This window comes from Saimiri boliviensis, chromosome 2 (genome assembly GCF_048565385.1).
Source record: "Saimiri boliviensis isolate mSaiBol1 chromosome 2, mSaiBol1.pri, whole genome shotgun sequence".
Lineage (NCBI taxonomy): Eukaryota > Metazoa > Chordata > Mammalia > Primates > Cebidae > Saimiri > Saimiri boliviensis.
In genome coordinates, this window is record NC_133450.1 from 146234205 (window position 1) to 147387637 (window position 1153433).

General features: G+C 40.4%; 4 protein-coding genes, 1 non-coding gene and 2 pseudogenes across 50 annotated transcripts in view; 4 read left to right on the plus strand and 3 right to left on the minus strand.

Moving 5' to 3' along the window:
- The window catches only part of PRUNE2 (prune homolog 2 with BCH domain), a 537643-nt gene extending 429567 nt beyond the window's left edge, over positions 1-108076 (plus strand). For 3 of the 16 annotated variants that reach the window (XM_074394630.1, XM_074394629.1, XM_074394633.1), the window contains 13 exons: positions 2389-8983; positions 9628-10393; positions 49043-49122; positions 51823-52023; positions 62363-62536; positions 68891-68993; positions 69629-69760; positions 70792-70878; positions 84401-84499; positions 88521-88556; positions 89094-89132; positions 100269-100316; positions 105258-108076. In XM_074394630.1, coding sequence (XP_074250731.1) covers positions 2389-8983; positions 9628-10393; positions 49043-49122; positions 51823-52023; positions 62363-62536; positions 68891-68993; positions 69629-69760; positions 70792-70878; positions 84401-84499; positions 88521-88556; positions 89094-89132; positions 100269-100316; positions 105258-105288 — 8391 coding nt within the window. In that variant the 3' untranslated portion in view covers positions 105289-108076. The other 13 variants (XM_074394631.1, XM_074394632.1, XM_074394637.1 and 10 more) reach the window with 13 other exon arrangements.
- GCNT1 (glucosaminyl (N-acetyl) transferase 1) lies at positions 96750-271184 on the minus strand. 8 transcript variants are annotated; one of them, XR_012516518.1, is made up of 10 exons: positions 237240-242451; positions 236988-237085; positions 159459-159694; positions 152994-153171; positions 151810-151916; positions 149902-150039; positions 136399-136681; positions 134436-134561; positions 123297-123448; positions 96750-122250 (listed from the first exon to the last, which is right to left on the minus strand). XR_012516518.1 is itself a non-coding variant. In XM_074394648.1 (4 exons), the coding sequence occupies exon 4, from the start codon at positions 216393-216395 to the stop codon at positions 215109-215111; it is 1287 nt and encodes a 428-aa protein (XP_074250749.1). In that variant the 5' UTR covers positions 216396-216538; positions 236988-237085; positions 237240-237339; positions 237924-242451; the 3' UTR covers positions 214623-215108. The 8 variants fall into 8 exon arrangements, 7 of the variants coding, with proteins under 7 accessions (XP_074250749.1, XP_074250748.1, XP_074250747.1 ...); XM_074394648.1 differs by lacking the exons at positions 96750-122250; positions 123297-123448; positions 134436-134561; ... (3 more) ...; positions 152994-153171; positions 159459-159694 and adding an exon at positions 214623-216538 and having other exon boundaries at positions 237240-237339; positions 237924-242451; XM_074394647.1 differs by lacking the exons at positions 96750-122250; positions 123297-123448; positions 134436-134561; ... (4 more) ...; positions 159459-159694; positions 237240-242451 and adding exons at positions 214623-216538; positions 253858-253948.
- A 15283-nt stretch (positions 271185-286467) lies between these two features.
- On the plus strand, positions 286468-287746 carry LOC104652025 (glutaredoxin-3-like; annotated as a pseudogene).
- Positions 287747-303910: 16164 nt separating this feature from the next.
- On the plus strand, positions 303911-527978 carry RFK (riboflavin kinase). 20 transcript variants are annotated; one of them, XR_012516519.1, is made up of 11 exons: positions 304169-304360; positions 305888-306039; positions 309725-309827; positions 364603-365061; positions 368541-369745; positions 464792-466119; positions 504781-504919; positions 507259-507465; positions 508482-508620; positions 513260-513408; positions 524044-527978. XR_012516519.1 is itself a non-coding variant. In XM_039461423.2 (4 exons), exons 1-4 carry the CDS (start codon positions 304258-304260, stop codon positions 310970-310972), a joined length of 489 nt encoding a protein of 162 aa, XP_039317357.2. In that variant the 5' UTR covers positions 303916-304257; the 3' UTR covers positions 310973-329299. The 20 variants fall into 20 exon arrangements, 2 of the variants coding, with proteins under 2 accessions (XP_039317357.2, XP_074250759.1); XR_012516524.1 differs by lacking the exon at positions 524044-527978 and having other exon boundaries at positions 464792-464955; positions 466060-466119; positions 513260-514372; XR_012516521.1 differs by lacking the exon at positions 524044-527978 and having other exon boundaries at positions 368541-368646; positions 369625-369745; positions 513260-514372.
- On the minus strand, positions 339406-806843 carry PCSK5 (proprotein convertase subtilisin/kexin type 5). Of its 5 annotated transcripts, XM_074394653.1 has the most exons (38): positions 806132-806843; positions 764763-764867; positions 710855-710968; positions 672864-673007; positions 669639-669715; positions 631112-631200; positions 626460-626632; positions 601407-601619; positions 590379-590479; positions 557893-557996; positions 534418-534535; positions 532091-532279; positions 521454-521590; positions 516524-516667; positions 511737-511839; positions 509965-510158; positions 506871-506955; positions 502859-502956; positions 502342-502471; positions 501829-501944; positions 456709-456811; positions 450987-451123; positions 445517-445723; positions 444044-444112; positions 394956-394998; positions 391862-391998; positions 390274-390474; positions 384691-384771; positions 380611-380694; positions 378438-378633; positions 373523-373740; positions 371396-371632; positions 366926-367156; positions 362983-363160; positions 358401-358618; positions 346691-346791; positions 344712-344898; positions 339406-340442 (listed from the first exon to the last, which is right to left on the minus strand). In XM_074394653.1, exons 1-38 carry the CDS (start codon positions 806321-806323, stop codon positions 340036-340038), a joined length of 5661 nt encoding a protein of 1886 aa, XP_074250754.1. In that variant the 5' UTR covers positions 806324-806843; the 3' UTR covers positions 339406-340035. The 5 variants fall into 5 exon arrangements, with proteins under 5 accessions (XP_074250754.1, XP_074250755.1, XP_074250756.1 ...); XM_074394654.1 differs by lacking the exon at positions 384691-384771; XM_074394655.1 differs by lacking the exons at positions 764763-764867; positions 806132-806843 and adding an exon at positions 755598-764742.
- A 63953-nt stretch (positions 806844-870796) lies between these two features.
- LOC101050270 (zinc finger protein 737-like) lies at positions 870797-871191 on the plus strand (annotated as a pseudogene).
- A 152598-nt stretch (positions 871192-1023789) lies between these two features.
- On the minus strand, positions 1023790-1023895 carry LOC120360756 (small nucleolar RNA U13). Its single transcript, XR_005577180.1, has one exon. It is a non-coding gene; the product is annotated as a small nucleolar RNA U13 (small nucleolar RNA).
- Between the last annotated feature and the right edge of the window lie 129538 nt (positions 1023896-1153433).

The window sequence follows — 1153433 nt, forward strand, 5'->3', positions numbered from 1 at the left end:
GCAAGTAGCCCAAGAGAGAGTCCTAGAGGTTTGAGTTTTAGGAAATGTTGGGGGTATTTTGTACATTTGGCCTTTTAAGAAAGCCCTAAAAGCATCTCTCTTCTTGACTGAATCCATAGTGCAAAACATGAGATCTGTCTCACCCCAAAAAGGGTAAGGCCTCCCTGGGGTGCTGTTTTCATCTAGGTTTGCTCCCTGATCATAACTAACAAGGTTTAGCCTTTAGCCTTTAACCAAAAGTCCCCATTTGGTGCCCAGTGTTTAAGAGCTGGTGATCTGATGCTTTAATCAGTTAGTTTGTCTCTAGGTACCAGAACTCTGACTAGGTAATCAATTACCTTCCAGGTCGATAGCGAAGTCTTCTAACCCAAAGCCTAGGAAATTAGAAAGAATTAGATAAAATTAACCAGAGTAGGCCATTGGATATACCAAGCCAGGTGTACTTAATAACTAATATAAGAACATACATGATTCATTATAATCGGAGCCACACGGGCACAGGACGCTTCATGGCACATTTTTCCTCACTAATGGATTCAATGCCTCATGTATCCATGGGCGGCGAGAGGCACAGTCTCTGCCCCTTTCTTTTCTACATCTTCCTTTCTCTCCCCAAGAGCTCCATGGTAGCTCTCGCTCTCCTAACACATGCCTGTGGCTACTCTCGGGCTTTCTCAAATCTGAATGTGAAAGAGCATCTCCTCCTCTGCCCGGCATCACTAGCCTGTGGCTTTTTCAACGCTTTCCTCTGCATTTGGTTTCAAAGCTGAACTTCATCCTCGGTCACTGGCTTCCAGGGACGGGATTTAGGCCTCCGAAGCCTCCAATAGGGCGGTTTTCAAATCACGTTTAGCAGTCGACTCTTTTTCAAACCAATCTGAAAACAGGTTCATTGGAAACAAAGCACACGAGCAGATGACGGAGTTAAAAGCCTTTGAGCTGACCCCAGTCCTCCTCTCTTCTTCCCACCCAGCCTCCCCACCCTAGCAATCACCAGAGGTGGGTCCCTGGAATATTAAGCCACAGAGTCCCGGCTCTGGCCTAGGGAGTCCCTCTGTGTGTGTGTGTGGTCACACCGCTGGCTGAGTCAGCCTTTGCAGCTAGACTGCCGGGTGCAGAACTCAGGCTCCAGCACGGGTTAGCTGTGTGTTGCTGGACAAGTTATTTAATCTTCCTGTGTCTTCATTTCCTTATGAGTAAAATGGGAATAAAATAAGTTCCTACCTTGTGGAATTACTGTGATGATTAAAAGAGATAATAATACAAACCCTGAGAACCATGCCTGGCATATGAAAGCACTCAATAAATGTTAATTATTATTACTACTATGTGAGCTCCATGGTGGTAGCAGTGGTGGTTGTTATTATCGTTGTTTTTTTTTTTTTTTGAGACGGAGTTTCGCTCTTGTTACCCAGGCTGGAGTGCAATGGCGCGATCTCGGCTCACCGCAACCTCCGCCTACTGGTTTCAGGCAATTCTCCTGCCTCAGCCTCCTGAGTAGCTGGGATTACAGGCACGTGCCACCATGCCCAGCTAATTTTTTGTATTTTAGTAGAGACGGGGTTTCACCATGTTGACCAGGATGGTCTCGATCTCTTGACCTCATGATCCACCTGCCTCCCAAAGTGCTAGGATTACAGGCTTGAGCCACCGTGCCTGGCCATTATCATTGTTAATTTTACCTCTGCTGATCCTGTGGGGTCCCTTCAGAGGCCCAGCGTAACAAAATACTCCTGACATTCCCTAAAAATCAGAAAGCTGCAGCCCAGTTCTGGCCTCATACTGACCTTCCATCAGTGTCCCCTTGCCTCCCAGGTTGGCTTTTTCTGTTTCGGGCTTCATGCCTCCGTTTCCTGGGGTGAAAGGGACAGAGGGGTCCTGAGTGCTGTTCGGAAAGGCCAGCTCCTGGGAGCATCTCTGTCTTTCGTACCCTTTCTTTTGCATTCTGAGGGTATCGGAGGTTCAAGCAACCCTGGCCGCCTGCTCCCAAATGAGAGCCTGCCTCCTGAGAATTCCCCTTATTCTAACACTTTTCCTATAGCTGTCAGCAACAAGCATTATTTCTGCTTTTTTGCAACTCGAGTTGTATTCCCGTTGGAAGATGGCATGATGGTACAGTTAGGTAAGAAGTTAAATGGTTTAAACCTCTTTAGCCACAACATTGAGGAGCCATCAAAATCGAGCAGCTGATTTTGAATTAAACAGAGAGACAGTTTGATAGTATTGGAGAAAGGGTTGGTAGAATAGTAATGAGAACTTTTCAAGTTTGAGATCTTCTTTCACGACAGATGAACACAGATTAATTTTACATTTTAAAAGTTAAAAGAGAAATATTACAAAGTGTGACAGTACCTGAGTGATGACCCAAATTCCTGTGCCTTCTGACAGATTTGCTGTGAACTGGAAGAGTGTCAGAACCCTTGCTTAGAACTGGAGCCCTTTGACTGTGGCTGTGATGAGATCCTGGTGTACCAACAAGAGGACCCTTCGGTGACTTGTGATCAGGTGGTTCTTGTTGTCAAGGAAGTCATCAACAGGAGGTGTCCAGAGATGGTCTCCAATAGCCGGACGTCCTCAACAGAAGCTGTGGCAGGCAGTGCCCCCCTCTCCCAGGGGTCTTCCGGGATTATGGAATTGTATGGTTCTGACATAGAGCCACAACCCAGCTCTGTGAATTTCATAGAGAACCCTCCAGATCTCAATGGTTCTAACCAGGCTCAGGTGGATGCCAGCATAGACCTTGTTAGTCCAGACAGCGGACTGGCCACCATTAGGAGCAGCCGCTCATCCAAGGAGAGCTCCGTTTTCCTCAGTGATGACAGCCCCGTGGGAGAAGGTGCTGGGCCTCACCACAGCCTCCTCCCAGGGCTTGACTCCTACAGCCCCATCCCTGAAGGGGCAGTTGCGGAGGAACACGCGTGGTCTGGAGAACATGGTGAACACTTTGACCTCTTCCACTTCGACCCGGCACCCATGGCTTCTGGACAGTCCCAGCAATCTTCTCATTCTGCAGATTACTCCCCAGCAGACGACTTCTTCCCCAACAGCGACCTGTCAGAAGGACAGCTCCCTGCTGGGCCTGAAGGACTTGATGGGATGGGAACCACCGTGTCTAATTATTCATCCAGTTCACTTTTGTCAGGGGCTGGCAAAGATAGCTTTGTGGAATATGATGAGGAGTTTGTCGAGAGACAAGAAAGTCCCAGAGATAACTCTGAAAGAAATTTGAGCCTGACAGATTTTGTGGGAGATGAATCCCCTTCCCCAGAAAGGCTAAAAAACACTGGAAAGAGAATCCCACCAACACCCATGAATAGTCTAGTAGAAAGCTCACCATCCACTGAAGGAGCAGCCTCACTCTATACAGAAGATATGACCCAAGAAGCAACTGACACAGGTCACGTGGGGCCACCTCAGATCCATGCACGGTGCAGCAGCTGGTGGGGTGGTTTGGAAATTGACTCCAAAAATATTGCAGATGCGTGGAGTTCCAGTGAACAGGAATCTCTTTTCCAGAGCCCTGAATCATGGAAAAAGCATAAGACAAGCTCCATTGATAGGAGAGCCTCAGATTCTGTATTTCAACCAAACAGTCTGGAATTCAGAAAGTCAGGTCCCTGGGAGTCTGAATTTGGTCAGCCTGAACTGGACAGCAATGATATTCAAGACCAAAATGAGAAAAGCTTGCCATTCCAGAACCTGCCCATGGAGAAATCACCTTTGCCAAATACATCTCCCCAAGGAACAAACCACCTGATAGAAGACTTTGCTTCCTTGTGGCACTCTGGTCGCTCTCCCACAGCGATGCCGGAGCCCTGGGGAAATCCTACAGATGATGGCGAAGCAGTGGCTGCGGCGCCATTCCCACCGTGGAGTGCGTTTGGTAAAGAAGATCATGCCGAAGCTTTAAAAAATACCTGGAATTTGCACCCAGCGAGTGGCGAGACACCTTCTGTTAGGGACCCGAATGAGTGGGCCATGGCAAAAAGCGGCTTTGCCTTTTCTTCTTCAGAACTACTGGACAATTCACCCAGTGAGATAAATGATGAAGCAGCTCCAGAAATCTGGGCCAAGAGGAACAATGACTCCAGGGATCTTATCTTTGCACCTGGCAATCCCGGTTCTGATCTGGATCACCCATGGATTAATTCTAAGCCACCAAAAGAGGATCAGAATGGCTTAGTGGATCCTAAAACTAGAGGCAAGGTATATGAAAAGGTAGATTCCTGGAACCTGTTTGAGGAGAATATGAAGAAAGGAGGGTCAGATGTCCTAGCTCCTTGGGAAGATTCCTTCTTATCTTACAAATGTTCCGATTACAGTGCATCCAATATAGGAGAAGATTCCGTGCCTTCCCCTTTAGATACCAATTACTCCACCTCAGACTCTTACACATCACCAACATTTGCTGGAGATGAAAAAGAAGCTGAACACAAGCCATTTGCTAAAGAGGAAGGCTTTGAGTCAAAAAATGGTGACTCCACTGCAGAGGAGCCTGAAATTCCTCCTCAGTCACAGCAGCAGCCACCTGGAAATCGAATCACTTCAGGTCCTGGGAACCTAGACATGTGGACTTCACCTCATACAGATAACAGTTCTGAAACAAATGCCACTCATGACCTGGATAAAAATGAACTCAAGACAGAGCACACAGATGGTAAGAATGTCTCCGTGGAGGATGACATGGGGGAAAGCAGCCAGTCGAGTTACGATGACCCCAGCATGATGCAACTGTACAATGAAACAAACCGACAACTCACGCTTTTGCACACCAACTCCCAGCAGACGGCCCCTGACAACCTCGATGTATGGAACAGAGTGATTTTGGAGGATACTCAGTCTACTGCAACGATCTCGGATATGGATAATGATTTGGACTGGGATGACTGCAGCGGGGGTGTGGCAATCCCCAGTGACGGTCAAACAGAGGGATACATGGCTGAAAGTACTGAGCCAGAAACCCGATTTACGGTGAGACAGCTGGAACCCTGGGGCTTGGAGTATCAGGAAGCAAATCAGGTAGATTGGGAGCTCCCTGCCTCTGATGAGCACACCAAGGACAGTGCTCCCAGTGAACACCACACACTGAATGAGAAAAGTGGGCAGTTAATTGCAAACAGTATTTGGGATTCTGTCATGAGAGATAAAGACATGTCATCGTTCATGTTACCAGGCTCGTCACATATCACAGATTCACAGCAAAGTAAATTGCCTCCTGAAATCCCCAGCCATTCAGCAAATGTTAAGGACACTCATTCCCCAGATGCGCCAGTAACCTCTGGAACCAGTGAGTCAGGGGCTCCTGTATCTCATCTTGACGATCAGGACACAGAGAGGGAAACCCTGCAAAGTGATGCAGCATCCTTGGTGACTAGGCTTGAGAATCCAGGCCATTTTGCACACCCAGATCTATGGAAAGGTCATAGCGATGGACAAAGTGAAACTAGGAAGGCAGCCCTGGGAGCCACTGACAGGGGGCACCTTGATGAAGAGGAGGTGATCGCCTCTGGTGTAGAGACTGCCCCAGGGATTCCTGAAAAAGGGCAGAGTGACCAGGAACTGTCTTCTCTGGCTGCATCTGAACATGAAGAAATCTGCGTTAAATCAGGCAAAATCAGCTCCCTTGCGGTCACTTCCAGTCCTCAAACCGAGGAACCAGGGGAAGTTTTGGAGGATGAGAAGGGGCCTTACAGTCTAGACTCCTGTGATGTGCAAACAGCGATGTCCGCAGATAACCTGCAGCCAAAAGATAACTATGAAAATCACCTCATGAGTCATAGAAATTCAGGTGAAACTATTGAGATGACTTCAGATGGGATGGATTTCACAAAATATGTATCTGTTCCTGAGAAGGATCTTGAGAAAACAGAGGAGTGTCACATTCTAGAGCCAGAGACCCTGGGTAGAGGGCCACCTCACAAAGTTCCCCGAAGCCTTGACTTTGGGGATGGCCCTGTAGACAGTGACGTGTCTGTCAGCTGCACAAGTTCTGATGTTAAGGGGACTGAAACTCTTGATGTTAAGGGGACTGAAAATAGCCTTGCAGGAGCTGGTTCATCTGGAAATTTTGACACAGATACTATTTCTAGTGAGTATACTCATTCAAGTGCATCGAGTCCTGAGTTAAATGATTCTTCAGTTGCACTGTCTTCCTGGGGCCAACAACCCAGTTCTGGGTATCAGGAAGAGAACCAAGACAATTGGCATGACCAGCATCGCCAAGAATCTGAGCCAGTTACCACCGATGTCCAAGTAGAAATAGTCACTGAAATGAAGGATTTCGAGGAAAACAGAATAAATGAGTTTGAAAAGAGCTTTGATCACAAAGCTCCTACATTTTTAGAGATCTGGAATGACTCAGTTGATGGTGATTCCTTTTCTTCTTTATCCAGTCCTGAAACAGGCAAATATTTTGAACATTCAGGGACACACCAGGAAAGCAGTCTAATCATTAACTACCAGGAGAAAAATGAACACAAGCTTCCTGAAACTGTGCAGCCAGAGGATGCCAGGGTCATTTCAACAAGCTCAGGGTCTGACGATGAGAGTGTTGGTGGTGAAGAGTCAGCAGAGGAAGAGATCCGTTTGGCCAGCTGCCACGTTGCTCAGGATGAATCCAGAGCTTGGCATTCGTTGAATGAATCTAATAAGTTCTTGGTCACAGCCAATCCTGAGTCTGAAAATATTTCTGACCACCTAGGCAGCTCAGAGCCAGCAGATAATGAGAACAAGGCAAACTCATTCTGTGACAACCAACAAAGCCGCCCTGATCACTGGAATTTCTCACCTTTAACGGAGACTGAAGTACAGATTATAGCAGTGGAGGAGAGGAGAGCTTCTCCAGAAACAGGGAAGACGGGAGATGTTCTGTGGCAAGGAGCTCCCAAAGCTGAACCAAAGAACGAAGATAATTCTCAGCTGGAAATGCTCGGCTTTTCAGCTGATAGCAGTGAGTGGTGGAATGCTTCACCCCAGGAAGGGAGACTAATTGAGAGTCCATTCGAAGGGGAGCTGTCTGACTCCAGTGGCGTGTTGGAGATAAATTCTTCAGTATACCAAAATGCTGGTCCCTGGGGAATACCGGTTCAGGGTGACAGTGAGCCTGTGGAAACACGCTATACTAATCCTTTCAGTGACAACCATCAGTCATCCTTTCTGGAAGATAATGGGAAGAACTCCCATGAGCAACTCTGGAACATTCAACCAAGGCAGCCAGACCCAGATGCCGACAAGTTTAGCCAGCTTGTAACACTGGACCAAATCAAAGAAAAGGACTCAAGAGAGCAACCCTTTGTGTCTGCTGCTGCTGATGAACTGACTTCTGCAACACCTACCCAAGAGCAGTGTCAGGCCACCATGCTTTCGGTCTGTGATCAGCCAGATGCAGCCTTTACTCACACAGAGGAAAATGGTTGTGTTACATCTAACGTTTCAACTAGTGAATGTCAAGAAACAAATCAGTGGAAACAAGAAAAATCACACCTAGATGTGATGACAAATTCGAGCATTGCCACAGAAAATTTCCCTGCTTCCATTTCTCCCACCCAGCTGATAATGAAGTCAGGCTCCGAATGGGATGGCTCTACCCCGAGTGAGGACTCCCGAGGGACCTTTGTGCCAGATATTTTACATGGCAACTTTCAAGAGGGTGGGCAGCTGGCCTCTGCGGCACCTGACTTATGGATGGATGCTAAGAAGCCCTTCAGTTTGAAAGCAGATGGTGAGAATCCTGACATCCTGACGCACTGCCACCGTGACAGCAATTCTCAGGCTTCCAACAGCCCTGATATATGTCACAATTCTGAAGTGAAGCAAGAGACTGAGAAGCATCTCAGTGCTTGCATGGGGCCTGAAGTGGAATCCAGTGAGCTTTGTCTCACTGAGCCAGAGATGGATGAAGAACCCAGTCATGAGGCTGGACGGGAGTTTTTCCCATCCGGTGCAGAACTCAGTTCTGAAAATGCAATCCCTCTGCCTCCTATCGGCAGTCAAGCAGACATTAAGGGCTCCTCTCAGCCTGCCTCTCATAAAGGTTCACCTGAACCTTCTGAAATAAATCGGGATGATAATACAGGTTTACACACATCAGAAAAAGGAGGCAGCCCAGATATGGCACCAATTTTGGAACCAGTTGACAGAACAATCTCAAGGATTGAAAAAGTGGCCACCAGCATTTTTGTAACTCACCAAGGGCCAACTCCAGAAGGTGACAGTTCTTGGATATCAGACAGCTTTTCTCCTGAAAGTCAGCCTGGTGTGAGAGCTTTGTTTGATGATGAGCCACATTTAGCCACAGAGAATCCTGCCATGGTCCCTGATGCTTTGCTAGCCTCAGACACTTGTCTAGATATAAGCGAAACTGCCTTTGACCACAGTTTCAGCGATGCCTCGGGTCTCAACACATCCACGGGAACAATAGATGACATGAGCAAACTGACATTATCTGAAGGCCATCCCGAAACACCAGTTGATGGGGACTTAGGGAAGCAAGATATCTGCTCATCCGAAGCCTCATGGGGTGATTTTGAATACGATATGATGGGCCAGAATATCGATGAAGATTTACTGAGAGAGCCTGAACACTTCCTGTATGGTGGTGACCCTCCTTTGGAGGAAGATTCTCTGAAGCAGTCGCTGGTGCCATACACACCTCCCTTTGATTTGTCCCATCTCACAGAACCTGCTCGGGGTGTTGAAACAGTAGAGGAAGCTGAGTCTTCAGAGGATGAGTCTCTGGGATGCAGAGCAACAGAGATAGTGCTTTCTGCACTCCCTGATCAAAGAAGTGAGGGAAAGCAGGCTGAGACCAAAACTAGCCTGCCTGAATCCCAGCTGGTTGTGCTGCATATTCACGAAGACCCTGAGTCCATTTCTTTGCCTATAGGAACAGGCTCCGAGATTTTGTCTCCATCAAACATCGACTGGGAAGTAGAAACAGATGATTCTGACTCACCAGCAGGTGGAGACATAGGACCACCAAATGGTAAGAAAGAGTCCCCTTTTTTTCCACCTCTAAGAAACTGCTGCGTTGGTTAAACTAGTGCATATTTGTAACACACACTCTTTCTACCAATGAGGGTAGAGCAGAACTAACTACATTTGCGAGGCATGCCTCATCAAGTCCTGTATAACAGCGGTAAAATCTAACACATATGTAATACCTATCCCTGATAGGGCACGAGAAAATCAAATGACTACAAAATATAAATATGTTCTAGCTGGGCACATGCTAGTAGCTCATACCTGTAATCCCAGCATTTTGGGAGGCTGAGGTGGGCGGATCACCTAAGGTCAGGTGTTAAAGACCAGTCTGGCCAGCCTGGTGAAAAACCGTCTCTACTAAAAATACAAAAATTAGCTGGGCATGGTGGCAGGTGCCTGTAATCCCAGCTACTCAGGAGGCTGAGGCAGGACAATCACTGGAACACAGGAGGCGGAGGTTGCAATGAGCCAAGATCATGCCATTACACTCCAGCCTGGGTGACAGAGCAGGACTCTGCCTCAAAACACAAATAAATAAAAATATTAAGTTACCTCTTTTAGATGATCATTTGCAAGGATCACAAATCACATAATGTGTTAATTAAACCTTGTTCTCCTCTTCTCACTTTCAACTTCCACTTCTAGGTGCCGGCAAGGAAATATCAGAATTGGAAGAAGAAAAAATAATTCCTACCAAAGAGCCTGAGCAGATACAATCAGAATACAAGGAAGAAAGATGCACAGAGAGGAATAAAGATCATCATGCATTACACACGGATTACATACTTATAAACCATGAAGAAAATTCACACTCAAAGCCAGAGGTGTGTGAAGAAAGAGAAAGCATGGCTGAATTAGAAGAATCGCACGTAGGTTCCAAAGAAACAGGGCTGCCAGGAACTCAGTCAGCAAGCTTCCCAGACATGTGTCCGCCTGTCTCCTTAAATGAAAGAAAAGGTCTCTGTGCAGAGAGAATGTCTTCTAAAGATGGCAAGAGATCGTCTCTTGAAAGCCCTGTGCAAGACCAGAGTTGGATGCTCTTGGGCCATGGTGAGGTTGGTGATCCATCACTGGATGCCAGGGACTCAGGGCCTGGGTGGTTTGGCAAGACTGCGGAGCCATTCTCTGATCTCAGCTTGGGCGAGGGTCCCCAGCTGCAGGTTCTGGAAGAAATGAAGCTTGCAGAATCTTTAGCACTAGAGGAAGCCTCTGGTCCAGTCAGCCAATCACAGAAGAACAAGAGCCGAGGCAGGGCTGGCCCGGATGCAGTTATGTTGCAGGCTGTCACCCATGACAATGAATGGGAAATGCTTTCACCACAGCCTGCTCAGAAAAACATGATCCCTCACATGGAAATGGAGGAGGAGACAGAGTTCCTTGAGCACAGAACCAGGAAACCAAGACCAAAAGGGTAAGCAAAAAGCTAGATTGATTAGTTTCTTTTTTTCCTGAGAAGGATTTTATTTAGAAACCCGGGAAATGGTTAGAGGTTTTGGAATATGAAGAATACCTGGATGATAGCAGCTTTGCTTATATTTAATGCAAGGCACACCATCAGTAAAAGTGGCTACTAGATAACTATAACCATAATGATGATTTGTGTACATTTGCAGCCAAAAAGCCCCTTCAGTTTTCATTCAGAGTCTGATACCTACCTCCCAACTACCACACCACCTACTTGAATACCTGCATGACTCTTAGGCAGTTGGAAATACAAGAGAGTAACACTAACATTTAACCAGCACCTCCTATGTGTGAGGCAGTTTGCATACATTATCTCATTTAATCCTAACAGGCTGGTGGGGGGAACGGAAGGGGTGGGGTGGAGTAGGGATTCAAGGCTCAGAAAGGTTCTATAACTTGCCTCGATTTAAGTAACCAGAGTGAACACTATGAGATTCAAAGCTTGCCTCCTCCAAAGCCTGTACTTTATCAGTTGGCTCACTGCTTAGCATACGGAAAAGGCATTTTCTGGTTTTATGTAAGCACCTAACTTACTGATGAAGACAGACTCCACAGCAGTCTCCATATCTTAGTGTAAAACATTCATTCCCTAATTGACAGAAATATTGGCAAACTGTAATCAAATCAGTGATTTGTTCATTCATTCACAGATCCATTCATTCATTCACCATCTGGTTTTTGAGAGTTTGCTCTGTGCCATGGTTCTGGGTAGCCAATGGGCATATAGAAGGGAACAGGATGTCATCACTGCCTCAAGCTTCCAGTCTCTGCTGAAACTGTTTAGCATTCTTCATTTCTCTTCATTTGCCTTTATGAAGTCCTCCTACTTCCGGGGACAAAGAACGAATTGTGAAAAGTAACTTAAGTAAAGGGGAAAGTCATGTTTCCTTTTTAAAATGCAGCAGAGAAAAGATAACAGCTGGGTGTGGTGGCTCACGCCTGTAATCCTAGCCCCTTGGGAGGCCAAGGTGAATGGATCACTTGAGATCAGGAGTTCGAGACCAACCTGATCAACGTGGTGAAACCCCATCTCTACTAAAAATACCAAAATTAGCCAAAGATGGTGGTACATGCCTGCAATCCCAGCTACTTAGGAGGCTGAGACAGGAGAATCCTTTGAACCTGAGAGGTAGAGGTTGCAGTGAGTGAGCCAAGATCGTGCCACTGCACTCCAGCCTGGGCAACAGAGCCAGACTCCGTCTCAAAAAAAATTTTTTTAAGTGAAAAAATATATATATTTTTCCCCTATTTAGCTTGGGAATATAAAGGACTATGCCCACCACATACCCACGGTGAGTCAGGGAATCTGGATTCCAGCCTGGCCCTACCGTGACTGATGATATATTTTAGGATTAACCTCAGGCTTAGGTTTTCTCATCCATAAAATTAGTGAGTTGGGCTGAAAGATCTCAAGCCTTCCTGCGGTATTAAATTCTGGGAACTTAATTTGTGTGGAAATAGAATGTGTCCAGGAGAGCTTTGGCATTCACAAATTACATTTCTTGATGAAAGGAACAAGACCAATGGAAAGAGTAGCTGGGGTATGTTGAGGGTTAGCAAAGTGCCAGAAAGGGTTAAAAGCTCTACCATATTCCAGGGCAGCTTCATAAATTCAGACATTGTCAGCTGGCCTAATCCTTCTTTCTTTCCATCAAGCTCTTTTCTTCCAGAGAGACCCCCAGATCCGTTATCAGAAAGAGAGTAGCAGATGGATCCCAGCAGCCCTGCTGGCATTGTTATAGATTGAGCTCAGAACTCAGGCAGTCAGGAGTTGGCTGAGCTATTGTTTGGCTTCTTGTCTGCGTTTTGCGCATGCCCTGAAACCCAACAGATGATAGTCAGTGTTCAATTGTGCCACCAGCATCTTTTCTTTCAACAAGATTTCTTTGCTCATCTCTTTCTGCTCAGCTTTCGTCCTACTGAAACTTTTCTCACAATGGGGTTGGGGAAGATTTTCCTTCTGGCATGTGTATTATCTTTTGCATAAATAATTGACTCTGAATGTATTTGAATGTCTCCCTCTGTGCCAGATTTTGGGAGCATAAAGAGTTGTCTAAAACCGTGGTTCTCTAAGTGGGGTCCTAAAACAACCACATCAATATCACCCGAGTACTTCTTAGAAATGCAAATTATCTGCCCCAACCCAGACCTCCAAAATTAGGAACTCTGGGGGTGAGGCCCAGCCAGCTGAGCTTCAGCAGCTCCTAATGCACCCCCAAAGCTTGAGAACCACTGGTTTAAAACATACTGTCAGCCCTTGAGGAGTTTATAATTTAATTAAAGAGTTAGATGTAAGTAAAAAGGTAGATAGCAGTGTAATATTTAAGTCAAGAGAGTCCGTAACCGATGTCAGTTTAAATATAAATGGGCACCAATTACAGGCATTGGCTGCCGAGCAGGTACTAAGCACTCTGTGCACTATTTCACTTTACAATGGCAACCTTGTGAGATAAGAATTATATGAGTGAAGAAATAAGAGGAGAGACATCAGTTTCAGGCACCTTTATGGAACGGGCAGCAGGAAAAGCTTATAATCCATCAGACACAGGGAGACGGAGTGCCCAGGGCCCATGATACTTTAAGGAGCCCATGAGAATATTTTCTTTTACAGTCTGAAGAAAAAATGATTATACTTTCACATGGATTGCATTTGTCTTTATACCAACACAGTTGTAAAAGAAATTTTTTAAAAAGTTTTAATGACAGAAGGGGCTTATGGAGGCAGAGTGCCGAGGACCCACGCAACTCATAGTGCAGCTCTGAGAGGTACATTTAAAACAGTGATTAAGGGAAGGCCATAATTTGGAAAGGCAAAGGGGTAAGAAGCTAGCTGAGTGAACTGGGATGAATACAATGAAGGAAGCCATGGAGACAGGAAGGTAATCACAGAAGCAAAACAATGGGACAGCCGTAGTTTCCCAAACAACAACCTGGAAACAGCTTCTGACACATAATCTGATCGTAGAACAGAATATCCAAAATCAAGACCCTTCTGCAAAAAGAAAACGAAGGAAGGCTCTTGTTAAATAGAAAGAGGCTCATAGTATGTGCAATATGACTCACGAGCTGCAAATCAGCTTCTTCCCTCCCCTCCTTCAGCCTCATCTTCTCTCAGCTCCCAGACTGTTTTGAGAGCTGCAAGCCACATTTTCCAAATCTGAGAAAGCATGAGAAAAATGCCTTTTCTCCTCATGTGCCACCTACTGACTCTCGTTGTCGAAACTTGTTACAAGAGCTGAAAGATAACCTGTCTCCCTTGAGATGTGCAGCACTGCATTCACGTTCCGTAGGATCAGTCTTTCCAGGATCCTTTGCCAACCCCTTGGTCACCCTCCAGCTATAGAACTGTCCAGCAGGGGATCAAATACCAGTTCCCCAAGACCATGATGGATGTGCCCGATCTTTCCTACATGGTCACAAAGAACATTTGCAGGGTAATCTGTAGCACACAGACCTTTCTTAAAAGGAAGAAACACTTAGCTGTTTATTTTCAAGAAAGCATGCTCAGGAGAATGATGTGTGAAGAAAGGGTAATTTGGTTACATGTTAGTGTTTCCAGAAAAACAGAACAAATAGGAGATATCTGTATTTGTATTTCCATCTTGCTATCTAGCTAGCTCCTGAGAGAATTTTAAGGAATTGGCTTATGCGATTATGGGGGCTGGCAAGTCTGAAGTCTGTGGGGCAAGCTGGCAGCGGGGAAACTTAAGCAAGAGTCAGTATTGTAGTCGTGAGTGTGAGTTCTGCAGGGCTGCGGGCTGGAAACTCAGGCAGGTTTCTGGGTTGCAGTCTTCAGGAGAATTTCCTTCTTCTTCAGGAAACTTCAGACTGTGCTATGAAGACCTTCATCTGATTGACGAAGGCCCCTCACATTATGGAGGGCAATTTGCTTTACTCAAAGTCTGCCAATTTCAGTGTTAATCGCATCTAAATGATACCTTTACAACGTCTAAACTGGTGTCTGACCAAATAACGGCCCCATAGCCTAGCCAAGTTGAAATGTAAACATTAACTATCACAGGTTATAGTAAAAAACCTGATGTGTGTGTTAAACATGAATTAAGTCATTAAAATTTTAAAACTCACTATCTGAATTATATGAAAATGTGACAATATACAAATATATTGGCTTTCCATAGATATGAGCAAAGAAATAATGTGCAAAGGAATCAAAGAAAATCATTTTCAAGAAGACTGAGAAAACTGATCTTAACTGATGAATCTTTTGGAGATACAGGCAGCCGTAGGGGATGGAGGGAGGGGACGGGGGACTGGCGTGGGGTGGGGTGAGGAGGAGGGGAGGAGAAGAGAGGAAATCATTGTCCCATGTACTCTGGAAACAGTATTTAGACGTAACCTGAGCCTCATATTTGTGAAACCATATCTTATTTCCTAACTCTGTGAAGTGAGGTATTCAGTATTCCCTGAAATAAAGATGACCTTCAAACACAGTGTATTCAGTTCTGTGGTGATCATCTGCATCCTTTCTTTTTAAATTAGTAATTTTTCATCTTTTTCCCCATCTGATAATACTGTAGAAAAGAATTTATCTTTCTGCTTGTGAGTGACACTGTGAGATCTTTTTGTTTTTTGTGAAATCAGGCTTTTTCTGTCTATGACTTATGTTTGGGGAGTTAGTACAATGGACCTTTTATCCACGTGATTGTTGAAAATAAGAAATAGATTTGAGTTGACTCTTTCTCTCAATATTGGGTAGTGGCAACTCTGAGAAGCATCAGGTGGACCAAGCTGTATCCCAATTCCGAATATTTGCCCTTTCCCAGAGGTGAGTTGATGCTCTCTAAACTCCAGTGCGTGCTTGTTTATTCACCGTTTTGGGGCGTTACCCTGTACTAAATCTGGAAGAACAAACTTAGCACTGAGTCTGTGTTCACTGATTTTTGTAATTATATTTGATCCATTGGTGTCGTATGTTGGCGAGTTGGTGGCGCTAAGTATCATTAAAAGTCCCGCTGATTGTGGTGGCTCACGCCTATAATCTCAGGACTTTGGGAGGCTGAGGCGGGTGGATCACCTGAGGTCAGGAATTCAAGAGCAGCCTGGCCAGCATGGCAAAACCCTGTCTCTACTAAAAAGATAAAAAATTAGCCAGGCATGGTGGCCTGCGCCTGTAGTCCCAGCTACTTGGGAGGCTGAGGCAGGAGAATTGCTTGAATGCGGGAGGTGGAGGTTGCAGTGAGCCGAGATCGCGCCACTGCACTCTAGCCTGGGTGAAAGAAACAAAATTTTTTCTCAAAAAAAAAAAAAAAAGTCCTTTAAATTTGCAGTTTAATTCAGGACTTAGTCTCCTTCCTTCATTTCCTTCTTTTCTCTCTTGACTTCTCTCTGTTCCGTGCCCTCCACCCACTTTTACATTCCTGGCCCACCCTACCCAGAGCAGACCTTCAGTTGTAGTAAGTGCTTCCAGACTGACAAACGCATTATTTTCCTTGGTCCACCCACATGACACTTGAGATAGACAGGGCAAGTGTTCCTACCCCCATTTCCTAGCCAGATGAGCAAACCGACTTAACACATGAACTGCTTCATGTCATCCAGAAATGAGAAAGTGGTGAGGTTAGGATCTAAATTTAGGTCTTCTCTGTCTAGCCCAGGACTCGTCGATGAAACACAGCTGCGCAAACCAGCATTTCTCTTAAGCTACTTCTATAGGTTGATGTTTTCATTCCTATTCTCCCGTCGTCCCACTGAAAGGCACATAAAGTGCAATAGCAAAGTTCTCAGTGTGATTATTTTGAGACTGACTGAGCCAGAAACCACGCCTGACTCCCCAGACTGTCTTGTGACCTACTGGGCTTTTTTGATGCCTGAGTAAATATTTGCTAGCACAGTGGATCTGTGAGCGCTACTGCTGTGTCAGTGGGCTGCTCCCCATCTGTGGTGTGTGGGACCAGCTCGAGTGGTTGGAGGACAGAGGGAAGGGAGAGCATCAAAGCCCCTCAATGTTCATTTACGTTTTCCAAATATTTATAGGTGTGGTGTTTGGTGGTGAGGGATTTTACAGCCAGAGAGAGCCCCAGGAGCCAAGATGAGGCGGCGCAACTCCGTTTTCCTGTGGGAGGAACGCCCACAAAGGAACCCATTTGTAGTTGTACTGGCTTCCAGTTTGGGGAAAAACCCACGGGACTTCTCCAGCTGGAAACTTGAAACGTCACAACTAGTGGCAATGCTTCCTTCAGGAAAAACAGAAAAGAAATCTCTGTGCAAGTGGCTGGTATTTGAAGAAGACAGGAAGTCGTGACTTCTGAAAGCAGGGTGTATTACTGTATCGGGGCACAGCAGGAAAGAGATGGCACATTCAGATTAGGAAAATGTGAGAGATTTAATAAAGAGAGTATTTATAAAGATGGAGGCAAAGTGTGAAGAACTCACAGGGGATAGTGCGGTAACCCAGGAACAGGGGCAGCTCGGCTGTTGTTCTTCCTAGATCTCAAGTGTGGGGTCAGAGTGATGACCAGAACCCAGAAAGACAATTTCAGGTGGAAAGGGCCACCCTGAAAGGCATAGTGACCAGTGTGAGGGACACGGCCAGCCAGAGGCACTCCCGCTCATTCTTGCCCCTCATCTCCCACAGGGGTCCTCATTGGTCAAAACCTAGTGGGGGCTGGGTGTGGTGCCTCACGCCTGTAATCCGAGCATTTTGGGAGGCTGAGGCAGACAGATCGCTTGAGGTCAGGAGTTTGAGACCAGCCTGGCCAACATGGTGAAACCCTGTCTCTACTAAAAATACAAAAACTAACCAAGCATGGTGGTGTGTGCCTGTAATCCCAGCTACTTGGGAGGCTGAGGCAGGAGAATCACTTGAACCCAGGAAGTGGAGGTCGAAGTGAGCCGAGATTCTATCACTGCACTCCAGCCTGAGTGAATGAGTGAGACCACGTCAAAAATATCTAATAATGATAACTTTTTAGAGAGGAACATTGTTTCATTTAGTCATCTATTATACCATCAACTCAAGCACCTGTTGGCAATATAATCTTTGAAGACCTTTTTTATTTTTATTTTTTAAACTTCCATTTATTAAATAATTTAAAAGTATTAATTTAGCTCTCAGAGAATAACTAAAACTCCACTGGAGAATTTGACATTTACATGCCTGTCTTAGTACTTCCTATTTTTTTTTAAAGCAGTACTTCCTGTTCTTTTTTTAAAAAATCATAATTGCCTTTGTATAATGAATAAAATAATACATTTCCTCAAATGCCCAGTATTCTGTGAGTCAGGTGTATTTTGCCCTGGCACAATCTGGGAAAACATCTTGCAAGACAAAAGGGAGTGTTATTGATAATGACCTATGTCCCACATTTCCATTTAACGAAGTGTTACTTGAAATGTTTTTAAGGTATCTATATTGGCCTGACGACAGTAACTTAATCACCATGCTTGGCCAACTGCTAACTTCCAAAACAGCTGTTATTATTTAAAACAGAATTAGGCTTGGCATGGTGGCTCACACCTGTAATCTCAGCACTTTGGGAGACCAAGATGGGAGGATCACCTAAGGCCAGGAGTTCAAGACCAGCCTGGCCAATATTTAGCATTTTTCTACTAAAAATATAAACATTCACTGAGTATGGTGACACACACCTGTAATCCCATCTACTCAGGGAGCGAGGGCTGGAGAATCATTTGAACGTGGAAGCCGAAGGTTGCAGTGAGCCGAGATGACACCACTGTACTCCCAACCTGGGCGAGCCTGGGCAACAGAGCTAGAATGTCTCAAAACAAAACAAATAAAACAGAATTAGTTACAGTGTCTGTTCTGTAGCCTTCAGTTGCTGCCTTTCCCAAGTAGGGAAGGAAGCCCCTTGTGATGAGCCAGCGCTTCATAAAGACAGGATCCCCATTTTTAGCCTTCGCCCTGGGCATACAGTCCCAAGATACAACCAGCTCCAGAGTTATCTTTTCTCCCCTGATGATTTGGGAAATTCACCCATGCTTTTGTTGAATTTCTGCCAGCCAGTGACCCTGCAAAGTGATACCTTCCTGTGGGCCCCACCCAGTCTCCTCCATAACTGAAAGATACATGGCACGTGAGAAATTATTTCACAACTATTCATAATTATGAAGAATTTTTTAGGCTTTTAGTTTAAATAAAGATATAAAATGTGCACCTTCCTCCTCTGCTCCCTTCCTTACCGTAAGAATAGGAGCTAAGGCCAGACGTGGTGGCTTACACCTGTAATCCCAGCACTTTGGGAGGCTGGGGTAGGTGGATCACCTGAGGTTAGGAGTTCGAAACCAGCCTGGCCAACATGGTGAAACCCCGTCTCTACTAAAAATACAAAAATTGTTGCTGTGTGGTGGCAGGTGCCTGTAATCCCAGCTACTCAGGAGGCTGAGGCAGGAGAATTGATTGAACCTGGGAGGTGGAGGTTGCAGTGAGCTGAGATCACGCCACTGCACTCCAGCCTGGGTGACAGAGTGAGACTCTGTCTCAAAAAAACCCCCAAAAGAACAGGAGCTAACAACATCTCTTAAGTACCTACCCTGGTGGTCCTCTGCTGAGTAATTAACTTTACCACTCCAGTAGAGTTAGGTCAATTGGAGATTACCTAAAATTGCCCATCCCCTATTCTCCCATGATCCCCTCCCCACCCCACCTCCCATCAAGAAAAGAAAAAGATTATGGTAACATTGGATTTCTAGTTATTTCCCAAATTGACGTTTTGCTAGAAGTCGTCTTTGGTTTATCTGATTTGAAGACCATACCAATAAACATGTCTATTTTGTAAACATTTCATTAATACTTTATTTGCATTAACTGTGTCAGTATTTCTGCTGGCATTTTTAGAATTAATAATAGTAGTAGCTAACATGTATTGTGAGTTTATTTTAACCCAGATGACTCTCTACAGACCTTACCTCTTTTTTTTTTTTTTTTTTCCTCTGAGACGGAGTCTTATTCTGTTGCCCAGGCTGCCATGTGGAGTGCAGTGGCACAATCTTGGCTCACTGCAACCTCTGTCTCCTGGGTTAAAGATTCTTCTGCCTCAGCCTCCCGAGGGGCCGGGACTATAGACAGGCAACACCATGCCCAGCTCTCTTACAATTTTTAAGGAACATCATGACTACAGTCCATTCTGTGAATGAGCAGTCTTAAGGCGCCGTGAGGTTTAGTAATTTCCACACTTGCTAATAAGTGGTAGAAATCAGGTTCAAACTTGGCCTTCTGACTGCAGGGTCCACAGGTTAACCTCCACACCCCTTTGTCTCCCATTTGCTGAAATTGTACTGATCTTAGATAAGCATCCTAACTTTCTCTAGGACCTTCAGCTGGACTTCCTTATGAAGCCTGCTATGCTTCCACAGTCCATTTTATTGTGATCTTCATCATCATTCATTCAATGAAAATAATTACAATGTCATTATATAGGAATGTGCTGTGAAACTACAGGGTTTTTGTTTTGTTTTGTTTTTGTTTTTAAAGAGGTTTCAGGAAAACTAGATTCCTTATAACTTGGGCTTTGAGCCCATTCACCTACAGTCTCAGGAGCAGGAGTAGCAGCAGTTTTCCTCAATTGACATAGAAATTAAAGGGCAATTTTTACTCCACAACAGGGGTGAAAGGGTATCTTATATTTCCAAATGAAACTCAGTACAGCCCAGCTCTGTCCCCTAGCCAGAGCGGCTGCATGGGGAGATCTGGGAGGCAGGTGATCATCCTTATTTAGATGTGCCAGAGATCATGTGACCAGAAAATGGAGGCGAATCTGTATTTCCAGTTAACTGCTCGGAAGAGAGATGCTGAAGAGCTGTAGCCCTGCATCCTTTTCACCCTGCTGTTAGAAAGCCTCCTCTCATCCTCAGAAGGTAGGTGGGTCCTGGTGCAGCTTTTAGGAGATCGGGTACAGAAAGGACAGAATGCAATGGAGAGTATTGTTCTTGAAGACTAATCTATTGCTGCCGGGAAGTTGGAGGGGGAAAGGGGAGGGGGATGAGAGGATGCCGAATTCTGCCCAGCCCCTTGCAACTGACAGCTGGCAGCTGCATTTTAATCTGTATCCACTCATCCTGGAAAGGCTTGTGGTCTTTATGCTATCTCCGCCCCTTTCTAGACGTTCAGGTAATCGGGAAACAGGCTTTGCACAGCTATAATCATTTTGTTTTCCTTTATGATAAAAATGGAGAGAGAAAAATCAAAGGAAGTGACAGATTTGAAACTGTTTGGGACTATCGGCTAATGAGAAATATACTGTCTGTTTGGGTTATTTGACAAGCAGGACAGCCCTGGTAGAGAGGCGTTTTTATTTGTTTATGTTATTTCTAATTGCTATTGAAGCTAGCGCATCTGTTTTCCTAAAGAATCTTGTAACCTTTAAACCTTTCTGAGTTTTAAGCTGCAGAAATAGGTCATCCTCAAAAATGGGCTTATGTTGTTCCCTCTATCTTTTCAAAATCAAGAATACTGAAAGGCTATCAATATTTCACTGAGTAAGTTATATGAGGAAGTAAAAAAATTACCACCTGGTCAATTTCAGCCAGGAATACAGAGTTATTAAATTTCTATGTGGTAACTAGAAAACAAAACTAGACTCCTACCTAGCAGAAATGATTTAAAGTGTGACTCTGCCTGAGATCAGGGTACTGGCCATGTGGATGAAAGGGGAAGGGGGCATAATCTCCCCTCTTTAATTTAAACTCTTGACATGCTTTGATCTTATGTAAGCTTGCTGTGTGAGTCCAGCTTCCGGGACCACTTCCAGCCAGATGGCTGCCCTGTGCCCCTCCTGTAGAGGAAATGGGAGCGACTCTTGCATGAGACTATTCCAAAATCTTCATCTGATGAAAGTTTTCTTTAAATCATAACTGATAATATGCACAGAATGTAATATCTGGAATAATTAGATTACGATGCCTGGCAATCAAAAAAATGACTCATGAAATTTCTCTTGATTGATAAGAGAAACGTCTTATCTGGGAAGTAAAACAAAACAAAACGGCTTTTATGGAAATGTCACTAGGGCAAATTAGACATTTTTAGGGTACTGAAAACTCAGTACCCTTAAAATGGTTTGGACCTTGTTCCCCAGCTCAGAAGAACAAGATGAGGCTGCTGTCTTTGGAAGTCAGTAGCACCTAAACATCCCTGTGAGATTGAGCTAACTAATGCAAAGTTACCCTTTATGTCCTAAATAAAGTTTAATGCCTCACAGATACTTAAGGATAATAACGTTCTCCTTCCTATTAACAAGAAGTCAAATTAACTTGTTTTCCCCCAACGGTTAGTGCTCTCTTTGGTATATCCCAGTAAACTTCTATTTACATTCCATTTGGCTTCTCAATCTTGAGTGGCTTTGTACTACTGGGAAGATTTCTCTCTTTAATAAGAGACACTTATATAAAGGATCACAGTACTTTCTTGATTTAACATCACACTTTCTAGCTAGAAGATAAGGGTAGGGTTTGCATGTAGGTTCAGGTACTTGATATAGGTTACAGTGCAAAAGCTTAGGTTTATCTACAACAAATAAAAGCTGATTTTTTTTTTCCCTATTTAACAAGCCTGGAATTGCTTGCCCTGTTTGCTATGTCAAGATTTTGCAGACACAAACTGCATGAACCAAGTTCCTGCTAGAGTGGTATTTGTATTTGGGATGGTTTCTCAATTTCTTACCAATTCAAGTTAAGGGTAATTAGTAGGTGGGGGAAGGAAGAAGGTGGGTGAGAAGGAGCAGAAGGAAAAGTCGGGAAGGACAGATTCTGTCCCCTGGTATCTTGTCTGCCCGCTTGACAAAGAACAGGGCTCCTTCTGGATTAATGATGGCAGGAGTCGTGAGGCGCTTGTGGATAGGTATGTCATGATGTGGCGCAGGCTAGTCTCAAACTTCTGACCCTCTTGGAGAAGAAGCAGGAGTAGATGCCCTTCATTTGAACGCTCTTTTCCTTTGAGGGCTGTTGCCAACGTTGGCTTTATCTTGCTCTGATAGCTGCCTATTTGCCTGTTATTTTGATAGTTGTTTGATTCCTTATATTGTTCTTGAATCCTGAAGTTCAACTGCTAAGGTAATAGAAGCTGCACTAAATTTTAGAATTCATTTGGATTCACTTCTTGAATTTACAGGCAGAAAATGAGTCCTAGTTAGAGTGTGTGATTGTTTTAAGATCACCCAGCCAGTGGCTAGGCTGACATCAGAACTCAGGGGTCTTAGCTCTGGACCTTGTGCTACTTTCTCTCAGCCCAGGGCCTTTGAGAAAAAACATCTTGGTGCAGTAGCTCATGCCTGTAATCCCAGCACTTCGGGAGGCTGAGGCAGGAGGATCACTTGAGGCCAGAAGTTTGAGACCAGCCTGAGCAACATAGTGAGACCCTGTCTCTACAGAAAATTAAAAATTAGCTGAATGCGGTAGCATTCACCTGTAGTTCCAGCTGCTTTGGAGGCTGAGGCAGGAGGATGGCTTGAGCCCAGGAGGTTGAGGCTGCAGTGAGCTATGATCATGCCATTGCACTCCAGCCCGGGTGACAGAGCAAGAATCTGTCTCAAAAAAAAAAAGAGAAGAGAAGAGAAATCTAGTCCATGCATTAACATTTTTCATGGCTTAAAAGAAACTAGCACTCTTCTATTTTTAGGACAAGGTGGCATTCCCTCATTCATTTACAATGAAACAACTCTATTGCCAGAACTTAAGTGTTTATTATTAACGGAATGCTATCCCTAAGAACTGCATATAATACGATGTAACTAAGGTGCCGTCTCTCCTCTAGTGTGGGGAGGAGAGACTAAAACAAATGGCTTGTGAAGGGCAGAGTGAAATCAATTTCATAGGCGAGTATACAAGGCGGGGCTCTGGGTGCTTAAAGGTGAGAGAGTGTTGCTTCATTTCCTTTGTTGTAGAGTGTCTAGTACAGGATTCAAGGATGAGGTAGATTCAATAGGTTGGGAGAAGGGACATTTCGGCTGAAGGGAATATAATAAACCCAGCTATGGAGTCAGGAGAGTTATCAGTTTGAATTGGGAGACCTAAGAAGAATCTCGATTGGCCTGAAGGGTAGAGCAGCTGGAGAAGCTAAGGATGGATTGTTCTAAATGGTTAAGAGCCCCGAGGCTGCAACAAGGAAGGCTGTATTCAGAGAAGCCTATATTCAGTCCGCAATGGAAAGCTGATGATCCTTGAGCTGGGTATTGTGATTGCAATGAACTGGCAGTGATGCAAGAGAAATGGGAGGGCAGATGGGAAGTGGTAATCCCCCTGAGACATAGTCAAGGCTGGAACTGTTCCTGGGATGGAAAGAAGGGAGGTAGTCTCAGAACTGCAGACACAGAAGTAAGCTAGAGGGCATGAAAATTGAGGAAGATGAGAACCCACTGGGGAGGTGCCTGCAGAGGAATTGGCAAGCGTCATGAACGGTCATCATTTCATTCTTCATGTCTGAGAATCTGCAGCCTTGGTGAGTTACCTGATGTAAGTTCATATAAGCAAGGAAAGAAAGCACAAAGCTCTCTTCTCATCAGAACAAGACAGAGCCTACTTGGGCAGCAACACTTGCTGCAAGTGAAAAACCACATCTGATTCATCAGCCTTAGGCCATGGTCCCAGTGCTGGATAATGGTCTCTGACTACACTTTCTTTGTTACCAAGAGTGCAGGTCTGCAGACCTTTATATATATTGAGGTGTACCTATTGGGATGGGGTGTGAAGAGGATAGTGATGTTTTCCTCTGGTCAGGCTCTTACCTTCTGGGCACTGGCTACAGAAGGAGAACACCCAGCTTCGGGGCAGGGGTGAGGCCAAATACTGTCTGTGACAAGCTCCAAGGAGATTGTGACTCATAGGTTGTAAGAATGAGTCTTGATTGTGGGCTTAGGAACTGAGGAGAAAGTGGGAAGAAGGAGAACCGGAGAGCTCAGATGTAATCTATCCTCACTGCCTCCCTGGCTTACCAGTGAGGCCAGATACCACCTCTTACTGGAGGCTTTCAGATCACTCTCTACCCCTGCATCTGGAGGAACTGCTGCCGTCTCTGAAATCTGTGTGGGTCTCTCATGGCCTGTAGCCCTTCCTGTGCTGTTTCGTGTGAACCTGTATGTGTCTTTTCCTCTTTATCCTCTGAGACTTTGACTTCTCTGAGAGCAGAATGTGTCTCTGATCCATTCTTTTTGTAATACAGCCTCCCCTCATGCTAAGACTTGCCATGTGGCTCTAGGACTCAAATGTTTGTTGAACTCCTACCCAAATGAATAGCCTGAGAAACAAACAGTGAGTATCAGAAAGAAGCCACAGCTGCCAAAGCTTGTAGCAATCTGCTTTGGAAACCTCTTGGTACAGTTTTACCCGGAGAGAGCGAGCGAGCATTCAATCTCCCTTCCAATCCAAAAATTGGAAACCAAACACATGCTTTCAATATTGCTGTGAAAAGCAGGATTTAGTGCTGCCCAAACCCACCATGAAAGTCCCATTCATAAAGCCACCATTGCCCCCAGTGTTACCACCTAACAATGACATGTTTCCACATCCAGTTCCCAGAAATACCCAGGAAAGGATTGATGAAGGTGGACATTCTAAAAACAGTTCTTCCTAAAATAGGAGTGAAACCAACATAGTGTGATCCCCAAGAAAGCAGCTGAGCATGAGGTAGGTAAAGAGGGCAGGGAATGCCGGGCACGGTGGCTCACGCCTGTAATCCCAGCACTTTGGGAGGCCGAGGCGGGTGGATCACAAGGTCAAGAGATCGAGACCATCCTGGTCAACATGGTGAAACCCCGTCTCTACTAAAAATACAAAAAATTAGCTGGGCATGGTGGCACGGCCTGTAATCCCAGCTACTCCGGAGGCTGAGGCAGGAGAATTGCCTGAACCCAGGAGGCCGAGGTTGTGGCGAGCCGAGATCGCGCCATTGCACTCCAGCCTGGGTAACAAGAGCGAAACTCCCTCTCAAAAAAAAAAAAAAAAAAAAAAAGAGGGCAGGGAACATGGAGCTGAAAGGAGAGCTAGAAACTGTACATCTCTCGAAAGGTCAGTAGTGATCATTGAAAGAAAGCAAGTATGGGATGGAGTTGAGCCCCATTTCTGGGCTGGCCATCGGGAAGTTTTCCTTGTGCATTAAACTAAGTTCAGATGTAGTCCAAGCTCATGGTTGGCCTGGGTCGCTTACGCTTACGCCTGTAATCCTGACACTTTGGAAGGCCGAGATAGGAGGAGCACTTGAGGCCAGGAGTTTGAGGCCAGGCTGGGCAACATAGTGAGACCCCATCTCTACAAAAAAAAAAATTCAAAAAATAGCCAGCTGTGGGGGGACGCATCTGTGGTCCCAGTTACTCAGGAGGCCAAGATGGAAGGATCTCTTGAGGCCAGGAGTCTCAAACTGTTGCCAGCAGCCTAGGCAAAATAGTGAGACACCATCTCTACCAAATTTTATTTTAAAACTTAGCTGGGGATGGTGGCACACACCTATGGTCCCATCTACTCTGGAGACAAAATGGGAGGCTCTCAGGATCTCCTGAGGCCAGAAGTTCAAGACCAGCCTGGGCAATATAGTGAAACCCTGATTCTACCAAAAAAATTTTTTAAACAGCCAGGCGTGGTGGTAGATGCCTATGGTCCCAACTACTTGGAGACTGATGGGAGGATCACTTGAACCTGGGAAGTCAAGGATGCAGTGAGCCGTGTTCATGCCACTGCACTCCTGCCTGGGTAATAGAGCAAGAACCTATCTCAAAAAAAAAATAAATAAATAAAAATAAGCTGAGATTAGATTTCCTATGATGAGTGTCTCACCAAGTTTTTTATGTACTTGTCAATTTATAAGCTCAAGTTTATCTCTAGCTGGATGAGTATATAGCTGGTATTACGCTGTTGTGTTTATTTTCTAGTACTTTGATCTATCAGCAGGGACCTGGTAACCCAAAAATGTGAGTGATATATAAGAGAGAGTCATGGAATCCCATGTAAGGTATAATTCTGTGAACAATAATTATTTAAAAGCATAAGCACTGTTCTTCCCTGAATAGCTGTCTACATTTATACAGTGAAGACACAGAAATGAAAAAGAGATGACTAAATGAATCAGTTCTCCCCATGAGGTTTGCAGAGCTGTATGATTACTGAACGTATCCCTCAGGAGGGTATGAAATTAATCAAGTCTTGTAATTAGCTTCATAGAATGTGATTATATTGTGCAGCAGGGTGCATATAAGTAAGCAGGATGGCCTCTTCCAGTGTCGAGGGGCCTAACTTAGGTCTCTTTCTCCCTGTAGATCTGTCAGGCAGCCATAGAAGGGCTTTCTAGCAGAGAAGATGAGGGAAAGGACTGACAGTCCTTCAACAGTCAAGATTCTCCTCCTTGATGCTGGATATACTGTGAAGATCTGATACTTTATTGGTTTGCTAGGGCTGCCATAATGAAGTACCAAATAGTGGGTGGCTTAGGCATTTATTTTCTCACAGTTGTGGAAGTCTGAGGTCAAGGTATTGCTAAGATTGGTTTCTTCTGAAGCCTGTCTCTCCTTGGCTTGCATATGGCTGTCTTCTCCCCATGTCTTCCATCTGTGTGTGTTTGTGTCCAAATTTCCTCTTGCTATAAGGATGCCAGACATATTGAACTGTGACCCACCCAAATGACCTCATTTTCACTTTACTACCTCTGCAAAAATCCCATCTCTAAACACACATCTTGAGGTACTCAGGATTAAGACTTCAACATAATCTTGGGGGATGCAGTTTCTGCCTGTAACAGATACCTGAGGAATGTGACAGTGTGTGTGTGCCTGGAATTCCTGATGGTTTTGTGATTGGTGACAGGTCTCCAACTTGAAAAACCATTAATCATACTTCAGTGATCAGTCTATGCATCCTTTCAGGGGTTTCATGATCTCCTCGGAGACTCAGAGTGAATATAGAAGGCTAAGTGTAGCCCAGAGTCTTCTAATAATAATAATAGTAATATTAGAAGTAATAATATAATAGAACTTTTGCCAAGCACTTATTATCTCTTTGAAATCTCTCCTTTCATTCCCATTTTGCAGATGAGGAAACTAAGCTAGAGAAATTAGTAATTTTAGCACACTTACATGGTTAATAAGAGGCAGATGTGGCCAAGCACAGTGGCTCATGCCTGTAATCCCAGCATTTTGGGAGGCTGAGGAGGGTGGATCACTTGAGGTCTGGAGTACAAGATGAGCCTGACCAACATGGTGAAACCCCGTGTGTATTAAAAATACAACAATTAGCCAGGTATGGTGGTGCACACCTATAATCCCAGCTACTCGGGAGACTGAGGCAGAAAAATTGCTTGAACCTGGGAGGTGGAGGTTGCAATGAGCTGAGATCGTGCCACTGCACTCCAGCCTGGGCGACAGAGTGAGACTCCATCTCAAAAAAAAAAAAAAAAAAAAAAACAAATAAGAGGCAGAAGTGGAGTGAGTCCCATTGACCCCACCAGGGTAATCGCCTCCCTGTTTGTGAGCATTGTTTTTCTTAAACTGGTATGAAAGGCTAAGGAGAAATTTCTGGCAGGAGAATGTGTGTGAAGGGACCTGAAGAAGTCCATCAGCTTTACATTGGATATCTAAGAAAGTCCAGAATCCCCAAAGAGCATTGAAACCTTAAGTGTGATCTGGAAGTTTCCACTACCAAGAGGTAGCTAGCTTAGCTCTGTTAGACCCCAACCATTGGGAAGGTAGAGGAAATGAGACTCAGAGACAAGAAGGGAGCACAGGGACTCCGGAGCTGGCTGGGGCTGAGTCTTCCTACTCTGTCTGCTCCCTTTGATCTGTTTGAGAAACCACACTGGGAGACAAACTAGCAGGGCAGACAAACTCAAGCAGCTTTTTCAAAAAGTGTCCCGAGACTCACAGAACTAGAGGAGAATGGTGGTTGCCAGAGGATAGGGAGGGGATGAGGGAAAGGAGAGTGTTGATTAAAGGGTACAAAATTTCTGTTAGATCTGAAGAGTAAACTTCAGTGATCTGTTGCAGAGTGGTGCTATAATAAATAGAAGGGCATTGTATATTTCAAAGTTACTAAAAAATTAGATTTTAAATATTTTCACCAAAAAAAATAAGTATATGAGGTGATGGATTTGTCAGTTTACTTAATCTGATCATTCTACAGTGTAAATATGTTAAAACATTACATTGTACCCCATCAATATATATTTGTGTGTGTATATATGGATAGATAACATTACATACATATAATGTATGCTATATATATTTTATGTTTCACAAAAAATATATATTCATGGGGTACACAAATATATATGTATACACATACACAAATATAATTTATGGGGTACATAAATACATATTTATGGGGCATATATACATATTAGCATCAGGTTTCAGGGCGTGTCCTCTCCCTACATGATATTTTATGGCAGTCTTTCATTTGCATTCAGGATTAGAGGAGTGATATGCACAAATGCATTAATCCAACAAATATATGAAGGTGAGCCTAATTTCAGGGAGCATGACCCTGGCACTTCCTTTATATGGGAGTTAACCCTGTCTCTGTAAACAAGAATATATCACATGTAAGCTTCCTGAGAGCTACAGATTTTTCCCAATCTGTTTTATCAGTCAGGTCATTTTGGGTGATGGGTGACAAAAACTCAACTTACCGTGTTGAGGTTAAAAAGAATATTAATTGGCTCATATTGTGAAAACCCCGGAACTAATCTGGCTCTAGGCAGAGATGAATAAGGAAGCGCCAACCTCGCAGTCAGTGTTTACCCAATCTTTTTCTTCACTCATTGTCTCTGTTTCTTAATTCACTGGGTTCCTTTCTTCAGAGGTCCTCAGGTTTACATTATAGTCAGCTGCAATTCCCAGAGAAAGGCTTTCTTTTTCCCAGAGGTTTCAACAAAATCTGGGTTGAATCTTGGATAAATGTGTCACATGCTTATTTGTGGAACCAATCATGTGGTAGGCACAGGGACTCTGCTGATATAGAATTCTATTTTTATATATAAAATGTATATTTTTTAAGTTTTCTGTAACCTGTATTTTTATAATGAATAAGACTTTTTAAAAGTCTGATTTTTTTTTTATATTAAGATTGCTGAGAAAAATAAAACCTGTTTTAAAGTCTAAATCACTCCATCTACTGAGGGACTTCTGGTTAAGATCAAGAGCCAAATCTGTTCTCTCTCCTAACATTTTTATCGCCATCAGTGTCTCCTGTTAATTCTGGTGTCTTCAGGGAGGTCTCATTTTGTCACCTCCTCTGCCTTTGCCACTTCCCATGACTCTGAGAGTTCCTCAGTGTTTTTAATGTATTTAAACTATCAGCATATCTTTAAGATAAACTATTTGGACTTTATTTAAAATTTCAAGGTGACAATATGTCTTTAAAAAAGATATACCCTGACTAGATTAGATTTAATTGCCAGTTTTTAATAAGCTCTAGCTGATAAGACTTCCCTGAAAGGAGTTTTTATCATAAATCTGAGATCCTTTTACATGTATTTTATGTGACATCTGAGATAATTTATTTCCGCAGGCTGATAGGATATACTTCCTTGTGGGAGTAGTTGAAGAGCACCTTTCTGATGGTGCAGATGTAAAAATGGTGCCTAAATTGTAGCAGTGGCAGAAGCATTAGATGTCCCAAGACATCAAGCTCTAGGGCACCCACACAGTAGAGATCTTCACAGACACTCCCACAGCTCTCAGTCTCCCTGTCAGGCTGTCCACCTTCAGATTTATCATCCAAAGGTGGTTTCGTGAGCTTAGAAAAACCTATCTTGTACCTTTTCCCAGGGCCCCTGCTTTTTTTTTTTTTCTTTTTTTAAATTGTGGTCAGAAACACTTAACATAAAATTTACCATCTTAACCATTGTTAAGTGTACAGTTCAATTATGGTAGGCATATTTACATTGCTGTGCAAAAATCTCCAGAACATTTTTATTTCTTAAAACTAAAACTTGATACCCATTAAACATTTCCCCATCTCCCTGGCCCCAGGCAACTACCATTCTACTTTTCGTTTCTATGAATGTGACTGCTTTAGCTAATTCAGATAGGTGGAATCATACAGTAATGGGTTTTTGTTTTTTTTTGTGTGTGTGTGTGTGACTGGCTTATTTCATTTAGCATGATGTCCTCAAAGTCCATTTATACTATAACCTGGATTTTCTTCCTTTTTAAGGATGAATAATATTTCATTGTATGCATATACTGCATTTTCTTTATCCATTGATAATGGTTTAGTTCTATGTCCCCACCCAAATCTCATCTCAAATTGTAATTCCCATGGGTTGGGGGAAGGGCCTGGTCAGAGGTGATTGGATCATGAGGACAGACATCCCCCCTGCTGTTCTCATGATAGTGAGTGAGTTATCACGAGATCTGGTTGTTTGAAAGTGCGGCACTTCCCCCTTCGCGCTGTCTCTTGTATTGCCACGTAAGATGTGCCTTGCTTTCCTTTTGCTTTCAGTCATGACTTTAAGTTTCCTGAGGTCTCCCTAGCCATGTGGAATTGTGAGTCAATTAAACCTCTCTTCTTTATGAATTACCCAGTCTCAGGTAATTCTTTATAGCAGTGTGAAAACAGACTAATACATCCATTCATCCATCAGTAGGTGCTTGAGTTGCTTCCACCTATTGGTTATTATGCCTATAACTGCTATGAATGTGGTTGTGCAAATATCTCTTTGAGATTCTACTTTCAATTCTTTTGGACTTATAACAGAAGTGGGATTGCTAAATTATATGATAATTCTATTTTTAATTGATTTGAGGATTCACCATACTATTTTTAAAAGAGGCAGCATCACTTTATGTTCCAACCAACAGTACACAAGAGTTCCAATTTCTCTGTAATCTCACCAACACTTGTTATTTTCTGTTTTGTTTTTGTTTTTGTTTTGAGATAGAGTCTTGCTCTGTCACCCAGGCTAGAGTGCAGTGGCGTGATCTTGGCTCACTGCAACCTCCTACTCCCAGGTTCAAGCGATTCTCCTGCCTCAGCCTCCCAAGTAGCTGGGATTACAGGTACATGCCACCATGCCTGGTTAATATTTTGTATTTTTAGTAGAGACAGGGTTTCACCGTGTTAGCCAGGATGGTCTCAATCTCCTGACCCCGTGATCTGCCTGCCCCGGCCTCCCAAAGCGCTGGGATTACAGGCGTGAGCAACCATGGCCAGCCCTGTTTTGTTTTTTCTTTATAGTAGCCATCCTAATGAGTATGAAGTAATATATCCTTGTAGTTTTGATTTGCATTTTTCTAATGATTAGTGATGTGGGACATCTTTTCATATGCTTGTTGGCCATTTGCATATCATCTTTGGAGACATATCTTTGCCCATTTCAAGTCCTTTGCCCATTTTTAAATCAGGTTATTTGTACTTTTGTTGTTGGGTTTTAGGACTTCTTGATACATTCTACATATTAACCCCTTATCAGATATATAATTTGCAAATGTTTTCTCTCATTCCATAGGTTGCCTTTCACTCTTGATTGCATCCTTTGATGCACAGGTTTTAAGTTTGATGTTGTCCCATCTATCTATTTTTTCTTTTGTTGCCTATGCTTTTGGTGTCATATCCAAGGAATTATTGTCAAATCCAATGTCATGAAGTTTTTCTTCTATGTTTTATGCTAGAAGTTTCCATTTTGGGTCTTAGGTTTTTAATCTTGAATCTATTTTGAGCAATTTTGGTATATTATATAAGGTGAGGGCCCAACTTCATTCTTTTACATGTGCATATCTTGTTTTCCCAGCACCATTTGTTGAATAGACTGTTTCCCCATTAAATGGTCTCAGCAACTTTATCAAAGATGATGTGACAATATACGCATGGGTTTATTTCTGAGCTCTCTGTTATATTCCACTAGTCTATATATCCTTCTTTTTATTTATTCATTCTTAGAGACTCACCCAGGCTGGGGTGCAGTGACACCCATACAGTCATAGCTCACTGCAGCTTCAAACTCCTGGGCTCAAGCAATCCTTCTATCTCAGCATCCCTAGTAGTTGGGATTACAGGAGTGAGCCACCGTGCTCAGCTGTATCAGTGTTTATGCCAGTACCATACTGTTTTCATTACTGTAGCTTTGTAATAAGTTCTAAATTTAGGAGGTGCAAAACTCAAACTTTGTTCTTTTTCAAGATTGTTTTGGCTATTTGAGGTCTTTTGAAATTTCAAATACATTTTGGAATAGATATTTCTATTTTTTCAAAAAGTTCCATTGGAATCCTCGGCACTTGCTTTTGAAAACCACTATTATATTTAATTTCTAACAAAATTACTGAAATGATGACAACAGCAGTATCTAATCCTTATATGTCATCAGTCATGGTTGGCAAGGCAGTGTTCCCTAACCCTACCTAAATCAACTCATTTAATCCTTCTAACAACTTACTAAGTAGGTAGTGTTACTTTTCCCATTTTACAGATGAGGAAACAGACACACATAGAAATTCTATAACTCGTGTAAGTTTACACGTTTTTTTTTGTTTTTTGTTTTTTGTTTTTTTTTTTGAGACGGAGTTTCGCTCTTGTTACCCAGGCTGGAGTGCAATGGCGCGATCTCGGCTCACCGCAACCTCCGCCTCCTGGGTTCAGGCAATTCTCCTGCCTCAGCCTCCTGAGTAGCTCGGATTACAGGCACGCACCACCATGCCCAGCTATTTTTTTTGTATTTTTAGTAGAGACGGGGTTTCACCATGTTGACCAGGATGGTCTCGATCTCTTGACCTTGTGATCCACCCGCCTCGGCCTCCCAAAGTGCTGGGATTACAGGCTTGAGCCACCGCGCCCGGCCAAAGGTTACACGTTTTAAAAGGGCAGAGCCAAGATTCAAGTGCAGGCAGCCTGACTCCAGAGCGTTGAGGCTTTCTGGAATAAAAATACCACATAGCAGTTCAGGTCGCATTTACTAGATGCTTTTATTTTTGAGACGGAGTCTTGCTCTGTCTCTGAATACAGTGGTGCCATCTCAGCTCACTACAACCTCCGCCTCCCGGGTTCAATCAATTCTCCTGTTTCAGCCTCCCACGTAGCTGGGATTACAGGTGCCTGCCACCACACACGGCTGATGTTTTGTATTTTAGTGGATACAGGATTTCACCATGTTGCCCAAACTGGTCTCAAACTCCTGAGCTCAGGCAATCAGCCTGCCTTGGCCTCCCAAAGTGCTGCAATTACAGGTGTGAGCTACCATACCCAGCCTTAGATTCTTGTTAGATGCGGTCCAAGCTGTCCAGAGAGGCCCACACATCTCTTGTGATTATGTCTTAGACCTGTGCCAAATTTTGTTCTGTACTAACACGTGACTCAAGAAGAAAGAAAGGAAAGAAAGAAAAAAAGGCAGAAAAAGAAAAAAGAAAAGATGAAAAGATTTTTTCGTCAAAATGAAACATACAAAATCAAACAGATTTATTTTCTGGAGGACATCTCAGAGTCTATAACAAGTTCCTGTGCATTTTAAAGTCCCCAGAGGAGAATATAATATATGATGCTTCACAAACTTAATTAGCACAGAGCCTTTTGGCATAAATCTGTGGAGCTGGTTCTCTGGGCACAGGCTCTGGCAGACTCTGGCATAAAGATATGACCACTTGTTCCCCTCTGCATCCCGTTCACCCCAGGATGGTTTGGAACACGTGAGTGCAAATTCTCATGGGGTGTGAGGGGAGTGTTCATTCTCATGTCTGCCCTGGTCAGTCCCAGGTTTGAGCTCATGAGCTGACCTCCAGGAGTGGATTCCAGGAATCTGCCTGGATCCTGCAGCATGCCTGCTTCCTGGACTTCCCCAGGAAACTCACCAGGGTCTGAGAGGTGACTCCGTTTTCAACCACAGGCAGCAATTGTGTGGGAATGAAAAGATAAAGGAATTTAATGCTAGAGGAAAATGAGGAACAATGGACCCATCAGGAAGGAAATCCAGAAAATAAAAATGGGATGGTATCACCCAAAGGACAGAACACTGATGCACATATCTTCTTTTTATTCAGCAAATGTCCACAGTGGGCTCACTGCGGGCAGCGATCTCAGCCCCTGTGGCCCTTTAGAAGCAGACAGTTTGGTCATCCAGACGGAAATATTTCATTCTCTGCCTCATTTTCCTCACCTGTGAAACAGGAACAGAAAATGCCTTAAAGGAATCCTATCAAAAACAATGCTAATTTTAAAAGTATAAAGGCTTTCGAAGTCAGATAAATACTATGTGAAAATCAAAGAGTTTCTTTTTTCTTTAAGGACAGGAACAATTAAAATAATTTTTTATAAGCAAATAGTAATTTTAAAAATCCAAAACTGAAAAAAAAAAGTAAATCTAACAAAATAGATAAAGCAACAGTAAAAGCAACCAAAGTGAAAAGACCATTGCAAAAGAGAAATTGAAAAAACAGACTGCAGATATTGGAAAACAGGCTGCAGCACAAGGATAGAATTCAATCAATATAAAACAACCTATTGCAAAAGCCAGGCTATATATACAGCAACTGCCATGAGAAGCAGGTACGTCTTATTTATTTCAATATCCCCACTGTTTGCACAGATCGGACCTTCAGAAAATATTTGTGAAGGTGAACAAATGTAGTAGACATGTGGACGGTGAGGACAGCGGGACCTCCGTGATGATGGATTAATCTGAACCTGGGCTTTTCTGGCTTTGTCGAGGCTAACGTTACCAAAGCTCCTGTGCTTTGCTATTTCTGCTGCTTCCTACACTTGATTTTGGAAAGCATCAGGAGCCCCGATAATGTGGCAGTGGGATGTGACAACATAATCCTGCTACTGATAAACAACTGAAATTACTACTTACTAAGCACTTCTTTTTTTTCTGACATTAACTTGAATTTGCCCAAGATTCCTAGAAGTGCATAGAATCTTACTATTTTCAAATTACCTTTTAATTTGAAAATGTTCCCACATGTTCATATCTTTAAAATTGAAACACGGAAAAAGTAGATGAATCAGATGTAGAAATTCCTTTCTCCCTGTACCTACTCCGCACAGGTAACTGCTATTAAAAACATATTCTTCCTAGATTTTATACATATCTAAAAACACAATATTAATATGTGTAATTTTATAGAAATAGTATTATTCTAAATGTACCATTTTGTAACTTAGTTTTTATTAGCTGCATCTTAAATACCATTCAATATCAACACATTTAGACATTTTTTTACATTGATAGACCATAGTGAGTTTCATGCTGTATTTAATCACTCCCTTACTGATAGGCATTTAGATTCGCACTTACATTTTTGTAAAAAAAAATTTTTTTTTGAGTGGAAAATTTTGTTTAGTCACTGAATGTACAGTGAGAGCCCAAGGCTGGGGGCAAGATGGTGCGAAGTACTCTTTCTCCCAAAGAGAGAGAGGGCAAGAAGCTCTCAGCAGTTGGGGTAGATGCTTCCCTGAAGGCCTCTTAAAAGGTGACTCAGATTTACCGAACTCAACCATCAGCCCATCCCCATGAGCAGAAGACTGGGGAGGAGGAGAGTAAGGGAATTAAGAAGTCATTGCCTTGTTAGGAGTACTGGGGTGCATCCCTTCCTGTTCCTCCAAAGCCAAGTGAAGGTTGCCCCAGAAGAGTGCTGCATAAAAGTTGGAATCCCTTCCATGAAGAGGACTGGCATCTCATGCCCAGGGAGGTCTGCTTAGACAGTGGACTGCTGGTCTGCCCTGATTCTGCCTGAGCCAATGAAAAAACATCCAAGGCCAAGTGTGGTGGCTCACGCTTATAATCCCAGCACTTTGGGAGGCTGAGGTGGGTGCAGCACCCGAGGTCAGGAGTTTGAGAACAAGCAGCCTGACCAACATGGTGAAACCCCGTCTCTACTGAAAATACAAAAATTAGCTGGGCATGGTGGCAAGTGGCTATGATCCCAGCTACTCGGGAGGCCGAGGCAGGAAAATCGCTTGAACCCAAGTGGTGGAGGTTGCAGTGAGCCAAGATTGTGCCACTGCACTCCAGCCTGGGTGACAAGAGCAAAACTTCATCTAAAAAAAAAAAAAGAAAGAAAAGAACATTCAAGAGAGTGGGGTGGTGGAGTGACCTTGGAATATCATGGAGAGACAAGGTGGTAGAGGTGAACTGTACCACCTAGGTGCAGTGACTCCATGGACAGTAGTGGATTTGAGTCATTTTGTAATATCCCACCTGTTATGCACTGAATTGTGTCTCTCCAAATCCATACATGTTGAAGTCCTATCTCGTATTTGGAGATGGTGTCTTTAAAATGAATTCATTAGGAGAGGCCCTAATCCAGTAAGATTGGTGTCTTTATGAAGAAGAGAGATTAGGACATGCACACACACAGGAAGGATAACTGTGAAAAAGAGAGGGCTGAGGGCCATCGTCAAGTCCAGGAGAGAGGCCTCAGAAGAAACCAACCCTGATGACACCTTGATCTCAGACTTCCAACCTCCAGAATTGTCAATAAGTAAATTTCTGTTGCTGAAGTCACCCAGTGTGTGAAACTTTGCTATGGAAGCCCTCCAAACTAAGATTCCCCCCAAGGTGAGAAGGTGCCAGCCAGAGGCAGTGCCAGGGGCTGAGAACGACAGGAAGATGTGGAGTGAAGCCACTTCTCCTGTATCAGTGAAGTGGACAGTGGGAAGGCCCCACGGGCGCTCAAGGAACTCCTCCAAGTTTCCAACAGAGGGAGGGGCTCCCAAAGTTCTGGCTGGCAAGAGGAGAGAGAGAACAGTCCAGGTGTCTCCCAGCTTCCACCTCAATCTCCCCACACAGGCCCTTTTCACAGATCTGAATGCTGGGGTAGGAGGAGGAATGGGGGAACCCTTCCTATCCCAAATGCCCTGAAGCACATCTTTGGTTAACACAGAAGGAGAGTGAAGGAGATGCCATTTTTAGATGAGAAACTGGCTGTTTTAAACTTGCTGAAGTCACCCAGCATCCCTTCCACCTTATTCTATTCTTTAGAAGCAGATCACTAAGTTCAGTCCACACTTAAGGGAAGGGAAATTAGGCTCCACCTTTTGAAGTGAGTGTCAAAGAGTTTATGGACATTTTGCAAAGTTGTTACAGAGAATGTAGGACGTAGTAGATCTGCGTAGAGCAAGATGTTCGATTTGGTTTTGAACATGTTTAGTTTAAGATCCCTTTAAGATTAGCTTTTAGTAATTGAAAGTAAGAAGATAGCAGGATGCAGGGAAGGAAGATTCAACATAGCACAGTTAAAAGCAGAGATCTGAGAAATTTTAAATGATTTCATGTTTGCATGATTGTCAAATTCAGACTGTTTAAAAAACCCTCCAGTTTTGTTTTGGTTTGGTTTTTTACAGTAAACATCTTTTTACATATATCTTGCTATATACCTATGAGTATTCTGCGCTATATATTCTTAGAACAGCTGGTCCAAAGCTATGTATATTTAAAATTTTGATGAATACAACTAAAAAAACTGTACCTCAATTTATATTCCTTATAGAAACACATTTGGGTGTGCCACTTGTACCAATATGAGAGCTTCACAAGTTAAAAAATATATTCAACTTTAAGAAAATCAAAGTTATTCAAGTTCTTAGATTCTGGGGCAGCGGTGGTCACATTTCCCCTACACCACCCCCCAGCCCAATCCAGTCGGCCACCTATTCTTGTACCTAAAGTTTTATTGAAACACAGCCATACCCATGCATTTATATATTGTCTATAGATATGTTTGTGCTAGGACAACAGAGCTGAGTCGTTGCCATAGAAACTGTAGAGCATGCAAAGCCCAACACATTCAGTATCTGGCTCTTCCAGAAATACTGTGCTGACCCCAGCTCCAGAAAACTCAAAAGACAAACCTCCCATGCCCTGCGGATCCGCAAATACAACTGCTGAGCAGCAGTTGAAGGAGTATCTATGTGTGTTCCTGTGGTTCATGTTTCTGGTGCCAGATTGTCCAAGGCATTTGGGTGACTTCACACTCTTGAACTGCTGGGGGGAGGAAATCAAACTGGGAGAGTGCAGCCACTGCATTGCTCTGTGAGTTGGGGACCCTTTGTGAGCTTATCTCCTTGGAAAGGAGGTAAGTTTGGCCGGGAGGGAGGCCATCTTCCCCAGGGGTAAATCCCAGGAGGTGCTTAGCAGGTGAAGTGGGGGCTGCAGGCGGCAGGAGCCTGTGCTTGGAGCCCAGCCAGTTCTGCTGCTGACCTGCGGTGCTGGTGTTGACGATTGTCTCCAATACTGAAGACAAACAATGATCTGCTCTTCCCCCCTCCCTTCCATTCTTTCAGATTCACTCCCAGCTGCTCCTAATATTATCAGAGAGCTTTACTGTTGGAGGAGAGGGCACCTATGTGCCACACCAGGGGTGACTCTTGCCTAATTGGGGTCACAGCAATGATTTCTTTGTAAAACACTGCCATAGCATCACCTGTAATTCTAAATTATGTTTTGACCGACTCTGCGGGGTGGAGGCGACGTCCCGGGTCCCCGACTCTGCGGGGTGGAGGCGACGTCTCGGGTCCCTGACTCTGCGGGGTGGAGGCGATGTCCCGGGTCGCGACTCTGTGGGGTGGAGGCGAGGTCCCGGGTCCCCGACTCTGCGGGGTGGAGGCAACGTCCCGGGTCCCCGACTCTGCGGGGTGGAGGCGATGTCCCGGGTCGCGACTCTGTGGGGTGGAGGCGAGGTCCCGGGTCCCCGACTCTGCGGGGTGGAGGCGACGTCCCGGGTCCCCGACTCTGCGGGGTGGAGGCGATGTCCCGGGTCGCGACTCTGCGGGGTGGAGGCGAGGTCCCGGGTCCCCGACTCTGCGGGATGGAGGCGACGTCTCGGGTCCCCGACTCTGCGGGGTGGAGGCGACGTCCCGGGTCCCTGACTCTGCGGGGTGGAGGCAAGGTCCTAGGATGGAGATATCCACACTGAATCATAGAGGACAGCAAGGTTAGCAAGGCTAAGTGGGGAGTGGGGAAGGAGAAAGGCGGCTGGAGTCTGGGTTTGGGGCTAGGTCAAGAGGGCCTTGTGAGCCCTTCTCTGAATCCAGGTTCTTTTCCTGAAGTGGTAGAAGCATGGAAAGGATTTAAACAAGAAGGTGGCGTCAAGGTGGAGATTGAGAAGGATATTAGTTATGATTTGGAGGAGGTAGTCTTGAAGGTCGTAAACAGAAAAGTCTGGATGTTTTTGCATGAAGAAAAAGGAACTTGAACTAAGGCTTTTGTATTGAGAATGGAGTGGAGAGAATGAGGCAAATGTATAGGATTGGATGGCCAGCTGGATAGGGAAGAAATGGTAGGAAAGAAAAGAGTGAATGCCAATTTGGGAGCTTCAGTGCCCAGGTGATATGTAGAGACATTGACTAGGATGAGAAATGTGTTCGCTAGCTATTGCTGTATAATAAATAATCTCGGCCAGATGCGGTAGCTCATGCCTGTAATCCCAGCACTTTGGGAGGCCAAGGCAGGAGGATCACTTGAGGCCAGGAGTTGGAGACCAGCCTGACCAACATGTGAAATCCCATCTCTACTAAAAATTAGCCAGGTGTGGTGGTGCACGTCTGTAATCCCAGCTACTTAGGAGGCTGAGGCAGGAGAATCACTTGAACAGGAGGCGGAGGCTGGAGTGAGCCAAGATTGTTCCATTGCTCTCCAGCCTGAGCAATAGAATGAGACCCTGTCTCAAAAACTAAAAAAAAAATCTCAAAGTCTAGCAGCTTAAAACAACAAATATTTATGATTTCCCACTGTTTGTATTAGGAATTCAAGAGTGGATTAGCTCCGTGGTTCTGGCTTAAGGTCTCTTGTTAGGTCGCCCTCAAGACCTCGGCTAGGGCTGTGGTGGTCTGAAGGCTTGACTTGTGCTGCAGATTCTGCTTCCAGGATGGCTCCTTCACATGGCTGCCGGCAGAAGGCTTCGGTTCCTTCCTGGATTTTCACAGGAAGCCTCAGTTCCTTGCCACAGGGACTCTCCACAGGGCTACTTGACTGTCCTTACCACGGGGTAGCTGATTTCTCCCAGACTGAGACACTCAACAGAGAACAAAGAGGAAGCCACAGTGCTGTTTAGGACCTAGCGCTAGCAGTCAGCCACCATCCCTTCAACCTTATTCTGTTCTTTAGAAGCAGATCGCTAAGTTCAGTCCATACTTAGGGGAAGGGAAATTAGGCTCCACCTTTTGAAGCGAGTGTCAAAGAATTTATGGACATTTTTCAAAGTTGTCACAGAGAATGTAGGACGTAGTAGATCTGCGTAGAGGAAGATGTTGGATTTGGTTTGGAACATGTTCAGTTTAAGATCCCTTTGCGTCACTCCCACTGTTAACTCACTTCATTAAACAAATATATGGCCTTCTCTCAATGTGAGATTGTGCCATCTAATTTAATCTTCTCCACAACGAACAAACCTATTGATAGATCTTAAGGTTATAGGAAAAATATTAAAACAATGTTGGCAAGTAGCCTGCAGGCAAGAGGTAGAATTCTCCATGCATTCATCATTCACAGCCAAGGAGTCGATTATTCTCTGAAAAGCAAAGAGGTTTAAATGATAAAAATGTAGGCTTTCCTTCTACTCCTGCTCAGCATTCCTCAAATTTTCATGTTTCTAAGCCTCACTGTAAAAATAAACAAAAAAAATGACATACAAAACCATGTTCAGGGGGCAATTCAAGAAAACTTTTGAGGATCATTGAGCTACAAGTGAATTTTGCTCCCTGAAGAATTTTAGAATCTGACCCTGGGTAGGGAGACTGTGTTGTGTCCCTCCTCTCTGAGAACATGAGACTGTTTAGCTGTGGTTTGTGAAGTTTTGCACATTCCTTAAAGAAGCTGGTGTCGGCTGGGCATGGTAGCTCACGTAGCTCACGTCTATAATCCCAGCACTTTGGGAGCCTGAGGCGGGCGAATCACCTGAGGTTGGGAGTTTGAGACCAGGCTAACGTGGAGAAACCCTGTCTTTACTAAAAGTACAATTAGCTGGGCGTGGTAGTGCATGCCTGGAATCCCAGCTACTCGGGAGGCTGATGCAGGAGCATTGCTTGAACCTTGAACCTGGGAGGTGGGGGTGCAGTAAGCCGAGATCGCACCATTGCACTCCAGCCTAGGCAACAAGAACAAAACTCTATCCAAAAAAAAAAAAAAAAATGTGAAGCTCAATGATTATCTTCCTACTGTGTGCTGGCAAATTTCTTTTTCATTTCTCACCTCCCTCCTTTAATCTCTCTTCAACTGGCTGACTTATAAGACAGTTCTCCCTGCCTGGCCACAGTGCTTGTCTGTTCTAGGATGAGAGAGGCCCATCTGGGTTAGCAAATTGTTGCTAAGAGCCTTATTTCATGGGCTTGACCCCAGCTTCCTATTGTGGCATCTCCTGCCTTAGGATCAGCTTGATTAGGTGAAGTATGAAACTCAGTGCAGCTCCAGTCTCACCTCCTACTTTGAGTAATTTGATAAGTACTCTGTGGTTTACGGGGTGCCGTGTACTGCTGGCTTTATCACACAGGAACCCTCAAATGGCAGGCCTCCAGCCCATGGGCTCATTGATATTTTTAGGGAGGGAAGCACGCGCCTCATGAAAGGTTTTGTTTGCGTTTTCTTTTTTCTTTTTATCTCCATTTCTAGAGAAGGCAACCTTATCAGTCCAGCAGATTTTACCAGACTAGAAGGAAGCCGGGAGACTTTTAAGAAACTCTGACACAAAGGGTATTTCTCTTTATGTAATCGTCTTCTCAAAATATATCAGCATAACAATCCAGTATTTTTCTAAAGAACAATGAACCTACGTCATGACCGGCTACTTAACTTTTTATAGAAGTATATATTTCAGTGGCCAATCTTGTAAAAATGGTTATTCCTGAAAAGGGGTGCCGCCTGCTGCTGGATATCCGTGTGTGTCAGGAAACATTACCATCCAGAAATGCTGTTGGTATGTGTGTGCCAGCTCGTGGCTCACTGCTCATTTCCTATTAAAAAGAACCTAATCTCAGGTAGGCTAATCCTGCAACAACAGCCAAATCCCTCCGGATTCAGATATGTTGAAAAAAATACAAAATACAGAATGGGCTTCACTTTGTACCTGTTCTAAAGGCGAGAAGGTGCCTTTATGTCCACAAGTTTTGCATTTGTTGTCCTTTATTCTCTGTCACATACTGCAATTAGCCTTCCATATGCAGAAGTGTAAGTATCAGAAACGTACAATCTATGAATATACATGGGCTCTATTCTCAAATTGGAGAATTCCATTTCTATCACCATTTTTCTTTCTCCACTTGGTGGTATTCAGGATCATTAGAGAAGGTGCACAGATTTAGCATAAATAGCATCTAATCACCTAAGAGCATGGTTCTTTTTATAACTTCCTGGGCTGAGTTGAACACTTAGCTGATTCCGTTCATCTGATTTTCTAAAATCTGAACTTAGGGCTATTTATTTTCCTCTAGGAACTACTTTAGCTGCTTTCACAAGTTTTGGTGTGCAGGGCTTTATTGTTTGGTTACTTATATGTGTGTTTCTCCTTCTCCAAACTCTGATTAGAGACTTTTTGTGATTGATAACTAGAGGTATGGCCCTGAAGTCAAAGAATATAGTACATGTGATGTTGACTTTTGGTATTTGATGAGACATCATGTGTGGTACGTTTTGGTGAGTTAAAAAAAAAAAGGTGTGTTTTTGGTGATTGTAGATCTCTCCTTTAGGTCAAGCTGTATTACTGGATTGTTCAGATCTGCCATATTCTTATATATTTCTTTTCAAATTAATTTATAAATTCTTGAGAGGTATATTCAGATTTTGCCCCATGATGTTTATTTTGCCTTATAATTTATTTTTAATTTTTGTTTTATATATTTGAGGCTATGTTGTTAAGAACGCATGGCTCTCAATTATTACAGCTTCTGAAGAATTATTCCTTGTGTCACTAAAAAATAACATTCTTCAGCCTTAATAATGCCTTTTCTGGAGTCTCTTTTGTTTGGGCACTAATATTGTAATGCTGGCCAGGAGCGGTGGCTCATGCCTGTAACCCCAACACTTTGGGAGACCGAGGCAGGTGGATCACCTGAGGTCAAGAATTTGAGACCAGCCTGGCCAACATGGTGAAAACCCATCTCTACTAAAAATGCAAAAATTAGCTGGGCATCAGGTGGGTGCCTGTAATCCCAGCTACTCAGGAGGCTGAGGCAGGAGAATAGCGTGAACCAGGGAGGTAAAGGTTGCAGTGAGCAGAGTTTGTACCAGTACACTCCAGCCTGGATGATGGCCCCCCAAAATAATAATAGTAATAAATAATATTGTAATGCTTTATTGTGTTTAGCATTTTTCTGATTTTTAAAAATCACTTTGTCAACAATTCTGGATTATTATGTTTTAGATGTTTCTTTTTTAAGCAGAATGGCTATTCAGGGCTTGGTGACATTACCTGCTATGACAAACAACCCCAAATTTCAGTGGTTTAACACCACAGAGGTTTAAAAATTATTCTTTAATCATTATGGTCTCTTTCATGTTACTCCTTTTTTAAAGTACTTTTATTTCTAATTTTTCTAATTATCTCATTTCCTAGAAATTCCTCAAAGTGTTTTTCCCAAGTGTAGTTTATAGGTTTTGTTTTGTTTTGTTTTGTTTTGTTATGAGCTCATCTTTCAGAGAGTTTTTTTCTTGCTCCTAATTGGATTTCCAGTGAATCCTAGGTTGTAGAAGTAAGCGCTACAAAGTGGTTTCACATCTGATTCTTTTGGAACCCTACTGTTCAGTGATCCTAGATGAATTTTCACCTTAATTTCTTGATTCATTTCTATATCGTTCAGATAATATAAACTGAGACATGAGCAGCCCACAGCTAATGTCTCCAGTTCCTACTGGCTACTTTTTATTTTCTACCCAAGATTCCAAGTAGACTGTGCTTTCCAAGGCCAGAGGAGAGAGTTTTTTCCATCCCTTTTCATTAAGAAGAAAGTTCCTGAAGGTCCAGAGCCCTATGTAGAAGTTCAGCTCTAGACCTTTCTTCCATCAACTGGGGGTCCCTTATGCCATGAGACCCTAAGTCCTGTGTCCAGTCCAAAAACCCTGTGTGCTAGGTTTTTATCAGCCTTCTATAACAACGATTTCTGTCACCTGGAGACTTACTTTGTTTTTTTTTTAAGCTTGGAAATATATTAGTTACTTCTGCGGTATTCTATTTCATAGAACATTTCTTCCGTTTTCAACAATACATGGCATTACAGCTTGTCAGACATAGCCAACACTTCCTAACATCTCTTTTTTCACAAAGAGGAAAAAATCTTGGAGTGAGATTCCAGGAGTCCCTAACTTAAATTTAATAGTATTATTTTATTTTTATTATATATATATATATATATATATATATATTTATATATATATATATGGTATTTATCTTATATAACTTAAATCTATTCACCGTTTATTTTATGTGAATGATTTACGTTTTCTTTTTCCCCCCTTCCCCCTACATTTTCATATTAAAGTTGCACATCCCTAATCCAAAATCTAAAATGCTCCAAAATTCAAGTTCTTTAGTGCTGAGCTGACACTCAGAGAAAATGCTCGCTGGAGCATTTCAGACTTCAGATCTTCAGAGTAGGGATGCTCAAGTGGTAGTACACAATCCAAATGTTCCAAAATCCAAAAGAGAAAGTTTAAACACTTCTGATCCCAAGCATTTTGGATAAGGAATACTCAGCCTGTGCCGCAGTGATACAAACATTCCTCTCAAAATAACCTTCATCAACTAAGTCAATCTAAAGAAAAATGTTAAGTAAATTGGCAAGTGGTAAAGGCTATGACAAAAACCATAAAGGTGATATATTAATACTTAATCATATAAAATCCTTAGAAGCATTCAATGTCTTTTCCTGCTTTTTGTCCCTATTTATTAAAACATTCTTCGATGCTTTAGCAATTCAGACATGAAGATGTTTACTGTCAGTGTGAATCTGGGCTATGAATGTAGAAAATGGGTTACATAAATCAGGAAGATTTTAAGATAGTAAGAATGGGCTAGACTGTAATGTAACAAATAGCTGCAATATCTCAGGGCAAAATACAACAAACACAACAAAAGTTCATTTCTTGTTTACATTTCCAGCAAGCTTTGGACGAGGCCTCTGCTCATCAGAGGCACTCAGGACACAGCCTGGTAGAGCCCCTCCACAGCCACCAAGCTGGGAAGATGAAGAGAATGTGGCTCCTCACACGCTAGCTCCTAAGGCTTATGCTCAGAAGCAACGTCTCTCCCTTCCACCCTTTCTTCATCAGCCAGAGCAAGTCATGTGGGCACCCTAATTTTCTTAGGGGACAGGAAAGTGCAATCCTACCATGCATTCCAAAGGCTGAGAGCCAGAAATATTTAGTGAGGATCAATATGTCATAACACATTGATCTTCTAACTCACATGGTGTTGATGCCATAGTAACCATCCAGCAAAGAAACGGTGAAGCAGTTTTAATACATCCTCTAGATGGGGGCATGTAGCTGGTTCAGCCATAGTACAGCCAGACTTGTGTTTACAACTCCCTTAGCCTCTTGGTTAACTCCATTCTGTATAAAGAAATTCAAAATTAAGTAGAGTCTACAGATGGATAAGTAAAATATAGACCCTTACACTGGACTGATTTGTTACCTACCCGATCCTGAGAGGCTTCAGTGATTGATCATAAAACTGCTATCCTGCTTCATCACCAGCTGCTTGGTTTGGCCACTTCATTTTTGCAAACGTTTATGGGCTTAGTGTATGAACGTGGTTGAAGTATTTACAGAGAGTGTGACTTGAGTTTCTCTTAGATTTGCTTCTAGGCTGTTCCGGCTCAGTTTCCCTCTGTCCCAGGGGTTTTCTAACATGTCCCTGTGGCCTTCTTTAATATCCATGGGTTTGTGTGAATCCCTCTCCTTGGGTCATCCGCTAATCACAGGCTTCTTCCCCTAGTGCATGCTAACACGGGCTTTCCTGCACCTTCTTCACAAGCTCTCTGCTTTGTGTTGAAAAGGAGCACTGACGGGCAAAGGCTCTATTTTCTCACATCAATGAGTTGAGGAGCATTACTAGGTTCTATGGAGATTTGTGCAGTAATAAGATTCTCTTTTATCTGGGCTAATGCCCAAATTATAGTGACCTTAATTAAAATTTGTCCAATCATGACACATACTTCAATTCAGCCACTGCTCCTGGTACTATATTTTAAGTGGAGGGTGTATGATACTTTAAACTCAGACAGTGCTTTATGACTTAAAGAGTACTTTTATTTGTATTATATTTATTCTCCACAGTCACTGTGATATTAGATATTATCGCCTTTTAAAATCACAGAAATGGTCAACTAATCTCAGAGTTAATCAGCTTATCAATACTGGCAGTAGCACTATAACTCAGAACTAAAACCTCATACCCAGGCAGGACTCCTGCAATGATTCCATGATGTTGCCCATAATTCACAAATTTTTTTTTTTTTTTTTTTTTGAGATGGAGTTTCGCTCTTGTTACCCAGGCTGGAGTGCAATGGCGCAATCTCGGCTCACCGCAACCTCCGCCTCCTGGGTTCAGGCAATTCTCCTGCCTCAGCCTCCTGAGTAGCTGGGATTACAGGCACGTGCCACCATGTCCAGCTAATTTTTTGTATTTTTGGTAGAGACAGGTTTCACCATGTTGACCAGGATGGTCTCGATCTCTTGACCTCGTGATCCAACCACCTCAGCCTCCCAAAGTGCTGGGATTACAGGCTTGAGCCACCGCGCCCGGCCCACAAATTTTTTTTTAATCTATAAAACTTACACTGATCTTATTTTAAAACCATCATATTTATTTTGAGGCTAAGGCCCACATTCTGTGTGCTCTGTCAGGCAGATAAAAATCTGATGTCTTTATTTTTTGTTTAAGGATGACTCTTAGGCAGAGAACTAGAAAAACAATGTACATGTGCATCTGGAGTATTTCAGGCCTACTAATTGAATCCAACACAGTAAGTGGTAGCACTAAGATTTCAATCCAGCTGCTCTTAATAGCAGCATTTTGCTACTTGGCAGGTATGAGAGGTTTGATGTCAAGGAGAGCACACAAAATGAGAAAGATCACTGTAAGGAATTCCAAAAAACTGCAGGATCTTGGGAAACCCAGATATTTGTCTTTCTAGGTCCCAGGACTCTCAAAACTGGGGCCTAGTGCAGACCTTCTCTTTGCACGCCGCCTCTACATTTGTTGCTGAATAACGTGGTTTGCTTCCACCTATCGTAGTGTTACACAGTGTAACCTGTTCGGCACAGGTTATCTTGTTCCTGCTGATACATTATTGTCTGTCTTACATGCCAACCTCTTGCATGCTCTTTTGCTACCAGGACACAGGTCTAGTTTTAGAAATACACAGGGTCAAAGCCACAAAAAGAATGTGGACAAAGAAACTCCCTGAGGCTGAGCTTTTGAAAGGGGTCTCAGGAGTTGGTGGGTAAGTACACAGGTATTTGGCTCTATCTAGGGGAGCAGGACTGAGTTCTTGGAGGTAGAGGTCATTGTATCAACTTCATCATCCCAACTCCACCATGAGAATTTGTTTTGTTCCTCTATATCCTCAGCACATAGTAGACACTCAGTAGATATTTATTGAATAAATGAAGCAAATGCAGTAATCACTAAGGGTGCAGATTCTTTTCTTTCACTGTAGTGCTTTAGTAACAGTATGGGATTTGACTTGCATCCTGGAGAAGTAGATTAATCTCCAAAGATTTGGTAGATCCAGCATTACAAAGAGCAAAGCATAGTTAGAGAGGGAGAAGCGGACTAAATAAAGAACTTTAACAAGTTTTATCGTGTTTAAAATGAGGTTATTGCCAGTATCATAAAGATTCACCCTAGGTGAATGAAATTACCTCAAATTCACCAACAAGAAAAATATATTACCATGGTAAATGGGCACTTACTGACCAAAGGCCCAGGGATAAGAATAAGTCAAGAAAAATTTATCATGAACAGTGGTCAGCTTCCTAGAAGAGCATATAGATCCGTCACAATTTTCTTCAGTATTTTCTATCTTCCTACACTTTTCTTACCAAATGAGCTAATACAAATGGTCGTGGCCTCAGCACTGATTAGAAACAAGAAGTGGAAAGACATGACCAGAGCCATCTTCACCAACATATAATCACAATGACTCTTTAAATATTCGAAAAAGGAAGACAATGTTAGTCTACGCCTGTCCAGGAGTGTTAGGCACTTTCCTTTTGTAGTTTAATCTTTAAACAACGTGGTAAAGTAGGTGGTAAATCCCTAGTTTACAAATTAAAACTGAAATCAACAGAGTATGCTGTCCCTCTGTTCAGTGCAATTTAATGCTCAAATTTACAGAGCAAGGAATGTATACAAAGCACATATATTGACCCTGTTAAAATATACATATATATATATATGTATATGTATATATATAATGTCCTTGAAGTATATTTTATTAGTTGTTTGCATTTCCTATTTCTGAGTTTCCTGCTTGGTGTCTGTTTACTTAAGCGAGCTCGTAGCAGTGACTTGATGTATGGTGTCCCTCATTCTCATTCACCATAACTGCAGAAAGTCTTTTAATTTAGGACCACACAGTGGATTCAGTCCCCATACGTGGTATATTTTAAGTAAGTTGAAAATGTTATCTTGGACTCTCTGGGTTTCCTTTTCAAAAGAAATTAAGTCCTTCACAATTGTTGACTCTGTTTCCTTCGCTGTTTTTTTTTTTTCTTTTGCAGACTGCTGTCAGAGGATGTAGGAATGGACATCCCCTTTGAAGAGGGAGTGCTAAGTCCCAGTGCTGCAGACATGAGGCCCGGTGAGTGCAGCCGTTGCTCGTTTCCTTCGGTGGTATTCTATATTCCAACGTTTTCGTTATCCAGTGAAAGACTTATTTCCTGTGCATCTAACTCGTGATTTCAGTGATAAAAGTGAGAGGAAAAAAGAAACGTGTGAGAGGAAGGTGTCAGGCTGCATTTGGTTAGTTTAAGAGTTGGCTCGAATATTGATTCTCGCTGGTGTGGGCTGCATTTTATCTCCTAGGCCACAGCCTTATCTGCCAATGTTTTCAGTTCCTGTGATAATTGGCTACTGTACATTGTACCAAAATCTGACTAATGTCTAAGTTTCCCATATTACACGTAATTGTGCAAATGTTTAAAATTGAAAATGTGATATGTCAAGAATGCTCAGTATCCTGACTGTCATAAACCGAAACCAAGACAACAACAAAAAAACAACCACCCTATATTTTAGGGTTTTACAACCCCAGGCATACACAAAAAGGAATTTAATTTTTCAGTTGCAATTTGCATGCCTCTCGCTGTGCTCCAGGGTCACTCTCTTGCATGACACCAACTCCAGGATCATACCAAGATCCCGAATCATGTATTCTCAGCCAAGCCTGCAGTGTGCTAGGAAGAAGAAAGGCAATTGCGTTTGTTTTCTGTCGAAGTATTTGAAATGCATTCTTTAAAATACTAGTCATGTAACAGAATTATTTCTAAATGTTCTATGGCCAGATATGCTTGGTAACCACAGTATGTTTATTTCAGTCTTCAAAGTTCACAGTGCACTTTTAAATGATAAGAACACTAAGGCTGTGGTTATCTGATACAGTAAGCAGCGAGTCACACGTGGCTATTTAATTAAAATGAAAAATAATTTTTAAAATGCCCATCTTCAGTTTTACTAGCCGCATTTCAAGTGCTCAGTCACCACATACAGAACATTTTCATCATCACACAGAATTATTTGGGGCATCATTGCTCTGCAAATTCTTGAACTATAGAAACTCAGTGTTGAAACTTACTGGTCAATAGAAACTTTTTTCAAGTAATACATAAAACCATTACCTGGAAAATAGTTTGGGTGATGTTCCATTCAGGAAAAAAAAAAAAAAAAGCTTAATCACAAGGGAACAGTGCCCAGAGTTGAAGGGTATACCAGACTCTCTCCAAAATACGTCATGCTTGGGACACCTGTCACTTCTGGTTTTAGATGAAGGCAACAAACTGTTTTCTCCTGCTCTACTCTCACACTGAGCACATCTGTGACCAGATGGGTAGGGGTTTTTTTTGTTTTGTTTTGTTTTTGTGCCACACACCAAGCAATACTCTAGTGAACACCAACTGGGTGTCCTGTAATTCAGTTCTGATACTATTTGCCTTAGGAAATGACAAGGGTTTTAAGACCTCTGTGCCTGGAACCGGGGCCAAAGGCCAAATACATTTCTTCTTATACTACAGTAAGTTATCTCTCTACCTTTGTTTTGTTGGTTTATGCTTGGTTCAAAATGACTTCTCCAGCTCTGCTTCTATTAAATGAAAAGCAGCATAGATGCATACTATAATGAAAGGAGGGAGCCTACATGTAAGATTATCACTTATGTTCTGGGAACCAATGTCAAGTGAGATTGGCATAAGAGCTGATGACTGCTTGGGTGAGTTCAAAGAATGTTACCTGGGAGGATAATTCAGCCAGGTAAAGGGCACTGAAGATCATATACAGAGTTGTCAGGACCTAAGGGAAGTATTTTGGGAGTGTCTGTGAACATGACAAAGTTCTTAATCTGCATTCCATAGGAGCAAAGTCAACATGAATCATTAGAAAATATAGTTGGCCCTCTGTATCCATCGTTCTAAATTCATGGATTCAACCAACCACAGAAGAAAAATAGTCGAAGAAAAAAAATTGCATCTGTACTGAACGTGTACAGACTTTTTTCGTGGTCATTGTTTTCTAAACAATACAGTGCAACAACTATTTACGTTGTGTTAGGTATTACAATTATTCTAGAGGTGATTTAAAGTAGACAGGAAGATGTGCATTAGTTATGTGTCAACATTACACCATTTTATATCAGGGACTTGAGCATCTGTAGATTTTGGTATCCACCAGGCATCCTGGAATCAACCCTTATGGATGTCAAGGGACAATTGTATATGTAAGCTTAACTGTTTTTCTAAAGCAATATATTGCATGAAAATTCAGTTCAATATTATAGTCAAGTTTTTAGACTTGAACAGGGAAATTCTTAAAAACTAGTTATCTCCCCATTTAGCAATAGTTCCTACTTCCTGTTTCTATATGGCCAAGGCTGAGGGGGTTGGGAGGATCCAGTTACTGAGGGCTGCTTTCAAGAAGGATGTCTAAATCTCATACAAGGATTTCTATCAGGTCTATTTTTGCTGAAAGGACTTTAAAAATGTTTTCCATGGGGGCCAAACCCACTCTTGGCAGCCACATATAGGTTAAGTATTCCTGACTTAAATGCTTGGACCAGAGTATTTCAGATTTGGGATTTTTTCAGATTTTGGAATATTTGGATTATACTTACTGGTTGAACATCCCAAATACAAAATTCTGAAATCCAAAATATTCTGGTGAGTATTTCCTTGGTGCATCATACTGGCACTCAAAAAGTTTCAGATTTTGGTGCATTTGGGATTTTGAATTTTTGGATTTAGATTGCTTCCCTGGTTTACTACTTGATGTTGTTGTTCTCTTTCTTCTTTAGAACCTCCTAATTCTCTGGATCTTAATGGCACTCATCCTCGGAGAATCAAGCTCACAGCTCCAAACATCAATCTTTCTCTGGACCAAAGTGAAGGATCTATTCTTTCTGATGATAACTTGGACAGTCCAGATGAAATTGACATCAATGTGGATGAACTTGATACTCCCGATGAAGCAGATTCTTTTGAGTACACTGGCCGTGGTAAGTCGCTAAGTTGGCAAGGCCAAAGTTAAATGCTAAGCAAAATATTTTCTAACAAACCTCTCGTCTTTGTGCCAGTGGACCATTTCTGTGATTTCTAGAAGCTTCTGTTTGTATGTCAGGTCATAGATGGCCATGATTGACAGTTTGGAACTTGACAAAGTATAGTTCACAGAGGTTGTATATAACCATTGCTCTTTATTAACCCTTGCTCTGTGCTAGCATTTATGCTAGGCACTGGGGCTAAAGGAAGACCGTTAGATGCTGTGTTGTCAGAGACCTGGGGCTGGGTTTGCAGAGGAAGAGAATTTCAGCCGGATGGTACAGTTTGAAGAAGAGAAATCAGAGCTTGACAATTTGCTGTATAAGTTCCCACTGTCTGCAATGTTCTTTTTGTTTTGTTTTTGAGATGGAGTCTCACTCTGTAGCCCAAGTGGGAGTGCAATGGCGTGCTCTTGGCTCACTGCAATCTCTGCCTCCCGGGTTCAAGCGATTCTCCTGTATCAGCCTCCCAAGTAGCTGGGATTACAGGCGCCCGCCACTACGCCCGGCTAATTTTTGTATTTTTAATAGAGATGGGGTTTCACCATGTTAGTCAGGCTGGTCTCGAACTCCTGACCTCAGGTGATCCACCCACCTCGGCCTCCCAAAGTGCTGAAATGACAGGCGTGAGCCACCGCGCCAGACCTGTCTGTAATGTTCCTTCCCCCAGGTCCTTACATGACTGACTCCTCTTTATTCAGAGGTTAATCAGATGTCACCTCCTCAGAGAAGTCCTCCTTGCCTTCTATAATCAAAGGTGCTTCCCATTTCCCTACTCCCACCACCTAGTCAGTCTCTGTCCCAGTATGCATTTTATTTTTTATGTACCATTAATTCAAATAGTATTATTTAACTATTTGTTTGCATCTTTATTGTCTTTCTCCTAGCACTCGGATGTGTGCTCCATGAGAGCAAGGACTTTATGTTTGATCCTGTGTCTCCAATAAAGTAGGAAGGAAGAAGGGATGGTTGAGAGGGTGTGGGAGAAATGATGAAAGGGAGATAATTAAAAGTCGTCAGACCATCGAAGGCTGACACTCCTGATATGAACGTTGGTCTTTAGCTTTTTCTCTTGCTCTATGAAATTTGGTTTAAGAAATATGTACAAATATAAAGCATTTGCTTTGTTTGTTTGTTTTTTTAATGCCTGGCATTATGCAGTTTCTGTTTCAGTACTAGCCAGGGTGGAATTCTCTGAAGTGACGATAATTTGAAAGTGAAAGCGAGAGAGTCTGGGACACATCTGTTGCTTTTACTCATTTTAAAAATTCACACAATCTTAAAAGCAATACAGTCCCACAGTTAAGCAATCGCCTGACTTTTAGACACCTGCTAGTTCCAGCAGTTCCACTCCTAGAAGAGCATAATTAGAAAATTCACCAAATTCGCTAATTATTTCAACCAATGGTCACTGAGCCAGCAGGGCTACTACCATGACCAGTGTGGGTCAGACTACCTTGACAGAACTTAAAGCTTTATTTCCTCAAATTAAAAAAAGAAAAAAAAAAAAGGAAATGGCTAAACTACTTGTTTTATAGTCTATTATGCTTAAGTAGAAAACTTTTTTTCTTTTTCTTGTTTTTTTTTTGAGACAGAGTCTCACTCTGTCATCCAGGCTGGAATGCAGTGGTGTGATCTCGGCTCACTGCAACCTCTGCCTCCCGGGTTCAAATGATTCTCCTGCCTCAGACTCCCGAGTAGCTGGGGTTACAGGCACGTGCCACCAGGCCTGGCTAATTTTTGTATTTTTAGTAGAGGTGGGGTTTCACCCTGCTGACTAGGCTGGTCTCAAACTTCTGACCTTGTGATCCACTGGCCTGGGCCTCCCAAAGTGCTAGGATTACAGATGTAAGCCACCACTCCTGGCCAACTAGAGACTTTCTTTTCCCATAAGTTATTGACGTACAGGTGGTATTTGGTTACATGAGTAAGTTCTTCAGTGTAAGTAGAGATTTTATATTGCATTTTTATCATGTGTGAATTTCTATAGTTATCTGGGTAGTTGATTCTGTAGGTGGAAATACACAAATAGGAGGTGAAAGAAGGTCTGGAATTTGTATTCTTTCCTGTCATCCCAGAGAGTCTTCAGCAGCTCCTCTGTCCATCCCAGTTGCCCCTACCAGCTCCTGCTCTTTTCCTGCGAATATATTAAAATCCCACAGAAGACTGTGGCATGACCCTACCGGCCCCTCCCTCACCTCCGCATTTGCTTCCCTGTTGCCAGAAGAGCCATGTCACACCACATCTGAACACTTTATTTTTATAGACAGTAAAACTGTCAAGCAAAGCAGTGGTAGCTGAACAAGCTGGTAATTAACACTGCCACTTGCTGACATGGCTCTTTTCATTTAGTTGACATAGCTATGTTGAAAGAACTACTTTAACGGCCACAGCCCTGCTTTTTGGTCTTAAATGCAAAGGACAGAATTGGAAAGTAAGTTGAATTTTAAAATCTACCTTAATCTTCAAATGAAAGGTATATGGTCAGACGTTTTAAACAAAAACATGAAATTTTGAAAACAAAGTACCTCTGAATAGCTGTATTTTGTAAACATGAGGATATGAATAAGTGTCTATATAAGAGGGTCGAATTATAAATATGTTTTAGTCTTGAAGTATGAAATTAATACTTGAAAGAAGCCTGTTTCTTGGGTATCTCGTGTGAGCATTTTGAACCAGACATATACATTCTAAACAAAATAGAGGTTTTTAAGGTATAGTTTTTCAAAAACATTTGGTCCATAATTTATTTTCTTTTAATGAACACTTTTTCATTTATATTACATTTTTCATTTGTATATTTTCATTATATATTTTTCATTTATGTTTCATTATATATTATGTATTTTCACTACATATTTTTCATTAATATATTTTAAATTATATATTATACACTTCATTATATATTTTTCATTTCATTTATTTCATTTTACAGATGAGAACACTGAAGCACAGAGAAGTTAAGTAATTTGCCTAAGTCACACAGCTGGTTGTTCCTCTTAGTTCCTGGCCCATGCTGCTTCCCAGTGAATATGCTAACAATGAATGGGAAAGGGTTGGTTACTAGATTGGACTTACATACTTGAAGCCAAACGTGACAGCCCTTGCTCACATTTAGACCTCTTTTTATCCAGTTTTCTTGACCTGGGGACTCTAGAAAAAAAAAAAAAAAAGTAAGAATTACTCTACCAGATGTCTGAAGGTTTTTTCAGGCCATTTGCCCATTTTATTCAGCAGCTGATGACCAAACACCTCTGCCAGGGTTTTTGCTCACAGTGCAATTTTGCTTATGGAAAATTTGTGAAACTCACTATCAAAAGATATTCAATTGGTCTTTCAAGCAATTTTCTTTAATAGTTGTGTCCTAACAACTGGGAAATATAAGTGAAGGTACTGTAATACAATTAAGGTGTGATGTCCTTTCATGTCAGGTACCAAAAATATCAAAATATATAGATAATGACGGACTTGGGAGCTCAGTCCTTCATATTAAGAAAGATCTGGGGCCGGGCGCGGTGGCTCAAGCCTGTAATCCCAGCACTTTGGGAGGCGGAGGCGGGTGGATCACGAGGTCAAGAGATCGAGACCATCCTGGTCAACATGGTGAAACCCCGTCTCTACTAAAAATATAAAAAATCAGCTGGGCATGGTGGCGCGTGCCTGTAATCCCAGCTACTCAGGAGGCTGAGGCAGGAGAATTGTCTGAACCCAGGAGGCGGAGGTTGCGGTGAGCCGAGATCGAGCCATTGCACTCCAGCCTGGGTAAGAAGAACAACACTCCGTCTAAAAAAAAAAAAAAAAGAAAGAAAGAAAAAAAAGAAAGATCTGAGTTTTCTCTTTTTTAATACTTTAATTTACTAATCCTAGAAACTTAAAAAATATCCAGAGGTCAGAAAAAATAATAACCCATTTCTGTTTTCCAAACCAACAACAATATTTTTACCGCCATTCAGATCTTAACAAAGGTATTTTATAAGTGAAGTGGAAAAATGATTAATTTTAGCCTATTTCTGATAAGAATGTTATAAGAAATTCTCATGCGCTCTTATATTTTAGATGCCCCCACGTGATTTTTAGTGACCTCTTCTAAATGACCTTTTTACAAATTAACCCCTAATGACAGTTTTCTTTGTTAATAAGACACCCCAACATTATTTCCAGATAATCAGGGTGTCACTTCATTGAACTTCCCCATCCATGATTTTCCATTATTTTCACAGTCTGCAGCAACCAGCTTATAAAATCAGTTTTCCATTTTAAGTGCTAAATCAAGTGTTAAGCTTATTTTGTCTTACCCACAAGCAGCCTTATGCCATAATGGTGCCGTCTGAAAGGAGGACTTTTCTTTGTATTTCATGTGCCAATATTTTACCTGCAAATTAACTGCCTGCTTGCTGTTTGTCACCCAAAAAAAATCTAAAGACTTTTTAACAGTATATAGGATATCTTTCTTATAACCAGAAAAGCTTCAAACATGTCTTCTAGGAGTACTCACATTAACGAGTACAAGATTGTGATGTAGAAAGTTTCCACAAATGCAGCTGCCTACTGGAAGGCCACAGCTGACATCTGTTATTCCATTAGTTACTCCATTATGAGCACCAACGACGCACTCCCCGCTGTGGTCTGTGTAGCACAGACCATTCAGGGACTTGTGTGCTACATCATCTCACAAAGACAAATGTTCGAGTTGACTTCTCCCCTATGTACAGAATTTTAATTGACTCCAACAGTCACTGGGAAGAGAAGCTCCTCATTGAGTAAAGGACACAACGAACCAAGTATTTCTAAGTGAAGAGGCATGAGACCAAAAATTAAATTTAGAGAGTGTCAGGACAGAGAGTTAAATGAGACCTGAAAATTTTTGCAAATAGTGCGAAAATGAAGGTTGTGGGGAAGATGGTGATTTATCGTTAGAGCAAAAGAATTATGAAGGTCAGGAGGGTTTTGCTAATACCAGAACGTCAGTAAAGCTATCTTTACTTCTTACTAGCTTGTATTGTTGACTTCTAGAAACGAACCACTTAAGAAAACTTAATGTACCCCTAGCTCTTAGATAACTCTTTCCTCCATTGACATCAGCCAGAAGAGGAAAGGAAAGAGGAACCCTAGTAACTTGCATGCTCCTACTCTCTGAAACTTTAGGAATTACACCCCGTAAAAAGGTCCAGCCCTGGACTTTTACACCAAAACAAGTAATAATGCTGTCTTTATAGGAAAATGTTGATAGGAGTGTGTGTGTATATACATACATACTTTTAACATAGAGATGTCCTTTCTTACTATGATACCATAATAAAGAAAGTAAAGAAAAAGTTAAGAGATTCAACTACATAAAAATATTGAATTTCTATTTGGCAGGAAAAGATAGGTATATGTTTAAAAGCTAATCACGGAGTAAGCACAAGACCAAAAAACAAAAAAAAATTACGACACATAACGAAGTTCCATACAAAAACTGCAACTAATTAATAAGGACCACAATAGGAAAAGGGCTTTAAAGGTAGCTTCTTGTCAGTAAGCGAGATGTAAATAGCCAACAAACAGTGAAAAGTGCTTACCTTCTTTAATAATTACAGAAATTCAAATTAAAACAATAAGATCATTTCCTCTGAAATTGTCAAGGGTTGAAAACTTTGATAGCCTATCATGTTCTTGACAATAGGGGGAAATCCAGCCCTCTCCTATATTTTGGTGTAGCATATTGAAGGGCAAAAACGTCCCAAAAACTTTAAGTGGTTATACCTGCTGACCCAGCACTCTGTTGCTAGAAAGTTCCCCTATAGAAATATGTGTACAAATAAGGTAAGATACCTTCGTGCAGATGCTTACTGAAGCAAATTCTTTATAAAGAACAAGAAAAAGAAAGAAAACTATATTTCATCACCATGGGATTGGTAAACTAAAAGACATCAGCAAAATGGAATACTTGAGGGCTACTTTTAAAAATGAGCAGGATTTATATTTATTGAGACAAGAAGTCTATACTCTATATAGAGAGAATATATATAGTATATTATATATTATATATACACACTTATATACATATGTATATATAATGTAATGTTACATACATATATACATATATGTATATATATTCATTTTATATAATACATACATATATATTAAAATATGTAAATATGTATTAAAATATATGTGTGTGTATATAAAAATGTGTGTGTGTGTATATATATGTATGTATGTATGTATAAAGACAGGCCCTCACTCTGTCAGCTAGGCTGGAGTGCAGTGGCATCTCAGCCCACTGTAACCTTGATCTCCCAGGCTCAGGTGACACTCCTACCATAGCCTCCTGAGTAGCTGGGACTACAGGCGTGTGCCACCACACCCGGCTAATTGGTGTAGTTTTTTTGTAGAGAGGAGGTTTTGTCATGTTTCCCAGGCTGGTCTCAAGCCTATACTATTTTAATAGAACAATCTGTATAGAACATGCAGAATATATAGAATAATCATACTTTCTGAAAAATAAACATGTCTGTGTATGTGCAGAGAAAGAGTGATACACATCACGTAGTAATAGATTAGTGGCATTGGTGATTTTTGTTGTTTTCATGAAGAATTTCTGTATTGCTGGCACTTTCATTAATGTGGTTTACTTTTTAAAAATGAAATTATTCTTTAGTGCAACTTCAGGTTCATAGCATATTTGAGTGGAAAGTACAGAGTTTTCCTGTACCCGGTTTCTCTACACACGTACACCCTCCTTCACTATCTACATTCCCAAAGTGGTTGGTTTGTTACAATTGATGAGCCTGCATTGATACATCATTATCACCCAAGGTCCGTAATTTACATGAAGGGTTCAGTTGTGTTGTGCATTTTATGGCTTTGAGCAACTGTACAGAGGCAGCATGTATCCACCATTGTAGTATCGTATATAATAGTTTTTCTGCCTTAATCCTCTGTGCTCTGCCTATTTCTTCCTTTTCTCCAACCCTTGGCAATCACTGATGCTTTTACTGTCTCCATAGTTTTGCCTATTCCAGAATCCATGAAGTTGGACTCATACAATAGGTAGCTTTTTCAGGCTGGTTTTCTTCACTTACGCAATTAAAGTTCTTCCATATCCTTTCATGGCTTGACAGATCATTCCTTTTTAATGCTAAATAATATTCCACTGGCTAGACAAATCACAGTTTATTCACCTACTGAAGGACATCTTTGTTGCTTCCAAGTTTTGGCAATTATGAATAAAGCTGCTATAAACATACATTTTCAGTGCATTTGGGTAATTACCAAGGAGTATGACTGCTAGATTGTAAGGTAAGAGTATGCTTAATTTTGTAAGAAACTGCCGCACTCTTCCAAATGGCTGGACCATTTTGCATTCCCACCGGCAATGAAAGCGAGTTCCTGTTGCTTTGAGTTCTCACCAGCATTTGGTGTCAGTGTTCTGTATTTGGGCCATTTAGGTATGTAGTGGTATCTTGCTATTGTTTTAATTCAAAATTCTGTAATGACACAAGATACGGAACATCTTTTCACATCTTACGTGTCACCTGTATATCTTCTTTGTGAGGTACCTGTCCAGGTCTTTTGCCCATTTTCTTATAGTTGAGTATTAAGCATTCTTTGTATATTTTGGATAACAGTCCTCATCAGATATGTGTTTTGTAAATATTTTCTCCAAGTCGTTTGTCTTCTTCTCATTCTCTTTGTCTTTCATGTAGAAGTTTTAATTTTAATGAAGTCTACCTTATCAATTATTTCTTTCATGGATCATGCCTTTTGTATTGTATCTAAAAAGTCATCTTTGCACCTAGGGCCAATTACATTTTCTCTTCTAAAAGTTTTATAGTTTTGCATTTTACATTTAGGTCTGTGATCCATTTTGAGTTAACTTTTGTGAAGGATCAAAGGCCTGAGTCCAGATTCATTATTTTGCAGGTGGATACCCAGTTATTCCAGCACTATTTGTTGAAAAGACTATTTTTGCTTCTCTGGATTGCCTTTGCTCCTTGTCAAAGATCAGCTGACTATATTTATGTGATATGTGTTTTACTATAACCATAATAAAGAATGTAGTATACAATTTTTTTTTTTTTTGAGACAAGGTCTCACTCTGTCACCCAGACTGGAGTGCAGTGGTGCCATCACAGCTCACTGCAGCCTCAACCTCCTGTTCTCACATGATTCTCCCACCTTAGCCTCCCAAGTAGCTAGGACTGCAGGCACATGCCAATATACCCAGCTAATTTTTGTATTTTTTTGTAAAGACTGGGTTTTGCCATGTTGCCCAGGCTGGTCTCTAACCCCTGAGCTCAAGCAGTCTACCTGCCTTGACCTCTGAAAGTGCTGGGATTACAGGCTTGAGCCACTATGCCCAACCAAAAATTTTTTACATGAGGGAATTTTAATAAAATTTGCAGAAAATAAAACAACCCTATCTTCATCCCACAGAAATGACCAGGGTAGAGCTAGAGCAGGCCAGAGGGTACCAAACAGGATGAAGAGGGTCTGGTGGATGGAAAGTTCCCTGGAGGGAAAGGAGGGTGCGTAAAAGAGCATCAGAAGACAAACCTGCTTCAGAATACAGACTTCTGAGGGAGTAGAGACCAGAGGGGAAACTGAGTCCCAGGAAGGGAGCTAAGATTGGCATCCTAGGGTCCTAACTCACGTAGGAAGAAGGAGGAAGGGCTTCCAGACAGATGGGTGGATTTGCACAAAGGACACAGTGCTTGGTCTGAAGCCAGTGGTTTGTGGTCTGTCCTTGATAAGCTGCCACATGCTGGTGGGAACACAGTGGAAGCCTGAGTGAGCCAAGGCTCTGTAGGTGGTGGTAGCTGTTGGTGTTGGCAAAAAAGGCTGGGATTGCTTCCCAACCAAACTTCATTTTGCTATCTCAGTCATTGGTAATTAGACACTTCTGAATGTATAATTGCACTATCTCAGTCACTGGTAATTAGACACTTCTGAATGTATAATTGCAGATTCTTCCAGAAGATAATGGTGGTGTTGTGGCTCCCTTATAGATTACCTCTGTTTCCAGGAAATTATCCAAGTTTTCCTTGATTTACTCACTCACCTTCCCAATTGTTTTTGAGTGTTCTGAGTAAGTTTGCAAGCTAAGTAGGGAGCGGGTTGGTGGAAGTGAATATTAAAGGGATTCAAGGCACAGTTTCTTAGCCCAAGGGACTCACAGCCACTTTGTAAAATACATAAGGAGAGTCACACACTTAAGGTACAATGTGATAGGTTAGAAGGGCTGAAAAAGTTAAAGGTTTTGACTGTATTTACTTAGTAACTGTGATCTGAGGCAAACTACGTCAGAATCAGTTTTTGCGTTGGTGTAATGACCTAGTACCTGGTACAAAGTCAATGCTTAATACAATAGTGCTATTATCATCAAAGTGCCATAGAAAGAAGTGAAATGCAATGTAAATTCAATGGTGCTTTTCCAGGAATGGAAAAATAAGAATGATAATATCTTGGGATTATTGCAAAGGTTATAAATAATCTTTTCTTGTAAGTTACTTAAACATACAAAAAAACCCATCATTATTCTCTACTAATACTTCTAGTAAACATGGAAAGAATTGCTGCTTATTCTTTTTTTAAAAAATGGTTATCTTTTTTTGAATGCACAAGAGTAAATTTCTTCCCAGAGAATGCTCAGTAGGCTTTTTTATTGTCTTATATACCCATCAGTTTAGGAGTCTTGTGCATTTCGGGTCTTGAAGCATTTCTGGTCTACAAAGTATTTTCTCACTTACTGTAGAATCTTTGTGTGGCATATTTTGAAACAGTAAATAGAAATACCAGATTTGTGTCCAGGTGTGCTCCCAACAGGAGGCTTATCCCAGTTGTAAGAGTCTTAGAATAGGAGTCTTGGCTGGTAGTATCATCACAATTCCAAGTTGAGGGCCCCAAAAGATTCTGAACACTGAAGAGGTGTGGCCTCCAAACCCCAAGATTTTCTCAGCCTAATACACAATCTTTCACGCCATTAGAAAGACCTGCAATCTTTACCCCGGTCAAGGATGAGTTGGTCCTGGCTCACGCTCACCCTGGACCACCACCCATGCAAGACAGCTCAAGCTTTGCACCTAGTATCAGTCTCAGCATGGCCTGAGCGATCGATCTGGTTGTTCAGTTAATAAAAAAGACCACTGAGTATACTTTGCGTGGTGAGGATAGTGCTAAGTTCTGTAAAAGCTGTAAAAAACAAGGACTTCCATCAGGTTGATTCTGCAGGATGTAACTTACAATTTGCTGTTTAGCTGCCTGCACTGTGGAGGACTTGCTCCTTCAGCCCTGCTCTGTGCTTTGTTTCCAGAAGATCCCACAGCCAACAGAGATTCTGGCCAAGAGTCAGAGTCTATTCCAGAATATACGGCTGAGGAGGAAAGGGAGGACAACCGGCTGTGGAGGACGGTGGTGATTGGAGAACAGGAGCAGCGCATTGACATGAAGGTTATCGAGCCCTACCGGAGAGTCATTTCTCACGGAGGTAGTCCAGCTCTGTGTGAATCTGGGAAATGCGGGAAGGGGCAGCCACTCTATTGAAAATCAGAAAGTGAGTCTAGAGTTCTCTGGAACACCACATCTCAAAGGCCCTGTCCTATAGTCAATAATCAGGGAACTATAGAGCCAAGTATATTTCCTCATATTCAATTCGGGAAACATTTGAAATCCTACTAGGCAAAGACGACTTTCCAATATAAAACAGGCTTTTCATGCTACTTATGTGATAGCTATCATCTTCAGTGCAAATTTACTGAAAGCCATAGTTGTCTAATTGAGATGTCTGCTTGGCATTCTTACCAGTCCGTTGTAGGGTTGAACCAAGTAGAGGATGTGACACCAGGCCTGTATCATAACACGACGCCTGAGCTGCTTCTCATTACAAAATGGTCTTTTCAATCCTCTTCAGAAGCTTTGGGGATTTTTTTTTTTTTTTTTTTTTTTTTTTTTAGACTCAGCTTGGTAATTGTTCCCCCTTCCTGAAGTTTGCCTTTCTGTAAGCTGCAGTCAATCTAGGCCTGACAACAGCCAACTCCAGGCAAAAGCCTCTACCTATGTGGCAAGAGCCAAGGGAGAGACAAAAGTGTGTTTTGTGTTTCCAGCACTTTCTCAAGGGCTCCTGGAGCATATGTGGCCTTGGTTAATTTGGGATTCATAAAAAGTCAGATGAGCGCAAGCAACACATTGAACATTGTCGACTTCAGAAAACGTCGATAGCGTTTTGATTTTTCTGCTTCCTGCCTTCCTTTCCTGAAGTCCTGAGGCACCGCTCTAACCACCCAGCTGCTCTAGAAAGAGTTTGAGCTGACAAGGCATTGCTGCTCTCTCAATTCACTCTTCCTTAATGAGGACAGGGAAAGAACAGTCTTGGCACTGCAGTAGAACACTGCTTTTGTTTTCTGTTATGACAAGCAGAAGGATTTTTTTTTATTTCAATCAACCTTCCTCTGCCAGCAGATTTTTCACCTTCCATCCCATGCATTGCTACCCCCTACGTAAGTATCAAGCCCACCCAGGGAACCTGACCACTGTAGCAAAGGGGAATGCCAGTCCCCGCCCTTGGCCATGACTTTTCTTTTTCTTGCCTTACTGTTTGACCTGAAATGGCAATAGGACCCCCTGATTGCTGCTGTAAAGTCGGGGCAGTTTCCTCTAAGGGAAATCATGCCCATAGCCCTTTGGAATGAGAGTTGGCCCAATCTTGCTGAAAGTGACAGACAGCTGGCTGTAGAGTCAACCCTTTTGTGTTTTATGTGAAAACCGTAAGAGGAACACTCAGTTCAGGTATTTTTGTTGTGTTTTGTTTTTGAAAATTAAAACAAAGGCTGCCTGTAAGACTACTCTGTTCATTTTTTAAACTATTAAAAAATTAAAATGTCTGTCAAATCAAAGTCACCCAGTGATAAGCCCTATAAATATTTTTACCATCAGCTCTCACATGGAGAGTCCCTGTGTTGAAAGGCAGCTCATGGTCCTGCTGCTCTCCTAGGGCTAGTTATCTGCTAATATCCAGTAGACTTGTCTGCTTGTTCTTTAGGTGGGCTTGGGTGGCGTGGTCAAGCCCATCAGTCTGTTGTCCAAATCAGGAGAAAGTGAATATCATCAGAGCACTGATGGTCAGAAAATGCCACTGCTTCTGCCTGTCACAGTCTTTGTAACAATTCACCTGAGGCCTCAGGGCTAACCTGGTTTGCTGTGCTCTCTGTCCCTGCCACCTCCTCCCTTTGGCATTTGCTCCTCTCCATTCTGTGTTGCAAGCTCTGTTTTTCTCTGTGTGACTGTCTGATTTGTTTTGAAGAGAAGGCCACCTCCCCTCTCCCCAGCCCTGCCTCGGCCCTCTCTAGGCACTGGCCTGCATGAAACATGCCTCTGGCTGCACCCATCTGGAACTTTAGTCAGATGCCACCTTTTCCTACACCCTGACTGGCTTTCGTGCTCTGTAGGTAAAGATACTTTGGGAGTTTACACCACTCTGTTAGACCACAATGATGAGAAAGCTCCTTACTTACCAACCTACTGAGTTTGTCCTTCTGGCTTCTGACGAGCATTTAAAAAGCAGCAGTCACTTCACAGTGAACATGAATCTTGTTTGCTGCTTGGCATTTTGCTGTAAGGAAGTTTTCTCCTTCAGGCCAATAGAGAAGGGCCAGCTGCACAGCGTTCTATGCCGAAAACAGTAAGGCAGGGGTGATCAAAAGAGCTGCAGAAGTTAGCCCCAAAGCCAGACCCTGCCAAGTGTCCCACCTGTTGAGAATACTGGTGGCATGATGGCAGTATTTGAATATTTAATTCAGTCTTCAGCTTTGGTGACCTTGATGTGAGCTATTGCCAGAGGCCCGGCATACCAATGTAGAAGAATGAGGCTCGAAACCTACCTCTGCCACTTACTAGTCTGTGACCTTGATACATTACTTATCTTCTCTGGGCCTCAGTGACTTCACTGAGCCCATGAACAATCTCTCTGCCATCTGCGTAAATAAAAGTCAAGAGGGATTTGGATGGTTTTGCTCAGCCAACAATATGGGGTCCCTCTGAGGCTTTTTTTTGAACTTGGAGCAGAGAAACCCATTTAAATAATGGAGAACAATCAACCCAAATAATGTTAACAAGGAGTTTCCTTTCTTTCTTTCCTTTTTTTTTTTTTTATTTCATTATAGGAGATTCAGGTAACCTTCTCTGCAGTCTTGCTGGACAAATGACCCTGGAAATAATGAGGAGAAGAGTCACTGACTGATGAGTGTGTGTGTGTGTGTGTGTGTGTGTGTGTTTTGATTGCGACTGTGACATCTTTCCTGTGTCTCCATTCCATTTGCTGGCCAGCAAACTTGTGTTACATCCCTTTCATGCCTGTCTGTGTCACTCAGGTAAGGTTTGTGTCCTGGCTTCAGAGGGTCTCAGGAGATGCCCGGTGGGGTTGCTCAGGCACCCTACCCAGCATATACACCCTGAATTCACCTCACCTTTATTGGGAAGAGAGTCTAATGAAATAAATGTTTTAAAACCAGACTTCCAATGAATGATGCTGTTGCCAACAGGAAACTTTACTTGGGGAAGCTGCATACTTGAGAGGTTAGCTGACCCCCTCCAAGGTATTTGGGAGGGGCAAAAAGTAAACAATCCCACGAATTCTAGTTAATGCACTTTGCCTGCAATTATAGCATTATCTGATTTTTTAACTTTAATTTTTTTAAGCAGGAAGCAGCTATAGAAAAATTAAGGTATTATCTGAAATATCTCCCAAGCCTCCCAATGGCACTGGCTCTTGATTTAGGAGGAACATTTTTCTGTGGAAATCTTTTTATTTCGCTCCTTCCATTATCGCCTCTCCTCCTGTTTTCTCCCTTGTCTTTGGCTCTTCTTCCCTTCTTAAAGCTCCTCTACTAAAAAGTACAGACAGCCATTTTCATTTCTAAATTTCCGTACTTCTCATATTGAGACATTTCTTACTTAGACAGTGATCATGAAGTCGTGAGCTGATCCCACAGTATTCCTTTAGTTGAATGAATTCAGATGAACATGATGCTACAACATTCAAAGGGCGGACCGCATTTACACAGTGAGCTGAACTGCCATTTAAAATGACGTCTGAAGTACTGTTAACAAACCTCAGTCTTTCCCTTTCAAAAAAATTTCTTAGAAGTTCTCTGGCAATGAAGAAATCAAAGTAACTGAGCAGTCATGATAGTGAAATTACAGTAATATTCTGGAGCCAGACTGCTACATTTAGAAAGACACTTTTGAAAGGATGCTTTCTTACTTGCTTTGAAGTTGGATTCATTATGTCTATTGTCTCTTTTAATGAACTTTTGTTTTTCATCGTGCTGAGGATGAACTGTTTATCTTTGTGATATGAGGATTAGGATAGCTCAGCCACCATATCCTTTGTGGATTTCCATTTAGTTTTGCATTCCTCAGAAATGAAATTGTTTGTTTTAACAAGCAATTCTTGTAGTAAAATATATCTCCTCCTGCCATTTTCCTTCAACTTGCATTCTAAAAAGTAGTTGATAAATACCTGTATATTGGAAAAGACAGAACTAAAGCAAAAACATTCAGAGAGAAGCTCCTACATTGCTCTCTCACAAACATGTGTTACGTAAGTTGAAGACATACGTAGGTAGCATCTTCTAAGATATGTAGTATAAATACGGTATTCAACAATGTTGTATCACCACATGTAGAATAAATATTGTGTACAACTACCTCAAGTTAGTAATACACACCCGCCCATAATTGGGTATATTTTTAGTCAGTATTACTCTCCTCCCCCATCTTTTCTTGCAGTAAAGTCACATTCTCTTATAGAAAACATCTCATTAAACTGCTTTTCAAGAGTTAATTAACTCCATCCAGATCTATACACAGCCAGTACTTTACTGCCGTGTAATCACTAGTAGGTATTTAGAGTTCTGAAAAAACTAACACATTGGTTTCTGGGAGGACTGAACCAGGCTTAAGTGTGCCTCCTGTCTTCCTACACAAAGCTTGGAGGAAATCTCTATTTAATGATTCCACAGTCCAGAACTATCTGACATAAATTGCAATTGTTTAGACAGGGATACTAAAAAATAAAAATTCAGAATTGCTTCCCTTTTTAAGTGGGAAAGACACATGACATTCCGTATAGCTACCTCTGGGGGTCTGCCTGACACCTGATGTGAGTGTCAAAGAAACTATGGGAAATGGTAAGCTTGCTTCAAAGACAGGGCAATTCCAAAACGATGCTGGAGCTTTCAAAAGATGGGGAATGGTGTCCTGAAGTGTTCTTTGACCCCTGAGTTTCAGTGGCCACACTGCCTGCTTTTCCCGCCTGCTGTTTTCTTAGCACCTCTTCTCCTCCATCCCACGTCACTAGGAAGCAATTGTCAAGTTTTCCAGCAAGTACAGAATTTCATACTACTGAAATATGATTTAGCCAGACTCATTTTTAGTTTTCCTCCTCTTACAAGAGGAAGTTTTCTTCCTTTTCACAGAATTCAGAATCTAGCCCCGTAACAGAACCCATTGTGTTTTTTCAGAACTCTAAATACTCACTGGATGATTATATGGCAGTAAAATGTGGGCTGTATATAGATTTGTTGTTGTTGTGTTGTTTTGTTTGTTTGAGCCAGAATCTTGCTCTGTTACCCAGGCTGGAGGGCAGTGGCGTGATCTTGGCTTACTTGCAACCTCCACCTCCCAGGCTTAAGCCATTTTCCTGCCTCAGCCTCCCAAATAGCTGGGATTACAGGCAGGTGCCACCACGCCCAGCTAATTTTTTTTATTTTTAGTGGAGATGGGGTTTCGCCATGTTGTCCAGGCTGGTCTTGAACTCCTGGCCTCAAGTGATCCACCCACCTCAGCCTCCCAAAGTGCTGGGATTACAGGCCTGAGCCACCACACCCGGCTGGGGTGTATATAGATTTGGATGGGGTTAATTAACTCTTGAAAAGCAGTTCAATAAGATGTTCTCTACAAAGAGACAGTGACTCTTTTGCAAAAAAGTTGGGGAAAGATATGCCTAAAAATATACCCATTTATGGGTTTGTTGTGTCATGTCGTTCTGGACTGTAGAATCATTAAATAGAGATTTCCTCCAGGCTTTGAGTAGGAGGATGCGACATATGCTTAAGCCTGATCTAGTCCTCCCAGAACCCAATGTGTTAGTTTTTTTCAGAACTCTAAATACCCACTGGCGATTACATGGCAGTAACATATTGGACAGAACAAGGCCAGGCTAGAACTTTTCATGGGTTCTTACCCTGTCTGTTGATCCCAGGGGCACTACGGGCCTCAAAATCAAAATAAAGATGTTTTACTTGTCTACTCACTAGTATTTGATCACTGGAGTGTGTGAGTCAGAGATGACATTGCAGTTCAGTGGCTAAATTCTCCCTTAAAATTAAGCAGTGTCTAAAACTACAAAGAACTAAAGAGGATCAAACAGAATATCTTTCTTAGCCATCAGAAGAAAGAAGTCTGTGTAAGTACATATATATTAGTAGTATAGAAATCAGACATTCATAAATCAGTCTTGCCCTCTCATTTTTTTGTTATATTGAATATTGACACACCCTATTCACAACTATGTACAACACATATAATCGTCCGTGATATAGAATAGCTTACGTATGCAAATATAATTGCACTCTATATTTAACACTCTATAAAACATAGATGTTAACCACTGAAAGATAACTATATGTGTATATACTACAGACATATAGTCAATCCCCATTTCCTGTAGCTAATACATACACAAAGACACACTTGCCAAGGCTTCAGATTTATCCATTAGGTCAGATATTACCTTGTTAAGAGCTTTCAATTGGTTACAAATGTCTTTTTGTTTGTCCCCCAGGATACTATGGGGACGGTCTAAATGCCATCATTGTGTTTGCCGCCTGTTTTCTGCCAGACAGCAGTCGGGCGGATTACCACTATGTCATGGAAAATCTTTTCCTGTGAGTGATACTTACAACAAAGTGCTTTGAGTTAATGTCTGTGGCATGTAATGGCAGATAGAGCATCTTTAATTAAAGAAGACAGATGATGTACAACATTCTAAGTCTTCAATCAAAAGTCAGTAAGGTCTCTGTCAAAGAATGTTGCTCAAGGGGCTAAAACATTTAAAGGGGCTCTAGAATAGACTAAAAACAAAATGAACAGAACTTTGCTTGCATTTGAAAATTCTGTAACATTTCCTTTGGGCAAAGTATTATTTTTGTTCCTTGATACATGTTCTTCGTCAGCTAAGACTGACTATAACCTGACTTCATTTATATCTGCCCTTATGTAACCTGAGTTACCCTTAATATTTGATAACGTTGACATTTTTGAAAGTCAGGATTCTTTCTAACCCATACATTTTTCTAGTGTACCTACATTTAAAAAATAGGTAACCATACCAATAAATGAGTAATACTCTCAGAGGAATGCTCTTAAGCAACTGTATTCTTTCCAAGGTAAAGAGGTAATAGGCACAACCATTCTTAAATTTCATACACCCTGTACTTTTAATGTTATGTAATTATGGTGTCATTTAGATGAAATATTTTATGTGGGAACTGAAAACATTCCTCTTCCTTCCTGTGATCAGATATGTAATAAGTACTTTAGAGTTGATGGTTGCTGAAGACTATATGATCGTGTACTTGAATGGTGCAACCCCAAGACGGAAGATGCCAGGGCTAGGCTGGATGAAGAAATGCTACCAGATGATTGACAGACGGTATGTGGGCTCTATTATTTAATCACTATTTTGACTTCCTCAATAGTGACCATATTGTATTCTCTTTTAGTCTACTAAAAACGTGATCACATTTTAGGAACATTGAGTTATGTGTATTTAAAACAATAAATTATAGAAATATTAATAAAAGTGTTATTTGATGCCCAAAAGTTGAAAAATAAAGCAATTCCCCCCTAGATTTTATTAAATGTAATTCAAACCTGGCAGACCAAGTCTGTTTTAAACTATGCGTGTGCTGTTGCCACAGGAAGGTGCGACTTGAGCTGATAAACCAAAATACCCCTGATTCTTTAGGGGTATCATGTGACCTTGCTGCCATTTATGTGAACTGGGACTATTGTGATTTGGAGAACCACTGTGCTCTTATTTCGACATTCACTGTCAGTTCGTTAACCACTAGATGTATGCACTCTAAGAATACAACCATTCTATTTTACATTTATTTCTATGAGAAAATGAGGTTCAAATCATACGAGTTCAAATTATGTCTCAAAAAATCATTTTTGTCATTAATCATGGCCATTCTGTATATTCCCACCAGGTAATAGTAACTTGCATAAAACTCCCTAAAAAATACATACATATATATATATATATATATATATATATATATATATATATATATATATATAAATTTTTTTTAGTTGGAGTCTCATTGTCGCCCAGGCTAGAGTGCAGTGGTGTGATCTCAGCTCACTGCAACCTCCACCTCCTAGGTTCAAGCGATTCTCCTGGCTCAGCCCCTTGAGTAGCCAGGACTATAGGCGCCAGCTAATTTTTTTAAAAATTATTTTTAGTAGAGATCGGATTTCAGCATGTTGGCCAGGCTGGTCTCAAACTCCTGACCTCAGGTGATTCACCTGCCTCGGCTTCCCAAAGTGCTGGGATTATAGGCATAAGCCACCACGCCCGGCCTAAATTATATATATTTGTATTTAGGAATATGTTTTATGTTTAATTCTCACTGAAAATGGGCTAAGAATCATGTATTTTTTCTTTTTTCAAAATAGGTTGCGGAAGAATTTGAAATCATTCATCATTGTTCATCCATCTTGGTTCATCAGAACCATCCTTGCTGTGACACGACCTTTTATAAGGTATAGTTATTACTGTCATAAAGTAAAAGTACTACTGGTAGATTTAAAATATATGTACTCATTGTCCTAAAAATAAGAATTCATAAACTAACAGTACCCAGGGAAATATATTTGTCTCTGCCTTTCCTGGAAAGTTACTTTGGACTAGTCATTGAGAGTCCCTAATTAAGAGAGAGAATGTTTTCATGATGAATATTTTCCCCAGATCATTATAAGACATGACCTCTAAATTGCTTGATGTAAACACAAAGACGAAGTGGTGGGGTTTTCATGCCACATTAGAAAAGGGAATAGGTAATACATTTAAAGTGATGTGTTATGTAGAGAATAAGAAAGGTATGGTAACATGACAATGGAAAACGAAGATGAATCAAAGGCAGAAACAGAGGCCATATCATGTCTTAATTGTTCCATTTCTTCTGAACAGACCTACACAATGTTTGTCTAACTATCAAAGTTATGCAGAGTCTGGGCAGCCATTTTGAGAGCTGTGTTTTGATCACCCATGAGGAATCTTGGTGTTGATTCAGTGAATATTTATTTGTCACTTATTTTATAGTAGGTTCTATATAACCTTACATCTTGGGGATGCAAAGTAAAAGAATATATGTTTCATAATATAGTAAGACTTCTAATAGTTAAATGAAAGGAATAATATTTATTTTCTAGATAGCTTTAAAATAGAATAAAATCTTGCCCACCATTAGGGTACAGATTAGATTAATTGAAATTTTCCCATCTTAAAATCATTAATGAATTTCTTTTAAAAATTCTAATAACTTTGCTTCTGGAGGAAGAAAAACTTTAAAATTTTTTTTTTGTACATAGATTTTACTGTAGCTTCCAAATTCTACCTTGCTGTTCAGTATTGACTTATACTTATTTATTGTTCTTATCCCCCACTTCCAATGACCAAGTAGCAGGATTCACCTTCATTTCTCTGCGGCAATGGTAGCTGTTTACTATGTTAAATTGCTTTTAAAAATATCATGACCAATCAGGCAGGGTGGCTCATGCCTGTAATCCCAGCACTTGGGGAAGCAGGGGCAGGCAGATCACTTGAGGTCAGAAGTTTGAGACCAGCCTGGCCAACATGATGAAACCCCTTCTCTACTAAAAACAAAAAATTAGCTGGGCATAGTGGTGGCATGCCTGTAGTCCCAGCTACTAGGGAGGCTAAGGCAGGAGAATCACTTGAACCTGTGAGGTGGAGGTTACAGTGAGACAAGATCATGCTAATGAACTGCAGCCTGGGCAACAGAGTAAGACTCTGTCTCAAAAAAAAAAGGAAAAAAGGAAAAAAGAAAAAATACATATAAAATGACCTATTTAAGGTATACAAAGAGCTACTTCTTTTAATAATTTCAGAACATGCTTCAACTAGGGAGTAGGAATCAATGTATGCTGATAAACTTTTAAAAAGTTTAATGGCTAGAAAAGTAAACATTAGCATTGTTACTGATTCATCAATGTTTAATAATTCAGCTCTTATAAAACAAATGTTTTTTTCTTGATTAAGTAATGTTAAAAGATAAACTTTAGACAAATTAATCAGTTTATTTGAGCAAAAAAAAAATGATTTATGAATCCAGCATCACTTAGAACCAGGAGAGGTTCAGAGAGCTCTACCCAGCAAAGTGAGCAGACAGCATTTGTCCAGAGAAAAACAAGATGACATATAGAAATAGCTTGATTGGTTACAGCTTAGCAGTTACCTTATTTGGGTACAGTGTGATGAAGCTTTTGCCTTATATGGTCATGGTCTGATCACTTGGCAACCTGTGATTGCTGAAGCCGAGCTGCTTTGATCGGCTGAGACAGCTAGTTTTTGCAAAAATATACTCATAATTTAGGTTGGAATTTTATTTCCATACTATGTTAGGTTGCAGTTTCCTACCTGGGAACTCTAAGTACAGAGAAAGCCTCAAGCTAAATTTAGTTTAACAAGAAAAGATTTGTTACTGTAAGTATATTGAAAATTATTATAATTCAACACTACCTATTGAAGGGAGCTTCAAAATAACAACAATGGCAACTGTAAGGGTTATTGCAGAGTTTAAAATGAGGAAACTGAGGCCAGCATAAGAAAATTAAATGCCCATTTATTTAGCTCCCAGACGAGGTTCCATGGTCCCGGGGAAAGGGGCCAGGGAAGTCGTACCTGACTTCCTGAGGCGTGGGGTTTTATAGCAAGTGGGGGTGTCCTGATTGGCTATGAGGGAACAGGACGTCGATGGGGCAAGCTGCCATTGGTAGGTAGGTGAGATGTCCGGTGAGCCAGCCGCCCAGGGGGAGTGGGACCTGGATGGGGCAAAATGCTGTTGGGCAGATTTTAGCGGGGCTTTCTTTAAATTTTGGCAGGGTTTTCCAACCAGCGGGGGTTGGGGGGGCCTAGGTGCCGAGTGCAGAGCTTGACGTGGAGTGCGGAGTGGTGAGGTATTTTCAGGCGTGGAGAGGGATGGGCGTGTCCGAGCTCCCGTGGAGGCAGCCGGCCTTACATTCCAACCCTTTTGATGATACAGGAGGCCACGTCTTTCTGGCTACTTCCTGCTGAATAGGGGCGGAGTGAGGGGGAGGGGTCAGTTGGCTGGTGCCTCTGTTGGGAGTCGGACATAGGGGTGAAGCAGCATTTGGTTTACGGCCAAATGCTTTCTTTCATGCAGGCCTGTAAAAACTTGAGGAAAAAAGGGGCTAGCATGAGCAGAAGACAAATGACGGTCATGGGAGTGATGCTAGGGGTTAGCCAGGTAAGTATGGGGGATTGCCACCAGTTGAGAGACGAAGATGGTGCATTCTGTTTCTTTCGGAGGTCTTCTTGGAGGCGATAGAGAGTGTTGACGTTCTCTTCTACAAGGCCTGTTTCATTAATATAGCAGCGGCACTGTTCCTGAAGAAACAGACAGGTGCCTCAGTTTTCCGCCGTTAGTAGGTCAAGGGGCCGTCGGTTTTGGAGAGTTACCTGGGCCAGTGATGTGATTGCTCGCTGGAGGGAGGCCAGGGAGGCGGCTGATGCTTCAGTGGCCACTCAGAGCTTGTCTTCCAGTTGAGCGGCTGAAGTGACATTGTAGCTCATTGCTCCGCTTCCTATTCCAGCCGCTGCTAGAGAGGATGCTAAGGAGAGGCCAACTACCATTGGGAGGAAGACAGCGCATTTGCTTCGGTGATTAGGGGAGCGTGCGATGAGGGATAGGAGCTCGGCTTGTCTGTACACTTTTAGCTGCGGGACCAAAGTGACAGGCACACAAGGGAAGGGAAAGGAGGCATTAATAACTTTGGTTAGGGTCCCATTACCCCAAAAGTATCCTCCTGGAGGCATGGAAAGGGAGGATTTTACTTTTACGATGGTGTTGCAGCTGGGGCTGGAGCCGCTGGCCGCCCCACAGCAGAAAGAGAGATATTTTGAGAGTGTACTTTGAACAAGGGGATACCCGTTAAGGTGGCTCCAGGTGTAATCTTCGTAGACTTTACCGGACACTCCTGCATCCCAGCGGCTGTGCCGGGGGTCGCGGATGTTGAGGGCTAAGGAACCACTGCTGAAGTGAGTCAGCATGCGATTGAGACAGCTTGGAGGCTGTGGCTTGTGAATAACACAGGAGCTGTATGGGCACCCCCCGTAGGTGGTGGTCCACCAATGACAGTAGTCCTTGGTTTGGTCATATAGAAAACACAGCCCGTGCTGAAAGTGAAACCCATGATCGCGACCGAGTGCGGCCCTTTACCGTGTGGGATGAGGATGGAGACAGCAGACTGACAGCCGCCTGTTCGGCAGTTTGCCTGTGCAAGATAATGGGTCCTGGTGGTGGGGCCCTCAGTCCAGGATTCCTGGGCTGCAAAGATCCAGGTTTGAGCTCTCGGAGGAGAACGCTGTCGCCTGGTCGGAGAGGCGTCGTTGGGTGGGGGTCTTCCGGTCCTGGAACAACAGGGAGGGTGCGGTCCGCATGCTCCCTAAGCAGGTGGCAGAGAAGAGAGAGGAAGGGAAGGTAGGAAGCCAGTGGGGGCGGTTTTACAGGGAGATTGTGAGAACAGGAAAGGCCGGCCCTACAGCAATTTGAAGGGGCTAAGGCCTGTTGGCCCCCGTGGGGTGGCCCGGACCCGGGCCAGGGCAAGAGGTAGGAGTGTGGGCCAAGAGACCTTTACCTCTATAGCAAGTTTGGCCAAATGGTCTTGAGGATGCCGTGGGCCTGTTCAACTTTACCCGATGACTGAGGATGGTAAGGGATGTGCAGTTTCCAGGAGATGTTGAGGGACTTGGCGACTAGTTGGACTACTTGGGCTGGAAATACTGGACCGTTGTCCGACTGGATGGTGGCAGGTAGGCCGAAGCAAGGGATGATTTCTTGAGTCAAGAGGGAGGCCACCGTGTCTGCCATCTCCTGGGAGATGGGGAAGGCTTCAATCCAACCTGAAAAGGTAGCTACAAAAGTTAGGAGGTAGCGGAGCTTTTTGCGAGTGGGCATGTGAGTGAAGTTAATTTGCCAGTCTTGGGCCGGTAGGTTGCCACGCATTTGGTGAGTAGGAAACTGTGGCCTTAAGCCTCCCTGAGGCGAGACCTTAGAGCAAGTAACGCATGCCTTGTGTACCTGCTCAGTTGTTTGCTGCAGACCTGGCAGGAAAAAGAGGGGCTGTACAAAGCGGTGTAACGCCTTAGGCCCTATATGTAAGGATTGGTGGATTTTAGCAATAATTGTAGGGGCCTGTTCCCGGGGAAGGGTGATTCTGTTATTTAGGAAGATCCAGCCCTGATTAGATTCTGTTCCCCGTTTTAGTATAAGGGCCTGTTTCTCTGATGGTGAGTATACAGGCTGTGTGCCCATGTAAGGAAGAGAACAGGGGTAGCGGTTAACTTGGTGTTCAAGATCTTGCTGCTGTATCTGCCCGCGCATTACCCCGGGAGACAGCATTATGCTGGGCCCAGTGTTGTCAGCAGTGTATGACTGCAACTTCCCTGGGCAATGATAAGGCCTGTAAAAGGTTGGAGATTTGTGTAGCATTGATTATGGGGGTTGGGGCAAGGAGTAAAGACGGGGCGTGGCGTCGGTTAGGAGTGGCAGTAGGAGGTGGGCGGATGATGGGCTTGAGTGTGGGGTACCTGTGAGATGGAGAGTGGCCCCCACCGTCTGGACAATGTCTCGTCCTAAAAGGGGGACTGGGCACGAGGGTATGATTAAAAAGGAGTGGGAAAAGGGGTGTCCCTCGAGGACACAAGCTAAAGAATGGGTTTGATTAGGACAGGAAGGCTTGCTGTTAATTCCCATGACTGAAACCTGGGAAGGTATGCTAGGTCCTGAGTAGGAAGGTGATACAGAGTAGGCAGTCCCCATATTTACTAAGAAGGAAATGGACTTACCCGCTCCCTGTGGCGTTCCCCTGGGCTCGGCGAGGGTGATGGTGGTCCTGGAGTTTGGGCTGCATCCGTCGTCCAGAAGGCTGAGAAGTTCAGGCGAAGGGGTTGCTTCCTGCGGACCGGCCTGCCCCTCACATAGAGGTGTGCGGGGTGAGCCCACAGTCCAGAACAGACAGTCAACCTTCCAGTGTGCAGCCTGTTTGCAGCTTGGGCAGGGTCTGGGAAGTGGACGAGGACAGGGGCACTGCCGTGCCCAATATTCCTCTTGGCCACATTTGAAACAGGGCCCGGGCGGGGCCCTTGAAGAATTTTGGGAGGGTTTCGATGGACCCCCTCCACTGGATGTTCGGTGGGCTGCCGGCCTCAGGGCTGCTACAAGAGCTCGGGTTTGGAGGCTTACCTTCTGCTGTAGACGGGCCTGTCGGGAGGCCTCAGCCTTTTCCTATCAGCGATTAAAAACTTTAAATGCCATGTTTACCAGATCCTGTATGGGAGTTTGGGGGCCCTCCTCAGCTTTTTTAAGTCTCCTCCTTATATCAGCTGCCGACTGGGAGATGAAGTGGGTGGCTAGGACTGTAGCCCCCGCTAAGGAGGCTGGATCCAGCCAGGTATGGAGGATCATAGCATTAGTTAATTGGTCAAGGAAGGCAGCTGGGTTTTCATCAGGTCCCTGAGTTATTTCCCTTAACTTGTCGTAATTGACTACCTTTTGGGCTGTGCTTTGCATGCCCGCTAGGAGGCACTGTAGCATTTGGTTTTGGCAGCGGTGACAGCTATTTTGACCAGTTTGATAGTTTTAATTAGGGTTGGCCTTGGGGATTGCCGCTGTACCTACTGGCATCAGATTGTCTGTGAGATGTACCCAATTAGCGTGCGCCTGGGCCGCCATAAGGATGTGGTTGCGCTCATCTGGGGTGAGGGTGGAGGACAGGATGACATACTTGTTAAGCCAGGTTAGGTTATATGCCTGGGTAAGATAGCAGAATTCTTTGGTGTAGGCAGTTGGGTTAGTGGAGAAAGACCCTAGGCGCTTCTCGATAGCCGATAGGTCAGAGAGAGAAAACGGACTGTGCACTCATACAGCTCTCTTGGCCTGGCTACCTCACGCATAGAGCAGAGGAGTGGGGGGCAGGGGTCATGAGAGCGGGTGTGAGCACTGATAGGGGAAGTCGTATTAGGGCTTTGGGGAGGAGAAGGAGAAGAGGGAGGAGGGAGTTGAGGCCCCGCATAAGGAGGTGGGGGTTGGTAAAGTGAGCGGGGCAGGACAGGCCTTCGGGTTTTCAGAGAGTGCAGAGCCAGGTGGGGCTCAGGGCAAAGGTGGGGTTTTGGCTAACAGCACCTGGGCAGAGGACCAAGAGCAGAGGGCGGGTCGGGAGCACAGATACTAAAAGGCCTGGACAGAGGGGGCCTCCGACCACTTGCCGTTTTTTTTGGCAAAAGTTATTTAAATCTGTTAGGACACTGAAGTCGAGTGTGCCCTCCGGAGGCCACTTGGACTGGTTGTTTAGAGAGTACTGTGGCCAGGCCACAGTAGAGAGGAAGAGCAGCCTTTTCTTTTTTTATGGAAAGGCCCAGTTTGGGTAAATTTTGGACTAGACATCCCAATGGCAACTTGAGGTCTAGGTGGGACTCCTGATTACCCATAGTTTACTCTCTGTCTTGGGGTAATTAGTGAGGAAGGATTATAAAAAGATATTATATCTAACACGAGCAGAAATACTCCTGTCCTGGAGAGGGTGGCCAAGAGAACCTACAGGCTACGACAATTACTGTAAGAGAGAAGAAAAGAGACAGGGCTAGGGCTATTTGCCACATGGCAGAGTTAGAGGAAGTGAGGCCTCAGTAGCAGAAGAAGAGGAGAAGGAAAGAGAACAGAGTTACTTTTAGGGGCATAAATTCAGTAAAGGTTTCCTGCAGCCAGTGGTCTGTTACCCACTGTAGAATATTTCTTACTTCAAGGGAAGCAGGCCTAACCCACCGCATATCAGCTAACAAGAGTCTAACAAAAATGGCGAATTTACAATAAAGGCAGAACCACATATAGGACTGATGGACAAAGGATGGGTGCCCCCAGATGGGAGACCAGTCTGATGCCTTCCTGGCCACGTCCCTGAAGGGATATTTCAGGGCATCTTGGCTAAGGTGTACCCATATAACCCCCGGGCCTGGTCACCTCAGAACTTTCAGTCCTGTGGTGAATCACCATTATGCCTTATGACGTTCCCTTGGAACCGTGGGTTGAGGCCCACACAAGCCCCGTAGCTGTTAGGCCACGAGACTACACATCAACTCACTCACTCACTCATGCCGGGGTTAGGAAGAGAAACCAAAAGTACGGTTACTTCACAGGCAGGAGCTTGTATGCCAAAGGGCTAGTCTGAGATTGTAAGCCGGGGGTTTGGTCCTGCTCCTGGGCAGGGCCCGGGTTTGTAAACAGGGCTTCTGATTACCCAAACCTCCGCTGCTGCAGAGATGACAGGAAGAGCAGCTCAGCATCCCGGGCCGCGCCACTGAACACCAGAGAATACGAGAGGGTTCAGGAAGGTAGGGACGTCTCCCTCAGAATCCTGACCCTGAGAAACCTCTCACGGGGAGAAGACAAGAGTAGGGATGTCTCCTCTATGCTCAGGTCCTCGAGACAAGGCTGGGGCCCTGGGCCCACGGCAAGAGACAAGGAGTCCCCGACACGGCCGCGATTAGGAGCAGGGAGTCCACAAGGCAAGCAGTGGGAGGGGTTGTGGGCAACAGAAGTCTTACCTTGCGGCTGAGCGGCTCCCCGGTCCGGCTTTGAGTGGAGGAAACAGTTTCCCCCAGGTGGAGTCTTAGAACTCCTCCCAGGTTTTGGCACCAAATGTAAGGGTTATCGCTGAGTTTAAAATGAGGAAACTGAGGCCAGTATAAGAAAATTAAAGGCCAATTTATTTAGTTCCTGGCAAGGTTCCATGGTCCCGGGGAAAGGGGCCAGGGAAGTCGCACCTGACTTCCCGAGGCGTGGGGTTTTATAGTGAGTGAGGGTGTCCTGATTGGCTATGAGGGAACAGGATATGGATGGGGCAAGCTGCCATTGGTAGGTAGGTGGGATTTCTTTCCAGTGAGCGAGCTGCCCAGGGGGAATGGGACCTGGATGGGGCAAAATGCTGTTGGGCAGGTTTTGGCGGGGCTTTTTAAAAATTTTGGTGGGGTTTCCCAAAGGTGGGCTAGTTACTGAGTGCAGAGCTTGATGTTGAGCGTGGAATGGTGAAGTAGTTTTCAGGCGCGGAGAGGGATGGGCGTGTCCGAGCTCCCGGTGAGGCAACCAGCCTTACAGCAACAATAGCAATAGTGTTGTGGTAAATTATGACTAATAATGGCTTATATTTATTGAGTGCTTATTTGCACAATCTCATTTAACCTAATGACAGTCCTCTCAAGTTGACACTTTTTTGTTTGCTTTTTTTTGTTTTGAGACATGGTCTCCCTGAGTCACCCAGGCTAGAGTGGAGTGGCACAATCATGGCTCACTGCAGCCTCAAACTCCTGGGATCAAGCAATCCTCCCACCTTAGCCTCCCTAGTAGCTGGGAGTATGCCACCAAACCCAGCTAAATTTTTTAATTTTTTTGTAGAGACAGGGTCTCATTATGTTGCTCAAACTGGTCTCAAACTCCTAGGCTCAAGCAATCTGCTTGACTTTGCCCAGTGCTGAGATTACAGGCATGGGCCACCATGCCCAGCCTGAAACAGATACTGCTGACTATTTCCATTGTATGGGAAAAACTTCTGAGGTTCAGGGAGGTCAAATAAATTGTCTAAAGCGGGAGCCAGCAAACATCATTTACAAAGGTCCAAATAGTAAATACTTTAGGCTTCACTAGCTCTATGACTCAGTCACAACTACTCAACTCTGCCATTATAGAGCAAAAGCATTCATAGGTAACATGCAAACAGGTAAGTGTGTACTGATAAAACCTTTTTTTTTTTTTTTTTTTTTTTTTTTGGAGACAAGAGTCTCACTCTGTTGCCCAGGCTGGAGTGCTGTGGTACAGTCTTGGCTTACTGCAACCTCTGCCTCCCAGGCTCAAGCAATTCTCCAATCTAAGCCTCCCAAGTAGCTGGGACCACAGATGTGTACCACCACGCCTGGCTAAGTTTTTGTAGTTTTGGCAGAGACAGAGTTTGATATTTCCCACGCTGGTCTTGAACTCCTGAGCTCAGGTGATCCTCTCACCTTGGCCTCCCAAAGAGCTGGGGTTACAGGCATCAGCTACCACGCCCAGCCTCTGATGAAACTTTATTTACAAACATCGGAGTTGAATTTCCTATGATTTTTACATCATAAAAAATACATATTTTTTTGAGATGGAATCTCGCTCTGTCACCCAGGCTGGAGAGCAGTGGCGTGATCTTGGCTCACTGCAGCCTCTGCCTTCTACGTTCAAACAATTCTCCTGTCTCAGCCTCTTGAGTAGCTGACAGGCATGTGCCACCACACCCAGATAATTTTTGTATTTTTAGTAGAGATAGGGTTTTGCCATGTTGGCCAGGTTGGTCTTGGACTCTCGACCTCAAGTGATCTGCCTGCCTTGGCTTCCCAAAGTGCTGGGACTATACACCTAGCCAACATCATAAAATATTTTTATTTTTATTTTTTTCTAACCACTTAAAAAACCCAAAATCATTCTTTACTTGAGGACTATAAAAATCAGACAGGCTTGTGCCTGTAATTTCAGCCACTCAGGAAGCTGAAGCAGGAGGATTGCTTGAGACAAGGAGTTCAAGATCAGCCTAGGCAACATAGGGAGACCCTGTTTCTGCAAAATTTGTTTTAAAATTTAGCTCAGCACTGTAGCATGTGCCTGTAGTCCTAGCTACTCCAGAGGCTGAAGCAGGAGGCTCACCTGAGCCCAGGAGTTCAAGGCTGTAGAGGGGGCTATGATCACGCCACTGTACTCCAGCTTGGGTGACAGAGTGAGTTCTAGTCTCTGAAGAAAAAATAAAAAACTGACAGCAAGCTGGCTTCAGCCATGGGCTATCATTTACAAACCTCAGGTCTAGGGTGACACAGCCTGTAAATGATAGACTCGGGCTTTGAACCCAGTTGTCTGCCCAATTCTAAAGAAAACCTACATCAAGTACTTAATTGTATTCTACAATTGCATCAGGTAGGAGCCTCTTTAAAGATCCTCCTTTGAATCAATTTACATCAGTGTTAGAAACTTGTAGATCTGAAAGAAGAGACCACTAAAATGTACTACAGGTCTTTTCACTGCTGAAGGGTAACATCTATGGTAAAGGTATATGGCAAGTTCGTTTTAAACAATGAGTTATTGGCAGTTTGGAGATTTCTCAAAGAACTTAAAGCAGAACTACCATTCGACCCAGCAATCCCATTACTGGGTAAATAACCAAAGGCATATAAATCATTCCACCATAAAGACACATTCACGCGTATGTTCATCGCAGCACTATTCACAATAGCAACGACATGGAATCAACCTAGAGGTCCATTAATAGCAGACTGGATAAAGCAAATGCAGTACATATACACTATGGAATACTACACAGCCGTAAAAAAGAACTAAATCACATCCTTTGCAACAACATGGATGTAGCTGAAGGTCATTATTCTAAGTGAGTTATCCTAAGAAAGCCAAATACTGCATGTTCTCACTTATAAGTGGAACTAAGCACTGACCACACTGCAGACACCAGGGCCTACTAGAGGGTAGAAAGTGGAGGAGAGTGAGGATCCAAAACTACGTATCAGGTACTATGCTCATTAACTAGAAGACAAAATAATCTGTACATCAAACCATTGTGACATGCACTTTACCCACATCAAAACCTGCACATGTACCCCTGAAAGTAAAATAAAAGTTGTGGGAAAAAATGAGTAATTTTTTTTGGGTTGGGAAATCACATAGCTACATCGCTGTACTTAAGGAGCTCAAAGCCTGGAGCAGACATGGGCAGACAAGTAAACAATTACAATACAGGATACAATTGTACTTTGAGGAATTGATGACTCAAGGTGGGGGTGAGTTTGGGGGTATACCTTGTAGAGAGCGAAAGCTGGATAATTAGCATCAAGAGAGGCTTTACAGAAAGAGGCCTTCCCTCAAGGTGAGTTTTGAAGGACTAATAGGATTGGCCAGCTGAAATTAGGGAGAAGAACAATCCAGGTTGAAGAAACAGGAAGACAAAATGGCAGATACGAATACCTCAATAAGGACAGAACATGGCATGTTCAGAGAACTGTAAAATTCCAGTTAATGTTAACACTGGAGCCAGAGGTTTTTTCCTTTGCATGACTTCTTCTCCCTCTCAGTTACCCTCTCAGTCTTTTATCAAAACCTGAATTTAGCTCAACAACTCCACAGGAAGAAAAAGGTTTAATGAGGCATATCACTGGTAACGTGTGTTGACCCAAGACTTATCAAGAGGGCTAGAAACAACTGTATGGAGAGGAAGATTGTTCGCAAGTCACCACCCAAAATTGCAAGTAAAGTATCAAAGATAGACAGTTAGAAGAAACACCTCCAAACAGCTTCTTACTAGAATGCGTAGTAGTTAAACACAAGGCAGTACAGATGGCAGACAGCTCAGCAAGATCCCAGCAGACTCAAAAGTCCTTTTCATTTGAAACATTCGAGACTGTTAGACCCTTGATCAAGTTCTCTTTCAAGTGGAATGATATATTTTAAAAATTAGTTTGGAATGACACAAGTAATAGGAAAATGCATTCTTCAGAAATGCATCCTATCATTACACGTAAGACCAAGTTCTTCCTTTAACAATTACCAGTTCCTATTCCTAATCCCCATCCCCAGAGGCAAATTCTTTCATCAGTTTCATTGGTATCCTTCTAAGTTGTTTTCTGTGCATTTACACATATCAACAATGAACACAGTAGGTGAAAGTTGCTTGTAATTTAAATCCAATTATTGGAACATATTTTTGAATGTTGGTTCATCTAGAATAAACATTCAACCTAAAACTTTTTAAAAAACACAATTAAAAAAATAAACTAAAAAATAAAGATAAATGAGTTTACATTTGTTTTTAAAGTATCATCAAACTTGGTAGATTCTGAAAGAATGAATGATAAGGTAAACAAGTAAACAGAGATAAATGAGCCATAAAGCAGTGACTATTCAGAGTAGCAGGAACCACTGGGAGGCTGTACAATGTATGGTCAAGAGTTTGAACCCCAAAGACTGCCCAAGTTAGGGCTCTGCCCTTTACTAATGGAGATACTGGGCAAACACTTAACTGCCCTGCATTTGTTTGAAAAGAGGATAATAACAGTATCTACCTCACTAGGCTGTAATAAATACATGCATTCATGTACGTAAACCACTTAAAACAGCATTTAGTCAAATACTGCATGATCTCACTTATATGTAGAATCTAAAAAAGTTGAAATTGGGCCATGCTCACTGGCTCATGCCTGTAATCCCAGCACTTTGGGAGGCTGAGGCGGGCAGATCATGAGGTCAGGAGTTCAAGACCAGCCTCGCCAACATGGCGGAACCCCATCTCTACTAAAAATACAAAAAATTAGCCAGGCATGGTGGCGCGCCCTGTAGTACCAGCTACTCGGGAGGCTGAGGCAGGAGAATTGCTTGAACCCAGCAGGCGGAGGTTGCGGTGAGCCAAGATCGTGCCATTGCAGCCTAAGTGACAGAGTGAGATTCGCTGAACTTACAGAAGTAGAGAGTGGAATGGTGGTCATCAGAAGCTGGGGGTTGGGAGTGAGATGCTGGCCAAAGAGCATGAAATTTCAGTTAGGACGCATAAATTCAAGAGCTGTATTGAACAACATGGTGACCATAGCTAATCATAATGTATTGCATTATAGAAAACTGCTGAGAGTAGATTTAAGTATCCAAAAAAGCATGTGAATACATATGTTAATTAGCTCAGTCTAGCCATTCCACAACATACACATATTTCAAAATATCATGTTACATATGTTTACATGGCAATTTAAAAAATAAATGTTAAAAACAAAACACTACCACCACCACCGACAAAACAGTGTTTGGCACATTGTAACTAGTCAAATAACGTTACCCTCTTAGTAACAGTGCTGGGCCAAGGTGTTAAGTGTATCAGGATTTTCAAGAAAAGGCAATAGCCTTAGAATGGATAAGATAGTGACTAATGATAAATATTTTTTCTTTTTCTTTTTTTTTAGTTCAAAATTCAGCAGTAAAATTAAATATGTCAACAGCTTATCAGAACTCAGTGGGCTGATCCCAATGGATTGCATTCACATTCCGGAGAGCATCATCAAGTAAGTCCTGACGGTTTCAGAGATTTGTTAAGAAATAGTACAAGTTGAGGCTGGGTGTGGTAGCTCATGCCAGTAATCCCAGCACTTTGGGAGGCCAAGTGCAGGAATCAGTTGAGCCCAGGAGTTCACTGTCAACCTGGACAACATAGCAAAACCCTGTTTCTACTAAAAATACAAAAATTAGCCAAGCGTGGTGGCATTTGCCTGTAGTCTAGCTATTCAGGAGGCTGAAATGAGAGGATCACCTGAGCCCGCGGAGTCAAGGCTGCAGTGAGCTGTGATCGTGCCACTGTACTCCAGCCTGGGCAATGGGAGTGAGACCCTGTATATGTATATATATATATATATATATATATGTTTGGAGAAGTGGGTTGGAAAAGAAGTCAGTTCTGCATCACTGGGGAAATGGCATTATCTCATTTTTAAAATAATATTAAATATCCTCCAATAAATAAATTTTTTTCCTATAACCTATTGATAATTGTTATATTCTTTCAGAATTTTACTACCACTTAGGAGAAAATAACAGTTACACTGGCTAACTGGTATACTGTCTTTACTGGTTAACAGTGTATCAGTTTCTTGTGTCATTCCCACCCCCCACCCCCGCCTCTCTGCTCTGCACAGACAAGACAGTCTTAGCATAGCTTGGATTTCTTTACACAAAGTAATTTATCTACATGACCCTTGGAAAATAGAAAAAAATAACTCTTTCTCTGTTTCTTCTAAACCCCTTCTTTTTTTTTCATGATTAGGTAGAGGGCATTTGCCCAGTGGTGGGTGGGGCAGTGAGGAATGGTTTCCTTGCTTGCTTAATAGAGGGTAATGCAGTATCAGTATCAGCATCCTGCCCGGGTACTGAAGGTCTCAGGATGATGCTACAAAAACTAGGATGAAATTTAACAAAATACGTACTTGGAGCTGGGATTTTAAAACAGGGATACTGGAGAATGAATACTTGTATCTGGTACATCTGGTACATTGTTGCAAAGAAGATTGTTTTCTATGTGTCTTTTTTTTTTTTTTTTTTTTTTTTTGTCCACTGTATCTGAATCACTAGTTTTGTTCATTCCATTAGAGTGGAAAGGGACTTCACCATTAGCTCAAAGAAAATAGGCAAGTATCATTCATCTTCCTCCATAAATGAATAGCAAAATGTACCTCTTATTTGGGATTCCAAAAAAAGAGTCCTCTCACTTTAAAAAAAAAAAAAAAAAGAAATTTAAAAGGTCCAACCTAGAAACTCAAAGGAAAGAATTCTCATGCAGTGTGTATCTATGATATACAAAGCATAGAAGTGTTCTATTTATATCATTTATTTGACTCCTATAGTAAACCCCTGTTTTACAGAGGCAGGGGAGATAATAAGAAGTTACTTATGCACAGTTTAAGTAGGAACCAGGAAGAGATGGAACTGGAATTCAAATTCAGGTCAGCCTGACATCAAAATTCCCGTGTCCTTTTCTAGTAGATTAATTTACCCCTTTTAGAGTATCCTTCGAAATTCAAAGCTCAGAAGTAGATGCATTTGGTTTGTCTACGTAACTAATATCAGGCATGAACACAAGATACTGATTGGGCTTACAGTGGTCAGTTGGCTCAGCTGAATTAAGCGGAGTGTTCATAAGATCCTAACAACGGCTTCAACCCTCATTAGCTTCATAGCATCTCCACAACCAGCACAACTCATAGCTCTGGGCTGCTGCCTCAAAAAGGCATACTCCATCTTCAAAACCCACTTCTACTCTTTAAATTTAAAAAGTATGGAGGTAGGGGGCGATGGTTCATGCCTGTAAGCTTAGCACTTTGGGAGGCTGAGGAGGGCAGATAGCTTGAGTCCAGGAGTTCAAGACCAGCCTGGGCAACATGGTGAGACCCCGTCTCTATGAAAAAACACAAAATTAGCCAGGTGTGGTAGCATGCACCTGTAGTCCCAGCTACTCAGGAGGTTGAAGGGGGAGGATTGCTGGGAGGCGGATGTTACAGTGAGCCAAGATCGCACCACTACACTCCAGCCTGGGTGATGGAGTAAAAAAACAAAAAGGAAAAACTATGGGAGCACTCACATTCTGTAAGATGACACGGACAGTCTCTCTTCTAGTGGAATTGAGCATTGACCACTTTCCAGGTAAACACGGTAACACTTCCATGGTGTGATAGAGACAATACAATGAAAAGTGAATGAGCTTTAGAGACTTAGATTTGAACTTTCCCTGCTACCTCTTGATGTCTCTGAGACTTCAAGTCACCTATTTAAATGATTAATTATTAAAATTTTCTGAGTCTCAGCTTCAGCATCTATACAGTGGGGAAGTAATTGCACTTCATGGAGTGGTCCTGAGGATTGAATGCAAACGGTACACAAGCACTTGCAAAGCCTCCCAGCACAGAGTTTGCAGTCCAGAGTCTTACTTATTGTTACACATGTTGCTTTTAAAGACTCTCTATCATATGGGAAGGTTCAAGTGCGAAGTTAAGTATACCCAGGACAGTTTTCATTCATCTGCACACATCAGTTTTCAAGGGTTCCATTTGGGAAAAGTTACTTCAGGAGGAAGGGTTCTATTTGGAAAAATTTTCTTCTGGAGGAAGGAATTTACCACCATGCATGTGCTGCCCACACGTCCGTGTGTTTTTCTGTTTTCTGTAATTCGTCTACTTGGGATGTCCTTTTCTGCCATTTCTGTTACTGACCTTCCTTGCCTCAATTTCATGTTACGCAAACTTCAAATGGATAAAAACCATGGCTCCTTTTTATCATCAAACAACATTCAAAGGATCTGATCTCAGCCACGCACAAGACCAGTCCTCAGCTGAGATGGAGCCTGTCATCAAAGGGCTTAAATGACAGAAAAACTTGCCCAACCTAGAACCAAATTTATAATCATTGGTTACAGTTGATTCTCATTATTTGTGACAGTTATGTTCTATAAAGTCACTGCAAACACTTAATCAGTGAATACTGAACTAATGTTCCAGGGCAAAATACAGGTTCCTGAACACCTCTGGTCACAATGTTTTCATCAATCGATCAATCAATATATAACCTTGTTTTATGTGTGTTTCTGTTTAAATGAACCTGACTCAGTATATATTGTTGATTTGTGAACACTGAACTCATGGCCAACAGTATTGTGACTTGTGCCTAAACAAAGCTTATCTATTTTCTTCATAAGGCACTCCACAGCCTTTCTGCTCTTGGGAATACTAGATAGTATTTCAGCACTATGCCTGGAAGCTAATTTGAACAGCAAAATCACTAGCAAAAAATACAAAAATGAGAAAAATACATCCCTAAATAGGTTGTGAAAAGGTCACTTGTTCATAGTGTGAACAAAAAGACAGAGCCTCACACATGGCCAGGTGGCAACTCCAACTTTTTGCCACTCTGCCCATGTCCACAAGTGACCCAAAAAGTACCTTTTATAGATTTTGTGGTTACAAATACACGTTAGTGAAAAGGCAAATTTACAAATATAGAATCTGCAAATAATGAGGATTGACTGCATATATTCAAAATCATAAACATTGATTGTTATCTAATGAAAATAAGATTTCTCCCAAATGCCAATTTTATTATTACGGTCATGCATCACCTAATGACAGGGACGTGTTCTGAGAAGTTCATCTTTAGGTGATTTCATCATTGTGCAGATGTCATAGAGTGGACTTGAACCTGGATGGTAGAGCCCACTACACCACCTAGGCCATCTGCTATAACCTTTTGCTCCTAGGCTACACACCGGTACAGCATGTTACTGTATTGAATACCACAGGCAGCCATGGTAAGTATTTGTTTATCTAAACAGGGACAAGATACCATCCAATAATGGTGTTCTACTTTATGGGATCACTACCATGTATGTGGCCCATCACTGACCCAAATGGCATTACATGGTGCATGACTATATTTGGATAGGCATTTTCTCTCACGATTTGACTGTCTTTTAAATCATTTACTTGTCATTTTTTCCATCTGTTTGCTCATTTTCCTTATGGCCCTCGTTTTTTATCTCGTAAGGTACGATGAAGAGAGATCTTATAAGAGAAGTGTGAGGTAAAATCTCCTGATCTCCTATTCATGCTGGACCCTGTGTGTGTACACCAGTGTTTTACTTGGGGGTGACCTCAACATGCTACCAGAGCAAAGGTCACTGTATCGGTCTTTTGTATGCCATTTCCCGTCTTTGTCTTGCGTGTAAAGCTGTTGAGGTCAACCTAATTTGCAACTGAAACCTACTAAACCAGATACATCCCTGACTTGGCCCAGGCTGCAAGCTAACTTGAACTATACCCACCAGACTGACATGGATGATTTCAGCTTGATTCAGCCAGCATGTTTCTGATCCCTTTGCAACTTTGATATCTACTTCTCATGAAGGAATTTGTAAAGTCAATGTACATAAACAGTGAATGGGAGGAAACGACAGACAGCATATTTAATGGAAGGAGTGCATCTCAGTGCTCCAGAAGACAGTTTTGAAAAGCACATATGCACCACTTTCGTTTGGCTCTGCTTTGCTAAGTGACGGTCTCATGCTCTGCTTGCTTCTTTTTTGTTTCTTTTCCACACCCATAATTTTTGCCCCTGCAGACTGGATGAAGAACTGAGGGAAGCATCAGAAGCAGCTAAGTAAGACTTGGTTTTCATTTAGCAGCTGGCATGATGTTGGCTTGCATTTCAGAACTGAATTGGGAAAATGTGCATGCCTAGTGTTTTATTCCTGCTTCCTGACAATAATGCGCTTTAGAAATTCTCTTTCTCCTGTGATAGATGTAATCTCTATTATTCTTACTACCACCTGTTTTTCCCCGTGATTTTGGTTATACTGAGGAATCCATTTGTCACTGTTGTTTTTTTTTTAATGTATAGGAAATTCTAGGCACCACAACAAAAGAACATGTCACAGTCACTGCCTCGTATAGTGTGACATCCAGATGATCATTAGGTATTGAGGCAAGAGAACCTCATTAATTCATACCAATGGGGAGGAATAATACACGTCGAAATTTGGAATATTGGCTCTGGGCGTGGTGGCTCACACCTGTACTCCCAGCACTTTGGGAGGCTGAGGCAGGTGGATCACCTGAGGTCAGGAGTTCAAGACCAGCCTGACCAACATGGAGAAACCCCATCTCTACTAAAAATACAAAATTAGCTGGGCATGGTGGCACATGCCTATAATCCAAGCTACTTAGGAGGCTGAGGCAGGAGAATTGCTTGAACCCTGGAGTTGGAGGTTGCAGTGAGCCAAGATGGCACCATTGCACTCCAGCCTGGGCAACAAGAGTGAAACTCCATCTCAAAAAAAAATTGGAATACTTTTGTAGAATCCATTTCATGGCTAAGAGTTAAAACAACAACAACAACTGACTTAATGACTTTGGAAATACTGCTTAACTAACAGCATCTGAGCTATTTTGATGAATAGAAAAAAGTCCATTGCCTACTATTGTTAAAGTATAATTCTCAAAAAGGCAAAATTTTAACTCTCATTCAAATGTAAAATGAACACATGCTATTATTATATTCAACTAATTATATAATACAGGAACCACTAAGGTGTTAAAGCCAGTTCAAAGAACATTTGAGCAGCTAGATATCTATAGTTAATCTAGAAAAGAATATTTGGATAAGATTGTTGGGTTAGATACAAAACTGGTTAATAACCAACAGGCAATAAACTGTGATACTGAGGTTGCCTTTTCCACGACTGAAATTATTTGCATCTCTGCTGGACGAGAACTACGAGTTAACCTCTGCCTCTGTTGAGTTGTAAAATAGCCCAGCCAATCGAAAGTCAGCCCAGCACTGCTTTGAAAGGATTTCCAGTCATTCCCTTTTCTCGTTTCCAAGTTACAAAGAAATTTTCTCTTAATACATATTAGATATAATCAAGTACTATTTGAAAAGTTTGCTGTATTAAGCACATTAAATTTCTTCCCCATTTTAAATGTTGCTTATGCTGTTAATTTTTATAACCAGTTCCCATTTTATTAGACATTGCAAAAGCAGAAGGCCTGGACAATGTCTCAACAGCTATAAATTCTGAATAAATAAAATCTAATAGATGTTTTCTGCATAGTTGTAAATGCCAATTCCTCATTAAAACAATCCAATTAGACATTTTTCCCCCTATGTTACATTTTTATTGTAAGTGACCTATAGGATTATTTCCTTGTAGTGTGCCAATCTTCTGTGTTAAAAATTAAAGGATAGGTTTTTGCTTTAGAAGGTTTAGGGGAAGGGTGCATCAAGATGGCCACAGGAAGACAACACCGGAATGCAGCTCCCAGCGAAGGAGATGCACAGGGCTAGAGGACTTCGCGATTCCAAGCGAGCTGCCGGGTTCATTTTGGTGGGACTGATAGGGCATTGAAAATAGCCCAGGGAAGAGGCTGCAGAGCGAGAGCCGCCCAGGGGGGCAAATCAAGACCGGCAGGGGGGACGCATCCCCACCTGAAACGTGCTGCCGGCTGGGAGGGTCGGGAGGACTTCACCCCCTCAGTGCTCTGATTCGGATCCTGTGCTTACCTCAACCCTCCTGCAACCCGTGGTCCACAAGAGCCCTGCTAGATGGTGGTGTGCCATGGGTTGTCGATGCAAATCTGAGCAGAGGCTCCCACTGGGCAAGGCAAGTTGTCACATGGACCTGGGCAGAAGTTTGGACTAACACCAGTGGGACAGACCATCCCACAGAGGGAGGCAGAGTTGAAAGCTGGGAAACAGACCATAAGGCTTGGCAGGTCCCACCTCCACAGAATTCAAACTGAAGCCCTTGCCAGGGAGCTTGGCAGCAAATACGCCAGCTTGACCCCAACCAGGAAGATTGAGCTCTGGGAGAGATGCCATGGGGAAGGCGGGGCCAATCTCACCTGCAAACAAACCCCAGTGAAGGACCACCCACCAACAACCTGACTGAACCCGAGAGAGCCCAGCAACGCCCTCTGCAGGCCAAAAAAGATATAGCTCCAAACTAAACAGAAAACACATCCACTCAGAGATTACAGCTGGTAACACAAACTTCAAAGGTCAAAGGGAGATAAATCTACAAAGATGGGAGAAAACCGGTGCAAAAAGGATGAAATCATCAAAGAACAGAACACCTCTTCTCCTCCCAGGGATCACAACTCCTCACCATCAAGGGAACAAAACAAGACAGAAAATGAGTTTGACAAATTAACAGAAGTAGGCTTCAGAAGGTGGGCAATAACAAACTTTTCTGAGTTAAAAGACCATGTTCTAACCCAATGAAAAGAAACTAAGAACCTTGAAGAAAGGTTAAACGAAATGCTAACTAGAATAACCAGCTTAGAGAAGAACATAAATGACTTGATGGAGCTGAAAAACACAGCATGAGAACTTTCCAAGGCACACACAAGTTTCAACAGTCAAATCGATCAAGCAGAAGAAAGGATATCACAGATAGAAGATCAAATCAATGAAATAAAACAAGAAGGCAAGATTAGAGAAAAAAGAGTGAAAAAAAAATGAACAGAGCCTCCAAGAACTATGGGATTATGTGAAAAGACCTAATCACTTGATCAGCATACTGAATGTGATGGGAAGAATGATTCCAAGCTGGAAAACACTCTTCAAGATATTATCCAAGAGAACTTTCCCAACCTAACAAGGCAGGCCAATATTCAAATCCAGGATATACAGAGAATACCACAAAGATATTCCTCAAGAAGAGCAACCCCAAGGCACATAATTGTCAGATTCACCAGGGTTGAAATGAGGAAAAAATCCTAAGGGAAGCCAGAGAGAAAGGTCAAGTCACCCACAAAGGAAAGACCATCAGACACATAATGGATCTCTCGGCAGAAACCCTGCAAGCTAGAAGGGAATGGGGCCAATATTCAACATCCTTAAAGAAAAGAACTTTCAACCCAAGATTTCATATCCGGCCAAACTAAGCTTCATAAGTGAAGAAGAAATAAAATCCTTTAGGGACAAGCAATTGCTGAGAGATTTCATTGCTACAAGACCTGCCTTCAAAGAGCTACTGAAGGAAGTACTAAACAGGGAAAGGAACAACCAGTACCAGCCATGGCAAAAACGTACCAAATGGTAAAGAACAATGACTCAATGAAGAAACCATGTCAACTAACGAGCAAAACAACCAGCCAGTAACAAAATGGCAGGATCAAATTCAAACATAACAACATTAGCATTGAATGTAAATGACCTAAACGCCCCAATCAAAAGACACAGACTGGCAAACTGGATAAAAAGTCAAGACCCATTGGTGTGCTGTATTCAGGAGACCCATCTCACATGCAAAGACTCACATAGACTCAAAATAAAGGGATGGAAGAAGATTTACCAAGCAAATGGAAAGCAAAAAAAGCAGAGGTAGCAATCCTGGTCTCTAATAAAATGGACTTTAAACCAACAAAGATCAAAAGAGACAAAGAAGGGCATTACATAATGGTAAAAGGATCAATGCAACAAGAAGAGCTAACTATCCTAAATATATATGTACCCAATGCAGGAGCACCCAGATACATAAAGAAAGTTCTTAACAACCTACAAGAGACTTAGACTCCCACACAATAATAGTGGGAGACTTTAACACTCCACTGACAGTATTGGACAGATCAACAAGACAAAGTCAACAAGGATATCTAGGACTTGAATGCAGATTTGGACCAAGTGGACCTAATAGACATTTACAGGACACTCCACCCCAAATCAACAGAATACACATTCTTCTCAGGACCACATTGCACTTACTCCAAAATTGACCACATAATTGGAAGTAAATCACTTCTCAGCAAATGCAAGAGATCAGAAATCATAACAGTCTCTCGGAGCACAGTGCAATCCAATTAGAACTCAGGATTAAGAAAAGCACTCAAAACTGCACAATCACATGGAAACTGAACAACTTGCTCCTGAATGACAAATGGATAAACAATGAAATGAAGGCAGAAATAAAGATGTTCTTTGAAACAATGAGAATGAAGACACAACGTAGAGATCCCATGAGACACATTTAAAGCAGTGTCCAGAGGGAAATTTATAGCAATAACTGCCCACATGAGAAACAAGATCTAAAATCGACACCCCAGCATCAAAATTGAAAGAGCTAGAGGTGCAAGCAAGAAAAAAAAAAACTCAAAAGCAAGCAGAAGACAAGCAATAACTAAGATCAGAGCAGAACTGAAGGAGACAGAGACACAAAAAACACTTCAAAAAAAATCAATAAATCCAGGACCTGGTTTTTTGAAAAGATCAACAAAATAGACCACTAGCTAGACTAAAAGAAAAGAGAAGAATCGAATAGATGCAATAACAAACAATAAAGGGGAGATCACCACTGATTCCTCAGAAAAAAATACCATCAGCGATTACTACAAACAACTCTATGGACATAAATTAGTAAATCTGGAAGAAATGGTTAAGTTCCTTGACACTTGCACACTCCTAAGACTAAGCCAAGAAGAAGTTGAAACCCTGAATAGACCAATAACAAAGCCTGAAGTTGAGGCATCAATTAATAGCCTACCAACCAAAAAAAGTCCAGGACCAGATGGGTTCACAGCCGAATTCTACCAAACATACAAAGAGGAGCTGGTACCATTCCTGTTGAAACTATTCCGAACAATACAAAAAGAGGGAATCCTCCCTAACTCTTTCTATGAGACCAACATCATCCTGATACCAAAATCTGGCAGAGACACAACTAAAAAAGAGAACTACAGGCCAATATCCCTGATGAACATTGATGCAAAAATCTTCAATAAAATACTGGCAAACTGAATCCAACAGCACATCAAAAAGCTTATCCACCATGATCAAGTAGGCTTCATCCCAGGGATGCAAGGCTGGTTCAACATATGCGAATCTATAAACATAATTCACCACATAAACAGAACCAAAGATAAAAACCACATGATTATCTCAATAGATGCAGAGAAGGCCTTTGACAAAATTCTTCTTGCTAAAAACTCTCAATAAACTAGGTATCGATGGAACATATCTCAAAACAAGAAACCCATAGCCAATATCATACTGAATGGGCAAAATCTAGATGCATTCCCTTTGAAATCTGGCACTAGACAAGGATGCCCTCTCTCACCACTCCTATTCAATATAGTATTGCAAGTTCTAGCCAGAGCAATTAGACAAGAAAAAAAAATAAATAAAGTGCATTCAATTAGGAAAAGAAGAAGTCAAATTGTCCCTATTTGCAGACAACATGATCATATATTTAGAAGACCCCATTGTCTCAGCCCAAAACTTCCTGAAGCTGATAAGCAGCTTTGGCAAAGTCTCAGGATACAAAATCATTGTGCAGAAATCACAAGCATTCCTATACACCAATAACAGACAAACAGCCAAATCATGACGGAACTCCCATTTACAACTGCTACAAAGAGAATAAAATACCTAGGAATACAACTTACGAGGGATGTAAAAGATCTCTTCAAGGAGAACTACAAACCACTGCTCAAGGAAATAAGACAGGACACAAACAGATGGAAAAACATTCCATGTTCATGTTTTGGAAGAATCAATATTGTGAAAATGACCATACTGTCCAAAGTTATTTATAGATTCAGTGCTATCCCCATCAAGCTACCATTGACCTTCTTCACAGAACTGGAAAAAAAAAAAAAAAAAAACACTTTATATGGAACCAAAAGAGAGCCTGCATAGCCAAGACAATCCTAAGCAAAAAGAACAAAGCTAGAGGCATCATGCTACCTGACTTCAAACTATATTACAAGGCTGCAGTAATCAAAACAGCATGGTACTGATACCAAAACAGAGATATAGACCAATGGAACAGAACAGAGGCCTCGGAAGCAATGCCACACATCTACAACCATCTTATCTTTGACAAACCTGACAAAGCCAGTTCACTGTCCCTCAGACTATTGGAGGGCCACCACATACTGTGCTCCTCTCACTGACCACCAGTGAAAGAGGTGCCACTTCCTGAAGTGCAGCGGGGGGCCAGATAAATGGCCTCAGAGGGCCGTATACGGCCCGCAGGCCATAGTTTGGGGATTCCTGGTCTAGCCAATGCAGGAAGCTGAAACTGGACCCCTTCCTTATACCTCATACAAAAATTAACTCCAGATGGATTAAAGATTTAAACATAAGAATGAACACCAAAAAAAAAAAAAAAAAAAAAAAAAGAACAAACACCATAAAAACCCTAGAAGAAAACTTAGGCAACACCATTTAGGACACAGGCACAGGCAAGGACTTCATGACTAAAACACCAAAAGCACTGGCAACAAAAGCCAAAATAGACGAATGATAGCTAATTAAACTTAAGAGTTTCTGCACCACAAAAGAAATAATCATTAGAGTGAACCAGCAACCAACAGAATGGGAAATAATTTTTGCAATCTACCCATCAGACAAAGGGCTAATATCTAGAATCTACAAAGAACTAAAGCAAATTTACAAGGAAAAATCCCATTCAAAAGTGGGCGAAGGATATGAACAGACACTTTTCAAAAGAAGACAAATATGCGGCCAACAAACATAGGAAAAAGTGCTCATCATCATTAGTCATTAGAGAAATGCAATTCAAAAGCACATTGAGATACCATCTCATGCCAGTTAGAATGGCAATTATTAAAAAATCTGGAGACAACAGATGCTGAAGAGGATGTGGAGAAAAAGGAACACTTTTACACTGTTGGTGGGAGTGTAAATTAGTTCAACCATTATGGAAGACAGTGTGGCAATTCCTCAAGGATCTAGAAATAGAAATTCCATTTGACCCAGCAATCCCATTACTAGGTGTATACCCAAAGGAGTATAAATTGTTCTATCATAAAGACACATGGATAGGTATGTTCACTGTGGCACTGTTTACAATAGCAAAGACCTGGAACCAACCCAAATGCCCATTGATGATAGACTGGCCAAAAAAAATGTGGCACAAATACACCATGGAATACTATGCAGCCATAAAAAATGATGAGTTCATGTCCTTTGTAGAGACATGGGTGAATCTAGAAATCATCATTCTCAGCAAACTGACACAAGAACAGAAAACCTAACACTTTATGTTTTCACTCATAGGTGGGTGATGAACAATGAGAACACTTGGGCACAGGGAAGGGAACAACACTCACAGGGCTAGATCAGGGGGTGGAATCAGGGGACAGATAGCAAGGGTGTGGGGAGGATGGGGAGGGATAACACCGGGAGAAATGCCTGATGTAGGCAATGGGGTGGGCGGGGGGATGGAGACAGCAAACCACCATGGCATGTATGTACCTATGCAACAATCCTGCAGATGCAGGATGTGCACATGTATCCCAGAGCCCAAATACAATGAAAAAAAAAAAAAAAAAAAAGACAGATGAGCAATGTCTTTAAGCAAGACAAATTCAGAAGCTATAAACAAAAGTTTTGCATTAGTGGAATTGACTGTTATAATATTCCAATCTTCTCATTTTGTGTCAAGATAACCGACACCTAATTTGACTAACAAAACTCAACACTGTGTACTTTTTTATTCTAAAAAAATTTTCTTAGTCTCAATCCCAACTGTTACAAATAAGAAGTTGTGGAAGTGAGGATGATATTAGGAATCCAGGAACTGAGTGTTGGTGTAACACACCCTTTAGCATTTATCTGCACTCAAACTGCTTTGTGTCATGAGATTTCCCAGAGGGAGAACTCTCTCAGATTATTTTTTCAGGATAACATATTTATGAAATTAAAGAGCCATTTTCAAGACAAAAAATAGGGGAAGAGAACATCAATAATTTTTCAAACAAATCTATTTATAAAGTCCTATTATCATGTTTCTTTCATTATTACCATGAAATCTTGCTTCCTTCAATAGAATTGTTTTCTCTATATTTACACTTTCTGCTTAGCTGCCACCGTAAAATGATTGTTTTAGGGTTGGTGGTGTTGCTTTCTCTTTTTTCTCTTACATCCACTATTTTGTTCTCTTCCCTACCTGCTACCTAACCTCCCCTGACATGTCTAAATGGTTCAGATGGTCATGAGATGTTTTGATAACCCTCCTTAAGAAAGTACTATGCTCATGCCTAGTACATAGTAGATGCTCAGTAAATTTATGCTGCATAAATTAATGAATTTGCTTAAGAGTCAGTTCACTGCTGTTGAGCAGTGGTTCTCAAACTTTATTGTGCATTACAATGACCTGGAGCACATGGTAAAACACAAAATCCTGTGACTTACCCCTAAACTTTCTGATTCAGCAGCTGTAGAGTGAAACCTAAAAATTTGCATTTCTGGCCAGGCGAGGTTGCTCACCCCTATAATCCCAGTGCTTTGGCAGGCTGAGGGGGAAGGATTGCTTGAGGCCAGGAGTTAGACACCAGCCTGGGCAACATAGCAGGACTCTATCTCTACAAAAAAAAGTTTTTAATTAGCCAGGTTTGGTGGTATGTGCCTGCAGTCCCATCACATGGGAGGCTGTGAGCTAATCGATCTTACCACTGCACTCCAGCCTGGGCAACAGAGTACAATCCTGTCTCAAGGAAAAAAAAAAAAAAAAAAATCTGCATTTCTAGCAAGTTCCCAGTGATGCTGATGTGGCTGGTCTCAGGACCCAGCTTTGAGAACCACTGCCTAAAAGTCAAGGGCCAAATAAAAATAATCAGGTTTGTTTTAAAAGTCTATGCTCTTGCTTTGGATTCAGTGGGTAAGCCATCTGCCTGAAGAATCCTCCCTCTAGGGTTTTTTGATCCTGACTTTTTGATGGTAACAGCACATGGATGAGGAATTGAAATATATGTGCGCATTTCAAAATGTATAAGGAGAAAGAATTCTACTCTGTTGACCCCACGGGTGATTGGAATGACTTAGAATGCCACCATCTCGACTACCAGCAAGATCTTTTCAACTACCTTTTAGCCTCTGAATTCTAGGAGAAACTCTGTAATAAACATGCTCACTGCAGATATATGGTTAGAAGCCAGATATACCCAGGTTCTTCCTGTTGACAGATGCGCCTGACTTTCCATTGGACTTGTTCAGCAAGCTTCAGGCCAGGTCTAACCAAAGGCAAACATACACTTGGTCACGTAACAAAACCTATCTGTCCACTGTCTTGCCTTATTCCCCCTAGTGTCTCCCAGCATCCTCCCTCTCCCCTCACATACACAACGTACCACCCCTCAGACTGCACCCCAACTCTAATAGACTTCAGAAGGTGATCTGCTCAGCCTGCCTGTCTTTTCTTTAAACCCTTAGTTCTATACAGGAAAGCAAGTATTATGCCTCTGAAGGGTAAATAGCATACATAGATCCATGCTTATTTTGAACACTGGGAAGCATCCATGTGTTGCCGTTGGAGTGACAGTATTAAAGGGTTTGCAAATTGCTATTTTCCTTGGGAGGATTACTCAAAATTAAAAAGCAGCAAAGCTGAGTTTGGAAGATTGCCCTTTCTTGATTCCATTCCGGCTTTGCTATGTTTTTCTAGCACGCTGTCAACACTAACTTGACTGTCCTTGCTCACTGGAATTGTTGAACAGTCCCTATAAAAATATCAGACCACCAGCGAGAAGGGTAGGGAGTGAGGAAGGCAGGCTGCTATCTCGCCTGGGGAGATAGCCTTCTGCCTGGACCTTCATCATGGATCCTCTTATGTGAAAACAGATAAATTAGCTTGTGAAATTATGTTACAAAGAGGACCACTGCATTTAAAAAGGATCGTAGAAGCTCTTTAAATAGCGTTTATTTCTCAGTAATAAAATATTTATGGGAGGCAGGGCATGGTGGCTCACGCCTGTAAACCCAACACTTTGGGAGGCGGAGGTGGGAGGATTGCTTGAGTCCAGTAGTTCAAGACCAGCCTGGGGCCACATGGCAAAACCCTACCTCTACCAAAAATATAAAAATTAGCTGGGCATGGTGGCATGCCCCTGTAGTCCCAGCTACTTGGGTGGCTGAGGCAGGAGAATGGCTTGAACATGGGAGGCAGAGGTTGCAGTGAGCCGAGATCGCACCACTGCACTTCAGCCTGAGCGACAGAGCAAGACTCTGTCTCAAAAACAAACGAACAAAATATACGGGAGGCGTATAAAAGTTGAGGTGTAATAAGAATTCATCAAGAATAGAAAAAAAAATTGATATCTGCTAACAGAGAAATCACATCAGTATGGAATATCAAAAACAGCTAATAATATACAAAAAGCATAAATGCCATAAAAACTTTTGTTTCATTATTCTATATGGTTACATTTGTTTTCTGGGCATACTTAGTGGAGGTGAATGGTAGGATTCGTTTGTATCACCTGGACACAGCTCAGCTGTGTGGAGTGGTAAGTGTCCTGTTATTTCTGTAACAGCAACAACAAGCAGAGCCGACACTGATGTTTTTTTTCTTTCAGTGTATTGGGGAATCCTCATTCTCATTAAAACTGAGAGTTAACTGTGTTCATGGGTGAATAAAATTAGGCTGCTTGAGAGGGGTTTTCCTGTGTGTGTAAAGTATTTCATTATTTGGGGTACCAATACAATTTTGTAATATGTCCCCTGAATAAGACAAATTGAAAAGGCAGGAAAAAATGAGGAGAGAGGAGGGGTTTGGAGTTTTTAATCTTTGCTTTGTGTTTTTATATGGTGGGCAATCTGTCTATTTCAAAACTGATGGTAAGGGTTACAGCTATCATCTGTTCAGGTATGGGTTGGTGCAGTATTAGCAATGGGACCACATTAAACAGTTTCAAATGCCCCAAATCTGTTGTGCTTTCACAGTGGTGACAGTGGGGAAATGCTGACTGCTTTCTGCTTTTTCTTTGCTCTCAGAACTAGCTGCCTTTACAATGATCCAGAAATGTCTTCTATGGAGAAGGAGTAAGAATTCACCATCAGCAATAGCTATGTGGTTACTTATAGTGTTGTATGGCTGGGCTCCGAAAGACTGAGGACTGGGTAAACCCTGTGTAGATGTTCAGCTTTCCTATGCTCCATTCCTGAAATTACAAACTTGAAGCTAAATTTGCCAGGTTCACACCATTTCACTCACGATCACCCCTTACATTTCTTTTTTTTTTTTTTTTTTGAGACGGAGTTTCACTCTTGTTACCCAGGCTGGAGTGCAATGGCGCGATCTCGGCTCACCGCAACCTCCGCCTCCTGGGTTCAGGCAATTCTCCTGCCTCAGCCTCCTGAGTAGCTGGGATTACAGGCACGCGCCACCATGCCCAGCTAATTTTTTTTTGATTTTTAGTAGAGACGGGGTTTCACCATGTTGACCAGGTTGGTCTCGATCTCTCGACCTTGTGATCCACCCGCCTCGGCCTCCCAAAGTGCTGGGATTACAGGCTTGAGCCACCGCGCCCGGCTCACCCCTTACATTTCTTAAGGACAACCTATTGACATGGCATTCTATTTTTCTAATCCAAAAATGAGAAGAAAATGAGTATTAGGGCCAGATGTAAGAACATTTGGGCAAGAGGAATGCAATTCTGTTTTCTGAATGACATCATCTCTATTTTAATTAGTAGAAGTTGGAACTTCCATTTAATCCTTTGGTGGAATGGAGAGAAAATGTGCTTGTTTTGCAACGTCCAAGAGGAATTCGAGCCTGGATGAGACTGTAGGAATAATCTATTTGGATGATTACCATCCTGTGAGAAGCAGAAATCGGACACGTAGCGAATTCTTACCAGATTGTAAAAATTCCAGATTGTAAAAAGCCTCACACGCAGTGTCTGATTTTAATCCTCAGAATAAGTTTATGGTACATTTCACAGACGGGGGGAGAGAGGCATAGAGAGACGATCTGATCAGTCAACTGTTTTATAGCTATAAAAAAGGCTCAGAACTGGAATTTGGAGCTTGGCAGTATAGTTCCAGGGCCAGTGGTTTTTAAATTGGAAAGAGGTGGTCTTAATGCTACATGGGTGTACCACTTCCAATTTAATGAAGGACAGAACTACTCACCTAAGAGAACAGAGTGAATTCGTGGCCAAGTCAGTTTCAGGGAATAAACTATGGTCACCAGCAAGCTTTCAGAGAGAACTTGGTCATCCAACAAGAAGCTTCTAATTTGGTTTGAGCTGTGGAGAATCTAGTATTGTCCTTGTTTCTAGGAATCAGGAAGCAGAGGGAAAGGCCAATTTTAAAGTGTCTCTATTGTCACCTTTTGCTGTCTTTGGACCTCTTTTCCACTGAGGTCTAAAAGGAAGTTGGAAAATTATAGTGAAATATCTCTGCATTTGCCATGTTGACCTTGCAGCTTAAAGGCAGTTTAGGCACAAAAACTCCAGAGACAGTCCCAACTGAAAAAGTGCATGAAGAACAAAGAATGGGCCAGTTCTGGGTGCAGGCCTGTGAGTTAGCCCTGCTCTGCAAGGAATTTTTTCTTTTTTTAAAGAAAATTTTAAAAAAAGAACAAAGACTATAAAGAGACTTTTGAAATCACACATCTATTTTTCCAAAGGTCACTCTTATCCCACCTCTTTTAGATGAAGACAATTGCTTCAAGCAAATTGGCACATGAAATTCTGCAAAGCAGTAATATACCTCGATGCCCCGGTCCATGATAATTCTTTTTGCGACGATTTCGTCCCACAGCCAAGTAGCACCTTTAGCAGTTAACAGAGCCCACAGTTAACAAACGGCATGGAGGGCCCTTCTGGAAGCCCAGCCAATGGCCGGCCCGTCGCTGCTACATCCTGGGGCTTACCCACTTCTTTGCCTGCCTTGTCTGTCTTGCTCCTTATTCCTATGTAGGGCTGTTTTGGTTGGGAAGGGGAAAAGCACTGCTTCTTGTTTGGGTTCATTCCAGGGGTGGGCATGGAGGAGGGAGGGATACTACATATTGTTATTGTTACTTCCCACTTTTTAGAAGAACACATTCTTCTCAAGGCTTCCCTTTCTTCAGCCTTCTCTTTCCTGTGCCTTTAAGAGGCACATGATCACAGTGTGGATGATGAGACTGGGATCAGGGGCACGAGTAGCCAAGATTTTTTCTTTTTCTGACTTCAGCCCTGGATTTCTGGCTTTCTTTAGTATTAGAATGAGGGCTTCATTTATCTTCTTCTGGCTCCTTTACACTGCAGGCCATCAGGGACAGAGGAGCATTCTGTGTGGAAGCATTTTACACCTTCTAGAGCTGGTACTGAATGGGCAAAATGGGCAAGGGTTCTTCCAATGGGCTCAATCAAGCCAAGAATAAGATGGAGTGTGTGCTGATACCATAGTGGCCTCTTATTTTCCTCAGAGAGAGAGGGGAAGGTTATGCCCATTTTCTTCTTTTACATAAAATGCAGATGTTTTTATTGATCATTAAATGATGTTGTCAGACAGTTTGTAAGGACCTCATTCCATACATGTTAGACACAAAAATAGCCTGTTGTAAAATTATCAGAAGGTTGCTCTGTCTCAGGAAAAAGTTACTTATAGAAAATTAAGCCCATTTGCCCAAAGATTAAGACTATTGAATTCTGATTAAAAGTAGTTTTTTTTTTCCAAAAAGGATACTGCTAAAAAAAAAAATAAATAAATAGCCCCGGGTGCTTGTCTTTTTCCCTTTTAGGTTTGGATTTTATGGATTCCTTCATGCTCTGCAACTTGCAACCTGCCTCCTTATATTTTTACATACTTGTTGAAATTTCAATGATCAAAGGTGGCTCTATCTGAGGAAGCTTAAATTAGCAGCATTGTTAATAGCTTCATTAACTCCACAACATTGCTATTCTCTCAAATATTCACCTTCCAAGTGGTTTCCTGTATTTACTTACACGAAAACTGTTCACTTTTGACTATCTCATTTATTTCATAAACTGGGTAAACAGGCTCATCTTTTAGCTTTTGGGTTAGCAAAAGCTGAAGGGACGAATCAAAGCCTAGAAGATTTACAAGAAAGCCAGTATGGGAAATAATTGAGGCTGGGCGTGGTAGCTCACGCCTGTAATCCCAGCACTTTGGAAGGCCGAGGTGGATCACCTGAGGTTGGGAGTTCAAGACCAGCCTGACCAACATGGAGAAACACCATCTCTACTAAAAATACAAAATTAGCTGGGCAGGGTAGCACATGCCTGTAATCTCAGCTACTTGGGAGGCTGAGGCAGGAGAATCGCTTGAACCCAGGAGGCGGAGGTTGCAGTGTGCCAAGACTGCACCATTGCACTCCAGGTTGGGCAACAAGAGCGAAACTCTGTCTCAAAAAAAAAAAGAAAGAAAGAAAGAAATGAGATGGGCATTCTGGTATAAGTATTGGCTCAGGGTCCAGGATGGTGAAATAAGGTAACCATGTTCTTTAAGCTTCACAAGACTATTTCAGATATTCGGACCCACTCACAATTTTTAGACAATGTGCCTCAAATTTTGGTTTAGTAAATATTTTCGATGTGGGAGAAAGTCAACCGACACTGTGAGAGAAAGAATCAAATTCCAATCACCAAATCAAACTTACTACAGATTTCTGGGAACAACTGCAGCCAGGAAGGACATTTTCAAAGCAGAAACAAGATTTAAAAAAAAAATGACCTGGTTTATAAAAGTATGTAAGAAAAAAATCTCAGGGTCACAGTGGATAGAAAGAGGATACCTCTAAATCAAACTCTGCAAGTAAGAAAACAAGTCAGAACTAGAAATAGTCATGATGACTTGGCTTCCCAAAGGAGACAAGACTGGTGCAAGCAGGGTAATAAAGCAAAGAGCTATTTTCTCATTTCAAAAAAAAAAAAAAAACAACACTGAGGTCCTATTGCTGCTAATAACAGACATTACGATGTATGTTCACTATATATAATTGTAAATGCATTAGCAAGTTGTGAGAGAGTTCTGATCGTTCCATTTTACAGATACAAAAATGGAAACTTAGATAAGGTAGGTGACCTAGCCAAGTCCCCACTGCTAATAAGTGATGGAATTGCTGACCATATTTCAAATGAAAGATACTTCACTACCATAAACTGGATGGGCAGACAGCGCGAGTTACCAGTGGCTTTATCTGCAAAGCTTCTAGAATGAACGTGCTCAGCTGCTACAAATTCCACAAGTAAAGCACAGTGACCTTTTCCACATGCAAGCTTATGGCTCAGGGGCAGAGAGAAGCAAAATCCACAGATATGTCCCAAATCACCCTTTGCAAACTAATAGTTTCTCTTTCATCACAACTGAAATTCCTCCTCTATTTACTGGCTTTTGGTTTTCTTCCTCTTGGGTGGATGCGGTAGGAATCCACCCAAGAGGATTTGAGCAAGTTTTAGGCTTACTCCTCAGATATCTGGGAACCCATTTGACCTTCTGAAAAACAAGCTTTTCTTTAGTTATAAACATCCATCTCGGTAAGGGAGGCTCACCCCTTTTCAGTCAAATCCTTTGGTTCCTAGAAAATGTTTGGTGGTGGTTTATTGCTTACTGTTTCTTACTGTTCAGCACGTGTCAGACATTACTTCAGGCAGAACGTGTGTTTGTTTGACAAGGAAAGGTCATTTATTAAAAATAAGTAAAATGGCATGATTTCCAGAATGCACTCATGCTCCTTTATCTTAATTGACTTTGGGAATGAGCCTTCCCATGAGTTTTTTACTTCCCTGGATCATTTTGAAAAGGTATAAAATGCTTCCAGAAACGATTTTGTAAAAATAAACAGATTTCATATTTTGGAGAAAAGCCTGATGAGAAGAAGACTGTGTTTTACCAGATTTTTCTATTTTAAGAAACTTGCATGATTTAAATATTTTCAGTATGTCCTTTGAGGAAAAAAGCAAACACAGTGCCACCCACATCATTACTAAATGCTTCTCATTTGGTTTCTCACTCTTTTTCTTTTCTTCACAGTATTGACTTGAAGCTGAAAGAAAAGCCCTAGCTGGCCACGCTGGAATAAGAGGATGCTTTTTCTGGTTCATGGTTCTGCTGAAACATATCTACCTGGAGGAGACAGGGCTGATGTTACCTTTTTCCACTTTGCACTACCTGGTGCCATTCTAAATTTCTAAGGGGAGTGATAGGAAGGGAGTTTGTTTACTCTTAACATGCTTTATGAAATTGTGTGTACTGTCCTGTTTTGCCAGTTATGTGCCTCAGAGATTTTAGTTGAGCCTTAGCAAGACAGTAGGACCTTCCATTTCAATACTTCGTTAACACGGTGCAGTGATATTTTGTCCCTTAGACTGGTGTAAGGGACAGTAAGATACCTTTAATCCACTGTTAACTGTGAGTGGATTTGTTTCCATAGATTAGCTGGATTTCCCTTTGGTGATTGCATTAGGTTTAAAGTACACAGGGCTCAACTCTCCCCAGGAAAATTACCCCTGTATAACTCCACCTTTAAAATCCTAAGCCTGATGAGGGCAACCGTGAACCACACAAGGTGTAAAACCATCATCAGCCAAGTGCCCACTTTGTTCTTGTTTGCCAGAATCTGCTTTAACTTCTCAAAGGGAAGCCAGGCTTTCTAGTCCACGTCAGCTTCATTTTAGTTGTCAAATTGGGCATCATATTTTATGTAAATTGGTCTAATTTAAGAATCAGTGTTACATGTTTGGTAGCTCTCTGAGCTTCAGGCCAGAAACTCAGTTCAAGTTGTTAACCTTTTAAGTGCCAAGAACTCAAGTGTACCCATAAAGAAAGCATTACTGAAACACAGCCACACCAACTTGTTTTTGTACCGTCTGCAGCTACTTTCACACTACAACCGCAGAGCTGAGCAGCTGCGACAGCCCATATGTCCCCAAATGCCTGAAACACTGACCGTGTTTAGAGAAAAACTTGGCTGACCCCTGCTCCAGCAACTGCATCCTTTCCTATTCCACCCCAAACTGTATGTAGATAGTTTCTCTAACAGAACAGACACATGGGGCTACAAACTAATTTGTTTTTGTCAAAAATCAATGTTTTGACATCCAGACAGTAAGATACAAGAAACGGCCTGCTGTGAAAGATGAGGAGCCCTACCCACAGGATAACAGCCTAGGTTGCAGTTGCCAAAAGGAAGTCTTCTTAGAAGCACCCTTTTTAGCAGGCGTTGCTGAGGTCTGTGCCTCCCTCTGGGAACCATTCTTAGTCCCCGGTGTCACCTATTCCAAAGAAGCTGGCAGAAATAAAAATGAAGGAGAAAGAAGGGTTTCACCATAGACTGATGGTAGAAGATTCGCTGGGGAGAGCTGTCCAGAACACTTGGTGCCCTGGGTATAAGGGGCCTGGAACTGCTTTGAAGTAGATAGGTGATTGATTTTCTCTGACCTCATTTCTTCACGTCTGCCTCCTCCTGTCCTTCCACACATACAGTTCATCCCTCTTTCCTCCATAAGCCTCTACAGTTTTCTGTTTTCTCCTCTTGATCCTTTCAACCTCGTGTCTTATTGAATTGTATGTTCTATTGGATCTCCTTCCTCCTAACATCTGGCTTGTTGGACAGAAAAAGCCCTACAGCCCACCCCTCCCACAAGCCACCTCCACTTTGAAAGCCCAAATTATGCCTCTCCCAGAACGTCGTGTTGACGTAAATACGGTTACCCAATATTCCTGTTTGTTCACCTATTTGCCACTTTCACTCGGTAGCGTTCCATTCTGTAAAATGAATTCCATGGTCACCCAGTCACAGGAAGTAATAAAGAATCCAGTGTTCAGTGTAGTGGTGCCAACCTGAGGGTGTAGAGCTGTTCATAGAGGGCTCCTATTAGAGCCAAACAGACATAACAACAATCTCACCATTTATTTATATGTGTTTTTAACTTGTCCAGCTCATCTATGGAAAACTACTCAGGTGGTATGCCATTGGGAGCCTCATCTTCCTACATGAAAATTGTAGGCATTTGTCCCAATCAATGATTTTGTTTCAGCTGTTCTGTGGGCTGCATATCCACTCTAATATTTAAGTATCTGCTATTTTATTATCTTAAAAAGACACATTAATTTAATTGCATGTGCTAGAGAAAAGCTACCATGTAATTTCACCCCAAGTAAATAGAATCCTAGATGAATCCTAGAAAAATAATCCCTAAGCAGATAGGTAGACAGAGGTCAACATTCGCCTGATTTAGCTCTCTAGCTCTTGCATTCTGAGCATTCTTGCTTTGGTTCTGACTTCCGGGAACTGCTTTGCACGTCTCCTGTAGATCTGTAGTTAAGGGAACCAAGGGGTCATTGGGGCAAAAGCATTGTTTCTCCAAGCTCCTTGGTTAAGAGAAAGAACTGAAATCTGCACAGAAGATACTGTCAAGGAGTGGGAAAGTTTGCTTGAGGGCAGTGGCTCAGTGTGGAAGAAAATTCAGAAGTTTCTGTTGAAGCCATATAATGTTTTGCGGGGTTATCCTCGAAGACATTCTCTGAGGTGAGGAAATCGCTACTTCTAGCCTTCATCAAGATGTCATTTTAAATATTCAGTTATGGTACTATGTCTGCAACTCTTGTCTTATTACCATGCCTCGGTAGTTTGTTCCCTTAGAAACATTTAGATGTGCACAAATTAATTTTTTATATGTCTAAAGGTTTTTCTATCATATATGGGATTGCTCAGAATAAAGTATCTATTAGACTTCGTTTTGGTAAATAAATTCTCCCTAATGTAAACGACTAATATAAAAATCTGCAATGATACAATATATCTATATAGCCTCGCGGTATAATTCAGAAATAAAAATTGATTCTGCGTGTTACGGTTTTCTTTCTTTGAGTCAGCGAGAATCTTTGGCTTCAGTTTGCAGCAGTTTTATCGGGCCGTCAGTCTAGCTGGGCACTTGGTACTGGCGGACTGTATACATTTTGGCTTTTCTGGTCACTCAGACTTGATTCTCTCTTCATTTTTGCCTTTCATATCTCAGAGTTCAACACACCAAGCTTTTCAACTGTGTTATTTACTCTTTGGATAAGCGATTCTCACTTTGGATACATCTCCGTGTTTCATGGTTACTTGATTTTTGTCTTCTCCTTTCTCTGCCCTCTGCCTTTTTAATGGCATATATTTATTTTTAAATTAAAATGTGTTCAATATCATTTTATTTTTAGTTGGGGTTCCCCCCCCAACACTTGCACAACCTTTAGGCAAAACCAGAGTTGAGAGTCACCACTGTGCTATTTTTTAACTTAATAAACACATGTGAACCTCTGAGAAAGTTGTTGGACCACTCAAATGAGAAATTGCTCTACAAAAAGTGAGACATTGCGTGTTCTCGTGATCTAAAAATCAGTTCTGGTAGATACTGTCCTATACGCAAGAAAGGGAAGAAGCAGAAGAAAAGGCTGACAAGTAATTGCAGGCAAAGGAAAGGCATTCAGCTACAAGATGTGCTACTGCATTCATTCTGCTGCCGGACCTAACTATGGTGGTGGAAACTGGACGCAGGCGAGGTGTCCAGCGCGGGGGAGAGGGCTGGGGAAAGCATGGTGAATACACCCTATGGTATACCACAGCTGTGAGAAACAACAAACCGTATCATAAAGCGACACTTAAATCATACGGTAGAGTGGGAAAAGAACAAACTTGATGTTTAGAGCACAGTGCCACTTAACGTAACTCGTAAACACACACACAAAACTACCTATTATCCAAAATCCACATGTATTTAAGGACTTAACCCACGTACTTGAGTGAGGGTAGGGCGTGGAGATCAGGGATAAAGTTGGGAGCCTGATTAAAAATCAAAATCATAAGGGGCCTTTTATAAGCTGAAGTTAAAAATCAATGAGGACAACTGAAACTTTCAGTTGTCGAAGCCAAGACTTTCAGTCATAGATTACAGAAAAGCTGAGTTGGGGCACTGCGGGTCCCCAAGGAGCTATTTCCTTCTACAGCTTCTCTCGTGTGCCATGTCCCTGGCTGGCTGTGTCTGCGTACGGCTGCGTGCCAGAAGCCCGCCCCAGGTTGCATCATCCTATGCAGTCATGGAGCTTTTAATTCAGCTGGTGCCTTTTGACACATCAATCTTCACACAGCTGTGGGCTTCATGGAGCAAGGAGACTTCTTTACCAGGCTGATTTTCCTAGATAGTTTCATTCACTTTCATTCAAAATAACCCTCTTTAACCAGGCAAAATTATTTCTTCTCAATATATAAGCATTCTAATGATACTCAGACGTTAGACACTGATAAAGCTGCTACCCATGATCTCTCTAGCCTTACTTCTAGTGAGGGACCTATCACCCTTGACACTGGATTATGCTTTCCTTGTGAAACTTCTGCCTTAGAGCAGTGAGCTGAATTACCCTGCTTTCCCACTGTATTCATTGCCTAGTGCTGTATTAACAAATTACAGTTGATTCTCATTTTCCACAGTAGTTACATCCTATAACATCACCAAGAACACTGAGTTAGTGAATACTGATCCCTTACTCCTGGGGCAGCTGGTCAACATAAGCCTGTTTTATGTGTGCTTCGGTTTAAGGATTTCTTATTTAATGTATATTGTTCCCTTGATAATGCTGAATTCACAGCCAATAGCCTGAATATAACTCACAGTTGAATGAAGCTTCCGCAACACGTATTTTCTCCTAAGACATCACAGCCTTCTTACATTTAGGAATCCCAAACAGTACCTCATCACTAGCTTAGGGGCCATTCTAAACAGTGAAATCAACGAAAAGCACAACCATGCAAAAAAAGCAAAGCAAAAATACATGAAACTACAAAGACTGTGAAAAGGATACTTGTTGCTGAGAGCTGAAACAAGAGGACAGAGTCTCACCTTGTGCGACCTCAGCAGGGAGTGTGTATCTCGGGCAATTCAAATTTTACTGCTCTGCACATATCTGTAAATGACTGTGAAAGTGCTATGAATATTGATTTTAGGGATACAAATTTTAGCGAGTCGGCAAATTTGCAAGTGCAAAACCCGTGACTAATGAAGATCAACTGTATTCCAAAATTTAGTGGCTTAAAACAACACACATTTATCATCTCAGTTTCTGTGGGTCAGGAATCCAGACACACCTTATCTGGGTCCTCCACTTCAAGGTCTCTCACAGGTACAATAAAGGAGTTAGTCCAGGGTCTCTAACAAGAAACAGTCAAAGTTCAGCTGGGACGGAATCTGCTTCCAAGCTCACCCTCATGATCATCAGCAGGGTTCAGTTTCTCTATGGTTGCTGGACTGAGCACCTTATCTCTTTTTTTTTTTTTTTTTTGAGACGAAGTTTCACTCTTGTTACCCAGGCTGGAGTGCAATGGCGCGATCTCAGCTCACCGCAACCTCCGCCTCCTGGGTTCAAGCAATTCTCCTGCCTCAGCCTCCTGAGTAGCTGGGATTACAGGCACCTGCCACCATGCCCAGCTAATTTTTTGTATTTTTAGTAGAGACGGGGTTTCACCATGTTGACCAGGATGGTCTCTATCTCTTGACCTCGTGATCCACCCGCCTCGGCCTCCCAAAGTGCTGGGATTACAGGCTTGAGCCACCGCGCCCGGCTGCACCTTATCTCTTGCTGGCTGTTAGCTAACATCTGCTCTCAGTTCTCTGCCTCATGGGTCCCTCCAGCACAGCGGCTCATTTTGTTGAAACCAATGAGAAAGATTGCTAGGAACTTACAATTTTTTGCAACCTGTCACAGAATTGACTGTTTCACTGTTGTTCTGTTCTGTTGGTTAGAAGTAAGTCACGGGCACAGTGACACAGTGACTTACTGGCTGCCCCAGGAGCAATGGATCCATATTCACTAACTCAGGGTTCTTGGTGACGTTATGGGATTATGCTTGTAATCTCAGCACTTTGGGAGGCTGAGGTAGGCAGATAGCTTGAGCCCAGGAGTTTGAAACCAGCCTGAGTAACATGGCAAGACCCCATCTCCAGAAAAAAATACAAAAATTAGCCAGGCGAGACGGCACTTGCCTGAGGTCCCAGCTACTTGGGAGGCTGATGTGGGAGGATCTCCTGAGCGTGGGAGGTTAAAGCTGCAGTGAGCCATGATTGCCCCTCTGCACTCCAGCCTGGGTGACAGAGCAAGATTCTATCTCCAAAAAAGAAAGAATTTAAAAAATTTCTTTAAAGAAGTCAGTCACTAGATCTAGCCATACTCAAAAGGAGAGGAGGACACAGGATGTAACTATCCAAAGGGAGGGATGCTTGGAGGCTGCCTGGAAACTCCACCTACCATACCCCCAATGCCTTCTGAACGTTCCTCTTTGAGCTCCTCTATTTTCTCTTACCCATTAGTGAAGGTGTTTCTCAATGTTCAGAAGGAGGCTTTTCTGCTGTTTCTCCATGACTTCAACCAGCACAACTCTTCAGATTATTCAAATTCTGGTTTCAACCTCAGACTACAAACTCCCACCATCATTTCTCTGTGCTCCCTCCAATCTCTGAGAAGGCGGGGTAGTATAGTCTTACTTCCCTGAGCTGGTGAGACCATTTCTGTACTACCTTGTTGTCTTTGAAATTACACATACTGGGATTCAACCGATTTGAAAGGATCACCTTCCTCCCATTAATCCCAGCAGAAGACCCGAGGCTGCATTTCATTGGACTGGCTTAGTTGCCTGACTATCTATGAGCCAACCACTGTAACTGGAGGGGTGGATCATGCAGGCTTAGTTGGGCCTGGGTCATTTACCCTTGGAGAGAGAGAAGGGAATCAGCCCCACTCAAGCCATAGTGACCGAAGCAAGGGAGTGGTGACTGAAGCAAAGCAAAATTGGTTTTCAGAAGAAGTGAAATTAAATACTAAGCAAGATTAACAGATTTCCAGTTAGGACATCTGAGCTGGCCTTTAAGACTAAGCAGGCTATCAGCGGGGCACACAGGTGAGGTGTAGAGGACACGGTAGGCCCCAAGAAAGACCAGCTCCAGAGCCAGCCGTCACTACACATAGTGGAGCTAGCAGGATGGACCATTCTGGCTGCTGCATGCTGAGTTTACCTTTCAAGTTTACTTCAAATTATGTCACTGGCCAGATAGAAAGGATTGCAGAGGGAACTCTAGTCTCTGCCATACGCACTGGATAATACTAACAAAAGCCACTGAGCCTCATAAAAAGCTCTCCTGCTTGTAGAAGTCAATGGAGAGGGCTGGGTGAGGTGGCTCAAGCCTGTAATCCCAGCACTTTGGGAGGCCGAGGTGGGTGGTTCACCTGAGGTCAGGAGTTCAAGACGAGCCTGACCAACATGAAGAAACCCTGTCTCTACTAAAAATACAAAAATAGCCAGGCATGGTGGTGCATGCCTGTAATCCCAGCTACTCAGGACGCTGACGCAGGAGAATCGCTTGAATCTGGGAGGCAGAGGTTGTGGTGAGATGAGATGGCACCATTGCATTCCAGCCTGGGCAACAAGAGCAAAACTTGTCTCAAAAACAAACAAACAAAAAAAAAAAACCTCAATGGAGAAGGGATTTCCAGTGATTTCAAATATAAAAATATTTGCATATTTTATGTTTAAAATTATTTTCTCACCAGAAAAACAATTTCCAAAAGTCCATACTGGTTGGATAACCGGTATGAATAAAAAAACTTTGCATGGTATTTTTTGTCGATGTTGTTGTTGTTGTTGTTGTCGTCATTAGAAGTAGTTCACGGCCAGCCACAGTGCCTCACTCCTGTAATCCCAGTATTTTGAAAAGCTGAGGCAGGCAAATAGATTGAGCCCAGGAGTTCAAGACCAGCCTGGGCAGCATGGCAAAACCCCATCTCACACCTGTATAATACAAAAATTAACTGGGCACGGTGGCAGGCACCTGCAGAGCCAACTACCAAGGAGACTGAGATGGGAGGATCACCTGAGCCCGGGAGGTCAAAGCTGCAGTGAGCTGTGATCCTGCCAGTGCACTCCAGCCTGAGTGACAGAGCAAGACTCCGTCTCAAACTTTTTAAAAAAAGGAAGTGGTTCATGATTATTTTAAAAAATACGTAAGTAGAGAGAAGAGGAAAAGAAAACAGTCTACCCTGGCATCACCACCTAAGCATAAGCACAGAAACATTTGCTGGGACGTAACATTTATGTGACACACACAGGATCACACGGCTGGAGAATGAGAGAACTGAGGTCAACACAGCACCAGTGGTTCTTCCCTGCTCACTGGAATCTTTCTCATGGTGGTTACTGATATCTCGTGTCATTAATTTTCTCAGTATAAAAAATAGTTTCACATCAAGATGGCCGAGAGAAGACACCACCAGAATGTAACTCCCAGCAAAGGAGACGCAGAGGGCTAGAGGAGCTCACGATTCCAAACGAGGTGCTGGGTTTATTTCAGTGGGACTCATAGGGCACTGAAAATAGGCCCAGGGAAGGAGTCACAGGGTGAGAGCCGCCCAGGGGGGCAAATCAAGAAGGGGCAGGGTGGGGCGGGATGCATCCTCACCTGAAATGTGCTGCTGGCTTGGAGGGTCGGGGGGGACTTCACTCCCTCAGTGCTCCGATTCGGATCCTGTGCTTACCTCATCCCTCCTGCAACCTACCATCCACAAGAGCCCTGCCAGACGGTGGGGTGCCATGCGTGGTAGATGCAAACCTGCCCGGAGGCTTCCAGCAGGTGCGGCAAGTTGTCGCAGGGACCTGGGCGGGAGTTTGGACTAACACCAGCGGGATGGACTGACCCACAGAGGGAGGCAGAGTTGAAAGCTGGGAAACAGACCCTAAGGCCTGGGAGGCCACAACTACACAGAACTCAAACTGAAGCCCTCGCTAGAGAGCTTGGCAGCAAATACACCAGCTTGACCCCAACCAGGAAGATCCAGCTAGGGAAGGAGAGATGCCATTGGGAAGGCGGGGCCAATCTCAACAGCAAACAAATTCCAGGGCAGGACCACCCACCAACAACCTGACCGAACCCGAGAGAGCCCAGCAGCGCCCTCTACCAGCCAAAAAAGATATAGCCCCAACCTCAACAGAAAAAAGTCCACTCAGAGACTCCTCCTGAAATCACCAACTTCAAAGATCAAAGAGATAAATCCGTGAAGATGGGGAAAAAAACAGTGCAAAAAGGATGAAACCATCAAAGAACAGAAAACCTCTTCTGCTCCCAGAGATCACAACTCCTCACCATCAAGGGAACAAAACAAGACAGAAAATGAGTTTGACAAATTAACAGAAGTAGGCTTCAGAAGGTGGACAATAAACTTCTCTGAGTTAAAAGACCATGTTCTAACCAAAGAAAATAAAGTAAGAACCTTGAAAAAAGGTTAGACGAATTGCTAACTAGAATAACCAGCTTAGAGAAGCGCATAAACGACTTGATGGAGCTGAAAAACACAGCACAAGAACTTTGTGAGGCATACACAAGTTTCAACAGCCAAATCGATCAAGCAGAAGAAAGGATATCAGAGATAGAAGATCAAATCAATGAAATGAAACAAGAAGGCAAGATTAGAGAAAAAAGAGTGAAAAAAAAAAAAACTGAACAAAGCTTCCAAGAACTATGGGATTATGTGAAAAGACCTAATCTACACTTGATTGGCATACCTGAATGTGACGGGAAGAATGATTCCAAGCTGGAAAACTCTTCAAGATATTATCCAAGAGAACTTTCCCAACCTAACAAGGCAGGCCAATATTCAAATTCAGGAAATACAGAGAATACCACAAAGATATTCCTCAAGAAGAGCAACCCCAAGGCACATAATTGTCAGATTCACCAGGGTTGAAATGAGGAAAAAATCCTAAGGGAAGCCAGAGAGAAAGGCCAAGTCACCCACAAAGGAGAGACCATCAGACTCATAGCAGATCTCTCGGCAGAAACTTTGCAAGCTAGAAGGGAATGGGGCCAATATTCAACATCCTTAAAGAAAAGAACTTTCAACCCAGGATTTCATATCCGGCCAAACTAAGCTTCATAAGTGAAGAAGAAATAAAATCCTTTAGGGACAAGCAATTGCTGAGAGATTTTGTTGCTACAAGACCTGCCTTCCAAGAGCTACTGAAGGAAGTACTAAAGAGGGAGAGGAACAACCAGTACCAGCCATGGCAAAAACGTACCAAATGGTAAAGAATAATGACTCAATGAAGAAACCATGTCAACTAACAAGAAAAACAACCAGCCAGTAACAAAATGGCAGGATCGAATTCAAACATAACAATGTTAACATTGAATGTAAATGACCTAAATGCCCCAATCAAAAGACACAGACTGGCAAACTGGATAAAAAGTCAAGAGCCATTGGTGTGCTGTACTCAGGAGACCCATCTCACATGCAAAGACTCACACAGACTAAAAATAAAGGGATGGAAGAAGATCTACCAAGCAAATGGAGAGCAAAAAAAAAAAAAAAAAAAAAAAAAAAAAAAAAAAAAAAAAAAAAAAAGGCAGGGGTAGCAATCTTAGTCTCTGATAAAACAGACTTTAAACCAACAAAGATCAAAAGAGACAAAGAAGGGCATTACATAATGGTAAAAGGGTCAATGCAACAAGAAGAGCTAATGATCCTAAATATATATGCACCAAATGCAGGAGCACCCAGATACATAAGGCAAGTTCTTAATGACTTACAAAGAGACTTAGACTCCTACACAATAATAGTGGGAGACTTTAACACTCCACTGATAATATTGGACAGATCAACAAGACCGAAAGTCAACAAGGATATCCAGGACTTGAACAGAGATCTGAACCAAGCAGACCTAATAGACATTAACAGGACAATCCACAGAATACACATTCCTCTCAGCACCTCATTGCACTTACTCCAAAATTGACCACATAATTGGAAGTAAATCACTCCTTAGCAAATGCAAAAGAATGGAAACCATAACAGTCTTTCAGACCACAGCGCAATCAAATAAGAACTCGGGATTAAGAAAAGCACTCAAAACCACACAATCACATGGAAACTGAACAACTTGCTCCTGAATGACAAATAGATAAACAATGAAATTAGGGCAGAAATAAAAATGTTCTTTGAGACCAACAAGAATGAAGACACAATGCACCAGATCCTATGGGACAAATTTAAGGCAGTGTCTAGAGGGAAATTTATAGTAATAAATGCCGACATGAGAAACAAGGAAAGATCTAAAATTGACACCCTATCATCAAAATTGAAAGAGCTTGAGGAGCAAGATTAAAAACGTCTCAAAAACAAGCAGAAGATAAGAAATAACTAAGATCAGAGCAGAACTGAAGGAGACAGAGACACAGAAAAAATGCTTCAAAAAAAAAAAAAAAAAAAATCAATGAATCCAGGAGCCAGTTTTTTGAAAACATCAACAAAATAGACAGACCATTAGCTAGACTAATAGAAAAGAGAGAAGAATTGAATACATGCAATAACAGGGAATAAAGGGGAGATCACCACTGATTCCTCGGAAATACAAAATACCATCAGAGATTACTACAAACAACTCTACGGACATAAATCAGTAAATCTGGAAGAAATGGATAAACTCCTCGACACTTGCACACTCCCAAGACTAAGCCAAGAAGAAGTTGAAACCCTGAATAGACCAATAACAAGGTCTGAAGTTGAGGCAGCAATTAAAAGCCTACCAACCAAAAAAAGCCCAAGTCCAGATGGCTTCACAGCCAAATTCTACCAGACATACAAAGAAGAGCTGGTACCATTCCTGTTGAAACTATTCCAAACAATACAAAAAGAGGGAATCCTCCCTAACTCTTTCTATGAGACCAACATCATCCTGATACCAAAATCTGGCAGAGACACAACTAAAAAAGACAACTACAGGCCAATATTCATGATGAACATTGATGCAAAAATCTTCAATAAAATACTGGCAAACCGAATCTAACAGCACATCAAAAAGCTTATCCACCACGATCAAGCAGGCTTCATCCCAGGGATGCAAGGCTGGTTCAATATATGCAAGTCTATAAATGTAATTCACCACATAAACAGAACCAAAGACAAAAACCACAAAATTATCTCAATAGATGCAGAGAAGGCCTTCAACAAAATTCAACAGCACTTTATCCTAAGAACTCTCAATAAACTAGGTATCAGTGGAACGTATCTCAAAATGATAAAAGCTATTTATGACAAACCCACAGCCAATATCATATGGAATGGGCAAAAACTAGAAGTGTTCCCTTTAAAACTGGCACTAGACAAGGATGCCCTCTCTCACCACTCCTATTCAATATAGTATTGCAAGTTCTAGCCAGAGCAATTAGGCAAGAAAAAGAAATAAAGGGCATTCAATTAGGAAAAGAAGTAGTCAAATTGTCCCTATTTGCAGAAAACATGATCATATATTTAGAAGACTCGATTGTCTCAGCCCAAAACCTCCTCAAGCTGATAAGCAACTTTGGCAAAGTCTCAGGATACAAAATCAGTGTGCAGAAATCACAAGCATTTCTATACACCAACAACAGACAAACAGAGAGCCAAATCATGAGCAAACTCCCATTCATAATTGCTACAAAGAGAATAAAATGCTCAGGAATATGACTTACACGGGATGTGAAGGACCTCTTCAAGGAGAACTACAAACCACTGATCAAGGAAATAAGAGAGGACACAAATAGATGGAAAAGCATTCTATGCTCATGGTTAGGAAGAATCAATATTGTGAAAATGGCCATACTGCCCAAAGTAATTTATAGATTCAATGCTATCCCCATCAAGCTACCATTGACCTTCTTCACAGAACTGGAAAAAACCACTTTAAACTTTATATGGAACCAAAAGAGAGCCCACATAGGCAAGACAACCCTAAGCAAAAAGAACAAAACTGGAGGCATCACACTACCTGACTTCAAAGTATACTACAAGGCCACAGTAATCAGAACAGCATGGTGCTGGTACCAAAACAGAGATATAAACCAATGGAACAGAACAGAGGCCTCACAAGCAATGCCACGCATCTACAACCATCTGATCTTTGAAAAACCAGACAAAAACAAGCAATGGGGAAAGGATTCCCTATTTAATAAATGGTGTTGGGAAAACTGTCTAGCCACATGCAGGAAGCTGAAATTGGACCCCTTCCTTATACCTTATACAAAAATTCACTCCAGATGGATTAAAGATTTAAACATAAGAACCAAGACCACAAAAACCCTAGAAGAAAACCTAGGCAACACCATTCAGGACACAGGCACAGACAAAAACTTCATGACTAAAACACCAAAAGCAATGGCAACAAAAGCCAAAATAGACAAATGGAACCCTAATTAAACTTAAGAGTTTCTGCACAGCAAAAGAAACAATCATTAGAGTAAACCAGCAACCAACAGAATGGGAAGAATTTTTGCAATCTACCCATGAGATAAAGGGCTGATATCTAGAATCTGCAAAGAAGTAAAGCAGATTGACAAGGAAAAACCAAACAAACCCATTCAAAAGTGGGCAAAGGATATGAACAGACACTTTTCAAGAGATGACAAATATGCGTCCAACAAACATATGAAAAAATGCTCATCATCATTTGTCATTAGAGAAATGCAATTCAAAACCACATTGAGATACCATCTCATGCCAGTTAGAATGGCAATTATTAAAAAATCTGGAGACTGATGCTGGAGAGGATGTGGAGAAAAAGGAACACTTTTACACTGTTGGTGGGAGTGTAAATTAGTTCAACCCTTATGGAAGACAGTGTGGCAATTCCTCAAGGATCTAGAAATAGAAATTCCATTTGACCCAGCAATCCCATTACTAGGTGTATACCCAAAGGAGTATAAATCGTTCTATCATAAAGACACATGCACATGTATGTTCACTGCAGCACTGTTTACAATAGCAAAGATCCGGAACCAACACAAATGCCCATTGATGATGGACTGGACAAAAAAATGTGGCACAGCTACACCATGGAATACTACGCAGCCATAAAAAAGATGAGTTCACGTCCTTCGTAGAACATGGATGAACCTAGAAACCATCATTCTCAGCAAACTGACACAAGAACAGAAAATCAAAATCTGCAGTTTTTACTCATAGGCAGTTGATGAATAATGAGCACACCTGGGCACGGGGAAGGGCAGGACACTCACAGGACTAAGTCGAGGGGTGGAGGGACGGCGAGGCGGGGCTGTGGGGAGGATAGGGAGGGATAATACCGGGAAAAACGCCTGATGTAGGCGACGGCAGGGGAGGGGGGAATGGAGACAGCAAACCACCATGGCATGTATGTACCTATGCAACAATCTTGCAGGAAGCAGGACGTGCACATGTACCCCAGAGCCCAAATACAATTAAAAAAAAAATAGTTTCATACTCTTTTCTGAGTACTACCTCCCTGGCTACATGCTTATTAGAAAAAAATGTGGAAAAGAAGGTAACAATCACCCAGGATCACCAAATCATATTATAAATATTAAGGGAAAATCTTTTCAGGTGCAGTTCTATGAATTATATATACATATATAAATTCATTATATATTTTTCTGTATTATTGCATAATTACTTATTGTATATTTTATATTATGTATATAATATATAGTTCTATATAATAATGTATTATAGTAATATTATATAATCATTTCTTCAGCAAATACTGCTATCACAGTTGCTCTTGACTTTTTAGATCTTTTTTACTGTTCTAAAATTATATATAGTTCCGAAATACATCATGTATCTATTTACACATAGAAAGAGAGAGATAAATGAATGTTTGCATACTTAGTGTTATAGACATCTTTCCATGTCCAAAAATCTGTTAGTTTCAGAAGCGGAGAAAAACAATTTTGAGCTACAAGGGATACACATACATCTTAAAGGGACAGAGGGAGGATTCACAATTGTAAGCCCTTTTTAGTAAATGCTCTAAGAAAGTGTGGTCGGGGCTTATCACAGATGGCAGTTTGAAGAAACACTGAATTATTTTGGCAGTCTGGAGCTTTCTCAGGCAGGTCTTTTAAAGGAGGCTGGGTCTCCTGGCCTAGGTCATCTTAGGCAGGTGGTCTTGAGCTAACTTAGCTAAACTAGCTAGAGCTAACCTATTCACGGTCTTGATTTTTTTCCACACCTCTCCCTACATTAAAAGACTTAAACAGACACTAACTTGGCGTCTAGGTTTTTGCAAAGCAATCTGTAGCTGTAACAAGTCAAGGCTGAGGCCTAGCCAAGAAGAAGGCTCAGAGGGGCCTGGCTGGAGTTTGAACCAGGAGAGAATCTTTGCCAGTGCACACTGGCAGCTTTTTAATCCTGACCATGTGGATAACAAGAAAAAAAACACCATTGATTTTATTTGCAGTTCTTCAAAACTAGTAAAAGCAAACACCTTTTATATACTTCTTGTCATCTGTATTTCTTATTTTGTGAGTTGACTATGACTTTTACCCATATATTACAAATACTAATATATTTGTATATTAACATATATTAATATTTGTAATATATGGGTGTATATATTAGAAAGCATATATTAAAAATAGCTATTTGTTAGTTGCAAATAGCTATTATTTACTGATTTGTAAGAGTTAATTTTTTAGTTTAAAAATGATTTGAAAACTTTTCTTCATAGATTCGGCATTAAATTACCTACCTTGGGCCACATTTCCCTAAAGACTCTCAAACACTATTCCTGTGCCTCTAAGTGTCAACTCAAGAAAAGTTTTCAGCAGCAAATTCAGTCAGTCCAACTACTCTCTACCCCAACTCTGTTCCTGAGGCTCTGGGAGACCTTGTGGGGTCTCCGTGGCCACTGTGGGACTCTGGCTCCCAAATGTATGTACACAACTCTGGACAGCGGAACAGACACAAAAGCTGAACCAGCTGGGCTTTATTGAGATCTGGCCAAGCCTCTTCCTCTCCCTGTCTCACTCCCTCCCTGAAGGCGGGAGAGAGCAAGGAGCAATTGGTGATACTGTGATAGAATGCAAGTCCATCTCAAAGAGCTATCTACCCACATATCTCTTCTAGTTGACACTTTCACGGATAGAAAGAGTCTGGTTTACAGATAGGTTAGTTTAATGGATTCACAGGCTTGTAGAAAAACAAAGAGGATATAGTTGGAGAACTCCTTTGGTCCACCTCTGTCTCCTATCATAGAGGTTAGAGGGACCTTTGAGCTCCTTAGGGGAGGTAGGAGACACCAAGGGCCAGCCCTGTAAAAGCGCAGCTTTCTTGAAGGTCACAAGGAATGTTGGTCTTCTGAAGTCACTCTTTTTTTTTCAAATATATATATAAATTTTATTGTGTTTTAGGTTTTGGGATACATGTGAAGAACATGCAAGACTGTTGCATAGGTACATACATCCTTTGTAGGGACATGGATAAACCTGGAAACCATCATTCTCAGCAGACTGGCACAAGAACAGAAAATCAAACACCTCATGTTCTCACTCATAGGCAGGTGTTGAACAATGAGAACACATGCACACAGAGAGGGGAGCATCACACACTGAAGTCATTCTTGAGGAACAATGGAATGGCCAATGAGTTCTGAAGCAAAAATAGCCTCACCCCAACCCCCCACCTTCAATAAATGGGAATCTCTCATAAATGAAAAATATAACACAGGAAAACACTTTCTCCAAATTGAGAACAGGGAAAGGGTCGATCCATTCACCTGAAGCTTGGAGAACATGATACCAGGAAAGGATCATTGACCCAGCAGGAAAGAAAATGACCGATAAATTCAGCACTCGATAATACTGACTATTCTTATAGTACAGGCACAGCTTTCATCTGTTCTGTTCTCACCAGTGAAAAATGATCTAAGAAGTCAAGAGTAACTGTCACAGCAGTATTTGCTGAAGAAATATCTTTTGACAACTAGAATTACTTTGAAATTGAATATCACTTAGGACATAAGTAAAGGAAGTGCATATAGAAACTCTTGCTATGTTTCTAATTTTAATTTTTCCTCAAAATATTGAAAAATTGTAGGCCAGGCACGGTGGTACACACCTGTAACTCCAACATTTTGGGTGGCTGATTCAGAAGATCATTTGACCTCAGGAGAGTTCAAGACCAGCCTGGGCAAGATGGTGAGACTTAGTCTCTACAAAAAAAAAAAAGAAAAAAAAAAAAAAACTAAAAACTTAGCTAGGCATGGTGGCAGACACCTGTAGTCCCAGCTACTTGAGAGGCTGAGGCAGGAGGATGGCCTGAGCTCAGGAGGTCGGGGTTGCAGTGAGCCATGATTGAACCACTGCACTCCAGCCTAGGCAACAATAGAGCAAAGACTCTGTCCCAGAAAAAATAAGAACAAAATTTTAAATGCAACAGGGGTTTGTTACAAACATTTCAGACAAAGATGTATGTAAAGGAAACTCTCCTTGTATCACTCATTTATTGTTGTGTTACAAATAACCCCAAAACTGAGTAGCTTAAAACAGTACCATTCATTCATTTTGCTCACTAATCTACAATTTGGGCAGGACTCAGAAGAAATAGCTCATCTCAATTCCACAGAGCATCTGCCAGGGCAACTTGGCCAGGGACTGGAGGAACCACTTCCAAGAAAACCAGCTAACCTGGATGACAAGCTGTTTAAAATGTTACTAAATTTAAAGCTATGATATCCCTGAAGACATATACTGCCTAGGTGATTTTAAAGGAAAATGAGAGTTGTAAGTAAAAGAAGTAGAGCTTCCTCCCAATTGTTGAAGTACCATTTTCAAAAAGTTAAAAACTTAGCCAGGCATGGTGGAGCCCTCCTGTAATTCTAGCTACTTGGGAGGCTGAGGCAGGAGGATCACTTGAGGCCCAGGATTGCTGTGAGCTGTCATCATGCCACTTCACTGTAGCGTGGGCAACAAAGTGGGACCTCGCCTCAAAAAGAAAGTTAAAAACATGACTTTCATATAAAGTAAACACATGTCAAAGATGTATTGAATTCATTAATTATTTTAAGTAAGATATTAAGACTGTCAAAAGGACAAAAAACCAGGAGATGTAACATCAGGCATGTTCAAATGAATTACTTAACAGACGAAAATTTAGGTATCCAACTGAGCAATCAAACATCATCTTTGGAGTTATCATTTCTACCAGCGGAAATCAACTATACCTCTACTGAACAATACTCATTTCCGGAGAGATTACCTCCATTCTTCAGTCTCTGTCCGTGTACAGATGAAGTTGTCGCCATAGCAGGTCCTGTGTCCCAGATGGGTATGTAACTCAGGCCTAGTCCAAAAGAGCATCCCATTCTCCCAGGGACACACTCAGAGATGAGTTTGTGGCCCAACAGGAACCTGGAAGACACAACGCGATTTGGCATTGTTTAAGAGCCACCGCTCTTTTGTGAGAGCCACCACATTTTTAGGGGCACTTGAATCTGGAAGGTCTTTAGGTCTGAACTCACTGGCAGGCATCCTGCTATCCTAAGAAGCCTGACAATGAGGAAGCATCGAAGAATGGAGACGAACAATAGAAGGAAACAGCATCCTGACCACCTTCACTGAGCTCCTGAATCAACTGTGCTGCCTGATTGCAATCTTAACCCAAGACTTCTCTGTTCTATTAGTCAATACATTGCTTTCCTTCTTGTTTTCTTGTTTAAGCCAGGTAAAGTGATTCCAAATGATCTGGGATCTAATCCAAGGGGTTCTCTAGCCCTGTTCTGTGTTAGCTCTTTCAACATATATTCACTTCTCTGGGTTGCAGTTCCTCCTTCTGTGAAAAGAACAAGCAATGCCTACTACAAAGAGTTATAAACATTAAGCAAGTAATAAAGATAAGTCTAGTATACCTTCATACTACCATAATAAAAGAGATGTCTATCTGATGCTTAATTTTTCTAAATTAGATTATATCTGATTCTAACCTCCTGCTACGGTCTGAATGTTCCCCCAGAACTCATGTGTTAGAACGTGAGATCCAGTGTAACGGTATCAAGTGGATCCTTTAGGGCAGGCGTCCCCAAACTTTTTACACAGGGGGCCAGTTCACTGTCCCTCAGACCGTTGGAGGGCCGCCACATACTGTGCTCCTCTCACTGACCACCAATGAAAGAGGTGCCCCTTCCTGAGGTGCGGCGGGGGGCCGCATGTAGCCCGCGGGCCGTAGTTTGGGGACGCCTGCTTTAGGGGATGAGTAGGTCATCAGGACTCCATCCTCATGGCTAGGGTTAGACTCTTATGAAAGTGCTAAAGGGAGCCGAGCGTGATGGTTCGTGCCTGTAATCCCAGCACAGCATTTTGGGAGGCCAAGGCAGGAGGATAACTTGAGCCCAGGAGTCCAAGACCAGCCTGGGCAACATAGAGGGACTCTGTCTCTTTTTAACTTAAAAAAAACCAAAAAAGTGCTAGAGGGGCCAAGTATGGGTGGCTCATGCCTGCAATCCCAGCATTCTGGAAGGCTGAGACAGGAAGAGCATTTAAGGCCAAGGGCTTGAGACCAGTCTTGATAAATTAGGGAGACACTATCTCTATAAAAAAACTTTATAAACTAGCCAGATGTAGTTGCTCATGCCTGCAGTCCCAGCTACTCAGGAGGCTAAGGTGGGAGGATTGCTTGAGCCTGGAGGTTGAGGCTGCAGTGAGTTGTGATTGCACCACTGCAGTCCAGCCTGGGCAGCAGAGTGAGACCCTGTCTCAAAATAATAAACAAATAAACAAATAAATAGAGTGCTGGAGAAAGCTAGCTGGGCTCTTTTGCTCTTCTGCCTTGTACTATGTGACGACATAGCAAGAAGACCCTCACCAAATGCTAAATGTCAGTACCTTAATCTTTGACTTTCCAGCCTCCTGAATCATGAGATAAATTTCTATTGTTTGTAAATTATCCACTGTAGTAATTTTGTTCTAGCAGCACAACCAGACTAAGATATCCCCATTTACTAGGATTAGAAGACTCCCAATGTCAGTCACTATGGGGGGCTCTTTTACTCTTCAGTGGTGAGATCTGTCAAAAATTACCTAGCAAATGTGGTTTGATCTTTGGCATATCATGTTTACTAGGTGGATGTTCACTATCCAAGATCCTGTGGTCCATTCAATGGTTCCGGAGGCTCTTTGACCTTTAGGGTATCTGGCAACTTTTATGTAGCTCCTGAGACTATGGTGTTGGATGTTCATTGCCCCCAGCAAATGTGTTTATCATTAAAAGTTCCTGCTGCCGCCTAGGATACTTCCTGATAGGAAATTGATGCTAGTGGACTTTCCTTTCACATCTCCTTAAATCCACGCAGCATTGCTAACCTTAGGCAACTCCTTGTCTTTCAACTCAATCCCCAGACCCCATACCTCCCAAGAAACACCCTGCTGAATTAACTTTCCACACAGGGGCCTAGATAGAGCTTTATAACAGATGGCTTGTAACTTTGTTTGGGGCTGGGAATAACACATTAAAAAAATTAATAACTCAGAATAGCAACCTTCAAGAGGACCCTCAGTGAGCTCTACCTCCTGGTATTCACACCTTTGTGTAATCCCCTCCTTTGAGTGTGGGTTGGACCTAGTGACTCACTAACCAACAGAATACAGCAAAAGTGATACAATGTCACTCCCAAAATTAGCTGATAAAACCACAGTGACTTCAATCTTCTTTCTCCTGTCTCTTTTCCTCTCTCACTGCTCTGAGGGAAGCCAGCTGTCATAATTATGAGCTGCCCAACAAGGAATCCCACGTGGCAAGGAACTGATATTTAGGACAACAGCCAGAGGGTACCTGAGGCTTGCCAAAAGCCACGTGAGTTTGGAAGCAGATGGATCCTCCTCGAGATACTCCTTGTGATGACTGGAAACCTAGCCAACCTGAGTCCAGGCTTGCAGCAGACCCGAAGCAACTAAGCGGCTGATCCCTGACTCACAGAAACTGTGAGATAATAAGTACTTCTTGTTTTAAGCCACTAAGGTTTGGAATAATTTGTTACACAGCAGCAGATAACTAATACATGGCCTCTAAGATGGGCAGCCCAGAATTTCCTGAAAACGAGGATAAAATTACTTTTTCCTCCTTTTGAAAATCTTTTTTGGCAGGGAGTAGAAGACAGCACTCAACGGCTTTGTGAATTATCCTGTGACAAATGCACATTACTTGAAGCCATATAAGTGGGTAGAACAGAAATCCCTGCAGAGGCCGAGGGACATTACCACCTCCTGTCATAGTCAGTTCAAACTCTGCCATAGTGAAGCCTGGCCATGCCCCTGGGTTGCTTGATAATCAGCAGCGTTCCAAACCCTCCTACAGAAGAAAGGAGCAGAACCCAGGGCTCAGAGGAGAGTTGGGGATGCAGCTGCCACAGTTAAAGGGTCCTTCGCCTCCCGAAAGAAACTCAAAGCTTTAACTGTGGCCCCAAGACAATAACAAGCTGATTTCAGCTGAGGCTTCCAGAGATACTGGAATTTCTATAGGAAAGTCTTTAAAAGGCTAAAACTCTCTCCTGGCCCGGCGCAGTGGCTCAAGCCTGTAATCCTGGGAGGCTTTGGGAGGCTAAGACAGATGGATCACTTGAGCTCAGGAGTTCAAGACCAGCCTGGGCAACATGGTGAAACCCCATCTCTACATAAAATACAAAAATTAGCCAATCATGGTGGTGTGTGCCTGTAGTCTCAGCTACTCAGGAGCCTGAGGTGGAAGGATCACCTGAACCCTGGAGGCAAAGGTTGCATTGAGCCATTGTACCACTGCACTATAGCCTGGGCGACAGAGACACTGTCTCAAAAAAATAATAATTATTATACAAAAAAAAAATTGCTAGAGCTCTTTCCTATTATGGGACCCTGCCCTAAACTTGGAGATTCTGATGCAGTTCTGAGAATTAAGCCTGTTGTGAAGGCTCCCCCAGGAATATGGGCCCCTTACACGGCACCTGATGCCAGAAAATAATCTGTGGTCAGCAAAGCTGGGCTCTGGAGAGATCCTGGGCCAGTCCCTATCCCCAAATTGGCAGCTCATTCATGCAGTGTTTCCCTGACATTAAGTATAGGGTGTCAGGCTTTGTACTGTACAATCCCAGGGAACACCGTTGCTGTTGGATTGTCAATGACACCTGCTGAGACACAACTTTGTACAAGATGAATGGCGGGGTCTGGGGTCATACCACACTGTAAGCCCTGAGTGCGGGCCTCCACACATTTGAAAATGTTTTCTAGACAAAAATATCCTCATCTTTCCACCAATGAGGTTTTCAACTTTTATGGAGTCCCCCTGTTTGGCCATATGGACAAGCACTGGGGAAGCAGAGGGAAGCACAGTGCTAAAGCACCTCTCTGGGACACTTCCCCATCTCCATTTGGGACAGGCCTTGTATTTGCTCTGGTGGGTATGGAAATCTGGTCCCATTATAACCATGGAGATAAGTAAAGGTATGGTATCCAACAGTAACTTCCTAAAGGGCTCCAGGCCAGTCTGAGGTGTTTGCCTCACCTTCATGAAACAGGTCACCTCACCCAAGGTCTCCAGTCCTGGCTTGCCTCATGTGTGGGTGACTGAAGATCTCTTACATTTTTGAGATGGGGTCTCGCTATGTTTCCCAGGCTGATCTCAAACTCTTGGCCTCAAGTGATCCTCCAGCCTCGGCTTCCCAAAGTGCTGGGGTCACAAATGCGAGCCACAACACCCAGGTGTGACTGAGTATCTCTAAACTTAATGTGGAAAACTCAAATTAAATGATGTGGGGGACTTCTGGTTTCCAGTCAGGCATATAGGAAGTTAGAAGTCATCTCTTCTGTCCACCCAGCAAGCTGAAAACTAACAATCCTTTTTTTTTTTTTTTTTTTTTTTTTGAGATCGAGTCTTGCTCTGTTGCCCGGGCTGGAGTGCAGTGGCATTATCTAGGCTCACCACAACCTCCACCTCCCAGGTACAAGCGATTCTCCTGCCTCAGCCTCCTGAGCAGCTGGGACTACAGGCGGTGCCACTACTATGCCTGGCTGATTTTTTGGATTTTTAGTAGAGGCAGGGTTTTACTGTGTGAGCCAGGATGTTCTCAATCTCCTGACCTCATGATCCGCCCGTCTAGGCCTCCCAAAGTGCTAGGATTACAGGCATGAGCCACCATGCCCAGCCATACAATTCTTATATCCATCAGTTCAGCAAACAGCTGCCCCCAAAACTGAGGAGACACGCAGATAGATGAGAGAATCACAACTTACCAGAGCAGAAGCTCAGGAGCAGAAACTTCCAAGGAACTAGAGTCAAGTTGGAAAAACCTGAACTGTCAATAACAAATTGCTGGAGGCTCGGTGTGGACAAGGCTGAGAGTTAAAAATTCCGGGAGAGAGCCAAGCGCAGTGGCTCACGCCTGTAATCCCAGCACTTTGGGAGGCCGAGGTGCGTGGAGCACGAGGTCGAGATTGAGACCATCCTGGCCAATGTGGTGAAACCCCGTCTCTACTAAAAATGCAAAACTCAGCTGGGCTTGGTGGTGCGTGCCTGTAATCCCAGCTACTCGAGGGGCTGAGGCAGGAGAATTGTTTGAACCTGGGAGGCGGAGGCAACAGGGAGCCAAGATCACGCCATTGCGCTCCAGCCTGGGCAATGAGAACGAAACCCTGTCTCGAAAATAAAAAAAGAAATGCAGGTAGTGGCAAACCCCACACTTCCTGAGTTTTAACTCCAGGAGTGCCGCTAGGTTCTAAAGTCAGAGAAGAATTCCCTAGTGATTCCCCCAGGGGGTGGGGGAAAGCATTTAAAAAGTAAGCCCAGAACATTCTGTTTGTTTAAAACAATGCCTATCCTCAAGAGAAACTGGAGCCTAGGTGGACCTGGGTGAAGGAAAATGCCCAACTCCAGTGGGTTCTGGGGTCACAAATGGTGACCGAGAGGCACTTGGTGAAGGTGCCAGCCAAGGGGCACAGGCTCACCACCAAGACTGAGGCCTATTCACAGACTGTAGAACACTTCCTTCCCCACACGCTCTCCACCACATTAAGAGGGCTGGTGTTTCGTAACAGGGGAAAACAATTGGAGGACCTATTTACAAAGCCTCTAGAGCCTAGATTTAATAATGCCAGGCATGGTGGCTCACGCCTGTAATGCCAGCACTTTGGGAGGCTGAGGTGCACAGATCATCTGAGGTCAGGAGCTCGAGACCAGCCTGACCAATATGGTGAAACCCTGTCTCTACTAAAAATAAAAAAATTAAAAAATAAATTACCTGGGCATGGTGGTGCACACCTGTAGTCCCAGCTACTCGGGGGGCTGAGGCAGGAGAATCACTTGAACCCAGGAAGTAGAGTTTGCAGTGAGCCAAGATCTCACACTACACTTTAGCCTGGGAGACAGAGCAAAAATTCTGTCTCAAGAAAAAAAAAAGTGACAGTTTAAGAGCCCTTTGGGGAAACCCAAAGACTTCAAAGACAACAGGGAGACCGAAACAAGCACATCAGATGAAAGTTTAGCTTTCAACACCCACAGCCACAGCAAATACAGCTGAAGTTCCTTGCCAGAAGAACATAAAACCTCATACCAAATGCCTGTTTACAGCAGTCTTTTAACAAGGACATCATGTCCAGCTTTCAACAAAAAAATCAAAAGGCATATGAAAAGACAAATAAAGTGATGGATATGTGGTATTACTGAAGGGACTATGAAAAGCATCAGTTAATCTTACCAGACATGAGTCTTTCTTTGCTCTCTAAGCCTGCCCCACTTGATAGGAGCTAAAGGCTGCTTTTCTAGGACCATCAACCAGGAAGTAGAGCAGGTGGACCGCTTGAGGGGAGCCAGGAGGAACTACTTTGCCCTAACGCCTCCACTCCTCTGAATATAAAACAGTGTTGATTAATCACGTGGCTCCAGTGGCTTGTTCATTACACATTCATTACATACAGGTGATTTCTTAAGAATCCTAGAGATGGGGAACTCCATGTTTGAATCCCCTTCCACGAACACTCCCTTCGTGGAAGCCTCTCTTCTCTTCCTAAACTCCACCTCTCTCTATTCCCTTTGACTCAGGGTGGAAGCGGTTTTCCTCTCCTGGATTCCATCTTCCTGGATTCTCTCACTCAGTGTGAGAGTTAGCTGTTCCTTTCTCTCTCCTTTTCCTGTTTCTCTCTTTCTCTCGAAATAAATCACTTTCTACCAAAAAAAAAAAAAAAATTAATTAAAAAATAAAAAAAGAATAATAGAGATGGATAGATATAGAAATATAGAGATATAGAGATGTAGGTATATAGGTATACATATACATTTAATTAAGGTTATGATTGGTACAAAGATTTTCTGATATATAGAAACTATTCTTAAGTCTGTTAAATTCCTGTATTATTTTTCCTTAAAAGAAAGGCAAAACATTATCTCTCTAGCCACATCACAGTAATAACCACTCAAAAATAATTGTTTAGGCTAGGCGAGATAGCTCATGCCTGTAATCCCAGCACTTTGGGAGGTCGAATCGGGGTGGAGCGCCTGAGGTTGGGAGTTCAAGGCCAGCCTGACTAACATGGAGAAAGTCTGTCTCTACTAAAAATACAAAATTAGCCCCGAGTGGTAGTACATGCCTATAGTCCCAGCTACACAGGAGGCTGAGGCAGGAGAATCACTTGAACCCAGAAGGCAGAGGTTCTGGTAAGGTGAGATCACACCACTGCACTCCAACCGGAAGCATGGCTGGCGACATAATTTGTGTGGCCCAGTGCAAAATAAAAATATAGGCCCTGTTCAAAAAGCAGGGAAAAAGTGCTTTTGTCTTCCACAGTCTCTCAAGTTGTCATGGTGTTTTCTATTTGTCATTTAATGTCATTCTTTTTTTTTTTTTTTTTTTTGAGACTGGGTTTCCCTCTTGTTGCCCAGGCTGGAGTGCAGTGGCACGATCTCGGTTCACTGCAGCCTCCGCTTCCCAGATTCAAACAATTCTCTCACCTCAGCCTCCCAATTAGTTGGGATTACAGGGACGCACCACCACACCCAGCATATTTTTGCATTTTTAGTAGAGATGGGGTTTCACCACATTGGCCAAGCTGGTCCCTAACTCCTGATCTCCGGCGAACCACCTGCCTCGGCCTCCCAAAGTGCTGGGATTACAGGTGTGAGCCAATGTGCCCAGTCCATTTAATGTCATTCTAAGTAAAAAAAGAACATTTTAAATTACTAATATAAATTTGTCATTCATCTTTTTATCAAGCAATGACAGTTTTAAATGCAAATATGTGAGCATTTAATTCCAAAGCTGGAATCATCAAAATAACACAACTTGTATTTTGTAACTTGTACACACAGGTGAATTTTGTTCTTACCAAAACAGTGGGAATACTAAATAAAGTTGAGTAACTTTATTTAGTTTTTACTTCTTTTGTTTGTTTGTTTGTTTTGTTTTTGTTTTTGTTTTTGTTTTTTTGAGACAGAGTTTCACTCTTGTTACCCAGGCTGGAGTGCAATGGCGCGATCTCAGCTCACCGCAACCTCCGCCTCCTGGGTTCAGGCAATTCTCCTGCCTCAGTCTCCTGAGTAGCTGGGGTTACAGGCACACGCCACCATGCCCAGCTAATGTTTTGTATTTTTAGTAGAGACAGGGTTTCACCATGTTGACCAGGATGGTCTTGATCTCTTGACCTTGTGATCCACCCGCCTCGGCCTCCCAAAGTGCTGGGATTACAGGCTTGAGCCACCGCACCCGGCCTAGTTTTTACTTCTTAATAAGCACATATTCTACTCACAATATCTTCCGCTTCCTGAAGGATAGGGAAGGACTGAAAGGAAAAAGAACCTTACCTTCTCTTCTATGTCATCGTTTTCAGCATCTGTGGTTGGGTAATATAGGGAATCACTTGAACCCAGGAGATGGAAATAAATAACTCAGGAGAGATATGATAGGGTTTCTTGGTCATTCATGTTTCTTAGAACATCACTGCCTTCTTTCTGTGTTCATAGCAAGTTCTGGTACCAATGGCAAGCATGGCCTCCCCAGGCTGTCAGCGCCCCCAAACTTTATCAAATCACAGCCATAAGACACCGCTTGGGACTTGCTGAACTCCCACCAAAATTGTATACTCATGGGGCATCTCAAGCACTATATGCAAATGGGGCGCAAAACACAGTGGCCACACATATTCACACTCACTGCAGAGATCTCCTCTAGTCTCCGACTGGCTGGATCGCCCCATCAGACTTACAAAACCCAAGTTCAAATTTAAAATTCACTTACAATTTTAAGAAGGTGAAAATGTGTGTTAAACCAAGTCCAGAGTCTAGGTGACTGCATAGGTTGCAGCTTAGGAGTTGGCTTTACTTAGGAGCTTGATAAAAATGCAGGTTCTCCATGCTGCCCACCTTCTACCCCACCCCCAGACCTACTGAATCAGAATCTGCATCTTAAGATTCCCAAGTCGGTCATTTTCGGGCACTTTTGGAGGCTCTGGTCTGGTCTAGACCACTGAAAATTCTATCTCCCAGGCTAGACTCTGACTTTACCCCCTGGGAGGCAAATGACAACCTTCTCTGATCTGCCCCACCCTCTCTCTTCCCACCTCTGGGCCCTATTTGCAGCTCCCCAGGATGTTAGCAACTGGATTGCTGGCTGGCTTTTCTAAAAACAGATTTATAAGGCTTAGTTCAAATCTCAGGTTTCATCCCCCTCCCAACCATCCAAGTCCTTTGTATATTCATGAATCCCCGTGGCAAGGAAGAAACCACAAAGAGCTTGTAACAGGAGCCTTCCTTTAAAGACCCATTTTAAGGATAGGGGCCAGAGGCAGAGCCCCCCAAAAGATGAAAGTCTTGTTAATTTACATGTCAGTGTGTAAGTGGGATGTCTTTACTATTGAGAATTCAAAAGTGAACATCTTGTTTCCTCACTGTTTGCTATTTCATTCCATTTATTTCTCTAGTTTTGCTAGCTTTAAAATTACCCAGAGTGAATGAGGATGCAGTATACCCTTTTTTTCTACTTCTGAGATTTTTAATGATTAAATGTTGAAAACATAATAACATGTCCCCCAAAATCTTTAAAAAAAAGATAAAAGGAGAAAAGGGAGTTGAAAAGTTAATTCACTTTGGCATTCAAGAGGTGTTTAAGAATCAGTGGGGCTCGGTAGGTCATGCCTGGCCTTTGGGAGGCTGATAGCTTGAGGCCAGGAGTTTGAGACCAACGGACCAGCTTGCTCAACATAGTGAGACATCGTTTTTACAAAAAATACAAAAATTAGCTGGGTGTGGTGGCACACACCTGCAGTCTCAGCTACTCAGGAGGCTGAGGTGGGAGGATCACTTGAGCCTGGGAGGTTGAGGCTGCAGTGAGCCATGATGGTGTCACTGTGTCAGAGGTGTGTGAGCCAGAGTAACTCCATCTTGAATAGGAACTGGGTAAAATGAGACTGAGACCTACTGGACTGCATTTCCAGACAGTGAAGGCATTCTAAGTCACAAGATGAGATACCAGGTCAGCACAAGATACAGGTCATAAAGACCTTGTTGATAAAACAATTTGCAGTAAAGAAGCTGGCTAAATTCCACCAAAACCAAGAGAGTCACTAGAGTGACCTCTGGACATCCTCACTGCTACCCTCCCACCAGCGCCATGACAGTTTACGAATGCCATGGCAACATCAGGAAGTTACTCTACATGGTCTAAAGAGGGGATGTATGAATAATCCACCCCTTGTTTAGCATATCATCAAGAAATAACAACAGAAATGGGCTAACCAGCAGCCCTCGGGGCTGCTCTGTCTATGGAGTAGCGATTTTTTATTCCTTTACTCTCCTTAAAAACTTGCTTTCACTTTACTCTATGGACGCGCCTTGAATTTTTTCTCGTGTGAGATCCAAGAATCCTCTTTTAGGGCCTGGATCGGGACCGCTTTCCTGTAACAACTGTTGTAGTTCTTTCTTTTGCTGTATGCTAAACCTAATTCCTATTCTTCCTTTCTGATGTCAGCTGGGAATTACCACTCCCTCTTCTGCAAGTCATGAATCACGGAGCCCCAGCCCATGTGGCAGAGTGAGACCCTCTCTCGAAAAAAAAAAAGAAGAAAAGAAAAAGAAGTTTTTAAGAAGAATAACTTGGGAAACAAATTAGGTCAAAAAGCCAAATTAGTGTAAATAAAATGTACAGGAGGCCATTGGTTTGAACCGAGTCCCTGCACGAGGCCCAACAGACCAAACCGAAATAGAGTCACTCATGCTAATATTCTATACCACCAAGCCACAGCTAAGTTGCTTACCTGAACTTCCAAGAAATCAGGACAGAGAGCGAGCTAATAGCCAAATCCTGGAACAGGCCAGTCTCAATTAGCATGATGATGAAATCCCCTCTGCCTTGATCTTACAACGAAGGTAACTTTGAAACAACGAACCCACCTGTTGTGTTTCTGCTTTGCTCCGCTTCTTTCTGCCTATAAAACCACAGACAGCTCATCCTCTGCGCAGCTCATCACAACACTCTTTTTCCTTTATAGAATGAGGCAGATTCTGCATTGTCTGATTCTAGAATCACAAATAAAAGCCAATTAAGATCTTTAAACTTGTTGTAATTTTGTTTCATGACATTAGGAACTTTCACCTTCTTCTATCTCTCTCAGCCTGAGTCCTGAACTAGAATCACCCCTCAGCTAACATCGAGCCGCCCCTCAGCATGTGAGCAAAGCTACTGCCCCTCTATGTTGCTGCAAGCCAATAGGGAACCCTCTTGCTCAATAGTGCTTCCCCTCCTTCTGTGACGGAGAGCATTTTAAAAAGCAAGAGAAATGAGAAAGGAAAAAGACCAGGAAAGAGAAGCAAACAAAAGAGAATGTTTTCAAAAGATGCGTGCCGCCCTTTAGATGGGCACGACCTCCTTGTCCTCTTCTCTGCTAACCCCACCAGAAAACATTCTCCCAGGTGGTCGAGACTGTCGGAAGCCAACGTTGACTGTGGCTGCTTATAATTTGTTAGTACCTTTCTGGCATGGCGATATCTCCATTTTAAGATCAAGATTTTATGTTCCCTGATCAGCACTGGAAATGGTACACAGAGAAGACACTGAGGGATACGGTGGGGGAGTAGCACAGAGGCCGTCGGGGGCGTGAACTGAACCCACAAGGAGATTGGGGCAGGACCTGGATCTCCGGCAGGTCTTGGGCTTTTCAGCAGCAACACTCCCCCTCATTTCTCCTCCACCCCCAGCCAAGGCAGGAGCAACAAAGAAACAGCCTAGCAATGAGCTCCTTGGCGTTGAGGTTTTACTGCATAGCCGTGTGCTGTGAAGAATTTTGTTATAAATTGCCCTGTTTGCACAATGATGGCATTCTTTTTTGGATCGCCAACTCAGGACATTCGGTAGCATGAGTGACAGGGACATTTTAAATTCATGGGAAATACAAAACCCCCTTTGTGGGCATTGGGTTCAGCCACGGCCTCAGGTAACAAGCGTTGAGCTAAGTTTTCCTTCTTTTCCCATCCTTATCCATTGATTCGCTGGCCAAGGTGCTATCGAGTAGCCCGGTGACCCACAGGCCAAGGGAGAGAGGAGAAGATGAAAAGCAAGTTAATTCATCCGATGGAGAGTGGGACCATTTCAGCAGGAGGCAGCTGCATTTCCAAAGCCAGATCAAAATCAAGTTCAAAAAGCTAAGTCCTGCTTAAAGAGCTGAAGACATAGAGATAGGCCTAGGTCTGAGCTGGAACAGGAGATGAGGAACTCCAGTGCTCACCTCCATCTCTCCAGGGCCTGGCTCTGGCAGGACCTAAGCTGTAAAGTCCCCACTGTCTGTGGTCAGAAGTCTCGCAGTTAATCTGACCTTGGCTCAAACTTTGTTTCTGCCCTTGGGCAAGTTACTCAACTTCTCTGATGCTCACTGTCTTCATCTGTAAAATGGGAACAATACTATCATCTGTCTCATTGGCTTTCTGGGAAGAATCAATGCAGAAATATATGCAATGGCCTGATAGCCCAGGGCACATAGAGTTTAATAAGAAGTAGTAGTCATGGGGGTAGTTGTTATTTTAAAGAGGAAACCGTTGCCAAGGAGTCCAGCCTGTATGTTTCCGGAGCACTCATGGAAGGGTTGTCCATGAGCTGACAAAGCCTAGATCGCCTCATTTCTCTCAGAGCCCAAGGATCTGGCAGGAAAGCCGCAGCGCTGGGTCATGAGTGAGTGAATCTACACCATTGCCCTTCATGAGAAATACCTCTTCCTTCTTGCCTGTTTTCTCTCTCCTTCTCCTGCCCAGCTCCATCTCTTTTTTCTTTCTCTTTCCTTCCCCAAAAGCCCCATCAGCTGTACTTTTTCCCTACGGAGCAACCTTAGGAAAGTCATCTCAACTCATGCTGAGCCCCACTTGCCTCTCAAGGCAGCGAGGATGATGGAGCAGATGCTCTGTAAGTCCTTTTGGAAGCCGGCATTCCACAACCATCCAGTCCTCTCCTTTCCCCTTCTCTTTCCATGCCTCTTTCACACTCAGACTCCTGGGAGAAAATTCCACTTCACTGAGCGTGGGTCACATGCCTGCCGCTGCAGGTATGGCAGTGTTGGAGAAAGGCTCTGGAGCAGGAATCCTCCAGAAACCTTGGGCTTCTTTAGGGGAAGAGAAGGACCTGATTTTATAATCCTCCATGACTGCATCATCTGTAAAAGAGGGAGTGGTAACTCCCCAGAAGAAATCAGAAAGGAAGAATAGGAATTAGGTTTGGAGTAGAGCAAAAAAAGAACTGCAACAGCCACTGTGCAGACGAAATTGGATGTATGCTTTTTCTCCTTTCCATTCATCTACTTGTTCATTTATCTATTTATGCATTCGCCTTTGAGTGTCTAGGCCACTGGAGATGCAAGCCTTACCTGAACTTGAGAATGCTTAGAAATTGTCATCTTGAAATGTTCATTGAAATATTTGGTGGGAAGTTCAACAATAATGAATCCTCTCAGGAAGCAGAGTGGATCACAAGAACTAAATTGAGTCTATCCTCTGAGTCAACCAAGTCTTTAAGGGAATGGTTACATAAGACCAGACCATACATACCGGACATTCAGAGGAACCTCCAGGATGCGAGCCAGCCCTACAGTTCTCAGTCTGGCGTGGATTTCACTCTCCCTAGGGATATTTAGCAAAGTCTGGAGCCATTTGTGGTTGTCAAAACTGGAATGGGGACTGCTACTGACCAGGATGCTGCTAAACATTCTACAGTGCATAGGACAGCCCCCAACAACCAAGAATTATCCTACCCAAAACATCAACAGTGCCGAGGTTCAGAAATCCTTAGCAGATGGACAAGGGGCCTTTCATCCCATTCATTCTGGTATGTTTTGTTGAGTCTGAGAACCTTATTGTCGTAAGTGCTGACTACAGGGACCACGATCTAGTTTCACCCAACCAGTCTTTAAATCCAGGTGCCAGTTCTTCCACTAAGGAAGTCCCCTGGAGAATCCTTGCCCAAGATCCTTCTTCTTTCCCCTCTGAAACAGTGAAGGGGCAGGCTTGTAACCAAGTTTATCCAATCTGAATTCTCCATGGGTCTTGCACGTTGGGCTAAATGTTTCAGTATAGAACGTTTAGTTTTCTAGAAGCCAGGTCAAGACTGATATGAAATTCCTCTTCTGAGATCCCTTTCATCTGCCTCATCAGCTGTAAATATACTTCTCTGGCTTCTCTAAGATCTTATGAGCTGCACCATATTCTTCCAATAAAGTTTCTTTTTCCTTCAATTAGTCAGTCAATTTATTTTGCTTGCAACCAACATTCCTGACACAGAGAATCTTCAAATCCCTTTAGTAAATTTCAAACTTTATGTAACATCCCAAGTACATACCATCCTATCACTCCAAGAAACTTGGGATCCCAGAAATACCCTGGTTCGTACTCTTACTTCTCTAGATTACCATTTGATTACCAGTTAATCAAATGACCAACAAACATTTATTCACACTCACATACGTTGAACAATGTCAGCTCAAGGAAAAGTCAAAGTGGAGAAGAGGAACGAATATTCGCTGGGTGTCTACATGTGCCATGCACAGTGTGAAGAACTTTATATTTAGAACCTTCTCTCAACTTTATCACTATACTGGACATTGGTGTTGCTATCCCACTTTACATTTGAGATAAATGAGGATTAGAGAGATACTCTAATTTTCATAAGACTATATAGCTAGTCGTTATTAGAGATGGGATTTGGATTCAAGTCTATCTGTCTCCAAGGCCCGTGTTTTTTTACCTCTGTATAAGAGATGGCAAACTGTGGCCCTTTGGCCATATTTTGCCTGCCACCACTCACTTTTGTAAATTAAGTTTTATTCTAACAGTCATGCTCATTCTTTTTCTCTATAATGGCATAGTTGAGTATTATGCAATGGCAACAATAAGCATTGCAAAGCATAAAATATTGCCTACGTTCCATTTATAGAAAAGGTTTGGGCTGGGCACAGTGGCTCACGACTGTCATCCCAGCATTTTAGGAGGCCGAAGCAGGTGGATCACCTGAGGTCAGGAGTTCAAGACCAGCCTGGCCAACATGGTGAAACCCTGTCTCTACCAACAACACAAAAAAATTAGCCAGACATGGTGGCAGGGGCCTGTAATCCTAGCTACGCAGAAAGCTGAGGCAGGAGAATTGCTCGAACCTGGGAGGTGGAAGTTGCAGTGAGCCAATATCATGCCATTGCACTCCAGCCTAGGTGACAGAGGGAGACTCCGTCTCAAACAAACAAACAAACAAAACAAAACAAAAAAAGAAAAAGTTTGCTAATCCCTGCTATACATCCTACTCTGTTCCTCATATGTAGATTCCATTTCTGGTTCACTCTTCTTTTGGGCATTTCTTTAGATGAACTCAGGTGTCTGATTCTGCATTCTTCATATATCAATCCTAGTCAGAAAAGCACTGTCTCATTCATACAAAAGTGTCAGTGACCGATAAAGCTTCATGTTTATCCCTCCCATGGATATTTGCATTTTAAGAACCAACCAAAACCTTCGGTCAAAAAGGCAAGTCTGGTGGGAATTTTTGGTGGGAATTCTGAAGCAATGGCTTTAGTTCACAGATTTGCCATTGAATCACTTAGATTTTAGATGGGCCCCTTCCCTGGGTCTCCCAAAATCATACTACATATGATTAAAGGACTATGGAAAAACCGTAGTCCTTTAATCTGCTCTTTGCAGGCATGGCCCATTAAGAAAGGCCTTGGTGCCGGGCGCCGTGGCTCAAGCCTGTAATCTCAGCACTTTGGGAGGCCGAGGCGGGTGGATCACGAGGTCAAGAGATCGAGACCAACCTGGTCAACATGGTGAAACCCCGTCTCTACTAAAAATACAAAAAATCAGCTGGGCTTGGTGGCGCGTGCCTGTAATCCCAGCTACTCAGGAGGCTGAGGCAGGAGAATTGCCTGAACCCGGGAGGCGGAGGTTGCGGTGAGCCGAGATCACGCCATTGCACTCCAGCCTGGGTAACAAGAGCAAAACTCTGTCTCAAAAAAAAAAAAAAAAAAAGAAAGGCCTTGGTTAGGTCCTAAGGTCACTGAGGTGATTGCTACTGCTGCTCAGGACCAGGACACTGGCTACTGATTTCAGATGTCCCATCTTCATATACTTTCTAACTCTCAATTTGTAAAGATGACCAAAAAAAAAAAACAAAAAAACAAAAACAAAAAAAGAAAAAAAAAATTAAAAGAGTCAATACACTATTTAACCAACTAGTAACAGCATAGCTATCTCTGTACAGCAATTGCTGAAGACGGTCAGTTGCAGTGATCTACAGCCGGGTTTGGCGTTGACTGTCAAACTCTCCCCACTAGTGTAAGCTTTGCCAAGAGAAGCTGAGGCTCTTTTCTAGATGGAGCTAAGGGCCTCTCCTTTTCCTACTTGGTGCCAGGCCATTCTCCAATATCTCTGTGGCCCACCCTTGTGTGCACCAGCCTGACTGGGTCCTTGAATTAGAACCCATGCAGAAATTGCACAGCATGCCCCAGGGTGACAGATGGGAAGAAAACCACTTCCCACCTCCTCACCTCCAGAGACTCACTCTCTGCTAGTGATTTTTATCTCTTCACTGGTTTTTAAGTATGATCGTTCCTCTCTTCTATTACTACGCTCAGACAGCGACCACATCTTGCCATTTTTATAACCTCTTAACTGAACATCCTGCTCCAGCCTCACTCTCTCAAGTCCATCTCTGACACTGTTTCTAGAAAACTTTATCTAAAATTCAGCTGGGCACAGGAGCATGTGCCTGTCACCACAACAACTCAGGACTGAGGCAGGGACCCACTTGCCTGGGCAACATAATGAGACTCCGTCTCTAAAACACATTAACAACAACAGCAACAACAACAAAGTGTGGCCAATGTCCCTTGCAGTGGCACCCGGCGTCCTTCCTAGACACCACACATCCAGGTCATACACCTGAACGTATCTGGTAGGCATTAAACAATAGGGAGCAGTGTGGCCTGGGATGAGCTGGGGCATTAAAGGCATGTAGATTTTATTCAAACACTGTGTGGCAGTAAAAGCACCATCTGCAGACTGAAAATTGTCCACAAGCAATGCATTTGCTACCTCAGGAGATATGCACGGTTCCCTTTTTATCATGAAATAAAAGTCTGCCCTGGCCTGCCTTCCACTGCTGATCGTCATCCCCAGCTGCAATCCGAGTCTTACTTCAGGCTCCTGCCATCCCCATCTGCTTGATTTCCCCTGTGTTTCATGCCTCCCTGCCCCTGCTCATCTTCCTCTCTTTCTTTTTTTCTACCTCCTGCTTACTCTTTCTTTAAAGCTCAAGATCCTTTCCTGGATCATCCCTCGCCCCCAGGTGAGCCAATATTGATCTTTTGTGCCTTTCTAGAACTTCATGCTGGCCTCTATCATTACAATGACTCTGTATTTTTTTTACTGTATTATTTTTACATTATATCCTTCCTGTGTTCCTTCAAAGAATATTAAGTTCCTTGAGAGCAGGGAAATGTGGCATTTGTGCATGATTCTCCATGCCTCTATCCATAATAACCACTCATCAAATAAATATTTGCTGAACCAAACACTAACCTGAGAGCTCTGCCCAGTTCCAGCAGTCATTTGTTAGCTAGGGATTTGCTAGTGTTAGGCAAACACACTATGTCTCAGTTCTTCTTTCTAGATGGAAATAGCATACTTTCCTCAAACGGAGTTTATGGAATTAAATAAAATGAAACAGATGGGGTGCGGTGGTTCACGCCTGTAATCCTAGCACTTTGGGAGGCCAAAGCAGGCAGATCACAAAGTCAGGAGTTCGAGACCAGCCTGGCCAATATGGTGAAACCCCGGCTCTACTAAAAATAAAAAATTAGCTGGGTGTGGTGGCACATGTGTGTAGTTCCAGCTACTCAGGAGGCTGAGGCAGGAGAATTGCTTGAACCCAGGAGGTGAAAGTTCCCGTGAGCTGAGATTGCACCACTGCACTCCAGCCTGGGCAACAGAGCGAGACTCCATCTCAAAATAAATAAATAAATAAATATAAATACAGTAGTTAATTAATTAAAGGTACATGAATAAATTAGCACAGGGCCTGACATTTAGTTGGAACTCAAACAGTATAATGTTTTGATGAAACTATCTCAGAAATGGCTCAAAGTCCAGCAGTTAAAGTGTGAGTTATCTTTGACTATATGGCTGGTCTAATTACTTCTTATCTTATTTTCCATTGCTTCAGCATAAATGTGCTCCAAGATAGATACCAAAGTCGACCATGGTGTTCAGAATAAAGGCTACCTTCAGGAAGTGCTGGCTGAGAGGGAGCATGAGGGAGCCTGTTAAACATTGGAAATGCTCCGTTTCCTTATCTTGTTGGTGTTTACACAGGTGTATTTATCCAGGGTTGTGGGTGGCATTGCATCCCCTGGGAAGATACGCTGAAGTCCTAATTTCTGGTACGCACAAACGTGACCTTATTTGGAAATAGGATCTTTGCAATATAATCAAGTTGTAACGAGGTCATTGGGCTGGCCCTTTAATCCTATATGATTTGTGTCCTAATAAAAAGAGGGAAATTTGGACAAACACACACAACCAAGAGAATGCCACGGCGACACGCACGAGAAGAACTTGTGACAACAGAAGCAAGTGCTGGAGGAGTGCCAAAGATTGGGGTCACCCCCGGAATTCAGGCAGAGGCAAGGCAGAATTAGATCTAGAATGTCATAGCATGTCTCTGCTTACACCTTGATTTTCAACTTCTGGCTTCCACAACTGTGATGGAATGAATTTCTGTGGTTTTAAGCCATCCAGTCTGAGTTACTTTGTAAGGCAGCCCTAGCAATACAGATTTTGGTACTGGAAAGCGGAATGTAACGAATACCGAAAACGTGGAAGCGGTGTTAGAACTGGGTAATGGTGAAGCCTCCTTAGCAAAGATGGAGAAAGTGGCATGGCTGACTCCATCTAGCTTCGAGCCTCAGGCTGGCTGGCTTCACTCATTCCTGTGCAGAGGCCAAGCTAACTATGGGAGGAATCTAGTTTTAAAGTTTAACTTGGAAGCAAGGATGATAATAGTCCTTCCCTAAAACAAGCTCCATCCTTGCTCAAAGACTGAAAACTGATGAAAGGCGGTAAGATTAGGATTATGGGAGGGGCCTGAATTCTGCTAAAACGTTGGGATAGTTTCTGTAATCCCTCACTGCTCAGAAGTCATGTAGCCAGAGGTCACAAGATTTGTGACTTCCCCAACTGTTCTTACGGATAACATCACTATTACAGAACCTAAAATTGGTTTTTGAGATATCATTAAATGATGAGTCCACTTCCAGACTCATCACTCATGACTCAACGGATCCTGTGGCCCCCAACTCAGAGGCAGACTCACAGCATGAGGATGGATTTCCACACGCCTATGATTGCAGCCTCAACCAAACAGCAGCACCCATTCCTTAGTCCCTGCCCACAAAACTATCCTTGAAAAACTGAAACCTCTGAGACTTTGGAGAGACTGACTTCAATGATAACTCCATCTTTCATATGGCTAGCCCAGCATCAATTAACCTCTTTACTGCAATACCACAATCTCAGGGAATTGACCTTGGCCATGAAGCCGCAGGAAGAACCTGATGGGCAATTACAATGGGTGGAGGTAGAGGAATTTTCAGGACCTTGATAGTAAAAGCCTAGATTGCCTTGAAGAGATTGGTGGTAGAAATATGGATGTCAGCTGGGTGCAGTGGCTTATGTCTGTAATCCCAGCATTCTGGGAGGCTGAGCCAGGAAGATCACTTAAGCCCAGAATTTTGAGACCAGCTTGGGCAAGATGGTGAGAGCTCACCTCTATAAAGAATTTAAAGAAAGAAAGAAAGAAATATGGATGGTAAAGGTCATTTTGGTGAAGGTTTAGAAAGAAGTGAGGAAAGCTGGAGAGAAAGCTTTTATCATGTTAGAAAATACACATATCATTACAAACAGAACATTGCTAGAAATATAAATGTTAAAGGTGCTCCTGGTAAAGCCTCAGATGGAAGTGAAGAACACTGGTATCGGACACTAGAGGAAAGGTAAACCTGGTTAAAAAGTAGCAGAAAAATTGGCTGAATTATCTTCGACTGCTTTGTGGAAAGTAGAACTTGTAAGTGATTAATCTGGATATTGAGCTGAGGTGATTTCCAAGCCAAGTGTGAAAGGTACAGTCCGGTTTCTCTATGCTGTTCAGAGTAAAAGGCAAGAGAAAAGAGACAAACAAGGAACGAACTGCTAAGCATAACAGAATCACCATTGGATCTGGAAGATTCTCAGTCTGTCCAGATGACCTACTCATGAATTACAGCCAAGGGTGTGTCTGGACAATCATTCACTAAAGTGATTAGATGTATGATTTATGAATCCAATCAACTATCTCAACAGACTCCGGGAACAGAGATGCAATTATCCAACACATATCTATGAGGGACTGTATTGTCTCATGGCTTAGACCCCTGGCTTATCTGAGAGACTGACAACGTTTTTGACGATTTTATACCAGTGGAAATGCATCCAGCCCAGACTGAAAGGGACAGAGACAAGATGAAATAAAAGAAGAGAGAGTCTGAGGCTAGAGCCACAGACACAGGCTGGATGGGACCCCTGGTGGGTCAAGAAGGGGAGGTCACCCAACCAATGGGCCAAGAGAACGAGCCTCGAGCCACAAAGATTCTTTTCAGGCCTTGAAATCGAATGAAGTTTTGCCTCTTGGGTTGTGGACTTGCTTTAAGCCAGTGATTTCATTATTCCTTCCGATGGTTCCCTCCCGTTAGCTCCGTGTTGCCCCGTGTTGCCGAGTGAAGCCTTAGGCAGTGTTTCTGCCCTGGGACTCTATTCAGGTGACTCAGTTTGGAGTGCAAAATCAACACCGGAGAGCACGGCAGCCCTCTGCACCTTGCCATGAGTGTATTGTGAGGTCTGGGTGCTCTGGCACACTGACCTCCTCTTCAGGTAGTGCAACCCCTAAACAACGATCCTCTTGGCAGAGGAGAAGCCAGGAAGCCCAGATCGGCTCTTGGCAGATGGTTTTAAGGGCTGCCTTGCAGATGCCTCCCACCTACCTAAAACAGCTCATTTCCTTTGCCTTTGGGGGCCCTTCCAGATCTCCTGTGTCGGTGTGATGTTTTATGGGTGCCTGATCTCTTCCCTGTCGCGTGAGGAACCTGCCATTCTTCCCTTAGAATTCGTGCTGCTTTTTAGGAATCTTCCCCACGTAACAGGTTTAAAAATATTATGCTTCTTGGGAAAAGTTCAGCATTAACCAGTATCAAAATCCAGGTAGCTCAGCTTATTGCTGAGGGGCCCAAAAGAGGACAGAAGTAAGAAGCGCAAGAAGAAGAAGAGAAAAGATCCTAGTTTGTGTGGGAAACGGACTGACTGAAACAGCGCAATTCGGTTTTGCTAGACACCTGCTCCATCCCCTTCCCAGACCTGGTTCCCCTTCCCAGGCATTTTCTCTTTGAAAAGATACAGAAGTAATGGTTGTTTCCATTCCCTCTGCAAACTGCAAAAAGGGAGTTATCTTGCCATTAACAAAAGGCCGTGGAGGCCATTGAAGGGGCTCTCTCTTCAGATGGTGTCAGCCTGAGTCTTTCAGCGATGCCCTTGTTTCTTTAGACAATCATTCTACCTACTTGGTAAGGTGTCCTGCGCTTCCCTCTAGCCGCATTCCTGGACACTTTTCCCATCACACCCTTCACGGCAGCCATCCATCTCAGGATATTTTCTTTATATTTTCTTTTCTTTTCCTCTTTTTTTTTCTTTCTTTTTTTTTTTTTGAGTGAGGGTTTCACTCTTGTTGCCCAGGCTAGCGTGCAATGCCACAAGATCTCGGCTCACTGCAAGCTACGCCTCCCAGGTTCAAGCGATTCTCCTGCTTAAGCCTCCTGGGTAGCTGGGATTACAGGCGTGTGCCATCACACCCAGCTAATTTTTGTATTTTAGTAGAGACAGGGTTTTATCATGTTGGCCGGGCTGACCTCAGGTGATCCACTCACCTTGGCCTCCCAAAGTGCTGAGATTATAGGCGTGAGCCACCGCGCCTGGCAGGATATTTTCAGTTTGCTAAATGTGTCCCTTTCTCTTCTCCCTCTGCAGTGAGTGTCCTTCCTTCCGCTGTGCCCAGCTGGCCCTATGGAAATGTTTCCCCTTGCCTCTCCCCACAGCTGCTTGTTTCAGGCTCACTCTGGGCTCCCTTCCTGCTGTGCAAATGATCGCACTGCACAATAAGCATTTCTCTTCTTATCTGACTTCTCCTTGAGATTATACCTCCTGGACACCAGGGACTGCCCTTTAGCACCTGACAAGGTGAGGAGTACCTTCTGGGTACTCAGAGGGTGGCTGGGTGTTAACTTTGAGGCAGATAGTCCAGTATTTTAACTTCCTGTTTAGTGAAACAAAGAGACATGCATGCGCCCTTTTGCACATTTAGTATTGTGATGGCACAATATTACTTCCATGCACAAGAAGGTCATAAAAAATCAGCCACAAATAAATAGGTGATTACTTTTAGAAGAACCCACAATTTTGTTTTAGTGTCTGAATTATTAGAGAATTTCCTCAATGGTTGTTTGGGCTTCCTGCTCATATTTAGAAGTAGACTGTAAAAGGCTCTGAATGAAGAGCAAGAAAATAAATAATAAATAACCTGATTTTAAAATGAGCAAAAGATCTAAATAGACATTTCTACAAGAAGACATACAAATGGCCAACAGGTATATGAAAAGATGCTCAACATTGTTAATCATCTGGGAAATGCGAATCCAGACCACAAGGTGCTATCACCTCACACCTGTTGGCATGGCCATTATATAGTTTTCTCGGCATCATCTCAGACACTTTATATATACAATATATTGTATATATATATTTAAAATATTTTAATATATATTATATAATATATATTTATATGTAAAAATATGTTTTATATATAAATATAAAAACGGGCCAGGCCTGATGGCCCACGCCTATAATCCCAGCACTTTGGGAGGCCGAGTTGAGTGGATCACGAGGTCAGGAGCTCGAGACCATCTTGGCCAACATGGTGAAACCCCATCTGTACTAAAATGCAAAAGATTGGCCAGCCGTGGTGGCGGGCGCCTGTAGTCCCAGCTACTTGGGAGGCTGAGGCAGGGGAATCGCTTAAACCCGAGAGGTGGAGTTTGCAGTGAGCTGAGATTGCGCCACTGCACTTCAGCCTGGGTGACAGAGCGAGATTCCTTCTCAAAACAAAACAAAACAAAACAAAAAAACAGCTGTTTGCAAGAGGATACAGAGTATGCACTGTTGCTGGAAATGTAACATGGTACAGTCGCTGTGGGAAACAGTACGGAGTTCCCTCAAATATTAGAAATAAGACTACCATGTGACCCAGCAATCTTGCTACTGGTGTACATCTGAAAAAACTGAACTCAGGATCTGGAAGAGATATCTGCTATTCCATGTTCACTGCAGCATTATTCACAATAGCCTAAATATGGAAGCAACCCAAATATCTATCAATGAACAAACGGAAGAAGAAACTGTACTGCATACATACAATGGAACATTATTTAGCTTTCACAAAGAAGAAAATCCTACTATTGTAACAACAGGGATGGACCAGGAAGACCTTCTATTAAATGAAATTAAGTAAGTCATAGAAGGACAAATATTGCACAATCCCTTTTATCTGGAGGCACCTAAAATAGTCAAAGGTATTGAAGCAGACAATAGAATGGTGGTTACTAGGGAGTAGGGAAGGGCGGTATGGGGAGTCGTTGTTCAACGGGTATAAACTTAGAGTGATACAAAAGTGAGTAAGTTCCAGAGATCTGCCCTACAACACAGTGCCTGTAATTAACAGCAAGAACTGCTAAATGAAGTTTAGCCTAAAGCTGCCTCCCTACATATTTTAAGTCAGCCTAAAGGCTTCTCCATACTTAGTCAACTGCAACCTAAACAGACGTGTAAACAGACTGCACCCTACTCTTGTAACAATAGCTATATTTCAGCCACTCACAGGTGATCTACTGGGCAAACTGTTCAAACAAGGCCAACTCTGAGTTGTAACCAGTCCAGCTGTTTCTGTACCTCACTTTTGTTTTCTGTCTGTCATTTTCCTTTTTCTGTCCATAAATTCTCTAATGCCGCAGCAGCCCTGGAGTTGCTCTGAAGGTATTCTGTTTCATGGGTGGGGTTGGGGTACCCAAGCCTCAGATCGTTCTTTGCTCAGTTAAACTCTGCTAAATTTAATTTGTCTACAGTTTTTCTTTTAGCAGTACTTAGGTGCAAAGTCACTAAGTTGTATACATTAATATGTGCAGTTTTTTGGATACCAATTATATAATACAGTTAAAAAATAATAAAGATTAATTGCTTCTTGGCCTTTTGGCTAAGATCAAGGGTGAAAATATAAAGATTTAAAAATAGAGAACTCTGGCTGGGCACACTGGCTCAGCACTTTGAGAGGCCAAGGTGGGTGGATCACCTGAGGTCAGAAGTTCAAGACCAGCCTAGCCAACATGGTGAAACCTCATCTCTACAAAAATACAAAAATTAGCTGTGCATTGTGGTGCATGCCTGTAATCCCAGCTACTAGGGAGGCTGAGGCACGAGAATCAATTGAACCCAGAAGGTGGAGATTGCAGTGAGCTGGCATTGTGCCACTGCACTCCCACCTGGGTGACAGAGTGAGACTCTGTCTCAAAAATAAAATAAACTAATAAAAATAAAAGTGAAAAGCTCTAAGTGTATAGATGAGGCTTATCCACTGGGGGCCTCCCGGGTTCAAGCCATTCTCTGCCTCAGCCTCCCCAGTAGCTGGAATTACAGGCCTCTGCCACCACATTCAGCTAATTTGTGTATTTTTAATAGAGAGGGGTTTCGCCATCTTGGCCAGGCTGGTCTTCAACTCCTGACCTCATGAACCACCTGCCTCAGCCTCCCAAAGTGCTGGAATTACAGATGTGAGCCACTGTGCCCAGCCTACATTCTTTTTTATTGTACTGAGTTTTCAGAATCGGGTGTGTATTTCACACTTAACCCACATTTCTATTTAGAATAGCCAGACTTCAAGAGCTCAGAAACCACATGTACTTAGTGGCTGCCGTATTGAGCAGCACAGCTCTAGAAACTAAATTTCCAGTCCTGTGCAAAGGTGAGGGAAGGGGCAGGCATTGAGAAGAAAGCTGGGAGTCCAATTGCTTCTTCTTCTTCTTCTTCTTTTTTTTTTTTCCTGAGACAGAGTCTGTTCCTGTTGCCTAGACTGGCATGCAGTGGTGCGATCTCGGCTCACTGCAACCTCCGCCTCCTAGATTCAAGCGATTCTCCTGCCTCAGCCTTTCCAGTAGCTGGGACGACAGGTGTGCACCACCGTGCCCAGCTAATTTTTGTATTTTTAGTAGAGACGGGGTTTCACCATGTTGGCCAGGATGATCTCAATCTCTTGATCTCATGATCTGCCCGCCTCAACCTCCCAAAGTGCTGGGATTGTAGACGTGAGCCACTGCACCTGGACTTTTCTTTTTTTTTTTCTTGAGACAGAGTCTCATTCCATCGCCAGGGGCCAGGCTGGAGTGCAGTGGCGCAATCTCAGCTCACTGCAACCTCTGCCTCCTGGGTTCAAGCAATTCTCCTGCCTCAGCCTCCCGAGTAGCTGGAACTACAGCCTTCTTGTTTTTTTAAACAAGAGTTTCACTCTTGTGGCCCAGGCTGGAGTGCAGTGGTGCAATCTCTGCTCACTGCAATCTCCGCCTTTCAGGTTCAAGCAGTTCTCCTGCTTCAGCTTCCCGAGTAGCTGAGATTACAGGCATGTGCCACCAGGCTCGCCTAATTTTTTGTATTTTTAGTAGAGACACAGTTTCTCCATGTTGGTCAGGCTGGTTTCGAACTCCCAATCTCAGATGATCCACCCACCTCGGCCTCCCAAAATGCTGGGATTACCGGCATGAGCCACCGCGCCAGGCCCCAAATGCTTCTTAAAAAGACTTTTGACGCCGGGCGCGGTGGCTCAAGCCTGTAATCCCAGCACTTTGGGAGGCCGAGGCGGGTGGATCACAAGGTCAAGAGATTAAGACCATCCTGGTCAACATGGTGAAACCCCGTCTCTACTAAAAATACGAAAAATTAGCTGGGCATGGTGGCGCGTGCCTGTAATCCCAGCTACTCGGGAGGCTGAGGCAGGAGAATTGCCTGAACCCAGGAGGTGGAGGTTGCGGTGAGCCGAGATCACGTCATTGCACTCCAGCCTGGGTAACAAGAGCGAAACTCCGTCTCAAAAAAAAAAAAAAAAGACTTTTGACGGACTCTGTTTTCCCATTTGCCCCTATTTTAGAAATTCCTGGTGGCACCACTTTCTGAGCATTTTTGTGGTTCTGTGATGCAAATTGGATGGATGACTCACTTGTCCCCACTGCCAGCTTAGGTGTTCTTCTCACCGAATCTGCTGGGTCAGCTCATACTCATCCCTCAGCTTTCCGTCCTTCCGTTTTTCCTTGGTGTTTCCTCCACTCCAAGTCTCTCAGTCCTCATGGGTTTGTGGCTTTAAAAAAAAAAATGCATCCATTTTCATTTTGCTGGAATGTTTGGAGAGAACAGAGGTAAACATACATGCTGAAACCACCATCTTGAACTGATCATCAATAAGTTTTCCATATCACTGGAATATGATTATTTTTGCCTATAAATTTTTACTGTGTCTGGTGTTTTGGTTTAAATCATCTGAAAACCCTGTGTATGAAATAACTGTTTCCAAAAGGAACAAATGCATGAATAATGAGATATCCAGGAGACTGACTTAATCCTCAAATGTCATCCAATCCAGTTGAAACCAGTGCCAGAAAGCAACACCCTCTGGGTCACCCTTCAGGGAGCCTGTTTCCCCTCCCACTCCCTAGCTCAGCTCAGCTATCTCAGTGACCACTGTGAGAAGAAAGCCCCCAGAAATAGCAAACCAAATGCAAGAGGGGGCCATGAGTCAACTGTTCCACCTCCCTCAACCTCATTGCCCAACTGTCTGCTAGAGCTGACCACTTCCCTGTAATGCACTCCGCTCTTTTTCTAGCATGAAGATTTAGCTTAACTCTGCCTTCCCTTGCCTTTGGCCTCATTTCTTTTTTTAAAAGGTGCTGGGTTCCTTTTTGTGCTTCTTTCTCGAATTTTAAAAATAAAGCCTAGGCCCCTTAGAACCCAGAGCAATGTTAGAGTCCAGTCTCCATGTGTAATCAGTGTGAGGCTAGTGGCTTTGGGGTTCTTTGTTGGTTTGGTTTTGTGCTTACTAATATATTATTCTAGAATCCAAGAACAAATGAAATGTAATTTAAATATGTATTAGATTGTCTCATAACAAAATACCAAAAATGAGATTTTATTCATAACATACAGAAAAAAATCAAGTTTATTCCTTTTGCATAAATGAAAGCCATAGGAATCAAGAAATCTTCAGACCTAGAGATCCCATTTAGCTGGCTTCTTTTACTGACACAGGGGATAGTTCAACTGGATTCCATACATATCTGGACAGCAGACAGTAAAGATAAGGGAAGCCCTAGAAGCTGCTAAGTGGTATCAGAACACAGAGGAAATTTCTGCAGATGAGATAAAGAGAAGTAAATTTGGGGGTGGGGGTATGATCAAAGGAGGAATCTTGCTGTTCCAAAGTTTGCAGTAGTGCAATCAGCTAAACAGGCAGATGGAGTTAAATTGAAAGTACGTTGGAGCTTACTGGGTTCTGGTTTCACAGGATGCAGCATGTTACGGCCATGTGCTGCCCCTACCTCCACGCAGGTATACCATATATTATTTCCCCAAAACACATTTTCAGCTCTATGCATTGGAATATATTTTATTCACATTATTGTTATTATTATTTTGAGACAAAGTCTCACTCTGTCGCCCAGGCTGGGGTGCAGTGACGTTGTTTGAGTTCACTGAAACCTCTACCTCCTGGGTTCAAACAATTCTCCTGACTCAGTCTCCTGAGTAGCTGGATTACAAATACCTGCCACCAGGCCTGGCTAATTTTTGTATTTTTAGTAGAGACAGGGTTTTGCCATGTTGGCCAGGCTGGTCTCGAACTTGAGTTCAAGTCATCTGCCTGCCTCAGCCTCCCAAAGTGCTGGGATTTCAGGCATGAGCCGCTGGGATTTCAGGCATAGCCACCCAGCCTATTCACATCACTTTTTTTTCAGTCATAAAGAAAATACGATTGCCATTAAAAAAAATTCTCATTACATTAATATTTCCTGACAAAATATTTTTCTTATATTCGCCTAAGTATTTATGGTTTTCAAGACATTTCAAAACATCTTACCTCACTTCCTCTTCACAACAACTCTATGTATGTGGAGAAAGGTACTCTTATCAGGCTTCTTACTTGTTGATCAGTATATTTCCGTATCACCCCGTAATACAAAAGGTCTAGAGGTAGAACAACAATACTGCTGGAAAAGAGTAGGGTCAGGACAGGACTCTGGGCTTCCTGGCTTCTAGCTGGAGGCCCTGTCCCCCTGAGGATCTTTATTACCTAGGCCTTTAGCTCCTTGCCCCCAGGTGGCCACCAAAACATACTTGATCAGAAGTGAACTCTCCTGTCAACTAAGAGCTGACTCAGGGTTGGTCATGGTGATGATTTAGGGCTCAGAAGAAACATAATGTTTCTGTTCCTCTTTCTCCTCATCTTCTTCCCTTTTCTACTACAACAATTCAGTGCTAAAGTCATTCAGCAAGGCAGAGAAAGTTGGTCGCTCTAGAATAGGGGTGGGGGCCCGGCATAGGGGTCTCCCTAAGGGTCTCAACAGGGTGAGGAGGGTATTCATGACTGAGGACAGCCTGGTGTATCAGAGAGCCTAATAAATAAGAAGGGTTTCCAAGTAAGAGGGGTGCCTGTAGCGGGGAGGGGAGAAGGGAAGCCCCTCCTCATGGAGACACAGCCTAGCATAGGTGTAGAGTCCAAGGGAGATGCCCCAAAACTCGTATGGGGATCAGAAGACCCCGCTGGGTAAGAGTAACACCGCCCCAGCAGCAAGTGCCTTGCGTAGGGAATCACTGCCCAAGGGGCCAAGGAAGGGAACGGCATAGGACGTAGCCTTGGGTAAGGAACCAGAACCCCAATGGGGTGAGGACGACGTCCACACGGGACGTGGCAGCGCGTCATGGACTGTCTGAGTCAAAGCGGAGTAAGGACAGTTTCTAAGGGGTGGTGGTGGCAGGTCAGAGCAAGGGCAGGGTAAGTAGGGTGTCTGACGGGTAAGGGGGACAGTGGCTCTGATAGGAGGCTGCCTTCCTATAGGGGGATTGAGCAAATAAAGAGACTTAAAGCTCAATGGGAACTGGATTTCTTAACTGCTGGAGTTTGGAATCATAGATGTGGAAAAAACAAAACTATTGGGGTGAACTCACGGTTTTCAATATTGATAGATTTTAAAATATAGATGACAATGTGTGTGCATATATAAGTATATACCTTCATATATTTTTATGTAGCTATATACTTACATAGATCCCCCAACTTTGTCTACTAAGAGAATGTCTCATAGCAATAAACACAGCCCAGATTTCCTCTTCTAGATACCATTCTCCACCGATAGAAACCAGGACTTCTTAGAGAGATTCCAAGGATTCCAGGATTCAAGTCCTGATTCCAGGACTGAGGGTAGGAAACTTGAGTATGAACCTTGTGTCAAAAAGCAAGGAAATGAAACAGATATGTCAAAAGGGCACAGAAACCAGCTTTATCATCAAAATAAATAACTGTTGTAATGTATTATAACTCCTTAAATAAAGGAGAAAACTGTGAGTCCTAATAATGGTAGTATATAGATAAGTGGAAAGTTTGAGGAAGAATGGAATATTTACATAGAACCTCCCCCATAAATATGTGTTAATTGTAGCAGGAAAAAGAGTAACTTCCACTTAATGGAGAAGAGAGGCAGACAGCACCTTAACCAATGATCAAAGTAGACATCAGCAGTCATGGGAAAATTGAAGTTGTGCACCCCAGATAGGATTCAGTAAAAAGTATTGAAGGTTGCTGGGCTTGGTGGCTCACGCCTGTAATCCCAGCACTTTGAAAGGCTGAGGTGGGTAGATCACGATGTCAGGAGTTCAAGACTAGCCTAGCCAACATGGTGAAACTCTGTCTCTACTAAAAATACAAAAAGTAGCCGGTCAGGGTGGTGGGAGCCTATAATCCCAGTTACTCAGGAGGCTGAGGCAGGAGAATCGTTTGAACCCAGGAGGCGGAGGCTGAAGTGAGTGGAGATTGTGCCATTGTACTCCAGCCTGGGTGACGGCGAGACTCCATCTCAAACAAAATAAAAATGGTATTAAAGGTCAGTGGAGAAATTTCTGCCAAAGATGCATGAATTGAATCCTGTATCAGACAAGGCCAAATTTGGTGCTTCTACGAAATAACTGGCCTGTAATCTTCAAAAGCATGTAAGACAGAAAGTCAAGGAAAGACAGAGAAACTAACCATTGCAGACAGAAGACTAAAATAATTGACAACTAAATGCACCAAAGAATTCTCAAGTGGATCCTTTAACTGTAATGGATTCATTGGACAATTGATGAAACTTGAATGAGGCCTGAGGATTAAATTGCTGTAATACCACAGTGTTAATTTGCATATTTAAAAGGTAGTGTTGTTGTAAAAGAATGTCCTGTTTTTAGGAAATACATGCTAATGTTTTCAGGGGCGAGAACACATCACATAGTCAACTTACTATCCAATGGTTTAAGGGATAAAATATTCTTTGTACTGTTCTGGTAAAGTGTCTGTAAGTTTGATGTTGTTCGAAATAATTCTTTTTTTAAAAGTTGTCATTTTTAAGAACAATGAAAATAGAAAAGAACAAAAAGAGGATATGTCACATCAAAAGATGCAGCACAATGCCGGCAGGGAAATGTTAAGTGGTATGATTCATACATGGATTCTTTTCCCAGCCAACAAAATGCCCCGTGCAGTAAACTACCCTCTCAGTTGGAGAACGAAGTAAAACTGCACCCATTCCACAGAAGGGAACTAAAAGGCTTTTCTCATTCCATGACCACAGACAAATCCTAGAGAGAATGTGAAAAGCACAGGAAAAACGCATGACCACACTTCCTATCTCATTATTATTGAAAAGGAATTTCTTTTATTTTTTCTAAATAAATAGCACTTTTTAATTGGTAAAATTAGTCTCCTTCCATTGGAAGAAAAATGTCATCCCAATGAAAACCTTTGCACTAGGAAAAAAGTTTCCTCAAGCATAGTTTTGGAAAACAGAGGAAAATAAAACAAAATTGCACCACCCTGACACAGTGACTATTATGAACTATTATGAGTCTTTACTTGTCTTCTTATGAAACGGCTGTAATCATGGCATGCCATTGGATTCCCTCTGTGTGCTGTGTGGAAGTAGCATAGTGAGGCCGGGCGCGGTGGCTCACGCCTGTAATCTCAGCACTTTGAGAGGCCGAGGCGGGCGGATCACAAGGTCAAGAGATCGAGACCATCCTGATCAACATGGTGAAACCCCGTCTCTGCTAAAAATACAAAAATTTAGCTGGGTATGGTGGCACGTGCCTGTAATCCCAGATACTCAGGAGGCTGAGGCAGGAGAATTGCCTGAACCTGGGAGGCGGAGGTTGCGATGAGCCGAGATCGCGCCATTGCACTCCAGCCTGGGTAACAAGAGCGAAACTCTGTCTCAAAAAAAAGAAAGAAGGAAAGAAAGTAGCATAATCGTTAAGTACAGATTTTGAAGCTGACTGACGAAGTTCCTGATCTGGCTTCTGCCACCGTGTGTGACTTTGAGTTACTTCCCAAACTACTATAAGCCTGTTTCCTTCTCTATCAAGTAGGGACAATCTACTCCCTTATCTTGGGGTTCATGAAAGGATTAAATAAGATTATGGATGTAAAGTACTTAGCACAGTAGGTGCCATGCTTCATATATCCAGTAAATACTTATTATTTTCTCCTAAGTACTTTTCAATGTTTTTAAATCATCATCTTCTGTGATCTGAATGTTGTGTCCCCCTAAAATTCCTATGTTGAAATACTAACCCCTCTGCTGATGGCATTAGGAGGTGGGGCATTTAGAGAGGTAATTAGGTCATGCAAGCAGGGCCCTCACAAATGGGATTAGTGCCCTTATAAAATAGGTACAAGGGAGATCATTTGCCCCTCCCACTACGGGAGGACACAGCTAGAAGTTGCTGTTCTAAGAATCAGGGAGTGAGCCCTCATTAGACACCAAATCTGCTAGCACCTTGATCTTGGAACCATAGTTCCCACTCAGCCACTCAATCACGAGGGTAAACAACTGATACTGTACTTTAGTGTGTTGTGTTCACTACATGACATGAGAGTTCAACACTGTATTATAGAGCAGGCTTTGAGTTTGACAGTTTTGTTCATCTATAGGCTAACAAGAGTTCTGAGTATGGAAACATACTCAGGTAGGCTAGGCTAAGCTATGGTGTTTGATAGGTTAGGTGTTATTAAATGCATTTTCTATTTACAATGGGTTTATCGTCCTAAGTCAAGGAGGTGGAGGAGCACCTGCTCTCTGCCTACTGACCCTCCTTAGTAACGTGGCTACTGGACTCTATCAGGAACTGGATGCAGGCAAAGCCCTGGCAGCTCATAGGGTCCCATGGGTTGGGCAACTGTCAGTACCACCATACAAGAGCACCCAGCAAAAACCAAGTAAAAAGAGATCCTGGCCAGGTGCAGTGGCTAATCCTATAATCTCAGCACTTTGGAAGGCCAAGGCAGATGAAGGAAGGAATGAAGGAAGGAAGGAAGGAAAAGGAGGAAGGGAGGGAGTAAGGAAGGCAAAGAAAGAAGGAAAGAAATAAAGTAAGTTTCAATTAGGTCGAAGGTAGCCAAGAGGCACAGGAAGTTGAGCTGGAAGTCATAGGTAGAGTTAAGAACTGTTTGGCTGCCGTGGTGAAAATGAAAATCGGATTGGACTGGGTTCAAGAGAGAAGTAAGGACTTTTTTTTTTTCTTTTAAGAACATTTCTTTAATATGTGCATTTCAAATAATTTAAAAATCATTATCTTAATACCAAAATGTAATGATATTCTCATAGGTTACAAAGTTAACTGAATGCTGAGTATTCAAAACACTTACATAAGTCTGTTATTTGAAGAAACCACAAACGTACTTCACTGAACCACGTGTAAGACAGATTGTGATCTTCTGGAGCTTGCCTTGAAATATTTGCACAGAAAAGTGAACAGTTCTATTCTGAAGGACAGCAGAGAAATGGGGTAATAATTGATGGGAGTTCAAGACCAGCCTTGCCAACATGGCAAAATCCCACTTCCACTAAAAATACAAGAATTAGCCAGATGTAGTGGTGCACCTCTGTAATTCTAGCTCCTCAGGAGGCTGGAGTGGGAGGACTGCTTCAGCCAGGGAGGCAGAGGTTACAGTGAGCTGAGACTGCATTTCTGCGGTCCAACCTGGGCTACAGAGTGTGACCCTGTCTCAAAAAAAAAAAAAAAAAAAATCCAGAAAATGTTGGGAAGCCATGGTGGATTCAAATGAGCAACAAAAAGATAATCAACAATAAAAAGGCAAATAAACTAATTAAAATGAAAAAAGAAGACATATAAATGGCTAATACACATGACAAGATGCTCAACATCATTAGTCATTAGGAGAATTCAGGGTTGCTGAGAAAACACACATGTTTGCCCATATCACAAAAAAAAAACCTTGAATTCTAAGGTTAAGGAAAATCTTACAGGCTTCCAGAAAAAAAAAAATGAACAAATTACTTACTATGGGAAAAAATCTTAGACAGGTAGAGAATCAAACCTCACACCTAAAACACTGAAAACTAGAAAACAGTGACATATCCTCACACAATACTGAAAGAAGAGGACTGCTACCCAGAGATCCATAGCCAGCCCTTATTTCCTTAGTTGATGAGAGTGAAAGAAAATAAATACAAGGAGATGCAAGAGAGAGTAACTCATTATATTGGCAATGTACTCTGAGGAAAATAGGAAGAGACTAATGAAACATCAAATTAATTAGAAAGTATTACAAATCTCAATATAAGAAAAGATAAAGAAGAGTGGTAAGCAATGAACCTGTATACATGTATGTATATACACATATTGCAGAGATGGAGAGATTCTGACTGAAGATAAGGTAAGTGTAAACAAGGGCTCTTGAAATGGAAGAGCTATATGAATAATTCAAATGACACTCTAGAATGAAAATACTCACATGATATCACAAATACCCAGGTGTTGAATATTGGGTCAGGGAAGAGGAGGAAAATATAAATTTTGAAAATTCACCAGGACCATGAATTTCTAGCTGAATTTTATCTAACCTTTAGGGGACTGAAAATACTTTTACTTAAATTACTATAAGCCATAAAGCAGGAAGAAAAGCCCTTAATCCACTTTATAAAGGCAAAATAAACTGAATCAAAGCTGATAAAAATAAGACAAAATTGAAAATTATAGACAGACTCATGAATATAGATTTAAGAAATCTAAATAAAACATTTATAATTAGAATCCAGTAACATATCAAAAAAAAAAGACTATGACTTCTTCCATGAAATTATGGGTGGTTCAGTACCAGGAAGTCTGTAAGTATAATCTATTACACCATATTTTGAAAGAGGATATATGATCATATCTTTAGGTGCTTAATACTTATTTAGTAAAGCCGGGCATGGCGGCATGCACCTGTAATCCCAGCTATATGGGAGGCTGAGATAGGAGGATCATTTGAGCCAGTAGTCTGAGCTGAGCCTGGAAAACAATGAGACCCTGTCTGAAAAAAAAAAAAAAAAAGTATTTGGTAAAGTGGCAGCCATACCTAATGAATAAAATAAGAATTAAAGAAATCGTTTAATATAATAAAGGTTATCTACCAAGCCAATAGCCAATAGTATCCCAAAGAACAAAACGCTAAAGCCATTTTAATTGAACAGAAACTACACAGGAATGCTCACCGGCATCATGATTTAGCATTGGCTTGGAAGAGATCTCAATCACATTAACACAGCAATATTAAATAATTGACCTAACATTTGAAAACAAGAATAAAACACTTTATTTTTGCTCCTGGTACAATGGAGCAATTGTTAAAAAAAAAAAAGAAAAGAAAAGAAAAGAAAAGAAAAGAAAAACTACTCAAGTGACTCTGGTAAAAAGCTACTACAGGAAATAAAATACTAAGAGAATTAGTTAACACAGTTGGATAAACAATAAGTATTTTTGACTTAATAGCTTTTTCCATATCTTTTACTTTATTTCATTCTTTATGAGACAAGGTCTCACTGTGGTCTAGGCTGGAGTGCAGTGAGACGATTTCTGCTCACTACAACCTCCGCCTCCTGGGTTCAAGCAATTCTCCCACATCAGCCTCCCAAGTAGCTGAGACTGCAGGTGCATGTCACCATGCCTAGCTAATTTTTGTATTTTTTGGTAGATCAGGGTTTCACCATGTTGGCCAGACTGGTCTCTGACTCCCGACCTCAAGAGATCTGCTAGCCTCAGTCTCCCAAAGTGCTGGGATTACAGAGATGAGCCACTGCACCTGGCCAGTTTTTTCCATATCTTATCAGTAAGTACATAGAAGTAGAAACCTGAAAAACTATTTCCTTCACACCAGTGGTAAAACATGAAATATTTCAGAGTAAATTTAGCAAGAAAAAGCAAATCCCATATGGATACACACACACACACACACACACACACACACACACACACACACACACACAACTTTATTGAAGAAAGTAAAATGGTCTGAACAAGGGAAAGGAAACTATGTTCTTGAATGGGAAAACAAATACTATAAAAGTGTCAGTTTTCAAAAAGCTAATATATAAATGCAGCATAACTTCTATTTCAACACTATTAATTTCTTATTACTGCTATAACAAATTGCCACTAACTTAGTAACTTTAAAATAACACAGTATTACTCTCTTACAGTTCTGGAAGTCCAAAGTTCAAAATCAGTTTCACTGGGCTAAAGTCCAGGTATCAGCAAGACTTGGTCTTTTCCAGAAGACCTGAGGGAAGAATCCATTTCCTTCTGTTTTCAGCTTCTCATGGCATCTGCATACCTTGGCTTGTGGCCTCTTCCTCCATCTTCACCGTGAATTACTCAGATCTCTGCTTCTGTCATCACAGCATCTTCTCTTTTGCCTCTGACTCCCCTTGTCCCTTTTATAAGGATATTTGTGATTACATAGAATCCATGGAATCATTTGGGATCATATCCCCATCTCAAAATCATTAGCTTTAATCACATCTACAAAGTCCTTTTTGCCTTATAACGTAACATTCACAGGTTCAATGGATTAAGAAGTGGTCATATTGTGGGGTTTAGGGGACACATTATCAGTCTAACACAAACACCAATAAGATTTTTACTATTGTTATGGAACAATAAATGCCCAAGAATAGCCAAGAAGATAGGGAAAAGAACAGTAAGCAGTGAGGGTACCTTAAAAGGCATTATGGCCGAGCACAGTGGTTCACACCTGTAATCCCAGCACTTTGGGGGGCTGAGGTGGGCGGATAACCTCAGGCCAGGAGTTCAAGACCAGCCTGACCAACATGGAGAAACACCTCTACTAAAAATACAAAAATTAGCTGGGCGTGCTGGTGCATGCCTGCAATCTCAGCTATTCAGGAGGCGGAGGCAGGAGAATAGCTTAAACCTGGGATGCAGAGGTTGTGGTGAGCCGAGATCATGCCATTGCACTCCAGCCTGGGCAACTAAAGGGAAACCCCATCTCAAAAAAAAAAAAAAGAGAGAGAAAGAAAGAAAAAAGGGCACTATGATAAAATCTACATAGTACTGTGAAGGCATAAATAGGTTAGTAGAACAGAATAGAAAATCCAGAAAGACATCCCAATATATGTGTGAATTTAACACATAAAGTGCTATTTCAACTCAAGGAAAAAAGAATGGGTTCTTTAATAAATGACGCTAACACAACTACCAAGTCACAAAAAGAAAATAAAAGTAGCTCTCAGTCTCACACAATACAATGTGGTATAAATTGCATAAAGAATGAAGGCTCAGAGCTGGGCACAGTGGCTCATGCCTGCAATCTTAGTACTCTGGGAGGCTGAAGTGGGAGGATCACTTGAGGTCAGGAGTTCAAGACCAGTCCAGGCTGCATAGTAAGATCCTAATCACTACCAAAAAATGTAAAATTAGCCAAGCATGGTGATATGTACCTGTAGTCCTAGCTACTTTCTGAGGCAGGATGATTGCTTAAGCCCAGGAGCTAGAGGCTGCAGTGAACTATGTTTGGGCTTCTGCACTCTGGCCTGGGCAACAGAGCTAGACCCTGTCACTATTTCAAAAAAGAAAAGAATGAAGGCTCAAATGCAAACTAAAACAAAAAATCATGTAAGAAAACTTAGAGTATGTACAATCTAGAGATAAAGCCTACCTTCTTAACAGAGACTGGAATCTCAGAAACTTAAGAAGAAAAAAAAAAAGACAGAAATAGTTGAACATAAACAAATAAAAATCCCTTATCTGGAAAATGTGCCAGATACAAAATCAACTGACACAAAAAAGTTCAAAAAAATGTGTAACGCCAAAGCCAAGGTCAGTGTCTGCAACATACAACGAGCTCCTGCAAATAGGCAAGAATGAGACAAATAACTCAAAAACCAGCAGAAGCTGCCTGCCCGTCAGTGGCCCCATTTTTTCATCTTTCTGTCTCTAACAGACACTGGTTCACCTTTGGGCAGAATGTTCAGAGTCCTGAAATACTACTATTTCATAATTCTGAAGCCGTTAAAACCCAGTGAATGATGACTTTGCTGGTGACTAATACAAAAATGGTTATCTGTTCCTGCCAGTGAGAGAATCAAATATTTTTCACTTCTCTCTTGCGCCATTTAAACTGAAAGAAAAAGAATGCCCTTATTCATTGGGTTTTTTTCCTTCTCTTTCTCTCTTTTAGAGATCACTTAAAAGTTTCCATGATGAGCTTAGTTTCCGGTTTGTTTTCTTTTTTTCTGGTAACAGCACTTAATGTTATTTTGCTTTGCAGAGTAATTCTTCCATCTGAATTTCAGATTTTATTTTATTTTATTTTATTTGAGACCGACTCTTTCCCTGTCCCTTAGGCTGGAGTGCAGGGGCACCATCTCAGCTCACTGCAACCTCCACCTTCCTAGTTCAAGCAGTTCTCCTGCCTCCGCCTCCTGAGTAGCTGGAATCACAGGCATGAGCCACCACGCCCAGATATGAATTTCAGATTTTAAAGTGGGGTATTTTGTTAGTTGCAGTATGTCACCTTTTCCCTTCTTCATTTATTCAGTAAGCTTATGCTAGGTTTGGAAAGAAAAAAAAATAATGACCCAGAGTTGGCAACATAAGAAGAAAATAGAACCTCATCATGTGTCTAAGCCTGTATGCTCACTCACTTGTTACCCCTATAAAAGAACTTTCTATTTTAATTCAAACTCTTCCTTCCTCTTCTGAAATATCAGTCCAAGCTAAAAACAATGTGTGTTTCTACTGAAATCTAAATATATGTTCTACAGAAATTCTACATCACATCTGTGGTACCAAGGGGCAGAGAGGGACAAATAGAAGTTTTCTTTGAAAAAATATGACAAAAGGGAGTAACCAGCTTTAATCTGAGTTTCTTACCCTCTCTAAGCCTCAGTTTTCTCATCTGTAAAATGAGAAGGAAACTATTACCTACTCCACAGGGTTGTTTTGGAGATTAAATCAGATAACGCTTGTGATTTAGCCAAAGAGCCTTGGATTAGTAAGATCTCAATAAATGTTCATTATGATTATTCTGTTCTTATGTAGGGTCATCAGCACTTGAGTAGAAGAGTGGCTGTTTCCACCTCTCTTCCTGGAGGTCACTTTCCCACTGCTATGTGATGTGGAGGCTAAGCCAGCAGTGGTTTTCAAACTGTTTCTCAGAGCCCTGGGATTCCACAGAGAGGCCTGTGGGCTGCAGAGGGATCAGTGTGAGGCTGAGATGGTGGGTGAGACTCTGAGATTCCCACTGTGGCTTTGATTTTTTCTCTATTTTATACAAAAGGAACCTGCCTACATTTCACTTCAAAAACAATTAATCCTTTAAATCTGCAAGGCTATGGAAATTCTGTTATTCTGTGGGCATTCTTCCTTTTAAAATGACTTTTCCTAACTTTTTAGTAATCTTTTTTTTTTTTTCATTATCCATCCTTAACCACCTGATCCCTCCTGAGAGAAACAAAGCATTTGAGAAGCCACATCTGTGTTACTGTGAATTACTTTGATGTATTATGCCTTTGGGGAGGTGCTTGCATTTTAAAAGAGTCCAAACAAGAAGAGGATAAATAGGATAAAGAAAGATTGCTTTTCTGTTGACAGGGAAAACTTTTGAGGGTGGGGTGAGAGGGAGGTCCTTTGTAAAACTGTTAAAATGGCAACTCTAATTACTGCCTTAATGAAATAATAACAGTGACTAGCATTGGTAAAGAGATTCTGACTTAAACAACAATTTCATCTCCATCTTTTTGGCTGATTAACATGAGCCTCCTGTAGCTGAGAAGCTACTGTTTTCCCACATGCATTTCCAAGACAAGGGCATGGAGCCCCTATGTGGCTCAGCGACTTGCCTCAGTTGGCAGAGTTAGGCTCTGACTCAAGTCCTGGGCTCTCTCCCCAGGACCAGGCTGCTACCTCCACCCATCTGGGAAGCCAAGCCTGCTGATACCCAAGGCGCCAACTTTTGAACACTCCCTTTGCAGAAATGGCACAAGTTGGGCCGCTCATTTTTCTGATGCTTCCTCCTCAGAAAGAAAGGAATGACTGTAACAGACCTGTCAGCTCTCAATGAGCTCCTTGTGCAAGTAAATTCCAGAGTTTTTATGAACGATGATTACAGCACAGGCTGCTATTTTCCCCTCGTAGTTATGGTCAAAAGATTGCTGTTTCAGTCATGCCTGGCATTCCTCCAGAAAACTCTTGGATATATGCACTATGAGTTGCAGACTTGTGGATTATTGAATTTAGGAGATTGGAGAAACCAAGAAGCTCTCGATTTTTAATGAGTAAATGTTTCTTTCCCTGTCTAAGTTTCTGGTGACGCAATTTTTTAGAGCTCAAGAAGATAAACATAAACGTCATTAATCACTGGAGGAAAGGCTCTCTTTTTCTACCATATTTCCACAGAACAAAGTTGCCTGTTTTTACTTATGTATGTCTATCAAGACGAACTGGTATGAGGGTATGTGTATAATAAGCTCTCAACATATATACTTGTCAGTGAATGAATGAATGGGTTAGTATTTCCCTTAATTTGGAGGCCAAGCAATCATGACAGCAAAAGCAACAGAAACAACATGATAACTTCCTCTGGGATAGCCCTTCGCTATGGTGGACTCCTTGAAAATTCCAGCACACAGCACTGAAGTTAATTGCTTACTGCACTCAGGGAGATCACTACCTTGACCATCTTAGCAGCTGAGTAGGGAAAAGTCAGTTGGAATATTGATGAGATTTGAGGGTGTGGTTGAAAGTAAGTTTTTCAGTGCAGGAGCTTGAGATATAGTAATTTAGGACTACTATAGTGGTTTAGGTAGGCAGAGCAAGGCAAGAATTTTGAGGCGGGAATTTTGAAAAGTCTTGGAGAGAAAATTCATTTGATATAATTCAGTGAAAGGTTCCACAGTATGATGTTCATTCAAATAAATTTTTCCAAAGATACTTGCAACTTTTGTTATTCTGAGCAAGGGGTTCTGCAGTGGAAACGTCATGGTGATGAAGACGGAAGAGCAATAAGGTCATGTTCATAAGACCAAATAGTACAACCCATTTCACCAACACCAAGGTTTGCAAACCACAGCCCCAAAGCCTACTCTGGTCCATGCCCTGATTTTATAGTTTTACTGGAGCACAGCTATGTTCATTCCTTCAAGCGCTGTCTGTGACTGCTGTCATGCTACAAACAGAGTTAAATGGTTATGGAAAAGACCATATGGCCAAAAGTTACTTATCAGGCCCTTTACAGAAAAAGTTTGCCAACCCCTGTTACAGACAGTAAGCTGTGTGGGAGTAAATTGTTTCACTTCTCATTTTATTTGTTTATTTATTTATTCATTCATCAAGTATGTATTAAGCATCTACTGTGTACAAGGCACCTTTATAGGTGTTGGGGATCTAGCACTCAACGTGATGAATGCCTGCCACCAAGGAAAAAATCAACAAATGATATAAACCAGATGGAAATAAGTGCTATGAAGAAAAATTAAGCAAGGAAAGAAGACAGAGAGGTACAGGGTTGGTAGACGGTGGGGAAAGAGGGACTTTTGGCAATGTGGCAGTCAAGGAAAGTCTCTTTTAAGAGGTAATAGTTGAGTAGAAACCTGAATAGAGTGAATGATGTGAAGAAATGGGATGGAAAATGTCTCAGTCTATTTTTTGCTACTATAACAGAATAGTATCACAGACTGAGTAATTTATACACAAGATAAGTTTGTTTGGCTTGTGGTTCTTGAGGCTGGGAAGTCCAAGGGCACGGCCCCAGCACGTGCCAGGCCACCTGGTGAGTGGCATTTCATGGGGGCAGAGCAGAAGGCAGAAACAAGTGCATTAGACAAGAGAGGAAAGTGGTCTGAACTCAGTCTTTCTATCAGGTACCCTCTCCCGTGATAACAACATGAATCCTGAGCCCTCCTGACCTAATCACCTCTTAAAGTCCCCACCTCTCAATTTCATTACAATGGCCATTAAATTTCAACATGAGTTTTGGCAAGGATATTCAAACCATAGCAGAAGCTTTGGGGAGAGATTTCCAGGCAGAGGGTAAAGAAATGCAAATACCTGGAGCCGAGAACAAACTTGGTGTCCTGATAATGGCAAGCAGGTCTGTGTGGCTAAAGCAGGGTAAGCAAATAGCAGAGAGGAAAGAGCTGACCCTGGAGAGCTAGCAAGACCAAATGAACTAGTAAAGCCTTAGGGGTGGTGATGGGGTTTGAATTTTATTCTGAATATGATCAAAAGCTAATTGGGGGTATTAAGCAAGAGAGGGATGGGATATGATTTACATTTAAAAGCTCACTGAGGCTGCTTTAAATAATTGACTACAGAGGAACAGAATGGAGGCAGGGGTGCAATCACAGGAGAGAAACTGTGCTTAGATTACATGGCAGAGATTGGAGGTGGTGGTTGAGCATCAGTGTGAGTTGAGACGAATTTTAAAGGCACAGCAAATAAAATTTGCTAATGAGTGGGACACGGTGTATGAGAGAAAGACAAGAGTCAAAGGTAATTCTGAGGATTTAGAATTGAGTGATTGGGTGAATGATAATGCCACACTGAGATATGGTGAAGACTTAAAGGCAAGGAAAGATGAAATTAAGAATTCTGTTTTGTTCTTGTTACATTTCATATGCCTGTAAGACATTCAAATGAAGATGTCAAGTTGACAGTTGGATATGAATATGTGCAAATGAAATAGATTGGGCATAAGATCTAATTTGGGACTCATCAGCATATGGATGGTATTCAAAACTATGGAATTTGCTGAGATCACCCAGGAAATGGCTACAAATTTTTTTAAAAAGATGGGGGATGATTACTAAACCCTAAGACCAGTGGTGAGTTGGAGCTGGCTCACCACCCACTCTAGGGTTTAGGAATCAGCCCCTCTAATTGAGCACATCGCTTCTCAACTCCCCATTCAGTGACATCATGCTAATAGCTTGAAATCAGCCATAATAGAAATGTTTGCACCATGAAAATTGGCAGACACTACACACCATGGTCCCCTGTTCCCAATAGAAACAGTTATCAAATATTTACCAGCACACCACTGCCTGGGGCTCTCATATTTTGAAGTCGTGAAAAGCAGGAAGAGACAGTATGAGATGGAGAAGAACTGGAATGTGAAGAGGTAAGAGGAATACCAGAGTGTAGTGTCTTGACCCAAGGTCAAGAGACAACTATGTGTTCTTTCTCTTTTCTTCCTTTTCAAAGGCTTTCAGCTCTTGGAGTTGATGGAACACATCACGTATAGAGAGTGTTTAACTCTCTAGCCTGTCCTTCACCTAATGACTTTAACTCATTCCTATAAACTCTGATGCACTGGAGAGCCATTATAGGAAAAGTATTTCCATAAATTTTAATTGGAAAATTAGGATGTGTTATAAATCAACCCAAGCAAGATACCTAAGCAATTTCCACAGACAGAAAACATATCAATTGACCATTGAAAGCAAGTTGAAATAAGTAATGGCACACAAATTGAAAGTAAATAAATATAGACTATATATCAAATGCAAATTAATAAAGAAAATCTTGGGAACAGGTGGTGAGTGGCACAGGAGGGTGGGTAAAAATCACTGGTATGTGTATTTCTTAAAACCATTTTTTTCAGATATTTTTAACCTTTTGTGGCTCATAGTTATCTTACACTCTAAATGTACATATAATCTTTTAAAAAAAATTACAGCACAGAATAACACATGTAGAACTAAAGGAAGGCTAAACACAAGATTACAGTACTCTGAAACATGTAGTAACGATATACATGATTAACAAGTCTGAAGAATCCTCGAAAATATTACCCATTCGTTCCTCTTGCCTGGCTTACTTATGTAAAGCAAAATGTGTGTGTTTGTTCAAATATGGTGCACAGTGATGTTATCTGACTAGAAATAGCTGTGTCAAGTGAATTAATTAGTGTGTATGTCTAAAACCATAATGGCAAACCAAAAGTTCTCACTAAGTATGTAGTTACTGTGTTTGGGGTGAAAACTTATTATATTGAGAAAAAGAAATAGTTCATAAACTGGTAAAACCATTGTGCTGAGAAGTCATTAACAGCACAGTTTTCATGGAAGACAAGTCAGCTTTCAGTTCTTCTGTCCAAGAGGAAAAATTTATCTGTTCTGCAGAAAGCAACAGCACCTGTCAATTTTGTATGTTCTGCTTTTGAAAGGCTTAAAAAAACTGAATTGTCATTGACATTATTACAGCTATTGATCATTTTGAAGGCAATATGTATCAAGCAAGCTAACAATTATTTATTCCCCATTACACAGAGGAAGAAATTTAGTTTCACAGGAAAAGAAGTAATTCAAGAGTGGAGACTAAAGTAGTGTCTTCTGAGCAACTAAAATTAAAAGGAGAAATATTTTAAATAATAATTCCTTTAATTGTTCATTATAAAATATATTCATGTGCTTGTTGACTTCACACACATACACATACTACTTCAGTAGCAGGGAAACACCAGAGCAGAATACATATTTAGTAAGAATGACTATAAAATAGAAAGGAACAATGAGAAGGCATCATCTATAAAAGCCACATGAATGACAATGTCAGTTGAGAGCACGTCTTACACTAGTTTTCTGGAGCACAGTCTTAGTTTGTTTTCTGCTGCTATAACGGAATACCCAGTTTATTAACAACAGAAATTTATTTGGCTTGTGGTTCTGAAGGCTGGGAAGTCCAAGAACCTGGCACTGGCTTCTGGCGAGAGCCTTTTTTCTGTGTTATCTCATGGCTGAAGGTAAAAGTGAGTACTCAAGACAGAGATTGGGGCCAGGGACAATGGCCCGGGCCTGTAATCCTAGCACTTTGGGGGGCTGAGGTGGGCATATTGCCTGAGCTCAGCAGTTTCAGACCAGCCTGTAACAGTACAATCAGCATGGCAAAGCCCCATCTCTACAAAAAATTTGCCGGGCATGGTGGCGCGCACCTGTAGTCCCAGCTACTTGGGAGGCTAAGGCACAAGAATTGCTTGAACCCAGAAGGTGGAGGTTGCAGTGAGCCAAGATGGCACCAGTGTACTCCAGCCTAGGCAACCGGGAAAGTCTGCCAAAAAAAAAAAAAAAAAAAAAAAAAAAAAAAAAAATCACAGAGATAGGAAATTGGGCCGAACTTATCCTTTTATCAAAATTCCACTCCAATAATAACTAAACTACTCCTGCGATAATGGCATTAATTCATTCATGAGGGCTATGTAATCATGACCTAATCATCTCTTAAAGGGTCTACCATTTACTGAGAAGTACCATCACAATGACAAATTTCAACATGAGTTTTGGAAGGAACATTCAAATTATAGCAAGCACAAAATTAGCAATGATGGGTTAGAGATGCTAAAGGACTTACTCTAACCACAAAACAAGCACACAATGTTTCAGTCAATGACAGACAACATGTACAACATGGTCCCCTAGGATTACAATGGAGCTGAACGGTTCCTGTCACCTAGTGATCATCTAGTGATATTGTAGCATTTGTAATATTGTAGTGCTATGCATTATTCACATGTTTGTGCTGATGCTGTTAGTTTCATAAAAGTATAGTACATCGCACCACTGCACTCCAGCCTGGGCAACAGAGTGAGATTCCATCTCAAAGAAAAGAAAAATAAGTATAGCACATACAATGTTATACAGTACATGATACTTGATAATGATAGCAAATGACTACGTTACTGGTTTATGTATTTACTATACTATACTTTCAATCATTACTTTGGAATATACTACTTTTACTTACATATTTTTTTAAAAAGTTAACTGTAGGCCGGGCACGGTGGCTCAAGCCTGTAATCCCAGCACTTTGGGAGGCCAAGGCGAGTGGATCACAAGGTAAGAGATCGAGACCATCCTGGTCAACATGGTGAAACCCCGTCTCTACTAAAAATACAGAAAATTAGCTGGGCATGGTGGCGCGTGCCTGTAATCCCAGCTACTCAGGAGGCTGAGGCAGGAGAATTGCCTGAACCCAGGAGGCGGAGGTTGCGGTGAGCCGAGATCGCGCCATTGCACTCCAGCCTGGGTAACAAGAGCGAAACTCCGTCTCAAAAAAAAAAAAAGTTAACTGTAAAATAACCTCAGGCAGGTCCTTCAGGAGGTATCCAGAAGACGGTGTTCTTTTCATAGGAGATGACAGTTTCATGAGTGTTATTGCCCCTGAAGTCCTTCCGGCAGGATAAGATGTGGAGGTGGAAGACAATGATATGGACGACCCTAACCTTGTGTAGGCCTAGGCTAGTGTGTGTGCGTGTGTGTGTGTGTGTGTGTGTGTGTGTGTCTGTATCTTTGTTTTTAACAAATAAGTTAAAAAAATTTTTTAAACTTCTTAAATAGAAAAAAGTGTATAGAATAAAAATATAAAAAAATTTTTTATAGCTGTAAAATGTGTTTGCATTTTAAACTAAGTGCTATTACAAAAGAGTCAAGAAGTTAAAAATAACTAAAAAGTTAACAAAATGAAAATGTTACAGTAAGCTAAGGTTAATTTATTATTGAAGAAAAAAATTTTAATAAATTTGATGTAGCCTAAGTGTACAGTGTTTATAAAGTCTGCAGTACAACCTAGGCCTTCACATTTACTCACCACTCACCCACTGACTCACCCAGAGCAACTTCCAGTCCTGCAAGCTCCATTCATGGCAAGCATCCTATAAAGGTGTATTTTTTTTTTTTTAAGACAGGGTCTCATTCTGTCACCTAGGCTGTGGTGCAGTAGCACGATCATGGCTCACTGCAGCCTCAAACTCCTAGACTCAAGTAATCCACCTACCTCAGTCTCCCCAGCAGCCCAGTAGCCCAGTCTCCACACTCAGCTAATTTTTTAATTTTTCTTTTGTAGAGACAGGGTCTCACTATGTTGACAAAGCTGAGTTTTAATTTCTGGTCTCAAATGATCCTTCTGCCTTGGCTTCCCAAAGTGTTGGGATTACAGGCATGAGCCATCCTGCCTGGCCAGGTCTACCATATTTTATCTTTTATATATTTTTCTGTACCTTTTATATCTTGAGATACACAAACACCACTGTGTTACAACTGCCTATGATATGAAATTCAGTAACATGCTATACAGCTTTTCAGCCTAGGATACTGTATAGCCTAGGTGTGTAGTAGGCTATATCATCTTGGTTTGTGTAAGTTACATTCTATGATGTTCGCACCACAAAGAAATCCCGAAATGGAGCATTTTTCAGAACGTACCTCCAACATTAAAACACGTGACTGTGTTTAGTAGAGATTTAAACACAGCACTCACTGGCACTGAGGCTTGTTGGCTTTCCTCCACAGCAGCCAGCCTCTTGCTTCCTGTACACAAGCCACACTCAGGGATTTGTTTCTCCCTCCATGATAGGGATGGCGTTTTCCAGCCAGACTCTCAAGCCCTTCTGGACTCTGTGTAACCCTGGTGCTTTGTCTTCTCTGCCACCCTTTCACTTCTACTTCACTTTCATGCTTTGCCTTAGAAAGAAATCTCAGCCAATTGCTAGAAATCTCCACATTTCTGCTCCATGGAATTCCAAACACAGGACTAGAAAGTTACCCGTTTGTGACTTGGACAGAAATAAAGACATTGTGTATCTTTCCTTTCCCCTAACCCCTGTCATCAGTAACACAAATAATATTGCTTGCTTCCTTCGATTACAAGGATTATTATTTCTGCTCACATGAGACCTGATCTTCCACTTTGAAAAAAGAATGATTCACCTCATCTGCATGTTAAGGTAGTCATTTGCACTGTGTGATTTGCTCCTTCTCTCATCCCCAATTCACTGCAAATTGAGAGGATTGCTAACAAATAGTAGTTGCACAAGAAAAAGGAAACCCACGTGTTCGTCTTATTTCAAAAGTTTGTGTCATCTTCTTGATATTCCCTAGGTTTGGAGCCGTCTTCATTTTCTTCTAATCGCTCCTGCCCCAGCTTGTTTCCCTCTGCTGCAGTGCCCAGTTTACTATTTTGCCTACAACAGAAAAGTCAAACATGGCAAATATTCAAGACGTTCTGAAGAAACCCCTGGAAGACACCCTCAACAAAATCAAAAGTGAGAGTCCAGTAGATGCAAGCTGCTGCCCATTGGCCTCTCCAGCCACGCCCACAGGAAGAAGAGCCAACAGGAGTGCCCAGCACTGAAATTAACATGCAGGAAAGACAGCCATTCCTACTCTGGGAGGATGGTATGGAATGTAGTGGGAGGTGAGCAAGAGAATAGACTGCAAGGCCTGAAAAACCCAGGTTTTAATCCTAGCTCTTTCACTTTGATCATTGGATTATTTCACGTGTTTATTTACTTATTCAATAAATATGTATTGAGAACGTGCTATGTGCCAAGGTTCTAAATTTCAAAGATACAAGGAGGAACAACAAAACATCTCTACTTTCAAGAAAGTTAAGAGTTTATTTGAGGTAATATTGGTCAATATACCTAACCTCCAAAATACAGAATAAATAATACCGACTTCATAGGTGACAATTAAAATGGAATAATGTATGTAAAACGTTATTTGGTGCCATGGATATGATCAGCAACCATTATTACTCGTATAAGGAGCAATGCCCCCATCCATCTGGTTTCCAAGTTCCTCCTTCAGGTATCCAAACACTTCTAAAAATGTCATTAACCCTGATAATCGTATTCCAGATTGGTGTTTGTGATCCTGCAATTTTAAAGGCATGGGTACTTCCTGAAACTGGGTTGGAAAGAGTCTCTCTAAGGTTTGAGCTCAAAGTACACTGAGGTCATACTTCAAACCTCCTACCAAGGTAGAAAAGCAAGAGTGCAGTAGAGGGAATTTGCAGAGTGTTTAAATTATTTGGGGAGAAGATGTTATAAAATTTAACTAAGGCATTGCAGTGATTCAGGTGTCTCAGCATATAGGACAATCTAGAAGAGAGGCATGTTATGCTTTTATTATGTTTTTATTTAGTGTTTTAAAAGGTTTGAAATTATAAGCGTTATAGATTTACTATGAAATCCAGCAAATGCTTAGTATCTGTGTCCACTAAATTATGGCATGGCCTTAAACTTAAGTAAATGTTTATGTGTAAGTTTCCGAAAGTTAGCTGGCACAGAAATTAATTTGGAAGAAAAAATGAGGAATTTTGATTCTGACTTAAAAAAATAGATCCTGGAGTTGTTTTCTTTTGTTTTGGGTTTTTATGCCTGCCCCACTAACTCTTTAAACACTTTTTAGTATGGATATGAAACAAACATGCCTTTATATTTATCAAATAAGTAATCTGATCTTCAGCCAAAAAAAAAAGTAATTGGCTCCTAATAATCAGGCATAATACACCAACAGGGTGGTTGTGTAAGTACCCTGAATTTTCCAGGAAAGAAAACAACCAAGGAAAAAAGAGACTTTTGTTGCAGAAACCTTGGGCCAAATTAGAAACAGATTTAATATTATGTTCACGGGGGAATTGTCTAGTCAAATCCTGTCTTCTCCTATCCCAGGGGAAGCTTCGAGGTAGGTCACTCAGGATATCCTTGTACTAAAAGAAACACACAACAGGGCGTCGCACAGCACCACTCGCCAAGAACTTTGAACTGAGCATATGAAAAAATTTACCTCTAGATTTAGTTGTAAGCTTTTTACAATGCAACTTTTGTTTCTCAAGTTTGAGAAATGTCATTGTGTCCTGATATTTAGAAGTGAAACTTGCACCAAAAATTGTGTATTGTAAGTTGATAGAAACTCAGTCTGTAAATTGTTTGGGAGATTTTAAGGACTCGGTTTAACAGGGCAAGTGCCAAGAAACGTTATTTGACAACAGAATTCCACCCTTATCTTCAAAGGTTTTGATTCTGATAATCCACAAAACTACATTTATTACTTGATTACCTTTGGTTTATGGCTTACATAGTGAATTAGTAGAAACCTAGTATAATATGCTTTAATTTTTAAATAGTGTCAGCATGGTGATATTACACTGAAGATTAGAAACAGCTTCTGTTTTGTCAAATTAATTGCCTATTAACATCCATCTGAAATATAGAACTGATTTCTTTTGGGGGCCTAGCAGTTATCATCGTGGATGGCTGTCCTTATTTTCATTGTATATTTCCAAAAGAGAATCAATCATTATTTTTTATTTTAGTTCCTCCTAATTTGACAGCCATAGAAAATTTATGTTTGCATGAATGTCTGTGATCCTTCAGCTTGGGCACAATGGCATGTTTCTGTCAACTGGAGTTTGAAAGTACAGAAAGAAAGAATTTGCCATGAAGGAAAGAAAACAGAAAGGAGGGGTAGCAAGTTGTGTTGCTTGAGTATTCAACACCTACTTCGCCTCTCTTTCTGACAGACCCATATTTTGTTTAGGTCTCTCTACCCCCTAGAGAGGGTGTTATGTTTCCCTCTAATTTGGTCTTGAGATCTCTCCAAGGAGAGTGGCTATAAACTCTATCCCTGCTTTGACAGGGCAGGACAGGGCTAGAGGAGGGTGCCAGGTAGAGTTCCAGGGGAGGTGCTCATGGATGTTTACACTGTGCCTTTCACAGTACCCTTCTAATCCTGGTGCTTAAGTGTCTGACCCATGTCCAGGTGCCCCTCCCATAGGAAACTTGCTCATCCTGGCAGATGCCCTTGTGCTTTTGTGTAAACTATGTCCAATTTCTTTTTCCCAACACGGCCAGACTCTAGGAGGGCTCTGACCAGGACAGAAGTTAAGTTCAGCTGTGTTGGTCAGACGAGACACAGAGGAGCATTGTATTACTAACAGATCCCAGAGGGAAGAGGCAGCACGCCTTGCAGGGCCAGCAGAAAGGGGAAAGCTCTCTGGAACATGCACACTCAACCAGCGGTGAGGTAGAAAGAGAGAAAGAGACCTATGGGCCAAAGCCTTTATTCTGGTCCAGCATGTTACCCAAGCGGGGCTCCCATGATGAGTTCTAATTGGTGACTTTACAGCAAGCAGGTATGAGGTCCATGAAGTCAAATCGTGACTGAGAGGTGACCATGTGGCACATCTGGGCAGTCTCCCCAGGGTGTGGGGCGTCAGTGGGGTAAGTCAAGCCTCACTACCCTAGTGAGCCACCATGCTCGGCCTCTGATGTAAAGCTTTTTAACAAACTTTCACTCCTGCTCTAAAACGTACTTTGGTCTCTCCTTCCTTATGCCTCTTGGGTTGAATTCTTTCTTCTGAAGAGGCAAGAACTGAGGTTGCTGTAGATCCCCACAATTCACCGCCAGTAACAGTAGAATGCAAAATAGTGCAGCCACTTTTTGCAGTTTCTGATAAAGCTAAACATACTCTATGTATTTAGCAAAACAAACAAACAAACAAAAAACCATAAACTTATGTTCACACAAAAATACCACAAGCAGGCTGGGTGCAGTGGCTCACACCTGTAATCCCAGCACTTTGGGAGGCCGAGGCAGGTGGATCATTTGAAGTCAGGAGTTGAAGACCAGCCTGGCCAACATAGTGAAACCCTGTCTCTACTAAAAATACAAAATTAGCCAGGTGTGGTGGTGCATGCCTGTAGTCCCAGCTACTCGGGAGGCTCAGGCAGGAGAATTGCTTGAACTTGGGAGGTGGAGGTTCCAGTGAGCCGAGATCATGCCATTGCACTCCAGCCTGGGCAACAAGAGCGAAACTCTGTCTTTAAAAAAAAAAAAATACTATAAGCAAATACTTACAGCAGTTTTATTCATAACTGCCCCAAACTGGAAATGATCCAGATATAATTCAACTAGGGGACAGAAAATGAAATTGATCTATCCATATGTGTGAGACCAAACATATGCCAACCCAAAATATGTCTTTTTGGCATGTTAAAAGAGAACCTTAGATGAATTAAATTTAACAAGAGTTTAATTGATCAAGCAACAATTCACAAATTGCGCAGCTCCCAAGCCAGAATAGTGCAGGGAGACTTGGGGCTGCCTTGCGGTCAAAGATTTATGGACAGAAAAGGACAATGATGCTCAGAAGATGGAAGTGAGGTACAGAAGCAGCTGGATTCGTTACAGCTTAGCATTTGCCTTATTTGAACAGATGGCCACATTTGATAGGCCAAAACGGTGATTGACACAAGAGCAGGTTACAGTCTATTTACCCATCCAGTTATGTTAAAGTTCACGGTCTACAGAGAAACCTTTAGGCCAAACATAAAATACATCAGGAGGCAGTTTTAGGCTAAACTTGATTTAACAGGCATAACGATTATTTTACAATGATTATTTTGAGAGACTGCAGTCACAAGAGAAGCTCTGAAGCAGAAGTTACCTACTGGTAAGGGAAATTTACATCTATAAAGGAAATTTTCATTTGCAAGGGAGTCTCACTCTCTGCAACAGGAAGAGAAAGATGACTAAAAATTACTGGAGGTTCTAATCAATGGGGAAGGCACCGACTTAGACTTAAATCTGCGTAACACCTTGCCCTTGTTTACACTTTTCCTGATCGCCTCCCCATAACTGGCCTTCCTCCCACACTCTTCTTTCTTTGCTTTAGCGGGTGGTGGTATGTTAGCCTGAACTCAAAGCCACCTCTTTGAGATTTACGCATTTTTCTGTGTAGCTGGGGAAACCGTGTATATATACAAGATATGCATGTTGATTAACTTCTGTTTCTTTTTTCTCTTGTTGGTCTACTTTTTGTCTACTTTTTGTTACAGGGGTACATTGCAACTAAGAACAATGAAGGGTGGGGAGAAAATTAGGCTTCCTCCCTGATATGGTTTGCCTGTGTTCCCACCCAAATCCCATCTTGAATTGTAGCTTCCATAATTCCCACATGTTGTGGGAGGACCCAGTGGGAGACAACTAAATCATGGGTCGGTTTTCCCACAGTGAATAAGAGCTGATGGTTTTATAACGGGAAACCCCTTTTGCTTGGTTCTCTTTCTTTCTTGTCTGCTGCCATGTAAGACGTGCCTTTCGCCTTCTGCCATGATTGTGAGGCCTCCCTAGCCATGTGGAACTGTGAGTCCATTAAACCTCTTTTTTCTTTATAAATTACCCAGTCTCAGGTATGTCTCTAGCAGCAGTTTGAAAACGGACTAATACCCTCCCCATTTACATATAATGGAATATTGCACACCAATAAAAAGAAAAAAAACGATTAATACACATAAGCAAAAATGTGGTTTGAATTCAAGTGCATTGTGCCGATGAAATAAGCCAGACCCCAAAGGCTATATGCTATATGAATCCATTGTGGAAAATGCAAAGCTATAGGGACAAAGATGTAAACTGTAGTTGCCAGGCTAAGTACTGGAGGGATGGTTAACTACAATGGGACAGCCCCCAAATTTTTGACATTAATATAACTGCTCTTGATCTTGAACAGTGGTAATGACTACATATTTGTCAAAACTCAAAGGTCTGCACAATATAAAATGAATTTTACTGAATGTAAATTTAAAAATAAATATTTTAAAATTTAAGATGAAACACAAAGGAAGACATGGTTCCTTTTGTCTGCTTGAGGATGTGCTGAATGTGATGTCTGGAATAAGGGCAGGTGTTTTGTCACTGTGAGGCAGCCAGATTGAGAACAAAGCTGATACAGGCAGGTGGCCAGGCAGAAAAGACGAAAGAGCCCGGGTATTCAAAGATGTTATTGAGCCACTTGTCATTCAGTCCTGAGGCCCACTCATCTTTGATCTTATTATGTGAAATAATGATCATTTTCCTTCTGTTCAAATCATCTTGAATTGGGCTTTCTGTTATTTGCAGTCCAAAGTATCCTGTTCCAGAAGTTCTCAATGACCTTGTTTCAAAAATTGCTTTATCCCCATCATTAAAAAATAGGGCTTAGGGGTCTATTGAAAGTTTTGAATAATTTACTTTTGTTTAGATCCAGCTTATGCAGTACCATTTCTTTCTTCTCTCTCTCTCTCTGTCTTTTTTTTTTTTTTTTTTTTTTGACGGGATCTCACTACGTTGCCCAGGCTGGACTAAAATTTCTGGGCTTAAGCAATCCTTTCCCCTTAGCCTCCTGTGTAGCTGAGACAACAGGCACGTACCACTGTGCCTGGCTGCAGTACCAGTTTTACAAAAAGATACCAGTTTTACAAAAAGAAACCCATGATTTTTCATAAATCTGTCCCCTCAATTTACATAAAGAATTTTCAAACTGTTTATTTTGCTTTATATAAAGGATTTCCCTGTGACTGTTGAAATGTAATTTAGTGAAATATCTGTTGGGGTGGCATGTGCCATAAACTGGAATAATGCGGCCAAACATGTCCCGCAGTTAATCTGTTTTCTTCACAAGTACTTTATTTGTCTTCTCACCTTTTTTCACAAGAGTCAAAGTGCATTCATCATAATAAAAAATGGCATATATGACCTTCAATTTGAATAATTTTGAAACCAAAGAGACAATTAATTTCAAATATTACTTTGGCATATACTCAATGTCAGCACCTATGATGTGGTGTCGTTTGTCTGTGGTAATACCAGAGGCTCAGTGTCTCATGCCAAGGAAATCAGGGACACAGACACATGTGGAGTGAGGTTAAGAGCAGAGGTTTAATAGGCGAAAGGAAGAGAAAGGAGAATAGCTCTCTCCTGTGAGAAAGAGGAGCTCCCAAGTGGAACTTCTACCCAAAGCAGAGTGCACCGGATTTTACAGACAGCCTTGAGGAGGCAGAGTCTGATTTGCATGGGCCCAAAGATTGGCTGGACCAGGTTTCTCGTTTACAAAGCACATTGGGAAGCTGGACACCCTACCTTAGTCTTATTATGCAAATGAGCTTTCCACTTGATCAAGCCATGTTGTTTGCTCCCTACTGCACACGTGGTTGGAAGGAAAAGGGAGGATGGAGCTGCCATTTTGAACATGCTGTTATTATTATGATTTTTTGAGACAGACCCTTACTCTGTTGCCCAGGGTGGAGTACAGTGGCCCAGTCACAGCTCACTGCAGCCTCCACCTCTCTGGCTCAAGCAATCTTCCCACTTCGGCCTCCCTAGTAATTGGGACTACAGGTGCACACCACTCCAGCCAACTAATTTTTTCTTTTTTTTTCTTTTTTTTTTTTTTTTTGCAGAAACAAGGCATCACTATGTGGCCCAGGCTGGTCTCAAACTGGGCTCCAGAGATCCTCCTGCCTCGGCCTCCCAAAGTGCTGAGTTTACAGGCTTGAGTCACCATGACCTGCCAAATGTTATGTTTATTTGATCACAGTTTTTTTTTTTTAAGGTTGTGTCAAAATGTCTGCATTAGATCTTGTCCCCTCCACTCAGGAGGAGCAGTGATGTGAGGGACAAACAGTGAAGTGCTGTTGGTCAGGCACAAAGAAGGCCGAAACCGAGGACTGAAAGGGACACGAGCCAGATCAGGCACAGCCGTGAAGCCACAAAGGTTTAAGGCAGCCGACTGGTTCAGTCGGATCATTCCAGCCGGCCGCAGGGCAAGGTGCTTTGGCGTCACGTCCATCTCCTCAATGGCCTAGTGTGTGGACCTTCCTCTCCACTCTGGTGGGCACCTGGCCAGGAAAAGTTTGCTGGTGCCAGTTCTAACACAGGGGACCCAGGTGTCTGGGACATTTTTATTTTGTCTCGGTTTGGAATGGAAAAGCAACTGAAAGAACAATGTGGGCACAAGTCCAGATAGATCATGCTGCCGGCCTGGCAGCTCCTGGAGGAGCCTACTGAGGCTCCAGTCCAGAGTTGACTTCTGCAGGGGCCAGGCCTGGCGGGGGCTTCTTGAAAGCGGGAGGTGGCAAGAAATACCGTCACCAAAGGTTGCTCTTTTTGCCTTGCCTACTGGGGTTCTTTACAATTGTCAGAGTTGCATGCTTTCTTTTTAGCATGCACCACATTAGTAAAGGACCCATTTCAGGAAAAGCAGAAGACTTTTCACACATCTGTTTTTAGTCCCACACTTAACAATCTAAAGCTTGTGTTACCTTCTCTGTCCTCTCCTTTGCTCTCGTCTCTTCTCTCTCTCGTTCCCCCATTTCTTGCCCCCATCCCCGCCTGTCTCTGTCTCTTCTATTGTAGCAAAATATACATAACATAATTTACCATTTTAACTATTTTTAAGCATAAAATTCAGGGGTAACAAGTATTCCTTTCTTTTTAAATTAAACTAGTTTTCTTTTCTTTATTTTCTTCTGAGACAGTCTTGATCTGTCCCCCAGGCTGGAGTGCAGTGGCGTGATCTCGGCTCACTACAACCTCCGCCTCCCAGGTTCAAGCAATTCTCCTGCCTCAGTCTCCTGAGTAGCTGGGATTAGAGGCGCCTGCCACCATGCCCAGCTAATTTTTGTGTTTTTAGTAGAGACGGGGTTTCACCATGTTGGCCCCGCTGATCTCAAACTCCCAACCTTGTGATCTGTCTGCCTTGGCCTCCCAAAGTGCTGGGATTACAGATAGGCGTGAGCCACTGCACCCAGCCTAATTTAAACCAGTTTTTTGTTTTTGTTTTTGTTTTTAATTTTGAGACAGAGTTTCGCTCTTGTTGCCCAGACTGGAGTGCAATGGTGCAATTTCGGCTCATTGCAATCTCTGCCTACCAGGTTTAAGCAATATCCTGCCTCAGCCTCCCAAACAGCTGGAATTACAGGCATGTGCCACCACACCTGGCTAATTTTGTATTTTTAGTAGAGACAGAGTTTCACCATGTTGGTCGGGCTGGTCTCAAACTCCTGACCTCAGGTGATCTGTCCATCTCGGCCTCCCAAAGTGCTGGGCATACAGGCGGGAGCCACCATGCCCAGCTAAACTAGTGTTTAAAACTATTATTACAAAAGAATGTCATGAACATGATAAAAAATAATGTAAGCACTACTGAAGGATCCAAATGAAAAAAAAAAGATTCTCAGAGCCACCCTATCCTCCTACAAAATACAATCCTTGTGAAACCTACATGGAACATTTTAATGGACCATCCATTGGTAACACAAACGTATTCACAAATCTGTTCACTCTGTCCTTAAGGGTTAGGGGACTCAGTCATCAGTGCAGTGGTTACTTTTCCTACTTGAAGGTGCAGGCCCAGTTTTCTTACATACCCATGCACATGTGTGCCTACAAGCACACACACACACACACACACGTGTGTGTTTTCATAACTGATTACATTTATATATACATACGTATCTTATATTCATATGAGTGACATTCGTACTGTTCCATGCCTTGATTTTATTTCATTTACAGTAATCTACCCCATAACTATCCAAACCTACAGACACATTACCCTCATCCCTCCTTTAAGGCTTTAGTCCAACACTGTTTCCTGCCTGCAAATACTTCAACGTCTCTCTCCACCCAGGTGATTTTACAAGGCCATCCAGATCTAGCTCATATTCTGTATTCTCCAAGAATTTAGTACTTTTATATGCCAATTTACTACATAATGCTACAGGAACCATCATAGTTGAGTGGAAAGGAAGGTGAACTCTTGAGTCAGCCATTCAGGGATCTCATTCTCAGCTCCATGTCTAACTAGCTGTGCAAAGAGCTTATGGAGGTCCCCTTGGACATTTTTCTAAATTCCTCTGGACCTATTTTCTCAAATAAAACTTTTTGAATAAAAAGGAATAATTATCTTGAATAATGATGTTGTTTTTATACATGTGTGTTAAGTGTTCGTGTTAGGTTTCTCCAGAGAAACCGAACCAACTCTGTGTGTATGTGTGTGTGTGTGTGTGTGTGTGTGTGTGTGTACTGTATACTGTGTGTGTGTGGAGGGGATGTGCATATACAGTCAGCCTTCTGTGGGTTCCACATCCAACTGCAGATTGAGAATATTTTGAGGGGGAAAGAATGGATAATTGCATCTTTATTGAACATATATAGACTTTTTTCTGGCCATTATTCCCTAAACAATATAGTATACAACTATTTGCATAGCATTTACACTGTCTTTGGTGTTAATCAAGAAAATGGACAAGTCTCAATTATTTTAGGAGATGTATTTGCCGGACTTAAGGACGTGCGCCCATGACACAGCCTCAGGAGGTCCTGGTGACATGTGCCCAAGGTGGTCAGGGCACAGCTTGGTGTACATTTTAGGGAGACATGAGACACCAATCAATCTATATAGGAAGTACATTGGTTCCGTCCAGAAAGGCAGGGACAACTGGAAGTGGGGAAGGGGCTTCCAGGTCATAGGTAGGTGAGAGACAAATGGTTGCAGTCTTTGAGCTTCTGATCTGCCTTTCCAAAGGAAGCAATCAGAATATGCATCTATCTCAGTGAGCAGAGAGAGGGCTTTGAATAGAATGAGAGGCAGGTTTGTCCTGAGCCGTTCCCAGCTTGACTTTCGCCTTAGTTTAGTAATTTGCGGTCTCCAAGATTTTCGTTTCACATAGGTATTAGAAGTAATCTAGAGATGATTTAGAGTATACAGGAGGGTGTGCATAGGTTACTTGCAAATACTACATTGGCTTATACAAGGGACTTCAGCATCCTTGAATTTTGGTATTTTCAAGGGGTCCTGGAATCAATCCCTCACAGTTACTGAAGGATGATTGTATGTATATGTATATGTATACGTATACGTATATGTAAAGGGAGACAGAGGAAGGCTGATTTTAAGAAGATGGCTCACGAGATTGTGGAAGCTCACAAGTCCAGCATCCACAGGTGAGACCAGCAGGCTGCAGACTCAGGGAGGAGCTGCAGTTTGAGTCCAAAGACCACCTGCTGGCAGAATTCCTTCTTTTTCTGGAGAAGCCAGTCTTTTTCATTATTAAGGCTTTCAACTGACTGGGTGAGGTTCACCCACATGATGGAGTATAGTCTGCTTTACTCAAAGGCTACTGATAACAAATATTAATCTCATCTAGAAAAAAAATCCTTTCATAGAAACATCTAGAATTACGCTTGACTAAATATCTGAGTACTATGGCCTAGCCAAGTTGACACATAAAATTAATCATCATAGGGCTGTTTAAATTTAAAATACCAAAAAGACCCAAAAAAGAAGTTTTATCTTCCTCTACCCCAAATCCAAATAGCTAGAAGCAAGCAATCTGAACATTTAATAACCACTTTTCTCAGAATTTCTGTTCCTAGCCAGCTAGATAAACAAAGAGTAAAGAAAAGGCCACAATATAAATGCTATTTTAAGATAAAAGATTATAATTTAATATTTTTAAAAGGGAAAAAAGTAAAGTATAACTTCAAATAAATGTTTCTTTCTATGCATTCCTAAGAGATCCTTCTAGGGCTCGGGGAAAACATTACGTAAGGTCGTTAAGAAGTTGATCATTTTGGAGCTTGCTTTTTTTTTTTTTTCTTACTACTTGGTTTTAATTCTGGACAGAATCAATTTACTTCCTATTATGAAATATAAAAACTTAGTAGAGCACATGACCTCCTGACTTCCTCCCTCTCTCCACTTTCCAAAAATTATTATTTGTATTGTCATAAGTTTTACACTGTCAAGGTTTATAAAGCTTATGTGCTGATTATAATTCCTGCCATGTTTCCTTTTAATTTTCTATGTAAATAAAGTCAGCGCTCATTACCATTTCTTTTGTCAAGCCTTCTACATTTCTGATCCCTAAGTTTTGATTCTTCTCTTGGGTAGCTAAATGTTGTCAACAAATCTTTATTTTTTTCCCCCAAATCATTTTTTCTTTCATGAAAGGTTTGAGAGTGTGGTATATATGGTAACTAACCATGCTTGTTTACCTGGAACTGTCAGGTTTTACACCGAAAGAAAGTCCTGTATTCTGAGCAGCCCCTCAGTTCCGGGCAAACTGCACATGGTGGTCTTTGTAGCTGCAGCCTCAACATTCCTCTTTCACCTATAAAGCAGCCTTTTCTTTGAGAACACAGGAAACATGACGGGCTGGAGAGACGTGGGAATGGTGTCTAGAAGAAGGGGCTGCTCAGATGAAGGGAGATACAGGGATTTGTGTTGGGGAAGACGGCACGCACGTTCCAGGCAGAAGTAGGGACACATTTACTGCTGAGTTGAAAGAGAACACATTCTTTTTTTTTTTTTTTTTTTTTTTTGAGATGGAATCTTGCTCTGTTGCCCAGGCTGAAGTGCAGTGGTGTGATGTCAACTCACTGCAACCTCCACCTCCTGTCAAGTGATTCTCCTGCCTCAGACTTCCGAGTAGCTAGGACTACAGGAGTGTGCCACCATGCCTGGCTAATTTCTTTTTTGTATTTTTAGTAGAGATGGAGTTTTACTGTGTTAGCCAGGATGGTCTTGATCTCCTGACCTTGTGATCTGCCCGCCTCGGCCTCCCAAAGTGCTGAGCCACCAGGCCTGGCCAAACACATTCTTATGTTCAAGGAATAATAGAAAATTGAAGTGGCTGGAGCATAAGGCACATGAAACAGTATATAACAGATGCCACTAGGCTGGGAGCAGTGGCTTACGCCTGTAATCCCAGCACTTTGGGAGACTGAAGCAGGTGGATCACCTGAGGTCAGGAGTTTAAGACCAGCCTGGCCAACATGGCAAAAACCTGTCTCTATCAAAAACACAAAAATTAGCTGGGTGTGGTGGCACATGCCTGTAGTCCCAGCTACTCTGGAGGCTGAGGCAGGAGAATCACTTAAACCCGGGAAGCAGAGGTTGCAGTGAGCTGATATCGTGCCATGGCACTCCAGCCTGGGTGGCAGAACGAGACTCTGTCTCAAAAAAAATAAAGAAAAAATAAAGAGATGCCACCAAACAGGTAGATGAGGACTAAGTCAGGACACCCTTGACCTTGGCTGGCTTACCTGCCACTCTGCCCTTAATTAACACTTTGGCCCTAGAAAAGCGATGTTGAAAAGTTTAAAAGTTCTTGGGAGACTCATATATACTCAAATCAAAATATTCCTATATACTACTGAAGACCATATCTTAAAAAAAGAAAAGAAAATGTTCATATAGCACCTTATATCTTATGTCAATTATTTGTTTCTTTCAGATTCATACTTGAAATTTCCAGCTGATTGTGAGACTATTCTTATATTTTGGGTTTTATTTATTTATTTATTTTTAGCTTTCTTTCTTTCTTTTTTTCTTTCTTTCTTTCATCGTGCTGTTTTGCTCAGGCTGGTCTCAAACTACTGAGCTCAAGTGATCCTTTTGCCTCAGCTTCCCAAATTCCTGGGATTTTGGCGGGGGACAGGGTCTCACTGTGAGAACAGGCTGGAATGCAGTGGTGAGATTATGGCTCATCATGGCCTTGAATTCCTGGGCTCGAGTGATCCACCCGCCTCAGCCTCCCAGTAGCTGAGACTACAGGCCACCATGCCCATGTAATTTTTTTGTAGAGATGAGTTTTCACCATGTTGCCCAGACGGGTCTCAAATTCCTGGGCTCAAATGATCCTCCTGCTTTGGCCTCCCAAAGTACTGGGGTTACAGGAGTGAGCCAGTGCACCTGGTCAATTTTCTTTTCTTTTGTTTTTGAGACAGGGTCTCACTCTGTCACCCAGGCTGGCGTGCAGTGGCACAATCACGACTCACTACACTCTCATACTCCTGGAATCGAGTAATCCTCCCACCTCAGCCTCCCAAGTAGCTGGCCACGATGCCCATCTAATTTTGAAGTTTTTGTAGAAGGCTTGCACTTTTGGGAGGCTGAGCTGGGGGAATTGCCTGAAATCAGGAGTTGGAGACAAGGTTTTACCATGTTGCCCAGGCTGGTCACAAACTCCTGGGCTCAAGCAATCCTCCTGCCTCAGTCTCTCAAAGTGCTGGCATTACTGCACTGTAAGCCACTGCACCCACCCTTGATTTTCTTTTAAAGCCAGAAAAGCAAACAGCCTGATTGAGAATTGGGGGCCAGTAAACATTCCTCTGTCCTAAAGAAACCAGACCAGCCCAGTAACCTCTTTCCAGTACGTGAGCAATATGGACAGAGGAGAGGGCACATGTAGAAATCTAGTGAAATGGATCTTTTCTGAAAACATCGTTGTTTTTACTTTGTTTTGCTTTTAATCTGAGAGCAAACTTGCTGGCAGTGACCTTCCATCAACGGGTAAGTGGTTGAGGGGTTGCTCAAGGGTGGTTGGCAGGAAGCCCGATTCTGTTGACTCAGTTAGCCGTGGTGTTTCTGAATATTAGAGCCCACAGAACTGTACTCCCTGCTTCTGGAACCCACACAGACAACCTGGTTTTGGAATTGAGGAAAAACAATGGAAGGTTTTAAGGGTCCATGTACCCATAGAAACCTGTAGCTTCCTGATTTTATTTAAAAAAAATCAATTTTGAGAATATAGTTAGTATATTTTTCTCAAAATAGCAAATCCATTTGAGAAAACAACAATTTAATAACAACGTTTTTTTAAAAAATGGAAATATCTGGCAAATGATTAAACATGGCCAACTTACAGGCAATTTTTCAATCTTAGTGAAAAGGCTGATTTGGATAGAAATCAACAAAATTGTCAGGAGGGGCCATAATGAGGGAAGAGGGAAGAAGCCGCTGGGAAAAAAAAAAAAAAAAAAAAAAAAAAACGAGAGGAAAGCAGTTACCAGGGACAACGTCTCCGTGAGTCATAGTAGGCAGAGTGCCTGAGACTGAAAAGACAAACAGTGATTTCGTTTTTATTGCTGTTAAAATCAGAAGAAAAAAACGAATATATTATAATAAACCCAGTATAGGTTATATTTATGTTTATACTAATGCAGTTGTGAAATGCAATTTTTATTGTTTTTTTTTCTTATGGAGGAAGGAGCCCACAAAGGCAGCGTGGTTGGGGCCTAAGAAAGTCCTCATGTGGCCCTGGCAGTTACTAAATAGGTTGGCTTAAAAGTCTAAAAAAATATAACCCTGTGGTTAATGAAATGTTTTCAGTGACGTTAACACTGATAGCGTCCACACTTCCATAGCTGAGTGGGCTCCCTCTATAGACTACAGGGTCTCAGCCCACCTTTTAAAGCTTCCCCAGCCATAACTAGAGACCCCGTCCAAGTGCTCAGTACGAAGGCCAATCAGATCTATCTTTCTTTTCTTTTCTTTTCTTTTCTTTTTTCTTTTCTTTCTTTCTTTCTTTCTTTCTTTCTTTCTTTCTTTCTTTCTTTCTTTTCTTTTTCTTTCTTTCTCTCTCTCTCTCTCTCTCTCTCTCTCTCTCTTTCTCTCCTTCTCTCTTTCTCTCCTTCTCTCTCTTTCTCTCTTTCTCTCTTTCTCTCTTTCTTTCTTTCTTTCTTTCTTTCCTTTCTGACGGGAGTCTCACTCTGTCGCCCAGGCTGGAGTGCACTGGAGCTGTCTCAGCTCACTGCAACCTTTGCCTCTTGGGTTCAAGTGATCCTTCTGAGTCAGCCCCGGTAGCAACTGGAACCACAGGCACAAGCCACCACGCTCAGGTAATTCTTGTACTTTTATTAGAGACGGGATTTTGCCATGTTGGCCAGACTGGTCTGGAACCCCTGATCTCAGATGATCTGCCCGCCCTGGCCTCCCCAAGTGCTGGGATTAGAGGTGTGAGCCCCGCGCCTGGGCCCAATCAGATTTTCCCACACTGCCAAGAAGCCCCGTTAGGAGATGTCTCGTTAGTATTACTTTTAGCTGGTGTTTCTTCAGCCTTTTTATGTAGATGCTGTTTCCAAACTTCCAGTGCCTCCTGGTGCCCAACAGCACTGTAGAACCTTCCAACCCAACCACTGTTAAAAGCTGTGCTGCGCCGGGCGCGGTGGCTCAAGCCTGTAATCCCAGCACTTTGGGAGGCCGAGGCGGGTGGATCACGAGGTCGAGAGATCGAGACCATCCTGGTCAACATGGTGAAACCCCGTCTCTACTAAAAATACAAAAAATTAGCTGGGCATGGTGGCACGTGCCTGTAATCCCAGCTACTCAGGAGTCTGAGGCAGGAGAATTGCCTGAACCCAGGAGGTGAAGGTTGCGGTGAGCCGAGATCGCGCCATTGCACTCCAGCCTGGGTAACAAGAGCGAGACTCGGTCTCAAGAAAAAAAAAAAAAAAAAAAAAAAAAAAAAAAAAAAAAAAAAAAAAAAAAAAAAAAAAAAGCTGTGCTGCAGGTACCCAGGAAGGCGGAGGCTTCTCAATCTATAAATCAGGGTTGTATATTTCACTGAAGTCCTGAAACATCTGTGCTTATACCTGGAGCCTCCCAAAGTCCTTCTTGTCAATAGGAACTCCAGTGCATTACTGATCTCTGAGCCTGGGCTGAGGAACAGAAAACATCCTAGCTTCCACTGTCCCATTCATTCCTGTTTCTTGTCCCAAGGTGTCCAAAGACTTTTTCCTTCAATGTTCCATTCTTCCAGGAAAATGTACACATACCACTTTGGTGCTGCCCCACACAAAGCAGATATTTGCTTTTTTTATAGACACATGTATAAAGACAAGTATTTCAAAAACAAATATCAATTTTTAAATGTGTGTGTATATATACTTATTATATATATTTAATATGTATTATATATATTAAATATAATATATGTATTATATATATTAAATATAATATATATTATATATTAAATATAATATATATTATATATTAAATATAATATATATATTTAATATAGAGACAGAGACTCACTTTGTTGCCCAGGTTGGTCTTGAACTCCTGGGCTCAAGCAATCCTCCTGTCTTGGCTTCCCAAAGTATTGAAATTACAGGCGTGAGCCATCGCCATCTGGCTAATTTTCAAATATTTTAAAAGGAGTAAGAACACAGATATATAGTTTATCTGAAACAAAGCATTATCAACATTGTTACTGCAGTATGTAATTAATATGGCCTCTTTCTACCATTTATTTTAAGTTCTGGTAAACAATTTTGATCCATATCTAACAAAAAATGTGCAAATGATAGTTCTAGAACTATAGTGAGGAGATAAAGGATATCATGCTGGATGGTAAAGTTCAAGTGGTTTTGCTACAGGCACCTTCAGAGAAATGGTCAAGAAAAACAGGGTAAAGATAACTGAAAATTGAGATTTCCGGACATGCTTTTACTTATGGAGAATATAATAGAGGGCCCAGCACAATGGCTCATACTTGTAATTCCAGCACTTTGGGAGGTCAAGGTGGGAGAATCACTTGAGCCCAGGAGTTTGAGATTAGCCTGGGCAACACAGCAAGACCCCCCCTCTACAAAAAATAAGAATAAAAAAATTAGCCACATGTTGTAGTCTCAGCTACTTGGGAGGCTGAGGTAGGAGGATCACTTGAGCCTGGAAGGTTGAGGCTGTAGTAAGCTATAATTCCCACCACTACACTTCAGCCTGGATGACAGAGTGAGATCCCATCTCAGAAAGAAAAGAAGAGAAAGAAAGAAGGAAGGGAGGGAGGGAAGAAAGGAAGGAAGAGAAAGAGAGACAGAAAGAGAGAAAGAGAGAAAAGAAAAGAACAGCCATCATCGTAGCCTGGGAAGAGTCAGTCACTTTGCCCTGAGGCATGTTCTGTGTTCTGAGACAGGGATGGGAGGCTGACTCCTCAACCATCTGCTTTGCTATTTAGTGACTGAAGCCTTCGGCAGCCTCCCCAGAGACCTGTGAAACACTTGGAGACCATTAGTACAGCAGTTCTTAACCAGGCCAGTTCTTTCCCATTGAAGGTATTTAAAAATGTTTAACGATCTTTTTAAAAAATTTATTTAAACTGTTGTCTCTTAGTGGGCAAGGACAAAGAATGCTAAAAGTCTTGCAAGGTAGGGATAGTTGGGCAAAAGAAGGATTTTTCTCTTACCCCAAAATATCAATAACACTCCTGTTGAGATGTATCTGTATAAGAATTGGAGAATTTGATTGAAGAATTTTTTATTTTTAAACAGATCTTGCTCTGTCGCCCAGTGGCATGATCTCGGCTCACTGCAGCCTCTGCCTCCTGGGTTCAAGCGATTCTCATGCCTCAGTCTCCCAAGTAGCCACCACACCTGGCTAATTTTTGTATTTTTAGTAGAGACAGAGTTTCACTATATTGGCCAGGCTGGTCTCGAACTCCTGACCTCAGGTGATCTGCCTGCCTCAGACTCCCAAAGTGCTAGGATTATAGGTGTAAGCCACTGCACCTGACCTGATTGAAGGAATTTCTTTCTTGCTATTGTGTTTAATTCCTGCATAGGTGTTAAACATATGGAAAAATGACATGTGATATTAGCCGATAGGATTTCCCACATTCACTTTTTTGTCCCACAAAAAGAACAGAGATGCCCTCCCTCCAGGTTCCTCATGGTTCAAAAGTAGCATGAGAGAAGATTATATTGGTCTTGAATGGTGCATGAAAGAGTCAGAAGACCTCACCAGGGATCCTAGACCAGGATAAAGGGATACATGTCAAAAGAATGAAGTGTGTCTGTCCTTACAGGGAATTGGGTTAAGAACACAGTGAACTGATTCAAGTCAGTTTGGTCATGCTTAACCCTTAGATTGTTTCTGTTAGAAGATCGTAGACACTAAAGAAATTTGAAGGAATGAGATTTAGCTGTGTTTTCATAATGTCACTATCACGTTACAGGGAAAGAAATCTTAGATCAAATTCTGTCACTTACATAGGTGTTACTATACAAACGTTCATTAGTCGCCACCAAGGAGCTGATACTCTCCTGTCGGTGTAATGAAATTCTAGCTTCTGTACCCTCTAGTACAGTGCTAAGACGCACAAGCCAAAAGTACAAGCCATATATAGTCAGCCCGATTAAAGACAAAATGAGTGTCTTTAACCCAAGAGAGATACTAACTTTGACATGTAACCCTGCTTTTTCTTGGTACTGAGCCTTTGAAGTCTGGTACACATTTTAAACTTAGTATATCAGTTGAGATGAGCCCCATCAAGTGCTCAATGACTAGTGGCTATCATCTTGGAGAGCACAGCTGTAGATAAAACATTACATTTCATCTTAATTCATTTGTTACTTGCTTTAGGGAAATACTGGTCTAAAATGACTAGAATGTAGCATCAGTACTACTGTGAATGCAAATCCTTGGAAATTTCTGGGAATTAGTACCCTGGAACCACTTGTATTACTTCGACTTCGTCAGAATGACTGCCTTTCTGTTAAACACCATTCTAGGTCAGCAATATGACCATTTTCCATACCCCTAGCAATTACTGATTATTGTTGGTAAGCTTTGTCCTGGCATCTTCTATACCATCTATATCTAAAACACCCATTCCAAAGCTCATTTTAGTAACTTGTTTGTTCTGAGCATAGGAAATGGGAAGAACACAAGTAGCTCTCATAAGTAGCTCTCATTCACTATCTTCCAGTTTTCAGTTTGGGTTACTGGTATTTTTAGATCCTGGACCAGCACACTGAAAGCTTACTGGTATCTAGAGATCAAGTACTTGAGAACATTTAACACCTATGCTGGGTGCCTGATTCCCTACCCCAAAGCTCAAATGGCCACGACTCCCCTTCCTATTATACGTAAAGCTGGCTGGAGTGTACTTTTCAGCGATGTGCTATATTTGCCTTCTAAGCCAACAGGACTATAGATGGGTGTCCATTCCTCTGACCCATGTCAGAGCCGTGGGGAGACTGAAGGACAGGAGAGACTTTTAGGTGATCCAGTCACACACTGCATGAAATGCCTACAAGCAGCACACAACGGCACTTCAGAAGCAGGAGTCTCTCCTTCCAACTGGCACCATTCAGAAATCCTCCTACACCAACATCAGGGATCAAGCCAGATTTTAGGTCTCCCTTAATTCTTTTTTTTTTTTTTTTTTTTTTTTTTGAGACGGAGTCTCATTCTGTCACCCAGGCTGGAGGCACTCTGGGCTCACCACAAGCTCTGCCTCCCAGGTTCAAGCAATTCTCCTGCCTCAGCCAACCAAGTAGCTGGGATTACAGGCACATGGCACCACGCCCGGCTAATTTTTATATTTTTAGTAAAGATGGGGTTTCACCATGTTGGTCAGGCTGATCTTGAACTCCTGACCTCGTGGTCTACCTACTTTGGCCTCCCAAAGTGCTGGGATTACAGATGTGAGCCACCATACCCAGCAGGTCTCCCTTAATTCTTATACCCTGGCCCATATAAGAGTCAGGAGTCTCTTCAAGGTATTTTTAGCCAGTCCTCATATTTTGAATACCTTTAGCATAACAAATGAAAGCTCATTTCTAAGGATCATGCTAAATAACTGCTTCCTAACAAAAGTTACTAGTTTCTCCAATGAGAACCCTTTTCTGACATTCAGTTTGTTTAATAGAAAAGTGTTAGTTTGATGAAGCCATGCCTGGGATGTAACCTTTTCTGATTTAATGCTAGTTGATCATTCCTTAACTATGTATTATAAATTACCTGAGGTTTTGGCTTCATCTAAATAACAGATATCAGCCAGGCATGGTGTTTTATGGCTGTAATCCCAGCACTTTGGGAGGCTAAGGTAGGTGGATCACTTGAGGTCGGAGTTTGAGACCAGCCTGGCCAACATGGTGAAACCCCATCGCTAAATAAATAAATAACAGATATAAAATGTCACAGTGTATATGCTGAGATCTTTTTAAATAAGTTACAGTCACTGTAACACAGTGGGATCTGCATGGGTCCCAATGCTATGGGGACCAAGTGAGACCCACATCTGTGGATCAACCACCACTTACAATACCCCGGATACCATGCAAGTGCTAAGGAAACATCTGGAGCCAAAGGCCAGCAGAGGACTGAGAGAGCAAGACCTGGAAGTAAGGTGACTCCCTCTTCACTCTCAGTTATTGGCAGAGATTTACAGCCAAGTGAGGGGAAAGGAGACTAGAATGAAAAATCTTGGAAGAGGGGCTACTGCAAATGGAGTAGCCATTGAACCCTGAAGAATTTTTAATCCATTTTTTTGGACTTGAACTATTAAGAGAATTTTAAAATTTATTTACAGAATTGACAAAATTAAATGTTTCTTTCAGACAGAAAGGTGTGATGGTTCATACTGAGTGTCAACTTGACTGGATTAAAGGATGCAAAGTATTGATCCAGGGTGTGTCCGTGAGGGTGTTGCCAAAAGAGATTAACGTTTGAGTCAGTGGGCTGGGAGAGGCAGACCCACCCTCAGTCTGGGTGGGCACCGTCTAATCGGCTGCCAGCATGTCTAGAATAACGCAGGCAGGAGAAGATGGAAGAGCAGACTTGTCGAGTCTTCTGGCCTCCATCTTTCTCCTGTGCTGGATGCTTCCTGCCCATGAATATCAGACTCTAAGTTCTTCAGCTTTTGGACTCTGGGACTTACACCATTAGTTTGCCAGGGCCTCCCGGGCTTTTGACCACAGATTAAAGACTGAACTGTTGGCTTTCTTACGCTTGAGGTTTCGGGACCCAGACCGGCTTCCTTGCTTCTCAGCTTGCAGACAGTCTATTGTGGGACTTCACCTTGTGCTCGTGTGAGTCAATACTCCTTAATAAACTCTCCTTCATATATATATATCTAGAGAGCCCTAATGTAAAAGGGAGGCTATGGTCTTCTACATAAAGTCTGAGTTATTTCAAAATAAAGTTATATTTTTGTACCCCTGAATTTTGTGGACTGATGTGACTATGAAATTATTTCTGCTACAAAGTGATTGAATATTTAAGCATGTAGAATCTATGCAGGCTCAAACTCCCTGACAGAGTCATGCCCAAGGAATGAGTTCATCTAGCAGCTCTGACTGCAGAGTCCCACCAGCAACTTAGAAGGAGACACTGCCTTTGAACATGAAGCTAAGACTGTAGCTTCAGAGAGAAATCTGGATAAGGAGCTATTTATGGAGAGACCTGGCCCTGAGAACACAAACATAGGAACATGTCAAGCAAAAATTACATGAAAAGAGGAACAGGTAGGCAGTGCTTGAATCAGAAACCTCCTGGTTCTCATACTTTCTTTATTTATTTTCTGTTGTCTCTTGAGATGTTTGGCACAGTGTTTGTGAAAATTCCACCTGTGCTAAGGGACATCAAGAAAAGCAATTGTGTTTCTGCCTGCTTGAGAGACTCAGAGATAAATCTTGCTCTGTAGGTACCAGTTTGTTGATGGCTATGAGCACGAGGACAGTGATTCCCTAAGCTGGGAATAGAACTCAGGGACATAGATGGGTCCTTATCTGTCAAATTCTTCCCCATGGAGTTTATTTTGCTCTCGTGTAAAATTGCAGAAGTAATTGTTACTCATGGTAGAAATATATGAAACTCAAATGAAACATTAAAAAAAAGAGGAAAGAATCCTTTGTAACCTCCTTACCCAGGGATAACAATTGTTACCATTTTAAAGTACACCTTTACAGATCTATTTTTGTACATTTGCAAATGTGTAAGTATTTCAAAACTAGATCGCACTGTATATATTCTCTTACAGTGTCTTCTTCTTTAACTCATTGCATTGTGGACTTTTCACTTCAATAAACATTTGTCTATTCCAGTGGTTCTCAAACTTGAGCATGCATCAGAATCACTTAAAAAGCTTGATAAAGGGCCAGTGCAGTGGCTCACACCTGTAATCCCGCACTTTGGGAGACTGAGATGGGTAAATCGCTTGAGGCTAGGAGTTGTACACCAGCCAAGTCAACGTAAAAAAAACCCTCCATCTTTACTAAAAAGACAAAAATTTGCTGGGTGTGGTGGTATGTACCTCTAATCCCAACTACTCAGGAGGCTGAGGCATGAGAATCCCTTGAACCCTAGATGTGGAGGTTGCAGTAAGCTGAGATCATACCACTGCACTCCAGCCTGGAGCACAGTGTGAGACTCTGTCTCAAAAAAAGTAAGAGAAAAAAGCAAGCTTGATAAAGCACAGGTTTCCACCCAAGTCTCTACTTCAGGAGTTCTAAGTTAGCGTCTGAAAGTCTGCATTTCAGACAAGGTGATCTTTTTTCCTTTTTGTTGTTGTTTCTTGAGACAGGGTCTTATTGTGTAACACAGACTGGCGTGCAATGGTGCAATCATAGTTCACTGCAGAGTTGACCTCCTGGGCTCAAGTGACCCTCTCACTTCAGCCTTCTGAGTAGCTGAGACTGCAGGTGTGTGCCACCACGCCTGTCTAATTTTGTTTATTTTTTGTAGAGACGAAGTCTCATTATGCTGCTTAGGCTTGTCTCAAACTCTTGGACTGAAGACCATCTTCCCACCTTGGCCTCCCAAAGTGCTAGGATTACAGGTGGGAGTGAGCCATCACCCCAGCCAAACAAGGTAATGTTGCTACTAGTCTGGGGGGGCACACTTGGAGAAGCTTGGCTCACCTGTTAATAGGTCATTAGGTAATCTAATTTGTGGGTGGTCTATTGGTTTCTTGGAGACAGTAAATGGAGATTTTATAACAAGGGCTCAATACACAGTGATGTAGTAATAATAAAATTGCAATTTACCATTTCTTTCATGGTAATAATTTTTTTTTTTTTTTTTTTTTGAGACGGAGTTTTGCTCTTGTTGCCCAGGCTGAAGTGCAATGGCCCAATCTCAGCTCACCTCAAACTCCGCTTCCTGGGTTCAAGCGATTCTCCTGCCCAGCCTCCTGAGTAGCTGGCATTAAAGGCACATGCCACCACACCTAGCTAATTTTGTATTTGAGATGGAGTTTCTCCATGTTGGTCAGGCTGGTCTCGAACTCCCGACCTCAGGTAATCCATCCACCTCGGCCTCTCAAAGTGCTGGGATTATAGGTGTGAGCCACCTCAGCTGGCCCATGGTAACAATTTGAGGACTGAATAAAAGGAAAAGGTTTTGAGACTAAATTTTGATGTTCAAAAAATAATAAATAAATAGGCCTCAGGCATAGCACTGAAAGCGCTGCCTAGTGTTCCTAAGTGCAAGAAGACTGTGACGTGCCTTACAGAAAGAAAATGTGTCCGAGAAAAGCTTTGCTCAGGCATGACTTACAGTTCAACGTGAATGAATCAACAATCTTGTATACTTAAGAAAGGAAGAGGATATTTCCCAATCGGGTGTGACGCTGCTCCAGAAAGCACTGAAGTAACATCTACAGTGCATGATAGATCTACGAATAAGACGGAAGAGTGGCTAAATGGGTATATTCACGGGATGAAGACAGATTAAAAAAGAAAAAAAGCATAGTGGACAGTGCGGTGAGGCTGAAAGCCAAAGACATTTAAGGAAAGTGTTCAACCTTTTGTGGCTAGTGCTGGTTGGCCTACACATTCTGAAAGGTGATGAGGCATGGAAAAACGGTAAACCTGTAGAAGGGTCAGGCTCTGCAGAACAGAATGCTGCGAAACAGTGTTTTAAATGTTTGCCTAAGTGTTCTACGGGAAAAGAGTTACGGAAGAGACAACTGTCAACACTGAGGAGGCTGGCTTGTTTTACAAGGAAGTTGGCAAATGAACCTATAGTATGCAAATGGCATTGCTATTGACAAAAATGTTGTGACCAGAGGTTCTCAGGAGCCTCACCTGATATTTCCCCTTGCAGCAGTAGTCCAATATTCACTAATTTAGTGTTTGCTATGAGTTTGTAGAACATAACTACCATGAATTATAAGAAGTCCTCATACCTGGCTGGCTTTGTGGTGGCTCATGCCTGTAATGTCAGGACTTTGGGAGGCCGAGGTGAGAGGATCACTTGAGCCCAGGAGTTCAAGAACAGCCTGGACAACATAGTGAGAACCTGTCTCAATTAAATATACGTGAGTGTGTGTGTGTGTGTGTGTGTGTGTGTGTGTATATATATGTATTTTTTTTTAAAGAATTGATCATACCTGGTTCACCCTCACAGATTTTAAAACAAGTAAGGTAGAGCCCAGACATCTATATGTTTATCAACCCTTTTATTTGATTTTGAAGCAGTCTAGTATTTGAGAATTACTATTATTATTTGAGACAGTCTCACTCTGTCATCCGGGCTGGAATATAGTGGCGCGATCTTGGCTCCCAGGTTCAAGCAATTCTCTTGCCTCAGCCTCCTAAGTAGCTGGGATGACAGGCATGCACCACCACATCTGGCTAATTTTTGTATCTTTAGAAGAGATGGGGTTTCACCATGTTTGCCAGGCTGGTCTTGAACTTCTGACCTCAGGTGATCCACCCACTTCGGCCTCCCAAAGTGCTGGGATTACAGGAGTGAGCCACCATGCCTGGCCAACAAGAATTATTTTTAATCTAGTTTCCTTATATTTCCAAAAGCCTGTCATATTGTCCATAGGTATTATTGCTTTTTTCTGGATGAATGGGATCTGATGGGGCCAGCTTGGCATGCCTCACACAGGGATTGTTTTTACCTCCCGTGATTGGCAAGAAAAGAATGAGGCTGGGCGATTCTTTTTCGTACCACTGGTTGATTCCGAAGAGAAATCACATTTGCTTGTTGAGACATCTGACATTCATCCATTCATCTTTGCACTCATCAGATTTAAGTCCCATATGAGTAGCAATCATGAATATTTGGTTCACCAGGTAAATCTGTGTCTAGTCAGTCATTTTCATATACTAAACACTCTGCCCGATATAAAACAGGCACTGTGATGGAAACGAAATTCTTCCTATAAATCAGGGGTTCTCAAGCAGGGAGGATTTTACCCTCCAAGGGACATTTTACAATGTCTGGAGGCATCTTGATCACAAAGTGTCTTGGGGTGGGGGTGGGGGTTGCCACTGGCATCTAACGGATAGAGGCCAGGGATGCTGCCCACCATTGCGTAATGCACAGGACAGCTTCCACCCTCACAGCAAAGAATTATCTAGCCCAAAATATCAATAGCACCCAGGTGGAGGAAAACGTTCTGAAATGGCTGTCACAACTATAGCAGGCCATTTCTCGTCCTCTGACATTGCACTCCAGGCAGACTCAACTGTTAAGTGGCACAGAAGTACTGAGTCCTGTCTCTCCCCACACCCTACCACGCAAAGTTATGCAGGAAGATTCCCGGGGGAGGCTTTCTTCTCTCCTGTCCCAGTGGTTTGTTATTGCTCTCCTAAGTAAAAAATGCACACATTTTCCCCCCCAAATTTTTGTATTCATGCTCCTCCCTATTTTCACTCTCCATCCCTATTTCCTTGTTTGTACTCCATGCAAAGTAGAGTCCAGCTTCCTAGGAAACAGGTGTCCCCTGACCTCCCTCGTGCTGTTCCTAGAAATGGCTTGGGAAAGAATGCAGCCAGAGACCCACGGATGCGCACTGTCCCCCACTCCTTGTTCTTTCTTCTCTTCTGGTGAACAGCTCTGTAACCACACATGAGAAATCAGTCCTGTGATTTCAGTCACGTGCTTAGGCAGTGAGGAAAAGACATTAGATTCCTAAAGATCAAATTTCCTGAACAGAAATATTTGTGGGCAGGAAACGAAAACCCGACAAGACACTTTAATTCAGGTGCAGCATGTAGTTTTCAGTAAGGTTTTATTTCACAGAGAATAAAGACAAGCTGAATTCAGCCAAATTATAAAAGGTTATCACTAAGTCTATATTTTCCCCCTCTATTGTTATGATTTCTACTTGAGGAAAAAGTATCTAAAATTAGAATTTTTTCCTTTAAGAGTGGCTAATCAAAATTAAGCAAATTAATTGACTTTATCAATTTATTAGGTTGGTGCAAAAGCAATAGCGGGCTTGCCATTAAAAGTAGTAGCAACGGCCTGGTGTGGTGGCTCACACCTGTAATCTTAGCACTTTGGGATGCTGAGGTGGGTGGATCACGGGGTCAGTAGTTCGAAATCATCCTGGCCAACATGGTGAAACCCATTTCTAGTAAAAATGCAAAAAATTAGCCAGGAGTGTTGATGCATGCCTGTAGTCCCAGCTACTCAGGAGGCTGAAGCAGGGGAATCGCTTGAACCTAGGAGGCAGAGACTGCACTCAGCCGAGATCAGGTCACTGCACACTGTGGCAACAAAGTGAGACTCCATCTCAAAGAAAAAATAATAATAATAATAAAGTAGCAGCAGCCGGGCCTGGTGGCTCATGCGTGTAATCCCAGCACTTTGAGAGGCTGAAGCAGGCAGATCACCTGAGGTAAAAAGTTTGCCGGGCGCGGTGGCTCAAGCCTGTAATCCCAGCACTTTGGGAGGCCGAGGTGGGTGGATCACAAGGTCGAGAGATTGAGACCAACTTGGTCAACACGGTGAAACCCCGTCTCTACTACAAATACAAAAAATTAGCTGGTCATGGTGGCACGTGCCTATAATCCCAGCTACTCAGGAGGCTGAGGCAGGAGAATTGCCTGAACCCAGGAGGCGGAGGTTGCGGTGAGCCGAGATCGCGCCATTGCACTCCAGCCTGGGTAACAAGAGCGAAACTCCGTCTCAAAAAAAAAAAAAAAAAAAAGTTCAAGACCAGCCTGGCCAACATGGTGAAATCTTGTCTCTACTAAAGACACCAAAATTAGCCAGGCATGGTGGCACATGCCTGTAGTCCCAGCTACCAGGGAAGCTGAGGCAGGAAAACTACTTGAAACAGGGAGGCAGGGGTTGCAGTGAGCTGAGATGAGGCCACTGCACTACAGCCTGGGCAACAGAGCAAGATTCCATCTGAATAAATAAATAAATAAAAGTGGAGAGGTAATATTGGGGACAGGGAGGGTAGAGGGTATATGGGAATATGGAAATTCTCTGTACTTTTCACTTAGTTTTGCTATGAACTTAAAACTGCTCTAAAAAATAAAGTTGATTTATAAAAAATTCATACCTATGTGCACAAGTTCAATGGCCTATTTTGGATGATGGTGATAAGTTCTGCCTGTGATACTGTGGAAGCCAGATAAGAGAGTCGTCATTTATGCAAAGCCATGAGGGACTCAGATGGCCAGAAAAGATCCCATAGGACAGGCGCAGTGGCTCATGCCTGTAATCCTAGCACTCTGAGACGGCAAGGTGAGTGGATCACTTTAGGTTAGGAGTTCGAGACCAGCCTGGCCAACATGGTGAAACCCTGTTTCTACTGAAAACACAAAAATTAGCCAGGCATGGTGGTGGGCGCCTGTAATCCCAGCTATTCAGGAGGCTGAGGCAGGAGAATCGCTTCAACTTGGGAGGCAGAGGTTGCAATGAGCCAAGATAGTACCACTGCACTCCAGCCTGGGTGACACAGCGAGACTGTCTCAAAAGCAAAACAAAACAAAACAAAACCCTCATAGAGGTGGTGATATCTAAGCTGAATGTTGAAAGGTTAGGTGTTCTAATCTGAAAGTCTGAAGAAATATGTTCCAGCAGACTGCAGTGTGAATTAAGACCTTTTCTGATGGAAGCGCTTAAAAAAATAGGTCAGGCACGGTGGCTCATGCCTGTAATCCCAGCACTTTGGAAGGCTGAGGCTGGTGGATGATGAGATCATGAGGTCAAGAGTTCGAGACCAGCCTGATCAACATGGTGAAACCCCATCTCTACTAAAAATACAAAAATTAGCTGGGTGTGGTGGCAGGCACCTGTAATCCCAGCTATTCAGGAGGCTGAGGCAGCAGAATTGCTTGAACCTGGGAGGTGGAGGCTGCAGTGAGCTGAGATTGAACCACTGCACTCTAGCCCAAGAGACAGTGCAAGACTCCATCTCAAAAAGAACAAAAAACTAAAAACCCAGTTGCTCTCTCTTAAACAATCAAATTTATTGGATTATAGAAATGAACAGGCTTGGGCTCAGAGTGCTCCAGGCCTTGCGACACAGCCCCATGACACAGTTTGTATCTCTCCATTGCTCCTCAGTGTTGCTAAATAGCCCACTTTCCATAAGATGAGTGCAACAATCCCAGCACCTTCTTACTCTCAGTTCGCATGAAGTGGGGACAATGCAAACAGGCTGAAAGTGAGGAAAGAGACTGTTTCCCCAGGCTACTGTTTTATCAGATGGATGATGAGTAGCTACCAGGAGTAAAAACCCCAAAATGAGCACTATTCATGAGATGTGAAACAGCGTCATGTGTGGTCCGGGAATGGGCAGAGCATCCTATATAATAAAGCAGACTGGAGAGGTGGGACCGAGGCCAGATCATGGAGGGTTCTGTGTACCATTTGAAGAAATGGAGACTTTTATATTTTGGGCAACAGGGAATCTTTGAAAAAGTTTATGCAAGAGTCTGCTATTATCAAATTCTCATTTCTGATAGAACTCTGACAGCGGGAAGGTGCCGTGAGCCTTGGCCAAATAACTTGACCTCTCTAAGCCGCTTCAGTGTCTAATGTGGACAATAATAGTGCCAATACCATAGGATAATGGTGAAGTTTAATGAGATAGTATTTGTAAAATCCTGAGGACAGTTACTGGCATTTAGTGAGAGCTAAATATTTGCTGCTACTAATATTACAACTGTTGTTATTATTGTTGCTGTTGCTACAGAAGTGGAAGAGTTTGAGACAGGAGGCATGGAGGTGATAGATGAAACCATCTACACCCGCACAGTTTACTATCTTCATCAGCATAACTTTCTTATTCCAGAAGCTCTCACCCTGGAAGGTAAAACTTACAAATAACTTCATTTTTTTTTACTCCAGGAACATCTTCACAATTACAGCAATAAAAAGCAATTTATACTCCAAGGCTGTTTGAACCTTTTGCCTCAAAATCCTCACTTTGCTGTGTCTTCTAATCCTAACCTATTTAATCATGATTATTTGCCAAGACCCCACCTTGTCAGATTCACCTTAATCAGAATCCAAAATCTCCTAAACAGTGTGATTGGGTCGTCTTCTCACCAAAACGTTACCGAGACTCTGAAGAAGGAGCTCTCTGTTACTGCGGTGAGCAATAGACTCTGCTTTGTCTTAGGACCGGATTGTTTTGGTGATATTTTCAGGAAGCCGGCATTCAAGAGCAGGCAGCTCAGAAACTGGCAATGGTCCAGGTGAAAGATGGTGAGAGATGAACGGGGCTTGATGACAAGACGGGAGGATGTGAATGGAAGCACTGTGAAGGAGAGAGGCCTTCGTAACTGGGTGTGAGGAGAGAGGAACATTCAAGGACACCGCTCAGTTTGGCAGCTTCAGTACCTGCATAGACTGTGGAAGGATTTTCCAAAGTAGAAGCTGCAAGGTTTGTTAGGTACAATTCAGGATATGTATTGACATGTGATAAGGGAACCAGCTTTATGAAACTTCTGATTTCTAACCATCCATCAAGACCCCTTCAGAGGTAGGTGACCCGGCTGCAAATAGTTAGGGTTAGGCTTCTCAGGTTCCATAAGAAGATACCCTCCAGTGCCCTGCTCAGTTAGAATTCTCTTCTTAATCAGAAACTTCGCCTATTGGTGCCCAACACTCTAAGTGTGAAGTGTATCACCTGTATGTGTCAAGGCCTATTTCCCCTGTTCTTTCTCTTTGCCTGTGTACAGGCAATTTCTGCACTGTGAATGCTCACAAATTCCATTTTAAAGCGCTGATGTAGATTATACTGCATATGTGGGGAGAAGAGCGGGTAACCAACTTATTCTAGTTTTAGCACTCCAAATCCAGCATCCCAGAAACCTCCACACTCCAGGGCAAATTGAGATGATTGGTCACCCAAGATAAAGGAGAAGATTAAAACCAATCTTCAAATCTCTTTTCATTGGGAAGTTTATAGTAAGTAATAAATACTGACCTGACCAAGCAGAAAAGATTGAGGCCAAGCATGGTGGCTCATGTGTGTAATCCCAGCACTTTGAAAGGCCGAGATGGGAGGATCGCTTGAGCCCAGGAGCTGGAGACAAACGTGGGCAACATGGGGAGACCTTGCCTCTACAAAAACGGAGAAATTAGCAGGGCATGATGGCATGTGCCTGTGGTCCCAGTTACTTAGGAGGCTGAGGTGGAAGGATAGCTTGAGCTCGGGAGGTCTAGGCTGCAGTGAGCCATGATCCCACCACTGAACTTCTGCCTGCGTACCAGAGCAAGACCCTGTCTTAAAAACAAACACACACACAAACAAAAAAAATCAAAAAACTTACATTAAGAAAAATGCAATATCTCAAGTAAACAACCTAACTTTATACCTCAAGGAGCTAGAAGAAGAACAGGCTAAGCCTCAAGTTAGCAAAGAAAGAAAATAACAAAGATTAGAGCAAAAGAAAAAATAAAATAGAGAAAATAGAGACTATTATAAAAAACAATAGGAAAAAAACAATGAGACTAAGTGTGGGTTTTCTGAAAAGCAAAACGAAGTTGACAAACCCTTGGCTAGACTAATCTAGGAAAAAAGAATTGATGTAAAATTTTAAATGAAAGAAGAGACATTATAACTCATACCACGGAAATTCAAAGGATCATAAGAGACAACTACGAATAATTATATGCCAATAAATCAGATAACTTTAAGAAATGAGCAAATTATTAGAAACATACAATCTACCAAGATTAAATTATGAAGAATAGAAAATCTCAACAGACCAATAGTGAATAAGAAGACTGAATCAGTAATCAAAAATCTCCCAAGAAAGAAAACCCAAGGACCAGAGAGATTCAAAAATATTTAAAGAAGAATTAATATTAATTTGTCCCAAACACTTTCAAAAAAAAATTTTAAAGGCAACACTTCTAAAACTCATTTTATAAGAATAGCAGGCCGGGCGCGGTGGCTCAAGCCTGTAATCCCAGCACTTTGGGAGGCCGAGGTGGGTGGATCACGAGGTCAAGAGATCAAGACCATCCTGGTCAACATGGTGAAATCCTGTCTCTACTAAAAATACAAAAAAATGAACTGGGCATGGTGGCGCGTGCCTGTAATCCCAGCTACTCAGGAGGCTGAGGCAGGAGAATTGCTTGAACCCAGGAGGCGGAGGTTGCGGTGAGCCGAGATCGCGCCATTGCACTCCAGCCTGGGTAACAAGAGCGAAACTCCATCTCAAAAAAAAAAAAAAAAAAAAAAAAGAATAGCAGAAGCCAGACAAGGACACTACGAAACAAGAAAATATAGGGCAACATCGCCAATTAACATAAATGCAAAAATTCTCAACAAAATACTAGTAAACCAAATTTGACAACACATTGAAAGGATCATACATCATGATCAACAGGGATTTATCACAAGGATGTAAGAATGGTTCAATGTATACAAATCAATAAATATTATATACCATATTAACAGAATGAAGGATGAAAATGATAATAGATGAAAGACTATTTTTAAAAATTAAATATTGTTTTGTGATTTAAAAAAAAACTCTCAGTGAATCAGGTATAGAGGGAATATACCTCAAAATAATAAAGGCTATATATGACAGCTAACATCACATTCAATAGTGCAAAGCTGAAAGTTTTCCTTCTAAGATCAGGAACAACACAAGAATTCCCACTCTCACCACTTCTATTCAACATACTCCCGGAAGTCCCAACCAGAGAAATTCGGCAAGGAAAAGAAATAAAATGCATCCAAATCAAAAAGAAAGAAGCAAAATTGTTTGTTTGCAGATGACATGATCCTATATATAGAAAACCCTAATGACTCTACCAAAAAGCTGTTAGAACTAATAAACAAATTTAGTAAATTTGCAGGATACTATTAAAATGTCCATACTACCTAAAGCAATTTATAGATTCAATGCAATTCCTATCAAAATTCCAATGACATTTTCCACAGAAATAGAAAATGCAATCCTAAAATTCATATGCAACCACAAAAAAACCTGAATACCTAAATTGATCTTTAGGACAAACAAATCTGTAGGCGTCCCACTACCTGATTCCAAGGTTTACTATAAAGCTATAGTAATCAAAACAGCCCAGTACTGGCATAAAAAGAGATACATAGACCAATGGAACAGAGCAGAGAACCCCAAAACAAATCCCTGCATTTAAGGCCAACTCACTTTCAACCAAGGTGTGAAGAACATAAAATGGGGAAAGGTCAGTATCTTCAATAAGTGATACTGAGAAAACTGGGTATACAAATGCAGAAAATAAAACTAGACCCTCTTCTTAGGCCATACACAAAGGTCAACTCAAAATGGGTGAAAGGGCCAGGTGCAGTGGCTCACACCTGTAATCCCAGCACTTTGGGAGGCCAAGACAGGCAGATCACTTGAGGTCAGGAGTTGAAGACCAGCCTGGCCAACAATGGTGAAACCTTGTCTCTATTAAAAATACAAAAAGTAGCTAGGTGTGGTGGTGGGCACCTGTAATTACAGCTAGTTGGGAGGCTGAAGCAGGAGAATTGCTTGAACCTGGGAGGCGGGAGGTTGCAATGAGCTGAGAGGGCGCCACTGCACTCCAGCCTGGGCAACAGAGTGAGATTCCATCTCAAAAAAAAAAAAAGGTGAAAGACTTAAACATCAAACCTGAAACCCAATAAATCCTAGAAGAAAACATAGGGGAAAATTTTCCTGATAGTGGTCTTGACAAAGATTTTATAATTATGACCCCAAAAGCCCAGGCAACAAAAGCAAAAATAAATAAACATATGGGACTACGTCAAACTAAAAACTTTCCACGTGGCGAGGGAGTCAACAAAAGTAACACGTAACCTGAAGAATGGGAGAAAATATTTGCAAACCATATATCCAGCAGAGGGCTAATATCCAAAATATACAAGAAATTCATACAACTCAATAGCAGAAACCCCCAAATAATCCAATTAAAAATAGACAAAGGACCTGAATAAACATTCTTCAAAGAAGACATACAAATGGCCAAAATATATATTTAAAAACTGCTTGTCAGGCACAGTGACTCATGCCTCTAATTCCAGGAATTTGGTAGGCCAAGGAGGAAGGGAGGGATCACTTGAGTCTAGGAGCTGGAGGCTGCAGTGAGCTATAATCATGCCACCACTGCACTCCAGCCTGGGTGACAGAGTGAGAATAATTTTCTCCAAAAAAAAAAAAAAAAGCTCAACATCAAGAAAATGCAAATTAAAACAATGAGAGTATTAGTATTAGTCAAATGATAACAAGCATTGGCAAAAATGTGGTGAGACTGGGAACACTATTGGTGGGATTGTAAATTGGTACAGCCATTATGGAGTATGGGAGCTTCCTCAAATAACTAAAAATAGAACTACCGTATAATCCAGCAATCCCACTTCTAGGCATATATCCAAAGAAAATGAATCAGTATGTCAAAAGGATATCTGCCCTTTGCTCCCATGTTCACTGATGCATTACTCATAATAATCAAGATACGTAAACAACCTATGTGTGTGTTGATGGCTAAATGGATAGAGAAAATATGGCAGACAAACACACACATGCATGTATACAATGGAATATTATTTGGCCATGAAAAATAAGAAAATCCTGCTGTTTATGACAACATGGATGAACCTAAAAGCCTTTATGTCAAGTGAAATAAGCCAGACACAGACAAATATTGCATAACCCCAGTTACATGTGGAATCTAAATAAGTCAAACTCATAGAAACAAAGGTAGAAAGTTGGTTGCCAGGGGCCGGGGGGTGGGGAAAACGGGGGGACTTGGGTCAAACAGCACAGACTTTCAGTTATAAGGGAATAAGTTCTGGGGATTTTATGTACAGCATGGTGACAACAGTAATAATAGTAATAATAATACTTCATTGGATACTCATATTTGCTAAGGATCTTAAGTATTCTCACCAAAAAAAAAGTTACCTATATGAAGAGATAGTGATGTTGACTGTGATAGTCACATCACAATGTATAAAAAAACATCATGTACACCTTAATATATACCACTTTTATTTGTCAGTTATACCACAATAAATCTGAGAAGGAAATCTTCCCTCTTTTCCTCAAGTTTCTCTCCATAGGCTGCAGGCCCACTCACTTCCCTGCCTTCAACAGAGTCCTTTCTGTCTTTCCAGTAGCACCTGCTCCTCTTAGATTCCTTTGCAAAATCCCCTCACTTTGAATGTGTGTGTGCACACACACATGCAGTGAGCACATGTGTATTTACTGCATTAGAGAAACAGCAGTCTACTGGAAAATAGAACTAACCAGAGATTGATTTGGTTTGGCTGTGTCCCCACCCAAATCTCATCTTGAATTGTAGCTCCCATAAGCTCCATGTGTCATGGGAGGGACCCAGTGAGTGGTAATTGAATCATGGGGGTGGGTCTTTCCAGCACTGTTTTTGTGATAGTGAATAAATCTCACAAGATCTGATGGTTTTATAAATGGGAGTTCCCCTACACATTCTTTCTTGCCTGCCGCCATGTAAGATGTGACTTGGTTCCTCGTTCGCCTTCTGCCATGATTGTCAGGCCTCCCCAGCCATGTGGAACTGTAGTCCATTAAACCTGTTTCCTGGGGTATTTCTTTATTAGCAGTGTGAGAACAAACTAGTACAGAGACTGTCCCTGGAAATTGGGGGTTGACATTGCCATATACTTTAAGTCAAAATGCTTCCCTTCTCAAATCTCCTATGCTTTGAACCAGTGTTAAGACAGAGAGGAGTTTGTTTTTGTTTTTGTTTTTGTTTTTTTGAGACAGAATCTCACTCTGTCATCCAGGCTGGAGTGCAGTGGCGTGATCTTGGCTCACTGCCACCTCTGCATCGAGGGTTCAAGCAATCCTCCCATCTCAGCCTCCCAAGTAGCTGGGATTACAGGCCTGCACCACCACGCCCAGCTAATTTTTGCATTTTTAGCAGAGACGCAGTTTCACCATGTTGACCAGGCTAGTCTCCTACTCCTGACCTCAGGTGATCTGCCTGCCTCTGCCTTCCAGTGTAGGGATTACAGGTGAGAGCCACTGCGCCCGAGCAGACAGGGCTTTGTGAAACTTCCTCTGATGGCTTCTATGCCCTGCTTCTCTCCTGCTTCTCCCCTTCCTCTGAGGCTGCCTTCTGCCTGCCCTCATTGACTTGGTGCTTACTTTCTCTCCTTTCTCTCTCCTTTCACCCTTTGGGGTGGTTTCAGTAAGACTTTTGGATTAATTCTGTTTCTGTCCCTTTTATTTCTCAATGCATTTCTTATTCAAAACAAGATGGGCTAGCCAGGTGCAGTGGTTCATGCCTATAACCCTAGCACTTCGGGAGGCTGAGGCGGGTGGATTGCTTGAGCTCATGAGTTTGAGACCAGCCTAGGCAGCATGGTGAAACCCCATTTCTACAAAAAAAAAAAAAAAAAAAATTAGCCGGGTATGGTAGTGCATGCCTGTTGTCTGAGCTACTCTGGAGGCTGAGGTGGGAGGATTGCTGGAGCCCAGAAATTCAAGGCTGCAGTGAGCCGTGATCGTGCCACTGCACTCCAGCCTGCGCCATGCAGTGAGAACCTGTCTCAAAAATAAAGAGATATGCTGCACTCACAGCAGGTCAGGGTCTGGGGAAGAAGATGGGTGGTTAAAATGGTGAAATTGGGATAAACGAATCAGAGAAAAACATTTTTTTTCAAGCTTTTTATTATAGATTCATGCCTTTCTTTGCTTCTTTTGTAAATTGGGCCAAGTTTTTGTAAGTAGTGCCTGCTCCCAAGGTTGTTATGGAGTGAAAGGAAGTAATATATCCAAAGTGCTTAGAATAGGCAGTAAGTAAATGCTCAACAAATGCGAGCTGTTGTCCAGAGTAGCTCAGTGGGCTTTGAGGAACATATTTAAAGGGGCAGTCTTTTTTGAGTGGAGGGGCACGAAAAGTTTTCCCGAAGAGAAAACACTTCTCCTTGCTTCAAGTCAAATAAGGGAATTCTAACTGGGCCAGGAAGCATTTACTAATGAGTCTAATGGCAAAGAAAGTAAATTATAAGTAAATTAAGCCAGTGATAGTGGTATCTGTGTTTTGCAGAAATTTAAAAAAAAAACAAAACTCCACCAGTTTCTATGTCTTACTTAATCTTGAAGGTCAATGAGCCTTCATATGAAACCCACAAAATTATCTAGTTAAACAAGATCCTCCTCTGGCACTAATAATGCTCATCCAAGTTATTCCCACAGTCAGATGTGTGGATGGATGCTGCTGGAGGGTATGAATCTTCTCGAGTCCTCCTGCTAAGGAGGAACATATGTTTCCCACTGGCATGCAGCTCAAGGAACCAGGTCATCCTCATCTAACAAGCAATTAAATCAACATGTATCTGGTATCAGAAAATGAAATTCCGTAGATACAGTCCAAGGCACGAGAGGCAAAACTACCATCAGTCTAAGCATCCTGGGCTCCTGAAGTCAGATGGACAGTGACAGTAGCCCATAGGATTGGTTATTCTGGCTACTGGGGCAAAAGGTTCTCTTCAAGTGGTATACAATGGGCTATCTTACAAGGTTAAGCAGAATACAGGGCCTTGACACTGCTAAGCACTAACGGGTACATCTAAAACACTCCTGTCAGTGGATGAGTGGAGAGAAAGCATGGCTCCTTCTTCCCCCAAATAAAGATTGGGGCCGGGGAGTACAAGACTCCCTAAGGCAAACCATATGTGGAAAAAGCTCCAAATACATTTTTGGCAACAATTTTATGGAGCTGGAAAGAGTCATCCTCAATATATGAGGATGTGACTTCAGGAAATTCTGAATGCTCCTTTCTGAATACTTTTCATAATTGAGATCACATTATATATAGTCTTATTTCTCAATATAGTCTCTCAAGTATCAAGGATATTTTAGAAAACAAAACACCAAAATTTCTAATTTGATATAGAAAAAATTTTTTAATTTGAATCTTTATTGAATTATAATTTTTCATATTAGCCATTTCTATTTCTCTTATTCCACCTCTATTGAGTCGTTACATCCTTTGTTCATTTTTCTCTTGGAGTCTTCATGTTTAAAAATATATGTATTAGTATGAGGGAGTTATGGGGAGTGACTATCAAGAGTACAGGGTTTCTTTTTGGGGTGATGAAGAGGTTCTAAAATTGATTATGGGCCAGGCGTGGTGGCTCACGCTTGTAATCCCAACACTTTGGGGGGCTGAGGTGGGAGAACTGCTTGAACTCAGGAGTTTGAGACCTGGGTTACATAGTGAGAATCTGTCTCCATATTTAAAATAAAAATAGGCCAGGCACGGTGGCTCATGCCTCTAATCCCAGGACTTTGGGAGGCTGAGGCGGGCAGATCACCTGAGGTCGGGAGTTCAAGACCAGCCTAACCAACATGGAGAAATCTTGTCTCTACTAAAAATACAAAATTAGCTGGGCGTGGTGGTGCATGCCTGTAATCCCAGCTACTCAGGAGGCTGAAGCAGAAGAATCGCTTGAACCTGGGAGGCAAAGGTTGTGGTGAGCCGAGATCACACTACTGCACTCCAGCCTGGGCAACAAGAGTGAAATTCTATCTTAAAAAAAAAAAAAAAATAGGCCGGGCGCAGTGGCTCAAGCCTGTAATCCCAGCACTTTGGGAGGCCGAGGCAGGTGGATCACGAGGTCAAGAGATCAAGACCATCCTGGTCAACATGGTGAAACGCCGTCTCTACTAAAAATACAAAACATTAGCTGGGCATGGTGGCACGTGCCTGTAATCCCAGCTACTGAGGAGGCTGAGGCAGGAGAATTGCCTGAACCCAGGAGGCGGAGGTTGCGGTGAGCGGAGATCGCGCCATTGCACTCCAGCCTGGGTAACAGGAGCGAAACTCCATCTCAAAAAAAAAAAAAATCAATAAAAATATAAATATAAATATAAATATAAAATGAATTGTGGTAGTGGTTAAAATAAAAAACCACTTAAGTATACACTTTAAGTGGGTTAACTGTATGGTATATGAATCATCTCAATAAAGCTGTTTTTAAATATTAGCATAAGTCATTTCTATATAAGGCATTAAGCCTTCCTCTTTCAGAATCTGCAGGCAACTTTTCTAATGTCATTTGCCATTTACTTTCTCATATTCAGAAGATACATATTTTTAGTTACATCTATAATCTGCTACTTAATGAATCCTCCCATTACTTTTATTTGGAAACTCTGTCATATCCAAAGATAGTCGCTAATATGGTCTTCTAGCTTATTTTCATGTTTCATCTGGATTTTGGTGTACATTATAAAGCTATAATCTAGTATTCTACAAAGGTTTACCTTCCTTATGTTCCCAGGATTTGGGGATTATTTTACTTATATATCTAGGCTACTACTGCATTGGTCTGAGAGTTTAAATGTAAACCATTAGAATATTTTCAATATTTTTTAGCAGTGAAATATGCCTTAGCTAGTATTTCAAGATTTCATTGCTTTCAAAATATTCCTATTCTTGCACATCTTCCAGATGAAATTTATTTATTTATTTACCTATTTATTTATTTATTTATTTATTTTGGGATGGGAGTTTCGCTCTTGTTACCCAGGCTGGAGTGCAATGGCATGATCTCGGCTCGCCGCAACCTCCGCCTCCTGGGTTCAGGCAATTCTCCTGCCTCAGCCTCCCGAGTACCTGGGACTACAGGTGCGCGCCACCACGCCCAGCTAATTTTTGTATTTTTAGTAGAGCCGGGTTTCACCTTGTTGACCAGGATGGTCTCGATCTCTTGACCTCGTGATCCACCCACCTCAGCCTCCCAAACCAGATGCAATTTAGAATAACACTATCAAGCCACTGAAAGCATTATTAGACTTGCTTTCAATTAATTCACAAATAGAAGAAACGTTTAAAATATTTCATTTTATCAGCTAGGAGCAGTAAATAACAGAACACCATACAGGTCTTCTGTTATCTTCGTTCTTGCACAAATACTCAGTGTGTCTATAAATTTGACAAAGCCTGTTGGATATCTAGAGGTTTTTGCTAATTTTACATCAATTTTAAGTGAGATTCCTGGGCTTTCTACTTGGACCATTATATTACCTGCAATAATAGCAATAGTTTTTTCTTTCCCAATAGTAATTGATTTCTAGTTTGGGTCTTACTGCACGAAAAAAATTAAATCAATATTCTGATGACAAGCCCTGAAAACATTAAAGCACGTATTAAAAACAAAATTGTAAAGGATATGTAAAGCTCTCAAGCTTTAGAGAAAAATCTGAAATTCATCAATTTTGCAACTTTCTAGAATCTGTTTCACCTAATTTAGGGCTAAAGAGCACTCCGAAGTGTTTAATAGATCTGGTGTGACATTATTCGGAGCAGGTACTCAATTTGGGGGTCATGGGTCCCTTTTCCCTCAGCTGTGCCCATCACATTCAAACCACAGCAGGTGACAGTTCCTATTAATCTTTGCTACTGACTGGAAAACTGTTCTTTTTCCTCAGCAGACACAGCAGAAGTGTCTAATGTCCTAGAATGCAATACTGGCCATTCAATTACATGCTTCTAAAGCCCCCCAAATAATCTTTTTGCATGCTCCGTGTTAGTTTGTTTTTGACATCCTCTCTTCCCCTCTGGCATTTGTAACCTGAGAATGAATCTTATTTCAAATCACTACTTGCACACACTCATTTGTTACAAAGTACATCGACTACCAAATTTAACATTTGAGTGCTGGTTGCTAACAAAGAAAGGAGTAAAAAATGTATGCAGACAAGGCATTAGTTTCTGAATAGCTGATTTTAATGGTGATATGACTGATTCTAACTGCATTCCATCTCGCTCACATTCAAAGGAGTAACTCTTACGGTGACCATGTTAATCATGAAATGGTATTGCATTTATTTTAAACTGGTGGTCCCCAACTTACTTAAAAATCATAAGAGGTTTAACTTAGAATTTTCAGCTTTACCACAGTGCACAAGTGATATGCTTTCGAGTATCCATACATTGTTTTTCACTTTCAGAACAGTATTCAATAAATAACATGAGCTGTTCCACACTTTAGTATAAAATAGGCTTTGTGTTAAAGGGTTTTGCCCAACTGCAAGCTAAATGTTCTGAGAACATTTAAGGCAGGCTAGGCTAAGTTATGATTTCAGGTTAGAGATATTAAATGCATTTTCAATATGATATTTTCAAATTATAATGAGTTTACCGGGACCTAGCCACATCATAAGCTGAGGAGCGTCCGTATTTAACATAATGAGAAATTATTTTTATTTTTCTAAATGACTGAAAAAGTCCAATTCAATCGACACCACAGAGGAAACGAACCGAAACACGGCCTCTTCCTACCCAAATCACTGGAAGAGAAAATCTAGTTATATTTAAGTGAACTGTACTTAATAAATGACACAAATATATGTTTAGAAACAAATGCTCCACATTTTCAAGGGTGAGTGACTGTTTACCAAGATCTGGGAAGAACTTCAGTAACTGCCTGTAAAATAGGGAACAATTTTTATTAACTCTTGTCCTTAGTCAAGAAATACGTAAATCTTGATGAATACTCATTAGCTAGAATTCTTCCATCACAAAATTTTTGTTCACATATGTTTAAGGACTTTTTGTTTATGTTTTTTTGGAGACAGTTTCACTGTCACCCAGGGTGGAGTGCAGTGGTACGATCTCAGCTCACAGCAACTTCCACCTCCTGAGCTCAAGCGATTCTCCTGCCTCCGCTTCTTGGGTAACTGGGATTACAGGCACATGCCTGGCTAATTTTTTTTTTTTTTTTTTTTGTAATTTCAGTAGAGATGGGGTTTCGTTATGCTGGCCAGGCTGGTCTTGAAATCCTGAACCCAAACAATCCCCCACCTCAGCCTCCCAAAGTGCTAAGATTACAGGTATGAGCCACCATGCCCACCCTTGTTTGACTTCTAATTTGTGAATGTGATTTCTCAGATTTCTCTATAAAACACCTTCAATGACGGTAAAATAAATTAGTGTTTAATAATTACTATAAAGTAACTTAGATAATTTCTATGTTTCTCACAAATCACTTGGGTTTTGCTTCTTCTGCATGTATCACAGGCTTCCTTTTCAAACTATCATTTTGGTTCTTTAAATTTCTTCTCACAGCATCATAAGTTTCATTTGCTGTAAATTATTCTAAAAAGTTTAAAAGTGAGATATTTTGAGCCCCGATGAACGGATCGTATATAATCTCTGCCACAGGTATTAGGTATAGTGTTCGAACACTTTTTAACAAGTGTCATTCTAGAAAGATGTGATACCACAGCTACATAGAGGATAGTAGGTCTACATTTTTAATGTGAGGCTTGGGGAAATAGACTCTAAAATCCTATTTTTACATTTATGATGAAGAAGAAAACCCTCAAAACCTGCCAACTTAAGTATAAATCAGATGCAGTCACACTGTAATAAATATGCTGAGATAAATAACTTTATATATTTGTAATTTTTTAAAAATTTGATTTCCAATTTTGCTAAATTCAAAAATACATACAACTTAAATAGGTAACAATGTTAACACCAGGTGAGGGTTATATGGTGTTCGTTCTACTACTGTTTTACTTTTGATGTAGATCAGCAATTTTTCAAAATAAAAAATGAAAAATGTTTATAAGACAAAGTGTGTGTCACTGACTATCACTAGTTTTAGAGTTAAAAAGTGCCCTATCTTCTAAGTGAAAAACTTTTCTGCTAAAAGAAGCATGGAAGAAATATTTGACATGCATTAAAGGAAAAAACTGGTTTAGAAGCCAATAAAGAGAGAACACAGTGCACATACTGCCCTCGTCAATATCATCTCTTGAGTTTTCAAAACAAACATGTTCCTCCTGCTCCAACACAAACTCCCATGCTAATCGTGCCAAAACACAGCGATCCACCAACTTCCACGTTTACAAATAATAAAGTTTAAAAACACATCTCTCGATAAATGAAAATGTTTTCTGACTTTGAGGAAGAAAAAAGGGTTTCTCAGTTGAATGCCTTAAAACTGTCTAATACTCTGAATTGCTCATGTACCATTTAATTTGGCTGTGTTTTAAAAATATAGCACGTAGTTTTCATTCTTGTTTAAAGTCTAACGCCAAAGGACAAGGCCTCACAGTTGCCTGGTAGCTTGTTGGTTGAACAGTATCAACACAGCAAAATTGCAAGACTTTCTTTTTAAGATTTGAATTTACTTTTTGAGATGTGAGACAGCATTACAGCATCCCCAAATCATCCGGCTTATGGTGAAAGTGAAGAGAGTAAAAATCGTATGCTGTGAATGATACCAACGACAACAACAATCTGTCCCAAACCTAAGCTTCCCTTCCCACGTCTTCCGGCAGGTCACACAGAATGACTGCACACTTCTTTCCTCCTCACCGAAGGCTGAGAAAGGAGAAAACTTACAACTCAGGGGCAGATACTGGGAAGACCCAAGGACAGGGCCAGGTCCGTTTAAATGGAGACACAGGTGACATTAGGATGAAACAATCCTGGGAGGTGGGACACAGTGAATTTAATGAACAACAGCCTTGATTTTGAGAATAGGGTCAATTGCTGGTTTTTAAACTCATTATGGGCATCGAAAATTGTTTAAATAAACTCTTTCCCCCCCCTCCCACTTCACGGCCCCTCAAACCTGTATCACCCTCTCTTAGTTCTCTGCACTAATTACTGGCAGTCAGATGGCACAGACAATAATTTAGGGTCCAGTGAAAGTAACACAGCTTGATAGCAGAGTCTTGGGAGACTGAGGAAAGGAAGATACAGGCAAATCTCTAGAAAAATTGAGTGTTTCTCTTCGTAGAAGCTATAATAATAATTTTTTTAAAGGTGCCTTAACTTTGCTAATAACCTAAGATGATTTGCAGAAATTCACTAAACTAGATATTGTTATTTTTTGGTTTTTAAAAGTGTGCATTGTTGCAAGCAAAAATAACACAAAACAATGTTAAATCAAGCCCATTTTAAGCTCCCTGAGATGACATACAGAGACACACTACACAGTACAGTATTAGAGCAGAAAATAATTTACAAAAATCATTTAGAGTAAAATCAAATTTCTATTTCAACAAATATATCATCAGATTAATTGTATCTTTATCTGTTGCTACACGTTTATTCATACCAGAAAAATTGTCACATTTAAAATTCTCAAAATAGTTTTGGCACAGGTCACATCCTCTCATTTTGCTAAATCCCTGAGTGCATTGAACAGGCTGACCTTATGCATCGGGGGCTTCCCCAGACACCCTGGTCCTCTCCCCAGAATGCCTTGCTACCTGCTCTGGCCTCAAGGCTACTTTTACTCTTCCCACCATTAACTCTAGATGAACATTGAATGCTATCACCTTTCTAGCCAGTGGTGCTCTGCAGAAACCATGCAGCATCTCTGACGAGAAGACCTAGAGTCCCCGCTCCAAAAAGGACCTCACACCATCTTCTCGACGCTTACTGACAGGGAAGGGGAACCAGAAAAGGGTACATTTTGTGTATCCTTCCTATTATTCATAAAATTGCCTGTAATGGTCAGTGTTTTAATGTCTCCAAAGCTTTATGTCTCAGATGCTCATCCAAACACTGGATGGCAAAGAGGTCAACATCCACGTCAAACTTATTGGCAAACAGGTGGTGCTTGCGCAGCATCCAGTTCAAGTCGCCGGCTCCGAAAACGCACACCGAGCGCACGTGCACCCCGTCGCAGGGTGGGTAGGGAGCACCCCTGAAAACATCACCCTCAAAGTACTGCCACTTGACAAACCTGGCAACCGCCTGCATGTCAGACAAATCGTACTTATGGCTAGCAGAGAGTGAGCCCGGGACTTCAGGAATCCTCTGGATGGTAGCCCAGAGATACTCATCAGGGCTATATGTGTCTTGCGCCCATTCCATAAACTTTTGGATTTTTTCATTCTGTAGTACATACCCCACATACTCCCTACTGACCACAAAGTAGGCACTGCCAGAAAAAAGGGGTGTTTCCAGCGGAGGAAGCATTTTGACAGTCCCTGTGTTTGTCAACTTTCCATTAATGACCTCATACCGCTTTTTCCACCTTTCTTCCTTATTGGATGGCATCCTCTCCGTTTCCAGGTTGTTTTCTCCCATCAACAACTTGAGCTTCCTGACAATTTCCAGGTTGGTTTTAATAGGAAAATCCATCCCACAAAGATTGATCAGGTACTTCCAATTTGCCCTCATTGCGTAGAGGTCCTTCATGCAGTTGAGGTCAGCCTGAACCCGGCTCCACGATGCATAAACCACACTCTCCAATCGGCTGGCCACGAAGACATTACTGAAACAGGAAGCAATGCCCATCACTGCAGCTAAATAGGAATCCTCGGATTTCCTGTCCACATGAATGCAATAGAAATTCTGAGGCATATAGATGGCCCTCAGTAGCCTGTCAAGCATTTCGATCTTGTGATGAACCACGATAGAATACGCTATTGGAAACTCTGCCTCTTCTTTACTAAGGGGCTCTACAATATATTTGCGCCTCTTGATGAAAGAATTACAGTCACTGGTCATGTTTATATAGTCATCAGGTGTCCACCGAGGGCGCTTTTTAAATTTCACTGTTAGGATCTCAAGCTTTACCTTTTGGATTTCATTTACATCACCCTGTAAAACTTTGGTGCAATTAATATCACTACTAGGATTCTCCCCAGCAAGCTCCAAGTGTCTGACACTTACAAATTCAGGCTTCTGATGAATCCTTAAGACTGAGAAGGTGATTAGGGAAAAAGCAAGAACCACAAAGTAGCATTTAGTGGGATAAGAAAAAAGTCTCCTTCGCAGCAACTTCCTCAGCATTTCAAACAACAATCAGGGATTTCCTTTGTGAAGAGCAGTCTTCTACGCTCCAAGCACCAATGGTTTTTCCTCTGTTGTGGCCTTGAATGTTGTCAGTTTGCATGTATCAGAACTGCAATGGCATCTTGAAATGAAGAACATCACTGAAAAAAAAGCAATTATATATATAGATATATATATAGAGAGAGCAATTATATACAAATTATATATATATATATACACATGTATATATATGTATGTGTATATATATATATATATATATATATAGAGAGAGAGAGAGAGAGAGAGAGAGAGAGAGAGAGTCTTTCACAATAAATCTTTTCAGGCTCAAAAACTGTCCTCTTTGCTATGGGGTTAGGTTCAAAACAAAAACAAGGTGACTTAATCACAGGAAAAGTGGCAGTAGTATGGGAGACCCAGTCTCTAGTATTTATGCCACAGATTGAAAAAGAAAAACAAACCCCAAAGCCCAGTACATGGATGCACTAGAATACCTTACAACAAGCATTTTACCTCTGTGGTGTGCTGAGGTGCAAAACCGTATTTGGAGGCCTAGGCAATAATGATTGAACAGTCCATAGCTGGTGAGTTCCTGACACCGTGCCAGTTCTAAGAATTAGCGCCCCTTTTCTTGAAATCATTAGTAATTTAAGTTCCTCCTGACATCTTTTAATGTCCATTAGCTGATGTCAGCAGCCCTAAAGATTTGAAGAGATCAGATCCATTCTGCTTTTTGCTGATTTAGGATTTGGGGCACACTTAGGGAGAAGTTCAGAAATGGTTGTGACTTTTAAGAATCTTTGAAGGAAGGGCAAGTCATGGAATTTTCAAACTGGATTAGAAAGGCTCAGCTGAAACTAGGCCCAATCTGGGACTGTGTGGGGTTGGCCCCACAAGGAGTTAGGTCCATGCCAGACACTAAAATATTCATAATCCAAAAGAGAGATACAGCTTGTGTTTTCTGCACTCGTTATAACAGGCTGTAATAACTGAGTCTTGCAGAAAACAATAGTGTATACAAATTGTAATTTATGACAGACCTTTTGTCTACATTCATATTCCAGGACTACACGTCACTTTTACTAACTAAAATGTTTACAAACATGTAAATAGTTTTGTTTTCAAAAATCAATTTTATAACTTGGCAATTGGTTCTACAGCTGATATGCGCGGCTGTTCTAAAAAAAAGTCAAATACTATCAATTTGACTGTTACAAATCTGTTCATAACAAGAATTCTAGAGATTTGACACTAGTTTTTAACAACAGAAACTTAACTATTTCATTAGGAAATGAGTTGTGAATAGTAATAATACAAATAAAAATGAGTAACTGACCATCATTAATATAAAATAATGTTAAGAAAAGTATTTAGTCTTTTTACCAATATAGTATTCACACACTCAGAACATACGTTGTTGAACTAATCCTAAGTATTTACTTTTTTTCTAAAAATTATGGCTGGTTAACTTTTCTCTTTTAAAATTTCCTTCTCTCTAATCTTATTTTTCTAATTCTATGTTTGTGGATGGCTAAATATTTGAAAACATCTTAAAATTCAGGTTAAGCTCTTTGAAAGAAAACTCTAGCAGCATTTCCCTTAACGTATACCAAGGAACAGTTTAACGGTCCAGTATGAAAAATCCAGTGTATCCTTTCCTCCTCTGTGAAGATTCCCAATGCTCACTGGCAAATTCATGACAATTCTGCAGCTTAATTTGTTGCTCATCTCATTTTCTCCTAACAATCTTGATCACCACCCCACTCCGCATCTCTATCAGAAAGTAACCACAGAGAGATTCTGAAACATCACATAAGAATTTCAACCATTAAAACACCAAAACACTACAAAAAAATAGGACTGCAAGTACTTCCTGCCCCTTACTGGTTCAAGGCATTTAGGGAAATCTCTATGGAATTATTGGCAGACCACTAAGTTACCTGAGAGAAACTTGAGTGGGTCTCACATAAAAAAGAATATAAACTTTAAACAACTGGTCCAGGAAAGCCACTAAACAAACAAACAACAAAACAACAAGTACTGGTCAGGGTAGGGGTAGAGGTCTGATTTCCATGGCTGACACGCTATAAGCTATCCAGTTTCAACAAAAAAATTACAAGGCATGCAAAGAAACACAAAAGTCTGGTCCACATACAGGACCACAAAAGTCTGGTCCACATACAGGAACAAAAAAAAAAAGTTGTCAACAAAAATGTCCCCAAGGAAGCCCAGGCACTGGATTTAACAAATGCTTGAAATCAGCTCTTACAAATATGTTCAAAGAACTAAATAACTAAAAGAAAGTATGAGAATGGTCTCCAACCAATTGAGAATTTCAATAAAATAATAGAATGTACAACAAAAAATGTGAACCCTTAATAATAATGTATATAACAAGTATGGGGAATTAGAAAATAGTTGAAAAAAAAAGTATGAATAATAATAATGTCTAAATATTGGTTGAGAATTTCAATAAAATAAAAGAATGTACAACAAAAAATGTGAACCCTTAATAATAATAATGTATATAACAAGTATGGGGAATTAGAAAATAGTTGAAAAAAAAGTATGAACAATAATAATGTCTAAATATTGGTTTAATTGTAAAAAATGTGCCATACTAATGCAAGATATTAATAACAACAGAAACACTGAGGGCATAAATGGAAACTCTGTATTTCCTGTGTAACTTTTCTGTAAACATAAAACTGCTCTAAAAATAGTCTATTAATAGTGAAACGAAAATTAATTTGCACATCCAAGAAGTTCAATGAGCTCCAAAGAAGATAAACTCAGATATCCTCACTTAAACACTTCATAATCAAACTGTTGAAAGACAAGGACAAAAGCTTTTGAAAATGGTAAAGAAAAGTGATTATACAATAAATCCTGAAAATAATGAACAACTTCAAATAAAAAGCAGTGGTGACCAGGAGGTAGTGAATGACATATTGAATGTGTAGAAAGAAGGACTGTTGGCTGGGTGTGGTGGCTCATGCCTGTAATTCCAGTACTGGGAGGCTGAGGCGGGCAGATTACTTGAGGCCAGGAGTTTGAGCCCAGCCTGGCCAATATGGTGAAACCCCATCTCTACTAAAAATACAGAAATTAGCTGGGCATGGTGGCTCATGCCTGTAATTAATCCCAGCTACTCGGGAGGCAGAGGCCAGAGAATCGCTTGAACCTGGACAGTGGAGGTTGTAGTGAGCCAAGATTATGCCACTGCACTTCAGCCTGGGCAACAGAGCAAGACTCCGTCTTAAAAAAAAAAAAAAAAAAAAAAAAAGGATTGTTAATCAAAAATTCTATAATGAGCAAAATCATTCAAAAACAATGAGAAACTAGGATATTCCCAGATAAATAAAAACAAATAAAATGTATTACTAGCAGACTTACCCTACACAAAATACTAAATGAAGATCTTCAAGCAGAAATGAAAGATTGTAGACATCAACTCAAATCCACATAAAAACATAGAAAGCAGTAGTAAAGGTATATATATACATACATACATACATACATATATATGTGTATATATATAGATAAATTTATACTATAAATCTAATTTTCTGTGTAACTCTTCCTATTTGATTTAAAAGAGAGCTACATAAATTAATGATGTTAAAACTGTTGACAGGCTTATAATGTATTTTTCTTTTTTTTTTTGAGACAGAGTTTTGCTCTTGTTGCCCACACTGGAAGGCATTGGTGTGATCTGGGCTCACTGCAACCTCTGCGTCCCAGGTTCAAGCGATTCTCTTGCCTCAGCCTTCCGAGTACCTGGGATTACTGGCGCCCTCCACCACACCTGGCTAATTTTTGTATTTTTAGTAGAGATGGGGTTTGATCATGTTGACTAGGCTGGTCTGGAACCCCTGACTTCAGGTGATCCGCCTGCCTTGGTCTCCTAAAGTGCTGGGATTATAGATGTGAGCCACTGCGCCTGGCCCTCATGTATTTTTTATCTCGTTGCAAAATCATACTAAATTGCTGGTAGAAATGTAAATGCTTCATCAAGCTGCTTTAGAATGCTTGGTAGATCCACAGAAAGTTAAAACTAGAGTTACCATATGACCTAGTTGTTCCATTATTAGGTATATACCAAAGAGAAATGAAAACATACATCCATGCAAAAATTTGTATACAAATGTTCATAATAGCATTATTAATAGCTAAAAAAAGTGAAAGCAAGCCAAATGACCATGAACTGAAGAATGGATAAACAAAATGTAGTTTATCCATAAAATGGGATATTATATGGCTATAATAAGAAATGAAGGTCTCACAAATGTTCCATACAATGTAGATGAAGAACCTAGAAAACATTATGCTAATTTAAGGAACAGTCATTTACTATATAGTTCCATTTATATTAACTATCCAGAAAAAGCAAATCCATGTAGACAGAATGCAGATGAGTGTCTGCAGGGACTGGGGACATGGGGGAATGGGAATGACTGCTGGTAGGTACAAAGGTTTCCTTTGAACATTCTCTAAGTAGACAGTGGAGACTGATGTACAACTTTGTGAACATTAAGAGATTGTAAGCTATAAATTATGACACCACTGAGTTTGGGGGTTTTTTTCTAATAGGAGAAGTAGAATTATCGTAAATAGAATTTTACAGAATGTAGGTACATGAGAGCCACCCCAAAATCCATATAGAAAATACAAAGTTCAAAACCAAACACTTGGACCTCACCTCAAAAAAGGCATAGATCTTTACCACTGTCATCTATATCCTAAACAACCAACATGCTTTGAAAAATCCTTCTTACAAAGCAAAATCACTAGCTTTGGGTTTTAACAAGATGGGTAAGTGTCAATAAAAGAGGTAAATATACAAGGAAACACATCCATTTTATTTTATTTTATTTTATTTTATTTTATTTTATTTTTTTGAGACGGAGTTTCACTCTTGTTACCCAGGCTGGAGTGCAATGGCGCGATCTCGGCTCACCGCAACCTCCGCCTCCTGGGTTCAGGCAATTCTCCTGCCTCAGCCTCCTGAGTAGCTGGGATTACAGGCACGCGCCACCATGCCCAGCTAATTTTTTGTATTTTTAGTAGAGACGGGGTTTCACCATGTTGACCAGGATGGTCTCGATCTCTCGACCTCGTGATCCACCCGCCTCGGCCTCCCAAAGTGCTGGGATTACAGGCTTGAGCCACCGCGCCCGGCCACATCTATTTTATTAATAATGCTTTTGATTTTGTCTATTTATCATCAGAGTAAACAGAGAAGAGACGCCAAATGATTAAAAGGAATTGCAATTAACCAACCTAACTTCAAGACATAGAACATTTTCTTAAGCAAAACTTGGCTAAGAATCAGGAGAAGGCTGAAAGGAAAATGAGATTTCATAGCCAAAGAGATTTGCATGAACAAGTTTAAAGAGAAGTGAAAATGTGCACGCTATAGTTTTTTAATGCAACTTTAATTACCAAAAATTACTTAGTTCAAGCACACCCACACAAGGAATAAGTAACAAAATAATTAAATAACAAAGATGTGTCTGTGGGTAGTTAATACTGCTCAGCCCAATGTGCTTTCACCTTTCTATTTCACACAGGAAGTATACTCGCTGAAGAATATCTGGTAGGACTTGCCAGTGAGGACAACTACAGAGAGTAAGAAACATTCTGAATGACAAAAGCTCATGAATTCTGAGAAAGCAAGAAAAACCCAAGTCCCAACCCACACTAAGCCTCACTCGCCCAAGGCCTACACAACCCAACAACTGTCCTGGGGTTTGTCCCGAAGAAGGTCCCTCAGTGGACACTGGTCCCTTCCTGGAAAAGAACATTTCCTTGTGGACACCATCCTATATCATTTAAGTAGCAAACGTAACCTAAGAAGAAATGCGAAATGAAATCATCCCACCGTGAGTAGGAACAGAGGAAAGCCGATATCTGAGAGCAACGGTTCATAGCACGTGACTTTGAAGACCAAGCAGTACAAGAATACTTAATTCTGAGGATACTGAAAATAAACACAGATCTGTTACACGGTCAATAAGAAGGAAAGCTAGTCAAGGAAGGGAACAACAGGAAAAGCATCGGGTGCCCCTAAGGTGACGATAGAGTCACTAGAAGTGTTCCAACATAAAGAGAGAACGCACTGTCAGATAGAGAGGGTGCCGCTCAGGACGCAATGGAGTGGGAAGATGGACAAAATGACCTCAGGGACGGGGAGACGGGAGGCAGCAATCAAACCCGAAAAGCAGATGGGTGAGAGGAAACGGACAGAGCAGACACCCAAATCCCAGGCTGACAGGAGGGGCAGAACGAACCAGCTCTATTGACGCTACAGGATCTTCAAAGGGTTCGGGAACCGGTGCTGCTCGCACAGATCTCTCTGAAGGGGGACTGTGGAGGATGATGGAGGAGTGGTTTAGCTTTTTTTAATTCAAGTATCCACTGGTAGCCGTTTACAAAGCACCTGGGTTTCTACCTCAAACTTGGCAGAGACCCAAGATTTAGTCTCTGCAGAGGCTCTCCCATCCCGGGCACACCAGGCCTCGTGGAAGGCCGTTCCCATCCAGAAAACAGTGGACTCAGGCACAGTGAATATTGGGATCTCCTTCTCCATTTCCAGCTTGCTTATCCCTATTAGCTCCCAGAACTTCAATTGTCACGCCAGGGCAGGAGTTTATTTACTGGGGAATCCAGCCATGCCAAGAGAAAGAAGGCTAAAATATCTTGCCTATCTTGGGAGTTCCAAATGGCCAAAGGAAAAGGACCATGCAGGGAGAAGAAAACTACCACTAACATCCTCAGGATATAAAAAAAAAAAAAAAAAAAAAAAAAAAACAAATAAAGGTTAAAAACATGTTAAAAATAGACATATATTAACAAGGCACAATATATTTTCTGAAGACAGCCAGGTCAACATTTTCACCCAACATACTCTTCTGCTATGTGACCTTGCCACACCTCAACCAAGAAGTAGTCAAATTCCCTCCCTCTTGAATTTGAGCGGCCTTATGATTAAGGTTCAACCAATAGAGTTTGGCAGAAGAAATACTATGTGACCATCAAGGCTAGGTCATACAGCTTCCACCTGGTTGTCTTGAAAAATGTGCTCTCTACATAGAAGCTCCCTTTCAGAACCAGCTTCCATGCTAAGAAGCCACACGGAGAGACCAGATATAGGTACCCCAGTCAACTGCTCTGGCTGATCCCTGTCTTCAAGTCACCCCAGCCCAGGTGTCAGACATGTGAGCCAAGAAGCCATCAGATGACTATAGCCCCTAGTCACTCCAGTTGTCACTAAATTCTTGACCAACAGAATGCATGAGCAAAAAAATAAAATGACAGTGGTGTATCTTACTACATTTGAAGTGGTTTGCCTCACAGCAATAGATGACTAGAACAAACAGAAAACCACATAAATGAACAACTAGCAAATAAAAAGAGCCCTTGAAAATTAATAACATGACAGCAAAAATGAAAAATTGGGCTGGGCACGGTGGCTCATGCCTGTAATCCCAGAACTTTGGGAGGATGAGGTGGACAGAACATCTGAGGTCAGGAGTTCGAGATCAGCCTGGCCAACATGGTGAATCCTTGTCTCTACCAAAAATTAATCAGGTGTGGTGGTGCATGCTGATAATCCCAGGTACTCAGGAGGCTGAGACAGGAGAATTGCTTGAACCCAGGAGGTGGAGGTTGCAGTGAGCTGAGTTTGCACCACTACACTCCAGCCTGGGCAACTGAACCAGACTCTTGTCTCAAACAAACAAATAAACACACACCTCAATAGAAGGGTTGGAAGACAGAGCTGAGAAAAACTTTCAGAGAGTTAAGCAAATAGTCAAACTCAGAAATGAGAAAATAAGAGAAAACCTACAATAATTTAGAGAACCAGATCAGGAGACCTACCATATGAATAACAGGAGCTCCAGAAAAAGAAAACAGAAGAAAGAAAAAAAAAAAAAGGAAAGACGTCATCAACTAAATAATTCAAGACTATTTCCCAAAATGAATGAATGGTTTCTAGATTGCAAAATCTCTTAGAGTATCAGCACAGTGGATAACAAAAGACCCACACCAAGATGTTTTCACTAATTATGAAATGGCAGAACAATGAGAGAAAGAACACTGTATATCCTCTCAGGGGAGGGGGAAACCTAAGCCACGTAAAATGGATTCAGAGGCAGAATGTCTTCACCCTTCACAAAAACCAACCGCAGACACCAGGAGACAATGGAGCAATGCCTTAAAAGTGCTAAAGAAACCTGAATCCCAGCTAAGAATTCTTATAACCAGATGAACTGCCAATCAAAATAAGGGTAAGGCTGGGTGCGGTGGCTCACACTTGTAATCTCAGCATTTTGGGAGGTCAAGGTAGGTGGCTTACTTGAGGTCAGGAGTTTGAGACCAGCCTGGCCAACATGGTAAAACCCCATCTCTACTAAAAATACAAAAAGAATTAGCCGAGTGTGGTGGCACACACCTGTAATCCCAGATACTTGGGAAGGTGAGGCAGGAGAATCACTTGAACCCAGGAGGCAGAGGCTGCAGTGAGCCAAGATTGTGCTATTGCACTCCAGCCTAAGGGACAGAGTGAAACTCCATCTTAAAAAAAAGAAAAAAAAAAAAAAAGGTAAGGGTAAATAAACACATATTAAGAAAGGCAAGGTCTCAAAATATTTACTTTTATGCACCTTTCCTCAGAAAGCTTTGGAGAATGAGTTATATTCAATAATTATTGGCCAGGTGCCATGGCTCATGCCTCTGATCCTAGCACTTTGGGAAGTGGAGGTGGGTGGATCACGAGGTCAGGAGTTCAAGACCAGCCTGGCCAACATGGTGAAACGCTGTCTCTACTAAAAATACAAAAATTAGCTGGGTGTGGTCGTACATGCCTGTAGTCCCAGCTAGTCAGGGTGCTGAGGTGGGAGGATCACTTGAGCCCAGGAAGTCAAGGCTGCAGTAGGCCATGATTGTGCCACTGCACTCCAGCCTGGGCAACAGGTATGAGATCCTATCTCAAATATGTATATATGCGTGTGTGTGTGTGTGTGTGTGTGTGTGTGTGTGTGTGTGTGTGTATGTATTATTACCTAAGGTAGGGGAGGACATAAGTAAAAATCAGGAAGGGGATCTAACCGAAGAAGAAAGAAAAGGGAATCCCCAGGTCAAGGAACATCTAGGCCACGTAACAAGCCAACAGACAACTACAGCAGACTGGAGCCGGTCAGAAGGCCCTGGCAGAGACATCTTCAAGGCCCTGGGAGAAACATCTTCAAGGCCCTAGGAGAGACATCTTCAAGAAGACTGGCTGGGCGCGGTGGCTGATGCTTGTAATCCCAGCACTTTGGGAGGCCAAGGCTGGTAGATCACCTGAGGTCAGGAGTTTGGGACCAGCCTGCTCAACATGGTGAAATGCACTCTCTATTAAAAAAAAAAAAAGACGAAACTGACCAGGTGGGTGGCTCATGTCTACATATGCATGTAAGCATATGCATACATCTATGTATAAACAAACCGCTGATGGATAAACCTGGGTCACCAATCTGTTGCCCTTCTTGGCAGAGCAGGAAGCATGGTCTAAGTTCAGTTGGCTTCTAGTCCCTGTGAATACTTCTCAATTGCACTGACTCTCCAAGGACGATTGTTCTGTGTCCCAGAGGCTGCTGTGACTGCACCAAAATACCAACTACTGTGTTTGATGTCAAAGCCATGCCAGTATATCGGAGGACTGTGACCCAAGTGAGGGAGACCAAATGCCACCCAAGGCAGGTCAAGGGAGGGAGCAGGAAGCAGATAAGATCGTGAAGCAAAGACCTTGCCATTCAGGGTGGAGTTCTTTCTGGCTATCTGCACGTTCATAGCTTCATCTCATCTCAAGATACTTGGTCTCTGTCCCCAGGCACACCCTTTCCCTGCTTGGAATGTAGTCTCTGATACCTGACTGCTGTCTATGACTCACTGCAGTGAGCTGCCTAGCCTCTCTATGGAATTTTCAACTTGGAATTCTAAAAAACCAACCAGGCTATTGGTCAAATGTGATGTAACAGAAAGGCATTTTTATACCAGCAAAGTCACAGGCACCTTTTCTCAGCAGGTTACTGTGAGAAGTATGCCACTAAAAGATGAAATTCATCAGCAACCGTAAAAGCATTAACAACATCACTATCCTGGAGTACTTAATATGCTCTGCAACTCTTCTAATTGACTTACCTGTATTAACACATAAAATGTTCAGGAGAATGCTACACAGGAAGTATTAATTTCCAGATGAGGAAACTGAGGCATAATGGCTCTTCTAAGGTCACATGGCTAGTAAGCAGAAGAGCTAGGCTTCAAACCCACATAATCTGGCCCTGAAATTTGTACTCTACTGCCTATCAAGAAAAAGATAGGATCTAGCAGGGTGCAGTGACTCATGCCTGTAATCCCAGCACTTTGGGAGGCTGAGGGAGGCAGATCACTTGAGGTCGAGTTAGAGGCCAGCCTGGCCAAAATGGCGAAACTTCATCTCTACTGAAAATACAAAAATTAACCGGACATGGTGGCATGTACCTGTAATCCCAACTACTTGGGAGGCTGAGGCAGGAGAATTGCTTGACCTTGGGAGGTAGAAGCTGCAATGAGCGCGATGGCTCATGCCTGTAATCCCAGAACTTTGGGAGGCTGAGGCGGGCGGATCATGAGGTCAGGAGTCCCAGACCAGCCTGGCCAACATGGTGAAACCCTGTCTCTACTAAAAATACAAAAATTAGCTGGGTGTGCTGGCAGGCGCCTGTAGTCCCAGCTACTTGGGAGGCTAAGGCAGGAGAATTGCTTGAACCTGGGAGGTGGAGGTTGCAGTGAGCCGAGACGGCACCACAGCCCTCCAGTCCGGGTGACAGAGACACCTTCTTAAAGAAAAAAAATTATGCCATGCTCAGTTTATACATGGCTATAATAATATAAACATTGAGTTGTGATCAAACAAAAAACACGACAATATACAGAGGGTCTCAAAACTGTTTTCATAATAATACCAAGCCATTATGCACCCTTTCCCTCCAAGTGAGATTGAGCCACTTCACTTCAGCCTGGGTAACAACAGCAGAGTGAGACTCTGTCTCAAGAGAAAAAAAAAAAAAAAAAAAAGGAAGAGACAGGATCCAGTAATCAAGGGACCCAATACTGAGAGGCAACAGAAATCCTAGGATTACAAAGAGATCCCAAGATTATGGTTGTGTGGGAGTCCTAGGAGGAAACCAGTCCTTAATTACAGCAAGCGAACAGCTCCAAAAATTATTTGAGATGAAACAGAGCAAACCCGTGCTGTAAATAAATGGATTTAGAAGAGATTTTTATAACTAAGATAGAGTTCAGAATTAAATGAGTAAAATGCAGGCCAGGTGCAGTGACTCACACCTGTAATCCCAGCACTTTGAGAGGCCAAGGCAAGCTGATCACTTGAGGTCAGGAGCTCAAGACCAGGCTGGCCAACATGGCAAAACCCTGACTCTACTAAAAATACAAAAAATTAGCCGGATGTGGTGACACGCACCTATAAGCCCAGGTGCTTGGGAGGCTGAGGCAAGAGAATCCCTTGAACCTGGGAGGCGGATGGGCGACACAGCAAGACATAGAGGGAGGGAGGGAGGGAAGGAAGGGAGGGAGGGAGGGAGGGAGGGAGGGAGGGAGGGAAGGAAGTAAGGAAGGAAAGGGAAGGGAAGGAAAGAAAAGAAAAGAAAGAAAGAAATTATGGTATGCAATGCTCAGTTTTACATGGTTATAATAATACAAACATTGAGTTGTGGTCAAACAAAAAACATGACAATATACAGAGGGTCTCCAAACTCTTTTCATAATAATACTAGGCCACTATGCACCCGTTCGTTCACTCCCTCTGCTGTGTTATATACAGTGCATTTTTCCAGGGGCTATATGATATGTTTGCTCTCACAGAATAAGTGCAGAAGAATCAGAATTTAGATATTTTCTGTTAAGCCAAACAGTAAAAGAGATTTGCAAAAATAGAAAAACATTGCTACTCTTTTAATTTTTCTAAAAAGATTTTCACAAGAAATTACTTATGTTAAAATAAAGGGCTTATCATTGTTATTTTCACAGAAGTAATATTTAAGTTTTTCTCTGTTTTAATTTCTTTCTCTCTCTCTTTCTCTTTTTCTTTTTTGTTAAGACAGGGTCTCACTCTGTCTCCTAGTCTGTAGTTCAATGGCATGATCTTGGCTAACTGCAGCCTCAAACTCTTGGGCTCAGGTGATCCTTCCGCCTTAGCCTCTCAAGTAGCTGAGACCAGAGGTGCACCTGGCTATGTTTTTTTTTGTAGAGGTGGGGTCTCTCTATGATACCCAGGCTAATCTCAAACTTGGTCTTGACTTCCTGTGCTCAGGCAATCCTCCCGCCTTGGCCTCTCAAAGTCCTGGGATTATAGGCATGAGCTACCATGTCCAGCCTCAGTTTTACTTTCTAATAGGATAAATATCAATAGATATAACCCACGTAAACCAAGCTCTTTGTGATCCTCAGTGATTTTTTGGAGTACAAAGGATGCTGAAATGAAAAAGTTTTCAGGCCAGGCATGGTGGCACACACTTGTGATCCCCGCTACCCAGAAGGTCAAAGTGGGAGGATCACTTGAGCCCAGGAGTTCCAGATCAGCCCGGAACAACCTGAATCAACAGAGCCAGACCCAATCTCATATTTAAACACACACACACACACACACACACACACACACACACACACTCACACACCAAAAAGTTTTTCAGAATCATTGATTGGGGGGATGAGAGACAGCCAGAAAATGATCGCAAGTGTGGTGGAAGGCTGCAAGTAAAAGATAATTAAATTCTCCTTAATGGTCAGGTGTGGTGGCTCATGCCTGCTATCCTAGCACTTTGGGAGGCTGAGGTTGGGGGATCACTTGAGCCCAAGAGTTTGAGACCAGCCTAAGCAAAATAGTGAGATCCCATCTCTACAAAAAGAAGAAGAATTTAAAAATTAGCTGGGTGTGGTGGTGCTTGCCTGTAGACCCAGCTACTCAGGAAGATGAGGTGGGAGGATCACTTGAACCCAGGAGTTCGAGGCTGCAGTGAGCTATGATTGCACCGCTAGACTCTAGACTGAGTGGCAGAGAAAGAAAGACTCTGTCTCTATTAAAACAAAAAACAAAAAACAAAAACCCTCCTTTATAATGGAAAGAACTTAAAGCTAAATAATTTAGAAAGAGTAGAAGTATTATTATTTAGAGATATGAAAATTATACACCCGAAGAAATCTGTAAAAAGTTGAAAATGGTTCCCTTTAGGGCTATGCAGTAGAGAGTGTTAGCTACTGGTCACGTGTAACTATTGAGCACTTGAAATGTGGCTAGTTTTAACAAATCATTTTTTTAAATTTTAATTAATGACATTTTAAAACTTGAAGCAGTATAAAATGTCTTTCCCTTAAACACATTACTGTTTTGGTAGGACTACATTTCACTTTAATGACATCACGGAAGATACTATTATTATTATATTGTAATAGAAATATTAGACATATCATTTCAATATTTCACTAACAACTTTTTATATTGTTTATATATTAAAATTATAAAATTTTGCTATACTAAAGATACTATTGTTAATTTGGCGGGGTGCAGTGGCTCACAGCTGTAACCCCAACACTTTGGGAAGCTGAGGCAGGAGTATCACTTGGGTCCAGGAGTTCAAGACCAGCCTGGGCAACACAGTGAGACCCCCTTCTCCACAAGAAAAACAAAATTAGCCCTGTGTGGTGGCACATGCCTGTAATCTCAGCTACCTGGGAGGCTGAGGTGGGAGGATTACCTGAACCCAGGAAATCAAGGCTGCAGTGAGGCATGATCATACCACTGGCACTCCATCCTGGCTAAAAGAGTAAGATTCCATCTCAAAAGGAAAAAAATATAATAATTTTACCTGTTTCTTTTTTTTTAATGCTGCTACTAGAAAATTTTATGTCTCACATTTTATTTCTATTGGACAGCAGAGTTCCAGGGAGCAGGAAATTCTGGGGCCATTGGGAGAAGCATGCTGTTTCTCATAAGTACAACTCTTTATTGGGAGGCAATTCTCCCCAGGTACATCCCGCAAGTGGGCGCTAACTGTCCTTTTGTTCCAGATAATTTTTTTCAAGGCTATTTTTTATAGCAAACAGCCTAGAAAGACAGAGATGGTGCTTCCCTCTCTAGCAAAGGGCAAACCTTCTTACTGACAATATAATGAAGACAATGTCACCTGGGGCAAAGCACAGCATGCTTACCGCCCACTATAAAAGATTCGGCTTCTCTAAACTCAGGGTTTCTTTCCATAATGCAACCCAGTTTGTAGTTATCACTTGGCCTTCTTCACTTTGCCCTGTGGGAATTAAGCCTCCAGCAACCTATAGGAAAAATGCTGATCCTCTGCTACTGCTTAATGTAGGTCATAAATGGCACTTCATCTCTGGCCCAGAAGTCTGTGTCTTTTGCCAGGATCCATGAAAATTGTCCAACAGGCTTGTTGGCTTTCAAGTAGGGTAAAATCTCAAACACTTCATAGTTCTCGACATGCTTTTGGAAATACCTGCTTTTTAAAACTCTGAGTAAAATAAGAACTACACATGTTTAAAAAGCATTACAGGGAGTGATAAAACTAAGACCTATAAAGATGGCTAATCAGTTTTTATATGTAACTGATACAAATCAATATTCTAAAGCAGGGGTGTCCAATTTTTTTGATTCCCTGGGCCTCATTCCCTGGAAAAAGAAGAAATATTTTTGGCCACACATAAAATTCACTAACATTAACAACAGCAGATGAGCTTAAAAAAAAAAAATCACACGCACACACACATAAAATCTCATAATGTTTAAAGAAAGTTTATAAATTTATGTTGGGCAGAATTCAAAGCCATCCTGAGCTGTGGGTTGGAGAAGCTTGTCCTAAAGTCTTGACAAGCAGAATGGGTCTAGGAATTTCCTTTTCTCCATTCCTACTTTCTTTTTAAAATTCCATTCACTGTTTAATCCCATATATATATGTGTGTGTGTGTGTATGTGTATATATATATATTTATTTACTTTTTTTTTGGAGACAAAGCCTTGCTCTGTCACCCAGGCTGGAGTGCAGTGGCACGATCTCAGCTTCCCGAGTAGCTGGGACTACAGGCATGTGCCACCACGCATGGCTAATTTTTGTATTTTTAGTAGAGACCGGGTTTCACCATGTTGGTCAGGCTGGTCTCGAACTCCTGGCCTCAAGAAATTCTCCGACCTTGGCCTCCCAAAGTGCTGGGGTTACAGGCGTGAGACACCACACCCAGCTTTTTTTTTTCTTTTTTTAGTAATCCTATATTAAAACATATTTTATAATTATATAAACATTTTAAAATACATAATGAAATTTGATGCCTTCTTTCTAATTTTAAGTTAGATGAAAAGAAATAAAATTAGGTTTCATCTGTGTAGTTTACATACAGAAGAAAAAAATATAGGTTCTTCATGCCTGAATTAATGACATGAAAAGTTCTATAGAATTTTTTTCATTTACTCATTATACGACTTTGAGACAAAATGTCTTTTAAATAAGCCTTCCATTTTATTCATTAATGGGAACAGTATTTATTAGCACATTAGCAGAAGAAAAAGCATCCTCTCTTTCCCCATGCTCTCTCTCCCAAAGGCACAAGCAGGGACACACCAGCTGAGAGCCTGTGGGAAGAACTGACAGCTGCCCTTTCTGCCTATTGACTCTGCAGGAAAGATGAAATACACCTCAGTCTACGCCACAAATCGGAAAACTGTAAATTCATCAGGAGAAAAAGAAAGAATGCAAGAAGGCTTCCTCAATTACAATTGACCTGAATCTTGAAAATGGATAAGTTTTAGATATTAGAAAATAGAAAAGAAATGCATTTCCGACTTCTTTGGCTTGCTCAGACAGGGGAAACCTAAGGCAAAGGAAGCCTGAGAGGAAGAGGAAATTGTGATATGCACTGAAAAGCAGTTTTTAAAAGAAGAGGAAGGTAAGAGATAACAGCTGTTTGCTACTTGGGTTCCAAAACCCTAAGGACGTCCTTCCCCACTCTGTTATGACACAGTCTGTTTCTCAACATCATGAGCCACAGTGAGTAAACTGGTAAGCATGTCCGTGCAAACAAGTGCACGTTTCAGTAAAGAAATGAAAAGAGTAATCATAAATGGGGTCACTTTCACTCATACACGCACACAGAATTATTAAAAAATCTCACAGAAATGAGCCCACCTGAGAAGCAGAATGCAGAAAAGTTCTGCAAAGGAGCAGCCACAGCGGTGCTCCAGGGCCAGCTCGACCCTCCCCTGGGATGATCCCTCACGTGTATAATGAGGTTTGCATGGTAACTGTGCACAGGCTAAAACTGTCCCTCAAAAAGAAGGAAATGGGGAAGAACCAAGACATTGTTCTGGAAACTTTTTTTGTAAACAGTAAGCACACACACACACACGCACACATACACACACACACACACACACACACACACACACGAGACTACAGGCCAACGCTGTTCTCATCTGATCTCTCTTTAAACAGAAAATGCACCAGGCACAATGGCTCGCGCTTGTAATCCTAGCATTTTGGGAAGCCAAGATGGGCAGATCACTTCAGCTCAGGAGTTTGAGACCAGCCTGGGCAATATGGTGAAACCCCGTCTCTACAAAAAATACAAAAATCAGCCAGGTGTGGTGCACACCGGTGGTCCCAGCCACTTGGAAGGCTGAGGTAAGAGGATCTCTGGAGCCTGGGAAGCTGAGGCTGCAGTGAGCTGTGACGGCACCACTGCACTCCAGGATGGATAACAGAGCGAGATGCTGTCTCAAAAAAAATAAAAATAAACACAAAATGATAGCTTGAAAGTCTGAAAGGACACCCAATAACTGGCCTGGGCTAGTCCTTTCCCCAAGAACCTGGAGACGATACATTAATGGAACAAAAAAAAAAAAAGAGAGAGAGAGAGAGAGAGAGGAAGGATGAAATGAGGGCCCCAGCAGGGCAGACCCAATACACAAGAATGAACCTGCTGAGGGCTCCCCCTTTCCAGGCCCATCTCTCTTCTCCATCATGTTTGGCCACCATAGCAGGGCCCATGGCAAAGCAGCAGGGCTTGCAGATGCTGGCTGCATCAGTATCAAAGCAAGAATGAAAATGAGAAAATGTAAGGATTCAAAAGGATTCTACAATCATGTGGTCTCAAGAGGTAATATTTGTGTTTTCAACAGAAAACAAAAGTCATACTAACACCTTTACTGTTAGTTGCAGTGCTTTCTCGATGGCAATATCCTTCATCCAACTTCTCTTTAAATTTGAAATGTATTGCTAGAAATATATACATGGCTTTTCCCATACAAATTGCATTGATTCCCTTAAAAGCCAAAGGAATGTCCATGATTGTACTGTACCTGAATGAAGACTATACTAATGGTTACAAAAAGCAAGTGATAAGCAACATGTGGTATATCCATACAACAGATTAATATTTGGCTTTAAAAAGGGAATGAAATTCTGGCTTATGGTACAACATGAATCAACCCTGGAGGCATTTTGCTAACTGAAATAAGCCAGACACAATAGAACAAATTGGTTCCACTTACGGAGGTACCTAGTCAAATGCGCAGAGGCACAAAGTAGCATGGTGCTTTCCAGGGACCAGGGGAGCTACTGTTTTCATGAGTACAGAGTTTCCATTTGGGATAATGAAAAGTTCTGGGAATGGACAGTGTGAGATGGCTGCACAACCGTGTGAATATGCTTAATGCACTGAATTTCCTCAGATTTAACCTTGGGAGTTTTTAACCTCTTATCATTTTAAAAGATGAAGCTGGGTTACTATGTGACTAGATGTACCTTCAGAGCAGGTAAATGAATGAGATGAAGAATGTTACTTGGAAGAGGCTTTTAAAAATTAATTTAAGAGGCTGGGTGTGGTGGCTCATGCCTATAATTCCAGCACTTCAGGATGCCGAGGCAGGCAGATCACATAAGGCCAGGAGTTCGAGACCAACATGGTGAAACCCTGTCTCTACTAAAAATACAAAAATTAGCCAGGCATGGTGGTACACACCTGTAATCCCAGCTATTCAGGATGCTGAGGCACGAGACTGGGAGACTTAACCTGGGAGGCAGAGGTTACAGTTAGTCAAGATTGCACCACTACACTGCAGCCTGGTAACCGAATGAGACTCTGTCTCAAAAAAGTATAATAATTTAGCAGGGCACGGTGGCTCACGCCTGTAATCTCAGCACTTTGGGAGTCTGAGCTGGGAGGATCACCTGAGGTCAGGAGTTTGAGACCAGCCTGACCAACATGGAGAAATCCCATCTCTACTAAAAATACAAAATTGGCTGGGTGTGGTGGCACACACCTGTAATCCTAGCTACTCAGGAGGCCGAGGAAGGAGACTCACTTGAACCCAGGAGGCAGAGGTTGCGGTGAGCCACGATCAAGCCATTGCACTCCAGCCTGGGCAACAAGAGCAAACCTCGGTCTCAAAATAATAATAATAATAATAATATATTAATTATATTATTATATTAATAATAATATATTAAGAAAATATAATTAGGTATGACTTCAGGTTGTCTGAAGAAAAGAAAAAACCTTTTTGTGTTTAGTGTCAAGAAAGCTTAGAGATAAAAGAACTAAGATTGTCCAACTCCCTCCAAAAGGCCAGTGTGTTTCTGAAGGCCTGTGCATTTTTACTGTTACCTCAATTTGCTTAAAGTATAAGTAATAGCAAAACTAACTTATACAGGGAAAAAAACCTGTCCTCTCACGCAGGAGACTTCATTTGCAAAGGCCAACTTTGATGGGCTTAGGCAGAAATATCATACTGAAAACAAATAGTGGTTTTTTGTTTTGGTTTGGTTTGGTTTGGTTTTTTCAGATGGAATCTCTTCTGTTGCCCAGGCTGGAGTGCAGTGGCACGACCTTGGCTCACTGCAACGTTCATCTCCCAGGTTCAAGTGATTCTCCTGTCTCAGCCTCCCGAGTAGCTGGATTACAGGCATGCGCTGCCATGCCAGCTAATTTTTGTATTTTTAGTAGAGATGGGGTTTCACCATGTTGGCCAGACTCATCTTGGACTCCTGACCTCAAGTGATCCACCAGCCTCCGCCTCCCAAAGTGCTGGGATTACAGATACAAGCTACCACGCCTGGCCCTAGTGCTTTTTTTTGTTTGTTTTTGTTTTGTTTTGTTTTGTTTTTTATCCATCTTCAACCTCATTATCACTGCAGGCCAAAAATAAGAATAAAAGATCTCATTGCTTACTTCGAAACTCCACACTGAAGAGCAATGCAGATTTTTCTTTTTCAAATCTAAAATTAGGTAGTTATAACACCAAATAGAACACCACAGTTTTATGGAAAATTGAAGTTCATTTTGTCTCCTCTTAAAGATGAGGTGGGCCTGGGGTTTTGGCCCTGAGGTCACTCATCCTGTGTGTCACACAGGACACACACGTCTTGGGTTTTCTGAATAGTCCCAGTTTGAAGTACTTTAGCCTCCTAAATGGTTCCTTGGTCTCAGAAATGCCAAGTCTCAAATTCTAGATTCTTGTTTTTAGAGGTAGCCCTCAAATTCTGGATTTTCAGATTGCTAAATGTGACTGTCAGAAGTATTCTTATTTCACACAACAAAATACAAGGCTAATCATTAGCAAAAATAAAAAGCACTCTCTTCCCAATTTCCTCTACATGTTCAAACTCTAGCCCCACCCCTTCCACGTGGTCCTTTCCCAAACCACAATGATTGCCCCTCTTTGAAATCCAACATCATTCACTGTTGGGGGCCACAGAGCAAAACAGAAGTATGAAGTCAAACAGAAGTGAAGACATATCCTATGTTACTTCCTAAGTGCATGGTTTCTGCAAGTTGCTTAACCTCTTTGAGCCTTACTTTCCTCACCTGAAAAATGGAGATATCGTAATGACCCATCTCATTTGGTCGGTGCTGATTAAGTAACCTGTAAAGCACCAAGCACAGTGACTGGTACACACAGCTGATGCTCAAGAAACAGGAATGATCAGCACGGTCTCTCACTTCAGCACTGAATCCCACATCGCTCTGTCTCTGGGAATCTATCCATGTGGGTGCTTTGGTGAGCTCTTAGCGGCTCCAGTGGAGTCTTAGGCTTGTCTCCCACCCCTTTACCCACATTACTCCCTGGGTCTATTCCATTAGCATGAACTCAAAAAATAAATAAAAATAAAAAACAACAAATGTCCAAATATTACAAAATCCACTTCCTTTCTCCCAAAAAATGTAGGGCAGCATCCTGGATGCTTCGTGTTAAGTGTGCCTTATAACTCCTACTCTTTTCCAGAGAAGGAAATGAAAGTGCAGTACTTACAGGTTCTAAATTATTGTCTGGGAGTCTAACATGATTTTAGATATTCTAGAATGAACATCTAAAAAGACACCCAGGCCCGGCACAGTGGCTCAGGCCTATAATCTCAGCACTTTGTGAGGCTGAGGTGGGAAGATCACCTGAGGTCAGGAGTTTGAGACCAGCCTGGTCAACATGGCAAAACTTCATCTGTACTAAAAAGACAAAAATTAGACAGGAATGGTAGCTCCTACCTGTAGTCCCAGCTACACAGGAGGCTGAAGCAGGAGAATCGCTTGAACCTGGGAGGCAGAGGTTGCAGTGAGCCAAGATCATGCCATTGTACTCCAGCCTGGGTGACAAAGAGAGACTCTGTCTCAAAACGAACAAACAAACAAACCCCTAAAAAGAAACCCAGAAAACAACCAGCCTCAAACTGTACTGGGTGATACTTACATCCTGTCTTTGGGATTGACCTTCACCTTTCTGGACTTTGGTCTCCTTACCTGCACAAAGGAGCAGCTGGATTTATTTAAGGGGTCCCCAGTTCCTACGTAACAAAGCCCTTTGCTGTTCTTTAGCAGATTCGTGATAGAAGGAGTCCCACTGTAAGGCAAAATACTAATACGTACTGTATTTCCAAGTCTGAGAACGTTTTTTTTTTTTTTTTTTTTTTTGTTTTTGTTTTTGTTTTTTTTGAGATGGAGTTTCGCTCTTGTTACCCAGGCTGGAGTGCAATGGCGCGATCTCGGCTCACCGCAACCTCCGCCTCCTGGGTTCAGGCAATTCTCCTGCCTCAGCCTCCTGAGTAGCTGGGATTACAGGCATGCACCACCATGCCCAGCTAATTTTTTGTATTTTTAGTAGAGACGGGGTTTCACCATGTTGACCAGGTTGGTCTCGATCTCTCGACCTCGTGATCCACCCACCTCGGCCTCCCAAAGTGCTGAGATTACAGGCTTGAGCCACCGCGCCCGGCCCTGAGAACGTTTTTTTCCCTTACATTGACATTTTTCGAAATTGATACCCACTGACACGAAGTGTGCTCATTACTGTGGTGTTTTTTTTTTTTTTTTAACTTCCTTTAGAGATGATATCAAATGGATGGTGCTTTTTACAAAGTTATCTCAGAATTTAGGAAACTGTTAATATTAACAATTAGCAAATACTTTGCCAAGCATTTTACATACCTTTTCTTATTTAATTCTCACAATCACCCTGTAAGTAGCTGTTTTTATTTTCACTTGACAGGGAAAGAAACCAAGGCTTTCGCTGCTCTGAATATGGTCATTTACTCCAGTTTACCAGCAGTAAGAGGTGAGGCAAGGGCTCAGGCCAGGGCTGACTCCTGGCGGAACAAAGAGAACAGAGCATAGTCTCTCTTTCTGGCCAAGAACAACACTGGATCCAGTTATTAACAGCTTCTAATTATACCTTTCCCTGCCTCTAACCTTTCACGAAGCTCCAGAATCTCCCAAATCTTCCTGCAAATATGAATGTTACAAACTCTTTTTGAAGACTTCAGTGCTAAGACACATCAGAGCAACCTCTTCAACCCTCATGGACTTATTTGTGTTCTAAGCTGTGAATGTGCCCTTTAAACAGCTTCATAAACCTGAGTGGCAATCTTTATTCTCCATTTTCGTATCATCTAAATTATATTTTTGTACAGTTATTGAATTTGAAATTAGCACTAAAGCCAAGAACGAAGTAATTCTCATTGTAATGACATGAAAAGAGGTGTGTGAGATGATGTGGTATTCAGAGATGAGCTGCACCTCAGCATGTTCAGAGAAAGCTGGGCATGGTGGCACACATCTGTAATCCCAGCAACCCAGCAGGAGAATCACTTGAATCGAGATCGCGCCACTGCACTCCGGCCTGGGTGACAGACAGAGACTCCTTCTCAAAAACAAAACAACAACAACAAAACAAGCCTCCAAATCAATGTATTATAAACACACACTGGAAAAACTGTGAGAAGCACACACCCAAAACTATTCAGTGAGCATCTTCTTTTTTGGAGAGGGGGATGTTTAGTCAAAGACTTCTGAAATGTTTGTATTTTTGATATTCCCTTCCGTCTTTTCGTTTTTTTTTTTTGTTTTTTTTTTTTTGAGACAGTTTTGCTCTTTTCACCCAGGCTGGAGTGAAGTGGCGTGATCTCGGCTCACTGCAACCTCTACCCCCAAGGTTCAAGTGATTCTCCTGCCTCAACCTCCCGAGGTAGCTGGGATTACAGACATGTGCCACCACACCTGGCTAATTTGTGTATTTTTAGTAGAGATGGGGTTTCACCATGTTAGCCAGCCTGGTCCCAAACTCTTGACCTCAGATGATCCACCCGCCTTGGCCTCCGAAAGTGCTAGGATTACAGGTGTGAACCACTGCCCGGCCAGTAATTTTCTTTAAAAATTGCCAACTGGGATAAAATGGTAACAATTCTCCAACATAAACTCCAATTAAATATACTTGCAAATCATATAGTTAAGATAATTTCCCAAAACCAAGAATCCATTGACAGTCTTACTTCACTTACACACCCTCTGCGTTCGCGCTCCATGTTCTCTTCTGGTACTTATCTTTACACAACGCTTGCATTTTTGCTCTGATGTCATAGCTGCAGGGATTTCATTTCCTATTCTTTTTTGATGTCTTGGCTATCAAAGTATCTTCATTTGCTTTTGTCACAATTAATTTGAGTCTTACGGCTGGATATTAAGGGTATTTCCAAATTATACTGTTATAAATATGAGCTGTGAATAGCTTTGTGTATTCATAGCTTTGTTTTCTCTTTTGCTTTTTTTTTTTTTTTTTTTTTGAGACGGAGTTTCGCTCTTGTTACTCTCCAGGAATTCACATAATGGTTATTTGCTGAGGTTTCTAGGGGCAATTACAGGCTTGGTCAATATAGTTAAAACTATTTTTAGAACAATGCATCTATTGTAGAGCTGAAAGACACTTCAGGAAGCATCTAGAGTTGCTGGAAATAGCTCTGAGAGCAATTACTAGGTCTTCAGGATGGGGTGGAGTCTGTGGTCCAACAAATTACAAGAAACAAAGACACAAAGAAAGACAAGTGTGGCCAGGCTCGTGGCTCACACTTACAATCCCAGCACTTTAGGAGGCTGAGGTGGGCAAATCACCTGAGGTCAGGAGTTTGAGATCACCCTGGCCAATCCGGTGAAACCCGGTCTCTACTAAAAATACAAAATTTAGCCAGGCCTGGTGGCACGTGCCTGTAATTCCACCTACTCCAGAGGATTAGGCAGAAGAATTGCTCCGGGAGGCAGAGGTTGCAGTGAGCTGACATCACGCCACTGCATTCCAGCCTGGGCGACAGAGTGAGACTCGGTCTCAAAAAAAAAAAAAAGAAAAAAGAAAAATAAGACAAGATTCTCTACTGCTGGTCTGGCTCCTTATCTAATACCCCTTACGACAGTCATGTCTACTGTAAATATTTAAAGACAGAGACACGTATTCAGCATTTCTCAAATTTACATGACAAAGAAAACTTCTAAGAAGAGTATGTTACAAGTCCATAACAAAGAAGTCAATCTAGCCCCAACTTCCACCCTCCTCTGTAACTCACACAAAAGCTGAGGCCTGGGGAATAAATGGCTTTTCTTTTTTCTTTTTTCTTTTTTTAAATATAAAGATGGAGTTTCACCATGATGGCCAGGCTGGTTTTGAACTCCTGACCTCAGATGATCCACCCACCTCGGCCTCCAAAAGTGCTAGGATTACAGGTGTGAGCCATCACACCCGGCCATAGTGGCTTTTTCAAGGTCAAGAGCTAGGAAAAAGCTGACTTTAACCAGAACCTATAGCTTCACCCTCACTGGTATGCATCCTTTCACCCTCTACTGCATTTCCTTCACTCAATTCTACCTTTTTGGGAGGAAAGGCCACTCACAGAGCCCCAAAAGAGACAGCTGACATTTTTTTTGTGGTCAGTGTCAGTCACACAGTCTCTTCTCATTTCCTTTTTTTCTTTGAGACAAAGTCTTGCTCTGTCACCCAGGCTGGAGTACAGAGGCGCAATCTTGACTCACTGCAGCCTCCACCTCCAGAGTTCAAGCAATTCTCCCATCTCAGCCTCCTGAGTAGCTGGGATTACAGGCGAACACCACCATGCCTGGCTAATTCATTTTTATTTTTTATTTTTAGCAGAGATGGGGTTTCCTCATGTTGGCCAGGCTGCTCTCGAAGTCCTGACCACAAGTGATCCACCAGCCTCAGCCTACCAAAGTGTAGTGGCAATGATTTCATTACAGGCATTAGTCACTATGTCTAGCCCCTAGTCTATTAAAAAAAAAAAAAAAATTTATGGGAGGCTGATGAGGGAGGATCAGTTAAGCCTTGGGTAAAGGCTGCAGTGAGCCCTGATTGTACCACTACACTCCAGCCTGGGCAACAAATGGGACCTGGTGATAAATACATAAATAAATAAATAAATTTACATCTCATTTTGACCCAAAATAATATTACTGAGCATGACCAATCTTCTCATAACACTGACTTCTGACATGCTGCAAAATCACATCTACCATCAAAAACTGGTCTCTTTCCTAATGGGAGAATACAGCCCAGAGGACATGCCTCAAAATGGTCAGAAATGTCTCCGGAAAACATTTATGTTAAAGGTACTAATTTCCACTTATACGTGCTTTTTTAAATCCTGTATTTTATAGCCATCATATGTTTTCTGATCAAGTAATCAACAAAATTGGTGGGTTGTCTATTATTGGCTTGAAAAACACTTCTGCATAGCAGTGAGGCATACATGCATGGGTTTTTATCTATACCCTGGGGTTGGTGGAAGTTAAGTGCCCCAGGCAGAAGCACATTCCTGGGATGTCCATACTCCAGCAGCAGATATGGCATGTGCTTCAGGCTTTTTTTTGAGATGGAGTTTCGCTCTTGTTACCCAGGCTGGAATGCAACGGCGCGATCTCGGCTCACCGCAACCTCCACCTCCTGGGTTCAGGCAATTCTCCGGCTTCAGCCTCCTGAGTAGCTGGGATTACAGGCACGTGCCACCATGCCCAGTTAATTTTTTGTATTTTTAGTAGAGACGGGGTTTCACCATGTTGACCAGGATGGTCTCGATCTCTCCACCTCGTGATCCACCTGCCTCGGCCTCCCAAAGTGCTGGGATTACAGGCTTGAGACACCGCACCGGGCCATTTCAGGCTTTTTAATTGCAAACCAGAGGTTTTGTTAATTAGTGTAAGTAGCACGAGAACCAGATCCTCCTAGGTGAATGCAGGGACTGTGCCAGTTAGCATTAACAGATGTGAGAAATGTGTAGACAACAGATGAGTTGGGGTAACGGGGCTCCACCTATATGAATGGACTGGGGATATTTCAGAACCAAGTCCTGCATTTACTCGAAGAGGACAAACAAGCCTGGCTGGCCCCAAAGCCTGGGATGGTGTCCTAAGCGCATTCCTGGGTCCAGCTGCTGATTTCAGGAAATTCTTGATTACCTGACTCCAACTCGACAGACAGCTGAATCCTGCTGCTAGAATGCTGACCTGTGTGTCCTGAGTGAACTTTCATGGGAAGTGGGGTCAGAGCCCCCAGATGGCTCAGGGTTGATTTGAAACTTGCTTTTTTTTTTTTTTAATTGCATTTTAGGTTTTGGGGTACATGTGAAGAACATGCAAGATTGTTGCATAGGTACACACATGGCAGTGTGGTTTGCTGCCTTCCGTCCCCTCACCTGTATCTGTCATTTCTCCCCATGCTATCTCTTCCCACCTCCCCACCCCCCCGCCCCTCCCCCATTTCCCCCCAACAGACCCCAGTGTGTAATACTCCCCTCCCTGTGTCCATGTGTTCTCATTGTTCAACACCCGCCTATGAGTGAGAATATACGGTGTTTGATTTTCTGCTCTTGTGTCAGTTTGCTGAGAATGATGGTTTCCAGGTTCATCCATGTCCCTACAAAGGACGTGAACTCATCGTTTTTGATGGCTGCGTAATATTCCATGGTGTATATGTACCACATTTTCCCCATCCAGTCTATCATCGTTGGGCAATTTTTGCAGTCTACCCATCTGACAAGGGGCTGATATCCAGAATTTACAAAGAACTAAAGCAGATCTACAAGAAAAAAACAAACAAGCCCATTCAAAAATGGGCGAAGGATATGAACAGATACTTTACAAAAGAAGACATACAGGAGGCCAACAAACATATGAAAAAATGCTCATCATCATTGGTCATCAGAGAAATGCAAATCAAAACCACGTTGAGATACCATCTCACACCAGTTAGAATGGCGATCATTAAAAAGTCTGGAAACAACAGATGCTGGAGAGGATGTGGAGAAATAGGAACACTTTTACACTGTTGGTGGGAATGTAAATTAATTCAACCATTGTGGAAGACAGTGTGGTGATTCCTCAAGGACGTAAAAATAGAAATCTCATTTGACCCAGCAATCCCATTGCTGGGTATATATCCAAAGGATTATAAATCATTCTACTATAAGGACACATGCACACGAATGTTCATTGCAGCACTGTTTACAATTGAAACTTGCTTTTTAACCTTCACCTGCTAGTACAGCTGTCCGTAGGAGAAAAGCAGCCCTCACCAATCTGTTTACCAAAAAGAACCAACTGGCTTAGCCTAGTTCACAAGAAAAGCTTTGAAGATGACAGTACTGAGGTGGCTAGTGGACAAATGACTAAAAAACCACATCACCAATGCTTAAATAAATCAAAGTATTTACCTACCCAAGAGCAGAGCACTAACCAGAAGCCTTCTGCAAGTTCTACATTTAAGTGGGTTCTTTAAAAAAAAAAAGTTTTTAATGTTTAAGTGACAAATTGTACATACTTATGGGGTATAATGTGATGTTTTGATGTATCTATACATTATAGAATGACAGAATGTACACATTTCAAGAGAAACAAGACATCGACACACTGTATTTACCACTCTTTAGTTTGAGCACTTTTTTTTTTTTTTTTGAGACAGGGTCTTGCTGTGTCACCCAGGCTTGAGTGCAATGGCCCAATCATGGTTCACTACAGCCTCAACTCCTGGGCTTAAGCAATCCTCCCACCTCAGCCTCCTGAGTAGGTGGGACGACAAACGCACACCATCACACCCAGCTACTTTTTGTATTTTTTTGTTGAGATGGGGTTTTACCATGCTGCCCAGGCCGGTCTTAAACTCCCGGCTCAAGTATTCTGCCTGCCTCAGCCTCCCAAAGTGCTATTATTACAGGTGTGAGCTACCATGCCCAGCCTGAGCACTTATTTTTAATCCAGCAGTTAACTTTATTTTCCACTGGGTTATAATGGAGGGGTTTGAGACAGAGGCTATTTTAAAGTTTACCAGCAAGCAAGTTCTCACATTGCCTTATTTATAAATAAATACATTTACATTATATAATGGCATACCTATACAGTTACATTTACATTTGACTTAGAGTCAAAGTCATATACACACACACACAGGACTTTGATCAATGTTTCTAATGACAAGCATGCAAAATTTCTTTTTGTATAGAAAATTTAACAGAAATTAACAAAATTTCTTAAGTATAGACCTTAAGAGTGCCCTTCAGATAAGTATGTTTATTTAAAAATTATATGTACTAAGTTACATGTATCATAAAAAAACATGGAAGATACAATCAAACCTATGACTTCATTTACAGTAATGCACTCTCAGCTCTGCTACCTACGCCTTGATACTTAGTTTCCTCTATCCACCAATCATAGCTTTTTGGTGAAATTCAGCTGTTGGGTTTCAATCAATTGCAAAGACTAATCAAAAGCATCTGCAGGTGCCCTATAAAGTTAACAAATAGATTAAAAACTCACTGATGCTTTTCACTTAAAGTAGTTAGACAATGTTTCCCAGTTTTTTTTTTCTTTGAGAGATTTGATAAAGTCACAAATGTACACTATTTTTTGGCAATATATTCACATCACAATGAAAACATCTCCACGCAGCCACTTCTCAAATGCCCCTCAGTAGCAGAAATTTCTTTTGAAAAATACTTCACTTTAAGACCCTCACATTTATCTTGGATTTTTCCCTTCTCCTCAAAATATCTGACTACTGATAGGCATAGCAAAATTGGACAGGGACAACACATTTGAAACTCTGTCTTTTTGCTAAAGAAAGATGCAGACACCTGTAAACCCAACCACTCTTAACGTATTGGGCAACAAGAGAACCAGGAAAGCTCTGATGAGTGCAAAAGACGGTCCTGCTCCCTCCCCGGGGCATGCAAAGGATGACAAAGCTTCTACAGTCTAAAGCAGCGATTCTTGCTCATGCCATGACATATATTACAAAATGTAACCATTGAACTTCAGCTTCAGCTCTCTCGGCTGAAGAGAAATGCAATATCTCAGTACATCAATCACCCACTCAGAGACAAGTCTAGGCTGAGAGATGCTCTAATTTAAAGCCTTTGTGTTTCTGAAGTTGAACAACTCGATGATACCCTATAGCTCCTAACTTGAAACATCTCAGAGTATGCCTGACGGCTAGGTGAGCAGGCTCCAGCTGGCAAGGAATCCCCACCTCCTCATTCACCTTAGAAACCACACTCACCATACAGGACACAGGACTGAAGGAGGGGCCGGGTGTCAGATTTTTTTAAAAAGCTCTGTGGGTGTTCCTAATGTATAGCCAACGCTGAGAATCAAGACATGGGACATGAACCTGCGTAGGAAGGAAGGGGCTTGAAAAGGTCCTACCCCTCCTGGACCCTCACCCCTAGTGGCTTTGAAGCCCATCAGAAAATCAGCTGAGCATTTACTCTCTTTAGTTACCAAGCAGGTAAGGTCAAAGGTGGGAAGCAATTTGCAGAAAAAGTGGTGTGAGACTATTTCAGGTGTACAGGACCAAGGTTCAAGGCAATCAACATCGTTGATAATACTTTCCAGGGAGCCAAACGCAAAGCTCTTAGCACTAGAAAATGCTTACTAAATGCTGGTTAAGAAATATCTGACTGCACACACAGACACACCCCAAACTCAGGCAAAGGTTTTGCCACTTCCTTCAGAAAAAAAAAGTCCTCACAATTCTGGTCCCTAAATCCCACACTTTGGGAAGCCAAGGTGGGCAGATTGCTACAGCTCAGGAGTTTGAGACCAGCCTGGACAACCAGATGGCGAGACCCGTCTCTAGAAAAAAAAAAAAAAAATTAGCCAGGCGTAGTGTGCACTCTTGGTGCTACTGGAAAGCTGAGGTGGGAGGATCACTTGAGCCCCAGGGGGTGGAGGTTGCAGTAAGCTAAGATTGTGCCACTGCACTCCAGCCTGGGCAGTAGAGAAACGGAAAAAAAAAAAAAAATCCTAGTAGCATTAGAGCATGTTTAAATTTCTCTCATTTCAATCTGAAACATAACAAAACAATACATAACATTACAGACCCCCTGTTACTCCCTGCCCTGCATGAATATCACACTTCTCAATACCCTTAACAGGCTGCTCTTCCTCTACCAAGTACAGTAATGAAACTGTGGGTCCAGCCCCTTCCTCTTCTCATTCTACGCCCTCTTGGATGACTGCTTTTTATGTAGGAATTACTTACATGCAACGTTCCTAAACATGTATTTCTACCCCTGCACTCCTTCATGAGTATCAACTGTCCACTCCTCGTCTTTACTTGGATGTCTCACAAGCAAAACACATCCCAAAAGGCATTATCTTCCCTCCCACACCTCGTGCCAAACCACTCCTCCTCTGGTGTTCTCAATCACCATAATGGTTCCACCATCCCAGCCTACTCAGTTGTTTATGCCAGAAACTTCCAACTCATCCTTATCACCTCCCTCTCCATCAACCATATCCAAATAATTACCACTTTCTTACTTATTTTAACTACAAATCCAGTATCGCTCAATCTCAATGCCTCTCTGTCATTAAGCTTCACCCAGCGCTGCTACACCATCCCTGGGTGCCTGCAAAAGCACTGCTTGTTCACATCCACCCTCTTCCTCCTCAGTGTGGCCACATGACTGTGCAGGCTGTTCCTGCACAAGTCTGGCTAAGGAGGCTGAAGCCTTTCGACCTGGTCTAGCTGCAACACCATGGTGCATTTTTTTCTAATTGGTCCACACAGAATAGAAGCCTTTTTTGGGTTTGCACAAAGACACCATACATGCCAGCAGGACCTACCTCTCTAAACTGTTCTCTACACGGCAACGGCGATCATTTCACAAACTCAAATCAGGCAGGTGCAGTGGCTCATGCTGTAATCCCAGGACTTTGGGAGGCTGAGGCAAGAAGATCACTTGAAGTCAGGAGTTCAAGACCAGCCTGGCCAATATGGTGAAACCCCATTTCTAAAATTACTAAAAATACAAAAATTAGCCGGGTGTGGTGACGTACGTGTTTAATTCCAGTTACTCAGGAGGCTGAGGCAGGAGAATCACTTGAATCCAGGAAGTGGAGGTTGCAGTGAGCCGAGATCAAGCCATTGCTCTTCCAGTCTAGGTAACAGAGCAAGACTCCATGTCAAAACAAAAACAAAAACACCCTCAAATCAGGGTCAGGCACAGTGGCGCCTTCCTGCAGTCACAGCTATGAGGGAGGCTGATGCAGGAGGATCACTTGAGCCCAGGAGTTTGAGAGCAGTGTGCTATAATTGCTCCTGTGAATAGCCACTGCGCTCCAGCCCAAGCAACATAACAAGACTGTCTTAAAAACAGAAAAATCTCACTGGAAACTGGAGAAAAAGGCATGTGGGTTATGAACTGGAGGACCGTGGGCAACACTACTGAATGCCCTAACAGAAAATTGAGAGGATATTTCACTATATCAGGAATCTGCCTCAGGACATTTCTGGAAAGAATGTGGGAAGTGCTACCTGGCCAAGTCTCTGCCTTTGAGAAAATGTGAGAGGAGGGCAATGAACTAAAGAAGTATATTCAATTTTTAAGTAGAATTTAGACAAAACAGAAAGGAGTCAGGACTTGCTGGGTTTAAAATAAAACTACTCCTAGCTGAATATGGTAGCCCTTGCCTATAGTCTCAACTACTTGAGAGGCTCAAGAGGGAGGATCACTTGAGCCCAGGAGTTCAACTGAAGTGTGCTAAAATCATACCTGTGAATAGCCACTGCACTCCAACCTGGACAGCAAAGCAGGACCCTGTCTCCAAAAAACCAACTAACCTCAAATCAAAAACCCTTTAGTGGGCAGGGGTGTGGCTCACACCTGTAATCCCAGCAGTCTGGGAGGCCAACGTAGGCAGATCACTTGAGCCCAGGAGTTTGAGACCAGCCTGGGTAATACGGCAAAGCCCGATCTCCACTAAAAATACAAAAATTAGCTGGGCATGGTGGCGTGTGCCTATAGTCCCAGCTACTGGAGAGACTGAGGTGGGAGGATCACCTGAGCCTGGGAGGTGGAGGCTGCAGTGAGCCAAGATCCTGCCACTGCATTCCAACCTGGGCAACAGAATGGGACCCTGTCTGAAAAACACAAACAAACAAATCAACAAAAAGTGGGTTTCCACTATGTTTAAAGTCCAAAATCCTAAAAATGACCCAAGAGGCCTCATCCCCAGACATATTTTCCTCTTGATCTCAACTCTTTCAGCCTGTAAGTTTATCCCCTAATGCATTTCACTAATTTCTACTAATCTTTCAGCCTTTATTTATTTATTTATTGAGACAGAGTCTTGCTCTGTCAGCCAGGCTGTAGAGCAGTGGCATGATCTCGGCTCACTGCAACCTCTGCTGCCCAGGTTCAAGCAATTCTCTTGCCTCAGTCTCCCAAGTAGCTGGGATTTCAGGTATGTGCCACCTTGCCCGGCTAATTTTTTTGTATTTTTGGTAGAGACAGGGTTTCACTACACTGGGCAGGCTGATCTTCAACTCCTGACCTTGTGATATGCCCATTTCTGCTTCCCAAAGTGCTAGGATTACAGGCATGCGCCACCACACCCAGCCTATTTTTTTTAAAAAAAGTTTACACATACACAAAAAAAGAGATGGGGTCTTGCTACGTTGACCAGGGGTCGGAGGGTCTCACTACGGTAACCCGGCTGGTCTCAAACTCCTGGCCTCTAGGAATCCTCCCATCTCAGCCTCCCAAAGTGCTAGGATTACAGGTGTGAGCCACCACACCTGATTCCAGGCCTTATTTTAAATATTGTTTTTTAAGCAGACCTTCCCTGAACAGTCTCTCTCCCCTAAACCAGGTTAGGTCTCAAGGTGACATGCCCCCAATACCCTGTGCTTTCCTAAGTACCACTCAGGATTGTGATAGTCTGAGCCTGTGTGACTAGGTGTTTGTCTCCATCTAACCACCAGATTAGATGGCCCATAAAGGCAGAGACCCTCCATCTTGTTCACAGCTGTGGCCCTGGAGCGAAAGATGCCAAACATCTAACAGATGCTCAGTAAACAGCTGTTCAATGAATGCCTGAATAAACAGGTTGCTCCAGTACCCACGACCCTAATCGACAAAAACTGGGCTACTACTTTAGCAAAAGAAAAATCAATTATGGGAGGATTTCTTAGTAACTTTATTGCATTGATGACCAAATACATGCAGACTCCTCCTTGGAAACGGAAGTACAATCAAGGAAGCAGAAACTCCAGGTGCCTAGTGGCAGAAGTAACATTTCATGTTTCAGATTTGCATTTGTGGTCACAGCCCTACTCTCAGCTACGAATAAAGAGTTTCCAGGGCCAGCTCATGGGTGGGCAACCAGTGCAGTCACACTGGGCCCTGTGCTTGGCTTAATGGTCTATGGTCGCCATGTTTACATTCTTAATTTTTTTAACAAGGGGTCCCACAAATTATATAGCCAGTCCTGAGTTTTACAAATTAGTCTGATTTCTGGAAGGGACCAGTGGATAGCTAATCCCCAGCTAAGGAGGCATCCTCATAATCAAGGCTGTTTTCAACCTCCCTGAGCATATGTAAGTCCTAATAAGGAGGGTTACATTTCCAGAACATGTTTTCCTCGGATGTCAGTTACATCATATATCATGTAGCGCTCCCTTTGAGAAAGTCGAGATTTTTCGGACTACAGTCCGAAATACGTAACAGTCTTCATGTTATTGCTGTTAGCTAAAAAGCGGTTAATTTTTCTTAAAACTAAGTTCTACTCAAAACTACTGTAGAATTCCTTTTTCATTTCTAACATTTTAAACTTTATGAAATTTAACAAACGGACTGAATACTTGAAATTTCTTTGGAGACAGAAACTGGCAGGGCATGCTTCTCAAAATAGGAAAAAAAAATGAAATGAAACTGGCAGGACACATTCACCATTCACAAAGAACACTGGTTTAGTTATCTTTATAGATGTTTCGAAATGTCAGATGTTTAAATTTACAAATAGCTTCTCTAATCATGAATTTAATTGCTTAGTATAGCTCATAAATGTTTAGACCATCTTAAATATAGGCTCATTTTGTTCCTCAACCAAAGATGACTCTGTTCCCCAGGGAACATTTGCCTATGTCTGGAGGTCTGGAGCATTTGGATCGTTTAACAGCAGGGAGGGTGCCTGGCATTTAGTAGGTAGAGGCCAGAGAGGCTGCTAACCATCATGCAATGCACAAGACAGCCCTCTCAACAAAAATTATCCGGCCAAAAATGTCCAAAGTGCCAAAATTGAGAAAGGCTGGTTGAAACATACATGGCAACTGTCTCAGAAAGCATGACAATATTAAGCCACAAGTCCAGTGACCAAGCCAAGAAAACAGACAGTCTCCACAAGAAACACATCTGGCTGTATGAAGAGTCATTTGGGAACTCCCTTTTTAAGACAGGGAGTTAGACATTTGACATACTGACCTGAAACCATGAATATATTTCTCATTAGAATAAATAATAAAAATAATGACAAGAGTCCTCCTTGATTGGCTCCATAAAAAAAAGTATAGCTGAAATACCATACACTTCATAGAAAACAGAATTTGACAGAAGAGATCATTTCCAGTAGTAATTTCTCTTCCCTACCACTTCATGAAAAATGTACAATAGCTACATGACAGTTCAGAATTTTCTGTTCCTTAGAGAATATAATCACCATGCACATTAGCAGTTTTTAAGGTAGAGATTTGCAACCAGATGATGCATGAAACAAATTTGATTTATTCTTTGGGTTTTTTTTTTTTTTTGAGATGGAGTTTCACTCTGTAGTCTGGGCTGGAGTGCAGCGGCATGATTCCCGCTCATCCCAACCTCCGCCTCCTGCGTTCAAGCAATTCTCCTGCCTCAACCTCCTGAGTAGCTGGGATTACAGGTACCCACCACCACCACACCTGGTTAATTTTTGCATCTTTTTTTTTTTTTTTTTTTTTTTTGTAGAGATGGGGTTTTGCCATGTTGGTCAGGCTGGTCTCGAACTCGGGACCTCAAGTGATGCACCTACCTCGGCCTCCTAAATGTTGGGATTACAGGTGTAAGCCACCATGCCCAGCCTCTTTGTGTGTGTGTGTGTGTGTGTGTGTGTGTGTGTGTGTGTGTGTTTGAGACGGAGTCTCATTCTGTCGCCCAGGCTAGAGTGCAGTGGTGCAATCTCGGCTACAACCCCCACCTCCTGGTTCAAGCAATTCTCTGCCTCAGCCACGAAAGTAGCTGGGATTACAGGCACCTGCCATCACACCCAGCTAATTTTTGTATTTTTAGTAGAGACAGGGTTTCACTGTCTTGGCTAGACTGGTCTTGAACTCCTGACCTCGTGATTCACCTTCCTCGAACCTCCCAAAGTACTCGGATTTCAGGCATGAGCCACCACACCTGGCCCTCTTTGTGTTTTAAAAAGGAAAAAACCTGAGCCAATATTTAAAATCAGGCTTTATCTTTTTTTTTTTTTTTTTTTTTTTAAGTAAAAGATCTCAGCTACTGGGAAAAAAAAAAAAAAAAAGCAAGAAGAGCTGTCTACACTGCATGGCTGCTTGGGAATTCCTGCGTGGATACTGGGTGGGAATGGTCAATATCCACCCAGACTTAGCAGGTTTCCTCTGCAGTCACCTGGGCCCAGCCAAGCACTCTTGCGCATTACCTGTTTACTCATTGTGGATAAAGTAGATTTTGTGATCCCAGTTTTAGGGAAAAACATTTTTCTTACTGTGAAGCAATTCAATTACAAATGGAAAAGCCCTAACTCCTTAAAAAGTGAGTGGAAGCACTGCTATCATTAATCCGGAATGAACTATAATTAATGAAGGATAGAATCTAGTACAAACTTGGGGCCAAGGCTAAGGACGCTCTTTACAGGGCCAAGTTAAAGGATGTGCTGAGGAGGTGACAGTGACTCTCAAACCCTCATCATGAAATGGAAACAGCATCAACCTCTCGACCAATAAAACACTTTTCAAAAGTAAATTCACAGTTTGGTATAATGTATTTTAAAATAAAGGAGTTTGCCATTTCTAAGAAATCAGTTTCCCAAAACTACCATTTTAAAGGCCTGAAAAAATTCCTTTAAGAAAAAGAAGAGCCGGGCGCGGTGGCTCAAGCCTGTAATCCCAGCACTTTGGGAGGCCGAGGCGGGTGGATCACGAGGTCGAGAAATCGAGACCATCCTGGTCAACATGGTGAAACCCCGTCTCTACTAAAAATACAAAAAAAAATTAGCTGGGCATGGTGGCACGTGCCTGTAATCCCAGCTACTCAGGAGGCTGAGGCAGGAGAATTGCCTGAACCCAGGAGGCGGAGGTTGCGGTGAGCCGAGATCGCGCCATTGCACTCCAGCCTGGGTAACAAGAGCGAAACTCCGTCTCAAAAAAAAAAAAAAAAAAGAAAGAAAGAAAAAAAAAGAAAAAGAAGATACCTACACAGTCTGAGTTTTCCTCCCAGCCAGAACTGAAATCTGCTACTAAAGCCTCCAGCGGGGGGCCTGCCTGGAATTGCCTAAACTCCTAGCAGGTAATTTACACTGATCTTTAAAAGCTATTAACCCCTCCTCCTCACCTCTATAAAACAAACCGGCCTTTGAGAACAGCTCTGGAAAGGGGGCCCAATGCCAGACTAAGAGACAAGTTCCAGACCACGTCTCTCACCTCCCACTCATCAAATTCAGCCCACATAAAGCTGTGTCCGCATTCTCATCTCAAAGAAAGGCACCACGGCTTTCTTTGAACACCCTATATCCTCCCAACTGGCCTCTTGCCCCACTATGTGTAAAAAGACTACTCTCTTTTCTGCAGAAACAAACAAGGTAAAGGGTGTACAGGGCAACGTTTATATGCATCTACAGAATGCCAGGTGCCTACAGAATCTACTGGGCCGGGCAACCCATGCCCCAAGCCGGGATCTGCAGGCGCCCTCATCCACGCTGGGAGACCGGGAGAGGAGAGGGAGGCGTGACAGGCGAGGGTGACTGCGCTGCGCAGAAAGCGCTGCCAGGAGAAAAGGAGCGGTAAGCGAGGGCTTCTTCCATTTCAAAACCTAATAACCAAAACTTGGAGGAAATCTGCCTGAGATGCTTAAAAAAAAAAAAAAAAAAAAGCTGAGGCGGGGGGAGGGGGGAAGAGAAAAGAAACCTAGGAGGGAGTAAAATGCGTTTAAGACGAATCACTCGTTTTCGTAACAGATCCTGCGCCCTGCGAGCGAAGTTTCCTAGACTGCCGCGGAAAGGAAAGCGGGGGAGCAGGAAGGGAGAGAGGCTTCGCAGCACCTCAACTGTTTCTTTCTATTAGTAATAGTTTGCTCCAGGGCGTGTCATTTGCTATCCTAGCGTTGGACTCTTATCAGTAACGTAGGGGTGATAATGCATCTTAGCCGCACTGGGGTTAGGATTCAACGAGGCGAAGCCCCTGGCACCCAAGGGATGGCAGCGAGTCTGTTCGTTCCCTGCTTGTCCACGCCCGCAGCCAACCCCTTCGACGTCCAAGCTACAAGGACCAGGGACAAGAGGCCAGAAAGTGACTTTCAGGGGACACGGGGCACCGGCGTGCCAGCCCCACTGAGCGGACGCAAAATGAGGGTAGAAGGACGCGCCGCTCCATCCCGGTACCGGGCGCACCGCGCTCTGCTTCCCCCTTCGCGGCGGAGCCCAGCCCGCCCGGGGCCACCGGGCCCTGGCTGAGAGCCGGCTCCCTCCCACCCATCCTTCCCAGCCCTCCCCCACCACGGGGCGGCCGGGCAGGGGAGCGCGAGGGGGAGTCGGTTACCTGGACTGGGCGTCTGGCCCGGAGGCGCAGGAAGATGCCCCGCCGCTCCTCGTCCGCCAAGCTCCCGGCTCGCGCGGCGCTCTAGGCGCTGGGGAGCTGCGCCTGCAGCCCTGGTACCCGCGGGGCCCGCCCTGGGGCCGCCCCCAGAGGCCCCGCCCACCAGCCCCGCCTCTCCCACCTGCGCTGGGGAAGGGCTGGAGACTCGTCGGGTCTCGAGGCGAGGGCGCCCTCTGGGCACTGCTGTGGGCTGGAGGGAGCTCTGCGGTCCCCGTGCCTCCTCGCTCCACTTCCTCACTGTGCTCTGATTCTTAGCCCGACGAGTGTGAGCAGGGTCTTGTTAAACATTTTATGCCCCTCTCCCTCGAAAGCAGGAAACTCGAGAAATGCTGCCTTTTCTAATTTTAAACATGAAAATATGTTCTAGAACATCAATATAATTAAATTCCAAGGTCTTGATATGTAAAGTTTAGACATGACCATGTAGGTGTTTTGTTTTGTTTTTTTTTTTCCCTAAGGAGCCTTGCTTCCTAAATTTAGCATTTAAGAACTCATCACAAAAGAAACAAAACACAAAAAACAAGAACTCATTACATTAATGTGCATTTCCACATAAAAATTAGTATCAAATTAGACTGGAACAATCCACAGTGCTGTGGAAAGTAGGAAAAAGTCTTTTCCACTTTTATAGCACAGAGCTTGTGTTTGATAGAGTTCTCTTTGTAACAAGAAGAATATTGTGTCTGTGTCTTCTTCCACTGGATTTTTAGCTCCGAGAAAGCAGAAGGTCTTGTTTCTATGTTGTTTTAAAAAATTCTAACTCAGAGGCCATTAGACTGCGATATTTTTGATACTCGTCTGATGTGAAAACAAAAATTAACGTAAGATGAGGGTGTAAGGGAAGAAAGAGTTCCCCGCTACTCTCTGAGGGTTGGATAACTAAGTCTATGAAATAAATTGGCAGCAGGTGGATTAACAAGAGAAAAAGTACACAGATTTCGTGCCGGGGGTATTGTAGGAAAGAAAAAGTAATATCCCCTCTGCCTCCCCCAGCAAAAACTGAGATTTTAGGAGGTTGTGTACCCTCTTCACTGGGGAGGAACAATTTAGGAGAGAGGAAATGATTTCGGGAAAACTCCTGAACACCGTCAATGGCTTAGCTCTGTTTAACGTCTCATGAAATTTTTCATGAGCAATTCAGGCATAATCGTTAAGAGTGAGTGAATTAGGTAATGTAAATGGAATAAAAGTTTATAAATGAACTTTTTAAAAATAATTGTTTTATAAAATTTATCTACTTAAAAATAGTTTTAAAAATCTTTTTTGGTAACTTGAAATCTCAAAAATAAATTAAGTAATAGATATTCATTAAATGTCTAAGTCCTTTATAAGTTAAAATACTGACATATTAATTGCTAAACATAAGTTTAAAGTATAGCTGGGGCCGGGCACAGTGGCTCATGCCTGTAATTCTAGCACTTTGGGAGGCTGAGGTGGGTGGATCACCTGAGGTGAGGAGTCCTAGACCAGCTTGGCCAGCATAAGGAAACTCTATCTCTATTAAAAATACAAAAATTAGCCAGCCACAGTGGCATGTGCCTGTAATCCCAGCTACTTGGGAGGCTGAGGCATGAGAATCACTTGAACCTGGGAGGTGGACGTTGCAGTGAGCTGAGATCATGCCGCTGCATTCTGGCCTGGACGACAAAGCGAGGCTTTTTAAAATTAATTAATTAAATAATTAAAAATAAAGTATAGCTGGCTGGCTGCAGTGGCTCACACCTGTAATTCCAACACTTTTAGGAAGCTGAGGTGTGAGGATCACTTGAACCTGGGAGTTTGAGATTAGCCTGGGCAGCTTGGCCAGACTTCACTTCTACAAAATAAAAATAGATAAATTAGCGAGGGGTGGTGGCCAAGCAATAGATTTATGAATTAACTTTTAGAATACATCTTGTTTGTCAGTCAGATACTGCCTGCATACCTTAAGTGTAATCCATTCATGTGTGTGACAGGGTCTCATTCTATTACTCAGGCTGGAGCACAGTGGCAGTGGCATAATCACAACTCACTGCAGCCTCAACTTCCCCCTGCTTAGGTGATTCTCCCACCTCAGCATCCCAAGTAGCTGGGACTACAGGTGTGTGCCACCATGCCCGGCTGATATTTTTGTATGTTGTGTAGAGATGGGTTTCACCATGTTGCCCAGGCTGGTTTTGAACTCCCAGGCTCAAGCGATCTACCCACCTCAGTCCCTCAAAGTGCTGGGATTACTGGTGTGAGCCACCTTGCCCAGCCACTTATTTTTAATTCCTGCAATAACATTTACCCCTAAATCTATACAAGTAGTTTAGAAGGTATTTCTGGAAGGCTTAGAGGTGTGTCAGTCAGGTACCAGGCAGAGAACAGAAATCACAGCAATTCTTTTTACAGAGAATTTAAGGGATTACTGAAACAGGTCACGAAGACTGGCAAAGCAAAACCACTGCAGTAACAGAGAGTAACTGCAGGAAGCAGCTGCCACGCACAGAGCCGGAAGAGGGGAAGTGTTGGGGTTGTCAGAACCTAAGAGCCCAGAGAGGGCCCCTGGTTGGCTGGGAGTCAGACCTCAAAGGATCGGGTAGTACCCAACTGGTGTTCCTATCTCTGAAGGTAAACATTAAGGCTGGATGAGAGAGGACGGATTTAAAACAAAACAAAACAAAGAACACTAAGAAACTGGAACCAGCTGCTCCAACAGCCAGAAAGAAGAGCCGCTGCTTGGTAGCATGGACAGGAACAGTAAGCAGCTATGAAGTAGCAAGTCCCTATTCTCAAGCACCCCTTATAGGCAAAACCTTACAGGAAATGTGATTTGCTAAGCGCCAGCCCTGGCTCGCAGAGCAGAGGATGGAAGCATGAGTTTGAACTCCAAGACATACTTTAATAACCGGCACAAAGAGCATACTCTCCTAATGTTATAGCGGTGGGAAAGTGATGAACACAGCTGTCATAGTAATGATTAATACAATAGCAATACATTCTTAAAATGTCATAATAAAACTGTAGTTACAAGTAAAATCAAATAACGGAACAGAGGCTGGGCATGGTGGCTCATGCCTGTAGTCCCAACACTTTGGGAGGCCGAGGTAGGCAGATCACTTGAGGTCAGGAGTTTGACACCAGCCTGGCCAACATGGTGAAACTCTGTCTCTACTAAAAATACAAAAATTAGCCAGGCACAGTGGCGAACACCTGTAATCCTAGCTACTGGAGAGGCTGAAGCACCAGAATCACTTGAATCTGGGAGGCGGAAGTTGCATTGAACTAAGATCACACCACTGCACTCCAGCCTGGGCAACAGAGCGAGGCTCCATCTTGAAAATCAATAAATAAATAAGGATTTTTTTAAAAAAAATAAGAGGATGATGTCGATTGACCTATACTTTGTGTTACTGGCGAACAGTGAAGATCCCTTCCCCCCTTTATTTTCTGAGAAACCACTAACTACACAGAATCACCTTTCCCCAAATGACTTAGGTAAGCATCATGGATAACATCCTTTCACCCTGTGACAAGTCCATACACATGCCCTCCACATTTCCATTCTCATCCCATAAATGGTTGGCTGAACCACCTGTCCCTACCGATCAGTCTGGGTAAATTCTTTACTTGATCAGATTTCACTCAGGCTTTTCTCCTTCCCCCAGGTCTTTGCCCTTTAATCTACTCTTAGCCTAAACCAGCACTGGAATTTGGAATAAGCCCCTTACCATCCTGTATTAGTCGGCTTTCACATTGCTATAAAGACATACACGAATCTGGGTAACTTATAAAGAAAAGAGGTTTAATTGACTCACAGTTTTGCATGGCTGGGGGGCCTCAGGAAACTTGCAATCATGGCAGAGGGGGAAGAGGCACATCGTACATGGTGGCAGGTAAGAGAGAGCAAGCAAGAGCAGGGAAAACAGCTTTATAAAACCATCAGATCTCCTGAGGACTCACTCACTACCACAAAAACAACATGGAGGAAACCGCTCCCATGATCCAATCACCTCCACCGAGCCTCTCCCTTGCCACGTGGGGATTATGGGGATTACAATTCGAGATGAGATTTGGGTGGGGTTTGAGTGGGAACACAGCCAAACCATATTACATCCCCTCCCAAGAAGTCCCTTCCCAGCTGACCACAAAGAAACTGTCCTGATCAATTGCTTCATCATGCCACCTGCTCATCCCACTCCCTGTTACTGGTTCTTTTTAACATTGTTTACTACTTTCAGTAAAAGAAAAGCCTTTTTCTGCCTGACCTTTCAAAAGCTTGCAGATTCTTAGAGTCGAAGCATTCTGTTAGAATGCCGTACCTCCCCTATTGCAACATTCTCTTCTCCTATTGCAATAATCCTTTTAAATAAAGTTTCTCCTTACCTAGGTCTGGATTTGGTTTTTATTTGACAGTTCTTGCTGCTGTGACCCAGCTCAAGATTGGAACTCACCTCGGGACCTCCACCAGCCCCACCCAGGTAAAGGTGCCATGTTGGGGACTTTGGTGAGTTCAAGTCTTGAACCAGTGCTCTGGGCATCTTGTCGGTTGAAGAACAGTAAGGAGTTACTTTGATTGTGTTGTGCAAAGAAATGCTTTGACCCTCCTGTGAGACTTGTGTTTTTTCTCAGCTCCTTGACCTGGGGATTGTTTGAGGGAATTAATCAAATGGGACTTTTTCTTGGCTCCTTTAAAGTTTTTTCTTTGGGCTGACTATCCACTAATGCCATGGATAACTTTCACTCTATCAGATGCCCTCCTATTCCCCCACTGAGTACATGCCATTATGGCACTAATTCAGTTTCATAGCTTCAAAAATGGCAACATTTACTAAAGGTAACCTAGAACCTCAAAGGCCTCTTTGGGAAACATGAGATCTCCTTAAACCAGCTCATCTGAGACTTCTCTCTTGCCATCATCCTCATTCCTCCTTTTTACCACTTTAAACCTTCTCTTGACTGGGCACGGTGGCTCACGCCTGTAATCCCAACACTTTGGGAGGCTGAGATGGGTGGATCGCCTGGTCAGGAGTTCAAGACCAGCCTGGCCAACATGGTGACACTCCATCTCTATTAAAAAAGAAGGAAAGAAAGAAAGAAAATAATAATAAACCTTCTCTTTTGTCGCCTTGAATTCTGTAGTCTACCTCCTTTACCCCTCTACCCATTTCTACAGACCTTTTCCTACTCACTCCAGCTCCTCAACTCAAGATCACTCAAGATTTAGGCCTCCCTTCTGTTCTGACCACCTTCTCTTCACACCACTGGTGAAGGAGGGATCTCTTGAGCTAAATACTATGAGATGGCTGAAGAGATGACAGACACCCAATACTGGACAGATGAGATTGGCTACAGTTTTTCAGTTACATCCTCACAGGCGAGGAGTGAGGAGGATATTGCATGTCATGCAGAGCCATATGGGAATTGCGTTGGATAGTAGACTGAACCAGCAGGGGCTGTGAGAGGCAGGCTTTGTAGTAATGGCACAAGTGTGGGGTGACCCTTTGTTCCATGGGAGGATGTAATTGGCTTGTTCAAATGATTCTGTGGCCTGGCAGGGAGGTAAAGCTCCTTAGATTGAGGATTAAGTAGGGCAGAGCTGGTCTGGCTGAAGGGAAAACTAGCCGGGTAGGAAGTCTTTCCCACTTGGGGGGTGATGTGGTTTTGATCGGTATCCCTGCCCAAATTTCATAGCATTTTGTAGTCCCCAGTGTTGGAGGTGGGGCCTGATGAGGCGTGATTGAATCATGGAGGCAGTTTCTAATAGTTTAGCACCATCCCCCTGGTTCTGTCTGGTGATAAGAGTCTCACGAGATCTGGTTGTTTAAAAGTATGACACCTCCGCCCTGCCTCTCCTCCCCATGCTCCAGCCATGTAAGATGTACCTGCTTCCCCTTCAACTTCTGCCATGATTGTAAGTTTCCTGAGGCCTCTCCAAGTGATGCTTCCTGTACAGAACTGTGAGCCAGTTAAACCTCTTTTCTTTATAAATTACCCAGTCTCAGGTAGTTCTTTACAGCAAGGCAAGAATGGACTCATACAAGTACCTAGATTATTTCTAAGTAAGAATAGTGGAGCATAATTTAAAGCTCATGTAAGCTTTTTAAGTACAGTGAGGCTAAATATATTTTGGTCTGCTAACAATGTGTTCCTTCTTGCCACATTGAAAAGTTGTACTGGCCAGGTGCGGTGGCTCACACCTGTAATATCAGCACTTTGGGAGGCAGAAGTGCTTGGATCACCTGAAGTCAGGAGTTCAAGACCAGCCTGACCAACATGTTGAAACCCCGTCTCTACTAAAACCACAAAAATTAGCCAGATGTGGTCTGTAGTCCCAGCTACTTGGGAAGCTGAGGCAGGAGAATTGCTTGAACCTGGGAGGCAGAGGTTGAAGTGAGCCGAGATGGCACCATTGCACTCTAGCCTGGGTGACAGAGTGAGACTCCATCTCACAACAAAAGAATAAAGAAAGGTTGTACTATAAGGAAGTTTATGGCTATAAAAAAGTCATGAGATACATAACTGTAAGCTTGACTAGTTTGCTACAATGCTGATATATGACAGACAGCTAATGGTCTACGTCATAGTCTTCTCTGTAGGTCTATTACTTTGCTAGGTCTGCCATAGCAGAATACCATAGACTGGGTGGGCTTAAACAACAGATTTTTGTTTTCTCACAATTCTGGAGGCTGGAAGTCCAAAATCAAGTGTCAGCAGAGTTGGGTTTTTTCTGAGGCCTCTCTCCTTGGCTTGTAGATGCCAAGATTAATATTTCTTTGACCTCGAATATGAAACCTTTTATTAATATTTCTCTTTTTAATGGTAGATATTTCTCATTTAAGATGCCTGACCCTTAAGCAACTGATTTTTGCCACCACCTCTCAACAGATGCTTCAGCTGGTTTTATAGAAAAAAACACCAAACAGAGTCCCCAGGAGACTGTTTCTTAGTCCCTGACTCAACCCATGCTAGAGGCTTAGGATTGTGTCTGAATTGCTCAGCGGTGAATAATACTCATTTATCATCAACAAAAGGGGAGGTCAACAGTGTTGACCTTTGCCAGAGCCTTGTTTTCCTGAAAAATCGCGCTGGCTAAAGAGCTCTCCTTATCCTTTTATCATAGCCCCCTTCCTCTTCTTGCAATAATCCTTTTGAACAAAGTTTCCTCTTCCCTAAATCCAGATTTGTTTATTTTGACAAGTGCTACAAAATTAGTTTTGAATTGTTTTAGAAATTTAATGAAATCACATCGAAAGGAACACTAGGAAGTCATGAAAGAGTAAGGTACCACTTGCAAAGCGTGAAGATGGAGAAAGCAAATTGGATTGCAGAGTAAAGCCTGAGCTATGTTTCTAAAACCCATGCATGTAAGTTCTTTAATGGTTTTAAAAAGAAACAGGTTGATTTCTTTTAAGAGCAGGCAGTATTTCTCAGAATAGAAACAAAGCTAAAATCACACACAAAAAAGTTTGATAGTTAACATAACACATTAAAGTGTTAGATGTATGCATAACAAAATATATCATAAACAAAGTTAAAAGTCAAACGAACTGGCCGGGTGTGGTGGCTCACGCCTGTAATCCCCACTCTTTGGGAGGCTGAAGCGGGTGCATCAAAAGGTCAGGAGTTCGAGACCAGCCTGGCCAATATGATGAAACCCTGTCTCTGCTGAAAAGACAAAAATTAGCTGGGCGTGGTGGTGGGCACCTGTAGTCCCAGCTAATCGGAAGGTTGAGGCAGGAAGATGGCTTGAACCTGGGAGGCAGAGGTTGCAGTGAGCCGAGATCGTACCACTGCTCTCTAGCCTGGGTGACAGAGTGAGATTCTATCTCAAAAAAAAAAAAAAAAAAAAGTCAAACAAACTAGAAAATATATGCAATAGTATGTAAGCAAAATTAATTTTTCAAATAAAGGGTTTTTTACATAAAAATATGCACCAGGTGAAAAATGAGCAAAGGACATGATCAGATACTTCATTAAAGAAGAAGTCCACATGAAAAGACACTCAATTTCAATAGAAATTGAAGAAATCAAATTAAAACTACAAATCCCTTTTTACCTATCAGATTGGCAAAGTTGAAAAAGATTGATAAACACAATATAGATGAAAGTGTAGGAATACAGACTCTTAATGCTGCTCTCTGTTGTAGAGACTTTTACAGACTTTCTAGAAGGCTCGAGGTCAAGAGATCGAGACCATCCTAGCCAACATGGCGAAACCCCGACTCTACTAAAAATACAAACATTAGCTGGGTGTGGTGGCGTGCACCTGTAGTCCCAGCTACTTGGGAGGCTGAGGCAGGAGAATTGCTTGAACCCAGGAGGCGGAGGTTGCAGTGAGCCAAGATTGCACCACTGCATTCCAGCCTGGTGCCTGACGACAGAGTGAAACTCTGTCTCAAAAAAAAAAAAAAAAAAAAAAAAAAGCACAGATTTATCCGGAGTAAAGGAATATTAAGGTGAATTGCAAATGGAAACAAAACTGGTATTTTCATAGTGTGGAGATGTCAGGAACCAATTAAATTATTGCCAGACAGGACAGAATGTACGCACTATCAAGTACATATAATTTATAAAAAGTGGCGAATATCTCAAAGACAATCAGACAGGGTTAGGACAAAGCTTGTTGCTTGAGCCTGGGAGGCGGAGGTTGCAGTGAGCTGAGATCAAGCCATTTCACTCCAGCCTGGGCAACAGAGTGAGACTCCGTCTCAAAAAAATAAAACAAAACAAAACAACAAAAACGAAAAGGTTTATTTTGTTTGCATATGTAAGCTTCACGGAAAAAAAGTGAAAACCCCAAAGAGGTGTTTAGACCCAGGAGCTTATACACCATTTTAACACAGGTGATAAAGTGTGGGAAGCAATTAGACAAGGGAAATGGGGGAGAGGCTGGCTTCTCTGTGGGGTGGGGGAGAGGTAAATTGTGGGAAGGACTGGGAGAGGTATGGCAATTAAGGCTTGTTTAGTGAGATGTGTTATGCAGACGAATTGCTCACCTTGTTCTGGTATGGGAGAGGGCATTACCTTTGCAAAGGGAAATTAGGCTCTGTTTGTAGGTAGAAAGAGAGGGGGCAAAAAGTTTTGTTTGTGTCTGCTGTTTCTCATTTGCCTTTAGCTCAAAATAATCCTTATGCCAATATGGCACGTTTTGAGGTGGCATATTCTTTTTTAGTTTTATTTTGATCATTTTGTTTGGTTGGTTTTTGTTGTTTTTTGTAGGGACAGGGTCTTGCCTGTGTTGTTGCCCAGGCTGGAGTGTAGTAGTGTGATCATACCTCACTGTAATCTTGAACCAGTAGCTAGGACTTACCCACCACCCTACCCGGCTAATTTATTTTATTTTGGTTTTGGTAGAAACAGGGTCTTGCTTCATTGCCCAGGCTGGTCTCAAACTCCTGGCCTCAAGGGATCTTCCCACTTCAGCCTCCCAAAGTGCTGGGATTACAGGCCCTGCCCCCATGCCTGGCCTGGGATGGCATATTCTGATCCCTTCCCATTGCTTCAGAAAGATATTTCCATTTTGGAAAATTCTAAAATAAATGAACAAATAACAGTAAATTTAGCATTTCTGTCCAAAAGAAAGTAGTATGTACAGTGAACAGACACCCGTCAGGGTGCTTACCAGTAAAAACAAGTTAAAAGAAGTACCTGCCTGATCAACAAATTGCAGCATATCATTTTAATACAATGGAATAACATTTAGGAAAATAAAATTGATTTACTCTTCCACATGGGTGAATCTCCAGACCTTTTGTGGAGGTAAAGATGCCAAACACAAAAGAGCACAGACCATTTGATTCACATTTATATATTTGAAATTCTGGAACAGGCAAATCTAATCCATAGTGACAGAAAGGAGAGCAGTTGTTGCTGGGGCTGAGTGTGGGGAGAGGAGGGCACTTACTTTCTGGGGTAATAGAAATGTTCTTTATCTTGATTGTGGTAATAATTGCCTGGGTGCTGAGGTTGGTCAGAACTCATTGAACTATACACCTAAACAGTTATATTTTATGCAACCATGCCTCAATAAGATTGTTTTTTCTTGTTGTTGTCGTTGTTGTTTTGAGACGGGGTCTCACTCTGCCACCCAGGCTAGAGTGCAGTGGCATGATCACAGCTCACTGCAGCCTCAACCTTCTGGGCTCAAGCCATCCTCCTACCTTAGCCTCCCCAGTACCTGGAACTACAGGTGCGTGCCACCACACCTGGCTAATTTTTGTATTTTTTTTTTGGTAGAGATAGGGTTTCACCATGTTGTCCAGGCTGGTCTCAAACTCCTGGGCTCAAGTGACTCCTGTCTTGGCGTCCCAGAGTGCTGGAATCATAGATTCGTGCCACTGTGCCTGGTTGTATTTTTTTTTTCAAGTGTTGGTTAGTAAAGACTAGAAGGGTTGGCTAGGTGCGGTGGCTCACGGCTGTAATCCCAGCGCTTTGGGAGACCGAGGTGGGCGCACCTGAGGTCGGGAGTTTGAGACCAGCCTGACCAACATGGACAAACCCGTCTCTACTAAAAATACAAAATTAGCCAGGCATGGTGGTACATGCCTGTAATCCCAGCTACTCGGGAGGCTGAGGCAGAGAATTGCTTGAAGCCAGGAGGTGGAGGTTGCAGTGAGCCGAGATCGTGACATTGCACTCCAGCCTGGGCAACAAGAGCGAAACACTGACTCAAAAAAAAAAAAAAAAAAGACTAGGAGGGTAAACTAAAGCACACAGCATGTGTTGAGCAGGATCTGGACTCGCTGAGTTTGCAGTGTTGATAAGCTTTTAAAGAGCAGATGCTCTTCAGGCTTCTGAAAGTATTCCTAGACTCAGTGATTCCTATCTGGAAGCCATCTGGACAAAGACGGCTGGTGCAGCCATGCCACTAAATGCATTCTTTTGAGGGTGAGAGTGCATAGAAGTTGTGAGGCATTTTCACAGTTTGCAGGATCCGGCACAGCAAAGGAAGAGGACAGGGTCAGGGCGTGCTGGACAGAGGGAGAGTGGACTGACATGCTACGGAACAGCCACGGGGCTCACAGAGTTGTTGTTGTTGTTGTTGTTTTGTTTGTTTGTTTTAGCTAAGCACCCAAATGCCTATGCTAAATGAACAAGAAAGTTCTAGATATAAAAATTGTTTAGTAAACGTCCTCCATACCGACTTGTAAATGTTGCATGAAGTATGGCAGAGTTGCCCTCTGGTGGTAGCATGCAAAATCACATGCATAACTATATAGTCAAGAAACGGGGTGAAAATCAGCCCCAGTGTTTATGTATGTTAGACATTAGAGGTGTATATTAAAGAGGCAGTTTAGGCCAGGCACAGTGGCTCATGCCTGCAATCCCAGTACTTTGGGAGGCCGAGGAAGGCCGATCGCTTAAGACCAGGAGTTTGTGAGCAACCTGGGTAACATAGTGAAACGTGTCTCTACCAAAAAAAAAAAAAAAAAAAAAAAAAAAAAGAGCTGGGGCATGGCAGTGCATACCTGTGACCCCAGCTTTGTAGGAGGCTGATGTGGAAGGATCACCTGAGCCCAGGAGGTCGAGGCTGCAGTGAGCGGTGATCATGCCACTGCATTGCAGCCTGGGTGACAGTGAGACCTGTCTCCAAAACAGAAAAAAAAAAAGGGAAGAAGCAATTCAGCAATACCCATCTACCATATCTGTTTTTTTTCTTTCTTTCTTTCTTTTCGGAGACAGGAATTTGCTCTGTGCCCAGGCTGGAGTGCAGTGGCACACTCACAGCTTACTGCAGCCTCAACCTCCCAGGCTCAGGCAATCCTCCTACCTCAGCCTCTTGAGTAGCTGGAATTGCAGATGCACACTACCATGCCCAGCTAATTTTTGTATTTTTTGTAGAGATGAGGTATCACCACGTTGGTCACGTTGGCTGAACCTCCTGGACTCAAGTCATCTCCCTGCCTTGGCTTCCCAAAGTGCTAGGATTATGGGCATGAGCCACCGTGCTTGGCCCATGTATGATCTTTACTTCGCTTCTTCTCAGGTAATACGTTTGGAAAATCATTCCACATCAGTTTATATAAAGCCTCTTTATTCTTTTCAGTGTCTACCCAGTACAGGGGTTATGCCATGTTATTCGAATAGTTCCCTAATGGGCATTCTAGTTGTTTCCAGTTTTTTGCTATTATAAACAGTGCCACAGTGAATGTCACGCATATATAAAACATATGTGTAGTATAAATCGCCGTAAGTGTTATTGCTTGGTCAAAATGTATGTGCATTTTAAAAGTTTATCGGTCTTACCCTCATGTAGGGGAAGATGATTGGGAAAAGATACCATCAGACACAGGCAAAAGAAATAAGTTCCTTAGACCTTGATAAAGGATAGGGGAATTTAAGAAGATTTCATGGAGCTGGAGGGTCAGCAGCCATCTTTTCCACAAGGGCAAACTTCCCTGGGTGCTGTGTGCTGGGTCCCATCAGTTTCTGCAAAAACTCTTCTTCTTTTATACCCTCTATATGTTCTGGAGACCGCGGCTATGTTCCTGACCAGAGAAGGGCACTGGCAGTCACTGCAGCTCATTCCTGCATAATCAGTGCAAGGGGGACTTGAAGGTCAGTTTCCCAGGGTAAATTTTCTAGGTGGATGATCACCTTAGAACTCCCAGGCCTTAAACTTCCTGATGATTCTTCATGTCTTCCATGGAGAAATTGTACCGACTTATACTCTCTCCAGCAACGTGCGACTTCCTGTTTCCCCGAACACTCACCAACAAAGCAAATTATCACAGGTCTAAAAAATAATATTTATTGCCGGGCGCGGTGGCTCAAGCCAGTAATCCCAGCACTTTGGGAGGCTGAGGCAGGTGGATCATGAGGTCAAGAGATCGAGACCATCCTGGTCAACATGGTGAAACTCCGTCTCTACTAAAAATACAAAAATTAGCTGGGCATGGTGGCGTGTGCCGGAAATCCCAGCTACTCAGGAGGCTGAGGCAGAATTGCCTGAACCCAGGAGGCGCAGGTTGCAGTGAGCCGAGATCGTGCCATCACACTCCAGCCTGGGTAACAACAAGAGTGAAACTCCGTCTCAAAATAATAATAATAATAATAATAATAATAATATTTATTGATTTATTTATGAAACGGAATCTCGCTCTATTGCCCAGGCTGGAGTGTAGTGGTGTAATTGACCATAGCTCACTGTAGACTCAAACTTCTAGGCTCAAGAGATACTCCTTCCTCAGCCTCCTGAGTAGCTGGAACAACAGGCATACACCACCACATCTGGCTAATTTTTGCATTTTTTATTTTTTGTAGAGACAGGAGTCTCACCATGTTGTCCAGGCTGATCCTGAACTCCTAACCGCAAGCATGCCTTCCATCCTGGCCTCCCAAAGTGCTGGGATTGCAGGTGTGAGCCACACCACTTAGCCACAGGTTTTACCTTTGCCAATTCTAAAAAGTAAAAACTGAGGGAGGCCAAAGCAGGCAGATCATTTGAGGTCAGGAGTTTGAGACCAGCCTGGCCAATGTGTTGAAACCCAGTCTCTACCAAAAAAGAAATACAAAAATTAGCTGGGCTTGGTGGTGCATGACTGTAATCCCAGCTACTTGGGAGGCTGAGAGACGAAAATCACTTGAACCCAGGAGGTGGAGGTTGCAGTGAGCCAAGATTGAATCAGTGCTGGGTCCAGCCTAGGTGACAGAGCAAGACTCTGTCTCAAAAAAAAAAAAAAAAAAAAAAAAAAAAAAGCGGGGGTGGGGGGAGCACGGCTCACACCTGTAACCCCAGCACTTTGGGAGGCTGAGACAGGTGAATCACGAGGTCAGGATTTTGAGACCAGTTTGGCCAATATGGTGAAACCCTGGCCTCCTAAAGTGCTAGGATTACAGGCATGAACCACATGTCTACTAAAAAATACAAAAATTAGCCAGGCGTAGTGGCACACACCTGTAGTTTCAGCTACTTGGGAGGCTGAGGCAGAAGAATAGCTGGAACCTGGGAGGCGGAGGTTGCGGTGAGCCGAGATTGCACCACTGCACTCCAGCCTGGGTGACAGAGTGAGACTCCGTCTGAAAAAAGAGAGAGAGAGAGAGAGAGAGAGAGAGAGAGAGAGAGAGAGAGAAGAAGAAAAAACCTGAAACACAGAGTTTAAACTTCGCATTTCTCTCGTGTGTAAGGTACCGCATCTTTTCATACAGTGATAATGAAAAACACAGGTGTCTATAGTCCCAGCAAAGCCAACCCTTCCACTGGGCACTGGGTCCTCTTTGCAGTTATGACATCCTCTGATGTTATACTTGACAACATCATCCCAGAAATTCTTTATTCTGCAACTTCAATTTTTTTCTCTCCACAAAATCTTTCCTACCAGCATACAAAAATGTTATTTCTCCCTTCGACGACCCTTTCTTGAACCCCTTCCTCCTCAGCTATTGTTCTAATTCTCTGTCTATTTATAGCAGAGCTTTCCTTTCAGGCAAGGGCCAGAGAGTAAATATTTTAAGCAAGGTGGGCTCTTTTTTTTTTTTTTTTTTTTTTTTTTTTTTTTTTTTTTTGAGACAGAGTTTTGCTCTTGTTACCCAGGCTGGAGTGCAATGGCGCGATCTCGGCTCACCTCAGCCTCTGCTTCCTGGGTTCAGGCAATTCTCCTGCCTCAGCCTCCTGAGTAGCGGGATTACAGGCGCGCGCCACCATGCCTAGCTAATTTTTTGTATTTTTAGTAGACACGGGGTTTCATCATATTGACCAGGATGGTCTCGATCTCTTGACCTTGGGATCCACCCGCCTCGGCCTCCCAAAGTGCTGGGATTACAGGCGTGAGCCACCGCGCCCAGCCACAAGGTGGGCTCTTTAGTCTCTCATAACTGCTTACCTGTGTCCCTCTCTTGTGACAGCAGCCACAGACAGCACGTCAATGAACGGGTGTGATCGCAGTTTGCTTTAGTTTACTGACTCCTGCTTCAGAGAAAACTGACCTTCATTCCCCCGTGCTGTGGTCAGGGAGGAAGGTGCTGCTGTTGTCACCCGCTCCTTGCCCTCAGCAGGCTGACAGCCAGGTCTCCAGAACAACACAGAGGGCCCAAGAGGGCATCAGCCTCCTTGTAAAAACAGCAAAGGGAGTTTCTGGAAGAACCTGGTTGTCTTGTGTCAAAAGAATTGCCTGTATCTGGTGTCTCCAAATTCTATTAAACCCTCTCTAATCAGGTGCTTACTGCCCGGCCTCTAGGGAAACTGCCTCTGTCAATTTCAACTCCAGTTCTAAATCCAGGAGGAATTTATCTGAACTTGTTTTACTTGTAATCTCAGCAGCATTTCAGACAAATCATCATTCTTTGACCTTGAAACCCTTTCCTCACCTGGACTCTGAATCCTCGGTTTTGTTCTTGTCACTCGTTGTCAGCCTGCAGTTTCCCCCTCATCCCCCAGGCCTCTTAACCCTCTGAGCTTCACGACTCCGGCCTCAGATCTCTTCTTTGTTCTCTCTACAGCCCTTCTGTGTGGCCTCATCCAGCCTCATGATGCTAAGTACATCTAGATTTAACCTTGACATCGCCCTAATTTCTATCTCTAGTCGGGACCTGTCCTCAGAACTCCAGACTTGTATTTCCAACTGTTTAGTTAACATCTCCCCTTGGAGGTAAAATCGGCATTTCAAACAAACATGTCCCATCAGCTCCTCATCTTCTCCCAGAGCCTGCTTCTCCCTCTCTCAGACTCATTCATTCACAACTCCATCTGCTTGCTCAGGCCAAAAACTCCTGGAATCATCTTTCTTGCCTCTGTCTCTCACAAAGCACACACCCAATTCAATAAATGTTTTTGGCTCTCTTTCCTTTCCTTTCTTTCTTCCTGCCTTTTCTTTTTTTTTTTTTTTTTTTTTTTGAGACAGAGTCTCACTCTGTTGCCTAGGCTGGAGTGCAATGGCTCACCGAAACCTCTGCCTGCCAGGTTCAAGCAATTCTCCTGCCTCAGCCTCCTGAGTAGCTGGGACTATAGGCATTTGCCACCACACCTGGCTAATTTTTAGTAGAAACAGGGTTTCACTTTGTTGGCCAGGCTGGTCTTGAACTCCTGAGCTCAGGTGATCCACTTGCCTTGGCCTCCCAAAGTGCTGGGATTACAGGCGTGAGCCACTGAACCCGGCCTCTATTTCAACATATATCCAGAATAGGATCCCTTCTACCTCCATTGCTACCGCTCCGGGCCATGCCACGGCTTTCTCTCACCTGCTTCCTCTCATGCCTCCCAAATAGCCTGGGATTACAGGCATGAGCCACTGTTTTATTTTGTTTTAAATCTGTTTTGGTTTTAGTATATTCCCAATATCTATAAAAGTGCTTGGCTCAAAGTAGGAGGAGCTCAATAATATTTGTTGAATAAAGGAATAAATAAATATATTCATATGGCACTGTGTAAGATAAGGACCATTTTCACATTTCTCTTACTAATTCCAATAATCAGATAAAACCACTGTGTTAGTTTCTTTTTTTTTTTGAGACATAGTCTCAGTCTGTTGCCCAGGCCGGAGTGCAATGGCACGATCTCGGCTCACTGCAACTTCTGCCTCCTGAGTTCAAGCTGTTCTCCTGCCTCAGCCCCCTCAGTAGCTGGGATTACAAGTGCCCATTACCAAGCCCAGCTAATTTTTGTATTTTTAGTGGAGATGGGGTTTCCCTGTGTTGGCCAGGCTGGTCTCAAACTCCTGACCTCAGGTGATCCACCTGCCTCAGCCTCCTAAAGGGCTGGGATTACAGGCGTGAGCCACCGCACCTGGTCACAGCTGTGTTACGTTTTTATTGCTGCTGTAACCACACACAATGGTTTTAGGCAACACAAATTTATTTTCTTACCGTGCTGTAGGTCAGAAGTCTGAAGCAGGTCTCACTGGCCTAAAATCGAAGGTGTCAGCAGGACCGTGTTTCTTTCCGGGAGCTTTAGAGGAGAATCCATTTCCTTGCCTTTTCTAGCTTCTCGAAGCCATCCTCACTGCTTAACTGCAGGCCTTCCTCTGTTTTCAAAACCAGCGATAGTCTGTCAAGCCCTTCTCGTATGAAATCATTGTGACCTCTGCTCCCACCTTCACGTCTCCTGAGCCAGAGCTGGTGAAGAGAGGTGTCTCCAAGTCACACCGCAACAGACTTCAGCTGTTTTCATGTTGATCCGTATCACAAGTGAGTGTTTGCCCCAGCTCTGAGGCAGTCTTTCTTTGTAAATCCAAAATCATATTACTAATTTTTTTTTAAAAATCGTGATTGCTTTACTTCTCCAGGTTTCAGGTTTCTCAGACATAAAACCTGAACACAGAAATGAATACCTAATGACCGCATTCCAATTGTCTGCATTACCTATTAAGATTCTCTGACCTTTTTCTGGTCCCAGGAAACCTCAAAGAGTAATACTGCATTTCCGGCTTCATAGGCCTTAATGGGACAGGACTGGGTTTCTCCCCAGCTTAACAGCTCATCTGTGGTCTTTCTGGTATGACTCACCTTTTCTTTGTTTCTCAATTTCCCACATGTGAAACAGATAGTATGATGAAAATACAACCCATTTAATTATGTGAAGTGTTTTGAACAAAACTGTTAAAACATCTTAACATAATGTGGACTTTTTGTACATCATCTAGTCTAATGGCTCTCACCATTACTGCCCACTGAAATTACTTTTTTTCGTTTTTGAGATGGAGTCTCACTCCGTTGCCCAGGCTGGAGTGCAGTGGCACGATCTTGGTTCACTGCAACCTCTACCTCCCGGGTTCAAGCAATTTCCTGCCTCAGTCTCCTGAGAAGCTGGGATTATAGGCATGCGCTACCATGCCTGGCTAATTTTTGTATTTTTAGTAGAGATGGGTTTCACCATGTTTGCCAGGCTGGTCTTGAACTCTTGACCTCATGATCCAGCTGCCTCAGCCTCCGAAAGTGCTGGGATTACAGGCATGAGCCACTGCACCCAACCTGGAATTACTTATGGAACATTAACAAATCCTGATGCTGGCTGGGTGCGGTGGCTCTCGCCAGTAATCTCAGCACTTTGAGAGTCCAAGGTGGGCAGGTCACCTGAGGTCAGGAGTTCGATACCAGCCTGGCCAACATGGTAAAACCCCGTCTCTACTAAAAATACAAAAATTACCCAGGCGTGGTGGTGGGCGTCTGTAGTCCCAGCTACTCGGGAGGCAGAGGCAGGAGAATAACTTGAGCCCAGGAGGCGGAGGTTGCAGTGAGCCGAGATGGTGACACTCTACTCCAGCCTGGGTGACAGAGCAAGACCCTGTCTCAAATAACAACAACAAAACTCCCGATGCCTAGGTCCTGCACCAAGGACTCTGATGTGATTGCTATGGAATGTGGCCTAGGAATAGGCATTTAAAAATCTCCCCAGCTGATTCTAATGAGTAACCAAGTCTGGGACCAGGGAAGACTCCTCCCAGGTAGCTCTAAACAAGCTCTTGTGGACCCAGTGCCCACACCAACCCCTGTGAGTGCAGTTCATTCTCCTCTCTGGGCTTGGATCCCAGCGACCACCAGGAAGGAGACAGGGCGGGTGCGTGCAGGAGCCAAACCCCACGCAGAGCAGGGGACAGTCAGGTGGAACAGCCAGGTGGAACAGCATAGTGAAAGGGAGTGGAATCTGATGTGAACACACTGGAAACATGATTCCGCTGGAACCTGGGTTTCCTCCTCGCCCATGGAGCAAACGTAAATCAGGGAAATGTAAGTTGACATCACCTTCATTCAGCACAGCTTTGATGAAACCTGGGAACTGAGGAATTTTTTGTTCCCAAGGCAAACAAAGTCTTCAATTTAATTCCTTCAATTTCCTGGAAGATTGTATTACCGGTAGGTGAGGTTAAAACTTTCAAAAGTCGGCCGGGTGTGGTGGCTCACGCCTGTAATCCAAGCACTTCGGAGGCCAAGGCAGGTGGATCACCTGAGGTCAGGAGCTCAAGACCAGCCTGACCAACATGGTGAAACCCCATCTTAAAAAAAAAAAGACTTTCAAAAGTCATGTGGGTATTGAACTGAACTGGTCTTAGAAGGAAATTCAGAGAGAAGGTGGTGTGGGTCAGGAGCAGGAAGAGAGGCTGAGCCAAGAAGAGAGATTTGGGAGATGAGATACTGCAAAAGGTTTTTTTTTTGGTTTATTTCTAAGTGCAATCTTGATATCATGCTAAACAACTTCTCTCTTTTTTGCTTCCTTCTAAAATCTTGAATACATTTTATGTTCCTCACTAATGCGTTTATATTAGTGCAAGGAAACTACTGTTTTCAAAGAATTCAAAGAGGAGAGAGCCATAAGAATGAGTCACCATATGAAGAAAGAGGCACACAACTCTCACCACCAATCGATTTATCTCCATCTCTATTAAGGAAATAAAAACAACATTTTTTATTTCATTTTTTTTTTTTCCTTTTTAAAAACGCAAGTGAGGCTGGGTGCAGTGGTTCATGCCTGTAACCTCAGCACTTTGGGAGGCCAGGGTGGGCAGATCACCTGAGGTTAGGAGTTTGAGACCGGCCTGGCCAACATGGAGAAACCCCATCTCTACTAAAAGTACCAAATTAGCCTGGTGTGGTGGTGGGTGCCTGTAATCCCAGCTGCAAGGGAGGCTGAGTTGGGAGGATCAATTGAACCTGGGAGGCGGAGGTTGCAGTGAGCTGGGATCAAACCACTGTACTCCAGCCTCTCAAGACTCTGCCTCTCAAAAAACAAACAAAAACAAAAACACAAGTGAAGCCGCAGGAACAAATATTTAAAAATGATTTGCTTGAAGTGATAACAGGTGTTAGCCTGCACAGGTACTCACACGCATCAGCTCTGCATTGGGCAGAAAAATAGAAATGGGAAGTTATAGAATTATTTATTATATTAATTTTTTTGGAAAAAAGTTTGAGACAGGGTCTCACTATGTTACCCAGGCTGTTCTTAAACTCCTGGATTCAAGCAATTCTCCCGCCCTTGCCTCCCAAAGTGCTGGGATTATAGGTGTGAGCCACTGCACCCAGCCAGAAGTTACAGAATTGTCAGAAGGCTTACCGTATTGGTTCTCAAACTTTGACACACATCAGAGTCACCAGGAGAGTGAATTAAAACAGATTGTTGGCCAGGCATGGTGGCTCACGCCTGTAATCCCAGCATCCTGGGAGGCTGATGGGGGCAGATCACCTGAGGTCAGAAGTTTGAGCCCAGCCTGGCCAACATGGTGAAATGCTGTCTCTACTAAAAATACCAAAATTAGCCAGGGGTGGTGGCACATGCCTATAATCCCAGCTACAAGGGAGGTTAAGATGGGGGAATCACTTGAACCTGGGAGGCGGAGGTTGCAGTGAGCTGGGATCACACCACCGCACTCCAGCCTGGGAGACAGAGTGAGAGGCTGTCTCAAGAAAAAAAGAAAAAGAAAAAAAGAAAGAAAGCACAGATTGCTGACTGCACCTCAGTTTCTGATTTAGTAGGTGAGGCATTCTAACAAGTTCCCAGGTGATACTGAAGCTGCTAGTCTGGGAATCACCGGTTCAGAACCACTGTCTCCCAGCACTCTCGGAGAAATTATTTCCTACGGTCACGTTTGTCATGGCCTGTTCTTTGAAATGTTAATAAGTTTGATGAGAAGAGTGTTGTGGTCAAATGTGCAAGGGAAATACTGATAAAAAGAAGTTAAGATTATTTAGAGAAGTCAAAACTTAACTGCCCACACATACACAGCTTACTGTTTCTCAAGCTTGTCCAACCCAAGGCTTGCCATCCACATGCAGCCTAGGAGGGCTTTGAATGAGGCCCCACACAAATTCATAAACTTTCTTAAAATGTTGTAAGACTTTTTTTTTTTTTTCTCATTGGCTATCATTAATGTTAGTGTATTTTATGTGTGGCCCAAGACAATTTTTCTTCTTCCAGTGTGGCCCAGGGAAGCTGAAAGATTGGAAATCCCTGGAACATTTACTTGACTTTCTTATTCCAGGAAAATTTTACCCAGAAGGATGAAATGGCTGTAAGCAAAAAATAAAATTTGAAGCTCCCCTAATTATCAGAATGAACCTTTCCTCTCAGCCAGGGGCATTCCAGAGTTAACCCGAAAAACAAGTTCAGGTCACTATGGTCAGAGGATCAGATATGCCTCATTACAGCCCTTCAGCTTTCCTATCAACACAGACCTTAAGTCTGATAAGAAACATTTACAGTCTACTCTCTACTTAGAGGCTTTTTTTGTGCTAAGGCCATAGTCCCCATAATACCTATCACAGCCCAGCCACTCCTGTCTCCTTTCTGCTGATAACCCTTTTTTTTTTTTTTTTTTTGGTGCTGTGACTTGAATTTTTTTTTTTTTTTCTGAGTTGGAGTCTTGCCCAGTCACCCAGGCTGGAGTGATCTCATTTCACTGCAACCTCCACCTCCCAGGTTCAAGCAATTCTCCTGCCTCAGCCTGCCGAGTAGCTGGGATTATAGGCACGTGTCACCATGCCTGGCTAATTTTTGGTATCTTTAGTAAAAACAGGGTTTCACCATGCTGACCAGGCTGGTCTTGAACTCCTGACCTCGTGATCCACCCCACCTCAGCCTCCCAAAGTGCTGGGATTACAGGTGTGAGCCACCGTTCCTGGCCAACTGATAACTCTTTCAATAAATTACCAATCAGAAAAATTTTTAATCTACCTGTGACCTGGAAGCCACCCCCACCCCCCACATCCCCCTTTGAGTTATCCTGCCTTTCCAGATCAAACCAATGTAAATATGACATGCATTGACAGATGTTTTATGTCTCCCTAAAATGTGTTAAAGCAGGCTGTACCCCAACCACCTTGGGCACATGCTATGAGGATCTCCAGAGGCCGTGTGACAGGCGTGTCCTCAACCTTGGCAAAATAAACCCTCTAAATTGCTTTAGACTTGTCTCAGACACTTTTGGGTTGAAATAGAAAACATTTTATATGTTCTATGAACTGTCTGAAAATCCATTAAACACTAGACTACTCAATTTACCCTCATTAAAGTATCGCTTTCCAAGGAAAATAGATACAATCAAAAGATCATTTACTCTTTAAGATGCGCTTGGAAACTCTCACCTTGCTGTGTCCACCAATCCTAAACCATTGTGTCACATACTTGTCCAATCCTAATCAAGCTCTATATCAAAATAGCCACCTTAATCCAGATTCCAAAAACCTAAGAAATATTCTGCTTTCCCCTCCAAGAAGCCACTAAGATTCCGTTTTGAAAATGATCTTGTTACCAGAAAGGGGTCCCGATATACACCTCAAGAAAGGGTTCCTTGACCTCGCGAAAGAAGTAATTCAGGGTGAGTCCATAAAGTGAAAGCAAGTATATTAGGAAAGTCAGATTAAAAAATGGCTACTCTTGTAAGAATTAGATGAGAAAGGGGAAAAAAAAAAATGGGAAAAAAGAAAAAAAAAAGGCTACTCTTTAGACAGAGCATCCCCAAGGGTTGCTGGTTGCCCATTTTTATGGTCATTTATTGATGATATGCTAAACAACAGGTGGATTATTCATGCCTCCCTTTTTTAGACCATATAGGGTAATTCACTGATGTTGCCATGGGGTTTGTAAACTGTCATGGCACTGGTGGGAGTGTAGCAGTGATGATAATCAGAGGTCACTCTGATTCCATTTTGGTTTTGGTGGGATTTGGCTGGCTTTATTACTGCACACTGTTTTATCAGCAAGGTCTTTATGACCCGTATCTAGTGCAGAGCTCCTATCTCATCCTGTGACTTAGAATGCCTAGCGGTCTGAGAATGCAGCTCAGTAAGTTTCAGACTTACTTTCCCCAGCTCCTAGTCAAGATGGAGTTGCTCTGGTTCAAACATCTCTGACAATCTCCATTACCTCAACACTGAACTAAGCCTGGCACCATCCACAGGTTATCCTGGTAGCATTTTGAGAGAGTCAACATTCAACTATCCATTGCCTTTACTTCCTATGCTAGGTTAGGTTACTCCTCCTGATTTCTGTCTTACACACAGCTTAGCATGGTGCCTGGAAATAGGAGGCATTCCAGAAATCAATAAATGTTATTTGAGTAAATGAACAAAATTTTCAGTTTTTGATATGCGGTTGTGCATTGTGACTTCCTTTCCCCTTCCCTTCCCTTCCTTCTTTCTTTCCTTTTCTTTCTCTCCTTCTTTGTCTCTCTCTCTTTCTTTTCTTTCTCTCTGTCTCTCTTTCTTTCTTTCCTTCTTTCCTTTTTTTCTCTCCAGAGTCTCACTCTGTCGCCCAGGCTGGAGTGCAGTGGTGTAATCTCAGCTCACTGCAACCTTTGCCTCCTAGGTTCAAGAAATTCTCCTGCCTCAACCTCCAGAGTAACTGGGATTAAAGGCCCATAATCACACGCAGCTAAATTTTCTATTTTTAGCAGAGATGCAATTTCACCATGTTGGCCAAGCTGATCTTGAACTCCTGACCTCAAGTGATCTGCCCACCACTGCCTCCTAAAGCACTGTGACTTACTAAGCAGGGAAATGGTGTAATTTCCCTCCAATTCCCATCACTTGGGGAAGGCATGTTCCTCAAATACCCTTTGGAGAACCCTATCCTAATTTGTTTCACAGATGAGGTGGTGGATCACGAGATCAGGAGTTCGAGAGCAGCTTGGGCAACATGGTAAAACGCCATCTCTACTAAAAATGCAAAACTTAGCTGGGCATGGTGGCATGTGCCTGTAATCCCAGCTACTCGGGAGGCTGAGGTAGGAGAATCAAACCGAGGAGGCAGAGGTTTCAGTGAGCTGAGATCACGCAGCTGCACTCCAGCCTGGGTGACAGCGAGATTCTGCCTTAAAAAAAAAAAAAAAAAAAAAAAAAAGGAAAGAAAAGAAAAAAAAAAAAAGATATGGGTACTACTGCTTAGGACTCTGTCATTCTTGCTAAAGGAAGTGCTCCAGGATTGAATGTACCAATACATTTAAGACCCTTCACTGTGTGAAACCTTCATCTTAGGACACTTTTCCACTCAAGATTTATGGTATTTGTTATGGACTAAATTGTGTCCCTCCCCAAATTCATATTTTGAAGGCCTGACCTCTGATGTGACTATAATTGGAGATAGGGTTTGAAGAATGTAATTACTATTAAATCAGGTCATTAGGCGGGGACCCTAATATGACAGGACCAGTGTCCTTATAAGAAGAGGAAAATACAGCTAAGAATTCTTTCTTTCTCTTTGTAGGTACATGCAAGGAGACACAGTGAGAAGATGGCCATCCACAAATCAGAAAGAGAAGCAGCGCCAGAAATCCACCTTACTGGCACCTTATTCTTGGACTGCTAGCCTTCAGAACTGTGAGAAAATAAATTCTGTTGTTTCAGCCACGCAGTTTGTGGTATCTTGTTATGGCAGCAGGAGCTGACTAATTCAGTCTTCTTAAGGCTGAACTTGGGACCAGTGAGTCATGAACATGACTTATGGCTCAGAGAGCTCTCTCTAGCCTAGCTATCCTGGTGTCATAGCTGCTGTTGAGGATGATAATCATACCGCATTAGTCCCCCCTTATCCACAGGGGAGTTGTTCCAAGACCCCCAGTGGATGCTTCAAATCTTGAAGAGTACTGAAACCTGTAAGTGCTATGCTTTTTCCTATGCATATTGTGGAAAAAAAAAAAATCTGTTGAAAGTCCCCAAATGCTATGAGCCTTGAAAGAGATGTGACTCTGATCTGAGTCATGTAGTATGTAGTTGAACTTCTACTTCTTAGATTACAGATTAACTCTCTTCTTAATTCTGTTGAGGATAACTAAAATTGTGAAAAGTGAATCCAAGAATAAGGAGGAACTACTCTGTTATTTTTATATTACTTTGCATTTTACGAAGCTCTTTCACAGGGGTAAACTAGTGGCACTTTGCAATAACTGACGGATATGTGGAGTTTCACGGAAGGACAACAAACTGAGGGCTTAAGTCACAGCCACTAGAAAGTGGAAGGGTCAGAATCCCATGTTAAGTCCATCACACAGCATACTGTCTGGTAGTCACGCAGAATTTTTCTCGGTCACCTTGCCAGTGGGAAACCTTGAGCCCAGGGCTCCCAGCAGGAGGCACCACCCTGCCCACTCAGCCTGCGGAACTGTGCCTGGCTTGCACTCCAGCGTGGATCCTGTAGCAACTGCATTCAGCCCCGAGCGGGAGGGGGTGTGTGGGCGAGTGAGTGAGGTCCCGCTGGCCTCCCAAATGTTGGCACAGGAGCAGTCTCCATGCAGGGCTAGTGACTGGCATGTCTCAAGCGACTCCCATGGTGGACTCCGGCATGTAGATGAGGGGAACGTGGTGGCACACAAACAGGAAAGTCTGCAACCCCAAAGCCTCAGAGCGGGTGTTAACAGTGTGCCAAGAGCTATTTCAGTCCCGCCACAGCCTGATGAACAGCGGCATGTTAACAGTTCTGTCAGTGTCCTTGCCCGACTCCAGCCCATGGCTTGGGGCTGACCTGGCCCCGCTGCTTTCTGTCGTGTGGGGCCACTGCTGAGCTCCGAAGAGGGGGCGGGGCGGAGGGCTACAGTGTTAACTGCCGCCTTTGCACCTGCATTCTTAGTCCACTTCCAAGAAGAATGAGATGATGCTGACTATGAAAGGGTGAGGAGGGCAGAAAAGAGTTTTATTGAGTGATGAAACAGCTCTCAGGGAGAGGGGACACAGGAGTGGTCCCCCACTTGGTCTTGTGGTCTCTCCCTCTCAGTGTGGCTGGGTCTGCGGCTTTTGTATGCTCAGAAAGAGGGAGCGTGTGCTGATTGGTTTGTGAGTATCCAAAAAGGCTAAAACAAAGGGACCAATTAAAGGTGGGCATGACTGAAAAATCGAATAGGAAAGAGTAGGTATATGTAAAATAGGTGAAGGATCAATCAGAGGAAAGCATGCCAAATGGAAAGAGAGGTTCTCAATCCAGTTCCTATGTTTATCCCAAGACTTTTAGCTTGGCTTTCAGGCTTTAAACTGCCTTTGGCTGGAAGGTGGGGTTTCACTGGACTCCCCCGGATCTGCTTTGTCGTTCAACTGCCTCCTGCCACTATCAGTACATGAAAGATAGTATTAAACTAAGGCCAGAGCAGTGGAAGAGGCCTGTCATCCCAGCAATTTGGGAGGCCAAGGCAGGTGAATCCCCTGCTCAGGAGTTCCCAACCAGCCTGGGCAACATGGAGAAACCCTGTCTGTACAAAAATTAAAAAACTTAGCCAGGCACGGTGGCTTGTGCCTGTATCCCCTGCTACTCTGGAGGCTGAGGTGGGATTGCTTGAACCCGGGAGGTTAAGGCTGCAGTCAGCCATGATTACACCACTGCACTTGAGCCTGGTATTAAACTAGATATTAGACATTTTAAAACTCAGTTGCCCATATTTTCACTGGACAATTTTAGATTGCCTACATTTTTTTGGACTAGATGTAATATATTTTATGTAACATACTAAATATAATATATTTGTGTCACCCAATCAAAAATTTGTTTTGTCTTTGTCTCAGGTTTTTGGCAAGGAGCTTCTAAAACCCTTGGGATTTCTTTCCCTTTTTTTCCCCCTTGAGATAGAGTTTTGCTCTGTAGCCCAGGCTGGAGTGCAGTGGCATGATCTCGGCTTGCTGCAACCTCTGCCTCTCAGGTTTAAGTGATTCTCCTGCCTCAGGCTCCCAAGAAGCTGGATTACAGGTGCCCACCACCACACTTGGGTGATTTTTGTATTTTTAGTAGAGACAGGAGTTTCACCATGTTGGCCAGGCTGGTCTTGAACTCCTGACCTCATGTGATCTACCTACCTCAGCCTCCCAAAGTGCTGGGATTACAGGCATGAGCCACTGTGCCTGCCCTGGAATTTCTTTTCTTTTCTTTTCTTTTTTTTTTTTTTTTTTTTTTTGAAAGAAAGAGAGGGGGAGAGAGAACAGGAGTCTTGCTCTATTGCTCAGGCTGAAATGCAATCTAAAAATAGGTATTAAAAACCTCTTTTATGCCGATAGTTGTGCTTAACAGCGGAGACAGGAAGGAATAAGGGAAGAAAATAACAAACAGCCAACCAATATTGCATTTAAGTCTGTGAAATGCTATGCAAATGCTAAAGAATGATTTACTTCCAGTTCTGTGGTCACTTTCAAAATAGGTGTAATATGATACTGAGAAAAATGTATGTTCTGTGGACCTGGGGTGAAGAATTCTATAAATATTCACTGAGTTTACTTGTTCCAGATCTGAGTTCAAATCATAGATGTCCCTGTTAATTTCCTATCTCGTTGATCCATCGAATATTAACAATGTGGTGTCAAAGTCTCCCGCTATTACTGTGTGGGAGTCCAAGTCTCTTTATAAGTCATTAAGAACTTGTCTTAGGTATCTGGGTGTTCCTATATTGGGTGCGTATATATTTATGATCATTGACTCCTGTTGTTGCATTGATCCTTTTACCATTATGTAATGTCCTTCTTTGTTTCTTTTCGTCTTTGTTACTACTAAAGTCTATTTTGTCAGAGATGAAAGTTACAACTCCTGTTTTCTCTTTTTTTTTTTGTTTTGCTCTCCATTTGATTGGTAAGTCTTCCACCAACCCTTTGTTTTGAGCCTTTGTGTGTCCTGCTTATGAGATGGATCTGGATACAGCGAACCAGTGGATTTTGACTTTTTATTAAATTTGCCTGTGTCTTTGATTGGGGCATTTAATCCATTTAAATTTAGGATTAATATTGATATTTGTGAGTTTAATATTGTCATTTAATGCTACCTGGCTATTTTGCCCATTAGTTGATATAGATTCTTCATTATGGAGATACTCTTTACCTTTTGGTAAGTTTTTGGGGTGACCAATACTGGTTGTTCCTTTCTGTGTATAGCGCTTCTTTCAGAAGCTCTTATAAAGCAGGCCTGGTGGTGATGAAATCTCTGAGTGCTTGCTTGTTTGTGAAAATTTTTATTTTTCCTTCATTTATGAAGCTTAATTTGGCTGGATATGAGATTCTGGGTTGAAAATTCTTTTCTTTGAGGATATTGAATATTGACCCCCACTCTCTTCTAGTTTGTAGGGTTTCAGCTGAGAGATCTGCTGTGAGTCTGATAGGCTTCCCTTTATGGGTAACCTGACCTTTATCTGTAGCTGCCCTTAGAATTTTCTCCTTTATTTCTACCTTAGTGAATCTAACAATTATGTGTCTTGGGGTTGCTCTACTTGAGGAATATGTTTGTGGTGTTCTCTGTATTACCTCAAGTTGAGTATTTTCCTGCCTTACTAGGTTGGGAAAGTTTTCCTGAATAATATCCTGAAGAATATTTTCCAGCTTGGATTCATTCTCTTCATGACATTCAGGTACACCTATCAAACATAGATTAGGTCTTTTCACATAGTCCCATATTTCTTGGTGAATTTGCTCATTTCTTTTTACTCTTTCTTCTCTAATCTTGTCTTCTCGTTTCATTTCATTAAGTTGGTCTTGAACCTCTGATATCCTTTCTTCTGCTTGATCAATTCGACTGTTAAAACCTGTGCATACTTCGCAGAGTTCTCGTATTGTATTCTTCAGTTCCATTAATTCACTTATATTCCTCTCTAGATTGTCTATTCTCGTTAGGATTTCGTCAAACCTTTTCTCAAGGTTCTTAGTTTCTTTACATTGGGCTAGAACGTGTTCTTTCAACTCCCAGAAGTTTCTTATTATCCACCTTCTGAAGCCTAAATCTGTTATTGGAACGCACTCGTTCTCCATCAGGCCTTGTTCGCTTGTTGATGAGGAACCGTGATCCCCTGTAGAGGGAGAGGCATTCTGATTTTGGGCACTCTCAGCCCCTTCATGCTGGTTTCTTCCCATCACTGCAAATTCATCCACCTGTTGTCCCTGCAACTACCGACCCTCAAATTAGGTCTCTGAGTGGACGTCCAACTTGTTGATTGCCAGCGCCGGAATCTGAGCAACCCCCTACCGGGCCAAAACAGCGGCGCCAAGATTCCTGGTGCCTTTCTGCCCGGGAATCCCGGCCTAGCCTCCCTCCCGAGTCCCTTCTTCAATCAGCCGAATAGGCAACTCTGCCTTCCCGGAGCTCCAAACGTCCACCAAAAGGGGACCCAGTCCCGCCCACTCTGCACCAAGAACCACCGCACCGACAAACAAACCGCGAGCAACAAAAACATCTGAAAGTGCAGCGTCCTCTCCCTCTCCGCGTTCTCACTGGTCTCACTGGGAGCCACAATCCTGAGCCGCCAGCAATCAGCCATCCTGGATCTCTCCTGCCCTGGAATTTCTCAGGGTATGGGAGTCTTTGCTGTGCTAACGAGCTGATAGTGGCAGGCTCTCAGATGGCTTCAGGAAGGGTACCGGTCACTGGAAAGACCAACCACTTAATTTAAGGGTTGGCGCTTTGATATCAGTCTGACCTCCTGACTTCAGAGGGGACTGGGGCTGGAGATTGAGTTCAGTTGAGTAGACAGTGATTAAATCAATCATGCCTAGATAAGGAAACCCCAGTAAAAGACTCTGACCACAGAAGCTCAGTGGGGCTTCTTGGTTGGTGAACACATTGATGGGCTGGGAGGGAGATGTTTCCTGATTTTAAGAGGAAAGAGCAAGAAGGCTCTGTGTTCCCTTCCAGATCCCGCCCTATGTGTAACTTTTATAATAATTTTTTTTTTTTTTTTTTGAGACGGAGTTTCGCTCTTGTTACCCAGGCTGGAGTGCAATGGCGCGATCTCGGCTCACCGCAACCTCCGCCTCCCGGGTACAGGCAATTCTCCTGCCTCAGCCTCCTGAGTAGCTGGGATTACAGGCACGTGCCACCATGCCCAGCTAATTTTTTTGTATTTTTAATAGAGACGGGGTTTCACCATGTTGACCAGGATGGTCTCGATCTCTCGACCTCGTGATCCACCCGCCTCGGCCTCCCAAAGTGCTGGGATTACAGGCTTGAGCGACCGCGCCCGGCCTATAATAAAATTTTAATCATAAGCATAGCACTTTTCCTGAGTTCTGTGAGTTGTCCTAGCAAATTACAGAAACGGAGTGGATCATGGGACCCCCAAATCCGTAGCGAGTAGATCAGAGTATGGATGACCTGGGGTCCCTACTGAGGGCTGGCATCTGACGTGAGGACAGTCTTGTGGAGGACTGAGCCTTACCTTGTGGAGCAGGCATCCCCAAACTGCGGCCCCCTGAGGCCATTTATCCGGCCCCCGCCGCACTTCAGGAAGGGACACCTCTTTCATTGGTGGTCAGTGAGAGGAGCACAGTATGTGGCGGCCCTCCAACGGTCTGAGGGACAGTGAACTGCCCCCCTGTGTAAAAAAGTTTGAGGACGCCTGTTGTGGAGTCTGATGCTAACCCAGGTGGTTAGTGTCAGAACTAAATTTCAGTGCACCTAGTTGTTAACCCGGTTGGGAATTTTGCCAAGACATTTTAACATATTCATTTACTTTCCTTCCTCTCTAATAGATGGTCATTTTAAAAAATTTAGATATGAGAAAGTAAAAGTCATCTGTCACTCCACTACCCAAATTGAACTACTTAGATATATATTTTTTCATTCTTTTTCCCATGTATGTGTGTGCATGTTACCTTAAGAGATGAGGCCAGGTGCAGTGGCTCATGCCCATAATTCCAGCATTTTGGGAGGCCAAGGCGGGCCAATTGCTTGAGGTCAGGAGTTTGAGGCCAACATGGTGAAATCCTATCTCTACTAAAAATACAAAAATTAGCTGGGTGTGGTGGCATGCACCTGTATTCCCAGCTACTCAGGGGGTTGAGGGATGAGTATCCCTTGAGCCTGGGAGGTGGAGCTTGCAGTGAGCTGAGACTGAGCTACTGCACTTCAGCCTGGGCCACAGCAAGACTTGGTATCAAAAAAAAAAAAAAAAAAAAAAAGGAGGGCAGCTGGCCAGGGGCAGTGGCTCATGCCTGTAATCCTAGCACTCTGAGAGAACAAGGAAGGAGGATGACGATTTCAGCTTAGGAGTTCGTGACCAGTCTAGGCAACATAGCGAGACCTCGATTCTACCAAAAAAAAAAAAAAAAAAAAAAAAAAAAAATTGGTTTAACATGGTGGCAAGCACCTTTAGTTACTGACGAGGCTGAGGTGGAAGCATCACTTGAGTCTCTGAGGTCAAGGCTACAAAGAGCCATGATCACACTACTGCACTCCAGCCTGGACAACAGAGAGAACCCCTATTAAAAAAAAAATGAGGGTGAGTGCAGTGGCTCACACCTGTAATCCCAGCACTTTGGGAGGCTGAGGGAGGTGGATCACAGGTCAGGAGTTCGAGATCAGCCTGGCCAACATGGTGAAACCCTGTCTCTACTAAAAATAGAAAAATCAGCTGGCTCTGGTGGCAGGCGCCTGTAATCCCAGCTACTCAGGAGGCTGAGGCAGGAGAATCACTTGAACCTGGGAGGCGGAGGTTGCAGTGAGATGAGATCCTGTCATTGCACTCCAGCCAGGGCAACAAGAGCGAAATTTTGTCTGGAAAAAAATTAAATTAAAATACTATTCCTTATTTTTTTTTTTTTTTTTTTTTTTTGAGATGGAGTTTTGCTCTTGTTACCCAGGCTGGAGTGCAATGGCGCGATCTCGGCTCACTGCAACCTCCGCCTCCTGGGTTCAGGCAATTCTCCTGCCTCAGCCTCCTGAGTAGCTGGGATTACAGGCACGTGCCACCATGCCCAGCTAATTTTTTGTATTTTTAGTAGAGACGGGGTTTCACCTTGTTGACCAGGATGGTCTTGATCTCTCGACCTCGTGATCCACCCGTCTCGGCCTCCCAAAGTGCTGGGATTACAGGCTTGAGCCACCGCGCCCGGCCTAAAATACTATTCCTTACTAGCGTTTGTGTGATGTTTTTCATAAGAACTTTTGTGATGGTTCAACATCCTTTTTCATTGAAAGTTCTAGAGCCGGGGTTGGTGGCTCAGGCTTGTAATCCCAGGACTTTGGGAGGCTGAGGGGGATGGATCACAAGGTCAGTCGTTCGAGACCAGCCTGGCCAAGATGGTGAAACCCTGTCTCTACTAAAAATGCAAAAATTAGCTGGGTGCAGTGGCACACACCTGTAATCCCAGCTACTCGGGAGGCTGAGGCAGGAGAATTGCTTGAACCCGGGAGGTGGAAGTTGCAGTGAGCCAAGATCGAACCATTGCACTCCAGCCTGGGTGACAGAGTGAGACTCCATCTCAAAAAAGAAAAAAAAAAAAAAAAAGAACGTTCTAGAACAAATATGTTTGTGTTAATTTTAGTTATGGGATGGCTGATTTCATTTTGACTGTTTTCTGAGATGGGGTGCATGAATCATCTTTGTCTTGACACCAATATGCAACTTTTAACCTTTTCGTTTTGAATAGGGTACAAAAAGGGATTTAGTTATCTATCATCCAGTTTTATGTTATTCAGAGTGCTCTGTGAAACAGAAAGACTTTAAGGCCCAGGTCTTGTCTATTTTTTTTTTCTCTTTTTTTGAGATGAAAAAAGAGTTTGTTATAAACATTTTGGGCTACCCCAAGATCCAGCCTTAGCTGAAGTCCACTAGTCCACATTAATAACTGTGCCTATTATCCGTTTATTGCCTCTCAGTTCCAAATTCATTCATTATCTACTCTGTGAAAATGGACCTGGGTCTTTCAAATATTGTTCCTGAGCATGGCAGTGGGGGCGGCTGGCTGTGGAGGAGGTCGGCTCAGCCAGGCAGTTTGAGGAGCTGCTGTGCCTCAAAGCCAAGTCCCTCCTTGTGCTCCATTTCTGGGCACCAGATGAACGAAGTTATGGCAGAGTTAGCTAAAGAACATCCTCAAGTTTCATTTGTGAAGTTGGAAGCTGAAGGTGGTCCTGAAGTATCTGAAAAATATGAAATTAGCTCTGTTCCCACTTTTCTGTTTTTCAAGAAATCTCAGAAAAATCAACTAATTAGATGGTGCACATGCCCCAGAGTTGACCAAAAAAGTTCAGCGGCTTGCCTCTAACGGCTCCTTCCCACCCAGCGCTAATGAACATCTTAAAGAAGATCTCGGCCAGGCGTGGTGGCTCAAGCCTGTAATCCCAGCACTTTGGGAGGCCGAGGCGGGTGGATCACGAGGTCGACAGATCGAGACCATCCTGGTTAACATGGTGAAACCCCGTCTCTACTAAAAACACAAAAAATTAGCTGGGCATGGTGGCGCGTGCCTGTAATCCCAGCTACTCAGGAGGCTGAGGCAGGAGAATTGCCTGAACCCAGGAGGCGGAGGTTGCGGTGAGCCGAGATCGCGCCATTGCACTCCAGCCTGGGTAACAAGGGTGAAACTCCGTCTCAAAAAAAAAAAAAAAAAAAAAAAAAAGAAGAAGATCTCAACCTTTGCCTAAAGAAATTGACATGCTGCCCCCTGCATGTTGTTTGTAAAAGGAACTCCTCAAGAACTACGCTTTGGTTTCAGCAAGCAGATGATGGAAATTCTTCACAAACGTAATATTCAGTTTAGCAGTTTTGATATCTTCTCAGATGAAGACGTTCGACAGGGGCTCAAAGCCATTTCCAACTGACCTATCTATCTTAGGCTCTACGTTTCTGGAACGCTCATAGGAGGACTTCATATAATTCAGGAGCTAGAAGCATCTGAAAAACTAGATACAATTTGTCCCAAAGCTCCCAAATTAAAGGAAAGCCTCAAAGTGCTGACAAGTAAAGCTGATTTGATGCTCTTTATGAACGAAAACAAACAAGAAGCAAAATGTGGATTCAGCAAACAAATTCTGGAAATACTAAGTAGTACTGGTGTTGAATATGAAACATACGATATATTGGAGGATGAAGTGCGGCAAGGATTAAAAACTTACTCAAATTGACCGACGTATCCTCAGCTCTATATGAAAGGGGAGCTGGTGGGAGGATTGTATATTGTGAAGGAACTGGAAGAAAATGGTGAATTGCTGCCTATACTGAGAGGAGAAAATTAATAAATCTTAAACTTGGTGCCCAACTATTGCAAGAAATATTTAATTACATTGGGAGCAGTTCATGATTTAGTCCTCAGAAATGGACTAGGAATAGAAAAATCCTGCTTACTCAGTTAGATGTTTTGTGTATTTCACAATGTCGGGCTAAACAAATGTATGTTACATTTTTTTCCCACCAAAAATAGAATGCAATAAACATCTTCCATCTTATTAATGATAAAAAACCATAGTATTCCTTTGCCTATTGCCATAATGTTAACCTGTGTCAGCAGTGAAACCTGGAGAGGCACTACAGATAGAAGCAACTTTTTTCCCCCTAGTTCCAATGTGCACCTGAGGTGGGCTCCTGCTGCACAGTCTGCTTCCCCAGGACCCAGTTTGGGTTCCAGGTTCTGCTTAGCTTTTGAACAATGCAAGGACTTTTAAAGTATTGAAAAGCTAGATACTTTTTATAAGATTAAACAGAATATTATAGTCTGAGTTTGGCCTGTCTATGAGAATGGATATTCATTTCACTAGGAAGGCAAAATGGCCTCTTCAATTCCTCCCCAACCCCTGCTGGCTGCTTTTTAAATATTTTTAATATTTATTTATTTTATATAAAGATGGGGTGTCACCATGATGGCCAGGCTAGTCTTGAACTCCTCACCTTAAAAACCATCACAATTCAGAAAATGTTTACACAGTCAGTTGCCATATCTTTGATTCAAAGGCAAACCATTCTCTGTAATCTCTAGCATCTAGTGCTGAATGCATGGTAGAAAGTAACATGTCAACAAATAGTTCTGATGTGGTAAATTTTACTGTGAACCAACTCTGTCAGATTCAAGGAAAAGCAAGCCTTGGATTTAACAGATTATTTCAGAATGTATAAACACCAACAACAAAAAGGATACTGTCTCAGTAAATTCCTTGCCATTCCACAGTGGAAATTTTAATGATGGCATCAAATTAATTAACTTCTGTGGATTTCATCAAACTGTATCATAGCTTACATTATTCTTGGAAGAATTGTTGAATCCCCATCTCATGGTAGCATGAGAAAAAAAAAGTAACATCATCTGTGCCTATCTCATTGCAGATCTGTGGCAAACATGCCATTTTGCAGTACAAATTAAGCGATTCTTTTATTCATTAAAATCTTGTCAAGACTGGTAACTGTTGAAAAATGTGCGCTTTGAATGAAAAGATCTTCCAAACAGGCTTTGTGTGAGCAACATGGCTGTTTATTCATCTGGGTGCAGGTGGGCTAAGGCTGAAAAGGGCATTGGCAAAGGGCGCTGAGTTAGGAGTTGGTTTTATAGGTTTGGGTAGTTTTTTAGGGGTTGAGGGTGTTGCAGAATAAGATCAGTTACAGCGGTGGGGGATGAGGGCAAGGGGTATACATGACCACAAGTTCAGTTACAATGGCAGGGTTGGGTGAGAGGTATTTACATGATCATAAGAACAGTTAAGATGGCAGGGTTGGGTGAGGGGCTTGTCCAGGGAAGCAATCAGGGACACTGGCGAACGCAGGCAGGGGGCGGGAGACATCAGCCGAGGCAAGCAGGACTTCAGACTTTCAGGCTCCCGGCTTGCATATGGAGACCTGACAGTAACTGTGATGACTGACCTCTAGTTTAGTCTGTTTTGTGCTGTTATAACAGAATTCATGAGACTGGATAATTTATAATAGGCAGAAACGTACTGGCTTACAGTTTTGAATGCTCAGAAGTTCAAGATCATGGGGCCAGCATCTCGCGAGGGCCTTCTTGCTGCGTCATCCCATGAGGGAAAGGTAAAGAGAGGATGCAAGAGAGCAGGAGAATGAGTTCACAGCATCAGCCTTTTTATAATTGGCATCAATTAATTCATGAGGTTAGAACCCTCACGACCAAAACACCTCCAATTGGCCCCACTTCCCAACAGAGTTGCATCATTAGGGATTAAGCTTCCAACACATAACTTTGGGGGACACATTTAAACCACAGCAATCTCCAAGGAGGAAAACATGAGGACTAATGGCAAGGGTGATGGTAGTGGTGCTGGTGGTGGTGGTGACTGTGGACAACTCATTAGAAAAGTGTAGATGCTCTTCCATTTACAGTGGGGTTATGTCCTGTTAAACCCATCAGAAATTGAAAATACCTTAAGTCAAAAATGCATTTAATATAGCAACCTGCTTAACATTATACTTTAGCCTAACCTAACTTAAATGTGCTTAGAACACTTATTACATTAGTCTACAATTGAGCAAAACCATTGAACACAAAGGTTATTTTATAATAAAGTGTTGAATCTCTCATGAAATTTACTGAATATTGTACTGAAAGTGAAAAACAGAATGGTTAGGCCAGGCATGGTGACTCGTGCCTATAATCCCAGCAATTTGGGAGGCTGAGGCAGGCAGATTGCTTGAGCTCAGGAGTTTGAGACCAGCTTGGGCAACATGGAGAAATCCTGTCTCTACACAAAACACAAAAATTAGCTGGGCATGGTGGCATGCACCTGTAGTTCCAGCTACTCTGGAGGCTGAGGTGGGAGGATCACTTGAGCCCAGGAGGCCAAGGCTGCAGTGAGTGCAGTGAATCATCATCGCACCACTGTACTTGAGCTGGGGTGACAGAGCAAGACCCTGTCTCAAAAAAAGACAAAAACAAAAAACGCCAGAATGGTTGTATGGGTACTCAAAGTATGGTTTCTACTGAATGCAGATCACTGTTCCACTGTAACAAAGCCAACATTTGTAAATCAAATTAACATAAATCAAGAACTATCTATCTGCATAGTGAATGGATGAAATCTACTGTAGCTTAAGATGCTACTGTGGTGTGGTGCCGTGGTTCACACCTGTAATCCTGGCACTTTTGGAGACCGAGGTGGGTGGGTCTCCTGAGCTGAGGAGTTCAAATCAGCTTGGGCAACATGGCTGATACAATTTGGCCAAATTTCATCTTGAATGTTAATCCTCATAATCTCCACGTGTCACGGGAGGTACCTGTTGAGAGGTATTGATAATTGAATCATGGGAACGGTTTCCCCCACGTTGTTCTAGTGATAGTGAGTTCTCATGAAATCTGATGGTTTTATAAATGCCTGGCATTTCCCCTGCTTGCACTCATTCTCTCTCCTGCCACCCTGTGAAGAGATATCTTCTGCCATGATTATAAGTTTCCTGAGGTTTCCCCACCCATACAGAACTGTGAGTCAATTAAACCTTTTTTCTTTATAAATTACCCAGTCCTGGGTGTTTCTTCATAGCAGCCTAAGAACGAACTAACATAATGGCAAAACCCTGTCTCTACAAAAAATACAAACATTAGTTGGCTGTGGTGGCATGTACCTGTAGTCCCAGCTACTTGGGAGGCTGAGGTGGGAGAATTGTTTGAGCCTGGGAGATGGAGGTTGTAGTTAGCTGAGATTGAACCATTGTACTCCACCCTGGATGACAGAGTGAGACTCTGTTTCAAAAAAAAGGCTACAAACACCATTGAGTTGCCATCAATAAGACATTAAATTGTGTGTATTGTTTTTTGTTATTGTGGTAGTTTTTTGTTTTTTTGTTTTTTTGAAGACAGGGTCTTGCTCTGTCATCCAGTGGCTCAATCTTGGCTCACTGCAGCCTCCCTCCTGGGTTCGAGCAATTCTGGTGCCTCAGCCACACTAGTAGCCACCATGGTCAGCTAATTTTTGTATTTTTTTTTTAGAAGAGACAGGGTGGTCTTAAACTCCTGACCTCGTGTGATCTGCCTGAATTGGCCTCCCAAAGTGCTAGGATTACAGGTGTGAGCCACTGTGTCCAGCCAACATTTACTTGTTTGTAAAAATCCAAATGCTGACATTGTCCAGGAAAATCTAACAAGTTCATTTATAATTGTTATAAGGGTGAATTGCTTACCTTTGTTTAATATAACATTTTTATTTGCCTCAATGCTTTATCATTCCACATTCCTATTAACAATTTACACACAAGTGAAAATGATTAAACTGTCAATCTCTGATTTCTATCCCCTATTTTTCCACTTTCAATTATATACTTAGGTACTTTTTGACCCCATGAGAAAAAAATATTGAACATTCAGAACTATCACTAACAGGAAGATGAGAGGTTTGTTTGTTAGTTAGTTTTGAGGATGAAACGTTTCCCATTATAGTGGGTTCTTTTTTTTTTTTCCTTTTGAGATAGGGTCTTGCTCTGTCACCCAGGAAAGAGTGCAGTGGTATGATTGCTCACTGCAATCTTGACCTTCTGGCCTCAAGCCATCCATCTGCCTCAGCCTCCTGAGTAGCCAGAACCACAGGTACATGCTACCAAGCCTGGCTAATTTTTTTTTTTTTTTTTTTTTTTTGAGAAGGAGTCTCATTCTGTCGCCAGGCACCAGGCCGGAGTGCAGTGGAGCAATCTTGGCTCACTGCAATCTCCGCCTCCTGGGTTCAAGCAATTCTCCTGCCTCAGCCTCCTGAATAGTTGGAATCACAGGCATCTGCCACCATGCCCAGATAATTTTTGTTTTTAAAAGAAACTGGGATTTGCCATGTTGGCCAGGCTGGTCTTGAACTCCTGGCCTCAAGTGATTCACCCACCTCAGCCTCAAGAGTACTGGGATTACAAGCATGAGCCACTGTACCTGGCCAGAACTCTAAACCCCCCCCCCCCCAAAAAAAAAAAAGTAAACAACCTGATGATTTTTTTTTTTTTTTTTTTTTTTTTTTTTTTGAGATACGATCTTGCTCAGTTGCTTAGGCTGAAGCGCAGTGGCACAATCATGGCTCACTGTAGCATTGATCTCCCAGGCTCAAGTTATCTTTCTACACCAGCCTCCCAAGTAGCTGGAATTACAGGCACACATCACCCATGCCCAGCTAATTTTTAAAATATTTTCTGTAGATATAGGGTCTCACTGTGTTGCCCAGGCTGTTTTGAACTCCTGGGCTCAAGCAATCCTCCCACCTTGGCTTCCCAAAGTGCTGGGATGAGCCTGGTCCCTGATTTTTGCAATAAGTAAAAGACCTGAACAGACACTTCACCAAAGACCATATACTAATGGCAAATAGGCATACGAAAAGATGCTCCACATCATATGTCATCAGAGAAATGCAAATGACCACTATACGCCTATTGGAAGAGCCCAAATCCAGAACACTGACCACACCAAATGCTGGCAAGAATGTGCAGTGTTAGTTCTCCTCCATCGCTGGTGGGAATGCAGAATGGTACGGTCATTATGGAAGACAGTGCAGCAGTTTTCTACAGAACTAAACATACTCTTACCGTATGGTCCAGCAATTGTATTCTTTGGTATTTACCCACATTAGTCGAAAACTTACATTCACACAAAAACCTGCAGGTTGACGTGTAGAGCAGCTTTATTCAGAATTGCCAAAACTTGGAAGCATTCAAGACGTCCTTCAATAGGTGAATAGGAAAATAAAGTGTGACACAAAAAATAAAGTGTGATACAGTCAATGGAATATCATTCTATGCTAAGAATAAATGAGCCACAAGCCATGAAGATGTGGAGGAACCTTAACTGCATATTTTTGAGTGAAAGAAGCCAGTCTGAAAATGCTAATCCTTTATAATTCCAACTATATGTCACTGTGGAAAAAGCAAAACTATGAAGACAGTAAAAAGATCAGTGGTTGTCAAGGATTAGGGGTGAGGGAGGGATGAATAAGCAAAGCGCAGATGATTTTTATGGCAGTGAAAACACTCTACATGATAAGATAATGGTGGATACAGGTCAGTATTCCTTTGTCCAAACCCATAGGATGTATAACTCCAAGAGTGAATCCTCATGTATATTACAGACTTTGGGTGATAATGCATTAATGTAGAAATATCAGTTGTAACATGTACATTCTAGTGCCTAGTGCAGGATGTCTAGGGTGAAGGAGGCTGCGTATGTGTGTGTTGAAGGTCAGGGAGTATATGTGAACATTCTGGACTTCTCAATTTTTCTGTGAACCTAAAAAAGTCTTTTTTCATTTTTTGAGACCGAATTTTGCTCTTGCTGCCCAGGCTGGAGTGCAATGACACGATCTTGGCTCACTGCAACCTCCGCCTCCTGGGTTCAAGAGATTCTCCTGCCTCAGCCTCCTGAGTAGCTAGGATCACAGGCATGAACTATCACGCCTGGCTAATTTTTGTATTTTTAGTAGAGACAGGTTTTCACCATGTTGGTCAGTCAGGCTGGTCTTAAACTCCTGACACCAAGTGATCCACCCACCTTGGCCTCCCACAGTGCTGGGATTACAGGTGTGAGTCATGGCGACCTGCCTTCATTTTATTTTTCTATAGTGAAACATATGTTCAAAGGCAGCACCAAAAAGTAGTATTAACTTTCCAAATTAGGACAGTCTTTTTATCAAATACTTTTGTAATTGAGGAAGAAGGTAGAATGCAATAGCCCTGCCTCACCAAAGAACCAAATCCAAGCACATGAAGCAATGAGCAAGACAAACATTGCTGAGTACAGAATTCTCCCGAGCCTGGCACAGAGGCTGATGAGCCTTATTCCCTAGTTTCATTTTCCATTTGCAGTTCTTGTTTCATGTGTCACCGCAGTTCTAGGTTTATGTCCGCAAAAAGCAAAATGGTAATTCGCCACCTTGTGGATGCATGAGGAATGAACTTCTTGTACTGTAGTGCTTTTGGTTTTGGTGGTGAGAATTTAACATTGCATCTGTATGCAGCTAGTGCTCGACTTACGAGCACGATTGGTTCCGACAGACCGGTCGTAACACGATTCGGTCGTAAGTTGAGTTTGCTGTACCGAGTCTGGGATAACAGCTGAAATGGTGCACGCGGAGATGGCAGTGCTGCTGGAAGCTGGTCCGCACTGTTGTACGCCCAGCTGGGCAACGTTTGCGCTGCCAGACGCGGAGCAGTCGTGGCTAGTGATTGTGGTCGTAAAGCCGAATGATCTTAAGTTGCATAGGTTGTAAGTCGATCAATACCTTGTAGTTTTTCCCAGGTAATAGCAAGCGATTTTTGCTTAGTGCAAATAAAATAAAATAACAACAACAACAGAAATCAAAAAGCCACACAGGAAATAGACAAAGAACAGTAGGTACTCAAATATTTCTGGAGTATAGATTTTTAAAAATTAGTGATTATCACACCCTTGACTGGAGTGGATCCTATTAAAGCATCCAGCGAATGAATGGATGAAGGAAAGAATACCTTTTTCTATAACATTTAATATTTTAGGTAAGTTCTTGGTTTTCAGGCCTGACCTGACTTTAGAATCTAATTTTCCAGATATATTTTTAATGTCTCTTGTGGGTAGAAGTTGGCAAAAACATTCCATGCAGGTATAACAATTATTTATTAGAACTATTGACAACCTTCCATTTCCACATGTGAAGTGTATTTATTAAACCATCAAGGCCAGGCACGGGGGCTCATGCCTGTAATCCCAGTACTTTGGGAGGCTGAGGCACGCCGATCACAACATTGGGAGTTTGAGAGCAGCCTGACCAACTCAGAGAAACCGCATCTCTACGAAAAATACAAAAATTAGCCGAGTATGGTGGTGCATGCCTGTAAATCCCAGCTACTCAGGAGGCTGAGGCAGGCAAATTGCTTGAACCTGGGAGGTGGAGGTTGCAGTGAGCCGAGATGGCACCATTGCACTCCAGACTGGGTGACAGAGCAAGACACCATCTCAAAAAACAACAGTAACAACAACAGCAACAACAAATCCATTAGCCAAACAAACATTTCACTATGGGTGATTATGAGGTAGCTGTATAGAACAGACAGACCTGGAGATCACTTACTACCTCTCCCAGAACAGGTGATCTTAGGGCCATTGTCAGAGGGATGGATGGCTTCTCAGCATTTTGTAGATTCTCTGTTTTCTTTTGGGTTTAGCAGGTCGCAGGTTCTCAGTCCGTTTTCTTTTTTGCAAAATAACAATGTTAGACCAGATGAATAATTTACAATCTGTGTGCTTCAAAAAGTTATTCAAAGCATACTTCATTTAAAATGTATTTTATGAACTTAGTTTTCAAAATGTTTTTTAAAACATATGTTTTCTAAATTTAATAGAATAAAACAGTACACACAGTAATATGAACCAAATTTGGATATAATGGAGACTGTTGAAGGAAATCTGGACGTGTTAACCAAAAAATATGCCTCTTTGACATAAAGATGTTTAAGCTAAGAGCAAGTGAGAAGGAGCAGATACAGGAAAGCTCTCTGCCCTTCCTCTGTTTACCTAGAAGCAGGACACAGATTTACAAAGACAAAGGTGCCCTTCTTCCCTCTCTACCTGGAAGGACAAAAGTTAATCACTGAAGACAACTTTAGACCTCACCTAGTGGAGATGCCACAACAGGAATCTACATTAACAAGCTTTGCTAAGTGAACTTGATCTACCATTTATTTGCCTTCCCACAATTTGCCACCTCTAGAGACCCAAAGATCTTTTCTTCTGTCTTGTCCTTCCTTTAGAAATTTAGTGTGTTTTTTGTTTGTTTGTTTGAGACAGGGTCTTGCTCTGTCACCTAGGCTGGCGTGCAGTGGCATGATCATGGCTCACTGCAGCCTTGACCTCCTGGGCTCAAGGGGTCCTCTGGCCTCAGCATCCCAAAGTGCTGGGATTATAGGTGTGAGTCATCGTGCTGAGCCTTAATGTTATTTATATAAGCTAGAGGTCTGAGTCACCTCTTTGAGAACTATTCATTCCCTGGGCATCTCCCAATACATCTAAAGTATACATGATAATGAGCATGTGTTTGCTCTTGCTTTGTTAATCTGTTTGCTGTTACAGGGTTCCTTTCTAAGAACTCATTAGGGTTGAGGAAATAAAATTAGTTTTCTTCCTTTACACTGTAAACTTAGTTAATGAGTTCTTATTGAGTAAATTTGCACTATATGAAGTAAATTTTGTGAGTCTGAAACACAAATACATTTGTGGTTATAAAATAACACTTGTTTTTATGGAATGGTGGTATACACCTGCAGTTCCAGTTATGCAGGAGGCTGAGGGTGGCAGACGGCTTAATTCCAGGATTTCCAGGCTGTAGTGTGTTATAAGCTTGCCTGTGAGTAGCCACTGCACTCTAGTCTGGGCAACATAGCGAGATCCTATCTCTCAAATAAATACATAAGCAATTAAATAAAACATTATTTATATTCTACATTGAGCTTTTATGTAGAATTTTACATGTCTGTTTTCCAAGGTAGAATTCTGAAGACATTTACACTCAACCAGCTTATTTGGACTGTAGTCTGGTTATAATGTATTTTTCTACTATAGACTAACAGGTAATCATCATCCTAATAGCCAATACAGAAGGCTTACTACACATTACACACTGATATTTAGTTGCTTCACATGCACTAGGTCTTAAATCTTTCAAATGCTTTATGGGCTACTATGGTGATTATTTCCTTCTCACAGACAGGAAACTGGTGTAAGAGCCAGAGTCCCTCTTACCTCCTACTAAGCTCTATCACCCCTCAGTAGAGCTTGGTCGTTCTGGTTTACTTTTGCACATCCCTGTCTTGGAAATACGATCGTGACAACTCTCCCTAGCTAGACATTTTTCTTTCCTCTTCTCTGTTTTGTCGATTCACACATATCCCAAGGCTCCAGCTCAAGTCCTACCTCTCTGGAAGGCACTGTCAGGCATACCTGACTCACAGGGTTCCCTTGCTCTCTGGCCCACTGTAGCATTGTGTCATGGTACGAAACCTGTTTATATGAAGTCCCAAGAATGAGTTAGAGAAACTGGAAAAGTTCCCTAGGGCTTCTGGCTAGAGGGTATAGAGGCAGGAGCTTAGGGGTGTGATAGGGAGAATCTGTGAACAGTAGTTTAGTTTAGACTGATCTTAAAGACAAGGGGGGAAGCACAAAATGACTTTTAGTGTGATTTGATCGGATTGGCATTTTGAAAGATTAATCCAGCACGAAAATGCAGTTGAGATAGACTGGTGTCAAATCTAAGGCTGGGAGAACAGAGAGTTGGCTACACCCGTGCAGGCAGGCGGTAATGACTTGCATTCAGCGGGAGCAGGGGTAAACAGGGATTGAAAGAGACTTGATGACTATTTAGATGTGGAGAGCGTGAACCTTGATGTCAGACTCTAAGTTAGCAATGTTTAGATTAATTATACAAAAACGAATAGACTATTTTTTTAGAGCAGTTGTAGGTTGGCAACTGCTGTTGCTGTACAGTTCTATGGGTTTTGATACATGCATAACGTCATGTACTCATCATGATAGCATCATACAGAATGGTTTCACTGCCCTAAAAATCCCCTGTGCTTCACATTTATCCCTCCCTCCTGCCTCCAACTTCCCCAGACCCTGGCAACCACTGATCTGCTTACTGTCTCCTTAGTTTTGCTTCATCCAGAATGTAATATAATTGGAATCATGCCGTATGTAGCCTTTTCAGTTGGCTTCTTTCACTTAGTAATATGCAGTTGAGTTTCCTCTATGTCTTTTTGTGGCTTGATAGCTTGATAGCTCATTTCTTTTCAGCACAGAATAGTATGACATAATATGGATATAAAACAGCTGTTTTATCCATTCACCTGTTGAAGTTCATCTCAGTTGCTGCCATGTATTGCCCATGCTGAATAAAGCTGCTATAAATATCCGTGTGAAACAAAAAAGAAATAAAACATTCATTGGCCAGGCGTGGTGGCTCATGCCTGTAATCCCAGCACTTTGGGAGGCTGAGGCGGGCAGATCATGAGGTCAAGAGATCGAAACCATCCTAGCCAACATGGTGAAATCCTGTCTCTACTAAAAATAAAAAAAATTAGCTGGGCATGGTGGGATGTTCCTGTAGTCCCAGCTACTAGAGAGGCTGAGGCAGGAGAATTGCTTGAACCCGGGAGGTGGAGGTTGCAGTGAGCCGAGATCATGCCACTGCACTCCAGCCTGGCACCTGGTGCCTGGCAATGGAGCAAGACTCTGTTTCAAAAAAAAAAAAAAAAAAAATTCATTATTCCGTCCCACTTGGATTCAGTGGGAGTTGGGGTAAAAATGGATTGCAGTAAAAACGAATAGGTTTTTGTGTGTACATAAGTTTCACCTCATTTCATTAAACATAAAGGAGCACAATTTCTGGATAATATAGTAAAAGCACGTTTAGTTTTATAAGAAAATGCCACATTGTCTTCCATGGGGCTGTACCATTTTGTATTCCCGCCAACAGCAGTGAAATTTCCTGTTGCTCTACGTCCTTGCCAGCATTTGGTCTTGGCAGTGTTTTGAATTTTGGCCATTCTAATTGGTATACAACAGTATCTCATTGTTTTAATTTGTATTTCCCTCATGATGTTGGGGTTCAGGGGTTCAGGGGAGCCCTCAGCTCCCCTGAGAGGACGTTTCTCCAGGTTCTCGATCTATCACTCTCTCAAGAATGGGAGAGGAGACCACGGCACAGTGTGCTTGTAAAGTAAATACTAGACTCAAAGGTTTTTGCAGAAAAGTGATTTATTTAGGTAGAGAAAGGCAAAGGAGAAGGAGAGAGAAAGAAAAGCCTCTCGAACTGAGTGGGAAGGGTTCCCAGAGGGGAAAAACCAGAGAACAGCTCCTCTCACACTGAGTGAGAGAATCCAGGAGAGGAAAGCAGCTTCCACACTGAGTGGAAGGGAATAGAGAGAGATGGAGTTTAGGAGGGGAAGAGAGGCTTCCACGAGAGAGTGTGGAAGGGGACTCCAGAGGGAGAATCCAGGAGAGAGAAAGATGGCTTCCACAAAGGGAGTGTTCCTGGAAGGTGATCCAAACATGGAGACTGAAGGGCTGTAGAAGAAGGGGACTTTTAACCTGGGAGGAACCCTCACCTTCTCCAAGACCCCTGACCAATGAAAGGAGTTCCCTAGAACTTCTGCTGGAGTGACTGACTTTTGATTCTTCATGCGCCCAGGAAAATTAAAACAAAAACCATTAAATCTCCTGGATGGAGATTTAATTAAAAATTAAAATTAAAAATTAAAACAAAAACCATTAAATCTCCTGGGTGGGGAGTGGGGGGTGGTGGGCATGGTGCTGGGAACTTCCTGCCCTTAAAACTTCGTCCGCTGGTGGACCTGGAAAGAGAACACATTCCCTCAATGACATAGTGTTGAACATCTTTTCATATGCTTACTCAGATCTCTTGCCCATTTTTAATTCAGTTTCTTATTTCCTTATTGTTAAATTTTAAGAATTCTTCAGATTTATTTTTTATTGCTTACACTTAGCATGGGCCCTCTTTTCCTTCACATGTTTGCCACTTCTACTTCCTCTTTGGTCTCATTTGTGATCTTTCTACAGAGAAAACCAAATTAGAGAAGTAGCTAGACTCTTTCCCTACAGGAAGATAAAGGAATGTACACATGCAGTTCAGAGAGGGAAATAAAAAGCATTCTTAGAATACTTCCTTGGTTAAAAGCAGTAAGTTTGGCAAAGACACATACTTTCTCAACTCTAGATTTACTGAGAATGCTAGGTAGCATATTTTTTAAAATAATAAATCCTATAGCTCACAGAATGATTATTTGAATTATTTTAAGCATATTCTTTGGCCTCTGAAGTAAGTGGAGGGTCTGCTTTGATCAACAGATAAAGTACTTGATGGGAGTTCTTAGAAGTACAACTTTTGGAGGGTTATTTTATTCTTCACTGAGAGGGGAGGAGCCATTGAAGGCTACTGAGTAGTGGTGGAAAATGATTGGAATTCTTCCTTCTTGGGAGGATGAGGAGGGCAGATCACTTGAGGCCAGAAGTTCCAGAACAGCCTGGCCAACATAGTGAAATCCTGTCTCTAATAAAAATACAAAAAATTAGCCAGGCATGGTGGTGGGCGCCTGTAAACCCAGCCACTTGGGAGGCTGAGACAGGAGAATTACTGGCGCCCAGGAGGTGGAGGTTTCAGTGAGCTGAGATTGTGGCACGCCACTCCAGCCTGGGTGACAGAGTGAGACTGTCTCAAAGAAAAAAAAAAAAGAATTCTTTCTTCTATATCCTATGCTGATTACACAGTAATTACACATGACTTTACATGTAAATGGTAGTTTAAAAGATTGGAGCCTGACTGCCCCATCTTAAACATTCTACAAATCTCTCCTTTTTCATACATTTATTTCTTTCTTTACTGAGATGGAGTCTTACTCTGCTGCTCAGGCTAGAGTGCAATGGAGCAATCTTGGCTCACTGCAACGTCTGCCTCCTGAGTTCAAGTGATTCTTCTGCCTCAACTTCCCAAGTAGCTGGGATTACAGGCGTTTACCACCATGCTCAGCTAATTTTTGTATTTTTCTTATAGAGACAGGGTTTCACCATGTTGGCCAGGCTGGTCTGGAACTCCTAGCCTCAGGTGATCTGCCTGCCTCGGCCTCCCAAAGCGCTGGGATTATAGGCGAGAGCCACTGCGCCTGGCCTATTTATTTTTTAGTGACTGTGTCTCGCTTTGTTATCAGTCTGGAGTGCAGTGGTTTAAACACAGCTCACTGCTGCCTCAAATTCTGGGGCTCAGGTGATCCTCATGCCGTAGTTTCCCAAGTAACTGGGGCTATAAGCAGGAGCCACCAACACTTAGCTGAGAGTCTTGCTCTGTCACCCAGGCTGGAGTGCAGTGGTGTGATCTCTAGCTCACTGCAACTGCTGCCTCCCAGGTTCGAGTGACTCTCATGCCTCAGCCTCCTGAGTATTTGGGACCACAGTCAAGTGCCACCACTCCTGGCTAATTTTTGTATTTTTTATAGAGATGGAGTTTCACCATGATGCCCAGGCTGGTCTCCAACTCCTGAGCTCAAGTGATCCACCAGCTTTGGCCTTCACAGTGTTGGGATTACAGGCGTGAGCCACTGTGCCTGGCCCTGGCTGATTTTTAAATTTTTCTTTTTTTTTCTTTTCTTTCTTTTTTTTTTTTTGAGACGGAGTTTCGCTCTTGTTACCCAGGCTGGAGTGCAATGGCACGATCTTGGCTCACCGCAACCTCCGCCTCCTGGGTTCAGGCAATTCTCCTGCCTTGGCCTCCTGAGTAACTGGGATTACAGGCAAGCACCACCATGCCCAGCTAATTTTTTGTATTTTTAGTAGAGACGGGGTTTCACCATGTTGACCAGGATGGTCTTGATCTCTTGACCTCATGATCCACCCGCCTCGGCCTCCCAAAGTGCTGGGATTACAGGCTTGAGCCACCGCACCCGGCCGATTTTTAAATTTTTCTTTTTTACTTTCTCCCCTTCTTTTCATTTCTTTTTTCTTTTTCTTCTCTCTCTTTCTAATTTTAATTTTTAAATGTTTTGTAGAGACAGAAGTCTCCCTATTTGACCTAGGCTGGTCTCGAACTCTTTGGCTCAAGAGATCCTCTTGCCTCAGTCTCCCAAAGTGCTGAGATTACAGGTGTGAGCCACTATGCCCTGTCCATTTTTATAAGTTTAGGTTAATGCTTTTCTCCAAAGCTGATGAGAGGATTACATGAGACAGTGTGAAAAGTACTTAGCATTCTATTAATTCTTAAAACTACCCCTCCTCATTTATCTCCTATGACCCATTTAATTATTTTATCTCATTTAATTCTCATACCTTCTTGGAACCTAGGGCTTAGTGGAGTAAGACCCAGGGATGATTTATCAAGTTCTCACCTCCAGGCTTTTCTTATTTGGTGTGCCACTGATGAAGAAGTTAAAAATATGTCATTCTGGCATATTGACTATTTTGCATTAAAAGCACTTGAAAAACAGTAGATACAAGAAAATCATTCTGACCTCTCCTCTGTTTCTTAAAAGCAGATGAAATTACCATGTGAGCGACACCCTCCCTATATAAGAAGGAATGCAGCATAATCTTATCAAGGATGGGAGTCAAGAGTGAGAGAATACTGTAAAGACCTTGTTAAAATAACTCTTAAGTCTCTCCAGATAATTTAATTGCTTTTCATAACTTGCTATTACTACTCTTACTACCGGTATTACTGTTACCGTTATTGTCACTATTCTTTAATTCTGTATAGATAACTGCCCATAACTGCTTCTTTCGGTCCTTCTCTCCCTTCCCTTCCCTTTCTTTTCACTTTCCCTTCCCCTGCCTTTCACTATCCCTTTCCCTTTCCTTCCCCTTCCCTCCTTTCCTTCCTCTTCTCTATTTCTTTCAAGGGGTGGTGTCTCACTGTGTCGCCCAGGCTGGGGTACAGCTGGGATCACAGCTCACTGCAGCCTCCACCTCGTGGGCTCAATCAATCCTGCCGGGTCGGCCTCTCAAACTACTGGGAAAGAGCCACCGCGCCTGGCCTAGAACATAAATTTAGTATCAGGTAAACATGATCAGAGTTACAGACATGGAAGGTAGAAAGAAGACCACACGGTCTGGACAGAATTTTATGCAAATGTATAGAGCAAAAAAGAAAAGAACAATTAAACTTATTTCTTTGGATTCCATTGATTAAAAATTTTAAAAATAAATAAAAAAAGTCTTTGTCCTTGAGAAGTAGGAGGATGCACCTTCGTATAACTTTGCACCCTGCCTATCCTGTGAGTGATCCCTGAGCTGCTTCCCAGGGTGCGTGCATGTTTGCAGCTGAGCTACTTCCCAGGGCGCGTGCATGTTTGCAGCTCCGAGGGGCGGAAGGCCTCTGTGTGCATTGCAGTAGACGGACAGCCTGTCACCGGGCTTGTGAAGTCGTCTAGGAGACAGCGTGGAGGGGACAGTCACCGCCCATCTCGGCCACCCCCCACTAGTCGCTGGGGTTAACAGCGTCACAGACAGGGACTGCTCCCCTGGAGCTTACATTCGAATATGTTAGTAACTGCAGAACGTGGCCAGTGGTCCGGGAGGAGGACGACCGCTTCCGGTAGGGCGGCCAGCGAAAGCCTCTGTGAAGAGGCGATCTTTGAGCTGGATTTTGGAGCTTGAATAAACGTTTAAAGAGCGAACGGAACTGAGCGATGCCTGACGTTAAACACAGCGGTTGCCAAGGAGCTAAAGAGCGTCTCGCTTGGGCGTCCGTATTGTTATGAACAGGAGGAAGGGGAAGAAAACCCAGAATTGAGAATGGTGCTTTCGCAGATCTCAGTTGAAAATGGGGTTCCCACGTTAGTTCCTATCGCCTGGGGCTTAAGCGAAGCCCGGGATCCAGACCTTAGGGCCCCCGGGCCGCGGCGGGAGCAGGGCGTGGCCACGGCGAGGCGGGGCTACGGTGGGGAGGCGGGGCTACGGTGGGGAGGCGGGGCTACGGTGGGAAGGCGGGGCTACGGTGGGAAGGCGGGGCTACGGAAGCTGCACGGGCGCGGGCGTTCCGCCGCGGAAGCGAGCGCGCGCCGGAGGCGCGGAGGCGGGCTTTGGGCATCGGGCCGCCCCTTCCCCACGCCCCGCCTACACCGGCATTTACTTCAGTTGTCGCCCCTGCTACCTCGCCGAGAGGCGGCTCCGGGGTTACCGGGCGGCTTTTGTTGGGTCGGCGACGTCAGGGATCCGCCGCGGCGTGTCGTCGGCGTCGCCCGGCCCCTGGTGCGCCCCGCGGCAGGCAGAGCTCTCACTCCTGCCCCGCGGCTGGTCCGGGGTCCAGGCCCCGGGTCGACGGCGGCTCCACAGGACGCGCGGACCGGGCCGCCGCCCATGCCCCTAGCGGACTTCGTTATGAGGCATCTGCCTTACTTCTGCCGCGGCCGAGTGGTGCATGGCTTCGGCCGCGGCTCCAAGCAGCTGGGCATCCCCACGGGTGAGAGCGGGGCGGCGAGAGGTCCCCGGGCGGGGTCACGTGGGGAGCGGGGAAGGCGGCAGCCGCGGACTCGGGGCCGGGTCGTGGGACCTCCGGGCCGCGGCAGACGGGACACCCTTGCTCCTCCCGAGCTCCTCCTCTGCGACTGAGGCCCGTTGTTCAGGTTGAGGGAGCCGGTGCCTGCCCCTGGCTCCGAGCTCGGCGGAACCGGGGTGGAAGGGTGGTGAGGGCGGCCGGAGCCCCGGTTCACGCCTCCCTGGCCGGCCAAGGCGCAGTTGGCCAAGCATGGCGCTGGTCCTGCCCATTAGAGAAGCAACGCGGGCCAGATCGGGTGAACTCGCCAGCTGGCTCTAAGGTGGTTTTGTTTTTAATTTTGTAATTATATCGTGTCCAAATGATGACATAGTTGAATGAGAGTCAGCTAGCCTTCTCAGTCTGTCTACATTAATTTCAGTCATGGAGACCTGACTCGAATTCGTCCTTAGAAACCCACGCCAGGGCTGCGTGTTGACTGAAGTCAGCCTTGATCTGGGGGCCTCGGCTGGGGTATTTCAATAAGAAGAAACTGGCCGGGCGTGGTTCACGCCTGTAATCCATCACTTTGGGAGGCCAAGGAGGGTGGATCACCTGAGGTCGGGAGTTTGAGGTCAGCCTGGCCAACATGGTAAAACCGCGTCTCTGCTAAAAATACAAAAATTAGCCGGGCATGGTGGCGTGTGCCTGTCATCCCAGCTGCTCAGGAGGCTGAAGCAGGAGAATCGCTTGAACCGGGAGATGGAGGCTACAGTGAGGTGAAATCATGCCACACTACACTCCGGCCTGGGTGACTGTCTCAAAACAAAAACAAAAACAAAACTTCAATTACCTGGTTAGGAAAGAACAGATTTGAAAAAAAATCCATCTATTCTGGTACTTGTTTTTTTCCTCCTACTCCAAGAGTGTGGGTTTTTTTGTTGTTGTTGTTGTTTTTTTTTTTTTTTGGAGAGCTTTATACACTTACCTGGTACTTTATTTATAACCTAATCATGTGGATAGGAGAGGGAAATCTGAGCCGGAAAATGGAAGAGATGGGATTGATAATTATAGACAGAGTTGTAGGAGTCTTGTGAATGTAGTGATTTACATTATTAGCTTTGCATGTGATTTTTACCAGTGTTTGGTTTTTGTTATTAGTATTATTTTGAGACAGAGCCTGGCTCTGTTACCCAGGCTGGAGTGCAATGGTGGGATGCGATCATAACTTAACTGCAGCCTCCATCTGCTGGGCTCAAGTGACCCTCCTGCCTCAGCCTCTCTGGTAGCTAAGACTGTAGGTGCATGCCACTATGCCCAGCTAATTTTTTTATTTTTTGGTAGAGACAGGATCTCACTACGTTACCCGGGCTGGTCTCAAACCCCTGAGCTTAACATGAGCCTCCTGTCTTGGCCTCCCAAAGTGCTAGAATTACAGGCGTGAGCCGCTGCACCTGGCTACAGACATTTAATACAGAATTTATAATACTCAAAATATTTACTTCTGTTGTTTAGCTAATTTTCCTGAGCAAGTGGTAGATAATCTTCCAGCTGATATATCCACTGGCATTTATTATGGTTGGGCTAGTGTTGGAAGTGGAGATGTCCATAAGATGGTGGTGAGCATCGGCTGGAACCCATACTACAAGAATACGAAGAAATCCATGGTAAGCGTTATATTTGTTTCTGTAACTGAAAATGGTATGATGACTTAGACTCAAAGTCAGAATAACGTATTATAGCATTAGATGAAGAAATAGCTTATCAGTGGTAATCACAACGTGGTTCAAATACTGGAATTTTGGGCAATCTCTGCCTTTTAATTGGAGAGTTTAATTCATTTACATTTAAAGTAATTACTGATAAGGAGGGACTTCTGTTTTGCTATTTGTTTTTTATATGCCTTACAACTTTTATGTCCCTCACTTCTTCTATTACTGCCCTTTGTAGTAGTTTTAATTTTTTTTTTGTAGTGACATTTTAATTTCCTTTCTCGTTACTTTCTATGTATTTCTATAGATACTGTCTTTGTGGTTACCATGGGATTTATATTTAACATCCTGAAATTCTAGAAGTTTAATTCGAGTTTAAACCAACTTAAATTCAATAGCATACAGAACTCACAAATTGCATCCTTTTTTTTTCTTTTTTAAAACATAAGGTCTCACTATGTTGCCCAGACTGGAGTGCAGTTGGCTATTCACAGGCCAGGTTGTAGCACACTGTAGCTTCAAACTCATAGGCTCAAGTAATCCTCCTCCTTCAGCCTCCAGAGAGCTGGGATTATAGTGCATGCCACGGCCTGCATCCAGCTCAGATTATATCCTTATATATTATGGTACCCAATAACAAAGATTAATAATTTTTTTATGCATTTGTTTTTAAAATTATGTAGAAAATAGAGTTAAAAACCAAAATTATAATACTGACTTTGATAATTGCTGTCTATGAAAGACTCACTTTACCGAAGATAAAAATGATTTAAAAGCATATTTCATAAAATTGAGCTTGCCACAATTAGTGCACTTCATTTATCATTTACTTCATACATCAATTAGTTGGTCACCCTCTTAAGATAAAACAGGGTATTACCTCGATGGTGCTTATTGATATAGTCCCTCATTGGTGCTTTTCTCTTTCCTTTTTAAACCACCTGAGGGTATGGTATACTTTTCTGCCCTACTCTTTTTACAGGACCCACACAACTTCAGTGTTTTATCTGTTAGATTTGGCTGAACCTTTTGTCAGCTCAAATGTGTGGCAAAAGCAAAATACAGTTAATCTAAATTTTGTTCTGCATGGAGTTAATAGAAGTGAAGTGTGTCACTGTTGGAAAACTATGGAGTTAAATGCTGGTATAAGCAATAGTAGTGACCCAGAACTGCTTAACATTTTGCTCAGTATTTCAGTTATTTTTGAGTATTAGTGATTTGAAAGTTATTGTTTGGAGACAAAGAAAACCATGGAAAGATCACAAAATACTTTACTGATGAATGAGGAAGGAAAAGAAGGGGAGGGGACAATATCCCATGACTAATTTTTCTTTAGCTACTCTGATAACAAAAATGTTATAATAGAGCCAGTTAACAAATGCCTTTTGAGTGTTAGGAAAAATTGAATTTGAAATCTAGGCATAGCTTACCAGTGGAAAATTGAACTTTTGCTTGCCTTTGCCAGTAACGGACATTTGTGAACTGCCTGTGCAAGTGCTTTGCCCTTAAAAAATGGTGTTGTCTTACTGACCTTAAATAAGTTCTTCATGACACAACTAGATCCACTTTCTTTGTAGGAACTGTGTACTGTATTACAAATTTCTTTCATCATGTTGCTTTTTTTTTTTCTTAAAGTCAGTGGTGTATTGAACGGAGGTTTTTTTTTTTTTTTTTCTTCAGGTAGGGTCTTGCTCTGTCACCCAGGCTGCAGTACAATGATGCAATCTCAGCTCACTGCAGCCTCTATAAATTCCTGGGCTGAAGCGATCCTGCCATCACAGCCTCCCGAATAGCTAGGACCACAGGCATGTGCCACCATGCCTGGCTATTTTTAATTTTTTTTTATAGTGATGAGGTTTCAGCCTGTTACTCAAACTGGGTTCAAACTTCTGGGCTCAAGCAATTCTCCTTCCTTAGCCTCCCAAAGTGCCGGGATCACAGGCATGAGCACTGCACCCAGCCTAGAGGTTCTTAATTTTTAATATAATCTAATTGAAGATTTTTCTTTAATAGCTAGTGCTTTATCTTTGCCTACTCCAAAGTCATGAGGTACTTGTTTGTGGTTTTTTTCTAAAAGCTTAATTAACTGACATATCTTCAAATTGATTTTTTTTTTAGTATGGTATCTGGTAGAGATTAAAATTAATACTTTTTTCCTTATGGATGTAGAATTGACCTGCTTATTCATTGAAAATACCATCCTTTCACAACAGTGCTGCACTATTACCTGGGACATAAATCAAGTGACTTCACATGTGTGTGAATCCAAAAATACACTCATACATATTTGGTCTGCTTGTCTTATCATAGATCTTGATATCTAGTTGTCTAAGCCCTCTAGTTTTGTTCTTAAGATTTTCTTGGATAATTTTGGCTTTTCCATATACATTTTGGAATCACTTGTCAGGTTCTCCTATTTTTAAAAACTCACTAGGATTTTCATTGGGGCAGCATTGACTTCGTAGATTAGTTTGGGAAGTTTGCCATTTCTCTCAATGTCTTGTAATTGTCAGTGTCATGGTTTTGCATATCTTTTTTTTTTTTTTTTTTGAGACGAAGTCTCGCTCTGTTGCCCAGGCTAGAGTGCTGGAGTACAATGGCGTGATGTTTGCTCACTGCAACCTCCACCTCCCAGGTTTGAGCAATTCTTCTGCCTCAGCCTCCTGAGTAGCTGGGACTATAGGCATGCAGCACCATGGCCTGATAATTTTTGTGTTTTTAGTAGAGATGGGGTTTTACCGTGTTGGCCAGGCTGATCTTGAACTCTTGACCTCAAATGATCCACCCTCCTCGGCCTCCCAAAAGTGCTGGGATTACAGGCATGAGCTTCTGCACCTGGCTGGTCTTAAATATCTTAGTTTCTTTTTTATTATTCAAATGTTTACTGAAAAGAAAGAGTACACGTCAAATATATTGGTTCATAGCCCCAAAGCCATGGGGCACTTTATGTATCTTCTAACTCAAACTGCCCCCTGCCCATTACAGACGAGAAAACTAAGCCCCACAAAAGCTAGTTAAACAGGTATGGGAATCCAGACTTTTGACTCTAAATCAGTGCTCTTAACCACAATACTGCCCAGATGATTTAGCTGAACTAGATTCTAAGGCACTTTGTACCTCATGCAGCATTTTGCTTTAACATGCCCTATGCCCTTTTGCCACTTCGCTCCCTGATCAGGAAGCTGCATGGCTCTTCTGCCCCATCAGTTCTCAGCTCTGCCAAACTCTGAAGTTTCCATGCTTGTAGTGTGTCAGAGATGTGCAGACCTGACTGACCTTACAACTAATTGTTTAGTAGTAACATCTTTTAATACTTTTCTCATTCCCTCTTTGGTGTCCTGTTTTCTCACCTTGATAAGATGTTTACTTCCTTGGATACATGTCAGGTTTTTTTTTTTGTAAGTAACAGCAAATCGTGCCAGATGCTGCCACCTCACTCAGGTTTATAAGACTAGGGCAAAAATAGGAGCACTGGGAAAATTTAGGGAAAACTGCACCTAGATTTTAACCTAAATAATTAAAAATGTAAGGAGTGTTGATTGTTTCATTTAAATTAACCCACCATAAACATGAAGATATATTTCAGATTTCAGGTACACTGTAATCTGATAGCACTCTTTTTAACATTTCTTGACTATAGGAAACACATATCATGCATACCTTCAAAGAGGACTTCTATGGGGAAATCCTCAATGTGGCCATTGTTGGCTACCTCAGACCAGAAAAGAACTTTGATTCTTTAGGTAAGTTCTTATTTTAATCTTCTTAAATATCACTACTGCTCCCGCAGGTACCTCTACTGCTACTACCAGTAATAAATAATGGCAGGACAGATAACATTTGAGCATTTAACATATGACAGGCACCGTTTTAAGTGCTTTACATGAATTTATCTTCTTTTACCTGTGAGGGATTATTTTGCCTGTTTCTCAGATGAGGAAATGGCACAGAGAGATTAACATTCTCAAAGTCATATAGTAAGTAAGGGAGCCTAGCTTCCAACCTAGCAGGCTGGCTGCTTCTCTCCAGCAGTAAGAAGTTAATGAAGTCTTTCAAAATGTGTGGTATTTGAGATACAGTAAGTCAGAGAACATTTGAAACAAATGTTATCAGGTATCTTTTAGTGTAGTGTGATACTTTTAACTCTTGTAAAGTTTCTTTTACAAGTATAAATACCAAACAAAAAGAGTAATGAATGCTTGTTTCCTCCATTTGATATTTGCAGTTTCCTCCATTTAATATTTTTGCCTATGCCTTTCTTTTAAATTATAAGATTAGGGACATATCTTTTTTTTTTTTGAGATGGAATTTTGCTCCTTCTAGCCCAGGCTAGAGTGCAGTGATGCAATCTCGGCTCACTGCAACCTCCTCCTCCCAGGTTCAAGGGATTCTCCTGTCTCAGCCTCCTGAGTAGCTGGGATTACAGGTGCCCGCCACCACATCCAGCTAATTTTTCTGTTTTTAGTAGAGATGAGGTTTCACCATGTTGGTCAGGCTGGTCTCAAACTCCTGACCGCAGGTGATCTGCCCAAAGTGCTGGGATTACAGATGTGAGATACCACGCCCCGCCTAGGGACATGTCTTTTGTGTAACATTGACTTAGGTGTGGAAGGAGTGATGGAACAAACATTTACTGGGTATCTACCCTGTGCCAGAGATACTACCAGCCTGTGATTTTTTAGGAGAGGCTAAACAGGACTAGTAAAAAGTATGTTAACAGTTTTTCATCATTTTTATCTGGTATATTCTTTCTGCAGAGTCACTTATTTCAGCAATTCAAGGTGATATTGAGGAAGCTAAGAAACGACTAGATTTACCAGAACATTTGAAAATCAAAGAAGACAATTTCTTCCAGGTTTCCAAAAGCAAAACAATGAATGGCCACTGATGAAAAATTGTATTTATTCATTCACTGTTTTCTAGTGTTTCTGGGTTTATTACTGTCCGTTCTCATCTTCGTTATGTTTTAAGAATCAAACACTTTCCTGCAGTTGTGAATTAAACAGTACAATGTAGTTACCATATCATGCTTCAACTGTTAAATGAAGCCCATCATGTCATAGCACTAAAAATATTTGTTTAAAAATCAAGATTTAAAAAATACATATTGATTAAAATGTACCACTAGAAAGGTATTACTTGTGTATAAGCATGGGTAAAAAGGCAAGTCACTAGTTTGGGATGAAATACGAAATTTTCACGGTAAAATACCAGCATGTATGTAATTGTGTAGTGTATACTTCTAAACAAAGAAGGCTTATAAAAGTAAATGCATTAAGGCAAAGTGCAGTGGCTTGTGCCAGTAATCCCAGCACTTAGGGAGCCGAGGTGGGAGGATTGCTTGAGTTCAAGACCAGTCTGGACAACATAGCGAGACCCCATCTCTATAAAAAAACAAAACAAAAAGGAAATGCATTATATAGAAAATTGATAGTTTATGATAAACCTACAGGGAAGAAACCCAGACTTTGTATTTTTGGTATTTTGTGCATTAATACATTACAAACATGAAGATGTTTGTGAAATTTTGTTTTAGTCATTTTCTTTGAAGTCACATCATTGTACCATTTTCATTTTGTGTAGAGCTACTTCAGTTCTAAGTCGTCTGGACTTCCCCTGTTTTTTTTTGTTGTTGTTGAAGGCAGTGAAATAAGTGTTTTCAAATCTGTATGTCTCCTTTTTGTTGGATAATGCTTCTTTACAGGTGGTGGCGGGCACCTGTAATCCCAGCTACTCAGGAGGCTGAGACAGGAGAATCCCTTGAACCTGGGAGGAGGAGGTTGCAGTGAGCCGAGATTGCATCACTGCACTCTAGCCTGGGCTAGAAAGAGCAAAATTCCGTCTCAAAAAAATCTGTATGTCTCCTTTTTGTTGGATAATGCTTCTTTTTAAAAGGCAAAAATGTTCTTCAACATTTTTCTTTGGTTCTTTTTTCCTTTTTCAGGAAAAACAAAACAGACTTCATCTTTAGGTTTACATGTACCAATTTCTTAAAGAACACAAAATGTATCCCTCACTAGCAAAACTAAGAGCCAATTAAACTATGAAATAGTCAGAAAATTATTTATTTTTAATATTTAAGGCCTTGAAATTAATTTTGTTCCAAGGCAAATCTAAACTGGTGTAGCTGTATAAGTGCAATATAATTTAATGCTAGTCTAAAAAGTACTTGTAGCTTGAGGTGAAAGCATAAAGTTTTACTTAAATAGTCTTCATACGGTGGATTTTTCCTCCAACTAACTAATATGTGGGAAATTAAGATTACAGATTCCTTTGGGCCCTCTCAAACAGTATATTGCATCGTTGCCCACTGTAGCAACAGATTTGGTGGTGATAGGGGGATGAAGATAGAAACATAGAGGGTAATTTTAAAGTTAATTGATTATGAATCATTTTTCCCTAATCTGCATAAATGAATTAGAACTGATTTTAATAAAAGACTTTATTTTGTGTAAAAAGTATTCAGAAAAACATCTAAAGCTGTTGGAGAAGAGGGACTCATAAATACAGTTGGATTGTGTTTTACTTTTTATTTCTTTATAAATGTCAGAAACACAGTTTATAATGTTAGAAATCCTATACTTGAAAGAAACTTTGGTTATCAGTGGCTTTATGAAGTAAAGTTAACAAACATGGGAAATGTGAAAATGTTTGTGTTTTGTCTGAATAGCTTGCTACTAAATGCTCTCTTTAGGTGTGTGAAAGTTCGTTGTTATGTTATTGTCCCTTTACATCTCGTTAGATAGCCATTGTTTCTGAGAATCGGATCGTGTGGTATTTGAAGGGTTAATTGTGTCTATATTTTTCAAAAACTTTTATAAGAAGTTACAGTAGTACCATTTTGATTAGTCTGGATGTTTTCAGGCCTTGAAATAAATTTTGACTAAGTGATATTTTTTCTTTCCCTGTGTCAGCTTCAATCTTTTATAGATTTCTAATTTATTGGCTGATTGCTACTCTAAGTGTGTTAAGTTACCTGAAGAGCAAGTTATAGGTGGCAGCTGTAGGGAGAACCTGGCAGGCAGTGGTAGTTCTACAACCTTCAAGATCCCCTGTGTTTATGCCTGCAGCACCGTGACTGAGATTTGTTTGGAGAGCATTCACAGGGCATCACTACTAAAGTCCACTTCCTGAGAATAAGGGTTCCTGTTACATTTTGGAGTTATAAGAGCCAGAAGAGTATAGGTAGGTCTGGGTTCCCTTGCATAACTCCTGCTCTAAAACAGAGTTCTGTTGTAACCTTCTAGTCTTTTGCCACCAATCCCATAAGCAGCAACATGGATCTCATTTGCCTTTCTCTGTTGCATGCTGATACTCTTTCAACCCTCATCCCCAGAACTCTCATCTTCTTCAACTATGGAGGCTTACAAGTCCGCAGTTAGAGCTTACCATGAAACATGATTCTGATTGGGAGATGGAAGTGGAAGTCTTGTCTTCAGAGATGGAGCCAAGAAACAAACCTATTCTGCCAAAAGAGATGACACCATAAACAAAAGCAGAAACAAATTGTAGTATAAACTCTACAAAGATGGCAGATCCAGGGTTATCAGATATAGAAATTGAAATGATTGTTTAATATGTATAATGTAATAAAAGGGTAACAAAAATGGTCAAATGGCAGGTTTATAAAAATTGGGCAGCTGTGTGCTGTGGCATGTGCCTATAATCCTAGCCATTTGGGAGGCTGAAGCAGGAGGATTACTTGAGGCCAGAATTGTTGTGATGAACACTTGTGGCTAGCCACTGCACTGTAGCCTGGGCAACATAGTAAGATCCTATCTTTATTAAAATTTTAAAGTAAAAATTGGGCAGATACTTAGGAATCGTCCAAAATAGAATTTATAGTTACAAAGAAAACTTGAAATTAAAAATTCAATGGATGGGTTAAATACATATTAAACCAGAAGTAGTGAACTATGAGGCTTAAGTCTGTGACTGTGCTAGTGGCAGTTGGCTTTTAGGTCAGGTGATAACTGGAATTTGAACCCTAGCTTGTCTCTTAGGCAGCTCACTAAGCCTTTGGACATATCCTATGCTGATTTTTCTTATTCTGTGTGTGTATATTTGAGAGTGACATCCTTGACTACTGTCAGAATTTCCACTTTGGTTCCCTGACCATTACAAGGGCCAAGTAGAGGCCAGGATAGTAAAACACAACAATGCTACATCTCCAGGAAAATTGGAGAGGTCATCATCAAAAATCCTGAAAGATGAGCTGGGTGTGATGGTGTGGGCCTATGGTTCCAGCTACTTGGTAAACTGAGGTGGGAGAATAGCTTGAGCTCAGGAGTTAGAGACTGCAGTATGCTCTATCATGCCCATGAATAGCTACTGCACTCCAGTTTGGGCAGCATAGGGAAACCCTGTCTCAAAGAACAAAATGCTGAAAGTTTGAGGATAGAGGCTCCTATTATATCTGTTTAGCCTATACAGATGTTTGCTAAATCTTGGAGAATAACTCTTATCAGCTAATCAGGTGATTATTTCAACTGCAGCTATTGTTTAGGATATATAAAAGTATCAGCAAATTTCTAAGGACTGCTGTAAGGAACATATTGAACACAATACAAAGGAGAAAAATTAGGAATAAAAATATGTCATAATATAAAGCTATTTTGTAATGAACGATAATGAATGTGACACAAACATTTGCCAAATGCAGCTAACAAAAGATACATAGTTTTAACTAATATTAGACAAAGAAGATTGAAGATGAGTCATGATCTAAGCTTTCATCTCAAAAAGCTAGAAAATAGTAAAAGAAACCAGATACCCCACAAAAATATGTATGTATCTACATTTCAGGAACAGGCAAAAGCCATCTACAGCTGGGGTTGACAACCCCAGGCCATGGATCTGGACCGTGGCCATGGATTAGTACATTAGGAATCGGACCACTTAGGAGGAGGTGCAATGTGGGCAAGTGAGCCTTACCACCTGATATGGTTAGGCTTTGTGTCTCCATGCAAATCTCGTCTTGAATTATCCCCATAATCCCCACATGTCAAGGAAGAAACCAGGTGGAAGTGATTGAATCATGGGTGAAACTGCCAGCCTTGCGGAACTGTGAGTCAATTAAACCTTTTTCCTTTATAAAGTTCCCAGTCTTGGACAGTTCTTTATAGCAGTGTGAGAGAGGACTAATACATCACCTAAGCTCCGCCTCCTGTCAGATCAGCAGCAGCATTAGATTCCCAAGAGCATGAACCTTATCCTAAACTGCATGCGAGGGATCTAGATTGCGCATTCCTTATGATAATGTAATGAAGTGGAATAGTTTCATCCAAAAGCCATCTTTCCCACATGTCCATGAAGAAACTTGTACAAAACCAGTCCCTGGTGCCAAAAAAGTTGGGGACCAGTGATTTATAGCAGGTTGATTACTGAGGACAGGGTTGACAGGAGGATCATAAGGTGTTGGGAGCTTCTGTTTTACTGTTCTATTTCTAGAGTGGGGCAATGGTTGCCTAGTGTGCTCACTTTGAAAATTTAAGTTTTATCCTTGTGTACAGACAAATAACAATGTTCTGCATAGGCCAGGTGCTGTGACTCACACCAGTAATCCTAGCACTTTGGGAGGCTGAGGTGGGTGGATCACCTGAAGTCAGGAGTTCAAGACTAGCTTGGCCAACGTGGTGAAACCCCATCTCTACTAAAAATACAAAAATTTGTCCAGTGTGGTGGCGGGTGTCTGTAATCCTTGTTACTCAAGAGGCTGAGGCAGGGGAATTGAACCCGGCTGAGATGACACCACTACACTTCAGGCTGGGTGACAGAGTGAGACTCCATTGCAAAAAAAAAAAAAAGGAAAAAAAGTTCTGTATAGCCCAGGAATGACTATCATTTACATGGTCATAGAATTACAGCATTGTATCTTTTTTATTTATTTATTTTTTTATTGCATTTTAGGTTTTGGTGTACATGTGAAGAACATGCAAGATTGTTGCATAGGTACATATATGGCAGTGTGATTTGCTGCCTTCCTCCCCATCACCTATATCTGGCATTTCTCCCCATGGTATCTCTCCCCAATTCCCCAACCCTGCTGTCCCTCCCCTATTTCTCCTCATTAGACCCCAGTGTGTGATGCTCCCCTCCCTGTGTCCATGTGTTCTCATTGCTCAACACCCACCTATGAGTGAGAACATGAGGTGTTTGATTTTCTGTTCTTGTGTCAGTTTGCTGAGAATGATGGTTTCCAAGTTCATCCATGTCCCTACAAAGGACATGAACTCATCATTTTTTATGGCTGCATAGTATTCCATGGTGTATATGTGCCACATTTTCCCTGTCCAGTCTATCATTGATATTTGGGTTGATTCCAAGTCTTTGCTATTGTAAACAGTGCTGCAATGAACATTCGTGTGCATGTGTCCTTGCAGTAGAATGATTTATAATCCTTTGGATATATACCCAATAATGGGATTGCTGGGTCAAATGGAATTTCTATTTCTAGGTCCTTGAGGAATCAAAAAGTGTCTGTTCATGTCCTTCGCCCACTTTTGAATGGGCTTGTTTTCTTCTTGTAAATCTGTTTTAGTTCTTTGTAGATTCTGGATATTAGTCCTTTGTCAGATGGGTAGATTGCAAAAATGTTTTCCCATTCTGTTGGTTGCCAGTTTGCTCTAATGATTGCTTCTTTTGCTGTGCAGAAGCTCTGGAGTTTAATTAGATCCCATTTGTCTATTTTGGCTTTTGTTGCCAATGCTTTTGGTGTTTTAGTCATGAAGTCCTTGCCTATGCCTATGTCCTGTATGGTTTTGCCTAGGTTTTCTTCTAGGGTTTTTATGATGTTAGGGCTTATGTTTAAGTCTTTAATCCATCTGGAGTTAATTTTAGTATAAGGTGTCAGGAAGGGGTCCAGTTTCTGCTTTCTGCATATGACTAGCCAGTTTTCCCAACACCATTTATTAAACAGGGAATCCTTTCCCCATTGCTTGTTTTTGTCGGATTTGTCAAAGATCAGATGGTTGTAGATGTGTAGCATTGCCTCCAAGGCCTCTGTTTTGTTCCATTGGTCTATATCTCTGTCTTGGTACAAGTACCATGCTGTTTTGATTACTGCAGCCTTGTAGTATAGTTTGAAGTCAGGTAGCATGATGCCTCCAGCTTTGTTCTTTTTGCTTAGAATTGACTTGGCTATGGGGGCTATCATTTGGTTCCATATGAAGTTTAAGGTGCTTTCTTCCAGTTCTATGAAGAGGGTCATAGGTAGCTTGATGGGGATAGCACTGAATCTGTAAATTACTTTGGGTAGTATGGCCATTTGCACAATACTAATTCTTCCTAACCATGAGCATGGAATGTTTTTCCATCTGTGTCCTCTCTTATTTCCTTGAGCAGTGGTTTGTAGTTCTCCTTGAAGAGGTCATTTGTTAGTTGTATTCCAAGGTATTTTATTTCTTTGTAGCAATTGTGAATGGCAGTTCGTTCTTGATTTGGCTCTCTTTAAGTCTGTTATTGGTGTATAGGAATGCTTGTGATTTCTGCACATTGATTTTGTGTCCTGAGACTTTGCTGAAGTTGCTTATCAGTTTCAGGAGATTTTGGGCTGAGATGATGGGGTCTTCTAGATATACAATAATGTCATCTGCAAATAGAGACAATTTGACTTCTTCCTTTCCTAATTGAATTACCCTTTATTTCTTTTTCTTGCCTGATTGCTCTAGTTAGAACTTGCAATACATTATTGAGCAGGAGTGGTGAGAAAGGGCATCTCTGTCTAGTGCCAGATTTCAAAGGGAATGCTTCCAGTTTTTGCCCATTCAGTATCATATTGGCTGTGGGTTTGTTGTAAATAGCTTTTATTATTTTGAGATACGTTCCATTGATACCTAGTTTATTGAGAGTTCTTAGCATAAAGGGCTGTTGAATTTTGTCGAAGGCCTTTTCTGTTATCTATTGAGATAATCATGTGGTTTTTGTCTTTGGTTCTGTTTATGTGGTGAATTATGTTTATAGACTTGTGTATGTTGAACCAGCCTTGCGGCTCCAAGATGAAGCCTACTTGTTTGTGATGGATAAGCTTTTTGATGTGCTGTTGCAATTGGTTTACCAGTATTTTATTGAATATTTTTACATCTATATTCATCATGGATATTGTCCTGAAGTTTTCTTTCCTTGTTGAGTCTCTACTGGGTTTTGTTATCAGGATGATGTTGGTGGATGATGTTGGTCTCATAAAATGATTTGGGAAGGATTACCTCTTTTTGTATTGTTTGGAATAGTTTCAGAAGGAGTGATACCAGCTCCTTTTTGTACATCTGGTAGAATTCAGCTGTGAACCCATCTGGCCCTGGGCTTTTTTTGGTTGATAGTATATTAATTGCTGCTTCAACATCAGCCCTTGTTATTGGTCTATTCAGGGTTTCGGCTTCTTCCTGGTTTAGGCTTGGGAGGATGCAAGTGTCCAGAAATTTATCCATTTCTTCCAGGTTTACTGGTTTATGTGCTTAAAGTTGTTTGTAGTAATCTCTGATTGTAGTTTGTATTTCTGTGGAATCGGTGGTGATATCCCCTTTATCGTTTTTTTATTGCATCTGTTTGATTCTTGTCTTTTCTTTTTTATTAATCTGGCTAGTGGTCTATTTTGTTGATCTTTTCAAAAAACCAGCTCCTGGATTTATTAATTTTTTGAAGGGTTTTTTGTGTGTCTATCTCCTTCAGTTCTGCTCTGATCTTAGTTATTTCTTGTCTTCTGCTAGCTTTTGCGGTTCTTTTATCTTGCTTCTCTAGCTCTTTCAATTTTGACGATAGGGTGTTGATTTTAGATCTCTCCTTGCTTCTCATGTGGGCATTTATTGCTATATATTTTCCTATAGATACTGCTTTAAATGTGTCCCAGAGATTCTGGTATGTTGTGTCTTCGTTTTTGTTGGTTTTGAAGAACATCTTTATTTCTGCCTTCATTTCATTGTTTATCCAGTCAACATTCAAGAGCCAGTTGTTCAGTTTCCATGAACTTTTGCGGTTCTGAGTTAGTTTCTTAATCCTGAGTTCTAATTTGGTTGCACTGTGGTCTGAGAGACTGTTATGATTTTCATTCTTTTGCATTTGCTGAGAAGTGATTTACTTCCAATTATGTGGTCAGTTTTAGAGTAGGTGTGATGTGATGCTGAGAAGAATGTATATTCTGTGGATTTGGGGTCGAGAGTTCTGTAGATGTCTATTAGGTTTGCTTGTTCCTGATCTGAGTTCAAGTCCTGGATATCCTTGTTAATTTTCTGTCTCATTGATGTGTCTAATATTGACAGTGGAGTATTAAAGTCTCCCTCTATTGTTGTGTGGGAGTCCAAGTCTCTTTTTTAGGTCATTAAGAACTTGCTTTATTTATCTGGGTGCTCCTGTACTGGGCGTGTATATATTTAGGATCGTTAGATTGCTGGTCTTTGTGGGGGTGGGACCCACTGAGCCAGACCACCGGCTCCCTGTTTCAGCCCCCCTTTTTTCAGTTGAATGGGTGACTCTGTCTCCCAGGTGTTCTGGGTGCCAGTTGAAATGGCCGCCCTGATTTGTGTGAGTTTTTGTGCAGAAACCCTCTGCGCTGGCCGAAACAGCCATGCTGGAGACTTGTGGTGCTTTTCCGCCTGGGAATCTCCTGATCTGTGGGCAGTAAAAATTCGTTTGTAGATGCAGTGATCACTCACCCTCTGTGTTCTCACTGGGAACTGCCCTCCAGAGCTGTTCCTATTTGGCCATCTTAGATCCAACCTTGGTTTTAAATTTTTTTAGAGATGGGGTCTTATTCTGTTGCCCATGCTGGTGTGCAGTGGCATGATCATAGCTCACTGAAGCCTAGAACTCCTGGGCTCAAGAGATCCTCCTGCATTAGCCTCCCCAGTAGCTAGGACTACATGTACCGTGCCTCTGTGCTCAGCTTTTTTTTTTTTTTTTTTTTTTTTTTGTTAAGAGTCAGGGTTTTGCTCTGTTACCCAGGCTGGAGTGCAGTGACATGATCATAGCTCACTGCAGCCTTGAACTCCGGGCATCAAGCGATCTTCCTTCCTCAATCTCCCAAAGAGCTGAGATCACAGGCTTGGGTCATTGCACCTGACAGGCAGTGCTCTTGTTTTATTTATTTATTTATTTATTCTCATCCATGGACTCAGGTCACACTAATTGTTTTATATGTGGGTTCCTTCCATTGCTAAGAAGTACTAGGTAATTTCTGCTTGGTTTGATGAGTACACTTGCTTCCTTCTCCCTCAAGGTTCCCATTCTCTATTTTCACATCAACAAAATACCATCATAGGCAACATCTCAAGCACTTTTCTGGAAGCAGTCCATATCACACCTAGGAGTCACTACCTCTAGGGCACAGAAAGGATTCCCAGGTGCGGGTTCTGCTTGGCTCCACATAAACACATACCAGCTGCTAACTACAAATCAGTCATGGGAATTTCAGGCTCATTTCAGCGTCCCTTTAGGTCTTTCTGAGCCTTCAAAATATTTTCTAGGGTTGCCCAGGGAATTGTTTTGCTTACAGATTTGAGGATATTTCAAATTAATGGCTCCCCATCTAGTACAGAATTTCTGTCAAATGAAGTTTTTGTTTTATTTTCCATTTTATCTCCTGAAATCAATAAAACCTAATACTAATAAGATTCTGAGGTTCTCAGCATATTTCAAAACCAGGCTTTTCCCCTGGCCCTTCGTCTGACCAGCTGACTTATTCTGTTCTCTACTATTTTCTGTGGATTTGGTTTGAGTATTTTTTTTTTGAAATTTTAGAAGATGGAGGGCAATGTTAGCTTGGATTCTTTGCTCTTTTGGAAAGTTTATTTTCTTCCTTTTTAGACAGTCCTCCTTTTTAGACAGTCTTGCTTTGTTACTGCAACAGCTTAACTACATTGAAGATAACTCGTTCTTTGTAACATTTTGTAAGTTAAACAAAGATAACTAGATGCACATTGAACATTCAAAAGAAAAACAAAAGAAAAATGAGGCCAGCATGGTGGTTCATGCCTATAGTTCCAGCATTTTGGGAGGCAGAGGTGGGAGCATCACTTGATTGGAGTTCAAGGACAGCCTGGGAAGCATAATGAAACCCTGTCTCTATAAAAAATAAAAAAATTAGCTGGGCGTGCCAGTGTGTGCCTGTGGTCCCAGCTACTCAGGAGGGTGTGGTGGGAGGATAGCTTGAGTCCAGGAGGTGGAGGCTGCAATGAGCCATAGTTGCGTCATTGCACTCCAGACTGGGTGACAGAATGAGACCCTGACTCCAAAAGAAAAGAAGAAAAGAAAAAAAGAAAAGAAAAGAAAAGAAAAATGTTCCCATGTTTCACCACAGAGAGTCGAGATGTGAGTGAGTCTATTTTCTCCATTTTGTCTACTGAACAGTAGTAAATTTCAGCAGTTGTAGCAGCAAGAACTTCAACGTGCTTTTCTTTATATCACTTCATTGTTCATCACAATACATCTGAACCATCTAGCTAGATGTTATTGTTACCATACTTCAGAAGAAGAAACTGAAAGTCAAAGATAAACTGACACCAACTCAAATTGTGTAGCCAGTATACCTCAGAGCTAGGCGTTGAACCTTAGTCTTCTGCCTACATCCAGAGGGACATCCTCTTAGTAGAATCAGGCTTAGCTGCCATGCCCTGGAGTTGTGAATATCTAAGACTTGGGTCCCTGTGAGCTGTGGGTGCTAGAGGGTAAGTGAGGATGATCTGCAGATCCACCAGTACAGCTTCTGCAGGACGTGGCCATTCATCCTTTGCTTGGCTCTTTCCCCGTCTGGCTGGATTGTTTTAGGCACCAGGATAAAGTTAGGAAGTTGGAGATCAACCTTTTAGCAGAGGCAGCAAAAAGGCAGAAACTTCATAGACACATAAGCCTTCATCAACCTGATACACTGTGAATAGGAACAAAGTCTCTGAGCCTGGAGGAACTGGGATGTAACAAGGATCCAGAACACAGACTGGACCAGAATGGTCAACTAATGTCAGGAGAGAGTAAGCTTAGATCTAAGCCCCTGGCAAGCCCTTGGCTAACCTGTTGTTATTCCTTTGACTTATAGCTATCTTTTGTTCTCTGTAGTTTTACCTCACATAGACTCTCCATGGCAAGCTCATGTTCCCTAGTAATCCCCAAACTCTGATTGCTTATCCAGATGATGCAAAAATGGAGACTTTTATTTCTCCATACTTGTAGAAGAGGCTGCTAAGGGTCAAATCTTTGTAATAGATGCAAACTGGTAAACATTCCAAGTCCTAGAAAATCCAGGTCATGCTAAAAGATTGTGAAACCCTTTCTGCCCATAATGAATTTCAATTTATAAAGGAGTGGAGTTGAAGAGCGGAGGGAGGGAGAATTTCTTTGGAGATACTAGTGTGCTCTGCCTATATCCCCTTCAAGTATCAATCAGAGAACTTGTGTCCTCCTTGCTTGGTAGTTGGGACATAAGAATTGTATGGGAAGTTGAACTAACTGGCTTGGGAGGTGGTTGGATTAACCTTAGAGAACAGAGCCGGAAGAGAGAAGGCAGCACCTTCACTCTCAATGTAGGGGATTGAGGGTGGACAAAGATGCATGCTTCCCATGGGCCAGATCTGTAGATATGACTGGAGCCATATTTGCAGAAGATTCCATTTCAGATGGCAGCCTGCAGAGGTAAAGTGACTCAGAAGAGGGGTGTATTAAAGATTTCCAGAAGCCCAGGGTCTGAAATGCTTCTTGGAAGCAGTCCGCTAAAGGAGGCATCGGGCATGCTACAGACATTGCAATTGAATTGCCCCAGAAAGGAAAGTTCAGAAAGAGAGTTTATTTTCATCACAGCAAGCTTGGGGTCAGCCAGGTAGGGTTGGGCTCTTTCCCCTAAGCTAGGATTTTGCAAACTATATATTGTGAAATCAAATTAGTGAATTTTGGTCATCTTTTAAAAAATAATAATAAACTAGAATGTGCTGGAAATCTATTGGTTGGATAAATATTGTTTCCTGAAACTTTTGCTTCAGTTTTATAAATAGGTGCTGGTGTAAATTTTATTTTTTACTTTGTGTGTGGTCCAAAAAAGTTTGAAAGTTCCTGTTTTAATTTGTTCTCCCTGTGCTTGGTTTTGGAGGGATTAGGCAGCTGCAATATGGGAGATCAAGATCAAGGCCTCTGGAGCCAGGAAAGTTATTTTACCTCTCTGTGGTTTAGCATCTTATCCATAAAACACAAATAACAATAGTGCCTACCTCAGAGGGCTGTTGGGATGATTAAAAGGATTAAACTATTTGATCCATGCAAAGTGCTTCTAATGGTACCTAAAAAGTAGTATGTGCTTCACAAATGCCAATTGTTTTTTGTGGTGCTGGAGATTTTTTCTCCTGGTCAAAGACAACAATGTGATTTTAAAGACACAGTAAAGTCTTCCATAAATTATGTGCACAGTCCAGTTTTGTTCAGTTCGAGACAGTGATTTCTATGAGCAAATGCATACTCCTCAAATATTTATGGAGTAACTATTGTATGCTGGCGTTCTGCTATGTGCTAGGTGTACAGAGTGGAGTAAGATACTATCCTTGACCTTGAAGAACATACAGTCTCCCAAAGAAATTCCAGTTTCTTTGAATTTATCTCCATCACCCCCACATGGTGCCTGGCATATTGTAGGTCCTTAGAGAATATATGTTTGTTTGTTTGTTTAAGAGACAAGGTCTTGCTCTGTCACCCAGGCTGGAGTTCAGTGGCAGGATCACAGCCTCAAACTCCTGAACTCAAGCAAGCCTTCTACCTCAGCCTTTCAAGTAGCTAGAACTACATGTATGCATCACCATGCTCAGCTAGTTTTTACTTTCTTTGTGTGTAAAGATAGGGGTCTCCCCATGTTACTTAGCTGGTTTTGAACTCCTAGACTCAAGCAGTCCTCCCACCTCAGCCTCCCAAAGTGCTGGGATGTAACAAGGATCCAGAACACAGACTGGACCAGAATGGTCAACTAATGTCAGGAGAGAGTAAGCTTAGATCTAAGCCCCTGGCAAGCCCTTGGCTAACCTTTTGTTATTCCTTTGACTTATAGCTATCTCCATTCCTTTGACTTATAGCTACACGTGTAATCTCAGCCTCCCAAAGTGCTGAGATTATAGGTGTGAGCCACCACACTTGGCCTCTAGAACATATATGTTGAGTGCATTTTGTTGGAAGGAATCAGCTCTCTTTACCTGAGCTAGATGAAGTAAATAAGGGAACCTTTTGTCGTGTCATCCTTTCTAGTATATTTGAGATGTGGAGGAAACAACAGCAGCATAGAAGACTTTCTGTAAGTGCCAAAGGTTTCCAAAAGTCTACATCTGAAGAAAGATGAATTTATTATTGTAGACATCCTCTGATATCTCCTTTCTACTATTGAAAAAAGTTTCTAGGGAAGGAAGAAGAAAGGAAACAGATGGCTGCAAATGACAGAGCAGAACCTTACAGATTTCTTTTCTCTTTGCTGCATAGGGTAGCTAAGCCAGCAGGAAAGAAAAGCAGAGATGTGGTATGTCCTCCTGAAACATTCGTGTGGCCACCTCCCTCTGCTCCAGCATTCCCAGTCCCTCAGCTATGTAAACAGAGCTCGGACATACAGCCTAGGGATGTCAGGCTGGGTGAGTGTGGCCAACACTCCTCCCACACCCTGCTCTTCAAAGTGTCACAGGCTTCTGAGCAGGTTGCATGGGAAATTAACCAGTTGACAGGGTGGTTTGGTTTTGGTTATTTATTTTATTTTTTTTTTTGCACAGAGTGAGTGAGAACAAGAAAAGAAATGGGGGAAAAAAAAGACTGACTTGTGATTTGGGACAATAAAGCCCTCCCTGACCCTGCTTTGGAAAGAGTATAGAGCTGTAGGCTGTAGGCTTGATGACACTGGTGTGACCCGAAACAGTAAAAATTTATACCTAATTGTCATGCACGTTGACAGGTTTGTAATGCACAAAGCATACCCACATACATTATGTCAAATGAGTTGGCCAGTGTCATGTGGAGCTAAAATGGAAATGAAGATATCCTGGACTTGAAGACGAGCTCACTTTTAATTAAGCTTTTTATGTCTGAAAAGAAATTCTTCCCCTTCCATAACAAGTCATCTTCCCCAGTGCTTACATGCTTTGTAGATCTTGAAGAGCTGTCCCCTCCCCTAAAAGCTACCACCTTTGGTATCTAATTCTTTGATCCACCTGTGGGTGGAAGCGGATGCAGTAGCTGACACATTTTGCATGCTGATCAGTGCTCTGAGTATATTGAATATCAGGGTCAGCTCCGTGGGTGTGCCCCTTGGGCAGTCAACAACACAGGGCCTCATGCTTATTTTTAATTTTTGAGACAGGGTCTCACTTTGTCACTTGGGCTGGAGTGCGATGGCATAATCTCGACTCACTGCAGCCTTGACCTCTCAGGCTCAAAGGATCCTCCCACCTCAGCCTCCCTAGTAGCTGGTACTATAGGTGCACACCAACCCACTCAGTTGATTTTTGTATTTTTTTTTAGAGATGGGATTTTGCCGTGTTGCCCAGGCTGGTCTTGAACTCATGAGCTCAAGGAATCCACCCACCTCGGCCTCCCAAAGGCCCACCTATCTCGGCACGCCTGGGACTACAGGTGTGCACCATTGTGCCTGAGCAGGGCCTTGTGCTTATAAGGGTCCCATGTGCTGCTGCCGCCATCTTGAAATTTGTAATAACTTTTACACTGGGCCCCACAAATCATGTTGACACTACCAGTTGACTTGGTTAGTTTTCTGAGAAGCCAAATCCAGATGGTTGGTCTGTGAATACTGTTTGATATCTCCCAGTTTCTACAGTATAAGCGGCATGCCTACCTAGGATGGATAACAAGTGCACAAGGAAATAACATTTGTGTAGCAACTTACAGTTTATGACAGATTTACATGTGCATGATCACCTTTAACCCTCACAAGCAAATGTCAGGAGGCAAGTCTATGTAAGATCATCAGAAACCTACCTATAGGAGATTAAATTGATTTGATAGGCAAACAGCTCTTTAAAAGTGAAAATCAGCAGAAAAACAGAACAGAAAAATTATCCAGATGTTACACAGCTGTGCTGCAAAGGAAGTTACAAAGTCAATAAAGGACTCAGTATGGAGTTTAGCCAAAGGGATCATGGAGAATAAAAATTTCAATCCCAAGCCAAAGAAGAGAGAGACATTGTTCTTGGAGCAACTTAGAGCATCAGTCACAAAGATCCCTCATGGTTGCTCACAGCCCAGGGATATACAACACAGAGTTCAGCTGAGAACTCCTTTGTCAAGGATTCTGCCTTTGCCTCATCACTTCTTGGTTAGTAATGTGATTTGGTTTCTGTGTCCTTTTTTTTTTTTTTTTTTTTTTTAAGCAACAGATCAATACTGAAAACAAGGTTTAAGCCACCTTTATAAGCTTTTTGGCCTGAGACTTAAACTCTCAAATCCAGACCAAATACAACCTTTTCACAACCTGGTGACACCCAGTCTGTGGTTCCTTATTTGCTTCCACCTGGTTGCCTGACCTGATCTTCTGCTGTGCCTGCTCCAATGGCACAACCAGGGTTCTGGCCTGAAGTCTCAAAGTCCACGCTGCTGCTGCTTTTGTTTGGCAAAGCACTGCCTGGCTGGATTTCCCTGCGGGAGCACTGTGAACTGCTACTTTGTCCCTAACTCACAGCCATTTGAGGGCAGAAAGAGACAAAGTAGGATGCCTTCATGACTTCTCACCACCAGGGTGCAGACAGCCTCACTTTTCCAACTCTGTTCTCAGGGCACTCTTCAAATCCTGCATCCTAAGGGTTTTTCTATATGAATTCAAAGTAAAATTCACCTAGAGAATGACTGGATCATGTTCTCCTTCCTTTTCCAGTGTCCTCAGCACACTCCTAAGATTACCTGTGGCATCTAAGCCAAACTCGAACATTCAGGATTTTCACAACTTGGAGAGAAAGGAGGGGTTTATGGTAGAAACATGTATTTTCTTGGACGATCAAGGTATGAATAGGATTTCTTTCAAAGGACTATTCTGCTGGGATACAGCTATGGTTGCTTTATGGCGAGTGCAAAGCTGTAGAGGAGATAAACACATTTCACTAGAGGTCAAGAACTTGGCCAGTGTATTTATTGATCTTATGGCCCTTTAACCAAACCTTTTGATGACTTGAGTAAAAAATGAATTTTATTTGCTTCTGCTTCAGAAGCAAATCACTTTGGGTTTCTGAAAGAGCAGTCTTTTTGTTTCTCTATCTGCTGAGAAATCAAGTTAGCAAATCCAGTTAATGATCTAGTTACTTAAAACCACTCATTAGAGTGTAATTGCTTTTTGGAGGAAAAAAGGAAGGTCTTGTTCAAGAGCTGAGTAGGCGTGTCTTTGGTTCCAAATTAAGTTTATAGAGAAGTCAAATCTACTTTACTCTCCCTTTTGCAATCTTGCTTCACAAATCCTGTCAAAATTGATTTGTGGAAGGAAGACTATTAACAACCTGCACTGCTACTAAAATGATATGGGAGAGGTGAGGGGAAGTTAGCAATTATTGAACCCCTTCTGCATACCAGGTGTATTGATGGTGGAATCTCATTCCTCACAGCAACCTTGGAAGGTCTGGAGTGCAAGTTTTCTACATGTAACAAAGCATCAGAAGTTTAGTACCTTGCCCAAGATTCCATACCAGAAAATGTCAGAACTGAAATTCCATCCCAGGAATCTTTGGCTCCCACCCAAACTCATGATGTTTCTCTTATGCCAAGCCCTCTATATAAAAATAAATACTGTATAGGAATAACAAGTCTAATCGTGGCATCACCTACTGAGGTTTATCTCTCTTTTTATTTTTTTAAGACAGAGTCTTACTCCCTCGCCCAGGCTGGAATGCAGTAGTTTGGTCTCAGCTCACTGCAACCTCCGCTTTCCGGGTTCAAGTGATTCTTATGCCTCAGCCACCCAAGTAGCTGGGATTACAGGCACGCACCACTATGCCCAGCTAAGTTTTGTGTTTGTAGTAGACATGGGGTTTTACCATGTTGGCCAGGCTGGTCTTGAATTCCTGACCCCAAGTGATTCACCCACCACAGCCTCCCAAAGTGCTGGGATTACAGGCGTGAACCACTGCGCCCAGCATTTTCTATTTATTTTTTAAGACAAGAGTCTCACTTCCTCTCCTATGCTGCATGCAGTCATTTGGTCTCAGCTCACTGCAACCTCCACTTTTGGGGTTCAAGTGATTCTTAGGTGTCAGCCACCCAAGTAGCTTGGATTACAGGTGTGCACCACCACGCCTGACTAAATTTTATATTTTTAGTAGACATGGGGTTTCATCATATTGGCCAGGCTGGTCTTGAACTCCTGACATCAAGTGATCCGCCCACCTCAGCCTCACAAAGTGCTGGGATTACACTGCGCCCAGCTTTTTCTTTGATTTTTTTTTTTTTTTTTTTTTTTTTTTTGCGTTGGAGTCTCCCTCTGTCACCCAAGCAGAGTGCAATGGTGAGATTTCTGCTCACCGTAATCTCCACCTCCCAGGTTCAAGTGATTCTCCTGCTTCAGCATCCTGAGTAGCTGGGATTACAGGCATGCACCCCCACATGCCTGTAATCTTTGCATTTTTAGTAGACATGGGTTTCACCATATTGGCCAGGCTGATTTCGCTCCTGAACTCAAATGATCCGCCCACCTAGGCCTCCCAAAGTACTGGGATTACAGGTGTGAGCCACGATGCCTGGCCTTTATTTTGTTTTTGAAACAAAGCTGAGGCAAAAGACCACTGAGATTTTAAAAAGAGAAGAGCTTTATACTGAGGAATAGTCTGTGTTTGAACAGAATGGGGTATAATTATTGAAACAGAAGTGGGAGTATAGTTTGTTAAGCTGGCACTGGGCCAATGTCTTTGGACACTGGTGAAACTTCCCACTTCTTAGTGCCTTTGGTGCCTTGGAAAACTATCACTAGAAAAGGGAAATTTGGTGGGAAGAGAAAATAGGGTCCATTGATGACATCATTTATTACTTTTGCCTTGCCTCTGACAACTTCAAGGGGCCTGGGTTGGCTCAGGGACTAACATCCTTTATCATGTTGAGTTGAAATAGACCTGTGATTTCAAGTTCACCTGCAAAGTGCTTGTAATTTATAGACCACAGGAAAGTCAAGTTAGAGACTTGTCTTCTATAGCTACTAAGCTCTGAAGATCTTTTAATTCTTCTAAACACTTTCCTCAATTTTTCTTCCAAAAGAGCTTCTATATGAATAAATTAACTTTTCCCAATCGTCCTTTTCTTTGTGTTCCAATGTTTTAATTGCTTTCCCCCACCCTCTGAATTATTGCAATGCTTGCACTCTCCCTCATATTGTGGCTATTTGTGCACATGTTTTTCCACCTAATTATTAAGCTCTTTGGGGGAGGATCATATGTCTTGCTTATCTTTGCTTTCTACGGTTTAGCTAGCATAATCAACAAGTCTTCATTTTTTAAATTGCAAAAATATAGTGGAAATGGTTGTGTACATAATAAACTTTTATATCTTGCTTATTATATGTAACTATTATAGCATGTTTTATGTAGTCTTTATAAACTTACTTTTAAAATGTTATGAAGTAGTTTTATATATGAAAATGAACGTTTTGTTTGTGTGTGAAAGATTTGGTTCTGCTTATAGTATTTCCCAGTGTGGAACTGGTGAATTCAAATAGAACAAGCATTTAAAAGACTTTTGATTTTGCTAAATTGATTTCCAAAGGAGTTTTCTTGGCTGTGGTAGGCCCCAAGCTTTCCCACACTAAAACCCAGGACTGAATATGAGGAAGTGTGATGTCCCTGACTGTTACAGCCAACGGGAAATGATCCAGGTGGGTCTGATCTAATCACATGAGCCCTCTAAAAGCAGAGTTATCTCCAGCTGGTGGTAGAAGCAAAGTCAGGAAGATTCAGAATATGAAAAGGATTCAAAACACTGTTACAGGCTTTGAAGAGGAGAGAGCCAAGCACAAACCCAGAGTAGTTCTGTCCGCTACCACCTGCATGAACATGGGCAATTTCACGTGTTACTTGGTAAGAGAGTAGTAAGCCAATGTCTTAATTTTCTCTTTCTCCTTTTTTTTTTTTTTTTTTTTTTGAGATGGAGTTTTGTTCTTGTTGCCCAGGCTGGAATGCAATAGCGCTATCTCGGCTCATGCAACCTTTGCCTCCAGAAGTTCAAGCGATTCTCCTGTCTCAACCTCCCGAGTAGCTGGGATTACAGGCATGCACCACCAAGGCCTGCTAATTTTGTATATTTAGTAGAGATGGAGTTTCTCCATGTTGGTGCTAGTCTCCAACTCCTGACCTCAGGTGATCCGCCCACCTCAGCCTCCCAAAGTGCTGGGATTAGAGGCGTGAGCCACCCTGCCTGGCTTCATTTTCCATTGCTGCATTTAAAAATTAGCACAAGTTAGCTACTTAAAACAACATTCATTTATTATCTTATTATCAGAAGACCAGGTGGGCTTCTCTGAGTTCTCGGCTTAGGTCTACTCCAGGGCAAAATCAAGGTGTTAGCCAGGCTGGCCTCTTACTACGGGCTCTGGAGGTGAGTTGTTTTCCAATGTATTCAGGTTGGCAGATCGTTTCTGGTGGCTGCAGGACTGAGCTTTCTTTTCTGGCTGTCAGCCTGGGGTCACTTTCCCACCTAATTTCCCTTATGATAGTTTTTTTGAGACTCCATCTCAAAAAAAACCAAAAATAAACTGTCAAAGAATTTATATTTAAAACACAGGTAAAAAATGCACCCCCCCACCTTTCTTAAGTTTACATTTTATTATCTATGCTCTTGAGATGATTTACATCTAATGCGTTTGTATGGCAGAAATACTATATAATGGTTTGCTTTTTTTCCATTTCTTTCTCTGCATTAAGTGGTATGACAGTTGAAGCTTAAAATTGGCCATATGGGAGTATTTATGCAATAGAAATGGGCAGATCTTTTTCTGAGCCAATGAGATATCAAGAAACTTTTCAGAGACTTGGATCAGAGCTAAGGCCGTTTTCCTATTGGAGGTGGACCCAAGAGAATGCCAAGTCTGCCACTGGCAGCAGCCATCTTGCCAGTGTCTAGGGAGACTCCAGTGAGAATGGAACCAACATAGCAAAAGGCAGGAGAGAGAGATGGAGACAAACTGGTTCTGGGGTTGTGGCTTGTTCGTTTCGGCAGTACCTGATCCCACCCCCAACACCATGCTTTTATTTTTTTTTTCTGCAAGAGACAGAGCCTTGCTGTGTCCTCCGGGCTGGAGTTAAGTGGTGCAATGATAGCTTGCTGAAGCCTCCAACTCTTGGGTTTAAGCAGTGCTCTAGCCTCAGCCTCCCTAGTGGCTGAGACTTCAGTTGTTTTTGTTTTTGTTTTGACACAGGGTCTCGCTCTGTCGTCCAGGCTGGAATGCAGTCGTGTGATCATGGCTCACTGCAGCCTCAATTCCCTGGGCTCAGGCAATCCCCTCACCTCAGCCTCTTGAATAGCTGGGATTACAGGCATGTGCCACCATGCCTAGCTAATTTTTCTTTCTTTCTTTTTTTTTTTTTTTGAGAGATAGGGTTTCACCATGTTGCCCAGGCTGACTTCAAACTCCTGGGCTCAAGCAATCCTCCCACATGGGCCTTCAAAAGTGCTGGGATTACAGGGTGAGCCACCATGCCCAGCCCCCTGCACTTTTTAATTGAGCCTATAATTTTTTTTTGTATTTAAGTCAGTTTGGGTTGAATTTTCTATCATTTACATTAAAATCAGATCAAATGATACAGCAACATCTGCACCAGGTCCAGAATTACGCTGCTAGCCCCCAAAGTGACTTCACTTGGTAACAATAACTTGGAGGGATGGGAATTCTCCAACCTCAGTCATGTTCTGATCTTGTATTATAATTCTGTTTCACAAACAGATGTTTGCTTCATCTAATAAGCCTTATATAATTTCCCTTGCAGTCTGGGATCAGTTATTCTCAGTAAACACTTTTGTTAGCATGATAGGCATTCTTTTTTAAAAATTAAATATATATATATATATAGACTGAGTTTCACTCTTGTCACCCAGGCTGGAGTGCAATGGTGCAATCTGAGCTCACTGCACCCTCCGCCTCCCAGGTTCAAGCAATTTTTCTGTCTCAGCCTCTTAGCTGTGATTATAGGCACCTGCCACCATACCTGGCTGATTTTTGTATTTTTTAGTAGAGATGAAGGGTGGTCCTGAACTCCTGACCTCAGATAATCCACCCGCCTCAGCCTCCCAAAGTGCTGCGATTACAGGTGTGAGCTACCGCGCCCAGCCAAAATTTTTTTTTAAATAGAAATGGGGTCACCTGGATAGGCATTCTTAGCTGTTGGTGACCTAACAGCTACCCTGCCCCACCCTTCTTTTCTGTGATAATGAAAATCGAGTTTTATTCAGAGCTTCAAAGCCCCGGAAGATGAGTCATGATTGTTCTAAGCCCATCATGGTGATCTCATTACCCTTTGTCAGATTACTGCTTTCCAGGCTTCCTTACAGCTAAGTTTGGCCATGGAACCCAGTGCCTCTTAGAAGGCACACATGTGCAAGCATTTTCTTGTCTGTAATCACTCAACAAATAATTTGCCTTGTACCATGTGGTATGCTGGGCACTAGAACCATAGAGATGAGCAAAACATGTGGTCAATATCTTTCTTCACCTTCATGACTTTTTTTTTTTTTTCCCTATTTTTAAGAACAATACAAGGTGGCATTAGTGGCTTTAAAAGTGAAAACCCAAATATAACCTCAAAAGTTAATCTTGTTTATTCATTTTCAGAGTGCCTTCCTGAATTACATTTTGATAATGTGCAGTGATCAAGTTAGATCTAACATCTATGCCAAGCATGCATTGATAGAAATTCTGTTTCTTTTTTGAAACACGGTCTTATCTGTGTGTGTGTGTGTGTGTGTGTGTGTGTGTGTGTGTTTTGAAACAGAGTTTCACTCTTTGGCCCAGGTTGGTTTGAAGTAGTGCAATCTGTTTACTGCAAGCTCCACCTGCTAGGTTCAAGTGATGATTCTTCTGCCTCAGCCTCCTGAGTAGCTGGAATTATAGGCACCTGCCACCACACCTAGCTAATTTTTGTATTTTTAGGAAAGATGGGGTTTTTGCCATGGTGAGGGAGTCTCACTCTGCTGCCAGGTTGGAGTGCAGTGGCTTGATCTCGGCTCACTGCAACCTGTTCCTCCAGGGTTCAAGTGATTCTCCTGCCTCAGCCTCCTGAGTAGCTGGGACTCCAGGCATGCACCACCACGCCCACCTAATTTCTTGTGTTTTTAGTAGAGACGGAGTTTCAGCATGTTGGCCTGGATCCATCTTGACCTCATGATCCGCCCGCCTCGGCCTCCCAAAGTGCTGATGTTACAGATGTGAGCCACAGCCTGTCAGTGTAAAATGGAGGCCACTGTGTATTTCAATTAATGGCATCTAAACGTGGTTCTTCACTTGGGTGGTACATTGAGCAGTTTCTTTTTTTGTGAACGCTAAAGCAAACCTTGTTAACTCTGAACAGATCTTGAAAGATCTAATGTCTATGTATTAAGCACCTGAAGTCTTTACCTTCAGTTTTTCTAAACGTTTAATCTTCAATTGATGTCACTTCTGAATTCACATTTGGAAATTCATAATTCTTCAGATTTTTTTTTATGGGGTAGAACCTCTCATGAATACTTTTTAGTGGGTTGAAACATAGTTCTGTAAAGTTAATATTCACAGTCACCTAAAATTCTTTCTTTACCGATCCTCATCTCTGTGCCTGTAGAGGGGATCGTGCTCCTGAGCTGCAGGGTCCCTTCAGGGCCTCATTGGCATTGCCTTGTGGCGACTCACCATTACGGTAAATTCCACCCAGCTCAAACTAATCCCAAAATAGGGTTCAGGGATTACGGACAAAGGCTAGGCTCATTCTTTGCATAACAGCCGAGTGGTAGAGCAGAATAAAACATGAATCAGAGCATCCTAGATTCAAATCCCAGTTTGACCATTTGCAGGCACTCTGACTTAGAGCACTTTGAGTATCATCACTGAGCCTTCCTTATTCATTTGTAAAGAGGGAGCATGTTACCCACCTTATAGCATTTTTGTTGGAAGGTGTAAATAAGATCACACAAGTCAAGTGATAAAGACCATGCCTGGGCCATAGATGTCATTAAAAATGGTAGCTGTTAACTTACAGTACTTTTTTCTCTGTAAAGCAGCATCATTGGGTAAGTACCCAAGGTTCATCATCTAACGGCAGGGAAACCGAGGATGCAGACACACAAGAAGCGCGTTTAAGAGCGCGTTTAATAGGCCAAAGAAAGAGAAAAGAGAATCTCTCTCCTGCAGAGAGGGGAGCCCCAGTGGGTCTTCCGGTTTCATGGTGAAATGCATGGGATTTTATAGAGGGGCTTGAGGAGGCAGTGTCTGATTTACATAGGGCCTGAGAGATTGGTTGGACCAGGTGTGTCATTTGCATAGTGTGGAAAGAAGATGGCCATCCCACCCTAATCTTTTATCAGATGGGGTCTCTACCTGGCTGGTGCCATGTTGCTTGCTTTTTTACTGCACATGTGGTGACAAAAGGAAAAAGGGAACCTCCATGTTGAATATACCTGGCTTCAGTTATCCCTTTTTATTGGCACAGCTGCTGGCATTTAACTATGCAAGCTTTTAGCTTGCTTATCTATGCTTGCACCTTGATTTTTTGAGGCTGCTTTTTTTTTTTTTTTTTTTTTTTTTTTTTTTTTTTTTTTTTTTTTTTAAGACAGTCTTGCTCTGTCGCCCAGGCTGGAGTGCAGTGGTGTGATCTCGGCTCACTGCAACCTCCACCTCCCAGGTTCAAGTGATTCTTCTGAGTTCAAGTGATTCCCCTGCCTCAGCCACCCTAGTAGCTGGCATTACAGGTGCCTAACACCCGTCTAAGGGCTGCTTTTTATAAAAAGGAAACCTTACCTAGGACTCTGTCACCCTTGCCCTCTGCCTAAATAATTTCTTTCTAGCTCCTACATTAACAAGATTGAAAGTCCCATGAGGCCTCAGATCTGATGGATCCCAGTTGCTGTTTTTCCACTAACTAGAATAGTGCTGGGCACATGCTAATCACTTAATAAATACTTGGTAATTGATTATTATAATTATTATCATAAAAGTCAGGTAAACTCCAGTGCCTTCTTCAAAGAATCCTGCCTCCGTCCTCTTTTTCAAATTAAGACCACGCCCAAATCTTCCCATGAAGCCATCTCTGTGTTCTCTGATTTGCAGCTATTTCAGGCTTAACTGCCGCCACCTCCTCCCCACCATACCACTTACTCTCAGGATTAAACAGGAATGCACTGTATACACATCGTATGTCCTAGATCATCAGCTGATGGTTCTTCATATCTAAGAGTCTTATCTTCTTAAAATTCAATTCTAATGATCAGTCTTGATTGTTAACCACTTGCTGGGCCCTGTGCTGGGTTCTAGAAAAGAAACAGTGGCTGCCTCAAGGGGGAACTAGTCTTTCAGTGTAGAGAGCTTTGTAATCTAACAATTATATCACAAGGTGATATGAAAAACTATATGCCCAGAGTATCTAGGTAGCAGAGATGGGAGAAAGTGATTTACTTTCTCAAAAATCAGGGAAGATTTCCTGCGGAAGCTTGTAAGGAAATGTGACTTTTCAAAGGTCAGGAATTTTCCAGCTGGTTAAGGTGGGAGAAGAATATTCCAAGGAGAGTAAACCATATGTGCCCAAGGGCATGAGATAACAGGATATTATCCTGGAGAACCTAGAAGCAATTCAGTACTATTGGAGCATAATGGAGAAACTGGGAAGTAAGAAGGGGGCCAGGAAATTGCGGGTGATAAGTCCAGAGACAAAGCCTGTGGTCCTATGTGGGAAAGTTTGGAATGTCATAATCAGTGTAGGTGACAGGGAGCCCGGAATGGAATGATTTGAGGAAACCTGGAAATTATCTTTGATAGCAGTGTAGAGGATACAACAGGAGAAAAAGAGATTGAAGCTGAGCAATACTTCAGGAGGAAGTACGAATGGTCTAGAGGAGCGATGCTGAGGGCCTGATTGAGGCAGTGCTGATGAGGCTGAAGAACAGATTGGGCCGGTTTTTAGGAGAGAAAATTCAGAATTGATAAGGCTAGCTTGGTCTTTAGGTGTAGGCAGATAAAAAGAAAAAAATAGCACTCTTACTGTTGTGTATCTCATTTGGTAAAATGTAATGCTAAGCACATAAAAACATAAAAATGCTTAGGAATAGTTCTTTAATAAGTAAGTCTGCATAGTATTATCTGGTCTTGATTTAACTTTATATTCAATTTTAAAATTACTTTCTATTAACTGGAACCTCTCATGCTTTATTCAGCCTCTTGGTGTGTTTCCAGTCTGCAAGGATTCTCTTAATACTTCCAAATGATTTTCAAGCAGAGAACTAAAAGGTGCCTTGTTTTCCAACCACATATTTATCTATTTAGATAGTCATTGCATAGTATTCAAAAGCTGTCTGAGAATAACGCTGCATGACTAAAAACAAAGAAGGAAAGATGTCAAACCTCAATACACAAGCATGAGCCTACTTTCCATTGCAGGCCACACAGAGGAACACCACATTTTTTCTTTTCTTTTCTTTTTTTTTTTTTTAAGGCAGAGTCTCACTCTGTCACCCAGGCTGGAGTGCAGTGGTGCAATCTCTGCTCACTGCAACCTCTGCTTCCTGGGTTCAAGCGATTCTTCTGCCTCAGCCTCCCAAGTAGCTGGTACTATAGGTGTGCACCACGATACCCAGCTACTTTTTGTATTTTCAGTAGAGACAGGGTTTCACCATATTGGCCAGGCTGTTCTTGAACTCCTGATGTCATGATCCACCTGCCTCGGCCTCCCAAAGTGCTGGGATTACAGGTATGAGCCACTATGCCCAGCCCACAATTTTTCTTAGTATTGAAGTTCATCTCAACCTCATCCAATCTTTAACTGTGTATCATAAACACGGATTTTTTTTTCCATACAAAACAATTTCCAGTCTACAGAAATGTGAAACTCAGTCTATCAGAGCTTTATAATTATTGAGGAAAATGAACACAGTATAAACAAAATTGTGTGGTTTTGTAAGCTAACTGCAATTACAGAGATGAGAAAGCCTTACATTGATATGACAGCTATCGAGCATATATTTTTATGTTTCTAAGAATTGAAAGGAGAACTATCAGGGCTTCAGATACATTTTGAAAAGATAATATTATTTTGAGACAGGGTCTTAGCTCTATCACTCAGGCTGAAATGCAGTAGCACAATCACAGCTCACTGCAGCCTTAACCTCCCAAGCTTAAGTGATCCTTCCACCTCAGCCCCCTGAGTAGCTGAGACTACAGGCACTTGTCACCATGCCTGACTAATTTTTAAATTTTTTGTAGACATGGGAGTCTGACTATGTTGCCCAAGGCTGACATTGAGCTCCTGGGCTCAAGCAGTTCTCCTGTCTTAGCCTCCCAAAGTGCTAGGATTACAGGCATGAGCCACCACTCCTGGCAAGGAGATAATTTTAGTTATTTTTTGAGACAGAGTTTTGCTTTGTCACCCAGGCTGGAGTACATGGTGCCATCTCAGATCACTGCAACCTCCGCCTCCTGGGCTCAAGTGAATCGCCTGCCTCAGCCTCCTGAGTAGCTGAGATTACAGGTGTGCACCACCACACCTAGCTAATAATTTTATTTTTAGTAGAGATGGGGTTTTACCATGTTGGCCAGGCTAGTCTCGAACTCCTGACCTCAGGTGACCTGCCTGCCTCAGTCTCCCAAACTGCTGGGATTACAGGCATGAGCTACCATGCCTGGCCAAGAAGTAATTGTAAATGATCACAATTTTTGCAGGTGTGTCATGCATGTACGTGATGCACATGATCTCTGAAGAGTATTTTAAAGATAAAGTCAGCAAAGTACAGCCTGTTGACCAAATCTGACCTACCACCTGTTCTTGTAATGCTGTGAACTAGAATAGTTTTTGCATTTTAAAATTTTTGAAAGGTTGAAAAAAATCAAAAGAATACACTTTTATAATATGTGAAAATTATCTGAAATTCAAATTTCAGTGTCCATAAATACGGTTTTATTGGAGTACAGCTCGCCCATCCGTTGTGTACCAGCTGCATTCATGCTACACTAGCAGAGCTAAGTGCTTGTGACAGAGACTTTCTGGACAACAAAGCCTAATGTACTTACTAGCTGGCTCTTTCCAGAGACTGTCAACCATGTTTTAAGAGCTTTCCTTTAAAGAAACACAAGCCTTTAGTAAACTGAAGATTTCTTCATAAAAATTTTCTATGTCAGTGATTACATATGATAAAAAAAGAAAATGCATGAATTTAGTAAAGATAAAGTTGATATTATAGATGAAAATCGTAGGCATGCCTTTAATTATATTTAGGATGCTTATTTCCCACCTTATGTCAGTAGATAGTTATAAGAACACACGCTTTAGGGTGGCTGTTATTTTTTCTTGCATCTTGATGAGCTTTGCATGACCTTGGGCTGGTTACTTTTCTCTTGTAAGCCTCAGGTTTCCTACGAAAACAGAGTAACAGTAACACCAACCACATGGGAATATGTTAAGTACCAAAGTGGGAAAGTCGGGTGTTTTTTTTTTAGAGGAATTACTTAGCTTGTTATCTGGTTGTAGGTATGCAATAGATTATAATTATCATTCTCTGAAAATGTCACTTTCACTTTCTGGTGCTCCACTCCTAGTACTGCCTGTAAGGTCTGCTTTGACAAGGAAATCTGTAAGACCCTGCCAACCATCATTTTGCATAGCAAGAGCCCCACTCTGTGTTACAATCTGGAGAAAAACTGTCCTCAGGCACATGAATCCAAGAACATGCATGACAGAAGAGTGGAAAAAGGGAAGCCTAGGAGGTCTAGAAACAAAAATCTAAGTGGTGAGCAGTGCTGGAAGGCTGGTCGGCAGCCGGAATACAGCTTGTGAGCAGCATATTGGGATTTTTGTTTTCCATGTTAGACTCTATTCCAGCTCTTTCTATGGAGAGTCCATGGTTTTGTGATGGGTTGTTGATGAAGGAAAGCTCTATATGTTTTTTTAGAGTGGATGAAGTATTTATCACTTTATTCCATTTTATGTTAACACTGCCGTTTCTCTTTTATTATTCGATGTCTTAGCAGCTGATGTCTCCCAGGGGAAAAGTACTCAGAAAATCATGATGGTGCGTTTCCTGGAAACTGTGATTTTTTTCTCACTGGGCTTGCCCTGCCTGTCTCTCTCCTGGGCCTGCTCTGCCTTTAGAATCCTTGTGACTCTGGATTCCTGTGGAGGAACAAGGGCCTGGTGACCTCTTGGCTCCTCAGCTATGATGCAACTTCTCTCTTCTCTTATCTCAAGTAAGTCCTGAGCAGCCCAGCAGAGGTGATCTCTTCTGCTCACCAGGGGTGGTCTGGAGTCAATTGATAAGAATCCTCTTTTCTTGGCCTTTACGAAACAAATCTCTGCCTAAAGGCAGCTAAAGGGGAGAAAAATACCTGCAAACCAACAATTCCTTTGTACCCCCATTAAGTACAGAAAATTAGATAAAGAAAAATCAGAATACCAGGAGGCAGCACATGCCACCACAGTACAGCTTGGAAATAAAATTTCTATAGATCTACTGTCCTTTTTTTTTTTTTTTTTTTAATCACATAGAAGGGTTTGCACAAATCTCATTTGTTCTTATTTCCTGCATTTTTTGTGTCTTGACATAGTATTTTGAGGAAAATATCTCTGAATTTTATCCTTGCTCCTCAATTATGGTTGAACAGGAACTGTTAATTGAGTTTAGTCATTCAAAAGAAGAACAAAGTATTTCATCATATTATATATTCTGGTTGGACTTGTGATTAAAGAAGACAAATAGAAACACTCACTCATCAGCCTGGTGTGTGGATAAAACCAAAAACAGTGATGCTCACAGGCATGCCTGAGAGTGGAATAATGATGGGTGGGCCGGGGGGGGTGTGTGTGTGCCCGTTTACTGGTAGGAGTAACTCTCATCATCATATTCCAACTCATCTTCATCATCATCATCCAGCAGCCCATACTTAAATTTCCGGTAGACTGTGCCATCCTGGCCCATATAGACGATGTCATCATCGTCATCCTCATCATAGTCCCGATCCCTGTACTCAATCACCTGATCCTCTTCAAAGCTGGTGCTCTCTCTATAGCTGCTCTTATAGGAGGAGTAAGACTTGCTGGGGTCGGCCAGCTTTTCATAGCCGGCCTTTTCTGTTGCCTGGACTCGGCCACGTGATTTCCTCCACACAACCACAGCTGCCCCGAGCAGAAGGGCCAGCATCACAGAGGAGGTGATGAACAGAGCTGTCTTGAAGTGCTCAGCTGCAGGCCCAACGTTGCTTGTTCGAAGGATGCATTCTTCTGTTGGAAGAAGTCCCCAAAGGAAGAGGCAAGAGGGAAAAGGTGGAAGAAATAGAATAGAGAGAATTAGTTTCTGAGCTAGAATTTCACCTTTGTTTTAAAAATCGAAAATGCTAGAATCACTGTCTCTGATTTTCCTTTGTTTAATTTTAATTTTTTGTAGAGACAGTGTCTCACTATGGTGCCCTGGCTGGTCTCAGACTCAGGCTCAAGAGATCCTCCCACCTTGGCCACCGAAAGTCCTGGGATTACAACCACTGCACCTGGCCTGTCTCTGATTTTCCTAGAAGGTACACCACTGTATAAAATTGGAGTATGTACCCCCTGAGAATCCTAGTCTATGTCTGATGAAGCCAATAAATCCTTCTAGAAAGTTCAGTTTGCCATCCAAAGGGAGTTCCCTTATCCCTGTATCTCCTAGGTCAGCCACCGGGTGTCCAACCTTATCAACTGATTATTCTCTTTCCCTCCTAAGAAAATATTTCATCTTGGACCAAGCTTTAGTTATTGCTAAATGCTCTATTTTATTTTCCGATTCCAACTTCTTTTCTAAGACTGAGTCTTTTCCTAAGCTACCTTAAGCTGGGGCCAGCCTGGCTGTCCCACCACTTAAGGGCAAGAGCAGATAATTTATAAAACTACTGACTCGGCCGGGCGCGGTGGCTCACGCCTGTAATCCCAGCACTTTGGGAGGCCAAGGCGGGTGGATCGCGAGGTCAAGAGATCGAGGCCATCCTGGCCAACATGGTGAAACCCCATCTCTACTAAAAATACAAAAAATTAGCTGGGCATGGTGGCGCGTGCCTGTAATCCCAGCTACTCAGGAGGCTGAGGCAGGAGAATTGCCTGAACCCAGGAGGTGGAGGTTGCAGTGAGCCGAGATCGTGCCATTGCACTCCAGCCTGGGTAACAAGAGCGAAACTCCGTCTCAAAAAAACAAAACAAAACAAAACAAAACAAAAACTACTGACTCTGAGAGCCATGTGGAGCCTTCGCAATTACTTAGCCCAATTTGTTGTTTGACACTGGAGGAAACTAAAGTCCATTGAGAGAAAGTGAATTGTCACATTGTCAGATACAAGATCTTGTTTGTGGAGCAATCAGAATTCAAATCCAGGAATCCTAGCTCCATGCTACAGTCTGAAGACATTAGGACAGAAGGCTCTGACAGCTGTTCCATGGCTTCCTGGAGTTTTGTGCTCCTAGCCTGGTAGATAAAGAAGTACCATTTTAAAATCCTATCAACTTGAATGATAGGCAGTTTTTTCCTATCATTATTAGAGTTTTTTTGTTTGGGATGGAGTCTCGTTCTGTCGCCCAGGCTGGAGTGTAGTAGCACAATATTTCGGCTCATTGCAACCTCTGTCTCCCAAGCTCAAGCAATTCTCATGCCTTAGCCTCCTGAGTAGCTGGGACTACAGGTGTATGCCACCTTGCCTCGCTAATTTTTGTATTTTTAGTAGAAATGGGTTTCACCATATTGGCCAGGTTGGTCTCAAACTCCTGACCTTAGGTGATCCATCTGCCTTGGCCTCCCAAAGTGCTGGGATTATAGGTGTGAGCCACCTTACCCAGCAATTATTAAGAGTTTGGAAATCCAGAGCTCCGACCCCTGTCATCCATCAGCCTCTGTTTCGATGCATTGACTGAGAATATGGAGTTACCAAAACTGTTTCACGGAAGGAAAGATTCAACTATAACTTTAGTAATGAGGATGAGGTCATTTGTCTTACTTTTTATTCATTTATCCAGGTGGTATGATTTGGGTAATCAAAAAAAAAAAGTCTATTTTTTTTTTTCTGTTCTTTAACTCACCACATGGGAGTTTGAAAGAACCAGAGGGAAAAAACTATCAGGCCATGTTGGATGTACAAGCTGAAATACACAGTATGTTTTCCATAAATATTTGTTGAGCCTCTTGGGTCTCCCTTGTTCAGGGGATACTTTCATGAGCGATTCTAGGTACGTTACACACTAGATAAATGAATATAACACTGCTGCAAGGTGCAATGATTTTTGCTTATTAAATATTGACCAATGAGATCTGATTCATCATGACTATGTATTTTTCTTTTTTGCTAGTGCTAAGCAAGTTTTCTATTTTATCATAATTCTCATGGGATTTTATTTATCAAGCTGAGTTCCTTCTTCTGAAGTAACAGACCTATCATTATTACATTAATCATTAGCAAGTTCTACACAAAATTCTTCCCTGGAGAAAACATTAAAGCATTGGAGAGATTGATAAGCAATCTGTGTGTGGTACTGTGAGATAAATACTGCCTGAAGCAGTAGAATCAATATAAAAATCCTTTCGAGGTCGTTTCAGTTATGGGGGTGCCATATGCAATCATGCCTTGCCTACTATTCTCCATCCCAGGTCTGCAGAGTCAGGGTTAGCCTTTGTGATATGGTTTCTTTGAGGGGGTAGAGTGTCTCTGTAAAGAAGGATCAGGTAATCAAGAGCATTTAGACTTTGCAGATTGCTGCAGGTGTCTCATCAAGAGCCTCAGGGGATCAGGAAAGCTGACAAGATAGTTCTTAGTTGGAACAGGCTTTCACAAACTCTGCACGCAACATGCACAAACTTCTGGTTTCATTTAAAGGTGTTAATATTGTGAGGGTTATTATTCTTGGCTGACACAGGATGGATATTAGGCAATCAGACCCTCAATGTAGGTGTGTATGAAGAACAGGGAAAACCAGGTGCTCAGAGGGGTAGGAAAGCTAAAAGAAGGAACATGTTTTTGGAAAGATGATACTTAAAACCCAATTGAAAATGTTGATCAAAAATAAAAGAGAAATGGCTGGTAGCAATTATGGGTCTGGGGTTTTCTTAACTTACAAATGGACAGACTCACAAATATGGCATCTCTTTTTGTTGGTGAATGTTACTTCTGAACCCCAAGGAAATTATCTACTTCTGGTATAGAAAGTATACTTTAAGAATATGTGTTTCTTTTTTGAGAAGAAATCTCTCAGTTTGAGATCTTTCTAAGTTTGTGACCAATGAGAATCAAGTACCCACATGGATGGGGTTAGACGTGGAGACAGCTGAGGGACTGGAAATTGGTAAAGGGGGTTTTACTTCTTATCCTTCAAGAAAAATTCATTTCTAAAACGTCATCAGTCTCTAATGAGAAGTCTAGGTTTGGGCTGACTTTCACGGAATGATTCTTCAACAGAATCAAGATAATATTGACATCAGCTTCCTTGATAGTTGATTGTTTTCATTTTTTTCCCAGGAGAGAAGAATGAAAAAAGGAACAAAGTAGATTCATAAAGATAAAATGCTAGCTCTACTTGAGTTCTAGTCTTGGAGGCAAGCAGAGAATCTAATTCCAGATGAGCTTTTTTTTTTTTTTTTTTTTTTTTTAGACGGAGTTTCGCTCTTGTTACCCAGGCTGGAGTGCAATGGTGGCGCGATTTCGGCTCACCGCAACCTCCGCCTCCTGGGTTCAGGCAATTCTCCTGCCTCAGCCTCCTGAGTAGCTGGGATTACAGGCACGCGCCACCAGCTCATTTTTTTGTATTTTTAGTAGAGACGGGGTTTCACCATGTTGACCAGGATGGTCTCCATCTCTTGACATCGTGATCCACCTGCCTCGGCCTCCCGAAGTGCTGGGATTACAGGCTTGAGCCACCGCGCCTGGCTTCATTTTTTTTTTTTTTTTTTTTTAAACAAAAATTGAGATGGCATCTTGGTCTGTCATCCAGGCTGAACTGCAATTGTGCGATCTCAGTTCACTGCAATCTCTGCCTCCTGGGCTGAAGAGATCCTCCCACTCAGCCTTCCAAGTAGCTGGGATTACAGGCATGAACCACCATGCCCAGCTAATTTTTGTATTTTTAATAGAGATGGGGTTTCTCCAAGTTTCCCAGGCTGGTCTCATGCTCCTAGACTCAAGCGATCTTCCCACCCTACACTGTCAAAATGCTGGGATGTGTATAGGCGTGAACTCTCAAAGTACAGGAGTGAACCACCACACCCAGTCCCCAGATGAAACTTTTATTATCGGTGTGGACTTGGAAATGCAAATCCAATTCTTTGAGCCTCAGTCTCCTCATCTGTAAAGTGGGACTGATAATCTCTACTTATGAAGTGAGACAATGGGCGTGAAGTTTCAAGTACAGTAGGCCCATAGTAAGGACTCAATAAAAAGGTAGCCCTATTGATTCTCCTGAACTTCCCATTCCCCCTCCCTCTGTTCCCATTGGCTTCCTGAGCACATGCCCTTCCTCTATAGGCTGCTCTTGTTCTCCCCTCACCCATGGTGTCCTGGCAGTCACAGCACTCCTGAGCACTGGTGGGATCAGAGGCGTTGCAGCAGTGGAGGCAGCGGCTGTCGTCCAAGTGCAGCGCCAGGTTGGCAGGGCACACGGTGCAGTTCTTGGCCCCTGGTCCCTTGCATTCCGTGCAGCTCTCGTGGCATTTTTCACAGTTAAATGTCTTTCCCTGTTAAGAGCAACCAAGAGGTTCCTTTTGAGTGCAGAGGTATTAACACTGGAGTTTCCAGATGGCATTTACCTTGTCTCCATAAGGAGGGTGGTGTGTTCTGAGTCCGTTTTAACTGTGCTGGGTGAAAGAACCAACTGTCTGTGATGGGGTGGAATCACGGCTGGGCCCTGCCTTTTGAGATCTGCTAATAACAGTGGGAGAACAGATGTCTAGAACAGTTTGGGTTAGGAACTGACAGCTCATGTTCTCAAGGACAGCTCAGGTCAAGGACTAGTTTTGTCTGGCCCGCACTATTGACTTTCAGTTTAAAATATTTTGCATTCATTTCCCACATCTCAAAAGTGGGGTATTTCACATGTAAATTTGTTCCTAATTTCTCTTTAGAAACTAGAAGACCTGTCAACTGGATTCATCACTCCCACATGGCAATGGCCCTGATGTTCACTCTTCTATTTGACACAATCCCCAGCACTTGCCCTTTTGTCACCAATATGTAGGTGACACATCAATTTCCACTTCAAGCTTCAGGCTTATGTTGTGGTTTTCTTTGACCCAGCATGTATGTTAGTGACCTGCTTGGCCTCTGTACTTATTGGATTCTTGTAGTCTGGCCCCAGAATAATATATGTTGTGGCTCTGTAGCTCAAGTAGTTAAATCTCTATGGGAAGAAAGTAGAGAGATGAGAAGAAAGTGGCTTCCTTCCCGACAAGTTATTCCTTGACTGGCACTGGAAATGCGGGTTAGGGAAGACGCATTCCTGTTTTACTTCCGTAACTTTGGAAATATGGTATGATAGAAAAAGAAGGACTATAAATTGCTTTTATTGAGCACCTTGGCGTGTTTCAGGCACGGCTAAGGTGCTTTCTCAACTGTATTATCTCGTTGAATCCTGTATCTCATGTATTGTAATCCCAGCAGTTTGGGAGATGGAGGCCCAAGAATCTGTTGAGCCAAGGAGTTCAGGACCAGCCTGGGCAACATAGTGAGACCTCATCTCTGTTAAATATATGTATATAAAGGACAGAACCCAAGAAACGATATGCTTGGCCATACATTCGGCAACTGTTGACACTGGATGCCGTGGTCAAACTTATGGTCCCATCCTCAAGTTTATTATGCAGAACTGAGGCATTACCTATAAAAATTGTCCCCATAATGTAAAAAAAAACAAAAAAACAAACAAAAAAAAAAAACCTGTGAATCCGTTTTCTAACATACACCCAAAATATAGATCAAAATAACATTGCTACATATACTGAGGCCAAATACCAGCCTTTGCCAGGCCACTCCTCAAAGAAAAAAAAAAAAAAATTTTTTTTAAACCATCCTTCAGGTTTAATCCAGCTTTGTTACTTACCACTCATGTAATCTTTCTTTTTTTTTGAGGCAGGGTCTCACTTTGTTGCCAAGGCTGGAGTGCACTGGTGTGATTGGGTTCAAGCAATCCTCCTGCCTCAGCCCCACAAATAGCTGGGACTACAGATGTATGCCACCATGCCTGGTTAATTTTTTTTATAAGATGGGGTTTCACCATATTGGCCAGTCTGGTCTCGAACTCCTGACCTCATGATCTGCCTGCCTAGGCCTCCCAAAGTGCTGGTGTGAGCCACTGTGCCTGGTGTGAGCTACTGTGCCTGGCTGGTAGAAGATTTTAAAATATTAAACATACACTATTTCTATAGTATGAGAATTTTGGGACTTTTGCATTGCCCAGAATGACATGCAGGAACTAAGCTCATGTTCCTCTCTAGAGAGAGCAGAAGGCGCCACACTCCCAGCCCTCCATACCTCTCCCACTCTGTATTCTCCAACAAGACATTCCGAGGTGCAGATCCCTCCCATGAGGTGGTAACTCCACACACAGGTTAAGCAATTCAACGCTCCTTTTCCTGAAAGAAAAAACTCTTTTTTAAGTTATGATATTGACCTTAGATTTCAACCTCTGTGTTTGTTCCGGAACACTTAAAAACAAGGAATATGTCAAATAAATTGAAGAAGAAGGATGAATTGATTGACGATATGAAAAAGAAAAAAGTCTCCCACACAAAGTAAAAATTATATAATTAGTTCAATCGATGTAGATTCTCAGTCTGAAAATTGAGAATTTAGGGATGACAGATCTTTTATTACAGCAAGAGAAAAGATTTTCAGAGAATGAGAAATCATGTAGAAAGTGTATAAAACCTTTATTTGTCCTTCTGCTTATTGCTTAACTAGTGTGGAGGATGTTACTAGCTGTTTGGACGATTGCAATACTAAGTGCATAAATCATCAATAGACAGTTTCTAATTGAGAAGTAACACGGAACTTGGCACTTAAAATGCTAGGGCTGAAAGGATTTAGCAGTTCATTTTGTTTGGTGGTTCTTAATTTTGGGGTCATGATGATGGTAATAGATTCCTTTGAAATTCCTTGAAAGCTGTAAGTTCTCTTCTCAGAAATTTGACGTTTATTTCATATTTATTTCTCATGTGAAAAATATTAAGAAATGAAAAGTAAGGCCCAGACATGTAATGTCACCTATCCAGGGTTACACAGGTGGTGGTCAAGATTCAGATTCAAGTTTGCTGACTTATAACCTCTTGATCTTTCTTTCTTTTTTGTTTTGTTTTATTTTTTAAGATGGAGTCTCGTTATGTTGCCCAGGCTGATCTCAAACTCCTGGACTCAAGGAATCCTCTTGCCTTAGCCTCCAAGTAGCTGGGCTTATAGATGCATGCAATCGCTCCTTGCTGAGGAGCTCTTTCTGTCACACCATCTGCCTTATCACATGAGCCACCAAATAGAGGAGGAGGTCAGAATCTACAGCCTCTGTTTCCTATGGAGGAATCACTTGATCCCAGGAGGTCGAGGCTGCAGTGAGCCATGATTACACCAATCTAGCCTGGGCAACAGCCTAGGATTACAGATGTGTGCAATTGTGCCTTGCTGAGGTGCTCTCTCTACCACACTGTTTCCTATACTCTTCTCTCCTAATTCAGACACCCCAAAAAAGACAGGTCCAAACATTTCTTCTATACAGGTATCAAGGGATAATAACTTCTGGAAAGTTTGGGGACAGGAGACCTAAATCTAGCTCATTCTGTTAGGAATTCCTGAGCATTTTGCTGATAATTTTCAAATGGGAGCATCAGATTAATGGGCATAGAATATGCCTGGTATTGTAAGTGGGAACTTAATATAGGTCTTCCCATCAGAAAAATCCTATAAAGGGTGGTTTTTGAACTTGAAGTAGAACCATGAATCTGTCCTTTACGTTCACAATGTAGTTAAATTGACTTTTCGTGGCTGATCTGTGAGCTCAATCATTTATAATGTGTCTGTGGAAAAATGAATTCTGAGCTCTAACAACAGCTTAGAGAATAAACACTTTTACTACTGAACTGCTTCTTAGGTTGGAAGCTGCCTGTAGTGATATAAATTCAAAACCACTTTATTTTTACCTTAGCTCTAGCTTCATACAGAATTTCCTGCATGTTCTGGAACGTTAATTGTGGTCTCTGATGGAAGAATCAATCTTCTCTTATTTCCATTCTTCCTTTTTCCCATTCTACATTTTTCTAAAATACAGCTTAGATGTCTTCAGTTTTTAACATAAAAGAGAGTTTTTTTTTGTTTTGTTTTGTTTTGTTTTTAATGACGAGAAATTAAGGGTAGATACATGCTCTCACTTTAATGTGGAATCTAAAACAATTGAACTCATAGAAGTAGAGAATAGATGGCGGTTAGTGGAGGCTGGGGGGACTGGGGAGATGGTGGTCAAAGGTTATAAGGTTCTAATTAGACAGGAAGAATACGTTTTTGGAATCTATTACATCTCGTGATTATACTTAATAATGTACTTTCATAATTGGTAAATTTCAGATGTTCTCATCACAAAAATGAGTAAGTATTTGAGGTGACGAACTCTTGTTTTTTTTTTTTTCTCCAATTGCCTTCACAGGAAACAGAGGCTGTAGATTTGGACCTCCTCTATCTGGTGGCTAAGGCAGATGGTGTGGTAAAGAGAGCACCTCAGCAGGGCGCAATTGCACACATCTGTAATCCTAGGCTGTTGCCCAGGCTAGATTGGTGTAATCACGGCTCACTGCAGCCTCGACCTCCTGGGATCAGGTGATCCTCCGACCTCAACCTCCTGAGTAGCTGGGACTACAGATGCACATACCATACCCAGCTAATATATATTATTTATTTTTATTTTTGCTTTTGAGACAGATTCTTGCTTTGTTACCCAGGCTGGAGTACAGTGGTGCGATCTGGACTCACTGCAACCTCTGCCCGCCAGGTTCAAGCAATTCGCCTGCCTCAGCCTCCTGAGTAGCAGGGACGACAGGCATGTACCACATCTGGCTAATTTTTTGTATTTTCAGTAGAGGTGAGGTTTCACCATGTTGGCTAGGCTGGTCTCGAACTCCTGACCTTAAGTGATCCTCCTGCCTTGGCCTCCCAAAGTGCTGGGATTACAGGCATGAGCCACTGCACCTGGCCACATTTTGTTTATTTTTTTGTAGAGATGAGGTCTCACTATGTTGCCCAGGCTGGTCTCAAATTCCTGACCTCAAGTGATCCACCCACCTTGGCCTCCCAAAGTGCTGGGATTACAGGTGTGAGCCACTATGCCTGGCCTGATGGATACGTTAATTAGCTTTACTTAATTATTCCACATTGTATACATAGATCATGACATCGCTTTGTACCCTATAAATATATATAATTATAACTTGTCAATTTACAATAAAATAAATTAAGAGTAGAAAACACTAAAAGAGGGGGAACAGGCCATAGCTAGGTTAGGTCACAAAATTCCTACCTTAACACGTTGGTACACTTTTTTTTTTTTTTAAAGACGAAGTTTTACTCTCGTTAGTAGAGATGGGGTTTCACCTGTCGGCCAGGCTGGTCTTGAACAACTGACCTCAGGTGATCCACCCACCTCAGCCTCCCAAAGTGCTGAGATTACATGCATGAGCCACCACGCCTGGACATGGTTTGTTACATTTTTCTCCAAGACCAGCATTAATAAATTGTCTGAGGCCCAGATCCCAGGCAATACCTAAGGGCAGTACTTGTCAGCTTTGGGTGACAAATCAGGGACTTCATTTACACCTCTTACACTGCTTTATTGCCAAACCTGCACACTTAGGGTACCCAGAATCTTTTGCAAAGGGCAGTTTGTTAATTTCCAGAATGCTTTCTATGATTTTAAAGTTTAATATCTTATATCTGTCATTGCTTCTAAGGATCTGCAGGGGCTTTGGGACCTAAAAGACAGGGATTTTGGCATTGCTTTAAAACTCAGAGCAGCTCACCATCTGCTCTCCTTCAGACTGAACCCCATAGGATGAATTCAGCAAAAGCGAAGCAACTTCTTCTGAGCTCTGCTCATGAGCCTCTGTCCACACAGAGAGGTGCATCTTTGGAGGAATAAGAGGCTTTGGTTACTCAGCCTGGATTTTGATTCCAAACCATTTTATGAGGAGAAGAAACAATAACAGAAAATCAAAAAACAAAAACAAAATAGAAAAAATAAAATGTTATGAGGAGGATAAGTAAAAAGTTAAGTGTGTAAAGGCAAGGAATTAGCTAATTACGGAGTATCAGTTACAGAGAAAGGTACATATTAGGCCTGAGTGTGTTACGTTTTCCCAGTCTACCCCTCCTTCCATGCTTTTACATATTTTTCTTTTCAATAACCTAAAATTGTTGGGCAGTCCAAAGTGAATAAAATATATAGCTGGTAATTTCTTACTTAGGTTGCAAAATTTTTCCTGATTCTTTCATGCATCGTCATTTCTTACTATGAGAGTTAATGACTTAAGAAGGAAGGAACTCATCTTTTCTTCTACCTAGTTTATTCCCACGAGGAAAACCTGTCTCCAGATTTTGTATCTATATGTTGCAAAACCAGATGATAGCACATTTTCCTAACCAGCAAGGGACATGTGTGCTATAGTAAAGAAAGGACTGCTCACTGCAAATAAGTATATGAAAAAAATAACATTAAATAAAAAATAAAAATTAAAAAAAGAATGATAGCCGAAAAAATGAGTATCAAAGACAGAGAACTTCAGCTGGGCAAGTTCATGGGTTGATGTCAAATACGGGAGGAAGAGGTACAAACACTCTGGAGGGCTGCAAGATTCATCCACTAACTACTGTTCTAGACAGATGTGTTAAACTTTATTCATTTTTATTTTTGAGACAGACTCTTGCTTTGTTGCTCAGGCTGGAGTACAGTGGTAAGATCTCAGCTCACTGCAACCTCCTTCTCCCAGGTTCAAGCCATTTTCCTGTAATTCTCATCCCTTGAATACAATCTCAAGGATACTGTGAGGATGAACTTTTGAGACTGCGAATGCCCAAAACCATCATCCTTAATTCACCCAGGAAATCTCAAACCCAAATAAAGACATGTATAGTATTTCTATAGTATAAAGCCACAGTAACCAAAATAGTATGGCACTGATAGAAAAGCAGATACATAGACCAATGAAAAAGAATAGAGAACCCAGAAATAATGCCACACACCTATAACCATCTGATTTTTGACAAAGTTGACAAAAATAAACAATGGGAAAAAGAATCTCTGTTCAATAAATGGTGCAGGGATAGCTGGCTAGCCATATGCAGAAGAATAAAACTAGATCCCTTACAATTACCATATAGGTGATAACTCAAGATGGATTAAAGATTTAAATATAAGAATTCGGCCAAATGTGGTGGCTTCTGCCTGTAATCCCAGCACTTTGGGAGGCCAACGTGGGCTGATCACTTGAGACCAGGAATTTGAGACCAGCCTGGCCCACATGGTGAAACCCAGACTCTACTATAAATAGAAAAATTAGCCAGGCTTGGTGGTGTGTGTCTCTAGTCCCAGATAGGAGGCTGAAGCAGGAGAATTGCTTGAAAGTGGGAGGCAGAGGTTGCAGTGAGCTGAGATTGCACCACTGCACTCCAGCCTGGGCAACATAGTGAGACTCTGTCTCAAAAACAAACCAAAAATAAGCCAGGGGTGGTGGTGTATGCCTGTAGTCCCAGTTACTTGAGTGGCTGAGACACGAATATTACTTAAACCCAGGATACGGAAACTGCAGTGAGCCGAGATTGCATCGCTGCACTTTAGTGTGGGCGACAGTGTGAGACTCTGTCTCAAAAATAAAATTAATAAAATAGATGGGAACAATAGACACTGGGAAATACAAGAGCAGGGAGAGAAGGAGTGGGGCAGGAGTTGAGAAACTACATATTGGGTACTACGCTCACTACTTGGGTGACAGATTCATTTGTACTCCAAGCTTCAGCATCAGGCAATATACCTTTGAAACAAACCTGCACATATACCCCCAATCTAAAATGAAAGTTGGAAAAAAGGTATTGGTTTTCAAACTGTGCTTACAATATCATGAATCATTTCTCTAATCCCCACAAATAACTTCAAGGATAGTGTTGTCCTGTTTTGACTGGTTGACAATAAAAGACATTAGCTTACCTAATGATGGTTGCCTAATCTTAACTGGAAACCAAGTTCCCCCCACTGCACTGCGCTGCTCACTGCACAACACCAGTGGCTGGAATTAGGGTTGTCAGATTTCACAAATGAAAATAAAGTATTTTATTTTCAGGCAGCTCTATTTGGGATAAAGGTCTCACACATCCAATAATCATGGTAACAGAGATAACTTCAACTTTTCAAAAAATCAAATAGCCACTATTCACCACCATATGGCCAATGACAGTATCAGCTTTCCACCACTCCCATCCCACCCCCAATTCAGTGTGTTCTCTCATCTGTTATCTAATTCTGGTTAGACGTTTTGAGCGTTAACCATATGTGTTTCTGGAATGAAAAAGAGATAACATGGATTGATGAGTAGTTACTGCTGTTTGTTTGGAAGGCTAATTCTTTCATGGGCGGGAGTCAATTGTGAATGGACAGGGACTGGGAACCACTATATGGTAGAATTTTTATGGAGTTGCCTTAGGGGCTTCCTGGGAATGGTGGGAGGGGTGCGGGGAGGGGCATCAGATGGGGCTCTGAGGTGGTTCCTCTGCTCCCACCCAAGCAGCTCTGCCTGGATCAGTTTACCCAATAGGTCTGAGGAAGGTGGCCACTGCTAAAACACTATTTGAAACCATTGCTCTAGATTATTACTTGGTGTCCAATACAGTAGCCACTACAGGTGGCAACTGAGCACCTGAAATATGGCTAGTGCAACTTGAGTTGTGCTGTACGTGTAAAATAAAACATCTCGGTAACATGTATGTAGATTACATGTTCAACTATTTTGGATAAATGTGTACAACTAAAATTATACTTGTTCATTTTTATTTTTTAAACATGACTACTAAAAATTTTAAATCACATTTTATTTCTCTTGGACGGTGCTGATACACTACTAAGTACAATTACACAAATTAAACTAGCTTGGGCTGCAGGGTTTGTTCATGGTTGTATGAACATTGCACCATAAATAAATGGATGAATGAATACACAGAGTACTAAAGGAATATAGAATGAAGGGTCTAGAGGAGGCTTTCTGGAGGAAGTGATAACTCTAATGGATCTGAAAGAGGTAGCCAGGCAGAGCAGGCTGGAGAAAGTATTCCAGAGAGGGACAGTGGGTGAGGTTGGCTCAGGTTTACAACAACTGACTATGCCTGGATTCGAGGATAGGAGAGGAGATGGTGAGAGATGAGGCTGAAGACGAGAAGAGATCTATGTTGACGGGCCTCATATGCAAAGATACTAAATTAAAATTCTATCCTGGCTGGGTGTGGTGGCTCATACTTGTAATCCCAGCACATTGGGAGGCTGAGGCAGGCAGATCATTTGAGGTCAGCAGTTTGAGAGACCAGCTTGGCCAACATGGCAAAACCCCATCTCTACTTAAAATATATAAAACAAAACAAAACAAAACAGAACAAAATTAGCCAGGGGTGGTGGTGTGTGCCTATAATCTTAGTTACTTTGGAGGCTGAGGCAGGAGAATCGTTTGAACCCAGGAAGCAGAGGTTGCAGTGAGCCAAGATTGTGCCACTGCACTCCAGCCTGGGTGACAGAGCAAGACTCTGTCTCAAAAACAAAACTATCCTCAGGTCAGTGGAGAGTTGTTTTTACGTGGAGGTCAGTCATTATATTTGTTGTGTAAAGAGATCAGTCTAAGAGCCTATGGAAGACTGATTTATTATAGGCTGACTAATGCTAAAGATAGGAAGACCAACTAAATAATTGGTAAACTATTTAGATAAAGAATGGTGAGTCTGAACTATGGCAGTGACACTAGAATACCAAGAGAGTGGAGATGGAGTTAGGAGACATCTAAGGGGTAGATTTGGCAAGATTTGGGGACAAATTGAATGTGGGGATTGAGAGAGGGGGAGGAGCAGAGGGTAATGGCCAGGTTACTGTCTCAGGCAACTGGGTGAATGGTGGAGCCATTTATCCAGATAGGGAGCATCAGAACAACTGGTTTGGGAGTGGGGTGGGTAGTTGGAGGTGTCTGTTGAGCATCCAATTAGAGATATTTAGTTAGCAACTGGATGTATGGAACTGGAGCTCAGGAAAACCATTTGGGAAAAAGAGACAGATTTGGAGATACCAAGACATAGGTAATGTTGGAAGCCACCTTAAACTTGGAGATGGCCATATTCACATGTACTCGGGAAGAAGTTATTTTAAAATATAATGTCATCAAGATACTGTTCAGGAGTTTCAGCTCAGTAGCTAAACAGAAACGTGCTGATGGTCTTCTCCCAGTGTGGGGGAATACATGATTTCTCATCTCATTTTCCCTAATTCTTGGCATTTCTATGTTATCAACCTATTGCCTCAAGATGAATCATTTCAGACGGAAACAACAACAACCACCAGGATTAGAAGCAGGCTCTAACAGGTTGGCCTTTGCTTGTTTCATCTAAAAGTCTTAAGTATCCCTCCTGCCATCCCACCAGGCATTTGGATTAGTAGAGTGAGGCTGGGCAATAATTTAGAGTATAACCCTCTTCTAAGAATCTGATTATCAATTAGTAACACATACACATTAAAAATAATATTTGATAAGTTCAGGTTCTGACGTCCCATTCACATTAAACATAATGAAATTATAGAATAAATATAAAGAGAGAAAACATGGCCTTACAAAGAAAATGAAATCTCTTTGGAATATGAAGGAAATATAAATGCAAAATGGTAGTCAGATTCAAGCCATCCACCTTCTCTGCTCCAGGACTAGAAGTAGGCAATGGTGGCTGTGAGTTCACCTTTTCTACCAAAATAGGAACTAAAAGTGTTTTACACAAGACAAGGGCCAAAGTCTAGGCTTAGAGCTTAAATCGGGAGTCAGGTTGGGACTCTGCCTTCGTAGACATAACCTCCTGACGAGAACTCCCCTGAGCTCCTAATTGAATTGCTGATGGCATCTGTATTGCCATCAATATCACCTCCAGGAATACTGGAACATCTTGTTTCTGGACTGAGTTTCAGGTTGGAGAGAGGGATAGAGTTAGTGAAAAAATTTCTAGACTGTGAGAAGCAAAGATAAAAGAAGAGAGGGAGTAAAGAACCAAAACCAAAATATTTCATTTACAATGAGCTTAAGGCCAGCATTCCAAAGTGTATAGATAAAATGAATGCTAAGAAAGATGACAGGCCAGGTGCAGTGGCTCACGCCTGTAACATCAGCACTTTGGGTGGCCAAGATGGGAGGATTGCTTGAGCCCAGGAGTTCAAGATCAGCCTGCGCAACACAGCGAGACTCTGTCTCTCTTATAAAGTTAAAAAAGAGATGATAAACCCAGTCAACAATTAGAACATGAATTTACATCAGATAATATTGATATAAAAACATTTGACAAAGTCTTTAAAATTGGTATGTTTAAGATGTCCATAAATAAATGAAGACATAGTATCCATAAATAAATTATAAGACACAAAAAGATCAAAAATAAAAATGAATAAGAAAAAGAAACAATTAGAAATTTTTTTTTTTTTAAGGCATGGTCTCACTCTGTCATCCAGGCTGGAGGGCAGTGACACAATCACGGTTCACTGCTGCCTTGACATCCCTTGCTCAAGTGATCCTCCCACTTCAGCCTCCCGAATAGCTGGAATTACAGTTGTGTGCCACCATGTCTGACTAATTTTTGTATTTTTTTGTATAAACAGGATTTTGCCATGTTGCCAAGGCTGGTCTTAAACTCCTGGGCTCTAGTGATCCTCCTACCTCAGCCTTCCAAAGTGCTGGGATTACAGGGATTAGCCACTGCAACTGCCAATTAAAAATCTCAAAAGTAAAAATATAGTCACTTAAAAACCAAAAAATAGATGGGTTGGACTTTAGACTGAACACAGAGAACAAATCAGGGAGTGAAATGGAGTGCCGAAGAATTAACTAGTATAACTCATATAGAGTCAAAGAGGTAAAATATAAAAGAGTAGGTAGGATACAAAGGACAGGTCAATAAACTCTAAATTGCCATTTAATAGAAATTCCACAAAAAGATATTGGAGGGGAGAATAGAGAAACAATTTTTGAAGATCTAATAGCTGAACATTTTTTAATTTGCAAAAAGACATTAAGAGTATGTTTCATATACATTCATTCATTCAGTGAACAGACACTTAATGAACACTTACGTTTTACACTCTAGAGTAGAAACAAGGGATACACAATGAATGTAGTATCATCTTTGCCTTTGCTTGAGGGGCTCACAATTAGTAGGAGAGATGGACATGTTTAATTAAAATGTAATATAAAATTTCTTTGAGAAAGCAATGTATTACAGAATTAAGGAGGAAGAATCCTCTTGAGAGGACTAACAAAAGCTTCACGGAGGAGATGGGATGATACTCAAGCTGACTCTTTAAGTTGAGAGTTCCCTAGAGCATTGTTCTTCAGGAAAATGAAACAAAGTCAGTAGAGGCATGAAAGAACATGGCATATTTGGCGGCTTCTGAGTGGTTCTGGGTAGTTCTAAGTGGTTCCAACTTCTAGAATACGTGGAAGAAGAGTCCTTAAGACATATGTTAAAGAGATTGATGGGAAAATCTTAAACACCTTTTAAATATAAGAACAGTTATGGGCCTGAGCGTTGGCTCACATCTGTAAATCCCAGTACTTTAGGAGGCCATGGGGGGTAGATTACGAGGTCAGGAGTTTGAGACCAGCCTGACCAACATGGTAAAACCCCATCTCTACTAAAAATACAAAAATTTTCCAGGTATGGTGGCACACACCTGTTTAGCTAGGCTTACAGGAGGCTGAGGCAGGAGAATCGCTTAAAACCAGGAGGTGGAGGTTGCAGTGAGCCCAGATTGCACCACTGCACTCCAGCCTGGGTGACAGGGCAAGACTCCATCTCAAAAAAAAAAAAGAAAGAAAGAAAGAAAGAAAACACTTATTAAAAGTTTATTGTAGGCAAAAAAAGGAAAAAAAGTTTATTGTAGGGTAGTAAATAAATGCATAGAATGGAAAGATGTACCATATTCATAAATACGATAACTAAGGATTATAAAGATGGGTTTTTCTTCAAAATAAATTCAGTGCAATGCCACTCAACATCCAAATACATTTTAAAAATGAAAGATGTTTTAAAAATGAAATTGATTACATATTTACATAAAAGAACTAAAAATAGCTGAGATTATTTTGAAAAGAACAGGAATGTATCCTACCACCTAATACATTTTTCTAGAAAGTTTTAACAAAATGTAGACATACTTCTTTCTTAAATACTGAGAAGCATTCATGGCGATTACATTTATGGAAAGATGTAAAGAAAAACGAGAAATCTGAATTTTAGGACAATCATTCTGGCATTAGCGTACCAGATGACCTGGTGTGGGGACAAGATTCAGATGTGGTGACCAGCCAGCTGCTTCAAAAGGTGTGATGCTAGATATTGAGAATGGAAAATGAGGATAGTGAGAATGGAAGAAGATGTCATTAGATAACTATTTGGGAAAGAGAATCAACAGACCGTGAAGTTTCGCTTTGTTGGAGGTGGGTGGGTTGGGGGGGCGACAAGGGAAGGAGAAGAGTCAAGGAGAACTTCAAAGTATTGGCCCAGGCTTGTGGATAGATGGTGAGCCTTAAGGATCTCTGGGACAGGCAACTAGGCTTCTGTAAAAGAGGCATGGAGCTTGGGAGATTGTGAGGCAGAAGTCTCAGGGAATAGTGAAAGTAATGAAAATAAACAAGTTTCCCCCAGTGATTCGACAGGTAGAGTAGGAAAATGATGAGTGGGCAAACAATACTTCCTCGAGGAGATGGTGTCTGTTTCTGGGCCTTGAAGGATGGGGGATGGGCAGGCGCAGCAAAGGTTAGAGGGAAGATGTGGAAGTTAAGAGCAAACAGAGGGCATTTATGCTAGAGAGGATGACACATGAGGTGAGAAAGCAGGAGGAAGCTCCAGGTGGTGAGAAGGGAGACAGGAGCAAAGAAGGAAGAAAACCTTTCATTTTTCTATACCACGTGCAAAATGACAGACAGACTCTCACCTTTGCATTGATCGCAGGTCGGATGGCATCTCTCACAGGTCCGTGTCCTTTGCTCAGCATAATAATGGTCTGGGCAGGTGCGATGACATTCTCCTTTGGAGCGAAGGAGAAAGAAAAATGTATCGCAAGACAGGCAGTCTGTGGGCTGTGGGCCCTGGCACGTCTCGCAGCTCCTGTGGCACCTCTCACACCGGCCGGTGGAGTTTTCTGCGTAATATCTGAAACCAAGGGAGAAGAAAAGATGGCATACGAAGCTTTGCTCCTAAATTGGTTGCGGTGGAAAACATGGTAGTCCGGTTTCATTTAAAAGCTGGGTGACTTTCGCCTCTTTACCTTACTCATTAGATCACCGCTAATGCTACTAATGAATCCAATGATTCCCAGTGTTCTTACCTGTAAACTGGGCCAATCCCTCCCCTACTCTTTGTGAAAATTAAATTGGGTAACACATATGAAAAGACCCACTGCTTACCACACCTCGTAGCACCTACATCGTTACTAGCTACCATTGCCTTGTTGTTCCAGGTGCCTCTCCAAATTCGTGCTTTAAGTTGCGGTTAGTAGCTGGCCTCAGGGAATGGAAGGGTTTTTTTTTTTTTTTTTTTTTTTAAATAGATATGGGTATCTCACTATGTTGGCCTGGCCATTCAGAGATACATTTAAAAGATCCATCCAGGCCAGGTGCAGTGGCTCAAACCTGTAATCCCAACACTTTGGGAGGTTAAAAGAGGGTAAAGAAATTCTTGCTAAGGATGAACTTCTAAAGGTCATCTGATTCATCTCTGTATCTCTAGACATCAGCACACTAAACCTATCCTAGAAACCTAAAGGTTCATCTTTGGTTTCTCTGGTGCAAAACTACAGGTCCCCGGAGGCTTTTTTGGTAGACTAATTCAGCTCCATGAACTTGCTGAAAACTCATACCATGCCTAGGTTACGGTGAGCCTTCCTCTATTTAGGCACCTGTCACTGATCTGAGTGAGTATACTTGTACCTCAGTGGCCCAGCTTGTGGTAACTTGAGACTTGCTTCACTTTCTGCAGTTATGTGAAGAACAATGACTACCATGTGTCAATCTGTATCCGAGAGACAACGCAATGATGGACTGAATAGTTGACAAAGGCCACGTAAGACTCAAGAAACCATCAGGGAAAAGTGAAATCTACACAGAGCAGAGGGAATCAAATTTTTACTCCTGGCTCTGCCATGTATTAGTAGCTACGTGACTTCGGGCAAGTCACTTACCCCTGTGGGCCTCAGTTCCTTCATCTGTAAAATGAAGAGAACTCATATCAACCTCATGAGATTGTTGCAGAATCAAATAATAATATAAAGACACATTGTGAGTGGAAATACTTTTTAACTCTTAAACAGCATCCCCCAATTTTTTTAACCTAATGCTTTTATTATAGATCGTTATAAAGATGAAAAGCATCAGTAGGAACTCTGCGAAAGAAAGCTTATCAATTCCAAGTAGGTTTTTAAAGTTATCAAGGAGTAAGGCTGAAAGAGACAATGAAGAGTTTACTGGATCAGATTAAAAGAGTACAATACCACTGCTTGCTCTGAGGATTCATCTCTTGAGCCTCCCAGCCTTGAAAAGTATCTCATGCATAAGCACAAGCAATAACCTAGGCTTCTAAGAAACTTCTCTGAGTTAAACACCAAAATAATTATGTGGGTTTGGATAGGGTGCAGAGAAGTATATACCTACTTTCCCAAGGCAGAGGTTTAACATAAGAGGCTTATGGCAAGCATGTGGAACACTGATTTTATAAAAGGAAGAGTTTTCCTCTTATACCTCATGAATATTCCATTTCTTCTGTATTAAAGAGATCTATGACAACCTGTGCCTCTCCCCACCAGCCCTGGGTAACTTCACACACTGTGGAACAATTGTCTTCTTAATTCCCTGGTCTGCATTCTATTTAGATCACGAGATGATCAAGCACCCTTTTTGTGCTTGAGAATATTTACTGGCTTGATTTGAGGAAGACAGGATCCAGGTCTTTTTAGACACTTACTATGGTGATGCAGAAGGGCTAAGCCAGGTAGCTTCATCCCTGTTCTATTTTTTGTTTTTGTTTTTGTTTTTTGAGACAGGATCTTGTTCTGTTGACCAGGCTGGAGTGCAGTGGTATGATCTTGGCTCACTGAAACCTGCCTCCCAGGTTCAAGCAATTCTTATGCCTCAGCCTCCTAAGTAGCTGGGATCACAGGCACCTGCTAACAGACCCTGCTAATTTTTGTATTGTTAATAGAGACAGAGTTACACCATGTTGGCCAGGCTGGTCTTGAACTCCTGGCCTCGAGTGATCTGCCTGCCTCAGTCTCCAAAAGTGCTGGAATTACAGGCATGAGCCACTGTCCCCAGCCATCCATCCCTGTTCTTGTCTGGCAGGGCCCTTTCTTCCTCGATCTATATGACTGGTGTTTTTCCTTATTTCCAAGATATAGTCTTGCTCTGTCACCCAGGCTGGAGTGCAGTGGTGTGATCTTGGCTCACTTCAACTTCTGCCTCCCGGGTTCAAGCAATTCTCCTGCCTCAACCTCCCGAGTACCTAAGATTACAGGTATGTGATACCATGCCACACTGATTTTTGTATTTTTAGTAGAGACAGGGTTTTACCCTGTTGGCCAGGCTGGTCTCAAACTCCTGACCTTGTGATCCGCCCTCTTTGGCCTCCCAAAGTGCTGGGATTACAGGCATGAGCCACCGCCTGGCTGGTGTTTTTCAAGAGCTGCTAATTGTGGCTCTGTGCTGAGTGTTGTAGAAGCAAATGTAAGACAGAAGAGGTGTTTTTCTTCCAGGAGTTTATAATTTTTGGGGTAACAGGCATATGAAATAAAAATAAACTCTAAAAGGTCAGTGATATGGTTTGGCTCTGTGTCCCACCCAAATCTCATCTTGAATTGTACTCCCATAATTCCCATGTGTTGTGGGAGGGACCTGGTGGGAGATGGTTAGATTGTGGGGGCAGTTTCCCCCGTGCTGTTTTTGTGGTATGAATAAGTCTTATGAGATCTGATGGTTTGATAAAGAGAAACCCGTTTCACTTGATTCTCATTCTCTCTCTTTGCCTGCCACTATCCACGTAAGATGTAATTTGCTCCTACTTGCCGACCGCCATGATTGTGAGGCCTTCCCATCTACGTGAGACTATAAGTTGAATTAAACCTCTTTCATTTGTAAATATTCCAGTCTTGGGTATGGCTTTATCAGCAGCGTGAAAACAAACTAACACAGTCGATCTTTGTCTTATTCATCTTATTCATACATACAGAGTGCTCGTCATGACACGTGTTAAATAAAATAAGTGAATGAATGAGATCAATCGAAATGCAAGGCAGCATATAGCACTAAAATGAATAAAAAAAGCAGTAACTGCTATAGGACTGAAGAGATGTGTCTATTTGGGCGAAAGTATTTGAGGAAGGTCTAAGGTTACAGCCCTCGATTTGGGTCTGGAAACTCCCAGTGCCCTAGGTTATTGATTGGGTAGAAAGAGTCAGCAACAGGCCTGTTATCAATCTTTTGCTCCTTACTGGGAATGCCCAGGGGGACAAAACAGGACCACTCGGTCAAACCCTCTTCCAAATATGCTGGCAATCAGACCTTCTGATAACACAGTTTTTCCTAGCAGAAAAATAATAGAGTCCTTATCTGTGAAATGCTTTTAGAGGGATACATCAAGTGTGTGTCTAGGTTGTTAATGATAACAAAACTTGTAATTTGTGGATTTATGGAGGGCATGACAGGTTGGAGAATGAATGGGGAATAAGTGGAGATGTTAATGGAACTGTTTCCTTTGTAAATCAATGTTCCACATGCACTGCTCTCCTCACATAAGCAGATTGGGAGAATGTGAGATCCTGAATTTTAAATGTGAATCAGAACAAATCCCGAAGCTGAAGAACCTGCATGAATGGTCTTGGGCTTCTCTGAGGAAAGGATGCTTTGCCTCTGCCTTGTGATTGCTGAGACCCTTTCCCAAATTGTTTTAATTTTTAGAAACAAGGTCTTGCTCTGTCACTGAGGCTGGAGTGCAGTGGTGCAATCATAGCTTACTGCAGCCTCCAACTCCCGGGTTCAAGTGACCATCATCCCCAACCTCAGCTCCCATAGAAGCTGGGACTATAGCCTCATGGCTCCATGCCCAGCTAATCTTATCTTAATATTTTACAGATGGGGTCTCATTATGTTGCCCAGGCTGGTTCAAACTCCTTGCTTTAAGTGATCCTCCAGCCTCAACTTCCCACGTAGGCAGGATTACAGGCCTGAGCCACGGGGCCCAGCTGCCAATATGCTTTGAATTATCAGTGAGGACTGTTGCTGAGGAAGATCAATTGCTCATGTGAGTCTGGCCGGTCAATCTGACCCTTTGCGTTAACTCACTGGGTCACTCTGCCTCTCCTGTTTCTCTTCTGTTATGGTGAAATGGTTCATCTTTGCTCCTTGCTAGCACTGAGACTTCAACCTGGTTTTTTAAGTGTTCTGAATCTTACTTTCCTCATTTGTAAAATGGGTTGATATCCAGTGTGGCTGTGCAATTACATGGGGGAAAATGTATCGAGCACTTACCCTTCCCTGCACGGGAGCAGGCACTCTTTTCCCAGCTGAAACCAGCCCGGGTGGCAGGAGTGGCACTGTCTGCTGTGTTTCCCGTCACACGTCCTGCAAGAGCTGTGGCAGCGGGCACACCGGTGGCTGTCCTCATCGGCATAGTAGCCCTCTGGGCAGTCCTTCACACAGGTTGTGTCTGTCATGGGAGGAAGAAAGTCTTTCTGGACATCAAACATGACACATGTCTCCCCTGTGTTCACCCTCCTGTGTGCCATGGTGGCAGGGAGGAGAGGGCTCCAGGAGGAATGGGACAATGTCCCTGTGAGTTGATGGATATGCTTGGGAACTAAGATGAGTGTCCAAGAAACAGAACTGCCCTAAGGCCATGAGGAATACAAGGAAAACAGAGGTCACAGTGGATTAGCCGTGGTGGGTAGAACAGAAACTACAGTCCAGCGACTGTGGATGTTGGCCATGGCTCATTGTCCAGCTCATGTATCCGGTTAACTAGAGGGAAGCTCTAGTTTCCTAAAGGAAGATTACCTCTATATTAGTCTCTTACTGCTGTTCTTACAAAGTATCCCCGCTCTGGGGGCTTGAAACAACAATTTATTACTTTTCTAGAGGTCAGAAGTCCAAACAGACCCACAGGGCTCTGTTCACTTTAGAGGCTCTAGGAGGGAATCTGTTTCATTTCCTTTTCCACTCAGTAGAGTTCACCTCCATGCCTTGGCTCATGGCCCCTTCTTCAGTCTTCAAAGGCAGCAGTGCAGTATCTTCTCTCTGTCCCTGTGCTTCTGATCACATCACCTTCTTCTACTGACTCCGATCCCCTGGCATCTCTCTTATCAGACCCTTTGTGATGGCTTTGAGCCTAAGTGGATAATTCAGGCTAATCTCTCTATGCCAAGATCCTTAATTAAATCACAGCCCCAAAGTCCCTTTTACCAAGCAGAGTAATACATTGACAGGATCTGGGGATTAGGATGTGACGTCTTCAGGGCGGCCATTATCCAGTCTACCACAACGTCCAAAAAAGTATCTAGTTTATAAATAGCCTGACCCTGGTGGTGTGGTGGTGTGGGACAGGGTGGAGAGAATGTGAGGAGACCAGGCTGAGCAAATCTGGGCCCATCCCCAGGGGGCTACAGCTCTGTGTCCTACACCAGCGCTGAAGCCTCAGTTCTAGTCTAATCTACAGCTTCCATCGAGGGGAAGACCACTTTGTGGAAGCAAGATGTCTTCTCCTCTGTATGAAGGCATCTTAGATGATTACTGGTGGTACTCTAGATTGGAGATAAGTAGAAAAGAAGGTCCCAAGGGGTGAGAGTACATGGGAGACGTGGCTGGAGGGAATGCTTTTGCGAAGCAGCAAGTGCTGGGAAGGAGAGTCACAGAGATTTGTGGACCAGGAGCTAAGGCAGCTGGAGAGCGAAGACTGGTTTCTTTGAGTGTTTTCTATTGTGAAATGATCAGGAATGATACTGAGAACGGGTCTCCCTGTGTCTTAGCAGGGGGATGGCGTCCTTGCTCAACATGAAGAAGAAAAGCTTGCCGTACATGTCTTTTAAAACATTTCCTTTAATGTTTAAAAATTGTAAATTGTAAATTTTAATTGATTTTTTTATTTTTTTGTAGAGATGAAGTCTCACTATGTTGCCCAAACTGACCTTGAACTCCTGGGCTCAAGCAATCCTTCTGCCTCGACCTCCCAAAGTGCTGAGATGACAGACGTGAGCCACTGCGCCCAGCCTACCACATATGTCTATTTGGAGTTTCACCCTTCTGGTAGGGGAGAAGAGTGCTCATACTTCCTGGTCTTCACCATATTCATCTGTTTCTTCTGTCTCCTATGGCTTCTTTTTTGGTTAAGTTTTATTTCATTTTCTTTCTCCCTTGCTTGTTTTAAGCCTAGTCACAGTATCCCGGGAAACCTGAGGACATTGCTTCGTATTAGCAATAACCTTCAAATCTGATCTGAGGGACATGGCCAACCTTGAACTGTGCCACATTTTACTTAAGAAGATTTCTTAATGAGCCATGCTACATGGAGGGGAAATTTTGATGAGGAACTGAATATCTACATGTTCTTAAAGTGTAAGCCCACAGGCTACTTTTTTTTTTTTTTTTTTTGAGATGGAGTCTCGCTTTGTGTAGGCCAGGCTGGAGTGCAGTGGTGAGATCTCGGCTCACTGCCATCTCTGCCTCCCAGGCCCTGGTTCAAGAAATTCTCCTACCTCAGCCTCCCAAGTAGCTGGAATTACAGGTACAAGCCACCATGCCCAGCTAATTTTTGTACTTTTTAGTAGAGATGGGGTGTCACCATGTTGGCCAGTCTGGTCTTGAACTCCTGCCCCTGTGATCCACCTGCCTTGGCCTCCCAAAGTGCTGGGATTATAGGCATGAGCCACTGCACCCAACCTGGGCTATTAATTACAAGGGACTAAACAGTAATTACTATTAATTGTTATTAATTACAAGGGAATAAATAGTAATTGTGCATTAGGGAAACTGGACATCTTGGTCAGATGATCAACATTAATACCACCGAGATCGTGCACCTCCAGGTGTGACTCTTGGAGGACACAACAACCCTGTGAAGTACTCTGGCCAAGCACCCACTCTGCAGCTGATCACAGGGCAACTTCATACCCATCCAAAAGGAAAAATGAAGACTGTATTTGTCTAAAGCATTGATATTGTGAAAGAGAAAGAAAGCCCATGGAAACATTTCAGATTAAAGGAGGCTAAAGGGACATGGAAGGCCCTGGCTTAGTGGTTCACGCCTGTAATCCCAACACTTTGGGAGGTTGAGGCAGGAGAATAGCTTGAGCCCAGGAATTTGAGACCAGCCTGAGGAACACAGTGAGACCCTTGTCTCTTAAAAAGAAATTAGCTGGACATGACATGGAAGGGCCAGGCATGGTGGCTCATGCCTGTAATCCCATCCCATCTACTTGGGAGGCTAAGGCAGGAGGATCTCTTCAGCCTAGGAGTTCAAGGCTGCAGTAAGCCATGATCATGCCAGTGTACTCCAGCAGCCTGGGAACCACGCCTGGCCGCCTTTCTCTTAAACAAAAAAGTGGCTGGGTGCAGTGGCCCATACCTGTAATTCCAGTACTTTTGGAGGCTGAGGAGGGCAGTCTGCTTGAGGCCAGGAGTTCAAGACCAGCCTGGCCAACATGGTGAAACCACATCTCTACCAAAAATACAAAAAAAATTTAGCCGGATGTGGTGGTGCCCACTTGCAGTCCCAGATACTCAGGAGACTGAGGCATGAGAATTGCCTGAACCCAGGAGGCAGAGGTTGCAGTGAGCTGAGATCATACCACTGCACTCCACCCTGAGCAACAGAGTGAGACTTCTCAGAAAATAAAACAAACCAAAACAACCAAAAAAACCGAAAACAACAGCAACAACAAAATGGGGGGACATGGAAGTGAAATGAAACAAGTGACTCTAGACCTAAAGGGGAACTGACAAAATTTTAATATGGAGAGTGTACTAAAGTATCGTATGAACGGAAAATTTACCAGAGTTGGTAACTATCCTGTGGTTATGTGAGAAAATAACACGAATTTGAGGAAATAGGTACTAAAATATTTACGGGAAAAGGGCCACGATCTATGTAACTTGCCCACAAATGGCTTCAAAAAAATAATATTGGGAATGATGTACATGTATACACCGAGAGAGTGAGAGAGTGTGATAGAACGGGCGAGAAGGGAGAGAGCGCCGCAAACAAATGATAAAGCAAATGGGGTAGAAGATGAGCAATGGGCAAACTGGGTGAAGCCCATCCGTGCGCTGTTCTTTGTATGGTTCTCACTCTTGCATCATTTCCCAAACACAAAGCAAAAAATTAAAAAGAAAGAAGCCAGGATCTACTGGACAAGGCAGTGTTTGAGGAAGTTTCCCAGAGGGAGGGAAACACAAAGCCCTCCTTGGAGAAGTAACTCACTGAGAAGCAGGCTGTCCCTGTGGCACGTGCGGCACTGGTCCTCCGCCGGCCCCGTGCAGTGGAAGCACTTAGCGTGGCAGAGCTTGCACCTAGTAGCATCCTCATCCCAGTACTCGTCGGGACTGCATTCCTCAATGGCCACGCAGCTCCCACGGGAGTTCTTCATCAGGCCTTTCTGACAGGTAGTGCAGGTCCCAGATGATGAGCAGGTCAAGCAGGATTTGTGGCAATCTGCGGGCGTGGAGGGGTGGCAGACAGAGTGAGCGAGGGTCAGGGTGGTCCTTGGAGGAATGGCTTCCCCTTGCAAAGAATGTTCACAGTCCTTCCACATTTCTTCCAGAGATTTCCAGAGCTCTAGGCCAACAAGTTGGGTACAGCCCTTGAACTCTGGGGTGGACCATTCTTTTGCAAAATGAGAGAAAATTATTTTATTTTCTCTGTGGTATCCAAGGAGTGCCTTCCTGCAACAGCCACCTCAGAAATATTAGTAAGGCTCACTATAATTACCCAAACTGCAGCAAAATAATAACAAGCCATTCTGTAACAGCACCTTTTCCACCATTGTAACACCTCCTGTTATGATCCTCCACTCACCTCTGGAATACCTTGAGCTTATCACGAGTACAGCAGTTGTAGGAACGTATTTAATTGTCTGTTGACAAATAAAGGTCCCTTTTGCATTTATTTTTGCATACATAGTGCCTGTGAGAGGACCTGGCAGATAGCAGGACTCAATAAGTCTTTGTTAGACAAAGATAAATAACAATTCACTTGTACCTCTAGGTTTTCTTTTTCTTTTCTTTTTTAAAATTTAATTAGAGATGGGGGCCGGGTGCAGTGGCTCATGCCCGAAACCCTAGCACTTTAGGAGGCCAAGGTGGGTGGATTGCTTGAGCCCAGGAGTTCGAGAGCAGCCTGAGCAACATGGTGAAACAGTCTCTACAAAAACCACAAAAATTAGCATGGTGATGTGTGCCTGTAGTCCCAGCTGCTCAGGAGGCTGAGGTGGAAGGAGCACCAGAGCCCAGGAGGTCAAGGCTGCAGTGAGCTGTGATCGTATCACTGTACTCCAGCCTGGGTGACAGAGTGAGACCCTGCCTCAAAAAAAAAAAAAAAAAAAAAAAAAAAAAAGAGAGAAATGGTGCTTCACTTTGCTGCCCAGGCTGGTCTTGAACTCCTGGCCTCGTAATTTTCCTGCCTTGGCCTTCTGAAGGGCTGGGATTACAGGCATGAGCCACTGCACCAGGCTGACCATTTCTGGATTTTAGTAGCTGCTGTTCTCTCTTCCTGGAATTCTCTTCTCCCAGATGCACACAGTGTTTGCTTCCTCCCTTTCTCAATGAAATCTTCTAAGACACCTTGAGTTTTATCTCCATTCTGCCTATCTTCCTGTCCTGCCCCTCTGCCTTATTTTTGCCCTTGGCTTATGGTCTTTAGTGCCTGTCTTCCCTAATAGAATGTGAGTTCTATGAGGGCAGGGACTCTGTTTGTCTCACTCCCTGCTGTTCCCCAGGCCTGAAAGACCACATAGCAGGCCCCCAGTAAGCCTTCCCTGGGTGAACAGATGCATCGTATCATTATTGTTTATATTATCCTCTCATTTTATCTAAATCAGGAAATTGGGCTGGAGATGCTGAGTCACTTACGCTACATAGTATCTGCAGTTGAACCCAGGACCTCAGCCACTGCCTCGCTACTTCTGCCCCAGTGCCTCAGGAAAGGTATGGGACTTTTAGAGGTGTCTGTACTCAATCTATTAAGGGATAATCTGGGTGATCAGAATGGATCTAAAGTCCTTGAGTTTCTTAGAGAAGATCCTGCTTAGAGATTGATTGATTGGTTGGTTGGTTGATTGATTTAGCTCTAGGGTCTTGCTCTGTTTCCCAGGCTAGAGTGCAGTGATGTGATCATGGCTCACTGAAGCACTGACCTCCCAGGCTAAAGCGATCTCCCATCTCAGCCTCTTGAGTAGCTGGGACCACAGGTGCACACCACCACATCTGGCTAATTTTTATATTATTATTGTTTTTTTAAGAAACAGGGTCTTGCTATCTTGCCCAGGCTGGTCTCAAATTTCTGGACTCAAGTCATCCTCCAGCTTTGGCCTCCCAAAGTGTTGAGATTACAGGTGCGAGCCACCGTCCCCAGCTGAGATTGCTTCATTCTAAATGCTTTTCTACACCTCACCAAATCTTAATTTTCAGATCGGGTTCTTTGTGTCATCTCTCTGGAAACTCAGGTTGTCTCTGTGTTTCTTCCAATACCACATTCCTTTTTCCCGCTTTGGTCTGGTACAAAGTGCAATCACACTGTAGGGAGACACGTCAAGTGAGTTTCCAACTCTGTCCTCACTATTGGGGTCACATTGAGCAGGTGCTTAGCTTCTTAAAGCATCTATTTCCTTCTCAGGAAAATGGAGAAAATTGCCATATACCTCAGTGGCTCTCAACCCACGCTAAGCATCAGAATTGCTGGGGGTGGGAGGAGGAATTAAAATGTTGGGTGCAGGCATCTGTGGTTTTTAGGGCTGCCCAGGTGATTTCAATGAGCAACCAGGCGCCTTTTTCAAGATAATTAAATCAGGTAAATTAAGAAAACATGCTCTGACACCTGTAACGCTCTCTGTATGGTAAATTACTTTCATTACTGAACATCAGAGAAAGGCCGGAAGTTCAACCTCACTTCCTGCCCTCACACAGGCAAGATGGCGTCGAAGGCCTGTGGCTGAGTCTCTCACCTCCCAGAAGCCATCCCCAGACCCGCGAATGCCCACCTCTTCTGCATGTGGGCACAGCCTTGTGCTTTTTCACCTGTGAGCAGGTAGGACATTAACACTAAATAATGCTTCATATAAAACACAAAAAGGCGTATCCGAATCACAAGGCTAGAGCAGAAAGCCTTCGGGACTGAGACACAGCTTCATGTCCTACCAAAAACCTTCCCCTGAGTATGTCCTAGGGCGTGGGTGTCTCAGGGTTTCTCAGTGGAAGGTCAGTCTCTTGCTCTCGTGGTTGTTAGGGGAACTGCCAGCAGACATCTGTCTTGTGTTTGCTTGGGGGTGACATAGAGGGGTGAGGGGCTGCTGGCTGCCTAACCGGAGTAGATCCTGGGGCTCTGAAAAAGCCCACTGACCACACGTTTCTCTCACTTGCTAGAGAATTCTAGTAATGCATAACTTATTTTTCTGTCCCTTGATAATGAATAAGAGGCAAATGTTTCAAGCGGAGTTAAAGCATAAGGGGGAGGTGGGGAGGGCAGATTACTTGAGGTCAGGTGTTCAAGACCAGCCTGGCCAACATGGTGAAATCCTATTTCTACTAAAAATACAAAAATTAGTGGGTGTGGTGGTGCATGCCTGTAGTCCCAGCTACTCAGAAGGCTGGGGCAGGAGAATCACTTGAACCCAGGAGGTGGAGGCTGCAGTGAGCTGAGATAATGCCACTGCACTCCAGCCTGGGCAACAGAGAGAGACTCCATCTCAAAAACAACAACAAATAACATGGGCCAAGTGCAGTGGCTCACGCCTGTAATCCCAACACTTTCAGAGGCTGAGGTGGGTGGATCACTTGAGGTCAGGAGTTGGAGACCAGCTTAGACAACATAGTGAAACCCCATCTTTACTAAAAATATGAAATTAGCCAGGCACGGTGGCACGTGCCTATAGTCCCAGCTACTCGGGAGCCCGAGGCAGGAGAATTGCTTGAACCCAGGAGGCGGAGGTTGTAGTGAGCTGAGATCATGCCACCGCACTCGAGCCGACAGAGTGAGACTCTGTCTCAAAAAACAAAGAACAAAACAAAAACCATGGAGAAAGACAAGAGGCACCAAGAAAGTCCTTTATGGTGACACAGTTTGCTTGTGCTATACACTTTCAATGGCTTAACATTTCAAGAAAAGTCTTGGGTGGCTTTTGAAGATTCCTCCTCTCTGCTGTAAATCTTCATATGAGAATGTTATTTTGATCAGCAGTTCATAGCCACTGTGGTGAGGAAGGTCCATGTGATTTGTCACTAATATAAGTTACCTGTACAAAGCTTATGAGCAATTCATTTAAAAGAAAATTTACAACTGATTCACAATATGACTCCTTGAGTGAGGGGGTAAAGGATGAGATGGGCTGGACACAGTGGCTCACACCTGTAATCCCAGCACTTTGGAAGGCCGACGTAGAGGATTGCTTGATGAAGCCAGGAGTTCTAGACCAGCCTGGGCAACATTCTGAGATCTCATCTTTATATCCCCAGCAACTCTGGAGACTGAGGTGGGAGGATCACTTGAGCCCAAGAGACGGAGGCTTCAGTGAGCCATGTTTGTACTACTAAACTCAAGCCTGGGCAGCAACGGGAGACCTTGTCTCGAAAAAAAAAAAAAAAAAAAAAAAGATTGAGATGACAGCTCTGGGCCTGGGCCTGGGCCTGGGCTGGAATTGTGCAAACCCTGGAGCCTATTTTGAATCCCAGAAGTCTTTACCTCTGCACTCCTTAGTCTCTTTTTCATAATAGGTTCCTGCCGGACACTCCTCCAAGCACAGCCCATCGTAGAGGACCCAGGAACTCTCAAGACAGAGCTCGCAGTCGTCAGCGTTGGGGCCACTGCATTCCAGGCAGTCTTTATGGCAGGGGACACAGCGGCGTGAGTCCGCATAGGAGCCACGGGGACAGGACTGGTGGCACACATCATTGTGCAGGAAGAACTCAGGCATGCACTCTGGTGAAAGCAGGAAGCAGCAAGTTACCTCCGGGGGAAAGGAATTCATTGTTTCTGCAGTGGGCTAGCTCCCCGCTCAGCACTCTAGTTGATTTGACCTGAGAGTATGCTTACCCTTCCCCCACCTGCCAGGGTATAGACTTGATATCTCACAAGCCCTGGCTTGATAGGGGGAGGCTACACATGGTGACCATATTAGATGGTGCTGGACTTACACAGTGAAATGGTCTGCCCTTTGGAGGTGCAAAAAATTGCAATGCTGCAGAAGACGGGGATGGCTGAGAGGCTGGCGGTATTGTTCGAAAAACCCAAAAAGCATGAACAGATTTTAAAAGTTGTATTGAGATTTTAAAAGTTGTATTGAGACCTTCACACTCTGTTCAATACAGAAAGCAGTTCAGGAATGGTTGGATTAGTTAACTTTTCATTCATTGTTCAGGTACCACAATGCATAAAGGTTTGATCAGTGTGAAGAATACGTTGTGGGTTTATTTTATTTGTGTTCATTTTCTTACTTTGGAGGGAATCCTAGAAAACACTTGAGGTCACACCAAGAGAACAATTTGGATAGGGCAGCACCAGTTAAATCAGTCTGTATTATTATTCTGGAGAGAAAATTGAACAGCTTTTTGGGGGATATAATTCCTGAGGGAAAAAACAACAAAACTTGGTCATAGCCAGAGTGGTCATCTCAGTCATAGTTGGCCAAACTTTTTTTTTTCCTTACCCTTTTTAACAATTGTAGTTTTCTTCTTTTTAGACAGAGTGTTGCTCTTATTACCCAGGCTGGAGTGCAAAGGCATGATCTCGGCTCACCGCAACCTCTGCCTCCTGGGTTCAAGCAATTCTCCTGCCTCAGCCTCCAGAGTAGCTAGGATTACAGGCGCCCCCACCACGCCTGGCCTATTTTTTATTTTTTTCTTCTTATTTTTTGAGGAATCTCGCTCTGACACCAGGCTGGAGTACAATGGTGCAATCTCGGCTCACTGTAACCTCCGCCTCCCGGTTCAAGTGATTCTTTGGCCTCAGCCTTCCGAGTAGTGGGGACTATAGGCATGCACCACCAAGCCCTGTATATTTGTTTTTAGTAGACACGGGATTTCACCACATTAGCCAGACTGCTTGAACTCCTGACCTCAGGTGATCCACCCGTCTCTGCCTTCCAAAGTGCTGGGATTATAGGCATAAGCCACCGCACCTGGCCAAACAATTTCAATTTTCTAGCTACTTCTGTGTTTTGTGGTTTACTAGCAGTCTGTAAGATTTTATGTTCAAAAAGATGGGAACAGCTGGGCCCGGTGGCTCATGCCTCTAATCCCAGCACTTTGGGAGGCTGAGGCAGGTGGATCACCTGAGGTAAGGAGATAGAGACCAGCTTGACCAACACGGAGAAACCCGGTCTCCACTGAAAATACAAAATTAGCTGGGCATGGTGGCATGCACCTGTAATCCCAGCTACTCAGGAGGCTGAGGCAGGAGAAACACTTGAATCCGGGAGGCAGAGGTTGCGGTGAGCTGAGATCTCACCATTGCACTCCAGCCTGGGTGACGAGTGAAACTCCATTTCAAAACCCAAAAAACAAAAAGAAAGGGAACATTAAGTTTTTCTCTGTATCTCTAGCACTTAGGATAGCACTTGCACACCTGTGCGTACATGTGAGTGTGTAAGAAATCATGCAGAAAAGGGCTCTTGCTTGTCTTAGCTTGCAGCATCCGTAAAGAAAAGGGTGTATCTCACCCTCAATTTCTCTGATGACAGGCACAGAGACATACCTTTTGGGAAAGGTAGGGCAAATGGTTCCCGCAGCTCTTTGCCATCTACCCTCAGATAATCAGCCCCACCGGGTGGCTCAGCAGAGCCTCGCTCTCCCATGGAAAGCTCCCAGGTACCTTTGCATGTTTTCTCATGGATGCAGTCCTGACACATCTCTGGGCAGTGCTTGCACACCCCCCCCACAGCCACGTGCCTCTCAGGGCAGGTTTCCTGGCACACTCCGTGGTGCAGGACGAGGGCTCCTTCACAAGAATGGCAGTTGGTGGCATTTCCTTCACACGTTCTGCAAGGAGAGCTACAGCGTTCGCATACGCCGTCTTCTGCATAGAAGCCCCTGTGGAAGGAAGAGAGAGCACAGCTGGAGAAGCTGACCTGCTGGAGAAGTGATTCATTCCTGGGGGAAAGGAATTAGGGCTAAAAACAAAAGGGCTTCTGCTGTTGTCAGCTGAGAGGCATCCACGGATTTATGAGGAAGTGAAAAAGAACACTCAGAAAAATGAAAGGAAAAGGACAGGCATTATTCTTGTGAAAGGAAAATAAATCTTGGGACCCTAATATCACTAAGCCAAAGGGAAAAGTCAAACTGGGAAGTGCTTAGGGCAAACCTGCCTCCCATTCTATTCCTTCAAAAGATAGCTACTGGCCAGACCAGATGGCTCACGCCTATAATCTCAGCACTTTGGGAGCCTGAGGCGGGTGGATCTCGAGGACAGGAGATCGAGACCATCCCGGCCAACATGGTGAAACCCCATCTCTACTAAAAAATACAAAAATTAGCCGGGCATTGTGGTGCATGCCTATATAAAATATGGAGGCCGAGACAGAAGAATCACTAGAACCCGGCAGGGGAGGTTGCAGGGAGCGGAGATGGTGCCACTGCACTCCAGTCTGGGTGACAGAGAGAGACTCTGTCTCAAAAAAAAAACCAAAAAAAAAAACCAAAAAGTTGTTACTAAGATTTAAAAAAGCTACAGTGGGTCGGGTAGGGTGACTCACGGCTGTAATCCCAGAACTTTGGGAGGCCAGGGTGGGTGGATCACCTGAGGTCAGGAGTTCGAGACCAACCTGGCCAACATGGTGAAACCCCATCTCTACTAAAAATACAAACAATTAGCTGGGTGTGGGGGCAGGCACCTGTAATTCCAGCTACTTGGGAGGCTGAGGCTTCAGAATTACTTGAACCCAGGAGGCGGAGGTTGCAGTGAGTAGAGATCAAGCCATTGCATTTCAGCCTGGGCAACAAGAGTGAAACTTTGTCTCAAAAAAAAAAAAAAAAAAAAAAAGATATATATTACTGTTAAAACATTTTTTTTTTGGCCAGGTGTGGTGGCTTATGCCTGTAATCCCAGAATTTTGGGAGGCTGAGGCAGGTGGATCACAAGGTCAGGAGTTCAAGACCAGCCTGGCCAACATGGTGAAACTCTGTCTCTACTAAAGATACTGAAACAAAACAAAACAAAACAAAAAACCAGCCAGACATGGTGGCAGGCACCTGTAATCCTAGCTACTTGGGAGGCTGAGGCAGGAGGATCGCTTGAATTTGGGAAGCGGAGGTTGTAGTGAGCCGAGGTCATGCCACTACACTCCAGCCTGGGTGACAGGGCAAGACTCCATCTCAAAAAAAAAGAAAGAAAGAAAGAAAAAAAAAACACGCTTTTTTTCATGAACAAATACTATATTTGCTAACTTACAAATAACTCTGAATATCTGGATGGTGTGTCATTGCAGGTTATGTTCCTGTTATAAATGTTATTGCTGTTCTAGGATGGATCACACCCAAAGTGTGATTCTTAGAAACAGCAATAAAGCTTCCCAAGATAAACTGGATATTATATGTTCCTCAGACTCTGTATCTTCTGTTGTTGGTTTTTTTTCCCTGTAAACACAAAGATGAGGGATTCTGCCATAATCAGATCATCCGACCCATAACAGGACGACATATGCTTGTAATTCGGCAATATTCCTAGGCCACGCTAGTAACTTTCCTACTGCTCAAAAAAAATACAGACTCTCTTGATGGCTGTATATCTTCATAGTGTCCCATTGTTCCATGAGAATGGTTCAACCCAGGCGTGGCGGAAACAATTGTTGAGCAATCAGCTAACTGGAGTAAAGCAAAATACATCTTTCTTCCTTGTTTCAATGCTTTGGCAATTCCTGGAATATTCAAAGAATCCAAGAGGGAGTTGAAAAAGGTAATGATTAAATAAATAAGGCAATAATAATGACAAGGAGTTCAATCCTACCACTGAGAAAGCAATGACTGACTCTGGTAAGCAGATCCCTGACCTTCACCTTTGCTTTATTGAAACACTTGGCTGATTTGGCTGGGTGGGGCGGAGCTCGGTTGCTAGGGAATGAGGACTGGGATTTTCCTGACCTGCCTTGTCACTCGGGTTCTCTTACTCTGACCCTTTGCTACCCTTCCTCCACTCTCTGCTGGACAAAATCCTTCCAGAGCTAGTGACCCTCAAGCTCAAGTACCCAGCTGGGGATGAAGCTGGAAAACATTATGCTAAGTCAAAAAGTGGATTGCAAAACAACAACAACAACAACAACAACAACAATAAAATACCCGTGTTTTGTCTTTTTGGTTTTATATATTTTGTTTTTGTTTTCAGAGTAGGGTCTTGCTATGTTGCCCAGGCTGGCCTTGAACTCCTGGGCTCAAGCAATTCTCCAGTCTTGGGCTCCTGATAGCTGGGAATATAGCTGTGCACCATGGCCACCACGGTTGGCTAAAAGAACACATTTTATGTAAGCCCATTTATAGGAAATGTCCAAGAATAGTGAATCTATAGAGATAGTGGTTACTTAGGGCTGGGGAAATGGAAAAAGTGGGAATAACAGCTAAAAGGGTATAGGGTTTCTTTCTGGATTGATGAAAAGGTTCTAAAATTGATTGTGGTAATGGTTGCATAACTCTGTGAATATGCTAAAAACCAGTGAATTATACACTTTTAGGGGTGAATTGTGTGTGAATTATATCTCAATAAAGTTGTGATTTAAAAAAATACTCAATTGTACAAGAAGGCAGCATTGAGTGATAGTTAAGCACCTGGACTTCAGTGCCAGAGATGTTTGGTTCAAATTCTGGCCATACTGTGTATTTGATGGATAAAATCAAGCCTGATATTCTTTTCTTCATCTATGAAATGAGGGAAAATAATAGTATGTGGATAAGAGAATTCTTGTGAGAATTCATGGGATCATACATTTAAAGCTCTTAGCACAATACCTGGACATTGCAAGCATTAAAAATAAGGTGATTTAAAATGTGTTTTCCTTTGGAGAATCTCTTACCTCTTTGTATATTAAGGCCCTGAGAAGTGTGATGCTGACTGATATAAATCTCTGTTACTGGATTGTAAGGCTTTTGCAGACTCAGACTTCCTTCACTTGGTTTTAACTTAGCTTTCCATATCAATATCAATACCAATATCAGTTGTTGGTAGAGAAATATACTCCACTGAGCTACACATACACAATATAATACATTGATATTGTATCAGTATCAATTTTTATACCTAGTTGGTGCTAAATAGGATCTGTGTTATTGAACTGAATATGCTTGGCTTCTACACTAGATTGGACGCTTTTTGAGTGCAAATACCACAGTTTATACTCCACAGAGTCTGTCTCAGTAATGAAAAAAAATAGGTCATTAAGAAACGGGTGTCGTTTAAATCAAATTCTTCTAATAAGAGGGCAGATGAGAATTCTAATTCCTTAAAGTAGACACTGCCGGTTACTTCCCCAAATTCATTTTCTGCCTCCCTCTCTGCATTCTTCATGGCTGTCAGAGTTCTGATTTGGGTGTTCAGGGGTGAATCTTGTTCAGCCTAAGCCAGTCCAGTCCTTATGTTTTCATTCTTTTTGCCAAAGATTGATTTAGGGAGGTATTAGTGATGCATTCTTGCTATTGAGATTAGAAGGGAGGTCTGCAGAAATTTTCTTTTCTCTCAAGAAAGGGATCCACAAAGGGAAACGTCGCCTTTCCTGGCCCTGGTCGTGGCTGCATGGGGCGACAGGGTCCAGAGTGGAGACAGATGGTGTGGGCTCAGTATCGGCGCCAGTCAGAGCTGACGAACTAAGGTACAAGAGCAAAACAGAAAAACGGCTTTCTGAGGAGCTTTTTGGCCGCTGAAGTGACCAGTGCTGGACTTCCAACCTTTTTGTTTGCGAGATAGTACACCCTGCTGTGTCTCAGTCATTTTACTTGGCATTTCTGTTGCTTATTGCTGAAAGTTTCTTGCCGGACCTTTCATTTGCTATTTCTCACTTTCTTCTTATGTAAATTCTGGAGGTGGGACCATTGATAGGGAGAGTAAAGCAATGATAAACCAGGAGACCAAGGAAACCAGGAGGAATTAATAAACAACTAAGCAGGTGTTATTTATTAAAATTAATGCTTCACCTATTTAAACCTGTAGAAGAGACTCACATCACAGTCTTACTTTAGTAATGGGGAAAAAAGACTGACAACAGTTGTTCCTTAATACAAGATGGGAAAGGAACTTTTTTTTTTTTTTTAAGAGACAGGGTCCTGCTTTGTCATCCAGGCTGGAGAGCAGTGGCACACTCATAGCTCACTGCTGCAGTCCTGAACTCCTGGGCTCAAAGGATCCTCCCGCCTCAGCCTCCCAAGTAGCTGGGACTGCAGGCACCCACTGGCTAATTTTTAAATTTTTTGTAGACTGAGTCTTGCTATGTTGCCTAGGCTGGTCTCAAACTCTTGGCGATCCTTCCACCTTGGCCTCCTGAAGTGTCGGGATTACAGGCGTGAGCCACTACACCCAGCCCCTGACCATATGTTTCATAAAAGTAAAAGTATACGCATAAAATAGTCACAAAGGAGAAGTGGGCATCTGGCCTCACGTAAGTCTGCTGTGGCCCACAGCAGTCAACAGAGGATATTTATGTGGGCACTCACAGAGCCAAGGAGTTTTTTGGTGAATAAGAAGGAATTGCTCCCAAAGGACCATAGGAGAGTGATTACAAACATGAAGTAAAGGAAAAAAGGAAACTTACTCCAGGCACTTGGAGAGGCACCTGCCTTCATGGAGGAAGAGAGGGTGGCCAGGCTGCATCTGGCACTTTTCACAAAGACTGGCTCCAGAGCAGACGGCACAGGTCTCTGTACAGTTCTCACATCTGCTGCTGCTTACAGAGGGCCATGTGCCTTGAGGACAGGAGGAAACACAGGCCTGAGCCAACAGATATGCACCTAGAAATCCAGGGAAGAGGGAAGACAGGACTAGTCATTATGTGTTTCTCCATGCAGGGACATGGCCTTTTTAGCCTTTCCAAAGACCAAAGTATCCAGGCACTTATTTCAGGCTTACCAAAATATTTAGTAGTGATGCTAAGTCCTCCAGGATGAGTTACATTTCTAGAAAGGTAATTTGACAGCAAGAGGCTTTTCCTGTTTCTTTCCTTTTCTCCAGATATTAGGTATAGATCATGATGGGGCTTCCCTTTGCCCAGCTGATCAGTCTTATTAACACCCTGTCTGTGTCTTCCTGGTGTAAGGCAGCTGTACATACCCAGCTTGATAGAATCTATTAATATTCTGCTTCCCCAAACCCCGTCTTGTTAGGACACTAACATAGCTGCAACGTTTTTTGTTTTTGTTTTTGTTTTTTTTTTGAGACAGAGTCTTGGTCTGTCTACCAGGATGGAGTGTACTGGTGCGATCTCAGCTCACTGCAATCTCTGCCTTCTGGGTTCAAGCCACTCTCCTACTTCAGCCTCCTGGGTAGTTGGGACTACAGACGTGCACCACCATGCTGGCTAATTTTTGTGTAATTAATAGAGACAAGGTTTCACCATATTGGCCAGGCAGGCCTCAAACTTCTGACCTCAGGTGATCCACCCACCTTGGCGTCCTAAAGGGCTGGGATAACAGGCATGAGCCACCACACCCAGCCCATAGTTACAACTCTTCCACCCAATTCTCCTTTTAACAGAAGATTCAAACCCAGAATTCTAATAAAATGCTTTAGCTTTTTGAGTATAACCTTTTATATTTAATATGATTACAGTCGTGGCTTGCCTATGGTAAATTTTTTTGCTTTTGTATCAGATCCCATTATTAACATTGTACATTTCAACATGGACTTTATAATGATCATGTAAATAGTGTTTTTTTTTTTTTTTTTTTTTTTTTTTTGAGACAGCATTTCACCCAGGTTGGAGTGCACACAGCAACCACTGCCTCCCAGGTTCAAGTGATCTCATATCTCAGCCTCCTGAGCAGCCTGGGATGACAGGCATGTGCCAACACATGTGGCTAATTTTTGTATTTTTAGTAGAGATGGGGTTTCGCCACGTTGGCCAGGCTGGTCTCCAACTCCTGGCCTCAAGTGATCCTCCTGCCTCAGCCTCCCAAAGTGCTGAGATTACAGGCTTGAGCCATTACGCCCAGCCCACTTAAACATTCTTTATTTCAGTGTACCATTTAAGTAAAAGATTCCCCTAATTCAGGGAAGTTATGTATATGTGATTTTTGTTTTTATAGATGATGAAGCAATTGATAAGTTATCAAGTTGTTATGTTGTTGCCCTTATTCCTCCCTCCCTCTTCCTCATGCCTTTACATTAAGAAACTTTTTTTTTGGCTGGGCACGGTGGCTCACGCCTGTAATCCCAGCACTTTGGGAGGCCGAGGCGGGTGGATCACAAGGTCAAGAGATCGAGACCATCCTGGTCAACATGGTGAAACCCCGTCTCTACTAAAAATACAAAAAATTAGCTGGGCATGGTGGCGCGTGCCTGTAGTCCCAGCTACTCAGGAGGCTGAGACAGGAGAACTGCCTGAACCCAGGAGGTGCTGGTTGTGGTAAGCCAAGATTGTGCCATTGCACTCCAGCCTGGGTAACAAGAGCGAAACTCTGCCTCAAAAAAAAAAAAAAAAGAAACTTTTTTTTTTTTTTTTTTCCTTTGGAGACAGGGTCTTGCTCTGTCACCCAGGCTGGAGTGCAGTGGCATGATCATGGTTCACTGCAGCCTTGACCTCCTGGGATCAAGCAATCCTTCATTTCAGCCTCCCAAGTAGCTGGAACTACAGGGACATGCCACTGTGCCCAGCTAATTTCTAATTTTTTTTATAGAGGTGGGGTCTCACTATGTTGCCCAGGCTACTACCTGTGAGTTTCAATGAATTGGCTTGACTGCTGCCATCTTCTGTCACACAACATACTAACCTTTGGGACATGAGGTGCACAGGGTTGCAGATCCATTGCAGGTTTTACAAGAATGATGACAAGCCTCGTATTTTTTCAAAATATCTGCATGAGAAAGAAACAATAGTTCAGACTTCTCCTTTGAACAGGCGCGTAGGATTCTTGTGCTAAAAAAAGATCTCATGGGTAACCTAATCTCTTTTCCTGCCCCAAATGGAATCCTTTTGATTGTACAGTAACTGATTGATTGTCGGCACTGGCTGATTGCCATTGTGTAGACTTCATTTTTTTTCTCTTACGCCTTCGTTTGCAATTGATTATCAAGATTCGATTGGCAGTTGATTATCAAGAAAGATAGCACATTAATATGTGGTATCTTACAAGACAGGCTCAAATTCTGTGAGGATATCTAAACTAACAGATGATTACTTCTTTTGTGTGTTAAAAATGGGAGGGAGTAAGTTTGTTTTGTGTGTATGCATCGTAAATGAGTTTTTGAGTAAAAGGTGATCACTTCTATTGCTGGATGATCATTTGTTTTCATTTTTTAGACAGAGTGTCCTTCTGTAGCCCAGGCTGGAGTACAGTGGCATGATCTTGGCTCACTTGCAGCCTCTGCCTCCCAGGCTCAAGTGATCCTCCTGCCTCAGCCTCCTGAGTAGCTGGGATTACAGGTGTGCACCACCACACCTGGCTAATTTTTGTATTTTAGTAGAGACAGGGTTTTGCCATGTTGGCCAGACCTGTCTTGAACTCCTGACCTCAGGCCATCCACCCACCTCAGCCTTCCCAAATGCTAGGATTACAGACGTGAGCCACCGCGCCGGGCCAGATGACCATTTCTCTTCACTCCAAGGTGATAATTGAGAAGTCATTGTACCTCTTGTAAAGAAACTTCTTTTCTTTTTGTTTTTGTTCTTTGAAAATCAGATTTTATTATTGGCCAATGTTTGGGTGTCTCTGTTCTTTAGAGTAGCTACTGTGGTATGCAACCTAAATTAATCTCATCTTAAATTTGTCCCAAATCAAACATCACAATTAAACATCCAACATTAAACATCAAAATTATCCCCCGCTCATGAGCTTTCTGGTTGGTCAGGCTTTAAGTAGGCTGTCCCAGGTTAATACACCATTAACTACGGAAACACTGGAAGTGTGTGTTCCTGTCTCCCTTTCCCTCCAACAGCTTTTGATGGGAAGGCTTTCCCAGGAAGTTGCCTCAGCAACTCCATGGGGCAATTTCAGAGACAGAACAGCTTCAATGACAGCACTCAATCGATACACACTGAGACCTTGACGAGAGCCAGAGACTGCTCAGAAATCAGCACGGCTCACCCAGGGAAAAATCAGAAAATGAAGTTCTAGCTCAGAATGGGGGATTTCAATGACCCTGACCCTCAGTCAGTATTGACGTCTTACCATTTCCCTTCATTACCTCCTCCCTGCCTTTCTCCCTTCCTTCCTTCCTCTCCTGCCTTTCATTTTCTTTCTTTCTCCTGAGAGTCAGCCAGGTATAGATGGCTCTCTAGCCACACCTACCTTCAGATCCCAGCTGTGCTGCCGAAGGGCAGGGTAACCATGGATACAGTAATTAAACTCTCAGAGTCCTACCTTTCTTTGTCTCTAAAATGAGAGAAAATGATTCCACCCTTACAGATTGTTGAGAAGACTAAATGAGACGGTGTGTGTCAAGTGCGTGACTCAGTGGTGCGCTGAATGGTGATTCCTTCTTCCCGCTGTCTGTCTCCTATCACTGTTTCACTCCATTTCTGAGCCTTGTTTTACTCCCCTCTCCCTTCCCTCTGGTTTCATACCTGAGTGGCACCAGGAGGCACTGCTGGGCTTCTATGATGATAGTCATGGAAACAAAGCTGATGAGGAAACTAGATTTGCTATAGAGGAAACTAGATTCAAATACAGATGAGAGAAAGATACATAAATAGATAGGATGGATAGATACAGACACAGGGATAGGTACAGATACAGGTGGAGATGGAGATGGAGATAGAAATGATTAGGCTGCCATGCTGGGTCATTGATTTTATCCTAGTTTGAAGAGAAAAAATTACCCGGGTTTCCTTTCTTTCTTTCTTTCTTTCTTTCTTTTTTTTTTTTTTTTTTTTTTTGAGACAGAGTCTTGCTCCATCACCCATGCTGGAGCGGGGTGGTGCAATCTCAGCTCACTACAACATTCGCCTCCTGGGTTCAAAAGATTCTCCAGCCTCAGCCTCCCAAGTAGCTGGGATTACAGGTGGCTGCCACGCAGCGTGGCTAATTTTTGTATTTTGAGTAGACATGGAGTTTCACCATGTTTCCCAGGCAGGTCTTAAACTCCTGACCTCAGGTGTTTCACCTGCCTCAGTCTCCCAAAGTGCCGGGGTTACAGGAGTGAGCCACTGCAGCTGGCCCCCTGGTTTTCCAATATACGAATTAGAGGTGATGATTGACTAATGTACTCTCTCTGGGGAATTTGCAAAGGGCTGAATTTAGCCTCATGCAGAGCCACCTTAGCCACAGGACTGTCACACACGTGTTCCGAATGCGTCTCAAAGGAACCGATTCTGTCCCTGAAGGCTTTTAAAACCTGCAGTATCACTCAGCCCAAAAGAGAAGGCAGCCGAAAGGCGAGCAACCATCCTGTTGCTAATATCAGCTCACTGAATGGCTGAGAGCATTGTTCAGAGAATCATAACACAACAATATTCGTCAAACAGTGAACACCTTGCAAATCTTCAGTGTTGTGTGTCCAGGCTTCAGACTGACTTTCCTTTGATGTTATCATTTACATACCAAAATACATTTATAAAGACATGAGTTTTCATTACTTTTCTCATACTTGTGTAAACTTTAATGTCTATATCTACACATATGCACATATTTATAATTACATGTATCTCACATTCTGGCAATTTGATATTTTACCACATACATCTGATATAAAAATTGTAATGTCAGCCAAGCACGATGGCTTATGTCTGTAATCCCAGAAGTTTGGGAGGCCAAGGTGGGGGGATCACTTGAAGCTAAGAGTTTGAGACCAGCCTGGACAACATGGCAAAACACTGTCTCTTAAAAAATAATAAAAAATAAAAATAAAATAAAGTTCTGTAATGTCTTCATATGTCCACCAGAGGGAGATCTGTACAAGCAGTTAACTAAGCAATTAGGCCTGGACAGGGGATCAAGTCCTCCCCAGCGGGAGCTCTTTATCATAAAAGATAAGGGTCTTAATCTCAGCAAGTAAATTTTAACCATGATCACAGTTTCTCTTTTTCCCATTCAAGAAATTCTAGACTGGACAGGACTGCAAAAAGTAAATGAATGAATGAATAAATAAAAATAAATAAGAAAGAATGAACGAACCACTTTGACCCAGAAAGTACAGTGTTCATTCTTCAGAAGTGACTAGCTAAACTACATAAAGCAAGGGGTTTATTTATTCTATTTATTTTTTATTATGTACATAATTCGTACGTGGTGCATAATGGAGAAAAGGCATGTATGGTGATGTCTCCCTCCCAATCCCTTCTCCACCTTTTTTCATACAAACGGTATCAATTCACGCTGTTTATCACCTTGCCTGTAAAGTGAACAGGCAATGTATTTGGAGATCATTCTCTTTCAGTAAATAAGGCACCTCTTCCTTCTCTTTGGTGGCTCCATAGTATTCCATTGTATGAACACATCGACTTGGCTTCTTTGTCTCCTACTGGTAAACCATTTAGTTTTCTCCAGTCTTTGTGATTTCTAAATGCTGCCATGACAGGGAAGGCAAGGTGCTTCCTTAGCCTCTTAACGTTCTGCAAGGACAAAGGCTTTTCTTGCTAGCCTCTGCCAGGCATGACCATTTAGCACATCAGGAATGTCCTTATCTGTTACAGAAATCTCCACTGCTGAAGCTCTCACAGTCTTCCCTCTGAGTGCCCACTGACATTTTGTGTTTATGGCCCCCTTCTCTCTCCATGTCTCTCTAATGATCTCTGCATCTCTGTACCCCATTTGCAACTGGCCTCCCAGCCTCTTGGGGTGATTTCTCCATGGAGACCATGTCCAGAGACGGTCTCTGCTGCTGTGATTAGCACCTCCCTATTTCCCTGTTACCTCTTTTGATTTGAACTTTCCACCTTCGTCGTTCCTGCAGCAGGCTCTTCACCACAGATAGGTTTGCAGTGGGCACAGCTTCTTTTTTATTAAAAAAAAATAAAGTATTTAGTTTTTCTTAATGCAAAAAGGATAGAGAAAATAAACTTCACCTATAATCCCACCCCCCAGAAATGTCTGGTGTGTATACTGTGGCACACGGAGGTCTCATCTTCATATCAAGTGTGTGAGTATAATGACAGGTATGTATAGATGTGTGATCATTTACAGCTTCAGTATACGTAAGACTGACCCTGCACACTGCATTTAACACTGTAGATCTCATAGGCATTTTCTCTTGTCATTAACACTCCTCATAAACATAATTTTTAAATTTTAAGATGGAGTCTTGCTCTGTCACCCAGACCAGAGTGTGGTGGCACAATCTCGGCTTGTTGCAACATTTGGATCCTGGGTTCAAGTGATTCTCTCGCCTCAGACTTCTGAGTAGCTAGGACTACAGGTGAGCACCACTATGCCTAGCTAATATTTTGTACTTTTAGTAGAGACGGGGTTTCACCATGTTGGCCAGGCTGATCTCAAACTCCTGGCCGCAAGTGATCTGCCTGCCTTGGCCTCCCAAAGTGCTGGGATTACAGGCGTGAGCCACTGTGCCCGGTCATAAACATCATTTTTAATGGTTTGCATATTTATTTGTATAAATGGTAATTCACTTTAGCTTTCTTCCTTTGTTATATTTTTGAAATTGTTCCCTTCTCTTTTTTACAATTATAAATAAAGCCGCTCTCAATATCTTTGTGAGTATACATTCTTGGCTAAGTCAGGATTCTGCCTATTAGGCATCCTGACTTACTATTATCTGCTGCCTTCTTTCTGGGGCCATTTCCCCCAGACCTCTATTTATCTCTATACCCTCCCAAATGGCTTTTTTGGTTTTTTGTTTTGTTTTTGATTTTTTTTTTTTGGGGAGAGTCTAGCTCTGTCACCCAGGATGGAGTGCAGTGGTGCAATCTCAGCTCTCTGCAACCACTGCCTCTTGGGTTCAAGTGATTCTATTCGGACTCTTGAGTAGCTGAGACTACAGGTGCACGCCACCACACCTGGCTAATTTTTGTATTTTTGGGAGAGATGGGTTTTCACCACATTGGCCGGGCTGGTCTTGAAATCCTTGCCTCAAGTGATCTGCTCACCTTGGCCTCTCAAAGTGCTGGGATTACAGGCATGAGCCACCATGCATGGCCCCAGATTGCTTTCTTTCATGAGCCGGGGAATGCTGCTTTCAAAGCAAACTAGTGTTTCAAGCATTAAAACTGGATCGAGTCAAAGGATAGGGAGTAGAGTAGACTTTAATGTGTTCTCTGTGTCCTGAGAGCTTTAGGTGTATTCTCTCACTTAATTCTTTTTTTGTTTCCCTTTTTTATTTATTATTTTATTTTATTTTATTTTTATTTTTTTAAAGATGGGCTTTCACCATATTGGTCAGCCTGGTCTCAAACTCCTGACCTCAGGTGATTCACCCACCTCAGCCTCCCAAAGTGCTGGGATTACAGGCGTGAGCCACCACGCCCGGCTCTCACTTAATTCTTAAAATGACTTTGTGTGAGGCAATTTCACGTTTTCACTTTATAGACAAGGACACTGAGGCTCGGAGAAGATGAGTAACTCGCTCAAGGTCACACAGCTAACAAATCACAGAGCGGGGATTTGAATTCGTGTATGTCACTCTCTAAAGCCCGCATCTGCTAGAGAGTGTAGACGTTTAGAATTTTTCAGTAATGAATTTAAATTCTGAAGTAGTTTGATAGAAGCCAAAGTAATAGTGTTGCTGGTGAGACAGGTCTGTAGAAAAAGGAAAAACCAAAAACTGATTTATAGTGTTTCCAATTTCTGTGGTGTAAATACTCCCACCATAGTTAATTTCAAGCTGTCAATGGTTTAACAATCCACTTACAGAACTCCTGAGTATGTAACAATCCATGCAAGCGGATACAGATGGTTCTTTCATCCTGCTGGCCAAACATTTAATTACTTACACAGTGCCGTGTGTTTTTTTCACTCTGTGTTCTGGTTGGTTAAGTAACTAAACATGGTGTACTCATTTCTAAGTGAGACAGCTGTACACATCTACAAAGTCTGAAAATCAGATTTCCATGGCATCTTTACAGTTTGTTCTAAAGTTCAGTGACTATTAGGCAACAAATCTTTACTATTGAAGCTGATTTTTTTTTTTTTTTTTTTTTTTTTTCACATGTGAGCGGCTTGCAGTGTCTATGATTAACTCTGGGACTCTGGTCTTTCCCCAAGGATAAGAATTAAGATCAAGAGACAAGCTAGTGATAAATTGTTAGGATGTGGTCAGACAAAAAGCTAATTCACGATGGCTGTGTTCTGTAGATTAGACTATCACCAGAGTATGTAATTAGAGCCTGCTGTAACATGGTTTTAATCAATGATGGAAATAGAGGGTAAGAGAAATGTACAGAAATTACTCCTAGGACTTTCCAGCACTACTGGGTGGAAACCATTTAAGAAAATCCAAATGGTTTAACAGTAACAGAGGAAACTGTTGCCATTCCCAAACAATGGCTTCAGGAAACCAGCTGAAGCCATCATCTTGTTTCAGAACCCATGGTCTGCGGCACCTGAACCTTTCCACTAAGGCTGTGTGATTGTTGCTTGAGTCACTGCTGAAGCTGTTTGCAGCCTGTTGAATACTGGTTTTATTCCTGCCACGTAGGGACACTAAATAATCGTCACAATATACTTGTGATCAGGACAGAGGGTCTGGGGATGATACGTACATTTGTGCGGTGACTTTTTGGTGGCTGAAAGAACAAGAGAGTCCAGCCCCATCTTTGATTACTTAGCCTTGGCTGGAGGACTTGTCAGGCACTGTCTCATAGGTGGAAAAATCTGCATCCTTGGACTAGGTGGGAGGTATTCCCACTTTGTTGGTAGTTGGCAAAGAATGGTGGGTCTCTCACTGTAGTCATTCTCATCCTGATCAGCCACCTTATTAAAAGAGGAGTGCAGGGAGCTCTAGGTGGACTTTTGTTTCAAGGGTGTCTTCCTAGCCTGTGCTGATAGATGTTCATGGGTTTGGTTGTGGTCTTCAGAGGCAAACATGATCTTTTTGTTTCCACTGGGGAGCAGCATGGGTGAAAGAATAGAATGAAGTGTGTGTCATCTTACCTTTCCTACCTGAATCTGAAACCGTGTGTGAAAAACAAAACAAAACGAAACCCAAAGCAAAACAGAAAAATGTGCTGGTACCACCTAGGCAGCTATGTCCTCTCAAAAGCACTCTGTAATTTGCCTGGGTTTCCTCTGCATTGACCCAGGATGACTGCAATCTGCTTTCCATCATCTTAAAGGTGTGGCTAATTAGTGCTTGTTCTCTGGAACCCTCTACTCTCCTATTACACTCTCGATCCTGTTTTATAAGAAAAAGTCAGGAGAAGGTTGTAGGCATCAGCTCAAATACTCCCAGGACTTTATGGAATGCATTTCCCATTTACTATCCATTTCAGTGCTGAAATGATGCTGGGGGAAGCTGAGCTATAGCTTTACCTTGCTTAGTGAATAAATAGCTTTTTCTCTGTGTTAATGGTCTGCATGTCTTATTTCATAGATCATAGGAATGGGAAAGTACAGCTTTGTCATTGACTTGATTGTTTTTGTTCAGCCATGAGAAACACTCTCATCGCCGTTCCCTTCCCCTATTAGCGAAAAATCCCCAGATGCACTAATTCCTCCCTCTCTTCAAAAACATTACATTGTGATAGTAGAAAATGTGGAGGGGTGGGTGTGGTGCTTTGACAGAAGGGAACCACTGAAGCCCGGTTTCTGCTTGCAAAATGCGTAGTCCAGTTGAAGGGACGTGAAATCATTTGGGGAATCAAGGCCGCTCTAACTCTTGGCTCCCTGGACCATGTCATCATCTGGACGCCAGATAAAATACAGACGTTCAGCAAGAAACACAGCACCAGACCGTTTTCCTCTTGGCCTGCACCGCCTCTAAGATGCCTGAATGCCAGACAGACTCATTTTCAGCGTTTTGGTTCAGCCATAAGTCACAGAAGATATCCCAATCTGGATTGAATAATCTCCAGCTTTGTCTCTGAAATAGGGCCCGAGTTCTTCATGGCCTTCGGCTGCTGGGGTTTCGATGGTGTCTGAGCTGCTCTTCCTTGAAGTCACATGTGTAAAACTTCGGTGGTAGACAGCAGCCATGGGCACGCCTCCTCTCAAGCCCGGCAAAAGCCACAGAACTGTCACTCCCACAAGCCTTTAGCATACTCCTCCTGCACAGCCCTCTTTTCACTGCCATTGTTTCTGCACCGAAGTGACCCTTCTAACAAATTCCTGCCTCGAAATCAAATGAAGAGCAGCTCCTGTTTTTGTCAGTTGTCTCTGCATAGAACATGAGTCAGGTTTTTCCCGCAGGGAGAGGATTTTGTTTTGTAACCACCTCGAACATGGAGAGGTCGCTGAAAGTTTGTAATTACCTTGCAAGGAAGCCTACAACCGGGGCTCAAGTATGAGGAGGCGTGTTCTAAAGACTCAGGGAGGAATGAGCAGCTGCAGGGCTTTGCTGTCGGATCCCAGGCTCCCACACCTGTGCCCTCCCCTCCCTCCTCAGAAGCTCCACACATTCCCTGTCTGCAACTGGGAAGAGCAACTTTCAGAGGCAAGCTTGAACGATGGTGAGCTCTAAGAACTCAGCCACAGAGACCATCTGTTTTTAGCAGAAATTCTAACACATTCAAGCAGTTCTTCCTTGTCTAACTGGAAAAGCCTACCCTACAGGTAAAATCTCCCTTAACTGTAGTAAGGAGATACATGCCTGTGACAGAAGTGAGTTTGAAATTTCTGAGAAAATGGTACCGGGGCCATTTCCCTCCATGACTCTCTTCACTCGCTTCTGGGCCTACTTCACCCAGGTAGGAACTCAAGTGGGTAGACTAATCATAAATTGCCCTTTGGGCTCTCTCTGCTGGCTGAATGCCAACCTCAGCTTCCTGCCCACTCCTGCTGCAAGCATCAGAGAGACTCAGGAATGATCCCAACTTGATTCTCTGCACAGCCTTTCTCTCCTGGATAACTAAAAAACCGGGGTTATAGAAGGAGGAAAGCAGAGCAGGCAGCTAGACCCCTACCCTAGGTCTGCTCAGGACAGGTTTGATAACAATGGTGAGCAAACCTAGAGGAAGAAGATATTGTTTCTTTCATGATGTATGTTGATGTATTCCTCTTCACCACCCTAATTTAATCTCCTTACATATATCCATGCAGAGTTTTTTGTTGTGTTGTTTGGTTTTGCTTGAGATGGAGTTTTGCTCTTGCTGCCCAGGCTGGAGTGCAGTGGTGTGATCTCGGCTCACTGCAACCTCCGCCTCCCAGGTTCAAGTGATTCTCTTGCCTCACCCTCCCAAGTAGCTGGGATTACAGATGCGCACCACCATGCCTGATTAATGTTTGTATTTTTTTTTTCTAGAGAGGGGGTTTTGCTGTAAGATTCTTCCTTGGGCCAGAGGTGCCCGCACGCACAAACCCTGTGATCTCTGTTTGGGAGGCACATACCGTTCCAGAATTTGCCCTCCACCTGGATCTGGGTGGCATGCACACACGTCCCACGCAGCGGCTGCAGTCCTTTTGGGCAGCTCCTGCACTCGTCACGGCCGGGGCCTGTGCAGGTCTTGCACGCTCGGTGGCAGGGCTCACATTCTCCCATTTCTCGGTCACCATAGAAGCCAGGGCCACATTGCCTCACACAGCTGCCATCTGTGTGAGACACAGAGAGATAGCATGAAGGCTTTGGTGCTCTATGCAAGGCCAGGTTCTAAAGGGGCTGGAGGAAATCTTAGGGACATTTTTCTTTGCATTTGTTTTTATTATTATTTGGAGATGGGGTCTATCTCTGTTGCCTTGGCTAGAGTGCAGTGGTATGATCTTGTCTCACTGCAATCTCCACCTCTCAGGTTCAAGTGATTCTCCTGCCTCAGCCTCCTGAGTACCCACGACTACAGGTGTGTGTTACCAGGCACAGCTAATTTATATATTTTTAGTAGAGATGGGGTTTCACTATGTTGGCCAGGCCACTGTGCCCAGCTTTTGCCTTTGTTTTTAAAGAAACCAAGATGGCTTTAGCTTATTTCAACCAAGAAATGTGTTTTAATAAATCCAGGCCCTGCACAGTGGCTCATGCCCGTAATCCCAGCACTTTGGGAGGCCGAGACAGGTGGATCACCTGAGGTCAGGTGTTCAAGACCAGCCTGGCCAACATGGCAAAACCTCGTCTCTACTAAGAGTACAAAAATTAACCAGGTGCTGTGAAGGGTGCCTGTAGTCCCAGCTACTCAGGAGGCTGAGGCAGGAGAATTGCTTGAACCCAGGAAGCAGAGTTTGCAGTGAGCCGAGATGGCATCACTGCACTATAGCCTTGTTGACAAGAGCGAGACTTTGTCTTAAAAAACAAAACACAAAAAAAACCAACCAACACTTTTTACCTAAGTCCTCTTTCAACTGAGAAGTAACATTGGCCACTAAAGGGTTCAGAGCATCAAATACAGAATCCTTGAGGCCTTGAAAAACTACAAATAAAATAAGTCCCTGTGTAGAGGACCACTGAAGATCATTGTGGGCTGGCTTTCTCATTCTTTCTCCCCCAAACTCTCAAGTGCATTGGGTTCATATTTCCTCAGTTGGAAGAGTCACACTGTATTTCTTTCCTAACTATCCATTTCCATCAAAGTCAGTGAGTTGACTAAAACCTAAGATCTTGTTAGATTCTTACAGTACACAGGGATATATAAGCTGAATTAAGTCTCAAGACAAGGGTCAGAGTTCCGAATATTCGAGGTGACTTCAATGCCAAAACATTTATCTTCAGGTCCCTACTCCCTGTCTCCATCCAGTTCAGTCTAGTTTCCATCAGCTTGGAGATATTTGAGATGAATTAGTGGGACAGGAACCATGCTTCAGTAATGAAAGCAGAAGGAGGTGGTCCTGGCTGATGTTTATTTCCAAACCAAATTAAAATTCCTCCTTGGGCCAGAGGTGACCACACGCACAGACCCTGAAACCAATCACATGTGCACTCCTGTGGTCCCGACTGGGTAGAGCTCCAGTGCCTGGTTCTCACCTTAGATGGTGCCATTTTCTGACTTACTCAAGAGAAAGAAGCCCTCTTCACACCAGTAACACTCGTTCTGGTCACAGCTGCCGCAGTTGCTACTGCATGCCTTGCATTCCAGTTCCTCACTATAGGTCTTCTCAGGACAGATTTTATAACAATGGTGATCAAACCTAGAGGAAGAAGACATCGTTTCTTTCATGACGTATGTTGATGTATTTCCCTTCACCACCCTAATTTAATCTCTTTTTATATCTATGCAGGGTTTTTTGTTGTTTTGTTTTGTTTGCTTGAGATGCAGTTTTGCTCTTGTCACCCAGGCTGGAGTGTAGTGGTGTGATCTCCACTCACTGCAACCTCCGCCTCTCAGGTTCAAGTGATTCTCCTGCCTCAGCCTCCCAAGTAGCTGGGATTACAATAGGTGTGTGCCACCGTGCCTGGTTCATTTTTGTATTTTTCTAGAGAGGGGGTTTCACCGTATTGGCCAGGCCAGTCTTAAACTCCTGACCTCAGGTGATCTGCCCACCTCTGCCCCCCAAACTGTTGGAATTACAGGTGTGAGCCGCTGCACCCAGTCTGTGCAGCATTTTCAACAGGAGTAGATAATTGAATTTCAGGCTTGGTCTGTTGTGCTCCCCTCAACCCAAGTCATTAAACACCTCCTTTTGGACCTCCAAGGACTCTTTATCATAGCAGCTGGGAGAAGGCTGGGGAGAAAGAAGGGGTACTGATACTTCCTTATAGAGTACTGATTATGTGTCAAGTATTAGCTCGTCAAAATCTGTATAAATCTCTTACGGAAGATATCATGTATCTGTAATTTCTAGATAAGGGAACTGGAGCTCAAGTGTAAGTGCTCAAAATCACACAGCTAGTTAAAGGTGGGACTGGGATTTTAACCAAAGTCTGTGTGAAAAGGTCGTTTGTGTGATTCGTCACATAGCAACTGGTACTGAGGCCTGAAATAGCTTGGTGTTGAGTCCAAGCAGCTTCCTAAAATGTCTGTGACCAGATTATTAACAATAGTATCAAAATGCCTTCGCTTTTATTTATAAATATTTTTATGAATGTTTACTGTTATTCTCATTATACAGTAAAATATTGTAATTCAGACTCCACTGAATTGCAGGCCTACCAGAAGGGGGAGTGAACTGAAGTTAACCCCCACCCTTGATGAATTTCAAAGCATCAGCGTGATATCAGGGGAAGCCTTTGCATTTCTTCCTTAACAACTTTTTTTTTCTCCCCCAAGACAGAGTCTCCCTCTGTCGCCCAGGCTAGAGTATAATGATGTGATCTCAGCTCACTGCAACCTCCACCTCCTGGGTTCAAGTGATTCTCCTGCCTCTGCCTCCCGAGTAGCTGGGATCACAGGTGTGCCACCACACCCAGCTAATTTTGTATTTTTAGTAGAGATAAAGTTTCCCTATATTGGCCAGGCTGGTCTGAAACTCTTGACCTCAGGTGATCCTCCCACCTTGGCCTCCCAAAATGCTGGGATTACAGGCATGAGCCACCATGCCTGGCAATAACTTCTACTGCTTAGCATTTCACTAGCTGTATTCAAAGTTGCTAAATGTTTTCAAGTATTATATATGTTTGTTTCTTGAAACAAATATCTCATCTTTTACCCTTAGTGACATTGGAGCATTTTCTTTCAGGGTATTTGTTTTTCAGAGGGTTTTATGAAACATGCACATTTCCAAGTTGTGGTGAGCTGGAGAGGCAGACAGGTTTGGCTCCAAAGTTTAACAGAGGATGCTTAACAAAGTTTAACAGCGCCTGGCCAACATGGTGAAATCCTGTCTCTACTAAAAATACAAAAACTAGACAGGCATGGTGGCGTGCGCCTGTAATCCCAGCTACTATGAAGGCTGAGGCACGAGAATCGCTTGAACTTGGCAGGTGGAGGTTGCAGTGAGCAGAGATCACGCCACTGCACTCCAGCCTGGGTCACAGAATGATACTCTGTCTAAAAACAAAATCAAACATACGAAAAAAAAAAAAAAATCAAAGTGTGTCAGGAGTGCAGTGATGTGAGACATGGTCAATGTAGAGAATGGCAGGCTATTCTGGAAAAGTTAGGTTAAAACCATAAGGCTAAGAACTGATAAGGTTAACTGATCACTTTTAGTATGTTTCAGCTTATTGGACTTCCCTTTCTCTCCGGTCGTTCTCACTCCTTCTGTCTTCCCACATATTACCACGTTTCAAGTGTATTTGTTTTTGGACAGGTAGGTTCCATGGATGGAGGGAAAAGGCAGTGTGACAGAGGAGGTGACCTGACAAAGCCCAAATGTCCCAAATGTAGACCTGTCACTACTTTTGGTGCAACCTGAGTAAAATCTCACCCTTCTCTGAGCTTCAGTTTTCTCTTCAGGGGATTAACATCCTCCTTGTGTCTCTGACAATGTCAGTGGAATGATCAAGAGACGAAACAGTCGTGAGACTTTGCATATCAAAGAACTCCTGAGTTCTTAGGAGGACAGGGAGGGACTCTGCAGCCCTCGTGTTACACAGGGCTTTCCTTTCCTTTTCTCTCCTTTCTCTTTGGCTTTTCTTCTAGACAGTCAACAGGGTGTGCTGGAAGAGAGACTAGAAGAGGAGGTGATATTGAAACGTGCCATTTTTGATTTTGTGGATTTTTATTAGAGTACATTGGGAGTGATGGTTAACTGTGTTTCATTTAACCTAGTGCTCTGTGTCTCTAAGTTACCTAGGAGTTGATTAAGAGCTAACACAGCACCTGGCTTCACCCTGGAGCCTTCACTCTGGTTAAGGACAAGATCTCCATGCTAACATTTACAAGCAGCTTACTTAGGACCAGGTATGTTATTAAGGTCTGTCCATGAACAGCAAGATCTGAATCTTGGTAACCCATGGCACGATTCCTAGACACCAGTGTCAGGCTGGATGACTTCCAGGATCAAGAAAGAGATGGCCTCCTTTCGAGGCAAGGAAACAGCTGGGCCCTTATTGCTAAATCCAAGAATTGCTCATTAATAGCCTGACAGAACAGAGTTGCTTCGGCCTCCAGGGCCACTATGCTTTAATCACAGGATTGACGATTAAGTCAGTAATGCTAAAACTGCCGAAAAGTTAGTGCCATGAAGAGGAAGGCCACACTTACATGTAATACCCCATAGTGCAAGATGTGCAGGTTCCCGGATCATCTGGAAAAAAATTAAAATAATGAAAAATAATCATAAGGAATTTGTCATTTTTGAAAAATAGACTCTGGAGAAGTAGTGGCTTGGAATAAAGAATCCTGTGGGATAGTTTCATGAGATGTACTGTCCAGAAATAACATTTGCACAGATTGTACCATTTTTAATTAGTAACAAGATGTACACTAGGATTTATCTTTATCAAATGTAGCAAGGGTTCTCATAAACACTTGGCCCTGACTTTTAAGGAGGAATACGTTCCAGCTACTGGGTCTTCAAATTAAAGATCAATGACCATCCACATCAAGAACCGCCTGGCCTCTACTGAGGTAGAGGAATGAGCAAGTCCACACACAAATATTTGGAAGGGGCTACAAGCTTCTGACCCTGAATAGAGGGTTTTCCGTCAGTTACCACAGAATCTTGCCAATGGAAATGAGCATCATTTGGGGCTCTCCTTTGAAATCACAATTATTTTTCCCAAGTATCCACTTCAGATTATGCCTGTCACAGCTTTCTTACAAAAACAAAACAAAACAAAACTGCCCTGTTCTTATTAAGAGTAATGATTCGGTGCATCCCTGTTGGCTCCGAGAAGGGTTCTTTCCTGCAGCTTTCAGGGGACTTAAAGAGAGAAAGAATTTGGAGAGTTGTCATCATAGTCGATTTCTCTCTCTCCTAACACTTCCCAGAAGATGCAACTCTCAGATATGGCTAGGAAGTGAATTCTGTGACTTCCTCAGGCTTTCAGTTCTTGCATGTAACCGAGTTATCTCTGGCAGGTTCTTTCTGTGATCTAACGTACCCTCTAGTCTTTCTCTTTTTATTTTAATAGGAGATGAAAGGTAACTGCTCCTCCTTAAAATGTTCCTCTTGGTATGTGAAGATTTTATGTCACCTTTAATTAACAAAACTACTATCATTTGAACTTTGTGCATAGCTTTCCTTTCGAATCTATTCTGGCCTCTTCTGATTTTCTTGGATTGCCTTTAGGAGGTAGAGACAGCCTCACCCAAATCTTAGTCACATATTCATCTCAGGCCCTAGGGAGGCTACCGAATGATATTACTGTGTACTACACAGAATGCAACGAATGCATTGCACTAAATGTTAAGTGGGAAAATTTCTAGCAAAGGCTCTGCCAATTAAAGCAGGGATCTGCAGAACCTTCTGGAAATAGCCTGATGATGGTGCAGTGGAAAGAGTGCTGACCTGGAAATTGAGCTACCTGTTGGAAGTTTCAACTCAGGCTTAACTATCTTGTGAACTTGCACAAATGTCATTTTACTTTCTGGGTCCTGGTTTCTGCAGGTGTAGAATGAGCTGGTTGGACAAGATGGTTGTTAAGACTTCCAGAAAGTCACAGATTCTGAAGCCGAACCTAGCAAGAGTTGGCAACTATGGTCCACCCCCCAGACCTTGACCTTGCCATCTATTTATATGTATTGTGTAAGAATGCTTTCATGCTATATAACCAGAGTTGAGTAATTGCAAGAAACCAAAGATGTGTACTCCCTGCTCCTTCACAGAATTTGCCATCCCCTGGCTATAGCACTATGAGCTCGTGACTTTGTCATGCTCATCTTTGCTAGGGGACACAGGTGCCTCTAATTGTCGTAACAGCTGGTTTGAGAGTTCCTCTTAGGAAAAGAACTGTCTGTATTTAGGAAACTATCTTGTTAAGCTCCTTGGGGTAGAAGTTTAATTGGAAAAGTTGAACAAGAGCCAAGACAGTCAAAGAGATAGAAGGGCCCTTCTGCAGGAAGCTGTTATCTACTCATGGGAGAGAAACGGTTTTTAATGTCTGGGTCAACATGGTTTGAAATACAGTGACTAAGGACAGTGAAATGAGCCAAAAACCAAGCTAATTAAGTGGAACCAGGAACTGGAGCTAGAGGTAACCATGAGAAAAGCTCCCTGGAATTCTTAGAAATCTTGGGGAAGGCCAGTTCACAAACTGGGGCTCTGAGCCCATTGCAAAGGTGTGCAGAGGCCCCAGTGAATACCACTGGTTCCACTGGGCTAGTTCATTTTCCCTTACAAGTCTATGCATCCGTATTCTTTTCAGTTTCTAAATAACTTCCTACCCCTCAGCTTGCATTTGGTCAGCTTACTTTGCTCTGCCTCCCTGATGAACATATTTGACTCTAACAGTTTTGCTAATTTGGCAAGGGCTGGGGAAATTCTAATCCTGTTCTTTAATGTTCTGGTCATCCCTCCCATCTAGGAACTTAATGAGCTTGCTCTCTGCTCCTTTAAGCGGGTCACTGATGAGAATGTTAAACAGAACCAAGCCTCAGAAATGTGCATACCAATGCAATCTTGAGTTCAGGGACTTTTCCAGCCCAATTGCACAGTGAATTTGGTACCTTTACAACAGTTTGCATAAATGAATAATGCATAGAACAGGAACTGTGTCTTATAACAGCTTATGAATGCCCATTAGTTTTTCTCATTATTACCAGTTGCTCTAAAGAATGAGAATTATTTAAAAATTTTTTTTCCACCTCAGAAGATCCACAAGTCAGACCTAAGCTAAATGGATTTAGCTTGACCACTGAGAGGCTGCTGCTGTTATGAAATTAAGGAAGAAGGTAACAATCCCAAATCTAGAAGTTGACTCTAAGTCAGCTTGGCATTTAGATGGTAAGGAGGGGTGGCTTCAGGAGAAAGATGAATTTGCCTGGCTTCTAGTCAGTGTGTGACGAGGGGAATGGGAAGGGAGTCTAAACAAGCTACAGTTGTTGGCTGTCTTGGAAGGTGTTATCCAAAGTAGGATGTTTAAATAGCTCTGGTGATTTGATCTTGTCAAACTTTTGAGCTGAGAGAGCATATTTAGGGGAAGAAGGGGAAAGCTCAGTCAGAATTCAGAGAGAGCCTCACACATCTGGAAAAAAGCCTTCAGAAACAGTGGCTGGTTTCCAGCTGCTCATATCCCTGCTAAGGAGAACGTGTGAGCAGATGCCTCATCAGGACAGGGATGCTGTCTTTCTGTCTTGAGAAACTAATTTTTATCGTCTCACTTTTCTGGGCTGGGGCGGGCAGGACGACAGTGTCCACTCTATCTTGAGAGCTCGTCACGATCCCCAGTGTCACCTTCTCACTGTCTCTTTGGGGATCATCCGTACTGTCACTCATCATGAACTCACTGTCCCATGGAGACATTGCCTCCTGCTTCAGCGTCACCTTCAGCGGTCAATTTACATTCTACGCCATTTTATTTTGTTCTCAGTAGTACCAATCACCTTCACCACTGAATTTGGATGGATGAGGGCCACAGTGGGAGCTGTACATACCTTACCTATAAGATGTATTGGAAAGGAGATGTTTTAAACTTGAACATCTAGAGAAGAATTTATTTTTACGGTTTATGTAAACTTGGTGTCCCATAATTCAGGATACACAAAAGTGGAGGGTAAACATAACCATGGCAACCCCATGCAGACTGTGAGAGGGTCCTGGCCTCTTGCTGCTCTGTGAGAAATAAAATGTCAGCTCAAGTCAGGAAGCTGGCATTTCATGAAGATGCAATGTCACAATTACAGGGTGAGCCTGGCCACCCTGGCTATGCTGGCTCGCTGAAGAGACCAGGTCTCCCTTTGGCATCCAGGCTGATATCAAACTCCTGATCCCAAGTGATCCTTCTGCCTTGGCTTCCCATAGTGCTGTGATTACTGGGAAGTTATTTTGTCACTGGATAAAGATACTTGTGAAAAAAACTGGACTTCCAGGTTATTTATCTCAATTTTCTAGCAGAAAAGCATGCAGTTTAAGATGGGGTCTCACTGTATTGCCCAGGTGGTTTTGAACTCCTGACCTCAAGCAATTTTTCTGCCTCAGGCTACCAAAGCCCTGGTATTACAGGCCAGTCCTTGGAGACACCAGGAAATCCAGAGTTTTCTCCGAGAATGGGGATTCTTGAGAAGTGAGTTTCACCTTGAATCAAGAAAGGAGAATCATACTGTCAAAGGCAATCACCCAGGGCCTCGAGAACAGGGGAATGGAGAAGAGCTGGGCTTGACGGGATGATGGTGGTTCTCTCTCCTACCTAAAAGCTACCACTACCTCAAGACCCCCTCAAGATGGTGACCTGTCTTGGTTTCAACACCTTAAATAAGAAACATTGGGAAGATGCATACTTCTCCATTCCACATCAGACATGTCTTAGAGGAAACCCTTACATCTGAATGGCCAAAGAAAAGTATGAGAAAAATGAAAAATCTATGCCAAGCCATTCACAATTTTGCTGGTGCCCTGGAGTCTACATGCATTTCAAGAAGAATGAAGTGTGTCAAACCTGCAGAAGACTGAAGCATGTCTGTCAGACCTGCCTCTTAGACCTGGAGCATGGCCTGCCCATCCAGGTTTGTGACACGGAGTTGTCTTTATAAGATGACATGCCAAAGTCAGATGTCAGAGAAGAGTACTACATGCAGAATGTGGAGAGAGGGGTTTCTAACTCAGACTGAAGACGGCCAGTTGGCCTGCTGGGGAAAGCCACATCCACCAGTGACATGCTGGACAAACTGGCTTGGACCATACCGTATTACCTAAGGAATAAGCCCCACATTTTCTCCTTTTAGGGGAAGGGAGAGGGTAAGAGAGGAGGGGAGTTTCCATACAGACTTGAGAAGCCTACAGGTCCACATGATTCCCTTGCTAATCAGATATTAATGATCGATATGGAGTCAATGACCCTGTAGCAGATAAACTTCTACAGTAGGATTCAACCACGCCTCATCTGGAACTACCAGAGGACAAGTCTATCCCCACACTAGATGTTAGTGGTCTGGGTGATACCATTACTGAGACAGATCTTAAGAAATCATCTCGACCTCTTTAGAGAGATCTGGACAATCCCTGTTGTGCAGAGACAATGGTGTGCTTTCATCCGGGTTTCTGCAGGGCAGGCCGCACAAGTGGCTGCAGAGAAGTTCTTTAATAAGTTGATCGTCAATGGCTGCAGACTCAGTGTAAAATGGGAGGATCCCAGGCCCCCAGAGGAAAGGAAAATGACAGAACCCCAGACCCTGGGATCCAGCTAGAGCCAATTCCAGCAGTGCTGGGAACAATTCCTCCTGCAGCAGCAGCAGATGCATCTGCCAATGACTTCAGCCTACCCGAGAGAGCTCCTTAAGCTGTGGTGCACATTGCCTGGCCATGTTCAGCCGCTATTGCCCTGCCCCCATCCGTGCTATTGCTCTGCCTCTCCAGGATTTGGGCCACACATGTTCTACTCAATAGGACCACCTTCCTTTTACAAGAGGACTCCAGGATCGATCCACTGTCTCTCTCAGGATCCTCAGAGATGGGAGCTCATGTGAGAAAACACAGCAGACCCTAGCACATTATCACACCCCAGGGCTGTATGGAAGAAAGGACACTTAAACATCCCTCTTAGAATAAGTGTATTTTTTTCTTCTGTTGTGGTTTCCATGGTATCTGATGTGTTCAGATGTGGGCAGGTGAAAAATGATGGCCATGCTTTTCTACACATATTCAAAGATTGATGGACCTCAAATAAGATGCCATTAAAACATCTGGCTATTAATATCACATGACAAAACCTAAAACCTATCTTCCCCATTTCTGTGGATGACAAGCAGCTGGGTGAATTGCAATGTGCAACAGAATTACCAACCCAGTCATATGTTCACTTCACCTCTGTTTATGGGTGAAAAATTGACCTGCAGGAAAAAAACCTTTTGAACATGTTTATGTCCACTGGGTATATTGTATTTCATCATCTACAAAAAGGTTACTAGTACTAATTTTTGTAGTGGCTAAGTGTGATTGAACTGTTTCGAATTCACATTATCAGAAAGATAAGTAGAAACCAGTATCCATTACAGCCCAGATCTCTTCTTTGCTCTTCTTTTTCTCATTTATTGCCAAAGAAATTTAATAATTCAGTATCTAAAAAAAGACAAAAATGAAATGTCTTTGTATTCCGATCAAAAAAAGAGGAACATACTAGCTAAAATGCTTCTTACTTGTTTTTTTTTTCCTAATATTATTCTTTTTGCATGTTTATTTTTCTTTTGGGGGAGACAGAAGAGACTCAATGTCTGACGGATAGCTTTTTATCATAATATGCCACAATTGGCCATGAAGTAAATACTATGTTTAGGCAGAATCAACCCTCTGCAAAACTCGGTGGTGGTGGTGGGGTTAATTTCAGGGTGCTCCTGTCTTATCTTTGGCTATCTCATTCAAGCTTCTAGGACCTTCATTCATAGCTCATGCTAGCCAGACTCCCCCGTACCACTCCTATTGAAACATGTCTGTCCTGTGCTCTGTTACTGCAAGAACCTACTAGGTTACTGCCTGGGATGATAGGTGAATGGGCATGGCTGTTATGTGCTCTTGGGAGACTGCTAGGCTGAGTCTGATGGTTTCATAAAGGGCAGGTCCCCCACACATGCTCTCCTGCCTGTCGCCCCGAGAGCTCCTTCAGCTGTGGTGCACATTGCCTGGCCATGTTCAACTGCTATTGCCCTGCCCTCATCTGTGCTATTACTCTGCCCCTACCTCCAGGATTTGGGCCACACATGTTCTACTCAATGGGACCACCTTCCTTTTACAAGAGGACTCCAGGATCTGTTTCTTTCTTTCTTTTTTTTTTTTTTTTTGAGACACTCACTCTCTTCTTAAGTGTCCTAGACTCCTTAGGTTCCTTCCACTTCGACTTTCTTAGGCTACATCTGCAAATGTTCCATAAAATATTACCCATTGGATTGTAGTTTAGCATACCCTGGATACTTGCTTCTCCCAGACAATCTCAATCTTTTGGGCCAGTCACCTCCCCTGCTTCAATCATCTCTACCCTATGCTCCACCAAACTAGGGACTCCATTCACCTTCCCAGGATTCAGCTTTGCCAGTATCTCCCACACTTAGGCCAAGTATTAGATCAAAGTCATGCTCCATCCATACTTCATAGAACTTTTAGCCCCAGTCACCCTCAAAGCCCCATCAACAACAGAAATCTAAAGTTCTAAGCTCCATACTGTTTTATTAATCACTCATTGACTTAAAAAATTAGTATGTTAAAAAATATAACATTTATACACATTATGCTCACCCACTACTTGCATACTAATATATGCATGTATATAACTTATTCATTATTATGTACTAGTACATGAATGTATTAGTGTATTTTCATACTGCTATAAAGAAATGCCTGAGACTGGGTAATTTAAAAGAAAAAGAGGTTTGCCTGGGCTCCGTGGCTTATGCCTGTAAACCCAGCATTTAGGGAGACCAAAGTAGGCAGATCATCTGAGGTTGGGAGTTTGAGACCAACCTGACCAACATGGAGAAACCCTGTCTCTAGTAAAAATACAAAATTAGTTGAGGGTGGCGGCACATGCCTTTAATTCTAGCTACTTGGGAGGCTGAGGCAGGAGAATCGCTTGAACCCAGGAAATGGAGGTTTTGGTGAGCTGAGATCATGCTGTTGCACTCCAGCCTTGGCAAGAAGAGCAACACTCCATTAAAAAAGAAAGAAAGAAAGAAAAGTTTAATGGACTCACAGTTCCATGTAGCTGGAGAGGCCTTGCAATGGCCTCACAATCATGGTGGAAGGTAAAGGAGAGCAAAGACATGTCTTACATGGCGACAGGCAAGAGAGCATGTGTGGCGGATCTGCCCTTTATAAAACCATCAGACATCATGAAACTTATTCACTATCATGAGAACGGCACAGGAAAAACCCACCCCATGATTCAGTTAGCTCCCACTGGGTCCCTCCCATGACACGAGGGGATTATGAGAGCTACAATTCAAGATGAGATTTGGGTGGGGACACAGTCAAACCATATCAATGGATATTTCACATATATTAAAAAGATGTGATAGAGTAGAAAATTAAAGATTTAAGAGGCTAGCATAAAAATAAACATTTCCATACCTCTCTCTGGAGACCAGTGACCCAGGTCACACCTAACCAAATGCTACATCTGAGCTAATAGATCCCCATTTAACCTTGTCAAAACATGTTATGAGTTTGGTTCCTTAAGATTGTAACCAGAAGAAATGGCCCTCTGATGGGGTCACTCACTTGCATGTACCTAAGGAATCCCCTGCATTTGGCTTCCAGCCCTTCTTTATAGATGGATTATTTGACTCTAATTAACTTGTTCACCTAGCATTTTTGGGTCAGGAGGTAAGTAGAAATGTAGACGTGAATGAAAGTGTTTGAATGATATGATTAGATTCTACGTTTTCCACCTCTTCACCACCTTCTGTAGCTTCAGTGTATAAATTTATTCCTCAGAACAAACTTTCTAGATGAAAATCATCAATGATTATGCCTTGATAAAAACCACAATCTGAAAGTTTATCTGTTGGGAATATATTTTTAAAAAGTATAGTACATGCATGCCTCAGAGATATTAGGGGTTCAGTTCCAGACCGCCTCAATGAAATAAATGTTAGAATAAAGCAGGTCACACAAACTCTTTCGTTTCCCAGTGCATATAAAAGAAATACACTATACTGTAGTCTATTAAGTAAGCAATAGCATTATGTCTAAAAAATGTATACACCTTAATTAAGAAATACTTTGTTGCTAAAAAATGCTAATGATCATCTGAGGTTTCAGATCTTTTTGCTGGTGGAGGGTCTTGCCTTGGTATTGACGGCTGCTTGACTGATAAGGTTGGTGGTTTCTGAAGGTTGGGGTGGATGTGGCAATTGCTTGAAACAATGGAATTTACCACATTGATTGACCCTCCTTTACATACAAGATTTCTCTGCAGCATGCAATGCTGTTTGATAGCATTTTACCCACAGTAGAACTTCTTTCAAAATTTGAGTCAATCCTCTCAAACTCTGCTGCTACTTTATCAACTAAATTTATGTAATATTCTGTTCACCGCATCTTTACCAGGAGAAGTTTCCATCTTGAAAAACCACTTTCTTTGCTCAACCATAAGAAGCAATTCCTCATCTCTTCAAGTTTTGTCATGAGATTGTAGTAATTCAGTCACATCTTCAGGTTCCACTTCTAATTCTAGTTTTCTTCCCATTTCCGTCTCCTCTGCAATCCCTTTCTCCATTGAAGTCTTGAACCCTCAGAGTCATTCATGAGGGTTAGAATCAACTTCTTCCAAACTGTTAATGTTACTGTCTTGACCTCCTCCCATGAATCACAATTGATATCAAGAATGGTGTATCCCATGGACAGGAAGATGAGAAAAGACACTGGGAACTACTATGGGAGAGGGGCAATGGCTGAAAAACTACCTATTGGGTACTATGCTCACTGCCTGGGTGATGGGATCATTCATACTCCAAACCTCAGCATCACACAGTATACCCATGTAATAAATCTGCACAGGTATCCACTAAATCAAAACAAAAGATGAAATTATAAAACATATGATGGGTGTAGTGGCTCATGCTGGTAATCCCGACACTTTGGGAGGCTGGGATAGGAGGATCACTTGAGCCTAGGAGTTTGAGACCAGCTTGGGCAACATAGGCAGCCTCTATTTCTACAAAAAAATAAAGATATTAGCTGGACATGTTGTCACGTACCTGTAGTCCCAGCTACGCAGGAGGCTGAGGTGGAAGGATTGCTTTAGCCTTGAAGGTTGAGGCTTTAGTGAGTTAAGATTGCACTACTGCAGTGCAGCCTGGGTGACAGCAAAACCCTGACAGAGAATGAAAGAGAAAGAGAGAGAGAGAGAGAGAGAGAGACAGGGAGGGAGGGAGAGAGAGAGACAGAGACAGAGACGGAGAAAGAGGGAGGAAGGGGGGGGAGAGAGAGAGAGAGAGAGAGAGAGAGAGAGAGAGAGAGAGAGAGAGAGAGAGAATGAGAATGAATGAGATTGAGAACTATAAAGAATTAAAAACAGGAGATAAAATAAAAAATTGGCCAGGCACAGTGGCACACACCTGTAGTCCTAGCTATTCAGGAGGATGAGGTGGGAGGATCACTTGAGTTCAGCCTGGGCAACAGAGTGGAAAAAAAAAAGAGGAAAGAATGATGTACTCCAGCCTGGGCAGCAGAGTGAAAAAAAAGAAAAGAATGGTGAATCCTTTCCAGATGGTTTCAATTTACATTGCCCAGGTAAATCAGAGGAATCACTATGGCGGCTATTACCGTACACAATGTCTTTCTTAAAACTTAGGTTGGGCTTAATGGCTCACACCTGTAATCCTAGCACTTTAGGAGGCTGAGGTGATTGGATTATTTGAGCTAAGGAGTTCAAGACCAGCTTGGGCAACATGGCAAAACCCCATCTCTATAAAAAATATAAAAATTAGCCTGGTGTGGTAACACACAACTGTAATTTTAGAAACAATTTTAGAAACCCAGGACGCTGAGGTGGGGGAATTGCTTGAGCCCAGGAGGAGGAGGTTGCAGTGAGCCAGGAACTTGCCACTGTACTCCAGCCTGGGTGAGAGAGTGAGACCCTCTTGATAATAATAATAATAATGAGACATGAAATTTGAAATTACTCTTCATGGACTGCAAAATGAATGTCCTGTTAGCAGGCATGAAAAAAACATTAATCTCATTGTACATATCCATCAGAACTCTTAGGTGACCAGGTACATTGTCAATGAGCGGTAATGATTTGAAAAGTCTTTTTGTCTGAGCACTAGGTCTCCACAGTGGGCTTAAAGTATTCAGTAACCATTCTGTAAACAGATATGCTGTCCCCAGGCCTTGTTTCGTTTATGGACCGCAGGCAGAATAGATTTGGCCTAATTCTTAAAGGCCTAGTATTTTCAGAATGATAAGTGAACATTGGCTTTAACTTAAAGTCACGAGTTGCATTAGCCCCTAACAAAAGTCAGCCTGTCCTTTGAGATTTTGAAGCCAGGCATTGACTTATCCTCTATAGCTATGAAGGTCCTAGATGGCATCTTTTCCCAATAGAAGGCTGTTCTACCTAAACTGGAAATCTGTTGTTTGGTATAGCCACCTTCATCAGTGATCTTAGCTGGATCTTCCAGACAATTTGCTGCAGCTTCTGTATCTTATCTTTTGCTGTTTCACCTTGTACTTTTATATTATGGAGATAGATAGCTTTTTTTCCTTAGGCCTCATAAACCACCTCTGATAGCTTCCAGCATTTCTTCTGCAGCTTCCTTTTCTCTCTCAGTTGACATAAAATTGAAGAGATTTAGGTCCTTGCTCTGGATTAGTCTTTGGCTTAATGAAATGTTGTGGCTAATTTGCTTTTGTATTCAGATCCTCAAATTTTCTCTGTGTCAGCACTAAGGCTGTCTCACCTTTTTTTTTTTTTTTTTTTTTTTTTTTTTTTTTAAATCATTTGTGTATTCACTGAAGGAGCGCTTTTAATTTTCTTCAAGAACTTTTCCTTCACATTCACAACTTGGCAAGATACCTAGATTTCAGCCTATCTTTTTGTTACTGTTTTTTGAGACCGTCTGGCTCTGTCACTCAGGCTGGAATGCAGTGGTGCGATCATGGCTTACTGCAGCCTCATACTCCTGGAATCAAGCAGTCCTCCCACCTCAGCCCCCCGGGTAGCTGGGACTACAGGCCACTGTTTCTGGCTAATTTTTGTATTTTCAGAACAGACTGAGTTTCACCATGTTGCCCAGGCTGGTCTCTAACTCCTGAGCTCAAATGGTCCTCCTGCCTTGGCCTCCCAAAGTGTTGCGATTACAGGTGTGAGCCACTGCGCCTGGCCTGATCTTTGTTTTTGATTTGCCTTTCTCACTAAGCTTAATCAATTTCAATCTTTTGATTTTAAATGAGAGATGTGCAACTTTTCCTTTCATTTGAGCATCTAGATGCCACTGTAAAAGAATTAACTGGCATAATTTCAATATTGTTATATCTCAGGGAAGGTCTGCATGTTCTTCACATGTACCCCAGAACCTAAAGTGCAATAAAATATTTTTAAAAAGTGTATCTTAAACCCCCGGCAAAAAAGAAGGAAAAAAACTAAAATATTAACCATAATCTCTGCCTGATTATATTTATATATGTTTGTATGCTTTTAAAATAAATGTGTGTTATAGAATTGAGTAAAACAAAAATGTTATTGTGGAAAAAAAAAACAAAAACAAAACACTCAGGTCCTGAATTCCAGACATCATTTGGGCCATGCATTTGAAAACAGTATCCTCCCACAGATCTCCCCTGAGGGACCTTGTCATTTGGCTAAGCTCTTTATTTGTTTTGTTCCTTTCTTTTCTGCCCACACCTACTTTCTCATCTTCTCATTTTGTCTCTTGTCATTTCCTAATTCTACACCACCAGGACAGGACTGATGTTTTTCTGTGGGGTGTGTGGCTAAAACGGTGGCAGATATTTGTATAATTTCCTTTCAAAAGATTCACTTTTAAAATTAATTGTTTTTCTAATATTATTCTGCAGAGGAGGCCAATGAATAAGAAATGGGGTTATTCTTGGCTCTCCTGAGACTCATGGCTTTGACTGGGGCCAAGCATTCTTAAACAAGTCCCTATGTGAGCACCTGCAGCGTTATTGGAGTTGTTGGATCAGCAGAATGTCCAATAACCCCTGCTGAGATGTCCTACTCCTACTTTTGAGGAGAAAGACAGCATTATAAGCAGCCAATACTTGAATTGTTTTGAGAGATAATTAAGCAAATTATCAATAATGCATATTCTCCCGGGGTAAATATATACTTACTGAACAATGCCGTACAAATTTGCAGAAGAGTCACTGACATTCTTCAGTCCACCCGAAGGTAATGAACTGGGTAAGACATTTATATTCTCAAAGAGTACAACTAATTATAAGCCCCAAATAACACAAAAAAGTACATAATTCAAATAGGTCTTGCTCTTAGAATTGCCTCAAATAATTAACACTCGAATACAAAATGGATCCTCTGACAGTTTTGCCAAAGCAGATTTTTCTGGAAGGTTCGGTGGTGCTGGGGTATGAAGTATTTGGTTGGGGGTTTGCTAGTGATTTTCAATCATGTTGTCCTCATGGGCGTCCAGGGATAATGAATACATGTTTGAATTGGCAGTAATGCAAATGGTGCAGCTGACAGTGGGCACAACTCCCTGGAGGGACACGGGAGTAGAAGAGACTGGAATAAATAATCGAATTTATTGTCTACAAATGTTGGCTAAAGGGGGCTCAGTCTTCTATTGGACTCCAGTCTTTATTGAGTTCTCTAATTCCAGCAAGGGAATATCATAATAGGCAAGCTGTTTGTGGATTTCCGTGCTCCTCCAAGCTGACTAGCAGGTGGAAGTGATGGATGAAAATACGCAGCAGTTTTTATAGGGATCGCTCACTAAAGCTGTACGTTCATTCATGTATTCATTTATTCTGAAGCCTTCATTTTTGGGGGAAGACGCAAAAAGAAAAAATTAGATTATTATGTATTTTGAGATGGAATCTCACTCTGTTGCTCAGGCTGGAGTGCAGTGGCATGATTTTGGCTCACTACAACCTCCATCTCCCAATTCAAGCAACTCTCCTGCCTCAGACTCCTGAGTAGCTGGGACCACAGGTGTGTGCCACTACATTTGCTGATTTTTTTGGTATTTTTAGTAGAGATCGGATTTTACCTGTTCACCAGACAAGTCTTGAACTCCTGATCTCAGGTGATCCACCCGCCTTGGCCTCCCAAAATGCTGGGATTACAGAGGCGAGCCACTGCACCCAGGCTAGGTAATAATTAAAAACAAAGCATAAATTTTTGTTCAGTAAATGCATGAAACAGACACTAAAATGCAAGCTTCAAGAAGACATGTTCTGTTTTGTTTTTATGTATCTCTAATACCAAGAACTGCTGGTATATAGTGGATGCTCCAGAAATATGCATCGGGTGAAGAAAACAAATAAGTATGTAAATTCAGATAAAGAATTAGAGAGTGATAAGACTGGGGTGGAGAGAAGAGGCTAATTTAGATGGGCTGGTGAGGCAGTGTCTTTCAAGAATTGACATTTGACTAGAGATTCCAATGATAACAAAGAGCTAGCCCTGGGAGGTTCTGAGGGCAGGTGTTCTAGACAAAGGCCAGGGAATGCTTGTCCCATTCAAAGAACATCAAGAAGGCTAGTGGGGCTGGCAGAGGTGGAGAGAAAGAGAGAATCAGAAGGTGAAGCCAGGGTCATAGGCAGGACAAGATCATATAGGATCTTATAGGCCAGGATAAGAGATGTACATTCTAATCTAAGAGTAATGGCGAGGCATGAGAAGCTTCATTAAAAATGACTTATGTGATCTGATGTATTTAAAATGATGACTGCATCTATTGTGTGGTAATGGCTTATTTAACTGCAAAAACAGATACGTCTATTAAATCTTGCTCAACTAGATTCTATGTAACACACTCAAGAAATCTTTTTTTTTTTTGGAATATACTAGGGGAGAAATGATTAGGAATAAACTAAGACTGTGGGTACCGTAAGAGGAAAACTCAGATTTGAGAGAAAGTAAAGAAATAAAATTGAGATTATTAAATGATAAGATGTGTGGGGTGACGGAATGGGATTACTCCCTGGCCTTGGCCAAGCACCTGGTTGGATGGGAGAAGAGGAGCACCCAGCAGTGAAGTGGGCTTAGAAGTAATGAACACTTAGTGATTCCACACCACAGACCATCCACTGCTTTGGATACTATAAGGAATATATGCAGGTGAGAAAGGCACTTCCTACCCTCAAGGAATTTGCGGTCTGGCAAAGGCACAGTAATTAATAAAGCTAATTAGAGGGAAACCACAGTGAGGCAAATGATAGAATGGAGAAACCTCTAATCTAGTGTCCCACAGAATTATTTGTTCAGGCTGAAAGAAGCCAAGTTATGATTCTCTCTCTTCTCTTTTCCCACTTAATTAGGCTTTTACCGGCCAGGTGTGGTGGCTCACACCTGTAATTCCAGCAGTTTGGGAGGCCGAGGTAGGTGGTTCACTTGAGGTTGGGAGTTCGAGACCAGCCTGGCCAACAGGGTGAAACATCCTCTCTACTAAACATACAAAAATTAGCCAGGTGTGGTGGTGCCTGTCTGTAATCCTAGCTGCTCTGGAAGCTGAGGCAGGAGAATCACTTGAACCTGGGAGGCAGAGGTTGCGGTGAGCCGAGATCACGCCACTGCACTCCAGCCTGGATGACAGAATGAGACTCTGTCTCAAAACAAAACAAAACAAAACAAAAACCAAAGAAGCAAACAAACAAAAAATAGGCTTTTATCTGTCTTGCTTAATAGACAAATTCAGAGCATTCTTATTATAGTTAGGGTTGTCCAATAAAATGCAGTGCTGGGAAAAGAACTCAAGGATTACAGTTTTAGTGAAGGATGAATGAAAAATAAACTTGCCAGGAGGAAGAGACAGGAAAAAATTATCTTGGTCCTATCTTTAGCATTGAGTAATGCTATTTGACCCACCAAACCTCATATTAAAATGTTACTCCCTCCCAGTCAAATAGATACCAAAACAATATTTTTTAACAAATTTTTCTATCTCCAATGGTAGAGGTAGAGCCTAATGGGAGTTGTTTGGGTCATGTGGGTGGATCCTTCATGCATGTGAATGAGTGATGTCCTCTTGGGAATGAGTGAGTTCTTGCTTTATTAATTACCCTGAGAGTTTCTATGAGAGCTGGTTGTTCAAAAGAGCTTGGCACCTCCCCTCTGCTTGCTTTTCCTGCTTCCACCATGAGTGGAAGCAGCCAGGAGCTCTCACTAGAAGCAAATGCTGGAGCCATGCTCTTGTACAGCCTGCAGAAGCATGAGCCAAATACACCTTTATTCTTTATACATTTCTTGGCCTCAAGTATTCCTTTTAGCATACAAATGGACTAAGACAGGTAGATACAGCAAAATAAAACAACAAAAAACATCCTTTGAGAATTTGTAACCCTAAGCCAGATCTCACAAAGGTTTATAGTCATAATTCATGTTACCTGTGTGTTCTGGAACATCTCAAAAGGAAAATTCAATTTCAGGTAGTTCCAGGTAAGTAATGCCTTGAGGAAACTGATAGAAGGAAATGCAGATCTTCTCTTTAAAAATATAATCTTTATCCAGACCTTAAAGTATTTTCATAGGTAAATTTTCAAGGAAAATGATCATAATTTAAAAACAGAAACCACACAAGGAAGTCAGTCACCATGAGAGAAAGTAAGCAGAAATAACAGCAGAATCAGACCCATAGAGACTACAGAACTTGAAATTGCCTGGTACAGAATATAAAATAAATATTTAATAATTTTAAATAAAAAGAACATCTTGAAAATATAAATAACCACGTGGTTTGTAAAACAACTACATATAACTTCTATAAGTGAAAGGCATAAAAATTAGAATCTAAAGCTCAATGGACAGATTAAACAGTAGATTAGGCATAGCAGGAAAAGAATTAGGTGAACTCAAAGACAGATACAAAGAAAAGATAGAAAGAGCCCATAGAGACAATAAAAGCTAAAAAATAGGAAAGGGTGGCTAAGAGATGTGGAGGTTAAAATGAGAAGGGCTAAAAAATGTCGAAGTTCCAAAAAGAGGTAACTGAGAGAATGAGAAAGAGACGATATTCGATAACAGTAAAATGCATAAGAATTTTCCAGAATTGTTGACAAAACCCCCCACCAATCTGGCTGGGCACAGTGGCTCATGCCTGTAATCCCAACACTTTAAAAGGCCAGAGCAAGAGGCGTGCTTGAGCCTGGGAGCTTGAGACCAGCCTAGGCAATATAGCAAGACCCTGTCTCTACAAAAAAAAAAAAAAAAAAAAAAAAAAAAAAGTTAAAATTTAGCTGTGCAGGGTAGCATGCACCTGTAATCCCAGCTACTTGGAAGCCTGAGGCAAGAGGATCACTTGAGCCCAGGAGTTCCAGGCTGCAGTGAGCTATGATCGCCCCACTGCACCCCAGCCTGTGTGAGAGAGATATACTGTCTCTAATAATAATAATAATAATAAATACCTATGATTAATTTCAAGAAACAGCACAAACATATATATTACTATTTTGTTAATCTATAAGAAGACTCATCACAGTGAAACTGAAGATAAACCAAGAAAGCTAACAGCTGTTAGCCTATGGAGAACAATAAAGAGACAGCATGTAAGAAGGAGTACCTTGAGAAGGGAATTTGGAATTTGGTAGATGAAAGAACATCAGTCTTTTCAGAAAGACACTACAACCATGGCAGGAAATTCCTTGAAATCTTCATGAAAGATCTGGAATTGTAGAATGTAAGAGCCAGAAGGAAACTCAGGCCAAAGGCTGAGCTCAACTTTATAAATGTATGAAGCATTTTCAACTGTTTAGAGTCCTCTGGTTCTGAAATAATAATAATAATAAAAAATAAAAATAAAAAGGCCTTTTTTTTCTTTTTCTGAGCTTCCAGTAAATTTTGTCTTTAAAGATACTGTAACTATTTTTCTGGTTGGGATATAGCGAATTATTAATGATCTACCCCTTTTATTTATTTATTTAAGATGGAGTTTTGCTCTGTTGCCCAGGCTGGAGTGCAGTGGTGTGATCTTGGCTTACCGCAACCTCCATCTCCCAGGTTCAAGTGGTTCTCCTGCCTCAGCCTCCCAAGTAGCTGAGATTACAGTTGCCCACCATCATGCCCGGCTAATTTTTGTATTTTTAGTAGAGGCAGGGTTTCTCCATGTTGGCCCGGCTGGTCTCGAACTCCTGACCTCAGGTGATTCACCTGCCTTGGCCTTCCAAACTGTTGGTATTACAGGCATGAGCCACTGTGCCTGGCCACTGTCTTTTAAAAGATAATTTTGACTTTTATTTTAGATTTAGGGGTCCATGTGCAAGTTTGTTACCTGGGTATACTGCATGATGCTGAGGTTTAGTGTATGACTGATCCTGTAACCAAGGTACTGAGCATGGTACCCAATAGCTGGTTTTTCAGCCCTTGCTCCTTCTTCTCCCATAATATTCCCCAGTTTATATTGTCGTCATCTTTATGTCCATGAGTACCCACTTAGCTCCCACTTAAAAGTGATAACAGACAGCATTTGGTTTTCTGTTCCTTTGTTAATTCGCTTAGGACAATGGCATCCAGTCGTATCCACGTTGTGGCAAAGGCTATGATTTTATTCTTTTTTATGGCTGCGGATCTCCCCGATAGGGAATAGATCTCACTTATCTCTGAGCTGTAGCACCTAGTCTTGTTCTTAGCATGAATTCATTCCTTCCACAAATACATGTTGAGTCCTACTACGTGCTATGGCTATGAAGGAGACTAATTTCCTAGTATAATATTTAGCTCAGGGTCAGGGGGAATGAAGTAAATAGAAAGGTAGTGCAATGAATGCTGTGTTTTCAGTGTTGCTCAGAGGATTTCAAACAATTTGCTAAGAAAATAATGTGATACCTAAATTAGAGCACGTGTGTGTGTGTTGGGGGGGTGGGGGATGCCTTCAAAGAATGGTTTCTTGAGGAAGCAAAAGCTTAGGTGAGACCTGAAAGATGAATTAGAGGGGCAGGACAGAGAGAAGACAGAAAAGGAAAGAAAGCCATTCATGTAGAGAGAGCTAAATCTACAGAGATGATTCCTTTAGTGAAAGGATTTATTCAGTTCCCCTTGAGGAAACTAGAGTGAGTGACAAGACCTCAAAAATGTAACATAGTTGCCCTCATCTTAAAAACATACAGGTTTTAAATAATAGGATGGGGAAAGTACCAAGGTGAATTGCAGAGAGTTTGGGGTAGCTAGAGTAAGGAGTAGCTTTGCTTGGAGAAGCAAAAAGAGGCAGGAGAGGAAAGACTGGACAGATGAGTGGCTGAAGATGAATGATCATGAAGAAGCTTTCACGTCATTCTCAGGAGTATGAACTTTATCCATGGGCATGGGAAGTCATTTTAGATTTGTAAACAGTTTTCACCATCAGGTTTACATTTTAGAAAGAAGGCTGTTATTACACTAGAGAGTGGATTTTTGAGAATGGGAGAATAGAAGACCGATGCAGTATCTGGGGGAATTACGTCCGTGGCCTGAACTGAAGTATGGTGGTTGAGATGGGTAGACGTACACAGAGTGAAAAATATTTAGGAAGTAGAAAAGACTTGTTCAACCACTGTGAGTTGACCTATGTCTTCCAAAATGATATGTCCAAATAGGAATACCTACTACCTACGAATGTGTGTTCTTCTCTACGTTCTTGGCAATAGGGTCTTTGCAGATGTAATCAGGTTCCTAAGATGATGACACATTAGATTAAGGTGGGCCCTAAGCTAAATTAAATAAATCATTTCCATATAAATGTGAAGGCACACAGCACGCAGACATAGAAGGGAGAAGGCCATGAGACCGTGAGGCAGTGATGTGAGTTATGTAGCTGCAAGACAAAGAATGCCAGGGATGGCCAGCAGCCACAAGAAGCTAGGAAGAGGCAAGGAATACTTTTCCTTTAGAGCCTCCAGAAGAAGCCAACCCTGCCAGCTCCTTGATTTTGGACTTCCAGCCTGCAGAACTGTGAGAGAATACATTTCTGTTGTTGTAAGCCACCCATTTTAAGAAATGTTTGTAGAAATGGGGTCTTGCTACGTTACCCAGGCTGGTCTCCATCTCCTGGCTTTAATCGATCCTCCTGTCCTGGCCTTCCAAAGTGCTGAGATTACAGCTGTCATCCACCTGCTGGCCTAAGCCACTTATTTTATAGTAGTTTGTTACAGCAGCCCTGGGAAACTAAAATGCAACTTACTAGTGTTTAGGGACACCGTGTGTTCTGGCCTTGATCTTTCAAATATTGGAAAGAGTGCTGCCTGTTCTTCTTTTCAATTCACCTACTACTTTTTTTTTTTTAATTGCATTTTAGGTTTTGAGGTACACGTGAAGAACATGTAAGATTGTTGCATAGGTACACACATGGCAGTGTGGTTTGCTGCCTTCCTCCCCATCACCTATATCTGGCATTTCTCCCCATGTTACCCCTCCCCAACTCCCCACTCCCTGCTGTCCCTCCCCTAGGTTCCCCCAAACAGACCCCAGTGAGTGATGCTCCCCTCCCTGAGTCCACGTGTTCTCATTGTTCAACACCCGCCTATGAGTGAGAACATGTGGCCTTTGATTTTCTGTTCTTGTGTCAGTTTGCTGAGAATGATGGTTTACAGGTTCATCCATGTCCCTGCAAAGGACATGAACTCATCATTTTTTATGGCTGCATAGTATTCCATGGTGTATACATGCCATATTTTCTTTATCCAGTCTGTCTTTGATGGGTATTTGGGTTGGTTCCAAGTCTTTGCTATTGTAAACAGTGCATCAGTGAACTTTCATGTGCATGTGTCCTTATAGTAGAACGATTTATAATCCTTTGGATGTATACCCAGTAATGGGATTGCTGGGTCAAATGGAATTTCTATTTCTAGGTTTTTGAGGAATCGCCACACTGTCTTCCACAGTGGTTGAACTAATTTACACTCCCAGCAACAGTGTAAAAGTGTTCCTATGTCTCCACATCCTCTCCAGCATCTGTTGTCTCCAGATTTTTTAACGACTGCCATACTAACTGGTGTGAGATGGTATCTCAATGTAGTTTTGATTTGCATTTCTCTAATGACCAGTGATGATTATCATTTTCTCACATGTTTGTTGGCCCCATATATGTCTTCTTTTGTAAAGTGTCTGTTCATATCCTTCACCCACTTCTGAATGGGCTTGTTTGTTTTCTTCTTGTAAATCTGTTGTAGTTCTTTGTAGATTCTGGCTATCAGCCCTTTTTCAGATGGGTAGATTGCAAAATTTTTTTCCTATTCTGTTGGTTGCCAGTTCACTCTAATGACTGTTTCTTTTGCTGTGCAGAAGCTCTGGAATTTAATTGGATCCCATTTGCCTATTTTGGCTTTTGTTGCCAATGCATTTGGTGTTTTAGTCATGAAGTCCTTGCCTATGCCTATGTCCTTGAATGGTTTTGCCTAGATTTTTATTAAAGGATATGTAATCTGAAATAAAGGTGGTGCAGAGGGGACTGAAGAAAGAGTCATTCCCAAACCTGTTCTTTATGATTTTGAACAAGTAACTGAGGTCTCTTGGGGGTCAGTTTACTCACTGAAAAACCCTAGAATAATTCTAGGGTTTTTATGGTGTTAGGTCTGATGTTTAAGTCTTTAATCCATCTGGAGTTAATTTTAGTGTAAGGTGTCAGGAAGGGGTCCAGTTTCTGCTTTCTGCACATGGCTAGCCAGTTTCCCCAACACCATTTATTAAACAGGGAATCCTTTCCCCACCTACTTCTTTTTAGTGAAAAGAAGAATGCTTTATTATATATGAATTGGTGAGTTTGGGAGAAGGCACTCATATGCCTAGCTGAGCAAGATGGGAAGGTTAAAGCAGAGAGGAGTGGTTAGGAAATTCACAGTTCAGAGATCGAATTCATGTTTTACCTTTTGGCCTTATAAGGAATAAAGCTGATGCTTTGATTTTTTTTTTTTGTCTGTGTAATCTCCCTTCTCCCTTAATGCTCATTTGATTCTGAATTGTGGGAGAGGTGTGATTATTACTTTTTTATTTCAACAAAGCCCAGGGAAAGAGGGAGGAATGATGGGTTTCCTGGAATTTTGGCTTGTGTAGCTGAATAGTGCTGTATTTGTATCCCTGGAACTCGGGAGTGGGATCTGGGGATATCAGTGGAAGATGACAGCACACAGCAGGCACTTAATATGTTTGCTGAGTTTAAGGTGGTCTGACTTCCTCACTTTAGGTGAGAGTAAACTGACCCCCAAGAGGCCTCAGCTACTTGTTCAAAATCACACAGAACAGGTGCAGATTTGGGAATGACTCTTTCTGCAATCCCTTCTGCACTACCTTTATTTCAGATTACATATCCTTTAATAAAAATATTCAGACACCCACTTTAAAAGACAATATTACATAGGCTTAGGATGCTGTTCCAGATCTTTGACCCTCTGCTGGTTAGCAAAAGCCCACATCACACTTTCATCTAAAGAATGTCTGTCCAGGCTGCAGGCTTTGGGACACTTCAGTTGGGACTTGTGCCAACAGTTTACCCAAATCGTTCAAGTAGGAGCTCTCCATCTGCCACAGAAGGGGTCCTCAGGATGTTTAATCACTGCAGTTTTTATTTCAAGACCTTGCCTTGAATGTCCTCTATTCAGGATACTGTGCCAAGGCTGAACTGCCTGGAGCAAAACAGAACAATCCTTTGGAGATTGTGGGAGCCAGGCTGGAGAGCCAAGGGGACTGGGCATGCAGTCCCACCAAAATCATATTTTTTATTACCTCTCCATTCAGGATGATAATGGAAGGTTTCAGCAAACAACCTCCCATTTTCTGATTGCTTAGGTACATTTCACAATCTCAGCATCCAAGGAAACTCTCCAAAGAAATACATTGCTGGAAAAAAGGAAAACCAAGACAACATATATTTATCTCCCTTTCTGCTTAAACCGAAACAAAACTGCTGAAAAACAAAACTTATTCTCCAACAGATATATTTTCTGGTCATTAATTTTTGCCCGAATTGCTGGCTGGTGTAAACAAACTAGGACTTACGTAAACAAGTCCTGTTATCTGAAAAAAAAAAAAAAGAAGAAAGAAATCTAAGAGCCATCTTGTGTGATTCACTTTAAAGAAAAATAAAAGAGTTGCTCATATTTTTAAAAAGATATTTTGAAAGACTCTGCCTATTCATCATCAGGCATATTTTAAAGAAGTGATGTTTTCTTTTGTGTATCTTCAAGTCGCTATAGCAACTGGATCACTTTCTATTCATTAATCAGGAGTCACCAGCCAGAGAATCTACCCTTTCCCTCTAGGTCTGGAGCCTTGGTCTATTGCTCTACCTTTTTAAAACTTCACAGATTTTGGAAACAGTTTTCTTCAAAAATGTTTCTCTTGATCTGACAGTTTTGCTGTGTTCCATGTGTTATTCATTGCTACACATTTTTGTCCTCTATGTTATGTGACAGCTTTTATGGAATACTAGGTACGTTTTGATTACTTCTCTCTACTTCTGTACTTTTATTGCTTACAGCTATAGGAGGTTTAACTGAATCTCCAGAGTTGTGCAGCAAATTATACAGAAGCGCTTCCACTTGTTCTTTCTTTTGTGTACTGCCGGCTGGAAATGCTGTCTAGTTACAGATGGAGTTTTGTTTCCCTTCATACCCTTTTTAAGCTTCTCCTCCTTCTCAAAAGTCAGCAATCCATCTCAATTTTTATTAGTAACATGGACCTGCTGAAACTGGGACAGGTGATCAGCACAGTTCTTAATCACTTGGTAGCCTGAGGAGCATCGTGATCACTTTTCCTGGGTTATATTCACTCCCCTGAAGACTTGGATTGGATGTCAACAGCTGAATGGTTTGAAACATCACACAAAAGAGGGAAGGAGACTTGTGAGTACCAGGAGTCTAGAAGTGTAGACTGGAATACACTTTGCAGAAATGATTTTTCAGCCGGTACTAACAGTGTTTAAATTATGTTTAAGGAAATCAAAAGAGTTTTTCATAAAAGTCTGAATTACCTCGAGTTCTGCACGCAGCAATTGGTTGGGACGGAGGAGTAAGTGACTCCTTTAGATGCGGAAGCCCTGTGGCCTCAGTTCCCAGCTGGCCTGCTTGACCATGGTGTCTGCCTGGCACCTGTAGATACGAATGTCATCCCTTGCCAAATTTTACAGATTAAGAAACTGAGACTAGAAATTTTCAGGGACTTGACCAAAGCCAAACTGTTGATTAGTGGCAGCATGAGGACTAAATCCAGCTTTACTGATCACTAGCCCAGTGCTTCTAGTTTTGTTTTTTGTTTTGTTTTGATTTTGAGACAGAGTCTTGCTCTGTTGCCCATCCTGGAGTACACTGGGATGATCACAGCTCACTGCAGCCTTGACCTCCTGGGCTCAAGTGATCCTCCCTCCTCAGCCTCCCAAGTAAATAGGACTACAAATATGCACTATGACCTCTGGCTATTTTTTTGTGTACATATATATATATATATATATATATATATATATATATATATAGTAGACATGGGGTCTCACTATGTTGCCCAGGCTAGTCTCAAACTCCTGGGCTCAAGTGATCCATCCACCTCAGCCTCCCAAAGTGCTGGGATTACAGGTGTGAGCCACTGGACCCGACCGCTTCTAGTTTTTGAAGATTAAAACTGTATCTTCTAGTTTCTCCTTACACCGCACACTGAGGTACACACTAGGTAATCAGGAAATACATTTTAGACTGATTATGACTGAGAGCCATACAAATCCATGTGAGTGACCACCAGGCAACGATGCAACAACTCTTACCACTGTGGGCTTAAAAAAAACCCAACACTTTCTGTTACTTAGAGAAAGAAGCAAGTTATGATTCAGGTATAAACACATTACCAGGTGACAAGCATGTGTATGTGTGTATATGTGGGTGGGTGGGCAAGAAAAGCGGACATACCCTCTCAGCTCCTTCTCCAAAAGTAGCAGCTTTTCAGGATTTTTCAAAGGCAATCTGAAAGCTAGGAATTATGAACAAGATGAAAGGAACTTAGAAGCAGTACTATGAGCACAAAGCTGATTTATCTAGAGAAGCGAGTGAAAGAGCAAACATACGTTTACATTGTTTTCTCTCCCATCAATTAATGGCAGATGTATTAGTCTCTGACACAAGTCAGTTTATCCACCTCAGTAGTCCCACATTAAAGGAAGGCAGACCCACAAATTGGTGTGTGTGCCCACAAGCATGTGTGTGGGTTTTGTGAGGGTAGGCAGTGCCTTACTGAATTAAAAGGCAATGCTCTTCAATTTTGAGAGACTTATCTCCTTGTATCCATTCTTAAAGAGAACAAAAACTTATAAATAAATCCGTGCTGTTTTGATGCCACAGTAAATTAAGAGAAAAAGTTGGCCGTAAGCGAAGACTCAGACTGTGGTAATACTTCATCTAAATGGCTCACGGGGAAACAAAGCCATTATAATAATAAAAATAAAAGCTTAGCACCTGCCAATGGGCAGGCCACCACTGAGATATTATGTCTTGCTCGGCTGGGAGATGCTCTGCTTTAGTGTCTACAATAGTCTTAACACAGAGCTTTGTGATAACGAAGAAAAGATTCCTGTGAACAGCCAAATACACAGTCTCTACAAAGCCAAGCTCTTCTTCCTAATGAACCTCATGTGACCACTCTAACAACATTCCAGGGGCACTGAGGTCTGAAGACAAGAGGGATTTTGCAGTATGATTAAGTTTACACAATAACACATAAAGTAGAAAGCAGGCTAACAATTGAATTTGGAGAGAGCTTTGCCCCACCATGAAATACCTTAAATTGGCTGCTTATTTAGGATATGATTCTTTAGGATAATTGCTGGCTTTCTCTCCCCTGCATTTCTACTTTTATGGGCCTCATTGTTTAATGAAAGCTCTTCCATTTTCTTTCTCTCTGTCATGGGAACAGCCCAGAACCAGTTTGCAGAATTTACTTAGAAGAAGAGTTCCATTTTAGAAGGCTGGCTGTTTAACCTTGCACTGGGATGCCTCTCTCAGACACTGCAGATTCTGATTCCAAGGCCATTGTTCTTTGTGGCATTTCACAGCCCTCCAGGGGATCTTCATTGAGATTGGCAGGTGATAAGCTATTTCCAAGTCATGGGTAATCATAGTAATTCAGCATTTTTCCTTATTAGCCTCTCTGCATGAGGAAGATACACCGAAACTGCTCATCTGTGCCGTCTATTTTTTTTTTTTCTTCCAGGTTTACAGCTTTTGTATTCCAGATGGGCCATGTTGTTAGTCCAAAGGGATTCAATGAAAGGGCATCTACCAATCTTTCTAATGGTCACAAATTACCGGATGACAATGCTCAGCATTTTTTCCTTTGCTTCAAGAGAAGCAACTGGCTGGTCAGAAAGCCACTGATATATCCATTCCAGAATCTTGAGGCTCCGTTGAATGATAGATGCACAAGTGACTGCTTAAGTTTGTGAGTGTTTACTCTTGGTGATGAGTAATTTTCCAAAGCATTGATCCATTTTAGAAATCTTCAGTATTTCTAAGAAGTTTGGCACCCATGGAAGAGGGATTTGCTTGACCACAGAAGGCTCATGTATTTTGGCATGTGCATCCAGGGGAACAGGGCTGTTTTCACAAAGACACTGCTGTGAACATCAGTGTTCTTTATCAATGTTATGAAAGATGAAAGGGCTTATTTTGCAATGGGAATTAAATAGGCACACATTTAGAAACATCTGGAGACCCTTGTGATCGACCCAAGCTGTCATGATCCCTCCTTTTGGCCCATTATTGTCAATTATGTCTACATATAGTAAGTACCATGTAATACTTTTTTACAGTGGACTAGTTACTTCATTCATCTAGCAGTTTAGCTGACAGCTTTGCCACTTTTTTGAAGAGATATGTAGCCTACCAGAAATAATTTATCCCATCAGATGAATATTGCCAAGCACTATGCTAATACTTCAGTCTCTGTGTACTTAGCATCTAAAACCAGTGGATTACTTGAATATTGTACTTTAACCAGTGTTTGCCTTTAGGGAAGGTAATGCACCTTCCCTAAATGTAACCATAGGAAAGTCTGAAGAAGCTTTCTGCCTTTACACTAATTTTGAAAGCTCTACATTGTGAAAGTCTGAAAAATAGGCAGGCTTAATAACACAGGTATCAGATGCAATTATAAAACAGAAGAAAAACATGTGGTTTAAATAGGCACCAAGAGCTAACATTTCCTTCTCTCTATAGGATCGCAAAGAGAATTGGGTAATTTTTAAAACTCTTTATTTGAAAATAACTTCAAAATTACAGAAAACTTGCAAGGATAAAATATTCACCCTTTACCTAGATTTCACCTATTGTTAACACTCTGCCACATTTGCTTTAGTCACTCACTTGTTTTATATATTATACATACATTTTTTTTCGGAACCATTTGAAAGCAAGATGCATGCTTGTGGTCTTTTACCCATAAATAATTCAGCGTGCATTTCCTAAGTATAAGTGTGTTCTGTTAGGTAACCACAGTAGAGTCATACTTCAGAGAGTTTCAACTTCAGGAAATTTAATATTAATAAATACACTTATCTATTCTCCCATCTATATTCCAATTATTTCAATTGACCCAATAATGTTCAATAGAGATCTATTCTATGATCATGTATTGCATTTAGTCATCCCATCTGTTTAGTTTCTCCTAATCTAGAACAGTTTCTTGGCTCTTCGACTTTGGTGACATTGATATTTTTAAAAGGAAATTTCTTTTTTGGTTTTCACTTTTTTTCAACTTTTGTTTTCAATTCAGGTGGTACATGTGCAGGTTTGTTACCTTAGTATATTGAGTGACACTGTGGTTTGGGGTATAAATGATACTGAGTTTAGTACCCGATAGTTTTTCAACCCTCGTCCCCCTCCCTCCCCTTCCACTTCAGTAGCCCCCCGTTTCTATTGCTGCCATCTTTATGTCCATGAGTACCCCACATTTAGTTCCCGTTTATAAATGAGAATGTGCAGTAATTGGTTTTCTGTTCCTGTGTTAATTTGCTTAGGGTAATGCCCTCCAGCTGTATCCATGTTGTTACAAAGGACATAATTTTGTTCTGTTTTATGGCTGCATAGTGTTCCATGGTGTTTATGTACCACATTTTCTTTATTCACCCCACCATTGACTTGCACCTAGGTTGATTCCATGTGTTTGCTATTGTGAATAGTGCTGTGATGAACATATGCATGTAGGTGTCTTTTTGTCAGAAGGATGTCTTTTGGGTATATATATATATAGTGGGTATATTTTGATATATTCCCAGTAATGGGATTGTTGGGTCAAATCATTGGTCTGTTTTAAGATCTTCGAGAAATTTCCAAATTGCCTTTGACAGTGGCTGAACTGCTTTATGTTCAAACCAACAGGGCATAAGCATTCCCTTTTCTCCACAGGCTTGCCAGCATCTGTTGTTTTTGATTTATTGATTATAGCCATCCTGACTGTTGTGAGATGTTACCTTGTTGTTTTGATTGGCATTTCTCTGATATTAGTCATGTGGAGAATTTTTTCATGTGTGTTGTCTGCTTGCATGGCTTCTTTTGCAAAGTGTCTGTTCATGTCTTTTGCTCATTTTTAAGTGTGTTTGTTTTTGTTTTTGGCTTATTGAATTGTTTTAAGTTTCTTACAGATTCTGGATGTTAGACTTTTGTCAGATGTGTGGTTTGCAAATATATCCTCCCATTCTGTAGGTTGTTTGTTTACCCTGTTGATAGTTTCTTTTGCTGGGCAGAAGCTCTTGAGTTTAATTATGTCACACTTTTCAATTTTTGTTTTTGCTGTAATTGCATTTGATGACTTAATTATAAATTCCTTCCCAAGACCCATGTCCAGAATTATGTTCCTTAGGTATTCTTCTAGGATTTTTATAGTTTGAAATCTTACACTTAAATCTCTAATCCATCTTGAGTTAATTTTTTGTATATGGTGAGATAGGGGTACAGTTTTATTATTCTGCATATGGCTAGCCAGCCATCCCAGCACAGTTTATAAAATAGGGAGTCCTTTCCTCATTGCTTATTTTTGTCAATTTTGTTGCAGATCAGATGGCTGTAGGTATATGAATTTATTTCCGGATTGTCTATTCCATTTCATTGGTCTATATCAGGTGTCCCCAAGCTTTTTACACAGGGTGCCAGTTCACTGTCCCTCAGACCGTTGGAGGGCCGCCACATACTGTGCTCCTCTCACTGACCACCAATGAAAGAGGTGCCCCTTCCTGAAGTGCGGCCGGGGGCCAGATAAATGGCCTCAGGGGGCCGCATGCAGCCCACGGGCTATAGTTTGGGGACGCCTGGTCTATATGTTTGTTTCTGTACCAATACCATGCTGTTTTGGTTACTATACTTGTAAAGTATAGTTTGAAATTGAGTAATGTAATGCCTTCAGCTTTCTTCTTTTTGCTTAGGATCATTTTGGCTTTTGGTTCCATATAAATTTTAGAATAGTTTTTGCTACTTCCATGAAAATTGACATTGGCGGTTTAATAGGAATAGCACTGAATCTGATTGCTTTTAGCAGAATGGCCATTTGAATGATATTAATTCTTTCAATCCATGAGCATGGAATATTTTCCCCATTTGTTTGTGTCATCTCTAATTTCTTTTAACAGTGTTTTGTAGTTATCCTCATAGAGATTTTTTACCTCCTTGGTTAGATATATTCCTACATATTTGTGAGGGGGTGGCAGGAAGGGGGCTATTTGTAAATGGCATTCTTGATTTGGCCCTCAGCTTGAACATTATCGGTGTAAGAAAATGCTACTGTACATTGTACATTTTTAGTACATTGATTTAGTATCCTGTAACTTTACCAAAGTCATTTATCAATTCTAGGAGTCTTTTGGCAGAGTCTTTAGGGTTTTCCAGGTATAGAATCATATCATCCACAAACAGAGATACTTTGGCTTCTTTTTTTTCCTATTTGGAAAAAGGCAATGGTTTGTTTTTAATAAAGGTTCTCACTTGGGATTTTCCTGATGTTTCCTCATGTTTAAACTCAAGTTAATCGTCTGCAGCCAATCTACTCTGAGGGTCAGGTTGTACCTTTCTTAAGACATCACCGCAGGAGGCAGCCACTGTCCATCTGTTCCTCTTTAGTGTTGTTAATCTGTACACTTGGTTTTGCATCTCAGAAGTTTCTTCTAACTGCAATCAAGCACAACACCTGGGCCTTGAAGCTGGTGAATAATTTTTGTAAGGCAACTAAGAGTACACGTCTCCAGGATAGGCATGAAATGGAGTTTCAGAATTCAGAGCTTAGCATTGAGGCAGGAAGAGGTTATTGAGATAATATAAGGATATTAAGAATTATCCCATTAATAATATTTATAAGAAACGCTCACTTTTATTGAGCCCTTCCCATGTGCCAGGTACTTTATTACATAGTTTAAATGTAATGGTTATATAGTTTTCTATTGCTGCTGTAACAAATTTCCATAAATTTAGCAGCTTAAAACATAAAAGTTTATTATTTCACAGTCCTGTAGGTTAGAAGGCTGGTAGGGATCTCACTGGGCTAAAAGCAGAGTGGCAACGGGGCTGGGTTCCTTCTGGAGGCTCTTGGAGAAGATCTATTTCCTTACTCAATTGGATTGTTGGCAGAATTCAGTTCCTTGTAGTTGTAGACTTGAGATATCCACATCCTTGCTGGATATCAGCTGAGGGCTGTATCCAGCTTCTAGATGCCACCTGCAATCCCTAGCTTGGGGCATCTCTTCTGCCAACTTCAGGGATATCAATGATGGGTCTCTCTCCTCCTGTCTTGTCTCTTTTTCTGACTGCAGCTGGAAAGATTCTCCACTTTAAAGACTCATGAGCTCAGATTGAGTCCACTTGGATAATTCAGAATAATCTCCCCATCTCAAAATCCTTAACCTTAACCACATCTTCAAAGTCCTCTCGCTGTGTAGGGGGGCATATTCACAGGCTCTGAGGATTTGAATGTGAACATCTTTTGGGGAGGCTCTGATTCTGCCTACCACAGATGGATTATCTCATTTAAAACTCCCACCAATGCTGTGAGACAGGTATTGAAATTATCCTCCATTTACATGAGGAGTCTGAGGCTTAAGGGAATTTCCCCAAAGTCCACAACTAGCTTCTTACAGTTGGGCCAGGATTAATTTCTAACAGAAGGGTTTATCTAAGCTGGGAGATTTAAAATTTTACTTTAACAGCAGAATCCTTTACCAAATGAAAACTTAACAAAAAATCAAATACATTAACAAGATTAAAGCAAAGCTGTCCTGGCTAAATAGAAAGTAGTAGATGGTGAGGAAGAGAAAGGGCTTCACAGAAGAGAGGTGGCAGGCCACTGATTTGGACCGCTGGTCCAGCCCAGCCCCCTCTGCTTCCAGATGAGGGTGGCAGACCCAGAGACTGGTTTGAAATGACTCACCTAAAGTGAGCCCTGAGACTGAAGTCTGGTTTTTCCCTGCTCCACAAGGGCCCTTTCAAATCATTCACCATAGATTTACTTGTGAGGATGCTGCCATTGACTTGGTTGAATCTTATGGATTGAACACCTGCATGTGGTAAGAATGATTCAAGGAGCTGATGAGACAACAGTAAATAGAACCCATCAAGTCTCTGCCTGCCTAGAAGTTACATTTTAAGTGAGGTAAGAAATACGGCACACAAATATTAAAAGTCAATAAAACATCAAAACCTTAGATGCTTATATCTGATCTGCTAGAATTAAAATCGGATGATTGATGTGTGTGTGAGAGAGAAAGAGTGTGTGTGTATGTGTATGTGTATGTGTGTGTGTAGTATAGACAGAGAAAGAGGGAGGCTGAATTGGGTGCTGAGGATAAGCCTCTTAGGAGCTGACATTTAAACTGAGATGTGATGACAGGAAGGAGCCAGCCACATTAGTATCTTGGGAAAAACATTCCAGGTAGAGGGAACAGTTAGTGCAGGACCCCAGGGCAAGAATGGGCTACAGCAATCGTGACGGGACCCTGCAGCGCAGCTGGAGAGTGAGGGCGAGGAACAAGAGGTAAGCAGTGAGGCTGGGGATATGTAGGAGACTAAAGTGAAGGCTGTTTCGATTAAAGCACACATCTGTCAGTTATCAAGTGTTATCTACTAGTTCTAGCTTGAGAGACATATTATAGAATTCTCAAGTAAAGGGTCACTGGCTTCTAGGCAGAGCAGAAGCATCGTGCCCATCATATAAAGTGTTCGTTAATTGGGCGTAGCTCTGATGTTCTCCCCAGTTGCTGGCTAGGTTCCCAAGTGGCCCATCCCATTAGTGCGCATTTGGGCACATAATGTGACAGTTGGACAATGGCTTTGGGTAACTGTTATTAGCCATGTGCATCATGGCAAAGTGAAGTTGTTACTGACTTCGTGGTTCGGATTTGCATTTCAACATTCAAGGGGGTAAATAACCGTTCTCGGTCTTAAGGAATAATTGACATAATTTATCTTTAAAGTCTCAGTAGGTCAAAATTCCCATTTGTAAAACTTTCCAGTTGCTCCTTTGCTGAGCACATAAACCAAATTTACTTCTGAACTGAGTCCTCGCATGCCAAATTTTTACAGCCTTAAATATAGTATTTTATCACTACTATAAATGGTTCTTGACTTACCTCCCACAGACCCTTTAGGACTGAAGGCAAGAGGCCTTCCTAATTCACTTGTTTCAATTCATGTAAGATTTCTAAGTTGAAGTCGGGTCATTTGGATAATATTTCAGATGTACAGGCTGTATTTCTGCTAAACACAATAAACCTGAAATTTTACAATTGGCTTGGGCAGCTAGTGTGATTGCACTAGGCTTTCCAATAAGCACCCCTTGGAAACAACTTTCTTTCTCTCTCAAGACCCATCTCCAAACCTGACCCAAAGGCTCAATGTCATCACTCAAACGCTGGGGTTATGGTAATCTGGAGTCTATATTTTCAGGTTCATTTTATTTTTCCAGTGGAACATCCAGGTTACTAGCAATTATTTGAGGGCATAAAATTCCACCATGATGATAAATCAGGCTGTCAGCTCTTGCCGGTTCATATCAGAGGTTGGAGAGACTGATAAACTTTTCTGTTCTAATATTTTACCACTTACCCCTCTGGAGAATGCCATGTCTGTCCTTAGATGTACTCTTGCCCTGGTGATCTCATTGAGTGGGGACTATTCTCCCAGTGTCCCCAGGCCCCTCCCTGTCCCTGTCCCTGGGAGCTGTGAAATAAGGAGCTGAGAGGTAGACATCCCTGGGTTACCTGCCTGATTCATACAAAACGTTATTGACTTGTCTCACCTAATGGTGGATAGTTTATAGCTAGTCAGAACACACTGACTTCATGGAAAAGATATATAAAAAAAAGGAAAGTTGGTTGCTACAGATGACCATAGGCACAGCTGGAGGAAAAAAAGGTTTGATCGACCTAGTCATACCATCAGTGAGAACATGACTAAGGTTTGCAGAGGTCAGCCTGGATACCCCTTGCCTTCCACTGCTTCAATCTGGGGTACTTGGCCAAAGGGTGGTCAGTGAGGCATGGCCCTGCCCAGATCCTGCCTCTGGGCCCGGTCCTTCTCTAGCTTGCTGGGGTGTTCCATCCTGTTCTGCTTCTGACACCCTGTGCTGGCCCACTGTGCTGGAAGCTGAACTGGAGGCTGCGGGGAGGGCTGGAGCCAAGTTTTCCCTGGTGGGAGGTGCAGAGAGACTTTGTGGAAAGGATGAGTCTGAACGCCTACCAAATTACCCTCTTGTCGACTTTTGGAAAGCAGAAATTTTAGGCTCTAGAGGTGCAGAGGCAATTTGCAGACACTCATCGTTGGCCCAACTCTCAGTTGGAGACCAGCCTGTTGAGCAGCTGGGTATCAACATGCAGATGCTCCTGCTTCATCCACACACAGCTCCTCTCTATTCTGGTGTCTGCTCTGTGACTTAAATCCATTTTTTTTTTCTCTTCAACCAGTGGAGCTTGAAGCTCTTCCTACCATCTGTTAAAGGACTACGAAATGGCAGTTTGGCTGAGGCATAGGGAGATGGAGAGGTGGGGGGTGAGATGAGGACAGCTAACAACAGGCACAGAAGTCACAGATAGTTACTGAGGACCTCCCTGGTGACAGGCACTGTGCTAAGTGCTGTGACACGGTGGTGCCCAAGTCAGACATGTGGCTTCAGATACACCAGCAGGCTTCTTAAGAAAAGAGAGAAAGCAAATTAAATTGTGTTTTGATATTCACAGTAGAGCCTCTTGGTTCCTCTCTCTTGAAGAACTTATGATAGGAGCACCTTTCTGGTTTTCACAATAATCTCTAGGGACCTATTAGGAGGTACAGGTATGGGATGCTTTCCTTTATAAAACCGTGCTGGGTAACTTACTTTGCCCAAAGTTACACAGCCGGCAAGTGCTAAAGCCAGATTCAAACTTAGGACTGTCTGGCTCCAAACCCACAGACCATCATGATAGAGCACCTTTCTAGCTTTCATAATAATCTTCTAGGGACTTATTAGGAGGTACACATATGTGACGCTTTCCTTTATAAAACAGGATAGAATTAAGAGACAATATATGTATGGGCCTTGACCAAGATTTCCACTGTGTAAGGGGAAGGATGGAGATGAACAGAGACTACGATTTCTGACTCCATTCTCCACACTCCTGCAAAACTCAACGAGACCTGATCATCCGAAGTTCTAGTCACCACTGCCAGGCTCATTTTTATTTTTCTTTAAGCTTGATGAACAGACATGAGCTGGGGTCTTGATTGCCGAAAGATTTCAAAAAAATTGAAGACATTTCACTAAAAGGAAGTAATTTGGCAATGGTTTTCTAGCCTATTATTCTTAATCAACGCGGAATCATTCTCACCGGTTCCCAGATTCATCTGTAAAGGTGAATATATCCCTCCAGCTCAGCTGCCCTGGGAGGTTTAATGTCACAGACCCTACATTGCGTTCGAGACAGGCAGACGGTCTTCTGAACCCTCCACCCTGTGTGTCCGGCTCGACCACACTCTGCTTTTGTTTAACGAGGTTTGTTTTGGAAGTACTTGGCTCAGTCCTCTCTCTGCAAGCTTACGTGATCCAGACAGACTTGGCTCACAGCTCGACTTCGCAGGTCAGTTACACAACAAGTAGGAGGAACTTTGATTATACCCGGCTCCGGGGGAAATAGCGTAATAGCCTGAAGAGCCAAGATGATGAGCTAATTGCTCTAGAATTGAACTTAAGATACCTCGCCACTATGTTCTTCCCAGCCGCGCCCCCCCCCCCACCCCCCCCCCCGCCATAACTCTAAGAATGTGAGCTTGAATGTCGGAGAAGGAGCAAAGGAAATGTCAGGAGGCACAACTAAGGAACATAGAATGTAATCAAGAAGGAAACAAATATAGCCAACCGACTTTTGCACGAGCTGACCAACCTTTCATTTATATTCTTTAGGAAAATAGTATATGAGTGCAATCTACTTTGGAAAAAGAGCAAATATTTGGATGGTCTGTGGGTTTGGAGCCAGACGGTCCTAAATTTGAATCTAGCTCTAGCACTTGTTAGCTGTGTAACTTTGGACAAATGACATAAGCTCCCTGGGCACTGGTTTTCTCATCTATAGAATGAAGATAAGGATTTTTTTTTCCTTTTGAGATAGGATCTCACTCTATTGCCCAGGCTAGAGTGCTGCGGTGCCATCATAGTTCACTGCAGCCTCAACCTCTCAGGATCAACTAGTCTTCCTGCCTCAGCCTCCTAAGTAGCTGGGACCATGCGTGTGAGTCACCACACCAGGCTAACTTAAAAAAAGGTTTTTTTTTCATTGTAGAGACAGGGCTTTGCTATGTTGGCCAGGCTGCTTTTGAACTCCTGACTTCAAGTGATTCCCTGTACCTGCCACCCTGACTTCCCAAAAGGCTAGGATTACAGGTGTAAGCCACTGAACCCAGCCTAAGATAAGGATTTTGAGAATTATATTGAAGATTAGAGGTCGTGTTTGTAAAATGTCCACCTAGCTGAACAATGCCAATATAATGTATCTGCCTCTGTTTCAGCTTCCATTCTCAACACAGTATCTTAAGCAGATGCTGAAGTTATCTGTTTATATAACTGTCTTAATTAGTGGCTTTCAACCCTGATTGCACATTAGAATCAGTCAGGAAGCTTTTATTTATTTATGTTTTATTTTTTTGAGACAGAGTCTCATTCTGTCGCCAAGGCTAGAGTGCAGTGACATGATCACAGCTCACTGGAACCTCAATTTCCCATGCTCAAGTAATTGTCCCACCTCAGCCTCCCAGGTAGCTGAGACCACAGCTCTTACCACCACACATGATTAATTTTTGTATTTTTAGTAGAGATGGGGTTTCACCGTGTTGCCAAGTCTGGTCTCAAACTCCTGGCCTCAAGTGATCCATCCACCTCTGCCTCCCAAGATGTTTGGGATTACAGGTATGAGCCACCATGCCTGGCCAGGGAGTTTTTAAAAAATACCTATGTCCACACCTCACTTCAGACTAATTAAATCAGTAACACTGGGAGTGGGTGTCAGTACCTGAATTTTATAGCTCCCGAGGATTCTAATGTGTACTCAGGGCTGAGAACCTCTGGCCTATCACATTTGCATGTGAGCCACTTAGGAGCAAAGAACACGTTTTATTCATCTTTATATCCCCGTGCCTAGCCTGACATAGATGCTCAGGAAATGTTTCTTGAATCTAACTCAAAAACGGAGAGATACTGTCCAGATTCCAAAGACGTGTCTTATATGGGCTAATACGTTTTTTAAGGCAGCAAACAAAGGCGAGAGATAGCAGCACTTGTTATTCTCACAGTAGGCATTTGAAAGACGGCAGTAAAGAAGGGCCAAGGTCCTTTTGGGTGACAGCCTACCTACTGACCACATGGCATTGACCGCTGGTCCTCTTCTTGACTCATCAGTTGCCAGAGATAAGAAAACGGACATAACAAGTCTTGAGGAAATTCCATTTTTTTTTTTTTTTTTTTTTTAGTAGTAACTTCTTCAAAAGAGTTGCTTCGAGAGAAGAAGAAAGTTAGACTTCCAAGGGAAGACAATGGACAAGGTCAGAGGACCAGAAGAGAAATCACTTACGGAAGCAGATTGGACACATGTTTGGAACTATTTCGTGTACAAACACATAACGTGAAAGCTCAGAATATAACAGCAACAGTCCCATGACCAACAGTCATTCTCCTCCGAGGTTGTCACCATTACTCACAATCACTACCCGCTCTCTTTTTTGCAGGCATATGGTAGGATTGCACCTCCCCACTCTGATCCCAGGCGTGATCGTATGACTTGCTTTAGCCAAAAATATGTAAGCAGGAGGTACAAGTGCCATATCCTGGAGAAACCTCTAAGAGCCAGTGTCTGCTTTACCTCTGCCATGGCAAGATAGTGGCTGCTCTATCTAATCAGCCTGGTCCTGGATTAAGTTTCATGCAGAGCAGAGTTCTCAGCTTACCCGTAATGAAGATGTAGCATGAGAGAGATAAACAAACCTGTTGAAGTCATAAGATTTGGGAAATACAACCTGGTATATCCTAGTGTTTATTTATAACCAAGCTTCTAAGCCAACTACTTCCTTTGTGAAGACAGAGGGAGCAAAGTTATGCACAAGGTTGCTCCAGACAAACTGTTGCTGAACTACTCTGTCATTTCCCATATGCATAAAATTGGTCACATTTCAACATTTCTCTAACCCTCAGTTTCCCCATACATAAAAGTTGTTAAGTTGCCAATGTGAAAACACATCACGTGCATTAAGTGTGTAACCTGGTCATGCTTTATAAATATTAGGCTATACAGTCCTATTGTATGTGTAATAAACTGAACAAGTGACAGGAAAGCAGAAAGCACAAAAGCGTGCAGTAAGTATGAGCTATGAATGAATGAAGAAAGCCAGGATGAGTGAGGGACAACGAAACAGCGCAATGTCTTCAAGAGAACTTGGTGTTCTCTTTTTAAAGGTTTTATGTCTTTTTAGCTTCTACCAGTGAAAGGAGGTATCATTTAGACAATGGGGGGCAGGGAGGCTCTAATGAATAAAAAATAGAAACAATCAGTTTATAATTTTTTAAAAGATAGAATTGTCCAATGGAGCTTGTTTCTCTTATCTTCAGAAAATTGTTGATACTGCAATTTATATTTGAATCCTTCCTCTGAAGCTGGCTCTGTGTTTGGCCTTAAAAAAAAAAAAAAAAAAAAGAGGGATCCTGAATGCCCCTTCCCCATCTGTTCATAGAGACGATGGTCAATGACTCCCTGGGTCATGCACTAAGGTTGGCTACACAGTGGATGATGCACTAGACCTCTGAAAAGAGATGCTTTATGAATGCTGAGCAGCAGTTTTACAATCAGCAACTTCCTTCTAATTTAAAGGAGACACTGTGCTAGTTATATTTTATTCTGCAATGCCTTTGGTTTGGAAGGTACCAAAATGGTTTGACACTGTTCTTGTGCCTCTGAAAGTATGTGGAAAGGGTCCAGTTAGAGATCTGAGTAAAAATGAAATAAATAGTAATCTGCATCTATAGTATTTAATCTGAAAACCTTGCATATCTGCTGCATTAGCAAATTAAAGAGTGAACTTCATGTCTCCAATATTGCCAATACTTTTTCTACAAACTAGAGTCTTGCTTCTTGTGGAAAGAGGGAACAGTAAGAGTAAATGAGGTTGGTTCTCTAAGTCCTGAATCTGAAGCTTGAATATAATGTGGGTTAAGGTGAAAAGGGTTAGGGTGTCTCCTGCCAGTCACACGCTTATAATAGAGCCCACTTTTCCATAGAGCAAAAAAGTCCTTTGTGGAGGTAAATGAAACTGAAGGAAGGTGAAATGGTGGGGAGGATGCCAGGGCTAACTGAAAATATGCTTACTGACTCTCCTAGACTTGCTGCTGTAGAGCTCTACCTGTGTGCTCGATCCCATCTGAGAGCCTTCCAGATGTAAGCCCTGAAGGCTGACAGCTCTGGATGAGCAGCAAACCCAAATTAATTCACATGACCATGAAGGACAGCATCACTGTTTCACTGGTTGAGTCAGTTCTGTCATTGGGCGTAAAGCTGTAGCCAAAACTAAAAATGATGGCTTTAGTAGGAAGGACTGAGGAAAGGGGCAGAAAACAAGGCTTTCTTTTATCTTTTTATTATTGCAAAAAGCACAATACTCTGCTCTACACTAGGTGGTATGATTAGAGTGTCATAAAACACGTAAGTTTTGGTCTTGGGCTATTCAAGGTGAAGTCCTGATTCTACTAGTTACCAACCTAGTAAACTTATCCGTATTTCATAAATATTCTGACCTTAATGTCTTCATCTGAAATAAGAGAACAATAATTATTATATCTATTCTACAGAGTTACGTCAGGTAATATATTTTAAAAACTTAGTAAAGCACCTGGCACATCAGTAAGTGTTCAATAAATGCTAGCAATTCAATTACTATTATATTATTCAGAATCAGGAAAGAGAATATTCATGAAATCATTCTAATGTTGAAGTACTTTTCTTTATTTATTTTCTTTCTTTTTTAGAGATGGAGTCTAGCTCAGTCACCCAGGCTAGAGTGCAGTGGCATGATCACAGCTCACTGCAGCTTTGAACCCCTGGGCTCAAGTGATCCTCCCACCACAGTACCCCAAGCAGCTAGAACTAGAGTCATGCACACCACACCCTGATAACTTTTAAATTTTGTGTACAAGTGGTGTCTGGCTCTGTTGCCTAGGCTGGTCTCAAACTCCTGGTCTGAAGCCATCCTCCTGTCTCGGTCTCCCAAAGTGCTGGGATTATAGGTCTGAGCTACTGTGCCTGGACTACTTTTCAAGTCAGATTTACTGAAATACAATTTTCACAGTGTAACATTTGCCCTTTTTATGTGTACAGTTCTATGAACTTTGACAGATGCTTACAATCATGCAATCACTCCAATAATCAAGGTATAGGACATTTCTAAAACCTCAAATAGCTCTATCATGCCCTTTATTTTTATTATAATGTGATTATTACTAATGTAAAGTCTGTACTTTATTCATTTTTCTTTAGTTTTTATCCTAGTGTCTTTTCTGTGTTTCAGAATCCCCTCCAAGATGCCACATTACAGTCACTCATCATATCTCCTCAGGCTCCTTTTGGCTGTGACAGTTTCTCAGACTTGTTTAATGAACTGGACAGTTTTGAGTATTAATCGGGTATTTTACAAAATGTCTCTCCACTGGGATTTGTTTGTTATTTTCTTCATGGCTAGACTGGGGTCATGGTTTTTTGGCAGAAAGGCTATAGAGGTCAAGCGGTTCTCATTACTTTGTATCAAGAGTACATTTCAACCCATATGATTTATCAGTTACCTTAATCACACGGATGACGTAGTGTTCGTCAGCTTTCTTCGCTATAAAGCCCTTCTGCCCCTGCACTTTCCATACTATGCTCTTGGATGAAGTCACACTTAAGAAGTAGGGAGTAATGCTCCACTTTCTTAAAAGAGGAATATTTAAATAACTTATTTGGAACTCTTTTTAACATGAAAGATTTGCCTTCTCCTTCCTATTTATTTACTTATCCAACCATTTATTTGTATCTGTATGAACTCATGGATATTTATTTTATTCTTTGTGTTATCATCTAATACCATTCTATCTATATGATTGCCCAAATTGTTCCAGCTTAGGCCATTGATTACTCTTCAGTTGGCTCTTGTGTCCCTTTGACATATGTCCATCATTGTGGATTTTTTCCTCTGAGCACCTCCTTTCTGCAGTCAAATGCTCTGCCCCTGAGCTGTAACCCCTATTCTCCTCCTAGTTTCTGTCATTACAAGATGCTGCAGGCTCATCCGGTATATTTCCTGTCCTGGTTCACAAATCAGCCAGTTCTCCAAGGAGCCTTGGTATTATTTCATTAGAGAATGGTATTAGAAACCACAATCAAGTGGGTTACCATGCCTGGCTAATTTTTTTGTATTTTTAGTAGAGATGAGGTTTTGCCATGTTGGCCAAGCTGGTCTTGAACTTCTGGCCTGAAGTGATCCTTCCCGTTCAGAACAAAGAACAATTTTGTATGATTTACCTAAATCCTTTTTCTTTTTTTTTCCTGAACCATTTGAAAATAAGTTATAGACATCATGACATTTTATCCCTAAGTACTTTGGACATGATATTGGTCAAATGGTACAGTTTCGGATATGCAGGATGAATAAGTTCTGGATATCAAGCGTACAGCATAGTGACTATAGTTAATAATACTGTATTCTATACTTGAAATTTGCTAAGAGAATAGATCTTAATTGTTCTCACCACACACACACACACACACACACACACACACACAGAGATACACACACACAGAGTATGTGAGGTGATGAGTATATTAATTTCGTAATGTATACACATATGAAAACATCATGTTATACAGACTATAATTATGATGCATTTGAAAACTACCAGTAGATTCTAAGTGTTCTCACCACAAAAAAATGATAAATTTGTAAGGTGACACATATGTTAATTAGCTTAATTTAGCCATCCCACAATGTATACATATTTCAAAATATGTACATCATAAACATACATGTTTTTAAATTCACCAATTAAATGTCAATTTAAAAAATCTCATTGTACATCTTAAATATATACAAATTTTATTTTGTATACATTTATTTTACAAATTTTATTTATACCTCACCAAGGGGAAAAGAAAAAACCCAGGCTCTAATCAATATTTATGCATTTTATAGGCCGGGCTCAGTGGCTCACTTCTGTAATCCCAACACTTTGGGAGGCTGAGGTGGGTGGATCTCTTGAACCCCGGTGTTTGAGGCCAGCCTGGGCAACATGGCAAAACCCTCTCTATTAAAAATACAAAACATTAGTTGGGCATGGTGGCATGCACCTGTAATCCCAGCTAACCAGGAGGCTAAGGCAGGAAAATCACTTGAATCTGGGGGGCAGAGGTTGCAGTGAGCTGAGATCATGCCACTGTCCTCTAGCCTGGGTGACACAGCAAGACTCTGTCTCAAAATAAAAATACTTATGCATTTTCTTGATTGTTTTATCTCTTTATTCTTTTGTGCTTAATCCTGTAATTTTTATTTTTTTCCCCCAGAATACTGAATTTTCTTTCCAAGTACAGGTCAGTTGCCTCATAGATATCCCACATTCTGGATTTATCTTGTGATTTATCTTGAGGCTAAGTAAGAGTTTTCTTGACCTCAGCATTATTGACATTTTGGACTACGTAATTCTTTGTCTTTGGGGAGCAGTCCTGTGCGTTGTAGAATATTTAGCAGCATCCTTAACCTCTATCCACCAGATGCAAGTAACAACCTCCCATTAATGACAATCAAAACTGTCTCTTACATCAACAAGTGTCCCATGGGGGATAATTGCCTCCAGTTGAAAATCAGTGATCTAGACACTTTTGTCAAGAATATGAGGTGAAGGCTGGGTATGGTGGCTCACACCTATAATCCTGGTACTTTTGGAGGCCAAGGTGGGAGGATTGCTTAAGGCCAGGAGTTTGATACTAGCCTGGGTAACATAGCTAGATCCCATCTCTACAGAAAATAAGTTAGCCCAGGCTAATGGTACATGCCTGTAGTCCCAGGAGCTTGGGAGTCTGCGGTGGGAGGATCACTTGAGCCCAGGAGGTTGAGGTTATAGTGAGCTGTGATCAAGTCACTGCACTTAAACCTGGATGACAGGGAGACCCTGTCTCAAAACCAAACCAAACCAAACAAAACAAAAAGAATATGAGGTGATATTATGTACTTGTTAAAGTATCACATCGGGGGACATGTAATGTCAGGTTTATGGAACTGATAATAGTGATGCTATGTAAAATAACTTGTTTCAGTTAGTAGGCAGCAAACCTCTTCATTGTAATGAACTGTTAATTGTGGTAGTACTCTGAGTCTGCAGCTTATCTTGTTCCATAGCAATTTTCCACCCAGTGTGTTTAATCCACTTATGATTTGATGATTCTCCCTTGGGTCCATATACTAGGGGATGCAAAAGAATGACTTCCTAATTCTTTCCTCAAATACATGACAGCTGAAATTTTTCTGTAAAGAAGAGCTTTTCCTTTAATTCTATTCCTTTCTCTTCCTTTTTCCTCACTATTGATGATGGATTTAAAATATTAATTGAGTTGGAATTCTTCATCATCTATTTTTTAAAAAAATGCTCTAATTGTCCTAAATTTGGCTAGCAGAAGTCCATTCACGCTACATATTATGTCATTTGTTATGAATATGTAAAATATCTGATTCAAATCAAAACTAAAAAGATATAGCTAGAGGCTGGATGTAGTGGATTATGCCTATAATCCTGGCACTTTGTGAGGCCAAGATGGGAGTATTGCTTGAGGCCAGGAGTTCAAAACCAGCCTGGTCCACATAGTTTGACCCCATCTCTTAAAAAAAAAAAATTTTTTTTTAATTAAAAAATTAAAAAATATAGCTAGAGAAGTCCTGCCCATCTCCTTTACCTTTCTCTATAGGTAACCACTTTTATTAGTTTCTTGGTTATCTTTTTTGTTTCTTTTAGCAAAAGTGAGTAAAAATGTAAATCAATTACACATTTTATCTCGCCATTTTCCTACCACAAAGGTAGCATATGATGTGCACTTTTTGCACCTTGCCTGCCATGTAGCAGTGTATCATGAAATCACCATCAGTTCATGCAGATCATCTTTGCTCTTTTGGTAGCTGCAGAGTGCTCCATTGTGTATATGTACCCCATTCATTCAACCAGTCTTCCATGATTTGGGTTGTTTCCAATAGTTTACTACCACAAATAATACCACAGTGAGTAGCATGGTGAATATGCTGTTTTGAATCTGTGGATGTATGTCCTCAGGGTAAATTCCTAGAAGAGGTGTTGTGGGGTCAAAGGGTAAATGCATGTGGAGTTTTGTTATACTGCCAAATTTCCTTCAACAGCCTTTATACCATTCCGTCTTCCCACCGGGAGGCAGTAACAGTGGTGTTCGCTTTCCTACAACCTTGCCTGTAGAACTTGCAAACTTTTGAATTTTTGCCAGTCTGTTAGGTGAGAGATGGTATCTCACAGTAGGTTTAATTTGGATTTCCCATATAATGAACAAGCATCTTTTCTTATGCTTCGGGGCCATTTGTTTCATGTGATTTTTAAAAACACGTCTCTCTGTTCTCATAATTTCCTGGCTAGCATCTTAGATTTGACTGCTTTATTTTATATCTGGATTTCTGAAATAATCTTCTAGCTGGTTTATCTACCTTCAAATAATCCTGAATACAGTAAACACAATAACCAAATTAATCTCTTAAAACACCCTTCAAGACACACACTCTTCTACTTCTGTTTTTAAAAAATCCTTCAATGATTCCCTTTTAGCTACAGAATACTTTAAACCTCATTAGTCTGGAATTCAAGATTTTGTTTTCAACCACTTCTCCAAACTTCTCTATTTCCTTATTCCTTCTGCAAAATTAGTACACTCAGTGTCTTAAAATCCATAGCAGAAATTCGTCCCTCCAAGCCTTTTTTCCTGCTATTGTCCAAATATAAAGACCCCCTATAGTACAGCTCTTCTCTCTTAGCTGTCTAAATTCTGTGTAAACTCTAATGTTCACCTCGGCTCCCATCTTCTTGAAAGCCTTCCTTGAATACGTCAGTGCCTAGAGGTTCTCTTTTTTAAAAACTCCTTTTGGTGCATATATTTGTCCCCTTATTTGGCACTGAATTTATATAGTCTTTCTCTTTTTTTGCAATTCCTTAAAATGTTAAAATTTGGATATGTTTTATCCCAAGGGTGGAGACTAAGCCATTTCAATGGGCAAATACTAATACATTTTCATTGTCTCTTTCTAAGTTAAAACAAGGGCACATTAACTACTATATTTATTGATGAGGTAGAAAAGTAAGAAGATCTTACGTAATTTGATGAAAATCAATGATCAAGTCAGTGGTGAGGTCAGTATGGGCTCTGGAGTTGAGGTTACAGTTAAGTGTCATAGTTTTTGTTACCATCCCTAAATTAAACAAACAAACAAACAAACAAAAGGTGCCTCAAAACATTAGATAAAAGTTACTCCATTTACTTCTATGCTCAGTTAGTAGAGAAATATAATTTTAAACTCTTAAAGATTTATCTTAGTTAAAATTTCCATTCAAGATACTGGTTAGAAAGAGAATTGACATCAAATATTCTTGGAACAAAATGGTTTTATATAAAATGTTAACTATTTGTTTACAACTTGATAAAGAAGAGAAATCGAATCTCATAATTTAAAAAAAATTCTTATTTTGTCTCAAAGTATCTAATTCAATATTTTCCTCCAGATAAAATAATCGTTTTTGGTCATGAGTTTAGTTTTCTGCCCACTTTTTGGTAATCTTTCCTTGTAATGACAGATGGCTAGCTCCACCCAGAAACCAGATGAGATTCCAGAAATCTCTGGAATTTGAGTTTTTTTTCTTGTTAGGTTTAAGAGACAGCTATTAATGTTCACTAAATAGCTGGAAAGGAATACAAAACTGAAAAAAAAAAAAAACAAAAAACAAACCCAGGATTTTCAACAGCTAATTATGATATAATGTAGATAAAATGTCTCACGATGACTGATTTTGCTTTTCTCAGGCTCCCCTAGAGATCATCTAGATCTGGCCCAGAGGTGAATCTACATTATTAAAATGGAATAAAGTTAAATTCTCTCCAAAGGACGATGTCTGTTCTCTCAGGAAGAATCCTGGGGAAATTTATAGCACATTATTCAGATTTTTCAAGTTTGTATTTATCTCTTTAAAATTATAAAATGTAATAAACCATGGTCTGTTCAAAGCTTCCTTACAGTGCCAATAGTTCATGAAAAATTATTTATTTATTTATTTTGAGAAAGGGTCTTCCTCTGTTGCCCAGGTTGGAGTGCAGTGGCATGAATATAGCTCACTGCAGCCTTGACCTCCCAAGTTCAGGTGATTCTCCCACCTCAGCCTCCTGAGTAGCTGGGACCACAGGCACATGCCACCACATTTGGCTAGTTTTTTGTATTTTGTAGTAGAGACAAGGTTTCACCATGTTTCCCAGACTGATCTCAAACTCCTGGGCTCAAGTGATCTGCCCACCTTGGCCTTCCAAAGTGCTAGAATTACAGTTGTGAGCAATTGCACCTGGCCAAAATAATTTATTTTTGTATTGCAGGATTTCTTTTTTTCTTCTTCTTGGTTGATAATCAAAGTTTGATTAGAGAAAACAAGAAAATCTGAGTCCTTATGTATCCTAAGCCATTCATCTTTGCTTTGAATTTGGGCAATTCTCAAATTCAATTCAACAAACATTCATACATTAATTGTGCATTTATTATGTCCTGGGCACTCTGCTAGTTCAGAGCATATAAGTCAAAGAGCATGTTCTCAGGTAATTCAGTGTCCAGACAGAAAGTTGTGTACATACCAAATATACTAGTCACCTAAGGGTTTTAAATTATTTACAGTCACACTGTAAAAGGTATCATCACTGGCCTAACAAATAAAGGGAAACTACACATGGGAGAATTTTTTCTATTGGAGAGAGCAACAGAGGGTTCAGGAATAAGGTGATAACTGAGTTCAGCCAAGTCAATCCAAGAATACATGAGGCCCAATACATAGAGATAATATAAATTAAGGGAAATTTTAGAATTTAAAATGAGAAATTAAAGCTATTTAGAATGCTCTTGTCACCCTTTCTGGTGGTGTCACTGTACTTTAGACCTGTCTCTACTCTGGCAGTTTGCCGTTGCAGAGATTTCATTCTAGGTATTTCACTTGGGACAGTTCCTGGTATCCGTTATAGCAAGATCACAGCCATATCACCTTTGAAATTCTCACCACCAAGGTGAGCACTCAGCATACCGTAGACAATGTGTCTTAAGTAATGAATGGACTGAAAAGTTTAATAGCACTTTGTAAAGTAAATCAAACTTTCTAATCTATCTCTTTTCGCAAGTTGAGTCTTTTGGATTTTGAGTCTCCAGAGGATGAGTGTCTGCTGTGGACTCCATTTCCAGTGCTTCCCCTCGGTCTCATCTTTAGCTGGGTCAACTAAGTGGAGGATGAGCCCAATGCAGCCCCTAGTGATCATGGTTGTCTTGTCACTGTTCCCACCTCCATGCCAAGATCCTCACTGATCCTGAGAAAGTTCACACATATTCGTACATTCCATCTCATGGTGTCTTGAAGCTTGAAGGAACTTCCCAGGGAAGGAACTTGAACCTTGAAGTTTTTTCAGGTTCCTTCAAGCTTCAAGTTCCTTCCCTGGGTGGACTTGGCCCACTGTCATCACTGAACAGAGCCAAGACAGCGCAATTCTCAGGCTTTAGGTTATGCACAACCCCACTCCAAGATGCACAAAGATGCTAGGATGGGTACGCAACACACAACAGCAGAGATGCCAGAGAAGACCACAGAAGTTAGCTGGAGTGTGAGACTTAATCAGAAAATACATCTGAAATGGGCACACAGTGAAATCAAGATAGTCAAAACATTCATCATTGCTCTGTGCAAAATCACCTTCTATCACTTCATGAGACAGACGCTGGAATTTGCTCATAGTTCTTTACTTCAGTACTTTTATTATTTATGCCTAGGCTTAATTTTTACCTCCCACATAATTAGCATTTTTAACCTTAAATATCTGATCCAAATTTATCTTCTTGTTTATTAACTTTACTATGAGATTTTATTATCCAGTAATATAAGCATCATGTTATAGTGGAAGATAATAGCGGAATGGTATTTAAGCTTCCAGAAACTGTATTTTGTAGTTACAGATATTATAGAAAATGCATGTTTTCCATTTAAGGCAAAGAGTGGTGGTGATAGCCACAATATAAATTATAATTCATGTATAATATCTAAGTATTAATTTTAAATTAGCTCAACTAATATAATTCATGTATAATATTTAAGTATTAATTTCACATTAGCTCAACTATCCTCAGTTAGGGAGGAAACATAATTTAAAACCCTTAGATTTATCTTAGTAGTTAAAATTTCCATTCAAGATACTGGTTAGAAAGAAATAATTGACATCAAATATTCTTGGAACAAAATGATATAATAATTCATATATAATATTTAAGTATTAATTTCAAATTAGCTCAAAGAGAAGATTTAGAATATTCCTAGCACAAAGAAATGATAAATGTATGAGGTGATGATATTTCAGTTACCCTGACTTGATCGTCACATATCGTATGCATATATCAAAGTATCACGTTTCCCATAAATATGTAAAAGTATTATGTATCAGTAAAAAATTTTAAGAAAATCCACTGGTTAAGGCAAATAAAAAGTCTACTTCATTCTGGCACGGTCTAACCCCTAGCAACTTCGTGAGTATTCTACAGAACAGAATTGGCCTCACTAGGCAGCTTGTCAGAAACAAATTCTCAAGCCTACCTTAGGCTGGTGAATCGGAATCTGCATTTCAACAAATTCCCCAGGTGATTTGTGCCCATACTGAAGTTTTAGAAGCATTAGTCAACCAATCCCAAGGCTTCATGGAAGTTCCATGAAGAGAAATTGTTCCAGGAACTTTTTAGTTGAGTTTCCTTTCAAAGATCCCACATGCTAATTATTTTCTATATGTTACCTAAATGGACAATAAGAAACAATCCTGGAATTCGGTAACCTCGCTATTTTTCACCTTATAGTCAACGTAATGGTGCCATGTGTTACGAACTGTCTCCACCATCTCCTCCAGGGATGTGAGAAGAGAAGAAAGAAGGGGCCACTGACTTGAATTAAAGAGTTCTATGTGAGAGTGATAAGCGCTTTGCATTGCATGATGGACATTACAATTCTGTTGTCACCATGGTGCTTTATTCTCTAGGCTCCAAGCAACAGAGTCATTTTTATTTTTATTTTTTTTGAGATGGAGTCTGGCTCTGTTTCCCAGGCTGGAGTGTGGTGGTGCGATCTTGGTTCCCTGCAACCTCCGTCTCCCAGATTCCAGTGGTTCTTCTGCCTCAGCCTCCCAAGTAGCTGTGATTACAGGTGCGTGCCACCACACCCAGCTAATATTTGTATTTTTAGTAGAGACAGGGTTTCACTATGTTGGACAGGCTGATCTTGAACTCCTGACCTCAGGTGACCCACCTCGGCCTCCCAAAGTGCTGGGATTACAGGCATGAGCCACCATGCCTTGCCCAACAGAGTCATTTTTATAAAGGAAAACCCCCATCCCTCTACCCACAAACTTTTGTGTTTTGCACACCAAGTGAGTTAGAGGAATTAGGCATATCTTTGCTTGAGTTTATTCGCTGTTGATGTTCCAAATTTGTTACCTCAAGAAGCTAAGGAGAGGCTGAGTCTCAGGCACCTGAAATGTGGTTGCCGGTCAGCCCCCACCAAGTCACTGACAACCAGAGGAAAAGGTGCCATAGCCTCCTTTTCTAAACTTGAGTTTCATAAAGACAAGAAACCCATTCATTGCTTCAGAAGCAAGTATTTCCTCACCATGATCCTGTTTGTATTGAAGAGAGCCTACTTAATGGATATTGATGGTAACACTGATGCTGACAGCAATGACAAGAGTGCCTGCTAGGGCAATGACAGGATGAGGATGTGTGGACAAGAACTCAGCTATTTCAACTCTTTAGGTGACAAAGGAAGAGGACATACCCAAGCTACATCCCAGACATCCTTCTTCACAAGGGACACATTCTTCATAGTCTGGGTCTTGGACTTCACCTACACAGAGAGAGAAGTGAAAAACACAACTCATTTCCATTGAGTGGAGACATGTTAATTGCTATAAAAATATGTTTGCATGCCGCTCATTTTAAAGTAAATCATAGAGCAATTACAAAGCCCAAAACCATCCTCAAGGATATATGTGGTTTCTACTTTTTAATCTCCTTCTATTAATTGGATAGACTGTATCGGCTTGATTGGGTACAAAGAGAACCAGGTCGGACCATATGCTAGGAAGCTAGTTTTGAAGTCGAGCTGGTAGATTTTATTTATTAAAGAAATCAGTTCCGCTTCTGGGAAAATGGAATTGGGTATGTAAATGAACAGGTTCTCTTTCTCTTTTTATCTGTTCTACTAAACACTTAAAAAAAAAGTTTAAAATCTTTTACTACATTCATAAACATTAAGGAGAAACAGAATTGAGTGTCTTAATTATTCTAAAAATGTCTTAGAGCTCTCTCTTCAGCAACAGACCAGACATAATTCTTACACAGAGCAGAGCAATAACAGTCTGTGGCATTCTTATATAGAACAGAGCTGAAACTGTAAGTGTTGTATTTTAATTTCCTTCTTCCCATAAAAGATAAGAAATTGGGCAATAACAATAACACATAGGATTCTCAGACCAAATATTTTCAGGTAGTTTTAGGCCAGGTCTCACTGGCTTCTCAAAGCCGCCTGTCGCTCTTCTCTTCCTTGGACAGATGAAGGCATGGGCAAATTAGATGAGTTTTTCCCAGGGTTTCATGTCTAGTAACTGGGAAGGAGGAAACTGTTGACCCAGACTTTTGGATTCAAATCATATTTTCTCTCCACTTCCCAAGTTTCTTTTCTTTTTCTTTCTCTTTTTTTTTTTTTTTTTTTTGAGATGGAGTCTTGTTCTCCCACCCTCTCACCCAGGCTGGAGTGCAGTGGCGCAGTCTCGGATCACTGCAACCTCCTCCTCCTGGGTACAAGCCATTCTCCTGACTCAGCCTCCTGTGTAGCTGGGATTATAGGCATGCAACACCACACCCAGATAATTCTTTATGTTTAGTAGAGACGTGGTTTCACCATGTTGCCCAGGCTGATCTTGAATTCCTGACCTCAAGTGATCCAAATGTCTCGGTCTCTCAAAATGCTGGGATTATAGGCATGAACCACTGCACCTGGCCAATTTTCTATACACTTAAGTGTTTTCCTACTACCTTGGATTGTGTCTGGGGAAACCCAGAGAAAGGTTGTATGAACAGAGAGAGAAAGAGGAAGTTACCTCTCTCCCCACTTGAGTGTGGAGTCACCCAAAATCATCCCAAGTGCCAACATGCAAGCCAGGAAGGCAATTCAAATCTCCAGGACATCCAGGACATAGTCCCACCCTCCATGTTCTGGTGCTGGGCATGGGCCCCAGAACGGGCTTACCTCGTCCACACTCCAACTTCTGGCATGTGTGGTTGGTGGGCGCTATGAAGTAACCCCTCATGCATCTTGTGCAGAAATGTGAACTGTGGCAAAGCTCACAGTTGTCTGGGCAGGGCAGGCAGGTGTTCCCCTCTGTGGGGTAGTGGCCATCTGGGCAGCTATCTCGACACTCTCCCTGGTACAGGAAGTGCTCTCGGCCATAGTTGTCTGATCAGTTACAGTGATGAGGAAAAGAGGAAAAATGTACAAAGTTAGCCGTGAAGTTATTATAATGTAAGATATTATATTTTTAAATAATGCAACTCAGTGCTTTTGTTCCTAGGGGATGAGGGGTATAAGATGGATTTAATGAAAAGTACAATATCTGCATCCTTGTAGTTGAAAAGTTTTCCTTGCAGGGGATCATTTTCCAATATATTACATATTTTTCTGTGAACAGCGACTACTATCTGGGATGTCATATTCATGCTCTGTGAATAACTACAATTCAAAATGTGTTTAACTTTCCCAAGGACTCCTTTTGTATCTGTGAAAGCTCTTAGACTTGGGGGATATAGAGATCCCATAAGAATAAACACATGCTTAATGATTGAAACGTTTTATGAAAGTGCAATCTTTTAAAATGATTTTGAATTGTTATCAGTCACATGCTTGGGTTAACTATCTAAGGTCTGAATTTCCGCAGAGCTGCCAGTGCCCACAATGACAGCTTTATTGAAGCACTAGACCAAGCACACCTTTTTAAAACTCCTCTCTACGTGCATTCCTGAGGGTTCCTGACTTCTGTCAACATTGGATTCTATAAGGGAAGAATCCATAGTGCCCATGGCCTAACAGACCATGGGAATTTGTTCCTGGAGGGAATGAAAAAGTCTAACCAGTTACAAAGCATCACAATTAGTTACAAAGGATTCTAATCAGTTGCAAATGCAAAAACAACAATAAGATTAATGGTGATGCATCTAGAGGTCTCCTACTCTCATCTTCCTGGAGTTTTTGTGCTGAGTGGGCTCAGTGTATCCATCTTCTCTGAATCAGATTTTCCATATGTCCCTCCTCTGAAGAGCAGCCGATCTGTGTTACTCAGAATAATCGGGGTCTAGGGTTCATTCTTCATGTGATCTACCACATGGAAATCCAAAACCATTGACCTTCAAGATGCAAGGCTGCTGAATTTGTGGATAAAGATAGCACTAATCCCATGTTCCAAGTGCAGAAACTGAAAAGTCAGTATAATGTTAAATTGACTCACATGAAATTGCTGATATTTGACTATTTTTTATCTGTAAGCCTGGCAACTTTCAGATCATTTATCATAACATTTCTTATTTATTCAAAGCCATAGTTGAAATACAGTTGTTCTCTTTTTTGAGATAGGGTCTCACTCTGTTGTTCAGGCTGGAGTGTGGTGGCATGATCTCAGCTCACTACAACCTCTTTCTCTGGGGCTCAAGTGATCCTCCCACCTTAGCCTTTCAAGTATCTAGGACTGCAGGTGTGTGTCACCATGCCCAACTTTTTTTTTTTTTTTTGGTATGTTTTGTAGAGATAGGGTTTCACCATGTTGCCCAGGCTGGTCTTGAACTCCTGAACTCCAGTGATCTGCCTGAGTTGGCCTCCCAAAGTGCTGGGATTACAGGTGTGAGCCACCATGCCTGGCCTGAAAGGCAATTTTTAAAACACACTTTTGGATTATGGACCCTTAAGCTATCTTTTTTGCTGATTATGATTTCTCACCAGAAATCATACTGGTTCCTGTAGAACCAAGATAATAAAAAGGGCTTCCACAGAGGTGGTGAAAGAAAATATTCTGCTGTTTCCAAGTTAGACATAGAAGACATTATCCTCTAAGAAAAAAAGAGGGTTTGGGGGACTAATGTGAATTTGGCGATTCTATAGCTATCAATCAACATTGTGGAGCACAAAACTCTGATCTGGTAGAACCTGGGATCTCTGGAGATCACAAGAAGGTCAACCTTCCAAGTTATGTTCTCAGCCACTTGATGAAACCTTAGCCAATGCTGTTTCCCCCCACCGTGACACATTCAGAACAAAATCTTTTTTTCAGAGTTCCCCAATTTCTCTGGTGTAGGTAGGAAGATGTGAGGGAGAGCAGTGAGGAAGTCCACCTCTTCTCCAGCCCCTGTGCCGTCACGTGACATAAACTCAGGATCCAGATGCTTAGGGGGAGTCTGAGGTTCTAAATATGTATTTGTAAAATGATTGAATGAATGAGTGAATTCATATTTGGCAATATTCCATTTTCCCCTATCCCCAACTGGATAATCAATCTTAGCAATGATGAGCCCAGATTTAGAAGAAAATGTTATTCAATCTTATTTTTATTGTTTGAACATGGCTTTATTGAGAGGCCTCTTTGAGTGTTATAATTTGTTTAAAGAACGGGAATATGAAGGGGTCTCAGTGTTTAAAATACATAGACCTGCAAAGGGAGGTCACTTAGATGTCTTGGCCATGATCAGCTTTTCCCACAGCTTTGGTCCAGGGCTATGTCAAGATTTGGTCAAATTTCGAGTAGCCCTGCTCAGTTAGTTATGGATGATAATTTGAACAGCTCAGAAATTTAAATACCATGCATAAATTTTTGGCTACTTGCCCAGGGTCTTCAACTTTAAATTATTATAATAGTATGTAGCTGAAGATGTTTCCAGTGGTAGAAGGGCTTATACTTTTGTTAGGCACCAAAAACCTTCCTGGGAAAATAGGAGACAGGAGTTCAAATGGGATAATAGGGGATAAGAGTTTGGATTGGCTTTTGTTTATTCTGGACAGTAATTCCCTTTTACAAGAGCATTTCTTGGGAGCTGATTCTGTTAAGCGAGAAGGTAGACCAGCATAAAGATATTGGATGTCCGTAGAAGAAAAGGAAAGGTGAGGGCTGAAGGCGTGAGGCGAAAGGACTTCTGGAAAGGATAAAAGAAAAGAGGACAGACTCTGAAAACAGATTTAATGAAGTTGACTACCACATTTTGCTTACTGTAGCTGTTGTGTGACTGATGGAACTTAGCTCTGGGTCCAGTTTGGAGCTGAATAAATCTGGAATAGAGTTGGAGTGAATCCTCAGCAATATAGATGGAGATGTACACTTCCAAAAGGCATCACACATAAACGTTAATAAAGTCACAATTAAACAAGGGATGGAATCTCTACAAACTGGTGAGAGGGACTTATGAAAGTTGATGGGACCCTCCAGCTGGAGGATTTTTAGCCTTTTATTAAAGCTTCCATTTATGGATATGGAACTCCTTCAATTAAATCATCTATCTTCTCTGCTCACTATAGCTAGAAGTGATGATGCTTCTCTGATCTGGGGTAGGATTTCTACCATGCATTTAGTTTTCATCTGTTATTTTCTTGTTGTGTAACATATGAGGACAAACCTTCTTGTTAGACTGTAACTCCCTGAAGGCGAGTATCATGCTATCATCTATTTCATTTTCCATGACATTCAATACATAGTAACTTGTATATAGAAGGGATGGGATAAATGTTTAAGATAATGGATTAAACACAATTTCAAATAGAAAGTACAGAAGAAATGTCAGAGCATTTCATTTATAGGTAGATTGGTTCAAGTAGCTGTAGAATGCTTAGAAGACTAGACATTTGTTTGGTTTCTAAACTTCTTTCTAATTTTGTGCTATGTATAGAGATGTGAAAGAGATTTTAGATGTCATCTTGACCTTTCTCTCTCTGTTTTTTTTTTTTAACATATAAGAAGAGGCATAAAGAAGTGAAATGACTGGTTTAGTACCTTCTCGTCAGTCAGTAACAAAGCTGGGACTTGAACCCACATTTTCTGACTGCTGGTCTTAACATTCCTTCCTCTGAACCATTCATTAATTCATTCATTCAGTTATTTATTGTGCACCTTCCATATACCAGACACTGTGCTAGTGCTCAAAATACAGCAGAAACAAGGTAGAAACCATTCCATGCTCATATGGGGTATAGACAATTATGGACCAAATGGACATCAAATGTGCTGAGGCTCATGAAGAGGGAAGGGCAGTGTTCCCAGGGTGCTCATGTGAAGGCCTACTCTAGGCAAGGAGGTTAGGGAAGCCCTCACTGAGGAAATGATGTTGAAACTAAGATGAAATACAAAGACATCAGCCAGACAACAAGTGAAAACATCGCAAATAAAGTTAGGAGCAAGAGAAACTCAAATGCGCAAAAAAATAAGCAGCTATACAGTAACGATAAGAAAAATAAGAATAGTTAATATTCCCTGAGTGCTCACCATGTGGCTAGCCCTATTCTCAATGCTTTATTGTTTTATTTCATTTCATGTCATTTAATTTTCATAAAAACTCTTAAGGAAGTAAGCATTCTCATCAGCTTATAGATGAAGAAGGAAACAGAATAAGACAGTCTAGAGGTAAAATATGACAGATATTTGTCACATTTTGACAAAAGAAACCCAAAACAATAATTTTTAGTGTATACAAAGAAATGTGTTATCTTCTGATCTCCTGCAAATGCATGGTACTCTCAATGTAGTCTTCATTTTTCTTGGTTTATTGCAAGGAAAAATAAAGATTGATAATTCTCTTCTACCAGAAAAATGATGAAATGATGATGCTGGTAACGGACAGCCTCAGGATCAGTGAGACAGCTGGAAATGGTGGGGACTGGGAAGAGATGGAGAGCAGCGTCTTTTGGACTCCAGGCAATGATTTGGGAAATACAGGCCCAGTGCTGCCAGGTCTTTTGAATTTTCAAGATATATTAAAACCTCAAGTTTTTTATTTGCAGTGTCCCAACTTTTAAATTTGGCTCAAATTTAAAAAGTAGTATATAGAAAAAAATAAAATCTGAATCTGGCCCACATGAGGTCAGTAGGGGACAGGCATATCAGTTGAGGCTGGAGGGGAGTCAAGGGTCAAAATGCAGAGAACTCTTGAGACCATGAAACAGAATCCAATGGCAGCAGGAAACTTTCAGTGCAGGTAAATCTGGGACACAAAAGGTCACTTTTGTAATCATTTGAAATGATGACCTTGTTCCTGCTGAGCGCTGGCAACTTCTAAGTGGCATAGCTCAGTTCCAAGAAGACCCAGACACAGCATCTAATACAATACTTCCCTTAAAGACAGAACGTGTCTTTCTTAATTCTCTAGCTTTTCACTTTTACCTCCACAAATCTTAGCATCGCTGTCTATCTCATGTCTGACCTCATGTTTCTATGTCCTTCTCTTTCCTTCTCTCGAAAGGCATCTCTCATGTGCTTTCTCATCTTTTCAAGGGCACTGAGTCTACACCCAAATTAGGTGAACAAGCTTATTGTGTCCTGACAACAAGCAGAAATGTCAAGGTTGTATAGGCAATCCAGTGAACAACTGTCTGATCTTAACCCTCAAACCCAGACACAAGGCTTTCGAGTCAAACCAAATGATGGCCATCAGGAGAGGCACAGGTTTGGGGTCAGGAGTGGCAACCCTCTTACCTGCTCCGCAGGAGGTACAGTGGGTAGGCCCACTTCCTTGGCATCTCTGGCAGGTGTGGTGGCATGGATGGCATCGGTTCTCAAATTCAAATTTCCATGAGGGACAGTTCGATACACAATGGCCATCATCTAAAATCCTAGAGGAAAAGCAGACTTTTAGAATTCATCATGGCAACTTTCCAGAGTGGCCCTAAGTATCAGAACATGTGGTATTCAAGTTTGCTGTGCAGATTTCATTTCATTGTTGCAGAAACAAGAGGGATGCCTGGGACTGATCATCTTAGAACATGTGAAATATTAGTCACGTACCCATCCTTGGTCCAAGATTTGGACCTAACAGCCAGCATGCCAGAAACAGGCTGCAAAAACAATCCCGAATCTGCTTCCAAACAAGCTAACTGGTGCCCACAGGGATTTAATCCATATTGTAGGCCCCAGGCAAACCCAGCCAACAGTCAGAGGGAGGTCTCTAAACTTTCCATACACTCAGTGGGCCTCTGAGACGGGCCTTGGAGGAAATGTTCTTCCTTTATCAGCAGTCTTAGGCTTTGCAAGGGAAATGTCAGCTCCAATGGCTCTTGACCAGTAGAATAAAACACTGCTTCGCAGCTCAGGTGCTATTTAGAAGCCTGGCCTGTGTATATTGCAAGTAATCAGTGAACTCTGATTTTGAGTGTTGTGTTTTACAAGCATTTCCTGATATATGGAGTACTGCAGTCTCTATTTTCTGAGCATGCCCGTAACCTACAAAGGGAATTACAGATGAGTTAGTATATGGGCTTCTAAAACTTTGGTTTTACATATATATAATATATAACCTAATGTCATTGTTAATATTTTTATAGCTTTGCTTCATTATTCTTTGCAAAGTAATCATAACAGCAAATGTTATTAAGTAAATCATATCCAAGAATGCTGTTCAGAAAAATACAAAATGTTTAACAAGTGCAAGAGTCATAGGTACTGTGAATAGATGAAGTGAGCTGGGGGCTGCACACCCAGAGTTTCTCATTTAGTGGGTCTTGAGGGGAAGCAGCTGAGAATTTGCATCTCTGGCAAATTGGAATGTCAAATTTGCATTTCTGATTTCTGACATTCCAGAGGATGCCAGTGCTGCTGGTCTGGTGAGCACTCTTTGGGATCACTGCTCAGTGACAGCCTGAATTACTGTGGAATCTGCTAAATGATTCCTATGTAATACAGGTGACAACAAATTGGCATCTCTTACAGCTCCCTTAGAATAGCAGTAATTGTATCAATTGTGAGGTTCACTGAGCACATAGCATGTGCATGCTTCTGTGGGCATGATGCTGCCATCCAGGCCTGAGAGATCTGAGTGGGCCTGTGAAGAAAGGGAAGATGTCTTTTTCTCTCTACCCCTCCTCTCCACTTATGCTGGACACCGCACAAAAGGTCAGGTGTAGGCCTCAGGCAGCTTGTTCCTGTGTTGGCACTGGCTTGTTTAAACCTCACTGTTTCTAGAGCTAGAACCAAACCCTTAACTGTGGAGTGGGCCATTTCAATCTCAGGTTTAGAGGAAAGTTGGATGGTGGCGAGGCATCCAGAATAGCACGTCACTTACAGTCTTCCTTCTCATTTGTTCTGACACCCTGAAAGTCTGTGTCATTTGCATCTGTTTGGAGGCAGAATGGGATTCAAGTCAACAACCTAAGACAGAAGTCCACCTCACTCTTGGATTCCCAGGCCTTCACATTCTGTTAACCATCCCCAGCACCACTGAATGAAGAATCCTTTTGGCCCATTGCTGAGTGTGAGTCCCAGTCCTAAACAGACACTCACACACATCTGGCTGTCCATGTCAAAACAGATCCCCTGCACCATGGTGTAGAATGAGATGCGTGTGCTCCCAGCCCAGATTTTTAGTGGATGGCACTAATGCCAAGGGGGAATATCCCAGCCCCACCTTGGCACCAGTTACTGAGCTAGAAGACTTTTCAAGGAACAGTTTGGATGTGGCTAGTTTAAAATGAACAAACTAACAACAACAACAAAAAAAACCCAAATCTTTATATAAGAAAAACTGGAAGCGGTTTCTGAGAATTATAAGCAAGGCAGCTACTTGATGTTCTGCTGAAAAGAATGGGGCAAATTTATTCTAGGGGTTTATTTTCTTGCTAAAATCAATTGAGAAAGGGATGTGCAGTACATCATCATGTTATCTTATACAGCAGTGGTCCCTAGCCTTTTTGGCACCAGGGATTGTGATTTGGTTTGGCTGTGTCCCCACCCAAAATCTCATCTTGAATTGTAGTTCTCATAATCTTGAGTTGTGGGAGGGACCCAGTGGGAGGTAACCGAATCATGGGGCAGGCATCTCCATGCTGTTCTCATGATAGTGAGTTCTCATGAGATCTAATGGTTTTATAAGGGGATTTTCCTCCTTTGCTCAGCACTTCTCCCTCCTGCCACCCTGTGAAGGAGCCTTTCTTCCCCTTTGCCTTCTGCCCCATGATTGTTAGATTCCTGAGGCCTTCCCAGCCATGCAGAACTGTAAGTCCATTACACCTCTTTTTTTAAATAAATTACCCAGCCTCAGGTATTTCTTCATAGCAGCGTGAGAACAGACTAATACAGATCGGTTTCATGGGAGATAATTTTTCCACAAATTGGAGGCAGAGGATGGTTTGGGATGATTTAAGTGCATTACATTTATTGTGTACTTTATTTCTATTATTACTGCATTGTAATATATAATGAAATAATTATGCAGCTCACCATAATGTAGAATCAGTGGGAGCCCTGAGCTTGTTTTTCTGCAACTAGATGGTCCCATCTGGGAGTGATGGGAGACAATGACAGATCATCAGGCATTAGATTCTCATACGAAGCACAAAACCTGGATCCCTCACGTGTGCAGTTCACAATATGGTTCGCACTCCTATGGGAATCTAATGCTGCTGATGTGACAGAAGGTGGAATTCAGGCACTAATATGAACAATCGGGAGTGGCTGTAAATACAGACGAAGTTTCACTTGCTCACGTGCTGCTCAGCTTCTACTGTGCAGCCCAGCTCCTAATAAGCCATGAACAAATACTGGTTCATGGTCTGGGGGTTTGGGACAGCTGTTTTATGAGATTAGGCAACAGATTGGTTAGGGGGAAATAATTTGTCTTGGGAGAGATGATTTCCCATTAACGGGAACCACTAAAAACCACTCAGAAATTGGAGAGGAAGTAGACATGGAACACTTCCATGTTGACATAGAGAAGGGTCTGCCTTGCTGACTTGATTTTATGAACGTATCAAGTACATAATCACGCTTTAAACCATTCCCTCCATGTTCACCCTAACAAAAGCATAGATCTCCAATTTTTGTAATGGGATGATTATTTCTAAAGACAGAAAGATAGGGAAGACAATTATGCTTAAGTGAAGGCACTGAATGATACCACCATGCCCCACCCCACATTCTCCAACCTCCCACAAAAATATTGCTAGGAAACTTGAAGAAAAATCCCATTTCAAATGGCCACAGTTTTCAACAGATGCCGACAAATTTTTCCTAGTGGAAGAGAATAGACATTTTGCTCTATAAAAGTAGAAAATGGAGCTGATGAAAATTTTCCTTAAAACCAATTCAGGGCACCTCTGGGACTACCAGTCATCCAATTCATGGATTCCTGAGATGCCCAGGCAAGCTCGTCTCTGCAGGAGAAGAGCTCTCCCCACCCGATGCCTGCTCTTGACCTTTTCATAGGCAGTGAACCATTCCAGATCCAATAGGGCTGAAAGAAAGGGAGAAGGCAGTGGAACCAAGTGCTAAAGAGCTGGGCAGTGATGATGTTAACATTAGCACTGAGTATTCCACAAGGCCCCAGGGTCTGTGTGTGTGTGTGTGTGTGTGTGTGTGTGTGTGTGTGTGTGTGCGCATGCACACATGCGAGATGTGAACTGTAACAGAAGAGACGACATGTCAGGGTTAGCTGGTCCTATTTGCTGATTGTTGACTTGGCCTAATTAAGCCATTACAAGGGCACTTGGTGTAATTTCTTGGTGCTTTAATGTTCTAAAAAAATGAAATCTAGTAAAAAGTTTTTTTCCCTTTCTGAATTCATTGAAATAGATCAAATAAAATGTTAGCTTGGGTCAGAACAGAGGTAACTTTGAAATGTTTTTAATTAGTTCACTGACTCTGTTACTCCTTTAGGACTGGGCAGGAAAATTAGGTCAGGCAGTGAGGACCCCAGCATCACAGGGCTTTGCATATTAAATACAGCAGCAAAGAGGGCACTTGCTTCCTCCAGGTTTTTTTATTGTCTTTAAGGAGCTAAACCCAATGGTTTATAAAATTGTAAAGAAAGGGTGGTAGCTGCTTTATTAAACAAATGCTAAAATATTCCCCTAGTTCAAAAGATGTCCAAACATGCATTGGAATTTGATTGTTGGTATGGTGGAGAGTTGGAGGAAAAACAGAACCTCATTTTGGGACTGCTATCCCCGTCTTAGAGTATGTCCTGATGCCTCTTTGAAGCAAATTCAGTGTTTACAGGCATAGTTATTTTAAAGAGACACTTGGAAAATATGCTCATGGTTAGCATTGAAAATTCTTAAAACTGTTCCTTTGTTTCTTCTTTGGTCCTATTTTTTTCCTTCTTTTCTTTTTCCCTTCTCTTATTTATGCTTTTCTTTCTTCCTTCCTTTTTCTGAGGGAGCTATTTCGAGAGCCAAACCTATGATATTGATTACACACTTCATCAAGTTCAATAAAACACATTTATTGAATTACAACGTGTTGATCACTGTGGGGAATAAAGGAACAAATACACCTCACCACCCACTTGCAAGACTATTACAGTCCTGCAGAAGAAGTAGGACAAAGTAACCATTATGCAAAGCAGAGGGATGCCCATCCCAGAGATGCAAAGTGACTGCCGCTAGAGCAGCCTCATCATCCTTGCCTGCAAGAGACCTGCTTCCTTTGCACTGGGCAGGGCAGTGATGAGGCCATTTGTTGAAACACTTAGCAGCCAACAAATATTCAGTGCTGGGTTCAGAGGAGCATTGACTGAAAATACAACAGGCCTCCAGCTTTCTTCATTAGAAGTTCCCAGTGTATTAGCAAAGATGCTCATTCCATTTGCATACTTGCTATTTCCTCAGTAACTCCGTTAGCAAACATTACTGAGTGCCTATTATTATCCCAGAACCGTGGTAGGTACTAGAGATCAAACACGAGTAACTCAAGTAGCTTGCAGTCTAATGAAGAGATAGCTTTGTGAGTGAAAACCTTCAAAGGATACAGATACTTTCATGGAAGCTTATAGAGATCAAAAGGGCACAATTTTTTTTTTTAACTGGGAAGAGGTCAGAAATGCCTTTAAAAACAGTTCACCCTTGAACTGACACTAGAAATAAGTAGATATTTGACCAGCAGATGCAAATGATGGTTGAGGGAAGGGTGTGCAGAAAAGGATGAGATTTCAGGCATCAAAAGTGGCATCAAAGGCACCCTATTCATTGATGAGGAAACCTGTTCCATGTCCAGGGAACCAGTCCTTGTGGGAACTGGGCATCACGGGGAGAGAATATTACAGAGGTGAGCTGTGCCCAGACCAAGGAGAATATCTGTGGAGTGGGAAGGAGTTTGGTTCTTTTTTTTCTCCAGGCCCATGGGGTGCCACTAAGGTAGTGAGATCTTCCTCTTTCCACCCTGCAATCCATGAGCTCCCACCACCAGGAGATCCTGAGGGGTCACTTACCTTGTCATGGGACAGGCAGTGCAGTCTTCCTGGGTTGGTCCCTGGCACTTGGCACATGAGGCCTCACAGGTCTGGCAGTGACCATGCTCATCAACGTATTCTCCTAGGGAATGAAATCTAGTTGTTTACTTCATTTCTACATGGCAAGGCTGCCTGGGCTGTCAGTCTGAGAGCAGCCAGATCTGTGGCTGCCTGAAAGTGATACAGACAACACAGAGAGGAGAGGCGCTACATGGCTTCTGCTGTCAGTCCCCAGATCCTGACCTTATCATAACAACTGTTCCTCTCCCAGGGTGCCCAGAAGTTGGAATCTCAAACAGTTATGAGGCAATGACATATTTCTGAATCTAGTCAACATGTGTTACCGATTATAAGTAGGGAAGGCCAAGTGGGTACTTCCCACTGGACCCCTTTACTGAACTCCTACTGACTTTCCCATTAAAAGCTGAGGTCTCCTGGTCCACAGAGGCCCCAGTTACAGTCATGGATCAAGTCAAGCAATGAGCAGGACCCACCCAGATCTTGTCTTACTACCCTGTGGGGTAGAGGTGCGGGTATCGTGGTAACTGGTGAAGAATGGGTGCTGAGTCTTGGCTGACATTGGGCAATTAGGGGCTACATCTCACTCTGAAAGAGTAATAGTAAAGAAGCGGCCAGGGAATTCTTCCTTTAATTGAAAACTTCATCTTTCCCAAGGAAAGACACATATGGGGCCCTGCCACAGAAGCAAATCCAGCCTCACAAATTTCTTGGAAATATTTAAGAAATTACTCCCACAGCAAAGGTGGCAGAAGGAGGCTGATATCATGGAAGGTGAATCTCGTGGATTCAAAGATGGGACTCTACTAACTGAATCCAACCCTCCTGCCCACATTGCACTCATCCCAACCTGCCATTGTCTTAAAAAAAATTGACAGCCTTCTTTGGTCAGATCCACAGAGCTATTTTTTCTGGTTTAGAAACTGGTCATGCTCAGAACTGGTTTCAGATTTTGGCAGAGACACAACTCCCACTGGACCTCACCCCCTCCAACCCTGACAGCCCCTGTAAGCTGTCAGTCTGAGATCCAGCTGGTAGGGCAAGGTAGCAGGACCTGCCCAGGGTTTAATCAAATTGTCTTAGTGAAACTCCAATCTTGACTGCCTGATTTAGCATAGTTGCATTGAAAAGAGCCCTGGAAACCCAGACTTGACTGGTGAGGAAATGAGGGAAATGCATCCCCCTGTCTTCCCCCCATCACTTTACTGGACTGGTACAGCTAGTGTCTAAGTAAACCTCATCTGTGTAATTTTTACACTTGCTAGCACTAAACCCCAAAGATGAATGTGAAGAGACAACTAGAGTTTGCCTTTATGTAGCAGACAAAGCCTTTCATGTAGAGTTATTCTATTAGTTTTGTTAACTGAAGGAAAAATAGCATGTTCAGAGTGATGCAAACATCTAATCGCAGCACATCCTGCACGCCCTGGACTGTTCCTCTCTGTCTTCTCATTTTTACCAAGGTACAGTTTGGACTGGGAAACTTATATGCAATTTTTAGAATGGGATTGTGATTCTTACCTCGGGACTGAGTAGGAAACCTCCCAGGAGACCTAGGCCCAAGCGAGTGCAGAACCAGCAGGGGCAAAGAATACAGGCATGCAGGTTGTTCACTGTACAAGGTGCCTACCCACCCGAATGGTACAGGGGAGGCTGACATCCAGCCCGTTTGCCTCACCCTGCCAGACACTCTGGCGTTGGTTGCCCCTGCCTCTGTAGAGGGACACCTTTTATTAACTCACACAAAGGCATTGACTGGACTGGTTACGTTCTTGGTAACCAGTAGTCCCAAGGCAGTAAAAAGCTGAGACTTCCATCTGGCAGGAGTGGTGATTTCAAGCTGAGACTGTGTCACTTACTACACACATCATGGTTATGTAGCCTCCTTTTTATTTATTCATGCTTCCTCCACTTCACCTCTTATTTATGGCTTCCACTGATTTAAGAGGCACAATCAGTTGAGCAGGGTGATTACCAGTCCAGGTACTAGCAAAATCGAGAGCAGAGGACCCAGGGCAGACTCGGTAGGAAGGAGTAGACCTTGCCTACAGGGGCCAGTGCAAACAACTTGTGTTTACAGTTAGATGATATCTATGTATCTTTCAAAACATATATGCTGAGTGGAACAAGAATGGAGGAGGCTCATAGAAGCTTAAAACCCCAGAAAAGTTGTATTTTAGAGAAATGTGGACTCTTAGAGAGCACAGCTTATCTATTCATTCATTCTATGGATATATTTTTTAACACCTACATACATGCCAGCTATTAAGGGAGATGTAGAGACATACAAATTAAAAAGACCCTGCTCTTGGGTTCTCAAAGATTTTTTGAGAATGATTTATAAAGAGATAGTTATAACCTAATTACTAACCAAGGGACTTCTACTTCCTCAGACGGGCCAGATTTAAAACCAAAACAGAAGAGCAAGGGTGTCCACTGGACCCTGCTATACCCAGAGGCAAAGACAGTTACTTTGCCCTGACATCAGCGCCTATAGGAACGGACACAGTGCTTTGGTTCTTCCAAATTCTCATGTTCATCCAGCCTCCTTTCTATGATGTGTCAGATCCAATGGGAGGACAGCATTTTAAACTAAAACGCCTTGCTCCGCTAAGTCAAATGCTACTTAGAGGTTCTGAGAGTTATATCATAACTGTGCCCAAAGTCTTCTTTATCATACAGATGAGGCATTGTTAGGTTAGGGAAGGCTTATTAAGATATAACTGTGAAAAATTTAAATTCTCTTCTGTATGTCTTGTTTGCCTTCTCCTCGGCTTTCATAAGCCAGTAGGTGGCTTTAATACCCTGGCTTTGCATGTCCTCAATCTACTCAACTACAGTGGCCTCTATTGGCATTTATAATGTGCTGTCTTAGATATGACGACTAAAGATGACCCCATCTGCAAGGTGTTAAATACATCCTCCAAACACACCTTCTTATGCCCAACTATGAGTCTGTATCATCCCAGGATAATCACTGAATGATTATCCCTTCATTCATCTCTTCCCGTCTGCACTGTGCATCCCCAACTTGGGGTAGCCCAAGCCAACCCAAAGCCCAAGTTCCACCCATTCTTCCGCAAAAGGAGATATGAGCTCCTCATTTGCTAATAAGATGTTTGAGTCCCCTTGGCTTTTTTTTTTTCCCCCCTGCAGTGTCAAAATTCATCTCTGTCTTCTCCTTGGCTTTTCACTTATTTTCTTTCTCCAAGAAGGGTATGTATGCCTGTCTTCTTGACCATTGTCAATTCCCCATCTACTGTTATAATCTTCTTTCCTCAGGATATTTCTCCACCAGTTCCTCTGTCTTCAGTCTCTTCTTCACATCTCCCATCCTTGTCTGATCTACGAAAGTTTTCCCCTAACCTAAAACCTTCCCAAGCCCTTTTCCTCCCTGATAAGGGAGGCTTAGAACTTGTTTTTTTCCTCCTGCTATTTGGAAACAAACTTATGTAACAGAATCAGTGTAAGACAGCTCAACTGTGCATGTCCCTCAAGTCTGCATGCCTCTTCATGTTAGAACAAGCTCTGGCTTTAGAACAGATGAGATGAAAGGAAGCTTCTCCCATTCTCATATTTATGTAGATGTCCAATTAGTTACATAAACAACTGCCCCTAGCCCTTACAGGCACAAGTTTTCACTGCATGTTTGGAACTGAAGAAACCAGATTCTAAGGACACAGAGAAGTTGCTTTATTATTTTTTTTTGTTGGAGCAGCAAATTCTTGTCATCTGTCTTCATTGCACAATGAAGCTGAATGTTTATGACAGGCATGATATACAAAATTCTTACAAACAGTCACTTTTAACAAAGCCTTCGGGGCCCAGTATTTTGTTTTCCACGTCCTACAAGCTCTTCTTTCTGGCATCTTCATCCACTGTTATGATTTCCAGATCATCTTTCTCCTGTGATCAAAAATGTTCCATTCCCCCTTTAGTTCCTTTCTCATCCTATGCTGTAATGGTTCAAAGGACATTGAGGAAGTATAGTCACATGGAGAGGAATGCTTCAACTCAAAAATTGAAGACACAGCTTAAAAATTAAAACTTAGAAATTTTAAAAAGTGACAGTCAAGTGGCTTACTGTGCTTTTTCCATCTCTTCCTAACACTGTAGAATATTATCAACAAGTCTAGATTCTAAGTAAACTTTATAAAGTCTTCCAGAATAAGGAACGTGTATCACAACATCCAAAGTTACAAGATATCGTTGAAGTATAATCATTTTTTTTTTAGGTTTACATGGCCAGAAGAGCCTCATCTCTCCTGAAGAAATGCTGTGCTTTCTTTTATACATCATAATATTTATTGATTACAGCTAAATTTCTTGTAGAAGTCTAGTGAATAAATATGTACCCTAAATAATCAGCACAAAAATATGATAGGTTATGATGTGGGTTGAAAAACTTTTTAGCAAGATGATTAGTAAGAGAAGGTGGGAGGAATTTGATGAGAATCCAGCTGCTTGGTTTTTTTGTTTTGTTTTGTTTTTTTGTTTTTTGTTTTTTTTTTTTTTTTAGACGGAGTTTCGCTCTTGTTACCCAGGCTGGAGTGCAATGGCACGATCTCGGCTCACCGCAACCTCCGCCTCCTGGGCTCAGGCAATTCTCCTGCCTCAGCCTCCTGAGTAGCTGGGATTACAGGCTCGTGCCACCATGCCCAGCTAATTTTTTGTATCTTTAGTAGAGACGGGGTTTCACCATGTTGACCAGGATGGTCTCGATCTCTCGACCTCGTGATCCACCCGCCTCAGCCTCCCAAACTGCTGGGATTACAGGCTTGAGCCACCGCGCCCGGCTGGTTTTTGATCTGGTTATTTCAGTGAGCAACCTTGGGGTATGAAATTATCTGTAGACCTCTGTGTGAGGCCTATGTATGTACCTTGTCACTCAGGTGCCAGAAATCATAAAGTATGCGTGATTGTGCAATCACAAGTGTTAATCAAATAATACTATCTCTGTGCAAGGATGTCAACACATAGTTTCCAACTTAAGATACAATTATCTGAAGATAAGTTTTATTAAAAACATCTATACCTTTTTTTTCACCAGCTACAATAAATGGTCAGCAGCACTTTGAACTACTTTTGTGCTAATGAAATAAGCTGATTTTTAATAACCTTGTTAAGCACGAGGTTTTATAGCAAGGCTCAAACTATGAGACCATCAACTGAGACTGCAACATCTTCACTTTAAGTCAACACAATCATTCAGCCTCAAAAAGAAAGGAAATTCTGACAAACTCTATGACATGGATGAACCTTGAAGACACTATGCTAAGTGAAATAAGCCAGTCACAACAGCACAAATATTATATTATTTCACTTATATGAGGTACCTAGAGTAGTAAAAACGATAGAGACAAAGTAGAATTGCAGTTTCCAAGGACTAAGGGTAGGAGGAAAGAAGAGGTTATTGAATGGGTCCAGAGTTTCAGTGGAAGAAGATGACAGAGGTCTTGTTATGGTACTGGTTACACAGCAATGTGAATGTACTTAATGCCACAGAACTACACGCTAAAAATAGTTTGAATGGTAAGTATATGTTATGAATATTTTACCATAATTATTTTTAAGAGTCTACATTAAGGGTTTGTGCCTTAGCAGGCCAATACTTCATTTTAGTGCCCACCCCCCCCCCAAAAAAAATCAGTATTGCCTGTCTTTTGGGGATGGGTGCAAAGAATATCAACCAATCCACCATCTTGGGAAGCCAGTCTGCTAAAGTTAGGCTCAGGAGACCTCCAGTGATAATGGAAATAAATGGATACATGAATAAAACTTGGGATAAGGGAGACATCTGGCAGATGGAAAACTCTGTCTTCTTTCTTTCCTCAAGCACTCACTAAAGACAGAATGAACATTAGGCAGCTGGAAGGAGGGTTCTCCCTAGCCTGGAGGTATCTGGAGGAAACCTCTTCTCTATCCCGTCCTCTCAAGGACAACTTGCCCTTGTCCTTCCTGCATATTCTTTCTTTGATTGACAAGAGTTATCCTTCCTGGTCCCATTGCTTTTTCATTCTCAGGCAGGCACTGGCACCGATCTGTGTGGTTTGTGCAGATGCTATGAAATGCTACTCTGGCAACCTCATGGGTTGGCACTCCTGCAAAAAGGATGGATCGTAAATTGTGGATCCAACACATACTCAAATATTTACTTTCCCTCAGCCTACATGTTGTTCAAAGGGCAGAATTAAGAGCTGATCTTTCTAGTTTCCACCATCGTTTGGCCCTTGACCACAGTCAGGCGGTTAAAATAGTGTATGCAAAGTGAGGTCTTGGCCAACACATCTGAATGTAGTGGTGGTGTCGCAATCACACAAGCTCTTATTCATGGACACCTACCGTATTACAAGTGCTGTTCTATGTCATATTTAATCCAGACAACAGCCTCTTTTATAAACAAGAAACTGAGGCTTGGGGAGATTTAAAAATCTTGCAAAAGTTCATTCAACTAAGTAAGTGGCAGAGTTGGGCTGTGATCCAGGTGTGTCTGAGACTGAGCCCATGCTCTTTCTATGATATTCGCTGGTATGGATTCATTTCCTCCCTTTAGCATTCCAAGTAGCTTTGCTATTTATAACAAGAAAGAACTGAGTACATACCTCAGCTCAACCACTTGATGAGGTAAGGGCATCAAAAAGGAATTGACTGTGAAACAAATGAACTTTGAGTAGGCATGTTACACAAAGCAGATTAACTCAATGATTGATTACAGCCTCCACATTTATTTTCTCTGTTAAAATGTCCAGCATTCTTTAAAAGACAGTTCCATGTATCAAGTAAGCTGAGATTTAAAAAGCAGTTTGTTCTGCCCATTAGGCTATTAAGTTCCTAAGAGGAACTCAGAAATACTTTTTTGAATGAGTTAACTTGGTTGGGGGTCTGGACAGGGATTTTCTATGTTTTTTAATTCTGTTAAAAACAAACTGGCTCCACAGAAATAGCTTACAACCACAATTAGGGTAACAACTCTCCATGGTGGTGGGGAAGATTGGGGGGATTTGGGTCAAAGGATACAACATTTCAGTTAGACAGGAGGAATAAGTTCAAGAGATTTATCGTACAACATGGTGACTAGAGTCGGTAACAATGTGTTATGTACTTGAAAATCACTAAGATAGGTTTTAAGTGCTCTCGCCATGCTCAAAAAATAAGTATGTGAGGTAATGTGTATATTAATTAACTCAGTGTATACATATTTCAAAACATTATGCTGTACACCATAAATGCACGTCATTTTTGTGTGTCATTTTTTTTTTTAAGTTTCTGAACAGCTGGTTGCATGACCAGACCTAAGGGGTGGGTGTTGGGGGTGGGATGGAGGTAAAATTTTGGCCTGAGTGCAATTTTTTTTGGAGACAGGGTCTCACTCTGTCACCCAGGCTGGAGTGCAGTGGTGCAATCTTGGCTCACTGCAACCTCCGCCTTCCAGGTTCAAGCCATTCTCCTTCCTCAGCCTCCCGAGTAGCCAGGATTTCAGGCACCTGCCACCACACCAGCTGATTTTTGTATTTTTAGCAGAGAAGGGTTTCACCATGTTGGCCAAGCTGGTCTCAAACTCCTGACCTTAGGTGATCCATCCACCTCGGCCTGCCAAAGTGCTGGGATTATAGGCGTGGGTCACCCTGCCTGGCCCTGAGAGTGATTATTGTCTGCAATTAAACAAAATAAATTTACAAAATTTCTCATTGATCTTGTGGATGAGGAAAATCATGAAAAATACTGTTGGTGGATGGGAATCCATTTATTGGTTGCGATAGGTGTGAAACATTTCTTGATAGTCTCTTCATCCAGTGGGCTGTCTTTTGCTATTCCTGTAAGTGAGCCTAGATTTTCTACAGGTTTACTAGTGCACTCAGTCTACTCATCAGAGTTATGAGTTTATCCCCAGCTGCCTCCTCTGTTTGTGGCCGCGGTGGTCCCACCCTAGTGGAAAGAACAGTAGATTATCTGGGCATTGGCAGTGAAGCGATATCTAAGTTTTAATACGTGATGACAGAAGTAAGTGAGCATAATTTGAGAAAATAACTTATTTACGTTTCAGAAAGCAGCACCAACAACCTGATGCAAGTTATCCTTGGGAGACGCTTACTGAGAAAGTGAATGACTTGAAAGGGCTCAGGGCCTGGAGACTGGGGGCCTCTCTCCGCCTGAGACGTAAGCCCACGACAGGAGAAGGGACCCTGCTGTTGAGAGCACTTCCCACGGGTGAGCACGACACTGCCAGGCCTTAAGGGGTGTGTCATTTCCTTTCTCTTTGGAGTGATGAAGATGGCAGATGAAATCTTCAGGAGTGTGCCACAGAGCCTTCCTGACGTTCTGAACTACACAAGGGTGCTAGTGCACCGACAGTTAAAACCACAAGTCCTTCCCATGCAGCTTAATTGGTATTAAGCTCCCAAATGTTCCCTGTTATGACTTTTAAGTCCTGAAACACGGACATGTGGATGAGACTTTTGTTTCTCTAGCAACCCAATGAACCTCCCTCACAGCTTTTATAACTTGCTCTTAAATCCCTTGAAAATAGCACTGCAGCGTGGCTTTCTCTGCTCCATTGCCCCATGGGAAGGAAAAGCCTCAAATTACCCTCTTATTCTCTGCATCAACACATAGAAAGTGCTGGCTCATCATTCCTCTCCCACAGTCCTTTCCACTTTCTTTATGCCCTGACTGCAAGTGCTCAAACATTTCAGCCAAATCTCTAATTAGGAAAAAAGAGAAGCCCCTGGAAAGAGAAGGAGTTGCATGCCAATGTCTGGGGTTCTGGCTGCACTGTCTGGTCCCAGCTTTGTAACTGACAGTTTAGTGTTTCACCGGTCCTCATTAACACTGTCTATCTTAAAGAGGTCCGCAGGTTTGCCCAGTGACAGGTCTGTATGGAACGCAGCACCTAAGATGCCTCCGTCCCTTGGTGACTGAGGAAGCAATTGATGAGTCAGGCTGCCCAATGATTTATTGGGAGTGACCATTTTGTGCTTTCAAAAAATCTCAGCACTTTGGGAGGCCGAGGCGGGTGGATCACCTGAGGTAAGGAGTTCAAGACCAGCCTGGCCAACATGGTGAAAACTTGTCTTTAAAAAAAAAAAAAGACTAAGTGTGGAAATACAGAAGGTAATCAACGTTTGCTCCGTGTCTACTGTGAGTCCGCATAGTAAGAAGCACTACGCTGGGTAAGACTACACATTTTGGAGTCATCCCGTCCTGGGTTATATTTTTTGGTCCCTTCCTTCTCCAGCTGTATGAAATTAATGAAATCACATATTTCCCAGACATTCCTCTTCTGTAAAATGTGAATAATACTCTCTCTCATAGGATGTGGTGGGGATCAAACAAGAAAACAGACCTGTGGCACCAGAAGAATGGATGGCAGAGGTTAGTTATTCTGTTTCTTTGATTGTGTTATCTCATTAAATCTCAGATAATTACATAGGGTAGATAGAGGTCTCAGCTCCGTTTGATCCAATAGGGAATTTAAGCACCAGAATGTTAACCCTGTGTGAACATTGTCTAAACTCTGGTCGGACTGGATCCCAAATTGCTCTTCAAGTCCCCTCAGGGGGCTTGAAGAATATATTGGCTGCATATGTGGGTGGCAGTGAGGAGCCAGCTAAAATTAATGACCCTCTGGACAGAGCACAATGACCTTGCACAGCAACTGAGCTGCGGATGCAACCTACACGCATCCTTTTTTATTATTAGCGTCCCCTTGGAGACAGTCTCCCTATACCAGAACAAAACCAGCTTTTTCTGCACTGTGCTGTGGAAAGTTCCAGAGCTATGGCTGTACCCTTTTCAGGCTGCTGAGGTCAAAGTTGGTCAGAAATAGGTGAATATCAGATGGTGCTTTTCCCTAACAGGGTTTCATCAAGTCAGGTTCAGAACTTGGGATCCCTGGTCCTCCCTGGAGCGGTCACTGCACTTGGATTGTACCTGCTTCTTCACTGAGTGGGTGGGGACTCCTGATACTTGGCAGGTATCAGGACAAATTATACAGTCCTCTCTGCCTCATTGGGGTGGGGCACATAAACAGGTGAGAATGAAAGTGAGGGCAGCGGCATGTGTATGGGTGGGGATGGGGAATGTGGTGTGGAGGGGCAGGAGGCTTCCAAAAGCAGGTGTCAGAGAGCTCAGGTGTTTCCTTGCTAACCAATGCCCTTCCCCATGGTTTGCATCCTACCAGAGCTTTGGGCTTTCCAGAGTGTGGAATCCAGGATTAGAACCTCACTGGCTCCACGGTCGAGAGGATGCCTCTTTCTCTTTATTGAGATTCATCTCATTTCCGCTGTGCGCTCAGATGACCATGAGCTATCTTCACCCCATTTGGAAGCATGCCTTTCCCCAAAAGGTGGGACAGGTGAATCGCCTGTACCTGGAACCAGGTGTCCTAGATGTGAACCTCAGCTCTGCCTTGGCTAGCTGTGTAACCTTGGGCAAGCTCTATAACCTCTCTGAGCCTCAGTCAGCTCAATAACTCAGTAAGTGTTTACTCAGTAACACTTAGCTGTTGCTACTCCAGTGAAGAAAACTGGGTCCCTCAGATAAGTAACATCAGAGAGCAAACAACAGAGAGACCTTTAAAAACATCCAATGCTCAACTCACTTCTTATTGTCTGGTGGCTTTGAACAATTCGTTTAATCTTTCTTCAGCTTCATAAAATGAGATCAATTACTCCCAACCTTGTTAGTTCCCTGTTTGTCTCCTGTCTAGTATCAGGTAATATCATTCTTTCTCATACTGTGGTTGATTTAAAAATGCATACTAATGACCAGGCATGGTGCCTTACACCTGTAATTCCAGCACTTTAGGAGGCCGAGGCGGGTGGATCACCTGAGGTCAGGAGTTTGAGACCAGCCTAGCCAACATAGTGGAACGCCATCTCTACTAATTACAAAAAATTAGCCAGAAGTAGTGGCACATGTCTGTATTCCCAGCTACTTGGGAGGCTGAGGCCAGAGAATTGCTTGAACCTGGGAGGTGGAGGTTGCAGTGAGCCAAAATCGCACCATTGCATTCCAGCCTGGGTGGCAGAGTGAGACTCTATCTCAAAAACAAAAAAAGAAATGCATAGTGAGTATAAATAAAATATGCCCAAAGGATTTCTTTTCTCTGCAACTGTCCAGGGGCCCCTTAAGAAAACAGACTGCAACTTTATTAACCATTTTATTTAAGTAGTCAACCAGGCGTGGTTCTGTTTGGCACCAAAGTTCTATTCAGTAAATGGAAGCCCCCTTCCCTTTGACCCCCCCCAACACTAAATCCACAGTTCTAGAACAATTCACTTGCTAAAAAATTATGGGCACACCTGAAACTAATATAGGACCGAAAGGCAAGTCAGCTTTTCCTCTATTGCTTACTATTATCCCTCTTGTCGCTTTATGGAGAAAGCTCTTGAGAGTAATATAATAAGGCTGGGCGCCGTGGCTCACACCTGTAATCCCAGCACTTTGGGAGGCCGAGACGGGTGGATTACGAGGTTAAGAGACCAAGATCATCCTGATCAACATGGTGAAACCCCGTCTCTACTAAAAATACAAAAATCAGCTGGGCATGATGGCGCGTGCCTGTAGTCCCAACTACTCAGGAGGCTGAGGCCGAAGAATTGCTTGAACCCAGGAGGCGGAGGTTGCGGTGAGCCGGGATCATGCCATTGCACTCTAGCCTGGGAAACAAGAGCGAAACTCTGTCTCAAAAAAAAAAGAGTAATATAACATTGTTTGTGATGTTCACTGATCTTCACCCAGCTCTTAGCACAGTGGTCAGGAATTGGTGCAACCTCAGTATAAACTCAAGGAATCGTTTCACTGACATTAACAACATCAGGTGAGGATGCCTGACTCATCAAAAGATTTCAGAGTGGTATGACTCAATGCATTCTTGTTCTTTTTTCCTTTCCTGAATGCCTTGATATCTCCTTTCAAGGCTCTCCATGTCTCCCTCTACCTCATCTATGCTGTAGAGAGGCTGGTTCCACTGGCGACATTGTAGCCTCTGTCTCCCTCCACCATATAGACCCGAGAACATGCCTTCTCAGCCTAGCCCTATAGAGAAGTCCTGTGGAAACATGTAGAGAACAGAGGAGGAGCTTGCAAAAAACCTCTGACTTCACCAGAAAGAAACACTGTAGCTCTAGAAAGTCTACGTGGCCTCTAGAACAATTCATTCCCTCCGATAGAAGGGTTGATTTGCACTACCTTCAAACTCTCCCCTGCTGGAGTCTGACTCCACTCTTCCTTACTATTAATTTTTCGAGACAGAGTCTCACTCTGTTGCCCAGGCTAGAGTACAGTGGCATGATCTTGGCTGACTGCAACCTCTGCCTCTCGGGTTCAAGTGATTCTCCTGCTTCAGCCTCCCAAGTAGCTGTGACTACAAGTACATACCACCACACCCAGCTAATTTTTGCATTTTTAGTAGAGACGGAGTTTCGCCATGTTGCCCAGGCTGGTCGTACACTCCTGACCTCAGGTGATCCTTATGGAGAAGGATTGCCTGCCCACCTTGGTCTCCCAAAGTACTAGGATTACAGGCTTGAGTTACCGCACCTGCCTTCTATTCTCCATTATTACCAAGCCCACCCCAAGCAGTCCCTCAGCGTCTGCCCTGGAGGCCACTGCACCTTCCTGAACTAGGTAAGTCACTGTCCCCTTGGGGGCCTTTTTAACAGCGTCTCTAGGGAACAAGCAACCAGAGAAACAAGTCTGGACCCCATTTAGGGGGTTCGGGGTCTTTCAAAGCCTAGCCCATGGCTTAGGTCTGCAGCTACCATGCAGGCCTAGCATTCCATGGCTCAGGAAGCCTGCCTTTCCCCGGAGACTTGATTCTAGTGCTCATCTCAGGCAGAGCTGGTGACTCAGGCCCTCCTCCCCTTCCCAAACTCCCTCCGGCTGCTGTCTGACCTGCTTTGACTTCTTTTTGCTTTCAAGGCTGCTCTTGACATTTATCTTAACCAGATTTTACATGGTGTGATGTGCCTGGGGCCCCAAATCTTCCTGGCGAGGGCCAATTCCTCTCTCTGCTGTGCAGAGTTTGCCAAAATGGGCAGGGATGGGCTGTTGGAGAAGCTGCCTATGGGCTCGGGGAACGTGAACAGTCTTTGGCTTATGCAGTTGTCCAGTGTCATTTTGGTTGTAATTTTCCAAAGACGAATTTGTCAGAGGCCAACATTTTCTATGGAATAAAAAGAACCGGCTTACTACAGTAGCATGAATAATAGGCTTGCAAAAATGGCTAAAGAAGTAGAGAGAGAAGTTGTATTTGTGTTTGGGGAGTTTAAGTCCAGCCTGTGGGTCGATGATAAGGAAAGCTTTTCTAGCAAAGCTTTCTCAATATTTTCGCATTTAGTTCTCAGAGTCAGCTTATGGAGGTGAGTATTGCTCTCATCTTACAGATTAGGAAACTGAGACTCAGGAAATGTAAGCAGTCTGTCCAAGGTTACTGAATTAGCAATAACAAGAACAGCTAACACTATTTCATGATTACCGTATGCTAGGAATTGTTCTGAGTGCTCCATACATACTAACTTACTTGATCCTTACAATCACTTGAACCTGTTGGGAGGAAGGCATGGTATACTGCTTGTTTTTTAAATCATCCCCAATGCCTGCTTCTTTTGTTGCTGTTGAGAAAGCTGCGGCAATGAGACATTAAGTGGCTTGTTAAGGTCACCTGGCTGTTGGCAGAGCTGGGATTTAAACCGAGAAGTCAGACTAAACTCTCCTGTTTTAACCAGAGTTTTGCTATACTCCTTTCCAAGAAAGTAGTAGAGATGAGATTTAATCTATAAATGCCACACCCCTTCCAATATGCTAGAAATTTCAGTCACTTGGGGGGGGCGGCTGCATGCACATAGGGGTGTGTGTGTGTGTGTGTGTGTGTGTGAACGTGGGAATAAAGTCAAACATGAAAGACTCCTTAATCATGTCACTTGGAACTGTGTGCTTGCCTACATTTTCTCGCATGGGCATGGGGTGGTGGAAGAAGGCTCACTTTCTACCCTTTGTGGAAGAGACAGAATCAGCCCACATCAACTACCAAGAAACTAGCCAGTGTAGAATGAAGTGTTCAAATCTAAGGCTTGTCCAGAGCAGTAGGTTCTGATTGTACTCTTCCCCAAGGACAGGGCCATCTCTTGCTTATTTTGGGGTTGCCGTGGACTCACTGCATGAGTGGAAGTTTGTCCTAAGTATGAGGAATTCATTCAAATGTTTAGTTTGTTGAACTGAAAATGAGATTGCCTTGGGCATGAAAGGGTGGATGTGGTTAAGTGAGCAAGAGGGAAAGTGGAGGATGTTTTAGGAGAGATACAAGGAAAGCGAAGGGTGAAGGTAGAATAAGTCTGAGGTCTCTGGGAGCAGGCAGGTGATTGGGTTGACTGAAGTAGAAACTGAGTTTGGGGGATACAAAAAAATTCCCTTGGATAGAGAATGTAGACAGTTAATGGAACATTGATTAGAGGTGCATCAGGTAGGTATGGCTGGTTAAAGGGACCCACTGAAGATTTAGAGATAAAGTCTATGTTGAGCACAACTTTGGTGAAGGTCACCCTGGCCAAGGGAGACTTAATTAATTGAAAGACCGCAAAGTCCAGAAAATCAACCAGGAGATGGCTGCAGTAAGCCAGGGTGAGACAATGGAACGACTACCACAAAAATGGTGAGGACAGAGTGGTCCCCAGAAAAGTGAGGCACTGGATCTCAGGGGGAGACGGACTTTAGAACTCATCTACTCTAGCTGCCTTTATTTACCCCACCCCCAGGAAATGGGTTGAATTCCCTCAATTATTTTCTACCCCAGTGACTGCTCAGTGTTTGAATGAATACCAAAAAGGAAGACGAACTCATTACCTCCTCCTCCATTTTTGGAAAACTTCAACTACGAGAAATATCTTTGTAGTAGGCTTAATCTGGCCTCCCATGAAATTTCATACATGGGTCATTACAGAGGAACCAGCTTCTCTGAACAAAAAGCATGATATTTATGACAATAATGAAAAGAGAGAAGATCTGAGTCCAAGGCTTGGACCTGTGGCTTTGAGCAAGTCAGTGAAACCCTGGGAGGCCTTAGTTACTTCTGTAGAAATAATGATGAGACATGTCCTGCCTAGTTCTCTGCTCCACTTAAAGGATCAAATGATACACTTTGTGACGGTGCTTTGGAAACTTCAAGGTGTCACATAAAGGAGAGGCAAATAAGATCATTAATGTTCTACAGGAGAAACTGTGGTATGTAAGTGGCTGGGAAAGCCAGATCCACGTTCCAGTTCTGCCACTTTCTAGCTGTGTGATGTTGTGGGCTTGCTCCTTAACTTCTCTAACCCTCCTTTCCATAGCTGCAAAAAAATACACGAATAGCCCTACCTCAGAAAGTTGTTGTAATGATTATAATTGATAAATTACTTAAAGGCATTTAGCACAGGGTTTGTCTGGAATATAATAAGTGGTGAGTAAATGCCATGATTACTGATAAATGGTGATGGCTTGCATATGGGAAGTGAGGGTGAAAAAGGAGTCATGTCGATGGACTTAAACTTGAGTGAGTAAAGAAATGACGGTAGCAGCGGCAAAGCCTGGGAATATAGGGAAGCTTGTTGGAATGATCTAGCAGGTGCATAGAAACTGAGCAACTCCTGGTGTAGCACTGTGTGTTTAACCACAGGCCACAGGCAGTGTTTTGACCCTGCTGAATGCTGGGTGGCTGTGTTCTCTAACACAACTCTTGTTATCTCTCTTCCTGTATCAACCCATATAACAAGAGTTGATGGAGCAGAACATAGTGCAGACATTCACAGCCGGTTTCACCTACAGCCACGCCATAAGCAATCAGGAGTGCATTTCATTGTTGCCACATAGAGTGTCATGTTTAGGTACCAAAATGATGAAAAAAAATGTCATCACCTGCACATTCCTGCAGAGCGGCCTTCCTGTCCTTGGCCAGCAGAACTGTTTGGTGGAAGAGTTGCACATCTGTAGATACTTGGCATAAAACTCACATGAGGAGAAGGCAAGTTGTTACAAAGGGCTTTTATCACAGTGGTCTCAGTGGCTGGGATTTTGTGGCCCTTCTAAATGGTCCCAAGAATAGCTGTTATTCAATCATTTATGACGCTCTAGGTAAAAGAGGAACCAGCATTAGCAGGTACAAGGTGTAGTTCTTGGGAGTGAATGCTCATGGTGGGTGCAGTGAGGAGTATCTTGTACTAACCCAGCTAAGTGCCTTTCAGGATAGGAACATGTATTTGCTTTATTTTCATTTTTTATGATACTTTAAGTTCTGGGGTACATGTTCAGAATGTGCAGGTTTGTTACATAGGTATACAGGTACCATGGTGGTTTGCTGCATCCATCACCTTGTCATCTACATTAGGTATTTCTCCTAATGCTATCTCTCCCCAATCCCCCTACCCACTGCTATCCTTCCCCTAGCCCCCTACCCCCAACAGGCCCCAGTATGTGATGTTCCCCTCCTTGTGTCCATGTGTTCTCATTGTTCAACACCCACTTATGAGTGAGAACATGTGGTGTTCGGTTTTCTGTTTTTGTATCAGTTTGCTGAGAATGATGGTTTCCAGCTTTGTCCATGTCCATGCAAAGGACATGAACTCATTCTTTTTTATGGCTGTATAGTATTCCATGGTATATATGTGCCATATTTTCTTTATCCAGTCTATCTTTGATGGGTATTTGGGTTGGTTCCAAGTCTTTGCTATTGTGAACAATACTGCAATAAACATATGTGTCTTTATAATAGAATGATTTATAATCCTTTGGGTATATACGCAGTAATGAGATTGCAGGGTCAAATGGTACTTCTATTTCTAGATCCTAGAGGAATCACCACACTGCTTTGCATTCCCACCAACGGTGTAAAAGTGTTCTTGTTTTTCCGTATCCTCTCCAGCATCTATTGTCTCCTCATTTTTTAATGATCACCATTCTGACTGGTGTGAGATTGTATCTCAGTGTGGTTTTGCATTTCTCTGATGACCAGTGAAGATGAGCTTTTTTTTTTTTTTTTCATGTATTTGTAGGCTGCATAAATGTATCCTTTTGAGAAGTGTCTGTTCATATCCTTCTCCCACTTTTTAATGGGGTGTTTTTTTTTTCTTGTAAATTTGTTTAAGTTCTTTGTAGACTGTGGATATTAGCCCTTTGTCAGATGGGTAGATTGCAAAAATCTTTTCCCAATCTGTTGGTTGCTGGTTCACTGCAATGACAGTTTCTTTTGCTGTGCAGAAGCTCTTTAGTTTAATTAGATCCCATTTGTCAATTTTTGCTTTTGTTGCCATTGCTTTTGGTGTTTTAGTCATGAAGTCTTTGCCCATGTCCTGTGTCCTGAATGGTATTGCTAGGTTTCTTCTAGGGTTTTTATAGTGTTAGGTCTCATATTTAAATCTTTAATCCATCTTGAGTTAATTTTTGTATAAGGTATAAGAAAGGGATCCAGTTTCAGTTTTCTGGATATGTCTAGATAGTTTTCCCAACACCATTTATTAAATAGGGAATCCTTTCCCTATTGCTTGTTTCTGTCAGGTTTGTCAAAGATCAGGTGGTTGTATATGTGTGGCATTACTTCTGAGGTCTCTATCCTGTTCCATTGGTCTATATATCTGTTTCGGTACCAGTACCATGCTGTTTTGATTACTGTAGCATTGATATAGTTTGAAGTCAGGTAGTGTGATAGTGTGATGGCTCCAGTTTTTCTTTTCTTTTTTTTTTATTTTTATTTTTGTGCTTAGGATTGTCTTGGCTATGCAGGCTCTTTGATGGTTCCATATAAGATTTAAGGTGTTTTTTTCCAATTCTGTGGAGAAAGTTAATGGTAGCTTGATGGGGATAGCATTGCATCTATAAATTACTTTGGGCAGTATGGCCATTTTCACAACACTGACCCTTCCTAACCATGAGCATGGAATGTTTCTCCATCTGTTTGTGTCCTCTCTTATTTCCTATTTCCTTGAGCAGTGGTTTGTAGTTCTCCTTGGTCCTTCACATCCCTTGTTAGTTGTATTCCTAGGTATTGTATTCTCTTCGTAGCAGTTGAACTGGGAGTTCACTCATGAGTTGGCTGTTTGTTTGTTATTGGTGTATAGGAATGCTTGTGATTTTCGCACATTGATTTTGTATGCCGAGACTTTGCTGAAGTTGCTTATCAGCTTAAGGAGATTTTGGGCTGAGACTATGGGGTCTTCTAAATATACAATCATGTTGTCTGCAAATAGAGACAATTTGACTTCCTCTTTTCCTGACTGAATACCCTTTTTTCTTGTTCTTGCCTGATTGCCCTGGCCAGAACTTCCAATACTGTGTTGAACAGGAGTAGTGAGAGAGGGCATCCTTGTCTTGTGCCAGTTTTCAAAGGGAATACTTCCAGGTTTGCCCATTCAGTATGATATTGGCTGTGGGTTTGTCATAAATAGCTCTTATTATTTTGAGATATGTTCCATCGATACTTAGTTTATTGAGAGGTTTTAGCATAAAGGGCTGTTGAATTTTGTCAAAGGCCTTCTCAGCATTTATTGAGATAATCATGTGATTTTTGTCTTTGATTCTGTTTATGTGATGGATTACGTTTATTGATTTGCATATGTTGAACCAGCTTTGCATCCCAGGGTTGAAGCCAACTTGACCGTGAGGGATAAGCTTTTGGATGTGCTGTTGGATTCGGTTTGTCAGTATTTTATTGAGGATTTTTGCATCAGTGTTAATCATGGATTTCTAGTTGTGTCTCTGCCAGGTTTTGGTATCAGGATGATGTTGGTCTCATAAAATGAGTTAGGGAGGATTCCCTCTTTTTGTTTTGTTTGCAATAGTTTCAGAAAGAATGGTACCAGCTCCTCTTTGTACCTTTGGTAGAATTCAGCTGTGAACCTGTCTGGTCCTGGACGTTTTTGGGTTGGTAAGCTATAAATTGCTGCCTCAATTTCAGACCTTGTTATTGGTCTATTCAGGGATTTGACTGCTTCCTGGTTTGGTCTTGGGTGTGTTTAAGTGTCCAGGAATTTATCCATTTCTTCTAGATTTTTCTGGTTTATTTGCATAGAGGTGTTTATAGTATTCTCTGATGGTAGTTTGTATGTCTGTGGAATCGGTGGTGATACCCCTTTATCATTTTTTATTGCATCCATTTGATTCTTCTCTTTTTTCTCCTTTATTACTCTGGCTAGCAGTCTATCTTTTTTGTTGATCTTCTTAAAAAACAAGCTCCTGGATTCATTGATTTTTTTTTTTTGAAAGTTTTTTTGTGTCTCTATGTCCTTCAGTTGTGCTCTGATCTTAGTTATTTCTTGTCTTTTGCTAGCTTTTGAATTTGTTTGATCTTGCTCCTCTAGTAATTTTAATCATGACTTTAGGGTGCCAATCTTAGATCTTTCCTCCTTTCTCTTGTGGGCTTTTAGTGCTATAAATTTCCCTCTACACACTGCTTTAAATGTGTCCCAGATTCTGGTACATTGTATCTTCGTTCTCATTGGTTTCAAAGAATATCTTTATTTCTGCCTTCATTTCATTATTTATCCAGTAGTCATTCAGGAGCAGGTTGTTCAGTTTCCATGTAGTTGTGTGGTTTTGAGTGAGTTTCTTAATCATGAGTTCTAATTTGATTGCACTGTGGTCTGAGAGACTGTTTGTTATAATTTCCATTATTTTACATTTGCTGAGCGGTGTTTTACTTCCAATTATGTGGTCAGTTTTAGAATAAGTGTGGTGTGGTGCTGAGAAGAATGTATACTCTGTGGATTTGAGGTGGAGAGTTCTGTAGATGTCTATTAGGTCTGCTTTGTCCAGATGTGAGTTCAAGTCCTGGATATCCTTGTTAATTTTCTGTCTTGTTGATGTGTCTATTGACAGTGGTGTGTTAAAGTCTCCCACTATTATTGTGTGGGAGTCTAAGTCTCTTTGTAGGTCTTTAAGAACTTGTTTTATGTATCTGGGTGCTCCTGTATTGGATGCATGTATATTTAGGATACATATTGGTATATTCAGGGATTCAGCTTTAGGATAGTTAGCTTTTTTGTTGCATTGATCGCTTTACCCTTATTTGTAATGCCCTTATTTGTCTCTTTTGATCTTTGTTAGTTTAAAAGTCTGTTTTATCCGAGACTAGGATGGTGACCCTGCCTTTTTTTGCTTTCCATTTGCTTGGCAAATATTCCTCCATCCCTTTATTTTGAGCCTATATGTGGTTTTGCATGTGAGATGGGTCTCCTGAATAAAGCACACTGATGAGTCTTGACTATCTAGTTTGCCAGTCTGTGTCTTTTGATTGGGGCATTTAGTCCATTTACATTTAAGGTAAATATTGTTATGTGTGAATTTGATCCTGCCATTTTGATGCTAGCTGGTTGTCTTTCCCGTTAGTTGATGCAGTTTTTTCCTAGTGTTGATGGTCTTTACGATTTGGTGTGTTTTTGCAGTGGTTGGTACTGTTGTTCCTTTTCATGTTTAGTGCTTCCTTCAGGAGCTCCTCTTATAAGGCAGGCCTGGTGGTGACAAAAGCTCTCAGCAGTTGCTTGTCTGTAAAGGATTTTATTTCTCCTTCACCTATGAAACTTAGTTTGGCTGGATTTGAAATTCTGGGCTAAAAATTCTTTTCTTTAAGGATGTTGAATATTGGCTCCCACTCTCCTCTGGCTTTTAGGGTTTCTGTGAGAGATCTGCTGTGAGTTTGATGGGCTTCCCTTTGTTGGTAACCTGACCTTTCTCTCTGGCTGCCCATAGCATTTTTTTTTTTTTATTTCAACCCTGGTGAATTTGATGATTATGTGCCTTGGGGTTGTTCTTCAAAAGGAGTATCTTTGTGGTGTTCTCTGTATTTCCTGAATTTTAATGTTTGCTGCTTTACTAGGTTGGTGAAATTCTCCTGGATAATATCCTAAAGAGTGTTTTCCAACTTGGTTTCATTCTCCCCATCACTTTCAGGTATACCAATCAAATGTAGATTTGGTCTTTTCACCTAATCCCATTTTTTTTGGAGGCTTTATTAATTTCTTTTCACTATTTTTTCTCTAATCTTGCCTTCTCACTTTATTTCATTGAGTTGCTCTTCAATCTCTGATATCCTTTCTTACGCTTGACAAATTTGGTTATTGAAACTTGTCTATCCTTCATGGAGTTCTCACGCTGTGTTTTTCAGCTCCATTAGGTTGTTTATGTTCTTCTCCACGTTGGTTATTCTAATTAGAATTTTGTCTAAATTTTTTACAAGGTTCTTAGCTTCCTTGCATTGGTTTAGAACATGCTCCTTTAGCTCGGAGAAGTTTGTTATTACCCACCTTCTGAAGCCTGCTTCTGCCAATTCATCAAACTCATTCTCCATCTGGTTTTGTTCCCTTGCTGGTGAGGAGTTGTGATACCTTGGAGGAGAAGAGACGTCCTGGTTTTAGGGATTTTCAGCCTTTTTTGTGCTGGTTTCTTCCCACCTGTGTGGATTTATCAATCTTTGGTCTTTGAAGTTGGTGACCTTTCGATGGGATCTCTGAGTGGATGTCCTTTCTGTTGATGTTGAAACTATTTCTTTCTGTTAGTTTTCCTTCTAACAGGCCTCTCTGTGGCAGGTCTGCTGGAGTTTGCTGGAGGTCCACTCCAGACCCTGCTTGCCTGGGAATCACTAGCGGGGGCTGCTAAACAGCAAAGATTGCTGCCTGTTTCTTCTTTTGGTAGCTTCATCCCAGAAGGGTACCTGCCAGATGCCAGCCAGGGCTCTTCTGTATAACGTGTCTGTCAGCCCTGTGTATCCCAGTCAAGATACACAAGGGTCTGGAAGCCACATGAGGAGGCAGTCTGTCCCTTATTAGGGCTAAAATGCCATGCTGGGAGATTTGCTGCTCCCTTCAGTGCTGCCAGGCAGGGATGTTTGAGTCTGCTGAGGCTGTACTCATAACTGCCCCTTTCCCCAAGTGCTCTGTCCCAGGAAGGTGGGGGCTTTATAAGTCCCTGACAGACTGCTGCCTTTTTTTCAGAGATGCCCTGCCCAGCAGGAGGGAGTCTAGTGATATAGTCTGCCTGCAGAGACCTTGCTGAGTTGCTATGGGCTCTGTCCGGTGGCTGTGTAAACTTCCCCACGACAGGTGAGGTTAAAACCACAAACTTGAGCCTCAGCAATGGCGGATGCCCCTCTCCCCACTGAGCTTGAGTGTCAAAGATTGAGCTCAAACTCATGGGCTAGCTGTGAGAATTTCAAGCCAGTGGATCTTAGCTTGCTGATCTTCATGGAGGTGGAACCCACTGAGCCAGACCACTTGACTGCCTGGCTTCAGCCCCGTTTTTCAGGGGAGTGAGCAGTTCTGCGTTGCTGGCATTCCAGGCACCATTGGGGTATGAAAAAAAACTGCTGTGGCTAGCTCAGTGTCTTCCCAAACAGCTGCGCAGTTTTGAGCTGGAAACCCAGGGCACTGGTATTGTAGGCATCAGAGGGAATCTCCTGGTCTGCAGGTTGTGAAGACTGTTGGAAAAGTACTGTATCTGAGGCAGAGTGCTGGGAAAAGTCCTAATGGCTTCCCTTGGCTAGGAGAGGGAGTTTCCCAGCCCCTTGCTCTTCCCGGGTGAGGCGACATCCCGCCCTGCTTTGGCTTGCCCTCCTTGGGCTGCACCCACTGTCTAAGCAGTCCTAAGTACCTCAGTTGAATATGTGGAGATCACCTGCCTTCTGCATTGCTCTCACTGGGAGCTGCACACTGGAGTTGTTCCTATTTGGCCATCTTGCCAGCAATCCCCCCCACATCTTTTATTTTGTTTTGAGACAGGATCTCATTCACTCACCCAGGCTGGAGTGCAATGGCACAATCGCTGCTCACTGCAGCCTCAAGCGCCCAAGCTTAAGAACTCCTCGGATTTCAGCTTCCTGAGTAGGTGCAACCATAGGCATGCACCACAATGCCCAACTGTTTTATTTTTGTAGAGATAACATTTCCCTATATTGTCCATGTTAGTCTTAAACTTTTTGGCCTCCAGTGATCCTCCCACCCTAGCCTCCCAAAGTGCTGGGATTACAGGTATGAGCCACCATGCCCAGGCTTAAGATCTTTTGAGGTCAGGAGAGAGAGAAAGCTTTGGAAAGCCTCTCAAAGTTTCCTCAATTGACTGTCAGACAAACCAGTCTCTACTTATGGTATCCCCATTTTACAGATGAAGAAGCTAATAATTAGAGTTTCTACAGCTTGCCCCAAATCACACAATTTGCCTTGTTCCCTCTCCAAATCAAGCTAGGCTGAGTGAAAGAAATAATCATTTTAGATAGATGTGGAGAGAAATAAAGGCAAAGCAATACCCAGGGATAATAGAGGGCAGGTAATCTCTGGCTTAGCAAAGGATTTCATGTGAATGGGTGTTGATAGTAACATTCAACTAACTCATCCCACACGGCAAACTTTTTGTTATGTATCCTGGAATCTCTTCTGCTTCTCTACTCTCAAATGTCTTCCATAAAGTGATGGTTTCTAAACAATTCTCAGTCCAGATCTTTCTTCTGAGTTCGATAATCCTGCATCCATTGCCCACTGGATTCTCTACCTGGATACTTCACAGGTATATCCGACTTACCATGTTCAACAAGCCTTACCACTTTAGCTCAGCACTGATACCCCTCCTGTGCTTCCCATCTAGGTGAGTGCCACCATCATCCAATCAGGGAAGCCGGCCCCAGCTCGTCATCCCCGATCCCTCCTCACATCCAGTCCCTTACAATTTCAGTCAGTTCTATCTCCTTAACAGCTCTCCATTCCATCCGCCCATCCCCATCTCCAGCAGCAGTCCATAACTTTTAGTTCAATTATTTCTATAGCATATGGTGGATTTATCTTCCTAACTTAGATCTCCTGGATTCAATATTCTCCACCCCACCCCCACCTGTGGCCCAATTCTGTCATTCATTCTGCAGCCAGAATGGTCCTTCTCAAATTCAAATCTTATTGGATCACTCTCCTACCTAAAATCTTTCAATGCTGCTCTCTCAATATAGAATAAAGCATGAAGGAATAACATGAGAGCCTTAAAAATTTGGCCCTCACTGCAGTTTTTACACTCATCCTCTGTCTCCTTACAAACTGTAGCAGACTCCTTTGGTGCCCTATACATATCCCTTGGCCTCATCACATCCATATGCAGAGACCAGCTTCCAGTGGAGAGTGTTGGTTTGTACTTCCTTGATGCCCATGCTCTGTCAGGCACACATGGGAAGCCAGAAGAAGGAGGGAACTGACCCCCGGGAGTTGTCCTCAACCACTGACAGGGATTTGTTTATTTTATTTTTATTTTTATTTATTTTTTGAGACAGAGTCTTGCTCTGTTGTCCAGGCTGGAGTGCAGTGGTGCAGTCTTGGCTCACTGCAACCTCTGCCTCCTGGGTTCAAGCGATTCTCCTGCCTCAGCCTCTTGAGTAGCTGGAATTACAGGCATGTGCTACCACGCCCAGCTAATTTTTTGTATTTTAGTAGAGATGGGGTTTCACCGTGTTGGCCAGGATGGTCTCTATTTCCTGGGCTTGTGATCTGCCTGCCTTCGCCTCCCAAAGTGCTGGGATTACAGGCATGAGCCACTGCGCCTGGCCACGACAGGGATTTAGTATATGAAAAACACAGTTCCATCGCCCCATCAGTGGGATAACTCTGAGGCCTATGTTACATACCATTTTCCAAAGTTTTGCCACAACACTAATCTCCAGTAGCTTACAGTAGCTGGCTTGATGACATAACCTTCATTGGCTGTGTTCCCTTCCCTCTCTGACTCTCCTGCTCCACCACTGACATTTTCTTTGACCTCCCCTAAAAAACTCTTGGATTTGAAACTTTGTTTCAAGGTCAGCTGCTGTGGAGGTCCGCTAAGACAGATCCTCATGCTCTGGCATTTCCAAGAGACTTCCATTCCCCCAAGCCCATGATGCGTTCTCCCACTTCGAATAGCCATTTGATGTGTGCTCACTCCTTTCTCTCTTCTCCCAGCCAACTTCTACTCATTCTCTACAACTCAAAGTAGCCTCCTCTGGGAAGAATTATCTGAATCTTTCCTATCACAACGTTATGCAGCTGAATTAATTCTTTCCATGCTTGGTAGTGCTTTGTACATACTTTAATTTATAATTTTATTTATTTATAATTATGTATATCAACTAGTGATTCCATATATATGTGTCTCCTTGACAGGGACTGGTTGCTCTTTAAGTCAAGAATAATTTTCTGTGATCTAGACTACAACTTGCCATGGGATGAAGTGATTGGAACATTTTGGGAAATATAAGTTGACTCTTGGGAGTTAGGGATGCAAAAAGCAGTGACACGATAGTTAAAAGCTCCATGAAAAGGCATTCATTAATTCATTCCTTATATAATTATTGAGTGCCTATTACATATCAGGAACTATTCCAGGCATCTGAGATACAATAGTAGGCAAAACAGAGGTCTTCCTGGTAAACCGTAAACACAATAAACTAATAAATTTTGCATGGTTAGTGTGGTTAGAAGCTACTAAATCCTAAGAACCAAAAAGCTGAACGGGCAAGCAAATCCAGGGAGTGCTGGTAAGGGGTAATGATAAGAATGCAGGTTGCAGGTGAAAAACAACGGGATCCAGAAATCACAGCAATGTAACTCAAAAGCAGGGTGTGTGCATTACACTGGAGTTGTTCTGAAAGTTAGTTGACAAGGTTAATTACCAACATGCTGTACAGTAATTTTGCTTTCAGTAGGCTAGACATTTGTGGCTTCAGAGCACACCAGCCCTATTCTATCTGGGCTTGAAATATCCTTAGTTAAAAATGACTGCTTTCTTAGACATGTGGTCCCTAGGCTGATTGCCTGCTGTGAATCCAGTTTTTAATGCAAAATGTCTTTCCAGCACTGAAGTTCACTGCCAATTTACTGAAGTTCATGGACAGAATGTTATCAGTTGACAAAAATATGTTAGAGAGAGTCACTAAGTTTCAGGAAGTAAAGTGGAGGGATAAAATAGACCAAGGACTATGCATCCAAGAAAGCAAACATTTTCAACTAAATTCATATCACAGTTAGCCTCAATCCACTTCTCAGCAAAACCAGCCAGGCTGGAAAAAGAAAAATACTGCATGAGCAATCAGAATTATTCTTCTCTGCCTAATGCACTAATAGTTAATATAGTGGATTTACTGTTTGAACATTCTTATAGAAAAAGAACTGCAAAGATTAGAGAGTTAAATGAAATCCGGGGTATAAGAATATTTTTAAGAGCAAATGATTTATAAATTAGACTGACAGAGATTCTAAGGGAGATGATGGCTCACTGTAACAGGAGGCTCTAAAAATAAAATTCTGAAAAATAAATCACAAAAGGTCTCAATGAGGAAGAAAGTCAAAGGCAAGAGACGCTTAAGGAAACCATCACTTCACAGAGTTCTATGAATTTGGTATTTTAATATTTATAAGGAGGACAGAGCTTTCAGGGTTTCCTGCCAGGAGCCCTGGATCACTGCAGAGGATGGAATATTGAGAAGAGCCTCTTTAAACTTCCCAGTGGCTCCTCGAGCACATAACACGACCCACATTTCTTTACATGGCACCCAGGGTCATTGCAGTCAGATCCCTCTCACACTGTGCCTCAGTCTTGGGCACCTGCTATGGTTTGAGGAGTGTCCCCTCTAAAACTCAGGTTGAAATTTAATTGCTATTGTGATGGTACCAAGAGGAGAAACCTTTAAGCGGTGATTAAGTCATTGGGGGTGGGCTCTGGCCTCGTGAATGGACAATGCCATTACCGTGGGAATGGGTTATGGTGACAGTGGGCTCCTGATAAAAAGATGAAGTTCGGCTCCCATTTCCCTCTGACACATGCACACTTTCTTGCCATGTGATGCCTTCTGTCATGTCATGACATAGCAAGAAGGCTCTCACCAAATGCAACTGTTTGATCCTAGACTTTCCAGCCTCCAGAATCATGAGCCAAATAAACCTCTATTTTTTATAAGCTACCCAGTCTGTGGTATTCTGTTACAGCAGCAGGAAGCAGACTAAGACAGCCCCAAGGCTCCAACAGGGAGAAATTCCTGGCACTTTCCATGTACTCACACCTCCCTGTCCATTTTCAGACTTCTGTCTCAAGCTCTGCCCTTCCACTCCTGCCTCCTGCCCAGAAGAGTGACCACCCATTCTGTAGAGCATAGCCTCTCTAACTGCTTTTCATAGCACATAAATTTCTCTTCTTAACACATCAGAGTATTTTCTCCCTCATTTGTCTCCCCTTACTGTAGTGTAAAATCTGTAAAGGAAGGCAATGTATTCTCTTTTTCCTTTCATTCTACCCCCTATGCTCAGCACAGTACTTAGCACATAGTAAGTGTTTAATATAAGTTTGGTGAGTAAATAGTTAATGAATTAATGCAAGATACACACAAAAGAGTATTGAGGAAGCATTCAACAATTCGGCGGATGTGTATTCAGTGAGTTAGTGTGTACCACATGGTAATGTTCTCATGAGGATATATTATTTCCACTTCACTGATGAAAAAATGGTGGCTCAGAGAGACAACCAATCCAAGTGTGGGAGGCTGAATCATGTCCCCCAAAGATATCCAAGTCCTCAGCCTGGGACCTGTAAATACTACCTTGTATAACAAAAGCAATTATGCAGATGTGATTGAGTTAAAGATCTTGAAATGGGGAGATTATCCTGGATTATCAGGGTGGCACGAATATAATCACAAGTGTTCTTAGAAGAGGAAAACAGGAGATTTTACTGCAGAAGAAGGTGATGTAACCTCTCTCACTATACAGTGAGAGATTTAAAGAGGGTACTGCTGGCTTTGAAGATGGAAGAAGCGGCCATGAGCCAAAGAATGCTAGGAATGCAGCTCTAGAAGCTGAAAAAGACAAAGAAATGGATTCTCTCCTGGACGCTCTTTCAGTAGGGTGGTCCTACTGAAACCCCGATTGCTGACTACTGACCTCTAGAAGTGTGAGAGCATAAATATATATTGTTTTAGGGTACCAAATTGTAGTTATGGGTTAGAGCAGCCAAAATAAATCAATACAGCAAGATTACAACTGCAGTTCAGTATAGGCGAGTCAGCAGGGGCATTGTCTTAGCTCTGGAGCTCTGCCATTATTGTGTAATTTTGGATGAATTACTTTCTTAGTCTCAGGGCAGAAAGCTATGTGAAACACCATTCTTGCAGAAGCAGCAGGCAATATCCTTGTTTGCACTCTGTGAGGTGGGCTGAGGAGTCATCTTGATGCTTATCTTAGCATTGCCCTTGTGGACAGGACATCACTAGACAGAGGCAGGTGGAGACAATTAGCTGTGCCCCGCCCACCACCCAAATGATCCTACTGCAGCCCTGTCAAGGAGAGTTGCACCTGCAGGCTGGGGAGGGCAGGGGCTGGGTATGGTGCAGGGAAAGGGGCTCTGTCTTCCAGGGTGGGGGTGTTTTGTATGCATCCACATGCATCACCCATTTAATCCTCAGCATTGCTGCTGTTAGTACTTTCTGTATATAGATGGAAAGTGAGAATTTGAGGGATTTAATACTTTATCCAAGGTTACATGCTAAGCGGCTGAGCCAGGACTTGAATCCACATCTTTCTAGTTTCATTACTAAGGTTGTGTAGTTAATATCAGTGTTGGTCATTCTCAAGGTGGGACCAGCGGCAGCAGCATCAATTGGAAATTTATTAGAAATATAAATTCTCCGTTTCCACCTCAGATGTACTGACTTACAAATTCTAAGGTGGGGTGGCAGATCAGAATTTGTGTTTGAATAGCCTGTCCTGGTGGTTCTTTTGTCCACTCAAGTCTGGGAGCCGTTGCTCTATGCTAGTCGCCACAGAGTCCTTTGGAAGGACTGTCGCCATCTCAGCCCAGGCTTAGGCTGCTAGCTACTCTGAGATAGTGCTTAGCACCGGCAGTAGAAAGTGGCCAGTGTGCAGAGTGCAAGGATATTTCCAGACTTGCTATCCGGAAAGGTGGGTATAGTGTATGTCCTCCTGGTGGAGGGTTTAGGAGGAAGGTGAAGGAGGGACCCAGCACAGAGTCAGAAATTCTACCGACTTCCTGGCGAGTGACTGACAGAAAACGTTCAGTAAGACATGGCTAAATGTCATCTTTATCCTATTTCAGAATTGTCTAATAACTAGCCCGAGACAACAAAAGTGGACCGATGTTGTCTCTGTTGACAACCAATAGATTAAGCTATAGGTTTAAAGTGCCTGCCTGTATCTGGAATTCTCCACGTTAGACATGGTCCCTACGTTCCTTGGAGCTTATAAGACAGGAAGACTAAACTTCAGTGATGGAAGCCCAGAGAACACGTATCACAGAATGGTGGGGCATGAGTTCGATTTTGGAGGAGGGTTTCAGGCCTCCACGTTCTGCTGCCCTCATGAAGGATTTGTGAGCTTGGGCATTCCTGGGTGATGTATCTGTTCATCAGTTTTTTTTCTGGCACAGACATCTGAGGTCAAGTTGCCCCAACCCCCCCTTGAGGGCCCTCTATGGTCTGGGAGTGTCTCGCCACCTCTTCAGGCTGTGTTCTGTGGGAACAGCGTAGGCGCTTCTTCATTCTCCAGCCCTGGGTCACTGTGTTTCATGCCTACAGAGCCGTAAGCGGGAAGTGAAGGGTTAAGGATGAAAGGGACGGTGAGGGCTAACCTAGTCGTGAGATAGCTGCGTACTGAGCTTTATGTATTTTGGTGGAGAAAAAAATTTGTAAATGAAATCTTTCCAGGCAACAAACCTAAAGAAATGATAGATATGGTGAGAGGGTGGAAAGACAATTTTTCAGCTTTTGGTTCTTATATAACCCCTTAGACTTGTAGCATATTTTGAGATGTCCCCTTTGCTAAACCAACTTCTGGTTTCTCCTCCTGTGCTCAGCTCCTTCCAGCATAGTTTGTGACACGCTCACAAAGAGTGTAGCAACTCAGTAGTGATCCAGCCAGTGAACTGATGTTTTTGATCTGACGTAGTTTAATTCTTGCCCTCCCTGCCGCCAAGTGGGAGTCAGACCAAAACAAGCACCAACAGCTTGTCTGTCCTTCCTCTTCAACTGTGCCACAGTATTTTCATTCATTCATTTGTTCATTGAAATAGTGTTTACTGAGCCAGTATTTGTGCCAGTAACTGTGCTGGGTATGAGGATACAATGATGAGAAAAAGCAAATGAACTTCTCTGCCTTCATGCTTAGAGTCTGGAGTGGAACTCAGGTGTCCATCAAAGAAGCGCAGCGCAATTGTGGACCTGTGATTCCAGCACTCTAGGCTTCGGCAACCACGTCTGCAAGGGAGGCTTGGCCACTGGGACAGACTGAAGGAAGGCCAGAGTAGATGAAGGGGAGGCAGGAGAGAGGAGAGAGGAAGCGGGGGGGGCGGGGAGGGAGGAGACGGAGGAGACGGAAGCGAGGGAGGAGAGAGGGAGAGAAAAAAAATGGAGATGGGTCAAGGGGGTATCAGACTTTGCAGGACATGTTAATGGATCCTGTATTTACCCGTATAGCCACAGGTTTTAGCAGGAGAGCATTGTGATTAGATTTGCATTTTGAAAAGTCACTTTAGCTTCTTTGTGGGACTGGAGAAGATTCGCAGAGTGCTTCTGGCCAGTGATGATGGTAGCTAACCTAGGATGGTCATGGTAGGGGTAGAGGGAAGGGGACAGACTCAAGAGATATTCACGAGGTGAATTAACTAGCTGGGTGATGGATTGAACATAAGTGGAGGGAGAGGGATCAACGATGGCTAAAAAAACTAAGTAATATTAGTTACCAGCATGTTTTATGCCTCATACATATAGGCACTGTCTTAAGTGCTTTTATGTGTTGTCATTTAATCCTCAGAATGTTCCTGGAGGAGAGGTACGATAACCATCATCCATATGGGGAAGCAGAGGTGCAGAGAAGTTAAATGTGTTCCCTAAGATTACACAGCTAGTAAATGACAGAGCCAAGATTTGAACCCAGGTAGCTTCTCTTCAGATTCTGTGGTGGTAACTATGACACTGAACCATCTCTTGAAAAGATCAACTTGGGATCTGGCCAGAGGACATGCTGTGATTGAGCAGGCCTGGTCTTACTGCACTAGTTCCTGCTGCTGCTGTCACAAGCTACTTTGAACTTTGTGGCTTAAAAAAGTACTTATTCACTCACTCACAGTTCTGTAGGTCAGAGATCTGGGCACAGTGCAGCTCAGCTCATTCTCTGCTCTGAGTTTTACAAGATTGAAATCAAGGTGTCAGGCTGCGTTCTTTCTGGAGGCTCTGCGTTCTTTCTGGAATCCCTGACTTCGCCTTTTGCCTTTGGCCTTCTACCACATCTCTGGGATCCTTTCTGCCTCAGGCCCATCTGGACAATTCATGCTGTTCTATTTTGAGTTCATTTGATATTAACCTTTAATTTTTTCTGCAAAGTCCCTTGACAACAATGAATACCCAGGGAATGAGAATTCAAGTTTAGAATTCTGCTGTCACACTAGCCAATTCCTGGCTGCTATTGCTGCTGCTGGTCCACACTTTTAGTGGCAAAGTTCTAAAGCACTGGCTTTAATGAGTTTGTGCCAGTGGTTTTGCATGTGTTTTAGGATTAGTGATGGAAACTCTGTGAAGTCTCCTGCTATTTTCTCTTTACATGGAATAGAAGGGCTGGAAGGTTCACAGGGATGATGCTGAAGGAGAAACTGATGTACAGACACTATATCTCAGTATAGAGAGCTACACTGAAGTTTTATAGCATTCAGACTAGGACTTAGTTGTCCTGATATTGGGATCAGGGCTATTCCTTTCCTGTCATTTGCTCAATTCTTCATTTAATTTCCTCCGTTTCTCATTTATTATTGTTCATTTATTTTTTCAACTCTGCATAACAGAGTTATCAAGCACCTTCTCTATGAGATGATTTACTAGGTTCACAAAATATAAGGCATTTACAGACTTTGCCCTCATTGAACAAACTTTGTAGTGAGAATAAGTCAAACAAATATTACCATAAGTAACTAGATATTTATCATAAAATTAATAGAAAAGTAGAGGCTTCCAAGAAAGCTTATACAAAGGACATCTAACTTTGTCTGTTAAAGATCAGGAATCAAAGAGGTGCATTTTAACTGAGGCCCAGATAATAAATGTTAGCCAGGTATAGATGATCTGGGTGGGATAGCATTAACGTAGGGGGAATAACGTATGAGGATGTTCTAGGGTGTGGGGCAGGATGGAAGAATCAGGGAAAGTAATCGTGGCCAGAAAATGCTTGGGGAAGAAGACAATGTCAGGAGATAAGTTTAGAGAGGAGAGGTGGACCAGATTGACCCTGGCCTTCAAGGCCATGGAGGTAAATTTCAGTTTTATCCCAGGGAAATGGGAAGTCACAGGAGAGTAGAGTCTCATGCTGAGCTTTGAATTTTAAAAAAGAGCATTCTGGCTGTTGTGGGAAATGGAATAGGAGATGAAGATGAAGACATATGGCTGTGGACACATGCAGTATGTTCAGGAACGCTAATTAGGAGATAAGTGCAGTAGCCCACGTGAGTAGTAGTTTAATCCAAGGTGTTAGACTACAATAGGGGCAGACGAGGTGAAGAACAGAAAGTGAATGTGGAAGATTTTGGAGGTGGAATTGTCTTGACTTGGTGATGGATCAGACGTGGGAGTGAAGCAGGGGACAGTCAAGATGACTTCTGGTTTATGCCATATTTGTGGCTCTTCTCATAACATATAACAATTAAACATTATATTCCTACATATAATAAAAAGCCTTACTTTTTTTGATAGTTTAGCTTTTATTATATTGCAACCATTATGATTATGGTGGCAAGAATCCTGTTTAATATCACCTGGCAAGAATTTATGTCTCACCAGATTTGTCAAAAGAGCTCACAGAATTTGTATTACGTGGTAACTTTCAGCATGCTGATGTTTCTTCTGATTTACCAGAATCTCCATTTTATTTCTTCCTCATTTCAAGTAAGGCTAGAGAAACAAACAATAGCCTCTTCACAAAGAAATTATGAAAGGAGGCATCGTATCATCATAAGCTCATTTCTTTGTAACAGCCAATGCCTCATTTACCTTAGGTCTATTTTGAGTTTGTCCACAAGGCCCATTGATTGTTACTAGCTCTCATGATCAAATACGGACCTCTGCCTTGTCCACACAAAGCATGATGTGGCCACAGTGTGTATTCCTGGGTGGACACTGATAACATGCATCTGGGACCTGACAGCATCAGCGAAAATACAGAAACCCATCGCACACTCCACAATCATGGCTGAAGCTTGTTTTGATGGACTCCTCCTTGGCTCTTGTATTTCTCCTTGAGGATGCTCTGATATCAGATTGTCTGGGTTTGAATTAATCCCAGACTTTCCATCTACCACTGTAGTACCTTGGGCATTTCCCTTATCTGCTTCTTTGTTTATATAAAGGAGATAGAATTAGGCTATTGGAAGTATTGAATGAAATAACCCATATGAAGCATTGAGCTCAGCACATAGGAAGTATTCCGCATAGGTTTGTTACTATTTTCATTGTTAGGGAAGGAAGTGCTAGCACGTCATGCGTTTTCCTTTTGCTCTTCTTTGATGATGACAGTTTATATGGCTAATGGGTCTTGTCTTAGGAGAAAAAGACGGTACTGAGCAGGCTTATGGTCCCAAGTCCAGTTTTGCAAACAGGCCTTGCCAAGCTGTTGCTCTGACTGTGGACATCACAGTGAACAGAAGCTGTGGGCTACTGCCTCTCATGTGAGCTCATCTGACAGTGGAACTCTGCTCGGCACCCTGTCCTTTCATTCAGCTGGCTCAATACAGCCATCAGTGCCTGGAGATTGAGCAGATCCAGCCTCCTCAGCATTCTGTCTGAATGAATACTCCTCAACTATGTTGGCAGGAGGCCAAGAGTTGACTTGACGGGGTCCTTGGGCAAGTCAGTTAGCCTCTCTGAAAAGAGGGTTGATGACAAGAAGGTGGAGGAAGGGCAACAGTCCAGCAAAGGTCCTCTACTGGTTGACCCTCCTTGTCTCTCCATCCTTTGTCCGGAGCTGCCTGCCCTGCTTATCCCCTGCCTGGGCCTCCATGTGATTGCTGTCCACAAGCCCTTTAAGTGGCTTTGTGCCTTTGCACAGTGTCTTTCTCTCAAATATCCTTCTTAAACATCATAACCACGTTTGATTTGTAATGTCTTGCTTATCCTTCAAGGCTCAGGTCCCATGTCACGTCTCTCGGATGTTTTCTTATTCATTCATTCCATGAATATTTCTTAAGCAAGGCATGTGCTGGATGTGTAAGATACAGCTGTGAACAAGACAGACAAAGTACCAGCTCTCATGGGCCTGGCTGGCAATAAGTAACAAACCACGAAATATCATGTGGTGGTTAAGTGCTATGGAATGTCAAAACAAGGTGGGCAGGTGTGGGGTCAGTGGTGGAATAACTGCTCAGAGAAGTTATTTTGGAACTGAGACCTGTGTGATGAGAAGAAGCCAGCCATGTGAAGAGCAAGGGTCCTAGGTCCCAAACACGCTGGTTCTGTTTGAAGGATGAAAAGAAAGTCGGCATGACTAGAACATGTGAGGGTATGGGAGATGCGGTGTGAGATGAGATCACAAAGACCTCAGGTAAGGAGTTCAGATTTTGTGTTCAGTAAACAGATGAAATCTGATTTTCCATTTGCAATGGCACGATTTCCTGTAGAGAACTGATGAGGGAAAGGAGAGAAAAGAAGAGAGGAGAGGGAGAAGCCCAGGAGCTAGTTTGAAAGCTCTTGCAGCAGTCTGGGATGGCGACAATGGTGTTTTGGCTACAGTTACAGCTATGGAGTGGGCGGCAGTAGACCATTTAGAGATATATTTGGAAATACAGTGAATGCCATTTACTGAGATGGGAGAGATCTGGTGGTAAAGATGGTCAGGGGGTTGGAGTGTCTGAAGTCTATTTTGGACATGTTAATTTTGAGATGCCTATTAGATAGCTGAAGGGAAATGTCAAGTAGTTAATTGAATCTACAGGTGTGAATCTTGAGGGAAGAGATCAGGAATCTATATATATCTTAAGAGTCATCGGCATATAGATGGTATTTAAAACCATGAGATTGACAAAGATCTCCTTGGAGAGAATGTCGAAGGCGAAGGGAAGAAGAGAGGATAATATCCAGAAAGACATCCACATACTGCAGTCCTGTACACTACCCTTCCACACCCCACCCCAGTGACCTCCCTGACCACCACCAAGGATAGAACACATCTCTCTCCTCTCCTCTCTTCTATTTCCTAGACAGTGAATAGTGACTTCCTTTCTCCTTTGGAGGGCTCTGTTAAGATTCTCAAAATCCTAGATTCTCCCACCTCTGCAGGTCTCACATTATATCAAACATTAAAATTCACCTTTATTCTACATTAACATTAATTACAGTCATATACCGTGTAATGACACTTTGGTCAATAAGACTATATATATATAAGTGGTCCCATAAGATTATACAATATGTTTCCCATACCTTTTCTGTGTTTAGACACATAAGTACCTACCATTTTGTTACGGTTGCCTGCGGTATTCAGTACAGTAACATGCTGTACAGGTTTGTAGCCTAGGAGCACTAAGTTATCCCGTATAGCTGAGGTGGGTAGTAGGCTGTGCCATCTAGGTTTGTGTAAGTATGCTCTATGACAAAATCACCTAAGGACGCGTTTCTCAGACATATCCCTGCCATTAAGTGACAATGACTGTATGCGTAATTCCTCAGTTGCAGTGGACTAGTTTGACATGTTCCACTTTGTAGGTATTTAATAAAGATATTTGATTTTGATATTTGCAATTTTATTTGTGCATTTTAGAGTCAACTCTATTTTTAAGGTTTCATGCTGTTTTGGGATGTCCTTGGGAAGCTTGCAGTGCAAGGGCATAGAACCTTAGCTCATGATTAGTGAAGTGAGCTTGTTCCCTTGACTCCTGACCATATTTTTTATCTTTTATAGGCACAAACAGATTTACATTATAACCACGTGTTTTATATCTATGTGTCTGTTTCCCTCATTAGACTATAAGTTTGAAGAGGGTAAGAGACACCTTAGAACCTAGTCTGTGGCAGGGACTCAATATTTATTTATGGAAGCAATTCTTTTAGAAGGAGAAAAAGCCAGGTCCAGGGACCCAGTGTGCTTTCTATATTCACTTGAGAAAAGGCTCTTACCCTCTGCTTTGCAACATATGTAATGTGGACTTGCTTTTCTCCAGCACTCTTAAAGAGGAATCAGTGTTGTACAGAATGTTGAAGCTGTGGGCTTGAGTCCCAGCCACACCCCTTACTAGCTGTGCATCTTGCATCAGAAAAATCAATGTCTATTGGCCTGATATTTGTGTGGGTCAAATTAAATATATTTTAGTAAAACTCTGTGAAACTTAAAACACTATATTTTTAAAATAATGTACTGTTTTATAAAATGTGGAAAAAAAAGTTAAAGATCTTATCATACAGGCCTCAGGGAATGTTTATGGAATTTTCTAGAAAGTAGGATACAAAATTTATCTTTTGTTGCCTGACACCTGGCCCTAAAAAAACCCACAACTCAAGCCAAACAACGGTCCATTAGAGAGAATACCTTGTAAGAAAGTCCTTTGGTAATAAGCCAGTCAAACTGTCCTTGTAAGTCCCTTGGAGGTAGAGAATGAGGAGTACTGGCTGTCTCAGGTCACATTCTGGTCTGCTGAAACTTAGTGATGCTACATAACTGCATCTTTATTGCTCAAGAACTGAATTTGGACCTGATCATCACTTCTTGTGTTGAAGAGGAGACAGGATTATACAGATTGTAGTCCCATTTCTAGGTGCCAAATAGTTATAATGAGCTACAGGGAAATTAAGTCTACCTTGGCTATGCCCTACTAAATATGTCAAAAGCTCTAAAGTATTCTGCTGAGAACTTCAGATTTAATGAGTCAACAACAAAAATAAGATTTAGAAATGGATATTGATCAGAGGAGAGAAGCAGATCTCTGCCATCTACATGTATTGGGTACAGGGCCCCGCCCGGGGCCAGATGAGGTCACATTTGAGCTGGCTTCGGTTCCACCTCTGCTGTCTTGTGCTAGATGATGGGAGGAGGGGGTATTAAATTGGCTGGGCCGTAGTTTAAAATTGCCTCCAATATGCAATTTCTTTTCAACACACTGCTGTCTTCCATTGCTCTCTTTGTGCGAGGCTGAATGGTAATACGGAAGCTGTTAAGAATGAATGTCTATTTTATATTTTAGTTGCATGACATTCTTTTTACATGAGGGGAATAAGATACTATGTATTCATTTCCATACTCAGATATGCCGTAAGTGTTGACCACTTTGATTGAGAAACTTCAATTTGGTAGTTCTATAGCAGTTACCTCCCCTTCTTCACCAAGTACTCAGTTTGTAAGGTCTTAAAAAATGAGGGGTCGATTATTCAATGGAAAATAATGAATCTGGTAGAAGAAATCAGCAATGACAAGCCTCTGATAACTAGAGTGGACAGTGAGTGATAATTAGTGGTCTTCCATGGATGTGGGGGTTGAGAATGGGCGCACTATCCTCCTTTTACAAAGTGTACAAATGTAGATTTTTCTGGACAAATCCACCCAGTGTTGAATCACTGTTCTTTGTAGCAATAGATAATTAGATTAAAACCATGAAAACATCTTACTTCCCTAAGCATCTTGTATGCAGCAACTTCATTGGTAATGTTCTTCCCACTCTCTTACTGTCTGCCTGGGTAATACTCCTCTATGCTTCAGAGATCAAGTCTAGCTCTACCTGCTCTAGGAAGCTTGACCTGACCAGTCCAATTCAAAGGAATCTCTGCCTGTTCCAAACTTAACAACTCAGCGTACCACTCATTTGAGATTTGGCGTGTACTACTTCCTGTGAATTGTCTTCATGTTAAATTTTATTATGAATCTGCGTATGGAATTTCAACTTGTTTCAGGTCTATGTGGCTCAGTTTTCTCATGTGTAAACAGAGGATAATATATTCACCTCTAGAGTCCTTCTGAAAATTGAGAGAGAATATGTTTACATCAGTATGTATATACATATATTCTCAGATTGTGTAGTACATAGTAAGTGATCAATAAAATTAATTTCTCCCCATCTGCAAAGCAAATACTTCAAAGCAAATACTTCGTTGTATCTCTAGATCTTTAAACCTAGTTGGAGCTCAATTTGTTTGTGGCTTTGGCTTATTTATCATTTCTTTTCCCCAAAGGGCAGAGCACTGAATCTTTAAGACTAGTAATTGCATCTCAGGCATGGTTCAAAAAGATCTATACACCACTGCTGTTTTTAGCTAGCTTGTTCAGTCCCACCCCATGGTATGTACTGGAGATTTATTTTAGACAAAACCATCTTCTAGAAAAAATCATCTTCTAGACATCCAGCCAATGTCAGCTTTATACACGATGTCAGCAAATTGAAGTCACCTTCTCCTTTAACAGCTTTTACACTGCCTACCTCCTAGTCCCCAGCCAGGGCCCCCATCCCTACGACACATAATAGTGGGTGTGTTGTGCTTTAGAGGAATAGCGGGACCAGGTGGGCCCTATTCTGGGGGCCAGCATCTGTACAATCTGATAGAAATGATGCCAAACTTTTATAGACTTTTTTCACAGCCTTGCTTTCTAAAAATGGGATTTAATGTAGATTCATGACCAATTCTAACCCATTCCTTTCTTATTCTGCTGTTTCTCACTCCTCTATTCCCTCCTCTGCTCACTCTTTCTTTTCCAACTTTATTTAGATGTTTCATGCATCTCCACCCTTTGCTTTATATTCAGCTTCTAGGTAGAAACAGGGAAGTTTCTCATGACCTTACCCGTTCAGAGAAGTTTATACATGGGTATGAACAGATCAAATAAACAGGAACTTAGGTTAATTTAATAGAAAAAATAAAATATGGAATAACATTGATTTTGGCCAGTATCAATTACAACCATTCTACTATATTTTACAAAAAAACAACTGAACATTTTACACATGTACAGTATTTTTCAGTAAAAGTGGATTTGGATTTAACAATGGGTCACTACTTAGAAGACAAAAGAAAAACAGAAATAGGACTTTTGTCTCTAGAAGGTTAGAGCATTTGTTGAGTCTCCAAACTTTGTACTATCCATTACATATATCTCATTATGAATATATATATATATATATATATTTGTACATAATATATAACATTAACTTAAACTTTGAAAGCATTATGTTCTAGTTAATAATGTTATGTAGATAAATGAGGCAGTAACACATTAGTAGTTAAACCAGGATTTCCTCGACGTGTACCTGCATGGTCAGTGGGAAATGGAATGCACACAGGTAGACCCTCATGAATTTTGTTGTTATGTCGACGGTTATTTGTCTAAGAAAAAAGACATCACTCTTATCTTTCCTATCACAGTAACCTTGTGCCTCAAATATTTTGGGCTGGTTGAGTTATATAGATTCCTTTGTGGGCAAATCCACTTTTGCCATCTGCTTGACCTTGCTTTAGTCTTGTGCTTGCATTTGTCCATTTAAGACTGTACCTTTAAATGTAAAACTATATGGTGTGTCCAGGATTAAATTTTATTTGTGTGTGTGTGTGTGTGTGTGTGTGTGTGTGTGTGTGTGTGTGTGTGTGTCAGAAGGGCCTGCAGTGTTATAAAGGGGAAAATTGCTCAGCAAAATCAGTTGGTTCCCTAATTATGAATCATTATGTGATTCTATAAAATTACAATGCTGTTAAGAGGGTCATCAGGCTATTTACTTATTATTCACCTTGGATTGTAAATTATCTTTGATGTCTAGAAATATTTTCAAGATAGGCTTTTTATTAGCTTGCTGTTTGGATGGGGACCTTAGCAACCACTTTCCAGCTCTTTCTCAGGATAGTCTATATTGATACCCTTCCTCTTCTCAGCTGTGACTCCAGCAGCATCTTAGAAGTGAGGCTCTCAGAAGCATGAAGCCTGCAAGAGGGCTGGTCACTCCTAAAGTAAATAAGGTCACCAATGAAGCTTCGATATGAAGAAACTTGTTATCAGTCTATCTCCCCTAAACAGAGAAACTATCAAAAGATCTATAAGGTTTCATCGTTTCTGGCCACTAATCCAAAGAGTTTTCTCATAATTCAGTCTTCTAGTTTCCATGAAGTGTTTAGAGAGTCATAAAAAACCAGTGAAAATATTTCTTAAACAAAAAGCAGATGATCTCAACCATTCGGTGGACAGGTATGTAATAGTACGGCATAGTTATAGAGGGACAGAGGAGTGGGAAAATAAGAGCACTAGAAGGGTACAGTCATGCCACCCATATTCAATTTCCAGTTTTATTTTCTTAAAATGACAAAATGAAAAAACTTCTAATAAGCACCATTGAAAAACGTTGCCTGGCCAACATGGGCATGAGCTTAAATATTATTTAAATAAATTTCATTTCTTAAAAATACAAGACCTCTTAGAAACTTTTGCCTCCAGGAAGAAATTTCCTGCATCATATCCAAAATGCTTCCCACCATGACAAATGGAATTTCTGATGGCCTTTACAAAAATGGGGATAATGGCTAGATAGCACCAAGAGATTGTGCAGGGTCTACAAAGTTGACAATCTGAATTTCAGGGAAGCTGGAGCAGTCTCAGCTCTTCTATGTACTTCTGCATTCTGTCCATCTGTCCATCACCAATTTGACTATACAGAGCAATCCCATTTGGCAAACTGTGTGTAAAATAACCCACTCTACAATGGAAAAGCCAGTAGCAGCAAGTCTATCTGATGAAACCAGTGGAGCAGACTTATCAAGTGAGTAAAATGCAAAAAACCAGTATACAATGCATGAAGTAAATGATGTGTGGAGCGTATCAATGTTTCATTGTGAAATACCAAGACAAACGACACTGAACACAACTCTGTAGGATGTTCCTAATGCCCTCAGGTCCAGTTTTCTGTCATTTCCCCCAGTGGTGGACTCAAGCATGCAAGAGCTTTCTTTTTCATTTTTGTCTATGTATGCTCTTGCGATGTTTTAGAAAGGTATTTTTAGGAGTCTCAAAGGGGAAACAAGCAAGTCAATGCAAAAGGGGAAAAAATGGACCTTCAAAACCAGGGCAGGAAATCAAATCATTACTTTAACGTCAAATTTTGGCATCAAATGCTTTGGTCATACAATACTGTCTCTGTGGTTCTGGCTGTTTAGCACTAAACACCCAGTTATAAAAGGTAGGCTTGTTGTAGGTTTATTATTTTTTTTTCCATTTAAGTTCTGACAAAACAGTTCACCATCTCCCTGCACAAACTTGAAAGAGAGAGAAAGAAAAAGAGAGCAAGAAAGAGAGAGGTGGCTTGCTTTTTTTTTTTTTTTTTTTTTTGGCTTGTTTTTTTTTTTTTTCTTTTTAATAATATGGAATAATCTATAAGTCTACAGGAACAAAGAAATCTAAGATGGCTGCTCAGCCTTGAAATGTACATGTTTTGCAGCAAAGTTGTTGAAGAACCTTCCGTTGGCACAGATTGTTCTTTTTCACAAGCATACAGAAGCCTCCTTCCGCCCAGGACTCTTCCGTTGCTTTCCCAGAAGTCAGCAAGAGAAAAGGGGGAGTTGAAGACAAGAGCAGCATGATGTACACACACGGAAGAAGATTGTGATTGGCCAGAGGGGCAGATTTGGGGGATTGGAAGAGGTCATTGAGGAGTAGTCAACAGGAGGAAATGTGGTCCACCCAAAGTGATTTCAGTCAACAGCATTGTTTTTCAAGGAGAGACATTGCAGTCCAATGGTAAATGTGATTGGTATCCATTTGTGAAAAGGAAAAAAAAAACACAAAGATTAGAAAAAGAATAAATTAGAAATCAACTAATAACACAAGCATGAAATTTTTCTTCTTTGAATTACCTAGAGCAGAGAGTATACAGTGATTTATACCATATTTCATTGAATCTAAGACACGAAATTTAAGATGCACCGTCATTTGAAGTAACACAAAGGAAAAGATAATTAATATTAAACTCTGACACAGTATTCTCTTATCAGTTAGGATTTTAATTTTATACTTATTAAAAGTTATTTGTTATATTTATGTAACATTCTGTTTTGTTTCCATGCTTATGCAAGAATCTTTGCTTTGAATATTGAACAATAGTTTAATTTCTGAAGCTCTTTAGAACTGCCATGAAATTCAACACAAGAAGAAGTAGACAGTGCCTAACTCAGCTGAACAGATGTCTCTGCAGCCAAGTCTCATATCTGGGCAGTAACACTGGTATCACATCAGTTTTCTGGTCAAAAGCAGTTGTAAACTGCCACAAGTTACATAAATGTTACATCAGTTTTCTGGTCAAAAGCAGTTGTAAACTGCCACAAATTATAAGATGCATCTAATTTCAGAGATGTTAAAATGTAAAAAAAATACATGTCTTAGAATCATAGAAATATGAAAGTTGAAAGAGAATAAATAAAACATCCTTAAATGCAGCTGCCATGTGATTTCAAAAGCCTGGTGAGCCATCAATGATCTCATTCTGTAACTGACCTGAAAATGGACTGACTGCAGATAATGATTCTTCATTTCCCACTTCTGCTCACAATCCTAACACTTCACTTTTAGCAAAGTGCCATTTGACATAACATGTCCCATGTTCACCATGATTTAGGGAAAGTAGTTAAAGCATTGCAACTCTTCAAATGCTACCAGGTGCTATTGGTATTGGTGAACATTTCAAGTTACAATGGATTTCCTACATCTTTTTTTTTTTTTTTTTTTGAGACAGAGTCTTGCTCTGTTTCCCAGGCTGGAGTACAGTGATACGATCTCTGCTCACTGTAACCTCCATCTCCAGGGTTCAAGTGATTCTCATGCTTCAGCTACCCAAGAAGCTGGGATTACAAGTGCATACCACCATGCCTGGCTAATATTTGTATTTTTAGTAGAGATGGGGTTTCACCATGTTGCTCAGGCTGGTCTCGAACTCCTGGCCTCAAGTGATCTACCCACCTTGGCCTCCCAAAGTGCTGGGATTACAGGCATGAGCCACCATGACCAGTCCAATCACTTTCATCTGCCTCAATTTTCTGTTACTAACTTACAAAAATATCTGGTTGTAGTCAGAAATAGGGGAATCATGTTTTTAAGTAAAGGAGGCACTTGCTGGTAACTAAAAAATGATACATGGTTCCTGGGGTGCTACCACCCCAAGCCTTTCTCACCCCATTATGGTACAGTGGAATCAGCCCTGGCAAGAAACCTTGGAACACAGGGCCTGAGACCAATCATATACTCCACGGAAAGGCCGTGGAGATGCAAAGTCACCTATGATGCTCCAAAGAAATGAGACCACAAATGATGTCCTGTCAGTGCTGTCATGTGCCCAGATCTTTTTGACACCTTTTTGAGATTCCTTATAGGGAGTTGTGGAATAACCAGATGAGGTCAGTAGTATTATCTTCTTCATTTTTTAGGGATGGTGGAAATGAGGCCCAGAGAAATTCATAAGCTGCCGAAGGCCTGGAGACCAGATATGAACTGCAGCATTCTGACTTCCAAGTCCACACTGTCCTGACAGTGGCACTGTTTTTCCTTTCATGAAATTTCCAGAAGGAGAAACATTCAAAAGAAGGGAAAGAATAAATCGAGGGCAATGATCATGTCAGTCAGATTGTTCCAACTGCATATTTTTGTTTTTCTATTTTTACAACAATCCAAAGATGTTTTGAACAACAATAGTTTAAACAATTTATTTCTACATCACTGATGTGTAATTTCTGCATAAATTTAGGAATAAATTGTAGGGTCTATTCAGCATAAGTTATTTCAAAAGTCAAAAAAGTTCACAAAATGTTGGAGTTGGAATAATTTAAATTCATTCATTTTACAGATGGGGAAACTGAGGCTAGAGACGTGAGGAAATTTGGTATTAGCTAAATTGTTAGGGAGAACTGGATGTGCAGTGGTTCTCAAACCTGGCTGCAGATGAGAAACACTTGGGAAGTTAAACCCATGCTCATTGGCTGTGCCCCAGATCAAATCAATCAGAGTATCTGGGGATGGTGCTGTATCCCAGCATCTTGGTTGGGAATCACGGGTGCAAAGAACAGACCAAAATTCTGAAATATTGGGTCTATCATTTCCTAGCTTGACACCTTGGGTTTTCCCTTCTGCAAGATGAAGCTATTACTTCATCTAGTCTAACAGGCTTAGTGAAAGATTCAGATACCATTTAATTACTATTTATATATAAAAATTTATAAACAATCCAAATAGGAGATTGGCTAAAAACTACAGCATCTTCACATGATTGAATTTTATGCGGCTATTAAAAATAAGGTTTTCTAAAACTTTGTAAAAACACAGGATAATGTTTGTGCCTAATACTTAGTGCAAAAAGCAAGATACAAAAGTCTATGTGCATGGTATTTAAAAAAAATCTGGTGAAAAGTACATATGGTAAAAACTGGAAAGAAATACATCAACATTTAGCTAGAAAAGGCTACATATTATATAATTCCAATTATATAAATTTTGGAAAAGGCAAATCTATGGAAACAGTTAAAAAAAAAAAATCAGCGGTTTCCAGGTGTTAGGGGGAGGGAAAGATGAGTAGGGAATTCATAGAGGAGTTTTAGGTCGGTAAAACTACTGTCCATGGCACTATAATATTATACATTTGTCCAAACCCACAGAATGTACAACCAAGAGTGGGCCCTGAGGTCAACTGTGGACTCTGGATGATAATGATGTGTCCCTGTAGGTTCATCAATGTAACGTATGTACCCTTCTGGTGCTGGATATTGATAGTGGGGGAGGCTTATGCCTATGTGGGGGCAAAGGGGTATATGAGAAATTTCTAAACTTCCTGCTCAGTTTTGCTATAAATCTAAAACTGCTCTAAAAGATAAAGTTTATTAATGTACAAAATTAACTTGGGCCATATTGGCCAGCACCACTACAGCTGATTTATTTCTTCCTGCAATTCAAACGAACAACAAACAAATCCATTAAGGGCATAAGTTCAGGAGAAATGAATGCCACCAAAATATTGGGCATGTCCTATCTGAGGCATGCTTGTGAGTTTCTTTTTTAAGTGGGAAAATATTAGTCCTGAAAGTAGAAAGATCATAACGTTGCTCAGAAGATCAATATGGGCAGTTGTACTCACCATCCTTGCAAATGGCTCCCATTTGACACATTCCTAAGTCTAAGAGATACCCACTGGGGCAGCTTGTACAGTTCTTAAATCCTGGGCCATTGCACGTCAAACAACTGGTATCACATCTATGAGAAAAATGTACAAATTTTAATCCATTCACACATGCACCAAGGAAGGTGTGTTTATTAGCAACCTCATGTCTTTAATTATCCCTCTGAAGATGACACAAACATCTTTTCTCACAAAAATTGCTAGGTTTGATGACACAGGTAGACACTGTGATTTTAACAGGTATGGCACATGTACTTGAATTTGAAATATTAGTTTAAAGGTTTTAAGGTGCCCCCGAGGCGAAGGAGCAAAAACATCAAAGATAAGCTGGGTTAAAGCTTCAGATCAGTGCCCACAGGTATACGTTTAAACCTAGTGTTATGACATATTCTAAGTTTTCTTATTTTCTTATGAAGAATTTAGGTCTAAAGGGGCAGGGCCCCTTAGGGCCTAGGGCGCAAATCCACTTACTTTTTGCAGGATTTGTATCCATTCTCTGAAGAGTGGTCAAAGTAATAGCTGATACTGCAGCTCTGCACGCATCTCCCATCCTCCATGAAGTAGCCCTCTGTGCAGTTAATGCACCCATCAGCTCCTGCTCCTTAAAAGCAAGACAAACACAGGAAATGAGAAAACAGTTTGATGAAATGGCATCAATCCGCTATCATTTTAAGATTAACAATTTACTATTCATGCTTTTTCTTAATTTCCTTGGGAAAAAAGGCCTTCCCAGTTAAAATGGAACCTCTTGTCAAAAACATCGGCTCTCTTTTGAAAGGAGATATCACAGGGCTGTGTCAAGTATCTCCACAAGGACGGGATGCTGGTGATTGCTTGACTTTCAGTGAGAATACATGCACAGTTATCTAAGAGAAAAACACTTCTCCAGCGTTACTTTAAAAGTATCAAGTGGGTCGTATGAGTGACAGCTACAACCAGAAAGAAAAGCAAAACCAGAACCGGGGGAAGGGACAACTAGGGAAGGTACCAGCACACGTGGCGCAGAAGCGGTGGCAGGGCTGGCAGTTCTGGCCATTGAAGTATCGTCCATCTTCACAGGAGACAGAACACCGGGATCCCTGCAGGCTGGAAGAAGTAAAAAGGGAGCTTGAAAACAGACTGTTGTGATCATGCCAAAGCGTAATGATTCCCCAAACTCCGTATGTAACAGATGCAGTTTCCCTCAGAGGCCAGTGGATCTGGCAAAGCTTCAAAGCAGGGGAAATAGCCCGTGTGCCCTCTTTCTTTCCCCCTCCCAAAGCTTATAATGCTTCTCTGTGCCTTCAGTGATGTCTGTAGCATACACATGTGCTGCTAGGCTTTCGGGACATTCTCCTTAATTTGTTAGACTAACGGGCACACTCCTGCTTTGCGCCACATCTTAAGACCCAGAGCTTTTAAAAAGTATTTGATTGACAAAACAATCACACCAACAATATGCTCAACAATTTAATATCCAGACTTACTACATAATAAAGAGTTATTTCATGATTACAAATGCAATTCAAACACATTGTAAAATGAATTATGACTGAATAAAAGTGTACAACCATCCTGTCCAACCCAAAGCTCAAACTCTCTGGAGTAGCCGTTCTGATTTTAAAGGTTTCTGATTTTAGTCTTCTGTGGGTCCTCATCAAAGTAAGGTTTAAAATACTTTTGCTTCTGTTTCTTGATTTATTCATTTTAAACACTCTAATGAAAAATTTATCAAAACTATCTAACTGTACTGCTATTTCCCCAGTCATCTTGACTTTTCTTCTATTATTATTTAGTGTTTCTGGGAGTAATCTACATTATATTAAATAATCTATTTAAATTTCTTTTTATCCTGCAATATGAGAGAGTATCTAATGAGTTGTCAGAATGTCAAATGAGAAATGCATATTTTTCTCTCCTTTCTATCATATTTTTCATAGTCTATAGGCTGATTCTTAAAATTGAAAATGAATACAAAAAATTTACTATATTTGTCTGGGCATGGTGCTTATACCTGTAATCCCAGCACTTTGGGAGGCCACGGTGGGCAGATCGCTTGAGGCCAGGAGTTTGAGACCAGCCTGGGGAACACAGTCATGCCCCATCTCTACAAAGGCTAAAAAAAAAAAAAAAAAAAAAAAAAAAAAAAAAAAAAACCAGGCATGATGGTGCCTGCCTATAGTCCCAGCTACTCAGAAGGCTGAGGCCAGAGGATCACTTGAACGAACTATGATCAAGCCACTGCACTCTAGCTTGGGTGACAGAGCAAGACTGTCTTAAAAAAAATTACAATATTTAACATAAAAATATTACGAAATAGTGTGATTGGAAATGTAGTGAGAAAATGTAATGCTGTGTTACCACATCAATGAAACTAGAAGATAAGCATCTAAACAGGGGCAAATGGTTTCTTACTGTCTTAACCTCTTTGTATTGCTCCAGTTGATATGACTGCTTTGTATGTGGATAATGCTAATTAAAAAAAAATTAAAATCTATTTTTCTCTATGCTCTTAAAAAAATTTGGAAAGTACAAAAACAACGTTGAAGAAAAGAGAATCCTGAATAGTCTCCGTTAGCATTTTAATTTATTTCCTTCCTGGATTTTGTGCATTGAAATATTTTTTCCCTGTTTGTTCTTCGCCACTATTTAAAAACTTACAAGTCTCTTGAGGCAAAATGGTCAACCCTAGAATCCCTTAGAAAAATGCAAGGGGCCTCAAGGAGACTAAGGGCATCTAACTAAAAGTGGATTTTATTCACAGATCTCCTCACTGGCCAGAGAGAGCATGCCGTCATTTAAAAAGCCAAAATAAAACCTTTCTGTAGCACTAGAAAAAAGGATACTGCCTTAAATGGATCCATTTAAGAGGTATAAGGAGAACCAAAACACTTATCAAAGTTAAAAAGTTGCCTGTTTTTTCTAATACAGGACAGCACTTCCTTGTGAGGTTGGCATCTGTTCAGCAGGACACAGAGGCTGCACTGTGTGGAGAAGGAACGAGCTAAGGAGAATGTGTAACAGACGGCAGTCACCAACCCTGAAGCTTTCTGCCGCAACCAAAATACAGGTACTTCGAGGCTAACGCACCTGGTATTCTGAACACCTCTGTTCTCTCCATGATAAACTGGCGAGGTTAGACCTGTGCTCTCCAGCATAATCTGGCACACGTGGCTACTGATCCCTTGAAAAGTGGCTAATAAGGCTAAGGAACAGAATTTTAAATTTTATTTAATTTTAACTAAGACTAGATGTGAAAAATTGGCACTCGATTCCACTATTGGCAAAAATTTGAGTAAGTTTGGAGCAACTTGGCTATATACAATTTTCTATTTCAACTATAAAACCTAACTAAAGATCAAATATTTCTCATAAAAACAGTTTTGTCTGAATTTAGATGTTTTAAGAGTGAAATACATATATTTTGAAGACAGTACAACAATGAAAAAGAATGAAAAACATCTGATAAGTTTTTTATATTGTTGAAATATTTTAGATCTATTAGGGGAATTAAATATTTTATTAAACTCCATTTCCCCTGTATCTTTTTACTTCTCTTAACGTGGTTACTGGCATATTTAAAATTATATGTATGGTTCTTATGTTTCTGTTGGCATGCACTGGTTTAACATTCCCTAGAAAATGTTCCCTAAGAAATAATTTAAATCATCTTTTATTTCTCATGAACCAATTATGTGCTAGAATAGGTATTTTATAAATGCTATCACAGTTAACCTTTATCATAATCCAGCAAAACAGGGATTATCGTCATTTTATGGAGGAGAAAATGAAGGCTCAGATTAGTTGAATCACATAGCTAATAAGTAGCAGAGGAAGATGTGAGGCCACATCTACTTTCTTTCTCTCTTTCTTTCTTTTTTTTTTTTTTTTGAGACGGAGTTTCGCTCTTGTTACCCAGGCTGGAGTGCAATGGCGCGATCTCGGCTCACTGCAACCTCCGCCTTCTGGGTTCAAGCCTCAGCCTCCCGAGTAGCTGGGACTACAGGTGTGCGCCACCATGCCCAGCTAATTTTTGTATTTTTAGTAGAGATGGGGCTTCACCATGTTGACCAGGATGGTCTCGATCTCTTGACCTTGTGATTCCCCTGCATCGACCTCCCAAAGTGCTGGGATTACAGGCTTGAGCCACCACTCCCTGCCTACTTTCTTTTTATTATACTGCTTTACTCCTTCTCCAAGGAGAATTAGGTGGGTAATTCTTTCTCAGTACTGAAGTCTGAGATGAAAATTGCCAAGCAAGTGAATACTGAATGCATTTATGGGGGTGGGGAAGAAATAAAGCCATAGATAATTAAAATCTATGGAAATAAAGATACGATCAATACTTAAAAGAAATCCAGTGCAGCAGCAGAGTTCTAATTCTATATATAGCCACAGTCCAACTCCTCACTTCATGTAGAATGGTATGACTTTCCCTACTGAGATCAAGAGGCTACCTAGTTAATCTGAGTTGTACATTGTTCTCTTAGACAGTTGACTACTGAACTTTAGGAATGAGCAAGTCATCCACTCAAAGGAAAACATCTCCTGGTGTTAAATCTACGTGCATACCATAGCATAATGGAACCAAGCCTGAGATACTTAAGAGAATGATTGGGTATTTAGAGAGAAATAATAAGAGAATAATTTCCAACCATCCAAGGAATGAATCAGGGGGATTAAATATAATTCATTGGTATTACCTGCACAGTAATCCTTGACTGGCATAGTGCAGGTTAAAAAGCACAAAGACTGCCTCTCAAATGGCCATTTTTATTGACTTATATCTGAGCCATCTTTTCTAAAGAGAATTTATTTGGTTTATAACCCTTCTTTAGCCAACACAGCATCCCATTTTTCACATATAATAGTAGAGATAATGCAAACAGCAATCAAGTGCTTGAATGACAGTCAAACCAAGGGTAGATCATCAGAATGCTATTTATTAACAGTTTTTCACTTTATTTACATTGAGAAGCTCTTTGGGCTGTGTTACTTGGCAAAATCCTTCACTCTCTTACCTTAACCCATCCCTACATTCTGTACAGTTATGGAATTCGGTACATGTCTTGCAGTTTTCACTGCACTTCCGGCAAACATTTTTCTCTGTTAAAAAAAAGAGAGAAAGTTATAAATCATTCAACTGGTCAAGTAGATTCCATAAAAGCATCAGAGATGTTCTAATGCTTGCTAATGTATGCTATAGTACCCATGGCCTTGAGTAGAAAATTGCAGGAAGAGCCCCAGAATCGCTATTTATTATCATTTCTAAGCAAACCAAGTACAGACAGGAACTGGAACACTGGAAAACACCTGAGACTTCTCTGCCATTTTGCAGACAAGAGAATGATGCCCTAGCTAATTCTTAGTTGAATAGTTTATAGGCCTTTTTTTCCTTCTTCTTCCCAGTCTCTTTCCCCAGCATGGTTTCCTAACTTCCAGCAATGCAAATCCCACTCATGAAGCTGGGACAGCATCACTATATAAGGACTGAAAGGCAACGCCTGAGGTGGAGGAATGGGAATTTATAGGGAATGTATACCCCCATGCTCATAGCTTTCAGGACTACTCAGTTGAGCTGAACTAGAGAAGGGAATCTACCTTTATGACTGCAAGGTAAGGACTGCTTATTTCTTAACATTGTTTATTTTAAACATTTAGTGTCTTGCACTTTATAGCAAGACACTAAAATAACTATGTTATAATTTAAATAATATCTATATCCTGGAGAATAGAAATGTAACATTTGTACAAATATACTGTGAATATAACTTTCCTAGTTAATACCAGGTCTATATTGAAAAAAAATTGGCAAATTTATCATTGTTTTGTGGAGGAAAATAGTGACTTGGCATATTAAGGAAGGCCTTCTACCTTTGACAAAATTTTGCTTAAGTCTTGGTACCTGCTGTGATATGCAGGTGGATTATATCCACGTGAATGTGTAGAACTGAATGAAACTTTCTTCATGGGCTTCCATCTGCTTTTTAAATGTTCACGTTCTTCAGGGTTCCATAGAGAAACACAGCTTAGTGGATCCCTGCAATAACTTGCTGGATCAAGTCTGAGCCTCTGAGCATGAAATACGAAGCCCTTGCAATCTTAACAATAGCTGTCACATGGTCTCCCTCACTGTCTCATGGAGAATACTGCACATGCATAGAATCTTAACTCAGATGACCTAGATTTGCATTCTGCTTTTAGCACCTCCAGTGGGCAAGTTCAGGGTCTCTGTTGTCTTGCTCATTCAATGGAGATTACCTACCTTTCCAGTTGTCTTGAGAAGTTAAATAAAATTAAATATTCAGGAGAACAATATGAACTATTAAGCACTGTAAATGTGTTGGCAGTAATTATTACTAGCCATGATCATATGTGACCATGTACATAAATCGACTCATTAGAGGAGAAAACTATAACATAAGGCAATTACATAGAGATACGCAAACCACTTGTATCAACACTTCATGGTAGCTGAAGTCATAGTTTGAACACCTTAATTATCCACCTTCTAGGCTCTGAAAACAACTGACTCTCAATTACCTTGGTTCCGTCATATAACATTCTAGAATAAAATTTCTTTTCCAAGGCTCAGCCTTCTTGATAGAATTTTGACTTTTTTTCTCCACCAGGAATACTGCATAGTTTTGTGGATTCTTTATGCCCCCTGCTCTCTTCCGGTGTCTCCTTTCTCCCTCAAGGCAAAGTTCATGTTCTAAATTTTGGGGCAAGCAAGAACCATAGCGGAGTCCCCACCCACTGCCCTAAAGGGTAAGCTGAGAGACCTTCTCTGCCTCACAGAGAAGTGCACTTTGAAACCAGAGAGAATTTCACTTAAGAAGCAAGAGTATTCACTTAGATTTCTTGTCTGAATTTATGTTAAACAACTCTTGTTCCTTTAAACTTGAGTTTTCTTTTTCTTCCCCCTTGGGTTGTACAGAAACATGAAATTTCAGTGCCATTATATACCATGGTATGATTTCCTTGTTAAGAGAATTATCCAGAGCTCAGAAATAAAGTAAAAGATAACTGCAGTCCTGTTCAGAAGCACACTAGAGCACTGTCTAGTAGGCTTACCTTAAGACTATTTAATTCTCTAGGGGAATATACCTTCGTCTGTTTCCTAACGATGGCTGATGAGGGCCCAAACTCTGCGTTAACGCACGGATGTTGTTAGGTAAAGTTGCAAGTTACTTCTATTCATTAGAACAAAAAAAAATACTCCCCCAAATTCTACATGCATTGCCATGTAGAAAATTACTGGATTATTTCATTTTGTTTCCAACTGTGCTTTCCTGGTGGCCTGCCGTACCTGATCACCTTCCAGCCCTGTTTGTCACCTTGCAAGTTCCCTCATGAGTGTGTTAAGCAAGTCTTTGACAAATGTTCATTCCCATCTTAAAAAAAAGTCATATTTTTTGAACTTTTTAAAAAGTATATTTTGATATCATCCAGGCCTGGTCTCTATTTGGTGAGTGTGCAGAAAAGGGGCTTGAATGTTGTCCTTCACAAATCTGCTTGTAAGGTTGGCCCATGGCTGGCACACCTGGGAACCTGCATTTTGGTAGGGTTCCCACTCCCCTGAAAAGAGTGGCTCACTTTGTCTAAACTGTTTGTATAAACAATATGGTTTATGGTGAACACCTATATTCCTTTGAAGAGTCAGGTCTGACCAGCTCCCAGTGACAACCCTGGGCCCTGAGTCTCTAATGAGGTTCCCTGGTAGACAATATTTCATGCATGTTGTCACAAATTATTGCAAGGGGAACTGAGCACGTCCTGTGTGGCTGAACTTTGTTCCATATGGCTTTTCCCTTTGATGATTTTTTTGCTGTAATATCTCTTATCTGAGTTTGTGAGCACGACTATATCCTGAGCCTTGTAAATATTCCCAGCAAATCACTGAATCTGGGGGTAGTGTTCAGAATACTCTGACAGAGTTACAGGCATTTTAACATAAAGCTTCTAAAGGGTTCTCTTAACATAAATGAGCTAGATCCTGTTTGTTATGAAGCACAAGTCCAGATTTCACAAAGAGGACTATCCCTTCCGAGGTCACTCAAATGAAAACTCCACATTTCTTCGCTAAAACCCAAATATTTGAAGTGAACTTACTGGTGTCCTGATATGACCCATCAGGGCAGTGAGTAACACAGCTGTTGATTTCTTCATTCAGAAAGTATCCATATTTGCAGGACAGGCACTGGTCACCATGGCTCCCAAAGCAGGACTCACAGTTGGGGGCACACTTCCTGCAGCGCTTCTTGTCGGCATGGTAGTGGCCAGGGGGGCAGCTGGAGACACAGATCCTGCATTGTAAAGCAATAAGAAAGAGGGCAGCATCACGAGCAAACCAGTCCTCAGCATTCTCTTGGAGGTGCTGAGCAAATGGCTGAGCTCAGCCTCTGACTCACTCTTAAACCAGGATGCCAACACCACATCCATTTTGTTTGTTAAATTTCTTCCGGCACAGGGTGCTGAAATAGCAATGCAGTTACCTAATACCAGGTCCACCAAAGACTTGTCAAACCATTTCCTGGTTTGCACCTAGTTCTTAAAAAGGGATGATGATTACAAAGAGGAAGGTTATGGTGGTGAATCAGAGCAAAAGTATGTGGGAACCACCACTTTATTCAAAAAGGTCCCTTTAATAATGTGTGACTTCTATTTTTGTGTGTTTTCATATGGATCCTGTATGTGTATGTTTGAGTAGTGGTTGTAGGCTGTTGTCTAAACTAACATAAATTTATGTTGTGTATGAGAACACTCAAAAACTTCCTTATTTGCCCATAACGGAAGGACAGAGCTTTATCCATTCAGCAAATATTTACTGTGTACCAACTATAAATGTCAGGCATTTTGCTAAGTGCAGGAGATACCAGAAACTGTGAGATAGCCAAAGTCCTCCTTTCTCTTAAAGAATTTAAATTCCAGCCGACTTAACATGTCTGGGTCTGTCTGTGGGACTGGAATATGGAGGAACCATGGGCAGCTCCACTTAGTGAGTTTCTTCCTACAGGAGGAGGGTGGGGCGGGGCTGTGGGAGTCTAGGCAAGGGCAGGAGGAACTCTGATTGGCTGGCGCAGTTAGGATTCCTTGGCCCCGCCCAAGGAAACACATCTGCACAGCTCAAGCAGACACCAGGGGCTCAGAAGCAGAGTCTACCTCAGTATCCAGGGCAGAAGAGTGAGATCAAGCAGGACCAACCCCTTTGCCACACTGATGGCCTAGGTGCTGGGGAATGTGGAAAAGCATCAGTTTCGCCTGTGCACTGGCATCTTCATGAAGCCATGGCATCAAATATCAGCGGGGTGGAAAGGACACAAAACTTGTGTGAGAGGGGAGGAACACGTTCGGGAGATCTATTGTCATCATGACAATAGGGTTAATAACAATTGTATACTTCAAAATTGTCACCAGAGTAGTGTCTAAGTGTTCTGGCCACAAAAAAAAGTATGTGAGCTAATGCACATGTTAAATAGCTTGATTTAGTTGTTCCAAAATGTGCATATATAAACATCATGTTGTGCATTATAAATATAGGCATTTTTTACTTGTCAATAAAAAGAAAAGAAAAAAAAAAAGGTTTGGAGGGGCACGTGCTTAGCTGCTCCCCACACATTCCTCCAAATGTGAGAGAAGTCATTCGCAGTTTCACAACGTCCATGCACATTTTGTGTTTTGTAACTCAACATAGTTTTCACCATTCTGAATGACACAGGGAGGCAGTCGGCCTGCACAGCAGCCTCTTTTGTATGCTTAGTTCTGGTGGGAGAATAGTGGAAGATGCCAGCAGCCTGCATGTACCCAATGGGATTATTAGCCATGCAGGAACTCCTAAGATGCCTGGGACATGCTGTGGGGATGTGACTTGGCCCCTCTCTTACCTGGTATTGTTTTTCAGCTTGTAGTAGTAGTGCAAACAGTCACTGCAGTGGTCTGGTCCTGGCCCGTCACAGCCAACCTCACTGCACTCAGGGTCGCAGGGACCTTTCCAAAAGATATTAGAACAATATTTAGAAAGATAATTTTAGAGCAGGTCAGCTTTACCTCGAATTTGGTCTAAAATAAGACTTTTTTTTTTTTTTTTTTTTCTCATGCAGCAAGTTTAAGACAGAGGAAGAACGGTCAATGTGGCTTTAGGTCCCGAGATGAACTCTTGATTTTTTTTTTGACGTTTGATTCTTAGGCAACCTCAATTGCCTAGGTATAAAGAATGTAAATCCTAGTCATGGCCTGGTCTTTAAAGCACATATGGCTGCCTTGTGGGAGAGAAACATTTCAGAATTCACATGAACTGTAGCAACTGGAAAAAACCAACTGCAATTAAGTGTGTGTAATAATAAAAATACTGGATTTGTAGAAAAGTGAGAGGTTGTTGGCAAAAAAGAAAAAAGAGTAATTATTTAATGCCTGGACCAAATGACCATCTCATTTAAGGTCATTAAAGCTACTGAATACCTCTGGAATACCGTGGCCGGAAAGAATCATCATTATGGCACCTGGCGCAAGATTATCAGCTTCCAGTCTCAGACACATCCTTTGTGTAGGATACAGTTTTAAATCTATTATCTGAAATAATAGCTTTTATTTCAGATAATAGATTTAAAACTGTATCCTACACAAAGGCCAATGGGCAATTAAACAAAAGAAAATGACATATAAATTTAAAAAATGCAAGCAAGCTTAAAGGATTCCAAACCTGGGATGAAAGTTCCCAATCTCTCTTACTACATTTTCTTTGGTACAGAACTGGAGAGAATACACAGTAAGAAAAAAAAAAATGCCAGAAAGATGGAGCTATTTTGTGATTGATGAAAAACTTTCTAATGATATGGGCTAGTTATAGAAGTTTTTATTTCTCTTCTTTGTTTTCCATATTCTGCAATATTTGGTCTCATAATCTGCAAACTCTTTCCCACTGAAAATTCCTATTTTAACTAGCAATAAATATATTGAGTGAAATGTACAAATAGTAAGTCAAGGGTAGTAGAAATGTTTTGAACTCTACTTATTTTAATCAAAAGGACTTACTGTTATACCTTAGTTTCCTTGAGTCAATATGGGATTATGTTTCATAATTAATGAATCACAGAAACATAAAATGTTAGAACTGGGGTGGAATAATAGAGAAAAATCGACAGTCAAATACCCTAGTTTTACTGATGAGGAAACTGAGTTTCCCAGAATTCCAGTGGCTTGCCCAGTATCACATGGTGAGGAGAGGGGATCAACGTAGGTCCTGACACCTAGGTAAAAGCTTCCTGCTTAGAGGTAGCAAATCACGTACTAGGGGTGACTTCTCCATCTGAATGGAAATAAGTCATTTCAAAATGCTGCAGCCTTGAATATACTTCTGATTAACTGCAAGTGTCATCTGACAACCTGCTTATTTCTATTTTCCCCACAGCTTCAAATTGATCTGTAAATTCCATAGCTACTGCAACTTGGGACACTTTAGCCATCTGCCATCGTGCACCAGAAGAGTGGTGTCTCTGCTGCCTATGGACTGAAGTTCAGCCAGCTGTGATCTCATAGTCCCTGGGATCTAATGAAGTGGTACGGGGATCTGGTTATGGTAATGCCATCTGTGCCTCTAATCCGGCAGACTTCTAAATGAAGGTGAAAAAATCACAGCTCCAAAGGAAAGGAGTCATGGGTGGCCCTAAATTTTCACCAGATGACTTCTAGAATTAAAAAAAAAAAACCCAAACATTTATTGCTGATATTTGCCAAAAATGCTCTGTATGGCAAGTTCAGATACTTCACTGATTCTTTTATCATGGTAAACTGTCCCAGATGCAGTTGAGCATTGTAGGTTGCAGGATAATCATGAAATCATTGTCTTGGTTCTCTCATAGTGCCAATGTTGATGTTTTCGAGATCTAATCAGAAACACTACAAGATGTATAACTTCTGAATCTCAACATCCCAAAATTTGAATGGGAAACATTACCAAAATATGAATAAAGAGTAACAGCTTACTATTACACTCTGTTTTTTGGATATACTTTCTCCTATCAGAGAAGACAAAACGGTTTGCTAGTTAAAATATAAATAGTAATGCTATAGGCTCAAAGCAAAACATCACAAACTCAAACAATATAGCTCTGATTAGCTCAATTGGTCTCCATTTCAAGCGTGTTTGATTCTAGGATGCTATCTATTTAGAATAAAAGTAACTACATACAATATTCACTCTGTTCGGGCTGGGCACCGTGGCTTATGCCTGTAATCCCAGCATTTTGGGAGGCTGAGGCGGGTGGATCACTTGAGGTCAGGAGTTTGAGATCAGCCTGGCCAACGTGGTAAAACCCCATCTCTACTAAAAATACAAAAATTAGCAGGACGTGGTGGCGCACACCTGTAATCTCAGCTGCTCGGGAAGCTGAGGCATGAGAACTGCTTGAACCCAGGAGGTGGAGGTTGCAGTGAGCTGACATGGTGCCACTGCACTCCAGCCTGGGTGACAGCAAGACTCCGTCTCAAAAAAACAAAACAAAACAAAAAAACAACTCTGTTCAGGTGGTTAATGAAGTACTTTTATTTTTAGTATTTAGAGGAAAATCTCAACTGAAAAAAAAAAAATAATTCTCATCTAATGATACATTAAACTTGTATTTGTAAATAGGTTTTTTTTTTTTGAGACAGAGTCTTGCTCTGCTGTCCAGGCTGGAGTGAAGTGGTGCTATCCTGGCTCACTACAACTTCCGCCTCCTGGGTTCAAGTGACTCAGCCTCTGCAGTAGCTGGGATTACAGGCGCATGCCACCATGCCCAACTAAATCTTTTTTTGGTTGAGGTTTCACCATGTTTCCTAGGCTGGTCTCAAACTCCTGAGCTCAGACAATCTGCCCACCTCAGCTTCCCAAAGTGCTGGGATTACAGGCATGAGCCACGAGCCACTGTACCTGGCCTATACTTCGTTCTTCATTAGGAGCAGCTTTGTCCATTATGTGTTACATGTCACACCTCAGAAGGACCGAATGCTCCTAGGAATGTTAGCTAGTGCAACAAGACAGTAATCAGAAATAACGATGAGAAGGACTATAAAACCAATTTGCAGATGATAAGGCTGTAGTACCCAAACCATCTGAGAAAACCCTATAAGTTAATGAGAGAGTTAAGCAAAGTGGCCATATATAAAATAAATACAACCAACAGATTTCCTACGCACCAGCATATACTAGTTAGAAATCATGAAATATTTTCCACTATAAGAGCAACAAGACCCAAAATACTTAGGTGTAACACTAACAAGAAGAAAACTACATAAAATTAAAATATTTCAGTAACATAGGACATGATCTATGTTTTAAATGGAAAGATTGTATGTTGTAAAAACAATTCTTCCCAAGAGATTGCATATAAATTCAAATTAAATTGCAATGAGACTTTTAAAGGGAGACTTAAAAATCATGCTAAAATTCATCTGGAAGAATAATAGGGCAATAATTGCTATGGAAATGGGAAGCAGATGTTCTACAAATATAAAAATACATCATGAAATGAAAATAAAACAGTGTGGGTGGTATTGGTCAGAGAATTATTAGATTGATGAATCAGAAAAGCTAGAACCAGAAAAAATGTTGGGATAAGAACTTAATATATTGTTATAAAGGAAGCATCCTAAACTGCTAAAAAAAAGAAGGGATAGTTACTTAGTCAATGATTTTAGTCTGTTTGGAAAATAAAGACAGAGCTTCAACTGACACTATATGTCATAAACCAAAATGAGTTCCAGATGAATTAATGGCCAAATGTAAAAAAATAAGAAATTGCCAAACAAATATGCAGCAGACATTAAAGGATAAAACTTCAGCAAAAAATCAGTGTTACATCTGAGATCGTAAACCCCAGCCTCTGCAAGTTTTTTTTTCTGTCAAAACAACACAAAGCAAAACAAAACTTACATTCTCAGTGATAAGTGAGAATGTTTTCAGCAAATATGAAACAATGTGAGAGACAATAACATGCAGAGTGTTCACAAGTAGATAAGAGGATTACTGCATCTTGAACAGAAAAATGGGTAAAAGACAGTTGTATTTAATTCAGAGAACTGCAGAAAAAATGTTTAGATTTACAGGCAATCAAAGCTAAAACATTTTTAAAATGTTCACCTCTTTCTTTTTTACTTTCCTTTTTTCTTTAGTTTTTTTTTTTTTTTTTCTGTTGGCAGAAATGAGTGTAATAAACAATCACATAGCTGGTCACAGTGTAGACTTGTCTAGATAGCAAGTGACAAAATGTTTCCAAGCCCTAAAACTGATTATCCTCTTTGATGCAGTAAGTCTCGAAACAGAACTCTATTCTAAAGAAATAATGAAGATACAGACAAAGATTGATAAATAATGATGTTTATCCAAACCATGTTTAAAATAGTGTAATACTCTGTAAGTGAGCTATGTGTCCCAGATTATGGATTAACTATATTACAGTACAATCACAGTATGGACTATTAGCTTTGTAATATGGATATTTGAATATGAGTGCACTGATATATACAAGTATTTAAGGGGATAAAAATAAGATGGAAGAAAATATGTCATGTGGGTAGTATTATTCTGTTCTATTTTGTTCTATTCTCCCATTCCATTCCATTTCATTCTTGCATATGGTGGAATGACGCATGAGCTTTCTCTCTTTAGGCTGGGTCCCGCTGGAAGCTAGCTTACCTGCATAATCCTCTGTGCCGTAGTCATCTGTAGGGTCTTCAACTCGGCTATAGCGGAAGCGTTCCACTTTAGGAAATTCATTGGTTGGTGAATATGGCTGCACGGAGGTGCCATAGAGGACCAAAGACCATTCTTTCAATTTACCTGGAGAAATAACAATAAAATCACAGCATGACCAAATTTTTACTCTAGCTTCGTAGTATCTTTAAGTCCTTCTCACTCAAGAAAATGCAACAAAACTGAGGGAGGCAGAGAGATATGAATCACCACGTCAAACACAGAGCTTGAAATGCCTATTTCTCACCATTTGCAAAATTAACTATTTAACAGTTCACATACCACATATTGAATGAGCACCTGCTATACAGGAGAGGCCTTGATTTAATCAGCATTTATAGGAAGACTGAGAAACAAACACACTGCAGATTGCCAGATCAAGGGCTGAATTTCAAATTACCAATATTTAAGAGAATCCCAGGATTTAATAAGAAGGCTTTGCTTCTCTGGGTATAAAAGTCATATTTGAGCTTTAAAATTTTTTTGGCATTATCTGACTTGCTAATAAGGAGACAGAACAACTCTTTGTTCTCCCTAATTCCTGATATCAGTCATTCAATAATAAGAATACATCACTAATTACACTAGTCTATAGACCTGTGCTGTCCAATATGATGGCTATTACACATTTGATTATTTAATGTTAAGTGAACTAAAATTAAGAAAAATTTTGAGATTCAGCTTCTCCATATACTGACCATATTTCCAGTGCTCAGTAGATTTGTGTGACTAGTGGCCACCCTACTGGAGGGCATTTCCACCACTGCAGAATGTTCTACCGGACAATGTGTAAAACAACATTTTTTTTTTAAATCTTGTTCTGTTTCCCAGGCTGGAGTGCAATGGTGGAATCTTGGCTCACTGCAACCTCTGCTCCCAGGTTCAAGCAATTCTCCTGCCTCAGCCTCCCAAGTAGCTGGGATTATAGGCGCCCACCACCACACTTGGCTAATTTTTGTATTTTTTAGTAGAGACAAGGTTTCACCATGTTGGTCAGGCTGGTCTCGAACTCCTGACCTCAGGTGATCCACCTGCCTCAGCCTCTCAAAGTGCTGGGATCATAGGCGTGAGCCACCATGTCTGGCCCAAAACAGCATTTTCTGGTCAAGAATGCCTGGATACCTGAGGCCAGTGTTTCACCTTCAATGAATCTGGATCACTCACAAGGAGCATTTTGTTTTACTTTAGTTCTAATTAACTTATTGCTTAGCTTCATAAAATTAGTGTTCAATGCAAAAAGTTAAAAAAAAAGGAAACATGCCTCTAGTTCATTAAAGTTAGTAAAACTGACCTCAAAAGCAATCAACTTTAAGCAGAACATAGGCATATGCTGGTAGGAAGGCAGGAGGCTCCCTTAGAACCCCTCTCACTTTGGCTTAATGCACAGAATCCAGGCAAGGTCAGAGGCTAGGGTCTGGGACCAGCCCAGAGAGTGATGGATTTCACCTATCAGTTTCCTTCATCTATTAGCACCTACCATCACCATCAAATCAATCAAATCAATGTTTGATGTTTTTAAATGGTCACTATATGCTAAGCACTGGCCTAAGTGGTTCATGAATTTTATTCCATTCAATGTTCAAAACAACTCTAAGGTAGGTACTAACATTCCCAATATATAGAGGAGGAAACAGAGGCACGGAGGTTGGTAACTTCCTCAAAGGCAGTAAGAGGACAGACTGATATTAAAACATTCCCCGAGTCCAAATCCTGTGTTTTTAAACCATATGCAATATTGTCTCCTATTCATTTCTAGGAGTTTAGGAGCCTGACCTTTAAAAATGAACACATTCTGTGATGCATGTATTTTTTTCTGACTTTCACGTTGGACCAGTACAATTGGTTTATGTATGGTTTGCCCTCTGCCAGCTTTTCTTTGGACTCATTTGTTAATGACCACGCTTTTCACAATCAGGGTGTTATTCAGGCCCAGCATTCTAAGTAGCATGCATTAGGTAGTGGCAAGAAGCGAATGACTGCTGGAAACTGATGACCTATCTGATTGCCCTTAGGTAGCAGCGCAAAGGACAGCACATTTTCCTTATGGCACCTCTCAAGTGTACAAATGAAGCATATAATACAAGGACACTATAGGTCATCCCAATCATCAGTCACCTTAAAACTTAGTTCATTTTATTTAAGATCATTTCGGATGTAAAAGTTTACCCTCTAAGTGCTTTGAAGACTGCTGTCTCAAAATTGATTATTTCCCTTTGTGCCATTTCTGAAGGACATCATAAGCCCACTAGGGATATCCTTCCTGTGTAATTCATCTCTATATTTCACTTGTTCTGTAACTTTATTTCCTTAGAACCTCTACTATGATTTACATCAAATGACTGCCATATTTGGGCCATCATTTTTTTCTCCTCTACCCCCTTTTCTGTTAGCTAAATTCTATAGATGATTTTGCATTTATTATTGAAACGTTATGAAATAGCTGTGTGAATACAGCAGGAGAAAAATCTATCCTACTTTCTAACACGTAAATACAACTGCATCTTTAGATTTATGTGCCAAAAAGCAAAACAATACCCCAAACACTCTTAATATGTATTGTAATAATAAATTGGAATAAACAATAAACAAATGTAAATTCAGTCTGGAGCCAGGAACTTCTATATTTGAGGATGATTCTACCATTTAATTGGGCCAGAAAATTCTACAGATCCAACTGAATTTCTACTTGCTTACTGATGTAACCCGTTATTAATCAGAGAGGAAGAAACCTATCATAGGACTGTATGCCACAGAAACAATGATATAGACACATGCTCATGCATGCACAGACACACCCATACACAAGACACTCAAAGTTCCTTACTAAAGGTGTAACTAATCCTGAAATGGAAGGTTGGTTGAAGGAAAGATACACAAAGGCCATGTGTTTCTATTAAAGTCTCTAGGCCAGTAATAGCATTAGGATATCTCTCTTCTGGCATAAGAAGAACATCTCAACACCTCTAAAATGACTGGAGGTGACCAGGGTTAAATGTGAACATTTAAATAGTATAAAGAGATGCCAGTGTTATGAAATAGATAACTATAGATGGTCTGAGTTACTGTAGAGTTTTAAACACACATAATCATAGTAAGCTCTGTATAGACTCAACTTCTTGAGGACAGAGGGATTTGTGTTCATGGTCTCCAATCCTAAGATGCCATGCATGGTTAACCAGTAGCCCTTAGGAGGAGCCTGGTCTTATCATGGAGAGTACAATTGCTGGTGTCTGGTGGTAATCATGAACAGAGTCACTTTTAGTAAGTTTTATAACTGTTTAAAATGCTCAGTAATGTACTCTTTATTTCTGCACCTCCCTTAGTACACAACTGCCTCCTTTTGACAGTGTTTATTTCTCCAGAGTCTCTTGCCCTATAAGAGTCTGGCAGTGATGCATGCTAACAGGTCACAGCCCAGTCACCAGGCTGCCGTTTCACCTAGGTGCCATCAATCTGTGCATCCTCAAGGAAGGGGCAATAAGCATACACTGCAAAGAGGAAGAAAGGAGAGAGGAAGGTCCTGGGAACTACGTAGATGACTAAGAGGTGAAAGGGTCCAGAAACTCTGTTCTGTAATCTGAATTGTTTTCTCTATCAATCCTGTCTTATTGGCAAATACTTGCTTTCTTGATAAAAGCTTGGTAACCACTATATTCAGGCTGAATCCTGGAGGTGAGCTAGGCACAGATGCTCATTAACAAAACATTTATTCTGATTCATTGTGACCTGGCCACCATTATGGCTTTGACCTCCCTGATTATGGGTCCAGTGTGGCAACAAAAATGAACCTCGTAACAGAATGAGGGGAAAGAGAGAACCAAAATGAACGGTCAACAATGGACCTCTCAGAATGAGTAACTTTCTCAGAGTGGCAGGCAACAGTCTGGCAAATGTGTCCTTTATCCCTATGTTCTGCTGTGTGCCTCCTTTGTCCTGTGCAGCTATCTGTATCTGAATGGTATACACTCCTATAATTACAGAATGTATAGGTTACTTCATTCGGTAATCTGGAGAGAGCTAGAACTGATGTCAGTCCTAAACTTCCCCGAAGCCTGGTTCTTCCAAAGAGGACTGGATAGAGCACTGAGAAGGAGGACTTTATCTAATGGCTGAAGATGTGCTCATGGATGGATGGGAAGCTAGTTAATCATCAAACAGATCACTCACTGCTGAGCCAAGCACTCTGTAGGGCTCTGTAATGGGCAATACAGTCTCTCACTCATGTTGCCTTGTACTTACCCTTGTTTTATATTAGAAACAAGCTTTACACATTAGCTTGAAGTGGGGAAGAGGCTGTGTGCAGAAACAGACTCTGAGCCTACCTGAAAAGATCTTTGTTAACCTCCTAATTTCTGTTTTACATCTCAAGAAGGGTTTCATTTTCCTTGGCTCTTGGGCTCATGCAGGGCGGAATACCATCATCATTTTCTTTGGTGGTATCCAGATTAGCTGGCATAGACCGAGGTCAATGTCTTGCCTACACTGAAAAGTAAATTTAGGGAAAACTAAAGAGAAATAGAGAACTATGGAAGCCTGTCTCTTCTTGTGAAATTATGCAACTGAACTCATTGCCACAAAGAAAGTCTGGAAAGCTGATTAGAAATGTGGATCATGTATTCTGAAACATCAATCAAAGGCTGTCATGTTTTATTCTATAATACATGCATTCCTTATTTCCTATCCTTAAATTGTTACCTCTTGAATGGTAATCTTGAGAACTGAAATATGAGCAGGTAACTCAAAGCACACATGAAATGAAATCACATGAAAAAAGATGATGCTACTATGGGTGAGTGTGACACACTCTTTGGCCAAAACATACTCCATCATTTTCTTCTACACAGTAGACCAACGTATAGAAAGGAGTTCTTACCTGGAGTCTTAAAGTTCCTTAGCTGAGAGGGAGTATCATACACTTCAAGGACCCAGTCACCAGCAGCTCGTTCTCCCCAGCAATGAATGGTCATGAACTCCCAGTTTTTAAATCCTTCCATGGAATGATCAAATAGCCTGAAAGAGAACCATAAAACATTATTATGTACAGTATTTCAAATCCAGTGAGGGTCTAGTTAAGACTATGATCAACACTTTTTTTTTTTTTTTCCCAGTATTCATTAGCAAGTTCAGCTGGGTGCTGGAGCTGCATCCTGGAGGTCACTAATTTGCAGATACATATGTCACCGTTTTGCCACAGAGAAACAGAACTGGGGCTGGCTATGCAACAGCAAATCTGGAAGGCAAATCCCACTGGGGATCCAGAAAACCAGGTTACGACTTTACCTACAAGACTGACAGTAGAGTACTGAAGATGTGGAACAACTGTAGCTCTCTTACATTGCTGATGGGAGTGCAAAATGATACCAGGCTCCGGAAAACAGTTTGACTGTTTTTATAAAGTTACACACACACTCACCATAAGACTCAACAATCCCCCTCGTACGCATTTAAACTTCATGATAAATGAAGTCATATGTTCACGTGAAAAACTTCATATGAATGTTCATAATCCCTCCAAACTGTAAACAACTCCAGTGTCGATCAACTGGTGAATGTGTAAACAAATTATGGTACAGTCGGCCCTCTGTATCTGTAAATTCTGCATCTGTGAATTCAATCACAGATTGAAAAATGGATGGCTGTATATCCATACAACAAACTATCCAGTAATAATTACTAACACATACCATGACATACGTGAGTTTCAAAAATATTATGCTAAGTGAAGACGCCAGACACCGAAGACTACATACTGCATGATTCAATTTATATAATATTCTAGAAAAGGCAAAATTATAAGTAAAGAAACAGATCAGTGGTTCCCAGGGGCTGGGGAGGAGAGGGGAAAAGAGGCATGGAGAATTTCTGAGGGTGATGGAATTGTTTTATATGTTGAAAGTAATGATGTGTGGCTATACAGCAAAACAGATTTGTCAAAACTCACTGAATTCTTTACATTAAAAAACTGAATTACATTGTAGGTAAATTATGCTTCAGTAAAAAGACTGCCCACTAATCTTATCCAGCTCAGGGAGTTATGCCTGAAATCCCAGCCTAGATCCTGCTCTTTCAGCCCTTCCAGTGATTTCTAAAACTTCTAATTTGCAGTCTCTTTCTGCCTGAAATAGCTAGAATTATTCTGTTTCCTGCAATGGAATCCTGAAAGATATAAAATACAAAGGGAAAGAAAACAAACAGAATCCCTTTCAAGAATAAAGAGACAATAATATATAATATTAGCATAGTAAGAAATAAGTGGGTGCAGTGGTTCATACCTGTAATCCCAGCACTTTGGGAGGCTGAGGTGGGCAGATCACCTGAGGTGAGGAGTTCCAGACCACCCTGCATGGTGAAACCCATCTCTACTAAAAATACAAAAGTTAGCCAGGCATGGTGGCGTACTTGTAGTCCCAGCTAGTCAAGGGGCTGAGGCAGAAGAATCCCTTGAACCCAGGAGGCAGAGGTTGCAGTGAGCTGAGATCGTACCACTGCACTCCAGCTTAGGCGACAGAGTGAAACTCTGTCTCCAAAAAAAAAAAAAAAAAAAAAAAAAAAATAATAATAATAATAATATAATGTAGACTTCACTACCCAAATAAATATCCAAAAGATATAGGAGACATTTTCTGTAAAGATGAAACCTACATAGTGGAGAATGAAAGATGGGACAAGTACTTTTTTAAAGTACTTAAAAAATTATGTACATCTATTATTTCCCTGAAAAAATATAAATAATAAAGAGTCAAAAACTGCAAGGGAGAGAGGCAAACAGAGAGGAAAAATATCTCTTAAAATCTTCTTAGGAGCAATTGTGTCCAGTTACTGGGGTATTTCTCTACTTCAATGGGGACAAATAGTAACAAAGGTTATGGTAAGTGAAGTTTGACAGCTATTCAGAACACACAATCAACTCTCTTTCCTTTAATCTCAGTTTACCAGGCAAATTGGTGGTTATAATTTGGCCTTCTCTGTACATTTTCCCACTGAGAGAAAATGAGCATTTTTAAACATAAAAACAGCTAGTTCAATATTCTTATAACAATATATTAGAACTCTTATTTTTAAAAAACATATTCTATCAGTGTGTCTGAGGCTCTTTCCAAAATGCCAGCAGGATTCTAAAGCTTAAGGGTTCAGAAACACAATTTTGGACCGTGATAGGTAAATGACTAACACTTTGCAGTTCCCTAGAGAAAAGCAGTAACAGGAAAATCACCTGCTGTATGTTCCTGAACCCTTGAAAGATAAAAAAATGAAAATTATTAGGCAGCATTCTCAGGTGTCCCATGGTCAAAAAATTTGGGAAAGGCTGAATTAAACAGATGAATAGAACCCTTTAATAGAGGACATCTCAGATCTTTAGAATATGCAATGTGTTTTGTTAATTTCCAAATGGGATTAATTGGAAGGCAGTGATTTTCAAACTCTACCTGGACATAAAGCCTATTCTCTCTCTCTCTTTTTAGAACATCTGTATATGATTTATGGATATTCCCTCTCAAAATAGAGGAATGTGACACTTCAGTGAGGAACCAGGTTGGATCTGGCAACTCTGCCTCATAATGACAAGGATGAAGATGGTAACTTTTTACATGAATAGTTTCCTACTGGAATGGGACCTCAATAGAGTAAGGATGGTGCACTTTATGGAGATCCTACAATCCACTGAGCAACCGCAATAGACTCATTTCATAAATTTATGGCTTAAGACTGGACTTGGACAAGAAGAAATGGCTGTGTCATTGTATACTTAACCTGCATCCATTGAGTCCTTCACTGAAAACTCACAACGTGTATGTCGGGCAGAAAGGCAACAGCAATAGGGCAAGAGGGGGTTTGTCAAACTGCCCTTTCTAACAGAGAGATGTTGTATAGGGAATATGTTGACACAGAAATGGCTAGAGGCAGAAAAGCAGTTTAGAACCACTTCCTCCCTTTAGCCCCACAGCTCCGGCTTAAGCTCTAATTCATGGGGGCCATGGTGCCATCTGAGGCACTGAAGCAATAACTTGTCACATCATACCTCTCCAAGAGTGCCGAACTTAAAAGCAGTTCCCAAACAGTTTAGATAGAACATTTGGCTCACTGCCTCACATCCAAAAACTACAAAGGAGACTTGAAGCTGCCATCACATGAGGGGCAGTCTTGTTTCCACAACCTCAGCCAACTTCTAATCACTCATGGGTCAATGATTTGACGGCTGGATTAGCAGACCCTATGTTTCTTCCCTGTCCACCTTTGAAAGTCATTCCATTGCTACCAATCACTTTCAAATCACATGGGGAACAACAATTAAATATAAACTGAGTGCCAAGAAGAAAGAGCCACAAATCGGAATTCAAATAACTGTTTCAAAGCCCAAACACAAATGGGCTTCGTCCATGCGGCTAAGCAGTTTTCCACCCCCTGGTCTCTTCACATTATTCAGAGTTGGAATGTTCATTAATTTCATGTGAATATAAAAGTTGAGGAGAGGAATGAAAATGCAGCCAAACACGATCATCACACTTTGTTGAAAGAGTTGACGGGGGGAAAAAACCAGGCACGGTGGTGGTTGTATCGATTAACTGGGCTTCACATTTCTAGTTTCATTCTGTCCTTTATAAGAACACATAGTTGTGTATTTTAACTTGGATTCAATACTTCACCTACTTCCTATTTTCTACCGAGTAACATTAAAGAAACTGCATCTCTGCATATAACATAAGGTAATATAGCTTGTAGGTTTGCTTTGCATTGCAAAGAACATACTTGCTTAAGACAATCGAGTGTCAAACCATGGACACCTGCTAAGGAGATTCTAATTGTGGGATCTTCTTTCATCACCTAAAAAGTTTCATGCCTGGTGTGAATGTCTGTGCTGTGCCAACAGGGAAGAAATCAGACGCATGCCAACGTTATTAGTGTGGGTAAAATGTCAATAAAGCAGAGCCAGTGTGCTGAAAGCCTAAGTAGATTAACTCCATGCCTTTATCCACTTCTCCTCTTGCAGCAAAATTCTGTCCCGTCAAAGTTGGCTTCATAATCATGTGCTCGATGAAATGATATATATATGTGGTGGCACAAATTATGCATCCAGTTATTAAAATGGTGCCCCACAGCCCTATCCCTGTGAGTGGTTTTCAAATAAATTACTCTGGATGAAGCCTGGTAAAAAGACTGCCATTGAGTGTAGTATATCCTTTTGAGGAATTAACTCAGGAAATAACTCATATAATTACGGTAAGCTTTATTCTCCCTTCATCCTAAAGAGTCTAGCCAATCTATCAAGGCTACAGCATTCTTCTATGATGTTACGGCAACTCAATAACAAGATGTTTTATAAATCCTGACAGCTATGTGTTATCATATAATTATTTCTAAAATTGTAAATGGATCTTAATTTCAGAATCATCTACTGCTATTCAAACAGTATTTATGTTCACTACAGAATTAGACATTAGATCAATATTCCTGGAAGCTTTCTTTTTTCTCTCTTCTATTTTTATTTTTTTTAAGTGGTTCATTACAATTTAAGGCAGAGCTGGAAGAACTCATCTGGCTCTCCTGTAGGTGAGTTTTTTTTTGTTTGTTTGTTTTTTGTTTTTTGTTTTGTTTTTTTTGAGACAGTCTCGTTCTGTCGCCAGGCACCAGGCTTGAGTGCAGTGGCACCATCTCGGCTTACTGCAACCTCCACCTCCCGGGTTCAAGCAATTCTCCTGCCTCAGCCTCCCGAGTAGCTGGGACTACAGGTGCACACCACCACACCCAGCTAATTTTTGTATTTTTAGTAGAGACGGGGTTTCACCATGTTCGCCAGGATGGTCTTGATCTCTTGACCTCGTGCTCCACCTGCCTCGGCCTCCCAAAGTGCTGGGATTACAGGCATGAGCCAGCACGCCTGGCTATTTTTTTTTTTTTTTAAATGCTTGGCTTTTGTAAGTTTTAAGTAATTTCTTCTGATACAGGGTATTTAAAACATACTATTTGCTTTTTCTCTTTTTCCTAATCTAAATTGCTTCTTTAAGAAAGATTGAGAAGGAGAAAGGAACTGGTTCTAGAGGTCTGTAATACCTAAAATAAGTTTTTTTTTTTTTGGTAAAAAACTTCCAATATGCAAACTATTATCAACTCATTCACCAACCCGAAATGCATTCCTCCTTGTGGGTACATAAGTACTTAATCTTCTTGAAGATTTAATTCATTTTAGAGTAGATGGCTTTTACTGAAGTCCCTGCTTTGTATTATAAACCCCTTTATAATTTCCTTGCACAGTATCCAGCAGCATACTGTTTCCAAGTCTTTTGATGCCACAAAAGTAATAAGAAAGTGTATGAAAAAGCTGGATGATCTTTTAAATCCTTGCTAAAGTGTGGTCTGTGGACAGGCAGCTTCAATATCACCTGGGAGCTTATTAGAAAGGCACATCCTTGGACCTTACCTCAGAGTGATAGAGTTAGACTTTTAAGAGAGGGGCCCAGCCATCTACATTTGATAGAGTCATGTACCAGGTACTTTGAGAAGCGCTGTGTAAATAAGAGTTACACTTAGTAAGTGCTTATTATGCTAGGCACTGTGCTAAGAATGTAACCGTACATGATCTTAATATGTGTACCCACCAACCCTGTGAGGTATATACTATTACATCTATTTTATAAGTGAGGAAATTCGATTTTCTAAATTCAAACACAGATACTGGTGAAGTCAAGACAAACCCAGCTCTGTCTAACTCCAAAGGCTGTACTTTTTTTTTGAATGAAGGGAGAAGGTTCATGTGGTTGGGTGTTACTGGAATGTAAAACATTCACTGCAAAAGTTTAATTTTTACAGCAAGCCACAGATGCATTTATATACCACGATGCCTTACAAATGTCAATAGTCTGTCATTGAACATTTCGATAGGGAAGTGACAGAAATGACTAAAGCATAAACACTACATTTAAAACATATTTAATTATAGGACCCTATAGGTTTTGCAGATTAGAAAGTATACCTTCTCTCTATTTAAGGCCATAATTAGAAGCAGAGATATGCATCTGTAATCAAATTTAGAAAGGGAGGCAAAGTTTCAGCTTTCAGTCAGAGGCCAAAATTTAGAACAGAGAGCCAGCACATCTAAGCTAAATCTAAAACTCAATGAGGGAGATTTGGAGGAGGCGGAAAGACAGCTTTTCATAATTCTAACAAGCGCAGCTGAAGAAAGAATCTGCTGGGATAAGCTTGTGTTTGAAAAATTTTGACACGGGCAGACTTTGAATGTGGCATAGTATATAGGCTGATATCTGAAGTTGCTCTCATCTAAAAACATTTTCAAAGGACCTAAGCCCACCTGGCTTTTCCCTACACACTTGGCCTCCATGCTCTTTATAGAAGTAAATAACTTGCTGTGAATATTCAATTTGCCTTTTTGTTAGGCAGGGTATGCAGGCCAAGGGGAGAACTGAGAGGGTGGGAGGGTAGGGGGAGAACAAAGGAAAGTCCACTCCAGGACTTCTCCATTGACCCACGGCGCCCACCCACTGAATGATCCACGGGGCTTGCCAGGGGAGCATGCAAGCCGGGCTAATGGGGCATGGAGCTCAAGCTGGACCGGAGCTCTGAATGCTGCTGAGTGCCTTCCAGCGCTTAGCACCTGCAGATGCTTGGGGAAACTGTTTCTCCTCTAACAGCTGTTCTCCACGGGAGTTCAGGCAAGTGCCCATCAGCCAGGACAGGGAGCCACTGAGGGGCTCCAGACGGCCCACACAGACTACATCAGCGTGTTCAGAACGTTGCAGAAAACAGACTCTCAAGGAATTCCTGTGGCGAGGGGATAAACAATTCTGAAGAAATTCCTCACTGAAATACCCAGGCAAATAAGGACTTGTGGAAAGTCAACCATAGTGACCGCAGTTTCAGGTCCCCAAACTAGGATGCATATTTTGTCAGTACTGAACAGGAGAGCACTGTCCTCTGGACTCTTCCCCCTCTGCTTCATCCTCATTGTCCGGTGTCTGGTATTTTCATCACAAAGGAGAGGTGATGCCAAGTGAGCCTCCAGATTCTAGTTCCTTCTCCCAGGAGCCAACACGCTGTCTGCTGTGAGTAAGCCATGGAGCAGGGGAGCTGCTTCAGAGGCCGTGGGGAGTTTTCCACGTTGGCTGCCAGGCTAGCTAAGTGTGCAGTGTTGGAAATTCTAATTCTGGATGAAAAGAGTCACCCCGCCCCCAGAGGGGTAGGACAGATAAAATGGGGAAAAGTCTGCCATAAGAAGCAGACATCTTCATCCCAAACCACCTCTGCTAGGGAAACATCGTTTTAAACTTTTCAGAATCCTTATTTTAAAAATAAAAAACAAAAAACAAAAAAAAAACAAACCTTTGTTCACTGGTTTACGTGGTCCTCCTGAGAAATCTTGATTTCTCTGAAAACAAGACAAGGGTCTGGCAGGGGAGGTATTTATTGCTGTTACCGATCATCTCTGGCAAATTCCTTCTAAAACCTGACCTCTTCATTTCTTCCTTCCCCACCGTGGAGATGGATTATCTTGCATACCAACATGAAGGACACCAGGAGCAAGGCAGGCCTTCGCTTCACCTCCCTGCCACCCCTTTCTATGCCCTTGTTCCCAGCTCTCCATTCTGGGAATGTCCTTTGAATTGGGGCCAAGGTGAGAAGGCATGAGGCCTCCTTGCCACTAGGTCAGAGCCGGACAGGTTTTGAGTAGAGGTTTCCTCTAATGAAATGAAAGCTTCAGCATACGCCAGATGGAAAGAGTGCCAAAAGAAACTGTCTTTCTCGAGCTGCCTCGGTAGGAGGGACGCTACCAGTGTCAAGCACAGCGGGAGCAGGGGAGCCAGGCCCGGGAAGGTGGCCATTCGTGGTTTTGGGACCTGGCGCAGCTGTTTCACATGGAAAAGGTCAGCTGCTCGGAGCAATAATTCCGGGGAGCTTGTAGACAAATGAATTCGCAACATCCTTTACATCTCTTGGGGTGTCCAGCTCCCTCCAGTCTCCGTGCTCTCTATCTCTCTTCGGTGGCTACTTATTTTCAGGAATGAGATGGAGGATAAATGAGAGCAGCATTTGAAGAAATGTGTGCTTCAAGTAGCACCAAGACATTCTGGGAGCAAACTTTATTCCCAGGTGGTCTTGATGAGGGAGACCGAGGTGTGCTATGGAAGCTCCCGTCACTGAGCGTCTCAAATGCCTGTATCTTTTCTCTGACACAAGTCACGCAGCACTCTTGTGTTCAGCACTTTGCAAAGAGCAAAGCAGATGTCGGCTGTTGAAGAATGTATGTGAGCCTGAAGCCAGCGATACTGCAATCCACCAAATAACTGTGATGGAATCCATAGCGCCTCTGCTCACAAGTTTCCTCACTGACGTCATTTCAGGGGAAGCCAAAAATAAATAGCGAAATATGCAGGAAGAGCCCAGACAGGCTGAAGAGGTTGAGTTTTTCAAGCAAACAGCAACAGCGGAGGGACTGTTTCTCTGCAAGGGAGGGGGCTCGGGCAATATGGTCCACAGTGAAGCAAACCTTTGCACTTCACCAGGTTACGTTTTCAAGTTAAAAATGTTTCACCAGGATACATTTTCAAGTTAAACCCAGATGAATAATGGTAAAGAAAGGAAAAAAAAAAAAAAAAAAAGCAAGAAATAAAGGCCTTCCCTGGCTCCGGCAATAACAGCTAGAGAGACCTTCATTAATCACGTAATTGTGTATCTGAGGTTTTGCTTGCTGGAAAGAAAACTCAGGCAGGTAGCTGCAATTTCCCTGCAGGCAGCCGGCTGAGGCCTCTTTGTCTGCAGTGGGAGGAGGACATGAGGAAGTGCCCAGGGATTCTAGGCTGAGGAATCCTTATGTTCCTTGCACCTGCATATGCTTATTCTGGCAAAGCCACACTTCACATTTAAAGTACTAAACCCAGGTTTCTCACATACTAATGGAAGATGTTAGGTTTGAAAGAACACAGCAAGCCTAAGCACAGAAATAAAATACACGTGAAGATTCTGGATTCTGGGCTGGGCACAGTGGCCCATGCCTATAAATCCTAGCACTTTGGGAGGCCAAGGGAGGATCACTTGAGGTTGGGAGTTCAAGACCAGCCTGGCCAACATGGTGAAACCTCATCTCTACTAAAAATACAAAAATAGCTGGGTGTGGTGGCCCGTGCCTGTAATTCCAACTCAGGCAGGAGAATCGCTTGAACCTGGGAGACAGAGGGTGCAGTGAGCTGAGATTGTGCCAACATTGCACTCTAGACTGGGCAACAGAGCAAGACTCCATCTCAGAAAAAAAAAGATTTCAGATTCTGTTCTATTCTTCTCTCCTTTTCTAACTGTCCTATAGTACATTAAGTTGGGGGTTTTTAAAAGCAACTGGGCACGTTCAGTCTCACTGCTGGTTCTGTAGACTTTCATGGGCCTCTTGCCTCTCAACGCCTCTGGCCTGTTGTTAGTGTTCTAACAAAGATCACCACTGCCATGGTCACGTGGCGTGTGGACAAGTGGCTACGTCTACATGAAAGGTTGACTTTCATTTGAACTATACATGCCACTGATAAGAAAGTTTTTGCTTCCATTAAATGTTCTTCTGGGAGAAAAAAAAAATCAAAGAAGCTTTAGGCTGTGGTTTGCCTTTTAGAACCACCATGGGAATGAGGACCGTAAGACAACCTGACATCTCCTGTCTTCGGTCCCACTTGCTGACAACTTTCTCCCATGCTCCCAGCCACTGAAAAAGCCAAGGGAGAAAAAGAAAATGTGTGATAGGACATTCTGGCTATCTTCTCTTAGCAAGATCTTGGCCTGTGCAGAATATAGCTACTTACCTGCTGAGGAAGTATTCTGGAGGAAGCAGGGAAGAGAGCAAACAAGAGAAACTGAGTGCCCTCAAGCACAGTGAAGACTCGAGAGTCAACCTTAAAATCAGGGGTCAGCAAACCACAGTCCTCAGGCCAAATCTGGCCCACTGCCTGTGTGTCAGTAAAGTTGACTGGCACACAGGCAGGCCTATTCATTTATATGGTCTAGGTGGCTTCCGTACTGGAATGGCAGAGTTGAGTAGTTGGAATAAAGACCTGGCTTACAGAGCTTCACATATTTACTATCTGGCTTTGTGCAGAAAAATCTGTTAATACTTTAAAAAAATAGTATTTCCTTGAACCTTTGAAAGTAAGTGCTCGGGAAAGAGAATTTACTTAATCTGTAATGAATGGCAGGAAGACACTTAATGGTGGGGGAGGGGATCTCAGAGGCCTTAGGAGTTAGTGCTCTGCAGTTCTTTTGTAGGATAAAGAACAAGTGGCCTTCCATTTTTCTACTGCATCGTTTTCTTAGCCAACTATTAAAGGCCCCACTTCTCCACGTGCACAGATTACAGGCAGCTTTACACTCTGTATTTATGAGCAGTGAGATTAAGACATCTAAAAGCCCCCTCTGCTGGTTCCCAGGGTAGGTGAAAGCAGCAGCTGTTCCCGTCTACCTAAGGAATAGCTGAGTGTCGCTGGCTGTGACCACTACACTGGTGGGCAGAGGCCATTGCTGTACCTGTTGGCCAAAAGCTGAGACCTAGTTCCCGAGGGTGAGGTCAGATAGATGGCCAGGTCTCCTCTCCGGGGATGAGTGATGGTGATGCGCACAACCACGTGCTCCAGGTAGTTGACATGTCGATTGGGGTTATCCGAGCAGCCCGAAGCTTTGTAGATGGAGCGCACTGCACTGTTAGGGCGGATTGTCCTGCAACAGAGAGAGAGGGAACAAATGACATCACAGAGCTCAACTGAGTGAACCTGGAGGCGTGGAATCAATACACAATGTAAGACAAGCAGCTCATCTCTGGATACTAAACAATAGTGCTATCATCCAAATGACTGGGTCACTGAAAGGAATACCAGTTAGCGGGAAAGATGCAAGGGAGAGGTGAAAAAGGAATGAGGTTCTTTCATCTTCATGCAGGTAGTAGATCTCAAACCTGAGTGTGCATTGATATCACCTTATTAACACACAGACTGCTGGCCCCCGAGTGTATGACTGGGTAGGTCTAGGATGGAGCTCAACAATCTGCATTTCTAACAAGTTCCCAGGTGACAGCAATGTAGCTGATCTATGAAACAGACCATGAGAACCACTGCACTGTGGTACAGTGGAAGCTTGGGAATTAGCATACGGGGGTTCACATCCCTTGTTCTAGAATCCACCAGCACATTCGTCCCTCTTGCCTTCAGGTTCCTGTCTTCCTGTCTAGCTTCCTCCTTTGCCACAGTTTCCCTTGAACACTGGGGCTGTACACAGTGCCATCAGATTCAACCCCCGGGATAATTCAAGTTTCCCACCTTGGGGACTTTGCACACACTACTCTGCCTGAGTACTTTTTGTTGTTGTTGTTGATGTCCTTATGGCTAAGTCTTCTTCCTTTAAGGTCAAAGCTTAAATTTCCCCTCCCTGAGACCTCCATCGAGCCATAGGTGAAAATATGTCCCTTATCGCTTACTTTTTGCATTTTTAAAATTTCCGACATTCGATTATAATTCGTAATTATCTACTTATTACATTTTTGGTTTGATGCCTTCATTAGACTGTAAGCTCCACAGGGTAGTAGGAAGCATTACTTATTCTCCTTTTTATTCCTAATATTTTGCTCCGTGCTTGATATTCAGTAACTATGAGAAAAATACTTAGTGAATGAGTTTGTAAATAAATAAACAAATAATTCCTTTGATCCCATTTCCTCATTTTTCAAATGAGAATAATACCCAGGTCATTAAACAGCTTTAAGAGGAAAACATACATGAAGTTTCTACCCTTGGCAGGGCCCACAGTAAGTGCTCAATAAACACTGGTTAGCTTCCTACCCTTTCGTTTTTTCTCTCTCATTTTTGGCCACAAGAGTAGAATGAAAATAAACCCCAACAACTTTAGTTGATTTACTTTTGCTTCCTAAGAAATTTCTCAAGAAATACAATAACTCTAGTTTCATCATTAACCAAAGATCAAAAATACTTTTTCAGAGAGAAAAGTCACTGAACAGAAAGCCAAGAGCAAAACGCTAATAAGCCTACTCAGACAGAATCCTGTTGGCAAACGCTGTCAGCACAGCCTCCAAGTCTGTGCTACTAAAACTGGGGAATAGGCCCTGAAATCTGTGAGTAAACTGCAATCTCATTTACTGTACATTTTGCACCACTCTTTGGATAACTACACTGTAAAGAGTTGTTACAGTTTTTAAAAGTACACTGACTTCTGGAGAATACTTGTACCATCAAATAAAAATACTGACAGAAGAAAACTTTCAAGAGCCCGGGGTAAGCATATCCCATAATCCCTTTTAAAAAGTATCTTTTTTTCTTTCCTTTTTTTTGTTTTTTTTTTTGTTTGTTTGTTTGTTTGTTTTGTGTTTGGAGACAGAGTCTTGCTCTGCTGCCCAGGATGGAATACAGTGGCATGATCTTGGCTCATTGCAAACTTCGCCTTCCAGGTTCAAGCGATTCTCCTGCCTCAGCCTCCCAAGTAGTTGAGACTACAGGCGCATGCCCCCACACCTGGCTAATTTTTCTATTTTTAATAGAGAGGGCTTCACCATGTTGGCCAGGAGAGTTTCAATCTCTTGACCTTGTGATCTTCCTGCCTCGGCCTCCCAAAGTGCTGGGATTGCAGGCATGAGCCAAAGATGTTTTTTTTTTAAGGATTCCTGGGCTATACTAGTATGAATTTAATAGCTCAGAATTCTAGACATTCTATTACAATTGCATAGTCACATTAGAGAGAAACTACAGAAGCTTTTAGCTTCCATGTGCAACAAGAGGCCGTCCTGAGCAGTTAACTGGCTTGTTCTTTTTTGGGGCATTGTCATGCTGTTTGCCAGCAGCAAGCATTACTTGATTTGTCGGTCTGTGCTCTCCACACACACGTGTTGCCGGGGAACAGTGGTCCACTTCTCTGCCTCCATCACCATGGCTTCTGCGTCCATCAGTCCAAATCCATAAAGATGGCTCACTGTGGAAAGCAAGAGACTGGTCAGTTTCACTAAACTACATATGTTGAGTTATAACGTCACTCAGTAGAGACCCCAAACATACCCCTGTGGGATCCTAGCTATCTTTCCAGCAATGATTTGAAAAATAAAGCAAAACAAGGCCAGGCGCGGTGGCTCAAGCCTGTAATCCCAGCACTTTGGGAGGCCGAGGCGGGTGGATCACAAGGTCAAGAGATCAAGACCATCCTGGTCAACATGGTGAAACCCCGTCTCTACTAAAAAAAAAATACAAAAAAATTAGCTGGGCATGGTGGCACGTGCCTGTAGTCCCAGCTACTCAGGAGGCTGAGGCAGGAGAATTGCCTGAACCCAGGAGGCGGAGGTTGCGGTGAGCCGAGATCGCGCCATTGCACTCCAGCCTGGGTAACGAGAGCGAAACTCGGTCTCAAAAAAAAAAAAAAAGAAAAATAAAGCAAAACAAATACACAATCATGTCAAGAAAATAAGACATATGTACAGTTTTCATTATTTATTCACTACCAGTAATATGACTATCATTTATGAATTGTTACTCCACATCTACATTTTTACATTTGGTCCTCCCAACAATCTTCAGATGTTAGTGCCATTATTATTATTATCACCATTCATTAATGAGAAAACTGAAAAACAGACAAAAACTCAACCAAGATTAACTAGCAAGTCAATGGTTGAACTAGATTCCAATACACATAGTTTTTCTCCAGGGCCCACTGTTTAATCACTTGCATTTAAGCGATGACATCATTGCTTTCATAAGATAATAGGTTTAAAGAGAAGTAACAATGTATATGACTTCTCATAGTGAGAGAAGATCTTACATCCAAGAGACAGCCATATTCTGACATATCTAGTAATTAGGTTGACTACCTTAGAAGACATAAATTATTATCTTTCTTCTAGCATATACAAAATTTATTAAACTTTATCCATGAAATATTTGGAGGCCTCTAGACTTTTATGCCACTTTTGTGTCTTTGAATCTTTTAGGTTTCAGCATGCCTATTGACCTAAAGCTGAATTTGACATAACTGTCTCAGAAATTTCCATTAGGTACAGGAATACTTAAGTGATACAGTAATATCTACATGTGTAGATCTTTCTAAAAATACTTTCAAATTCCCATTGGTACTCAAAATCTCCACTTCTTATTGAACTGTCTCATAACTTTATATTAAATACTAGGTCATACTTCCAGTTTTTGTCTAAAACATTTTTTATCATCACATGAATGATGTTATGCAAATGATTATATAGCTGCCTGTGCTTATGGATTATTTAAATACGTCAGCTTAATGGTCACATTGTTGTCAGATGCCGTTCCACTCTACTTGCAAAACAATCTCGTCATCAAACCTTTTGCTTTAGGAAGGCTGCTCTTAGAGATCCCAGTCAGAGGCTGCGCTTTCTGCCTTTCTGCCTTTGTCCAGGCTGAGTACTAGGCCTGACAACCCCTCATTCTTCCTCTCTGCAGAATTAAGCCCTACTCTACGTTCCTGAAGGCCTGGCTAGTCGATCTTTCCCTCTGGAAGTATTCACTGACCAATAAAATACTCAGAAGACATTTACTGAAATTCGACTATCTGTGACCAGTGAAATTTTCTCCTTTCTACTCCGGTAACTAATTTGTCAATCCATCTGCCCTCCTGTCCATCCGTCCATCCATCCATCCATTCATTTATCCATCCATTTCTCCATCCATCCATCCATCATTTCTTGAATGCCTTTGATGTAACACACACTGTATCAGGCACTGCACTTTTTGTCTGTACCATCAATCGCATTGCCAAATTAAATCTCTCTGTCAGCGAATGTCTTTTTACTCCAGCTGCATTGTAAACTGCTTGATGGCAGGAACTGGGTCTTGTTTCTTTATATGTTCTATGTTAACATAACTTGATACATACAAGAGGACAAATAAATTACAGCATATAAAAAAGGGACATCATACTAGCATGAAAAAATACGGTCTTATTTATGTGATTTGCTAATCACATAATTCTCAGCAAACAAGAAAAAATAGCACACAATTTTCTTGTTTTAGGATATTATGATGTGTCTCATCTACATTATTAAATTCATTGAAGCTCCATATGAGAACCATACAAAAGTAAGGTCGCCTTACTTTACTATCAGCCAGATAGAACATATTAAATGAAAAAAGTAAACCTACTTTGCTATGGCAAGGATCTATGTAGGAGTTTTATATATGTATTTCTGCAATTATTATTATTTTTTAAAACTAAAAAGTAAGCATATTCATTGTAAAACATCTTATCCAGAAAAGAATAAACAAAAGTTATCAAAAACTTTATCCCAAGTTGATCGCTTTTATGAACAATTCTGAGTATTTAGCTTTAGTTTCATAACATCATGAAGGGTAATTTAAAAAGGACAGAGGTTCTCACATGATACAGAAGAAATGTCAAATTTGGGTTTAAGGGACTAAATTGTGGAGATCTTTTGTAAAAGTTCATGAGAATCACATGTTCTTACTTATCATTTAACCACAGCCTATATCATGTCATCATGGACAGTCAATGGTATTTTTTCATAACCCCCCCTCCCGCCCTGGGAAAATTGAAATTTTTACCAAAGACGTTAGAGGAGGCTGATCAGTCCTTAAATATCCCCCATGCTAGTGTCAAGTGGTTTTAAACTAGCACAACTCATCGTTTTATTTCAGTTTAGGGAAATAAGAGATTTGATTGGCGTGCTAGGGGTGTGGAGAAGGGAGGCGGGGACTTGGAGAGGGAAAGGTCTTTGAGCTGTCACTGCAATACCAGGAATGTGCCCATCTGAGCATCCATGCTTGCACTCAGTGGCACTGGCTCCTGTTTTCACCCTCCACTCCTCCATAATGGTCCACCTAACAGCCATGAGGACATAAATTAACACAAACAATCAGATACAGCAAACACTTCATGCCTGTTAAACAATCACTTAAGTAGAAAAGCACCTTGAGACTTTATGAAGGCCATAAATTTATTTCCTCTTCCAACTCAATTTCTACCCTCCAGAGACAACGTCTGTTCATGAAACACTCAAACTAGATGCTCAGAAAAGAGGCTGACTAGCCACAGGTAAACTCTACAGACTGGCCGGTCAACTGAAAAAGACGTCATACTAATATAATATTAATATACAAGAAAACTGGTTGCTGAAGAGATCAATGAAGGTCACTAAGTCAATAAGGGAAACAGCACAATAAATGTGTTGGGCAGATGAACTCCCTCAAAATGTGGTGTCAATAGGGGAAAAAGCCATTAAGCAGTTTGGAAGCACTCATAATTTTTTATGTAATATAAAATTTTCATACTCAAAATGACCTGTAAAGAGAGAAACACTGACTTTTTTTGGTGACCATTTGAGTCAAGTCTGTCTTATTCATCCACTGTTACCATGAAGGGCTCCTAAGGGCTCACGGTATGATTCTCTCCAGGGGCTGTGGAGTGCCTGGCTTAGAGTAGGACTTTCATAAATATTTGTGAAATGAATGAATGGTACTAAGAGGAGAAATGTTATTTAATTTGCCAAGTGTCATAAAGTGTTTACAGGGAATTGTAAGGGGAAATTAAAAGATCTGTTCTTTTTATTACTGATTTCTGTAAAGTCATCCTTAACATTTGAAATTTATTCAAGGATAGAGCCAATATTCACATGTTACAATGTACAATGACAGCAAATATACCATGCAAACAGTTGGTTATGATACGGCCATTCCATAACTAATCTTACTTATGCACATTTCTCATACCAAGTTGAGAGCAAAAGCTGAGTCTGAATATAATTTTAAGATGATCAAGTGGAAGCTGCTCTGTGCAAGCACTGTGTAAAATGCAAAATTCCATGAAATCAGAGGACTATTAACATTGGTGTGAACAGGAATCCCGACCAGTTCAAATAGAATTTTTCATTCCTAAGAGTGGGGGGCAGAAACATTCAATTCAGTTTTAACCTTAGTTAAAATTCAAAAATTAAATATTAAAAAGATATTGCGGGAACAACGTATGTATATAGAATAATTAAAGATCTTGAAGCAAAGTTCCTGGAGTGCATTTCAGAAAGCAAATTTATCTTTTAGTGGAGTGAGACAGGACAAGCTCTGTTTCAATGAAGGAGATTTGCGAAACTTGCCTATCATTTTATCTGTTCCTTTAGAGTTCAGGGCTGTTTACATTTTGATAGGTATAAGATATCAATTGAGACCTCACAAATAGGCTCATTTATGGACATAAGCTCAGGAAATCAGTTTCATTTGGCACCAGAAGTACAGCTAGTTTTTATTCAAAGTTATCCAAAGGCTTTCCCGCATGGAATAGTCAGATGGACAAGAAACACAGAAAAATAGCTAATAGTCTCTGGCAGGCATATTCTTATTTCCTGATGAGGCCGGAAGTGCTGAGAGGAGATCATCGTTAGGGATCCAAGTAGGTAATTGCGTAGTTCGAAAGCAGATTCAGTTAATATACGCAGCAGCTTTAGCTAGGAGGCCTAAAAAACTCCATTCTAAAGATAAGCTAAAAGCTCAGCAGGAAAATAATTAGAAGTTTCTGGGCATAAGAAGCTGTAACCAGGAAAATCTGGTATGCGTTCATCTCTTTTAGTGGATTGTCCCTACTGAAGCCAGCTATTTCACATTTTTAAAAAACTACGCTGGATGAATCTTTCAAGATGCCACCAACATGATTAATTAGTAAATCACTCTATAAGTAATTGACTAGTTAAAAAGAGTTTGTGTTCCCTAAAGTGAAAGAGGACCTTTCTGCTAAAACACAGAGTTGTTATGCAGCATCCCGCAAACAAACAAATAAAATAGGGTAAACAAATAAAATAAGGCAAATAAGCAACAAAAACCCTCCAAGGAGCCAACCAGAAATTTTGAATTTTGCCTATACATGAAAAATATGCAACTTAGTAGCAACTATCCATTACGGAGTATTTAATATAAAAGTGCAGCTAAAAATATCTCCTATTCCTTATGACCAGGGAGACTAAATGTCCAGGTTTGCTCAGGACTGTCTGATGTTAACACTGAAATTCTTGTGCCTTGGGAATTCCCTCGTTCCTGGGCAAACCAGGAGACTGGTCATCCTATGTGCAAATGAAATCAGAATATGACAGTACTATGGAGTGACACAGTACTCTCCCAACTGTTCATATCAATAATCTAGTACCTGGAGGGTAGACAGGCCTCCTGCACCTGTATTTCTATTTGTTAGGTTGCACATAATCATCAAAATATGAAACATGGCCGATAAATTAGATTCAATTATTTGATTACACGAAAGCATCAATTTCAATACACTTCACCAATATAAGCTAATAATTGATCCAGTTAATTATTATATCACTCGGTTTGTAAAGCACCTACTCTGTATTCAACACCACACTAAACAGTGAGATCCAAATGCAACAGAAAATAATTTGTGTTCTCACTCAAGCAGGTGAGATGAGAATACCTTTATAATCTGACTGAGAAACAATTAAAAGTACCAAACTGTATAATTACTGTAAGTATAAAAGGATGTCCAAAGAGTAAGAAATCAGTCAAATACAAAGGATGTGAAGCAACCTAACAGAGCCAGGTGTGCAGTAAGTACTCAATGCATGTTAGCCAAGATCTACAGTAACATAAGGTAACCTGAGGGGAAAGTGATCCAAATTTGGATTGTGCTTTCAGGCACATGTAGGATATAGGTGGAGGCGAAGGTAGCACACCTCAGGGGCCAGAACTGGGCATCTTGGTTAGATAATTCTTTGTGTGATTCGTTAAGGCACCCAGGAAACCAGCACCCCTGGAGTCTGGAATGAATGGACAGCAGGGGAAAGGGAGAGTGGTAAGTATCCCGGAAACATGAGACCAGACTGCAGGAGAACTCAATCAACCACGATCGCTTGGGTTGCCATCAATCAAGTTGTTGCTATTCTCATCTACCTATAAGTAAACCATCGGAATAAAAGGTAGTTACCCAAATTCCTGTCTTGAGGAGGACTGCTTGATCTGTGGGCTGGGTAGAAATTTGGAACTAGAGATCAAAGAGCTGCCTGCAGCTGTTGTGGTCGTAGCACCTCTGGATTCTTTGATCCTCGATGCGCTGAACCACCTGCTCCCATCAGGGATCCTGTGCCTCCTGCACCTACTAATTAAACCAGGCCAAATGTGCAGGACAGGAGGCCCGCATGCGCCTGAGAGGACTCGAGATGCTTTCCCAAGTCGCCACGTCCCGCATGCATAATGTAAACACTTAAGTACTGTTTTTTAAGTGTAAAAAGAAACAGCTAAATATGAAATCAAAAGGAAGCTTCCTAAGGGAGAAAGAAAAAGTGGGAAGTGATACTCTTCAGTCTCATGTTGTCAGTTTCACACCTAAATATCTGACAGCAGAAAGCCAGAATGCTCCCAGAATCACCTACTTCTTCCTCTGCCTTACTGCCTTCCTCCGCTATCTCTTCATTGTGCAGTCTTTTACATTTCAATGCAAAAGGTGCATGAGCTTCTTAGAGAGAGAATCAGAACTATAGTTACAATGCTTTCTTCTGCCATTCAGTGCAAAATGCAGACTCCCGTGGGGTAGGAAAATGGAGCAGCCGGCACCTGTGTTCTGCTGCCTGGTTTGTTTTTATTTTTCCCTTGCTCTTTCTAAAATCTCAGCCTCTAGTAACAACTCCAGCCAGATCCAAACATGCCAGCCGTCACCAGTGCTACTGAGAACTTGCACATGGAAAGTTTCCAGATACCGTCTCCTGGGTCTGCACTTCAAAGCTTCTCTTGGGGATGGGTTTGGTCAGCAGCTGTAGTCAGACAGGCTCATCAGAACCGACTAAGGAAAAGGAGTTTAGGAAAACACTGCTGAGTCCCTCTTCTCCATGTACGATGTACTTCATTATACACATATGGGAATATAATGTTTATCTATGCATACACAATTTATTATATTCTATATGAACATATAGAAACATATTTATGACTATTTGTTTCACTTGCAGAGTTAAAACGAGAAGGAGATATGTCTGCCTTCTGTCAAGAGCCTCTTTCCATTTTAAGAAAAAGTGTCAAATTATTTGCTTATTTTCTTCTGACCAGTCTTCATTTATTTGCTCCCAGCATGGTTACAATAAGCAAGTAATTTGCTTAAGGTAATTGACAAATATTTCTTGAAAAGGAGTAGGAAAATTATTATACCACCCTGGAGAGACCCAGCCACGTAACACACAGCATACCCAGATTCTATTTTTGCTTGTTTTTAAGAATGATTCTCTGGACAAATATGAGAACAAGATAAAAAATGTGCTACAAGGGCCTTTGGGTAAAGGCTAATTGAAGATTGGATTGACCATATGTCAGTTCCCCAATCTTGGTCTTCTTGATGTAAAACTTGAGCAAACAATGAAAATGGGATTTTGATTAGCCGGCAGCCAAAATTCCTATTTGTGGATTATTTACGTATTATTTTTAGATAATTATTCATTTAATTTTCCTTTAGTTTTGCTTTGCTTTTCCCTTAAGTTTCTCGTAAGATAAGGGAATAGAAAATGTAATTGACATTTATTTCAAGTGAGTGCCTGTTTACTCCGTGGTTAATAGTGATTACAAAGATTTGGTGATTTCATCTATCTGCACATCCATCAGCTCACCTCACAAGGAGCCTTCACCCACTATTGGAGGTGATGATGGCAAAGAACAAAGAAAAATTATTCCTCGTCCCTGGGAATGTCACCATCTCACCAGGAAAAAAGCTATCACATATCCTTCTCAGTTTCTGGCACTATGTTAGGCTTCTCATGAACATTCCCTTTCATTTTCATAAAACTCAAATACTTTTTAAGCTTAATGGACATTAATAGGGAAATTTCTGTAAACTTTATGAAAAGTGGGTCGAGCACGGTGGCTCATGCCTGTAATCCCAGCACTTTGGGAGTCCAGGGCGGGCATAACATGAGGTCAAGAGTCTGCGACCAGCCTGGCCAAAATGGTGAAACCCCGTTTCCACTAAAAATACAAAAATTAGCTGGGCATGGTAGCAGGCACCTGTAATCCTAGCTACTCAGTAGGCTGAGGCAGGAGAATCATTTGAACCTGGGAGGCAGAGACTGCAGTGAGCCAAGATCGCACAAATGCACTCCAGCATGGATGACGGTGCGACACTATGTCTTACAAAACAATTTTTGTTTTATGAAAAGTAACCCATTACTGTGAACTGGATCTTCTTTTAGAAGAAATAAGGCTTGAGAGGGCCCTTAAATCCTTCAGTAAGATTTGGGTTCATGGAGAGATGGTAATGAGACCAGGATATTTGGAACGGTGACATTTTCAAGGAAGCTGTGTAGGACTGGAATGCATGGCTGGATTTACTCTGGAGGCAGTGAGTGCCAATGATCAAGGAAACGACATAATTAAACTGATATTCTAGAAAGATTAATCTGGGATTTGTTATACAGGATTTCAGAGGCAGAAGGACTGAGGCAGGTTCCCTACGGCATCAGAGATCATAAACGAGGCTATGGAAATGGTGAATGAAATAAGAGGTCAGGTAAGGAAGGAGTAATGTAATGGAATGTGCAACTAAAATTGGAGGCAACCAAGGAGTCAAGAACAGGGTGACGGACAGAAGGGTATCCCCTGACAACAGAGGCCAGCTTTGGGGAGAAGTTGTTTTGTGAAAGATGATTGATGGCTTCTGTTTTAGAAATTCTCAGCTGTAAATGACATAGAGTGAGAGCCTTGTGTGGAGATTCTAGGATGACATCAATGTTGAAGACGTAGAACTGGAACTCTTTAGTGAAGACATGATATTTGTAACTGAAAAGGCAGGTATGTAAAAGAAAAGCAGTGGCATTAAGAGGATGGGAGAGGAGAGGAGGTGGGGGAGTGGGGGGGGAGGGGGAGAGAGAGAGAGAGAGCGCGAGAGAGAGAGAGACACAGAGAGAGAGAGAGAGAGATTGATTCCATCCTTTCCTGTCTGAGAATCAGACCTCAGGGAATGGCTAAGGTTTAAGAAAGGGAGAAAGGAGTAAACAAACAGCCAAAGAAGAAGGGTTATATCTTTGCATCATTAAAAAAAAAGAGAGAGATCTAGTCTCGGTTAATCTAGAGCGTGAATCCTAGAGAAAGACAAGAGGTCTTCCGATTTGGCAAGTAGATGCGTCAAAGTTGTAGAATGATTTCCTGTCAAGGGTAGAAGCAGAAATTATAAAAGTAAAAATGATTGCAGCAAGATTCCAAGGTATTACAGAAGGACTAATGAACAGTAAGGAAACGGACACAGCTAATTCAGACTACTTGCTGGAAATTTTTAGTTTTGAAAGAAGGGATGGAACTAAGGCAGCAGAATGGAAAAGGTTCCCCCCGCCCCTTTAAGAGTGATACAAAGTTTGAAAACATAAGGTCATGGTCCAACGGATAGAAAAGAGAATGAACGTGGCTGGGACCAACTGGTTCAGAAACTGACAAGAGAACTGTTTGGGGAAAACCTTTCACAACTTCCTTATTGAAAAACAGCAAGAAGAACATAATTTGAGAGAGTGTTTTTTTTTTTTTTTCACTTATTCTAGAGATGGCACTTTATTCTTCTAAGGATGGCACTTCCAGATGCACAGGAGAGAAAGTAATTCATTACATACGGTGGGTGACTTAGGACAGTAGTCCTCAAACTTCCATACATACCAGAATCTCTCAGGACTTGAAACAAGCTGCTCAGTCCCAATGATTCAGGAGTTCTGAGGTAAGGCCCAGAATGGGAATGTCTAACATGCTCTCAGGTGGTGCTGGTGTATTGTCGGTCTGGGGGCCACACTTTGAGAGCCACTTACTTAGGTTACTGGGGATAGCATCTCATGGAAAAGTCTGGTTAATTAGGCTAACATAGGAAGCATAGGGCCTGAGACTCTAGACATCATTCTCAAATACTCCTTCCCTCATGCCAGGAGCAAAAGAAATGAGATTTGACTGCACAGTATATAATGTCAGTAGCTTTTTATATGGTTATCCCAAACATTTCTGCTTCTCTTACAAAAACATTTTGAGAAGATAAAAGTTCTCTTAATTAACCCAGACTTACATTATCACACACTTCAGGACTGACTGGTCTAGATACTTCCTTCTTTGAATGCACATTACTTAAGGTGTTAAGTACATATGGCAGTGTTAGGATAGAATCAGGGTTTGACTGAGTTGAGATGAAAAATCATGCTTAGTGTACAAAGATGAAAATAGAAAACGCACTGAAGTGTCTTTCTCTGAATCCTAATGCCCCTACAATTGAAGCACATTTAATGTATTCAGCATGCTTCTCAAAATGAGAGGCAGAGAGGAAATATTATAGGGGAGGCAAAATTCATATCTTACATACGTATTTTATTACACATTAGCTAATAAAATCTTCGCAACAATCTTATTAGCAAGATAGTATTATTCACATTTTCTAGCTGAAGCAACTAGGTTTCATGAACATGAAAAGAACTTGCACAAAGTCATAGAAACTCAAGCTCAAGCCTTCAGAATCTCTTTCTACTATATATTTATCCTTGATTACTGTAGTCTACAAGACATACAGTATTTCTTTCCATTAAGGTCTCAGATCAATCATAACCCTCAGAATAACCTTGCAAAGTAATAAAGGGGAAAAACATTTGAGGAAATTGTCTACCTAACTTTGTCTTTTCCAAGTCAACTGCACAAAGTACTGCTCTCATCTTCAAAACTTCTTAACTCATTAAAACGTGCAAGAGAAAAAGAATATGTTGGGCTTGGAAGTTTAACATCTGGCCCATAACGCTTTCCCCTATTCTTGCTGAGAAATAACCTTTTTCAGTCATTTCTATCAGGGATTTTCTTTGAGTGTGAAGATATTAATACGGGAAAGATACTTTATTTTATATTCACTCTTTGCCTATTTTTTTTTTTTAATTAGAGCTAACCAGGCACACCCAGATGGAAAAATGACATTGAGTATCAAAGAGCAACTTCCCATTTGTTAACATCCAGCAGTAATCACAATAGCTTTCTATTTGGCGCTTCCAAGGACGACTCTGGAAATTTCAGGGCATACTGTATCTTCTGGTATAACACCATAAAATGAAGCCCATCGAAGCCATTATTGGGATGTGTGGTAGAAGTTTAATCACTTTGAAATGCCACACGCTAGCAAGATGTGAGCATGTGTAAAGTCTGAATTGAAATTCTAAGAAGAAATTTAAAAAAAAAAGTCTGGATCTATTTATTTTCCAGATGGATTCTGCAAAGCAACTGCCTCGAGTGTCACTGTATACTGTTAGATGCAGTGGCCTTGAAAAGTCATGCATAGAACCATGGCGGGATTTCTTTTTGACTGTTTGAATTTGGTTTGTATTATAGACATTGGCACCATCATAAAGATCTCTCTAGATCACAAAATAGGATAGGCTAAGCCATCTTTACTAGAATTAAATTTGGAAAAGATGTAATCATAAGCCCCCTTTCTTCTTATTTGGATCATCTTATTGATTCTCAACTAGCTGCCACAGTGCCCACTTACCACGGTCTCAGCGTGGTCACAGCAACTTAGAGCCCTTTGTGCCTGATGTGGGATATGAAACTGGTAATGCAGCCTGTGCTGGGAATATCTGATGCCAGAGTCCAAACTGATATGCATGTATTAATTTCAATAAGAGAGTTTTTCCTGTTTATCTCAACCACAGTTTTCCCTTTTGCATTTAAAGCTCTATTCCTTATTAGAAAATGTGAGCTGGGGAGAGTATTTTAACAAGACAGGTTGATGATAATCAGGGAAGACTTCAGATGAAGCCTTTTCACCACTGCTGTGGGCTCATGTATCCTACCTATGCCAATATGTACATGGACTCTAACCCAAATATGAATCTTCTACTGGAACTCAAATGAAAGAATCATACATTTGAATTCATGAAGCTTCAATCATTTTTGCTGAATGTAAAAAAAAGGATCTGAAAAGAATTATAGATTTGTGCTTAGCACTTATGCTCACTTAAGATTCTGAGAGTTTACTTCAAACTTTGTTTAGAGAGCTGGTGAAAAAGATATAGTGATGAAATAGTCACAGATATTGCAATTTTTTTTTTTTGAGACAGTCTTCCTCTGTCACCCAGACTGGAGTGTAGTGGCACAATCTCGGCTCACTGCAACCTCTGCCTCCTGGGTTCAAGTGATTCTCCTGCCTCAGTTTCCCAAGTAGCTGGGATTACAGGCGCTTGCCACCATGCCCAGCTAATTTTTGTATTTTTGGTAGAGATGGGGTTTCATCATGTTGGCCAGGCTGGTCTCAAACTCCTGACCTTGTGATCCACCCACCTTGGTCTCCCAAAATGCTGGGATTACAGGCGTGAGCCACCACGCCCGGCCAGATATTGCAAAATTTTATTTGACTCTAGTAACACTGAGTGACTTTGCTAATGAAGAAATAGGTTCTGTGGATATCAAGACTGAAGCAATGGCTGCAGTTTAAAATGAACAGAACCACCTCTGGATGCATACCTCTTAAAAGATGCCTGTGCCTTTGATTGCTCTGGAAGAAATCACGACACAATTCCAAGCAACTGGGATGCCCATGTGGGACTTCTGTTGATTAGAGAAAGGTACCTCTTTTCTCAAGGCGGACATCATCCCACTGCAGGCACATTCCTTGGTGACTGCATCCAAGGCCAGATTTCAGTCCCCACCCACTCAACCTTTCAGTTTGTCGCCCTTGTGCAGTTAACAACCTATGCAACCAAGTGTGGCAGCTCTGTCAATCAATCATAGACATTTCTCACGTTTTTGGCTGTCTTCTGATTCTTTCATGCTATGTGACTGCAATTCAGTGGGGTTTTAGGCTTCTAAGATAGACAGTATTGTGCTTTGGAACAAAGCTGGATACAAATCTTCTGCCTTGGCTGTAAAGATACTTCTGAGGGTAAAACATGAAAAGCAGCAGATGATTTCCTGACAAAACCAACCCACATAGTATATTAAGAAAGCATCTACATTGTAACCTCTGGTGGGTTCAGAAAAACAATACTGCTCCTTAAGACTACTGCAAATTCTAAGTTGGCTTCATGGCTGAGAAAAAGAATATTAATACAGTACTTGGAAGGAGGAAAAGTCATTTATAAACCCTAAGTGCTCCTATCATTCTGCCTGCATAATAGGCATAGGGCAACTCAAGATGCTCACCGCAATTATGTATACTTGCGTCCTTTACATGTTTGTGAGGTTATATGGCAAATACAAAGACTACAATTGTATGCTAAAAAGAACCTCAAATATAGGAAGTCAGGTGGCTTTTTGGAGGTCATGGTGAGCAATAACAACCAGAGAAAAGACTTTGGTCAAAAGAAATTTGTGAAGGCTTCTCAAAGCATAATTACTGACCTGACATTTTTCAAGAAGCAATCTCATCACCACACCCTTTGCTCAGGGTTTATTAAAAAGTCATTTCAGAAAGCATTTCTTTCTCTTCTTAAAAAAAAGGGAGTGGGGAGAGATGTAGCAAAGATGATTATATATCCCAACTCTATAACTTTCCTCATTTAGAAGGAGGCCAAGAGATGATAAAAAATTTCGCTGAATGTCGCAGTCTTAAGGTCATGAATACATAATTGCATACTAAGATGACATAAAATGATCACTGCAAGACAATTTCCTTTCATTTCAAGCAGTCAATTTGTTACATACATGCCATTTTCTAAGACATGTCATAGGAACAATGGATTCACACCATCAGTGTAAGAAATAATATTCTTTTTGACATCAGACTAGCAACTTGAATCAACTTGCTTGAAAGTCATTACTATTATCTAGCTCACTTTATCAAATCACTGCAGTGGCTCCAAAATGTTTTTCAAATCAAATGAGAACTCCTAACTCTAGGATTCAAGTAGCTTTGCTTTTGATGCTTTTTACATTACTTTCCTCATCACACTGTATCTGTCCCTTTTGCACACTGGGCCCTCTCTTTTGTCCCTTCCCCTGATCTGTTGCCTTCACCATAGCTGTCTCCTCCAGTTATAATTTCCAGTCCCCGTGAAACACAAACAAAAGAAGATATTTGTTTAAACTTAAAGAAACTATCCAGGTGTGGTGGCTCACGCCTGTAATCCCAGCACTTTGGGAGGCCAAGGTGGGTGGATCACAAGGTCGGGAGTTCAAGACCAGCCTGGCCAAGATGGTGAAACCCTGTCTCTACTAAAAATACAAAAAATTAGCCGGGCGTGGTGGCATATGCCTGTAATCCCAGCTACTTGGGAGACTGAGGCAGAGAACTGCTTGAACCTGGGAGGCAGAGGTTGCAGTGAGCTGAGATTGCACCACTGCACTCCAGCCTGGGTGACAATGCAAGACTCTGTCTCAAAAAAAAAAAAAAAAAAGAAAAGAAAAAAGCAAACTATAATATTCCAGATAAGCTTTGGTTCCCCAACTTTCGGTAATCCTCAAATTCTCAAACACCTTCCACCCTCTCATTGTATTTATTTATGCTTTATTTAGGTGAGGCATATGACATTAATATAATTCATAATCATTGGCAGATTACACTTTTTCCAACACTTCTGAGCCCAAGTACTGTTTACTGAAATCCAAGTAATCTTATAAAAAAGGGAAAACAAATAACGAGGTTAATGATTTATCCAGAACCACCAACTAAAATCGCTGGCAATATGAAATGAAAACAACAGCCTAAATTAGCTTTGGAAGAAATCACAGCAGAAATCCATGCAACGGGGATGCCCATGTGGGACTTCTGTCAATTAGAGAAAGATACCTAATGACCACAACGATGAGAACAAAAGTGTCATGAGAGATGTGACTACAATGTAGTGAGTCTAATATTTGAAAGTGATAGTGGACCTAATTTCATTTCTAAGATGCAAATTCCATGTTAACGGATATAGCGCTATACACACCCACATCTGGATCTCTATATATAATATGCTGAATTCTTACCTTAACAGAATATTAACTGAATATGTTATATTACAATACATAACATACAGCTCATAATTTTACTTAAGTGCATACTGTGAACAAAGAGAGGCATTAAATTCTTTACACGATACTCTGTTCCTCGTTCTTCCCTTTGCTCTCTCTACCCCAGCTAGGATGGTCCTTGCTTTTCTTTGAACAGGTTTTGTATGTGCTGTTCACCTTGCCTGAAATGTTCTATGTTTAGATAGCCACTTAGATTGCCGCCTTACTCTTCAGGGTCTCTGTTCAAATTACAGATGACTTTTCTAATATTTAAAAATTACGATTTGTCCACATAAAGATTTGTGTGTAACTATTTGGAGCAGGTATACTCATACTAACCTGGAACCAGAAACAATAAAATGTCCCATGAAAAAGTGAATGAGTATAGACATTGTGGTATATTCATACAGTGGAATGCTAAGTGGCAATAACAGAGAATTAATGCCGGATATACTTTAAAAAATATAAAAAATTACTTATTTTATTGTTTTGAACTTTTATTTTAGGTTTAGGAGTATATATGAAGGTTTGTTATATGGGTAAACTCAAGTCACAGGGCTTTGTTGAACAGATTATTTCATTATCCGGGTATTAAGCCCAGTATCCAATCATTATTTTTCCTGCTCCTCTTCCTCCTCCTCCCACCCTCCCCTGTCAAGTAGACCCCAGTGGGTGTTGTTCCTTCTTTGTGTTCACAAGTTCTCATCGTTTAGCTCCCATTTATCAGTGAGAACGTGGTATTTGGTTTTCTGTTCCTGGGTTAGTTTGCTAAGGATAATGGCCTCCAGCTTCATCCACATTCTTTCAAAGACACAATCTCATTCTTTTTTATGAGGAGAATGCCTGACTTAATGACACAGACGGATCTCAAAAATCTTACATGGCAAGAAAGAAGCTGGTTTCAAATAATTCAATTTATATGAAAGGCTACAAAAGATAATCGAATCCATAGGACAGAAAGTAGATCAGTGGTTGCCAGGGTAGGAGGAGGGTAGAGGGTGAGGAAGGAGCCCAGAGTAACTCTTTAGGGTGACAGAGGTTTCTATAACTCAGTGGTGGTGATGGTCACATGGATGTATGCATGTATTAAAACTCACTGAACTGTACACATAAAATAATGTTTTTTATTGTATGTAAGTTTACCTCAATAAAGTTGATTAAGAATGTATGAAGATTACCAGACATACTGTATAAAGCTGGGACCGGGATTCACTTCCAGGTTGTTGGGACTCTGGAGCCCGTTCTGTGAACCACTGAGTTCAGAGCTGAGTGAATTTTTTGTTTTAAATAAATACAAAACCTCAAATAAGAAAATGATTGTTGAATTTTAAAAGAGGCTGTAAAAGAATGTAGAGGGGTGTGTGTGTGCACGCACGTGAGTGTTTGTGTACTTTGCTAAGACTGTCTCGACTTAAATCATTTTTGGGCATCTTATTTTGGAAATGGATTCAGAATCCAATTATGAGTGGTTCAATTTCATTACTTTATAGTCAAAATACACTTTTGGACTGACATCAGCCTCTATAATCCCAAGCTTAGAGCTTGATGACATATATCTTTGCTTAAAGTATCAACCATAACCACAAAATATTAAGAGTTGCTGTTATTAAAAATAGTCAAAGTCATGTGCTAAAATAAGAGTCTTACAAATACCTAGGTGAAGTCCAGCCTCATTAGAATTAGAGATTTGAATTTCTTCAGGTGATTACACAAATGAGACGTCTACATTCTCTTAAATGTAGATACTTTTACACATTGTTAAAAATCATACTTTCAACTCACAGATTTATACTGTATATCAATTACTAGAGTTGATAGGCTGTTGACAGGTTACAATCAGCTCAGATTTCTATCATTAGTTCCTATGTCGAAGCAATTAATTACAGCTTTAAAGATTTAGTAGGTTGAACTTAAGGTGACATTTAAATATTTAAATTAATTTGCCAAACAGAATTTAAGTATAGTTGCATTATCATTGATATATGATAAATGGATAAAAAGCTTTGGTGACATATTAATAATCATTTTATTATGAAGTCCTTGATATATTTTCTCTAGCCCACTCCAGGTAACTGAATTAATTTTCAATCCCCCAAAAACATTCTAATTCACATCACAGTTCCATGTCTTTATTCACATTTCAAGGAGTGGAAATCTTCACCTATAAAAATAGACTTTTAAGACTCTTTTTGTTTGAAACTTTCCATTTTCAAAGCAGTTTTCATTGAATTCATTCTTCTCATTATGTTTAGTATTAGCTATCCACATTCCATAAAACCAAGGTACAAAAACTTGAATTGGCTTCCTCAAAGGCCACAGAAAATATCACTAATAGACTTTCTACTTGAATTTAAAGGCCCTTAAGATTTCGGCAAAAGCACAAAACCACTCCAAACATAGTTCTCTTCATTAACTAATAATATCTTATATAGAGATAACAGGCAAATAGTGCAACCATCATTTTAATTCTATTTTGTGAATGGATTTTCAGTGTGAAACCACATGCATTTAAAACTGACAGAGATGAAAGGGCAAAACAAAATGAAACCCCCAAAGTCTCACAAACCTAATGCCATCATTCAGTCAAGGACAGGCATAGAGAAAACATCACTCTCCGTTTGTAGAAAATATTTTTGACCATCACATATTTGGTAGGTATGAGTAGAACATTATGATGAGACAAGTGGACATTTTGGACATAAGACTCCAGATTAAGCCATAATTAAGCAGTTTCCTATCAGGACGTCTATATTCCCATGGAGATGTTTGGGTAAATCATCTCCCAGACAAAAGAATAAAGGTAAAATTTTGTGTGATTCACATTTTGCGGGGGGTGGGGGGGGTGGTAAATGAGCTAGAAGCTCATCTGTACAATGGCCAATAAACACAAAAATAAAAGGGTTTCAGTTAACAAATATGAAATGGGTATACCTTCACAGTGCACAATGGTAGAAAACAGAATCTTAAAAAAATATATTAGGTGGCATTTCCAGGGAGCATATTTTATTAGAATCAAATGTATTTACTTCCCTCTGTCTTTTCAAGTAGGAAGGGCCTTATTTCTGCAAGTGGGATCAAGACTGGAGTCAAGTGACTGAGTCTAATACCACCTCTGACACTGACCGGATGAATAACATTTCACTTCAACCTTTCTTCAAAACCATGATGTATAGATTACCAATTAAAGCATATTTGTAGCCTAAATCACAGCGACCAACAGAGTATCAGCATAGCAGTTAGTGAAGATGGTATATTATTTGTACAGTGAAATAATAAAGTAAAATGAACTTGACTTTTTCAAATGGTAACACATCAGAAATCACTTTATACTCAAAACTCAAAAACCCATTTCAAAACCTTTCGTTTTGATTGAACACAGAGCATGCTTAATGGGTTCAGCACTTCTAATTCTTTTAAATAAGTGTTACAAACTGAAAGCAAGACTGGTAGGTATTAAAAATATATTGGAACATCTTAAAATCATCAACCCTACCAGTGGAAATAAAATGACAGCAATGAAAAGTAACCCAGGTTATTAAAAGTTAAGGCCTCGGAGGCTAAGTCATGTTAGACTGTCAATTGTTTTCCCCACGGTGGGTTATCAGTTAGAAATTTTAAAAAATCTAGTAGTTTAGTTGTGGTCAAAGAAAGAGTCAGTGGGGATGGGGAAGGTTTCAGCAACATGCTGGTAGAAAAAAAGAGACTTACATAGTCTGGGAGGACAGTGAAATGGAAGGCGTGGTAACCTCTCTCACTTAGTTGTCATTTTTTGATTTTCAATGACATTTTTTTCATTCTTTCGCCTAGTAAAGATGACAGAAGGTCCTAATTTATTATCTGACGTCTATTCCTGTACCTAGATTTAAGAGAGTTTAACTGTACACAGTCATATAATCCAATATAAACACTTTGAAAAAAAAAAAAAAACTAGATCACTGATGTTGCATGCATTTAATTATAATTAGAACTGCACACCCAAACCAAAGATGAGGACTAGGGGCAAGAATCAGCCTGCACATCTCAGGCACTGGTGGTAGAGAAGGTCGGTAGAGATGCAGTTTCCTCAGATTATAGCAGCAAAAGGGAGGAGATCACAAGAAAGAGCTAACTTCTTCCTGAAATGATACAAGCCATGGGTTATGAAACATGCCTGAATTAAAATCAACCGCATGGCTCTATGGATCTACATATAATCTACACCCAAATGGAGCTGGTCAAAACACACATCAGACGCCACAGAAGATACTCTCCACAGCAGATGTCCTCTGATGCTAACATTAACCTGAATTTTAGACAATAAGAGAAGGATCACCAATATTTATCTAATGTGACCTAGCAGATTGTTGGGGCTTGACTGAAGAAAATTAGGTGGAGGGTAAATTTTTGTTTCTGCATGTAAGTTACACCAGGGCAGGTCAGATTAGTCAACGCCATGGTGTCCCTGACATTTCTTCCCCTCATCCCCCAACTTTCTGGGCTTCAACATGTGCTGGGTTGGCATGCTCATGAAATACTGGTAAATAAATGAAGAGATAACATCCATTAAATTCCAGGAAGAAAAACCACCTGGAATGGCAAAAGCCTTCACTTTTATGGCTAATTCGTATGTTTTAAGGAACACAAAGGAGAATTAAAAAGAAGAGAAACAAAACAAAACAGAAAGCCTTTTTATAAGCAGAAAGGGAAGGGATCAAGAGAGGAAAGAAATAATATTAACAAAATCCCAAACAACCTAATGCCAAAGACACCTCCTAGCATTGCAAATATTGGTCAGGAGCAAAATACTGGAATTTAGATTTCAGTTCTCTAGTGGCAGAATATCACATCTGTTCATCTGGTCCAAGGCAAGTAATTTCCTATTCTTATGGGGAATCTAAAGAAGATTTTTTGATAGGTACATGATATTTGTTCCATTTAATTAAAAAAAAATCTCTGGAGGAGGTTTAAAGTCAAAAGCTGTTGTCTAAAACTTAGCTAGGATTATTCACAAGATGAGCAAGGCAAAACAATGTTGAGTCAGTTTCCATAGGTATGTATTCATCGGGTTATGCTTATTTTGAAAAAACTAATCTACTGGAAAAGATATTTTAATTACACTTTCAGAGATTGTTATTATATTTAAGAAGGGGCAGGACAGAATAATCTTAGTTTGATTAAAATTGTTGAAAATTAAGGTATATTAGCATAAGAATGTTTGTATGTGGCTTCCCTCTCTGTGAGGTCATCTCATTATAGGGTCATTTATAGAGTGCTTTTACAAGGAGGGCACAGAAAAAGGAGAAGAAAATTCTCTGTCCCTAGCTCCTTAGTGAGCCACTCCAGGGTAATCCTACTCTCCGAGAAACAGAGATGAGTCATCAGAGAGCCACATTCTTTAATTGTCAAGGCCGACTTCCCAGCCTGAATGAGAACCTGTCCAAGCCAGCAGTTGCTTCAGGAGGAAGATCCCTGTTCTAGTCCATAATACATGTGGGTACGGACAGACCAAGTCTGCCTTCAGGAGGGCAGCACAGAAGTCTAGTTTGTACATCATCTAGCTCTGCTGTTTGCCTAGGATGTAGGACATGGGGGTATGTTTGAAGACATGTAAGGAGGTTGTATAATATGGATTTGGTAGGGTTTTGGTAGAGGCTTTTCACTGGGGTGTTTGCTTTTCTGAGGTTGTCAGTGATAACAAAGACTGTCAAGTCTAGTGATGTCTGAACTCCAAAACTGAGTTGTTTGCTACTCTAAGCGGCTTCTGCTTTACCTGGCGAGAAAGAAATTCTGATGCGGGCACTGATGTCCCTATTACTGACAGGTACCTATAGAGCAATTTGTGAAACTGCTCTCATATTTTTTTTTAAACACTCTTCGAACAAGTTATTGATAAATTACTCAACACTGGGACACAAAAGCAAGCCCAAGGAAGAACAGGTATTTTCAGATTCGTTTCATGCACATATTTCACCCAGTGTTAGGACTGAGTTGGGTGGGACAAAGGAGGGCACCCAAGACCACACGTTTCTGTAGGCAGGCAAGTTCCGTTTTCTCCAGTCTATGGAGAAAGGTGACTATGGATTCCTGCTAAGCAAGACCTGCAAAGCTGGCTGACCTAATTTAAATACAAGCCCTTGTTGAGCTCTTGTTGTGGGAACCTCTTCTAAGCATTAGCTCTTTTTTGTTCTTTCCAGTTGCTATTTCATAAAAAGTCACACCATCTGTCTACAGTCCTAGTGCCCTGTACTGTCCACTTCCCCAAAGCATGTTGCTTCCCCTGCCAGCCTCTGCCTCAATCACATTTATTTGTGGGACTCTAGGGATGGGATGGTAATGTTTAGAGCAGAGAAGAAAATAACTCTGTTTTTAAAGTCATCTTATTATGATCCTGTTCAGATGAAATATGGGACTTGCTATCAACAAAATTACAAAACAATCCCACTGGGAGCCCAGCCCATTCAGAAGAATTCATCTGTGAAAAAGCGAACTTTGACTGTTACTCTTGGCAGCCATCTAAGAGAAGAGTGAAATATTATACTAAATATTGCCACGTGCAATAGTAAAACACCATCTCCTCCTTGCCAGAAGCAGTGCACAGCCCCCTTCAGATTCAGGTTTGGGTCTGGTGATTTAGTCTAAATTCTGTTTCCCCCTCTCCTAAACCAACAGAGGTTTTCAAAACAGCTGCATGTTTGTTAGAACCATTTGCTCTTTTTAAATTGCCAAAAAGGAATAAGTAAAACTAAGCCATTTATTTGGGTTAAAGTTTCCTCAGCTTCATGGAGGTTAACATCCTTAGTCTGTGATCCTTCTCTTAAGAAGTTCATTCCAGCTTTCAACCAGCCACGGTTATGTGTCGGCCCCTTCTCTCCCCTGCAGCCTCATGGATTTATATCATAGGAGCTGGGAGCATGTGAAGTTAATCAAAATGAAACATACATATGGCAAATTACATCCTGGATTTTCTGGAACAACTGAAATTTTAAATAATTTTGATGTCACCCACACAATTACAACTTTGGGATCAAACGTCTTGATTTGGGCTTCAGAGAAGGCAATGCCAACAGGTATTCACAACTGCAGATTAAAAGTTCATTGAACACTGCTGCATTATATAGTTTACATGCATGGAAAGGTGTTTGATAATATTCCAATGCAGAGAAATATTCTTTTCCTAAAAATAGAGTGAAGTCTTCAAAGAAGATATTAATCAAAGAACTATTGATGTGGCACTGGTTATCTAGGATATTTATAGGTTTTGTTTTAGCATGAATCTATAATAAATCATTTTCAAATAATTAAAAAATATACATTCTGGCAGAAATATTTGCATATATTGGTCATATAAGGAAATATATAAGGATATATTAAGATCATATGTAAGATATGATATGTAGATAATATTACTTAGCATCCAAAATGTTTAAATTATTAGGGCCCTTAAAAATTAAATGACTTGTTCATGACCATGTTACCAATGGCTTGACCATCAGAACTTCAGTTTTTAAGTAGATGTGCCCTATGCTATGAAAACACTGTATTTCATCCATACAGATATATGATGATTCTAAGATTATTTGGGAATATGTTTTAAGTCTGCAGACATAAACAAATTAATCTTTGTTATAATTTAGATTAATGAATTACAAGTTTATTGTAACAGGTCACTTACAACTTGAGTAAATATACTAAACTTTAGATATATGTTTTATACAGCTGTTTTATTTTTATTATAACATATATTACCTACGGCAACAAATAGAATGGCTACTGTTAAGACTTCGGGAACTATGATCTGTATTAGCCATGGGAAAATATCAGTACTTGTTACATACTGTGCACAATTGCATAAGGACTGGACATTATAAAGCTTCATCAGAATTTTTAGTTTATGTAAAGTCACATTTCTTAGAATTATTGCCTGTTTTTCTGTTTGTGGAAGGTTTTCAAACAAACAAAAATGAAATTTGTAGAATGCATGGCCTTAGCAACAAACAGTACTACAGTAAATGAACAATATATATCAGTTATTATTTAAGTGGAAGTAGTCCTATAGATGGTGAGGAATTTTAAAATACATTATTATAAATATCACTTAGATACTCAATGACAGCAAATAGTAAACTAATCAGGGTCCATAGGTCGACTGTATGTGGGAGTTGGTAGATCTTTTAAAAAAAACTGACCTATACTGTGGGAAGCCAAAGAAATCTGCCTTATCTGTGTAGTTTTAACTGAAAAAAAATCAACCTGCCCTTTATTTACTAAAAGATCAAGTTCTTCGTGTGTCAGCACAAAATTTAAAGTTTTGTTTAAGGGGCTCTATTTCCTGCTCTCCATTTAAAATGGGGGAAAAATAAAAATATTTTGCCTGTGACAGAATATGAAAGAAGTTCTCACCCTTAAAACCAGCAGCATTGGTTTTCCAGTCATTAGCGTTCAAATGTCCCGCACGGGAAGTCCTGACAATAACATGCTGTACGTCTCTCCAGGTCAGAAACGGACTGGGGAAAGACAAGGTAAGAATCATTGTACCAAAAAAAAAAAAAGATGGGGGAAGCAGAGAGTCACAAGCAAATTAAAAAAGCAAAATCAAGATGGCAAAGTACTAAAAACAAAGGGTCAGAGATTTGGGTTTGGGATAACCAAATGCCAAATGCCGCTCTTGTTCTCAACATGGAGAAGTGACATTAGTCTGTGGGAGGCAGAAAACGTAACCTTGAACTGAAGAAATAATAAGACTGTAGTCAGGGTAACTTAGTTTTTAAAAGGGTGAGTGTTTCCAGTTTCCTCAACAAAATGGCTGCCCACTATGGCACTCTTTTCCTTTGCATAAAAGCTTGCATCATCATCATCAGATTACAGTAAGCTAAAATCAAAACGGAAGGCCTCTGGAACATTTCTTCTTGAATCATCAAATAGTTAGGTAATTGAGTTGCAATTTACCAAAAGACCTTAGCAATGTTTAATCTTCTATACACATATATGTGGGCTATGAAAAAATCTCAAAGAAACAGCATCCTAAGTTTCAGCATTTTTAAGGATGAGAATATGGTACAGAATTCAAAGACTGGCTCCAAGGCACAGACAGCTCTAACAGTATTCTTCATTTACAATGGGTAGTTGTTATACTGTGTTATTAGATACCCAGTTTTTATGACTACTAGCACTGAAGAGCACAAAAGAGACTACTAAGTAGGAGACACTTTCATTGGAGAACTGCAATGATAATCATAAACACACAGAAAACAAATCCAAACACATACACAAAGACTTTTATTCCCTTTCATGGACTATGTATATACTCAAAGCTGTTTGACTTAGCACATGCATACAATTCTAATCAGAATACTTATTCGCTTCCGTCTTGGACTCTGAGGTGTGCTGATCTTTCACTTAACTAGGAAATATGGCAATTTTCATGCAGTGTGTGCAGCCATTTTATTTGTTTCTCACCAGCCACCTTTACTTTAGCAGTCATATTTGCAAAGGATGGGAGAGAATCTTTAGAGGAGAAAATTACTCACTACCTGCCTTGAGGCGTGATAGGGTTTGGGGTAGTCTTTCTGCACTCTCTTTTGTAGGTGTCTGGACATTGGGGTCTTTCAGGCAGAGGGAGAACTTTTAATATCTTAATTATATCTAATTTTTCATGATAGGGCCTGTATGTTGCTTCACTTTATACTATATTTTTTTCCCATCTTACTCACCACATCTGTGTTTTTTAGGGTGGTCAGGGCGGCCTTCTAGTAGGAAGGGGTCTAGTGATCAGATTCTGGCTCCTTCATTTTCTATCTACGTGAAATTAATCTCTGAAAGTCTTAGTATCCCTACTTAGAACATGGAGGCTAATATCTGCTTTACTTCGTTGTACTGATTGAATCAGTTAAAATAATGCCAAGTACTTCACCTTGCGCCTGGTGCATAATAAGCTATTAAGAAGTGGTAGATAGCAAAGCGTTTTGCTAAATTTGCAGCCACAGCTCTTATTTGGTGACTTGAATATGAAAGAAATGGGGAAAGAAAAGTACTATTGAGTTCTGATACTTTTTCTGTTATGCTCTTAGATTAAAAATAAGAGGAGAGTGAGAATTGCCATTTTTTTAAGTTTCCAGAGTGGGGTAAGACTGGATCTAGACTGCAAGGTAAAGTTACATTAACAAAAGAACTTGAATTTTGGAAATTAAAACCTCTCTGTATGAACTTTAAAAATATGAGAACAACGGAAACAATTATTTTATTAGGCTATAACACTTGTTACGAACCAATTTTAGAACCCAATAAAGCAAGCAACTTTCAATAAAGGGAGGGAGGCTGCTTGATGGAATCTAGGAGGCAGGATATTTTGCTTCTAAAACAAATAGCATGATTTGACCCTTTGCTGACTAACACTAAATTCACATGATCATTCAGGAGACTCAATGCACTACTGTCGGGGAAATTAGAAAATAAGTCAAGGGATAATTCTGAATGCCAGTCTCTACGTAAGTTGTTCTAGCTCTGCCTAAGATGTGATGTCCTAGTTATTAGGGTGAAGGGCAAAAACAAGAAGAAATCTTGGTCCAAAAAGACATTCTAGCCACTTATTTATAATAAAGTAGAATCCTCCCAAGTGAACATTTATGTTTTTGTTTTGTCGTGTGTAAACAGCGAGACACCAAAGAGCCCATTTGGATTTGATGAAAATATCTAAATTAACCTAGTTATTTTAAAATAACATTGATACACAGTTAAAACTTTCATGTTCCCCTTTAGGGAGGAGAAAAAAAGAAAAGAAGTCAGCGTCTCATGTTACCTATCACCAGGGCAAGATTCCTCCAGAAATATCAAGCAAGAAATTCTGATCATTGGGAGATCCACATTTTCCCTAGTGTACCTTAGCACTAAAAATTTAATAATTATAATAGAACAGGGAACACTGACATTGATCTTATACCTTAAGCACCTGCATTCTGGCAGATTCAGGAAGCCTACCGCATTCAAACTCAAACTGAAGACATATGAGTTACTTGTTCTCACGCTAAGTAGCAAAACTTAGTTCTTGGAGTGCTTGTAATTAAAAAGAAGAAATCAGTTTCAGGAAATTGGAACTGCAGGTAGAATGAGGAGGTGTTTGGATGGTTTTATTCTGATACCTGATAATCCACAACTTGAGAAATGATCTAATTTGAGAATTCCTGAATTTCACCAAAATAAAGTGAGGAAGATAAATTGAAAAACCAGTGGACCTAGAATCAGTAACGTTTCTATCTGTGGGAAGATAATTAGCTTAGAAAACAGCCATAGGTTAATTTTGCAGGACATTATGGTTTATTTATTGCTAGTATCCAGAGAGGACTTTTGTTTACAGAAATGTCTGATTCACACCTTACTTTTTATTTGTATTTATACTTACAGGGATGATGTGGAAGTGAAGACTATGTCAAACTATGAGAGATTTCATAAGCCATTTATAAAGCAAATGCAGAGAGAAGGCTGAGTGCCCTTTACAGGGAACTCCATGGTCCACGCCCATAATGTAGGATTCCCTAAGACTTACTCCACTCTGCAAAGTATCCTGGACCCAAACTCCAATTGTCTCTGAAAACCGAGACCTCTCTGATCTCCAAGAATAGACAGACTTGTGCAGCAAGAGCTTTGAAGTAAGTAACTATTGAGAGCTCAAAAGTCTAACCCACCTGGAGAAAAGAACAATATCTCCCAATCCCGAGTCTCGTGGCCACCGCCCTATAACAAATCACATGTAGTTATACTACACACCCCTCAAATTTCTTCCTGGGATTATAAATAAATGCCCTTAAACAAAAATATACATAAAAGAGTAACATTTATAAATACCTACAAGATATGAGTAGCTATCCATGACCTTTCAAACCAATGAAATGACCATGACTTTCTGGGGAGTTCTGTATATACAATCATTTCTAGTTTGGCATGCTTTACTGAACTCATAGTAATAACCAACATTTAGTTAGCACTTGGCCAGGGCCTCGGCTCACCGCAACCTCTGCCTCCTGGGCTCAGGCAATTCTCCTGCCTCAGCCTCCTAAGTAGCTGGGATTACAGGCACGCGCCACCACGCCCAGCTAGTTTTTTGTATTTTTAGTAGAGACGGGGTTTCACCATGTTGACCAGGATGGTCTCGATCTCTCGACCTCGTGATCCACCCGCCTCGGCCTCCCAAAGTGCTGGGATTACAGGCTTGAGCCACCGCACCCGGCCGGCACTGTATGTTTTACGTGCATTATTGTGGCACGATATTGAAAATCATATGATGTGGGTAACATTCCTATTTCCGTTTCACAGATCACAAAAGGGAGGCCTTGAGTTACACACAGTAACTCAAATACACAGGTAGTAAGTGGCAGAACAAGAATGCAAACCAGCTGAACTTGGCTGTATAACTTACGCTATCAATCACCATACCACACTATTTCCAAACGGATCCACAAAGGTGAGGCACAGACACACACACATCTGTTTGTCAGGAAGTTCTCTGACAACTGGATCAAAAAGCCAAGTATGGCAGCTCGTGTCCTCATGGTTACATACTCTTTGTACACACACTCTGTCTCGACCCAGTTGACTTTTGTTTACCAGAGCATTCAGAAGATTCCTGAGTCTTAATTTGTTTTGCAGGTTCCAAAGGCCTAACTTTTGCCCATTCTTTCTTTCTTTTTTTGAGACGGAGTTTTCACTCTTGTTACCCAGGCTGGAGTGCAATGGCGCAATCTCGGCTCACCGCAACCTCCGCCTCCTGGGTTCAGGCCATTCTCCTGCCTCAGCCTCCTGAGTAGCTGGGATTACAGGCACGCGCCACCGTGCCCAGCTAATTTTTTGTATTTTTAGTAGAGACGGGGTTTCACCATGTTGACCAGGATGGTCTTGATCTCTCGACCTCGTGATCCACCTGCCTCGGCCTCCCAAAGTGCTGGGATTACAGGCTTGAGCCACCGCACCCGGCTTGCTCATTCTTTCAAAGGTAAACAGAAAAATCACATACCAGGAAAATCATATAATTTTTGTAATAGTTTACATGTATACTGTATGTCATCAGTGTATTATTGTATATCAGTACTGATAGGAACTTGTCATCTTGCCTGCCATGGCCACACTTGGACGTGTTCGCAGCCTGGTTAGGTGACTCTTCTCTAGTCAATGAACTTCAGCTGAACCTCACCTTAAATGCTTCTAGCGTTCTACTTTTCAGCTGCAAAAACATTATAAATAATGACACTACCACTACCTGGTGTTTGCATTACATTTTTACTCTGCGCAGTTCAGAGTATTTCATGGGCCCAACACTAGGTTTAGAAGACAGACATCCCAAGAGAGACATTTTGTGTAGTGTTTCTTGTTGGGCTAAGTGCAACTGCGAGCACTTAAAGTAAAAAAGAAAAAAAAAAATCCTTCACCAAAGAGTTTTCCCAGATAATTCTACAGATGTGTGAGTGCTAGAAATACATCTGTACCTGGTGGTCTTTAAAAACAAGGGCCAATTTGAAATCTTGGGTGACTGACTCATCTGCACTTCTTAAAGAGAAAAAAAATAACCAACCTCCCAGTCAATCCACCACCCAAATACATCCTCATTGTAATTTAGTGGGAGCTGATACAAAAAGACAACAGATACACATCTTATTACAGAAAGAGAATTTATCAATAAGAGGAGCAACAGCTAGCCCAGATAATGAAACTGTTTCCTAAAAGAGCAATCCTAAAATAAAAGAGTGATTCTGTCTAATGAAATGATGAGGCCCAGATCAATGGGAAAAGGGCATGACTAATCCAATCAGTGATCACAAATATCCAACTTACTAAATGTTCAAAACCAATCCAAGATGAAACTAGTCTTCTTCAATCCAAAATAAAACCAGTTTTTTAAGATTATGTAAATTAGAAATAGGAACAAGTAGTCAGAAACTTACTGTCACTGTACCAGTGCTAAAAGAAATAGGCAGTGATGGGAACGGATCCATGGTGATCTGGAGACACAAAGATGAGGCAGGAAGTCCTTAAAGCTTGCTGAGATCGTAAAAACATTACTCTGATTGCAGCTAGTGTATGAAAGTGGTAATTCAAGAATAAAATATCGACTGTCCAACAGAGAAAACCAATCTTCTTTTGTTAGGTAATGAAGAGCCCTAAAGGATCATGAGATTGTCCGTCTCACTGCGAGCAGCAGTATCTGCTACTGGGTCTGTATTTGTTTTACTTTGTTTTGTTTCGTGTTCTACAATAATTCAAATTGTCCTAAAATTGGTTTGTAATATTGGAAAACACAGTTAACAATACTTCAAGGTTTAGAAATGTGAGTTGTACTGGTATTACCCAAATACCCATTTATGATTCCTCCAATCCTGAACCAAAGTGGAAAAAAATGAAAGAAAAGAAAAAATTCGTTCAGGATCAAGCAAAGTCAAAGTTTTATTTGTGAAAATATTCTAATCCCCTGGATTTACTCTAAACCAAGGTAATGACATTGGATTCTAAACACACTTAAGAAAAGTTAGCCCTGAATTTATAATGAAATATGCTGTCATTGAAGGTGAAGTGTTTTCTTTTCCTTAGAAATCCTGGCTTATCACTACAAATATTTACTGCATCTAAAAGACAAAAATTATGTTTTATGCAGCCCCTATGAAAAAATAGTATTTTTCTTGCAAGCTGAAAAATCATTTCCTCAAAATACTTTGCTACATAAGCTCTTACAAAATAGAACCTGAAGAAAGGTCAGACACTCATTTGAGATCACATGCATTGAAATCAAATCGCAATTATGAAGCTTTCTACCAGGTCTCTCTGTATACTTAACTCCCTCCAACACAATGCAACCTGAATACGATCCTTAAGGCCTCTTTTTATTCAAACCCATAACCCAGGATCTGGTTGTGGCCTTTATATACTCCCCAAGCTTAGAAACCGTTCAGAGTAGGCAAAATGTGACAGTATGAGTATTTCTAAATGTATCCCCCCTCAACCTGTGAGAAATTCTTGCTCAGTTTCCCTTTTCTGCTTATTCTGTAGGCTGTCCCAGGAGTTAGCATGGATAAATTAGCAGTTCTAGGCTAACAGACTAAGACCTGCAGGAAGACATGGTTACCCCTCTCATTTCTATTTGTCATTCAAAATATAATAAATTTCGTTTTGCGTTCTACAGCCCGTAATCACATGAGAATGGTGTAAATTACACTTCAGAGTCAGGAGGACCTAGGGTGAATCATGGACTCCTCCGTGATAGTTCTGTAACACTGGACCATTGACTGAACCTCTCGTGGGCTCTGTTTCCTCAGCCACAATGTGGAGAAAATAATGCTGACTCCACAAGACGGTTGCAAGAATTTGAGGTGATGGATATAAAGAGCTTGGCATATGACAGGCTACCAAAGACAAGCATCACAATGATTTATTGAGATTAAGAACCGACTGTATCATTATAACTCAAAAGGACTACTTTTGCTGAATTTACACCAGCATTTGATGAATCTGTATTTAATTTGGCTAAGTTTTCTGCAATGTTCCTAAACATTAGTAACATGTTTTATAGTCTAACAGATAAATAAAAGAACAATTTTACACCTGGAATGCCTTGGTATATTTCTGCTAAGTGAAAGAACAATGCTACTAAGGTCTGTCAAAAAGATTTGGTTTTCATAAGCCCATGGTGTAGGCGGCAATTTGACTGGTTGGGGAATGAACTTTTTGGACCCACTAGGACTGTTAATAAATCCACTCTATGTGTGGGAGATCTTCCCTCTTGATGGTTAGCCACTGATGTCATTGTGGAGGATGGTGAGATGTTCTTTGGTTTGATATCAGAGTGCTTTAGAGTATCAACTGTTAGAATAAGGACTACAAGTATACTTATTTACTTAGCCAAACTGCCAGACTGAAGTGCTTTGGATACTTCTCTACATAGTTCAGAGATTTGCAGAGTACTCAACTCAAAAGCCAGTAGTTAAAACCTTGGAGAGGCAACAGAAATCTGTGGTTGCATCTCCATTATTATCATGATTCAAAATTACTTTATAGCCTTTTTCTCCAATGTTTTCCTGCTAAGTAAAAGAATTAAAATGATGCTTCTCTAGATATTTATTCAAGTATATTTTAAAATGAGGCTTTTTAATGATCAGCTTTGTCAACTTTAACGAAAATAACTAAGCATTCTGAGCTCTAGAATTTGAAGAAAATGTGATTATGCCTTTTAAAAAAATTGTAAAAACTTATGGGGTACAAGTGTACTTTTGTCACATGCATGTATCGCAAAGTCGTGAAATCAAGGCTCTTAGGAAATTGATCATCCAAATAATGTATGCTGTACCCCTTAGTTAATTTCTCATCCTCTAACCTCCTCTCACTACCTCCCACTTCTCAGTTCCATTGTCCATCACTCCACACTCAACATTCATGTTCATGCATTATTTAGTTCTCACTTTTAAGTGAGAACATGCAGTATTTTATTTGTCTTTCTGTCTGACTTGTTTCACTTAAGATAACGGTCTCTAGTCCATCCACATTGTTGTAAAAAACACAATTTCATTTTTTAATGGCTGAATTATTATGTCTATTTTAGAAACTCCTGATTTAGTGTATCAATTCCTAGCAGTCTAATTATTAGACATCATCAATAGAAACAAAAAATATTTTAAAAATTACACACCACACACACATACACAGGAAAAGATCAATGAAGACTCACAGAAATCTATTACAAAAACGTTGGAAGTATTTCAGAAAACCTTACGGCTAATGTGACTAGGAGGAAAATAATTTTTAACTTTCTTCTTCATTTTTTCCCGCTATTGTATATCTTGGGATGCCATAATGGTATCTGTCCAGACTCCCTGATAGTGAGGGGTACACAGGAGACAGAGTTCTGACTAATAAAGCCTAAGTTTACGGGGCATTTCTGAGAAAGCTCTGCTTTCCTACTATGAGGATTCCCAGTCCTGCATCGTTTTTTCTTTTCTCCTTTTATTTGGAATGTGGATATGATGATTTGAGCTGCAGCAACCATTCAGAAAATTTTAAAAAACCCCACAAAGACCTTGGCCTTGGTAGCCTTAACTTTGGTAGCCTTGAGTCAGCATCTTGACTGCAAACTCATGGATTTCTTCCTGTACAACCCTCTTTCTTACTACTGAAGACACTTCCTAAAAGATGTATCTCCAAAACTATGGCATAGTGGATGGCATGTATGGAAGGCTCACTGTGTGCCAGGCACACACACTATCAAAATATTCCATATTCAGTATTTCATCTATTATTCATGACAGTCTGTGCGTCAAATACTGTTATTACTTTCATTTCTTAAAAAAGAAAAAGGGGGGGGGACATCAAAGAAGAGAAAGTTTAATGATCCTCCCTAAAGTCATACAATTAGCCACAAATGAGACTGGCCCAGGCAGCCGGATCCTAGAGCCTCAGCTCTGACCCTCGCCACCTGCACCGTCTTGCACTGGAAGAGGGGCATGATGGAAAGAGTAGGTTAACAGTGGTTGTAGGGACTGGCCTTTCAGCCTCCAGTTTTGTCAGAAGGGGTAGGAAATGGTCCTTTCACTTCAGAGATCTCTGCTAGAATCTCCGAATCGGACAGAAAGGTTTGTCTCTCATCGCATTCTTCAACGGCAGAGGTGAGCAGGTCTGTGCTTGGAGACCAAGCAAAGCAAGGGCAGAGCCACAGCCTTTCTGAAGCCAGTTCTTTTTAAAATTGAGAATGAATAGTCTTTTCTTTTTTTAATAAAGGAAAGAATGGAAACAAAGGACAAAGAAAAGAAGAAGAAAGAAATGGAAGAGGAGAGTACAGCAAAAGGAAAAAGAAATGGTGAGGAAAAAGAGAAGAGTCCAGACGAGAATAACAATAATATGGAGTTCATGGAAAACACAGTGTAGGAAAATGGGAATCAACGAAGTGATAAAGCAAACTGAGTGAGAACAAGGAAGATTACGAGGAGTATAAAGTGGTAATAACAAAAGCAAAGGATGTACTGGAAGGTGTGAACTGATATGGAGAGGTGGAACTGAGACGATGGGAAGCTGAGTTAATGATGTGGAATACAAACGTGAGAACTTCTTGCATGCTTTTAAGGAAACAGAAGACAAGGAAGCCAAGATGATGGATTTGGAGGACAGGAAACACATCCGGCTTCACAATATCAGCTTCACCTTGCTCTGAGGACTAACAATCATTCAGTCTTTCCTACTTGCCAGATGCTCCACTGAGTGCTTTCTGGATATAACTTCACTTAATGAACACACAACCCCGTGAGATAAACAGCATTCTTATTCCCCTTTTATAGGCACGGAAACTAAGGCTTAGAAATATTTTCTTTCCCAAAGCCGTGTAACTAGTAAGAAGCAGAACAGGAATTTGAAGGCAGGTTTCTCATGTACTTCAGAGCCCATGCTCTGAAGCTCCATGGTGATCTTTGTCACGAATCAAAGTCACATTTGATTAAAAACGTTCAAGGTGGGCTAAAAATACTTTATGTTTTCCAGGACATATTAATGAAAAGAGTTGCATCTCCTAGACTAGTCCTAAAATATATACGTTTCATTACAATACGAAATGAAAAAAACATCCGAAAACCAAGCAAAACAGGAATTCTTAGCTTAAGACTTTCTCTGCAAAGCTAATTTTAGAAGATAATAAAAGAACAGTAAAAGTGATTTAAAAGAAATAAACCCCCAAATTTTATACTAGACTTGTCGTCCTTCATGAGTGACTACAGAAGACACACAGTTGCAGGACTGAGAAAACAGATTAAGTTGCCCGTTGACAAACACAAAGTCTGAAGATCAAAATAAAATAAGTAAATAATTTAAAGGTTTATTTCAGTTTATGAATAACTCAAAATTTAAAACTTTAGAATGTATACTTGTTATTAGAAAAGTCCTAATGATGACTCCAAAATAAATTGAACAGAATTAAGATTTAATAATTGTTCTAAGAGAATTCTTCTGGAAATAACAAAAATGGTCTGTTGTAGAAATCCAGATAATAAAATTAAAGATAGGGAAATAAGTAGATGAGGGCAGTAAAGTAAATGTAAGCTATGTCTATACAGCAAGGAGTCAAAGGCGATACCTCTTCTATTACAAAACACATTTATTTTAAGATATCAGCATTCTTTCTTTACAACTACCTATAAAATATGAAAACTAAAAATTAAGCAATAGACACAGATTTTTTCCCCCACACAAAACATATACAAAGATTCATGAATGGGAGAATTCATTGCAAACACAGAAAAGGAGGAAAAGTTGAATTTACTTGAAAGACAAAGTGCTATCTAAAATAAATGTGTAACAGCAGGACATTTGTACATCAAATTGGATGAATCAAAGACTTGTTGGCAACGCTGGTTGTGAACTCCTGACCTCAAGTGATCCGCCCACCATGGCCTCTCAAAGTGCTGGGATTACAGGCATGAGCCACCGCACCTGGCCTGCTTCTTTTTTCTTCAAGTCTTTGATTCATCCAATTTGATGCACAGATGTCATGCTGCTCCATATTTATTTTAGATAGCACTTTCTCTTTAAGTAAATTCAACTTTTTGTCCTTTTATGTGTTTTTAAATCTAAAATGTTATATTGTTTGCAGTTAATTCTCTACCACAAAAACCACCACCACCACCACCAACAACAACAAAATGCTGGGCATAGTGGTGGGTGCCTATAATCCCAGATACTCAGGAGGCTGAGGCAGAAGAATAGCTTGAACCTGGGAGGTGAAGGTTGGAGGTTGCAGTGAGTTGAGATCGTGCCACTGCACTCCAGCCTGGGCAACAAGAGCAAAACCCCATCTCAATAAAAAAAGAAAAAGAAAGGGGAAAAAAAAAAAAGAAGTAACTGTTAGAAACACAGTAGTGTTCACATAATTTAGTCCATTTATGTCAGGAGAAAAACATACAGGATTTGTTTACATTACAGTTAAAATTTAATAATACTGAAATACATACCCTACAAAGAATAATTTTTATTAAGACTTCACAGATCAACTTAAGAGCTTGTAACAAAATGTTGAAGCTACATTAGGCCAAAAGGAAATTTCAACAATTTCCCTAAGCAAAAACAACTGCTCACAAAACACCAGTGTTGTTGTCATCTAACCCTATTATGTGACCACAATGTAGTAAAAAAGCCAATAATAAATCTCAGTAGTGACAAACTTTGTTAAGCACTTAACAGTAGTTGACTCAACTGTCATTCTATCAAAGAGGAAGTAAAAATATCATTAGAAAATGACAGTCTATCAAAAGTGTATTAAGAAGTAAATTCACATCTTTAAAAAGTTTTATTAACATAAAAGGAAAAAGATAAATGAACAATGATTCCGTCAATAAGATTCATAAAAGAATGAAGAGAAAACAGAAAAACAATTTTTAAAAGAAAGAAAAATGGGGAAAAAATTACTGATAATCTAAAAACTGGACCTTTGAAAAACAGTAACAAGGAATCTAATCAAGAAAACAGGAAAACACTAATAAAATAAAATTTGAATATTAAGGCAGTCATAAAAACCAAGAAAAGAGATGTTTATGGTATTAGAAAATACTGGGATTACTTCTAAAAATGGCTTCGAGGCCAGATGGTTTCCTTCAAACATGCAAGAATTCTAATCCCAAGGATCTCCAGAGAGAAAATACAAATTGCAAAATTCCACAATTTATTTTATGAATTTAACATCACCTGATACCAAAAACTTGCAGAGACAGAGGCTGGTTTCAAGGTCAAACCAACATGGGTTAAAAGCTTGACTCTGTTTACTTCTTGTGCTACCTTATAGATGAGAATTACATAAAATATACCAAAAGTATACTTTAGAAAACGCAATTTTCTGCTGTAGGTAAACAATTAATGTTAGCTAGCTGCTGTAATAATAGCATAGAACACACATATATACACCCACATTATTTAGTAAAAGAAACAAAATCTCAGAAAAATAACTCAAACACTTAAAATATGCTAAAATTTAACCAACAGCATATTAAATAACTAAATCTGATTCATAAATATAAGCAGGGAAGGATATTAACAATATATTATTCTAATAAATCATATCAACAAATCTAGTTGGAGAAAGTATATATTCATCTCAACAGATATGGAAAGACCCAAATGTCAATCCTAATGGTAATAAAACCAAAAACGCTGCATAGGCATTATGAAGAACATCTAAAAGAAAAGCAAACATTGACAAAAAGTGAAACAGAAAGTTAAAAAAAAAAAAAGGAAGAAGTCCAGAAAAAATCAGTATCTAAAGGTGAATGCTTACTATCATTCATAATATTTAACACTCTTTGAATGCTTAGTTAATGTAATAGAAATAATATTGTGATGATACCACCTCCCCTATTTTTAGAGTTTCCATACACTTAAGTTCATTTAATCCTAGCAACAATCCTGTGATTCTGAGTTATTGACTCAAATTTCATATGAAGAAACTGCAACTAAACAAGGTTAAGAAATATGACTTTCATTTGCTCGAGTCTATCATCCAGGTAACAATAGTAGACGTAGGATTGGAACTCAAGTTTGCTTGACTCCAAAATCTGAACTTACAATGACTAATCTGTCCTATTATCCAATAAGAACAAATATGAAAAATTCTTAAAACAGACTATCATCAGATTAGTCTACTATCTGATGTATTGTTACTATCATCAGATGCTATGAATATATTCTGAAAAAAAAGACAATCAGCTATAATAATAATGTGAGTTAAACAGCCTAGAGAAAAGAAAAACCTACAAAAATAATAACTGTTATAGATAGCAGTAATCGGTTAAAGACGTAATGGTAATAGCAAAACAAATATTCGCTATCCTGAAAAATAAGTCTGAAATAAAAACTATGAAACTAAAATAAAGTCTGATACATTAAAGTGCTGATAAAAAGATCTAAACAATGCAGAAACAGTTTCTTGATTGGGAAAACTTGTAAAGAAGCCAAGATTTACACAATTGTTATCAACTGCCACTGCGACTATTTTGGGAACACAAAAGACTGGTTCTAAATTTTATCTAAGAAAATGAAAAGATAAGAATGTTCACGAAAATGGTTAAAATATGAAGTGATTCTGCAATGTTTAAAGATTTGGTAGAATGATAGAACAGAAAATGCTAAAGGAGATCTTCATAAATGCAACAACTTAAAGAACACAAAACAAACTGCTTTTGGAGGAGGTAGATTACTAAACAAATGACACTGAACAAATATAAAAATTCAATTTAGATCCTCATACTGGACAACAAGATAAACTCTAGTTGGTTAAACTTTAATGATGAAAAATAAAACAGGAAAGCAGCATCACATATTCTCACTGATTGGTGGTATCTAAAAATCAAAACCAGCGTACTTAAGAATATAGAAAATAGAAGAATGGTTACCAGAGGCTGGGAAGGGTGGTGATGGAGAGTGCTGGGGTGGGGGGTAGGTCGGAATGGTTAAAGGAGGTCAAAAATAACAGTTAGAATAAATAAGACCAACTAAATGATGGCACAACAAGGTGACTATAGTCAATAATAATTGTACGTTTAAAAATAACTAAAAGAGTGACTGGATTGACTGTAACTCAAAGGATAAATGTTTGTGTCATGAATATCCCAGTCTCCATGATGTGATTATTAACATTGTGTGCCTGTTTCAAAGCATCTCATGTATAAATATATATACCTACTATGTATCTACAAAACTATTAAAAATCAAAAACTCAAAAAAGAATAAAGAAAACACTACATGAAAATGTCAGTCATTAATTAATACATTTTTGAGATAGGAAAGAACTTTCTAGCCTGAGACTTTTTAATCTGGGATCCATGAATCTGGGATCTGTGATACAGAAAATTCCCAGCCACATATAAATCTGGCCTCATTTTAGAGTAAAACATACATAGCTTTCATCAGCATATGTAAAACTCTCTAAAAAGATCAGGGATCAGGTATGACTATTTAATTGAAGATTTCATAAAGAACACATATGACTAAATAATACTTTAAAAATAAATAAAACATTACCTATTTAAAGCAATATGAAGAATACCTAAAAGCAAATGAAAAATTTAAAAAAATTTGCTGGAACTATGGCCAAAAGGTAACATGTCGAGTACATGCAGGTAAGAAAAATACAAATATGGTTAGTTGATTAGTAGAGGATTCAAAGCATTTTTATCTTTTTGAGTGACTTTGAAACACACTTTTGAAATTCAATTTGAATACTAGTCTTTACAATTCAAAAATGTCTCAAAACCTAATTGCCAACAACTGAATGGAGACAGCACCCACAAAACCCTAAAACCTTCTTTAAGCTAATAATGCTTGATCGCAGGTTAGAAAAACATTATTTTTTTTAAAAGGTTGATTTTTAAAAAAATGAACGGAAGGGAACAACAAAATGAATAACAGAATCTGAAAGGAAAGCAAAATGCAGACCAAGTATGCAATATAATTATAATAAACATGATGCACATATTAACAATATTTGGAATTAGCATCATAGTATTAGGAGTTATACTAAAAGCTTAAAACATGCTTAAAAAGTTGGCTGTGTAGGGAGATACTTGATGTAAATGTCTGCATGATTTAGATATATATATTTTTATAAAAGGTATTATTTTGATGATAATCATATTAATTTTAAGATTATATTATCATCAAATAATACATTACATAAATATCTAAATTTAAAATATTGTTCTATTGCTAATAGTAGATTGTAAATGGTCATGGGATTGTTCTTCCTGGAATCTGTCAGTATTAAATAAATATTTATTTGCTTCTAAGACATTAGTGGCAAATGAAATCAGCAGAATGCTTGCAAGCATTACTGTGAACAAAAAGACTCAATCTTTTGGATTTCAAAGACTGGAACATTGTTTTTCACCTTGGGAATCAATGTGAGATTGGTCATTTTCATTGCTAAATAAGGATATCATCATGTCATACAAGTAAGGAAATGCTATGTCAAAACAATATATAGTCAGAATGAGTCACTTTAAAAATTATTTTTAATAAAACTTTTTAAAAATGTCTTGTTTTTAAAAATAACCTACATTGTGATTGTTAGTCACCTTTGCCTGGTGATCCTTGAACACTCTGACTGAACAGCATCTCCACAGACCAGATGGTTTCTGGGCAATCTTCCAATGTTATGATTCCTCAGACAAACTGATAACAATTACTTTATATTCCAGGTATGGAAACCCAAATGCTTGAGAATTTCAGCACAATGAAAATTATAAAATTGAATACATCTGCTATGGAAAATGAGGCTATTAAATGTCAATTCCAATGGCACCTAAATTCAGAGCAGCGAATAAAAATTCAGCATGACTAACACAATCACTCCCCTATCATACTCTCTCCAGGAAGCTCGCTACAACATTCTTTCAAGTTGTTTGTAAAGGTTTCCAATAGCTAAATAACAAGCAGACTCCTCTGAGAGCCCTTGAGAGAACTCACCTCCCTATTTTAAATCTCACTCGAGTACTCTTCCTTTGTACCAACATTCCCTGGTTGTGTACCGAGTTTTTCACATAAATTTGAGTGCTCACAGAAGACTACATAAATGCATTCTTGCTGACTAGATGAACAATTTTAATCTGTGAAGTGATGCCAGTTTTCAACCTGTTTTCAATCGTATACAGGCAGGTTTTGAAATCTGTTAGAGGAATATAGAAAATTATGGATCATTCAGGTATTCCTCTTTATCATTCGGCCTTCTACAAAAGCTTGGTCGTGATTGCAAGCTCTATTAGATGAAAAAGGTAAGAAGTGCTTAACGTTGCCAGAAAGCAGTAACTCAGTCAAAACTCACAAAAATCAAGGGTAAGGTGGGTCACTTTTATGACTCCAATTGCAGCAAAAAATGCTGTCATCTCCTTGATGGCCTTGTCACTTATTTTCCTTATTTGCCATTATTCATCCTTTCCCACTCTTACCTTACCATCCATCCCTCTAGCCCAAATAATACTTTGCTCTATTTTTTCCTTCATGCCAGATATAATTGTCTTTAATCTCTGCCTCCCTTGACTGCAGTGTACGCTCTATGGGAGCCAAGTTAGAGGCCTCACATACATTTGTGCTCAACTTACTTGACTGTTACTGGCAGCTCTGGCAAGGACCGTGCTTGTTTTGTTCACAGATGGATTCCAGTTCTTAGCACAGCGCCAGGCACATACCGAACATTGCAACTATGACTTGTAAGATACATTACAGGTTCAGGGATGTGAAAAAAAGTTTGTTTCAAAATAAAGAAATTATGGTAAGAAGCATGACTCAATAAATATTTCTTGAATGAATCAATCAAGATTTAGAGTTTAAACTTGTTGGCACTGTATCTCACTAACTACAGATACCCAAACAGATACCTATCCATAGTTTTGAATTAATTGTAGGGAAAGTTCCTTCTCTCCATTTACTCACTCATTCACTTTACAGTTTAAAGTGTCCATGTGTAATTAACCACGTCCTATTACAGCACTCAACATAGAAAGGTGATGTGGTAGGATGATGGGTTCTGGTGTCACATTACCCTGAATTCACCTTCCACATCCATCGCCTGTGTGAATTACTAGCTCTCATTTTCCACACAGGAAATGTGGTGATAATGCCTACCTTAGAGCATTGTTTTGAGGATAAAATGAGATAACCAATGTAAACACTCAGCTCAGTATTTGGTATAAAGCAAGTATTCAATGAAGGCTGACTGCTGTTTTTGCCACTATTTTATCTCTTAATTTTTATCTTTTTGCACTATGCAACATCTCCACACTCAAGTGGGGGTAGGGGAGCAAATGGCAAGAAGAATGTTTTGTGTCACAAACAGGATGTCACTGTCTGATGTACTATGATCTTTACTGGTTAGGGATAATACTACCAGGCTTCCCAGACTTACTGTTTTTTCTGGGATATGCAAACAACATAAACTTTTTCTTCTTAGTCACACATATGGTGGTTACTCAATAAGGTTCAGAATTATCATGAATAGAGAAATGAAAGCTTAATCCAAGATGGTAAGAAATAGTGCAATCTTATGAACATACAATATCTGTTTTGTGTGTGTTGCAGGTATTACAGTTTATTTCACTATGAATGTGCTCCTTGGAGCTTTCAACACATCAGATGCACAAACCACTTGTTGATATCAGAATGAATAAAATCTTACATGTTAATAAAATGACATGCTTTCAATCTGTCATTTTTATTTTCCTTATTGACTTTTCTTTCCTATTGATGGCAAAATGCATTATAATTAAAAGTTTTAAACAGAGGGAAAATGAATACTGGAATCAGTTAATACAAAAACTAGACTCTATTGTCACTAGAAACAATCAGGCTCTTCTGAGCAAATGACACCAAAAAATCCTAACTCTTATACGACAAAAATGTCCTAGAAGTAAACAAGTATAGGGCAAGACAATGTAGCCACAGGCAAGATCAATTCAAAACTCAGCCCGAGAAAACTTGGCATATAAACAGATTAAGTTTGAACTGTATCTCAATATAGAATATAGGAATATAATCTGAGAATTTTCAAATACAAAAACAGTAATATTTGATGCAGCCATCCAATGAGTTATTATGCAATGAGTCCTTGAATATGCTTTGACTAAAATGATTAAGTAGCAGGCTATGATATGAAACTAATGGACCCTAAAAAAAAAGTCATCTTTTTCTTAGCAAGAAAAATTTTATTTGATGATATTTGGGGTGTTACCATAGGTACTATCAAGAACAAAAATTTCCTGGCAATGAGTAAAATCCACAAACCCTCAAGAGACTAAATTTCAATACTAAATTTCACATATTTTTTATAAACTCACTAATACATCAATCGAGTTTCTAAGCAATCTTATCAGGTAACTGCATAAAGGTTAATTTGCTAACACTCTGTTTAAATTAAGAGACACAGAAGCAGATAAGCAATTTATAATGTAAATAATATCATCTGTTTTACTTTTTAAAAGTGGGAACTGTAGCAGTCATTTACAGCAATTATGCTCTCAGGGTAGGCACTTTTTGTAGATTAATTAACTGATGAGGAGGCTGGTGTACCCAAGCAGTCAGTAATTGCCAGAGATATGTGCTACAGGTCTTTTTGCAAAATCTGTAGGCCCAGAGACTTTCTTGTACTACTGGATTTTTATGCAGCTTCTAATTCCCATTATCCCATGGGAAGAAGAAAGGGTATCTATTTCCACAGATGGTACCAAAATTTCCCCAAGTTTAGCAAAGAAACTGACCTTGACTTTTTTCCTTTTCCCAAGGGCACATGTGTAATTCATTGCCCGTTGGCTACGCCTACAAAATAGACATCAAATCCACCTTCTTCTCTCTGTCCCTATTTCCATCACCTTGACTGGCTACGCTCATCTCTCCTGCACTACGATACTACACTAGTTTCCCAAATGGTTTACTTGCCTTGCTCCAGCAGAAACTGGATATTTATAACATGAGACATTTCTCACATTTGACACTTGAAAATGTTACTTGACCAGCTATATAAGGAAAAGTCTGGTGATTGCCACAGGACTGACAACTATTCTTTGGAAAAAGCAATTTTCATTATTACGGTAATAAGAATAAAATGTTTTTAGTGACTAATACATTTTTCAAAATGCAGCTAAGCAAAAAGAGCCAGGTAACAGTCTCCTAAGAACTTTTCTAACCTCAGTTCAGTCTCTGAGCAAGTCAATTATCCAACATGTTTCTTAGTTTTTTTCACCGAGGGAAGGAGTTGGAACACACTGGCTACATTTCAAGACTATCCAAGGTGAATGAGCCTGTTGACCAGAGCTTTTCCAGCCATAATAGACACCTCTGGAAGCTGTAGTTTTTGAAACTATTAGTTAAGGTACAAAGTTGAGTCCAGGAAAAATTGGCTTCTACATAATTTGAACTTGAGAAGGTCTAGAGGACAGAGTGTATTGTCTGTGTGTATGTAGACATAACAAAGCTATTTTCATGCACAGTCCTGGCAGAAGGCCCACGGTAACTGCTCTGTGGGTCTGGTTACAATTATTTCACTATAGGGAATAATTCAGGACAGTACATCCCTCCTCTGTCCGCTCGGCCTCAAGCAGAAATGTGCGCTGTTTTCACCTTAGAAACCTTTTCGGCTCTCCTCCCTGGTTTTCTTTTAATTCTCCTCAACCTCTTCATGCTGTACACCCAAACCATTCATACCAGAAATCTCAGCAAAATTTTAAGCCCAAAATACAACATTCCAATACACAAAAAAAACTCGAAGTGTATGAACGGAAGGGCGCGTGTGATACCTGCTTCTTTACCCCGTAACTGTGTGGAATCAGGGCACAAATGCCTGCATTTCTCTCTGTGTATGTACTTTCTAAGTTCTAAATAGAACTCTCTTAGAAAAAAAAAGCTTGGTATGCACTCTGCAATTTTACCTCAATAACTAAACACACGTGTGCTCCCTGCCCACTGCAATCTCACGGAGCTGAACGTGGCCCTCGGGAAAATTTTTAATGAGATGAAATGTGTCTTTAATGAAAAAAATACAAAGATGATAAGACTAGTTTACAGGATATCAGTACTAAGATGCTAACCCCAATATTAAGAAATGTTTATGTGTATCCTTATGTAGCCTCCCTTGACAGTGCTCAGTTCTAGAAATCTGAAGCACTCCTCGCCCGGGTGAGGTACTATAACTCAGAGTTGGCTTGTTCAAAACTCCAGACTCCCTTCTCGGCTGTCCCACATATTAACTTCTCACAATCACTGTATCCCAAATACTCTGGCAATTTCCCTACATTTTTTCACCACTGGAAACACATAGGTAAGACAGATTATAACAGAAGGTGAAACAAAGATACAGAGTGGCTGATTCATCTGAATTATGTAAGATTGATGTAGACGGACTTTTTAGGTATACAAGAAATGCAGATGGTCAGTTTAATTTCCTGAGAAAATGTTTAGGATGGATTTGTGAAATCAATAGCATATGGTGTGAATCATCCTTTGGCTCAATACTTCTTTAACTCTTCACACTTTGGCCTTTCCATGTCTCGAATGGCCCATTCCTCCAAAGATAAAGGTAGAAGGGCTTCCCTTGGAAGGTGAGAGAGGGAATAGCATCATGTCTTTATTTTGGCCAGGTGAAGTCCACTTCTAGTAAATGGTAACAGGATGAGAGATGAGTTGAGGCAGTATGGGAAAAAGAAGCCCCTAATAAGTATCAACTAAAGGATTTGGAAGATAGAAGTGATCAATCCAGCAATTCTTTAACTTCTCTAGGACTCAGTTCCATTGTACAAAAAATAAGGTTGGACTAGATGACTTAGTATTTGTTGAGAACTGACCCTGTTCAAAACATTATGCTTAGGTGTCATGGAGGATATAAATTTCTATGGAACCAATATTCCAATTTGAATAATCAAAGCTGACCATTTCTATTTTCATCCAAGTCCTGTATCCTCTACAACCTTTGCCCCAGAATGATTTCATTGATTTCCTTAAATAATCTGCATATATCTGTTACTGTACAGTTGCTTCCCTAATGAGAATATAAAATCCCCTGAAGGCAAATGATATATATTTTATACATATTTGAATTATGCCCTAAGTAACTTGGTGCCTAACATGATGCTTTTTCTTGTAGTGTTCAATGTGTTTGTTATATACACATAAATAAAGATAAGATATAATCCTTATTCTCAAGGAATTTACATTTAATTTGCAACAGGAGGGAAAAGGTAAGTAATAAGGAGAAAGTAATGAGTCTACCTGGAAATATGTGAATGTGTATATGCATGTGTATATATAGGATACCAGTGGGAGCTAATGTTCAATATGCACCAGGTGTATTTCTACTAAGGTAGAGCAGCTGTTATTTTAATTTATTTTCTAAATTTAGATCGAGATATATTGAGTTTTCTCAAAGTAAGGTATTCTTGTGGTTTCTGAGGTATGAAATGTAAGAAAAAGGCTTTGGGGTCATTTAAGGCAAAAATTTGCAGGAGATTCTTTATATCAATACCCTTTTAGAAGGTTTTGGATAATTTCAAAAGTTTCGACCTGACTCCGTCCCTTTTATTTACCATTCGCTGTATAGGCTAACATTTCTTGATGACTGAAACACATGTTCTTCAAGTTTCCAGTGAAAGATCCTTTGCAACTGAGGCAGAAAGGTTTCCCTGATGAACTTAATTTTTGTATTTCCTGAGTTAATGCTGACATTTTAGCATACGAAATAGCCCATTAAAATAAGCTTTTCTTTGCTAGTAATTGCAGATGGGTCAGGAAAACTTTCAGTACAACTTATAATTCTGAGCGCACTATACTTTTATGAATGTTATTTTAACTTTATTTTATAAACCATTTTATACAAAACATCATTTAACAGTAAGCTCTTTTATTTTCCTCCCACTCACACTAATAGGTCTACAGCACTAGGAATATATTCTAGGACCTAGATGCAAAACACTTTAGAAATATAAGGTGTTCTACCAAGTTGCTAAGCTAAAATTAGTACAGCTGTCTTTCATTATGATTTTTCATTTAATAAACCCGCTTCCTTGCATACTCGTTTTATTTGAACTTTTTGAGTGAGGCTATGTAAAAAGATATTTTAAGAAGCAATGGCCAGAATGATATCCTATAATCACTAATTACATGTTCTCTATTCAGTTAGCTGAAACACCAGAAAGTTACCAAAAAATCCCTAAAATATAGGCACACCAGGATGGCTGAGAGCTGGCAACACCGGAATGCAGCTCCCAGCGAATGAGATGCAGAGGGTTAGAGGACTTCACAATTCCAAGCGAGGTGCTGGATTTGTTTTGGTGGGACAGGTAGGAATCTGAAAATAACCCAGGGAAGGAGCCAAAGCAGGGTGAGAGCCGCCCAGGGAGGGTAAACGGAGACAGGGTGGGGCGCATCCCCACCTGGAACATGCAGCCAGCTTGGAGGGTCGGGTGCTCCCATTCACCTTCTCAGTGCTCCCATTTGGATCCTATGCTTCCCTTATCCCTCCTGCAACCCACAGTCCACGAGAGCCCCTCCAGACTGAGGGGCACCTTTGGTTGTGATGCAAATCTGAGCAACGGCTCCTGTCTGGTGCCGCAAGTTGTCCACACAGACCTTGATGAAAGTTTGGACCAACACCATCAGAACAGAACAACCTGTCCCACAGAAAGAGGGAGAGATGAAAGCAGGGAAACAGGCCATAAGGCCTGGCAGGCCCCACCCCTACAAAACTCAAACTGAAGCCCACGCTAGAGAGCTTGGCAGAGAATACACCAGTTTGACCCCAACTGGGAAGATCAAGCTTGGAGAAGGAGAGAACCCACTGGGAAGGTGGGGCTAATGGCACCTGCAAACAAACTCCAGGGGAAAACCACCCACCCAGCAAGCTGGTTGAATCTGAGGCAGCCCAGCAGCACCTCTACAGGCAAAAAAAGGATATAGCTCCAACAGCAACAGAAAGGATGCCCACTCAGATTCTTCTCGAAATCACCAACTTCAACGATCAAAGGGAAATAAATCCACGAATATGGGAAGAAACCAGCATGCAAAAAGGATGAAACCATCAAAGGCCAGAACATCTCTTCCCCTCCCAGGGGTCACAACTCCTCACCATCAAGGGAACAAAACAAGACAGAGAATGAGTTTGATGAACTGACAGAGCAGGCTTCAGAAGGTCGGTAATAACAAACTTCTCTGAGTTAAAAGACCATGTTCTAACCCAATGCAAAGAAACTGAGAACCTTGAAAAAAGGTTAGATGAAATGCTAACTAGAATTAAGTAGCTTAAAAAAGAATATAAATTACTTGATGGAGCTGAAAAACACAGCACGAGAACCTCGTGAGGCATATACAAATTTCAACAGCTGAATTGATCAAGCAGAAGAAAGGATATCAGAGATAGAAGATCAAATCAAGGAAATAAAATGAGAAGACAGCATTAAAGAAAAAAGAGTGAAAATAAATGCACAAAGCCTCCAAGAACTATGGGATTATGTGAAAAGACCTAATCTACACTTGATCAGCATACCAGAATGTGACAGGGAGAATGAATCCAAGTTGGAAAACACTCTTCAGGATATTATTCAAGAGAACTTCCCCAACCTAACAATGCAGGCCAACATTCAAATCCAGGAAATACAGAGAACACCACAAAGATATTCTTCAAGAAGAGCAACCCCAAGGCCCATAATCATTAGATTCACCAGTGATGAAATGATGGAAAAAATTCTAAGGGCAGCCAGAGAGAAAGGTCGAGTCACCCACAATGGAAAGGCCATCAGACTCACAGCAGATCTCTCAGCAGAAATCCTACAAGACAAAGAGAGTGGGGACCAATATTCAACATCATTAAAGAAAAGAACTTTCAACCCAGAATTTCATATCCAGCCAAACTAAGCTTCACAAGTGAAGGAGAAATAAAATCCTTTACGGAAGCAACCACTGAGAGATTTTGTTGCTACAAGATCTGCCTTACATGAGCTTCTGAAGGAAGTACTAAACATGGAAAGGAACAACCAATACCAGCCACTGCAAAAATGTACCAAATGGTAAAGAACAATGACACACTAAAGAAACCGCATCAACTAATGGGCAAAACAACCAGCCAGTAACAAAATGGCAGGATCAAATTCAAACATAACAATATTAACCTTAAATGTAAATGGCCTAAATGCTCAAATCAAAACACACAGACTGGGAAAACTGGATAAAAAGTCAAGACCCATCAGTGTGCTGTATTCAGGAGACTCATCTCACATGCAAAGACTCTCATAGACTCAAAATTAAGGGATGGAAAAAGATTTACCAAGCAAATGGAGAGGAAAAAAAAAAAGCAGGAGTTGTAATCATAGTCTCTGATTAAATGGGCTTTAAACCAACCAAGATCAAAAGAGACAAAGAAGGGCATTTACGTAATGGTAAATGGATCAATGCAGCAAGAAGAGCTAAGTATCCTAAATACATGTGCACCCCATGCAGGAGCATGCAGATACAGAAAGCAAGTTCTTAATGACCTACAAAGAGACTTAGACTCCCGCACAACAATAGTGGGAGACTTTAACACTCCACTGATAATACTGGACAGATCAACGAGACATAAAGTCAACAAGGATATCCAGGACTTGAACGCAGATATGGACCAAGCAGACCTATAGACATTACAGGACACTCCACACCAAATCCACAGAATACACATTCTTCTCAGCACATCCCACTTACTCTAAAATTGACCACATACTTGGAAGTAAATCACTCCTCAGCAAATGCAAAAGAACGGAAATCATAACAAATAGTCTCTCAGACCACAGTGCAATCAGATTAGAACTCAGGATTAAGAAAAGCACTCAAAACTGCACAATCACATGGAAACTGAACAGTCTGTTCCTGAATGATGAATGGATAAACAAAGAAATGAAGGCAGAAATAAAAATGTTCTTAGAAACCAATGAGAATGAAGACACAACATACCAGAATCTATGGGACATACTTAAAGCAGTGTCTAGAGGCAAATTAATAGCAATAAATGACCACATGAGAAACAAGAACAGATCTAAAATTGACACCTTATCATCAAAAGTGAAAGAGCTAGAGGAGCAAGATGAAAAAATTCAAAAGCGAGTAGAAGACAAGAAATAACTAAGATCAGAGCAGAACTGAAGGAGATAGAGACACAAAAAAACCCTTCAAAATAATCAATAAATCTAGGAGCTTGTTTTTTGAAAAGAACAACGAAATAGACAGACAGCAAGCCAGATTAATAAAAAAGAAAAGAGAGAAGAATCAAATAGATGCAACAAAAAATGATAAAGGGGAGGTCACCACTGATTCCTCAGAAATACAAACTACCATCAGCGATTACTACAAACAGCTCTATGCGCATAAACCGGTAAATCTGGAAGAAATGGATAAATTCCTGGACACCTGCACACTCCCAAGACTAAGCCAGGAAGAAGTTAAAATCCTGAATAGACCAATAGCTAAGTCTGAAGTTGACGCAGCAATTAATAGCCTACTGACCATAAAATGTCCAGGTCCAGACGGATTCACAGCCGAATTCTACCAGATGTACAAAGAGAAGCTGGTACCATTCCTGTTGAAACTATTCCAAACAATACAAAAAGAGGGAATCCTCCCTAACTCTTTCTATGAGACCAACATCATCCTAATACCAAAACCGGGCAGAGACACAACTAAAAAAGAAAACTATAGGCCAATATCCATGATGAACATAGATGCAAAAATCTTCAATAAAATACTGGTAAACCGAATCCAACAGCACATCAGAAAGTGTATCCACCACAATCAAGTAGGCTTCATCCCAGGATGCAAGACGGGTTCAACATATACAGATCTATAAACGTAATCCACCACATAAACAGAACTGAAGACAAAAACCACATGATCATCTCAATAGATGCAGAAAAACGCCTTCAACAAAATTCAACAGGCCTTTATGCCAAAAACTCTCAATAAACTAGGTATCAATGGAATGTATCTCAAAATAATAAACGCGATTTACGACAAACCCACAGCCAATATCATACTGAATGGGCAAAAACTAGAAGCATTCCCTTTAAAAACTGGCACTAGACAAGGATGTCCTCTCTCACCCCTCCTATTCAATATAGTACTGGAAGTTCCAGCCTGAGCAATTAGGCAAGAAAAAGAAATAAAGGGCATTCACTTAGGAAAAGTAGAAGTCAAACTATCCCTATTTGTAGATGACATGGTTGTATATTTAGAAGACCCCATCATCTCAGCCCAAAACCTCCTTAAGCTGGTAAGCAGCTTCGGCAAAGTCTCAGGATACAAAATCAGTGTGCAGAAATCACAAGCATTCCTATACACCAATAACAGACACACAGAGAGCCAAATCATAACTGAATTCCCATTCAGAACTGCTACAAAGAGAATAAAATATCTAGGAATACAACTAACAAAGGACATAAAAGATCTCTTCAAGGAGAACTAAAAACCACTGCTCAAGGAAATAAGAGAGGACACAGATGGAAAAACATTCCATGCTCATGATTAGGAAGAATAAATATTGTAAAAATGGCCATTCTGCCCAAAATAATTTATAGATTCAATACTATCCCCATCAAGCTACCATTGACCTTCACAGAACCAGAAAAAAACACTTTAAACTTCATATGGAACCAAAAGAGAGCCTGCATAGCCAAGACAATCCTAAGCAAAAAGAACAAAGCTGGAGGCATCACACTACCTGACTTCAGACTGTACTACAAGGCCACAGTAATCAAAACAGCATGGTACTGGTACCAAAACAGAGATACAGACCAATGGAATGGAACAGAGGCCTTAGAAACAAAGCCACACATCTACAACCATCTGATCTTTGACAAACCTGACAAAACAAGCAGTGGGGAAAAGGATTCCCAGTTTAATAAAAAATGGTGTTGGGAAAACTGGCTAGCCATATGCAGAAAGCTGAAATTGGACCCCTTCCTACACTTTATACAAAAATCAACTGCAGATGGATTAAAGATTTAAACGTAAGAAGTAACACCATAAAAATCCTAGAAGAAAACCTAGGAAACACCATTCAGGACAGGCACAGGCAAGGACTTCATGACTGAAATACCAAAAGCACTGGGAACAAAAGTCAAAATAGACAAATGGGACCTAATTAAACTCCAGAGCTTCTGCACAGCAAAAGAAACAATCATTAGAGTGAGCTGGCAACCAACAGAATGGGAAAAAATTGTTGCAATCTACCCATCTGACGAAGGGTTAATATCCAGAATCTACAAAGAACTAAAGTAGATTTTCAAGAAAAAAAACAGGCCGGGCGCGGTGGCTCAAGCCTGTAATCCCAGCACTTTGGGAGACCGAGGCGGGTGGATCACGAGGCCAAGAGATCGAGACCATCCTGGTCAACATGGTGAAACCCCGTCTCTACTAAAAATACAAAAAATTAGCTGGGCATGGTGGCACGTGCCTGTAATCCCAGCTACTCAGGAGGCTGAGGCAGGAGAATTGCCTGAACCCAGGAGGCGGAGGTTGCGGTGAGCTGAGATCGCACCATTGCACTCCAGCCTGGGTAACAAGAGCGAAACTCCGTCTCCAAAAAAAAAAAAGAAAAGAATAAAAACAAAGAAACCCACTCAAATGTGGGCAAAGGATATGAGCACACACGTTTCAAAAGAAGACAAATATGCAGCCAACCACCATATGAAAAAATGCTCATCATCATTTGTCATTAGAGAAATGCAAATCAAAACCACATTGAGATACCATCTCATGCCAGTTAGAATGGTGATGATTAAAAAATCTGGAGTCAACAGATGCTGGAGAGGATGTGGAGAAATAGGAACACTTTTACACTGTCAGTGGGAGTGTAAATTCGTTCAACCATTATGGAAGACAGTGTGGCGATTCCTCAAGGATCTAGAAATAGAAATTCCATTTGACCCAGCAATCTCATTACTGAGTATATACCCAAAGGATCATAAATCATTCTATTATAAAGACACATGCACATGTATGTTTGTTGAGGCAGTGTTTACGATAGCAAAGACCTGCAATCAACCTAAATGCCCATCAATGATAGACTGGACAAAGAAAATGTGGCTCATATACACCATGGAATACTATACAGCCATAAAAAACGATGAGTTTGTGTTTTTTGTAGAGACATGGATGAATCTAGAAACCATGACTCTCAGCAGACTGACACAAGAACAGAAAATCAAACACTGCATGTTTTCACTCATAGGTGGGCAATGACTATGAGAACACGTGGGCACAGGGAAGAGAATAACACTCACTGGGCGAGGTGGGGGGTGGAGGGGAGGGGAGAGGAGGGCAGCAGGGGATGGGGGGATGGGAAGAGATAACACTGGGAGAAATGCCTGATGGAGGCGACAGGGAGTGGAGAATAGAGACAGCAAACCATGCTGGCATGTATGTACCAATGCAACAGTCCTGCAGGATGCAAGGTGTGCACATGTACCCCAGAGCCCAAAGTACAATTAAAAAAAATCTACAAAATTAAAAAAAAATCAAAATACTATTAAACCTTCTGAACTAACAAGAATGTTCTGAGGTACAACAACACAAAAAGTTTTTTCTCCCCTCTCTTTTAAGATTACAGTATTTTCTCTCATTCTGAAATTGTCCATAATTTTTAGAAGCATCTTTGAAAACAAGGAGGCAATCTCCTACTTTATCAGAAAGGCAAGACACATGATGAGACTCCCTCAAAGTGGCTGTAGAGCTTAACACAACCCAAACCAAAGAGGCTCAAACCCAGGAAAAAAAAGGTTAAAAAAAGGAAGATTTTCAGAGGAACTGAGAATTCCTGTAGTCTTGGGAGCAGAGTAATTTCATTCCAGTATCTGGGAGCACAGTAGAGTGGAATTTGTTGTAACACATATTCTTATGTATCCTGTAGGCAAAGGATGGCCTGAGAGTCCTACTAGCTGCTAAAGCAAAGTTATTTCTTTTTCTTTTTTTTTTAAGACAGTTTCACTCTGGCGTTCAGGCTGGGGTACAGCAGCATGATCTCAGTTCAGTGCAACTTCTGTCCCCCGGGTTCAAGTAATTTTCCTGCCTCAGCTTTCTGAGTAGCTAGGACTAAGAGCACGCATCGCCATGCCCGGCTCATTTTTGTGTGTTTAATAGAGATGGGGTTTTGCCATGTTGGCCAGGCTGCTCTCAAACTCCTGACCTCAGGTGATCTGCCTGCTTCAGTCTCCCAAAGTGTTGGGATTACAGGCGTAAGCCACTACGCCTGGACATAGCAAAGTTATTCACGATGAAACTTGTCACATTTGGATAAGAGATCTGGATACTTGAAGCTTCTCTGTTTCTATATTTTGTGTTTCATTTCACTTATTTTTGTTTTTCCCCCACAACCTTTTTTCTGAGATAAGGTCTCATTCTGTTGCCCAGGCTGGAGCGTAATGGTGTGATTATAGCTCACTGCAGCCTTGAACTCCTAGTCTCAAGGGAACCTCCTGCCTCAGCCTCCAGAGTAGCTAGGACTACGGGGTGTATTCGTTTTCTTATTCTCTTAGTTTCCTGGGAAGGTTTTCAAGTGGCAGAGAGGACAATGGTAGAAGCAGCATCACGGAAGGAACCACAGTCCTACCCATGCAGGCAGACATCTGGCGTGTAAGGAAAGCAGGCTGGGGAAAACTTAGGATCTAGTTTTCTCTAATGTTCCGATGACTGAGTAAATACAGTAATCTAATGATATTCAGAAAAACAATAAATGTCTCCTGATCGTACAGGGATAGTTAGGACATGCACTTCTATAGGGACTGGCGGATTGTTGCAGCTTTTCATCTGAAGGCTCGGCCTATCCAGTTATTGAATGAACCCTAACTGGCTACACACATCCAGCGAGTAACCCAGTGTCCCAAGTCATAACTCAACCTAGAGCTGTGGCTTTCTCTCCTCTCCTTTTAAAAGAGACTACCTCCTAGATCTGGCTCCTTAACTTGTGATAGTAAAGGCTGAATCTCAAAAATACCAGTGTTCAAGTGCTGTTGAGAATTAACAGTCAGAGGAGACTGCAAGGGGTGAGGCTGGGTAAATGAGCGATGTACATTTACAAGGATTAGGTTTAGTTTTAGAGCAATTGCAGCCTTTATGCACTGAGAGAGTTGTTAGAGCTCCTATCTGCAGTTTCTTAGTTTTAGATACATTTCACACTAAGCTGGAGGGCCGATGCTTGTTGATGCTAATTTAACATCAATATCTGACCCACCCTTTTGGTACTCAGATCTTTTCCCATAATTTTCAGCTTAATTTACAGGTAAAGATTGGCCTGTACAACAAGCCAATGGAGTTACACAAAAGAGGTTTGTTCTTCCTCAGCTTATCAGATAGTTTACCATTTTGTACCCACAGTTGGAGAGACTGTTAACATCTTAAAACAGTGGATTTTCCAGGTAGCCTGTATGTTAGGAACTTCCTTCCACTCATCACAGTTTTGGCAAAAATAGATCTTTAAAAATGCTCAAAATGAAAAGAAAAAAATTGTAGTCTTTCAAGGTGTTTTGCAGTCCAAAGTGATCTTATCTCAGGCTATTTGACACATAAAGCAAGATTTTTGCATTTCAGTTTAAATCATGATTAAAAGAACTGCTTTTAAAAAAAAATAGTGTTTTAGTACTATCTCCAAGAACTGAGTATCACCTAATTCTATGTAGCAACAGTTACAGTTATCAGGTTGCCAAGTTTTAATTTGAGATAGCTTTGTGGGAGAGCATGGTAGAGGAATTCCTGATGATTTTTCCTTTAATATTTTGTGGACAGAAACATATTCCAGAGAAACAACCTAGAATTTCATAATTAAAACAATATATTTTCTAAAAATACTGGGTAGAGTTCACCAAATTAAAAACACAGACATTTAATTGAAACTTCTGCTGCCAGAACACTTTAGTGAAAAGTTGCGAAGTGAGAATTTAATAGGGTAAGTGCCAGTTCCTTGCTAAACCCAAATTTTTAACACCTTAAAAGATGTACTATGTTGAAAATGACTTCATATTTAACCTTGTCAAAAAGAAAGAAATTCAAACGATCATGAGGGCTTGGATGTCTCTCAATGTCAAGACTTGGGCAAGAAGCCATCGAGAGACAGGGCACCAAATCCAGAGCCCGTGTCCTTCGCCCAGTTTCAGTTAAACACATGACTTAGCAATTTACTCTATCCATGTTATATTCAGGTCCCACTGCCTTAACACAGGCTGTCCATCTTACAGAGGGCAGCTGTGAATGCTGGGAAACTACCTGCATCCTGAGAATGAACTAGCACGGTTCTCACTGCAATCTCTGAGCTTCTTCATTATCCTTGTATTTCTTCCCTGTCACTGGCTATTGCTCTACGTCAGGGTGCAGCCAGAGGAACGGGCCTTTCCCTCCCTAGGGCAGAGGTGCAAGGCTTTTTTTAGAAAACCACTTGTGTCATTAGTTCAGTTCCTTATGACCCTCCTGCAGGGAGAGCCTCCGAGAATAGGCCTTCAATCCCTATTCTAAAATTGGACAAGACATGTTTGGAATTCAAAATTTTTTCAGAGCTGGTACCCATAACATATATGACACAAAATCTCCAGCATGGTCTGGGCCAGCCCCTCGCAATCAAATACATGAATATTTCACAACGAATTTTATAAATATTATAAATAGCCTCAAGTGAGTTTATGGCAAACTTTGCCAAAAAATGAATTCTAGTGTTAAATTTGCAAAAGAACATTGAGTTTTCCTGGCATTTTGGATTTTAAAATGGAGGACAAGAGATTTTAGATCTGCATTATTAGGTTTTCAAAAAGTAAAGACAAATTAACCTATTTGTTTTTAGAGAGAAAAGAGATGGGGGCCTATTTATGAGTAACCTGGAAGGGCCTTTCACAGTCATCTTTTTGACTTAGAATTTCACTATATTAAACAGGATTGGAGATAAGTGGGTGGTCCTTGTCCCTGGCATATTTTATTCTGCAGAGCCAGTAGCCAGTCTGTGACTGTACTATTGTCATGCAATCTGAGCTGCCTGGTCATGCTTCAGAGAAAGGGACCAGAAATGGGCAGACCTGACCTCTCTGGGACCCTCAGGAACATTCCCAGACTAGAATAAAAACCTCAACAAGGCAAGAGTGTTAGAGCCATCTGGCATGTGTGCACTATGACTCCATAACCAAGTCATTACACAGTTTTTTTAAGCATGTCAAACCAAATCCTTATCTTCTTCTTAATATAAGGGAGTTTTTTTTTTTTTTTTAAAGCCCAAATCTTTGAAATTTTAAAGGTGGGATTGGGAAGATTATATTCTAGGTTGTCATGCTAGGGGCCATATACAAGGGAAGAGGTACGTTTTCCCTGAGATCAGGGGTTGTCACCAGTGAAGACATATAGAGATCAAGGCTTACTTGGCTTCCAGCGCCAGAGCAATGATGCCTGCAGCCATGGGGGCTGAGGCTGACGTCCCAGTGTGGTTGTCTGTGCAGCGCTGCCTCAGATCTGTAGTGATCTGGAAGACAAAGAGAAGAGTTTAGATCACTGAGGCCAATGTGAGCCACCTGGAAGCAGAAAGAAATAGACTTATAAAGATGCAATGGGCGTATATGTTAATTATTTGTTTTAAATTCCTTGTTCCTACACTCCTGTAAATCATACTACTTCCAGAGAATCACCTGCATAGATCAACTCTGAAAAGGGAAGGGTTTGGAAACTAAACTCCATTACAGTTAAAAGCTGGGTCAAACCAGGGTTAGCCTATGGATGAAAACAGAAAGATCGTGCAAATACCTCCTTAAATGCTGCTCTGGAAGCAGCTCGCTGGCTTCTCCCTAGTGCCAGTTTTGGTTAAAACTGAAGTTCTTTCCTTGCCCTAATATTTAAAAATAATCAAACATATTGTATTAAGTCCAGACACGATTGGGTAACATACGGAATAAAAGTACACAGTCCCTGCAGCCCAGCACTGTTACCTTGGGGAACCACAGATTTCAAGCCTGAAGTATGCTCTGCCATAGAAAGAACCTTTGGTTGTGGACCTGTTTCTGGAATCAGTAGAAATGTTACATGGATGAACCAAGACTTCCTCAAAGACATAACATGGATACTAAAAATAAGGCTGAAGCCAGCGCACTTGATACGCAATTACAGCGCTAAGTGTCTGCTTGTATGTTAGAGAAGATTAGCTGTTTCTTCATTTTATTTTTTAATCATAATGTGAGAACTAGGTCATCTGAATCCTTTTGGCTTAAATCCAGTTCACTTCAGCTGTGATGGAATATTACCATCCAGCAAAGGCAATCTTTCTCAGCCTTTGTTTCATTATTTTTCTAACTAATGAAAAAAATACATTAAATTTAAATTCTCCTTAAATACTATGAAACAAGATTCTAGAAACCATTGTAATAGCTCTAAGATTTTTAAAATCCTCCCTCTTGGACAAGAATCCATTTTTGCCCCCTTGGGGATAGTATCAGCTCTGGGGGAGTGCAGAAGGCTCTGAGAGGAGTTAGTGGTCTCACTGAAGTTATTGGAAGACCATTAGTAGTTATATATAATGAGAACAATATACATCAAGGTAAGTATATTACTTATAAGAAAACTGTCATGAAAGGTCAGCAGAAAGGTGAAGGGGATCCAGGCAGTTGAAAACAAAACAAAACAAAAGCCCTGTCCTTCAAAGTGCTTCCTTCGAGAGGAGTGTGAAAATTAGTTAAATTTGGTTTGGAAAGAAACTTGATCTTCACAGGAACAAAGTGCTGTATAGCTCCTTAGAGATGAACTTTAGCTTAGAAGTTTATTCTGTGTCACGCAAAGATGTCTAAGTGGACTCTTATGACCTCTCATGGATCTAGATAGGCATTCTGGCTGATTTAGTTTCACATGTGACCCTAAGTTCTTACTATCCTTTCTTTGTTCCTTTTGACTATACTAACGTTACCAGATTATCCGTACTAGATAGGTGTGGGTACTGATATAAAAGAAGTGAAAGAGTGAACAAAGATCTATAGAATTACATAGATATGGTGATGGGGGAAGGGGTCTAACCTTTCACTGCATTTTCCTGAATGAATGAATGGTGTGCAGGAACCCTGAAGCCATCTACTGAACCTCCACATCTGATGCTTGCAGAATGTTTGGGTAAATAGGGCCCCACTCACTTCTATGTTAAGAAACTGCCTGGACTTTTCATTGTTGACTTTAGAAAGGCACTTTTTTATTGTGTTAAAAAACATAAATTTACCCTCTGAACAACTTTTATGTGTACAGTGTTGTTAACCATAGGTACAAGCTGGTACAGTATCACTAAGCTTTTTCATTTTGCAGAACTCAAACTCTGCACCCACTGAACAATTCCTCATTCTCCTTCGCCATACCTCCTAGCAACCACCATTCTTTCTATGGCTATGTGTGTGATTCCTCTACATACCACATGTAAGTGGAATCTACAGTATTTGTCTTTTCATAATAAGATTATCTTACGTAGTATAATGTCCTCAAGGTTTATACATATTGTAGCATATGATGGGATTTCCTTCTTTTATAAGGCTGAATATATTCCATTATACCACATTTTTCTTTATCCATTTATCTGTTGATGGGCACGTGGGTTGTTCAGCTATTGTGAATAAGGCTGAAAATGCACATAGGGGGTGCAGAAATCTGAGTACCTGTTTTCTTCTCTTTCAAATCGATAATTCCAGAGGAGGAACTGCTGGATTGTTAAAAGGGATTGCTGCCTTAATTGAAATTATGGGTGATTTTGCAGCCTGATTTTCCAAAGCCCTGGTCCCTAAGTCAATGCATGAACACACCCGAAGCAGCTCGTTTCCGGGCATCCAGATCTGCTGTTGTTGAGATGGCCTTTCCTGCACTATTCCTATTTTACTTCACCCCACGGTCACATTCCTTTGTCCGAGTTTTGTTTTTTTCAATGACTGGTGCCTGGATTCAAGATTTTTCATGATGTTTTCCCACTTGGCTCTCCTTGCTTATTCTTCAGCTGCACCAGACACTTGTGATGCACAGAAACAAATCCAGAATAAACACTCCAAGTGTGTGCAGCATTTCTGAGTCTAATAAATAGCCACCTTCAGCCAACCTCAAATGTAACAAGCAAAGTTTTATGATCTTGCGTTTGCAAAAGGAATGTGCTCCGTCTGTATGGTGACCAGGTATCTATGCATACAACATGTGCTTTAATATAAAGCTACTGAGTACATTTATATATAAACACCAATGAAGTGTTAAATGCTATTAATGTAGGCAAGTCTGTGTAATTCCAAATCCCCATTGTGTTATAATTTTTTTCAATCACTTTAAATGAAACTTGAGACTGGTGAGTAGGGCTGGATGAGGGAGAGGAGAAAGGTGAGGGAAAGGGTTACCCCTTTAAGTTCAAAGGAATGGGGAGAAAAGAAACAAAAACATCCCCACTCCCTTCTCATCCTCCTTGAAATGGAAATTCCAGCTGGGTCATTTCAAGATGAAGTTACTATCAGAGGTGGCAATATTTAGGTGTAAATTACTAGAAAGATCTAGGGCAGGGTTTTTGTCATTAAGAGAAGCCACAAAATCAGAGTTTTTGTGTCTATCTTTAGAAATAAAAGGCAAAGACCACCAAAGAGCAGGCAATCTTGAAGAAAAATGATGTTATGAAAACTGGAACCACATGGAATCTCCCCATTAATCACAACACATGCATATAGGATCTGACCGTGTAATTTAAAGGCAAGTTACACTCAACGGTCGGCCCACTACATGGGACAGGGAGTCCAGAGATTCTACATGCAAGCACTTTCACTTTACATTCCATTTTAAAGAATGTCTCAGAATTTGGTCTAAATCCTGATGGCACAGGCTCCAAATTCTCCCAATTCACTACATAAATCAGAAACAGAATTTTTCTCCAAAGAACTTCTCAGATTGCTCAAGAAAATATCATTTGTGCCCATCAGAGTGATGGAAACTGGAAGACATCAGGCCCTGAGCCAGATCAAAGCTGTCCTGATCAGCAAATTAGATTTTCATCATCTCTCAGGATCAGTAGCAGATGGTTTCTTGGACTCCACTATGTTAGGGATATCGTCTTCCTTTGGTGAGAAGGAGTGAGTATTGTTCACGTTTAGACAGCCTCTACTAAGATGAACCATCACTTTTTCTCATCCTAAGCAATTATTTCCTAATATTTCATATTTCATTACTTGTTCTGATTGGACCTTTGATTTTAGCCTGTTGATGTAATTCTCCAGGGAATCTCAGTTCAGATTGACTTTGGCCATAAGTGACAAGCTTTTACAGTATTAATCCCATAGTCAAGAGTTTTCTCTTTCCTTGATATCTAGTGATCTGTTTCACCTTGAAGGTGCCATATTGTCTCATATCTGTTAAAAGAGCAACTGAACAGATATTTTTAAAACATGAAATGATTTTACTTGTCTGTTAGGTTGAATTTGTTTCTGGTGTTGATTTTGATTTGAACTAGAATTGTGCCAAGAAAGCTGTTTCAGACACAGCTATGGGGGAGAAGGGCAGAAACAATCTTAAATGTGTCAATGACTAAAATAGAAAAAGCTGACTTATTAAGCTCAGCAAAATAAAAAAGAACTGAAGACTAAAGACAGCTTTTTGTGTCCACAGAAGTCACAAAGACTGGGGTGAAATTCAATCACGACTGACAAGTCCATATGAAATCCCACTCTTGTGTTGCTAAAATAATCTGTAAATGTGAAGTACAAATAGAAGATTTTGCTTACAAATAGGGGGTTACTATCAATAAAGAAGAATCCCATCTTACATCACCTTGGTATCTCCATAATGTTCCGTTCAGTTCCATGTACCAAGAGATACAATATTTATTTGCTAAGTCGAATCCCTAAAATCAAGCTCCTTTATATTCATTTCATTCTATACTTCAACTCTTCCATTCATTAGGAAACACTCAAGGTCACTTCATTTACCACCATCCAAACAAAACTTGCAGAAATGTGTAGTCAACCTACAAAAACTATGTGTGTATACGTGTACATACAATTCAGGGTTTAAAGTACAGCCAACATTCTCACAAATACTACAGGTTTCGTATCCCTTACCCAAAATGCTTAGGAGCAAAAGTGTTTTAGTCCCAATTTAGATTTTAAATTTTTGGAGATTTTGGAATATCTGCCTTACACCAGTTCAGCATCTCTAATCTGAAAGCTTGAAATGCTCCAAAATGTCAAACTTTTGGGATGCCAAAATGACACTCAAAGAAAATGCTCATTGGAGTACTACAGATTTTGGATTTCTGTGTTAGGGATGCTTTATCTATCACCAGCTACCACCAGCTTCACTGCTTCTTCTAAAACTACCACAATGAGCAACTTGCAATGAATGAGGCAATGTCCAGGAGGTATTCGTGTGTGTGTATAAAATGATATATAAACCCACAGTAGCACTGCAAGGAAGGTATTTTATTATTTATTAGCTAAGGAAATGGAGGCTCAGAGGGGTTAAGTAACTTGCCTAAGGGCAAACAGCTACAAAAGGGCTGGTAAGTGGTAAAGATACCAAATCCCAAAATAGCAGTGAAAGAAAAAAAAGGCTGAGTTACAAAGTGTAGTCATTCACGAAAGCAAAGGCAACAACAATGGTGGAAATGCCTTGCGCCTGGCCCCGGTCAGCAAGTCCGTGTGGAGGCTCTCCTCAGGCCATTAAAATGAGACCTTTTCAGAAGCAACGTTTCCTTTTTGCTTTTTAACATTCTCAAGAGAACATGTGTCAAACTTCCAAACAAACTAAACACATCTGGATTCGCTAGACTCTGACTCATGAAAAATAATGGCATTTTCTAAGTCAAAAGAAGAAATGGAGAGATGAGAGAGAGTAACCCAGTACAAACGGTGAATGCATTTGAAAAATGAATTGGGTGGTAGAAGAGGAGGGAGAGGAGACAGCAGAATATTTCTGCAAAAGAAAATGTAGAGCTCTGCTTAGAAGCATTATAAGCAGTAAGATAATTCCTCCACGTGGAATTTGTTGTTCAGGCCAACTACCCCAGGCAGCAACTCTGTTTTGAACACAAATAAATAAAATGACATCAGGAGAGGGCTTAAGCAGAACATATATTCTCCCAATTTTGGCTCAGAGAACCCCTCCCAGGAGGAATGTGATAGACCCTATGTCCCAATCGCTAAGATAAATTACTAGGGTGGAAAACGTCAAAGTCTGAAAAAGTCCCCAAAGAAAGAGATCATTTAATGATGGGAGGGACTGGAGGGAAGCGGAGCCTTATTTATAAAACAGAACTTGAGAGAAACGTCAGGAGGGGGTGAGGGGTTATAGACAGGATCTTTTAGACTTTTTGACACAAAAAACAGGTTATATGAACTGCTTTATCATGTAGCAGGATTCCTGCTGGCAATTTTCTATGCTAAATATCCTGTCAAATAACGTTTGACTTTTACCAACCTACCAAGAGAAGAAGTTTCTCTGAAAGACACAGAGCAGCTCCCTGTCTTCTGTAGCTATATAAACAACGTGTGAAGCCTCCATCCCGCTAAATGTTTGCTAGCCATTTATGCACGAATATTTATTGAGCTCAGGCTCTGGAAAGGAACAAAACACAGTCTTCATCCTCAAGTAGTTTCCACTGTAGCATGAAAAACAGACAGTAAGTAAGAAAATATGTGCTACCACGTGAAGTAGCTATAAGTGCACTAGAAAAAACTGAACCGGGTAAAGGAGTAGAGAGTAGTGGAGGGGTGTGCCCCCATTTTAGAAAAGGTGATGAAGAACATCCTCTTTGAGGTGAAATTTGAGAGGAGACATCAATGAAGCGATATTTGGTAGCAGAGTGTTCTAACAGAGGGCACTCTGCACATCAGAGAGCTCTGGTTTGAAAAATCAGACAGAAGCCATGACCTTGGGGGCTCAGCGCTAACACTGCTGCCAGAGGACCTAGCAACTCAGCTTTAGTTTTTTGCAAGAGGTTCAATTGTCTGAGGGAGTATGAAAAAGGAATGAAATTCAAAATGAGTAGACTAAATAGTGAAAAACAATGGAAACGTATATATTCTAAATGCTTCTTTATGACTCTGAAGAGAACACAGAGCAGGGAAGAAAAGCACGATTCTTTGGGGATCCATCCTGACTTTGACTGGAATCCAAGCTCTACAATGTACTAGCTGTGGTTTTTGTTCGCTTGTTGGTTTTAACGTTTCAAGCTTTAGTTTTCTTGTCTGCAAAGTAGGAGCACCATGATCTTTCTGCATAGGGTTTCCCAACAATACAATGAGATGTTGCATTCGACGTGTGTAACACAGTGTCAGACACAAAAGAGGGGGCAAAAAATGTGATGTTTTCAACATGTTAATATATAAATGTATTACTTGCAAGACGTAATAAAGTATGAACAATTATGTTAACAAAAACATTCTTTCCTTATATGACTTTAAAATAGCTAGCCATTTTAAATGATTTCTATTTAGCTTATGAGAGAGCTTCTTTCATTGTAATCTCTATACTTTGAATGCTTCCTTTGCTGTAATGAGATATAAGGCTGCTGCTGATCTACATCTACTGAAGCATGAATGCAACACCAAGGTCCACAACCGTGCTAGCCGTAACAGCAGGAAATCAAGGGACAGAAACTTCCCTATGTTTTGAAACCCAGGGCACGGTTTTCCTGCTTGCCTATCATGAAAAGTCATTTTTTGCAGAACCAGTAAAATTTATTTAACAAAAATGCTCTCCCAGAAGCAGAGAGGAGATTTTTTTCCACTCTCCTCAGCAACCGTCGTGGTTCAAAACACAAAGGTGCTCTATGAATGAAGAATGACAACAGTGCTCTTCTGGAGAGGCTGCAGGTGACAAAAGAAAATGAGTGTCTCAGGGAAGGGGGCCTAGCAGAAAGACAGGCACTACCATTCCTGTAACACTCAATCACGCACACCACTAACAGGATGTGGGCATCACTGAGGGACGAAAAGCGTTTGGGTTCAAAGCCTGGTGAAGGCAAGGCCCCAGGCGTAACACAGGATTATTTGTCATTCTGATATCTAGAAGGAAAAGGGGTCAGCTGGACCATGAAAGGCTGATGTTGCTGCCAGCTCCATCATGTTCAAACTGTTAACATGTTCCCGATCAGAGTGTCCTTCTTTATAGGTGAAACAGATCGCAGTGTTTTATAGATTGGAAAAACTGAGGTACAACAAGCACCTCTCTTAGCAGCTGGAAAAATGCCCTAACCTCCCAGGATGCAGAAAGCTACAGGAGCTTAGGCGACAATGCCACTGGCCATGCACCGAGCTGCTCCTGTGTATCAGGCCCCAGGCACCTTAACTCAGTATTTTGTTATCTTCGTGGAAATCTCTGAGGTCGGTGCTGGTATTATCTCCATTTTACAGATGAGGCAATCAAGACTCCATGGGGGTTGCTTATCCACTGAGTGGTCTCTCCGAAGCTAGAGACTAATACAAACAGCTTCCAAATTTCTTCTCGAATTGGGGGTAATTTGGAGATTCAGGCAAAATAAGGGAATCTAAGAGCTAGCTAGAGAAAATTTGCTAACATAATCTCACAAAAGCAGAAGAAAGGCACTAAACAAAAAGGAGGAAAAAATATAAGTTAAATATATAGAGTGAGTCAGTGAAGCCTTTGATATCACAAGCAAAAACTGGGGAAAGGTCTATGGCCTCATGAAGGATATGAACACTTAGTCCCAGTGTCCACTTTCCCTAGTAAGCTCTCTCCCTGCCCACGGAATGCATCAATTTGTCTACCCATGGGAGAATCCTAAATGACATGCCTGTCATGGGAGTCACAGCAGCAACCACACAACCATAGCAAATCGCAATGAAGGGCCCAGGAGGGTTAAGTTTAGAGAGGAAAACTCACAGCAGTGATTCTGCAGTCCCTCTGTACACACCGTGTTCTGTCATCTGGACCAAGACAACCTTTTTACCGTGAGACTATACGCTTCTCTTAAAGAAGGCATTTATAAAACTTAACAATACCCTCCCCACAGCAATCACCCCTTAGAGAATAACAGGACTGACCAAATGGGCACAATTAGTTCGAGGCAATAGTGAGTTTGACTTAAGATGATTTCAGACTCTAGAGGTAAAAGATCAGAACTCTTACTCCATAGTTTTCATCAGGAACTTCACGATGCAGGACTGATGGATGTCACTCCATACTAGCGGATGTTGACCATGAGTTAGAAGACATAAGGTCTTCTTATTTAAACGCAAAGAGATATTTCTAGGTTATGGTATTTCTTTAATGAAGGCAAAATTTCATTGCGGCATCACTTTCCAGTTAAGGAAGCCAGAAACTTCAAAGGCAAAGCTCATCTCCGCATTTTCACCGTTTATATTTTACTTAGTGTTTCAGAATTATGCTTACTGATGAATGATGAAAGTAGTGAGAAGTGGAATTGGGTGCTTATATTTAAACCCACATGTTGTGGAGCCATTAGGGAAAGATGGGACATGTATACAGGGAGGCAATTTTTACCTAAATCAATATACAAAATTTAACTAAAGAAGGTAGTAAACAGAAGGTGAAAAATCAAACATAAAAATCATATAATAACCAGGAATCAAGAGGAATATAATGGATGTGGGTTAAGATTTGCACAAAGGAGGTACAGTCCTATCCCCTATAGACTGCGGTAAAGGCAGATGTAGCACCAATAGAGTGACCCCAACCTGCATAGATCTGTTAGAGCCAAAAGCAGGGTGTTGGCTAAATGCTAAAAAGTGTCAGGTACAGCAGCTTAGGTCTCCCTTAAAAAGACAAATCCTGAGACAGTTTACAAAATCATCATCAGGAAAAAGAACAAAGTGCAAAGGTGTTTGAAATTTATAATCAGCAGCACAGTGCTGGACACCCCCGAAAAGGTTAGAGCTTTCCTAAGCACTGAAAGCCCAGGCACGGTGCTAAGCACTTTTTACTGCCTTCCTCATTTATTCTGTAATCACTCCATGAACTATGTGCTACTAAATGCGCTCTTTGCATATATAAATATGTTGAGACAGACAGATTAATTTGTCCAAAATTACTCAACTAGCAAATAGCTCATGAGTGAAGGAAACTCATGCAGGCTGAGCCTGCCACATGAACTCCTAATCACACTGGCTGTTTGCCTAGAATGCAGGATACGTTGGTAAACGGGGGATCCCCTAAAACTTCTGTGCTTCTCCAACCAGCAAACTTTGTGCTGCCTATAAGAAATGCACCTTTGGGAAGCTGAGGAGGGCAAGAGATCGAGACCAGCCTGAACAACACAGTGAAACCCTGCTTCTACTAAAAATACAAAAATGAGCTGGGCATGGTGGCATGCGCCTATATTCCCAGCTACTTGAGAGGCTGAGGCAGGATAACTGCTTAAAACCCAGGCGAAGGTTGCAGTAAGCTGAGATCACACCACTGCACTCCAGCCTGGGAACAGAGTGAGACTTCGTCTCAAAAAAAAAAAAAAAAAAAGAAAAAAGAAAAAAAACACACTTTAGCCAGGTGCAGTGGCACACGTCTGTAATCCCAGCACTCTGGCAGACTGAGGCGGGTAGATCACTTGAGATCAGTAGTTTGAGAATAGCCTGGCCAACGTGGTGAAATCCTGTCTCTACTAAAATAGAAAAATTAGCTGGGCACGGTAGTGCATGTCTGTGATCCCAGCTACTTGGGAGGCTGAGGCAGGAGAACTGCTTGAATCCATGAGGTGAAGGTTGCAGTGAGCTGAGATTGCACCACTGCACTCCAGCCTGGGTAACAGTTAGACTTTGTCTCAAAAAAAAAAAAAAAAAAAAAAAAAAAAAAAAAGAAGAAGAAACACATCTTTTACAGAGGTTTCGTTCATGTTAACTAAGTATAGTTTTGATGAAATTCTGAGTTTGTTTACGCATTTCTGTTTTTCACACTGAACTGGCTGTACTTAGAAACCAAAGCACTAAGGAGCACAGGGCTGGGTCAGGCGTAGACTCCAGTCTCTTCTTTGTTACTAACTCACAATGTGAACGTGAACCAATCATATAACCTCAATGAAGCTGAAGCTTAAACATGCCTAAGGCCACATTAAATGTTGCAATGTGATGACCGGACAAGTATTTTCAGCTGGTAATGTTTACACCAGGCGTCCCCAAACTTTTTACACAGGGGGCCAGTTCACTGTCCCTCAGACCGTTGGAGGGCCGCCACATACTGTGCTCCTCTCACTGACCACCAATGAAAGAGGTGCCCCTTCCTGAAGTGCGGCGGGGGGCCGGATAAATGGCCTCAGGGGGCCGCATGCGGCCTGCAGGCCGCAGTTTGGGGACACCCGATTTACACCTTCTTGTATTATCAGCTAATCTAATTTTCTATTACCATATATTACTTGTCTTTATCTATTTATGGTTCTCCCTTTGTATTTGAACATTACATAAACAGATCGTGATGGGCATGCAAATGTCACGTACGATTTTCTTATCGTAGGACTCCCCGCTGCTGTAGGTTGTGGCCAGCGTGGATGAACACTCTTCCAGGTACCAAGGTTTCTTTCCGCTTTCTGCAGTGCTGCTGATGGAGATGGTGTAGATGCTGTTGGTGTAGCCATCACAGGAGCAGTGGTCTTTGCTCCTTCCGCCATTTCCAGATGCCCAAACAAACACAGAGCCAAGGCCTCTCCGCCCCTGTTCACAAACAGAGAAAGCTAAATGACGGTGTGAAATGACTCTAAACGAAGAGGTCAGCATCAATTGAGCCAAATCGTGTATTTGCAGGTGGGGTGTGTTGCTATCTTAACATGCTGGGCTTAAGCGCCTTTTGGGAATGAAGTAAGAGGAGTTGCTTTTATAGACTAAAATGGTCAGAAAAGTTATAACAACACACATGATGACTATAATGGCTAATCTTTATAGACCAAGCACAACCCAAAGCATTTTACATGAACTGGATTAATTCTTTCAACAATCCTGTGAGGCTGGCACAATTCCTGTCCCCATTATGCTGTAGAGAAACAGAGGTACAGAAGTTATGTAATTCAATCAAAAATAATTTTTTTAAGGAAGTTAAGTAATTGTTCCTAAGGTCATAAGCAATAAATGGTAGAGCCAAAATTTGAACCCAGTGAGACCTGAGAGTTGGGATATTAGTTGTAATTACCACAGTTATGTACTATTGTTTAAAATCTTCAAATCCACCACGAATTAGGTGCTATTACGCACCCTCATTTACCTCTGAGGAGAATGAGGTATAGAGAGGTTATGCCTCTATGCTAAATCACAGTCAGTGAGTGTCAGACGCAAGTACTAACTGTTCACTTCTTTCTATAGAGCCGATCTCCCCATGCATGGTGTAGACATGAATTACTGAGGGATGTTAATGGATGCTACCATAAATAAAAGGATTTCAAGGTCACATATGTTTGCGAATCCCTGAGTTAAACAAAACTAAGTGAGCCTCTTTATTGCAAAACCTCTAAGAACTTTTAATAAATGAATGCTTATTGCAAAATTCTAAGAGCAGAACACAGTGTAATGTAATTTTTCCAAACATATGTGACCGCAGATCTATTAACATTTTCTTAGAATGGTAGAAGACAGTGTCACATTCTTCACGCCAAAACCTGGTAGCTAAAAATAACTGAAGTAATTTCTTGTTTGGTGGCTCATGCATGTAATCTGAGCATTTTGGGAGGCTGAGGTGGGCAGATCACCCGAGGTCAGGAGTTCAAGACCAGCCTGTCCAACATGGGAAAACCCCATCTCTACTGAAAATACGACAATTAGCCAGGCATGGTGGTGCACACCTGTAATCCCAGCTACTCAATAGGCTGAGGCATGAACATCGCTTGAACCCAGTAGGCAGAGGTTGCAGATTGCCCTGAGCCAAGGTCATGTCATTGTACTCCAGCTTGGGTGACAGAGTAAGGCTCTAGCTAAAAAAAAAAAAAAAAAGAAAAAAAAAAAAAGAATTTCTGAAAGTCCTCAATAATAAGAAACAGAAGCAAAGTAGAATACAGACATACATGTGAAATGATGTCTTCAGGAGAAAACAGAGAATTAAGCCAAAATAAAGAGTATTTCTGGGAATAGCTATAGCTGAATCCCTAAGAAATGTTACAATTTTAAAGCTAGAAGGCACATCGGAGGACATCTAGGTCGAATCCATCATTGTGTTTGAGGAAGTGAAAACTCAAGTCAAAAAGCAGGTGATGGTGGAGACTTTACCTTCTAGGCCCTAATTTTCTGGTCACCAGGTGGAAGGAAAAGCATTTGGGTGATGCTGTCTTAGAATTTCTGGAAAAAGCCAAAGCAAAAGAGACAACAAATCTGGAGTATCTGTGATAAACTCTTCCAGACCTTGAATCCTCAAGGAACAGAATATTTATGACATGATTTGATAGACCTGAACATTCATTTCTTTTTGTCCTTGAACTTGGAAAAAGTGCTTTATGATTACCCAGGAATTGGGAATAGTCAAGAAGAGAGAAGGGGATAAACTTTCAGGTGCTATTGCTGCTAGACAGCTGGGCCTGGTTTACCATCCCTCAATGTCCCATCAAAATATTCATGATACATAGAGAAAGGTGCAGAAATCACAAAGCCATCACAAATTGAGAATTTTGTTCGATGCTATGTTAATCTCTAGGAGGGATTATGCATTGCTATGGTGGGGGTGGTCAGACTGAGAAACCACGGTGACAAACTCATTTCCAGACCTCAGAGACAGAACGCCATACCAAATGGAATGAAAGAACGCTCTAACTCATTATCATCAATATGTTCTCTCTCTATCAGACACTGAGGGGCTGTGTTACAGGCAAAACTCAGGGTCCCACTGGGCCTCACCTGATGGATCAACAGAGCACATATGAGACTGTGCAAAAACCCACCTGATTTAAACAGCACCACAACAGATGACAAAGACCCACAAAACGATGAAAAGCATATATTGTACAAGCAAGCACAAGCACATGTGTATATATGTATGTAAAATTATGACAGTGTGCCCATGTATCAAATTCAATTAAACTATCTTTAACAAGTAACTTGATTTTAAAAATATTTAATAAGAAAATATTTAGAAAACAGTTTTGTGACAATGTAGTTATAAACATAGGATACAAAATGATACAGCAATCTCAGTTTAGGAAAAAATGTGTATAGACTCCACATAGTGATCAACACCGGTAATCCTGGTGCTTTGGGAGGCTAAGGCAGGAGGATAATCTGAGGCCAGTAGTTAGAGACCAGCCTCGGCAATAGGGAGAGACCACATATTAACAAAAAACTAAAAGCAAATAGCTGGGTGTGGTGGTGTATGCTTTTAGTCTCAGCTACTTTGGAGGCTGAGGTGGAAGGACTGCTTGGAGCCAAGAGTTCGAGGCTACAGTGAGTTATGACTGCTCCACTGCACTCCAGCTTGAGTGACAGAACAAGATCCCGTAGCTTAAAAAAAAAAAGGGGGGGGGGGGTGGGGGGATTGGACATGGCAGCTCACACCTGTGATCTCAGCACTTTGGGAGGTTGAGGCAGGCAGATCACAAAGTTAGGAGTTCGAGACCAGCCTGGCCAACATAGTGAAACCCCGTCTCTACTAGAAATAATAATAATAAAAAAAAATAGCCAGGTGTGGTGGTGCACGCCTGTTATCCCAGCTACTTTGGAGGCTAAGGCAAGAAAAATCGCTTGACCCTGGGAGATACAGGTTGCTGTAAGCCAAGTTTGTGCCACTGCACTCCAGCCTGGGCGAGAGAGTGAGACTCCATCTCAAAAAAAAAAAAAAAAAAAAAAAAAAAGAGCAAGACAAAAAAGGTATATATACAGAAGGCTGTACACATAAATTTAGATGCATACTATAAAGTGACAATGTAATTGAAGTTATCCTCTATGGTAAGATCAGAAAAGATTTTTATTTTCTTTTTTTATGTCAATCTTCCATGACCATGTATTACTTTTATAAAAATAAAAAAAGAATTAATTCTTCAAAAAGAAAACTGAACGATCAAATACAGAATTCAGGCTGAAGGAAATATGGCTCCATTAAATAATAAACACATTTGTGCCTTTTGTCTAAAATGCCTTAAAAAATAACTAAGTTCTTTTAAATTTATCTTATCAGTATTAAATACTGTAATATCTTATTTCATAATAATCTAGAGCTTCTATATTCAACACTTTATTTCACCCACATAAAAATTCTGAATTATAATTTATATTGCTTTCATTTCACAGAAGTTAATATGAATAAACAAGATAACTACTCCCCCCCAAAAATAAAAATAAATAAATAAAAACATTAATTCCTCTACTAAGAGGGAAAACACAGATTCAATTCTTAAAAGATCATTTTATGTTGTGGCCAAAAGGGGTTTTACCCATAGAAGATCCACTGGTTGTACTAAAAACGACAGAGGCTAACATTTCTAAAAAACCTTCTATGCGTCAACCACTCTACAAACATTATTCTGCACAATCCGAGTTTACATTATCATCATTTTATAGACAGCAAACTTAGTCTCTCAGAATTGCTCACTAAGGGGCTGGGTGCAGTGGCTCACGCCTGTAATCCCAGCACTTAAGAAACAAGCCTGAGCAACATAGCGAGACCTTGTCTCTAAGAAAAAAATAAAAAATTAGTTGGGCATGGTGCCATATGTCTGTGTTCCTGGCTTCTAGAGAGGCTGGGCAAGAGGATCACTTGAGCTCAGGAGTTCGAGACTACAGTGAGCTATGGTCACAGCATTGCACTCCAGCTTGGGCAACAGAGCTCAGAGAAAGACTGTCTTCAAACAAACAAAAAAAAGAAAATGCCAGACCTTGAAAACTGACTAGAGCCACACCCTGAGCTATTAATCCTTACAACAGACTTCTTTCGGGCAAAAAGAAGGCTAATCATTATTGCACCCTTTCTGGCCAAATCGCCCATGTCTTCATTGAAGCCTGGCCTTGGGATGTAAGAGCAGAGCAGTCCTCAAGTTCTTTCTAGACTTGGTGGTAGGATTACAACTGATAAAGAATGGATGCATGCCTTGCCCTTAAGGGCAGGATGTAGTTTTGAACCCCCAAGTTCCCCGCAATCCCACCCTGAGGGGGGACTCCCTCAGAAGTGTGAACACAGGTCATTCTTTTCCAGCAGCACGCATAGAAGACACCACTAAGGAGGGGCAATGGCATTGCTAAGGGGCTCTTTGGGGATTCACTGGGTTGAGAGAGTCCTGAGTTGAGAGGACAGTAGGGTGCTGCTGCCCTGAAAGTGTCCCTTCCAGACAGAGGTGATGTCCTTGTATTGAACAGATAATTTGAGGGCATTATTTTATAACCGAGCATGGTGAAGGAAAACCTTGAAAGACAGTGTGGGGTCAATAACCATTCCCAGGCCTGAAGGGGCACAGAGAGAGAGGGGAGCCAATGGAGCTGGAGACAGGGTGGCTAACAGAAGGCAGTCAGGGGACACGCGAGCCTGTGTGGGCCCTACAGGCTGGGGGCAGGTGAATGCATACCTGAGCCCTCAGTCTCCTCCTCTTACACTCCCAATTTCTTGCCAATGTTCCCCATTGGCCAAATCTCATCAGAAGCCAGTGGACCTGGGAGTAGAGTCAGTGTCTGCATGCATAGAGCTCGTGAAGAGAAGGGAAGAAGAGATCTTAAGGGTTAAACGGGAGACACTGGAATTGTCCTGAAGGTGTGCCATGGATGGCATTGCATTCCCCCAGAGTCATATGCTGGCCCTGAAGAGCAAAGTGACTTTATTTGGAAGAAGGCTTTTCAGTGAGGCAATTAAGCTTAAATGAGGTCATAAGTATGGGGCCCCACAGGACTGGTGTCCTTATAAACAGAGGAAGAGACACCAGAGCTCTCTCTGGCTCTGTAGTGTTCTCTCTCTCTCTCTCTCTCTCTCTCTCTCTCTCTCTCTGTGTGTGTGTGTGTGTGTATGTGTGTGTGTGTGTGTGTGTGTGTGTCTGTCTGTCTCTGTCTCAGGGTGTGGGCAAAGAGGGAAGGCCATGTGAAGACACAGCCAGAAGGTGGCCACCTGCAAGCCAAGGAGAGCCAGGACCCGATTGTCCAGGCATCGTGATCTTGGACTTCCAGCCTCCCAGCCTCCAGAACTGTAAGACAACGAATTTCCCTTGTTTAAGCCAGAGGTCCCCAAAGGAAATCGGTCTGTGGCTTGTTAGGAACCCGGCCATGAACAGAAGGAGGTGGGTGGTGGGCGGGCAAGCAAAGCTTCATTTGTATTAACAGCCACTCACCATCATTCACTTACTGACTGAGCTCCACTTCCTGTCAAATCAGCTCTGGCATTAGATTCTCATAGGAGTTTGAACCCTCGTATGAACTGTGCGTGTGAGGGATCTAGGTTGTGCATTTCTTATGAGAATCTAATGCCTGATGATCTATGACTGTTTTCCATCACCCCTAAACGGGACTGTTTAGTTGCAAGAAAACAAGCTCAGGGCTCCCGTGATTCTACATTATGGTGAGTCGTATAATTTCATTTTGCATTACAATGTAATACTAAGAGAAATAAAGTGCACAATGAATGTAATATGCTTGAATCACCTCCCAATCCCCCGTTCCATGAAAAAACTGACTTCCATGAAACCGGTCTCTGGGGTCAAAACCACTGAGGACCTCTGGTAAGCCACCGAGTCTGTGGTGTTTTGTTCCAGGAGCCCAGGCTGACTGTCAGGAGGAGGGAGGAAGAGAACAGTGGCCTGCCCCTCGTTGGATTCTGTGTGCTCTGCCACAGAACACAGAGGCTGCCATCATTCCACCCATGAGGCAATCTGACCTTTATTCCTGTGAGTATGGTTTATGATTGAAGTCCCAGAAATACACAGCCTGAATTTATGGACTGGAAATGCCCATCAATTCAAGAGAGCAGCTAAACATCTACGGGGTTAATCCTAAACAACCAGCAATTCAAAGATACATTTCCTACAGAGGCACAGGGGGTTGCCATTCATATGAAATATCCAGAAACCAAAACGTGGCAAAAAACTAAAAATCTGGACATTTCTCCCCCCAAAAAAGTAATGTAAGAATTAAGTCTTAATGTGAGATGCAGGGGGAAGGGGGAGGGCACGGAGTACCATGAAGAGAAAATAATCTTAAGTGTGGGCAATGATGATATTTGCTAGCTTGGTGAGGCAGTGTGGTTGCAACTGGCTATTTAAATATGGCTTTGCATGGCAAAAAAAGAAAAACCCCTTCAATTTAATTGAGTGTTCAGTTAAAAGTTAGTTAACTTAAGGCGAAATATATTGTGGAATCCATGCAGGATCCATTTGAACAACCTGTAAATACTCTCTTTGTAACTAAATGTGCATATTTTTTTCTCATGAATGCCCTATGAAAATCAATTTGTATTACCCTATAGGCATTATTATTAAAGGACAGAAAAGAATTGGATTTCCTGTGGCTCAGAAGGTCAGTAAAGGTCACTTTATGCTGGATTACCAATTAAATCATACACTCCGAGCCACATTTTGAGAACATTAGAGTATGATGAAACTAAATTTCTTTCTTTAAAATGGTGTGATTACTTTTTAGTCAGTGCAGTGAAGTTTTATTTGATATTTTAGTATTACTTTTCTTCTCCTATATTGCTTAGTAAGTATTTTTAAAAGACCCTGAATAATTGATATAAGTTTCTTGTCATTTAAAAAGGAGTAACATATAATATATATGAATATGTGGCTAGATTCCGTGCTAGAAGTTTTCACATATTATTAGATAATTTAGAGCAAAATCGAGAGCAACACCAGCAAAGCAGACAGTATTAAATGGATTGTTCCAGATTAGAAAACTGATAACATTAAGTAATGAGTAAGTAATTACTCATAACTGATAACATTAAGTAATGAGTAAGTAATGAGTAAGTAATTAAGTAATGAGTAATTGATAACATTAAGTAATAACATTAAGCATATAACTAGGATGTGGTAGAGACAAGAGGTCAAGACCTTGGGTCTGATTAGAACCTCTGGATCCATATATGCCGACTTGAAGAGACACAATAAAACAACTTCGGCACTTCATTCGTGATGTCGTCCAGGCACCGCCTCAATGCCCAGCTTATCAGAGCCCCTTGCCATTCCTCTCCCCATCTTTTTTGATATTCCTCCTCTTGGGAAGAAAAGAGCACAGTTCTCTCTGTAAGCTCTTCCATATGCCATGGTGATTCCATCCTCCATATTCCCTGGATAAAGGGACATTCAGGGATAAAGAGAAGAAGTTGGAGAGAGAAAAGGACACTTACTACTAATTACTTGGTATCTAAGAAATAAAGAACTGTTCCTATTTTTAAAGCTCAAGGACATTCTGACTAGCATTTCTGAAATAAATTTTGTTGCTTTATTGAACAGGGTTCATTGAAAGAAACACATTCGTCTAGAAACATAAAGATGAACAACACAAAACAAAAAACCAGAATTTAAAAACCTCAAAAACACCACCAAAACCCCCTTTAAAAACTATTGTTTTTTGTGGCACTCACCCAAAACATTTGTTCCAGAATTCTAAAACATATTGCTTCTTTGAGCAATTTAAATAACTTTCTGATAACACTTATCCTATTGTTAGAAACAGACTAAACTGGTATAACTTGATGGGAAAAAGTGTTCTTTGTGATGCACAGAGATAACGTAGTCATGGTAAATGTGTATTAAGACATCTACAGGATAAGAGCTTATTTAAGCCCCAGACTTGTTTTTTCAATCAGTTCATCCAAGTAAAATGGAGCAGAGGTTAGGAAAATTAATTATATGGAATTGAGTTAGACTCAGGGAATAAGGTGGTCCAGCCCCTCAAAAAACCTGCAAGTAACTTGAATGAGACAATATGAGATGTTCTGTTCAATGTAGAGAGTATCTAGATTTCTCTTGTTCTGCTTCTACACTTAGAATAATTCATAATTGTGCTCTCAGAATAACTAAGGTAAACAGAGACATATACTATTATACGTATTTTAAAGCAAACTGTCATTAATTATGCTTTATTTGTTTGGTGATTTAAGTAAACAGTTCATTAATTCCACTTGCTTCCAAGCAAAAATTCCAGGATTGAAAATGCTTACCAATGGAAAGCAACAGCTCCCTAAAGCTGATCTCAGCAACCAGCCAACAACCAGTGAGTGCCCTCTACCAGCACCTGCTGATTGATGTCCTGCGCTTCTCACAGCCCAGTTCCTGGCCCTGCTACTGGTCTCCATCTTTATGCACCTGCTTTAGCCTGTCAGCTGCCAGCCCTGCCCATGCACCCTAAGAGGGACTCCGAGGAAGAGTTGTCTAAACATCCACAGACCGGCTTCCAAAGAACATCGTACAAGATGATATTCATCATTCACATTCTATGCTACTCAAACACACAAAGGATGGCTTATAAGAGAGGTGAGAAATACAAATGCAGTTATTTTCTATTTCTCTAGTGAGAAAACTGGAGCAAAGAAGGCTTTTGTGAATAGTAACCTATTTCTGCTCATTTCTGTCTTCTTGCCATTTCTTCTGTGGTGTGACTTCACTCCCTGTCTCAACCTCACCAATCTATCTTCTCAACCCCATACCAGGTAGTCTGTATTATGATTTTCTGTGTACACAATAGGTCACTAAGCCAGTATATTTTTTATGTTCTTTTGACTTTTTAATGATGCACTGAAATTATCAGATGCAGTTATTAGCAATCACATTAGTTTTACCATTCACAAATGAAAATCCATTTTAGATGCTTCCTGAGCTTATCAAATGCAGTCAACTTCACTTTCAAAAAAATAGAGAGCCCAATAATGACAGGATCAGTTGCAAATGACAAAATTTTAAATGTCATTTATAAGCTACTTTTAGGGTCTTTTCATGATATTGTTCAAGTCCTACTCCATGAACGGACAGCATGTTGCATTGAATTTAGGGACTTCAGGTCAGTTTTCTAAAGTGACACTAGGAAATGGTCAGTAAGGTGGTCAAAGACAAGTGTCAAGGACAATGAATCAGTGCTGCAAATATAGAACTTGCCTACACTCAGGTTCCCTATAATTAGCTAATTTTATGTTTATTGTGTGAATAGAAAGAAAAAAATTGAGTTACTTATCCACCATATCTACTAGAATATAAATTTGGTAGAGCATCAACCCACTAACGGCTTAGTAGATTCAATCTCCTTATCAGAGATGCCCTTTCTTCCTAAGGGTTGATTGACACTGCGAGCTTATGCACTTAACACAGCTTTTTAACTTTATCACAACAGTGTACAAGTTGGTATGATCCTTGGCTCTTGACAACAATATAAACATTGTGTAGATTTCTTTTACTCTATTTTTACAGCATAACTGGAAGAAGAAAAGCAGTCTTACATGGAGAAAGATTAGAGTATCTGTGAAGAAGTAAAAACTGGGTGAGTTTACCAATGGAAATAAATATGCTGGCATACAAAGAATTCTATTTCAATTAACCTTTAGATATTAGGTATATTCAGGAACTTCGAATAGTAAAATTTTGGAGCTGAATAATGTCCTGTGGATATTACATAAAGTTGGACACGTAAAAGGTTCATTTAGTATAATTCTACATTCCTACGTAAGGAAACTAAGGAAATAAAGTTACCAGAGCCAGTTACCAGAGGCAGGAATGGGATCAGAATGCACCCAGTCTTGCCTCATCCAGTGCTGATTTCCCCTGACTAGTACTGACACTAGGTGTACCTAAAAATACTTAACAACTTGTTTAGGAAAACATGCTTAACAGTGGTGGATTCGAGAAAATTAAAAAAAAAAAAAAAAAAAAAAAAAAAACCACCACCTTCCCTTCTGCATGATCTGATTTGCCAATCAACAATTCCCAAATAATTATCTTCTTTCATAGTCCATCTGTGGTCAATTGATATCGGTCAGTTCTGTTTTTTTCTCAGGCCTCATCTCATCTGACTCACAGTTGCCTCAGCAAGACTGAGGCGATTCAATTCTGGTCGCTCCTGCATCCTCCACGCTTTGAGCCCCTGTACAAGCTGTTTTCCCATTGTGTGGGGGCATCTCACACTGGCTGGAAAGACGGGCAGGCAGACTAGGTTTCTCAATTCCTCACTCCAAGCAGCTAAGAAAATAAATGTACATCTCATATGCTCTCTGAAACAACTACAATCAATAATGCCTAGCACCCACACAGCTGTTCTGGGTACATCCACCATCTCAGTATCCCCATTTTTGGGAGAAGGAAAGCTATTCTCACACCTGCCAAAACTTTTTACAACTTGGTTCATCCCAGAGTCAAGGCAGAACCCTGCTCAGCCTTTCAGGAGTGCCAAGTTTATGAAACTGAGAAGGACATTTCCAATGTTAATATGGATCACCAATGCTGAAATGCTCAGAAATGTATATCACCTTTAAATGTTATATGGAAGAGGTAAAATGTGAAAAATTCCTTTCACAGAGAATAAACACATTTATTATCGACAGAGGTATGAAAGGAACTTACTGTAAATATTTGGACAGGCACTTTGAAAAGAGGATAGAATATTCCAGCAATAATGAAAAGTTCATACTCTTCTCTAAGTTAGCTCTAGTTTATGAAATTTCTCACTGTGAAGTGACTCCAAGCGCCAGCTCAAGTCTGCAAGGGTAAAGCTACCCTTGCCGAGAGCCCAGCATGGGGCCTGAACTGTGTCACATGCCTGTACGATATGAATAATCTTACACCACAGAGTAACTCTAAATAGAGTTTCGAGTTTCTGAAATAGAGAAGATCAGCCCTCTCCATTTCCTACTCATGAACACAATCCTGTTTTAATTAAAACAAATGACGCTTTAGAGAAAATTACAGCTGTTATCAGGCTCACATTATTTACAAGACTCTGTAGTGACTATTTGGGGATCCTTAAAGATCCATTCAATGTGGCCCTTTCTTTGAAAAGAAGCCCACTACAAGACTGGACACTTCACATGTGCAATGTCATTCAGCCTTCAACATCGCTCTGCAAAGCAAGTCTCTGGGAAACAGAAGCGCTGATAACTTGTCTCAGGTGAAATAGCTAGACAGTAACCAAATCGGGCAAGATAGAGACTCTCTATACCATTGCAGGCCCCGTCCAAGGATGAAGAGGAAGAGAACAGACCACACAGTGGGGTTCAGGGAGATGCCAGATCAGTTGCCTGGATGATCAATTCTCCAGGAACTCAGAGAAGAGAGAGATCTTTGTTGCAGTGCTCACTTTTGTGACCACGGTTCAGCTACGGTTGACTGGGAGCTGAGTGTGTACAGATGGGCCCACGCGACCCACTCGACAGGAATGTCTATTGCACAGACCATGGTAGCAAAAAGTGCCACGGTCATGCTTCTTACTCGCCATGTTGCCTTACTTTGCCAAGACTCAGTTTACAAACCAATAAGCTGAGTGTTCCTGTGAGGCTCATGCCCATGTCTACTTCAACTGGCTACAGGTGTTATAATTAGAATAATGTTCACAGTTAACTATTAGGTTTGACTGTCTTCATCAAACATGAGGTGAGGAATGCAAGCTCAGGTGAAGTGGAAAAACAAATCTGCTGTCTAAGCCCTGTATTCTTTAAAATCATTTGATATTCTCAAGTGAGTTCAATGGGCCCTTGCTTATTACAAAGTGGTTTTGCTTTTCCCATTTCTGCCATGTTACGTTGAAGAAAACTGATCTGTCTTTTCTCCCTATCAACTTTCTGGAATCTATGTTTAGAATCATAGCAATTAAAGATTAGGAGAGACCTGAACTTGACCTAATTTAATCCCTATATGATTTTGAATTTTCCCTTAACAGGGACATCCATGCTAAACTAAAGCACCCTTATGAGGAGGGGTTCGCTTACCTCGCAGATAGCCCGGCAGTAACTACAAACAGAACCAGCCAGACCAAAAGGACAAAGGACTGTTGTTGATAACTGATCAATCTAGGAGCAGAATAGTCTAACAGAGGGATTTAGAATAGGATTTGCAAACGTTGGTTTAAACTGCCCACACAGTTACTAATGGACCTGTAAACTAAAATTGAAAACAAGATGGTAATAAAAATTTAAAACTGCACCTCACAAGGTTAGAATAGATTTGTGTTCCTCTCCATAAAAATGCACAACAGTTCACATTAATATAGTAACCAAAATTTGATTCTTGGATGTCAGATAACTTTGTGCAATTAAATAATGTGAAACCACACATGTATTTATGAAAAACATACATTCTTTGTTTCCAAAATGGATATTATATTGGGTACAGTTGGCAAACCATGTCTTAGCTTTGTTAATGTTCTAAATACACAGAATTCCATCAGGATGTAGTTAAATCTTGAGGGAGAAATTCTAAAGCAAATCCCAGTTAAAGTCAATTTTCATTAAGTGGAACCAATTTTTAAATAAGCTCCCTTCTCTTTCTGCCTAGCTATATATTATTCCAAAGTTTTACATTTGCCAACTAGTTTAACAGCAATCTGTCATTTATTAAAATGCAAGCTGGTACCAATCCTGCTACAGCTGGGTGCATATCAGACAAAAACATATCCCTCTTGGATGGGACCGGTTAAGTTTATTACGATTACTATTACTGCTTTATTACATAAGATCATTATACCTCTTCTCTCCCCTCCTGGTGAACATATGCCTTTAATTTAAGGGTGGGGAAATAGGTGTATGTTCACTTGTGTGTATGTACAAGAAATCTTTGCTTTTAGCAAACCCTCCACACATGCCATCAGCTTTAGAATCTGGTGAATTGAAAAGGCAACTGATAATGGGAAGGGAAAATAGTAATCACAGTCTTCCTAAGGGATTAAACAGTCAGACATATGCCAATAGACGTCTATCAAATGTCTTGGTTTCCATCTGGACCCTAAACACAATAGAGTGAGGATGGTCCACAGCTTCAACAGAGAAGGGGCCAATGATTCTCATGGCACTGACTCTTCTTGAGCATCCTAGACAATGGCTCTGTTCTGGTAGAATTCATTGGAAAGCTTTAATTGACACTACTAAGCTGAAGAAGATCAAAGAAAAATGACTTGAACTTCAAAGTATACTTGTAGATAAAATGACAAAGCAAACCCTTTAAGCTGTGCTCCTAAAATATCTACAAAAAAACTGCATGATTTCTCCAGAAAAAAAGACTAAGATAAATGCCAAACCAGTGCTTGGCATATAGTGGGTACTTAAGAATATTTCTCTTTTTTGTGTGTGATGGAGTCTTGCTCTGTAGCTCAGGCCGGAGTTCAGGGGCCCAAGCTCAGCTCACTGAAACATCAGCCTCCCAGGTTCAAGTGATCCCCCTGCCTCAGCCTCCTGAGTAGCTGGGATTACAGGCATGTGCCACCATGCCTGGCTAATTTTTGTATTATAGTAGAGATGGGGTTTTACCATGTAGGCCAGGCTGGTCTAAAACTCCTGACTTCAAGTGATCCACCTGCCTCGGCCTCCCAGAGTCTGCTATAACAGGCGTGAGTCATTGCACCCAGCCTTAAAAAATATTTCTTGAGTAAAAAAATAATGGGAATACGGGTAAACTTAAATAGGCTTTTCTAATTATGAAAAAGATTCAAGTTTTTTTTTCTTTTTCTAAAAATGTTACTAAACACACTTGTCAGGAAGTTGTGAAATGATATCAATATTAGACACCTGCTGATGAATATCGATTGCACCAAGTGTTATTAAAGTTTAATAATCCAAATGGGGCAAAAAAGATGATTCCAAGGCAACTAGACTGTGCTATAATAAGTATTCTTATTGTGGGCTGTTTATTCTGCCCTAGCTTACCAGATTCTGTAAACTGAAGAGACTTTGGGAGTTTTGCTTGTACTTTATTTAGAACATTTATTCATCATTATACAGTGAGCTCCCCAAAGACAACGGCTGAGTGCTATTCATCTTTCCCTACCATCTAGAAAAGTTCCTGGAATATTATAACCCCCCAGTGAATGTCTCCTTAATGCAACCAGGAATAAATGAATGAAGAAAGAATCAATCATAGAAAACTTTAGGGTCTTAGCTTCCTATTCTGACACAAAAGCTGGGGTCATCTACAGCTCAAACACTGTCAACTCACTCACTTGTATTAGAAAATAATTTTCCTATTTAGGAATGACTGGGAAAATGAAGCCAAGAATGTTCCCTGAGAGAACGCTATGCCAGTCAACGCCAAGGAGCCAAGCCAAAGGCTCACCATGGTAAATGCAGCTATGTAAGTCTGAATGAGACAAACTTTTAAACCGTTCTTTTCTGAGATGACATGTACAAGTTCAATTCTGAGACCCAGGCAAAACTGAGAAAAAAACCTTCAAGGGAACCTACATGCTCTACTAAGAAGCCTAGGATGTTCCTTGTCAGTCATAAGGAGCAGTGATCAGTTTTAAAGAGGAAAAAAAATGACAAGATTTGCATATGAAAATACTTCATTGACTGCAGTATTCAGGCAGAATTGAAAGTTGAAGCTGAAGCTGGGAAGTTTGGGAAGTAGGCTACTGTGGAGGTCTGTACAAGAGATGTTGTTTCTAACTGTGAGAATAAGAAGACAAATTTCATAAGGTTTTAGGAAACAGTACATGCAAGACTTACTAGACGACTAGCATGAGGAATGAAAGAAATCTCAGGTTTTAGGAAGGGAGGTTGGGTAAACGGGAGTGCTTCCAACACGTGACGGACTACACAAATGTGGATAGAATTAACCACTCATACTATTTCTAGTTCCATTGTTCTGACTCTAGAAGCCTAATGACTTTAGGTGAATTTCACAAAGTAATTTTGCAAATTTAAAAAAAAATTAAATTTAAAAGCAATCCAAAAAAGTAATAAAAAGAAAAGCTTCTATGTAGTTAAAGTTGAGAATCTTGGTTAAATGCATTTTTTTAACTTCAGGCTCCTCAGAGCCCTAAATATGTTTTGTTTTGTTTTTCCTGACAGTTTCTGCTCTCGTCACCCAGGCTAGAATTAAAGGTGTGATCTTGGCTCACTGCAACCTCTGCCTCCCGAGTTCAAGCCATTCTCCTGCCTCAGCCTCCCGAGTACCTGGGACTACAGGCGCCCACCACCACACCCAGCTAACTTCTGTATTTTTAGTAGAGACAGGGTTTCACCATGTTGGTCAGGCTGGTCTCGAACTCCTGACCTCAGGCAATCTGTCTGCCTCGGCCTCCTAAAGTGCTGGGATTACAGGTATGAGCCACCATGCCTGGCCTTAATATGCTTTTAAATCTTCAAAAGGAGCATGTAATAAGTGGTGTTTCTTAAGTATACTTGACAGTAAAATCTCTCTATCCCCAACCCCTTTGCTTAGTATTTTATTAAATTAGTGGTTTCTGCCATATGCTTTAGAAAATATTGTCTTAGGTATTTTTCCCACTTCTATAGGCCATTCGTTTATAATAATCTCAAGATTATATGATTACCTTCTATCAGGATTATTCAGCAACATGAGATTTAGAACAATAAAATTTTTTATACTTTGCATGATTAATCAGTATTTTGTTTTTATTATCTCTGCCCATTTTAAATAATAATAATAATTAAGATTTGTAACATATTTAGAGACTTTACATTGTTATAGGAGCTCTGCTGAACATTTCACAGGAATTAATCATATAATCCTCAAACATTACTATAAAGCATTTATTAGCATTTAGCTCCATTTTAATAGAGAAGCAAAATGATCCTCATAGAGGCTAATTAACTTGAACATGATAGAAAGTACTGGAATTCATATTTGCAAATCCAGGGTCTGGGTACTTTAACCACCATACTATACCATGTACGTTTATAACTTATTTCTAGAATATTAAGCAAAAACAATGCCAGTGTGATCTTTAAGTAAATTAGCTCAGTACATGCAGCAAATTGGCATGGAAGTCATTCATACATTCATTCATTCATTTATCCTTTCTTCACTAAACCGCTGTTGAGTACCAGATACTGTTGTGGGTATTTGGGATACAGTAGAACAAGCATTAAAGAGATAATTAGATAAGTAGAAATAATCAATAGAAAGAGGTACAATAATTGCAAAGAAGGGATTGTGAAGGGCCAGGGTATGTGTGTGTTATACTGTTTATAGGGGAAACCAGGAAGCCTTTTTAAAAAACAAGTTAGATGAGAGCTCAGAGAAGCAGTGAGTTTTGTATACAGAGGTCACTGTGACCTTGACAAAAGCAGCTGCAATGGATTGCAGGGGTGGAGTCCTGAGGCAGTGGCTCTAAGAGATAATGAAATAAGAAAGTTAAAGGATGGCAAGCAGGGACAGTGGCTTCAGGGAATTTAATTCCAAAGGGGAAAAAGGAGAACGGAGGCAGTGTTAGGGAGGAGAAAAACCGAATCTGCCAACACATCAAAGCTAATACACCATGATCAAGTTGGGATGCAAGGCTTGTTCAACGTATGCAAAGTGATAAATGTGATTTACCACATAAACATAATTAAAAGCAAAAACTACATGATTAACTCAACAGAGACAGAAAAAGATTTCAATGTAATCCAACAACCCTTCATGATAAAAACCCTCAACAGACTAGGCATCAATGGAACTTACCTCAAAATAGTAAGAGCCATCTATGACAAACTCACAGCCAATACCATACCAAATAGTCAGAAGCTGGAACCATTCCCCTTGAGAAATGGAACAAGACAGGGTTGCCCACTTTAACTACTCCTATTCAATACAGTAATGGAAGTCCTTGCCAGAGCAATCAGACAAGAGAAAGAAGTTAAAAAGCATCTAAATAGGAAAAGAAGTCAAACTATTTCTTTTTGCTGACGATAGGATTCTATACCTGGAAAATCCTCTAAAGACTCCACTGAAAGACTCCTGAAACCGATAAACAACTTCAGTGAAGTTCCAAGATATAAAATCGATGTATGAAAATCAGCAGCATTTCTATATACCAATAATGTTCAAGTTGAGAGACAAATAAAAAATGCAATCCAGCCAGATGTGGTGGTTCACAACTGTAATCCCAGCAATTTGGGAGGCCAAAGTGGCTGGATCACCTGAGGTCAGGAGTTTGAGACCAGCCTGGCCAACAAGAAACATCATCTCTACTGAAAATACAAAAATTAGCTGGGCATGGTCGTACACACCTGTAGTCCAAGCACTTGGGAGGCTAATGCAGGAGAATCATCTGAACCCAGGAGGCAGAGGTTTCAGTGAGCTGAGATTACGTGACTGTACTCCAGTGTGGGTGACAGAGTGAATTTCACCTCAATTAAAAAAAAAAAAACCCGTAATCCACAGACACACAATAAATACCTAAGGCTATGTCTAAACAAGGAGGTGAAATATGTCTTCAAGAAGAGTTAGAAAACACTGCTAAATCAAAGATGACACAAACAAATGAAAAATGCATTTTATGCTCATGAATTAATATTGTTAAAGCGGCCATAATGCCCAGAGAAATCTTTCGATTCAATGCTTTTCCTATCAAATTACCAATGTCATTTTTTTTTTTTTCACAGAACTAGTAAAAACTATTCAAAAATTCACATGGAACCAAAAAAAGAGTCCTTTGGCCAAAGTGATCCTAAGCAAAAACTATACTAAAAGGCTATAGTAACCAAAACAGCATAGTATTGGTACAGAAACAGACATGTAGACCAAGAGAACATAACAAGAGTATCAAGAAATAAAGCCGCACATCTACAGCAATCTGATTTTCAACAAAGCCGACAAAAAAATAGCAACAGAGAAAGGGCTCCTTATTCAACAAATGGTGCTGGGATAACTGGCTAGCCTTATACAGAAGAATGAAACTGGACCCCTACCATTCACCATGTACAAAAATTACCTCAGGATGGATTAAACATTTTAATGTAAGAAGTCAAACTATAAGAATCCTAGAGGAAAATCAAGGAAATGCCATTCTGGAAATGGGCCTTGGGAAAGAATTTGAGACCAAGTTCTCAAAAGCAACTATAACAGAAACAAAAGTTGACAAGTTGGATCTAATTAAACTAAGAAGCTCCTGCACAGCAAAAGAAACTATCAATAAACAGATAACCGACAGAACGGGAGAAAATACTCACAAACTACACATCCCACAAAAGTCTAATATCCAGAATCTATAAGGAACTTAAATAATTCAACAAGCAAAAGACAATCTGATTAAGCAACGTGCAAAAGACATGAACAGACACTTCTCAACAGAAGACACACATGCAGACAACAAACATGAAAAAATTCTCCATGTCACTAATAATTAGAGAAATGCAAATCAAAACCACAGTGGGATACCATCTGTGGAAAGAAGGCTGGAGATTTCTCAAAGAAAACAGAGCTACCAATCAGCCTAGCAATTCCATGATCGGGTATATACCCACAAGCAAATAAATTGTTCTACCAAAAAGACACAAACACTCTTATGTTTACTGCAGCACTAGTCACAATAGCAAAGACATGGAATCAGCCTAGGTGCCCAATCAGTGGTGGATTGGATAAAGAAAATGTGGTATACATACACCATGCAATACTACACAGTCATGAAGAAGAATGAAACCATGTCCTTTGCAGCAACATGGATGTAGACGGAGGCCATCATCCTAAGCAAATTAACACAGGGACTGAAAATAAAATATTGCATGTTCTTCCTTATGAGTGGGAGCTAAACACTGGGTACTCATGAACATCATTGCAGGAATGGGGAAAGGAGAGAGGAAGGGGTGGATGGGTTGAAAAACCATCTGCTGGGTACTATACTCACTACCTGGGTAAGCCTCAGCATCACGCAATTCATCCATGTAGCAAAACTGCACTAGGACCCCTGAATCTAAAATAAAGTTGAAACTATTTTTAAAAAGACCAAAGAGGGAGTCTCATCTTGTTCTTTTAAGACAGGAGGATGAACAGTACAAATGTATATTGATGGTAATAACAGAGTTGAGAGAGAAATTTTGATGATAAAATAATTTTTTGAGGCAGGTCTTTGATGGGGCAACATGGGATGAGGTCCAGTGAACAAATGGAGGAGGTAGCCTTACATAGAAGATGAACAATTAATTTACCACAGTAACAGAAGAGAAGCTAGAGTATGTGGTCACAGATAAAGGTGGAAGGTCAGATGTGCCAAATAAAATAGAAACAACATGTAACAGGAGTTACTAGATTTCTTTGAAGCCTGTGTTTTGTCTTCTTTAGCTATGCTGAATTTCTGTTTCCCCTCTCTATAAATTAGAAAGAACAGTACCGGCCTGGTGCGGTGGCTCACACCTGTAATCCCAGCACTTTGGGAGGCCAAGGTGGGCGGATCACAAGGTCAAGAGATCGAGACCATCCTTGCCAACATAGCATCTCTACTAAAATACAAAAATCAGCTGGGCGTGTTGGTGCGTGCCTGTAGTCCCAGCTACTTGACAGAGGCTGAGGCAGGAGAATTGCTTGAACCCAGGAGGTCGAAGTTGCAGTAAGCCGAGATCACGCCACTGCACTCCAGCCAGGCACCTGGCGACACAAGAAGACTCTGTCTCAAAAAAAAAAAAAAAAAAAAAAAAAAAGAGAGAAAGAACAGTACCTATCTTTTGAGATGACCGTGAAGATGAAATGTTATCATTTATTTTAAGGCCTAGAAGATGACTATAGTATAATAAACTGGACAAAATGTTAAATGTTAATGTTGCTATTATGAATTGTATGCAGCTCAAATTACATAACTCTTAACTCTTGCACTGAATTTTATAGCTACTTAGCATCAAATAAAATACATTCCTTAGGAGAAAGCAAGTTGTCAACTGTTTGTTTAACATAGTTTCTCTAATATAATTTTGTCACATTAATTCTAAAAGGGCTGTAAATTGAATCAATTCTGATTTCCTTAAAGTCTTTGAGCCAAATTCTTATCTTACAGTAAACAAACAGGAAGCATTTTGGAATTCGGTATTTGCTACATTTTTTGATAAGCTTGCAGAAAGAATGGATGCAATCAATACTTGGACTCCCTGAGCAAAATGTATTTATTTCCTCTGTGAAAATCTCTCTTGAGACTTAGGCTTCTCTACTGGTGCCTCATCTTCTCTGTGGTCTTTGATGCTGCTGCTACCCTGGTTCAGCATTCTCCCGGACCACTTCAGTCTTCCAGTCTTGCCTCTTCATCTGTCACCCCACATACAGTTACTGTTTACACAGCAGTGATCTTTAAAAATTGCATAAGGTCAGGCCACAACTCTGTTTAAAGTCTCTCATGGCTTCCTGTAACAGAACACGCCTGCCATGATTTAGAAAGCCCTGCTGAGCTGGCCCCCGCCTTCCCCTCCAACACGTCTCCCTCTGCCCTTTTTCTGTTCCACCTTGCTCCCAACACCTAAATTAGTACTGTGTTCTGGAAATACATCGAAATCTTTCCCTACCTCCGGTTCTTTGCTCTTTCTGTTCCTTCTGCATATAATAGTTCTCCACACGACTGGCTTGTTATCATTTACGTCTCTGTTCAAATATCACCTCCTCAAAGAGGATGCTCTGTCCTCCCTAACTAAGGCAGCTGTACTTTCCTTCGGCAGAAATCAGTTTACTTTCATTCATACACGTATCCTCCGAAGTAGTCTTGATTGTTTCTATCCTTGTTTCCTGTCTTACTGCTAGAATGTAGGAACTTTTATGTATTACATGTAAAATGCAGATGTCTTTTTCACCCCTTTATCTACAGTATATAGAAAGTGGGACCTCACTAAATTTAATATCACGAATAAATAAATTCCAATTCTTACATGTTTGTAGGTGACATGGTTAAAACCCCAATAGGCCAGAGTGATGTTAGGCTGCTGCGTAGGTTTTCAGCTAGCTAACTGAAGGAATTATTTTATCAGTTATTTATTTCTTCATTTCTTAAGTAATTCAGTCAGTAAATCACTTCTGTATTTCTCTGTTGTACCCTATAATCTAATATTGTATTAAGTTTTTATTCAATTATTTTCTTTGTCTTTGACAATGTGTATGATACAAAAATATAAATGAGAATACTATCAAATATAAAGTTTACTGTCTCACGTGATGCCTCAAAACAAAGTAAAGATTTCTTTAATCTGGGAAGGAGAAATATACTGCTTAAAATATTAAATTATATATTAATAGATATTTAGAGAAACATCCTTTGGGAACATACAAACAAAATGCAGGGCTACAAACATGGATAACTAGACAGAATTTATGTATCCAGAGGTTATTTCACTGAAATTGAAGATACGCTTTTAAAGCAAGTGAAATTGAAGGTGTGTACAGACACAGAAAGAACAAAATAAATGACACTACAGAGCTCAGGAAGGCTATGTTGACTTACATCATACGACTATTTTTTATTGAGACAGAGCCTCACTCTGTCACCCAGGCTGAAGTGCAGTGGTGTAATCTCGGCTCACTGCAACCTCTCAAGTGACTCTCCTGCCTCAGCCTCCCGAATAGCTGAGATTACAGGTGCCTGCAACCAGGTCTTGCTAATTTTTGTACTTTTAGTAGTAAAGATGGGTTTTTGCCATGTTGGCCAGGCTGGTCTCAAACTCCTGACCTTCGGTGATCCACCCTCCTTGGCCTCCCAAAGTGCTGGGATTACAGGTGTTAACTGCTGCACCTGATCTGCATCATATTATTTTTAAGCTATCCCAAAAGGTAACTTAATGGGGAATCATCTTGAACTCTGCAATGTGGAAATAGTATAGGAGAGAAGGATGATGGACTGAGGAAAAATCTAAAGTTTTGTAGAAGGACATCATCTTTTCTCTGAAAAATAAAATGTGTTTATATTTCAGGTACTATACTAGTTGCTTTATATGCATTATCATCTAATTTCACACTTACTACATCTCTGTGAATACTGTTAGTGCCCTAACTTACATGAGATAACGGAAGCAGAGAGGTAATTTGATCTATACAAGGTTACAGAGAAGTAAATGGCAAATATTGGGCTCAATCCTAGCCTAACCCCAAAGCCTGTTTATATTAAACACCCAAAAACAGTATCTTGTTGACTTCATGACATTTAAATGCATCACCAGTGTTTTTCCATATTTAGATGTGCGGTGCTATGAACCAAAAAACAATGTATTCTTATTGATAGTTATTTCTTTCGTTACTACCTCTACTCTAAAAACAAATGGTTTGATTAAAAACTGAATTCCTTTTTTTTCCCTAAGTAAAACCCTGAAACATTTTCAATGGAATGTTGAATTAATTATGGTATACTCTAAAAAATTTGAAGCAAATAAAATAAATGAGTTCTATTCTTAGGGGTTGCCCTGGAAGGATGCCCATGGTAGACCGTTAGGTGCAAATAGCAATGTGTAGAAGTCTATAATCCCTGTTTGCATGTTAATATGCACAAGAGCATGGAAACGTGTAGCCTATACTCTTAACAGTGGTTACCCAGTTGGGTGGAGAAATCTATTATTAAGTTCATTTGTACACTCATTTGTGTATAATCTGTTACAATAGGCAGAGGTTACTCTCATAATTATTAATGAGTATAAAGCAAATTTCCTCCAAATTATTTCTAAATATAATCTTCCTATGTATTTGAATAATTTTCTGAGATGATTTTATTTCTAATCTCAACCCCTTTTTCCTCTTCTTTTAGCCAAAGCACCACATGTTAAATTTTTTACACACTAAGCTGCCGGTTAAGATTTCCACTGAAAGAAAGATTCCGCAGCAAAAATAAATTTGAAAGTTGTTGGTTCATGTCTTCTGATTCAATGACACACCTACTAGCCCTATGCCAGAAAAACAATATGGGACATTCTTTATATATATATATATATATATTTTCTCATTCATGAGGTTATGTGTATTACTGATTTAAGTATTTTCAGATTAATGAGAAAGCCCAGATAGCTCTTCATTATAAGAGCCATAAACATACAATTTCATGATTAAATATGAACAAAGCTTGGTTTACTTAATTTGAATGATCATTCTATTGAAAACAGAGAGAGATAACAGGAATTTTTAGTCCATGGCTTCAGTCATGAAATCACCAGATTACACAGAATATATTCATTTGCTATTAGGTACCTTGAAAGAAACTTGTAAACAATGAGTTAAAACCTTATTCTATGGTTTAAAAGCCTCTAATATATGGAGCTGAAAATTGACAGCTAAAAAAGTGAATGTCTTAGCCAAACCTGAACTATCATTCAGCTAGGAAGTACCTACAAAATAGGCATATAATTTTCTCCTCGAGTCTATTTCCGAATAATTAGAAGAGAGCTTAGCTCAGCCTTCTATTAAAACCCCAAGAAAATCCGACAAAGATGTGGGAAATCATTATTATTTTTACTCCAGCGGCAACATTATATTAATCAACAGTGCATTCCACTGTAAATATCTGAGCTAGATATTCAGCAACCCTGTGGTTAGCATCATTTTTAGTAAATTAAATTTGATCCAACAACTTTTATTGAATACTCAATAGAATTCAATGCACTGTCTAGGTTTTGCAAAGCCCATAGAGATGTGCAGGGGCACAAGTGCAGCTCTCTAGGAACTTGCAATTTAGCAAGGAAGACAGACCCAGAACTGACTCTGATATAAAACACAATATGATAAGAATGCTATGTAACTCCAGTAAGAATACAAAGCCTAGGTAGGGGCTGCTTATATTTAATTCTAGTTTGGGCAGTGAGAAGGCTTCTGGGAAGAAGTAAACTTTTTCTAGCTGGGGCTTGATGGTCAAACAGCATTTGGCTTACAGTAGTAGGACTTGGAGATGGGGCACAGAGCTATGCAGGAAGAACAAGGAAAGCAGTCTGTGCTGATGGATAGGAGTGCAGCACGTCTACACTACAAGGAGTCAAAGAAAGGCGGAGGAAGAGGGAGGCTAGGCCAGATTAATAACGGCCTTAAATGAACAAGACTAAATGTATGCTTTAAATCACCCAAAGGTCTATTCATCAGAAAAAGGCATTACTTCTGGTGGAGCTCTCCTCCTTTCATGATTACAAAGACTAGTATCGTTATATTTTAAATTTAATTTCAGTAAGACAAGATTTCTTAAGATCTACAATTTGAAATAGACATTTTATTACATTAGATTATATGGTAAGTTTTTGGGGGGAGAGTGGTCAATTTTGTTGGTATAATTAAGGAAAATAACAATGCATTATCTCTACAACTTGGTTGTAGAGACTGGGAGCTAGAACACACATAATACTGTCCTGTGTCAGAGGTGAGAGAAACTAGGGAAACTACATAAAAAAGGGAGATGCCCTGATGGGCATCTATTAACACTACCTGGAGAGTGTTAAATATCTTCACTCGATTTCACAGTCCTAAGAATTTATTTCTCTGAATGCAAGATTAATGTATTAATGTATTTCCTTTGAAAGAATTTAAGCACCGTAATATACCTCTGTTCTTTTCAGAAGAAACTCTCTAGCTCTTAGTTCCTTAGCAGAACAGAAATAATTCACAGTCCTAAATGTTCACCACCTCTTTCCATTAGCCTACTGCTGGCTCAGCCTAAAAGCTCCATCCGAGTCTCTAGACTGTGGCTAGAAACCCATAGATTCTTCATATAATCATCATCACCCATCCACACAGTATAAGCCTCCATGCTTTTAAAACCTACCATTCTAACGCCGTTTTCAAAGGCTTGCCGGGTGAGGGGGGCTGGTCCGTCCACAGTCTTGCCATCATCATCTGGGCCCCAGCTGGCACTGTAAATGTGAACGTGCTGGGGGTTGAAGCTAACTGATTTTGCTTCAACCATGTCCGTGACATCTCCGTCCAGCATTCGCACTCCTTCAACACAGAAAGGAGAACTAGCTCATTACAGGGGCTTCACTCCCTAACACTCAAATAACAGAGCTGTAGGCTTCTCAGGGGAAATAATACATTTTTAATCAACACTTAAGTGAGCATATCTTCCCCCAGCAAAAGGATAATGTATACTTTGCGGGCAGTATCTTGGGGAGAAAGGATGTCACATGGTATATCAAAGAGCAAAATTAAATTTTTTTTAATCCTTCATTTTCTTTTTCTAAGGTTCCAGTTCTTATAAAAGCTGCCACAGTCTCTATCTTCTCTTTCTTCTCTTGCATGAGTACTTGACAAAGAGATCTTCAAGCAATCCATCTTCCTTAAACTCTTCAATGAAGAACTTGTGTTCATAATTGCTATAAAACATTCTATCTAACCTTAGCAGTCATATACTATTTGGAAAGCTGCCAAGGTAGAATGGTTTTGTGTCTTCCATATTTAATATTAGCCCCTAATCATAGACTGATGTAAACTTAATGCTTCTTTTTTTTGCTAAGTTATTTATGTCAAATAACAAATGAGAATAACCTCTGTGGATGTAGCATTTCAAAGAATTCTCAAAGGGTCTTAGCAATGTTTAGTTATTAATCTTCATTTAAGTATATTTCTATCAAACAGATAGGAATTTACTATTAACCCGATTTTGCAAAAAGAGACACTAAGATATTCAGAAATAAATTCTATGAAAATGTCAGGCTTGGCTGGGCGCGGTGGCTCACGCCTGTAATCCCAGCACTTTGGGAGGCCGAGGCGGGTGGATCATGAGGTCAAGAGATCGAGACCATCCTGGTCAACATGGTGAAACCCTGTCTCTACCAAAAATACAAAAAATTAGCTGGGCATGGTGGTGCGTGCCTGTAATCCCAGCTACTCGGGAGACTGAGGCAGGAGAATTGCCTGAACCCAGGAGGCGGAGGTTGCGGTGAGCCGAGATCGCGCCATTGCACTCCAGCCTGGGTAACAAGAGCGAAACTCTGCCTCCAAAAAAAAAAAAAAAAAGAAAATGTTAGGCTTTCCATTTTTCCTTTTATTCTGGAGGCTCACAAAAGCAACCACAACCAAACATCTGTTAAGTAAACATGTCTCTCCTTCAGCTTAAACTAAATACCATCACTGAAACACTGCATCATTTAAAAATTATATATTTACAGGCCAGATTTAATCCTTAGGAAAGCCTTGTGATCAGTAGGATTTTAAGTTTTTATTGGTTACCAATAAATGAAGATTAACTAATAAAACCCCAAATCAAACAGCTTTAGATAGAGTCTATGTGAATTGAGGTGGGAATATTAGCAGAAATAAAAATCTTCTTGAGGAAACTATATAGGTATCTTCTTTGTGCATTAAAAATGTTTAACTTTTAACTATTAAACTTGCAAACAAAAATAGAAAATGAAGAATGAACATATATATGTATTCACTACTCCATAACTGTTAACATTTTGTCTCTTTTTCTTAATCCAAAATTATAAATACTAGGTTAAACCATTTTGAATTCCATGACAGATATGATCCTTCATCCTTTAAATTTTTTTTTTTTACAAAAAATAGGGAAATAAGTCCCCATTGTCATCTAACATCTAGCCAACATTCCATTCTGCCCCATGTATCTCTAAAGACATTGCATTTGGTTAATGTCTCTCAACTCTCTTTCTTCTAGACTTTTGAATTTTTAATGGAGATGTGTGTTAACAGGAGAGGTCGAGACTGAAGGTTATGAACAAGTTCCATTAAAAATTTGGCAATGAAAATTGGAAAGTTTGTCAATGGTTTGTTTTGTGTGAATGAAAAACCCTACATGATGTTCTCGATGTACTTTGTCCTAACCACTGGTTTGTTTTCGTTCAATTTGAACATTCAAAATTCATCTGCATGTTTTTTTTTTCAGCAAAGACAGATGAACTACTCCATCCTCTTTTATGCTTTTGTGAAAAGCATAAAATGAAACTATGTTATTGGTACAATGAGGTCTGAAATAAACACAGTAATTGCCACAAATAAGGTCTCTAGTGTTTTAAATGCCACCATAACAGTAGGATATAACACCTGAATTCAGTTTCTACGTTAATGTCATGTAATTGATGTGAAGTTCACAAAAAAATGCTTGTAAATCATACTAAGAGGCTCATGTTAATTTTCTAACAGAAATTTCACGAAAAAAGAATTATTTTACTTTGTCAAGTTTAAAGATAAAACGCTGCTTCTTTTTCCTCATTTAACTCTAGGATTTCATGTCTTGGGTCTGGGGTTAAATTTATTATTCAGAATGTTCTTGTTTTAGAACATTTTTGAGTCATTGCCATACATTCTTCCTTTAAAAAATACGGTTCTGTAAGCTAGGTCATTGGTTTATCTGTGAGTTCACAAGTTCATCCCCTCATTCTTTCAAAATTATTAAGATTTCTGAGTTTGTGCTGGAGAGTAATGATGAGAACCTGGGGCTGTGTGTCTGTGGATGGGAGAAACTGTATCATGGACCATGAGAAGGGCTGACCTGGCAGCCTCTGATCTCCCCTGGGATGAAGAGGGGCCTCCAGAATGCTGATTATTCTTCAGGGAATGGAGAATTTTTTTGTTGCCTCTTTTCTTTAGCTCTTTCATATTCATTGCACTTAATAAAGAGCAGATGCTCCCTGCTAATTAATTACTGCTTAACAAACAATCATACTCCTAAGAATTCAGGGAGAGAAGAAGGAAAGAAAGAGGCAATGTAGTGTGGACTGAAATTCAAGGTAGTTTCAGAAAGCCTTATTTCTATTATTGTATACCTTAAATATCTCATGTTAGGGAAACTATATATTTATATTCCTATCCCAGAAAGAATTGCCATTTTTGTTTTTTAGTTCCAACACTCTTTCCCACTCGAAAACAAATAGTGCATTGGAAACAAGGCGGTCAGCGCAGCTCCAGGTGCTTCATTTATCTTATGACACCCATAGGAGACCCCTAGAGAACACCTTCAGGTATAATGATAAAATCATCAGGATCCACAAAATCTATGACAATGTCTTCTTCCCATGTGTGTGTGGCTGTGGCACCAGGCTGCTTTGCTTGCAAAGATGATTACAAATGGGAAAGTTAAGAATTTGCTATTATCAATGCTTAAATTTACACTGCTTTGGCTGGGCCCTTATAGTAAGTATATGTATAATTGAGTTTGTACACATATGTGCCTGTGTATTGACATAATCTGAATCATTCGTGGAAATAGTATCACTGCATTAGGGGGTTACAAAAGGATATTTCTGCCATTTATCATTTTAATTACAATTAAAGGAAATTTTAAAAGGCTAAGCCTAAAGAAAACAAAAACAGAAACAAAACCAAGATTTTCTACTTTGAGAGAATTACAAAATGCTTCTTTCCATAGAGATATTACGGCCTAATGTTTATATTATCAGTTCTTTCTGACCCAGGCACCAATTGTAGCATTTTGGTACAGATGTCAATGGACCCCCATCTTCACTACTAGATGACATTTTTTTTCAAGTCTGTTTAAAAGAAAACTGTTTACATTATTTTAGGGTTACTGCTTCAGAAGTCTTTAACTAAATATATTTAGCAGAGCGTGCTAACATGGTCATGCTGGGGCCAGCAATAGTTAAACACTATTACGTAAAGATATGCCCAACCGTTTCACCTCCATTTAAAAAGGATTCTAAAAGCCTGTCAGGCAAAGAGCCAACTGGCCCTCTTTTTTAAAAAAATTTTTTTATTTTTTAAAATATGTTTTATTGTACTTTAGGTTCTGGCGTACATGTGCAGAACATGCAGGATTGTTGCATAGGTACATACCTGGCAATGTGGTTTGCTGTCTCCAACCCCGTCACCTATATCTGGCATTTCTCCCCATGTTATCCCTCCCCAACTCCCTATCCCCCACAGTCCCTCCCGTAGCGCCCCTCAACAGACCCCAGTGTGCGGTGCTCCCCTCCCTGTGTCCATGTGTTCTCACTGTTCAACACCCACCTATGCATGAGAACATGCAGTGTTTGATTTTCTGCTCTTGTGTCAGTTTGCTGAGAATGATGGTTTCCAGGTTCATCCATGTCCCTATAAAGGACATGAACTCATTGTTTTTTATGGCTGCATAGTATTCCATGGTGTATATGTGCTGCATTTTCCTTGTCCAGTTTATCATCGATTGGCATTTGGGTTGGTTCCAGGTCTTTGCTATTGTAAATGGTGCCTCAATGAACATATGTGTGCATGTGTCTTTATAACAGAATGATTTATAATCCTTTGGATATATACCCAGTAATGGGATTGCTGGGTCAAATGGAATTTTATTTCTAAGTCCTTGAGGAATCACCACACTGTCTTCCACAATGGTTGAACTCATTTCACTCCCACCAACAAGGTAAAAGTGTTCCTATTTCTCCACATACTCTCCAGCATCTGTTGTCTCCAGATTTTTTTAACTGGCACATTTCTATATGCACGTAAGTTGGTTTCCCATACCTCCGATCTTGGCGTTGAAAGCAATTCCGACTGTGCAGTGTGAGTTGTTTGCAGCGGCTGCCACTTCACCAGCACAGCGAGTCCCGTGCCTGCAGGCAGAACACACACACTTTCTAAAGTAAGACACTCCATTCTCACAAAGTCATGCATCACTGCCACTACTCAGACTTCCGAGTGGTGAAGAAAGTACCCAGCTGTGGTGTTTCTGGAACTTCCTTCCCACATAGCACTTTGTATGTCCACGGCAAACTTCTAGCACTTAATTATATTGTATTGGGTTATATTCTTGACATGCTTATTTTTGATATCTTGCTTTTCCAACTAGAAAATCTCTTTGATGGGTAAAAGTTAGAAAAAGTTTTTGTATCCCCCAAACTTCTACTGATCTGCATACGGTCACTGAATATCTGTGCTACTAGATACTTGAAATGTGACATCTCAATTTTTATTTTTATTTAAGCATAAGAACACTCAATTCAATTATTAGAAAACTTAAGATGGGTATGAGAATCTGCTTTTTAAATTGTAAATTTAAATACAAATCAAGTATTCACAATGACAATTTATCAGCTGAAATGGGATGTGCTTCAAATAAACACTGGATTTCAAAGATTTTGTATGCAAAAATGAAAAGGTAAAATATCTTATTAATCATTGTTTTATACCAGCTACATGTTAAAATATTTTATTTAATAAAATTTTATCAACACTTATTTCACTTGTTTGTTTTTACCTTTTTACTTTTTAAAAAAACATATGGATACTAGAAAATTAAAACATTATTTATTGAAAAGGATTCTCTGTTAGTTCTTGTCACAATAATTCGTACTTAAATTAGAGAAATCTTTTAGCTGAAAGAATATCTAAGATCCTCTTTCAAGGATGGCAAAGAAGTTTTCCATATAAGCACAATTTGCTTAGAAACGGTGGCCTAAAACTGTGTGCTCAGAAGAATTCTAGAACATGAGTGAGCCCAGAGAAAGAACACTAAGACTGACCTCCAGCGTCTACCACGCCTGCAGAAGAGCGATGTGCCAGGCATTATGGTGTATCTGTTACCGCTAATAAAGTGAAATGCCCATTCCTTTCCTCATTTTTAGAGAGGAGGGCATCCAGGAGGACCAGAGATATGAAAAGGCATGTCAAGAGGAGCACAGTTAGCAAAACAATGAGTAAAACTCAAGCCCCTCAATCCATTGCAGTGCTTTTAATTTTACAGCACAGCTGCCTCAGACCACCACTGCCTGTGCAACTATAGACAAGCTGCTCCTTACAACTGATAGGTACACATGCAAGTTTACATAAAAGGGATATATACTGCTTTTTTCACTTACTAGTATCATGCATATCTTTCTATATAAATATTAATCAATATATTACTTTAATGGTTATTCATGTACTGCTTAATTCCTTAAATTGTAGACATATAAATAATATGTCTGTGTATGTGTGTGTATCTGTCTATATATACACATACCATAAGCTTTTTAACAAGTCCTCTTTTTCTGGAACTTTGCTCAGTTATTCCCTAATATTAACAAGGATATGAGGAACAATCTTGAGTACAGATAGCATTTTATGCCTTGGGACAAATTCCTAGAAGTCGAATTACTGTATCAAAGAGTAATTCTTTGTCAAGTTGTTAACAGCACACAAAAGTAATATAACCAAAACTCATAAAAGCTGCACAATCGAAACAATAACTTCACAATGAAAACTAAAAAAAAAAAAAAAAAACAGATCAAAGAAACTGAAGTGAACACAAACAAATGAAGCGCTGTTCCATGCTCCTGGACTGAAAGACTTAATGTTGTTAAAATGTCCATACTACCCAAAGCAATCTACAGATTCAATGCAGTTCCTATCAAAATACCAATGACCTTCTTCACAGAAATAGGAAAAAAAATTCTAAAATTCATATGAAACCACAAAAGACTTCAAATAGCCAAAACAATCCCAAGCAAAATAACAAAGCTGGAAGAATCACACTACCAGATTTTAAAATGCAATAAAGTTGTAGTAACCCAAACGGCATGGTACTAGCATAGAAACACGACACATAGACCAAAAGAACAGAATAGATAACAAAGAAATAAATCTATGCATATACAGCCAACTCACTTTTGACAAAGATGTCAAGAACAGATATTGAGGAAAAAATAGGCTCTTCAATAAATAATGCTGGGAAATCTGGATTTCCAAATATAAAAGGATGAAACTATATGCCCCCACCTCTTACTTTATATGGAAATCAAATTAAAATCTAAGGCCTGAAACTATGAACCTACTAGAAGAAAATATTGAAGAAATGCTTTGGGACATTGGTCTGGGCAGATATTTTTTTGGGTAACACCTCAACAGCTTATGCAACAAAAGCGAAAATAGACAAATGGGATTACATAAAGCTAAAAAACCTTCTCCACAGCAAAGGAAACTATTAACAGAGTAAAAAGACAACTCACATAACAAGAGAAAATATCTGCAAACTCTCTGACCAGGGATTAACAGACAGAATGTATAAGTAACTCACAGCAAAAAGCCAAGTAATCCAATTTAAAAATGGGCAAATGATTTCACAGAAGAAGATATATAATTGGCCTAAGTGTATGTGAAAAAAAATGCTTAACATCACTAATCATCTGGGAAATGCAAATCAGAATCACAATGAGCTATCTTACCCCAGTTAAGATGACTATTATCAAAAATGACTATTAACAGAAATAACAAATGCTGGTGAGAATGCAGGGAGAAGAGAATACTGCTGCTGGGAATGTAAATTAGTATGGCCGCCACAGAAAACAGTACGGAGGCTCCCCAGAAACCTAAACATAGATCTAGCATATTATCCAGCAATCCCATAGCTGGGTGTATATCCAAAAGAAAGGAAATCAGCATACTGAAAAGACATCTGCACACCTATGTTCACTGCAACACTATTCACAATAGCCAAGACAGCTGTCCACCAACAGAAGAACGAATAAGAAAATCTGGCATATGTACTCAATGGAATGTTAGTCAGCCCCCCTCCCCCCTCAAAAAAAAATCCTGGCCAGATGTGGTGGGTCATGTCTGTAATCCCAATACTTTGAGAGGCCAAGGCAGGAGAATTACATGAGCTCAGGAGTTCAGAGTCAGCCTAGGTAAGATAGGAAGTGTATCTCTATAAAAATAAAAAAGAAATTAGCCAGTGGCCAGGTGTGGTGGCACACACCTGTTGTCCTAGATACTTGGGAGGCTGAAGTGGGAGAATCACTTGAGCCTGGGAGATCAAGGCTGCAGTGAACTGTGATCATGCCACTGTACTCCAGGCTGGCTGACAGAGCAAGACCCTGTCTCAAAAAAAAAAAAAAAAAAAAATCCTGACATTTTCAGCATGGATAATACTGGAGGTAATTAAGTTAAGTAACATCAGCTAGAAGCAGAAAGACAAATACTGCATGTTCTCAGAATATGTGAACGCTAAGAAAGCTGATCATTAAAGCAGAGTAGAATGATGATTAGCAGAGGCCGGGAAGGAGAGGAGTGTAGGTATGACGACGAGATGGTTAATGGGTACAAAAATACAGTTAGATAGAAGGAATAGGGTCTAGTGTTCAATAGCAGAATAGAATCAACAGTTAACAATAGCTTATAGCATATTTCAAAATAGCTAGAAGATTTAGAACAGTCCTAAGAAGATAAATATTTAAGGCAATGGATAACCTAGTTACCCTGATTTGATCATTATACATTTCATACATGTGTTGAAAGACCATACAGACCCCAAAATATGTACAACTATTATGTATCAATAAAAAATATTTAATTAAAAATATTACTATAAAAAATTAAATTTTGTGCATGGCAAAGAGGCCATAAGCCAAGCAGAATGACATATGGAGAAAATATCTGAATAAACCCTGTGTATACATACCCTGCATGTGAGTTTTTCAATCTCTTTCACCCTGACAATTCGAAATGAAAACTGTTATCTCAGTACTGCTCCCTTCCTTCTGCCCATTATATTTGACGTTGAACATTTTTTCAACTATTTATTAGCTATTTCGGTTTCTTGCTTTGTAAATAATTTCTTCATGCCCTCTGCCCAAATTTCTTCATTTCTTTCCTGTCATATCTGTCACAAGTGTTTCCGGATTTGATATTTAGAACATACAGTCTACTTAGATCAATTTTGGGTTGTCATACACAATTTCTTTTTTTTTTTTTTTTTTTTTTAAGAGAGAGGCTCTTGCTCTTACCACCCAGGCAGGAGTACAGTGGCTTGATCATAGCTCACTGTAACCTCAAACTCCAGGGCTCAAGCAATTGTCTCACCTCAGCCCCTTGAATAGCTGGGACTACTGCCGTGTACCACCATAGATGGCTAATTTTAAAATTTTTTTGTAGAGACAGGTTCTCACTGTGTTTCTCAGGCTGATCTCCAACTCCTGGCCTCAGGTGAATCTTGCATCTTGGTCTCCAAAAGCACTAGGATTACAGACTATCTTTAGCTTTGATGTATTTGTAATTATCTTCTCATTCTGGTATTTGGTTTTATTACTTTAATCACCAAAAAATGATCAATTTAAAACATTTTTCAAAATTTTAAAAGATTGATACATAAGAGAAATACATATTTTCAGTATACATGTGATGATTTAATACCTTTATGTAATTTGTAAAGATCAATTCAGTGTAACTGCGGTATCTATCATCTTCAATATTTGTCTTTTACGTTAGAAACATTTGAATTATTCTCTTTTAGATAGAGATATACAATGGATTATTGTAAACAATAATCCATTGTAAACTATGATCAATTTTTAAAAGAAAATTTATTGTGGAAACTCCAAGCTCAACTATTAATTTTTCCCCCAAACCTAGCAATTATTAACTATAATCTTTCATTAGGCTTCATAAGTTATTTTGACTCAAATGTGTAATTCCTTTAATGAGACTACTGTTCTTATACTTCATCGTATCTATTATTAATTAATGCTCAGTGCTTCTGAACCACAAGGGCCTCTATTTTTAAATTCAGCTCTGGTTTATTATTTGGCCCATGGGTTACTTGTAAGCATGTTTTGATATTTTAAAATGTATGTGGGTAATTAGTGATCTTTTGATATCAATAATGATCTGATTAAATTGTGATAAAATAATATAAATTCTATGAACCAATTCTTTGGATTTTGTGAGATTTATCCAATAGCCAAGTTTGTGATCATTGTTACTAAGTGTTCTATGTGGTTGAAAAATGATGTATATTCTTCAATTAGTCTTTATGTGTCCATCATATGAGGCTTGTTTATTACATTGTGGGTTTGTTAATATGCTTTGCAGTTTTATCAATTTTGTTTTACTTAGAATGGAATTATTAATCTTCCTAATGAAACACGCCATTTATAAATATGTAGTAACACTGAATGGTTCTTGCAGTTAAAAAAAGATATTTAGTGACTACTTTGTATATATATATTCTACTTTCAAATACTCTGTTCATATTAATTATGTCTCATAAACAGAATATAATTTGGTCTTTTCTGAAACTAAACTATCAATGACTCTCTAACTAGAGAGCAAGACCATTTATAGTAATTGTGTTTATTAATTTATCGTGTTTATTTCTGTATCTTTTTCCCCTATACCAGTTTGGTTGTTATTCATTCTATTATTTAGTGGTAATCCTAGGTATTGGATCACAAATACCTAACAACACAAAGTCTAAAGTTATCAAGCCTCTTTTCCCAAACACCACAGATTTTAGACTGATTTAACTGTGATTACCCATCTGTTTTACCCATGTACAAGCTTCCTACGATTATAGTAATACCCTAGAATTTTTAACCCTAGAAATTAATTAGTTACTACTTTGAACAGTGTTTGTCTAGATTTACAAGTACAGTTGACCTTGAAGAGCACAGAACTTCCTGGGTCCACTTATATATGGATTTTCTTAAACCCCTGCCAGCCCTGGGACTACAAAACCAACCCTTCTTCTTCCTCCTCAGCCTATTCAATACGAAGGTGATGAGGATGCAGGCTTTTATGATGATCTATTTTCACTTGACAAATACTAAAATAATTTTCTTTTACGGTTCTCTTAACATTTTCTTTTCTCTGCCTTGTTTAATTGTAAGAATATAGTATATATGTAACATATAATATATGTGTTAATTGGTGTTTATCAGTAAGGTTTCCAGTCAACAGGAACTATTAGTAGTTAAGTCTGCGGAAATTAAAAGTTATATGCAGATTTTCAGCTGCACGGAATGGAGTCAGCATGCCCAATTCCTGAGCTGTTCAAGGGTCAAACGTACATTCTTTGCTCTGTTTCTTTTTGTACTCACACTTCCCTCTTAGATCACTGATTTGTTTCTGAAGAACATTTCATACATATTCTGAGTATTTATTCCATAAATGTGAAAAGATCTTTCAGAGCCTCAGTTCTTGAAAGTCTTCGGAAAATGATGCTTTACTTTTCTTAAAAAATGACTACACTGGGTAGAGTTCTAGAGTAAATCCACTTCAAAAGTGTCATTCCACTCTCTTCTAGCTTGCATTGTTTCTGGTAAGAAACCAGGTATTTGGCAGTCTATTTTTCTCTGGATGCTTTTCTATTTGAATTTTTTTTTTAATCCTGTAGGATAAAACATTTTTAAAATTTAAAAATCTCTCTCATTTTTTGAAGTTCCTTTTCAAATCTGCCTGGTTAAACAATTTCTTTCTAGGAATTCTTAAACCTGTAGCTTTAAAGTCTAATTCCTCAGAATTCTCAGCTATACTCCCTGAAAACTGCCTTTCTTTCTCTTGTTCCTTTTTTCATAGTCCTAATGAAGCATACATCAGACATTTTCACACCATCTTAACGGTGACTCTCTCCTTCAGACTCCCATCACCTTCTCTCTCTGGGCTGTATTCTATATAACTTGCTCAATTCTATATTTCACTTATGCTACCTTCAGTCATGACTGTTCTGCTATTTGACCTACTCACTGCATTATTCACTCAGATTATTATATGTTTCTTTTCTTTTCTTTCTTTTTTTGTCTGTGTGGAGGGATGGGGGCGGGTCCCCCAAGTTCCCCAGTTTGGCCTCAAACTCCTGGGCTCAAGGGATCCTCCTATCTCAGCTTCCCAAGTAGCTGGGACTACAGGTTTGTGCTACCAGGCCTGGCTTAAAAGTTTCTTTTTTTGAAGTTCCTTTTCAGACCTGCCTGGTTAATTCTGATAAGCACTTTTGATTTAAAAACTTTCAAAATATTCTTTATACCTATATAGTATCCTGTATGTAATAATTCCAAAATTGTGAATTTAATTCCACTGTTGTGTCTGCTGCCCTTCTGTTTTCACGTTACTTTTTTCCCCCCATGTAGTTCATGAATTTTCCATTTAGAGGTCATGTTGCTTGAGCTTTTATCTCTGTGAATTCTTTGAGGCTTGAGGGGGAAGCTTCTTGATCCAAAGAAGATTTAAATTTGCCACTGTCATGTAGTTGGAGGTAATCAACAAGGACCTGCTGGACCACATTTAAAATTTGGGCCATACAGGTAACATGAATTACAGGTACAAATCCTATGAGGATGTTATTAATTCATACACACCGTGTAGTTGTTTGTTTATCCTCTTGCCTCATCTGTTACCCAGGTTGAGAAAGTCAACTGTGTCCTCTATCATACTGTGGGTAGGTTTTGTTTTTCCCATAAAATATTGCAGATGGTCTGTCAGGGGTCTGTTTCACGCAGAATCTCACTCACCCCAGTGAACCAATGCCCTAAGCTTATTAAAATGTAGCTCCAGGCTAGCTGAGGTTGGTTGCTCACTCTTGAAAATTCATGTATCTGCCTAGTCTTATAGCTTTGAACTTTCTCAGAGAAATTCTCCGGGTGTCCCACCAACTCAACCTTGCACTAAAAAGTCCCTTAAAGTCGGGGATGGTTGCTTATGTCTGTAATCCTTGCACTTTGTTGGGGCCAAGGTGGGAAGATCACTCGAGCCCAGGAGTTGGAGACTAGCCTAGGCAACATGCCGAGACCCGGTCTCTACAAAAAAATACAAAAATTAGCTGGGCATAGTGGTAAGTGCCTGTAGTCCCACTTACTCGGGAGGCTGAGGCTGGAGGATCACTGGAGCCCAGGAGTTCTTGGATGCAGTAACCTGTGTTTGTGCTACTGCACTCCAGCCTGGGCAACAGTGAGAACCTGTCTCAAAAAAAAAAAAAAAAAAAAAAGAAAAAAAAAAAAAAAGTTGATTGAATACTTTCCTGAGTTTTAAATGTACTATTCTAGGAAAGATGTAATTGCATATTTATTCTACCATATTATTAAAATATGGAAGAGCTAACTTGGTTCTGTAATCCTAAAATGTAACAAAGCCCTGCACAGATTACATGCATCATTAATCTGTAGTGAATGCTCCTGAGTGAATAACGTAGTGACTATTTCCTTATAAAGGAATTCTTGTAAAGATTTCTGTACATTGCTTTACACCATATTTTAGGAACCACTTTTGGGAGAGAGTAAAATTATATGAGCTGAACCTTCACTCTACTGCTGATATGTATGCATTATGTAACAGTTAAATAATATATTGTAGCATACTGTAATTGACGGTCCAAATGGTTAGTTCAGTTACATTTAAATCACCCTAGCCCATTCTCTTCAGATGACAATGATCCGTACCCCAAGAAAACTATCAGTTATCTTACATTTTTATATTTTAGTTGGACTCAGTGTTTTCATATGGATTTAAAACAAATTATAGAGCAATAGATATCATCATGATCTGTTTGAAATTCAAGTATATGAACAAGATTCATTTTTTTTTATTCCCACAGAATTATATGGGTGGTCAGCAAGAGGTATGTTTATGATGTTGGTTAAATATAAAAGTTACAAAAACAAAAGTCTATGTTTCAGATGTGTTTTTGTTCAGAGACCACAGAGTATGAACATTTAGAATATTTTCAGCATAGGGAGAAAACTTTAGATTTTAGTCCAGAAAACGTATAATATATTCATTATACGTATTACACTCTAACATACACACACCTACACATGAACTTTACTAGCAAATTCTCTTGTAATAAATACTCATTGGAAAGTTAGTCATCTGTTGAGCTCTCCTGCATATGCCCACAATATTACTAAATGCATATCTTCCTAGATTTCCAGAAGACAACCCATTATGTAAATTATAATTGATCTATGGACCAATGACTTAAAAGAAATTGGATGTTATCTAAAATAAATTGCCTGTAGATAAAGTAATAATTTTAAAAATGCTTTCTTATTGCATCCCTTCTGATTCTCTTAAAGATAGTGCCATTGCTGTCAAAGCCCTAGTAAGCATGAAACATTTTGTTACATAATTTTTACTTCAATAAACCATTTTAACTCTTAAAGAGCATCTTGACTTAGAGATCACACCCACCTTTGTTCTACTGCCTTTCTTATAAAATTTTACCATCTACCACTAACAATAAACCGCTATAATTCAAGGTCTCAAGTTTTACCTGGGAGACCTTATTGAAAAGCTGGAAAATCAGAAGAGAAAGTGCCTGTTAATTTCTGTATATCATGAACACATATAAATCAGGGGATGCGAATGTTGGGCATTCATGGGGTCACTGTATTGCTAAGTGGGGAGATGCTGCCTTCACTTCTCCCTTTGCTCCCTCATCACATGGCTTTGTGAACTTTGTTCCTCCATATCACTTAATGTGGATGGAAACATTAACTTATTTGAGGTTTCACCCCAGATCTGAAGACAAGATGTGAGTGAGCTCAGAATAAATCAGAGATATCAGGTCACACACGGGGGGGGTCTCCCTTTACCCCTGACATTGCATTGCTTGACAGTCACAATCATACTTATAGGTTCTCAAGCAATGGCAAGTTGTAGAAAGGTGACTCTGTATTTCATTCCTTTCTTGGAACAAACAGCTTCAGGTGTTCGCTGGATTTTGTCTACTTTCACTGTTGGTATTCCCTTCTGACATCTAGGGTGTCCATTCTTTCTTGCAAGTCTTTAATTTTGTATGAATCTAAGCAAAAACCATTTAGGTCTATTTCAAAAGCCTTTTAGAAGGGGAGAGGAGAGCCAGAAATAGGGATATGTTCTCCAACATATTGCACAAAATTGATGTTTCTGACTGGTCATGTTGTGCGTCATCCTGTTACCACCTCATGCTTATATCAAGCTCTGTACCTTTTTTTTTTTTTTTTTTTTTTTTTTTTGAGACATAGTTTCGCTCTTGTTACCCAGGCTGCAGTGCAATGGTGCGATCTCAGCTCACTGCAACCTCCACCTCCTGGGTTCAGGCAATTCTCCTGCCTCAGCCTCCCGAGTAGCTGGGATTACAGGCACGTGCCACCATGCCATGCCCAGCTAATTTTCTGTATTTTTAGTAGGGATGGGGTTTCACCATGTTGACCAGGATGGTCTCAATCTCTTGACCTTGTGATCCACCCGCCTCGGCCTCCCAATCAAAGTACTTTTGCTTCATTTGACTCTCACATGAACCCTGTGAAGTAAGCAAAATAGGTTTTTTTCTCTCATTTCACAAATGAGAGAAATCAGTTGAAAGGTCATTGTAAGATACATAATGCAGCAGGGCAAGAACTAGACCAGGGTATCCTAGGTCCTTGTATAATGACTTTCCACCATTCTGCTAAGACTCACAGGCCTGCATTCTTAAGGCTTTGAATGATTGCCAAGATCTCATAGCTCCTTTATCTGCTACCCTACTTTTTCCCTACTATCAATGCTCTGTGAGGTAGCAGTGACTATATTCCTTCATTAATATTAATGACAGGATACTGGATAGTATATTTCACTGAACCTCCATGATATATTTTTCAACTTAATTACAAGAAGAAAATACAAAGAATCTTAAAAATGAAACTTAAGAATGGAAAGTAGCTGAAAAAGCTTATCCAAAGCTTACCAAAACATATTTAGAAAAAAATAAAACATTTAAGAATGTTTTATTTTTTTGACATTGCATTGCTTGACAGTCATATATGAAAAAGAAATCATATAGTCTATTTGTGGTGATTAGTTTTTGTGACTCAATGATGATAATAGCTTCGGAAGTACTTTTAATTACACGATGTCCATGAGGCCTTAAAAACATTAAATTTTTTCTTATGGGGGAAGAGAGTCAGGAAAACTTGCTCAAAATAACCAACAAATAGATACATAAAATAATACAAGATTATGTTCGGAGACCTTTTGATAGCCTCATACTGAAATAATCTTAAGCTTGAACTTATAAATTATGATGCTTTTTTACATTTAGCAATAGAGATTCTTAATCTTCCTTTTGGCTATTGGGAATAATGTATAATATTTTAAGAAATTATTAAAAGTTAGCATTCATCAATTGCTCCAACATCTGACAGATATGTTGTAGGCAAGGAAAAAAATGAAAAGTAAATTTCATAGTATCGAGTAATAGATCACTACTGATAATTAACATTAGATATATCAATGTAAATAGCTAGCAAGTTTTTAAAAACAAGAAAATATTTCTTATGATGAGTTAAAAGTATTATCAGTCTGACACACACATATACACACACAAGCATGTAAAAACCAGTGAAATCTGAATCAGGCCTGTAAATTATATTAATCTTAGTGAACTGACTTTGATATCATACTAAAATTACGTAAACTGTTACCATCATGGGAAACTAAGTAAAGACCTCGGTATGATTTTTGAAATTTCTGCAGGTTTATAATGTTTTCTCAAAAACAGTATTTTTAAAAACAATTATAGGTTTGAAGAATTGGTAGTTATAAGACCGGTTGTAATTCAAGATTTCAGTCAGAGTACAAATAATATTGACAATAACATCAAAATAAATAAAACTCAAGTGGTCAATATACTGCTTTAGAAGTGTTTTCTTAGCTCTGTCATTTTGCTTCTTCCTTATCCTTCCCTGCCTAGATCTTTGATATCTTTTCTCTCCTTTTCTCTGCCCCAGTCGAAGAAAATAGCTTATTCATTGCTAACTGAAAGAACATGAAAAATTACGCTGGTCCATGTCTAAAGAAATGAATAAGCAGCTTGGTTTATCAGAAAATGTAATTCTTCACCTCACTTTTGTTGCCTTCTCAAATATAAGGTTTCATGGAATGATGAAGTATAGTAACAACCCAAGGCAGGGTTCTAACGGTTTAGCTGTGTCCCCACTCAAACCTCACCTTGAATTGTAGCTCCCGTAATTCTCACATGTTGTGGGAGGGACCTGGTGGGAGGTAACTGAATAATGGGGGTGGGTTTTTCCCACGCTGTTCTTGTTACAGTGAGTATTATGAGATCTGTTGGTGTTATAAAGAGCAGTTTCCTTGTACATACTCTCTTGCCTGACACAAAGTAAAACATGCCTTTGCTCCTCCTTGCTTTCTGTCATGATTGTGAGGCCACCTAGTAAACCTCTTTTTCTTTATAAATTACCAATCTCAAGTATGTCGTTATTAGCAGCATGAGAACAGACTAATATAGTAAACTGGTACTGGGTAGTGGGGTGCTGTGGTAAAGATAATCAAAACTGTGGAAGTGACTTTGGAATTGGATAGCAGGCAGAGTTTGAAAGAGTTTGTAGGTCTCAGAAGAAGACAAGAAAATGTCGGAAAGTTTGGAACTTCTTAGAGACTTGGGGGGCTCAGAAGACAGGAAGATGTGGGAAAGTTTGGAACTTCCTAGAAACTTATTTCATGGCCGTGACCAAAATGCTGATAGTGCTATGGACAATAAAGTTCAGCCTGAGGAGGTCTCAGATGAAGATGAGGAAATTGTTGGGAACTGGAGCAAAGGTGACTCTTGTTATGCTTTAACAAAGAGACTGCAGCATTTTGTTCCTGCCCCAGAGATGAATGGAACTTTGATTTTGAGAGAGATGATTTAGGGTATCTGGCTGAAGACATTTCTAAGCAACAAAGCATTCAAGATAAAGCAGAGGATAAAAGTTTGGAAAATTTGCTGTAGCCTGATGATGCAACAGAAAAGAAAAACTCATTTTCTGGGGAGAAATTCAAGCCCACTGGAAATTTGCATAAGTAACAAGAAGCCAGATGTTTGGGAACCTCCACCTAGATTTCAGAGGACGTATGGAAGTACCTGGATGTCTAGGCTAAAGTTTGCTGCAGGGGCAGAGCCCTCATGGAGAACCACTACCAGGGCAGTGCAGAAGAGAAATCCAGGGTGGGAGCCCCCACACAAGAGGGTCCCCACTGGGGAACTACCTAGTGGAGCTGTAAGAAGAGGGCCATCGTCCACCAGACCCCAGAATGGTAAATCCACTGACCAGCTTGCACCATGTGCCAGGAAAAGCTGCAGACACTCAATGCCAGCCCCTGAAAGCCTCCAGGAAGGGGGCTGTACCCTGCAAAGCCAAAGAGGCAGAGCTGTCTAAGGTCATGGGAGCCCACCTCTTGCATCAGTGTTACCTAGATATGAGACATGGAGTCAAAGGAGATCATTTTGGAGCTTTAAGATTTGACTGCCCTTCTGGATTTGAGACTTGCATGGGACCCACAGCCCCTTCATTTTGGCCAATTTGCCCCATTTGAAATGGTTGTATTTACCTAATGCCTGTGACCCCGCTGTATCGAGGAAGTAACTAACTTGCTTTTAAGTTTGCAGGCTCATAAGTGGTAGGGACTTGCTTTGTGTCAGATGAAATATGGACTGTCGACTTTTGAGTTAATGCTGAAATGAGTTAAGACTTTGGAGGACTGTTGGGAAGGCATGACTGGTTTTGAAATGTGGGGACATGAGAGATTTGGGAGGGGCCAGGGACAGAATCATATGGTTTGGCTGTGTCGCTACCCAAATCTCATCTTGAATTGTAGCTGCCATAATCCCCACGTGTTGTGAGGTAAGTGAATCATGGGGGTGGGTTTTTCCTATGCTGTTCTCGTGATAGTGAATATGTCTCATGAGAGCTGATGGTTTTGTAAAGGGCAGTTTGCCTGGACATGCTGTCTGGCCTGTTGCCATGTAAGACAACGCCTTTGCTCCTCCTCGCCTCTCCCATGATTGTGAGGTCTTCCCAGCCATGTGGAACTGTGAGTCCACTAAACCTCTTTTTCTTTATAAATTATCCAGTCTTGGGTATGTCTTTATTGGCAGCATGAGCGCAGACTAATGCACAGGGTTTAAGTGTGTATGTATGCTTATGGTTCTGACCAAGACACTAAGCATCTCCTTACCAACATTTCTTCTCACCTGTATCTTGGGGATCAACAAGGTCATAGGGTATGAGAGTTCCCTGTTGATGAAATACACTAATCATGACAATGAAATGCAACCCCTTGTCTTGGCTCCCTGGTTAGTACTCCTGATTTACCCTGGTTCATCTTTCTGCTTTGAATGATTTGTTTTCGACGTGTTACTTGAATTTGTTGCCATGCCTATCTGTAGTCCCTAGTGATGCAAGATGATTTTCCTTCCACACTGGGCCTATTAGGACTCTTAAATCCTGCTCTTCAAAGCTTTCTAACTCTATCAGAGGGTTTTGTTTAGAATTTTGAGACTTAGATCCACTAGTTTTTACTCCATGTGGTTGGAGCTTTGGGAGCAGCCTGCCTCATTTTCCACCACAAATGGAGGACTGGGAAGTTGTCTCCTTTACTCCATGACAAGGAATATACAGAAAGTAGTCATCCTTGCTGATTCACTTTAGGTCTGTTCTTAGTGTGCTGGGAGCCAGTGTTTTCTCTTAAATGTTCACAAATGTGAATCTGGAGCAGATTCTAAATCTTCCTTGAAATTGGGGCAGTCAATGTGATGCCTGTTTTTTTGTTTTGTTTATTGGACATCTCTCGATTAAGTATTACATATGATATCAGAAAATAAAAATATAACACTTTCTCTTTAAGTATTGAACTGTCAGAAATGCTGTTTTCATTTTTCTAGAAAATACCAAAGTACCACTTAAGAAATAGTTAACAATATTAATTCTCTTCTCCTTCCCTCTTTCCTTTCTCAAGTTCAGATATTTCACACACTATGTCTTACCAGCTTCTGGAGTATGGGCATACAAAGCTTAATAATGCAGGGGTGTTGTGCTCACAGTCTTGGCGGGGACTATTCTGAATAAAGGATTAACAAAATCTTTTTTCCTCATCTTTGAAAAAATTACTTCGATTTAACTTCCTAGCTCTGGTCTTCCTGATATCTGATAAATGTGAGATGTCAGCCACTAAGCAATGTTGCTTACAGTAAAAATGCACCCCGGTTGGTGAATTACCATGAACTGGAAGATCTGTGACCAGGACTATAAATAAGTGATGGGGAGTCTTAGCATTGGGCTTCTGAGATTAGACCCCTAGAAATGGAGTGTGGCCTTCTTTGCATGGCCCTGTAAGTTATATTCATAGGCTACTGCAAGAAATATGTTTCTTGTGAGCATGGGGCTTTTAAGGAAAAGTGACTGTCATACCCCCCATCCTCCATATGGCTCATTCTTCACAACTGTAGTGTCACTTGGGAGGCAGTAAGAAAAGGGAGGAGCAGAAAATTGTTCTGGGACTGATGATCACTCTTGGTGAAGATATGCGCCAGATACTACCCTATTAGCACATTATGTTTCCAAACGAGTTCTATGAATTTGACTAAATAATAGAACCTAAGACAACTGACAGGGGCATTACAAGACTTACGCAAATAATCACCAAATATTGTGGTACATGTTAATCGAGGTTTATGTTCAAGGTGCTATAAGAATTTCTGCTTCAGTTGTTCTGGTCTGGGATTGGTGCTTGTGAAAATGCTTAGTATGCAATTGAAACAACTTCCTCCTCCTTACACCTGAACTGCTTTTCCTATAATTTCAAATCATAATTAAAAGAAAATTTTATAATTAGAACTCAGTAAAGCATGAAATATGAAGTATACGCTGAGTGTATATGCTAAGAGACTACATAAGATCTATAAAGATAACAAAAGAAATAATGATGTGTATCAAATTATAATTTTGAGTTTTGTGGCCTATTTCTTTCCATGTATTTATTTTTGAAATGTACACTGAAATCAATCTCATGTAAATATTTCTGAAGTAGCAAAGCAAGAGACCAGCCTAGCAGAATGTACCCTAAACAATGTTTCAACTTTACCTGTACTCCTGCATATACGTAAAATCCAATTTTATGAATATTATTATATAGCCCTACTTAACTATTTTTAACGAGACTACTCCCATCTTCTGACTCATAATTAATCTACTTCTCTGAAGTATTCATTCAGCAAATATCTACCAAGTACCAGCTACCTGATAAGAATGTGATTATTCACTAAGGATTCAACAGTGAGAAAAAAAGACATGATATGACATAGTTTTAATAAATTCTGTTGGCCAGAAAATCCTGAATCATAGACAATAATTTACAAGTCTATATTTAACAATAAATGTATTTAATAGATCTGCTTTTATTAAAATATACTATTCAATACTTGTAAAACAGGCCAAAATTCTGGTTTTCCTCAAAATCTGTTAATGATTGATTGATAAGGAAAGATGATATTATAAATGTCTGACTTCACTCTGCTCAGGACTGTTTTCTGATCATGAGAAAATGGTGAAAACACTTCTGAAAAGAGGAGCCTTCCTTTGCAGGGAGTAAGGGTTGACAATAGGTGACTATTACATAATCCTGTTTGACTGAAATACAGGTAAACAATGGCCATGAAATTCTGATCCAAGGGCTCCTTGGTGTTATTAAGTTTCTTCTGCAACACACTTCAGGGTGTGAGAAGGTGGGTGGAGCTTTGTCCCAGGCTCACACTGCACTCTGCACAGGGGGTGCTGAAGTACAGATGAGCAGCCCTAATGCCGTCTATTCACTGAACTCCCTGCTACCATTTCAAATTAGCTACACCAAGTAACCACCCACTCTTCTGTTTACTGACAGCTATTCCTGGTTCTTTTTGCAGAGTTCATCAGGACCATTTCCACATACACTGGGAGGCTATCCACATTATGGAAGTACTAACCCAAGAGTTAAAGAATGCTTCCCTTCAAAACATAATTTATTATAATCCCTAATGATCAATTCAATATTTTAGCATATACATCATATTTCATTTAGAAATAACTTATGGGATGGGTTTTTATTATGATGGTATTTGCATGAGCTTATGAACAGGAATTGCCAAATATTTTCTGCAATGGGCCAAGTAGTAAATATTTTAGGCTTTATGGGGACACATGCAGTCTCTGACATGTCTCTTTTTTTCTTTTTTTTTTTTTTTAACCCTTTCAAAACATAAAAACTGCTCTCCGGTAGAGGGTCACTGGGTAGATTTGGACCCCAATCTGCAGTGTGCCTATCTCTACTTTCTAGTCTTAAGAATAAATATGATCATGGCCATTTATGTCATCTTCAAAACCAAAAAACACATGCTTCTACCTTTTCTGCCTCCACTCGATATGATTTTATATTGATACAGAATGATGCTGTATGTAAATCAATAAACTCAATAAATATATGATTCATATCTACTGAAATAATTTCCATTTGAAAGAATACTTAATATAATTTACAATTTAGACATCAAATCAATTAAGGTTGTAAGGATCACTTATCTTTTATTTGGTAGGCAGTTTCACTTAGGTTCTCAAATTTAATTTTATTTGATCTCTCTAATACTCTTGCACTACATGTATTTTTAGCCCCACCTTATAGGTAAGAAAATGGAAATTCTTGCAGGTTAAGTGACTCTGCTAAAGTAATACAGCCATCTTACTTTGAAAGAACTTAAACCCACATTTTCTGAAACCAAGTCCTAGGGCTTAACAGTAAATGCAAAATATATGTAAAGAAGAAAACACACACATCATCAGGTATACACATACTTAGTGCCAGAACAAAGTAATGATGATTTGAGATCTTTCCTGAGACAACTGCTCAGAAGCTATCTGTATCAGTGTTCATAGGTTCCTTCCAACAGGATATCATAATTATCAGGTTTCCTGAGTGAGAAAGCAAAAAAAAAAAAAAAAAAAAATTCATGCAAGAATGATAGTGTCGCTAATGAAATTAGTGCCAGTTCTACCACCCTCTCCTTTTCAGTGCCATGACTTCTTATCTGTGTAGACATAAAATGCAAACAAACAAAAAAGTCAAAGAAAATCAATTTCCTAATGAACTTTCAAAAGACACAGGGTTTTATACAATGAATGAAAATAGCATTTGAGAACAGCTTCAATCACGCTAATAGCCAAGTTGAAAGAGAATTCAGAAGTGTGAGACCAGTAAAAATGGAAGAGAGAAAAATCAACAAGGATGGCAACGTGACAGTGGCTTTAAATGAGAATGATTTGTCAATAAAATGATTCCAAATGGCCCTTGGAAAAACCGATAAAGATTTTTATAAACTGAGTCTGTTTATGACCCTACTAAAATTCAACTTTCATAATATTACAGAAAAACTACAACTTTAAACATGATTCATTTTTGTTTGATGTAAGAATGACTCTAGTTGCATACTCTATTAGGTAATAAACTACATGAATTTTCATACTTCAACTTTTATTATTACAAATAAAGCACCATTTGGGACGTTTATAACAAGACTCTGGCCTCAATTTAAGTAGATTCATTTTTAATGTTTTCTCCCTCCAACGCCCAGTTATCACATTAACAATCCCTCCTGCACTGCCTCTCTAAATCAGGCAAGTTGTAGATTAAATAAGAGAATAAGGAAATAGCTCCCCTCTCTTGAGAGGGCAGAAATGGTGATAGCGATCCAGTCACTGCCAAATGCAGAATTGGTTTGCTACCTTGACCTTTAATGTATATTCTATGCAAGTCTCTTTCCATATCCTAAGTGACTCTTTCTCAAGTCACTAGAAGTCACAAGCTGTTTACGCCAAAACAGTTATCAAAGTGATAGTCCCCCATGAATACAATGTGATAACAGAACATGCCAGGCCCAGAATTTCATGCTCAGCATCAGTAGGATTTCCCTTGAAGTATCTATGCAGTTTCCAAGTCTATTGATAAGGATGTCATTTCCTTGGTTGACGTACTACCTGCTTTCGCTAGGTGTGAGATCACACTTAGAGACACAGGGGCAGTCCACCACTTGAAGCCATTACGTCTGCTTTTCTTCATTAATGTCAGACACTGGGACGTACAGAAACTCCTTTTGATCCCCAAAAGAAGAGGTATGTTCACCAACTGTACTGGGTGAAACTTAAGAAACTAGAGTCATATTCCATCTCACTCTAGTATCTAAACATCATAAAATATAAAAGAAAAAATTATGCGTTAATGCTACTAAAGTTAGCATTTGAGCATTTATGTTGATTCATCTGTCCAGAGTCATAAAAGAAGATTAAAAACCCAACTGTATTGATGTTTAACCATTGTATGTTAAAGCACTTATTTATAGTATTTTTCATGCTCTTTCCTATGGATTAGTTTGGGAAAATGTAGCAGTTATAAATAAAAATTGCAGAAATGGAAAACCTTTATAGCAAAGTAACTAATAATCTCTCAGAAGTGAGTATTTTGCTGACTCCCATCTCTGAACCACCCCTGCCACACCCTTTATCAACAGATTACCTTTCCCTTCAGTTACAGATCACTGAGATCACCAAACTGTCTCCTTCCAACAGCTAAATCACTTCAGTGCCCACCATAGGTAGGAACAGCAGGTGAAGAACCATCACAGGCCAGTTATTAATAAATCACAATGAGTTAAATAACTTTGTGAAGGGTGGAAAAGAGATTTAAATTGATTAGTCAGGAAAGACATTGTTGGACTTCGTTTTGTCTGATAATCATCTGTCAATAGCTCCGACACTCATAAAACTGTGTGCTTTTCAAAGGGAGAAAAGTGAAATGACTTGGCAAAACTTTTCTTTTCCTCTCCCTCTGCCACTTTAAAATGGAAGAATTCTGAATCCTTGCTGTTAACCAAATGGCATTTACAGCTCTCAGTTGGCATGAGGTAGCTGAGAATCTAAAAGGAGGAATGCTTATTCCATTTCCATTTCCATGGAAACTGATCACCAACTGGTGAAAACAAGGTAGATCAAATTTTTGAATAAGAATGCTGAAATAATCACTGTTTTAAAACTTTTCTCTTGCATCAGGATGAAGAGCATAGTCTAATCTCTGAAAACACACGGAGATGTCTGAATGGATAAATAACTCACTGCTGCCTTGTTATTGCAACTCTTCATGATTATGATAATTACTGTATCCTAGTGAGGTTTTCTGATCATTCATTGAAGGACAAATTACTATGAATCCAATAAATAAATTATATATGAAAACAGGAAAACTACAAACCCAAGAACTCCATTCAAAATATATTATCATGTTCCTCTTCTACATCCTCCTAGCAAATGTATGAGGAAAGAAATATGATTTTCTTTTCCTTTTTTTGAGATGGAGTCTTGCTCTGTCACCCAGGCTGGAGTGCAGTGGTGTGATCTCGGCTCACTGTAACCTTTGCCTCCCAGGTTCAAGCAATTTTCCTGTCTCCGCCTCTCAAGTAGCTGGGACTAAATTGCACACCACCATGCCCAGCTAATTTTTGTTTTTTAGTAGAGATGTGGTTTCACCATATTGGTCAGTTTGGTCTAGAACTCCTGACCTCAGGTAATCCACCCGCCTCGGCCTCCCAAAGTGCTGGGATTATAGGCGTGAGCCACTGTGCCAGCCACATGGTGATTTTCAGAGAGGAAATAGACTGATCTGTTTTTGGGAAAAGATTTGGAAGAGTATTCAGTTTTTGAAACTCTACCGTGAAAATCAAACTTTATTTAAGTAGACTATTTAAATGACCAATTATTGCAAAGCAAAAATAATATTTTGCCGGGTGCGGTGGCTCACGCCCGTTAATCCCAGCACTTTGGGAGGCCGAGGTGGGTGGATCACGAGGTCAAGAGATCGAGACCATCCTGGTCAACATGGCGAAACCCCGTCTCTACTAAAAATACAAAAAGTTAGCTGGGTATGGTGGCACGTGCCTGTAATCCCAGCTACTCAGGAGGCTGAGACAGGAGAATTGCCTGAACCCAGGAGGTGGAGGTTGCTCTGAGCCGAGATTGCGCCATTGCACTCCAGCCTGGGTAACAAGAGTGAAACTCTGTCTAAAAAAAAAAAAAAAAAAAAAAAAAAAAAAAAAAAAAAAAATCTTTTTAGCTCTTAAAACCATTCAGCCTTTCCAAGAGAATTTGAATCTTTGAATCGCCCCCTCCACCAAAAAAAAAAAAAAAAGAGAAAAAAAAAAAATCCAGGTATCACCCGTTTGCACACTTAAAAGACAAATATCCTAATAATTTCCCACAAAGGCGTAATAGGGTGAAAACATGTCAATAATTCACTTAACTTGGAGCTCTCTTACTAGGCTATTACTAGGCTTTCCTGATAACCAAAACCTCTAAATTAGCTCTAATACCACGAGTTATTACAAAGGGTCACATTGCGTATGGTATTCCAAACATTCAGAATGCATCATGTCTAATGCTCACAGAAAACTGCTGGTAGCTATTTTTTTCCCCACTGTTTTACACACAGAAGACAATTAAGTCTCCCAGCAGTAATAAGAGTTAAAGTTATTTCTTCAGCGCTTGAGCTTCTTTCCCCATATCAGACTTTCATGATAGTTCTGCACAGACAAACTTCTGTGTTTTTAGCTTATAACCACAATTCACAAATATCACCACATTTACTTCCCATCTCATTATTTCTAATCTCCTTATATTAGTAAAAGATAAACCAGTGTGGAAATGTCTGACTTCAAATACTACCATGAATACATACAAACTTATTTATGATTCTTATTTCTGATATTTAAAATCTCAAGTTGTTAAAATTATAGTCAAATTCTAAATTTGAAGTTGTTCCTTAAGTTGGTCTAATTATATCTGTTTCCTCATTTTTGCTTATGCTATTTAAGAGGCTTAACCTTAATTTTTAAGATCAACATTTATATTTATTAACATTTATATGGTTAACAAGAACATAATAACAATAAAAAAGTTGATAAATTTTTTCAAACCACCCTTTTATTTAAAAAAAAAATTATCCCTAATTATATTAAGCTAGGATTTTATGTGTGTGATGAGACACAGAGAGAGAAAAAGAGAGAGGTGGAAAGATTGACTGACTTTGGCTAGAATTCAAATATCTCAAGAAATGATTTCAAAAGTTTTATCAATCAGGCTGGGCACAGTGGCTCACACCTGTAATTCCAGCGCTTTGGGAGACTGAGATGGGTGGATCGCTTGAGCCTAGGAGTTCACAACCAGCCTGGGCAATGTGGTGAAACTTTGTCTCTACCAAAAATAAAAAAATTAGCCAGTCTTATAACTCGGGCTCAAACGAAATACATAAACAAAATAAAATAAAAAGTTAATGAATCAATATACATGTGTAACTCCTGTTTTCATTTTTTCATCCTAAAGTTTCTTAGTGAACACGTTTTTTGTTGTTGTTGTTGTTGTTGTTGTTGTTTTTATTGCATTTTAGGTTTTGGGGTACATGTGAAGAACATGCAAGATTGTTGCATAGGTACACACGTGGCAGTGTGATTTGCTGCCTTCCTCCCCTTCACCTATTTCTAGCATTTCTCCCCATGCTATCGCTCCCCACCTCTCCACCCCTCCATTCCTCCCCCATTTCCCCCCAACAGACCCTAGTGTGTAGTGCTCCCCTCCCTGTGTCCATGTGTTCTCATTGGTGAACACGTTTTTATAAAGGTTGTACCACTGGTTTACCACCTTTAAGCAAGGCCAGCACATGACATCTGAAAGAAAAACAAAAACCTCCAAATCAAAGGTTAATTCGTAATTTCCTTTCAGATGCCAAAGAATAAGAATTAGTCAGTGTTAATGAACACCGGCCCCAGGTAACCTGCAACATTTTCTTTCTGTGAAAATTGTAGTATTTTTTTCAGAGTCTAAATGGAAGCCTGTCCTTTAGTATCTGTAAATACCTTGAAAGTACATTTCTTTACCCTCTTTTATCTTTTCCTGGTCTACCAATCCTTTTGCAACAGAAAATCTTGGGAGATTGATTGGGTTTAAAACCTCAAACCCTTCATCTCACTAACACTACCATCCAATCCACAGTGATAACAGTGAAGCTGTTATCACTGTCCCCTTTGAGAGAAGGTACTTCATGGGAAGGAATTACAGGCTCCTGCGATGCATGTTCATCAAAAACATCTTAAGGAACATCACTGTGTGATGGTGCTAATACTTTACATAAGTTTGTACAAGTAAGTTGGACATTTGGTGGGGCTGGAGTGCTTCTTAATTCTAGCTAAGGGAAAACACAACATTCAGTCTACAGTAAAGCTTTTTTCCCTTTGCTGAAACTTTTAGTTTTTTTATTTTTTTGAGAAAGAGTCTTATTCCGTCACCCAGGCTGGCATGCAGTGGCATGATCTTGGTTCACTGCAACCTCCGCCTCCTGGGTTCAAGTGATTCTCCCACCTCAGCCTCCCTAGTAGCTGGTATTACGGGTGTGTGCCACCATGTCTGGCTAATTTTCGTATTTTTATTAGAAATGGAGTTTTGTTCACCATGTTGGCCAGGACGGTCTCAAACTCCTGACTTCAACTGATCTGCCCACCACAGTCTCCCAAAGTGTTGGGATTACAGGCATAAACTACTGTGCCCGGCCTGAAACTTTTAGTTAAAGCCATTTAAGAGAAAGAGAAAAAAAGGACAAAAACGGCAGTTAGGACAGTTTTACACAAAAATTTGGGATACGAGAATAAGAATAAATTAAAGTTCATTTAAAACTTATTTGTGCCACTGGTTTTAGGTTCTTCACCCATAAAACTGGAATATTCTGCATTTCATGGCCTTTCTTCTTTTCACTTATTTGCTTAAGAAGCAAAAAGGGTGCAATGATCTTGCCACAGAGCAGGTATGTGCTTCCAACTAGGTTAAATTAGAATCAATCGTAATGCACAAGGTAACACCCTATATATAAGAATCTCCACGCACCGTAGAATAACAACATGACCACTTATTGAGTATCCACTATTCATCAGTCTCCAGTACAAATGAGGTATGCTATTTTCAGACAACTGTAAAAAACATTAGTTGAAACCACAGCATATTGCAGAAAGGGTTATGGGGTGAGGCTAAACAGATGATGAACATATTATAAATTCTTTACATACACTTAGAGAGTTTGGACACGGTCATAAGGGGTTTGAAGACAGAGGCAAAACACACTCAGATTTGTGTTTTTGATAAAGATGAAACTCCAGGGAAAATAAGAAATGACTGGTGTAACTTGAAGATGCCTTTTGTTCCAAAGCTTGCAAAGAGCTCACTAATGCCAGGGCGCAATGGTTGTTCCCTTCCATCAGTCATTTTCCAAGAATCAGGTGAAATGCTATTGCCTCCAGAAGTCTTCTCTGAATTTAACCTATGGTAATAACTCCTCTAAATTGTATTCCTATGATTTACAGCCCTGGTTTACAATTACGTATTTTATTTTACATAAAAAGAACTTTTTACTTCAAATATAATTCCAAGAAGAATTCCACATGTAAATAAGGTTTTAAAATAGATTTTGGTTTGTTTGAGGAAGAGGGAGTTACACCCATCTACACAATCTCCTGAGCTACAGTTGGACAGCCTGTGAGATCCACAGCAGACTTCAGGGTTCCCTTAAACACTTTTGGAATACCAATGGTCTCCGAATCGCATCAAGCCTAATGGTTTAACTGCACTGCATTAGTTAAGTGATGGATCAATACTAAATTTCTACATGCTATAAGTATATCACTAGTAGATTTTTAATGAATAACCCAAACGCTGCTATGCTTCTACTAGGTATTCAGAAATCCTTTCTAAATGAAATGATATGTCATAAAATAAATACTAAATTCTCATAAGTTAACTAGGATTGCATCCATGAATTAAACATTGTCTATAGATTATAACCACTATGTTCAGAAAAAGCATCTGCACTCCTGTTCCAAATTAGAGTGTATTACGTGATACAAGAAGCACGGGTTTGGAGGCCAGATTCACTTTCATAAGCTATGTGAGCCTGCCTTTAATTTTAATTTCTTTCTGTGCAAAGAGCGGGCACTGGTAATGACATTTAATCTCTGGTTCTCTGCTGTAACTGACTGAGTAAAGCAGAAAAGTAGTTTGTTAAAGGGATCTTGGGAAGCTCAGAATTGTTGGGAGCATTCACTGATTAACAAGGGTGGAAGCTATGGATCAAGAAAAACACACAGCTGATCTATGAGGAAAGACCCGTTGAGAGAGAGAGAAAGAGACAGAGACAGTGAACACATGCAAGGGAATAAGACCTTATTTGGATTATGCTATTAATAACAGGTGCAACTGATTTTTACAATCTAGATCACATGGCCTGTGCCCTCAAGTGTGTGAAGTGAGAAGTATTTGATATTTTCAGCTGCCATAGAGCAGTCTTTGTCCTCAACCAGGATAAGACAGAAGATTCCTGATACATAAAACAGAATTCAGAAACTGGGGTACCAAGACAAAATCTACCCTACCTATCTGACATGAATGTTTACAAGTGATGTGGGCACATATGTAAAAGTACTTTGTGAACTGTCAAGTTTTAGATACATTATTATTCTTAACTGATGGCTCCACCTTGTTTGACAAGGTGAGATCCCAGACAGCTTGGAGGGGCTAACACCATTCGCGAAAACCTGGGATTTGTTCTTTTTTCTCATTCTGTCACGAAAAACACATAATGACCCTACTGAACTCTTTTTAGACTTTTTACTGAGTTTATACCCCAAGGCAAAAGCAGCCAAGACTTCTTTGGAAGACAAAATTATTCTTCGCTTACCCACCCAAATCATATAGCAGGCTTCTCAAAGCTTTAGAACGGCTCACAGGAAGACCCACTAAGCAGTTCATGTATATTAAGTTTTAAAAATGATTGTAACAACATAACACTAACTTTTCAGGTACAAACATGTAGTGTTTGCCCATGGATCAGCACGGGCATGCTTTCAGAGGTTATTGCTCAGTACATTCTCTTAGCGCATAACAGAATAATTAAATTTTATTAAACGAGTTACCTAGAATTTACTTGGGCCTCCCATCTTCATACATAATGTTTCCCTTCAAATACATGTCTTGGAAATCTATGAGTATGTACTATTCATATGTATGTCAGAAATCTATAAATGTTTTGTTAGTATGACATCTCCCTAACCAAAGACAAGGGGAAAAAAATGAAAAAAATGACATCACAGCTATAAAGAAGTTCTGGGTTTTTTTTTTTTTTTGTCTCAACCAGGATGAACTAAACATGTGTTAGTATACCCTATAATTGAAGTAAGTTTTACAGTGGGGATTCTGACAGAAAATTACGAAAACATATAAAATAACAGAAGTACGATTTGCATTTGCTTACCTAAATATCTTCTCATATTTGCATTTGGGCTATAAAGATTTCAACAAATATGAACACACCTACAAATATAAGAGTGAAATTGGTATTGATTGTTCCTGCACTCCATGTTGTCGGATGTGGTTCTACTAAAACAGTGCCACAAGTATTTCTCCCTGCAGAGGGTTGAGTAATTTGATATAAAAATCAGCCTATGGAGGAATTAAACCCCAGCTGCTGTGGCATCTCCATATTGGAAACAAAGTCACAATGACAGGGCTCCTACCGTCCCAGGAATGGTGTCATTCAATGCATGGGTGATAAAGTGAATGCCTGGTTGTCAGTGGACCTGCATCTAAGACTGTTACTAACTCTGGGGATTCCCTTTCCCTCTTTACGAATTAAATTTCAGCAAAGCCAAGTATCCTAATTCTTCAATCTCTTCGATTCAAATTGCATTTTCCCTTTGATGCTCCACTGTCCCAACCTATCTCATTACTTCTTATGTGACACAGGAGATGGGTGGATAAGAGAAGAAAAAAAATCAAGTGTTTTTGTTTCAAGTGTAACAGCGTCCATTTGCCACTCCTTTGGAAAACACTAAAGGGATCTGTCATTCTTTAAGAAAAAGAAAATGAATTTTATGAAAGAGTATGACATTCAATAAAATTAACAACACAGGCCACAATTAAGATGGCTGACCAATGCGAATTCAAATCAGATGACCTAGCATAAACTAAAATGAACTGGTCCCGAGACGGAGGTAACTGCTAGAGACAAATGTGTGCCTCTTTCTCTGCAGAATAACATACTAGAGCCCATGGGAAGATCAGGGTATCAGGATAGTGGAAAAAGGAAGGGATATGTGACAACCTGATACTTGGGGGTGCTGAAGGGTTGGAGAGAAAATGAGACTCTATACACGGTAATTGGGACAGGCATGGGAGGGGGTGTGATCCTCTGAGAATGAACCTCTGAAGGAGGGAATACCAACCAAGAGCAAAAAGGTCATACACGATTTTTAGCAGTCAGCTCATCTCAGCTCAGGATGTCACCACAAGGTATTTTATCTGCAATTTATGCAAATTCAAATGTATCTACTAGCATATGTAAATTATATGCAGCTGGTACGTGGATATCTAAAAATAGGAAGTGGTAAATGCTTAACAAAGGTCACTCTTTTCTAAAATTCACGGGCAGCTTTCGATAAAAACGGAGAAGGAAGGGATTCAGGAGAATCGGTAGGGATTCTGCAGGTACTCTACTGCTCTTCTCAATTCCTTGGAGCTATTTTAGGTGTCCTATAGGCAAGAGAATTCGCCACAATTCCCCAAGTAGGACACATCCTCAATATCCCCTCCCCTTCTTAGGTAAGGGAAAGTTTCTGATTTTCACAGGCTCTTCTTTGGCTCAGTCTTTTCCTCCTACAGAGAATCTTCCTTTCACAGCCCACATTTCCGGAGGGACTCACAAAGGTTGTCACTGAAGTGCAAAAACATTGGAAAAGTATCTTTTACTTTATGTGATTCCAACCTCAAAGACTCCATACTTCCAAATAGAGAAATGTGACAGCTAAGCTCCTGCCCTCTGGGAATTAGATTAAAAACTTATCTTTACTTACTGTCACCTGTAGTAATAATAACAACATCTGTACCTGTGGTACTTTTATATAGTTTCCGAAAACCTTTGTTTATATTATCACCAGTTGGAACTCATTCAAGTTTAATCAAAAAACAAACTTGTCAATATATGAGTAGAATTGTTTGGGAACAAAGAGGCCCCAACTCCAGCTTCTCCATGGCATTCTCCACACAGACCAAACAAGGAGCTTTCCCTTTCCTTTGTTTGGCTTTTTTTTTTTGAGGTGGAGTCTCACTCTGTCATCCAGGCTGGAGTGTAGTGGTCCGATCTTGGCTCGCTGCAACCTCCACCTCCTGGGTTTAAGCAATTCTTCTGCCTCAGCCTCCCAAGTAGCAGGGATTACAAGCACGTGCCACCACATCCGGCTAATTTTTTGTATTTTTAGTAGAGATGGAGGTTTCACCATCTTGGCCAGATGGGTCTTGAACTCCTGACCTCATGATCCACCTGCCTGGGCCTCCCAAAGTGTTTGGATTACAGGCGTGAGCCACCACACCTGGCCTAGCTTTTCTCCCTCACTAGAAAGCTCTCCCAGTCCTGTGTCTGCTTTTGAGTCTCTGCAAGTGATGGTGGCTGACTCCTTGCTATTCCAAGATCTGCATAGTGTCTTGTTTCAGTTGGGTGGCCTCCATTTACTTTCACAAAATGAATACCACTGTGGAGTCAAATTTATATAATAATTTACTGTAAAAAATAATCTTTGTTACTTGTTCAAAGTTACACGTACATATGGTGTTAGCAAACTGTGAAGACCGATCCCTTCCCTCTGGAGAAACAGGGCCCTGAGCACCAGCACTTGGTACAGCCAAGTTATTAAGTGTTTACTGAACACAATGCTATACACTTCTGGTGATTCCGGTTATCTGCTGATAATAAACTTACTGAAACTTGTGCTCTGCACAAGAATTGATTTCTCATCTACTCATCTACTTGACTACCGATTAATTTAGCTACGCAGGTAATCAGACAGTGTGAGAACAAATAAGCTGAAATTCTGATTTTGCCATTCAGTGACGTTACACACGCTATTTAACCTCTGTCGACTTTCTCTCTGCATGCGGGTTGTTGTGAGACGTAAATACGCAGATGTACTAATTTTATTAGCAGTTGTTTTACCTTGCACTCGAATATAGGCAAATAGCAACCCCAGAGATTTGTAGGGTTTGGGGTTAATTTAAACAGGAACATGGACATACTGATGTGGTGAGGAAGATTCTGAGAAGAATGCTTCTCCAAGGTCACAGACATAGTCAATATAAAAGCTGGGGCTGGTACCTAGATCTCCTCTAAAAGCAGAATATTTTTTACTATACCACCCTGCCTTCTTTGGTGAACTATTTTATGAGAATGACACATGTTGTAATCTAAAGAACATATTTTCTTCCTTTCCACATTTATTTAAATAGCCTACAGGCCCTGTGTTATTTACCTTTTATTAAGGATTATAGTTAAAATGCATACCTATCATTGGTATTACACACACACACATACTCACACAAACACTTAAATACACTGGAACAGGAAGCTCGCATTGTAATTAACTGAATTGCTAGAATATAAAAATTATAGCCTTTCTTTTAGCTTACAAAAAGAAAATTCTAACTTTAGTTCTTTAACTCCAAAGCTGTATGATATGAATAGCAGGGTAACCAATACCTAAACAATATTTTGGTAATGTTAAAATGAATAATCTACAAGCTTGAGGTTTTATTATTTTTTCAGCGTTCTCTTCTGGTAGCTAGCTGTACAGAGTGAAAAAAAAGTAAGATAAAGGCTTTTGTTCCTTCTTGTTCAGTAACTAACTTGAGTGTTCACTGGCTGATCAGATTTGAAAGTTCTTGCATGTCTTCTCCAATGTTTCGTAATGAAATAAACAATGTGCTGCTACTGCTAACCTCTCAAGGGCTTCAGGCTTTACATCTTACGTATTTCTACATACAAGGAAACAATGAAATGTCAGGATGCAAAAGAAGGTTAGAAGGGAAGATTAAAAGAGAAAGATAATTAAATACACCTGTCTGGAAAACCTGTTCAAATGCTTAATCCATGATTTAAAAAAGATACTTAGCTCTTTCCTTTACTGCAATTTCCATCTGCTTTAGAGGCCCCAGGAATTTGTGAGTCTGTTTTTTAAGTAAGAAATTTAAATTCAAGCAACAATCAATTATTCATGTCAATAATACACTGAGTTAGCATAAATTATACTCATACCTCGTTTGAACTTATAACATCAATAAGACCCTTTATCAAAACTGAAGTCCCCAAATCCAGAGAAGAACATGCTAAAATTGGCAAAGAGTAAAACAAGTTCTGAAGGCTGCAACATCACAATTATGAGCCTGGGAATAATGAATGCATTGTTTTACAAAGATGAATATTTACATTTCAGGTAACAGGTATATAGGAATTCAAGGTTAGATAATCATTTTCTATATTTATTTGGCATTCATTAAAGAATAACAGGTATTTAGACAATTGTCATGAATTTAGTTCATTCTCAAATAAAAACATTTTTCTTTTTATTCTACCCAAGACACCAGGCTAAGGAACAAACACACTCTTGTCAGTCAAGAGCTTGTGAGGAAACACTGGGCTCTTTTACAATGGGTAACATGAGAAGAATTTATTCAAGGGACTTGAATTTATTGACTTGAATTTAGTCAAGGGACTTCCCAAACCCAATGGGAAGTGAGAGGGCATGGGAGACCATTAATGCAGTCCCTCAAAATCAGCCTTCCGGGATACAGAGCAGAAATGGAAGGTCAGAAAAAGATATCTAGCACAAAGGCCCACTATACATAATACCATTTAATAGGTCAGCAACTTCAGTTCGGACACATTTTGCTCATTCATCCAGATAAACCAATCAAGGTCAGTGCTCTTGTAATTATTCTAAGAAAGAACAAATGGACATTTTATATTCCAAACTAAACTGAAGATCAACTTAGTATCTGTTCTTGCCTTTCTATTTTCTACTCTGGCAAATGTGATCCTATTTACAATAAGAAAAGTTTTATAAAAGAAGTAATACGTTCACAGGTGCTGTGAAACTGATTGGAGGGATAACCAGCTCATCCCATGGCGGGTGAGAGAATGCATCACTAGGAAAGGGACATGCATAGGAGGTGGAGGGGGAATTTTCAAAGTGTAGATGGTGGAAGGGTGAACAGTTAGAGCACATTAGAGGAATGACACAAATTCTGTAGGGCTGATGGAAGAGGAAGAGGAAGAAAAAGAGGAAGAGGAGGGGTATAGAGTAGAACAGACTCAGTAATAAGGAAGGGAATGGGTCCTGAAGAGTCTTTTATTTTTAACTTATGTCAAGACATTAAAGGATTTTAGTGTTCTTATTTTGGTTCAGAAATATCACTAGGGCAGCAGGATGGGGGAAGACCAGAAACAAGGAAACAATTTAACAGACTCTTATGAGGATATAGGTAAGAGAAGGGGAATAAACATAGTGGCTAGCGTGGGTGGCTGGGGGTTTGTGTTTAAGGCTTTTCAGAGCTATTACAGAGGAGGAATTAAACGGTGTGAATTGTCAGGATTTGATGAATAACAGTTGTTGAGATGAAGGGGAAGGGTTGGCTGGCTTCTAGTGTGAAAGAAGCCTTTTCCTATTAAACTGCAATTTCTGTGGGAGGCCACTTCCTAGAACCTACCCGATGATCAAAGATGTTACTTACTTCAGGGTATTGTATCATAAACTTGTACATATAGAAATAAATTTTCTAAAATATTTGTGGTAGGTTCTTTGATGAATATAAAATCTATGGCTATTACTATGATCTGAATGTTTGTGTCCTTCCAAAATTCACATGTTAAACTCTAATCCCCAATGTGTTGGTGTTAAGAGGTGGGGCTTTGGGGGGTGGCGACTAGGTCGTGAAGGTGGAGCCCTCGTGAATGAAGTTAGTGCCCTTTTAAAGAGGCCTAAGGAGCTTGTTTGCTCCTTCTAACCTGTGGGGAAGCAGCAAGAAGGCACCATCTAATGAGGAACAAGCCCTCAGCAGACAGCAAAAGGGCTGGGGCCTTGATCCCAGGTTCTAGAGCATCAAATTTCTATTACTTAGAAGTTACCCAGTCTAAGGTATTTTGTTATAGCCGCCTGAATTAAGACATCTGTATATAAAAAGTGCCAGATTTTTTTTTTTCCACAACTGTATGTTTGGTATACATTAAGCCTCCAGTAACGTACACTTGCAGTCCATGTTATGTAAATTCATTAATCATTGATCAAGTATCTACTATGTAGTATATTGTAGATGCTGTTTGGCAAAAGTATTAGAGGAAAAAATGGAAAATATTTGAAAATCAAATCAGCCTCTGCTACTGACCCTCATTTTCTTTGGTAGGTTTTATCTGACCTACTAGGCTATAGGATTACTTTATCTTAACATATTTGGCCAAATCCTTGGTATGAAGAAAAAATGTACTTGTTAAGGCCACAGACCTACAGTGTTGTTTTTTTTTTTTTGTACTATTATAATAAGTAACACATTTCCCCTATAAGTGGAAAATGCTGACTGTATCTGTTGGCTTTGCTTTGGAACACTATCTCCTCCCAGCAGTTCTTGTCTACAGAAATGGGAAACAGAAGGATATACTTTGGTTTATGCAACATGGCAACATTCATAAAACCAGAAATGATGTGTGAAAAGAAACTAAAGAATCAGAAGAAATTTACTTTCATTCACCCTGGTTAAATCTTCCTTGAATCAGAGATAAGAAACTAAATGAAAATCCGTTCCTTTTAGAAAATAAGTCTTTAACCCAGAGCTTGGTTTATTTTGAAATGGAATTAGATTCTGGACCCACATATACTCATTCAAAATATAATGCTGTGGTTTCAACTCCTACTAAACGTTGCTATGACTTTTAAGCAGAGAGAACTTCTAAGAGGAAGTAACCTAGGGAAGGGCTGATCTAACTCAGACATCAATAATTCATTTTATTGGAAATAGGAGTAGTAGTATGAAATGCCAGCAGACTGTTTCATTTGTAGGGAGGCATTTTCTATTTTAAGCCTAGAACAATGCTGTCAGCTTTATTTGGCAAGCTAATATAAATGGAGGCAAAGCTGAATCGAAGGATGGGTTTTAATGGTCTCCTCTAATCATGCTATTTCTTTAGCATCAGTAATTTAAGTCTGACATACCACCATTTGGGAACTTGCAAAAGTGAAGAGAAAAGGATTTTTATAACTTTTGTACTTCAGAGGTGATTTCCTTCACTCCTAAGCCTTGGCACTAGAAATATAATCATGCAAGTCTAAGACAGATGATTTGCATAAAGTCTTGAAGGTAGATCCTCTATTAGTACTAAAAACCCTTCAGGCATTAGAATTTCTTACTAAATTTTCTCCCCACCCAGCCCAGTAATAATCTATATTATTTCATCAATTGCCCAGACATTTAGCACAGAGTCACTTGCCAAGCAGGGTCTCAGTGAATACTTGTTGAATGAATAAATAAATGCAGGCAAGTATGATATAATTCCAAATATGTTCTGAAGCGTACTCATCTGATTGTACAATGAGGAGGCATTTGAAAAGGACATGCCTCAACTTCCTTTTTCTGATAATGATTACAAATTCGTCATCTTCACTATTTTATATCAAATTCAAGGACTCATGTTCCATCAAAGGAGATGGGAAATGGAATTAAAGAAAAGCAGACTTATGTAGACTGAAATGAGTCACAGCTCCCAGCCCCAAGGAAGCAAATAAGCCTATCTCAACTTCTTACCCTGGAAATAAACCGTAAGTCTTAATTTAAATTTGAAGTGTTCATAGGCACACATATTTTGAGATAACTGTAATTTTTAACTGGTCATTTATTAAGAATTAGATATATGAATTAGAACATATAATTACAACAATAACAGCTGTAATTATGTAGCATCTATTTTATAGTAGGCTTGGTATTTTATACATTTTATTGCTAATCTTTAGAAGCATTTATTTTATTTTATTATTACTATTTTTTGAGACAGGGTCTTGCTCTGTTAGCCAGGCTGGAATACAGTGGCACAATCTTGGCTCACTGCAGCCTTGACCTCCCAAGGCCAAGTGATCCTTCCCTCTCAGCCTCCCAAGTATCGGAGACTACAGGTATGTGCCACCACACCTGGCTAATTATTATTATTTTTTTGTAAAAATAGGTCTCCCTATGTTGCCCAGGCTGGTCTCAATCTCCTAGACTCAACGGATCCTCCTGCCTTGTCCTCCCAAAGTACTGGGATACAGGTGTGAGCCACTGTGCCCAGCCTCAAGGGAAGTATTATTATGCCCATTCCAGAGACATTTTAGAAAGTACTGAAAGCTCAGAGTCGTTAGCCTGAAAGACCATAAAGCTAATCAAGAAGAGCCAAGGCCAAAAGTCAACGCCTCTACACTACAAAGCTACTCATTTCCTGACTCTAGGTGACAGCTATCCAGAAAAATTATCTATCTGTGGATCTACACTTAAATATAGATCCACTGGTTATATCCATTATTATGATCTAATGGGAAAAGAGAGCATTTTAATCCCAAATGCCTGACGACATGCTCTTGGTCAGCTGAGAAGAAAAATCAGGCAGAACTACTGAGGAGAGCTAAAGGTACATCTATACCCCAACGGTACCACTGACTTTCACAAAAGAGAGGTAGGGAGTGCTGGTGATATACCTATGAAAAGTCCATATTTCACTGTCAGGATAGCAAACCTAAGGACATATTGGGAACAATAATTAATCCCCCACTGAACTCAGTGAACCACGGCCAGTGCTTAGGATGGGTCAAAGCAGGACAGATAAGCATGACTGTCATGATTCTTCTTAAACAAGGGTCTTAAGAAATGGCCAAGTTTAAAAAAGATGGTCTATAAAAAGCCATCAAAGCCAATATTCAATGAATTGTCCTTACATACAGACATTATAATCCAGACTATGACATATATTCAGTTTATTTAATGTATTAAAATCATGCAGGAAACACTGTCAAATACAATATGGTATTTAACTTTCTTTTGGTTATATTCATATAAATTCATTATTAGTATGTGTTACAAAATTGTGTAAGATTCCTATGATTCTGATATGCCTCAATGTATGTCATCAGTAATAATTATAATTGTTATGTTGAATTATTGTGTGCCACAGAGGTAACAAATTTCCTTGTCAATTGTATCTTTGACTGTGGCTTCCCTAAAATGTTTTTGTCATCTATAGACAATTGTTGTGTTTGGTCCTCCTTAGAAGATGGCTTTAATAATGAGTTATACAACTTTAATGGGTGCTCTTGAATGCAAGTTTCTAATAACTTTGGAGACATGACATTAGAAAAAAGGAAAAAAACTTTCAGGACCCTCATGGAGAGCTCAAATGTTTATGAATATCTCGCAGAACAGGCGTTAACTAAATGGACTGAACAGAAAATTGAAGTAAATTTTTTTCAATTTTTTGTTGCTTAAAGTGTTGCTGATCCTTTTTGTTTTTCAGACACAAAAATACTTTTTTTGAGCTATTTCCAGCTTTTAATAATTGAGAAAAGTATATCCCTCTGAACAAAATTTAGAGCATATTTGTTTCTCTCTACCCAATTTCTCCAGAATTTAAAAACTATGTGTAAGTGTTCTTAGCTTATGGCAATAATATAGTTATTTGCATAAGTCCAATAAGTATGTTTACTTTTGAATAGGACACAGTTGGAGAAACTGGTTATTTTACCAAAGCTTTGACTGGAATGGCATGCTTTCCTTTAAGAAATCAAACTTGACTTACAAAGCCAATAATAGCACCTTAGAAAAACTTGCCTCAGACCTTGCCTTACACAGTCCCTCTATACAGGGTTCCTGATCTGTAGTAAGTAAAGACTGTCCCTTTCTGACAGCCCCAGGAGCCTTAAGTTACCTTGGGAACTCAAGAGGAGAGAAATTTACCCAACTCATAGGTATTTGAGGGTACAAACCCATGACTGGGCTTGGCTTTAAAAAAGCCGTATCTGAGATTCCTTATGGAACAGAGTTTCATCAAAGCCAATTTAAAAAGCCTATGTAAAAAATAATTATTCTTGCTGTACTTTATGCAAATAATCAGGCCAAGTATAATAAAATTAAAGTTTATTTTGTAAACAAATCAGTCTTATTATTTTTAATAAAAATAAGGACTGGAAAGAGAAAAACTATGTTCCAAAAGCTATAGTATACCTGTTATTAGTTGTTTTTGAATTTTTATTTTTCTTCAATTTAAACTAAATTCTAATTTTGGTGGACTCCAAGTCTCCAAACTAACGCTTTCACATCTTTACTTTTAAAACTGAGAATTGTAATTCTTCTAAATAAAACTCATTATTTACCTTAAGCACTGTCTGCTTAAATGCTGTACTAAAACTAGAGATGAGAATACTAACGTGTTGTCATGAAAGCCTTGAAACCCCAGCCTGGCCTGCTTGAGTACGGTCAGACAGCTCAAAGCGGTTCCACTCCTCTCACCTTGGGTCAACACCTACCCCACTATGCCCCCATCAGCAGGAGAAAGCCAGAGTGATCGATGGCCTTTTCCCATCTTCATAGGCCACACTTCAAGAATAAAGTGCTATGAAACTCAAAGGGAGGAATTGCAACAGCCTTTGCAAAAATTATAACTGAGAAAATTATTACAGTAAAGGAGATCAGACTCAACCAACTTCTCCATCTTGCTTCTAACCTTTAAGCTATCCTTGTTCATTCCCGGATGCAGGCCAAACTAAATTTGGGAAGAAATTCAGTTCATGGTTTAACTCTGAAACAAAACTGGTATTAATTAGCCTTCTCCTTAAAAGCCTCCCTTCTTGGCTGGAGACCAGTCTGTCTTTGCAGGACTAACAATTAGCTACAGGATTACAAATTACAGTTTAGGGGTCATGCAACCTTTGTCTCCAAGAAACTGAAACTCCCCACAGTTTCAGGGATAACATCACTATTGTACAACCTAAGATCAGTGCTTAAGGAATTTTGCAGAACTTTCACTGGATGGATCAGCTGACACCACCCAGACTGGTAATCTGGCTCAACCAGTTCTGCCATCCCACCCAAAAATAGAAGACGGCAAGAAAACCTCACTTCAACCCCTTATGATTCCAACTCCAACCTTACCAATCAGCACTTCCCACTTCCCAAGCCCCCATCCACCAAATTATCTTTAAAAACTTTGATTGCCAAATGCCTGGGGAGGCTGATTTGAGTAATAATAAAACTCGGGTCTCCCACACAGCCAGCTCTGCGTGAATTACACTTTATTCATTGTAATTCCCCTGTCTTGATAAATTGGCTTTATCTAGCCAGTGGGCAAGGTGAACTCACTGGATGGTTACAGTAGGTCTGAAAGAAAACTATACAGTTTAATGTAGGTCTCTCCTTTTGCTTGGAAGTTATAGAAAATTCTACCTATATCAATTTGTGTATTAATGCTTTCACCACTGAATCTGATTTCCAAGATTTACTTGGTGGTTCATGTCAACAAACAGCATGTTTCTACAGTTATTTTGTTAAGCTTTCTTTGTAGGCCTTAAAGAAAAACCACATAGGTACAGTAACAATTTTCTAGGTCATATGGTTTTATCTAAAGTTACTGACTGACTTAATCAAATAATCCTAGTTGAGAAATGTTTCCCTAAAGAAAAAAGCAGATCAGAAATAACAAATGAGCTAAACAGTTCTATTTGCAACTTCTGTGCATGTAATGTACATAAAATATGTAAATAAAAATTCAAATGCAAGTACCTACATTATAGCATTATCCCGAGGAGCTTCATAGTAAAAGGGAAAAAATTAATATGATTTAGAGATTAGAAATATCTACTAATATTGTAAGGCATCTGGGTCATTATATAAGCAAGAAAAGCCATTCTCTCTTACTTGCCTGAGAAATATTAAAATATTCTATGTTATCAAATGGAAGTGAATGTTGATTTGCATTCACTAAAAATCACGTACTAACCGGAAAGTGTAATTGTGGTTAGCTGGGTTTCTGTGCCTCTTACCTGGGGCGGGGTGGGGAATAAGAAAGGTAATGCCTTCTGCAATTGGCAATAATCTCCTAGGTATTTCAGGTATACCAGTGGAAAACACAACAACTACAGAGTAGAGAAGGGCAAAAGAGAAGTAAAAGAAAGACAGGCCTGGGTAGGAACCTCAAACGCAGTATTCAATCGTGTTGAATTTAACAGAACAAAGTAATTCTTTTGGGAGGTACTTTGCTTCCCTTCACCACCCCATCCCTAAACAAATGGGCACAGGGCAATTATCATGTGAAGGGTCATCTCTTAGTTCCAGTCTCAAGATTTGGTAATGCTGAGCCACTTCCCAGGGCTCAATCTGTAACTATTCTGTCTATGCAGACCACCCTTTTTCTCTTACTCAGAGGATTCAGTTCAAAGGCATTTGTTTATCTTGGAGCAATTAAGAATCATATATTATCAAGGATTTTGAAGAAAATACTTCCCTCAGCATGAGCAGAAAACAAAGCTCCTTGCCAGCCACATGCCAGCCACCCCTCACTGGGGCCTTACTTGTTCTCGTTGCTTGCATCGTAACGAGGCATTGGGTCCAAGTCATTTCCATTCACGTCACAACTTGCCAGAGCATCCTATAGCCACAGAGGAGAAAGCAAGAGGAAGGAAATGGTCATTCATTAATTAGCCATTGACCCACAGGCTCATGCATTTTTAAATACATTTCTGCAGGAAAGTAATTAGGTTAACTAATACGCTCACGGTTCGGTGGTGTCAGGATGCCTTAGGGAGGGAGTGCTTGTTCAGTAATAATTACTGCTGTATTTTTCCCTCTTAAGGTGAAGAAGAAGTCCACACAGACCATAGAACTGCCTGGTTCATTCTTGCCAGCACTTTTCCCCTCACAGCTAGAAAGATCCAGTTCATGAAATGTGTATCTTTCAAAGACAATCCTCTACTACCTTATCTCTGAGGTACTCCTTGACTATCTAGGCACAAAGTGATTTATTCTCCATAGACTCTCTCCCCACTCTTAATTGATTCCTTGAGTTTGCAACTTCCTTATTATAATATAGATTTCAGAAGACAAAAATCATTCACCTATCACTGGCAAGCCAATTAAAAATCAATATTAGATCTTCATTATGTCAGGTATCTTAGGACCTCTATTAGAAAACACTCGTCTGGTTTCAGATATTGTAGATACAATAAATATTATATATATATATATAATATTTATATATATTTATATATGATATATTTATATATATACACATATATATATATCATATATATATATATATATATATATATATATATATCATATATATATTATAAAGGCCTCCACGATTTAAACATTCTACTAACACCCATTGGCTTTTGGACTAACCAAAATGAGGAGTTTTCCTGTACTAAGATTTCAAAATGAGGAAATACTATCTCCAAATCCAAAGTTGGATTTGCTTGTTTGCTTTTAAAAATGATTGTGAAAAATATCCAAATTACTAAAAAAAAATTACTAGACTGTTACCATTGATCAAATTTATATCACTGTAGCTAGCCTAATTTAACATGCTTTGAATTTTCTTTGATTGATTGATTGAAACAGGGTCTTCCTCCGTCACCCAGGCTGCAGTGCAGTGGTGTGGTTGTGGCCTGGCTCACTGCATCTCATCTCCCAAGGCTTAAGCAATCTTCCTGCCTCAGCTCCTGAGTAGGTGGAACTACAGGCAGGTGCCACCATGCCCAGCTAATTTTTTTACTTTCTTTTAAAAAAATTAATTATTTTGGCATTTTAATAATTCAGTTAGAGGTATTTTTCATAATTTGATAGAAATCCTGAGGGGCATTCATTTTAGTGCAGTGGAACATTTTTATAGCAATTCTGGTTATCTGAGTACTTAATAAATGCTTACTTCAAGCATGGGCATGATTTCTGCCCTAAGTCTTTTTCAGTTAAATTTCCTAGGAAAGATACATGAATATAAGGAAAGAAAAGAAGTGCTCAGAGGGCATACAAGAGATTAAGACCACAAATATATGGGGTTACCAGAATAATTTGGCAGAAGTTTCTTTCTATTTAGGTTAGTTGGCTTTAAGAAACACATATAGATAAATAGTATAGGAATATAGGTGCAGGGTAAAATGGTACCCCGTATCTTAATATTAAATGAAAAATGGGCTGCTTCCTCCTTCTAGCCTGGAATAATGTGGTGTTATTGACATCCCTTCGAGTATAATCTGGCTTATTTTCAGTTCCGAGGGTCTGTTGAGTGACTTGGTCTCTCTCTCTCTCCTCATTTTTTTACTTTTAGTAAAGATGAAGTCTCACTGTTTTCCAAGCTGATCTCAAACTACTGAGCTCACGCAATCCGCCTGCCTCAGCCTCCCAAAGTGCTAGAATTATAGGCATGAGCCACTGCACCTAGCCTGAATATTCTTATACTTTATTATTATTCCTAATGTCTATGTTAGTGAAAGTCAACACTATCTCGATGTTCTGTCTTTATCAAAGACTCTTCTTTCTGAAAATAAGTTTTAGTACATAAAGCCTGAAATAGTTAGGGAAGTTAAGCAAAATATACACTGTATATACAGGTGGTAAGTTCCTGTTTCCTGTGCCAAAGAGGCTCTGCAGACTCACTTAGTGTCCTTATAGCTAATGTATCTTACTAATTCTACTGATGAGGAAAAAGAGGCCTGAAACAGAGGACCAACCAAAATGAGGAACAAAGTTTTCCTCGGGTATTTCAAAATAAGGAAACAGTATCTCCAAAACCAAAGTCGGATTTGCTTGTTTGCCTTTAAAAATGGTGAAACAAATCAAGACTGGAAGGAACCCCAGTCTCTGACACCTTACCCAACGCACTTTCTCCACTCCCCACCAGATCCAACATAAGAACCGAGAGGGCACCAATCATGCCAATTGCACAGACCATTCTGGAGAATTTTTTCTCAAGAGGAGAACAATGAAAAAGATAAAAGACTGCACTCACAATGACATGAATGCTATTTGTATTTAGTCAATAGATTCATTTGCAGTGGGGAGCAGCGGCATGCTATAAAACCCTCTGCGTGTGTGACAAGAAAGACATCCCTGCTGGGGAACAGGCAGCCATGGTTTCCGTTCTTCCATCTGACCACGGATAACTCAGTTCAGTCTTCAGGCTATAGTTTATTCTCCTAACAAATGAGGAGACTAACCTGAAGTTTCTTTTTAGCTTTAGAATTCTATTCTGTAAAGAGACACAAGTTTATCGGAGTGCACTTGGATGCAGCAACTCAACCGTTTTGTTCAAATGAGAACTAAATGAGTTTGTGGTTTCTTCTTAAGAAAGGAACTGATTCCTGCACACTCCTGGGAAGCTGATCATTACTGTCTTTGAAAAAAAAAAAAAAAAAAAGAACAGGCACAGAGAGAAAAAGACCAAAGTTTGAAGTACACTTTTCTCCGTAAAAGAAACAGAGTATTGCCTGGCTGGTTGGATAAATTGTTGAGAACAGCGAATGTTGCTGGCAGCAGATGATGTTGGTGGTGGGGTTTCTGCTACCTTATTGCTTTCTTTTTGTAAGTCACGATATCAAAGGCACTGGAAAGTTGAAAGGGTTATCTCATGCTTCCTGTATTCAAAGAACTTATCTTTTACCAGAGAGAAGCAAAACATAATACCCTATTGTATGGTGCTACATTTTTCAGTACCTATCCACCTTATTGATAATCCTAACATGAGTTTCCCTGTTTCCCAGAAAAAGAGATCTTCTAACTGTATAGCATACACTCACGTAGTTTTGCATCAGATCTGGATGGGTTCTCTCAATTCCATCATCCAGAATGGTGACCACAACGTTCTTTCCCGTGTAGCCTCTCTTCCAAGCTCCTTCGATATTCATGTCAGACTGGCAGGGATGTGTATTGTCACTGCAGTGCTGAAACAAGAAGAACATGCTGCAAGATTACTAATTAGTGAGGACATTGAAGAATTACCTATTTCTTTCTTTTCTTTTTTGTTTTCTCTACTGCCCAGGCTGGAGTGTAGTAGTGTGATCAGCTTACTGTGACCTCAAACTCCTGGGCTTACGGGATCCTCCTGCCTCAGCATGACTACAAGCGCATACCACCATACCCAACAAATTTTTAAATGTTTTGCAGATACAAGGTTTTGCTTTGTTGCCCAGTCTGTTGAACTTCTACTCCCGGCCTCAAGCAATCTTCCCACTTCAGCCTCTGAAAGTGCTGTGATTATAGGTGTGAGCCATTGTGCCTGGCTCTACTTCTTAAGATAATGCATTAAATTAAGTAGACAATGTACCAAATTAACAGCAATTTGGTACATTGTCTACTAGATTAGAAACAAAGATCTCCAGCATGAACAGGGGTAGACGGGAAGGAAAATGTGGGAAAAGCAGGTAAAATAGAAATTTCTCCGCCACCAGCTCTGACCTGTTCTGATACCATAAATCTTTTGGAAAAGCATAAAATAAGCAAATTATATCTCAACAGCAGAACAATGATGTATCATTCTACTGTTAGCATGTTTTAATGACACACAAATAGGCATCAGAGCATTTCATTTATAAATCCAAACCAGGTAACTGAAGAACATATACTTTATGATTTCTTAACCAAGAGCCTGGAAGCCAATCCAGCTGCGAACGGAACCACTCAGGCAGCTTCTGCACAGCAGCCAGACGTGTGCTCCTCTGAAAAACTCATGGGCGAGAAAAAATAACAGGTCCGCCACACTTCTTACGCTAAATTAACAACGGCTATTGTACTATAATTTGTAGGCAGTAGACAGATTCATCCAGCACTATTTCTTTGAGAAGGGAAGGAAGAAGAATGCAAAGTCCAGAAAGGTGCCCTACACAGGACAATGTGTGTGAAGGCTTCCAAGGGCAGGCTGTAAAACATAAAACCCAAGCTTATTATGTGTACTAATTTCATTCTGCAATGGCTACAACCATACAAACATACTGAAAACCAAATTAAGCCAGTAGCCTTTCCTGATATAATTTACTAGCATTCATCTAACCCATACAATTATTCCTTTAAAGTCCATGTCTTTGAAATATCCCTCCATGTGATGTTGTTTTCTAGGTTCTTAAGACTCGGGAGAGGAACAAAAGAGGGGAGCTGTGCTGCTACGTAATTCCATAGCAACACGGGCCACGCCAGGTCTTTCTCCATTCACTACTTTCTTCCTGCTTTGTAACAAATAGTTCAGCATATTGGGAATGGAGGAGAATAGAAGCTTAATATGCCCTAAATATAATGGAGGCCTCACTGCCATTGATTCACTTAACACACTCTTCATTGAGTGCCTACTATATATAATTAAGAAATTAGAAAGTATTTATTTTTCAGTTACCTGGTTTGAATTTATATGTTAGGGTACAGCTGTGCATAAGGCAGATGAGGTCCCTGTCCTAAAGGCGAGACGCAGAAGATAAACCACCAAATAAACAAGGCCATTCAGAGAGCTCCCCGTGTTTTAAAGTCTCCTTGTGTTTTAAACAGTGTGATATGATGGTGAATGCTCAGGGCTGTGAGTACGCCACTTTAGATGAGATGGTTGGGAAAAAATCTCCAGTCTCTGCAAATGTAAAATGTGAGAAGGAGCTGGTCTGCCCAAGAGCCTAGGGACACGTGTCTTGGTAGAGGACACAGCAAATGCAGAGATGGTAAGGCAGGAAAGAGTGTTTAACATCTCAAAGAAAGAGAAAGCAGATGAGTATTGCTGGAGCTTAGTGAACAGGGAGAGAATGGCACAGAAGGCAGAAAGTTAGAAGCGGAGGCATGGTCAGATCGTTCAGGCATCGCAGGGCACAATTCGGCTTTTATTCCAACTACATCCTAAGCAGAAGCTTAGATTTCTTTCCAAATCTAAATACATGTGTTCAATAATTTTCATTATGCCCTAAATGACACTGTCTTTTGTTGAATATTACAAATACCTTTGAGTAGTTTCAAGGATTCATTCTAAGAAAGGGTGCACCTATGTTTTCACGACAGACAACATCAATTTCTTAGCGAATAGGGGCTTTTACATTGTTAGGAACATTTGTGTCTTTTCCCTCACCTTCCTGACTTCTTTCTGGCACGTGAGGCCCTGTGCACACACACACTCTACTATTCTATTCTACTAATCTAAACTCTTGCTTCCTTGCGCCTTCAGTTCTTGGAGGTCAGTTCTGGACCCACGCCTTAACACACAGCCTTTTTCAGCCTACCTGGCTTTTTCCCTTCTCTGAACTTAGAAATACACACACACACACACACACACACACACACACACACTCTCTCTCTCTCTCTCTCTCTCTCTCTCTCTCACTGTGTGTGTCTCCCTGTCTCTCTCTGTTCCATGCAAACCAACACCGACCCAGGAAATTCTGCTGAACCATTGTTGACTGTTGAATCTCGGGTGTGAATTTTGTCTCCCTGACTGTATGTCCCTAGAAGACCATGCAATAAACTAAGTCTCACCTAGGACTTCAGAAATACTGGCTAATGATATCCCATAAACAAGAACGTATTCTCAACTTTATTTCCAGTATGTGTACTGCTCTGACTTCTTCCAAGATACACAGCCAGCTAACACTTGGTTAACAAAGATGGATTAAAAAAATAGTGTAGATGTCTGAAATGCCTCCATTTTTCAGAAGCCTCCTTCTGGCCAAGAGTTTGGTCCTCTCCTCACCAAATATTTTAATTTAACACAAAGCAACCTTGACAGGTTTTGATTCCATTTTCCTTTCAAAACCTGCTGTGGCCACCTGCGGTATCGATTGTGACATGAAGTAATGTTAATGTGGCCAAGAGGTGGGCCGGAGGAAGGAAACGGGTAACCCACAAATGGGATAACCAGCCTGAAGTGGAGGGAGGCTGCCTGAAATTGTAATTACGAAAACTGAAGAAAACCAGCCGTCTATGGAAAACATGTGTGTTAAAAGTGAAGCAACTAGGTTCCCTTCTTCCACCTTTGTTTCTGTGGAATCTGACTTTACCATTAAATATTCTTGTACCACCTTTTTGCTTGTTTTTTTTTAAATGTATGTCACCATGGTAGGAGGTAAAGAAGAGAAAATATCCAACTGATGCTTTCATTTGAACAATCTAATATAGTAAGCAGCCAAAATACAGAAGACAAAAAAGAATGTTAAAGCCTAGGGTGTCTTTTGCAAATGTTAGAAGTAAGGTCAGAGGGCATTTAAATCAGAACTCTAAATCCTGAATGTGAACCTTAGACTGTTAATATATTTCAAGTAGGCCAGGCTTCCAAATGTGTTTGTAATGTAGTTGTTTCGTTTGTAATGTAGTTGTTTCCTATACCTCAAGAATCCAGAGAGCAAAGACTATGGGAAATACTGATGTCACTCGACACTGACCAAAGATTGAAAATGAGTTCATTTCCTTAACCGCCTAGTTGAAACGGTCTTTAAACTAGGCCCTTTTTACTTGCCAGGAATCTATGTTACAGCAGCACCCAGAGGCAAAAGGAACACATATTAGCCATGATTCCCTCATACATCATCAACCATGGTGAGAAGGTCTCTGCCAGAGCTGCAACTAAAGAGTGCCTGAAATTTTATTACCACACATGCAGCCCACAGCATGGTGTTCACCAAAGGGGCCAGTCAGAAATTTCCAGCGTATCTGAAGCTATTGAAAACCACATATGTGCACAGTATATGCAAGATAAATATGTAGAGTAAATGTAGGTACCCTCAGTTCTGAATAATATACTGTATTTCAGTAATGCACTGTATTTAAGTCTTTAGAAATGACACTGGACCGTAAACCAGAAAATATCCCAAAGAAACAATGGTTACCACAAAGTCTCCCACTTTCTTATTCATATCAGCTTGTATTTATTTATTTATTTATTTTTTTTTTAGGAATGAAATTTTAAAGACATTCTTCTGTGAGTTTAAGAAATGGCCTTTTCCATAGCTGGATTATGAACTATTCGACTCATAAACCACTCTGGGTGTGTCCACGTCTTTTGGGTCTTCATAAGCATCTCACAGCTCAATGAAAGACAGTTTATACCCCAAACAAACACCTTTGTTCTCATCATCATTTTCCTCAGACTGAGGCGGAAGGTGCTGGTGGGGGTAGGTGAGGAGCCTTTGGTATTACATTTTTTAAATTTCTCTTAGTTCTGAGGGTCTCCAATGAACTGCCAATTTAAATCCTCTCAATATTCTGCTAAGAATGAAAACATCTATTTTTCATTATTACTGATACAGTGGCTTATAAGACTTCATCTCTGACTACACAACATTAACAAGAAAATAAAATTAAATATACAAAAACCTGCTTTACAGACAAATGAAGAATCATATCTAGTCAACTAGGTAAACCGTACATATACTTGAAATTCTTTGTAAAATCTGGAGTTCCAAGAGTTGTTAGAAGTTAAAAGAAATTGATATTCCTTAAGTGAAAATATAACTAACATTTACAAGGTCCTTACCATGGCCAAGCATTTTACTAATCACTTTATGTGGATTACCATCATTTAAAATTTAGAACAACAATTTGTGAGAGGTACTTCTGCCATCTACTTTTAACAGATAAAGAAAATGAGACTTAATCAGCCTAGGTAAGCCTTCCGGAATTCAAACAGCTGGCCAATGTAAAATGGGGTTCAAATCCAAGCAGTCTGACACCAGAGAATAGAACTAGGTAACTCTTGTGTTAAAACTAAAACAGAAAGTGCTTAGAGTAGGGCCCAACACAAGCAAATTCAGACAAAGGTGGATAAGGAGTAGATAAGCTGTGGGTGTTGGAGAACGGTTCCAGTAAGGAAACTCAAATAACAGAAACCACTCTGGCCTAAGCACTGTGATGAGCACTTCCAGTGATAAAGTGGAATATATTCTCCTTATTCCATTTATTGTATCACATCTTTCTGGAAGCACCAAGTTTATAATTGAAAACCTTTCGCAACAGGAAGTTCACTTCTTTATTAAGAAGGCAATGAAGTGCTGGTAAATCAGTTCTTTAAAACAGTGGTCCCCAATTTTCTGACACCAGGAACTGGTTTTGTGGAAGATAATTTTTCCACTGATGTGGTGGTGGGGTTGGGGGAGGGGTGGTTTTAGGAGGAAACTATTCCACCTCAGATCATTGGGCATTAGAGTCTCATAAGGAATATGCAACCTAGATCCCTCACATGTGCAGTTCACAACAGGGTCCAAGCTCCTGTGGGAATGTAAAGGTACTGCTGATCTGACAGGAGCTCCGGAGTTAATGCTCACCCACCACTCACCTCCTGCTATGCAGCCCGGTTCCCGACAGGCCACAACCAGTACTGGTCCACAGCCAGGGCTTAGGGACCCCTGCTTTAAAAAATAGCCCTTATGTGTAGTGTTTCCCAATTTCCACAGTGTAAATATTCACATCATGACTAGTTTTAAACCACCACAACTGCAAAATTTCTAAACATGTAGCAATCAATGTTCACGACTTAAAGATGATCCATCCAGGGTACCACCGGAAACAGCCCGCTATGGTTAGTCCTGATCTATTTCTGATTAAGTCATGCCTTCCAATAGATCTGACATCTGCTTCTCAGCACTTGGGAACTACCTAAGGTTCGGTTCTCCTCTTTGCAGTTTCAGACAGTAATTTAACTTCCTTTTGCTTTTTTTTTTTTTGGAGGAGACCTTTAAACTTTCCTTCTCAAGATTATCTTTTAAAAATGAACATTTGACATGTGCAAGGAAGACCACAAATTGATGTATTCTTCTTGGGTTTTATGAAGTACAGATTCTGTGCCTCCAAAACTGCAGGTACCTTTAAAATTCTTAGAAATAGGCTGGGCGCGGTGGCTCACGCCTGTAATCCCAGCACTTTGGGAGGCCGAGGCGGGTGGATCACGAGGTCAAGAGATGGAGACCATCCTGGTCAACATGGTGAAACCCCGTCTCTACTAAAAATACAAAAAATTAACTGGGCATGGTGGCGTGTGCCTGTAATCCCAGCTACTCAGGAGGCTGAGGCAGGAGAATTGCCTGAACCCAGGAGGCGGAGGTTGCAGTGAGCCAAGATCGCGCCATCGCACTCCAGCCAGGGTAACAAGAGTGAAACTCCGTCTCAAAAAAAAAAAAAAAAAAAAAAAATTCTTAGAAATATAAATCAAGGTAGTTAAGTCCTAAGATGTTTATTACAATACTTATGAGTCAATTTGGGGAACTTCAAATCCTTGGTTATCACATACACACACAACTGCCCCAAGACAAAATAGATGCTCTGTCCAATTATTCAGAGGATGATTATTCAGTCTGTGGATTAACCAGAAATCCCATGGAGGCCCAGTACATTTCAACAACACCAAATTCAGCAGAGCAGCTAAGGATGCGAGCTAAAGGGAACCAGGCAGAGGAGAGTCTGAATTCCACCTCTGCGACTTTCCAGCTGTATGACTTGAGCGTCAAGTCACCTAAATTCTTAAAACCTCATCTGTAGTTTGAACACAGACAATTGCTATAAAAAAAGATGAAGGACATAACAATTGGTTGCTGTTATTATGATCATGCTGCTACTGATGGCAGCACCTATCTAGGGGCATCAGCGTTCCTAAGAGTTAGGGAAGAACATTTTAGTTTTTTTCAAAATACTAAAAAAGGAGATCAATTATGATAAAATAAAAAGACGATGGTTTTCTTCATTGGAGAGATAGATCAGGCAAACCTGAAAGGACAATTAATCATTAGTAAGTTGGCTGGGATGACCTGAATTATTTTACATTTGAGGCTGTGGGCCGGAACTGGGGAACAGGGCCTGGGAATGGGGTGCACAAGGAGGAAACAGCATCTAATTGCCTTTTGGTTTACTGCTTGAGAGTTTCAGTCTCCTATGAATCATCCTTTTTACTCCACATATTTATACCACTATTCCAACTCTGCTAGAACCATGGTTCCCAACTACTATGATATAATCTTGACATAAGATCATTTCTCAGTTAGAAAATGTTAGCGCGCCAGACATAATGCCAAGAGAACATAAGAAAATTGTGGAGGTTGGGAGAAGAAGGCTGTGGTGTACAAGACAGGCTTACAGAGAAGAAAGCAGAATAAATCCAGTTCCAAAATTCTACTCATAATTGAGGATTAAGAAGTCAAAGCACAGCAGTCAAAGTCTAACTAGACGGTGTTTAGATTTAGTTAAGTGGATGGCATTTTCTCATTTGTATATTTTGTGACCCTCTTTGAATCTTTCCAGACTTGACCCATCTTGCATTAGAAACCATTTAGTCTTAAAACTACATAACAAAATAAATACCAATAAATCAACAAGCCTTAAGGTCTCCCTTTAAAGAATCTCTACAAGTCTCATATTAGTGTTTGGAGAACTGGTTTCCACTCTGTTACCAGGCCTTGGTGCTCAACTGTAACTAATGCTCCTAAAACATAGCGGGCATTTCTGCAGCCCCAAGAACAAGCTTATCTTTTATATGTAGAGCTCTCTGGAGCTTCCAGGGTTCACATCCATCTCAAATATCTCAGTCCGAAAAACTGAGTCAGGTTTCAGAAATCTAGATCTGAAACCACTGCCTCCATCTCTATTGTCATTTTTCCTTCTCACTTACTACATTCCAGTGACCAAACTGGCATGACACTGTCCCTGTTGTTAGATACCTGAAGTCCAGTCCATGCGACAGACAAGCAATTACAAAAAATTGTTCATGAAGTACAGAAGGTGGACCCAGAGGTACATTAGGGTTGGTCCATTCCCTTACCAAGATGGAACATATCCTCTCCATCCGCCACTTACCCTTTGGCAAAACATGTTAGGTGTTATTAACACAGGTTGTCAGGATATTGTGGGAACATGAAACCCAGTCAGGGGAAAGTGTAGGAAGGCTAAGAGCACTTTCCAGAGAAAATAACATTTAAACTGAACCCCTAATACAAGCTGACTAGCCAAAGGGCAAGCAGGGGATGAAGAGGATCTGTTCCATTTTGGTAAAAGTATAAAATAATCATAGAGAGACTGGAGTGTTTAAGGAAAGTCAATATAGCTAGAGAATACAGGTTATAAAAGGTGAGGTGGAAGATGAGAAAAATGGGAAGAGTTGAGGCTGGAGAGGTGAGCAGGCATGGTTTCTTACACAACAAAAGCTCACTAATATTCAAGGTTATCAGTCTGAGGGAAGTTGGCCAAACCAGAAAGGCAGGAGAAAATCAGTGTCCCAACTTGAAGCTGCTTATCTGGGAGTTGGCTGTATAATTGGGGGATGAAAGGCAATGAGAATACCTAAATTTGTCTAATACATGTTTCTAAAGTGAATTCTAAGATCCCTGGGCATTCAATTGAACATTCTTTTCAACAAAAACCCAGTATTTTTCTGCTCAGCCATCCACCACTCTTCATATTAGTCATCTTTCGTTATATATCTGTTTAATCTTCCTAGTGAAATTACAAGCCACTTGGGCTCTATTATTATATCTTTATAATCATTAATGTTCGTAATAAAAATAATAATTCATAGATCAATATTTTTTGAGAGGACATGACAATTAATTTTATGTGTCACTTGACTGGGTTAAGGAATGCTCAGATAGCCAGTAAATAGTATTTCTGGATGTGTCTGTTCACATGCTTCCAGAAGGGAGTAGCATTTGAATAGATGGAGTAAGAGAAAACTGTCCACACAATGTGGGTGGGCATCATCTGATCTGTTGAGTGTCAGAATACAAAAAGGTGAGAAGAGTGGATTTGCTTTCTCTGCTTGAGCTAAGACATTCATCTTCTCCTGCCCTTGGGCACTGGTGCTCCTGCTTCTCCTGTCTTCTGACTCAGACTGGGACTTACACCATTGGTTCTCCAGGTTCTTGTGCCTTCTGGGCTTGGACTAGAACGAATGGCTTTCCTAGGCTTCCATCTTGCAGATATCAGATCATGAGACTTCTTAGCCTCTATTATCACATAAACCAATCCTTCATGATAAATCTCTCTTTCTTTCCATATATATATAAAATATACATATATATACATATATATAAAAATACAGATAATACATATAAAAAGGTAATAAAGAAAGTGAAAATAAGATCTAGAAATCTTCGTCTTTTGCACATTGACTCATAATAGGGCACCTGCTTATTCAACTTTGCCAATGTAAAGGTCTAAGAAAGAACGTAGGAAATGTGCAGGAACTGAAGCCTTCAGAGGGAATTACGTGAGAAGAGAAGACATTCATTTGGGGTTGCTGAGTATTCTAATATGCCACTAACACTGTTCAATCCTCCTGGCAGAAGTAGTCAGAAGCGATGTAACACAGCAAGGGGTGAGCTTGCAAGTCTGGTGGGAAATTTCTACTGTTGAGGGAGGAGCTCAGGGATGCAGAATTTTGTTTCCCTTGGAACAACAAGGCATGACAAAGTGAATATTGTTCGACTTTCCTCTGGTTTTGGTATATGGCTCAATTTGAATATTGTTATCCTTTTTAGGTCATGCAGCAATTCTACTGTAAGTTGAGGGAAAATTCAGTTTTGCCAAATGACTTTCTTCCTGGCTATGAATCAAAAATCAAATATTTCTTAACATATTACTCTCTCTCACAAATTGCACAATTAGTAAATTAGTTAATTGTGTTTGCTTATGAAGGATCTCAATTAAAATGTTTTTCTTAAGTGCTTATATGCCAAGAAACAATTCCTATGCTGGAGCTCATAAAAATGAATTTTAGAAGCAACTGAACTGCATTATTTAATAATTATGGAAACATGAGCAGTAAGCTACTCCCATTATTTCCTAAAATGTAATTTTTTTGTTCATATTATTTGCAAAATTCCGCATGCATAAAGCTGCTCAGAAACCTCTGCCTCCTCTTTATTCACTGAGGTCTCAGGAAGTGGTGCTCATAGAATGGAGTACTTTTTCCTTTTTAAAAAGGGAGTATAATTGTGGTGTAGCTTGGATAAGCACAACCAATTGCCTTCAGTTTCACTATTTTTATTTCTTCGAAGTCACAAAAAGAAAGTTGAGAAAACATTATGGGAAATAATTTTTTTTTCTAATGTTGAAGACACGTAAGGTCAAGAAGAGGAAATTTAAACATCATTCAAAAATACTAAAAAACAACTTTATTAATATGTCACCTTTCTTCATTTACATTGCTTCACAAATGACAGTAATCTCATGAAATATAATGGCAACTGAAAACCATCCATTTTGCAGTTGAACAAATCAAGCTGCACAGGGCTATATTTATATAATATTCTCCCAAATCTTCATTCGTTCTGCACTGAGCTTTTGACAACATAATCACTATCTTTTCAATGGATGGGTGAATGAATGAAGGAACAGAGGGACAGAAAGACAAATAAATAGAAAAACAATACATAAATTTGCTCTCCAAGTTCTATCACATTTCAATTTCTCACCAATTTTTACTGAATACTACATCTCTTTCCAGGACTCTGCAGATCTTCTGAACAGTAAAAGCCACTTCAGCTTCCTTAAGTCAAGCCCTAGAACTTCCATAGATAAGATGCTTTCAAAGGACATTTTCAAAGCTAAGTCACACAGGTGGCATATCTATGAAAAGAGGAGGACACAGAGGGATGGGGTGGATCAAATGCACAAAACAACAAAGCTGTGCACATTCAAGTGATGGGAACATGATCATTACATAGTCTTGGTCCCTCCAAGAATAAGAACCACTTGAAATTTCCTAGTAAAATACGTTTTAACCTGTTTAAACTCACCAGAAAGCAGCAGACATTTGGTATTAAACATTAACAGTGGTCCCCTATTTCTGTCTCAAATTAAGGTGCTGAGGTAGATAACAGACCAAAAAAAACTTCTTAGTGTATTGAAATTGTATCTAAAAATAAGGAGGATGCAGAATTTCAAATGGATCTTTTCAGATTTTTTGACCTTGCTCCTCTCCAGATCTATAAGACTTTCAGCTCAACTTTTTGAATATTCTAGTGGTTCTAAAGGATTTTCACCATGCCCTCTAAAAAGTTATTACTTGGCCGGGCGCGGTGGCTCACGCCTGTAATCCCAGCACTTTGGGAGGCTGAGGTGGGTGGTTCACGAGGTCAAGAGATCGAGACCATCCTGGTCAACATGGTGAAACCCTGTCTCTACTAAAAATACAAAAAATTTGCTGGGCATGGTGGCACCCACCTGTAATCCCAGCTACTCAGGAGGCTGAGGCAGGAGAATTGCCTGAACCCAGGAGGCGGAGGTTGCGGTGAGCCGAGATTGCGCCATTGCACTCCAGCCTGGGTAACAAGAGCGAAACTCCGTCTCAAAAAAAAAAAAGTTATTACTCAAAATACATTTATTTCTATAAGAAATGAGAAGGAACTGTGGTAAGGAAGCTTGGAAAACAGGGAGGAGTATAAAATCAAGCAACCGTAGGAGAAGAGGTAGGGTTTCTTAAGACCCACATGGACCTTAACTGGTTGCAGACAAAATCTGAATTCAACTTTGCTTTCTTGCAAATCTTTTCTTTTTCCTAGTAACATGACTTCTTTCAGTAGAACTCATCTTTATGTTTTTATATAATCAAAGAGTATGTCTAATATACACAATGACCTCAAATAAAGGTGTGCTGCTTAGAAAAGGAATATAACTCAGTATCAATAGTTGAAGTTTATATTACCAAGTTTCTGTTTTGTCTATATTGCACAAGCCAACTATCCCAAAATGTAATGGCCAGAAACAATAATTTATTATTACCATTCACAATTCTATGGGTTCAGTAGGATGAGCTGTGTGGTTTTCACTTGGGGCCTCCCATACTTTGCAGTCAGATGTCCACTGGGGATAAAGGCATTTGAAGGAGTGACTGACATAGATGTTAATATGGGCTTTTTCATTCATGTGAACACTGGGAGAATTTTCAATCTGATGTGTAGGATTTAGTTATTAATGTCTGTCATAGTTGAGTTATCTGAAAGTCCTTCTGAAGGACATATATCTATTGCATGATGGCTTATCCCATAATAGCTAGAGTAATGACAGTTACATTACAGTTATTTTACATCTGTAAACTGTCAATACATGTATTTATTCTCTTGTGTGTGTGTTCATTTTTAAAAATTTCCAACCGTACATATTAAATGTCTTTTAGACACTAAGTCTACATTATGGAATGAGAAAACACATGATCTAGTCTTCGTAAAGGTGATATTCAAATTTGGGCAGATGCATAATAAGTAAGTAGGCAAATAAGACAAACTATAATTAGAGATCACAGTAATAGTTATGAAGAAAATAAAAAAGAGACTTTGGATGACATTAAGGGACATGTGTAATTAAATTTGTACCCTGAGTTCTTTACAGTTTTTCTGTTACTGAGCTGACATTTATCCAATAAACACTGAAACTTCATTTTGGAAAGAGGCTTTTATAGGCATCAGGCAATAAACTCTGACCATGGAAGAGCAAGTCAGAGCAAAATTGAGGCTCCCAACCTACTGTCATTTAAAATTTAAAAGCAAAACAAAACACATTTCCTCATTTCAAATACAAAATTAAAAAGAAAAAAACTACTTATGACAAAACAATCCACACTGTGATACGTGTGATGTTTCAAAAGTATGATAATATGCTATTGCTATGATGTATCCACAGAAAAATAAATCTACTTACAAGACAAAGCAAAAACAGTCTCACTTCTGACAATCAGCAAAATCAATTCTGACAGCTACTAAAAAGAGTGCTTTAATATCATTCCTTCTAGACTCAGTAAAAATAATTGTCAGAATCTACCTGACATCTTTGCTTTTACTGTCCACTTGAAGATTAAACTAGTATAAAATCTACAAAGTTGCTTGCAAGGAAAATGTAACATTTTGCTTGGACAGGCCAATAATATGTGCAGGACTTCTTGCACAGTGGCACATGGCAGAGGCTTTCAGAAAAGATGAAGGATCCCACAATGCATTTTATTAGCCACTCAATAAAGGAACCTACAGAGAAGATTGCCTCTTCGACCTGGAGAGATTCTCTCCAGACCCTGGAATATAATGAGCAAGAAAACAAACTCATTTTTATCCTCTACTAGCAAGCGTAATTGCAAATGTTTTTCTTATTAATAAAAAATGTCGAATCCTTTCAAGAATCTAACCAAGCATCTTGCTTTAATAGCATCCAACAGAATTTCTTGTTAGAGAAAAATAGTAATTGCAGAAAAGTCACTATCCAAACAGTGACACATCTTCATGTATAGAGCAAGGACATCGAACTTTCTCTGACCATGGACTTTCTCTATAGCAACTCCTAACCTCTTACAGTGGCATATTCAAGGTAAATTGGAATACTGTTTCTGGAGCCTAAACCACATTTTTTTCCATTCATTAAAGAATGGAATAATGTTAACACAATTAAATTCAACACTAGGGTAGCAGCTTTCCACAGCCACATTCAGCAGCCCACATACATATTTTAGAACATCGTTTTCCAAGCATATTATCTTTCCTTTCTAATTAGTAAGCTCTTCATGGATAACTAATATAAACACCTTACAGACAGTCAAAGTCCAAAACATCCCCATGTCTGACAGTGGTATGTTTTCACTGATAATTTAGAGTAGGGCTTTCCATGGTGGAAAAAGCGGAGAAAGATGTTGAAAGATGTTAAATCGGACTTACAGAGATCCTAAAAGCTGCTCATTGGACATGGCAGCAAAATGCAGCCCTTCCCACTTTATTCTCCAACACCTTATTTTTCATCAAAATAAGTGAACAGTTCAGCACAGTGAACAATAAAGTGACAGATCACAGTACTCCACAGATTCTAACCAAGACAAACAAAAATAACACTTCCTTTACAAGGATTCGTTTAACGTATAAATTCCTTAAGTTAGTTTCTAGTGAGAAGTTTGTACTATTCACAGCTTGGAACGTATTTAGCTGCAAGGAAAAAATGCCCCAATTAACCATTCTCAGAAAAGGCATTTAATTATCACCCAGTTAATCTGAAAGCTGGTGACTCCAAGTTAATGAACTCATTATGGAACCAGACTATGTTTGCCGTCACCAGACTTAGCTGTTGGCCCTTTGTCCTCTGAAAGTGCCTCCTGATTTCAAGATAACTGCCACAGCTCCTTGTATGATATCCCTCATCAGAATCCCAAGCAGAAGGAAAGACGTCACAAAAGACATTCTCTCCTAAGAGAAAGAAATTCCTCAGTATCAGCTTCATCAGTGGTTGTTATTGGCTAAAACTGGGTCACTGCTATACCTCTTTCTTCATTCCATTTATTCCCTAGGCCTAGGAGACAGTTTACCTTCTCTGAGATTAGGTCATCTCCACCAGAGCTACATAAACATAAACCTAGGGATATAAAGCAAGTAATAATGAAGTATGATTGTAGGGTAGAAAAAAAGACACTGAAATACGGTTATTCCTTAGCTTTTGTGATTGCTGTATCTTTTTTCTTTAATGTCTTATTATTTATTTATTTATCTATTTTTTTTTAAGATGGGGTTTCACCATGATGGCCAGGCTGGTCTTGAACTCCTAACCTCAGGTGATCCACTCACCTCGGCCTCCCAAAGTGCTAGGATTACAGGCGTGAGCCACCATGCCCAGCGCGTGTATCAATTTAACTTTCACTCTACTTATCTAGCAATATATGATCGAGCTCTCATAGATATATGACAGTTTAAGGTAGCAGAATTTTTAAAGGTTTTTTGAAAAATCAAACATGAAGAACACCATTAAGTAGAACATCAATTCATATAAGTGAAAAAAATAAATGTCTTAGTCCAACTGGAAATGAGATTGAATAGAAGAACTGCATTGAACTTTTTTGTTGTTGTTGTTATCCTCACATTTCATTAGAAAATAACCTTATGATCATGAAGTTTATTAAATTAAATTTGTAGCATTAACTCAACAAATATTTTGCACATGCTTTTTGCTCAGCCCTATCCCAGGTATCATACTAGGTACCACGTGGACTGTGAAAAATGGTAACAAACATTTCTTTCCCTAAAGGAGAGCTGCTAGATAAAATACAAGAGCCCCCAGTTAAATTTGAATTTCAGATAAAGAAGAAAAACTTTTTTAGTGTAAGTAGATCCCATATATTGGGTGGGACATATTTATACTAAAATGTTATTCATTGCTTAACTGAAACTCAAATTAACATCTATTTTCACTTTCTACATCTGACAACCCTTAGTGCCACCAGTCTAAGAGAGGGTAACTTTACAGCATAATAATAATGTATCCTATGACATCTCCAACTTTAATCAACTGCATTTATCTTTCTTAAGGAAGAATTAAGATGCCTATAGAAGGAAAGCAAAGCTTGTGCCCATAATCCCAGCACTTTGGGAGGCCAAGGCAGGCAGATCACAAGGTCAGAAGATAGAGACCATCCTGGCCAAACCTGGTGGCCAGACATGGTGAAACCCTGCCTCTACTAAATATACAAAAATTAGCTGGTTGTGGTGGTGCACGCCCGTAGTCCCAGCTAATTGCTGCACTGCACTCCAGCCTGGTGACAGAGCGAGACTCCATCTCAAAAAAGAAACAAAAAGAATCCACTGAGAAGGAAATAGGCAGTATTCTGTTTGCTTCATATCCAGAATAGGATCTGAAGAATCTAATCCTGGTTTCAATAGGATAATGCAAGCCATCTAAATCTTAATCTCCCCATGCATCCTTCAAAAACAACATACAGATAAAACAAGGAGAAACTATAAAAATGTTTACACAGATTTATATCATAACTAGGAAAAAAAGAACACAACAACCTCAAATTACACATAAGCAGAAGAAAAAAATTACTCAAATCCAGCAGAACCCGCTCTTGAGATCACTCCAGAACAGAAAGTCAGATAAAGACAGCAGAAAAGTAAAAGGAAGCAGAAGCTCAGTGATGAGACACAAATAGAATAATGTTCTCCAGAGAACGCCGCTCCTCAGCAGGGAAATAAGGTGAACAGATCTGAGACCTGCACAAAGCTCAGAGTGCAAAGGCGTAGAGACAGAAATTATACAAAGGCACCAGTTCTGGGAGTGAAGGAGCAACTTAGAATGGAAACTCCTTGAAGACTTGGTGGAGAAAGAGATAAGAAAGTGATGAAGATCACCTTAACTCAGGAGTTTAAGACTAGCCTGGGCAACATGGCTAAACCATGTTATATTTTTTTGTGTCTATAAAACATACAAAAAAAAAATTAGCCAGGCATGGTGATAGGCACCTGTGGCTCCAGCAACTCAGGAAACTGACGTGGGGGAATCACTTGAATCCAGGAGGTCAAGTCTGCAGTGAGCCATAATCATGCCACTGCACTCCAGCCTAGACAACAGAGTGAGACCCCGTCTCAAAAGAAAGAAAGTGATGAAAAGCAGAAGTCATATTAAAGCAAAGGAGAATCACTAAGTCAGAAGGCCATCTACCTTCCTCTCACTCCCTCCAAGATAGAACCAAATGATTCTTACTGTTTGGTTATAAAAGAAAATATTATTGTTCTTTTGAACTAGGAGACTTAAAAAGTCATTCAAATTCCCACCTCTTTCTATACACAATTGCTACTAATGATCTAAGAAAACAGAACATCTCAAAATGCATAGAGACAAGTAGACAAATATCCACCCAATGTTCTGTAACAACAAAGTATAAAAAGACAATCAAAATATTGCAGGTCAATACAATTCTACTCAAAAATTTGCAACAGAACAAAAATGGAACACATCTAAACCGATGTGAAATACATTGAAATGGAATCTGAAGATATGGAAATGTAGTTCAAAGAAATATTGTAGTTCAAAAAAATATATGGACAGAACAAATACCAGAAAGTTATAAAACCAGAGTTAAACCCTGGAAAGAAACTGAACACTAAACCATATTAGAAATAAAAATTAATTACAAGGTGTCTGAAAGAGAAGTGATTCAACCGAAAATACAATCAGGAGCATTGAGGAAAGGCATAAATATGGGTAAGAGAACAAAAGCAACATAGAGGTCAAAAGCATTCAAGAGAAAGTAGCTAATAAAACTGGCAAAGAAGACCTAATACGCTTGTACCTGTGTCTAACTTTTAACAGCACACTTTAAGAAAAAAAAGTCTCCTGGACCTCCACACCAAAACAAACAAACAAACAAAAGGGTTACTTGCAGGGGAAAAACTATCAGTGAAGTTATCCTTCCAATATCAAGACTCTAGAAAACACTTTATGCAATTAAGAACTCAGGGTATACTGCATTTACAAGCATTTCTCGATAATCTAGCAATGTGTTCCATCCAACCAAGATATGACTGGCAAAAGAAATGATGGGGCCTGAAACATTTATTTGCAAATCTAAGATAAAAGCAAAGGAGGAAACCAGAGTGGAAGAAGAGTAAGCAAACATGTGTTATATGTTCTGACAAAATAGAAATAATGAACTTAAAATAGAAGGAGAAAAGACACAGAAATGATAAAATAGAATAAGCTAATGAATTGTTCCATAGATGGACTCAATGGATCTGATTTAAAGCTGAGAAACCAAATATAGATTAAGTGAGGAAAAAGAAACAAAAAGCATATAAAAGTTATGTTTAATAATCACTAAAATAATACAACCTCACCCATAACCAAAATAAATTACTTCAAAAGAACAAGGAATGGACCCCATACAAAACACAGTAACACAATATAAATTACACATACATAAAATCTAAAATAATGTCACAGATACGATTAAATTTATTGGTTATATTTATACATGTAAATGAGCTTAAAAATTCTATTAAATAAAAAATGCATTAAATTGTCTCACAAAGCAAAATCTAACACCTCAAATAGAGTAATTCAAATGCCTAAGAATAAAGAGTTGGGGCAACACAGGGTTGTGATTCTGATACCAGACAAAATATACAGAGAAACCATTTCTCACCCATCAAACAAGCCAAAATAAGCCTGAGAAAGATGGTAAGACTTAGACTCTAGAAAAAAAGAAAAAAATGGGTGTGGTGGTGTACTCCCAGCCACTTGGGAGGCTGTAGTCCCAGCCACTTGGAGGTTAAGGTGGGAGGATCAGTGGAACTTAGGAATCTGAGGCTCGGGAATCTGAGACAGCAGTGAGCTATGATTGTGCCACTGCACTCCAGCCTGAATGACAAAGCAAGACCTCGTCTTTTTAGGGACATGGATGAACCTGGAAACCATCGTTCTCACCAAACTGACACAAGAGCAGAAAATCAAACACCGCATGTTCTCACTCATAGGCGGGTGTTGAACAATGAGAACACATGGACACAGGGAGGGGAGCACTACACACTGGGGTCCGTTGGGGGGAAATGGGGGAGGGACGGGGGGTGGGGAGGTGGGAAGAGATAGCATGGGGAGAAATGACAGATACAGGTGAGGGGACGGAAGGCAGCAAACCACACTGCCATGTGTGTTCCTATGCAACAATTGCATGTTCTTCACATGTACCCCAAAACCTAAAATGCAATAAAATAAATAAAAATAAAAATAATAAAAATAATAAAAAAATAAAAATTTTCAAAAATTGATAACAGAGCCAGGTGAGGGGAAGAAGGCATCCAAACATGATTGATGAGAATATAAACTATCCTAGCCCTTAATGAGGGGGGATTTAGCAATATCTAATAATGCTGTATTCCCTTCTACCTTTGGAATGAGCAGTCTACTGCTAGGAACAGTAGACTGCTCATTCCAAAGGTAGAAGGGAATATAGCATGAAAATACACGTACAAAAACAACCACAAAGTATGTGTACAAGGTTATTCAGTTTGGAGTTATTTATAAAAATATATGGAAACAACTTACCTGCACACTCATTGGTAGCTAGTTAAATAAATTACAGTAGTCTACCAGAATATCACTGCAAAAAAGAATAAAGTTCTCTATGAACTAATATATGGTGATTTCCAAGAATAGATTAAGTGATAAAAGCAAAATGTAAAAAAGTACATATATAGTATTCTATGTATTTTACTTTGAACCATATATTTTACATATTTTAACATAACATTAAGTAAATAATAAGATTAAATATATAAAGATGGAGAAAGCTCTAAAACTGAACAGAATAGAAACAAATTAACCTAACTATATATATTAAATTAATGATATAACCATAGAGAAAAAAATTTATTTAAGCAACTTTGGAACCAAAGAGTCCAACTCTACTGCCTGAGAGAATATATATTCTAAGGACAAAGAGAAATCTTAAATTGTACTTAAGTCTGTGAGTGGTTGTAGTGGTGGTTTGGTAATTCCAACAGTATTTTGCATGTACTATAGGAAATTTATGGATATGGTTAATAACTATTATTCTCACTGTGACAGAAAGGGAAAGAAATCTGAAATGTGTCAGGAAGAGGAAGAACCTGTGGTATGGAATTATATTTGGGGGTACCTCTATAACCTCCAGATATATCTTCTTAGCTCTGTCTGCTGAAAAAGGACATTAGAACGAATGACACCCTTTTCACTGATAACTTGATTTTTAAACACCATTCCTAAACATAAGAAACCACCTAGTAGAGAAATGGCTATTTGTAGGTGTGCAGCAGAGAAGATACAAGGTGAACATTCTGTTGTGCCATAAAAGAAGTAGTACTGAAAAATTGATGGGAACTTCTTAAAAGGACACAGGAGTTAATTTGAGAGGTCTCCCATTCATCAAACTAGGGCCAATTTCAGAAACAAAAAAGAAAGTCAGTAATGTCAGTAATGAATCATTACAGTTGAACAGAATCCATGAGTTTGTAATGATATTTTTAAAATACAGCAGAGTAAAGAAGGGATTCCAGAATTAGAAAAACCAACACCTTGCAAGCGCTGGTGCATTTATTTAGGTTGGATTCATCAATAAATGCAAAAATCTTGGGGGGAAATTGACAGAGAATAGGATGTGCACATGCTTCAAAATGTCATCCCTCTGATATCCTGTTAATTACAAAGACAAACAATATTTTTACAATAGAGAAATCTAGCAGACATCATCTCGATCCACCAAGTGAACAAAGTTAACATCACCAAAAAAATGGAACTTCTGACGTTATACCAGCTGACATGAAGCCCTGAAAAGGATGCAGCGTGACCCTAGGTAGTTTTTGTGCTAAAAATATTCAACCCCCTTATCTACTGAAAAAGAAAGAAAAAACAAAAACCAAATAATAATAATAATGGAAAAAACATCAAATACATCCAAAGTCAGATGTGTTTTACAAACCATGAGCCTGGCCTCATCAAAATCATCAACATGAAAGACCACTTCCTATCCTCCTCAATTTCCCACTCCTCCAGTAAGGGAGAGGAACTCTTCTAGATTAATAGTTAAAAGAGATAGCACAAACTGGACACAATGTTTCATGCCTATAATTCCAGCACTTTGAGAGGCCAAGACAGGAGGATCACTTTAGGCCAGGGGGTTTGAGACCATCCTGCACAACATGAAACCCTGCTCTACAAAAAATAAAAATAAAAAATGAGCCAGTGGCGGTGCCACACACCTGCAGTTCTAGCTATTCCAGAGGACTGCTTGAGCACAGGAATTTTTTACTGCAGTGAGCTGTGTTCACACCACTGCATTCCAGCCTGGGTGACAGAGTGAGACCTTGTCTCTAAAATAAATAAATAAATAAGAGAAAGATGGAATAAATAATGGCAATGTATAACCCTGGGTTCTGGAATCAAAAGGGATGGATCTATAAAAAAAATTGTGATAACTGAATAATTTTGATAAAATCACGAATAATTTTCTTAGAAGTGGTATTTTGGTTATATAGGAGAATGCTGTTCTTAGGAGATGCATTCTGCAGTAATTTGGACTATGTTTTCACAATGTCTGGAACTTACTTTCAGAGTTCAGAAGAAACATTCCGTGTGTGTATGAAGAGACAGAAAAGAATACTAACTTTTGGTAAATCCGGGTGAATAAAGGTGTCAATATGTGTTCATTATACTACTCTTTCAACTTGTTTGTAGATTTCAAATTTATCAAAACAAACTATTGAAAGGTAAAAACCATCACAGACACAATTTTATTTTTATTTCTTTGAGACGGTTTTGCTCTGTTGCCCAGGCTGGAGCGCAGATGCACAATCACAGCTCACTGAAACCTCATCTTCCCGGGCTCAAGCGATCCTCCCACCTCAGCCTGTGAGCTGACTCTTCTTGAAAGAAGTCTGGTGAGGGCTTTTCATCAAGAGCTGCCTTTATGATTGAACACACGTGATAAGGATTCCCGTCTATGCCCCAAGACTTCTATTGGGGTGGATGACCTCCTTTCCCTAGCCCTGCAGTCCTCTCTAGACTCTTGCTATGTCTTACGCTACTCTCCCACTAAATCACTTTGTCCCAAAGGCATATAACAAGGTACTCAAGGCTCAGTGGTCAGAAAACAAGAACAGACCACAGAAAGAGGTGAGGAAAGATGGAAAGGAAAGTGTGTACCTGCGAGAATTTTTCTCGGCATACCAAGGCAAAGGCTGTCACTTTTTTCCTATTAGACTTGATCTGAGGACTCCTGACAGCTATTTTGCCACGATATGCAGGTGGCTTGTTTGAGAAGCCAGCAATGGGAGAGATCAGGGCTATACTGAGTGGCAGAAAGAATTGAGTTCCTGGAGCCCTGCTTTACCTCTGAGATCAAGTGAGGCATGCCAGAGTTCAAGAAGCCAATAAATTCCCTCTTTCTTTCACTTTTTTTCCCTGCTCTGAGTTTGGATTGAATTTTCTGATCACTTACAACCTAATCTCAATGGACACAATATTTTGCTGTAAAAATGTACCCTCTGGACAAACCGAAAAACAGGTTAGGGAAGGAAATATTGTCTACTTGTACCTCTTCTGCCAATTCACAGAGCATATTAGGATAATAAAATCTATGAGAATTCCTGCAGTAAATAGACCTTAACGTTTGTTCATATCAGTATGACTTGCTTTTGGAGATGCCTATTAAGAATCTTTAGAAGTGGTATTCCAAGGGAGGCAATTTTTGGCGGTAATTGTGTGAAACTTGTTCATTTGCATGCAAGGAAATCCTCCCCTGTATCACATAATTTTGACATATGACATATGTCTATTCTCACATTAGGAATTTGAGGCCCGTGTCATCAAACTAAAGGTTCTCACAAGATTGAAATGCTTGAGTGTATTTGCAAGGGTCTCACAGTATTTCATGCGTGCCTGCACTATACTATTAGATATTACATAAAGTCCGCTCTTTCCCAGTTTGACTATGACCTGCTAGTGAGCAGGTATATAACCTTTTCATACTTGTTATCCCCAGCAGGTTGAATTACACCTGATATATAGGAGGGATTCAATAAATGTTGCTGAATGAATAAAATCATTACCAATTCACTTTTCTTCTGTGGGAATTACAGTTCTTCTTTCTTTCATTTTCCCTTCTGTTACACATTAAATTAATGCCTTTATTGAGCAGCTGGTAGTAACTCCTAGTTTTTAGTCCTGGGAGGATAGAACAAATTCAATGCCCATTAGTGTATACGACTAGTTTAAATGATTTGTTCACTGCACATTCCCTTTCACTTGTTCAGAACGAATCAGGTTTGATTATTACAGACCTCTAATCTTTCTTTTTCTTGGACAAAATTCTGCAATTAGAAATTTTTCCAGTCCCACTTTACCTCCTCTTTCAGACTAATAAAGAATGGCAAGTTTAACACACTCCTTTCTAAAACAGGCATGTTAGGGGAAATAATTATATGCTATTTTGTGCGTAGACCTAGTAGACTTAATGTCATCTCTTTGAGATAAAATACTTATTTCCAGGGCATCAGGTTGCTGGAACAGATGGTTTTGCTACCTTCCACTTACTACTGCCTATACGAGCTACAGTAATGCATATCTTTGTAATATTTTCTAACTTTTCAATGACAGCAGAGAGAGCATAAACTAAACTATTTTGGCAAAACAACAACAACAACAACAAAAAAAAAACAAAAAAAACAACACCCTATGATGGTAGAACAGACTTGAAATCATGTAATATATAACAAAGATTTTTTCTAAAGGACTGAAGGTAGCTGATCTTGAGAAGGTTCTGGGCAGCATGAGAGCCATTTCAAAATGCAGAAAGAGAAATATTCCAAGTAATTTTGAACAAATAACTTGACCACATGACATGTGTGGGATACATTTTTAAAGACAATAAGAACTATGCATTGAAGATCTGTTTCTACCAATAAATATTAAAACAAACAAACAAAAAACTATGTATAATTTAAATGACTGGCAGCTGTCACAGTGCTGATGCTGGACCTGCCATTCTAAGAGTGTGTTGGATATAGCATGAGATCAAATTACAGAGGAATTATGTTGGTGGCATTGAGAACAGAATTTTCCATGTGGGAAAAAGATGCAGATGTAAAATTGGTGAGAGTAAAACTGAATTGATTTTAAATTGAAAATATCCATATAAACTCATGGGGTACTTTATATGTTAAAAAAAAATGCTCAACTCTGTGCACTGCAAACTCTTAAATATTAATCCAACAGCAATGAGAATCACAATATTCAGACTGTGGTCTCTAAATACGAGTTTCAAAAAAAAAAAGAACAAAGGGTCTCAGGGAGAAGGTTGACTTCAGGTCTGGAACACAAAATATACAAGCTAATAATGGAAGCGTTTATTATGCCAGAAAAAGAATATACTGGGGTCACATTAAAGGACCTAGAAGTTAACTTGAATAGGCCTCTAGCCAAAAATGGGGCAATTTAAGCAAGAACAGGTTTACAACTTCAGTGAAATGAAACACATCAAATACGTTTAAGTTCATGAATTTGTAATGAAACTAAGAAAACACCTTATTGGTGCCCTTAAGTGAATGCTAGGAGAATAACCCCTGATAAATAAAATGAAAGAACTGAGGATTAATATTGCCCTTCCTATGGAAATTGTATCTCACTGTAAAAATAATTGAGAAATTTCTCTTTAAAGAAGTATTCTAGCCAGTAAATGAAGAAGAAATCACAGAATATCATTATCTGGTAAACCTCAGTGAACGCTTATAAAGATCTAGGTGATGGTGGCTGCTAATATCACAGGAAGAGACAAGCAGACATTTTGCACCTACAGATGGAAATACACACCATCACCCGGGAAGCAGTCTTCCCTCACCTTCTCAAAAATAAAATTAAACTTGTATTTGAGCCTTTTGCTCTGACTGCCTACCAATTTATTGATATCAGGGATAGAACTTGCAAAATAACCCCGTGAGATTGCAGCCAGCAGAATCCAGATCACATAAAGCCTGAAATAACTTAGATTCTTCAACCCAAAATTTTCAAAGGAGAAAAAAAAATGGATAGGAATCTGTAATATAAGTTTTAAGAGATGTATCATCAATCACAATATATAAGCCTTATTTGGAGCCTGACTCTGACTCAAACAAATGACAAAGAAAAAATTTTAAGACAGTAAGGGAAATTTGAAAACTGGCTGGATATTTGATAATATAAAGAAATTAATTTTTATGTGACAGTAACATGGTTTTATGAAAAGTAGTTCCTATCCTATCTTAAAGAGATACATACTAGGCTATTGAGTGATGAACGAGGTGTGCTATTTGTTTTAAGATAATTCGAGTAAAGGGGGCAATAAATGAAAGAATATTCGTCTTGAGTTGATAATTATCGAAGTTTGTAATGGAGATTTGGACGTTCATTATATATTAGTCTCCTGACTTTTGCGTTAAATTTTCCGAAAGATTTCTATAATGTTTACAGCGAAAGCATGTCAACCAGATTAAATATGTGATCCCCAACCTGGAATTTAGACCAAGTGATGTACGTTTCTGATAAAGTACAAGGAAGTGTTTTTGAGTAGAATCACCCATTACAGAAAGAGCCATCTGAGTAGAGTCTATGTCTAGTTGTTGAAAACATACTCGATTGGTATTAAGCATGAGCTGAGGGCTTGAAATGAGTTACAGTTTAGACCCATACTAATTTAGTGGTCTGTGAGCTTTTTAAAAATCTTCTTAAAGACCACCTGATTCAAAGTAAGCACTAATTGCAAAAACATGCACAGTGTTTGTTTTTGTGTGCTTGTGTCAATGCGCGAATGTTAAGTGGAAGGGCTTGGGACACAGGGTAATGAAAGAAAAGTCAGAATTAGGATTTAAAACATTTCAGCAGAACAGGAATGAGCTAAGAAAAAAATTTATGCGGGCCTGCTATGCTTAACTTACTGACAACACCGCTGAATTTCTTTGAGTTCTCTAAAGGATAAAAATGATTTCTCTATCACTGGGTAACAAACCCAAAGACCAAGTTTTAAAGGCACGAATTTAACTAAGTTTCAGGAAACCATGCAACGAGACCATCAGAACAGAGTTCTGTGCTACCTGAGCGTAGCTTGTGTTACTTTGCTTCAGACACACTAATTTTGTATGTCTGGATCAGAACTTCTATACCAGTAGGCTTTCTATAAGGGTCAAATTCAACATACCAGGAAACTAAAAGAGAGAAGAAGTAGAACAAAAGCTGGACTTCTTCCAAATAGTCATTTAAGATTATTCTGTAACTCTGTACCAAACAGGTGAATAGACACCATTCAGACAAACTGACTGACATTTTTTAGCATAAACAAAGAAATTAGGTTTCTCATCAGATTTTTCCTTTTTAATCACGGGAAGAATAAGTGGTGAATGCATTTTTGACTGTCCACATCATCTACCATCAAAAAATAATATGTCTGCATTCTGAACCTGATTTCAATTCTGACCTATGCAATTAAGCAATCAAATCCTGTTTCAGGAATTAATAGTTTTCTTCTGCATGTCTCACTAATTTCGCTTCACTTTTTGTGGAGCAGCTCTTTTGGCTTGAATCATCTGCATTTTGAACTATCCACCACTGTCTACAATCCCAACCTTAGGCTGAGGCAGCCTACCAAGGATTTCCTTACACTGGAGAAATTGGAAAAATCATATTGATGTGCATGTGTATTCTATTTGATGATGGCTAATACTTTCTCTGCAGGCAATTTAGGTATTTTTCTTCTTTCCAATTCTTTTCATCACTGGATTGCTAAAAAATCATTCCTTTTACTCCATTAATTTCCTGGCCAAGTTCACTGCCAACCAAAATTAAGAAAAAGAAGCATTCCAGATGCCTCTGTCTCCAATAATTTTAGAACTTGAATCTCAACACAGGACATCTGAAGGCACAATCACCTTCTAGAAATAGCCAAACTCAGTTCTGTGAATTTGTAAAATGAGGAAATCTAAATGACCGGCTCTCTCATCTCTTTAGGTCCACAGACATTTACTGAGCATTTACTAAAAGAACCCTGGTTACTGGCAGAGAGATAGGTTACGGTAAGCCAGAAAAATGTGCCTTGATCACTAGAACTAATCTCAATACTGAGTGAAAAGTAAATGAGCAATGAGGCATCAGAGCAGCTGTTTGATAAAAGAACTTGAATCAACATGTTCAGGAAGACAACCACAGATTAAGACAGGTCAAGGGTCAAACCTATCTGCTCTCAAACAGAGAATGATTTACTAATTAAAGAAAAATCTTAGCTAAGATTTTGATTAAAAAAAAAAAAACCAACCTTTGTTTCTGTTAACAGATCCACCATAATGGTAGAGAGCGGCCCAGAGGGCAACACTACCCACATTATTTTTTACTCTTTGAAAGCAAAGCTGAGAAGATAAATTACCAGTATGAAATAAGTTCTATCTTGTGCAAGGAAATTCTTAAAAGGTTGTAATAATATGCACTGGCAGGAATAGATGTTATCAAAATGATTTTCCTAAGTGGATCATTAATTATTGGCCTCTTCTGAAAGCACTTTGACTAGGTTAATTTAACATTCTTAATATAACCACTTCCATCACAACCATCATGTGGGACAATGAAATCACAGTTATCATAATTATCATAACTTAATTAGCAAGCATTAATTATAGTTCTGCTATGAACCCTCAGTAGGCCAGAATCAACTGATTAGGCAAAAGAATAAAAATTATCCAAATCCCTACCCATAAAATGCTCCCCCTCTTAAGCCTCATTAAAGAAGGCAACATGGTCATCTCATTTACTATTTTATCCTTGGCATTGGGAACACTGTAGGTTCTTGGAAAAATTAAATCTTTAACAAATATAAATGAATGAATGAAGATATGCATTAATAGAAGTCTTCTTCATAGGAACTTTGATTCGGTTGGGATTTCCCAAGCTGTAGAACAGATACAGACCACGCCTGAGATGCAAGTTTGCTTTTTCTTGAAATTATTAATTATGAACATTTTTATTTTGTGTTGCCGATTTAATGAACACAAAGTTTAGTTTTTTAAAAGGAGGTGCTATTATTCCAGCTCAGTTATTCACATGTTTGGCTCCCTAAATAGCCTTGGGCCAGTATTTGAAAGTCTTACAGGTCTAACTCATCAAGAAAATGGTAAATTTTCAAAATGCCATAGTAGAAACAGGTTTTCACAAACTACCACAGAAAATTATGATTACTACCCATAATGAAAGAAAACAAATGAAGAAATATGAAATATGATTGACTTTTTCTTCCTAGTGAGGTCATCATCATTGGGAAGAGAACAAGATCAGAGAGGCGTGTGTGTGTGTGTGTGTGTGTGTGTGTGTGTGTCTGAATGAATCCCGTTAAAAGTATTGTCAACATTTGCAGCTATTAACAGATAGGACCTCCATCTAGCCCACAGACCTAAGTTAAAGAAACAGTCCCCTGTGACTAGAGGCCAAGCAGGACAGTTGCAAAGCACCAGATAGGAGGACCAAATTACAAGAATACCTTGAGAACACAACTGCCAATTCGAGATCTCAGAGAAAGCACTCCCAGATAAAATCACCAACACATAACTTCTTCTAAAACATACTAAAAAAAATCATAAAACACCCATTTCTTCTTTTACTAGCAGATTACTGAAGTTAATGTAAACCAGAAATATAGTGCAGTATAAACATCAGCACAAATAATGTTTTACTTATTCATGCTTTATTAATCCATCCATTTATTCAACACATAGTTATAGAGGCGTATTCTATATGAGGAACTATGTGAAGGATTAAGGATTCCATGATGATTTTTATGGTTTCTTCCTCCATGTAATGTATTTAATGAGAAGGGTAGTTTAATCACATGATCACACATAGAGATGGGAAAGTATAATTGCATTAAATGCACAAAAAGAGGTGTGCATGATGATACAGCAAATTCAGTGGGGGGATCTGGCTACTCAAGATTACAGCAATCTCAAGGAAGCATAGGAATTAACCCAGCAGAGGAGAATGGAAGGAGCATCCAGGTAGAGAGATAACAAGCATAAAGGATCTGTGAAGGGAAGGAATTTGGTATGTTCTATGAAGAAAAACAAGGCCTATGGGCTGAGAGCAGAAAGTGAAGTAGTAAGTATTGCAAGATGTTTGGAGAGGTGAGCAGAGAACAAATCATCTGAGGCCTTAAAGGCAATGGTATAGATTTGGGGTTTTTATTCTTAAATTCTTTTTGGAAGTGTTAAGTAAAGGGAAGTGACTAAAGGGGGAGGTGTTTTCTTTGGTTGGTTGGTTTGGGGTTTTAATAATCACTCTGGCTAGTATATGAAGACAAACTAGAAGAGTTCAAAAGTAGAAACTGGGAGGTGGGGCCAGGCACGGTGGCTCATGCCTCTAATCCTAGCACTTTCGGAGGCCAAGGCAGGCAGATCACAAGGTCAGGAGACAGAGGCCATCTTGGCTAACATGGAGAAGCCCCAACTCTACTAAAAACGCCAAATATTAGCCAGGTGTGGTGGCACACAACTGTAGACCTAGCTACTTGGGTGGCTGAGGCAGGAGAATCATTTGAACCCGGGAGGCACAGGTTGCAGTGAGCTGAGACTGCGCCACTGCACTCCAGACTGGGCGACAGAGCGAGACTCCATCTCAAAAAAAAAAAGAAAGAAAGAAAGACAGAAAGACAGAAAGACAGACAGAAAGACAGAAAGAAAGACAGAAAGACAGAAAGACAGAAAGACAGAAAGAAAGAAAGAAAGAAAGAAAGAAAGAAAGAAAGAAAGAGAAAGAAAAGACAAAACGGGGTAACTAGCTGTTGCAGTAATCTAGTTGAGAGACAATAAGGGCTTAGACTAAAAGGTCAGCCGAGGTGGGGAGGGAAGACGGCAACTGAGTCAAGAGGTAAAAAATAGCTTTGACTTTGTGGTGGATTGGCTTTAAGGGTAGAGTCAAGGATGACATCCAGGTTTCTATCTACTCGCTAAGAGCGGGAACAGTGGGAGCAGGTAAATGTGTGGGGGTTAGATCATGAATTTGGTTTGGAAGAGTCAGAGCAGTTAACATAGCAGGCCTGAGACTGGTGCCCTTTGAAAGTCCTGTGTGCAAGGTTGCACTGGTTGGCATCTGGGAATTTGGGTTTCGGGAGAGTTCCCCCATTCCCTGATTAAAATTGCTCACTGAACCTAAACTGTTTATACAAATGGTACGGCTTATTGTGAACACCTGCTTTTCTTCTGTGCATGTGGAATTTTGGTATATGGTAGGCAAGGATGCCTATGAAACCATCTCCCAATAACATCCCTGGGCACTGAGCCTCTAGTGAGCTTTCCTGGTAGACAACATTTCACACGTGTGGTCACAATTCAGTGCTAGAGAAACTGAATGTTTTCTGTGTGATCTACTGAAGCAAGCCTCTTGGAAGCTTGATCCTGGTTTCCTCCAGACTTTGCCCCTTTTCTTTCTGCTGACTGTGCTTTGTATCCTTTTTTAGGAAATAAATCATAGCCATGAGTATGACTGCATGATGAGTCATGTAACTCCTCCTAGTGACTTGCCAAATTTGCCAGTGGTCTTGGGATCTCCAAAACAAGGTACACATTGAGTTTGCACTAGTAATGTCATGAAAGCACCGTATACATCTCATAGGGCATGAGATCAAGATATGAACCCATTGATAGTATGTGATCACCCTAGGCTCAATATTCAGTACAACTCTCCATGTGGAACTAGATGTTCAAGCAGAAATGATCTTAAGAAAGCATCTAGTCCAGATTCCTCAGTTTTTCAAATGACCTAAGCTTGAGAGAGGTAAAATAACCTTTCTAGAGGAGACAGAGCTAGTACCAGTACAGTAAAACCACATCTCTACTCCCACTAGTTCCTAGCACTTCATTATTTACTGCCTAGCTGGCATCTGTCCTTTCTCAGGAGGTCTCCTGCTTGCATCAGAATGTGCCACATGGTTGCAGATTTCTACCATGTTGCATTTTCAATTAAAACAGCTAAACGGGGTGTCTTAAAAGGACGATTTCCAAGCTGCCAGGACACTAATGCCACAAACTCCATCAGATTTTATGAGTCAAATGACAGCATAAATCATTAGAAAAATGTGTGCCAACCGCAGACAGTGATGTCTCAAACTCTTGGAGTACTGAACATCATCCAGTTGGCTGAGAAAAAAACCATGGGGCTTAAAATCATTTTTCACAATTACCATCCTAGCTAGTTCATAGTTTTTGGCAGATATGCCCCACATGCATAACCGAACTCAGCTAATTTTCACTCTGCTGATCAACAAATATGAATTAGTTTCCTCCTCGGAAAAACCACCCAGAGAGTGTTCATGACATGAAATCTGAGGTAGTGCATCAAAAATGAATCCATTTGTTACAGTCTGCCTTTAAATAATGCATATTAAATAGGCCACCCAATATTCATCACAAAAAAGTTCTACTGTGCTAACTAGGATGATGAGTCAAGAGTACCAGTCATATGAATTACCAGGGTCTGAGAGTCAAATAGAAACACTCTGAGTCCTTCTGTGTGGCAGAAAAAAAATCGCGTGTCTGCATTTACAGTTATTTACTATGGGCTTCTCCAAAATCATTACTGGCCAACAGTTAAACTTGAAATACCACACAACGCGATATCAATTTCCTCAAGCAATGAAATACTGACATAACTAAAGGAATAAAAGATCTTTTCTTTTAAACTCACATTTTCAGTCAAGTCTTATTTCTAAGTTTTCATCTTGGGACTATGCAACAGTCCAACAGTTGAATTCCATGTATGAATGTGTGTTTTATGTTGATTTCAAAAAACATACATGTATTATAAATTCAATAAGCCCTCCTACAAAGAGAAGCCTCCCACCAACAAGGGAGAACCCCCATAATGTTATTTCAAATTCAGCGCAAGTGATGACTCTGTAGAGGATGAAGAGATGCTCCTAAAATAGAGATCACAAGAGACTTCAATTATAGAGGTGATGCTCCATTCCTTAGCTTGGGGGTGGGTGGATAGGCATTTCAATACTTATTTATTTATTTATTTATGTTTTTAGAGATGGGGACTTGCTCTGTCTCCCAGGTGAGAGCATGATGGTGCAATCACAGCTCACTGCAGCCTCAATCTTCTGGACTCAAGTGATCCTCCTGCCTCAGCCTCCCAAGTAGCAGGAACTACAGGTACATGCCACCATGCCTAGCTAATTTTTTTTTATTATTTTACTTTTTTTTTATTTTTAGAGAGAAGATCTTGCTATGTTGCCTAGGCTACCTTGAACATCTCAAATATTTTATAATTTTAAAAATATTTAACTCCAGCAGGGCATGGTGACTCACGCCTGTAATCCCAGCACTGTGGAAGGCCTAAGAGGTGGATCACAAGGTCAGGAGTTCAAGACCAGCCTGGTCAAGATGCTGAGACCACCTGTCTCCACTAAAAATACAAAAAAAAAAAAGTAGCCAGGAGTGGTGGTGGGCACCTGTAATCTCAGCTACTCAGGAAGCTGAGGCAGGGAATTGCTTGAACCTGGGAGGCAGAGATTGCAATGAGCCTAGATTGTGCCACTGCACTCCAGTCTAGGTGACAGAACAAGACTCCGGCTCAAAAAATAATAATAATAAACTCCCTGAACATTCTCAGTTGGTAGTCCCAGATTCTTGGGGAAGAATCTCACTTCGCCTTGGTGTCTCTAGAGTCAAACTGAATTTTCTTTAGCTGTGAAAAAATGGCTCATTGTATCATCTGGGTACTTTAAAACCAATTCTATTACACTGAGTTCTCAAAGATGTGGCCAAATCCTCATGACCTTTCCTATCAGATATTCTTTGTCTCTGGAGCAGCTTGAAAGAATATATAAGCCAAGGGTATTTTCAATCAGTGAAGGCAAAGTGAAAATACCTTCTCATATTAAAGCTGCCAGCTTTCCAAATAGAAAATTGTGTCAGGAAGAGAAAGGTATAAGATCAAGAAAAAGTTAAATTGACCAAGTATGCTTTAAAATGCTTCATAAGTTTAAAAGCCTTTCTTTCCCTTTCTGATAATTGGGAGGCTGTGCTCACATAACCTTGAGTTTAAATACAGTAGCGCAGTGGCATCTCAAGGGGGTTTTGAGAACTCAGCATCAGCATCAATTGAAAACTTGCTAGAAATACAAATTCCCAGATTCTGTGCCAGGGGTGGGAGGGTAGGCAAAAATTTGGTTCTAAGAAGACCTCCAGGTGATTCTAATGCCTGCTCCTTTAAGAACCATGATGTAGAATTGTTACAAATAAGTGACTTCCTTTGAACACCAGGGTGGGTCGCTGGTAAATGGTGTGACTTTGGGCAAGTTACTTAACTTAAGCTTTCATTGCCTCATCTATAAAATGAAGATAATAACTGGGGTTATTAACTCAATGGAACACTGGTGATAAGATAATACGCATGAAAGTTTGGTAAAATGCTTGACACACACTAAGCATTCTCTACTGTGGAAATGACACAGGCTTGCTTTTATTACAGTTTGCTCATCCATGTATTCAATCAGAATTTATTGAGCATTTACCCCATACTACACGTTATAATCACCTGGGGAGTTCTGATGAAATCCCACTGGCTGAGCCCCACTCCACACCAAAACCTAAAGTAGGACCCAAGCTTGGATTCGTTTAGCAGCTCTGCAGGAGATTCTAATGGAAGACGCAAATCAGCAAGCAAAAATTACAGCTCAATGTCTGGGGAGTAGACGCTAGATGTATGCACATGATCCCAGAGAAACTTTTAGCAGGGAGTCGCTTGCCCAGCAAGTTTTCTTTGATGCTTATATATTCCTCCCCTGCTTCATTAATCTTAGGAGGCACAAATCATGTTTTTCTAAACTGTCAGTGCCTAGCACCACGTCTAACAAATAATAGATGCAGGAGTTTGTCAATGCAACAAGAAGTGAGCTGTATTTCTAGGATTAATCCTCCAACTCCTAGAAATCTCAACACAGTATGTCAGGACAGAACAGTAATTACACAGCTATCATCTCCATAACAAACTCTCGTAAATGCACTTTTCCCTAAATATATTGCCCAAGCTTCAAGGCTAGACATAACGATTTCACACACCGGTTTCCAGAGGGAGGAGCCACACGGGAAAAACTTTTAAATTAATTAAAAGAGACACTCAGGCACACTTCATGCCATTTTTTAATCTCCATTTTCCTGTGATAAATACTGAATGATAGAAATGGGCCCAGGCTAACAAGCTGGAGGCAGGACTCTATGGAGGTCAGAGACACTGTAGCAGCTCCAGGGCTTAGAAAAGGAAGAAAGAAACCAGCACCCTACCTTGGCTGTGTCAGTGATGTGTTGCCAAACAATACTCCAAAGAGTGCCCACTGGATATGGGCTCTCACCGTTCTTTGGCTCATTTAAACAAAAGGTAAAAAGGAACTACCATGTATTGCAATTAAGAAGTCAGAGAATAATAACAGTGACGACTGCCTGGAGGTTCTCTGGTGTCAGTCACTGTACTAAAGGCTTCTACGCAAAAATTTCATCTAAGTGTGGTAGCCAGCCTCCAACACGGCTCCCAGTGCTCCTTACCTGCTAGTACGCCAGCCTTTTGTATTCCCTGTTACACTGAATCAACATTGACTCATGTGGCCAACAGAAAACCACAGGTACGAGAGTCTGTGATTCTGAGGTTAGATGTCTGAACAGATATAAAGGTCTGTGACTTCTGAGGTTAGATGTCATAACAGATATAAGGGTCTGTGACTTCGGAAGTTAGATGTCATCACCACTTACTTCCAACATGACCTCCTGCATCACCTGCCTGGAAAGCCAGCACCATGTCAAGTGGATACTCACACAACCCTGTGGCGAGGCCCACATACAGAGGAATCCATGTGCCAGCCTTGTGACTGGGCCACCTTGAAGTCTATCTTCCTGCTCTCACCAAGCCTTTGGGTCTTCCAGCTGAAGCCCCAGACATCCCAGAATAGAGGAAATCCATTATTCCTGGGCCCTTTCTGAATTCCTGATCCTCAGAATCTATAATTGTTTGTTTCATTTGAGAGGGGGTCTCATTCTGTCACACAGGCTGCAGCGCAGTGGCACAATCGTGGCTCACTACAACCTCTGCTCCCAGGCTCAAGCCACCTTCCTACCTCAGCCTCTCAAGTAGCTGGGACCACAGGAGCATGCCACCATGCTAATTTTGGTATTTTTTGGCTAATTTTTTGGTATTTTTGACACAGATGGGGTTTCCTCATGTTGCCCAGGCTGGGAGATAATGTTTTAAAAACTAAGTTGTGTAGTGTTGTTTTTTTATGCAGCAGAACACCATTCATACCTAAGAGCTAGATACTTTTATATTTCCGTTGAGGAGAGTTTGACCGATTCAGTCATGGAGATACTAAGTGAAGCAATGGGGTTGGGCATCCGGTTTGCAGATCCGAGGTCTTGCTCTCGTTCTGTCCCAACAGAGAAGCATAAGGTATGGAACCTGATTCCCATTCTTTTTATTAAGAGAAAGTAATCATTTAATTAATACTAAAAGTATCTTGGTTATCCTCAAGATACTTTGTTCAACCTGCAGGGGACCCCCTATTCTGCCACGTATTTCAGTCATTTCTCTCTGGATAGATAAGAGGCTTCCTTACAGCACTCCTAAATAGCACACAGGTGGAGACAGCATGTTGTACTGATCCCATGGACTCTGCATCAACCTGCCAGTATTAGCATCTCCACCACTTTTAGGCTTGGTGGTCTTGGACGAGTTAACTAAATTTCGCCAGCCTCACAGATTTCTCACTTTAACACTAGGGCCAATGTTAACACAAGCATTTGTTCCGCTGCACTAGAAAAATACTCATGGCCAGGCACAGTGGTTCACATATGTAATCCCAACACTTTGGGAGGCCAAGGTGGGAGGATTGTTTGAGCCCAGGAGTTCAAGACCAGCCTGAGCAATACAGTGAGAACTTATCTCTACAAAAAGTTTAAAGATTAGCCAAGCATGGTGGCATGCACCTGTGGTCCTAGCTACCTAGGAGTCTGAGGTGGGAGGATCACTTGAGCCCAGGAGGTCAAGGTCAGCCTGGGCAACATGGTGAACCCCTTTTCTACAAAAACTACAAAAATTAACCAAGCATGGTGATGCACACCTATAGTCCCAGCTATTTAGGAGGCAGAGGTGTGAGGACTGTTTGAGCCCAGGAGGTCAAGGCTACAGTGAGCCGAGATCTCATTATTGTACTCCAGCCTGACAGAGTGAGACTCTGTCTCGGAAAAAAAAAAGGAAAAAATATTAAGAAAGTACTTAGCACATTGCCCGGCACATAGTGAATGTTCAATAAATGTCACCTATTTGTAATATTATCATGAAGTATGTGTTGAAAAACGTCCATCATGTTAAATGGCCAATCAAAAGCTCTTCTCTTAGTCTTTCCTCGTGTCAGAAAGACATGAAATAAGAGCAGTTCTTCAGAATGACAAGATCTCACTGTGCAGGCACTGAAACCTTCAGCTGCCAGGCTGGCCAAGTGGCTAAAGCCTTGGCCATGGCTCCTGCGAGAGTGCAGCCTGCCCTGCTGGGGTGATGAGAGGATCGGGGAAAGCTGCCACATCATTGCACTGTCCAGTGGATCATGCACAGGCAGCAAGTTGGCTCTTTCCTATGAGAACAAGCAAAGAGGATCTCTCTCATCCTGGTGGTATTAACAGGGGTGTAGAGGCAGATTCGCTTCCTCCTAGCTCAGGCGTCCCCAAACTTTTTACACAGGGGGCCAGTTCACTGTCCCTCAGACCGTTGGAGGGCCGCCGCATACTGTGCTCCTCTCACTGACCAACAATGAAAGAGGTGCCCCTTCCTGAAGTGCGGCGGGGGGCTGGATAAATGGCCTCAGGGGGCCACATGCGGCCCGCGGGCCGTAGTTTGGGGACGCCAACCTAGCTCTTAATCCCATTACATTCTTATCATTTCATCAGTGCAGACAAAGCTCCTTAGCTCTAGCCAGCGTTCACTCCGTTGCTTTCCTTTGGGGTTCACTCTCTGCGGGTCTTGGGGCTAATTAAGCTGCCATGAGTCTTACTGTTCCCTCAGGGGATTAGATACCCACCTTCCCTTGAACTTAGCTTTATGACTCCTCCCTTTTTTCCCCTTAAACATGAGAAGGATTTCTGTGTAAAATTCTGTTTGGGGTCCAAAATATTTCATAACCTTTCATTTCTGGGTAAGATCAAGAAAAGGGAAATTAAGAGAAATACCAGCCACATTTGCCCATCTCAAAATAAGCACAAATTCCTAGACTTACAAGGTGGTGGGTTAGGTTTCTGGGGAGATGTAAAAAGGAATCAAGATGCAAAGCTTGCCCTCAAGTGACACCCCCAAGTCCAATGGGGAAGATTAAAAAATAATATTAATAACTACAGTATAAAGTGCCATGATGGATGCCATGAGCAGCAGGGAGAGGGTCCAGGAGACCAGAGGAGGGAAAATGACAAGATAGGAACGCAGGGAAGGCCTTCCAGAGTAGTCAGCCTCAGGTGTGGGCCCTGAGGACAGGCAATCCTGACCCTGTCCTCAGGAGGTGAAGAAGGGCAGGGAACCTATTCCAGGCAGAAGGCATGGGAGGCAGGGAGCCAGGAAAGCATAAGGCAGCTATGGAAATGCTACGGATTTGTGTTCTTCCTACAGTTGAGAGACATTTTTTAAAGAAGCAGGAACAGGAATACAAAATTTAAAGTAGTATAGTAGATAATATGCTGGCAAAGTTTAGCAATAAAAACTTTCAAGAAAGAAAAAACTAAAGGGTAATTCGCACATTATAGAGCAAATCAGTGACGTGTGGATTTCATGACTAAGAGTAAGTAACATATTCAAATTCATTTCTCAGTGATCATGAACTTAAAATCCCTAAGAGATTAGTGATGTATGCTTTCAAAGGAGGCCATGCCAAGTGAACTGGTGGATCACTCTTCCCAACACGTTAAGTAAGTTTCCTTCACTGAAAAATCTTTTGCTTGAACCATGAACTACCAAATGGAACACTTTCCAACTATTTGTTTTCCTGGTCTACTTGTACAAAGTTTTACCTAAAGTGAGCGGACACACATTACACGACCTAAGCCTGGGGTCTGTTACTTATCAGCAGAGTCATTTCATTGATATTCAAGAACCAGTATGTATTAGCCAGACCGATTTCAAAGTACAGTAAGTGTATCCGCGGTGAACACGATTATCGATAAGTCTGTGGGTGTGTGGACCTTTGTGTGTTTTTCTATCCTTTGGCCCAAACTTAGAAAGCTACTGCACCAAGTAAGCTCTGAAACAGAATTTCTGTGAATCAGAGTTCCCTCCTTTTTCTCCTTCTTATAACCAACAAGCTAAATTAAAAAGAAAATCCAGACAGCATCATAGGCCATTAACCAATCTCAAATGGTGAGTAGTAAAATAGGAAATAATCTCTGGTCAGCATTTCTGTGTCCTCCCAAGTCCGACAGATTCTCTGCATACAACACAAAACTGGAAGACATGGCCCCGTGCCAGGCTTCCTTAGCAGGCTTACCATATACCACATGCTTGGCCACTTGGGATCGTTGAAATAGGTAGACTGGGCACGACTGAAGTCATAATCCCTCTTTGTCCGCTTTCTAACCACTTGCTGTTGGACCCATTCCACCTGCCAAGAAGGATATTTGGTGAGTATCCACGTTCCATCAGGGTTAGCACAACATAAATGACAGTCTGAGGCATTTCCCATCTTAAGTCAATGCTATTTAAGTCACAGGTTTCATTGTGGCAACTAAAATCTCTATGTGCTCAGATATTTCTTAGAAACCCAGGGTTTTTTTATTTGTTTAATGTAAGTAGGTGTTTTAGTTTATTATATACAGATTATCTATATATCTCAACAATACGCTAACCTTTTAGCTTTCTCAGAAATCCTATTTTACTTCCAATTCACTACATATTAGTAATGTTAATTTTTAGAATAATCCTTACTTTATACTAAGGGCTGGCCAACTTTTTCTAGAGAGGTTCAAGTAATAAACATTTTAGGCCTTGCAGGTCACATGATCTCTGATGCAGTCACTCATTCTGCCATTACAGCACCGTAGATGATACATAAATGAATGGGTGTGACTATGTTCCAATAAAACTTTATATACAAAACCAGGTTGCATTTTGTTCCACATGCCACAGTTTATAATTCCTGACTTAGAGTAGGCAACAATTTTTTTAAAACATTCTGGGATCAAAATACTCCAGGATCACATATTTTTTAAAATGGCTTTCTACAACACAGTGTGGTAGAAAAGCACTGTTTGGAGAATTAGAAAAACCGAAGGCCTATCCTATCCCTGGCATAAAACCGGAGAAGCCGATCAATTTCCTGAGCCATAGGCTCCTTAACAGCTCTAAAATTCAAACATGCTAGATTTAAGAAAAGTCTTAACATTTAGTTATAAGCTTGTGTAAACAAAGTAACCAGAAACCTTAAGTCTAATGTAGAATTCATAACCTAGAGGTAGGGGTATGTATGGGAAACTTTCTTTAAAACAGATTGTCCTTATGGCAACACAAAAATATGCATGTTCCAGTTTTAGTGGGGTGTCTCACACGCAGAATCAGTGTTGGTGACATTCTTCAATTTGTTCCTAAATACTCCTTTGATAGCTAACTTAGTTATAACGCTCTGAAACGCTTTGTTCCACCATTTATCCCTCCTCTCTACAAAGGAATTTAAAAATGAGTAGGGAGGAAGGGAACTTTGTGGTCCACTGCTGGAATTTAATATCCAGCCAGTAAAGATTTTAAAACCTCTTTCACCTACTCAATTAAAAGATTACTGGAGGAGAATGAATCCTATGACATCCTTCTTAATCAAAGTAGAGCAGCAAGAATGGGCATGCATGTACATTTTTTATTTCCAGGAAACATTTTAACCTCTTCATTTCAAAAAAAAAATCTAAGGAATGAGGTTCATTCACTCATTTATTCATTCGACAAACACTAAGTGCTAGGTACTGTGTTAGAAATATAAAAATGAGTAAGAATTAAGAATTACTTCAAAGTAAGAACCTCTGAAGGACTTACACTTTATCAAGGAAATGATTCTCCACTTCATGAAAATAACATTATATCCATAAATGACATCTGACATAGGCCCTATCATTGTATTACTCAGACTATTTATATTACTATCTATAAGTCTTATCCCAGTAAAGTTAACCAGTTCATATTTGCATGTTTGGTAAAAGAAGACTGCTTAGACAACTCTTTTCAAAACTCATCCTCTATTGGCAGTGGCCTTTCCTAAGGAAGCATTCATAAATTCCACACTGCAAACTTATATGTGTGCATAAACCAGGAAGTATCACGTCTTCCCCAGTGTGGACTCAATAAAGAGACTCCTAGACATCAGGAGAGTCTATCCTGGGGTGGGAGTGAATAACTGTTCCTTAGAAAGACTCTATAAATATTCACTTTTCCCTGTGCACACATTCAGACAGACAAATGAAATAAGTATGTGAGAAAACCAAATGACAGCCATTTTCCTAGATGAACTATAGGTACTAAAATAGAACAAAATATCTTACCCAACAGTATCCCTTCTATAATTTTACCAAACAAAATGCTTAGTTACAGGACTTGGTGGTAGAAGGTGACACAGCCACTTGGCAGCTAGGTTTGACTACAAGTCACTCTGTCTGATCGCAGGGCTGCAATACTCAAGAAAAGTTCAGTGGTTTTTTTTTTTTAGTGTCAAATACCATGTATTTTGCCTTGGTGCCTTACAGGTATGAATATATAGCCCTGTATTTTTTGGAAAGTGGGAAAAGCACCTCTTGGATCGGAAGGTTTCTATGACTGGAAAGACCATATTTATATTTTTAAGCTATTATCCATATGTCTATCCTTGAGCTCTTTAAGGAAAAAACCAGAGGTAATGCATTATACAGACTTTATTTCTTGCCAAGAAGCCTCATGCAAAGAAAAGACACTTTAACATTCATTTTCATAAAACTATGGTCAGCCCAGGAGAAGGGAATTACTGTGTGCCTTGCCTCACTGGCCTAACTTTTGAAAGTTCTATTTCCAATACATTAAGGAACTACAGTTAATCCAGAGCGTAAAAGCTACAGGCCTTTTCAAATCATCAGTCTATCCTTCATTAATTTAAACATACATATGCTACGTGGTTTCAGGGACACTCTCTCCCTCTACTCACTGTGCTCTCTTCTCTTGGACCTTGGTCCAAGTAAACATTGTGCATTTGCTGCTTAAGAACCTTCATCTGAAAATGTCCTCCTTCATAAGATCCAAAACACATTAATTGACAATTATGGAAAGCCTGCCTTCATAATCTCAGCTGAACTTATATCTCATTATTTTGGAATTTACCAGCTTTCTGATACTACACATGGGGAAAGCAACAGGAGGAAAAAAATGTGATCATATGAATGTAAATTATATAAGTCATTACATAAATATAAATGGAAACAAATTATGCTGTTGCTTTAAAAATGCATCCTGTTGCCGGGCGCGGTGGCTCAAGCCTGTAATCCCAGCACTTTGGGAGGCCGAGGTGGGTGGATCACAAGGTCAAGAGATCGAGACCATCCTGGTCAACATGGTGAAACCCCGTCTCTACTAAAAATACAAAAAATTAGCTGGGCACGGTGGTGAGTGCCTGTAGTCCCAGTTACTCGGGAGGCTGAGGCAGGAGAATTGCTTGAACTCAGGAGGCGGAGGTTGCGGTGAGCCAAGATCGCGCCATTGCACTCCAGCCTGGGTAACAAGAGCGAGACTCCGTCTCAAAAAAAAAAAAAAAAAAAAAAAAAATGCATCCTGCAGTGACAGGAAATCAGCCCTTTAGATATTAAAAAGTATTATGCTAATAATTAAAACATATACTAGTACCAAATGTCTGCAGATATACCAATGAAATAGCATAGAAAGTCAAGAAATTGCCCCAAAACATGGAAGAATAGAGTATATGATAATGGTATTATCCTAAATCAGTAGAGGAAAAACAAACTGCTTCATAAATGTTTTAGAACAGGTTGGTTGGAACAAAAACCAACTGGAAAAAATAAAGCTGAAGCCATTTCTCATGTCTTAGATCAGAATCAATTTCAAATGAATCAAATATTTAAACGAAAAGGTACTGTAAGAAATACGAGAGATGTTTAAAACTAATCTCAGAGTGAAAGACTGTATCTAAGTATCATATAAATCAAAGAGATGATTTAGAAAAATTGACTCATTTAACTACATAAAAACAATGTAAACGACATGGCCAAAAAAAAAAAAAAAGAAGAATCACAGGGAAGGTCAAAGACAAACTGGGCAAAAGTGTATAGCTCCTACCGTGAACAAAAGACTATCTTCCTAATATATAGAGTTTCAACAATTAATAAGAGAAAAATTCACTAGGAAAAGTAGCAAAAGATAGGGGTAGAAAAACCTCTGCAAAGGTAAATCAGGTTTTTTTTTTGTTTTTTTTTTTTTTTTTTTGAGAGGGAGTTTCGCTCTTGTTACCCAGGCTGGAGTGCAATGGCGCGATCTTGGCTCACTGCAACCTCCACTTCCTGGGTTCAAGCAATTCTCCTGCCTCAGCCTCCTGAGTAGCTGAGACTACAGGCATGTGCCACCATGCCCAGCTAATTTTTGTATTTTTAGTAGAGACGCAGTTTCACCATGTTGACCAGGATGGTCTCGATCTCTTGACCTCTTGATCCACCTGCCTCGGCCTCCCAAAGTGCTGGGATTATAGGTGTGAGCCACCGCGCCCAGCCTAAATCAGGTTCTTAAACATACAAAATACACTTAGCCTCACGCATATTCAGACAAAAGCAAATAAAACTAAACTAAGATACCACTTTTTACCTTTCCGACACAAACAATCTAAAGGTTGATAACACACTGCTGGGGGCAGGGGGGCATGGGAAAAGGCTCATTCTCACATAATAGTGAGGGGAATGGAAACATGTACTAGTCTATGAAGGGTAATTGGACAATTCCTTAACAAAGGACAAAAGAAGTAATTTTATTTTTAGGAGTTTATTCTTCCTATTTACACATGTGAATGTGTGAGGTTATTTACTAAAACACTGCCAGTAAGAACTAAAAAGTGTAAACTTAAATAAATAACATATCTGTACGATGGAGTAAAGTAAAATACAACCATAAAAGAAAATGAAATGGTTTTAATGTACTACAGAGAACCACCTCCATGATATAGTCAAAGTGGAAAAAAAAAAAAGTTACAAATGGTTTAAAGGGATACTCCATTTTTGGCAACTTTCTAAATCTGATAAACTGGTTGGTTACTGGCTAAATCCGAAAACTAGTTACCGGATACAGGGATAAGAGGGAGACCTTTTACTACATGTCCTCTTAAATCTTGTTACTTTGGAACCATGGGAATATATTACCTATACAACCTATCATGCACTCAAAGGACAATTTCAAATATGACTTAGCCTCGGCCCAGTGGCTCACACCTATAATCTCAGCACTTTGGGAGGCTGAGGCAGGAGGATGGTTTATGCCCAAGAGTTCAAGACCAGCCCGGACAACATAGCAAGACACCCATCTTTGAAAAAAAAAAAAAAAAAGATGTTTAAAAAAAACAGCCAGGTGTGGGGATATGAGCCTGTAGTCGCAGCTACTCAGGATGCTGAGGTGGGAAGATCACCTGAGCCCAGGAATTTGAGGCTGCAGTGAGCCATAATCAAGCCACTGCCCTCCTGCCTGGGTGGTGAAGCAAGACCCTGTTGCTAAAAAAAGACTAAATGTCTAAATCACAACATATTTCTTTAAAAGGCAGTTAATGAGAAATAATGGTACATAAAAGGGCCTTAGGTGATTTTATGTTATATTCCAACATGACTTAAATATTGAGAAAAGTTTGGTAAAGTAAGAAAAACAAGTTGGAATTAGAAGAGCTCGGTTATTACCTTAAATTAGCTACCAGTCACCTATTTGATCTTGCAAAAATCTCTGTGGGCCTCTTTCATCTGCAAAATGAGGAAAGACAGACTAAATGTGCCCTCTACTCTCTTTCTTCCAGCTTTAAAATTTTATCTGAGAGTTTAATTCTCTGGTTTGACTAGGAATAAACATTTTGTTAAAAACACGATGGCCAGTCGCAGTGGCCCAAGCCTATAATCCCAGCACTCTGGGAGGCCCAGGCAGGTGGATCATGAGGTCAAGAGATCGAGACTGTCCTGGTCAACACGGTGAAACCCCGTCTCCACTAAAATTACAAAAAAAAAAAAAACTAGGTGGGCATGGTGGCACACATCTGTAGTCCCAGCTACTCAGGAGGCTGAGGCAGGAGAATTGCTTGAACCCAGGAGGCGGAGGTTGCGGTGAGCCGAGATCGTGCCGTTGCACTCCAGCCTGGGTAACAAGAGCGAAACTCAGTCTCAAAAAAAAAAAAAAAGGCATTTGAGGTTGATGGTCTGTTTGATAAATGATCTTAAGTCATTCTGTGAAGATACAAGATTAATATGCAGAAAGGAGTGTAGTAAATTCTCTATTATTCTATGATTTGAATGAAACAGTTGCCAGGAAATAAAATAGGTGGCATTCCGTATTTTGTATCTTTTTTGAACTAATTAGCTTTGACCGATTCAGGGAAAAGAACATAAAAATACTTCCCTTCTATTTTCTTCTCTGACTTTGAAAACAAAATAGAGCATCTTGGGTTTTTTTTTTAAGTATGAGTTAGGTGGATAATGGACATACATGTTTTTGCTGTGGAAAGCAAGGGTTGAAGAAAACGTTTTAGTACTGACATGCTGTTCCCAGAAGCTCTCAAGTCCAAAGGCAACATAGCCTAGAAATTTTCTAAAACTCTGATTAAAGCATCAAAGTTAACCAGTGAGGAAAAAATCAGAGAATCTAGTAAAAGTATTTGTTAGACAAGGATACTCCATTCTTTCCTTTTGTTCCACCTAATAACTTACCATTAATGAGTTTTTAAATATTGACCTTGTTATTTTGTCACCTTTTTAAAGACAAAAATTATCAAGATTGTTTAAATTCTGTTTATTTCAGCTACTTGTGGACCAAATAAAGCCTTGCTTTTTATGTGATAGAGAATTTTTACTTGATTTGCTTGAAACAGGTATTTTGAATCTTATTTGATGACTGCAAACATCAGATGCTTACATTAAAGAACACATCTGCTCATGAATGTGAAGAATCATACAATTTTTGAAAGGTCGTTCAGAGGGAAGTTGTGAAATAAACACTGCATGTACATTCAGAACAGTGTTACAGAAGAAAATAGAGGCCAAACTGAAAAACCTGACTCTGCTGTAAAACTTTATATTTAGTCAGCTTTCTCTAAGGAAGCCAAAATTTTGGAAACGTATGTTAGCGATTTAATCTTGCTACATTTTGTTTACAGAAAAACTCATAGTGTCATTGTTCTAATTCTATTACTCACTTTCAAAGAATTAACATCATATTTCTCCCCTTAAACTATCCCCCTACTATGTACCTATTTCTAAAAGTTTGATTTTCTAAAATTTGTTGCTGGTTTCTTTTCCCCGGTTTTGATAAGATGAAACGTGAATGTGAAAAAGAAACGGTGATATCCAATCAAAGCAGTAAGGTGTGCTTTCCGCCCTTAAGACCCTTTCATTTATTTGTGTTCACACTAAAAGTATTTATTGAGTGGCCCCTACGTGGGAGGCACTCTCCGGATACTACAGAATGGCAGTGAACAAAACAACCGCTTGACTTTCATAGTTACTGATGAAAAAGTTAAGTGATGCAAAAAGTACATAATGTAAGGAGGTAGAAGGTGATTATGGAGCTATTTTAAGTAAGGTGGTCAAGAAAGGCCTCTTTGAAAAGGGTGATATTTTAATACAATCTTGAATAATGAGAAACCAGCCGTGCAAATTTCTCAAAGAAGATATTACTGGCAATGTGACCACATGGGCTAATGCCAAAGCCGTCCAGAATGACTGTATACCTTGGTATTTTTGTTTACAGTTCATCTGTGAGCCACAGATGCCTACTGCAATCCCTTAGGCCTACCAGTATTGCATCCGCCCTCCAGTGGACAAAGAAGCTCACTCAGAACATGGAAGTGTATCCCCAGCCATCTTGGTCAACCCACAGTGGGCTCCTGAGTACCTGGAGTATGATCTAGAAGGGGGAAACAGGTTCAGGCTGAACTTGTCCCCACAACTCCACCAACTTCTCAGCTAATGGTGGTAAACTCAGCTAAAAGAAGGAACAAGCTAGACCCTCTAAAGCATGAGGCCCTAGGCAAAAACTGTCTTGCCCAGATGGGGAAGTGGTACCTTGTGATGCCAGCCAGTATGAGCTGGTTTTATTTTAGAGGGATTTGATGAACATTCTGTCTTTTTCATTAAATTATGGAGCAAAAAAAAAAAATCACAAATTCAATCAGTGCTTCCATCTAAACAGCAGAGAAATTATAAAATAATGTCTATGATAAAAAGTGTCCTAAGTAAGAAACATTCAAACAAAGTATAATATTCAATTTAGTGCAGCACCGGATGTAGAACATTGTACTAGGAATCAGAAAACATAGTGACTTAATCCTTTGATCTTGAATGTTACCACCTCTGAAACTCCATGAAAAAAGAAATTGTATCAGTTGTTGGATGAATCTTGTAAAAACAATTGAACATTAAATTTGTTTTTATAAGAGCAAAATAATTCTTACTGGAGCTACTAATGTATCTAAAAACTTCCTTCCTGTGTGTGATCTTTACACCTACCATAGCAGCATGATGCCCTCTGTGCCCAGAGCTAGGCTAGACTCTGCCACAGTTGGGCAGTGTAGAAGAAACTGGGAAAACATGCTACTCAAGTTCTTGGTAGAGTGCTACCAATCACCAGTCTGGCCACTTGGGCAAATCACATAAATTCTTGGTATTCTATACTCTCATACGTAAAATGGAATTGCCTGTATTGTTAGGAGGGTCAGACTTACAATGTGCTTCACAAATGCAAGCTCCCATGGTACTGAGCAATTTGTGTTTTAATTACATGTTTCTACCACTGGCTTGGGGGAAAGAAACAAGGTTTTAGTATCTCTCGTACCAAAGGCAATGCTTAGCAACAGGCCCTCAAGAAATAGGTATGATGAATGGATATCTTTACATTGTAAATACATTTCTAGGTAGGGATGCCTAAATTTTCTCCTTATAAAAGAAAAAAAAAAACCGAAAATTTTAAATAGAAGGGAGTGAAAAAAAAAGGAGCCAAAAATCTAGACTTAATCCGATCAAGTTATAAAACGTTTTGTATTTCAACAAAACAGATAGTAGCACGAGGATAATTACATTACTAGCAATGAAGAGCATGTGAAAATACTAATGAAGGATATGTTCTTTCTTTACATAATTCTATGTTTTTAATGTTTCATTGACCCCTCCTCTGTTTGACACCCACTTGAAACCCAGTCTTGGCTGGGCATGGTGGCTCAAGCCTGTAATTCCAGCACTTTGGGAGGCCAAGGTGGGTGGATCACCTGAGGTAAGGAATTTGAGATCAGCCTGGCCAACATGGCAAAACCTCATCTCTAATAAAAAAATATTAAAAAGTAGCTTGGCATGGTGGCATGAGCCTGTAATCCCAGCTACTTGGGAGGATGAGGCAGGAGAATTGCTTGAACTGAGGCGGCAAAGGTTGCAGTGACCTGAGATCACTCCGCTGCACTCCAGCCTGGGACACAGAGCAAAACTCTATCTTAATAAATAAATAAATAAATAAATAAATAAATAAATAAAAGGCTGGGCACAGTGGCTCACTCCTGTAATACCAGCATTTTGGGAGGCCGAGGTGGGCGGATCACAAAGTCAGGAAATCAAGACCATCCTGGCTAACATGGTGAAACCCCGTCTCTACTAAAAATACAAAAATTAGCCAGGTGTGGTGGTGCACACCTGTAGTCTCAGCTACTCAGGAGGCTGAGGCAGGAGAATTGCCTGAACTCAGGAGGCAGAGGCTACAGTGAGCCGAGATCGCGCCATTGCACTCCAGCCTGGGTGACAGAGCGAGACTCCATCTCAAAAAAAAAAAAAAAAGAAAGAAATTCACTCTTGTACATATTTTTATCTTATGCCACTTCACTCCAGCTTGGGGAGGAGGAGGAGGAGGAGGAAGGAGGAGGAGAAGGAGGAGGAAGAAGGAAGAGGAAGAAGGAAAAGGAGGAGGAAAAGGAGGAGGAGGAGGAAGAAGAAAAAGAAGACGAAGAAAAGAAACCCACTCCTGTATATGTTTTTATCTTTTGAGACGGAGCCATTTCCTCCACCTTACCAGTAGGACTAGTAAGACTAGGAAATGGTTCCATCTGAAGAGACAAAAATCGCAGAAGGAAAAGACAGTGGGTACAATTAAAATGGATAAACACAGAAGAAAAAGTAGGTGCTGACACAGGTCAAGAACCTGGAATATGAGGTGGGTGGGGGGATAAAGAGCATCATGAAGAAGAGTTAAAGGATGCTGGGCATCATACCCAGGGGAAGGGATGGTCTGTGCGGCAAACCACCATGGATAGCTCACGTTTGCCTACGTTAAACAAACCTGCACGTTCTGCACAAATACCCCTGAACTTAAAATAAGCTTAAAATTTTTTTCATTACATGTACATTTATTCATGCACCCATTACAAAACATTTTGGTTTATTCTAATTTTTGGCAATGATCAATAAAGCAGTTATAAACAAACACTGGAATCTGGAAGTAGGTACGAGCAGTTGTTTCATAAACTGCAAAGGCCTAGGTTTGAGTAAAGTCAATGAAACCTATGGTGTTAAGTGATACATTCTCCTGGACTAATAAAAGACATTAACATTTTAACTGTCAACGCCTAGTCCATAATCACAGCACAAAGCAAAGGAAACCTGAATTTAAAAGCACTTACGTAGGGGAAAATGTAAAGAGCACAGAAATGACTGTCAACCAACTCTTGTAGCTAGGTAGGAAAAGGTGCCAGACTGATAAACTAGGGCATTTTTCTTTAGCATTTCAATATTAAATATGATTAAACCTTTGAATTGTAATATGTTGATATTAAATATTAATGTTTAATTAAATATATTAATATTATAACCCAACAACATAAATACTGAGTAAAGTATTTAATATTTTAAACATTTAAATTTCAGACTGCCCATCTTGGCTGCTAGTAATAATACCCATAAGCAATTGTTTTTTCACAACTTGTAAGGACAATGTTTTTTTGACTTTATCTTTCCAGGAAAGATAATGTAAAAGACTTCATGCTTATTTTTTCCATTGATGTTGTCACTCCCAAAACTTGCTTAAAATTTCTCAAAGGCAAGACACTTATTTTATATTTATCTCAAGTAAATTTGTTCTTTGGGACAAGATTGATTTGTCCTCTGGGGATAAAAAAAGAATAGCTCCCTTATTCCTAGTCATGCCAAGATGCTTTACAGAGGGTAAAAAGAACTTACTTTATGTAAAAAGAGAAAGAAAGAGGGAAAAGAAAGAGAGAAAGGTGTGTGTGTGTGTGTGGTTTGTGTGTGTGATGTCCGTGTATATATACCCAACATGAAGTAAGGGGACTGGGATATTAACAGGAAAAGCCAGTGATGAGAACTCATTAAACACTTGTTGAATGAAAAGATTATTATCCCCAAATCTTCCTTTTTCTAACTTGTACTTCAGGTTCTTACATTTTAAACTTAGGACAACTCATTTAAGCAACAAGAGAAAATTAGAAAACAATTTTGACTGCTCATGTATTAAAAAGAAACAAATTCTAAAGTCTCTAAAACAAATTCTACTGTCTGAATGCCACCTGGGGTTAAATTCACACCATTTAAATAAACGCAGGCTTAATTCAGAGAGTGAACTGGGATAACACATAATTCCCTCCAGCTTCATTCTAGGATCAAAATCCTCACTGCATTAAAAACACAGTGACATGACTTCATTCTCCATTTATTTGTCTTTTGAGTAATCATCTTCTAAGCAGTTTGAAAGCCAAGACAATGTAATTAATAAAATCTATTAAACATTTAAAGTAACTATATGTTACATCTCGCTCTGCTCTTAGTATCACTTCAGTTATAGATACCTGCAAGAATGACAATTTTACCTTACAACAAAGCATTAATCACTTAAGGGTTTTGTTGTTTGACCAATCCCACAAGTCTGTGCATAACTCATTTCAGATATTCCCAGATCTGTATTTGCAAAAATTGGATGCCTTCAAGTTGTATATCAAGTGAATACAAAGAGGAGCTTTATTCTGCACAGAGTAGGGAAATTGTTCACTTCAGCTGAGATTAGTATAAAAAAGGGGCAAACGCTGGCAAAGGCAAGGGCAGTCGTTCTCATTATTTCTCCAAACAGAGGATATAGGGTGATCTGCTAAATATCGAAAAGCATGTCAGCATCTTGCTTCTCAATACGACATGCCACTTAATTCCATAGCTCATAAGCAACGGTCATGAAAGCTATATTCGTACAGAGAGAAATACTCTTCCCTTGTGACTAATTCAGCTCCATTGCACATATTGTCTTCTCCTAGTTATTTAAATATAAATGGCAATGGCTATTGTTTCTAAATTTCCATGGCTCCTACTGCTATGGTTTTGATCACAGTGGGAAAATGGAAGGATGGGGAATGGTTTGAGCGGGTAAGTTCAGAGCTGGGTAGCAGGAGTTTTCATTTCATCCATTTTACGCTTTCTCTTTTTAAATAAGAGGTGTTCTCAATATTCCGGGAGCTTCAGTTTTTTGTTTTTTAAATCTTTCCAGCATCTTTCAATCTCTTCATTGTCAGGATTTAAAATCTATGACCGATTGTTTTGTTGGCAAGCTCTAACTTTTTGAATCAAAGGGAGATGGGTAAAAATCAGTCATTTCTTTTTGATGTTAGAAGATAAATATGCAACTTTTAGGGAAATGTGTGAAGTCTGCATAACTGTACTCTGTCCCCTTGAGGTTAACTTATGATTTTAAATCCTAAAATGAGTTCAAAATACATAAATAAATAAACAGCATGAAGTCCTTGGTGAGGAGGAGTGTGAATGAAGACCCCCCACGTGGGCCTCCCACACAACTGAGAGAAATGATCAGGGTCTGCCTTGGGGGAAGGTCTCTGACTTGGCTTCTCCCTATATCTTTCTTTTTCCTGAACTCTAACCTTATACTTGGCAGAAAGGGCAGGGGTGTTTTGCAAGCAAAAACACTAGAATTGTGGCAGCTCTTAAACACCATCATCACCCTCTGAAATATTCAGCAAACAGCTACTTTGGTCAGGGTGGGGGAAGAGCATGCCTTTCAGCCTCAGGGAAAAATGCGGTCCAAAATCCCTGAGCAAAGGGAAAGGGATTGGCATTTTCTCCCCTAAATCCAGTTGCCTGAGGGAAACTGAATGTTTTCTCAATTTGAGTGCTATTCCCTCACCTCAGAAACCGCTGTCGGGGCTTCCAGCGAGGTGGTACTTGACAAAACCTGCAGGTCATAGCACATAAAAATCTGGAAGAGGGCCTGATGAATGAGCACACCACCAGCCCTACAGGAAGGCGAGCAGCGCCCCAGCTCCCAGCCTCCTGGCAGTCTCCATGCGTGTCGCCAAGAGGAGTGCCAAGTCACTTCACTGGACCTCCCTCACCCTGTACACGTAATCCATGCCCACCACAGTCAATTACAGGAGCCCTGGGGCTGAGGCTCAGGGAAGGAGAGAGAAAACACATTTTCATCACTGTCAGCAAACCTGACACTTTCTCAGTCTGAAGACCCAGACCCAGTGAATCTCCCCCACCAAGCTTCCTCCTTTCATGCTGTGTGTTTCGGATGGCTCACTCTAGAGTCTGTTGTGTCAATGTTCACAGAAATATGATGTGCTTACTGGACCCGAGGGGGTGCCTATCACCAGTTCTCTCTATCCACTCCTCGGACCCCCACCCCCAAAACGGTTCCCCCTTGGCACATTTGGGCCCTCAACACTAAAATGAGAGCTGACCTGGACCACAGTCCCCAACAACCCAACCGAGCACTGGTGACTTGAAGAAAGGCTGTCATATTTCTAGCACCTGCGTTCCTCTTTAACGATTTCGTTCAGTATCATATCAAATATCTAGCAGCTCAGTATCAGAGAAGAAAAGCAGAGGATGAAGACGGAGACTCTGGGCTCGAGAGAGACTGAGGATCCTAACTAGATCTCCTGGAGATCCAGGAGGCCAAAGCCGGGTCTACAAGTTTCTCTAGTCCCCATGGTGGCTACGCTAGCGCCTGCTCCGGAAAGATTCACAGAATGAATGACTGTGTTCACGGCTCTTTTCGTAAAAGAATAACTGGTAGTGCCGTTGTTTCGCAGGGCCTAAACACCTAGGAGAAAGCAGAAAAGCAAGCTCTAGTTGAAGAGTTCTCAGTCTGGAAAGAGGGAGAAAATAATCCTATGTCCTTTACAATTAGGAGCACCTGGTCTCAGGCTCATGACAGACCACTGCAGTTTTGTCACAAAGCCGAGGCATAAATAACGTAGGTGGTGATGGTTGTTTTTCGGGTACTCTGACTTCCAATGGGTAGAGAAATCACTGGTTATAATTATTTCTAAAATAAAGCTGTTTATTCTCTTTCATGTTTTGTGCAAAATAAACTCTTTCTACTTATTGTTTCCTTAATGCCACCAAACCGTCCCATGGAAGAATCATCCATTTTTCCCCACAGGAAGACTGAGGCACAGTGGGGTTAAGTGACTTAACCCAGTCACAGGATTCTAAGGGATCCGAAACAGGAAACTTGATAATGTAAATCCTCGCGCATGTTTCTTTCCAAAGAGCACAGGGGCTTCCTTCTGAAATAGCCTCTCAGCTGATGGCATCTCCCTTTGGGTTATCACAACATTTCAAAGCCTGGAGATTACACGAAGCCGACCAAACACTTTGCTAAAAGTTCTACAGTTGAAAGGTGCGGGAAGGAGGATAGAAAATAGGAAAGAGCCCAAAAGCTTCTTAAGCTGATAAGCGACTTCAGTGAAGTCTCAGGACACAAAATCAATGTGCAAAAATCACAAGCATTCCTACATACAACAGACAAGTGGAGAGCCAAATTATGAATGAACTCCCGTTCACAATTGCTACAAAGAGAATAAAATACCTAAGAATATAGCCAACAAGGGAAGGGAAGAATCTCTTCAAGAAGAACTATAAACCACTGCTCAAGAAAATCAGAGAGGACATAAATAAACGGAAAAACAGTCCACGCTCATGGATAGGAAGAATCGATATCATGAAAATGGCCATAATGCCCAAAGTTATTTATAGATTCAATGCTATTGCCATTAAACTATCATGGACATTTTTCTGAGAAAAACCTACTTTAAAATGCATATGGAACCCAAAAAAAGCTGATATAGCCAAAACAATCCTAAGCAAAAAGACCAAAGCCGGAACCAACATGGGACCCGACTTCAAGCTATGCTACAAGGCCATAGTAAACAAAACAGTGTAATAGTGGTACAAAAACAGACACCTAGACCAGTGGAACAGAATACAGATCTCAGAAATAAGATCACACATCTACAACCATCTGATCTTCAACAAACCTGACAAAAACAAGCAATGGGGAAAGGATTCCCTATTTAATAAATGGTGCTGGGAGAATTGTCTAGCCATATGCAGAAAATTGAAACTGGGCCCCTTCCAAAACCTTACACAAAAAATAACTCAAGATGGATTAAAGACTTAAATGTAAAACCTAAAACAGTAACAGCTGTAGAAGAAAATCTAGGCAAAACCATTCAGGACATAGGCACGGGCAAAGATTTCATGATGAAAACGCCAAAAGCACCTGCGACAAAAGAAAAAAATTGACAAATGGGATCTAATTAAACTAAAGAGCTTCTGCACTGCAAAAGAAACTATCATCAGAGTGAACAGCCAACCTATGAATGGGCGGAAAAATCTGCAGTCTATCCATCTGACAAAGGTCTAATATCCAGAATCTACAAAGAACTTAAACAAATTCACGAGAAAAAAACAATCTTGTTAAAAAGTGGGCAAAAGACATGATCAGACACTTCTCAAAAGAAGACATTTATGCTGCCAACAAACATGAAAAAAAGCTCAACATCACTAATCATTATAAAATCAAAATCAAAATCATAATGAGATATCATTTCATGCCAGTCAGAATGGCAATTATTAAAAAATCAAGAAACCACAGATGCTGTCAAGGCTGTGAAGAAATAGAAACACTTTCACACTGCTGATGAGAACATAAAGTAGTTCAACCATTGTGGAAGACAGTACAGTGTAGCAATTCCTCAAAGACAATACCATTTGACCCAGCAATCCCCATCTACCCAAAGGAATATAAATTATTCGATTATAAAGATGTATGCATGTGTATGCTCACTACAGCACTATTCACAATAGAAAAGACACGGAATTAATCCAAATGCCCATCAGTGAAAAACCAGATAAAGAAAATGTGATACATATACACCATGGAATACTATGCAGCCATAAAAAAGCAAGATCATGTCCTTTGCAGGGGTATGGATGGAGTTTTAAGCCATTATCCTCAGGAAACTAGCACAGAAACAAACAAACAAAAAAACAAACACTGCATGTTCTCACTTATAAGTAGGAACTGAACAATAAGAACACATAGACACAGGGAGGGGAACACCACATACTGGGGCCTGTTGGGGGTAGGTGGGAGGGGAAGGGAGAGCATCAGGACAAATAGCTAATGCATTTGGGGCTTAATACCTAGGTGATGGGTTGATAAGTGCAGCAAACCACCAGAGCACACATTTATCTATTAACAAACCTGCACGTCCTGCACATGAATCCCAGAACTTAAAATAAGGTTAAACAAAAAAAGAAAATAGGAGAGAGAACGCCATGACGCTGGAGCCTTTGTGGTCCATGCAAGGAATTCTGGGAGGTCCTCAATTACTTAACTGGAAGCATTTGAAAATCGTTGAGACTCATTTAGTCTGCAAACGACAGGAGAAGAGTCTGCTGAGTAGAGAAAAAAAAACCTAAACAGGCAAAAGAATTCTTCGGCACAGTCTTGTCAGTGATGACAGAAATCCTTTTCCCTCCAGGGCACCTTCTGACTTGTAATTTAAGAGCACATAAAGTTCAAGGCCTGAATACTCCCCAAATTTTAAAAAAGAAGAAAAAAACCCTGTAACTAAAATCCTTAGTTAACCAGCTGCTCTGAATTAGATTGAATTAACAAGACGAGGCAAAAGATAGGATGGTTACTGATTAAGAGTTGGGTTTCTGCAGGCCGGTATGGTGGCTCACACCTGTAATCTCAGCACTTTGGGAGGTCGAGGTCGACGGATCACCTGAGGTCAGGAATTCAAGACCAGCCTGGCCAACATGGTGAAAGGCCGTCGCTACTAAAAATACAAAATAAGCTGGGTGTGGTGGTGTGCACCTGTAATCCCAGCTACTCAGGAGGCTGAGACAGCAGGATTGCTTAAACCTGGGAGGCGGACGTTGCAGTGAGCCAAGATCACACCACTGCACTCCAGCCTGGGCGACAGAGCGAGACTATATCTCAAGAAGAAAAAAAAAAAAAAAAAGAAAGAAAAGAAAATGGGTTTCTGGAGTCCAAGGAACCTGTGTTTAAGAATTCTTACCTGCCCAGTGCAAAGCAGGATGACATCAGCCAAGTAAACCTCTGTATATAAAATGGGGAAGATCACTGAATCTAGAGAGTAAATGAGCTGATTAACGTCAAATAGCACAGTCCTTGGCACAGGAATATCCACCATGTGACCACGGTGATGGGTTTGTGTGCCAAACTATGCCCACCAATGAGCTTGCTTCTTTTATTAGCCCAAGAACTGCAATCTTGAGTTTAGACTCAATTGACCAGAGAATGATACTGAAGTAGAAGCTTTATAAAGAAGCTAGGGAGCAGGAGAACTATACTATCCAGCCCTGTTACTTCTTTGTTTCAATTTCCCTAGGTATAAGCTTAAGGGGTTGAGTCGGGTCGGTGATTTGACTCCAGGGGACCAGGGAAGTGCCTCCAAGACCCAGGGAGTAAAGTTAAGCATTAAGGCCAATCAATGCTCTGGTCTCCTTCCTTTCTACTCTTCAAAGCAGGCCATCTCTCGAATGAAATGTTCTGCTTCAAAGAAGAAAAGACAATCACCAAAGTTCTGAGATTCTGTGTAATAGGTAAGCGTCTACTGAGTCTTGGAAACGTTTAGACCTACTTTCGTCTAGCATTAGGACAATTGCATTCACCTCTGAAAACTGGCATCCAGATCGTTTATAAAAAATTATAGCTATGTTAAGTTGATTCATCATTGTTTGTAACAAATTTTCCAACTATTTTTTTCTTATGGAGTAATTAGCGTAGCCTTAAAATGAAGACTAGAACCATCCCCAGCTGTGTTCATGCCAGAACCGCCCCCCCACCCCGCCCCCAGAGGGCAGGCCATGAGGTTTTCCCATTGAAATGGTCTTCCAGATCTTCTCTATAGCAATTCCAATGACGACATATGTCTCTAAGGACACCAAAGCCACGTTTAGAAAAGATAGTGGGTAAGGTACCTAATGATGTCTGTGATGATAAATAATTAAGTTTATAATAAAGAAAGTCACACAAAGTTTTCACACACCTTATCAAATAGTCCCTACTGTTGACTACGGGAAATTTCGGAGTCTTTGTGAGATGAATCAGATCTGGCCATTTTTCAGCATTTCCATAGACATAACTCTAACTTAGACTCTCATTTTCTCCTAACTTGCTCAATGAAATCGCTAACAATCCCCTGGCTGGATTTCTATAAAGTCTGGCCCTCACATAGTTCATCTTCCAAGCTCTTGTAGTGGACTTCAGTAGGCAATTTTTTTCCCCCTCACACCTCTAGACGAGGACATCTTCCTTTCTCTGGTGCTTCCAGAGCACACTAGGCTCTTCTCTGCCACAGCCACTATTAAAAGCAGTTTAACCGTTTGTCAGACTTTTTCGCGAAGCATATTCCTCCGGAAGGAAGAGGCTATATTTTTCATATCTGTGTCCCTGGCATCTGGCAGATTACTCGGCTGATTACAGATGTGCAATACATGCTTGCTGAATGAATTAATTTACCTGTTAATGCATGAACAATATAACAGGACTCTGTGATAGACTGGCAGTCGAGACCTTGTATCAGTTGGCATAGTTCCTGAGACTGGCCCTTCAGCACTTGTTGAACACAGTTGTTCCTTGTTAAGCTTTCGAATGAATTCCATTCCACACACATTTACTAAGCACCATCAGGCGCCAGGCACTGTGCTAGGCACTAGTGTTGTAACAGTGAATCCAGCAACATCCCTCTGACTCCCTGAATCAGTGAAGATGACTTATTAATTGCTGGCAGTTCACTATAAAAGGTTAAGCCCTACCCTGGAGGTGCTCAGAGTCCAGTGAGAGAGTTACTAAAAACCAAATGACATGACTTGAGCAACAGAGGAATCCCCTTGGTCCCGTCATGTTCTAAAATGTTCTATCAGGCAACCTTTCAAAAGCTTCAGCATGCTCTTACCACTAAACTGCATTGTATGAAATGGGTCAACAATACAGAAAATGGGCATGCAAGCTTAATCCTCAAGGACTGTTTGTGAAAGCTGTTCCCTTAAGGTACGTCACAGCCACTTCCAACCTCTGCATGATAAAATGTTGCTCTCTACATACACACCATGGAATACTGTACGGCCACAAAAAAGAATGACATCATGTCTTTTGCGGCAACACGGACGCAGCTGGAGACCATTCACCTAAGCAAATTAATGCAGAAAAAATGCCGCCATGTTTTACAAGTGCGGCTAAACACTGGGTACTCATGGACATAAAGATGGCAACAGTAGACGCTGGGGACTACTAGAGGGCGGAAGGGTAGCAAAAGTAACTGTTGGGTGCTATGCTCACTACCTGGGTAATGGGATCAGTTATACCCCAAGCTTCAATATCATGCAATATACCCATGTAACAAACCTGCACATGCACCCCCTGAACCTAAAGTAAAAGTTTAAATTCTAAAAAAAAAGAAAACTTAAAAAAGGGAGGGGGGGGATGTGTTACCCTGTATTTGCAGTAAGACTCAAGAAGAAATGGATTACCTCCTTCTCCTTGGGGACTATTTACTAAGGCTACTTGTGACCCAGATCAAGAGAACCAAAATCCATATAGAAGCAGAACGAGTTTTCCTTTATGTTAAAGATATAACTCACAGTGCTTAAGTGTAAGCTTTTCACAACATACGCTTTGGTAGAAATAGGATGGGCAAAACTAGGTGGTTCTAGATTTAATTCTAGGAAACAGAACATACTACGTGACTCTGCCCAAGTGACTGAACTTATCTAATTTATTTGTTTTTCGCATTTTGTTGTGAGCCAAAGTGCAGGGCCCAGAATAGGTATTTGGTAGAAAATAGCTCTTTTTCAATCTCACTACCACCCTTGCTACAAAAGTGTCACATACGTTTAATGACAGGTCAAGTGTACACCCTGAAAGTTAAAACATGGGTAGATTCACCTGCCATTAATTACATTTCATTGAAATCTATAAAACCACTAAAAGAGATCTACCTCTACAGCAAGAAGAGAGACTTTTTTCAAGAACACATTCCCATGAAATTGGGATGACCAGTTGCTCTCCTTATGGGCAATGTATCCAATAAATAACCTACTTGTTAAGTAGATCTTAAAAAGTTATCGTTAGGGAAGACACTTCAGCTGACAATCATGATGTCATTTTCCATGTTTGAGCTGCTGCACACTGCTCAAAATACAGTTAAGTTATCAGAGTCTTTGTTTCACAGTCACCATTGTAATAAATATCTGACAGGCATTTCGGCCAGTCCCCACCAATAAACAATCTGTCAAGACTGACTTCTGAAGAGATTGTTCCTTTTTCTGCCATACCTCTAGAGTGGAGAATTGAGGACCCTTTCTAGCCTTGCCTCAGTATAGGTTAGTACGTACCCAAAGTGTTAACCTTGGATTGATTCCTAGAGGCACCGGTTGACACAAGGGCTTAGGGCCCAGGGAGGCCAACACAGCATCTCAGGGCAACACACCCTGAGGGCATGCACTAGATCCTTGCACTGGACTTGTCTACCTTATAACAGATATACCGTCAATGTGTCCCTGATAGCTCACATGCGGCTTAATTTAGTCTACGTTCCCAATTACAAACCACATCACTGCTAGTAATCTGTAGCCCTCAGGTGGCGGTTGCAGAGTTTAAGATACTGTTCTTCCCAAGAAGCCCCTCTTATTTTGGAATCAGTGACTGAAAATGCAAACAACTGGCTTTCTACATTCATTAGGTTTTTACTTCATAGGCCTAACAATGGGGGAAATAACCTTACCAAAAAAAGTCACCAATAGTATAATAATTAATGTTACGTGCCCACTTGACTAAGCCACAGGGTACCCGGATTAAACACTCTCTTTGGGTATAACTGTGACAGTGTTTCTGGATAGGATCAGCATTGAATCGGTGGGCTCAGTAAAGTGAATTGTCATCCCCAGTGTGGGTGGCCATCACTCAATCCACTGATGGTCTGAATAAAACAAAAAGCAGAGGAAGGAAGGATGCTTCCCCTTCCTGGCTGCCTGCATGAGCTGGGGCACTGGTCTTCTCCCTATGGCTGGGATTTCCATCAGTGGCTCCCCTCATTCTCAGACCTTTGGACTCAGACTGGAATTGCACCACTGGCTTTCCTGGGTTTCTGACTTGCAGAGGCAAATCGTGGGACCTCTCAGCTTCTGTAATCAAGTGAACCCACTCCTCATAATTAGTATCTCTCTTTCTCTCTCTCTACATACATAATACACACACACACACACACACACACACACACACACAAACATACACACATACACATATATAGGTTGTGAATAGGAGATGTCTATTGCCTATTGGTCCTGGGTCCCTGGAGAACCCTAACACAGCACGTACTAAAGGGCTACAAATTGCTTCACTTGGCTGCCTCTTGTGTCCTCCTCCCACAGATGCTTTGCCTTTGAGACAGGATCTTAGAGATTTTCCAGTTCAAACCCTTCATTTTACAAACAAAGAACATGAATCCAAGTGAGATCACAACTTATATGTGATAGGAAAGTTCTATTCCCCCTCAGGCCTGCCTCTGGACCACTAGTCCATCACCACTTCACTGTCTAATCCTTGATGCTTGGCTTTGACATGAAATTGAACCAATATGGATTAATGACTCCCTCATCAACAAGAAGAAAAAAGATGCTATTTAAAACAAACTTTTGGCTTCCTAAACAAATTGTTGATTTGGAATGTGGGCCTACAAGGAAACAGCATGTTATACCTATATAGTAGATATGCAGTGAGCACTTAATTAATACATGAAGTTGAAATGGACCATGAATTACTAACGGCATTCATCAAACCAAATTTCTACTGCTATTAGTCATGCATTGGCATTTATGAGCTTTATTCTCTGAGCCATACATAAACATGCACACACCTAGTAACCATCAAGTATCAAGGACAAACATCCCAGGTGCAAAGCACAGACTCTTGGCTTAGGGAAGGCAGTTGGGGTGGTGCTAGCTGCCACATAACTCACTGAGCTGTTGGTATGTTTTCTGCAACTGTGTCCTAAACACAAGTTTTATTTCATTGCTTTTATCTCAAGGTGTGGCTAAATATTTGAAAATATTACAATAATGTCAGGAAGAGGGTTCTAGAATACTCTCAATGTTCTTAAGCACGCTAGTCAAGCAATTAAATATTCACTATCTTGAGTGAAAAAAAATTAAAAAGAAAAACTTGACAATATAAGCCGTTTTCAGACCCCTGACGTGTTGGTGTTCTGGACCAAAGGACTGTCACCCAGTAATGATCTGAGCTACCTAAGTATAAAATTTAGATTTTCTGGCTGGATGTGGGGGCTCACGCCTGTAATCCCAGCACTTTGGGAGACTGAGGCAGGCGGATCACCTGAGGTCGGCAGTTCGAGACCAGTCTGACCAACATGGAGAAACCCCGTCTCTACCAAAAATACAAGATTAGCCAGGGTGGTGGCAACATGACTATAATCCCAGCTACTTGGGAGGTTGAGGCAGGAGAATTGCTTGAACCTGGGAGGCGGAGGTTGCGGTGAGCCGAGATCACATCATTGACCTCCAGCCTGAGCAACAAGAGTGAAACTCCATCTAAAAAAAAAAAAAAAAATTAGATTTTCCTGGTATTCTGGCCAGCGTCTTCCTTAACCATATACACAATTCAGCATGTTCTCTTGAGGAAGAAAAACAACGCAGCAGCAAGTGTCATCAAATGTGCTCACCAAGAGCCACATGTCAGTCCAGATAGTCTCCCTACATAGCTTCCAGTCCTCTCAACAAAAGAAGCAGTTGGCTGTTGTTTCCATCTTCCAGATAGAGAAACTGAGATTCCAAAAGATTAAGAAAAGTGTCCAAGGCCACGTAAAGATGTGCAGAGCCGGGATGTGAACCCGCTCCTAAGTCTCTGCTTTTCCACTATATGGTATACAGTGATTGAATTATTTTTTCAACCAAAAGTAAAAATGAACTCAAACAAATGCTCTGACACTCCCCCCAGCCCACGCCTGGCATGAAGTCTACACCTCTTCAAGTTGGCTAAAAACCACAGGAAAATGAAATGTCAGAAGGCTCTATGTGGCAGACACTGTCAACAAAATGATTCAGGTGAAGATGACGCTCTATAATTTTTGTTCTTCCAAGTTGCTTATTTTAAACACAAAAGTTCCTTAGATTTTCACCATAAATTGTTAGAATTGAGAATGTGAGAATAATTTTAGAGGAAAGCTGTGATTTCCATAGGTCTGCCAAAGCCTGCAGCCCAGAAGAGCCAAGATTATGTTATTTTTCCCCAGGGTGGTATGTTAGTAGAGCCATCTCTCTCTTTTGTTTGATAAAGTATCCCCAAAAGCTAACCTGTGAGCTGTGGCCTGATCTTTTAACTTTGGTTTTGTACGGTAATTAAAAAGAGAAAGAAAAAGGAGAAAAATTGTGCTAACAGTAAGAATAATAGCTATAAATTATCCTTACAACAGTATCAGGATTGCAGTTGGCATCACGTAAATGACATTATTACGGATGAGGAAACTGGGCCTCAGGTTTCATTCGTTGCCCATGTTCCCACAGCTAGTGATTGGCAAAGCAGAATTCAGGCAAGACTCCAGAACCCATGCAATTAACCAACACACACACAGTGTCTTATGAAGCAAGACAGCGAGACGGGACCAGCTCTGGGTGTACGGAGAGGCCCATTCAGGACTCTGTGCCACTCAGCACTTCTGTGGGTCCCATTTCAATCTTCATCAGCCACTTGGGTGTGATGTCTTCCCAGCTCCCTGACACTCACTGACGTGGCCACTCTGTACATATGGGCCAAATTACGTGTGCCCATCACGAATGCTGGTTCTCGGTCCACTTCCAAATCTCTGCTGAGAGCTCCGCGGGCAGATGACAATGTCTATTTCAGAGCACTCTGTCTCTTTCCAAGGTTAGGCTGCTGCCGAGCGAAGCCAGGCACACACTCCAGCACCACAACTTAAGACCTACTATCTGTTCTGCTGTGAATACCCAGTTATCAACATGCAAGAGCCACTCTATCGCATTCCTACCCTCAATATCCAGCTAGCTCCAGGATGGATGAATCTGCCAAGACTCTTGCCCCATGCGCTCACTGATTGCCTGGCCCCTGGCCCAGCTGCACCTGCCAAGTTCCCAGGCCTGGGCTCAAGCCAAGTGCTCTCTCCACATCCTCCTTTTGACCCAGGAGCTGAAGAAGTCTTTCCAAATGAGCTAAAGGAAGCCCGACATATCCACCCTTCAGGGCCCACATCAAAGGCCTCCTCTTCTGAGAAACCATCCGTGCTCCTTCCCAGCTCCTCCCAATCCTCAATTCCACTCAGCGAGGTCCTCCCTGACCACACTCTCTCAACGTGGCCTCCCTCCCCCAATTACTTGAGCACCGCCCTGGGGCCCCACCTCCTAGTGCTTACCACAATCCCAATCATGCTGGTTATTCATGTTTATCTGATTATTTTCCATCCCTGCACAGAAACCCTGTGCTCTACCTGGGCAGCATCCTCACAGCCTCCATCCCTACTGCCCATGGTGAGCACAGCACCGGGGAGACAGCAGACAATCAATACCAGAATTAGCGCTGTCCAACCAAGAGAACGCAAGCCACGCCAGTTTCAATTTACCAGTGTCCACATTAAAGATTAAAAAAAAAAAAGTCGAGATTATCTTTTAATAATATGCTTTATTGAAAGCAGCATATCCAAAATATCATCACTTCATCAGGTAAGCAATATAAAAATTACTAATGAGCTATTTCACATTCTCTTCTCTGGTACTAAGTCCTTAAAATCAGCTTTGTTTTTCACTTACAGCACATCTCAGTTTGGATGCCAAGTTTTCACTGGAAATATTGCTCTGCATTTAGATTTCATAAAATTGACCATTGAAATAGGATCGCATACCCAAATCATATCACACACACTTAAACATGTTCTAATAACTGAGTCAAGCATCATTTTTAAAATCTGAATTTAAAGTTAATAAAATTAATTAAGTAAAATTAAAAATCCATTTCCTCAGATGTACTAGCCACATGCCAGGCACACAATGGCCACAGTGGTTTAGCGGCTGCCATATTCAGGAGTCAGACTGGAGTGCTTAAATGAGAGATCGAATTTAGAATACATTTACAATATCGGTTATTGCATCAATTAAGTGTAAGAAAGTACTGTGGCACTAATGGACTGAAAGGCCTTAAATTTCACAGATTTCCTCGGGAGCTTAAATCACTTTGTAGCAAGTGAGTGGTATTTTGTACCACTTCCACGTAGGGGAGCACCAGCCCCGTGGGCTGGGCCACCGGTGGGAGGTGAGGCTACGTAAGAGGCACCCTATGCAGTGGACTGGGCTTTAGGCTCAGCTCAATCTCAAGGACTCAGTTCAGTAGCAACAGTAACAGGTAGAATCAGGGGCACTGCTAAGCCATACAGCTGCTTTGTCTGATTAGCAAGAAGCCATCCTTCTCCCAGGCAGATGTTACTAGATGCTATTCCTTTGGTATGTTACCACTTTCCACGTTTCATTCTAACTTATTGTGGATATCACTTCAGTTTCCCTTATAGGAGAGTCATCTACTTGTTTGCTGGAAAGAGCCTTTTTCATCACTGAACAGGGTAACCAGAGGTGCCCATTTGACCAGGACAACTGGAATTCAAGCCTGTTGTCCTGGTATCATCTGTACTCCTTTTCACTCTCAAATTCTGGAAGATTACAATTTATGGCAGAGACTCTCAGGAACTGAGCACCTGGCAGGCACTCAGCAACAGCTGTTGAATGTTCATGAGTAGAGCGTGGCCAGAGCACGAAAGACGGCCGATGCTCATCTCTGGCCTTCTCTTCCACAAATACAAATTTAGGGAATAATAAACGCAACCCTCTGATATAGAAAAAGCGTCAACTGGCCTTTATGGCAATAGGATTTAATTTACAATCTCTGGCGTCTTAAATTTCCTTTTGCTCTTCCGTTGTTTTGCTTTATTCATGCCCTTTTCGCATGATCACGTTCCCCCTGTTTTCCCAGAATATTAAAATCAGCTTCTCGGACAGTCTGTCTCTCGTCTTGCTTCTTCCCCAGCCCCTATTTCCTTTCAGGATTAACTGCCCACAGAGTTTTGGAGTTCTCACTCCTTCAGAAGTCTACACTATTGAGCTTCCCTGACCTCTGGTTTTTTCAAACTAATCCTATTCCTTCCTAGTCTTTCATTTATTTCCCCTTCAGTTCTCCAGCTTGTAAGAATATGACAATTGCTCTGACTGAGTCTTCTGACCTATCTATCATTGAACAAAGGTAGGCAGAAGAAGAAAGAATTGTCTGTTTTATTTTTATTTCACAGTTGAAAAAAGACCCAAAATCTATTCTACGTCACTCCTTCAATCTCCTTCACTTCTAAGTCTTCACCTTATGTACAATTAGTTACACTTCTGTCTCCATCATAGAACACAGGTAGGATTACGAACACGGACTTCGGTGTTGGGCACAAGAGTTTGAAGCCCGGGTCCTTCACAAACTAGTGTGCATAATTGCTTCTTCTACCTTACATAGAATAGGAATTACAACATCTACCTCAGAGGGCTTTGCAACGTTTAAGTGGAACCACTCCAGACCCACAGTGAGCACTCAACAGGCAGCTGTGTCTTTCCCATAAGGCTTTAACCATTCCTTACTCATTCCTGTTTCTCCCCTGCGCTAAGCAGAGTGCTGTGCCCAGCACATGGTGTGTACCCAATAAATGGTCTTTTCAGTTGAATGTTTACTGCTGCAAATGAAACCAATGGGACTTGGCCCCGTAAGGATTCTTGAGTTTCACCAGCAAATATCTCCATCTGTGCCATGGCCACAGAGTCAGCCCCAAGCCCAGCCATACTGGAATGCATGCAACTGCTGGGCATGGGGCATTCGGTAAGAAGTTAACTGGGTTAACACAAACTCTTCTCCAATCTGGGTAGGGGGTAGGGGGGTATCATAAAATTACATGAGCAGCTCGGAGTGGCTCAATAGCATCCTCTTTTAATAAGAGCATGACACCCTGTAGTCTCATGTGTACGTGAAACCTTTACTCATGCACGGTGAAGTCCAAGCTCGCCAACACGGAAAAGCAACCCTCTGTGACACAGTTCCTAGGGTAACTCCCTTATTGGCCTGGCCCTCCTCACCCCACTTGCTCCATATTCACACATCTTAGCTAGAGCGACAATGAAATGTGGCCTAAACAATGCCACTCTCTGTCACGCATCTGAAGTTTCACCAGTCTTCTTCCTTAGAATGTCCCTGAGCCACTTCAATGTTTTCGTGCACTGGCAAACTTCTTCTTAAAGACTGGCTCAACAGTCTTCCCTTCTCTGGAAAGACACTCTAGCTCAGGCGTCCCCAAACTTTTTACACAGGGGACCAGTTCACTGTCCCTCAGACCGTTGGAGGGCCGCCACATACTTGTGCTCCTCTCACTGACCACCAATCAGGTGCCCCTTCCTGAAGTGCAGCAGGCGGCCGGATAAATGGCCTCAGGGGGCCGCATGTGGCCCGTGGGCCGTAGTTTGGGAACGCCTGCTCTAGATTCTCTGAATAATGTTGTGTCCTCTTTCCTCAGTGTTCCCTCCATGTCATGGGCACACTTTCTTCAGAGGTGTTAAATGATCACTGCTCTCCTAGGAATTTTCCCTCTCCCGGGCTTAAAAAATGTCATTCGTAATATTTTGTCCCCTAAGCTTTGATTTCTGCCAAATTGCAAGATTAGACCTTTGAAGGAAGGTCTAAGCACAGTGTGCCCACAATGTTAGCCTCTATGTCCATCTGCCCTCTCGATTACCAACTCCTTGTCAGGCTGCACAGGGGATGTGTAGTGTTGATTGAGTGAATGAATAAATACACTGCTTTCAAGATTACAGTGTGCTTTTTGCACGAATTAACCTCTCTAACCTTCACACTACTCTGAGTTCTTATTATTACCATTTCCATTTTATACAGGAGGCAACTTTTGCTCATAGAGCTAAATCATCTGCCCAAATGTTCACTGTCAATGAAAGACAGAGACAAAACTGGTTCTCCTGACTCCAAATCAAGGGGCCAGAATCTTCTATGGGGAAAAAAAAAATCCCAGTGCATTATCTCACAGAGAGTCTCAAGTTCATGAATCTTACAGAGTTAATGGCCTGGGTCCTCAACACAGGTTTTGGCCTCTAAAGCTTGTACCTTTCCCCTGAACCAAGCTGCCTCCAAGCTATACAATCCACGAATACGCATGGGTACTCAGAAAACAGAGCTCCTTCCATCTGTTGTTTATAGTCAGGTTGTGTAAATCACTGTTAAGCATACAGAGTAAAACGTCCTAATAAACTCATTTCATTCTCCTCCCCTGAATTGCACTCTATATCGACTGGGACAGGAGCTAAGAGAGGTCAGGTCCTGAACACTATCGAGCCTGGATTGGGTCAAAGGCTGAATTTATTCTAAGGCGGTTACAGGGACTGTTCTCACCCAGGCACCATTTAAAGCTAAGTAGGTTTGCCCCAACTTAGACCTTAAATCTTACAATCGTGAATGTGTTACTTTTTGATTACTTCTTGCATAATCTTTTCATGTTTACAAAGTGGTTTTAAATTTTATTTGAGCTTCACAACAACCCCGTTAGAGAGACAGGGCAGACATCGTTTCTCATGAATGACTGTCTGGGACAAACCTGAGATCTGAGATTTAAGGCTCCAGGTCATTGTTCTTTCCTCTGTTTCATAAACCATCATTCTCAAGTAAGAAGGGAGGATCCACTTGCCCACTCTTAGATCCTTGGTGAAACACTAAATCCTAACAGAATCTCTCAAAATGGAATTACCTAAAAGAGAACAGCCATGCCATATAACCTCTACAAAGCAACTGCTCTCCGTATAGCTACATCATGGCTCCTATTAGGAAGCCAGACTTTTAAAACTGAAACCTTCTCATTTTTCGTCTTGCCTAACAGGAAATGTTGTTATTAATATGGCAGTGTATTCCGAAAGCATATTTTAGATTTTAAAAATGAGATTTGTAACAAATCAGATTAAAAAACAAAACGACTAGACACGCAGCTTAGGACTTTTGGGGCAGATATTAACAAGCCAGCTATATATAATTAGGAGACACCCGGATCCCACTACAGTCACCATTTCAGCCTTTTCCACAGAGAGGCAAGATTGTGTTCCTCAACAGATGGTAGCCAAAATCCTAAAATTCTGTATTTGTCAGAAAATTGGAGGATTTTTTTTTTCCCTAGTGACAATTTCTGATTCCTTGCTACACCCACAAGTCATCAAGTGTAGGAAATTTAAGCTAGAGTCACTAATTTGCTATTTATTGTAACAACACTGCCTGGTGTTTATACAGCACATTCCGTTCTGTGATCTCCAAGAATGTTACGATCTTTTCTACTAAAACAGATGGAGAAACTAAGGCACACGAGACCACCCACATAGTCACCCTGAGAAGCCGAGAGCAGAAGCCATCTTACGGATCACTTAGCCTGAATCATCCTGCCAGGACTACGTCCAGATTCCGTTTAATAAAAAGACACACTACTGAGAAGGTGGGCTTCCCTTACTTAGCACAGCAGCTCCGCTGTTGAAAACGGTGGGTATACAGCAAATCTCATGACACCAACACTCATTAATTTGACTTATAACTCGATGATGGGTGAGCCCACAGACATCAGCCCTCTGTGTAGGATGCCAGGGACTTGGTAAGGCCCTCTTAGGAATTTTCCCTCTCCCAGGACTAAAAAACATCATTCGTAATACTTTGTCCCCTAAGCTTCGATTGCTGCCTAATTGCAAATCTGCTGGGGAGAAATAATACTTTAAGCTAGTACCGGTCTTTCACAATTTGTGAATTATGCCTTTGAGAATCAGTCTGAGAAGTGCTGAGGAAGAGAATAGGAGGAATTCCTATAGGAGAATAAGAACAAAAAGAAGCAGAAATAGAGTAAAGTACAGTTCAACGAGAGGCAGACCACCAAGACAAAAAGGGATCTATTTTGCAATCTTCTCTAAGTTTCAGAGTATTTCCTCTTCCTTTCTAACTGATGGGCAGGCTGCAATGCCTTTTAGCCAACATTCCAATAAATGTTGCAATATTCTGTGTAGTTCATATCTTAAATCTTATATCTATAAATCTCTTAGATTTCAGAGGGTAATTTTGAGTCACTCTACATTTGTCTACAAATCTAGGATTATTTCAAAGAAAGCTCTGAATGATATTAATATATTTTCCAATGTGTAATGAGATGCTGGAAGTGTACCCAAAGGTTGCCATGGAAGATTATCTGGGAAGTGATCAAGGGTATGCACGGGCTTTGGAATCTAACCAATCAGGATTGCTTGCCTCGTTCAGTAGTTGACCTGCCCTGTGGCTCCGGGCAGGTTTCCTAACACTCAGCACCTCCCTGCTTTATCTGTAAAATGAGGGCAATAACACCTACTCACTCTACAGGTTATCAAGAGGATTAAACTAGACAAAATAGTGACAAGCTTAGTAAAGGGCTGAGACAGAGTACGTGCTCATGCTAAGGACTGCAAAGTATGCCAAGGCCAAACTTCAAGCCAGAAGGTAAGAAACAGAGCAATTCGAATAGACATGATCATATTGATTAGAGATGGCTATATGGGATATAAAATGTGTTTGCAGAGAGGGTGCAGCCAGCAAGAATGACTGAAGAGTTAGAGGCATAGAGTGCAGTGGTTACAAGAGTATATACAGCCTGGATGCTTTAGCTGTTTGTTAAATACGCTTTGAGCAAGTTACCGAACCTCTTAGGGTCTTTGTATTCCCATTTGTACCACAGGGAGATACTAACAGTGCCAGCCTCTTAGGGTAACCAAGAGCATTCAATGATTTGAGTTAGTACATGCAGTCTCAACAGGGGTGACATCACATTGGAGGGTAAAAGCAATCTTAGGTTTTAGAATGGTTTATGGCCCTGTAAAGCTCAACCCTGACAAAAATATATTCCTTTGTATTTAATTTCTCTCATTATGGATACATTAAATTTAATTCAAATTCAAATTAACAGTTAATTTAAATTAAACCTAAATTTAATTTAAGTTTTCTCCTTAGGGGGACAATAATAGGAAAAACCAAAAGGCTGAGGAACACTGGGTTAGTTTGTACAAAGCACTTGTAGCAGGGCCTGATGTCTAATAAGCATCTAAGAAATACTTGTTATGGTAATTTTTCTTCCTATTTTTAGTAGTAGTGGTAGTCTCCTGGCTTCAATTAAATATGTTACAATTGAATTAATTTGAGGCTACAGTTTAAAGTTTAATTTTTTTTTTTTTTTTTTTTTTTGAGACGGAGTTTCACTCTTGTTACCCAGGCTGGAGTGCAATGGCGCGATCTCGGCTCACCGCAACCTCCGCCTCCTGGGTTCAGGCAATTCTCCTGCCTCAGTCTCCCGAGTAGCTGGGATTACAGGCACGCGCCACCACGCCCAGCTAATTTTTTGTATTTTTGGTAGAGACAGGGTTTCACCGTGTTGACCAGGACGGTCTCGATCTCTTGACCTCATGATCCACCCGCCTCGGCCTCCCAAAGTGCTGGGATTATAGGCGTGAGCCACCGCGCCCGGCCTAAAGTTTAAATGTTTTAGGCACTTTCCAGTTAGTTAAGTCATTAGAAAATGACGACAGAGCATGTGTGTGGGTGAGAGGGGGTTTAGAGAGTAGGAGAAGGGAAGCTGGCTTTCCAACCACACCTGTGAATTCCCGTGTAAATGAAGTTCATCTTTCTTCATTGCTACTTTCCCCTTTCCCACTCTGTATTCTTGTCAGAAGAAAAGCAGATGCAGGAGATAGCCCAGAATAGTGAAAACAGCGCTATTTGGTAACTGGGCCTCTCTGAGTCTGTTTCCTAGAAAGAGGTGCACTTTCCCCAAAAGTCTGTTGAAAGCATCGATTGACAGGAAGCTCACAAATGCACACAGCACCTGCCCAGCACATATTAGGTGTGACAATGACTAGGTTTCCCTTCGTATTAGGCAGTCTGAATTAATGTGAACCACACACTTTTCATTAGGGTGCAGTCAATATTCAGTGCAGAACCTAAAACATTTTCAAATCATTTTTAAAGGAAGACGTCTAATTTAAAAAGAGATATATTTCATGGTTCAGAGAGAATGTGCAAATAGATGGCATTTCAGAGACGCACAGGCAACCACTACACAATAAAATTTTCGTATGCTTTCTCATAATCTTCCTTTCTCCTTGGCAAGGACAGCACAGAACTGGTCTCCTGTTGAGAAAGCCCTAGAGCAAAAGGAAAGGGCAGATTTTCAGGCCATGCAACCGGTGTGCTGGCTTGGTTTGCCTGTTGGAAGCTTCCACGGAGCATGTGTGTTCTTCCCCTTGGTCTTCCTGATGTCTCAATCCACTTGATCCATGTAGCCAAATTCCCACTTCAGTCTCCTTAATAGGGATGTTCTGAAGAGCCAAGCATCTTAAGTTTAACAAATTGCCATTGTGACAGCTGCAATTATGAGTAAATTTGATCTTAAAAGAAGCCAAGGTGCAGTAAAACTCAGTAACTTGGTTACACAGATGTCGTTATAATAAGGATAAAGTACCACAGTGTGTTCCTGGGTGCTTCATCAGTTTCCTCTAATACTTGGAGTGGGAGGGGGAGATATTCAAGGGCATGCTTTCCCTCCCACCCAGGATGTTCATTAACCAACTTGTGTGCTTGTAAATTCATTAGCACCATGAAGGTTTACAAACACCAAGGCAGACTACTGATGTGATTTGAGTGTTAAAATGACGGATGAGTGTAATCTGAACGATAGCATACCAATAAAGAAAAGCACAGCCTGATGATCATCTCAGAAGCCCTGTGCAGACTCTACCAGGAGGAAAAAATAGCCCTGTTTCTACAACCAAATGTCCAGCATGTTTACAAAATCACTTGGTATTCTATCCTTCTGTGGACTGTTTACCCACACTGTTAGGATTATTAACCTATTCAGATGGTTTCCAGTGCCCTTCTATTCCTATTTGAAGCTTATAGGCTTAACACCTTCCAGTGTGGATATGAATTCAAAGGTTACTATAAGATCTTTCTCATCTTGATTCTTAGCTCCAAGTCCAAATTACTGCTTTGAGGGGCAAAGAGAGGGAGGCTTTCCCCACAGGACTTCACTGGGGCTCATAAGTAAAATTCCATCTCTACTCTTAATTCTTATAATACTGACAAAAGCACAGACTCATTTTTTTTTCTTTTACTAAGGTCTAATTATTCTGACTTACAGTTTCAAAAGTGTAGGAACTTGACAGGTGCTTAAAACATTTCTGTTGAATAACTGAGGGAATGAATAAAGCAAATACAATTATTTTGCTATCTCTAACCCCAGTGTAAATCTGCACATGTAAACACACACACACACATGCATGCCAATAAAACTACCAAATTGTTTCTGCTTTCAACAGAAAATGCAAGAAGAAGAAACAAGTATGTTTCCTTCCAGTAGGCACCCGGCAGCAGGTTTTCACATCTGGTACCAGATTCCTGGCCCAAACCAAAGGACAATCTAATGGTGAAATTCATCCCCTCATCAGTTGCTCAGATCACGTTAAACCCTGCATCAACCTGACTTACTATTAAGCAACTTGACCTGGTGTAACCATTCCCACATAGCAACACAATAAAATATTTATTGGTGGTTGCTACCCTTTCTGGAAGCCCTCCCCTCCTCCCTATCTCTTTTCCCTAATCTCACTTCTTTTGCTTCCTCACCATTAAATCTTTACTCTTGGTGCTCAGAGTACAAGGGTGGATTACAGACACTTGCTTCCGAGATGAGACTGGAAAATTAAAACATTTGCCCTGCCCAGGAAAGAAAAATGTTCCCAAGTCCATTTGAAATAAAAAGTTTCCAATGAGACAGTCCTTTTAGACTACGAAATTCTAACAATTAATGATATTTTTTCAGGCTCCCAAAGTCAAAATACAAAATGTAATGTAATATACATTGTCAACCAGGTGTTATAAGCTGCAGATTTCACAGGAGTGAAACAACTGAACAATTTTCTCCAAATCATACAGTTCATATCCCAGGAAGTTCTTGACTGTGCATTTCTCTTATATATGGTAATAAAGTTACAAATAAACACCAAAAGGTGGATAGTGCAAATCCTCAATGTCCTTCAACTGGTGAATGTATCAACAAGCCATGATGCATCCATGTAATAGAATACTACTCAGCAACAAAAAGGAACAAGCTTTGACACACACTGCCTCATAGATGAAATCTCAAAGGCATTATGCGAAGTGCAAAAATCCAGGCTCAGAAGACTACATATCAAATTATTTCATTTTTCATGCCATTTTAGAAAATGCAAAACTTCAGGTTCAGAAAACAGATCTATGGTTGCAGGAAGCTAGGGGCAGGGAAAGAAGCTGAATATAAATACGGGCCCAGGAGAATTCTTAGCAGGGGGCAGGGGAACTGTTCTTTGATTTGACTGTGGTAGTAGTTACGCAACCATATACATTTGCCAAAATTCAGCAGAACTGTCCAATAAACAGGACACATTTTACTATACATAAATTAAACCCGATTTATTTTTTAAAAGTATGCCATTCAAAACTAATTGATGGTGGAAAAAAAAAAAAGACAAGGAAGGCTTCAGTACTGAGACAAGGGAGTTGGAAGGGGCTTAAAGGAAGCTTATGGGATGATGGTGACAGTCTGTATCTTGACAGGAATATAGACTTTTGTACACTCAAGACTTGTAATTTCACTGTATGTAAATTTTACATTAAAAGGGAAAAAGGTACAAACAAATGTTGAATTCTAGTTAATGACATGTATGCTGAGGTATTTGGGGGAAGTGCATGGATGTCTGCACTTTACTTTGAAATGCATCAAAACATTCGATGAATTAGTGGATGAATCAAGATGGGTAGGTGCATAGATGTGACAAAGAAAGTGTGTAGAATGCTAATGGTAGAATGTAGGTGGTAAGTATAGTGATGTTTACTTTAAGTTCCTTCAAAATTTTGCTGTATGTTTGAAATTTGTTATAATGCAATGCTGGTGGGGACATCAGGTGTAAAGAATTAAAATACAGTCATCCCTCGATATTTGTGAGAATACTAAAATCCATAGCTGTTCAAGCCCCTCATGTAAGATAGAGTGGTAGTTATATATAGTTTACACACTCTTAGTCATCTCTAGATTACTTATAATACCTAATACAATGTAAGTGCCATGTAAATAGTTGTTATACTACATTTTTATTGTTTTTAATTTTGTTATTTTATTATTATTTTATTGTATTATTTTTACCATTTTTTCCCAAGTATTTTCTATCCACAGTTGGTTGAATCTGTGGGAATCTGTGGATAAGGAGGTCTGATTTTATGTATTACTATATAAACAAAGGGTTTTAAAGGATATAAGAGTTAACACCATAAACTGTTAAAAAGATGCGGAATATCATTTTTCTCTGTCTATCCTTTTGAAGCAACTGAAATATGATTCAGATTCAAAGTTTGTACATCATGCCACAAATGCAGAACTGTTCATTGTCTCTTTACCCAGTTTGCTCAACTACAAACTTGAACTGGACACATGAGGCTGAACTATTTATCCATTGATTATAAGAGAAAACCAACTCTTTCAGAATGCCTTCATAATTCCCTGGCCCTATATTAACTTAGAGTGCAGGGGCTGATGCTGCTCCCCTGGGGAAAACGCTAAGTTTTATTCCCAGTGATGTAATCCCAATGTCCCCCAAAGTCTGAGCTGTGCAGTCATGAAACTGGAAAAGGCCAGCATTGTATATACCGGCGACCCATTCTGCTATCTTCATTTAGGTCTACATGTGGAGCCTTTGCCCTCTCAGAGTAATTCAGCAATCTCAGATTCAGTGCCAGTTTGGACTCTCGACCCTGTCTCCACCAGTTAATACTAACTACTGGTTAGGACTTCCACCTATTGAGTGGAAACTTTCCTGTGAAGGAACAGTGCTACAACTACGCTGCTTATAAAATTTCCAAAATTTCCAAATCTTCCAATGGTTGCTTTGCCTACAATCATACAATTTGAAAGACAACAGCTGATCAGAAGGCTACTAAATAGATGCATTCATTTGAAAGGCCCTTGTTGGGGCAGCTCTGAGAAGGTTAGCTGTAGCGGTTACCTACTCCAGCACACACACACACACACACACACACACACACACACACACGCACCCTTCTTTGTAAAGGTCAGGTATATAGAATTACAGTTTGTAAAATGTCTTAAAAGGTATAGAACAAGTTTGTCTTTCTACTAAACAGCAAAGAAACAACCACCATGGGGTGGAGAGGCCTCACTTGTTGCATTACAGATACTGCTAAAAATTGGGAAACCAGTCTAAAGGTCCCAACATAGATGGAGATCCCATTCTCCATGATGTGATTATTAGGCACTGCATACCTGTATCAAATGCCTCATGTACCCCATAAATACATACACCTACTATGTATCCACAAAAATTTAAAACTTTATAAACAAATGTGCCAACATAAATATATGGCAAAATAATAATGGTTACACCATGCATGTTCCCTTATGATGATGGCTTCAAAGAAAACTTCATGACATGGAAATATAGGAAATCCCCTGACTTACAGATGTCATGGGATACTGGGATTTCGGTCAGTCCTTACATCTCAAATCCTTTCAAATGCTGCAAGCCCATTTGAAAAAAAATGTTATGCCTCAGTACTTGCACCAGTGTCACAGCATTTTTATTCCTAATTCTAATCTCAAAATTGTTTAGGTATACATTAGTTATTCAAATAACAACAGGATGCTGAGTTAAACTTAAATTTCAGATAAGCAACAAGTAAATACTTCAATATAAGTATGTCCCATGATACATTTGAGACATACTCATACTAAAAATTTGTTATTTTATCTGGCATCCCCACATACAAACTAAAAATTTGTTATTTTATCTAGCATCCCCACATACAAACAAAAAATTTGTTACTTTATCTAGCATCCCTCCATAAAAAATAAATTTGAGATGTGTTAGTCAAAAGTTTTCTTAAAATATATTCATCAGTACCTTCAAAAGCAGTGTTTTTGTTTTTTGTTTTTATTTACATCAGGCCTGGACTTTAGATTTGATAAGATAATAAGTGCTATGAGGCAGTGACTAGGTTTGTTTTTCTAGTTTTATATCTGATGTCTAGATCAGTGCCTTGTACACAGTGAGCTCTCAAAAATATCTAGGGAGGTTGGACATGGTGGCTCATGCCTATAATTCTAACACTTTGGAAGTCTAATACAGGAGGATCACTTGAGGCCAAGAGTTGGAGACCAGCCTAGCTAACATAGTGAGACCCTGCCTCTACAAAAAATAAAAAAAACTAAAAAATATGAGGTGGCCATGGTGGTGTGTGCCTATAGTCCCAGCTCCTCAAGAGGCTGAGGTGGGAGGATCACTTGAGCCTAGGAGTTTGAGGCCACAGTCAGCTGTGACTGTACCACTGCACTCCAGCCTGGGTGACAGAATGAGGCCCCGTCTCTAAAATGTTTGTGGAGAAAGCAAATATGTGAATGGTTGGTAGAATTCTGGGTATTTCTCTCTTGGTCCCTCATTCCTGGGAGACTTCAGCTTTTCCCCATGTAAGCGGTAACTTCATTTTCCCCAAAGTGCAACATAAGTTGAAGAAGGGAATCTCATGAGTCCCAGGAGTAAGTATGAAAAGTGTGTTCACAGCCTAAGGGATATTACTGGAACATTCCCTTTAGAGCAAAACCTGCCTTTGAGTTGGGGCCTAGCAAATCTATCCTAAGGACACAGTCCTATTTCTTTCTTTCTTTTTTTTTTTAATAGTATTTTAGGTTTGGGGTACATGTAAAGAACATGCAAGATTGTTGCATAGGTACAGACACGGCAGTGTGATTTGCTGCCTTCCTCCCCGTCACCTAGATCTGGCATTTCTCCCCATGCTATCTTTCCCCAACTCCCCACCCCACACTGTCCCTCCCACATTTCCCCCCAACAGACCCCAGTGTGTAGTGCTCCCCTCCCCGTGTCCATGTGTTTTCATTGTTCAATACCCGCCTATGAGTGAGAACATGCAGTGTTTGATTTTCTGCTCCTGTGTCAGTTTGCTGAGAATGATGGTTTCCAGGTTCATCCATGTCCCGACAAAGGACGCGAACTCATCGTTTTTGATGGCTGCATAATATTCCATGGTGTATATGTACCACATTTTCTCTGTCCAGTCTATCATCAATGGGCATTTGGGTTGGTTCCAGGTCTTTGCTATTGTAAACAGTGCCACAGTGAACATTCATGTGCATGTGTCCTTATAGTAGAACGATTTATAATCCTTTGGATATATACCCAGTAATGGGATTGCTGGGTCAAATGGGAATTTCTATTTCTAGGTCCTTAAGGAATCGCCACACTCTCTTCCACAATGGTTGAACTAATTTACACTTCCACCAACAGTGTAAAAGTGTTCCTATTTCTCCACACACTCTCCAGCATCTGTTGTCTCCAGATTTTTTAATGATCGCCATTCAAACTGGCGTGAGATGGTATCTCAATGTAGTTTTGATTTGCATTTCTCTAATGACCAGTGATGATGAGCATTTTTTCATATGTTTGTTGGCCTTCTGTATGTCTTCCTCTGTAAAGTGTCTGTTCATATCCTTTGCCCACTTTTGAATGGGCTTGTTTTTTTCTTGTAAATCTGTTTTAGTTCTTTGTAAATTCTGGGTATCAGCCCTTTATCAGATGACTGCAAAAATTTTTTCCCATTCTGTTGGTTGTTGATTCACTCTAATGACTGTTTCTTTTGCTGTGCAGAAGCTGTGAATTTTGATTAGGTCCGAGGACACAAACAGATGGAGAAACATTCCGTGTTCATGGTTAGGAAGAATCGATATTGTGAAAATGGCCATACTGCCCAAAGTAATTTACAGATTCAATGCTATCCCCATCAAGCTACCAATGACCTTCTTCACAGAACTGGAAAAAAACACCTTAAACTTCATATGGAACCAAAAGAGAGGCTGCATAGCCAAGTCAATTCTAAGCAAAAAGAACAAAGCGGGAGGCATCACACTACCAGACTTCAAACTACACTACAAGGCTACAGTAATCAAAACAGCATGGTACTGGTACCAAAACAGAGATATAGACCAATGGAACAGAACGGAGACCTCAAAGGCAACACAACATATCTGCAACCATCCGATCTTTGACAAACTTGAGAAAAACAAGCAATGGGGAAAGGATTCCCTGTTTAATAAATGGTGTTGGGAAAACTGGCTAGCCATGTGCAAAAAGCAGAAACTGGACCCTTCCTGACACCTTATGCTAAAATTAACTCCAGATGGATTAAAGACTTAAACATAAGACCTAACACCATAAAAACCCTAGAAGAAAATCTAGGCAAAACCATTCAGGACATAGGCATAGGCAAGGACTTCATGACCAAAACACCAAAAGCACTGGCAACAAAAGCCAAAATACAGTCCTATTTCTTAACCACTTTTCTGTTAGTCTTTTGCACTTCTGTTGGTTGTTTCCTTTCTTTTTTTTTTTTTTATTTAATTTTTCTTGGAATGGCAGCCTAAGCTTGCCAACTCATATATGAAAATGCTTACTTAGCTTTGCCAACGGATTAAAAAGTAATCTACATAGCAAGCAACAATTTTCACTATCTGCATCTACCCTTGTTCCATCTGACTTTATTTTTGGTTTCTTCTCTTTTCTATCCTGACCCCACCACCACCAGGCTCCTATCATATTTCTAATTTCTAATTTTCATGGCTTCATAACATTTGTTCTACTGTTCCTGTCATTTTAGAAGGTATTCCATTTCTTCAAAAACCACATGAAGTATTTAACTACTTAGAAGAACCTCTGTTAAGTACAGTGTTTTGCTATTTGGAACTATCTTCTTCTGGAACTTAACGAACATCAGCAGTAACACTTAATTTATTGTTCTCATTATCATTCTCTTACATTGTGAGAAACATGTACTGCAGCAACAAACAAGCAATGCTACTTAGTCCTCATTTATCATATACATAGCTGAATAGATCACAACTGTATTTGTCTCAAGACTAACCAAGTTAATCTCAAGTCTAACTGCAAAATCAGCCTTTTAAGGCAAAACAGTGTCTGAGAAGAGCTCAAAGTGCTAAGAAATATTCTAAATATTGAGGGAAAAGGCAGAAGGAGAAAGTTTGGAAAGAAACTAGAACAGAGAATATGAAAAAAGCGATCTGATGGCAACATGGACTTATAGTAAAATCACAAGTGACATTGATTCAAGATGGTGATTAATGGATCAGAATGAACATTAGAAAATAGCTCATCTGCTCTATGATTTTACAAGTGAAATAAGCCCAATGAGGAGTGGCATGCAAAAGCCACTTTGAGCTAGTAGTAAAGCTGAGACCAGAATCCAAATAACCTAAATGCGGCTGATGCTGCTTTCATTTTATAACAGTGTCTCTCCACTGGGTGTTCTAATGTCTACACTTAAAATGAGACACTACTGTGTATGTCACCATAAAATTATGTCAGTACTAGGAGAATAAAGAAAAAAAAATTACAGCTTCAAGCTTTATTATTGCCTCTATCACTTGTCTTCCAAAATTAATTTCAAATATCATTTATTCATTCATTTATTCTACTGAAGGTTTTCTATGTGCTAGATATTGTTCCAGGCCATGGGAATACCACAGTTAATGAGATGCGTGGCCTCCACTGAATTTATATCCTAGAGTAAGAAAACCAACAGTCACCAAAAAAGCAATATGGTTTTGGATTCAGATAGATACCAAAGAGGAAATTAACACGCTGAAGCCAGACAGGATTTGGGCAGGTGAGATTAAAGATGTACTTTGGCAAGGGTTATTGGGGAAGAGCTTTCCAAGGAAGTGACATTTGCTTTGATGCATGAAGGCTGAGAAGATATCCATCATACAAAGACCAAAGAAAGCATATTCCAGGCAAAGGGAGCAAGGGAAAGGGCTTAGTGTGTCCGAAAGACAGAAAGAGAAAGAGATGGGCCCAAGTGTAATGAGCAAAAAGGAGGTGTGTCAAAGACTAGCTCAGAGAGACAGAAAGAGGCTACATCATGATGGCCCTTAAAGATAACTTCCAAAAAAAAAATTTGGATTTTATTTCAAGATCAATGGAAAGTCATTTAAAAAAATCTCTTTTGAATTCTTTGTCGAGAATGACTGTAGAAAAACAGCAGTAGAAGTAGAGGCAACTGCTGTGAACCAGGTCAATGTTGATGGTAGGATTAACCAGGATGGTGGCAGTGCAGGGGGAGAAAGTCCACAGATTCATAGCTTCAAGATAAATTTTAGTGGTGGGGCCAACAATATCTTGATGGCTCAATGAGGAGAAACGAGGGAAAGGGAGAGAATCAAGAATGATTCTGTTCCATTTTTGGCTTTCAACAAAAATAAATCATGGTTCCATTTACTGGGAAAGAAAAGATTTGGGGACTATGGCAATGGGTAGAAATGTAAAAGTTACATATATGTCATTTTTATATTTTATATGTTATATTTTGTTATTTAAGTATAACATATATTTTATATGTTATTATATATATGTTATTTTTATTATTACATTTTAGGTGCTTATTCAACATCTAGTTAGGAATGTCGGGAAGGTAAACAGGGATAGAAATTTGAGGCAAAGACACCAGCATAACGGTGATTTAAAACAATGGGAATGAATGAAATCCTCTAAGGAAAGAACAAAGCTGACTGTGGGCTCTCCAAACTACACCCAAGATAGAAAAGCTGCCCTCAACAAAGAGAGAAGGTACAGGGGAAAAGACAGAAAGAAAACTCAGTGAATGTGCTCTCAGGAAACAAGTCAACTTCTTCAAGAAGGAGCAAATTATCAACCATAATGTCAAGTGAACGATGGAGTCAATAAGAACAGAAATACATCCACTGGCTTTGAAATATCAAAGCATTGTTGCAATAAAAGCAATTTTAGGATCATTTTTAAAACTAGACACTGTGGAAAGGTTAAGAGTTATTTTTATGCATTTGTGCATCCTTCCAAACCTATCCTGCAGAAATTAAGTTACGTACACACAGGTCTCTTTTGTTTGAATGTAAAACATAAGAGGGAACACATCATCATCTTCTACTCTCTTCATATACTGCTTTTTTAAACTTTACGTGTGTGTGTGTGTGTGTGTGTGTGTGTGTGTGTGTGTATTTGAGATAGGGTCTCACTCTGTTACTCAGGCTGGAGTGGTGTGGTGCAGTCTCGGCTCACTGCAGCCTCAACCTCCTTGGCTGAAGTGGTCTTCCCATTTCAGCCTCCCAGGTAGCAAAGATCCATGCCACCAAGCCCAGCTGATTTTTAAATTTTTTGTTGAGACAGAGTTTCACAAGTTTAGTCTTGAACTCCCGGACTTAAGCGATCCTCTCCTGCCTCAGCTTCCCAAAGTGCTGGGATCACAGGCATGAGCCACCACACTCGGCCTACATATGATTTTAGAGATCATTCCTTACCTGAAAGTATAAATTTGTAACATTATTTTAATGGCAACTTACTATTTTGTTATAAGGATTTAACCTACACTTTTAATCTTTTCTTACACGCACAGTCCATTATATTGCATTATATTGTATTCTTCTCTAAGTATATGCGTGAAAAATGGTAAGACTTCAAGTGAGGAAGGATTGATGGGTAGAGCTCACCCTACAGGAATGAGTGAGAACTAAAACACAAAGGTTCCTTCCACAGTGTCATATTGCCTCCTTTTCTATTGTAAGAATTGATTGATATTTGGAAGAACTCAGCACACAAATGAAATCTGCAAGCATTTAACTAACAAATAACATCCTTTCAATGGTGGTGTTTTAATTGGATTTCTTATTTACTCTTGCGTTCATTAAAATAAAGACATGAATTAGTACGATTTCTCTTCAAAGCCAGACAATTAAAACAGCTTTAAGTCTTTCATTGCCACTGGGTTTTTGTTTGTTTGCTGTTACCACTTATTCCCTAGATTTGCTTACTTATGTTATCCTAATTTTTCCAAAATTTCAACAGAAACTTTAGGTTCAAAATTCCTTTCTTAATACCTATCTAGAAATTTACAATGTTATCGTTACACTGTCTAGATTCAATAGTTACCTTTTTAGAATCTGACAACTTAGAAATGCCACATCAACAAGAGAAGTAAAGATTTTACAGTTAATATCTTTCCTTCAAGTGGCTAAAGAGATTATGCAAAATCCATAACCTGCCTCCCCCTCCTCATGCTCTTCCTGTTTTTATTGCCATCACCTTTATTTCCCACTTGTTCTTTGCTTTGACTTACAGCGCTTCCTCGAACAAGTCTGTTAAGCCTGTCTCCCAGGGCAGTCCTAGGTGTCAGTGAAAAACTGGATAAAGCACAAGAGAACTAGAAAAAGCCCTCCACCTTCTGCCCTCATCACTGGCAGCCTTTGCTCCACAACGTGTAAGACCTGAGCCTGTTATGTTTATGCCTAACTGTTACTCATATTTCAATCGGGAGATTAAAAAGACACAGAGAGAAATCATGTTTGAGCCCCACCGTGCTACGTAACTGACAGAACTAAAACTGTGAGTTCACGTGAGCCTCAGACCAACGCGAAACCACCAGGGTGCCAAGATCTGTTGTTTATGCCTTCCTCCCTTTCTCTTAACACAACCTACCCAAGGGGTCACAAACTGGGGTGCCCCAAAGATGTGCCTCCTTGGGCCCACACAGATATTTTTAAACTTTTCAATTAGTTGGCAATGCCTGAAATTGGGAAATAAAATGTAAAAATCGAGACCTCCAGGTCCTTTTAAATTGGCAACACCGAGCCAGCTCCGTGGCCTGAGGACAATGGGCCACAGGTAAGTAGCAGCTGCTCCGTGCAGGCAGTCAGGGCGCCATGCTTTGGCGCATACCGGGTGAGCTCCTGCCTGGCCCTTCCGGCTCACTCACATTACCTGCCCTCCCACTCGCAGCATGTGAGTTTATGACCTTTCCAAGAGAAGCACTGCCAAGCACTCTCTAATAAAGATTTGGCAGCCTTGCCAAAGTAGCTGAGAAATCATTTTTTTAAAAAAAATTTACTTCCGTCTACAAAAGATTTGGTTTTTGATCTAAATTTTCCCATTAGATATTCCAGCAGCATACAATCTGACCCTCTGGTTTCTGATCATCCAGACACCTAGGAGACCTGGAAACGAAACAGACAGGACAGGGAGGTGGAGAACACAGTGGACCCAGAACCCACGTACCTCTTCAGGTCTCTCCCACACTCCTAGCCACCTTGTCACCATAAATGGATTCAAAGTGCTGATCTAAGGCTGAAAGGCTTCTCTGGAGAGTGTATGCATTCTACCGGCATTTGCGAAGACTCAGAAATGCTATCAAATGCTAAAGACAGAGATTTGCTATAATGATCGCGTTCATAGATGGTGAAAACATGGCAAAAATGTAGCCAGAAACAAGAGAGCTTCCCGAAGTCCCTCCTGATCAGCACCTCTGCGGCCTCTCTGCTTGCCATTGGATCCAAGCCCATGCTGTTTCCAGAAGAATATAGTGCATTCTCAAGATATTGGTAACCATTTTCATTGACCAGGAAGATGATGAGAGGCCAATGTGAAATCACGATTCCTAAGCAGCCACACAAAGCCTCAGGTACTTACCCAAGTGAACACAGCCACCCTCACTGTGCAGATATACAAGGCCAAGCCACAGATCTCAACACACCCTGGATAAGCCCACACGGCTGGATGAGCACCAACTCTGGAATGTTATATTACACTTATAAAACTGCACTGCCACAAAAGAAAGCCCAATCATGAAGTCACTATCGCATTTAAAACTGAAGAGCAGCACGTTAACCTGCCAAAGAAAACACCTAGGAGTGCCCACTGGAAAGAGGGCAGGTTAGGAGAGAGGCAGTGCAGCAGTGGCCTGCACAGGAAGCACCTGAACTCCAGGTGAAACTCGTTGTGAAGCTACGCTAGACAACATAAGATATTATTTGTGAAAAGGCATGGCCACAGTTAATGAAGAGGCATGCCAGCAATGTAAGCCATGTGAGATTAACCTCAGACACTTCTGAATACTTATTTTTAACCAAAAAAGTTCTTTAACTCCAAAGTTCACCTAGTAGATCACCTGTATGTAAAAAGCTTGCAAATGGTTTTATCTCCAAGTTGAGAAAACAGCAAATATGCTGCTTGCCTCCATGGATCAATTACAGATCAATTAGTGGTAAAGAGAAAATATTTCTGAAAGTATAAAGTGAATCTATGGGGAAATGGAATTTGACTGATAAGGAATAGATGGACACAACGTCTCCATTACGAACAGGGAAGTACTCCTGTACTCCAGTGACTCCATCACACCTATTTTACTCTTGAGGCAGAAAAGAGAAACCCCAGGCACCTGAAAATCTAATCCCGAGCACAACAGGCACCAACCTGAATGAGTAGGACACTTGAACTTGCTTTTCTTCTTTCACAGGTCTGATTTCATCTGATCTTGCCAGCTATATCAGTCACTTCATTTCTCCCTTCCTGTCCTTTTCCTGCACCCTTTCCTCATTGCACAATGCGTGAATGCTCTGCTTTAAATTCTCTTCAGAGAAAATGGCTTATGGATAAATGTAACAAATGGGAAGCTCAAGCCTTGAACTTGAGGCTGGGCCACACTTACAAGAAGACAATTGCTTTTCCAAGAGAATAAACAAAAGGCTTCAAATATTTAAAGAACTATTATGGAGAAATGGATTTACCACTGTATAGAATTCTGGAAGGCAAAAGTGTACTCAACGGGTAGACATTGCAGGCAAGTAGGTTATAACTAACGAGTTAAATCTCTTCAAATATAGAAATGTTTGCCCTATCTGATGGTGAACCTTCTTTCATTGGAAGTGTTCAAACAGATCTGAAAATTTTCCTTTTAAAAGTACAATGGATGGTATGTCAGCATTGGATAGTAAAGTGATAAGACTAAAGAAACTCTAATTCTAAGGAGTCTGTGATTCCACAATAAGTAATGTTATATGAATAGTTTTTCCACATGAGAAACGTAGCCACACACATCTGCGTGATGAGGCAGGCTGGCTGAGGTGAACACAGGAAGAAATAAGATGGGAGTTGTCCATTCCTGACCCATCGAGGGAGTGACAGTGTCGTACTCTTGGATAAAGACTGGCCCCATAATAGATTTGAGGATAGAAAAAGGATTAGATTAGATGCTTGAACCTGGGAGGCGGAGGTTTCAGTGAACTGAGATCACACCACCGCACTCCAGCCTGGGCAACAAAAGCTAAACTCTGTCTCAAAAAAAAAAAGAAAGAAAGAAAGAAAGAAAAAAGAAAAAGGACTGGCAAAGATAAAAGATCGACAGGCGAAAATCTTCAAGATAAAATCTAATGGGAAAAAGGGGAAGCTATGCTTATGTAATTAACTACATATGAATAGGATATGGGTGGCTAACTTAATGGCAGTTTATGGTTTTTATTTTTAAAAGTCAAATATGCCCTATTCTACTAGAAACTTTCGGATTTTAGTTTTTCTGGTTTTGGATAAGGAGAAGGAAAATGAAAGAAAATGATGTTCACACCCCCCCACACACACACCCTTCCAACTTTGTGGGCAACTAAAGAACTTCCATCCAGCAATCTCCTACAGATAACCCTGTCCTTGACCCAAATGTCTATGGCTGGCCAAAATTTATAAACAGACTAGTAAGAGGCTTTGAGAACGTGAACTCAGACTATCATTTCTAAAAAGCAGTTTAGATGTCTTGGAGAAATGTTAAGTCAAAAAAAAAAAAAAAGATGTGGACAAGAAGGATAAAAGACTTATGGCCAGACTGCTATAAAATATAACAGCACTTTCTGCAAAACTGTGTCATTATTGTCCCTATGTTAGAAGTCTGTGAATCTCTGTCATTTAAAAAGTGAATCATAACATCATGTTAACACACATTATGTGTGTGAGTCAAGGCTATTCTTGTTCTCTGGGCTCATGTGCCCAAACTGACCACATCATTTTCTTAGTACCAAGAGGGTTGTTCTTACAATGTTGCTACTTTTGCATTTTCTCCTTTGGAGCTTTGTAAGTAAAGAATAAAAGGAGGGGAAAAAGGAGTGTGCAATTTACTATAGTAAGTAAAAGCCAGGATGTGTTTAGTGTGTGTATCCCGTGATTCAATCATGTGACTTCCCTTTCTTGAGAAGGTGGTGATCAAAAATAACGTTAAGGTTGCATCACCAAATTTTCCACGAAGCCATTTCACATGGCCCAAACCCACAAATCTGCCTCCAGTCTGGCACACAAATCACTCACCCTATACACACCCAAGATCAAGGAAAAGGAGACGGGCCCAAGAGACCAAGTCACACCAACACTTGCTTTGTATCCCCAACGAAGTCAGCTGGGAGCAAAAAAAAAAAAAAAAAAAAAAAAAAAATAAGCTTATAGAAATCTGCAGTCTCTAAGTATTTTTTCCACAAAATACTTATTAATCGGGACAGGGAAAATACAGGCATACCTTGTTTTATTGCACTTCGCTTCATTGTGTTTTGCAGATATTGTGCTTTTTGCAAATTGAAGATTTTGGGCAACCCTGTACTGAGCAGATCTTGCACTTTTTATAAAAACTGAAGATTTGGGGCAATGCTGTACTGAGCAAGCCTGTCACTGCCATTTTTCCAACAGCATGTGCTCACTTTACGTGTCTGTGTCACATTTTCATAATTATTGTAGTATTTCAAACTTTTTCATTGATATTGTATCTGTTGTGGTGATCTGTGATCGATGACCTTCGATGTTGCTACAGTAATTGTTTTAGGGTGCCACAAACTCCACCCATATGACAGTGAACTTAATCAACAAATGTTGTGTTTGTTCCTTATTTCCTAAGACACAACTATATTAAAATTGGGCCAATTAATAACCCTGCAGTGGCCTCTAAGTATTCAAATGAAAGGAAGAGTCACTCCTGTCTCGCTTAACTCAAAAGCTAGAAATGATTACACTTGGTGAGAAAGGCACATTGAAAGCAAGCATAGGCAGAAACCTAGCCCACTTGAGCCAAAGTTAGCCAAGTGGTGACTGCAAAGGAAAAGTTCCTAAAAGAAATGACAAGTGCTACTCTCATGAATGCATAAATGATAAGAAAGCAAAACAGCCTTATTGCTGATAGGGAGAAAGTTTTTGTGGTCTGGATAGATCAATCGAGCCACAACGTTTCCTTAAGCCAAAGACCAATCCAGAGCAATGCCCTAACTCTCCAATTCTAAGAAGGCTAAGAGAGGTGAGAAACCTGCAGAAGAAAAGTATGAAAGTTGCAGAGGTTGGTTCATGAGGTTTAAAGAAAGAAGCTGTCTCTATAACATGAAAGGCCAAGGTAAAGCAGCAGGAGCTAATGAGACGCTCCAGCAAGTAATCCAGAAGATCCAGCTAAGATCACTGATGAAGACAGCTACATCAAACAACAGATTTTCAATGTAGATTAAATCTATGACTTTCACATTAGAAAGAAGCAGGTACCTAGCTTAAAAGGATGGGCTCCCTCTCGTGTTAGGAGCTAATGGAGCTAGTGACTTCAAGTTGAAGCCAACATTCATTTATCATTCTAAAAAACCCTAGAGTCCTTAAGAATTATGCTAAATTGAAGTCCAGGGATGGTAGCTCACCCTGTAATCCCAGCACTTTGGGAGGCCGAGGTAGGTGGATCACTTGAGGTCAGGAGTTCAAGACCAGCCTGACTAACATGGTAAAATCCCGTCTCTACTAAAAATACAAAAATTAGCCAAGCGTAGTGGTGGGTGCCTGTAATCCCAGCTGCTCAGGAGGCTGAGGCAGGAGAATTACTTGAACCCTGGTGGCAGAGGTTGGCAGTGAGCTGAGATCATGCCACTGCTCTCCAGCCTGGGTGACAGAGCAAGACTCCATCTGAAAAAAAAAAAAAAAAAAGAATCATGCTAAATCTACTCTGCCTGTGCTCTGTAAGCAGAACAAGCACATCTGTTTACAGCATAATTTGCTGAATATTTTAAGCCAACTGTTGAGACCTGTCACTAAAAAAAAAAGATTCCTTTCAAAATATTACTACTCATTGACAATGTACCTAGTCACGCAAGCACTCTGATGGAAATTTACAAGGAGATTACTGTTCTCATGCCTGCTAACACAACATCATTCTGCAGTCCATAAATTAAGGAGTAATTTCTACTTTCAAATGTACTTAAGAAATACACTTTGTAAGGCTACCACTGTGACAGACAATGTTTCCTCTAATGGATTTGGAAAAGTAAATTGAAAATCTTCTGGAAAGAATTCACTATTCTAGATGCTATTAAAAATGTTCGTGATTCATAAGGGGAGATCAAAATAGTAACATTAACAGGAGTTTGGAGGAAGTTGATTCCAAACCTCATGGCTGACTTTGAGGATTGCAAGACTTCAGTGGAGAAAGTTACTGCAGATGTGGCAGAAACACCAAGAGAACTAGAATTAGAAGTGGAGCCTGAAGATGTGATGGAATTGCTGCCATCTCATGATAAACCTGAAGAGGCAAAGAATTACTTCCTGTGGTTGAGCAAAGAAAGTGGTTTCTTGAGATGGAATCTCCTGGTGAAGATGCTGAGAACATTATTGAAATGACAACAGAGAATTTAGAATATGACATAAACTTAGTTGATAAAGCAGTTGCAGGGTTTCGGAAGGATTGACTCAAATTTTGAAAGAAGTTCTGCTGTGGGTAAAATGCTATCAAACAGCATTGCATGCTACAGGGAAATCTTTTGTGAAAGGATGAGTCAACTGATATGGCAAATTTCACTGTTGTTGGATTTTAACAAATTGCCACAGCCACCCTAACCTTCAGCAACCACCACCCTTAGCAGTCAGCAGCCAGCAACACTGAGGCAAAACCCTCCACCAGCAAAAAGATTATGGCTTACTCAAGGCTCAGATGATCATTAGAATATTTTAGTAATAAAGTATTTTTTAATTAAGGTATGTACATTTTTCAGACACAATGCTATTACACACTTAATAGACTACAGGAGAGTATGATCATAACTTTTATATGCATTGGAAAACAATTCGTGTGACTTGCTTTATTACAATATTTGCTTTATTGAGGTGGTCTAGAACCAAACTGCACTGTCTCCAAAGTGTGCCTGTAGTAATTTTAAAGTAGAGAAACTGGCAGATACGATATTTACCATGTGTTCAAAGTTAACACCACCAGTAATGAACAAAGAGGTATCACGTGCCTCTCAATCTGATGCACTGAGAAGAACATATCACCTCTCTGATATTCTTGACAAAAATGTTCTTGCCAAACCTGAATAACTGGCCTGTACTTTTTAAATGACTTCTAACTTATGAAAGAAAAAAACAAAGCTGAAGAAATATGACAGAGTAAAGAGGACTCAGGAAACATGACAACTAAATGTGATCCTGGCCTTGAAAAGAGGCAACTGAAAAATGTAGATAAAGTCTGTAGATTAGATAATAATATTAAATTAACATTAGTAGCTGGATTTTTATTGTTATGGTGATAAAACAGAATGTCCCTGTTTTAAATAAATACTCAATGAAGTATTTAGAATTGAAGGAGCATCATATCTGTAACATGATCCCAAATGTTCAGAAAATTTATATATATGCATACCTTACTTACATACATGTGTGTATATGTGTGTGTACATAGAAAGAATGACCAACTAAGTGTGGTAAAATGTAAAACATTTTATCATTTGGGAAATCTAGGAAAAGTACATAGAAATTCTTTGTAACATTTTCATTTTTGCAAATTCTCTGTAAATAAAAAACTTCTAAGAAAAAAGAAAAGTAGCTGGGCACGGTGGTTCATGTCTGTAATCCCAGCACTTTGAGAGGCGAAGGCGAGCGGATCATTAGGTCAGGAGATCAAGACCATCCTGGGTAACACAGTGAAACCCCATCTCTACTAAAAATACAAAAAATTAGCTGGGTGTGGTGGCATGCGCCTATAGTCCCAGCTACTTAGGAGGCTGAGGCAGGAGAATTGCTTGAACCTGGGAGGCAGAGGTTGCGGTGAGCCGAGATCACACCACTGCACTCCAGCCTGGGCCACAGAGCAAGACTCCATCCCCCCACCCCTCAAAAAAAGGCCAGGAGTGGTGGCTCAAGCCTGTAATCCCAGCACTTTGGTTGGGAGGCCAAGGCCGGTGGACCACTTGAGGTCAGGAGTTCGAGATCAGTCTGGCCAACATGGTAAAATGCCACCTCTCCTAAAAATACAAAAATTAGCCAGGAATAGTGGTGGGCACCTGTAATCCCAGCTACTTGGGAGGCTGAGGATGGAGAATCACTTAAGCCTGGGAGTCGGAGGTGAGCCTAGATCATGTCATTGTACTCCAGCCTGGGAGTGCAGACTCCGTCTCAAACTCCATCTCAAAGAAATAAAATAAAAATCAATAAATAAAAACTTAGGAAGCCCCCCATGCCCTTTTGCTCCCCCAACTCCCAACATTAAGAAGCACTGCAATGTCCTGGGCAGTCTTCCCTGAAAGCTATCATGGGACACCCCAGCCACGAGGTCGATAGGGCACCAATGTAGCGCCAAACCCCAGAGCCTAACACAGGGCCTGGCATACACTAGGGGCTCACAAAAGGGTCAATGAATAAATGAACTACAAAGAAGATCCAAAAGTGTAGGCAAACCCCAATTTGTGACTCTTCCTCTGCAAAGCTCCTAGGAACCGTGGGTGTCTTATACAAATGCTGAGTGGGAACGATGAGCAAAAGGCATTGGAATGGAGAGGAAGTGGTGGCTCTACTCTAAGGGATCCTTTTTATTGAGGAGGCAGGGGAGTGCAGCATTGCCCTTGGACTGGCCTGCAAAGGCTCTGCTCTCCTGAAAGATACTATGTATCCCAGCATACAAGGTCTCTGTTGGATCATGCATAAGCCACATGATGCACTAAGATAAGAAGAAATAAACACCAAGATGCCTTAAGATAACAATGAGGATTGAAATAGTTTCATATTCAGTAAACCCTTCATCATGAAAATAATGCCTTATAACATTCTGTTCTTAACTTCCCAAGCCACTAGTACTTGGTTTCTCAAATTCACATTGTTTTTGTATGAGGTCTGAAATTAGCATCATTCTCAGTACCAAAGTTCAAGAGAAGCTTCAAAAAAGTTTGAGATGAAAAGTGTGACTTTGTTTTGAAAGTGCAGCTAATTCACTAATGTCCCAAACTGATTGCCTTTCCAGAAAAATTCAATTCTAAATACTGATGAAGGAAAAAACATGTAATCCGCAGGCCATGGAAATGTATTAGGGGATGTTCCTATAACCCACAGGAAGTAGGGACCTAGAAGAAATGTGCTTTTTTTTAGCCAAGTTACAATTTCACAATCATGAACACTGTGCCACAATATTCCAGAGAAAAAATAAACAAGCCCAACTACAACACATAACAGAGGGCAAGACTCAATATTACAAACCTCATTTGCATATTAATTCAAACAGAGGCCTTTTCACTTTATTAGGAATATAATTTTCAAGGATCTCTAGCTGAGATTGCTATGCTCGCTGGTAGGGACTTATCTACGGATTTATTTGAAAATGAGTATAATTTGTGGCAAACCTAAATTATAATGAGAGGAAAAAAGCAAGAACATCCTACAATAAATAACGCACAAGGCGCCCACAAACAAACTAGGGCAAGTTGGTACAGCTGCACCCTCTTCCCCTTTACTTGACACATCAGAGAGGCCAATTAGTTCTCAGACAGAAGTCCATTCCTTCCTCCAGCTTAATTCCTAAGGGCAGATACTTAACTCGACCTCGGAGTCAGTGGCCGGCTATTAGTTTTTCCCTAACACCGCTCAGGTTTCCAGCTCCCATTTCAAAGCTGCCCCACCTCTCTAACACCTGAGAACCTAAGCATCACATGCTTCCCTTTATTTGAGACAGAGCCTCGCTCTGTCACCCAGGCTGGAGTGCAATGATGCCATCTTGGCTCACTGAAACTTCTGCCTCCCAGGTTCAAGCGATTCTCCTGCCTCAGACTCCCTAGTAGCTGGGACTACAGGCACAGGCCACCACACCTGGCTAACTTTTTTTGTATTTTTAGTAGAGACGGGGTTTCACTGTATTAGTCAGGGTGGTCTCGATCTCCTGACCGCATGATCTGCCCACCTCGGCCTCCCAAAGTGCTGGGGTTACAGGCGTGAGCCACCGGGCCTGGCCAGCATCAGCATGCTTCCTTCTAGGCTCTCTCAGGGGTATGTTGTCTGTAAACCCAAACGGCTGGGCACATCAGCTTCTCCCCTTTCTGTGCTCAGTATCCCACCTGTTCCAGACACAGTCTAGTCCTTAGGCTGTCAATGATGAGGGTTTATCAGTGCCAGGTAAAATCACGAGGATTCACGGTGATCTGTACCCTAACCCAAGGGTTCTGGAAGAAACCCCTCCTTTTGTGGAGTTTATACAACTTGAGATTTGTATGCAGATAGGTAGACAGCATGGTACTGTTAGCACTTCAATCATTCTCAACCAAACTTTATCTCCCCCACCCCCAGCCCCTCTCATTTCTCCATGAGAACCCATAGCTATGGATACCCCTGGGCCACTCTGTGACAGGGATGAGAGTGGCACATCCATAAAAATCAAGCCTCTGCCGATTTTTGTCTAAAGAGGAAGCACAGACACCAGACCAAAGGATAATATGACAGTTCTAGAAATCTGAGCCTTCATGCTGGTTATCAGGTCCTGGTGTTTCATCGCCAATGAAAAATGCAGAAGCTTTGCCTCTTGGTCCCCACCCAACTGGTTCTTCTTACCTTTGGCTCCATTGAAATGAAACTGTGGGTCCCTCTGCTCGAGATAACTGACCTTTTAATTGTCCTGCTATGGTAGAAGTGGTAGTAGTCCTTCAGAGCCCCTATCTGCAAAGGAAGGGTGGGAAAGAAAGAACAAAACGAAGATATTTAATGTATGGAAACCATATTCTGTTTTCCTGTTTTTCATTGAAAAAGAAACACAAAACAAAAAAGGTCTATAAATTATGCAGCTGCTGGCTGTGCTTAAATGTTACCTGAACCTTGGTGATCCCTTTCCAAAAGAAGGACATGTGGTATGAAATGGAGTGTCCTTGAGGCAGTGACTGCGGAACTCAAGACTATAATGGGGCAGCTTAGCCTCTCCAAAGCTCCTTTTAATGTTTAATTTATATGCAGCATTTTAAGTAATTCTATATCAATCTATACCCAAATGTGGGAAAGAGGGGGAAAAATCAAACAGCTATCTAGTTATAAAAATACATTGCATTTTGTTTGCTCTGAGAAATGTACAATGAAGGACCTTGTTAGATTATTTATACAGTTAATTTGAAATATGTCTTAAGCAATTGATCATTCACAAAGATAACATGACTTCGTTTGTTTCTGACTTCTGTAGACAGTATAAATACATAGCTCTTATGCATTTATTGCAAAACTACAAGTAAAATCATAACTTCTAAAATAAAACAAAAATCATACATCCTACCTATCAGCTAAGCTTCCTGTATAAAAACATTCACTTCTACTTTATCTTATCCATTTCTGTAACATTCTAGTCCTCTTATTTACATACAGTTTTCCTCAGTTAGGTCTGTTTAGAATGGCTTTGAATATAAGCCCCTGTCCACTTTGGGAAAAACCAGCTAGCAAAACCTCAATCAACCGTATTTTTTCAGTTATAAAATTTTCTCAATTTTAAAATGTGAATCACAAAATGAAAACTGAACTATGCATGGAAGACAGAAGAGCTTGGTTCTAATTCCAGCAGGCACTCACTGGAGCTAAATAACACACACTAAGTCTCTGTTTTCTTTTCTGTAAGATTGGACCTTGGGCTAGTTAATTTCCAAGACCACTGCAGTGCCCAGATTCCATTCTCGACACTCACATGCTTTGGGCAAATACCACAGTGGCTATGTCTCCAGGACATCCACGGCTCTGCCCTAAAATAATGACTATCATCAGGATGTTTTCCAATTGGGGCAAGTCAAAAGTTCAGCTTTCCTAATTTAAAAAAAAAAAAAAGTCTTGGCTCAGATTAATTTTTCCAGATGAAAGGTTTATTTCTCATTCCCTTGTTTTCATCACATTCTCAACCATCATCCCACTCAATTTCTGTGCTATTTAGAAATCATCTCCTCAGTAGGGCTTTACACAGTAATTGAATGTCTCATCATTAAGATTTGAAAGAAAGTCTAAGTCTCACATTTTTGATTCAAGTGGAAACTGCTCTGACCTGAACAGACGAAATCCTGGACTCTGAAAACAACTGGGGAATGCAGGCGGGGAAGCCTCTCATCTCAATGATCCTGGACTCTGAAGCAGCACTGAACAATGAGGAAGAGGGCACAGACGCCAACCTCAGCCTCCAGGAGTGTTTTAAGGAGGGATTTACAGGCCCATTTTAAGATTCCAGAGAACTAAGAGTAGAATTCAGGAGTGGATGGATAATCCTTTACAAGAAAACCTTAAAATCCCAAGAAGCTTAGAGTTTTCATCTTCTGTAACTTTTGTCAAGAGCTTTCTTTGGTAAATACAGTAGTTCTCATGGAAAGAAACATACTCTCCATAAGGAAGATCCTCACAGAACAATCCCCTCTCATATCTGTTTTCTACCCAGCAGCTGGAATGAAATTTTCAAAATGCAAATCTGGCTGTGTTCTATGTCCTATCCTGCCTAAAATCCTTTAGTAGCTTCCCTTTGCTCTTAAAATAAATAGTATTAGTCAACAATTAATACTACTTCATAATATAGTTTTAAAAAGTAAATCAGAATAATAATATTGTATTAAATTTTTATTCACACTATGCCAGGAACTATTCCGTAAGCTTCATCTAACTCACTGAATAGAATATTATCCTCTTCTGACCTAGGGGCCTGCATGGTCTGGCCCAGCCTCTCTCTCTAGCCTCACCTCAAATCACACTCATCCTCATTTTCTCTGTACTTTGGCTGATATTGTCTGGCTGTGTCCCCACCCAAATCTCATCTTCAATTGTAGCTCACATAATTCCCTCATGTTGTGAGAGGAACCCATTGGGAGATAATTGAATCACAGGGGTGGGTTCCCCCATACTGTTCTCCTGGTAGTGAATAAGTCTTAAGAGATCACCTGGGTGTGGCAGTTCATGCCTATAATCCCAGCACTTTGGGAGGCAAAGGTGGGTGGATCACTTGAGGTCAGTAGTTCAAGACCAGCCTGGCCAACATGGTGAAACTCTTATCTCCACTAAAAATACAAAAATTAGCTGGGCATGGTGGCACATGCTGTAATCCTAGCTACTTGGGAGGCTAAGTCAAGAGAACCGCTTGAACCTGGGAGGCGGAGGTTGCAGTGAGCCGAGATTACACCACTGCACTCCAGCCTGGGTGACAGAGCAAGATTCTGTCTCAGAAAAAAAAAAAAAAAGGATGGTTTTATAAGGGGAAACCCCTTTCATTTGGCTCTCATTCTCTTCTCTTGTCTGCTGCCATGTGAGACGTGCCTTTCACCTTCCCCCATGATTGTGGGGCCTCCCCAGCCATGTAGAACTGTAAGTCCATTAAACCTCTGTCCTTTATAAATTGCCCGGTCTTGGGTATGTCTTTATCTGCAGCATGAAAACTAACACACTGGCCATGCTGGCCTTCCTTTCGTCCTTGACTGTGTCATGCTCATTGTTCCCTCTACCTGCAGCACCTTCTCTATCTCCACCCACTCCGGCTAGACTGCTCTTCCTCATACTTAGTGTCTTATCTCAAGCAGGAAGTCTTCTAAAACTCCCCAGGCAAGGTCAGTTTCATTAATTATACCATCTCATATTAAGAGAATCATAAGAATATGCACCTCTAGTTATACCTTGATTAGTACAATTACTGGTTTAATGCCTGTGTGCCCATCAGCCACTACGTTCCACTGAGACAGGAACACATCTGTGTTTTGCTCACCGTTTAATTCCCAGCTCCCAGAACATGACTCAACACAGAAGAGGATCTCAGAAAAGATTGCGGAATGAATGGCGTGAACATCAGAATCCTTAAATTACTAAAACCACATACAGTAGAGCTACACGCAGCTCCTAATCTCAGTATGAGTATCAAAGAATTATCACATTAAGCCTAATTTCAGAAAAAATGGTTTAGTTCTACCTTAACTGCAGTACCAACTCTCCCAAGGTTACCGTTATCAAAGTTGTGAGTTGAGGCATCTCTATTCTTTATCTTGTTTCCGTTTGTTTGCAAGACAACAGCTAAAGAGTAAAGCACATTAGTTCAATTATTCTGCCCCATCCAAACAAAATACTCTATCATCTTCTAGGATTTTATATATATATATATATATATATATATATATATATATATATATGCATATTTATATGTAAAAGCATGTTTATGTCTCATCTATTAATATGCTTGTCCCTTATTGATGAGAATTGTCTTTTATATTCCTTCCTTTTACATTCTCTTTATACTCCAAGCATGCTGAGGGCATTTAATAGACATTAAGAAAAAAATGTCACAACATGTTGGAAGTTATTCAAAAGAAAGGCAGTGTATGAAAACAGAGCAGTGATATTATCTATAAGCAGGCATTCCATCTAGCTTCTAATGTAAAACAAAAGCTGATTGTGGTTACGTTATGCCATAGCAGCAAGAAGTAAAACAAGGAACAATATATAACTAACATGGGGACATCTTATAAATAAATCAGAAACAACAGGAGTATATGAAGTATAAAATCAACAGCAAATAGTGTAAAGCCCAACCTTTTCCGTAACGATAGCTACATAAAGGGAAGAGAGAATAATTTCTTCCCTCCTGGCCCTCCAAAGCTCCTCTTCTGTACCATCACACACTAACGCAACTTTGTACACAACACTAAGTCAATGAATTTCATCTCTTGCTCCTGATTCGGTCAAGTTTTTGCGCTTTTTCTTCCTGAGTGGTGGACCATCACCCTTGCACCTGGAATTTTCGAATCTCTATCCTTTCTAGAACCAAAGTGTGTTCTTAGGAAAGGCATTGTAAACTAGTTTATATTAATAAATGACTGGTAGACTCAATGTTTCAGTTCTTTCAGAGACACCTGCATTTGATCATAAAATTAAAACTTAAGCCAAACAAATGAGTTCACAGAGTTTGTAATTTCAAAAATATAGTCACTGAAGTTTTTGGTTTACTTTTGTTTCTAGCAGCGGGAAGGAACCTTCCCAATGTTCCTAAATTTTCATATCACAAGTAAGCTGATGACTTCTGAACAGAGAGCTGAGACCCACTTGTTACACTGGCTTTGCCCCTGAGGAGGAGCTGTGTGACCTTTCAGAAATCACTGACCGCCGACAGCTTCCCCTGAGCATGCAGCAAAACCCCTCACCAGTCTAATGACTCCTTGCACAGAGTTTGCAGCATCCTGTACATTGTTCTGTAAGGTAACCAACCGACCCCTGCAGAGGGTTTGCCTAAGAGACTAAGGTATTTCCTGGGACATAGGATTTTTCAGTGCTGAAACAGGGACAGTTGGTCCTCGTTATGAAGCACTGGGGGTGGGGTCACCAGCACTGTGGCCACCTTGAGGAACCTGTCCGTTCTCCTGGGCTGCTTCTCTGCTTGGTTTTCCCTCCTGCCTTCTTCAATGTATAAATTCCTCCAAATCTGTACCCACTTTTTAAAAAGTTATTTACCTCCATTCTACAAACAAATTAACCAAAGGGGAAAAGTTTTGAACGGACACTTCATAAAAGAAGATATACAAATGATGAATACACATATGAAAGGATGCTCAAATGCAAATTAAAATCATAATACCACTGCATACACACTAGAACGGCTAACATTAACAAGACAGGCAATATCGAGTTTTAATGAGATGTGTGGCATGAGAACTCTCATATATTGCTAACAGGGAGTATAACATTGTTCAGCGTCTTTGGAAAACCACTTGACCATTTATGGAACAAGCACTCTCTCCTGATGATCTAGACATTTTGTTTCTAGGTATTTACCCAAAAGAAATTAAGGCATTATTTCTAGACAAAACTCATACACAAATGTTCACAGAATTTTCTTATTAGTAGCTCCAAACTGGAAACAATGCAAATGTCCGTCTATAGATGAATGAAAAAATAAATGTACCAGAATTTATTTTGATAAAATATAAAATGGAATAGGATAAAATAGAACATCATATGGCATATAATAAAATGCTACCCAGTAATGAAAAACAAGAGGAACAATAATCACTTCAAAATATGCTAACACAAAAACATGCATACTATATTATTCCATTAACACGAAATTCTAGGACTGATAAACCTACTGTATAGTGACAGAAAACAGAACACTGATAGTCTGAGTATGGAATGGAAAGGAGCTGGGAGATACCTGGAGAACCATGCTGAGAACGTTTTGCAATTTGATTGTGATGGTAATTCCATCAGTAAAAAGTGCAAAGGTGTATACTGGAAACGAAGGGCTCCTTCTCATTGGCGTCCAACATCCAAACCCATCTTTTCCCAGCACCATATTCAGTGACAGCAGGTTGATGACTTAACATCAACAAGGATAGAAGTATTTACATCACAAAAAAACTGGCAAAGGTCACAAGTTAGGGCTTTCTTTTCTCCATGAAGAGCCAATTAACTGTTTATCAGCACACCAGTGGGTTTATACATTTGTCAACACTCAGCCAACTATATACAGGAATGACTGCATTTGGGATATGTAAATTATACCTCAATAACCAATGATGTCAAAAAACTTACAAATTCCCCTTTTCTGAATTCTGGTTATGTCTTTGCAATCCATAGGGTGACTTAAAGATTGGGAAATGGAAGAATCCATGATGCAGAGCTGGAATTTATCCTCCAGCTCATACCGGTTCCTACCTGCTCAGGTGAGATGGGGAAGAACCAAGTCATCAAGACCACTGCTCTTGTTGACCAACCTCTTTCCAATACTCAAAAGGGAAAAGTCTGAAACGTCCACTTGTTAAACTCATTTCTGATTTAGACAGAAAGTTACAGAGGCAGTGCATGAGATACTGCTTCCTCTTCATTAAAATGTAAGTGTGATGTTTCCACAGCACTTCGCTAAGTGTGAGAATGTAATAACTGTAACTACTTGCCTTCTATGTTCTAGACATCATAACATTCAAAGGAGAATCCACGAGAAAGAGGCCTTGATTGCTTTCTTTAGTCACCAAGAGCACTCCCAACCTTGGGGCCATCGCACCTGCTTCCTTCTTCCTGAAATGCTCCTCCAGAAATCTCCAGGATTCACTTCCTCACTTCTCAAAGGCCACCTTCTCAGGGAGGCTTTCTGTGATGACTTAATTTAAAATTACTGTTGCCCCTCTGGCATACTCCATACCCTGATTTATTTTTCTCAGTAACACTTATCCCCACATAACATATATATTTCTTGTTATATGGCCCGTTTATTGTTGGTCTTTCCCATTAGAATGTTAGCCCCATAAGGGAAGGAATTTTTGTTTTATTCACTGCTGGATTAGTCTCAGCTCCTATTAACAGTGCCAGGCACACTCAATAAATGAGTAGAATAAAGCAATGAATGAATGGCCTCTGGCATAGTGGAATTCAAAATAACAGTGGGCATGTCTCTAAACCTTATGGAAAGTTTCTTGCTCATTCTTTTATAGCCCTTTTTGGGTAAATCATTGACGTATAATGTAACATATGCTCTATGCTTAATAAATAAATGGTGAATGAATAAAAATATACCTATCATCAATAACCACATAATCATCAAAGTCTGTCTTTATATTTCTCAGTCACCTCCCTCATCCCATCACAGTTAAGGGCTTCTTCAAATCACTGAACAAAAATTATATTTATAACAAGGCTATTGAATTAATTTTAAAACAGCAAGTCAGAAGTCAAGGAAATGCAGTAATCTGATGAACTGCTAATATTTATGGAGTACAACCAGCTATTACTTCACTGAAGCCTCACAGCAGTATTAGCAGGTATCATAACCCTAGCCTACACATCAGAAAACAGAGGCTTACCAAGTGTAAGAACCTGCCTAAGGCCACGGTTAAAGGATGAAGCTAAGGTTGATGGTGGGCAGCCTAATTCTAGAGCATATGCTCTTAACTACTCTAAAAGATGTTTGAAATATAAAGTTTCTAAGGATGAACTTAAAACTACAGCTATCCAGAGAACTCAACCACCGTCCAGAAAACTGTATTTCTAAGAGTTATATAGAGAGGGGATATTTTTCTAGGAATATTTCCATCTACTTTGAGCAGATGCAAAAAGAGAGTTGCCAGGCACCTCCAATAGTAAGAGAGAGGTCATTCCTGTTCTTGGGGGCGGGAGGGGTGAGGGGAAGAATCCTGGCCTTCATACCTGGTTATACTGCTGACCCCAGATAACTTATATTAGTGTTTTCATGTAGGCAATAAAGTATCTTTAAGGCATACCTTCATCTCAAATTGTCCAAGCCAGGATTTGAAAGCACGTCAGCCTGACTCCAAAGCAAGCACAATACGCTGACATCAAGATTTGTAAATGCCATTGCAACAGGCAGTAGCATGCCACACAATGACACAAAAGCTCTTTTTCTTAGACTTTAGTTTCAAGTCAATCATTCAGAGAATCCTTGATTACTTCCTAAATTCCTTTAGGTTCAGGCTCAGCTTTTGAGCTCTTCAGAGAATGGTATTAGAGGGCATTCAGGGCAAATTCACCACTGTATATATGTTTTTAAACCAGGATGCTCAAGGAAGGATGGAGGGATATATAATCTCTATGATTTCAGCTGTCTGATCTCCAAGAAATGCAGGTATGTGGTCGGCTGATTAGCATTCCCTACCAAATGTCTACATCCTAACCTCCACAACCTGCGAATATGTTACCTTTATGGCGAAAGAGACTTTGCAGGTGTGATTAAGTTAAGGATCTTGAGATGGTGTTTAATATCATCAAAAGGGTCCTTATAAAGAAAAGAGGAGGCAGCAATTAGAGAAAGAGATATAATAACCAAAGCCAAGGTCAAAAAGAAAGAGATGGAAGCGGAGATTGGAGAGAGATTTGAAAATGCTATGCTGCTGGCTCTGAAGATGGTGGAAGGGGCCACAAGCCAAGGAATTCAGATAGCCTCTAGAAGCTGGAAAAAGCAAGGAAATAAAGTTTCCTCTACAGTCTCCAGAAGGAGCACAGCCCTGCCAGTATCTCAATTTCAGGTTAGGACTTCTGGCCTCCAGAATCACAAGATAATAAATTTGTATTGTTTTAAGACATTGAGTGTGTAGCAATTTGTTACAGCAGCAATAGGAACCTAACACAAGATAGAACTAGTACCTCAGGAGATACCCATAAGAAAAGGAAATGAAACTAGACAGACTATTAGAATTTGGTGCCTTTTTATTCTTCGTAATTTTCAGGAATCCCTGGGTATTTGGTTATCAACTTCCAAATAGTTATACCAATATAGTTATAGCAATACAGGTACTCTGCTAAGCTCTTTTCTCACATGATCTTGATCTTGTTTAATCCTCAAAACAAACTGAAGTCCAAAATGAAGCTACTTGCCTAGAAAAACAGGACTAGTGAATGGTTTACCTATTCAAAGCCACTGTGTAATTAATACGACTACTAATAAAAGTTCCCACTTCCGGCATGCTTTCGCTACATTATGTCTAATCTTCCCAACAACCCTGCAAAGGAGGGAGAATTACTCTAATTTTATGGACAAAGAAACTGACTCTAAATCTAAGAGAAGTTAAGTAACACCGCCAGATAAAGAAGTGTCCAAGCCAGGATTTGAAACCAGGTCAGCCTCACTCCAAAAATCTATGCTTTTCCCAGGCACAGCACTTTGGTATTATTTAAAATGTATTCAAAGGGTTCTGTAGAGCCAGATTCAATTCTATCGGCACGCTAACAGAGTATCCCCCACCCTATCTCACCTCCTTTCCCTCACTAATATGAGGCCTCATTATTTTATCAAAAGCCACCTGAATAGAGTACAGAAAAATCTAAGTCCTCATAGTTTACCTTACAAGCAGGTAATCAAAACCATCTTGATTATGAATCCTGAGCAGGTAAGAAACAGACACAATGCTTTCACTAAGAAAACTCAACTTACAACACAGCAAATTGAATGAGCACCAGATTTTCCCAGGTTCAAGTGAAAATCTGATGGTGTTCCCAACTACTCACAAGGGACATGAGTTTTGCCTCAAAGCAAATCATAGAGTCTCAGAGTTGGAAAACACCTTCGTAAGACTTTAGTCTGCCCTGTCCTTCCCCACTGGATGCAGAAATCCTTCCTCCCAATTGGCTAGGGTGCTGTGTTTTCTGGGGCAGCCAATTGGTTAGAAAGTTCTTCCCAATAATTAGCCTAGATGCACTGACTACTCAAGGCAATAACCCAATAGCATCATCCCTCTTCTACATGGCAGACAGCCAACACATCCCCACTGGATCTTCCTTGTTTCTGGACAAACATCCAAGTTTCTCCATTTCTTTTTCCATCTAACAAGCTTTTGCAGGTTACTTCCCCTAGGCAAGCCATCTGTAATATCTCCCCAGAAAGCCCAGAGCCCAGAACATAACACACCTCAACTCCAGGTAAGGAGTCGGGATAGAGTCCATGATACCATGACCTCCCTTAGTGGTGTACTTCTTAAAAAATAGCTTAAAATTAGAATACTTTAGCAGAAGAAATAATCCTTGGGAACTCTTTTTAACTTGGTTCTCCTCCAAGAGGAGAACCAAATGAAAGTCTGTACTTTAATTTTTTAAACGTACATATAAATGATAGACACCTATATTGCTGTCAAATGTTGAATTTCATTTTCTCTACCCTAGCAATGCTTTTATAGGCTGTCAGACATTCATCTATTAATTGAGTGTGTATTATGTGCCAAACAGTGATCCAAAGACACTGCAGATAGAGTGAACAAAACACAGTCCTTGTTGATGTAAACGTAAATGTCCTGACTGGATTCTGCCAACCCCATGGGGTCAACTGTGAGTTTGAAACGTATGTCCTCTACTGCATTAGAACATTTCTCCCCAGAGTACTCAAATAAATTTTCATATTAGCACACTACAGATAAGGATTGGGTTCAACATTCAACTAACAGTACATTTGTAACAGCTTTTTAAGAATAACCTGGAAATGACATTATGCTTTTATTTTCTTCAATCCATTTTTGTCCGAAATGAGTAATTATATCCTTAATGTAAAATAATCCATGTACTCTATTCCTCAGATAAGAGCTATTATTGCTATTTATAGTCAGCTATTCTTACACAAAGTTCTTCAAAACCCATCTGCAAGTAATTTCTGGAGAAACTAAAAGAAATTATGGTTTAATATTTAAGCTATCCCACCTGTTTTTAAGCCATACATCTCGCACACACACACACACACACACACACACACACACACACACCCCACAGAGAGCTCAAGAGAGGTTGAAAGAACACACATCTGAAAACAGGGTCTGCACTCTTTTCTGTACCATCATCTCAGCCACCTGAAGCATTGGCACATATATGGAAATAAACAGAAAAGAGTACATATTTTTATAGGTGAAAAACATTGCTAGAATTATCACCTAGAACAGTACATTTTCTCTTTAGGTCCAGTGATGCTCAATACTGTCTATGCGTTAGAATTATGTGCGGACTTTAAAAAGTACTAATGCCAGAGGACCACCACCCCTAGACCCCTGCCTACCTGCCCCAGAGACCCTGATTCTGACTTAAGGGTCTGAGTTAAGGCCAGGGCGTCGGCACTTTCTTGTTGAAAACCTTCTAGGTGATTCTAATGTGTAGACAAGGTGACAAACTACTGTTCTAATTCATCCATCTAATTTGGCAGAAATAGAAACATTTACCCTGAATCTTGCGATCTCCATTAAATATTCCTGTCTCGTTCATTAAAGTAAGCTTAAATGAGAAAAATCTCTAATCATTTTTTTATTTTAAAATGAATGTAAGTGGCATGTTTCATTCTTTTGTGCCTTCCATGAATGATTCCAAAAGCCCACTCTCCCATCAAAAAATTTTTTAGAAAATATGTATTTGAATGTATATGGTATAATGAGATTCAGAACTGTATTTTATCCTACTGGTAAACAAAGGCTATTTTGAGCTCTACAGCTTTTTTTTTTTTTTTTTTTTTTTTTTTGAGGCAGAGTCCCACTTTCTTGCCCAGGATAGTGGTGCAATCTCCACTCACTGCATCCTCCACCTCCCAGGTTCAAGCGACTCTTTTGCCTCAGTCTCCAGAGTAGCTGGGATTACAGGCATGCACCACCATGCCCAACTAATTATTTTATTTTTTAGTAGAGACAGGGTTTTGCCATATTGCCAAGGATGGTCTCGAACTCCTGAGGTCAGGCCAAAAAAAAAAAAAAAAGTGATAGAGACCAGCTCAAGAGAGCTTATGGCCTTGCCACTCCAAGTTTAAAAACCCTATTAGGAAGAGATGCTCTGCCCGTATCTTTGCTAATAGCTGTTCAGTTGAGAGATGCTTCTTTGTTTTGGGATGGAGTCTTGCTCTATCTCTCAGACTGGAGTGCAGTGGTGCAATCTGGGTTCACTGCAACCTTTGTCTCCCATGTTCAAGAGATTCTCCTGCCTCAGTGTCCCAAGTAGCTGAGACTACAGGTGCGCATCACCACACCCAGCTAACTTTTTTATTTTTAAGTAAAGACAGTTTCACCATGTTGGCTAGACTGATCTTGAACTCATGACCTCAGGTGATCCACCCACTGCTGCTTCCCAAAGTACTGGGATTACAGGCGTGAGCCACCATGCCCAGCCCAGAGATGCTTTTTGTTCACTTGTCCCCATCTGAGTCCTTCCAGGGATTGGCAGAGTTAGCACTTGCACTGCAGTGACCACAAAAGTGGGCCCAGAGCAGGGGAAGAGCAGCAGCATCTGTGGATAACGGCAGGGGGAACGCAGATACACATCTATCAAAATAGATAAAAATAAAAGAAAAAATGGCAATATCAAATGATGGTGAGGATGTGCAGTAAGTGGAACAGTCATACGTTGTTGTTGGGAATACTTGGAAAACAGTTTGGCAGTTTCACATAAAATTAAATATTCACAGCCAGGCTTGTTGGCTCATGCCTGTAATCCCAGCACTTTGGAAGGCCAAGGCGGGTGGATCACCTGAGGTCAGGAGTTCAAGACCCGCAGTTCGAGATCAGCCTGACCAACATGGACAAACCCTGTCTCTAATAAAAATACAAAATTAGCAGGGCATGGTGGTGCATGCTGAGTATGGCGGTGGGTGTGGTGGTGCCAGCTGCTGAGGAGGGTGAGGTAGGAGAATCGCCCAGGAGGCAGAGGTTGTGGTGAGCCAAGATTGCACCACTGCATTCCAGTCTGAGAGACAGAGCAAGACTCCATCTCAAAAATAAATAAATAAATAAAAATAAATATTCACTTAATATACAATCCAGAAATCCTACTCCTATTTCCCCCAAGAAAAATAAAAACTTAACATTCACTTAAAACCTTGTACATGACTGTTAGAGCAGCTTTAGTCATAATCACCAAAAACTGGAAACAATCCAATGCCCTACAACTGGTGAACAGATAAACTGGTACATCCATACAATGTCATACTACTCATCAGTAAAAGGAGCAAACTATTGATTAACTAATCAAGGATGAATCTCAGATGCATTATAACAAAGGAAAAAACAAAACTCAAAGGGCTGCCTACTGTATTAGTCCATTTATATGACCTTCTGGAAAAGGCAAGGTAGACCAGAAAACACATTAGCGGCTGCCAGGGATGAAAGGTGGGAGGTGAGGCAAAAGGCTGACCACAAAGCAGCACTAGGGAGTTTTTTGAGGCAAAGGAATTTTTCTACATCTTTCTTATGGTGATGGCTATACAACCATATGCATTTGTCAAAACACATGGAACTGTACAGTTAATTTTACTATACGCAAATGACAACTCAATAAACCTGATTTTTTTTTTTTTGATTCTATAGAGAAAAGCCCAGTCATCAAAACTACTCAGAAAGGTAATGCAAAAGGGAAGGCAAAATGTTAAGAAGTTGTTTAGATTAAAATATATTATCAAACTGATGTTGTTCAATTGAAGAACTTCCCTGAAGCCATAGCAACCACGTCAACATTTGGAATTACACAGGACAAAAAGCAACCTTGAGAATCATTTACAATATGTAAGGCTTTCCTTTTATGAAATAAATGAAATATTTCAGCATTTCTAGTAAAGTGCTGCTTTCCATCAACATAACCATCTTAGTCACAACAAAATACAAACAATTATGCTACATGATGGAGTCATTTGGAACTCCTGCAAACTGAAAAAAAAAAAAAAAGGTCTGGTAATTTTGAAACAAAGATGAGAAGGTGTATATAGCTTCGTGTCTCCTAAGTGCTATCAGCCGTACAATACCTAATATAAATGTCTTGAAATAAGTAATAAAATCTATAAATCAGTGGCTCTCAAAGAGTGGCCCTGGGGCCAGAAGCATTGGACCAGCAGCACTGGCATCGCCTATGAGCTTGGCAGAAATGCACATGAATGAGCCCCACCCTAACTGAATCAGAATCTAGTCATCACCTGCTCAGCCAACTCAATCCAAGAGGTGAGAAAGAGGTCACCAAGAGGGCTGACGAAGCAACAGTCAACAACGGGTGCAAGAACATTATCATCTCTCCTCACCTGTGCAGTCAAGATAAAGCACAAATATAGCCCGCATATACTCACCCAATCTATATGAATTTTTATTCTCTTAGAATGTCATGGGACCAATCTTTGTTTAAAATGAAATGGGATTTCAAGAAGAGTTTTATCCAAACTCAAATCCAGAAGATAATGAAAAACATTAATAATGTTCACAGTATTAAAAGAAGTATAGTTACCTATGAGAGACTCTTGAGAAACTCAGTTTGCTTCATAACCAAGTGACTAAAATTTCAGAACTAAAAATTCCCAGATGACATGCATACTAATAATTGTAACTATTAAAAATTAAAAGTTTGTCTTCCTATAACCACTAGATCCTGCCACGTTCTACTTTAGATGGATCATCTTCTTAGCTTCTACTTCCTAAATAAAGGACCAATAATAATTTCTGAATTTTCCTTCCTCTTTTCAAGTAAAATGTTTAGATATCTCAACAGGTATCTCTGTAGCAAAATCTTATTCTTGTCAGGCTTAGCAGGAGTTCATCAAACACAAGTAAGATGAACAAAGTAGTCCTAAATATCTTCACAATTGTATCAGTAGATAGGTGCAATGTGTAAAGCAAGGCTTTATTTGCATTAAATTATCAATGTCTCCTCCTGGGGTTCTGCTTTACTCATACTATCTGCCCATGATATCCATGGACTATAAATCCCTGATTCTGCATCAATGAACTATCTACTCTTTGAATTGCCTAGGGGCAAATATTGAATATGATGCCAGCTCCCAGGTGACACATGGTTCGTCAGTAGACGCATGCTCAAAGCAACAAAAATTTGAATATCAGCTTAATTAAAATATTACCAAGATAGATCTGCTGCCTTTCACCTTCACACACACTTGCTCCAAAAACACATAAAAATGCCAAGTGCTTTGGATTATCTGTCTGTTTCAGCACCATATGTGATTGCCCATTGCAACAGTTTTACAACCTCGTAAACAGGATAAATAACTCATCAGGCCACATGGCTTTGTCTGTCTTATCCTATGTAACACCAGTATTAACTGCTTAGATTCATATGCTTTTCCCATCTTTAAAGTGATTTCCCTTATACTGTTTTATGTAAGATAATATCACCCCTTTGTGAAACTTGTCAATTACTTCCTGTTACTTTTATAATTAGATCAAAAATGCCTTTATTTGACCCAAGGGACTATCATAGCTGATTTCCATTTACCTGTCTAATATCATCCCCTACCACCTCCCCCGGCCCTCACTCACTACACACCAACTCACTGGCCTTCCTTCCAGCCTCAGAACCCTTACACTTGTGCCCCATCTGCCTAGAATTCCCTTTTTTACAATCTCTTGCTTCTTAATTCCTTCTCATTTTTTCAGCTTTTAAGCTCTCAAATATCACTTCTGCATAAGTCAAAGTCTTCTTTGGCCTCTCTGCTAAATTACCTGTCCCAGTTACTCTCTATCTGGTCAGGCTGTTTATTTTCTTACTCACTTTAAAAACATGGCAATAGGCTGGGCATGGTGGCTCACACCTATAATCCCAGCACTTTGGGAGGCCAAGGCAGGTGGATCACGAAGTCCCAGCTACTTGGTAGGCTGAAGGAAGAGAATCGTTTGAACTGGAAGACAGAGGTTGCAGTAGGCCAAAACTGCATCACAATGCACTCCAGCCTGGCTACAAAGCAAGTCTCCATTCTCAAAAAAAAACAAAAAACAAAAAAAACCACGACTATATTGCCAGCACCTACCACAATGGCTGGGATAGAGTGGCTGCCCAATAAACATTTACAGAATGAATAAGTTATAATCTCCATTTTTCAAATAATAACACTGAGGCTCAGCTAAATTCGGTAATTTACCCAAGTCTATACTAATAGCAAGAGAAAGAAACAAGATTTTTCTGACACCATGCTCAGTGCTATTTTCACTATACTAGATTAAACCGAAATAGGCTAAATGCTAAAGTATATCATAATTGGTGCTTGGAGTCATATTTTCAATTTTTATTAAAGTTTCAACCGTGACCTGATTAACTTTAAGATTAATCTTTATCTCAACAATTTCCAAGCCAGGCTTTAAAGTCCTAAGCTCTTAATTTTCTTTCTTAACGTAAAAAGTCCACTGACCTTTAGCTCACCAGCTTGCTTAGTTTAAATATATGTCAAACAAACCCAAAAAAGAGAGTTTAAATGGCCACTATGCCTACCAAATAAATGTTTGTATCCATAAAATAGAAAGTTAGATCAGCACTTTGGGAGGATGAAGCGGGTGGATCACCTGAGGTCAGGAGTTCGAGACCAGCCTGGCCAACATGATGAAAGCCCATCTCTACTAAAAATGCAAAAATTAGCTGGGCATCATGGTGGGCATCTGTAATCCCAACTACTCGAGAGTCTGAGGTAGGAGAATTGCTTGAACGTGGGAGGCGGAGGTGGCAGTGAGCAGAGATTGGGCCGCCACACTCCAGCCTGGGTGACAGAGTAAGATTCCGTCTCAAAAAAAAAAAAAAAAAAAAAGAAAAGAAAAGAAAAAGAAAGTTATATGGGATGTTTAAAAACATGTAACTTCTTGAACAGAAGCAGAGAAGTGGCTCACACCTGTAATCCCGGCACTTTGGAAGGCTGAGGTGGGCAGATCACAAGGTCAGGAGTTCAAGATCAGCCTGACCAATATGGTGAAACCCCATCTCTACAAAAGATAAAAAAAGTTAGCCGGGCTTGGTGGCACATGCTTATAGTCCCAGCTACTTGGGAGGCTGAGGCAGGAGAATCACTTGAACCAGGGAGGCAGAGGTTGCAGTGAGCCAAGATTGCACACTCCAGCCTGGGCGACAGAGCAAGACTCATTCTGTCTCAAAAAATAAATAAATAAATAAATAAATAAAAGTAACTTCCAGCACTAGATTACTAGATTTGAGTTCTAAGCATTTCTCTTCCATCATTCCTAAGTACTTACTGTTGACCTAAAAGATAAACTCAATACAGTGTTTTACCAAAAGAATCACTGCAACATTTAAAGACTTTTGTAGTAACTCAAAACATATACTTATCTGGACAATTCCGCATATCTGCATAAATGAAGAAAAAGTGCATTTAATAATATTAAGCGACCAGCTGCAAGTGGCTCATGCCTGTGATCCCAGCACTTTGGGTGGCCGAGGCAGGTAGATCACCTGAGGTCAGGAGTTTGAGACCAACCTGACCACCATGGGAAAATGCCGTCTCTACTAAAAATACAAAAATTAGCTGGGCGTGGTGGTGCTATATATAAAAAGCTTCTATCAGAGGCTTCTACATGACTGAAAATCAATCCATGAATTACTTTAATATCCAAACACTGGATATTGCCTGATTGTTACATTTGCATTGTTCAAATCCACACCGGTAATTTCATGGAAGAACAGGGCTTTACAAGTTTTCCTTAGTTTTTTGGTTTTTGTTTTTTAATTTATTTATTCTACTTTAGGTGCATACTATATCTGGCATTTCTCCCCATGTTATCCCTCAACCAACCCTCTTAGTTTTAACACGCCAACCATCTGTCACTAAGTTGTGAAAAAGGTTTAAAGCCCCGACAAATTAAAGTGATAAAGATGGTTCCCACAGCCACAAGCACTTTCTTCTATTTCAAATGTATCATGTTAATTTTGATTCTTAACAGTGACTGCATTAGATATGCAGATATGTCTCTATTCTACTGTTTTAGTTACTGTATAACTTCTACAGACGCAAAAACAGAACAGGCTGCTCGATATGACGGATGCAGCAACTTACTCATCACACAATTTCACAAACGATTTAATACAGTCAGGATCAGCCAAGGAAAGCCAAGGTTAGCTTGCTGGCCCTTAGCACTGCAGTCATAGGTAAAGCCATCCCCATTAAAACATACTCACATTCCTACTTGGAAAGACATCACTATGCACACCTCCCCAAGATGAGCCCTCTAAATTCCCTTAGGAAAGAGTTCTCTGGTTCCAAGGGACACACCAAGATGAGCATCTTTTAGCCATTCAATCAATCATTTACCCTATTCCTAAAGTCACCAAGGTAGAAGAGTAAACTATTCCTCACAACTTTTGCTGTGTCAAAGTGTAGAATATTTATCATTTCTTATCAAGGCAGTTTAATCAAAGGGGTGTAAAAGTTAGATTTTCACAGAAGGAAAAAAATTCCTCTAATATTGAATTATTGGCTTATGCTATATACCTGTACATGCTAACTCTCTTGATCAATTTTTCCCACACACATATCTCCTAAAGAAACACAGATCCTCATAAATACAAAACTTATTAGCAAGAATTATTAAAGAAATATATACATCCTACTGAGGATCCTGAGGAATAGAAAAGCTTCACCACACTATTAATGAGGCAAGTCTCAGGAGCTGCTTTCAAAATCAGAGCTTGAAGATACTGGAACTCAGTTCTGCTAAATATCAGTTCAGTGTTCTCTCCATACTGATAGAGGACTTAGATTTTTCATTTTTACAATGAGGGGGCCAGGTGACATTCTTGTTCCCAACTCTAAATCCCAATAGTCACTGGGTTTTAGGTAATTGGGTCATCTAAAACTACCTAAGGGTCATTTATATTTTAGGACACTAGTATTAGGGCTCCTGTAAAGCCATGGGCTGTTGGAAGTGGCATTTCTTTCAAGACAAATAAGTTCCCATTAATTTAAACACACTCTTCCTGATAGTCACAACCAAATTCGACGTGGTACTGCAGGGGCAAAAGGCACAGCTTTAATGGAACACTGGATCCAACAAGATTCAAGCAATAAATTTTATGGAACTCTGTCATACTCTCACATCTCAGAGCCCTTTATGATAACACTCAAGTAAACCCATCTGGTTGAGTTAATAATTAGTTTAAATCTGTTACAAGTTAATGATGCACAGCCAAGTCATTCCGGGTACATGATGATACAGCAAATTTGTGACACAATTTGTAGATAACAATTTGCACTGCCTTTCATTTTTCCTTATTTCCTCCAATGATTGGAAAACTACAAATCATTTAAGAACAAACTGGACCTATAAATAAGATCTATCTATCTATCTGTCTATATATATAGGCTGGATTAAAAGAGGAGGAAAAAAATACATTATCTTAAGGAATAATATAGGGTTTCAGAAGGGCCTTGCAAAGTTTGAGACAGACCCCGGCTACTTCTATGTATATATTTTGGCATTCTTTTTTAATAATACAGTAGGAATTACTGTATTAGGTTCCTACTGTATTACAAAAAAAAAATGCCAAAATATGTAGCTCATTTAATTTTAATATTTACATGTAACCTCCAAAGACAGCTATACTATTCACCAGATAGTTCTGGAATGCACAATATGTATTAGCTTTTGGTGTACTAGAAGCAGTGAGATGTGGTAATGAGACGTGAGATGAAAACTTTTAAAGGAACACTATTTCAATCCAGACAGGGCACAAAACTGTATCTAAAAACTCATTGGACGGTATCTCATAAGTATGCAGCCTGAAGCCAAATATCTTCCACCAGCCTATGTTCCCAGTATCCCCTGGGTAAGACCCTGAAGTTTACTTAAAGATTTGTTATGTGGACAAGGCTTCTACAGAATCAATTACATTTAAAAAGCAAAAGCACAAATACGTGACACCAAACATCAACAAATATTTAAATACTCACATATCTGTAGCTACGTAACGACGATCATCCCCTACCTCAAGTACGAATCACTGTAATTAAGCAAAATCTGACTACTGACGCATCAAAATGCAGTAGAGTTGAAAATAAGCTAATGATTCACGTGCTTTGATGATAATGAAAAGAGAAAAGGCTGAGACCAGAGTGGAGGGACAGTGGACTCCTCTGGGAAAGAGAAGGTCCAAGCTCTGTGGGAACAGCCAGCATGCCAGGTGGTGAGGAAGAACGTGTGTCTCGTCCTTGTTATGAATCCTGGCTGCATATTTAAGATCCCACCGAAACCCAATTAACCGGGCTCTCTGAAATTGTCTTTAAAGGTTCCTAGTTGTTTGAAACAAGTAGCCAGGATTGAGAAACACCTGAGTCAGGGAGCTGAGGCTCAAGGAAATAGAAGGTCAAGTAAGAAGAGTTCCAAAAACTCAGGGCTTGAGCGACTGCAAGGAGACAGAGTAGGTTCATTCTAGAAAGGAGCTGATATGAGAGCGGGGTAGGGAGGTGTCCAGAGCTAGGACCCTTTACCATTTAGCAAAAGAGCAGAGGAAAAAAATTTTCTGTAGAGGAAACGATATTCAGATGACTGAAGCTAAGGCAAGCTAAATAGACAATGTTCTCTACAGACTGAAGTCATTCCTTAGACTATGTGTATCTATTTACACATTCTCAACAATTACCTTCTGTTATCAGGTAGTAAAGAACGGGTCACATATCTATCCGCTCAAAGCTGTCTAATGGCTTCCCTCCTCACTCAGAGAAAATCCAAAGTACCGACAGTGCATGCAGGTCTGCAAAGATCTACAGGCTTCCTCCTCAAAGCTTGTCTCAGGATCGCAACCAGCAGCAGCTGCGGTAACAGCTGAGAGCTTGTTAGAAATGCTGACCCTTCAGCCCCATCTCAGAGCTACTAAACCAGAAACTACACTTAAACAGGATCCCCAGGTGCACATGAAAGTGTGAAAAGCACCAACCTCCAAAATCTAACCCGTCTCTCTGACCCACTCCCGTTGCCCCTCCAGCCCATCTTCTACCAAACGCTTGCTCACTCAGCATCACCGGGCTTCTTGGCATGCCTCCAACATAGTAGGGTTCTCTCGCCTGTCCACGACCTTCGCACCGGCCCTTCCCTCAACCAGAACGTGCTTCCTCCAGACATCTGAAAGGCGGCTCATTTCTTTCCCTTACCTTTTTCACGTATTTGCCCATGCTACCTTCTCCATGAAGACTTCCTAAGCCTGTTTACAATTGAAAAAAAATTCTTCCAGTCTCTGTTCCCCTCTTCACTGCTTTTTTGTGGTTCTTTTTTTCTTTTTTCTCCTTTCCTGTTCTCTATCCATAGCACTTAACCACTATCTGACATACCTTTTCTTTCTTGCTCATTTGATTATTACCAATCACTTTGATAAACTGCAAAATATGACCACAAATTCTATGCAACTCTATCAAGGGATGAAATATATATCTCTGCCTCTTGAAGCTAGGCTTGGTCGTATTACTTGGTTTGACCTGTGGCATATTAAGACACAGGCAGAAACTGGGAAAGCACTTTGCATATTGAGTTTACCTCTTTCTAGCTGCTGGGATACCTTTTTGTCACCATGGGAAGATACCTAGCTGGCTGAATAATGAAACACAATGGCCAGGTACCCCCATAACCCAAGCCAGCACCAGCAACCAGCACCAACCACCAGATATGTGAGTGAGGCCATCCTAGCCCAGCCAGGCACCAGGTGACCCAGCAATCACCTAAAGAACCTACCAGGCAACTCATCGCTTCAGAAACAATAATGACTGTGGTGTTAAGCCACTGAGTTTCAGGTGATTTATTTCGAAGTAAGTTGATAAACTCCTCTGATAAGCACTTCAGTTCCAAGAACGCAGGGATCATTGTGCACCACTGCATCTTCAGGGCTTAGTACAGTGCTCAGCACAATGTGGGCATTCTAAAATACCTGCAATGAATGTTGAAGGACGCGACGATGGCAAAGAGAAAACTCACAAGTGAAAGAAACAAGTAAAATGCCAGCCATGAGCTCCAAAGGCGAGAGACTAGAAAGTGGGAGAAAGACTTCCTGGGTTCTCTACAAACTCTGCCTTTTCAGAATTACATGGAACAAAATAAGATTTTAACAACTTAGGCAATAGGATGTCTTAGCAAACAAACAAACAAACAAACAAACAAAAAACTATATGTTCACATGCTATATATCAATTACTTCAAAATAGTTCCAGTTTCATGATTCCTAGCTTGCCTAAGACTTTACAACCATGTGACCTTTAGAATATTTTTCACATTATACAGACTTTACTCTCCCCATTTTTAAGCTATTCAGATTTTTAACAGATCGCAGATCGGCAAACCAAATCACTGCATGTTGCTTCAATTCTGTTTTGCCAAAGAAGAAAAATCTGCTGCTTTGGATGCATTTCAACAGTTGGAAATTCAGGCCATCACATTTTAAATCTCAGATGTTCCCCACTGTGTCCGCATCACATAAATCAGTGAGTGAACAGATACCCATAGGTTTGTGAAGCCAGTTCTCTCACAACTAAAGCATAATGTCCTTTGGAATGGAGAGGCACATTGAAGTGGATCCTGTAGCAGTGGCTGTCATAATTCTGGAAGCACAATGGGCCCTCGGCGAAGGCACGAGCAAGTGCTATTGGCAAACAGAGAGTTCTCTATTAAGCGATTTTTTTGAAGTACAAAATTAACATTATTTTCAACTGATGGGGAAGAATAAAAGACAACCTTCAACATATTAAGTTTCTGCCTTCCTGGAAAGAGAAAGAAAAACAAACTCTGAATTTTCTAACGAGGCTCACCAGTGATTAACAGGTCTATCTGAACTCATAGAATAAGTCTCATCCAAAGAACTGGCAAGGTCAATATCCAATGAGAGGACAAAGCAGCAACTCTGAGGGCAATTAAGCTCTAGGACCTTTAGGGTTTCTTTCAGGAAATGCGAATCTCTAAACAACAGAATCATAGCTACACACTTGGAAATACCTAGTAAGTGGCTTCTGATATTTTTGGATATATATAATTACTAATTTAAAAATCAGCAAAATGTATGCTGGAGATCACTAAGGTCGTCCTATTACATCACAGAGTTCTTATCCAGAGTATCGCAATCTTTTTCTCTCCTTCGATCTCATATCTTAGTCTATACTGCATGCGAGGCTAAGGACAAAACTATTGAGCTTGGTCTTTCGTGTTTGCCGGGATTGACTACGTTCCACTGGAATGAACTGATCCCATGAATCTCTGTGACTTAAAACAAAAAAACAGTTCATTTCTAGCTTGTGTTATGTATCTATTGTGCACTGGGCTGGGAATGCTGCTCATCATATCCCTCAAGGACCGAGACTAATGAAGCATCCGCCATCTGGAGCTTTGCCAATCACAGGGCAGATGCACTCACCACAAATCACTCACTGACTGTAAATGAAGGGACACGTGTCACTTCTGCTCACATTTCCCCGGCCAACAAAAGTCACCTGGACATGCTCAACACCACATATAGGGAAATTCAATCTTATAACACAGCCAAGGGAGAGAACCAGAAACAGTCAGTGGGCAGTACTAACAACTGCTGCAGGATTTATTTACTGTCTGCCTGGCTTTGCCCACTGCCATTTATCCATTTTAGAATATGTTTCTGAGGGTATTTGAACTGCAGAAAACTCTTCTAGGTGCCAGCTGAGACACAAAGGTGAACCACATAGAAATCCTATCTTGTTTATTTTTTTTTTCTTTGGAGATGGAGTCTTGCTCTGTCACCCAGGCTGGGTGGCATGATCCTGGCTCACTGCAATCTCCGCCTCCTGGGTTCCAGCAATCCTCCTGCTCAGCCTCCCAGAGTAGCTGGGACTACAGGTGCACACCACCATGCCTGGCTAATTTTTGTAATTTTAGTAGAGATGGGGTTTTACTATGTTAGCCAGGCTGGTCTAGAACTCCTGACCTCAGGTGATGTGCTCGCCTCAACCTCCCAAATTGCTGGGATTCAGGCATGAGCCACTGCACCTTGCCAAGAAATCCTATGTTTAAGGGGATTATTATCTAGCAGAGGAGAGAAAATCAGAAAGATAGATAAATAGATAGTATGTAAGATGAAAATGCCAAATGCCAATAAAAAGAAGTATACAAGGTTCCATGAGAGTTTAAACAAAGGAGGTCTTAGCCATAGGAAGTTTCATTTGAGGAAATGACATCTGAGAAGGGCTTTGTAAAACACGGCGAGATCTGGACATGCAGATGTCCAGGCAGTAAGCATGACATGAGTAGACGCAGAAAAGCAGGACATGCCAGTGCATGTGCACAGAATGGCAAAATAGTCGGGTTGAATGATGTTGAAAACATAAAAGAAGGAACGGGAAGAAAAGAGAAGAAAAAGGAAGAGGAAGAAGTCAAGTCTTTTTGACCAAAGGAAAGGGAGAGACAGTGGGGACAGGATAAGACTTGCACAATAATCCAAATAAGAGTGACAAAGACCTTACTGACAGTAGGTCTATCACAACTGTGAGGAAGGATTAGCTCTACTCTCAAACCGTACATCCCATGAAAATGCTCAGCTTTTCCATTGCTCCTTTATCTGACCTAGAAAATAGAACTCACCTTTCCCTCTATCTGCCCAAGCCTGAAGGCCTGGACATTTGCGGCTTGGATCTGATAAAAGAAAAGAGGCCAAATGGGGAGACTATCTCTATTGAGAGATTGGTTTCTGGCCATGTCACCCAACCAAGAGAATGTTCCTTTTATCATTAAAGGGAGTTAACTCCCAATAAATATTTGTTCTATTTGTTCTGAGTTTGTTTCCTATCTCCAAGGATGTTTCTGAAGCCACTCCTTAAGGACTGAGCTGCGGGCTTAATTTATGTCTGTTTGTTCTAGAGTCTGCAATTACTCCTCCTCTCCAGATTTAACTTCAGTGTTTGGTGATTAAAAGGCCAATCCAGCTAGGCCCTGCCATGAGCCTCTGACCGTGACAAGAGTCTACAACTTATTTGATACAGAACCTTAGGACCTTTCATATGCACCAAACCTGCTTGTTTTTGCTACTTGTACATACACAGTAAAATTTGCCCGTGATTAGAAATTGTTCCTTACTACTGACCAGTTCCTTCATTAGGGAACTCTGTGCTGTTCTTCCCACTGCTCCAATAGACAAAAGACTTTCACTGCCACCCCAGGGAGATGGTCACAGCCAGAAGGGTTCTTAGGGTTCACCAAGATCCACAGAGAAGCAATCCCAGTCGTAGGATAATCTGGTATTTGGCTCTCGGAGTGGATGCTGTCACACTGTGTACTCTGACTCTCACACCAGGAATGCTCATAGAAGTCAAAATCAGAAGAATGAACCTGCTAAAAGTTAAGGGCTAGGCTATTTCCCAGGAAGCCTGGACTTCTGAATCCACATGCAAATGATTCATCAATGCTGGACCACTGCTTTTTGCCATACCGCTTTATAGAATACACAATGCACTATTGATTTTATTCTTGACTGTATAGAATTTTTTTGTAATTTTTCTCCAATGTTCATATTTATTTTACATTGTATGTACATTCCATGTCTGCAAAATACTTTAGAATTCAACCAATATTTAATGACTATGTATAAAGAGTGAGACACTATGCTATATGCTACAGAGTAATAATTAAATCCCTGTAGAAAGAAAACATAAAAGAAAAACTTAACTGTATTTAATCCCCTAAGAGAATTTTGGGCAAGCTATTATGCAAGTCAATCAAGTTAAAAATCAGAGCTATTTTACCTATACCTATAGTTTACCCATACATCCAAAGCAAAATGTAGGTAAAGAAGTGATATTTAACGAGACAGGGCGCATTCAGCCTAGTATGGCCACAGACAAGAGGTGACATTTGAGAGGTGTCTTCAAGAAGAGATAAAATTTCCAGTGGAGCAACAGATCAGGAGAATAACTCAGGCGGAAAGACTGACACAGCAACAGGAAAGCATTGAGCGAAATATCTAGGGAACAATGGGAAGGTCAGTCTAGTTTTATTAAGGGAAAGAGTAGGAGAAATGATGGAAAAGATATTTCAGGACAAGTAGGTACAGGCCTTTAAAAGCCTAGAGAAGGAATCCACTGCAATGTGATAGGCCAAGGAGAGCTACTGGTGACTTCTGAACAGGGAAATGACATCACCAAAATTAAGCCTTACGATCATCCTCTCCAATCCCAAGCTCCACCTCTTCTTCCTTGTTAACTAGTCTCCATTTACCCTGCCTGGCCTTCTCTTCCTCAGAGGCCTTTGCATTTGCTATCTCCTTTACAAAGACCTTGCCCAACTCCAGACTACAATGTAGTTGGTGCTTTCTTAAAATTAGGTATCCACTCAAGTGTTTCCTCCTCTGTGAGTTTCCCTGACCAACGAAAAGAGTTCTCTCACCCTTGGTCACACTTTAGTATCCTAACATGTTGCTTTCCAACAGCACCTATCATAATTTGAAATTATTTTACTCATGTCATTACTGGCTAATGACTTGTCTCCTCCCACTATGATACAAGCACCATGTGAGCAGACAAATGTGGTTGTATTGTGCATAGCAGAATGGCTAATAAAATAGGTACCCAATAACTATTTCACAGCTGTATTGAGATATAATTCACATACCAAACAGTTCACGCATTTAAAGCAGTAGTCCCCAATCTTTTTGGCACCAGGGACCAGTTTCCTGGAAGACAATTTTTCCACACACAGGGGAGGGTGTGATGGTTTGGGGATGGAACTGTTCTACCTCAGATCATCAGGTATTAGTTAGATTCTCACAAGGAGCACAGAAACTAGATCCCTCACATGCACAGTTCACAATAGGGTTTGCGCTCCTATGAGAATCTAACATCCCCACTGATCTGACAGGAGGTGGAACAGCTCACCTGCCGCTTACTTCCTGCTGTTCAGCCTGGTTCCTATTAGGCCACGGACCATATCAGTCCACAGTCTGGGGGTTAGGGACCCCTGCTTTCAAGTAGAGTATTAAATTGTTTTTAGCATGTTCACAACGTTGTACAAAAATCACCATAATCAATTTTATTATTATTATTATTACAGAGTCTTGCTGTCATCCAGGCTGGAATGCAGTGGCATAATTACAGCTCACTGCATCCTCAAAATTCTTGGGCTCAAGCCATATTTCTGCCTCAGCTTGTCAAGTAGCTGGGACTACAGGCTACCATGTACTGCTAATTTTTTTTTTTTTTCGGTAGAGACCAGAGGGTCTCACTTTACTGCCCAGGCTGGTCTTGAACTTCTAGCCCCAAGCAATTCTCCCACTTTGGCTTCCTGAAGTGTTGGGATTACAGGCAAGAGCCAGTGAACCTGGTCAACAATCAATTTTAGAACATTTAATCACCTCCCAAGAAATCTCATACCTATTAGCAGCCACTCCCCATTTCCCACCAACACTTCCAGCCTTACACAACCACTAATCTACCTCTGTCTCTACAGACCTCTGCTAAATCTGGACATATCCTATAAACAGAATGATATAATATGTGGCCTTTTGTGACTGCTTCCTTTCACTTAGCGTAATATTTTCAAGGTTCATCCACATTGTAGCATGTATCAGAACTTCATTTCCATTGTGAAAAAATAGTTCACAATATTAATATGAATACACTATATTTTGTTTATCCATTTATCCATTGTTTATCCATTTATCCGTTACTTTTCCATTTATCCGGTGATAGTTGGGCTTTTTCTACTTTTTGGCTATTGTGAATAATGCTATCGTGAACAATTTATCTACAAGATTTTGTGTGGACATATGTTTTCATTTCTGTTGGGTATACATTTAGGAGTGAACTGCTAGGTCACACAGTAACTGTATGTTTCACCTTTTAAGGAACTGTCAGACAATTTTCCAAAGTGGTCTCACAGCTTTACATTCCCATTAGCACATTCCCTATGTAAACTGCAGAGTTTACAACGGGAATGATCTTTTTTATCATAGCCATCCTACTGAGTGTAAACCGGTAAGTAGCTTACTGAGGGTTTGACTTACATTTCCCTGACGACTGATGACGTTCAACGTCTTAGATATGCTTCTTGGCTATTTGCATATGTGCTTTCGAAAAACGTCTACTCAGATCGTCTGTGCCCATTTTTAATTGGGCAGCTGGCCTTTTATTACTGAGAGTGAGAATTCATTATACATTTTGGATGCAAGTCCTCCTTAGATACGATTTGCAAATATTTGCTCCCATTCTGTGGGTTGTCCTTTTTTTTTTTTTTTTTTATTGCATTTTAGGTTTTGGGGTACATGTGATGAACATGCAAGATTGTTGCATAGGTACACACATGGCAGTGTGCTTTGCTGCCTTCCGTCCCCTCACCTGAATCTGTCATTTCTCCCCGTGCTATCTCTTCCCACCTCCCCACCCCCCGCCCCTCCCCCATTTCCCCCCAACAGACCCCAGTGTGTAGTGTTCCCCTCCCTGTGTCCATGTGTTCTCATTGTTCAACACCCGCCTATGAGCGAGAATATACGGTGTTTGATTTTCTGCTCTTGTGTCAGTTTGCTGAGAATGATGGTTTCCAGGTTCATCCATGTCCCTATAAAGGGGTTGTCCTTTTACTTTCTTGACAGTGTCCCTCAATAACTATTTTTTAAATAAAACAATAAATAGAATTAATCTTTTATGACAAAGGAAACCTGTGGCTGGCTCATAAATATGTGACAACTTCATGGCAGGGCTGGATCTAGAAGGGTGACTCAAGTCACCTGTTTTCAGCTTTGAGTTTCCTTTACTGGTTCCCAGCATTGTCCAACCAGCCCAGAAGCAATGACATCATCCTGTGATGAGTCAAAGAATGCAGCATCTGGTAAATTGGTCCATGAGCACCAAATAGAAAGATGCCCCATAGTTAAACTCAAAGAAAAAAGGTTTTGCTGGAAGCTAGCCTGTAATAAATCCTAAGTGGCCTACAATTTTGTTTTCTCTAGAGAAACTTTGAAATTGATGAATGGGGTTCCCGCCCGACACACAAACATATTAGTTAAATGAAACTATAATAGGCACAGGATGAGTAAGCAGTATCTTTCTAAATTTACATTAGGGATATTTGCTTACAAAATTAAAGGCCCTGGGATGATCTCTCTTCCCTGCTCTGTATTCAGACTACCCAGCTTTATTTTGGTTGAGGAACTCTCACCAGAGAAAACAAGGTGCAAGCATGGGAACATGGATATGGAGAGATCTGGTATATTTTTACAGCTGTAAGAGCTTCTCAGTATAGAAAAATACCAGATATTAAGTACTTATTACAAAAATATCATCCCTAAAGTACTTATTTGAGATAACACATACATATATGTGTGTGTGTGTGTGTGTATATATATATATATATATATATACACAGAGAGAGAGAGAGAGAGAGAGAGAGAAAGTGAGAGAGAGAGAATATAAACACTTTGTCATACTGGGAAAGGCAACAAGGAAAGACTTGCTTTTAATAAATCTTAACTAGGTTCAATGCTGGTATGGTATCCGAAATCTAATTTTCCCAGGATAGAATTAACCTCTTAGATAATGCACAAAAAATTGAAATAGAAACTTAAATACTTCGTGATGCTAACCTAAATTAGCAATCAGATTGTCATACAAATGTAAACAAGATTATTATATAGAATAATTGAAAAATGTTACATGAGATAGAGCAATCTATAAATAATTTTAAAGACTCATATTTAAAAATATATCTATATTCCTATAAGGTGGTAAAGTTTAGGCTAAGAATAAATGAAACGCATGTTCAGAACACAGATTTACTGTACTATATAAAATATGTTTATAAAGGGCAGAATACATGACATGTGAATAAGTTAGAGTTATAATTATCTGTTATAATTCTGAGATGGAAAGTAGACTATGTGACAACTTAAGCTAAAAGTCAACCTAAAATATGAGCTCGTGTAGACCATTTTAAAAATCATTCTTAAGTATTATGTTCTGGTTTTACATTCTCTGTTTCCACTGTTCCCTCTATATTCAGTGTTCAACGCAATCTTCAGTTTTTAAACCGAATATGGGAAGGTGCATTTGGGATTTGAAAGCAATCACCCATGTGTCTGTCTTTATCCCTTAAGTTGGTATGGGACCTGCAGTGCAAATAATAGCACACAGATGCGTAAAGCAGAGATAATACCTACATTTACCCAAAGAGAATAAAATGCGGGGTAAGCGTCACGTTTATCTGCCCAGTGGATACATCAGCACAAATTACTTGGAATCGTCTTCTTCTACACACTGATAACCCCTCAAATACTCTACCCTCTCTTTCTTGACTCTTTCAACCCATTAGCCTTCGCCTGTTCTCTGTCTGTCGTCTCCTCTGCATCTCCATACCCTGGACGTTGTCACTGAGCAGAACAACTCTAGCTAATAGTTTACAAAAAAATAAAATACTCTCTGGGATGGCTCTCATTTTTCTGCTTCTACCACTGTTATCAAACTGGCCATCCATTTTTCTTTTGTTCATAAAGCCCCTACACCCAGCCAATTCCTTTGGTCCAGTAGTCCCATTTTGGCCCCACTACCTTCCTCACAGCCTGTGGTCAACCACGTCAGAGGTGGCACCTTTCGTATTCAAGAACTGTTTGCCTTCTAGTTTCCCAGAGTCTTTCTCCTTCTTACTCTGGTGAATTCAAACTCCTTGTTTTGTCATTTTCTTTCTTCCTTCCTTCCTTCCTCCTTCCTTCCTCTCTCTCTCTCTCTCTCTCTCTCTCTCTCTCTCTCTCTCTCTCTCTCTTTTTAAAGATGGAGTCTTGCTCTGTTGCCAGGCTGGAGTGCAGTGGTGTAATCTCGGCTCACTGCAACCTCTGCCTCCCGGGTTCAAGAGATTCTCCTGCCTCAGCCTCCTGAGTAGCTGGGATTACAAGGCACTCACCATCACGCTCAGCTAATTTTTCTATTTTTAATAGAGACAGGGTTTCACCATGTTGGCCAGGCTGCTCTCGAACTCCTGATCACCCTGTTTTGGCTTCCCAAGGTGCTGGGATGACAAGTGTGAGCCAGTGTGCACGGCCTGTTTTGTCCTTTTCTAATCTCAGGCTCCTAAGCATTAGTGAGAAAGGCACAAAACAATACAGACTGGTTCATTTCTTCTTCACTCACTCATTTCATCGCTACTCGCTGTGCAATGGCTAAGGACAAGCAGCAAATAACCTCATTGCTATTTGGCACATTTTTATACAGTCATCATTCATTGACTGTCATCAGCATTTCCTAAAAGTCTTTCAAAATACTCAAGTATCCAGACATCCATTTCACCCCGTCGCCCCCCTCCCCACCTCAACTTGCCACAGGTGGTCTTCACCTTTTTTTTTTTTTTTTTTTTACTTTTAAGTTCTGGGATATACATGTAGAATGTGCAGGATTGTTACATAGGTATACATGTGCCATGGTGGTTTGTTGCACCAATCAATGGTTTTAAGCCCCGCATGCGTTAGGTATTTGTCCTAATGTTATCCCTCCCCTAGCCCTCCATCCCCTGACAGGCCCTGGTGTGTGATGTTCCCCTCCCTGTGTCCATGTGTTCTCATTGTTCAACTCCCCCTTATGAGTGAGAACATGTGGTGTTTGGTTTTCTGTTCCTGTGTTAGTTTGCTGAGAATGATGGCTTCCAGGTTCATCCATGTCCCTGCAAAGGACATGAACTCATTCTTTTTTATGGCTGCATAGTATTCCATGGTGTATATGTGCCACATTATTTTATCCAGTCTATCACTGATGGGCATTTGGGTTGGTTCCAAGTCTTTGCTATTGTAAATAGTGCTGCAATAAACATACATGTTCATATGCCTTGAGAGTAGAATGATTTATAATCCTTTTAAGTAACTGAGATTGAGGCCACTCTACACTTCCTTTTCTCCTCAGCAGAACTCCTCTGACTTGCCACTCGCCCTTCCTTCCTGTTTAGTCTGAGGCACCAACATTTCTCTTCCTTTCCAGACAGATTTTTTATTCCTCTTTACTTACGCCCTGTATGCCCCCTGCCCGCGTGCCCACTGTGTTTCTCCTGTGCCACACACTGTTCTAGGTGCTGGGGATACAATCATGAATGAGGCACTGCCCTCTCAAAAAGCTCACCAACAAGTGGAAGGATAGATGTGTAATTACACACATACACAAATTCACATACAATTGGGGTGACTGTATCTTTTCTCAACTTGGACATGTTTGAGAGTGAATGAGGAGGTGAAAAATAATTAGTGGGGTGAACTGATTTACTGCAGAGTAAAAAAAAAAATTTTTTTTTTTTTGAGACGGAGTCTTACTCTGTCACCCAGTCTGGAGTGCAGTGGCACTAGGCTCACTGCTGCCCCCGTGATCTCGCCTCACTGCTGCTTTGGCCTCCCAGGCTCAAGCAACTCTCCCAGATTGCTGCAACTACAGCTGTATGCCACCACAGCTGGCTAATTTTTGTATTTTTGGTAGACACGGGGTTTCACCATTTTACCCAAGCTGGTCTCAAACTCCTGGCCTCAAGTGATTTGCCTGCCTCAGCCTCCCAAAGTGCTGGGATTACAGGCATGAGCCACTGTACCTGGCCAAAAAATTTTAAACCAGATATAGTAACTCATTTACTGAGTATGTGTTGCCAGGTACTATTCTAGCTACTTTTAACTCATCCTCACAATGATTGTATGGGGGATCACTCTTGTTATTACATCCTTTTCACACATGAAGAAACTGAGTAACAGAGAATTTAAGACACTTAACTAGGGTCCCCAGCCAGGAAGGAGCAGTATTAGGTTTCAAACCCTTTTAATTCTAAACCTATGATCCTAACTACTTCAGCACATTGGCTAGAAAGAGATGAAAGGAGGGAATGGAGGCCAGCAGGTGGGTAGAAGCCGATGGGCAATGCAAAACTGTTGTACTCCGTTTCTCCTGCCCCACAAGCTGACCTCCACTCCACTATCCAATCAAGCACTGGCGCTAAGAGCACTGGAAGCCGTATTACCACTTAGCACACATCCTCCTGGATTCTTTCTATAGCACTTCTTACTACTGCACACCATCCAAAGGAGGAACCCTTTCTTCCCATGGCTCTCTGCATCTTCGTGGCCTCCCCAGCCCTTTCATCTACTCCCATTCTCCCTTGCTCCCTAAGTGGAGACATTCTTCTGTCTGCCTTCTCGTCTCAGTTTCCCTCTCTTCATGCTTCGTCTCTTAACAATGCTAAGCCCTTCCACAAGCTTCCTTTACACTAAGGTTGATGAGTGCCAATTTTTACTCCAAACTAAATGTTCTTCCACCTACTAGACATTGCTATCTGCATGTCCTTCTATCTTCCAACAAAAAGAATGTTGATGATCCCACTTATATGTGGAATCTGGCGGGGAAGGTGTTGACTACATATAAACAGTAAAACAGTGACTATTAGGGGTGAGGAGAGGGAGGAGGGAGATGAGGGTCAAAGGGTGCAAACTCACAGTTATGTAGGATGAATCTGTCTAGAGATGGAATGTGTGGCAGGAGTGCTAGGGATATACAACATGATAATACTGTGTTGTTTACTGAAAAGTTGCTAAGAGACTAGCACACAGATTACCACAAATAGAACGGGTAACTGTGGAAGATGATAAATATGTAAATTTGCTTACCTGTAACAATCATTTCATTGTATATGTATATATCAAAATATGTTGTATATCTTAAATATATATAATACAAATAAATCTAAAAGAAAACTAATGCTGGGCCTATCCTTTTGCTCTCAAAAATGATCCTGCAGACTGTCTTCATTCTACAAAATGGTCCACCATTCTCCTGGTCCCTAGGCTAACACTTTGCAGCTACCTTCGCATTCTCCCTCCTCCTCATCCCCTACTTCCATTTAGTTACCCAGCCCTATTGAATCATCCTCTACAAGAACTTCCAAATCTTTCCATTGTCACGGCTCCTGTTTTCAGTATCAGTAATCTTTGCCAACACAATCACCACTCTGCCATTCTGCATTCAGTTCATCGTGCACACTGCTACCAGCAGACTCTCCCAAGGCATAACTGAACCATCCTACACTACCCAGAAGTCCATTATGATTTGTCTTACCAAATGATAGTTACGGGTGAAAACGTTCCAGCTCCTTGAGAACAGAGGACGTTTTCTGATCTATATGTTACATGATAGACTCACATTGGTGGAATCAGTGGGTTGTTGCCTCTCCTCAGGAATCTTCAATATAAACTTATCCTAAATGACAACATTGAAATTCTCTAGCCTAGGAATTTAGGGCCTGCACGACCTGATCTCTAGTGGGTTTCTTCCTTATCCCACATCTCTTTTCTCTTATTCTAGAAACAGCAGCCCACTTTCCTTTGGGGAACCATCCCTACCCAACTGGTGGACTGCTCATCAAAGGTCAACATCTCCCTTCAAAGGAGGACATGGGACCCAAGCTCACCCATCAAAATATTGCTACCCTCCTAGACAAAGTGATTTTTGGCCCACACGTGGGGATACGACCCCACCCAATGAGGGGTCTTTTTCAGGGGTTAATTTCAATACTGGATAAGAAAGGTATGAAGAAGCACATGAATTTGCTGCTTTCTGGAAAGCGCCTTTGAGGAAAAAGGAGAAATAGTTGACATTAGCACTACCTCTGGCTTTTCAGCTGGACAGGCCCACAGTCATTATTTTTGAAACTCTTGGATTTAAACATGTTCCAGAATTCAGAATTCTATCAGGTGACAAAAGCACAATCAGGCACATACTCGAGTATTACATACACCTCTCCATGGATCAAGGGCAACATGCCCACAATCAAGCTCATTCATGTTTCTGCAATGAAACAAATTAATGACCTAATTAATGTCAGTTGAGGTCAGGGCAGGTTTTGCGAGGAAGAAAGTGCGGATCAGGTAAAATCTGACTACAAAATGGGTTTAGCTTCTGCTTTCGGAAATGCACATAAATGCATGTGAATCTGTTTAAACCAACAAATGCCCAGTCTGCTTATCTGCTTGTTTGTTCGTTTTACTTAAGCAGTATGAGGTTGATTTTTGACACCTGCACCTGAAAGAGTCCATCTCTGTTCCTCATGTGCCTATTGTGTTTCAGTTTTACTTCCCACTAGTCTTCTACACAGATCACACTGGAGTCAAACTAAAAGACTGTGTTTTGATACTTTAAATAGAAAATTTTGCCTGAGCCCTATGGCTCAGGCCTGTAATCCCAGCACTTTGGGAGGCCAAGGCAGGCGGATCACTTGAGGTCAGGAGTTCGAGACCAGCCTGGTCAACATGGTGAAACCCTATCTCTACTAAAAAATACTAAAATGAGTCAGGCATGGTAGCACATGCCTGTAATCCCAGCTCCTCCAGAGGCTCAGATAGGAGAATCGCTTGTGCCTGAGAGGCAGCAGTTGTAGTGAGCTGAGATAGCAACACTACTGCATTCAAGCCTGGGCCACAAAGCGAGACTCCATCTTAAAAAAAAAAAAGAAAGAAAGAAAATCTTGCCACTTTCGTATTTGTATATGTCTTATAAAGAAGGGCTATCCAACAGGAGATGGGAGCCTTAGCTGGCTGATTTTCTTGTCAGTTGCCCCCACCCCAGCCCTGTCTCCATGGCTCCTGGAGGAAAAGTATAGCTATCACATCGTCCTAAGTGAGAATCAGGCACACCACTCACTCCTCTTCCTTTCAGTCCCCATTATATCCCCATGGACAATCACCAGACTCTGTAAAGTCGCTGCATGCTGTTATTTTCCTTGGAGTGCCTCTGCACCTCTTTGGTGTCATTAAAGATCATCTAATGCTCCCTATACCTTATTTGAGCTATCTACAAACTCATCTTTACTACTAGGGCACCTGATTTCACAGCAACCCTATGACACGGATGGAGCAGGTATTATGGTTCCCTATTTGAAAAATGAAGAACAGAGGGTCAGGTTGGTTGATAAAAGCAAAGAACCTGGAATTTCACTCAAACCTGGCTCTTAATCTTGTTTTCTTTCCCATATAATTTTACTCCCAGGATGAACTCAAATTCGAGAATTTACTGGCATTGATTGTTCCTTCTTGGTACTCTTAGATGTAGAGATAGATAATCTGTTGAAACTAATGAGAACACTACATGAGTTATTTTACTCTAAACTGTGTGCAAATTGTACTCTGGTAAAAATAAAAATTGACATATATATGCTATGTATATATACATATATTACACACATACATATCTGTGTATATATTATATATAGGTCTATGTGTGTATGTGTGTGTGGGTGTGCGTGTATTCTAGCATGCATGAATGTCTATAAGCATTTATTTTTACCAGCCAGGAAGCTAAAGTCAGCTTTTTTTGTCATTGATTACAACCTGAATTAAATGAATAATGAAGTCTCAATGCAGAGCGATGCCTGGAGATACTTTAGCCTTGGTGAAAACCAGACACTGCTTCACATAACTTGAACCGACAACACAAATACTCCTCCCTGCCCAGGGGATATTTCTGGGTCAGGACTCCCTCTCTCAGCCAAACAGTCAGACATTGCTGAAAATTTTCCCAGCATACTACCCTGTTTCTCTGGCTGACCTTTAAGGTTAGGATCTCTGGATATAAGCCCATGAAAGACATTGATAAGGCAAAGTCAGCTGCCTTTAGGCTTACAAAAATGTAGTTTTTCACTTCAAACAGACCCCTGAAATCCCCAGTGACCACATACAAGCCATTCCTTATCTATAAGGTTAATGCAACAGACTCACCATCGTCAGGCCACGCACTCTAAACTCTAAATTGCTTTTTCCTGTCAAGGTTCCCCTACTATTCCTTCATTGGCCTCATCATAAGAAATATGTGGCTGGGTGTGGTGGCTCATGCCAGTAATCACAGCACTTTGGGAGGCAAAGGCGAGCGGATCACAAGGTCAGGTGTTCAAGACCAGCCTGGGTAACACGGTAAAACCCCGTCTCAACTAAAAATACAAAAATTAGCCAGGTGTGGTGGTGTGTGCCCATAGTCCTAGCTACTAGGGAGGCTGAGGCAGAAGAATCGCTTGAACCTGGGAGGCAGATACTGCAGTGAGCTGAGATCGCTCCACTGCACTCCAGCTTGGGTGACAGAGACTCTGTCTCAAAATATATATATATGCATATGAGAGTGGGTGGCAGGGATCAGGGCTAAGGTTTTTGGGCATAAAGAGCTGCCCCGTGCAAAGCCAGATGTATCACCCAGAGATCAACCTGGGACTACAGCACCAGTTAAGTCTCCCGTTTACAAAATGCCTAAGAATTTATTAGGCAAGCACAATCCACTCCCACACAACCCCTCAGACTAACCACATCCTCTATTTCCAGTACTATCCATAAGCACCCAGAATTCACTGCCCACTGTGAATCAACCTTTCAAGCATCCTATAATATTCACAGCTCAAAATTAATCAGCAGGGTGGGAGGTGTTCAGGACATCTCTGAATAAAGTTCTTCCGCTCATGTATCTCTTCCTACCTACTTGGAAAATGTTTCTTCTGGCTTTACTCATACAGCTACATTCAGAATGAAAAACAGAATGTAATTGCAAATATAATTTAACAAAATTTCTCAGGTATTTTTCCTCCCTTTCGTCCATCTGCAGTATGCTGATCCTATAACCTTTCATGGTCTATGACAAGGACCCATGAGGGAAGAGGGCCCTCCCATGGGAAATCAATCCTAATTCTTTAGAATCTAACATAAAACTATTTTTAAGCTATTAATATTTTAAATTACTTGTTGAAAAGGAAAATCATTTACCCTGCCTACAAAACTACGATATAGCTCTTGCAATGCAATCTTCAAATATTAATTTTCCTGATCTTCACATTTTACATCTCCATTTTAAAAATGTCTTCCTTTCTCCTTATCTAAAACTTTGGATCTCATTTATTTTGACCTTTCTCCTCAGATTCAGATTAAACAAACCTTTTGCTGCAAGCCTAACTATGTGCTGAGCAATGCATAGTTAACTCGCTCTATTATCTAGAGATTTATTATTTTACAGATGAAGGAACAGAGGCTCCATTAAGTTCAGTGACTTTCCTGCTTTCACAGCCTTGAAAGTGGCCTCTCCAGAGTTTCCAAGTCCACATGCTATCAACAGGGGGGCTCTAGGTAAAATATTTTCCCAGTCAGTATGGCTTGCATCTAGTTTTATCCTTTAGAGGTGTTACTCAAACTGTTACGTGGTTTGGGGAAGGGGCTTTGCTACTGGTAAACTCAGGCTGGAATTAAGGATTATAAGCAACTCGCAGAAGGATAAATACAGCTATTGAGCATTGCAAACAATCTGTTTGTTCACAGGGGACCTTCTCCCTGAATTCTAATAACCAGACATTAATTCTTCTTTGCAGATTTAGTCTGAATGGAGGTCCACAATTAACAATATGTCAGGTCTTATTCCTTTACATCATTTCAATTCTCTAACCAGTAGATTGTTAGCTCAAAGGGTCAGAGCACATGATTAGTGAGTGAGGACAAAGGCCTCTTGCTCCATTCCTGTGCAGGTCAATAGGCATGCACACCTCCTACTCTCGGGCAGCTCAGAAGGTGCTCGTCCGACTAGATACTAAGAGGGCTTGTAGTCAGAACTTGTAGGGAAGAAAAGCAGGGCATTCTGACTCTGATTCTGATGCCAACCAAAATATAATATAAGCTAACATGACCACAACTAACAATGATTATGGTTAAGTATTATTATTGCAGGATTTCAAGGCACAATCATTCACAAAATATAAACATTTTGTGAAAACATGTGCTCGCTCTATAAATAAAGGCAAGAACATCCTCATTTGTGTTCCCTTCTGGAAGTCAAGCACGTCCTTTTTGCTGGTTTGTTGGCTTCTTGTGTTACTCTTCACATCCCATCTTTTATGAACAGAACAGGCACAACTATTCTTCTCCATAGAAACTCCCAAGTCAGAAATGTTACCTCTGGAGACTTTTAAAGGCTAAGATGCTACACAAAACATTACATTGATATTCTGAGTAAATGGTCAAAACCGTACCTTCACTGAAGATATTAAAAATACTACCAGGTTGCTAAATGGCTTCAGAAATAATAACAAGTTTCAGTTCCAATTTGCAATATATAAGATAAGACCCCAAGCCCAAATGGGTAAAAACCAGAACATTCCAGAGACATTTGCAAATTAGTTACTGCCCTCAACTGATCCACAGCTGCTTTACTGATGGAAAAAGAAAAACAAAAGGATGTCTAAAGTGTTGAAGGGTCACAGCAGTAAAGGATGAATAAGGAATACATTTGGCCATTACAGTGCAATGATATTGCACGTGTGAACTCAATTTACCACCCCAAAGACTTAGCATAGGCTTAAGCTCCTTTGATCTACAGAGGAAATGCTCTCCACTGTAGAATAGCTGATCTTTTTACACTGGTTTAAGGGGTCCTCCGTAATCCCTATAAGCACTAAATGTCCTCATCGGCGCTGTAAAAACCACAATAAATCATCTTTGGTGTTATTTGTATGTAAACTTTCTTAGTATTACTTTTTTAATGCAAAGCCACAACTCTTCATTATAAGGCCTTTTGTCAAAAGTCAGGCAGAGGTTGCAGAACATTGCAATGCTGGCTTATTCAAAAACGGATTGCGTGACAATTTCTCCCATCTCACTATGCCAGATTCTGTAATATACCAGTTCTGCTCATTTAATTCAGAGAGGTAACAGCTGTTTCTGCCCTTGTTCTTCAAGTCAAGAAATCTAGGTTTGTTTGAACTAAATAGCTGTGAATTGAGACCAGATATTTGCTTCTAGTCTACTGGAAAATCAGAATTCAAGGAAACGGAGATTTTACTTACTTCCTCCTTCACCCATAGGATGGAAGGGTTCCCTAAAGGCAGGATCCAAGGGGGAGTGGGCTTGCAACAGTCAGAGTCCCAGATCTGAATCATGGCTTTGCCACTGTCCAGCTGGTCTCAGTTTCCTCATCTCCTGTGTGTGAGGTGACATTTGCCAAACAAGGTTGTTTTGACATTAAGAAAGAAGGGTACGTTCAAGAATCTATTATTCCAAAAATGCCTGGCAGGTGTGAGATGTTCAGTGTTAGCAGAACCCGAGATGATTACTACTACTAGCTACTTTCAGGGCATAGGCAGTGCCCAACTTTAAGTTCACGTAACAAGACCTGAACGGACTCGGTGTTTTCTTCCAGAGAAAAAGCAGCCAGTAGAATCCCAACAAGCCTTTAGAATGGAAATCTTCCGCAGATGACAGGCACTCAAGCAACAAAATCTGGCTGGCTTCCCTTACTTCCTCACTTCCAGGGGCGGGAGGGAATAAAAACCGTGCCCCTTGCCCTAGTCTGAGTTCTCCACAGGGCTAGCTTCTCTGGAATGAGTCCTCCCTCTGGGCGGGCAAAGAGCAAGATCTTGTGCTCCTGCTCCTCGGAACACTCCCGCGCTCCCCAGCTCCTTCTAGATGCAGCGACAGCAGCTCTGCCTCCTCTCCAGGCACCGCATTCCCCAGGCGGGCGGGGAGGAGCAGGGGGTGTCCCCGGGTTCCTGGGCGTGCAACGCAGTGGCCTCAGAAACTGCCCGTACTCTTACCACTCCACTGGCACCAGCCAGCACCTCCCTCTCCCTTCCCCCTGGCAGAGCACGCGGGGTGCGTGCACCCGGGGCAGTCCCCAAAGCGCGCCTGCTGGAAAGTGGCCATCCATCACCTCCCATTCCAGCGGATTCTCGCCAGAGCCCAGCCGGGGCCAGCTCCTCCGGCCAGCCCCAAAGATACTTGCGGTGTGTGTGTATGTGTGTGTGTGTGGTGGTGGTGGGGGGGGTACTTTATGGGACTCACTTTCATAGCCCTCTCTACCCTCATTTCTCGCAGGGGTGTAGGGGGAAGAGAACTAGGAAGCCAGGACCACTGAACCCGGAGTACTTCCAAATCCGTTCCACTCCCAATCATCCTCATAGCTTCACCTTAATTTATTGGCATTTCTCCCTAGCAGCGAAGCTCTGCCAAAACCCCGCAAGTAGCACCCCACAAAAACCCCGCGCCCTGCTGCCTGCCCAACTCTCGCCCCACAGCGCAGCCTCCCGGCCTGGCACCTTCCGTCCCAGGGTAAGACTCCTTGTTTTCCCGGAGCGGAACCCAGCCAGCAGGTTTCGGAAGTTTCCCACCTCCTCACTCCAACTCCCTTCCGGGAGCCCCCGCGCGGACCTCGCTTAAGGCGAAGCCTAGAGGTCTCCCCTAAATCTTCGCTCACACAGGGTCCCGCCCCCTCTTCCCTCCCCTCCTTTCTCCTCCCTTCCAGCTCCAGTCCTCGCGCCTCCGGCGTCTCCAGCGCCAGCGGTTCTCTCGCCCAAGAAGAGGAAACTTCTTTCTGGGCTAAATTCAGATCCGAGCAGGAAAGGCTTTTCCTCCCCGCCGGCATCAGAGGCGCGCTCACCCCCTATCCCCGAAAAGACCTCAAATCCTCCTCTCCCCACGATCACCCTCTGAGACTTTGCCTCGGATTTCTAGTGTTACTCGACTTTTCGGGTTAAAAGGTCCAGCCGTCTCTGAAACCACCATGGTGGCACTCTGGATTTTTCCCAAGACCCTACCAGTCCCGCGTGGCTTGCAAAAGACAAGTAAACAAAACATGGACCCGGCAACTTTGGGGTGTCTGTGTGTGTGTGTGTCCGCGCGCGCGCGGGAGACAGAGCATCGCCCAAGAGTTAGGGCAACAGCTGCTAGAGCACATCTGGAAGAGGGGGAGGGGGTTTCACGCAGAGGGGACAAGAAGCCCCCAGTGGCTTCAGGGCCTAGGGCTGGGCCAGCTTGTAGTTCATTACCTGTCCTATGTTGATGAATCCGTACTTGCTGGCGATGCGGTCGGCCTCCGAGAAGCCCCCGGCGATTTTGACTGCCCAGTGGTTGGTGTAGACGCGCGTCCTGCACACCGGGAGCAGGCAGCCCCCGAGCAGCGCCAGGACGCACAGCAGGTCCAGGCGTCCTGGGCAGCAGCAGCGGCTCCCCCAGCCCATCGTCCTGGCGCCTCGCTGCTCCCTAGCTCGCTGGCTGGCTGGCTCAGCGCACTAAGGGCGCGCACAACTAACTTCTCCGGCCTGGGCCGCCCGGCGCGCAGCCCCTGGCCGCCGCAGCTCGCAGCCCCGGGCGATCGGTAGGAGGCGGCTAGCCCCCGCACGGAGCAGAGCAGCGAGCCTCGCGCCGGCTTCTAGACCATCCCTGGGGCCGCGGGGACCTGTGCTCCCAGCTCTCCGGCCCGCGGAGCGCTCGGCGATGCTCCCCGGCTCGGGCGCAGGAGGCGGCTGAGTGGGGCGGGCGTCCTCCGCAGTTGGGCTTCGCCGGGCTCGGCTCCCGGACTCTCCGACTCGCTCTCGTTCCTCCCGGGGCCCCCGAGCGCGGCGGAGACAGCCAGTGAGAGCGGTGCAGGCAGCGACCGGGCGCCCCCTCTGCTGGCCCAGGCTCCGAGCGCTCGCTTGCTCGCTCCCTGCGATCCCTCCGGCTCCGAGCAGCGCGCGGGGATTCTGAGTGGCAATGGCAGCAGCGCCTGCTCTGCATAAATGACTTCCCCCGCCCCCCTTAACACCCCTCCTTTCCCACCTCCCCCTCCTCCTCTCCCTCCTCCGCCCTCCTGAAAGCGGCCGCATCCAGGGCGCCCACCAGGTCCTAGCGCCTCCGGGTTCCCCCAGCTGTAACCTCCAGGGTTCCGTGCAGCAAAGGCAAGTCTTTCCACAACGTTGGGAAGAGAGCTCCGAGGCCATGGTTTTACCCTCCTTTTTCACCTCGCTGCTGGGTTTGTCTGACTGTAAGGCCACTTCCCGAGAGACTGAAGACATTTACACGCCGGTGCGAGTTAAGCACCCTGAGGATTCATTCATCCTCGCTCTCACTGTCCTTAAACGACTAGGCATTTAAGGAGGTCACTTGCGTGTCAATTGCCGAACAAATAACCCGAGATTTTCACTTCGTTAATTCTTCATGCTTTTCAGCAACTGTTTATTTTACACATTCTGCTCCCGGGAGAAGCTACCACACAGGACAGTACTCGCATCGACTCCTAGAAAAGCCAACCACCGTGGTTTCAAAGCCAAGTCAGTTGCCTGCTCACTTTCGAAATCTGCGCATCCGATACTAGGCAACGCCACGGGAGAGTAAAATTCCGGCCTTGGAAGTGAGGAAACATGTTTCTATGAATATCTGGTATACTAGCGGATGGAGATGTTGGGCCAAGGGACTAACTCCATTCATTTGTTGGATTGCGTCTGACGAGGGCGTCTTTTCCTCCACCAAGGGAAAAGTTTTCCAACTTTTCCAAGCACAGTCCTGTAACGGTGGAGGACTTTAATATTAAAAAGACCACAGAGGAAGTTCAGATGAAATATATGGCCGCGTCACCTTCATTTACTGCAGCAGGCAGGAGGGAGCCCAAATTAACCCTCCTCTCGCTTCTCCTTTACAACCTCCCTGCCTTCTTGGAGCGGGGATGGGGCACAGAGTGATTTATTGTGACAAGAAAAATTACCTCGTACGAAATAATTCAACTGACTTTAAGAGTATTCACTATGTCCCTAACTGTCCTCCTTTCTCTCCTCCTACCATGCCCTATTTCTTTCTTCCTGTTAGTTAAATGTTTGAGATTAATTAACTCATCCCACCTATAGCTTTTGGTGTGAATTTTTTTTTAATCTGAAACATACCTGCAGACTTAAAATTCCACTTGTACCTCTGAGCATAGCATTTGACATTTTACACATTGTATAAGGTATGCTATATTATTTCATCTTGAAAACAAACACGCGAAATAACATTATCCCCACATTACAGATGAAGAAATAGAAGATCAGAAGAACTAAAACATGTGCAGAAGGGTATGTTATTTAATTCGTTTATTTCTTTGACTGATTCGACACATCTGTTTTGAGCACCTAGTATGTGCTATGAATTGTGCTGAGCACTGGAGAAAGGGGAAGGGGGGGCACAAAAAATTAGTGAAATTCAGAATCTGTGAATACTCTAGTAAATGTGGTTTATTACTGCATTTATTTATTTAGTTTTTGAGAAGGAGTCTCGGCCGGGCGCGGTGGCTCAAGCCTGTAATCCCAGCACTTTGGGAGGCCAAGGCGGGTGGATCACGAGGTCAAGAGATCGAGACCATCCTGGTCAACATGGTGAAACCCTGTCTCTACTAAAAATACAAAAAATTAGCTGGGCATGATGGCTCGTGCCTGTAATCCTAGCTACTCAGGAGGCTGAGGCAGGAGAATTGCCTGAACCCAGGAGGCGGAGGTTGCGGTGAACCGAGATTGTGCCATTGCACTCCAGCCTGGGTAACAAGAGCGAAACTCCGTCTCAAAAAAAAAAAAAAAAAAAAAGAGAGAAGGAGTCTCGCTCCATTACCCAGGCTGGAGTGCAGGGTGCGATCTCTGCTCACTGCAACCTTTGCCTCCCAGGTTCAAGCAATTCTATCTCAGCCTCCTCAGTAGCTGGGATTACAGGATCCTGCCACCAGGCCTGGCTAATGTTTTGTATTTTAGTAGAGATGAGGTTTCACCTTGTTGATCAGACTGGTCTCAAACTTCTGATCTCAAATGATCTACCTGCCTTGTCCTCGAAAAGTGCTGGGATTACAGGCATGAGCCACTGTGTCTAACCTATTATTATTTATGAGGAAAAACATACGCACTATGCTTGTGCTTTAGAGTTTTGGTACCGTCTCTCTATTAGCCAGTCCCTGTAGACACATTTCTTCCTCCTTCCCAGCCATGGAGTCCTAAAGTTCACAATCTATTACTACATGGTTAACTCTGACGATCTGTATCTATGCATAAGGACATTGGATTATCCCTCTTGAAGATGGTGAGTTTCAGATGGGATAAGACTTCAGTCAAGGTCCAAATCTCAATACATATATAAGGGACAGTCAATTTTTTTCCCCCCAGAATTGTGGGCATTTCAGGTAGGAGTAAGAACTTGTCGGACCATGATCCACAGAAGGGTTGCCACTACATAACGTACTTTTGTAACAAGTTTGAAGGATGCCCTATAGGTTTATCTCTGGGACTCTGGAGCTGTTATTGTTTAGGACTACAAAGGCAACACAAAATGCTTCTCTCTCAAAGCCGCGTTGTCTCCGGTCTTCAAATTCTGAATGAAATGAAGAGGAATCACTGCACTCAGCCTTCTGAAGCCTGGAGATTGTTTTCCTGGGGTGGAAAAATTGCTCATTAATATTTTTTTTCCCGTGGTGTCCTTCTCTTTTTCTTTCCACTAGCACTCTCGCCTTCTGTGAGCATGCCCTGGTTGGCACACACAAACGTAACATTCACTGCATTGAACATGAGAGAGAATTGGAAAATGAGGGCCAAACCACTTTTCTGCTTTGTAAACTAATCCCTGGGCCAGCATTTAAACTTACTCAAAGGGCATATTATTTCATTTCAATGCATATGTATTTAAAAGAGAAAAACCTAGCTCTGTTTTTTTTTTTTTAATGAGTTAAATCCTTATTCATCTGTTAAATCAAATGTATGGATATAGACTCATTCCTCTTATTGTCCATAGCTTTTGCAGTTATATCACAGTTCCATTATAAGTCCATTCTCAAAAAGTATGATTCTTAAACCTAAATGATACCAAAGAAGTTCCACTTCCACTGATGAATAGGCACATTCTGCTTCCTGCTTTGGGATCTACTTTAATGAACTCATTAGCTTCTTTGGATAGAGCCTTTTTGGCCAAGAATGAAGCTTCCAGATAAGCAACAGCAAAGAATCTGTCATATTTCATGACCTTAGGCTCTGATGGTTATGACAGTCAATTCTATTACCAATGTCTCAGTAGTCCAAGGAAGCAGGAACTGGTAGACTAGTAGTGGTTGGTGAAAAACCATTTCTAACATTGTAAAGAAGCTAAAATCCAAGTCTTACATGAGTGTTTTCTTTTTGCATGCAAAGAATGGATCTGCAAGCTTTGCCCCTTGACTTTTCCTCTGTAATGTGCTATATGGCAGGAAACCAGGCAGTTTTCAGTTTTACCTTGCCTTATACTTAGCAACATACTACTTGATAATGAGGCCCCACTAGTGTTTGGCCTCTCTGCCAGAGTCCCTTAAATCTCTAAAAGAAAACTTCACTGAAATGCAGTGAACAGAAATCTAAGCATTTAATGGAAAGAGAAGGGAATGAGAACTCCATGAGGACCCATCTTGAAATCCTGCAAACTGGAATTATTCTGGGAAGAGTTTGCCTTATGAGACATCTTATTTCTTCCGCTACTATATCAATTGCTAGAAATTAACCTCTAAGATTTCTTATAACCCGAGATGCTGTGAATCAATAATAAATTGGTAAAGGGCTGTTTGGAGCTAACCAATAGGAGAAAAAAAAAATGCTACTGGACATTTCACTGCCTGTTAGGAGAGTTACCAATTCTATGGTATCATAGTATATCAGATTGAGAATTGGCGTGAAAGTTCCTCAAATTTAATAATGCTAATAATGAAAAATTACTAGTTAACCCTTGAACAACATGGATTTAAACTACACAGGTCAATTTATGCAGATTTTCTCCAATAAATATATTGGAAGTTTTTTTGGAGATTGCCACTATTTAAAATAACTCTCAAACGAGGTAGCTAGATATATTGAAAAAATCAAGAAAAAGTATGTTATGAGTGCATAAAATATACTAGTATATACGTCTTATAAAAATTAAAATGTATTAAAAGTTATGCACACAAACACAGACCATAAATAGCACCATTCACATTTGACAGAACTATAAACATAGATGTAATATGAAATTATAACTGTACAAAATTAATTGTAATGCATATTGTACTGAGTAATAATTTCTCAGGACCTCCTGTTGCTATTTCAGTGAGCTCAAGTGTTACAAGTATCTGATGACACTAATCATCTCCATGTGAGCAGTTCATTTCCCTGTAAATTGTGTATCACAGCAAAAAGTGATCTCTCATGGTTCTTGCATATGTTTTATTGTATTTAGTGCAATGCTGTAAATCTTGAATAACACGATGAGACCCATATGAAGCCCTAATAGTTATGGTGGAAGTGCTCCCGAGAATTGAGAAAAGTCATAACATTACAAGAAAAAGTTGAATTGCTCGATATGTACCATAAATAGAGGTCTGAAGCTGCAGTTGCTTACCTTTTAAAGATAAATGAATCATACAGTGTAAAATCATTGTTAAAAAAAGAAAAGATAATTTGTAAAGACTTCACTGCAGCAGGTGAGAAAACCTTGCATCTTTTTTTTCTCAGCAGCAGGTGAGAAAAATGTATTTTTATTTGGTATTGGTAACCCAGCTTTTATATGAGAGCAAGATTGCTAAAAGAAAGGCATACCTATAGAATCTAATGCGATTCAAGAAAAAGAGAAGTTGTTATATAACAACTTAAAGCAAAAGGGAGCTGAAGAATCTAAAGCTGGGGAATTTAATACTAGCAAAGGATGGTTTGATAATTTTAGAGTTTTGGCTTTAAAAGAAACTGTCAAGATAGGCCAGGTGTGGTCAGTGCTTGTAATCCCAGCACTTTGGGAGGCCAGGGTGTGTGGATCGCTTGAGCTCAGAAGTTAGAGATCAGCTTAGGCAAGATAGTGTGACGCCATCTCTACAAAAAATAAAAAATTAGTCAGAAAAGTTGTCATGCACTTGCAGTCCCAGCTACTCTGGAGGTTGAGGTGGGATGATCACTTGAGGCCAAGAGTTCAAGGCTACACTGAGCCACGATCATGCAACTGCACTCCAGTCTGTGCCACAAAGCAACACCCTGTTGCAAAAAAAAAAAAAAAAAAAAAGCCAAGACACATACAAAATACGCGTTAATCAACTATAAGGCTTCCAGTACACAACAGGCTATTAGTGAAGTTGTGGAGACATCAAAAGTCATACAAGATTTTCAGCTTCAGGGAGTCAGGGCACCCCTAGCCCCTGCATTGTTTAAGGTCTACGGTAAAGTATTAACTACCACTTGTTAAGTACTAATTATATGCTAGGCTCTGGGACAAACAGGTCTTAATGTTATTCATAGAACATCAAAGCTGAAAAAGACCAAATATATCATATAATCTAACATCCTTATTTAATAGATAAAAATGCTGAGGCCAAGAGAAAGTCAGTTTGGGGGACAGTAATTCTATCAAGGAAAAATAAGTTAACAAATAAATGAATAATATAATTAAAACAAAGGAAGAGCTACATGGGTCAAAGATGACTGTGTGCTATGAAACAAGGATTAACATTAATCCAATTCACTTCTGTGAGCTAATAAAATCAATACGGTCAGAAGAATGGAAACTTAACATTTCAATGCTTTAGGTGTTTAACCACTACCACTTAAAACCATAATCCATGACACATGAGCTTCTAGGACAAGAGTTGATTCAGGGTTTGATACATTTAAAGTATTGTATAATACTGTAAGATGGGAACCAATAGGTGAGTAACAGTCTATGGATTTCAAGAAGCTTTAGCCCCTTTTGTGACCTGTTTGAAGTTGACTTAATTTGGCACTGTTGGCCTTCCTCTGTGGACATTTAAATCCTAAAATAACAAACTGGTTCCCAGAAAGCTTTTCAGTTAGAACTGAAGTGTGAAGATTGTAGGTGATTTCCTTTAGATATATACGAAGGAAGTGACACCAACTAGCTTCTGCTTCTGGTCCCAGATCAGTGTCTCCTTCAGGATGGATAGGATGTATAAAAGTGGTTCCCTCCCTACCCCTGGTCCACCTTGGACTCTAGTTCAGAAAGAAAGCAGGTAGGGAAAGGGTGGTAGAAATCAAAGAGACAGGCTTGAGTCTTTGAGCTTCACCCACTAAAAAGAATGGGTCCTATGCCAATGGCAGCAGCCTTTCCCCAAGAGTCAAGGTTTGCTCTTTTTGTAGTGTCTCTGAACCCTTTTTGGAAACATTTTATTGGCTCTTGTGAATACAAAAAAGCTAAAATCCAAGTCTTACATGAGTGTTTTATTTTTGTATGCAAATAATAGATCTGCAAGCTTTGCCCCTTGACTTTTCCACTGTAATGTGCCATATGGCAGGAAACCAGGCAGTTTTCAGTTTTACCTTGCCTTATACTTAGCAACATACTACTTGATAATGAGGCCCCACTAGTGTTTGGCCTCTCTGCCAGAGTCCCTTAAATCTCTAAAAGAAAACTTCACTGAAATGCAATGAACAGAAATCTAAGCATTTAATAGAAAAAGAAGGGAATGAGAACTCCATGAGGACCCATCTTGAAATCCTGCAAACTGGAATTATATTCTTTAAGAATATAACTGGATCCATATATTCTTTCTATATATAAACTGGATCTACATATTCTTTAAGATCCCCTCAGAGAATCAGGGGATTAATAACTAATGATGCAGCAACTTCATCTTACTTAGGAAGACAAGGTTAAATGGGATCTCATAATTAAAATATTTTTTGAGGTTAGGCAAGGTGGTTCATGCCTATAATTTCCGCACTTTGGGAGGCTGAGGCAAGTGATCACCTGAGGTCAGAAGTTCGAGACCAGCCTAGCCAACATGGTGAAACTCGCCTCTACTAAAAATACAAAAAAAAAAAAAAAATGAGCTAGGCATGGTGGCACACACCTGGAGTCCCAGCTACTTCGGAGGCTGAGGCACGAGAATCACTTGAACCCAGGAAGCAGAGGTTGCAGTGAGCCAAGATCGCTCCACTGCACTCCAGCCCAGCTGACAGAGCAAGACTCCATCTCAAAACAACAACAAATTTTTTTTGATTCCAGGGAGTAGATCTAATTCATTGATTCCAAATGAGGCATTCTAAATCAAAACATATTCAGTATGACTTTTACTTGTCAATATGAGGCAAGATAAATTATAATAAAATTATTTGGAAAATACTGTGTAAGCACATCCTTTACATTTATTACATTCCATCATTTCCAGAAGCTATGTGTCTAGATCACCAACTGCTCCCTGTGTGTGACATAACTTCATTCTTCTGATGATGTATTCGAGATGTATTTATTACACAGCCATTGTGTAGCTATTGCTTACACATCTCTCTACCAGTCTTCCCTACCCCTGCTTCATATTTTAGTAATATAGATGGTTCTCAGTTTATGATGGGTTTATATCCCAATTAACCCATTGTAAGTTGAAAATACCATAAATCAAATCTGCATGTAATATCCTAAAGTTTTGTTGTTAATATCCCTAAACCTAATAAACATCATGGCTTAGTCTAGCCTACCTTAAATCTGATCAGAACACAACATTAGTCTATAGTTGAGCATAATAATCTAACACAAAGCCTATTTTATAATAAAGTAGGGAATATCTCATGTAATGTATTGAATACTGTACATTACCTCAAAATTATGGTTTCATACAATTGTAAAGTCAAAAAACTATAAGTCAAACCATTGTAAGTCAGGGATGGTCTATATATGAAACACACACACACACACACACACACACACAAAATAAAACAACAACAACAAGAACAAAACAGATGTCTTCTGTAACCCTTAACCTTTCGATTCATGGTAAAGGTGTTTATCATTAAGACATTTCAGAGCCAGACCTCACGGCAACGATTTTCCTGGAAGAAACTGAGTTCACATTAAACTTATACCAATGAGCAGCAAATATCCTTTCCTATTATGTATCTAGAATGGCAGCAATGTTCTATTTTCAAAAAGGTTACCCTACACTTAGAAATAATTTATCAATAAAATGTTATTTTTCTAAGGATTGGTGGAATACAGTTCAGCAGAAATCTTCTAAGGGCTTTCAGATTTAAAAAGCTAAGATTTCCCTGGCTCTGTGTATACAAGTTCCCCATGATGACTCAAAAACAGATACTGCATAAAGAAGAAACAGACCCCAGTTTGAACTTTGGCAAATGCTACCCTTTTAAATCCTATGACTTAGTTAGCTTTTCCAAAAATTCAACAGCTAAGTCTATTAAATCACTCGAGAGCTTAAGGCAGGCTTCTCTTCAATTTTCTCCAAATATTAACAGTGAAAGCCTATTTTTCAGAAGTGCTAAATAATACTATAACAAAAATTTGTCATATTAATGCTAAATATTGCCTTCTCTGTGAAAATGAGACCAAGTTCCATGAACATGCTGTGCCTCATACTTAGGGTTTGGGTGAGAAGAACATCTTTCTCTAGCACTGTTATTTATTTAAAAATAATTAGAGCATTGTTTTGAGATCTGGCAGCATATTGAACTATAAAAGGTGAGCATACATTGAATGCCATGGGGAAAGAACAGGCAATATATTCAGTATCATTAATCATTTCTTATTCTAGTCCTTGTCATACATTTTTTTGTATGTCCATACAGATACAAGTTGGCAAATTCACAGGATATTTGCATGTTGACATTTTGGCAGCAAAATAAAAAATGAAAAGAATTTTGTAGTAAATGTCAGCAATGCAAAACAGTGACATTCTATAAAACTGGGCTATGCAGTATTAGAAAATAAAATCTTAAGGGATGACAGTAGTTAAGACTTTTAGGCTCAAAGGAGCTGGAGGCTAGATGCTTGATAGAAAAGAAAAGTTATACTTACGGGTAAAAAGCTGACCACCTAAAGGTCAGTGATATACTTAAGGCCACAGCATTGGCTAAATGAAAAAATTGATTCTACATTTAATACCCTAGACACTTTAGAAAACACTTTTTCTGCTCAAGTGTATGTGTGGGGAGCTCTGGGTTTAGCAGATTGATTCTCATGATGTGAGAGATGTGAGGTTCCAGAAGTGGTTCAGTTACGTGTGGAAACTAATGACTCTGAAACAAATTATCTAATCAATATTCTATTATCCAATAGCTCTTTTACTTACATTGGGCTTAGAATGCAGCCATTCTCCTGTGTTAGTCATGTTCTCTGTATGTTTAATGATAAACTCTTTGCTAAATGGAGTCCAGGTGGGAACAGGCCTTTTCCTTTCTACAAATTCAAAGCAAATTTCCTTGAAAACATCTGGATCAAATGAAAAGAAGGAATTGATGAATCTGTATAGGAAGGGTGAAAGTAAACCCTGTCACATTGATTGGATAAATAATGACCCAGAGTGATCTTGATGACTAACACTGACAGAGCACTGATATAGCATTTACATAGACTTTAAAAAATACTCACTACTTTCATCATATTTGCTTCTCACAGTGACATGCCAAATAAGTAGAGACAACGTGATTATTTTAACACTGTTGCAGCTGTCACTATCATGTTACAGATATGAAAAGCGGACAGTGAAATGATTCATTCAGCTGCACACAGATAGTGAGTGATGGGGCTTGAACTGGAACTCAAGTTTTCTAAAGCCTGTATTTGCACTATTCCACCATTCCAGAGTTACAATAAAGTCTCTGCAAAGACAAGCCCCTGAAATATGTACTTTTTTTTTGAGACAGGTCTCGCTCTATCGCTTAGGCTGGAGTGCAGTGGTACAATCTTGGCTCACCGCAACCTCCGCCTACCAGGTTTGAGCAATTCTCCTCCCTCAGACTCCTCCGTAGCTGAGATTACAGGTGGGTACCACCTCAACTGGCTAATTTTTGTATTTTTTTTTAAATCCATTTATGTGTTGTTTATTGAATTAGTGAAATTTTAAAAGACACTAAAAATTCACCACTTAGAATTTTTTTGCTTAAACTCTTTTTTTTTTTTTTTTTGGTTTGTATTTTATTTTATTTGTATTTGGAAGAAGAGAATACAGTAATGGTGAGACAGAGGAATAGCCAAGGGTTGCGGCATAAGCAAAAGAAAAGCAGGTGCAGGCAGTTTGCAGAAGCTAGAGAACCGCAGGTGCAGACAGTTATAGGCAAGATTGGGCCATGCAGGCCACATCTTCACTCCTGTGATAAGAAGACAGAAGTTTCCACTTTTGCTTCTGCTTGACCGTGAGCTAAGCCTCCACTTCAGCCTCTGATTGGTTGCAGGCCCATCTTTCATTGGGTGTAACCAATTGGAGGCTTCTAAAGGGTGCCTAGGGGTGTTGCTAAGTTCTTTTGGCTTTATAAAAACCCTACTTGGGGCTGGGCAAGGTGGCTTATACCTGTAATCTCAGCACTTTGAAAGGCTGAGGTGGGTGGATCACCTGAGGTCAGGAGTTTGAGACCAGCCTGGCCAACATGGCAAAACCTCGTCTCTACTAAAAATACAAAAACAAACAAACAAACAAACAAACAAAAACCATTAGATGAGCATGGTGATGGGAGCCTGTAACCCCAGCTACTCAGGGGGCTGAGGTAGGAGAATTGCTTGAAGCTGGGAGGTAGAGGTTACAGTGAGCCCAGATTGTGCCATTGCACTCCAGCCTGGGTGACTCTGTCTCAAAAAAACAAAGAACAAAAAACCCCCTAATTCGAGAGGCTTTGAACCCTTTGCTTAAGCCCGCTCCCACTCTGTGAATGACCTTCAATAAATCTGTGCTTTCATTACTCCATTCTTTGGTTGCTTTGTCTTTCATTGCTTTGTTCTGTTACTTTGTGCAATTTCTTCAATTCTTTGTTCAACAGGCCAAGAACCTGGATAATTCTATTGGGTAACGATGGTTACCAGAGGCTGCTGGGGTAGGGGGCATGGGGAAAGGTAACTTGTAAATATTTTTAAGATCAAAATTGTAAGGAATTATGTTAAATATTAACAGAGAACATTAATTACTAACAGTGCACCAAGCACCATTCTCAATGATTTGTAAGTATTAACTCAATTGTCACTACTGCTCTTTGAGAAGGTACTAGTATTATTATCACTCCATTTTACAAATAAAAAGAGCCGGGCGCGGTGGCTCACGCCTGTAATCCCAGCACTTTGGGAGGCCGAGGCAGGTGGATCACGAGGTCAAGAGATCGAGACCAGCCTGGTCAACATGGTGAAACCCCGTCTCTACTAAAAATACAAAAAATTAGCTGGGCATGGTGGCACGTGCCTGTAATCCCAGCTACTCAGGAGGCTGAGCCAGGAGAATTGCCTGAACCCAGGAGGCGGAGGTTGCAGTGAGCCGAGATCGCACCATTGCACTCCAGCCTGGGTAACAAGAGCGAAACTCCGTCTCAAAAAAAAAAAAAAAAAAAAAAAAAAAAAAAAAAAAAAAAAAAAAGCCCCAGAGAGATTAACTTAACACTCACAACTAGTAAGTGGCAGAACTTGGATTCACACACATGTACTCTAGCCATAAGAAACCATGTTTTTAACCACTATAATATTCTGCAACAGTTTTCTCCTCCAACCTCTCCTCACTGTTCATCTTTTTTTTTTTTTTATTGCATTTTAGGTTTTGGGGTACATGTGATGAACATGCAAGATTGTTGCATAGGTACACACATGGCAGTGTGCTTTGCTTCCTTCCGTCCCCTCACCTGTATCTGTCATTTCTCCCCATGCTATCTCTTCCCACCTCCCCACCCCCCACCCCTCCCCCATTTCCCCCTAACGGATCCCAGTGTGTAGTGCTCCCCTCCCTGTGTCCATGTGTTCTCATTGTTCAACACCCGCCTATGAGCGAGAATATACGGTGTTTGATTTTCTGCTCTTGTGTCAGTTTGCTGAGAATGATGGTTTCCAGGTTCATCCATGTCCCTACAAAGGACGTGAACTCCTCGTTTTTGATGGCTGCATAATATTCCATGGTGTATATGTACCACATTTTCCCTATCCAGTCTATCATCGTTGGGCATTTGGGTTGGTTCCAGGTCTTTGCTATTGTAAACAGTGCTACAATGAACATTCGTGTGCATGTGTCCTTGTAGTAGAATGATTTATAATTCTTTGGATATATACCCAGTAATGGGATTGCTGGGTCAAATGGGATTTCTATTTTTAGGTCCTTGAGGAATCGCCACACTGTCTTCCACAATGGTTGAATTAATTTACATTCCCACCAACAGTGTAAAAGTGTTCCTATTTCTCCACATCCTCTCCAGCATCTGTTGTTTCCCGATCTTTTAATGATCGCCATTCTAACTGGTGTGAGATGGTATCTCAGTGTGGTTTTGATTTGCATTTCTCTGATGACCAGTGATGATGAGCATTTTTTCATATGTTTGTTGGCCTCCCGTATGTCTTCTTTTGTAAAGTATCTGTTCATATCCTTTGCCCATTTTTGAATGGGCTTGTTTGTTTTTTTCTTGTAGATCTGCTTTAGTTCTTTGTAAATTCTGGATATCAGCCCCTTGTCAGATGGGTAGACTGCAAAAATTTTTTCCCATTCTGTTGGTTGCCGATTCACTCTACTGACTGTTTCTTTTGCCGTGCAGAAGCTGTGGAGTTTGATTAGGTCCCATTTGTCTATTTAGGCTTTTGTTGCCATTGCTTTTGGCGTTTTGGTCATGAAGTCCTTGCCTACACCTATGTCCTGAATGGTTTTGCCTAGATTTTCTTGTAAGGTTTTTATGGTATTAGGTCTGATGTTTAAGTCTTTAATCCATCTGGAGTTAATTTTGGTGTAAGGTGTCAGGAAGGGGTCCTGTTTCTGCTTTCTGCACAAGGCTAGCCAGTTTTCCCAACACCATTTATTAAACAGGGAATCCTTTCCCCATTGCTTGTTTTTGTCAGGTTTGTCGAAGATCAGATGGTTGTGGGTATGTTGTATTTCCTCTGAGGCCTCTGTTCTGTTCCATTGGTCTATATCTCTGTTTTGGTACCAGTACCATGCTGTTTTGATTACTGTAGCCTTGTAGTACAGTTTGAAGTCCGGTAGTGTGATGCCTCCTGCTTTGTTCTTTTTGCTTAGAATTGACTTGGCTATGCGGGCTCTCTTTTGGTTCCATATGAAGTTTAAGGTGTTTTTTTCCAGTTCTGTGAAGAAGGTCATTGGTAGCTTGATGGGGATAGCGTTGAATCTGTAAATTACTTTGGGCAGTATGGCCATTTTCACGATGTTGATTCTTCCTAACCATGAACATGGAATGTTTCTCCATCTGTTTGTATCCTCTCTTATTTCGTTGAGCAATGGCTTGTAGTTCTCCTTGAAGAGGTCCTTTACGTTCCTTGTTAGTTGTATTCCTAGGTACTTTATTCTCTTTGTAGCAATTGTGAATGGCAGTTCGTTCTTGATTTGGCTCTCTTGAAGTCTATTACTGGTGTATAGGAATGCTTGTGATTTTTGCACGTTGATTTTGTATCCTGAGACTTTGCTGAAGTTGTTTATCAGTTTCAGGAGATTTTGGGCTGAGATGATGGGGTCTTCCAGATATACAATCATGTCATCTGCAAATAGAGACAATTTGATTTCCTCCTTTCCAATTTGGATACCCTTTATTTCTTTTTCTTGCCTGATTGCTCTGGCTAGAACTTCCAGTACTATATTGAATAGGAGTGGTGAGAGAGGGCATCCTTGTCTAGTGCCAGATTTCAAAGGGAATGCTTCCAGTTTTTGCCCATTCAGTATGATATTGGCTGTTGGTTTGTCGTAAATAGCTTTTATTGTTTTGAGATACGTTCCGTCAATACCTAGTTTATTGAGGGTTTTTAGCATAAAGCGTTGTTGAATTTTGTCAAAAGCCTTCTCTGCATCAATCGAGATAATCATGTGGTTTTTGTCTTTGGTTCTGTTTATGTGGTGGATTACGTTTATGGACTTGCGTATGTTGAACCAGCCTTGCATCCCCGGGATGAATCCTACTTGATCATGGTGGATGAGCTTTTTGATATGCTGTTGCAATCGGTTTGCCAGTATTTTATTGAAGATTTTTGCATCTATGTTCATCATGGATATTGGCCTGAAATTTTCTTTTCTTGTTGAGTCTCTGCCGGGTTTTGGTATCAGGATGATGTTTGTCTCGTAAAATGATTTGGGAAGGATTCCCTCTTTTTGGATTGTCTGGAATAGTTTCAGAAGGAATGGTATCAGCTCCTCCTTGTATGTCTGGTAGAATTCAGCTGTGAACCCATCTGGACCTGGGCTTTTTTTGGGTGGTAGGCTCTTTATTGCTGCCTCGACTTCAGACCATGTTATTGGTCTATTCAGGGTTTCGGCTTCTTCCAGGTTTAGGCTTGGGAGGTTGCAGGTGTCCAGGAATTTATCCATTTCTTCCAGGTTTACTAGTTTATGTGCATAGAGTTGTTTGTAATAATCTCTGATGATGGTTTGGATTTCTGTGGAATCTGTGGTGATATCACCTTTATCGTTTTTTATTGCATCAATTTGGTTATTCTCTCTTTTCTTTTTTATTAATCTGGCTAGTGGTCTGTCTATTTTGTTGATCTTTTCAAAAAACCAGCTCCTGGATTTATTGATTTTTTGAAGAGTTTTTTGTGTCTCTATTTCCTTCAGTTCTGCTCTGATCTTAGTTATTTCCTGTCTTCTGCTAGGTTTTGAGTTTTTTGATCTTGCTCCTCTAGCTCTTTCAATTTTGATGATAGGGTGTCAATTTTAGATCTCTCCTTTCTTCTCATGTGGGCACTCATTGCTGTATATTTTCCTCTAGAGACTGCTTTAAATGTGTCCCAGAGATTCTGGTATGTTGTGTCTTCGTTCTCATTGGTTTCGAAGAACATCTTTATTTCTGCCTTCATTTCATTGTTTATCCAGTCAACATTCAAGAGCAAGTTGTTCAGTTTCCATGAAGCTGTGCGGTTCTGAGTTAGTTTCTGCATTCTGAGTTCTAACTCGATTGCACTGTGGTCTGAGAGACTGTTTGTTATGATTTCTGTTCTTTTGCATTTGCTGAGGAGTGATTTATTGCCAATTATGTGGTCAATTTTAGAGTAGGTGTGATGTGGTGCTGAGAAGAATATATATTCTGTGGATTTGGGGTGGAGAGTTCTGTAAATGTCTATTAGGTTTGCTTGTTCCAGGTCTGTATTCAGGTCCTGGATATCCTTGTTGATTTTCTGTCTGGTTGATCTGTCTAATATTGACAATGGGATGTTAAAGTCTCCCACTATTATTGTGTGGGAGTCTAAGTCTCTTTGTAAGTCATTAAGAACTTGCCTTATGTATCTGGGTGCTCCTGTATTGGGTGCGTATATATTTAGGATCGTTAGCTCTTCTTGTTGCAGTGATCCTTTTACCATTATGTAATGTCCTTCTTTGTCTCTTTTGATCTTTGTTGCTTTAAAGTCTATTTTATCAGAGATGAGAATTGCTACTCCTGCCTTTTTTTGCTCTCCATTTGCTTGGTAGATCTTCTTCCATCCCTTTATTTTGAGCCTTTGTGTATCCTTGCATGTAAGATGGGTTTCCTGGATACAGCACACTGATGGGTTTTGGCTTTTTATCCAATTTGCCAGTCTGTGTCTTTTGATTGGGGCATTTAGTCCATTGACATTTAGGGATAGTATTGTTATGTGTGAATTTGATGCTGTCATTTTGATGCTACCTGGCTGTTTTGTTGGTTAGTTGATGCAGGTTCTTGATTATGTTGATGCTTTTTTACCATTTGGTGTGTTTTTGGAGTGGCTGGTACTGGTTGTTCCTTTACATGTGTAGAGCCTCTTTCAGGAGTTCTTGTAGAGCAGGTTTGGTGGTGATGAAATCTCTGAGTGCTTGCTTGTTCACAAAGGATTTTATTTTTCCTTCACTTATGAAGCTTAGTTTGGCTGGATAGGAGATTCTGGGTTGAAAGTTCTTTTCTTTGAGGATGTTGAATATTGGCCCCCAATCTCTTCTGGCTTGTAGGGTTTCTGCTGAGAGATCTGCTGTGAGTCTAATGGGCTTCCCTTTGTGGGTAACCCGACCTTTCTCTCTGGCTGCCCTTAGCATTTTCTCTTTCATTTCAACCCTGGTGAATCTGACAATTATGTGCCTTGGGGTTGCTCTTCTTGAGGAATATCTCTGTGGTGTTCTCTGTATTTCCTGGATTTGAATATTGGTCTGCCTTGCTAGGTTAGGGAAGTTTTCCTGGATAATATCCTGAAGAGTATTTTCCAGCTTGGATTCATTCTCTTCATCACATTCAGGTATACCTATCAGACGTAGATTAGGTCTTTTCACATAGTCCCACATTTCTTGAAGATTTTGTTCATTCCTTTTTGCGCTTTTTTCTCTGTTCTTGCCTTCTCTTTTTATTTCATTGAGTTGATCTTCGACCTCTGATATCCTTTCTTCTGCTTGGTCAATTTGGCTGTTGAAGCTTGTGCATGCTTCACGAAGTTCTCGTGTTGCGTTTTTCAGCTCCATCAATTCATTTATACTCCTCTCTATGCTGTCCATTCTCGTCAGCAGTTCGTCCAATCTTTTCTCAAAGTTCCTATTTTCTTTGCGATGGGTTAGAACATGTTCTTTTAGCTCACTGTAGTTTCTTACTACCCACCTTCTGAAGTCTGATTCTGTCATTTCATCACCCTCCTTCTCCATCCGGTCTGGTTCCCTTGCTGGTGAGGAGTTGTGATCCCTTTTAGGAGGAGAGGTGTTCTGGTTTCGGGAGTTTTCATCCTTTTTGTGCTGGGTTCTTCCCATTTTTGTGGGTTTATCCACCTGTTGTCTGTCTCTGTCCCAGGGAGTTGGAGCTTTATGAGTTTCCGTTGCACTACTGCCTTTTTTGATTTTTCTTTCAGTTCTGACCTGCCCAGCTAGCAGCACGCCTAGCCACTGCCTGCCCGCAGGGGCTTTGCTGAGCTGCTGTGGGCTCCACCCAGCTGCCCTGAGCTCTTCCCTGTAGTCCTTTTTATAAGGGCGTAGTTAGAACTGTCTCGGCAATGGTGGCCCCGCCTCTGTTATGGTGGACTCTCTCTGTTGTGGCAGGTTGCCTCGGCAACGGCAGCCTGCCTCCGTAGCCGTGGAGAGTCTCAGTAATGGCGGAAGCCCCTCCCCCACGGAGCCGGACCGTCCCTGTTCAGCTGTGCTTGGTTTGAAGGGCTCAACCCAGAGGGTTTCCAATTACTGTTTTTGTTTTCGTTGTTGTTGGGGGTGGAGGGGTGGGACCAACCGAGCCTGATCACCTGGCTCCCAGACTCAGAGTCTTTTCTTTTAAGTTGAACGACCCTGCCTTCTGGTCGCTTGTTGAAAAGGCGCCGGAATCTCCCGTGCTGCGACTCACGGAGTCGGCTCGAACCGCGGCGCCGGCTCCTGGCGGATTTTTTGCCTAGGAATCTCCTGGCCTGACTCGATATTTCAGCTGACTGGGCAGCTCTGCCGTCTCAGGGCTCTGCTCGCCAGCTAAGAGGGCTTCCAGACCAGTGGCTTTTGTGCGGAGAACCACAGCAACAGGGCGTGGTCACAGCAGCCGCTCGGGCGGAATCAGCCCCGCGGGGGCCAAAACAGCCGCACGGGCTGGGACTGCGACGCTGGTGACCCCTCTGCCTGGGTATCTCCTGGCCTGTGGGCAATAAGAGTTCGTCTGGAAATGCGGCGTCCACTCACCCTCTGCACTTTCACTGGGAGCTGAAGTCCTGAGCTGTTCTTAGGCGGCCATCTTCCCAGCATTGATTTTTGTATATTTAATAGTGATGGAGTGTCACCATATTGGCCAGGCTGGTCTTGAACTCCTGGTCTCAGGTGATTTGCCAGTCTCTGCCTCCCAAAGTGCAGGTGTGAGCAACCATGCCTGGTGGAAAATATGTACTTTTGTCCTTTCCCTGTGCATATGCCAGTCATTCATTCTGGAAAGTTCTTACAGTGTCAGTAGAGGAGGAAAGACTGGAGGATTCAAAGCTGAGAGCCTTTCTTCAGGGCTTCCTGGGTCCATCAGTGAGTGGCAGTTACATTTCACCTCCTCTCATCTCTCTTCACCTCAAAGTTCAGTCATTTCTCAGCTCTGTCCCTAGACGAATATCCAAATCAATGCTACCCAGACATTTGTAGGATGAAAGTGAATGTTTGATTCATTGTGTCTAAAATGCTTTTCTCCCATCCTGAGTGAATTCAGAGGTTTTCTTTTCATTTGCTGATTATCCTGGTCTGACACAATTAATTGCAATATGCTCATTGTGGTGAAATTCCAGTAGCTTTATGAGAAACAATAGCAGAGTCTGTTGGAATTCATCACAACAGATACACTCTCACAAAAAATTCCCTTAAGATTACCAGTAACATGTTTATTTTATGAGTGGTTTCTATTACCAGAGCTGTTCTTACATGATGACAAAAGGTTGAAAAATTGGGTCCTCCCCATCATCACCACTATCACCACACACACACACACACACACACACACACACACACACACACACACAGGCACACACATACAAACACAGGCACACACACAGGCACATCCCCAACACATATAATAGTCAGTAGAACTCTGAGACACACAGCTAAAGGTTCATTTTACAGGTGGCAGATGCCACAAGTAAAATTCATTATGGTTTAGAGCTTTACCAGAATCACTTCCCTTTATGGCAAATTTAATTTCTTTACCCCACACTAGCCCCATTTTTCTTCCAACATTTCCCTTGCTCCGAGTTTTCTATCCATCTGTCTATCCATCACATGTTGTATTTCAACACCCTGTTCTTCACTGGAATAAATAATAAAAAAAAATTAAAACAGTTTGAGAAAAGAAGAAATGTAGTGGTATTTCTTTTCACTGCTGAAACATAACAATTTTCATATTTATGTACTCTTTTCCAGTATTGGTCTGAAAACAACCATATATTTATTAAGTTTTAAAGTTACCACAAATACGCTTTTATATTCTGCATTTTTCAAGTAATATATGCTATAAATATGTCTCCATGGTCTTTGTAATTATCATTTTAATGACCATACTCCATTAGGTTGATGTATCATAATTTACTAAACTCCATTGTAAGATATGTAAATTATTTCCAATTTATTACTGTGTCTATAATACAACAGAGAATGTCTTCATGAATAAAAGTTGTATGTGTTTTAGATTTTTTTCCTTAGGATGAATTCAAAACCTTCAGGTCTCTTAGGTTCCAAAAATTAGATAATAGTTTGCACCCTCAGACTCTAGAGAGACCAGGCAGGTAATTTAAACAGGTGAAGTGGGTCAATAAATATTGTGAACTGAATTACATCTTGTCTCAGCTCTGACCACATTCCCTGAATCTACTGCCCTGTCTGCTAATCTTGTTGCCTTCATCTGTCCACCCATCCATCTATCTATCTATCCATCTGTCAGTCAGTCAGCTAATACTAGCTGGGTACTGGCTGATCAATGATGACTAATATAAAACTCACATTTTTCACAAAGCTTTAAGGTGAAACCCTTGAATTGATTTTCACAGCCATGTGTCATGTCATCAGGATGTTTCAGTCAACAATGGACCATATACACAAAGACGGTCCCATAAGATTTTAGTACCACATTTTTACTGTACCTTTTGTATGTTTGTGGGTTTTTGTTTTTGTTTTTTGATGGAGTCTCATTCTGTTGCCCAGGCTGGAGTGCAGTGGCGCAATCTTGGCTCACTGATACCTCTGCCTCCTGGGTTCAAGTGATTCTCCTGCCTCAGTCTCCCAAGTAGCTGGGATTATAGGCGTGTGCCATTATGCCCAGCTAATTTTTGTATTTTTAGTAGAGGTGGAGTTTCACCATATTGGCCAGGCTGATCTTAAATTCTTGACCTTGGGATCTGCTCATCTCAGCCTCCTAAGTGCTGGGATTATAGGCATGGGCCACCACGCCCAGCAACCTAGCCCTTTTTATAACTTTAAACTAAAAAGTAAAACATTGGACAAATTAAATTTAACAGAGCTCAACTGAACAAAGAATGATTCTCAGATCGGGCAGTCTCCAAAACCAGAATAGGTTGGGAGTGACTCCTTCCAGGACTGCCACATTGGTTGGATAGAATTTTTTTTTTTTTTTTTTTTTTGAGACTGAGTTTCGCTCTTCTTGCACAGGCTGGAGTGCAATCGTGGGATCTCGGCTCACCGCAACCTCTGCCTCCTGGGTTCAAGCAATTCCCTGCCTCAGCCTCCTGAGTAGCTGGGATTACAGGTGCCTGCCACCACACCCAGCAAATTTTTTTTTTTTTTGTATTTTTAGTAGAGACAGGGTTTCTCCACATTTGTCAGGCTGGTCTTGAACTCCTATCCTCAGATGATTCGCCCGACTCAGCCTTCCAAAGTGCTGGGATTACAGGTGTGAGCCACCATGCCCGGCCAGTTGGATAGGATTTATAGACAGAAAAGGAAGGCGATGTATAGAAAATGGAAGTGAGGTACAGAAACAGCTGGATTGCCTACAGCTCAGTGTTTGCTTTCCTTGAACAGGTTTGAACAGCTGTTTGCCTGTTATTGACTGAAACTCACTGCCTTGACTCGCTGAGACTCAGCTACTTGTTACAAAAATAGGTTGTGGTCTGTTTACACATCCAGTTAGGTGACAGTTCACTAAGTATGGAGAAACCTTTAGGCCAATCCTAAAATATATAAGGATGCAGCATTAGGCTAAACATAACAAACCATTCTCCAACTCTCCAGGTTGAAAAGTACCAAGGAATCCCTCTTCAACTAAAGAGAGTCTTTATGACTTTGTGTTTTTCCTGAAGCTTAGAAGTCAATTCTGAGCATGGTGTGGGTGTGAAGGTTTCGACTGTTGATTAGGGAACAGTGGAAAGGAACCTGGAGAAATTGCTCTGTTCCCTGAGACATTTAAAATCCATTCAAAATAATCTCCTAGTCATCAATATATGGAGAAAACCAGGTTTGAGCAGGAAAACAATATTACTATAAACCTTCTCTGCAAAGATTTTTGTCTGAGACTCAATCTGCCAAGAGATTCTCTGAAATGCAGCTTTAAGCTTCTCTAGTAACCTGAGATCAGGAGTATGTTTCCAATACATTTAGGCATCCTGAAGGACAGTTTTATAAAGTAATTTAAATTTGTTTGAAACACTGCAATCTAGTCAATAATACCAGAGGTGGTAATCAAATGAAACAGTCAATAAAGATCGCCAATTTCCCTCCTAACAAAAAGTGGCCATTTCCCCCATCCCTTCACGTCTCATTCACGAGGCTTTCTCTTTAAACAAGAGATGCATTTAATTTCTTCTTGTATTTTCTCTGAAGTGTTCATTTCTCTTCTTTCACTTGTCCCCTTTTTTTCTGCTTAAAGTCTTTGATACTTCTTGCCTGCAACTTTAATTATTTATTTTTTTCACTGCATTATTTAAAGAAAAGACAGTCTTGAGACTGCAGTATGCATGAAGACAGTATGACTCCATGCAAAATGTAAGAAAACTGCATAACACTGCACTACTGCAGATAATTTACTACAGAATATAGTGCAATCTCTACTGTGCTCTTTTCTTAACATATATCCTTCCGCAAATATGAACAAAATGACCATCTTATGAGTGTGCATGGTGACTCATGTCTGTAATCCTAGGACTTTGGGAAGCCAAGGCGATTGGATCACGAGGTCCAAAGTTCGAGACCAGCCTGGACAATATGGTGAAACCCTGTCTCTACTAAAAATACAAAAATTAGCTGGACGTGGTGGCAGATATCTGCAGTCCCAGCTACTCAGGAGGCTGAGGCAGAAGAATTGCTTGATCCCGGGAGTCAGAGGTTGCAGTGAGCCGAGATGGCACCACTGCACTTTCACTTGGGCAACAGAGCTAGACTCTGTCTCAAAAAAAAAAAAAAAAAAAAAAGACCATTTTGCCTAATAGTATCAGATACATATCAATTAAGAAAAGACCTTTAGAAGCTTGAAGAAAGGCAATATATGTGAAGGCGTATCATTATTTTTTGTTAAAAACATTTAGAAATGGGTCAAGGTACCGACAAGACTAGAAATGCTTATCATTGTATTTGAACATAAAATTTTCCTCCCAACCTACAAATGGAATAACAGTACCACTGGAACACAAGTACAGTTTGTAAGAATGCATGATTCTTTTACGCTTATGATACATTCTTCAACCAAAAATTTAATTACCTCAAAGGTAGAGACAGATGTACTTTATTTTTTATTTTTTCTATAATTTTATTTATCCTAAATCTTTATTTATAATTCCTGTGGATACATAACTGGTACGTATATTTATGGGGTACAGGAGATGCTTTGATACAGGCATGCAATGTAAAATAATCACAGTATGGAAAAGGGGTATCCATCCCCTCAAGCACTTATCCTCTGGATTATAAACAATCCAAGTACACTGTTTTAATTATTTTAAAATGTAGAATTAAGTTACTATTGACTATAGTTGCCCTGTTATGCTATCAAGGCTTATTTATTCTTTCTATTTTTCTGTACCCATTGATATAGTTTGGATGTGTGTCCTCACCCAAATCTCCTATTGAATTGTAATCCCCAATGTTGGAGGTGGGGGCTGGTGGGAGGTGATTAGATCATAGGGACAGATTTCTCAGGAATGGCTTAACCCCACCCTCCTTGGTACTGTCCTCCTGACAGTGAGTTCTTGCAAGATCTGGTTATTTAAAACTGTGTGGCACGTTCCCCTTTGCTCTCTCTTCCTCCTGCCCTGGCCATGTGACGTGCCTGCTTCCCCTTTGCCTTGCGCCTTGAATACGCGTTCTGACACCTCTCCAGAAGCCAAGCAGATGCCACTATGCTTTCTGTACGACCTGCAGAACCGTGAGCCAATTAAACCTCTTTTCTTTATAAATTGCCCAGTCTCAGGTATTTCTTTATAACAATGTGAACATACGGGCTAATACACCCATTAACCATCCCCACCTCCACCCTCCCATTATCCTTCCCGCCTCTGGGAACCATCCTTCTACTCTCTATGTCCATGAGTTCAACTGTGTTGATTTTTAGATCCCCTAAATAAGTAAGAACATGCAAAGTTTGTCTTTCTGTGCCTGGCTTATTTCACTTAACATAATCACCTCCGGTTCCATCCATGTTGTTGCAAATGACTTGATCTCATTCTTTTTATGGTTGAATAGTACTCCGTTGCATATATGTGGCACATCTTCTTTATCCATTCATCTGTTGATGGATACTTAGGTCGCTTCCAAACGTTAGCTGTTGTGAATAGTGCTGCAACAAATGTAGAAGAGCAGACGTCTCTTTAATATATCATTTTTTCTTCTTTTGAGTATATACCCAGCAATGGGATTGCTGGATCATATGGTATCTCTGTTGTTAGTTTTTTGAGGATCCTCTAAACTGCTCTTCAAAATGGTTGAACTAATTTGCATTCCCACCAACAGTGTACAAAGGTTTTCTTTGTTCCACATCCTTAACAGCATTTGTTATTGCTTGTCTTTTGGGTAAAAGCCATTTTAACTGAGGTAAGATGATTTCTCATTGTCGTTTTGATTTGCAGTTCTCTGATGATCAACGATGTTGAGTACCTTTTAATATGCCTGTTTGCCATTCGTATGTCTTCTTTTGATAAATGTCTATTCAGATCTTTTGCCCATTGTCTGATTGGATTATTTGATTTTTTTTCTTATAGAACTGTTGGAGCTCCTTAATATTCTGATTATTAATCCTTTGTCAGAGGGGTCGTTTGCAAATATTTTCTCCCATTCTATACACTGCCTCTTCATTTCGCAGACTGTTTCCTTTGCTGTGTAGAAGTTTTGAACTTGATGTGATCCCATTTGCCCATTTTTGCTTTGGTTGCCTGTGCTTGTGGATATTGTCCAAAAGAGACAGTTGTACTTTAAAAAAAATCATTTTCTGATTGGATCAGTAGAAGTTTATTGCAGAAAACAACTATTTCACAATCTCCCCAAACACTTCTAACCTCTATTCACCATCTTGGCATATGTATTTTTAAATTCTCTGTTGTTATTATACAAATTATATCTATCTATATATTTATATGTATACATATATAAATAAAAATATAAAATATGTACATAAACATATATGTATATGCATGTATGCATGTATGTACATACATACACACACATATACATGCATACATAGTTTTATATTTAAATATTTCAGTTATATTTACTTATATATTTCAAATATATTATTTCTATTTTTCCACTTATTTTTAAATATGTGGGTTTTCATGGCTGCAAGAATCTATCCTATGAATGTACTATACACACATACATATTCATTATGTATACACACATATACAGTCACGTATCACTTAATGACAGTGATACATTCTGATAAATACATCATTAGGTGATTTTGTCATTGTGTGAACATCACAGCATGCATTTCCACAAACCTAGATGGTATAGCCTACTCTACTACACACATAGGCACAGCCTATTGCTCTTTGGCTGCAAATCTGTACTGCATGTTACTGTACTGAATGCTGTGGGCAATTGAAACACAATGCTTATATATTTTATGTTTTTAGTTATAGTATCTATATATCTAAACACAGAAAAGGTAATACACTGAGCTATGACTTTGCCAAGGCCAAGATGTCACTAGGTAATAGGAGTTTTTCAGCTCTATTATAATCTTATGGAACCACTGTCACACATGTGGTCTGCCATTGAAAGAAATGTCATTATGTATTGTATGACTGTATAACCATTACTCTGTTGTTGGAAATATAAGCAGCTTCCAATGTGGGGTGCATATTACAGATAATGCTGTTTCAGTATCTAGAAAGAGGCCCACCTTTTTGGTCATAAGACAGCAGAGTTAAATGATTTTCACAGAGTAAGTTCCACAAAGTTCCAGAATGACTCAATAGGTTTCCTAAATGTTCCTTGTATAACTTCTGAGATAATCTACTTTCCATGAAAATCATATTATTGTAAAAAACACTTCAATGAAAGTATATTGCACAGTGTTCACACCATGAATGTTGAAATCAGACTGCTAGGCTCAAATTCGACATTTACTGCTTGTTGTGCAATCTTACATATATTCCTTAATATTTTTTTTGGATCATTTCTATTTGTATAATGAGTATAATTCTAAGATGTACTTATAAATATATTGTGAAGATTTTAAAATATGAAAAGGGATTTAGCATGCTACTTCATATAGCTTTCTAATAAAATTACAAGTAAATATTTTTATTAATATCTTAGTCTATGAAAAATTGTGCACCAAAACACCTTGGAATACCATCAAGTAGCAAGTATTACTTTACTTTCTCCCTGAAAACATTCTAAAGGCTTTTAATTGGATCCCATGTTTAAAACAAAAGAAAAACTCAAAATACAATTAACCTATTTAGCTGATTGTTTTAGTGTGCTATCTCTATCATTTATATAATTTTTAATGTAATAACACAAATGATCTAATAGATTCATTGCATAATATTGTGCAGAGACTACGGTACTGAGTTACTCTTGATAGAACATGCCTTGTGATTTGCCCAGATTCTCATACCTATATCCCTTCTACACAATATCTACTGAGATTTTTTTCTAGCTGGGCTATGGATCTAAGACATAAGAGCTGGTGCAGGCTGTCAACGAGGTTACAGGTGAGTAGATCTGCTATCACTTTATGACTCAACTCATTTTAGAAATTCTGTTTGGAGTCAGAGTGGCTGACTGTCATTAAGCATCAGAAGTGATGCTACATGGGCCCCCCTTAGGACAGCTAACTGAATAGAGCAATTTCAACCAATGAGCATATGGGCATTTACATGCCTTATAGATTAGGAGCTTCAAAGGGTTCTTCTCATTGCCTGGAATATACTTCAACCTCCACATTATCATTTGGAGATTAATCTTCAAAATTCAGCTCAAGATACCTGCTCTGCAAAAAGTGTTTCCCAAAGCTTATGCCTCCCTTGCCACAACAGTCACAAATTGCACTGTAGCCAACTTTATGCTTTTCCTTCCTGCCTCCTTCATCTATCTACCTACCCACCGACCCACACACATACTAAACTTAAAATTCCTGAAAACAAATACCAAGTCCAATTCTATTTTCTATTCTAAGCAGCAAGCATGAGTTAGGCACCTAATATCTGCTTATTAAATGAATAATTCTGTAGTCTACCATTTCTGGTATGAAGTGATGGTTCATATCACTTCAATTCCATGAGATATGCTCATCAATTAGTAATATTGACAGAGATTAAAATGTATGTGTCTTCTGAAGTATTTATGAATGAAATGATCTACCCAGGATTTGCTTCAATATATTCCAGCTTCTTTGGGGGGATAGTGACAGAATTTATAGGTATCGATGAAAAAAACTGGACACGTACAGATAATTGTCGAAGTTAGGTTACGAACAAGGAGGAGATAAATGTACTAGTCTCTCTACATTGCTGTATATTTGAAAACGTTCATAATACAAAGTAAATACACATACACAATCACAAAATAGAAAACAGAAAGGCACAACCGAAGAACACTGACTTTATAATGTTAGCATCTTAGAAAAGGGTGGACATTGGTGGATTTTGATAGCACAACTGTTACGTTTGGGGACATAGGATTTGAACCAGGCTCCCTGTATAGTTTGCTCTGCTGTGAAAGTCTAACTACTACTGTACTTCAGCCAAAACCTGTGGGATTACAAGAGCTAGATGGATAAAAGTCTCCTTTATACAAAGATCCAAAGGCCGACATTGAACCAAAAATAAAAAGGAAGAGAAACAAACTATGGGCTTTAGAAAGAAAAAGAAACAAACTATAAGCTTCAAACGTTTAAAATCTGGCCAATAAAACTCATCTGCAAAGTCCTGGGGGATGGCAGCATGACTGAGGTGGTAGTGTGTGTGTTTATGTTGGCTGTTTCATTCCCCTGCATACCTTAGACATCTCTAATTAATCCCTTTGGAGCAGTGGTGGCTGGCATTCATAGTTCATGGTCTTGTCCCATGCCAGCCACATGTAATCCTGAGACACTGCACCCATGTGTTAAGAGACATTATTGCCCTTCAGATTTAAGAACAACTGCTTGATTAGGCCTAGATTTCTCAACTCAGTCTAAACATTAACATCAATTCAATCAGTAAGTAGGAACTGGGTATAGACATTTTTAAGAGTTGCCCAAATGATTCTGCTCTGGTAGACAAATACCCTAAAAGCTATACGGCAGCAGTCTCAACCACAGAACAATGTCGTGAGTATTGAGAAATGAAAAGAGGATATTTTGCAATGGGAGACAGTGGTGTGCTGGCCAGATCTTCCCCCTCCACCCTGCCAAGACCAAGGCACTCATTCTTTGAGCTTCCTTTTCAAGACTGTTAGCCTCTGTAGGCTTTTTTTCACACCTGAATCCTTCTGAGAATTGCCTCAACCCAAGGAAGCTGCCCCACTCAAGGCTGCATTCCTCCTCCTGCCGTGGTCCACATCTAACGACTGTACAAGTAAAAATGCCCAGCCCCCTTGCCTCAATTTGAGACACTTTTTCACTATTTTTTTTTTTTTTTTTGAGACATAGTTTCACTCTTGTCATCCAGACTGGAGTGCTATGCCATGATCTCAACTTGCTGCAACCTTTGCCTAGTAGAGATGAGGTTTCACCATGTTGGCCAACATGGTCTCGAACTCCCGACCTCAGGTGATCCGCCAGCCTCAGCCTCCCAAAGTGCTGGGATTACAGGTGTGAGCAATCGTGCCTGGCCTACGCAATTTGAAGCACATCTGACGGGCCATTCCTGCTTCAGAGCTCTCCATGGATTCAGCTAAGCCTCTTCTGCTACAGTATCCAGGTCAATTTTTTCTCTGCCCAGTCCTCTTGGAATGGCCCCTGCTTCCCAATCCTTCCCAATTTGCTTAACAAGCGTGTTTCTCTATAGTGTTTCCCAGTAAACCAGCTGCCTAGAAAGCTCCTCTCAGAGGCTGCTTCCCAGGAAACCTAACCTGAGATAATCACAAAGGCTTTGCTGGGATACTGCTTAGCTTCAGTGCGTATCCACATGCGTTTCTCAAGCGGGAACAAGAAACCCCAGTATTTGTTTTGCTAAAATTGATTATTTACACCATCAACTCAGAACTACACTGCAGCTGCTTTTCCAATAGAGCTGCTTTTCCAAAAATCTCATCATTTCTATTAATCATAAAAGACGGAAAACTTGAGGCTATCACCCATAATTAATTAATGCATCCAAAACATTTAGTATGGGAAAGATTTATCTACATTTGCCAAATCAGTTAAAATAATTATGAAAAACTGTGACTGTCCTTTCTCTCAGATGTCTCCAGAATCATTTTGCCATATCTGGGCCTTTGGACTGTTCAACTTCCTCTTCCTCCAATGGGTATCCCTCAAGTATCTCTGATGTCACTTTGTTCTTTTCCTAAATTGGCTTGTTTCCTGGACTTTCTTTGCCTCCTGGTCAATATCAGCAAAGACTGATGGCAGCTTTTACTGGAAAGCTTGTTGGGAGTAGGTTTTTGGTTCATAGAAACCTGAAGAGTTATCCACGGGAGACAGCTGTGGCTGACAGTTCTGGTTATTCAAGCAGGAACTTCTGACTTGTGGGTTAGAGGTTATATGGTAGACTTAGAGGTGAGGTGCATGGGCAGAGTGAGAGGTATATTTAAGAATCCAGGAGTTACTGTCACTCTCCCTACTCTGTAGTGGCTAAAATCTACGTGGAGCAGAGCACAGTTTACTTGGTGGGGTTGCTGGTAGCTCTCTTTACCAGTTTATGAAATCTAACTCTGTCATTTTCTTTCTTTTGATGAGTGACTATCAATTTGTACCCAGTCATAAAACAAAAAGAACTGTGACTTGTGCTTTACAATGTGGGTAGGCAACTTGCTTTGCTCTAGACCCTTGATAGTCAATTTGTGATGTGTGAATCAACAGTGTTGACCCGAGAGCTTATGAGAAGTGCACAATTTTGGCTCCTGGCTCTAACTCATGGGTACTAAATCAGAAAGTACTTTTAAACAAGATGATTCTGTACTTCCAGGAGGCTCCCGGGTCATACTGATGCTACTGATGCAAAGAACCCATTTCAGGAAGTAAGGCTGCAGACAGTTTTATCATATTTCTAGTAGTTGCAATGGTTACCCTTATAGGAAGCCGGGTCGTGGATGTGTCCTCCTGTATCTCCCAGTGCTGTGTTTAAAGCCCTACTCATTGTCACAACAAGCCAAGAGAGTGATAATTAGACAGGAAGCAGTACCCAAGGATGATAGATGGTGGCTGTTCCCAGAGAAATGAAGAGTTCTTGTTGTATGTATAGAAATGCTGTTGGATGTGGGGATGCAGCTTAGAGCTCAGCTCTGGGAAATAGCTAATTACCTTGTTGAGAAAGCCCACCAAGAAGCAGCTTTCACATGGAGAACAGTGTTGCCTAGACAGAGAACGGCCTCTCCACCAGCTCTGTTCAGAGGCAACAGAAAGGAGAGCCTTTGACAGAGGAAATCACACCAGTAAGGGCACTTCTTAAACTTTGAAAGTATAAGGGAAAAGAAAAGTCCTTCCCTGGGAAATTGGAGACCTGGACACTGGGTCTGGCTCAATCACCAACCAGATATAAACACCAATACGTAACTTGTACTCTGGGTTTCATTTACTTCATCTGTAAAATGAGAGTTTCTAAGATCTTACCCAGCTCTTTAGCATCTAAGAACTCAAAAGCTTTAGAATTGGCTGCAAAAACTGCTCTTGCCACTAGAGGGAGTCATTTTTCTGAGATACTAGAAATTCTATAGGACTATATTCATAGTCCTAATGAAAAGATTTAGGCAAACAATAACATTTGAGCACCCAGAACTAAATGGTCTTTCATAAATAATTTTAAAAGATTAAAAAGCTTATTAACTTTTTTTACTTAGGTTAAATTGTGACCAATTTCTTGCTTGAACAAAGCAAAAAATAAAAATAAAAGAGAGAGACGCTTGAGAAGGATTGATAGTTCAAACAAAAACATCGATTATCTACAAATACAACAAAGAAAGAAGGTCTTGACTTTCCTGCAAAGATTCCTTAGGAATTCAAGCCTGTTCAGGGCTTCTCTTATTTTTTGCACACTGTCAAATCCTGGGGGGTTTCCTGACACTTTGGTAGAGAGTTTTACGTGTCTGACAACTCAAGTTGTGTCTAACTGACAACAAATAATTCTGGCAGAGAATAAATCGGTGCATACGGCAATGGGAGTCACTGTTTATGGAATTCCAAACATCGGTATGAGAAGTGAAACATTCCATCAAGAGTCAACATATTGCCTCCACAGAAGATGTTTTTCAGATACTGTACCTTCATGTCAGGTATTATGTGAGCTCAGCACTGAGCTAAGGAGCTTTGATTTCCTCATTTGTCCCAGATCACCCAGACTCCCTTTCTGTACCTGATCTCACCACGGTTCTTTCTTCTTTCTTCAATCTTTCCATGTTTGAAAGGGAGTTTTCTAGGCTGAGCGTGGTTGGCCTGTCTGCCGCAGGTAGAGTAAAGAAAATGGGATGTGAAATATGAGTGAAGGCTGGGAGAAGAGGAAGCACTGTCTGACTTTTGGTGGGCAACCTGGAAGAAAGCTATGAATGACATCTCTCCTCCCTGCTCCTAATGAGAGAGTGTGTCTCAGAGAATTGTGCCATTTAAGAGCTGGAAGGCACTCTCAAGGCCACCTAGTTCAATATTTCCCCAAAAGGAGCTATCTTCTGTTCACAGAATAGGATATTATTTTAGCTTACGAATAGACAGAAGCAACATTGACTCACAGAAGGAGAATCTAATCCCTCTAATGGCCTCAAAGAACATGCCTTCTCCTTATCCTTTGAGGTTTCTGAAACCTATCAGTTACCAATTTCTCATTTTTGACCAAAAAAAAAAAAAAAGCTTTTACTGTAAAAAAAATCAGAGGGGTCACCAGGCAACATTATCTAGCTAGAATTCATAGTATTGATTGATTTATTGCATTGATTTTTATGGCTATGTGCTCTTTATAACAATGATTTTGGTCTCTCTATCCATGGTGCCATCACATTTGCTTTTTAAGTAAAAAAGTGAATTGATTTAAAGAAAAATGTTGGGTAAGTAACAGTACAGGCGGTACACAGTTAAGTCAAAAAATGTGCGGATGGTTAACAGCAGGTAGAGTTATTGACAATAAACCCATAGCTCTGTCTTCCGACTCGGTAAGTTTTCACACATGTGGTGTATCTGGTTCTATAGTGGGATTGACCACTAATGACTTACTTTAATCAGGCTGACACAGAAAAACCTATGTGCTCTAATTTCCTTTCAACTGGTCAAGTTTTCACTTTATTACATATATTAAATAACTCATATTGCTCCTTTGGGACACACAGAAAAAGGAGGAAAATTTCTTTTGTGCCAAACAGTTCAGTTCTATGTTTAATCCCATTGAAGCCCATGGGCAAAATCCCATAGCTGCCAATGCCATATCAAAGAAGGCTCTCTATTTCCATATCCCTGTAGTTCAGAGTTAATAGCACTTGGTTTACCTAATTACAACAAAATTTTTCCAATAATAATCCTTACAACTAGTGCTTTCTCTGGCCCTGGGCCAGTCACTCAAGAAAGCAAAGAGCTGACTGTTATTTCCTTTAGGCAGGAAATCCTTTCTCTATAACCTCAGACATTTCTTATAACTTTATTTGTATGTTTATCATCAATCAGTACAATCACACTCCTTGAATTATGTGAGCTCCGTGAAGTCAGGGGTCTCATCTGTTTCGTTGACTGCTGTGTTTTCAATGCTTGGAGTAGTGCCTGCTCTTCAATAAACATTTGTTGATTAACGGACAGATTAATTAACTGCACTGGTGGGAACAAGTCTTGATTTGGGGGAATTGCTTGTTTATGTAAAGCCAACTGGAACATCTGTTCTGTGTAGGTGCACATCACAGAAGCAGCTTTCATCTTAAAGAGGAAGATAAAGAACACACTGCTGATGGAGGTTATGCTCAGCTTGGGAAATCATGGATTTTAAAAAGTGCCAGAGGTTATCTACCCTGTATTGAACACTGGAACCTTCCCAGCTGGTAAAATGCCTAATAATTGTCCAAAGTCATCAGGAAAGTAGATCGTTTGACAACTCATTGTATGTTGCCAACAGGTACGTTTTCTTCTTGGGAAATAGCACAGGGTTTTCAAAGCCTCCTGTGGTTATTATGATTTTGGTTTTAAATAAACATTCAATTAGTTTGATGTACGCTTTGGATTTCATATTTCTAACAAAAACAGTTCACTTTAGTTCAGTGGAAAATATAAAATCAACAGGAAAATTCTGGATTATGGATAGAATTGTTGGTTTAGAAGAGACTGGTTCCTTCAGTCTTACCTGTAGCCCCAACACTTCATTTTTTTTTAAACTTTTTTATTTTTTTTTTTTATTGCATTTTAGGTTTTGGGGTACATGTGAAGAACATGCAAGATTGTTGCATAGGTATACACACGGCAGTGTGATTTGCTGCCTTCCTCCCCTTCACCTATATCTGGCATTTCTCCCCATGCTATCTCTCCCCACCTCCCCACCCCCCATCCCTCCCCCATTTCCCTCCAACAGGCCCCAGTGTGTAGTGCTCCCCTCCCTGTGTCCATGTGTTCTCATTGTTCAACACCCGCCTATGAGTGAGAACATGCAGTGTTTGATTTTCTGCTCTTGTGTCAGTTTGCTGAGAATGTTGGTTTCCAGGTTCATCCATGTCCCTACAAAGGACGTGAACTCATCGTTTTTGATGGCTGCATAATATTCCATGGTGTATATATGCCACATTTTCCCTGTCCAGTCTATCATCGATGGGCATTTGGGTTGGTTCCAGGTCTTTGCTATTGTAAACTGTGCTGCAATGAACATTCGTGTGCATGTGTCCTTATAGTAGAATGATTTATAATCCTTTGAATATATACCCAGTAATGGGATTGCTGGATCAAATAGAATTTCTATTTCTAGGTCCTTGAGGAATTGCCGCACTGTAAAAATATCTGTTAAGAAAATGAAGTATAAATTAGCTCAACACTTCATTTTCTTAACAGATATTTTCTTAGTGGAAAGCACTGGGAATACAATGTGTAATCCCTACCCTCAAGGATTATTATCACAGCCTACGAGGAAGACAAACAGGTGAGTCAGTAACTACAACTCACAGTAACTGCAATTCATATGTGCTGTGGGTCCCCTAAGAGGAAAAAGTGTGTGTTGCTAGTGGAGGGAGCAGAAGGGGCAGTAACCTGGTCTTTCTGTGCATGGCTGGGGGAGGAGGGCCAGGAAGAGCTTCTGAGAAGAGGTTACTAACTTAAAGTTAGTAAGTACATGCAGGACACGGCGAGGTAAAGATTGGTTAAATGTTCTACTGAGAAAGAAGAACATGCTTCCCTTATAAGTTCTTATTTTTCGTATTTAAAGATAACTTCTAATTCGCTATGCGTTCTGTTTCTCTCAATAGTCTTGATGTATCATTACAAAAGAAGGAGAAGGTGGTGATGAACTTCAGGCCATAACCCTGTAAGAATATCATCTGACCTGCTGCTTCCAGGCTCAGAGAGTGAAAGCGGCTTCTCTGTTATTCCAGTGAAGCCATCTGCTCTCTTGGTTCCCAGGCCTTGACACTGGCTTCCCTGTTCTCCTGCTTGCAGGCAGCCTATCACAGGACTTCTCAGATTCCATCACCAAATGACCCAGTGTCCATCAGAAATCCCCTTTCAGGTATGTCTCTCAGTATATGTCCTGCTGGTTCTGTTTCTCTGAAGAACAATACACTGACTTTCTAGACCTATCTGTTGGCCCTTCTTTCTCTCCCTAACCTTTACTTACCTACAGTACATACATGCTCCTTCATCCATCCAAGTTGATTTCGTTTCATTCTCTGAATGAAGCTTGCCATTTTACATTGCTGAAACTTAGCACACGGCTCCTCTGCCTCAGATAATCTCTGATCCCTTGAGGGGTAAAGACTACTTAGGCCTTACAATTCCAGTGAGGCTTGTCTTTGAGGAGTCTTCCTGGGCAAAGGATCTGATAGAAATGCCTCTCCTCCCGCCTTTAGTCGTAACACGCTTCTGTATCCTAGGACTTACTGCACTCCTGGTTTGTTTCCTCACTAGATTTGAGTTCCCTGGGGGAAGAAGCCACATTTCAATTAACTTGCAATCACTACGGCCTAGTTCAGGCCCTAGTGAATTAGCAGTGTACTATAGTTGTGTAAATGTCATCATTGACAGAAGGTGAGTGAAGAGTATATGTGAAACCTTTGTACTACGTTTGCAATTTCTTGTGAGCCTCAAACTACTTTGAAATAAAAAAGATTTCTAAAATGAATTTTGTCATGGGTTAAAATCCTGTGTGGGCCATCAAATAAATAAATCTAAGGAAAGCGACAACTGCGTGTAGCATTTCATTTTCTATAATTAAAAAACAATAAAATCAGATGTCCTATTTCCTCCCAAAGGAGAATGGATAGGGACTTCTAAGAGTCTCGTAGGGAAACTTAGAATGCATTTTGATCATTGTCCCTCAACCTTCCCCTCCACCTGCCAGACAAAGACTTTTGTAAATTTCTCAAAGATAGTCTATGATTTAAAAAGAAAAGGCTTCTCTCTCTTATCATCTGAGAACAAGAACCAGGTTCTAAAAACACGTGCACTCTCAAAACTGAACATTGCTGCGTACTGTGTAAGCCCCTGGCAGCGTTAGCTTTGATGCTGGCTAGAGGGGTGTAGCATTTGCAGGTTTGCCATCCATCACTCAGACACCCAGCCCCAGGGCTGCCTCAGGGTCCTGGCCAAACTTCACTTCTGCTAATTTATTATATGCTAATTTGTACCTGTAAGTGCCTGGGGACAACTGCAAACTTGTTTGAGGTGAGACAAGACTCCTGAACTTACACCAGTGGCCCTACTGGGTCTCAGGACCAAGAGATAATTAAGGTAAAGTGAATTCCCATCTTTCAATCCATTCAGTTTCTTTGACAACAGTATTTAGTTGGCAATTATGTATCTAGGGCTGGTATTAGTGATAAAATATTACCAATTTATTGTAGCTTACACATGTAAGTATCTGGTGTGGACTACAGAGTGGTTTGATGAGAGACCATCACGTGCAAGTGAGTTCTCATCCATCAATTCATTCTGTTCCTTTGACAATAGTATCTTTCTACCAGAACAACAACTGGTTGGCAATCACCTTTGTCTCCCTAGAGTCATGCACATAGTGGGCATTCATTATTTGCTAAATGAATACATGACTGTTCTGTTGGTTTGCTAGGCTACTGAAAGTTCTTCCTACTTTAATCTCTTTTCCCTCCCTGGTAGACTCTCCATCTACATGAACCTTATTCCCATTTATTCTCTCCTTATTCCCAGAGCTGCGACAGATGCCACTTGAGGTGACCTAATATATGCCACTTGAGGTGACCTAATAAGGTGATCCACTTAATATTGGCTTGTTAGATCCTTAGTCACATCCTTAGTCTGAATAGTAGGACATACTCAGGCAACCAACATGTCCACAGAGAGAAGAGGGAGATGGTGTCACTAAAGATGCCACCGAATACCACACCAGAGACAAGAAACTTCACATCTCTGGACTCTGTTTTCTCATCCATGGAATGGGAATACAATATTAATCTTTTTCAACATTTCTAGCTTTATGAAGCTAACAGGATATTTTAACATCTCTGTTCTAATAGTTCCTAAGTGTAACAAATAGTAATTTTTAGAAGGCGCTTTCTCAAAGAAGTTAACAAAGTTTTCAACTGAATTTGGGTAAGAATTTTGGAAGAGAAAATTCCTTATGATGTTATTATTAAATAATAAGCAAAGAGGAGGGAAAAACCCTCTTGGCAACATGTATGGAACATTCATTCACTCTCTTGCCACTGACAAGGCACCTGGTGATATGGCAGCAAAATCAAGAGCTCGCTTTCCTGGAGCTGAAGTTCTGAGGATGTAAGGAGTTAAAGAGACATAGAAACCTTGCCAGAGGGGCTAAGCATTATGGGGGTAGTCACCATCATTATCATCATCCCTGTGTTTGCACCACATCTACAGCTTCCAAAGAACTTTTCCACTCTTTATATCCTTTGTTCTTCACATAATAGGGAGGACAGACATTTTGTAGTTAGGAAAATGGGATCTCAGAGAGGTCCAGCTCAGGATGCAATCTTAGGCATGCAAGCAGTTTGGTGGGTAAGCAAAAGATTTGAGCATCAGAAACACTAGTGCCCCAAGAAAGACCTGATAAGAAATGAAGAGGTCATTATTGCTTAGTGATTGACAAGTTGATTATATCTCAAGTAGAGTCCAGACCACAGTTGAGCAATTATTTACACTTTTCCACATATCTCAAATTGGTAAGAAGGAGAATGTTCACATGGAAGGAGTTTCAGGAACGAGCGGCAGGTAAGAAGAGGAATTGTTGGGCTGGAACGATACTAAACTCAAACTAGGTCTCTCCTTGGGAGCCTCCAAGAAAATCCTGTGGAGTTGGGTAGGGCCAAAGAGACCCAGAGATGACCTTCTGATTCTATCCACATCCTTAGTCTGAATAGCAGGGCATACTCAGGCACCCAACATGTCCACAGAGAAAAGACGGAGATGGTGTCACCAAAAGGAAAAGCTGAAATTGCCAGCCTTTAGACCACACCAGAGACAAGAGACTTCACCTATCTGGACTCTATATCCTCAAACTCCCTGACTACCCTGGGAAACCCCCTGAAGAGGGCTGCTGTTTTGATCCCTGAAACTTCTAGGTTTGGAAGAGCCGCTATTCCTTCCACACAACTTCTTCATCTCCTAGTTCCTAGTGCCTGAAAGGGTATGCGATCCATGAATATTCATGAACCAGTCAGACCAGGGAACAATTTTAATAATATAAAAATTATTTTACATGAAAGTCCATCCCTATGTTGCCTATATTATTTTATTTATTTGCAAAATTTCTGTCAATAAGGAGGTTTCACTAGAACACATTCTCTTTGTTAATAGAAAGGTTTTCCTTTATTTTTGGAAAACAAATAGAGCTTGGTGATGGCAGGAAGCCTCTTGCTACTAAAGTATGTGTGCCCAGCTGTTCGTTAAGGTAGATAATGCAACTCTTTCAACATGCTGGTTTTGGAGCTTTGCAGACTCATCTTAGTTGGAATAAAGGTAGAACAAACAGCTATTGAAATTAAAGGTGACAACTTCTGACCCCAAGACCTATCTGAAGTCCAGAACCAGATGTATTATAACAGTGGTATATTTCATTTCCCTAACATTTAACAAACACATTTCACTTTAATTCAGGTAATACTTTTTGAGTCCCTCTGTATACCAGGCTTGTTGAAAGAGTTGATTTTGTTTGGAAATGTAACATAGAAAACTTTTACGAGGACTATTTGCAGGATAGGAGAACAGATGAAGACCCTGACATTTAGACCGCCTTCCTCCTTCTTCAGATCACTCCATATTAGAAAGTGACTCCCTGGATAGTTGTTATCACTAATTTGCACAGATAAAAAGAAGTTTATGTTTACTGTTGTTTATTTTTTGTGCTGATTGAGTTAATCAAGAAACACAGAGAGGAAACTAAGGTGTCAATAAAATTCCAGCCAGGAGAAGTAAGGGCAATATCAGGTTAACTGTTGTCTCTTTAATACATACTAGTGTCAAGAGAAAAGAAAAAAATCCCTTTCAACACATATCTATACTCATTTTTGTTGTTGCAAATATGATTATAATTAGGGCTACTTGTCTGTCTTTCCTGACATCTCCTGGAGAGATCATGGTGTGTTTTGCATAAGGTTACAGTAGGTGAAACCATGGTTTAGAATAATGATTTTCTCAGGGCATTGAGGCCCATGATTCAATGAATGGGTAGTAGGGTTGTTGACTTTCTAAAATTGGCCCTTCCCTTCCGGCTGGCATGTTTCAGAGTGGTTGTTATCTGGGAGTGACCTATTCATGTATGAAAGGGTGAGGTCATTGGGAAGCCCCACCCTTCCTATACTTACAATGCTGAGATCTTTTATACCAACATCAGATGCCAAAAACCCAGCCAGGGGTGGAGTCCACCAGCCACACTAGAACCAGGAGGTTAGTCTTCTTAAGAAAGTTGACAGCATGTGGGAGAGTACCATGGATAAGAAAAATAACAAATGTAAAGAATTTCTGAATAAATGAGAAAACAAGGGGTCATCTCAATCAACCCAATTGTGTAGCAATGGAATAAAACTTAAAAGGTCTACGACCTTTTTAAAAAATATATTTTAACCAATATCCAACAAGGAAGAAAATAAGATTGCTTTAAAGAAGCTAAAGATTAAATGCAGTAATCATGAGCTTTTCATGATACAGTAATTTCCACTTTTGGCTCACAAACTTGTATAATATAAGCAAGTTTCTTCCCTACTTCTAATCGCCAAATACTTCTTTTTATGTCCCTAGAAAAAGAAAAATAATAAATTTAAGAGTGAGTATTTTTTCTCCGGCTTCTATTTAGCATTAGTAGTTCCTGATGTATCTTCAACGTATACGTCTGGCACATAGTAAGTGATCCAGACACGTTTCTGAATGAATGAATCAATGAATGAATGACTTAAACAACTGACTCCTTTGTGCTAGGCATTTGGAGGCCTTCAAGATGAATTCATTCGAGTTCTTGTTTCCAATGAAGTTACAGATTGACAGAGGAAAGAATATACCTGGATAAATTAGTTGCATGAAAGTAGAAAATGCCATAATAACTTAGCCTCATGCTTATCTGAACGTCTATTATATGTTCTGTGCTTTATATATAATTTGATTATCACTTAAAGCTCCCCCAAATGGCAGGACTTACCATCTTAATATTTAGAGTGACAAAACCGAGTCCTGTATAGGCCAAGTACTTTCTCCCAAGTAACAGAGCTGGACAGAAGTAAAAACGGAATTTGAATCAGATCTGTTATTTGCCAAGGAGACTGTGTCACCTTTCATAAACTTCTCCAGAGTAAAAAACTAATAATGATGTTAGCAGCTAATGCTTATAGCACTTATAGTTTACACGTATCAACCCATGCAAACTGCACAATAACCTAAATTGATAGACACTATCATTATCATCCTTATTTTACAGATAGGAGCAAAAACTAACCAGGGTATATTCGTGAAGCCCAGGCATTTGAATTAAACTTTAAAATACAAGTAGGATCTGCATATTTAGAAGTAAAATAAGTGTCAAAAATGGTGAAGAGCCTGAGATTTTACCTATCTGGAAGCTAACGAGTTAGCCTGTTCCTTTCCTGTGATTTTGGAAGAAGACAAGAGACTCCTGGAAACAATAATTTATTATTCACTGCAAAAGCGGTAGCTAGAGTATCAGCATTTAAAAATATTCATTCTCTGAGTCCTCATTCTCAAAAGGCAATGTAAAGAGAGGCAATGGAAAGAGGGCCAGATAATACCTGCACATGCAGGGGGTTTTGTTAGAGGACAGAAACCTTGAATTTAGGGGAGCCAAATCTATTACAAGGGGCAGTAGCTGCCTTTGCTCTTGAGGAAGACACAGTCTCTTATCTTCCAAGTCTGGCTATACGAATATCTTTGAAAAGACAGTCTAGACTTAGAACTAAGACTAGTCAGTGCTGCTGTTCACAAAACATGTGGAAACATGAGAAACCCATGGAGAAATGTGTCCTAACTCCAGACTGGGGAAAAATAATTCCCAGGAGAAAGGTCAAGATGATCAAAGAGCAGAAAGCAGAATGTATAGGGTACACATGGCAAGTAGTAGGCAGTTCAGTGCTGTGAGGGACGGGGTCAAGAAAAAAAGTGGTCAGAAATATAACTGGAGGCCAAAGAAGATCTTTAAAACTTGGGAAAAAGAATCTTAAACCTTTTTCTTCTGCATTCATCTTACTGCTAGTGATGCCAACAAATTCACCCTTTTATTAGTAGATCCAGGTTCTGATTCACCGAATAGGAAATCCTTCCAAAGATGTCTCTCTTTTATGGAAAAATTTACTTCCGCCTGTGAGACAGGAGACAGCTTTGTAGGATTTGAGACTGTCCTTCCCTTGACGAGAGGCAATATTTCAGGCATGTCCATCTTCCACTGGACAAAAGTGTGATTGTGAAGAACTGAAATGAGTCTTAGTGGATTATAAACTCCTCTATGCTTGCTTCTCTTCCTGGTTAGTGGCAGTGGGAGATCGTTTCAGTCTATAGCAATAGGAGTTAATCCTCAATCAGCTCCAGAAGGCCTCGGTATCCTTATACAGATAAGGAAACTGGCTTAGAGAGGTACAGTGAGCTGTGCAAAGTCATCAAGTAAATCAGCCGGAGATTGAAACCGATCTCTGGCTTCAAAGCCTGATTTATTTTCAACACCACAGGCTGCTTGGCCATGGCCATTTGGTAATACCTCCTACATATTGGGCACTTACTGGGCGTTAACAACTTTGCCAAAGACTTTACAACATTATTGTTTTAACCCCTCAACAATGAAGAGAAGTATTTTGCACTCATTTCACAGGTGAGAAGATGTGACACAGAGAAGGTAAATGACTTACCAAAGAGCACACTTAGGAAACAGAATGATCAAAAATTCAAATCCAGATTAATCTTATTCCAATGATGATATTTTTGTTCTGTGTCTCTGCAGTGCATCCTTGGGATTGGTCAGTTTCTTACTAATCAAAAATTTAACTGGAATGCATTATAAACCTGAGTGTTCAGACTTTCTGAAACCATGAAAATTTCCTAAGATGGGAAAAACATCCATAGAAGATTGATCAGACTGTAAAGCTTTGATATGTATAAAGGTAAATGACATCACAATCAAATTTATGTTGTTTTGTGTCTGAAATTTCCTATTAAAGGGAAGCCATTATGAATTGTAATCATATGGAAGAAATATTAAATTTGTGTTGGGCCTGCAGGGTAGAATTTCAGTGAAATGTCTTTTGTTTCAAAGTTGTAACTGGTCCAGCTAAAGTTATGTTTTCCACCCAAAGGTGGCAGCACACGTATTATTGGTTTTTGGTGTGCTTTTGATTACATTTAACATAATGGAGAGTTCAAGGGACCTTAAACATCATCTAAAACAGCTAAATCATTTTGAAGCTGGGGAAACTAAGGCTGACAAAGATTCTGCGACCTGCCCAATATCTTGCACCTTTTTAGAGCCACAGCCCAAGCAGAATCTAAGTTACCTGACTCAACTCTGTGTTTACTGAGCTCTTACTGACTTTGTAACAAATTCAGAGCTGAGAGGTGAGGATGAGAGAGTAAACTCCAGTTATGGAAGAAACAAAGAAAGGAACAAGAGGAAGAAAAGAGAAGAAACAGGCATTGGACTCAGGAAAAACATACCTGATGTAAATATAAAGTCTTGAAGCATGCTATAACCTCACAGAAACTTCAAAAGCCAACTGCAGTTGCAAAATCAATTGTGTGTTCCAGGGAGTGGTCTGGAATCCCATGCTGTATACAACATCCAACCTCCTGGGGCCAGATATACCAAGTCAGCCACATCTGGGAGCTTGTTAGAAATGTTAAGATTTCAGCCCTCTTTTCTGCAGAATTGCATAATCAGAATCTGCATTTTACAAGATTCCAAGGAGATGAATTCACTGGCACATTAAGACTGGAGAAACACTGGTCTAGTGTCTGGGTTCTAGACTACAGCACGGTTCTCAAAGTGTGGTCGCTGAACTAGCAGCCTCAGCATCTCCTGGGAACTTGTTAGAAACGCAGATTATCAGGTCCTAACCCTGGCCGACTCTGGGTGGGGCTCAGCAATCTATTACAGGCCCTCAAAATGATTCTGCTGCACTCTAAAGCTAAAGTTGGAGAAGCATGACCCTGAAATTTGCTGAGCAGTTTGTCCCAAGAAGGCTGCATCTCTGCTCAACTTTCTCTAAATTGTTGTCTACCCTGGATGTCATTTCCCCTTTCTTCCCTTCTGCAAGACTGAATGGTTTACAGCAGAGCTGCTCAAATGTCTTGACTTGTATTTGCTAACTTAATTATATGTCATATATTTGATAAGCAAGCAATTTCTTCCTAAGGCGCTATGAGAAGTCATTGGCTGGTTAGGAAGAAGCCAGTACCTGAAACGGGATCACTCAAACTTTCAGAATTTACCAAGGAGAAGGTTGTGATGAGATTTATCATCAGTTTGTTCTGGCTACAGTCCTATTTTCACATACAGAGATGGATGCCTGGGGCCTTTTGTGTACACTTCAGGAGCCTGTGAATTGACCAAAAGTCGTAAGCCTTCTCTAATAAAATATTTAACGTGGGTGCATTTACAGAAGCATTTGAAAGAATATACCAATGGCTACTCTCTAATAGGAGAGCATTGAGACTGAGAGACTCCCTAGGGCAACCAGACCTTCACAGAGTTTTCCACAGAGCTATCCCAGAAAATGGGGCCCACGACGATTTAAATGGAATAAATTCTACTGATATAATAAGACCACAGGACCTTTAGCATGGAAATTTTTATGAAGTGAACTCTTCAAAGCCCAGCCCCGGAGACCTTCATGTACTAACCCACTTAAAGAAATAAGGGTGTAAGGCAGAGTGGTTTTTTTGTTGTTATTGTTCAATAACTAGGTGTTATGAAAAGACCTAAACAGATGTTAACTTTTTTCAAAAAAGTATTTTGTCTCCCAGAACATGCCACTTAATTTTTTTATTCCTTCATTTGTGAAATAGGGCTGTAATTGTGCTGCCTACGATATCCAGATATTGATAGAATCTAGTGTAAAATAATTTTGTCAATATGCTTTTACACATATATGTAAAATACGCCAAGAAAGGTTACTATTATTATAAAATCATCATCAAATATTATTATTTTCTGTAGCTGGAAATTTTCAGAGCTTCTCTTTCTTTTTCTCGCAACTAAAGAGCGCAGTGGTTCTGCAGTTTAAACTAGAGCAGGCATCAGCGAGCTTCTCAGTAAAGTGGCAGGTAGTAAACATTTTTGGCTTTGCAAGCCATACAGTTGCAACTACTCAACTTTGTTATTGCAGCTGGAAAGCAGCTATGGACACTAAACAAATAGACATGGTAGTGTTTTGATAAAACTTTATTTATAAAAACTGGCAGCAGACAGAATTTGACTCTATAGTTTGCTCACTTCCGACCTAGAGTATTGTCTTTAGTTTGCATCCATTTAAGGCCTCTGTAGTACTTGGAAGTCCAGAAACAATTGAGAGAAAAAGTAGAGATATTTCTTTTTTCTTTTTTCTTTTTTTCTTTTTTTTTTTTTTTTTGAGACGGAGTCTGGTTCTGTCGCCCAAGCTGGAGTGCCACGGTACAATCTTGGCTCACTGCAACCTCTGCCCCCTGCCCCCACCCCAGTTCCAGCAATTCTTCTGCCTCAGTCTCCTGAATAGCTGAGATTCTAGGAACGCACTACCATGTCCAGCTAATTTTTGGATTTTTAGTAGCGACAGGGGTTTCACCATGTTGGCCAGGCTTGTCTGGAACTCCTGACCTCAAGTGAACTGCCCACCTTGGCCTTCCAAAGTGCTGGGATTATAAGCGTGAGCCACCTTGCCCAGTGTGATGTTTGTTAATGTGGTGTTTAGGAAGACGGAGGGAAAGCTTTTAGCATAGATGCTCTCGAGAATTCCATTCAAATTATCAATTTATTGCAATGTCTACTGTGAGTCAAGCACTGGGCTGGACTGTGGGGATACAATGCTGAGTAACAGCCCTTACCCCTCAGGGCATTTGCAGTCTATAGAGGATAGCTGAGACACCACTGCTGGGAATACTTGCCTTGGACTAAGAAAGGACATAGTTTAGACAATAAGCTGTGATGACAGAATATAGTCATGCACTGCGTAACACCTTTTAAGTTAATGATGGACTACATATATGATGGTGGTCCCACAAGATTAGAGTAGAGCTGAAAAATTCTTGTCACCTAGTGATGTTCTAGCTGTCCTACTGACATAGCACAATGCATTACTCAGGTGTTTGTAGTGACACTGGTATAAACAAACCTACTGCCTTGCCAATGGTATAAAAGTCTAACAACACATACAATTATGTACAGTACATAATACTTGATAATTATAATAAATGACTATTTTGTTTATGTATTTACTATACTTTTAATCATTTTAGAGCGTACTGCTTCTGCTTATTAAAAAAGTGTGAGAAACAAACTTACCTATCTAAGCCCAAAGAACAAAGACTTAGAGACCCAGAACAGTCTTGCAAGATCGTTGTTTAATGGGCAGGCACACCCAGCACAGTTTTAACAAGCAATTTATCCCCTGGTGCGCAAGTCCCTCCCCCGGCCCCTCATAGGCTGAGTACTATGGGATCACAATCTTCCCAGATGTTGCCTATTGAATGTTGAGTAGGGACTTCAGGTGTTTTCTTTAGGGTTGTCTTGCTGCATTTTGTTGCAGCCCACAATGCACTGCAATCCTACTTAGCTCGGGGGCTCTTTAAGTATTTGACTTCTGACCTAAGCAGCTGGGCAGGCTGGTAAGAACAGAAAAAGTGAGCTATTTTGTAGGCTAGTAAGCTTTCATTTTAGACTGAACTTTTTTGGTTCAGTTGAGGGCAACTAAGGGTTGGGGGGAAACGGGGAGGGGGAGCCTGACAAGCAGGCATGAGCTAGCCAAGCAGAGGCCTAGGATATCTTGTTTCTTCTGTAGTTTGCTAACCTAAGTCAATTCAAGGGACTTTGTCTTGAAAATGGACCACTGTATACATTATTTCCTTCAAAAAGTTTACTGTACAACAGCCTTTGGCAGGTCCTTTGGGAGGTTTCCAGAAGAAAGCATCGTTAGCATAGGAGGTGACAGTTCCATGCATACTATTGCCCCCGAAGGCCTTCCAGTGGGACAAGATGTGGAGATGGAAGACAGTGATATTGATGATCCTGATCCTTATAGGCCTAGGCTAATATGTGTGTTTGTGTCTTCGTTATTAACAGAAAACCTTTAAAAGTTAAAAAAAAAAAAATTAAAAAATTAAAATAGAAGAGTTTACAGAATAAGAATATAAGAAAGAAAATATTTCTGTACACCTGTATAACGTGTTTGTGTTTTAAACTGTTCTTACAAAAGACTCAAAAAATTAAAATTTCATAAAGTAAAAACCTTACAGTAAGGTAAGGTTAATTTACTGTTGAAGAAAGAAAAAAAATTTAAGTAAATTGAGGGTAGCCTAAATGTACAGTGTTTATAAAGCCTATAGGAGTGTACAATAACACCCTAGGCCTTCACATTCAGTTACCACTCACTCACTGACTCACCCAGAGCAAATTCCAGTCCTGCATGCTTCATTCATGGTAAGTGTGTGTATTACTCTGTTCTCACGCTGCTAATAAAGACATGCCTGAGACTGGGTACTTTAAAAAGGAAACAGGTTTAATTGATTCACCGTTCCACACGGTGGGAGAGGCTTCACAATCATGGTGGAAGGCAAAGGAAGAGCAAAGTCACATCTTACATGGCGGTAGGCAAGAAGGCATGTGCAGGGAAACCCCCCATTATAAAACCATTCGATCTTATAAGACTTATTCACTATCAGGAGAACAGCATAAGGAAAACCTGTCCCCATGATTCAATTACCTCCCCTAGGGTTCCTCCCATGACACGTGGAAATTATTACAATTCAAGGTGAGATATGGGTGGGGACACAGAGCAAAGCCGTATCAGTGCTCTCTATCAGTATACCATTCTTAATCTCTTAAATACTATTTTTATCGTATGTTTTCTATATTAAAAATGTTTAGATGCACAAATACTTAACGTGTTATGACTGCCTACACTATTCATTATGGTAACATGCCATTTAGGTTTGCAGCCTAGGCGCAATAGGCTATTCCATTTGGCTTAAGAATGTGGTAGGCTAGACCATCTAGGTTTGTGTGACTACACTCTATGATGTTGGCACAACAACAAAATCGCCTAACAATGCATTTCTCAGAGTATATCTGCATTATTAAGTGGCACATGACCAGAAATCAGATTGAGCACTGACTGCATATTTTTGACTGTGCTAATTACAATAGAACGAGACATGGTCTTCCCACCCAAAGCACTTACTGTCTGCTGGGATTGATAAAGCAATGCAAACCAAAAAAAAAAAATTTTTTTTTTTTGAGACAGAGGTTCACTCTGTTGCCCAGGTTGGAGTGCAGTGATGCAATCTCAGCTCACTGCAACCTACGCCTCCTGGGTTAAGTGATTCTTCTCCCTCAGTCTCCTGAGTAGCTGGGATTACAGGCACCTATCACCATGCCTGGCTAATTTTCATATTTCTAGCTGAGATGGGGTTTCACCATATTGGTCAGGCTGGTCTCAAACTGTTGACCTCGTGATCCATCTGCCTTGGCCTCCCAAAGTATTGGGATTACAGGCATGAGCCACAGCGCTCAGCCCAATGCAGACCAAATATTGAAGACAGCGTATAAGGACTAAATTGAGTGTCAGGCCTGATTGCACTTACTATAGAAAAGGCTTCATGAAGGAGGGAGGGATAAAGCTGAAGGATCTGGAAAAGCTCAGTTAGACCCCCTTCCAATAGCTGGCTGCTTGGGGGTGGAATGGATCTTGGAACATACTCTTCTTCATTTAAGATCAGAGTCTTCGGTAAATGAGCAGAGAGAAACCATGTACCTCCTCTTTCATCTTTGGCCAATTCTCAAAAAGTAAGATGTAACGAATACTACCTCCCACCCCCAAAATAAGTAATTTGGAATTGTGGAAAATATGGAATCGTTTGGCTGTTTCTTTCAGAGAAAGAGAAGCTCATTTCAACCATTTTGAGTCCCAGAATAAAGCCCACTTCACATGGCTGGGGCCTGGAGAACCTGAAGATGTGGTCTGTTGAGAGTAGTAGAACGTCTAGCTTTCTTATAGCTGATTGCTAAAGTCACAGATAGGGTATGCCAGGCCACTCTACTTTCTGGAAGAAAAGCAATAACCCTTCTCAGAGGCCTATAATACTGCTGAAAAAAGACCAAAGTTAGAATTAAAATCCTTGAAATACTAAAGAATTTATAATAGAATGATCAATAGTTCGTCATGCATTGACCCACTTTATTGAAATTCATCCAACTGGTAAATGTGACCTGAGTATCAGATACATTTCCTGAAACCCAGCATGACAAATACATACTAAAATATTCCATTTTTTTTATATAAACAAAAAAAGTTTGCTTGTATTCCTAAACACTTGAGTCAGGCTGTGAGAGTTGGAATCAAGTCATAAGAAGAGAGAAATTTCAAGGAATGTTTTGAAAAAATAACATTAATGATAAGTAATAGTTATTTACTATGTACTCTGTAGGTGCTTTATGTTAGTTGTTTTATCAAACCTCTGTGAATTCTATAGTATTATTACTGCTATTTTAGAGGTGACAAAATTGAAGATAGGAGGGATTGCATAATTTTCCAAGGTCTCTCAGATGGTAAACCTTCCGAAGCCAAAGCTTGAACCACAGTGTAAGACAGCCTTGGGTGTAATCGAAGGAAGATATGAGAAAGAACTATCAAAGAAAAAATTTTTCAAAGTGGAAAGTGAGATACGGGATCTACGTAACTCTGAATTTATAAACTGGAGACCCATTAACAGTCATGATTAGATGAGAAAATTGTGGCCCATGGTGGCATAACATGTCAATGCGCAAGGCCCAGGTCTCCCGACCTTATTTTCTCAATTTTCTCACACTCTCTAGACCACTTTGAACCATCTGTTCCTTCTGCAAGATGAAGAGATTTGGGAGGGAATGAACTGGCTGGTGACGCCCGCTGTGCTCCTTCATTCCTCAATTACCAAACCTTGTCTAATGCGGTTTGGAACAGGAAGAAGGACAAGCTCTCAATTCCGTTTTAAATAAATTTTTATTTCTACTTCTTTTAAAAATCTTTCTGAGTTTCTGCATTGGAGATGTATGGCTTTGTTCTTCTAAAACAATGAAGTCAATATTTGTTTATTGAATTTAGAAGAGAGTCACAATTATGCATAATTAAACTCAAGAAGGTACAGTGCTTTGTCTAAAAGCAAAAAAATTGTGTTGGAAGCTGCAAATGCTGTTTTCCAGAGTAGCTCCTGTTCATCATCATTCTTGAGCCTTCAATTCAGCACATCACATGCTGTGTGGGAAGGCAGAGCTGAGGATGTGCAGCCAGTCAGGATGCATGTTTTGCTTTTCTGTGATTGCTCATGAAGCTTCTGAATCATGCGTGTGCACGTGAGTGTGTGATATCAGATTCTTAAGCAGGGAAGAAAACAAACATTTTCCAGGCATCTGCTAAGTTTTACACTTACTGTCTCATTTAATCTTGACAGTGTCACTAAGCTGCCTAGAAACAGCTAACCTGATAAAACTAAAGTCTGAACCTGGGGCTTTGGCTCCAATACTGTATTCTTTTACCCACTGTACTGTTTTCTTGCTGCACTGGATAACAGCAAAACATCTGGGGATAAAAATAATGTTTTCAGGCTGGGCACCATAGCTCACGCCTATAATCCCAGCACTTTGGGAGGCCAAGGCGAGTGTATTGCTGAGCTCAGGAGCTCCAGACCAGCCTGGACAACACGACAAAACTTTGCCTCTACAAAAAAATACAGAAATTAGCTGGGCTTGGTGGTATACCTAACTACTTGGGAGGCTGAGGTGGGAGAATTGTTTGAGCCCCAGAAGTCAAGGCTGCACTGAGCCATAATCATGCCATGCACTCCAGCCTGGGCAATAAAGTGAGACACTGTCTCAGGAAAAAAAAAAAAAAAAGTCTTCAAAAATTTTCCAAAATCTTTTTCCAAATAAACGGTATAAGTTACAAAGCTCTATGAAGAATAACACAATTTGAAAATATCACAACAGCAAGTGGGAAATAAGATCAACATTAATTTTTTTTTTTTTTTTTTTTTTTTTTTTTTTTTTTTTTTTGAGACGGAGTTTTGCTCTTGTTACCCAGGCTGGAGTGCAATGGCGCAATCTCGGCTCACCGCAACCTCCGCCTCCTGGGTTCAGGCAATTCTCCTGCCTCAGCCTCCTGAGTAGCTGGGATTACAGGCACGTGCCACCATGCCCAGCTAATTTTTTGTATTTTTAATAGAGACGGGGTTTCACCATGTTGACCAGGATGGTCTGGATCTCTTGACCTTGTGATCAGCCCGCCTCAGCCTCCCAAAGTGCTGGGATTACAGGCTTGAGCCACCACGCCCGGCTCAACATTAATCTTTAACCTATTTGCAGAATGCTTCAGAATTTGCAGTGTGCCTTACCTATTCATTTTCCTTTAGCAGACTTGTAAAGAAGCCCAGGGAGATAACATGGTTTTGCCTAAATTCACAAAGCTCAGTTGAGCCTCTCCATCTCCCCTGTCTACCCCCATCTCACTCCCCCAGGCTTTCTGATTCCTCTACCTCATGCTTTTCAGCATTAGGATGTTTGTGATCTGGAAGTTGTCCGATCTAAATTGACTGTAGTGATTTTAGAAGGTAAATCAGTATGCCTTACAATTGGATTGTGATATTCCCATTCACAGATGAACTGACTAAGCAGAGTGACTTGTTCCTTTTTGCTAGTAAACAGGAAGGTGAGTACTAAGGTTCTGGACTTCCAGATTATCTCCCAGCCTCTACTTCACCACACTATTAAGAAATTACATTCTCGGCCGGGCGCAGTGGCTCACGCCTATAATCCCAGCATTTTGGGAGGCTGAGACGGGTGGATCACGAGGTCAAAAGATCGAGACCATCCTGGTCAACATGGTGAAACCCTGTCTCTACTAAAAAAAAATACAAAAATTAGCTGGGCATGGTGGCGCACGCCTGTAGTCCCAGCTTCTCGGGAGGCTGAGGCAGGAGAATTGCTTGAACCCAGGAGGCGAAGGTTGTGGTGAGCCGAGATCGCGCCATTGCATTCCAGCCTGGGTAAAAAGAGCGAAACTCCATCTCAAAAAAAAAAAAAAAAAAAAAAAAAAAAAAAGAAATTACATTCTCAAATCTTTTCACTTATTTTTTGAAAGGCACAACTTATTAGAATGTAGAAAGGGACTTTCCCAACTGAATTTCATGTACTGAATCTTTGCAACAATGGGGTATGTTTCATGCATTGCTTTTTATTATGCATGCTTCAGTGATGACCTCCTATTTCCTCCCTTGCTATATTCAATGGATCAGTTTTCTGAATGATTTCTTTATAAGAAGACGTAAATTCTCCTTTTTTTTTTTTGAGACAGGGTCATGCTCTGTTACCCAGGCTGGAATGCAATAGTGTGATCTTGGCTCACTGCAACCTCTGCCTCCAAGGCTCAAGCTATCTTCCTGCTTCAGACTTCTGATTAGCTGGTACCACAGGCACCTGTCACCACACCTAATTTTTTGTATTTCTGGTAGAGACGTGGTTTCACTGTGTTGTCCAAGACTGTCTCGAACTCCTGAGCTTAAGCAATCCACCCTCCTTGGCCTCTCAAAGTGCTGGAATTACAGGTGTGAGCCACCACACCTGTAAAACATTTAACTACACACTGGACGAGATGTTTTCTGGTCAGGAAACTTGCATTAAAATTTTTATGTAATGATCTAGGATCATATTCATTGTAAAAAAGAAATTCAAGGGATTTGAAGATAGGAGACAACATGTATACTTTTCCCCTCCTCAATCCTAATTTCTCTTTATAAAGACCACCCATGGTAACAGCTTGATGTGTTTCTCTTGAAGCCTTTTTTATTTTCTGTGTACTGTGTAATTAGTTTTTTCAAAAATCTTATAGGCTCATGGTTATACTTGTGGCTTGTCGTGGTACATAGTGGAGTTTTGATAACATCCAAGTTTATGCACACTGCCAAAGAGACACAATGACAATATTGCTAGAAGATGATGATCATTTTAAATTTGTGTCTCTTTCCCAGACCACAGTGCCTCAAGCAAACTATGACTTTACATATATGTGACATATGATATACATCTAATAAATCCTAGAACTATATTGAGAGTAGAAGAATCTTATTATACTTTAAAATGTTAAACCATTACTTTAATGTCAACATGTAGGACATCCCACAGTTTCTGTGATTCTGCTATTGGAGATCTTCATTTATTAGTAAACCATGAGCCGTGAGAAATGGAGACAGCCTCAGCGAGACACTAACTTAGGAGACAGTCTGTGGCTCTGCTCTTGCTGGCATTGCCATGAACTAGCTACGTGGCCTGGGCCCATTGCCGAGAAAGGCTTCTCTGATCTTGTCTTAAAAGGAGGATTCTAATGTGTGAAGTCCTCATTTAACTGAGGATGATGGTGGGACCTGGAGAGGCTGCCTTTCCTTCTACCCTCCTCAGTATGTCTGAAGCTTGCCCACTTCTTCCTGTGTGGGGACTCGGCACAAGTCCGAGTCCATGAGACCGGTGTGAGGCTCTATGGTGGGGTGTGTGAGGGCATATATGGGAGGCAAAATCTCCAAGCGAAATAGCAAAGCAATCTGCTCACCTCTGTAATTGCATACTCTGCCATCTTGTATATCTCTAAAAGTTCAAAGGTAGGAATCTTTCATGATCTTATACCTTTTGGGTCTTAGTTTCTTCATCTATCAAATTGCCTTGAGCCAATTTGATTTTTTTCTCATATGAATATCTAAAATATCTCAAATGCTGTGGCATTTCAGAGCTTGCAAAATTATCCAATTTATTAAAGTAATTTGTGCTTTTCATTAACAGAAAGTCATTTCACCCACAAATGAGGATAACTGGATGCATTTCACAAGAGAAAAGCAGTTTTTGCCACCTTGCCTTGCTGTTGAAAAATTAAATCTACAGAGCATGAGGAAATTAGATTATTCTTGGAAAATATCATTTTCTCTGAAAACTGTCCATGCCACCAGTTCCAAATTTTGTTGAATTACTACCTTCTCAACAGCATATAAAAAAATAGATCAGCAATTGTAATACTGAATAAAAGTTAGAAATTATGCATGGCACCAATAAAATAGGTGACATTTTTGTGGTGCCAGTATTTGTGGCAGGCTAAATAATGGCCCCCAGAGATAGCTAGGACCTAATCCCTAGAATCTGTAAATGTTGCCTTATATGGCACAGAGATTTTGCAGATGTGAGCAAGTTAATGATCTTGTGATGGGGAGATTATCCTGGATGAGCCAGGTGTGCAGCAAGCCCAGGAATGACAAGGAAAGCTAAGAAATGCTGGCTGCCTTTAGAAGTTGGAAGAGTCAAGAAGCAAATTCTCCCCTGAAGCCCTCAGAAGGAACCAAGCCTGATTTTAGTTCTATTAAAACTTATTTCAGACTTCTGACCTCTAAGAGAATGTGTTTTTTAAGCTGCTAAATTTCTGGTAATTTGTTACAGCAGAAGTCATAAACTAATCACATTATTTTTAAGACTTAGCATTTATTTAATAGTTTGATCTCAGGAGAAAGGGTGAAGAGTGTCTTTTTTTCTTCTTCTAAGAGACAAGCTTTCTTTCTGTCACCCAGGCAATGGCACAATCATAGCTCACTATACACTTCAACTCTTAGGCTCAAGTGATTCTCCTCCTTCATCTTCCCAAAGAGTTTTGGGATTACAGGTGTGAGCCACTGCACCCTGCTGACAAATGTCTTTAGGACCATAAGAAGCCATTTGGTTGAATATTCTTGGAATTCCTTTGGCTAAGAAGCTTGTAAGGAAAATCTATTTCTGATACAGTACAGAAAGAGATACTGTGATAGTCACTAACTCTTAGAAACAGGAAAAGTAAGAGATGGGGATGTGAAGGTATCTTAGCTCAGATTGCCATAACAAAATACCACAGACTGGGTGGTTTAGACAACAGAACTTATTTTTTTTTTTCACAGTTTTAGAGGCTGGAAAGTCTAAGATCAAGGTTCTGGTGAATTGGGGTCCTGGTGAGGGCTCTCCTTCTGGTTTGTAGGCAGCCACCATCTTGCTGTGTGCTCACATGACATCTTTGTGTGCATGCAGAGAGAGAGAGAGAGAGAGAGAGAGAGAATGCACTTCTATGTCTCTTCTTATAAGGGCACTAATCCCACCATGCAAGTCCTATCCCCATGACCTCATCTAACCCTACTTGCCTTCCAAAGACCCCATCTCCAAATGCCATCACATTGGTGGTTAGGGATTCAACATCTAAATGTGTGTGGGATATAGTCATTTAGTCCATAACACTTTCCTCATGTAACACGTGGTGTGAGGTTTTCAAAGGGTTATTCCCTTTTTCTCAGAAACTGGCAATCAGATCCCAAGTCTGATGACAGGGCACTTATGGTCAGAGAACTTCAGATGTGGGGCCAACTCCCTCGCTAAGGACATGCTGTGAGGCGCCATTCTGGAAGAACCTGTCTCATCCCTCAGTTGAGGGTTAATATAAAAAGCGTTCGGAAAGCAAGAAGTCATCTTTTGGGAACAGAGACTGGTAGAATGGTAGCCATATTTTTGTCCTCTCTTCCTGTGTAAATTTGAATATATAATATGCCTATAAGTACTTGTGTGTGTATACACACACACACACACACACACACACACTATATGTATATATAATAATGTAGATTACTGTATGACAATGCCTTGCATTCGTCGAGGATCATGTTTTTTTCATCACTGTGTATGCTCACATTTGTAGTCTCATCTGAGCTTCATAATAATCATGTGACATAGCAAATTAGTTTTATTATTTGCACTTTTCAGATTGACAAACTGAGATAATTGTATGGGAGCCATGCATTACATTGTTTAGCTTTTCCTTGAAGGATTCTATCCCATGGCTTAGCAGGCGTCCCCAAACTACGGCTCGCGGGCCGCATGCGGCCCCCTGAGGTCATTTATCTGGCCCCCCACCGCACTTCAGGAAGGGGCACCTCTTTCACTGGTGGTCAGTGAGAGGAGCACAGTGTGTGGCAGCTCTCCAGTGGTCTGAGGGTCAGTGAACTGGCCCCCTGTGTAAAAAGTTTGGTGACGCCTGGCTTAAGGTCACACTGTCTAATATGGTGGCCACCAGCCTCACATGGGTATTTAAATTAAATTAAAGTTCATTAATACTAAACACAAAATTCAGTTCCTCAGAGTCAAAAGTCACATTTTTCATGCTCAATAGTCACATGTGAACATTTTGGACAGGACAAATAGAACATTTTTATAATTGTAAAGATTTCTATTGGACAGCGCTGATTGTGAAGGTTAAGGAAAGAGTTTTCTAGCCCTGACCTCTGCCACAGAATCAACCTTCTCTTCTGCTTTGTGGAGGCCTGAATATCTCACTATTACCCCCATTTCCTAAATATCTCACTATTAGCCCTATTTCCTACTTTCTGCATGAGAGTAGAGCTGGGCAGGTTGGACTATAATATCTTCTGCTAGCAGGTAACACTTTGGATGAATCCCTGATTACCACTATCAGCCAATAGTGAGCAGAAGCAGCTTGGCACAGTACCAGCCATGTGTGGAGGATGTTGAAGTTGAACTGGAGATTTATAGAATTAATTGAAACATAATCAGGGCACCAACTTTGTTTATGTGACAATGTAGAGAAAGAGACTGTTCTGTAAGCAGGTGTCTGACTGAGTCCTGGAATTGGTCTTCCAAGATAGCAGACATAATTATGAGGACTTTTCAAACTCTACTTCCCCTGCATACTTTTGAGGTTTTCAGACGAACTTGGATTGAAGACAGTAAATGTCTACTACCAATGGTAATTATTACATTATCCAAATGGGATTCAAGGAGCACAGGGACAAGGGAAAAGGAAAAGTGTGAAATAAGCATCTTCATTTCTTCAATAAATATTTGTTAAGCCAACTATGAGCCAGACATTGTGTTAATTACTAGGGAGATAAAAAGAAACATATGACTTGGTCCCTATCCTTAGGGTCCTTAGAGGTAATTAGGGAGATTAAAACACTTGGTCATAAAAATAGCTTCCATTTATGTAGCATGCATTCCATTCCACAAACCATGCCAAATACTTTAGGTTCTTTCACTTAAAGCTTCTTAAAATCCTAGGAAGTAGCTAATTAGGCACCTGTCAAAGCAAAGATTACACAAGACTTAAGAAGATGATGAAAATCCCAGCCTCTCCTTTGTCTAAGGGTGAAGACAGCAGGCTACAGGAACAGACCTTATTCAGCATAGAGACACTTAAGTGGCCATTTAGTTTTATAAATAACAGTATTAAGAAGCTTTTTTTGACTTGATTAATGCTGCCACTCCTTTGTATGCAAAGCTCGTCCGAGGCAGAGATGACCTAATTTATATAAGAAGTTTGAGGTTCTTCTGAGAAGAAAATAATAAATACTTGCCCCTTACCCTACTTCCAGTATTTTCTCCCTGAGATTTAGAATTATGGAGGTTAGTTGGGGTGAACTAGCTGGGTCCCAAACAAGACCTTCTGGCTGGTGATCTGTGCCAGAGGTAAATGTGGATGTGCTTGGTCAGGGTGAGGGAGAAGTTTCAACATTGTGCATAGCTGTTAATGGAAATGCCAGGGTCACAATACAGTATACAAACTCTTAGTTACCTAGAATAAGGGAAAGGAAGCAGGTGAGTTGGGAGCTTTATTATACACACACACACACACACACACACACACACACACACACACTGAATGGAGTTTCTGGGATGTTCAGCAGCAATCTGTAGATTTTGCTGAATCTAGTATTTCCCACAGTTATTTAGTGAAGTATAAAGAGGGAGAGGTAAATGTTGTATACTTTTGTTGTGAGCATCTAGTGAATTAATATTCCACGGAGCATTTGAGAAATGCTATAGAGATCTGTCCTATTCAGGTCTTTCCTCTGCATCCCTCAATACATGTGCATGAGTTTGCATATGAAATGAATAAAGGAGGGCTAGCTAATATTTGCATCTCAGCATCAAGAGATGAAATGACTTCAACTAGAACACGTGAAAGCATAACTGCCAATTTATATGCTGAAATTGAAATGAGGGTAAAATATAAAAAAAACAAAATCAGAGATATAAATAGTGGGCCTGAGAGATCTGTTTTAATAGCGGTATGTCGGAAGAAGGCTGTGGGATTTCTCAATGTCAGAAAATTCAATAAGAAACGACGGTGCTATGACCAAAAAGTCATGCAAAATTGGAAGAGGATGCTTCATTAGAATCTAGAAGACGTTTCACTTGCAGAGTGTGGGCTGCAGGAGCCCCACCGTGCTGTGCTGTTGTGTTCTGCTTGGATTCTACTGCTGGGGACATATTTTTTTTTTTTTTTTTTGTCTTTTTGAGATTTGTGTAGCAGAATTCAAGCAGCAGCCCTTGCTCTCTGAAGATGATGGTGGTAGAATCAGTAACAGACAGCAATGACAACTATCCTTGTTCTGTATTCTACATCCCTCTCTTCTTCCTGACTATAGACTAGTGGTGGCCTCCAGCCCATCACCAGATGCTAGAACACTGATCCACCATTTTTCACATAGGTATTTCTAACACATCTTGCTTTGTGGCACTCCTTTTGGCAGGTGGGTGATTTGGGCCTCTCAGATGTACTGGTGACTCACCTAATATCCCCAACTGCTCCTTTTAGACCTTTACTTCCCTAGCTCCTCCTATAATTTTGTAATTCTTCTATTAATATCTTTATTCCATAACTCATATCTGCTTCCTCAATTGAACTCTAATTCAGTTACATAACAATAACCATAACAACTCCTACATATGTGTGTGCGTGTATGTGTGTGTGTGTGTGTGTGTGTGTGTGGTGTGTGTGTATATATATATATATATATTTTTTTTTTTTTTTTGAGATAGAGTCTTGCTCTGCTGCCCAGGCTGTAGTGCAGTGGCATAATCTCAGCTCATTGCAACCTCCGCCTCCCAGGTTCAAGCAAGTCTCGTGTCTCAGCCTCCTGAGTAGCTGGAATTACAGGCATGCGCCACCATACCTAGCAAATTTTTGTATTTTTAGTAGAGACGAGGTTGGCCAGGCTAGTCTCAAGTTCCTGACCTTGGGTGATCCATCTGCCTCGGCCTGTCAAAGTGCTGGGATTACAGGCATGAGCCACCGTGCCCTGTCATGTTTAGATATTATTCTTCTTCTGTTTCTGAAGGATGCTTACTCAATGCCAGGCACCATTCTAAGATACTTGCATATAACTTATTTATTCCTTATAGCAGTTGTGTGAGGTAGATACTATAATTATTTTTATCCTACAGATGAGAAAATGAAAATAGTAAGATGTGAGATCTGCCAAGGTTTCTCAAGTTAGTGAATGCAGCACCAAGACCGAACCATGACTTCTGGCTCTGGAGCCTTTTCTCCTAACCACTGCAGAGATGAGACTTATCAGAGTAATAGAAGATCCTGGAATCACATCAGTAAATCAGTGAGAATTAATGAGGATCTCTAAAACATAATTCATATTAAAGATTTTCAAATATTCAGGGGGAATTGTAAGGAAGAAAAAGTAAGCTTGTTTATTCCTATTCTTCTGGGAAAACCCACAAATATTCGGTTAAAATTGGGGAAATGGATTTCAATACTTTAAAACACTCTAATTAATAGAGTTGTTCCAAACTGTAATATCTTGCCATGCTGATACAGTGCAACCAAGAAATGGAATTGTCACCAGTCAGAAAGATGGCCTGTGACGTTTGGCTCCATTATGAATGTTCTTTCATTCATTTAAGAAATGATTTTTGAGTACCAGGCATTATGCCCACACTGGACTAAGCAAACAGACATGATTATAGGTAATGTCTACACTCCAGTAAGCATAGACAGTTATTAAGCAGTGACAGAAATCATACAAACACACATACACTGAAAATATAACACAATTAGTGATAAACACTCTGAAGGAAAAGTTGAGCACACAGAAGAGAACATGACCTCATCAGCGGATTCAGGAAAACCTGCATTTCATTTGCTCTGCATCTTCTGGATAAATAAGAGTTTTCTGGGTGAATTCATGGGGAGATGATGGTGCCAGGCAAAAGGAGAGTCTGTTCAAAGATCCACGGACAAGAAAAAACATGACATTTTGGAGGAGCAGAAAGAAAGCCAGATGGTTGAAGTGCATAATGTTGGCGAGAAAACGAAACACGATAGGGCCAGACAGGTAGGTGGGGCAGATCACATAGAAGCTGGTGGGCTGGATGTTCATCTTTAGCCTAAGGGACCACTGGAGGATTTTCATAAGGAAGTTGACATGAGAATCATGGATTTAGGATGCAGTGGAAAGACAGGTTAAATGTGGAACAAGCGAAGAGTTAGAGGGCTCTTAAAATAGTTCAGCTGAAAGATGAGAGTTATCTAGGTTTGCACAGAGATGAAGAGAAGATACTTTTTTAAACGCAAAACCTATAGGATTAAAGTGTTCTATTGACAATGGGAAGAAATAGAGAGAGGAATGACAAGGACAATTTCCAAGGTTCTGATCTGTTCATCTGGGTACATGAACTTTAAGATGCATTGAGATAAGAACATGGAAGAGGACTGAGTTCGAAAGACAAAGGGGAAAGAGGAGGTGAGGTTTGAAGAGACTTTACATGACTGCATTCGAACTGTTCAATAGAAGTGTTAAGCAGGCAATTGGGTTGTTGGGTTGGGGCTAGAGAGAGGTGTGGCCTTGAGATAAAAATCTTAGAAGATAGCCAGGCGCGGTGGCTCAAGCCTGTAATCCCAGCACTTTGGGAGGCCGAGGTGGGTGGATCACGCGGTCCAGAGATCGAGACCATCCTGGTCAACATGGTGAAACCCTGTCTCTATTAAAAACACACACACAAAAAAAATTAGCTGGGCATGGTGGTGCGTACCTGTAATCCCAGCTACTCAGGAGGCTGAGGCAGGAGAATTGCCTGAACCCAGGAGGCGGAGGCTGCGGTGAACCAAGATCGCGCCATTGCACTCCAGCCTGGGTAACAAGAGCAAAACTCCCTTTTTTTTTTTTTTTTTTTTAAAAAAAAAGAAGATGATAAGTGCGTGAAGTTGGAGATGGAAGCTAGGGAGGTAGCTGAGAGAGAGCTTAGGGAAAGGATGTAATGTAAGAAGAAAAGAGGGGTCAGGGATGAGCCTGGAGGAGCTCTAATGTTAAAAGGCCTGTTAAGGGAGGATGTGTGGGCGAGGGGCCTGGGAAGGCGTGGTTAGAGTGGTAGGAGGAAAATCAGGGCTGAGTGCTGTCTTGGAAGCGTATAGCGGAGAAATATTTTCAAACAAGAGAAAAACATATGATCTCAAATATAGCTTTTGGCTCTGAAATTTTTTGCTTCTATGTTTTGGAAAATAATAGTATGCAATTTTCTTTTCTTTCTTCTTCTTTTTTTTTTTTTAGAAGGGAAGGGAACATCTCAAAATTTATTTGATGAGTCTGTAATCATCCTGATACCCAAACCAGACAAAAAAAATAAAGAAAGAAAGAAAAGAAAAACAGATCAACATCCCAAATGAACATAAATACAACATTCCTTAACAAAGCGTTAACAAGTTGAACCTGCCAGTTTATACAAAGGATACCATACCACAGCCAACTGGGCTTAAGCATGCAATTTTCTGTGGAATGGTTCTATCTCGAACATCCCTCAGTATAATCACTATATAGTCAAGAAATGGCTCTCTGTAAAGCTGGACATTTGTACAGTGCTTCCACAAATACTGGCCCTTACACATTTGAAGAAGAATCAGGAATCTGTGTTTCAGTTGTTCCTGAATAAGGAAATGAGGAAACTGAAATTCAGAAAATTAAGGGTTTTGCCTTAAGTTATGTAAGTTGAGAAGACTTGCTGATTTATTGGCCAATAAATTTTCTTTCTCTTCTATGTTTCCTCATCCATAGTATAATATTAAATTTCAGCCAGTCTCTCTTTAAATTATGAGAAATTCTAAATGATTAACATGTATAGACTTGACTGTATGTATTACTAAAGTTCACAGTTTACTAATCTTAAAGTTGTATTGGCATATGACTGAAAATATATTTTAAAAATCATTATTATCTAACATTAAGAAATCTATCTAGGTTGGGCATGGCGGCTCATGCCTGTAATACCAGCATTTTGGGAAGCTGAGGCAGGTGGATCACAAGGTCAGGAGTTTCAGACCAGCCTGGCCAACATGATGAAGTCTGGTCTCTACTAAAAATACAAAAATTAGCCAGCATGGTGATGTGCACCTGTAAACCCAGCTACTAGGAAGCCTGAGGCAGGAGAATCACTTAAACCTGGGTGGCGGAGGTTGCAGTGAGGAGAGATTGTGCCACTGCACTCCAGCCTGGGTAACAGAGCAAAATTCTGTGTTAAAAAAGAAAAAGAAAAAAGAAATCTATTGGTTGGGTGCAGTGGCTCATGCTTATAATCCCAGCATTTTGGGAGGCCAAGGCAGGTGGATCACTTGAGGTCAGGAGTTTGAGATCAGCCTGGCCAATGTGGTGAAATTCCGTCTCTACTAAAAATACACAAAAATTAGCTAGGAGTGATCTCAGCTACTTGAGAGGCTGAGGCAGGAGGATCACTTGAACCTGGGAGGCAGAGGTTGCAGTGACTTAAGACCGTGACACTGCACTCCAGCCTGGACAACAGATTAAGATTCCGTCTCAAAAAAAAAAAAAAAAGAAAGAAAAGAAAAGAAATTTATCCAGATGTAAAATTACTACCCTTTTCTTTCTTTTCTTTTCTTTTTTTTTTTTTTTTTTGAGATGGAGTTTCGCTCTTGTTACCCAGGCTGGAGTGCAATGGCGTGATCTCGGCTCACCGCAACCTCCGCCTCCTGGGTTCAGGCAATTCTCCTGCCTCAGCCTCCTGAGTAGCTGGGATTACAGGCACGTGCCACCATGCCCAGCTAATTTTTTTTTTTTATTTTTAGTAGAGACGGGGTTTCACCATGTTGACCAGGATGGTCTCGATCTCTTGACCTTGTGATCCGCCCGCCTCGGGCTCCCAAAGTGCTGGGATTACAGGCTTGAGCCACCGCGCCTGGTCTACCCTTTTCTTAAAGAATCGTTACTTTCTCTATATGTAACGTATCCGTTCCGTACTTTCATTCTCTTAGTTCACTGCCATGGAAACGTGGCAAAATTGTAAGGGGTCATGGTCAAATCTGTAGTTGTTACAAGGTGAGCTCCCCATTGGTGATACCTGCAACTGAGGTAACCAACTGAATTTTGGCTTATGGCACTAGTGTAGTAACCAATTTTGAGCCAATGCTAACCTCACAGGTCAATTAAAAAGGTAGAACAAGGTTTCCTTATAGATTAAAAAAAAAAAAGGCTTTGCTAAGCTAAGATTGACAACAAAAATGAATGCAACACACATAAAAGTCAATCATGGTTTAAGAAACAATTCTCTTGACTTTAGCCATAATCTGTTAAGGGCATTGCAAGAAACTGCTTAGAAAAGTATTGAGGAGAACAATTTTGTTAAGAGAAGAATTTACCACTTAAATGTGCACATTGTCCTGGAATGCAACTCAATTCATTAAAACAAAACAAAAATGAATAATCATCCATCCTTTTATTTCAGAAATTAAATATTAAATGAGATTGTCAAATTTTACTAAGGTTCAATACTGTAGACAACTACCTGATACTTCAAAATATTTTTGTATCTCAGGTCTACAAACTCAACAAATAATTTCACTTCCTCACTGGGCTTAGATTGTATAATAACAGTCTCCTCAGCCCCTTCTCTCCTTGCTCCAACACATGGCTCCTTGGAACACCCTCTATCCCCACAGACCTATAATCTCACCCGTATCAATGGCTTCTCTTCTGTAAGTATATAAAAATGTATATTTTGTTTTATAAATATGAAAAATCATTTATATTTTATAAAATGGCTTTAGATCACATTTACTTCTCTGCAACTTACTATTTTCCATTGGATCCTATTGATTAGTTTTTACATTTCCTATTTTATGTATTTACATAAATTTTTGTTAACAGATACAGACAACTCTGGTGCACGAATGAACTCAAAACTAGTCCTCTGTTGTGCTTCTGACACCCGAGAGGGCTTCTCAGCACAGTGACAGAAAGGAAGCCAGAGTCCAAAGTCTGTGTAACATAAGGGTCAGCAAACTTTTTCTTAAGGAGTCAAGAGTAAGTATTTAGGCTTTGTGGGCCACTTGCAGTTACAACTACTTAAGTCTGCTGGTGTGGTGCTAATACAACCACTGATAACACATAAATGGATCAATGTGGCTGTGCTCCAATAAAACTTTATTTACAAAAGCAAAAAGTGGGCCAGGTTTGCCCCACAGGCCACAGTTTGCCAACTTTAATACAGATCTTTGTTTCTCCTATAGTGTCAGTCCACGATGCAGCAGACTCCCTTCTTTCTGGTCCCCCTCCTCTTTCTCTTCCCTCCTAGGCCCCACAGACTCCTTTGCTCTAGTACAGGACTCCCAGTTCTATCTTAGAAGGGTAGATTTAGAGGTTCTGTCTGTAGTTGTAAAAGGCCTCCAAATTTTTCATGCTGAACTACCTATAAGACAAACAAACCTCCTGCTAAAGTTAATTGTTTCTCCAAGCACAATTTGCTTAAAATATTTACCATCTGGCCCTTTACAGAAAAAGTTTGCCAACCTCTGTTTTACATCTACCGTTGAACACAGGATTCTTCTGTTACCACAAAGGAACTCCCTTGTGCTACCCATTTAGGGTGGCAATCCCCCAACCCCACCTCCACCTTATCTTTGACCCCCGGCAACCACTAATCTATTCTTCTCTTCTATTGTTTACAATTCTGTTTTTTTTTTTTTTTTTTTTTTCATCTTTGTATCTGCATCACCATGAGAATCTGGCACACAACTACTTAGGAACTATTTGCTGAATGAATAAGTATAAATGATGTTAAATACTCTTTTTAAAATAAACATTTTCAAATAAAATATTTCATGTTCATTAACAAAATTCTGATAGGTTGAAAATTATGATAAGGTTCAAAATAATTAAAATCAGTTATACTAACATTTAAAAAAATAATGTCTTCTGAATTTGTAACTGAAGCCCACAAAATAAGTGAGCAAAATGTGGTTAAGATATGGCAGTGACCCCAACAGAGGGTTTGTTAATTGTGCTACACAGGAAGTGTCCTGGCACTGCACAATGGGCAGTTTTTCAGTTCTCACCCAAATCAGGAAGTTAGTGCAACCAAAGGAGTTTAAATGGCCCTGCCCTTTACTGTCCCACAGCAGAGACGACTGGGGCTGTGAAGGTCTGTGAGATCTGTGAAGACTAAGATTAGGTCAAGTCTGAAACCCACAGCTGCTCACTCTCATTTCTAGGATCAAATCTTCAAGAAGTCCTCTGGAATGGAGATTTTGCAAGGGAAACTTTGGATAAGTTAATAAGTGAGGAGTACCCCTGCATATCGTATCCAATACAAACAGCAAAAGCTACACGGAGGACCGTTAGCTGAATCCAAATGCTGCAAGAGTAAAGTGGATGAGGCTGGTGGTCCTCATATCGAGCCACATCAAGAGTTTCTAAGGACTGTATAGGTACAGATTTAGATACTCAGTTTTAGACCTTCAACTCCCATATATATTCTTTCCTGAGATTGCAGTAGCTAAGATTGAGTCTGAGTACAACAATTGCTCTTTTCCCATTTGACAAAGCAAAGGCATTCCTTTTCATTCATCCACAAATCTTTTCTGGTCTATATAAACTTAAAGAATATCAAATAAAAGAGAAGGCTCCATTAGGAACCAATCGAGTCACCATAACCTGGTAACACTTCCTGTCTTATATATATTGCAGTTAAAGGTGAAGCTCTGGGGCTTTGTCTCTTGCTGCAGCTGGAGTTCGCGGTCTCATCTTTGCTGTTCCATGCCCTTTTCTCATAGAGGTCCTGTGACCTTCTGGTACTGGAGATCCACAGCTAAGATACTAGGACCCCCTTGAAGCCTAGAAATGGGAGTGCTGACGTTTAGGGATGTGGCCACAGAATTCCATCTGGAGGAGTGGCAATGCCTGGACACTGCACAGTAGAATTTATATAGGAATTTGATGTTGGAGAACTACAGAAACCTGGTCTTCCTGGGTATTGCTGCCTCTAAGCCAGACCTGATCACCTACCTGGAGCAAGGAGAAGAACCTTGGGATGTGAAGAGACATTAAATAGTAGTCAAATCCCCAGCATTTTAGGGGACTTCTGCCAACATGACCAAAAAGGAACAGCTCCAGAGCGCAGTTCTCAGCAAGAGCAATGCAAAAGGCGAGTGATCTTCACATTTCCAACCCAGGTACCAGGTTCATCTCAATGGGGCTGGTTGGACAGTGGGTATAGCCCAAGGAGAGCAAATTGAGGCAGGGTGGGGTGCTGCCTCACCCAGGAAATGCAACAGGCCGGAGGGCACTCCCTCCTACCCAACAGAGGCCATCAGGGACTTCCAGTCACTCCAAAGCTCTGGTTCTGATGCTGTGCTTCTCCTACAGTCCTTGCAGCCCACAGACCAGGAGATCCCCACTTGCTGACAAGCGCCATGCATTTCCAGGGGAATCTGGGTGGCCGATTCAGCCAGCACTGTGAGTTCCCAGCACAAATCTGAGCAGCTGTTTTGACTGGTGCCTGGAGTGCCTGCAAGACAGAGTCACCCATACACTTGAGAGAAAGGGGGCTGAAGATGGGGAGCCAGGTGATCTGGCTCCATGGGTCCCACCTCCATGGAGACCAGCAAACTAAATCCCTCTGGCTTGGGATTTTCTCAGCCAGAACAGCAGTTTGATCTCAACCCTGGATGTCAAGTGCCATGAGGGGAGGGGTATCTGCCATTACTAAGGCAGTTCTAACCTTACCTCTGTAAATGAAAGCACAAAAAAGTTTACACAGCAGCTGGGGGAGCCCACAGCAGCTCAACAATACCTCTGCAGGCAGATTGTGACTAGAATCCCTCTTTGCTGTGCAGAGCATCTCTGAAAAAAGGCAGCAGCCTGTCAGGAACTTATAAATAAAACCATACCTTCCTGAGACAGAGCACCTTGGAAAAGGAGCAGTTGTGAATTCCACTGCAGCAGACTTAAACATCCCTGCCCAGCAGCTCTGAAGGGAGCAACAAAGCTCATAGCACAGCACTTGAGCTCTAACAAGGGAGACTGCCTACTCAAGCAGCTCCCTAACCCCGGTATATCCAAAGTCACTTCATACAGGAAAGCTCTGGCTGACATCTGGTGGGTACCCTTCTGGGACAAAGCTACCAGAGGAAGGAACAGTCAGAAATCCTTGCTGTTCTGCACCCCACCTGCAGGTGATTCCCAGACAAGCAGAATCTAGAGTGGACCCCCAGCAATCCTTCAGCAGAGGGGCCTGACTATTAGAAGGAAAACTAACAAACAGAAAGAAATAGCCTCAACATCAACAGAAAGGACACCCACTCAGAGACCCCATCTGAACTTCACCAACTTCAAAGACCAAAGGTAGATAAATAGATGAAGATGGGAAGAAACCAGTGCAAAAAGGATGATAACATCAAAAACCAGAATGTCTCTCCTCTTCCAAGGGATCACAACACCTCACCAGCAAGGGAACAAAACCGAATGGAGAATGAGTTTGACAAATTGACAGAAGCAGGCTTCAGAAGGTAGATAATAACAAACTTTTCCAAGTTAAAGGATCATGTTCTAACCCAACGCAAAGAAACTAAGAACATTGAAAAAAGGTTAGATGAAATGCTAACTAGAATAAGTAGCTTAGAGAAGAACATAAACGACTTAATGAAACTGAAAAACACAGGACGAGAACTTCAAGAAGCATACACAAGTTTCAATAGCCAAATTGATCAAGCGGAAGAAAGGATATCAGAGATTGAAAATCAACTCAATGAAATAAAATGAGAAGGAGGAATTAGAGAAAAAAGAGTGAAAAGAAATGAGCAAAGCCTCCAAGAAATATTGGATTATGTGAAAAGACCTAATCTACATTTGATAGGTATACCTGAATGTGATGGAGAGAATGAATTCAAGCTGGAAAACACTCTTCAGGATATTATCTAGGAGAACTTCCCCAACCAAGCAAGGCAGGCCAACATTCAAATCCAGGAAATACAGAGAACACCACAAAGATATTCCTCAAGAAGAGCAACCCCAAGGCACATAATCATCAGATTCACCAGGGTTGAAATGAAGGAAAAAATGTTAAGGGTAGCCAGAGAGAAAGGTCAGGTTATCCACAAAGGGAGCCCATCAGACTCACAGCGGATCTCTTGTCAGAAACCCTACAAGCCAGAAGAGAGTGTGGGCCAATATTCAACATCCTTAAACAAAAGAACTTTCAACCCAGAATTTTATATCTAGCCAAACTAAGCTTCATAAGTGAAGGATAAATAAAATCATTTATGGACAAGCAATTGTTGAGAGATTTCATCAGCACCAGGCCTGCCTTATAAGAGCTCCTGAAGGAAGCACTAACATGGAAAGGAACAACCAGTACCAGCCACTGAAAAAAACATACCAAATTGTAAAAACCATTGATGCAATGAAGAAATTTTATCAACTAACAAGCAAAACAACCAGCTAGTATCAAAATGGCAGGATCAAATTCACGAATAACAATATTAACCTTAAATGTAAATGGGCTAAATTCCCCAATCAAAAGACACAGACTGGCAAAAAGGATAAAAAGTCAAGACTCATTGGTGTGCTATATTCAGGAGACCCATTTCATGTGCAAAGACACACACAGACTCACAATAAAGAAATGGAGGAAAGTTTACCAAACAAATGGAGAAGAAAAAAAATCAGGGGTTGCAATACTAGTCTCTGATGAAATGGACTTTAAACCAACAAAGATCAAAAGAGGCAAAGAAGGGCATTGCATAATGGTAAAGGGATCAGTGCAATGAGAAAAGCTAACTATCCTAAATATAAAGCAACTTCTTGACCTATAAAGATACTTAGACTCCCACACAATAATAGTGGGAGACTTTAACACTCTACTGTCAATATTAGACAGATCAATGAGACAGAAAATTAACCAGGACATCCAGGACTTGAACTCAGGTCTGGACCAAGCAGACTTAATAGACATCTATAGAACTCTCCACCCCCAATCCACAGAATATACATTCTTCTCAACACTACATTGCACTTACTCTAAAATTGACCACATAATTGAAAGTAAAACACTCCTCAGCAAATGCAAAAGAATGGAAATCATAACAACCAGTCTTTCAGACCACAGTGCAATCAAATTAGAACTCAGGACTAAGAAACTCAAGCAAAACTGCACAACTACGTGGAAACTGAACAACTTGCTCCTGAATGACTACTGGGTAAATAATGAGATGAAGGCAGAAATAAAGATGTTCTTCAAAACCAGTGGGAATGAAGACACAATGTACCAGAATCTCTGGAGCACATTTAAAGCATTGTCTAGAGGGAAATTTATAGCACTAAATGCCCACATGAGAAGTGAAGAAAGTTATAAAATCGACAGCCTATTGTCAAAATTAAAAGAACCAGAGAAGCAGGATCAAACAAATTCAAAAGCCAGTAGGAGGCAAGAAATAACTAAGATCAAAGCAGAACTGAAGGAGATGGAGGCACAAAAAAAAAAAAAAAAAAAAAAAAAAAAAAACGCCTCAAAAAATCAATAAATCTAGGAACTTTTTTTTTTTAAAGATCAACAAAATAGATAGACTGCTAGCCAGACTAATAAAAAAGAAAAGAGGGAAGAATCGAATAGTTGCAATAAAAAATGATAAAGGGGATATCACCACAAATTCCACAGAAATACAAACTACCATCAGAGATTTCTACAAACAACTCTAGGCACAAAAACCAGTAAATCTAGAAGAAATGGATAAATTCCTGGACACTTACACCCTCCCAAGACTAAACCAGGAAGAAGCTGAATCCCTGAGTAGACTAATAACAAGGTCTGAAGTTGAGGCAGCAATTAATAGCCAATAACCCAAAAAAGTCCAGGTGCAGACAGGTTCACAGCTGAATTCTACCAGATGTACAATGAGGAGCTGGTACCATTCCTTCTGAAACTATTGTAAATAATACAAAAAGAGGGAACACTCCATAAATGATTTTATGAGACCAATATCATCCTGATACCAAAACCTGACAGAGACACAATTAAAAAAGAAAATTTCAGGCCAATATCCATGATGAACATTGACACAAAAATCTTCAATAAAATACTGGCAAATCGAACGCAATAGCACATCAAAAAGATTATCCATCACGATCAAGTAGGCTTCATCCCAGGGATGCAAGGCTGGTTCAACATACCCAGATCTACAAACGTCATCCATCACATAAACAGAACCAATGACAGAAACCACATGATTATCTCAATAGATGCAGAGAAGGCCTTAGACAAAATTCAACAGCACTTTATGCTAAAAATTCTCAATAAACTAGGTATTGATGGAATGTTTCTCAAAATAATAAAACTAACTACAACAAACCCACAGCCAATATCATACAGAATGGGGAAAACCTGGAAGCATTCCCTTTGAAAACTGGCACTAGACAAGGATGCCCTCTCTCACCATTCCAATTCAACACAGTATTGGAAGTTCTAGCCAGAGCAATCAGGCACAAAAAGGAAATAAATGGTAATCAGTTAGGAAAAGAGGAAGTCAAATTGTCTCTATTTGCAGATGACATGATTGTATATTTAGAAGACCCCATCATCTCAGCTGAAAATCTCCTTAAGAAGATAAGCAACTTCAGCAAAGCCTCAGGATACAAAACAATTTGCAAAAATTGCAAGCATTCCTATACACCAATAACAGATACATAGAGAGCCAAATCATGACCAAACTCCCATTCACAATTGCTATAAAGAGAATAAGATACTTAGGAATACAACCAACAAAGGATGTAAAAGATCTCTTCAAGGAGAACTACAAACCCCTGCTCAAAGAAATAAGAAAGGACACAAACAAATTTGAAAACACTCCATGCTCATGGTTAGGAAGAATCAATACAGTGAAAATGGCCATACTGCCCAAAGTAATTTATAGATTCAATGCTATCCTCATCAAGCTACTATTGACCTTCTTCACAGAACTGGAAAAAACCACCTTAAACTTCATATGGAACTGAAAAAGAGCCTGCATAGCCAAGACAATCCTAAGCAAAAAGAACAAAGCTGGAGGCATCATGCTACCTGACTTCAAACTATACTATAAGGGTACAATAATGGAAACAGCATGGTACTGGTACCAAAACAGAGATACAGCCCAATGGAACAGGACAGAGGCCTCAGAAGTAATACAACACATCTACAACCATCTGATCTTTGACAAACCTGATAAAAACAAGCAAGGGGGAAAGGATTCTCTATTTAATAAATGGTATTGGGAAAACTGGCTAGCCATGTGCAGAAAGCTGAAACTGGACCCATTCCTTTCACTTTATACAAAAATTGACTCTAGATGGCTTAAAGATTTAAACATAAGACCTAACACCATCAAAACCCCGGAAGAAAGGCTAGGCAATATTATTCAGGACATAGGCATAGGCAAGGACTTCATGACTAAAACACCAAAAGCAATGGTAACAAAAGCCAAAATAGGAAAATGGGACCTAATTAAACTTAAGAGCTTCTGTACAGCAAAAGAAACAATCATTAGAGTGAACTGGAAACCAACAGAATGGGAAAAAAATTTTGCAAGCTACCCATATGACAAAGGGCTAATATCCATAATCTACAAAGAACTAAAACAAATCTTCAAGAAAAAAACAAACAACCTCATGAAAAAGTGGGTGAAGGATATGAACACACACACTTCTTATAAGACATTTATGAGGCCAAAAAACATGAAAAAATACTCATCATTACTGGTCATTAGAGAAATGCAAATCAAAACCACATTGAGATACCATCTCATGCCAGTTAGAATGGCAATCATTAAATAATCTGGAGACAACAGATGTTAGAGAGGATGTGGAGAAATAGGAATGCTTTTACACTGTTGGTGGGAGTGTAAATTAGTTCAACCATTGTGGAAGACAGTGTGGCAATTCCTCAAGGATCTAGAAAGAGAAATACCATTTGACCCAGCAATCCCATTACTGGGTATATACACAAAGAATTATAAATTGTTCTTTTATAAAGGCACATGTACACGTATGTTCATTGCAGTACTGTTTACAATAGCAAAGATTTGGAACCAACCCAAATGCCCATCAAGGATAAACTGGATAAAGAAAATGTGGCACATCTACACCATGGAATACTATGCAGCCATAAAAAAGGATGAGTTCATGTCCTTTGCAGGGACGTGGATGAATTTGGAAGCCATCATTCTCAGCAAACTGACACATGGACCGAAAACCAAACACTGCATGTTCTCACTTCTAAGTAGATGTTGAACAATAAAAACACATGGACACCCAGAGGGGAACATTACACACCAGGGTTGTTGAGTGGTGGGTGGGTAGCAGAGTGATAGCAGGGTGTGGGGAGGTTGGGGAGGGATAACATTAAGAGAAATACCTAATGTAGGTGAAGGGGGGATGGATGCAGCAAATCACCACGGCATCTGTGTACCTATGTAACAATCCTGCAAAATCTGCACATGTACCCCAGAACTTAAAGCATATTTAAAAAAATAATTATGATCCACTAAACAAACAAAGAAAAAAAGGTGAAGCTTGTTCTTGGAAAATCAATATTTTTGTCCTCGATGGCCTATTCAGATTCAGATACATGATACATAGGTAGTAGCAGTCATTAATTTCTTTAATCCTCCAACTATTAAGACTGCATAGCTCGAGGGAAGGTCCCAAAAGAGCAAAGGAAAGTGGCAGAAAATAGTGAACACTGCAACAACTTTAGAAAATATTAAAATACAAGTTTATTTCAGCTATTCTCCATACTTATCCTCATGACATAGAATTAGCTGAGAACAAAAAGCACCTTCCAAGAGCCAAAGCGGTATTGATTGCTGTTACTGATTCTTTTAAATATAACTGCAATATTTCCCGGTACTATCAAAATTTTCCAGATACAGTGATGAAAACCCATGGATAAAACTTTTATGTAATTCCTTTGAGTTTGGGGTGTTATTTAACAGTAACAGCAGTTTTATTAAAATATGTTTTGAAATGTTTATTTCAAATACGGTAAATATTTTATTTTATCCCATAAAATATTTAGCATTTCTAGTTTCTATTAACAAAAAAATATGCTAGCCAATCTAATTTTTAGCAGTCTATGCTGTTTCATAAAGTATATTAAGTTGGATTTTAATGCATAATGGAGTTATTTTTATTTTAAAGATTTGATTCTAATTTAATTACTCCTAAAAGCCAAGCATTAGAATATATTTACTAAATTCCATGTCTTTTTATCATACTTCTTGTTTCACAAATAACAATTTGAGCAACATAGCATGTTCTCATTAGGTAGAAAATGAACAATAGGATATTGATTTAGTATCTTAAAAACTTGTGAAATATATGTAGTGTTGAATAATTTTAGGAATATATTTTACAATATGTGGTCTTTTGTGTGTGCATTTTTAAAAAATATATATTCCCTGAAGTGCTTACTAATATGCTTATTGCAATTGAAAAATAGAATTGGACTGTTTCCGATAAATACAGGTCTTATATGGCTGATGGGTAGAAGATGAGACTTGGCCTTCCTAACTAAATTATATGGGTGAGAATTCCCATAACCTGAATAAGCTAAATCTGTAGCTCCAGGGTTTTGATGAATGTATATGTAAAGCTTGTGATTGAATGAAAGTTTTTTATCAAAAAATATTGCAATTGCAAAGGAGTATTAAATTTAATAATATTTTGATTTTTCTCAATTCATTCTGAAGTTAACCAAGGTGAAATTAAATTGAACAGTAAGAAACACAAATAATAATAATTTTCTAAGTTTGCATAAAGGCCATTTTTCCCAAAATATAGAAAGTAAAACACTCAAATGTCTAGGTGTTTGTTGTTGTTTGCTTGTTTGTTTGAATTCAGGTTGTTTTCAGTTTTTTACATTCCACAAAATCAAAAAAGGATCCAGTGAAATTATCAGGCGATATGTCAATAAAAAAAACTTTTGATGGTAGAGTATTGTTTGGATTTTGGTTTGTAACCAGGAAGGAGTTAAAAGAATCAAGTGACACTGATTTTTTTTTTTTTTTTTTTTTTTTTTTTTTTTTTTTTTTTTGAGACAGAGTTTCACTCTTGTTACCCAGGCTGGAGTGCAATGGTGCGATCTCGGCTCACCGCAACCTCCGCCTCCTGGGTTCAGGCAATTCTCCTGCCTCAGCCTCCTGAGTAGCTGGGATTACAGGCACGTGCCACCATGCCCAGCTAATTTTTTCTATTTTTAGTAGAGACGGGGTTTCACCATGTTGACCAGGATGGTCTCAATCTCTTGACCTTGTGATCCACCCGCCTCAGCCTCCCAAAGTGCTGGGATTACAGGCGTGAGCCACTGCGCCCGGCTGATTTTTAAAAAGAAATAAAAATGTCCATCCCATATATTTATTTATGTGAACATAGTTTCTTACTGTTTATATTAGTAGAAGCACAGAATGGAGACAGAGTCAATGCTGAGTCCTGCCTCATTTGGCAATAAGGCCTTTTCATCCACAGACACATGAACTAATTGAGGAAAAAAAATTGTCTCATTGAACAGCACTTGCATTAACATTTTTCCCTTATTTTTCAGTTACTTATCAAAATTTATAATATATAAATGTTGTTTAGAGTGTTTACAACTCATAATTATAATGACAACTAATTCCAGAAAAAAAATTTGATCACATAAGACTTATGATCACAGGAAATTAAACCAACTAAAATATTTGATGTACAAATTTTTATGTACTAAATAAATTATTTTATGTTCTAAGTATTTTATGTGCTAAATAAAGTTGCTCATTTGATAAAATGATTCATAAATATTACATATATATGAAAGTATGTAAAAAAAAAAGTATAATGAAAGTTTGAAAAAACCTAAGGAGGATATAAAAGAGTGATTAAAATTTCTGAAATGATTAAAATTTCTAAAATTTCTGTTAAAGTAAAGCTTGTTTATGTGTATTTCAAAAGGATGATTGTAGTATTCAATAATTACTGGTTTAGATCCAGAAGACAGAAGCTGAGGCCATGGAAGGACTCACGTTGTAGGGAGCAGGAGCCATGAAGAGCAGCCACTGTCAGATATCCAGCCAAAAGCAGAGAAAAATGAAAGAGGGGGATGATATCACAGGTCCAAAAATTTTTCATTTTACTCTCACTCTCAACTAGTATGATTATGTATAGAATTCCAGTCTGGAAGCCATTATTCCTCAGAATTTCTAAGGCATTTGTCTGTCCATTGTCTCCTAGCTCCAGTGTTGCCACTGAGAGTCTCAAAGACATTTGAATTTCTGATCTGTGTATCTGACCTGTAGTTTACCTTTCTGGAAGCATGACTTATAGTTTACCTTTTTGGAAAACTCCTGGTCTCAAGTGTTCTGACATTTCAAAACTGATGTGCTTCACTGTGGGTTTATTTTAATCTGTTCATTGGGTCATTTCAATCAGGAAACCCTCACTGTTCAATTTTGGGAAATATTCTTGAATTACTCCTTTGATTAATTCCATGGTTCCCTTCTTCATGACGAGTTCTCTAATTTGCTTTTCTTTCCCCTTTAATTTTCCATCTCATTGTCCTTTAGTTCTACTACAAAGTTTTCCTTAATTTTATCTTTAAACACTTCTATTTAATTTTTAATTTCGGCCATGATTTTAATTTTTAATAATTCCTTTTGATTCCCTGTTCTTTTTTTAATGATATTTTGTTCTTGTTTTCGGAGTGCACATTTTCTCTTTATTCCCTGAGCATATTAATAATAGCTTAGTTTAAAAAATCTTCTTCTTCTGTAGTTTCTGCTATCTCTAAGGATTTTTCTTTTTTAGTTGCTTTGCTTTGTTTTTATTTTTTGGCCTGTAGCATTCATTTTAGACCCATGCTGTCTAATACAGTAGCCACTAGACACCTGGGCTATTGAGTAATCAAAATTTGGCTAGTCCAAGCTGAGACACACTGTAACTATAAAATACAGCCTGGATTTTCAGAAGTTAGAATGAAAAAAAGAATGTAAAATATCTCACTAATATTTTTGTATTGTTTACATGTTAAGATGATAATATTAAGGATATACTGAGATAAGTAAATTATATTAAAATTAAATTTAGCTCTTTAAAATTTTATTTTAATGTGACTACTAAAAAATTTAAAAGTACATATGTAACTTGCATTGCATTTCTAATGGGCAATTCTGTGTTAGGCTCCTTCCTCATATGTCTGGTGAATTTTGGTTTCGTGTGTGTATAGTATGCTTATTGAGACAGAAGCCACATACTGCAAAGTACATTTTTTAGATTGGGCATGGTGGCTCACACCTATAATTACCCCAGTGCTTTGAGGGGCCATGGCAGGGTGATCACTTGAGGCCAGTAGTTCAAGACCATCCTGGCCAACATGGTGAAAAGCCATCTCTACTGAAAATACAAAAATTAGCTGAGAGTGGTGGCATGTGCCTGTAATCCCAGCTACTCTGGGGACTGAGGGATGAGAATCACTTGAACTTGAGAGGCAGAGGTTGCAGTGAGCCATGATTGTGCCACTGAACTGCCTGAGTGACAGAGCAACAGTCAGTCTCAGAAAAAAAAAAAAAAAAAAAAAAAAAAAAACTAAAAAATGAAAAACCGACGCCGGGCGTGGTGGCTCACGCCTGTAATCCCAGCACTTTGGGAGGCCGAGGCGGGTGGATCACGAGGTCAACAGATCGAGACCATCCTGGTCAACGTGGTGAAACCCTGTCTCTACTAAAAATACAAAAAATTAGCTGGGCATGGTGGCACGTGCCTGTAGTCTCAGCTACTCAGGAGGCTGAGGCAGGAGAATTGCCTGAACCCAGGAGGCAGAGGTTGCGGTGAGCTGAGATCGCGCCATTGCACTCCAGCCTGGGTAACAAGAGCGAAACTCCATCTAAAAAAAAAAATAAAAAATAAAAAACTGCCTTTTAAATGGTACAATTCAGTAGCTCTTAATATGTTCACAGAGTTGTGAAAATCATCACTATCAAACAACAGAGGATTTTCATCACCTTGTTCACAGAGTTGTGAAAATCATCACTATCAAACAACAGAGCATTTTCATCACCATAAAAAGAAACCCTGCACCCATTAGTAGTCACTCCTTATTCCTACCTCCCTCCAGTTCCTGAAAACCACTAAAGTACTTTTTGTTTCTATAGATTTACCCATTCTAGACATTTCACATAAATGGAGTCATACAATGTGTGGCTTTTTGTGACTGACATCTCTCACTTTGCAGAATGATTTCAAGGTTCACTCCTGCTACTGCATGGAACAGTCCTTCATTCATTTTTATTGCTGAATAATGTTCCAATGTAGGAGTACACTTCATTTTATTTATCTGTTCATCATTTGGTGGACATTGAGTTGTTTCCACTTTTTGGCTATTATGAACAGTTCTGTTATAAACATTCACATACAAGTCTTTGTGAGAACATACACTTTCATTTTTCTTGGGCAAAAACCTAAGAGTGCTTCTATTTTCAGAATGAGGCACTAATAAGCTAGCTGGATTTTCCGAGGGTGTGCCTGTCTAGAAGCATTGTATCATCATCTTCAGGTTTGTCCTCTGGGCTGAGATTTTCAGATTTCACAGAAAAGTTCTCTAGTATCCTGCAGGGCTCAATCTGTCTGATGATGGTCTGGAAATTTACTGAGAGAAGACTGGACTTTCCAACATTCTATGCATCAATATCCATTTATTCTTTCTGTTTCTATATTATACCTCCTCCCTGGACTATGCCCGGTAACCCCTATAATATGGTTTGGCTCTGTGTCCCCACCCAAATCTTAACTGGATTTGTAATAATTCTCACATGTCATGGAAGGGACCCAGTGGGAGGTAACTGAATCATGGGGGTGGGGGAGGGGTCTTTCCCATGCTGCTCTCATGGTAGTAAATAAGTCTTATGGGATCTGATGATTTTATAAATAGGAGTTCCCCTACACAAGCTCTCTTGCCTGCTGCCATGTAAGATATGTCTTGCTTCCCCTTTGCTTTTTGCCATGATTATGAGGCCTCCCCAGCGACGTGAAACTGTGAGTCAATTAAACCTCTTTTCTTTATGCTGTTTTCTCAGGCATGTCTTTATTAGCAGCATGGCAGCAGACTAACACACTCTAGTTCAGAAATTCTCTGGGTTATGCTCATTAAAGAGAGTGGGAGAGGGGCAATACTTGACTAAGCAGGGTGTGAGAAGGGAGCAGGGATTTAGCCTTCTTCTTAAACAGGCTTTCCTCTGTCATTTAATATCACCGCCGTGCTTAGTTTCAGAGATATCAGGGACCATCAGTTTCTAAGCCTTTGGTAGCTTTTGTGGAATAGATAAATTCCTTCTTGGCTTCCCCACTACCAGTTTAGGCTTTAGCTTTCACAGCTTTCCTTAATCTGCTCCAGATTCCGAAGTTTTGTGACTGTTGCCTCCTCTTCCAATCTCTTTTGTTCTTGTGCATATATGGTTTAAAAATTACTTTGGTCCATATTTGGGGGGCTTTAGTAGGGACTGAAATGAAAACAAAATGTGTATAGTCAATCAGCCTTCTTTATCCAAAAGAATCTGTTCATGCATTTCTTTTTTTGAGATGGAGTTTCACTCCTATTGCCCAGGCTGTAGTGCAGTGGTGCGATCTTGGCTCACTGCAACCTCTGCCTCCAGGGTTCAAGCGATTCTGCTGCCTCAGCCTTCCAAGTAGCTTGGATTAAAGGCATGTGCCACCATGCCCCGGTAATTATGTATTTTTAGTAGAGATGGGGTTTCTCCATGTTGGTCAGGCTGTTCTCGAACTCTTAACCTCAGATGATCTGCCTGCCTCAGCCTCCCAAAGTGCTGGGATTACAGATGTGAGCCACCGTGCCGAGTGCATTTCTTATGTACTGTTTCAAATGCTAAAGGAAGATTCCTCCACACTTTTCTCAATTGGCAAACCAAATCATCCTTCAGGACTCCTGAATTGTGTTGGGAATCTGTAACACAGAAGATTTACATCTTGCTTGGAATTACTTAACTGACTGCCTTATTAGATTAGAAGCTTCTTCAAAGTAGAGCTTGAGTCTTCTTCTTTGTTTCTCCTAGTGCTTAGCCCAGAACCTGGCCCAATGAGAACCCTCAGTGTTTGTTGACTTATAATCAGCATGCAGAGGACTGAGGAATGGTGGCTTGGGGAGATGAGAGCTTTGAGAAAAGAGGAAGATCCAGGTGCCTGAATCAGGTGCCTGAATCACTCACTTTCCACACATGGTTTTTGTCCACCCACATTCTGCTTTTGTTTGTAAAGACACTAATCTATTTCAAGATTTTCAACAGTGGAATTTTATGGAGGCAAATGGGGGACAAAGCCAGAAAAAAATGGTATTTCCTCTACCAACAGCAAATGGCAACAGTGGTCACATACGTGTTTTCCCTTTGGATTTATAGACAAGTAGATTTAGGGACAGTTTAGGCAGTCCCCAGTTTTAGGAGTTTTTAGGACCTAATCTACTCTTGAGCTGTGGAATTTCTGTAAAATATGTGTGCACAGAGCTTATCATCTTATTTGACATCATGGTTATTCTAAAGGAAATGTCTTTAAATAATGGTTCATTGCTGTCTACAGATGTGCTATTTTTTGATATAGTTCCCCGATCTTCAGGCTGAGTTTACTTGAGATTAGCTTTCAACTGAGCAAGAGAAGAGCACAGTCAGTTCAGTCTTAGGAAGCTGGCTGCCTTGGTCTCTTGGTCCCGCTCCTGCTACTGATGCTGCAGAGGTGGGAAAATAGAGTCTGAAGGCAGGGAACCTATGGCTGAGTCACAGAACCTTCCTGGAATTAAATTAAAAGAAGGAAAGCCCTTCACCCTGACCTATGATTAGTCTTCTAGGAACTTAATTTGCATAAGATGCCAATCCATGCCAGCCACTGATTGGCCATGGGCCAAACCTGCACTCTGGCCTATGATTAGCCCATTCTGGGACATTCATTTGCATAAGACACCAATCCATGCCAGTCTTGGATTGGCTGTAGGTCAGTTCACTTCTTCCTTTAATTGGCCATGAGCCAGCTCTTCATATACATAGGCATAACCCATGGGAGACCTCTAAAGGGCAGTTTAACCCCAGAAGACTTTGCTACCAGGGCTCTTGAGCCACTTGTTTGGGCCTATTCCTATTCCATGGAGTGTACTTTCACTTCTGTTGCCTTCTCCTCCAACAAATCTACGCTTTCACTGATCGTTCATGCATGCTGTTTGATTCTTTGTTCGACGCATCAAAAACCTGGACAAACCACAACTGGAAACTTCCATTGAGTAACACTGTGTTCTTCAGCTTAACTTGTTGTTGCTCTTGCTATCTATGGATTTTCTTGCCTTTAATGATATATCCTGCATGTCAGCCATGTGTGTTGCTCTTGAACCTCCACTTTGCCCTGCACTTGAGCCATATTTTCTCTTGGTTTTCCTGCGTTTTGACCTACTGTGTCCTAGCCCTTCTGTTTTATGTTTTCTTTCCATTCCATTCTGGGTATTTTCTAATATTCTTATTGGCACGGTAAACACTGAGTTTTTTCTTTCTTTTTTTTTTTTTTTGTCCAACCTGACTCTCAGCACTGACTATCCCCAACTCCACATACAGCTTTACTCCTCACTGCTATCAAACCCACTTTTTGTCCTCTGTATTTTCAGTTCACCTAGTCAAAAGTTGGCAAAAGAGAATGGTATAGTGCTAAATCCTGTGGCACCTCCTTGGGGCATAGGGAAATGCTTGAATACTTCTTGCGGTTGGAGTTGAGACATAAACAGGTATATCTGATGCCTTGGAAAAGGTGGATGAGCTCACGATAAGGCTGTAAAAAAATCTCAAACAACTAGATCTTCAACACTAGGACACTAAAGTGACTGTAGTAAAAGGTCTCCCTCTTACTTTACAAACAGGAGGACATGAAGCAATGCATGCTTTTTCCATCAGCTGGAGAGGAGCAACAGAGGTCAAAAGCAGCTCAGGGACAACACATGGGCAGCCAGACAGTTTGGGCAGCTCAGAGAACCGTTGCAGGTGACATTTGGTGATGGAGATTCACAGCCAGGCAGTTACAGAGCTCCAGGTGGCAACAGCAGACATTTCAAGGGCACAGGAAGTAAAGGTTAAGTCAGTGTTTCCTCATGTGTAGCCCCAGGAGAATCCTAGGAAGCACTCCAAGCCAAATGATTAGCAAACAAATCAGAAGGATGGCAAGCGCTGAGTTGGAACATAAGGATAGCAGAAGTACCTTCAGTAGGAAAATTACATGGGAACTTATATCCCCTTCTTGTGGGACTTTCAGATAAACACAATTAAGGGGAAAAGAAGGTGCTCTGAGTGTCTGCACATTGGAAAGTACGTTATATTCTAGGAGGTCTTAGGGAATAAACCAGCAATATAGTCTTAACCTATGGTTCATATGCCAATAAGACCGGGGGTTATATGCACATTATCTGGGAAACAACACTGCATAGTGCCAAAAGCTCTAAGAGAAATGTAATATTTATGACTCACTGTGGTGCTCTTAATCACTTGCTGACTGACTTTCCTGTTTATAACAAATACAATTGTACACAGCCATTTCCATTCAATATAAAAAGAAAGCACATACCTATACTGCACATACACAGAAATGCCTCATTAAAAAGACTGGAGGGTAAGAGGGTAGACAGAGAAGAATGTTAGAAAACTGAAAATGAGTGCAAATAGACAGCATGCTCAAAAATCTGGGCCACTTGGGGGGAAATTGTAATTGTGATTTTCAGTTTTCTAACACTCTTCATCTTCACTGGTCTGGGAATAGTGTCCCTTTGGCAAATTAAGTTACTGGAAAAGATGATAGTCTTGCATTTATATTGCAGCTTATTGGTAGGGATTCAAAACACTTGTCTGTAGTTGTTGAGCTGCCTTCATCTCCTATCTGAATGTGTTTTTCAAGATGTCTGTCTGGTGAATACAGTGTCCCAATTTTTTGTTGAATGAATGAATCCAAAACAACCAGTCCATTTGAATAGTCATCACAGCGCAGAGATTGTTTCTATCAATGGAACTTGAAGTGAAAGGGAAGGATTATTGTACACCAATCAGAGAGTGAGACAGAGCTGGTTCAGGATCTTGGCAAGAGAAGGTTGAGATGTTACCAAAAACAATAAGCAGAGGAAGAAGTTAGGATATGAGACCTAGAAGGCCAACTTCATGAAAAGTCAAATCAGATGCAGGGTGAGGTGCAGGATTGAGGGTTTTGAGTTCAGTGTAGATCAGGCATCCCCAAACTTTTTACACGAGGGGCCAGTTCACTGTCCCTCAGACCATTGGAGGGCCGCCACATACTGTGCTCCTCTCACTGACCACCAAAGAAAGAGGAGCCCCTTCCTGAAGTGCGGCGGGGGGCCAGATAAATGGCCTCAGGGGGCCCATGGGCCATAGTTTGGGGACACCTGGTGTAGATGCTGGTGGCATAGGCAAGGTTCCTCACATAACAGATGCATCTTGCACTAGTTCCTTCATCTCAGTGGATCACAGCTTCCTAAATTTTTTAAATGGAGATGATTATAATACCACTTCACAGATACTTAGCAAAGATTAAGTGAATTAATATTTGCAAATCTCTTATTAATTATTATATTAAAGTGACTTGTAATTAGTCTTCAAAGCAGAAAAATTGGGAGGACTGAGCCTTGAGTTTCAATAAATAACCCTAATTGAGCAGACTTATGTCTCAGTGACCTCTGACTCTCCATGCCCCACAGAGTGCCTGGCACTGTAAATGCACAGTAAACACTTAACAAATTGCCTTGATTCCATGTCATGTCCTGAAAGCTGGTACAGACACTTGTCTGACATAGCTCATTCTGGCAGGTGCTATAAGATGCTAGATCTTGGACAGCAAGTTGCTCATGCTGGAGACAACTTCTGCATTGGCATCAGTGCTACTACAAAGTGGTAGCTTAGTCAGTGAAACTGTCTCTTGGTCATCAGCTGCTTTTCTGACACAGTGTGCTCACCATGTGACCATCAGTTCAGGGGTGTCCTATGCAGTGTTTGCTTTAAAAGTAATTATAATATAGCAGCTATAGTAATATTCTAGCATATTATTATTAGTGACCTAACATCTCTTAATTACAAATTCGTGCTTTGAATAAATTGATAGTCTCTTTTCCCAGAATGGTGTAGGAAATTATCAAAATGGTCAATATTTCCTGTAGTAATCTTACCTGGGCACAATCAACTGATCATTTACTATCAATCATAATGTATTGAGGGCCTTCAGGGAACAGAATGGAGCACCAGGTATGCAAAGTTAAGATTTTAGGATTTATGCCTCTGGCATCATGCCTAGCACTTACTAAAGTACTGAAAAAAATTATTCTGGAAAAGAACTGCCTGGCTTTTAAGGAACTTATGTACTGCTCAGTAAATGCAGTCCTAAAATATATTAAATCATTAAACAGATATATATTGAGTTTCTACTTGGTGCCAGGCACTCTTATAGGATCTGGAGCTTGGGGTGGGGGAGTCATTTTCTGTGGATATTACATTTGATAAATAAGTAAAAATAAAATAATTTTAAATAAAGATAAGTATTACAATTAAAATACCACAAGGTATTTTAAGGTAATGGAGAGACGTGAGATTGAGTAGTTATTACTAAGGTTAATGTTAGGAGGTCTTTTTTAGGCTGAGACTTGAAATGACCAGAATGTTCCATATATCCACAGATCTAACACAAGAATAATCTCATTATATTAGAAAAATAGAAAGAAAGCTGTCATCAAGTGAGTGAGGGGGCCATAGAGGAGAGGGGTTCAGAGTGGAAGGCAGGGGTCCAGTAGAATGGGGTTTCATAAATGGCTTGGACTTTATGTGTAATGGGATGCTTCCAGGGAGATAGGTTTGTGCAGGAAAGTGATATGGCCTGCTGAGACCAATCTAGTTATTCAGGAGAGTGTGTACTGCAGTGGGACAAAAGTATAATCATGACCAGTTAGGAGGCTATTGCAGTGGGCCATGTAAGATGAATAATGGCTTGGACCTGTATGGTAGCAGTGGACATAGAGTGATGGATGAATTAAAGACATGCCTGGAGTTATAACCTATAAGACTTGATGGGTTTGATGTACGGGGTGAGAGAAATGGAGGAATAAGGATGTCTACTGGGTTGTGTCTTTAGTAATTAGATGATTTGTGGTACCATTTACTGAGATGAAGAAAACCAGAAGAACAGGTTTAGGAGAGTTCGAAATCAATAATCCTGTATGGAGCATATTAAGTTCAAGATGTAATACTGTTTTCATAGTTTTCAATTTTTATCTCAGCAAGCTGCATGGCAATTCACCAGAGAAGTCTTATCTGTTAAATTTTTAGTGGAAATAGTGATTACTGAAGAGACTGAAAGAAATGACTTAGATCCCAAAGAGCACAGACAGGAGTCTGCAGAGACATCTTCCATTCTAATGAGCCATGAGGCTACCACAGGGGAAGCTAAAAAGAAAATCCCTGGGTGGCTGGCAAGAGGAACAGCTCTGGTCTGCAGCTCCCAGTGAGATCAAGACAGAAGGTGAGTGATTTCTGCATTTCCAACTGAGGTACCCAGCTCATCTCACTGGGACTTGTTAGACAGTGGTGCAGCCTACGGAGGGCAAGCTGAAGCAGGGTGGGGTGTTACCTCACCCAGGAAACACAAGGGGTCAGGGAACTCCCTCCCCTAGCCAAGGGAGTCTGTGAGGGACTGTGCCATGAGGAATGGACTGTGCCATGAGGAATGGCCCAGATACTATGCTTTTCCCACAGTCTTTGCAACCTGCAGACCGGGAGATTCCCTTGGGTACCTACACTACAAGTACCCTGGGTTTCAAGCACAAAAGCACAAAACTGGGTGGCTGTTTGGGCAGACACTGCCAGGGAGACAAAACCGTTCACTCCCCTGGAAAGGGGGCCGAAGCCAGGAAGCCAAGTGGTCTAGTTCAGTGGATCCCACCACTGTGGAGCCCAGCAAGCTAAGATCCACTGGCTTGAAATTCTTGCTGCCAGCACAGCAGTCTGAAGTCAACCTGGGATGCTCAAGCTTGGTGGGAGGAGGGGCGTCTGACATTACTGAGGCTTGAGTAGGCAGTTTTCCCCTCACAGTGTAAATAAAGCCTCTGGGAAGTTTGAACTGGGCAGAGCCAACCACAGCTTCACAAAGGCACTGTAGTCAGACTGCCTCTCTAGATCGCTCCTCTCTGGGCAGGGCATCCCTGAAAGAAAGACAGCAACCCCAGTCAGGGGCTTAGAGATTAAACTCCCATGTCTCTGAGACAGAGCACCAGGAGGAAGGGGTGGCTGTGGGCTCAGCTTCAGCAGACTTAAACGTTCCTGCCTGCTGGCTCTGCAGAGACCAGCAGATCGCTCAGCACAGTGTGCAAGCTCTGCTAAGGGACAGACTGCTGAGACATCTCCCAGCAGGGGTCGACAGGTGCCTCATATAGGAGAGCTCCAGTTGGCATCTAGTGAGTGCTCCTCTGGGACAAAGCTTCCAGAGGAAGGAACAGGCAGCGATCTTTGCTGTTCTGCAGCCTCTTATGGTGATACCCAGGCAAACAGGGTCTGGAGCTGACCTCCAGCAAATTCCAGCAGGCCCAAAGCAGAGGGGCCTGATTGTTAGAAGGAAAACTAACAAACAGAAAAGAATACTATTAACATAAACAAAAAGGATGTCCACACAAAAACCCCATCCAAAGGTCACCAACATTAAAGACCAAAAGTAGATAAATCCATGTAGATGAAAAAAAAACAGCACAAAAAGGCTGAAAATTCCAAAAACCAGATGCCTCCTCTCTTCCAAAGAATTACAACTCCTTGCCAGCAAGGAAACAAAACTGGATGGAGAATGAGTTTGACAAATTGACAGATATAAGCTTCAGAAGGTGGGTAGTAACAAACTTTTCCAAGCTAAATGAGCATGTTCCAACCCAGAGGAATTGCTAACTAGAATAATGAGTTTTGAGAAGAACATAAATGACCTGATGAAGCAGAAAAACACAGCATGAGAACTTCATGAAGCACACACAAATATCAATAGCTGAACTGATCAAGTGGAAGAAAGGATATCAGAGATTAAACATGAACTTAATGAAATAAAGCATGAAGACAAGATTAGAGAAAAAAGAATGAAAAGAAATGAACAAAGCTTCCAAGAAATAGGGGACTATGTGAAAAAACCAAATATAGATTTGATGGGTACACCTGAAAGTGATGGAGAAAATGAAATCAAGATGAAAAACACCCTTCAGAATATTATCCAGGAGAACTTCCCCAACCTGGCAAGGCAGGCCAACATTCAAATTCAGAAAATACAGAGAGGACCACAGAGATGCTCCTTGAGAAGAGCAACCCCAAGACACATAATCGCCAGATTCATCAAGTTGAAATGAAAAAAAAAAATGTTAAGGGCAGCCAGAGAGAAAGGATACATTACCCACAAAGGGAAGGCCATTAGACTAACAGGAGATCTCTCTGTAGAAACCCTACAAGCCAGAAGAGAGTGGGGCCAATATTCAACATTCTTAAAAAAAAAAAAAAAAAGAAAGAAAAGGAATTTTCAACCCAGAGTTTCATATCCAACCAAACTAAGCTTCATAAGCGAAGGAGAAATAAAATCCTTTAGAGACAAGCAAGAGCTGAGAAATTTTGTCACCACCAGGTCTGCCTTACAAGAGCTCCTGAAGGAAGCACAGAATGTGGAAAGGACAAACCAGTACCAGCCACTGCAAAAACATACCAAATAGTAAAGACCATAGATACTATGAAGAAACTGCATCAACTAATGGACAGAATAACCAGTTAGCATCATAATGACAAGATAAAAGTTGCATATAACAATATTAACCTTAAATGTAAATTGGCTCAATGCCCCAATTAAAAGACACAGACTGGCAATTTGCATAGAGTCAAGACCCATTGGTGTGCTGTATTCAGGAGACCTATCTCACGTGCAAAGACACATACAGACTCAAAATAGAGGGATGGAGGAAGATTTACCAAGCAAATGGAAAACAAAACAAAACAAAACAAAAGAAAGAAAGCAAAAAAAAAAAAAAAAAAAGCAGGAGTTACAATCCTAGTCTTTGATAAAATAGACTTTAAACCAACAAAGATCAAAAAAGACAAAGAAGGGTATTACATAATGTTAAAGGGATCAGCACAAGAAGAGCTAACTCTCCTGAACATATATGCACCCAATACAGGGGCACCAAGATTCATGAAGCAAGTTCTTAGAGACCTACAAAGAGATTTAGACTCCCACTCAATAATAGTGGCAGCATTTAACACTGCACTGTCAATATTAGACTAATCAACAAGACAGAAAATTTACAAGGATATTCAAGACTTGAACTCAGCTCTGGACCAAGCAAACCAAATAGACATCTACAGAACTCTCCACCCCAAATCAACAGAATATACATTCTTCTCAGCACCACATCACACTTGTTCTAAAACTGATGAAATAATGGAAAGTAAAACACTCTTCAGCCAATGCAAATGAATGGAAATAATAACAGTCTCTGAGACTACTGTGCAATCAAATTAGAACTCAGGATTAAGAAACTCACTCCAAACTGCACAATTACATGGAAACTGAAAAACCTGCTCCTGAATGACTGCTGAGTAAATAACGAAATGAAGGCAGAAATAAATAAGTTCTTTGAAACCTTTGAGAACAAAGACACAACATACCAGAATCTCTTGGACACAGCTAATGCAGTGGTTAGAGGGGAAATTTATAGCACCAAATATCCACAGGAGAAAGTGAGAAAGGTCTAACATCAATACCCTAACAATACAAGTAAGAGAACTAGAGAAGCAAGAGCAAGCAAATGAAGAAGCCAGCAGAAGACAAGAAATAAATAAGATCACAACAGAACTGAAGGAGATAGAGACACAAAAAATCCTTCAAAAAAGTCAATGAATCCAGAAGCTGTTTTTTTGAAAAGATTAACAAAATAGATAGACCACTAGTGAGACTAATAAAGAAGAAAAGAGAGAAGAAATAAATAGATACGATAAAAAATGATAAAGGGGATATCACTACTGATCCCACAGAAATACAAGCTACCATCAGAGAATACTGTAAACCCATCTGCACAGATAAACTAGAAAATGTAAAAGAAAGAGATAGATTCCTTGATACATACACCCTACAAAGACTAAACAAGGAAGAAGTCAAATCCCTAAATAGACAAATAATACGTTCTAAAATGGAGAGAGTAATTAATAGCCTACCAGCCAAAAAATGCCCAAGACTAGACAGATTCATAGCCAAATTCTACCAGTGGCACAAAGAAGAGCTGGTACCATTTCTTCTGAAATGATTCCAAAGAATACAAAAAGAGGGACTCCTCCCTAACTAATTTTATGAGGCCAGCATCATTCTGATGCCAAAACCTGGCAGAGACACAACAACAACAACAACAACAACAACAACAACAACAACAATTTCAGGCCAATATCCCTGATGCACATTGATGCAAAAAATTATCAGTAAAATACTGGCGAACTGAATCCAGCGGCACATCGAAAAGCTTATACACCCGATCACGTCAGCTTCATCCCTGGGATGCAAGGCTGTTTCAACATATGCAAATCAATAAACATAATTCATCACACAAACAGAACCAATGACAAAAAACACATGATTATCTCTATAGATGCAGAAAAAAACCTTCGATGAAATTCGACACCCCTTCATGTTAAAAACTCTCAATAAACTAGATATTGATGGTATGTATCTCAAAATAATAAGAGATATTTGTGACAAACCCACAGCCAATATCATACTGAATGGGCAAAGACTGTTAAGTATTCCCTTTGAAAACTGGAACAAGACAAACATGCCCTCTCTCACCACTCTTATTCCACATAGTATTGGAAGTTCTGGCCAGGGCAATCAGGCAAGAGAAAGACATAAAGCAGTGGGGCGCGGTGGCTCAAGCCTGTAATCCCAGCACTTTGGGAGGCTGAGGCGGGTGGATCACGAGGTTAGGAGATGGAGACCATCCTGGTCAACACGGTGAAATCCTGTCTCTGCTAAAAATACAAAAAATTAGCTGGGCATGGTGGTGCATGCCTGTAATCCCAGCTACTCAGGAGGCTGAGGCAGGAGAATTGCCTGAACCCAGGAGGCGGAGGTTGTGGTGAGCTGATATCATGACATTGCACTCCAGCCTCCTGGGTAACAAGAGCGAAACTCCGTCTCAAAAAAAAAAAAAAAAAAAAATACATAAAGCATATTCAAATAGGAAGAGAAGAAGTCAAATTGTCTCTGTTTGCAGATGACATGATTCTCTATTTAGAAAACCCCATCATCTCAGACCAAAATATCCTTAAGCTGAGAAGCAAATTCAGCAAAGTCTCAGGATACAAAAGTAATGTGAAAAAATCAAAAGCATTCCTATACACCAATAACAGACAAACAAAGAGCCAAATCATGAATGAACTTCCATTCACAATTGTTAAAAAGACAATAAAATACCTAGAAATACCTAGGAATACAAATTACAAGGGATGTGATGGACCTCTTCAAAGAGAACTACAAACCAGTGCTCAAGGAAATAAGAGAAGACACAAACAAATGCAAAAACATTCCATGCTCATGGATAGGAAGAATCAATATTGTGAAAATGGCTATACTGCCCAAAGAAATTTATACATTCAATATTATTCCCATCAAGTCACCACTGTCTTTCTTCACTGAATTGGAAAAAACTACTTTAAATTTCATATGGAGAAAAAAAAAAAAAAACTCGTATAGACAAGACAATCTTAAGCCAAAAGGACAAAGCTGGAATCATCAAGCTACCTAATTTCAAACATACTACAAGGCTACAGTAACCAAAACAGCATGGTACTGGTACCAAAACAGATATATAGACTGATGGAACAGAATAGAGGACTCAGAAATAATGCTATATGTCTACAACCATCTGATCTTTGACAAACCTGATAAAAACAAGTAATGGGAAAAGAATTCCCTATTTAATAAATGGTGTTGGGAAAACTGGCTAGCCGTACTTAGAAAACTGAAACTAGACCCCTTTCTTACACCTTATACAAAAATTAACTCAACATGATTAAAGAGTTAAATGTAAAACCTAAAACCTTAGAGATCCTAGAAGAAAACCTAGGCAATACCATTCAGGACATATGTATGAGCAAAGACTTCATGACTAAAACGCCAAAAGCAGTGGCAACGAAAGCCAAAATTGACAAATGGGATCTAATTACACTAAAGAGCAAAAGAAACTCTTATCAGAGTGAACAGGCAACCTACAGAATGGGAGAAAACCTTTGAAATCTATTCAACTGACCAAGGGTGAATATCTAGATTCTATAAGAAATGAAAACAAATTTACAAGAAAAAAACAACCCCATCAAAAAGTGGGTGAAGGATATGAACAGACACTTCTCAAAAAAAGACATTCACGTGGCCAACAAACATATGAAAATAAGCTCATCATCACTGGTCATTAGAGAAATGCAAATCAAAACCACAATGAGATACGATCTCACACCACTTAGAATGGTGATCATTAAAAAGTCAAGAAACAACAGACGCTGGAGAGCATGTGGAGAAAGAACAACACTTTTGCACTGTTGGTGGGAATGTAAATTAGTTCAACCATTGTGGAGGACAGTGTGGCAATTCCTCAAGGATCTAGAAAGAGATTTACCATTTGACCCAGCAATCCCATTACTGGGTATATACCAAAAAATTATAAATCATTCTACTATAAAGACACATGCACATGTGTGTTTACTGCAGCACTATTCACAATAGCAAAGACTTAGAATCAACACAAATGCCCATCAATGATAGACTGGATAAAGAAAATGTGGCACATATACACCATGGAATATTATGCAGCCATAAAAAGGATACATTCATGTCCTTTATAGGGACATGAATGAAGCTGGAAACTGTTGTTCTCAGCAAACTAACACAGGAACAGAAGACCAAACACTGCATCTTCTCACTCATAAGTGGGATTTGAACAATGAGAACACATAAACACGAGGAGGGGAACAACACACACCAGGGCCTTTGATAGCATTAGGAGAAATACCTAATGTAGATGAAGGGTTGTGGGGTGCAACAAAGCACCATGGCACGTGTATACCTATATAAGAAACCTGCACATTCTGCATATGTATCCCAGAACTTAAAGTATAATACAAGAAAAAAAGAAAATCCCAGAATTCTATCTCAGGGTAGCTTTCTCAGAACCATTCTATTTAGAAAAAGAAAAAACAAAACTAAACAAAATGTGCTTGTACCATAATGCACATTCTTTTCCTGGAACAATCAATCAAAGTTGTGTTCATTTTCTTGGCTTGCTGTATACGGAAAGAATTCTCAAGTAATATGAACTATGCCTATCTCTGTCAGCACATAGGGCACCTGGAGCCTTAACACATTTTTTTAGAACTTACTTTAGTAATAGTTCCCACAGAGTTTGCAAGATGGGGAAAATTTCTTAATCTTCATATAAATATTTTTTCCAAGTGGAATTTTTTTCTTCATTGCATATGGATATTTTTCTTGAAGGGTATGTTCAGACTAGAAACTCTCAAATGTTCAAATATTGAAGTATAAAGTCTAAATGACAAAGTTGCTTATTTGGCAGAAGCATTATGTGCCCATTAGAAAAATGGTTTTTAAAATTTATTGAATGGTAACTAATTCAAACTTACATTTTAAATCTAGCAAATTTTCATGTTATAGTTTAAATCTGTTTTAGAATTATTTCATTATTATGGCAGAAGGCAATTTAACATACAGGTGCCTGCACATGGTTACTTGGAAATCTCCATTTTTTTTTTTTTTTTTTGGTAAATTTTGGTATTGAAATCATTAAAATGAATAAAAGACTAAGAGGGAAATGTGACTTTGTAAGTGCTATGGTCTAAATGTTTGTATACCCCCCAAATTTTGTATGTTGAAACTTAATCACCAATGTGATAATATCAAGAGTTGGGCCCTTGGGAGGTGATGAGATCATAAGGGCGGAGCTTTCATGAGTGGAATTAGTGCCCTTATAAAAGAGGCCCCGAGAGATGCCTTGTCCCTTCCACCATGTAAGGTGACAGCAAAAAGGTGCCATCTATGAGAAAGTGGGCTCTCACCAGACATTGAATCTGCTGACATCTTGATCTCATACTCCCCAACTGCCAACAGAAAATAAATTTTTTAACTTATAAGCTACCCAGTTAGGGTAGTTTGTTATCGCAGCCTTACAATTACTGAAGTAACTTATAAAGAATAGGCTAAGATAAAGCCAATCCCTGATTCTTTCCAATTCATTGCAAGAATGGGTTGATGGATTATAGGGGAGTTCTCTGAAGGTTTGTAATTATCTAGAAAAAATGGAAAAACTACAGTCCAAGCAGCAGAAAGCCTTCCCTTCCTGACAGACATTACTGATGTATGTATCAGCTTCCTTTCTACACACAGAGAAGGAGTCACTAATCTTTATGTCAACAGTGTTTCAGGCTGAAGCTTATTCTCTAGAATATTCCTTAGGAAGGTCTCATTAGACAAGATTTCCTGAATTTCTGCATGATCATAGCAGTTGGTCTGTGTCTTCACATCTTAAAATCAGTTTGACTGGATTAAAAAGCTCTGGCTTAATTTTTTAATTTGAACATCTTAAATGTATTACTCCTTAAACTTCCTATATAAAGGTTCTGAAAAGTCTGAAAGGTCTGATAATATGATTTACTTTCCATTATAAATGGAATTTTGTCTTTGCCTTGGTGCCCAAAGGATTTACTTTTTCTTTAAAGCCTTGTAATTTTATTAGAATATATACTGGTGTTTGCCATTTGGGGCTGATGTTCTCTGGCATGCAGTGTGGCCATTTACTATGTAGTTTCAAGTATCTTTTATTTCAATAAAGATTTATTGAACTATTATTTTAAGTAATTGTTCTTTCCCATTTCCTTAGTTATCTTTGGATGTTGCTATTATAGCTAAGTTGGATCTTCCTTGCCTATCTTCTCTATTACTTTCCTTGTTTATCCTTATTTTTAATGCTTTATTTCCTATTTAAATCATTTTATTCCTCAACTTGTATTTCTCTCAAAATAATTTTTAAATTATCTATTATTTTCTTGTGTAAAGTTTAATGTACACAAATTTAAATTTCTTCTAATATACATTGATAAAATCTTTTTTCATTCATTTTTAATTCTTTTCTTAACTCTGCCAGCTTCCTCTTCAAATCTCAATTTTCTATGATCACCTCAGTGCTGAGTTTCTTTCCAGGTCTTATGTGTGTTGCTTTCTCAAAATGCTAGCTCTCTCTGTCTCTCTATTTCCCACTTTTTTTCAATTGGACATATTTAGTTACAGTTTTTATATGTGCAGTGAACAAACTTTCTGATGTGCTTTCTTTGTTTGTAGACATGTCTCCTCTCTCTTCATTCACTTTTTAAAAATTATTTTTATTTTTATTTTTTGAGACAGAGTCTTGCTCTGCCACAAGGCTGGAGTGCAGTGGCACAATCTTGGCTGACTGCCATCTCTGCCTCCCGGGTTAAAGCAATTCTCCTGCCTCAGCCTCCCAAATGGCTGGGATTACAGGTGTGTACCACCACACCCAGCTAACACTTTTTTTTTCTTATAGTAACTTTTCTATGGGACTTGTCCATTATCTTTTTTTAAAAATCATTTCCAAATGAAATAAGCTTTTGCATTATTTTAGAAAAAAATGTGGTCCAGGGAAGCTTCTACCGCCTCATGTCTCTAAAGTTTGTTCTTTTGTTATTTTCACAAAATTTATAATACCCATGGCAGTGAATTTCCTGAAATCTACTCCCTCTATTCTCTGTCCCACTTTAATCTGGATCTTCCAATTTTTTTGTTGTATTGTTTCTATCCTGCTTAGTTTGGACTCTATTCCCAACAATTTTTTTTTCAGCAGCAGCAGAGAGCCTACCCTTTCTGATGGCTATTCCTGAATTGTGGTTTACAATGCTTCCTCCACACAGTGCAGAAAGGCATAAATGTCAATAGTAGGAACTCTGTCTTGGAAAAGGATTTGAATTTGTCAGCTTTGAAGATTTACACACTCCAGATGCCCCAGCATCTTTAGAGCTAGTCTTGTAGCAGTTCCCCTCCACCCATGGTTAAATTGGAATCTGAAAAACTCATGTAACTTAATGGGCTAAGTTTTCTAATTAGTATCTGTTGTGATTTTGGGTACCTCTCTTTTCAAAACTATAAAAAGATCTGTGGCTTTCCTACTGCTTTCTCCCATCATATGTTGTTACCACATGAGTCAGGTAGTTGTCTTGAATTGGTTTGATGCATTGTGGGGATATTTTGTTACTAAGTTCTGTTAGGAATATTTTGTTGGGGATATTTTCTTTGATTTTTTTTTATTCTAGTTTAGCTCTTCTGTCTGGTTTTGTGAAGAAGTTCAGAAGATTAAAAAGCAATGTTCTGGTCACTTTCACCTCCACTTAAAAAAAATTCTACCTTGGATACCTTCACGTGCAGAATTCTGAATTTAAGGAATTCACTCTTTAAACACACACAATTTTGGGATCTTCTAATGTTTACGTTTTATGCCACCAGCCAAGCCTCTATGATTTCCTGTTGCCCCTGTTTTACTACATCTTAAAGAGAACATACCAATATTATATTAAAAGAGTTGGTTTGTATACAGAGTGGTTAGCATGGGCCCCAGGAAGTTTTACTACATCCAGGGCTACAATTTTTCCTTTCCAGCTATGTCAGCTCAAACAATAAGTCAGTTGGAAAATTTCAGTTTATACATAATTAGTTTTCCACAGTTTTTTTCTAAGACACAATTACAGTCATGCACTGCATAACATTTTGGTCAATGATGGACTGCATAGACCAGACCATGGTGGTCCCATAAGATTATAATGAAGCTTAAAAATTTCTTTCATCTAGTGATTTGTGTCACAATTGCCTACAGTATTCAGTACAGTAACATGCTGCACAAGTTTCTAGCCTAGAAGCAATAGGCTTAGGTGTATGAATTAGGATGTATCATCTAGGTTTGTGTGGGTACTGCATACTATATGGTGTCTGCACAACAAAATTGCCTAATGATGCTTTTCTCAGAAAGTATTCCTGTCACTAAGTGACACATGACTCTACTGAATTATGCAATATGGATGGAATTTCCTCTTCGTCCATTTTGTAAACACAGGCTACTATTCTACTTGAATTACTTCTTAAAATGTTATAATATACAATCAGGTTTCTCCAGTGCACCAAGTACTAAAAGCAGACAAGAAGTTTTGGAAACAAATTTTAACATGGACTAGTCATAGCAATAGTATTAATAGTAATATCATTAATAATAACACTAAATATGCTATACTCAACACTTCTCTTATACCAGACCAGGGTAGACAGAAATTTTTTTTTTTCTCAAGTAATAGTGTAATCAGCACAGATCAGACCATACAGGGTACAGCTAATGCAGGGCTCAGAGGAAAATTCATTGCTTAAATAGTTACATAAAAAATAAGAATCAAAATAAATAGGCCAGGCATGGTGGCTCATGCCTGCACCCTGGCGCTTTGGGAGTCTGAGATGGGTGGATCACTTGAGGTCAGGAGTTTAAGACCAGTCTGGCCAACACGGTGAAACCCTGTCTTTACTAAAAATACAAAAGAATTAGCTGGGTGCAGTGGTGGGCACCTGTGATCCCAGCCGATTGAGAAGCTGAGACATAAGAATTGCTCGAATCTGGGAGGCAGAGGTTGGAACGAGCCAAGATCCCACCACTGCACTCCAGCTTGGGTGACGGAGCAAGGCTCCATCTCAAAAACAAACAAACAAACAAAACCAAAAAAAAATAACGTAACTTATTTAAGAAGTCAGTAAAGGAGGCTGGGTGCAGTGGTTGCCGCCTGTAATCCCAACACTTTGGGAGGCCAAGGCCAGCCAATCATTTGAGGTCAGGAGTTTCAGATCAGTCCAACCAACACGGTGAAACCCCATCTCTACTAAAAACACAAATATCAGCTAGGTATGGTGGCACACACCTATAATCTCACCTATTTGAGAGGCTAAGGCAGAAGAATCGCATGAACTGGACAGCCGGAAGTTTCAATGAGGTAAGATCACACCACTGCACTCCAGCCTGGGAGATGGAGCAAGACTCCATCACACACACACATACACACACACACACACACACACACACACACACACACACAAAGTCAGTAAAGGAAAAATGAAGAAAGCGAAAGAACTCAGGAACAACCAAAGCAGAAATTGATAAATTTGAAATCAGAATAATAGGCCTTTAAAAAAAATACATAATAGGTTATTAGCTAGTGAATTGGTACAAATGAAGGAAGTATGAATACACAAAACAAGAAATGAGAATGGAGAAATAATCACATCTATAGAGGAAGTTAAAATATTACTCATCTTTATTTTAATAAATCTGAAAACTTGGACATAATAAAAGCCTTTCCAGGATGATATAAATGGAGTTGAGTTGCAAAACTTAGGACACACTTATGCTAAAAACAAATGGCCATTTATCTGAAATTCAGATTTAATTGGGCATCCTATATTTTTATTTATTGACTGATTTTTCTGAGACAGAGTCTCGCTCTATCACTCAGGCTGGAGTGCAGTGCCATGATTTCGGCTCACTGCAACCTCTGCCTCCCGGGTTCAAGGGATTCTCATGCCTCAGCCTCCCGAGTACCTGGAATTACAGGCATCCGTCACCACATCTGGCTAATTTTTGTGTTCTTACTAGAGACAGGGCTTCACCATGTTGGTCAGGCTGGTCTCAAACTCCTGACCTCAGGTGCTCTAGGGTAAACAGAATTTTAAGATTGTCCCCAGGATCCTGGCACCTAGTTTATATACCATATATAATCTCTTCCCGATTGTGAGCAAAAGCTGTGAATATGATGGGATTTTACTCCTGTAATTAGGTTACATTATGAAGCAAAGATGAAGAAATTTTGCTGACATATTAATTTAAGGTCCCAAGCAAGTTGATTTTAAGTTAAGCAAAGTTATTGTTTACAAATGAAATTTCATACTTTCTGATGCTCTCACATTGCTGTTTAGCATCCTTTTATTTAAAATTGAAGGACTACCTTCAGCAGTTTTTCCAAAGCAGGCCTAGTGGTGATGAAGTTCCTGTTTTTGTTTGAAAGTCTTTATCTACCTTTCATTTTTGAATATTGGTTTTGCCAGGTATATCCTTCTTTGGTTGACAGTTATTTTTTTCTTTCAGCACTAAATAGATCATTTCATTCTCTTCTTGCCTGCAAGGTAGCTGCTGAAAAAGCCACTCACAGCCTTATATTGGTTCCCTTGTAAGTGGCAAGTGTCTGTTTTTGCTGCTTCAAGATTTTTTAACTTTTGACAACTTTATTATAATGTATCTTGATGTAAATTTCTTGGGTATAACTTATTTGATATCCTTTGGGCTTCCAGAATCTGGATGACCATTTTTTTTTCCTTAGGTCTGGGAAGTTTTCAGCCACTATTTCTTTGAATGAGCTTTCTGCTCTTTGTCTTTTTCCTCTTGAACTACCATAACGTATATGTTTTGCATGATGGTGTCCTATAAGTTATTTAAACTATCTTCACTCTTTTTTTTTATTCTTTTTGTTCCTTTCACTGAATGATATTCAACTTCTGCCTTCAAGTTTAGTGGTACTTTATTGATATTTTCTATTATTTGGTAAGCTATCCTTTTTATATTTTCCTTCAGTCTTTTATTCATATTTTCCTTTAATTCTTTGTAAATATTTAAAATAGCTGATTTCATGTCTTTGTCTAGTGGGTCCAACTTTTAGACTGCCATAAGGATAGTTTCCATTGACTGATGTTCTCCCTCTGTATGTGCCATCATTTCTTATTTATTGTATGTCTCTAAGTTTTTTATTTAAAATTGGCCATTTTAAACAATATAGTGTAGCAATTCTAAAAATCATATTATCCAAAGTCTTTAGAGTTTTTAATTATTGTTGCTGCTGTTTATTTAGTGACTTTTCTGAAATAATTCTGTGAAGTCTGTATTTAGCATCTATCGACACCAATATCTTTGCTTATTTGCTTTAATGGTCATCTACTGTCTCGACAGAGATTTCTCTTTTTCTTTTTTCTGAGACGGATTCTTGCTCTGTTGTCAGGCTGGAGTGTAGTGTGCAATCTCAGCTCACTGCAGCCTCTGCCTCCCAGATTCAAGCAAGTCTCCTGCCTCAGCCTCCCGAGTAGCTGGGACTACAGGCATGCACCACCACGCCCAGCTAATTTTTGTATTTTTAGTAGAGACAGGATTTCAACATTTTGGCCAGGATGGTCTCAATCTCTTGACCTTGTGATTCAGCCACCTGAGATTTCTTTAAATGCATAAAACTAATAAGTCTCCAAGTTATTACTAAAGGGTCCTGTGTGTATGTTGGGCACAGCTTCCACACCCAGGCAGTTTCCTCCTCTGCCATATCCTTCACCTACTGCCTGACAAGAGCTTCAAGTTCACCCTTGAGTGAATACTTAAGGCCTTGGCAGATCATCCCTAAGCAAGCACACAGCTCTGGGCATGCACACAACCCTACACACGTGTGTGGTTTTCTGGCGTCCCAGGAAAATGTGGAATTTTTTTTTAAAGCTCTGTATAGACATCACCTTCTTTAGCTTTTGATTTTACTTTTTAAAGTCAGTTTGCTGTTTTCTCCAACTGTTATCATTACCTTAAGCAGATGCAGCATTAAACAGTTGCACTATTTTTTTTTTTTTTTTTTTAACAAGCACCCCTGGGCAAAAGCATGTTCTGTTGTCCAATTGGCAAAGCTCTGAGTCAGGTCAAATAAGGACAAACCATGCAAGTGGATTTGCCAGGAAAATGCTAGACAGGTTAAATAATGACAATTCTCTGTAAATAGGATTTTGGAGAAATTTCAACTCTCTTCTGTCACCTTCAGTGGCTGCTAGCCTACTTGTTTTCACCATGATTGTGAGACTGTTGGTTTTTAAATCTCCTGTGAAAATTCGGAAGGGGAAATGGAAATAGGACAAGTTAAAATGCCACAAAGCATGTTGTTTTACTGATGCTTGGCTGTTTTTCTTGAATAAATTCTCTCCAGATTGTTGAAACTCTTTGGTTAATGTAAAAATTTATTAAAAATTGATTTTGACTATTTCTTTCTAGGATTCCTTTGCTTTTATGGAGGAGATGATTTTCAGAGGATCTCACTTCACTATTTCTACTGACATCACTTCAGTGTTTTCTGTTTGACAGCTTTTGTCTGTGACCAACTTAGAATATAATTGAGATATTTAAACACAATTACTATCTTGTACAGTGAAGTGGTTGGAGGGTTGTTTGGGACAGTATAGAAATGCCATCTCTCAAAAGGGGCCAGAATTTCAGAGTACTCTCAGAGACCATTGTGAAATAAATAATAACAAAGTATATGGCTACTGAGAGTATGAAGCTAATTATTATCAAATATTCATTTAAAATAAACATAGCAAGAATGTATAGAACATATTTTTGGAAACACATGTCTCATATAATTTTTGCAAAGATATACAAAAACACATATAGCCTTTTAAGAAAAAATTTTGTCAAAAAACTTTAAAACGTACATAAAACTGTGAGAACAATAAATACCAGTTCACCTTTACTTCACTTTAACAATTATCAACTTACCTTTAATCTTCCTCCAAAACTACTTTTTTTCTTCTGAAGAATTATTTTAAAACAAAGCCCAGATATTACATCCTTTTATAACTAAATACTTTAAATGAGATGAACATTAAAAATGCTTCTCATCCAGGCTTGGTGGCTCACGCATGTAATCCCAGCACTTTGGGAGGCCTATGTGGGCGGATCACCTGAGGTCGGGAGTTCGAGACCAGCCTGCCCAACATGGAGAAACCCCGTCTCTACTAAAAATACAAAAAATTAGCTGGGCATGGTGGTGCATGCCTGTAATCCCAGCTACTCAGAAGGCTGAGGCAGAAGAATCATTTGAACCTGGGAGGCAGAGGTTGCAGTGAGCCGAGATCGTACCATTGCAAAGCTTCTCTAAGAAGAACATTTTAAAAACAAAATTATTTCATTATTTCTTAAAGAAAACTAGGAATAATTCTTATATCATTTTTTCCAGTGGATATTTGAATGACTTCGAGGTAGAAGATGGATAAATATGGGGTTATAGATGTAGAAATAAATAAGTTTTAACACGAGGAAAAGCAGTCATAGTTGTCCCAAGATGGAATGGACTGCCTTGGATTTTCAAAGAGAAGCTCAACAACACAAGGCCACGGGTATGAAGGAGGGCTTCCAACATCAGAAGAACAGCTACACTAGATATCATATTTTTATTAATAAAATACTAAACTATCATAGTATTATTAAATATTTAAAATATCTACAAAAGTAGAGTACAATACACCTCCAAATATCTATGATTTAGACCATACCACATAAGCTATAAAATACCTTTTTTTTTTTTTTTTTTTTTTGCTAAAGTAGTCAAGACAAACCTTAGATATCATGCAATTTTGTCTCAATATATCTCAATCTGCAACTCTAAAATGTATGGACTTTTTTACACAAATGATTTTTAAAATTTGCTTTATTCAAGAGACTGGGAATTCATCATAGGTGCTGCGGAAAATGAGAATTTACAAGGAAAGTGAAGAGCCAGTCCATTCTGAATGAGTTCAGGATAAAAATATGAGGGAGAGGCAGAAAAAAAAATTACAAGAAATTCGCAACATCATCAAGTCAACACATCAAAGTGAAAATACCTTCAGGCTTTATCAATTCCTTTGCATATTCCCAAGGTATTATCTCAAAGGAATAGCTTGTTTTACTGTATTTTAAACCGACTTCAACTCAGCTATAAATTTTAATATTTTAAAAATAAAAGGTACAAAGTTCTAGATTAAATTTTATCTTTGCTAATATTTAGGTTTGAGCTCAAATTCCCACTAACTCTAGGAAGACTTTTGTAAAAATACTGTCGTTTTGACGGTTGAAAAGAAGAATAAGAGAACCGGAGCCTCAAGTTGTGTTTTCTTACTGATCACAGATCTGGCCTCTTTTGAGTCACTGTTTATGCACAAAGTCTCTTTAAGGCTGGACCAGTGTTGCCTGTGGGAGCCTCTTCTTCACATAAGGAGATTTTGGGGGAGTAAAATAATTGAATTGTTTACGGGGCATAGGCATTATCTTCTTTTGTAGCTGTTATTAATATGTATTTTTTTATGTTTTGGGGAATATTTACTAAATAACCCTCCCTGTCTGAGAACAGACCCTTAATTCCTCACAGAAGTGGAGCTCAGATATTCCATGAATTTGTTATACAATCTTGCACACCCTACTGTGTCTACACATTGACATACTTATTAGACTATTGGACTACCAGAGATACCTGACCTGAGTTAAACGTGAGATTTCACTCCGAGCAGCTTGGAGTTGGGATTCAGAGATAACCTATTAATTTCTGCCTGTGGAATGTAACTGGGAGAGCTAGGTCAGACACCTGCCACATGCAAGGAAAAGGTGTAAAACTGGTCAGTCAAGAGAAAACAAAAAGACTGAGATAAACTGAAGTAGAGAAGAAAAACAGAGAGAAAGAGGAGAGTCTGATTTCTTGTTGAATTTTCAGTTCTGGTTGCAATGATTTGACAGGTTCAGTCTGTAAGATGACTCAGCAACTTTTCAACAAATATATATATATATATATATATATATATATATATATATATATATATATTTTAGTAAACTTGAGTTTCTATCAATTACTTGCAACCAAAAGAATCTTGATAAGACAGTTTGCTTATACTTTAGGGGAAGATGTAATAATAGCTCCTAGTGTCAATTATATATAGTCATGAGCATTCAGTTTCAAACAGGCTTTTTGAAAGTCAAGCTGTTTTTATTTCACCAGCAAAACCACTAATCTTCTTTTATTTACATGTTGTCAATAAATGCATTTACATCCACTTCTCTGAGATGAGATTCTCAGTGCTGTCACTAGAGCAGGCGGCAAGCGAGATGTTGATCCAAGCCCTTTTGCCCTATGATGATATGAAATGATATCAACACAATATGACAACTTAAACAGGGTCTTACTCAATCCAACTTTAGACTTTTTAAGATAAAATAGTCTTATTAAGATGCCAAGTCCAACAAAGCAAGATGGAACTTGGTAATAGAATGATGGACAGATCTCTAAGTGAATTTGTAGTCATTTTTTTTTTTTCTCGTGCAAGGAGGGATGTTTTTATCTGTATGTTTGCTCACATGGGGACATTTTAGTTTTTAGGTTTCTTCTCCAATGGTGGGCTTTTTATGAAAACACTATTCTATTAAAAAAATTTGCTGGTGGCAGGAATAGATTGTCTTTCAAGAAAGCCTAAGGGAAACTAGATTCTGCCTGGTTTTGCAAGTTGAATTCCCTTGATTTTTTTCCTCCATCAAAACAGAACACTTTCTTTATCCACTGAACCAAGAATCAGTTCTAACGGGCACACTGGGATGCAACAGGCACAGCTTGGTGAGAAAATGGAAGCACAGACAGATTATGTACCTGCCAAAGATCCCTTAGTAGCAGGGCTAAGCTTTGAACCTGAGACGTTAGATTGCCAAATCTTCGTTGAGAATCACTACGTTGTGGGTGCCTTTCTAAATACATATTGTTTGCTTTACGTACTTAGCCTTCTAATAATTTTAAAAATCCCAACAAAGTGGATAATCTTAACCATTTTATAGATGAAAGAATACTGAAGACCAGCAATTAAAAGTGAGATATTCAAGTTTCTTTATCACTGGTTTTCAGCAATTTAATTTTAATAACCTCTAGTCATTTTTTCTGTGTGTGTTTATTCTGCCAGGGGCTAGTTGAGATTCTTGGATCTGTGGGTTTAGTTTTCATCAAATTTGGGAAATTATTCGGTAATTTCCCAAATAACACTTTTTGCCTCCTTTTCTCCTTTTAGGGCTCAAAATAGAAATGTATATTAGACTGCTTATAGTGTCCCACAGGCCACAGAGGCTTCCTACATTCTTTTCAGTCTTAAAACTTAGAGCTTTGGATACACATAAAAGTTACATTATACATAAAAAGCAGATCTGGGATGTGGGAATAAATTTTATGTCACAAAAATATTGTGCATTACTCAGGAATTATAATTCTTTTATTTTAAAGTTACTTGCTGGAATTGAAAGTTTCTAAAAATCAATCCACATATAGTTTTTTTTTCTCCCAGAACTCACCTATTTTATAGAATAAAATACATGTATAACTATACAAGTACCATAGTGGTTTTGGATGTGCTGTTATTTATTTACTTCTTCCTATAATACATTGTATTGTTTAATAAGCAATCACTTATTAGCACATCTGCTGTGTGCAAGATACCGTTTCAGCTGTACTAGGAAGGTGGGAGAAGGGGAGAGTACCATACTGAAGGATGAGATACAGTTCCAACACTCAAACTGTTTGAGACAGAAACCAGAGAGAAATGGCATATTCACTCACAAAGCTAGCTAACAACAAGGCTGCAGAGTGTCCCATCACAGTGTTCAACTTGTTCGCTCTAAGATTACCTCTCTAGCCTCGTGACCATTGGGAGCGGCTGAGTTTAGCTTAATATGATCAGATTGAATATAAGTTTCCAGAGCTTGGACTTCATCCTGCAGATCTTGGAAACTCAGGAGAGTTGAGTAGTGAGTGACCTAATTATTTAACTCAGGGTGTTATAAAGGGAAGAAAATCAACAAAAGCCAAAGCAGAAGGGTCTACAAGGGAGACCCTTGGTAGCCATTTGCAGGCCAGAAAGTAGGGTACAAACAGCACATGATCTTCTACAAAGCAGATAATCTAACATTAACTATCATGAGATGTTTCTAAATTTTTTTTTAAAGAAAAAACTGTGTATGAGTATGATCAGGTTGCTTAATTTCTCTATGTCTGTTTCCTTAGATTAAATATACACCATAAAGTGCTTCTACTTCACAAGTTCTTCTAAGGATTTAATGATGTAATACATGTGAAGAGCTTAAAACAGTGCCTAGCACTTAGTGAGTGCTCAGTAAATGTTATAGTTTTGACTCCACTATGGCTATTCTTAAATTATAAGTTCCCAAAGAGAAGAAGTGACACAAATAAAGTTTCCTATTAGTTTTTGTCCTTATGGATTGAAGAAAATTTAAAAATTATTAACACAACATAGTCAGTTCTCATTATTTATAGTAGTTATGTTCTATAAAGTTATTATCAACACTGAATTTGCCAATCTTGAATACCTGCTCCCTGGAGAAATATAAGAGTAGGTTCCCATGAGCCTCTAGTCATATTCTGGTCAACCAATCAGTACACAGTTTTTTTTTAATATGTCTGTTTAAAGACAATTTGTTTAACATATAGTTGATTCATTACCATTATATATACATTAATAAAATATAGGCATTCCATCATGAGTTACAGTGCTACTGTCTTACATATATTATATACAAATATATACGTACATTATGAAATACATAATATACTATACTATATGTACATCTATATATGTGTCAATAGTACTATAACTCATGCCTGAATGAAGCTAATGTAACACATATTTTCTTTGTAAAACACATCACCGCCTTCTTGCCCTTAGGTACACCAGAGAGAACTGTAACACTAGGAGGTTTAGGGGACATTTTGAACAGCTAATTTACCAACATAAAGCACAAAAATATGGAAAATGTGGCATTTCCTGTGTTGGAGAAAAGAACACTCATTTGCAGTATGAGAGTTGAAACAGGGCAGAACATTTGGCCTCAGCTGGGAACGGGCATGCTGGGTGACAAAGCTTTTCTTCTCCGTGCATGGCTGAGCACAAAACCACTCTGAATATTGATTTTTGGATTACAAATACATTTTTGTGAGTTAGCAAATTTGCAAATAAGGAATCTGCCAAAAACGAAGACTGACTGTAATTGACTCAACATTCCTACATATCTAAAGGCTTTATGAGTTGGATTGAGAGTCAGGGAAAATTATAAAAGTATAAATGTAAGCATCAACCTGGTAAGGTAAAAATATTTCCAAATTCCGTGTAGAATAATATTTCCCCAGAGTGTATTTAAATGTACTGAATGATTCCAAACTGGTCCTTTTGTTGCAGAAACTTTCAAGGTCTTTAATATATTAATGTACATTGTGAATTTCTTCAAAATATGGTATTTCCTTAATCTGACTATTAGACACTTTGGAAATGTTACTCTAAGGTATTTCTGACAAATTCACTTAGAATTAATTTTAATGCTCAGAAATTTTCTATTTCAATAGATGAGTATTTACACTGCAAGACTATCATTAAAATAGCCAAATGACCACTCTCTAGAATGCTTCTCAGGGTCAGTGGGTGGATTAAGCCTATTTCCAGACCTTAGATATATTGTCCACTCTCCTCTTCCCATGTTACATTTGATAAAGTTAAATCCCTACGGCTGCTAAACTTGCTGGGAACTTTCTCAGAAGAAAGAACGCTGACAGAAAATTTGCATTCCTCTTGCTTTCACAGTTGTACATTTTAAACCTCGATAAGCAATTAAAACAATTTATATCAAGAGGTAGAATGTACACATCTTAAAGATTTGCAAGGAGAGGAAAAATTGAGAGTGTGATGGTTGAAGATTGACAACTAAGTCATGGCTCTCCCAACGAGGCCTCAGAACTACGTTGTCTTAATGAGAAACAGGGATTTAGCCCTTGGAAGTAAAAGATGTTTTCACTCATTTTCAGTTTATTCCTCCCAAGTCCATTGCAAGATAGATCTGAAGGCTATTAGTTTTCAGATTTTGTTAAAAGCTTTCATGTGTTTCTTAGAAATATCACAGATAATTTCTTTACGGAATAGTCTTCTCTAATCTTAAGACTTCAAATGTTGTAAAGTCTGTCATGATTACTTTGTTTTTCTCTATGTCAGAACCAGGAAACAGGGATGGCTGGACCAAGACTTGAAAAAAATGAGTCAAAGCCCTGAGGATCTGCAGGAGTTGAGAGAGACACAGAGAGAGAGAGAGAGAGAGAGAGGAGAGAGAGAGAGAGAAAGAGAGAGAGTCAATCTCACTGTGCCTTATTTTCTCACTAGAAAGGAAGGAGTTTAAATGGTATCTACCTTGATCAGTGAGGATTTAGGTTTAGCTACATGTAACAAATGTGAGTTGAGTGACTTGTGCAAATAGTGTTTGTTTTTCTAGGGTAACAGAAAGTCAGGGGTAGGCAGTCCAGGGATGAAGCAATGGCCCTGAGAGGCCATCCATGTTCCAAACTTTTAAAAATAGTTTCGTGTCACTATCTTAATGTGTGGAGCAATATGTGACTTTTATTCTCATGGTCTCAAGACATCTTCTGTACCTACTGATACGTATATTCCAGGCAACATCAGAGAAAAAGGAAAAGAGAGAAAGCATAACATCTTTTCCTTAAAATGCTCTGCCTGACTGGTGATGCAAGCCCTTCCCAAAACCTCTGCCTCTTTCTCATTGAACAGAACTGCATCACATGACTGTGAAAGTGAAGCTAGAAATTTCAATAATTTGCTAGCCATATTGCCACACCCAAACAAAATGAAGTTCTTATTTATGTGGCATAAAGGAGGGAAAGGGATATTGGCTAAGCCAATAGCAGTATCTGACACACTTGTAATACTGTCGCCTGGGTGTAATGAGTTAGCATTCGTAAAGAACTAAGAACCATGGTGGAATATAAAAAGCCTCCAATGATTACTAGTGAATGTTTATAAGAAACTTAGAATTTAGCAAAGACTGGATATGGATGGCTTTGAAAAGAAGAAAAATAAACTCTCCACCTAGCACCACCTCTTACACTGATTCCCTGGTTCTCCACCAAGTGCAAACTACCTTCTTAACATGTTCTTATCTCCTGATTTTCAAATACTTGAAGCCTTCTCATGTTGAAATGGTAGCTATTGGCTCAAGGCTCTTTTGGACAATGATAACTCATTGTTGTTTCTGCTGTCATACTCTTTCAGTATGCGGAATGTCACTAGGAGAAGACACAGGACAGACGAAAACAAAGTGTCCTTGATGCAGCCAAACACCTAGAGGCAACAGCATGGCAGTTATCAACCCTGGGTCTGGTTCCACTGCCAAATATGAGCTGTGGCTTACAAAGGATTGCACAAGCAAACTTTTTTTTTTTTTTTCATACGGAGTTTTGCTCTTGTTGCCCAGGTTAGCGTACAATGGCATGATCTCAGCTCACTATAACCTCTGAGTCCTGAGTTCAAGCAATTCTCCTGCCTCAGCCTCCCAAGCAGCTGGGATTACAGGCATGCACCACCACACCTGGCTAACTTTGTATTTTTTTTTTTTTTTTTTACTAGAGATGGATTTTCACCATATTGGTCAGACTGCTCTTGAACTCCTGACTTCAAGTGATCCATCTGCCTCTGCCTCCCAAAGTGCTGGGATTATAGGCATGAGCAACTACACCCAGCCCAAACCTTTTATTTAACTCTCTTCATGAATATTTTGATATAAGGCACTAGCATCTCAGACACCATTGCCAGATATACCTAAAAGAGAAAAGCTGGTGGCTGCTAATGTCTGTGATTTCCTTTAAAGCAGTACTACTTCTTGAATATTTTAAAGAATTCATCTACTCAACTCAGAGTGCAGCTAGAGGCTTTTTTCCGCCTTCTTTCCCTCTTTTCTTTGTCAAAAATTTTTTGAGCATCTACTGTAAACTTAATAATAATAGCATGCATACTAGAGAGACAAAGGTTTAGTAAGTCATCATTCATTCATTAACTCATTCCCAAATATATCTCTGTGTGTTTCCTATGTGGTGGTACACTTTGTGTAGTGACTAGGGTACAATGGTGTACACAAATAGGAACAGGGTAAGGTTTGAATTCTGAGTTCTCCCTGGGAGACAGATAAGTAAGCACAGGAGTAAAATACACCAAGGTAAGTGACATGAATGAGCAGATGCTAAGGTTAACTGCAGGCCGGCTGCATTTGGTTTAAGCTAAGAACACTCCAATGTCCCTTTAGAAGAGGGAAATGTTTAATTGGGGTGATGTTTACAAGTAACAGAGAAATTGAAAAATCCTTTCCCTCACTTAGATTCGTTTGATAGAATATACCAAAAATAGTATATATTTTCTTTGAGATGCTTTGAAGTTATGAAGGTGTGAGCTATAATAATTTGCCTTCAAGTTATTCATAAAAATCTTGGTTTTGCTATCAAGTTTTGCCCTAAGAAAACCATAAGTTTTAGTGGAGGAAAAAAACATATAATGTGAATGCTATTATTTGTTGCCTGAGGGATGTTTCAATTTTGTCTTGTCTTACAAAAATAAATGAGATTTCAAAAGTATTCATCAAGGAGATAGTGGAATAACTATCGGAGAAGTGGTAGGCATTTTTTGAGAAAGAAGTCCATAAATTGGGAGAATCATAGAATCACAGAATTTCTGGGCTGGAAGGGACCTTAACTACCTGAGATGCAAAGTTTAATGCGGCATGCAGAAATGCCAAAAAAAAGTTAACTGGGGTTACAGAATCTAGCCTTCTACACTTTTTTTTTTTTTTTTTTTTTTTTTTTTTTTTTTTTTTTTTTGAGATGAAGTCTTGCTCTTGTTGCCCAGGCTGGAGTGCAGTGGCATGATCTTGGCTCACTGCAGCCTCTGCCTCCTGGGTTGAAGCAAATCTCCTGCCTCAGCCTTCCAAGTAGCTGGGATTATAGGTGCCAGTCACCAAAGCCAGCTAATTTTTGTATTTTTAGTAGAGATGGGGTTTACTTATGTTGGCCAGGCTGGTCTTGAACTCCTGACCTCGTGATCTGCCTGCCTCAGCCTCCCAAAGTGCTGGGATTACAGGTGTGAACCACTGTGCCTGGCCCTACATTTTTTTTTTTAATGTTTCATCTTCCATTCAGAGGGCTTTGATGTGAATACTGATGGAGTCAAATGAGACCATCTCATATCTCTTTGAATGCATTACTCCAAACACCATGTTCCAATAAAGAGAAAGGAAGACATAGTAAATAAACTATAGCCAGAATTTTAAAATTTTAATTTTAGCATGAATTTAGGAAAATTCTTTAGATTCAGCTTTTTATATGTGAAATACAGCAAGATGTGCAAATGAAAAAAGACCTGATTTTGTGTTCATATAAATTCATATGTTGGTAGGAATCATGCAACATGTAACACTAAAATACATTATATGTCATATATGATTTTATAATATAAATGAGTCTTAGGAAGTACACTATGCATACTGTGGTTTAGCTGGAATTACTATGACAACCATAACTTTTGCATTTCCTAATTTTTTTTTCCAGTATGAATTTGCAACTTAAATATCACATTATCATGGATTTTGGCTTTCTTTCTCTACATAGTTCAAAAAGAAAAGGCACACATTAGTGCTCCTGTTGAGTCCCCATTTAATTAAGTGTACCTCTTGAGCAGGTCACACTTGTTCAGGTATCAGACATCTGGGTGGGTACCCTTGCATTTAGACAAAAAAAAAAATAAATAAAAATAAAAGAGAGAAAAAGACTATAGCAAAGTCTTAGGATAGAATGTGAAAAAATTTATAACATGTATAATTGATAATCAGTGTATCAAATTCTCTTATTACAGATCTTTTTCTTCCAAGTTATTCACTGGTAGAAAAACAACATAAGAAAAAAGGGACATGATTCGACTCTTAAGACATAAACCCACAGAAATTTTATTTCCAGATTGTTCAAACAATATAAATAGAGGAGAATCTTTTTATGATGTTCTTGCTTGGCTTAACCGTATCCTACATTTAGCTTTATGAAGTGATCGTTTTTCCAAGGTCTGATTCACCCCATGTTTTTATTTGAATTTAGAGAATGTAGCTGTTTTATTCATGGGGCTTAAGTGTGCCATGTAAAAGCCTACAAGCTATGTTTTCTTGTCCCTTTTGTCCCTTTGTTATCAAAATTCATTTTTGATTCTCTGTGTGCCATTTTGAAAAGTAACAAATACTAATTGAATGCTCTAAAATATTTAATGGAGTCTTTACTTGCAGTCTCTCATCTTAGAGGTCAAACAGTCTTATAGGGGAATAACTCAGTTATGGTCATCTACTCCTGCCAGAAGGTCATGCAGCATATTATGTAGCATGCAGTGTGTTACGTAGAGTGTTCTAAAAACAAAATGAAAAAGAAAATATCATATAAGGGGATTAAATCAGTATGTGCATTCACATTCATTCACGTAACATTTATTGGGGATCTATTCTATGCCAGGCACCACACACACACACACACACACACACCCCAGACTAGACACACTGCATGTGTATTTTGATCTTGTATAAATGTAGGAGGAGTTGGGGAAGCAAAGGTCTGGAAAGGGGCAGTTGGCTTAGAAACTAAGCTACTATACAGTTATCAGAAGATTGGTATGTGTGGAAAAGTTGGAACTTGCAGCGAAATCCAAGAAACCGAGTTAATTCTAATGCTAAAGAGAGTCTGTTAAGGGCATCTGTGTTACCTCTGTATAGAGAATCTGGGGTGGGTCTCATCTGCTATTTGTTAGCACAGCCAGCATTCGAGGAAACAACTAGATGTTGAGCACAGGAAACCTGAGACAAGACAAGACCTGCGAGGCATTTCTGCATCTTTCCTTGATGGTGGTTGATTTTGAAAAAGATGTTCTGAGAGTAATGTCAGAACATTGTCTCTCAAGTATCACGCAGGTTTCTCCTTTGGCCAGCTCTAACCAGCTACCAAGGGAGAAAGGAATTCTAGTTCCTAACGTAACCAAGGTGACGGGAGCACAACCTAGCACTACAATGTTAATATAGAAACATTGCTGCTCCTGGGATGCTTAAAAACTTACAGCCCATATAATTGAGTTATTACAGAATGCAGGGAAAAAGTGAATCTAAATTTGTTCTTATAGGAGAGAGCTTTGTAGAGTTAACAAAGAAGGACTGTTGGAATGGCTCGCAGTCCTACAGTTTAGGAAAAAGGAAGACTGGGGGATTTGGTAACGATTCATGTAAAATACATATGAAACCAAACACTTAGATTGCAAGAATTAGATGACATTATTCCTATTTTTTATTAAGAGAATTGAGAGGATGAAGATAAGGTGACTTACACAAGGTTGCATAACTACCAAATACTTGAATTCTAACTTGGATTTTCTAATTCAACATTCTCTCTCATTCTCCTGTACTGTTGCTGCCTTCTGAATGATCTCATAAAGATCTTCATTTATTCATTAAGAACTTTTTGAATGGTTATACTGTATACAACCTGAGTGTTGGTTCTGAGAATGGGTGTAGAACAATCTCTGCCCTTGAGGAGCACATTACCTTGAATAAGAGACACACACTGGGCTAACTTATAAGAAAGGTGGTCTTCCTTACATCCCATGTTAACAAGACAGGAAGTTTCAGTGGGAGCTCAGAGGAGGAAATGAGCAATTCTGAGTAGTGGCAGGAGAGGGCTTCACATGGGCACTGTGGAGTAGCCTTCAAGAGGAGGATTATCAAAACAGTATTAGTTGGGTTTGTGTTTAAATCTCAGTGCCACCATTTAACTAGCTGTCTCCCTTGGTCAATGTGTTCATTCTCCCTTGCTTCAGTTACTGCATTATAAAATGGGGATGGTAGTAATAGTTATTATCCCTGAGGTAGAGTATTAACTGAGGTAATAGTTGTAAAGTGCTAAAAGTAGCACCTGGTACTTACTAACAGTATCAACTGCCATTAAGAATTAAAACTGTAACATTTACAACCACAATGGTGAACAGTTTGAAGGTTCCTCAAAAAGCTAAAAATTGAGCTACCATATGGTCCAGCAATCCCACTGCTGGGTATATACCCATAAGAAAGGTAATCAGTACACGGAGGAGGTATCTGCGCTTCCATGTCTGTTGCAACACTATTGACAATAAACAACATTTGGAAGCGACCTAAGTGTCCATCAGCAGAAGAATGGATAAAGAAAATGTACCTAGAACAATGAATATTACTTCATTGAATGAGGTCCTGTCATTTATAACAACACAGATGCAACTGGAGATGACAATGTTAAGTGAAATAAGCTAGGCACAGAAAAACAAACATTGCATGTTCTCACTTAGTTGTGATCTAAGAATGAAAACAATTGAACTCATGAGCATAGAGAGTAGAAGAATGGTTACCAGAGGCTGGGAAGGCTTGTAAGGGTTGTGGGGAAGTGAGGATGGCTAACAAATATTAAAAAATTGGAAAGATGAATAAGACCTACTTTTTGATAGTACAATAGGGTAACTATAGTCAATAACTTAATTGTACATTTTACAATAACTTAAAGAATATAATTCAATTGTTTGTAACTCAAAGGATAAATGTTTGAGAGGATGGACCCCCCATTCACCATGGTATGCCTATTTCACATTGCATACTTATATCAAAACATCTCATGTACCCCATAAATATACATACCTTCTATGTATCTACATTTAAAAAAATTAAAACACTGTAACATTTAGTTTCTATATAGAATAAAGAAAGATAAATAAAGGAAAAGAATAGGGAATAAAAGAATGTCAGTGAGGAATATTACAAGGAACAAATTATAGAAACCTAAGAGCCAGACTTCGAAAGGAAACACAGAAAGCATATGGCCAGTGGAACTCATGGCAAATAGGTGAATTGCGAAGTATGAGTATGTGTATTTGTGTGTTTTGGGGGGCATTTCTAATTACATATGAAATTAACATGAAGGAAGTTGGTTAGTTGAGTAAATCAGGACCCAAGATAGGAAGCCATGACAGTGAAATGGACAAAAATACAACTAACCTTCGAAAAAGGTTTCAAAGCACAAAAAGATTGGAGGTGCAACCCCTCATATAAGACAGGTTGAGGAGCATCAGGATTAAGTGCAGGGATCTCTGGGAGTTTTCTGGCATTGCCTTTGACTGTGATGGGGACACTGGGCAGTGGGGGAAAGCTAAGAGACTGGGAAAAAGACACACATGCCTGTGAAGACCGTAAGACATTTGGTTACAGATGCTCTCAAGAGGAATATGGGGATTTTCTATTGTTTGAGTGTGTCCCCCAAAAGTTCATGGGATGGAAACTTAGTTCCCCAGTGCAATGATATTAAGAGGTAGGACCTTAAAAAGTGATTAGGTCATAAGGGCTACACCCTCATGAATGGATTGATGTTGTTATCCTGGAAGTGGGTTAGTCATTTCAGGAGTTAGTTCCTGATAAAGGGATAAGTTTGTTCCCCAATTTCTCTCTCTGTCTCTTGCATGTGCTTCTTTGCCATGTGATGCCTTTCACCATGGTGTGACCCTTGCCAGATGCCAGCGCCATGCTCTTGGACTTTGCAGCCTCCAGAATTATGAGCCAAATCAACTTCTATTCTTCATAAGGTACCTAGTCTGTGGTATTCTGTTATAGCGCAGAAAACTAAGATAGAATTAGGACAAAAAAAAAAAGAGAGAGAGAGAGAGAATCCATAATTAGAGACAAATTTCTATATGACCTGTGACTGCTAGGAAAACTCACAGAAAGCAGCTCTCAGGGACACCAGGGGTTTTTAAGTGAAAAGGAAATGGATTTCCTATATGGCAGTCTTTGGAGAGTAATTAGAAACACAGCTTTATTTGAACCCCAAAGAATTCCAGTGCAAATCAAAATAACTTTAAAAATCTTCTTGTAATTAGAAACAAAAAACTTAAAAAAAAGATGAAACTTAAAACATAATTAAAATGGAGTGATATTGAAGATACTTCTTATACATAATTTGAAATTTGAAAAATGCTACTAAAGTGGAACTTAGAAAGAAATATGTAAACGTCTATAACAGAAAACAAGAAAGGCCAAACAAGGAACCAAGTATTCAACTTGGGAAGTAAGAACAATAAAACCAAAAAAAGTAGAATAGAGAAGATAATAAATATGAGCATAAATTAATGACTGACACTATAAAGCATCAAGTCCATATAACAACCAGTTAACATAACAACTCACTGATAGGATCAAATCCTCACGTATCAATATCAACCTCGAATGTAAACAGGTTAAACACTTCACTTGAAAGGCACACAGTGGCAAGTTGAATAAAGAATCAAGACCCAACTGTATCCTGTCTTCAAGAAACTCATCTCACATGCAATGGCACCCATAGGCACAAAGTAAAGGAATGGAGAAAGAGCTATCAAGCAAATGGAAAACAAAAGAGAGCAAAGGTTGCTATTCTTATCTCAATCAAAACAAACTTTAAACCAGCAATGATCAAAAAGGACAAAGCAAAGCATTACATAATGATAAAGGGTTCAATTCAAAAAATAAGACTTAACTATCTTAAATATAAATGCACCCAACAATGGAGCACCCAGATTCATAAAAACAAGTTCTTAGAGGCCTATAAAGAGACTTAGATAACAACATGATAATAGTAAGAGACTACAACATCCCACTGACAGTGTCAGATCAATAAGGCAGAAAACTAACAAAGATATTCAGGACGTAAACTTGACGCTTGACCAAATGGACTTAACAGACATTTGCCAAACACTCTACCCAAAAACAAAAGAATATACCTTCTTCTCATCTGCACATAGCACATTCTCTAATGTCAACCACAAGCTCAGTCACACAGCAGTTCTCAACGAATTCAAAAAACTCAAATGATATCAACCACCATCTCAGACCACAGTACAATACAAATTGAAGTCAATATCAGGAAGATCTCTCAAAACCATTAAATTACATGGAAATTAAACAATCGGCTCCTGAATAATTTTTGGGTAAAAAATGAAATAAAGCCAGTAATCAAAAACTTCTCAGAAAACAATGAAAACAAAGATACAACATACCAGAATCTCTGGGCCACAGCTAAAGCAGTGTTAAGAGGGAAGTCAATAGTACTAAATACCTACATCAAAAAGTCAGAAAGATTTCAAATAAATAACCAAACCTCAGACCAGGAGGAACTAGAAAAACAGGAACAAACCAATCCCAAATCTAGCAGAATACAAGAAGTAACCAAACTCAGAGATGAACTGAATGAAACTGAAACACAAAAATCCACACAAAAGATAAATAAAACCAAAAGCTGGGTTTTTTTTTGCAAGAATAAATAAGATTGGCAGACCACGACTAGATTAATAAAGAAAAGAAAGGAGACAATACAAATAAACACAATCTGAAATGAAAAAGAAGACATTATCACCAACCCCACAAAAATACAAAAAATATTCAGAGGCTATCATGAACACCTCTACACATACAAACTAAAAAGCTTAGAAGAAATGGGCAAATTTCTGGAAATATACAACGTCTCAAGATTAAACCAGGGAGAATGGGATACCTGAACAGATCAATAATGAGTTCCCAAATTGAATCCATGATAATAAATTATTCTACTTTAAAGACACATGCACACGTAGGTTTATTGCAGCACTATTTACAAGAGCAAAGACTTGGAATCAACCCAAATGCTTATCAATGATAGATTAGATACAGAAAATGTGAGCCATACACACGATGGAATACCAAGAAGATCTCTCAAAACATACAGTTACATGGAAATTAAACAACTAGCCATAAAAAGGATGCAGCCATTAAAAAAGATGAGATCATATCCTTCGCAGAGACATGGATGAATCTGGAAGCCATCATTCTCAGCAAAGTAACACAGGAACAGAAAACCAAATACCATATATACTCACTCATAAGTGGGAGTTGAACAATGAGAACACCTTGACACAGAAAGGGGAATATCACACACTGGGGCTGTCGGGGGGTGGGAGGCAAGGGAAGGGAAAGTGTTAGGACAAATATCTAATGCATGCCGGGCTTAAAACCTAGATGATAGGTTGGTAGGTACAGCATGGCACCTGTATACCTACATTCTGCACATGTATCCCACAACCCTAAAGTAAAAAATTCAGATTCACAGCTAAATTGTTATCAGGCATATAAAGCAGAGCTTGTATCAATCCTACTAAAACTATTCCAAAAAGTCAAGGTGGGACTCCTCCCTAACTCATTCTATGAGTCCAACATCATTCTGATACCAAAACCTAGCAGAGATACAACCAGAAAAGAAAACTAGCACACTATTCCTGGTGAACACGGTCACAAAAATCCTCAACAAAGTACTAGCAAATCAATTCCAGCAGCGCATCAAAAGCTAATCCACCAGGATTAGACTTTATTCTTGAGTTGCAAGCTGGTTCAACATGTGCAAGTCAGTGTGATTCATCGGATAAACAGAACTAAAAATAAAAACCACACGATCATCTTAGTCAATACAGAAAAGGTCCACAATAAAAACTCAAAATCTCTTCATGTTAAAAACCCTAAACAAACTACTCATTGAGGGAACATACCTCAAAATAATGAAAAGCCCTCTATGACAAACCTAGAACTAATACCACACTGAATGGTGGGCGAAAGCTGGAAGCATTCTGCTTAAGAAGCAGGACATGGCAAGGATGTGCACTCTCACCACTCTTATTCAACATAGTTACGGAAATCCTAACTAGACCAATCAGTCAAGAGAAAGAAATAAAAGACATCCAAATAGGAAGAGAGAAAATCAAACTATCTCTCTTTGCAGATGGTAAGACTCTATACATAGAAAATCTCATAGTTTCTTGCCCAAAGGCTCCTAGAACTGATGAACAATTTCAGTAAAATATTAGAATAGAAAATCAATGTACTAAAATTATTAGCATTTCCATATACCACCAAGCTAATTATTTTTAAATTCATATGGAAACAAAAAAGAGCCTGAATAGCCAAAACAATAGTAAGCCAAAGAACAAAGCCAGAGGCATCACACTACTCAACTTCAAACTGTACTACAAGGCAGTAGTAACCAAAAAAGCATGGTACTGGTATAAAAACAGACATACAGGTTAGTTGAGTTGGTTAGAGGAAATAAAGCCACACACCTACAACCATCTGATCTTTGGCAAAGCTGACCATAACAAGCAATGGGGAAAGAATTCTCTATTCAATAAATGGTGCTAGGGTAACTGGCTAGCCATACAGAGAAAATTGAAGCTATATTTCTTCCTTTCACTATATACAAAAATAAACTCAAGACAAATCAAAGACTTAGTTGTAAAACCTAAACCTATAAAAGCCTTACAAGAAAATCTGTGAAATGACATTTCATGGCAAAGATCTCATGATGAAGACTCCAAAAGCAATTGCAACAAAAGCAAATACTGACAAGTGGGACCTAATGAAACTAAATAGCTTCTATACAGCAGAGAAAACTACCAACAGAATAAACAGACAACCAACAGAATGGGAGGAAATATTTGCAAACTATGCATCCAGTGAAGGTCTAATCTCCAGAAACTGTAGGGAACTGAAACAAATCAACACGTAAAAACCAAACAATCCCATTAAAAATGGCAAAGGACATGAACAGACACTTCTCAACAGAAGACGCACATACATCCAACAAGCATGTGAAAAAAAATGCTCAACACCACTAATCATTAGAGAAATGCAAATTAAAACCACAGTGAGATACCATCTCACACCAGTCAAAATGGCTATTACAAAGTCAAAAAATAACAGATGTTGGTGAGGTTGCAGAAAAAAGAGAATGCTTATATACTGCTGCTGAGAATGTAAATTATTTTAGCCACTGCGAAAAGCAGTCTGGTGATTTCTCAAACAGCTTAAGACAGAATGATCATTCAACGTAGCAATTTCCTTACTGGATATATACCCAAAGGAATATAAATTATTCTGCTATAAAGACACATGTATGCTTAGGTTAATTGCAGCACATTCCATAGTAGTAAACATATGAAATCAACCTAGATATCCATCAAACAGTGGTTTGGATAAAGAAAATGTGGCACATATACACTGTGGAATAATATATGGCCATAAAAAAGAGTGAAGTTATGTTCTTTGCTGCAACATGGATACAGCTGCATGTCATTATCCTAAGCAAATTATGCAGGAACGGAAAACCAAATACCTCACTTTCTGACTTATAAGTGAGTGCAAAACAGTGAAAACACACAGACACAAAAAAGGGAACAATAGAAACCAGGACTTACTTGAGAGTGGAGGAAGGGGGGAGGTTGAAGATAGAGAAACTACTTATCAGGTACTATGCTCATTAAAATCTTTGTATATCAAACCCTAGTGACATACAATTTACCCCTGTATCAAACCTCCACATGTACTCCCAAACCTAAAATAAAAGTTGGAGGAAAAAAATGGGCAATATTTGAATAGCCATTATTTCAAAGTAGATAAACAAATAGCCAATAAGCACATGTAAACATGCTCAACACCCTGAATCATTGGGGAAATGTGAATCAAAACTATAGCTGTAATTTTTAAAAAAATGGATGTTGGTGAGGATGTGGAGAAATTGGAATCCTCTATTGCTGGTGGGAATGTTATACTTGAGAGTTATCTTCTACTTGGTGCTTTGAAGATGTTCTTGCTTTTACTTCTGACTTCTGTTTTTGCTGATGAAAAGTCTGCTGCCTATCTAATGGTCATACCTGTTTAGATGATTTTATTACTTTTGATAGCAATTATGATTCTCGATCTTTGGTATGCTACAGTTTTTGTTATGAGTTCTCTTTGGTTTTTCCTTTGACATACTTAAATCTGCTGTAGATTTTTCTGAGTTAGTTTTCTTTGAGTTATACATTATCTCTTCGGTAATATCTCTCCATTCCTTTTTTTCATTCTGGAAATTCTCTTAGATATATTTTAAAGCTTCCTATTATTTGCTCTATTCTATTTTACAATTTTCATCTCTTAAATAGATAGATTGAATTTTGAATTCTTGGTGATTTCTAATTATGAATCTTTTCATTAATACTCCCTTAAGAAGTCTAATTTTTTGTTCAACCCATATATTGTATTTGTTTTTTTCCATTTGCAATGAGTATGGTTGTCATTTCTAGAAATTCTATTTGTGGAAAAAAGACTACTCTGAAAATTCTATTTCTTCTTTATCTCTTTAAATATTATATAAATAAAGCATATATAACTTTAAAATATTTAGAATAGTGTCCTTCCCTTCCTCCCTCCCTTCCTTCCTCTCTCTTTTTTTCTTTTTTTCTATCTTTCTTTCCCTCCTTGTTTTTCTTTCAGCCATGCAAAATGTATTTATTGATTGCAAATATGTGCCATAAAATAGAAATAGAGCATAAAAAATATAAACTTTCTGCCCTCAGATATGTCTCTCTGTATCTCCCTCTCTCTCATAGATACATAGGTATAGATAGACATAGATGGAGGGAAAGATACAATATAGACATAGTGTTAGCTCAGTTGGAGACATGTTTTTTGGAGAAAGATAAAGCAGGGTAGAAAAGATATGTGGGACAATGGGTGAGAGTTACAGAAATTCCACATGAGGTGGTTGGGAAAGGCTCTATAATAAAGCATCATTTAAGAGCCTGGAAGGGAGTATGGGAGCAGATCATGTGGGTGTCTTGGACAAGGGCATTCTAGATAGCCCAAACCTGAAGTGCCAACATCCTGGGGTTAAAATTTTTTAATTTGTTTTTTATTAGTTGTTAATTTTGGTGGGTACATAGTAGGTATACATATAGTGATGGAATACATGAGACATTTTGATACAAGCATATAATGTGTAATAATCACATCAGGATAAATGGGATATCCATCACTTCACGCATTTATTTTTTGTGTAATACACAGTCCAGTTATACTATTTTAGTTATTTTTAAATGTACAATTATTATTATTATTATTATTATTGAGACGGAGTTTTGCTCTTGCTACCCAGGCTGGAGTGCAATGGTGCGATCTTGGCTCACCATAACCTCCGCCTCCTGGGTTCAGGCAATTCTCTTGCCTCAGCCTCCTGAGTAGCTAGAATTACAGGCACGTGCCACCATGCCAAGCTAATTTTTTTGTATTTTTAGTAGAGACGGGGTTTCACCATGTTGACCAGGATGGTCTCGATCTCTTGACCTTGGGATCCACCTGCCTTGGCCTCCCAAAGTGCTGGGATTACAGGCATGAGCCACCGCGCCTGGCCCTGTACAATTATTTTTAATTATAGTCACTGTGCTGGGCTAGCAAATACTAGGTCTCATTCATTCATTCTATTTTTGTATCCCTTAACCATACCCACTTCCCCCCACTCCCACACATCCCCAATTACCCTTCCCAGCCTCTAGTAACCAACCTTCTACTCTCTATCTCCATAAGTTAAATCATTTTAATCTCCCACAAATAACTGAGAACACGGGAAGTTTGTCTTAAGTGAAATATGTGTCAATGGACATATGATGTACATAGGAAATACGCGTCATATGTCCATGATGCATATTTCACTTAACATCATAACCTCCAGTTCCAACTATGTTATTGCAAATAACAGGATCTCATTCTTTTTTATAGCTGAATATTGCTCAATTGTGTATATGTACCAGCTTTTCTTTATACTTTAAGCTCTGGGATACATGTGATGAACGTGCAGGATTGTTAAACCCATCAACCCCCAGTCTACATTAGGTATTTCTCCTAATGCTGTCCTTCCCCTAGCTCCCCACCCGCTGCTGCAGGCTCCAGTGTGTGATGTTCCCCTCTTGGTCCCCATGTGTTTTCATTGTTCAACTCCCACTTATGATTGAGAACATGCAGTGCCTGGTTTTCTGTTCCTGTGTTAGTTAGCTGACGATGATGGTTTCTAGCTTCACTCATGCCCCTGCAAAGGAAATGAACTCATCCTTTTTTATGGCTGCATAGTATTCCATGGTGTATATGTGCCACATTTTCTTTATCCAGTCTATCCTTGATGGGCATTTAGGTTGGTTCCAAGTCTTTGCGACTGTGAATAGTGCTGCAATAAACATTCATATTCATATGCATGTGTCCTTACAGTACAATGATTTATAATCCTTTGAATATATACTCAGTAATGGGAATGCTGGCTGAGTCAGATGTATTTCTAGTTCTAGATCCTTGAAGAATTGCCACACGGTCTTTCACAATGGTTGAACTAATTTACACTCCCACCAACAGCGTGAAAGTGTTCCTATTTCTCCACATCCTCTTCAGTGTCTGTTGTTTCCTGACTTTTTGATGATTGCCATTCTAACTGGTTATCTCATTGTGGTTTTGATTTCCATTTCTCTAATGACCAGTGACGATGAGCTTTTTTTCATATGTTTGTTGGCAGCATAAATGTTTTCTTTTGAAAAGTGTCTGTTCATATCCTCACCCACCTTTTAACAGGGTTTTTTTTTTTCTCATAAATATGTTTTCATTGCTTATAGATTCTGGATATTAGCCCTTTGTCATTTGGGTAGCTTGCAAAAAATTTTTTTCCCATTCTGTTGGTTGTCTGTTCACTCTGAAGATAGTTTCTTTTGCTGTGCAGAAGCTCTTTAGTTAAATTAGATCCCATTTGTCAATTTTGGCTTTTGTTGCCATTGCTTTTGGTGTTTTCGTCATGAAGTCTTTGCCCATGCCTATGTCCTGAATGGTATTGCCTAGCTCTTCTTCTGAGGTTTTTTTCGTTTTAGGTTTTATATTTAAGTCTTTAATCCATGTTAAGTTAATTTTTGTATAAGGTGTAAGGAAGGGGTCCAGTTTCAGTTTTCTGCATATGGCTAGCCAGTTTTAAACACTATTAAACTGGAAATCTTTTTCCCATTGCTTGTTTTTGTCAGGTTTGTCAAAGATCAGATTGTTGTGGATGTGTGGTTTCATTTCTGAGTCCTCTTTTCTGTTCCATTGGTCTATGTATCTGTTTTGGTACCAGTAGCATGCTGCTTTGGTTACTGTAGCCTTGTAGTATAGTTTGAAGTCAGGTAGTGTGATGCCTCCTGCTTTGTTCTTTTTGCTTAGGATTTTATTGGCTATGTGGGTTCCTTTTTGCTCCATATGAAATTTAAAATAGTTTTTTCTAATTCTGTGAAGAAAGTCAATGGTAGCTTGATGGAAATAGCACTGAATCTATAAACTACTTTGGGCAGTATAGCCATTTTCATGATATTGATTCTTACTATTTATGAGCATAAAACATTTTTCCATTTGTTTATGTCCTCTCTTATTTCCTTGAGTACTGGTGTCCACTTCTTGAAGAGTTCCTTCACATCTCTTGTAAGTTGTATTCCTAGGTATTTTATTCCCTTTGTAGCAGTTGTGAATGGGAGTTCACTCATTATTTGGCTCTCTGTTTGCCTGTTATTGGTGTATAGGAATGCCTGTGATTTTTGCACCTTGATTTTTGTATCCTGAGACTGCTGAAGTTACTTATCAACTTAAGGAGATTTTGGGCTGAGATCATGGGGTTTTCTAAATATACAATCATGTTATCTGCAAAGAGAGACAATTTGACATTCTCTTTTCCTATTTGAATACTCTTTCTTTCTTTCTTTTGCCTGATTGCCATGGCCAGAACTTCCAATACTATGTTGAATAGTAGTGGTGAGAGAGGGCATCCTTGTCTTGTGCTGGTTTTCAAAGGGAATGCTTCCAGATTTTGTCCATTCAGTATGATATTGGTTGTCGGTTTGTCATAAATAGCTGTTACTATATTGAGATATGTTCCATCAATACCTAGTTCATAAATAAATAGCTCTTATTATTTTGAGATATGTTCCATAAATACCTAGTTTAGCATGAAGGGGTTTTGAATCAGCTTTTTCCTAGTTTAGTCTTGCGAGGGTGTTTGTGTCCAGGAATTTATCCATGCCTTCTAGATTTTCTAGTTTATTTGCATAGAGGTGTTTATAGTATTCTCTGATGGTATTTTGTATTTCTGTGAGATCAGTAGTACTACCCCCTTTATCATTTTTTATTGTGTCTACTTGATTCTTCTCTCTTTTCTTTATGAATCTGGCTAGTAGTCTATTTATTTTGTTAATCTTTTCAAAGAAAACAGCTCCTGAATTTGTTGATTTTTTGAAGGGTTTTTTCTTGTGTCTCTATCTCCTTTGGTTCTGCTCTGATCTTAGTTATCTTTTGTCTTCTGCTAGCTTTTGAATTTGTTTGCTCTAGCTTCTCTAGTTCTTTTAATTCTGATGTTAGGGTGTCGACTTTAGATCTGTCTCACTCTCTCCTATGGTCATTCAGTGTTATACATTTCCCTCTAAACACTGCTTTACCTGTTTCCCAGAGATTCTGGTACGTTTTGTCTCTGTTATTAGTTTTGAAGAACATTTTTATTTCTGCTTTCATTTCATTTTTTACCCAGTAGTCATTCAGGAGCAGGTTGTTCAGTTTCCACATAGTTATGTAGGTTTGAGTTTCTTAATCCTGAGTTCTAATTTGATTGCACTGCGGTTTGGGAGACTGTCATGATTTCCATTCTTTTGCATTTGCTGAGGAGTGTTTTACTTCCAATTATGTGGTTAATTTTGGAATAAGTGCAATGTTGCCATTTGTATGTCTTCTTTCGAGAAAAGTTATTCAAATCTTCTGCCCATTTGCATATAAAGTTGTTTGAGTTACTTATGTATTCTGGTTATTAATCTCTTGTCAGATGGGTAGTTTTCCAATATTTTATTCCATCATGTGCGTTGTCTTTTAACTATGTTGATTGTTTCCTTTGCTTTGCAGAAGGCTTTTAACTTGATGTGATCTCATTTATCTATTTTTGCTTTGGATGCTTTGTGCTTATGAAGTATTACTCAAGAAACCTTAGTTCACTCCAATGTTCTAGAGGGTTTCCCCAGTGTTTTTTTCTGGTAGTTTCATAGCTTGAGGACTTAGATTTAAGCCTTTAATCCATTTTGGTTTGATATTTGTGTATGGTAAGAGATAGGCATCTAGTTTCTTTTTCTGCATATGTGTATCAAGTTTTCCCAGCACCATTTATTGAAGAGACTGTCCTTTTCCCAATGCATGTTCTTGGCACCTTGCTAAAAATGAGTTCACTATAGATATGTGGATTTATTTCTGGGTTCTATATTGTGTTCCACTGGTGTATGTATCTGGTTTTATGCCCGTACCATGACGTTTTGGTTTTTATACCTCCGTAGTATAATTTGAAGTCAGGAAATTCCTCCAGTTTTGTTCTTTTTGCTTAGGATAGCTATAGCTATTCTGGATCTTTTGTGGTTCCATATAAATTTTAGGATTCTATTTCTGTGAAGTGTTACTCAAGAAATACTTGTCAGATGGGTAGTTTTCCAATATTTTATTTTTCCAATATTTTATTTTCCAATATTCCAATATTTCCAATATTCTGTGAAGAATGTAATGGAATTTTGATAGAGATTTTATTTAATCTATAAATTGCTTTAGATGGCAAGTACATTTAATTAATTCTTTTAATTAATGATCATGGAATATCTTTCCATTTTTTAATGTTCCCTTCAATTTCTTTAATCAGCATTTTATAGTGTTCATTATAGAGATATTTCACTTCTTTGGTTGTTAATTCCTAGGTATTTAATTTATTTATGGCCACTATAAATGGGGTTTTTTAAATTTCTTGTTATTTCTTTTTAGATTGTTTGCTGTTGTCATAGAGAAAATCTACTAATTTTTGTACGTTGATTTTGTATATTGATACTTTACTAAATTTATTTAAAAGTTCTAATAGTTTCAGTGGTGGAGTCTTTAGGTTTTTCCTGACATAAGATCACATTATCTGCAAACAAGTATAATTTGAATTTTTCCTTTACAATTTGGATGCCCTTTCTTTCTCTTGTCTCATCACTCTAGCTAGGACTTCCAGTACTATGTTGAATAACAGTGGTAAAGTGTGCATCCTTGTCATATTCCTGATCTTAAAGAAAAGGTTTTTAGTTTTTTCCTATCAAGCATGGTACTAACTATGGGTCTGCTGTATATGACTTTTATTATGTTAAAGTATGTTCCTTCTATACCCAATTTCTTGAGTTTTTTTTTTTTTTTCATCATAAGGCAATGTTGAATTTATCAAATGCTTTTCAGTATCAATTGAAATGATCATATGGTTTTTGTCCTTCATTCTGCTGATATGATGTATCACATTGATTTTTGTATGTTTTATAATTTCTAGATCTATTTTATTGTAGTCCAAAAATATGCTTGATATTATTTCATGTTTTTGAAACTTTTAAGACTTGTTTTGTGTCCTAACATAGGGTCTATCCTTTAGAATAATGCATTTGCTGAAGAAAAAAATGTATATTCTGCAGCCATTGGATTAAATGTTCTGTAAATATTTGTTAGGTCCATTTGGTTTATAGTGTAGATTAAATCTGATGTTTAATTGTTGATTTTCTGTATGGAAGATCTGCCCAGTGCTAAAAGTAGGATGTTGAAGTTTCCAACTATTACTGTATTGAAGTCTCTCACTCTCTCTCTTTAGCTTCAATATTTGCTTTATTCATCTGGGGTCCAGTGTTCAGTGCATATATTATATTGTTATATCCTCTAGCTGAATTGACTCCTCTATTATTATATAATGACTATCTTGGACTCTTCTTATGGTTTTTTTCTTAAAATCTATTTTGTCTAAATATAGCTACTCTTGCTCTTTTTTGGCTTCTGTTGGGGTGGAATATCTTTGTCCTACCCCTTTATTTTTCATCTATGTGTATTGTTATAGGTAAAACATGTTTCTTGTAAGCAACAAATCAATGGGTCTTGTTTTTCATCAACTGAGCCATTCTATGTCTTTTCATAGGAGAATTTAGTCCATTTACATTCAATGTTATTATTTATAAATAAGAACTTACTCCTGCCATTTGTCATTTGATTTCTAGTTGCTTCTCTTCCTTCTTTTTTTTCTGTCTTCCTTTTAGTGAAAACGATTTTATCTGGTGATATGATTTAATTTCTTACTTTTTTGTGTGTGTGTATCTGCTGTATGTTTTTTGATTTGAGGTTAGCATAAAGCTTGCAAATACTATCTTATAACACATTATTTTAAATTGATAACAATTTAACACTACTGAATAAATGAACAAACAAAACTAAAAACTCTATAACTTTGTCCCCCGACTTTTTAAATTTGTTTGTCTTATTGTATTGTTAATATCTTAAAAAGCTGTCACAGCTATTTTTTAAATTGGTTTATTGTCTACTTAAGAGTTGTTTATACCTCACAATTACAGTGGTATTCTGTGTTTTTCTGTGGACTTACTATTAGCAGTACATTTTGTACCTTCAGATAATTTCTTATTGCTCATTAACATCTGTATTTCAATTGCATTTTCATTTCCAGAATTTCTGCTTTTTTAAAATAATTATTTCAAGTTCTTTGTTAAATGTATTCAATAGAATCCTGAATTCTTTCTAGGTTTTATCCTGAATTCCTGTGAGTTTCCTCAAAATAGCATTTTGAGTTCTTTGCCTAAATGATCACATGTGTTTTGTCTCTCCAAGATTGGTCTGTGGCACTTTAGTTTATTTGGTGAGGCCATGTTTTTGTGGATGAACTTGATGCTTATGGATGTTTGTTGGTGTCTGGGCATTGAAGAGTTAGGTATTTATTGCAGTCTTCGCAATCTGGACTTGTTTGCACTTGTCCCTCTTGGGAAGGCTTTCTAAGTATTCAAAAGGACTTGAGTGTTGTGATCTCAACCATATCTGCATAAGAGGGCATCCCAAGCCCAATAAAGCTGTAGTTCTTGCAGACTCATAGAGGTATCACCTTGGTGATCTTAGATAAGATTTGGAAGACTTATCTAAATTACTAGTAGAATCCCTTATCCTTTTCCCATACTTTCTCCCAATCAAACAGAGTCTCTCTTTCTCTGTGCTGAGCTACCTGGAGCTGGGAGTGTGGTGACACAAGCACCCTTGTGGCCACCACCACTGGTACTGTGCTAGGTCAGATCTGAAGCCAATGTAGCACTGGGTCTTGTTCAAGGCCCAGAGTAGCCACTACCTGGCTACTGTCCATGTTTACTCAAGGCCTTAGGGCTCTACAATCAGCAGGTGGTGAAGCCAGCCAGGGCTTGTATCCTTCCCTTCAGGTCACGGAGTTCTCCCAGATCCTAGATGGATCCAGAGATGCCATCTAAGAGCTAGGGAGTAAAAGTAAAAAACCTTAAAGTCTTTCTAGTGTTCTAGTCTACTGTGGTTGAATTGACCCTCAAACCAAGAGACACAATCCTTCCCTCCCTCCCTTTCCTTTCCATAGGCAGAAGAGCCTCATCTCATGGCCACGAAAACAACAGGCCCACAGGGAGTACTGCCAGGTTACCACCAACGTTTACTTAAGGTCCAAGGGTTCGTCAGATAGCATATGGTGAATGCCGCCAGGCCTGAGACTCTCCCTTCAGGGCACTGGACTTCCCTCTTGCCCAGAGCAGGTCTAGAAAGGCCATTTAAGAGCCAAGACCTTGAGCTGGGGACCCCAAGAATGTGCCTGGTGCTCTACATCACTGCAGTCAAGCTGGTATGTAAGGTGCTAGACAAAGTCTCCTTTACTTTTCCCTCTGCTTTTCACAAGTAGAAGGAGTCTCTCATTGTAGCCACCACAGTTGGGAATGTGTCCAGGTCTTACCCGAAGTCAGCATCTCTGAGTGTCACCCAAGTCCCATGGCATACTACCTGAGTATTGCTGCTGGTTATTCAGGGACAAAGGGCTATTCAGTCAGTAAGTGATGAATTCTGCCAGGATATGGTCCTTCCCTTCTAGGGAATTGGTTTCCTTCTAGCCCAGGCTGTGTCTAGAAACATCATCTGGGATCTGGGGCCTTGAATGAGGGCCTCATGACTCTGCAGTGTCTTATCCTACTGTGGCTGAGCTAATATCTGAGATGTAAGACAAAGTCCTCTTTACTCGCCCCTCTCCTTTCCTCAAGTGGAAAGAAGGAGTCTCTTTTGGAGCCACAAGCTGTGCTGCCTACGTTTGGTGGACAGGTGGCACAAATGAGCCCTCGACTGCCCTGGCTTGGGTTTCAGTACATCACATGTCCCCCCAAGTCCACTGGCTCTGAGCCCAGCTCAGCACTAGGACTTGCAGTTTTTGTGGCCTAGACTGCCTTTAAAGGTTATTTAGAACTCCAGCGCACTTTAGCCTGTTGTGGTGAGGCTTGCCAGAACTCAAGTTCTGACTGCTGTGATGGGTGATTTCCTTCCAGCTAGGACTGGTTTGAATACTCCCTTCATGTGTGGGCATCTGCTGAATTCAGCCAGGCTTTGCTTTCTGCTATGACAAGGCAGCACTGAGTCCAATGGGAAATCTGTTCATTGCTATGCTGCCCCTCTCCCAAACACAAAGATTTCTCCATGCCACACAGTCACTCTGGAGAATAAGGAAAGTGTGGTGTTGGCAATCCAACACTGTCTTTCCTACCCTCTTCAGTGCCTCCGAGTAATACGAAGTTAAAACCAGAGAGTGTGTGTGCTCACCTGGTTTGTGGTTCTTATAAAGGTATTTTTGTGTAGAGAGTTGTTGAGTTTGGTATTTCTGCATAGGAGAAGACCAGTGGGACCTTCTATTCCACAATCTGCTATGCCATTCCTAGAATTTTTTGTTAAAAAACAGCAAAGGGGCAGCATTTCCAGAAAGGGTTAAGCTAGAGAAAGATACTCATAGGATATGAGGTCACAGAGATGGTGACGAGCTGGGGCCATGTTATACATGGCTTTTTAGGTCTTTTCAAAGATTACTCTGAGTAAGATGAGAGCCATTGTAGGGTTTGAGGTGAGAAGTGGTTGGATGTGACTTATGTTTAAAATATCATTACGGCTAACTGTGAACTTCAGAAGATAAGATTGAAAGCATGGCATTGTTGGAGTGATTTAGATGAAGGATGATGATGGTGAAAGTGGTAAAAAGGGCTTAAATTGAAGACACATTTTGAAAGTAATGCAACACATAGGAATTGCTGAACCTTAGGATACAGGATGGATGGTTGGGCGGGTGGGGGAGGAGGGAGGGAGGGAGGGAGGGAGGGAGGGAGGGAGAGAGGGAGAGAGAGGGAGAGAGAGGGAGAGAGAGAGAGAGAGAGAGAGAGAGAGAGAGAGAGAGAGAGAAACTGAGGACTTATACTGAGGATTTTAACCTGAACAACTGAGAGTATAGTGTTGAAATTAACTGAGATTATACAATCTGTGGGACAGTTTTCAGTGTGTTACATGTGAATTTCAATTAGGTAGTGTATGAAGATGATGGAGATGTTGAGCAGTCAGTTGGATAAGCAGGCCATGGGGAATGTGAATCTAGACTTCAAGGGAAGATTTTCATTGAAAAAATAAAGATATATTTGTCAGCACCTAGAGAGTCATGAGCTGAGGTTCATGTGCTACCAGAAATGAGTGTAAATAGACAAGAGAAGAGATCAGAAGAGTGAAGTCTGAAGAAATTCAGTGTTTAAATTTCAGGGATATCAGCAGGGACTATCAAAGAGACCAGGAAGAAGTCAGTGCTGTAGCAGGAGAACCAAGAGAGAAACCCTGGCAGCCAAGTGAAAACTTGTTCAGTAGGAAGAAGTGATAACTATTATTAATGCTGCTTAGAGGTGAAGTATAATGAGGACAAATAATTGACAGTCAAATTTTGCCACCATGTACCTTTGCATGAGATATCTAAGTGAATGTAGTGGGGATAAAGCTTGAGGAGAACGAGTTCAAGAGAGAATTGGAAAGATGACAGGAAGACAACAGCTGAAACTAATTCTTTCATGGGCTTTTGCTGTGAAGAAGAGCAGAGAAATGGAACTATGGCTAGAGGGGAATATGAGTCAAATAAACCAAATAAAGCTTTAATTTTTTTTTAATGTGGGAGATATTACAGGATGTTTATATACTGATGAGAATAGTCAGGAGAGGGAGAAATTGATGACGCAGGAGATATGGGAGAGAGTTGCTATAGGGCATCTAAACTCACCATAGCAAATTCAAACACAGTCAAATATAGAAATAGAAATAGCTGCAGGTGCACTGGAAAATGTGTTGGTAAAAACATAGAGAAATCCTGCTTTCATTACTTTCAATTTCTCAGTGAAATAGAAATCAAATCTTCAGCAGAGAATCAACAGTGGGAAGAGGTGTTAAAAGTTAGAGGAACTGGGATAGAGTGTAAAATAACTGCTTATGAGAGTGAATGAATAAATGGGCTACAGAAATGAAGTAATATTGGAAGAGAGCTAAAGGCAGTTGGTGGATGTGAACTTAAAATGAAACAAGTCAGCACAGCTATGTTTTTCACCAGTTACATTTAGTCAACAAAGTGCTGATGAAAATAGGCTGATAATTGAATTTAGTCAGGATTAGTATTTTGTCATATTAAAAAAAATGAAGACACAGGGGCAAGGGTACTGGAGATATATCTAGGTGAATTTTTGCAATTGTTGAAGGAGCATGTGACAGGAAATGAACTCTACAGAGAGATATGGAGGTTGGTGAGTGAGATGTTTGAAAATGAATTTTTGGAAGAGGTATAGGTATTGGTAATGACACATTCTGGGATTAGGAAGTAGATGCTTGAGACGGTATGGAGGACAAGTGCATTCAAAGAACAGAGGCCAAAAATGGAGAGCGTTGGTTATATAAATTATCACTGATGTCTGTGCTATCCGAAATGGTAGCCAGTACCACACCTAGCTATTTAAAATTAATTAAAATTAAACAAAAGTAGAACTCCAGTTCCCCAGCTGCACTAATTCTATCTCAAGTGATTAATAGCCACATATGTCTAGTGACTGCCATATTAAATAGTGCAGAGAGAGACTATTCCCATTACTGGATAAAGTCTATTGGATTGGTCAACATGGATATTGATATTGTCAACAATTATGATAAAAAGTAATTTTGGAGAGGATGACAGTGATCTAACTGGTAAAATCTTCAAAGAATGACCACCAAAGAGGTCATCTATCCTAGCTTCATGCCCAATGGCTCAAACAGGTGTTGGGAGAGAAAGCAGCACTTTTTGAGAGGACTGACAGTGTATTCTCAGGCAATGACCAGGTCTTAATTATAGAAAAGAGGTTAAAAAAAACCATTCCACATAAAGCTGAATATATAGGAATTTGTAGATAAGAAAAGGTGAGCTTTATTAGGTTGGTGCAAAAGTAATTACAGTTTTTGCCATTAAAGTATTGACAAAAACCATAATTACTTCTGCACCAACCTAATACAGGGTACAAGGAAGGTGTTGAAAAGAGGTGTTGAAAAAGAGGTTTTAAGATGTTGAAAAGAGCAGAAGATTAGATTCCTGGGCAAGATGGTTGAATAGAAACAGTTTTGGTCTGCCTGTGGCTCCCAGCAAGGCCAACATGGAAGGCGGGTGATTTCTGGATTTCCAACCGAGGAACCTGGTTCATCTCATTGGAACTGGTTAGACAATGGATGTAGCTGAGAGTGAGCGGAAACAGGGTGGGGCATTGCCTCATCTGGGAAGTGCAAAGGGTCAGGGAACTCCCTCCCCTAGCCAAGGGAAGCCATGAGGGACCCTGCTGTGAGTGACAGTGCTGTATGGCCCAGATACTACACTTTTCCCACAGTCTTCACAACTCACAGACCAGGAGATTCCCTCCAGTTCCTACATCACCAGGGCCCTGGGTTTCAAGCACAAAACTGGGCATCTGTTTGGGCAGATACCAGGTTAGCTGCAGGAGTTGTTGTTTTTTTTTTGTACCCCAGTGGAATGCCAGTGAGACAGAATGCCAGCAAGATAGAACCATTCACTCCCCTGTAAAGAGGGCTAAAGCCCTGGAGTCAAGTGGTCTAGCTCAGTAGATGTGATTCCCACAGAGCTTAGCAAGCTAACATCCACTGGCTTGAAATTCTTGCTGCCAGCGCAGCAGTCTGAAGTCAATCTGGGATGCTTGAGCTTCATGGGGGGAGAGGTGTCCACCATTACTGAGGCTGGACTAGGTGGGTTTCCCTTCACAGTGTAAACAAAGCCTCTGGGAAGTTCAAACTGGGCAGAGCCCACCACAATGTGGCAAAGCTGCTGTAGCCAGACTGCCTCTCTAGATTCCTCCTCTCTGGGGAGGCCATCTCAGAAAGAAAGGCAAAAGCCCCCGTTAGGGGCTTATAGATCAAATTCCCATCTCTCTGGGACAGAGCACCTGGGGAAAAGGGCAGCTATGGGTGTAGCTTCAGCAGACTTAAACATTACTGCTGCTGGCTCTGAAGAACGCAGCAGATCTCCCAGCACAGTGCTCGAGCTCTGCTGAGGGACAGACTGCCTCCTCAAGTGGGCCACTGACCCTTGTGCCTCATGACTGGAGGTGCCTCATGACTGGAGAAATCTTCCAGCAGCAGTCAACAGACACCTCATACGGGAGAGTACTGACTGGCTTCTGGCACGTGCCTTCCTGGGACAGAGTTTCCAGAGGAAGGAGCAGGCAGCAATCTTTGCTGTTCTGCAGCCTCCATTGGTGATACCTAGGCAAACAAGGTCTGGAGTGGACCCCCAGCAAACTGTAGCAGACCTTCAGCAGAGGGGCCTGACTGTTAAAGGAAAACAAACAAACAGAAAGGAATAGCATCAACATCATCAAAAAGGATGACCACACAAAAAGTCCATCCAAAAGTCAACAACAGCGAAGACCAAAGGTAGATAAATTCATGAAGATGAGGAAAAACCAGTGGAAAAGTCTAAAAATTCCTAAAACTGGAATGACTCTTCTCCTCTAAAGGATCACAATTCCTTGCCAGCAAGGGAATAAAACTGGACAGAGAATGAGTTTGGTGAGTTGACAGAAGTAGACTTCAGAACGTGGGCAACAACAAAGTCCTCCGAGCTAAAGAAGCATGTTCCAACCCAATGCATGGAAGCTAAGAACCCTGATAAAAGGTTAGACGAATTGCTAACTAGAATAACCAGTTTAGAGAAGAATATAAATGACTTCATAGAGCTGGAAAACACAGCATGAAAACTTTGTGAAGCATACATAAGTATCAATAGCCAAATCAATCACACAGAAGAAAAGATATCAGAGATTGAAGATCAACTTAATGAAATAAAGCATGAAGACAAATTAGAGAAAAAAGAATGAAAAGGAATGAACAAAACCTCCAAGAAATATGGGACTACATAAAAAGTCCAAACCGAACATTTGATCAGTGTCCCTGAAAGTGACAGGGAGAATGGAACCAAGTTGGGAGACACACTTCAGGATATTATCCAGGAGAATTTCCCCAATCGGGCAAGACAGGTCAACATTCAAATCCAGGAAATACAGAGAACATCACAAAGATACTCCTCAAGAAGAGCAACCCTAAGACACATACTTGTCAGATTCACCAAGGTTGAAATGAAGGAAAATATGTTAAGGGCAGCCAGAGAGAAAGGTTGGGTTACCCACAAAGGGAAGCCCATCAGACTCACAGTGGATTTCTCTGCAGAAACTCTACAAGCCAGAAGAGAGTGGGGCCAATATTCAACATTCTTAAGAAAGGAATTTTCAACCCAGAATTTCATATCCTGCCAAACTAAGCTTCATAAGTGAAGGAGAAATAAAATCCTTTACAGAAAAGCAAATGCAGAGGGATTTGTCACTACCAAGCCTGCCTTACAAGAGCTCCTGAAGGAAGCACTAAATATGGAAAGAAAAAAACTGGTACCAGCCACTGCAAAAATATACCAAATTGTAAAGACAATTATCACTATGAAGAAACTGCATCAACTATCAGGCAAAACAACCAGCTAGCATCAAAATGGCAGGATCAAATTCACACATAACAATATTAATCTTAAATGTAAATGGGCTGAATGCCTCAATCAAAAGACACACACTGGCAAATTGGATAGAGTCAAGACCCATCGGTGTGTTATATTCAGGAGACCTATCTCATGTTCAAAGACACACATAGGCTCAAAATAAAGGGATGGAAGAAGATATATCAAGTAAATGGAGAGCAAACAAGAAAAAACAGGGGTTGCAATCCTAGTCTCTGATAAAACGGACTTTAAACTAATAAAGATCAAAAGAGACAAAGAAGGGCACTACATGATGGTAAAGGGATAAATGCAACAAGAAGAGCTAATGATCCTAAATATAGATGCACCCAATACAGGAGCACCCAGATATATAAATCAAGTTCCTAATGACCTACAAAGAGGCTTGGACTCCCACATAATAATAGTGGGAAAGTTTAACACCCCACTGTCAATATTAGATCAACAAGACAGAAAATTAACAAGGATATTCAGGACCTGAACTCAGCTCTGGACCAAGCAGACCTAATAGACATCTATAGAACTCTCCACCCACAAGCCACAGAATATACATTCTTCTCAGCACCACATAGCACTTATTCTAAAACTGACCACATAATTGAAAGAAAAACACTCCTCAGCAAATGCAAAAAGAAGAGAAATCATAACAGTCTCTCAAACCACAGTGCAATCAAATTAGAACTCAGGATTAAGAAACTCACTCAAAACCGTACAACTACATGGAAACTGAACAACCTGCTCCTGAATGACTACTGAGTAAATAATGAAATGAAGGCAGAAATAAAGATGTTCTTTGAAACCAATGAGAATGAAGACACAAAGTTCCAGAATCGGAGACATATTTAAAGCAGTGTCTAGAGGGAAATTTACAGCAATTAATACCCACAAGAGAAGGTGGGAAAGATCTAAAATCACACCTTGACATCATAATTAAAAGAACTAGAGAAGCAAGAGCAAACAAATTCAAAAGTCAGCAGAAGACAAGAAATAAGTAAGAGCAGAGCAGAACTGAAGGAGATAAAGACCTGAAAAACCCTTCAAAAAATCAGTGAATCCAGGAGCTGATTTTTTGAAAAGATGAACAAAATAGATAAACTGCTAGCCAGACTAATCAAGAAGAAGAGAGATAAGAATCAAATAGACACAATAAAAAATGATAAAGGGGATCTCATCACAAAATTCTGTGGGATTTTCTGATCCCACAGAAATACAAACTACCATCAGAGAATATCATAATACTTCTATGCAAAAAAACTAGAAAATCTAGGAGAAATGGATAAGTTCCTAGACACACATACCCTCCAAAAATGAAACAAGGAAGAAGTCAAATCTCTGAATAGACCAATAACAGGTTCTGAAATTGAGGCAGTAATTAATAGCCTACCAACTAACAAAAGCCCAGGACCAGAAGGATTCCCAGTCAAATTCTACCAGAGGTATAAAAAGGAGCTGGTACCATTCCTTCTGAAACAATAGAAAAGGAGGAATTCCCCACTAACTAATTTTATGAGGCCAGTATCATCCTGATACCAAAACCTGGCAGAGATACAACTAAAAAAGAAAATTTCAGGCCAATATCTCTTATGAAGATCAATGTGAAAATCGTTTATAAAACACTGGCAAACCGAATCCAGCAGCACATTAAAAAGCTTATCCACCACGATCAAGTTGGCTTCATCCCTGGGATGCAAGGCTGGTTCAACATATGCAAATCAATAAATGTGATCCATCACATAAACAGAACCAATGACAAAAACCACATGATTATCTCAATAGATGCAGAAGAGGCCTTTGATAAAATTCAACACCGCTTCATGCTAAAAATTCTCAGTAAATTAGGTACTGATGGAACGTATCTCAAAATAATAAGAGCTATTTATGAAAAACCCATAGCCAATATCATACTGAATGGGCAAAAGCTGAAAGCATTCCCTTTGAGAACCAGCACAAGACAAAGATGTCCTCTCTCACCACTCCTATTCAACATAGTTTTGGAAGTTCTGGCCAGGGCAATCAGGCAAGAGAAGAAAATAGACTATTCAAATAGGAAGAGAGGAAATCAGATTGTCTCTGTTTGCAGATGACATGATTGTTTAGGAAACCCCATTGTCTCAATCCCAGATCTCCTTAAGCTGATAAGCAACTTCAGCAAAGTCTCAGGATACAAAACAATGCGCAAAAATCACAAGCATTCCTATATACCAAAAACCGGCAGACAGAGAGCCAAATCATGAGTGAATTCCCATTCACGATTGCTACAAAGAGAATAAAATACTTAGGGATACAGCTTACCAGGGAGGTGAAGGATCTCTTCAAGGAGAACTACAAACCACTGCCTAATGAAATAAGAAAGGACACAAATGGTAAACCATTCCATATTCATGAATAGGAAGAATCAATATTGTGAAAATGGCCATACTGCCCAAAGTAATTTATAGATTCAATGCTATTCCCATCAAGCTGCCATTGACTTTCCTCAAGAGTTAGAAAATACTACTTTAAATTTCATATGGAAAACAAAAAAGAGCCCATATAGCCAAGAGAATCCTAAGCAAAAAGAACAAAGCAGGTGGCATCAGGCTACCTGACTTCAAACTACATTATGAGGCTACAGTAATCAAAATAGCATAGTAAAAGTACCAAAACAGATATATAGACCAATGGAACAGGACAGAGACCTCAGAAATAACAGCACACATCTACAACAATCTAATCTTCAAGAAACCTGACAAAAACAAGCAACGGGGAAAGGATTTCTTATTTAATAAATGGTGTTGAGAAAACTAGCTAGCCATATGCAGAAAGCTGAAACTGAATCCCTTTCTTACACCTTATACAAAAATTAACTCATGATAGATTAAGTATTTAAATGTAAGCTCTAAAACCATAAAAACCCTAGAAGAAAACCTAGGCAATGCCATTCAGGAGCTAGGCAGTGGCAAACATTTCATTACTAAAACACCAAAGGCAACTGCAACAAAAGCCAAAATTGACAAATGGGATCTAATTAAAGAGCTTCTGTACAGCAATAGAAACTATCCTTGGTGTGAACAGACAACCTAGAGAATGGGAGAAAATTTTTGCAATCTATCCATCCAACAAAGGGCTAATATCTAGAATCAAAACTTAAACAAATTTACAAGAAGAAAACCACCCCATCAAAAAAGGGAGAAGGATATGAAACAGACATTTTTCAAACAAAGACTTGTATGCTGCCAACAAACATAGGAAAATAAGCTCATCATCACTGGTCATTAGAGAAATGCAAATCAAAACCACAATAAGATCCCATCTCAGGCCAGTTAGAATGGTGATCCTTAAAACGTCAGGAAACAACAGATGCTGGAGAGGATGTGGAGAAATAAGAACACTTTTATACTGCTGGTGGGGATATAAATTAGTTTAACCACTGTGGAAGACAGTGTGGAAATTCCTCATGGATCTAGAACTAGAAATACCATTTAACTCAGCAATCTCATTACTGGGTATACACCCAAATGATTATAAATCATTCTACTATAAAGACACCTGCACATGTATGTTTCTTGCAGCACTATTCACAACAGCAAAGACTTGAAATCAACCCAAATGCTGATCAATGTTAGACTGGATAAAGAAAATGTGGCACATATACACCATGGAATACTATGGAGCCATAAAAGAAAAATGAGTTCTTGTCCTTTGCAGGAACATAGATGAAGCTGGAAACCATCATTCTCAGCAAACTAACACAGGAACAGAAAACCAAACACTGCATGTTCTCACTCGTAAGTGGGAGTTGAACAATGAAAACATGGGCACAGGGAGCGGAACATCACACACTGGGGCCTATGTGGGGGTGGGAGACAAAGGAAGGGATAGACTTAGGAGAAATACCTAATGTAGATGATGGGTTGATGGATGCAGCAAACCACCATGACACATGTATACCTACGTTACAAACCTTCTCGTTCTGCACATGCATCCTAGAATTTAAAGTATAATAATATTTTAAAAATACATAAATATATATTAAAAGAAATAAATAAAAACAGTAGGAGATTAGATCAGTGTAAGAAATGTGCAAGGTTATATGAAGATTAGAGTCCCAGTAAAGAAAGATGACCTGAGTGTCTTGGGCTTCTGGTAGTGACTGATATCAGTAATGAAGCATAAGAAGATTATTTCTGATGATCTTTTAGGTTAGGTTGCCAGTAACAGCAAGGAGGGATGAGAATGATTCTTACCAATGGTGGTTATTAGGAATGTTTAAAGGGAATCTTACTAGGAGTCTTTGAGATATAGATATAGATAGACAAATTTATCTATAGAGTATATCTATTTTGATAATAATTACATAGATACCATGCATATAGAGATATAATTATACGGATTATATCTAATATGGAGAGATAATTACATAGAAAATATCTATATGTTTCTATCTATAGTCATATATATCCAGATCCTATATTTTGATTTTAAAATCCAGAAAATAGTTGTAAATTGTTTTTACACATATTTTTCTTGAATTAATTATTCTTTGTTTTTGCATGTCTTTAACAGCTTTATAATACTATTTAGAAATTTAAAATATGAATATTAGTCACACCTTGAATATTCTAACTTCCCAGTTTTCAAAGCACTTGGTGCTGCTTCATCCCAATTGATCGGAATATAGACGTCAATTTTTTTTCGGAGTTGAGTATGTGGGTAGTCTATTTCCTGGGCTCTTTTATGTCTGAGAATGTCTTTTTGGGGCCTTCTTGTGAGAATGATATTTTTTATTATAAAATATTGGGTCATAGCATTTCTGCTAGAACTCCAGGTGTTGTTCTATTATTTTCTGGAATTTAATGTTACAGAAAAGGAGTTTGTGGTAAATTGATTATTATTTGTTTCTTAGAAAGGCTTTTTTTATTCTGCCTGAATGCCATTGCAGTATTTTGTCTTTATCTCTGTACCTCAAAAAAATTTTCTGGTCTGCATTTAGAAATAAGTCTCTTAATTAGTTTTGCCTGGAGTGAGCTTGTTCAATACACAGCTCTTCCCTCAACACAAGAAAAATTGTTTTCCTACTATTATGTTCATTCTAGGGTCTAGCTCTCCATTTTCTGTATCTAAGGTGTTTCATATCTTTTTTTCTTATTTTCAGTTCTTCACAGGAAAGTACTAAAGTTTTCCTTCTACAGGATCAGAGCTGGTCTTTACTCAATCGTGTGTTTTTATTCTGACAGTCTTTTAAAGTTTTTATTACATAATACTTAACACATAAAACAATGTAAGAAGTATACACATTATTGAACATAATAAAACAAATACTAATTTAATATCCATCTTATGAGCTGAACACTACCAATACTTTTGAGGGTATGCTCCTCACCAACCCCATGCTCCATACTTCTTACCAGGAGTTAACATAATGTTGAATTTTGTGTTGACCATTCTCCTGTTTTTCTTAAAAAATAAACTTTATATTTTATAATAGCTTTAGATCTACAGAAAAATCATAAAGTCATTATGAACAGTTCCAATATTCCCCTTGCACCTTTACTTAATGTGCTATAATTTGGATTATTTTTTAATTTTTCCAAATCGAATTCATTTCATTTTTAACAAGTCATTTTTTCCCCTTATAATAGAATCTAAATTTGCTCACATTTTATAGAGGATGCTAAACAGTTTACCGAAATTTTTATGTGTGCCCTTCAACAAATTCCTTTTTGAGTATGTTTTTCTTTTGAGCCTTCTGAATGGTGATTTTCTCCCCTTTATTCAGGCAGAACTTTTTAATAGGCCTTGTGTTAGTTTTTTAGGGCTGCAGTGATAAAGTCAAACCAACTTGGTGACTATGGCAGAAATTACTCTCTCAGTTCTAGAAGCTCGAAGTCCAAAACCAAGGTGGCGATAGGGGCCATCCCTCTTCCCCTCACCACGCCTCTAGAGGAGGAATCTTCCTGTCTCTTCCAACTTCTGGTGGCCTCAAGAGAGCCTGGAACTGTGGCTGCGTCACTCTCATCTCTCTGATCATCTTCCCTCTGTGTCTATGGTCACACTGCCTTCTCTGTTTGTGCCCAAAGTTCTGTCTTCTTATAAGGATACCAGTCAGATTAAGGACCCAGACTACATTAGTAAGACCTCACTTTATTTATTTTATTTGGTGAGATCTCTGTTCACTGCAGCCTCTGCCTCCTGGGCTCAAAAAGTAATCTTCCTACTTCAGCCTCCTGAGTGGCTGAGACTACAGGTACACACCACCACACTCGCCTAATTTTTGTATATTTTTAGTAGAGATTGGGGGGTCTCACCATGTTGCCCAGGCTTTTCTCAAAATCCTGGGCTCAAGTGATATGCCCATCTCAGCCTCCCAAAGTATTGGGATTACAGGCATGAGCCACCATGCCTGGCCTGACCTAAACTCACTTTAAATTAACTACATTCGCAACACCCTATTCCCAAATAAGTTCACACTTAAAGGTACTGGAGGTTAGGACTTCAATTGTGTCTCTTTGTGGAAAACACTATTCATACGAGGTCATAGCAGGCCTCATGTTTGTTTGTTTTCCCGCTTATCTTTCGTTCAACCTACTTAGGCTCAGTGTTTGTCCCCAGACTGGATTATCCTTGGACCAGCAAATTTCCCAAATCATACCTGAAGGACAGCTTGCCAGTAGTTCCTAAAACAGTTTCTCACTTCTAGATCCCCTGCTGGTTTTGCAGGTGTATCTCTTATCTTATTCTATTCCTAGTTTCTTTCTTTTCTTTTGCTCTGAGCTGATATAGAAGACTACAATAATTCTTAGAATATTTGTATTGCCATTAATTTTTATTAATTTTTATCTGGTTTCTGAACATTTGCTTTCTGGGATTTCTAGTATCTGTCTTATTATTGGACCATGGAGACTGGGAAGGAAAGATGGGGAAAGAGTACTTTTCAGAACCAGAAAGAGGGCAATAAATATATATTGGCCTAGGTTTTTTTGTTTTTTTGTTTGTTTGTTTGTTTACCAGTTTAGAACCAGAGGAAGGGGTATATACAGCCATGGTGTTTTATGAATGAAAGCCCTATCATTTGCTTATATTCATCTCAAGTTTTGGCTTTAGGTGGTGTTTCAGTCATAGTAGATAGAGTTGTTGAGAAAAATCTGTCTTCATTCTTCATCTTGTATCTTCATAATAATTCAGATATTTACTAAGAAGTTGGGAGAGGATACATGAGGAACTGCTGTTTTTCTTCCCTGGGGTTATGAAACAAAAAAGCCAGGCTGTTCTAAGGGCTTAGTAAATATTTTCTATCCATGCCACTTGGAGTCAGTTGGTGCTATACTTTTATCATTCATCTCCTTCAAGCCTCCCTTTAAGATTTTTCATATATAAAATAAAAGGACAGTAAATGACAATACTTGCTTATTACACATGGTTATTTTTATACTGTGTTTAGTCTAACTTACTTTCCACTTTAAAAAAAAAAGATAGACCACTCAAAAACAATAAGAACAAACAACCTAATACAAAGATGGGCAAAAGAGTTGAACAGATATTTTTCAAAAAATATATGCAAACAGCCAATGAGCACATGCAAAGATGTTCTATATCCCTAATCATCAGGGAAATGCAAATCACACAATGAGTTACCATCTCACGCCCATTAGGATGGCTATTACCAAAACACCAGAAAATTACAAGTGTTGGTGAGGATGTGGAAAAATTGCAATCCTCATGCACTGATCCTGGAAATGCAAAATGGCGCTACCACTGAAATGGTAAGTGCACAGTGGGGCTACCACTATGGAAAAGAGCACAGAGGTACCTGAAAAAGTTAAACATAGAATTGCTGTATGACTCAGTAATTCTACTTCTAGGTATATACCCCAAAGAATTGAAAGCAGGGACTCAAGAAGATACTTGCACACCAGCATATATGCACACTAGCCAAAAGGAGAAAACAGCCCAAATGTCATTAACATATGAATAGAAAAATACATTCAGTGTATGCAAATATTATCATGTGAATTTCCTTTCCTTAAAAGGAAGGAAATTTGGATACACGCTACAAAATGGCTTGAAAACACTATGGTATGTTAAATAAGCCAGACACAAATGACAAATATTGTATGATTTTGCTTACATGAGATACTCAGAATAAGCAAATTCAGAGAGACAGAGAGTATAAGAGAGGTTGCCAGGGCTTGGTGGAAGACAGAAATGGAGAGGTACGGAGTTTCTGTTTGAGTTGATGACAAAGTTCTGGAAATGGACAGTGGTGATGATTTCATAAATTTGTAAATATACTTAATATCACTAAACTATGTACTTAAGATGGTTAAAATGATAAACTTATGTTTCATATATTTCATACCAATAAATAAAAGCTTCCCCTCAAAAACAGATAGTCTGTTACAGAATAGAAAGTATTGGGGCAAATTACCAGTCACCTAGTGCTTCTCTTCCCCCAAATTTTAAGGAAATAATAAGTTTCTGGAAACATGATATTGAACTCTGGGGATAAAGCCAGTTTGTAAAACAGTAGTTGAGATGAGTCAAGGTTAGTCACCAAGGTAAATAATTTTACTCTGTGAATTATTCCTCTCTCTCTCCTCTCTCTCTCTCTCTCTCTCTCTCTCTCTCTGATTCTCTCTCTCTCTCTCTCTTTGGAGACAGAATCTCACTTTGCCACCCAGACTGGAGTGCAGGAGTAAAATCATAGCTTACTGTAACCTTGAACTCGTGGGCTCAAGTGATCCTTCTGCCTCAGCCTCCCACGTAGCTGGGGACACACCGCCATGTCCAGCTAAGATCGTTTCCTTTTTAACCTTCCTCTTTAGAGTTTATGTTATATATTATATTAATATTTTGCATTTTTATATTGTTGGCAATTAGATAATCAGGTTTTTTTCCTTTTAAACAGATAATTGTCAATTTGGAAAAGTACTTCATACTGCATTAGTGTCCTGCAACAAATTACCACAAACTGAGTGGTTTAAAACAGTGGAAATTTATTCCCTAGTAGTTCTGAATCCCAAAAGCCTGAAATTAGTACCACTGGGCCAAAACTAGTGTTGGCAGGGCCAAGGCTCTCTCCAGAGGCCCTAGGGGAGAATGTCTCTTGCCTCCTTCAGCTTCTGATGGCTGCTGGCATTCTTTGCCTGGTGGCCACATTATGCCAATTTCTGATTCCTCTTGACATCTCCTTTTCATCTCCTCTGCATATGTAAAGTCTCCATCTGGCTTCTCTCTTGTAAGGATACCTGTGATTGCATCTAGGATCTGAAGACTAATCTCTACATAAAAACCCTTAATTTAGTCATATCTGCAAGAATCCTTCTCCCTCATAAGGTAAAATTTACAGGTTCTAGAAATTAGGACTTGCTATGCTTGGAGGACAATTATTCTGCCTAGGACAGGCACCATATACAATGATCCAGCCATTGTGCATAGACACACAAACACACACAAACACAAATGTGAGCATTTTTTTCCTACCAAAAGGCAAGTTTAAAAAATGTTAATAGCAGCATGACTTATAGAAAGTAGAACAACTCAAATATATATAAACAGTAAAATAGATGAATAAGAGATGATGTTTGTAAAATAGGATATTTTACAACAATGAGAATGAAAATATTATAACATAACATACATACAACAACATGGATGAATCTCACATGTATAATGTAACTGAAAGAAGAATAAACCCTAAAAGAGTCCACTTATGTAATATTAAAACAGGCAAAATGAATCTGCAGTGTTAAAAGCTGGGATGGCGGTTTCCTTGGAGGGGGCGATGACTGAAGAGTATGCAAGAAGGTTTTCAGAGTGTTGGTGAGATTTCTTGATCTGGGTACCAGTTGCTTAGGTAAGTTCACTTTGTGAGCATTCATTGAGCCTCCCACTTAGGATTTGTGCATATTACAAAAAAAAAGTCTAAGTGAAAAGAAAGCTAACAGTTTTCTTAGGGCCAGGCAAAATCTTCAGGGTAGTAGGCAGATAGCTAAAGCCAGAAGAAGAGAAAGAGGTCCTAACTTTACATCAAAGTCAGGGTTTTAGGAGTTTGAGGTTATCAGAGCCTAAGAACAGATAAGTAAGACAGAGGATATTTAGAGAAGCACCAGTTCTTCTCAAATTCTTGAGAAAATGTATCAATAAATCAATCAGTTGATATATAAATGGATCTCTAGATAAACGAGAGGTATGGTTTGAATTATAGGGAGTTGGGTCAGTTAAGCCAAGAACTATCAAGATTGTGCTGTCCAAGGGCCGCCATTGGCTACATGGGGCTATTAACCACTTGAAATGCAGCCAGTACAAATTGAAATGTTCTGCTTATGAGATTTCAAAGACATAGTATAAAAAGTGAATAATATCTTTCTATATTGATTACATGTTGAAATAATCACCTTTGAGTATATTTGGTTAAGCTAAATATGTAATTAAAATACATTCTACATATTTTTTTACTTAAAATAATTCTAGAACAATTAAAATGATATTGCATAACTAACACTTGTGACTTGCATTCTTTTTTTGTTAGACAGCACTGATCTAAACCATGGTATATCTGATAAACAATTAATAGGTATATGAGCTATTGCTTGCTTGCTTTTCTGCCTAATGTAGGGCATGAACAGGCCTGATTAGGTTTAATCTCACAAAGAGAATTCTAAAGGGACTGAGGTTGGTAGTAAATAAGAGAACTATTATTTGAGTTTTCACATCTTAATTAAGCACAGTTTAATTTTTCAAAACAACGCGTTCAAAACTGAGGCATCACTGATTATCTGGTGGCTATGTAATCTCTTAAGAGACCCAGTGTAGAGAATATTGTCAGCGTTTTTTTGGGAAAAGGTAGAGTGACAAAGTGAACAGAGAACTGTCATTGGAATCAGGCATTTCTGAATTCCAGGGAGAGACTGATACTTACAGGCTAGGTGGCCTCAGTCCAGTGACATAATTTCTGTGGACTTCATTTGCCACAGCTGTACAATGGGCTTATTAATATATACCTAGTAAGGTGGGTGTTAGGTTTGAATATATAATGTATATGGCACATAAGTGACTGTCAAAATGTGGTAGCTGCTATCATTCTTACATTCATTAAAAGGATACAGAAAACAATAAACAAGCTATGGGCATGAATCAGAAAAATTCTAAGAGTTTTTTGTTTCGTTTTGTTCTTTGTTTTTATGGATTCTTAGGATACTTTAGACAAATTTTGTGCCATTCCAAACCTTTGGTTTCCCTGGCAAATAATGAAGATAAGCTCACATGAAAAGCCAGTCCACAGGACATCTCTTTCTCCTTGTGTACATTTAGCTTCAAAAAAATTAGCTCCTGGATCACCAAGAATTACTCTGCATTCAAACACTCAGCAATGGCAGTTCACTCCTTCTGGCCCCAGATGTGGGCAGGCCACCCCGTCACTCATTCTCACGGTCACATATCAATGTGTCAGTGTAGTATCAGAGATGTGTTTTGGCAGGCTCACTGCAGGGTACATGTAATCAGTGGAGACACCACACTTAGCTGTGACTGATGCCAGTCTTTTGACAATTTTTTTTCTGCCAGACGTCTCCATCATTCGGTGGCAATGTTTTCCGGAGTGCTAAATAATTTCTTTGAATTATCACGGCCACGCTGTAGACCAGCTTGCAGAGATGTCTTTTGTCACAGATGCATTGCGAAGGGCTTTTACCTTGTGTGTGCCTTTTCTTCTTAACCTTAAATGCTTCTTTCCACGCTTCTACCACTTCTCTATTGATCACAGATATTTTTTTTCAAGGTAAATAAAAGGGATATTATAATCAGTCTAGTTGGGCAGATGTCTGAAATCTATTTCCAATTCTTCATTTGGCTTGGAGCATGACCTTAAAAATATAATTATTACTATGCCTTTGCATTTTTCTTCTTTCAGACATTATGACTTCTAAGAATTTGAGGTTTTATACAGATTCAAATAAGGTGTCATTCCTTATAATTTGGCATTTGATGTTGGCCATAGAGGCCTTCCAAATTTGGACTTGTATGAGAGTGGCCTCAGTTTCTCCCTTTCCTTTTCCCAAACTCCCAGACCCAGCTTGAAATCCAGGAATATAACTGTCATGAGACCATTAGAAGACGACAAATTCTGATGGCCCCAGCAACTCCTCCAATATGCAGTGAGACGTGTAACTGAAAGCTAGAGCTATGCAAAAGAAAACACTTGCTTGGTCTCGGTAGGTGGGTCACCTGAGGTTGGGAGTTCAAGACCAGCCTGGCAAACATGGGGAAACGCTGTCTCTACTAAAAATACAAAATTAGCTGGGTGTGGTGGTGCATGCCTGTGATCCCAGCTACTCCAGAGGCTGAGGCAAGAGAGTCGCTTAGAACCTGGGAGGTTGTACTGAGCCGAGATTGCACCACTGCACTCCAGTCTTGGCGACAGAGGAAGAGTCTGTCTCAAAACAACAACAAAAACAAAAAACACTTGCTTGATACTCTTTATGAAAAATGAACAGCACTTTCGCCTGATGATATCCAAAGAGTAACTGAAAAAGACAGAGAGCCATGTTCAAATTAATGGGACATATCCTAAAAACTAAAAGGCGATAGGTGGTTAACTTCACATTTGACTCAAGGTCAACCATTGTTCCTTTCTAACACACTCTGTCTTCCTTGAAGCAAAAATTACCCTGATTGTTTCTTCTAAACGTCTCATTAGTGACTTTCTTTCTCTTCTATACCCTCCTGCAAATCTCAGTGAATAAAAATTAAAATTCATACAAATTCTCAGGAAAACATGGACTTGCCCATTTAGAATGGCATTAAGGAATAAAGAAATTACCAAGCAGAGTAAAATGTAATCTTTTCTTCTTACATATGAATTTTTTAGAAATCTATCTGAAGTCTAACATCATCTGTAAAAGCTGTGCTAATAATTTTACCTGTCAAGTGTTTCTTTACCATTTTTTTGCTTTAAAATACTCTAAGACCCCAATAATATTATAGTACACATTCTTTTGTTCTTTATTTACATGAACCATATTACTTTCCCATATGAAGTGGGACTCTATAGTGGGGTTGGTAAACTTTTTCCATAAAGGGGTGGGTAGTAATTATTTTAGACCTTGCAATGCAAGAAACAGTGCCCTCAACACTTGGAGCAACTGTTCTCACCAAAGGCTCATCGTCTTTTATTTTTTTTAATAATTGCTTTATTCAGACATAATTTACATGCTATACAGCCCTGTTCTAAAATTTATTGTGGTGATGTTTGTACGGAGTTGCAAACATTTTCATCACCCCCAAAAAAACCTTGTACTTAATAGCAGTCACACCCAATTTTTATTCCAAACCCCCTAGTCCTAGGCAACCACTAACCTCTTTTATGTCTCCATATATTTTCCTATCCTGGATGTTTTACATAAATGGAATCATATAATATGTGATTTTTTGTAGCTGGCTTCTTTCACTTGACATAATGTATTCAGGCTTCCTCTGTGTTATAACATGTGTCAGTTATTGATTTCTTTTTACTGCCAAGTAATATTCATTGCGTAGATATACCACATTTTATTTACCTATTTATTAATCAATAGGCATTTGAGTTGCTTCCACTTTTTGGCTATGCTGATGTTAATATTAACATACAAGTTTGTGTTTGTGTGTGTATGTGTATGCATTCTCAATTCTCTTGGGTATATACCTAGGAATAGTATTGCTGGATCCCATAGTTATTCTTTGTTTAAATTTGGATGAATGACCAGATTATTTTCCAAAGTGGCTGTACCATTTTACATTCATACCAGCAGTGTATGAAATTTCCCCTTTCTCTAAATCCTTGCTAACACTTGTTAGTATTCATCTTTTTTTATTACAGCCATCCTAACACATATGAAGTATTATCATTTGGTTTTGATTTGCATTCTACTAATGACTAATGGTGTTGAGCATGTTTTCATGGGATTATTGGCCATTTGAATATCTTCTTTGGAGAAACTTTTAGCCAGATCTTTTGTCATTTTAAGCTGGGTATTTGTCTTTTTTATTTTTGAGTTGTTGGAGTTTCTTATACTTTTTAATGCAAGCCACTTATTATATATATGATTTGCAAATCTTTTTTCTAATTTTTTCTTCTCAGTTATCCTTTCTTCCTTTAAAGTACAAAAGTTTTAATTTTGATGAAGTCCAATTTATCTGTTTTTTCTTTTATTACCTGGGTTTTATGTGTCCTATCTAAGAAACTATTGCTTAATCCAAGCATGAAGATGATGCCTCTCTTTTCCTCTAAGCATTTTATAATCTTAGTTCTTACATTTGGATCCAGAATCCATTGTTAATTTTTGTGTATGATGTGAGATAAGCATCTGACTTTATTATTTTCCACATGGATATTTGACCTAGTACCATTTGTCAAAAAGACTGTTATTTCCCCATAGAATTATTTGGCACCCTTGTCAAAGTCAATTGACCATTTATATATATATGGGCTTATCTCTGGAATCTCTTATTACATTAATCTGTTCATCTATCCTTATGCTAGCACTGCATAAGCTAGTGTAACTATGTAGTAAGCTTTGAAATTGAGAAGTACAAGTCCTTCAACTTTGTTTTTCTGTTTTAAGTTTGTTTCCATTATTATGGGTCCCTTGGTTTCCATGTGCATTTTGGAAGCAACTTATTAATTTCTGCAAAAAAAGCCAGCTAGAATTCTGATAGAGATTGCATTTAATCTATAGAACAATTTTGGGAATATTGTCTTCTTAACAATGTTAAATATTCTGGTCCATGAAATGAAGTATCTTTTATTTAAGTCTTCTTTAATGTCTTTTGACAATATTATGTTGTTTTCAGAATTTGACTTTTGACTTTTTTGGTTAATATTCTTCCTTAGTTTTTATTCTTTTCAATGCTTTGTAAATGAAATTGTTTTATTAACTTAATTTTTGGGTTGTTCGTTGTAGTATATAGAAATATAGCTGGAAATAGTTAAGATGTGGAATCAATCTGTGTCCATCAATGGGTGAACAGAAAAAGAAAATGTGGTAAATTTATACAAAATGGAATATCATTCCACCTTTAAAGAGATGAAAATCTTTTTCTTTTGTGGTAACATGGATGGATCTGAAAGGTATTATGTTAAGAGAAACAAGCCAGCCACAGATACCACATGATCTCATGCTTGGAGTGTAAGAAAGGTGAACTCATGGGAGCAGAGCAAACTGCTGATTATCAGAAGGGGGTGGGGAAATTGAGGAAATGTTGACCAAATGACACAAAATTTCTGTTAAACTAGAGGAATAAATTCAAGAGATCTATTGAATGTCAGGGTTACTAGAGTTAATACCAACATATTGTATACTTGAAAAATCGCTAAAGGAATAGATTTGAAGTATTCTTAATACAAAAAATGACAAGTATGTGAGGTAATGCATACGTTAAGTAGCTTTAGTTAGCCACTCCACAATGCATACCTATATCTAAACATGTTATACACCATAAATATGTAATTTTTACTTCTCAATTAAAAATAAATTAGTACACACTTTAAAAAATTATCATTTAATTTTGTATATTCATCTTGTATCCTGCAATTTTAGTGAACTGTTTATTACTTCTAATACTTTTAGTGGCTTCCTAGGATTTTGTATCTGCAACACCATATCTGTGAATATAGTTTTACTTACTACTTTTCAATCTGGATGACTTCTATTTCTTTCTCTTATTGAATTGGTTTGTTTAAAATCTTTAGTACAAAGTTCAATGGAAGTGGTGACAGGGGACATCCCTTTCTTGTTATTAATCTTATGTGAATTGGTTTTGCTTTTTCATTATAATTATGATGTTAGCTGTGGATTAGTGGTCCTTTATCAGGTTGAAGAAGATGCTTTTTCTGCATCTATTTAGATTATAAAATGGTCTTTGTCTATGAATATGATGAATTACATTGATTGATTTTCATATGTTGAATCAACCTTGCATTTAGGGATAGATCCCACTTGGTCATGGTGCATAATCACGTCATACACAGCTATATTGGTTTGCTAGTATTCTGTTGAGGAGTTTTGTGTTTGTGTTCACAAGGATATCGGTTTGTAGTTTCCATTTCTTGTAATGTCTTTGTCTGGTTTTGGTATCAGGATAATACCAGTTGCAAAGAATGAGTTGGAAAATACTCCCCCTCTTTTATTTTTTGGAAGAATTTGTGAAGTACTGGCATTAATTTTTGAATTGTCTAATTCTCACTTTAATTATGTCAGGTTTTGCCTCATGTATTTTGGGACTCTGTTGTCAGGTACATATATGTCCCAAATAGTTAAATCTTCATGGATCTTCTCATTATTACATTGTTAGGCTTCACTAATTTCTACCTAATTGCTCTGTTGCTTTTGCAATGCCCTTGGCATAAATTGCCCCACGCTCTAGTCCAGTTAAACTTAGGGCACTCTGCAGAGGCAAATTTTGAGTCTAGTTTTTGGGGTTTGTTTTAATCGCAGGAGAACTTGCTGGGTTTTGTTTGTTGGTTGGTTGGTTGATTTGTTCTCTCTGGTAACCTAGCAGTCCTGTGATCTACCTGATGCTCTCACAGAGCTAGCAGCTTCCTCTTAACTGCATACCACCAAAGTCTCCATTGTCGTTTAGAATGCCTTTAGGCTTGAACTTCCCCACACTCTGTTTCAAATAAAATCAGTTTCTTTGGGGAGAGGCTCAAAGTTCTCTGTTCTTTTGTATTATCTCTTTCCTTGCACAAAACTTCAGAGCTATGCTCCAGATCTAAAAGCAGGAATAACATTCTTGCTTTATAAACAGGGCTCTGGGCAGTAATGTTAGTCTCTGCTTTTTCAGCTTGTCTGCTGTGGCATGAAATCTCTGTCCTGTAGGTGAAGTGGTCTACTATGCCTGGCACAGACAGATCCTCTCCCCTATGAGAAGGGGTTCTCTGGAAAAAGAGAGCCTTGACCTCTTTGCCACACTTGACAAGAATTTAGCCTTTGTGGCCGAGTGTGGTGACTCACATCTGTAATCCCGGCACTTTGGGAGGCCATGGTAGGCAGATCACTTGAGGTCAGGAGTTCGAGACCAGCCTGGCCAAAACGGTGAAACCCCATCTTTACTAAAAATACAGGTGTGGTGGTGTGTGCTCAAGTTCCACAAACTCTGACTCATTTTTACCAAGATTTAGTAAATGTTCTTGATTAAATATTTCTTCATTTTGGGGTACACCATCAAGACAATTTCCAGCAGCTTTAAATATTTTTGTTTTTGTTTGGTTTTGGTGTTAACATTTTCACCAGTTACAGTTGTTTTGCTGAGGAACAGGTCCATGGAGATTCTCACGCTACGTTTCCAGACATAAAACCTCTTAATATTTTGCAATTTTACATTCAAAATGGAGAAAGTATCCTTAGCTCACAGGCCATAGAAAAACAGATAATGGGCTAGATTTGGCCTGGGAGCTATAGTTTGCCATCCCTTACTCTGTACTAATGATGCTGATTTCCATGTCATTTATGGCACTTGCCTCATAATTTTATAGTCATACTTTACACTTGAGATTTTTAAATATATTTTTTTCTGCTATAGGTGAAGGATTTTATTCATCTGGGTATATACTCTCATTATTTTACTGAGGGTTACATAATTCTGGCCTTACCAGCTGTATTAGGTGTCTGAGTAGTAAAGAGAGGAAGGAAGTAAGAGATAACTCCTTCCATGCCTGCCATGGCAAGACTGCTGTTCTTTTTCTGATAATTATTACTGCAAATTTAGCTCATTATCTGTAAGTTCTGCAAGGATTGGCAATTTCTTCAATAAGCCCTGGTCATTAAGGGCTAATTCTCAGTGGTCAGATAGTTGCCCAAGAACTTTGATGTCCAGTTGAAAGACCTACACTAGGGTCCTCTGATACTGTACCCCTATTTTCCATGCAGTGGTTCCCAGCAGTCTGCAGTCTCCAAGCTCATCAATCCTGTGGTCCCAATTCTGAAAGGCATGAAGGAAGGAAACAGTCCACCTTTATATACTCCTCAAGAACATAACTTTGGAGCAGTTGCGCTGCTTCCTTATCTTCTGTCCATAACACCATCCCTAATCCTTCCTGCCATCTTTCCATGGCTCTGGAAGATGCCACCATGCTCAATAGTTAGGAAGATACATCACCATGGAGTCTTGATGCCAGGATTCCATTCTTTAAGTAACTATCAAACTTTAAAAGCATTTATGATGAAGGACTTTCCTCTTATCTTCAAGGCTGGTGGGAGAGTGCGGACCAGTTTTGAGAATTCTCTCATACCCCATGTGAAGAAGAAAAAGGAGAGACTATACCTTCCCCAGAAGTTTTGTTACCCTCCCAGCTGTTTTACATATTAACTCATTCATTAGCTGTGGCTGTGGTGGGAGTGCTCACTATGTCAAGATGCCATCTCTCAATAAATCCTGTGGGCTGCTATTTCATTCCTAAAACTTGAGGGACTTTGAAATTATCACAGAGCACTCAGCCCCCTTTGTTCTCATCTGTGGGCTTTAACCATTTTCCAAAATAAGGATGGTCCTCATAATAGTCTCATCCATTCAGTTCGAGATTATGATTTTCATTCACCGTGTCATCCTATTGCATACATGAAAAACATAGTAAAAAGTCTATCAAAAAGTATTGAGAGTCGATTAAGTATATGACACATAAGAAAGAAATAATTCTGGTTTTGGTTCATCATTAGAGCAACAAGGTAGAGTTCATGTTCATCAGACAGAACCACACCTAAGCTAATATAAATTTGATGACTAAATTGAGCTGAACAAATCTATCTCTTAACCATTTGGTAGAGATGTCTTGCTACCAAGTTAGGAAACAGGTTGGGCCCTCGTTGCTGACTGATTCCAGATGACTGCCCTCTCCCTGCCATGAATCACTTTTTATTATGCTGCCAGCCATCTTACAGATTTCCAAGACATCAAGTTTTTGAACAGCAGCCACAACAATGATCTCAGAAAAGATGAAGTTCAGGAGTGGGAGTGGGGTGGGGGGAAACTGTTTTCTTCTTTACTAATGTGCTAAGCATGGACACAATGATTTAGACACTGTGCTGCCCAAACCAATCTAACACTTTTAGCAAAACTTTACTGAAAGCTTTGGTATAACAGGAGAGAATTACATCTCACAGGAACTCAAGTTCAGATGGTAGATATGGCTGATCTCATATCCACAAAGGTCAAGCCCCTTTCCTGGGAACCTTCTTGGATGCTTCATGAACCAGCTCTGAGTTTACTTCCATATGGAGAAAGCTTGCCAACCTATCTGGAAATGAGAGAGAACATTTCCCTTGTGTCCAAGGCCACAATTGCCCACTTCAAAGCTGCTTTCTGAGTCTCTGTTTTGTGGCCCAGATCCTCCCTCTTATGAGATGATTGGCTTTTGGGTCACTGACTGTTTTCACTGACAAGAAAAACAACAACAACAAAAACTAACACCTTTTATCCATGGTAGTTATCCTTGGCCTTACGCTAGAATTATCCCTTCAGGATTATGTATCACATCGCAAATATCTAATATCAACACTTTCATCAATATCTAGAAAATTTGGTTTGGAATAACACTGCTGAGGGATACAACTATAATAAATGCTCTTTTTGGGTGTTAGTAATTAAAATCATCCGGTAGCTTTATGCTTATGTTCCTGAATTATTCCTGTCATCAACTGTCTGTGGGTAACTGCTTGAATGAGAACACACACATCTTTCAAAAGCAATTTCAAGTGAAGTGTAATTATAATCCACATTCATGGGAAAAAAATTCTAAAGGAAGTGGTATCTAGAGATGAGACTTCACCACAAAGAATATAAATTTGATAATTTAGTAACATTACTTAGTCCCCTTGCTTTCTTTTTCTTTTCCTTTTCACCACCAAAAGTCTATAGAAATGGGTTTTATAGAAAGGACTATTTGTGCCAAAAAGCAAGTTGAAGTTCCAAACCTCTCATAACACTTCAAAGTTTGAGATTATGATTTTCCCAATAATGTTTCAAAACTCCAATTTGGTATCCAATTTAGGATACAATTTCAAAAATGCTCTTAGCAACTTCTGCAGAAAAAAGGATTCCCAAGTATAAGAATGCTGAGTCTTTCAATGCAGGTGGTAGATCAGCCTCCACCTGCCACAGCCAACCCCACGGGACAGCCTTCCACTGGCAGCCTGAAAAAAAGTAATATCCCTTTCAGCTAGAGCCAGATCCTTCTGACTTCCTCAGGCTTCCGACTTGCGGGAACTGGTTAGCACAGAGTGATCCAGGCCCTCCCTACTAAATGTATTAAAACTAATTTGCCAAATCTGCAAATCAATTTTGCATAAAAATACTATTTAGTGCAAGAAATACTTCTGTAACCATAATACTAGCTCTTCAAAAATATCTTACATTCCAAAGGCTAAGAGTTTTTAATGAAATGAATTCAGATTAACAGTTTTTTCAAAGAACGTTCAGCCCAGTATCAAGCTCTGAGTTTGACAGACCTGAACTGCACAGTTCTTAAGGGATCTCAATGCCTGAGTGAGCCTCCCAAGTTGCCTTGCTAACTCCCAAAGTGAGAGTCAGGCCCTGGGGGAAGAGAGCACCAGTTACTCCAAGTCTGCACCATCACACACTTTTTTCTCAAATCCTTGTTCTCCAGGGACTACCTTGCAAGAGGAAAAGCTAATTTGCCATAAAAATATATAATACAGACAACAAAGAAAATTCTCTTTTAATCACACTGCATACTCAAGACACATTTTATGATAAGAATTGCTAAATTTGAACCATAGACAAGCACACTTAAAAATTTCATTTATGGAAACAGAAAGATTTGTCCATTTTTTTTTTCAGTAAACATCTAATAAGTGTCTGTTCTTCACCAGGCATTGGACAAGGCACTGGCAAGATTGTAAGGAAAGAGTTTTGCTCTTGGTTGCCAGAGATACATATTGTCATAAAGTAAACACACACGTAATTTCCACTAGCATCTAACAGAATAAAGCAAATACCAAATAAAGGCATAAGCAGAATACTAAAGATGTGCAGAAGTAGTATAGTAATAAAGACAATGATGATGAAAAGGGTAATGATAAAATAGGAATAATACGATAGATACATTTTGAAAACACAGTGTACTTAGCTAAAGGATTTATATGCCTTGTTGTATTCGGTCTTCACCACAATCTTATGTGACAGATACTGTTATCATCTCCATTTCACAAATTCAGAAACTGAGACATGCAGAGAAAGGCATTGCTGACTGAATTTGAAGCAGGTAGAGAGATTCCAAAGAGGGATATTATTTAAGGCATAACCTGGGAGGATGAATGGGATTTAGACAGATGGAGGAGGATGAGGCGAGAAGGAAGGTAGTCTAGGTCAAGGAAACAACACAGGATATAACCAACAAAGAAATAAATCCTAAGCAAAATTAAGCAGCAATTGTGTTGAGAATGGAGGAATGGCAGCATTAAAAATGATAGCATTTAAAACATCTGGAACATGTCACACAGTCACACACACTGCACACTCAACAAACACAACCTTGTAGATGAAGTGAGTGAATGGAGTACTTGGCACCAGTCACTCGCTTTTACTTCTACTGGGCTGCACTAATTGATATTTGCTTTTTGCTCATGCCAAAGGCACTTTTATTATTATTTTTGATCCCTTAACCTGTTTGGTCATTTCTTTTCTTTTCCCCGTAAACAGAAAGAAAATGCAATCACGGCTGAACAACAGGTTGGCTGACCAAACAAAAGCTTGAAATGTGAAAGATGAAAAAAAATCTATCTTGTCAGCATGTCAGCAAAATTGAAGGAAAGCTGCCATACAGCAACAGACAGAAAACTCTTGAGGGTAAATGAAAGACATAAAACATCAGTTCCGGTGATAGGAGAAGTGAACCAATCTTTTGCGAGTATCTCCTTTGCACCATTTTTATACCTCAATTATCTCTTCTAACTGCTAATGTGGCACTAGTATTCCTGTTTTACAGATGAGAAAACTGATCCCTATGGGCATAAAATCCTTGCCTGAAATCACTGCAGTTAGCAATGGCAGATTCAAGGTTTGAAATCCTGTCTATTTGACTCCATATCTTATGTTCTTGCCATTATGATCTGTTGTCTCTATGGAACTGACAGTCATTTAGGGACTTAATAGCAGAGTCTATATATATTATAAATATTATATATTACACATACATAATATAATATTTCAGATATTACTGAAAACCGTTGAGCCAGCTAAGCTTTGTGATTCCATAGCAAGTCTTCATTTGTAAGTAGCTGCGAAACAGTAATGAGAAAAACAGGAAGATTGGCTCTATTTACCAGTGTTGGTACAGTTAATGAGAAGTACGAAAAACATTTGCAACCACTACTCAAACTATTCAGTAGTTTTAGTTTTCAGTACTTTTAAAGGTTGTCTTCCGGCTAAAATGGTTCATCTTTAAAAAAAAAAAAACAAAAAACAAAGAACTATGAATGCTGTTTCATGAATTTGGGGAACACAGCAGATTAAACCAAGTTGCACAGAACGTCCTGATTGCTTGCAGACTGCTTCTGACCAGTTGTTACCCACTCTGTCCCCTTACTGTCCCCAGTGCTTTTGAAGGGATCAGTCTTTCTGCAGATTCTTGTGATTAGCCAAAATGTTACTTTCAGAAGAGAAGGAAAACTGAGGCTTTATCTAAACAGAAGCTTTGCTATGTGATATGGCTTGGCTGTTTCCATCCACATCTCATGGTGAATTGTTGTTCCCATAATCCCCACATGTGGTGGGAGGAACCCGGTGGGAGGTAGTTAAATCGTAGGGGCAGTTTTCCACATTCTATTCTTTTAATAGTAAGTTCTTATGAGATCTGATGGTTTTATGAGGAGCTTCCCCCTTTGCTTGGCTCTCATTCTCTCTCCTGCCACCATGTGAAGAAGGATGTGTTTGCTTCCCCTTTTGCCATGATTGTTAAGTTCCCCCAGCCATGCTGAACTGTGAGTCAATTAAACCTATTTCCTTTATAAATTGCCCAGTCTCTGTCAGGCATGGTGGCTCAAGCCTGTAATCTCAGCACTTTGGGAGGCTGAAGCAGGTGGATTACCTGAGATCAAGAGTTCAAGACCAGACTGGCCAACATGGTGAAACCCCGTCTACTGAAAATACAAAAAAAATTAGCTAGGAGAGGTGGTGAGTGCCTGTAATCCCAGCTACTCAGGAGACTGAGGCAGGAGAATCGCTTGAATCTGGGAGGCAGAGGTTACAGTGAGCTGAGATCACACCATTGCACTCCAGCCTGGGGAACAAGAGTGAGACTCTGTCTCAATAATAATAATAATAATAATAATAATAAATTACCCAGTCTCAGATGTGTCTTTATTAGCAATATAGGAACCAGACTAATACACATGGAGGATGAGTTGTTACCACTGCTTGATTAAAAATTTCAGTCAAAAGCATTTAGAATTAGTTTACCATTGTAACCGGAAAAGAAGCAAGAGTGCAAGGCTATTGATTACACCATACAAATAGAAATGATGGATTTGTACCCTTTATCTGATCTTAACCATGCCCATGTAGGGCTGTGTAAATTTCAAAACAGTCGTATATATTTATTTTTGCAGTGGATTTGGTCAACATTCCTATGGAAGAGATAGTGTAGGAAATATAATCAGTATTTTGTGGTATGAAAACCTGAGGCCTAGAGATAGTAATTTTTGAATGAGTTTTTTACAATATATTTATTCAGCAAGGTTTGTTGAACACTCACTATCTACTAGCAACCATGCTATAAGCTTGTTTAGAAGGTAAAGTAAACTCAGGCACTTCTTTCCCAAAGCTTATAAGCTAATGAAGGTTATAGGAAAGTAAAATAAAATATTAACTGGAAGTAAAGAAGCTATGAGGACATAGGAAGTGAATTCACTCAATCTGGGGACCAGATTTCAAATTCTATCTAAATTGAGAACCAAAGATGACCAGGACTTCTTCAGGTAAAGAAGGAGGGGAGAGTGTTCAAAGCAGAGGAGATCTTTGTACAATATCTTATAAGTGAAGTAGAGCTGAATCATTCATGGGACTGAAAGAAATTCAATATAGTGGAATGGTAGGTTGTAAGGAGACAGAGGAATGAAATGAGCTTCAAGAGGTAAGCAATGTCAGATCATAAGGATTCTGAACATGTAAGGACTGTAAGCAGTAGACAGACAGGATCCAATTTGTGTTTGAGACACACCACCCTAAGGAGGTATTCCACAAAATGAGGAGTGGGTGGAAGGGGGTGACTGTAGGGAGGCAGGACTTTTTATTAGGAAACTTTTTTCATAGTACAGGTGAAACAAGGACTTGGATAGTAGCAGTCAGGAGAGAGAGAATTAAATATATTTAATAGAAACAGCGGGACTTGGCCGGGCGTGGTGGCTCAAGCCTGTAATCCCAGCACTTTGGGAGGCCGAGGCGGGTGGATCACGAGGTCAAGAGATCGAGACCATTCTGGTCAACATAGTGAAAAAAAATACAAAAATTAGCTGGGCATGGTGGCGTGTGCCTGTAATCCCAGCTACTCAGGAGGCTGAGGCAGGAGAATTGCCTGAACCCAGGAGGCGGAGGTTGCGGTGAGCTGAGATCGCGCCATTGCACTCCAGCCTGGGTAACAAGAGCGAAACTCCGTCTCAAAAAAAAAAAAAAATAAAAGAAACAGCAGGACTTGCTAAGGGACTGTATTCTGGAGTAAGAGAAACGGAGGCTCTAAAGATAATCTTGAAGTTTCCAGTTTGAGTAATTGAGTCAATTTTTATATCATTTCTAATTCCCTGAGTAGGCAACACAGAAGAAAGCATGTTTTAGGAGATTATCGGTGATTTTGAGGAGCTTGTAGCATATCAAGTAGAATTTTTATATGTGTGTCTGAGTCTTTGGGCTAGAAACCATACATTTAAGAGGCGCCACTGGAATTCTATTCTGTAACTAAAGAGACAAGGTTCACCTTTGTGAAAACTGCTATAATTGCATCTTTATTGTGGCATAGTTTTTAAATCTCTTTGAATACCCCTGTGAAAACAGAGACTGATATAAAAATCTGTGATCAGATCTACAATAAAACAAAGTGGCAAAGCATTGCTATGAGCCTGAAAATGTTACGTGGTGAAGAACAACTACTGACTGACATAAGACATGCATGGAATGAGCGTCTTTGCAGATGAAGTAAAGGGCAGCAACAGCACATCTGAAATAGGGTTCCTCGGGAAGCTCTAAGGGCTGGCAGCCCAAACTGAAATTTACAATGATGATGCGCAAACACAAGCACTTTCCATCCAGGGCTTATAATCTAATGTGGGTTACAGAAAAGCGAAATAATAACTACAGTGCAGAGTGATAGTGAAAGTATCTGGGGATCTAGCATCACAGTATCAGGGAAATCTGCAGTAAGGCGTGGGAGGGCTGGGCAACCTGGACCCCACAAATTCTCAAATCTTACTGCCCAACGATCTCTACAGAACAAAGATTTATCTGAGGTAAAACTGATGGGAATGAAATTCACATCGAACAGCACATGTTCAACAGAAACAAAGGAAAGAAAAAATCCAGATAAAAATTGTGAAGAGAGGAGGAGAAATTCTACATATTTTTAAACACGACACAAAAGCAGCTTTTACACATGACACAAAAGCAACTGATAGAAAAGCCCTAGAATGTGAAGTTAGGGAAGCTCTTCTGAAACCTATCTTTCTCTAAAAGTTCAGTAAAATTTATTTTGTGTAAAAACTGTCAAAGGAATTTATCAAGGGTAAATCTCTATAAAATTATTAAATAGAAAGAGAGAATAAGAAGCCAAAGAACATTCCCACAGAGAATAAAAGAACTTCATAAAGATATGCCACTAAAACAGATAGAAACTGTAGATGCAGTGTAATTGTGTGTGTATACGTGTGCATGTATGTATATACATATATACACACACACATACCTATAATCACACACGCATAAAAGAGGGGAACAGGAGATCACAAGCAAATATATATATATATATATATATATATATATATATATACATATATATATATATATACACACACACAAGCAAATACATATATATTCACAAACTCATATACATATATATACACACACACATATTCATATACGTATACGTACACACATATTTACCATTTCAGTAATTTTGGTGTTGGAAGTGGTATTATGTTGAGACTGTCCTATGTATGAAAATAAGCCAAATTATAGGATACTCAAATTTGATTATCCTCTGTCACCATAACAACCCCAATTCTTAGTGTTAAAGAAAGAAGATACAAACTTAAAATGAAAGATGTTAAGAAAAATCCCTGCAGTCATGAATTTGAATTGACAGTGTTAGTATAAAACCTAAGAAATAATCCTGTCTCTGTCTACGGAAAAGGATTAGAAAAAAAGAATTAATTTCGTAGCCATGTCTTTCCGGAAGTCCAAAATGACTGTGTTGAAAATACTATTTCCCATGAAAAGGAAAGAGAACTTCTTGAGCAAAAAGCTGATTCCAGGCCTGGTACAGGAAATGTCCAAGATGAGCGTGGAGCATCTTATCACAGTGGAGAACAAGGACTCTACCAATGACTACTGTGGTCATGACAAAAGGATTAAGAATCCAACCTGGAAAAGCTCCCTTTGGCAAAAGCAACAACTGAGCATCGATAAGAGTGAAAATTGCCACTGGGCGTGGTGGCTCATGCCTGGAATGCCAGCAATTTGTGCCGAGGCGGGTGGATCACTTGAGGTAAAGAGTTTGAGACCAGCCTGGCCAACATGAGGAAATCCTGTCTCTACTAAAAATACAAAAATTAGCCAGGTGTGGTAGCACATGTCTATAATCCCAGCTACTAGGGAGGCTGAGGCAGGAGAACTGCTTGAACCCAGGGTGTGGAGGTTGTAGTGAGGCGAGATTGTGCCACTGCACTCCAACCTGGGTGATAGAGCTAAACTCCATCTCAAAAAAAAAGTGATAATTGCTATAGATCAAAACACATCGATACATTTAAACCATGGGTTCATAACACTTAGAAAAGCTAATTGTTCACTTTTATAGGATGCTATGAAACTTACCTATTATTTTGAAAACTGGTACTATGGTTTGGATATGGAGAATCAGAGTAACCACATCCTCTTCATTAGGTCATCAATAATTTTGTTTCTTTTAATCTGAAGCACTATTTAAAAACTAGCATTTCTAGGAGTTTTTGGCTTGACAAGATCCTGGTGCATGTGTGCTATTCATGTTCACAAGGAACTTTTAAAATGTATTATGATGAGGGGAGGTGCAGAAGGAGAGTATACCAAGGATATATCTCTTTGAACAGTCCAAGCTATTAGGATATTAGATTTCTGATGAACTTGAATGATCTTGATTGATATCAAGTGTCAGGAAGAACAAGCCATGCCTCTTGTTCTAAGATTAAATTTATTAGCCAGAAAGGGGAGGTTTGGTCTGATGAGCTGCACTCAATCACAGGGCTCATGCTGATATAGGAAGCTCTGCTGAGTACAGTGTCTGAATCTCCTCTGGCCCCATTTATCCTGGCACTCTGGGTATGTCTTTAAGGAAGGAGCTTCATAGGAGGTTGAACTGGAATTGTTGGCTAATAACATTTGCAGAATGAGGAGCCCAGACCTACTCTGGCCTAGGCCTCCTGAGACTGAGTATAACATTGGGGAGAATAAGAGAGATTAACACATGAGGATTTCTTGAGAGCAACAATTTTAGAGATTCACCATGAAGGGTTTGTCTCAGTGCCTGTACCCTTTACACAGTAAAAGAGAGAAGACTTGATACCTGGGCCATGCTAAGAAATCCTGAATGTTGGAGGTGGGAATTGGAGAATCCCAGAAGGAACCCAGGGTCTTCTGGTTCACTGACATTGACATTTGAACATCAAGGAAAGCCAATTTGAGATTGTCTAATGTTTCTCATGATTGGAATAAGAATACCAAAGCAATGAGGTTTCCCCTTCCCAGTGCGTCATGTCAAGAGTTTCATCATGTCAACATGTCTTATGACTAGAGATATTAGCTTTGATCACTTGGTTAGGGTGGTATATTAATCAGTGTTCTCCAGGAAAACAAATTAGGGAGAAGAGGGAGAAAAAAAAAAAAGAAATTGGCTCTCACAATGATGGAGGCTGACAAGTTCCAAGGTCTGCAGCTGGTAACCTGGAGACCTAGGAGAGCCAATGGTGGAGTTGCAATCCAAGGTCTGATGGCTTGAGAACCAGGAGAGCCAATGGTAAGTCCTGGTATGGAAACTGGCAGCTTGAAGACCCAGGACGAGCTGATGTTTCAATTTAAGTCTGAAGGCAGGAGAAAATCAATGTCCCAGCTCAAATGTAGTCAGGCAGGAGCAGGTCTTCTTACTCAGCCTTTTTGTTCTATTCAAGCCTTTAACTAATTGAGCAAGGTCCACCCACACTGAGGAGAGCACTCCGCCTCACTCATCTATCAGTTCAAATGTTCATCTCATCCAGAATCCCCTTCACACACTCAGAATAAGACTTGACCAAATATCTGGCACCTCAAAATCCAGTCAAGCTGACACAGAAAATTCATCATCACAAGTGGTGTCTTCTTGTTTTTCCACAATAAAGTTGCTATCTTTATGATTAAGTTAGTATACTTGACACAAAAGCATCAAGACAATGGAAGACAAGGAAAGAATGAGAAACTTTTACAAATTAGAGAAAACTAAGATGAAATAACAATTAATCACAATGTGAGATATTGGATAGAAACCTGGAGTGAAAAATAAACTCTAGTGAAAAAACTGGTCAAATTAGAATATGATGCATAGTTTAATTAATAGTCTTGTACCAATGTTAATTTCCAGGTTTTCATAACTGTACTATGTTCACAGAGGATGTTAGGTGAGTCGGGGATGTACAGAAACTCTCTAGTTTTTCAACTTCTGTAAGTCTAAAAGCAGTTCAGAATAAAACCTTTTTTAATTAAAAAAAAATCTCATTTTGTACCCTCCAACTACAGATAGCACACACTGCAGTATATTCCAGAAGTCTCTTGGTCTCAACTTATGGCTGTTGTCTAGACATGGGAGGGGCAGGCTGGGTTATTCCCACTGTGACAAACTTCATCAATGAGGGGCGATTTCTCCTGTTTCCTCACCCCTCAATGGAGTAAAGGTCTGTCATTTTCCATACATTTGCTCAGATAATTCTCTGCTGAACTGAACTTAGGTGTTCACAGCAGTAACCTCTAGATTGCCAGTGGGGTGCTGGTAAATGTCTAACAACTGGCTGTCTGACAAAACTGGCCCCACTGTTACAGTGTTTGCCAATCTCTACCATGACTGACTTGAAGCTACCAGTGTGCTATCAGTGAGCGCAGACTGGGAAGAAGCTGGGCAGAAGCACACTGTCATGTTCCCATCGTACGGATCTGGAAAAATCAGTGACCTTAAGACACGGATTGTAGCAAAATAATTCTAAGTGATGATCATCTTTGTTTTTAAAACATAATTTAACAAATTGAAGGTTTATATAATTTTTTACCAATGACTGCGTTTAGCAACTTGCTTGCCAAGGTCCTGAAAAATTGACAATTGGCTTTTACCAGTGGGTATAACTGGCTTCTGCACAGGACCGTGATGTAAATGCACCCTTAATTGGCTCTCCCTTTCCTGCCTTACCTCCCCGCTTTCTCACCATGCTTCCTGACATCACCTCCCACATCAACTAAATCTTTGCAACAGGGTCTTTTTTTGTGTGAACCCAAACTAGGCAGAGACCAAGAAATCTTTAGCACATACCAGAATTTTAGATTATTTCTTTATGAAATCTAACTGGGAAGCGGCCATTCTATGCTGCCAGTAAGAAATAATAATAACAGCTAGTATTTATTATGTACTTACTTGGTGCTAAAAACTGAGCTAAACTCCTTCCACGGATTTGGCCCAGAGGCAAACCATATAACATAAGAGCTATCATTACCCTTATTTCACAGATGAGAAAATAGAGATTTAGAGTCACAGAGCCATGTGTCCAAAGTCATGAATTTAACAAGTGTTGGAATAGATCCATATGCAGGTAGTTTATTGCAGATCTGTGTTTTAGGCACAGGGGTAAGATTAGCATTTATTTAGGAGACACAGTGAGTGAGAATGACTATAACCTGAAATCAGAAGGCAAAGCTGTTTGCTTGACAATGGGGGACTGGGATGCCGAATCTGCAGAGCAGGAAGGTGTACTGGTATCAGTTTGGCCATTCCGCCCGCTGTGTGAGTTAGAAGCAACACCTTCCCAGTCTGTGTTTAACATATAAATAAATAATCCAAATATAATTGCAGTCTCACAGTGCCCTCCTCCTTTTTCTGCTTTGGGATATAAAAAGCGTCTTACAAATATCTGCTTCTGCGGGATTTTTCTTTGTGGTGACCTCTCTGTGAAGACACTTAAAAACAACAGCTCATGGTCTGTTTCGTGGCCTGCACCTCTGGTTTATCATTTACAAAGCACAGAAACATTCCCTGTGTGGTTGAAGGTGGTGCCAGTACAGATGGGGAGTTTGATTCCGTGGCTGTGCAGGTTACGCACGAATGAAGGAACGCAGTCCAAAAACAAGCTCAGGGCTCTGCATAGGAGAGGTGACCATTCCATTTGGTACTGAATTAAACTGAACTGCGGCCACAAGGAAGGACAGTGACAGGTTGCTCTTAATGAGTGTCCTGAAAAGGGACTCTTGTACTCCCTCCCACACTACCTCCTGGCTCTTAGGTTATTGCCATTATAATTAGCATCAATTATAATGCTATGGCACTTTAAATGACAATTTTAGTTCGTGACTTAAATAAAAGCAAAACGATAAAACCACACAGATTAAAGTAATCAGAAGGATTGTTAATTTGGTAAAGGAGCAAGCTTTCTCTTTATTGAAGTTCCAGGTCTCTGCTGCAATTGCTACAACAGCAAGAAACAAACCAGCAACAGAACAAACAAAAACGGAAGACACTCCCTTTTCTCCCTGTGAATCTTTATATTACAAAGCAGACAATAGCATATTAGATATGGCAGAAGTGCAAAGTCACATGATGCATCCTTTTGGAGGGCTTTTCTTGATGAATTCAGTTAAAAAATCTGAACAGACAGCAATACTATAATCTGAATACGGAAGTATTTATCCCAACTGGAGGTTCAAGGTAAGATTTCTGAATCTGTGAATGATGCCTACAGCTTGCCACCTCTCAGCTAGTCTTTGAATATTAACTCTTCAAACCTAGGAATAGTTTCCCAGATAACTAAATGACCTTTGCACATTGGAGAAGCAAAGGGTCAATAATTGAACTTAGCAGCACTGCATTGTATTGAATATTAAGTCTTAACCATAGCAAGTAGAGAAGATAATTATATTCTAATGTTTTTCAAAATGTACTGTGCAATTTCATAACTTTTTTATTACTGTGGACTCAAATAACTTTTAATAAAAATATGGCAATCACAGATTTTCCCTTTCTGAAGTCACCTTCATTTCCTAGAAGAAAGTGCATCCTTTTCTCTATTTCTGCTCTGATTGGTATAGTACACAATGAAAAGATGAAAAAAAGTATGTTCCTAAATTTATAGAAAATAAAATTCAAAGTTAACTAAGACACACGTTGTTGTTTCTCTATTATCTTCTCTGTTGACACGTTTAGTTAAAAATCAGACTTTATCACATGTGGGGAAGGCCAGGACTAGGTGAGGTCAATTAGGTGCCTAGGACCCAGTTTAAGGAGACCTTTACTTTTGGGGTCATGCAAGTGTTTGATCCAGCGATGAAGACCCCAGAGCCTACAGGACAGGCTGACTTCATTATAGTCCAGGTCAGTCAAATGTAAGCGTAGGGGGCGTCAGCTCTGACTGCTAGAGCACTATGACTCTATGACTGCTAGAGCACTATGCTACACTTCATCCATTTATCCATGAATTAATGCTGCAAATAATCACTGAGCCTCTGATATGGACAGTAGGCCCCTCTTATCTTCAGCTGTGCTTTCCATGGTTTCATTACTCATGGCCAACTGTCGTCTGAAAATAGGTGGGGTCAGTACAAGAAGGTTTTATCCTACTCCGTCACTTTACTCCACTCAGATGGCTCTTATCAAAGTCACTGGCGACCTCCACTTTACTCCACTCAGATGGCTCTTATCAAAAGTCACTGGCGACCTCCACATCACTGCTGTGCCACTCTACTACTAACGTCCCATTTTCAGGAATAGCTTTATTTACACAGAAACTAATTAAATGCTTTTCATTGAATACATAATTTGGGATTATTTCAATAGTAAAAGAAACTGGTGGATATTAAAATGCCAGTGAAGAAGTTAAAAATAGCTCCATGAGCTGGGAAAGTTGTTTGTATAAGGGTCAACAATCCAACGTGTTGCACAGAAAGTAGAGAAGATAGATATGTCAATAAAATAATAATTATAGTGACTCATCAGTAAGAAATTGCCTTGTTGGAAACTGCCACCAAAGAGACTGTGCTATAATAATTCAGTTATTGCTTCAAAAGTAGGAAACACATCAGGATAAACAGCTAATGCTTGCAGGGCTTAATACCTAGGTGATGGGTTGATAGGCACAGCAAACCACTGTGGCAACATGTTTACCCATATAACAAACCTGCACATTCTACATATGTATCCCAGAACTTAAAATACAATTTTTAAAAAGTAGAAAATATGTTGCTAATATTTTTAAAAATCATTTTTTCAAAAGAAGCTTCTAAAATGGAAGTGATGTCCCTGGAAGCAAGCGAGCAGCAGGCATGGACTCACAGCTACCACAGTTGCATGCAAGATATTTCGTATTAATTCACTTTTCTAAATCAAATTTCTTATCTTGTTAGGGTAGTGAGAAATTCAATCTCATACCTTCCTTAGGAATCCCAATTCCATCAGGATTAGGCTGAAGTCCTGGAGTGAGGCTTACACAGTCCAGAACTTCACAGTCACCTTTAGCTGTTGATTCACAGTGGTCAATGATATCCTTACTTAGAAAAGTTAACGTGGTTTGTTCTTTTGAGGATGGGTGCCCAAGAGCATCTCTGCGGAGGCTAGAAGTCCCTATGACTAACATTTCTTTCTACTGAAATGTATCAACCTTAATGTTTTTCTCAGGTTAGTCCTCAACTCAAGGCAGAGAAATGGCCGGGCAGGAGGAGGAGGTATGGATCCCTGAAAAAAAAAAAATACCCTTTTCCAGTATTGGATAATTTCCCCCTCCTCCAGATAGACAGTTTTTGCCTCTGTCATGACTAACACTCTTCTTCATCCTCCCTTGCCTCTGCCAGTTTAGGCAAATAGGCAAATTTTGCTGTACTAACAACAACTTCAAACTGTCAGTGGGCTTACAATACAAAGGTGTGTTTCTTTCCCGTTACATGTTAGTTGTAGATTGGCTATAGCTCTCAATCATGCCTCTTAGTAGACTTAGACTTGTGGAGCTGCTCCTACCTGGTCTCATGGCAGAGGGGAAAAGAGCAATACCACAACCTTGAAATGATCCTTCAAATTTTGGTTTGAAATTGCATACATCATTTCTGCTCACAGTTGATTGTCCAAGATATATCAGATGGCTAAGCTTGATGCTGACAGGTAGCGAGGTACACTACTCATTGGGAGAGGCATTGAAAAATTGAGAACAGTCACACAACCTACTGTACTTCCCCTGGAGAACATTGAAGGAACACAAAGTATGACTTTTTTTTCTGGAGGTGGAAATGTATAAATGAGAACATAAAACCAGTTAGCATTTTCTTTCTTATTAGTTCAGTTTGCTGTGTAATCAAACACTTTGAAGTTACATAAGGAGGAAATTTGGGAAAGTAGAATCGAATAATTCTATAATATTGCTAAAGAGGCTCAAATCAACCATTTAATGCATATTAACTCATTAAACAGAACAATTCCATGAGGTAGATACAATTTTTTCTCCCCACATCCTCTCATTTGGTAGACAGATGAATATAGGTATAGGTATAATGAATATATAGGTATAATGAATATGTAGGAATAATGAATATAGGTATAGGTATAATGAATACAGCTAATATGAATATAGGTATTTAGGTATAATGGTAAAGTTACTTGCTAAAGAAACATAAGAAATAAATTGCGGGTACAGGATTGAGACCCTAGGTGTTCAGCTCCAGGATCTAAGCTCTTAACTATTGTACTACAGTATTACTGAGGATTAGACCCATTCAAACAGTACTTATGGGATTCTAAGATTCTCATAAGAGAATCAGTGACAATCATTTGGCTTCATTCTATATAATATCCTTCTATGTATGTCTGAAAAATAGATTTTTTTCTCTGTGTTTCTTTGAAGCTTAAAATCTTGCTGTGCCATTTTCAGATAAAAGCTCAATTAAGAAAATTAAATAGTGATGCTATTGGTCTTTTAGTAGAGAGGTTACAGCTATAATCATTAATTCTTAGGAGTCAGTTATCTGTCTACATGCTCAGCTGTGGCCTTTCGTTCACTTACAGGGATTCCTGAGCCCACCATCCAGGCCCTGCTATGTCTTGTTGTGTGCCAGGAATTACCGCCAAATTGTGAAGGCTATACATGCGGATCCACATCAGAAACTTCTGTCCACTGTCCCCTCCCTTCCTTCCATCTTCCCTTCTCTCCCCTGTACCTGATATGAGAACTGGGATGTGTGAAAGCAGCAATCTCAGCATGCATTGCTGCTAAGATCCTTCCTCTTTCTGTCACCTTCCTTCTGCTGTACTGAGGGAGGGCACATTTTCCAGGATGAAATGCCACACTGCCACATCTGCGCTTATCCTCTTACTGCACACATATGCAAACACACAAATCCCAGCACAAACACACAAGGACACATGCATATGCATGCAGGCACGCACACACATTCCTCCTGCTCTTCTGTTTCTAGACATTTCACTTTCTGAATGTTAATGCCAAGTTGCTGGGACACGGTACTACATATGACTGCCTGCCTCAGGAGGTAGCTTCCAAAATGTAGCGGGTGTCTGCCCATTCCATATATCTCGTTTCTCCCTTTAAAAGGAGTTTTAAATTACAGGACTTAATTGAAATCAGCCAGTTGTATTTTCTTTAGAAAACAGTAATTTTTAGTAGTCATTTGAAGTTAGTGGTAGAATGTGGAAGAGCTGCTGCCTCCCAAGCAGTAAACCAGAACCTCTGCTTGTTTGCTTTGCCTTTAGTTCCATCGCTACAAAGCTGCCTACCAAGATCCTGAACCTGTCCACTCCATGCACATGGAAGCCCTCTAGCTGGGTCCCCCACGCCACCGCCTCCTGCCCATTTGGGCCGAATTTGTGCCTCCAAACAACCTTAGCATGATGTCTTATCTTAAGCAACCACCCTACACAGTCAATGGGCTAAACCTGAGCACTTCAGGTATGGACTTGCTGGACTCCTCTGTGGGTTATCTGGCCATCCTCCTGGAAACAGCACAGGGACAGGACAACCTTCACCTGGGAGCAGCTACACGTGCTGGGAGTACTGTTTGCTAAGACCCAGTACTCAGACATTTCCATGCGGGAGGAGGTGGTTCTGAAACTAACTTGCCCAAGTTCAGGGTAGAGGTATGGTTTAAGAATTGGAGAAGAGCTAAGTGCCGCCGACCATAGAGAATGGAGGTCAAAACAAAGTGAGACCTGCCATAAAGAAGACGTCTGCAGATCAAGAAAGATACAGAGCTTCATGCTTGGGTTTGTTTTTGTTTTGTTTGCTTGCTTGCCTTTTTTTTTTTTTTTTTTTTGAGATATAGTCTGGCTCTGTTGCCCAGGCTGGAGTGCAGAGGCTCGATCTTGGCTCACTGCAACCTCTACCTCCCAGGTTCAAACAATTGTCCTGCCTCAGCCTCTAGAGTAGCTCAGATTACAGGTGCCTGCCGCCACGCCCAGCTAATTTTTGTATTTTTAGTAGAGATGGGGTTTCGCCATGTTGGCCAGGCTAGTCTCGAACTCCTGACCTCAAGTGATCTGCCCGCCTTGGCTTTCCAAAGTGCTGGAATTACAGATGTGAGCCACCATGCCTGGCCAAAATAGGTTATAATAAAAAGCAAAATTCAGAGTAACTGAGTTCTGATCTATTAGGTTGGTGCAAAAATAATCGCAGTTTTTGCCATACATTCAACGGCAAAAACCACAGTTACATTTGCATCAACCTAGTAAAAAGATTACCTTTGGCTAGATCTGAGCTGCACTGAAACTTTATGATAAAATGTCTCTGGACAAGGAGGGTGAGAGAAGAGAAACAAGAGGATATTTATTCATCTGTAATTTACTCATGGTAAGCCTAGCAGTGAAGAGACATTGGTCAATTGCTCTGATCATGATGAATTATTAAGCTGAGATCGTTGTCATTTATACTTGCAAATGTTAAATGGAAAAGTTATATATAAATAAACCTTTTCTTCTTGCATTTGGTAGATATATACATCAAAATGGTTCTATCATACACAAAAAAGAAAATATCCATATGCAATGGAGATGTACTTTTTCATTCCTCTATACCACAACTCATTATATGATCTTCACATAAAATCTGGGTTTTCTCTTGTTAGTGAACATCCTATGCTCTCTCCTTAGGAAAAACAATATTCTGTACATATAGTATTCTAAAATAGAGTAATATGTTTTTAAGTTTCAGATTTTCTAAAAGTAAAATGAGGGAATATAAGCTCTCCATTAGGATAAAAGATATTTCCCTGACATGCCTAGAGTTCTTTATTTCTTGAATATAAATAAATTTCTCTCATCCTTGGTAAAAAAGCAAAGGAAATCACGAAACTACCATGGTAGCCCAACATTTTAGTTCTCTATTCCTAAAATTCTGTTTCTTTCAGAACACTAAAATCACTTAATCATAAGTTGTTAATTGATGTTTTGGGTTGAATTCTCAGGAGTTAGAGTAGGGAAATGGGACAGGAAATGGAAGAAAATCAAGAAAATATGGATTATAAAGAGGGTTTCCTCTGTGGGCACTCCGGGATATACTAAAGAACATGCTTTCTAGCCCAAAGTTACCTCATTTAACTCTCATTCATCAATGCCTAAGAACTGCTCCCAAGGGCCTTATATCCCTAGCACCTCCAGCCTTCTTCTTACCTATGAAAGAAAGCTCTCAAACTGCTTGTAGTTATAAGCACATACTGGAATTCTGAGTATTGAAAGGATATAAGCAGGGCATCAATAGTTTCTATTGCAATTGGTGCAATGTCATAAACAGACTGCTCGTTAAATAATTTTGGAGTACATAAAAACAATTGCTAGGCTGCTTAATTGCACATCTTTCCACATTCTTTCATGTGTTAATACACATAGTGAATCTCCAAGAGGAGGCTGTATAGTATACAGTATATCCCCAGGCTACTTTGCTTGAAAACTATTATCTCTTTCTTCTTTTTTGTGATTATACTTTAAATTCTGGGGTACATGTACAGAATGTGCAGGTTTGTTACATAGGTATAGACGTGCCATGGTGGTTGACTGCATCCATCACCCTGTCATCTGCATTAGATATTTCTCCTAATGCTATCTCTCCCCTATTGCCCCACCTCCTGACAGGCCCCAGGCCCTCCCCGTGTCCATGTGTCCTCATTGGAAAACTATTTTTTTATATAAGGCCTACTACACATCCTAGCTTATCAGCTTTATAGATGTGTCATGATCTGAAACGATCTTGTTTACTTTTAATAACCTGTATATTATCTTGCTCATTCCACTGGAATATGTTTCATAAAGTAGGGACTTTGCCTCTTTTGTCACTGTATGTAATTTACACTTCAATATAAAATACAATTAAAAGTGAAAACACAGTCAAACCCAGATATTTGGAAATGGACATTCTCATTTCTCAAATGAAGAAACTTTAATGGAAATTAGAATGGTTAGAAGTAAATGACAATGAAAACAATACATTTTAAAATTCATGGGCTACAGCAGTACTTGGAGAAAAATTTATAACATGTATTAACATATGTATGTGTGTATATATACCTGTGAAAGCAGAGAGTTTGAAGACTGAAAATTAATGAGCTAAGTATCCAACTTGAGAAACTAAGTTGTAAGAAGAATAAGGCGGTGATATTTTTTATCTTTTTTTGTTTTGTACATGAAGTATGAAGTAGTCATATTTTATAAAAGCTAATGAGAGACCTCTGCTGTTTAGTTCATACGAGCTGCTGCCCACATGGTCCTTGCCCTTGTGCCATGGTTCATCTGAAGACATGTAGCTTCTCTCCCTAATGCTAATGTTTCCTTAGGATTTGTCTGGTATACATTTCCCAGCATTTTTCTTTTTCTTGATTACCTTGCGTCTTTAGAATGTCTTCTCTAAACAGAATAAAGCAGTAGGTTTTAATGCAAATTTAGACTCCTTGTCTTTGAACTGGCAAGTGTAGCCCGTTGACATTTATTTATTTGTCTTCACACATGCTCATTCTTTTTTTTCAGATTCTTGCTGTTTCCTGATGGATTCCATATCTGTCATCATTTCAGATGTGTGTATGCATGTATATTCCAAGTTCTTGGTGGTATTAATCCTACTGTTTTTTGTGTCTGATGACTTTGACTCATGGTGAAATTTTTCATGTTTTGTAATTTTTGAGCGAGAATTAATTTTCCCCAAGGTTTGTTTTCCATATAGGAATCTCTCATCTTTGTTGGTAGCTATATCTCATGTATGTATGTATGTGTAATTTTCTGTTAAGTGCCTGAGGGATATTACAATAAAAATAAATCCATCCAGCTCTCCAAATACTTGTTCCATAAGAGTTTCTGCATTAGCTTAGTTTGCCAAGTTGCCAAAATTGAAAGTAAAATTAGACTACTATCCACATTTTTCAGTGTAACTCTCTTAGTCTTAATAAATCTTTATTTCATGACAGGTATTTCTTGGAGCTATTCTGTGGACACTTTAACTCTTTAACTTAGCCAATAAAAACACTTGGTCAGAGCGTAGTGGTTAAAAAGAGAAACAAACTTTGGAGTTAGATTGTTTCCAGTTGGAATCCTAGTTTTTTATTACTAGCTTGGTAATTTTGGCCAGGTTACTTAATCTTCCTCACTCTTGGCTTCTTCATGTAAAGAGAGAGAGAGAAAGAAAAAGAGAGAGAAAGAGAGAAGATATACCTGATTAGATTGTGTGTGTGTGTGTGTGTGTGTGTGTGTGTGTGTACAAATAATACTTGGCACACAGAATGAATTTTTCAAATGTTAGCTCTTTTCTCTGGAACAGAGATAACTTTCCAGGCCATCTTACGCATTTCTAAAGCACTACTGTTGCATTCTGAGCTACAGACTAAAATAATATATTAAACTTCAGATAAATTCAACTAAAACTGATGAAGCAATTATTCAATACCAGATTGCTATGAACTGAATATCTGTTGTCCACCCCCCCACCCAGATTCATACATTGAAACATACCTAAAGTGTTGGCATTTGGAGACAGGGTGTTAATGAGATCAGAAGGGTAGAGCCTTCATGATGGGATTAGTGCCCTTATAAGAAGAGTCAGGAAAGAGCTTGCTTCCCTTCTCACTTCTTCTCCTTATGAAGACACTGCAAGATGATGACCATCTGCAGATAGGAAGCAGGCTCTCGCCAGACACTGGATCTTGATCTTGGACTTCCCAGCCTCAGAACCGTGAGAAATAAATGTTTGTTGTTTAAGTTCACCCAGTCTATGGAAATTTGTTATAGTAGCCCAAAATGACTAATATACATGTGTTCTGCTATGTTTCAAGTTAGGCTTTTCCATCAACAAACTAGCAAATTATGTCACCTCCTATGGCCCATTTCCTTAGGGTAAAGTAAAGATAACCTTTCAGGTCTCTTCTAACTCTTAAACATTTTATGATTCAATGTATTGCCAGGAAAGTACACTGTTCACATTTTATTTATAAGGGTCGAAGCTATTTCAGAAATAGATTCAGGAAGATATAAAAATCCACGTATTTTCCTTTTTGATAAGCTCCAAAGCCTTGGATAGAATTGGTGTTAAGAGCAGAAAGAACAGACTGGGGAGCAACTTTGTACTTGAGTGATTGCTGGCAGTCCAGTGCAGTCTGACAATGACATTTCACAAATCAATGCAATGATTCCCATCTATCTTTTATCACCAGGGAGGCGTACGTCTTGTGAGTTGTAGCATTTCCACCAGGTATTCCCCAGATTCTTATAAAAAGAATAAGATACATGTGAATTGTCATGACTAACAAGCTTGGATCAACTGGCACTTCACTGTAACAGGAGTTAATTCAAAATAGACATTCATCATCTTTATCACTTTACTCAAGAGAGCTGCAAAGCTACAAAACACGCTTGCAAAATCCCTACCAAAAGAAACAACTGCTCAGCAACCACTGAATTATTTGCTGATGTTCATGGGTGGAACACAGAGATATAATTTTACTTCCAATATCCCCTGACTGAAATATGTATTATTTGATTTTAATGTAGCAAACTTAATTTATAGGCATCTGACAAGAAGACAAACCTCCCACAGGCAGAATTGTCTTTGGTTTCTTTGAAACATTTGTGTTATTTTTACAATTGTATCTCTGCCAAGAAGAATAATATTTGCTCTCATTCTATTCTCAAGAAAAATTTAATTTTAAAGTCTTTTGGGGGAAAAGTAATAATAATACAGGTAATCAAAACAAGAAACAAGGTTCAATTTCACTATTATTCCCCAAGATTGCTCCCAATTTAGTGTGTACCAGGAGGGACTAATTCAGTAGAAAAACTCAGCAACTATGTGTGCATTAAAAACATCAAAACAACATTAGTTCGCAAATCATTTCTGAATCTTAATAAAATCATTTCTAGTAACAGAACACAGAACGTACAGTGGTCTCTTAGAAGAATGTGGTTTTGTCTATCTAGATTAAAATATTTTCCTAGTTAGTTGTCAGGGAGAATTAATTTATAATGAGTGTTATACAAAAAAGGTTGAAATAGCTCTTTAGAGAGGACTATTTTATGGATATGTAACCAGAGCTGAAGATTCAAGGCCTTTGCTAGTGTATCAGATTTATAATAAAAGGCAAGTGACAGTCTTCACAGTATTTGGAACCGTATTTCTTCATAAAATCCTTTTAACTATGCTAGCACTTTTGTTTCTTTTCAAATCAGGGTTACACACAAATTTTATTTTGTGTGTAAACCATCTATGTTGTGTTTAGTAGCGACTAAATTAAGCAGGCACAAATTCTTAGTGAGCCACACAAATGAAACAGAATGGGCAGGCTTGCCATCAACACTTGGGTCCCATGGTCCCATTCCCAAGGTTGATCATCTAAGGATGACAACATATTGTGACATTGGGTCAGTCTGTGTGTGTGTGTGTGTGTGTGTGTGTGTGTGTGTGTGTGTGTTTGTGTGTGTGTGTGTGTGTGTGTGTGTGTGTATGTGTATGTGTATGCTAAGGGTGGGAAGGAGAAGACAGAAGTTTTCAAACAGATGTAATGACAAATGCAAGGGTCTGGAGTTAAGAAAACCCGTGGTGTGCTTGACAAATTGAAATCAAACTAGAGTAAGGTAAAATACAAGCTGATAAACAGATAGAGCAAAGCTGAAGAGATATAAATTTGCATCAGAACTTTAGAAATGCAAGATAAATAATATTTTTTAATATTTCTAAATTATAAAAATAGCTCAGTTCCTATCTGGATTGAAGGTATCTATGCTCAGTCCCAGTTTTGTGATTCTTTGCTCTTCCTTGCTGTACTTGAATTCTGGAGTATCCATATTGTAGAAAAGTTGGTGACACACCTCTGATGTCTTGTCTACCCTAGCAACTGCTCCCCTGCTCTTTATCCTTCCTCCACTCCCCATCTGAAGGCCAGCAGCATCACCCTATCCATGATGAGCACTACGTAGACAGGCACATTTTCCATGGATCCCAAGATATAGCACTCAGGTCTCAGCATTCAAGAACACGCATGCATTTAAGGTCCCACCACCCTCTATGGCCTTGAATATAAGCAATGCCCTGGTTCCTGCCTTTCATGAAACCCACAACTCTTCTGTGCCCCCAGCTTCACAGTAACCAAGAATTGGTTCTTTCTCTGAGATTGGGTCAAATTCGTCTTCTTCTCAAAGTGTCTATTTCTATCCTGTCTTATATAGACCATTGTTTCCGAAACAAAGGCATTCGAGGGTATCTTTAGAGACATTCAAGAAACACAATAGAATTATTTGTCCCAACTATTGCTAAGACAAGGAATCCAGAAGAGACACATAGTTTTCTTTCCACAAGATGAATGTAAGAAATGTTTAGCTTTTCATTGTCTTGAGTCTCCTACAGTAGACTTAGACAATAAAGTGACACTTAAATAAACTCTCCTGCTAGATGAGCCATATTAAGTAGTTTGAACCTTTCTTTGGGATGATCCTCAGTTGTTTGCTATAGAATGAGATGACAGGCAGCAGCAAAGATCCATTTTTAGGAGCAGTAAATTCCATCTAAAAGGTAAAGAACCATCTAACATAACAAAAGGATACTCAGCCAAGGAGGCTTCCTTAGGACCCAATGCAAAGGAGACAGGATGTGGGAAAAGGCCATACTTAGCATGCAGGCCAGGAACAGGGAAGAACAACGGAGAATTTTGACCCTTAAAGCTGAAGCTGATGTTGGATAAATTACTTAGGAACAGGTACCTTTTAAATCCAGGTTGGTAAAAGCAGCACCCCATCGGAAGCACTTTAGAGCTCCACCCCAAAGATGGGGGAGTGCACAGCCATTTCTATACTTTCTGCCTCAAATCAGGGATGTTTCTCACATCCAAGAGAGATGATGAACCTGCCTCTGTCAAATGGATATAAAAAGCCTACACCACAGGGTATTTGTAAAAATAAGAGATAGTATGTCTAAAGTACACACAGTTATGGTTACTGGGTACATAGTAGGCACCTAATAAATGATTAGTAATGTTAGTTTGCTGTGTTATCAACTCTCCAAACCCCATACATACACACATAACCACCTCCAATGGCCACATAATACACAATGACCTCTTCCTTGTTTTCTTTATTGTTTTAATTACTAGATTGGCTAGTGGTTTGTTTCTTCACATTAAATAGACTTTTCCTGCCAAATTCCATTATGGTGGGCAGGTATTCTCACACTCCCAAGTCAGCTGTAAGAGATTCTATATCATTACTGGAGCATCCAGCTTCACAATCCACAGCAGCATGAAGAATTTTGAAGTGTTTTTTTTTTTTTTTTTTTTTTTTTTTTTTTTTTTTTTTAGTAGAGACGGGGTTTCATCATGTTGACTAGGATGGTCTCGACCTCTTGACCTTCTGATCCACCTGCCTCGGCCTCCCAAAGTGCTCGGATTACAGGCTTGAGCCACCGAGCCTGGCAGAATTTTGAAGTTTTAAACTCTTTCATTAATGAGTGATGAGTAGTTCAGTATTTACATCCCTTGACACTTGTGCAATGATTTCCCATGTGCTTTCTTCTCACCATTTATCTTTTTTACAGACTAAATGTTTTCTTGTTTGAGATGATCCCAGTGGAATTAACCAAAGAAGCTTGGAATCAGTTGAGAGAAGGATATGTTTCCAGTACCTGCCTCTGTGGGTGGAACATGACCTCCATGTGTGCTCTGAGACACACAGTGGTGCTCCACTCAGCTTCCTGAGCTGCTGAACTAGCGCTTATTTCAGGAAAAGACTAAACTCTTCTTTCCCTAATGAACTTCATGATGAGAAAGAACGAAAGTCATATTTATATGGAAGTCCTTTGTGTGCTTGAAATATGAACACCATGAACATTAGTTACAGATGCAGAAGACCTGACATGAATAATCAGTGACATTTCCCCAACCACCCTTACCTAGGTGCTCATGGAGGCTTTATCCTCTCTTTTCAAAGCACTTTCAAAGTCACAACATTTTTGATTTTACAAAAACTGTTGTGAAATATATCATTCATATAAAAGACTATATAATGAGAGTAATTTTCAAGGCTAATACATAGGTAAACATTAATAAAGCCTTCCACCCAGATGAAGCAACGGAGCATTGCCATGAACCTTACAGTCCCTTGTCTGTCCCTTCCTGAATGTATCTTCCCATCTGTCCCCAACAGATATAATCACTACTTTAAATTTTTTGTTAATCACTCTTGCTTTCCTTTTTTTTTTTTTTTTTTTTTGAGATGACATCTCGCTCTGTTGCCAAGCTACAGTGCAGTGGCACAATCTCGTCTCACTGCAACCTCCATTTCCCAGGTTCAAGAGATTCTTTTGGCTCAGCCTCCCAAGTAACTGGGACTACAGGCACCCTCCACCATGCCCAGGTTATTTTTGTATTTTTAGTTGAGATGGGGTTTCACCATGTTGTCCAGGATGGTCTCAATCTCCTGACCTTGTGATCTACCCGCCTTGGCCACCCAAAGTGCTGGGATTATAGGTGTGAGCCACTGTGCCCAGCTACTTCACTTTTTAAAATGCTTGCATTAGGGTTGTCCAGAGTAACAGATTAGTAGGATGTCCATAAATATAGAAAACTATTTATTATAAGGAACAGACTCACATTATGGACACTAACAAGTCCCAGTATTTTCAGGGTGAGTCAGCAAGCTGGAGCCCCTGGAAAGCAAGGATGTGGTCGCAGTGTGAAGGCTGGTAGACTCAATGCTCAGGAAGAGTTGGTGTTTCCGTTGGAGTCCAAAAGCAGGAAAAAAGCTGTTGTCCCAGTTTTAAAGCAGTAGGGAACGCTCCCATGTGAAGTCCCTCGTAAATTGGGCTAAACGATACGGTGGGCTTGAGCCCCAATACAGAGTCTGAACTGTGGGGAACGCTCCCGTCTGAAGCCCCTCATAAATTGGGCTACACAATATGGTGGGCTTGAGCCCCGATACAGAGTCTCCAGTTGAGGGAGTCGAGCTATGGGAAAGCAGGAACAGAAAGAGGATCTAAGCTAAAGATAAGCATTTACGGACAATCGCCAGATGGTCATGCGGTCATAAGACACATTGTGTCTTTTAACTTAGTTCCTTCTCAGTAAACATATGATTACTTTTACTATTCTCCTAAGAAAGTAATGACTAACTTCTTGTTAAGATATCCAGTCACCTGCTTAGTTTGATTGTCTAGTTGACCTTTTCATTGCATAAGATAATGAGACTCACCTACTCGGTTCCATTGTATATCTGATCTTTCTATTGTGCCCCTTTGATGATGTTGTAACTTGTTTTTCTACTTTAAGACTTTCTGTTCCCCTTATCTCATGAAAACTACGCATTTAGCAGGTATCCAAAAAAAAAAGTGTATATAAGTCGATCCTGAGCACAGATAAACTCACTGGTGAAGCATAGTCTTCTCAGTCCTCCAGACCCCATCTTTCTATCATTCTTTGTCTTCCGCACACCCCTCTATCCAGGTTGGAACCCTCTTGCTGGACAAGAGTTCCTGGCAGACGTGCCCCTGAAATAAAGCCATCGGATAGGAAGTATTCTCACTTGTTTAGGGGCAAGTCAGCCTTTTTGTTCTACTCAGGACTTTAGTTGACTGGATGAGGGCCACTTATTACATGGAGGACAGTCTGCTTTACTCAGTCTACTGTGCTAAATGTTAATTTCATTTAAAATTCCTCACAGAAACATCCAGAATAATGTTTGATCAACTATGTAGGCACCCCATGGCCCCAGTCAAGTTGACACATAAAATTAGCCCTTTTATGGTTATATCATATATGAATGTACACCTAAACAATAAATATTTTGTTTTGCCTCATTTAAAGCTTTACACAAATAGAATCATCCTGCATGTATTTTTCTGTGATTTTCTTTCACTCAACATCAGGTGTGTGGCATGGTTGAGTCATGTAATTTATTTCTTTTTTTCCCCCCCTTTCATTTTGTATTCTACTGTCTGATAAACTACAATGAATTTATCCCTTCTGTTCCGATGAATATTTCAATTGTTTATGGGTTTTTTACAAGTCTAAGAACAGCTGCTATGACTATTTTGGTGCATGTCTTCTATTGTTTTTGGTTACGTTATTCAAATTGGCTCTATCTCTATTAGTAGTTAAGATATAGGCTAGGCTACTATAGCAAAGGGCAACAGATCTGTGACTTACAGAAGGTAGAAGTATTTCTATCTTCCAAAATAGTGTAAGCATCAGTAATCCTTGGCTGCTACCTACTGTAGCTATTTAAACATACGCATACACATCTTTCATCACATATAAGCCAACATTACCTCTCTGAGGACCACAGTGCCTCCCTGAAATCCCATGCAGATGTGTGGAATCTTTGCCTGATGTCCTGTTTGCCCCACTAGGTCTGGCTATGGGACCCATCAATACAGGCTATTTATATGCCCACTCGCATCACTCTTTTCATATTATAATGACAATAGAAACTCCCCAAGGAAAGGGAACACAAGGAACATCCAGCAGTCAGTCCTCCACAGGAAAAGTTTAATGCTGCTGGGCAGGCTTTGTGGAGATTTCCTGTCCTGGCAGTGGAGGAAGATTCTTGCTTAGCTCCTGTGGACACTATTGTTTTGTTTCTGGCAGAAACTCCTCTGTCTTTTGCCCTCTGGCTTTGCCATTAGAAGGTGCTTTCCTGTCTATTACACATCCTGTGGGCACAGAGAAATGGTTATTGGAAAATGCTTCCTTCTTGGGGAGGGCCATGAGATTGCTGGCAATTCCTGCTCATCCAGACTTTGGGGCTTGACTCCTTAAATGAATCAAAAAGCACAGATTTTTGCAGACTAGACATGTGGATTTTTTGACAAAATTCCCTTCGGCATCTTAGACTGCTTGCGTCTGGTCAGTTTCATGTTAGAGTGACCACAGCCAAAGATCTTATGTCAAACAGAGCCGTTCAAGCAGTGCACTGGGATACTGGTTAGCCACAAACAGATTACAAATATAACCAAGACATTTTTCCCCTAGCCTCTGTTTGTGATGGCTGGAGCATGCAGGCTGGTCATCACTGGCCATTAGCAGCCTCATTCGTGTATGCCTACAGCAACACAAAGATCATAGTATACTATAGGGGCATGATGTGGACAGAGTTGGAAAGCACTAATCTAAGCAGAGTCTTCCAATTCTGGAGTTTTATTAATGATCTCTGTGTTTTGCCAGTCCCACTCTACTTCAGCCTGTTGGCAGTTACCTTGAAGTTATTCAAGATAAAGGAATTGAGAGGGAGGGCTGTGTCAGCATGTGGAAAACCTGCCAGAGTACCTCAGGAGATAGATTTACCAGATGATTTGCTGCAGGCCTGCAGATTCCAGCCTGCTGTGTCTGCATTCTCAGAGCCTACAGTGCACCTTCCCAGGACACACCACCAAGATTCTGTTCCTACAGCTCTGCTGCCAGGGTCGAAATCTACATGTGTATGATACTGATATTGTATCAAAGACTCAAAATAAATCAGCCAGGAGTTTACTTCCCTCTTACATAGCAGCTACCACATAAGCAACCCAAGAAGTTTATAGTAACCAGAGCCCACAGTCCTGTTTTGTTTATCTTCCCTCGACACATGCCTCCATCTCATGGTTCATCTCTAGCGCCTACTTTCACGTATCTATTCTAGCCAGCAGGAAGGAAGACAGGAGAAACCTGGACAGACCACATTTTCCTTTTAAGGGATAATCCAGAAGAGTTACTTATCACTTCTGCATTTTTTCCTTCACCAAGAACTTGGTCGCCCGAACGCACCTGGATATCAGGGAAGTTGGGAAATGTGGTCTTCATTCTGGATAGCCAGGTACTTATTTCAAGAAAAGAAAAGAGCTCCGGATACCAGGCTGAAAGTAGCTGTGACTGCCACAATCCTTATGATTTGTCCTCGCTTTAGCCATGATTGAGCATGTTTTTAAAATCTTCTACTATGCCACTGGATTTGCCTATTTCTCCTTAAGTTCTATTAACTTTTGCTTTATATTTTTCTAAGCTATAGTATTAAGGGTATTCGAAGTTAGAAATGTTATGTCTTCGTAGTGAAATTAGCTACTTGTTAACATGTTGTGATCTTTATCTCTTATAGTATTTTTTGGTATCAAATTCTATTTTGTCTAAAATTTATGTGTTGACTTCTTCCTCCCTTCTTATGGTCAGTATTTGTCTGATGTATCTTTTTCTATTGTTTTACTTTCAATCATTTTAAGTTTTCATATTTCTAGTATAAACAGTAGATAGCAGAATTTTTAATGTGTATTCAGTTAATTTACTAGTAGTCTATTATAGTTATTTATTCATGTAATGTTTAATGTACATGTGGGTTGTTTCTAGTCTTTCGCTATTACAAATAGAGGCATGATATTTAGGCATGTGCTGACATTAATTTGTATTTTTTTCTGAGATACCTTTGGAATATCTTCTTAGACATGGGTTGATACGTAAAAGAGTATAAGTGCATATGTTTTGAACTAGATATTCTCCTCCCCTGAGGTGGAAGCATTTTGTGATACCAGCTGCGGTAGATGAGAATGTCTGTTTCTCCACAGCAGAACAGCAGTGGAGAAGGAGCCACTCTGTTATTTTTGCCTTGTAAGTAGTTGCAAAGTATTAGCTCAGTATACTTTTATTATGACCAAAGTTTATCATTTTGCCATATGTCATAGAGACATTTGCATGTATATTTTCCGTGAAGGATCAGCAATATTTTAAATTAAATTTTTGGCCTGAGGATCCAAAACTTAAATCCAAGTTTCAGTATCAGGTGATAGAAGACAGTAATGACAGTAATGAATTCTCAGAGGAGACCTTTTTTTCCTGCTACACCCAGAGCCAAGAGTAAGACTGAAACTTGTATGGAACGGAGTTGTGGCTAGCTCACCTCCTTGAGGTATCACCCTTAAGAATCTTGGCTCTCTACACTGTTTTCTAATCTGTTCTTGTCTCCTTGAGCTCCAGATTCATTTCTTGACCCCTCTCATATGTGGCCTGTTGAGAACCAGCCTCCAGCACCCAGGGGATACAGACCTTGATGCCTCTTTAGCTTATTTTGAAGCAATTATACCTATTTTACATCTATCCTATAATTATTTTTCTTCTTTATTGGCTGCTCAGCTATGGTTAAAAAATGTGTTTGGAAAATAATTTTATTCTGCATTTTTAAGTCTTGAGAAACAGAAGAATATTATCAGTACAGGCAGTCTATAATATTGCAAAAAATGAAAGCCTTCAGAGTTGTATTTTTATGAACATATAAATGAATATTAGATTACTGACCAGATAAGTGGATGCTCCATAATACTGTCTCAATGAATACAAACGAATGTGAACAATATAAAGACCACAGAGATGAATGGGGCAATGGAGATACTAGAGGTGGTATCAGGAAAAAAGTCAGATTCCAGGACATAGCCAGACCCTGACAAGCCTGCAGGTCCTGAGAGGTTATGCGTTTGTGCAAGGAATCAATACGAAACGGAAGTAGTAGCTGATGTGGCAATATATAAGCAACATAGAGCAACCGAAAAACTGAATTAGCCATGGATTTTGACTAGAAATAAAATAATAAAGTTATTATCATTTCCAATTTATTTAAGCACTGGAGATGTGACAGGGAAGAAAATCTGAATTGGGCATTATTAAAAGACAAAAAAAGACACTGAAAGAACCCTCTCATGGGTGGTTGAACAAGAGAAGGGTAAAATCAAAAACTAATCTATGGTCTGCTTCATGCCAAGATGGAATAACAGGACTTGATTATATTCCCTCTCTATCCTACCCCATCCTCTAGTCTTAATAACTAAACAAACAGAAAAATATATTTAAAAATGTTTTTCAGACATTAGATAACAAACAGTGCAAGACAGTGGTCTCTGAGAGAGTGAAAATAAATAAAGTGACCCAGCCTATAGCTTGTAGAATAAATAAATAAATAAAGTACCCCAGCTTATAGCTTGTAGAATGTTTTCAGGCCGCAGTGCAGCAAGGGAAAACCCAGGCAAATCCTAGAGTTCTCCTTGAGTTGAGGAGTGGAGATGGGAGTTTTCAAGGCCAAGACACTCTGAATTCAGTCTAGGATACCAGAAAAAAAGAGATCCAGAGACAAAGAGGAGAGGGGAAGAGAGAGAGGAAGAGAAGAGAGAGAAGCACTTGCTGACTAGCTTATGCATGTGATGAAACCACCTGAGTTCAGGGAAAGAACTACCCAAAAGGAGCAGGTAAAGCAACCCCTGGAACACACATAGGGCTGGGATCATTCCTGTTCCCACCCATCAGAGCAGACAAACCTTGTAACTCATGGAGCACTAGGTAGAGCCCTCAGAAGGCTATGCCTCTAATAGCAGAGGATAATTAGGCCTAGAATAAACACTCTTCTGGTCCCACCTTACAAAGCCTAAAGCAAGGCTCAAAAAGATCCAGGAATTTCCAAGTAACTTATCTGGATCCTAGAAAAAGTCTAAGGATATTAAGCATATATATTCAACACCAAGCAATGTAAAATTCAAAACATTTGGCATCTAATAAAAATTTATTAGACACACAAAGAAGCAGGAAAGTATGATTCACGAGCAGAAAAAAAAAAAAAAAACAACTTATCAAAGCTGACCTGGAAATAACAGAGGTGACAGAATCAGTACCAAGCATATTGAACCAGTTATTAAAACTGCATCCCATAAGTTTGAGAAGTCAGAGGAAAACATGAGCATGTCAGGGAGAGATCTAGACTAGATGAAAAAGATCCCAGCTGAACACCTAGATATGAAAAACACAATGTCTGAGATAAAAAATACACAGGATGGGATTAAAAAGATGTGTCAAACATCAACAATGAAATTCAGAAAAATTGATTTATAGTTTGAGCACAAAGCATGAAGATTACCCCTGGGAAATATAAACTCCAAATGAACGAGGTCACTGTTCAAGAGTGGGAAGTTCAAGTCTCAATTATATAAGCAGAGGCAAACATTTTTTAAAAGAAAAATGCTTACGTTTATTAGTCGTCAGATAATTGAATCAATAAATATTGATCTTTAGCAGGAAACAAGTAAAAAAGACCTTCTCCTGCTAACAGAGATATAAGGGGAAAGATTCTTATGCCTTGTAGGTATGATTCTTTCCCCTCATAACATTGCTAATGTAATAACACCAATGGTGTCTATTCAGGGAGAAACATGGTGCAGTGAAAAGCTTGGTTTATTTGCACTTGCAATACTGTTATGTGGCTTAGCCACTTAGTAGTACCATATCTCAGACAATTCTTGGTTCTCACGATTCTCTGCCATGGGTTTCAGTTTATTCATTAAGGCAGAGTTTCATCTAAGTTGTTAGATTAAACTCTTCAATATAATTTTCCTCATAGTGAGTGGAAGTAATCATCCTTAGGTGAGTACTTTCCTCTGAGGTTGAATATCAGATAATGTATATATGAGGTTTTTGGAAATGATACAACAGGATTCAGAGGATATTAGGACAAGCCATGTGCTTTTCAGTACTAGAGTCCAAGAACAAGTTATATACATTTTCTAAATGTAAATTGAAGTAAAGAAGAGGCTTGTAAAGAAGGCTCGATCTCTTGATTGCATCTGTTTTTGGATCTGTTCTGCATAGAACAGCACTGTCCAACAGAACTTTCTGCAAAGATGAAGATGCTGTCAGACCTAAGGATCTTCCAATATAATAGCTACTAGTCACATGTAGTTGGTGAGCACTTGACGTGTGTTGGTGAAACTAAGAAACTGAATGTTTAAATTTTATTTAACTCTAATTAATTTCACTTTCAACTTAAAAAGCTACATGTGAATGGGATAGTACTATATTGGACAGGACAAGAAACCTAGGCTACACACACCTATTAAATGTTCATCTGAGGCAGATTATAACCAGACGCCAAATACATTCCAATGAGAGATATGTGAGGTTTACATTTGCCAAGGCTAAAATGAATATTAAAATGTTTTTGGTGAGACAAAGAACAGGAAAAGGGAACTATTAACAGAAGATATTCAGTTTGAGAAAAGCATTTATCCAAGGGAGACATCAGAAGCTGAACATTCTGACTTCTCAGCCGCAAGTCCAGACGTGCTGGCCCAGGTGCTTTCTCAGGTCGGCTTCTGCTTTCTTTGCAAATTCCTTGCTGCTCAACACAATATTCCCATTGCGGTCCGTGTCTTCAGTCCTCTGGAGGTTGTAGCCTTGGCCCTGCTCTTTTCTTTGCTGTGAGTCTCTGCCATGGGCTTCAGTTTATTAGTTAAGACAGACAAATTTTAGCAGGATTATAACTTTTCTTTTCTTTTTCTTTTTTTTCTGAAGCAGAGTCTCTCTCTGTTGCCCAGGCTGCAGTACAGCGGCATGATCATGGCTCACTGCAACCTCTTCTCCCTGGTTCAAGTGATTCTCCTGCCTCAGCCTCCCAAGTAGTGAGATGACAGGCACACACCACCACGCCCGCCTCATTTTTTGTTTGTTTTTAGTAGTGACGGAATTTCACTATCTTGGCCAGGCTGGCCTCAAACTCCTGACCTCAAGTAATCTGCCCACTTCAGCCTCCCACAGTGCTGGGATTATAGGTGCGAGCCACTGTGCTCAGCCAGTATTTTTTTTATTTTTATTTTTTTGAGACTGAATTTCGCTTGTTACCCAGGCTGGAGTGCAATGGCGCGATCTCGGCTCACCGCAACCTCCGCCATCTGGGTTCAGACAATTCTCCTTCCTCAGCCTCCTGAGTAGCTGGGATTACAGGCAAGTGCCACCATGCCCAGCTAATTTTTTTGTATTTTTAGTAGAGACGGGGTTTCACCATGTTGACCAGGATGGTCTCCATATCTTGACCTCGTGATCCACCCACCTTGGTCTCCCAAAGTGCTGGGATTACAGGTGTGAGCCACCATGCCCGATCTTTTTTTTTTTTTCTTTTCTTTTCTTTCTTTTTTTTTTTTTTTTAAGACTAGAGCACAGGGTATAGCAATTTGATGGCAGATTGCTACATTCTAAGGAAGATGACTTTATTACTCTATGATGGGGGTGGAGTAAAGATCCCAGGAACTCTTAACTCTGGCACCATTTGGCCTTCCTAACTATTTACAGAAGAAAAAAGGCAGAAGTTGCAGCTACATGCCTTGTGACTCAGGCTGCACAGCCACATGCCCCTCAAGGCTCAGAATAAAGTTTAAAATAATTAACTTCACAGATGCTAGATATTGCAGAAGAAAACAGCAGTGAATTTAAAGATATACAGTAGAAACTAGCTAAAATGAAACACAGAGAGGAAACTCTCTGAAACATGACCATCAGCTGCGGGGCACGTCCCTGTAGCTAAGACGTCTATCATTCTGATGGGAACGCTTTGTATCTTCATTTTGGTTGTGGCTATGTTACCGTGCTTTCAGAACTGCAGAAATGTCAACTAAAAACAGGGTGGATTTTTCTTCCATGTAAATCACAACTGGATAATTTTAAAAACTAGGGAAAATGTGATCAGTAGCAAGCAACGGAACCAAGCTGAACTTCCAGCAAAATAATGCAGGAGGACTCTGCACTTGCTGTATCTTCCTCCATGTTCAATGTTCTACGCTTTTCTTTTTACTATTTTAGGAGCAGGAAGACCAAGGTTCCCTGTCCTGGCTCTTTATTAATCGTAGGGAATCAGACATATTACTTAACCTTTATGGGGACTCCGTTACTTGATTCATCTTGAAAGTGGAGGTAATTTAATTCGCTTCCTAACTTAGTTCTGCAATGAAAAGTACTCATTGAGTGCTGACTGAGTGCCAGGTACGGTGGGAAAAGAGATTTACTGGCTGCCTTCAAGGGGCTTAGTCACAGAATCACAGGATAAATAGAGCATATCTCTGAAACACTCAGGGATCCTCTGGTCTAACATAAAGCAACTGATGTCACAGCAATGAAAATAACTTCTTGCTCAAGGGTTTTGAATTCATTAGTATCAGAGCTGTGAGTACAACCCACCTCCTGTCTACAAGGCAACCTGTTGTTACGATATGGTTAAAAATCAAAAGCTGATCTTGTCCCTCCAGCAAAGGATATTTTCTCTTTATTTTTGAGACAGTAAATCAGTAGAGCTTGCAGAGACCAGAAGCTATGGATTAGTGCTATTATTATTTTACCTGGACTATGTTTTTAAAGAATCTCAATGTCATCTACACCTAAAAATGTATGAATTTCACATAAAAGTTGTTTTTTTTTTTTAAAATAATTTCAGTACTGTATCTGGCTCTACTACCACTGAAAGTCACATTCTGATGGGGTGACAGTCACTGATGGGGTGACAGTCACTGAAAAGAAACAGCTTTTCTGAGTAGCCAAGGGTAGGTAAGGACTATGACCACAAGCTCTCCAGTGGTCACAGTCCTCACTCACCCACCTCTTTTATTTGTTACCTGTTTGACCTCTAAGAGACATATTTTACAATCCCTGCCTTAAATTTATGAGACTGCTCCCTAATGCCTGATTTTAGTTGCCATCCAGCCAAGATTATTTTGGGCACCACAGTCTTCCCTCTGAATTGCCAACACAGCCATCAACACAAAATATTAACAGTACAGGCCCCAAGCCATGCTACGATGATACTCAGTGCTTAAGGAACCTCAAGGCAACAGCCAGACTTTTCCAGCCACATTCATAGATACAGAAGACGGATCACTGTACATAAATAAATGCTAAAGGCATTGATCTATTTTTGATTCATAAATTAATTTAGAAAACTTTGATTTATTTGAACTTTTCCATTCAGGAGACAATACAGCATGACATAATTTCCTTCGCCTTTTTTTCTAGCTTTTTCTTTCTGACTTTACCTTAGAGTTCAATCTAGTCTCATAAATCTGCATTACAAGGCAGCATAAACACAGAAAGATCACAGTAACTCAAACTGACTCCCGGAAACTTGGCTCTTCCTTTACTGGTACCACAGAAACGTTTAAAGCATTGTTAAAACAAATCTGGCCACATTCTCTGAAGTGCTTTATAAAAGGATAAACCAGATAATGACTCAGAGTTGATGTGCCTGTTTGAATAGCTGGCTACTCAGGGAGGTTTTAACCTCATTACTGCAACAAGTTAAGTGGTTTCAACACCGTGCCAAACTATGGCCCCACAGCCTTCAGGGTGAATGACTCTAGAAAGATAAAGGTAAAGTACCAGAGCAAGCTGAATGTCTAATATTGGATTTTAATAGCAGGGTCCAGACAGGCAGCGTGCAAACCTAACTCCCATGTCTGTGCCTGACCACAGATGCAATGGAGTTGGCAGCCTGGGCTGGTGTGGAAACTGTAGGTAAAGGAAGTGCTTATGCATGACATTAAATCGGGTACTGAGTTGAAATAGTGTACCCCAAATTTATGTCTACCTAGAACCTTGATATGTGACCTTTTTTGGAAATAGCATCCTTGCAGATTCAACTAGATAAGATGAGGTCATACTGGATGATGGTAGACTATAAATCCTGTTACTGGTGTCCTTATAAGAGGAGACACACAGAGATCCAGTGGAAACACACACAGAGGGGAAAAAAGCCATGTCAAGACACAGGCAGAAATTGGAGTGCTGAAGCTACAAGCTAAAGAACACCAAGGATTGTTGGTGATTACCTGAATCTAGGAAGAGGCAAGGGAGAATGCTTCTTGAAAGCCTTCAGAGGGAGCAGGGCTTTATTGGAGCCTTGATTTTGGATTTCTAGCCTCCAGAACTGAGAAAAAGATAATTTCTAACGTTTTAAGCCATCCAGTTTGTGGTCATTTGTGAAGGCAGTCCTAGGAATCTAATGGAAATTGTAATGCAAACATGCAATCAAAGGAGAAGGGCTGCTGATGATGCTGACCAGTACTGGGCTTGGTCTGGAAGCAAGTTCGGGACAAAGGACAACCCTCAGTGTGTGTAGGTTCTTGGCAGAGAGAATGAGGTGGAATAAAATGGAATTAAGACTTGACAACACTCATTAGGATTGTAATATGTACCATACAATATATGACATACAATACTCCAAAGCCAAATTTTTAAGGCCAAATACAGATAAATTGAGATAATGTCTTTCTTTCATCATCATGGTCTAAACCTGTGGATATGCTGATACCCTAGCTCTTATAGTCTGTAAGTCCACAAAAACTCACCTTATAAAGCAGTACCCTGGTGAGAAGTGTAGGAAGAAAAAGAGATGTCAGAAGGAGGAGAGGAAAGAAGTGAGAAAGGACAGACAGAGACATGGAAAGCTAACATGATGTGATTCATGAGGTTCAATCCTAGAGTGAAGCTGCGGTCAAAACAACGTAATCCATGTAATAAAAAAGCAGTTTAGAAGTAACTCAAGTTCTTTAGCTGTATCTCTTGAGCACTATAAAAGGATTTACTATTTCTAGCAATATTTGTTGAAATCCCTTGTCTTTTTCTGAGCTCTGAACACTACCATCACATGCTGTAGTTGCTTTCCTGAACTCCATTCTTCAACTGCTCCAACTCTTCCTTCGATGTGCCTCTCAGGCTCCTCTTTTCTCTTTTTCATCCAGATTCTCCACTATGAAAGCCTGAGAGTCAGTCTGTCATGGCAGGATCTTCACTGGTGTGGGTGGAGGTAAAAAGGCTGTGAAGAAGTAGATAGATCTAGTAGGACAACCCATCATCCTCTTCACTAAACAAGGGCATGGGGCAAGACTGAGGACATCCAGAAATGAATGATTTTGCCTGCCAGTACATATATGGGTATCAGATTGTGTTTTTAAACATTAACCCATGCTTCTTTGGCTGACATGTCCCGCTACTCCAAACCTTCTCCCAGATTCCTCAGTTCAGGGTAGAGCTGTTACAGCAGAGAGAAATGAAGAGACAATAGTTGGCTTTTGAGTTTCAAAGTCAGTATCATAAATTCTGATAGAGACATTAGCTTGAGAGAAAAGGTTTTGTTTTTTGTTTTTTGTTTGTTTGTTTGTTTTTTGTTTTTGCTATTGGAAAAAAGTAGATATCCAAATGCATGATGCAGTCGTGTGTTTAATCTGTCTCTGAAGTGACAGAGATCTTCTGGAATTACTGGGATGGGGATAGCAGAGTCAGAGGGCAAAAAACAGTAAGATGCTGATGAAGTGCCTGGCACTTCTCCATTTGGGGGCCTAGAGGGGTTGTGGCCATGGGGCCAGGGGCAATGTCCCTTCAGCCTATTTCTGCTCTCAGGAGTTCTAATGAGTGAACAAAGACTGACCTATAATGATGGCATTCTAGGACAAGTGACAAGCTTCCCCTGTTAGTCTTCCTACTTCCTCCCTCAAGGTTTTGTTTTAGGATGTAATAAAGCTAGAACTAAGGATTAACACCTCCGGGGCAGTGGTCATTCAGCAAGGTGAGGTAGGGGAGCAAGAGCCCGAGAAGGGACTCGGGGACTGTCTCCTTAAATTCTGCACCCCACTCACCTCACCATGCATAGCTCTCTCTTCAGGTCCCCATCTTTTTACACCTATCAGTAGTTAAGGTACGCCATTATTGTTAGCTTCAAGGTACTGCACTTTCTTTCTCAGTTCTCTAACAGCCTGCACTCTCCTATTTACTATTCAATTCTGTTCTAATTACCCAACTGGAGTGTGTTATCTGCTTTCTTCTGCTAGTCTAACTGATATACTTATTTTAAGTACTCAATATGTAACCTTCAGTATTACTGTAGTAGGACATCTGGCCCTCAGAGCCATCTCTAAATGTCTCATTTGAACAGGACTGCTTGAACAGTTGAGTGTTCCAGTCACTTTTAATAGTGCTATTCAAATTCATGCACATCTTCAGTACCTGCCTCGATAAAATGATATCCATATCTACCACTGACCCACTGACCCTTGTGATGAAAAACATATTTGCATTGCCTCTAAGTTATACTTTGAAGAATCTGTATTCTATAATATGACAGAATCAACTGAACACAGCATCATTTCAGCATATTAAGCAATATAACTACCCAAATCAATGGTTTTTCCCAACCAAGTTTACACCAAGAGTGTAAACTTCCATCCTAACCTTAGACAAATGCTTTTCAAAGCAAGCGTTTGACTGGGGGAAGAAAAGAAAAAAATAACTAAGTCACTGTGAGATCCATTTCCCACTCTTGTTCTTGTTAGTAAATAGTTCAAGTAATTTCTCCCAAGGATGATTGATTATAGTTTTATTCACAAAGTTTGGGCTTTTATTATGTGATTCCTTATGAAGCTTTCTTTATGGAGAAATAGCATTGTTAAGTAAGTTTATATTCCCTGAATGAGACATTACTCCTAATATGTGATAAGATTAAACTTGACAAGCTTTTCCCCCAAAGTGGTTTGTTCTTGCTTTCATACATATGTGAAAATTATACTGTGGGAGCTAGACACAAACCTCAATACAGCAAGTTCCATGATGTGATGATTAGAATAAAGTAAACTATTTGCTTTCAATCTTGAACATATTGTAAACAATTTAGAGGGGTCAGATGAGCTATATGCATTTCAGCTCTTGCTGGATTAAAAAAATATATACTTCCACAAATATCTTCTTCTAGTATCCTCTTGTTCTACTTTCATTTCTATGAGATCAACTCTGTGGTTGTTGCTGCTAAAGGATACAAAATCATGGCCATTGTAAAGGTGAACGTTGGAAAGCCAGGAGGAATAAATTCCAGAGTTCTACAGCACTGTAGGGTGACTAGAGTTAACAATAACATATAGTTTCAATTGTGTAGGAGGAGGATATTGAACGTTCCTAATAAAAAGAAATGAAAAAGTTTGAGATGATGGATATGCCAATTACCCTAATCTGATCACTATATATTATATAGATTGCAACATCACTATGTACCCCATGAATATGTACAAATAGTATGTGTCAATAAGTTTTTTAAAAACTCTAAATAATGAATGGATTATGAGCTGAAGTACTACAAAGACTTGAGAAAGAAAAGTCTATCTTAATGACCACTAATCATGAGCATAGCTCTGGGTGAGTCTTCTCATCCTTGGATATAAATACAGAATGGGGATGAAGCCCAGACTCATCCACTATGCCTACCCCTTTCTTCTGCTCCTTCTGTTGAGCAATTCACTTAGTAACCATCTTCCTCAGCTTTCCATGGTTGGCTCTAGTAGGAATGGAATTAGTTAATTTTGATAAGAAATATATCAGATCTCCAGTCCTCCAAGTAGTAGGAAAATATGTGTTCCAAATTGCAAGACACTAGAAAATCAGAGTGCAAGCTACCAGTTGAATTACTAAGTGCCAGCAACCATTTTCAGAAGGAACAACTCTCTGCAGGAGGAGAGAGTACAGCTGGCCTGAGAGGTGCTGAGCAAGAACATGGCAACATGATGTCCTGGGTTCCCGTGTCATCAATGACATGAACTCCAGCCCTTGCTGATTACCAGAGTTAATAATTCTCCTTTTGTTAAAGCTGCTTTAGCTGACTTTCTGTAATGTCCAACTGGTGGACTCCTGACTAATCTGAAGACAGGAGACCTCAGCTGGAATATCGTTTTATTCATTCAATTACAGAGCTATGTCTCAGGTATGCCTTGGGTATTGTCTCAGGTATTACATAGCAGGGGAAATGTATGTCTACCTGTATGTCTACCTTGGGTATGTCTACCTGTCTCAGGTACACGACTGAGGCTGCCAGGCTCCATTTCAGGCCCAGTCCTCAGAGAGCTTGTTTTCCTGGATATAAGAGTGAAGTTGCCTCTAAAAATTTGAAATGAATATTGTCTTTTGAGGCCTAAGACATAAAACATAGTGGGCCAGTGTAGAGAAGAGATTATTCCAGAGATTACATTCCCTATTGTAGTTAACCCAGTTGTAAAGGCAAAACTAGAAGAGAGAGAAGGAGAGGGAAGGGTAGAGAACATGAGGTAGAAAAGTACATTCTAAACTTTAATGTGCACTCAAATCCCTGAAGACCTTATCAAAACGAGCAATTCGATTCAGTAGGTCTGGAGTGGGGCTGACGTTCTGCATTTCCAACAAGCTTCCAGGTGACACTCATGCTGCTGATCCCCAGACCACACTTTAAGTTGTAAGGTGCTTCAGAGTACTTTAAGGAAATTAAAATGGCCTAAAAGACAAATATCAGCAATAACGGTAATAATATCTGACAGATGCTGCTATTGTCTAAAGAAAGACTTCATACTTCAGAAAGGTATAGAAGAAAGTGGGCAGCAATGAAATATAGACAAAAGAGAGCCAAACACACACACACGCGCGCGCACACACACACACACACACACACACACACACACACACACACACAGAGTCACAAAAGCAATGTCCAAAAACAGCACTGTTTCTTGACAAGAAAAAACTCACTTTGCAATGAATCCCTGTTGTGAATATGAATACACTGGTTTCTCCCTCTCCAGGGAAATGAAACTTTTGTAATCTATAGTTAACTTCATACTCACAAAGCAAACATTTGAATTGTATTTGCCTTTTTGTGTGGCATTTCAATAGGAAGAAAATGGGCTCTCTATGTAAAAAAGAAAAATCCACTCCTCATGAGAGCTTTGTTATTCACTATAAATTATGAAATTGTTATGATGTTTCTAAATAACAGCTCCTTGTGAGATTGATTTGTGTGACTCAGCCTCCCTATGTCTAATCATATTTGAAGCTTTGAGTTGGAGTTTATGAGACCATAAAGTTGAGGATGTTAAGTTTAAATGCTAACACTTGGGTCTATTGGCAAACACTAAATACTCATCTACTCACCCCAGACACATTTGACATTGCCAGGTACTTTCTTTGAAATTCAACATCTCTCTCTCGCTCTCTCTCTTAAAAAAATTTTTTTACACAGTCTGGCTCTATCACCCACACTGGAGTGCAGTGGCAAAATCTCAGCTCACTTCAATCTCCACCTCCCAAGCTCAAGCCATCCTTCCACCTCAGCCTTCTGAGTGACTGGGACTGCAGGTGCATGCCATCGTGCCTGGCTAAGTTTTGTATTTTGGGAGAGTGTAGATGGGGTTTTACTATGGTGCTCAGGCTGGTGTCCAACTCCCGGCCTGAAGCGATCCTCCAGCTTTGGCCTCCTAAGGTAACAGGATTTTAGGTGTGAGCCACCGCACCTGGTTTAGGGTACTGTTCTTTAATTTGTTAACGGGTGGTGTCATTTTATGGTTTACTTTGTTTTTAAGACAACTTTTTTTACTTTTCTAATCCCATAGATCCTGATATTGGAAATAGCCTTTCCTGGATCTTCCCTACTCTCTTTTGACGGCTAGGGGCGGGGTGAGGGGGAACCATTGCTTTATTCACAATTTGCTTTTCTCTACAATTTTAAGACATTGTATTATTTGCCATTGCATTGTATCTTATAACCCAAATATTCCTTTTATTCTTTTTTCTCTATTCTTGATAAAAACAGGAGTGTTGTTTGAATACATTTCTATATAATTGTTTGAATACTTTTCTATATAAACAGGAGTGTTGTTTGAATTCCTTTTATTCTTTTTTCTCTATTCTTGATAAAAAACAGGAGTGTTGTTTGAATACATTTCTATATAATTGGTTGTGTGTGTGGCATTCATTAGAAGGAGGTTAGTAAAATTCACCTTTCCCATTTATAAACCTCACATCAGCATGTCACACATAATTAGGAAACATTAGAAATTGATGTGTTCACTATGTGAAAAACAGACATACTATGGCTAATGATCATCACTGAGCTTCTTGCCTTTGTGTGCACACTAATACTGTTCTTGTAAACCAAGCTGCTTCGGGGACATCTTGTCAAATGATTCATCAGGGAATACAGAAACAGGGTGAGATGACTTTTAAATCACTCTTTTGTTAATTGACGATTTAATCTTCTGTGCAGTTACAACCACAAGACTAAATTAGTTTAGATGCTGATGATATTTTCCCATCAATTTATGAAAATAGAGGGAGGAAAACTAGGCAGCTAGGGGGAAGAAAAATAATGGTTTATTATAGAATCTCCCAGGAGAAAATTAGAATGAACCAAAAATTTATTTTCACCTTTGTAGATTTATTTTGATGTGGTAAAGCAGTTTCATTTCAGTTGTGTGGATCTGCCATTGTGTGAAAATGTAACACAATTCTCATCAGACATATACCAGCGAGGTATCTGATGTTTACTTTGTTCTTCCTCAAACACTGCAAAGCTAAATATGAGTTCTCACCTTTAAGTTTTATATTTCTGTTGCAAACCAAGCTGATTTGAATAAAAATTTTTAGATATATTTTAATCGACAATCCAAACTTTTGGCCTGCATATTAAATATGCCACTCTACCCTATTCCACATCTATTTCTCATTTCCTTTTTTTCTATATGCATGCCTAAACCCTTTTGAGATAAGATTTATAATATGGTTTGTGGCAGTCTTAATTTGAAAGAATATTAATCATTAAACCATACTATCTACTAACCGTATCTTTTAAAGTAACATAGAAAAATAGTTTATTAAATGACTAAATGTATTCTTCATGCTTCTAAGATCTTGTTATATCAAATCCTCAAGGAAGGTCTTTGGAGAGCTATTTTAGTAGCTGAATTTCCATCGCAACAGGATATACAATTGTCAAGCACTAAGATCAATGACCCTAAGTGGAGAGCTTTGAATATCCCAGTTCCTATTTCTCATAGATGGCGAAGTTCAAAAATAAAAATCTCCACTTACAAAGCATGAAGATTCTTCCTATAAGCTTCCTGCTGAATCTTCCTACTTTTAGAAGGAAGTTAACCTCACTTTCAGGTCACAAACCTTAACATGCATGGAGAATATCAGTAGAAAAATGAAAAAGATGTGAGCCAGACTCTCTTTAAATTGTCTAAGAAGGAGCACTAAATGGAACACTGGTAAGTCAGCATGGAGGGCAGAAAATTAAAGATATATGGGAGGAATTCTACATTCTATACCCATTGAACCACATGTGAACCCTGACTGAATAAAAATGATAAATGGCAATAGTAACATCAAATTCACTGGCTCACTGGAAAAGCAGCTCTGCTGACCAGGAGACAGATTGAGGTAGATCTCTCTCAGGTACACCAAAGAGCATCATCCACTCAGCTGGGAATGGTTTCTTATGCATTCTCCCCCTCTCTTAAAAATAAGAGGGTTTGAGAGTCAGAATCGAGATGGCCAATTAGGAACAGCTCAGGATCGCAGTTCCCAGTGAAAGCGCAGAGGGTGAGTGGATACCGCATTTCCAGAAAGATTTTTATTGCCCACAGACCAGGAGATTCCCAGGTGGAGGAGTCCCATCGGTCACCAGTGCAACTGGTTTGGCCGGCACAGCTGCTTGGCCAGCATCCCAGGGCGGTGATTCTCCATACAAAATGCACGGGCCCAGGCACCATTTTACCTGGCAATTGGAGCTCCAGAAAGGCAGAGTCGCCCATTCATCTGATCAAAAAGGGGACTGAAACAGGGAGCCAGGCCAGGAGATTCCCGGGCAAAAAAAGCCACAAATCTCAGCACCACTGTTTCAGCCGGTGCAGTGGGTTGCCGCAAAATAAATCACACAGATCCCGGTGCCTTTTCAATAGGCGACTGGAACACCTGGGAGAGAGTCGACTGTTCAACTAAAAAAATAGGCTCTGAGTCAGGGATCCAGGTGACCAGGATCGGGTGATTCCACCCCCACAAAAAAACAGCAATTGGAAATGCTTTGGATTGAGAGTTTCACAGCAAGCACAGCTGAAGGTCCAGCTCTGTGGGGGAGGGGCGTCTGCCATTACCGAGGCACTCCACCACTACGGAAGTAGTCTGCCATTGCTGAGGCAGCCCGCCATTGCCAAGGCAACCCGCCACTACAGAGAGAGTCCGCCATTACAGAGGTGGCCTGGCTTTGCTGAGGCAGTTCTAACTACACCCGTATAAACAGGAATGCAGGGAAGTTCACACGGCAGCTGCGCAGAGGCCACAGCATCTCAGCAAAGCCCTGTAGGCAGACAGTGACTAGGCTGCCTCCCCACTAGGTAGGGCAGCCCTGATAAAAAGGCAGCAGCACAAGGGAAACCAACACATAAAGCCCTAAATACCCAGGACAGAGCACCTGGGGAAAAAAAGGGGGGTGGGTATGAGTACTGCTGCAGCAGACTTAAACGTACCTGCCCAGCAGCTCTAAAGGAACAGAGATCACAGCTCTGCACTTGAGCTCCTATAAAGGACAGACTGTATCATCAAGCAGCTCCCTGACCCCTGTATATTCAAAGAGTTACCTCACAAACAAGAGCTCAGACTGACATTTGGCAGGTATCCTTCTGGGACAAAGACAGTAGAAGAAGAAATTGGCAACATCCCTTACTGTTCTGCAGCTGCTGCAGGTGATCCCCAGGCAAGCAGGGCCTGGAGTGGACCTCAGCAGTCCTACAGCAGAGATGCCAGACTGTTAGAAGGAAAACCAAGAAACAAAAGGAAATAACTTCATCATCAACAAACTGGACATTCACTCAGAGACCCAATCTGAAAGTCAACAACTTCAAAGACGACAGGTGGATAAATCCACAAAGATGAGAAGAAACCAGCGCAAAAAGGATGAAAGCACCAGAAACCAGAATGCCTCACAACTCCTCACCAGCAAGGGAACAAGACTGGTTGGAGAATGAGTGTGATGAATTGACAGAATCAGGCTTCAGAAAGTGGGTAATAAGAAACTTCTGTGAGCTAAAAGAACAGGTTCTAACCCAATGAAAAGAAACTAAGAACCTTGAAAAAAGATTTGACTAAATGCTAACGAGAATGGACGACTTAGAGAGGAATATAAGTGAATTGATGGAGCTGAAAAAAAAAAAAAAAAACAACCATGAGAACTTCGGGAAGCATGCACAAGTTTCAACAGCTGAATTGACCAAGCAGAAGAAAGGATATCAGAGGTCAAAGACCAACTCAATGAAATAAAACAAGAAGGCAAGATTAGAGAAAAAAGGGTAAAAAGGAATGAACAAAGTCTCCAAGAAATATGGGAATATGTGAAAAGACCTAATCTGCGTTTGATAGGTGTACCTGAATGTGATGGAGAGAACGAATCCAGGCTGGAAAATACTCTTCAGGATATCATCCAGGAAAACTTCCCCCACCTAGCAAGGCAGGCCAATATTCAAGTCCAGGAAATACAGAGAACCCCACAAAGATATTCCTCAAGAATAGCAACACCAAGGCACATAATTGTCAGATTCACCAGGGTTGAAATGAAAGAGAAAATGCTAAGGGCAGCCAGAGAGAAAGGTCAGGTTACTCACAAAGGGAAGCCCATCAGACTCACAGCAGATATCTCAGCAGAAATCCTACAAGTCGGAAGAGAGTGGGGGCCAATATTCAACATCTTTAAAGAAAAGAACTTTCAACCCAGAATTTCATATCAAGCCAATCTAAGGTACATAAGTGAAGGACAAATAAAATCCTTTGTGAACAAGCAAGTACTCAGAGATTTCATCACCACCAGGCCTGCTTTACAAGAGCTCCTGAAAGAGGCAATAAACATAGAAAGGAACAACCAGTACCAGCCACTCCAAAAACATACCAAATCATAAAGAGCATCAACACAATGAAGAAACTGCATCAACTAATGGGTAAAACAGCCAGCTAGTATCAAAATGGCAGGATCAAATTCACACATAACAATATTAACCCTAAATGTAAATGGACTAAATGCCCCAATCAAAAGACACAGACTGGAAAATTGGATAAAAAGCCAAAACCCATTGATGTGCTGTATCCAGGAAACCCATCTCACATGCAAGGATACACAAAGCCTCAAAATAAAGGGATGGAGGAAGATTTACCAAGCAAATTGAGAGAAAAAAAAAATAGGGGTTGCAATTCTCATCTCTGATCAAATAGACTTTAAACCAACAAAGATCAAAAGAGACAAAAAAGGACATTACATAATGGTAAAAGGATCAATGCAACAAGAAGAGCTAACAATCCTAAATATATATGAACCCAATACAGGAGCACCCAGATACATAAGGCAAGTTCTTATTGACTTATGAAGAGACTTAGACTCCCACACAATAATAGTGGGAGACCTTACCACCGCACTGTCAATATTAGACAGATCAATGAGACAGAAAATTAACAAGAATATTTAGGACCTGAACTCTGACCTGAATCAAGCAAACCTAATAGATATTTACAGAACTCTCCACCCCAAATCCACAGAATATACATTCTTCTCGGCACCACATCACCCCTACTCTTAAAATTGACCACATAATTGGAAGTAAATCACTCCTCAGCAAATGCAAAAGAATGGAAATCATAACAAACGGTCTCTCAGACCACAGGGCAATCAAGTTAGAACTCAGAATTCAGAAACCAACTCAGAATTGCACAGCTTCATGGAAACTGAACAACTGGCTCTTGAATGTTGACTGGATAAACAATGAAATGAAGACAGAAATAAGATGTTCTTCGAAACCAACAAGAATGAAGACACAACATACCAGAATCTCTGGGATACATGAGAAGCAAGGAGAGGTCTAAAATAGACAACCTATCGACAAAATTGAAAGAGCTAGAGGAGCAAGATCAAAAAAACTCAAAACCTAGCAGAAGACGAGAAATAACTAAGATCAGAGCACAACTGAAGGAGATGGAGACACAAAAAACCCTTCAAAAAATCAATAAATCCAGGAGCTGGTTTTTTTAAAAGATCAACAAAATAGACAGACCAATAACCAGATTACTAAAAAGGAAAAGAGAGAAGAATCAAATTGATGCAATAAAAAACGATAAAGGGGATATGACCAGAGATTCCACAGAAATTCAAACCATCATCAGAGATTATTACAAAGAACTCTATGCACATAAACTAGTAAACCTGGAAGAAATGGATAAATTCCTAGACACTAGCATCCTCCCAAGCCTAAACCTGGAAGAAGTCAAAACCCTGAATAGACCAATAACAAAGTCTGAAGTTGAGGCAGCAATTAAGAGCCTACCACCCAAAAAAGCCCAGGTCCAGATGGGTTCACAGCCGAATTCTACCAGACACACAAAGAGGAGCTGGTACCATTCCTTCTGAAACTATTCCAAACAATCCAAAAAGAGGGAATCCTTCCCAAATCATTTTATGAGACCAACATCATCCTGATACCAAAACCTGGCAGACACCCTGCAAGAAAAGAAAACTTCAGGCCAATATCCATGATGAACATAGATGCAAAAATCTTCTATAAAATACTAGGAAGCCGATTGCAACAGCACATCACAAAGCTTATCCACCATGATCAAGTAGGCTTCATCCCGGGGATGCAATGCTGGTTCAACATACGCAAGTCCATAAATGTAATTCACCACATAAACAGAACCAAAGACAAAAACCACATGATTATCTTAATTGATGCAGAGAAGGCCTTTGACAAAATTCAACAGCACTTTATGCTAAAAACCCTCAATAAATTAGATATTGATGCAATGTATCTCAAAATAATAAAAGCTATTTATGACAAACCAATAGCCAATATCATACTGAATGGGCAAAAACTGGAAGCATTCCCATTGAAATCTGGCACTAGACAAGGATGCCCTCTTTCACCACTCCTATTCAGTACAGTATTGGAAGTTCTAGCCAGAGCAATCAGGCAACAAAAATAAATAAAGGGTATTCAAATAAAAAAGGAGAAAGTCAAATTGTCTCTGTTTGCAGACAACGTGATTGTATAACTAGAAGACCCCATCGTCTCAGCCCAAAATCTTCTGAAACTGATAAGCAACTTCAGCAAAGTCACAGGATACAAAATCAATGTGCAAAAATCACAAGTATTCCTATACACCAATAACAGACTTAAAGAGAGCCAAATCAAGAACAAAATGCCATTCACAATTGCTACAAAGAGAATAACATACCTAGGAATACAACTAACAAGGAAGGTAAATGACCTCTTCAAGGAGAACTACAAGCCACTGCTCAATGAAATCAGAGAGGACACAAACAGATGGAGAAACATTCCATGTACATGGTTAGGAAGAATCAATATAATGAAAATGGCCATACTACCCAAAGTAATTTACAGATTCAACACTGTCCCCATCAGGCTCCCAATGACCTTCTTCACAAAACTGGAAAAAAACACCTTAAACTTCATATGAAACCAAAAGAGAGCCCGCATAGCCAAGTCAATTCTAAGCAAAAAGATCAAAGTGGGAAGCATCACACTACTGGAATTCAAACTATACTACAAGGCTACAGTAATCAAAACAGCATGGTACTGGTACCAAAACAGAAATATAAACCAATGGAACAGAACAGAGGCCTCAGAGACAACACAGTACATATACAACCATCTGATCTTTGACAAACCTGACAAAAACAGGCAATGGGGAAAGGATTCCCTGTTTAATAAATGGTGTTGGGAAAACTGGCTAGCCATGTGCAGAAAGCAGAAACTAGACCCCTTCCTGACACCTTACACTAAAATTAACTCCAGATGGATTAAAGACTTAAACATAAGACCTAACACCATAAAAACCTTAGAAGAAAATCTAGGCAAAACCATTCAGGACATTGGCATAGGCAAGGACTTCATTACCAAAACACCAGAAGCATTGGCAACAAAAGCCAAAATACACAAATGGGACCTAATCAAACTCCCCTGCTTCTGCACAGCAAAAGAAACAGTCACTAGAGTGAATCAGCAACCAACAAAATGGGAAAAAATTTTTGCAATCTTCGCATCTGACAAAGGGCTGATATCAAGAATCTACAAAGAACTAAAACAGATTTACAAGGAAAAAAAACAAACAAGCCCATTCAAAAGTGGGCGAAGGATATGAACAGACACTTTACAAAAGAAGACATACATAAGGACAACAAACATGGAAAAATGCTCATCATCACTGGTCTTTAGAGAAATGCAAATCAAAACTACATTGAGATACCATCTCACACCAGTTAGAATGGCAGTAATTAAAAAATCTGGAGACAACAGATGCTAGAGAGGACGTGGAGTAATCCGAACACTTTTACACTGTTAGTGGGAGTGTAAATTAGTTCAACCATTGTGGAAGACAGTGTGGCGATTCCTCAAGGACCTAGAAATAGAAATTCCATTTGACCCAGCAATCCCATTACTGGGTATATATCCAAAGGATTATAAATCATTCTACTTTAAGGACACACGCACACGAATGTTCGTTGCAGCCCTGTTTACAATAGCAAAGACCTGGAACCAACCCAAATGCCCATCGATAACAGACTGGACAGGGAAAATGTGGCACATATACACCATGGAATATTATGCAGCCATCAAAAACGATGAGTTCGTGTCCTTTGTAGGGACATGGATGAACCTCGAAGTCATCATTCTCAGCAAACTGACACAAGAACAGAAAATCAAACACCGCATGTTCTCACTCATAGGTGAGTGTTGAACAATGAGAACACATGGGCACAGGGAGGGGAGCATCACACACTGGGGTCTGTTGGGGGGAAATAGAGGAGGGACAGTGGGGTGTGGGGAATTGGGGAGAGAGCATAGAGAGAAATGCCAGATATAGGTGAAGGGGAGGAAGGCAGCAAATTACACTGCCATGTGTGTACCTATGCAACAATCTTGCATGTTCTACACATGTACCCCAAAACCTAAAATATAATTTTAAAAAAGAGCGTTTGATTCAAGGGCAGGACAGTTTAGTAACCAATGTCTAGTAGCACACATAATTTTTACTCTAAGAAAATAGTAAACAGTTACTATTACAATATGCCAATTTCTTTGAAGACAACAGGTAGATAAATGTACCATGAGAGTTCTGTATCAGGAAACAGCCTACATTGCAGACATTGGTAATTGCCATTCTGAACCCTTCTGACCTTCTTTCTTGATAATGAGAAGTCTTATGTTTAGCTGTCATAGAGCCAATTAGACAGAAGATCACATTCTCACTCTGTTGCCTTTTCACCCCTCTTTCTTTTATTTAACACAAAACTGGCATGTCCATGTTCTGGGCCCCACGGCTGGGCCGATCTCGGGGAGGACAGGTCAGCTCGGCCTGGCCCTTTGGAAGGTTATATAGAAGAAAGCCGTGGGTGGTGAAGCAGTAGGATGAAAGAAATATTGGTCGTTGATGATCGTGGACTGACATATCAGCTCTGGACTATAATCTCTATTTTTTTTTTTGGGGGGGGGGTTGCACCTTGCTTCTGTCCTGGATTGTCCTCTTACTATCTACCACTCATTTACCTCAAAATCTATTTTATTCATACAGATTTGCCACGTGGAATTTTCCCTAGCTCTGCAGTGGTAAGTCCTTTGTGGTAAGGCTGGACCTTCCATTGGGTCCCTGACTCCACAGGGCAAAGTGGTGGTATTGTCTTCTCTGCTTCCACATTCACATGTGGAAGTGAAACAAAGCCTCTTTTCTGTTGAATTTTCCCTTGATTTATCTAAAACAATTATCTGCTCCAGGACCATGGCCAGGGGTGGGGAAGTAAAGGCAAACATGTCTCATAATCTGTTTCCCTGCTTCCAAAGTCTTCTTCTCATAATCCATCAAGGATTATGCAATGTCCCTTTTCCTTACATTGCATCTGGAATTTTCTCTACCCTATACCTTATAAGGTATCATCTGGTTTCATAATTAATTCAGCCAGGCCCCATCTGCTAATGGGAACACAAAGAAATTTAGAAATTCCAGTCAATCCCCTTGTGGTAGACTTAGAAAATATTCTAATTTTCCAGTCAAAAGGGAATTTACCTTTCCTCTGAAGCATAAAAACTCACTATTTTAGTTGCCGTAGAGACTTCCAGGCAACATAACTTGGGTAGGAAGATGCACCTGAAAGCATTTAAAATGATATGATCCAATTGTTTCAATATCCTTGGAGACAATCACTGTCTAGCTGCATGGTTTTTGAATTACGCTATGACAATCATAGCACTGCAGATACAACAGCTAGAACCTAGATTTATTCCCCTCAGGAGCTTGAGATCTGTGTGTGGAAATGGTTGCTAAACGCCAAATGAGCAAGGCAGTAGGTGTCTTAGAACAGTGCCTCCAAAAATCCAGAATTAATATTTATATGCATTACTTGGGGAATCTCATTCAACAGCAGTCTCGATCAGATCTAAAGCGGGGGCAGATAATTTGCATTTCTAATAAACTTCCACATGATGCTGATGCTTTGAGAGCATGGACCCAATTTTTATTATTTGTTTGTTTATTTAATTATTGATGCATAATAGTTGTACACATTTATGGGTTATGTGTGATAATTTGATACGCACATATGTGTAATGATCAAATCAGGGTATTTATGGTATCAATCACCTTAAGCATTTCGTTTCATATGTTGGGAACATTTCAGATCTCCTAGCTATTTTGAAATATACAATGAATTCTTCTAATCATAGTCACCCTACAATGCTATCGAACACTAGAACATATTCCCTTTATCTAAATGTATGTTTGTACCCACTAACCAACCTTCCTTCGTCACCTATCTGCCCTCTGCCACACATTCTTCTAAGTCTCTGGTATCTATCATTCTACTCTCCACCTTCATGAGATAAATGTTTTTAGCTCCCACATAGGAGTGAGAACGTGCATTTCTCTTTCTATGCCTGGCTTATGTCACTACACATGATGACCTCCAGTTCTATCCGTATTGCTTCAAATAACAGAATTTACTTTTTTATGGCTGAATAGTATTTAATTATGTATATATACCACATTTCCTTTGTCCATTAATCCACTGATGAACACTGAGGTTGGTTTTACATCTTGGCTGTTGTGAATAGTACTGCAATAAACATGTGAGTGCAGATATCCCTTTAATATACTCTTTTCCTTTTCTTTGCATAAATAACCAGTAGTGGGATTGCTTGATAGTATGACTGCTCTGCTTTTAGTTTTCTGAGAAACTTCTATACTGTTTTCCATAATGGCTGTAGTAATTTACACTCCCACCAAGAGTGTATGAGTTCTCTTTTCTCTGACTGCTCACCAGCATTTAATATCATTTGCCTTTTTGATAATAGCCATTCTAACTGTGGTGAGATGATACCTCACTGCGATTTGCATTTCCCTTATGATTAGTGATGTTGAGCATTTTTTTCATATACCTGTTGGGTATTTGCATATCTTCTGTTGAGAAATATCTATTCAGATTCTTTGTCCACTTTTCAATGGGATTTTTTTTTCCTGTTGAGTCTCTATTGCATTCTGGATATTAGTCCTTTACAGGATGAACAGTTTTCAAATATTTTCTCCCATTGTACAGATTGTCTATTCATTCTGTTGATTTTTTCTTTTGCTGTGCAAAAGCCTTTTAATTTAATAGAGTCCCATCTCTCTCTTACTGTTTTTGTTTTCTGTGCTTTCAAAGTCTTGGTCATAAATTATTTGCCTAGACCAGGCATCCCCAAACTTTTTACACAGGGGGCCAGTTCACTGTCCCTCAGACCGTTGGAGGGCCACCACATACTGTGCTCCTCTCACTGACCACCAATGAAAGAGGTGCCCCTTCCTGAAGTGCGGCGGAGGGCTGGATAAATGGCCTCAGGGGGTCGCATGCAGCCCGCGGGCCCTAGTTTGGGGACGCCTGGCCTAGACCAATGTCCTGAAACATTTCCCCTATGTTTTCTTCCAGTCATTTGATAGTTTCAAATCTTACATTTAAGTATTTAATCCATTTGGGGTTTTTTTGTTTTTTGATGAAAGGGGTCTGGTTTTATTATTTTGCATATGAATACCCACGTTTCCCAGCACCATTTATTGAAGTGGGTGCTCTTTTTTTAATGTACAAAGTTGATTATAAATGTGTGCATTTATATCCGGGTATTCTGCTCTGTTCCACTGGTCTTTTGTGAGTGTTTTTATGTGAATACCCAGGCTGTTTGGTTACTATAGCTTTGTAGTAACTTTTAAAGTCAGGTAGTGTTCTGCCTCCAGCTTTGTTCTTTTTGCTTAGTATTGCTTTTATAGTTGCATGTGAATTTCATGATTTTTTTTTCCATTTCTGTGAAGAACGTTGCTGATACTTTGATAGAGACTGCACTCAATCTGCGAACTTTTTTTTTTTTCCTAGCACTTCGAATATATCATCCCATTCTCTCCTGGCCTGTAAGGTTTCTGCTAAGAAATCTGCTTACTCCGATGAGGGTTTCCTTAATAGGCTTGATGCTTTCCTATTGATAGTTTTATAACTCTCGATTTGTCTTTGACTTTCTACAGTTTGACTATAATATGTCTTGGAGAAGATGTATTTGTATTTGAGTTGAATATTAATATCTGGAGTCTTTATTTAGCATATGGAAAAGACAATAGCGGAAGAGAGGATCTGAAGTAGAGTTTCTATAGGAAACACCAAGCTGAACTTTAAAATCTACATTCAGGTCATTTTGATCAAAACACTGAAAGTACTAGTCATTTTTCTTACTCAGTCTTCTCCATTAATAGATGGCAGGCAGCTGGCTATGGGGACACTTGAAGGCAGTCAGGTAGTTTTATTTTTAGCTCAGTACAGCAGGGGAATGATATAATCTGTTTCCACCAGAAAGGTTGTGCTTGGAAAACCCTGGAGATCAGCTGTCCTGTGCTGGTAATGGTTGCTACCTGCCATACACTTAGGCACGATGACAGAAGTCTTCAACTGCTCACAGCTTTGCCACTGGTGGGAATTAGAGGGCATCTTGTTCCTGACTGGTCCAACTGAAAATCAAGGAATACCTACTAGCATGAAATTTGGTTGCCAAGATTTGCTGTTTTAAAAAATGCTGGTTCCTGGTTTGTTGAAAAATCTGCATATCCAACAGGTTCTTGCTTCTATGTCTATGCTCCTTTCTCATTTTTTCAGGAGCCTTCCCCACCCTTGTTCTTTATGGTATTCTTTCTCCCCCTTACCCCTTTTCTTTTTTCATAGAGAAAAATAAAACGATAATATAGAGAATGAGATGTACTACCAGCATCAGGTGGAAGAGCTTGGTTTGCAATGTACAGGTTTAATTTTGAGTTCAAAGTCTGCCACTTCTCAGCTCTGTGACTTTAGACCTGTGCTGTGCAGTACTTTGGGATTCTTGGGTTGGTTCACAGATCACCTCTGCTGCTGCATCTACTATGAACAGCACTCAGAAGAGGCCATTTTCAGCAAGTCACATCTTTCCTTTTCCCTTCCAGCCTCTGCATTAGGTCATAGGGTCATTTGGAAGACGGCAAAAGCAGCAACAATGGGCTGAAGATGTGTACACACTCAATCTGGTGCACAAAAGTATGCAGAACGCACAACTGCCTACTTGCTACAATCAAGTCATTGGAGGGCTTCCCACTGTCTCTCCGGAGTGACTTACTTTGCAAAGAACAAAGTGACTATAAGAAGACACCTTCCTGCAATGCAAATTTCTTTTCTGAGAAAGGCTAACACAGTAACTGTAAATATTCATTGCTAGGATTAGTTTGTTAGGGAGCTAGCATTACAGGTAATAATTCTGATGGGACAGAGTTTTGTCAGTGAATATAAGCTGGACCACCAAAAAGCAGCATGAGAGCCCTAAGTGCCTGTAGAAAGGTGAAAAGACAAAAGCTTAGAAGAAAACCTTGCAGAAGACAAACTACTTCCATGAAGGAGAGAAATTACGCCTATTTCATAAATGACTAATGTAGTTACAAGGCCCTGGTAACCCATTTAGAGCCTTCCTGCCATGACTTTCCTAGCCCAATACACTTTAAAGTTAAAACAGGCAACTTTTATTTACTGCCCACCTCCTATGTCCCTTACTTCCTGCTGCTTCTGCTAGTCATTTCTGGGTTGTCTATCCACCAGGGGGCTACAGCAGGAACATAAAAGCTCTAGACATGAAGTGGAGAGGAAAGGATAGATAATCAAAAGTCTCCATGGACAAAGCCGGACGAGAAGAGCAGAGGTGTCTGGGGTGGAAAATATTGAACACAGTGTTGAAATAAACATTGATAGTGTAATAGTGAAATGTTCATGTTTGAGTCAAATAAATATGGAATTAAAAGTCACCTAATTTTAGAATTTAAATGAGCCACCAGAGTCACTGAGATTTAAATTCCCACCACCTCTCTCACACCTCTGACAGCTGGAACACTGTAATAATGTTCACCTTTGGGTATCTCTCATAGTGAGCAACACCGTATGAAAATACATAGGGTAATGCAATCACAGTTTTAATTTTACACCTAATGTCACATTGTAATTTTAAAATAACTATAGTATATCAGACGGTCACCTGCAGACTGCTGCTCAAACATGAACGATGGGGCTTCAGTTACTAAATAAAAACTCACTTTATCTTACTTATGCTGATGTCCAGGAATGTTATTAAGGTTTATATTTAGAAACTTTTAAATTCAGAATGTAAAACCAAGAAAGCTCCACATTCCTCAGAGCACTCTATCAGCTCAAAATAATAGGTATATAGTCAACTCTACTTCTCTCAAGCAAAACTAAAAACGTCTAGTAACAAGGAAGCAATACCTCGAGTACCATGTGTGAATTGTTCTAGAGAATACTTCACAATAAATTTATGCTTAATAAATGTGTACTTTATAGGGTCTGGAAAAATATCTAAAATAAAACAGAATTAAATACATTCTTATTGAAGGACCTCTCAAAATTATTAAACAATAAATAAATCAGATTTTCAAGGCCTTTTATCATATTGTTCTCCATTTTCAGAAACTAATAAGTGCTAATTCCTCATTGCACACTGATGGACGTAGGAACAAGTGCTGGAATTCCCATGTTACACAAGGGAGAGAACCATAGCTAGGGACAAAGAAATGGGCTGAGCTGGCTCTTGGCTGCTCAGGTGACGTCAGGAGGCCCATGTGGTATTCTGCAGGCCGCACTCTACTGCCTCATTTCTCCTTCTGGATTGTGAACAGCACTTAAACCAAGCCTGGCAGCTTTCCATACCTCATGAGACATAGTGGCCACATACGGCTTTCTACAGCTCTGCTCTCCCAACTCTTACCTACAGAGCAGTCTAAATGGCCAACAGAGCGATATAAAGACTGAACCAGAGTGAAAACACAAATCCACACGAAGATGCTGATGTGATTGCATATCCTTCCAGAACACATCCAGAGAAAGGGCTCTAGCAGAGCTTCACATCTGGAGTGTCCTGGAGATATTTCCTTAAAATTTCTACAGAATTTTCCATGGAAACCTTAGAGCACAGGATCAGAGTTTGCCCCTGTTTGCTAATCTGCCTAATATCTCTTAAAGTCTGATTTCCCACACTCCAGCAAACTAAATAGCCATCACTTTCTTGACCTTCAGCTGTGAATCCTCAGGCCAGCACCTACTCCTTGCTCAGGAATGTCTCCTTTACATCTTACTCCGGAAGTCCTTTGAGCTGAATTCCCCAAGCCATGAGAAGGGGAGCAGTGAGTACCAATATCACCAGCACTACAGGGAATGGTCCCAGGCACCAGAATTCAATTTTGACTTTTCATATCACCAGTCACTATTAAAGGAGCCAGGACTTCACTGGGAAGAATCACTGACTTTATAAAATTATCATCACCACCAGATGATCAAAGCATTGAATCTCATTCATGAACATCACAGGAAGAACTTAATTGTATTTTTACAACATGTATTGCAGTGTAGGAGATCTTCAGGTGAACAGTTCTTAATGTCAATATAAATATTTAGAAAATCAAACTGAAATAATACATATCTCTCATGTGGAATTTTAATTTCTTCCTACTCGAGCATTTATAAACACTTCCCAGAGTGACTGCTTGAAAGATTTCTGCCCTTGTCCAATCTGGAAGTATCTTCTTCTTCTCTTTCCCCAACTCCTTCTCCTCCTCCTCCGCTTCCTCCTTTCCTTCCTTCTTCTCACCCTCTGTCTCTCGCTTCCTCCTTTCCTTCCTTCCTTCCTTCCTTTTCTTTCATTTCTTCCTTCTTCCTCATTGCTTCTCCTCTTCTTTCTCTCCCTCCTTCTCCTCCTCCAACTCCCATCCTCATCTTTTTTAAATCTCTTCCCTAAATAAAGAGTATGTAAATTAAACATAGGGTTTTCCTTTCTTTGAGGAGCTTATGAATTAAAGCAGACAACACTAATACTATTCCATGTTGGCGTATTCGTAGAATTAAATATGGAAAAAGGCTCTTTGAATCATTTGGGAAATAGTCTTTGAAGAAAATAAACTTCTAATTGAATTTTGAATGAAAGGTTATCAGGAAACTAAATTTGAGAGAAGTTGTACAAGCTTGTTTAAAAACAGTTTTTTATTTTTATCAAGTGGGTTTACTGTATCCTGAAGGAAGAAAATCTCAACTTTAGAGCATAAAAATGTCTTTCTATTACAGATGACCCATTTTGGCATAAGGAGGGAAGCCAAAGGATTAAAGTTAAGGATTTTAGTGCTAGGAATCTTGAATGTCTCAGTAAAAACTATCTGTCTTGGAGGAAACTGTCACTGTAATATGTTTTCAAATTTGGGGGTAGCCAGGAGGGAAGAGAACAGATAAAGCCTTCTTTATTAGGAACCTAAAAAGAGGCTGGGCAGTGTGCCAACTGTCTCAGGACGCTACCTTCCAGGGTGGGGAAAAACCGATTACAGTCTTCCAAACAGCAAGGAATAACAGAAAATGGTGAGGAGATGAGGGTGAGAAGATCAAAACTTTGTGGACAGATGAGAGAGTTTTTAGGTCTCATGAACTCATTCATTTATCTTGAAAAACCTGAAAGGAAGGTTACTAATTGCCACTCTAGCCTTCACATGACTTTTAAGTATTTGTCAAAATTTTAGCAGATTGTTTATAAAGTCAGCTTGTATGAAAACTACCTCTTTCTCCCATCCTCTGCTAAAAATGTAATGGTTCATGTGTTTACCTGTCTGTGAAAGAGCTTGTCCTTTAAAATCAGTTTACTGGTTGTCTTGCAACATTAGCTCTCCAATGGGCTCCATAAGTGTTATGATTTTTATCTAACCTCTTCTCATTGTTAGATGACAAGAACTGTTCTTTGCAGCATTCTATATTTTAAGTAGATGCAGAAGTTGGTTTTAACAATTAGAAATAAAGCTTTTATGAACATTTGTGATCATGTCTTTTTGTGGACATATGTTTTCTTTTCTGTAAGGCAAAGGACTGGAATGGTTGGGTTGTTTGGTAAGCACTTTTTTTTTTTTTTTAAAGACAGAGTCTCACTTCGTCACCAGGTGCCAGGCTGGAGTGCAGTGGTGCAACCTTGGCTCACTGCAACCTCTGCCTCCCAGGTTCAAGCAATTCTCCTGCCGCAGCCTCCCAAGTAGCTGGGATTACAGGTGCACGCCACCATGCCCAGCTAATTTTTTTGTATTTTTAGTAGAGACAGGGTTTCACCATGTTGGCCAGGATAGTCTTGATCTCTTGACCTCATGACCCGCCCGCCTCGGCCTCCCAAAGTGTTGGGATTATAGGCGTGAGCCACCATGCCCGGCCGCATGTTTTACTTTTTAAGGAACTGCTGGCTTGTTTTACAAAGGGACTGTATTATTTCACATTATCAGTAGTAGCATATAAGAATTCCAGTTGTCTTCATCATTACTCATACTTCCTATTATCAACCTTTTTAAAATTTTACTTATTTCATGGGTAGGTGAGTAGTGGTACCTCATTGCAGTTTGGATTTTCATTTCCCTTATGACTCACGATGTTGAGCATCTTTTCATGTGGTTATCAGCCATTCTTATATCTTCTTTTATTAAGTGTCCCTTTAAACATTTTGTTCATATTTTTATTGGGCTGATCCCATTCTTAATGAATTGCAAGAATTCTTTACATAGTCTAGATAAATATTGCAAATATTTTCTCCACATTTTTAACTTGCTGTTTCACTTTCCTTATGATGTCTTTCAAAGAACAAAAGACCTTAATTTTGTTAAAGTCTTAACTTCTCACATTTTTTCTCTTATGATTCATGTTGTTTTTATTCTAGCCAAGAAATATTTGCCTATGTCAAAGTCTTAAGTATTTTCTTTTGTGTTTTCTTCCTTTATTTCTTACTTCTACGTCTGTGTTCCATTTCAACTTAATTACTGTTTGAAGTATAAGATAAGGCAAGATTCAGTGTTCATTTTCCCCATATAGATAGTCTCAGTATTCCAATATCTTTTGTTGAAAAGACTATCTTTTTCCCTCTTAAATTGCCTTGGTGTCTCTATCAAAAGTCATTTCATCATGAAACATGGTCTCATTTTCTGGACTCTGTATTCTTTTCCATTGATCCGTATGTTTATCTTTTTGCCAAAACCATACTGTCTTAATTACTGTAGCTTAATAATAAATCTTATAGTTAGTTTATATAACCTTAGGATATTGTTTGGCTCTGTGTCCCTACCCAAATCTCATCTCAAATTGTAATCCCCATAATGCCCATGTGTTAAGGGCAGGATCTGGTGAAAGGTGATTGGATCATGAGGGCAGTTTTTCCCCACTGTTCTTATGACAGTGAGTGAATTCTCAGGAGATATGAGGGTTTTATAAGGGGCTCTTCCCCCTTCACTCACACACTCTCTCTTGCCTGCTGCCATGTCCGATGTGCCTTTGCTTCTCTCTTGCTTTCTGCCATGATTTTAAGTTTCTTGAGGCCTCCTCAGCCATGCAGAACTGTGAGTCAGTTATACCTATTTCCTTTATAAATGACCCAGTCTTGGGTGTGTCTTTAAAGCAATGTGAGAATGGACTAATACATCTTCCAACTTTTAAATTGGCTTTGGCAATTCTAATCATTTGGATTTTCATATACATTTAGAAATCTTTGTCAATATATTCAAAAAATTATTGATATATTGCATGAGGATTCTCTAGAGAAACAGAACCAATAGAATGTATGTAGATATTAGGAAGAGATTTATTACAGGAATTGGCTCACACAATTCTAAAGGCTCAGAAGTCCCATCATATGCTGCCTGAAAGCTGGAGGACCAGGAAAGATGGTGTTTTAATTCTGTGCAAGGCCACAGGTCTGAGAACCCAGGGGATGGTGAGTGCAAAAGATGAGGGCTGGTGTAAGCTGCAGAATCCGAAGGCCCCAGGAACTCCAATGTCCCAGGCAAGAATAGCTCAAAAAGAGAGAAAAAAAAAGTTTGTCCTTTCTCTGCCTTTTTGTTCTATCTGAGCCCTCAATGGATTGGCCAATGCCCATCTACATTGGTAATGATAGAACTTTACTCAGTCAACTGATTCAAATGCTAATCGCTCCCCAAAATACCTTCACAGACACCCAGAATACTATTTTACCAGCTATCAGGGTATCTCTTAACCAAGTCAAGATAGCAAATAAAATTAATCATCACAAATATTAATTGATATTGGAATGAATTTACCAATCAGGTAGGGGAATTTGACATTTAACAATATTAAGTCTTCCAATTCATGAACATAGTACATCTTATTTATTTTGGTTTAATTTTTTCAGCAACACTTTTTAATTTTCATCGCAGAGGTCTTACATGTCTTCTTCAATTTACTATAAAATATTTTGTGGTTTTCTACACTATTGTAAATAAACAATTTTTTAAATTTAATTTTCCAGTTTTTGTTGCTAGTATGTAAAACATTGATTTCTGCATATTAACCTTATATTCTCTAACCTTGCTAAAGTCACATATTAGTACTAAATATTAACTTTGTATCCTGTAAGCTTATTAAAGTTATTAGTCCTCATTTGTTAGTTTGGTAATTGTTTTCATACATTAATTTGGATTTTCTATGTCAACAATTACACCATATACTAATAGAGATAGTTTTACTTCTCTTCTCAGATCCTTATGCCTTATGGCTTTATTGCAATGGTTAGAAACCCCAGTACAATGTTATGCAGGTGTTACTGCAATAAGCATTCTTGCTGAGTTCCCAGTTTTAGGAGAGAAGAATTTAGATTTTCTAACTAAAGTACAAATTGGCTATAGGTTTTTTGGTAAATGCTCTTTATCAGATTAGAAAATTCTCTAGTATTTCTAGTTTGGTAAGAGTATTTATAAAGAATGAATATTGCATTTTGATGAATGCTTCTTCTGAATCTATTAAAATGAACATTTTTTTTTTACATTTATTTTGTTGCTATGGTAGATTGACTTTTTCTTATCCTAGATAAATCTTACCACGTTATGATGTGTTATCCCTCTATGTGTTACATAAATTATAAATATTGATTTGCTTACATTTAAAGGATGTGTGTACTGGTCTATTATTATTATTATTTTATAATGTCTGTGTCAGGTTTTGGTGCTAGAGTTCTGCTGGCCTTATAAAATAAGCTGTGAAAAGTTTCATATTCATCTATTTTCTCAAAGATTTTTGTGTAAGATTGGTATTATTTTTCCTTGAATATTTTAAACACATTTTTCCTTGAACATTTTAAGTAAAACCATATGGGCCTGGAGATTTCCTGCTCAAAAAACTTTTTGATAATGAACCGAATTAAGTAAACTGATGCAAGGTTATTCAGATTTTCTATTTCATTTTGTGTTAATTTTAAAAGTTGGATTCTACAAGAAATTTGTTTCTTTTAAGTCATCAAATTTGTTGGCACCAAGTTGTTCCTAATAGTCTCTTCATTAAAACATTTTTCAAGTCTCTACAGTGATAATCCTCTCTCCACTCTAACCCCTGGAAACCACTGATCTTTTTATTGCCTCCATAATTTTGCCTTTTCCAGAATGCCATATAATTAGAATCATACAATATATAGCTTATTAAGACTGGCACTTAATAATGTGCATTTAAGTTTCTTCCATGTTTTTTCATAACTAGATAGCTCATTTCTTTTTAGCTCTGAATAATATACTATTGTCTACATGTGCCACAGTCTATTGATTTATTTACCTACTGAAGGACAACTTAGTTGTCCAAGTTTTAATAATTATAAGTAAAGCCGCTATAAACATCTCTGTACAGGTTTTATGGACATAAGTTTTCAGCTGCTTTGGGAACTTGACAAGAAACATTATTGCTACACCATATAGCAAGAGTTTGTTTAGTTTTGTAAGAAATTGTCAAACTGTCCTCCAAAGTAGTGATGCCATTTCACAGTTCCACCAGCAATAAACAACTATTCCTCTTTCTTCACATCCTCACCAGGATTTGATGGTGTTAGTGCTCTGGATTTTGGCCATTCTAACAGGTGTGTAGTAGTATCTTGTTGTTTTAATTTGCATTTCCGTGATGTCATGATGCAAAACATCTTTTCATATGCTTATTTTACATCTGTATATCTTCTTTGGGGAAGTATCTGTTGAGGTCCTTGGTCTATTTTTTTAATTGAGTTGTTTGTTTTCTTATTGTTGAGTCTTCAAAGTTCTTTGCATATTTTGGATAATAGTTCTTTATTAGATATTTTTTCCCAGTTCATAATTTGTCTTTTCATTTTTTTGAAAGTGTCTTTTGTAGAGCAGGGATTTTTTGTTTTAATCAAGTTCAGCTTATCAATTGTTTCTTTCATAGATAGTGCCTTTGGTGTCATATGCAAATAGCCATTGCCCACCCCAAGGTTATCTAGATTTTCTTCCATGTTATCTCCTAAAGGTTTTAAGAGTTTCCTGTTTTATATTTAGGTCTGGGAGCCAATAGAGTTAATTTTTGTGAAGGGTGTAAGGTCTATGCCTAGATTCCTCCTCTCCTCTCCCCTCCCCTCCCTTTTTCTCTCCTCTCTTTCCTTTGCTTCTCCCACATGTCTATCTGTTACAGCACCATTTGCTGAAAGAATTTTTTTCTCCATTATATTTTCTTTGCTTCTTTGTCAAAAATCAGTTGAATGTATTTACATGGGTCTATTGCTGGGCTCTATGTTCTGTTCCATTGACCCATTTGTCTTTTATTTTGCCAATACCACACTCTCGTGAATGCTGTAGCTTTATATAATAGTAAGTCTTGAAGGCAAGCAGTATTAGTTGTCTAACTCTGCTCTTCTCCTTCGATGCTGTATTGACTATTCTGGATTTTTTTCCTTTCCATGTAAATTGTACAGATTTGTTTACATGTACAAATTAATGTACTAGGATTTTCATTAAGATTGCATTGAACCTATAAATCAAGTTGGCAAGCATTGACATCTGGATGATATCAGCCTTCCTATCCATGAACATGAAATACTTCTTCATTTATTTAGTTCTTTTTGGACTTTTTCATCAGATTTTTAAAGTTTTTTTCTCATGTAGATTTTGTACATACCTTCATAGATTTATATCTAAGTATTTCATTTTGGGTGTGATAATGTAAATATTATTGTGCTTTTAATTTTAATTTTCACTTATTTATTGCTGGTATGTAGAAAAGTGACTGAGTTTTGTATATTAACTTTATATTCTGCAAACCTTCTATTATCACTTATTAGTTCTAAGAAAGTTTTAAATTAATTACTGATTTTCCAAATAGATAATTGTTATCCATAAACAGAGACAGTTTTATTTCTTCCTTCCCAATCTGAATATATTTTATTTCCTTTTCTTGTCTTATTGCATCAGCTAGAATTTCTAGTATGATGTCAAAAAGGAGTGGTGGGAGGGGACATCCTTGTTTTGGTGCTGGTCTTACTGGAAAAGCTTGAAGTTTCTTATAATTAAGTATAATGTTAGCTGTATGTTTTCTTTTATAAGTGTTTTTAATAAGTTAAGGAAGTTCCCCTCTATTTCTAGTTTTCTAAGCTTTTTTAAAATCATCAGTAATAAATGTTAGATTTTGAAAAAAGCTTTTTCTGCATCTATTGATATGACCACATTTTTTTTTTCTTCTTTAGCTTATCAATACAATGGCTTACATTAACTGATTTTCAAATGTTGAACCAGCCTCACATACCTGGAATAAATCCCAGTTGGTAGTGGTTTATAATTTTTAAAATATATCTTTGGATTCTATTTGATAACATTTTGTTGAGTATTTTTGCAATTATGTTCATGAGAGATATTGGTGTGTAGTTTTCTTATAATGTCTTTTTCTTTTTTGTTGTTATTAGGGCAATGCCAGCCTCATAGAATGGGATAGAAAGTATTCCCTCTTCTGTCTTCTAAAACAGATTGTAGATTGATATAATTTCTTCTTTAAATGTTTGGTAGAATTTACTAGTGAATCCATTTAGACCCAGTGGTCTCTGTTTTGAAAGATTATTAATTATTGATTTAATTTCTTTAACAAATATAGGTCTATTCAAATAATCTATTACTTTTTGTGTGATTTTCGGCAGATGATGTCTATCAAGGAATTGTTGCATTTCATCTAATAGGTTATCATATTTGTGGAGATAAAAGTTGTTCATAATATTCTTTTGTTCTCCTTTCAATATCCATGGAATCCAGAGTGATAGTCTCCCTTTTCTTTCTCTTAATCTGTATCCTGTTTTTCTCTTAGCCTGGATGAAGGCTTATTAATTTTATTGATCTTTTCAACAAACAAGATTTTGGTCTTGCTGGCTTCCTCTATTAATTTTCTACTTATAATTTCATTAATTTCTTTTCTGATTTTTAGCAATTCTTTTTTATGCTTACTTTGGATTTAATTTGCTTTTTTTTTCTAGTTTCCTAAGGTAAAAGCTTAGAGTACAAATTTTAGATCTTTCTTCTAGTATGTATGTTTGATGCTGTAACTTTCCCTCTAAGCACTATTTTCACTGCATCTCAGAAATTTTTAAAAAGTTTTGTTTTTATTTTCATTCAGCTCAAAAAATTTTTTATCTTAAAATTTCTTCTTTGACTAACATGTTATTTATCAATGTATTATTTAATCTCCAAATATTTGGGGAATTTTCCAGCTGTCTTCCTGGAAAGAGAAAAAAACAGAAATTGGTTTCTAATTTATTTCTGTTGTGGTCTGAGAGCAGACCTTGTATAATTTCTATTATTTAAAATTTGTTAGTGTATTATGGCCCAGAATATGGTCTATCTTGGCAAATATTTCATGTAAGCCTGAGGAAAATGTGCAACTGGTTGCTGTGTGATGAAGTAGTCTATAGATGTCAGTTATACGCAGTTTATTAACTTCCAGTTGTTGAATTCAACTATGACATTAGTAGGACTTTACCTGCAGCATCAATTCATTTTTAATAGAGACATGTTGAAGTCTCTAAAGATAATCGTAAATTAATCTTATTTTTCTTTGAAGTTCTATCCGTTTTTGACTCATGTATTTTCATGTTCTATTGCTGGGTGCATATTCATTAAGGATCGCTACATCATCTTGTAGAGTCAACTTCTTTATTACTATGCAATACCTCTCTTTATTTCTAGTAATTTTACTTGCTATAAAATCTTCTGTGCCTCAAAGTAATATAGCTACTGTCCCTTTCTTTTTATTAGTGTTAGCATGGTAGATCTTTCTCAAATCCCTTACTTTTTTTCCACATCAATCTGATATAATACTATGGCAACACTGCAACAAGGTTTGAGAGAAGTGCATCTCACAGATGAGTGTAAGAAACTCAATCATTGAGCTTATGAACCACAAAAGGATTAAACCTTTTACTTTTTCTTCTATGTGTCTTATGGGCAATATACATTTGGGTCTTGTTTTTTGATCCACTCTGGCATTTTCTTCTGATTGGTGTATTTTGTTGTTATTCCACACTCCATAGATATACTGTTCTGGTGGTTGTTGTTGTTGTTGTTGTTGTTGTTGTTGTTAAGTCTTTTTTTTCCTCTCTGCTTATCAGTTTTGGAAGTTTCTATCAAGATAACTGCAAGCTCAGAGACTCTGTCCTCCACTGTGTTCTGTCTACTAATAAGCCCAAGGCATTCTTCATTTCTCTTACAACGTTTTTGAAACTACAGCATTTCTTTTCAATTCTTTCTTAAAATATCTATCTCTCTGCTCACATTGCCTATCTCTTCCTGCATGCTATCTACTTTATCCACTGGAGCCCTTACCATATTAATTATAGTTGTTTTAAATTCCCAGTCTGACCAACAACAAATAGAGATTAAACAAATAAAAACTCAGCAAAGAGAAGCTTAGCACCATATGGCTTCACAGCTGAATCCTACTAACTTTTCCAAAAAATAGACCTAGAGAGGATACTTTGAAACACATTTATAAGGCAGCATCACCTTGACACCTAAGCCAAACAAAGGTGTCATAAGAAAACTACAGGCCAATTTATCTGATAAATATTGGTGCAAATATCCTCAATAAAATATTAGTAAACTAAACCCAACATGTCAAGCAGATTTTATATCATAACCAAGTAGGATTTATCTCTGGCATGCAAGCCCATTTTAACACTGTCAAATTAATCAATATAATATATCACATTAAGAGAATGAATGACAAAAGCCACATGAACATCACAATTGATGTGGAAAAATCATTCAGCAAAGATCAACATTCTTTTCTGATTAAAACTCATAACAGTTCAGATATAGAAGGAAAGTTTCTCAGCATGATAAAGAACATTTATGAAAAACCACAGCTAACATTATAATCAATGGGAAAAAATTAAAAGCCTTTTCACTAGGCCTGGTCCTAGATAGAATGTTCACCTTCACTTTTATTCAACATGGTAATGGAAGTATTAGCAAGAGCAATCAGACAAGAAAAACAAATAAAAGGCATTCAAATAATTTTAAAAAAATAAAATTATCTTTACTGCAGATGGCATAATCCTATATATATTAAAAACACCAAAGATCCCCCAAAAAATGATTAGAACTAAAAAATAAATTTGGTAAAGTTGTAAGATACAAAATCAACATACAAATGAGTAACATTTTTGTACACACATAATGACCAAACCAAAAAAGAAGTGAAGAAATAGTCCCATTTATAATTGTATCAAAAGCTACCTAGGAATACGTTTAATAAAAATGGTGAAAGATATACAATGAAAACTACTGAACAATGGTAAAACAAATTGAAGAAGACACACATAAATGGAAAAATAATTTGTGCTCATAGATTGGAAGAGTCAATATTGTTCAAAATGACCATAATGCCCAAAGCAATATACAGATTTAACACAATCCCTATCAAATCCCAATGGCATTCTTCACAGGAATAGAAAAAAATTTTTTGATGATGTGGAGCTATAAAAGACCCAGAAGAGCCAAAATAATTTTGAGAAATAAAAAGTTTGAGGCATCACATTTCTTGATTTTAAATTATATTACAATGTTATGGAAGTCAAAACAATATGCTACTGGCATAGAAACAGACACATAGACCAATGGGACAGAAAATAGAGGCCAGAAATAAATGGAAACACATATAGTCAACTTATTTTTGACTAGGGCACCAAGAAGATATAAGTGAAAAAGAACAGTCTTTTCAATAGATGGTGCTGGGGGATGAACGCAGTGGCTCATGCCTATAATCTCAGCACTCAGGGAGGCAGAAGCAGGAAGATTACTTGAAGTCAGTGGTTTGAGACCAGCCTGAGGAATAAAGTGAGAGCCTAGCTCTACAAAAAAATTTAAAAATGATTAGCTGGGCATGGTGGTGTGTGCCTGTAGTCTCAGCAACTTGGGAGGCTAAGACAGGAGACTCTCTTGAGCCTGGGAGTTTGTGGTTGCAGTGAGTTAGGATCACACCACTGCACTCTAGCATGGGTGACAGAGTGAGGCCCTGTTCAAAAAAAAAAAAAAAAATACAAAAACAAATGGTGCTGGGAATACTGTATTTTCACACGCAAGCAAATGGAACTGAACCTTTCGTTGTCTGACACCGTACGCAGAAATCACTGAAAATGGATAAAATATCTAAACGTATAACCAAAAACTATAAAAGTCTCAGAAGAGAGCACAGGAGAAAAGCTCCTGGACAGTACCTTGGCAATAATTTTTTGGGATATCTCATTAAAACTCAAGCCACAAAAGCAAAAATCCATCAGTTTTGAGGTACCAGATTAATTTGTTTCTAACCGAAGTTTTTGTAAAATACAATAAAAATCTATTTTTTACATCATGTCACTATCAACTTGCTACAAACATTATTTATAAATGCCTAATCTCAATTTCTAATCTCATTGTAAACAGTTCTAGAACTAATATCCACTACAGCTGCTTTCTATAGAAACTGGCTTCCTAAACACATGTAGTATAGGGTTTATTTCCCCCTGCCTCACTTTTCCACTTCCCTACTGATATTTTCTAGGATGACTTCCCAAATAAACTACTTACTCTCAAATGCTTGCTTCCAGTCTGTTTCTAGGAAAATCTAATCTGAAGCACTAGACAATCCAGCTAAAGTATCAAATATAACATTAATAGAAGTGGTCAGTACTGAGTCAATAAACAAATTAGAATGTTTTCTTTTACTCAATGAAAATGCAACTCATAATCTCTAGATGTTAAACCACTGACTAGAATCTTTGAAGTTTAAAAAGAAAGAAACTAAAAACAAACATCAGACCCATAATTTCATTCCAAAGTGAAGGGAAATCTGATCTTGGGATCCTGATTATATGCTACTACCATCCATCTGGTGAAGGGTTGCCATTTTCTTTGTGAGTCATGTGATTTAATGATTTCTTCTATAATATCACAGTAGGGCATCAAAACAATAACTACTTTTTTCCTTTGGCTTAAGTAGTGGCTTACAATTGAACAGGAAATGTTTCTACAGCAGTTAAAATAAACAGTCTCTTCCTTTTTGTCCTAAAATGCCCTTTCTTATCCTGGTGCTTAACTATAATCCTTCAATTTAAAAAAAAGAATGAGTCTAAGGTTCAGAATGCAAAAATATCATCTAGCTTAGCTTGGAATTTTTAAAGAAAGTGTGCCTAGGATGAATTTTTTTTTAGTAATATTGTGTATTATATAGAGAAACTCACCAAGATTTTAACATCATGTAATAAGTATATGACTTTTGAGTTTTAATCCTGACTGCTTTGAATTCTGATTTTACCAGTTACTAAATATGGAATGTGTAAGTTTCTGTAACAGATTAATGATTCTAAATATTTCCTAGGGCTGTTGAAATGTTAATGAAATTATGATATACTTGAAAATATCTGGCTCAACTGAAGAGATAAAGAAATCAAAAATTATTTCAATGTCGAGTTTTACTCTGATTTCTACTGTTAAGAAGAAGCATATGGAAAAATAAAAAATTATATTGGGGAGTAAAGGATAGCATTTCAGTAAAGATGAGAATGATTTAGTGCTAGTGTTGTTTGTTATTGTTCTACCAGATAAAACTTGACAGTCCCTCTTCTCTCTTCTTCAGTCAAAGGAACCTGCTCAGATAGAATGTGGTCCATTAAACAGGAACCTCTCTGGCTTTCTGTGATTGTGCTCCATGGAATAAAATGAAACCCCCCAAAAAAGAAAGAAAGAAAATCAAAATAATATCTGCTGCATATGAGGCCACAAGGACACTCAATGTAACCATATCATCAATCATCAACAAGAAATGCCAGTGATGATCTATAGCTCTAGGACAGCTTGGCTCATTAAAAATATCTAATGTCACCATTATAGCAACTCTTTGGTTCCTGGTTTCCTTTGTTCAGTGGTAATCATCCTTCTGCTGAACCATTCATCTCTCCCAGAATCATCCCCTGACTAGGAGGTGCGTACAACTGGCTTTAAGTGATGGGTTCTCAGCCTGGAAAACTCTCTGTTGCAGTTCAGTCATGTTGTTAAAGTGAAGACCAACCAAAAGCACACAAGAAAAAAAAAATGGCCCCTAGAAAAGTTGGTTGAATAAAAAATGGATGTTGATGAATATATTTTCACTTCCTGCTGTGTTTCTTCAATAAAGAATAAATAATGAAAGAACTAGTTTCAGAGAATACTCATAAAAATATGACAACAGTGATGAAAAGGCCATGAGCATGACAACTTTAAGAGCTCAAATGTGGTATATAACAGCCCTCTGCAACCATAAATAGGTCACAATGGAAACTTCATAATATAGTTTAAAGCAAGTGAAGTAAAATGATTGTTTTCAGTTTTACCAGCTCAAATCAGTGCCCCAAAAAACAATATACAACCTACAAAAATCATCACTATTTGACATATCCACTAGGACTACTCACAGCTGTGAGGTGGTACTGAAACTTTAAATGTTTAGTCCTTCTTGAGTTGGCAGTTAAATCTCCCACTGGAGATCTGTTTATGCACAAAAGAGATTAAGAGATTTAGCTCAGAAATTGAGGGGGAAAATAGAACAAAATGCAAAGGCTCAGCCCAAAGGAATACTCTGAGTGAGTAGAAATAAATCAAGTAGCATTAATATTCTGATTTTCCTTCCTGTACTACCTATGGATCCCTTAGAAATACAACACACAAAGAAACATTCCAATAACATGAAGGATTTGATGTCAGCTTACAAAAGGAAAAAATTAAAAAGCAGAGAACAGGATGCATTATAAGAGGATTAGGAGCCGTAGGTGTAATAAATCTCTCTTCTGATGAGGTGTATGCAATCAAGGCTTTTTCTTGACTTGTAACTACAAAAGCAAGATGGATTTTCTTACTCTCATTCACAGCATTATGCGATGCAAAGATAAAACCCAACTTTTCAGGGACTAGAACACATGCAGTTTAACCAAAGCATCTACTTTGTCTTCCAGAGGACCAAGAAGACATCAATAGAAAGCAAAGTAATACTCTGTGGATCTGAAGCATTCAAGTTCTGTTTAATACTCATATAGCAGCTCTTTAATTCTTGACCATTTAAGTGGTCCCATTCAAATTCTCTTTTCCTGTCTGGTTGAGTCCACTTAAGCTGATAGCCAGTGGAGTTAATCATCTCGTCAGTACCTGCACTCTTAAAGCAGGGTGATCCAACATGACTTAATGCTTTCTCTTGGCCTCATCTCTTCTTTCTTTAAAGGTCACTCCTGGCCTGACAGTTGAAAGTCCAGAGAGAATCCCTTCTGTCCCTTGAGGATAGTAACAGCACTGAGCCTCGTTAACAGCAGCTTGCAATAAGTCACTCCCAGTCTACTGTGGAATACTGGGGGACCAAATTCAATCAACCAAAAACTAGAAAGCCCTGCTTGGTGGCAGATGCAAAAGTTAGCTCTCCAATTCTGCACATCACTACATTCTCTTTAATACAAGTGAAGAGTAACAAATGCATTAATTTCATGCCACAAGTTTGAATTCACTTTCTGGTTCTGACAATGCCGTGGTTTCCAACAGCATACAGAATCTCTCATCTCACAGGCTATAATTTTTAGCGTATCCTAGATGTAGTGACATTTACAGAGAGGTAAGACTTTAGAGAGGTTCAATTCATGCAGGTAGAAAACAAAGCCCATGCTTGAGCAGTTTGCTTTTTAACTCAGAGTCCACAGCTATGCCTGCAGCCTCTGCTCCGTTCTCAACAGAGATCTGCAGAGCCGTTGATGGTTTGGCATGCTGTATCTGTCCTTTTACTTGCAGCAGGAATTCCTTGTTAACAGTCTTGGGAACATGAAGCCAGAACCCCATAGACATTTGCTCTAGTTTCTTTTGTCACACACTGCTCTGTAATTCAGGGAGTCTGGTCATGTGCAGTACATTTAGCCAAAGCAGATGTTTTGTGCCAGAATTCCCAAGGTTAAGATTTAAGATTTGGTTTAGCCCCTTCATGTTTATCTCCTCAGATTTAGTCACTGAGTTTGGCAGAAACATCTTTTCCAAATGTTCAAAGAAAAAAAATAGATACAGCTAAAAGCTCAATGCTTCCAATACTAATCATTCATTCATTTTACCTCTGGTAAACTTCTACACCCAACACACCGAACCAGACATGATGATGATGAAAATAAAGACACACAAATCTTTGCCATAGAAAAATGAAATAAAGGATTGAGGGGCTGACAATAGGAACAACAAACCATCCAACATTTTTAAAATGCCAAGACAGTAGAAGACTGTGGCCTCAAAAGATTGACAGAGAAAGACTGAAGTCTCTGAGACCAGTCAAGAGACTTAGAAAAGGCGAGACTGGGAGTAGGGAGGACTTTTCAGTTGGTGGTGTTCAGAGAAAAGAATGAAGTCCTGGTGACCGTTATGAGTTTCGGACTTGGATAAATGTGGGTCAAGTTCTGGCTAAGCCAATATCCTAGTTGTCATTTTAAATAAATTGCTCAACCTCCTGAAGCTTTAGTTTCTTAATCAGCAAAATGAAAATCATAATATAGATTACATGGTATTGGTATGAGAAATAGATGAAGCATAAACGTTAGCCAGTGTTACATGACTGTTAGCTGAAGATACAAGAGCAGGAATGCGTAAGACCTAAACAAAAGCCATCTGTCCGCCTAGTGGGGTCGGAGGCAGCAACGCTGAGAGGTAATCTTGAAAATTTACATCAAGGCCAATTAAAACTGAGCCTCAGATATCCAGCCGAAGAATTTATGTTGGGAGGTAGGAACTCATAAAGAGTCACAATTATGTGGATAACATGATAAAATAAATGTTTTTGAGGTCAGACTGGAGAGATGAAAATGGTAGCCAAACTTTTTGACACCTTACTCTGTTCCAGGCACTGTATTAAGGCTGTAAGTGCTATCTCATTTAATGGTGCTACAGAGGAAGATCAGAGATGGCTGAATCATTAGAAAAAGCTAAGGGGCAATGGGAGGAATGTAGCAGTAAGCGGGTGAGAAGCTTGAGAGGCATGATGGCTGTAGAGGAAGAGAGATGGAGAAATATGGTAGACACCTGGAATGGAGACAGATGAGAGGGAAGGGGCTCACATGGCTGATATCCTAAGACTGGAGAGCATGATTCCTTGAGATGAAAGCAACAGAAAGCAGACGCTGTGCCTAAGACAATCTCCTGCTGACTCTTCCCTTCTTTTTCTCTCTTGGTTTAGTTCTTCGGCCTCTTCTACTTCAGCTTTTCACTTGTTTTTTTTTTTTTTTTTTACTTATTGTTCAAAAGAATTCAGTTGAGTCCCACCCCCACCTTTTTTTTTTACAATGTGCATGTCCCAAGCCCACTGCTTTTTTCCTTTTTTTTTTTTTTTTTCAGTCATTGGTTTCCAACACTCATCCTCTAAAGTGATATAATTGATCTTTTTACTTTTAAGTTTGCACTATATCTTCAGGTCCAAGTTTTAAAAGAACATGTGAAAAAAAAAAAAACAACCCAAAGGCAAAAATGCCTCAGAATTTATGTAGGATGCATTGGGAAAACCATTACACTAAGATGATTTCCAACTCCCCAGAATAAGAAGTAATTAAAAACTGATAATACGGTTTAGAAAAGGAGTAAGAAAAGAAATATGTTTTTGAGCTGAGAAACACTCCAGGTTTTTCATTCCACAAGAATTATTTTATAGAAAAGTCATAAAGTACTGAAAATAGAGGTTTCTTCCTAGATATGTGGTAAGTGGTAAGATGGGTCATAATTTTAATAAACATGTGTCTGTGTCTTTATTTCAATATTTTATGAACACCCACCAATTATCCTTGAATGTGAATGTGATCATGTGGGTTTGCCATAGCTTGAGAGTGAGTAATTTCAATTATCCACTCCTGTCTGGGTATCTACAGTTGTCAAGGATCTAAACAACCCATACTAGATAAAATTAATTTCATGTTTGAAAAAAACCTCACCTGCATATTTAAAACACTTCGATTTAAAGCCATACAGAGAAAATTACAAAGTACCATTCAGTATAATATGGGATTGAAGTATAGTAACAGAGAAAGTGGGGAGAAAAACACCTGGGAATTCAGAGCTACAGAATTTAAAACTATCAGTGCAAACTCATGTTGTCATGGAAACCTGATGCAATTGAGAGGCCAAGAAAGCCACTGCTTAGCAATAGCACACGAAAGGTTCAGATGCTATTCAGGATAACTGGAACTGTCTGGGCAGATGGCTCTCCCAGAAATCAGTAACTGAGTTAGTGATGGCTCTAAAAATTACAAATAAGAGATCTGAATAATGAAAGTAAAGAAATGAGTATTTTAGGTAGTCCCAACTAGGACCAGTGGTAAAAGGATAACATGTAATTTATATAGTAAAGGGAAAACGGCAAAATCAGTAAGGAACATGCTGTTACTGTAGTATTAATTACACTACATTATGTTAATTGTTAATATATTTATCTCCCCAAAAGACTATGAGCTTCTTTAGAAAGGGACTGGACACATTTTTATCTTTACAATCCTTGGGCCACCCTGAAGCATCCAACCAATATTTGGGGTGAATGGTAATACTCCTGCTATTTATTTAAAAACGGACAGTGGTAGAGTCACAGGAGCAAGTATAAAGCTTATTTCATCCAGTCCTCACCACATCACCAGTACCATATCACCATTTCTCAGGCGAGGTGATTTGAATCTCAGAAAGGTTAAGTAACTTGTCAGTGGTCACACAGCTAGGAAAGAGCCAAATGGGGATTCAAACCCAGGTTTATTGACCCCAAAGCCCACGTTCTTTACAATACACTCCAATGAATAAATAAAAAGAAGACACTTTGAAAGTGAACTGGGGAAGTTAGGCTAATAGGTATAGTACTGCTATCATCATTAGGTTTAGAATCGAAAGGGAACCTAAAGACCCTGTAGGACCCTTTATTTCATGGATGAGGAGACTGAACTTCAGGGAGGCAGGGCAGTTGGGTCTCTAAGGTCTCATTTTGTATCTTAAATGCTCCAGTCTGCTTCCTAAGAACTGCTCCCTCAGTCAAGCTTACATATATTCTTCTAGTCTTTATGTGAAGGACTAGAAATCAAGCATTTATGAGTGAGAAGAAAAATGAGAACACACTGAAGCCAGTCTCATCATACAGTCAGTACAAAGCACAATATGGAGATCTGGGCAAACACATGACCATTTTTTACTTCTAGCAGTCTAACTTCTCATGATGGCAGCATGCTTCGTCGCTTCAATACACTTTTAAAATCAAGCTGATCTTTTTCTATTAAATTCTCTGACTTCTTCCTGTTCATTTAAATAGAATTTCTCTAGAATTAAGTGTCAAAAGTGTAGTGTGTTTTCTTGAATAAACAAAAGTAAAATGACTTTTAAAAATTTAAGGCAATCCATTGGATTCTCCAGTGAAGAAAATGATGGTGCTTTTTTCCATTGCTATAGATGTAGGGGTCCTCTAAGAAAGTGACCACTCTCCAGGCCTCCGTCATTTGTTGAGGGCTCATGAAGGTCACATGCATGAACCGATGCAGAGAGAAAAGGCGGCAGCTGATAAATCCTATCTTGGCCTCTCATTGTAACCTGCTCTCCACTGCCTTCTGCATATTTCTTAACTAGAAAAAAACCTATTTATAGAATTCTCGTGGGAAATAAAAGGTTTTTAAGAAGAAAGTTTCTCCTTCAGGTTTATGGGCATCTCAAGTTAATGGATTGTTTAAGGTTCTATAACCTTGGGCTTCATGGCATCCCATAGCTCTCTGCATTGCCCGCGGCTAAATCAGCAGAACCTACCAAATAACAGGATACTTTCTGGGAATTTTGTGCTGATTGTTGGGGCTCTACTATTTGTAGCTCCATTATTTATTCCCTTCCTCCACCCACTACTCTCCAGGGAGCTCTAAAGTCAGTTTCTGGGAGCAGAACCGGGAAGGACCCAAAAGTTTTTCCCAAAATAATGGTACTACTACTGAATAAAACTGACCTAATAGAGCTCTTTGGAAAGACAGTTTGAAAAATCTGTAAATTCCAGTCATTCCTAAAAAAATGATCTTGCTACCATGCATTTCACAGCACACAACACTCAGTGAAATACAGTAAAGCCCCCTTATAAAACACCTTGCCACTGACGGGGTTATGCTGCAGGTGAGGCCACACAAGGCAATACTTAAAGTGACTTGGAGAATAAAGATTTTGGATGGATAGAAGCAGAGAAGGAGATGCTAAAGGCGAAATAGGGACGCTCTCTAGGTAATTTTGAAAGCTCCAATATTTACTAAACATCAGCCATATTCCAGGTACTGCACTACGTCTGGGCTTAGTGCCAACAAACATAACACAGTCCTCCCTGGCGGGTGCTCAGGGCTAAAAACTAGATCTTGTTTCTCAAGTGATTTTTTGATAATGAATACAATAGCATATATTAAATGACTCAGAAAGCTGATAACATAAAAGTTTCCTATAACAAATGCAGTCATGGGAATCTGCTTTTCTCCCTATTTACAACTCTACTTCACAGTTCTTCAAATGATAGCACTTTTTAATATCACCTTGGATATTTAAAAAGAAATTTCTGAAGTCCCACCAAATGATTCTATTCTTAAGTTATTCATTTTATGAGAAACATATATGCAGGCATGCTTCCTAGATAAAATGGGTTCAGGTCCAGACCACTGAAATAATGTGAATATCTCACAGTAAAGTGAGTCACACAAGTCTCTTTTTTGGCTTCCTAGTGCATAACAAAATTATGTTTATACCATGCTATAGTCTATTAAGTGTGCAATAGTGTTATGTCTATAAAAACTGTACACACATTAATTTTAAAATATTACTAAAAAGTACTAATAATCATCTAAGCTTCCAGTGAGTCCTAATCTTTTTGCTGTAGAGGGTCCTGTCTTTATGTTGGTGATTGTTGACTGCTCAGGGTGGTAGTTGCTGAAGACTGGAGACACGGTGGAAAGTTTTAAAAATAAGAAAACAATGAAATTTGCTGCATCAGTTGATTTGTCTTTTCATGAAAGATTTTTCTATAGCATGTAATGTTGTTTGATAGCATTTTGCTCACAATAATTCTCTTTCAAAATTGGAGTCAAACTCTTCACACCCTGCCACTGTCTTATCAATTAAGTTTATGTAAAATTCTTAATCCTTTGTTGTAATTTCAGCACTTCACAGCATCTCTACTAGGAATAGATTCTATCTCAAGAAACCACTTTCTTTGTTCATCCGTAGAAAGCACCTCAGTGTGTTTGAGTTTTCTCAGGAGATTGCAGTAATTCAGGCACATTTTCATGCTCCACTTGTAGTTCTAGTTTTTTTGTGATTTATACCATAATTTTAGGTACTTTCTCCACTAAAGTCTTTAATCCCTCAAAGTCATTCATGAAGGTCGGAATCAACTTCCTCCAAACTCCTGTTAATGTTGCTGTTTTCATCTCCTTCCATGAATCACAAATGATCTTAATAGTGAATCCTTTCCAGAAGGTTTTAAATTTATATTGCCCAGATCCACTAAAGGGATCACAGTCTATGGCAGCTATAGCCTCACCAGATATATTTCTTAAGTAATAGGACTTGAAAGGAGGAATTACTCCTTGATCCAGAGACTGCGAATGACATTGCATTAGCAGGCGTGAAAACAACATTAACCTCCTTCTGCATCTCCATCAGGGCTCTTGAGTGACCAGATCATTGACAGTGAACAGTATTTTGAGAGAAGTCTTTTTTTTCTGGTCAGTAGGTCTCAACAGTGAGCTTAAAATATTCAGTAAATGATGCTAGAAACAGATGTACTGCCATCCAGGCTTTGTTGTTCCATTTAGAGATTACAGGAGGAGTAGATTTAGACTAATTCTTAAGGATTCTCGAATATTGGGAATGGTTAATGGGCATCTACCTTCAACCTAAAGTCATCAGCTGCATTAGCCCCTAACAAGAGAGTCAGCCTCGTCTTTGAAGATTTAAAGTCACACGTTGACTTCTCTTCTCTAGCTATGAAAGCCCCAGATAGCAGCTTCTTCCAATAAAAAGCTGTTTTATATACATTGAAAACCTGTTGTTTAGTGCAGCCATATCCATCAGAGATCTTAGCCGTATCGTCTGGATAACTTTCTGCAATTTCTGTTAATACATTAGTACTCTTATGTGCACATTTATATTAAGGAGATAGCTTCCTACTTTAAGCTTTTTGAACCAACTTCTAGCTTCCAACTTTTCTCCTGCAGCTTCCTCACCCCTATCAACCTTCTTAGAATAGAATTGAAGAGAGTTGGGAAATTGCCCTAGATTAGGTTTTGCCTAGAGGAATGTTGTGGCTGGTTTAATCTTCTATCTAGACCATTGAATTTTTCTCCCTATGAGTAATAAGGCTGTTTTGGTTTCTTATCATTTGTGTGTTCATGGAAGTAGCATTTTTAATTTCCTTCAATAACTTTTTTTTGCATTCACAACTTGGCTACCTGTTTGGTGCAAAAGGCCTAACTTTTAACTTATTTTGGCTATAGACACGCCTTCCTCACTAAGCTTAATCCATTCTAGCCTTTGATTTAAAGTGAGAGATGTGACCCTTTCTTTCACTTCTTACTTGTAGGCCTTTGTAGGGTGAATAACTGACCCATAGTTGTCTCTCAGGGAATAGAGAGGCCCAAGAAGAGGAGAGAGATGGGAGAATAGCCAGTCAGTGGAGCAGTCAGGACACACACATTTGTTAAGTTCACCATCTTATGTGGGTGTGGTTCAAAACAATTACAATAGCAAAGGTCACTACTTACCATTCACCATAACAGATAAAACAATAATAACGAAGTTAGAAATATTGTATTATCAAAATGCAACACAGAGAAATGAAGTGAGCATATACTGTCAGAAAAATGATGCTGAGAAAGTTACTCAGTGCAGGGTTTCCCTAAAACTCAAAGTTGTTAAACCATATTATCTGTAAAGTACAATCAAGTAAAGCACAATAAAACGAGGTATTCCTGTACATCTCTGTCTTTAGCTACATCTAGAGAGAAAGACAGACAGAGACAGAGAGGGAGTCAAATGTTTCCATACTTTGTATAGAGGCAACACATTTTTGAAGACTAGTTTTTTTAAGAGTTCAGATTTTATGATTAAAGAATAGAAGGCGGAAATGGTATAACTTTTTGATCTTCCCCATTTTGTACAAGAAAGGAAGGATTATGCCAACCTCAAGAGGAAAGCTCTTCATTGCAAAAAGCCTCTTGCTTTTCTTTCTACAAGTTCAGCTTCAGCTTCCATAGAACTTAAACCATATACATGACAAAAAGAGCTCAAGCAATTAAATAATCACTGTGTCTGAAAGCTCTATGAAGAAAAGACAGAGTGCTAGGCATCAACAAACACCAAGTCAGAATAAAACTGTTTTCACCCAAGTTATCAGATGCATCCTGTTTTTTGTCATTCTGTCCCAGCTAAAAGAAGAGACTCTCGCTAATCTTAGAGAGAAAGCAAAATGAATGACACTCATGGTGTCCAGGCCTAGATACAGCATCTTAAGAATGAGCAAGAAAGCCACTTCATGGAGAAACCAAGCCTCCTCTTTACAGCCTCTGAAAAGGAACTGCTAATGTTCTTTCGCTTTCTGACACACTTGTTCTCTTCTTGAGGGTTCATTTCAATCCTTACTGCTACTGTCATTATTTTTGTTCTTTGCCAAGAAAGCTGGATGAGTTAAAAGTCATTTTCGATTGAACTTAAAGATTGTTCTACTCCAAGTTTTTCCTCACTTGTCTCATATTATATTTTCTCTTTAGAAAGGTGTAAATGGTGAACATAATAAGGAAATTATTACAAGTACTACAGTAATGCACATCAACTTTAAAAGCCTAGGTGGCATTTGTGAAGTATAGCAATTAAACTGTGTATATTAGAATAATAGGAATTTTTTATAACAGGCTCATTGAGATATAATTTACATATCATACATTTCACTCATTTAAAGTATACAATTCACTGGTTGTTAATATTTTCACAGTTACGCAACCACCAACACAATCAATTTTAGAACATTTTTACCATCCTCAAAAGAACTCCTCCTACTCCTTAGAGGCTGCTCTGTATTTCCCTCCAAACCCCTCAGCTGTAGGCAACTACTGATCTACTTTCTTTTCTATAAATTTACTTATTGCGGACATTTTACATAAACTCAATCATAAAATATTTGGTGTTTTGTGACTGGGTTCTTTCACTTAGCAGAATGATCTCAAGGTTTATTTATGTTGTAGCATGTATCAATACTGCATTTCTTCTTATGCTGAATGATATCTCATTGTATGCACGTACCGCTCCATTTATCAATTGACAGACATTTGGATTGTTTTCCATTTGGGGGCTACGATGAGTAATGCTACTATGAACATTTGTGTATGAGATTTCTTTTGTTTTTTATTGTACTTTAGATGCTGGGATCATACAAGATTGATCATACAAGCAGATCATACAAGATTGCTGCATAGGTACATTCGTGGCCAGGTGGTTTGTTGTCATCATCCCCCAGTCACCTATACCTGACATTTCCCACTTTATCCCCGCCCCACCGTCCCTCCCTCTATCACTCCCATAACCCCCCAGCCACAATGAACCCCAGTGTGTGATGTTCCCCTCCCTGTGTCCATGTGTTCTCATTGTTCAACACCCACCTATGAGTGAGAATATGCGGTGTTTGATTTTCTGTTCTTGCGTCAGTTGGCTGACAATGATAGTTTCCAGGTTCATCCATTTCCCTACAAAGGACACAAACTCATCATTTTTTATGGCTGCATAGTATTCCATGGTGTATATTCCATATATTCCACAATGTGCCACATTTTCTTTGTCCAGTCTATCATTGATGGGCATTTGGGTTGGTTCTGGGTCTTTGTTATTGTGAACAATGTCATGATGAACATGGTGTGCGTGTGTCTTTATAATAGAAAAATTTATAGTCCTTTGGGTACATACCCAGTAATGGGATTGCTGGGTCAAATGGAATTTCTATTTCTAGATCCTTGAGGAATTGCTACACTGTCTTCCACAATGGTTGAACTAATTTACACTCACACCAACAGTGTAAAATATGAAATATTGGTCCCCACTCTCTTCTGGCTCATAGGGTTTCTGCCAAGAGATTCACTGTGAGTCTGATGGGCTTTCCTCTGTGGGAAAGGATTTGAACGTTGGCCTGCTTTGCTAGGTTGGGGAAGTTCTGGATAATATTTTGAAGAATGTTTTCCAGCTTGGATTCATTATCCCTGTCATCCTCAGGTACACCAATCAAGCATAGATTAGTCTTTTCACAGAATCCTATATTTCTTGGAGGCTTTGTTCATTTCTTTTCATTCTTTTTTCTCTTTTCTTGCCTTCTCTTTTTATTTAACTGAGTTGATCTTCGATCTCTGATATCCTTTCCTCTGCTTGATCAATTTGGTGACTGAAACTTGCGTATGCTTCACAAAGTTCTCGTGCTGTGTTATTCAGCTCCATCAAGTTGTTTATGTTCTTCTCTAGGCTGGTTATTCTAGTTAGCATTTTATCTAATTTTTTTCAAGGTTATAAGTTGCTTTGCATTGGGTTAAAATATGTTCTTTTAGCTCAGAGAAGTTTGTTATTACCCATCTTCTGAAGCCTGCTTCTGTCAGCTCATCGAAATCGTTTTCTGACCTGTTTTGTTGCCATACTGGCAAGTCTTTATGATCTCTCTGGGGAGGAGACGCATTCTGGACTTTGATGTTTTCGTGCTTTTTGCACTGGTTTCTTCCTATCTTCTCTGAGTGGACGTCCTTTCTGTTAAAGTTAGGGTTATTTCTCCTGTATGAGGCTTGTTTTTTTTTTTTTTAAACACAGGTGTCAGTGTGCCACTTGAGACAGTCTGTCTATTGTCTGCCTGCGGAGGCACTGCTGGGCTGCCTTGGTCTCAGCCAGGCTGCTGTTTATTCTTTGACTGGTTTCTGTAATGGTGGGGTTAGCCCTGCCTTCCCAACTGTGGGCTTTTTCCCTCTGCTGAGCCCGCTGTTCCCAGATGGAGGATGTGTTAACTGTGAAACTCTCCTGGGAGAGGGACTCGGTTGCTGGATCTTGTCAGGGAGGGGCCTGTCTGGTTGTTTCCCCGTCCCCACTTTCAACTCTCCCTTTTGTGGGATGGGCAGTTTCTTTTTGCAAACTTTCTTGGTATTAGTCCAAATTTCTGCCCTGGTCTGTGCTAACAAGGCATCAGTCTGGCTGGGGCTGCTGGCCTGGGCTGCCACCTGGGTCTGCAATTCCAGGTGGTTCTCAGCAAAGTTGTGTTTTCCTGGTCTGTGTGCTGCTGAAGTCTCAGAGTGAATTGTTCTATTCAATTCAGAGAACGAGGACGTGATGCCCCTCTGGTCCTCCGTGCCTGATATACATTCCAGGTGGGGCAGTGCCCCACCTTGCCTCGGCTGGACGCCTTTGGGCTGCTTTCACTGCCTTTTTTTGGGAGGGTTAATCCTGCTGTTCAACCAGCACCTTTAAAACAAAACTAGTACCTCACTCGGAGATGCCGATATCACTCTGGTTCTGTCTCACTCGGTGGTAGCTGTACTCTGGAGAAGCTTCCTTTCGGCAATCTTCTGTGTATGAGATTTTTTATGGAGATATGTTTTCAAATCTCTTGAGTATATACTTAGGAATAGAATTCCTAGATCATATGGTAACTCTATGTTTAACATTTTGAGGAACATCCAGACTGTTTTTAATGTGGTTGTTCCATTGTATCACACACAGCAGTGTGTGAGTATTCTAATTCCTCCACATTCTTACCAACACTTATTATCTTTTTCAATTAGCCAGCCTAGTGGGTCTGAAGCGGTAACTCTTTGCAGTTTGGTTTGAATTTTCCTGATGGTTGGGATTATTGCTAAAATGTATATTCTTGGGCCACAACCTGACTCTGAATTATAATCTATGAGTCTGCACTTTGCTGAGACTCATATATCTGTTATCTGTTGTATCATAATAAATATTTATTATTTCTCACAGTTCCTATCGGTCACATATTTGTGAGAGGCTCACTTGAGTGTTTCTGGTTTGCTACTTCATAAGGTTTAATTAGACATCAGTCAGGGCTACAAAAATTTAAAGACTTGACTTGGACAGGATGCAAAGTCTGCTTCATGGGCATGTAACTCATGTAGTCGCCTAAGGCGCCATGTTCAGAAAGGCCTTGCAGGAAATTTAATACTCTACTGCAATTGCCATCTTGAAATTCTTAATAACTTCTTATCTTTGAACTTGTGCTTTTGTGTTAGATTATTTTGCACTGCTATAAAGAAATATCACAGACTGGGTAATTTATAAAGAAAAGAGTTTCACTTATCTCACAGTTCTGCAGGTTGTACAAACATGATATCAGCATCTGCTCAGCTTCTGGTGAGGCCTCAGGAAGTTTACAATCATGGCAGAAGGTGAAGGGTGAATCATGGCTCTTGTTGCCCAGGCTGGAGTGCAGTGGTGCAATCTCAGCTCACCACCATGACCAGCTAATTTTTTGTAATTTTAGGAGAAATGGGGTTTCATCATGTTGGCCAGGCTGGTCTCGAACTCCTGACCTCCAGTGATCCACCTGTCTCAGCCTCCCAAAGTGCAATGGCGTGAGCCACAGTGCCCAGCCATGACATGCATTTTTAAACAACTAGGTCTCATGTGAACTCAAGAGTGAGAACTCATTACTCTGCAAGGAAGGCCCCAAGCCATTCATGAGGAATCTGCTCCTATGACCTACACATCTGCCACTACACCCCACCTCCAACATTGGGGATCACATTTTGACAGGAGATTTGGAGGGGTCACACTTCCAAACCATGTCAGTTTCAGAAATAAATTTAAATGAGACAAGAAAGCATGTGTGCGCAAAGAACACATGTGCAATATGTGTGTCTGCTGTTTCTTGCTTCCCCTTTTGTGATAGTAATTGTGATATCCCATGATTATGAAATTCCAGTGGGCCCATGACATGTGGGAGTTCACAGGGACTCAAAGCAAATACAAGGTTAATTATATCATGTTGATGACTGAGTAAATGAGGGTGTTGAAAATTCATAGAGGCCACACTTTCTGTTAGAACCGGAGCTAATTAGGGCCAGGCACACTGGCTCACGCTTGTAATCCCAGCACTTTGGGAGGCCAAGGACTGCAGATCACGTGAGGTCAGGAGTTCGAGACCAGCCTGGCCAACACAGTGTAACCCTGTTTCTAATAAAAATAGAAAGATTAGCTGGGCATAGTGGTGGGTGCCTGTAATCCCAGCTACTCAAGAGGCTGAGGCAGGAGAATCACTTGAACCTGGGAGGTGAGGTTGCAGTGAGCTAAGATCGCATCACTGCACTTCAGCCTGGGGACAGAACAAGACTCATTAAAAAAAAAAAAAAGAACCAGAGCTTGCTATGAATACAGAAAAAAGGCAGTGGTGTTCTAAGAAGCTAAATGACCAAGAAACTCAATCATGTCCCTTCTTACCCAGCTTATTTCCCTGTTTTAGACAAACACTAATGCTTAAAACATGCATAGAGGGAAGGGGTAAGATAGGATAACCATAGTTTATGTTTCAGTCATTTCTTACTCATCAGTAAGCTGACAGTAGAGAATGTTGGTTGAATATGTGCCTAACAAATGGAAAAAACAAACATCCAGCTGAGTTAGTTTTATGCAGTATTTCCAATGTTTTAGTAAGAGTAAAAGGCATATACATGTAAGAGCTACGAAATACAAATTGTATAATTCTGGTTTTTTCACATCTGAGTTAAATGCTCTCATATTTGCATTTACAACTGACATTGTGCAATATCATAACAAATGGTTAGATTCCTAATAATTTAAAAATTTAATCTTTCTTTACTTAGACATTAAGTACAAAAAAAGAACACTATGGTAGGCAGAATTCTAAGCTGGCCCCATGATCCATCCCCTCTGTCATGTCCCATATAATCCCCTCCCCTTAAGTGCGGCCGAGATCTCTGACTTGCTTCTAACCAACAGAATATGGCAAAGATGATGAGCTGTCTCCCCCATTATTGGAGATATATAGATATATATATTCTATTGCCATATATATAAAACACATATGTCCTCTTGGGTTTGAAGAAGCAAACATTATAAAGGAAAAACGCCGAAACAATTGCATGCCTTCAGCATGCCAAAATCTATCAGCAGTCCTCCTACAACTTGTGATGTGGTCCTTATTACAAGTCAGATCATCAGGCAATCCACTTTCAAAACCTCACTTTCCTAGGACCATTTATGGTGACAACCATCTTAGGTTGGTTTCCAAGAAAAGACTCTGAAGGGAAGATTTGCCTGTAGGAGATTTACTTGGGAATCTTCTTAGAAACAATCCCTGTAAACAGCGAGGGAATCAGGATTGAACAGAAGGAGAAGTTGAAAAGCAATGTAGTTGCACATGTGGCCTGAGCCACAATCATGGGAAGCCCTGCTGCTGAGATGGGCCTTTCCAGTTGTCCTGCATCGAAACAAGTACTCAGACCTTTGTGGCCTTGCTTAGACCAATCACTGGATGTGGACTGCCTCTGGGCTAGCAGTCTAACCTTAGGTGAAGTGGTCTAACCTTAGGTGAAGTGACTCCCTTTGGAAGGGCAACGCTTAAAGGAGGACTCAGTTGTTAGCTTTCAGCAGCCAGCATTTCCACTTAGATGGGAGAATAAGTGCATGGGCCCTCAAAAGGAAATTTGGGTCATGAATCACATCAAGTATGACTCAATCATGTATAAATTGTAGTATGAGTGCCCTGTAACATGGGAATTAATAAGACAGCAAGATTACCTAAAGCATGGTTGCACTGCAGAATCAGTTCACACTAACATGTATATTAGAACAACGCAGAGAAGTTTTACAAAGAGTTTCAGAGCAGGCATTCTTATAAAAAGAGCATGCTAATAGCACAACTCTTAAGGACAGAAGCAATGATACCCAACAAAATCATCTGAAAATGCCTTCAGAATGCTCTTATAGCAGAAAACACATCAGTCTTTAATAAAGGATAATAAAGGTGAGAATAACGTGTTATCCACCTGACGCATCTATAGTGAACAGAGCATTTGGCGTAAATAGCATGAAGGTTATCAATGTTAGCTTTTGATTAATTCATTTAGAAAGTTAACATTTGACATACCTGCCATGTCAGCATCTGAGATTTCGAGATTTCTCTCCACCAAGGAATAGACCTAGAAAATAAACATATTGCAAAGTTTTATAATGTTTACATGAGAGACATTAACCTGTTACAGTCATTACATGCTTCACAAATTTGTATTCAGTTTCATAAAAGAATAAAGCAAGCAGTCATATTTTATTTAACATGAAAGTAGTACAAAGAAAAAGTATACATTTATAAGTGGTGGGGGTATGAGGAAATGGTTCTAAAACAGAAAAAAATCTGAATGGTTATCATGATGTTTATCAATCTGTGTTCAATAAATTATGGTGAATTAATAAAAATAATGCATTTTGTGTATTGTGTTAATTGTATCTGCATTAAGAGGAGTAACTGGAACTCAGAGAGGCAGGAGATAATCAAGCAGATTTGAATAATTAGGTGGCAGAGAAAGAGAATAAGTGAAAAGCAGAGGAGAAAACTCATCCCAGTCATGGATAAATTCTAGTTGAATTGGGTATGCAGCACATTTCGCCAAGCAAATTCTATCTCCCTTCCCTGCCCCCACACGTTTTATTATATTAGGCAATTTTTTAATAGGGAAAGATCCCTGTCTCAGTCCATTTGTGTTGCTATAACAAACTACCACAGACAAGGTAATTTCTGAAAAAAAGGAAATTTTTCACAGTTCTGGAGGCTGGGAAGTAAAAGATTCAGACACTGTTTGGCGAAGTTTAGTCTCCCTATTTCAAAGGTAGTGCCCTGTTGCTGCACCCTCTAGAGGGAAAAGTGCTGTGCCTTCACAGGGCAGAAGAAACAGAAGGAACAAAAAAGGGTGTGAACGCCTTCCTCAAGCCTTTTTATTAGGGAACCTAATGCTACTCCTAACAGCATGGTTGTTGGCTATTGGTATCCAGTCTTTGAAGAAGATAACACAACTACTCTGCTCAAGGAAGAATGCATTTGGCCTTGAGGGTGAAAGATGGGGAGGAGAGCAGAGATAAAACCAGTGAGATTACCAAAGCTGTATAGTGAACAGTGTGTAATGCCCCTCCCAGACTTCCCTGCCACACACCTGCTACCTTTCAAATCGCTAGTAAAGCCACTAAACCCACAATATGTTTTGTGGGAGTAAATCTGTTTTGTGAAAATTAATGAAAGGTTTCAGTTTTGAGTATGAGTTATTGTGGGGGAAAAGAGAGACACTAAAAGTGAACAAAGGTACCAGGGATAGAGGGGACCATGAAAATGTAAAGATTTTACGATCAATTGAAATCACAGGAGGAAGATTTTGGATTGTCTCTGGCCATGGAATGAGGAGATGGGGGTTGAGTTTGAGTCAACTTTGAGATCTGCAAGGGTTATGGAAACCTCAGTTTGCATTAGGATTTTACTTATAAATTCGCACAAAGGACATACATATGGTTTCTTGCTTCCAAATGGGTAATGCCTATCATTTATCCCTATATTTAGACATCATTGTGATAAACATTTTGTATGACATATATCCCTGCTTTATTGTGAGGCATATAGAAATAGTGCTCATTTTCTAGATAGGAAGAGTTGTAATATTCAATACTCTGAAATTTGTCATGTTGCTTGGGTTTCCACAGGTTACAAGTTTTAGTTGCTATTGGGGCCAAATTTTAGCCACAGATCACAATGCGGAGCCTAGCTGAAATCCATAGATCCCCTAACTTCAGCGTTATTCAGAAGTGGGAGGGCAGAGAGAAAGAGGAGGTCTTGCTTAGGCATCACTTAGTATGAACATCAACTTGAAACCTTGGCGCTTGAGCCATATGACACAAAGAGGGAGAGGCAATGGAACGATCCTCTCTTTAGGTGCAATTGCCACTGAGCACCCGCACAGCTTGCCCTGCAGCCCACCATCTCACTAATTGGCAGAATTTTCTCTTTGTTATTCTGCTCCACTGAAGACGCACTGCAGGGGCAAACTGGCTTGTCAAAGCACTGGCTCCAAGGACACAGTGACTCTTCAACCTGCAGGGCCTTTGCGTTTGAAAGACACTGGGTGCAACAGAATGCTGTGCACAGCCAGGCCAGCAAGCATAGGGTTCAATAAGGCAAAGGATCTCACCTCCGTTTTGCAAAGCCTTGTTGATAAGCCCCTGCTTTGCTGCTTAAAATGACCACACAGAAGGACAATCCCACCACAGCTTTGAACCAGAAATTTTTCTTCCTGTACATACATTGAAAGAGCAAATTGCTTAGAAAGAAAACTTTATTGAAATTTATTTTCTATTTTGAAAGCAGTGGACTATTTTGTAAGAAAGAATATTATTATTTTAACCTGCGTTACTTTACTCAGCTTTATATATATTTTAAATGTAATTACGTATGTGCTTCAACCTACAGTCTCTTCTATCCAACTATTTACTCAACATATACTTTGACTTCCAGACTTAGATCTATCCAATTGCTTACTCAACCCTTCAGTGTGGTTGCCTACTGGGCATCCAGGCTAAACATATCTAATGCTAAACTCTTAATTTTCCATACACCTCTGCTCCACCCATCCTATGAAACCTGTCTTCATCACATTAAATGGTACCTTTATTCATTTCTTTGCTCAGGCCAACATCTGTGATCAACGCTTGCACTATACACTGGAACCTTTTGTCTGGAAGGATCCACATGCTTCGTGCCTTCAGGTCACTCATGTCTCTGTTCAAATGTCACCTTATTAAAGAGGTCTTCTGAAACCACCCTATGTCCTCCACCTTGTCACTTTCCATAGCATTACTGACATCTGAAAATGTGCATGTTATTTCCTTTGTAAATAAAAATGTAAACTTTTTAAGGATAGAGATTTTTCTGTCCACTGCTGTATGCATACATGGAAAGACACTTATGTATGACAGGTCCTCAATAGATACTTGATTGATAAATTAAAGAACAAATCAATGAAATAATTGTTGAGTGTAGATTAAAAAGATGATTATCCATGGTTTAGTGTCCACCTAGAGATAAACCGAGGAAGTTGTGCTTTAAGGAGACAGTGAACTTCAACAGGCATCTTTGTAGAGGAGTACTTAAATGATGGTTTCTCAGGGTGTTTTTCTCTTAGACTATTCTCAAATCTAAGAGAAAACGAGAAAATAATACGGGATTTTATTTAAGAAACATTTATTTGAGATTTGCTTTGTGCATGACATTGTGAGGGATGTGAACATAATGAAGAGTTCTTTTAAGAATACTGCAATCTTATGCATTACCACAGCTCTAAATTAATCCAGTCATGAAAAACCTTCAAATGTTTTATTTCTCCATTTAACAAAAATAAATTATTTTTCAGTAATTACTTTGTTGTTACATTTTAAAATAAAACATATACTATGAATAAGTCAAAGAATTTTAAAAAGATATGAAAAAAGCAACAAATTACTTCAAATATCACTACCAGAAATAATCAGTGTTACTGGGTAACATTCATCTACATAGATAGAAGAAATTATAAAAGTCATGCAGAAAGACAGAGAGAAAAAAATCACTTGACAAAAATGGGATAACACTATTTACAGTGTTTTAATAAGAAGTCTTTTTTTTTTTTTTTTTTTTGATTTGGCATAAGAAAATAAACTAAAAAAGAAGGAATTGCTAATTTTTACAAAATTTTTCTTTACTTCTCAAGATGTTAATTTGTAGAAGAGCCTTTTAAAAAAGAAATTGCAACATGAAGACCATTAAGCTGTACTGAGTTTGTGTGTGTGTGTGTGTGTGTGTGTGTATGTGTGTGTATTTAGCTAGTTCAGTTGTTGACAATATGATGCCCTGCTATGAAACAGAATAGCAATGCTATTATCCTCCTCTTTTACACCTACTATTTGTTTGTTGCTTTATTGTTGTTGTTGTTTTAGTTTTTTGTTTTGTTTTGTTTTCAGGTCAGAGATTACAACAATTGCCTTTTGTTTTGTAACCACAGTCTTCTCAGTTGTTATTCTTAGTTTTACATTAAGATGGATCCATTGTTCCTTACAAGGACTACCCAATATCTAAATTCTTTACTTAATCTCCAGTTAACTGGATTTTGGCAACAATTAGATTCCCCCCTCCCACCAGGAAAGGCTCAGGAGTGCTATGTTTCTAGATTTTTACATATGATAATGCCTTTTGTGTTGAAATTTGAATGGCAACTCGCTGGGCCAAATTTTTCTTATTGAGAGAACTGTGTGGCTATTTCTGCACAGTCTCTGATACTAAATTCTGCTGTGAGAAGTCTAAGGACACCTTGATATTTTTTTCCTTTTGTTACTTCAGAAATCTTCACTCCCCACCCCCTCCCTTTTTTTTTAACCAGACTTTCTTTTTTAGAGCAGTTTTAGGTTCGCAGCAAAATTGAACAGAAGTACATGTATCCCTTCTTCTCCCATGCATAGCCTTTCCTACTATCAACAGCCTTCCCCAGAGTGAGGCATTTGTTACCATCAATGAATCTGCATTGACACATTATTACTACCCCAAATTCACAGTTCCATTATTATCTTCCAAGTTCAAAATCCGAGGACTCATCTTGGTGTTGGACATTCTATGAGTCTGAACAAACATAAAATGATATGTATCCACCATTATGGTATCATATGGAATAGATTGTCTGCCCTGAAAATCCTCTGTCCTCTGCCTATTCATCTCTTCTTCCCTACAATCCCTAGTAACCATTGATCTTCTTCCTTTCTCCACAGTTCTGTCTTTTCCATAATGTCACATAGTTAGAATCATACAGGAAGCAACCTTTTCAGACCAGCTCCTTTCTCTTACTAATATGCATTTAAGGCTTCTCCATATCTTTTCATGGCTTGAAATCTTGTTTCTTTTTAGCACTGAATAATAACTTTCTTCATTTTTAAGTTAAAAATAATCAGAAGTATTTGAATTTTTTAATTCTATATATGTTTTCTCAGCATAAAGTGTGACCTTTAGTTTTAGCTATTGTTTAATATTTGACACATGGAAACATAGTTTTAAAATAAACTCTTCTAAACTTTTCACCTCACTAGAGATCAGAATTTTTCCAGGATGTTTGCTACCAAAAATATTCTTCTCCGGCACTTTCTTCATATTACAGAGATGAACTCTATCTCATTTTGTTGATCATTCCCCTGCCTTATACAAAAATGTATCTATAAGTGTATGCCTCTAAACTACATGTTGTTTAGTTTTGTTTGCTTTGCAATTTATAAAAATTGATTCATAATATATGCAGTTTTCTGGAACTTTTTTTCACTCACCATTTTGTTTTTAAGATTCAATCATCTTGTTCCATTGTGTGAATAGGACTTAATTCCATTCTCCTAACAGACAGGCACTTGAGTTATTTCATTTCCTTTATTATAAACTATACTTCCTGAGGACTCTTTTATTTAGATCTTGCTGCACACATGCAAGAATTTCTCACAGTTCTGGAGGCTGGGAAGTTCAAGATTACCTAGGTGCCAGATTGCAGGTCATAAGAAGGTTTATCTCTACAAAATAATGTCAAAGTGTTTTGCAGCATTCTTACTAATTTACATTCCCACCATCACTATAAAAGTATATGCTTATCCATATTTTTGCCAATGCTTGGTATTTCAGACTTCCTACTTTTTGCCAGTTTTGTAGATGAAAAATAGCACTTTATTGTGGTCTTAGTTTTCATTTTTCTGGTTACTAATAAGGCTGGGAAACTTCTTACATGTTTATTGGCCATTCATGTTTTCCCTCTTAGGGAATACCTGCTCACATGATTTACCCATTTTTTTTATGTGATTGTTTTCCTGTTTTAAGACATGTAGACCTTTTAATACATTAATTGTATTGGTTACAAACATCTTCCGACTGCTTTGATTAGACTTTTTATTATCTTTATTGTAATGTTTTATGAACAGAAAGTTCTTGATTTTAATACGGGCAAATTTATCAATCTTTATGTTTCATGATTCTACTATGGTCTCACTACTTGTGTCCCCCTCAAAATTCATATGTTGAAATTCTCATTTTATTTTATTATTTTTTTTATTGCATTTTAGGTTTCGGGGTACATGTGATGAACATGCAAGATTGTTGCATAGGTACACACATGGCAGTGTGGTTTGCTGCCTTCCGTCCCCTCACCTGTATCTGTCATTTCTCCCCATGCTATCTCTTCCCACTTCCCCACCCCCCCGCCCCTTCCCCATTTCCCCCCAACGGACCCCAGTGTGTAGTGGTCCCCTCCCTGTGTCCTTGTGTTCTCATTGTTCAGCACCCGCCTATGAGTGAGAATATACGGTGTTTGATTTTCTGCTCTTGTGTCAGTTTGCTGAGAATGATGGTTTCCAGGTTCATCCATGTCCCTACAAAGGACGTGAACTCATCCTTTTTGATGGCTGCGTAATATTCCATGGTGTATAAGTACCACATTTTCCCTATCCAGTCTATCATCGTTGGGCATTTGGGTTGGTTCCAGGTCTTTGCTATTGTAAACAGTGCTGCAATGAACATTCGTGTGCACGTGTCCTTGTAGTAGAATGATTTATAATCCTTTGGATATATACCCAGTAATGGGATTGCTGGGTCAAATGGGATTTCTATTTTTAGGTCCTTGAGGAATTGCCACACTGTCTTCCACAATGGTTGAACTAATTTACATTCCCACCAACAGTGTAAAAGTGTTCCTATTTCTCCACATCCTCTCCAGCATCTGTTGTTTCCCGATTTTTTAATGATCGCCATTCTAACTGGTGTGAGATGGTATCTCAATGTGGTTTTGATTTGCATTTCTCTGATGACCAGTGATGATGAGCATTTTTTCATATGTTTGTTGGCCTCCTGTATGTCTTCTTTTGTCCTTTGCCCATTTTTGAATGGGCTTGTTTGTTTTTTTCTTGTAGATCTGCTTTAGTTCTTTGTAAATTCTGGATATCAGCCCCTTGTCAGATGGGTAGGCTGCAAAAATTCTCATTTTAAAGGTGACATAGGTGATCAGATCATGGGTGTGGAGCCCTGATGGATAAGATTAGTTTCCTTATAAAAGAGACCCAGAGAGACCACTTGCCCTTTCCACTGATAGGGACAGGAGGCAAAGAAATTCCAGGCAGAAAAGGGTGGGTCCCTGGAGAAAGCTTGACCCATAAGCCGAAAAGCCTGAAACCACAGCCCAAAGTGAGAAATTACTTCCCTGTTTTCCTGTTCAAATGTTGCCTTTTCCCTGACCACCCGAGGCCCCTACCTGCTTCATCTTGTGCCTATGAAAACCCTGCACTCAGCCAGCAGGAAGAGAAGAAGCACCTGGACATCAAAGACTATGGCTGGATATCAGAGAGAAGTGACTTGACTTCAGAGGGACAGCTTGATAGGGTAACTTCAGAGAATAATCTGGCTGGAGATGGCCAACTTCAGGGTAGACTACCTTCCCATCCCATCCCCTTTTCACTTCCCCTTCCTGCTGAGAGCCACTTTCACTGGCAATAAAATCCCCTGCATTTACCATTTTTAAATTCATTAGTGCGACCTCATTTCTCTTGGATGCCCCACAGGAGCTCAGGTGCCAGAAGTGTAGATTCAAAAGGCCATCACACTTGCCCTTTGACCTCACTGGTGGAAAGGAGATGCCTCATGTGAAAAGGCAAAGGGCCCAAGGAGCTGTTAACATGTAAGCGTCCAAGGACAGCAGAACTAAAAGAGCACTGTAACACTCCCTGTGGGGCTTCAGTAGTCGCAGGCACCCTGTAAGATGCTGCTGTGGGGCCTGGACAGGGTTTGGCTCCTGCTAGTTCCCAAATGCACTCACCCTGGCTCCTGCACCCCTTCCCCTGTGTGCTCCCTCCAGTGGGGGGTGGTACACAGTGGGTCTAGGTGAGTGGAATTCACCACTGCTGGCACCGAACTGGCTGGCTGGTGGTTCTAGTGTTCCTGCACTCCAGTTCCTGCCTCATTCATTTGTATGCTCCCTCCCATGAGAAGCTGAAAGCTGTTGGCTGGGTAAACAAGGCACCACTATCCCAAGTCCCATGAAGGGGTCAAGGAAATATCCTGCTTCACCTTGGGCCCATCTGGGACACATCAAAAGAGTGAGTAAATGAGGACCTGCCAGATCTCTCTTCACTGAGCTATGCCATTTACTGAGGACAGGATGCAACCCTGTCATCTCTCTCTTTCTTTCAAGTGAAAGGAATGTTGGCTCTGTCTTCCTTCACGGAGATACAGCCTTCATGTGGAACTGGAATAAAGTCCTGAAGCAATTGAAGGCATCTGGCTAAGGTTACTCTTTGTTGTTGTTGGAAAGCCCTCAGACTGGACCCCATCCCTAACTGCCAATTAGAGCATCTACCAAGACCCTCAGACTTCTCTATGGTATCTTTCCTTTTATTCTTTCATGGTTTGAAATGGCTCCTATTTATTCTTTTATAATGATAAGGGTATTGCTGAAAAGTGAAGAAATGTTATTAGGTAGAAGCATTTGGCCTAGCCACCAGATATGCAATTCAGGACAATGTGATTGCCATATATTCTGAGAGGTGCCATCTCCACCCCCACCCCAACTCCTGCAGGCATGGGTGGCACAACAGAGGTTCCCCTCCTCTCCCATCTGGGGCACTTCGGCATGTTCACAGCACCCATGTGCTGCAGCAATGTCCACATGGGGTGGGAGGGAACTGCAGCTGCTGCCGGGGCCCCAGGGCAGTGTTGGGGGTCAGGGGCCCCACACAGCCAGCTGGCCAGCATTTCCCACTTACTTTCCCTCCTGCTACGTGCCCACAGAGTCTTTTCTCCCCTGGCTGAGGGGTCCAGCTTAGTCCAAATCCAGGGAAGGAAAAAGGGGGAAGGAACCTCTTTGCATAGAGTAAGAGGTTCTTCCCTGACTTAAACTGTTTTTTGTTTGTTTGTTTGTCTTTCCTTTTCTATGCAACAGGGTTCTTTTCCTACCTCAGCCCTCTGCTTATGATAAGAAAGCAGCAGAGAAGTGGCTCCACTGGCTAGTAACTGCAAATTTGGGTAGGCCTGTCTCGGACTTAATCTAAATGAATCCATGCACCCACTGAGACACTTTTTGTCCCAAACTCAATTATAAACTTCGGGTTGAAGTCTTAGAAAGGAAAACCATATCTGAGGGAACCAAAGCCAGCAACAGGCAAGGCCCAAGGCACCCAAAGGTTGCCAACAGTAGGAGGAACAGAGATATCGGTGAGTGAGGATAATTCCTATTCTCTAAGCCCTCTCTGCTTCATGTTTGCAGGCTGGAATTGCATCCATAGGTGGTGTCTAAGGTTTCTGGGTCTCAAAGATAAAAAGATGGAAGAGAAAAGAGCCTTACCTGTGTTCGTTCTCTCTCTCTCTCTCTCTCTCTCTCTCTCTCTCTCTCTCCCCCCCCCCACCCCAGAGTTTTTGCTGAAAGATGCAAGGGAAATGAGGAACATATGCAAGGGAAATGAGGAACGTTTTCTTCCCTCTTTCAGAATGGGCAACCAACTATCCTCACCATCCTCAGTCTATAGTCCTCTGGAGTGTATCCTGAATCACTGGGACAGCTTTGACCCTCAGACTCTGGAGGAAAAATGCCTCACACCTCACATGTCTTTGCACAAAGGTTCAGCCAAATTATGATCTGCAGAAAGGACTGGTTTGGCCTCAGAAAGGAACCATTCATTTTGATACCATCCTGCCATTGGACCTTTTCTGTAAACATGAGGGCAAATCGTCTGAGGCCCTATACGTGCAGGCTTTCCATACACTGCAGAGTAACCCAGACCTCTGCCAACAGTGTAGGACTGATGCAGGCTTCCTGTCTGCCATCTCAGGGGAGGCGGCAGGGGGCAATCCCAGGAAACTGATTTTCTCTCTCTCTCTCTCTCTCTCTCTCTCTCTCTCTCTCTCTCTCTCTCGCCCCTCCTAGAAATCCTGACCCTAGACAAGCCCGTCTCACTCTTACCCCTCCAAGATGCCTGGTGAATTTGGTCCCACTAAGATGCAGACCTCCTTCTCTCTACAAGACTTAAGGAAAATTAAGTGCCTATCTTGGCAAGTTTTAAATAACCCTGAATATAGATGCCTTCCAGAATTTAACCCAAGTATGTGAGCTCTTCTAGAAAGACATTATGTTACTTTTGAATCAAACCCTAACAATGAGAAGCAGGCCACTCTGCAAGTGGTGGAGAGATTTGGGGATGAGCTGTATATCACACAGTGTCAAGGAAGGGACCAAACTTTATCCAACTGATTCCAATGATAACATGGGAGAATGGAATAGGAAACATTTTCAGGCATGCATAATAGAGGACTTATGCAAGATTAGAACTAAGGCTCTCAACTATACCAAGCCATCCATGATAGATCAGGGATTTGAGGAGAATCCCACTGCCTTCCTGGAAACGCTAAGAGAGGCCTTGATAAAGCAACACCTCTTTATCTCCTGATTCAGATGGGGGACAACTAATCCTAAAGGATAAATTTATTACTCAGGCAGCTCCTGATATCAGGAGGAACCTGCAGAAACAGGCCCTGGGACCCGACAGTGCTTTTGAGAACCTCCTGAAAGTGGCCATCTCGGTCTTTAAAAATAGGTCACTGGAAAAGATTCTTGAATTCATTGTATCTCAGTGAAGTCCTAGGAAGCTGATAGAGTTACCTCCAGCAAACCAGAAGAGTACCCAAAATACCAATGCGAAGAGATCGAGAACCTCAAGCTAAAAATCACAAAAGATAAGTGTTAATAATCAACCTTCCATGGATAGGCTCTTCATGGTCTTGCCTTTGCTTCCTATTCCTACCTTCATTCTGTTCCATACCATGGAGTACAGTAATGTTTTCAGAATGATTAGTATATTTCACGTCTTATTTCTGTTATCCTTGGAACTAGATTCTTCCCTTTTAACCCCTTGTTGTATAATACATGTATTTGATTCATGCATACTTAATCTTGTAAAATTTGTTTCTTCTTGCCTTTATGCCATCAAACTCCAAACAGGCAACTGGAGCCTTGGATAATAGCTCCTTTTTGCTGAGGACCCTTAGGTAGACCTCTGGGAGGAATCTGACTGCTCATTCTCCCCAAAACCATGTCCCTTGTCAGCAAGAAGTAGCTAAGATCAGGCATAGTCCATACTCTAATGGCAGTTAGATGTGCCTCTTCAGAGTGGGGAAATGATGGGGACAGGAGGCAGAAAATTTCTAGGCAGAAAAGGGTAGGTCCCTGACAAAAGCCCCACCCTTAAGCCAAAAGGCCTGAAAGTGGTCCAAAGTGAGAACTTCAATCCCTGTTTTCCGGCTCGAATGTTGCCTTTTCCAAAACCACATGTGGCCCCACCCAGTCCCGATCCTGTTTAAAATGCAATTGATGTTTGTATATTGGTCTTATATATAGGCATTTTGCCTATAAAGACCCCAGACTCAGCAACGGATCCAATATGGCCGATTAGGACCAGCTCAGGATTGCAGCTCCCAGCAAAAGCATAGAGGGTGCATGGATGCCGCATTTCCAGACAGATTTTTATTGCCCACAGACCAGGAAATTCCCAGGCAGAGGAGCCCCATGAGTCCCTAGCACAGCTGTTTTGGCCTGCATGGCTGTTTTGGCCGGCATGGCTGTTTTGATCAGTGCCCCAGCACGGCGGTTCTCCATACAAAATACATGGGTCCGGGCGCCATTTTAGCTGGCGACTAGAGCTCCAGGGAGACAGAGTCACCCATTCAACTGATCAAAAATGGGACTGAAACAGGGAGCCAGGCCAGGAGATTCCCAGGCAAAAAAGTGCCACGAATCTCAGCACAACTGTTTCAGCCAGCACAGTGGGTCACCGCATGGGAAATCACACAGATCCTGGCACCTTTTCAACAGGTGACTGGAACACCTGGGAGACAGAGTTGACCATTCAACTAAAAAAAAGGGGGGGCTCTGAGGCAGGGAGCCAGGTGATCAGGCTTAGCTGGTCCCATCCCCACAAAAAAAACAGCAATCAGAAACTCTATGGATTGAGAGTTTCACAGCAAGCACAGCTGAACCTGGAACAATCCAGCTCTGTGAGGGAGGGGCGTCTGCCATGACTGAGGCAGTGCACCACTACAGAGGTAGCTTGCCATTGCTGAGGCAGCCCATCATTGCCAAGGCAGCCCACCATTACAGAGAGAGTCCGCCATTATAGAGGTGGGCTGCCATTGCCAAAGCAGTCCTAACTATACCTGTATAAACAGGACTGTAGGGAAGTTCACATGGCAGCTGGGTGGAACCCACAGCAGCTCAGCAAATCCTCTGCAGGCAGACAGTGACTAGGCTGCCTCCTTGCTGGGCAGGGCACCCCTGAAAAAAGGCAGCAGCACAACACAAACTCATAAATAAAGACCTAACTCCCTGGGACAGAGCACCTGGGAAAAAAAGGGGGGGTTTTATGAGTTCTGCTGCAGCAGACAAAAAATACCTGCCCAGTAGCTCTGAATGAACAACAGAGATCACAGCTAAGCACTTCAGCTCCTATAAAGGACAGACTATCTCCTCAAGCAGCTCCCTGACCCCCGTATATCCAAAGAGTCACCTCATGAAGGAGAGCACAGACTGACATCTAGCAGGTATCTTTCTGGGACAAAGATAGCAGAAGAAGAAATTGGCAGCATCCCTTACTGTTCGGCAGCCACTGCAGGTGATCGACAGGCAAGCAGGGCCTGGAGTGGACCTCAACAGTCCTACAGCAGAGGGGCAAGACTGTTAGACGGAAAACTAAGAAACAGAAAGAAATAACTTCATCATCAACAAACTGGACATCCACTCAGAGACCCAATCTGAAAGGCAACAACTACAAAGACAACAGGTGGATAAATCCGCAAAGATAGGAAGAAACCAGAGCAAAAAGGATGAAAGCACCAGAAACCAGAATACCTCTCCTCCTACAAGGGATCACAACTCCTCGCCAGCAAGGGAACAAGGCTGGATGGAGAATGAGTGTGATGAATTGACAGAATCAGGCTTCAGAAGGTGGGTAATAAATAACTTCTGTGAGCTGAAAGAACAGGTTCTAACCCAATGCAAAGAAACTAAGAACGTTGAAAAAAGATTTGATGAAATGCTAATGAGAATGGACAACTTAGAGAGAAATATAAATGAATTGATGGAGCTGAAAAAAAAAAAAAAACATGAGAAATTCACAAAGCATATACAAGTTTCAACAGCTGAATTGACCAACCAGAAGAAAGGATATCAGAGGTCAAAGATCAACTCAATGAAATAAAACGAGAACGCAAGATTAGAGAAAAAAGGGTAAAAAGGAATGAACAAAGTCTCTAAGAAATATGGGACTCTGTGAAAAGATCTAATCTACGTTTGATAGATGTACCTGAATGTGACAGAGAGAATGAATCCAAGCTGGAAAATACTCTTCAGGATATCATCCAGGAAAACCTCCCCAACCTAGTAAGGCAGGCTGATATTCAAGTCCAGGAAACACAGAGGACACCAAAAAGATATTCCTCAAGAAGAGCAACCCCAAGGCACATAATCCTCTGATTCACCAGGGTTGAAATGAAAGAGAAAATGCTAAGGGCAGCCAGACAGAAAGGTGGAGTTACTCACAAAGGGAAGCTTATCAGACTCACAGAAGATCTCTCAGCAGAAACCCTGTAAGTCAGAAGAGAGTGGGGGCCAATATTCAACATCCTTAAAGAAAATAACTTTCAACTCAGAATTTCATATCAAGCCAAACTAAGCTTCATAATAAGTGAAGAAAAAATAAAATCCTTTACCAACAAGCAAATACTCAGAGATTTCATCACCACCAGGCCTGCTTTACAAGAGCTCCTGAAAGAGGCAATAAATGTAGAAAGGAACCACCAGTACCAGCCACTCCAAAAACATACCAAATCATAAAGAGCATCAACACAATGAAGAAACTGCATCAAAGAACAGGCAAAAGTGCCAGCTAGCATCAAAATGGCAGGATCAAATTCACACATAACAATATTAACCCTAAATGTAAATGGGCTAAATGCCCCAATCAAAAGACACAGACTGGAAAATTGGATAAAAAGCCAAAACCCATTGATGTGCTGTATCCAGGAAACCCATCTCACATGCAAGGATACACAAAGACTCAAAATAAAGGGATGGAGGAAGATCTACCAAGCAAATTGAGAGCAAAAAAGAGCAGGAGTTGCAATTCTCATCTCTGATAAAATAGACTTTAAACCAACAAAGATCAAAAGAGACAAAAAAAGACATTACATAATGGTAAAAGGATCACTGCAACAAGAAGAGCTAACGATCCTAAATATATATGCACCCAATACAGGAGCACCCAGATACATAAGGCAAGTTCTTAATGACTTACAAAGAGACTTAGACTCCCACACAATAATAATGGGAGACTTTAACACCCCACTGTCAATATTAGACAGATCAACGAGACAGAAAATTAACGAGGATATCTAGTACTTGAAATCAGACCTGGACCAAGCAAACCTAATAGACATTTACAGAACTCTTCACCCTAAATCCACAGAATATACATTCTTCTCAATACCACATCACACCTACTCTAAAATTGACCACATAATTGGAAGTAAATCACTCCTCAGCAGATGCAAAAGGACAGAAATCATAACAGTCTCTCAGACCACAGGGCAATCAAGTTAGAACTCAGATATCAGAAACTAACTCAGAACTGCTCAGCCTCATGGAAACTGAACAACTGGCTCTTGAATGTTGACTAGATAAACAGTGAAATGAAGGCAGAAATAAAGATGTTCTTCGAAATCAACAAGAACAAAGACACAACTTACCAAAATCTCTGGGACACATTAAAAGCAGTCTCTAGTGGAAAATATATAGCAATAAATGCCCACGTGAAAAGCAAGAAGAGGTCTAAAATTGACATCCTATCACCAAAATTGAAAGAGCTAGAGGAGCAAGATCAAAAAAACTCAAAACCTAGCAGAAGACAAGAAATAACTAAGATCAGAGCACAACTGAAGGAGACAGAGACACAAAAACCCTTCAAAAAAATCAATAAATCGAGGAGCTGGTTTTTTGAAAAGATCAACAAAATAGACCACTAGCCAGATTAATTTTTTTTAAAAAAGGGAATAATAAAATTAATGCAACAAAAAATGATAAAGGAGAGGTCACCAGAGATTCCACAGAAATACAAACCATCATCAGAGATTATTACAAACAACTCTATGCACATAAACTAGTAAACCTGGAAGAAATTGATAAACTCCTGAACACTTGCATCCTCCCAAGCCTAAACCAAGAAGAAGTCAAAACCCTGAATAGACCAATAACAAAGTCTGAAGTTGAGGCAGCAATTAAGAGCCTACCACCCAAAAAAAACCCAGGTCCAGAGGGGTTCACAGCCGAATTCTACCAGACATACAAAGAGGAGCTGGTACACCATTCCTTCTGAAACTATTGCAAACAATCCAAAAAGAGGGAATCCTTCCCAAATCATTTTATGAGACCAACATCATCCTGATACCAAAACCTGGCAGAGATTCAACAAGAAAAGAAAACTTCAGGCCAATATCCATGATGAACATAGATGCAAAAATCTTCAATAAAGTACTGGCAAACTGATTGCAACAGCACATCAAAAAGTTTACAGACAATGATCAAGTAGGCTTCATCCCATGGATGCAAGGCTGGTTCAACATACGCAAGTCTATAAACGTAATTCACCACATAAACAAAATCAAAGACTAAAACCACATGATTATCTCAATTGATGCAGAGAAGGCCTTTGACAAACTTCAACAGCCCTTTATGCTAAAACATCTCAATGAACTAGGTATTGATGGAATGTATCTCAAAATAATAAAAGCTATTTATGACAAACCAACAGCTAATATCATACTGAATGGGCAAAAACTGGAAGCATTCCCTTTGAAATCTAGCACTAGACAAGGATGCCCTCTCTGACCACTCCTATTCAGTACAGTATTGGAAGTTCTAGCCAGAGCAGTCAGGCAAGAAAAAGAAATAAAGGGTTTCAATTAGGAAAGGAGGAAGTCAAATTGTCTCCATTTGCAGATGAGATTATGGTATATCCAGAAGATCCTATCATCTCAGTCCAAAATCTCCTGAAACTGATAAGCAACTTCAGCAAAGTCTCCGGACACAAGACCAATGTACAAAAATCACAAGCATCCCTATATACCAATAACAGGCAAACAGAGAGCCAAATCAAGAACAAACTGCCATTCACAATTGCTACAAAGAGAATAAAATACCTAGGAATACAACTAACAAGGAACGTAAGGACCTCTTCAAGGAGAACTACAAGCCACTGCTCAACAAAATAAGAGAGGACACAAACAGATGGAGAAACATTCCATGTTCATGGTTAGGAAGAATCAACATCATGAAAATGGCCATACTGCCCAAAGTAATTTACAGATTCAACGCTATCCCCATCAAAGCTACCAGTGATCTTCTTCACAAAACTGGAATCAAAAGAGAGCCTGCATAGCCAAGTCAATTCTAAGCAAAAAGAACAAAGTGGGAGGCATCACACTGCCAGACTTCAAACTATACTACAAGGCTACAGTAATCAAAACAGCATGGTACTGGTACCAAAACAGAGATATAGACCAGTGGAACAGAACAGAGGCCTCAGAGGCAACACAGCACATATACAACCATTCGATCTTTGACAAACCTGACAAAAACAAGCTGTGGGGAAAGGATTCCCTGTTTAATAAATGGTGTTGGGAAAACTGGCTAGCCATGTGCAGAAAGCAGAAACTGGACCCCTTCCTGACACCTTACACTAAAATTAACTCCAGATGGATTAAAGACTTAAACATAAGACCTAACACCATAAAAACCCTAGAAGAAAATCCAGGCAAAACCATTCACGACATAGGCATAGGCAAGGACTTCATGAACAAAATGCCAAAAGCATTGGCAACAAAAGCCAAAATAGACAAATGGACCCTAATCAAACTCCACAGCTTCTGCACCGCAAAACAAACAGTCATTAGAGTGAATCAGCAACCAACAAAATGGGAAAAAATTTTTGCAATCTTCCCATCTGACAAAGGACTGATATCCAGAATCTACAAAGAACTAAAACAGATTTACAAGAAAAAACACAAACAAGCTCATTCAAAAGTGGCCAAGGATATGAATACACACTTTACAAAAGAAGACATATATGAGGCCAACAAACATGAAAAAATGCTCATCATCACTGGTCATCAGAGAAATGCAAATCAAAACTACATTGAGAGACCATCTCACACCAGTTAGAATAGCAGTAATTTAAAAATCTGGAGACAACACATGCCGGAGAGGACGTGGAGTAATATGAACACTTTTACACTGTTAGTGGGAGTGTAAATTAGTTCAACCATTGTGGAAGACAGTGTGGTGATTCCTCAAGGACCTAGAAATAGAAATTCCATTTGACCCAGCAATCCCATTACTGGGTATATATCCAAAGGATTATAAATCATTCTACTGTAAGGACACATGCACATGAATGTTCATTGCAGCCCTGTTTACAATAGCAAAGATCTGGAACCAACCCAAATGCCCATCGATGATCGACTGGACAGGGAAAATGTGGCACATATACACCATGGAATATTATACAGCCATCAAAAATGATGAGTTTGTGTCCTTTGTAGGGACATGGATGAACCTGGAAACCATCATTCTCAGCAAACTGACACAAGAACAGAAAATCAAATACCACATGTTCTCACTCATAGGTGGGTACTGAACAATGAGAACACAGGGACACAGGGAGGGGAGCATGACACACTGAGGTCCTTTGTGGGGAAATAGGGGAGTGACAGCAGGGGGTGAGGAGTTGGGGAGAGACAGCATGGGGAGAAATGCCAGATATAGGTGACAGAGAGGAAGGCAGCAAATCACGCTGCCATGTGTGTACCTATGCAACAATCTTGCATGTTCTTCACATGTACCCCAAAACCTAAAATGCAATTTTTAAAAAAGACCCCAGACTCAGCTGGCAGAGAGAGGAGAAGCAGTTGCATGTTGAAGACTATGGCTGGGCATTGAAGAGAAGTGGCTTGACTTCAGAGGGACAGCTCGATACCATAACTTCAGAGAAGAATCTCACTGGAGACAGCCTGATTTCAGGAGAAGACCACTTTCCCACTCCATCTCCCTTTCAACTCTCCATCCTGCTAAGAGCCACTTTAATTGGTAATAAAATCCTCCACGTTTATAATCCTTCAATTTGTTTGTGTGATCTGATACCTCCTGGACACCAGACAAGAGCTAAGGTGCCATGAATGTGGATACAAAAGGCTGTCAAACTTGCCCTTTGCTGGTGGAAGGTAGTTACCTCATGCAAAAAAGCGGAGAGCCCATTAACTGTTGACACTTAAGCTGCCCACAGATGGCAGAGCTAAGAGAGCATTGTATCACACCCTCTGGGACTTCAGGGTTTGTGGGCACCCACAAAGACACTGCTGTGGGGCCTGCATGGAGTTTTGCTCCTGCTGACACCCCAAAGCACTTGCTCTGGCTTCTTCATCTGCCCACCTCCATCAACAGAGGGGGTCCGAGTGAATTAGCTGATTTTGTCCATGCTGGTGCAGAAGCAGTCAGCTGTTTCCAACATTCATGCACTCCAATTATGGCCTTATTCACTTGCATGCTCCCTCCTGTGAGGAGTTGAAAGCTGCCCGCTGGGTAAACGAGGTACCCCTATGGCGAGTCCTGCAAAAAGGGAAGGGAAATAACCTGCTTCACCATCATGTGAGGACACTGTGAAAAGACCATCTATGAACCAAAAAGTGGGCCCTCACCAATCTGTTGGTGCCTTAACCTTGAACTTCCCAGTCTCTAGAACTGTGAGAAATAACTGTTTATTGTTTATAAGCTACCCAGTGCATGGTATTTTGTTACGGCAGCCTGAACAAACTAAGATAACTTCTTCGTTTAAGAACTGCTTTTCTTATACCATAATCAAAAACGTGTTCTGTATTTCCTTCTAAATGCTTTACAGTTTCACCTATCACATATGAGATTTTAATCTATATGGAAATGATTTTGTATATGGTATCCCATAGGGATACAATTTTATTTTTTCCCATATAAGTAACTAATTGTCTCAGCAATGTTCTTAAATAGTAATTCCATAATATATCAAGTCTTGATAAACGTGTCAGTGTTTCTGGGATTTATTTTCTGTTTGTAATACAAGCTGTCCAAATACCACACTGCCATAATTAATAGAGCTTTCTAATAAGTATTGAGGTGTATGGGGTAAATCCCTCTCCCCCATTGCCTATTCTAAGCTTTTTGTTCTTTGATATGTCTTTTAAAAATAACTTTTCAATTGTCTAAAAATTCTACTTTTTTTTAAACTTTAATTGTATTGACGCTATAGATCAGATTAGGCAGAATTAAAATCTTTATGATATTACATCTTTCTACCTGTATATCTGATAAATTTCACAAATTAAGTCTTCTTTTATATCTTTCCATAAAGTTTTATGGTTTCTCCAAACAGATTTGGCACAATTTCCATTAAATTCCCAAGGATCTTATATTTTTTCATTGCTATGTTAAATGTTGTTTTTTTAAAAATTACAAAGTTTTTTTGGCATTTAAAAATGCAACTGATGTTTGCATATTGGTCCTATATACACTCATTTTGCTCTATTCTCTTGTTTATTTTAATAAACAATGTAAATCATCAATCTAAAAATAATGAGCATTTTATGACTTTTATCCTGATTTTCATGCCTTTGTTTCTTTTTTTCCTATTAAACGGACAAGGGACTTTGGTAAATGTTTAATATACATACTGACAGAACATCTTATTTTGGTCTTAATTTTAAAGGGTGTACTGCCAACATTTCTCTACTAATAATGAGTTTGCTTTAAGTATTTTTAGGTAATCTTTATTGAGAAAAAAATATTTTCTTTTATTATAAGAGATTGCTTAAGTATTTTTAAGCTGAATATGTGTTGTATTTTATCAAATGATTATTCTGCTTCTATTTAGTTGGTATGTGACTTTTCTTTTTTAGTTCATTAACGTGGTGAATTACATTTAATTTTTTCTCATGTTAAATCACTCTTGGCATTTCTAGGGTGAATTCAGTTGCATGTGTGATATAATAGCATTTTTTAATTCTGCTGAATTTAGTTTGATATTTTGTTCAGGTTTTTTCCATCTAAGTTTATGAAGCAAGTAAATAAGGTTATGAGCAACCGGCCAAGCTGTGTTTTACAATTAGTGTGTATTGCTAGCTGACTGCAATACTTGTATGGGAACAGATATTTGCTAGCCATTCAACAGACACTTTTGAATGTAATAATGAAAGTAATAGAGTTGACAGAGTGTGTTTTTCTGTTGGAAAAAAATACCACTTTAAGATTATGGTTTGGAAGATAAGGGGAAGTCTTCTCTGATTACAGAGTCCATCACAGGTACAATAATTACAGCAAGTCTACATGTTTCCAAATAATGTCTATACAGTCAATAGAGAATAAAAGCATTTCCAAACCAGAATAGTATTTCTAAGGCACTAAAATATCACAGTGAAAATTATTTTTGGGAATGGGATGTCCTTGTTCACAGAGTAGAATTCCCTGGCTTTAAATAGAATATTGTATCTCTCCAAGAATACATTTCACTCATAGTCCCAAATGTTGCAGTGGAAATTCAAAGGGACAAGATAATTGATGGTTCCCTCAATTCAGCATGTTACTTGTTACTCCAATAATTACACCCACTGTTCTCCTAATAGTCCTCACCTTGCACCTTGACACAAACATCATAATTTATATGTTTCCCTAACTAATTTTAGATATAAAATGCAATAGGAATAATCTCATTTTAAGGTCTTGGTTTAACACTTCCTATAATAGTATTTTTTTAATCATTTTTCTCTTATTTAATCATTGTGTAGAACTTGATATTATTGTTCTATCACATTTTGCAATTTGTCACAATATTCCTTTATGACTTGATTTCATATACCAAAACGTGCCTCAAAATCAATCATATGAGCCAGGCGCGGTGGCTCAAGCCTGTAATCCCAGCACTTTGGGAGGCCGAGGCGGATGGATCACGAGGTCGAGAGATCGAGACCATCCTGGTCAACATGGTGAAACCCCGTCTCTACTAAAAATACAAAAAATTAGCTGGGCATGGTGGCGCTTGCCTGTAATCCCAGCTACTCAGGAGGCTGAGGCAGGAGAATTGCTTGAACCCAGGAGGCGGAGGTTGCGGTGAGCCGAGACCGTGCCATTGCACTCCAGCCTGGGTAACAAGAGCGAAACTGTGTCTCAAAAAAAAAAAAAAAAAAAAAAAAAAAAAAAAAAAAAAAAAAAATCAATCATATGAAATGATAAAGCAACTTCAAAATAGATAATTTAAAAACACAGAAAAGTATGCATCGCAGAAAACTAAATACACATCTAAACGCATGTAATGCAAAACAGTGCATTAGTATGGTTTGAGAACTCAGATTATTTTTACAAGTAATATTTACCCTGAAAGTAATAAATAGCAAGAAAAACGAAAAGAACAAAGGGGCCATGAAATTTTCTGTCTTCCAAAAGGAGAAACAGAAAATTTCTCATTATTATTCTCTCAATATATTATTTTTACCCTTCAGCATATATAAGAATTTTAGAGGCTAAGAAGTGAATTGCTTTTGCCACAATAAAAATAGAAAGAGAGCTGTGCACAGGAATGTGTCTTAGGCTGTTACGTTGAAGAAGTGGCCTAGACCTGCAGATAGAACTGAACATGGAACGTGATCAAAGTCATTTAAATTCTAGTACTGAAACAAAGGCTAAGAAACAAAAAGGAAAGCCTTCAAATGAAATGTAACGCACGGGTTGATTTTATTTCTGAGGTATATCATACAAACAGAAGTGGCACATTACAGTGTTTGTCATGACCAACTGTCATTGTTAATGTTATTTTCAAGAATCTTGCGCTATATCCTTCCAAGTATGTGATTCACTGTGTGGCAACTCTGATCCTAATGCTAATCATCCACATTTCTGTCACTGATATGTTTTATCTGTCATTTATCCAACATACTCATTTCTATATGACTGCAGGGAGAACAATGACAGCAATTCCAGGAACACTGAAGTTTCAGGTAAAAAATTTTTTTTCATTTTAAAATATTGAAGGCAGTTTGAGGCATTGAGGGTAATTACCCAAATAAGCATTCACTCAAAGAATCAACTCATGTTAAAGTAGCTTCTTACATTTTCTGCCCGTCTAGAATAGCTTCGGGGTATTGACAAAACTTCATGGATAGCCCATGACACATAGCAAGAGAACGGATTTTTGAAAGAATTCACATATTTAAATTAATGTCAGCCTTCTAACTCTGCAGGAAGCCATAGAATTTTAATTTGGACTTTATGGGTTGATTCTGTGCCCTCTACAATTCCCTGGATTTTAATGAAATATTAGAGCTGATAAAATGGTAAAAATCATTGACCTAGAAAGAATATTAAAAAGTCTACCTTTATATTTCTTATTGGTAAGGCACCTATGGTCACCTATGTCTTTTCATTAATATTTAAGTGGACATATTACAAAGGCCAGGAATAAGACAGCTATGCATACTCCTGACACCGTGACACTAGGTAAGCCTCCAGTTGGAGATGCCACTCCTAGGCAAATGGGAGCGTGAAGAAAAAATGTTCTAAATTAACTAAGTTAAAATCTGAAGTTACTGAATTATCCTACAATGTATTAAGGTTATTTTTCCCTGTAATAAGACAGAATGGAGTTTCAAATAGAGATTAAGTTGAGTTATAGAATAATAAAAAAGATTATTTTCTTTCCCACACATGAATTACTGGCCAAAAAAATGAATACCCACTACATTTTCTTTGGCTTATGTATTATTTATCTGTTGCTGCAGAACAAATTATTCCTAAATTGTGGCAACTTAAAACAATTATAAATATTCATTTCACATAATTTCTGTGGCTCAGGAATTCCAGGGTAGTTTAGCTGTGTGGTTTTGAATCAAAGACTCTCATGAAATTGCTGTAAATATGGCAATTGGGACAACAGTCATCTGTGGGACTGACTGGGGTGGGAAGATCTGATTCCTAGACAGCTCTCTCAATCACTGCCAAGTCAGTACTGCCTGTGGGCACGAGGCCTCACTTCCTCACCACATGTACCTTTGCATAAACCTGCCAGAGTGTCCTTATGGCCTAGTGGCTGACTTTCTCCCAAGTGAATAATTCAAGAGTGCAAGGTGGAAGCCACATGTCCTTTAGGACCTAGCCTCAGATGTCACACACCAGTAATTCCACAATCTCCTATTGGTTCCAACTGGTCAATCCTACTTAACAGGGGAAGTGAGCCTCAATGGGGCAAACTTAGAGGCTGCCTGCCACAATTTGCAAAACGAGAATGGCATATTGTTTAGAAGGCATTTCAGAAGTAACTATAAACATGCAAATGATATTTCAAGTAATACGCATTCAAATCAGCATACCCAGCCAAACAGTCTGAGAACTCAAGAGTTGTATTGTTTTCTTGTTGGCGCATTATCTGGTAAAAATAACAGGCTTTTCAATGGTACATAGCTGCTATTTTTCCACTCCAAAATGTAGTGCAAATGTCATCTTGCCAGTCCTCACACAATGCTAAAGCATAGGTTCCTTACTAAAAGTCACAGTATGTTAGAGAATAAGGCTCAGACGGAAATTATTTCAGACACATGAAACATTTTGTCTACATTTTGTTGTTACTGCAAATAAGAGTCAAGGAAATAAGAGGAATGGAAATAAACGCCTGAGTAAAAGGGAGATACAGCAGCTGCATCTGGTTGGCATATTATGAAATACAGCCTTCCTTTCCAAAGTAATATAAGCAATAAAGGAAAGAGAATTGAAATCAAAGACGAATCTCCAACTAGTTTAAGGGCCATCTAGTTTAACTTCTTAATTATACAAATGAGGAAACTAAGGCCTAGCAAATTCAATTAACTTGTCCAAAGTCACACAGCAAATTAACCAGTTATATATTCAGAGGAGATTTCAAAGGCCTGGGCTTCTTTCCCTAAAATAATTTCGAATTTCTAAAACACTGAAAAACAAGACAAAAATACAAAGTTGAATCGAAACAGTTATTTATTATCAACTAGATAAATAGCGAAAGTGATTGCTTGGTAGACTCCAAGGATTCTCAATATTTTTGGTAACATAAATTTGGTCCAACAATTTTGCATTGTGAAGACACCTCAAATCACTGGAGGAAATCTTTGTTGCTAACTTGAAAATTTCAACTTGAGATATTGTTTTAAATTAAAGAAACATTTTGGCACTCTCAAGAAGACATTGCTACAAGGCAAAATACTTCTGTTTCTCTTTCTTTTCAAAAATGCTTTCATGAAAATAATGAAAGTTCTTTAATGTAGGAAGCACTAATCATAGAAAATAATTTCACATCGTGCCAAAAATTCTGATCAGATGAAACTGTTATTTTGTAGCTGAATGCCTCTTTAGTTGGCATTTTACAAGTGTGCTTTAGGAATTGTTCTCCAAATGGCAATGTGACTCATTGCCTGCTTTTAACTCTGCACTGTCTGCTTCTCTTTAGTGTGCAAAACTTTCTAACTGTTGTAATTTTATTTTCATGCCACATTACCAGAGAAAACATTTTTCCAAACAAACAATCGCTGTCAAAGACAGAAGATGCACTGTTTATCTTGGTTTCCAGCGAATGAGAATAACTCATAATAGCCTATGGTATGGTTTAGAAATGTCACTGCCTCATGTGGAAACTGAATGAGTGTAATATATGCTAAATGTCAAATCTTAAGTTTCTAGGAGGTAAAAGAGGTCTTTGGACTAATTAATTAGAAAATGTGAAAATTAATGGGCTCTGTAGATGAAGAAACATAGTAATGATACATATAGACATGAATTTCATTATATAATAAAGCATTTACTGAAATGTACCTCCATTAATTGAGTAGCTACTACTGATCACGGATGGTACTGTTAGGGATTTAAGGTTGAGTTTGGGTTTTAGGGCTCAAATTGTATTACTTACCTCTTCTATCCTACAAGTTGTATGCTGAGGGTATCAAACACAGAAGGAAATATGGCCAAATATCTTAGAAAACAGCAACTAATGAAGACTGTTCTAACAAAGACTTTGTAACATGGCTAATGCCAAAAGAATTAAATAAGGTCTCAGCCTATACCAACATCCACCCCTTCGCCTTCACCCCATTGAAAAGCCAATTCAAAATACATTTAGTAGGTCAGTGTCAAGAAAACAAGAAAGAAAAATTTTAAAATATCGTGTATTTTTTTCCCAATTCTTACTCTTTAGCTGCCTAGGCTGCCATCCCCCACTAGCTCGGGCTGTTAACTGATAAGCAGGTGCTGTGTGAGATAAAACAGAGCAAGAAGGAGTGCAGTGGCTTTCTTCTGTGGGGAAAAGTCCTGGTGCAGCCTGCCTCCCTAAGGTGGATTAACATCTGTGCCCAGGCGGCCATACTGTTTGAGAATAGAAAGCCCCAGGAAGGCTGAGTGCTGTGGCTCACGTCTGCAATCGCAGCACTTTGGGAGGCCGAAGCGGGTGGATCACCTGAGGTCAGGAGTTTGAGACCAGCCTGGCCAATATGGTGAAACCCCGCCTCCACTAAAAATACAAAAATTAGTCAGGTGTGGTGGCGTGCAACTGTAGTCCCAGATACTTGGGAGACTAAGACAGGAGAATTGCTTCAACCTGGGAGGTGGAGGCTGCAGTGAGCCAAGATGGCACAACTGCACTCCAGCCTGGGGACAGAATGAGACAGACAGACAGACAGAAAGAAAGAAAGAAGAAAGAAAGGAAAGAAGGAAAGAAAGAGACAAAGAAAGAGAGAGGAAGGAAGGAAGGGATGGAGGGAGGAGAGAGAGAACAAAGGAGAGAAAGAAAGAAAGAAGGAGAAAGAGAGAGAAGGAAAGAGAAAGAAAGAAAAGAAAGAAAGAAAGAGGGGGAAGGGAGGGAGGCAGGGAGAAAACCCCAGGGAAGAATGTGGAAAGTGAATGTGATCGAGGTGCCTGCATCGGAAGCAGAAGAAAACACCACTCACTGACGCTCCTCTGCTAGCAAGGCAGTGAACCCATCCACTAGTGAACTGTAACCCAGTCAAAGTGCGCTTCAATCAAAGAAAAGAAAAAAGGAAAAAAAATTTACTCAGTCTGGTAAGAAAGTTGCAGTTGAGGCCACGGACATTTCTTCCTATGTTCCTCTGACTGGGAAAAAGAAAAGCAGCTTGGGAAAAATTCGATTGTCCCTTTGGACAAGGCTGATAAGTTCAAGGGAGAAGGAGTCTCCCTTCTTATTAGGTATCAACATGTCTCCTAAGTAATTTGAATCTAAAAGTGTGGGTTCAAACCCCACCACTAAGTAGCTGAATAAACTTAGGTAGTTATCATCTAGGAATCTCCATTCCCTCTAAAAAAAATATGAGTATCACTGCTCCCTGTAAGTTTAGTTTGAGAAATTCTCTGGGCCAATCCTGAGCAGTTCTGGGAGTCTCTTAGAGGTCTCCTGCCTCCCAAAGGAAGAGGTGGCAAACAGGACAGGATTGAGCCCTAGTCTTGCAACTAGAGCCTACGTGCCTGGGATAAGCTACTGATTTTAGTGGGAGCACATTGAACAATCTGGGTTTTCCCAGGACCAGATTCTACCCTGATTCCTTAAACTGTTCCAATTTCCCTAGACAGGAACATCTGTGGAACCCCTATGACTAAGGTGTGACTCTTCCCCTAGTTCTAGGGAAAGACCTGTTTTCTTGCAGTTGTTGACTGGATTTCACTACAAATGCTGCCGGCTGGCTAGTCATAACAGTGCTTCTGCCAGGAAATGTTGTCATCATCTCTTGAGTGTCAGCCCCAAGGTCACATGCCCTAGTTTGGTGCCATGTGCCCTGCGGCTTAGCTTCTTCTGGGGTTGATGCATACCTGGGTTAGCCCTGTTGGCTCTGGCCCACGTTTCCAATTTTCTCTCTGATTTCCCCTGGTTTGCCATGGAAGTTAGAGCATGCCTCCTGTTTAAGGCTATGGTTGACCAATCTCAAGAGATCTACAAAAGTGAAGGGCCTGACTGCATTGTGAACTAGCCCCAGTCAGGGATGGACAGTGGTGCTTCTACCTAGGCAGTGCCTCCTACCTGAGAGCAGTGTAGCTAAGACATACGTGTGAATTGCTTTTGAAGAAGCTAAACCCTTTCTCCACCAGGAATCTCCTTGCCCTCAAGAGCAGGTCTAGGACTCCTCTCTTTTCATCCCACCCAAGCAAAGATACTTTCTTTGTAAAAAGTACCTATTACATGTCTCTTTCATTGATCCTACCATATTCTAACTATTGCTTTTTTTTTTTTTAGTTTTATTATTATTATTCTACTTCAAGTTCTGGGGTACATGTGCAGATAGTGCAGGTTTGTTACTCAGGTATGCACGTGCCATGGTGGCTTTTTTTTTTTTTTTTGTAGTAAGTACCTTTTACATATCTCCATTGTTTTACTGATGACAGCATAATGTATTAATCACTACTTGGTTTAAGTCTGTTTTTCAATTTGGTTGCAATTTCATTAAGGCCTGAACCCTATCTCTTTGTACTCTCAGTACCTACCATTATACCTGAGGAATATTTGGTCTTCAATACAGGTGTTACATCAATGGTCTCCAAACTTTCTGGCACCAGGGATCAGTTTCATGGAAAGCAATTTTTCCATGGATGGGGGAGGAGGAATGGTTTCAGGATGAAACTGTTCCACCTCGTTAGATTCTGCAAGGAGCATGCAACCTAGATCGCTCTCATGCACAGTTCACAATAGGGTTCATGCTCCTGTGAGAATCTAATGCTGCTGTTGACCTGACAGGAGGCAGAGCTCTGGCAGTAACGCTCACTCACCTGCCACTCACTTCCTGCTGTGTGGCCTGGTTCCTAACAGGCCATAGACCACTATCTGGGGACACCTATGTTATATGGCTGAGCACATAGACGGATGCATAAATGAACAAATGAATCCTACAGTCAGACTGAGGTATCATGGCATATGATGTACCTGTCCATCGCAGACTATCGTAATAATATGGGAAACCATTGCCAAATCCCTATCTATAGGGCAATATGTTAAAGCTATGGCACAGATTCCCCTGCTCCATGTTTTACATCTCTGAAATGGGGAAGCATCTCTCAAAAATCCCTGCTGGTCAGACAGCAGTCAAGATGGGGGTGCCATGGCGGGTGTGTGCATCCAGAGTAGAAAGGTAGGTGTCAGTGGTTTGGATGGTATTCCTGGAAAGGTTGGCTGGAGCATTTTCTTTAAAAATACAACATCACTGGCACTCATGATGCCATAGATGACAGTTTTATGTGAAAAAAAAATCATATCTCCTGCTTCGAGTCAAAGTTTTCCAGAGAGTATCTGAATATAAAGAAATTTTAGGAATACTTTAACCAATTTAATTTGCTATGCTTTTCTTTTTTAGAAATGCATAAGAGTGCTATATCATAAAAATTTATGCCTAAACAAGTCTAAAACAGTTTTTCAATAAGTAGAAAATAAAAACTTTAAGTGAGAGAAGGATATTATATAAATTTAACTGACAGCATGTTTTCCTTTTCGGTAATCTTAGTGTTTCTTATAGTGAATGACATTATGGTCCATGAAATATGGGGTACTTGCTGCAAAATTAGTGATATTTTTCTCTTTGGGGAAACAAATGGGATTAGCCAATTTTAACTGTTAACTCTTTTACTGAAGTAAATGTACAATGAGCTCTGCATGTACCTTTCTCAGAAAGAGGAATTCACACTGTTGCAATAAACAGAACAGATGATGCGTGCAAATTTCCTGGAAGAAGTTTCTCTATCCAAATTGGGTCTTTGTTATTGTTTAATGATGCTGCTGGAGAAAAGAGGACAGGCCCAGAGGAACCACATTTAAAACAGTAGATACGTTTTCCTCAGCAGTCAAACATTTCTGCCTCTACATACTTCCCAGTCCCCACCCCAAGTGGGAAGTAATCAAAGTTAGGATGACTGAGCCCTGTCCTCAGTCATCCTAACTTTGAGGCAGATGTGAGGCTGTTGCCAAATCCTCTTTCTTCACATCTTCTTAGATGATGAAAAATAAAAGGAAAATAACAGTAACAAAGGAAAGAATCTTATTAGCAGACAGCTAAACAAGTACAGGGAAGTAGGAAACCCTTTAGAGTCTCTAGTGTCTTTTCATGTCCTGAACTTTCTGACTTGCTGCTAATGTTAAAGAACCAAAATTAGACCTCACCTAAGTGGAAGCCAACACTGATATTTTGGCAAGGGCCCTAAACACATACAGGGGTCCTACGACTGCTCTCTCTACATTTTCTTCTCCCTTCTCAAACTGCTCTATGACTTTCAAATTCTTCTCTCACCCTCCAGTTGCCCTCCAAAAGAGATAAACGGTATCCTTTGCCTGTGTTACACCGATGATGCCTGTGACAGTGAAGGGTCCTGGAGGTAATGCAGGCAGTCCCTGCGCAGTCCCTGCCGATCCAAGCAGAGGAAACATGTGACTAGAGGAATAAATAAAAGGCTCCTTCTCACACGGATGTCCCCAGTGTGTAATTATGGTAAGATCTGTAATTTCCAGCAGTATCATTTAGGCTCTTGCCTTTTCAAAGCTCTCGGTAGATTGTAAAAAATACCGATTTACCACCTTTCTTGGCCAGTTGTCTCTGGAAACACTCACCCTACTCCACCTGATGCTTAATAAAAAACGTGTCTAAAAGGGTTGGAGGGTCATCTGTAAATTCCACATTTGATCTAGGAAGAAAAAATAATAGGATTTGTTGTTTGGGGAGTCCAATTCAAAGAAAGCAGGAAAGAGACAAGAAAAATTTGATATCCCAGGAGTGCCAAGTCCCAGATCCTCTCCATCAGCGTCCTTCAGTATTTGTGGTCCCTGTCATGTTGGTGGCCTTTGCTCAGGTACCCAGCTAGGCTCCAAAATTGCATAAACACTTAACCAACTATGTTGTTTTAAAAAGAAGCAGCTACACATGCCACTTTAAAGAAATTTAATTACTGTATCTCTTTTCTTCTAACATGTGGGGTTCTGTAAAGAGCTGGACACCACCCTGGGCAGGTTCCACATGGCATGGCAGCTGCTGTGAGCAAAGGGGAGGGTGTGTGGAGGCCGTGAGGTAGCGTCTCGTCTGAAGGAAATGAAATACTGCATGCAGAGGGCTTATTAAAAGCTTCATGCTTGAAAAATCCATAGTAAAGGCAAGTCTTGGGAAGCAGACAGATTCCCCTTTTGCTGGTCATGTTAACTTTATAGTTGGAAATGTGAATGCAATTTTGACATTTGTATGGACTTAGCAGGGGGAAAAAAGATAGCGAAGCATGAAGCCAATTTTTATTGGAAAAACGTGGCCCAGAGCAAAGCTTCTCAAGGCATGCTTTGCCAGTGATTAAGGTGCAGTCTTTTCTTCTGGGGGTCATGCATCCGCATTGTTATAGGTATAGTAAATAAAAACAAACAAACAAGCAAACAGCAGCTCCGTGCTAGCAGGGCCGTGGCTCTCCTTCTAAACCAGCCCTACAAAGTGACTCTAGAACTTTTTTTCCCAAGATATTCCAGGATGTTATACCCCTAGCAGCAGGAAGACAGCTTACTGTCTCCCCCAAATGTAAGTTTTTAACAATTTAACTAGCTTTATTTTTTAATTTTAAAAATCAATTTTATGTTTAAAATTTTTGGATTAGTGATTCATGTACATGGTACAAAATTCAAAAGGTACAGATAACTGAAAGGAAAAGCCAAACAGACAAATGGGATCTAATTAAACTTAAGAGTTTTTGCACAGCAAAAGAAACAATCATTAGCGTGAACTGGCAACCAACAGAATGAGAAAAAATTTTTGCAATCTACCCACCTGACAAAGGGCTACCACCCAGAACCTACAAAGAACTAAAGCTAATTTACAAGAAAAAAAAACACACAACCCCATCAAAAAGTGGGCAAAGGATACGAACAGGCGCTTTTCAAAAGAAGACATTTATGCGGCCAACAAACATATGAAAAAATGCTCATCATCACTGGTCATTAGAGAAATGCAAATCAAAACCTCATTGAGGTACCATCTCACACGAATTAGAATAGTAATCACTAAAAAATCTGGAGACAACAGATGCTGGGGAGGAGGCAGAGAAAAAGGAACACTTTTACACTGTTGGTGGGAGTGTAAATTAGTTCAACCATTGTGGAAGACAGTGTAACGATTCCTCAAGGATTTAGAAACAGAAATTCCATTTGACCCAGCAATCCCAATATTGGGTATATATCCAAAAGATTATAAATCATTCTATTATAAAGACACATGCAAACATATGTTCATTGTGGCACTGTTTACGATAGCAAAGACCTGGAACCAACCCAAATGCCCATTAATGATAGACTGAACAAAGAAAATGCGGCACATATACACCATGGAATACTATGCAGTCATAAAAAGTGACAAGTTCGTGTCCTTTGTAGAGACATGGATGAATCTGGAAACGATCATTCTCAGCAAACTGACACAAGAACAGAAAACCAAACACTGCATGTTCTCACTCATGGGCAGGGTTTGAGAACCGGGGGAATACATGGGCATAGGGAAGGGAACATCACACACTGGGGTAGGTTGGGGAGTGGGAGGCTAGGGGAGGGGCATCAGTGGGGAGGCTGGGGAGGGAAAACACTGGGAGAAATGCTTGATGTAGCTGACAGGGAGACGGAGACTGCAAACCACCACGGCATGTGTGTACCTATGCAACAATCCTGCTGGATGTGCACATGTACCCCAGAGCCCAAAGTACAATTTAAAAAAAGTCTCTCTACATCTCTTGATAGTAATTCTACTCTCCTTCTTGGAATAAACCCTTGTTACCTTTCTTGCAAATCTTTCCAGAATTCTATGGTATATACCAGCATACCTGACATAACCTTTTCTTGTTTATTTCTTTCACGGGATTTTTTTTTTTTTTTTTTTTTACATTCAAAGAAGTTCACTAAACAAATGAAATGAAGTTGCTAAAATGGATAATTTTTTAAACAATCTGATGAAATTGATTATTTTACAAGTTTCAATCTGATATTTTTAAAGTATTAGCATGTGACTTCCCAAGTTGAAACTATTTTTTAAAATGTATAGATGCATTCGTGAAATCCATACCAGATAAATTTCAATGTGAGAATTTCTCCTGCTCCTCTTAGTTTTCTTGAGATTATGCTTTCTATCAGCAGAACTTTTTCTCTTATTTTCATTACAATCTTTATACATTTTCACTGATGTTCATGGCTTAGCCTCTATTGAAAAATTTAAGTAATCTTTCAAGGGTTTCTAGATGGAGATGGCAAAAATCACAATTTTGTACATGGGCCAAGAGAAATCACTTACCTCTGACCAACTGTAGCTTATCTATCCTTGGCAAGAACGTGAGAAATTACTTCACCATGTAAAAAGGTCACTTGGCTAGAAATTAAGTGGACTCTGATTTATTCATTCAAACCTCATTTGTATCTGATCTCACCAAGTCTTCAAAGCTCTCTGCCCCTTATTTCCTTTTCTTACAAAATGAGGGGAAATCTCAATGAGAGATTTCCTGCTGAAGCAGTCTGTTTCTTGCCTTATATTTTCTAGGGTTTGCTCATGTGATTCTAGTCCTTAAAGTCTCAAACTGATTAATACAACAAGCTCCTTTTTCTCAAGTTAAAATAAAAAAAAAAGTGAGCATGGTCAGATTGAGATTTTCTAGGCATTTCCTTATTTCTTGACAGAAAATTGAGAAAGTCAAAGAAACCGGTCTCGGATGGTGCCAATCCACTTTTGTTTCATTCAATCACGTGGGCCTTCTCAGCCTTGGTGCCTCCAGAGTTCATGTTTCATCCTGAATATGGGATGGGCCCTATTCTTGGTGCCAACGCAGGTCACTGGGCACATCCCTGGCTCCGGGGTTCCACCACCAAGCTGGAGTAGGACACTGACTCCTTCTGTCTAAATTTGCTTCATTGACCAGTCTGCATTCTGGATGACTGAACTGAGCGGGGCTGTGTGTGAGGACCTAAGACAAGAAGGGCCAGTGGGCTGCAGAGACTGGAACTGAGAAGCAGGTGAAAAATTCTTCCAGGGATTAAGCAAGGCCAGTAACTCAACACCTGGCCTTGTGAAGGAGTGGACAAAGATGTCTAAGTATGAAGCAGCATATATTTTGTTCCTTTAACTGCTCCCTTTAAAACTTCTAATATGTGTTTCACTCAACACATTTGCATTAAAGGCAAATTGTATGCTAAGCATTATTCCAGGTGCCAGAGATATAGTAGCAAAGAAATCACTCACACACACAAAAAAAATCCCTGCCCTCATGGAGCTCATATTCTAACATTATGTTCTCCTTATGCATTTCTTTTCTTTTTCTTGTTTTGTTTTTTGTTTTTTGAGACGATGTCTTAACCCTATCGCCCAGGCTGGAGTGCAGTAGCACGATCTCGGCTCACTGAAACCTCTGAATCCCAAGTTCAAGTAATTCTCCTGACTCAGCCTCCTGAGTAGCTGGGATTACAGGTGCCTGCCACTGCGTCCGGCTAATCTTTGTATCTTTAGTAGAGATGGGGTTTTACTATCTTGACCAGGCTGATCTTGAACTTCTGACCTCAAGATACACTAACCTCAGTTTCCCAAAGTGCTGGGATTACAGGCGTGACACACCACACCCTGCCCTCTTTACTCATTTTCTCACCTAATTCAGTGTCTCAACTAACTCCTTTCTGTTGATATAAGATACTTATGCCCTACTCTTCTAACTTTTACATCTGTACTTGTATTTTGTACAGTATCAGAATTTTTAACTTTAGCATTCTGTTTTTTCAAATATAAATAGGTCTTCCATGCTTTGTTTAGTTTGATTCGAAAGTCAAAAATTCATACTCAGATTTACATTATCATATATATGTAAATGCTGTTAACTGCAGAGCCAAGAAATGTACTATAATTATACTTCCTTCTCTGAAAGGTCTCACGGCATGACCCCTGAGCCAATTAATGGAGAATATTCATACTCGAAGCACCAGGGTAAAATGAATTCTCTGTTCTTGTACCTAATGAGTAAAATGTTTGAAATCATATCATGGCACCAACAAAGATTCTCTCTGTGGCCAAACTCTAGCCATGCTCTTCTGAAACATTTCTTAACTGGGCTTCAACCCTGGCCTATAAAGTCTGAAGCAAAAAAACTCAGTTTCTAACAGTTCAAGGCCACATCCTCAGGATGACCCTATCCCTTCCTTTAAAGCACCTGTCTGAGAAAACTCAAAGCTGCCAAAAGTACTTGCTGCTTGTTCCAGCCGACACCTGAAGAAAGACCTGTCTCCCAGTCTCTGTGAGATGGTAGGAGCCTAACTTTGCAAAGTTCCAGTTAGCAAATCCACATGGTATCACTTTTACTAATAACCCCCACACTTTTCCTACTTTGTCTAATTTTCGCTTCCTTGATTCTGTTCCCCTCTCAGTCTCCCTTTAAAAATGCCTAGTCATCACTGCACAGGTCAGAAGGGAGCTCAGCTCCCTTCCTGTTAGTAGTTACTGAATAAAATCTGTTTTCACTACTTTAAAAAACGTCCAGCTGTGTTTATCTTTGACACCACATGAAAAAAACTGTGACGTATTTTACATTATTTCATAATATCCAAACCATAAATTCTTGCATAACTTTTGTTTTTCCTGAAGTCTGTATGCTTTCTTTGTTCTTGTTGATAGAAGAATGATGCACCCTCACCTTCTTCTCAAGCTTACCTAGACTTTCAATCCTATTTTCCAGTGCATGGAGTCCTGCTTTTCCCCCAGCAATGTCTCTCCTTGAATGTATATTTCCCTGTTCCATTATTCTTCAAGGTCATCCCTGATAGGATTTCCTGAGATGGGATCTTAGGAGGCCCTGAGACATGTATATCTAAAAACACCTTTGTTTTTGCTCTCATACTCACTGGAAAGGTAGGCTGAGTGGAGAATTATAAATTAAATTAAAAAGTAAACACACAAACCACAGACTAGGAGAACATATTTGTAATACATATCTATGGAAAAAAGACCCAAACCCAGAAAAAATAAAGAACTTCTAAAAATCAATAGGAAAAAAAATGAGCAATGGAATTTTTTTAAATGAGCCAATACTTGAACAGGAACTTCATAAAGAAGATAATCGAATGACTAAGACGTATTTAAGAAGTTGCTGGATTTCAGTGCTCATCGGGGAAAAGCAAATTCAACTGACAATGACATGTCACTGCACACGGATCAAAATGGCCATTGAAAAGATTGAAGGTGGCTGACTATCAGCAACTAGTGTGTGCTGGTTTCTCAGAAGAAAGAAAAAGGAATGCAATAACTTCGAGTGAAACAGCCAGGTGCACACACTGGGATTCATCTTGTAAACAACTCGAACCATGCAGAATGGAGAGGAGTAAGACAGGATCACTGCCAACCTAGGAGTGACATGGAGCCAGAAGAGGCCCCACGCTGCAGGGAAATGGTGAGTGAGTGAGAGACCCCAAGGACCGACCCTTCTTCCACAGATCTTTGCAACCCTGGGATCAGGAGATCCCTTTGTGAACCCACTGCACCAATGCCTTCAGACTGACACACAGAGCTGCATGGAATCTGGACAGAGCCACCGGCACACGGAGAGTCCTGGGAGCCTTGGACGCCTAGGCATCCCAGCAATAGCAGCTACAGCTCTGGAAAAAGGGGAGGTGAGGCTCCCTCACATACCCCCAGGAAAGGGGCTGAATCCAGGGGGCTGAGCGGCCATGGTCTGCAGGCCTCACTTCCGTGGCACCTCTCAGGATAAAACCCACTGGCCTGGGACTCCAGCCACCCACTGCCAGAGCTCTGAGAGGGAAGGATGGGCCACCATCTTTGCTCTTTCGTAGCCTCTGGGCGCTGGAGAGCCCGAGGTGAGGAGGCACTGAAGTGGCCCCTCAGCACGGTGCAGCCATCCTATGGAAAAGGGGCCAGACTGTTTTGTATGCCCGTCCCTAACCCCATTTCTCCTCAGCAGAGTTCTAACGTGGGACTCCAGCCAGCCCACCAGTGTTCTCAGGCCGCAGCAGCTCCGCAACTTCCCGGGCGGAGCTCCCAAAGGAAGGCATGGGCCACCATCTTGGCTGCTTGGCAGCCATCACTGTTGCCACATTTAAGCCACGGAAGTACAGGGTGACCAGGGATTGGCAAAGACTCACAGCACAGTGCAGCCACCTTGCAGAAAAGCGGCCAGGCTATTCTTTATGTAGGTCTCTAATCCCATTTCTCCACAGGGAGCAGGACCTGCCAACCCGGGACTCCAGCTGCCCCCCACCAGTCTCCTTGGGCTGGAGCAGCTCCTCACCTCCCTGGACTGGAGCTCCCAGAGGAAGGGGAAGGCTGCCATTTTTTGTTGTTTTACAGCCTTGGCTGTTGCTATCGTTAGTTCTCTGGAGAGTTCAAGGTGACTAGGGACTGGTGGAGACTCACAGCACAGTCAGCCACCCTGTGGAAAAGTGGCCAGACTGTGTTCTACGCAGGTGCCTGATCGCGTTTCTCCTGACTGGGCAGGACCTCCGGATCTGGGACTCCAGCCACACTCCTCGGGGGCGACTGGACTGGTAGCACTTACTCACTTACTGGGACATAGGTCCCAGAGGCGGGGTGGGCTGCCATCTTTGCTGTTTTGCAACCCTCACCTTTGCTGCCTCAAGGCTCTGCAGACTGCAGGAAATAAGAGCTGGTGTGGACCCCCATCACAGGGCAGCCACCTCACAGAAAAGCGGCTAGACTATTCCCCAAGCAGGTCCCTGTCCTCATTTCTCACTGGGCAGGCCGCCTGGCTACCCCCCAACGCCCTCCGCAGTACAGCTCCCCTGCCCTGGCTTGAACATTTCAGTCAGAAGCAGCTCTGCATTCCTCTGAGGAGGAAATCCCAAAGTTAACCCGTGACCCCGCTGCCATGGCAGCTACAGTAGTACTGTCCTGACTGCCCTTGGACCGAGGAAGATCAAAGGGCCAAATTGCTACACTGGCACATCCAGCACACCACAGCCACCATATGGAGAGGAGTCCAATTCTCATTCCCTGGGAATCCCCAGGTTCCACTGTTCACTGGGCATGTTCTTATTTCACCCCAAAATAGCTGCCCTACCCATGACGGAGCATACCCATGGGTAGTTCCTCGGGAGAGGCTCCCAGAGGCAACCAACATCCCCTCTGCCACTGCCACAGCTGCAGTTCTGCCCCTGCTGCTCCCAGTCTGGGGAAGAAACAAATTGCCCAAGAACTACACCCAAGCTTACAAGATGCCACATCACCATGCAGTGAGGAAACCAGCCTCTCCCTGTGTACCCTCAACCCCCAGCTTCCAAACAAGTGAAGCACCCAGCTCAGGCCAGCAGTGCAGCTGCCCCATCCTCTGGTTGATCACTCCCAGTAAGAGTGGCTCCATGTTTATCAGAGGTGGAGCTCCCAGGGGCAACCAAAAGTCCCTCTACCACTGCCCCTGCTGCCCTTGGACATGGAAGGAATAAAGTCTCTAAGTCTCTTATCTATACTTCCAGAAAGCTGCAGTCGCCCTAAGGAGAGAAGGCCAATTTGTCTTCCACAGGTCCCACCCACTCCCCCTGCTCATCGCCCGTCAGGCCTCTCCCTTGTTCCCCCTCCTGGCTTTGGCCCACAGTGCAGCCCCCATCCTGGGCAAATCACTCTGATTGATCATAGCTCTGCATCTCTCTCTGGGATGGAGCTCCAAGAGACAAGTGAAACAGCCTTGGCAATACCATTGCTAAGGTCCCTTACTCTGATACCTCCACGCTGGGGACAGAACATAAACCCTGAGGTCACTCCAGAGCTATGATGGGCAGCACAGGAAAGCCAAGCCATGAGCTGCAGCCAGCCCTCAAGTGGGAGAGGAGCCTACATTTTCAGAGCATTGAGAGAGAACATGGCTGTAACTGTGAGAAAACACAGAGGAGCAACACAACTGAGCAAGAGCTCATCTACTGACCATTATGCTTAAATGCCACCTGCTGGAACACACCCCAAAACTGCAACTCCAAAAATAGTTGGCTAACATACCTGCCTGTGAAACCAAAGACAAGAAGTGAAATACTAGCAAAAACCCTCCACAAACCTCTGGCCCTCTGAAAACATCCAGAAAAGGAATTTACTGACTGTACTCAATTTATGTCACATTTAAAGGAACAGCCACACACAGAGATGGAAAAGAACCAGCACAAAACTCTGGCAACTCAAAAGGCCAGAGGGTCTTCTTTCCTCCAGAGGGCCTTCCCTCCTTCAAATGACTGCACTCATTCTCCAGCAAGCGTTCTTAACCAGGCTGAGATGGCTGGACTCATTTTCCAGTAAGCATTCTTAACCAGTCTGAGGTGGCTGCAATGGCAGATATTAAACTCAGAATATGAACAGGAATGAAAATCATCAAGATTTAGGAGAATAGCAAAATCCATTTCAAATAATCCAAAAATCACAATAAAATGATATAAGAGCTAACAGACAAAATAGCCAGTATAAAAGAGAACCAAACTGACCTAACAGGGCAGAAAAGCACACTGTAAGAATTTTATAATGCAATCCCAAGTATTAACAGCAGAATAGCCCAAGCTAAGAAAAGATTCTCAGAGTTTGAAAACTGGATCTCTGAAACAAGACAGTCACAAAAACACAAAGAAAAACACTGAAAAGCAATCAACAAAACTCTAAGAAATATAGATTATGTAAAGAGGCCAAATCTATACTCATCGGGATCCCTGAAAGAGACAGGGAGAAAGCAAACAACTTGAAAAACATATTTCAGAATATGGTCAATGAAAAGTTCCTGAACCTTGCTAGAGAGACCAAGATTCAAATTCATAAGATGCAAAGAACTTCTGCAAGATATTACACAAGAAGCTCATCCCCAGGACACATAATAATCAGACCCTCCAACATCAAAATGAAAGAAAAATGTTAAAACCAGCTAGAGATAAGTTAAGTCACCTACAAAGGGAAGCTTATCAGATGAACTGCAGACCTCTCAGCTGAAACCCTACAAGCCAGAAGAGATTGGTGGCCTATATTCAACATTCTGAAAGAAAAACTTTCTCCAACCAATAATTTAATATTCAGCCAAATTAAGATTCATAAATTAAAAAGAAAGACAAGCAAATGCGGAGGGAATTCATTACCATCAGTAATATAGAAAGGAAAGATCATTATCAGCCACTACAAAAATATATTCAAATACACAGACCACACAAATACACGAATACACATGACAAGAAGACCTAACTATTCACCATGATCAATAAAGCTTTTTCTCTGAGATGCAAGGTTAGTTCAACATACACAAAGTGATTCATCACATAAACAGAATTAAGGACCAAAAAATCACATGATTATCTCAATAGATACAGAAAAGGCTTTCAATAAAATTCAATATTTCTTATGTTAAAAACCCTCAATAAGCTAGGCATTGAAGAAACATACTTCAAAATAAGAAGAGCCAGGTATGACAAACCCACACTCAACATCAAGTGAATGGGCAAAAGATGGAAGCATTTCCCTTAAAAACTGGCAATGACACTATAAAGCAACCACACAAACAAGTGTGCATATAACCAGCTAACAACATGATGATGATAGGATCAAATCCACACATAACAATTTATTCAAACACACAGACCACATAATACACCTTGAATATAAATGAGCTAAATGCTCCAATTAAAAGACACAGAGTGGAAAAGTGGATAAAGAAGAAAGATCCATTCAGAAGCTGTGTTCAAGCAACCCGTCTCATATGCAGTGACAACAATAGGCTTAAAATACGAAAATGCAGAAAAATCTACCAAGAAAACAGAAAAGAGGAAAAAGCATAGGTTGCAATCGTAACTTCAGATAAAAGAGACATTAAACCAACAGATTTCAAAAAAGACAAAGAAGGGCATTATATAAAAGTTTCAATTCAAAAAAAGACTGAGCTATTCTAAATATATATGCACCTAACACACGAGCACATAGGTTCATAAAACAAGTTCTTAGAGACCTGTGAAGAGACTTAGATTCCCTCACAATAACGGTGGAAGACTTTAACACCCCACTGACAGTATTAGGCCATCGAGGCAGCAATTTGACAGATATTTAGTACCTGAACTCAGCAGTGGATCAAATGGACCTGATACATATCTACAAAATTATCTAGCCCAAAACAACAGAATATGCATTCTTCTCATCATCACATGGCACACACTCTAAAATTGAGCATACAATCAGAATAAAACAATCCTCAGCAAATTCAAAAAACCTGAAGTCATACCAAACACACTTTTGGACCACAGTGCAATAAAAATAGAAATCATGACTAAAAGATTGCTCAAAACCATGTGATTACATGGACATGAAACAATCTGTTTCAGAATGACTTTTGGGCAAATAATTAAATTAAGGCAGAAGTCAAGAATGAGAACAGAGACACAACATACTGGAATCACTGGGACACACGTAAGACAGTGCTAAGAGGAAAATTTATAGCACTAAATGCCTACATCAAAACTTGAAAAAGATCTCAATTTAACAACCTAACATTAGAACTAAAAGAAAACTAAAGAAGCAAAAGAGTAACCCCGAAGGTGGAAAGAGACAATAAATAACTAAACTCAGAGCTGAACTGAAGGAGACTGAGACTCAAAAAACTAAGTAAAAGATCAACAAATTTAGGAATTGGTTCTTTGAAAAAAAATAAGACCATTGGCTCAAATACATCTTCCAAGACTGAACCAGGAAAAAACCAAATCCCTGAGTAGATCTGTGATGAGCCTGAAAATTGAATCAGTAATAAATAGCCTACCAACCAAAAAGAAGCCCAGGACCAGATGAATGCACAGCCAAATTCTACCAGGTGTACAAAGAAAAGCTGGTATCATTCCTGCTGAAACTCTTCCAAAAAAATTGAGGGTGATGGACTCCTCCCTAACTGACTGTATGAGGCTGACATCATCCTGAGATCAAAACTTGGCAGAGACACAACAAAAGAGGAAAACTTTAGGCCAATATCTTTGATGAACACTGATGCAAAAACCATCAACAAAATACTAGCAAAACAAATCCAGCAGCACATCAAAAAGCTAACTCACCATTATCAATAAAGCTTTCTCTCTGAGATGCAAGGTTAGTTCAACATACACAGATCAATAAATGTGATTCATCACATAAACAGAATTAAGGACAAAAGCCACATGATTATCTCAATAGATATGGAAAAGACTTTCAATAAAATTCAACATGCCTTATGTTAAAAATCTCAATGAGCTAGACATTGAAGAAATATACTTCAAAATAAGAAGAGCCAGGTATGACAAACCCACAGTCAACATCAACTGAATGGGCAAAAGATGGAAGCATCCCTTGAAAACTGGCAGAAGCCAAGGATGCCTTCTCTTACCACTCCTATTCAACATAGTATTGGAGGTCCTGGCCAAAGCAATCAGGCAAGAGAAAAAAATAAAAGGCATGCAAATAGGAAGATAGAAAGTCAAATTATCCTTGTTTGCTAATGACCATGATTCTATATCTAGAAAACCCAGCAGTCTCTGCCCAAAAGTTCCTTGAGCTGACAAATGACTTCAACAGAGTTTCAGGATATAAAATCAACATACAAAAATCAGTAGTGTATTAGTCTGTTTTCTTGCTTCTGATAAAGACATACCCAAAACTGGGAAGAAAAAGAGTTTTAATAGAACCTACAGTTCCAAGGGCTGGGGAGGCCTCAGAATCATGGCAGGAGGTGAAAGGCACCTCTTACATGGTGGTGGCAAGAGAAAATGACGAGTAAGCAACCAAAACCCATGATAACATGATCACGTGAGACTTATTCACTACCACGAGAATAGCATGGAAGAGACTGGCCCCCATGATTCAATTACCTCCCCCCAAGTCCCTCCCACAACACGTGGGAATTCTGAGAAATACAATTTGAGATTTGGGTGGGGACATAACCAAGCCATATTACTCCTCCCCTGGCCTCTCCAAATTTCAGGTCCTCACATTTCAAAACTAATCATGCCTTCCCAGCAGTCCCCCAAAGTCTTAACTCATTTTAGCATTAACCTAAAAGTCCAAATTTCAAAGTATCATTTGAGACAAAGCAAGTCTCTTCTGCCCATGAGTCTGTAAAATCAAAAGCAAGCTAGTTACTTCCTAGATACAATGGAAGTACAGGTGATGGGTAAATACAGCCATTCCAAATGACAGAAATTGGCCAAAACAAAGGGATTACAGTGCCCATGCAAATCTGAAATCTAGCAGGGCAGTTGAATTTTAAAGTTCCAAAATGATTTCCTTTGACTCCAGATCTCACATCCAGGTCATGCTGATACAAGAGCTGGGTTCCCATGGTTTATCCCAGGAGGGAAAAAAATCACAAAAAATAACTATTGAATGCTATCCTTAGTAGCTGGATGATAAAATCATCTGTACACCAAATCCCCATGACACAATTTTATCTATACAACAAACCTTCATATGTACCCCTGAAGCTAAAATAGAAGATTTTTAAAAGAAAAGATTGATAATATCAGATATTGGAGAAAATGTAGAGCATGTGAAACTTCAGAATACATTGCTGTTAAAAGGGTGAAACTGATATACCATGTAGCAATTTCTCCTACATTTTAATACAAACTTACCTATGACAGAGCAATTTCAATTCTAGGTATATAATGAAGAGATATAATTAGTGTTTCTCAAAAACTTGTGCAACAATGTTATTGAGGACTACTTAATAGTTTCTTAACAGCTTTAAAGTAGAAACAACCCATGTCCTTCAATAGGAAAATGAATAAACAAATCATGCTATAATAATGTAATAGAATACTGCTCATTAATAAAAAAGAAGGAACTACCAGTCCATCTAACAACTTAGATAAACATTAAAACTATTGTAGTAAATTTTGAAATCAAGGCATAAGAAGTGTATACTACATGATTAAGTTTCAAAAAAAGAGAAAACAAATCAGTAGTGATGAAAGTCAGAATTTTGAGTACCTGGACTGTGGGGAATGAGGGGTATTGACTGAAGGGAGCATTAGAGAAGTTTCTGGAATGATGGAAATTGTCTATATCTTGACGAAGTTGGTGGTGACACAGATATTCATTCTGTGTCTGTACAATCAAGATTTGTACACCTTAACCAACATGTTATACCTCATTTAAAAAAAAATAAATAAATAAAAAAGCAAAAGGATTCTAGCCTGAAGATGCTTTCCTTCAGTACTTTGAAAATTTTTCTTGTCTTCTAACATCCATTGATGTTGCCAAGAAGTCTTGTGACAGTCTGATTCTCATTCTTTGAAGTCAACCAGTTTATCCTTTCTAGAAGCTGGAAAAATATGCTTTAAACTTGTTTTTAAATTCCATGAAGATGTCTCTAGACAGGAATCTTTTTTATTCATCTCATTTGCCCCTTAGTATCACTTTTCATTTCAAATCCTTATGCCTATCCTTATCTTTGGGATTTTTTTCTATTAATTTTTAGAGAAATTTCCATCCTGTTATGTATTGAAATGTACCCACCTCCAAAAAAAACACGTTGAAGTTTTAACCCCCAATGTTTGCAAATGTGACCTTTTTTGGAAATAGAATCTTTGCCAATGATCAAGTTAATATGGATTATTAAGGTGGGTCCTAATCCAAGAAGATGTGTTCTTACTAAAGGGGGAAATGTTGACATGAAACAGACACATAAACACAAAAAAATGCCACAAAAAGATGAAGGCAGAGATGCGGCGATGCTTCTGCAAGCCAAGTAACAGTAAAGAGTGCTGGGAAGCCAACAGAGCCAGGAGAGAGGCGTGGAGCAAATCCTCCCTCAGAGCCCTTGGAAGAAGCCAACGCTACCACCATCTTGACCTCTGACTTACAGCCCCCAGAACTGTGAGATAATAAATTTCTATTGTTTGAGCCACTCAGATTGTGGTACTTGGTTACGCCAGCCCTAGCACACACTGCTTTTCGTTAAGACCTATTGTCCTTGAACCCTTCTTAGTCAGAAGATAAACATTTTTTAATTAAGCCTCTATGCTTCATATTTCTTTCATTTTTCTCTTCTTATTTTTCTTTATGTTTTGTAGATCCTCTGTGTTTATAGCAATTATACTTAATTTAATTTTTAGGCACACCACTGGTTCTGTGTCCCTATTTCACAGTAATCTGATTCTATTTTATGGATATAACAGCTTCTCGAATCTCGCTGAGGGTCCCAAGGGATTTCTTTAAAAGTCCTCTTCTGTTTTCTGAATTATATCTATTTTATCTGATAACTGTGGTCCTTTTCTTTCACACTATTTGTTTTCCTCATGTGTTTGATCCTCCCAGGTGATTCATATTAGTAATAAGTGTGTCTGCTTCCTCCCCTATTCAGCGAGAAAGTTTTATTTTTCCTCGGTAGTCCTCTCCTTGCCAGGGGAGTCCCCCTGCAAGACCTGGGTAGGAGGATTGGGCCGTTTGAAAGATCAGCTTTGTGGACAGTGGGCTGTAGGTTGAATGCCAGAAAGAGGAATGCCTTCTTCTGAGGGGTCAAAAAGAGTTTCAAAAGAGGGCATGGCTTTTCCTGGATTATCATTAGAGAAGGATCCTGGAGTCAATGGCCAGGCTGCATGAAAATCTCCCTGGGTCAGGGAGCAAACAGGGCTGCTGGGCACAGCCCTTGATTCCATGCTCCCCTTTTGACCTCTTCTGCTCAGTCCTCTTTTATCATTCCTATGACTCCACACCCTTAACCCATCCAGGCAGGTGGGTGCCCTCCCCATTTCTGACCCCCACAGCACATCCTGTGCTTTTCCACTGCTTCATTTGCCTACATGCCTCCAACCACATTTCATCTTCCAGAAATCTCTTGCAGCTTCTCATCCGCTGTAGTTTCCCTTCCTATTCTCTTTCCACTCTTTAAAAAACTTTGTCATTTTAATGTGTCCTCTGGAGGGAGGGAGGTGATTGTGTGTGTTCAGTCTATCCTGAATCGAAATGTACATTATTTCATTTTTTTTTTCCAAAAGTAAATTGATCTTTTTAGAACAAGCAATAAGATGCTAAATAGGATTTAGGATATTATCCAACAGAACTCATTAATGCATCACTGTCTGTTTATTGAAGATGATTCCCAAACCGCTGCTTTCACCATCTCTCCATTTTCCCATGTGCCTGCTGATCATTTCCAAGTTTTTGTGCCCTTTTTTCCTTATGTGCACTAATCCAAGCCCCTTCTCTACTGCCTGGGTCCCTCAGATTCCCCTTTCCCTGTCACGGCAGCTCCCTCTGTTTTTCTGCAGGTTCTCCCCAGACTGTACACTTCCTTTATAGTTAAGGATTCCTCAAATCGTCTCAGTTCTGCCTTTCTGTTTTATTCTATGTTTCGAGTGAACTCTCTCACTTAAGTCCACTTGTGCTTGCAAAATAAAGGTGACTAAATATAGTAACCTGCATATTGACTGCCTTCCTGCCAGGAGAAGGGCAAAGGAGTCACCTTTCTACACTAGCAATATTTTTTCCCTTTACACAGATGTGCTGCTATACCTTAGCTGAACAGGAAACTTGTGCTGATTAAACATTTAAAGAAAAGAAAATATTTTTGTTATGAGGAAAAATTTAAACATATCTTTTTAAGGGTTGAATGCAAAATGCATATATTCTTAGAGCTAAAATGAGTTTCAAGTCCAGTAGATCGATTCCAATCTCTTCTGTTCGAAGCCATTCTGCTGAAGTCCCAACCCTATCTCCTTTCAGTCCTTTCTTTATGTAAATATGGCACTACAAGAGCATGTAGTATAAAATCATCACCATAGATAAAAACAGAATCCTCTGATAACCAAAATGTATGTGGATAGACATCATCCACACACTCCCTCAAATGCCATTATGCCTGTGTGGTTTTAGTGCTTTTCTTATGTTTGCAATATCAGCTGTAACAAGAAATGTAAAATTGCTATCGGGCTGAACTCGTGATAAACCTAGTTCAAGAATTTAAGTTTTTTATGCTTTAGGTCATACTCATATCTCTACTGATACAGGATTGTACAATTTACGCACAGGCACTTGGAAAACTCAACATGCCATTATGTTGTAACCTGTGGGCCTCTTGGGCAAGAATAAATTGACTAGACAGCAACTCTGAAGTCTGTTGGGGAGTAAGAAGCAGAGAGAGAGGTGGTGATGGAAGGAAGGGGGGTATTTATATTCAGTGAAGTTTTGATGTTAAACAGAAAAGCAATCACAGATGGTGTCTGATTACAGTTGGATTACTGCCAACAACTCACAGGTAGATACCACAGGAAAAACGAAATGTGACACCCATAAGAACATCATTCTCAAACCCCTGTGCCCTTCAAAAACTCAGGATGCCATTTCACTGTTGCTGATTGATATAAATGTAATTCTTTTTAAGAAGCCTCACATACTAAATTTGAATGTATTGAATAGGTATGCTCACCAGAATATATTCCATCACAGAAGAAGCCCCCATTGCACAGTGATTTTACAAAATAGCAAATTTCTTTAGGAATTTAAATTCTAATTTAATTACAAAATTAATTTTTCATTCAGCCTTCAGTTCATTCAATCACTCATAAATGTTCATGGATGACTGTCAAGTCACTTTTTAAAAACACATCAATTTATGCAGAGCAAGACTAATGTATAAATCAGAACAAGCCGAGATCCTGATTTAACAAGGTGTCCTTTTGTTTCCACCTACAAAGGTGACAGTAATTCCATTTTTGTCCCTCAAACAGTTGGCTGCTACTTGGCAACTGATGCCTACTTTATTGATGACATACATCTTAGATTGCATCTTGATGTTCTGCAATTCCCTAGCTTTAAAATGTCTCCACGAGTAACTCAAAATGGAAAGCCAAATACCATATGTTCTCAGTTATAAGTGGGAGCTAAGCTATGGGTACACAAAAGCGTATTGAGTGGTATAATGGACACTGGAGACTCAGAAGGATTAAGGGTGGGATGAAAGTGAGAGAGAAAAAACTATATATTGGGTACAATGGCCGCTACTTGGGTGATGAGTGTACTAAAATCTCAGACTTCACTACTAGACAATTTATTAATGTAACCAAAAACCACTTGTACCCAAAAAGTTATAGAAAGAAAAAAATAAAATGTCTTCACAAATCCCTGACAGTCCAATGAAAATGAGAAATATTAGCTAGTTGTTTGTCCACTGTCAATGCAGTGAAATCAGCTGGTTTCTGCTGGAATATGATGGACTTAAACTAAATATCATCAATCAGAAGGGAGTTTCGCTCTTGTTGCCCAGGCTGGAGTGCAATGGCACGATCTCGGCTTACCACAACCTCCGCCTCCTGGGTTCAGGCAATTCTCCTGCCTCAGCCTCCTGAGTAGCTAGGATTACAGGCATGTGCCACCATGCCCAGCTAACTTTTTGTATTTTTAGTAGGAGACAGGGTTTCGTCATGTTGACCAGGATGGTCTCAATCTCTTGACCTCTTGATCCACCCGCCTCGGCCTCCCAAAGTGCTGGGATTACAGGCTTGAGCCACCACGCCCGGCCGGGAGTTGCATTTTTTAGACAGTAAAAAGGAAGGCCATTTACTGCAAAAGAGAAATTCAGAGTCCTGAGATGCACTCTCAAATTTGTTAGGGTCATGTTTAAGCAAAAAGAACAGTAACAAACCACCTTTTGTTTAAGCGAAAAGAACAATAACAAACCATTTTTCATTTCTGTGGAAAGAAATCCAAATTGTTGCTATGAGTAGGGAAAATTAACTTTAATTCATATAGACTGTTCTATCTTGAAGTGCACAGGACTAGAGATTGAGATCCAGGACCAAACTATCTGTGTATAAATTCTACATCTGCATTACGCTCTTATAAGCAGTGTATGTGTTTTAAAGCAGTTACTCAACCTTGCTGTGTCTCGGTTTCTTTGTCTTTCGTGGGGATAAAAGTCATGCCTTTGTCACATGGTCATTTTGGATTAAATGAGTTAAGACAAAGTGCTTGGGAAAGTGTCAGGTATAACAAGCACAACTTGAGTGTTTGCTGCTGTCACTACAAGAAATACCCGCTCTAAGCCAGGCGCTTTACATCAATGATCAAAGCCAGTCCCTCCAGGTGCATAGCAGATACTATTACCTCTATTTTCCTTGATATGAAAATGGATTTCACCAGCCGGAGCAACATGGTAAAATCCAATTTCTATAAAAACTATAAAAATTAGCCAGGCAGCATGGTGGCATGTGCCTGTAATCCCAGCTACTCAAGAGGCTGAGGCAGGAGGATGGTTTGAGCCTGGGAGGTCAAGGCTGCAGTGAGCCCGGGTGACAGAGTAAGACCCCGTGTCAAAAAAAAAAAAAAAAAACACCAAGAAGAGAAGAGAAAATGGATTTCAGAGGTGATAGGCAATTTCAAATCTTTCTAATTCCAACCCATCTCTCATCCCAAGCAGCTAACTAACCAGCTGATTGTCTCACTTCTCAACTAGGTTTCCTAGTGGTTCTATAAGAAAGTCCTGGTCAGACTTGGACAGCCACCCCAAAGATGCTCCATCTGCTCCTGCCGCCGTTATAGAGGAAGCAGCTAGTGCTGTCCCCCAGAGCAGGGCAGCCAGCTCTGCAGGGAAGCCAGGGGACAGATGGAATGATCAGAGAGCCCTGGTCCCAACAACTTTCTCTTCCCTATTATCAGAGAGGCTTCCTGCAGTGGTTTCCAATCAGGGGTGTGATTTTCTTTTTCTTTCCCTTTCAAAATGCTTTAATTTTTTTCATACCATATTTAATATTTCATTGTTTCATGTGAATGAAAGGAAAAAAGCTTGTTCTGAAAAATATATAACTACTCTTTCAACAGAAGAGATCTATCCCGGAGCAGTGTTCACAGCCAGTGCTGCCAACTTCAAAAATAAATGGTTCTCATATCTCCAGAAACCAGATTTTCATATTTGTTCTCTGAAGAGTGGAGGGTACTTTTTAATAAAGCTCTAGTTGTGATAAATGGTTGGCTCAAAAATAGCAGGCAGAAGCTGAGCCAGTACAGTGGCCTACAAGCCGTCACAGTGAGTAATCTGCCCATATAAACAGGAGCACCAAGGAAGTCTTGTATAAGGCTCAACTCTTTTTGGCTGGGCGACTTCATTTTCTGCTATGGTCTGATCTCACCAAAGGTGATTTGCTTGCAGTTCAGACTGGCCGACTCTGGTACAAACGTACCCAATCTAACCTCATATCTAAATCAGAAGAGCAGATATTCATCTTCCCCATCATATTACACTATGTTTAAAACAGTGTCAACCTAGCTTGCACATATTTATTTGTAATAAGGTTTAGGGCATGGAAAACCTTTTGGTTTAATTTCTTACACACAGTGACTGGATATAATTTTTATGACAAATAGAAGCATACATGTTTAATATCAAAAGCAATTTCTTGCTGCAATAAATGGGGCCTCTAGATGTTATCTCGAGCAAGGAAGAGCTAAGAGAAGTTAAGTTGGCTACATAGAAAAAAAAATGGCAAACATCTTCATCTCACCTCTCAGAGCTCCTCAGACCTTCAGTCCAACTCCCCACCATAGCTGACTGAAGGCAGGTGTTCTCACAAAAGGCTCTTAGGTAAGTACTAATCATCGACCTAAGTGCTATTTGAGCCTTCTGGGCCACCAGTGAAGTACCCTAGAATACTGCTTCATGTGGGGGAGTAGAGGTGTCTTTATAGACTGAGAGTTGATTAAGGAAAAAAAGGCCATGTGACCAAGCTAGAGAACACCTGATAATAGGTGCTGTTTGGGCAGACAGCAAGAGCTTCAGAAAGTGTAAGGGTGTTGCTTTTTTGTTGTTGTTGTTGTTACAGGCATTGTTGAGAGAATGCTGAGCTCTTTTCCAGCTAGAGGACCTGATGTACAGAAGAATATGGAACAAGGCGCCTAGTCCATTCCTCTCCACTACTCCTGCCCCCTACACATTAATTAGTTGAAACTCTGTCCCTTGGGGATCAAATCTCATTAGCTTGGGAAATGTGGAAGATCATTTTCAGTCCCCAGCTCTAAAGGAGGAGGATGTGCTGGATGTTTTCTTTCTGCTTTCTAGATATACTGTCTACCTTCCCTTCTCTGCCTTGTGTTGTAACCCGGGAGATGAAACTGTTACAAATTGTATCAATGGGCTCCCTTGCTCTCTAGCTTCCAACTTGGCTCACTTAATGGGAAGCATCAGCAAGAGACAAAGGGAGAGAGAAAGTAAGTGAGACTGAGGTATTGATTCCCTGAGCCCTTCCGGTGGGGGTCACTGCAGGTTGGTTACCTCCTTCAACCCATAGCACAGCTCCTGTTTGATCCACCTTGTGGGGATAGAGAGGACACTTTCTGACCCTCCTACTGTGACCAGAGAGGAGGAAGCAAAGTTACATGTGGTTGTAGTTGTGGGTAGGAGTGTCAGGAAATAGAGCTCACGTGATCGCATCCTTCATCCTACTGAAGAAGGAGGCAGATGCATTCTTGTTACACAGGAGAAAGAGGTAACAGGGGTGAGGGTTGAAGGATATGGGAAAAACTGGAGTTGACTGAGGAATGTATGATTGAAGGTATCTGTAAAGCCTGTATAAAATTAGAAAACATGATTTTGTATGGTGTTAAGCTCCATGTGTAACACTCAGAGCCATGCAAGTGGGAGCAGAAAAGGCATTTGGAGAATTATAAAGTTAGAATTCCACCAGGCAGAGGAGACGGGAAAAAAAAGACACTGAGGCCTTAAAGTCTTTACTAAGAAAGTGACTCCAAAAAGGTGCCTCAGGGTCATGATGGGAAAGATGATGTGGAGATGACACTTGAAAGAACAAGGGAGCGGAGATCAGAAAGAGACAGAAGAGCAGATGTGGGGAGAATAACAGAAGGGGAAGAACACGGAACTGTGTCCAGGAAGTATGTGGTCTGGATGGAGGGAAGTAGTTCCCCATGAGGACAAGTTATAGGATCACAGAAAAGGAGTGGAAATCATGAGGGTTCCAAAGGTCAAAACTGGGAAGCGTTTTTCATCCAGAATGATAACAGATTAGAAAGACGGACGCCTCATCTTCAGTAGCTTGGAACAAATGAAGGGTAAGTAGTTGATGACAATGAGGGTAGAAGGTGGGTGACAGGAACTTCAACGGAACTCGGTCTGGGGCATAAGCAGGTGAGTAATGGTCTAAAAGCAGTAACAGGAAGCAGGAGGGTGCCCATTCTACCCCCTGACTCTGAAGTATGTAGAGACTGGTCAGCTGCCTCTTAATAAAGTTTCCAGGAAAGCAGAACTCAGGGGAGGAGCAGGCTTTAGCATAGACAGGAGAGAAAGAAACTTTTTTTTTTTTTTTTTTTTTTTTTTTTTTGAGACGGAGTTTCACTCTTGTTACCCAGGCTGGAGTGCAATGGCGCGATCTCGGATCACCGCAACCTCTGTCTCCCGGGTTCAAGCAATTCTCCTGCCTCAGCCTCCCGAGTAGCTGGGACTACAGGCACGTGCCACCATGCCCAGCTAATTTTTATATTGAGAAAGAAACATTTAATGATGAGGTCAAGGAAGCAGAAAAAGCCATTTGTCATGGATCAAAGATGCAATGGAATACATTAGGATAAGGAGATTAGGGAGAAGTTGAATTGAAAGAGATGACCAGAACAGCATACATTTTAGCCAGTGGCCTTTGTAGAGGCCTAAGGCATGATGGATTTGGTTAGCCTCATGTGATCCAAATAGACTCAGTGCAGCAGCATCCTGGAAGAGGGCTGGGGGAAAGGAACACAGCCAGTTCTCTCTGGGAGAAGTTACATCAGACTACAAGATCAATTGATCATGGAGGAATTTCTTATCCAGTGAGCAGGCTGGGTGAGGATTAATTAACCTGTTGAATCCTTACCACAGTGGCTCTCAAACTTTTTGGTCACAGAACCCCCTTTATATTCTAAAAAATTATGGAGGCTTCCAGAGTTTTTGTTTGTCTGGAATATATCTATGTTTACCATATTAGAAATTAAAAATGAAAAAGTTTTAAAATATGGATTGATGGGTAACAAACCCATCTCCTAGTAACATAACTATCATTTTGTAATAAAAATTAACTTTTTGAAAAAATTTGTTTCAATGGGAAACTATGCATGCTTTAGCGGACATTCCTTCTGGGTTACCAATGTCTAGCCTTTCTTTTCTTTGAACTATTTTATAACTGTAAATTGTAGATGGTTATTAGACATGTGAATTTTGTCCTCTCTGATAAAGATTAGATTCGAAAACCCTCTTTGCCCTCTTTATGATTTATTTGAATCTACCTTTATTCCATATAAATTTGAGTTTAACTTATTTGAACTGTTTGTAATATTTGCCTAATTCCCTCATTGATTAATGAGTAGAAAAAAGTTCTTTAGCCCATGTTTATTTTTACATCTGTATGGGAGTCATGATTTTACTTTTCTTTTTGAAAATTATCTTCTAACAAATTGTATTTTCCAAAACAAAAAAAGTTAATGAGAAGAGTGGAGTTGTTTTGTACTTTTGCAAATCTTTTTAACGTCTGGCATAAAAGAAGACAGCTGGTTTCTCATATCTGCTGCTACAGTCAATCTGCTGTAGATATGTTGTTTTAGTTGAAGTATATGAAGAAAATCTGGCCTCTCACAGATATGCATTTGGAAAAGGGAGTAGAATTTTAATAGCCTTTTCAGACAATTGTGGATATTCTTCTTTAATACTGCATCAAAACTTGCCAGGTTGTATTCTTTAAAAGACTAGTTGTAAAGTCAAATCTGAAACCATTTCAGTGAATTTTAACTGGACCATCTTCCACTGTGAAAGGATCTCTTACCTATGCATGATTGTCTAACATCATGTATCAGTCATTTGGAAAGTATTGGTTCACTGAGTTATGCAGATCTTCCAAATGTTGGCACATTTCATTATATAATAGAAAGAAAATCACATTGTTAACATCACCATCAATTTCATTTTAAAAGGCCTTAAATATTAGGACTCTGTCAAACTTACAGGGGGATATGTTTCTAAAATGCTGAGTTCCACTTGAAAACTTGAATTTTATCATTGGCAACAAACACAGTAAGTTGTTTTCCTGGAAGTGACAGGCTCACTCACTCATTCTAAGGAAATATTTGCCAAATATTTAAGTCTAAATAACCATTGTTTGCTTGTCAGTCATTCAAGCAAACATGGCATTTCACAAAATGTGGCTGGTCTAGGTTATAACTTGCCTTTCCTCAAGATAACCACCAGACTTTAATATGCAGCAGAATTATTTGATGTATACGTCTCATTTTGCCACAGACTACTAGAAAGACTTACACTCAAGGGCTGAGATTTAAAATTAATGTTTACTGCTTCACCAAGGATACTCTCAAGTAAAACTGACATTTTCTTTTATAGTGGGTGGGTGGCAATGAAAAATCTAACTATTACTAGTTTAGTAGCACTGCCTTGATTGATTATAAGGTGCCAAGTTTTATCCAGAATTGCTTTTGCATCATCAATGCAAATTTCAATATGGCGAAAAGATTAATAATGTCTTGATAGTATTATGAAAGTACTTTTGTTTTTGCAGTCCCCTTAAGAGGGTCTGAGGGACTTCCTCAGGGTCCACAAACACTTTGAAAATGATGGCCTTACCAGAATCTCTTGCATCTCTCCTTTACTAGAGGAACTTGTACCTCTGAAGTGACTTCTTGGCTGGTGTGAGAGCAACTCTGTGATGAGTTCCTCTTTCTTTCTCTGGGGCTTGGCATAAAGTAAGTTCGCAATGAAAGTTTGTTAGAAGAAGTTCACCAGAGTGGGGCCGAAAAGACAGAGGGATCAAGTCCACCCAAGAAATCAGAAAAGGTATAATTAAGATGACATGAGAATGAGTTTTGAAGGGAGAAAAGGAATTTGACAGGTGAAAATGGCAGAGAAGAGCATTGTGGGTAGAAGAAACATAAAACATTCATGAGACTTTGCCCTATTTCGTTGATTTGCCAGGTGAAGACACCTAGTAAGCCGATAGACATGTAAGTCTCGTATTGTGACACACGTTTAGGCTAGAGAGAGATTTGAGAGCCATGAAAATATTGACTTTAGTCAGAATCATGGCAGTGGATGCAATCCCATAGGAAAAGTATGCAGAGTGAGGGACAATGAGGGTAGGGGATGGAAATCTGTCAAAAATCTCTTCTTTAAAGGTGGACAGAGGAAAAGATAACAGCAAAGCAATCTTTTGGAAAGGACCAGTCAGAAACTGGGTTTGGGATTCAGCCGAGAGAATTCTGGAATCAAAGGAAGAAAGAGTTTAAGGAAGAAAATGGTGTTCCAATGTGTCGCGACGCTCAGGGACATCAATATTGAAAACTGCCTATTGGAGTTGGTAATGGTGAAATGATTGGCAGCCTTTGCTTGGACAGCTTAATCTAAGCAGGGAGGTCGGTCAGAAACCACATTACATGAAGTGAAGACTGTGTTTGAGGACGATAATGGTGGTGGGAGGGAAGACTGCTAATGGCCCTTAAGAAACTTGGTTATAAAGAAAAGGCCAGACTAGAAGAAGAACACAGTTTTAGAGGGGTTTTTTCTTTTCTTAATGTAGGATATTTATAACCTATGGGAAAGGATATATAATAAAGAAGACAATGAAATCAAAGGAAAGAGGAACTAATAATAAATGGGTTTTTGGGGAAGCGAGAGGATAACTTCCAAAACATAGTAAAAAGGCCAGGCATGGTGGCTGACACCTTTAATCCCAGCAATTCGGGAGGCTGAGGCAGGCAGATCACTTGAGGTCAGGCCAATATGGTAACAGCCATCTTCACCAAAAATACGAAAATTAGACAGGCGTGGTGGCACATGCCTCTAATCCCAGCTACTGGAGAGGCTGAGGCAGTAGACTCGCTTGAACCCAGGAGACAAGAGTTTGCAGTGAGCCGAGATCACACCTCTGTACTCCAGCCTGGGTGACAGAGCAAGACTCCGTCTCAAAAAAACTAAAATGCTAGGAAATGATACCTCCTCTCTGAGACTGGGGACAAACACAGAAACAGGTAATTAAGTTTCCAGCTGTAGAACAAGAGAGTTGAATATTTTCACACATAGTAACCTCTATTCTCTCTATAAAATAGAAAGCACGTTGTCTCTTTGCAGTATGGGAACTCGGGAAGCATCCTAACCCGGACTGTTGAAAATTCCTCCTGACCCACCCATACGCACACACAATGAAGTACTAGAAAATTAGTGCTTTACTGTGTGTGTTTGAGGGTAAGTGAGGAGGAATTCCCACAATTTCAAAAAAGCAGAAGAGAGAAAAAAAAAGGAAACAAAACTGAGAATCATGTTCAAGAGTGCTCCAAGAACAAGGATGAGAAGGCACATTACTGAAATAATTGTGTTGTTATTAAGTATAACTTAATTATGTCACAGCAGAGGTTTGTGATCAGGTGTAACTGATTATTTGACATCTGTAGAAAGCTGTGTGAAATATCACAGGACCATGTGGGAAGGCAGTGAGAATGAAGAGAAAATCATTTTGCTAGCAGCTCCTATCTCCATTGGTTCATGGTTTGTTCCAGAGTGTCGACTCCCCCGTACTACTGGTTTGTAATAGCTCAGTGCCTAGCAGCTTCCCAGGGAAGCCCCAGGGTTGGGGGTGAGGTATTGAGTCCATGCAAAGATGGCAGGTGAGACTAAGAGCAGATGGTTGCAGTGGTGGCTGGGGCAAAGCTGGGGGCCCACGGCAGAGGGCAAGGGACCAGGTTCTGGCATGATGTGTAAGAGGTGTCTGAAAATAGGAAGTCAACTAGAAAATAATAGTAAAGTCTCCAAAAGTCAACTGCCCATTTTAAAAATGAGCAGCACTCATGCACATTAGATTACATACATTCATACTGGCAATAATGTGCAAGACTGGGTTATTTTCTCCAGGATTATGAAGTGGTCCAAATATAAGAATGATATAATTATATTGAGGGGTTTAAAGTGGAGATTTCTTGGATAGGATTAATAGAAGGTAAAAGGAGATGATGTTGCAAATGAGAAATGAAATGGCCCATCATAAAAATCTGAAGAAGGTGAAGAAGGAATCATGTCCAACAGTAGTCTAATAATGTCAGAGATATAGACTGGAAGTCCTAACATATTGGAAATCTGATTTAGTGGGATTGAAAGGATATAAAATTGAGGTTATGGAGCAGCACGTTGGAATTTACTATTTTGGAAGAACACACATTGGTGAATTGACAGGAGCCATTCTTGAATTATAGGGATGAATTCACAAAGCAGAATCAGCATGAAAATCCCTGACCTTAACTAAGGATGTTGGATATTAACCACATGGAAGTCTCTCAGGATGATAGTAAGAGATGAGGAAGTGAAGTGAAGCAAGATGCCAGAATTATCAGTGAATGTAGGAAAGTGACCTTGAATTTGGTAGATCCGGTGACAAGAAGGTGACATTCACTAATTCTACCGTCTAGTAGTGCTGAGTATCAACAGCATGCAGGGCAACATGGATGAGTAGGAGAGTCCTCAGAATCCCATAGAGAGACAGACAGGAAAACCAATACTATATACATCATGCTAAGGAAGTCATAGCAGCTGAGTCTTGAAGCTAAATCTTGAAGATTGATTGAGAGTTTTGCAGATAAAGAAAGAAGGAAAAGGAATTCAAAGCAGAGGGAAAGACATAGTTAATGCCACTGAGAAACAGATCCAACAGAAAAAGACCAATAATTATTGATGAATGGGATTATTTTGACAACTTAAAAAATATGTGTTGACTGTTGTTTAGAACAGTCCAAGTTTGTCCAAGTTTAAAATTTTTGTTGCACTGTACACATCTGCATATCAACATGTAATTTAATTATACAAGTAATTCACACCTTCCATCTGTTTGTTTTCTTGGCATTCACATTTTTTTGTTGCTCTCTGGAGCTCTGAAGAAAGATTACAGAAGTCAGTTCCAGAACATCCAATCTGACCTCAAACCCCAAAGGGTGTAATAGGAAATAACAGGTCTCTTCAGGACAAGGCCTGGGTGCTCTGGTCTGGGATCAATAAATTACAACTGTCCCCTCTAGAGTACTGAAGATAAGCATAAGAAAGTTGTAAATGAAAATCAGAGTCTTATCTTCAGAATTGTCTGCCTATTTTAAATGGTATACACTGGTCATTTCCCCTTTGTTTTACTACTTTTGTAGGAAGATTAACTCATTTTATTTTTATGGCATTGGTTGCACTTCTAGTTTTTAGAGAAGCAACAAAAAGTGGAAATGGCCTCGTAAACTGTCATTACGACACATACAAGCCCTTTAAAATGGTCCTGTGAATAAGCGATCAAATAGCGAGGACCTTGAGACATTTCCCTGTCTATAATGGTCACTAGCAGATATGCTACCCAATGTCATTCTCTTATATTCAATTTTAGATCAAATAGTGAAGACAGCACAGGATAGGTGATGAAATTCAGTAGGCTAGGGTTAAGGGTTCAAGTCATGAGCTACGTACTGGCTGCAGCACTAAACTAAGAACTAGCTACAGGGAGATTTTTGTCACCCCATGAATTCAGTTTCCTCATCTGTAAATTAGACCTAGGCTTAGCTTTGATTGGGTGGACCCGAGATCCCTGAGACGAAAAGCCTCAGTCAGCAGGAATGCCCCTACAGAGCTTTGATGCATGCTTGTGGAGTGCTATCTGGAACAATAACTGGTCCTATATGAACCTTCCCAACATTCCCCTGACTATGGCGTCCCTGATCCTGGGTCCTCTGGCTTATTTGCCACATGACGTACCTATGTTCCTCCATCTCTTCCACCTGAGAGGCTTCAGAGCCTTCATCAGATTCCCAAAGGGACCCGTCATCCAGAAAAGGTGGGGGAAACACTCACCATGCTGGCTCCGCAACACCAGCACAACCAGTTTTCAACTGGAAAGCATGGGAACAGGCAGGTGAGAAAGATACTCTCCATCCACGAAGTTAAAAAGTACAAGTTGAGGAGTCTCATTCATTACATTTCACCATGTACAAAAGTAAATGTACTATTTTCAAAAAGGCCATAGAGTTGTTTTGTTACTAAATTATACTGTCTCTCAGTAAAGTTTTCTGAATTTAAGCAAAGCTATGGCAATAATATTCTGTAATCCAGAAGAAAATCTAAAATATATTCACACATTAGATCTCATATCATTGGTTTTAAGGATATGATTGCTAAAGGATTCAATCTCTCATCATAGAGAGATAAAGGAAAATTAAATGATTCACAGAATTCTCTTCAGGGACTTGTGTTCCAAATATTTCTCAGTAATATTTCACTTCAGGTAAGTAACTCACAGAACCTCAGCTTCCTTAACTATGAATATTTCCTATAAAGTTTGGACTAGAAGAGAGCTTTTCAAAATATGGCTATGAGACTCTCTGAAGAGAATCATCAAGAGTTTCTATTTTAATTGCAAAATTTCCAGATGAATCTCAAAAACATCATACTAAGGGAGAAAAGTTAAACACAAAATGCTATATATATAGTGCAAGATTACATTTATATGAAATTCTCAAAACAGCAAAATTACAGGGCTGGAAATGGAACAGGTGATTGCCTGGGGGTTCTAAGTGAGGGAGGGAAAGGGGATGGATTGCAAAAGGGCAATAAACTTTGTAGGGTGATGCAACTATTTTATACCTTGATTGCAATGGAGATTACATGGCTGTATACAATTATCAAAATTTGCTAAGCTGTACACCTCAAGTGAGTGAATTTTGCTGTATTTAAGCTATAATTCAGCCAAAACTTTGCAAATTCCTGGGCCTTATCAGAATCTGAATTTTTAACAAGCTCCCTCAATGGATGTTTTATTCACTAAAATTTGGGAACTACTGAATTTAATAATTTATTCATCTCTTACAAATTTAGAATTCCATAAAACTCCAAATTGGTTGACAGTGGCAGTGTTACTTGATGTCAAAGATAGATGACAAAGGATATTTTTAGCTGTTAATGCAGACTATGAAATACATGAAAGGCTAAGAACTGTAGAAGTTAAATTTTTTTTTAAGGTTGGCAAACTTTTATCAAGAACAGATTCAGAAGAAGAGGATTAGAAAGAAGGACTTAGTGTGTGGGATAGGAGAAGTTCTGGGGCTGGCTGTGGTGTTTCCTAGCCCATGCCTGGGCAGAGTTCCTTTGCCTCTGGCTACATGTATTCATTCTTGAAATATAGAAGACTGTAGGTTTCAAGAGCAAGATGAGCCAAAAACAGATGCTAGTATTTTTTTTTTTCTTTCTGTGCCTACAAGCATTGTTCTCATTCCTGTTAGTCTGAGGTTTATTCATTTATTTATTTAGAGAGTGTCTCGCTCTTTTTCCCAGGCTGGAGTGCAGTGGCACTATCTCGGCTCACTCCAACCTCCACCTCCCAGGTTCAAGCAATTCTCCTGCCTCAGCCTCCCAAGTAGCTGGGACTACAGGTGCGTGCAACCATAGCCCTGCTAATTTTTGTATTTTTAGTAGAGAAAGGGTTTCACCATACTGGCCGGGCTGGTCTGGAACTCCCGATCTCAGGTGATTCACACACCTCAGCCTCCCAAAGTGCTGGGATTACAGGCATGAGCCACTATGCTCGGCCTGTATGAGTTCTAAATAACTTTAGTAAGCTAACAAATCTTTTTCCAAATCTCTCAGGCCTATCGTATTGTTAGAGATACACAACACAATGGGCTCAAGTTCCCTGGAACACTGCTAATCATCCTCAGAAGAGCTGAGCACAGAAAGGCCTGGAATTCTAGCTCTTCTGCCATGCCTGTAGATTATGACATCATCCAGGTTAATTGACTGCATTCCTATCTATCTTTCCATTTGGGACCATGATTATTCAGAATTTTTTTGGTGGTTGACCCAAACAACAAAAAATGTCAATTACTTGGGAGGGACCAGGAGCTGCCAGCAATTGCCTGGAAATGGCCTTAAAGTGGGCAGAGGAAGCTCTCAGAAGATCCAAAAACCAAAGAGGATTTCAGCACATGGAGCATAATAAATGAACGATTCTTCAACAAACAAATATTGTAGACAGAAAGAGTCATGCAGTCAGGCCAAAGGGGGAGGCAATAAGCTAAGAATGACCAGGCTCAAATATAGAAACATAACTCAGGCCACTTTAGCTAGCCAAGGAAAAACCGTTCATAGATTCACTCTCTCCTGCCTTCTTTTACTGCCTAATTGCTTTTTTTTGGTCCTTCCGTCCCCATTTTGCTTTCACTGACTTCTCCCCTTTATTCTTGACATTTAAACAAACACCTTTTTAAAACAGGTTCAAAATGGGACTGGAGAAACGCAATAAATGTGAAAGTCACAGTTCCTATGGAGAAGCTCATAAGCTGGTGGGAGAGCCCAGTAAATGAACAAAGACAATTAAACATAAAAAGTGCTTTAGTGAAACTAAGTGCCACAGGAGCCCGAGGAGCAAGCACCTAGCTCTTCCTAGGTAAACTTTCTTAACTTATGCCCGTGGTTCTCAGAGAGTGGAGATTTTTGTCTCCCAGTAGACATTTGGCAATATCTCAAGACATGTATGAAACCAGGACAAGATAGCAGGCATAGAGAGAAACTTTAGGTGGGGTTGTAGCTCTAACACTTGTAGAAGGAGAGAGAGAAGGAAAAGGCTGAGCCCCAGACTGCACTGCTGCCCTGTAAAAGTCTTGGTCAGGCTGAAGAGGAATCCTTGAATAGGGATTGTCCACTATAGGAGTCATATGTTCCGCAGGAATGGCCTGTCCCTAGGGTCCCCAGCATGCTCAGTTACTGGCTGAGCGCTTCTAAGAAAGACAACAGGTCTTGGCATGAATGCTGTGGTGAATATGGAGATGTGGCTGCAGAAGCTGTCAGCTAACAACGCTCCTCTCAGCAGAGTCTCTCTAGTTAGGAGATTGTTTGGTACACCCCCATGGCTACCACAAATAGACTCTGTGTTGCTAAGCAAGAATTGGTAAAGGCCTCCATCTTTACTCCAAAAAGCTAGGCTGCACGTTTGCCCTGACGAAGGAGGATGTGTAACACCTGCAACTCTTCCAAAAAAGCCTTTTTGTTGATAGAGCTGCTGCCCTGAGGTTTTGTTGTTTGTCTACACAATAATAGAAGAAAGACTTTTCCTTTTCTCTTACAAATTAAGTGAAGAAAATATGTGATTATATGCCACTCGGAGACTACGATTTCTGCCCCTGGATTGTTAATGAAAGGGATCAAAGCATCCGCACGTGCATGTGCACACAGCCACACACACACCACACACACACACACACACACACACACACACACACACACACACACGTTTTTCTCAAACGATTACCTATTACCTCCTCAGGGCATTGGTTATAGTTTGCTGAAAATACCTTTCTGTGTACAGGCCATAGACAAAGGATCAGCTTGAACTCCAGGGTGCAGGATCTTTTGGATGTTTGAAGAATCCTCTCTTGGCCGATAATAGAAAGCAACACAGGAAATAAGTGATATTTTGTGTCATTTTATTTAGAAGAATACAAGGTTGCAGTGACTCTTTGACTAGCTTCAGTCTCTCTTGGTGTCTTGATTTTGGCAGGTCTAAAACATCGCATTGGGGAGCCATCTGCCTTTTGTGCTTGCCTCTTACGAAGAAAACACAGTTTTATTATGTTGTTGATTGCACTGGAGCCTAGTGAGTTCTTCAGGAAATAATGTGAACACACTTGAAACAGAAATCTGTGGTCCCAGCAACAGCCGGAGCATGCTGTCCATGGAATTAATGCAATCGGCCCTCTCGATTACAAAGAAGACCCCTTACAGTCAACAGATGGCATTGGAACACGTTTGCTGTTTAACAATAAGGAGTCGTGCCAGTGTTGCAGATTTAAGAACAAGATGTGGAGTAGTGTGCAATCCTACGTGGAATTTCTTAAAACCCCACTGCCAAGAGTAACTCCTTTGAAATAGAAGATAGTAAAATAAAGAACAGGAGATACTGTTTTTAGCTTACTTCCCATCTTTATGTGCATGTGACATTTTGAGGAAAGTAATTCTAGAATTAAACCTCACAGTGAAAGAGCTTTAGTTGACGCCTGGCTTCAGGACATTAGAAACGGACAGAAGCCATTTTGCCAGCAAGCTCATGGCATTTATAAAATATCATCACATTAATTCATAAAATTCTCATGGGATGACCCCATACCAGGCACTGTCCCTTTGGGAAACATCACACAGAAGGTAGTTTATAGGAAAAAATTCTAAGTTTCCAGCTGTCATATATCAGACGTAGCAAGAACGCTGAGGAAGCAGGGGCTTCTTATATTGTTATTTTTCCAGAGGATTCGATGTATTTATTTTATCTCAAAATGATTTTTGGGAAAAAGACAAGCTACCGCACTATGCTTCATCAATGTCAGAAGAGATATCATACACAAACACTCAATAATGACTTTAAAAAGTGATTATGAACTAGTTCATTTCTCAATGCGGCACACACTACAGTAATAATCCAAATTGCCTGTGACTTATGAGTATATTTGGCAACAACCACTAGTTCCCACTGTAGTGTGAAATTAACACCACAGACTGTAGCTGTGGCATTTACTGAGCACAAGAGAGCTGATTATAGCCTCATAAATTCAAAGGCAACCTCTGCTATTACTTAATTAGAATCAGTATCTATGCATAAATTACAGTAGCAATAACTAGTACTGTTACACTTCAAGATTTGTCAATTTCCTTATTATATAACAATCCCTTACTTTTCCGCATAAACCTATAATTTAGGGAGGTTATAAATTGTCTGTAAAAGTTGTTCAGAGGGGAAAATTGGCACATGGTATCTTGGAGGCCAGTAGTGTTTTCTTTCTAAGTAAACTTTTAAAATATTAATCTTGTGCTGTTGCTTTTTTTTCCTTAAGAATACCACTAAATCCCTAATCCACCCCTAGCAATAAATTGTTTTGGCTACATATGCATGTTTTTTGAGTATAAAACTTCATTTTAAAACAAGTGTTTAGTACTTTTTCTTCTGGGATCCTTTTAAAAAATTATTATAAAACAAACTTTACACACACACACACACACACACACACACACTCTTAATGAACATAGACTATTATCCTCTAATTTAAGTTTTATTCTTTGCTAATGTGTATAATACATTCACACAGTTGAAATCAATATGTGTAAAATAAATATGTGTAAATTAAAAATTTGGGGTCTGGTTTTTTAACTTTTTGGCATAACATTTTCTTGTACACACAGGGCCTCATCAACATAGCCCACGTATGACTTAGTATTCTACCAGATTAATCTCCTAAAATGTATCAGAAAAATAAAATTGGCCAGGCGCGGTGGCTCAAGCCTGTAATCCCAGCACTTTGGGAGTCTGAGGCGGGTGGATCACGAGGTCAAGATCAAGACCATCCTGGTCAACATGGTGAAACCCCGTCTCTACTAAAAATACAACAAATTAGCTGGGCATGGTGGTACGTGCCTGTAATCCCAGCTACTCAGGAGGCTGAGGCAGGAGAATCGCCTGAACCCAGGAGGCGGAGGTTGCGGTGAACCGAGATCGTGCCATTGCACTCCAGCCTGGGTAACAAGAGCGAAACTCCGTCTCAAAAAAAAAAGAAAAGAAAAATAAAACCATCAGAGTCAAAAGATATCTTTGCATAATGTAAAGACACATTCCAGACAAAAAAGATAAAGTTTTAGCCCCAGGAAGAGACAAATGTGATAAATCATCAGGAAAATAGTTGATTGGGAATGTGGAACAGGTCCATGAAATAAAATGAATCCACTGATTTGTTGGCACTATACTGTGTTTTTAAATATCATTTGGACAAATGAACTATTTTTCAACTGGGTGTTTTTCTACTGTGTAGATGCTACCTAATTCATTTATGAAGTTAGAGCCACACTGTTTACAAAATGAGAAGCTGCATACAAAGAGGCAGGATAGCTTGCTTTATGCTTTCAGTGACACTCAATAATCTTTTTATTCTCAAGATGGATAACGTTTAGTCTTCAGCAATACAGTATTTCTAAAAATCACACTTTCACATTTGTCTCTGTATAACTGTTTTAAAACATGCCAGATTGATAATTTGAAATACAGTCTATATTATTGCTAATATTAAATTATTATCATTATTATTATTATTACATATTCCAAAAAGTGCTTTTCCAGCCTGCCTTTCCTTGATTGTTGTTGGGGTGTGGGTGTCTCCATGGTAGGAACATAAACAATTTTTTATTTCTCCACATCCAAAAATAATTGTTATTTATTCTGGGCCAGTGAAAACGTAAACAGCTATTGTCAAGCCTGCACTGGATTGTCACCAACTACGGATTTTACAGGCTTTTTAAAAAATAAACTTTAGGGGAAGATTTTAACAAAGAAACTTAATGATAAATCTTACACCTTGTTTGTTTTGCTATGCCAAGGGTTTACCTGACCCTACAACTTAAGACCAGCCTGAGCCAACCACAGTTGATACAGATAATAATCAGCAGGCATGGGCTTCTGGACATTGTGTCATTACACGTTGATGCCTGGACTCATGAATTTGGCTGCCTAAATGACAGACTTGTGTTGGCTCCATTTACTTCCATCAAACACTTATAAGCTGTTACGACGATGAGCGCTGAAAAATACTGCTGGACAATGGCAGCTATAAGAAGACATGGGGAGGAAATGCAAAGAAATTACTATAGACAAATTCCATTTATCCAGAGGGAAGCCAGAATATGAACTTTTGCTTGCGTGGAATAATTTCTGGGCTTCTGATATGACCCTGGAAGCTAAAAAGAAGGCAAAGAGTTTTCTGATTCTATATTTTATGTTCGAAGTCATTACATTAGACACTGAAACACAACTGCAATGTGGAGAGGAGTATATTTTAAGAAATTTAGATCATTGTAAATTTTGGAAGAAAAACTAGAAGTTTAGATTTAGTTCAACTTTTGAGTCAGTAAAATAATTACACATATTTTGTTTGTAATAATGGCTAATGTTGAGGGCATGTCAATATAAACTTGCATCCACACAGCATTGCCTCCTTTTACTTTCTCCTTCCCAAATCCGCTGGTGTTGCTAGAATGTGTGTGATGATGCAAATGGCAGAGGCCTGGAGAAGAGAAGAGAACTGAACCCCGTGGCAGTGGGAGAGGAAAGAGGAGCTCGAGGAGGAGATGCGGAGAGAAGAAGGCAAGACTGGGAAGAGATTCCTCACAGAGAAAGACTCCGGAAGGAGAAAAAGAAGACATCCTTTCAGAGGATTTGTGTGATGTGCTGTGGAACTGCAAGGGACTGCCAGGAAAGATCACCGCCCTTTAAAGGCTGCTTTTGAGTCATATGTGTGTATCTGCTGGGTACAGCAGCGAGCTGAGATACGCCCTAAGAGCTGCATACTGGTTTATATTTTAGGATGAATAGGTTTGGGATCCTTTTCTTTGTGCATATTTTAGCAGAAAAAATGTATTTAATAAGAGTATAACAAGTCAATTTTAGAGTTTCAGTAGAGTTGCTAGATTCAGCAAATAAAAATAAATGTCCAGTTAAATTTGAATTTCGGATAAACAATAAATTGTTAGCATAAATATGCATAATATTGCATGAGACACACTTATGCTAAGAAATTTGTTGTTATCTGAAATTCAAATTTAGCTGGACATCCTATATTTTTACCTGCTAAATTTGCAAGTCTACCGCAGGGTGGAGTAAAAGATAGGCAAGGGGGAGAAGGGTATCTCATGATCATTATCTTCTCTATTTCTGAAGTCAGAACTTCATTTGGCAGTGTTAGAGGTTCTCCCTCTGGTTTTAATAAATGACAATTTTTGTTTGTTTGTTTTAAGCAATGGAGTCTCATTTTGCTGTCCAGGCTGGAGTGCAGTGGCACAATCATAGCTCACTGCATCCTGGAACTCCTAGGCTCAAGTGATTCTCCCACTTCAGCCTCCCAAGTAGCTGGGACTACATACAGGCTTGTGCTGCTACACCCGGCCAGAATTTTTTTAGTAAGAAATATGTTTGTTTACTAACTACTAGACATCAGCTAGTAACATGTTAATATGAAATGATGAAGGCCTGAATACATACAATTTAGGAGAATAAAAATCTATTTCTTCAAAAGGTGATTTAATATAGTTTACCACCAAGAGCCATAAAAACTCCAAATGACTTGCTAATTTACATAAAGTAGAAATTCTATGTGACTTTCTGAATTTGCCTAACTATATATCTTCATTTACTGAATGTCTATATCCACAATGCACTAGAAAAATTGGTTGTCATGTCAACTTTCATGTGCTATACTGAGAGACTTTATTTTATCTTATTTTTTTAAAGCCAATTACACAATAAAGTAAAAAAAATTACGGCAGAAATGAAGAAACAGATTGTTTTATAGGTCTTCTAATGCACGTGGAGTAATATTAACCAACCACAACCAAACATATCCCTTTTGGCACCGTATTACCAAAGATGAGACACATTAAAAATAAACTATTAAAAGATATTACCTTTGTAGTCCTTGTTCAAAAATTATATTGAATTCATATTCATTAAGTGGCCACAAAGCATACCCATCTGTGCCCTATGGGGTGTGAGTGTCTTTCAGGTAAGGACACTGTTTCTAGGAGCACTTGGCCCATGAAATTTCTGCATCTTTAAAATGCTTTTTTTCTCATAAGACTTCAACCTCAACTAACACTAATATTTTTTAATGGATGCGTTTTTCATCATAAGTTAAGGACAAAGATTTTTCCCCTTCAAGAACGAAATGCTACCTATATATGCTGTTGCCAGATAGTTCAGGTCAAGTTTTACTGCCAATCAGTCCAAATACCATTATCTTTTATGAAGATAGTCATGAACAATACTAATAGTAATAGGATGAAAATGATCAATAGCAGATACTTACTATTTGGGCCTGCCCAGCATCCTTTCCCAAACATTCTTTTGGTCATTCTACCTCCTTTCCTTTGGGAACTACTGTTTCTCTCTCCATATGGTTGTAATGAATGCATCAGTCACAGTGCACAGCACACTCACACACATGCACATACATATGTCTCAGAGACTGGCTCAGTAATGGTCAGATCTGATCACTGCATAATACTTTTAGAAAATTATTTAAAGGGATACTTTTCTAAAGCTCAAACCAGCTTTAGAAAAACCTAAGCTTTGGGAAAATATCCCTTTGTGAATGTGTCTTCAGAGACACTGAGAGACATTATACAGACACTCAGAGAAAAACATATTTTCTTTCCTCTAATGTTACTAAGCTGAGATGAGTCTCTGGTCAAGTGTCTGTCCCTCATTTAGCAACTCATCTGCAGTAGAGATCATAAAGCCAATGGGCATCAGGGAAGCAGAGATGACAGACATGCTCAGAGTTGCAGGAGTCTCTAAGGCCAGTTCATCTCAATACTCAACTGGGCCCTCGGCCACAAGAACCAACCAATTTCTCCTCTGCTTAAGCCATTTTAAAGATGTACAGATATATATGGCTACCATTTATCAATAATTAATTTACTGCTCTAAATTTATATATTGACATGAATTACATATATGTAGAGTTGAAATTTATATACATATGATGACTCTTCAGATTGCAAGTGGCAGAATACCATTATAAAAATTCTTCTCAAAATTCGTAACATTGAATACAAATCATAAAAAATACAACAATTCTTTTTCTCCTACTGCGTATTCAAAATGTACTCATGAAAAGAGAATGCCTCTTTATAGGTTATTCTAGCACATTTCAAGAGAAGATATTGATTGGCTAGATTAGGTCATAGGCACAACACTATGGCCAGTGGGCACAGAGTACACTGGTCTCATGGGTCGTGTGACCATATCTATTACCAAATCATGTAAAATAAGTATAGGAAAGGCAGAGTTCCTTAAAGAGATACTGAATAGAAAAAGAAAGTAAGTGGGTCACTACAACAGCATTATTTCGTTTAATCCTCTTATCATCTCTATGAGGTAATATCTACCTTCATTTTGTGACTTTAAAAAAATAGGTCCATAAAGGTTCAGTCATTGAATCAAGTAACTTGGGTAGTAAAGAGAAGCTGAATTTCAAACCCAGGTCTGCCTGATTCCAGAGTGGCCTCTCTGTCCTGCTATGATGCTGTTGGGAAGGGAAACTGCAAAAGGTGCTAGGCTTAACTGGTACCCAGTTGCCTCTGGTGGTTGCAGCAGGGAATCTCACACATGGCTGCATAGAGGTGTAGCATGAACATTTGAGAGGAATCTGATCATTAGACTTGGAACTAACATGTTCCTGTCCAGGAGTTTAAAGTGGTATCTAATGGGTATCTTGTCCGTTTGGGCTTCTATAATAAAATAGCATAGACTGGGTGGTTTATAAAGAAAAGAAATGTATTTCTCAGTTCTGGAGGCTGGGAAGTCCAAGAGCAAAGCAACAGCAGGTCGAGCGTCTGGTGAAGGCATGCTTCCTGGGTCATAGATGGCACCTTCTCATTGGTCCTCACATGGTGGAATGGGCAAGGGTCTTTCTTGGGTCTCTTTTATAAGGACATTAATTCCATTCATGAAGGCTCCACCATCAGGACCTAAACATCTCCCAAAAGACCTCAACTCCAGATATCATCACATTGGAAATTAGGTTTCAACATATGAATTTGGGAGAGATGCAAACATTCAAACTATAGGAAATGGAGACAGTTCCCTGTAGCCTACTCCATGGATAAGGATAGAGGGATAGCAAAATTAGGTCATCAGATAGACAGTCAAAAAACCATGTCAATGAGGAAAGTGGGTGAAACAAAAGGAGCTGTGTAAATCTGAGCAGCCCCTGAATAATTTTACTGAAGACATAAGAGCATCATGCTCCCTAAGATGATCTTCAAAGGCTATTTGTTTGCTGATTGGTTTCTAGATGTTTCTAAGCATGCTATTCCTGTGAGAGTCAGGAGTGAGTATTGAGGAGAGATTATCATAATATTTAACAAGGTATTGAGCTCAGGAGCCACCAATCAGAATGTTCCATTTTTAGCTGGTGGAGGCAGGAGAGGAACCAATGAAGGTAGTGAGGGTACTAAGGCAAAGGGAGGGGTGGGTTGGAGGGATGGACAATGGCTGTTTATTAATTAATAAGGTAGAATTTCAATATTTTTAACAACCAGTAACACCATTATGGATGGCACACTTTATGGTGTGGCTTTATGGTGGATTATGGATCCACCCCTTTCCTTGTGAGAGCCAGGAAGCAGCAACCACTTTTCACCAGAGCCCCATACTTCCCACTGCCAGGCTTCTTGGGAGTCTGATCTACTACAGGTAGACTGGGGGGGAAGAGCTGATATCCAGACACACAACTATTTCCATGTGGCCAAAGCAGGCTCTTAATGTTTTCTAGACATGAAGATATTTCTCTGATGTTCATTCTCATTAATCTTGATTCTCTCTCTCTCTCTCTCTCTCTCTCTCTCTCTCTCTCTCTCTCTCTCTCTCTCTTTTGCTCAGAGTAGCTGTCTCTGTATTTCACTAGAGGCTGAAGATGAACAAAAGCTCACACCAGATGCTCATGTATAATTCTGTATGTGTACTTGAAAGAAACCCCTTTCAGAGGAAGCAGTTTCTGCCAGGCCAAGTTGTGGAAGGAGAAAATGAAACCTGAAAGGTTGAAATGAAGGACAGATAGAGGCAGGGACCAGGGGAAAGAGTAAAGGTGAGAGTTGGGAGGCAGTCAGGATGTAGTTAGCTCAATTAGAGCCAGGTACAAGAGTAAGTCATGCCCAGATGGACTAGAAAAATCAATAATGTGTAGAATCTGGAAATTATAGATGAAGCAGAATCCAGGATGTGGTAAAGTATCTAGAAATCAGACCTGTACATCCTCAGTGGAAGCAAACAGGCATAGGGCTTGCCTCAGAGTCAAGACATTTTATGAGCTGAGCTGTAGACAACCTGGTATATCAGCCCCCAACGCACTTAAGTTCTTTATGTTCATATAGGTCTTCATGAAAGAAAGGTGGATAAGGCTGAGTTGGATTAGATTAGGCTGGACTGGGTTGAATCAAATTGACCTCCAGTGGCTGGATCTCGTCTGGCTGACGAGACAGGCCTGATAACCACAACCAGAGAGGCAGAGAAGAAAAACCACATAACTTTCCACACTCTGAGAACAGGTTGGAAGGGAAAAAAGAAAACATTTGATTTCTTAATCACCAGATCTGGCCCCAAGCATCTTGTGTTTAATGTCTGAAAAGAGTATCTGGTCTGCCAACTTTCTGTTTTGCACAACTGCCCAAATGGGTTACAGCTGTTCTGTTAAAAAGCTCCTGATTCTAAACCAACGACACATCTTGGTCCTATGATTTGAATGCCATAGAAACCCTTATGTTCTTTTTCTGGAAAAATCTCATAATCTCCCTTTCAGAAGTTGATTCTTCTTTAGTAAGCCAGAGTTGTATGTCTTCCAAAATTCAATCCATGATTACACAGGTAAATCTAGTTCTACTCAACTTAGATCCTCTAGGGCTTCCACTTCTAGTGACTGGAGATACATTTATTCCAAGATCTTAGAGTACATCTGCACAATGGCAATCTAATAGTATGTCCTGGAATAAGTTGGTGTTCACCAGAAAAACGTGGGAAAGCTTTTTCTGGTTTACTGAACGCTATTTTTACATTTTTCTTTTATTGTTTGCTTTTTTTGTCCCTACACACAAAAGCCTTCTGAGATTTTCTTACCAGTCTTATGAACCTGAGATGACTTTATATTGGCCATCTACTCTATAATAATGCTAGAGTTCAGCTGAGCATGAGATATTTTCATGGGTTACATGCAGTGAAATATAGCAGAAAAGAAGACTACAGGAGTGACTTGGTAAAACCCAGTTCCAAGGCCAGGGAATGATGTATTTCTACTGCAGAGGTCATCTGCAGTGGAATGCAAGAGGAATTCTGCTCTAGAAGTCATTTTAAAGGCTATCTGTCCATTTCAGTAGCCTCGTGGACAAATGAAATGTAAAAGCCGTAGGAAATTAAGATACGTGAAAAAACCAGTAGCAGCAGAACCAACTGGGTAGCATCATCATCCAGTTCTACATATGGATTCAGAACCCCAGTCACCTTTTTATAAAGGGAATTAGCATAAGTGAGGAAGGCCAGCTGCCCCCACAGCCACTTCATTAGATTTTGAGTTTATTCTATGTAATTGGAATCAGTGGTAGAGAAAACTAGGAGAGGCAGAAGGTAGGAGCAGTGTCAGGGTTACCATTGATGCCCAACCTAAAAATATATAAACAAGATTAACATACCAAATTTTGTCTAGAATCTCATTGGCAGCAAAGGACACTGGATTCTAGGTAGAATCCTGGCAATATTTTGATCCCAGTGGGGAAGAGACAAGGCTATTCATAATTAGGATGAAGACAGAAACTGACCACCCTTCAGGTCTTAAGCATTTGTTCATCAACTCTGAGCAATTAGAGACGTCAGAAGTAGCACAACATAGCAGGTGCTGCTACTTGGCTCATTCCAAATACAGTACATCATCAAGTAAGACGTGATTGAATATTAAGAAAGAGTGAAGGCTGGCATGTAATAGCATCCATCTTCTAAATCAGTGATTCTCAAACTTAATGTGCACAGGAACCATCTGGGGATTTCGTTAAATTATGGATTCAGCAGGTCTGGGTGAAGGCTTGAGATTATGTATTTCTAATAATACAACTGTCTCCCAGGTGAGACAGTTGCTGCTGGCCCATGGACCACGCTGTGAGTGACAAAGGTCTAGAGCAGTGGTTCTCAACCACACTGGCCACATATTAGCTTTGAATAGTGCTGATACCTGGGTTCCATTTCTGGAGACTGGTTTAATTGGTCTGTATTCAACTTTGGTTTCCAATGCTCTAAAAAGCTCCTCCAGGTGATTCTATTTAGGATTCCATTGACTGACACTTGCAATGGCTCTCCAGTGGGTTTATAGATTTTTAAAATTAATTTTATTTTTAATTCTACCATGAAGTCCTCTGATCCAGGGACTATTAAGTGTTTAGAGTTTTAGCACTCTGGGTATTTTTTCAGTCATGGAATATTTCAGAGTAATACATCTTGTTAATTTTCTATTTTGTAATTTGATTTGGAAGTGATGACACTGTATACCCCAGAGATTTTTGTTTTGTCTTTAACTTTTTAAAAACACTGTAAAAAGGACCTTTCAAAATATTTCTTTATAACTGTAGGCAGATTGGAAGTTTATATATTCTTTCTTTCAAAAAAAAGCATTTCTTGTCTTCAGCAGTGTTCTCGTAGGTCTCTTCTATTGCATTCATTTACTTGTATTGCTTGGATTACACCCTAATGATGTATTTGCTCTCTCATTACCCTCACTGGCTTGAGTCTATTGCAACAGCACATTCTTAGGAAGTTGATGTCTTGTTTAATTCCACACATTTCTCTTCTTAGAGAGAGGGGGCAAACAAGGACAACTATCAGTTTCAAGATGTGTGGAACGCATAGATAATCTAGCACTCTATTGGGAAGACTGTGTGAAGAAGCTCCAGGAACTCTGCCTCCACTTACATCATCCATTCTCTTAAATCTCACTTCTTCCCCAGCCCGCCTGCCTCCTCCACACCCATTTCACCCCTACTCACTATCGTCACAGAACAGAAGGTTGGCATCAGTTAAGAGACTGGCTTACGAGCACTTTGATTCTCTACTAGGATGATATTTTCTCCCTGTTTATTGTCATTCTGTAGCATTCCAGAGGCTATTTCATCTTGGGCACTGTGCCTACAATTGGGATGGGCTGCCACCAAAGGGATCCCAGTTATGTCCTTGGGGTGTGAACGGCTTGATTTATCCTGAGCAGAGATGAGTCAAATATATGTGTGATTTTCTTCACAAGTGTTTTTTAAATAAAATTTTAATATAAAAATATATGGTTGTTTCTCAGAGGACCTTACAGTTGGGTTTTTCAGATTGTAAATCATTACCTATTAGATGAGTGATGAAATACATTGGTGATTCTTGACCAGCATTGCTTTTAATACATAAGAAGAATGGAGGAGGGAAGCCAAAGCATTATAGAATACCCCACATTGTAAGTATGAGTTTATGGTAGACCCACCCGTTAGCCATAACGTAAGCGTAATCTGAGAATGCAGTTGCACCTGATCTACAGAGATTGCACGCATCTTACAAATGAGAACAATTCTTCTGTCTGGCCCACAGCCAGTGGAATGCCTTGTATGTCAGTCCCCTCGATAAACCCTAGGTATTGTTTCTTGGCTCCAGGTCTCTTCTTTGGCCTCTCAAACCTGGTGCCACCCCTATTAAAGCCAGCAGGGGGTCCAGCATGACAGTAAGTATTATCTTTTTTTCAAAAACTGGAACTCCTGTTTCCCTTATATAGCTATAAACCGCATTTTTGCTCTTAGCTGTGTTTTAAAAGATTGAAAGCCACCGTCTTAGAGCCATCGTCTGTCAGCTTACCTTTACTCAAAATCTTCCCAAAACTACAAGAACTCAATGATAATTTACTCTGACTTCAAGATTCAGATAAGAAGACAGCCAGCTGTTTTAGTATTAAAAAAGATCTCCATTTATATATATTTTTTGTGAACCCTCTCATTGATTAAATCCTCAAGTTTCTCTTTCTAATCAGGTTGTAACACTGGATTTTGTTTGGTTCTCTTTTATGTTGTCTCTCCTTATTGCCTATTGGACTTCCTAACCATAGAGCTCTTTCTATTCTGCAGTTTATCTTTTTTCCCCAATCACTTTGAGACCCTCTTCAAGGTTTTCTGAAGCTGTTGTTTCCTTTATAGGAGAAAGGAAGCATCAGTGGTAAAATAAAAAGCTGGAAGGAACAGAAATGCTATAGTTCAGCAGTGTCCTGGACTGCTGTCACCTTAGGGAGTTCACAAAGTCTTCCCATGGGGTAGGACGGTTTGAAGGGAATCACTTTGGATCCTCAGCCTTCACATATTTTCTTTCCTAATATTGTTTGGACTGAGAACATGTTACAGTCAAGCCATTTCTTTGACAGTTGCCCTCTTAAACTTCACAGAAGTAGAACTCAAGTCCCACTGTATCTAAATCTGGTGCACCACTTCAGGATGTAAAAACCTACAAGGCACAAAATGAATTTAAAATGCTGCTGTGTGAGTGTCAGGAAAGTCAATGACTTTAAAGACCGAGTAACAATTCATGTCCCTTTCAGGTAGTTTCCTAATCATACTTTTTAAAAAATGGAAAAAGAGCAAAATTGTGTTGTCAAATTCTAGATCATTAAAATTTATTTTTCAAAATATATCATGATTTTTGGCAAATAGTTCAAAAGGAGTTCTTAAACATAAACAGCATTATCGTAACAAAACTATTCTCATTTACATAACAGGTAAACCAACATAGATGATATCTATAAAAATTAAAACTAGAACAGAAAAGATGCTGAGCCCTTTTTAAAATAAGAATATTCATACTAATGTGAGTTAATCAAAAAATGTCTATCTCCTTAAAAGATTTATTTTCAATAAACGTTTATATTTTATATTTAATACTTTTTATATAGACATTTATGTTGTTTTGAGTATCTGCTACTAATCATCATAATGATAAATTAATGAAAAAAATTTAACCCTTGGAGCCCTACAGTAACAGGAAGTGTATTGATACATCTATTTCAGTTTCATTTCATATTTTTTTCATGAATTACTCAATCAAGGCAATTAATGAAAGACCTTCCATTCTAAATATATACTACATTAGGATAAAATTCAGAGTAGGAAATGCAATAAAAATATACTACTAAAGAGTGCTTGCTGATGTATTTTTTAATGGATGGTGATAGTTATAAATTCATATGACATTTAGATTATATTTAATGTTTTAAAATATATTATAGCAATTTAATTGTATATGTCAATATTAATATCCTTTACAGCTTTTTACCCTCATGACAAAAAATTAGATACATAAAATACAGAAAGGGATACTTTTTGAAAATAAGTTTTAAAATGTTTTATGAGGTGCATACAAAACAATACAGTCACTGATCTAATCCTCTTATAGCCTATTGTCAGGAATCTATAAGATCATCCCAATATAAGAATATTTTCTTATGTAAATTTATTTTATTAGTCTTCTCTTTTATAATTTTCCTAGTAATAAAATATATGCTGAGTGCAGCCGTTCATCACCCAGGTTAGTCTGAGTTGGTATGCTTGATGTTAGTTGGAATATTAACTGTCAACATTGACAGAGCAAGCAGCATGGAATCAGGTCTACATCAACTTCATAATTTAGGATGTAGTTCACAGCTGGGGATTATTAGCAGGGTGGTACATTTGGTATCATGATGCTTTAATTAATAATTCCTAATAACCAGGCACTTTCTTTAGGGAAGTATGTGCATCACCAACAGGTAAATTAAATGAAAAAATGGCAAAAATGTTGAAATCAGAATTTGTTCCATTATTTAAGACCTTGCACTTTGCTAAAAGATCTCTAACAATGATGGTCAAAAAAAATTACATAATGGTATTTTTTTTCTAATAATGAAGAAAATGGATGTGGGCAATACCAGTGGATGAGAGTTTTCAAAATGTTCTTAAGAAACAAAACCCAGTAGAAACTAACAGAGACAGCTAGCTTCCAATGGTATCCAGGAAAGGAAGGAACCAGACATGCACCAAAGAGGCTGTGGATTTAAGACTGGAAAGCGGCACAGAAAAGGGGGATTACATTGAAAATTGTGGGTAATGGACTGAAATCCTTTAACTTTTACTCAGGTAAAACTGAATAAAAGGATATTCTTTAAGAATTTTCTAAACTTTTATTTTGGGTTCAGGGGTACATATGTGCATTTGTTATATGGGTAAATTGCATGTCACAGGGGTTTGGTGTACAGATTTTGCCACCCAGCTAACAAGCATAGTACCTGATAAGTACCTTTTCAGTCCTCACCCTCCTCCCACCCTCTACCCTCAGGTAGGCCCTGGCATCTGTATTCCCTTCCTTGTGTTCATATGTACCATGTAAAAGTGAGAACACACAGTATTTGATTTTCTCTTCCCGTGTTAGTTTGCTTAGAATAATGGCCTTCAGCTCTATCCATGCAAAGGACAGTTTTTATTTTTGTTGTCTTTTGGTCTTGGAATTCTCTCTTTCCTTTGGAGTCACCTCTCCTGATGAATAAACTTGATTAAACTTGAGTTTGCATACTGCCATTACATGCTACAAGTTTTCCACAAATGCCTGTTGATCCTTGGTTATCTGTTCTCTCTTAAGAGTGAGGCAATCAAAGGGCTGAGTATAAGTTATGTGTGCATGGAGGAGGTTTGCCAACTAGAAAGTTCTGCTTTAGGATGAACAGTGATAATTAGATACCCCTAATTTTACAGCAAGGAGACCTGTGCTGTTGAGTCTTAATAGTCATGTGTGGAAGGTAAATCGGGGAAACTTCTAAGAATTTAGAACAAAGAGATAAAGGGTCAGAAAAATATAAAAGAAAAGAAAAAAATGACAGTAAAGGTTTACCTGGGAGACCTAACATCTGTCTAATGAAAATTCTAGGAAAGCAGAATAGAGAAAATAAACAGAAAAAATTTCAAAGCAACAGAAGACTGTTTTCTACAGCTAAAGAAGCTAAAATGGAGTTCTTGCGTGCCAGTGAAATGGATGAAAATAGCCCCATAAACACACTATCATGAAATTTCAAAAGACCAAGAATAAACAAAGGATCCTAAAAGCTTTCAAGTCATGTACCAATAATCATAATTATAGTGGCTCCAATGTTTCATCAACAACTGAATGGTAGAAAACTAAGCAATGCTGTCAAAGTACTGAGAAGACTATATTCAGCCAATCTCTCAATCCTGTGCAAAAGGCAAATAAAGATACTTAGAGAAATGGAGGACTCGTAATTCTTACCTCCTGCTACACTTCTCAGGACATAATTTGAAGATGCACCCTAGGAAAACAAAGGAGTAAACCCAGAAAGAAGAAAATGTGGGATCCAGGAAAAAGAATCTAATCCAGGAAAATGAATCTAATCCAGGAGAGCAGAGTGGGGAAGTCCTGGGATGACAACTTTGCAATAGAAACAGAGCACAGCCTCAGGTTCTGAAATCTCTGTGGGAAGAAAAGAGAGAAAGTGGATAGATTTCTAGCACCTCACAACCTTTCTTACACCACAGCATGAATTTAAAATGGCAATATTTGTCTAGCACAGTGAGCTAAATAAAGGAGGTTTCATACTCCTGATGAGCCATGAGCTTGCCTGACCCCAATGCTGGGGTGTCAACTGCTGATACCATCAGTAGTTGGAAAGCTCTGAATTACACAGCATTATTAAAGCTTGGAATAACTTGATAATATGACAAAGACAACTGGTGATTTATTTTAAAAAGAGTAAGAAAATACAATTGAATTTCTGACAGGAACAATTTCTTTGGAGTGATATGATTCATGGAGAAAAACATAATATGAGTGAACTGTTTGACTCTGCAGCAGAAAATATTTACATAGTCATAATATGATATGATTTATTGATTTTCACCTTTTAGAATCAAGGGTACATCAAAGGAAAAAGGTATAAAATGTAAATATTCTTAATATTGACAGTATTAAAAGAAAGATATAGCTGATTGAGGTTGAGCAATAAAAAGAGAATGGGGATATGTGGAAGGAGAATAATGATTTCGTCTTATTAGTTTGGGAGCCAAGAGATGCTATCTGTAAAGTGAAAGGCTTCCTGCAGATTTCTGCCATCTGCCTTCAGCTACTGAGTTCTAAAGGAGAGGGAATGTCAAGTCTTTAACTTTTGGATGTCCTTGACTGAGGGAGAAGCAGTGTGAAAAGAAGAAGCACCAACCTCCAAGACACCAAATGGATGGAAATTAAAAACAACTGAAAATGGCATTGGAGAACTCCCCTGAGAAGAAAAAAAGACAAAGATATCTTGTTCCTGCTGCCAAACTGCTAATAGGCATTCAAAAAATGCTAAATGGTGAAAGAAGAGTAGGGGTATTCATATGCTTTGGCTCTGTGTCCCCACCCAAATCCCAGCTCAAACTGCAATCCCCATCATCCCCATGTTTCAAGGGCAGGACCAGCTAGTGGTAATTGGATTATGAGGGCAGTTTCCCCCATGCTGTTTTTATAATAGTGAATTCTCACAGGATCGGATGGCTTTATAGGCATCTGGCATTTCCCCTGCTTGTACTCACTCCACTCTGCCATCTGTAAACAAGGTGCCTGCTTCTCCTTTGCCTTCTGCTATGATTTTAAGTTTCCTGAGGCTTCCCCAAGCATAAGGAACTGTGAGTTAATTAAACCTTTTCTTTTATAAATTACCCAGTGTTGGGTAATTTCTTCATAGCAGTGTTAGAACAGACTAATACAGGTAGATTGTGGTTTATTAAAGAAGAAACAGGTTTTAAAATCCTTTTTAAAGTTTTATGGATGGATTATACGCATAGGAGAGCGGTAGGGGAGATGAGTAGTGACATAAAAAGGCCAAATCCTCATGTCCTCATGATTCATGGCAGGAAGTCAATGGACATTGCCTAATTTTGATATATGAGGAAGCTTCACCATAAACATATAATTTAGACATATCAGAATAACCCCAAAAGAAATAAAAATGGAAGAAGTTTGCTACGGTGGCCCCAGTGCCTAGAACAGTGGTGGGCTGACTGTAATGCTAAATAAATATTTGCTGAAAGAATAAATTTTCTGAATGATGTGCAGGAATGGAGGAGGAAATGAGGAAGTCTGACACTGTTGTTGAAATTCATTAAAAGCCTGCAGCAGTTCAATTTGCCCCTGTTTCCTTGCTAACAGAATCCAGATTTCTACTCCTGAGAGAAAGTGATCCCATCTCCAACCAAGGAGCCAATCCTGATTAGTGTATTAAATCAGGGTAATCCTATACTTCTAACCAGCGGTTGGATTAGAGGATGGCCAATGAGATGTGAAGGAAGGATTATTGAGGGGCGGCTGGTACTCTTCTTTTTCACAAAATTGCCATGTCTAAATTTGATATAACTGGACAGATATAACTGTTGTGACAAAGAAGAAGCTAGACTGAGGAAAAAAGCAATATTCACAGAATGGCAGAACAAAGAAAGAACGTGAGTTTTTGATGATGTCATTGAACTAGCAATTAAATAACATTAAATTCTCAACTTAACATGTCTTGAATGTGAGATAATAAATTTTCCTTTCTGTACCAACTAGTTGAGTTGGAAACTTCTGTTATTTGCTCTCAAAGCATAACAACAGATAAAAGTTCTTCTGGACTTCTTGATATCAATAAACATATGTCTGTGTTAATGTTTGTGAAAATAAATCAAATAAAGCCATACATAATTTCATTTGATAAAAATAGAGGAATATTTTTTAAAATTTTTGATTTAAATTGATGGGTCCTCTACATTTTGGCGACCAGGTATAATTGTTGGTGTGGCTGCAAAGGAACATCTGAGGCTGGGCAATTTATTTGTTTAAAAGAGATTTATTGTCTTACGGTTCTGCAGGCTTTATAAAAAGCATGGCACTAGCACTGCATCTGGTGAGGACCTCAGACGTTTTCTACTCATGACACGGGGGAAGAACAGCCAGTGTGTGCAGGGATCACATGGCGAGACAAAGCAAGAGAAAAGGGAAAGCTGCCAGGCATTTTGTAACAACCAGCTCTCTAGGGAACTCACTTGGGAACTAACAGTGAGAACTCATTCACCGCCCCCACACCTGCTCCCCAGGGAGGGCATTAATCTACTCAAGAGGGATCTGTCCTACTAACCCAAACCCCTCCCATTAGGCCCCACCTCTAACACTGGGAGTCAGATGTCAACATGAGAGTTAGTGGGGCCAGAGGAGCCAGATCCAAGTCATAGCACTATGTTTCATGACCCAGTTATCCTCTCCTGTGTTGATGCCCTAATTCTCGCCTTTCAAAAGAAATTTTGCAAATTATCTTTCCAGTTTTATAAGTTTAGACATTTTGCCACAGTAAACACCAGTTGAAAGGGACACCTTTTCCCGGTAATGAAAAGGAAACTAGAGAATGTGGTTATATTTGCCTACTTAGATTCCTTATCGTGGTATTTATTCTTTCAAGAGAATGTGGGACAAAGTCAATGGCTGAAAGGGAATGGAAGAAAATGAATGCATGAAATCAAAGGAAAAGGTATAAAATAGTCATCTCAAAGATGGAAGAAAATAAATTACAGAATAAATAGATGTTGAATGGAAATTTCCTATTATGTCAGAATTTCAGGTAAAGCCCAAAAGCTGAAAGAAACTGAAGAGTCTACTAGATACTTCTATCAAGGAGCTACCAGAGGGTAGAAAAATGGCCCAGTAATCACCACATTCTACAGCTTATGTAACAAAAAGAATTCATGGAGAAGGATTGTTTGAAAGAAGACTTAGAGAAAATGATGGAGTTCTATATAATTTATTTGACTACCTTCCATAGACAGTAGAAAGTATACTTTGTAGAAAGTTCCAAGAGACCCAAAAGAGAGTGCCTCAAAAACAACAAACAACAATAACAATGTAAAGCTGCAGGTGTTTGCTTTTTGCTTCAAGCTGCGCATGGCGACAGAGCAAGAAAGTAGTGGAACCATCCTGAAATGTGTTGATTTAGCAGATCAAAGATGAGTATTGTTTATTTTAGGGCACAGGTGGTTGCTGGACAGGGAAATAAGGTCTGAATTTTGTTATACCATATTTGCTCTAGGAATTCTTTGCCCTTAAGGCTGAGGGAGCTATAACTGCAGACTTAAAAAGCTGTTGATGTACCTCTTGTGGTGCGAGTAGAGGTGCAGAAATAAGGTGGAGGGTCACATGAGTTTGCTAACTCTAGATGAGTAGAGATTCCTTCTGCTGGGGAAGGAGGGATTACTTAAGGCCTCCACAGAAGAGCCAGTATTAGAATACCTGCCCTGAAGGAGAGAAGTTGACAGGCAAGAGAGAACTTCTATTAACCATAGCTAAGTCAAAAGGTCTTTCTCCATTTTCAGTGTGTTCATTCTTTCCTCATCCTGATCTTCCAGACGCCAGAAGCAACATAACAAGAGGGTAAGGGAGGAGGAAGAAGAGGAATGGAAGAACAAGGTGAAGGGGTATTGAAGATCAAGACTATGCTGTTCTCCCTTACATGGGTCGGTCCTGAGCTAAGGGGTAGGAGAAAATGTGAATGAAATGATAAAGTCAAGTTGTCATTTACATTGGACTACACTTTTTTCCTTTCACTGGAGAATGTGTCTGTTTACGGATGAAAGTGGTCCAAAAGCAGGGAATATGCTTGTGATGCCATCAGTAAGTGAGAGAAAAACTACTAGTCACTGGATTGGAAAGCTGGAGAAAAGTAAAGATATTTCCTGCTTCTTCCCTAAGGAGAGAAGCCCATTCAATAAACCTGCCACACTGGGGAAGGTACTGCAGCAAGATTGCCAGAAAATGGCCTTTCTGGGTTTCTAGTCATAAATTTCAAGTGAAGTTAGTCGGCTATATTGTGATTCCAAAAACACTCCCTTCACAACCCCCTCCCAAATGTTCTGCTTCTCCAGGATAGGCATGGAAAAAGTGAACAGTTGGGTTTCACCAAGATTTGGTTTTGCTCTACAAATTCAGTGCACAGGAAGGGAGTGAGAAAAAGTGAGCTGAGGTATTTTCAAGGAAGAGGCTATAATGGATTGTAAATGGAATTTAAGTTGAGTGAAAAGGAAAATAGAGACATCAGGAGAATGGATGGTGGAAAAGGCATGGAGTTATGCAGCAGAAGTAATAAGGCAAGAACTATTTCAGGTAAGAAAATACAGCAAGCATCTGGAAGATTAAGTTGTGGTGGCTCAAGAATGGGTTGCTTGAAATGAAAGTGTCACGGCAATGCAGCTTCTAATGATGGCAAGATTTATGGTGAGGTTACTGGTTGAAAAGGTTGTGGGAAATAAAACAGTAACTAAGGTTAAAAGGAACTGGTTTGAGTCAGTTTTTCACTTTGAGTTGGACTAACTTTTTAGTTGAAAACCAGTTTTATCCATGCTGAATGAACAGATCAACTGATTTCTATTGTATAGCTCATTGGTTTTATATACTTTGAACTAAATCCAAAGCTGTTTTAACTAACTTAAAATTATTTACATTACATTACATAGTATATTAGTATTAAATGTCTTTTTTAAACTGAAGGGTTCAAAAAATCAATTAGTAGCTTAGAAGGCTAGATTAGATTTGTAGTGATTTATGTTTACAGTGACATTATTGTTAAAACTATGCTAAAGTTAAGGAATATTCCCACCACCTAGAGATTCCTTTTGAAAATGACACATAAAGAGGTTTTACTTAAGATGCAATGTCAATCAATGCATTGTAAGTTTAATAAAACTCACAGGAACTAACAGTTCTTTCTTCTCTATGAAGACATAAAAATTGTCCTGTGGTTTGAAACTACCTCTATGAGGTTTGATCATATTCCTGAGCAGGAAAGATCCTTCTATGCAGACTCTGACATGGTCTGGATCTGTGTCTTCACCAAATCTCATGTCAAACTGTAATCCCCAGTGCTTGAGGTGGGGCCTGGTGGGAGGTGATTGCATCATAGGGGTGGAGTTCTCAGGAATGGATTAGCACCATGTCTTCTGGGCTGTTCATGTGAGAGTGAGTTATCGTGAGACCTGGTTGTTTAAAATTGTGCAGTACCTCCCCCATCTTGTCCTTGGTTCTGCTCCCACCATGGAAGACACCTGCTCCCACTTTGCCTTCTGCCATGAGTAAAAGCTCCCTGAGTCCTCCCCAGAGCAGATGCTGCTATGCTTCCTGTACAGCCATTATCCAATTAAGCCTCTTTTCTTTCAAAATTACCCAGTCTTGGGAATTTCTTTATAGCAGTATGAGAACTGACTAATACAGACTATCTTGTAAACCTGAAATCTCATTTCTGAACTCTTATTTTATTCATTTGATACTACTGTTTCTCAGCCTTAGCCTATAAATTTGTCACTACTTTCACAAAGGCAAAAAAAATATCCTCCTTATAACTAGATGTACTTATTGATAAATAGATTCAGGCAGTATCTACCAGTGAAGATGTATTTCCAGCAACACTCTGAGAGTCATTTTACTATGCAACATTGAGTGAAAATGTGAAAGAGATTAAAAAAGATATACAGACAGACACACACATGCAGACACACATGCTGTAATTGGAGTCTCCTTTCTCTTCCTTTAAGGTGATGTAGGCCACAGCTCTCTGATCATTCCAACTCTGATTGGTTCTTCATACTCATTCAAATGTAAATCATATGTTCTAAGTTCCATACACTCCTCCCTGATAGCTATAACCACATGGTATTGAGACTTCTGCTCCTTTCTACATATTCGTGAATATAGTACATCTAATAGTCATAAAGATAGAAAATGAATTTTAAGCCATTAATTTGTTATAAAGGTATTTTGTATCTGATATTTCACAAATCACATTATTAGCACTATCACATAAACCAACATTTATTAAAGTACAGTTTAGGAACCTACATCTGAATCACCTAAGATTATAAAAGTGTAGAGTCCAAGATTAAATCACAATCTAAGTAACAGATTTTTGGCAGGATTAGGGGTAGCCTAGGAAACTGTAATTTGAAGAAATTATCCAGCTAGTCCTCATATATAGGACAGTTTGAGAGCTATATTTAGAAATTAAGAGAAAGTATCTTCATTCCAATAAATCAGGGAAACCACATACTTACTTGCAGGATTTTTAAAAAAATACATTTTGTAAGTACACATATGAACTCAAAATTAGATAAACAAAGACAATTCAACTAATTGCCCTTTGGATTAATGATACAGCATTATTTCCATAGGATTTATCAAAGGCCTAGCTTTACCAACAAACTCTAATGGATAGTGGACAAAAGTTGGATAATTCAGTCTCCCTCTTTCCCATTTTCCCCCTCACATCCAGATCCCCTTATTCTTACTGTAATTTGGGGTCTGATTTATGCCACCCAAATTTCCTCAATTCTGATTTTCATTCCCTTTGCAACATCTTATAAAAAACAAAACAAAACAACAATTTCAAACTATTTCCAAAAGCCAACAATTACTGCCTTCTTGAAACCCACTTTGTACTCATAAGTGTTTCTGTTTAAAGACTTTTCAGCCTCATTGGTCTCCCTCTGAGTCTGAGCAAAGCTGAGTCCATTATTGAGGGAGTATTTGATGTTGCTCTAGTGATTTCAAAGTTTTTATTCCTTGTGCTTTGTAGAGGGGGCCCATTCAGGCTTTCAATCTTTTTATTTAGGCAGTTGCTACACGAAGGGTATTGCTGGGTATTTCACTTTAGAAATTGTTTATAAGAAAATGGAAAGACTCAGCTGTTACTATCATCTGAAACAACTCACTATCCCCATAGATAGGTGTGTGTGTACGTGTGTGAGTGCACAGGTAAGAGTGTGTACAGAGTGAATATGACAGACAGTAAGAGAAAAAGAACATCTGCTTTCTATAAAGCGCAATGATGGGGTACATGATGGTAATTGAAAAACAATCTGTACTTTCAGTTTCCAGTGTATGGCTGGAGGTAGATATGTACGCAAACACAAGAGGAAGCTGGAGAAAGAGGCTTGGGTAGAGCTGCTGAGTGTAGGTTAAGAGCAGCTGCATGGCAGCATGGGAAGAGCCAGGGTTTAGGATCAAATGGACCTGATTTCAAATCCCAGTACAGCTTTTCGGTGACCTTGGCCGAGTGGTTAACATTTGCTGTGCCTCAATTTCTGAGTCCCTAATGGCTAGCAGCACCTCACTCCTAGGGCTGCAATGTGGAGTGGAGATAAAGTAGGCAATGTACTAAGCAGACGATAGGGGCTTAATAAATGAGAGCTATTATTATGGAAATAGCCAGCCGCTGCAAGTTTGCTAATTGAGGTCTCTGCAACCCTACCCGGAATTCAAAACCGACAGTTCCTGCGCTCAGATCCAAGAGGTTGGCTCCAAATCAGAATGTCAGGATGGGATTAGTTTTCTATGCTATTTAAGCAATATGGGGTGGGATAGAGGTTCTAAGGTCAGCAAAGCATGTGAAAACAAAGAGCTAACTAAAAGGCCTATAGTTTAATACCACCTAGTCTAATCATATGTGAAGAAAGTCCAAGAAAACAGTCCCTGTTCAGAAAGATTTTCCTTAAGCAACTAAACATAGAATTACCATATGATCCAACAGTCCTATTACTGGGTATATACCCAGAGGAATTGAAATTGGTTTGATATACACATTCCCACGTTCACTGTAGCATTACTCACAATAGCCAAGATAGGGAAACGACCTAAGTGTCTGTCAATAAATTAATGAATTTTTAAAATGTGATGTATATATACCCAATGGAATACTATTCAGCCTCAAGAAAAACAGGAAATTCTGTCATTTGCAAAAAAGGATGAACCTAGACGGCATTATGTTAAGTGAAATAAGCCAAGCATAGAGAGACAAATGCCATATGATCTCACTTATATATGGAATCTAAGAAAGTTGAACTCATAAAAGGAGAGAGTAGAATAGTGGTTACTAGAGGCTGAGGAGGAGGGAGGTGGAGGAAAGCTGGGGTGGAGAAGTTACAGTGAAACAAGAGGAACACGTTCTGGTGTTTTATTGAACAGCAAGGTGGCCATAGTTAATAATCATGTATTGTATGTTTCAAACTAGCTAAAAGAGAATTTTAAATATTTTTATCACAAAGAAATGATAAACATTTGAAGTGATGAATATGTTAAATAGCCTGACATGATCATGTTACAGTTGATACATATATGTTTCAAAGCATCACACTGTACCCCCATAAATATATACAATTATTATTTGTCCATTAACACTCACACCAAAAAGTAAAAGAAAGGTTTTGGCATCCATGCCAAGAAATTACTGCACTTTTTAGAAGCTTAGATCTGTATGTGCTGCCGTAAATGACTGTCCAGGACATACTGACGTGAAAAATTTAAATGAGCACCTGAAGTTTTGTTTGACAAATCCATTCCCTCAGCTTCTGGTAATGGAAATGTGTTTTGTCTAGAATCCAGATCTCCCCTTTGGTAATGAAGGTGCCCTGGCCAAGAGGTAGACTCATGACCTGAACTAAGCAAAGCTGACATTTCCCTGGGAGTTTGAAATGGGGAAGAACTGATGTATGCTTGTGTAAGAGCCCTAAGGATATTCCATAGGTTCCTGCTATTACAAAGTCCAGAAGTGTTCTGATTCTTGTCCCTTCCAAAGATCCTTACGTCATTTTCCAACCTTCACTTCAATTCTTCCTTAGGGAAGAAATAGTGCCTCGAAGGGCATTCCTGTGTGTCCCATACATGCAGATCTGATTCCTTAAAATTTTTTTCAAATAAATGATTTTTCTAAGTTACCTAGAGTAGATTTCTGTTGCTTCCAAACAAAGAACCCTAAAGCAAAGTGATAAAGTAACAAGCATTGTGTTTATTCTTACATGTATATTTTAATTGACTGACTTTAAAAATTTTTATACTAAAATTTTCTTCTAACATGTATTAGTTTTGTAAGTAAAAAGCACTTGGCTGAGTGTGGTGGCTCACACCTGTAACCCCAGCACTTTGGGAGGCTGAGGCGGGTAAATCACCTGAAGTCAGGAGGTCGAGACCAGCCTTCCAACAAGGTAAAACCCTAGCTCTACTAAAAATACAAAAAATTAGCCAGGTGTGGTGGCTCACACCTGTGATCACAGCTACTAGGAGGCCGAGGCAGGAGCATTACTTGAACCCTGGAGGAAGAGGTTGCCGTAAGCTCAGATAGAACCACTGCACTCCAGCCTGGGCAACAAGAGCAAAAACCTGTCTCAGAAAAAAAAAAAAGGACTCACTGATGAAAAATAAATCCAGGTAGCAAGAAGTGGTCACTGAGAGGAAATGATGAAATAAACCTCACTTGAATTCTCCTTGCAAACTAGGAGCCATTTTCACTGGGAAAGTGGGGAGAGCAGCATTTATAGCCGACTGTCACAAGGCACATGAAGGAAGTGGGGCTTCGTACTAAAGTGTAAAGAAGGACTGGAATGGGAAGCTCAAGTGTATTAGCTACCATACAACCTACATAAGGCTGACTGGAACTCCTGCTGCTTCCACAATCCATGGACATTCAAAACCGTCCCTGAGAGTTCTACAAATTTTCCAGAAAGCTAACAATTCATTCTCAGAGTAAATCTTCATCTCCGTGATTCTGCATTCTCACATGCTGCCTCTGTTCTACACCATGTAATTCCAACGTAGAATGCATTTCTTTCTTCCGTTTCCAGGGGAAAACAAACACATTAAAGATGACTTGGGAACTTAGCAGTCTTTACTTGGATGGATGGAGGTGGTCACAAAGATGGGTCATGTCATCTCGAGTCTTCCATCTGGCTGGCTCCTCTCTTCTCTTCCTCCTTCCTGACAGGTTGTCCTCCTGAATGCCAAATGCTTCATCTTCTTTCAGGCAAAATTAATCTTCCTTTCCCTGTAAGGTCTACTTTAGCCAGCCCTGGGGTCCACAGGCTTTCTCAAGTAAAGTAAGACAACTATCTTACTAAAAGGAATTCTGATGCCACCTGCTAGGAATACGTTTTTCTCTACCTCTCACATTCACATGTAATAGAAAAGGGAAGTAAGCTTATGCTTATATATATATATATATATAAAATGTTCCCTCCACAAAACTTACTTTATTGTCCTATAAACAATATATATATATTGCTTATAGGAACTAAGCAAGAGGAAGAGACCTTGGGATTTTAGAAACAGAGAAAGGGCCTATCAGAACATTGCCTCAGTTAGAGAAATTTCATGACTGCATAGTCCTTTTGCTGATTCGGCAAATATTTATTACGCACTTATTATGTGCAAAGAGGCAATCAGCTACAGATTGGAGAATTTAAAAATAGGACATGATTTAAAGAGCAAAATATCTAAAAGGAAAGATAGACATATAAACTAATAGGCACAAGACAGTGCTACAATGCAGGACTAGATAAAGTTAGAGTAACTTGTGAACAGAAGCCCAGGCCTGTCCCATATATTTGGGACCTAGGCAAAAGTACAAAATGGAAGATCATGTATTTTATGTCCAAATATTTAAAAGATATAAATCAAGTGAATAGGGTGCTAAATAAAACATGTTCTACCCTTCTACCTTGACAAATAAAACTTCATAAAATCTGAAAGGCCAGATCTGAGTTTAGAATCCTTGACTCCTCAGAGTTGAGTCAGACAGCTGGTTTGCAGCTCCTAGCCCAAGGCCTTTTACAATCTTTCCTTCTTTTCCTGTCACCCTTCCTTTTCATGCTTATATATATGTGGACACCCAGGTTGTGTATACAAGTTCCAGCCATGGCCTCCACAAACAGCTACTTCTTGATCACCACTTGGCTTAGGATATACCCACCAGTGGTGCCATCTTGTCCTTAGGAGCAAAGGTGAAGGTAACAGACCCACTCAGGCTCTGAAAGTAGGGTCAGGTCATTTATAAAGGGAACCCCAGGGTCTTAGGTATCAAAGCATAGTCTAAGAAGAAGGATACATCTCTGTGTGAACCCATCTAGTTGGCCCCAGGGACTCTTCAGCCTATAATGTGAGCCAGAAAAGGGCAACACCAACACCTTCTTGAGCACCGTTACCCAAAATGCAGTATTTTCTTAAGCTGTTCCACTGTATTTTTCTTGCGATGAATCATCCTAAACTGCTTGTAGCTTTCTAGCTTTGGATGTACTGGTTTTGTGCAAGAGAGAATATGTGTATTTATTTGGTTTTCAGCCCTCACTTGACAGATCCTTGAAGAAATGTTATTTCTGGATTCTGAAGCATTACAGTTATATTTTCCAGTAATTCTATGGGTTAATAAGCTTCTACCAGGAAAGGGAAGATAGGGATAAATTCTTTTTGGCTGCAAATCCCAGTGTAGAGTCTGAAGTATAATAGAGCCATCTTCAATGACAAAGGACAACATGTTTTCAAGTATTTCTTTCAACCAGACATTTTCCTATCCATTAGCTGTTTTCATTGACTGCCAAGTGCAGGCCAGGCTTGTTCTAGATCAGTTTTCAGCAGGCTCACAAGGAAATAACACAGCTTAGGTTGAACCAAAGCAAGGTGATTCCGTCACTACAGGTGTGCTATATCTGTTCACCGGTCTATCTTGCCTTCACTCTAGTTTCCGGTTTTACTTGACTTTCTTATTTTTCAATATTTTTTCTTTTTCTTTCTTCTCATTATACAGCTCTTCCAGATTCTCACCATCTCCATCACTCTGGCCATTTGCCGTGGTTTGTGTTCTAGTGATTGTGCCCTCCTGGCTTGTGGCGGCTCCCTAGCCTGATGTGTTCCTGTCCTGACCCCTAAGTTGTATGCACTTTATGATAACCTATGCCAGTCTCAGCATCTTACCCAGATCCCTGACCTGCAGCCACCCTCACATTGACTATTAGGGTGGAACAAAATAACAGGCCATGCATTGAAGCAAAATCCCCTTCTCCAGTCTTGATTCTCCTAAATCACAGTAGTGGGAATGAGATGATTTTCTCTCTAAAGAGATGATTTGGCTAACTCTTTTTCAATAACTTTTCCTCCACTCTACCCAAGGAAACCCAGCTTCACACTGGAATATTATAGACATCAATATTATGTAAAAATGCTCGATCTTCAAATAATGAATGAATCCAATCACCCACAGAGAGGCAATGCTGTGGTTTATCCGTCAACCACAACATTGCCTTTCTACTGATCACTTTCAACTATTTCTACTGTGGTCTCCTTAGAACCTCTGATCTACAGATCCCTGCACGGCTGAGCAATCTTTCAGCCTGTTCCTTTCTTTTCTTTCCTCCTTAACCTAAACTTACATGCCATAATCCTGCATTTCAAAATCACTCTTGTCCATACCCCTAACTTCTTTATGCCTTTGTATTTCATCACATCTAACCTGGGTCAATCCTGCTTTCTCTCTAGTTAAACTGAAGAGTTTGATAATTGCTGGAGAAAAACAATTGCAGAGCAAATTGTTACCTCTGGTAATCCATAATCCCTAACCTTAAGTGATCCCTCAACTCTGCACATCAGTCCCTGATAGTTTTTCCTGGCCGACTCCTCTCTCATTTCTCCATTTTCCTCAAAACTGTGATGATGTCTGCTCAGCCTCTGCTGCTACATATGGAGAACCATTTTTGTTTCTTCGTTCACAGGGAAAATTAAAGTGGTAAGAAAGAATTCCCTCAATTTTTAGTTGCTAATTCCACAAACCTACTATGCTCTCAGGATGAAAACAAATGCACTGACCACAGTCTGCCTCTCACCCACAAGCCACAACCTTTGTGCATCAGTCTCCTAGTTCTGCTAGTGTCATGTTTGAAAGCTTTATGTTGATAAGAATCACTCAAGGTACTGGATAATTAAATAATCAAATCACTCAAATTGTTTGATAACATTTCTAAGCCCACTGGATGATACTTTCACAGGAGTGCCCTCAAAACTGGTATACTTAACAAGAACCTAAGGTCATTCTTACTTCAAGGAAAGACTGGGAAACTTGCACCAGAATCTCTCCTTCCACAGGGCTGCTCATAGGCTGCTTGGAAACCTCTTCTTCCCTTTCTCTTCCCACCACAGCAGATTCACTCTTACTCATTTTCCAACTTTCTACTACAGCGTTGCATCAGCAGGAAAGCTCTCTTCACAATACCCACCACACCACTGCTAGGTTTAGGAAGATTCCTTTGACCTGTGTTTGTTTGTTTGTTTGTTTGTTTGTCAGAGTTTCACTCTTGTTGCCCAGGCTGGAGTGCAGTGGCACATTCTCAGCTCACTGCAACCTCTGCCTACTGTGTTCAAGTGATTCTCCTGCCTCAGCCTCCTGAGTAGCTGTGATTACAGGCACGCACCACCATGCCTGGCTAATTTTTTGTATTTTTAGTAGAGATGAGGTTACACCATGTTGGCCAGGCTGGTCTTGAACTCCTAATCTCAGGTGATCTGCCCACCTCAGCCTCCCAAAGTGCTGGATTTACAAGTGTGAGCCACTATGCTTGGCCAACATGTGCTCTTATAGGACCACATTCCTTCACTTTGTGACATTTACCCACGTTTAATATCATGTACTCATTGCTTGATTATTTGGTCATTATTTATCTCCCTGCCAGACTGTGAGGGAGTCACAGTCCACACCCTTGTGCCACATCTGTTGTCACTCATTATTGTGTTTACCCACATTGGTTCCTAATAATTCCTTAAGGTAATTAATATTTGAATGAATGAATCAGGAATGAGTTAATGAATGAATTGACTCTTAAAATTGACAAGTGATGTCACAGAATAATCTTGAGAGTTACCCAGCCCATATTTTCAGCATTGGCCAATTTGTTCCGTTGTTGGATAGTGATAGAAAATTCATTTTTCTATTACATTCAAACCTGCCCCCATGTAACTTCCCTCCAATGCTTAATGGTTAGCCCTACTGGAAACACAAAGTCTGTCTCCTTTTAATAACATTTACTTGAATACTTTTAGTATGTGTCTCCTGTTTTTTCTTCTCTAACATAAATAAACACAGTTGCTTCAACAGTTCCTGATTTGAGACAGTTCTCAGCCTCAATTATCGCCTCTCCAGTTTGAGCACACTCTAATGAACACACAAACAAGACAGAAGCCACAGAGCCATGAAGCTCTCAGGTCTTCAGAATAGTAGCTTTAAGTCATTACTTTCAGAAGATGAGTCTGTCTCCTTCCTTCTATCAGTTACAGTTTAAATTACAAAGTCATTGAACCACAAAACTGCAATATATCCGGGAATTGTACCTACAAGGCAATGGACCCACAGAACACATGGGATTTATTACAAGTACTTTTACTGGAGCAATTTGTTGACAAATGCTCAAGAAGGAGTACAGAGTGATCAGTAATAATAAAACTTATGGAGATCATTTCCCCAAACACTGTCTAGAAGAGAAACAGAGACAAATTCTTTAACCGAAGGTAGGATTTCTATAGCTTTCCCCTGTAGTTTTTATATGTCATCTCTGGAGAAATTTCAGATGTTTCAAATCTAAGTCTACATCAAAGCTAAAATTTATAAAAATAGCAAAGGGATTCTATTTATCTCCATTCACTAATCCTAGCCAGCAGTTGAAAAAGAATTGGAGTTTAAATCCTATTACCCTCTCACAGCCCCCACCTCCAGGCCACAAAGTCAAATTGATACAATTACATCTAGGATGAGTGAGGAGGCTGTCACAGTAGCCAATTGTTTGTTTCCAGTGCTCAGGCAAAGGGGAAATCTGGTCTTCTAGCTTGAGAGAATTACACATCCCTCCAAATAACTGGAAACCTTTTCAAGGGTCACAAGTTTCCTCAAAAGCCAGAGGCAGAAGGACCATGTCATTGCTCCCCTTTCAGCCCAGGAGACCAAGTGTCATGTCAGAGAGTGTTAAGAGCTGCTCAACAGTGTGTTTTAAGGCAGTTTCACTACAAACAATTAGTAAAACAGGGCAATAAATGGCAGCCTGCAATTTGGACGTGGCCAAATTGCTCATTAGGTCAAGACAATGCAGGAATTTCTGATCCAGTATTTTTAAATTGAGAAAATTGGGGACAAACGGGACACTGTTGGAATGGAAAGGAAAGAATTTATTAAAAACAAAACAACAAAAACAAAAACAACAACCCACACGTAGAATTGACAAACATTGGAATGGTATTATACTCTTAAAACTCCACACTGCCCAATACCCAATATTCCCTTTTTAGTTATAGCTATACACTCCCCCCATCCCACCCCCCCACCCGAGATAGGGTCTTGCTGTGTCACCCAAGCTGGCATACAGTGATGGTGCAATCTTGGCTCACTGCAGCTTCTGCCTCCTGAGTTCAAGTCATTCTTGTGCCTCAGCCTCCCTGTAGCTGGGATTACAGGCAGGCACCATTGCACTTGGCTAATTGTTACATTTTTAGTACAGATGGTTTCACCAGGTTGGCCAGGCTGGTCTTGAACTCCTGATCTCAAGTGATCCACCCACCTCAGCCTTCCAAAGTGCTGGAATTACAGGTGTGAGCCACCACATTTGGCCATATACATTCTTTTTAAAAGCTTTGATGACTGAATGATCAGGGTCCAAGGCTCCTGCCCTCATGTGTGTTCTTGTATGTGCAGCCTACACTTCGGGCCAACTGAGCTTCTAGCGGTTTCTTTTACATACTTTCTCCTTCTCTGTCTTTGTGTCTACTGTTTCTCTAACCCATTTTTTTGTACATACAGATCTCACTTAGAATTAAAGTCCCAAATTAAATACCTCCCTTTCCCCAAAGCATTTCCTAATCTTGTCAGCTAGATGTAATCTCTTCTCTGAAATCTTGTGACATTTTTCTTGTCTTTCTTGTGGCATTGACCATGCTTACGAGCACATTTCATCTCCTCTTCTTCTCTGTAAACTGAGAGCAGAACTGAGTCTATTTCATGTTTGTTTTTCCTCAGTATCTTTCTTGGAAGCAGACATGAGGAAAAGATTTACTGTAGGTATGGGGTAAACGTGAAGAATAAAGAGTAGGCATGATTAAAATGGAAGAAGAAAATATTGACTAATGTGCATGGAACCAGTGCAGATTTAGAGTCAAACAGAACATTGGCTGTTCCCCACTACATGACAGACTAATCCACATGCTATAGAATTTGCTAAAAATAATCGCACCTCTTTACTGTCCTCATATTAATAAAGAACATGGAATTATTTCTCTCCTAGAAGCCAGAAAGTAAAGGAATGATAATGATGACTAAAAATTTTGAAGCTTTATATATGTAAAAAATAACACAGATAAAGTCAAGGACAAATTTTAAAAATGGAGTAAACCCCAAATTGACACACCTATTAAGAACAAATAAATTCATTAAAATACAATATCTCCTGCACATTGCTGTAAATTAACAGAAACAATCTAGCAAAAGAACAGGTAACATTTTGAAAGTTTAAGTGGAAGTAACCATTTTGGAGGAAAATTTGAAAATATCAAGATGTCTGATTGCTCACTCTTGATTAGACTCAGATTCTGCACTTTTAACGAGGATATTACGCATTTTTAACAAGGATATTAAATGAATAGTGTTGCATAGTTTATATTGCATCCCATTTTTTTGTGTTGGGGTAAATGTATGTTCCATTTACATATTGGGACATACATCCCAATATGTCCCACTTTTAGTGTTGCCAAGTTTGACAACTTAGTTGGTAATCTCTAAATCTCACTATCGTAATTATACATTACAAGCAATAAATAATTTTTAGGGTAATACTTTGAGAACACATGAATATTTATTCTCAATAACCTTTTCCCCAGTGGTTTAAGAACCACTGAGGATCTTTGTCTTATTAGTTTACATAGGGATTTGCAAAATGGTCATTTTCTAATTCTACTGTTCCTTCCAGATTTATTAGCTGGCATTCATCTGTAAAAAAGAGTTTTTTCTTTTTCTTCCCTGTCTCTCTTGCTTTAACATTAATTACGTATTTATGTTTTAATCACTATTGAGTCCTGGCTTTTTAAAAAAATCCAGCATGTTATAAAACATAACTATCCTTATTCTTTTTGATATTCAGCTTTTCCAAATATTGCTAGTGGGGTAGCCTTTAAGCTAGCTTCCCTGTTCTTTTCAAATGTCTCTGTCAATCAACAAGCAATCCTTTGAATTCTGGCACAAAATATCCCAAACTTGCCTTATACTTGTGCCTTATACTGGCAGAAATCTGGAATCTGCCATTTCATTAAGAATCTCCAGTTCCTTTAGTGGAGAAATGTTAATGGGCAGAAGGATGCTTATTCCTGTTAGAATATCATTGCTTCTAGATTCGCACGCATGTGTGTGTGTGTGTGTGTGTGTGTGTGCGCATGTGTGCGTGTGTGTGTGCATGTATGTGTGTGTGTGTGTTTTAAACTACGGCTTGATGTCATTAATTTCAATATAATACCAGAAGATTCCTTTACATTTTTCCGTTTTCCATATTTCTATCAACCTTTTTTTCACAACGAAAACACTATTTCCCAGCAATGTCAATATATTTACTTGCATCTTTTTTACAGCATAAAAAGATAATTTCGTATTGATAGTCTCTGTACCACTACCAATGACAAAACCTGAAGGAAAGCCTAGGATTTTCTTATCATTTTTTTGTCCTTACACAATCTCCTGTAGAAACATAGCCACAGTAGTGTATTCAAAAATCACTTGACCACAAGTGCAAAAGCACAGACCAGTGTCCAGCATCCCCCATTGGAGTGTTGTTGCCAGTAGACTGGAAACATCTTGGTTCCCACAGTGCAGCAGGTTTCTAATCTTCAGGGCTCAAAAAGTGAAGCCAGTAGTCCAATGCAAGCCCCCAGGTCTAGAGCAAGAAACCCAGGAGTGATGAGCTGACCCTTACTCTGCTGAAATCTTCCAGAAGCAAAGCCAGTTGACTGAACCTACCTTATGCCACAAATAAATCTCCAGTGGCATCAAAGACTATAAAAGCAAAAAACTCCAACCAAAGGAAAGCAACTTCAAAGATCAAAGAACTGGCACAAAAACAGGCACCTCAAACAGCCGGAATGCCTTCTTTCCTCCAAACTACCATACTAGTTCCCCAGAAATTGTTCTTAACTAGGCTAAAATGGCTGAAATGACAGGCATAGTATTCAGATTCTCAATGCAAACAAAAATCATTGAGATTTGGGAGAAGGTCAAAACCCAACCCAAGGAATCTAAGGAATCCAGTAAAATAATAAAAGAGATGAAAGATGAAATAGCCACTTTAAGAAATAACCAATCTAAACTGATGGAGCTGAAAAACTCACTGCAAGAATCTCATAATAAAATGACAAGTGTTAACGACAGACTAGATGTAGAAAGAATCTCAGAGCTCAAACACTGGTTCTTCAAATCAGTCAGATAAAAACAAAGAAAATTAAAAAAAAAAACTCCCAAGAAATATGGAATTATTTAAGGAGACCACATCTATGATTCATTGGTGTCCCTGAGAAAGCAAGCAACTTGGAAAACATATTTGAGTCTATTGCCTAAGAAAATTTCCCCAACCTCACTAGAGAGGCCAGTATTCAAAATCAGGACCTGCAGATATCCCCTGTGAGATTATATATGAGACAACTGTCCTCAAGACATATTGTCATCACATTTTCCAAGGTCAACACTTAAGAAAAAATATTAAAGGCAGCTAGAGAGAAGGGGCAGATCATCTGCAAATGGAACCCCATCAGACCAACAGTGGACCTTTCAGCAGAAACCCTGCAAACCGGAAGAGATTGAGGGCCTATATTTGCATTCTTAAAGAAAAGAAATTCCAATCAAAGACTTCCTATCTAGCAAAACTAAGTTTCATAGGTGAAAAATAAATAAGATCTTTTCAAACAAGCAAATGCCAAAGGAATTCATTATCATTAGACCTGCCTTTCAAGAGGTCTTTAAGGGAGTGCTAAATATAGAAAAGAAAGATCATTCCTGGCCACCACAAAAACGCATTTAAGTACATACACAGTTGACACTAAGAAGCAACTACACAATCAAGTCTGTATGACAACCAGCTAACATCATGATGATAGGATCAAATCTTCACATATTAACACTAATGTTGGAAATAAATGGGCTAAATGCCCACTTAAAAGGCACTGAGTGGCAAGTTGGATAAGAAACAAGACTCAATGGCATGCTGGCTTCAAGGGACCTGAAACCAACCCAACTGTCCCATAGAACTGATGTTATGGTTTCTTTGGAAAGAACATATAAAGTGAAACCCCGCCTCCCAGGGCTTGAAACCTGAGGAAGTTACGTTTGTTTATCTGAGTTCCTTTCTCAGGAAACCAACCATCAGTCCTCTCAGACAGTATCAAGGAACTGAAACTTACTAGATTTCCACATCTAGACAATCAGACCTCTCACCCATCATGAATGCCTAACTAACCACCTGCTTCCTGATGACCAACTCCTGTTCCTTGCCCCTCTTTAATTCCTGAATTCCTGTTTTCCTGCAGGTAGTTACATTTCTGCTATATAAACACTTAATTTTAGTTAATCAGAGAGATGGATTTGAGACTGATCTGCCATCTCCTCAGCTGCAACACCTGATGAAAACCTTCTTCACTGGCAACACTCATTGTCTTAGTGATTGGCTTACTGTGCAGCGAGCAGCAGGACCTACACTGAAGCCCTGGTGTTTCTGTAACAGACACCTCTCACATGCAATGACACCAGTAGGCTCAAAGTAAAGGATGGAGAAAGAAATCTACCAAGCAAATGGAAAACAAACAAACAAACAAAGTGGGGATGCTATTCTAATTTCAGACAAAACAGACTTTAAGCCAAAAATTATCAAAAAAGACAAAGAAATGCATTACATAAGGGTAAAGGGTTCAATTCAACAAGAAGACTTAACTATTCTAAATATATATGCACCCAACACTGAAGTACTTAGTTTCATAAAATAAGTTTTTAGAGACCTATTAAGAGACTTAGATAACCACACAATAGTAATGGGACTCCACTGACGGTATTAGACAAATCAACAAGGCAGAAAACTATTAAATATATTGAGGACCTTAACTGGATACTTGACCAAATGGACCTAATGGACATCTACAGAATTCTCTCCCCCAAGACAACATAATATACATTCTTTTCATCTGCACATGGCACATGCTCTAAAATCAACCATACAATTTGTCATAAAACAATTCTTAGCAAGTTAAAACAGCAAAAACATAAATTCATACCAAACATACTTTTGGACCACAGTGTAATTAAAGTAAAAATCAAAACAAGAAAATAATTCAAAACCCTACAGTTACATGAAAATTAAGCCTCTCCTGAATGACTTTTGGGTAAATGATGAAATTAAAGCAGAAATCAAGAAATTCTTCAAAACTAATGAAAGCCAAAATATAAGATACCAGAATCTCTGGGACACAGCTAAAGTGGTGTTAAGATCAGAGTTTATAGCATTAAATGCCCACATCAAAAAGTTAGAAAGATCTCAAATTAAAATCATAACATTTCACCTAAAGGAACTAGAAAAACAAAACCAAAACAACTCCAGTGCTAACAGAAGACAAGAAATAAACAAAATCAGAACTGACCTGAATGAAATTAAGGCATGAAAATCCATACAAAAGAAAAATGAAACTAGACTTGGTTATTCAATAAATAATAATAAAGATTGATAGGCTGGTAACTAGACTAAAAGAAAAAAAGAGAGAGAAGATCCAACTAAATACAATCAGAAACAACAAGGGGGGCATTAAAACTGACTCCACAGAACTAGAAAAAAAAAACCCTCAGAAACTATTATGAACACATCTATGTACATAAATTAGAAAACCTATAAGAAATGGATAAATTCCTAAAAACATACAACCTCCCAATATTAAACCAGGAAGAAATTGAAACCCTGAACAGACCAATAACAAGTAAATTTCCAAAACTGAATCGGTAATTCAAAACCTACCAGCAAGGAAATGCCCTGGACTAGATAGATTCACAGCCAAATTCTACCAGACATATAAAGAAGAGCTGATATAATTTCTACTGAAACTATTCCAAAAAATCAGGGAGGAGAAACTCCTTCTCCAGCTCATTCTATGAGACAAGCGTCATTCTCATACCAAAATGTGGCAGAGACAAAACAACAAAAAAGAAAACTTCAGGCCCAAATCCCTGATGAACACAGATATAAAAATCTTCAACAAAATACTAGTAGATTGAATCCAGCAGCACATTAATAAGCTAATCCACCATGATTAAATAGGCTTCATCCCTAGGATGCAAGGCTGGTTACACATGTGCAAATCAATAAATGTGATTCATTAGATAATCAGAACTAAAAACAGAAACCACATGATCATTTCAGTAGACACTGAAAAAGGCTTTCTATAAAATTCAACATCACCTTATGTTAAACATTCTCAACAAACTTCAAAATAACATACTTCAAAATAATAAGAGCCATCTTATGACAAACCCACAGCTAACATCATACTGAATGGACAAAAGCTAGAAGCATTCCCCTAGACAACTGGAACAAGACAAAAATGCCATTTTCCCTATTCCTATTCAAAGTAGTTATAAAATTCTTAGACAAAGCAATCAGGGAAGATGAAGAAATAAGAGACATCCAAATAGGGAAAAAGGAAATCAAACTATCTCTATTTGGAGATGACACAATTCTGTACCTAAAAAACCCAGGAGTCTCCAGTCAAAAACTGATAAGCAACTTCAGCAAAGTTTCAGAATATAAAATCAATGTACAAAAATCAGTAGTGTTTCTATACACCAACAACAACCAAGCTGAGAGCCAAATTAAGAATGAAGTCTCATTCACGATAGCTATAAAAAATTAACAGCTAACCAGGGATATGAAAGATCTTTACAATGCGAATTACAAAACACTGCTCAGAGAAGTAAGAGATGACACAAACAAATCGAAGAGCATTCTATGCTTACAGGTAGGAAGAATCAATATTGTTAAAGTGGCCACACTACCCAAAGTAATGTACAGATTCAATGTTGTTCCTATCAAACTACCAATGGCATTTTTTCACAAAATTAGAAAAAAAACTATTCTAAAATTCATATGGAACCCAAAATGAGTCCTAATGGCTAAAGCAATTCTAAGCAAAAAGAACAAAAATGATGCCATTACATTACCCAAATTCAAGCTTACTACAAGTCTATAGTAACCAAAACAGCATAATTCTGGTACAAAAACAGACACATGGACCAATGGAATAGGTTGGAGAACTCAGATATAAAGCCATACACCTAAAACTTATCTGATTTTTTTACAAAGCTGACAAAAGCAAGTAATGGAGAAAAAAGCTCCCTTTGGAGCTGGGATAACTGGCTAGCTATATGCAGAATATCGAAACTGGGCTCCTTTCTTTCACCATGCACAAAAATCAACTCAAGATGGGCTAAAAACTTAACTGTAAAACATAAAACCACCAAAACACTAGAAAAAAAAAAACTAGGAAATACCATTCTGGTCATAGGCCCTGACAAAGACTTCATGACAAAGACACCAAAAGCAATTGTAACCAAAACAAAAATTGACAAACAAGCCAAAGAAACTATCTGCACAGCCAAAGAAACTATCAACAGAATAAACAGAAAATCTGCAGAATGGGGGAAACTATTTGCAAGCTGTGCATACAGCAAGGGTCTAATGTCCAGAATCTGTAAGGAACCTGAACAAATTAATAAGCAAAAAACAAACAGTCCCATTAAAAAGAGGGCAAAGGACAAGAACAGACACTTTTCAAAAAAGACATCCACATAGCCAACAAGCATGTGAAAAAAAAATCCTCAATATAACCAATCATTAGAGAAATGCAAATCAAAATGCAATCAGATATCATCTAACACCAGTCAGAATGGCTATTACTAAAAGTAAAAACATATAAGAGATGCCGGCAAGGCTGCAGAGAAAAGGTTGCACTTATACACTGCTAGTGGAAAAGGAAATTCGTTCAGCCACTGTGAAAAGCAGTCTGGAGATTTCTCAAAGAACTTAAAACAGAACTACCATTCAACCCAGCAAACTTATTAGTGGGAATATTCCAAATGAACAGAAATCATTTGATCATAAAGACACCTGCACATGTATGTTCATCACATCACTATTCACAATAACAAAGACACAGAATCAGCCTAGATGCCTATCAATGATGGACTGGATAAAGAAAATATGGTACATATACACCACCTAATACGATATAGTCACAAAAAGGAATGACATCTCTGGAAGATGGATGGAACTTGGAGGCTACTATTCTGAGCAAACTGACACAGGAATAGAGAACCAAATGCCACATGTTCTCACTTATAAATGGGAGCTAAACATTAAGTACACATAGACACAAAGAAGGGAACAACAGACACCAGGGCCTGCTTGAGGGTGGAAGGTGAGAGGAGGGTGAGGATCAACAAACTACTGTTGGGTACCATGCTTATCACCTGAGTGACAAAAAATTTGTATACCAAAGCCCCACATCACGCAGTTTATCTGTGTAACCCACCTGCAAATATACCCTTGAACCTAAGTCTAAAAAATAAATAACGACCCAATTCTTATCTTTATGTAAATATGTTATCAACTTGATATCTAGCTATATTTATCTGTTTCTGCCTGTATTTAATTCCAAGGTTTTTTGTTCTTAAAATCCTTATTTATAGATATTTAAATAATATATAAATATTTAAATAATTATAAAAGTCAAAACTAAATAAAAATTTACTCTCAAAGAATATCTCACTTTGTTCCCAACTTCATTCCTCCTTCTCCCATCCACCCCCTATCATCTTCATTTGTTTCTGGTTTATACTACTTATGAAGCTTCTTGCAAGAAATAGGAAATGTAAATACATATATATTCTTCTTTGTTTTAAAAAAAGCACATTTAGCATATTATATACACTCTTTTCTCCTTTGTCTTTTCTGCTTATTCATAGATCCTGGAAATCACTCTTTATTTGTTCTTAAAGATCTTCTTCATTCTTTTAATAAACTACATAGTATGCAAATGTATCATAGTTTATTCACTTAGTGAATAAATACGAGTGGGCATTTATGTTGTTTCCAACATTTTGTTTATTCACATAACAAAGTGGTGAATCTCATGTATATTTTTTGTTTTTCTTATATTGCAAAGTGTATCTTCTGAGTAAAATTCCTAGAAGACAATAGACTTTGTAAAAGGGCAAATGCAATGAAAATTGTGTTGGACATTGCCAATTTTTTCTGCAGGCGTTTGTACCACTTTGCACTCAGAGGGGAGATAATTTTGAGTGGCATCATGTGTGTGGGGGAGAGGGGGCCGGTAGAGGAGGTCTGTTTTTGAATATTTCTATAAACCTCATTCAGGCTGGTTCTAATATTAAGATTTTTTTCCCCTAAATTTCTTATTTGGCATTCAGGAAGGCACTGATAACTGGACTTGAAAAAGCTGGTGACCCAGCTCTGTTCTATACTACCAGAATTCTCCTCTCCAAGTGCATCTATTCCCAGGCCAAGCCAATACAAAGATTTTAAAAACTACTTTAAGTGGTTACAATCTTCAATACTTACACTTACTGGTATAGCAAAGGTGAAATTTTACCTCTGACCTCTTAGAGATTTTTTATTTGGACCTTAAGTCTTGACATAATATATATAATTGGGAGAAATGCATACAGATTTCTTTAATATGAGTTTTACGTGGTTCATGAGGCTTCACAAGGAAATGAAGACCTGAAGGCAAAGTCAAACACTTAACAGGCTGAACTGGATCGAGAGTCACAAATTATGAAAATGTGACCAGGCAAAGGGGCTTGAGCTAGGATAGTTAATTAGGTAAAGAAGTAACCACGAAGATAAGAGTAGGTTTAACCGTGTTTGTAGATTTCCCTAGACCTCAATTACTTGTCCTTGAAGACAAGAATGACACTCTCCTTCTGGTATAGAAAGGATGTCTTTCACATGGGAATTTCATTTCCTACTTTTAAGAAACAGGAGGAAAGAGAGTGATCTTCTTGCACCTGCTATTTTAAGACCTTTTAATTCAAAATAGTCAGTATGCCAGAGTGGCAGATTTTGGGGTGGCACGTGCTGAATTGCTCTGCTGGCTAGTTTCTATGCTAAGCACTGTGCTAAGCCACTCTATTCTCTAGACCCCAAACCTTCTCAACTTCTCTAGGACTTTTCTTTCCCTTAGTTCCCTCCTCTATGTTCTATAACATCAATTTCTGTCCTTCCCCTCTTCTGTTACTATCAGCATATAAACATTATACAATACCTTTTGTATTTAAAAAGAAAATAAACCCTCCTTGAGCCCCCTCTCAATTCTCTGCTCCATTCTTTGTCCAACTTTTCAGAAACTTTATTTCCATTTCCTCATCTCCATTGTACAACTCAGTACATTCCAGATTGTTTTTCTCCTCTAAAACTTCATTCAGTTTTCTGTTGTTTAAAATTGGCAGCAAACACCCTGTTACCTATTGCACTGAATATTTTTTACTCATCTCTATTGTCCTTTGGCAACTTTCAATACTGTGGGCCTTTCTCATTCTTGAACTTCTTACACCAGGAGTTTCATTATTCCCTCTCCCTCTTTGATTTCTTGTTAGTTTTTCTTATGGGACCTGCTGTCATGACTTCCAAATATTGAGAATTCCTTAGGGCTTAGGGCCTAAAAAATTTCATTATCTCTTCTCTCCCTAGTGATCTCATCTATTCTTGTTTCTTTTTCTGATAACATCCATATTTACTTTTCTCTAACCAAGCCCACTGCCCTGAGCCTTAGACTCATATAGCTTACTGATGAATTGATAGTTCTACCTTTTTGCTTCACAAACTTCTCAAATACAACATGTTCAAAATGGAACTCTGCTTCCACTTCCCAAATCTATATCCCCAACACTGGGGTCACCCTTGGTTTTACCTTTTTCTTATATTTTCACATACAATGTGTATTCGTTTGGTAGGGCTGTCTGTGTATTAGTTCTCACACTGCTAATAAAGACATATCTGAGACTGGATAATTTATAAAGGAAAGAGGTTTAATTGACTCACAGTCCAGCATGGCTGGGGAAGCTTCAGGAAACTTATAATCGTGGTGGAAGGGAAGCAAACACATCCTTCTTCACATGGCTGCAGAAAGGAGAAGCGCCGAGCAAAGACAGAAAAGGGCCTTATAAAACCATCAGATCTCATGGGAACTCACTATTACAAGAACAGCAGCACAGGGGCAACTACCTTCATGATTCAATTACCTACCACAGGACTCCTCCCATGACACATGGAGATTAAGGGAATTACAATTCAAGATGAGATTTGGGTGGAGACACAGCTCAACCGTATCAGGCTGTCATATCAAAGCACAACACATTGAGTGGCTTAAACTACAGAAATTTTCTCATAATTTTAGAGGCTAGAAGTTTGAGATCAAAGTATTAGCCTTAATGTGAGGCCACTCTGCTTGGCTTGCAGATGGTTGTCTTTTTCCTGTGTCTTTTCTCTTCATGTAAGGACACCAGTTATATTGGATGAGGGCCCATCATATGACCTCCTTTTAACTTAATTACCTCTTTAAAGATCCTGTCTCCAAATATAGCCACATTCTAAAATACTGGGAGTTAGGACATCAACATATGAATGTTTGGAGGATGAAAGACAACCCATAACACTAGGGACATACTTCAGGTCTTAACACAATTCATTAGTAAATTTTAATTGTTCTAACTTCAAAGTGTTTTCTCAATCAGTTGCATCTCCCTTTTTCCCCGACCTCCATTGTAATCCTGCTTAGAACTACTGCAACATGCTATTGACTGGTGGTCTTACTTCCACTCCTGCCCCTCCAACCCATGAGCCAATAAGCAGGCAAACAGATATTCCACACATTAATCAGATCAAGTTACCACCTGACATGACTAAAATTTACTCTCTGTACCCCACCATTCCCACCACCAAGTCCTCAGTTGCTTTTGATTGAACTCCTAATAACCAAATCCTTAAGACACGTCTATCTTTTAAATATTTTTCCAACAGCCATCTTATTCCACTACAACCAGCCGCACTTATTTTCTTACTCAGGTACATTTGGCCCTTTTTGTTACTCTACATTATTAGTTCCTTTTTGTCCTTTAAGATTCAGCTTAAATGTCACTTTCATAAGGAAGCCTTTTATAAGAACCTTATTAAGGATGAAACTTCCACCTTATTATGCTTTCATTTTCATGTTTGTTCCATTCATAATACTTGCTGCTGCTTGCTGCCTACGTTTTGGCTTTTTAGCTCCCTGCCTACACTCCAGGAATATTTTCTGATGTATCTCCAGCATCTACCACATTGTTTAGCAAATAGGAAGCACTCAAAAAATACTTCTTGAAAAAATAAATAAACGGATGGATGAAAGGCCTGTGCTCCACGAGAGCAGAGACCATTCCTACCTTGTACATCTATGTTTCCATTGCTTGGCGTAAGAAAGAAACTCAGTCAATATGGTGGTATGGTAAGGCTTTGTGTCCCCACCCAAATCTCATCTTGAATGTTAATCCCAGTAATTCCCACAATTCCCATGTGTCAAGGGCAAGACCAAGTAGAGGTTATTGGATCACAGGGGCAGCTTTCTCTATGTTTTGTGATAGTGAGTTCTCACAAGATCTGATAGTTTTACAAGGGGCTCTTCTCCCTTCCCTCGACACTTCTCATTCCTGCCACCCTGTGAAGAGGGTGCCTTGCTTCCCCTTTGCCTTCCACCATTATTGTAAGTTCTCTGAGGCCTCCCCAGCCATGATGAACTGAGTCAATTAAACCTCTTTCCTATATAAATTACCCAGTATTGAGCAGTTCTTTATAGCAGTGTGAAAATGGACTAATATATATGGATTAAATTAATTAATTAATTAGTATCCCATAGTGAGAAAACAGGCTTAGGAGTTAAAGCAACTGCCCCCTGACCAGTACAGAGACAGAGCCAGGATGTATACCTAAATGTTTGACACTCCAATTCTAGAAATATTAGTGCTAAAAGGGCCTTTAGAGATTTTCTAATCTAACAGTCAGATTTTACAATGGAACAAAATGAAGCTGAGGATGGTGAAATGACACACCCAACTCATCCGTTTTGATCTACATTGTAGGGTCAGCTCTGTAATGAGCCAGTTAGGTAAACTTAGTTAAGTTACCTTTTCTGTACTTCATTGTCCTTATCTGAAGAAGGAGTTTCAAGGTCTCAATGGCAGGGTTTAAGCATTCCTGGAATTAAGTATTCCTTCCAGCTCAGAACTTTTATGACTCTTCCTGAGTTTGCTCTTACCTCCTCCCTTCACCATTTCTCTCTCATTTAAAGAGAGGGATAATATTAAGTTGTGTTCTATCTGCTTTGTCCTTTACTTCAATAAAACCGTTAGAAAAACAAAAGTAAAAAAAAAATCATAAAAGTTTCTCAATCTTTATACATCTTAGGAAGAATAACAGTGCCTACCTAAGAGATCCTTAAAGGAAAAATAAAAGTTATATCTCCAGGTCCTAGCTATAGTTCAAAAAGTATGTGTATAATAGTCATTCCAAAGAAATATCATTATCAATCCCTGTAATGAGGCAATAAATTGAAAAAGAAAAGGATAAAGTAATGTTCATGGCAATAACTGAAAGTAAAATTCCTTGGTGTGTATGCAAGAAAATGAATAACCCACATTTTTGTGGTTTTCACTTTATTTTAACTGCTGGTGAAGAGTGACTTATACTACAAGGTGACAAACCATTCTTATTTACACTCCAAACGTCAAATTTCATTTGCACTGAAACGCCATCACCTTGTATAACTCCACCAACTTAACCTGCACAGAAAAGAAAAGCTAAAAGCAGAATATGAGGAGACCTGGAGCATTAAAGCCAGTCTCTTTTCTCTGCAGCTTGATCAAACACCCTGATTTCCTGCAACCATTCCAAGATGAAAGTGTTTTGAATTCAAAATAGCTTAGCACCAAATGTGTTATAATTAATCTGAAACTATATTTAGAATGATGAAATTTGCCACGAAATCTGAAATATGCTTCAAATGTCAGTCTTATTTTTAATTAATATGCCAATCCACCTTTGCAATAATCAAGTTTTACAGTCTCCCAGTGCTAGATAACGTGGATGCCGTTTTGTACTTGTTTTTTTTACCTCACAATTATGATAATGTAGTTCTCCCACAGACCGTCAAAGGAAATCTGATTTTATCCCAGTGGTATATTTTGTCTATAAAACCAAATGATGTGAAATAAAATGTCTTGTCACAGTGGTCACAAGTTAACAACATCATTTTCATACCATCACATCTACCATTCTTATGATCTGATATTTGTTGGAAGAGGGCAATGTGTTATCATGCTTTAGTCAAACCCATTTCTTTTTACTTAAATTCTAGGGTAACGGAAATGAAAGCCCCAGATTTGAAAGAAATGTGCCTTTTATTTTTTGAAGCAGGTATGGAGTACATCATACTCTATGTATCAGATATAAAACATACTGCTCATTTTATGTTTTTAGGTCCATCTGTGTTTTCTATTGAATTTTTGAATATTTCATATGAAATGATTGATAGAAAAATGTTTAAATAGTCATGCAAAATCCCAAATTGTAACAATTCTGATACCTTCTCAAATTGCACTGTGTGAACAGAAAGCTTATCTGCAGATATTGACTTTTCTGTCTTTACAGACTCATTTGGTGAGAAAGAGAGACAAACAATTTGCTGGAAGCACACAAATATGTGTGAACTGAACTAGTGTCCTGGGACTTCTTCTGCCATTGCAAATAGTAACATTTAAGTTGTGTCTCCAGTATGGTTGCCGTGAAAAACAAAGAAAAAGAAAAGTACAAAACTGAGAGTGATTAGAAACTTTTTGAGCAATTTGACACAGTAAACTGATGTTTATTTCATCTAGTGAAAACTTGGGCTTATATTTTTTATATATTTGCTTATTTTATTTTACTAGTAATTTATTTTTATGGTATTTAAAAAAAAGTATTCCATCACAGAATAGAAATTTGAAAACAAATAGTTCCCCAGTGATGGTTGTAAAATAACTGTCATAGATGAATTTCTTAGTTTACTTGTTATAAAGAAGCATATCACTAGAAATGGACATGATAAAGAAACCTTAAAAGTCCTTAGCGAATGTGAGGAGCAATTGGGGTGTTAAGGCGGGTCAATGATAGTCATTTGGTTCTTTCTCAACTGGACTGAAATGAATCATGCAAACTTTAGACTCAAGCCTCCTGTGGTATCATGGCATTGCCAAAAACAGAAATTCCAAACAATCATTTTATAACAATTCTCAAGATTACAGGACTGGAAGCATCTTTCTCTCCTCAGGCCATGGTGTAGGCTTCAGCTCTCCCTTTTGATATTGCTGAATACCTGTCCATCTTTCACTACATTTAAAGAAAGACAATAAAATCTTTCTTGGAAATGTAAAATAGTGTTTAAAAGCACCCCATTAGGAAGTTTATGCCTATACATTTCTTTATTGAAATGATATCCAATGTATATCTTATATGTGCCAGATGCTAATCTAGGTGGGCAAATCTTGTCTTCATGGAACTTATAGTCTAATGGAGAAGATAGTTACTAAGCAAGCAACTACATAAATAAATATAAGATTAAAACTTCGATTGATGCTATGCAGGAAAGAAAGAGAAATGGTGTTATAAAATTTTATAGCAGGGAAATCTGTCTAGTTTAAGGTTTTGGAGGACTTGCTGTATTTGTTTGTTGTCACACTGCTATAAATAAGTACCTGAGGGTGGGTAATTTAAAAAGAAAAGAGGTTAATTCACTCATGATTCTGCAGGTTGTCCAGGAAGCATGGCTTGGAAGGCCTCAGGAAACTTACAATCATGGCAGAAGGTGAAGGGGAAGCAGGCATGTCTTACAAGTCTGGGGTAGGAAGAAGAGAGAGATTGGGAGTTGGTGTCACACCGTTTTAAACAATCAGATCTCATGAGAACTCTATCATGAGACCAGTCCTCCGGGGATGGTGCTAAACCCTTAGAAACCACCCCTATGATCCAATCACCTTCCACCAGGCTCCACCTCCAACATTGCTACAATTCAACATGAGACTTGGGTGGGGACACAGAGGCAAACCATAACACCTGCTGTGGCGTGACAGTTCCTCCACCAAAAATTTAAGGGTATATTTCTGTTGCTTGAAGCCAGAAGGCCAAGTGGTGAGCCAAGGCCACAGTGCTTAGCCCAAGAGCAAGTATCTCCAAGAACCCAAACATCTAAGAGCATATTTGGGAATGTACCAAGAAATATAATCTTTTTGCATGCAGTAGGCAAAGAGCCAGAAAATTAGTTCAAAAACATCTTAGACACAGGTGGCAGGGCAGATCTCCAGAGCTGACTTGCTGCTGCCCAGGAATGCCCTATATGTGTGTCCTAATAAACTCACCTACTCATCAAGCTGGACTTGTCCGCATCAGTCTTTGATCTCTCATCTCTGTGTCAGTTTAAGGGAGGGGGAGATTTCTTTTATACCGTCCCACTTTTTTTCTGTAATGCTTGCCCAGAGGACGCCTTGCTTAGCTGGATCCGAGGATGCCCAGGAGGGAAGCAGTGAAGAGCAGCAGCAGAGCAGTGCAGCCAGAGGAAAACTAACTTACTTGTTCCTGCTACCACCAAGCCTGTTTTTCTGTGTGTGTGTGTTCACATCTCAATGAAACCTCTTGGCCTCCCATAATTGTATTTTAAGCATTGAAATCTTTCTTTTAGATTCC

Excerpts from the sequence above, each read along its gene's own strand:
- PCSK5 (XM_074394653.1), bottom strand. The coding sequence starts at position 806,323 with ATGGGCTGGGGGAGCCGCTGCTGCTGCCCAGGACGCCTGGACCTGCTG. Across the intron at positions 534,536-557,892 it reads CAATGCTGCTGGTTTTAAGG|TGAGCCATCTTTATGGATTT; the intron begins GTGAGAACTTCT and ends TGCTTTCCACAG. Across the intron at positions 510,159-511,736 it reads AAGCTGAAAAACAATACCAG|GATCTGTGTCTCCAGCTGCC; the intron begins GTAAGAGAGGGG and ends TTTACAATGCAG.
- GCNT1 (XM_074394650.1), bottom strand. The coding sequence starts at position 216,395 with ATGCTGAGGAAGTTGCTGCGAAGGAGACTTTTTTCTTATCCCACTAAA.
- RFK (XM_074394658.1), top strand. The coding sequence starts at position 304,258 with ATGCCCCTAGCGGACTTCGTTATGAGGCATCTGCCTTACTTCTGCCGC. Across the intron at positions 304,361-305,887 it reads GCAGCTGGGCATCCCCACGG|CTAATTTTCCTGAGCAAGTG; the intron begins GTGAGAGCGGGG and ends TCTGTTGTTTAG. Across the intron at positions 309,828-339,193 it reads AAAGAACTTTGATTCTTTAG|CAGCTGATGTCTCCCAGGGG; the intron begins GTAAGTTCTTAT and ends TCGATGTCTTAG.